General features: G+C 33.2%; 39 protein-coding genes and 8 long non-coding RNA genes across 137 annotated transcripts; 20 read left to right on the top strand and 27 right to left on the bottom strand.

Annotated features, from left to right (window-relative positions):
* Nucleotides 1–316: 316 nt before the first annotated feature.
* Nucleotides 317–56869, bottom strand: LOC141447760 (calcineurin-binding protein cabin-1-like). 2 transcript variants are annotated; one of them, XM_074115559.1, is made up of 34 exons: nucleotides 56424–56869; nucleotides 55056–55169; nucleotides 54169–54303; nucleotides 53990–54091; nucleotides 53096–53304; nucleotides 18424–18664; nucleotides 18187–18328; nucleotides 17021–17165; nucleotides 16618–16752; nucleotides 16337–16534; nucleotides 15202–15348; nucleotides 14434–14593; nucleotides 14007–14116; nucleotides 13044–13224; nucleotides 12775–12925; nucleotides 12332–12479; nucleotides 11981–12091; nucleotides 11742–11907; nucleotides 10700–10889; nucleotides 10461–10597; nucleotides 10246–10359; nucleotides 9373–9537; nucleotides 9193–9288; nucleotides 8352–8474; nucleotides 8097–8186; nucleotides 7856–8004; nucleotides 6869–6920; nucleotides 6372–6776; nucleotides 5874–5949; nucleotides 5582–5781; nucleotides 4358–4521; nucleotides 3083–3302; nucleotides 1939–2154; nucleotides 317–1852 (listed from the first exon to the last, which is right to left on the bottom strand). In XM_074115559.1, the coding sequence occupies exons 1-34, from the start codon at nucleotides 56511–56513 to the stop codon at nucleotides 404–406; spliced, it is 6531 nt and encodes a 2176-aa protein (XP_073971660.1). In that variant the 5' UTR covers nucleotides 56514–56869; the 3' UTR covers nucleotides 317–403. The 2 variants fall into 2 exon arrangements, with proteins under 2 accessions (XP_073971660.1, XP_073971661.1); XM_074115560.1 differs by lacking the exons at nucleotides 54169–54303; nucleotides 55056–55169; nucleotides 56424–56869 and having other exon boundaries at nucleotides 53188–53304; nucleotides 53990–54090.
* Nucleotides 56870–57001: 132 nt separating this feature from the next.
* rho-7 (rhomboid family intramembrane serine protease rho-7) lies at nucleotides 57002–61342 on the top strand. Its single transcript, XM_074115615.1, has 9 exons — nucleotides 57002–57200; nucleotides 57287–57512; nucleotides 58254–58370; nucleotides 58461–58623; nucleotides 58721–58816; nucleotides 58903–59027; nucleotides 59574–59675; nucleotides 60644–60741; nucleotides 61083–61342. Exons 1-9 carry the CDS (start codon nucleotides 57160–57162, stop codon nucleotides 61174–61176), a joined length of 1062 nt encoding a protein of 353 aa, XP_073971716.1. The 5' UTR covers nucleotides 57002–57159; the 3' UTR covers nucleotides 61177–61342.
* LOC141447779 (S-formylglutathione hydrolase) lies at nucleotides 61246–63633 on the bottom strand. The gene is made up of 5 exons (XM_074115622.1): nucleotides 63441–63633; nucleotides 63167–63354; nucleotides 62904–63093; nucleotides 62590–62821; nucleotides 61246–61600 (listed from the first exon to the last, which is right to left on the bottom strand). The coding sequence occupies exons 1-5, from the start codon at nucleotides 63509–63511 to the stop codon at nucleotides 61421–61423; spliced, it is 861 nt and encodes a 286-aa protein (XP_073971723.1). The 5' UTR covers nucleotides 63512–63633; the 3' UTR covers nucleotides 61246–61420.
* A 298-nt stretch (nucleotides 63634–63931) lies between these two features.
* Nucleotides 63932–65518, bottom strand: LOC141447773 (COP9 signalosome complex subunit 2-like). Its single transcript, XM_074115594.1, has one exon. It carries the CDS (start codon nucleotides 65307–65309, stop codon nucleotides 63954–63956), a length of 1356 nt encoding a protein of 451 aa, XP_073971695.1. The 5' UTR covers nucleotides 65310–65518; the 3' UTR covers nucleotides 63932–63953.
* Nucleotides 65519–66093: 575 nt separating this feature from the next.
* On the top strand, nucleotides 66094–86264 carry Pak (serine/threonine-protein kinase PAK 3-like protein). Of its 2 annotated transcripts, XM_074115579.1 has the most exons (13): nucleotides 66094–66541; nucleotides 66837–66957; nucleotides 69444–69642; nucleotides 70106–70117; nucleotides 71058–71217; nucleotides 72800–73035; nucleotides 73132–73403; nucleotides 73518–73704; nucleotides 74911–75103; nucleotides 75198–75394; nucleotides 75750–75887; nucleotides 76837–76967; nucleotides 79037–86264. In XM_074115579.1, the coding sequence occupies exons 2-12, from the start codon at nucleotides 66902–66904 to the stop codon at nucleotides 76918–76920; spliced, it is 1734 nt and encodes a 577-aa protein (XP_073971680.1). In that variant the 5' UTR covers nucleotides 66094–66541; nucleotides 66837–66901; the 3' UTR covers nucleotides 76921–76967; nucleotides 79037–86264. The 2 variants fall into 2 exon arrangements, with proteins under 2 accessions (XP_073971680.1, XP_073971681.1); XM_074115580.1 differs by lacking the exon at nucleotides 70106–70117 and having other exon boundaries at nucleotides 66095–66541.
* Nucleotides 86219–87860, bottom strand: LOC141447785 (uncharacterized). The gene is made up of 2 exons (XR_012454575.1): nucleotides 87269–87860; nucleotides 86219–86782 (listed from the first exon to the last, which is right to left on the bottom strand). It is a non-coding gene; the product is annotated as an uncharacterized lncRNA (long non-coding RNA).
* Nucleotides 87861–88218: 358 nt separating this feature from the next.
* SelR (methionine sulfoxide reductase SelR) lies at nucleotides 88219–110105 on the top strand. 3 transcript variants are annotated; one of them, XM_074115630.1, is made up of 4 exons: nucleotides 88219–88373; nucleotides 88582–88885; nucleotides 88979–89151; nucleotides 107738–110105. In XM_074115630.1, exons 2-4 carry the CDS (start codon nucleotides 88641–88643, stop codon nucleotides 107884–107886), a joined length of 567 nt encoding a protein of 188 aa, XP_073971731.1. In that variant the 5' UTR covers nucleotides 88219–88373; nucleotides 88582–88640; the 3' UTR covers nucleotides 107887–110105. The 3 variants fall into 3 exon arrangements, with proteins under 3 accessions (XP_073971731.1, XP_073971730.1, XP_073971732.1); XM_074115629.1 differs by having other exon boundaries at nucleotides 107702–110105; XM_074115631.1 differs by having other exon boundaries at nucleotides 88276–88379; nucleotides 107702–110105.
* Nucleotides 110106–110711: 606 nt separating this feature from the next.
* LOC141447787 (uncharacterized) lies at nucleotides 110712–111266 on the bottom strand. Its single transcript, XR_012454577.1, has 3 exons — nucleotides 111174–111266; nucleotides 110929–111027; nucleotides 110712–110779 (listed from the first exon to the last, which is right to left on the bottom strand). It is a non-coding gene; the product is annotated as an uncharacterized lncRNA (long non-coding RNA).
* A 682-nt stretch (nucleotides 111267–111948) lies between these two features.
* On the top strand, nucleotides 111949–114444 carry RpL8 (ribosomal protein L8). The gene is made up of 7 exons (XM_074115623.1): nucleotides 111949–112045; nucleotides 112243–112385; nucleotides 112460–112601; nucleotides 112697–112807; nucleotides 113239–113346; nucleotides 114021–114223; nucleotides 114318–114444. Exons 2-7 carry the CDS (start codon nucleotides 112248–112250, stop codon nucleotides 114390–114392), a joined length of 777 nt encoding a protein of 258 aa, XP_073971724.1. The 5' UTR covers nucleotides 111949–112045; nucleotides 112243–112247; the 3' UTR covers nucleotides 114393–114444.
* Nucleotides 114445–119331: 4887 nt separating this feature from the next.
* Nucleotides 119332–261577, bottom strand: Syx1A (Syntaxin 1A). 10 transcript variants are annotated; one of them, XR_012454570.1, is made up of 12 exons: nucleotides 261375–261570; nucleotides 260656–260742; nucleotides 257178–257277; nucleotides 160596–160670; nucleotides 160281–160463; nucleotides 159896–159969; nucleotides 157877–158014; nucleotides 153640–153750; nucleotides 134458–134542; nucleotides 129992–132983; nucleotides 129860–129913; nucleotides 119332–125377 (listed from the first exon to the last, which is right to left on the bottom strand). XR_012454570.1 is itself a non-coding variant. In XM_074115617.1 (10 exons), exons 1-9 carry the CDS (start codon nucleotides 261405–261407, stop codon nucleotides 134462–134464), a joined length of 882 nt encoding a protein of 293 aa, XP_073971718.1. In that variant the 5' UTR covers nucleotides 261408–261570; the 3' UTR covers nucleotides 128945–132983; nucleotides 134458–134461. The 10 variants fall into 10 exon arrangements, 5 of the variants coding, with proteins under 5 accessions (XP_073971718.1, XP_073971722.1, XP_073971721.1 ...); XR_012454567.1 differs by having other exon boundaries at nucleotides 129860–132983; XR_012454571.1 differs by lacking the exon at nucleotides 129860–129913.
* A 190-nt stretch (nucleotides 261578–261767) lies between these two features.
* Nucleotides 261768–264363, top strand: Ran (RAN, member RAS oncogene family). The gene is made up of 5 exons (XM_074115624.1): nucleotides 261768–261939; nucleotides 262317–262573; nucleotides 262841–263029; nucleotides 263114–263284; nucleotides 263760–264363. Exons 2-5 carry the CDS (start codon nucleotides 262334–262336, stop codon nucleotides 263802–263804), a joined length of 645 nt encoding a protein of 214 aa, XP_073971725.1. The 5' UTR covers nucleotides 261768–261939; nucleotides 262317–262333; the 3' UTR covers nucleotides 263805–264363.
* A 2205-nt stretch (nucleotides 264364–266568) lies between these two features.
* Nucleotides 266569–270047, bottom strand: LOC141447772 (elongation factor Tu-like). Its single transcript, XM_074115593.1, has 11 exons — nucleotides 269883–270047; nucleotides 269590–269642; nucleotides 269343–269514; nucleotides 269085–269251; nucleotides 268768–268908; nucleotides 268539–268683; nucleotides 267979–268092; nucleotides 267790–267894; nucleotides 267548–267699; nucleotides 267241–267386; nucleotides 266569–267024 (listed from the first exon to the last, which is right to left on the bottom strand). The coding sequence occupies exons 1-11, from the start codon at nucleotides 269920–269922 to the stop codon at nucleotides 266829–266831; spliced, it is 1431 nt and encodes a 476-aa protein (XP_073971694.1). The 5' UTR covers nucleotides 269923–270047; the 3' UTR covers nucleotides 266569–266828.
* A 219-nt stretch (nucleotides 270048–270266) lies between these two features.
* Nucleotides 270267–287188, top strand: LOC141447769 (uncharacterized). Of its 4 annotated transcripts, none has more exons than XM_074115582.1 (9): nucleotides 270267–270402; nucleotides 271778–271896; nucleotides 274987–275064; nucleotides 281272–281761; nucleotides 282966–283147; nucleotides 283228–283351; nucleotides 285036–285310; nucleotides 285398–285581; nucleotides 286795–287188. In XM_074115582.1, the coding sequence occupies exons 1-9, from the start codon at nucleotides 270375–270377 to the stop codon at nucleotides 286866–286868; spliced, it is 1554 nt and encodes a 517-aa protein (XP_073971683.1). In that variant the 5' UTR covers nucleotides 270267–270374; the 3' UTR covers nucleotides 286869–287188. The 4 variants fall into 4 exon arrangements, with proteins under 4 accessions (XP_073971683.1, XP_073971682.1, XP_073971684.1 ...); XM_074115581.1 differs by having other exon boundaries at nucleotides 282951–283147; XM_074115583.1 differs by lacking the exon at nucleotides 274987–275064 and having other exon boundaries at nucleotides 282951–283147.
* A 5380-nt stretch (nucleotides 287189–292568) lies between these two features.
* On the bottom strand, nucleotides 292569–318855 carry LOC141447764 (uncharacterized). 6 transcript variants are annotated; one of them, XM_074115569.1, is made up of 14 exons: nucleotides 318209–318855; nucleotides 317892–318110; nucleotides 316911–317006; nucleotides 316560–316700; nucleotides 315560–315787; nucleotides 315364–315471; nucleotides 310679–310813; nucleotides 310381–310587; nucleotides 309420–309557; nucleotides 309256–309336; nucleotides 295536–295663; nucleotides 294251–294321; nucleotides 292808–292925; nucleotides 292569–292731 (listed from the first exon to the last, which is right to left on the bottom strand). In XM_074115569.1, exons 1-14 carry the CDS (start codon nucleotides 318293–318295, stop codon nucleotides 292611–292613), a joined length of 1878 nt encoding a protein of 625 aa, XP_073971670.1. In that variant the 5' UTR covers nucleotides 318296–318855; the 3' UTR covers nucleotides 292569–292610. The 6 variants fall into 6 exon arrangements, 4 of the variants coding, with proteins under 4 accessions (XP_073971670.1, XP_073971671.1, XP_073971672.1 ...); XM_074115570.1 differs by having other exon boundaries at nucleotides 292808–292922; XR_012454566.1 differs by lacking the exon at nucleotides 292569–292731 and adding an exon at nucleotides 293451–294164 and having other exon boundaries at nucleotides 318209–318854.
* On the top strand, nucleotides 292965–303178 carry LOC141447782 (leupaxin-like). 3 transcript variants are annotated; one of them, XM_074115625.1, is made up of 6 exons: nucleotides 293003–293025; nucleotides 297515–297597; nucleotides 298628–298747; nucleotides 298841–299014; nucleotides 301785–302015; nucleotides 302976–303178. In XM_074115625.1, exons 2-6 carry the CDS (start codon nucleotides 297595–297597, stop codon nucleotides 303087–303089), a joined length of 642 nt encoding a protein of 213 aa, XP_073971726.1. In that variant the 5' UTR covers nucleotides 293003–293025; nucleotides 297515–297594; the 3' UTR covers nucleotides 303090–303178. The 3 variants fall into 3 exon arrangements, with proteins under 3 accessions (XP_073971729.1, XP_073971726.1, XP_073971727.1); XM_074115626.1 differs by having other exon boundaries at nucleotides 293008–293025; nucleotides 297515–297601; XM_074115628.1 differs by lacking the exon at nucleotides 298841–299014 and having other exon boundaries at nucleotides 292965–293025.
* A 5312-nt stretch (nucleotides 318856–324167) lies between the features above and the next one.
* On the top strand, nucleotides 324168–332906 carry LOC141447891 (uncharacterized). The gene is made up of 7 exons (XM_074115797.1): nucleotides 324168–324215; nucleotides 324442–324625; nucleotides 329368–329459; nucleotides 330087–330229; nucleotides 330479–330593; nucleotides 331843–332060; nucleotides 332789–332906. The coding sequence occupies exons 1-7, from the start codon at nucleotides 324168–324170 to the stop codon at nucleotides 332904–332906; spliced, it is 918 nt and encodes a 305-aa protein (XP_073971898.1).
* A 3500-nt stretch (nucleotides 332907–336406) lies between these two features.
* Nucleotides 336407–355977, top strand: Spt6 (transcription elongation factor Spt6). 2 transcript variants are annotated; one of them, XM_074115561.1, is made up of 25 exons: nucleotides 336407–336653; nucleotides 336733–336787; nucleotides 337018–337099; nucleotides 337771–338000; nucleotides 338094–338210; nucleotides 338754–338768; nucleotides 338883–339040; nucleotides 339183–339323; nucleotides 340351–340459; nucleotides 341181–341321; nucleotides 341657–341851; nucleotides 343571–343713; nucleotides 344299–344446; nucleotides 344556–344700; nucleotides 344829–344958; nucleotides 346133–346312; nucleotides 346413–346578; nucleotides 347238–347414; nucleotides 347498–349624; nucleotides 351632–351869; nucleotides 352317–352456; nucleotides 352700–352941; nucleotides 353045–353173; nucleotides 353341–353474; nucleotides 354242–355977. In XM_074115561.1, the coding sequence occupies exons 2-25, from the start codon at nucleotides 336749–336751 to the stop codon at nucleotides 354457–354459; spliced, it is 5544 nt and encodes a 1847-aa protein (XP_073971662.1). In that variant the 5' UTR covers nucleotides 336407–336653; nucleotides 336733–336748; the 3' UTR covers nucleotides 354460–355977. The 2 variants fall into 2 exon arrangements, with proteins under 2 accessions (XP_073971662.1, XP_073971663.1); XM_074115562.1 differs by lacking the exon at nucleotides 338754–338768 and having other exon boundaries at nucleotides 336408–336653.
* Nucleotides 355978–357511: 1534 nt separating this feature from the next.
* On the bottom strand, nucleotides 357512–359684 carry LOC141448143 (uncharacterized). The gene is made up of 2 exons (XR_012454897.1): nucleotides 358045–359684; nucleotides 357512–357958 (listed from the first exon to the last, which is right to left on the bottom strand). It is a non-coding gene; the product is annotated as an uncharacterized lncRNA (long non-coding RNA).
* Nucleotides 359685–359803: 119 nt separating this feature from the next.
* LOC141448142 (uncharacterized) lies at nucleotides 359804–366643 on the bottom strand. Of its 2 annotated transcripts, XR_012454895.1 has the most exons (5): nucleotides 366160–366643; nucleotides 365840–365954; nucleotides 361554–361763; nucleotides 360278–360418; nucleotides 359804–360056 (listed from the first exon to the last, which is right to left on the bottom strand). It is a non-coding gene; the product is annotated as an uncharacterized lncRNA (long non-coding RNA). The 2 variants fall into 2 exon arrangements; XR_012454896.1 differs by lacking the exons at nucleotides 360278–360418; nucleotides 361554–361763.
* LOC141448140 (uncharacterized) lies at nucleotides 361855–369781 on the top strand. The gene is made up of 3 exons (XM_074116254.1): nucleotides 361855–362108; nucleotides 362781–364962; nucleotides 367244–369781. Exons 1-3 carry the CDS (start codon nucleotides 362086–362088, stop codon nucleotides 369431–369433), a joined length of 4395 nt encoding a protein of 1464 aa, XP_073972355.1. The 5' UTR covers nucleotides 361855–362085; the 3' UTR covers nucleotides 369434–369781.
* Nucleotides 369782–372720: 2939 nt separating this feature from the next.
* Nucleotides 372721–516950, bottom strand: kuz (zinc-dependent metalloprotease kuz). 3 transcript variants are annotated; one of them, XM_074116256.1, is made up of 16 exons: nucleotides 510205–510285; nucleotides 509963–510113; nucleotides 398111–398371; nucleotides 390358–390546; nucleotides 389950–390284; nucleotides 386985–387131; nucleotides 386706–386901; nucleotides 386171–386355; nucleotides 384965–385139; nucleotides 384522–384877; nucleotides 384048–384281; nucleotides 383859–383975; nucleotides 383089–383253; nucleotides 382907–383000; nucleotides 381735–381827; nucleotides 372721–380554 (listed from the first exon to the last, which is right to left on the bottom strand). In XM_074116256.1, the coding sequence occupies exons 3-15, from the start codon at nucleotides 398214–398216 to the stop codon at nucleotides 381739–381741; spliced, it is 2388 nt and encodes a 795-aa protein (XP_073972357.1). In that variant the 5' UTR covers nucleotides 398217–398371; nucleotides 509963–510113; nucleotides 510205–510285; the 3' UTR covers nucleotides 372721–380554; nucleotides 381735–381738. The 3 variants fall into 3 exon arrangements, with proteins under 3 accessions (XP_073972357.1, XP_073972356.1, XP_073972358.1); XM_074116255.1 differs by lacking the exons at nucleotides 509963–510113; nucleotides 510205–510285 and adding an exon at nucleotides 516667–516950; XM_074116257.1 differs by lacking the exons at nucleotides 509963–510113; nucleotides 510205–510285 and adding an exon at nucleotides 462069–462088.
* Nucleotides 516951–519897: 2947 nt separating this feature from the next.
* On the bottom strand, nucleotides 519898–528544 carry LOC141448124 (uncharacterized). Of its 2 annotated transcripts, none has more exons than XM_074116237.1 (8): nucleotides 528293–528544; nucleotides 525129–525295; nucleotides 524386–524535; nucleotides 523891–523927; nucleotides 523756–523796; nucleotides 523578–523674; nucleotides 522450–522541; nucleotides 519898–520264 (listed from the first exon to the last, which is right to left on the bottom strand). In XM_074116237.1, exons 1-8 carry the CDS (start codon nucleotides 528303–528305, stop codon nucleotides 519992–519994), a joined length of 870 nt encoding a protein of 289 aa, XP_073972338.1. In that variant the 5' UTR covers nucleotides 528306–528544; the 3' UTR covers nucleotides 519898–519991. The 2 variants fall into 2 exon arrangements, with proteins under 2 accessions (XP_073972338.1, XP_073972337.1); XM_074116236.1 differs by lacking the exon at nucleotides 528293–528544 and adding an exon at nucleotides 525555–525870.
* Nucleotides 526035–527760, bottom strand: LOC141448126 (uncharacterized). Its single transcript, XM_074116238.1, has 2 exons — nucleotides 526327–527760; nucleotides 526035–526122 (listed from the first exon to the last, which is right to left on the bottom strand). The coding sequence occupies exon 1, from the start codon at nucleotides 527532–527534 to the stop codon at nucleotides 526614–526616; it is 921 nt and encodes a 306-aa protein (XP_073972339.1). The 5' UTR covers nucleotides 527535–527760; the 3' UTR covers nucleotides 526035–526122; nucleotides 526327–526613.
* Nucleotides 526926–538220, top strand: LOC141448107 (uncharacterized). Of its 5 annotated transcripts, none has more exons than XM_074116180.1 (7): nucleotides 526926–527057; nucleotides 529756–529929; nucleotides 532922–533063; nucleotides 533155–533260; nucleotides 534022–534237; nucleotides 535281–536661; nucleotides 537725–538220. In XM_074116180.1, exons 2-7 carry the CDS (start codon nucleotides 529902–529904, stop codon nucleotides 538126–538128), a joined length of 2277 nt encoding a protein of 758 aa, XP_073972281.1. In that variant the 5' UTR covers nucleotides 526926–527057; nucleotides 529756–529901; the 3' UTR covers nucleotides 538129–538220. The 5 variants fall into 5 exon arrangements, with proteins under 5 accessions (XP_073972281.1, XP_073972282.1, XP_073972283.1 ...); XM_074116181.1 differs by lacking the exon at nucleotides 526926–527057 and adding an exon at nucleotides 528542–528560; XM_074116178.1 differs by lacking the exon at nucleotides 526926–527057 and adding an exon at nucleotides 528598–528815.
* Nucleotides 538221–539651: 1431 nt separating this feature from the next.
* On the top strand, nucleotides 539652–541590 carry LOC141448131 (coiled-coil domain-containing protein 12). The gene is made up of 3 exons (XM_074116246.1): nucleotides 539652–539907; nucleotides 539993–540131; nucleotides 541140–541590. The coding sequence occupies exons 1-3, from the start codon at nucleotides 539774–539776 to the stop codon at nucleotides 541335–541337; spliced, it is 471 nt and encodes a 156-aa protein (XP_073972347.1). The 5' UTR covers nucleotides 539652–539773; the 3' UTR covers nucleotides 541338–541590.
* Nucleotides 541591–542364: 774 nt separating this feature from the next.
* On the bottom strand, nucleotides 542365–605348 carry LOC141448110 (uncharacterized). 4 transcript variants are annotated; one of them, XM_074116187.1, is made up of 2 exons: nucleotides 605244–605348; nucleotides 542365–544783 (listed from the first exon to the last, which is right to left on the bottom strand). In XM_074116187.1, the coding sequence occupies exons 1-2, from the start codon at nucleotides 605253–605255 to the stop codon at nucleotides 542960–542962; spliced, it is 1836 nt and encodes a 611-aa protein (XP_073972288.1). In that variant the 5' UTR covers nucleotides 605256–605348; the 3' UTR covers nucleotides 542365–542959. The 4 variants fall into 4 exon arrangements, with proteins under 4 accessions (XP_073972288.1, XP_073972289.1, XP_073972290.1 ...); XM_074116188.1 differs by lacking the exon at nucleotides 605244–605348 and adding an exon at nucleotides 545604–545676; XM_074116189.1 differs by lacking the exon at nucleotides 605244–605348 and adding an exon at nucleotides 545188–545525.
* On the top strand, nucleotides 549800–613655 carry LOC141448130 (uncharacterized). 10 transcript variants are annotated; one of them, XR_012454858.1, is made up of 10 exons: nucleotides 549800–550144; nucleotides 551397–551551; nucleotides 551795–552112; nucleotides 555294–555463; nucleotides 584320–584453; nucleotides 586718–586840; nucleotides 587020–587120; nucleotides 591936–592181; nucleotides 594554–594736; nucleotides 613160–613655. XR_012454858.1 is itself a non-coding variant. In XM_074116244.1 (7 exons), the coding sequence occupies exon 6, from the start codon at nucleotides 587656–587658 to the stop codon at nucleotides 588151–588153; it is 498 nt and encodes a 165-aa protein (XP_073972345.1). In that variant the 5' UTR covers nucleotides 553664–554348; nucleotides 555294–555463; nucleotides 584320–584453; nucleotides 586718–586840; nucleotides 587020–587120; nucleotides 587323–587655; the 3' UTR covers nucleotides 588154–588164; nucleotides 588713–589003. The 10 variants fall into 10 exon arrangements, 2 of the variants coding, with proteins under 2 accessions (XP_073972345.1, XP_073972344.1); XR_012454861.1 differs by having other exon boundaries at nucleotides 550130–550144; nucleotides 551364–551551; XR_012454855.1 differs by lacking the exons at nucleotides 549800–550144; nucleotides 551397–551551; nucleotides 551795–552112 and adding exons at nucleotides 554079–554348; nucleotides 595038–595591.
* A 241-nt stretch (nucleotides 613656–613896) lies between these two features.
* LOC141448123 (uncharacterized) lies at nucleotides 613897–651863 on the bottom strand. Its single transcript, XM_074116235.1, has 10 exons — nucleotides 651469–651863; nucleotides 649765–649866; nucleotides 649529–649682; nucleotides 639663–639736; nucleotides 637865–637957; nucleotides 636809–636925; nucleotides 629216–629331; nucleotides 627209–627296; nucleotides 616406–616504; nucleotides 613897–615177 (listed from the first exon to the last, which is right to left on the bottom strand). Exons 1-10 carry the CDS (start codon nucleotides 651586–651588, stop codon nucleotides 615130–615132), a joined length of 1011 nt encoding a protein of 336 aa, XP_073972336.1. The 5' UTR covers nucleotides 651589–651863; the 3' UTR covers nucleotides 613897–615129.
* LOC141448135 (uncharacterized) lies at nucleotides 616495–654848 on the top strand. Of its 29 annotated transcripts, none has more exons than XR_012454883.1 (13): nucleotides 616495–616640; nucleotides 622478–622628; nucleotides 625327–625428; nucleotides 628938–629099; nucleotides 635541–635833; nucleotides 635907–636112; nucleotides 638213–638384; nucleotides 639061–639209; nucleotides 641996–642186; nucleotides 645045–645157; nucleotides 649779–650020; nucleotides 653483–653702; nucleotides 654671–654848. It is a non-coding gene; the product is annotated as an uncharacterized lncRNA (long non-coding RNA). The 29 variants fall into 29 exon arrangements; XR_012454872.1 differs by having other exon boundaries at nucleotides 638176–638384; nucleotides 644975–645135; XR_012454874.1 differs by having other exon boundaries at nucleotides 638176–638384; nucleotides 644975–645135; nucleotides 649770–650020.
* A 3361-nt stretch (nucleotides 654849–658209) lies between these two features.
* RpL10Ab (ribosomal protein L10Ab) lies at nucleotides 658210–661823 on the bottom strand. Its single transcript, XM_074116242.1, has 4 exons — nucleotides 661685–661823; nucleotides 661443–661598; nucleotides 658999–659320; nucleotides 658210–658449 (listed from the first exon to the last, which is right to left on the bottom strand). The coding sequence occupies exons 1-4, from the start codon at nucleotides 661687–661689 to the stop codon at nucleotides 658279–658281; spliced, it is 654 nt and encodes a 217-aa protein (XP_073972343.1). The 5' UTR covers nucleotides 661690–661823; the 3' UTR covers nucleotides 658210–658278.
* Nucleotides 661824–662830: 1007 nt separating this feature from the next.
* HINT1 (histidine triad nucleotide binding protein 1) lies at nucleotides 662831–665926 on the bottom strand. The gene is made up of 3 exons (XM_074116249.1): nucleotides 665629–665926; nucleotides 665402–665506; nucleotides 662831–663243 (listed from the first exon to the last, which is right to left on the bottom strand). Exons 1-3 carry the CDS (start codon nucleotides 665803–665805, stop codon nucleotides 663079–663081), a joined length of 447 nt encoding a protein of 148 aa, XP_073972350.1. The 5' UTR covers nucleotides 665806–665926; the 3' UTR covers nucleotides 662831–663078.
* Nucleotides 665927–670275: 4349 nt separating this feature from the next.
* LOC141448116 (uncharacterized) lies at nucleotides 670276–680049 on the bottom strand. The gene is made up of 8 exons (XM_074116221.1): nucleotides 679844–680049; nucleotides 679462–679648; nucleotides 678361–678544; nucleotides 677424–677619; nucleotides 676896–677341; nucleotides 675473–675668; nucleotides 675198–675316; nucleotides 670276–673562 (listed from the first exon to the last, which is right to left on the bottom strand). Exons 2-8 carry the CDS (start codon nucleotides 679640–679642, stop codon nucleotides 673301–673303), a joined length of 1584 nt encoding a protein of 527 aa, XP_073972322.1. The 5' UTR covers nucleotides 679643–679648; nucleotides 679844–680049; the 3' UTR covers nucleotides 670276–673300.
* Nucleotides 680050–680909: 860 nt separating this feature from the next.
* Nucleotides 680910–681909, top strand: LOC141448133 (uncharacterized). Its single transcript, XM_074116248.1, has 2 exons — nucleotides 680910–681037; nucleotides 681129–681909. Exon 2 carries the CDS (start codon nucleotides 681183–681185, stop codon nucleotides 681630–681632), a length of 450 nt encoding a protein of 149 aa, XP_073972349.1. The 5' UTR covers nucleotides 680910–681037; nucleotides 681129–681182; the 3' UTR covers nucleotides 681633–681909.
* Nucleotides 681910–682373: 464 nt separating this feature from the next.
* SerRS (Seryl-tRNA synthetase) lies at nucleotides 682374–694976 on the top strand. 2 transcript variants are annotated; one of them, XM_074116201.1, is made up of 11 exons: nucleotides 682396–682603; nucleotides 682687–682757; nucleotides 682860–683126; nucleotides 687529–687765; nucleotides 689154–689294; nucleotides 690538–690693; nucleotides 691146–691343; nucleotides 691419–691608; nucleotides 692067–692164; nucleotides 694483–694612; nucleotides 694703–694976. In XM_074116201.1, exons 1-11 carry the CDS (start codon nucleotides 682468–682470, stop codon nucleotides 694804–694806), a joined length of 1728 nt encoding a protein of 575 aa, XP_073972302.1. In that variant the 5' UTR covers nucleotides 682396–682467; the 3' UTR covers nucleotides 694807–694976. The 2 variants fall into 2 exon arrangements, with proteins under 2 accessions (XP_073972303.1, XP_073972302.1); XM_074116202.1 differs by lacking the exon at nucleotides 682860–683126 and having other exon boundaries at nucleotides 682374–682603.
* On the bottom strand, nucleotides 683192–687613 carry LOC141448136 (uncharacterized). Its single transcript, XR_012454891.1, has 2 exons — nucleotides 687481–687613; nucleotides 683192–684382 (listed from the first exon to the last, which is right to left on the bottom strand). It is a non-coding gene; the product is annotated as an uncharacterized lncRNA (long non-coding RNA).
* Nucleotides 694861–700465, bottom strand: LOC141448122 (testis-expressed protein 9). 2 transcript variants are annotated; one of them, XM_074116233.1, is made up of 9 exons: nucleotides 700325–700465; nucleotides 699711–699859; nucleotides 698987–699051; nucleotides 698236–698379; nucleotides 698017–698152; nucleotides 697403–697576; nucleotides 696220–696354; nucleotides 695987–696121; nucleotides 694861–695065 (listed from the first exon to the last, which is right to left on the bottom strand). In XM_074116233.1, exons 1-9 carry the CDS (start codon nucleotides 700335–700337, stop codon nucleotides 694979–694981), a joined length of 1038 nt encoding a protein of 345 aa, XP_073972334.1. In that variant the 5' UTR covers nucleotides 700338–700465; the 3' UTR covers nucleotides 694861–694978. The 2 variants fall into 2 exon arrangements, with proteins under 2 accessions (XP_073972334.1, XP_073972335.1); XM_074116234.1 differs by having other exon boundaries at nucleotides 699711–699839; nucleotides 700325–700463.
* LOC141448119 (F-box/LRR-repeat protein 2) lies at nucleotides 700363–715433 on the top strand. 6 transcript variants are annotated; one of them, XM_074116228.1, is made up of 12 exons: nucleotides 700587–700725; nucleotides 702276–703604; nucleotides 705357–705389; nucleotides 705572–705639; nucleotides 706855–706984; nucleotides 707064–707227; nucleotides 707825–707982; nucleotides 708373–708512; nucleotides 709252–709443; nucleotides 709887–709988; nucleotides 710550–710762; nucleotides 713508–715433. In XM_074116228.1, exons 2-12 carry the CDS (start codon nucleotides 703581–703583, stop codon nucleotides 713613–713615), a joined length of 1332 nt encoding a protein of 443 aa, XP_073972329.1. In that variant the 5' UTR covers nucleotides 700587–700725; nucleotides 702276–703580; the 3' UTR covers nucleotides 713616–715433. The 6 variants fall into 6 exon arrangements, with proteins under 6 accessions (XP_073972332.1, XP_073972333.1, XP_073972328.1 ...); XM_074116229.1 differs by having other exon boundaries at nucleotides 700588–700725; nucleotides 703468–703604; XM_074116230.1 differs by lacking the exon at nucleotides 700587–700725 and adding an exon at nucleotides 701517–701531 and having other exon boundaries at nucleotides 703468–703604.
* On the bottom strand, nucleotides 705028–713659 carry LOC141448137 (uncharacterized). Its single transcript, XR_012454892.1, has 3 exons — nucleotides 713518–713659; nucleotides 707832–707973; nucleotides 705028–707030 (listed from the first exon to the last, which is right to left on the bottom strand). It is a non-coding gene; the product is annotated as an uncharacterized lncRNA (long non-coding RNA).
* A 4568-nt stretch (nucleotides 715434–720001) lies between the features above and the next one.
* da (transcription factor daughterless) lies at nucleotides 720002–846042 on the bottom strand. 5 transcript variants are annotated; one of them, XM_074116196.1, is made up of 18 exons: nucleotides 845848–846038; nucleotides 839727–839773; nucleotides 826251–826368; nucleotides 804401–804426; nucleotides 790683–790733; nucleotides 747379–747475; nucleotides 746762–746880; nucleotides 745374–745568; nucleotides 741802–742017; nucleotides 737993–738052; nucleotides 736285–736413; nucleotides 735073–735160; nucleotides 734130–734247; nucleotides 733834–733923; nucleotides 727885–728030; nucleotides 727560–727800; nucleotides 721696–727114; nucleotides 720002–721085 (listed from the first exon to the last, which is right to left on the bottom strand). In XM_074116196.1, exons 1-16 carry the CDS (start codon nucleotides 845927–845929, stop codon nucleotides 727601–727603), a joined length of 1782 nt encoding a protein of 593 aa, XP_073972297.1. In that variant the 5' UTR covers nucleotides 845930–846038; the 3' UTR covers nucleotides 720002–721085; nucleotides 721696–727114; nucleotides 727560–727600. The 5 variants fall into 5 exon arrangements, with proteins under 5 accessions (XP_073972297.1, XP_073972300.1, XP_073972299.1 ...); XM_074116199.1 differs by lacking the exon at nucleotides 845848–846038 and adding an exon at nucleotides 839990–840094; XM_074116198.1 differs by lacking the exon at nucleotides 737993–738052 and having other exon boundaries at nucleotides 845848–846042.
* A 124-nt stretch (nucleotides 846043–846166) lies between these two features.
* On the top strand, nucleotides 846167–866779 carry LOC141448108 (uncharacterized). The gene is made up of 7 exons (XM_074116184.1): nucleotides 846167–846824; nucleotides 846902–847024; nucleotides 849693–849812; nucleotides 849904–850087; nucleotides 851125–851260; nucleotides 852540–852622; nucleotides 853478–866779. Exons 1-7 carry the CDS (start codon nucleotides 846499–846501, stop codon nucleotides 854579–854581), a joined length of 2076 nt encoding a protein of 691 aa, XP_073972285.1. The 5' UTR covers nucleotides 846167–846498; the 3' UTR covers nucleotides 854582–866779.
* Nucleotides 866780–868356: 1577 nt separating this feature from the next.
* On the bottom strand, nucleotides 868357–869843 carry LOC141448132 (ubiquitin-conjugating enzyme E2 N). The gene has a single exon (XM_074116247.1). It carries the CDS (start codon nucleotides 869673–869675, stop codon nucleotides 869220–869222), a length of 456 nt encoding a protein of 151 aa, XP_073972348.1. The 5' UTR covers nucleotides 869676–869843; the 3' UTR covers nucleotides 868357–869219.
* A 2814-nt stretch (nucleotides 869844–872657) lies between these two features.
* lovit (loss of visual transmission) lies at nucleotides 872658–905265 on the bottom strand. Of its 4 annotated transcripts, none has more exons than XM_074116192.1 (13): nucleotides 905171–905265; nucleotides 884012–884290; nucleotides 880334–880546; nucleotides 879942–880204; nucleotides 879614–879838; nucleotides 878795–878896; nucleotides 878550–878680; nucleotides 877027–877128; nucleotides 876837–876950; nucleotides 875509–875679; nucleotides 875299–875429; nucleotides 874502–874676; nucleotides 872658–874125 (listed from the first exon to the last, which is right to left on the bottom strand). In XM_074116192.1, the coding sequence occupies exons 3-13, from the start codon at nucleotides 880522–880524 to the stop codon at nucleotides 873907–873909; spliced, it is 1824 nt and encodes a 607-aa protein (XP_073972293.1). In that variant the 5' UTR covers nucleotides 880525–880546; nucleotides 884012–884290; nucleotides 905171–905265; the 3' UTR covers nucleotides 872658–873906. The 4 variants fall into 4 exon arrangements, with proteins under 4 accessions (XP_073972293.1, XP_073972296.1, XP_073972292.1 ...); XM_074116195.1 differs by lacking the exon at nucleotides 905171–905265 and adding an exon at nucleotides 889587–889764 and having other exon boundaries at nucleotides 877027–877122; XM_074116191.1 differs by lacking the exon at nucleotides 905171–905265 and adding an exon at nucleotides 889587–889761.
* Nucleotides 887969–919212, top strand: LOC141448117 (synaptic vesicle glycoprotein 2B-like). 4 transcript variants are annotated; one of them, XM_074116222.1, is made up of 14 exons: nucleotides 887969–888108; nucleotides 894760–895022; nucleotides 899778–900038; nucleotides 903060–903207; nucleotides 906996–907049; nucleotides 909369–909530; nucleotides 910028–910190; nucleotides 911080–911201; nucleotides 911808–912046; nucleotides 912153–912337; nucleotides 913584–913828; nucleotides 913918–914077; nucleotides 914909–915036; nucleotides 917947–919212. In XM_074116222.1, the coding sequence occupies exons 4-14, from the start codon at nucleotides 903204–903206 to the stop codon at nucleotides 918000–918002; spliced, it is 1518 nt and encodes a 505-aa protein (XP_073972323.1). In that variant the 5' UTR covers nucleotides 887969–888108; nucleotides 894760–895022; nucleotides 899778–900038; nucleotides 903060–903203; the 3' UTR covers nucleotides 918003–919212. The 4 variants fall into 4 exon arrangements, with proteins under 4 accessions (XP_073972323.1, XP_073972326.1, XP_073972325.1 ...); XM_074116225.1 differs by lacking the exons at nucleotides 887969–888108; nucleotides 894760–895022 and adding an exon at nucleotides 898954–899596; XM_074116224.1 differs by lacking the exons at nucleotides 887969–888108; nucleotides 894760–895022 and adding an exon at nucleotides 898954–899673.
* A 1950-nt stretch (nucleotides 919213–921162) lies between these two features.
* On the bottom strand, nucleotides 921163–933988 carry LOC141448127 (T-cell leukemia homeobox protein 3-like). The gene is made up of 4 exons (XM_074116239.1): nucleotides 933802–933988; nucleotides 930569–930724; nucleotides 924189–924292; nucleotides 921163–922031 (listed from the first exon to the last, which is right to left on the bottom strand). The coding sequence occupies exons 1-4, from the start codon at nucleotides 933971–933973 to the stop codon at nucleotides 921717–921719; spliced, it is 747 nt and encodes a 248-aa protein (XP_073972340.1). The 5' UTR covers nucleotides 933974–933988; the 3' UTR covers nucleotides 921163–921716.
* On the bottom strand, nucleotides 926469–929578 carry LOC141448139 (uncharacterized). The gene is made up of 2 exons (XR_012454894.1): nucleotides 929438–929578; nucleotides 926469–926901 (listed from the first exon to the last, which is right to left on the bottom strand). It is a non-coding gene; the product is annotated as an uncharacterized lncRNA (long non-coding RNA).
* Nucleotides 930593–978563, top strand: LOC141448118 (uncharacterized). Its single transcript, XM_074116226.1, has 13 exons — nucleotides 930593–930733; nucleotides 933847–933959; nucleotides 939485–939658; nucleotides 939751–939976; nucleotides 940238–940432; nucleotides 948191–948354; nucleotides 948987–949247; nucleotides 950402–950547; nucleotides 951914–952215; nucleotides 952417–952431; nucleotides 952929–953122; nucleotides 975997–976184; nucleotides 978325–978563. Exons 3-11 carry the CDS (start codon nucleotides 939622–939624, stop codon nucleotides 953050–953052), a joined length of 1470 nt encoding a protein of 489 aa, XP_073972327.1. The 5' UTR covers nucleotides 930593–930733; nucleotides 933847–933959; nucleotides 939485–939621; the 3' UTR covers nucleotides 953053–953122; nucleotides 975997–976184; nucleotides 978325–978563.
* LOC141448109 (long-chain fatty acid transport protein 1-like) lies at nucleotides 953751–984611 on the bottom strand. Of its 2 annotated transcripts, none has more exons than XM_074116186.1 (12): nucleotides 984381–984611; nucleotides 960965–961115; nucleotides 959489–959729; nucleotides 959037–959259; nucleotides 958718–958919; nucleotides 958145–958337; nucleotides 957843–958049; nucleotides 956654–956731; nucleotides 956243–956309; nucleotides 955568–955658; nucleotides 955145–955298; nucleotides 953751–953915 (listed from the first exon to the last, which is right to left on the bottom strand). In XM_074116186.1, the coding sequence occupies exons 1-12, from the start codon at nucleotides 984485–984487 to the stop codon at nucleotides 953761–953763; spliced, it is 1869 nt and encodes a 622-aa protein (XP_073972287.1). In that variant the 5' UTR covers nucleotides 984488–984611; the 3' UTR covers nucleotides 953751–953760. The 2 variants fall into 2 exon arrangements, with proteins under 2 accessions (XP_073972287.1, XP_073972286.1); XM_074116185.1 differs by lacking the exon at nucleotides 984381–984611 and adding an exon at nucleotides 974789–975067.
* Between the last annotated feature and the right edge of the window lie 7952 nt (nucleotides 984612–992563).

The raw sequence follows: 992563 nt of genomic DNA, 5'->3' as shown, positions 1-992563 counted from the left end.
GTTATGTTACTTTAATAAAATAAAAATTTATAAACTAATTTAAATAAAAATATACAATAATTAACAAACATCAGTTTTCCTAAGCATGCAATTATAAATCTTGATAACTTTTTTTAACAAAAAATGATCATGTTATTATAGAAAATAAATAAATAAGTCATTAAAGTTATTATATATTAAAGTATTAAATATTATTAAGTCATAGAAAGGTATTTTTTACAAGCACAATGGAATGTGGGAGCTTTTTAATACAAATTTGGATTCATTCACCGTTTCCAAGGATTCAATTTCAAGATAATAAATTAACTTTTTGCACTTTCTATTAAAAATAATTCCGTTTGATAAATGAGTCTCTCTCTCCCAGTTATGAATCCACAAAGTGATTCATATTTTTCAGCTAAAATCAATCATCCAGTACTATAACTTCAAATGGATCACTACCAGCTTTCTCTGTGGATTTCTCTTTACTCTTCAACGTCGTCTGTAATGTTGAAGAAGAAGAAGATTCTGATTTGTTTTTCGGATTACTTGTGGTTATGGTGATACTGCTGCCAAAATTTCTAATAGCATCCGCCACACTACTGTCTAAATTTGTAACTTTACTAAATAGTTTTAGTTTATCATCTAATTTCACTGGTTTACTACTACTTATTGTTGGGTTCTTACTGTAGGGTTCCATTTTTGTTGTACTCGGCGTTATTGTCAAAGATTCCAATAGAGTTTTTGGTGGTTGATTACGTGGTGGTGGATTCACCTGCGAATAACTGGCCTGTTTTGTCGGGCTTCTGTTTATGGTCAAACCGCCGGGTATGTTTACATCATTGTTATGGAGCACTGATTTACTACTAGTTTTTTCACTGCAGTTCTCGTTTAGTGATGTTTTCTTTGTATAATTCTGTGTACTAATCTTTTTAGCTGATAAGATCTTATGTTGCAGACTTGGTTCTTGTGATTTTGGCGAAGTAACAATCGCCGAGGTTGTAACAGATACTGGCAAAGATTTATCAAAACTACTACTACCGGCCAATAATGATTTCGAGGTAATTGACAATGATGGATTTATGACTGATACAGAGATTGGCAAAGTTTTCTTCACAGCTTGTGATGTACTGTTGGTTGATACAGGTATCTGTGTCACTGACAATGATTTCGTGGATAGTATGGATGATTTAAGCGATTGGTTGGTTGATTGTGGCGTTGTTGTTTGCAACAACGGACTGAAGAGTTGATTTGATGATCTTGATATGGAGGTTTGATTGTTCAACGGATGTGGAGGTAAATTCAATAATGGGGCTGATTTTCTCTGAGTACCACTCTTTTGTGACGTACTGGTACTGTTGTTTGACAATTTTGTAAGTGATTTGCTGGTAAATTTCGTAACAGAAACGGAAATTGGGTTCATATTTGATTTAGGTGTTATGTTAGAAGTAGAAGGGGAATTTGGTTTTATCGGTGTTATAGAAAGACTAGGTCTATCTTTTAGTATTGGCGGACTGACTTGTGATATTTCCGGTGTTTTTGTAGATGGTTGGCTAGCGGCAGTGGTTGTAACCGTTGTGGAAGGACTAGAAACCGAATACACAGAACTAAACTTATTTGGTGGTGCCAAAGGATTCGCCGGCGATGACATGGCCAACTGGCGGTTCAATTCAGCGTTTTGTAAAGTAAGCTGCCTTACCAATTCGTTCTGATACATTAACGCTGAAAACTGTGGCATGCTTAACAGCTGAGAGATGTCTGCTTGTCTGGGCGTTGGCATTCTTGGACCTACACTGGAATTTGGAGGACGTCCACGAGGTTTTCGTCCGGTTGTTGCTCCACGATTTCCACGTTGTCTGACTACAGTGTTTACCTAAGAAAGAAATCGTATGAGAATTAAATACCTTTCAACTTGAAAAATCTTGATAATAAAAACCGCCAATCAAAAATTTAGAATACCTCAGCCACACTGACGACTGGAGAGTGATTTTCTGTTAGATTTATTGTCTTTGTAGAGGAAGTTGTGGTGATGACGGAAGAGAAATTAATGGACGTACTTGATGACGAAGAAACGGTTACTAATTGCTGTTGTTGTAGTTGTTGCTGCTGCTTCTGCAGAGCGATCTCTTGTTGACAATATCGTATTGCAGCATCCAATACTGAGCCATTTTCGGTCTGGGCATAGTTTAAAAAAACATTGTTTGAGATCATTGTTAAGAGTGGATAGGGAATAAAGCCAATTCTACAGGAAGAGAAAGAAAAAAGGAATGTAACATTCAACATTTTTAAAGAGGGAAGGCCCAGTTTCTGGGAATTAGCTAGTCAACTCTCTTAGAAATCGCTTATTCACTCTCGAGATATAAACTCTGCGTCCGACGGTATGTCTATCAAGAAAACTGAGAGACGAGGTCCCTTTGTGAGTACTGCGAATAGCTCATTTCACGCTATTCCAATCAAGAATAAGCCATGAAATACGAGTTGTAAGAGTTAACGTATGAAGCAACTAGTTTTTAAACTGCAAAAAAAAAAGCAGTTAAAACAATATTTTTTTAAAATCGTGAAACTCGTGACTCTGCCTTCTCTGTACATTTCTCATCTGTTCTACGGCAAAAAATGTAGCAAAGGCACAACCACTAAAAGAAATCAGCACCAGTATAACAAAGGAAGCAATAATGATACGATATCCACATACTGCGACGAGGTTGAAGAAATCAAAAAAGCTTCTAAACGAATTTTTAATAAAATCCTAGCAATTATAAGGCAATTGTATTTTGTAAAATCTGCGGCAATTAAAAAATAATAATAATAATAATAAACAATTGTTTCTATTTCATTAAGAATTTACTTCTGCAAATTGATGCACAAGAGATTTCAAACTGAAGTGAGATTTTTAGTACGGTACTATCAATACAGAATGTAAAAAAGTTCACGTCATGTCATTGTTTTCATTTATTCCATAGTGTTGAAAATTTTTTGTCTACATTAATGTTATTTGGCATAGCCAATATTATATGCCTTTAATATTCCAGTATGTAATACGTACATACTGTACATATCATTAAAATATGTACATAAATAGCTTTACAACAAAAAATGTACTCACTTTTTTAGTATATTTGACGTAGATATCTGCTAAAATACAAGCAAACGTTGATTCACGTAAGTTATTTCTTGCAACTCTTTTATGTATGTAATAGACATCTATCAGGAATTCTTTCAATTTATCTCCAGACAATTCTTGCACTTTCCTACGAAGACATTGGGCACACAATACTGCTGCCTCTTTGCATAGTTCGTCTCGTTCGTTATCTCGTAAGTATTTTCTACAAAAAAAAGGAAGTACTATATAAAAGATTTCGAGATAAACAAAACGTTTTTTCTATAACTTTTCATTCAATTATATTATGTATTGAATAGTACTGAAGCCCTGAAGATGAGATTTAACAGTAAAAACTTTTAAAGATTGTCTAGAGAAATGTTAGCCAATGTCTGGCGCCTTATCAAAGTAGCCTCAACAATTTCCAGCAGTTACTACTTCCAAAAGATTATATCAGAGATGCTGCATTTCACTAACACATTTTTTTTTCTACACTTCACAGAGATAAAGACATCCAGTCGGCCTAGGTTGCTAATTTTTCTGATGAGATTTTTTGACGCAATTAAACCAATAAAAAAGCTTAGCGATGCACTTTATGGCTACGAAAGACAAAGTCTAGAATTGGAAAGGCACATTGTTGTCTTCTCCTATTAAAAGTGTTTTATTAAGATTCCACATGATAAAATCTAAAATTTCAAAAAGCGTCATAACAAAGAAGAATAAAAATAATTCTGCAGAAATGCTAGTTTTCGGAGATTTTAAACCGCCAAATTTTTTATATTGATTTTGGACGTTTTTTGAAGTTTTATAGATTCAAACTGCACTTTTATGTACCTTTTTTTAGTGCGGACAGTTTAAAATGTTGGACAGATTCAAATTTCCAGCCAAGAAAGCTAATTTTCTGTAAGGTAATTGGTTCAACGTTTCGAACACCTCTGATATAATCTTCAGCAACAGAAAATGAAGTTTTTTAAATTTATATTACATCACTATATAAATAAGAAAACAGTAACTGGTCATATACGGCTAAACTATGGTTTGGAATGAAGGTGTAATGGAAAGTGGAAGGTTTCCGCAGATTATAACCTTTTTCTTATCGTGACGTGAATAATTTCAATTTTAAATACATTGGCAGTTTCTAAATAAACGTCGAATCTTACTTAAGGAAAACTATATTTCTAGGCCTCAGCCAACTATTACATAATTTTTTTTTTAAACAAGACAAGGGCCAAACATTCAATTAATTATCAAGAAAAAAAATAGATGTTTATAATTGATTACTTGTCAGCTTCTGGAATCAATTTCAATTGAAGTGATAAATCTATCAACATCTTATAATCTTTAGTTTCTCGAAGGAAGTCAATTAATAAAAGTACACATCGTCCCATATGGGCGGCAAAACTTCCAGCTCGGTCGATTTCATGGCTTGGAATCCGCCATAAACCCTGGAAAAAGAAATAATTCTGAATCTATAATATAGAAAAATTAAAGAAATCTCTTATTTGTTTTGTTTATTTATTTATTTATTTTCAGGCAGGGCTTAGCTTCCATCTACCAAATTAGGTATCGTGGACGGAGGTAGTAGCAAGTTTTTCACTAAATGTTTTTTTCAAGAATTAAAAATGCTTTATAAGCTCTCACTCAGTCTGTGATGTTCAATAAAAAAAAGGGATACAAACCACACTAATAAATAAAAATTTAAGCCGGGCTTTGATACCAAGAATAAAAAGCTTCACAGTCTCTGCAGCAATTGTACAAGAATATTTAATGAGCATTCCTCAGAGTTTTCTATTATTACGATAGGAGTGTGTCAAAGAGGGGATATTTCGAGGAAATATTTATCCTGCTGATGAAATGTAAATAAAACAACTGATATTATGCTCAAAGGGCACAGAAAGCTGCAATAAATTAATTTTAATTACTTTGCCTTTACCTGTGACCTTGTTACGGGCGCAAAATCCAGAGAAACTCCAGAAGAATAATCTGGTCAGAGGAGTTCGGAAAAAAAAAAAATATAACTGTCAGCTTGGAAAAGACCCAAATGTTCGGTAATTTCCAAATCTGTCCGAACGGAGTATCAATATCTACATCCAAGGGTTTCCTTTACATTTTAAATATCTTGATGTTCAGTGATAAAATAGCAAAGAACTAACTAAATCAGAATAGAGCTTCTGCTTCTAATAAGGAACATGTAGAGTCCGTTATAGGAATTATTTGAAAAGGACAGCGTCAGTGATTTGGGCACTTGAACAGAATGGTTGAACCAATGCATCCTTTACGAGTGTTTGGGACAATGTTCTCAGGCAGAAGACGGAGAAGAAATAGGATAATTTGGGTAATAACTTGAAGATTATTGGAAATAAAGGTATGAGGTGTACTAATGCCAAAACAGAAGCTAAGATTATAGAGGAATTGAGAGCCTTCTGAAAATTCTCTTCACTTTAGCTCATTATTTATTATTTTAAGTGAATAAATAAAATAAAACATTTATAAAATAATACCTACATTGAAAAAATTTGAAGGTTTCCTGTCGTAAAACAATCCATTTTGTCCCAACAATATTTCTTGTACTCTTTCGTTATTTTTGTGCAATTTACTTTTAAAGAAAAAATGCGCTAAATGGTACAAAGTTTTGTAATGTTGGCTGAATCGTTTGGTACATAATTCTAATGCAGTTATACACTTTTTAGTCAACCAATCATGATCTTAAAAGCAAACAAAAAAAATAACATTGTTGCCAAATTAATAACAAAAAAAAATCGTATCTTATTATAAATTTAAAAAAAAAAAAAAATACCTTTTCTCCATTCTGAAGGTTCAACATCATCTCGCTTCAGTTTTTTCGACTGCGAGGCTTCCTCATCATTACTATCCTAAAATTAATAAAAATCGGGTTAGAAATTTCACGACTTTCTCTTACTAATATACTCCGTTTTTCCCAACTTAGAAGGTTTACTACAAAATGGGGAACTTAACGGTTCCCCACCATGGAATTAAAAAAAAAAGAGGTCAGAGATTCATGAAAAGTATGCAAAACATTCATCTGCAGCTGGTATTACTTTTTTTTTTGTAACTCAAAACGTGCAGGTTTTAAGAAAATCGACGTTTGAAGGAAAAACCGAAAAGAACGCCCAAGATAAATCTAATTTCCTACCTGAAAATTCAATAAAAACTTTGATTTATGTTCAAGTAAATCTCTTGGGACTGCTTTCTACAGAGCTTGCTTTATTTTAAATTAATTCTTGTCCCATAAAATTTTTATGGGACCAAAATTTTCTCAAAAATCTATACGTACATTATCACTTTCAGAACTTGATGAATCACTGTCAGACGATGAAGAACTAGAAGAACTACTAGTAGAATCACTATCACTTGAAGAGTCACTAGAAGATGAATTACTACTTTTATTAGAATCTGAAGAACTGGTTGTTGAAGCTTTATCTGAAGTTACATCTGCATTCTCTGTTTTACAAGGATCACTAGACTCTGATGTTATGGTGCTTCTTCTTGCTACTGGATATGTCGCTTTATCATCTGATGATGCATCTTCACCAGCGCCTAACTTACTAGGTGGTTCATCATCATCACTAGTACTACTGCTGTGTCTTCGTTTTAATGAATTCGAACCTTGATCACTGGTGTCCACTTTTACAATTAAATCCTGCAACATATCTTGTACGTCTTTACTGATGGTTAACTCCTGCAAAAGTTTAAAACAAAAACAAAAAATTGTAGTTTAGGATCAATCTACAAACAACAATCTAATCTGTTGGCTATGTATGACCTAATTACCTCATCTTCACTACTTGTATAAGTTTTCCTCGGTTTACTTAATTTTTCAATTCTGTAAGCAATCAAATTATCATTTAAAAATAAAATCAATTTTTCTAATTTATCTATTTTTAATTGAAAAAAAATTATTGGAGAGTCAGTCAAGGTAATTAAGTTTTGAAGGAAATTATAGGGAACAACACCTCAAAAAAATAATAAAACCAAGAATTATCACATGTTTTTAGGAAGTGGTTAGCTACTTGAAAAGTCAGTTTAAAGTTCCAATCTAGCGCCAATTTATCGATCCAAAACTCGATTGAGCTTCGAGTCCAAATCAAGTCCACTCAATAGCTCAATCCGTTTGGGCCTTTTTTTCCTTACTACTGCCTTAGTAATCACTATTCCTACATACAAGAATGTTCTTGGCCATTTTTCAGCGAGAGCCTCTCTCCGACTTCAGCGTTTATACTCGTCTTGAAGAGACCGCAATTTGAAATGTCCATCACTCATCCATGAGAGAGAACAAATGTCGTCAGCACAAAATAGATCCCACAGGTTTCACCTCTTTTCCCCAGACAACCTCCTTATTTGAAAGTGCTTAATCATATTATTCTGGAGTAGAATTCGCGAAGAATATCCCTCACACATCATCATTAATGTAGGACATATACAATTTGAGTTGAAATTATACTGTGTTCAAGGAATCTGCTTGTTCTTTACGAAAGAATGTTTCTATAAACATTGGATGTAATGAATTCGTGAGTCCGGTGATGAGCCAAGTTTGCCGATGGGTTCGAAACCAAATAGTTAAATAACATTTGTTGCTACGCCGCGCACACACAGACATGCTAAAATCCCAAAGAAAAGAATGAAGAGAAAGAAACCTTAGAATATGTAGGAGTAAATCACATTTTTGAACGAGTCATTGTATGTGTTGTTCGTTTTAACTTGAGAGAAATTAATATAATTCAAGAAATCACAAAAACTAATAATGAAAAGTTTAATTACCTAGGAAAGGTTTTCACTTGTAAAACGAATGGGCATTGTGATAAAGTATTTATAGCATTTTTGAACACCCGAATAGTTGATTCCGGAAGTGGTCTATCTTCAGATTCTTCTAAACATTTCAGAATGCTAGCATGTACCCGGTAGTATAGCTGTAGACGGATAGAAAAAAAAGATTAAGCACTAATTTTTTAATTAGATAAAACACAACGGAATTCTGTTGCACTGAATGTTGTTTGTTTACCTCTAAAGCTTCAACGGACAAGAACTGGGGAGATGAGTAGTTGATTTGAGAAGGATATGTGGCACCAATTTCATGTAACAGTTCAGCTGACTGTAGAAACATAAAAACAAATTAATGTTCAACATTTTAGAAATTCCTAACCAAACAATATGACTCGGCTAATATTAATCTCCAAGCGACTTTAGAATTTAAAGAGGCTGGATCCCACCAGTAGACCCAACTTAAAAGAAAAGAATGTTTTAAAGCTTTTTTTACCTTTACATAATGACCAATAATAACATCTGGATCTGCATCCTGTTTTTTGGCAATTTTTCCCAACATATAATGATGAAGCCATCTTTCGTCTTGCAAATCTCTTCCCCCTACACTGTACCAAAGCTGGAAAATTGAACTGAGAATTGTAAAAATTGTCTTAAATAATCAAAAGTACAAAATTAAACAGGTCACGAATAAATTTAAATAGAAAATAATTTAAAATCAAACATTCTTAACATCTGCTACAAATAACAGTTACAAAAAACATAACAGTCAAATTTTCCATAAATACCGAATTACACTGAACGCTTTTATGGTTATCACTTTACACCATAACAGTGTTGCCATTATTTATACTTGATGCACCTATTTAAAGATTTAAGCTTTTGTCTCTGGATGATATTAATAGGAACCAAAAAGCAAAACTCCAAGTTAGAAGAATATTTGGAGGTTTTTATTTTTTGAGGTATTCAATAGACTCATACAATATCAAGAATGTGCCCTAAAAACTTCTTTTTTATCGTACAAGAAAGTATCCGAGCAGACTTTTAATTTGGAGTTTTTCCTGAAAATAAATTGTTTCCCTAAGAAACAAAAAACTCAAAACGGTAAAATCTTCAATTTGAAATATATTCACAAGGAAATTAATATAAAGATTTTGAGAGAAAAGTGGGGGGGCAGGCTTTACATTAAAGTGTCATTTTTTGCGAATGTTTAGCTCCTGCCAACCTAATTAATATAACGAGACACTTTTATTTATTTATTTTTTCATTGAAACAATCTTTATAAAATTAATGTTTATTCACATCTAATCCCAGATGATAAAATGAAATAAAATTACCTTATTTGCGGAAGAAAAACAAAATTTTGCAGCGTTCAACATGGAATCTTTTTGTTTTTCCAAAATACTGTACATTTCAATGCTCAAATTTTGTTCCTGTAAATTGTAATTTTCGTATTAATAACCAAAATTACTGCAAAACAAAAAGTGTTACAGATTGAATTGTTGAAAATAGTTTACCTTTTTAAGAACATTTGAACAAAATGAATGTATTGTATAGGAAAATGTACCCCTTTCAATCCACAAAGTACACTGGCCAGGATCTAATTCCAAAGCACGTTCGTAAGATTTACAGACCATTGATGATGTGCTTAAGAATTCCAATTCATTCTTTATTGTTTCACACTATGAAAAATGAAAAATATTTCAATAATTTTTTTGTTTATGCAAGTTAATGTAAGGAATGCCAACTTATGGAGTTGTGAAGCAGCCCGGTGAATCAAGACTATGCTCTGGACAGTTATTTTTTTCATTCAGGATTGCGATTTGTAGGGGCTCTTTAGAAAATAAAATCCTTAGAAATTTCTGAACTCAAATGCGGAATCTTGGACAAGCTTGCTAAACACCCAATCACTAATCTAATCTCCATACAATTAGGTATGCTTAGCCAATAGTCAGAAATACTGATTTCTAAATACCTATAGGGCTGAAATACTCCTGTCTCTCACAGCCACAATAGGAGGATTCCTTTCAAATCTTCTTGGAGAGTTTGGGAGATATAGGATCAGAATCTTGTAAGTTAAAAAGCAAGCTTGTTTCGTTCTTGTTTGATTTTTATTTATAAAACGTTAAGACCGCCTATTCTCACATTTGTTTTGAAGCGTGAATTATCTACGAAGGAGATGAAAAGGTTCTATAGGAAGCTATAGATCATCAGGATATGTACAAGCCTATTTTTTTAAAAAAAAGCATGTCCATAAAAGAACAAATGCTGAGCTATGGATTTGTTCCAAGAACAACAATGGGCTCTTTAAGACAGTCACTACTATTGCACAAGGTGAATAACATTTATTTTAAACTTATATTGTAAACAAGATTAGATGATAAACTTACAGAATTCAATTTACTATCAATCAAACTCCCTCTAGCCAATGCAAGACATGCCCAAGAATCAACTCGGGTCGGATTTGCACATATATCCAACAGAAAGAACTTAATGGCCTTATTCTGAAAATAAAACAGTGACAAACTTTTTACCATGGATGTATTTTTATTATTATTTATTTAATTATTTATTATTAAATAAATATTAATTGAAGAATGCTTACCCATGATTTACTTTTAAAGTAAAAATGGGCTAAAAGATAGTAAATATCAGTTATATCTTCGGGTAACGGCTTGTCATTACGAGGAACAGTGATGAGTTGTCCTTCTATATATTTAGTCATCTCAGAGAGTAGCCTTTCTGGAATTAAACATAAATTATATACCCAAAGCAAGGTCAGCTGAAAAAGATAACTAAAAAAATGAATATATATTAAATAAATTTTTAAAGTAATCAACTAACCAGGATTTAATTCATTCGGCACCATCTCAAGTAACTTTAGATAAAGATTCTCCATGTCGCCAGTAACACAGCATCTACCAGTACTATCGTATGATGGTAATTCTCTTGGTCTAGCGAATACGAAAACTTGTTGAGCACGATTCCAAGTCATTGCAAGACCCAATACATTGTGGTCTACAATATGTCTGGCCTAGAAGTGGAAATTTCTGGTGTAAACAACACTCGAAAAGACGTAGCCTTAAAGAATTGTTCTCAAGGTTCTAACAGACAAATTTTCTTTCAACTCTAAACATTCGACATAAATTTCATTCTTACGAACATTATACAACTTATAATAACATATAACAACCCCCTCCCTTTCCGAAAATGAATTTCTCTATTTAAACGATAAAAAGAAAAAAAAAAACAGGTATATGTGACGTAAATAAGAAGATTATGGAAAATTCTAGGAACCATTTTCGGAAAAGTGAACAATCTATCCAGAGCTACTTCCAATTGAGTTAGTTTTCTTCAAACTACATATTAGTAACAAATTTAACCCTTTTACGAAAAATGTTACCTCAGAAGGCATTTCTCAATCTAATCGTAACTTTCTCGAAGTACCCCTACTCAAATTTTCAGAGTATAATGTTACAAATCAAAGAAACAGATCTATATATAGACAATTATTGCAGAAAGTATGAAGAAAATCATTCTTACAAGTATGACATACTTTATTTGAAGTATGATATACGTCAAGTTCCATTTTCCGGCAATTTTCAGTTTTGGGATATTTTCTTTTCAGAGACAGATACACATAAAAAACACTTTCTAAAAACTACTTTTTCAGACTCAGAAGAGCTTAAAAACAAACTTTCTAGCGTAAATAATTCGAAATTGGAAATTAGATTTGATCTCATTCCCTTTTTGTTTCCTAGGAGTCAGTATTCCACCTAAAGTGGTACTTTTTTAGAAGGAGTCTTTTAAGGAAGGATTCTTAATCCCTTAAAACCCTTTTTCTATTTAATAATTATTGTTTTTTTTAAAAAAAAACATTACTGACCTTATTTTTTTTCTGCTGTCCATATAAGCAGTAAAATATCTGGTCAACTTGTTGAATAATTTTAATATAATGCGAACTCTCCAATGGTAATGTTTGTACGAATGGATATAATACTTTTAATGTTTGAAATAAAAGTGATCCTTCATCAAAACAACACCAAGCTCGTCTAAAAATAAGTTTAAAGAATTACAAGTAATATCATGAATTAAGATTAAACAATTACAATAGATATTCATTACCTTCCCAGATATTCATGCCCCATAAATAGCATTTGCAAAGACGCTGGTAATTCTTCCTCTTCTTCACCATCGCTTTTCTTTAAAAGACTTCGTTCTTTTAATTCTTCTTCGCTATTAATTATTGATAAATTTTCTTATTAAGGTAAAACAAAACTAGAAATTAATTTTTCAACTTCTTATCAGTAAATAGGCAGGTAGCCTACAATTGTGGCTTCCTCTTGTCTCTTACTGATCTCACGTCTCAAACTATATGACTAAGAAAACTGTTCCGAACACTGACACATATATCCAATACCATATCTTAATTCCCCATTATTATGTTTTCTATAAACATTATATTAATATTTTTACCTTTTAATTATATAATACAAGATTATCCAAGGAGCCACACTCTCTATCGGCATTTCTGTGGAATTGTCGGCAGCTTCCATTTGTTGATTAATTATATCACGTAATGTTTGTATTAACCTTGTCAGTTTTTCAGTGGGCATAGTTTGAACTAAAAAAATAAATAAATAACAATAGTTCACAGTTTTCTTCGCCAACAAAGCCATTTAGTGTTTTTAAAACATTTCATTTAGTGTAGAAAATTTAATTAAGGCCATAAGAGAAAAACTGGGAGAAAAAAAAACAAGTCAAAATCCTGAATTTTGGAGAAAAACCGCAAAGAAAATAGATGGCCAGTCACTTGGAGGGATGATTAGAAAATGAGATAAGAAATCAAAGACCGGACATTAAATTTAGGTTTAAAAAATTGAATAACACTTCTATTCAAATAACAGTTCGTCACTTACATACTGAACATCCGACAATATCAACACAGGAGACGATTCCTTGCAGTACACTGACGATAATACTGGCCACAGTGGATCGTTCTTCATCACTACAATTTCTGTACATGGATAAAGTTTCATATAGACAAGATTCACTCCAACATACACATTCCTAAAATATTAGAAAATTGAAATTAATAATCCGGTAATTCGGAAAAAACAAAAACAAAAAATGGAACATAAACATTCTTTTATAACCTACAAATAACCTACTTGCAAAAACCTTATACCTTATGATTGGCTAATTTCCAATATGAATCAAGTATCAATGAATACTGCATAGGTCTGGATAATATAGTGTCGCCAGTTTCGTTTTCTTCTTCGGCGTTTAAAGAATCAGCTAATGTGTCGGTAACTTCTTCATAATATCCAGTGTTATACAAATCCATTACTTGTTCTAGTCTCTTATTTCTAAAGATATAAAACAGAGGTATCACAGAATTGTAATTTGAACTTATTATTGGAAATAATAATAAGGGAATTAATTAAATGCATTATTTGCGTAGTTTTTGAGAACATGCTGCGAACCTTTTTCGCGCCGATCGTAGTAAAGGAAATCCTCTTTAAATTGAAAATAATTATTAAATAAAACTGGTACTGGACTGGACTATTAGCAATGAGACATCTTCCAAGTCGGCCCCGGTTCAACATTTTGTGGACTCTCGCCATGTCTTCCTCTTTATGCTGTTGAGCATTCTGTTGGGCCCTTAAAATTTACACCCGGTCTTTACATAATTCCTAGCGTTCCATTTCATGGGAAGGTAATAACCTAGACTGAAAAAGGAGTCTAAGTTGGAGAGCCTTAAAAATTATAATACCTACTTCCTTCCTAGCGAGAGTAATAGTAATTTGATTTCTGATCATGGTTGGAAATGTTTAACACCTTTCTTTCACTTACTATTTACGTGCGAGAAAGAATATGAAATGAAATTGACCCTCCAGCTGGACAAGCATAACGGATCTGCCCATACGGTTATTATTTCTAGGAGCACTGCGGCTTACTGTTGTTTTTAGCGAGAGAACAATGTCTGGAAGACGTCAGTGATCCGAAAATGCCACTGAATATGGATGTTGACGCGAAGGTGTATAAAGTAAAATAAATTAAAGCGAAAAGAGCCTCTAACGTTTTAGGAGTAGATTTATTGGGCTGTAAATGCATTAATCTAGAACTACCAAGAACAACACTAATTTACCTTTTAAATGATTTCAATAAATTCACAGTAATGCCTTTATTGACCGTTGTATGTTTGGTAATATTGGGTATCTGGACTTGAACCTTGTCGCACCTTTCATCGTAAATAACCTAAAACGAAAAAAAAATCTTTAGTCTATTCATCTTCTTCTTTTTCTTTCTTTTTGTGACAGATTCATCCAAGGTAGAAAAAAAAATACTGTCAAAATTTCAGTAATATTCTTTATTTATTCAAGTTAAGCTTTCGTGCTAGCAACTTAGGTCATCATTAGAAAAATGTAAATGAAATCCCCTTAACCTTATTTTTGGTACTGATAGGAATAAACCTAGAATCGCATCTAAAAATTGCTCAAAATTCTGTTCCAGGTCACTTCCAGGAATTTTCAACTAACAATAATTCATGATAAATCACAAAGTACTCAGATTACCTGTTGCAAAGCACGTGCAGCACCTTCCACATCGCCACTGTAAAATAATAATAAAGCTTCCAACCAATAGGCTCTAATTATAAATTCCACGTCTCCAGTATCATAAGCACGATTATTTAAACAACCAAGGAATAATGATGAAAAATCTCCACCAAGAAGCCTAGAAAAAGGAAGATGAATTAGTATTTTTTTAAAAAAATTATACTTTTGTTAGAATAAAAATGTAGATTTAAAAAGAATTTAGTATGAATAGTAATGAAATTGCTAAATTTAGACTCGTTTTCCAGGGAAAATGGTTCAATCCATTATTTTTAAATTTATTTCCTTCTCTATCGCAGAACATACTTTTAAAAGTTTTTTTGCATGAAAAATGTTTCAAAAAGACAATATAGGCCTATAGGCGTGCATTGGGCATACGAAGATTAAAGAAAATCAATTTTCAACATAATTTTGTATCCTTTTTTAAAAACACAAAAACTAGATAAAATTAGATAAAAAAAAAAAATCGGACAAAATAAGAAAAATAAATCTAAATTGGCGCTTCAGATTGGCAGATTCTGATGAAAAAGCTAATTTCTAGAGGGGCCCTGGTAGTGCCGAATCGAAATATGAAATTTGAAACTCGCTGAGATTTGACTATCTCATGAAGAAAAAAAAAAAAAAGAAATCACGTGTTTAAAGTGTACCCAAGAATACGCAGAAGACTTCACATTAATTAAGGCTCTAAAATATCATAAAAGATGGTTAACTGCTATCTTAATTACTTACGTATTTCCTAAAGGAGTTGGCATTCCCTGCTGTTTTCCCTTGGTCAGCCATTCATGTAACAATAGTTCACCAAATGTAAGAATGCTTAGATCTTCTACTAGTGTATTGGGCTCCATGTCCGATTTCATGGCTATAGGATTGTATTTCCTGAAATTGTATGTTATCAAATTAATGTTTACTGTCTAAATACAAAGTAATCAACAATAATAATTTAACAAAATCTGGCATGGAACACCCATAGGACCTTCCCTTACTGCGATTGTTACCATTTTAGATGGGAATATTATTTTTTTAAATTATATTTGTAATTATTAATGAAGAGGGGCAAAATTCTGAGATAAGAAAGCCTTTCTGGGACACACACACATAGCTGCCCCAAAGGAACCAAGGATAAAAATCCAGATCTGAGCAAGAGCCACATCTGTATGGTTGACAGGAGTTTCGTATAAACCGGAAGAAACTTTACGGGAAATATCCTTGGGTTCTTTCACTCACGTTTATTTCCGGTCAAAGAACTTGGACCTTGACTTCCTACAATCCAAACAACGATTAGAAACAATTTTTCTCCTATATCTAACAAACTATTTTTAAAAAAACAGATCCATTATTTAACGATGTTTCCCTAAACCTTATAGGAAACCCATCAGAAGTGTGGTTGTACAAGAAAAATGAATAATATCTTATTAACAACTCTATCCGGACCCTCTTATCAGCATTTTAAATTGCAGAAACCCACCGAGCTCGAATTTAGGATATTCCGTTCATATTAGCAAATTAGGAGCAAATAACTAATTTTATTTACATCACGTCAAATCTAAGTAAAGAATCCCGTATTTTTTGAGGCGAGGCCTAAAGTCCCACTTAAGATATCTATGGACGGGAGGAAACACGTACTTTACTCAAAAAAAATACTTTACTCCTAATGAATAAACAGTAGCTACCCGCAGGATTTGAACTAGAAGAGATCTCCCACTAACAAAAAACACTACACCATCTCACCCATTAAATATTGTATTCGATGTAAACTCATTTTTGGAAATTTTGTCACGACATCCTCTGGGTCGTCAACAGTAAGAGAAAGTAATAGAACAAATTTAAGGGGAAGAATCTACTATTGAATATAAATGTGACTAACAAATAGATTAAAAAAACTCTTGTGTAATATTTACAAAGTTCTTCAGGCCAATGAAATTTCCATTTTTCAGCTAATTTTAGATTAGCATATTTTAATACATCGATTATATTTACACTATTAATTTCTATGAAATCGATAAATGTATTAATATCGTTAATTTCATTTTTTGTATTAAAATAATCTTCTTCTTCGATAAATCTGAAAACAAATAAATAATTATCATTAAAATGCCTTTAAAAGAAGGCTTAGGAAAAAGTACTATAATAATAAAATTTAATTACTGGTCTCTCTGTTCTCTAGAAATGGCACTTTTACTAATTTTGGCATCTTCTTCTTCTTTATACAGCCTGTATAAATCCATTGTATGCATGGAATCTTCTGACCATGCTTCACTCTCTTTTTTATAATCCTTTGGCCTGGTTACCAAAGAAGTAAAGGCATTAAGAAAATCACAAAAGCTTTTCAGATAAATTGCTAATTTTTGCACACAAATTCTTTGCACATGGTTTTGAAATGGATAACATATTTTAACTAGAAAATTGGTAGATTCATTCTTTACAATTTCATTCGCCTAAATAACCAGTGATTCTTTTCCAAATTGTCCAGCCCAAAGAAAATTTGGTAAAAACTGTACCACATATATATATTTTAGTCTTAGTATGTTTGAAATTAAAAATTACTTACAGCAAACTCAATGGTATAAGTCTGGCAAAAGTGTTTGCTATACAAGGCTCTTCCCTTCGGATTGTGCTTCTCACACGAGCTGATCTCCTCTTTTGATTTTGACTGCTCAAAAGTTTTTCCATTAAATTTCCATTTCGTCCTTTACCTAAAATTAAAATTATTATTGTTTTAAATTAGACTCATTTGATGAATTTTTCTTATCAATAAAAATAGAAGAAAACGATTGATAATCAAATATTAGATGACAGATACAGAATTTTTACACACGCCACTCAATTAATAGTTTAAAATTTTTAAACTTTTAAAATTTATGACATAAATTAAAATTATGGAAAACAGGGTATTTTAAAAATGGCCGACATATTAAACTATAAGCAACTACATAAGACTAAATATCATTCACATTTTCGACATGTCGCTGGCTCAATATTACAAGGTTTTATGTGACCAGAGGCAGGTTTAGAGAAAATCAAATTTCAAATTTTTATTCTACTATTTTAGATAAGTTAGCGCTGCAAAATTGAGTCTAACTGTTACTTACTAATGTGTAAACTAAAAAACAAAACTGAATAATCCCCATTTCGCCTTATTTAGATTAGATTTAATTAAATATGTTTCATTATACAAATTTTGATACCGAAAATGTAACATACAACCTTGTAATATTGAGCCAGCGATGTGCTACCCGAAGGTGTTACGGTACAGATAAATTTTTACACGAACCGAGATCAATCTCATTTAGCGAGTCTACCTGTCTGAACATTTCAGCCCATTCGAATTTTTCGTAGAAAATTTAATGTGGGGTTAAATTGAAAATCGATGGTTGTGATCACAAAGATTTTTCCTTATTTATTTATTGTAATTCTTAAAAAAGTATCCTTAAATTACTTATAATTTTCATTTATAAATCTAAATAAAGTAAAGTAATTGTCTATATTTTCAGGCGAGCTTTACGTCCAACTACCAATTAGGGGTCGTAGACGGAGGCGACTAGCAAACATACTTAACTGTAAATTTCTTTTATTAACCATTAAATAAACTACAAGACCTAAGAAAACCGGGAATCAAACCCAGTACCACAATGCATATTAGCTTTACAGGTCTCGCCTCTAACCGCTCGGCTACCGTGACGCCTTAAATCTAAGTAAATGTGTTTTTATTTTTACCATTGTCCTCTTCCTCAGCATCATCTACGCCCTTATTATTATTATCCGAATCCTCTACCTCAGAATCAGATTCTTCCACTTGGATATGAACTGGAGACTCCTCACTATTTTCAATACGTAATCTTAATGGGCGAAACATATTCTGCATGTTGAGAAAAAACAAATTGTACATGTTTTCAATAAATGTTAAAGACATCTAAATAATCAAAGAAAAAATAAAATAAATAACCTCATCACCTTTTCTCTCACTTCTCGCTCTGCCTTGTCATATAGATAAAGTAGACATTTGTACACATCAATCCATGTATCTAAAATCACCGGCAATTCTGGCATTAATGGTTCCTCTTCTTTCAACTTCTTGTAAAATTTCTCTCTAGCTTTTATTCTAGCTCTTTCTTTTAAATTATCCGCAGATTTATACATCTCTTTCACTTTATCACAGTCAATGTTTACTTCCGGTGGAGTTGAAGCCAATTTACTGAAAATAAAGAAACATTAAGGTCAAACAGCCTCTTAGAAACAATAAGATTCGCTACTTTTTCAGAAAAAAAACAATGCACTTTATACCAATTATACAGCTACATTTCTCTACATTTTGGTATAGATTTCATTCAATTCTAATGAACATGAAAGGAAATATAAACGTATGAAATTTGAACGTATTCGAGAACCTCCAAAATTTAACCTTCAATACCTCAGTAACTATAATCACTAAAACCATGCTATTTCATCCAGCTATAGAGCTCACTTTTCTCCACAATTTGGTAAAGATATCATTGAAATCTAATGAATAGGAAAGGAAATATAAACATTACAAACTTGAATGTATTCGCAAACCTCCAAAATTTAACCTTCAATACCTCAATAACTATTATCACTAAAACAATGCTATTTCATCCAGTTATAGAGCTCCATTTTCTCTACAATTTAGTAAAGATTTCATTGAAATCTAATGAATACGAAAGGAAATATAAACGTTTGAAATTTGAACGTATTTGCAAACCACCAAAATTTAACTGTCAATATCTCAGTAACTATAATCACTAAAACAATGGTATTTGATCCAGTTATAGAGCTAACTTTTCTCTACAATTTGGTAAAGATTTCAATGAAATCTAATGTATACGAAAGGAAATAGAAAGGTTTGAAATTTGAACGTATTTACAAACCACCAAAATTTAACCTTCAATATCTCAGTAACTATAATCACTAAAACAATGCTATTTCATCCAGCTATAGAGCTCACTTTTCTCCACAATTTGGTAAAGATTTCATTGAAATCTAATGAATACGAAAGGAAATATAAACATTAGAAACATGAACGTATTCTCAAACCTCCAAAATTTAACCTTCAATTCCTCAGTAACTATAATCACTAAAACAATGGTATTTGATCCAGTTATAGAGCTAACTTTTCTCCACAATTTGGTAAAGATTTCATTGTAATCTAATGAATACGAAAAGAAATATAAACGTTTGAAATTTGAACGTATTTGCAAACAACCCAAAATTTAACCTTCAATATCTCAGTAACTATAATCACTAAAACAATGCTATTTCATCAAGCTATAGAGCTCACTTTTCTCCACAATTTGGTAAAGATTTCATTGAAATCTAATGAATACGAAACGAAATATAAACATTAGAAACTTGAACGTAATCTCAAACCTCCAAAATTTAACCTTCAATTCCTCAATAACTATTATCACTAAAACAATGCTATGGCATCCAGTTATAGAGCTCACTTTTCTCCACAATTTGGTAAAGATTTCATTGAAATCTAATGAATACGAAAGGAAATATAAATGTTTGAAATTTGAACGTATTTGCAAACCACCAAAATTTAACCTTCAATATCTTAGTAACTATTATCACTAAAACTATGCTATAGCATCCATTTATAGAACTCACTTTTCTCCACAATTTAATAAAGATTTCATTGAAATCTAATGAATACGAAAGGAAATATAAACATTTGAAATTTGAACGTATTAGAAAACCTCCAAAATTTAACCTTCAATACCTCAATAACTATTATCACTAAAACAATGCTATTTCATCCACTTATAGAGCTTCCTTTTCTCTACAATTTAGTAAAGATTTCATTGAAATCTAAGGAATACGAAAGGAAATATAAACGTTTGAAATTTGAACGTATTTGCAAACCACCAAAATTTAACTGCCAAGATCTCAGTAACTATAATCACTAAAACAATGCTATTTCATCCAGCTATAGAGCTAAATTTTCTCTAGAATTTGGTAAAGATTTCATTGAAATCTAATGTATACGAAAGGAAATATAAACATTAGAAACTTGAACGTATTCGCAAACCTCCAAAATTTAACCTTCAATTCCTCAATAACTATTATCACTAAAACAATGCTATTTCATTCAGTTATAGAGCTCCCTTTTCTCTACAATTTAGTAAAGATTCAATTGAAATCTAATAAATACGAAAGGAAATATAAACGTTTGAAATTTGAACGTATTTGCAAACCACCAAAATTTAACCTTCAATATCTTAGTAACTATTATCACTAAAACAATGCTATTTCATCCAGCTATAGAGCTCACTTTTCTCCACAATTTGGTAAAGATTTCATTGAAATCTAATGAATACGAAAGGAAATAAAAACATTAGAAACTTGAACGTATTCGCAAACCTCCAAAATTTAACCTTCAATTCTTCAATAACTATTATCACTGAAACAATGCTATTTCATCCAGTTATAGAGCTCACTTTTCTCCACATCTTGGTGAAGATTTCCTTGAAATCTAATAAATACGAAAGGAAATATAAACGTTTGAAATTTGAACGTATTTGCAAACCACCAAAATTTAACCTTAAATATCTCAGTAACTATAATCACTAAAACAATGCTATTTCATCCAGCTATAGAGCTCACTTTTCTCCACAATTTGGTACAGATTTCATTGAAATCTAATGAATACGAAAGGAAATATATACATTAGAAAGTTGAACGTATTCGCAAACATCCAAAATTTAGTCTTCAATTCCTCAATATCTATTGTCACTAAAACAATGCTATTTCATCCACCTATAGAGCTCACTTTTCTCCACAATTTCGTAAAGATTTCATTGAAATCTAATAAATACGAAAGGAAATATAAACGTTTGAAATTTGAACGTATTTGCAAACCCCCAAAAAATCAACCTTCAATATCTTAGTAACTATTATCACTAAAACAATGCTATAGCATGCATTTATAGAACTCACTTTTCTCCACAATGTGGTAAAGATTTTAATGAAATATAATGTATACGAAAGGAAATAAAAACGTTTGAAATTTGAACGTATTTGCAAACCACCAAAATTTAACTTTCAATATCTTAGTAACTATTATCACTAAAACAATGCTATAGCATCCATTTATAGAACTCACTTTTCTCTACAATTTGGTAAAGATTTCAATGAAATGTAATGTATACGAAAGGAAATAGAAAGGTTTGAATTTTGAACGTATTTGCAAACTACCAAAATTTAACCTTCAATATCTCAGTAACTATAATTACTAAAACAATGCTCTTTCATCCAGCTATAGAGCTCACTTTTCTCCACAATTTGGTAAAGATTTCATTGAAATCTAATGAATACGAAAGGAAATATAAACATTAGAAACTTGAACGTATTCGCAAACCTCCATAATTTAACCTTCAATTCCTCAATAACTATAATCACTAAAACAATGCTATTTCATCCAGCTATAGAGCTCACTTTTCTCCACAAATTGGTAAAGATTTCATTGAAATCTAATGAATACGAAAGGAAATATAAACGTTTGAAATTTGAACGTATTTGCAAACCACCAAAATTTAACTGTCAATATCTCAGTAACTATAACCACTAAAACAATGGTATTTGATCCAGTTATAGAGCTAACTTTTCTCTATAATTTGGTAAAGATTTCAATAAAATCTAATGTATACGAAAGGAAACAGAAAGGTTTGAAATTTGAACGTATTTGCAAACCACCAAAATTTAACCTTCAATATCTCAGTAACTATAATCACTGAAACAATGCTATTTCATCCAGCTATAGAGCTCACTTGTCTCCACAATTTGGTAAAGATTTCATTGTAATCTAATGAATACGAAAGGAAATATAAAGATTAGAAACTTGAACGTATTCTCAAACCTCCAAAATTTAATCTTCAATTCCTCAATAATTATTACCACTAAAACAATGCTATGGCATCCAGTTATAGAGCTCACTTTTCTCTACAATTTGGTAAAGATTTCATTGAAATCTAATGAATACGAAAGGTAATTCAAACATTTGAAATTTGAACGTATTGGAAAACCTCCAAAATTTAACCTTCAATACCTCAATAATTATTATTATCACTAAAACAATGCTATTTCATCCACTTATAGAGCTCCCTTTTCTCTACAATTTAGTAATGATTTCATTGAAATCTAATGAATACGAAAGGAAATATAAACGTTTGAAATTTGAACGTATTTGCAAACCACCCTAAATTTAACACCCAATATATCAGAAACTATAATCACTAAAACAATGCTATAGCATCCATTTATAGAACTCACTTTTCTCCACAATTTGGTAAAGATTTCATTGAAATCTAATAAATACGAAAGGAAATATAAACGTTTGAAATTTGAACGTATTTGCAAACCACCAAAATTTAACCTTCAATATCTTAGTAACTATTATCACTAAAACAATGCTATAGCATCCATTTATAGAACTCACTTTTCTCTACAATTTGGTAAAGATTTCAATGAATTCTAATGTATACGAAAGGAAATAGAAAGGTTTGAATTTTGAACGTATTTGCAAACCACCAAAATTTAACCTTCAATATCTCAGTAACTATAATCACTAAAACAATGCTCTTTCATCCAGCTATAGAGCTCACTTTTCTCTCCAATTTGGTAAAGATTTCATTGAAATGTAATGAATACGAAAGGAAATATAAACATTAGAAACTTGAACGTATTCGCAAACCTCCAAAATTTAACCTTCAATTCCTCAATAACTATTATCACTAGAACAATGCTATTTCATCCAGTTATAGAGCTCCCTTTTCTCTACAATTTAGTAAAGATTTCATTGAAATCTAATGAATACGAAAAGAAATATAAACGTTTGAAATTTGAACGTATTTGCAAACCACCCAAAATTTAACACCCAATATATCAGAAACTATAATCACTAAAACAATGCTATAGCATCCATTTATAGAACTCACTTTTCTCCACAATTTGGTAAAGATTTCATTGAAATCTAATAAATACGAAAGGAAATATAAACGTTTGAAATTTGAACGTATTTGCAAACCACCAAAATTTAACTTTCAATATCTTAGTAACTATTATCACTAAAACAATGCTATAGCATCCATTTATAGAACTCACTTTTCTCTACAATTTGGTAAAGATTTCAATGAAATGTAATGTATACGAAAGGAAATAGAAAGGTTTGAATTTTGAACGTATTTGCAAACCACCAAAATTTAACCTTCAATATCTCAGTAACTATAATTACTAAAACAATGCTCTTTCATCCAGCTATAGAGCTCACTTTTCTCCACAATTTGGTAAAGATTTCATTGAAATCTAATGAATACGAAAGGAAATATAAATATTAGAAACTTGAACGTATTCGCAAACCTCCATAATTTAACCTTCAATTCCTCAATAACTATAATCACTAAAACAATGCTATTTCATCCAGCTATAGAGCTCACTTTTCTCCACAAATTGGTAAAGATTTCATTGAAATCTAATGAATACGAAAGGAAATATAAACGTTTGAAATTTGAACGTATTTGCAAACCACCAAAATTTAACTTTCAATATCTTAGTAACTATTATCACTAAAACAATGCTATAGCATCCATTTATAGAACTCACTTTTCTCTACAATTTGGTAAAGATTTCAATGAAATGTAATGTATACGAAAAGAAATAGAAAGGTTTGAATTTTGAACGTATTTGCAAACCACCAAAATTTAACTGTCAATATCTCAGTAACTATAACCACTAAAACAATGCTCTTTCATCCAGCTATAGAGCTCACTTTTCTCTCCAATTTGGTAAAGATTTCATTGAAATGTAATGAATACGAAAGGAAATATAAACATTAGAAACTTGAACGTATTCGCAAACCTCCAAAATTTAACCTTCAATTCCTCAATAACTATTATCACTAGAACAATGGTATTTCATCCAGTTATAGAGCTCCCTTTTCTCTACAATTTAGTAAAGATTTCATTGAAATCTAATGAATACGAAAAGAAATATAAACGTTTGAAATTTGAACGTATTTGCAAACCACCCAAAATTTAACACCCAATATATCAGAAACTATAATCACTAAAACAATGCTATAGCATCCATTTATAGAACTCACTTTTCTCCACAATTTGGTAAAGATTTCATTGAAATCTAATAAATACGAAAGGAAATATAAACGTTTGAAATTTGAACGTATTTGCAAACCACCAAAATTTAACTTTCAATATCTTAGTAACTATTATCACTAAAACAATGCTATAGCATCCATTTATAGAACTCACTTTTCTCTACAATTTGGTAAAGATTTCAATGAAATGTAATGTATACGAAAGGAAATAGAAAGGTTTGAATTTTGAACGTATTTGCAAACCACCAAAATTTAACCTTCAATATCTCAGTAACTATAATTACTAAAACAATGCTCTTTCATCCAGCTATAGAGCTCACTTTTCTCCACAATTTGGTAAAGATTTCATTGAAATCTAATGAATACGAAAGGAAATATAAATATTAGAAACTTGAACGTATTCGCAAACCTCCATAATTTAACCTTCAATTCCTCAATAACTATAATCACTAAAACAATGCTATTTCATCCAGCTATAGAGCTCACTTTTCTCCACAATTTGGTAAAGATTTCATTGAAATCTAATGAATACGAAAGGAAATATAAACATTAGAAACTTGAACGTATTCGCAAACCTCCATAATTTAACCTTCAATTCCTCAATAACTATAATCACTAAAACAATGCTATTTCATCCAGCTATAGAGCTCACTTTTCTCCACAAATTGGTAAAGATTTCATTGAAATCTAATGAATACGAAAGGAAATATAAACGTTTGAAATTTGAACGTATTTGCAAACCACCAAAATTTAACTTTCAATATCTTAGTAACTATTATCACTAAAACAATGCTATAGCATCCATTTATAGAACTCACTTTTCTCTACAATTTGGTAAAGATTTCAATGAAATGTAATGTATACGAAAAGAAATAGAAAGGTTTGAATTTTGAACGTATTTGCAAACCACCAAAATTTAACCTTCAATATCTCAGTAACTATAATTACTAAAACAATGCTCTTTCATCCAGCTATAGAGCTCACTTTTCTCCACAATTTGGTAAAGATTTCATTGAAATCTAATGAATACGAAAGGAAATATAAACATTAGAAACTTGAACGTATTCGCAAACCTCCATAATTTAACCTTCAATTCCTCAATAACTATAATCACTAAAACAATGCTATTTCATCCAGCTATAGAGCTCACTTTTCTCCACAAATTGGTAAAGATTTCATTGAAATCTAATGAATACGAAAGGAAATATAAACGTTTGAAATTTGAACGTATTTGCAAACCACCAAAATTTAACTGTCAATATCTCAGTAACTATAACCACTAAAACAATGGTATTTGATCCAGTTATAGAGCTAACTTTTCGCTATAATTTGGTAAAGATTTCAATGAAATCTAATGTATACGAAAGGAAACAGAAAGGTTTGAAATTTGAACGTATTTGCAAACCACCAAAATTTAACCTTCAATATCTCAGTAACTATAATCACTGAAACAATGCTATTTCATCCAGCTATAGAGCTCACTTGTCTCCACAATTTGGTAAAGATTTCATTGTAATCTAATGAATACGAAAGGAAATATAAAGATTAGAAACTTGAACGTATTCTCAAACCTCCAAAATTTAATCTTCAATTCCTCAATAACTATTACCACTAAAACAATGCTATGGCATCCAGTTATAGAGCTCACTTTTCTCTACAATTTGGTAAAGATTTCATTGAAATCTAATGAATACGAAAGGTAATTCAAACATTTGAAATTTGAACGTATTGGAAAACCTCCAAAATTTAACCTTCAATTCCTCAATAATTATTATTATCACTAAAACAATGCTATTTCATCCACTTACAGAGCTCCCTTTTCTCTACAATTTGGTAAAGATTTCAATGAATTCTAATGTATACGAAAGGAAATAGAAAGGTTTGAATTTTGAACGTATTTGCAAACCACCAAAATTTAACCTTCAATATCTCAGTAACTATAATCACTAAAACAATGCTCTTTCATCCAGCTATAGAGCTCACTTTTCTCTCCAATTTGGTAAAGATTTCATTGAAATGTAATGGATACGAAAGGAAATATAAACATTAGAAACTTGAACGTATTCGCAAACCTCCAAAATTTAACCTTCAATTCCTCAATAACTATTATCACTAGAACAATGCTATTTCATCCAGTTATAGAGCTCCCTTTTCTCTACAATTTAGTAAAGATTTCATTGAAATCTAATGAATACGAAAAGAAATATAAACGTTTGAAATTTGAACGTATTTGCAAACCACCCAAAATTTAACACCCAATATATCAGAAACTATAATCACTAAAACAATGCTATAGCATCCATTTATAGAACTCACTTTTCTCCACAATTTGGTAAAGATTTCATTGAAATCTAATAAATACGAAAGGAAATATAAACGTTTGAATTTTGAACGTATTTGCAAACCACCAAAATTTAACCTTCAATATCTTAGTAACTATTATCACTAAAACAATGCTATATCATCCATTTATAGAACTCACTTTTCTCTACAATTTGGTAAAGATTTCAATGAAATCTAATGTATACGAAAGGAAATAGAAAGGTTTGAAATTTGAACGTATTTGAAAACCACCAAAATTTAACCTTCAATATCTTAGTAACTATTATCACTAAAACAATGCTATAACATCCATTAATAGAACTCACGTTTCTCCACAATTTGGTAATTATTTCATTGATATCTAATGAATACGAAAGGAAATATAAACATTTGAAATTTGAACGTATTCGAAAACCTCCAAAATTTAACCTTCAATACCTCAATAACTATTATTACTAAAACAATGCTATTTCATCCAGTTATAGAGCTCACATTTCTCTACAATTTGGTCAAGATTTCATAGAAATCAAATGAACACGAAACGAAATATAAACGTTTGAAATTTGAACGTATTTGAAAACCACCAAAATTTAACCTTCAATATCTTAGTAACTATTATCACTAAAACAATGCTATAACATCCATTAATAGAACTCACGTTTCTCCACAATTTGGTAATTATTTCATTGATATCTAATGAATACGAAAGGAAATATAAACATTTGAAATTTGAACGTATTCGAAAACCTCCAAAATTTAACCTTCATTACCTCAATAACTATTATTACTAAAACAATGCTATTTCATCCAGTTATAGAGCTCACATTTCTCTACAATTTGGTCAAGATTTCATAGAAATCAAATAAACACGAAAAGAAATATAAACGTTTGAAATTTGAACGAATTTGCAAACCACCAAAATTTAACCTTCAATATCTCAGTAACTATAATCACTAAAACAATGCTATTTCATCCAGCTATAGAGCTCACTTTTCTCCACAAATTGGTAAAAATTTCATTGAAATCTAATGAATACGAAAGGAAATATAAACATTAGAAACTTCAACGTATTCTCAAACCTCCAAAATTTAACCTTCAATTCCTCAATAACTATTAACACTAAAACAATGCTATGGCATCCAGTTATAGAGCTCATTTTTCTCTACAATTTAGTAAAGATTCAATTGAAATCTAATAAATGCGAAAGGAAATATAAACGTTTGAAATTTGAACGTATTTGCAAACCACCAAAATTTAACCTTCAATATCTTAGTAACTATTATCACTAAAACAATGATATGGCATCCAGTTATAGAGCTCACTTTTCTCCACAATGTGGTAAAGATTTTAATGAAATCTAATGTATACGAAAGGAAATAAAAACGTTTGAAATTTGAACGTATTTGCAAACCACCAAAATTTAACTTTCAATATCTTAGCAACTATTATCGCTAAAACAATGCTATAGCATCCATTTATAGAACTCACTTTTCTCTACAATTTGGTAAAGATTTCAATGAAATCTAATGTATACGAAAGGAAATAGAAAGGTTTGAAATTTGAACGTATTTGCAAACCACCTAAATTTAACCTTCAATATCTCAGTAACTATAATCACTAAAACAATGCTCTTTCATCCAGCTATAGAGCTCACTTTTCTCCACAATTTGGTAAAGATTTCATTGAAATGTAATGAATACGAAAGGAAATATAAACATTAGAAACTTGAACATATTCGCAAACCTCCAAAATTTAACCTTCAATTCCTCAATAACTATTATCACTAAAACAATGCTATTTCATCCAGTTATAGAGCTCCCTTTTCTCTACAATTTAGTAAAGATTTCATTGAAATCTAATGAATACGAAAAGAAATATAAACGTTTGAAATTTGAACGTATTTGCAAACCACCCTAAATTTAACACCCAATATATCAGAAACTATAATCACTAAAACAATGCTATAGCATCCATTTATAGAACTCACTTTTCTCCACAATTTGGTAAAGATTTCATTGAAATCTAATAAATACGAAAGGAAATATAAACGTTTGAAATTTGAACGTATTTGCAAACCACGAAAATTTAACTTTCAATATCTTAGTAACTATTATCACTAAAACAATGCTATAGCATCCATTTATAGAACTCACTTTTCTCTACAATTTGGTAAAGATTTCAATGAATTCTAATGTATACGAAAGGAAATAGAAAGGTTTGAATTTTGAACGTATTTGCAAACCACCAAAATTTAACCTTCAATATCTCAGTAACTATAATCACTAAAACAATGCTCTTTCATCCAGCTATAGAGCTCACTTTTCTCTCCAATTTGGTAAAGATTTCATTGAAATGTAATGAATACGAAAGGAAATATAAACATTAGAAACTTGAACGTATTCGCAAACCTCCAAAATTTAACCTTCAATTCCTCAATAACTATTATCACTAGAACAATGCTATTTCATCCAGTTATAGAGCTCCCTTTTCTCTACAATTTAGTAAAGATTTCATTGAAATCTAATGAATACGAAAAGAAATATAAACGTTTGAAATTTGAACGTATTTGCAAACCACCCAAAATTTAACCTTCAATATCTTAGTAACTGTTATCACTAAAACAATGCTATAGCATCCATTTATAGAACTCACTTTTCTCTACAATTTGGTAAAGATTTCAATGAAATCTAATGTATACGAAAGGAAATAGAAAGGTTTGAAATTTGAACGTATTTGAAAACCACCAAAATTTAACCTTCAATATCTTAGTAACTATTATCACTAAAACAATGCTATAACATCCATTAATAGAACTCACGTTTCTCCACAATTTGGTAATTATTTCATTGATATCTAATGAATACGAAAGGAAATATAAACATTTGAAATTTGAACGTATTCGAAAACCTCCAAAATTTAACCTTCAATACCTCAATAACTATTATTACTAAAACAATGCTATTTCATCCAGTTATAGAGCTCACATTTCTCTACAATTTGGTCAAGATTTCATAGAAATCAAATGAACACGAAACGAAATATAAACGTTTGAAATTTGAACGTATTTGAAAACCACCAAAATTTAACCTTCAATATCTTAGTAACTATTATCACTAAAACAATGCTATAACATCCATTAATAGAACTCACGTTTCTCCACCATTTGGTAATTATTTCATTGATATCTAATGAATACGAAAGGAAATATAAACATTTGAAATTTGAACATATTCGAAAACCTCCAAAATTTAACCTTCATTACCTCAATAACTATTATTACTAAAACAATGCTATTTCATCCAGTTATAGAGCTCACATTTCTCTACAATTTGGTCAAGATTTCATAGAAATCAAATGAACACGAAAAGAAATATAAACGTTTGAAATTTGAACGAATTTGCAAACCACGAAAATTTAACCTTCAATATCTCAGTAACTATAATCACTAAAACAATGCTATTTCATCCAGCTATAGAGCTCACTTTTCTCCACAAATTGGTAAAAATTTCATTGAAATCTAATGAATACGAAAGGAAATATAAACATTAGAAACTTCAACGTATTCTCAAACCTCCAAAATTTAACCTTCAATTCCTCAATAACTATTAACACTAAAACAATGCTATGGCATCCAGTTATAGAGCTCATTTTTCTCTACAATTTAGTAAAGATTTAATTGAAATCTAATAAATGCGAAAGGAAATATAAACGTTTGAAATTTGAACGTATTTGCAAACCACCAAAATTTAACCTTCAATATCTTAGTAACTATTATCACTAAAACAATGATATGGCATCCAGTTATAGAGCTCACTTTTCTCCACAATGTGGTAAAGATTTTAATGAAATCTAATGTATACGAAAGGAAATAAAAACGTTTGAAATTTGAACGTATTTGCAAACCACCAAAATTTAACTTTCAATATCTTAGTAACTATTATCGCTAAAACAATGCTATAGCATCCATTTATAGAACTCACTTTTCTCTACAATTTGGTAAAGATTTCAATGAAATCTAATGTATACGAAAGGAAATAGAAAGGTTTGAAATTTGAACGTATTTGCAAACCACCTAAATTTAACCTTCAATATCTCAGTAACTATAATCACTAAAACAATGCTCTTTCATCCAGCTATAGAGCTCACTTTTCTCCACAATTTGGTAAAGATTTCATTGAAATGTAATGAATACGAAAGGAAATATAAACATTAAAAACTTGAACGTATTCGCAAACCTCCAAAATTTAACCTTCAATTCCTCAATAACTATTATCACTAGAACAATGCTATTTCATCCAGTTATAGAGCTCCCTTTTCTCTACAATTTAGTAAAGATTTCATTTAAATCTAATGAATACGAAAAGAAATATAAACGTTTGAAATTTGAACGTATTTGCAAACCACCCAAAATTTAACACCCAATATATCAGAAACTATAATCACTAAAACAATGCTATAGCATCCATTTATAGAACTCACTTTTCTCCACAATTTGGTAAAGATTTCATTGAAATCTAATAAATACGAAAGGAAATATAAACGTTTGAAATTTGAACGTATTTGCAAACCACCAAAATTTAACCTTCAATATCTTAGTAACTATTATCACTAAAACAATGCTATATCATTCATTTATAGAACTCACTTTTCTCTACAATTTGGTAAAGATTTGAATGAAATCTAATGTATACGAAAGGAAATAGAAAGGTTTGAAATTTGAACGTATTTGAAAACCACCAAAATTTAACCTTCAATATCTTAGTAACTATTATCACTAAAACAATGCTATAACATCCATTAATAGAACTCACGTTTCTCCACAATTTGGTAATTATTTCATTGATATCTAATGAATACGAAAGGAAATATAAACATTTGAAATTTGAACGTATTCGAAAACCTCCAAAATTTAACCTTCATTACCTCAATAACTATTATTACTAAAACAATGCTATTTCATCCAGTTATAGATCTCACATTTCTCTACAATTTGGTCAAGATTTCATAGAAATCAAATAAACACGAAAAGAAATATAAACGTTTGAAATTTGAACGAATTTGCAAACCACCAAAATTTAACCTTCAATATCTCAGTAACTATAATCACTAAAACAATGCTATTTCATCCAGCTATAGAGCTCACTTTTCTCCACAAATTGGTAAAAATTTCATTGAAATCTAATGAATACGAAAGGAAATATAAACATTAGAAACTTCAACGTATTCTCAAACCTCCAAAATTTAACCTTCAATTCCTCAATAACTATTAACACTAAAACAATGCTATGGCATCCAGTTATAGAGCTCATTTTTCTCTACAATTTAGTAAAGATTCAATTGAAATCTAATAAATGCGAAAGGAAATATAAACGTTTGAAATTTGAACGTATTTGCAAACCACCAAAATTTAACCTTCAATATCTTAGTAACTATTATCACTAAAACAATGATATGGCATCCAGTTATAGAGCTCACTTTTCTCCACAATGTGGTAAAGATTTTAATGAAATCTAATGTATACGAAAGGAAATAAAAACGTTTGAAATTTGAACGTATTTGCAAACCACAAAAATTTAACTTTCAATATCTTAGTAACTATTATCACTAAAACAATGCTATAGCATCCATTTATAGAACTCACTTTTCTCTACAATTTGGTAAAGATTTCAATGAATTCTAATGTATACGAAAGGAAATAGAAAGGTTTGAATTTTGAACGTATTTGCAAACCACCAAAATTTAACCTTCAATATCTCACTAACTATAATCACTAAAACAATGCTATAACATCCATTAATAGAACTCACGTTTCTCCACAATTTGGTAATTATTTCATTGATATCTAATGAATACGAAAGGAAATATAAACATTTGAAATTTGAACGTATTCGAAAACCTCCAAAATTTAACCTTCAATACCTCAATAACTATTATTACTAAAACAATGCTATTTCATCCAGTTATAGAGCTCACATTTCTCTACAATTTGGTCAAGATTTCATAGAAATCAAATGAACACGAAACGAAATATAAACGTTTGAAATTTGAACGAATTTGCAAACCACCAAAATTTAACCTTCAATATCTCAGTAACTATAATCACTAAAACAATGCTCTTTCATCCAGCTATAGAGCTCACTTTTCTCTCCAATTTGGTAAAGATTTCATTGAAATGTAATGAATACGAAAGGAAATATAAACATTAGAAACTTGAACGTATTCGCAAACCTCCAAAATTTAACCTTCAATTCCTCAATAACTATTATCACTAGAACAATGCTATTTCATCCAGTTATAGAGCTCCCTTTTCTCTACAATTTAGTAAAGATTTCATTGAAATCTAATGAATACGAAAAGAAATATAAACGTTTGAAATTTGAACGTATTTGCAAACCACCCAAAATTTAACACCCAATATATCAGAAACTATAATCACTAAAACAATGCTATAGCATCCATTTATAGAACTCACTTTTCTCCACAATTTGGTAAAGATTTCATTGAAATCTAATAAATACGAAAGGAAATATAAACGTTTGAAATTTGAACGTATTTGCAAACCACCAAAATTTAACCTTCAATATCTTAGTAACTATTATCACTAAAACAATGCTATATCATCCATTTATAGAACTCACTTTTCTCTACAATTTGGTAAAGATTTGAATGAAATCTAATGTATACGAAAGGAAATAGAAAGGTTTGAAATTTGAACGTATTTGAAAACCACCAAAATTTAACCTTCAATATCTTAGTAACTATTATCACTAAAACAATGCTATAACATCCATTAATAGAACTCACGTTTCTCCACAATTTGGTAATTATTTCATTGATATCTAATGAATACGAAAGGAAATATAAACATTTGAAATTTGAACGTATTCGAAAACCTCCAAAATTTAACCTTCAATACCTCAATAACTATTATTACTAAAACAATGCTATTTCATCCAGTTATAGAGCTCACATTTCTCTACAATTTGGTCAAGATTTCATAGAAATCAAATGAACACGAAACGAAATATAAACGTTTGAAATTTGAACGTATTTGAAAACCACCAAAATTTAACCTTCAATATCTTAGTAACTATTATCACTAAAACAATGCTATAACATCCATTAATAGAACTCACGTTTCTCCACAATTTGGTAATTATTTCATTGATATCTAATGAATACGAAAGGAAATATAAACATTTGAAATTTGAACGTATTCGAAAACCTCCAAAATTTAACCTTCATTACCTCAATAACTATTATTACTAAAACAATGCTATTTCATCCAGTTATAGAGCTCACATTTCTCTACAATTTGGTCAAGATTTCATAGAAATCAAATAAACACGAAAAGAAATATAAACGTTTGAAATTTGAACGAATTTGCAAACCACCAAAATTTAACCTTCAATATCTCAGTAACTATAATCACTAAAACAATGCTATTTCATCCAGCTATAGAGCTCACTTTTCTCCACAAATTGGTAAAAATTTCATTGAAATCTAATGAATACGAAAGGAAATATAAACATTAGAAACTTCAACGTATTCTCAAACGTCCAAAATTTAACCTTCAATTCCTCAATAACTATTAACACTAAAACAATGCTATGGCATCCAGTTATAGAGCTCATTTTTCTCTACAATTTAGTAAAGATTCAATTGAAATCTAATAAATGCGAAAGGAAATATAAACGTTTGAAATTTGAACGTATTTGCAAACCACCAAAATTTAACCTTCAATATCTTAGTAACTATTATCACTAAAACAATGATATGGCATCCAGTTATAGAGCTCACTTTTCTCCACAATGTGGTAAAGATTTTAATGAAATCTAATGTATACGAAAGGAAATAAAAACGTTTGAAATTTGAACGTATTTGCAAACCACAAAAATTTAACTTTCAATATCTTAGTAACTATTATCACTAAAACAATGCTATAGCATCCATTTATAGAACTCACTTTTCTCTACAATTTGGTAAAGATTTCAATGAATTCTAATGTATACGAAAGGAAATAGAAAGGTTTGAATTTTGAACGTATTTGCAAACCACCAAAATTTAACCTTCAATATCTCACTAACTATAATCACTAAAACAATGCTATAACATCCATTAATAGAACTCACGTTTCTCCACAATTTGGTAATTATTTCATTGATATCTAATGAATACGAAAGGAAATATAAACATTTGAAATTTGAACGTATTCGAAAACCTCCAAAATTTAACCTTCAATACCTCAATAACTATTATTACTAAAACAATGCTATTTCATCCAGTTATAGAGCTCACATTTCTCTACAATTTGGTCAAGATTTCATAGAAATCAAATGAACACGAAACGAAATATAAACGTTTGAAATTTGAACGTATTTGAAAACCACCAAAATTTAACCTTCAATATCTTAGTAACTATTATCACTAAAACAATGCTATAACATCCATTAATAGAACTCACGTTTCTCCACAATTTGGTAATTATTTCATTGATATCTAATGAATACGAAAGGAAATATAAACATTTGAAATTTGAACGTATTCGAAAACCTCCAAAATTTAACCTTCATTACCTCAATAACTATTATTACTAAAACAATGCTATTTCATCCAGTTATAGAGCTCACATTTCTCTACAATTTGGTCAAGATTTCATAGAAATCAAATGAACACGAAAAGAAATATAAACGTTTGAAATTTGAACGAATTTGCAAACCACCAAAATTTAACCTTCAATATCTCAGTAACTATAATCACTAAAACAATGCTCTTTCATCCAGCTATAGAGCTCACTTTTCTCTCCAATTTGGTAAAGATTTCATTGAAATGTAATGAATACGAAAGGAAATATAAACATTAGAAACTTGAACGTATTCGCAAACCTCCAAAATTTAACCTTCAATTCCTCAATAACTATTATCACTAGAACAATGCTATTTCATCCAGTTATAGAGCTCCCTTTTCTCTACAATTTAGTAAAGATTTCATTGAAATCTAATGAATACGAAAAGAAATATAAACGTTTGAAATTTGAACGTATTTGCAAACCACCCAAAATTTAACCTTCAATATCTTAGTAACTATTATCACTAAAACAATGCTATAGCATCCATTTATAGAACTCACTTTTCTCTACAATTTGGTAAAGATTTCAATGAAATCTAATGTATACGAAAGGAAATAGAAAGGTTTGAAATTTGAACGTATTTGAAAACCACCAAAATTTAACCATCAATATCTTAGTAACTATTATCACTAAAACAATGCTATAACATCCATTAATAGAACTCACGTTCCTCCACAATTTGGTAATTATTTCATTGATATCTAATGAATACGAAAGGAAATATAAACATTTGAAATTTGAACGTATTCGAAAACCTCCAAAATTTAACCTTCAATACCTCAATAACTATTATTACTAAAACAATGCTATTTCATCCAGTTATAGAGCTCACATTTCTCTACAATTTGGTCAAGATTTCATAGAAATCAAATGAACACGAAACGAAATATAAACGTTTGAAATTTGAACGTATTTGAAAACCACCAAAATTTAACCTTCAATATGTTAGTAACTATTATCACTAAAACAATGCTATAACATCCATTAATAGAACTCACGTTTCTCCACAATTTGGTAATTATTTCATTGATATCTAATGAATACGAAAGGAAATATAAACATTTGAAATTTGAACGTATTCGAAAACCTCCAAAATTTAACCTTCATTACCTCAATAACTATTATTACTAAAACAATGCTATTTCATCCAGTTATAGAGCTCACATTTCTCTACAATTTGGTCAAGATTTCATAGAAATCAAATGAACACGAAAAGAAATATAAACGTTTGAAATTTGAACGAATTTGCAAACCACCAAAATTTAACCTTCAATATCTCAGTAACTATAATCACTAAAACAATGCTATTTCATCCAGCTATAGAGCTCACTTTTCTCCACAAATTGGTAAAAATTTCATTGAAATCTAATGAATACGAAAGGAAATATAAACATTAGAAACTTCAACGTATTCTCAAACCTCCAAAATTTAACCTTCAATTCCTCAATAACTATTAACACTAAAACAATGCTATGGCATCCAGTTATAGAGCTCATTTTTCTCTACAATTTAGTAAAGTTTCAATTGAAATCTAATAAATGCGAAAGGAAATATAAACGTTTGAAATTTGAAGGTATTTGCAAACCACCAAAATTTAACCTTCAATATCTTAGTAACTATTATCACTAAAACAATGATATGGCATCCAGTTATAGAGCTCACTTTTCTCCACAATGTGGTAAAGATTTTAATGAAATCTAATGTATACGAAAGGAAATAAAAACGTTTGAAATTTGAACGTATTTGCAAACCACCAAAATTTAACTTTCAATATCTTAGTAACTATTATCGCTAAAACAATGCTATAGCATCCATTTATAGAACTCACTTTTCTCTACAATTTGGTAAAGATTTCAATGAAATCTAATGTATACGAAAGGAAATAGAAAGGTTTGAAATTTGAACGTATTTGCAAACCACCTAAATTTAACCTTCAATATCTCAGTAACTATAATCACTAAAACAATGCTCTTTCATCCAGCTATAGAGCTCACTTTTCTCCACAATTTGGTAAAGATTTCATTGAAATGTAATGAATACGAAAGGAAATATAAACATTAGAAACTTGAACATATTCGCAAACCTCCAAAATTTAACTTTCAATATCTTAGTAACTATTATCACTAAAACAATGCTATAGCATCCATTTATAGAACTCACTTTTCTCTACAATTTGGTAAAGATTTCAATGAATTCTAATGTATACGAAAGGAAATAGAAAGGTTTGAATTTTGAACGTATTTGCAAACCACCAAAATTTAACCTTCAATATCTCAGTAACTATAATCACTAAAACAATGCTATTTCATCCAGCTATAGAGCTCACTTTTCTCCACAAATTGGTAATAATTTCATTGAAATCTAATGAATACGAAAGGAAATATAAACATTAGAAACTTCAACGTATTCTCAAACCTCCAAAATTTAACCTTCAATTCCTCAATAACTATTAACACTAAAACAATGCTATGGCATCCAGTTATAGAGTTTATTTTTCTCTACAATTTAGTAAAGATTCAATTGAAATCTAATAAATGCGAAAGGAAATATAAACGTTTGAAATTTGAACGTATTTGCAAACCACCAAAATTTAACCTTCAATATCTTAGTAACTATTATCACTAAAACAATGATATGGCATCCAGTTATAGAGCTCACTTTTCTCCACAATGTGGTAAAGATTTTAATGAAATCTAATGTATACGAAAGGAAATAAAAACGTTTGAAATTTGAACGTATTTGCAAACCACCAAAATTTAACTTTCAATATCTTAGTAACTATTATCGCTAAAACAATGCTATAGCATCCATTTATAGAACTCACTTTTCTCTACAATTTGGTAAAGATTTCAATGAAATCTAATGTATACGAAAGGAAATAGAAAGGTTTGAAATTTGAACGTATTTGCAAACCACCTAAATTTAACCTTCAATATCTCAGTAACTATAATCACTAAAACAATGCTCTTTCATCCAGCTATAGAGCTCACTTTTCTCCACAATTTGGTAAAGATTTCATTGAAATGTAATGAATACGAAAGGAAATATAAACATTAGAAACTTGAACATATTCGCAAACCTCCAAAATTTAACCTTCAATTCCTCAATAACTATTATCACTAGAACAATGCTATTTCATCCAGTTATAGAGCTCCCTTTTCTCTACAATTTGGTAAAGATTTCATTGAAATCTAATAAATACGAAAGGAAATATAAACGTTTGAAATTTGAACGTATTTGCAAACCACCAAAATTTAACCTTCAATATCTTAGTAACTATTATCACTAAAACAATGCTATAGCATCCATTTATAGAACTCACTTTTCTCTACAATTTGGTAAAGATTTCAATGAAATCTAATGTATACGAAAGGAAATAGAAAGGTTTGAAATTTGAACGTATTTGAAAACCACCAAAATTTAACCTTCAATATCTTAGTAACTATTATCACTAAAACAATGCTATAACATCCATTAATAGAACTCACGTTTCTCCAAAATTTGGTAATTATTTCATTGATATCTAATGAATACGAAAGGAAATATAAACATTTGAAGTTTGAACGTATTCGAAAACCTCCAAAATTTAACCTTCAATACCTCAATAACTATTATTACTAAAACAATGCTATTTCATCCAGTTATAGAGCTCACATTTCTCTACAATTTGGTCAGGATTTCATAGAAATCAAATGAACACGAAAAGAAATATAAACGTTTGAAATTTGAACGAATTTGCAAACCACCAAAATTTAACCTTCAATATCTCAGTAACTATAATCACTAAAACAATGCTATTTCATCCAGCTATAGAGCTCACTTTTCTCCACAAATTGGTAAAAATTTCATTGAAATCTAATGAATACGAAAGGAAATATAAACATTAGAATTTTCAACGTATTCTCAAACCTCCAAAATTTAACCTTCAATTCCTCAATAACTATTAACACTAAAACAATGTTATGGCATCCAGTTATAGAGCTCATTTTTCTCTACAATTTAGTAAAAATTTCATTGAAATCTAATGAATACGAAAAGAAACATAAACGTTTGAAATTTGAACGTATTTGCAAACCACCCAAAATTTAACCTTCAATATCTAAGTAACTATAATCACTAAAACAATGCTATTTCATCCAGCTATAGAGCTCACTTTTCTCCACAAATTGGTAAAGATTTCATTGAAATCTAATGAATACGAAAGGAAATATAAACTTTTGAAATTTGAACGTATTTGCAAACCACCAGATTTAAAGTGAAATCTGTGAAAAATCGTCTAAATTTGAGTGGAAACTGTAAATAATAGTTAATTTTTATAAACATAAAAGGGCAAAAGTATCATATCAGTTGAAAGTTGGTGGGGTCTTTATCTATTCTGAAGGAGTGGGAGTTGAATAGTTGAGATCTATGTAGTGCCACGCCCACCGTCATTCTCGCTGAAGTAAGAATACAGATAACAGTAAATTGGATATATTATGAGCCAATGTTCAGGTAATGAAAAAATTAAACATAATATTAAAAAGAACGGTACTCCTAGTAAAATAACTAAGCGAAGAAGGTGTCTTAGCTCACCGGAAGAGGCCTCGAAAATTACGAAAAAATTAAGTTCCGATATGATGGACATTGATGATACCGTTATGGATAAATTGAGTGAATTGTTAGATTCAAAACTGTCTATTCATTTTCAAGTTTTGAAAAATATTGAGTGCAAATTAGAAAACGTTATGGAAGTTAATAAACAGTTAACTAAAGAGGTAGCTGAGCTCAAGGAACAAAATAAGGAAGTAAAAAGAAATGTGGAATTTTTGATGAGGAGATCAAAGGCCAAAAATATTATATTTAGGGGATTTTCTGAAATTAAGGAAGGTGAAAATATGACTAAGTTAATTCAGGAAATGTGCAAAAAATCATTTGGTATAGAAAATGTATTGATTGATAGAGTGTACACCATAGGGCCGGATCGTACATCAATTCTAGTTGAAATGATTAAAACTTCTGATGTACAGCATATATTGAAAAATGGCAAAAATTTAAAAAATACAGGAATATGGGTACACAGAGATCTCATACTTAAAGATAGGATAAGAAGGAAAAAACTGCTGGAGATGAAAAGACGCATATTGGAAATTGATAAAGAGGCTCGAGTACTGGTTAGAAATGATTACTTTCTATATCAAAACAAAAGATTTTCTTGGGAAGAAGGTAGTGGTTTTACAGCGGCTAATGAAGAGGATATGGTGTTAATTAACGGCTATCTAACCCCAGAGAAGAGGAATGAAGAGCAAAAAAATGTGAAGTAGTCCGTTTGCAGAAGGCGGAGAGTTATGTGTGTGGTGTTAGTGAAATTTGTGAAAATTCTGAGATTAGTTTTTCCATTGTCAGTTATAATGTGGCAGGTATTCGTAATAAGTTAGATAAAGTAATGTTCTTTAATTTTATTAAAAGCTCAGATATTTTTTTATTATTTGAAACATTCGTAGAAGAAAAAGATTTTAATTTCTATGAAAATTCGTTTGAGGGATATGATTTGTATTGGATAAGTGGTGTGAGAGATAAATCATTTGGCCGAGCGAAATGCGGAAGTTTGTACGGTATTAAGAAATGTTTAAATTCCCTTTTTAAATTTATAAAACTTGATAATTACACCGTGATTCATTGCAAAGTAGACAATCATGAATTCTATATTATGCCAGTTTATTTGAGAGGTGCGAATTGGTCGGAGGATTTTGAGGTAATAAGCAATATTTTAAATAATAATGCAAATAGTAAATTTGTCATTTTAGGAGACTGTAATATTAGAATATCTAATGCACAAGAAGTGTATTCTGACGTGGTTTTAGATGAATTTAAATTTAATTTAAAGAGAAATTCGAAAGATTTTGTTAAAAATAAAAAAGGGGATACTTTTTTGGAATTGTGTGAAGATTTTAACCTAGTAGTTTTAAATGGGAGAACGCCAGGGGACAGTGAAGGTGAGTTTACGTTCATAGGAGGTCCAGGGAGCTCAGTGAACGATATATGTGCCGTATCATTTGATCTTACAAATACTATTCATGATTTCAAAGTATTGCCTCAACATTACTCCGATCATATGCCCATTCAGTTATTGATTGAAGCTGCCTCCAAAAAAAGAAAAAATGAAGTATTTCCATTACTGCCTAAATTGATGTGGACAAATGTCGATGAACAAAATTTTAAAAAGAAAGCGGAAGTAAAGGTAGATAGTTTGAATTTGAGCGTTTGTAATGCGCAAGAAAATATAAATATATTAACAAATATCATAAGAGATTCAGCGTGTTTAGGTCATTTTAAACAGAATAGTGCATGTTCCGTTAGTAAACCAAAACAGATATGGTATGATTCAGAGTGTAAAAATAAAAGAGTACAATCATTTGCCCTGTTGAACCTTTATAGAAAATATAATTTAGACCTCTTTAGGCGTATGTATGTTCAGTGTAATAAACAGTATAATCAGTTGATTAGGAAAAAGAAACAACATTTCTATTTATCATTATATGAACAGTTCAAAGAAATAAAATATGGAAACAATTTTTGGCATATAATTAAATTTTTTAAAAAATCTAAATTTTTGTGTGGAACTCAAATTCATAGCGAAGATTGGGTTAAACACTTCAATAATTTATTAAATCCGCATCATGATATTTGTTCTATTAGTTATGTTTCGCCTTTTATCACCTTACCCTCTGTTGATAAAAATTTTACACTTTGTGAGCTAACAGACGTAATAAATTCCGCAAAATCTGGAAAGGCACCCGGAAATGATAGAATTCCGTATGAATTCTTTAAAAACTGCCCAACTAATTTTATTGAAGTGTTACTAAAGGTATTTAACAATATGTATGGCACTGCCAATATTCCGGAAACGTTTTCTCACTCAATAATATTCCCACTGTATAAAAAAGGTGATGTAAATGATGTTAGAAACTATAGGGGTATTTCATTTTCTGATTGTGTTTCGAAGCTATTTACAGGTTTGCTGTTGAAAAGAGCACAAGCGTGGGAAAACGAAAATAATATTCTTAGTGAGTCGCAGGCGGGTTTCAGAAAAGGATATTCTACAGTAGATAACATCTTCAATTTAACGAATATTATAAAGCTTAAAGTGGGCAGGAAGGGCCACAAACTGTATTGTTTTTTCATTGATTATAAGTCTGCGTTTGATACTATAGACCGAAATTCTTTATACTGTAAACTATATTCACTAGGGCTGTCTACTAGATTTATTGAAACATTAAAGGGTTTGTATAGTGATACTAGATCATCGGTATGGACCCCTAACGGATTAACTAGTACGTTTAAAACTCTAAATGGGCTTAAACAAGGATGCTTATTATCGCCGTTATTATTTTCATTGTACTTAAACGATATCGAACATTGTTTGGGAGGTGGTATACGTGTGGCCGGTGTAACTGTAAAATGTTTGTTATACGCCGATGATGTCGTGATTGTGGCTAGTGACCCAATAGTCCTTCAGAGTATGATAAATAGATTGTCCGCTTATTGCGAAACTTGGAATTTGTCGGTTAATCTTGATAAGTCGAAGGTTATGGTTTTCAGACGAGGAGGGAAATTAGCCAGGAATGAGAAGTGGTATTTTAACAGAACGGAAATAGAAGTAGTCAAACAATATAAATATTTGGGTGTTTGGTTAACTCCACAATTAGCTTTCCGACACCACTTTGAAGATCGACTTCGTGCGGCTAAAGCAAGTATTATAACGAATTACAGTAATGTATTCAATAAAAATGGTATACCGATTTCAGTTAAATTTGAAATGTTTAATGCAGTAGCTAGAGCCATAGTTAGTTACGCCGCGCAGACTTGGGGGTTCCTGTGGAGTGATAAAATAGAAAGTTTAAATACTTTTTTCATTAAAAGATTGTTTCTGTTACCAAAGAACACGCCCAGTTATGTTATATATTTGGAGTCGGGTTTGACACCTATATTCGTTTTTACACTGAGCTTACATTATCGCTACATCCGGAAAGTGCTTACTTTACCAAATACACGATTACCAAAGATTTTAGCGGAACAAATTATAAGAGAAAAAATATTTTGGTTTAAAGAATTTAATGATATTTGTGAAAGGCAGGATATGGAATTAATAAAATATGACAGTGGAGGAGAGCATCAATTTGAACTTTTAGTTGAGAAAATAAAACAGTCATTTAAAAGAAATTTGATGGCTAAAGCTGCGGATTCGACTTTTCATTGTTTGTATAAGGAGTTAACTATAGATTTGGGTGAAAATCATTACATTAAAGATACTAACAAGTTACACTTTAAAAGTCAATATCTCAGTAACTATAATTACTGAAACAATGCTATTTCATCCAGCTATAGAGCTCACTTTTCTCCACTATTTGGTAAAGATTTCATTGAAATCTAATGAATACGAAAGGAAATATAAACATTTGTAATTTGAACGTATTCGAAAACCTCCAAAATTTAACATTCAATACCACAATAATTATTATTATCACTAAAACAATGCTATTTCATCCACTTATAGAGCTCCCTTTTCTCTACAAATTAGGAAAGATTTCATTGAAATCAAATGAATACGAAAGGAAATATAAACGTTTGAAATTTGAACGTATTTGCAAACCACCAAAATTTAACTGCCAATATCTCAGTAACTATAATCACTAAAACAATGGTATTTGATCCAGTTATAGAGCTCACTTTTCTCTACAATTTGGTAAAGATTTCAATGAAATCTAATGTATACGAAAAGAAACAGAAAGGTTTGAAATTTGAACGTATTTGCAAACCACCAAAATTTAACAGTCAATATCTCAGTAACTATAATCACTACAACAATGCTATTTCATCCAGCTATAGAGCTCAATTTTCTCCACTATTTGGTAAAGATTTCATTGAAATCTAATGAATACGAAAGGAAATATAAACATTTGAAATTTGAACGTATTCGAAAACCTCCAAAATTTAACCTTCAATACCTCAATAATTATTATTATCACTAAAACAATGCTATTTCATCCACTTATAGAGCTCCCTTTTCTCTACAAATTAGGAAAGATTTCATTGAAATCTAATAAATACGAAAGGAAATATAAACGTTTGAAATTTGAACGTATTTGCAAACCACCAAAATTTAACTGCCAATATCTCAGTAACTATAATCAATAAAACAATGGTATTTGATCCAGTTATAGAGGTAACTTTTCTCTACAATTTGGTAAAGATTTCAATGAAATCTAATGTATACGAAAGGAAATAGAAAGGTTTGAAATTTGAACGTATTTGCAAACCACCTAAATTTAACCTTCAATATCTCAGTAACTATAATCACTAAAACAATGCTCTTTCATCCAGCTATAGAGCTCACTTTTCTCCACAATTTGGTAAAGATTTCATTGAAATGTAATGAATACGAAAGGAAATATAAACATTAGAAACTTGAACATATTCGCAAACCTCCAAAATTTAACCTTCAATTCCTCAATAACTATTATCACTAAAACAATGCTATTTCATCCAGTTATAGAGCTCCCTTTTCTCTACAATTTAGTAAAGATTTCATTGAAATCTAATGAATACGAAAAGAAATATAAACGTTTGAAATTTGAACGTATTTGCAAACCACCCAAAATTTAACACCCAATATATCAGAAACTATAATCACTAAAACAATGCTATAGCATCCATTTATAGAACTCACTTTTCTCCACAATTTGGTAAAGATTTCATTGAAATCTAATAAATACGAAAGGAAATATAAACGTTTGAAATTTGAACGTATTTGCAAACCACCAAAATTTAACCTTCAATATCTTAGTAACTATTATCACTAAAACAATGCTATAGCATCCATTTATAGAACTCACTTTTCTCTACAATTTGGTAAGATTTCAATGAAATCTAATGTATACGAAAGGAAATAGAAAGGTTTGAAATTTGAACGTATTTGAAAACCACCAAAATTTAACCTTCAATATCTTAGTAACTATTATCACTAAAACAATGCTATAACATCCATTAATAGAACTCACGTTTCTCCACAATTTGGTAATTATTTCATTGATATCTAATGAATACGAAAGGAAATATAAACATTTGAAGTTTGAACGTATTCGAAAACCTCCGAAATTTAACCTTCAATACCTCAATAACTATTATTACTAAAACAATGCTATTTCATCCAGTTATAGAGCTCACATTTCTCTACAATTTGGTCAAGATTTCATAGAAATCAAATGAACACGAAAAGAAATATAAACGTTTGAAATTTGAACGAATTTGCAAACCACCTAAATTTAACCTTCAATATCTCAGTAACTATAATCACTAAAACAATGCTATTTCATCCAGCTATAGAGCTCACTTTTCTCCACAAATTGGTAAAGATTTCATTGAAATCTAATGAATACGAAAGGAAATATAAACGTTTGAAATTTGAACGTATTTGCAAACCACCAAAATTTAAAAGTCAATATCTCAGTAACTATAATCACTGAAACAATGCTATTTCATCCAGCTATAGAGCTCACTTTTCTCCACAATTTGGTAAAGATTTCATTGAAATCTAATGAATACGAAAGGAAATATAAACATTTGAAATTTGAACGTATACGAAAACCTCCAAAATTTAACATTCAATACCACAATAATTATTATTATCACTAAAACAATGCTATTTCATCCACTTATAGAGCTCCTTTTTCTCTACAAATTAGGAAAGATTTCATTGAAATCTAATGAATACGAAAGGAAATTTAAACGTTTGAAATTTGAACGTATTTGCAAACCACCAAAATTTAACTGCCAATATCTCAGTAACTATAATCACTAAAACAATGGTATTTGATCCAGTTATAGAGCTCACTTTTCTCTACAGTTTGGTAAAGATTTCAATGAAATCTAATGTATACGAAAAGAAACAGAAAGGTTTGAAATTTGAACGTATTTGCAAACCACCAAAATTTAACTTTCAATATCTCAGTAACTATAATCACTAAAAGAATGCTATTTCATCCAGGTATAGAGCTCACTTTTCTCAACAATTTAGTAAAAATTTCATTGAAATCTAATAAATGCGAAAGGAAATATAAACGTTTGAAATTTGAACGTATTTGCAAACCACCAAAATTTAACCTTCAATATCTCAGTAACTATAATCACTAAAACAATGCTATTTCATCCAGCTATAGAGCTCACTTTTCTCCACAATTTGGTAAAGATTTCATTGAAATCTAATGAATACGAAAGGAAATATAAACATTTGAAATTTGAACGTATTTGAAAACCACCAAAATTTAACCTTCAATATCTTAGTAACTATTATCACTAAAACAATGCTATAACATCCATTAATAGAACTCACGTTTCTCCACAATTTGGTAATTATTTCATTGATATCTAATGAATACGAAAGGAAATATAAACATTTGAAGTTTGAACGTATTCGAAAACCTCCAAAATTTAACCTTCAATACCTCAATAACTATTATTACTAAAAAAATGCTATTTCATCCAGTTATAGAGCTCTCATTTCTCTACAATTTGGTCAAGATTTCATAGAAATCAAATGAACACGAAAAGAAATATAAACGTTTGAAATTTGAACGAATTTGCAAACCACCTAAATTTAACCTTCAATATCTCAGTAACTATAATCACTAAAACAATGCTATTTCATCCAGCTATAGAGCTCACTTTTCCCCACAAATTGGTAAAGATTTCATTGAAATCTAATGAATACGAAAGGAAATATAAACGTTTGAAATTTGAACGTATTTGCAAACCACCAAAATTTAAAAGTCAATATCTCAGTAACTATAATCACTGAAACAATGCTATTTCATTCAGCTATAGAGCTCACTTTTCTCCACAATTTGGTAAAGATTTCATTGAAATCTAATGAATACGAAAGGAAATATAAACATTTGAAATTTGAACGTATACGAAAACCTCCAAAATTTAACATTCAATACCACAATAATTATTATTATCACTAAAACAATGCTATTTCATCCACTTATAGAGCTCCCTTTTCTCTACAAATTAGGAAAGATTTCATTGAAATCTAATGAATACGAAAGGAAATTTAAACGTTTGAAATTTGAACGTATTTGCAAACCACCAAAATTTAACTGCCAATATCTCAGTAACTATAATCACTAAAACAATGGTATTTGATCCAGTTATAGAGCTCACTTTTCTCTACAGTTTGGTAAAGATTTCAATGAAATCTAATGTATACGAAAAGAAACAGAAAGGTTTGAAATTTGAACGTATTTGCAAACCACCAAAATTTAACTTTCAATATCTCAGTAACTATAATCACTAAAAGAATGCTATTTCATCCAGGTATAGAGCTCACTTTTCTCAACAATTTAGTAAAAATTTCATTGAAATCTAATAAATGCGAAAGGAAATATAAACGTTTGAAATTTGAACGTATTTGCAAACCACCAAAATTTAACCTTCAATATCTCAGTAACTATAATCACTAAAACAATGCTATTTCATCCAGCTATAGAGCTCACTTTTCTCCACAATTTGGTAAAGATTTCATTGAAATCTAATGAATACGAAAGGAAATATAAACATTTGAAATTTGAACGTATTCGAAAACCTCCAAAATTTAACATTCAATACCACAATAATTATTATTATCACTAAAACAATGCTATTTCATCCACTTATAGAGCTCCCTTTTCTCTACAAATTAGGAAAGATTTCATTGAAATCTAATGAATACGAAAGGAAATATAAACGTTTGAAATTTGAACGTATTTGCAAACCACCAAAATTTAACTGCCAATATCTCAGTAACTATAATCACTAAAACAATGGTATTTGATCCAGTTATAGAGCTCACTTTTCTCTACAGTTTGGTAAAGATTTCAATGAAATCTAATGTATACGAAAAGAAACAGAAAGGTTTGAAATTTGAACGTATTTGCAAACCACCAAAATTTAACTTTCAATATCTCAGTAACTATAATCACTAAAAGAATGCTATTTCATCCAGGTATAGAGCTCACTTTTCTCAACAATTTGGTAAAGATTCAATTGAAATCTAATAAATGCGAAAGGAAATATAAACGTTTGAAATTTGAACGTATTTGCAAACCACCAAAATTTAACCTTCAATTCCTCAATAACTATTATCCCTAAAACAATGCTATGGCATCCAGTTATAGAGCTCATTTTTCTCTACAATTTAGTAAAAATTTCATTGAAATCTAATGAATACGAAAGGAAATAGAAAGGTTTGAAATTTGAACGTATTTGCAAACCACCAAAATTTAACCTTCAATATCTCAGTAACTATAATCACTAAAACAATGCTATTTCATCCACCTATAGAGCTCACTTTTCTCCACAATTTGGTAAAGATTTCATTGAAATCTAATGAATACGAAAGGAAATATAAACATTTGAAATTTGAACGTATTCGAAAACCTCCAAAATTTAACATTCAATACCACAATAATTATTATTATCACTAAAACAATGCTATTTCATCCACTTATAGAGCTCCCTTTTCTCTACAAATTAGGAAAGATTTCATTGAAATCTAATGAATACGAAAGGAAATATAAACGTTTGAAATTTGAACGTATTTGCAAACCACCAAAATTTAACTGCCAATATCTCAGTAACTATAATCACTAAAACAATGGTATTTGATCCAGTTATAGAGCTCACTTTTCTCTACAGTTTGGTAAAGATTTCAATGAAATCTAATGTATACGAAAAGAAACAGAAAGGTTTGAAATTTGAACGTATTTGCAAACCACCAAAATTTAACTTTCAATATCTCAGTAACTATAATCACTAAAAGAATGCTATTTCATCCAGGTATAGAGCTCACTTTTCTCAACAATTTGGTAAAGATTCAATTGAAATCTAATAAATGCGAAAGGAAATATAAACGTTTGAAATTTGAACGTATTTGCAAACCACCAAAATTTAACCTTTAATATCTCAGTAACTATAATCACTAAAACAATGCTATTTCATCCAGCTATAGAGCTCACTTTTCCCCACAATTTGGTAAAGATTTCATTGAAATCTAATGAATACGAAAGGAAATATAAACATTAGAAACTTCAACGTATTCTCAAACCTCCAAAATTTAACCTTCAATTCCTCAATAACTATTATCCCTAAAACAATGCTATGGCATCCAGTTATAGAGCTCATTTTTCTCTACAATTTAGTAAAAATTTCATTGAAATCTAATGAATACGAAAGGAAATATAAACGTTTGAAATTTGAACGTATTTGCAAACCACCAAAATTTAAAAGTCAATATCTCAGTAACTATAATCACTGAAACAATGCTATTTCATCCAGCTATAGAGCTCACTTTTCTCCACAATTTGGTAAAGATTTCATTGAAATCTAATGAATACGAAAGGAAATATAAACATTTGAAATTTGAACGTATACGAAAACCTCCAAAATTTAACATTCAATACCACAATAATTATTATTATCACTAAAACAATGCTATTTCATCCACTTATAGAGCTCCCTTTTCTCTACAAATTAGGAAAGATTTCATTGAAATCTAATGAATACGAAAGGAAATTTAAACGTTTGAAATTTGAACGTATTTGCAAACCACCAAAATTTAACTGCCAATATCTCAGTAACTATAATCACTAAAACAATGGTATTTGATCCAGTTATAGAGCTCACTTTTCTCTACAGTTTGGTAAAGATTTCAATGAAATCTAATGTATACGAAAAGAAACAGAAAGGTTTGAAATTTGAACGTATTTGCAAACCACCAAAATTTAACTTTCAATATCTCAGTAACTATAATCACTAAAAGAATGCTATTTCATCCAGGTATAGAGCTCACTTTTCTCAACAATTTAGTAAAAATTTCATTGAAATCTAATAAATGCGAAAGGAAATATAAACGTTTGAAATTTGAACGTATTTGCAAACCACCAAAATTTAACCTTCAATATCTCAGTAACTATAATCACTAAAACAATGCTATTTCATCCAGCTATAGAGCTCACTTTTCTCCACAATTTGGTAAAGATTTCATTGAAATCTAATGAATACGAAAGGAAATATAAACATTTGAAATTTGAACGTATTTGAAAACCACCAAAATTTAACCTTCAATATCTTAGTAACTATTATCACTAAAACAATGCTATAACATCCATTAATAGAACTCACGTTTCTCCACAATTTGGTAATTATTTCATTGATATCTAATGAATACGAAAGGAAATATAAACATTTGAAGTTTGAACGTATTCGAAAACCTCCAAAATTTAACCTTCAATACCTCAATAACTATTATTACTAAAAAAATGCTATAGCATCCATTTATAGAACTCACTTTTCTCCACAATTTGGTAAAGATTTCATTGAAATCTAATAAATACGAAAGGAAATATAAACGTTTGAAATTTGAACGTATTTGCAAACCACCAAAATTTAACCTTCAATATCTTAGTAACTATTATCACTAAAACAATGCTATAGCATCCATTTATAGAACTCACTTTTCTCTACAATTTGGTAAAGATTTCAATGAAATCTAATGAATACGAAAGGAAATATAAACATTAGAAACTTCAACGTATTCTCAAACCTCCAAAATTTAACCTTCAATTCCTCAATAACTATTATCCCTAAAACAATGCTATGGCATCCAGTTATAGAGCTCATTTTTCTCTACAATTTAGTAAAAATTTCATTGAAATCTAATGAATACGAAAGGAAATATAAACGTTTGAAATTTGAACGTATTTGCAAACCACCAAAATTTAAAAGTCAATATCTCAGTAACTATAATCACTGAAACAATGCTATTTCATCCAGCTATAGAGCTCACTTTTCTCCACAATTTGGTAAAGATTTCATTGAAATCTAATGAATACGAAAGGAAATATAAACATTTGAAATTTGAACGTATACGAAAACCTCCAAAATTTAACATTCAATACCACAATAATTATTATTATCACTAAAACAATGCTATTTCATCCACTTATAGAGCTCCCTTTTCTCTACAAATTAGGAAAGATTTCATTGAAATGTAATGAATACGAAAGGAAATATAAACATTAGAAACTTGAACGTATTCGCAAACCTCCAAAATTTAACCTTCAATTCCTCAATAACTATTATCACTAGAACAATGGTATTTCGTCCAGTTATAGAGCTCCCTTTTCTCTACAATTTAGTAAAGATTTCATTGAAATCTAATGAATACGAAAAGAAATATAAACGTTTGAAATTTGAACGTATTTGCAAACCACCCAAAATTTAACACCCAATATATCAGAAACTATAATCACTAAAACAATGCTATAGCATCCATTTATAGAACTCACTTTTCTCCACAATTTGGTAAAGATTTCATTGAAATCTAATAAATACGAAAGGAAATATAAACGTTTGAAATTTGAACGTATTTGCAAACCACCAAAATTTAACCTTCAATATCTTAGTAACTATTATCACTAAAACAATGCTATAGCATCCATTTATAGAACTCACTTTTCTCCACAATTTGGTAAAGATTTCATTGAAATCTAATGAATACGAAAGGAAATATAAACATTTGAAATTTGAACGTATTCGAAAACCTCCAAAATTTAACCTTCAATACCTCAATAACTATTATCACTAAAACAATGCTATTTCATCCAGTTATAGAGCTCTCTTTTCTCTACAATTTGGTCAAGATTTCATAGAAATCAAATGAACACGAAAAGAAATATAAACGTTTGAAATTTGAACGTATTTGCAAACCACCAAAATTTAACTGTCAATATCTCAGTAACTATAATCACTAAAACAATGCTATTTCATCCAGCTATAGAGCTAACTTTTCTCTAAAATTAGGTAAAGATTTCATAGAAATCTAATGAATACGAAAGGAGATATAAAGATTTTAAATTTGAATGTATTTACAAACCTCCAAAATTTAATCTTTTATATCTTATTGACTATTTTTTTAACGAAGCGAATAGTTTTATAAGTTATGTATTAACTATATTGATTAACTCTTATTCCCCTAACTGGGGAGATGTTTTGAAAGAATGCTTATAGTAGCGTTCCTCAAAGAATCCTCAAATACAATTTTTTTTGTGGAAACGTTTTCAATAAAATAGGATGTTATTTGTACGGAAGTTCTTCCTCTTATGAGAAGTAGGAAAAATGATTGTGTGATAACAGTACTTATATCTAAAAGGTAAATAGAAATTATACTTCATTTAAGCAAGATTGGATTTCTTTCCTTTGGTAGGTGTAAAAAGCGTTATGTCACGTTGTAGTCACTTAGGGAAGCTTTTAATATTTCTTGGTGCTTAATTTTATCAAGATCTGGCTAAGCGTTATAGAAATATTATTAATAATAGTTTTAGAGAGAACTTTACTTGCGTGTGGCATGTGGCCAACGTGGAGACTTCTAAAAAGGCCAACTTTTTTAAAATTTTGATTCGAATGACACTTTATTCATGAAAATCAGAAAAATATACAAGGAAGTAGATATGGTTGGTTACTTAACTTACCATTCAGGATAAAATAATTTAAAATCTTCTTCAAGTGAAGGAGACTGTGTAAATATTTTCTCTTTAAAAGCGTGTCCTTTCAAAAAACTTACATCCATTTGTAATCCTTTATGAATATAGTGTAAACAAGACATAAAATCTCCAATAGCATAATAAACTGTAATTATACTATCTATGCTCGGCCAATGATTTGGACTGCATTTTAATCCCTAGAAGAGAAAATTTAAATAAATAAAAAATGAAATAACTTTTATATCCAGCAGTAACCAACATATTATACAAATTTGATACAGAAAATTCATTTATCTGAAAATTATTATAAAAATAGTTTCAGATCACGGATTTTAACCAAAAACTCACAAAAAAGTAATAATTTGTGAAACTATCAACACGGAATAAGAAGTTAATCTTTTCTATTATTTTTTAGTTTCTTGATCACAGTATGTATTTGCAGGGAATGATCCAATTTGAACCAATGACACGATTGCAATTCTCCCTATTACTCCTAGTAAGAGGAAGTTAAAAAAAATCGGGCTAGGTAGAGTTAGTAATTGCGAAGATATGGAAATGGCTAGGTTTTAATGATAACTTTTTTAGCAAGGCACACTAAATATAGCCAAGATTTACGTTCAAAAGAGAACTTGAGGAGATAGCAATGTAGTGATGGAAAAGAGGATGCCCTAATAATAAAGAAACGAGAGATCTCTGAGTCGTTGTGTACAGATGATTTAAAGGGGAAATAGGTGGACGAGGTCTGATGGTCGGCGAGGAGGCGAATATAGTATGAAATAAAATTCATTTTTGCACAAAATTAGTAGGTCTGGTAGTTGAGTGAAATCCCTAAAATGAAATAAGTAAATGTTCCATGTATTTATTATATAATTCTCGACTTACCTCTTCAAAAGCTGAAGCAGCTAGATACAAATCTGGAATTAGGCACGCTGTAGTACCAATTTTATACCACAAATTTAAATCATTTGGATCTAATCTTGAAGCCTATAAATTAAAATATTCAAAAAAATTTACTGTATTTTATTAGAAGAGACGGATGAAAATTAACTTGGTTCAAATACCTTAAGATAATATTTTAAACTGTTCTCTAATTTTCCTTGTTTTGCAAGACAACTTCCAAGATTCATTGTTACACAATATTTCAGATGGGCCATGGTTGACTGAACGTTTCCATTGTTAGATACTTGTTCAATAGGCTGTGAAAAAAAAGAAAACTCATTCAATAAATGTAAATTTTCTTAACTATAGCTGATGAACTAATCTTGCAAATGACCGTTGATATGCTAATGGGACATAAAGGCAGATTTAATTCCTAGAAATACTTGTTAAGCACTTCAAAAACTTTCCTATTTGAACAAATAAGATTATATTTAATTTTATGATCGATACAAAATTGATTATAACCTGTCTCTTTACATTCTTAATGCCCTTTTGCTGTATAAGACCTCTGTTCTTCGGTGACCAGAGGTGAAAAGGTGCAAAAATTAGTGAGAAAATTTTGGATCATCAGAAAGACAAGGAAGCCGCATAAAAGGCCTCAATTGTCTGTATTAGTTGACCTGCCCTATTTTCTTTAATAATCTACCCATAAAATTGTTGTAAATGAAAGTGGACTAGCCACTTCTTTAAGACTTTTGGGTTCGTGAGGATAAGTGTTAGTCTAACAACAAAAATTTTATTAATAGTCCCTAAGATCACATAAAACACAAAAGGCTCGAAGCATGGGTTTTTAGAGAACCCACAAATAAAGACTAGAGCATTATCACCCATTTTCAATGAAAAATATACACAAAACTTCATTCTAAAACAATCAATGACTGTAAAAGAATGATCATAGTTTTTTTTAAGATGCAGAGAAATTGAGTTGAAGTCCTATTTTGTACACAAATCAAATCTAAACTTCCTGTAGAAAATTAGCATAAAAATAATGCGTGCTTTAAAGGCTCACCTGATTTAACATCTGAGACTTAAGCAGCTCTCTTAGTAACGTTTCTGCCTTTTCCCACATTCCATTATTTTCAAACTCAAGAGCTTGCTGGTACTTGGATATAGCCTGTTGCTCCTGAAGAATAGCAAGTTACCTAGATTACTTATAAGTATTTATAAAGATGATTTCGAAAACCAAAAATAGTTCCCCATGACATGACAAACCAATGATTTCAAGAACTCAATAATCTTATGTCAAATTTGAAGTCTAAGTTGGCTCGAGAAAATTGACTCAAAAAAAGTAAAGTAGCATCGCTTTGGCTGTCCACAAAGTTATTGCGTTTCCGAAGTGCATTTACACATCTGTGTATTAATAAATAACATGACAATCAACAAATTTTTGTAACAAGAAATTTGCTTGTTTTTCTCTACCACATAAAACTCTGTTTTGAGACTTATTTGTGGTTTCATGTTCTAATGATTTAAGGATTTGACGAACGTTAAAAGCTATTTTCAGTGACAAGACAGTTAAAAAAGTCTTTGAAAAAAAATTGTTGAGATGCTTAAAGAAATTGTGGGTTGTTACATTTTGTCGTTTAGAGCTAGAGATAATCGTCATTTGTAACTGGTTTGCTGGGTCTCACAAACCGGCATCAAACTGGTGCGGCCTTAAGGGAAATTTAATTTAGAACTGGGCTTGATGCTTGAAATTTGTTCGTGGTTATCAGATTATAATGCGCTAAGGATCGTCACCGGTTATTGCAGAGCACTCTAATTAATTTCTTTTCTATTTAATTAATTTCTATTTAATTTCTTTTTTCCTATTCAGCTCTCAAGGCAGCCTCTTGGCGATTCGTATCACACACTTTCCTTATCTGTATTTTATCCCAAACTCCCTGCAGATTTTCTAGCGTTATTTGATTAATATTCGGGTAGTTTTAGAGGCCCTTCATCTTCTATTCATCGTTGACAAATTCGACATTACTCATCACGGTATTTATTGAACAAACGCAACATTGTTTGCAGATAATAGGGCCCAATTTCATTATTAGCTTCACTACTTCATGTTCAATTTTGAACGCGAAAAGGTAAAAAGCTGAAATTTGGCTTTTGTCTTAAACACCATCTTAAATAAATTACATGAATATCATTCATGTAAGACATAAAACAGAAATTTCACGCACAGTAACTTCACAATAATGTAGTGGATAACCCAATACTTAAATTTATGTAATATCAACAAGATATAAAAGCTACGAAAATTAAAATGCTCAGAATCAATACCCTTCTTGGACTAACTTGAGTGACTTCTATTAAAAAAAAAAAAAGCTTATGGACCTTTTTCTTTAGAAAAATATTTAAAAAATCAATATAAAATACTGATAATTACCAATGCTTCTTTCGTTACTGTTAAAGAATCTGTACTATCACTTTCTTCTGAAGAATCTGAAGTTAAAGCTTTAAACTTTACAGGAATCATTTTAACTGTTAGTAATTATCTATAGAAACTATAAAATTGTTTTTAAAACTTGTTTCACAGACGGGGCATTACCACAGTAAACATTCATTAAGTGCACTACGACTTCATGTTGCACCATCAAATAAATCAAAGATACAATTAACCATATTGCACATAGATCAAGTAGCATAAGAAATTTCTGTGTAGCTCCTCAACTAGTGTTAACGGAAAAAAAAAACGTTGCTCTGGGGCAACTTATATGATAAAATAAGCAATTTACACCGTCAATCATCTAAGTTAATTTCAATATTGTATTTGGCACTGTGGTACAAAAAAGCAATCTTCAAAAAATAAAAATAAACATTTTAATCAACTCGATCATGCAGGCGGCAGACAACAGACAATGCTCCGAAAAAGATCATTCAGTTGAGAGATTAAGGTATCGATATTCCATACTCGATCATTTTTTATCGTTAATACATATTTGTGTACAAGTGCAGGTTAAGGTTGTTTAGTATTGGTTACTTTGAAAATTTTGCAATTCAATATGTATTCCATAAAAATTCTTCATTGTATTTAATTTTATTTACTCTTCAAAATTTTAAAAAAGTCATGCTTTCAATAAAATTTATTTATTTAATAAATTATCCTTCCTAATGTTAACAAAATGTTCTTACGTTTATATTCTGTTCGGAATTCTTGTGTAAGGTAAGATTATGGAATCAATTAAATTCCTTATTTATAAAAATAAATAAAATTGAGAAAAATTTAATAGATATGTTGTGTTTTTTTAGGTGGTACTGTGCTAATAGTTATAATACGACAAATAGATCTTTTTTGAAAGTTAAACCAACGTCCAAAAGTTATCTTTTCAGTACAACGCCTACTAAATTGCTTAGAGGAAGATATAAAAATAATAAAAATATTCAGTCTTTAGAACCACACTTCGAAGGGTTGGTTGTGGAATCTGAACATGTAGAATTATCAAGATTATGGAAACCGTTTTTGTTTACTATAGCAGTGAGTCAAGAATTTCATTTCACAAACGCATCTTTTTTTTACTATCATACTGACAAGTTTTCGAAAAAGATCTCAAATCTTTTAAACAAACTCTTGAAATTGATACTTCCGGTCACTTTTTTCAAACTCGGCATTTTAGCAACCCATTTTAACATCGATAAGTTAAATATAGTTAAATATATGAATAGAAGTGCCCATCACTCTGAATTGGCACTTTAGAGGGAATGACAACTTACGCCTCCTTAAACTCTGCCCTGTCTATTAGATCGGCGGTACGACTCGCTTTAGATCCTTGTTTTCCGCGACCCCCCGCCATGTAATTCTATTCAGCCGCTTTCCTGTTTTTCGAAAAGACATGGACTGTCCATGAGCCTATGAACACACAAGACAGAAGACACACCAACCCTCTAATGATGTAAAATAGTACATTGTAAATTAGCCCTGAAGATGATCTAGTCCCTAGGTCGAAAGCTCGGCATAATAAAGTTTACCATGACTGAAACTAGCATTTATTTTTTTCATCCTATTATGAAACTATGAATCAGTCACCAAAAATAATGACGTTTTAAAGATATTTTGTTCTCCCCAACCATTCCTCCCTGGGGGGGAAAACTACTTCAGATTCTAGGGGTCTCAAAATGTAAATAGCTGGGTAAAGAAATGAAAATGTTTTACCTCAGTTGAAAAATGTTTTCAAAAAAAAATAATAATAATTTGGATATTTTATTGTTATTAATCTAGTTCAGTTCCTCAAGTTTGGTTTGTGCAGCAATTTGGCAGTATGAAAACCTTAGAGCAAGAGGAAAATTAGGATATCACAATAGTACACGATGGTTGCAAGGAACAACTAAGAAAGTAGTAAGCAACATTCTTCAACATTTTGTGAATATTTTACTTTTACTTACAAGTAATTTTTAGCAATTATTCATTATATTGTTTTTATTTTAGGGAAAATGGAGAAATGACTTTAATAGATGGTACAGCAGATTATCAGAATCCGAAAAGGTTTTCATACCTATATGTTTACTAAATGTATTGGTTTTCCTAGCATGGAGAGTCCCAAAATTCCAACCTACCATGGTAAAATACTTCTGCTCAAATCCGGCTGGAAGTATGAATTTATTTTATCCCCTTTTAAATTAAATTGTTATTTTAAATAAAATATGCTACCAAAACTGTTAGGATTTTGAGAAAACTTCTGTTTTAAGGCGCATTATGTTGGCCGATGGTGTTATGCACGTTTAGTCATTATTCCGCCCTTCATCTTTTTACAAATATGTACGTACTACATAGTTTTTCATCAGGTAAGAATGTGTGTTAATTTTGCATTATTTATTGAAATTCAGTTCAGATTTTTTTTTTTTTTTAAATGTTTTGCCAATTTTTCTAGGGACAATAACAAATATGGGCAAAGAACAGTTTGTTGGATTTTATATGACAGCTGGCGTGATATCTTCATTTATAAGTAGCTTACATAAAGTTGTTGTAAATCGGCCTGGATTATCTTTAGGTGCTGTAAGTATGCCACAATAGTACTTAGTAAATAACAGTTTAAGCAATAATTTATCGATAAAGTGTTAAGATGTGCCTACTCGACTATGAATTTCAATAGAAATTTTTATGATCATTTTGCTATAGGCCTTAGAAAAAAATATATATTTTCTGTAAATCTAATTATATTAAAAAAAAAATAGTCTCTAATCTAAAAATCAGCTTTGAACACGCTCACGATTTACTTTTCTACCCTTAGAGTTAGAGATCTGCGTGAAACTACTTTTAATTGGTTAGAAAAAGTGTTAATAGTAAAGACATCTAATTTCTGGTAGATGGAAATGAAGTCTAATGAAATAAACTCTGGAAGTAGACAACATTAACATAACTTAATAACTTGTATACAGTTTCCAAATTGTTTGTTCAACGTTATTTAATATGTTGTGGACTGTAAACAATAATTTAAATATAAAATAACTCTCTTTTTATTCGGACCACAGTAATAGGGATAGGAAACATGCATTATACTAGTTGCAGAAGAAGAATTTCTTTTAATTTTTTATGTTCTAGAGCGGAGCAATAATGGCAGTTTTGGGTTATATGTGTACAAGATATCCTGAACAAGAACTCAGTATAATCTTTTTACCTTTTCTTACTTTTAAAGCAGCCACAGTAAGTATTATTTTATTGTAATTTCATAAATTTAAATTTAACCCGAAAGTTCATTAAATTTCTTTCGCTCAATACCATTGCTTCCGTAAAGTGAATTTTTAACCTCCTAAGGAAGCATTTGAGTACCCATTATTCTGTACAACCCAAGTTTCGAAATACACCGTTTAAATAACCTCCCAAAAAAATGCGTACTAGTCCCAAAGTGAAATCTGGTAGACAGCTCGACTTTAAGAGCCTCAGCCCTGACCCACCTCTTCAGCAGCAGAGTATGCTTTCGTTTAAGCCATTCTTCAATGACCCCGCGGGCACTTCTGTAAGAAATAAGCAAAAAATGTTTCGAGGATGAAAGTATCCGCGATGATGGCACCATACTTGGAAAACCTTTGTAAACAGGTACTCAACTTAGTACGCTACAGGGATTCGCCAGAGCCTCGTAATTCTCTGTGGCATTCGATGTCCGAAATGACACTATACTCTCAAAGTTTTTTTTAGGGCGATCTGCCTACCGGGGAAAATAGCGAGTGTCCTCCTTTTAGCGCTCTTATTATTCAGGTAGTGGGCACAACTTGAGATGAAGTAGATTCCAGCTTTAAAATTGACGGAGTACGCCCAAGAAAAATTACGTAAACGAGATGGCATCCTATACTTAAATGTCCGCAAACATAAAGTAAACCACACCGCAAGAACTTTTGATTCAAAAATAATGTGTAAATTGCAGAAAAAAACATCGATTTTTTAAAAATTTGTATTTATAAACAAGCTGAGAAAAAGAATAAAAATTCAAATATAGAAATAGATCAATGCAACCCTCTTGTAATAAAGGAAACAAAAATGATGATTTTCTAAAAAATTAGTTAAGTCTAACTTAACTCATATTCAATGTCGGCCAAAATTTAAATCATGAAATCAAGACAAGTTGAGTATGAGAAATTAAGGAAGGCATTCAGCTGGTATTTTCTTTTTTCCAGGCTATAAAAGTTATCATGGGCATAGATTTATTTGGTATATTAATGGGTTGGAAATTTGTCGATCATGCTGCACATTTAGGCGGTGCTACTTTTGGAATGTAAGTTGATTTTATTTTAATATCTTTACCTTAAAAAACATACATCATTTTAGTATTTAAATGTTAGTATTATTGTACCAAAGGTTAAGGTTATTTTAATGTTAGTAAAAATTCCTACTTCACTCATTTGTGTTTAATTAAGTAATTTTCATTTTCAAGAATGTATCTTTTGCTACTGTTTATGTAAGAATGGTATACCCCAAACTTGACACCTCTAAATTGTCTCCTCTTGTCTTCACTTCTCATTTGCCCTTTGTGATTGTTTTTTTGTCGATCCAAATTTTGTTATTAGTCGATCTCAGTTTCCATAATTTTGTTGATACATTTTTGTTTTTCTCTAGCTTCTGGTCTCATTGGGGAACTTACCACATATGGCAAAAGAGGGAACCACTTTTACAATATTGGCATTCAATTCGAGGGCCTCCGCAGAAGTAAATAATACTTAAGTAAAGGTTATTTTGTAAGAAGAACTGAAAGAAATCTATTGAAAAAGAAAAAAAAAAATACCAATATTTTCACTATATATTGTTATTAACACTTCATAATTATTTATAATGTATAAACAAAATATATTATTATAAAAAATATTTTTTTTTACTGATACATGTAATATCTGTTAAATGTCGTAGTTTTTCCCAATTTTGAAAGCCATAAAACTAAGTTTTTTGAAAATTTTCTTTTAGCCCAGAAATTTGGCGTGATGTGCGAAATGTTCTCCCAAAAATGTAGCAATATAATAGTAACTATGATCATACCCTTCTCTTTTATTCAAGATTACTGGTACTTGGGCCTCTTTACATGCTTGCACAAAATTGTCTGGAAGAAGTTGTCCTTTTTTTAGAAATTCATCGCTTAATCCCTGTGAAAAAATACGAGTAGAAAGTGCAATTAATTAGATTAATGAAGAATTAATTATTCAAGGAGCATCCGGAAAACTACAAATTTGAGTCGAAGAATAGGTAGCTGATTCAAGAAATTAAGTACAAAAAAGGGGATAACCCTTTTGAGGGTTATCCCCTTTTTGAAGCGAATAATAAAAAAAAAGAGTTAAGGAAGGTTGGAGTAAAAGCTTCCCACACAATCCCATTTAAATGAGGAACATTTTTTGTTCAGACGATTGTATTTTTCGGTACTTTTCCGTTAGCCGGGCGCAAGCGAAAAACAGTTTAGGGTAAAACTGTTTTCTTTACAATTCATTAATATTTGTTTATAGTTGCACTTGTTTTCCTTAATATTAATTAATATTTGTTTATAGTTGAACGTTTTCGACTTTTATTCCGTTGACTTGGCTCGCGTTTGGTTCATAATTGGCGACATTTGCGCCCGGCTAACGGAAAAGTACCGATTTTTCTACTAACTTAAAATTATTAGCTAAATGTTTCACACTCATAAATATACAATTGTTAGAACTTAACAATATAACTGAAATAGCACTTTATAGTATACTTCAGTAGAGTATAGCATTCTGCCACCATCAGATGCCGTTAAAATGTAGTTACTTTAATAAAAAGAAAAAAAAACGTAATAAATAGCGTACTTTTTACAAGAAGTTTAAAACAAACACCATTATAATTTTTAAAAAAAAATCAGAAAAACTATTCACTACCACACAACTTTTCCGGCTTCATTATTTAAAAACTTATGTCGAATCGAAGTGCTTCTAATTTATATTATCAGATTCGAATTTTTTGAGTTATTTCGTGTTAAAGTTCGACATATGCTACACAATTTGTAAATACCACTTTATGGTACTGAAAACGGTTATTTCCGGTAAAAACGCAAACATCTAAAATATGTACGAATCTTCTACTTCCTCTAAACAAAGATAGAATAAGAATTAGTACATACCTGATCAATCAATATATCAACAGGTGACCCATCAAATTTTTTTACAAGAGATGTTGCATCATAATCATGCCAAGAATCTGGAATAGAACTAGCATCTCCACCCAGATATCCAGCAAAAGCTTTTTTCCCCCAATCACACTGCGTGGGATTACAGATGGGAGCAAATGCGCTTACACATCTATACTTTCCAGGATTTTTTAAATAACATATCAAGGCACCGTGTCCTCCCATGCTTGACAAAAATAAAGTTTATTTTAATTACACAAAAAACAAAGTACGAGTACCTCAACTGATAAGTAAAGAGCAAATTTTACCTATGTCCCATAATACTCTGACGTTCAGGATCTGCCGGGAAGTTATCATTGATTATAGCTGGCAACTCAGAAGTAATGTAAGAATACATATTATAATGCTTTTTCCATGGGTCTAAAGTAGCATCAATATAAAAGCCAGCTCCTGACCCAAAATCATAACTATCATCCTCACCAGGGATGTTGCAACCTCCTATTAAAAAATTTAAGTAGCTTGAACGCTAGAATTAAATCATTTAACACGAGGAAAGAAAAAAGAAACCAACTTGGACTGGTATCAGGTGCTACAACAATTACGTTGTACTTATTAGCATGTTGCTGGGCTCCGGCCTTAGTGACAAAATTCTGTTCAGTACAGTTCAACCCTGACAGCCAATATATCACGGGACATTTTTGGGAATCTTCATTCTTCGGAAGAAATATTCCAAACTTCATGAGGCATTTCAGCACTTTACTAAAAGAAGAAAAAAAAAAATTATTAATATTACCCTAAGCTTGTGATATTAAGAGCAAGATTTTCTTGGCCGGCTTATTCCATACCTTTCATGGCTGAATACTTTTTGATAACCATCAAAACTTTTGTTGCAGGAAATTTCTTTCAGTTCAGACATTTTTCAGTTAATCACAGATTATATTTTCTAGCTAAAATTAAAAACTACAATCAATTACACGGCAATTACTAACATGTAAAATAGTTTTTACTTGCAACGTAAGATAACCAAAAAAAAAACTTCTTAACATGAAAAGCAACTTGATCTGAATTGCTGCAGACAAGTAGAGACACAGTACCAAAATTCAAAATACAATATTTAAAGAAAAAAAAATAGACAATAATAACATTAATAATTTATTTCTAATTAAAAGTTTAACAAATATTTTATAGGGAGTAATTGCAGGGCCAGTGAATCCTGTTTGTCACTTAGTTTTTAGATTGCGATAAATCGTATACTACCAAAGAATAAGTTATAAAATTGAATTTAAGACTCTTTGTTTCTTTAGTAGTAAAGGGCTTCTTAGTTCTGTTTCATTGAATACTGTCGGTTTTGTCTATTTCTACAAGGCACTGTTACAGAATTTCGTTAAAATTTTTTCTTGAAGGCGGCCAATATTTGCAGATAAATTTCCAATTGAATTATATCTCTTACTTGAGCGTTCTTTTTCATTTATAACCAACACTTTATTTATTTGATCAATTTTTCCATTTATAACTTTATCCAGGATGCAAGAAACCAATAGATTCTCTGCTTCTTGTTCATCCACATCCAAAACATTTGAAATAAATTGAATTTTAACAGTTTTATAAGCTTTAATAGTTTCTAATAACTTTGCAATACAAATATTTTTATGCAAAACATCCACATGTTCCCAGACTAATGGGTCATTAAATATAGATGAATCTCTTTCCTTTAGAATTGTTTTAAAACTATTAATATCATTATTTCTGTAGGCAAAGTAGAGTTCCGCCATAGGCTTTATTTCAGGTTTATTAGTATATTGTTTGGCATCTTGAGAATCTAATGGATTAATATTGGACTTTGTAAGCATAGTGATTAATAATAGATATTTCAAACAGCTAAATCTTCTAGAACTACCAGATTCATCGTAGTTTTTAAATGCTTCGTAGAAGTCTACTAAAGCTTTACTGTATTCACCAGATCTGAGATACATTTTTCCACCACATTCCCTGATTGTGGCAATACTCATTGCTTGTGGCAATAAAGATTTAATATTGAGTGATTTCTCATAAACTTGTCTCAATTTACCATAATTTTTTTGTGCTGCAAACATTTCAATTTCTAAAGCAAAAATATCCAATAATTGTGAACCATTCTGTTCGATAATTTCAGTATTATTAACATTTGTTTGACTAGCTAAATATAATTCTTTGATTATATTCTGTAATTTATCAAATTCTCCTAAATCACAATATAATTTACCTAATTTTGTGTTTGTCTTAAACCATAATCTTGGGTTATTCAATTCTTTTAGCTTGTCTACGGTGGTTTCATAAAATAAACACAATAGATTGTTATTTTTTGAGACGGAAACACACGATAAAATACTGTTAACAACCTTATCACTTTGATTTTTTGTCACTAAAGTTAAATAGGTTAGTAATTCTTTATATTTCTCCATCATTTCATAGTAATCTTCTTCTTTAAATAAAATCTTAATAATTTGTTTCAACGCCTTAAAGCCCCACTCACCTTTCTTTTCGCCTTGTATTTCTAAAACTTTATTAAAATTTTCTAAAGCAACATTTGGATTACGTTGTTTAGCTAATTTAGAATGATAATATTGGTTTTCTAATTCAGCGTTAGCTTCTGTATCAGAATTAGTTTCTTCGCTGTACTCAAAACAATTATCTTCCATCCATTCCATATCATATTCTTCACCGGAAGAGCCCATTTTTGTTTATTTTAAATCAAAGAAAAGAAATGCACTATTTTGAAGATAGTAATTTATCGTTTTACTTGCCAAACATGATCCAAAATTAAAAAAAGAAGAAATGAGTGTTGTAATACAACAGTTAAAGCTATTTCCCGTTACAGTTTTGTTTACTTAAAATTAAGTACGCAACTGTAAATTACTATAGCAACAATAATAATGGAATTAATATATTAAGCTTCTAATTAACGTTTACAATTCAATTCTGCCATTGTAATAACGCAAAGGGGTTGAATCTATTCTCAGTATATAACTAGATGAATGTTACTTATAAAACTTTCATCTGTCAAAAAAAATATTCTTTCTTTTTTAAATTTACATTATCAAAACACAACAATGTTTTCAGCCTTATTTTTCTTAGTGAGATCTCATAAAAAAATAATTTGTAATTTAAAAAAATCTGGCAAGAACACTCGCATAACTTTCTTTTATATTACAAAGTTCCAATTCTTACTATTTCTTCAAATTCCGAATTCTCGTACTTATTGACTTATTGTTAAAATAATTGAAATTATTCCTATTATTAAATTTAAACTAGCAGTGTTGCCTTAGCTTTTTTAAATAATCTTTCATTTAATACATTATTTTTATGTACAATTAAAACTGGAATTTTAAAAACCAATTTGTTGAAAATTATTTCTTTAGATTTTACATTATACAATCAATTTTTTATTATTACATATGTATTTATTGTTAACATTTTAAGTGTTATTTCAAGTGCATTATGACTCACATCTGCTTTTCTAACCTTAAAAAATAATATCTAATGGTGAATAGTCATGGCGGTGTATCACACTTATCTGTCGGCAGTGTGTTTATTTTGTTTCCTTTTTAAATCTTTTTAATTTTTTTTTTAAATTAATTAGCAATGTATTATGTTTCATACATAATTAGTTTACACGGTATTGTTCCAGCTTGCTATATTCCTTAGGAAGTGCTTAAGAATTCTTATTTTTCCCCATTTATTTTATGTTTTAATCCTTTTTACTTTTTTCAATTCAGTTCGCACGAAAATAGAAACAATTTCCCCATATTTTATATTGTTTCTTTACATTAAAAAAATAAAATAAATAATGTATGAATGTTTTCATTCAAATTCGAATGAGTCTGTGATACTTTTAATTTTACTTCGTCTATTTCGCCAACATAAAGACTGCTAAAATATAGCACAACTTGTTTTTTTTAAATATCAGGTAAAATTGTTTTGAGTCAATACAATTTAGTCATTATTATTTACTTTTTTTCTTCCTTTTTTGTACTGATAAGATATATATTTTATTTAATTCAGGAAATATCTATTCTATTATATACTCTTAATCTATTATCTACACAGTTTCTGAACACTTTTTTTTTGTGATTTTCGTTTTTCATATATACTGTTTCTGCAAAACTACTTGGGGCACCGTAATTACTAGTTACAGCCCAAGATCATTGGTAGTGTTTGAAATGTAAAGATTTCTCTAAAATATAATAATATTTCCATTTTAGTGGTTTTGTGTCTATGGTAAAGGGGCTTTTAAGTATTTAAAAAAGAAAAAAACAAAATTAGCACGATGTCCGACGACGAAGATAAACCTCCTGCACCTCCTGTACGTCTCACGAGCAATAGGTCAGTATTTTTTTTTTCTTTCTAAATTTGTAGTTTCGTTTAATGTTTGGCAATTTTTTTAAAAAAAAACTTAGTAGAGAGTTTTTTGGCCAATACATATTGCTCTGACAATGATTCTATTATTTGTTGCTATTAAAAGTACATAATTACAGATGAGCGATAGTTTTATGTAGAAAAGTGAATTTAAAATTTGATATTGTATTTAAATTTTTACGAGAGTATCAAGTCAATCTTTAAATGGTTGTTGAAACCGTGCTTTTATTTGATGAAAGATAAAGTATAGGTTTGCTCATATTATCTTAATATTTATTGTACATTTTAGTATTATTTGTCTACTAGTTCTTCAAATCAATAAATATTGTATACTATAATTTCTCATTTTATTTTTATTAACTTTCTTAATTTCATGCTTTTGTTAATTGATTAGTATTGGAACGTTATCTATTTTGTAAAGTGATTATGTCCGTTTTTTCAAGACCAGCTCAGTCATATGAAATGCCCAAGAAATGACGTAATTTTTTTTTCTCTCTATGCCAAATTTCTTATCACAGAAAGTAGACATGCAATTGTTACTTTGTATTGCTGTCTGTATTACTATAGTTTTATTTTATTTTATTGTAGTACATTGTGCCTAAATTTCATTTAAGTTTAAATAAATATTTGGAGAAAGAGATTGATATCCTGGTATGAGGTATCATTATGTGATAGTTTGAAATCTAATTGATTTTAATAAAGTTTAATTTAGGAATTAGTGTTACTTCAATTTTAAATTATCCAAGTTAATTTTTCTGATTCTTTTTACTTTTTTTTATAGATTAAAAATTTAATCTTTTAGCGCATTCTTTTTAAGTTTTTCTGTTTTCTATCATTTTCTTTACATAAGTTAAGTTACAGTGGCTTAAGTAAATAATTATTCTTAACACGTCAGCTAAACAATTTTGCATCGAATCAATTTGCTGCTTTGAACGAACTCTCATTAAACAGCAGTTAAATTTGAGCACTTTTGAACATATATTGATTAGATTAGACAAGAAAAAGGTGTGGTGCAATTCCCCCACGTGATGGGGACAAAAGAGGCATACTATATCGTGCTGACCTCTTGAAGTTCTAGAAAGAAAAGTACTCCTTTTTACTAGAATCAGATGGTTTTGACTAATCTTTAGTTACAAGAGGACTCTTACCACACAATAGCGATAGCCTGTTCACTTTGTACAAGGGCTGGTTATATTCACAATGGGATACCTACTGGAGATTTTTTTTTTTTCTAGTTATATCCGTTTGTCACACGAAGAATCTAGTCTTATCTATACACACCGATCCCCTGCCTTCGTTGGTACCAAAAGTTAATCCAACTTAGCCTTAGTAGAACTGAAATTGTTAACACTTCAAATATTAGTATGCAATATGCTAATACTTTAAGAGTTCTGTATTATTGAGCTGGAATAGCTAATCTTAGTCTTATAGATCAAATCTGATCTATTTATTTTTATATATTATTTTTTTTTTGCGGCGCATTAACTATACTGAGGTCATTAGCGCCCTGATAGTTATGTTGTATCCAATTTTGTCTTGTCAAACAAATTTGTATCCATTGTCTGTCTACTGCTTTTATCATTTGAATCACTTCCTTTAAACTCATTTCGGCGAGGCTTCCCTTTATTTAGGATGTAACAAAAGTCTTAGCGTTTTTGGTTGTTTTCCTTTATAAGAATATTACAAAATAAATCTTACCAGTTTTAATCAAAGTATTATCCACTTCTGTAATTCAATACCTCTTTAAAGAACCTGCGAAAGTTCTTAAGAGTTCCAGGATTTATAGGTAACCTGCTTTCAGGTAGTCAATTTTTTTACTTCTCTTATTCAAATTTTTTTCTGCAAACAATTACAAGATCAGGGCCTCATGCGAGATGTGTAAGCTATGAGCAGTGTTCGGCAGAAGTTCATACTCGCATCTTTATTAATTATTTTATTTTTGAGGCAAACTGATGTTTTTTTTTTTTATCTTGGATTTAAGCGCTGGCCATATCCAATATTCTGGTCACTGACCTTTATATTATATATTTATATTGCTTTGTGTCAGGCAATGTTTCCTTGTACTGTTCAAAATTTTACCGCTCCAAAGTTGGCACCAATTGCTTTTTTTATTGCATCTACAATTCTGCCTAATATATAACACTATCTTTACTTATCAAAGAGCCAAAGTAATAAAATTTGTCCGTAATTTCAATTATTAAATCTCCTACAGTATGGTTTATCTACTTTCCTTGATGACATATTTCGTTTTATCGATCTCAATGTTTATTCCAAATTCATTGAAAATATTCTATTATTTTCTTTGACGTAAAAACCTGGTCATTCTGTTGCTGGGCATTTATAACCTTAAATCTGTTGCAAAAATTAAAATCAAGTCTATACTATCATATGGAAAATAATAATAATCAAATCTTTTAATATACTAAAAAAATTTTTACTATTTATTTTTACAGGGTAGACGCAATGGTCTCTACAGTTCCCGTAGAGATGAGGCCATTGCCAAAAGAGCCGGAAACGGATGATCGTAAAAAGAAAACGGCTAAAAAAAGTCGAGCAAAAGTGAGAGATTCAGAAAAGCCTAATATATCATATCCAACCAATTTTGAGCATACTGTACATGTTGGATATGATACAGTTACTGGAGAATTTACGGTAAATGTTTTATATTATTTTTTAATTTGTTTATTAAAATTATATATATATATATAAAAAGGAAGAAAACATGAAATCAAGTTACTCATTGCTTTAAAAAAATAATCAGCTTTCATATGATTTCCTTTATTATTTGTTGTGCTATGCACTTTTACTTTCATTATTTTTCTTATACTCTCCATGCGCACGCAATATTTTAAATGACCAACGTATTTTTTCGTTTTTTTTTTTTTCCATTTTCCGTTTATATTTAAAACAAGTAAAATAAAGTAACAATAATATTTATATCATAATAATCATTAACATCAAAGTCTTCTAGCTATGGAAGAATAAAGAATTAATTTCATTTAGATGGAATGAAAAAAACACTTACTCTATAAAAGAACACTTTTATTTAATGAAAAACAATTAAACCACACAATATGCTGAATGTAAACAATAGGTATTTCTGTTCTGTTACAAGCTGCCGCTGAAAGTAAGTAAATCGCCTCTACGCATGTCTCGTTCCCCTTTGCTTTCACAACATTTAATAGAAAAAATGTTGATAATTCTATTTTGAAAAAAATATAAAAATTACCTAAAATAGCATTTTTATATCAGCATTTCTTCTGAATAATGGTTTACAAGTACCAAAAAGTAGAGTACTCATATTAATTTTGGTCTAATGAGACGTTAGACCGTCCTCAACAGAACTTCTTCATAGTCAATTTTATGGTGATTGGAAAAAAAAACCTATGTGCGTTAATCCAAAATTTGAAATAGCTTAGGTTTAAAATTGTAATGTTCCTTATTTTAAAGACCAAGTAATACGTGATACAGTTTCTTATTGATACCATATCTTTTTGCCTCTCAAAGATAGTTTAGTATATTTGTGCATCCCTTATGGTAACTCATCGCAAGTTTAGGAAAACACAACCTAGTATACTATAACCTTCCAACATGCACAAAACTAAACTATGAAACAGCGTAAAAATAAGTAAATAAGATGTACATCCTTTCACTAAAACTATTTTAAGTTCTGTTTTTTGGTACTTCAAGTTATTAGTACTATTAAGTATTCTCTGAACTTTCGGGTAAGTGTAGCCGTAATCCCTGCTTCAATCGCTTCATTTTGCTTCAGTTTATATAGTTCGCACTAAATGCTTTTTATTAGTATGTTCTTCTTCAGTAGTTTCTTTTGATAAATAATAATAATAACTGTAAATATCGTGAATATTTATTAAAACTTGTTTTTACTTAATTTTAAAATGTAATTTTAGTTTTATCTTTTGTAAGTAACTTATTATTTACAATTTTTTAATTTTTGTTTCAACAGTCTTATTATATATTATACTTACTAATTTGTTTTTGGATCTTTTGTTTATTTTAGACACAATTTTTGACATAATGTTTAAAATGATTATTAATTATTTTAGGGAATGCCTGAAGCATGGGCTAGACTTCTTATGAATTCAAATATTAGTAAACAAGAGCAAAAGAAAAATCCTCAAGCTGTGCTCGATGTATTGAATTGGTTTGATAATTCCAGTAAAGAAGTAAAAGGTTCTAAATTTATGACAACAACCAAGATGATAGGTAAGAATGTTTTTTTAAAAAAACAAAACAAAAAATAATAATACTGTAGTAATTATTAGCCATTGGAATCAGTTCAACACATAGAACATTTCTTTATTATTGATTAGTTCTTGATTCGGGGAATAACTTAGCAAAAAGAGTTATCGATAATTGTCGCCCACGATGGCGTTAAAGGACTGGTTACCTCTTAAACCTTCACTACACCTATAATTGGTACTTAGGCGTTAAGCCTCACCTGAAAAAAAAAATCGACGATTACTTAACCTCTTAAACGGGATGCACGAAGTTCGCACTGTCGGTGATCTGTCTTTTTTTAAGTATCAATTTTTACAAGTTCTCGGATAGGCAGTTATAATTAAAAGGCATTATTTATGCCTCTTATTTGCTGAATAACCAATTTCAGACCTAATAAATTTCATTGCCTTTAACAGACCTGAAATTAAACTCTGCATTTATATATATCCCATGTCGGAGTATAGATGAGACAAAACTGAGGAAGATAATTTATGACTAGAGAAGATGTAAGGCTGTGGGAAACAATCGGCATTACGATCTGGAGTTGTTTGGGAAAATCTGTAACCTCTTCCACGCAACTAATTTATATTCATAGAAAAGGAATAAACATCCCATTTTGACATTGCGACCGATTCACTCTTCATAGCGAAATTTACAAAAGATAATTTTATTTATTTATTTGCTTGTTAATTTTTCTATATTTTATTAGTGTGACGCCCTCCATTTAAAGAGCCCTATTTTCCCACATTTTCCTTCAAGCGGCGGCCCTGTACTGGACTAATTATTTTACCCTAGCCTATTGAGGCTCTTTGTGGTATCTCTTTAGTCAACATTTCAATTGATCTTTGCTCAAAAAAAAATTATTGGTCATGCTACACTTCATCCTTTTTCTTATTTGAACGTTTAGCTCAAGTTGCAACAAAAAATTTCTAAGGCCGTACGTACGTTTGGCTTTTCATATTGGACTAGAAATCAAAACTTTTTTAATAAACGATTAATATTAAATTGCGCGGTTGAAAAGGAAAGTAAATATTTCTTATTTTCATTTACAAGCTTGCAAAGTTTCACTCATTTTATTAAGTTTAAAATTAAATACAAAAAACTAATTCAAATCAGGACACCAGAAGCAACCAAGTGTTGTAAAAAATGGAACTATAATAACGATATTAACTTACCCCCAAATAGGCTGACAAAATTTGTATTAATGCCAAGCATTGTATCTGTGAAGAAAAATGATGAAGTATCCAAATGAAATAAAACAGATTATAAATAATTTGTTAATGGAGTCAAATTTTCATAACAGAGTTTATATAACAGAGTGGGACGCTAGGAATGAATTTTAATAAACTAAAATTACAAGTTTTGTAAATTTTATTGTAATTATTTCATATACTAATGTGTTTTTATTTAGTCTAAAGTTTCATTTTTATGGTCACAGCCGAACTGATTGTAAATTATTTTTATTACGTTTGTATAGGATTGTTGTTTTTTTTTTTTATATATATAAAAAAAATAATATCGAAATAAAAAGTAATATCGATTTTACCAATTAATGATCATTTTACAGGAGGAAGTGCAGGTGGTGGCGGTGGTGGTGGGCTTGAAGTGTCATTACGGCCGGTCCGAAGTCATAACTCAGCCCAATCGCAATCACTGTCCCATCCTTCGTCATCGTCCACACCGGATACGGAACCTAACACTTATTTACCAGCATCTGCCACAGGTACTTCAACTTCTTCAGAACAGGAGGATGAAACTCCACCGCCTCCTGTTAGTGCACGGCCTGATAGAACTAAATCAATAGTGAGTTGATGATCTTCATTATTATTATTATTATTATTATTATTATTATTTTTAAATATAAAAAATGGACTAATTTTTTTATGTTTTCATTTCTAGTACACTAAACCTGTAGAAGAAATAACTGCTCCATCGACTCCTTTACGAACCACAAACGGTACAGTTACAGCACCTTCTACACCCTCATTGGATAAAAATAAAAATCACAATACAACAGCTGTTAATTCTAATGCTAACGTTAATCCAACAACTCCTGCTCAAGTAAGAAAAAAAAAATTATCAGACGATGAAATACTAGATAGGTTACGTACTATCGTTACAGTGGGCGATCCAAATAGGAAATATACAAAAATGGAGAAAATTGGTCAGGGGTAAGTGTTAGTGTGTTTATTTTTTGTTTTTCTTTTTCTCTATTATTTTTCAACAGACGAACTATGAAAGGACATTTCAGTTTTATTCTCACAATAGACCGTTATATTTTGCAGAGCATCAGGCACAGTATATACAGCGATAGAAGCATCCACTGGTATGGAAGTAGCGATTAAACAGATGAACCTCTCACAACAGCCTAAGAAAGAGTTAATTATTAACGAGATATTAGTAATGAGGGAGAATAAACATCCGAATGTAGTAAATTATCTTGATAGTTATCTAGTAGCTGAAGAACTATGGGTAAGTTGATGAAGAAATGCCGAGTCGTTTGTATTTTAAGGAAATAGTATGAATTCAGTTCAAATTCAGTTTGTTGGGTTTCAAGTTCAGGACTCCATTTTCCTGGGCTTAACCGCTTCCGGTAAAATGACGAGGCTAGCTCGTCATTGGTTTTTTTCAAGCCATACAGCATAATGACGAGCTCCATTCGTCATGCCAACCAAAGTTACTGTTGAATATGATAATTATTTTAGTTTAAATGTCTAGTCGTACTTAATTTGGCAACACTTTTGGTACTTGTGGAAACAACACAGTTGTGAAAGCAACACTTTGTTTACCGTTAGAATTTCTTGGTACAAGTCACGGCTAAATTGTTGTCAGTCTGTTGGGTTTCATTCTTGTAAATATCGGTCAATATATGTATATTGCTAAAGGAAAATGTTGTATAATAAATTCTCTGGATAAGAGTAGAGCAGACTATGTAGATCAAGGTGATTGGAGCGATTATGATGAATCAGAAGAAGTAAGTATACATTTACCAGATACTGATAATGTAAGCAATGAAAGCGAAATGTTATCAAGAAAGTGAAAACTTGCTAGGACCGATAAATATACTAATCCCAACAGTAGTATATCTATTGACGAGTCATTGATGAAATATAATGGTCGATTGAGTTTTGTGCAGTTTATTGCAGCATCCAAGAGAATCAAGATTTGGAATAAAATATAAACTGTATGAATTAATTAATTAATTTGGTTATTTCATGAAAAGTTTTTTATTATTAAATCGAGCCGGAAAGGGGTTAATGAGAAAGATAATGGTAAACTATGAAAAAGGAATCAACATTGTTTTATTAATAATTTATAGTATTTATTTTTAAAATGTGCATATTTAAAAAAACAACAAAACAGATGAGAAAGCCTACACGGTGACTTTAATCCCACTTTTGATGTAAAATATTTAGTAACTTGAATGGGATGCAAACATTTGCTTCTGTATTTTGTAGGTTAAGGGATTAATGTTGCTAAGTTACTGGGGGTACGCGAATAAACGTTTTGACACTAACTACATTGTTTTCTTTTAAAAAAAACTATTTTTTTTAGCTCCTAAAGAGTCTTAAAACGGCCATTTCAGTGGAAACTCATTTAATATTCACTGTTATAATAAGTAGATCATTTTACAAAGAAGTAAAGAGACAGTGAGTGAGATAAACTTTTTTGTTTCAGGTGGTAATGGAATACCTACCTGGAGGGTCTCTGACGGATGTTGTCACTGAGACTTGTATGGATGAAGGTCAGATTGCTTCAGTTTGTAGAGAAGTTTTACAAGCACTTGAATTCCTCCATTGCAATCAAGTTATTCACAGGGATATTAAGTCGGATAATATTCTATTAGGCCTCGATGGAAGTGTTAAATTAAGTAGGTGCTTCTTTTTATAATTTTTCTTTCTTTTTCTTTTTTCCATTTAATTTTCAGAAATTTAAAAAAAAAATGTAATCTTTACATTTTCCAGCTGATTTTGGTTTTTGTGCTCAAATATCACCGGAACAGTCAAAACGAACTACAATGGTTGGTACACCGTATTGGATGGCTCCGGAAGTTGTTACTAGAAAGCAATATGGCCCTAAAGTAGATATCTGGTCACTAGGAATAATGGCTATAGAAATGATAGAAGGCGAACCTCCTTATCTTAATGAAAATCCATTAAGGGTAAATATTTTCTGCAAGTACAGAGATAGTTAGGTTTTGAAATATTTACTAGAAATAAATAAAGTATGGTAAAGAAACCGTACAAGAAAAACTAAGAAAAAGTAAAGGATGATCAAGGATAAGTCAAATATTGGGGTCATACTCTCCTTAGAACCCTCAGATTCTGGGATTTATTCTTCATATGGGATTGGTGGAAGTACTTGTAAGGATTCGCCTGGCACCAGAAAAAGGGGATTACAAAATATCTTTGAGGTTGCTGGCATAGCCTAAATAATAATAATGGTATTTTTTTGTTCAGAGATATTTAGAATCGTTTTTATGTAATCACAACTTTTTTTTCACGATTATTTTTCAGGCCTTATATTTGATAGCAACAAATGGTAAACCAGAAATAAAGGAAAAGGAAAAGTTATCCCAAATTTTCCAGGATTTTCTCGATCAGTGCCTTGAAGTTGAAGTCGACTGTAGAGCTTCTGCTTCAGAACTTCTTAAGGTAAAATAATCGTGTTAATTATTGCCAATAATGTACTAGAATTGTGATGATTTGTGTTCTCTCCTTCAGCTGAAAAAGAAAAACGAAAATCTGATTCGAACGCGAACACTCTCATCTCGATTTTCACTTTTCTTTATTTTTCCCAAATTCTAATTAAGATATACAGTCGAACCTCTCAATAACGGGCACTGGCGGGGGAAAGCAAAGTGGCCGCTGTTTGGAGGTGGTCGTTAGAAGGAGGTAGGCAAGTTTCATAATGAAAAAATATGGGTTTTTTTCCAAACATCTATTTAAAAATTGTTTATTATTAATAGATTTAAAAACGTACATAATTGCATAATTATTTTGCTATATGATATGCATCAATTTTTTCTTAGTTATCCAAAAATTTATCAAAAAACTACATATTATTGACTTATTTTAATAATTTTTATAATAATCATCACATATAATCATAGCAATAATTATTTTGTGGTAAAATTATCATCAAACTAAAAAATTATATTTTATTTAAACAATCCTCTCGTTTGAGAGACACATCGGAAAAAATAATATTGTTCATTTAAGGTGGGAGGTGAAACATATAATCCGTTCCCCAAAATCAATGTCCGCGGTCGCTATGTAGAGTGACCGCTAGACGGAGGTACTTTTATATAGAAAGTGTATAGGAGGTAAAACGGGGAAATCCAAAAAACTGTCCGTAAATGGAGGTGGCCGCTAGTGAGAGTGTCCTTTATGGGGAGGCTCGACTGTATATTTAAATTTGACTAGTATTGCTCTGAAATTTAGGGAGTTAAACTTTGTGAGAATTGTAAAGTTTTAAGTATATACACACCAAAATTTTTAAAAAACTGCAGCGAAAGTATCACTGCAATTGCGAGTATTTATCTTGATACGTCAAAAACCATAATCTCTTGTTTTGTTTTTTTTTGCCTTTCTTATTTTCCAGCATCCATTCCTAAAGTTATCTAGACCGCTGGCCAGTCTAACACCTTTAATCATGGCTGCTAAGGAAGCAGCCAAGAATCACTGAGGCTTACCAACACGACCTCGAGCTCTTGACCAGCCGAAGGTCGTCACGTAAGTACCTTTAAAATCACAACCAAACATCATCCTCATCTCGTTGGCAGATGTTAATCCCCCCCAATTTTTTTTTTTTTAATTTTCTTTTACATTTTTATATTATTATGTAAAAAATTAAGATTCCAACAAAAGCTCAGGAAATGCTGTTTCTTAATAATTAATTGCGCTTTTCGACAATTTTAATATTTTTCCATGTTTTGTTTTAAAAGTTCAAGCTTTTATTTATTAATAATTATTGCTAAATAATTATCTTTTAATCTTGAAATAATTTAAGGGTCTTCTTTAAATTTAGCAATATTATTTTATGCTGTGCTGCAACTAATGATTTTACAATGTTGATGACAACAGTTTCACTTAGCCCGTGAATTTGCTCTCTTTGGATAGTATTAAACAAAAAACAAAACAAAAAAATCACAGTTCTGAAAGAAATTAATTTGGTTTTTGTCCGATTAGTTTGCTCCTAAATTTAAAATACAAGTATTTAGAAATTAGATTTTTTAAACACTAAAGAATACTGAAACAGTCCTAATCAGAGTTAAGAGGAATATTTGATGGCTTTTTTTTTTCTTTTAAACAATAGTAATCGATTCTTTATAATTGAATTTTGTTCGATAACAAATACAAGGTATAATTTTAAAAACAATTAAATTTATCTTAAAATAAATTTTTAATAATTTATTAACAAATTTGAAAATATCGGCACACATCTTGTAAGGTAAAACTTTGAAAAAATAAATATTAGTCTAGAGAAAGGGGCTTTCAAGAAAATCCATTTAAGAGCTGATAAAAATGGATTGAAAATTTATTAATATTAGTTTAGAAAGAGTTTTTCTTTACATTCTAAAAGAAAATTAATGAAAATTCTATTCAAATATTAAATCAAGATGATCTCTTTAAATATTGCTTTAAAAAAAAAATTACGGATTCGATTCGTTTGATCGATATGTTATGCGGATACTGTTGAAAAAAAGCTGCGGTGACTTTTGCCTAGTTTTAAGAACCAAGATTTTTCAACTATCGTGTCGTGTATTGAATGAAAAAGTAAGTATTAACTTTTTTTCTATAATTTTATTTAGTGATTTTCATGGTAAGACTAATTACGACAATTCTACATTCGTAAGGATTTCCTAGGTATAAATCTAAAAAAATTAATGAATACTTTTTTTTTCCCCCTATAAAATTGCTAACCTCAACATTGTTCATAGTTTCAGTACTTTGTTTTTTCACTTTTCCCTTGATGCCTTTTTTATTTATTTATTTGTTTATGTTTTGTTATTATTATCATTATTTTATATTTGTTGCTGCCTTTTTTACTAAAAATATTATATAAATAAAATGTCCAAGAGGTTTCAGTGAGTAAAATTTAACAGCTGAGTACAAACACTCTAGCCGATCGTGAAAAAGTATTATTTAATAATTCAGTACAGTGAATATTTTACAAATTCTTTCTGGAACAAGATAAATAATAAAGAATTATCAAAGTCAGTGTAGAATATAAAATGGTGCTATTTCCAAAAGAAGGAAAAAGTACGCAAATTATTGATACAAAGAGATAAGTTGAATTAATTAAGAAAAAAAATATCATTTCTTGTAAATTCCAATTATATGTTGTGTTGTACTAATTTGGAAAAAAACTTATAAGAATAAAGATCCATCTAATGAATATGTTTGCTGCCGTGTTAAAGATTTTGTATATTGAAACAGAGGTTGATGTGAATGTAAAGTATATTCGCTTGAGCAATTTAATTACAAGCCAAAGGATACACTTGTCCAATTGTTAGTGAAAATTTCAGTTAATAGTTATTCGTGAAATTACAAAAATTAAAACAGGAAACACTAGTGTTTGGATTAGGACTGAAAGATACTCACGCACAACTGCGCTGGATACAGAAATCCACTCCAAATCTCGCTTATCGTATCCTCTCTTACGAAATAACTATTAATATGCCCAGTTGCTTAGTTTGCTATCAATTTCAATACGTACGTTGCAAAGAAACGCTTGTTGTTATGATGCTTAAGAGTTTATACTCGAACAAATTAACCTTTTATTTGTGTTTTTACAACAGATATGATTTACTGCTTGCCAACATTGGGTCCCTAGAAATAAGCTCACTCCAAAATAGTTGGAACATCTAATGTGTACAATAAAAATTATTGTTATTAACCTGCCTAAAAAATACAGTCGTTCAAAACTAATAAATATTAAATGGCAGTAATACAATATATTGTTCTAAATAAAATATATACAATTTTTTTTTTTAAATTAAACTTGTTTTATTTCAATGCTAATAAGTATTATAATAATGTATGTAAATTCTTAAATTGTATTATTTTTGTTCTTTATTTTATTTTATCTTACTTCAAAAATATTTCTTAATTAATTTATGAATAAGATTTCTGTGCGAGATGTGGTTTAAAAAGTTGAAAAATACTAACTTTTATCTTGCTTTGAATATCAGTTGCACTAATTCTCGTGCGTTAAAAAAAAACAAACAAAATGGAAGTTTTGAATTTAAAAAAGATCTAGCATAATGTTTGTATTAAGCCCCTATACTATAATAAAAACAAAACAAAAATAGTAAATACAAGAAACTTTGAATTATAAAGAGACCCCCTTTATGCCAAAAAAAGAGAGTAAAAAAGCAAAACATTAACTTCAGCTGTTTTCTTCTTATAAGGTTATATTTATGATATTGAATAATCGATTCTAGATTGTAAATATATAAAAAATGATAATGTATCTGTTAATAATTATAACTTTTTTGAGGGCTGAATGTATGTTATAAATAAATAAAAAGAAAAAGTGAGAGCTAATATTAAGCGATTTAAAATTTAAAATTCGAATTAAAAGATATTTTTTAAACGTATTCAATTTTAAAAAGAAATTACGGTAGCCAAAAAAAAAACAATTTCATAAAATTATTTTGTTTTTGCTCTCTTTCAAATTAAAAAAAAAAAATAATGTACATATTGATAAAATTTTAAAACAAATCTTAACATAAATATAAAAATGTATAACATTTATTTTGACATTTATTCAAATATCAGGTTCTTTTTGTTTCTATTCCATTTCTAGATAAATAGAAGTTGAATAAAAAAGGTGAAAGACACTCATTTGACTTTCTCTTACTGAAATTCGCATGGCCCTGAATTACTTTGGACTTTTTTGTGGAAAGGACTGGTAACCTCAAAAGACCCACCTGAATAAAGTTTGACTGATGAATTTGTATTTCCAATGAGTGTTAGACGTGCATATATTTTATTTTTGGTGGCATGCAAAGTATATAATGTATGTTTAAACATTGAATTTTCCTCAAAACACCCAAACTCTTTATGAAAACAGAATGAGGAGCTGTTGTTAGGAAAACCATTTTCTTGTGCCAAAACAAATTTCCACCACCACCACTCTCCTTACAGTGGATTACATTCTTGTTCCAAAATTTGAAGTCTACATATTTCCTTATTTGAGTTATCTGACAACAGACCCACGTACATACGTCATCAGTAAGAGAAAGTGAAACAAATAATTATGTAATGTTTCCTCTTTAAAAAATAAAATTAGTCAAAATAGTGTCATTTTTATAATTTCTATAATTCATTAAACATTAGTGCCTTTTAGATATTTGCCTAAACGGTAAAAAAAAACAAAAATTCAATAAATAAATTAAAATTTCATTGGAAGAAAGTTAATTATTGCAACTGACATACACAGAATTCTACTTTATTGCTTATAATTTTCGAGCTTTCCTCATCGAGGTTATTTTAGAAAAATTAAAAATTAAAGTAAAAAAAAAAAGAAGCATCGATGTTTTTGCAAGAATATTATTTTTGTAGATCCAAATAAAAGAAATTAATGTTTTTTAAAACACTTGAATGTTTTTGTAAATAATTTATATATGGCTGGCTCATGGGCATGATTCTCCTATTGAATTATACTATAGATTCAGAATAATCGCAAAGTATGGAAAACATTTTTATAAATAATGCAATAAATAACAATATTCATAAATTTTTATTTAAAAATAAAGATAATCTGAATGTTTTTTTTTGCATTTGTTTGAATAGTTGATTATTTAAGTTTACTGTATGAATACGTTGAAAAATGTCTCATTTTTTTGTTTTCCAAAACGGAAGTTCGATTGTTTTCGTCAAGGTGTCGTGTTTTGTTTCTCTAATTTCATATCCGCTTCTTTGACTTAAAATAATTTAGGACTGTACCTAGAAGGTTTATATTTTCTGAAGACTACTGTACCCATTTAGTAGAAGACCTCACTAGGGACCTTATCTCTCGCTCGATTCTTAGTTAAGGGAATCCATTATAAACTTCTTTTTTTTTTCTTTTTGCTATCGTTTGGTATAAACAAATTATTACCTTATTCAGAATTATCCACCTGTGTCTTAAAACAGTACTGTGGCTCTACCCGCCGTCCGTGATGCTGCATTAGACGGAGAAGGCAAAACCCTATAGAAAGCTCTCAATGCCTTGCCTAGAGACAAGCGTAGAAACAAAAACAGAGGTGTACGCTAAAGGGTATTATAGTTGATGACTTTTTTGAGGGCCTTACTTGGACAAGCAGCGCCCTCAAAATAGGCTTCTTCTCAAACGGAGATCCCTCGTGTTTTTTAGATCGGTTGAGGTATAAAAATACAAATTTCAGTCATTCAGCAAAGCCTCACATTACATTATGGACCCTTGTAAATAATTATTTCTTTAACTGCTTATGCGACATGAGAGTGTCGGATTAATCCGTAAATAGCTGGAGTATTGACTTGATTGTCATTGACAACTTACGTTGAATCCCTACGATTGTGATGATTTTCACGTAAATCCAAAGCTAATTCGACCCGCAAAGCAATTCGTGTTGGTATTTTTGCGTCAAAAACAAATTTTAAGAGTTGAAAAGCCCACATTTCAGTTCAATTTCTAATTTTAAATTAACTGATTTTTTTTAGTATCTCCATCAAAATGAACTTCAAAATCTAGAGAGTAGTTTATAGTTTTAGACTTAGCCCGAAAGTATAAGAAAAAGGATTTTAAAAAAATCTTGACTCGTACAAGGTAAATAATGATCTTTTCAAAATGAAAGTCTACTTTTCTTTTGCTAGCCTAGGGACGGAAAGATTTTTCGCATTCATCTTCAGGGAAGCATGGTTCAATTTAAGGAGCATCGCTAATTATTCTAAATTTTATGAATTATTTCAAAACGTTCAGACCGAATTGTTGCAAGTATTGTAAACTATACTTAAAAATAAATTTAATAATAAACATGGTGGAATGCGAAATACTTTTTTATTTTTGGATTCTTTATTCTATTCTTTTTGCCCCTAATTATTATTATAACCTTATTTTTTTAAATAATAAGAAAAAAAAAAATGTATAAATATGTAAAATGTAGATTATTTGATTATGTATTTTTCTTTTAATATCTTTAAATTTTAGAGGCATTAAGGGAAAAACTTTATTTACTCTTTACTTTTCATTGTTTTTTCTCTTCTTCATCTTCCGTGATTGTACATATACTACCGCTATTATCTGCCGGCTTACATTATCTTGTTAACTTTTTTGTAACGTATATTTAAAAGAAAAAACGCTAGCAATGCAAGAAAATACAAAAAAAAAAAATTTAATACACTAGTGGTGTACGCTCCCATCCATGAGCACAATAAGTATTATATTAAATTATATTATTAAAAGTAATAGTGAGAAATTTAAAAAAAAAAAAAATAAATATATAACAGAAAAATAATAAATAAATAATAATATATGTCTAAATTTAATTAATTAATTTTTTTGTTTTTGAGAGAGAGAAATGAACAGACAACTTTGACAAAGAACGTTTTTTTTTATTTCAATGTTTATTTTTAAAACATTTAACATTTGTAATTTTCTTAGAAAATGATTCTTTCTTTTTGTTTTCGTATACTGAAGAGTCTTTCACAAAGTTTTCTTCGAGTTTTTACTTAAGAATGTCAAAATTTGATTTAAAATAGTTCATTTTTTATTAATTCTATATGAAGTAAGGAATGAGGTCCCTTTATTTGAATTTTTCCTTTCTAAAAGTTCTAAGTTTATTTTTCTATTTTTTGGTAATCGTAATTTTTGCTCAAAATCTTTTTTTTTTACTTTATGATGAGAGATCCCAAGATTAGTGGACATCATTCAATCTGCCATTCTTCTTTAATCTTGGTCCATTGCTTCACTAAGTTTACGTTCTTCGATTACTTCTACCGTATCGATTCAATAATCTATTAGTACAGTGGTTCCCAACCTGGGGTACGCAAAAAAAGAAGTTATTATGGCGGTAGATATAAAAATTATACAGATATACTATTAATGAGAAAAAAATTATATAATAAATGATTCCTACAACTTAATTTGCAAAATTATTATAATAAACCTGAATAACATATAAATTGACAAGAATTAAGAACTCATTCGATACTGCAGTATTTTTTTTAAAAGTAAATATATTTGTATATCAAAAATTATTAAATGATTTCTTTAAAATGTAAAAATTGCGAAAAAATGTTGCTTTAGTTTTGACTAATATTACACATGGCCCGCATATACAGTCGAACCTCGCTTAACGAGCATAATTCGTTCCAGAACCTTACTCGTTACGCGAAATACTCGTTAAGCGAAACAATTTTTTATATAAATTAAAATAAAAGGGGATAATTGCTAGATCAGCCACACTTACACCATTTTCTCGTTTCTCAATGATTTTACGTTTCAATTCTAACGTTATTTTAATTCTTTTCGAAGCCATTTTGTTAGAGGGATAACAAAATAAACACAATAATATTTAAACACAAATATCACTATATGGACTTCCCCTATACACCACTCATTCGGTGAAGTTCGGTTTCGACTGTATCAATGCATTAGATACGTGGAAAATATGAAACGCATATGCGTAAACAGGAATGACTAATCGAAGAATGCGCAGTTTTTGATGAGTCAGCGAAAACTGTGCAGTCAGCGAAATGTCATTAGAAAACTATCGTTATGCGAAACATCGCTCGCTATAAGAATCAATTTGTTTTACTCGTTATGCGAATTACTCGTTAAGAGAGGTGCTCGTTATGCGAGGTTCCACTGTAATTTACTTCTCCTTTATTAACGCTTTGCTGTTTCAATTTACGGACCCCTGCAATTGGTTTGAAATGTTTAACCTATTCATAAATGATTTTTTGAATAGGAACATATCATATGAATTATGTTCTTTACAAGACACATTATATTCAGATTGTTTTGCTGTTAATTTAAAGTTACAATACGTAAAATCAAGAATACGATTATTTATTTTATATATATACACGTTACCGTGAAAGACCGAAATTACAGAATGTCAAGATTCACTTGGTGAATGTTGAGATTCACATAGTCGCTTGGTTTAAGTACGAAATATCCCTTATTTCTTCTTATTAGCACCTGTAAATGTCGACATTCACTATGCACTGATAGTGAGTATTGAATAAAAATATTTCTGTTACATTTTTAATGATACTTTATTATTAGAACATATCAAAATCAAAATAGGAGAAAATAAGAGCATATGTAAATAAACTGTAGAACTTAAAAGTAAAATTACATTCTAAATGAGTAAAGAAAATAATACCAATAATAAACTTCATTATATGATTGACGTTAAAAAATCTTATTGAAACAACTTAAACCAAATAACATATTTGGACATACACCAAGCGACTATGTGAATCTCAACATTCACCAAGTGAATCTTGACATTCTCCAATTTCAATCTTGCACGGTAACATATATATAAGATTGGGGTACACACTAAGGAAACAATCAGGTAAAGGGGTACACTAATGAAAAAAGATTTGGAACCGCTGTATTAATAGTTATCTTTTTAAATAATTTTTCAAATTATATTTTTGTGTTACAGCCACTTTTTTTGCAAAATCTATTCTGCAACGGTTGGTGGTGGTGGTGGTGGTGGTGGCATCTTCTAATCTTGATTTGTCTAAAATTGACTTACTTATAATTATTATCATAATGTTGTTATAAATTATCGTTATAGGGTGCGGGTCGAGTTGTCCAAGTTGTCAGTTATCTTGAAAACATTAAAATGTGGACTGTTGCTGACGGTAAAAAAACTTAAATTTCTGTTCTAAGATAATTGATTTCTGTTCGCAATGAAGGAAATCCTGTGAAAGTAGTATCCCATCCCACTTGTGCCATTTAAGAATAATGTACGATGTAATATAAAAAATTTTTAAATAGTTGCTAAGTTACAACGGTATAGTCACATTCCATGCATCACCATTATAGCTTTAAGATGGGCAACCTTGATGAGCAAACCCCCATGGCTACACCGTTTTCTGTTCCGCATAAAGTCTTTTGTTGACTAGTTTACAAAGCAGTTGTTCGTAATACTTTTCACTTTCTGTCTCCGTACATGGCGAACTCTTGGGTGAATTACTGTCTTCCTTTCTTATGTCCTCTTATGATGTATCAAACTTTGTATTGACCCCGTGCCACTAGAGTTCACCTTTTCTCTCTTCAGTCATCCGTTTCCAGAATCTTCTGATACTGTGACGGTCCAGCATTCAAGAGCTCTATGCATGGTAGAAGGCCAGTCGAAGTTGCCCCGTACAAACCCACTGTCAGGAGAGCCAGATCAAGTCCTTCTCCGCTTCCTTTCATAATTCTTCGGACCCCCTATATTTCTTTAGCGATAGTATGACGAAACTTTCATGCGTACGAAGGTATAAGTAATCAGGAATGGTAATCATCACAATGAAGTAGTGTTACTACTGAAGAAGGTTGTTAGGTGTGGTAATTAAGAAGATGTCCACTAAAATTGAGCCCTTTATAAATCACAATTACCTAATTTTTGTTTTTCGTATTCATTTTTTTAATTCAATTTATTTAATCACGGACATGTTAAGCGGAAATCTTTTCTATTGAAACTTTACGAGAGGATCCCTGCTCCACAAAAATTGATTTTTTTTAATTTCCCCATGTAATCCCCCCCCCCGAAAAAAATGGAGTTCGTGCCTATTGTCTATAATAATAAATTGACTTATATAAATTAATACTGTAATTTGACTTAGTTTAGAATTTTAAATTAAAATTATTAAGAAATCAGTATTGTATATTGTATAAAAACAAAAAACAAAATTAATTATTTCTGTGAATTAATTTTTATGGTAATCTTGGAATTGAATGTTTGTAAAAAAAACTTGCCCTAGCCACAAGGGTTTGGTTAAATTAATTGCAAACTTTGTTTTTTTTTATTCAGTAAAAAATTTGCATTTATTATTTAATTTGTAGTAATTTTTTTGTTTCCAGTTTTTAAAATTTATATGCAAAATATTGTAATTAAAGATTTCTATATATACATATATACATAAAGAGATTGTACAAAGGAAGTCCAATATTATTTTATTAGTATTTTTTTTTGTTTTTTTTTCAATGTAAATAGCGATATATACATGAAAAGTAAGGTTATCAACTTCAAAATAAAATATATATAACAGGATATCAAGCATAAAAGAAAAAAGGATGTTCTTTTGACTTTTTTTTTTGTTTTTTACAATTTATTAATGACGTGAGTATAAAATATTTTTCTATTTTCTTTTCCTGAATTCTATAAAAAAAAAAAAATTTCCATCAAATATTATTCAATAGTAGTCACTTCCACTTTTCCAACGTGTTGAAAATCTGGTAACACTTCCGATATAGGTTTGCTTACTACTTACGGAGAGGTTATTAGATAGGTTAGGAAGGTTTTTTTGGATTTTGTACACATTTTCACCAGAATTACCTGTTTCCTGGTGGTCACCTGTTTACAAAAAAAAAGTAGGTTTCTTTTTTTTCACAAATTAGTGTGTAAAGTCAGCGTAACTGAAAAACTCAAAAAGTTTTTCTTTTGATATTTAGACTATTACGCATTCTAGGAATCTCTAAAACTCCGGTTTGGCGCTAAATTGGCCAAACTGTGCACACTCGAGATAATTCGAGTGGCGTTGTACTTTATGCTGCTATAATTTTTCACACTCGAATATAATCGAGAATTGAAAATAATGTGAAAGCAAAGAAAAACAATCGTTTTATTGATATTTATCATTTACATGGGATTGCAAGCTATAACACTTACTTAATCGTATAAAATATAGCGTTTTTTTTCAAAAATACTGTGCATTAAGGGGTTAAACTTCTTATGCTCATTACAGACGTAGAGCTATACAATTTATTGAGACAACATTTACCCCAGAAGATTCTGGTTTTAATCCGAGTTAGAGAAATGGAAGGGTATAAAAAAGCTTACCAAAATTACTGTTAACAAGAATATCATTCCAGACGCCAGAAGGTTTTATTTAAACTTGAACGTAACGTACATTTTAGGCTTATCCGTCACTATCAGTAAATTGCTTTTAATGGGGTTCTGAGCGAGTTGTGATATCACGTTTCCATCTACATGGACATGTATAATGTTAATAATAATAAAATTTGGAGTTTTCATCCTGTACAGCGGTGGCCAAAACTAATTGTTGCTGGAGCTCAAAGCGAATTTAAATGCCAATGAAGTAGAAAAATGTCTTTAAAATACACTATAAGTATATGAAAACATGTGTTTAAGCGACTGGTTACTAGATATTCGTGATCATTTACTAGATCTCATACAGACAAAGTAGTAAGGTAAGTGGTAACGAAAATCAACGAATCCAATTTGACAAATTTGAAATTAAGAATTTATCTTTGATTTTCTAGAGTAGAACTTGATGATGGATGAAGGAGGTAATTATTGTTTTAAATAGTTCATTGGGCTCAAGGTCATAGAGCCGACGGACTTGCGAGTCCAGCCGGCTTTGCTCCAGTGGTTAGTATCTTTTCCCACCTCGACAGGGCACAGTCATCAGATTAAGGATAATGTCCTGTAAGAAGTGATAATGCACTTACAGTAGATCCCAGTTGAAAATGATGCTGCAGACGCGTATTTATTTAAACAAAAAGAAATGTGAGCAACATATTTCTTCACACGATTTACGACTTAATCGGGTGCTGCACCAGTTGGTGCAGTTTCTTTGCAAGAATTATTCAAAGTTGATCTATCTGTAGTAGGGATACTGTAAGTGATGAATTTAAGAAATTTAGAAGAAAACAAAAATTAGAGGAGCCATTTGCTTCTAGAATTTTTCTTTTTACTAAGAAATCTAAAACCATATATACGCAAAAGTAAATAAGCCGAATCGTAGGGAGTAAGCTGTCAGCTGACTAACTTATAGTTAAGGTTCAAATGTAAAGTAGTTGAATTACACAATCAGAGATAGCGCAGCTGTAATGTCAACAATGCAAATGTGCGTACATATTGTATGGGTATTTTACGAGTTGACGTCAGATGCCAGTCGTTCATGGTTATTTGATGTGTAAAGGTTGGTGTCTCTTTACGTTATAATTTTATTTTCAATTCGACCTGTCACTTACCTAACATGTGCACACAGTACACTGTTTATCTTTTCTTTTTTTTTTATAACAACACTAATTCTTAGTTTTACTTATCGGACACGTCCTTGTTTAATCTGTTATCAATAATAATAAGGGCTGCAATGGAATTGATTAGATTTTCTTTAAATATTTCAGGTCGGATAGTCGTATTTAAAATATTATCACCTGTCGTTGATTAAGGCAAAGGTTTTTTTATGAATTTAACCAAGAAGTTCGTTCCAATCTCTATAAATATAATTAAAGCTAGAAGTAGTACTAATATATTAAATGGTAGAAGTAAAAGAGACAGTGTAAATATTAATTTATTCACAATAAACCCATGTAGAACATTTTTAATGTGTAAAACTATAATGGAAAAACAAACTTTTTCAAAGGAAGAATTAAAACAGAAACTTAGTCCTTTACAGTATCAAGTTACTCAAGAAAAAGGTACAGAAAGGTTAGTGCAAATGATTATTTTCTTCTTTTTACTATATCAACTAACATTTTAAAGTCTCCATCATCTTCATAAAATTCATTTTGATTTTCACAGACCATTTTCTGGTAAATATAATAAAACTACAGACCAAGGAATCTATAGTTGTATAGTTTGTGGATTAGAGTTGTTCTCATCAGATACAAAATATGATTCTGGTTGTGGATGGCCAGCATTTAACGATGTCTTAGATAAAGGATTGGTCAAGTTATCGAAGGATACGTCGAATGGTAAATATTTTTTTTTAAATATTTTTAGGAACATTTAGGTATTCATAAAGTCGTAAGATTTTTTACGAATTTGCTTCTTTCTTTTTTTTATTCTTTATTTAGTGTTCCGTATATAGTTTGCCACATTCCTAAGCTATTTATAAACTCTTTCTTTAACATTCATATTTAACTTTAAGTGGGTCTCTTTTAAAAGAGAGAGGGCAGCTTCTAACTTTATTAGGTTATCACTCACTATAAGATGAACGTGTTTGAATTTCAAATGTGCTTCTCTTCTTATTAATTTTAAAGTTATTATATTGTAGATTCCTTTTGTCCTCTTATCTATTTCTTTGTCTTCATATTTTTTTTAAATAAATTTCTTCCTGGAATACATTTGGAATATTCTCTCTCATGTTGAGAGGAAAAATGACTGCATGTTTTTGAAATACGAATTCTCAATAGAAAAAGTTCTGATAGAAATTTGGTTTAGTACTTGGTCCATATATACGTATAAAAATATGAATAAATAACTAAAAGTCGCGACAGCTTTTACGAGGTGTGTTCAAAAAGTAACGGGAATTTTCGTTTTTTGAAAAAAATATTTATTTATTCATCTACATTAATATTGTCGCCTTCAAAGTAGTCCCCTTCGCATACAATACACTTGTGCCAGCGCTTTTTCCAATCCTCGAAACACTTCTGAAACTCGATCTTTGTGATAGCTTTCAGCTCTTTCAGCGATTCGCTTTTAATGTCATCTATGCTTGTAAAACGACGGCCTTTTAATGTTCTCTTTATGTTTGGAAATAGAAAAAAGTCACATGGAGCCATGTCTGGCGAATATGGAGGCTGGGGCATCGTTAAAGTTTTGTTTTTGGCCAAAAATTCACGAACAAGCAATGAAGTGTGAGCAGGTGCATTATCGTGGTGCAAAATCCATGAATTGTTTTGCCACAAATCCGGGCGTTTTTTTTCGGATTGCTTCACGCAAACGGCGTTGAACTTGTAGGTAGTACTCCTTATTGATTGTTTGACCTTGTGGCAAGAATTCATGATGCACTATGCCATTAAAATCGAAGAACACAGTGAGCATAACCTTCACATTCGACCGCACTTGTCGAGCCTTTTTCGGTCTTGGCAATCCAGAATGCCTCCACTGGGACGATTGAGCCTTAGTTTCGACATCATATCCGTAAACCCATGTTTCGTCACCTGTTATAACACGTTTCAGTAGATCCGCATCGTTGTCGACTTCATTGAGTGACTCTTGAGCAACTTCCATTCTCCGCTGTTTTTGTTCGAAATTCAACAATTTTGGAACAAATTTTGCTGCCACACGTTTCATACCCAAAACATCCGAAAAAATTTCATGGCATGAGCCAATTGATATGGCAACATCATCAGCGACTTCTCTGATTGTGATTCGGCGATCGTTCATAACCATTTCTTTTACTTTTTTCACGTTTTCATCGGTTGTTGATGTGCTTGGACGTCCAGGTCGTTCGTCATCTTCAACGTTTTCGCGGCCATCTTGGAAACGCTTATACCACTCGTAAATCCTTGTTTTACTCATAGCAGACTCACCATATGCCTTTATTAACATTTCACACACTTTATTTCATTTTTTACGCAAAATTTAATACAAATTCTTTGATCCATTTTTTTTAACAAACAAAAATCGCCAAGCTCGAAAAACACGTCTAACCTTAACGGCTGCCACTTAAGAAGTAAACAAGGAATATTACTGAAAATTTTATCGTACTTCAGGGGCATGTGTACCAACATAATAAAAAAAAAATTTTACAATCAGACTCTCCAAACCCGCGAAATTTAAAAATTCCCGTTACTTTTTGAACACACCTCGTACTTAGTAATTTCGGCCGAAAAAGTTTCGCCATCAGACGAAATATGTATTAAAGTTGTAGCACTTAGTTGCACTGATTAATATTTTTGTTAATTTTTCTCTCTATAAGTTCTTTGATTTTCTTGCGTACCGTAAAAGTACTGGTTTTTGTTGGCCTACTTAAAAGTGGATCTCCAAAAATTTGTGTGGGGGGGTTCATTTCAATTTTTTAATATTTCGATTAGGTGCCAACAGCGTACGCTAGAGTTTGGTTAATAGTATGATCCGGTAGTGCCAACTTTGTAGCAGTGAATTTTTCACTCTAAAATGGCCTTCTTGATTTTCTCTTTAAACTTCTCATGCTCATTACAGACGTACGTAGAGCTATACAATTTATTGAGACAACATTTACCCCAGAAGATTCTGGTTTTAATCCGAGTTAGAGAAATGGAAGGGTATAAAAAGGCTTACCAAAATTACTGTTAACAAAAATAAATATCATTCCAGACGCCAGAAGGTTTTATTTAAACTTGAACGTAACGTACATTTTAGGCTTATCCGTCACTATCAGTAAATTGCTTTTAATGGGGTTCTGAGCGAGTTGTGATATCACGTTTCCATCTACAAGGACATGTATAATGTTAAAGTCTCCTATCTTTTCTTCTATCTCTCCTAGTTCTGGCGACTCGATTCAACTCTAGCAATAGGTAGGTCTCAAATATCCTAACGCAATGGCCGTCGTATCTAAAGCTAAAAAATAAAAATAAACTGTGGCTGTGTCATGGACCCGGCCGTGTGTTGTACATGAATACGTTTACGTAACGGGTTATATTTTTTATATAAAATATGTATTTAGGATGAAATCAAGGAAATAAATAATTACAGTGTTACAATATAACTTTATTGATTATAGCTCTGTGATACGAAAAGTACGACACAAATGGCATATAAGATACATCGAGATTTCTGGTAAACGTTAAATCAATATAGGTATTACCTAACGTTGCTGGAGAAGTTTCAATATTAGACAAATTGAACTCGCTGAGCATGAAGTCGGGCAATGAGCGGTTTTGTGAGACATCAACATTAAGGTCTCCAACTATCATAATTGGTGTAGTAAGATCAGGCTCGTAATCGGGTATAATTTTAGAGATGATTTTGGAATATTTTAACAACGATCGTAACATAAAGAGTTCAGTTTCTGCTAACGCTGTGCCGGATGGATATACACACACCCGAGTACGAATTTGAAGATGCCATTGGCCTTTACGTTTACATCACCAGCTTTTGCGTCTTTCATTTCCAAATAAATTTCCGAAATGTCAATGTTAACTCTATTACAATCAGTGAAGCTATTGATGTTGCGATATATGGCGACTCCACCGGCTTTGCGACTTTTACCATTCGATTGTTCTTGAGAAGCCCTTTCCAACCGTATACGATCTCTGTATTTGGTTTTGGCTTTTCGACGCGTATAGGCCGACATTATATATTTATTTTAATTTTTTTTTTTTCTAACACCGTATTTTATTAACTGTCACTATTTTACACTAATGTTTTATATACAATCGATAGATTGTGACGTCAGCTGACGATTAAAACTTAAACGAACATCGTAGCTTCTCCGAGTCAAAAGTTATACTCATTGCAAATCTCGATATGCAGCAAAATTATCTCAAAATAGCGGCGCTTTCCCCTCCACCGCGCGCGATGCGTCACAGTCCTCGCTTATCGTAATGAATTCATTGATCCTTTAGCTATTCAGTGGTCTAATTTAATTTTGGATGTAGACGATAGATTGGAAACTATAATGCCAAACTGTATCCCTCGATTTTGTTATCATTAGATTTTTTGGATTGCCACCATATGATTCAAATTTAAAGACGTATTCACGTCAAAATAAATCTTCTCAATCTAATTTTCAGGAAAGCTCAATTAAGTAACTTGTTTTTTGGAAAAAGTTGAGTGAGTGTTGCGCATTATTTACAAATCTAAACAGATGTGAATTTTTAAGATTTAGTACAAGACGATAACTCCAATCAGTTCTTATAGATATTGATGCTTTTTAGACTTACGAAACTAATCTATTCCGAAAAATTTCAATTAATAAGTAAGCTAATTTGCATGTACGCGACTATTAGAAAGTGACTTGTTAATAGGGCGTTTTAAATGTGTAATAATATACATATATTGTATTTTATTGCACTTATCTGAATATTTATCTTTCAGCTGTTTACCTTATTTAGTATTGAAAGTTTAACCAGGTATTTTTAACCTTGAAAGGATGCCCCGATTTGCAAATTACTATCATTAAATCATTACCATTTTCAGTAATCGGAGGTCACGTGGAAACACTCAAAAAATAAAAAATAAACATGTCGTGGACTTTCTCTGGCCGTAATTTACATAACATTTCAAAACCTCCTTTCCCTCCAAAACTTCCACTCTTTAAGAACCAATCACACTTTTCCTAGGATGCTCATTTCACTTAAATAACCTTTTGAAAAAAAGGAAGGTTATAACCCATCTTTCTCTCGCCATTTTTTCTCGGAGAATGTACATAAAATAAAAGTTCGACTACCGTGAGCAATACCGAGATATAAGAAGTTTGAAGAAAATCAAGAAAACCGTTTACAAGATAATTTACTGCAAGAAAATGAAAAAAAATTAATTTTGTAAAGTTGCATTTTCTATTGGATGATTTTGTTCAAATGTTTATTACCCATGGTGACCTTGATTCAAAATTTCTATTTTAAATCGTCGTGATTTTTCGTACCTAACTTATACTTCCTGTGTGCGTAAAACAAAAAAAAAAATTAAGATCGCAATATCCTTAAAGTTGTCTGTGATTATCTCGAAAAAATTCATTAGAATTTTATTTTTTACTTAGCATTAAATTAAGAAATAGAATTTACCAAGTTTTTGTATTTATGTCAGCTGTTCTGTACACACTAATATTTATAGAGGTTAAATCAGACCACATTGGACATACGTAGATGTTCACCCATTGTGAAAAACCATGGCAAATCAATTTATTACTTATGGTTTGTTTTTTTACATTAATTTAAGGCTCATATAGCCTAGTTCACTATATTCAGTTATTGTAGTAATTGAAGCTGTCTTGGTGTTAATAGAAGTTTTTCTTCCATTACGAACAGATAAAATTGGTTTGATTAAAGTTACGCTTCGGTGACCCTTATCTTTTATATTGTATGTGTTACAGTACTTCAGTAATAAAATTATATGAGTAAAAAAAGTATAAATAAAAGTAAAGTAGTACGTAATTAATAAATTTATAAATAACCAACCAGATCCGACTTAAATTGCTTTCGTTTTAATGACTAAATCAGTGTGGTGTACGAGGGTCGTTTGAAAAGTCCGTGCAAAAATAAGAACTACTTAATTTTTTGGGGTAAACCTTTTTTATTTTTCAACATAGTCTCCTTTTAGGCTTATACACTTCGTCCAACGCTGCTCTAGTTTGTTGATCCCTTCCGTATAATAGGATTTGTCCAAGTCTGAAAAATAGCCATTCGTTTCTGCAATCACCTCCTCGTTTGAATAAAATCTTTTTCCCGCCAGCCATTTCTTCATATTGGGGAACAAATAGTAGTCCGAGGGAGCCAAGTCTGGAGAATAGGGGGGATGTGAAACGAGTTGGAACCCTATTTCCATTAATTTTGCGACCACAACTGCTGAGGTGTGAGCTGGTGCGTTGTCGTGATGGAAAAGGACTTTTTTGTGGGCCAATCGTGGGCGTTTTTCTTGCAGCTCGGTTTTCAAACGGTCCAATAACGATGAATAATATGCACCTGTAATAGTTTTACCCTTTTCCAGATAGTCGATGAGGATTATTCCTTGCGAATCCCAAAAGACAGTCGCCATAATCTTTCCGGCCGAAGGAACGGTCTTCGCCTTTTTTGGCGCAGATTCCCCCTTGGTAACCCATTGTTTAGATTGTTCTTTGGTCTCAGGAGTGTAGTGATGTATCCATGTTTCATCCACAGTGACGAAACGACGCTTAAAGTCCTGCGGATTCTTCTGGAACAGCTGTAAACCGTCCTTGCAACACTTCACACGATTTCGTTTTTGGTCAAGCGTGAGCAATCGCGGCACCCATCTTGCGGATAGCTTTGTCATGTCCAAATGTTGGTGTAAAATATTATGTACCCGTTCATTTGAGATGCCCACAGCACTAGCAATCTCACGCACCTTCACTCTTCTGTCATCCATCACCATATCATGGATTTTATCAATGATTTCTGGAGTAGTAACCTCAACAGGGCGTCCAGAACGTTCAGCGTCACTTGTGCCCATATGGCCACTCCGAAAATTTTGAAACCACTTATAAACTGTTCTAATCGAAGGTGCAGAGTCACCATAATGTTTATCAAGCTTCTCTTTAGTCTCCTGAGGCGTTTTGCCTTTCATAAAGTAGTGTTTAATCAACACACGAAATTCTTTTTCGTCCATATTTTTGAAAATCACTCGACTTCCTCGATTCAAACGAATGCCAAACACAAAGAAATAGACCGATCTGGCTGAAACTTGGTGTGTGTTCTTCCAAGAGATGCTACTAACTAAACATAACCTCGATACGCGCCAGTGGTGCTATCTCTCTGACTTTGCACGGACTTTTCAAACGACCCTCGTATTAACCAAGCATAAATTTTAAATAATTAAACGGTTATGGAATATAGGCGATAAGTGCTATTAACGAATTCATGACTGGAAGAAAGTGGATATGGTTGAGCAAATGGTTTGATCAAACGAATAAAGAGCTCTCTATTGACCTCTGAAGTGAAATTCGAGGTAGGCAAGTTCTAAAGTCAGCAGCCTGGAATTTGAACCCGGGACTAGGCAACTGCGGCTAAAATCAATTCTCAAGCAAAGTGCTCAAAATCTATGCAGCTTTTTCCAAAAAAAAAAAAGAAAACTTTTAAATTGATCCAGTAAAATGATGAGGGATTTTCATCGCTAAGTCACCGTTGGAACTGAATTTGGGTACGATAAAGAAGAATGGTAAAAGTAAATGGCTATTTGTTGAGGCAGGATGACATCCGATTACCAAATTAGGTGTCGTGGACGGAAGCGACGGAGCCAAAGTACTTTTCTATAAACATCTTACATTAAAAACGGATGTAACCCCAATACTTCTTAACTTTGCGGGCATCATCGCCTCTAACCGCTCGGCTATTGTCGCCCCAGCAAAAATAGTATAAAAGCTTCATTTACTACAAAAAAAAAAAAAAAAAAGGGCGTAACTTATCAGAATTTACAAATGCTCTGACGTTACATTACATTCTCCAACGTAAACGAACAATTTCAACTTCTAGCGATTTTTGATACATCTCAAAACCAGTAATTCCATGGACAAAAAAAAATTATGAATCACAACAAAATTGTGATAATAGCTTAGGAATGTGAATAACTCATTAATTAAATAGAAGTTTTTTTATTTTGTAATTATGTTGTAAATAAGTTGATGTCTCGTTAAATAATTTTTTAGCTTTAGCTATTTTACTTCTGTTGCCTTAAAAATTTCTGATAAGAGTTGATTTCAAAACGTTGAATAACTATGAAAAGAGAAATACATAACGTTTTTTGAGAATAGAAAACTTTTGATGTAGAATTATTAATTATTTTAACTTATTTTGTATTTTTCTTTTCTCTTTACTTTTCCGAAATCACTAATTTTTATTTTAAATTTATTTTCTATTTTCGAATGTGTATTTCTTGTTTATTGGCCTCTCCTAAGATACTAATTTCTTAATAACAATTTCTTACTATTATTATATCTTCTGGCTGAAATACTCTCTTTAGAAATTTTAACCATTCCAAAAAGCAATAATTATTTCCTTCAGGACACGATTTCTATTGTTCTGTCGAGTGTGCTTCAAGGCCATAATCAGTAGGTGCTTCTCGCTTTTACCATTCATTTTCATTTTTTGTTTTCATTTGGTTCGTAAAGCATAACTAATATTTTCATTTTCCAAATGGTTACATTAATAAATTAAAAAAAATCTGTTACTAATTTTTATATGCAAATAAGTTTTTTTGACATTAACGTTGATTACGCATTAAATGAATGTTGAGAAGTTTAGGTTCTTGCTGTTGTATCGTTATTTTTATTTGAAATAAACTGAATGAATCAGTTGATTTCGAAATATGTTATTTTGCTACCCTATTAGGTAACGATTTAAATATCATGTGTGTCACCAGCTGTTTTTTTACCCCTCCTCTACTATGGTTTTCAGTGATATCCGTCTATCGATTGTTTTTGCTAACCGTAAAATTTGTTCGATCTTAATATATCGATTTTTCTCTCTATTTTACAATAAGATTATTTTGCTATCATTTGCAAATGTTCAAATTGAGCATTTTTTAAACGCAGATTCGTTCTTTAAAGTATACTGCTTTAATAAAGAGTTTATATTTTCAGAAGTATTTTTTTTTTAAAGTGAATAAAAAAAATTATTTCAGTCGGTGTGCAAATCCCTGCTACGCCTTAATTGCACTCACTTCTTCAAATGTCTGGAATTATGCATTAAAAAAAAATAGTTAAAATTACTACCGAGATGTTGAAAAATGATATTTCCATTAATTTAACTTCATCTAAAAGTCATTAATTTAAAAGTCGTATAAAGAGAACCATTCATCAGCCCAAGTGGACGGACATTGACGTATGTTATTGCAATCTGTGTAGGTGTAAAAAAAACAAAGAACATTCCCTTGATAGCAACGCCATCTATTGCTTTGGCTGAGAACTGCTCTAGTTGCCCTTGTTTGTTTCACCTTAGTTACAGTTCGGAAGAAGGTTATAGAGGTTATCCAGACAGCCCTTTATTATTATAAACATTTTTTATTTACTTACCTATTTACATTGACGAATTGTTTTATCAAAATGTATAGTCTAGGTCATGGACAGTCTAACGATTTACCACATTTAATACAAAAAAGAAAAATAATAATGAGTGACAAAATAAGGTTGTTTAAAAATGAACAAATTAAATTTCAATTTTTTTGCATTACAAAACAAAAACAGTAAATAATAATAGCAATAAAATTATAAAATAATCTCTTTAATAATGCTCGCGATCTATGGTGATACGGCATCCTGAACATAGGCAACAACGGCCGACCAATCACCTACCATTCATTATCTCGCAAACAGTCAGAGGTAAGAAGCTGTATACTGCCAAAATACCCTGAGACATGCAAGTCATTATACTTGGGGGCATACACGTCAAGAAGTGATGCAAGGCCCTTTATATCGTAATTATATTTAGTTGGTGCTTGGCACGTGTTGAAAGCCACACACCAATATATCGGTGCATTTTTTTTCTGGATTCAAAATTTGGCCTATATTTTAAAGTATGAACTTAATTTTTTTCTTAAATTAGTGAATGTCTTGGCTACAATTAATTGGCAGCAAACATTTATTAAATTCTGAAACCAAGACTTGGAAATCTAATCGTAATACACTTTTTTTTTATGCGGACCTAGAATTCAGTCAAGTAAAAATAAGTTTGCTTCTACTCTCAAAGGCCTAATTAACCAATTATTTCAATCTTCAGACACTTCTAGAATATTTACTAGATTTGCTACAAATCAAGTATTCGATTTGGAAGAATATCAGTTCACAATAAGTGCCACTGTACAGAATGACCTTTACTCCATTTTTTTTAATTAAAATAATTATACATAAATTACGATAAGAGGAAATCACCCTACCTTTTGACCTTATTTTCAATTTAACTGCATAACCTAATGCACTTCAATTTTCTATTAATTCTTTAAAAGTCACAAAAATAATAATAATACAATAGATTTAAATAAAACTTCAGTTTATATTGAATCAAGGTCGTTTTAAGTTAGTCATTATTTGGTGATTGCAATCATTCGACTAGATCGCTTTCCTCTTATTGTTCATTCAGGTTTGTTCAAAATGAATGCAGGTAAATTAACCACATCTGTCTAGATGTACTTGACCAACTTCACAATTACTGGAGTAATGTTTTATCTGAATAAATATATTTTCTTTACAAAATAATATTTCGAATTTATTAAAAATTATTTCATTTAGATAAAAATATAAATAAATAAATAGATAATCTGTGAACGCTGACATAACTTTTCATGTCTTACCGTAATTTATGTATTTCTTGGTATTTTCTTGGAGCTTGAATTTTAGCTGGTCACAGTACTGTGTGAAATGGCCGAGACCTGCAAAGCTAATATGTATTGTGGTACTGGATTCGATTCCCGGTCTTGGCCTTGGATTTTATTTAATGGTTAAATGAGAAATAGTAAAGTACGTTTGCTATTCGCTTCCGTCCACGACACCTAGTAAATGGTAGTTGGACGTTAAAAAAGAAAAAGGGAAGGATTGAAATGGATTCAGAGGGAACCCTAACACCGTTCTTTGCTCAGAACTAGCTTTCCCTATTAAAACATGAGTACTATAAGTGAACAATGCCCATTCATCAATATTTATAGAATTTCTCTAGGAAAATATATCTTAAGAAAATTATACCTGTATTCACTGCATAGTACATGGGTTTGGTACATAAGTTTAAATAATGGAGCCGCATTCCATCTTTAAAGTGAAAAATTGAATGAGAAACTATTCAGTAAACTGCCCCATCTGGTTATAGCTAATCTTTTCAGTTAGCTCATTGCCAGGTCTCATTGTATCATCTAAACCAAAACTCGAATTTAAAATTTCTCTTTTCAATGTTAGGCTAATCACGTTCATTCAGTACTGGTCAGGTGTTTAATAAACAATTTTTCCCCACTCTAGGAATCAACTCTTTTAGTTTTTCCAGAAAAATTGAAAATTGTTACACTGATGACGCCATAAGAAACGCCAAGAGAAAGTAAAAAAATATTCTTGTCTGGAATAGTAAACGGTTCTTTTCACATGGCGTCGTCCTACATTAGGTTCACTTCTCTTAAATTGTATACGATATACATTTTAGATTATTTAGGCCACAAAGACCACGGACAGGTTTCTCTTGATGTTACAACAGCCAATTAGAATTCTTCGAATGTCACTTCTGCTTCACTTTTAAAGCACGTCTTTATCTTTAAATTCATCTTTAATTAAATATATATTATTTTTTAAATAATAATCTTAAATTTTCTTCTATATAAAGCTACATATATAAAATTGTAAACACACGAATACTTTTTGTGTGTAAACCTAACTTGATACTCTTTAACAAAAACTTACAGTTTAAAATGTTAAGTATAAGGGTTGATTAAACGCCAAAAGGTACACAAATCAGCAAGTACCCAACATTTCATTAATACTTCATTGATATAATTTAAGTAATTCTACTGCATTAATTTTCATTAATATTTTTTTGAATTTATTAGATGTTTCACAGACCCTTATGCTGGCCATTTTAATCTACAAAATATTTGTTCAAGTAGAACACCATTTAACTTAGATTGACTGTAATATCTAATCAACAAACTATTAATCACAGGTTAAAAAGAAAAACTTTATTAAAAAAAATAAAAAAAAATATGAGGCTAGAAAATTCAAAAACTTTTTTAAAAAAATGCTTACACCAACATTCATCAATGATTTCATTTATTTATTTTTATTTTTAAATAAAAATCGTTGGTTTAAGTTCATTCTTCGATTAAAGTAATTGTTATTGTATGAAGTAGTCAAACGTTTATAATAATAGGTAATAATTATCTGGCTTTATCGCAAATAATATAGTTTTCTTCAATTACATTCTCCATCTAGGTCTTCCCACAGTATTATATATTTGGAATATAAGATAAATAAGATATGCATATTTTTATGACAGCTAACATAATTATTCCAGTATTTTACTATAAGTAAAATTAGAGGGACTACATTAAATTACAATTGAGAAATGAATAATTATTGTTGAATAATTTACTTGATATTACCTACGCGTTATTTGTGCTCACAAATACTTCGGAAAGACGAATTCTAGACTGAAATATTGTTTTAAATCCGTGATTCAAATTTAAATAGTAGCCGACTCTACTTAGTCTTTTTCTACTTTAACGTGTATGTACATACTCGTACATACATGTGACTACTCAGAATAAATAGCATAATAAAGATAAATCAGAAGAATAATTTGGAATAAAGCTAAAATAAAGTACCTATTTAATTATGAAGATATAATATACATTTTATCATAATTAGAACAAAAAAATAAAATATTATGAATGAACAAAGGGAAGGGATTAGCTATGCGGTTAGCGTATTGGATTCCCACGTGGAGGTTCCGGGTTCGAATCCAGCTGCAGACCCTTAGATTTTCTCTTTCTAAGAGCTTCTTACAGCTCACTGTCCGGGTGATGGACAGTGTTGTCAGTAACGAGAGAACACTGTCCGGAGGCCGGCAGTGCACTGAAAAAAGCTCCGGGCGCCAATAACCTTAGATGTTGAAGCGATTTAAATCATAAAAAAAAGAAAAAGAAAATGAATGAACTGGCCAGCATAAGGGTCTGTGAAACATCTAATAAATTCAAAAAAATATTAATGAAAATTAATGCAGTAGAATTACTTAAATATTAATGAAGTATTAATGAAATGTTGGGTACTTGCTGATTTGTGTACCTTTTGGCGTTTAATCAACCCTTATACTTAACATTTTAAACTGTAAGTTTTTGTTAAAGAGATTTTTGTACCTTTTGGATAGATTTTCCTTTTTGTATGTTCTTCAAAGTTACATATCTGCTTTACAGATTTTATTAAAATTGGGAATAATAAATTTTAATTGTATCATTATAACCTGAAAAGGTGTTAAGTCGGAGTTACTACCACTGGAGAGATCTTTTTAAAGAATGATTATAGTTGCGGTCCCCAAACCATCCTCAATAACAATTTTTTTGAGAAAGCATTTTGAATAAAATAGGAAGGTATTTGTACGTAAATAGCAAAATTAAACTGCGATTTCAGTTCTTCCCTTTAAGAGAAGTAAGAAAAATAAACTGCGATTACAGTACTTCTCCCTAAAAGGCAAAGAGGCAAAGATTTTGAATCGAACGACAATTCATTCATGTAAATCGGTTCACTCATTGATAATTTTAACGATTGCAGTACTTCCTCTTAGTACGTGTAAGAGCATGATGGCACTTCACAGCCACGTAGAGGAGCTTTGATCACTTCTTCATGCTAAATTTTATCAAAATCGGACTAAGCGTTATAGAAATATTGGTAATAATAGTTTTAGAAAGGGCCTTACCTGGGTGGGGCAAACTCCCTTCCTTATGAGGCACAGCGTCGAGACTTTTAAAGTGCAAATCTGTACAAAATTTCGATTCGAATGACACTTCATTCATGAAAATCGGTTCACGTTTCGATAATTTGAAACAATTGCTATACTTCCCCTTAACAAGTGTAAGAGCAGATCGTCGTTTTAATGTTACGTAGGGGAGCCCTAACCCTGTCATCCTACCAAATTTTATCAAAATCGGGCCAAGATTTACAGAGTAATTAATGATAATAATTTTGGAGGGGGCCTTACATAAAAGGGGCTAACTCCTCTCTCATTCCATGTACAGCGTCGAGACCCCCAAAAGGCACATCTACATAAAATTCCGAATCGAATGATACCTCATTCATGAAAATCGGTTCACGCGTTTAGGCGCTACGTTGTTTACAAAAAAGGTAACAACAACAACAACAACAAGAAGAAGAACAAGAACAAGAACAAGAACAATTTTTGAAAATGCCGTTTTTGCTCATTTTCAGCATCTTTTTTCTCAAAATCTATCAAATCTAGGTTGTAGCAAAAAAATTACAGTCATAAAGGAGGATTTGCCCTATATTATGAAGAAAATTTGGGAATTTTATCTTTTATAGAAAAAGAGAAAAAAATTGTCAAAGTTGGGTGTTTTTCAACGTTACGCTTTTTCGTGCAGTTTTTGATGATCAACCCTTATACAACTGTCCTACCGGACAGTTTTAATTTACTGTTTCAAAGTTTTACTAATTCACGCATTTTTTAAAGTAATTAGAATTAGTGATGGGCAGAACGAGTCCGTCATTGGACTCGTTGGATTTGAATCAGTTCCAGGGTTGGAATCGATTCCAACAACTCGTTCACCGATTCCGGTCTCTGTACTTACCCTATGCATTAGTAAAAATGTCACGCAATTTATTAAAAAATATCATTAAATGTTAGCTTTCCCAGTTAATAACAAAACTATATTTCTTTAACACACATTGAGTACTATCCCTAATTTCCAATTGCACTGATAAATATAAAATTAACAACGTAACACAAAAATTAACATAAAAATAGACTAGTCAATTATAAAAATTAAAGCAATGCTGTTTAGTCATTATCTAGCTTGACCACTGGAAGACTGGAGTTAACGTGCTTCAAGAGGATCCAAGGTAGAGAAACGGAAATGGGTAGGAAATTATTCCCATAAAAAAAATTCTAACCCTTCAAGCAAAATGATAATTACTCATAAATAAAGAAATATTTATTTACTAGGACTTGTATATCAAGCTTTAAAAATATTATCTTATTATCTTACGAAAAGAAAAAGCTGTGTGCTTAATCTTTAACATAGCGCTGGACACTCTTATTCTTATCTTCATTGGGTAAGTTTAACCGTGTACATGACCGTGAGACAGTCAAATAGTGATGGGCTATTTGAGCGGACTCGTTCCATTGGAACGAGTCCGATGGTGGAACGAGTTGATTCAAATCCCTATTTTTAAAAAAAGTGATTCCGCCCCGCCCCAAAAAATTTAGGCAAATAAAAATGAAAATGAGGCAGCAGAAGGTTTGGAACGATTAAACATAAGAACAAATGTCACGCAATTTATTATATTATTATATCATTAAATGTTAGCTTTCCCAGTTAATAACAAAACTATATTTCTTTAACACACATTGAGTACTATCCCTAATTTCCAATTGCTCTGATAAATATAAAATTAACAACGTAATAGAAATATTAACACAAAAATAGGCTAGTCAAATATAAATTAAAGCAATGCAGTTTTGTCATTATCTAGCTTGACCACTAGAAGACTGGAGTTAACTTACTTCAAGAGTATTCAAGGTAGAGAAACGGAAATGGGTAGGAAATTATTCCATAAAAATTCTAACCCTTCAAAATTATAATTACTCATAATATTTATTTACTAAGAATTGAATATCAAGCTTTAAAAATATTATCTCATTATCTTACGAAAAGAAAAAGCTGTGTGCTTAATCTTTAACATAGCGCTGGACACTCTTATTCTTATCTTCATTGGGTAAGTTTGAACGTGTACATGTCAGCTAGACGGTCAAAGTAAAACTGGGCCAAAATTTAGTATTACCTAACTAGTTTACTTAGTGTAGTATCCCTCCCACTCTATCACCTATTTCACAAACATTCATCGATTAAAAATATTTTTTAGTTAAATATTCGTTTCATTGGAATACAAAAAACATTATAACGCTTTCTTAAGATGATTTGAATTTTTAAAATTTGTTTTTGTCCATTACTCTTATAAAATACGAAGAATTTCAAATAAAATATAATATACAAACACAGAATGATCTAGTGTGCAGGTGGAGTCAGTCGTAGTTACCATGACAACGGAACCGTTAAACGACTCCGGCCCAGCTCTAGCATTTTCATTGGTTAAATCCACTGGAGTTGGTGGAGTCGAATCCGGAGTGATTTAAATCCTTTTGAAACCGGACTCGTTCCATTTTTTCGTTCACTGAATCTAGCCAATAGAAATTGCTGGAGCTGGAACCGGAGTTGTTTAACGGTTCCATTGCTATGGTAACGAGGACTGACTCCACCTGCACACTAGATCATTGTGTTTGTATATTATATTTTATTCGAAATTCTTCGTATTATATAAGAGTAATGGACAAAAACAAATTTTAAAAATTAAAATCATCTTAAGAAAGCGTTATAATGTTTTTTGTATTCAAATAAAACGAATATTTAACTAAAAATTATTTCCAATCGATGAATGTTTGTGAAATTGGTGATAGAGTGGGAGGGATACTGCAGTAAGTAAACCAATTAGGTAATACTAAATTTTGGCTCAGTGTTACTTTGACTGTCTCACGGTCATGTACACGGTTAAACTTACCCAATGAAGATAAGAATAAGAGGGTCCAGCGCTATGTTAAAGATTAAGCACACAGCTTTTTCTTTTCGTAAGATAATGAGATAATATTTTTAAAGCTTGATATACAAGTCCTAGTAAATAAATATTTCTTTATTTATGAGTAATTATCATTTTGCTTGAAGGGTTAGATTTTTTTTTATGGGAATAATTTCCTACCCATTTCCGTTTCTCTATCTTGGATCCTCTTGAAGCACATTAACTCCAGTCTTCCAGTGGTCAAGCTAGATAATGACTAAACAGCATTGCTTTAATTTTTATAATTGACTAGTCTATTTTTATGTTAATTTTTGTGTTACGTTGTTAATTTTATATTTATCAGTGCAATTGGAAATTAGGGATAGTACTCAATGTGTGTTAAAGAAATATAGTTTTGTTATTAACTGGGAAAGCTAACATTTAATGATATTTTTTACAATGTTACTAATGCATAGGGTAAGTACAGAGACCGGAATCGGTGAACGAGTTGTTGGAATCGATTCCAACCCTGGAACTGATTCAAATCCAACGAGTCCAAAGACGGACTCGTTCTGCCCATCACTACAGTCAAAGTAACACTGAGCCAAAATTTAGTATTACCTAATTGGTTTACTTACTGCAGTATCCCTCCCACTCTATCACCAATTTCACAAACATTCATCGATTGGAAATAATTTTTAGTTAAATATTCGTTTTATTTGAATACAAAAAACATTATAACGCTTTCTTAAGATGATTTTAATTTTTAAAATTTGTTTTTGTCCATTACTCTTATATAATACGAAGAATTTCAAATAAAATATAATATACAAACACAATGATCTAGTATGCAGGTGGAGTCAGTCCTCGTTACCATAGCAATGGAACCGTTAAACAACTCCGGTTCCAGCTCCAGCAATTTCTATTGGCTAGATTCAGTGAACGAAAAAATGGAACGAGTCCGGTTTCAAAAGGATTTAAATCACTCCGGATTCGACTCCACCAACTCCAGTGGATTTAACCAATGAAAATGCTAGAGCTGGGCCGGAGTCGTTTAACGGTTCCGTTGTCATGGTAACTACGACTGACTCCACCTGCACACTAGATCATTCTGTGTTTGTATATTATATTTTATTTGAAATTCTTCGTATTTTATAAGAGTAATGGACAAAAACAAATTTTAAAAATTCAAATCATCTTAAGAAAGCGTTATAATGTTTTTTGTATTCCAATGAAACGAATATTTAACTAAAAAATATTTTCAATCGATGAATGTTTGTGAAATAGGTGATAGAGTGGGAGGGATACTACACTAAGTAAACCAGTTAGGTAATACTAAATTTTGGCCCAGTTTTACTTTGACCGTCTAGCTGACATGTACACGTTCAAGCTTAAGCCAATGAAGATGAGAGTAAGAGTGTCCAGCGCTAAGTTTAAGATTAAGCACACAGCTTTTTCTTTTTGTAAAACAATAAGATAATATTTTAAAAGCTTGATATTCAATTCTTAGTTAATAAATATTATGAGTAATTATAATTTTGAAGGGTTAGAATTTTTATGGAATAATTTCCTACCCATTTCCGTTTCTCTACCTTGAATACTCTTGAAGTAAGTTAACTCCAGTCTTCTAGTGGTCAAGCTAGATAATGACAAAACTGCATTGCTTTAATTTATATTTGAATAGCCTATTTTTGTGTTAATATTTGTATTACGTTGTTAATTTTATATTTATCAGAGCAATTGGAAATTAGGGATAGTACTCAATGTGTGTTAAAGAAATATAGTTTTGTTATTAACTGGGAAAGCTAACATTTAATGATATAATAATATAATAAATTGCGTGACATTTGTTCTTATGTTTAATCGTTCCAAACCTTCTGCTGCCTCATTTTCATTTTTATTTGCCTAAATTTTTTGGGGCGGGGCGGAATCACTTTTTTTAAAAATAGGGATTTGAATCAACTCGTTCCACCATCGGACTCGTTCCAATGGAACGAGTCCGCTCAAATAGCCCATCACTAATTAGAATCAAACAATCATCAGCTGTTATGTGTGGAGTTTATATATGTGGTTTCGCTAACCCAATTTATTGCATACATTGTATTATTTCAGTGGTTTATCTTCCATCGGGCTAGCGCTTTCCTTTTCTTAGAAGTTCTTTTATTTTATTGAATGTCCATCATATTCAATTAAGATTTAATAATGTGGAAGAAAATTTGGAAAAGTATGATGTCATTAGAGTGCGAAGATCCCGCCAGTTTTTTAAGTTGTTGGGAAGGTTATAATAACCTCAGCTTCATTAGTTCTTCGTTGTGTTTCTTTTTTTTTTGCTTTGTTAACTATCGCTATTAGTTTCAGAAAATTTAATTGCCAATTTTCCATTTTAGCCTTTTTTCTGTTTTAAATTTTAATTTTGGTGTTGGTATTTCTAAGCATGACTGAAATTTAAAAAAAATGCTATTTCCTTTTTCCTTTGGGTTGTATATATGCTAATAAGGGATTTTTCTCTTTTTCTCCTTCCCGGAAATCTTCTCTCCTGCTATCTCCTCCTAAAAAAAATAATTTCTTTCATTGAAACGAAAAAACACACAAAAAATGAAATCAATGAAAAAAAAAAGTTGGAGCGAACATATTGTTATTGATCGCTAACCCAGGTAGGATACGAACGGAAGTCCAGTGTGCCAGATGTGATGCTCATTTAGGACATGTATTTGATGATGGACCAAAACCAACTGGAAAACGATTTTGCATCAATAGCGCATCAATAGACTTCAAGCCAGCTAACAGTACAAGTAATAAATAGATTAAATATGTAATGAGATAATCTTATAATTATTTAATTTTTGGTTATTTTTGAAATTAGTTATGATTTGTAAATTATACGCATATGTATAAATACTAATTATGTAATTTAATGCTTAAAATGTGGGGTATTTTTTAATGTTATTTTCTAATCTAGTCTTGATACCCTTAACAATATTTTAAGTACAAAAATGTTAATTCAAAAGAATTTTTTTAATGTTTACACATCATGAACTTTATGTTAGGTAAATGAAGTAAAAATCGATAAATTAAATGGAATTTTAAGGCATCGCTTAAAACAACGTTGGAACCGGGTCTAAAAGATAAAATCTTTTGAAAGAAACTCTTCATTAGTTCGGTGTTATATCAATTTCTGAAGGTGGACACTAAACGTCGAACTGATTGGATAACGTAGTGATGTTGACTTCCGCATGCTTTCATTGGTGTGAAGTAAAATTTTTAAAGTGCCCTTAAAAAAGGGGACTTTAGAGAGAGGAAAAATTTTCTTATAACCAATCTGCATAGGCTAGATTTTAATTTGAGAATTTTGTGACTGGGAAGTTAGAACGAATTACCAACTACTTATTACAAGTTAGTTACTTTAAACGACTAAAACACTGGACCTTGTAAAAACATAAAACTTCCGTTCCACATTTCAAAACTATAAGGGTCTGGCGTAAAAAATAATCGATTGCGCAGTGCCTGGGGATTGATATATTATAAAAATTAGTCAATGCAGCCCAGTCTTAGAAATAAATTAAATGTTCTGACTTTTCTTTCTTTGCTACTACGTCTCGTAATGTCTGCATTGCTCATAAAGCCTTCAATCATCATGATCCTGCGATTAAAATTCATACGGTTCAGTCGAACGTTCTACACTATCGATATATCGAGGTGTCTAGTGAGTGGTTGCCAGATCGCTATACGTAAGAAGAGATCATTGTTCTTGTAATGGACGTGATAATCCAAAACCGAATTAGAGAAGACTAGAATGATACCACAGATGCGATTATAGAAATTTCCCTCTCTGTTGTATTCATGTTTCGTAGTAATCTCTATTATATTTATTTCAATAACTAGGGGCTTCCACTTGTAATTATAATTTACTGTGGAAATGCAATCTAAAATTAAAGTGTCTTTACTAAATTTTTTTCTTTTGCTGAGCTGGACAGAACGTTCAGAAAATAAATGCTTCACTTAGTAATATTGGCTTTCTATGCCTATTTATTAGCTTTTAAAATTATTTATTCTTATAAACACAAAATCAATGATGCCTTACACTATAAATTTTAAGCAGCTTTCTAAATTTTAAGTATATAACCGTTTAATACAATCGATAATTTAATAATTTAAAAACAATCGATTTATTTTTCGATCTGCTGTTAAAATAACCTTTGTTAGTCAAAAAGTATGGATTTAAAATTTGTAATTTATTTTAGTTATGTGTATATTATATAAAATTAAGAAAAATATGGTGTTTGCTGTGCTTTAGTGCAGGAAAATGAAATTTTTCATTGGATATGAGATAAAATATTTTTTTACTGACTTAGTATTAATTCATATGAGATGAAAGGATATTTTTATAATTGTTGTTTCTGACTTACCATCTTATAAAGCATAAAGGTAATAAAGTTTAATGAGGTAATTCTAAAGGTAATTAACAAAAAAACATATACAAGGAATCTATTATTACCAGGATTTAAATCTCAAATGTGAAATTGGATAAAGAAATAGGTGGTTTTTAAAAAAAATGCATGAAAAATGTTTTACCCCGTTAATTTTTTTTTATTAATTTCACCTAAATTTACCATGTAGCATATATTTATTTTTAGTTTGCTTGTACATAGTTTTAACAGCCCTTTTTAAATTTAATTAGAAGCCTATAAAAGCAAACTCACTTAACGATCTATATGGCAGTGTCGCCCAAAAAAAAAATTGTGTAATTTCCAAAAACATATGTTATACCAAAAAGGTGAGCACTGCGTTTACACAATAAGAAAATGTACCATCCGAGCCATAACAATCTTTTTAATTTTGTGAAACTTTATAGTGTAACAAAAATCTTCATTTTTGCTGTACTTTATTTATGATAGATTTTCATAATTTTAAATTGTACTTAAATTTTATCTTGGTGATAAGAATTTTACGTGATTTATCTTCTTTTTGTTTTGTGATTTTATTCATAACCACAATATATGTATAAATATATTTTTCGAGTAATTTGTCGTTTTTTTTATATGAATGAAGCAAATATTCCAAATTACTAAAGATGTTTTATTAGGTAAGACGATCCTGACATTTCTGAGAGATTTATGGAAGGAATGTAATTGCGTTAGTCAATCTCACATTTACTTACTGATTAAAAAATGAAGGTAAACAAAAATAAAATTGCATTTTTAACTTTGTCTCTATTAGTTCCAAATACTTGGATACGCAACATGTATAACATTATGCCTGAAATGATGCATCACGTATCCAGTATCAGTAGTTTATACTTTAAGAAGAAGGGATTCTTCGAATTAATCTTACAATTTTTTACTTTCCAATTTTTCTTTTTTTATTCAGAGTCGGATATTTCTGACTGCAGCACTTGAAAATCCGTCTCCATAAGTTATCGCTATAAGTTTATACTATAGACTTTAATAGCTCAACGTTTAACAACTTATTTATTTGTAATTACATTAAAATGTCGATTAGCTGTCAACTACATAGTTACCAATTATACAATTCTGTTTTTACAACAGCATTTAAGAGTAAATCTTTACGAAAACAAAAGTACAGCTTCGTAATCATCTGTTCATGCATTTCTCTTTGAATTCTCTATAGTTTAAACTAAAGTTGCGAAGGTTCTGTAACTACATATGCTTTATACCCAAAATTATCGTATCATGTTACTACAAAAAAACACTAGTCAGATCTCAATTTTCCAATTCTTGATTTGAGTAATACATGAAATTTTAATGTTTGAAGTAGCACATTTAGCCAGAACAAAAGTAATTTATGTAAATAATTTTATTTCTAAAAGGACTGAATGTTGAATCACCTCAATTCAGGACGAGCACCTGAGCTGCTGGATAAAACAAGGGTAGTTGAAAGCAATTAATTTTGTTAGAGCAGATCTTTTCTGCGGAAAGGGATGACACTGAATAACGTAAAAAAAAGCAAACAAAATTCAGTAGATTATTTGAATTTAACTTTCAAAATTTTAATCTTTTAATACTAGCACCGTCAATCAGTTTGAACCAATCATCCAAGATATTAAATTAAGAAATGGAACAACATTAATACCTCGTTATCAGATAACTAATTTTGTTATTTCATCGGAAACGTTTTTAACTCTGCATAAGTTCATTATTCATTATCTGTTTAAAATAAAAGTACAGAAAATGCATGATAGAACAAATATAAATTCTTTCAATCTTAATAGATAAAAAATGCCAGTTGCAAATACAACAGCTAGTTATAAATTTATGTCAAAAATAAATGAAAAGGAGGTGATAATAATTATATAGTAATAACCGTAAACTAACTCTTTCATGACATTGTGTTTGAGTGATTGGTGATGTGGTAACGCTAATAAAGACAGATGCACACGTTAAATAGCTTTGCTGTCTCAATGAGAGGACAAAGGAGATCGTTTAATATTAGGAAGAAATGGTTAAATTGTTATTCCATCATGATGTGTAACCATTAATAATTACAAATTTATAATATTTTATCAAAATATACCGTTTACAAAAAGATTAGGATCATTCTTTCCTTTATAATATGAATTATTAAAAAACAGCGACTTCAAAATAAATAAAGTCATTCCTAGCACACTATTACTAATAAGAATTAAAAAATAAACTGGAAAAATATTAAATTTGAATTTCCCACTTTGATAAAAGAGTTGCCATTAAAAATAAATCCATGATCTATATTTTAGGTGGCATTCGTATTAGTAGATGTGCATTAAACATTATTATGTTTTTTTCCCTGCGTTGTATTTGTTATTCTAATTTAATTATTTTTGAAATTATTAGCTAAATTTATTTATTAATTTTATTAATTGTAAATTCTGTTGAAGTAAGCCACATAATTGTAACCTTCATGGAGTGGCGCTAGTGATCCATCCTTGTTCTTGTGTCGTGTTTGCCGTTTCGGGGTAAGGCAACCATGTAAGTTTTCAATCCAAGTTTATTTATTTTGTTTAAATACATCGAAGTATATTTGTTTAATCAAAGTAATTTTCTAGAACATTCCAATAGCTTGGACAAAAGTCATTCTTCTTAGTGTATAAATTTCAGATTATTAACTTTTATAACCTCTACAGTTTACTTTCGTGCTTAATAAGTGAATACAATTTATTTTTTAGTAAATATGGGTCGTGTTATAAGAGCACAACGTAAAGGAGCAGGAAGTGTGTTTAGATCACATACAAAACATAGAAAAGGAGCCCCTAAATTAAGATCTCTTGATTTTGCGGAAAGGCATGGTTATATAAAAGGTGTAGTGAAGGTGATTAAAGTTTCCATTTATCTGTATTGTTGCTTTAGTTAATCTGGAATACCTATACTACTGAATATTTGCAGGAAATAATCCATGACCCTGGTAGAGGTGCTCCTTTGGCAGTTGTTCACTTTAGGGATCCTTACCGATTTAAAACTCGTAAAGAATTGTTTATTGCCCCAGAAGGAATATATACTGGGCAATTTTTATATTGCGGAAAGAAAGGTAAGATACATTATATGTTCATGTTGATAAGTTTGTAGTCACACATTTTTATGTTGACATACTTTCATGTACTTATTGTGGTAATTTTCTTACAGCTAATCTTCATATTGGCAACGTAATGCCTGTAGGGACTATGCCTGAAGGTACAATTATCTGTAATCTAGAGGAAAAAACAGGCGATAGGGGTCGTTTAGCCAGAGCGTCAGGTAAGTTTAGGTTTAACCAGGTTTGACCGCGACTTCTTTCCAGTGAAATTCATTCAATAGACAGTTTTAATTTTAAAGAAACATTTTATAGATGTATCATGTATGTTGCTTGCTCATAAACATCCTTTTTATCCATTAGTGATTTTAATTTTATAAAAAATCCTTTCTTTAGGAAGTTTGAACATTAAATCTATTATATCTTTCATAAGTATTTGTATTATTTCTTAAAATTTAACCTCTCTGAAGTTATTATGTGCGTTGTGTGAGTAAAACTAGTTACAAATCTACTTTCAAGGTTGTAGTTTGTGGGGTTGTTGTTGTTGATGGGTCACGTTGGTACGCTAGCTTGCGCTGAAAAAGTGACTAGACCGTTGATCGAGGCATGGTTCCAGTAAGAATTTATTAAGAATTTTGAATTTTCATCTTTCCAGGAAATTACGCCACCGTTATTGCTCACAACCCTGATACCAAGAGGACCAGGGTAAAGCTTCCTTCTGGTGCAAAGAAGGTTATTCCTTCAAATAACAGAGCTATGGTTGGTAAGTACGAGCTACTAGATCTTTGCTTTTGTTTTAGAATCTGTTGGAAGTGTACATTGTAAAAGTTTGAGTTGATAAGCTAAGTTGGTCCGAAGACATCACTTCTTTTTTTTAGGCCTGAAGGTAATACGTGAGTGTTGAATTCATTAACGTGGTTTGTGAAAAAACACTAAAATCCCAGAATAAGTGTCCGACCAGCTACTTTTAATCAAAAAGATTTATGGTTTAACTGAGCATTTAAAAAAAAAAATGGTGTATTGTTATAATTACTCGTAATTGATAAATATTTAAAGGTTTAATTGGTCTTAGTAATCATAAAATTATAAATATATTAAAACATTAATAATTTAATACGAAATGTATAAAAAATAATTCTCTTTTATAAATTCGAGCGAGAAATTGTTTCGTTGCCGAGAGTGGTACCAATAACGGGCGAATAACGATGCTCACGTAGTTAAATGCTAATTACCTATTAATTATGGATAATTTTAGCTTTTATGGTCTTAAATTACAATTTTCTTGGGTAGCAAGCTTTAAACTGAGGAATAATATAATCTTTTACAGCAGTTTTCAAAAGAGAGTTACATATTTGGCTTTTGGACGTCAAGGTGTTGATTCTCAAAAGTTTTGAGTACCATTCCAAATAATAAATGGTTTCCTTTCCCTAAATCCAGGTATCGTTGCCGGTGGTGGACGTATCGACAAACCAGTGTTGAAAGCTGGTAGAGCGTACTATAAGTACAAGGCAAAGCGGAACTGCTGGCCTAAAGTTCGTGGTGTTGCTATGAACCCGGTTGAACATCCTCACGGTGGTGGTAATCACCAGCATATCGGTAAAGCTTCTACCGTCAAGAGAGGAACTAGTGCCGGCAGAAAGGTTTGTGAATTTTGGGCTTTACATTTTAGATTATTGCAATGAACTCTTAATTTACATACTATTTTGATCTTAATCGCATTATTTATTCTTCCAGGTTGGTCTTATTGCTGCTAGAAGAACTGGTAGGATTCGTGGTGGTAAGACTGATCAGAAGAAAGGAGATGATTAAATTGTATTCTGTTTTATTAAAATAAAAACGTACTTTTTGTACAGAAATTTCATTTTTTTTGTCTTGTTTATTTCCAAACCTTACGTCACATTTCCTCTGAAGGTGGTTTCCGTTTCCATCTTTAAAAAAGAGCCTAACTTGTGAACCTGCTTATTACGAAGCTTTTGTTAACAGGGTAAACTTATTTAAAATTCTTCTCCCTGGGATGATAAAGAAAACAACTTTAAAAGGTAAGATTCATTTTTCTTAAATTATTCTACAACTTTATCCATTATTAATTAGTGACAATTTTGCAGGAAATACAGAAAAGGAATGTTGCATGTTATTGGAACAGACATATGGACAGTTTAGGATGAAATCATCTTTTGCAAGGTCACTTTAACTGTAAGTTGCATAGTATTTAATATACCTTCACCTAGACCGATTTTTGACTTTCAATGTGGGCAATAGACTAGGAAAACTCACGTTATCTCAACGTCCCCTAAATTTTTGTCTAACCACACTGTTCTACGACTACTCGTTGGTGTCGTCTTTGTGGACGAGCTGCGAAGGCTTGTTTTGGGTAGCTGGAACCAACCATTTAGATCGAAAATCAGTTGCTATCTGTAAATCTAGCCTAACAGCGTGCCGGAAATGATTCTTTTAGAGAACTACTACGTTAGGATTACTTCTAGTGGGTATCTTTAAGTAAAACGTTTGGTTCTGTTATCTTCCTAATGAAAAAAAGTAGATTAGAAAGTAGGAAAACAATGCTATTGATTTTCTTAAAACTTAAATGTGAACCTTCATTTTATAAACACCTTTATCTTTCTTCTCATCTGGAAGTTTCCTGGCAAACGTTGACGTTATGTTGTTTTAAATTAGTGTATTGCGTTTCGTTAATTTATGGTATTACATAATCGAAACTAACCCTTGTAGTGATACGTACAGTATCAAAAATTACTTAAATGGTACCAAAGTTTGTAAAAAATTTACTAACAAACTTTAATAGTTAATATCTACAGCAAAAAGAAAATCTTTAAAAGGCAAGTAAAGTTGTCAGTCATTACTGTCATTTATAATTCACAATGAAAACTAATTGGGTTAACTAATTTGCAAAAATGATGAAAAAAGTACCAGTTAAATGAAGTGAAAATGATTTTTTTCTAACGAACTGGAGGCTATTTCTGAGATTTAAATTAATTTTTCTATTAATATTTCAAAGAAAAGAACTCTCTTTCTCTAATTCGATATTCATTTTTGTTTCTAGAGAATATCTGAAAATCTGGAGTAAATCTTTAAGCGCTGAAATTATTAGTGAATTATTGACACATCTTAAGCTTGAATGTACAGTACCAAAATAACGTAAGTAACTCCTTCGTTTAAAATAATTTGTAATTATTCTAATAATTATTTAATTTAATATTAACAATTTTAATGACCATTCTAATCTAGAAAAATGATTAATTAAATTTGGTACCCGATATTGTACCAGAGATAATTTTTAATTTGATTTTTACTTCTTTCGATTATAATTAAATTCACTTACTTTTGCGGCAAAGTTTTTTATCTTCAGATAATCTTGAATAACTATAATTGAATGTACGAGTTTATCTTGCAAGAGTTTTAAGTTATAACCAAATTTTTCTTTGTATCAATAATAATTTGAATTCTTAACTTCTAAACTTAAATGATGATTAAATGGTGTTTGAAATCCTATTTTATATGAGGATATGTGAATTCTGATTTTATTTTTAGTTTGAAAGTTATATATATATTTAGTTTTAGTTACACTCGATCGCAATTAAAAATCGAAGTATACAAACTACAATTAATTTTGTTTGTCCTTTTTCTTCTGCAGACTCCAGTTTTATGAGAATAATCTGCTCCTGCGACAGGACTATCCTTGGCACCCTTAGTTAACTACTTCAACACATGTTTTTTTATGTACATTGTCACTTCCACCTATAGTAGTAAATAAGGTAAGTTATAAATATGTTATACTTTACACCTTAGCCTTATAAGATTGTAAACTCTTCATATATTAATTTCATTATTTTTTAATCTCAGATAACCGATTTGAAGGCAGGGGATGCTGTACGTTACAGAATGTGGCGCCCTTAGTTCATAATATGGATTCAAAGAAAAAAAAAATAGTGGAAGAAGTTGAAATTCAGGCATAGATTCACTGAAAAAAAAAACAACAAGATTTAGGTATTATCTCCAAATAACCAAATTAAGATGTTACAAACTCTATCGTCGTTCTTTTTTTAGTCAGCAAAGAGGGAAGCCTAATCATTCCTCTCATTCACACTTTTGTAATTCATAATTAAATTTAATTGGGTCAAATACTTTACAAAAATGATGAAAAAAATACCAGTTAAATGAAGCGAAAATGATTTTTCTAACGAACTGGAGGCTATTTCTGAGATTTAAATTAATTTTTCTTTTAATATTTCAAAGAAAAGAACTCTCTCTCTAATTCTATATTCATTTTTGTTTTTAGGGAATAACTGAAAATCTGGAGTACATCCTTAAGCGCTAAAATGATTATAAGCTTAAATGTACAGTATCTAGGTAACGTAAGTAACTAAGTTATGTTTTAAAAGATTGTTAAACTTGTGTAAAGTAAAATTGTCTTTAGTAAAGTTTATTATTTTATAATATTGTAATAGTTCTTTACTGTTGAGTTCTTTTAAACTCAACTCCTTTGTATGGGAATTCCCCCAAAAGCAAATGAAATAAATATAAGTTCAAAAAACAGTTCAATTTCTATCCTAGGTTCACCTGAAAAACAAAATTAAATATCAAATAACCATTTTCTTGAGCAGGTCTAGGTATAACAGACGGTGGTGCAGTCCTTACTTCATAATAATAATAAATTAAAAAAAATCAAATCTTCGGCCAAGTTCGAGAGACAAAAGTGATTTTCTTCAATGTCAAATAACCTTGTAGGAGAAGAGGATTGGTTGATAACAGATTGACGTCCTTAATTCATAAATAAGATTAAGAAACAGTAGAAAAGAAGGAATTTCAGCCTATGTTCAGAAAAAAGAGCAATTTTTAAACGAAAATGACCCTTGTATTAAAGTAGAGCTGTTTTGTTGCTGTCTGTATCAACCTTACTTCGTAATTTAAGTTCATAAGACAATGGAAACAGTCCGGAATACGGCCCTACATTCAGAGCAATTTCTAAATTTTAATCTCCAATACAGACAACAGTTTTTCATAGTATAAGGTTAAGAAAGAGTGGGAAAATTCTGAAATCTGGTTCACAATCAGAGAACGAACTTTTTTAATCACCAGTTCTTATATACGTACAGTCGACTCTCGATAATTCGAACCTCGATAATACGAATTTTTCGATAATTCAAACTTTACAGCTGGTAACTTAGGTAAATCGAAAAAATGCAGTGTATTTCGATAACTCGAAATCCTTTTCTTAACAACAGGGGGAGAGAAGGCTCTATAATTCGAATTTTCCTAAGTAATGTTTACTTCTCATTTTCGGCTCATTGTTCATTTTCTGCGTAATGTTTCCCCCTCCTTTCTGCCCAGCTAAACTTTCCAATGCTCTTTCTTAGTTTGTCACGATGAGTGCAAAGGGGAAGTACGTCTCCCTTTCTGTGTCTGACAAAAAAAAATTATCGCGGCCGTGAAAAGTGGTTCGAAACAAGAAGATATCGCCAAAACTTTCAATATTCCACCATCAACGCTTTCTACAAAGTCACTTGACTAAGTCAAGCCACATTGAAACAAGTACATATTATATACATGTTATTATTTATTGAAATGTTAATACATATGTAATATTTTTGTTCTTTTCATTATTTTTACTTTTTTACTTGAGGCTATATATGTCTAAAATTTAGGTAAGCTCATACGTATTTTCAATGTATGTATGTACATACATATATACGTACTTAATAAAAACTCTTAATAATTCGAATTTTTCTTGTAGTCCCTTGGATTTCGATTTATCGAGAGTCGACTGTACTAGAACAGGGCTGGATGTTAACTGACAAGGTCGTCCTTTTTTCAATAATGTAAGTTGTAAAAACAGTGGAAAAATCTCGGAAATTGTGAATGAGATATGATCATCCATTGAAATATTTTCTTGGTCACTTTATTTTTTTTATGTAGGCATAAATGAAATATTGGTGTGTGTTTTTAAAACAGTCTAAACAAAAAATAATGGGCTATTATACACCTTAGGAGATCAGGGAAATTTAGTTACTTAAAAGGAGCGAAGAACAGGGATAAAATAGGTTCTTTTTGTTCTTTTTTTTAATGTCCAACATTACACATAAGGAGGAAATATCTAGTCATGAAACAAACCTACAATCAATTGACTTTGTGCTGCAATTTCTTTTCTTTTTTTACATTTTTTAATTTTCTTGTTTTGTTTAATCATTAAATGACAACAATATTATAATTAATATTAAAAAGAGCATTCTTTTTTTTTAATGGTTTAAAATATTGTTCAAGACAATGTGATCACATAGTAATTTTTACATTTTTTTTTTAAACTCCCATAATTATTATGTTAAAAATTTATTTTTAACAATGACAATTATTTCGTTTATTTTTCTAAATTGAGAATATACAATATATATATATATTTTTTTTTGTTTTATTATTATTATAATTATTATCATTATTGGATATTTATTAAGGCTAATGGATATGGTAACTACGAAATATACACTTACGGACAAAGCAAGTCATTTAAAAGTCGAAAGAAAATTTGCCAAAATTGTGTGATGACAATGTTAGAATAAAATTATAATAGTATAAAAAATAAATTAAGTTGTACTAAAACAGAAGTTCTACTTCTATGATGTTAATATAGAGAGTAAAAATTACTCTTTCATTGTTTGCAAAATCTGGGAATAACAATTGATTTCTTTTTTTTATTGCTGCACTTTATTAGATTCTGAGTCCTTTTTTGGGGGGGGGGGGATTTTACTTCACAAAATGATCCCTCTGTTATCAATTTAAATGTTTTAACCCACTGTCTTTGATGTAAGCCAAGATAGTGGCAAGAAGGGTAGTTAAGCCTGGGGACATTGGGACAATTGCTCCCATCTTATCTTTATGTGGATTCAGGAATCCACCTCATTCACCCAATATTTCGTAATGCTCAAAGAGGAGGTTTTTTTTCTTCCTCTTTGTCACTTTGACGGGTACATCCTTTTCTAGAGTTCACTAGGGTCAGCGATCGGCGGCCCTTTTCCAATCAATTTAGCCCTAATAATATTGCCCATAAATTCCAGTGCTTTCTAATGACGGAACAAAAAAGAGAAATAATGTCGTATTTTTTTTTTTTTTTTTCAGGCCCGCTTTATGTCCAACAACTTTTGCACGGACAGAGGCGATTAGCAAACATATTCAACTAGTATGTTTTTCATGTTGAATATTGAATAAAATCCAAGGAATCAAACCTAGCACTACAATACTTCTTAGCTTTGCAGGCCTCGCCTCTAGCCGCTATAGTTTATCGCAACACTTTTGTTCAAAGAAAATAACATCTCCTTCTACCCATTATGCCCACCATTTACAGTAGGCTCTGCACTAGTGAAAATGATCATCATGAAAAACTCGGTCATATGGTGTTTTATTATTACCATTCGATTGTTCTTGAGAAGCCCTTTCCAACCGTATACGATCTCTGTGTTTGGTTTTGGCTTTTCGTCGCTTATAGGCCGACATTATATATTTTTGATAATATTTTATTATTCTAACACCTTATTATATTCACTGTCACTATTTTACACTTAATGTTTTATATACAATCGATAGATTGCGACGACAGCTGACGATTAAAATTTAAACGAACGACGTAGCTACTCCGAGTCAAAAGTTATACTAATTGCAAATCTATACGCAGCAAAATGATCTCAAAATGGCGGCGCTTCTCCCTCTACCGCGCGCGATGCGTCACAGTCCTCGCTTATCGTAACGAATTCTTTGATCTTTTGGCTATGGGGCCGTACTTAAATTACGTAACGAACGCAAGGGGGGAGGGGGGTAAGGCTCGATTGTTACCATTCGTTATGGTTCGGGGGAGGGGTTTTTTTAATGCTTGTACGTAATTTTTCCAATTGAATCTATAATTTTTTGGTCATTAATGGAAAAATACTAACGATATTTTTCGCGCCAAATTCTACTATAGCCAACCTTCATACTAAGTGATAATGTAATTAAATAAGTAATAAATAAAAAATATATGTTTGATTTTAATTAAATACTATGCAATGACGATATTCCATAACAAAAAATTACGTACATTTGGCTAGGGTGGGAGGGGAGGTTGACATTTTGTTACGATCTGTTACATCGGGGGGGGAGGGATTAAAAAGCTCTTTAAATTGCGTTACGTAATTTAAGTACGGCCCCTATCCAATGGTCTAATTTAATTTTGGATGTAGACGATAGATTCGAAACTATAATGCCAAACTGTATCCCCCGATTTTGTTATCATTAGGTTTTTTGGATTGCCACCATATTATGATTGCAAATTTAAAGACGTATTCATGTCAAAATACTATCTGGAGGGTACCACCATTTCAATAACAGGATCATGAAGAACTTCACATTAGTTCTCTTTAAATTTGGAAGTTTTGGTGCAATAAAACCCTGGGTTGTTTTGGATCCAATAGCACTTGCGCTGCCACTACAGATCAATCGTCAGACACAATCATTATATTTGCAAATCATTATATAAAAAAAAAATGACCAATATAAAAATCCCAGAACTTCTGCCTTTTTTTTCATCATTTTTTGTTAAAAAAAAATTAGGAAAATTAAACATATTTAAATTAAAACAAATTTTGAAAAATTTTCCCTCAAAACTGATTACAGAAGGCCTAATGGATTGCCACAAAAATACAAACAAAAGACTATTAGTTAGGAGAAGGTTATTTACATTTTTTTGGGAAACCATGGTAGCCGAAAGGAAAAGAGTGGGAACCATTTAGAAATAGAAAAAGTTTTCTTTTGTGTAATTTTTATTTCGCCTTTTTTTTTTTTAAACGATCTAATTTTTAAAAATGCTTTTTTTGGGGGGGGGGTTTGTTGAAAATATTTTTCAAGATTTCATTTTAAAGTAGTAAATGGAAACCCAAGTTTTTCAGTAAATATTCAACTTCTCTTTTTTATTCGCTAAATGCAAATAACGAATTGATATATATACATATTATATATGAATATAATATTAAGATAGCTTAAAGAAACATTGACTTTTGCCCCCAAAAAAATACATTAAATTAACCTAAAAAATGAAAAACAAAAAACTTACTTTGAGTGGCCATTTGTGTTGTTTATTTTATTTTTTTAAGTTAAAACAAGATTAGTAAGCTAGACTAATTTTTAGACTATTTAGCAAATGTACAAAAATTTAGAAAGACCTTTTACAAATACATTTTTTTCTTGCTAAAGACGAAGACAAGTTACTTAGGAAAAATGGTGGGTACATATTTTTTTTTTTTTTTTTTTTAAGAAAACTGTTCACGATTTTTCTTTTTTTTCCCCTTATATTTTAATAATAAAACTGGCTTTCTAGTTGAAATTTAATTTAATTTAAATTTTATTTTTATAAAGTTTACTAATATTTTAAATAGTTACTTCTATTAAATAGTGACTAGAATTTTCTACTGAACAGAAAAAGTTTTGTTAATAATTTTTTATTTTTCAAATTTATCACGAAGTTTTCTTTAATTTTCATTTTTTCCATTGACATATACACCGTGCTTCTTGTTTTTTTGCTTAATACCTTAGTCATAGACGAAACAAAAAAAAAACACATTTATTTATGTACATTATGTATATATAATATAATACATATTCATGTAATTTATAAAACTATAGGCCAATTTATTAAAACACTTTCGTACATATTAATTAGAAAAGCCTAGAAAGATTTATATATATATATATATATATATATATTTTTTAATTTTATTTATTTATTTTTTGTTTTACTACAAATTACATTGGAAAAAATTTAAAATAATAATAAGTAAATACATAAATTCCAGAATATATTTATTTTCCATTGGCTTAGGTAGAGCCAAAGGATAAATTTAAAGAGGAATACTAGAAAATATAAAATAACTGAGGTCGCCAGTTTTAGATTTTTGGCTAACAATTTAAAAATATATGTTTGTTTTAAAAGTAAAACTCATTTTTTAAACAACAAAAATCTAATTTTGTTTTTAAGATTATGCTTCGGTTATTTTATAACAATGTTTTACTTTTTTTTTCTATTTTCTGTTTTTTTACTTGATTACTATCACAGTCATGCCAAATAGGTTTGTTTTTTAAACTAGAAATTACAATGAAGTATTTTACGTAATAAATATATAACAAAATGAGTAATAAAATAGAATTGGGTTTGACTGTAATCTAAAACGTGAGTAATTTAAGCAATATTCTAGTTACTTTTCTCTCCAAAATTCAAATTGTTGTAATTTAAAAAAAAAAATTGTAAATATTTGTTTTTATATAAACATTAAGGACGAATATTCGTATCCGGGTAGAATAACATAAAACGCAATTCAAGTTTTAATTCTCCAAACAATATCTGGGACTGTAGATCTTCACACACACACACACACACACCTTCCTTAGGGGTACAATTTCCCAATCTTCCAGAGGGCCAGCTTCTGAAAGGTTGATTTGATTCGGATACGTTGTTGCGACATTGCAAGAGCGAAGATTTTTTCCACGATCTCTACTGATTATAACATAGGTTATAGAAGAGGGATCACTCTGGATCGCTTGTTGTGCTCACTGTATTTTTTTTTATTTTTTTTTTTGTAAGAGATCGGGAATTTTATGATACCAGGAGGCATAGATTATTCTCTTATACTCTTCAATTTCCTGTATTCCAGTCAATAAGCCCGAAATACAGACACGGCCTCTTTCACAAGTATTTCCTACCTCTTACATACAAGTTTTTAGTTTTTACTTTTTAAACAAACTTTCAAAATACAACCAAAAAAAAAAGTTGAAAGGAAAAAAAAAAAAGTCAACTAAAAATCGCCAAGAGTAAAATACAAAATCCTTATAATCTGAAATTTGGAATTGTAAAATCCATGATAATAACTAGAACTGCTCCAATTCTGATTTCTGGGTAGATTTCAAAAAAAAATTTAAAATAAATAATAATAAATAGCAGACTGTTCTAATCTTGTTCCATTTTCTTAATTCATTTAAATCAGATTAAGAGCAATTTATTAAAACTAAAAGAATTAATTAATTTAAAAATAAAAATAAAATATATAGGAACATTTAAAAGAAAAAAGCATTTTTTGGGTAGAAGTCCTTCTTAATTTTTTTTAAGAAGGTTCAGACATTGGGCTTAGAAGGTTAGGATTTACCTTTACAATATTTATTTGTTTTTGACTATTAAATTTCAGTTAGTTCTCCCCCTTGATAAATGAAAATTGAAAAAATTAAAAAATTACTGGACTACTCACATTCAACTTCATTACAGAAAATAAATTAATAAAACTTAAAACTGATCAATAAAAATCTTATTAATTAAAAAATAAATCATTAATCACAGCCATATTTTGCTGTCTCATTTTCAATTGTTTCTGATAGTTTCTACTGTTTTTAATTTAATTTCTTTTGTAATTATATAAATTACAGTTTAATTTTAACAAGCATTCTAAAGTCTACCATGGTATATTTAAACAAGATTGTTGGCTAGAGTTTTGGGGAGAAGCTAAGTGTGTTAACTAATTTTGATTAATATTTTTATTATTTTAATCGAGCAAAAAAAATTAAAAGTATTCAGTTTGCTCGATCATTTTGTTTAATAAATTTACTTCTTTTTTTTTATTTTATACAAATGCCAGAGTGATATACTATTATTCTGTTCAAAAATTTACATCGCATATTCCCCAGGGATGTTTGGGTACTACGTACAAGAACTGCAAAAAAAAAAAAAGTAGACGAAGCATGTAATTTTTTTTGGGAGGGGGGTTCAGTTTTCTTTCAGTTTTTTTTTTTTTTTTGGAAAATGCGAATTATAAGCACAAAACTTTTCATTAAAGAAAAACTTTACAAACTAAAACTTCCACAAAAGGATCAATCACGCCTCATACCACTTATGCTTTTGATTCCTAGACATGACGCGAGTAATACGATAATTATGGATTATCCATACGATAATTATGGGCTATCCATACGATAATTATGGGTCATCAGGTTACACTAATTGAACGAAGACTTTTGTATAACAATCACTCTAGCTTCATATAAACTTAATCGATTTTTTTTTTTTTTTTACATTGCAATTAAACAATTTCGATGTTTCTTTATTTACGTACTTTTTACTATTCATACAAATGATTTTGAAAGATGGAGGTTGAAAAAAAAAAGAAGTAAAAACTTAAAAAAACAAAAATAAAGTACAGGAAAAAGTATTCATTAATTTTTTAGCATTATACTGTAATGGTAAGATTTTTGTTCAATTTTTTTCTTTATAGTTTGTATTATGCTCTATTTACAATTTTATTCACATTATATCTCAATGCTTGGTATATCAAAGAACTAAGTTTTTTTGCCTTTATTTCTATTGTTCTAAACGATTATCCCGTGAGAAGTATATTTTTATTATTTTTTTAAAAATAAATTCATTCACATTTGTTGTATTATATAACAAAGAAAACAGAATTTTCATATTCAATATTATTATAGATTTTATATTATCAAAGAATATACAATACACACAAGCGACAAGTAATTTATTTTTTGTAATTTTAAATCATTTATTTATTATTATTATTTAAAAATTTCTATAAACTACTTCTTTTACTTATTTACATACAAGAAATGATATTATTTTAAATCAAACTTTTATAAAAAAAAAATAAATTGTATTTCAAAATGAATCAGGTTCACATTTTTAATTTTTTTAATTATCACATTATGAAAGAATTTTTTGTTTGTTCGTTAATTAACAATCACGTTATTGCTGAGGCATTAAATGTGACCTGTGAAAAATTAATTAAGGAATTAGTTAAACAGAATAATATAAATTTATCAGAACTTCTATAGATTTATTATTTTTTCCACGGAAAAAAAAAAATTAATCATTTGCTAATTCAAATGAAATAGTACTAGCCCCCCCCCAAAAAAAAGTCAAGAGCAAAACATTATGCAAAGCTGTGAGAAATTAGTGGCGAATCCTGGCTAGGGCATGGAGTAAGATTTAGATTCATGGATATCAGTGGATATAACCTCCGCTCTGGAAGATGTAATGAATGTGCCTTAACACATTCGTCCAGAAATCAGATTAGCAATTTATTCAAACTGTATTCCATAATTCTCTATTCGATCGTGAAGGTTTAGAGTAAAAAATATTAACTATGAGGACTATTTGCAAATATATCAGCACGTCAAAGTAGAACTAACAGATTTTGATAGTCGATTTTTATGTGATTATCGATAATCGATAATTTGATGATTATTGATCTAGCTTAATTGAGGCAACAAAACAACATATAACCTTGATGTCGCCTCGCTTTGATATTCGACCAGTTTCAGCCATTATTTTAAACGACTAATATCTGATTGAAATAAATTCAGCTAAAAAAAAAAAGATCAAAAGCGAATTAATCACCTCTTGTGATTAATACTTCCGATGTGTAGAGCAGACAAACAGTGGCAAATGTTATTTTTTTATGATTTTGTTTTCATTAAATTTCACTAAAAAGGTTTCAGTCGCAGAAGTCTTTGGTAAGATAGACAGCATCTACTGTACAAACTCAACTCAACACACTTAAAACGACATCATCGTAAAAAAATTCAGTCAGTAAGATTATCATTAGTTTTCAATTCATTGAAATCAGGTATTGTGAGGTATTCAACAATTATCGCAGCTTCAATGACTGAGATTTGATTTTGAATTAGCAAATGATAATTTTATTTTATGATCCTTTTAAAAAAAACTTACGTGAGTAGATTCACTTAAAAATAAAATAAATCTGAATAATTTGAAACGTTGAAAATAACGACAGCCTAGATAAACGTAGTGTCTTTTCATAATTTTGTTTTTCCAGATCTTTAAGGAAACTATCCATGAAAAATGGCACATTTAAAGATCGATGATGATTAATCTTTTTAATCTATTTTCTTTCACATGCGAACCTCGAGAGCCCAATCGCGTGGAGAAGGAGAAATCCAGTTAAGTAATCACAGCTTCCCAACGTGCAGAGATTTTGAATATCTAGGGTCACTTGTTACAAATAATAATGATATAACCGCAGAATTAAAGGCGAGAATAGCGGCAGGAAATAGATGCCTTTTAGCTATTCAAAAGGTTTTGCGGTTTAAGGATTTGTCCCGCAAGGCTAAGATAATAGGCCTATAAAACAATAATCAGACCCATCGTCACCAGACGCCAGTGAAAACTGGGTGCTCAGCGAAGAAAGTGAAAAGATACTCGGGGTTTGGGAAAGAAAAATATTAGGCCCAAATGGTCGTGACTGAATAATCAGAAAGAACCACCTTGAATTGATGGAATTGTTTGGAGAACTGGACATAGTCGCCCAAATAAAGAAGGGGAGATTGAGATGGTTGGGACACGTGGAGAGGATGCCTGCGGGAAGGGTGCCCCGAAAACTATTAAATGAAAACCAAGGAGGCAGAAGAATTCGAGGGCGCACCCTCGACTTAGATGGCTGTGGATGATGTGGATGAAGACCTTATTCCAGGTTGGAGTAAGAAGATGGTGGCGCCTTAAGGCCGTAGACCGGAGCGGATGGGGACAGCTTGTTGAGGAGGTCCAGGTCCTACATTAAGGACTGTTGCACCAGATAATGAGTGAGTGAGTTATTTTCTTTCTCGTCGAATTCTAATTCTGTTTTACTTAAGCAGAAGTGGCACTTGCTTCGGAATTCTCTTCTGCAGTTCTATTCCGTTTCCACTACGAACAAAACCAGATCTATTGGACCCCTACTACGCTCATGAAACCACTCATCCTGCAAGGTATTCCCGGTTTAATAAAACTACACCTTCAGGTGGCCTAAGAAAGTTTTTTTAGGAAGTGCGGCAATCAGAGATTTACCACTTCTTGTACCCAAAAAAATAATAAAACTCTCTTTTCCTCTAATATCTCGAAAGATATTCTAAGAAGATTCTCGGAAATTGGAAGAAACTAAATATGGATGCTTATTCACATCCAGTTATCCTATCAGATAGCATGAAGAAAGCGAGATGATCAGGCAGTTAAAGATAACCGACTCCCTGAAGAAGCTAGCACTATCCTCATCACCTGAGAGGATACATCTGTCCCATCCACTAATGATTAAAAATTTGATCATGGAGATCAACATGAAAGGAGACAATAAAAGTAAAGTAATTGCCTACTTTTTCAGGCGGCGCTTAACGTCCAACTACCAAATTAGGTGTCGTGGAAGGAGGCTACTAGCAAACATACTTTACTGAAAAATTTCTCATATTAACCATTGAATAAAATCCAAGGGTTCTAGACCAGGGGAATCGAACCCAGTGCCGCAATAAATATTAGCTTCGCAGGTCTCGCCTCTAACCACTCGGCTACCGTTGCGCCTCAAAAAGGAGACAAATAAATGAAAGTCATTTGTCCAAAGTCTGTTATTTTGAATCTTGGAAATGAATATATTTTCACTTTTTAATAAATTATCTATTTTTCGAAAACATCATGGTCACCTCACACCAACCAATGGCGGACACACCGGTTGCAGAACTCTGGTTTTCAGGTCTACGTTTCAAAGTTGCAAACACATTTCTATTCTTTTAATCTTTACTTTCTTCATCTAAGCTAACATCATTCGCAATGTTTCAAATTCGTCAGGAAGTTGCAACTATTTTGATTAAGAAACAAACGAAAATAGATTAAAAAAAAAAATTAAGTATATCATCCATAACTCTATACTTAAAACAGTTTTAGATAACCAACCTATTTTAAGGTGGTTCAAAAAAACCAAAAAATAAAAGCTCATATTATAAAATTTTCTTTGTTCACTAAATCTTAATCAACTCTAATTTTTTTTTTTTTTTTTCTTTACTTTATGTACACATAGAATACAATATTTCTGTGACAAATTGTATTATTATTTGATTCTTAAAATTTTCGTTGTTTTTGCTTTTATTTGATTTCTTTTTTTAATCTTTTTATTTATATACTAAAGATGGAGTTGAAAAATAAAAAGGAAGATATAATCCAGTTTTCTTTCTTCTAATTTTGGATTATTAGAAAATTTTTACAATTTAAAATTTAAAACTATGAATTTTATTTGCGCACTAGGTATTTCCAGATTTTTCTGTGATTTTGTTTTTTTTTTTTAAAAAAAAAAGATTGGTCATTTATTCCCAGCCGCTGCCAATTTATATTCATATAATTTTTTGCTATTTGCTTTTTCTTTTTAAATACTATCGTTGAAATTAGGTATTTTTAAAATTTTGGTGCTTTAAAGTTATTAATTTATTTTTCCCCTTCAATTTTATGTAAATAATTTTTCTTTTTCTGGCCTTTTACTTACTGTTTTAAAAAAAAACCAGTAATTTTCATAATGGTGTTCCTCAAAAGACAGTTATCCCCATTTTTGTTTTTGGTAAGGCTCAAAAATATGATTATTTTTTCTATTTCTTACTGAATATTATTAATTTTTTTTTAAACGAGTTAAGAGAGAGAAAATTGAATTTTTCTTTAAAATAATGCAAAAATTACGGAAAATATATTTGAAATTAATATTTTTTTTTTTGTTTTTTTAAAGTGCAGAATCTATTACGTATTATTATTATTTTGTTCTTTGGGAACAAAGAAATAGGAAATATAAATTACAATTGTAAATAGTAGGCAGTACATTAGTTTATTTTTTTCTACAATAATTTATTGATTAATTTTATTTTTTTATTGCTTTCAAGAATTTCATTTTTATAGTTTTTAATCACTTGGACTTCCAAAAATTTTTAAAAGAAACTTATTTATCAATTTAAAACAACAGAAGTGCATTAATATTTTGCATTCGTATTCTAGTTGTCTAGTTGCAGAGAAAGAAACAAAATTTTCAATAGAACTATTATTAGTAAATTGCATAAACTTCATTATTCAATTATTTTTGCAACTAATCATAAAGTATAACTGTTCATTTATACACTATATTATACAAATAACAATTTATTATTACTTTTCTTTGTTCCCATCTGGCTGGGTATACATTAGGATCTGTATTAGAGCAACAGTAAAGAGAGAGCAGAAGGAGCAAGTAGCTCTCTCATTGTATGCTCACGAGAAAATAATAGTTCATAATTCACAATGTCCTAAGATTTCGATGTTTGATTGAAAAATGGAAATCAAATTATGTACTCCAATCTGGCCATCAAGAAATCAATATATTGATCACTTTGCAGAAGATTGCCAATAACAACGTAAAAACCTTTGGCCATTCAAAAATCCTCTTTTAGATATATAACGTAAAAAAAGACTTTACCTGTAAAAATTATTATAGTATGAGCTGCTGCATATGAACGATTCCCCCAAGCTTCTAAAAAAACTTATGCAATTTAGACAAGGTTTATGAACTGGATGTAAACTCTACAAACCAGTAGAAATAACTACATACATAGGTAACACATGTTTGAGGGTTGCTTTCTTTGTTGAAATTATTGTATTCAAGTTTTCATTACAGCTTTTTCACTAATAAACTTAGAAAATCTTCTAATTCTTTAAACTAACTGAATATCTATTGTTGATGAATATTAACAGCACTAACCCTGACAAAAAGAATCACATAACCTCTCGAGATATAACCTCTCCTAATGTATACCAAACCATCAACTTTTCATTTTTTTTTCCCCGCTAACCAGGTTCATCAACAATATATAAATAATTATAAAAATATTAAGAACTGAAAAGAAAAATTACATTGCCATTTATTCTATTAAAAAAAAAAAAATGCAATCCAACAATTTCATTGTGGATGGAATGCTAAAAATTTTATTTTATTTTTTTCCAATTTTAAAAATAACATTACAATAATTTTTCCAATTTAATAAATAGCTATAAAATTTGTACAATTTCGAAAAAAATAAATAAATGTACAAATAAATAAATTAATATAGAAGCAAAAAATAAAAATAAATTAAATCAATATTTACATATACACACTTACCATAAATGTATACATATATATGTAATAATTTTGTTTTTAATTTACAAATTAATTTTTTTTTAAAAAAGATCTAAATTCAACATACTCATTTTTTTTTTTTGGTATTTTTGTTTTAAACGCTTTGATATTAACAGTGATTTTGTAAATATATTTACAAATAACCATTGTGTAAATAACATGAATTGGCAGTGGGGATATTTTATATATAATATATAAAGGGGGGCGATTAAAATACTTTTTTTTATTGAAATGAAAATAGTTTAATGTGCTTTTCTTTTAGTTATTTCTTAATTTCTGAGAGATCACTAGCTACTACATTCTTTGGAAAGTAATAAAAAAGAGTTCATACATCAATTTATTTTATTTTTTATAATTATTGTTGTTATTCTTATTACGATTATTATTAGGATTTTTTTTTTTGTTTTTAATTTATTCCAAAATATTATAGATTTATTTTATTAATATTTCCTTTCATTTTTTTTTTTTAAATTAGTGCCTTCAATTTGGGGCTAAGAAGAAAATAGCCGATTCATTTTTTTTTTTAACTTTCGTTTTTCTTTAAGATGGAAAAATTGATGTAGCTTAAGTTGTAATAAAAATTTCTGGAAAAGCAGGTACTGATAGTGAATTTAAGACTGGCTTTCCGGGTTCAGTTTCAAAAGTAAGAGGAGATACTGCATCCACCTTTCGTGCATTGGTGTATTTCAGTTTAAGATTTTACTATTCGGAGTTTTTTTTGGGAGTTTTGAGATAAATCCCAAGTAATGCCAATGATTTCAGATATGTGTAGGATTATATGAGTTCAGATGAAAGAAACTATCATTACGACACTAAGAATTGATTGAAATGTTTTCTTTGATAAATCTGCTTGAGAACAAAAGTGCTTAAGCTTGAATCAATAGTAAATTTAAAGATGAAAGTTCCTAAGTTGCCAACACACAGTATACTTGTTTTACCCACCCAATGCTAATCTACGCCATGACGAGTTTTTGTAAAGTATCAAATTATTCAGTTATTATTGCTTTAACTTTTTTGAATTTTCAATCGTAAGTGCTCTCTCTCACTCTCAGAAAAAGACGAATGGCAAAAAACCAACAGTTTTAGAATGGTAACTAGCAGAGGTGGCCCAGAGATGTAACTGGTAGGACCCCCCCCCCCACACAGAAAGACACAGAGCAGAGGATATGGAATGGAGAAAGGAGGAGGATGGGTTGTAAAAAGTTCAGGGCGGGACCGGAAGCCTTGTCTTAAGGATAGTACATAAACTAGTACTTCTCTTTTTCTTTTACAATTATAACCGCTTTCAGAATTACAACCTTCCACATTTTCGATTGATCAAGTTCGCACAGCAACATTTTTTTACTCTCTCACTCCGTTATTTAATTTCTTCGACTGTTTTTTTTTTTTATACTTTTGCTACATCAATTTATGACCAAAATCATTTATCCATAAATGCAACATTAAACACTTCCATTAAAGAGTTAATTTTTCTTTTGCCACATAAAGTTAGAAAATGACTACATAAAAAATAGCATTTATTTATTTATTTATTATAATTTATTTTTATTTTTGTTTTTGAAAGCCTAAGGGGTCACAAATATCAAACAGAAAAGATTTTTATTTTAAAAATAATTCCCACAACGGATATATTTTTTACTGTTTCTCCATTAAAAAATATATAATTTGCAATAATTAAAAAACAAAAAAATATTTTTTTTTTGTTCCACCAAAGAAGGCACTAAAGGGGATAAAAAAAAAAACAACAAAATATCGTATTTTGGGGAAAATAATTTTTAAAACAACACTGTTTTAAATAATTTTCTTTTAAAAATAAATATCAATTAATTTAAAAAAAAAAAATATAAATAATACATAAAAAAAATTTAGTAATCAATAAAAATTTTAATGATTCAACATTTTTCATTATTTTTTTTAACTTTTAACTAAAGGTTTATCCCAAAGATAAACTTTTAAAGATGTTTAATTAATTTTTCTTTTCTTTTAACAATATACTTTTTTAAAGTTTTTTTTCTTAATTAACAAAATAGTTGTAAGTACATTTTTTAATTATATTATTATTTTAATTAAAAATTAAGTACGTTGTATTTTTCCTTTTTTTTAAAAACATTTTTGTTTTTCTTTTCTGTTTATTTATTAATTTATTTTTTAATTAATTTCTTATAAATATAGTTTAAACTACCTGTACAATCAAATATTTTTCTTCAAACTGTTGTTTGTTTTTTTATATTTAATTTTTTAAAAATTTTTGTTTATTTATCGTAATTTAAATAAGTGTATGCAAAATATATAATCGAAAAAACTCACTAATACAGTAGCTAACGTACTAAACGAGTAATCAACTGACTAGAAGAATCGTCTCTCCACTTCTCTCTCCTCCTACGGATGCGTACGTAATATACTCCTTCATTGTAGGGAGGATCGTCTAGAAAAATGATAATAATAAAATGTTCATCAAAATAAACATACAAACAAAATCATAAATATACTAAAATTTGGGGGGAAAAAAACCCTTCACGGTGCTCTATTCCTAACTTTCCTATGCTATTCCGATTCCGACAATACTTTCAAGATGGAGTAGCTTATGTCTTTTATACGCGGAAGTTGCTCTTTCATAAATATTACTCGAAGCGTTAGGCGCTACGGTAGCCGAGCGGTTAGAGGCGAGACCTGCAAAGCTAATATGTATTGTGGGTACTGGGTTCGATTCCCGGTCTGTTAGGCCTTGGATTTTATTTAATGATTGTATTGGTTTTATTTCAACCGTTGTTGATAGATGATTTTTGGTAAATATCGAGGTGCGGTCATCAATAAATACAAATTTTTTTTGCTTTATACCAACGTTTCCGGTAATTTTTACTACCTTCTTCAGGGTATTGTAAAAAAGTTTGTGAAGTTTAATGTAGAGCTATATCATCATAACTGTTATTAGACCACCTTAATTTCTTCTTCCTACGTTCCTTTTGAAGATTTGACTAGTAATCTGCATAGCCGGCCCAGATGCCCCAGTGCATCCACCGAAGACAGTTCGCTCGTTTCTTTAAGTCTTTTATCCCAGTAGATAACGAGTACCAACAAGGTTCTCTGGGCATGCTAATTGAGTATTTCCTTAAATTTTTCCACTAATTTGAAGGACAACGCTTTTAAGGGTGTTCTTACTATCCGGGAATTTCTAAATAGACACAGAACTCCCCTCATTTAAAAAAAAAAAAGAAATCGTTCCAAAAATACTGCTTAGAAAGGAATCCATCTAGGTGCCCCTAAGGGAGGTACATACCAGACCGATCAACTCACTATAATCCCTGGATGGTTTCCCAGTATGCGAACAACCCACCGAGCTTATCCATAAGCTGTAGCAGAAGTTACGACAAACTTAAGACAGCTCGAGACTGATGAGTAAGACAACCCATTTGACCATTAAATCTACCTCCTCGTTACCTGCAACCCACACATCTAGAAGAGGAGCTCTTCCTTCCAAAACATTGCCGCACCAAATTTTTTTTTTTAGCTAAAGAAACATAAAAGGAGTTCAGAGGACCTGAATGCAGTATTGCTTATCCAGATAGGCAAAAACTTCTCACCGTTTAGATGAATTACGAATCCATTTGTTCGAAACTTCGGTGAATAAACTTGTTCGTTTTGAAAGTTATTTTAACAAACTTAAGTTAATAAAAGTTAAATTTATTTATGAAGATGGCGAAGAAAAATAGAAGGAAATAAACGTTCAGGCAGACTTAGAGCAAGATGTTTTATCATCATAAAATATTTTGTTTAAAACTAATATTAAAAATTAAATAGAAAGAAAGGAAATTATTAATCAAGCACTTATTTTTAAGTCAGAGACAGCATCACAAAAATATTAAATTGAAAAATGCAATGTTTAATAGAAGAAAACTCACTTGTCTAAAAGCCGAAATAACCTGCAATGGTTGATGCACATATAAGTCCAAGTACCGAAAGGCAGATTAAAATCATAATCTTCTTCTGCTCAGAGAAAAGGAGATAAAAACAAACACAGACACAAAATTAAAGCAATGTTTAACATATGATTGTTAGGAAATTATTGAAATTTTCTTAATTTCTATTACTAGTTTTTCAAAACGAAAAAGAAAAAAGAAATAAATCAAACGAAAGAAAAGACAAAAAAAAAAGCCATGTTCATTCGATTAGTTTGGATTTAGATGGCATTGAAAAGAAGAAGGGTCATTTATCCAGACAAAGCTATAATAAGAATCTCACAAGCCAAGCAGTTTATAGAGTTTTCATTAAATTATTAGTTTATTTGGTTAAGTGAGCCACTCATTTGCAAATTCGATTCACTAATCAACATCCCCCACATCAAAATACAGAAGATATTAAGCTATCAAGTATTCTATTGGCAGACGCAGGCCTATCTTTTTTCTATCAGGACGCGGAAATCGTTCGGAAATTTAGCAATACATTGAACAATCTGTTTTTTTTTTAAATGATTTAAGGCGCGTCAACATCTGAGGTTATTGGCGCCCAGAGCTTTTTCCAGTGCACTGCCGGCCTCCTGACAGTGTTCTCTCGTTACAGACAACACTGCCCATCACCGGACAGTGAGCTGTAAGAAGCTCCTAGGAAGAGAAAATCTAAGGGTCAGCTGCTGGATTCGAACCCGGAACCTCCACGTGGGAGTCCAGTACGCTAACCGCATAGCTAATCCGGTTCCCTTAAACAATCTATGATGAATAAATAATAATAATATTATTTTAAATATGAGAGGATATGAGAGAAAATAACTAGGGTGTCACCAAAGATCTTAGTCGACCTGATTTTAAGGCGGCTATTTTCTTTATTCTTTTAATATCTCTGGACCAATAAATTGGGTCAATTTACTTTGATGTACTTCTGTTCTTAATGATTACGTCACTTGATACGTGATAATGTGGAAGTATTCGGCGGAAAATTTATTCAGTCAAGGACTGTGGCTAGAGCCAACCTTAGGTTGTTGAACAGTTCCAAGATTGCCCTACAGAATCATCTATATCTTCTTGGTGACCACATAAAATACCTATTTTATCGACGCTCGAGGTTCGTTGATTGTGAATGTTTGGTGGTCACCGAACAGGAGGAGACCGCATAAGGCTCTATTGGACGGCGACATGAATCGATTTGGACTGGTGATTTAAGCTGTTCGAAACGACAGACTATTTGATCCAATAAGTTTTTTTTTTTTTGGTATTATTAACGGACTTGTTGGGTCAATTGAGACCAATAAAAGTACTGACAGTAATAAATGTCGTCACTGTTTTGTAGTCAAGTGTCTCGCATCTCAAAACCATTTTATGTTCTAACACTCCAAATATTTTTGTTTTGTTTTGTGTTTTTTTTTTACAACCGGGAGGTTATCAGACAAGTTTTATTGTTTAATTTTAAATCGATTAGGCAAGCGATTAGGCAATCGATATAAATATGGCTCCCAAAGTCAGAGAAACGTGGCTTATACATAGAAAAAAAACAATAATAATTAAATCCCCCTATTCTCCCATAAAAATCGTGAAAAATTTCTTTACTTTCCCCCCCCCCATATTAAATCCCAAATAAGGGGCTTTTTTTTTTTTGGCGTTCTAAAAAATTGACTTTATTTTAAGAATTAAGTTATTTTTTTATGACTACAATAAAGATGATATTTTGTAAAGGCACTGGCAAAATAGTTTATAAACGTTTGTCTTGGAAGTTGTCATTAAAAGCGATAAGAGAAGCGAATAAATGATATTCCATTTCAGTAATAGAGTTCGAAATGAAATTAATTCCATTTTTCTTTTGCGGTATCCAGTCCCCCATTAAGAGTAAAATAAATGAACGGACATGGCAAAAAATAAGAATAAAATGATTAAAATCAATTTAAAAAAAATAAATAAAAAGTTTTATTAAACAAATTTTAATTTAAATAAAAGAACAAAAATAAATTATTCTACTCATAATCGAAAAAATAAAAATAAATATAAATAATAATTATTTAAAAAAAATATAACTCATGGTTTCATTGCCAACCGAATTTTACAAAATTTGTAGATTTTAAATTTTTTGTAGTAAAAAGAACAAGAAAGATGGGTATAAAATTAAAAAAAAAAAAAAAAAAACACTTTTTACTTCACAGTCTTTAAAATAAATATTTTAAAATCCTGATGAGGGCAGTTATCTCTCTCTCTCTTTAAAAAAAAATTCTGGTAGGAGCTTGTTTAAAATTAATTAAAAAAAAAAAGAAGTTATTATTGTTTAAATTAAATTGCTACAAAAATTTACGATTGGACTAGGCAACAATTTATATGATGGTCATTTTAGTCACAATTAATAAACGAAAGATTTTCTTTCTTTTTTTTTGAATTTAGGCAGTGATTATTGCGACCTATCGATTTTCTGTGAAAAACAAGAAAAAATATTATTCCATTTGGACGATGTTTATTTAAATGAAAACCATTTTTTGGAAAGCAATTATTTAGAGAAAATTGAAAGCAATAGATAATGACTTCTCTCATTAAAAATAAGTTTTTTAGGAGAGGCCTACTAAAAATGTAGGATAATTTTAAGAGATAGCCGTTGTATTTTTGGGAATTTCATACGACATTTTACAATCCGATGTTGGTTGTTCCATCAGGTGTTTTACTTATTAATATACAGTGGAGTCTCGGTTATCCCTCACCCTTTTCTCCGTCTATTCCAATTAACCGTCACTCTCCTCAGTATTTTTTTTTTTTTAACCTTTATTTAGATTTTTACCACTGCACAGAAATAAATGCAACAAGCAAAACAGATGGTCGATAATAGTGTGCTGATAGGCTAGGCCAACAAGCACACATTGACATGTCTGACATGAACGACGGCCATCCAGCGATAGCAGTCGTAATATGCCATATAGCAGGAGAATCACGACTGTCTCACTAGATAGCCGACGCTACATACGCAGATGGTCGCGAGGCCACCGACGCCCTCAACCGTCGTGGAGGATTAGTTGGGAGGGTGGAGGTTGAGAGGGCTTGGACTAAAGGATTCATGTGAGAGGATCTTCGGGGGACGGATTATGCCGTGGGCTGCCACTATCAGGTACCTTGGAGTAATAATGGATCGTGGGCTGACCTTTACCCCCCACATAAAGGACAGAGTAAATAAAGGTAAGGCAGCCATTCGGGTACTATTCCCACTGTTCTGCAGGGACTCTAAACTGTCCCCAGAGAATAAACTCCTGCTGTACAGGGTAGTGGTCAGGCCCATGTTACTTTATGCCTGTCCCTCTTGGAGTCTGACATGTCGATCCAATATCGCCTCGCTGCAAATCATACAAAATAAATTCCTCAGACTGGTGACAACTTCCCCCCGCTACACGCGTATTATAGACTTACACTCTAACACCAACATGGACTATGTAGAACACTACATCAAGTACCTCGCTGCTGGTTTCTTCAGCAAGTGTGAATCGAGTCACAACCACCTATGTAGACTTATAGGGGACTATAGTTTGGACACGGTGCACAGGCACAGAAGAGTTAGGGACTCCCTGAAATAAAAGCTTTCCTTAAAGGCTGAGGGTTTTTAATTGTTTTTCCCCTCAATATTTATTTGTGCTTTTTATTTTTTATTAGATTTTGTAATAATAGATTGGAGGTTATAGTATTTACTGGAACTCCTTATGTACACATGTATATACTTAAAATGTTAATAAAGTTTATTCTATTCTATTCTATTCTATGTGAGAGGATAGTTGGGAATGGAATTTTATGTAACGGGATTTGGCGAGGACAGAGACGAAGGGGATTTTAAGGTCATTGTGGATAGTATGGTTAGAGACGTAGAAAGGAGCATTGACAAGGGTACGAAGGATTTTGGATTGAAGGGATTGGATACGATGAAGGTTCGAGTGTTTGGCTGTCCCGTACAGTTCTATTCCATATGTCCATATAGGGGCTAGTAATGTGTAGTACAGCTGTCTTTTGTTACGTAGCGTCAGTTTTGAACGTTTGTCTAGTAATTTTTTAATAGTTTATATCTGTTATTTAACTCAGTTCGTTTTAGTCGAGTATGAGGATTCCAGGTTAGTCGTTTGTCGAGGTGAAGTGCAAGGTAACGTACTTTTGTAACGATAGGAAGAGCAATATGGTTGAAATATATGGAAGGAAGGGTTTTCCGGTTTAGTGTGAAGACTATATGTTTGGATTTTTGTTGATTTACCTTAATTCTCCACTTTCGTAGCCAGGGTTCTAGGATATTAATATGGGATTGAAGATGGCGAGTTGCCATGACAGGATCATTGTCAGACGATAAAATGGCCGTGTCATCAGCGAAGGTAAAGGTAGCAGTATTTGGATGCAGTGGAAGGTCAGCAGTGTAAATTGTATAGAGGAGGGGTGCGAGAATACTCCCTTGTGGGACACCGGCAAGAATAGGATATATAGGAGAAAAATCCTCAGTATTTAAAAAAAAACCAACAAATTATTTTAAAAAGAAAACTTTCTTTTGAAATTTTTCCCTTTGTCTTTTAGGTACATACTCGTGTCCATCATTCGACAGTTTGAAGGTTTTTTTTCCCTAAAAAGATCAACCACAAACAAAAGCGCCCACAAATAACCGATTAGATGTCATTGTATTCATTGATTTTAATACACAATAGAATGAATTGAATAATGAAAGATACCTGACCTTTAAAGGCCTAAGCGTATAAACGTATAAAATATGTATACCAGTAAGTTTTATACACGTTAAACAAAATAAATCTGGAAATTTTCCTGTTTTTTTCCATTATCCGTCTATTCGACTATCCGTCACGTGTCCGGTCCCGGTCATGACGGATAACCGAGAACTCCACTGTATTACGCAAGTATAATTAGGGCAATCTCATTCACATAGACAGTACTGATGAAATTCATGCCTACTTTGGTTAAGCGTACCAAAAAGGCAAAAAAAACCATTTTGGACGCGAAGCTTGCATCAGTTGGCCTCAGCTGCGCTAGCTATGGATTCCCACTTCTTTTTCCAGTCTTAAAGTAAGCCTTCTTTACACATTCCTGACTAAATTAACTGTAGTCTCTAAATTCCTGAATAAATCAGGTTTTTTAGAAAAATTAAGAGCTTGATTGCCAGGAGTAGGACAGTTGGACTGTAACAGTGTTCCCAGTCCATTGTAAAGGATCGAGATGAGTTTTGCGAAGGCAGAAGAAGACAACCTATGACAGCTCGCCTGAAGAGCTACCAAACTGCAGCTAAGATAAATGAGAAGAACAGAGCAGATTACAAGGTAAGCATGCAAGGACCATTTTGAAGGAGAAATGCCCCCAAAAAATAAGGACATCCTCTCTCGCCAAACTTTTTAGGCTGACAGTGCACCAAGATGCAGTTTCTGCAGTTGCAGAAACTGTTAATGAATCAAAGTGAAAGACAGCCCCCCCCTGATTACATTCTTTGTAACTTGATGTGAGCCAAAGGACCAGCATTCCAACTGACCACTTCCTCCTGACTTCAGATAAAAGTTCTGACGGTGATAAAATTCTAGTCTTTCAATGAAATGAAGCTGTGAGTCGGATCTTGGAATTGCTTTGCCATCCCAACGACTGACTGGTGTCCCCCTCCCACCCACCCACCCAAAACAAAATTCTACAAATCTATTAACAAAACATTATCATCCGAGAAAATCTCAACAGCCATTTTAGGGCCGCAGTGGCTTTTTGGGATTCACCCTCTTTGCAGTTTGGTAAAGAACATAAAAAAAAAATGGCCTAAAATGAGATGTTTTAAAAATCAATTAAAATACTTTCTATTTTTCCTTAATTATTTGAGAAAAGGGATGAATTTAGTACTAGAAATAACTTATAATACTTCTAGGAATGATTCCTTTTAAACAAACATCGTCCATTTGCACCTACCTATTTAAAAAGAGGAAATACATAAATTATATACTTTTAACATTATTTTATTTACTTTTAATAGTTCTTTAATTAAATTCTTATTTATTTACTTTAAACATTTAAATAACTATATACACGCTAACATTTACACAGGAATATTTATATATGTATAAGGTGTATATGCCAAAGCAAAGAACAAACAAATTGGCACGATTTTTAATTGTTTTTAGAAGTATTTATAGATCAATTAAGGGCTATATACATTTTTATATGTTCGTGATAAATTACAAAAAGAAAACAAAAAAAAAATTATATAATACTAACAAAATTTATTATTATTTATACACATATATTATAAAATAGTAATGGCAGTATTATTATATAAAATATTTTTTGCTCCACATCTGCCTTTTTAGCACCAGTCTACGAGAAAATTGAAAAATTGTTCTTGAACAAAGGAACAATTTTTTTTTTTTTAAACAAAATTCCGATTCAATTTGGCGGAATGTGTTGAATTAATGTTCAGTTCAGTTCTATTTTTAGGAGCTAATCCGGGCAAAAAAAAAAAAATCCAATCTATAGAAGTCACACAATGAGATCTCACGGCTCTATGAGATCGGAGCATTTCGGTGTTAACGTTTCTCTACAAAAAGTTTTGAAACTACCAATTTTTTTGTTTTTATAGTTACTGGTGTCTTAGAAATTTCTAGAACATTTTGTGGACTTATTCAGCTTGAGGCGCCAGATAACTAAGTACATAGAAATAGATGTTTCTATGTTGTAAAAAAAAGCATAAAAAGAACAAACTTTTGGCTTCCGGACGTTATTATAGAAGGACGGAGCTCAATAAAAAATAGAAGACGATCAACTTAACTGATACAGCGTAAGTTGGACTATGATTAAACTGGAAAAAAAGTAATGGCTGTTTTCCCAGTTATAGCAGCCAAAAGAGGCTAACTGTGAAGACCTCACAGTCTAGTAATTCCGAGGAATTACAGGGCACGACTATCTACACCTCCCACAAGATAGGTGGTATTAGGGACTCGCCGATTTGCCCATTGTGCAATGACCGGCGTAATGATTTTTAACCATTTGAACGAGTGTCCGGCACTACAGGGCATGAATACGCCATTTGAAAGATTTTGGGCTGCCAGACAGAAAATGGCTTAACGCCTTTGTCGCGGGATAAGGAAAAAAAAAATAAAATAAAATAAAAGACCTCATCACCAGCTGTGTTAGGAGAGAATGAATCTTGTCCTTTTACAAGGTGTACAATTTTTCTGCCAGTCATTTTTCCATGATATTTCTACCGCAAACTTCCAGTTACAACTCAAACAGGATGTAAAAGAGATCCGTTTCCTTTCCTCCTGGCACCAGTTTGCACAGGAAATAGAAAACAACAAAAAATCCAACCACAATGGGGACCCCCCCCACTTCGCAAAGGTCTTCATGTTATGGGCTAATTTTATGACCCTATAGGTAATCAGAGAAATTTTCACATTTTTCCAAGATGTCAGTCCACCCCCCCCCCCCAAAATGGCCGGACGTATGCCCGAAACAGGTTGATGGCCACAAATTGATGCACGGAAAAGGACTATGATTTTCTTGTAAAAAAAAAAAAAATTACGCTTCTTTATCAAGAAATCCATCATAATAATCACAGTCCGTCCGCCTAGTCTAAGTTCACATCAGGATTTTACGTAAGTTATTTTTGGTATCGAATTTTATAGTTTCACGAATCTTCGAACTTAACCAAAAATTAATAACATATTTTTCAACACATTCCTAAAATATTTTCAAAAACTAAATTTGAATTTTTTTCTAACTAATTCAAAAACCAAAAAATAAAATCTTAGAACAAAAAAAAAAAATACATACATATATTTATTACTATTCTTTATTTTCTTTTTAAAGCTTTACGTCATAAGAAAAAGTTGATGACATCACTATAATTTATTACACAAAAAGTTTCTCTTTTATTAAATGGACACAGTGTGACAAACATACATACAAATAAATGAAAAATACTCGTACTTTACTACTTTTTTTTTTTCGAAAAAACTCTACAAGTTTGTGCGTAATATTTCTGATACTCTCCACCACACTTCACTCTATTTATTATATAGTTTTTGTTTAAAAATAATAATCCACATTTTATATACATGCATATTTTTTTACGTATTTTGTATTTTTTTTTTTTATCTTATTTCTAAATTTATTTATAAAAACATCTGCACGTAGAATTTACATAACGGTAGAAAAAAGGAGCTATTCGTAAAAAATGGGCCTACGAGAATAGACAATTCTAACTAACAGGGGACATTTAAAATATTTAGCTTCTTTTTTCTTTATTTTTTTTCAGCAACTGAGATTGCAAATGCAGTTTATTGTGCATCAATAGATAAATCGATAAATGCTTATTTTTGTAAACGTTTGGTTTTTAAATTCTAGTGCATTTATAGTAATTAAAAGTTGCCATTGAGACTATGCCCGTTTTAGCCATTATTTTTTCTTTTATTACTATTATTATTAATATTTTATTACACTTGTGTTCATTTGTTAAAATATTTTTGTGTAGGACCAACGCTGAAGATTTTTGTAACCCAGGAGAGAATAACCTTTACAGTTCCTTAGCTCTTTGGCTTGTCCTGTTCTAACCGGCTCGTTTAGTTTAAGTAAAGTAAAGTAATCGCCTATTTTTCCAGGCGGGGCTTAACGTCCAACTACCAATTAGGTAGTCGTGGACGGAGGCGACTAGCAAACGTACTTTACTGTAAATTTCTTTTATTAACCATTAAATAAAATCCAAGGCCTCTAGACCAGGGAATCGAACCCAGTACCACAATGCATATTAGCTTTACAGGTCTCGCCACTAACTGCTCGGCTACCCTGGCGCCTGGCTCGTTTAGTTTAAGACATAAGACCAAAATTTAGCTCACTAATCCACGCTGGGAAGTTATTTTTAGTACACAATATACTGAAGACAGATTTAATGGTGTCTTAATTGATCTTGTAGATCACCATAAATGTAACCTAAAGCTGTATAGTTCAGCTAATAGACAGCAAAGTTATTTGAGGCCTTGATTTGCATAATCTAATATCATTGCTTTTAATTCATACATACACTGGGCTCAATTCTGCAGCCATGTTGAGTCAATTCTGCTACTGAACATAAAAATGAATTCAATTCGAAACCGGCTACAGAAACACCGAGAAAATTTGCTTGCTTCGACAGGACTCTTAAATAAACGAAATGATCAGTACTGTATTTTCTACAAACTAAAGATATTTTTCACTGGAACCCAAAACACGTTTACTAAACAAAACTGAACGGTTTATTAGTGTCTTAAAAAAAAAAAAAATGTTACCCTACGTATTTCTTTTTAAAGATACAGGTCTTAGCTCTCTCGGAGCCTTTTACTGAGTTGTTTCCAAATCAAGTCACTGAACGACCATTCAGCTAAGGAAGAGAACAATCTTCAGCTGAAGAGCGGCTGAGAAGAAAGAGAAATGGCCAAAAAAAAAAACAACCATTGAGATGGATTGGGTCTATCATGATCCATATTCCCGATCTAGTACTTAGCAGAAAAGGAGAAAACACTCGCTCCCAGGATGTGGTAGCTCCTTAGAAAATGTACACAGCTTATTCAGCAGCGTTCTTCATACAACCTTTTTAGCACATCTTTTTCTAACATAAGAAATGGAATACCCGGAGACTACATCTTCGAGAAGAAATGAAAACTAACGGACCAAGTCTCGGATTCTATAACTCCCTATTTCTCTTATGGTAACTTTTACTTTTTATTTTTTTTTTGACTTGAATTTCATCAAACTTAAATGCAAATTTTTCTTAAAGTTAACATATATATATCTACACTTAAACAAACAAAAAAATTAAACAATAAAACACGTCGTGATTCTTATTTATACTCTTTTTAAATATTATGTATATATAATACAGAAATATATAACTACGATATTTATTATATAATATATATATATAAACGTGTGTGAGTGTGAAAAGAATAATGTTTTCTTTTTTTTTTAATTATTTTCTTTTCAATATATTATATATTTTCATTTGAACAAATTTATTGTCACTGCCATAAGATTAAATTTATTTTGTAGACACCTTATTATTTATTATTTATTTATTTTAAAAAAATAATAAATAATAAATTTAAAAAGATTCAATTGTTTTTGCACACATTTTTCAAAGCTTTACAAGAATAAATATTCATAATTGTTGACGAAGTGACATGTTGTGAGTAAAAAGGTGTTACTTAAAAATTATATTATAATTACAAAGAAATTTGAGATTATTTCTTATAATCTATAAGATCTTGGACTTCGATTTTTGTTTCCCCCCCCCTTTTCTTATCCAATATCTTTAAATAATAAATATGTCTATACCAAGATATTATTATTACTATGTAAATATTTCTTATCTCTTCATTATTATCTTCTTCGTAAACTTTCAAATACTTGACGTTCTTTTCCTTCTGCTGTTTTTTTTTAATCATATTTTCAATTCATGACAGAAACACAGACAGAACAATAACTAATATTAATATCGTTATGATCAGACAGATGATAATGTAGATCTTTTTCTGTGAACAAAATAAAAATAAAATAAATTAAAGTTGTAATAAATAAATGAAATTTTATAATAAATATTAAATTATTAAAAATTAATAAATAAAAACCATGGATCATTTTTTTTTTTAAAAAAAAAATTTATAATGATAATAATTTAAATAAATGTTTGAAAACGTCAAAATGTTATGAATTAATTTGTAATCCGGCATCTTATCAACCATGAATAGAATTCTCAACTAATGGGAAATTGTATCCTAGCTGCTGAAATGGAAGATAGGAAATTCTTTTATTTTCCCTGTTATGTGGAACATAGCAGCCTCCTTTTACAAAAGAAATAACACAAAACTGGAAATTATGATCCTATTCATTCATAAGGCAAGCGGCGATATTAAGCTGTATAAGACCCAGCCCGGATGGCTTAGCACAACTGATCATTTGCTCAGAGCATACACCCAAGTCCTTTAAAAGGACGTCCCCATGAGATTCACCTCCCCCAAGATAAGAGATCTCTCCGCAAGGCTAAACGATGGACAGGGCTCATGCCGTTCACTAAGCTTACAGTGCATTAGTCTTTCAGAAAACACCATAAAACTCTTACGAGCCAGGCTAAAATTTGGGGGGCCCTACCCAATTGGACACCATCAACCATTTGGCTTATAATTCGCTACTGTCCCCAGGACTTGGAAGTCACAATCCCGTCACAATGCGATGGTAACGCAACTGAAGATTTCAAGATCTATTAGGGGTTTGTTACGAGGACCAACCCAGGCTGGTCCTCCACTTTTTCATTGGTCACATGCTCTGTTTCACCCTGGCTAGCCAGATAAAATAACTGAGCTCGCTGCTGGATATAAGGTTCAATAGACGAGTAACCAAACTTTCTCTAACCAGGTTTAAATTTTCCAAAATAAGGATACTTGCTAAATATCCGGGAATCAAATTGAAGATGTCGGATTATCATCAACATTGCAACCAGCTTTATATCATGAAATAAATTGAATTTTTGTAAAGATACTCATAAAAATAATAATTATTAAAAACAAAGTGGCCTTAATATCCGACTTATATCAGTTCAAAATGGTGCAATGATAAAACCAATGATTTGTGCAAATTGAGAAAAATGAAAGCAATCAATCTAGAAAGACATGCTGATAGTACCGCTTACTGATTGAACGTCTTGGACCATGCTACTTTCTTTTCACTTTCTTATTCAGATAAAATACCATTTCTCCCAGCGCATGAAAGAGACTAGTAAAAAATGATTAAATAACATGCCAAAAAAAATAGATAAAAGACGTATTATTTACAAACTAAATCGTTTTTTAAAACTTGTATCTCATGTAAGCCAGCTTGACAAACCCATTAATCGCTTATCTTTTGACAGACAATCAACTGAATCTAGATTGATCTGAATCAGGGTATACCACTTTTGTTAGTGATGCTCTTTGGAAGCAAGAAAAAAAAGAAAAAAAGAGAGTCTGTAAGATAATGATTTTTGACGCCAACAAGATGGTATCCTTTTGGATAAAGAGAGTTCTGAGATGGCGGGAGTTCGTTCAGAGATAATGAGAGCTCAGATAATACAAGAAGCTCTCATTCACTTGGGCTTCTTTGAAGGAGCGATCTATTTCTGAGAGCATCATTCGGCGGTTGGGTCTTCCAATGATAATACATATTTGTTGGATTACAGATGAACGGATACCAAACTCAGCTTATAAAGCGATTGGTATATTTCTCGGTTATCACTGATAACTTTCTGTATTCACCTTGAAGTTGGTACTAGAATGTTCTGGAACAAAATTTCTTCTGTCAAAAATTGTACTTTTAGTCTGAGGGTGCTATAATTAAGATTAAGATTCTAAATAGGGCGGCCCTTAAGGCCTACACCACTGCGTACCCCTTTAGATCTATATGTGGCTCCCACCACTCTAGAGCTTGCCCTCCAGACCCAGACCTTTTAATCAGACTCCTAATTCTGAAGAGCGACTCCTGGTATAAAGCTCTTCAGGCCTTGGTTTTTGTTTCCCTTTCCCAAGAAGTAACATCCTTAGCTATAAGAGTGCTACAATTTACCTGAAATGATTCTACGAAGTTTAAAAGTACATCGGTAGAAGCCGTTATTACCCAGAAAACCTTTCAAAAGAACTCATCCGTGTCAATAAAGTTGGCTTATTTTGGGCCAAAAACTTATTGCTGGGTCCCTCAATGGTCCCCCCTAAATCATATACTAAATTTGAACTTCTTAATACTGTTCATTTTCAAGTAATGGTTGACTAAATACTCCACAGACAGACAGATGCTCAGACAGACCAAATTTGTATGAACCACATTTTTCTCTTTAACACAGGGGACCGCAAAACGGATGTGGCTGGTCAAAAATTGTATAATTTCCTTTTCTTGTAAAATAAATTAAAAAAAAAAAAACGGAAATAATCTATAAAAAGTTGCCCATACTGGCAAAGCACCTATTTCGAAATTGTAAAAATAAGTCGGCCACCAATATCACTGAACAACAATGTTAACTTTGATTTTTCTTTTCCATCGATATCATCAAAAATTAATAAAGAACATACAATATACATCAAACATCAAATTAACTACATTTTTGAAAAATATAATAATGATTTTAAAAAAATAATCCATGTAAGCTAGAATAATATTTTAGAATAGATCAAAAATTAAATATGCGTTCAGCTTTAGATTTGATCAGTAAACAAAAAAAATCCATAAATGAATCAATAAAATCTGTAAGCAAAGTACAAAAACTTTTAGAAAAGTAAAGATAAAAAGAAAAGGCTGATTTAAAAAACTAGAATGCCAAAAATTAAAGTAAATTTATAAATTTACAATAATCAAAATGGAATTTATCTTCTTTCTAGCTCTGATTGAATTATAAATTTAAATCAGCCTTAAATATATTTCCTAGACCAAGTGTTAGCATATTTTAAAAATTCCTGGAATAATCTGTCTCCTTATTCTGGAGAAGTCTTCTTCAGAATATTAGGAAGAGGAGTGAGTTGTACTACGGAGTGGTCCTTATCCCTTAACAGCCTGGCTACCATCGCTCTTGTGATTTGTAACCTTTCAAAAGGAATCGCTTAAATCCAAAAGCTTGGCTTAGATTCAAAAGCACGGTTATTTCCTTCAACAAAAAGCTTACATTAAAATAACCCTTTTTTCCTGACTTAGGGAATGCTTGGAGTCTGCTGAAGTGGCTCCTCTCCTGGCCTGGCTATATGGGAGATATGATTGGATGATATGATCATGGCCGGTACTTGCAGGAGTAATGAAGGTGCTGGGTCAGCTGACCTGAAGTTAATACTTCCATTCTAGAACCTGTCCTGGGGATTACACTAAAGATACCAATGGCTTTGAAGAGAATGCAGGCGTCTGAACTGGGAATAGTACACTATAAATAGGCTTATGCTCAATCTATGTAAAATCAGAACTAGAAAACTCTCGATGTTAGGTAGAAAACTAGATTTAATTTTAGTGACTGACCAGGGTAAGATCAGAAAATATCTTCACAGGGTGGGATTATTTAACCCGGAACTTCATTGCAGACTCTGATAGGAGGGGGGAGGAGGAAGAATCGGCTTCTTAGTGTCCTGTTTGATTTCTTGAGATTGTGAGATATTTAGCTTTCTGCGGCCAGATAAGATCATATGCAACGAGTAAAACGACTAAGATGCTGGGGACCTAGTAAGAAGGGGCAGATTCTTGAACTGTACGATCTGGAGGTTCATTCAATAAACCTCTCTGGGCTGTGGTGCCTTCCTGAACAGGATCCAACCCCCAAAGTCTCAATAATAAAATAAATAATTGTATTAATAACAATCTCTTGTCGTGAACGGAGGCGACTAGCAAACATACTTTACTATAAATTTCTCACATTAACCATTAAATAAAATCCAAGGGCTAGACTAGTACCGCGATACATCTTAGCTTTGCGAGTCTAGCCTATAACCGCCAAACATACTTTACTGTAAATTTCTCATATTAACCATTAAATAAAATCCAAGGGCTAGACTAGTACCGCAATACATCTTAGCTTTGCGAGTCTAGCCTATAACCGCCTAACATACTTTACTGTAAATTTCTCATATTAACCATTAAATAAAATCCAAGGGCTAGACTAGTACCGCAATACATCTTAGCTTTGCGGGTCTAGCCTATAAACGCCTAACATACTTTACTATAAATTTCTCACATTAACCATTAAATAAAATCCAAGGGCTAGACTAGTACCGCGATACATCTTAGCTTTGCGAGTCTAGCCTATAACCGCCAAACATACTTTACTGTAAATTTCTCATATTAACCATTAAATAAAATCCAAGGGCTAGACTAGTACCGCAATACATCTTAGCTTTGCGAGTCTAGCCTATAACCGCCTAACATACTTTACTGTAAATTTCTCATATTAACCATTAAATAAAATCCAAGGGCTAGACTAGTACCGCAATACATCTTAGCTTTGCGGGTCTAGCCTATAACCGCCTAACATACTTTACTGTAAATTTCTCATATTAACCATTAAATAGAATCCAAGGGCTAGACTAGTACCGCAATACACCTTAGCTTTGCGGGTCTAGCCTATAACCGCCTAACATACTTTACTATAAATTTCTCATATTAACCATTAAATAAAATCCAAGGACTAGACTAGTTCCGCAATACATCTTAGCTTTGCGGGTCTAGCCTATAACCGCCTAACATACTTTACTATAAATTCCTCATATTAACCATTAAATAAAATCCAAGGCCTAAGACCGGGTATCGAACCCGCTAAACCAAAAATTTGCATTAACTTTGCAGGTCTCGATTGGTAGTTTTGGACGTAAAGCCGCCTGAAAAAAATAGGCAATTACTTCACTTTTTACTTCTTCACTTTACATAAACTCTTCTTTAAAAACTACCAATCCAAGGAATAAATAAAATATGCCAACACTTAATATATTTTTTTGGAAAATAAATCAAATTTACAAATAAATTTAATGATCTGATTGATTATTATAAAAATTAAAATCAAAATGTGTGCCATAAACATAAATAAAACTATTTTTAATAAAAAATAATAAGTGAAGTGAAATTATTCAAGCAAAAAATCAAAAATCAAAAATAGTTACAAATATCAAACATCACAACAATAAAACTACTTGAGGAGCTTCACTAAATAATGTTTTTTTTTCTCTTTTTAAGGATTTTGGGGAAGACATTCAAGAAGTGAGTGCACTCCAGAAAACTAAAGAAAATAAAAAAACTAAAGTAAAAGAAGGTTAGTTAATTTTGATTCAAGATTTTTTTTTTTTATTGGTCCAAGGTGGAGGAACAATATCCATGCTGTATTGGATCCTTAGATATTATAGGGCTCTCTAACACAAAACAAACCTTCATGAAAACATGACATCATGAGCAATGATGCTGCTGATAACAATATTATCATCAACGGGGTACTGATGATTCTTTTTTTTTTTTAAATATATTTATTAACTTACAAGTTAGATTGAAACAAAAATAAATAAGAAAATAATTGGAACAAAAAAATTAAGAATACACAAAATTCAGTGGGAATTTCTTGTATTTTATTTGGTGAAAAGTTAAAAGGAAAACATTAGAATGTTCTGTGTGCAATCTGATTGGTTCGACAGAGGAGAAACTTCCATGTTTTCTGAAATGGTAATATTTGGATGATTGGGAGAATGAAGCGTCAACATCAAGTCATACTTGATGCCGAAGAAATACAATCAATTCTTCAGATTTAGACCACTCAAATCTATTGGGAAATCCTGAAATGGTGTCCTTCCTTTCTGCGCCCAGGAGCTGTTACAGCCTTCCAGGTATCGCATTGCTAAGAACTATTAAGGAAATTTAGTCACCACACTAGTCGGGAGTGGGTTAGAAGTGCGGACCTCCAAAGTATTGACTACGTATAGCCAGTTAATCCTGGCCTGCCCATGAAATCTGATTAATAAGTTGGGACGATATCATCCCCCCCCCCCCACACACACAATTAGTTCTTCAAAAACTCGCGCAAGAGCGAGTCTGCCAAAGAACCTACCTGCCCTGCTAGACACAACAGGACAGGCCATATAAGGGCGACATCGAGAAGGAGAAAAAGGACCGACCCTACGAAGAAAGGAAAAAGAGAATGATCAAAGAAGTTCTTTGACTATGGACCAATTAAAACGATAAAAGGCCTCTAGAGCAGAGGACGCCAAAGTGTGGTCTATATAGACCCCCCAGGGGTGTATTTAACAAAAGTAGGGAGGTCGATCTGAGCCATTGGGGTCGAAGGAAAAACAATTTCGAACCCAATATAGCGGAACCTTGCAAAGAAACACCATGGCACACACCCATCTCATTTAATTAAGAAGCAATCCTGTAGTTACTTTACTTATTATTTAATCAAAATATTAAGGTATTTAAATTTCAACATTTAAGATTTTTTCCATTTTTTTTTTTTTGCGCATCAACAGCTGAGGTCATTAGCGCCCGGAGCTTTTTCCAGTGCACTGCCGGCCTCCGGACAGTGTTCTCTCGTTACAGACATCACTGTCCATCACCGGCCAGTGAGCTGTAAGAAGCTCCTAGGAAGAGAAAATCTAAGTGTCAGCTGCTGGATTCGAACCCGCGGGACCTCCGCGTGGGAGTCCAGTATGCTAACCTCATAGCTAATCCCTTCCCTTATATTTTTTCATAAAACTATTTGTTACACAATGTAAAATTACTTTAATAAATGTTTAAAAATCATCAAATAAATTGTAGAAACACAGTAACTAATAGATAGTTTTACTTTTTAATTAACTAAAAATTACTTTTATGGGGGGTGTCGATGGAGATTTCGAAAAATTATATAGGGGGGGGGTCCTTGATCACAAAAAAAATTTTGGCGACCACTAATGATAAGTGTTAATTCACAAGATGACCAGCAACCCATGAGGAGAGATTAAAAAGATGGGAGGCAAGGTGATGCAAGATAAGTAGGGAGTAGATTGTTCACGACTCTACAGTGAACAGATCTTTACATACCCAATAGCCGAGGACATGGTGATTTGGTTATGGAGGGGCCCCCCACTGCTTTCACAGGAAGATCCCAAATTAGCTTTAGTTCTCCCCACGCCGAACCATTTCTTTTTTTTTAAAATTGTAATGTTATTTTTAGGGAAGTGGGAGGCGATAAAAAATTGTTAAACAAAGTGTGATGTAATGATAAAAAAAAACAGAGAAAAATAAATAATTACAAGTGCCTTTATAAATAAATAGCTTAAAAATGTTTTTTTTAAAAATAAATAAATAAATAAATAAATAAATAATAGTATAATTATAATAAAATTAAAAAAAGTGTACTTTATTTTTCAAAGTATAAAAATGATTACTTAGTTCTACCTTTTTTTTATAATTTGAAAAATTATTTTCTTTTATTTCTTTTTCTTTTGCGTGTGAATTTCTTACCTTGCGAACTTTGTGCGAGTAGTCTTCAGCGATATGTAGATCTGCTCGTGCTGCCAATGTACATTCCACAGCGTTGTTTACATTATGCTCTATACTGTCGACCAGCTCACCCTAATTTGGATTTTTTTTTTCCCGGAAGTGGAGGAAGTGTAGTAGAATTCTTATTTTATTTTATTTTATTTAGACAAGGGCATTTTTCTTATATAATTTTTTTTTATTATTTTTTGTTCATAGCTCGGGAAAAATTAGGAATTTTCTGAATTGAGGTAAGTAGGGTAATTTAAAAAGAGAGGATTAAATAAAAACTTTCTTTGTCCAAGGAGGAGAGAAGAGAGAAGTGTGAAAGAGGACAGAAGACAGATAAAACAGATAACAAGCAGAAAAACACCCAATTGTTAAAATTAAAAAAAAAAAAAATTAATTTAAAAAAAAAATACACCGCCATAAAATATTAACAAGCACACACACACACCAATAAATTGTTTGTTGTTGTTGTTGTTGTTGTTGTTGTTATTGTTAAAACAAAAACAATAATTCTGTGTAAAAACAAAAAAGTAACTATTTTTTTTCCTTTTTTTTAAGATTAAAAATATTTCTATTCCACCAATAAGAGTAATAGCAAAGAAACCATGAGCACATTAGTGTAAAAATACAAAAAATAAAGATACATAAATATCAATATGAATTATATAAAATACAGATAGAGTACATAAAAGTTCAATTAATTTAATTATTAATTAGAAGTAATTAATTTGATTTTTTAAAAAAATTAATTTTCTTTTTTTTAAAAAAAAAATGGGCAAAATTTGATTAATTTTTTTGATTTTTTTTTTTTTTTTTTTTTGAACAGAACGGTCTCAGACATTCACAACACTTAGTTAAAAGAGAAAATTAATGCGACAAATAATTTTTGTTGCTTTTTTTTTTGTAATTAAAAAAAATTAATTAAAACAAAAAAATTAATTAAAACAAAAAATTAATTAAAACAAAAAAATTAATTAAAAAAAATTAATTAAAAAAAAAACAAACACAATCGTGTGTTCAAATTTGGTGTAAAAAAAATTTTTGTTTTCTTAGATATTTTTTTTTCATTTTTTTACTTTGCATTTGTGAGAGACGATTTCACAATGTTTTTTTTGTTTTTTTCTCTTTATTCAATTAACTCACCCGGCGTGCTTTACTCTGATATTTGAGCGCTTTCTTAGTATCCTGTGTGGCTGTTTGTACGTAGTCGACTGCATGCTCCACATGGTATTCTATACGGTCGATCATTTCACCCTGTTAGTTTTCCACCACCACCATCATCATCATCATCATCATCATCATCAACCGGAAGCCGTTATTATTTTACACCACCAAACCACCACCATTGCAAATAACAAGTACAGGCGTAAATAATTAGTCAAGGTTAAGAAAATCAAAAAGCAAAAAAAAAAAAATCAAAAAAAAAGGTACAGCCCTTTTTTGTTTTGATTGACAACAAATCCAATATCTCTTCCCAATTATAATTGAAGAAATTTAAGCTCTGACAAGTAATACATAATATTTGGACGTTTTCTTGATCAGACTTCAATATGAGGATGATATTAGGAGTCGCAGCGAAGGTTCAAAGTGTCATTAAGAAATAATTCAATAAAAAATGATCAATAGTCTTAGGCTGGAAACATAGTGGAGCGGCGAGCAAAGCGGCGATGATAGCGAAGAGCGAAGCGGCAAAAACAAAAACTAGAAATAGATAGAGTTGCTCTATCTTCGCTTTGCTCGCCACTATGCGCGGCCCCATATGTTAACTTCTGTTTGATTTCGCCGCTTTGCTCTTCGCTATCATCGCCGCTTTGATTGCCGCTCCACTATGTTTCCAGCCTTAGGAATTCAGTTGAAGGTGGGTAAACAAACGCAAGCAGAAGATAAAGGTGAATAGGAGACCTAACCCATACAGGAGAACTGATAGAACTCTGCAGCAAGGTCAGAAATTGTATACTTGCAGTCGGAAGTCTCAGTCAATTCAATAACTGACAATACAGCGACCGAACTGAAGCTGTAAGGCTGAAGAAAAAACTATCATCATCTTGAGAATGATGTGAAAATCAGACCCCCCCCCCCCAAAAAAAAAACTAGTTCTGAGTTCAGTAGTCTGGACCAACAATTACAGAGGAAAGAGGCAGCTGAATTTACAGGACGTACGAAGCAATTCCTCAGAATGGAAGCCCTATTTTTCTTGAGGGAACAAGTAAACAAAGAACCCCACTATCGAAGAAGATAATAAGAATGTGACCCAAATGATTGAAGCGGTTATGGAAGCCATATGACACCTGAAGAACCTCTGTACACAGGGCCGGATTTTCCTATAGGCTAACTAGGCTTCAGCCTATGGCCTCAAGATCAAGTGTTCTGGATTTTTTTTTTTTTTTTATTTTATTTTCCATGTCAGGGCCGGATTTAGATGAAAAGAGGCCCTAGGCTATTCCACTTATGAGGCTCTTTCACCTCCCATTTTTAAGTTTGTAAATTACATGAGAGATAATAAAATACATCACTACAGAGATATATATCAATATGTTAAATGAAACATCTTGTTATTGGTACTATCCTTAATTTTACTTTTGCTATCCATTTGATTGTAGGCCCCTCTTGATCTTGAGGCCCTAGGCTGAAGCCTAGTTAGCCTATAGGGAAATCCGGCCCTGCCGCTGTACATGACGAGTGAGGAAGACATCAAGAACTTGCCGATTTAATATTTTTTTTTAAAGTCAAAGCACACCAATATCTGAGGACAATGTGATTCGAATCCTTATTTTCTTCTTTTTTTTTTTTTTTTTTAAAAAAAAAGAAGTGATTCCACCAATAATTGTGCAAATTATAAAACCAATCTGTTGTTACACCCGCGAGACCAACCCGATTTCACTGATCAAGAAAATGTCCAAAACGATATAAAGTCTTTTTTTTTTTAGACAGGCAAATAACTTTCTTCTTTAATTTTAAAACAATTATCTGTCCAATCCCTAAAATGCTTCCAACAAAGCGTGGCCCCCCTCCACAATATCTGTGAAAAGCAACAAATAGAGAGAGTACACTTAAGAGGCGAGGATTAATTATTTAGAAAAAAAGAAAAGTTTTATTACATGATGCTGTTATTCGAATGGAGCACAGATATGATCATAAGTAATAAGTCAACATTTAAGAAAAAAGGAAGATTGGAAATTATTAGATTAATTAGAAAATGAAATTGTGCAAAAATAGGTAAAATATACAACATATAGTGGTGCTTAAATTAGAGCTATCTTTTTAATCACCAACACCATCAAAATCGAAAGAAGTACCAATGTGGGGATAATGGGAATCACAAAAAAATTTTTTGAGATCTTTGGGTTTGCACTTATAGTAGACAAAAAAAATATAATGCAATTTTGATGCACACTAATGCAATAATGGTGAAGCTATCGTAAAAATTTTGCTGAATTTCAAATTAAAAAAAAAAATACGGCTCCTAATTTTAATTTAATACATTAAATCTATTAAAGAGAATTTCATCAACATTGCATTAGCATTCATCAAGTGTTAAATAAATTTAATATATATAATATCGGTACTGATATTATCAATAATTATTTATTTAATAGTATAAAGAAAAAAAATGTTAATTACAAATGGCGATCAAAACATTTTGGAATTTTAAGAATAAAAAATAAATAATGAAGTCCCCAAATTTGTTTACCATTGAACACTTAGTTCCATCAATGCCCACAAGATGGTAGTACTTTCTAGTAAGGATTTTTTTTTTTTTAAATTATTTGTAATTTACAATCTGTATACATTGTACACAATCAGTAAATATGGAGAGAGTGTTGAACTGGTGCGGGAGGAGAGCAGGAGGAGAGAAACTACCCAGCGGTAGCTCTCTGTATAGGAGAGAGGAGAATGTGAGGAGGAGAATATGAGTAGGAGAGAGGAGAGATTTGGTTCTTCAGACTGTAAGGAAGTCGCGGGGCCACAGGCGATTCAGCCGGCGAGGAGTATTAGGGTTGCCAGAGGAGGCGAGAGACAGTACAAGAGGATTAGAGCTAGTCGAGAGAGCAGTATGAAACTTTTGGTATTTAATCTCGGCGAGTTGGTCTATGAAGGGGATGATGAAGAGTCGTTGTGAAGAGTGAGGTTAGTCACCGTAGAAATGGAGCGTCAACTATCTGTCGGCAGGAGTTTTGACTGAAATGTCCTGTACAGTCCGTATGTTTTGTAGGTTTGGCTGAACCGCACAGCTCTAGTCCTGTAAGTCCCACATAGGTTTGGGTATAGTACTGCATATTAAGCGTTTAAGTTCAAGAGGGTAATTTGGAGCGTCGACGCAAGTAGTCTGTAAAGGAAGTTTCGCACGTTTTGTCATTGCTTGTCTTTTACAAGTCTGGTGAGTGGGTTCCAAGTTGAGTCGTTTCTAGTAAGGATAAAAGCATTATTGAGGGAATCTTGTAACTCCTCTAAAACCCCCTCATTTTTGATCCTCTATTTGAAGAGGGATGTGTCCAAAGTTTATGTGAAGATTATCATCGTGAAAAAGAAAGAAGGGAAATTGGAAAAGCCCTCTCTGTAAAGTGTAAAGGCCCATTTTCCTGTGTCCAGTAAGTCAGCAGGAGTAACTACTGAGACTCCATCTTCAAGATTTTCTCCTCAATTCCGTGACTTGTCTGACTGGAAGTGGTAACAGTGGAAACACAGTTTATTAGGGTTGGGTTTTCCAGACCGGGGTGTGTACTCGCCTAAATTTTTTTTGGGCTGATGTCAAGAAGCTTTCTGGGCTGTGGTTGCCCATTCAGCAGTATTACTTTTAAAGTATGTTATTCGCTTACAGGAACGGAACCAGGATGCTGTTCTCTAGAGGGAAAACCTTCAACTAAAATCAGAGTAAAGTCAATTTTCTTCAAGAAATTAAATTTGTGATAAAAATATTTTTGAATCTTTTTCAAAAATACTTTTTCCTTACTTACCAATGGACTTGGCAATTGGCTTTTTAGTGGTTCGTTTTAATGGACACTGATCTGGGCAGGATAATCATCTATAAAACTTAATCTTTTAATTACAGAAATTCCAGAATCATTTGATCGCCCTTGTAATTAGAAATACATATATTTTACTAAAAAAATTGTATACTTCAAAATGCTTTGTAAATATCTTCCAAGTCCCTTGAAGTGAACAAAATCATTTGTGTGATACTGCGCTCTAGCAGATTCGATCCAACCAAGATCTAAGACTTTTTTACTCCAAGATCCAAAGATATTTACAAACTAATTTTTCCTAAAATATAGTTACTTTTTCATGGAAATGAAAATTCGAATTTTAAAAAAAAAAATTTCTTCACTTAATGATTCATTGAAAAAAAAAAGAGAAAGGAAAAATCAAGAGAAAAACTAACCTGGCTTTCCACCAACATTGCCATATCCATAAACATATCATGCAACTCCCGGATGGAATTCTCCAATTTGATGATATCCGCATGTCTGGCTTCAATATCCGCTAGCGTTTGTTTAGCCTGTTGGGTTTCCATTATAATCTGCAAGGAAAAGAATAATAATAAATATTGGGGGTGACGTGAAATCAGACGTAGCAAAGATAAGAATACTAGTAATCAAAGTGGGATGTATTTAGGTAGTTCAGGAAGTCTAACTGCTAGTCAAGATTTCCCTCTCATTCGTCAAAAGCAAGGAACTCCCTAAAAACAGACAGCATCCTTAAATAATCAAAATATCTGAAACTCTCTTCGGAAATCCGGTTCTGAATAAAAATCTAAGCTCCTTAAAATCCATACAATCTAACATCTGATAGGTGGATTATCAGTCTCTGGCAAGCTCTACGAACCCTCCACGGAAATTAAAGAACTCCGCTTCGGATCCCTTTAATAACCCCCTTAGGCCTTGGGCACACAGAAAGCGGTCTGCGATCCAGCGGACGTAGCGGCGGTCTGCGATATGGAGACGTCACACAGGACGCGATTCTTTTGTTAGAGCGGTCCGTTTGGTAGCTTTCTTCTTGAGAAGTAGTAGTGCGTTTTCTTGTTCTTTGTTTTAATTTTTATATATTGAGTGTGAGCTCGGACGAAGAGCAACTCCTTCTGCTACGAGGGTCGTTTGAAAAGTCCGTGCAAAAATAAAAACTACTTAATTTTTTGGGGTAAACCTTTTTTATTTTTCAACATAGTCTCCTTTTAGGCTTATACACTTCGTCCAACGCTGCTCTAGTTTGTTGATCCCTTCCGAATAATAGGATTTGTCCAAGTCTGAAAAATAGCCATTCGTTTCTGCAATCATCTCCTCGTTTGAATAAAATCTTTTTTCCGCCAGCCATTTCTTCATATTGGGGAACAAATAGTAGTCCGAGGGAGCCAAGTCTGGAGAATAGGGGGGATGTGAAACGAGTTGGAACCCTATTTCCATTAATTTTGCGACCACAACTGCTGAGGTGTGAGCTGGTGCGTTGTCGTGATGGAAAAGGACTTTGAAACCACTTATAAACTGTTCTAATCGAAGGTGCAGAGCCACCATAATGTTTATCAAGCTTCTCTTTAGTCTCCTGAGGCGTTTTGCCTTTCATAAAGTAGTGTTTAATCAACACACGAAATTCTTTTTCGTCCATTTTTTGAAAATCACTCGACTTCCTCGATTCAAACGAATGCCAAACACAAAGAAATAGACCGATCTGGCTGAAACTTGGTGTGTGTTCTTCCAAGAGATGCTACTAACTAAACATAACCTCGATACGCGCCAGTAGTGCTATCTCTCTGACTTTGCACGGACTTTTCAAACGACCCTCGTATTAGCTTTGCAAAGCAAAAAGAAGAAAAGACGGAAGTTGGGTGCATGAAATCAATAAGAAGAGAGAACAATTAGGGGAATACCACCGCTTATGTATCGAACTGGAGTCACATCATGAAGATAGGTTCTTCTAGTATTTTCGTATGTCGCGAGAATGAAATGAAAAATGAGTAATAAAGTTTCTTAACATTGGAATCTTTATTTCGTATTACTAGGTGGCATGGCGATCAAAATCTGTAATTTTGTACTACCAGATCGCTTGTCGTCGCCACAAAGACTAGCCCGCGGGCGTTAGACCGTGTTCTGTTTGACAGAGATGATGCAACATTGTGTAATACAACTAGACCGCCTGACCGCCTCGGTCGGAGATCGTTGCGACCCGCCGCGTTAGACCGCTTTCTGTGTGCCCAAGAACTTAGCCTGGACACATGTCCCTGTCTGCTGTTTCTTTCTTCAGTTCTTGATCTCTCTATCCTCAAAAATTGGACGGATCATTCGTTCAAGAACTACCTATGCGTAAGCCATCTTACATTATTCCCCTCATTAGGATCCAGAAATCAGAACCCTGATAGTTAATATAACCTGACAGTTTTGTTATAACCCATTTTTTCGTTGATACTCACGCCCTGCGTGAAGACAGCTGGATTCCCTTGTTCCAACATCTCTTCCAGTTCTTCATTGGTGGTTGTCCTACCAGCTGTAAATGAAAGCCAAATACGTTAATATATACATCGTAGTTAAATTTAAAAAAAAACTTAAAATAATTACTGTTCATTATTTTTGGTGAGTGAATCATAGTTTTAACAGGATGAAAAATTAATGCCAGTTTCAGTCATGGCAAACTTTATTCTGCCGAGCTTTCGACCTAGGAACTAGGTCCATCTTCAGTGCTAATTTACAATATACTGTTTTACATCATTAGAGGGTTGGTGTGTCTTCTGTCTTGTCTGTCTCATGGACTGAAACTGGCATTAATTTTTCATCCTCTTAAAATAATTAATAACTTACTAATTTCCAGCTGCCTCTGTATCCTTCCCTTGCATCTCTCCCGGTAGTCGGTCTGCGTGCGATTGTACTCCGTCATTACTTCCACAAACTTCCTAGACAACGTGGAATGTTGCGTCTTGCGTATCCTTAGATCGGCCGATGATTTATTTGTATGCTCCTCTTGTTCTATGTTCTGTTCAATTACTGGAAAAGTTTTCTTCAATTAAAAATAATTTGTCCCAATTTTTTTCATCATTCCAACGCCATTAATTTAATTATATTTATACACATACAAAATTAATCAAAATAATTTGTTTTAATTTAACCTTAACATACCTTTAAGTTTAGCTCGAACTTTATTCGCCGTCTTCTTAATTTCGGCCATCAGGTCTTCCAGTTCTTGTTTGACCTCTGTTAACAAAAAGAAAAAGAATTTTTAAATAAAATTGTTTCAATTTTTAATAAACGTAAGTAAAAGTGCCATCAGAGGAGGCTGCCGACAACGCCACACAGCCTGAAGGTTAGGTTATAGTCTAGGAAGGTTTAGCGTCATTTTTGAGTGTTTACGTTACAGTTTTTCCTAGTGTTTAACGACGGTGAACTATAACTAGTAATTTAATTATTCTTAAACAGAATAATAAAATCTGTTTTTGTAAACCGTCTTACACGTATATATTTGTGGGAAATTTTTATTAAATAATAATTTTAATCCTCATTCAATTTATTATTCAACTTATTTTTTGGAGATTTTTATCTCCGCATTTTTTCTTTAAGATGTAAATAAAATGGATTGATTATTGTCTGCCATTGTTCATATGTTTGTTTTGGAATTCAGATCAAAGACATCAGACGTCAGAAGTTCAGACTATATTCCAAAAAAAAGTTGGTCCAGATCCTTGCGTAAACAGACGACATTGAGATAACGAGCAGATCTTTTGCAGCATAGTAACCAAAAGAAAACCAAATACTATATCCACACATGAAGAGATGCTGCAAGCAAGTATAGAGCATCAAGAAAGCATTACCAATGTCTGAACAACTACTGAAGAAATAACTAAGCTCTCTAAAGATACTAAGTTCTGCTTAAAAAAAAAACATTAAATCACCCAGTGATGGGATGTAAAAATCGAAGAATGGAAAAAAAACCCTCAAAGAAGGATGAATCTCGGTGCTGCGGATTTTCGCGAAGGAAAATCCTTTCAAATGATCTCTAACCTGGAGATAAAAGAAGGAGAAAATTGCCAAAACTGGGTTAGCTTGCTTCCATGGAAGAGACGATCAGAATGAAATGATAAACTTCAAATTGGGTCGACAGCTGGAAGAATTCAACTGTAGCACTATGGCCTCGTGTAGGACCTTGGCCTTCCGCCACAGTACCTGGACCCCAAAGCTCCTTCCTTCTCCACTGTCTTACATTCAGCTCCCGGAGATCCTCTTCCACATCACACATACAACGCAGCCTAGGTTGCTCCCTCTCGGTCTACTGCCACCAGCGCTCTTCCTGGTGCCAGCAGGAAGAATGCAAGTTCAAAGTGCAATGGAATTGATGCACAAAAATTTTGAACGCTAATTTACGTCAGGGGGGTCCTACCTCAGTGGGACCCAATCGAAATAAGCTCCAAGGAAAGAGAAAAATCTAAGGTGTCAGCAGTTGGATTCGAACCCGGAACCTCCGCTTGGGAAGTACAAAACCTTTAAACATAGATTTGTTTTTTTATTAAAAAAAAAAGAATCTCTAAAAATATATATATCTATTTCCTGGATTTGTGCGAACTCAATTTCCTGGATCTTCTCTACTAATATAAACAACCTCAAAAATCCACAAGCAATGAAAGGATTACCTAGTTCTCATAAATATATTTATGGGTATAACTCTATCTATTGTGCGTGAGTATGTGAGACAGAGATAGATAGATAGAGACAGAGAGATAGATCCCGGATGGTAACTGAGCTGTTCGCCAAGTCAGTGTTTGTTTTGAAATTCAAATAGAAAGGAAACATGATGTTCCCACAGGAAACATCTGCCTTTCCTCCTATATATATTTATTATCCAATTTAATGCACCTCTTCAACAACTTAGTACTCGGTCTTCTCTTCTTACTTTTTGCCACCCACCACCTCGTCACTATTTCCAACTTCCGTTTATTACATTTAATTAAAAAAAAATTATATAAAATTACACATAATGTAAACTACACAATACTACAGTAGAGTAATAAAAAGAAATCCCTAGAAAGTGACCTCCATCATGGTTTACTGCAATTCCACAAACTTTAAATTAAAAACTTCTTATTATTCAAGTTGAAAAAATTTTATTAAAAGTTTGGTTGCCAGACCTGAAATTTCCAGCCAACTGATTTCCTTGAAAAACTTGGGATTTTTTTTTTTGGCAACATACTTAAATTTCTCACAAATAGAAAATGCTGCTGACAATTCAGAATGGTTTTTATAGATTATTCCCAAGAAGATTCGACAATAAAGATACTGGAGATAAAGTCACAATTTAATTGTACTCGTAGACTCGGGTTTGTTCGTAGATTAAACGAACGTGAAATTCGCTTCACTTTGCGATTTAAAAAAAATAAATAAATAACGCGTTTATTAATTGCATTCTTAATTTATTTATTACATTTTTAATAATAATAATTGTTTATTTATTTACACAAAAATGAAAGAATACAAGAAATTGAGGTTTCAAGCTTAGCGCCTATATACTACACTCATCAGGCAAAATATTATTGTAGTACAGATTAACAGGGAACCTACATACATATTAAGGGGGGAAAAAAACAAAAAAACCATAGTTTGATACAGCTATTTACGACAAAATATGCTTAAAGCATTTATATTCATATTTATTACATTTAAGTTAAATGTAAGTTGAAAAGAAAGCTTGAAAATATAGTTTTATGACTTGTTTAATCAATACAATAATAATAATTACATTTAATGCAACCAGAATTCGCCAGGTGATCATCTTTTTTTTAATTCTTAATTTGGCCACTAGATTGTACCACTTTATATCCAAGTTTTATAGATATGCATGATGCAATAGGGTGTGTATACGAGGGTCGTTTGAAAAGTCCGTGCAAAGTCAGTGAGATAGCACCACTGGCGCGTATCGAGGTTATGTTTAGTTAGTAGCATCTCTTGGAAGAACACACACCAAGTTTCAGCCAGATCGGTCTATTTCTTTGTGTTTGGCATTCGTTTGAATCGAGGAAGTCGAGTGATTTTCAAAAAATGGACGAAAAAGAATTTCGTGTGTTGATTAAACACTACTTTATGAAAGGCAAAACGCCTCAGGAGACTAAAGAGAAGCTTGATAAACATTATGGTGACTCTGCACCTTCGATTAGAACAGTTTATAAGTGGTTTCAAAACTTTCGGAGTGGCCATATGGGCACAAGTGACGTTCTGGACGCCCTGTTGAGGTTACTACTCCAGAAATCATTGATAAAATCCATGATATGGTGATGGATGACAGAAGAGTGAAGGTGCGTGAGATTGCTAGTGCTGTGGGCATCTCGAATGAACGGGTACATAATATTTTGCATCAACATTTGGACATGACAAAGCTATCCGCAAGATGGGTGCCGCGATTGCTCACGCTTGACCAAAAACGAAATCGTGTGAAGTGTTGCAAGGACGGTTTGCAGCTGTTCCAGAAGAATCCGCAGGACTTTAAACGTCGTTTCGTCACTGTGGATGAAACATGGATACATCACTACACTCCTGAGACCAAAGAACAATCTAAACAATGGGTTACCAAGGGGGAATCTGCGCCAAAAAAGGCGAAGACCGTTCCTTCGGCCGGAAAGATTATGGCGACTGTCTTTTGGGATTCGCAAGGAATAATCCTCATCGACTATCTGGAAAAGGGTAAAACTATTACAGGTGCATATTATTCATCGTTATTGGACCGTTTGAAAACCGAGCTGCAAGAAAAACGCCCACGATTGGCCCACAAAAAAGTCCTTTTCCATCACGACAACGCACCAGCTCACACCTCAGCAGTTGTGGTCGCAAAATTAATGGAAATAGGGTTCCAACTCGTTTCACATCCCCCCTATTCTCCAGACTTGGCTCCCTCGGACTACTATTTGTTCCCCAATATGAAGAAATGGCTGGCGGGAAAAAGATTTTATTCAAACGAGTTGGTGATTGCAGAAACGAATGGCTATTTTTCAGACTTGGACAAATCCTATTATTCGGAAGGGATCAACAAACTAGAGCAGCGTTGGACGAAGTGTATAAGCCTAAAAGGAGACTATGTTGAAAAATAAAAAAGGTTTACCCCAAAAAATTAAGTAGTTTTTATTTTTGCACGGACTTTTCAAACGACCCTCGTACAATAAAGAAAATTCTCAAAATATTGAACAATTATTTCAGCAAAATTACACTTTCGGTTTGCCTCATTGTTTAACATTTCCCACGTAGCATTACAGGATGTAAAAAATAGAATAACAGTAATGACATTGAACGTCAGTGACATGGTGATATATTAGACTGCTAGAGACCTTTAAAACAGGAAGTATGATGACCTAATTAAAAGAAAAGAGTTCTAGAGAAGGAGTAGAGAGGATTACGTAATAGATGCCATGATATTCGGCTGAGATTGGGGCTAAATTCTCGTGACTTATTCGGTTGAAATTTTCAAAGGATATATTTTTTTATTTATTGACTTTTAATCAGGCAGAAGGGAAATTCTTACGTAATCGAAGAAGAACAGGAATAGCAGGAGGATGATAAAGTAAATAAAGAAATACGGTGAGGGAGGGGACATACACTTCATAATTGTTTTTATACTTTTAGCTAATTGTGGAGGAGCTAGTTTTAGTTAATAAAAATGGCCAGTTCCAGCTGGAGAAGAATTCGGCAGAGCGTGGGTGGGGAGAGTAAACTAAAATTATCCCGGGAAATGGTATGCAAATTAGGAAATTCCATTCATTGAACAATGCGCTGGCATCTCGACACTTTAAACTTGCGATGGCATTTCAGAGAGGGGGAAGGGTTCGCTTTGTGTGGGTGTGTAGGTGTGTGAGTATTCCAGTGTATTAGTAGATCATCCTCAGGCTTTTCCTGCAGTTTTATGCACTCTCTCCTTGAAACAGAAATTACCCCCTCCCAAGTTTAAGGTCTCCAAAAATTAAGATTAAATCAGAAACTTTGATCTTTAAGTTCAAAAGTTTTAAGAAGCTTAAGAAGTAATATAAATTATTTATTTATTTATATTAATTTTTTTTTTTTACTTCTTACGATGTTTACGATCTCTTACCCCCCACACAAAGGAAGTATTTAAATCGAGCAGATGTAATATTTAAAGAGTTTTTACTGATTCCATTTTGAGGATCCCTGAATCAAAATAATAGTTATTTATTTAACAAGTGTGGAAAGTAGTACTTTTCCTCACACGAGGCAGGGTTTGCAAGGCAAATTGCCGAGTGTGAGGAAAATACTTTACACTCGAGTTAAATATTATATTTTTTCTGCAACCATTAGGGTTATTAACTAAAAAAAAAAAAAAACTAAACAGGAATCACTAGAATCCATTTTAAATTTCTATAAGGTAACACTATAACCTTTTTAACTGTTATAATTAAAAATATCTAATTATTTATTAAAATATTATTTTTATTTCTATATTCCTTTCAATTTTTATTTAATTTTTTTAATATTCGTTTTTTAATTATTTAGATAAAATAAATTTCAATAAGCTTATTAAAGTTTTACAGAAAATATTTAATAACAAAACTTCTTATATCAAGGAAGCACAATAAAGTTTTTCCACTCACTAGTGAGGAAAGTGACACTAATGGGAATTTTTCCCCACTAGTGAGGGAAGTTGGGCATTACATAGCTGATTTTAATTGAGTAATGAGAAAATTCCTACATGGTTGCAGAAAAAAGTGTTTTCCAATATTGGTACGTATGTGTGTAACCCCAAAAACGGAAACATTGGTAGGATTGTCGACCAAAGTGCTGAAGTTAATTTAACAGCTCATTCAATATAATTGAGTACACGAAGAATTAAAATATGTTAATTCTACCGAAACTAGTTCATACTAAATTCTCCATAAAGTTAAATATAAACTTTTGCTTTGTGTTGAAAGTTAAATTGGAGAGAAAAGTGAAAATGGCGGTACCGGCTTTGAACTGCTGCACACAAATACGGGCGGCCGTCTGTTTGTCTGGAAAAGTTAAATCTTCTTCATTCACAGGAACTGAGAAGTTTGCCAAATATTACTGACTAAATTTCCCCTTTTAATCATTTAATTTCCCTTCTTCACAAGTGTAAAAAAAATTCTTTTGTTTTTCACTTCCCTTATCCACGTATGGGGAAAAATATTTTCATGTTTTTCATGAGAAATCATGTTCTTTGGATTCTCTGATGTCGGAAAAGTGTTTTATTGACCAAAATTGGGTCTATAAAGCGCCAGACTCAAAAATAGTACTTTTTTATTTATTTAGGGCAAATAACCGGAATGGTGATTACTTCCTTTAAGTGCCGAGTTGTCAATCCCAGCTCAGACTCTCATATTTCCAAAAATGTCAAAGAAAAAAAATCTCTAAAAACAAAGAATAGAACAAAGAACTATATTTTTATTTATTTGTAAGTTATATATTTTTTTCAAATACATTTATCGTACATTTATTTTTTAAAAAAAATTGAACTTCCCGGTTTATTTAGGCTGAATCACGGGCTTCAGCAACGTTGTTGGAAAATTTGTTTTTCCGTTTACTTTGCACACAAGTGGAGACATTCAGTAATGGTGTGCTGCACGTAGAGAAAATTGTTCCTGGTACTGGACAAAGGAACGGTATCACCCACACTTCAGGTATCCATTGCGTTTTAGGCCTGGAATGTCCAATTCGTAGCCTAGCCACTATTACCTCCTCACTCCTAGTGGATCTGGGTATGCTGTGTCCCAGGACTGTACAGTTTCTTTAAGAGCACTGAGTTCGTTGTTTGTTATGGATGTCCACTCGCGCTGCCAGCTACGCTTTACATCTTCTTTTACCACACGACTTACATGGACCCTGGCATGGTTCTTTCTATCATCGCTGTAATGGTAGTGGGCCTCTTTTGCGGCTAAATCAGCGATAATGTTGCCTTGGATTCCAGAATGAACTGGTATCCATTTAAATGATACATCTCCTAATAGAAGTCTAAACAAGTTTGATGTTTTGTTAAGGTGGTAGCCCCAAAATGATGCGGCTATTGTGAAAAATACACACACACACATACGCCATTTTCTAAAGCCCACTTTTCCAAACTGAGGGAACCACAAAAATGGATAATTCATGTGCTAACTCGATTAAGAAAATTTGACAAAATCGCGTTACTTTGGGCTTAAACTGTAGTAAGAGTAAAAAAAAATGATAAGAAAAAAATTATGAGCGCAAAAAAATGTACTTTGAGTGGAAGGAGTAAATCTGCTAAAGGGTGGAAGGGTCGTGACGTAACAAGAAGTAAAGGTAAGATCAATGACCTTGATGGCGATTGAGCAGATACACACAGAGAGGAATATAGAATCGACTATGTACTGCTGCATTGAGAACTAGCCTAGCCAGCCGATATTCAGTACAGCTGTTAATATGATATGATTTAAAAAGGGCTCTGGAGTATGTGGTGTTTGGTTGGATGTAGACACACACATGGAAAAAGCGGCAGGGAAGATGGAGCGGGAGGAAAAGGATGATGACGTAGAATTGGCACGGATGTTATAAAGCTAGCCGACTAGAGTGGGTTGGTTAGGTGCAAGGAGGGGTGGGTTGGTAGATATCTAGCGCGCCATCGTTCGCCCTGCATGTCTAGGCTAGTGGCAGTGGGGTCCTGGATCGAATTAGGGAGCAAAAGCAAACCCCAGCAGGGTTACCTCCTAGCACAGAACACCAGCTGTCTGGGCGCTGCTCTGGCTAACCCACTGCTCTGGCTGCTAATACTGCATCACTACCGCCCCACTCAAGTCAACCTTAAACTAATTTCTATAAAAAAAAAAATCTGTGGGAAGCACACTCACACGACTTTATCTCACCTCCATCTTCACCCAGATTATATCTCACAGATTTTCTACAAAATTCCCCGCGGGAGCGTGATCTGTTTAATTTTTACAATTATCATGTGTGATGATTCACAGACGACCATTCCCGCCCTCCTTCTAAATAGAGAAATGCAAATAATTTCACATTGTGAAGGGACTCAGAAAACGGGAGTTCTGTTCCCTGGATTAAACCTTTGCCCTAGGGACAGTAAATAAAGCTGGTTAGTACTATATGGGAATGTCTTAGACCAGGGATGGTGAACCTTTTTGAGACGTTTTTAGTACATAGCTCTTGGGTCACTAATGCACCCATTTGCAAAAGAGTTAAGTTTAAAAATTGTTAAACTGAATATTTTCAAAACTAAAAAACATCTTTAAAATTCAGTTGGCTTAACGGGGTGAAACGGGACGAAACAAGTGGCTATGGAAGTCTCTTTTTACAAACATAACCTGAACAAAACCTTACAAAAGAGTGTTTTATCTGAAGAAAAATCTAAATAAATAGCTTTTGGGTTGTCGTTTTTTTTTAACAAACAAAATATGAGTAAAATTATACATTTTATTTGACATTTTGTGAGCACTTTTGCTTTATTTCAATTACTACAAAAGCATTTGTCGGTCATTTGCCTTTTTGGAACTGTAATGATCAAACTAAAGGTTATAGATAGCATTTAAATTGCTTTTGTGTCAATGTGTGATTGAAAAAAATACAGATAGAATATAAATTATCCACACAATTAGAAAATCTAAATCAACCCGCGTAAACAAACTAATGGTTGCCTAGCAATTGTGGGTCAGTGGAAAAGCTTGCGCGGGTCTTAAGTTTGCCATCACTGTCTTAGACCATACTGCCAGCTGGATATCTGGAACAGCAGAGCAGAGAAATTTGCTCGGAGCAAATCACTTAGGAGAGTGCCCAGATCTTATTCGCTCAACTCCCAGAAGATCCTCTTTCAAACTCAAAGAAAGAGCGAGTTTTCCTCTTTGCTTTCGCTACACTCCTAGGTTTCTCATATCAGGTTGGTTCGCGAGAAGTAATTCACGATTTGGGGGGGGTTTCACTGAGAGATGAAAAAAGATCTTCAAGATTATCCACGTATATGAATAAAGATTTCCCAGCAATGTGCTTATCATGTTCAAGCTCACTTTTTTTAGCGCCCATACCCCCCTTCTTCACCCAAGGAAAAAGCCACAGCCAACTAGAGCTATCAGTGTTACTCACACACACTGTGACAGCCCTTTGCCCTTTTTAATGACCTACTTCCTGTCTCGTTTGCAATTAGATCTTTAATGACTTTGCCTTACTTAAGTTTTATTACTTAGGCAAAGCTTTACTACTTACACGTTTTACGATAAAAATTAATTATCTACTTAAGACAGAGAATCAAATTAATTAACAGAAAATCTGATGTGATTTTCTTTTACCGTTTTATTAATTAAGGTATTAATTAATTTTCCGCCAAACTTATGAATTTGTAGGGAAAATTGTTTACTCATAGATTGCCGTCCATCTCGTCAATATAATAACTATGTAGAAGGGAAGATCACATGCAGCTTCCAAAAAAAATTATGAATTTTCAAAAAATAAAATTATAAATAGAACCACGAGTATATTCCTTTATCAAAATAGCCATTCTGTACAGCTGTTCTTCCGGGGGACTGATGTTCACAATAAACGAGTAAATATGGCGAAGAAAAGAATGAGGTATAGTTGGGTTGAAATGTAGACCACTTCTTGAAGTGGATATGCTTAGAGAAGCGCGTCGCGAATATCTTGTAGATAGATGCTCCTTGGAGCGCTGTCTCTTCTACGCAGACTTCTATTGGGCAGGAAACTCCACAGGACTTTCCTTTAAACTAGGCTACGGGTAACCCACATTCCTTCAGAACAAGGAAAGGTGAAGAAGATTCTTGGCTTGAAGTCTCTCTCTAATTCCAGAAGTATTTCTTTTTCAGCCGTTCTTAGTATTCACCCTCAAGAAGTGAATCTTTTTTTAAAGAAGCTACAATTAGAGCAAGGTTACTGGCATTGAACCTAGGGAGCTGTTTCTCTTCAGCAGATCTAAAGATTACAACGAGCACCGCATGGGCCTTCCACCTGTAGCCTAACTAGGGCTGTACTCTTGACAGGGCAGGGGACCTTGATACTGAACTTCGGGCTCTGCTACTTGTTGAAGCAACGGCTTCTAACATTTATCTCTGAAGAATTATTATTCTCTTTTAGATAATATATACATTATATATTCTGAATGTCTAAAACGACGTCATTTAGGAACTTGGGAAAAAAAATACGATGAAGCCTCTACCCACACCTACCTTCTTTCTGTGGCTACAATTTTTCCAGGATTCCCTCGGCTGTGGTTTTTATCGAACACTCACACGACTTTTGGATTGTATTTTGGAACCTATTATACAATTTTTTACAAATACTAAATTTTGACGAAGCGTGTTTAGTTAACTATGTATCGATAGAGGCAGTCAAATTACCAAGCAACTTGGTAATTAAACTATAGTTTAATACGATTTCCGTTCGATTTAAATCGCTTTTCCAAATAAACGATTCTTTTCCGCCAATTTTGAAATTACAATATGTTTATTAATATTCCTTGATGATACCAGTATCTTGTTCTGTATAGGAACATTCATAGAGGGATGCTTGAGGTGTTTTTTTTTCCTTTAACAAAACACAAAAATAGCAAATTGTAAAAATCTACAATAAAAAATACTTGACCCAACAAAATATCGAATTGGGGAGGTATAATATTCAGGTAGAACGTTCAGCCAATCAAATGGTGAAAAACTAAGTTGGCCACACCCACCAAAAAAAAGCACGCCCATATTAAGTAGACCACGCCCCTTTGAATGCTAATAATATGTTTAACCTTATAGAAAATAATAAATGAGATACGTTTGTTTTCTTCATATTTTCCGCTTTTCTTTTTCTCAGAATTTTACTCAACTCTCGCTGTATTAGAAGAAAATATTGCTAAAAAAACAACAATTTCAGTTATTTATTTTTTCATGATTTAATTGAACAACACTGCTGCCCTCTATCTGTCAATCTCACTAAATTCAAAATGAATAACATTAAATTATACGAGGTGTGGCTATTAAATAACGAGACTGATCCTGCTACAGAAGAACTATGCATGCGCCAAATCCAAACGACCGACAGCTGTGCAGCGTAAAGTCTTCTCTTTCGATTGTGCAGCGTCTCTCACGTGTTTGTAGAGAAATCTGTCTGATCGGAACGTCGTTTTGTGGAAGAGCTGTTAGTTTCGTTTTGCCGAAAACATGATACTACACATGCGTAGTAGAGCAACGAATTGTCGTGAAATTTCACGTGAAACTGGAGCAAAACCGCTACAGAAACTTATCTTTTATTAAAAGAAGTTTATGGTGATGAATGTTAATCACGTGCGCGAGTTTTTAAGTGGTTCAAGCGTTTTCAAGATGGCCGAGAAGACGTCGAAGATGATGACCACCCGGGTCGCCCTTCCACGTCCAAAACGGACGTGAAAATATCGATTATAATAAATCAACATTACTACCGGTGAGGTGCTTGCTTAACTCCGTCACGGGATTCTCCATCAAGACATTGCATTATCTGTCAAGATGTTTCTAGTCAAGTACAACATCCCAGTTTCTAGGCCATCCGTGTGACTTTAGATCTGTTTCCCAAAGTCAAATCTGCATTAAAAGGAACACGATTTCCGTCCGTTGAAGCTGTGAAAGAAAAAGCGGCACGCGTCATGCAGGAGCTCAGACAGAAAAAGACTTCCAGCACTGTTTCGGAACAATGGTAAATTCGCATGGAGCGTTGTAGGGATAGGGGAGGGGTGTATACTGAAGGTGATAATAACTAAATATGTTTAAATTTAAAATAAAATGTTTTTACAGCAGTAGTCTCGTTATTTTAATAGCCACACCTCGTATAGTCATATACATATAAGACTTACATATAAAACTTTGAACGTCTTTATGTAATTTTTTTGTTTTTTCCAATAAGAAGCAGAAAAACTTAGAAAAAAGTCATCAAAAGATATGAAACTAATTCCATTCTAAATCTTGAGTCATTTTCAGCCTAGTCAAATGGGCGATCAATAAGTGGCTGAAAAATCAATAATTTCAGTAATAAGTTTACCGTGATTTGCCCAGTAATTATTCAATAATTATTTTTCAGAAGATAATAAATTCTGTGAACATTTCACAATCTATGCATAATTAAAGAAATAAATGAAAGACAAAATAAAATTAATTTATTTAAAGTTAATAATTATTGGAATTAATAAATTTAATAATTAATAAGTTTAAATTTAATAATTATTAATAAATTAATAGAAAGCAATAATTAAAAATATCTGTTGCTACTGAAATGATACAAAATTTGATAACCTAAAAGCTGTTTTTTTTACAAATTAAATTTAATTAAATGGTAAAAGGTAATTAAATGAACCGCTCGCTACATTAACCACGTATTCAAAAAATTAATTAATAATAATAAAAAGTAACAATAGTATTACTGTTTTAATTTAATTATTTAAAGTTTATTGAATAAGTTGTGTGAGGTAGAAAATAGTCAAAAAAATGAGAACATTGAACTGCTTAGTACTACGAATAGCCGCTAGATGGCATAGGCGTACAGAAAATTGTTCCCTTGGAGACAGTCCAGTGTTACCCGCGGTTGAACATTTTCTACTGAATCAAATCTATTGTTACCGAGTTTTATGGTGAAAGCGATTATCATCCATTTTTTTTTTAGCTTGCATACATTTTTTATTTTTTTTTAAAAGAAATTTAAAATATAAAAATAAAAAGAAGTTTTTACAAAATAGCTTTTTGAAATTACTGGAATTATTTATTACTGGAGCCCAAAACGATGCTCCTGGATGATTTTGTGTGTGTATGTGTGTGTGTCTCTCTCTATCTCTCGCCAATACCTAATTAATTTTTTAAGAATAATTCGATTTAACCAGAAGGACTTCCTGCATTGAATAGAGTTTTCTCAAAATGGGTGCATCTAGATTTTCTTGTAACATTTTTTTTTTTTTTTTGCATGGAAATTCACTTACAGACAATTCCCTGGGATATTGTGGAAAGAAGACACGCTTTTCCCTAAAAAAAAAAAGCCGTTTTAGTGCTACTGAACGAGCTAATCCATCTCTTTGTACGAGGGACGTTTGAAAAGTCCGTGTAAAGTCAGAGAGATAGCACCACTGGCGCGTATCGAGGTTATGTTTAGTTAGTAGCATCTCTTGGAAGACCACACAACAAGTTTCAGCCAGATCGGTCTATTTCTATGTGTTTGGCATTCGTTTGAATCGAGGAAGTCGAGTGATTTTCAAAAAATGGACGAAAAAGAATTTCGTGTGTTGATTAAACACTACTTTATGAAAGGCAAAACGCTTCAGGAGACTAAAGAGAAGCTTGATAAACATTATGGTGACTCTGCACCTTCGATTAGAACAGTTTATAAGTGGTTTCAAAATTTTCGGAGTGACCGCTGAACGTTCTGGACGCCCTGTTGAGGTTACTACTCCAGAAATCATTGATAAAATCCATGATATGGTAATGGATGACAGAAGAGTGAAGGTGCGTGAGATTGCTAGTGCTGTGGGCATCTCGAATGAACGGGTACATAATATTTTGCATCAACATTTGGACATGACAAAGCTATCCGCAAGATGGGTGCCGCGATTGCTCACGCTTGACCAAAAACGAAATCGTGTGAAGTGTTGCAAGGACGGTTTGCAGCTGTTCCAGAAGAATCCGCAGGACTTTAAGCGTCGTTTCGTCACTGTTGATGAAACATGGATACATCACTACACTCCTGAGTCCAAAGAACAATCTAAACAATGGGTTACCAAGGGGGAATCTGCGCCAAAAAAGGCGAAGACCGTTCCTTCGGCCGGAAAGATTATGGCGACTGTCTTTTGGGATTCGCAAGGAATAATCCTCATCGACTATCTGGAAAAAGGTAAAACTATTACAGGTGCATATTATTCATCGTTATTGGACCGTTTGAAAACCGAGCTGCAAGAAAAACGCCCACGATTGGCCCACAAAAAAGTCCTTTTCCATCACGACAACGCACCAGCTCACACCTCAGCAGTTGTGGTCGCAAAATTAATGGAAATAGGGTTCCAACTCGTTTCACATCCAGACTTGGCTCCCTCGGACTACTATTTGTTCCCCAATATGAAGAAATGGCTGGCGGGAAAAAGATTTTATTCAAACGAGGAGGTGATTGCAGAAACGAATGGCTATTTTTCAGACTTGGACAAATCCTATTATTCGGAAGGGATCAACAAACTAGAGCAGCGTTGGACGAAGTGTATAAGCCTAAAAGGAGACTATGTTGAAAAATAAAAAAGGTTTACCCCAAAAAATTAAGTAGTTTTTATTTTTGCACGGACTTTTCAAACGACCCTCGTATAATAGAAACGTTGCTCCAATAAGGGATTAATTCAAAATCGGTGACCCCCTTCCGGAAATCAGACTTGACTGAATAGAATTTTTGATTTCCTTGAAACTGCTGATTGGTAATACGTAGAGATCGGATAACCACCGGGACTATCTGACGTTAGCGGCGAATGATTAAAAAATGAGAAAAATAATCTTTTTCTGTATCTATTATAATCGCTCGTGAAAGCTTTATCGAGTGAGGCAAAAAAGGCCTAAATTTAGGGGGGTCAGCAAATTTTTTTTTTTGTGATCAAAGACCACCCTATATAATTTTTCGAAATCTCCATCGACACCCCCTTTTAAAAGTAATTTTCAGTTAATTTAAAAGTATAACTATCTATTAGTTACTGTGTTTGTACAATTTGTTTGATGATTTTAAAACATTTATTAAAATAATTTTTACATTGTGTAACAAATAGTTTTATGAAAAATATCTTGAATGTTGAAATTTAAATACCTTAATATTTATTAAATAAATAAATAATTATAAATAAGTAAAGTAACTACAGTTATTGCTTCTTAATTAATGAGATGGGTGTACCCTGGGTGTTTCTTTGCAAGGTTCCGCTATATTGGGTTCGAAATTGTTTTTCCTACGACCTCCAATCGACCCCTAATTTTCTTAAATAGACCCCTGGGGGTCTATATAGACCACTTTGGCGACCACTGCGCCTATAGAAAAGGAGACCAAAAATGGCCAAGTTGGGTATTTGATTTTTCGGTTGCAGTTTCTGTCGGATAATCCCTTAAATAACTGTCCAACCGGATATAGTTTTAATTAAAGGAAATCTATTATACTCCAAATTGGTAGAGAATCTTTCCGCCGGAAGTTCCATATTACACTTTTTTTCAGTTCTTACGATGTTTACGATCTCTTACCCCCCAAACAAAGGAAGTATTTAAATCGAGCATATGTAGTATTTAAAGAGTTTTTACTGTTTCCATTTTGAGGAACCCTGAATCAAAATAAAAGTGTTTCCCAATATTGGTACTTAGGTGGTGTAACCCCAAAAACGGAAACATTGGTAGGATTGTCGACCAAAGTGCTGAAGTTAATTTAACAGCTGATTCAATGTAATTGAGTACACGAAGAATTAAAATATGTTAATTCTGCCGAAACTAGTTCATACTAAATTCTCCAATAAAGTTCAATATAAACTTTTGCTTCGTGTTGAAAATTAAATTGGGGAAAAGTAAAAATGACGCTATATTGGGTTTGAAACTTTTTTTTTCTTCGACCCCCCCTGGCACAGATCGACCCCTACTTTTTTAGTAAGACCTGGGGGTCTTATATAGCCCACTTTGGCGACCTCTCGCCCAGGGGAACTCAAAATCATTTTTTTAGGCTAAAAAAAAAAATCCTATTTCCGGTAAAAATTCGTCACCATTATTAATACTTCCTCCTTAAGCCTCCAAGTAAAGATGTGCAAAATGCAAATAAAAGCAGAGAGATTTTAAAGCAAGAGATTTAATGTTGGCAACACTTTTAAAACTTCAAACTCTTCCGGAGAGAGAAGAGCCTCTCTGCAACAAATTACATCCAACAAGAGGAGCGAGCATGTTCCCCGTGTTATAATAACCTCTTAAGAACATCCCTCTTCACTGCTTTTTTAACTGGAATAAATTGAGTACAAAAAAAACTTCCCACCGGGTCTCCCCACTCTATGACGCCCGAGATCTCGATTTTATTCACTCAATAGAATTTCTATTGGGAACTATTAATGCTGTTCCGGAGTTCCTGTATAAACCGGAAATTTTTCAATTCGATTAAAAGAAAGGATATAGTCTTGTTTTTTAATTCATTTAAAACAAAGTAGGTAAAGACTTTACAGGTAATACCCTAATTACAGTTAAGTAGAAAAGCTCGTTATCGTAACACGCTCAACTTTACGAAGTTTCATGTTACCTAGCCATCTTTAACTAGCCTTTTTGTTTTTTAGTGTTGCTTTTTAACAACAACAACACTTCCATTATTTTTAGTAAATTTCATTATTAACATGACGTCGCCATCAACTTTCCTCCATGATCATGTTCAGACAGGCAGATAGACGTATTTTTTTTTTTCTTCTTCTTTAGCTTTGCCTCTACTAACCGCTCTAGGCTAACGGTGCCTAGAGAGTTTTAATTTCGTTCAAACCTCCTAGGGCATCTGCGTCATTCAATTATCGAGAAACATCATTATACAAAACGTTCAAACTAGTATTGGTTATATTGGCTCAAGAAACAGTTCGCTTATACTTCTTGCAATGATAGGATGACCGTACCGGAATGCTTTCTACCAAGATTAACCTGGTAGGTTATTATTGAAAGGGTTCCGTATATCTAGTTTTTTAATAAGTTGCCACACACTCATTAATAGATGGCTATTGGTGATGGGAAACCCAGCTCTGGCAACGGACGAGATAAAAAAAAAACTAAAAAAATCCTCTTCCGCAGAGGAAAGTACTGTACTTGCCTCCATTCGTCTGGATTTTTTATGGGTCATGGTTTTGCTGCGAAATGGGGCCCTTATAACTCCCACAGGAAGCAACAGATTATTCGTATGAAATTTTGTGCTCTTACACACTCTGTTTTACTGAGTAGTATGATATAGTTTTCTTGAATACAGACCCATTAGTTGAGAAGATATTGAGAGTTGAAATTTTTTTGGGTCATGGTTTTGCTGTGAAATAGGGCCCTTATAATTCCCACAGTAAACAACAGATTATTCGTATGAAATTTTGTACTCTTACACACTCTGTTTTACTGAGTAGTATGCTATAGTTTTCTTGAGAACAGACCCATTAGTTGAGAAGATATTGAGAGTTGAAATTTTTGTGGGTCATGGTTTTGCTGTTAAATGGGGCCCTTATAATTCCCACAGTAAACAACAGATTATTCGTATGAAATTTTGTGCTCTTACACACTCTGTTTTACTGAGTAGTATGCTATAGTTTTCTTGAGAACAGACCCATTAGTTGAGAAGATATTGAGAGTTGAAATTTTTTTGGGTCATGGTTTTGCTGTGAAATGAGGCCCTTATAATTCCCACAGTAAACAACAGATTATTCGTATGAAATTTTGTGCTCTTACACACTCTGTTTTACTGAGTAGTATGCTATAGTTTTCTTGAATACAGACCCATTAGTTGAGAAGATATTGAGAGTTGAAATTTTTTTGAGTCATGGTTTTGCTGTGAAATAGGGCCCTTATAATTCCCACAGTAAACAACAGATTATTCGTATGAAATTTAGTGCCCTTACACACTCTGTTTTACTGAGTAGTATGCTATAGTTTTCTTGAGTACAGATCCATTACTTGAGAAGATATGGAGAGTTGAAATTTTTTTGGGTCATGGTTTTGCTGAGAAATGGGCACTTATAACTCCCACAGGAAACAACAGATTGTTCGTATGACATTCTGTGCTCTTACACACTCTGTTTTACTGTGTACTATACTATAGTTTTCTTGAGAACAAATCCATTAGTTGAGAAGATATTGAGAGTTGAAATTTTTTTGGGTCATGGTTTTGCTGTGAAATGGGGCCCTTATAATTCCCACAGTAAACAACAGATTATTCGTATGAAATTTTGTGCTCTTACACACTCTGTTTTACTGAGTAGTATGCTATGGTTTTCTTGAGAACAGACCCATTAGTTGAGATGATATTGAGAGTTGAAATTTTTTTGGGTCATGGTTTTGCTGTGAAATGGGGCCCTTATAATTTCCACAGTAAACAACAGATTGTTCGTAAGACATTCTGTGCTCTTACACACTCTGTTTTACTGTGTACTATACTATAGTTTTCTTGAGAACAAATCCATTAGTTGAGAAGATATTGAGAGTTGAAATTTTTTTGGGTCATGGTTTTGCTGTGAAATGGGGCCCTTATAATTCCCACAGAAAACAACAGATTATTCGTATGAAATTTTTTGCTCTTACACACTCTGTTTTACTGAGTAGTATGCTATAGTTTTCTTGAATACAGATCCATTAGTTGAGAAGATATTGAGAGTTGAAATTTTTTTGGGTCATGGTTTTGCTGTGAAATGCGGCCCTTATAACTCCCACAGGAAACAACAGATTATTCGTATGAAATTTTAGGCTCTTACACACTCTGTTTTACTGGGTAGTATGCTATAGTTTTCTTGAATACAGATCCATTAGTTGAGAAGATATTGAGAGTTGAAATTTTTTTGGGTCATGGTTTTGCTGTGAAATTAGGCCATTATAATTCTCACAGTAAAAAACAGATTGTTCGTATGACATTCTGTGCTCTTACACACTCTGTTTTACTGTGTACTATACTATAGTTTTCTTGAGAACACATCCATTAGTTGAGAAGATATTGAGTTGAAATTTTTTTGGGTCATGGTTTTGCTGTGAAATGGGGCCCTTATAATTCTCACAGTAAACAACAGATTATTCGTATGAAATTTTTTGTTCTTACACACTCTGTTTTACTGAGTAGTGTACTATAGTTTTCTTGAGAACAGATCCATTAGTTGAGAAGATATCGAGAGTTGAAATTTTTTTAGGTCATGGTTTTGCTGTGAAATGGGGCCCTTATAATTCCCACAGTAAACAACAGATTATTCGTATGAAATTTTGGGCTCTTACACACTCTGTTTTACTGGGTAGTATGCTATAGTTTTCTTGAGAACAGATCCATTAGTTGAGAAAATATTGAGAGTTGAAATTTATTTGGGTCATGGTTTTGCTGTGAAATGGGGCCCTTATAATTCCCACAGTAAACAACAGATTATTCGTATGAAATTTTTTGCTCTTACACACTCTGTTTTACTGGGTAGTATGCTATAGTTTTCTTGAGAACAGATCCATTAGTTGAGAAGATATCGAGAGTTGAAATTTTTTTGGGTCATGGTTTTGCTGTGAAATGGGGCCCTTATAATTCCCACAGTAAACAACAGATTATTCGTATGAAATTTTGTGCTCTTACACACTCTGTTTTACTGGGTAGTATGCTATAGTTTTCTTGAGAACAGATCCATTAGTTGAGAAGATATTGAGAGTTGAAATTTTTTTGGGTCATGGTTTTGCTGTGAAATGGGGCCCTTATAATTCCCACAGTAAACAACAGATTATTCGTATGAAATTTTGTGCTCTTACACACTCTGTTTTACTGAGTAGTATGCTATAGTTTTCTTGAATACAGATCCATTAGTTGAGAAGATATTGAGAGTTGAAATTTTTTTGGGTCATGGTTTTGCTGCGAAATTAGGCCCTTATAATTCTCACAGTAAACAACAGATTGTTCGTATGACATTCTGTGCTCTTACACACTCTGTTTTACTTTGTAGTATGCTATAGTTTTCTAGAAAACAGATCGATTATTTGAGAAGATATTGAGAGTTGAAATTTTTTTGGGTCATGGGTTTGCTGTGAAATGGGGCCCTTATAATTCCCACAGAAAACAACAGATTATTCGTATGAAATTTTGTGCTCTTACACACTCTGTTTTACTGGGTAGTATGCTATAGTTTTCTTGAGAACTAATCCATTAGTTGAGAAGATATTGAGAGTTGAAATTTGTTTGGGTCATGGTTTTGCTGTGAAATGGGGCCCTTATTATTCCCACAGTAAACAACAGATTATTCGTATGAAATTTTGTGCTCTTACACACTCTGTTTTACTGAGTAGTATACTATAGTTTTCTTGAGAACAGATCCATTAGTTGAGAAGATATCGAGAGTTGAAATTTTTTTGGGTCATGGTTTTGCTGTGAAATGGGGCCCTTATAATTCCCACAGTAAACAACAGATTATTCGTATGAAATTTTGTGCTCTTACACACTCTGTTTTACTGGGTAGTATGCTATAGTTTTCTTGAGAACAGATCCATTAGTTGAGAAGATATTGAGAGTTGAAATTTTTTTGGGTCATGGTTTTGCTGTGAAATGGGGCCCTTATAATTCCCACAGTAAACAACAGATTATTCGTATGAAATTTTTTGCTCTTACACACTCTGTTTTACTGAGTAGTATGCTATAGTTTTCTTGAGAACAGATCCATTAGTTGAGAAGATATTGAGAGTTGAAATTTTTTTGGGTCATGGTTTTGCTGTGAAATGGGGCCCTTATAATTCCCACAGTAAACAACCGATTATTCGTATGACATTCTGTGGTCTTACACACTCTGTTTTATTTTGTAGTATGCTATAGTTTTCTAGAAAACAGATCGATTATTTGAGAAGATATTGAGAGTTGAAATTTTTTTGGGTCATGGTTTTGCTGTGAAATGGGGCCCTTATAATTCCCACAGTAAACAACAGATTATTCGTATGAAATTTTGGGCTCTTACACACTCTGTTTTACTGGGTAGTATGCTATAGTTTTCTTGAGAACAGATCCATTAGTTGAGAAAATATTGAGAGTTGAAATTTATTTGGGTCATGGTTTTGCTGTGAAATGGGGCCCTTATAATTCCCACAGTAAACAACAGATTATTCGTATCAAATTTTTAGCTCTAACACACTCTGTTTTACTGAGTAGTATACTATAGTTTTCTTGAGAACAGATCCATTAGTTGAGAAGATATCGAGAGTTGAAATTTTTTTGGGTCATGGTTTTGCTGTGAAATGGGGCCCTTATAATTCCCACAGTAAACAACAGATTATTCGTATGAAATTTTGTGCTCTTACACACTCTGTTTTACTGGGTAGTATGCTATAGTTTTCTTGAGAACAGATCCATTAGTTGAGAAGATATTGAGAGTTGAAATTTTTTTGGGTCATGGTTTTGCTGTGAAATGGGGCCCTTATAATTCCCACAGTAAACAACAGATTATTCGTATGAAATTTTGTGCTCTTACACACTCTGTTTTACTGAGTAGTATGCTATAGTTTTCTTGAATACAGATCCATTAGTTGAGAAGATATTGAGAGTTGAAATTTTTTTGGGTCATGGTTTTGCTGCGAAATTAGGCCCTTATAATTCTCACAGTAAACAACAGATTGTTCGTATGACATTCTGTGCTCTTACACACTCTGTTTTACTTTGTAGTATGCTATAGTTTTCTAGAAAACAGATCGATTATTTGAGAAGATATTGAGAGTTGAAATTTTTTTGGGTCATGGTTTTGCTGTGAAATGGGGCCCTTATAATTCCCACAGAAAACAACAGATTATTCGTATGAAATTTTGTGCTCTTACACACTCTGTTTTACTGGGTAGTATGCTATAGTTTTCTTGAGAACTGATCCATTAGTTGAGAAGATATTGAGAGTTGAAATTTGTTTGGGTCATGGTTTTGCTGAGAAATGGGGCCCTTATTATTCCCACAGTAAACAACAGATTATTCGTATGAAATTTTGTGCTCTTACACACTCTGTTTTACTGAGTAGTATGCTATAGTTTTCTTGAATACAGATCCATTAGTTGAGAAGATATTGAGAGTTGAAATTTTTTTGGGTCATGGTTTTGCTGCGAAATTAGGCACTTATAATTCTTACAGTAAACAACAGATTGTTCGTATGACATTCTGTGCTCTTACACACTCTGTTTTACTGTGTACTATACTATAGTTTTCTTGAGAACAAATCCATTGGTTGAGAAGATATTGAGAGTTGAAATTTTTTTGGGTCATGGTTTTGCTGTGAAATGGGCCCTTATAACTCCCACAGGAAACAACAGATTATTCGTATGAAATTTTAGGCCCTTACACACTCTGTTTTACTGAGTAGTATGCTATAGTTTTCTTGAGGACAGATCCATTAGTTGAGAAGATATTGAGAGTTGAAATTTTTTTGGGTCATGGTTTTGCTGTGAAATGGGGCCCTTATAATTCCCACAGTAAACAACAGATTATTCGTATGAAATTTTTTGCTCTTACACACTCTGTTTTACTGAGTAGTATACTATAGTTTTCTTGAGAACAGATCCATTAGTTGAGAAGATATCGAGAGTTGAAATTTTTTTGGGTCATGGTTTTGCTGTGAAATGGGGCCCTTATAATTCCCACAGTAAACAACAGATTATTCGTATGAAATTTTGTGCTCTTACACACTCTGTTTTACTGGGTAGTATGCTATAGTTTTCTTGTGAACAGATCCATTAGTTGAGAAGATATTGAGAGTTGAAATTTTTTTGGGTCATGGTTTTGCTGTGAAATGGGGCCCTTATAATTCCCACAGTAAACAACAGATTATTCGTATGAAATTTTTTGCTCTTACACACTCTGTTTTACTGAGTAGTATGCTATAGTTTTCTTGAGAACAGATCCATTAGTTGAGAAGATATTGAGAGTTGAAATTTTTTTGGGTCATGGTTTTGCTGTGAAATGGGGCCCTTATAATTCCCACAGTAAACAACCGATTATTCGTATGACATTCTGTGGTCTTACACACTCTGTTTTACTTTGTAGTATGCTATAGTTTTCTAGAAAACAGATCGATTATTTGAGAAGATATTGAGAGTTGAAATTTTTTTGGGTCATGGTTTTGCTGTGAAATGGGGCCCTTATAATTCCCACAGAAAACAACAGATTATTCGTATGAAATTTTGTGCTCTTACACACTCTGTTTTACTGGGTAGTATGCTATAGTTTTCTTGAGAACTGATCCATTAGTTGAGAAGATATTGAGAGTTGAAATTTGTTTGGGTCATGGTTTTGCTGTGAAATGGGGCCCTTATTATTCCCACAGTAAACAACAGATTATTCGTATGAAATTTTGTGCTCTTACACACTCTGTTTTACTGAGTAGTATGCTATAGTTTTCTTGAATACAGATCCATTAGTTGAGAAGATATTGAGAGTTGAAATTTTTTTGGGTCATGGTTTTGCTGCGAAATTAGGCACTTATAATTCTTACAGTAAACAACAGATTGTTCGTATGACATTCTGTGCTCTTACACACTCTGTTTTACTGTGTACTATACTATAGTTTTCTTGAGAACAAATCCATTAGTTGAGAAGATATTGAGAGTTAAATTTTTTTGGGTCATGGTTTTGCTGTGAAATGGGCCCTTATAACTCCCACAGGAAACAACAGATTATTCGTATGAAATTTTAGGCCCTTACACACTCTGTTTTACTGAGTAGTATGCTATAGTTTTCTTGAGGACAGATCCATTAGTTGAGAAGATATTGAGAGTTGAAATTTTTTTGGGTCATGGTTTTGCTGTGAAATGGGGCCCTTATAATTCCCACAGTAAACAACAGATTATTCGTATGAAATTTTTTGCTCTTACACACTCTGTTTTACTGAGTAGTATACTATAGTTTTCTTGAGAACAGATCCATTAGTTGAGAAGATATCGAGAGTTGAAATTTTTTTGGGTCATGGTTTTGCTGTGAAATGGGGCCCTTATAATTCCCACAGTAAACAGCAGATTATTCGTATGAAATTTTGTGCTCTTACACACTCTGTTTTACTGGGTAGTATGCTATAGTTTTCTTGAGAACAGATCCATTAGTTGAGAAGATATTGAGAGTTGAAATTTTTTTGGGTGATGGTTTTGCTGTGAAATGGGGCCCTTATAATTCCCACAGTAAACAACAGATTATTCGTATGAAATTTTTTGCTCTTACACACTCTGTTTTACTGAGTAGTATGCTATAGTTTTCTTGAGAACAGATCCATTAGTTGAGAAGATATTGAGAGTTGAAATTTTTTTGGGTCATGGTTTTGCTGTGAAATGGGGCCCTTATAATTCCCACAGTAAACAACCGATTATTCGTATGAAATTTTGTGCTCTTACACACTCTGTTTTACTGAGTAGTATGCTATAGTTTTCTTGAGGACAGATCCATTAGTTGAGAAGATATTGAGAGTTGAAATTTTTTTGGGTCATGGTTTTGCTGTGAAATGGGGCCCTTATAATTCCCACAGTAAACAACAGATTATTCGTATGAAATTTTTTGCTCTTACACACTCTGTTTTACTGAGTAGTATACTATAGTTTTCTTGAGAACAGATCCATTAGTTGAGAAGATATCGAGAGTTGAAATTTTTTTGGGTCATGGTTTTGCTGTGAAATGGGGCCCTTTTAATTCCCACAGTAAACAACAGATTATTCGTATGAAATTTTGTGCTCTTACACACTCTGTTTTACTGAGTAGTATGCTATAGTTTTCTTGAGAACAGATCCATTAGTTGAGAAGATATTGAGAGTTGAAATTTTTTTGGGTCATGGTTTTGCTGTGAAATGGGGCCCTTATAACTCCCACAGGAAACAACAGATTATTCGTATGAAATTTTAGGCCCTTACACACTCTGTTTTACTGTGTAGTATGCTATAGTTTTCTAGAAAACAGATCCATTATTTGAGAAGATATTGAGAGTTGAAATTTTTTTGGGTCATGGTTTTGCTGTGAAATGGGGCCCTTATAATTCCCACAGTAAACAACCGATTATTCGTATGACATTCTGTGGTCTTACACACTCTGTTTTATTTTGTAGTATGCTATAGTTTTCTAGAAAACAGATCGATTATTTGAGAAGATATTGAGAGTTGAAATTTTTTTGGGTCATGGTTTTGCTGTGAAATGGGGCCCTTATAATTCCCACAGTAAACAACAGATTATTCGTATGAAATTTTGGGCTCTTACACACTCTGTTTTACTGGGTAGTATGCTATAGTTTTCTTGAGAACAGATCCATTAGTTGAGAAAATATTGAGAGTTGAAATTTATTTGGGTCATGGTTTTGCTGTGAAATGGGGCCCTTATAATTCCCACAGTAAACAACAGATTATTCGTATCAAATTTTTAGCTCTAACACACTCTGTTTTACTGAGTAGTATACTATAGTTTTCTTGAGAACAGATCCATTAGTTGAGAAGATATCGAGAGTTGAAATTTTTTTGGGTCATGGTTTTGCTGTGAAATGGGGCCCTTATAATTCCCACAGTAAACAACAGATTATTCGTATGAAATTTTGTGCTCTTACACACTCTGTTTTACTGGGTAGTATGCTATAGTTTTCTTGAGAACAGATCCATTAGTTGAGAAGATATTGAGAGTTGAAATTTTTTTGGGTCATGGTTTTGCTGTGAAATGGGGCCCTTATAATTCCCACAGTAAACAACAGATTATTCGTATGAAATTTTGTGCTCTTACACACTCTGTTTTACTGAGTAGTATGCTATAGTTTTCTTGAATACAGATCCATTAGTTGAGAAGATATTGAGAGTTGAAATTTTTTTGGGTCATGGTTTTGCTGCGAAATTAGGCCCTTATAATTCTCACAGTAAACAACAGATTGTTCGTATGACATTCTGTGCTCTTACACACTCTGTTTTACTTTGTAGTATGCTATAGTTTTCTAGAAAACAGATCGATTATTTGAGAAGATATTGAGAGTTGAAATTTTTTTGGGTCATGGTTTTGCTGTGAAATGGGGCCCTTATAATTCCCACAGAAAACAACAGATTATTCGTATGAAATTTTGTGCTCTTACACACTCTGTTTTACTGGGTAGTATGCTATAGTTTTCTTGAGAACTGATCCATTAGTTGAGAAGATATTGAGAGTTGAAATTTGTTTGGGTCATGGTTTTGCTGAGAAATGGGGCCCTTATTATTCCCACAGTAAACAACAGATTATTCGTATGAAATTTTGTGCTCTTACACACTCTGTTTTACTGAGTAGTATGCTATAGTTTTCTTGAATACAGATCCATTAGTTGAGAAGATATTGAGAGTTGAAATTTTTTTGGGTCATGGTTTTGCTGCGAAATTAGGCACTTATAATTCTTACAGTAAACAACAGATTGTTCGTATGACATTCTGTGCTCTTACACACTCTGTTTTACTGTGTACTATACTATAGTTTTCTTGAGAACAAATCCATTAGTTGAGAAGATATTGAGAGTTGAAATTTTTTTGGGTCATGGTTTTGCTGTGAAATGGGCCCTTATAACTCCCACAGGAAACAACAGATTATTCGTATGAAATTTTAGGCCCTTACACACTCTGTTTTACTGAGTAGTATGCTATAGTTTTCTTGAGGACAGATCCATTAGTTGAGAAGATATTGAGAGTTGAAATTTTTTTGGGTCATGGTTTTGCTGTGAAATGGGGCCCTTATAATTCCCACAGTAAACAACAGATTATTCGTATGAAATTTTTTGCTCTTACACACTCTGTTTTACTGAGTAGTATACTATAGTTTTCTTGAGAACAGATCCATTAGTTGAGAAGATATCGAGAGTTGAAATTTTTTTGGGTCATGGTTTTGCTGTGAAATGGGGCCCTTATAATTCCCACAGTAAACAACAGATTATTCGTATGAAATTTTGTGCTCTTACACACTCTGTTTTACTGGGTAGTATGCTATAGTTTTCTTGAGAACAGATCCATTAGTTGAGAAGATATTGAGAGTTGAAATTTTTTTGGGTCATGGTTTTGCTGTGAAATGGGGCCCTTATAATTCCCACAGTAAACAACAGATTATTCGTATGAAATTTTTTGCTCTTACACACTCTGTTTTACTGAGTAGTATGCTATAGTTTTCTTGAGAACAGATCCATTAGTTGAGAAGATATTGAGAGTTGAAATTTTTTTGGGTCATGGTTTTGCTGTGAAATGGGGCCCTTATAATTCCCACAGTAAACAACCGATTATTCGTATGACATTCTGTGGTCTTACACACTCTGTTTTACTTTGTAGTATGCTATAGTTTTCTAGAAAACAGATCGATTATTTGAGAAGATATTGAGAGTTGAAATTTTTTTGGGTCATGGTTTTGCTGTGAAATGGGGCCCTTATAATTCCCACAGAAAACAACAGATTATTCGTATGAAATTTTGTGCTCTTACACACTCTGTTTTACTGGGTAGTATGCTATAGTTTTCTTGAGAACTGATCCATTAGTTGAGAAGATATTGAGAGTTGAAATTTGTTTGGGTCATGGTTTTGCTGTGAAATGGGGCCCTTATTATTCCCACAGTAAACAACAGATTATTCGTATGAAATTTTGTGCTCTTACACACTCTGTTTTACTGAGTAGTATGCTATAGTTTTCTTGAATACAGATCCATTAGTTGAGAAGATATTGAGAGTTGAAATTTTTTTGGGTCATGGTTTTGCTGCGAAATTAGGCACTTATAATTCTTACAGTAAACAACAGATTGTTCGTATGACATTCTGTGCTCTTACACACTCTGTTTTACTGTGTACTATACTATAGTTTTCTTGAGAACAAATCCATTAGTTGAGAAGATATTGAGAGTTAAATTTTTTTGGGTCATGGTTTTGCTGTGAAATGGGCCCTTATAACTCCCACAGGAAACAACAGATTATTCGTATGAAATTTTAGGCCCTTACACACTCTGTTTTACTGAGTAGTATGCTATAGTTTTCTTGAGGACAGATCCATTAGTTGAGAAGATATTGAGAGTTGAAATTTTTTTGGGTCATGGTTTTGCTGTGAAATGGGGCCCTTATAATTCCCACAGTAAACAACAGATTATTCGTATGAAATTTTTTGCTCTTACACACTCTGTTTTACTGAGTAGTATACTATAGTTTTCTTGAGAACAGATCCATTAGTTGAGAAGATATCGAGAGTTGAAATTTTTTTGGGTCATGGTTTTGCTGTGAAATGGGGCCCTTATAATTCCCACAGTAAACAGCAGATTATTCGTATGAAATTTTGTGCTCTTACACACTCTGTTTTACTGGGTAGTATGCTATAGTTTTCTTGAGAACAGATCCATTAGTTGAGAAGATATTGAGAGTTGAAATTTTTTTGGGTCATGGTTTTGCTGTGAAATGGGGCCCTTATAATTCCCACAGTAAACAACAGATTATTCGTATGAAATTTTTTGCTCTTACACACTCTGTTTTACTGAGTAGTATGCTATAGTTTTCTTGAGAACAGATCCATTAGTTGAGAAGATATTGAGAGTTGAAATTTTTTTGGGTCATGGTTTTGCTGTGAAATGGGGCCCTTATAATTCCCACAGTAAACAACCGATTATTCGTATGAAATTTTGTGCTCTTACACACTCTGTTTTACTGAGTAGTATGCTATAGTTTTCTTGAGGACAGATCCATTAGTTGAGAAGATATTGAGAGTTGAAATTTTTTTGGGTCATGGTTTTGCTGTGAAATGGGGCCCTTATAATTCCCACAGTAAACAACAGATTATTCGTATGAAATTTTTTGCTCTTACACACTCTGTTTTACTGAGTAGTATACTATAGTTTTCTTGAGAACAGATCCATTAGTTGAGAAGATATCGAGAGTTGAAATTTTTTTGGGTCATGGTTTTGCTGTGAAATGGGGCCCTTTTAATTCCCACAGTAAACAACAGATTATTCGTATGAAATTTTGTGCTCTTACACACTCTGTTTTACTGAGTAGTATGCTATAGTTTTCTTGAGAACAGATCCATTAGTTGAGAAGATATTGAGAGTTGAAATTTTTTTGGGTCATGGTTTTGCTGTGAAATGGGGCCCTTATAACTCCCACAGGAAACAACAGATTATTCGTATGAAATTTTAGGCCCTTACACACTCTGTTTTACTGTGTAGTATGCTATAGTTTTCTAGAAAACAGATCCATTATTTGAGAAGATATTGAGAGTTGAAATTTTTTTGGGTCATGGTTTTGCTGTGAAATGGGGCCCTTATAATTCCCACAGAAAACAACAGATTATTAGTATGAAATTTTGTGCTCTTACACACTCTGTTTTACTGAGTAGTATGCTATAGTTTTCTTGAGAACTGATCCATTAGTTGAGAAGATATTGAGAGTTGAAATTTGTTTGGGTCATGGTTTTGCTGTGAAATGGGGCCCTTATTATTCTCACAGTAAACAACAGATTATTCGTATGAAATTTTTTGCTCTTACACACTCTGTTTTACTGAGTAGTATGCTATAGTTTTCTTGAATACAGATCCATTAGTTGAGAAGATATTGAGAGTTGAAATTTTTTTGGGTCATGGTTTTGCTGCGAAATTAGGCCCTTATAATTCTCACAGTAAACAACAGATTGTTCGTATGACATTCTGTGCTCTTACACACTCTGTTTTACTGTGTACTATACTATAGTTTTCTTGAGAACAAATCCATTAGTTGAGAAGATATTGAGAGTTGAAATTTTTTTGGGTCATGGTTTTGCTGTGAAATGGGCCCTTATAACTCCCACAGGAAACAACAGATTATTCGTATGAAATTTTAGGCCCTTACACACTGTTTTACTGAGTAGTATGCTATAGTTTTCTTGAGGACAGATCCATTAGTTGAGAAGATATTGAGAGTTGAAATTTTTTTGGGTCATGGTTTTGCTGTGAAATGGGGCTTTTGTAACTCCCACAGTAAACAACAGATTATTTGTATGAAATTTTAGGCCCTTACACACTCTGTTTTACTTAGTAGTATGCTATAGTTTTCTTGAGGACAGATCCATTAGTTGAGAAGATATTGAGAGTTGAAATTAGTCAATAATATTGTGAGTGTCGATGATTAGTCAATAATGAGGTGGTAGGGGGCGTGGCTTAAACCCTCGTCCAATTCGATGATTAATCAATAAGGATGGGTAGGGGTAGCGTTGGGCGGAGTGGGGATGGCGGCCATCTTGCACAAAAAGGTGCACATTTTAGGTGTGCCAGAACCGCCATTTCCCCTCTACTAACCGCCTAACATACTTTACTATAAATTTCTCATATTAACCATTAAATAGAATCCAAGGGCTAGACTAGTACCGCAATACATCTTAGCTTTGCGGGTCTAGCCTATAACTGCCTAACGTACTTTACTATAAATTTCTCATATTAACCATTAAATAAAATCTAAGGGCTAGACTAGTACCACAATACATCTTAGCTTTGCGGGTCTAGCCTATAACTGCCTAACATACTTTACTATAAATTTCTCATATTAACCATTAAATAGAATCCAAGGGCTAGACTAGTACCGCAATACATCTTAGCTTTGCGGGTCTAGCCTATAACTGCCTAACGTACTTTACTATAAATTTCTCATATTAACCATTAAATAAAATCTAAGGGCTAGACTAGTACCACAATACATCTTAGCTTTGCGGGTCTAGCCTATAACTGCCTAACATACTTTACTATAAATTTCTCATATTAACCATTAAATAAAATCTAAGGGCTAGACTAGTACGACAATACATCTTAGCTTTGCGGGTCTAGCTTATAACTGCCTAACATACTTTACTATAAATTTCTCATATTAACCATTAAATAAAATCTAAGGGCTAGACTAGTACCACAATACATCTTAGCTTTGCGGGTCTAGCCTATAACTGCCTAACATACTTTACTATAAATTTCTCATATTAACCATTAAATAAAATCTAAGGGCTAGACTAGTACGACAATACATCTTAGCTTTGCGGGTCTAGCTTATAACTGCCTAACATACTTTACTATAAATTTCTCATATTAACCATTAAATAAAATCCAAGGGCTAGACTAGTACCACAATACATCTTAGCTTTGCGGGTCTAGCCTATAACTGCCTAACATACTTTACTATAAATTTCTCATATTAACCATTAAATAAAATCCAAGGGCTAGACTAGTACCACAATACATCTTAGCTTTGCGGGTCTAGCCTATAACTGCCTAACATACTTTACTATAAATTTCTCATATTAACCATTAAATAAAATCCAAGGGCTAGACTAGTACCACAATACATCTTAGCTTTGCGGGTCTAGCCTATAACTGCCTAACATACTTTACTATAAATTTCTCATATTAACCATTAAATAAAATCTAAGGGCTAGACTAGTACGACAATACATCTTAGCTTTGCGGGTCTAGCTTATAACTGCCTAACATACTTTACTATAAATTTCTCATATTAACCATTAAATAAAATCCAAGGGCTAGACTAGTACCACAATACATCTTAGCTTTGCGGGTCTAGCCTATAACTGCCTAACATACTTTACTATAAATTTCTCATATTAACTATTAAATACTTTTTACAACAATTCGCCGCTAAACTTTTTTTTGAAAATTGCTATTTCCGGTAATCCGATTATCTTCTTAAAGAAAATATAACTATATTTGTTGCGTGCAAATGTTTACAATAGCTTTGTGTACTATTCATTTAAATCAATATGGAATTATTAATAATAATGCCAGAGAATATATATTTTTGTCCTTTTTTTTCACTACAGGCAACCGGGAACAGGGACCAATTTATCACGATTGAATGATGTTTGGCAGTGATTAATATTTATTTTTTTTTTCGACTCTAACGTCAGCTTGCACTAGACTTATTCTGCAGGTCTTTCTACTTCTCCCAACTTTGTTAAGGATTAATTCCCCCCCCCTTTACTACACTCCGTAAAAAAATCCTGTAAAAAAATTTACTTTTTTTCTCTATCAGAAAACTTACGTAACTTCTTGTACTTACGTTGAAGACTCATTTAAGCACGATAGCTCTATTTCTTTTGCGAGAAGTAAGAGAAATTAAAAAAAAGATTAATCAATTGATAAGAAATGGCAATCAATCTTTTGTTCTAATTATATTCATTGAAACTTTTATGGTAAATAGACAACGAACCAATCACCAGCTTCTCTCTCTCTGTGAATGTATTTATGTGGGCGGTGTTGCCATGAATTTCATCAAAAAGCCCAAACTTCACTGATTAATCATTAAATGAATACTTCCAATAATGACTATTAAATCATCATTATAATGAGTACTAGAAGATCTAAATCTTGATAAGAATATTTACTAATAAATAAAAACCTTGTTTTTTTTGGGGGGGGGGAAATATTTGGATACTTGATCAAGTCTCCTTAACAGATAATTAATAAACTATCTCGAGATCAAACAATACACTTAGAAAGTTGCCTTAATCAAACTTCTTTTTGAAAAAAATTTGCTTAAAATTTTTTTTGGAGAGGGGCGATGGTAAAATTTGCTATTGTCTTAAATTATAAATATTAAAATAACTTTAAAATTTATTGAAGAACGTTTTTAAAACATATTTTTGGAGAGGGGTCCTGTCTACCTCATAAATTTTTCTAAAATAGACCATAACGAATTATAGACTGTTCACCACCAATAGATACATATTGTTTTAGCAAATGAGGTAGACGTAAAATAATTCCATTTATTTATTTATTTATTTTTATGAACAGAATTATAAGAGCTTAACGTACTGGCAAAAAAAAAGTAATAATAATAATAATAAAGGGGCGCTAATGACCTCAGCTGTTGATGCGCCAAAAAAAAAAAATAATAAAAAATAAGGGAAGGGATTAGTTATGAGGTTAGCATACTGGACTCCCACGCGGAGGTCCCGGTTTCGAATCCAGCAGCTGACCCTTAGATTTTCTCTTCCTAGGAGCTTCTTACAGCTTATTGTCCAGTGATGGACAGTGTTGTCTGTAACGAGAGAACACTGTCCGGTGGCCGGCAGTGCACTGGAAAAAGCTCCGGGCGCTAATAACCTCAGTTGTTGATGCGCCCCCCCCAAAAAATAATAATAAATAATAATAATAAAGGGAAGGGATTAGCTATGCGTTTAGCGTATTGGATCCCCACACAGAAGTCCCGGGGGTTCGAATCCAGCCGCTGACCCTTAGAAGATTTTTCTCTTCCTAGGAGCTTCTTACAGCTGACTGTCCAGGTGATGGACAGTGTTGTCTGTAACGAGAGAACACTGTCCGGAGTCCGGCAGTGCACTGAAAAAAGCTACGGGCGCCAATAACCCTTAGATGTTGATGCGCCTTAAATCATTAAAAAAAATAATAATAATAAAATTGTGAAAGAATTTTATTAAAACTGTCCGGTAGGACAGTTGTATAAGGGTTGATCATCAAAAACTGCAGGAAAAAGCGTAACGTTGAAAAACACCCAACTTTGACAATTTTTTTCTCTTTTTCTATAAAAGATAAAATTCCCAAATTTTCTTTAAATTATAGGACAAACCCTCCTTTATAACTGAAATTTTTTTGCAACAACATAGATCTAATAGATTTCGAGAAAAAAGTTGCCGAAAATGAGCAAAAATGGCTTTTTCAAAAATTGTTGTTGTTCTTCTTCTTCTTCTTCTTGTTGTTGTTGTTGTTGTTGTTGTTGTTGTTGTTGTTGTTACCTTTTTTGTAAACCGCGTACCGCCTAAACGCGTGAACCGATTTTCATGAATGAGGTGTCATTCGATTCGGAATTTTTTGTAGATGTGCCTTTTGGGGGTCTCGACGCTGTACATCGAATGGGAGAGGAGTTAGCCCCCTTTATGTAAGGCCTCCTCCAAAATTATTATTTCTAATTTCTCTGTAAATCTTGGCCCGATTTTGATAAAATTTGGTAGGATGATAGGGTTAGGGCTCCCCTACGTAACATTAAAGCGGCGATCAGCTCTTACACTTGTTAAGGGGAAGTATAGCAATCTTTCAAATTATCGAGACGTGAACCGATTTTCTTGAATAAAGTGTCATTCGAATCAAAATTTTGTACAGATTTGTACTTTAAAAGTCTCGACGCCATGCCTCATAAGGAGGGGAGTTTGCCCTACCCAAATAAGGCCCTTTCTAAAACTATTATTACCAATATTTCTATAAAGCTTAGTCCGATTTTGATAAAATTTAGCACGAAGAAGTGATTAAAGCTCCTCTACGTGGCTGTGAAGTGCCATCATGCTCTTACGCCTACCAACAGGAAGTACTGCAATCGTTAAAATTATCAATGAGTGAACCGATTTACATCAATGAATTGTCGTTCGATTCAAAATCTTTGCCTTTTAGGGAGAAGTCCAGTAATCGCAGTTTATTTTTCTTGCTCCTCTTAAAAGGAAGTACTGAAATCGCAGTTTAATTTTGCTATTTACGTACAAATACCTTCCTATTTTATTCAAAACGCTTTCTCAAAAAAATTGTTATTGAGGATGGTTTGGGGACCGCAATTATAATCGTTCTTTAAAAAGATCTCTACAGTAGTTACGGTTCCGACTTAACGCCTTATCAGGTTATAATGATAGAATTGCTTATACCAAATTTTAAAAAAATCTGTAAAGCAGATATGTAACTTTGCAAAATAGACAAAAAGAAAAATCTATCCAAAAGGTACAAAAATCTCCTTAACAAAAACTTACAGTTTAAAATGTTAAGTATAAGGGTTGATTAAACGCCAAAAGGTACACAAATCAGCAAGTACCCATCATTTCATTTATACTTCATTGATATGATTTAAGTAATTTTACTGCATTAACTTTTCCTTCACATTTTTAGAATTTATTAGATGTCACAGACCCTTATGCTGGCCAGTTCATTCATAATATTTTTTTGTTATAATTATGATAAAATGAGTTCTGAATTATTCTGAGTAGTCACATATACATGCATGTTAAAGTAGAAAAAGACAAAGTCAGAGTCAGCCACTGTTTAAATTTGAATCACGAAGGATTTAAAACAATATTTCAGTCTTGAATTCGTCTTACCGAAATATTCGTGAGCACAAATAACACACAGTTAATAACAAGTAGATTATTCAACAATAATTATTCATTTCTCAATTGTAATTTAATTTAGTCCCCCTAATTTTACTTATAGTAAAATACTGGAATAATTAGCTGTCCTAAAAATATGCAAATCTTATTTATTTTATATTACATATATACAACATTGTGGGAAGAACATCTAGATTGAGAATGTAATTGAAGAAAACTATATTATTTGCGATAAAGCCAGATAATTATTACCTATTATTATAAACGTTTGACTACTTCATAAAATAACAATTACTTTAATCGAAGAATGAACTTAAACCGACGATTTTTATTTAAAAATAAAAATAAATAAAATGAAATCATTAATGTATGTTGGTGTAAACTTTTTTTTAAAAAAGTTTTTGAAATCTTTAGCCTAATTTTTTTTTTCTTTTTAACCTGTAATTAATAGTTTGATTATTATAGATAAATAGATATTACAATCTACAGTCTAGAACAAATATTTTGTAGATGAAAATGGCCAGCATAAGGGTCTGTGACATCTAATAAATTCTAAAAATGTGAAGGAAAAGTTAATGCAGTAAAATTACTTAAATCATATCAATGAAGTATAAATGAAATGATGGGTACTTGCTGATTTGTGTACCTTTTGGCGTTTAATCAACCCTTATACTTAACATTTTAAACTGTAAGTTTTTGTTAAGGAGATTATTATTTAAGAACTCAATTTAGGGGGGTTTTGGTTTTTCGATTAAAACTATAAACCCTAGGGCATATAGACTACCTAATGGTGGTGGGTTTAAGATTGGTTTAGGGACTGGAAACCAGAGAGCAGCAGCAGTGGGTAACCCTGTTGCTAACTTTGTTGCTTTTCCTGGTGGTCTCCTTCCTGTTAACCACTACAGTTAATCATTCCTACCCCACGGGATAGTCTGGGACCATCCAATCAACGACTATGATAGTTACAAGTAGAAATTTTTTTTTTTTTTTAAGACAATCAAAAAAGACTTTTTCACATTTCGTATGGCGATTATGGCAAATTTTCCAAACTGAGTTTTCGGCCGGAAGTATACGTATACCGGAAGTAACCGTAGATGAGTTACAGGAAGTGATGGTCTCACGAATAGTATTGTAAAGTTCTCGAACACTCGACTGATAAGAAAGTGTAGTGTTTACGGCTAGATTAATTAGTAACGAAAAGATACTTGAACAATATTGAACACCTTTACTTTATCTCTTTAACAAAAACTTACAGTTTAAAATGTTAATTAAGTATAAGGGTTGATTAAACGCCAAAAGAAAAATTTTTGAAAATGCCGTTTTTGCCCATTTTTGGAATCGTTTTCCTCGAAAACTAATCTATGCTATTACGAAATAATTACAGTTATAAAGGAGGATTTGCCCTATATTATATAAAGAACCTTTGGGAATTTTATCTTCTATATAGAAAAAGAGAAAAAAAAATTGTCAAAGTTGGGTGTTTTTCAACGTTACGCTTTTTCGTGCAATTTTTGACGATCCGGATACCGGATACCGGACAGTTTTAATATATTTTATTGATAATAATAATTAAAATTAAATTTTTGTTATTTTACAGAGAGGTGCGAGAGTGTTAAAATCCCCGGGAATGCTTGTGTCAGGAGTGCTTGATTACCCTTTATTAAGTTGGAGGTGATTGCCTTTAACCTGTGCGCGTAAAAATGAAAAAAAAAAAAAAAAAAAAAAAAATTACTTCGGTTATTTTCAAAATTCCGTCACAGTCAGTAAATACGTCATAGCTGCATTTCCGTTAAAATCTTTTAAACTGTGTCCAGCGTCTAGTGTTGACGAGCTGTAGAAGGACATCGATGGATATGTACCCTGCAAGTGATTGGTGCATATCCCAGCCTACAGCTAAATCAGGTAGGGCGAGGAATTAATATAGTTAATATATTAAAACTGTTTCCGGTAGGACAGTTGTATAAGGGTTGATCGTCAAAAAAGTGCACGAAAAAGCGTGACGTTGAAAAACACCCAACTTTGACAATTTTTTTTTCTCTATTTCTATAAAAAAGATAAAATTCCCAAATTTTCTTTATAATGTAGGGAAAATCCTCCTTTATAACTGTAATTTTTTTGCAACAACCCAGATCTAATAGTTCTCGAGAAAAAAGTTGCCGAAAATGAGCAAAAACGGCTTTTTCAAAAATTGGTCTTGTTCTTGTTGTTGTTACCTTTTTTGTAAAAAAGCGTAGCGCCTAAACGCGCTAACCGATTTTCATGAATGAGGTGTCATTCTATTCGGAATTTTAGTTAATATAATATAACGTAAAAACGTTAAGAAACCAATCCGCAATAGAGTAGTTAGGTGTGGTTCCCACCTCTGTAACTTGGGCATCTTATCGAATAAAAGAAGTCGTTAAATTTGAATAACTGTAAATTTGATTTTTAAACTCAATAATTCTTCTGATTGGATAGGAAATATTGGAAGTGGTAATTACTGATACCCAATAGAAATATATTCATCTTCAACTATTTATTATTATACACGTATATAAAAGACGAACCAGATGACAACAAAAATGCGACAGAAGACTGATGGGAAATTACAGAAAAACATACGGTGAAGGAAAACAATGTAGTAGATGAGTCCCAGATTATGGGACAGGAAATGAGAAGAGGATCTCACGGTTTCCTGGCCCTTAATTAAAGACGTCCAAGGATGGTTGAAAGTTACACGAAGAAATGTCTTCTCTGGCCATGACTTGTCCAAGTACTCCTGAGTAGCAGCTGTATGAGACTTTTTCGGACCTGGAAATGGGGTATTTCCTGAAAATAGAAAATCTTCAACACGAAGAGGGAAGTGAAAATGAAAATTTGTAGTTTGAGAAGTCGACAAGTTTTATTCCGCCAGACCCTCGTCATGGATCTTGTAGTTTTTTGTCTTCAAATTTCCTCTTGACAGAATTGGAAATTACAAATTCTGACTACAATATTGTACACTACATACGAACCGCTCAGTATAGAATATTTGGTTATGTCACGTCATATTCCCGGGCGGCTGGGAGTTGAGGGGGCGGTTGTGACATCATGAAAACTCCATTGAACACAACAAAAAACCTCCCTCCACCTCTGTGACGATGTTGACGGTTGCAATTCTATTCTACATTGCCGTGTTCTGTGGAGACTAGGGTCCTTCTGACATCCTGGGGCAGACCACCTGTCAACATCCGGCAGACAGTGTAATGTCGCCGCCGGTCATAACTAGGGATCCCCTTCCTCTCGCCCTCTCTATGATAATACTATCTTCATCATCTCATCATACGCCCACGCATAGTTGCATAGTTTTAAAATCAACTACTCTTAACGTACACAAACTAGAAACAATTTGATTTAATTTCCAATCTCTACCACCAAAAAAGTATTCTCTACAAATTTCTTAATAAAGTTTAGATAATATCAATTTTAGATCGTCACAGTTTATTCAATTCTCATTCGACTTCCTCTTTTTACATTTCTCAGCAAGAGAAAGCATTGCGTCATGTCTAGTTTCCGGTTTACCCCGAAATGTTTTGCATCTATGGTTTATGTGTATACAACTGAGTAAATCATTTCGAAATATCAGCAATTTCAAACTTATATGAGGCATGTCCAGAACTGAGGCTCTCACGACTGGAGGGATTTTTTTTTTCGACATGTTGGCTACACTGGTTCGAGGTCCAGTACGATGAGAACTGTCGACGCGACAATAGGTTTCGTGAAAAATGTCAATCCGAACTCCAGCCAAGTGCGAAATACGCGGCGTCAACCGTTATCTCGTTTGGAAGGGAAAAACTCCTTTTCGGAAACATCGCTGATAGTTCATCCACAATCAATCTGTGGATCGTCACGGAGCGCATTTTCGATTTTTTCCACAATTTCGTCAGTCACAACAATTGAAGGTCTTCCGCTCCTCTGCTGATCATCATGCGTAAGACCGTTTATAAACTCGCGACACCACTTGAACACACTCGTACGATTCATAGCTGCATCACCATATACAGTTTTTACCTCATAATAAACCTCAACCGGAGTTTTTCCCTTCCAAACGAGATAACGGATGACGCCGCGACTTCGCACTTGGCGGGAGATTGGATTGACATTTTTCACGAAACCTATTGTCGCGTCGACAGTTCCTCAACGTACTGGACCTCGAACCGGTCTCGTTGCGGAGGCGAGGGGAATCAGGCTACACGGCAGTGTAGCCAACATGTTGAGAAAAAAAATGCCTCCGGCTGTGAGAGCCTCAGTACACTTACTGTTTGGACATGCCTCGTATTACGATAAGTATCGATACGATCTTGACTGCGACCTAGTAACCAAAAATGGTACTTCACTGAAAGAGATTTTCATCTTTTTTTTTAACATTTTAATGTAACCAACAGGAAGTTAAGACAATTACTCGAAACATTTCTCACCGGAAACTACACTTTTGGTCACACTTCCGGTGTAGGTAATAAGGCTTCTTTCTTAAATTTCATTCTGGTGTAATGTATGTATTTGTTACTCAAGTTGTCCTGTCTACGAAGGCAGAACACTTCCTGGAGCATCGGAAAAAGCTCCGGGCGCCAATGGCTTCAGATGTTAGCGCGCCTTAAATAATAATAATATCCTACTGGACAAAAATATTACAGAGTGATTAAATTAAAAATTGGTAATAACTTAATAGCTAAGCTCAGGACTTTCCATTTACAGGCGAAGTTCAAAATTCTTCTATTTGTTCGTGAAACGCACGCCACTAAGTTAGCGTGAGAAATATTCCTAACCACGACCATATGTTAGTCTGGCAGAACCTTGAGAAATCAATACCTAATTTCTCTTTACATGCCTATAGGTTATTTTTTTATGTACTTATATAAATATGTGTGGAAAATAGATTAATTATTTTTACATAATTTAGTTTTTTGAAAATTTTTAGAAATGTAAATACCAATTAATAAATAATTTTTAGATAGAATTGGGACTGTTATATTAAAAAAAAATTTTATATAAAAAAGTATAGATCAGCGTTTCCCAACCTTTTTTGGCTCGTGTACCACTTGGTAGTACTCGTACATCATGCTAAATTGTACCACTTCGTAAAAATGATTGTCTTTCATTAAAATTGTTATTCCGAATGTGTTATTTTATTATTATTATCTTTATTTGTATAGAGATACAATGTATCTGTTACAAAGGAGTTCAAGTTCATGTTCACTTTATAAACTTTGTAAAGTGTAAGATCTTAGTTTTAAAACTTTTTTTAAACAATTAAACATTATTTTCTCTTCAAAATTATTAATTAATTTACAAAGTTCTTCTTTAGGATTATTATATTTGTGCCCAAATCTTCTAAATTAATTTCTTTTAAGCATTCAACTACCTGTAAGTACCAATTAAAATTAATGTTACTTGGATAGAGCTTACTCATTACAATCCAGGCTCTCTTTAAGCAGATTTTTACATAGTTATCATTTAAGTTCTATCTCATGATGATAATTCTATTAAATTTTCTTTATCTTTTATCGATAATGATGTAGCTTTTCCTAAATTTTCTTTATAGAAGGGGGGTTTGAAATCCAATTATCATTTGTGTTTTCAGGGTTTTGTGAAAATACTCCATGAAAGACAATTTTAATCCTGTTAAATGTGTTATAATATCTTGAGACAGACTAACCTTTATTACTGTACATATCAACAACTTTACTGTATAATATTATTAATTAAAATAATTTTTATGTATTATTGGTAAAAACGTTTCTAATGATATTTCTATGCTTTGATTTTTTTTTTAATTTTTTATATCCGCCATTATTGATTATTTTTACGAATAATTACGAAGTTCAAAGAAATTCAAGAAAAAACTGAAAAGTCATGTTTCCGGTTACCAGATTTCCGCTGAAACATACACATTCGCTGGGAAAACTCGCTTTTCTTCACTTAGAGGATCCTAAAACTTTATATCGTGAAAACTAAATTTCTTAAATTTAATACGAGTATTTACTTCCTGTTTGGAGAGGAAGAAGAAGAAGAAAAACTACTAAAACTAGACTTCCAGCTGACAGTTCTCCAATCAGGTAGCGTCTCAAACCTTATTCTCCGGTGAAAATTCAGAGAAAAACTTTTAATAAATGCCAAACGAAAAGATTTTCTTTCTTTTTCTTTTTAAATGGAAAAACAAAAAAGAATATTTAAAGCAGATAGAATTTAATTAAAAAAAAAAATATTGACAAAAACAGGAGACAAAAAAAAGGAAATCGTAGTCATAAAAGAAAAGCGACAAAAGCATGGCCGGAAAAAACAGGGAAAATTCTCTCTCTCTCTCGGCCAGTTTTCTTGGTGCGCACGTATGTGTTATCGATGTCTTTAACTTACAATAAAAAAAGAAAATAGCCTTGTTTGTGTCGGAGAAGGCTGAAGTTAGAGGAATAGAAGAACTTATCAGATGATTGTGTGGAAACGTCACTGAACTAGCAGGCTGCCAGCCAATGGGTAATTTTCTCTATTGATTTTATTCGTTAACCGTCTTCTTCTTGTACTTAAGGGTGGTAATAGCGGTCGCTGGGGGTGCGGAGGAGTGGGAGGCTCTAACGGCAGCGATAGACCAAACTTTGGCTCTACAGACAATCTGCCCGAGGGTGGAGGCTGCTGGAGGATGCTGGAGCCATCGAATCTTACTTTTTTTCTCTCTTATCAACACACACAACAACTTGTTCTCCAAAAAAGAGAATCTGTTTCTCCATGGTGAAAGAACGGAAACTAGCTAGAGCTCGTTTCCCTTTCATCCTGTTTCCGGCCATCCTGTAACTCGCTAAACTTCCTTTCTGGTGGGGGGGGGGAATCTGATACAGGACCCTCACACGACCTTTTTCTTGTGATAAAATGTTCATTTATCGGAACTTGAACATTTTTCAGTGCGGCTCCACTTTCATTGGCGGAAGACTACTCACGGCGACCAAGTGGCACCCCGGTATTGTCTGTTCAATTAGCCTCAGAAGTCTGCTGTGAGAGGCTGCTGGGTTCAGAATGAAGGTATGATTTTTTTCCCTTCTCCGAAGAGCCGAATCCTAAGCCTTACCAACCCTTCGCATCAAAGCAACACCTTGCAGTGCAGTTTCTTCTACCTCGTAAAACCTTACACTAGTGTTGTTGAGCTATAAGGCTATAAGGTTCGAGCCTTGAGCGCTCGAGCTTTCAGGGCTCAGTGGGTGGCTCGAGTCAGAAAGCTCGAGCTGAAGCCTCACAGAGAGAGCTCGGTGAGCCTCCTAAGGCTCGGCTCAAAAGGCTCGAGCTTTTCTTCTTTGTTTTTTACATGAAGCATTTTATTTGTACTAATTGATAAATTCATGTGGTAGAAAGGAAACGAATGTTTGAAGACATATACAGGTATTTAGATGAACCATTTCGCTAAGAAGACATAATATTCTCCCACCAACATCTATGTGCTTAAATCTGTAGCAGAGCCAGCTAATAAATATGAGTGTATTTAAAAGTTATAGCCGATTAGAATGAATGCAAGAAAATGATTAGAGAAGGATCACGGTGATTTTAATTTCGGTTAAGTTATAAGGATGGCAGGAATATAGAGTACTGATCCATCCATTAGTTGTAGTTTATGTAAATAGTAGAGGGATGAATGTGTGAAGCGACTGTATTTATAAGTAAGAATGGAGAGTGAGTGATATTCTAGTGATAAGCACCTAGACGATGCTGCTGGCTGTAAGGCGGAAGTCAATGCCATAAAAAGAAAAAAATCATTTCTTAAAATAAAATCAAGTTATAAAGTTATTGAATTTTTCAACATCTTTTTGTATAAATGAATACAATAATTTCGTTGCTCATTGAAATTGATTACTCGTCATTCCTTAAGAATTTTAAAAGGCTCGTAATTTGTGAGCCTTCAACTTGAGCTTCACGGCTAAAACTCTGAAGGCTCGAGTCGAAGCTCGACACGGTTGAGCCTTCCAGCTCGAACCTCAACTGAACAACTCTACCTTATACCCATGTATTCAGTAAACTAGCTGATTATAAACACAGATATTGAGGCCTGTTCAAAACGGAAATGGCCATGAACAGCCAAGTCTACCAACCATCTCCCCACAAAAATGCCAAAAGGTGAAAATATTTCAATAAAAAAGTTTTAGGATATAGTAGTTTTGAAACCAAGGTGTACCAAGCTTTAAATTCACAGGAAAGCTCGAAAACGGAAGTAACTATTCAGTAAAATGCCATTTCCAGTTGGTTGATTGAATCTGGACATTCTGCGATTTTCCCGTTTCAAACAGACTGACAAATTGGTTAAACCCGCTTGTTCTTAATTAGGAAACCTCCTAAACGATTCAAGTTCAGAATTGAAAATCTTTTCCACCCCCACCCACTCTTCATGACAGGAAGTGAACATAAATCTTCTCCATAATGCTCCAACTAGAAGATACACTGTTCTCTCCTCTCTCTGATGGATGTTCCGGGGTTAAACCCCATTGTAATGAATCAAATAAAGTGACATCGAGGGTGGGTGGAGGGGGATATAGAACCCGGAAAAAATATATTTGGGGAATAACATACGAAGACCCAACAATAATCGAGGTGTGTGATAAGTGTGTCTGCCGGTTGGAACGGAGGTACGAGATACGTTGGTTCTTGGGAAACTTCTACCGCGTGCGTCAGTGTGTGTGCGTGTGGAGATGAGGGAAGTTCAGCGGATGTTCTGAAGAGAGCCAGAGCGGAGAGAATAGACAGAAGGGGACGGGGGGGGGGAGGAGGATGGATAAAAGGGATATTTGGTGTGGTGTAGCAGTTAGGTTGGCAAGAGTGTGCATGTGAGTGTAAAGGTTCCTGGGCGCCGCATCGATCTCTCCATGCCCTCTTGTTCTACTTATTCTTCACCTAATTTTCTCTTTGTCTGCCCGCACTCTTCCACACTCTGGAGATCTATGGTAATTGAGAATGTAGAAGAGCAGAAAAAAAGAAATCTCCATTTCTTGAACGTCTTCCGGGCCACCCGCCCCTCTTCCTTCCTTCCACTCAAGTCTTCTACAACCACCAACACATTGTCTCCTCAACAACTCTTACAAAAGACACATAAGTACCTCCTACCCTCTTCTATCTTCTCGCCAACTTGGAGGAGAAGCCAAGTTGGCTAACCTGTTTTTTTGGCAACAGGAAATCCGCTCTCAGTTTTCAATGAATCTGATCTTTCGTGTGCGAGCGGAAAAAGCGCTAAAGTGTGGTTTTTACAAAATGGCCACAAATACTGTGTGGAAGTCAACCTAATTCAAAAATTAGAAAATGACGAATTATTCAAATTTGGCATTTCGACTTGGTAAGTAACCAGTCGAATGTAGGCTATTGTTTCAACAGGTAGCAAACTAGAACAATCCACTAGAACAGCGTTTCCCAGGGTTGGTGGTACGCGGAAAAATAATCAATAATGGCGGACATAAAAAATTAAATCATAAAAATATAGAAACGTTTTTCCCTATAATACATAAAAATTATTTAAATTAATAGTATTATAGCAGTAAATTTGTTAATATGTACAGTAATAAGGCTGGTCTGTCTCGATATACGAGAAAATATAATAGCTCATTTAACAGGATCAAAAATTGTCTTTCATGAAGGATTTTCCCAAAATCCTGAAAACACAAATGATAATTGGATTTCAAACCTATTTCTATAAAGAAAATTTAGGAAAAGCTTCGTCATTATCGATAAAAAGATAAAGAAAATTTAATAGAATTATCATGTGACAGAACTTAAATGATAACTATGTAAAAATCTGTTTAAAGAGGCTGTAATGAGTAAGCTCTATCCAAGCAACATTAAATTTAATTGGTACTTACAGGTAGTTGGAATGCTTAAAAGAAATTAATTTAGAAGATTTGGGCACAAATATAATAATACTAAAGAAGAACTTTGTAAATTAATTAATAATTTTGAAGAGAGAAAAATATGTAGGCAATTTTTTGATTATTTAAAAAAGTTTTAAAACTTTTCAAAGTTTATAAAATGAACATGAACTTGGAACTCCTCTGTAACAGATAAAATTTGTATCTCTGTACAAATAAAGATAATAATAATACTCGGAATAAATGCGGTTAACGTACTGGACTCCCACGCGGAGGTCCCGGGTTCGAATCCAGTTGCTCTGATCCTTAGATTTTCTCTTCCAAGGAGCTTCTTACAGCTTACTGTCCCAGTGATGGACAGTGTTGTCTGTAACGAGAGAACACTGTGCATTGAAAAAAGCTCCGGGCGCCAATAACCTTAGATGTTGACGCGCCTTAAATCATTAAAAAAAAAAAAAAAATACTCGGAATAAGAAATTTCACGAAAGACAATCATCTTTAAGAAGTGGTACAATTTAGCATGACGCACTTACTACCAAGTGGTATGGTGAGCCAATAAAGGCTGGGAAACGCTGCACTAGAAACTAGAATATATCGTCATTTTCTATAAACTGCATTTTAGTTCAGTTCTGAACAAGGAACTAGTGGAGGGTAAATGTCGGATCTTTTAAGAGCTTTGTTAGGGTACGTTTACAACGGAGCTGTGATACATGCAACATGTCCGAGTAGTGAAGAAGAGTTTTTATGTTCAGCAGCAACAAAATGGTATATTTTAAAGAAAAAACGCTTTAGAAAATATCATGTACATCCCATAAATAAAAAACGAAGTACTTTGGGTGAATTTCACCATTTATATTAAGGAACTTAGAAATTATCCGGATCGTTTTTTTGAATATGTGAGGATGGGTCCACCCACATTCGACTATATTTTAGAAAAAATAAGGTCAAAATTAAGAAAACTTTGGAAAAATTGTCATGGAAATCCTATAACCATAGAAGAAAAACTAGTGATTACTCTTAGGTAAGTAATGGTTTTATTGAGGAAAAACAAATAAATACACATGAAAATAAATGTAAGCACGATTTAAAAAACAAAATATTGTGTAAAAGTAAATAATAAAATAATAACCAAAAATAATGAGTAAAGACAGCACTAAATAATTTTTCGACGTCCATTTTGAAGCTCCTATACTGGAGTTCAGCTAGCAGAAAAATGAAAAATTCAATTCTATCATCTATGCTCGTTTATAGCAGCGAGTATGAGACACTAGTCGCAGCTTCGTTGGGCACACTCACATAAGAATGTACTAGGTTATTCTATAAGCGCTGATGCATCACTGCTATCATCTCCGCTATCATCTATGCTCACAGCTCCGTTGTGAACGTACCCTTAGCGAGGAAAGAGCCGCCATGCTTGGAGAAAATCCTCACTATGATCAATACTTCCGCTCAATTTTATTTAAACAGGAAATCCCTGTTCATTTCTGCGTGCCTCTATACTAATCTGGGTTTATATTTTAGTCATTCATTGGTATCGATCAGAAGAATGGGTTTGTACGCTTGGTTTGAGGTGCCATAGCTAGCGATACATTTATGTATTTGTGGGGGAGTTATCCCGCATTTTGTGTATTATTTTTTTTTGTTCCTTTTTTTCAAATCTCAAATCTGAAATCTCGTATTTGGATTCGAGATAATTTGGATTCACAAGAAACACGATTAACATGCCCAAACTGAGAATGTATATTAAACTATTTGGCCCCATGTGGATATGATTTAATCCACAGGTCCCTAATTGATGATTTAATTGGAATGACATGCTCTCCCACCCCTCCACTTTTCCATCAAATCAGCCAAAGTCATCAACAACCGGATGTACCCCACACATCATCACGGTTTTAGCAAATTTGACAAACCAAGTAGCAACATTTAGCTGCTGCTGCCAGCCATCATTCATCTATTCAGCGAAATTTCTTTTTTTTAATTATTTTTTTTTTTTTAGAATTTATCATACATAGAGGAAATTACTGTCACTTCAATTTAACTTTGGAGTGGGGAGGGTTCAGTGAGCGAAATTCCGAGAGCGCTGTGACGTCACACTTCCGCTTACAGTAAATTTGCTTAGTATTGCAACCAATCATCTGCTCAGTACAAAATACAAAGATTAATTTAAAACAATCTAATTACGCAATCAGCGGTAAGACAAAATCGATTTGAGTGTTCACACCAAATTTTCAAATCGATTTAGATTTATTTAGAGAGATTTCGCTCTGTTTTTTGGGGGGCGGTGGAAATGCTGCCTAATCTGAAAATTCTAATTCGTAAAAAAAAAAAATCATTATTGGTATTCTTCAAATTTTTTTTAAGACCCAAAACCTAAAATAATGGGGGAAAATAAAAGAAAACTACAAAAAATAAAATGGAAAAACCAAAAATCTTAAACTTCCTGTGGAACAATGGTAATAATACTCGTATAGCAGCATTAAACTGATTTGACCTAACCAAAACAAAAGGTCATAGGGTTATTTGGTCAAAATGGTCGTTTTATCGATATCATACATGTTTCACTTTTTCTTTTATAACTAAGTAAAAAGATTTTGATGCAATCGTAACAAATTTTTGTCATTTTTGTCATTTATCGATTTATTTCTTTAGCGGAAATACAAGTTGTTTTTGAGGGATTCATTGAGACCACAAGGAACTCACAAATTAGCGATCGTATCGCTGAAACGGAACAATCACTTTCTCTGCAGGGGATTAAAAAATTTTTTTTTAGAAAATGGTTCTGCCGATTTATTTTCTTTAAAAATTTCCACACATTTGAAAATCTGGTACTATTTTTTTATCAGTGGAAAACGTTTTCTCGGTAAAAACCAATTATGGGGGATAGTTTTCCCTCAATGTGTATCCTTAGTTCTATTTAAATAAGAAGAGAGGGGGCCTGGTGAAGGAAACGGTAAAAATGGATTTTATATAGAGGCACTTCCTTTTCGAATGAAAATGAAATTGATATTTCTAAATTAGCACGTAATCGGGAAAAATAAAAATTGTGTTTTTTTGTTCAAAAACTTCTTTAAATAAGTCAATGAAATGGTATTTCCGGTTGGTTGGCTGATATTTGTTCAAAAAGCTTCTATTGTTGGGTTTGATTTAGTTTAATAATAAAGCAAATATTTGAACGTGACGTGATCACGTTTGTGGTTTTGAGTCATGCTTGACTACTACTACACACAGACTCACCTACACTGAAAAAACACAAATAATAATAAAAATATTAAATTAATAATTTGATTTAATATTGACTTATTGATTATATTGACTTCATAGAAAAAGATAGAAATCTATTATTCCTCATTTCCAAGTAGAATAACATTTGTATTGTATTGAACTGAGTTAAAGATGGGTTATAAGTTCTAATTTCCTGTTCAAATTATTGTATTGTCGTGTGTAATACTTCCGAGTTGGTATTCCTGGAAGAAATATTACTTAGATTAAGTCAGCACTGTTTTTTTTTACAGAGATATTAATATTTACGCTACTTATTCATAGTAATTTGCAATATCCAACAAAATTTTGCATTATCAAAATGGCCACTTCCGGTGAGAATATAATTTTGCCAATTTCTTCCAATACTTCCCTCTTACGTAGTAAATGAAATTGTAATAATACAATACGTTACTAAGGTACCACGGTAGCCGAGCGGTTATAGGCTAGACCTGCAAAGCTAATATGCATTGTGGTACTAGTATAGGCCTTATATTTTATTTAATGGTTAATATGAGAAATTTATAGTAAAGTATGTTAGGCAGTTATAGGCTAGACCCGCAAAGCTAATATGCATTGTGGTACTAGTATAGGCCTTATATTTTATTTAATGTTTAATATGAGAAATTTATAGTAAAGTATGTTAGGCAGTTATAGGCTACACCCGCAAAGCTAATATGCATTGTGGTACTAGTATAGGCCTTATATTTTATTTAATGGTTAATATGAGAAATTTATAGTAAAGTATGTTAGGCAGTTATAGGCTAGACCTGCAAAGCTAATATGCATTGTGGTACTAGTCTAGCCCTTGGATTTTATTTAATGGTTAATATGAGAAATTTATAGTAAAGTATGTTAGGCAGTTATAGGCTAGACCCGCAAAGCTAAGATGTATTGCGGTACTAGTCTAGCCCTTGGATTTTATTTAATGGTTAATATGAGAAATTTATAGTAAAGTATGTTAGGCAGTTATAGGCTAGACCTGCAAAGCTAATATGCATTGTGGTACTAGTATAGGCCTTGGATTTTATTTAATGTTTAATATGAGAAATTTATAGTAAAGTATGTTAGGCGGTTATAGGCTAGACCCGCAAAGCTAAGATGTATTGCGGTACTAGTATAGGCCTTATATTTTATTTAATGGTTAATATGAGAAATTTATAGTAAAGTATGTTTGCTAGTCGCCTCCGTCCACGGACACCTAATTGGTAGTTGGACGGTAAGACCCGCCTGAAAAAATAGGCAGTACTTTACTACAATACGTTACTAGTAACTCGCTGACAAATTCTGTACAATTACGTCACAGATGCTTAAATAAAATCTAACCCAATAAAAAACGAAGTATATTACTATTGGCTAATGAGAAACATAGCCCTATAATTATGTACTTACAATGATAACTCTATCTGAGAGTCTGATCAACTGATTTCTAGATGAATATAATTAACAACGTGCATTTATCGTTGCACCTTCCATAATAGCCAATTACAACAACTATTTATGGACCTTGGCGGTCATACTACATAAATGAACAGATAAATTTGCAACATAAAATAAATGAAAAAAAATAGTTCCATAATTTATTTGTGATCTCCGGCTGGCTGTTAACCTTGGAGCTCGGCGATGATCTCATCTCCTACCTTTCTAAGTGTTGCCCACATTATACTTTTATTTCTTATTTAGTTTTTGCTTTCTTAACTCTTTCGTTATTTAAGGAGAGAAAAAAAAGGAAGTCGCGTAATCACGTATTGGCTGCTGTTAGTTGCGTTGCTCCACTCAAAAACAACAACAACAACAAAAAATAACAAATCACTTCTACGTAGAGCGATGTTGATCGCTTCCGCTTTTGCGGGACACTTTTTAAACCTTTTCCGCCCGCAATTACAGCGAATGTAATTTAAAAAAAAAAATGAAAATGTCCCTGATCAGAAGGCAGTCAATCAGGGTTCTAGAAAATAATGAAATTACTGCGATCCTAAGTTGAAGTTAATTCCTTCTGCGTGAAATGTTAAAGCCGATTTGTGGACTAAATTTGTTTTTTCCTTCTTAATTCCTATTCTTTCTCATCCTTTAATGCAAATTTTATTATTAAAATTGAAATCAATGTAAATAAACATAAATTATGGAGTCAATATGACTCCACATTGGCAACACCTGACTAAGTTCGAGCATTGGCAATGCAGGTTAATCCAGGTGTATCAAATAATATTCTCTAACAAAATAGATTTGAAACTAAAAAATAAAAAAATATAGTATTCGTAAAAAATAAAAGAAATTGAGTTTAAAGAAGAACGTTGAAACAAACGCACGTACAAAGAGGGATGAGCAGAAGTTTGTCTTTAAACAAGTTGAGAAAGGGAGAGGGGATTCTGGGAACGGAAGTGAAGCTTCTAGCACAGCGGATGTAACTAGGCAAAGTAAACTCCAAGTTTTAACTTGAACTCAATTCAATATTTCTTATTTTGTTAACCCTAAAACTGAGAGAGGCCTTCTGTTTTTACTCCGAATAAAATTAAATGAATACGAGGTGTGGCTATTAAATAATGAGACTGATGCTGTAAAACATTTTATTTTAAATCTGTACATATTTAGTTATTATCACCTTCAATATACACCCCTCCCCTTTCCCTACAACGCTCCATGCGAATTTACCATTGTTCCGAAACATTGCTGGAAGTCTTTTTCTGTCTGAGCTCCTGTATGACGCGTGCCGCTTTTTCTTTCACAGCCATCAACGGACTGAAAAACGTGTTCGTTTTAATGCAGATTTGACTTTGGGGAACAGATCTAAAGTCACATAGGGCGGCCAGGTCAGGCGAATAAGGCGGAAGCTCTCATCTATTTCCTCAAAAAAAATCTGGTTTGAACACTTTTTAAAATTAAAATTCTCGGATTTTATTGGCTAGTGGGAACTATAATAAAAGGATTCAATTTAGCGAGGACTCGGTCAGAGCAATACCGATGAATAGGAACATTTGAACACATCTCAAAATGCCCAAAATGATTCTTCCTATTTTCAATTTGCTCTAAAAACTAGTATCGATTATGCATTTCGATTCAATTTAGAGTTTTAAGCGGAAATTTATAAAAAATAAAATAATAAATAGAATAAACTTCCGCCCGCGCATGCGTACACTACACATGTAGTGCCATTAGTGCGGATGCAGATCACAATTAAAGGCACATTATTCATTCATCCTGAAGTGTACCGCGCTGTCAACTGCAGCAGCATTGCATCAGCTGATTAAATACATCTCAGCTTCCATGATAATAAAATGAAATTGGAACCGCAATGCTGACTCCTATACATACGGTAGAAGAAACAAGTCACCACCACAATATCCGGTCTGTTCGAATGACAACTGACACGACAGACAGACATAGATTAACTATCCTCAGCGAGCCGTACAGTGTGCTCAAGAGAATTTCATCCCCTTCTCCGGATTGTAGGGGATAAGTTCTGCGCTATGATTATGAAAGCAAAAGGCGAACTTATGTATCTTGATTATAGATTTCTTCAGAGATGATGAAGGTTCCTTCTGTTCTTTGTGCGATAAGTCCTTGCCAGAGAATACTTATCATTTTCTCGCTGAATGTCCTGCACTTAAAGAGTTTCGCATTCGCTTTTTTGAAAAGGAGAGTCTCACAAAATAGCAGCTAATAACATATGTATCTAAATGGTTATCTTAAATGGAAACCAATTATAAATTTTTGTAAATACGCTTGGAATTTCCGTCGGAATTACCTAATTCAATCAGAAAATAAATAATGGTATAATGCAATGTATTCTGTAATATTTTTGTGATGATTATATTACTGTAGGCAACAATCTCACGGATGGTCTTTTGGACCCAGTGTACGTCTTTTATTTATTATGTTCAAGAATGAAATTACTTTTGTATTTATTGTTTTTTTCTAAAAATAAAAGGCTTTATTACTTATTCTGCGCTATGAGAGATTAATCTGCTGCTTTCGTAACTCAAGCCATCTTCAGTACAAAACAAACCTCATGTCGTGTGAGTGACCTCTTAAGATATTTTCACTTTCTTTCTATACAAAACCTCTGACTGCAATCAGTTATTAGTAATAAAGTAAAGGAATCGCCTATTTTTTCAGGCAGGGCTCAACGTCCAACTACCAATTAGGTGTCGTTGACGGAGGCGACTAGCAAACACACTTTACATACATACATCTTAGCTTTGCGGGTCTAGCCTATAACCGCCTAACATACTTTACTATAAATTTCTCATATTAACTATTAAATAAAATCCAAGGGTTAGACTAGTACCGCAATACATCTTAGCTTTGCGGGTCTAGCCTATAACCACCAAACATACTTTACTATAAATTTCTCATATTAACTATTAAATAAAATCCAAGGGTTAGACTAGTACCGCAATACATCTTAGCTTTGCGGGTCTAGCCTATAACCGCCTAACATACTTTACTATAAATTTCTCATATTAACTATTAAATAAAATCCAAGGGTTAGACTAGTACCGCAATACATCTTAGCTTTGCGGGTCTAGCCTATAGCCGCCTAACATACTTTACTGTAAATTTCTCATATTAACTATTAAATAAAATCCAAGGGTTAGACTAGTACCGCAATACATCTTAGCTTTGCGGGTCTAGCCTATAACCGCCTAACATACTTTACTATAAATTTCTCATATTAACTATTAAATAAAATCCAAGGGTTAGACTAGTACCGCAATACATCTTAGCTTTGCGGGTCTAGCCTATAGCCGCCTAACATACTTTACTGTAAATTTCTCATATTAACTATTAAATAAAATCCAAGGGTTAGACTAGTACCGCAATACATCTTAGCTTTGCGGGTCTAGCCTATAACCGCCTAACATACTTTACTATAAATTTCTCATATTAACTATTAAATAAAATCCAAGGGTTAGACTAGTACCGCAATACATCTTAGCTTTGCGGGTCTAGCCTATTACCGCCTAACATACTTTACTGTAAATTTCTCATATTAACTATTAAATAAAATCCAAGGGTTAGACTAGTACCGCAATACATCTTAGCTTTGCGGGTCTAGCCTATTACCGCCTAACATACTTTACTGTAAATTTCTCATATTAACCATTAAATAAAATCCAAGGGCTAGACTAGTACCGCAATACATCTTAGCTTTGCGGGTCTAGCCTATAACCTCCTAGCAAACATACTTTACTATAAATTTCTCATATTAACTATTAAATAAAATCCAAGGGTTAGACTAGTACCGCAATACATCTTAGCTTTGCGGGTCTAGCCTATAGCCGCCTAACATACTTTACTGTAAATTTCTCATATTAACCATTAAATAAAATCCAAGGGCTAGACTAGTACCGCAATACATCTTAGCTTTGCGGGTCTAGCCTATCACTGCTCGGCTACCTTGGCACCCGGTTATTTTTTTTTTTTTTTAATGATTTAAGGCGCGTCAACATCTATGGTTATTGGCGCCTGGAGCTTTTTTCAGTGCACTGCCGGCCTCCGGACAGTGTTCTCTCGTTACAGACAACACTGTCCATCACCGGACAGTGAGCTGTAAGAAGATCCTAGGAAGAGAATATCTAAGGGGTCAGCAGCTGGATTCGAACCCGGGACCTCCGCGTGGGAGTCCAGCTCGCTAACCACTCAGCTAATCCCTTCCCTCTCAAGCCATCTTCAGTACAAAACAATCCTCATGTCGTGTGAGTGACCTCTTAAGATATTTTCACTTTCTTTCTATACAAAACCTCTGACTGCAATCAGCAATCTGGCACCCGGTTATTATTAATAAATAAGTACATATCATAATTGAATGACTTGTTAAAATAAAAATGACGTAGATATGACTAAAGAATAAAGTTCAACAAGGGTCAATTGTCAATGGCGGTAGAATAAACGGTAAATTGATTGAAGTTAACTAGAATATGCGATCAAGGGAGAAGGGGGGGAGCATCAAAGGAAGTAAGGTGTACATTAGGGTTATAAAAGTGGTAAAGGTTATGTTTATTTTAGGTTAATGGATGTGACGAAGGGCAAAGGGGAAGAGGGGAAATAAAATGGACTTTTTTCTTTTTTTTTTTTTTTTTTGGAAATCTGAGCCCACAAAAACTCATTTCCTGCCAAATTGTTTGAACTTAGCTCTGAACTAGGTCGAATGGTCATTAAATCTATCAATTATAAAACAATCGATTACTGGTACCCAGTATTTTTGGAGGGGGCGCAGAGGACAATGTTTTAAATGAAGGCTTCCATGAGTTCAATGGAAAGAGAAGTTGTTAGCTGGAAAAACTGGAAAAAAAACCACAGCCAACTTGATACAGGAAAATATGGCTGGTCCTGAACGGAAGCAGAGTGTGGTCTCTCCAAAACGGATACATCAGGTAGAAACTCAAATTTTGAATATCTACACGATGACAACACTTGCATGACGTCATTAATGACTTACATGACGTAGCTAGTTTTCTCACACACATTATGGAAGTATGAGTAAGCTAGTTATTTTTGTTTTTGTTTTAAGTAAGCCGCTAAATGAGGTAAAAATATATTAATAGCTTCACATTACCATATAGTTATGTATGACGCATGAATAATTGAAAACCAAGCTATTGGAGAAATCGCTTGCACAAATCGAGAGAAGGAGGAAGTCAAGGTCACGAAACGATAATACTTTCAAAAGAAAAAAAACGATGACGAAGTTTAAGGTTCCTTGGAGCTTGTTTTTTCCGCTTTCCGAAACTCCTTCAAAAAAAAAAGATGAAGTAACATATTTCAAATAAAAGTAACTCAATTACTTAATTTTAAACCTTCTTCCGGAAAAATTTTATAGACGCAAGGTTCTTTGGGAGAGAGGTTAAGTAGGGTTTCAAGTATCTTGGTACAATTTCATCGAACTTGCGAGTCAAACAACGATAGTTAAAATATTGATTTGAAAGAATGATAAATTCACCGGCGGAAGTGTGAATCCACAAAAAAACTGCAACTTCGTGTTTTCAGGGAAGACTTCCTGTCTAAGAGTTTTTATTTCGACACGAAAATAACGTGGTAGGTGTCAACATTGATTTGAAATCTTTTTTGCTTTGAGGGGGTGGAGTACACGGATTTTTGATTTGGACCTGGGGGGTGCGCACTAGTACGTTGATTTACTATCAATCAATCAATTACAAATTATAACAATAAATGCAAAATATTCCCTAATTTAGACGTTTCAGTAACTAGTGTTTTTTTAAATTTTGTACGAAACACATAAAAGATGAAGTGATTTTAACGTTAATTAATCGAAATTTTTCAAAAATATATATTTTTCTTAATATTTTTTTTTAATAAAATACAGCATCTTTAATTATTTATAACTTTGAAAATAAAAAGGCCATCAAAATGATTCCAACTGCATTGTCTTTATAGTAAATTATATTTAAATAAACTTTGTACAATTAAATGTTTTGCTAATAATTTTAAAAGACACAAAACATTTAATTAAGATTTTTTATATATAAAAAAAAAAGCAAAACAAAAATCTTTTGATCGATGGTAGCGACCTCTAAATATTAATCGATTTTGCTCTAATACGGACGGACGAAACTTTATGTTTTTAAATGAACTTTCGATTTTCCGCCCGGCGCTCTTAAAAATTTAATAGTCGAACATTTTTTTGAAACACCCTAGTGCGCACTGTTGGAAAAATGCAACAATTACCTTCTATCGACTTTATTTTAGCCGGAGTAGATTTTCTAAAACATATTTCATTCTTTAAACATATTATTATAAGTTATTGAATGATGAAAGCGAGAGAGAATACAGGTCAAAGTTTAAAAGGTCATTCACTGGCCGGCGAAAAGCTCCCCCTCTACACCCCCTCTTGAGCAGAGTTTAGTTTGTATATTTATAAAAATATATTTTCTCCTTATTTATGTAAATAAATATTTTTGATAACTATATATCTTGTAAGTAACTTTAAATGACAATCGTTTTTTTTATTGGGTCACACACTTTGTCCATATTCCCGACACTTCCTTCCTTAATTTTGGAAAATGAAGGAATTCTTAGTACAAAATACATTTGGTTAAAGCGCCCAATACATTAACCTAAAGAAATAATTAGTATACAAATTTTTTGATTTCCTATTTAATTAAAGAAAATAAATTTAAGAAATACGTTCTTTAATTTTGCCTCCTCAGATATAGGAGAGCAGTTGATAACCTCCAGACTAACCTGGCTTGCGAGCCAGAGGAGGCACCTTTGAAGGCACATTACATGCTGTATAAAGTGCATTATTTGATAAATTAAGGAATAAGTTTGATCCTATACATGAAAGATGTTGATCACTTAAATATGTGGCAGGAGGTTTCCAATTTTTTTTGGTAATTAAACGCAACTCTCCCAAAATTGCCGAATAATTATTAAACCTTGTTTGTAACAGATGTAAAATTAATTTTTAGCCATTTTGTGTATGCTTGTGAACATCTAAAGCTCTTAACATTTGATTTTTCTTAGAAAAATCACTTGGAAAACGACTTATTTCCCGATATTAAGAAAAATATCAGCTTTACTGCCTTGGCAATATTTTTAGTAGAAAGGGGATGAAAAAATACATAAAAATGACAAGTTAAAAAATTGAAATATGATTAATAAATACCAGATTTTGAAATGGCCTAGTACCTTTAATTTTGAAGATACCGAATTGCGGTTTCCGGTTTCTTTCATAACTTTTTATACTCTTTAAAACTGTGTATAAGAAAATGGGGGTCAACTGCGAATCTTCACTTTTGGTCGCGCGTCTGCTTCGTATGCGGGCAGGAAACTAAAAATCGAGTCACATATTCTGAAACTAGAGGTGACGGGCAACAAATTTTTCCTCTACCATTTTTTCGCTCAGATTAACCGTCTTAAGCATGAAATGCATTTGAGCCGTCTTAAAATGAACACCCTGTATAGCAGCAGGGACAAATGAATTGCCCAGCTGTACACGTATAGGCAATACCTCAATACTTAGCTGTTTTGCTGTATTAATCTACTACTTCTAACTTGAAGGGGAAAATTAGATGAGATTTAGATTAACAATATTGGATCGTCTTTCTTTATTGTATCTCTATCTTTCGGCTACCATTGGGGTGATCTTCATCATCACGTCATTAGGGGGATATGCTGGGGGGGGGATGTTTACGTCACAATCGTAAAAACGGAAAGATTAAGGCGTAATTTCATCAGGAGCAGAAGTAAATTTAAAAAATTGAATGTATTTACTTTTCATTGTAACGTGGGTGACGGACAAACATAGAACTATTTCAGTACTGTTGTCTACTAAAAAATCACGAGAAAATATGAGGTCATATTGAAAAGAGAGAGAGAAAAACAAAGAAAAAGTCGGAAAATATAAATCACAGTATACGGGCATGAAAATGGAACATGGCCACACCCACGACCATGTTTACCTCAACTGGACTTCTAATATTTCAAAAAAATATTATTTAAATGCATGTATATATTTGTTGAAATATGAGTAGCACTATGTTTGTCAGTAGTTTATAAATAAGTCGGAGAACAATCAACAACATTCACAGAGCACAACATGTAGAGAGACAGACAAAATAATAGTACCATAATCTGACCGTACAGCAGCGCCACCAGTTATTGCCGGCATAACCTATCTCTCTCATGGTCGCACATTACCTCCCACACAGGTTATATAAATACATTACTATACGAATTCTATTTATTTATTTATTTTTATTTTTTGGACAAACACGTCACAAAATAAATGTTAAAATCACCATAAATAGTTAATAAAAAAATATTTATCCAAATGTATTATTTATTTTTTAGGTATAATTTTTCTTTTAAATTTATTTTGTAATTTACAATCTGTATAAATATATACAATAAGTAAATAGGAGGTGAATGAGATGAACTGGTGCGGGAAGAGCAGGAGGAGAGAAGCTACCCAGCGGTAGCACTCTCTATAGGAGAATGTGAAGAGGAGAGAGGAGAGATTTAGTTCTTCAGACTGTAAGGGTACGTTTACAACGGAGCTGTGAGTATAGATGATAGCAGAGATGATAACTGATAGAGTAAAATATAATCGCTGATTAGTGTGCACAACAGAGCTGTGATACATGCAACATGTCCGAGTAGTGAAGAAGAGTTTTCATGTTCAGCAGCAACGAAATGGTATATTTTAAAGAAAAAACGCTTTAGAAAATATCATGTACATCCCATAAATAAAAAACGAAGTACTTTGGGCGAATTTCACTATTTATATAAGGAACTTAGAAATTATCCGGATCGTTTTTTTGAATATATGAGGATGGGTCCACCCACATTCGACTATATTTTAGAAAAAATAAGGTCAAAATTAAGAAGAAAACTTTGGAAAAATTGTCATGGAAATCCTATAACCATAGAAGAAAAACTAGCGATTACTCTTAGGTAAGTAATGGTTTTATTGAAAAAAAAAACAAATAAATACACATGAAAATAAATGTAAGCACGATTTAAAAAACAAAATATTGTTTAAAAGTAAATAATAAAATAATAACCAAAAATAATGAGTAAAGACAGCACTAAATAATTTTTCGACGTCCATTTTGAAGCTCCGATACTGGAGTTCAGCTAGCAGAAAAATGAAAAATTCAATTCTGTCATCTATGCTCGTTTATACCAGCGAGTATGAGTCACTAGTCGCAGCTTCGTTGGGCACACTCACATAAGAATGTACTAGGTTATTCTAAAAGCGCTGATGCATCACTGCTATCATCTCCGCTATCATCTATGCTCACAGCTCCGTTGTGAACGTACCCTAAGGAAGTCGCGGGGCCACTGGCAATTCAGTCGGCGAGGAGTATTAGGGATGTCAGAGGAGGCGAGAGACAGTACAAGAGGATTTGAGTTAGTAGAGAGAGCAGTATGGAATTTTTGGTATTTAGTCTCGGCGAGTTGGTCTATGAAGGGGATGATGAAGAGTCGTTGTGAAGAGTGAGGTTAGTCACTGTAGAAAGGAGCGTCAACTATCTGTCGGCAGGAGTTCAGGTTGGAATGTCCTGTACAGTCCGTTATGTTTGTAGGTTTGACTGAACCCCACAGCTCTAGTCCTGTAAGTCCACATAGGTTTGAAGATAGTACTGTATATTAAGCGTTTGAGTTCAATGGGTAATTTGGAGCGCAGTCCAAGTAGTCTGTAAAGGAAGTTTCGCACGTTTTGTCATTGCTTTTCTTTTAAGTCTACTGTGTGGGTTCCACGTGAGTCGTTTGCCTATGTAGAGCCCAAGGTAGCGCACCAGATCTGTACAAGGAAGAGGATAGGTGGACAGGTATAAAATAAATTTACAATTCAAATAAAATCATTGGGTTAATTGATAAGATTTGTTCCCGGTGCCTGAGTCTTACTAATACTATAATTAAGGTAAAAATAGTCTAATTCATTAAATGACCCAAAGAGGAAGGCTTGACCCCTACATTTCTCCAGACTAGAACTAGCTTAAGATGGGTAATTCCCTTAAAAAATACGTTTAAAGTAAACATTGTTTATAGCTGTTTTGTTCACGACAATTCCTGTAACCTAAAAAAGAAAAAGAACCTTCTAGCGGTTTCCCGTTTTTTTGAGCAATTTTTTTTTTTTTCTGCAAAAAATTAGGGAGTGGAGAGATCGGGATATACGCGCACACACCGACAGATTTTTAAAGACCACTTCCTCTTCTTCTTCTTTCTTTTTGGTACTCTGAGGACAACGGTAACGGGTATTTCCGGCGAGAAAAAGTATTAAAATTTAATAATTGGTAGAATATGACGTAACTACCAATGATTCTAGGATAATGATGATGATGATGCTGTTGTTTTGTTTTAATACTTTCAACACATGTGTTTACCCAATTATGTGCGCTGACGTCACCGTATCAGCTGACATGTTTTAAATTCACCACCTGTTATCAGCATATTATTGTAGATATACGTACATAGGATACGTACGTCTATTTTGATGAAGTAGATATTTTTTTTTCGTCAATACTCAAATTATGTCCCGTATTGTTTAAACTGTACGTTGCGTCATTTTATTAGTTTTATTACTTTATTAATTAATTCAAGATTGAAAAAAATATTTTATAGTTGCTAGAATGGTTTTCGCTGATTTCTTAAATATTTATATAAACAGTTCTAATAATTCTTACTAATTTTGACAGAAGTAGACAAACAATAATAATAATAAGCGTACTGGACTCCTACGCGGAGGTCCCGGGTTCGAATCCAGCTGCTGATCCTTAGATTTTCTCTTCCTAGGAGCTTCTTACAGCTCACTGTCCGGTGATGGACAGTGTTGTCTGTAACGAGAGAACACTGTCCGGAGGCCGGCAGTGCACTGAAAAAAGCTCCGGGCGCCAATAACCTAAGATGTTGACGCGCCTTAAATCATTAAAAAAATAAATAATATAATAATAATAGTATTAATAATAACTCATTCTATTTATTATCTATATATCTATTTTCAACTTTAATAGAAGTACCACTATGAGAAATTCACCTTGAATAACAAATAGAAGGTCAATGCTCTTCGCTATATACTATTGATCAATACCATCGATTTCCGGAAAAACTACAATTTTGACAAGAAACGGCAAGACTTCCTGTAGTAAGTATGGAAGAGTAAGAAGGAAAGAGGATAGAGAACTGGCAGCTTTACTGAATCCCCATGAAAGTCCTCCTTGACTTCTTAAGGCCCCCGAAGAAAGTGAAGGAATGTCCATATTTTATTTAAGTTAAGCTCTTTTTTTGTGGACGTCACCGGATGTCAGTACAATCTTTCACGTCTCTTCTTCTTCTCATATTCTCCTTGTTTTCCTTATCTTTATTTACAATTTACAGAGCCTTTTTTTTATCTTGTCTACCCCTATCTTTACCTACAGGGGGAAAAAAAACCTCCGTAAGGTTATAGGAGAGTATAACCCTATTTGTAAGCATATTTCCATATTATAACATAAACCTTGGGTATATAACCTTGTTATAACCTTTCCGATAGTCCCTTGTACATCGGCCAAAATATTAAGTTAAGTATAATACAGTCAACAGTGTTCCACTACAGCGTTCTATTTCCGGCCAAGAGAGAGGACTTTTCTAACATATTTCTTCACTTCCTCTAACGTCTGTAAGTACGAAACCTCACATTACTTTCCCTTACTGCTATTCTCACGAGTTCTAACTCATAAAATATTCCTTAAGTTCCGTTCATATTTTAAATCTTAATTCACTTTCTCTCAGAAATATCCTTATTAAAAGTAAAAGTTTTGTAGATTTGTGCGTTTGTAATAACAATTTGATTTTTTTTAAAAACCTTTTGCGAGAAAATTCCCAAAAAATTCCTTGGACACTTCCAATGGGTAAAGTTTCCTCAAAAGTTAAATAATTACAAAAATTTGACTATTTTTTTAAAATTAATTTGGCCATTTTTAGGGGTGGGCATTAATAGCAGCCACTTTTACTGTGGTCGCTTTTCTTTTATATTTCCCCTATTTTCCATTTTGAGAGCGCCTTACGTTCCAGCCTATGGCCATTTTTAGAGAGGCTTGTTTTTTGTTTTTTTTTTATTGAGAAATTGTAGTTTACGATGTCAAACCTTTGACCTCAAAAACCCGTCCACTATAGCCCACAGTGTAGCCTTAAAAAGGGCAGCCCTTGCTTTCAAAAGCTTTGCCGAAGTTGTATTTAGTGTTGAGGAGGTCAGGGGGCAAAATCGGATCACCTCCTAGACTTTTACGACAAAAAATGCCAAAGGCACCTTCCGACGATCTGTTGGGTGTGTGGGGCTCGACCCATTAAAAAAAACCCTACCCTTCAGGCGTAAAATGTCCATCCCGGAACCGCCAAATAGCATTACATCGGGATGGCGCCTCGTAAACTTGGCTTTCCTTCTTTTTATTGGCTCTGCAATTATTCCAGGTGTCCTTTCTTTTTCTTATTAGGATCCTCCTTTAAACCGTGGAAGAGACCCTCGCCCAGGCTTCCTCATCTTCCAGCATCTGTCCGACGATGCTGTCCGGAGTTATCCTGCAATCTTCTTCTTTCCTGTACCCAACGTGTACAGTCAAAAAATGTGTGCAGGGCGTCATCCGAGTCCGAGTCCCCGTAAATGCAAGCCCCAGACGGCCGTTTCCCGATTTTATGAAGGAAACCTGCGAAATATCTGTGGCCAGTGTGAGGTAACTATCCTCACATTCCATGTTTCCAATCTGCCCAGGACACCGGATCAACAATCAACCTTGCAGTACATCGTCCATGGTCGCAATTCGCCCAGCAGTCTCTCCATTCTTGGGCCAGCCGAGCAGTCGCCCTCTTTCTGGCGTCAATACTACCCAGAGACTCCCTCAGTAGGTAGATCCGTCTTCTGGCCATTGCCACCCAGTCAATGTGGGTGGAACCCCTGCTATTACCCAGGGCCGCCGACTCCGAAACCGTCCTCTAAGCACTAACAGTCCTCAGTGCTCCTTTTCTTTTTGGACTGCCGCCAGCCACTTCTTATATTTACCTTTATTTAGGGCTTCCGCCCAAATCTCACTGCCATATAACATGGCCGCAAAAGAGGATGGAAACCTCTCCCTGCAGCAAGCAGCCGGATCAATGCAGCTCCGGAATGGTGTAAAATGTAGAAGAATCTTCATTTTTTTTTTAAAACTTTGAACTTGAACTTAATGAGATGAAGCTTCTCCAAAGACGTTGAGCAAGAAAATTGGAGGTTCCCATTTTTAAGTTACAGGAAAAACAATTAAAGATTGGGAACTGGTTTTATAAATAGACAATTAATTGGAATATATGGGCGCGTTTGGTAGAGACATAAATAGGGTTCCAATGACGTCATCTCTCTCTCTGGATGGAAAAACAGTGTACATAATTTCCCCCAATAAAGGATGGGAACGAGTGGGATAGAGACAGCCCCCCCCTCCTAGCTGGTCAATGTATTAGTGTGACGCCAGCAAGTCCCATGGTGTGGTCATCCGGCCGACAGACAGACAGACTCATTGCGAATTTACTTATTAAAATTCCCGTCCTACTATAAACCATTTAGCGGTTAGGGGAATAGTCCCTATCCAATGGAATGCTCTATATCATTTAGTAAACACTATATTTAGGTCACGTGACTGTAGTAGTAACCAATAGTTACGCAGCTTTTCTTTCACAATTTTCCTTTTTGTTTTCCTCTGTTTTACCCACACAGCAAGGCAATCAATCTCCCCTTCTGGCAGACCGGAAAACATTGACCAGATCTTTCCGGCAGATGGCATCGACTTCGGCCTTTTGTTTTTTTCTTTGTTTGATGGTGCAGAAGGAAAACCGCTTTTCCCGTCTTGATGCTGCTGCGTTTCTGAACTAATTTCATCCGAATCTTAGTAATCAGCGACTGAAGTTGGTTGGATTATTTTTTTAAACGGTCCAAATATTGATGCAAGAATTGAATTGAATGAAAATTCAAGAGATGATTTAAAAAATATCTAAAAGGAGTCTATAGCTGGAATACAGTTATCAATTAATGTAAGATTGCCACGAAATTACAACAAAGTGTATTAAAAATTTAGTAGCTAAAATTCGGGTGGTTCATTATTTAATTTATACTATTATTTAAATTATTTTTTATTTATTATTTATTAACTTATTTATTTCATTTATTTACGTAAGCATACAAATTGTCGATTTATTTTTCTTTTGCTTATTTGAAGTATCTTTCTGTTATTTATTCGTTTGTATTAATTTTGTTTATATTGTTTACTAATCATATTGTATTAAATCTTTGTAGTGTATGAGATGACCGACTCCCCCGGTGGTCGATCACCAGGAGGCAGTCTTTATTGTTATAGACTATAATTATTATTGTTATTATTGCAAAATTTGTTTTCAAAACGTTACCAGACTCAAAAAAACCTGTACTGAGCAAAAACCAGCGGATGGATGCTAGAAATAGGGAAATCTGCATCTTATCGGACAGCCAGGCTGCACTGAAGGCCATTGTTTCCTTCAGAATGACCTCTTATTTCATAGGAATTCTGGGAATGTAGAAAAGCCCTAGATAACTACTGACTGGCTCGGCACAACAAAGTTCGGCTGGAATGGGTGAAGGGAATGAGAATGGCTGATTATCTGGCCAGGAATGGATCTAATACTCCTTTCAACGGCCGGGAGCCTGTCCTAGGGGATCACCAGGGGCTCTCAGAGGTTTGGATCTGGAAAGAGACCACGAAAAGAGCTGGGTGATGTGTCCTGGGGGGTTTGAACACAACAAGACTATATTGCTGGCCTTGGCTGGTGTAAACGAAGAGCCAAAGAGAGAGACTCTGTGCTTGGGTAGGAAAATCAGATTACTCTGTCTGATTACAGGCCTATTCACGCGGGGCATGGTAGGCTTCAGGAAGCAGTTCTGTACAAGGTGGGGGCTTATTAGCTCGGGGAACCGTTGTGCAGATTTTGTCAGGAAGAGGAGGAGACGGCCTTTCAGTTGCCGTTCGATTGTGGTGCAATCGAGCAGTCGCGCTATGAAACCTTTGGAACGCTGAGACCAAAGGAGATAGTGGCGCAAAAAGAACTAGCAGGGAAAGTCCTCAACCTTTTTAGTAGGGCAGGTTACTTTAGATGACGTAGAAAGAGATCTGCGAAAGGTGGGTGTTAGACAGGGAAGAGTGGCACTCTCTCTTGTATGAGCTCCAGGTCCTACTATAGGTCTGTAGCACCATGGGAAGAAGAAAAAGGTTTCATCTTCTAGATCTAAAAATTGGAAGGCACAATATGTCTTTTGTGGCTGCGGTGCCGTGGGGCGTAGGTCACGTCCCATCTACTATTCTAATTCTTATTCTTACCAGACTCAAGGAACCTCTGGAGTAAGAACAGTATGTAACAGTTAAAAGGAGCGCAATACTTCCGGTAAAGGGAAGAAGGTGAAAAGGTTGCACAATCTGGGCCCATTCAAGGTAACCTTCAGCCAGAAATCCCGATCCGCGCCGCAGTAACAAAATATTTTAAAGCTGAAGAGAACAAGTGGTTTTACCCTCAATTCCAGCATAAATACAAGTAAAAATCCCTTAACTCTCAAGTCGAAGATTAGTCAAGCGTCTCCCGGACGCTGAAAATCAATGAACTAACTACCTACTCAATGCACAAGCAATGATGATAACTGTGTTTGTAAGTGGGAGTCGTCGATAAGGGCAAACAACTCTTAAATCATCCTGGGACACCCACGCAAATCTTCCAGTTTTCTCTGGAAGATAAAAGCACAAAAACAAAGAGTGGGAGCTAAAAGAAGGATTAGGAGATCTAAGTTTTTAGCTGAGCACAAAAAAAAAAGATGGCTGTCGATGTAACGATGTTTTTTGTTATTACGTTAGAACATGTGTCGCAATGGATGAACTTGTTACTGTACAGTTCACCATCAAGGGAAATTCACGCAAACTTATTGAAGTTAATGAAGAATCCTCCATTGGGTGGTTGAAGTTAATCCAAGAGCAGTTCAACCCCAGCAAAAACTGCAAGCACAGACGATAGCCTAGATTTTAAGGAAGTATCAATTGAAGTAGATCCAACCTACGGACAAAATCTTGACAAATGAACAAGGCATTGGCAACCATTTCCGCTTAATTTACCCTATCACTAAACACACCTCAATTGCAACCAGAATATAATCGATTCCATGAATCGATTCAATTATCAGTCATCGTTAGATTACCATGTCAAATTATAAAGCGTCATAAATTCTCTAGTGTCTTTCGGAGGTACCAACCAAAACTCTTCTCTATTCATCTGTGTCCAATAATTAACCAATCCGGGCCAAGGTTATTGGCGATAGCGTAAAAGAAAAAATCGCTAGATTATTCATGCTTTCTAAAAATTGGCAAATAAATTGTCAATGTTTGATGACGTCTTTAAAAAAAAACTCCTTTGAATGACGCCTTTTTCTCTCTCTCTCTCTCTCTCTTCAACCAATTGGTGGATGATATTTGGTTACCATGGCAACAGCAAAGCGAAATATTACGCTCTTTCGTGTTGCTGCTATGGTGGACATTATATTCCTACAGGGTGTTCATTTTAAGACGGCTCAAATGCATTTCATGCTTAAACGGTTAATCTGTGCCAAAAATGGTAGAGGAAAAATTTGTTGCCCGTCACCTCTAGTTTCAGAATATGTGACTTGATTTTAGATTCCTGCCCGCATACGCGGCAGACGCGCGACCGAAAGTATTGGGTTCGCAGTTGACCCCCATTTTCATATACATAGTTTTAAAGAGTATAAAATGTTATGAAAGAAACCGGAAACCGCAATTCGATATCTACAAAATTAAAGGTGCTAGGCCATTTCAAAATCGGTATTTTTAATCATACTTCAATTTTTTTTAACTTGTTATCAAAGAGATAGAAGAGCACGCGATAGGTCATTTTTATGTACTTCTTCATCCCCTTTCTACTAAAAATATTGCCAAGGCAGTAAAGCCAGTATTTTTCCTAATATCGGGAAATAAGTCGTTTTCCGAGTAATTTTTCTAAGAAAAATCAAATGTTAAGAGATTTAGATGTTTTCAATCATACACAAAATGGCTAAAAATTAATTTTACATCTGTTACAAACAAGAAAGTTTAATAATTATTTGGTAATTTTGGGAGAGTTGCGTTTAATTACCAAAAAAAATTGGAAACCTCCTGCCACATATTTAAGTGATCAATATCTTTCATGTAAAGTGTCAAACTCATTCCTTAATTTATCAAATAATGCACTTTACTCAACTTGTGCAGCATGTACTGCCCCTTCAGAGGTCTTGCTCAGATACAGAGAGCAGTTGATAACTTCCTGGCTAACTCGGCTTGCGAGCCAGAGGAGGCACCTTTGAAGGCACAGAATACGAGGTCTGTAAATTTAAAATATTTTTATTCAAAAAGAATTACAATTCTATATTGTCACCTTCAAAATAACTTCATTCTGAAGTCACACTGGCGCTGGAGACGTTTCTTCCACTCCTCATAGCAGTGCTCGAACTCCGATACTGGAATAGCCTTCAGCTGGTCGGTTACAGCCGTTTGAATGTTTTCGACTTTTGGATTCAATTGAAAATGACCCCCATTTTCTGGAACGTGTCATTACTGGTGACGAGTCTTGGGTGTTTGAGTACGACCCACAGAAACCAAGCGCCAGAGCATGGAGTGGCACACTTCAAACCTCTCCAAGGCCCAAAAAAGCAAGGATGGCGAAGTCGAAGATCGAATGCATGCTGATTTGTTTTTTCCGATATCCACGGAATCGTCCTCAAAGAGTTTCTACCTCAAGGTCAAACGGTCAATCAACACTTTTACCGAGAGGTTCTTGAAAAAACTTCGAAAAATGATCATTGGTGACCAAACATCAAGAACAAGTGGGTGTTGCATCACGATAATGCTCCTTGTTACACAGCAATTTCAATAAACCAGAGTTTTTGGCCAGTAAAAAAACATTCCTGTGGCTCTTCAGCCTCCTTATTCGCCTGACTTGAGTCCTTGTGACTTTTTTCTCTTCCCGAAGTTGAAAAAAATCACCACAAGGGAACTAATTTTGGGACAGTCGGAAAACATTCAAACGGCTGTAACCGCGACCAGCTGAAGGCTATTCCAGTATCGGAGTTCGAGCACTGCTATGAGGAGTGGAAGAAACGTCTCCAGCGCTGTGTAGCTTCAGAAGGAAGTTATTTTGAAGGTGACAATATAGAATTCTAATTCTATTTGAATAAATTTTTTTTTAAAAAATCAGTCTCATTACTTAATTTACAGACCTCGTATGCTTCACAAATGTTTCCTTTTACGAGGAATTAACAATAAGAATGAATATTTACTAATCACTACTTTTTTGATTATTTAAGAGTTTTTTTTAATTAAACTTGTTCTCAACTTCTAGAGAGATAGAATGATAGATGGCGAGAGGGGGAGGGGGAGGGAGAGGGATAGAAAGAGAGAGAGGAGAGGGAGAGGGTGAGAAAGAGAGAGAGGTGAGAGGGAGGGAGTGAGATAGAGGGGAATGTGAGAGGGGGAGCGAGAGAGAGGAAGAGCGAGAGAGAGTGATGGAGCTAGAAAACTCAATATTTTTAAATGAGTTCAACTGTTCTAATAATAATAAAAATAAAATCTATTTCGTATAACAATAAATACAGTGTGTAAATTCAGTGGTGACTAGATAACATCTTGTAGATAAGTCATGTTCTAAGGAAACCAAATTGCGGCTGTTCTAGATTGAAACCAAATGTTTACGAACAAAAACAAACACATAATTTAAAGGCCAAAATGAAAAAATGCTTGCTAATCGATTATTTATTTTGTGCCAATATATCTATAGCGGAAGTATCGAGACAATGATAAATTGTTATAAATTAAAATTTATATTATTTTATTTATTTATTTTATAAGCACTTACGATCGTGCAAAGATTTATTACATTTTTAAATGTTCAACGGAAGCGCATATCTAGGAGCTCCTCTTTGAAAAAATTTGGTAGAAACGATCGAAAGAACCATTTCCCGAAGGTTCCGGCTAGGATATGCTGTTTTCCCCTAGATTTTTTTTTTGGGGGTGATTTTGATAGTTTTGTGGGTCTTTTACTAATTTTTTAGACGAATTATTAGAGTTCATTAAATATTCTAATTAAAAATCGTCAGTTTGAAGTAAATTTAGAAAAACGGAAGCTAACAAATTTTTGTAAAATAAAAAGTCGTGTTTGTTTGTTTGTACAGATTTTTTTCCCCCTTTTAAGATCACGGCCATGCTTGTTGATTCATTGCGGAAGTTAAATGCATCAATTATACAGTTAGCTGTGTTCATAAAATATGGGGCTCTCGCATTGACGGTTATGGATAATACAGAAAGGTTATACAGGTAGTAAACTCTGTAATAAGTTCAGTTATCTAATGATAGACGAAGTAACTGACAGAACACAACTTCAGGACAGATCTATGCAGTGATTGTGCTACCTTCCTAGTTAACGTTGCATTGTTATAAAGTTTACATTTGTCGCACAGTCATAAATAAAACATTAACATTAAGATTTTCTGTATTAATTATAAATTGAAATGGTTGTTAATAAATTGTTGAGTAGGCAATGGTTGTTGGAGATCCGCGTTGCAAATGTAGAGGGGGATAATGAAAAAGTAACTTGTGTAAAGCCAGTCTGAAGCTGTAAGAGCTTGAGCAATATTCAGAACGGTTGATATCGATAAGTTCAACTTGGAGCTAGTTAGAGATAGATCGATTAATTAAACCACTTCCCGGCTAGGGAAGTACTGGCCCTTAGATCTCGGGCGATATCCAAGGGCGCGATTCATGAGTTAAATTTATACCTTACTTCTCCCCTTTAACCCCTTCCTCTTCACGGCCGCTCAGAACATCCTGGGCTCTAAATCTCGCAAGCATTTCCTTTAGAGTATAAACCGCCTCTCGTATACATTTAGCTTAGTATTGGTGAAATGGCCTAAGAGTGGTACATCCTTCATCACAGTCCTCTAATCATGACTGTAACATCCAGTACCTCACCTGAAATACCATTGTTGAGTAGATGTGATTGCTGGTCCAGCCAGCATCCCTTTTAATCTGCGCCCTACTCAGATGGAGGAACTCGCCGATATAAATGACATCTACATGGAGAGAGAGAGAGAGAGCTACGCGCTACGAACTTCCTTTTGTATTCATGGTATTACAAAAACCTCTGGACCACCCAGACTATTTCCAGCGAATATTCTCCGCCAAAGAACTGACACGACAGCCTCCATTAAGCTGCACAAAGTAACGACTGTAAAAATGCATTTAAAAAAAAAAAAAAAAAGACACTCCATTGTTTATTGTAGTGCGATTGAAAAAACAGGGCGGCCTATTCATAATAAACCAGGAGATTTGGATGAACGAGGCTAAACGTTTCTCTGGTGAGTCACAGCCTAGCAGAGTCATTTCCTGTAGACCGGATATACGCTTTCATGAACAGTTCACCATTTATGCGGGGGAAAAGAAATAAAAACCCATATAATTAAAAAAAGAAATTGTCCCAAGTAAATTTTAAAGTGTCCCCAGGGTAAAAAGGACCTAATTGGTTAGTGGTAACAGGACATTCTAACCTTTCTTATCGCAACATGCCCTTCTTTACGAGACAGGGGAAAGTTAAGTGGTCATACTGGGACTTAGCATGGCGTGAAGTAGTATTGGGAGCCGATTCTGTACGGATGTTACGCACTTATAAATGCAGTGCTACCCAAGTTGGCCGCGATCTGTCCCAGTTTCCGGTTTTTCCATGAAACCACCTCCCATTTGTCCTTGGCCTAGCCAAATCCCGTTACACCAAATTTCATTTCAAAACATTCCCAACACTTCAAACCCGCTCATAAAAACAATCTATCCCAAACTAGTCTTCCCTCAAATCTCCTCCGCCGAAGACTGAAGCGTCGTTGTCCTCGCTATCACCTGATCGCATGATAAACTTCAACGGCATCCCGTGTTAGCCGGACTCATGATGGTTATCATTGGATAGCCCTCATTCACATTTTTCCCAGCCATTTTTATCTATGTATTTAATCCGACTTACTTGTTGCCAAAAGGCTAAGTTGTAAATTAAATAAAGAGTGTTAAAAATTGATACGGCGATGCAATACTCCCACTTACAACAAGAGAGAACATGGTTAGCTTAAGGCTGCTATAAACATCCGGAACCAGTAATTCCTGGAGCATAACTAGGTTTCTTGTCGGCAGAAGACTGCCATTATGTGGGTACGTATCAACGCCGAGAATAGATATTGGAATGACGGTTCACCCAAATAGAATTTTTCCAGCGAGTAATGGGGGGGGGGTTAAAATTTATGATTTCCAGTAGAAAAAAATTGAGGGAAATTTATGAAGATGGTTAAAAAAAAAGAAGAAAATTTTGAAAATACAATAGAAAAGCAGCAAGAGAAATGGGGAAAAATAAAGATGTTATATAAACGTAGCGGAAGGCAAAAGAGACACCCATCTTTTTACGCTTGACGTACTTCACGTTCAGTTTTAGCATTTCCGCCAGGACCTTAATATAACGCATGCGCTAACATTTATGAAGATTTACAGGCCTCACTCAGACACAGACACAAAAACTCTTCTACTTTTACAATATGTTAAGTTATATTAGAGTATGAAAAGCACTTTATGTATGATATAAGGAAAACGTATACATAGAGTATATGTGTATATAAATGTATAAAACTGTGGAGCGTACACACTCACACTGTACACACGTGTGTAAGAAAAGAAGACTCCCATCTGCATGTCCAAACTTACTCACACTAGCCTGCGCTTTCTTATAAAGAGACGTCCATAACTTTCAACCGACTAAAATGAACGTCTTAGTGGAGAGGGTGGCCACATTTGAACTGTTTCAATTTCTTGCCAAATATTTAAAACATTTACGAATTGGTAATTTTTCTCCATTTGTTGTGGTAGACCTGTTTTGTATAATTGACAGAGTTTTCCCTTCCGTTTTCATTGTTTGGTTGAAGTCCAGAATTGAGGAATTTTATATTTTTGTAAGGTGGAAGTAAAATTTTTTGTAGCAGCTTTGGGAAGTGGTATTGTGAAGATTGTAGTGGACAAGGTGTAAGTATTGTTAGTCCATATTAACATTTGGAATTCGTATTTTCAAATCTAGTATTTACAAAAAGTCTATTTGCTTGCACAAAAAGTGTTTGATATTATATTTTCTTTTATGGAATAAGAGGGGGCACATTTCAATATCACCAGTTAAAATGTGCCGCCTTACCGACCCCTGCAAGTTTGTGACTTTTTTTGGGGGGTTTATTCGCAGAGAAGGGGAAAGTGGTCCGGAACCTACAACATTAAGAAGCGCAACAAACCGAATAATTTGTTCCTAAACATCCTAAAACCCATCACACTTTGGGAGTACAACATCCCCGAACTGAGTCATCCTTAATTTTTTGAACTAGACTTCAGAGTGGTTTAAAAGAGAAAGTAATTGTAGTAGTCGAGAGAGAAATAACTGATAGAAGGTAGATTCAGAGTAAAGTAATTGCTGTTAATTATTTTTGGTGACTGATTCATAGTTTCAATAGGATGAAAAATAAATGCCAGTTTCAGTCGTGATACATTTATTCTGCCGAGCTTTCGACCTAGGGACTAGGTCTCATCTTCAGGGCTAGTTTACAAAGTTAATATTTTACATTACAGGGTTGTTGTGTCTTCTGTCTTGTCTGTTCATGGACTGAGTGTAACGACTGAAACTGGCATTTCCTATTGAAACTATGAATCAGTCACCAAAAATAATTAACAGCAATTACAAGACGAAAGCCAATCGAACACACTCAGTCCATGAACAGACGAGACAGAAGACACACCAACCCTTTAATGATGTAAAATATTACTTTGTAAACTAGCCCTGAAGATGACCTAGTCCCTAGGTCGAAAGCTCGGCAGAATAAATGTATCACGACTGAAATGGCAATTATTTTTTCCTCCTAAAGTAAAATCATTTCTTTCTATTTTATATTGTGTTCAAAGCTACCCCCACCAGTGGGGCAGATATTAACATTTGACACAACATTTTTAAATTAAAAAAATATAGATATGTATGTAAAGTAATAACTGTATATTGATATAGATCTATTCAGATTCAGAATACTTAAAAGTTGTAGAAAACAAAATAAAAAGGTTCAATAATACAGATTCTGTGTACTCTGTAACGGAAAAAAAGTAAATTCTCACCAAATGTGCCCCCTCTCCCCTACTATACGTACAGGAAGCAAACGATACAAAAACGGAAGCAAACGATACTGACGCACAGATTTACAGATCAACAGATTCACGATTTTAGTACCTCATATTATTTTAGCAGTTTTCATCAGCGGATAGGGGATGTTGCTCGTACAAACCAAAAAGCCTGTGCGAGCTTTGTTTACAAGCTTTAAGGTCCCTAGAGGCACCCCCCCACACACACACGCAAAAATGGGTTTTAAAAATTATTTACCCCCCAAAAAAATAACAGAAAACTGAAAACATTATATTTTGTACAAAATGTGGTTATGACCGCAGTACTTCCGTTGAATGCTGAGTTTATTCACAGTCGTAGCCGAGGGCTTCCTCTGTCCAAGTTTTGGATTTTCATCCATGATCAGAGGTAGATTGATCAGTTTGGTGTAGAGATTTCTCGACTTCACTTCCGTTTACCGCTTCGCAAGAGATTCACCAACCTTGGGAAGCTGCAGAACTGTAGTTAAGAGACGAGAGTTAGCATGAATGAATCCCAATACAAGAATGAAGATTGCTACTTCCTGTTTACAATAGTAAAACAAATTCAAAACTTCCTTTTTTGTGTGCGTGTGTTTGTGTGTGTGTGACTAAAAATGGAAATGATTACTTGACATTCCTAACAATCAAAATTATCAAAATACTACAATAAAATTTAAGTAAATATTGACTCTGCTCGTGCTTTATCACCAGCTACAGCGCCCATCGTACTCTGTTGTCTTTATCTTTTATTCATTTTATCATTTTATCAGGAGACACTTGCTACTTCGTAATCTAATTTTATTGTCAATATTCTTAGTTAATTGTTCTCTATTTCTCCTTTATTAAGTGAAATTATCTCAAATTAACTAATTATTGATATTAAATAGTGACTGGGGGGGGAAAAGTTTTTAATAAAATCCGGAAACAAAATATTGATAAATCGATTCAGTTTAGTGACCTTTTGTTTTCTCAACAGCCTACGTAGTATTAACGGGGGATTCAGTTTAGTGGCACTTTCTTTTGTTTTCTTAATAGCCTACGTAGTATTAACGGGGGATTCAGTTTAGTGACCTTTTGTTTTCTTAATAGCCTACGTAGTATTAACGGGGGATTCAGTTTAGTGACCTTTTGTTTTCTTAATAGCCTACGTAGTATTAACGGGGGATTCAGTTTAGTGACCTTATGTTTTCTCAATAGCCTACGTAGTATTAACGGGGGATTCAGTTTAGTGACCTTTTGTTTTCTTAATAGCCTACGTAGTATTAACGGGGGATTCAGTTTAGTGACCTTTTGTTTTCTTAATAGCCTACGTAGTATTAACGGGGGATTCAGTTTAGTGACCTTTTGTTTTCTTAATAGCTTACGTAGTATTAACGGGGGATTCACTTTAGTGACCTTATGTTTTCTTAATAGCCTACGTAGTATTAACGGGGGATTCAGTTTAGTGACCTTTTGTTTTCTTAATAGCTTACGTAGTATTAACGGGGGATTCAGTTTAGTGACCTTTTGTTTTCTTAATAGCCTACGTAGTATTAACGGGGGATTCAGTTTAGTGACCTTTTGTTTTCTTAATAGCTTACGTAGTATTAACGGGGGATTCACTTTAGTGACCTTTTGTTTTCTTAATAGCCTACGTAGTATTAACGGGGGATTCAGTTTAGTGACCTTTTGTTTTCTTAATAGCTTACGTAGTATTAACGGGGGATTCAGTTTAGTGACCTTTTGTTTTCTTAATAGCCTACGTAGTATTAACGGGGGATTCAGTTTAGTGGCCTTTTGTTTTCTTAATAGCCTACGTAGTATTAACGGGGGATTCAGTTTAGTGACCTTTTGTTTTCTTAATAGCTTACGTAGTATTAACGGGGGATTCACTTTAGTGACCTTTTGTTTTCTTAATAGCCTACGTAGTATTAACGGGGGATTCAGTTTAGTGACCTTTTGTTTTCTTAATAGCTTACGTAGTATTAACGGGGGATTCACTTTAGTGACCTTTTGTTTTCTTAATAGCCTACGTAGTATTAACGGGGGATTCAGTTTAGTGACCTTTTGTTTTCTTAATAGCTTACGTAGTATTAACGGGGGATTCAGTTTAGTGACCTTTTGTTTTCTTAATAGCCTACGTAGTATTAACGGGGGATTCAGTTTAGTGACCTTTTGTTTTCTTAATAGCTTACGTAGTATTAACGGGGGATTCACTTTAGTGACCTTTTGTTTTCTTAATAGCCTACGTCTTCTGGTGTATTTATTTATATTTTTTAAACCTTTGCCGAAGATGTGATAATGTAAGACATTACCGAAATCTTAAATTTAAGCTACTGTAACTATACGTCCGTCTTTTGAAGGAATACAGTTCCATACAAAACACCCTATTATCTTAAAAACATTTTTTTTGAGGGTTCAATAGCCCTTAAAACTGGCATTTCCGCTGTAAACTAGATATTCAAGAGTTTTTGTTTTTTTAAAGCTTGCTCGACTTCCTCTTAGAGTTCACAAAAACGATAAGAAAAAAGAAAACTTTGAGAATATTGGACAGCATGCAAACAAGCTTTATAAGCTACACAATAGGATGAATAATATTAGCCATCAAAGAGAGAGGTAGGGTGGAAGAGGAGAAGGGTAAGGTGTGCCCAACGGCAAAACCCAGGAGAAATAGAACAGGGTTCCCTTCCCTCCTTTCGTTAAAATGGAAAATAGAAAAAAATCCCTACAGGAAAATGAAGAGTGGAGAGTAGGAGAATATGGTGCGAAAAGTGGGAAAGCCCCGGCCGGCCGCGCCGCAAAGAGCGTGAACACTCCAGTAGCGTGCTGACTCGGCCAAAATCAATATTACGCTGAGCGGCGGGGGCCTCCATTTCAGACCAGCGGGGGCCACTTTGCCATTCTCTAAGCGAGACAAATTCACCACAATGGAACAATGCTAGTAGCCCCAAATAGTCGGCTGTTGCTTTTTTCTCTTTCTTTCTGTTTGTCTCTCTCTTCTTCGAATCATTTTCATACTAAAAATACAAATAAGAAATGCTCGGGGTATCATTATTTACTATAATAATTATAAAACATCAAACAAACATTTAAAAGACGTAAAAATGATAAATACGCAAATAAAAAGTCTCCAATCCCAGGAAACAGTGACATCATCATCACGTCGTAGCGCTAAAAGCCCTACTTATTGAAGGGAAGACAAATTAATTACGGTTCAGTAACCCTTGACCTTTAACTCAGCCACCTACCCAATCTCCTCTCTCTGTCTCCCAATAATTCTCCCCTTTCTCTTGTTGAGTCTGTCTGTCTAGACAGAAATAAACAGGAGAGGGACTCTCTTCTCCTCTCGCGTGAAGAGAATCGCGCGCTAGTTCTCTTCAAGAGCTATAAATGAAAATTTAATGCTACGTACAAAAAATAATCTCCTCTATTATATAACTTCCGACGTGATTGTTACTTCCTACTAGCAACTAACATCCGCTAACAGTAGTACCACTACAACTACCTTGAATCAGAGATCTGTACAATTGTTTTAGGGGGGGGGCTTAAATCTAGGCACCATTGGGGCAATATTTTATTAGAAAGAAAAATCACCTTCCTCTTCCGGTGAATTTTTAGAATAATCTATTATCCATTTAATTGCTGCTTCCGGTTTACTGTACATTCCTTTGGGTCTTTAATTAGAAGAAAAGTTTAACTTTCCCTCCAATAATTAATTCGGCCAGGAAATCCGTTCTGAAGAGATTAGAACGGAACATTATTCAAAAAAATATACAGTGATACCTCGGTTCTCGACCACAATTCGTTCCGGAAGTGCGGTCGAGAACCGAAACAATTTATCCCATAAGAAATAATGGAAACTATGTAGATGAATATATATAGGTTTCGTGACCGTCTTAGGCTGGAAACATAGTGGAGCGGCGAGCAAAGCGGCGATGATAGCGAAGAGCAAAGCGGCGAAATCAAACACAAGTAAACAAATGGGACCGCGCATAGTGGCGAGCAAAGCGAAGATAGAGCAACGCTATCTATAGAGAGTAGAGCGAAGCGTTATGACATGTTTGATTTCTTCGCTCTCATCGCGCTCAATTTGTAAAGGTTATTTTTCAAAGGTTATGGATATTGATACATTTATTGGTTTAGTTTGTTTAAAGAAACCTCTGTGGGGCCATAGTATTTGTGAAGCTACAATAGTTTTTAATAATTAATAGTTTAAATTAATTAACAATTAGTAGTTAATGGAGAATTCAGGTAATTTTTGCTACATTTAATTTGGTTCTCAATCCCTTAATGCTAACTTTCATCTAAATACTAGGCAAAATTAAATTACATTTTCACGTCCTACTACTTCTGATCAGGACGAATTCTCCAATCCTTCTTCTGTAGCGTCCTACTACTCCAGTTTTTCAGATGAACAACATTAATTTACGACAAATCATGGAGTAGTGATTTAATAAAATTATTGTGTTTTTTTAATTGACTAATTTCTTTTTATCTGCATATATTTCTATTTTATTTTTATTTATTTTGATTTTCTTATCTTAAAGTAACTGCTAGGATTAATGGGGTTACACAGATTTGTATTTAGTTAATTTTTCTATATTGTGCCTAACTTTTGTTGTGAGTTGTATTATTCAAAAACAATAAAATTTGATTTTGATTAATGGGGTTACACTGGGCTAATATGTAATCAAATGTTGATATAGACATTCGAAAATACGCATGAAACTTGCCAGGATGCTCCCGAAGTTGTTGGTACAAGTGATGAAATTCACCAAGTTCATTTCTAGACTTATTTATGTCATGTACAACTGCAGCTCCTACTACTAAGCTGCTGCTAATACCAAAGTTTCAACGAAGAATTTTCATATAAAAATAGTTCCTCCATCTTGTTTTGTCAAAAGGAGAACGCGACTAAGCTCGTCACTATGTGCATGCGAATCTTTGCTCGCTGCTCGTCGCTCTCTTTGATCTGAAGTAGCTATCATCGCCGCTTTGCCCGCCGCTCCACTATGTTTCCAGCCTTAGGATTCAAGATTGGCGAGGAATCGGTCAAATAAAAAACTCACTCGTCTTCTTGCCAACGTTTCGACAAATATATTGTCCTCTTCAGGGCGTGGCTATGCGGGTTGGTTGAGTTACAACTCAGTTTCCTAAGATAAACTGTGTAGTTTATTTCGTTTCTAAGCCCCCAGAAATAAGCCCCGTTTTACTGGCCTAATTTTTATATTTTATGTAAAAACATGTATCTAAACAATAAATAAGATCTAATAGTGTAAATAAAAAAAACAACTCGGCTCATCTCGGGTGTTCTGAGTTCCAAATGTTTGTTCGGATTTCAGGACTATATTTTCTCGAATTTCGATGTTTGGTTTCACACACGAATGGCCCTTTTTCGATATCCACGGAATCGTCCTCAAAGAGTTTCTACCTCAAGGTCAAACGGTCAATCAACACTTTTACCGAGAGGTTCTTGAAAAAACTTCGAAAAAGGATCATTGGTGACCAAACATCAAGAACAAGTGGGTGTTGCAACAAGATAATGCTCCTTGTCACACAGCAATTTCAATAAACAGAGTTTTTGGCCAGTAAAAACATTCCTGTGGCTCCTCTCAGCCTCCTTATTCGCCTGACTTGAGTCTCCTTGTGACTTTTTTCTATTCCCGAAGTTGAAAAATCACCTCAAGGGAACTCATTTTGGGGCAGTAGAAAACATTCAAACGGCTGTAACCGACCAGCTGAAGGCTATTCCAGTATCGGAGTTCGAGCACTGCTATGAGGAGTGGAAGAAACGTCTCCAGCGCTGTGTGGCTTCAGAAGGAAGTTATTTTGAAGGTGACAATATAGAATTGTAATTCTGTTTGAATAAAATTTTTTTAAAAAAATCAGTCTCATTACTTAATTTACAGACCTCGTAGAATGATCCAGAACTGCCCTCGGGAATGCACTATTTCCTAAATCAGGGGCTTAGAAGATAAGATGGCCATATTGTCGCTGGTGCTGGTCATTGTCAATTCCAACAATTTGAGCGCTTTTGGGTCTATTCCTCACGATGAAAGAGAGAAGAGGAAAAATTTGACACAATACCGGGAATAACAGGTAACAGCGGATGAAATAATTTCTCTCCTAGCTCAGTATGAGCAGGAGGAGGGAGCAACTACATATTGTGGCGACATGAACTAAAGGAAGATGAACTAAATAGATAATAAAGCAGGTGTTAAGGGGATGATAAGGAGAGGCTGTACAGAGAGTATGTGTCTGTAGAAAGAGTGAGAGACAGGGATACTTTTTGTTATCAGGTCGTGTGAACTACAGGATGTAAACTCCCTCGGGGGAGTTCAGCTGTATCATCACTTTTACACTGTTGCCAACCTTGGATCAATTATTAACTGGTTTATTCCTTCCCACGATCACATATCTAATAAAAAAACAATCTAATGATCAAGATTTTCCCATAAAATTTCTCTTACTAAGAATGAAACAGCTGTGGGGGCTCGAAATCTTCGAAAACCTTCCTGTGAGTGAGCAACCAGCGATGACCCCAGCTTAGGGCCAGTCCTGGATACCCTTTTTTAATAATTATCAATCTTTCGCTCCTTCGCTTAGTTTTAATCTAGTAAATAAATTTTCCAAAAACCGAATTAGGTTATTATAGGAAGATAATGCCGAAGCTGTAAGAACTGCTTTTGTAGAGATAGAAAAGGCTGGCAGAAGTATGGGTCTTCGTGTAAACGAAAGTTAAGACCAAATTTTTAACAGATCATCAAAGGTTTGAAGAATCATCAAAGAGTCGGCGGCTACTCATTTGAGAAGGTCGACAGCTTTGTGTACCTGGGATCTCTAGTAGAGACTGCTAGTAGGGACGTCTCGAGCGAGATCAGAAGGAGGATCATATCTGCGAATAAGGCACATGAGAAGTAAGTTGTTGGACAGGGCAACCCAAGCTAAGAATTTTTGTAAAACTCTTATTCGCCCTGTCCTGGTATATGCCTCCGAAACCTGGACAATCACGAAAGCTGATGAACAACTCCTTTTAATATTCGAAAGGAAAATACTGCTTAAGATCTTCGGCCCACAATACGTGAGAACACGACTTGGCGTCGCAGAACAAACAGAGAGCTCTGTATGCTCTGATGAAAGAGCTGCGAATATTATAGCTTAATTAAACTAATCAGGCTTAGATTAGGGCTGGACATGTCGCAAGAATGGCCCACTGGACAGGCTTTTACAGGAAGTCCCTGACCGCAAAAGGAGATTTGGGAGACCAAAGCTAAGATGGTTTTGACAGTGTGACCCAGGCAGTTATTGCGAACGAGGAATTGGATGGCGGCTGCAAGAGAGAGGGACGACTGGCGGAGTAAAGTCGAGGAGGCCAGGACCCAACTAACTGGGTTCTAGTGCCATTGTGTGTTTGTGTGTGTGAATTAGGAGAAAATTGCATATATTTAGACAGTGAGTCAGAAAATGAAGTTCAAATCTACTGCAATATTTCGTTTATTAACTAGTGCGTCCTAATACACTCAATCACTTTTCTAGAATCTAATTTTTATTTTTAGAAGCAGAGAGAGACCATTAAAAACATGCATTTCCGGTTCAAAAAAACTCAAAAAAAACGACAAAAGATCGCAATACTTCCTCTTTCAAAAGAGAGAGAAGAAAGTGATAATAAAAAAAAAATGATAAAACGGAAATAAATAGTGATTATCATTTAAAGAGAATTTTGTAAATAAAAAAAAAACATTGTATAAGCACTATTGCGGTCAAGGTGGCATTGTGCTTAGTTAACATCCGTTTTTGGTTTGTAAATTTATTTATAGGTATTATCGAACATTCTAAAATTTAAAAAAAGTGCAAGCGAATTTTTTTTACGTTACGATAAATGACTAGTCATCGAAAACTATTCCACTTCACACAGAACGTTTAAAAGAAAAAAAAATATTTAAACAAACGTTTAACATGTAACGAAGAAATGATAACTACATTTATGTAACGATTTTGAAGGTCGAAAATAACCAAGAATGGAGAAAAAAGATAAGAATAAATATGTTAATTGTAACTAATAAAACGAAAGAACTGAAGTCATTCAAATAAAATGTTAACAATAGTACAATATCCAAGTAAAATACCCAAAAACTATTTTCAACAAATACTTGAGATAAAAGAACTCCATCAATGAAGTAACCAGATTCAAAAAATTTCCACTTAATCTAGCAGAGCACCCAAACCATTAGGGTCCACAAACTCACAAATGAATTAGGCTCCCTGAGTGCCACTAAATACTGAGAGTCGCCTATCCTGGCATGGGTCTAAACATTGGATAGCCTCGGATAAAATATGAGTGAAGTAAGCACAAAGTTAAAGTAATGGCTATAAATTATTCAAATTAAACATTTAAATAAAAATCCAAGGCCTAGGAGACCGAGAATCGAACCCACTAAACCAGCAATACATCTTTGCATTGCGGGTCTAGTCTCTTAACCACTCGGCTATTGTGGCTGTCACATAATTTGAAACTTTTTTACACAAATGAACTTTTCAACCAAAAAAAAAGAATTCAACTTAGTCTAAGATTTTTTTTTTTAGAAGAATTTTAAACATAATAATTGCAATAAAGTTTATGATGAATAACATTATAAATTGTAAAAAAACAAATTTACTGTCACGAAACAAACCAAGGGCGAATGAAGTCACAAAGAGAAAAGAATCATGTAATTTAACCTGGTATTGATTATTTATGTAGCGAAAAAGTGGAAGGCCTCAGGCCCTTTACATTTCCGGTGCTACGCCATCTATTTCCAGTAATATTCCTTAATACTATTTAATAACTAATTCCCTTAAGAGGTTGGATTACGATTCTTCTCGAATCCATCAGAGATGGCGCCCTTTTTGCGCCACCGGAATATCTTCAGCATGAAATTCAAACATGGAGTAAATACCATTGTGAAAAGTATTCTCGGAAAACCGACCGTTTTCCCACTCAACTGAAACTCGAGAATGATTTCCCGCTTAAAAGATTACGTCACAAGCTTCTTTTCCTCCACCGCATCATTAAACACTAACACTAAAAAAAAAAGGAAGGAATTTCTCCTGAACTAAGTTGAATTTTCAAGAAAAGCGTTCATGTGCAATTTTCCCAGGCAGCAAATAGTATGGAAAATCTTCTCTAAACTCCGGTTACACAGGAAATCTCCCTTTTCTGTGCTCAAACTTCCCAATTGGCCGCACCACATAGAGTCTCCCATTTTCCTTTAAGCTTTTCCCTTTAAAGACACTTTTCTTTCGCTTTCCAGTTAGCTTTTATAGTAGCCAGCTTCAATACACCAGGATTCTTTAGCTTACTTTTGTCTTCGGCCTAGAGAAGTTTTCTTATTTTTATTTTTAATTTTAAAGAGCGTCATTATCTGCGGCGATTGAAGCCGGAAGCCAATTCTAAGTGCACTTCTAGCTTCCTGACCAAATTCTCTCATCACCCAGTGCAATTATATTCCTTTTATTTGGACATTTTTATAGAAAAAATTAATGTAAGGATCACCAGATATCCTTTCAGAGTGATGCATGATTTTGCAAACTGCATATTGTTATGAAGAATTACGTCGGAGTTATAAAATGTTCGGAGTTCAAACTATTAAATCCTGACATTTATAGTAACAAAAAGACGTGATTTTTTTGTTAAATTCTTTTCTTAAGATTTGAGACATAACTTAAAAGATTTATTATTTTTATAAAAAAAAAAAAATGGAGTCACCCTCTACGCTGGAGTTATCTGAAGAAAGATGCGACAATGAATCCAGAAGAATGAATCTCTCAGTGCACACTAATCTGTAGTTCCCTGCACAAGGTGGGGGCTTATTAGCTCGGAACTGTTCGGTGCAGACTGTGTCAGGAAGAGGAGGAGACGGCCTCTCACTGGCTGTTCGATTGCACCGGTTTGGAACTTTGAGGCCAAAGGAGGAGATTGTAACGCAGAAGGAACTGGTAGGGAAAATCCTCAACCTTTTTAGCAGGAAGAGGTTTCATCTACTAGATCCAAGAAGGGGAAAGGGCACAATAAGCCTCTCGTGGCTCTTGGGGGCATGGGTCCTGTCCCGCCTTTTCAAAATCTAAATCTAAAATCTTTAGTTCCATCATTATTTTGCAGGAAAGGACTCAATTTTTGGGACCCTAGCTCCTAGATTTTACTTTATTACAGGTATGTTCCTTACATACCTATTTCCGGTCTTTATTTCACCAATCACCATGAAGGTTCAAAGCATGGTTCGATTACTTCGAGAAGTTAAAGTCTAGGGACAATAATGTACCATATTTTAGTCTTAAATAAAGCTTCTTGAATTAGTATGGAGTCTCCCCACAACTTGAACTGGAGCAAAATAAAAAACTTGAGTTCTAGCTACCAACATAAAGCCATCATCAGCAGCTCTTTGCCCCACCTCTTGGTGATGGTCCTCTAAAAATAAACCAAACCAAATATAGTCTCCACCCCTCAATCCACTTGAGATAAGAGAGATTAACAAGCCAGCCACCGTCCTAAAAACGGAATTATCAATTCGTTTAACATAACTGGAGAATCCATAATGTATTTTCTGAAAAGCCGAAAATAGCTTTTCATCAAAATCTTCTATTGGGAAATTTAAATATTCATTTCATTTAAAAAAAAAACAAACAAAAAACGGAGATGACGTAATTTGCATGGAAATCACCATAGAAATGAGTTGATAAAAAATTAATTAAAAACAAAATATGGTAAGGGGCGAAAAAGTAATCTGAATAGAATACTCTGACCCATCCTGGGGGTTAAAGAAACTCGAGACTGTGGGCGAGGGATACGGTGAGCTCGAGATTCCCCGAGTTAGTATCTCAAGCTGTAAGACACTCATAGACAGTAGAAAAATTGCACTTCCGCAATAAAAACACTTTTTTTGGGGGGGTGGATCGAATCATGGATTGTGATGAAGCGGTTCCTGTACGTCAGTAGGAAACGTTCTGGGACAAGGCTGGGCACACCAAACTCTTTCCATAATAGGGAAACTCAATTTAAAATAAAAAAATTTGAGCACGATGTAGTTTTATAAACCGGAAGAAATTATTGATGCGGATGTTCTTAAAAAAAAAAAAAAAATCGGCAAAATTTACCGGAAGCTATGCCCCCCCCAAAAAAACAGCTAGCATTGGATTCACAGAAGGGGGTCAAGACCAAATTGCTCGAGATCATCGCAGCACGCCTTAGTTTTCAATTGGACTAGTTTGAGATCGATCTGTATTCTTCAGAAACTTTTGCTGCCATTGGAACTTGCTTGAGCTGGTGTAAACGGGGCACACTCCTTGAATTCTCGAGTGAGACGCTTGATTTCCAAGTTGGCAGGAAATCACTGAACAGGAATTGTGGATTCTCTTGAAAACGATTTCATTTTTGATTTGTTTAACGTGAGAAATGGAATTTGATTTCAAACTTTTTCTATGAAAATGAACTTTAAAAAAAAAGAACGAGTTCCGGAAAGTTTACGCGTTTCTCTGCTACACTGCAGCCAACATTTATTAAACATTCAAAGTTCAAATTAGATTATTAATAAGGGGGAAAGCAAACCATGGAATATTACTTCCCAAGGAAAATAGGTTTTTAAGTAGGTCCCTTTAGGGAATCAAAATTGCAGCTCGTCCCGCCCTAAAGGGAAATAGGGTCTGCCCTTAATATTATATAAATGGTGGAGGGACGCAATATAATTTACTCAACACTTTACGGGAAAGTCTGACGTCACTCAGTCTCTACTCTCCGGTAAATCTTAAAAATTTTTTAAAAGAGAACTGATCTTCCACGAGTACATAGTAGATCTACAGTTTTGTGCAATTCTTAGAAAAGTATTTGTTTCAATTTCTCATTGGTTTTGTTGCTGCTGGTTAAATTATACAAACTTCTTATTAATTTAAGGCTAGCCAACATTTTCAGGTTATTGGCAACATCTACGGCTTTTTCCAGGGCCTTCAGAATGTTCTCATGTCAGAGATCAGAGACAACACTGTCCAGTAAAAAAGCTCCTAGAAAGTGAAAATTCTAAGATCCAACTGCTGGCTTCGAATCCAGGAATTTCCGCGAGGAAATCCTAGGTTCGCTGATCCAGCTTCTAATCCCTTCCCATACTTGTAATCTTGAAACCACACTTTCAACACACGGTCCTGAGCAAGGATGTTTTTTAAAAAAGGCATGTTGTACCATTTTTCCGGCCGTCAACGAAAATAATGCGCACAAAAAAAAAAAGAAGATTTTTAGCAATGTACTATAACTATACAATCGTGTTTTTTGTTGGCTTCCAACTTTACAGGTGGCATTCCCCGCAAAGCGTTGTCCACAGACACGTTGATCATCTCTGCTGGCAGTACTCCAAGATCTCCGATTATTGTTGTCCGATCTCCCCACCAGGTTATAGTCGATATAACCTTTGACTTTCGCGTTAATATCTGTTTTTAAAAACTGCATACATATTCTAATAGAAAATAAATTGAAGTTAAAAAATTAACTTAATGATTTGTATTCATTTATTTAATTAATATTAATAATAAACAATTAATTACAGTAATTTTATAACTATGCAATAATAAAAACTGCATTGAAATAACATGAGACAGCCTTTCTTTCCGCAGATCGACTAAATTGCTTTAAAAAAATTATTCCAGCGCTTTTTTTTACTCAACCATATCCGGTGTTTGTACATTTACATCATTTCGCAACTACGTCACAGGGACATCCATCGCCGCTCTTTGTCTTTTAACAAAAACTCCAGAATGCGAAAAATCAATTTGGGGAAACATTTTGGGATACTCTGCATGAACACGCATTAAATTTGAGACTGAGGACTTTAGATTGGAAGGGTTAGATTCTCTGTTTAATTTAAATTCATTGGTAACAAGACTTATATTTAGTAAGAAGTATAATTTGAACAAGTAGTAATGGAGTAGAATTACAAGCGTAGCATAAAATGCCTCAAAAGGTAAGGCATATTATCAAGTAACTACCTGTTAGATAAAACGTAATGCTTACGCCATTCTGCCAGTAATATATGCGTATAAGTAAAGTAATTGCCTATTTTTTCAGGCGGGCTTTAAGGCCAACTACCAATTAGGTGTCGTGGACGGAGGCGACTAGCAAACATACTTTACTATAAATTTCTCATATTAACCATTAAATAAAATACAAAGGCTAGACTAGTACCGCAATACATCTTAGCTTTGCGGGTCTAGCCTATAACCGCCTAACATACTTTACTATAAATATCTCATATTAACCATTAAATAAAATCCAAGGGCTAGACTAGTACCGCAATACATATTAGCTTTGCGGGTAAAGCCTATCACCGCCTAACATACTTTACTATAAATTTCTCATATTAACTATTAAATAAAATCCAAGGCCAATACTAGTACCGCAATACATCTTAGCATTGCGGGTCTAGCCTATAACCGCCTAACAAACTTTACTATAAATTTCTCATATTAACTATTAAATAAAATCCAAGGCCAATACTAGTACCGCAACACATCTTAGCTTTGCGGGTCTAGCCTATAACCGCCTAACATACTTTACTATAAATTTCTCATATTAACTATTAAATAAAATCCAAGGCCAATACTAGTACCGCAATACATCTTAGCATTGCGGGTCTAGTCTATAACCGCCTAACATACTTTACTATAAATTTCTCATATTAACCATTAAATAAAATCCAAGGGGTAGCCTATACCTCAATACATCTTAGCATTGCGGGTCTAGTATCTTAACCGCTCGGCTACCGTGGCGCCTAATAAAGGCGTTTAAAAAATTCCATTAAAATTATATTTTTAACATAAGAAATGAAGGAAATAAAGCTTTACCATAACAGGAAACAAAAGAAATGCTAAATAAACTTCCATTATTACAAAGAGAATGGATGTATATAAAGCAAGCACAAATAAACACCGGCCGCCTTACATTAACGAACCTCTTTGGCGAGATGAGTCGGCTATGTGAGTCACACAACAGACTGAACTACAAACACATTATCTCTTTGTAAGAAAACAACAAATGCACTCCAACTGTTCTCCTCCTTCCTATTCTGTTGCAACTGTTAATTGATTTGTAAATGCATTGTTTTAAACCAATAACATTGAAGAATCTCGTGATTACAATAAAATTCTTGAAAGGTCTTGATATATTCTACTGAATCATGCATTTCCCACGTGAACACAAATTATCGAAAACAACAATAGGGATGAATACCTGTCGAAGTTATTATACCATTTATTCTCATTCTTAATTAGGAAATTGGAATTGTGGCCTTCAAAAGTAGAGAATTTGGATTGGCACTGTTTCTTTATTAAAGATAAAAATAAAATAATCATCGGATGAGAACACTATTTTGACTGTTTCCTTTATCGTAATTAAAGTAATTAAATTTTCGTACAAATTCAGAATCTGTACACAAAAATTATGTACATACGTATACTATATATATAAGGCGCCACGGTAGCCGAGCGGTTAAGATACTAGACCCGCAATGCTAAGATGTATTGTTGGTTTAGTGGGTCCGATTCCCGGTCTTAGGCCTTGGATTTTATTTAATGGTTAATATGAGAAATTTATAGTAAAGTATGTTTGCTAGTCGCCTCCGTCCACGACACCTAATTCGGTAGTTGGAATGTAAAGCACTGTCTGAAAAATTTGGCGATTACTTTACTTAGATATTTAGCAAGTTTAGGGAAAGAATCAGCTCGGTGGTCGGTGTACTGAATCCCCCTCGGAGATCCAGGGATCGGAGCCTGCTTTTTTTTCCTATTCCCAGGACACTACAAACTGGAGAACATTGTCTGGAGACTGGCAGTGCATTAATTATGTAATAACCTTTTTTCTTTCGTATTCAAATATTACGAAACCTGTGTTGGCTGGGAAAATTCTAATATCTTCATATTTAGCAAAACTCTAACAGATCTACTTTCAGAGTAATTTAGATGATAAAGATGTGGCCAAAAGTTTATCGCCAAACTAGAGAGGGCTTTTGAGGGAGCATTCCCGTCTAGAAAGCATATCCACGCCCACATTCTAAAACACCCACACTCTAGCAATGTGAGGGTTACTTTGGCTTTAAAGTGAACCACCCGGCTACAGTCACTTCTTGTTTCCCCCGTCATGTTCCCATATACCTGGAATATTGCACAGGACTGAAACACACAAAGGAACTAAAACAGGACGGCTGGTTCGTCGGGATATTTGTTCTGAGTCCCTCCTCTCGCCATTCCTGTCAACAAACCCACACAGACATTTCATGTTTCAAAGAAAACCAACCATTAGGTTTCCAACTTGGGGAATTTCCAAGTTTAGATATTTTAATAGGCATGACAATTTAGGCGACTGCTTGAGATGCACACGCCCATAACCACAGGAAACTACAACCCCCCCAAAAAAAATATTAGGTATGCAAAGCTCATCTTTAGATAGAAAAATAGATCAAGGTAAATTGTGGAAATCGCAAAATGTCGATGGGTACGTCCAGAGGGAATACCTGATTTGCGTAGAGACGCATTTTCAGTAAAAGTGCCATTGTTAAAAAAAAAAAATGGCGAGGTAACCCCCGAGATCTTTTTCTCTTGTTACTTTTCTCAAAGATTCTGATTCTTTGTTTGAAAGCTTTTCCCACAAACTGAGAAAGTAAAGTAATGCCTCACAGGGCGGGGGCTTTACTTCCGGCTGCCAAAGTTGGGCGGAGGCGACTACTAGAGCAAACATACTTTACTATTACAAATTCCTTTTTATTAACCCAATAAATAAAATCCAAACCAGTGAATCGAACCCACTAGACCAGGGTTTCCCAACCTGGGATGCGAGACGATATTCCAGGGGGTGCAAACAAAGTCCAGATAAATAATAGGATAATGACGAGATTTGCGAAGCTAATATGTGTTGTTGGTTCAGTAGGTTCGATTCCCGGTGTCTAGGCTTGGATTTTATTTTATAGTTAATATGAGAAATTTATAGTAAAGTATGTTAGGCGGTTATAGGCTAGACCCGCAAAGCTAAGATGTATTGCGGTACTAGTCTATATTCCCAATGGTTAATTTGAGAAATTTATAGTAAAGTATATTAGGCGGTTATAGGCTAGACCCGCAAAGCTAAGATGTATTGCGGTACTAGTCTAGCCCTTTAGTCTAGACTGTACCATGAGTTTATGACGTATTCAATGGTACTTCCGGCGGTGAGATATTCGTAGTTAACTTGCAATAAGGTCCTGAATGAAATATACAGTTTTTACTTCCGGCTGTCCACACATTGCCCATTTTATAAAAGAAAAACTACTTTTACGAATTGGTACATAATAATAATTACATAGGGAAGAAATTAGCTATGCGGTTAGCGTACTGGACTCCCACGCGGAGGTCTCAGGTTCGAGTCCAGCTGCTGACCCTTAGATTTTCTCTTCCTAGAAGTTTCTTACAGTTAACTGTCAGGTGATAGACAGTGTTGTCTGCAACGAGAGAACACTGTCCAGTGCACTGAAAAAAGCTCCGGGGGCCAATAACCTTAGATGTTGACGCGCCTTAAATAATTAAAAAAATAAATAAATAAAAAATAGTAATTACAACAAATAATTTTTGAAAAAGTAAAAACTAGCCAGCTTCGAACGACATTCGTTGCACCTTAAAAAAAATAAAAAGAAAAAAGAAGCACGTTGTTAGTTTATTAGAAGCAACCGTCTCAAATATCTCCTTACAATAATGCAATGGTGGGATTTTGTTACGATAGTCAAATGTCATTGGCTAATTAATACTAAAGGTCAGCTGATCTAAATTAGTTTGCATTTTTTTTCACCCAAAAAATAATAGTTAAATATTTATTGTACAAGATTTGTTTAAAATTAAGTTTCCGCGAAGTAGTATAGTCGACGGATAGGTTCTGAACAGTGAACATGTGTTTGACAACAGCCTGAATTCATTTAGCTTTTTCAGTGGTTCTAAGTTTCGGATTTTATTGAAATTTGGCAGAGTGTTTGACCATCTCACTTCCGTTTCACCTGTGAAGTTTAAGGAAGATTCATCGAACAGTTTTTGCATAATTTATAGATAATTAATTTCATTAGAAAAGTTTCATTAGTTTATTTTAAGTATTGCAGGTCAAAAACATTCCTTCTTATTTTATCAAACAATAGAGAATTGCGCGAGTGTGTGGGTAGCTACCCCCACTTATAGGTTTGGGTGGGGTGAGTTTGGTCTGGACAATAGTGGGATTGGTGGTGTGAGAGAGAGAGATTGTTATATCCCTCTACTTTTCCCAAAACTATATTAAACATTAATTTCAAAACTTATTTGAAATCTTATTTTACTTTCTTTTTCTTATTAATTCTTATTTTATTTTTACTAAGGAGAAAGAATAGCAAATTTTTCTTTTTAAATTTTATTTGGTTTAATAACATTTAAATTATTTGCTTAGTATTGAGCGTAATTAGTCTGATACAGTGTATATACTTTGTAAATTAGTGTAGATAGTAGTGTGTATAATTAGGTTAATATATTGTGTACATAGATGGATGGGACGGATGGAGGCCCAGGGCCTCCAAAACTAGATCCTAAAGTGAGTAAAACGGAAAAAATTGAAAAGGAAATTGAAGGTAAGAACTTTCAGTCAGAATTAACCAACACTGACATGGATACGGATACCTCGGGCAATGAATTGCCAGAGAAGGAAATTGAAGCTAAGAAGTTACACTTAGAATTAACTAACAAAGATATAGATGCTGGTACTTTGGGTAACAAATTACCAGAATTTTACCTTCCCGGTGACCCTGGTCCATATGAGGTGATAGTAGAGAGTAACTCAGAAGGTGCAGGAATAGGCAGAATGCATGCTATGTCTATAGGGAAATTGATTAATAACACCTTTCCTCAAATACAGAGAGATATACAAGAAATAAAAAAGGTTGGAATAAATAAAATTAAAATATGCGTTAATAGTGTAAGTAGTGCGAATGTGATTGTCACTTCGCAAACTCTTAGAGACAAAGGCTTTCTGGTCTATATTCCGAAATTTCGGTTACAGAGACAGGGAGTTATTAGAAATGTTGATATTTTCTTAACTGAGGAAGAAATTAAAACATCTGTTGTCTTTCCATATGAAAGAAACGTTAAACTCACTAACGCTAAAAGATTCACAAGAAAAGTAACTAATGAGAAGGGAGAAATATTGCAACAACCTACATATAGTGTTTTGTTAACATTCAGAGGTCAGATATTACCAGAGTACGTGTACATTCATTATGTAAGATGTCCGGTCGAACCTTACATACAGAAACCTATACAGTGTTTCAAGTGTTTGAGATTTGGCCACGTTAGTAAACAATGTAAGGGTAAATTGCGATGTAGTTTGTGTTCGGAAGAGCACGAAAAGAGCAGCTGTACGAATGCAAATAACCTGAAATGCGTACACTGTGGGATGGCCCATTCCTCACTAGACAAAGGGTGCCCTGAAAGAAGGAAACAAGATAACATTCGGAACATTATGGGCTCTGAGAATCTCTCATTTCAGGAGGCAAAAGAGCGTGTGAATAAATCATACGCTTCAGCCACTACACTGCCACCCGTTAATTCAGTAGACGAATTTCCTTTTCTAGCTTCACAGCCTGTGGAAAATATTACAAGCCCATCTTATCAGCCCACCAAACGAACTCGTATCAATTCTCCTCCTAAATCGCATTTTTCTCAAAAAGAAATAAGGGAACAGCTCATGAATGTGAGTACCCCAAAAAACACTCAAGGTGGTATTATAGGAGTGAATCCCTATAAACCGGAAATTCATAAAGTAAGAGATATACAAGTCTCAAAAAATTGGATTTGTGAAATAGTCTGTTCTGTCATAAATAATTTGAAATCTAATTTTAAAAAAGAAATTAATGAAGCAGAAATTTTAAGATTGATAGACGAGAGAGTGGAAGTCTATCCATTGTAGTAGATGCACGTCCGTATGTATGTGTACGCGCGTCCTTAACTAAAGCAACTACAGACAACAATATTTATATGTATAAAAACAGTACTTTAACCAATGCAACAACAACTTAGAATATTGCAGTGGAATGCTAGGTCTGCGGTTGCAAACAAAGGTTCATTAGAGATTTGTTTATCCACTTATAATGTGAATATAGCTCTTATTTCTGAGACGTGGTTCAAACCAAATACCAACATGAAATTCACGAATTATAATATGATACATCATTCGCGTAAGGACGGAAAGGCGGGCACCGCCTTATTAATTCACAAATCAATTCCATTTATTCAACTAAATAACTTACCAGTGATTAAGGGCGTTATGTCCGTTGGTATATCTATTCCATTTGATTCGAATAAAAGGTTAGCAATAGTCTCTTCTTACAGCCCTCCAGAAAATAATATCTCTTCTCAGATTTGGGACAGGTTTATTAAACACATTCCTAAACCGTGTATTTTCGGGGGTGATTTCAATGTACATCACACCGCCTTTGGTTCTAGTTTTTGTGATAGGAAAGGCAGAGCACTTCTAGAAGTTACTGAGGATAACAATTTAGTCTATATTAATGATGGAACCCCTACACTAGTAGGGAATATTTCACAAAAAATAAAATCTGCAGTAGATATTACCTTCTGTTCCCCCGAAATTAGTCCTCTACTTAAGTGGTACACTCTGGAGGATCCTATGGGCTCTGATCACCTACCAATAATATATGAAACTGAAAATGTATGCGTCCCATTAATAGATAAAACTAAGGGGAAAAAATGGAAAATACATAAAGCAAATTGGGAAGAGTTTACGTTTCATATGGATAATGGCTTATCTCGCATACAGGGTGAGAAAATTGATTATGAAGGTTTTATGTCTGCCCTTAATAGAGCGAATAGGATTGCAATCCCGCAGTATAATGAAGCGAATAGCAGCTTCAATAAAAATATGAAATCGTGGTGGACTGAAGAATGTAAAAAAGCGATTAATAATAGAAAGTTGGCATTTGCTAAATACAATTCCCACCCCTGCCTGGAAAATTTTCTAAATTATAAACAAGCCACCGCGTATGCAACAAAAATAGTTAAAAAAACAAAAAAAGAATCGTGGAAAAAATTTTGCTCCACATTAAATAGAGCCACCCCTGTCAAGGTCATCTGGTCAAAAATTAAGAACTTAAAAAGTGTACCTGCGAATAGTGGGCCCTTAATAGGAGGAGAATGGGTGCTAGAATTCCTTAATAAACTGGCCCCTCCCTTTGTACAAAATCGCTTGCAAGTTGAAACTACCCTCAGTTCTAGTAATCAGGTCCATCCTCTACTACAATATTTTACAATAAATGAAATAAATTGTGCTCTTAAACAAAACAACAATACCAGCCCTGGAAAAGATCAAATACATTATTCTATGCTTTCTAAAATGTCCACAACAGGTAAATGCTCCCTATTAAAATTATATAACACATTTTGGAGAGAGGGCGCCTTTCCAGCGGAGTGGAAAGAGTACATTGTCATACCCATATTAAAAAATAAAAAGCCAAAAGAAGAATCCTCTTCTTATAGACCGATTGCTCTATCTAGTTGTGTAATGAAAACAATGGAACGCATGATTAAAAACAGATTAGAACATTGGTTAGAGAGTAATAAAGTGCTGCCGAAATCTCAATTTGGTTTTAGAAAAGGGAAATCGGTACAAGACAATTTAGCCAAATTAATTACAGACATTCAGATTGCATTCTCCTCTAACAAAACAGTATTGGCTCTGTTCCTTGATATTTCTGCTGCTTACGACAACGTACAGTTACCTGTACTGCATGAAAGATTGGTTTCTGTAGGCCTACCTCACCAGTTTAGCTTCAACATCATAAAATTAATATCAGATAGACAGGTTTATGTAAGGGTAAACAATGAACTAATAGGCCCACAAACAGCTCAGATTGGACTACCACAGGGGGGAATTCTGAGCCCACTGTTATATGCAGTGTACGTAGCGGAACTAGAAGAAGTAATTGATCCGGATTGCCATATTCTTCAATATGCGGACGACATTTGTGTATATTCCGTGAACCAAGATGTAAATGAAAGTTTACGTGTAATAGAAAACTCCCTTAGGGGAATCAATAACTTGTTGGTAAAATTGGGCCTTAGTATTTCTGAAAGTAAAACAGTAATTTGCCCTTTTACAAGGCGAAGAAAGCTTCCTTTTGCCAATCGGGTATCATTGGACGGTTATAACTTCTCTTCTGCTAGATCGGTGAAATATTTGGGCCTTACACTGGACAAAACGCTAAACTGGAAAGAGCACGTTAATATTTTAGAAGAAAAAGTAGCCAAGTATATCAATGTTTTGCGGGTTATTTCTCATTTCAAATGGGGGGCAGATCCGAATGTAACTTTGTTATTTTATAGAGCTACTATCCGCAGCAATTTTGATTATTGCTCTCAGTTTTATGGCCAGCTTAATAAAACAAGGCTGAAGTGTTTAGAGGTTATACAGAATAAATGTCTCAGATTCAGTCTCGGATATATGAAAAGTACTCCAATAGATGTAATACACGCTGAAGCCGGGGAACTTCCAATAAAGCTCAGATGGGAAATGCTATCCGACCGATATATGTGTAAAATAATGTCAACAAATTCTGAAACCTATTCCGCAATATGTGAACTCAACCGGAGAGAATTAACATACAGATATTGGAAATACAAAGAATCACCCCCGATGGCTACTAGTTTCAGAGAAGTAGCACTGTTCAAACAGTTAGTGTATAACAGTGATATGTTGCCTTTATTCAACGGTGATTTCCATGAAATAATAAATATGTCTCCTGTGGTTTGGTTTCTGGAAGATTTCTCCATATTGCCCAGTAGTATTCGTAATGCAGTGTTTCAAGAGGAAATTCGCACGAATTTTCCCAACAGCTATCCTATATACACGGACGGTTCTAAGGTCGAAGATCAGGTGGGGTGTGCATACTTCGACCCATTTAGAAATACTGGTGCCCTCTTCAAATTGCCCAATCAATGTTCAGTTTTTACAGCTGAATTAGTAGCTATTTTGGAAGCGCTTAAATATGCACACTCAATGCTATATTCAGAGGTTATAATTGTCTCTGACTGCAAAAGCGCCTTATATAAACTAAAAGCAATCAAAATGCATAAAAAGTATAATCACATAATTATAAATATACTAAAGAAATTACTAGAACTAAAAAATGATAATAAAATAGTAAGGTTGGTGTGGAGTAGGGCCCATTGCGGAATAGAGGGCAATGAAAGGGTAGATATACTGGCGAAACAAGCTGCAGTGAACGGTACGTTGCTATCGGTGTCTTTGCCATATAGTGATTTTAAAGCCTGCATTAGAAAGAAGATAAATGAAAAGTGGCAGAGGATTTATTCAGAATCACCGAAAGGGAAATTCTATAAATCTTTGGTTCCAAAAGTAGGTCGTAAACCCTGGTTCAGTGATGGAGCGTGCTCCAAGCAGTATGTCACCATTATTAATAGACTGCGCAGCGATCATTGCGTATGTAAAAAATATCTCCATAGGATAGGTAAAGAGGCATCCCCTCTTTGTACAATCTGTGACAGCCTGGAAGACATGGAGCACATTGTTATGGCGTGCTCCAAATATACAAACCAAAGAGATCTGTTTTTTAAAAATTTAAAAAATCTATTGCCGGGTGATATAACTTACCCTGAAATTCTAAAAAACAGGAAAGCCTATGAGGAATTGGTTCACTTCATAAACGTAATTGAAGCCTCCCTAGATAAAGATTAAGAACTTTATTACAGAAGACTCTGGCTAATAGTGAAAACTGATGCCATAAAAAAAAAAAAAAAAAAAAAAAAAAAAAAAAAAAATTCCGCGAAGTAAAACCACTTCCGCTCAAGGGAGCAATACTCAATTATAGTAATTAGATTCATTAAAACGGAAGTAAACAAACAAACAAAATGGCGTATTCACTCCAACTACTTCCTCGTATTTACAATCCTTAAAGTTGTCCTAAAACTTCAACTTAATTTTTTTTTTTTTTGTCGAAATCGATCTCTTATAACCATTAAAATGAATGTTAAGGCAATTCTGGACAAAAGCAATGACATATCTCTATGTCTGAAATCGATGCCAACTGAAATAGTCAAAATATCAATATGAATTTCGAAGTAAATATTGAGAATTTAATAACAAGTTTTGTTTTTTGTCGAAATCGATCTCTTATAACCATTAAAATTCATTTTAAGGCAATTCTGAGCAAAAATAATGGCATATCTCTATGTCTGAAATCGATGCCAACTGAAATAGTCAAAATATCAATATGAATTTCGAAGTAAATATTGACAATTTAATAACAAGTTTTGTTTTTTGTCGAATTCGATCTCTTATAACCATTAAAATGAATTTTAAGGCAATTCTGGACAAAAGCAATGACATATCTCTATGTCTGAAATCGATGCCAACTGAAATTGTCAAAATATCAATATGAATTTCGAAGTAAATATTGAGAATTTAATAACAAGAGGTTTTTTTTTTGTCGCCATCTATCTCATATAACAATTAAAATTCATTTTAAGGCAATTCTGAGCAAAACATAATGACATATCTCTGTCTGAAACCGATGTCAACTGATGAAATAGTCAAAATATCGATATGAATCTCGAAGTAAATATTGACCAATTTAATAAACAAAACTTCACGTCAGTGTTTACTTTACATTTTTTTCCCCTTCCCGCACTCAAAGGACAAGAATTTTTAAAGTGAAAACCCAGATACGCGATTATATTATACACAGAGCAATTCACGTAAAATTTATAATCAAATAATTGAATTTAAACACGGCCACTTAGGAGGAAAATTGGTTTATTAAATAGAGATTTATGGCTAGAGAAGAGTTACGATATATAACTTAAATACATCCTAAGATATATGTGGCCAATTAAGTGCAAACAATTACCCACACAGCGAGCTGTGTGTTCCCCCACACTGACAGACATCAGACTAATGCTGCACCCCTAGTTGGGGCTATTCATGTTTCTACTTTTTCTGTCTCTCTCTCTCTTTAAATAAAAGTAATAAATTTATTTGTGTACTTAGAGTACAGCTGTAAGTTAAGTAGACCTTCTTTGCTTTTCTCGCAATTGAGGTTTAAAATAAACTTGAATGATGTCAGGATTAAAATCATTAAAATAAAATTTAAATTTGTAACAGCGAAAACAAAAAAAAAACGGAAACTAATACTCACTTTCATCGGTCTGCGGAGCGCTCAAGATGGCACTGTGCTTTTTCTTCACCTCTTCCACATTTGTTTGTATTTTATCTATCATCTCTCGTATCTCCTCCACCTGTACAAAAATATATATTTTAATATTAGCTACACTCTAAAAAAAAAACTAATAAATAAATAAGAGGGCAAAGAAAGAGTGAAAAAAAACAACATACAAATCGTGGACAAAAGCTAAAACAATAGGGTGGTTTAGAAGGGAGTGGATTAGCTATACGGTTAGCATACTGGCCTCCCATGCGGAGGTCCTGGGTTCGAATCCAGCTGCTGACCCTTAGATTTTTTTTCTTTCTAGGAGCTTCTTACAGCTCACTGTCCGGTGATGTTACAGTGTGGTCTGTAACGAGAGAACACTGTCCGGAGGTCGACAGAGCACTGAAAAAAACTCCGGGCGCCAATAACCTTCAGATGTTGACGCGCCTTAAATCATTAAAATAAAAAAAATTGGGAGGATCAAAACAGCGTTCAAAAGTAATCAGAACACGCAATTCCATTTGAAGAACATATTTTTTTTTTTTTTTTGGCACTTATGCAATTATTTTTTATTTTTTCGATTTATATTCTGTTTTTACTAGAGGGGGGCCCTTGAAACCACTTTTGCGTACTGATAAAGAGGGTATTATTAAAATTATTTGTTTGTAATGAACTACTTAATTTGAAGTAGTACTTCTTTTATACTTCAAGTGTTTACTTTTTTGAGATATTCTCTCGAATCCAAGTTTTTGGGGCAAACTACTTCCACTACGTAGTGTTCAGACTATAGATTTGTAAGTTTTAATTTTGTTGGTCTTTGAGAACAGAGTGGCGAGAGAATGTCATGAGAGTATCACTTTTGATGCCCAAGTGATGAAGCCGCTCCCTTTCCAGGTTAGGAAACGGCACTGCACGTGTTGTGTCAGCGTGAGGGGGGCTCGTGTGGCTAAGGATGTTACTTCTCGGGGAGGGAAAAACCAAGGCCTGAGGAGCTTTACACCAGGAGTCGCTCTCCAGGAATTGAGAGTCTGATCAAAAAGACGGGTCTGGAGGGTGAGCTTTAGAGTGAGGGGAGCCACAATAGGTCCAAAAGGGGTCGCAGTGGCGTAGGCCTTGAGGCTGCCCTAGTTTAATCTAATCCGTTCTCTGGACGGAAGCCCCCCGGGATCATCCACTCGCTGAGCCCCTGGCTTTCCCTCCCTCAAGCTCTCCACCAAGACATTCCCCCCTCCCAAATTAAAAGAAACTGGGAGGATGCTAGTCAAGGTGTAAACACCCTAAAACACCTGGTAACTATCCACGCCAAGGATACCCTAGAAAGGATTCAGCAGTTGGGGGATGATTGATGATGTAAAATTTCATGTTAGGGTTAGGCGAACACGAAAAGTGTTCTAAATAAGAATGCAGAGTTTCTTACTTTATAAATTTAACGCGCGTCAACATCTTTAAGGTCATTGGCGCCCGTATTTTTTTTTTTTTAGTGCATTACCTGCCACCGGAAGGCGTGGGTATCCAGTACGCTAACAACTAAGCTAATTCCTTTCTTTGCTATTTCCTTTTAAATATATAGTAATCAACCTCTCCAAGTATATGAGTGCCCATAATCGAATATTCATGGATAACTGTTTCAAAATAAAATTTAAAAAAATGGACCTACAAATACGTACAACTACTACACAAAGATTAAAGAAATTCTTGAAACTTCCGGTTTTCCAATTTTTAATCAAAACTGTATAAAAACACCACTGGTGGCCAAATATGAACTTTCGGCGATTTTCGTTTTTTGAGTTACAGCTGATATATACACACACCTATTTTAAAAAATCAGCTGTTTCATATTTACGGAGAATACCCTAAAATGTTGCCCCCATTTGCAATACGTACTTGTTAAACAAAAGAAAAAAAAAAGTGAAAGTAAAAAATCTACCTTTAAAAGTGTAATAAAAAATTATCTCATTGTGAGGTAGGTCATAATTAATTATAAATGTGACGAGACGCTAACTATGAGGTGATTGTGTTCGCCTATTTGATGCACTCATTCTTCACAGGAAATTCAAATGATACAGAGGTTTAAGTGTCGGTAAAGTTTGTATCCCATGGTAAGTAAGGTAGTGGAAATTATAATACAGAAACTTGCTGCAAACTATTTTTAGAAATTTTTTCAGTAACACAGAAAAAAACGCATTTCCGGTACGACTTCCGTTCAAACTTGGTGAACTAGCAAACAAACTTAATATCCGGAACAGGTACCGTAAGCAGTTACTGTAAGATAGCACTTCGGAATGAGCGATTTTTCCAAACTTAGAATACTGGGTACATTTGTTAAATATTTATTGATGTCATATACTGAAACGAAATTAATTTTTTTTTTTTTTTCTATAGGGGTACTTCTGGCGAAGCCTCGATTTAGCCATTTTCCGAGAAAATGAGAGTAAAACCGTTGTTTCAGAAATAAGTTACAAATAAAAGTGATACGCATTAAATAAAAATTGAACATGAAATTGAAAGGAAATCTTTAGAGTCGTAAAAAAAAAAAACAAAGCGGAAGATTAGCTTTAGTAAAGACGCACTTCCGAAAAGTAACTTGGGCCAAAAAACCTCGTGTATCAGTTGCGATTATAGTACCAAACCGAAATTTCAAGTTTAAACAATAAATCATTGTTATTCTCTGAAAATACTGTTAACATGTACACGCTAGGTGTTAGAAGATAGGTGCTAATCATCTTCAGTAAAGAAGACCCTCTCACATAGCCCCATCCTTATAGGAACCCACCTAAACTTCCCCAGGAAGTTGTGCCTAGAACTGTAACGACAATACAATGAACCTAAAACTAAACTTTAACCGGACTCAAGAAATCTCGATTAGTATATTATTTAAAAATAGAAATTAAAAAATATTTTTTAGCAAAGTGGCACTTCTGATCTTTAAATTTGGTATTTTGGTTACAAATAAATATTTTGGATAAACGCTAAACTACACTGTCATACCCAAAAAGGCCGTAATAGCATTTGTCGAGGAAAATATCACAAATAAAATTACTTCTGCGCAATAAATCATCGTAGAAACCAATTTGGAGAAGTACTGAAAGAATAAAAAGACCAAATTCATCCAACAAAGTGGACATAATAATCATATTAAAACGTAATTTTAGTATATGAGCGAAATGAACTGATTTTTCTTATTTAAGGTAAAATGCAAAAAAGTTTGGTGAAAAATAGAGATATTCTGCATCCTATGTACGAAGTATAAAAGAAAGTAAAAATTGTTATCATTCAACAAATTCAACATTCGGTAGCTATTTGCTGAGATAGCAAGCACACTTAAATAGCGGTTCATTTTTCCTGACTGATAAATTAGAAAACTAGTTACACCCATTTTATGGTTGAAGAAATTCTAATGGAAGATTCATTCTTTTTATTCTACAATAATGAACTATTTTTCACTTTTTATAAATAATATGCATACCTCTGCAAAAAACTCATCCATAAAGCCATCACGTCCTTCGACATTGACAGCCACATCGTCAGGAACATCATCGTCATCGCTCTGGGCCTAGAAAGGGCAAAAAAAAATTAATGTATTTAGCAAAGTGATAAGTAAAAAAAATGTTTTATATAACCAACAATATTGCGATTTTAATAAATAAGATAAAGTTGAATTTAACTTCTTTTTTTTTCTAAGCAACAGAAAGCTAAAATTAATCTACGGTCTCATAATCAAAAGTTTTTCTGGGGAAAGCGGGGGGGCGTAGAAGCTTAATTGGAACCCCCCAAAATTTAATTGAACACAGGGGTTTAAAACACTGTTCCAGGTATAACAGAAAATAATTTTGGCGCCAGCCTGTTGATATGTAAGATTCATTAAGACAAAATTTGAGTTTATTTTTTTTTAACAAAAAAAAAAAAAGATCTTTAAATTAAATTTAGTAACGTTACAAAAAAATGTCCTAATTTTTCTTAAAAGTATTAGAAATATTTTTCACGGTAGAGGGCAAAAATACTTCCTCAAATAATACGTTCAAAGTGTTGCTACAAAAAAGTAAACAAATTTAAAAGTTGTTTACTATTGATCTAAGTTTTGCTCCTTTATCAAATGAAATTTTCTTTAAAATGTTATGAATTATAAGTCAAATTTTTTCCCCCAACAAAATTACAATTTTCAAATGAGACAAAAAGTTCACTTACCGCTTTAAGGGCTGCTAACCTATCCTTCGTCATTTTTATTACACTAATTCACACAAAACCCGGTATTCGTTTTCACTACACACGACAGTTACCCATTCAAAATATGTACACTGTTACACGTATCATGTCACATTAACTAGTCATATACTAAACTGTGCCCCGGCGGTGTGGAGGGTTCAAAATCGATACTCTCCTGCATTGCCGTCTGTCTTATTACGCCTGCGTAAAACACAAATTAGATATATGTATAAAGTATATTATATATAAAGCTTATTAATAAATAAATTTTCTTTAAAAATTTATGTTAATTTTAAAAACATTGGTATCAATTAATAATGTATTTTTTTATAATTAAGAATAAAAAAATTATAAATCTTGTGCCATCTACAGTACTTTTTGTTGCATTACAACGCTGGTGCCCTTGTCCGCCATATTTGCTTCTACTGACTGACAACTGCCTCTCTTTGTTCAAACGCCATTGGGTGTTCTTGTATCCTGGTAGAACACGAGGCCAAGCATTGTCGAATTCCTAAATTTCTACTTTCCTATACTTTTATTATTTTGGGTATGTCTTTTTTTAAATATTATTTTTATTTATATTATATTTGTTAAAAGCTAAAATTCGCTTTATATTTACTATTTAATTTCTACTACACTTACTACTTAGCTTTCATTTCGGCAAATTCCACTACGTTATCCGAACAATGGCGCCATTCTCATTACATTTAGTAGGCAATTTTTTTTGAGTGTTTTTTGTGAAAAAAAAGTTTTCGTGCTTTAAATAAGTTTTTGTTTGATTAATTATATAAATAAGTGTTTTACAGCTTAGTAAATAATTTAACAGTTAGCTAAAAGGATATTGTTATAAAACTTTTTCAAGTACTTTTAACCGACTTTCACCCTATCTGTTAGGCCTTTTATTTCATAATTTTTCTTTTTTAGGTTAAAAATTAAACAAAATGGGTGAACCTGATATGCCATCATTCAAATGTGTACTGGTAGGTGATGGTGGTACTGGTAAAACCACATTTGTTAAACGACATCTTACTGGTGAATTTGAGAAAAAATATGTAGCAACTTTAGGCGTGGAAGTACATCCATTAGTATTTCATACAAACCGAGGACCTATCCGCTTTAATGTATGGGATACGGCTGGTCAAGAAAAATTCGGTGGACTGCGAGATGGATATTACATTCAGGTACGTTTTCATTTCAGTTATTGTGTTATTAAAAACATTGGATTTTAATTGCAGACTTATTACTTAAAAGTTATGGGTTCAATGAGGTGGATTCTAAGTTTAGAGAAGAACTCTTAGTCTTTTGTAAAAAGTTTCGTTATAAAATGTAGATAGTGATAGTATGAAAGTGTGGCCAACGATATAAGTAGTTGAACGAAACGTTCGTTTACGTGTACTTGTTTATTTGATTTGTCACTCATGTAAATTATGTAAATTTCTTTTTAATAGGGACAATGTGCCATCATAATGTTCGATGTAACATCTAGAGTAACCTACAAAAATGTACCCAATTGGCATAGAGATTTAGTTAGGGTTTGTGAAAACATTCCAATCGTTTTGTGTGGAAACAAAGTGGATATTAAAGACAGAAAAGTAAAAGCAAAAAGCATAGTTTTCCATCGGAAAAAGAATCTTCAGGTAAGTTGTATGTTTCTTAAATTAGTGCTATGAGTTTTTTTTAAGTTCTAATCTTTAACGAAAGCTCTTCTATTTTTTTTTTAGTATTATGACATCAGTGCTAAAAGTAATTACAATTTTGAAAAGCCGTTCCTTTGGTTGGCACGAAAACTTATTGGAGATCCTAATCTTGAATTTGTTGCTATGCCTGCGCTTCTTCCTCCTGAGGTTAACATGGATCCTGAATGGCGTGACCAAATTGAAAAAGATTTACAGGTAATTTATAATGGAAGCATATTATTTGTTTGTAAATTTGCAAATTTTATGCTTAATAATGGCCAACAGTTTTCTAATAGAAAATTTTGTAAAGTGAAAAATCAGATTTGTGTATTAGGTTTTTATTTGCGTAGAATTTTTAGTTTCCTTCTAGTAATTATGTCCCATGTCATATTATCTAAGCGGAAGCCTTGTAAGTGAAAAGTTTCGACCACAGTTTACATTGTATATACATTGGCATTCAATTTTGTGACAATTTAACATATTAGTTTTCATTGAATAAGGAAGTGTACTCAAAACCAATTTTTAGTATGCATCAGTCTCTAAAGGTAGATGTAAATCCAAAAACCGATCTGTATCGAGTATATAAAATGTACAATGTAATATTGCGTCATGGAGTTCTGATTAAATTATAGCTTTCCTAATCTAGACAAAAAACGTCCTTACAATTTCTACCATTTTTCTTTTGTTATAGGAAGCACAAGATACTGCTCTACCCGAAGATGATGAAGACTTGTGAAAAAAAATTTGTCACAATACTGCACTATTTCATTTGAAAATGTTAAACAAAAATTATTTGACTTTTAAAACCATTGTTACAAAAGAAGTAAGTAAACAACTTCCTAATAACAGCAAGTTAATATGTTAGATGAATGGGGAGGTTATGATGTATATTAAGTTCAATTGTTGATTTTATTTTATTATTTTTTTCATTTCTGTAAAAAAGCATTAACTTATAAATAAAATCCATCATTCAAATAAATATATATTGGAATTCAATATTGAGGAAATTCAACATGTTAGTTTTCATTGAATAAGGAAGTGCACTCAAAACCAAATTTTTGTGTTGAAGAATGAAAGAAAATGATAACTCGATTCTTTTGCTGTGCTAAGTTTTTTCCTAAAAAATTGTAACAAGCCCTGAAATCTGTAATATGTGATAAGCTTCCAGTGCAAAGAGAATTAGGAACACAATTTTTTTTTATTTTTATTTTTTTGTTTATGCTGTTTGTATACTCAGTTAATTCAGTGTTAACTAATTTTTTTTTTTTTTAATAATAAATTGGAAATCTTTAGAATTTTCTTCTTTTCTTTTTTTTTGTCTTAGTAGCTAAGTGAGGCAAACTGAGTACTCAGTTTCTTCTCAGAGTATCTTAGTCTTGCAGTGTAAGCCAGAGTGCTGACAGCAATGGTTGAATGAATTCTTATAAATGAAATGCTATATATACTTTGGGTGAGCGTAATCTAAACGATTTAGTTATTTGATTCTTATAATCAAGTCACAATTTACTCAAAAACTTTGGTTTTACTACAAATATCTTTTCTGCTTATGAAGTGCATAACTCAATATTGGAAAAATCATAGAAAGTTGTATTTCTATATTTTCAATAAATGTCTTAGTCACCTAGAGGGGACATCACACTCTTTGTTTAAGACAAAAATTAAAAAACGGGCCAGAATTATAGGGTAAAAAACACACTGGCCGTACAAGTTACAGTACACAACACAACGATGGGTAAAAGACAAGGATGATAATGAAGGTTCCCGCCTAGAAGCTAAATAATGTGCATAATACAAACACGTGTTTCCCGCCTGTTACTAAGTAGCAACTTATCACGTTACACGCCAGAATGAGCATGCTCCTTTTTTGTATTCATTTCCTGTGAAACCAGTGCGATTTTGAAATTTAGGAAATTGTTTACGAATCCTAATTTTCATGACATAAGTTATGGAAAAGAAATTAGTGTGAAAACATATTGGAATCATTGCATTTTACTCAAATTTTATTTAGTTTAAGCGAGATGTCTTCTCAACATAGCTTTACTTTAATAAAAGTACACTAGTGGGTTAGTTGTTATCCCAGATCCCTTACTTATGAACAGTTTTCATGATAAATTTCAAATATAAGATGACTTAATTTACTTTTAATAAAATCGTACGAGATTCACTCTTCTAGTCAAGCCATTTATGTAATTTTTGAGGTCATATCAGTGGTAGTTTTCGTATTTGAAGAAGTTAATCTTCCTGATACTTGAATTGCAGCCTACTAGCTTTTTTTCTGCAAAAAATCCATTTTCTGAATTTGATAGGATTCATTGGGGGGGGGGGGGGGGGAGCAAAACCTGCGTGTAAAGATGCTCAAAATCCAGTGAAGGGGCATAGCTGGAAATGTCAATGTTCCAAAAAAGATTTAGTTGACTGGTACAGGGAAATGTGTTTAAAAAAGTACTGTCATCCTATGTGAATTTCAAGTAGTAATTAATTCTTTCAGAAAACTAAGTAAGTGGTTGCAAAGTGAGACTGTGCTGATATTTTATTGTGACTTTTTATGTCCGACGTCGTACTATAATGACAATTTGTCGTTCTAAGTTATGTCTACTCATACTTAACGACTACAGATATTTTCAAAGATATCTTTTGTCAAGATTTGTAAATTAACTTAGTTAAATTAGCTCGTCACGATTTATAATCAGCCCATAGATCCAGAAATAGTAGGAATTACGAGTACAACTTTCTCAACTTGTTGAAGCAATTGCCATCATCATCCTGATGATTTGCCAAGATGTGAAGAATTAACCTGTAATTCCGTACTTAACTTATAAGCAAATATCTCTCTACCTTAGGTTTAGTATCTGTTTTTAAAGAAGACTACCAATATAGGTAAGAAGTGACGTTACAGAATACACATGCCTCAAGATCTACGAAGTCTTTAAGTTTAGCTTTAAGTTGCATTCTCCTTGTCCATTATGTTACATTTGTTTTGATGATCTCAAAACTTTTCTTAGTTTCCTCTGCATTAAAATATTTTTTAATTAACTAATTAACGTCTATTTTTAAGGTAAAGTAATTGGTTTCTTTACTCCCATATCAAAAATGAATCGATAATTTTTTTAACAGACGAAGCTTTACAAAAAAAAAAAAATGTTCAATTCTATACAAATAGTTTAATCTCAACTCCTGTTAAAAGATGAATGTAAAAAATAATAAATTAATTTTAATCAAAGTCTGGCCCACACCAAAAAATAATTTGGCTAGAACTTCTGATGATTCAACTTTATTCTGAAGTTAGAATTCGTTTAAGGAGAATTATAAGATTCAGATTAGCAAAAGCCTGAAGAAATTAAGTAATTTAAAGAAGTGGAATTTAGACATTATAATATTGAAGAACATACCTATTTGTTCTTTTTGATGACAAGTAAGAATTTTACTTCATTTCAGAAGTAGGACTTTCCTAAATGGAATGAAGGATTCAGGAAGGTAAGCGATGATATCAAAATGATAAATGAAAAAAAATGATATCAAATTTTATTTACATAAAGAAAATAAATGACCAGATATTTTTATTTAATAATTTCTTCTTTTTCTTTTATTTTCAACCTATTTAATACACTACAGGAAATCAAAAATTATTAAAAAGTCAGAAAAACAAATTTAACAAATAATTGATAAAAAATAATAAGATTTCTACCCAATTTACGGATGAAAGAAATACGTTTAAAAAAAAAAAAATAGTCAAATGCACAACATTTTCATTCTAAGAAGTTTATTTGGCGGCCACTTCAGCAGCTAGAGCTTTTTCCCTGGCTTTCTTTCCTTCAGTCAACAGTAGTCTTTCTTTTTCTGAAAGAGCAGGCAGAGTGTTTGTTACTACACCTGTACCTACAGTCAAAGCCCCAGCTCTCAAAGTAAATCTCTGGCCTTTCTCCAATACCATTGGCCGGATCAATTTCAGTATTACCCTAGAAAAGGAAAATCAATTGGAAAAATTAGATGTGCGCATTGATTTACACAGGGAAAAATCACAGAAATGAATCTATAATGGGTTGCTGCATTAATATTCAACTTTTTGTCAGATGCCTGCATGTTACGCACGAAATCTCGCACTTTAAGGAGCAAATAGATCTAGTAGGTTACACTGGATTATTTATATTTGATATTAAAATGATTACACTTACTTAGCATCTTCCCCAGGCATGACCATTTCCTTGCCAGGTATATTAACTTGAACAGCACAATCCCACGTTCGACTGAACATTTGTACTTGCATGAATGGCACAAACGGCTTAGTTCTTCCTCCTTCTTCTTTCTTAAGAAGATACAACTTTAAACACATAAACTCAATTAAAATGAGTGAATAATTCCAAAAAAAAATTCACCACCCACAGTTAAAACATGCAAAACAAAAAGTCAAAATATATTATTATTAATCCAGTCCCTCACGGTACTGTACCACAAACTAGAAGAGAAGGTTAAATTCTCTACCTGGGTCTCAACATGATCCTCTGCTTTGACTGATCCCGGTTTACACATAACCATACCTCTACGAATATCGTCCCTTTTCACACCCCTGATTAAAGCACCCAGTTGATCACCGGCCTGAGCTTCTTCCAGTATCTGATGAAACATTTCTATACCTAAACAAATATACAATATACAGTTAAGACACTTTATTCGTCACATAGAATACATTCACAAAAAAAAATATAGAAAAATTAAATTTTTACCTGTAACTGTAGTTTTTAATGATTTAGAAAATCCTACAAATTCTACTTCGTTTCCTTTTTTTACAACTCCTCTTTCAAGACGACCGGTAACTACGGTTCCTCTTCCTGGAAGTAATAAATAACTGCTAGGTAATAGGGAAAGAAAGGGGATTATTAAAATATTTTAAACTTATTAAAATAAAAATCTACCTGGAATGGAATAGACATTCTCTACGGGAAGAAGGAATGGTTTATCCAACTCTCTGACAGGGGTAGGTATGTATTTGTCAACTTCGTCCAACAACTGAAGTACAGCTTGAGAACCTACGAAAAAATAATAAAAAAAAATCTTTAAAATAAAAGAGCAGTCGCTATAAGACGCAAACTGCAAAATGTTATTTCTCTGTAACCAACCAATTCTGGAAGGTAGGAGTAAAAATACCTAAATCAGCAACGAAAAGATCTATTGTGCGGCTTCCTTAAATAACAAGGATTTTTTTATTTTTAGACGTAGCGACTTCTGTGGTCACTAGGGCAAAGTATTTTTGTTTGTTTTTAATTTAAACAGCGTTAACTCTGAAATTATTGGTGCCCGGAACTTTTTTTTGAAGTCTCTTTACTTTATATTTACTTTTTTAGTGAAGGGATTAGCTCAGTTTGTAGCGCGGTGGTCTAGCAAATCGGAGGTCTTGGATTCAAAAGCAAGCATGCTGTTTTTAAATTTGATTTTCAAAAACATATTTTTGACATAAAAAACCGTATAGCCTGACCTATTTCTGGTTGTTTCCCTTCAAGAGCACACAGAGCAGATCCTTTTACAACTGGTAAACTGTCACCTTCAAATCCCATTTCAGACATCAATTCTCTTATCTCCATCTCAACCAAATCAACCATTTCACTATCGGCTGCATCAACCTATTATATGACGATACTAAGCATTAAAGAATAATTATCCATATCGCCACCTACAGCGTATGACATTTGTGTAAATTCAACTACCTTGTTTATAAAAACTACAATGTGGTTTACTCCTATCTGTTTTGCTAGCAGTAAATGTTCTCTAGTTTGTGGCATTGAACCATCTGTAGCAGCAACTACTAAAATTGCACCGTCCATTTGAGCTGCACCGGTTATCATATTCTGTAAATAAAAATAAAATGTTGAAAGTTTGGATAAATGAAATTGTCTACAATCATCCGAATTCACATTTCATTATTACCAAGAGAGCCACATTTGTCATATCAAAATAAAATAAAATCGGCTTGAACTTCTTCAAGCGACTAAAACAATTCTCTAAAATTGGTTTCTATATTTACCTTAATATAATCTGCATGTCCGGGACAATCTGTATGTCCATAATGCCTCTGTTCAGTTTGGTATTCTATATGTGCGACGTTTATAGTAATTCCTCTAGCTTTTTCTTCGGGCGCGTTATCTATTTCAGCGTACCCTTTGGCCTTTGCAAGTCGCTTATCAGCAAGCACTAAAAGCAGCAAAAGGATTCATTCATTACAAAACTAATGTAAATTATACTTCTTGCTTCAAGCACAATAATACAAAAAAACAATCTGAACCTTTTGTAATGGCTGCAGTAAGTGTAGTTTTTCCATGATCAACGTGTCCAATTGTTCCAACATTACAATGTGGTTTATTTCTTTGGAAAACCTTTTTTTCAGCAGGTGCCGCATAATTTCTGACATTTACACCTAATGTAGGTAAATATGAACTAGGCCTAAACACTGAGTGCTTGAAAGAAATAAAAATAGCGTTAGCATTCAGGATAGGTGAAGCCTTACTAACAACACCAAACAATTTACTTACAACTTTGTTGACAGCGTCTAGGCACTGAAAACGCTTTAATCCATGCTTTGCCACTGAAACAAATGAACTACTACAATTTTTGAAAGGATATTGTTTTTTCTCAACTTAATAACGGTTCTTAAAAAATTATTAACATTATGTGGTTAAAAAAAACAGGCTTCAGAAGTGTGTATAACAGAAACACATTGTGTAAATTCAGAAATAATAAGATATCCGGCAATAATAGGGTTAGGTAAAGTAAATAATTCCACTATAACGAAGAGGTAGGGATATATATAATCTAATATTATTACCAGGATAAAGTAAAAGTGTACGAGTAATTAATAAAACCATTATAATTTCAGAACACTAATTCCAATAACGTTTTATACAATCAGAACCACAACATCAACATTTCTGTGTCTGAGCACCTTTTTACTCAGGGCAGGGCGATCGGTCACATAACCCCGCTGCTAGTTCTCAAATATACATATCTCCATCATTATTATCAGAAATAATACATTCAAATTAAATAAAAATTATGAAAAAATGAAAATAAAATAAATAAGTATGAATTTTTTATATATGTTCTTCATTATTGTTATTTCATTAAATTAAAAAGAAATATTTATTTTTTATTGATTTTCTGACATAGTATTAAGTAACTACTGAGAAGTGAGTATTAGCAGCAGCCATTTTGTCAAGTGCATTTGGCGTCTCTGATCGAACATATAGCTATTTTAACAACGGGAACTTTACTAAAGGGAGGAACACTACATAGTTTGTTGAAACAGCTACAATTGAAAATGTCTCACCACGGACTAAGAGGAAGAGGTAATATAATTTATTTCTTAAATCAAGTTATAAGTTTGATTTTCTTCAAACCGGTACATTCATTTGTACTACAAGAACAGTTTTTATAGGAAAATAAAGTTATAATTTTGTGCGGTGTTCTTTCGTTAATTAGAATTTTTTATTTATCGTAATTTCTGAGATAAATTTGTTTAAACATTAAACAACAGTGTAGAGTATTGTTCATCGTTTTTGGATTAAACACTGTATTCCAATAAAAACCTTGCCTATCATAAAAAGCGTCTCCTCTTGAATGACTCAAATGCTTAAATAATGTTCTCATTTTTCTTAAGGGAATTAGTGTTTTATTTTTGCTGTTTTTTTTGCACTGTTTCTTTTATGGTACCATTTATTATATGACTCTTTGTACAAATTTTATTTTTAAGTTTGCAAGTTTATCTGCTAAAAATAATTTGGATAATTTTGTGGTTACCCATCTTTCGACAAACTGTTGGTATTCTACACTTGAAGTTTAAACCAAACAATTTGCTTTTGTATTTCTCAAAATTTTGATAACTCTACTAATACAGAAAAAAAAGATGTCAAGAATTGATTGAAAGCAATTCTTCATTTTCTTACACTTTCTTGTTTTATGTTCTAACTTGAACATGGGATCATTTCATATGTATAAGTTATTTAATTAATAACGTACGTTACAAATCACAGACTCCGAAAGTAATAAGGCAATCTTGGGAAGAAACAAGTATGACAGTGCTAAATGGGAGTCATGTGTGTTCATTGTGTATTTAGCTCCTAAATTTTCTTCTGGGTTCAATTTCAATGTAATAAAGGGATCGTAAATTTCCCTAAGCTGCAAAGCCTATGTTGGAGCTATTTACAGTGAAGGTGGTAGTTAACGTATTAATCGCTTTGAAGAGATTCGTAATAGTTTAAAAAAAAAATCTTTTCAAAGATGTTTTATTTATCAGTTGGAACCGATTTAGTCTTCCAATAACCGACCACTGTTATCTGGATAAACGCTAGTAGATACACATTTCCACCGGTAGTAACAAACAAGTCCCTTGACGAAACATGTATCAAACCCGATTTCTGCAGGATTCAAAACAATGATGTCATTTTGGAATCAACTTTAGAGTAACCCCTTTACACTTTTTTTTTTCTTTATCGTTTGCAGAAATCCCAATGTAAATTATAGTTGACCGATACTATTGCTTGGACAGACTTTTCTTATCTTCGATTAAAAGTATCCACAACTTCTTTTACTTGAAGGTTTGCTTCCTTCTTTTGAATTTTTGAAACCAACGTTGGATAAACATTCACTGTTCTATTTCACGAATTTTCCTTGCACATTTAATTTTTTCCACTGAAAAAAAAACAAACATCAATTTCATTGCAGGCAGGTTCAATAGACCAAGTTACACTAGCCAGAGTAGAATTTCACATCAGAATAATTATTCCCCGGCATATTCAACTCAGACTGGATATGCAGGAACACCGACTAAAAGCTTACTAGACGTGAGTAATATATTTGGTATTATTGTTTTAACTTTAATTAGTTAATACAATTCAACGAAATGATTATTTTACATATAATTTAGTGTTTCATATATTTTTATATTATTTGTGAAGTTGTATTATAAATTGGTACGCAATGTACATTCTTTTCTCTTTTCTTACCAATGTCAGTAAATCATTAGAAGATGATATTTAATTTAAACTATAACACAGGGTTAATCAAAAGAAAACTTCACTTTATACCAATATTTCCAACATCACAATCTGTCCTTTCTTTACGTGAATACCAGTTTTAGTCCATCTTCAATCTATTAAATAAGTTTTTGCCTATTTCAGTAATATCTTATAAAATAAATAGTATTTGGTAGAAACATATTTTTTATAGAAGTACATTACTTTAAATAATTTATTAATAAATCCGCCATATTATTTTTACAATTGTGGTTCTATAATTTATTATTAAGAATTGCATTCTCTGGAATATGTCCTTGAATTCAATCCTTTTCAGCGTTTAATGTTCTAGAACAAATCTGTGTGGAAAAGTTTTACAGATTTTGTTAAATATAAGATAATAGATGTAAACGAAATTCTTTAGCACTGTTTTTTTCCCCCTCAATCTATTGAATTTCTTTAAAGGTTAAAATTGTGAGTACATTTTCATAAAAAAAAATTGTAAATTATTTTCACACGTTAGATGCTAGAATCATTAAACGTTAAAAATGGTAAGAATAGAGTAACTTTGTAGAATGCAATTCTCAGTAATGAATTGTACTAGAATTTAAAAATAATATTTAGTTGGTATGATCTAGTAACGTTACTCTCGTAAGTTTAGGAAGAAATCTGAAGTTTTTGTTATAAACAAATGAAATGGTTATAAAATTATAGACTGAAGATAGGGCGAAATTCCAAAATGTCACGTCTGTGAAGAACATGATTGTGGATGACAATGAAGATAATTTATTTAAAGTTGTAATTATGATGGTGATTATTATTATTACTACTATTATTAAATATATATATATTTTTTTTTAATGATTTAAGGCGCGTCAACATCTAAGGTTATTGGCGCCCGGAGCTTTTTTGAGTGCACTGCCGGCCTCCGGACAGTGTTCTCTCGTTACAGATAATACTGTCCATCACCGGACAGTGAGCTGTAAGAAGCTCCTAGGAAGATATTATTACTATTACTATTATTATTATCATTATCATTATTATCTGTGAGTTATGGACTATTGAGCATGTGTAATCTATAAAATTAATGTAATAAATTTATACTTGAGGAAATAAGCCTCATGATCTTAAAATTATTCTTAATTGGTTACGTAATACTTGAAATTTATTGTTTCTAAGGGTTGGAATAATAAATTCACTGGAATATTGTTATTCAACGAAAAAATTTTTTCCTTTGTTTCAAATTTCGTTTTGTTTGGAGATATTTTGAGAGTTTTTTAGAGGTGAAAAACAAATTTTTTTAGTAAAATAAGAATAAAACAAAATATTAATAATTTGATTATATTTTATAATATTGTTGTAGTAGGTTAAAATTTTTGATTATTAATAGTTTTTTTTTAAATTTAATACATTTTTACTACTTTACTTGATGCATAGAAATTTTGAAAGTGTTGTTAGCGTAATGGTAATGGGTTGCGTATGAGAACTGTGATGCTCCTTTCAACATCGCCCTCCCGTTGTATTATTTTCAATTTTCTTATGCTTTCTTTTGATGGGGAACTGGATGAACGACTTCTTGAAGGTTCTTAGCGTTCGTGGGGGTATCCTTGAAATCCTGAACACTGAACATTACACCATAGGGGCACCAGCAAGGTGGCTGTTCAAGTGGATTGGATTCCAGCTTCCCACCATAGTAATTTCATTGACTGACGTCAACATTGTGCAAACAAATCCGAGATTTTAACGTTTTTTTTTTTTTAAAAATTAGATGTTTCAGCTCCCAGGGGATTTCTATACCATTACTAAAACCTAAATTTCCAATTAACATAAATGCACAATTTATCTCGCTTTCATCTAAGATTTTTTTAAATCTGTAAATTAATTTTCTTAACCAATTTTAGTACATATCCTCTTTTTCTCGCGCTTTTTTTTTTTTTTTTTTTTTTTTTTTTTTTTTTTTTTTTTTTTTTTTGCATCGTCTAGGTGTTTATCACTAGAATATCACTCACTCTCCATTCTTACTTATAAATACATTCGCTTCACACATTCATCCCTCTACTATATACAACTATTTACATAAACTACAGCTAATGGATGGATCAGTACTCTACACTCCTGCCATCCTTATAGCTTAACCTCAATTAAAATCACCGTAATCCTTCTCTAATCATTTTCTTGCATTCATTCTAATCAGCTATAACTTTTAAATACACTAATATTTCTTTGCTAGCTTTGCTATAGATTTAAGCACAGATGTGCGCTTAAGTTACTTTCTACCACTTCCAGATTATGCACAAAAGAATGGTGTTTACACAGGTTGTGATTGTATTAAAAACCGTGTATTTCACCTAATGAAACGATCATATAACTTAGCTCTGGTTGATTTTATAAGAGCATTCGGTCGGTCTGATCACTTCCGCGTATTCCTTATTGCCCTCCATTCCGAATAGTTTTAAAATTTAGGTTATAGTTTCGATTTTTAGTTATTTTGAGTTTAATGTTCTTTTTCTTTAAATTAATTTTGTTTTCTGTCTAGTTATTAACTTAAGAGAGTGTTAGTTATTTGGGTTCCATGTCACCGCCATACCACTACCGGACCCCTCCCTCCAGAGGTTGCCTGTGGCTTACAGGCAGGGAAAAGCCCTTGGAATATAAGTAAAAAAAGAAGGCAGGCATCTGAGATTGTAGCATGACGCTGATGCTGTGATTACGATTGTAATGTCCGATGATCTGAAACGTTAAAAAGCTATTCAAGTTGCTTTAATCTAAGAACCCTACGGGGGCAGCAAGTTGTGTGCGGAGGTTTTTAGAAACAGAGGCAGAATGGTGCCTACCTAATTTGAGTTCCCTCATACTCACTAGTTACCACAGCATATTTTTTTATTGTAGAATGTATAGGTTGAAAGTTTTGTTTTACAGAAAGAACCAGAACAACAATATTCCAGTGAATCTATTAATGACAAAGGGGGCATAGGAACACGCAGGAGAATGGTACAGGTAGGTAGGCTTATTCGATTGGTCTTCTTTTAAAGAATGTTTCTCCTTATTTTGGAAATTTGTTCACAATTTTGCTTTATTTTCTTTTATCTCATTCCATATAGTTTTATCCCAATAATTATGCTTTCTCCTTCACAACGTTTATTCAGTTTTCTTTATGGCGTGGTCTATTTTGTTACCAATTTTTTTTAATTTTTTTTGGTAAAGGAAAGAAAAGGAATTTTTACGGATATCAAAATAATTTGATTGGACTTTAAGGCTTTAAAGCAGGGAAAACTAGGCGTTTACTTAAATTTATTTACTTACCAAAATAGTCATACACTTTGGTAGCCGAGCGGTTAGTGGCGAGACCTGCGTAGCTAATGTGTATTGTGGTACTGGGTTCGATTCCCGGTCTTAGGCCTTGGATTTTATTTAATGGTTAATATGAGAAATTTATAGTAAAGTATGTTTGTTAGTCACCTCCGTCCACGGCACCTAATTGGTAGTTGGACTTTGAAGCCTCGCCTGAAAAAATGGGCGATTACTTTACTTTTTAGTATACTCTTTATTATTAGGTGTGTTTAAGAAAGAGGGTGTAGTCTTTTAAATGTTTAACGTTGCTAATTTCTCTCTACACTGGGTACATCTGCCCAGAAAGTTCGATAGATTAGAAAAAATTTTGAGCTACATTATATTTAAGCTGGTCCATGCTTGAGTCATATATTTAATTTAAATGCATCAAATGTTTCTATTTTTTAGACACTTCAGTAATATTTTGATATTCTTAACAAACCTTCGGGAGTGGTTTGAAATTTTGTTCGGAGAAGGATTGAAGAGAAAATGTTCCAACCAAATCTCCAGCTAATTGAAGAACTTGTGCAATATCTTGAAAGAACAGTGAGAGAAACTAAGGCAATGTAATGACAGATTACGGTCATGATTGGTAGATCGCATTTCAGTTTGGTTGTTACGTGAATATTTGTAGATGTTAATCTGAATGATTGTATTTTTGTAAAGGTTCTTTGAAGGGATTTTTAATTACTTTATTTTTTGTTGTCTCTCTCTCTCTCTCTTTCGCTCCAAGGATTACCCCTCACTCACCCCCCCTTACTTACCAGATCAGATTTTTTAACGTCAAAATGGTATTTTGAGCTCCAGGGAAATGGCTCAGTTTTCCTACAGTTCTGTTCAAACAATTCTGGGGGTATACCCTTAGGTCAGTTGAAAACCTTTTTAACCGCTTGTTTTGTAACAAACCAGGAAGTCTTAATATTTTGGTAGTACGATAGGAGGAGGAGCTTTTGGGTTGATACGAGATGTTTTATTTCCTTGCTAGGGCTCGGAATTAGTTTTCAAGAAATACTTGTATTTTTTTTTGTTCTTTCTTGAAAGAGAGTAAACAATTTTTTTATGACGATAAGTAACACAACAAATTTATGTAAATCATATTTCCATTTTGATTTAATTTTAAACGAAAATTTTAATTCCTTAATTTTTTTGAATATCTTATAAAACGCAAGACTGGATTTTATTTATCCACTCAACTCTTCATCATAATCGTTCTAATAGAAAAAAAAGGGAGGTTTTTCTGCAAACTACTATGAAGATGTCTGGATGAATATTTTATTGATAAAAGTGATCCAACAGTAAGTGTGAGAAGAAGTTTGACTGCATTGATCTTGCGGATGGTATTGTCTCAAATAGCTTCCGTTGTCAATTTGTCACCCATTTAAACTGAATTAACAGGTTTGAATGTTTGCTAGTTTTCGAATTTTTCATTAAACGATTTTTTCAAAACTCGATAAATGAGTTTTATATATATATATATGAATTTTTCAAGAGCTCAGAGGGACTTAGTTTAGAAGGATAGTGGCACTTAAAGTAGAACTTAATCAAATGAAACAACCATATTTTATTCAGTTGTAACAATCTCTCGTCAAGGTTTTCAATCTCAATAAAACAAGATTCATGCTGCCGATTTACATAAGTTCTTTAATTTTTTTTGTCATATTTTCTCCCCTCTTCATAAATTATTTACAACTTTGGTTTATATAAATAAGCTGTTTTGTTAATGTAACAACTTTACTGGTTTTCCTGGGTAGGCGCCACCGTAGCCGAGCGGTTAGAAGAAGCGAGATCTGTGGTGCTTAATATGTATTGTGGTACTCGGTTCGATTTCCCCGGTCTTTAGGGCCTAGGATTTTTATTTAATGGTTAATATGAGAAATTTATAGTAAAAGTATGTTTGCTAATCGCCTACGTACAAGACACCTAATTTATGGGTAGTTGGACGTAAAGCCTCCCTTAAAAAAAAATAGGCAATTACTTTACTTTGGTAGACTGGGTGGTGCAATTTTTTTTTATTTTAATTTTTTATCCGCAGTTATTTATTTATTTATTTTTATTTTTTACATTTATTAGAGTTAAACTGCAGTGTTGTGGGACCCCTGAAATCTAGCGCAGTATATGGTTTTTGGTTTTTATTCCGTTGCTAGGGTAACGAAAAAAAAAAGAACAAAAGTGGATATTAATAGTTATTTTATTTAACAAGTGTGGAAAGTAGTACTTTTCCTCACGCGAGTGCAGGGTTTGCACGCACGAGCGAGCGAAGCGAGGCGAGTGCAAGTGCAAATTACCGAGTGTGAGGAAAATACTTTACACTCGAGTTAAATATTATATTTTTTCTGCAACCATTTATTAACTAATAAAATTAAAAATTTCATTTTTACAGTCTACAAAAAGTAATTTATTTATTATAAACATTTATTGTTATTTTACAATTATTTACATTACTTATTACATTTTCTGCTGTTTCTTTTATTGATGGAGGAGTGTTTTCTAAACAGGCATCACTAGAATCCATTTTAAATTTCTATAAGGTAACACTTTAACCTTTTTAACTGTTATAATTAAAAATATCTAATTGTTTATTAAAATATTATTTTTATTTCTATATTCCTTTCAATTTTTATTTTATTTTTTTAATATTCGTTTTTTAATTATTTAGTTACGTTAAATAAGCTTATTAAAGTTTTACAGAAAATATTTATGTTAATAACAAAACTTCTTATATCAAGGAAGTTCAATACAAGTTTTTCCACTCACTAGTGCGGAAAGTGACACTAATAGGAATTTTTCCCCACTAGTGTGGGAAGTTGGGCATTACACAGCTGATTTTAATTGAGTAATGACCCTACATGGTTGCAGAAAAAATAAATTAATAATATTCGGCGCTTTTTTTTTTTTTTTTGTCTACAACCATAGTTACGAAAACAAACTTTCAAAAACGAACACCAGCATGCTCTGGGTGTTCCAAGTCCCCTTTCTGCAGTTTTGTCGATTTTTATTATTGTTATTATCGATTATTTATTATTAATTCATCGATTTCTTCAGTTCAGCTACACCGAGATTAACACCTTTTTATTTATTTATTATTATTTTCTTTTTTTAAGGGCAAACCTTTTTTTTGTCTACATTTTTGTTTTTCTTTGTTTTGTTTCTCTGTGTGTACCACATCTCAGAGCTAAGCAAAGTGCGGCAGAGAATCACACCGGCTGGCTGCATTCTCCCCGTCCCCATTATTTCGTATTTATTTTTCCATTCTTCAATTAGATTTTTTTTTTTTTAATATATTTTTATATAATACATCATTTCATGATTCATTTTTCTCCTTTGAAAAAAAAAAATTTGATATTCTTATATAGCAATGTGGGTTTATTTGGCCATTTTCAATAGGCCAGGAGAAAATAGATTTTTTCACCGTGTAAAGGTTTTAACACACATGAATTTTTATAAAATTGTATATTCTCAAGTTATCATTTAAATAAGTTCGTTTTGAAAAAACAATATTGAAGAATTATTTGATTAATTTCTAATAGAAACATGAAAATTTGGGCTTATACAATTTTATAGTGTGACCAACTTATTATGATGATTCTTAATATAATCGCTTCTGACCTATTGAAATGGCAAATGAATAGCAAGCGTTTGGAATGAAGAAATGGTGTCAGAAACTTATGTTGTTTTCTTTAGTTACTACTTTCTTTCCCCTTCCTAATGAAATTCGTAATGTTTCAATGTGGGACTTTTGGTGCAATTTTTGGTATCGCATTAATAAATTATCAACAGATGAATGAACACGAAAAATATTAATACTTTAGTAATTAAATCGCATTCTCACACGTAAGACTTGTTCATTTTGAAAATAGTAAAATAATTAAGAATGTAATCTCTTTATTTTAGGCGTTATTTTTTTTTTATCCCCGAATCTTGAAGCAAATTCTCCATAAATTTGGAAACGATCCTGAGGATTCATTTTCATTCAATCAAATCAGTTTGAATGGATACGAACTCTGTAGGCAGAGCTCAAACTCCCCATCAGTGATGTATATTTCTCCTTATATTCTTGAACGCCAAAAAAAACATCTTCAGTTCAGAATCTTGAAACGAATTCTCCATTAATTTGGAAACGATCCTGAGGAGGATATTGGGCCCATTTTCATTCAATCACATCAGTTGAATGGATACAAGCTCTACAGGGTGAACCAGTAAGTATTGTCCATAGGCCTACTGTGTATCTTTAGTACATCTAAAGTGGAGTTCAATGACGTATTGGCCAACTTCATATTTTCCTCTGTTCTTAAGTGACGTCACTTCAATTTTTTTCCCCTAAAATCATTCCTTTTTTTTTGCAATAAAAATGTTATTAATCAGAAAGTTTTAGTCCGAATCCAATTCTAATGACACGGTTAGAAAAAAACAGATAAATTTTCTAAAAATTGAGAACCATTTCGAAGCATAAGTTTTTCTCCAAACAGCCTCAATCTTCCTCCTGGATACTGGGAAAAATAAAAGTAATCGAAACTTTTTAAGAAAACTCATTAGGCTCTTATGTGATCATTATCAGCCCTGGAGGTTGCTGGTCACTTTTTTTTTTTTTTTTTTTTATAAAAGTTTCCTTGTCTAATGAGGGCTTTCAAACGATACAACATTTTCCAGGATTCCTTTTTTATCTTCTTTCGTGAAATTACGTTTGTTTTTGCAAGAAAACTTGACTCACTAGCACTCAACAGTGTTAGTTTATCAAGTTGTTTAATTCATTGAAAACTCTTATAGATGGGACCAGTAGTCAATTTTGTCTAAAAATAAGGAAATCAAGGGTTACAAATTGCACTTTATAAACTTTTACTTCTGATCTCTCTGAAATATTTGAGAAAATGTTAGGAAATATTTAAAACAAATACTTCACTCAAGAACAGTGGAAAATATGAAGTTGGCCAATACGTCATTGAACTCCACTTTAGATGTACTAAAGATACACAGTAGGCCTATGGACAATACTTACTAGTTCACCCTGTATAGACAGAGCTCAAACTCCATCAGTGATGTATATTTCTCCTTATATCCTTGAACGCTAATAAACATCTTCAGTTCAGAACTGTGCAGTCAATGTGTAATACACTTTGATCTTACTAGATCAACATCATCAATATTACTGACACACAAAGCTTTCTCTCGTCAATTTAGGCGCGGCTTGTTGTTTGCTCGTTAGTTGCCGTACAATTTTTGAAGTTCGGCGTTCAACTGATTAAGCACAGTAGTACAGCATTACCTGTCGCCTAAAATTACTGCGGTGTTAGAACGTAGAACATAAATATATACGTACTACAACAGTTCATCCCTTGATCTCTGGTTAATTCTTGCTTTCCTCATCTTACAACTTTCGGACAGCCGCGAATCACAAGTAAAAAAAACATTAATCTCATCTTTGGGAAGCTGTTTTCCTGGGAAAAATCTATTTGACCTAGAATTTCAAGGTATTCTAATGTTGTGATCAAATGTATGGCCATTTAAGGGTATCCGTAAGTAATGTTGGACGTTTGGGAAAATTGGATTGTATCATTTGCCTTTTTTATTTATTTTCAAATGAACAAGCGAGTTGTTTGACGTGGTTTAATGCTATTAAGAACATTTCAAAAAAAATAAAACCTAAAGTCCTTGTTGATACATAACGAAGAACTTATTAAAAAGGGAAGTAACTAATGCGGAAATGGCACAAGTGCTATTTCTGACAAAAAAAAATTAAAAGGGAGCTCAAATGATCAGCGAAGTGTGTGTGATGCTCTACCAATATGCGTACGGGCTAGAAATGCAATCATGGTCAGTTGCCGGGTGTTATCTCACCGTATATGAAAATGCGTTAGCATTCTGATGTGGGGTTTGTAGTCGGCAACGCCACAGCCGGTGCAGCAGCAGCAACAACAACAACAGAAGCAGCAGCAACCACAGCCACAGTCACAGCAGCCACAACAGCAGGTGCAAGCCCAACAGCAGCAAGTTCAGGCGCAACCACAACCTCCAGTTCGAAGTCAGTCGCCGCAGGTGCAAAATCAATCGCCAGAACAGCCACAGGAGCAACAACAGCCGCAGGCGCAACAGCAGCAATCGCAGCCATCTTCCCAACAAACGCCGAAACCAATGCCTGACGCGCAACAGCAACCACAACAACAGCAGCAACCTGTTTCTCCATCATCAACGCAACAACAGCCGCTTGATGAGAAGAACGTACAAGAGCCACAACAATCGGCTTTTCCCAGCAACCAGTCAACTAAACAAGAAGCTGACAATCAGTTACATACGTCATCCGATGACATAGAAATGGAACAAGAAACACCCGGAGAAGTAAGGAAGAAATACAAACCTTGGATGAAGAAGGGTGTGTAAAATTTATTTACATAATTTTTTTTTGAAATTGAAACTTAGTCTGTTTAAAAATTTCGTTAACTTTAAAAAATAAATAAGCTGTATTTGAAAATTAGGAGGATTTTTCTGGAATTAATTTTGTTTCCTCTTTCGGTTTTTCTTTTAAGACTTCCATTCTTAGGGAGGAGGATCTGCGTCAGTAATATCTTCCGTGGTACTTAATGATGGCGTCAATAAATAAATTCTCCTATGTGTGAAAATATTCTTATGATCAGAGAACTTAACTTGAAAGATGTACATTTAAATTTTATGTGTGCTAGGTATTTTGTGAATCAGTTCAGGAAATAAAATAAGAAATATGAATTGTTTTGAAGTTAAATTATAATGTTGACAGAATTAAGTTTTTCAGTATCAAATCCGTAGAAGTAACTTCAAATAATGAATGATGTTCGCTAACAAGAAAAGCCAGTTGATTATTTATTTGACTATCGGTCGTCATGAAGTCATTTCCGGAGTTCATATTTCTGCTCCAGCTCACCCTGGAACTAAACCAAATGTTTAGATATCCTCCAAACGCTGGAAAATTAAATGTGACGTAGACTTTTTGGAGTTTTTTAAATATTTTTAAATTAGGAAAAGTTGATTTAGTTTGGTCAATGATTACAAAAATTTATGCCATTTTTTTTTTTTATCAGCATTTTTAATTAAAAATACTGATTCAAAATTATATTTTTGTAACAATTTTCAAAACTGAATATAGTTTTTCTTTTTCAAATTGCTCGCTGAGTCGCACATATAATTAAATTCTGATTTGTTTTAAAATGGATAGTGTCCTGTACTTGCATAGAGTTGCTCGTGTGGCAGTAAAAAGCATTTCAGATTAATCGATGCATCAAATCGAAACACGATTCAAAAACTTAACATAAAATATGATAGTTCCACTTAGTACAGAACAGAATTGAAAAAGTTAAGGTGAATTCATGACGGTAAATCCTCCTTTGTCAGATTGATGAAAGATTGATTATCGATGATCTAAATGAAATTCGATATTTACAGTGATATATAAGAATACGCGATTGTTTATTTATTTTTCATAAATATTTATTTTGTCTGAATTGAGTAAATATTTATTTACTTGCGAAAAATTGAGTAAAATAATAACAATAATAATAATGAGATAAACTTGCTACTTGTTAAAGTAGTTGCTCGTTTTCCAGGAGCATTAGGTATTAAAATCTCCAGAAAGATCAAGAAGAGGCGACAGAATGCCAGACTGAGGAATATTTTGGCACCAAAGAATGCCATGATGGTCCTACATGAACTTCATCCTGAATTGAAGATGACCATTTCTGAACAGGCCAATGCTGCTAATCAAATGGGTTACACTGTGGAAATTGAGGTGACTGCATTCAATTATTTCTCCAGTTTATTTATTTTTGGATGCATTATTAAAAGTAATTTATTTTTATTTTTTCTTAGATTGATAGTAAAATATATCGTGGTCATGGAATGTCAAAAATTTGCGCCAAACAAGCTGGCAGTGAAAATGCTTTGAAAGCTGTACTATTGGAAAAACTTGAGCAAAATAATGTAAAAATTAATTGTAAGTAAAATCTAAAAATAGAGAATAACTTTGGTATGATGAGTAGACTCATAATTATATAGAATAGAATATTACTTTATTTATACAAATAATTCTTACAAAAGAACATTTTTAACTTAAGCATAAATTGGCAATGGCTTACTAGCTGTCTGCCAGACATAAGAGGTGTGGCTATTAAATAACGAGACTGATGCTGCTACAGAAGAACTCTGCATGCGCCAAATCCTTAACGACCGACAGCTGTGCAGCGTAAAGCCTTCTCTTTCGAATGCGCAGCGTCTCACGTGTTTTTGTAGAGAAATCTGTCTGACCGGAACCGTCGTTTGTGTAAGAGGTATTAGTTCAGTTTTGCCGAAAACATGATACTACATATGTAGTAGAGCAACGAATTGTCGTGAAATTTCACATCAAAACTTGACAAAACCGCTACTGAAACTTATCTTTTATTAAAAGAAGTTTATGGCAATGAATGATAATTACGTGCGCGAGTTTTTGAGTTGTTCAAGAGTTTCCAAGATGGCCGAGAAGACGTCGGAGATGATGACCGCCCGGGTCGCCCCCTTCCACGTCCAAAACGGATGAAAATATCGATTATAATTAATCAACATTACTACAGTGAGGTGCTTGCTCAACTCCGTGAAAGAGTAAGGAAAAAACGACCCAATTTGTGGAAGAACAAGTCATGGGTTCTCCTCTATCTTTGACAACGCACCGGCTCACACTGCATTGTCTGTCAAGACGGCGTTTCTAGCCAAGTACAACATCCCAGTTTTAGGCTATTCGCCTGACCTGGCCCCATGTGACTTTTATCTGTTCCCCCAAAGTCAAATTTGCATTAAAAGGAACACGATTTCAGCAGTCCGTTGAAACTATGAAAGAAAAAGCGGCACGCGTCATGCATGGAGCTTAAAGAAAAAGACTTCCAGCACTGTTTCGAACTATGGTAAATTCGCATGGAGCGATGTAGTGATAGGGGTGTGGGGTGTATATTGAAGGTGATAATAACTAAATATGTATAAATTTAAAATGTTTTACATCAATAGTCTCGTTATTTAATAGCCACACATCGTAATTATTTATTTACTTAGAAGTAAACTTAAAGATAAAAGGGATATCTATCGCCCGTGAATCGGGAACCTTCTTATGCCCCCTTTTTTTTTCACTTTATTTTTACTGCCCTCTTGTTTAAATTCATTTTCATTCAGTAATTCGTAATAGTTAAGCAAATAAGGTCTTTAGAGGCATAGAATTTATGGAAACTGAAAGAAAGTAAAATAAAATAATCTTTATTCTACCTTTGAATTTTGTTACTGATTCTATGGTGGGACTTGAATATATTATTTGGGGGGGGGGGGGGGTTGAAAGTTGTCTTTGTGTTCATTTTCTTTATTTGTAAAATGCCAAATACAACCTGAGTCGAAAGTAAAAAGTACAATCGTAAAAATGAGAAAACTTCTTGATCTAGTGAAAGTATTTTAGAATTAGGAAAACAGATGAGTAAAAGTGTATCATCTAATAATTAGATTAGCTCGCTCTAAGGGCGGTTGTTCTATGCATGAACTCCGTGTTTCATAGACTCTTGTTAGATCAAGTATCTTGTCTATTAATGACATCTTCATCTTTAGATAAATATAAATTGTCTTGACTTTTTTTCTTTCTGTCTTATTTTTTTTTTTAATTAAAGCAACGGAACCAGTGAAAACTGAGAACAACACCTGGGGAGAAGAAGATGTAGAAATGTCACAATCGGAAAGTGGTAACGATCAACCTGGAAATGACGCGAACAAAGATAGCCAGGAAGGACAGATGAAACCATTCACTCCAATGCGACAGATCCAAGAAGATGATGTACCATGGGGATCGCTAGCCAGTTTTGCTTTGTACAAACTATTTTCTGAATGGCAGTCTCAAGGATTTCAGTTACCAGCCAGTTCAGGATTACCAGCAGTTTTTCAAAAGGTAATGGTGGTTTTAAAAAAACAACAAAAATTATACGTTTTTTGTTTTTTTCGTGTATTAATTTTTTTTTTTTATTGCTTATCCCAGGCAGGAGTACCATTGCCGTATCCAAAGAAACTGCTTCCTGAGGATGCTAGTAAGAAACATCCAGTACAGTTATTAAACCAAATAAGGCCAGGATGTCAATATATTGAAAGTAGGGAGGGAATGCCTCCAAATCTTACTTTTACATTCTCTGTGGTCGTCGATGGACAAACTTTCACTGGAGTTGGTATGTGCATTTTAAAGCAAGTTTACAATTGAAGTAAATGGAAACCTGCGCTCAAAAAAAGAGAACTTTGAGACTTTTATCTAGAAATGCGAATCTAACCAGATTTTCAGCTACTCAAAAAAAGATGTTAAAAGGGTTGGCTTCCCCATTTTCCTTTTCATTTTGAGGGTATGGTCTCGGAGATCTGGCCTAGTACCCCTGTTTATTGGTAATCGATAAAAACGATTGTGCGCTAATACCATTTTTGAATAAAATTAAAATTATAGAACCCATTTTCAGTCTACAGGCAAATCTGCACTCTCCATTGAAAAGTAATCTTACGAATGAATAACATGCAGCTCGAGGTATGACGGCTGAATTAAATAGTGATGGCTAAAAATTAAGAACTCTTTTGAATGGTATCTACGAACTGTGTATTAGATTAGATTGTTTAAGACGGGCGACTCCACCAGAAAGGGGAAGGAACGCAGGCAATCCAAAATGCCCATTGTTCCCCGCCCACCTCTCATCTCATGAGAGATATTCGGGCTTTAAAACAACAAATCCGGCTAAAGTTTGCCAGATGCTAATAAAGTAGCCACAGGACACTAGGGAGCATGGCGACTCAATCGCTACAGTGCACTGGAATAAACCTAAAAGGTTCTGGGGTAAAGTTTACCAGATGCCACCAGTTCTCCGGTAGGGAAACATTTAACCACCCGAAGCGCGAGAAATCTAGTTTTAGAATAAACTGGGCACACACTTCTACAAAGTGCCGCACAATCTCATCGGACTCACCACAGCCGGCACAATTTGGCGATATTGGCCGCATTTGAATAGACGGTACGCTAAATTCGCATGTCCACTCGAACAACGGATCCCTGGAACTGCTAAAACGCGACTATATCCCTTTTTTTGACAGGCCAAGTATTTCCTTAGCCTGTGGGCGGCAGTCAGCTCGGGGATCTCCACCGTTTTCGATGTTCCTTAAAAAAATTTACTGCTCCCACCTCTGTTCTCTACAACGTCAATAGGATACAGGGATAATGATTGGCTGAGGAATCATTGTTCCTCAACGCAGCTTCCTTCCTTTGCTGTTTCATCAAAGAGTTTGTTACCCGGAATGACCAGGGGACCAAGCAGACCGAAACAGTATTCAAAGTTCCTGTGTATACTAGCAAGATTTATTTTAGAAAGGACTCTAGCGACATTTTAATCTTGTTTTGTTTTTTAGGCACCAACAAGAAGGATGCTAAGAAAGAATGTGCAAAACATGCGTTGGAAGCTATGGGTGTAAAATATGATTAGTTTGTGAGATATATTAATTTAGGGGGGGGGAAAAAAAAGTATATATATTTTATTTGATTATTATTAACATCATCGGATAACACATTTTTTAAAAAAAATTAAAATTGTCATTTAAAAAACTAAAGAAAATTTAAAAAGTACTTGTTTTTCTTTTTAGTTACGAATTTTAGAGTAGAACGACTCAGCGTTATTATTGCGTTCAGTGTTTTGTTTCAATCGTGAAAGAACTATGTATATTATATATATAGTATTGACATAAATTTTACATAAATGAATAAGGACGATATTTTATAAAACTTTTTCATTTTTTTTTTTTTTTTTTTAAATTAATTCAATTTTTTACAAAAACAAAATGTTTAAAAACAAGAAAGCGGATGTAGTAACAAGTTTTCCGGAAATAATTTTTTTTTTTTTTAAATATCTATCCAAAATATATTGGATATATACATTAAATATATGTGTGTATAGTTATTGATTTTAATTCTTGATTTTTAAGAGTAGGATCCATATTTTATGGTGATATGTCCTTTTTTTGTTTTTAAAATTGCAACATGATCAAGATCATTGTATTTGTACAAGAAGATAAAAGAAAGTTAACCGCATTATAGTAAGGAAATATAATTTGTAGTTTAATAATCATAGGTTAAAATAAAAAAAAAAACAGAACTCTGAAAAGGAATATTTGACATTTTCATTGTATATTTAAAGTTAAATTTTTCACTGCAAAGAAAAACTTTATAATTTCTAATTTCATTTTCATGTATGTTTTCTAAAAAATATATATATATATATATATAAAAATTTCTTCTTTTCCTTAAAAAAAAAATAAAATAAAAATATTTTATAGCCAGCCTGACTTTTTTTTTTCACATAAGCTGAAAAAGGGTTTTGGAATTGCTTCGGCATGAGTCTTAGCAACCTCGAATGACGAAAAAATAGACAGAAAGTCTTTGAGGCCGCGGTGTATGTTGATAACGTAGAACGAAATACTAAGAAATTGGAAAAAAAGAAAAAAGAAAAGGAAATCTGCACAGCTAAGGCTAACCAAGTGTCAAATCAGAGAATTTATTGAATATTCATTGGATAATTAATATTATTGTATAGTTCAGTGGGTAACTATACACTGACGAGATCAGCTGACAAACCTAAATCACAACTAAAAATTAACTTCGCATTTTGAGGAATTTATTTATAGGGCATTCACACTCAGTGGCATCTAGAGCGACGTGAGTGAGCAGCAATGTGAGATGGCAGTACTAAATTCAACAAAAATGGTGGAAAGACTTCAGGCATTATCAAAAATTCGATAACGATTTCATTGAAATCTGATGATTATGTAAGGAGATATAAATGTTTGAAATTTCAACGTATTTACAAAACTTCCAAAATTTAACCTTCTATATCTCATTACCTATTATCACTAAAACATAGCGATTTATACCACTTACAGAGTTATCTTTTCTCTACAATTTGGTAAAGAATTTATTGAAATCTAATGATTACGAAAGGAGATATACGGATCCGACTTAAGACCTTGTCAGGTTATAATGATAGTATTGCTTATTCCAAATTTTAAAAAAATCTGTAAAGCAGATATGTAACTTTACAAAATAGACAGAAAGGAAAATCTATCCAAAAGGTACAAAAATCTCCTTAACAAAAACTTACAGTTTAAAATGTTAAGTATAAGGGTTGATTAAACGCCAAAATGTACACAAATTTGGCGTTTAATCAACCCTTATACTTAACATTTTAAACTGTAAGTTTTTGTTAAAGAGATACTAAAACATGGCGATTTATACCACCTATAGAATTATCTTTTCTGTACAATTTGGTAAAGAAATCATTAAAATCTAATGAATATGAAAGGAGATAAAAAGGTTTTAAATTTGATCGTATTTACAAAACCTCCAAAATTTAACCTTCTATATCTCATTACCTATTATCACTAAGACATAGCGATTTATACCACCTATAATGCTATCTTTTCTCTAATATTTGGTAAAGAATTTATCGAAATCTAATGATTATGTAAGGAGATATAAAGGTTTGAAATTTCAACATATTTGCAAACCTCCAAAATTTAACCTTCTTTATCTCATTAACTATAATCACTAAAACAATGCTATTTATACCAACTATATAGTTATCTTTTCTTTATAATTCGATAACGATTTCATTGAAATCTGATGATTATGTAAGGAGATATAAAGGTTTGAAATTTCAACGTATTTGCAAACCTCCAAAATTTAACCTTCTTTATCTCATTAACTATAATCACTAAAACAATGCTATTTATACCAACTATATAGTTATCTTTTCTTTATAATTCGATAACGATTTCATTGAAATCTGATGATTATGTAAGGAGATATAAAGGTTTGAAATTTCAACGTATTTGCAAACCTCCAAAATTTAACCTTCTTTATCTCATTAACTATAATCACTAAAACAATGCTATTTATACCAACTATATAGTTATCTTTTCTTTATAATTCGATAACGATTTCATTGAAATCTAATGATTATGTAAGGAGATATAAAGGTTTGAAATTTCAACATATTTGCAAACCTCCAAAATTTAACCTTCTTTATCTCATTAACTATAATCACTAAAACAATGCTATTTATACCAACTATATAGTTATCTTTTCTTTATAATTCGATAACGATTTCATTGAAATCTGATGATTATGTAAGGAGATATAAAGGTTTGAAATTTCAACGTATTTGCAAACCTCCAAAATTTAACCTTCTATATCTCATTAACTATAATAACTCAAACAATGCTATTTATACCACCTATAGAGCTATCTTTTCTGTACAATTTGGTAAAGATATCATTGAAATCTAATGAATACGAAAGGAAATATAAACGTTTTAAATTTGAACGTATTTACAAAACCTCCAAAATTTAATCTTCTTTATCTCATTAACTATTATCACTAAAACATAGCGATTTAAACCAGCTATAGAGCTAACTTTTCTCTAAACTTCGTAGAAGAAATCATTGAAATCTGATGAATAGGAAAAGAGAAATAAACGTTTGAAATTTGAAGTAATTGGAAAACCTGAAAAATTTAACCTTTCATAGATTTTATCAGTAAAACATTTAAATACATACCACGTATAGAGCTATCTTTTCTTTACGATTCGGTAAAAAAATCACTAAAATCTGAACAATACAAACCGAGATATAGAGCTGTGAAATTTCAAACATTATGAAGCTTACATTGAAACAGTCGAAATTTTAACCTCCCATATTTCAGTACCTATCATCACTAGAATATTTTCATTTTGGGCGGAGATAGAACTATCTTTTCTCTAAACTTCGCAAAAGAAATCATTGAAATCTGATTAATAGGAAAAGAGATTTTGAAATTTGAAGTAATTGGAAAATCTGAAAAATTTAACCTTTCATATCTCCATAGATCTTATCAGTAAAACATTGCAATTCATACCACGTATAGAGGTTTCTTGCCTTTAAGATTCGATATAAAAATCATTAAAATCTGAACAATACTAACCGAGATATAGAGCTTTGAAATTTCAAACATTATGAAGCATACATTGAAAGAATCGAAATTTTAAACTTCCATATCTCATTACCTGTTATCATGAGAATATTGACGTTTCTAGCAGAAATAGTACTAACTTTTCACTAAAACATTGCTTTTCATACCAGCTATATAGCTTTTTTTTCTACAATTCGGTATAGAATTCATTGAAATCTGATGATTACGTGAGGAGATATAAAGGTTTGAATTTGGAAGATATTTGAAAATCCCCAAAATTTAATCTTCAACATCTCATTCCTTAATACCACTAAAACATTGCGATTTGTACCAGATATAAAGGTAACTTTTCTCTACAGTTTGGTATAAAATTCATTGAAATCAAATGATTACGAAAGGAAATATAAAGGTTTGAAATTTGAACGTATTTGCAAACCTCCAAAATTTAACCTTCAACATCTCATTCCTTAATACCACTAAAACATAGCGATTTATACCAATTATAAACATAACTATTCTCTACAATTCGGTATAGAATTCATCGAAATCAAATGATTACGAAAGGAAATATAAAGGTTTGAAATTTGAACGTATTTGCAAACCTCCAAAATTTAACCTTCAATATCTCATCACTTATGTATTACTAGGGAACGGATTCGTATGTATTTACATATTTTTTTCTAGGCAATTTACAGACGTTTTTCAACTAGAAGTATTCATACTGACACTTTTTAAGCCGTTTGAGTCTACTTTTATTTCACATATTTCCACATATTTGGATGTTATCGCATATTTATACATATTTGATTAAAATAAATAAATATTTCTACATATTTAATCAAAATATGTACATATTTTTCATTTTGGGCATATTTTCATAATTGGGAGGTGGTTGACAGGAACTGTGAACCACAGACTGTAGGGCTGTGAATCACAGTGGTTAATAAAGTGTTCTTAAAAGCACCAAGTCGCATTAAAATGCTAAAAGATCTCTATCCAGACTTGTGCCTTCCACCAGAACCAATATTGATAAGATGGGGTACTTGGCTGGAAGCAGCTCAGTATTAAAAACTACAATAAAATCAAGAATGTCCTTTCACATCTCGAAGACGAAGCAGTAGCGATAAATACAGCCAAGTCTTTATTCGAGAAACCTAATTTAAGGAACGACCTTGCATTCATTTCTGACAATTGCGTATTTCTTGCACAAGCCATTACCCAACTTGAGTCCCAAAATGTTCGACTGACAGAAAACGTGTCCAACGTTAAAAAAGTCATCGAAAAGGTGGAAGGAATACCTGGGAGTAAGGGAGATCTGATCAGATCAAAACTGGTAGAAGTACTGAGCAAGAACAAAGGGTGGGAGACCATCTGCCAGATTTCTGATATTATCAGTGGAACAGAAGTCACTTCAGAACATCGTGTACCCTTTACAACCAACGAGATAACTTCTTTCAGCAAGGCACCTATAACATCTGTAGATGTTGAACGATCTTTTAGTCGTTACAAGTCCATCTTACGCCCAGATCGTCGTCACTTTACGTTCCAACATTTGAAATTTCATGTGGTTGCAAACAATTTCGAAGAGTGAAGTTTTCAAAATTGAAAATTTAACACATCTTTTTATAAATAGTAAAAATGTTCTTTGTTGTATAAATCATTATAGCTTGTAAAAACAAATTATTTTGTTCCTAATAAATTATTATAAATTGTAAAAATATTCTTTTCTTGTATAAATAATTATAACTTGCCCCCCCCCCAAAAAAAATTCCATTTTAATAAAAAAAAAAATGTCCATTTTACTTAAATATTCCAGAAAATATTTTAAGAAAATCACATATTTTCCACATAATTGTCGAAAATAAATGCATATTTTAGTTAAATATTTGGCATTTGTAAATACATAAAAATCCGTTCCTTACTTATTACCAATAAAACATTGTGATATATACCAGATATAAAGATAACTTTTCTCTACAATTTGGTATAAAATTCATTGAAATCTGATGCCTAAAAGTGGTTTGAATGTTGAACGTAATGAAAACCCCTAAAATTTAACCTTCTATATCTTGTCACCTATCATCATCAAAACACTGCGATTAATACCAGTTATAGAGCTATCTTTTCTCTACAATTTGGTAAAGAAATCATTGAAATCTGATCATTGCGTGAGTAAATATAAAGGTTTGAAATTTGAACATATATATTTGTTTATTACAAAGTTTTTTCAATTTTTTTCTTTCTTTAAAACATCTTCTTCCATAATCAAATCGCATAATAAATATTTACTAATATCCATTTCTTCCAAAACTGAATCTACAGTTCGTTGTAGAATAGTTTCAGATATTCTGTAAGGAAGGGTACTTTCTTAACATTGTTTACAGTATTTTATTAGTATTTATTGATTTAAGTAAACAACATTACCTTGTAACCACGTTCAAAATTCTTTTATCATAAAATTGACTATCATTTTTATATTTTCTAAATTCTTTCTTATATGTGTCTTCTTCATCTTTTGTAGATGAAATACTTCGATTTACTACTGAAAATAAGAAGCTGAATTCAAATTGAAAGAAGCAATAATATAGCTTTATCACTTTATATTATGGTATCAAAATATCAATTAAAAAGAGGACTTCAAGGTAAGCAGCAAATGTGTTTTAAATTAACTTAAGAAAAATATATCCACGATAAAATAATTACAATGATTGGGTGTGAAAAATTAAAACGCTTAATAATATTCATAAACTACTTTGTAAATAAGAAATTGATTGTTAACTATAAGGAGTATAAATATTTTCTTTGTGCTTAAAAGAGAATTTATTGAAATAGAGTTCAAGTTTCGAATTTGAATCCACGGGAAGTCAAAAAAAAAAAAATCTGTTAAAACGCAACTTTCTTATTTTTGGGGACATCGCCTTTCATCACCCATCCAGCGGCATTTTCTTTTATCTGTGAACATTCACTATAATGAATAATATAATCTAAAAAAATAGTAATATACATCCTATCTGCATCTATGTACCTACATTTACTTCTACACATCTAAACATATTTTACAACATACCGGTGGAAGATTGTCAATCTTTTTAATCCGTGTAAGCCGGTAGTACTCCAGCATCTCGTTCCTTCTGGATTCACCGATTTTTACGACCAGTCACTTTTAATTAGTAAATTGTACCACGGATCGAAATAAATATAAATGGAGAAGATAATGTGCTCGTTCCAGGATGCCTTTAATCACTTCTATAAAGCATCGAATAATTTCATTTTCTACGTGGACTCTCTATATTCTTTGCTGAGATCTTCTTTTTCTTCATTGCACTCTGTACATAAAGTATAAGACGTTTCACGGATCAGCCACTAAATGGTTGATTAGATCTCAACCTACTTAATGTTGTAAAACAAATTTTTTTTTATCCTTACAGGCTTACAGCTGTAACATTTGAATCATGATCGTTTGAGTGTTACTGGCATCCTTGCTTTGAAGTTATTGTAATCTACCTGCCATATTTTTCAAGACTTTCTTTGCGATTTTAGATCTTATTCCAGTAGCAGATAAAATATCCAGTTTTTTTTCAAATTAATGACAAACTTCTTTCTTTATTAGATTTTGCAAAAACGATCCGCACGGTTGCAGCTTTCAATTACGTGGGAGATAATAAAAAAAAAAACGAAATTTTGTTTAATGATGCCATTATATTATATATTATAACTTCCTGGAATACAGCTGACACGTAATACCACAAAATTTCTAGCATCTTTCCCTTTCGTTACATTTCTATTTCAAAAGAAAAAACGTTCTTGAAAGATTCTGGAATAATTTTATAATTTGAAACCAAGTGGCTAATAAATTAATAGATTTACCTTCTGGCATGTCGCTTTTTAGACATATTAATGCTACGTTCTTCTTGTCTGCACGTGTCTTGTCACATTTTCTAAAAAAATAATAATGTTATAAAGAAAATTGTATATTCAACCCAAGTATTTGTTTCTATGTGCTTAAATTTGTAGTAGAGCTAGCTAAGAAATATGAGTGTATTTGAAGGTTATAGCCGATTAGAATGAATGGAAGAAAATGATTAGAGAAGAATTACGGTGATTTTAATTTCGGTTAAGCTATAAGGATGGCAGGAATATAGAGTAATGATCCATCCATTAGTTGTAAGTTTGTATGTAAATAGTTGTATATAGTAGAGGGATGGGTAAATCTTAAGAATAGCTCCCCGGAGGTGTGGCCTAATTCGAAGTGATTCTGATTCGCTGTTACTATAGAACCCGCCATATTCAAATATAAATTTAAAACTATTTATTTTATATTTACACTTAAATCTAGCGGGTTATATGGTAACAGCGAATCAGAATCACTTCGAATTATTTATTTAGGATTGATATTTCTATTTAAACACCCCCTGATTTATTTATTTCTTAATGGGGGCGAAGCCCCCACACCCCCTGATTTTTTCTTAATGGGGGCTTCGCCCCCCATACCCCCCTCCTAACCTACCTAATCACCCTCAATTTTTTAATTTGTGTCACAAGATTCATTACAATAATTACACAGAACAACACAAAAGAAACTTACCTTATTCTGTGGAGTCCTTTTCCTGAGGAGGGTATACTTGTCGAACTCCTTCCAGAAAATCGAACAAAATTTTATAACATTCATTACTCCATCCTCACTCACACTACAATCATGCTTTAATTTAAAAAAAAACTGCAAATTTAAAACGCTCATACTCATAGTTACAAAAAAAAAAAGGCACCTCAAGTCACAAACAGGGCACTCGCGGGAACTATTAATACATTAAACAGGAAGCAGTTACTATGCAGTAAGTGTATTGCGCTTGCCCGCGAAACATAAGAGTTACGAAATTCGCACAATCCGAAACAGTTCATTGGCGGGAAGTAGTTTAAAATCTCACCGGTAGGTGCGCTGTACTTCCCACCCCCTAAAAATAAACAGGCCACAGCTCCGGGGAGCTATTCTTTAGATTAGCCGAGGGATGAATGTGTGAAGCGAATGTATTTATAAGTAAGAATGGAGAGTGAGTGATATTCTAGTGATAAGCACCTAGAAGATGCTGGCTGTATGGCGAAAGCCAATGCCAAAAAAAAAGTATTTATTGAAGTCATAAAAATGTAATCTTACTTAGGGTGACAATTTTTATACACAAGCTTATTCGAAGAAACTTGGATATCTACGGCAGGCGATTGAGCCGTTACGGGAATTCTGGAAGAAACTGTTGGTTTTCTTTCAGTCGGAAGTTTTGAGGCTTGCTGAAAAATAAACAAAAAATACTCAAATAAATCTATTAGATACGAGGGTCATTCAATAAGTAACGAGACAAATTATTATTGCTCAAAAACGGTTTATTGAATCAGTACAAAACTTTGGTTACTTTTCAACATAGTCCCCAGCAACACTTATACATTTGTCCCATCTTTCCGCTAATTTGTAAATGCCCTTGGCATAAAATTCTTTGGGTTGATCTCGAAGTCACTTTTGCACCTGATTTTTTACCTCTTCATTGGATCGAAAATGTATCCCTCGTAGACCATCTTTAAGGGGTCCAAACAGATGGAAGTCTGATGGGGCGAGGTCGGGGCTGTAGGGGGGATGTGGAAGGATCTCCCATCCCAGTTTCTGAAGTTTTTCTTTCGTCAGCTGTGCCGTATGTGGACGGGCGTTGTCATGAAGAAAAATCACGCCTTCAGTCAAGAGCCCACGGCGTTTCGTTCGAATTGCAGGCCTTATCTTGTTTTCCAGCATGTCACTGTAGTACTGGCTGTTGATTGTTCTTTGGCCTTCAAGAAAATCACAATAAATTGGCCCCTGAAAATCCCAGAATACTGTAAGCATGACTTTACCGGCAGATGGCTGGGTCCTGAATTTTTTCCGAATGGGAGAAGTCGTATGCTCCCACTCAAGGCTCTGTCGTTTTGACTCTGGCTCATAGTGGTGGATCCATGTTTCATCACACGTTACAATTCTTTTGAAAAAACCTTCTCCTTCAGTCGAATATCGATTTTTCAACTGTTGACTGATTTGAAGCCGGGTTTCTTTGTGAGCGTCCGTGAGTTGTCGGGGCACCCATCTCGCACAGGTTTTCTTGTACTGCAGCTTGTTGTGAATAATGTTATGGACAGTTCCAACACTCGCGTTTACTTTTTCACTTATCAGTTCAACGGTGATACGCCTATTGTCCCGAATCAATCCGAGATTCGAGAGATGAAGTCCCAACTTCGATCGGTCGTCCACTGCGTTGCTCGTCAGAAACTTTTGTACGGCCACTTTGAAACTGTTCTACCCATTTGTAAACGTTCGAACGATTCAAACAATTATCTCCGTACACTTTTAACATTCTTTTGTGGATTTTACTACCTTTCTCACCTTCCGCGACTAAAAATCTGATCACGGCACGTTGTTCTTCCACGGTGCAATTCTCGAGCGGACTCGCCATCGTTAACTGAGTAAATTTGAGGTTATGTTTACAAAATATAATTGAACAGCTGATCAGATGTCATCGCAAGGTTGCCAACTTTATGTCCTGAAAGTTTCATACGGATCAATTTAGCTGTTTTTGAGAAGTAATAATCTGTCTCGTTACTTATTGAATGACCCTCGTATAATACGTAACATTTTTTTTCATTTAAGTTTAAGCTGTGAATGAGATTTAAAAAAATCGGATTTTTTTTTTGACGAAAATAAAGATTTTTAATCTCCATAATATGGAAAAAAAAATCATTTAAACAGGATGTTGGCCCCCCTGTACAATATACATATAAGTTTTGCGGTTTTCTAAGGAAAACTCTAAAGAATTTTTTGTCTTTTCTCTTCCATTTCAATGCAGTAAGTATTGCGCCTGAGCAAATTCTCTATTTCCCAAAGAGAGAAAAGAAAGGATTTTACATAATGGAAAATTGCTCAAATATTCGAAAATTTATGAGTTAGAACCTTGACAGTCAATAGAGAAAATCTCTTCACGATAGATTTCAAATTTTGTTACTGGAAGCAAATAAATACTGCTTTATAATACATATAAAACATTATCACATTTTTCCCTAATGCTGTTTAATAATTTACCATATGTTTTGTAACATTAAATAATTAATTTAAAATAATCACAGAATAATGAAGGCAAAAATAGAAGGAGCTAGTAAGGATAGGACTTAGTAAAAATTCATCAGCACGCTGAAGCACCTAAACCATGGTATGTAAGTACTACGTATTAATTGATTAATCTAAACGTACCAAGTTTTACCAATAAATTTATGAATTACCCAAGTGTCGTCGCGTTTAAATGGTTAAGTAATTTATTTTTGTTTTATTTGATAGCATTATACTGAGGGCAATGGAAGGCGCCACAGTAGCCGAGCGGTTAGAGGCGAGACCTGTAAAGCTAATATGTATTGCTGGTTAGTGGGTTCGATTCCCGGTCTAGGCCTTGGATTTTATTTAATAGTTAATAAAAGAAGTTTACAATAAAGTATGTTTGCTAGTCGCCTCCGTCCACGGCACCTAATTGGTAGTTGGAGTTAAGCCCGCCTGAAAAAATAGGCAATTACTTTACTTGACTTACTGTGGGCAATGGAGACAGAGCCTTCTGTAAATGAGAGCGAAGAGGCTTGAAAAGAAAAATAATAGAGTAAATAGTTAGAAAACATTGGACACTTCATCTAAAATAGAACATTCCTTTAAGGCCTCCCATTTCACTAAAAGTAAAGTAATCGCCTATTTTTTCAGGCGGGGCTTAACGTCCAACTACCAAATTAGGTGTCGTGGACGGAGGCGACTAGCAAACATACTTTACTGTAAATTTCTTTTTATTAACCATTAAATAAAATCCAAGGCCCTAAGACCGGGAATCGAACCCAGTACCACAATACATATTAGCTTCGCAGGTCTCGCTTCTAACCGCTCGGCTACCGTGGCGCCTCCTATTTTACTAAAAGCAGAATACCAAAATATAAAAAAATTTCAATTCCAGTTGCATTTAGGGTGGAAATCGTAGTAAACATTTTCTCTTCAGTAAGGTTTCGTTTGTGGTGTTGTACGCTACACAGAGGGGGAATCATACTTAACTTTTTTCTGGATGTATTCAATTAACTTATCTATTTATTTAATTTTGTTTGTAGTTTACGCACAACAACATCTGAGTTCATCAGTTTTAGGAGCTTTTTTTCAGCATTATATTTTAACCTTAATTTGCTATTTTTTTTTTTTTTTTTTTTTCTAATAAGGGAACCAAAGGAAAACGCCCTCCAACCGAATCACAACAGTCTGATGCTGACGACCTATCAGTGTATGACAGAAGATCATTAGCAGAATGCTGTGTTTGTAGAAAATCAATATCAGGAATGGTGAGTACTTTTCCAGAAATTTTACTAATTTCCTCCTTCCCGTGAAACCCAAAAATAACCATCTCCTACAATTGATATATTTCACTAATTCAGATAGTACAAGCTTTAGGGAAAAATTGGCATCCGCATCACTTCATCTGTTTTAAATGCAAAGAACCAATATCTGGCTCAAAATTCAATTTACACGAAGGAAATCCATATTGTGAAAATGATTTTGCGCAATTATATTTGAAAAAATGCTTTGGCTGCGGACTACCAATAAGGGATGTAAGAATATTTGTTTTACTATCTTAGAGTTTTCTTTGTTTTTTAATTTTGTTTTTATAATATCTTATTACTATAGAAAGGTGAAAGTTCTCGGCTTTTGCATAAAGGTGGCGCTACTAGAGTTATGCTAATGTTTTTCAAACGTTTTGCAATGAAGTGCGCTAATGGTAAACTTTAGGGAATAGTTTTTTTGTTTTTATCTAAGAGATCATGGCAAAAGCTGCTTAAAATTACAAACTACAGCAATGAACATGGAGTAAATGCTTTATATCATACTTTACGATCAATGATCAAAACTGACGTGATATAGCGTATCTGAAGAAAGAATACGGTACATTTTACATCAAGAATTAAATACGAAAAGTTTTTTGTGCAAACCAGGGTGCAACACTTTTAGAAATTCTGACCAAAAAACCAATGAAAATTCTTCTATGCAAGTTTTCTAGTCCAACTGAATAAAGAAAAAAAAAAAAATCTTGGATAAATGGCTTGGAAGAGTAAAAAGTCTAATTTCAATCATCTTGCACTACCCAAAGCAGTTTTGTGGATTGCCTAAGGCTGGAAACATAGTGGATGCGGCGAGCAAAGCGACGATGATAGTGAAGAGTAAAGCGGCGAAAACAAACACAAAGTTAACAGTATGGGACCGCGCATAGTGGGGGAGCAAAGCGAAGATAGAGCAACGCTACCAAGAGAGGGAGAGTAGAGCAACGTGTTGTGATATGTTTGATTTCTTCGCTCTCATCGCGATCTGAGGATGCTTCCTTAGGCTGGAAACATAGTGGATGCGGCGAGCAAAGCGACGATGATAGCGAAGAGCAAAGCGGCAAAAACAAACACAAGTTAACCGTATGGGACCGCACATAGTGGAGGAGCAAAGCGAAGATAGAGCAACGCTACCAAGAGAGGGAGAGTAGAGCAACGTGTTGTGATATGTTTGATTTCTTCGCTCTCATCGCGATCTGAGGATGCTTCCTTAGGGTACGTTCACAACGGAGCTGTGAGTATAGATGATAGCAGAGATGATAACTGATAGAGTAAAATATAATCGCTGATTAGTGTGCACAACGGAGCTGTGATACATGCAACATGTCGAGTAGTGAAGAAGAGTTTTTATGTTCACCAGCAACGAAATGGTATATTTAAAAAAAAAAAGATGTAGAAAATATCATGTACATACCATAAATAAAAAAACGAAGTACTTTGGGCGAATTTCACTATTTATATAAGGAACTTTGAAATTATCCGGATCGTTTTTTTGAATATGTGAGGATGGGTCCAACCACATTTGACTAAATTTTAGAAAAAATAAGGTCAAAATTAAGAAAACGTAGGAAAAATTGTCATGGAAATCCTATAACTATAGAAGAAAAACTAGTGATAACTCTGAGGTAAGGTTATATTGAGGAAAAACAAATAAATACACATAAAAATAAATGTAAGCACGATTTAAAAAACAAAATATTGTTTAAAAGTAAATAATAAAATAATAACCAAAAATAATGAGTAAAGACAGCACTAAATAATTTTTCGACGTCCATTTTGAAGCTCCGATACTGGAGTTCAGCTAGCAGAAAAATGAAAAATTCAATTCTATCATCTATGCTCGTTTATACCAGCGAGTATGAGTCACTAGTCGAAGCTTCGTTGTGCACGCTCACATAAGAATGTACTAGGTTATTCTATAAGCGCTGATGCATCACTGCTATCATCTCCGCTATCATCTATGCTCACAGCTCCGTTGTGAACGTACCCTTAGGCTGGAAACATAGTGGATGCGGCGAGCAAAGCGACGATGATAGCGAAGAGCAAAGCGGCGAAAACAAACACAAGTTAACCGTATGGGACCGCGCATAGTGGGGGGAGCAAAGCGAAGATAGATTTAACGCTACCAAGAGAGGGAGAGTAGAGCAACGTATTGTGACGTTTGATTTCTTCGCTCTTATCGCGCTCAATTTTCTAGGTTAAAATGGATATTGCTGCATTTATTGGTGTAGTTTTTTTTTTTTTAAATAAACCTCCTGTGGGACCAAAAGGATCCTCTTCATCACAACCGATTTGTGTTGGATAAGAAATGGGACAGGATAACATTGAAATTCGTCCTTTTCTTGATTAACATGCCTTCAACACTCGCTAGTATGTAATTAAATGTTGAAATAGACATTCGAAAATACGCATGAAACTTGCTAGGATGCTCCCGAAGTTGTTTGGCACAAAGTGATGGAATTCACCAAGTTCATAACAAGGAACACTGCAGCCTCCTGCTTATAAGCTGCTGTAAATACTAAATTTTCAAGGAAGAGTTCTCGTATAGAAATAATTCCTCCATCATGTCTCGTCAAAAGGAGAAACGCGACTATACTCGGTCACTATGTGCATGCGACTCTTTGTTCGTTGCTCATCCGTCTCTTTGATCTGAAGCCGCTTTGCTCGCCGCTCCACTATGTTTCCAGCCTAAGGGATTTGAAGTAATAATTTATTAGTGCAACCAACGTAGTCTGCAGTTTCGATGCCTTCTTTCTTCCACTATTCCTATATCTTAAGAACTTTGAGCCTTGAATCAATTGAAAAGGCGATAGCAGCCATGTATCTATTCATTGGAAAAACATTAGGATAGAGTTCATTGGTCTAAAAGAGAACTAAGGAAATAAACAATTTTTTTATTTTTTAGAATAAAAAAACACAATACTTCACTGGCCGAGAATATTTCACCTTGTAGTTTTAGTGACAATTACTGAATTTTTGTTGTATTAATGATATCCCAATTTAGATTGTTATAATGGCAATGGGACAAAGTTGGCATACGGAACATTTTGTGTGCTGTGCTTGTGGCACTAAGCTGGCTCATCAAGCTTATTACGAACGAGAAGGAAATCCATTTTGTACAAATTGTTATGAAGATAAATTCTGCCCACGTTGTACACTGTGTAATAAACCGATTATAGACACAGCTGTTATGGCCTTAGGCAATTGTTGGCATCAAGAATGTTTTAAATGTAATGTAAGTAACAGTTATCTGGGAGAAAGAGAAATTACTTATTACGGTAAAAGGGAAGCGGATGAGAAATATTTTCTCGTGACTTTCTAGTACTTATTTCTTATTCCAAATGATTTTCTACTCACCATCCTTAATGGTTTCATCAAAAAATAGATTTTCTTTTAAATTATTTGGGGTGACCAAGTGTCGAGTGCAAAGTGGCTCATATCTCCGCCAGAATGAAAGTAATACCCCTATGTAACTTAAAACAAAACTTAAGAAACCCTGAGCTCGAAATCTCCCATATGCTCCTTTGAGAGGCTGCCTCTCTAGATTAAATCCTTCTCTATGTATAGGACTCAAAATTGTAGAAATCTCAAATAATGTTTAATATAAACTTCAAAACTTATATTAGCGTCGAAAATCTCAAAACTTGATTATTATTTTTAAATGATTTAAGGCGCGTCAACATCTAAGGTTATTGGCGCCCGGAGCTTTTTTTTTTCAGTGCACTGCCGGCCTCTGGACAGAGTGTTCTCTCGATACAGACAACACTGTCCATCACTGGGACATTGAACTGTAAGAAGCTCCTAGGAAGAGAAAATCTAAGGGTCAGTAAGCAGGTGGATTCGAACCCGGGGACCTCCAGTACTATACGCTAACCGCATAGCCAATCCCTTCCCTCAAAACTCGATAATCAGCACTATTTTGCAAGACTTCCTCTAACGAAGAATCAGAGAAAAGTGAAAAATCGCTGTTTCCAGCGAAAAGAAGTTGTTTTTTTTTTTTTTTAGAAAATTATTGATTATATTTTGGCCGTTAACATTTCAATCGAATTTGCCTACGGGTTTAAAGCTTAACTCTCTCTTCGATTTTTTACTTTTTTCCCCCGAAAACTAACAAGCGAAGAGTATTCAAAAAGTCAGAAAATTCTTTTTATATCCAAGAAAATAATAATTATATCAAAAATTTTCATTTTTCCAGAACTGTGATGACGTTATAAGCGATACAGCATTTGAACTTTACAAAGATAAAGCTGTATGCCTAGACTGTGCTAAGATACTTAAAAAGTTGAAAATTGATACCACACCATTTTAATTGACAAGTGTCCCACCTTACTCTGATAATAAGGAACTGATTGATAATTGTAAAAACGAAAAAAGTTAATAAAGATGTTTAAAAAGAAAGATTTATCTACTTAGAACATACTTATAAATTTACGTAGATAGAAATAGATTCTGCAGTCTTTCACAATAAAAACGTTTTTTATATTTCAACGATCAATATGTTTTCTATGATAAGAGTTCTACAAATATTAAGACTTTATTTTGGAAAATAGTTTGTTTTCAATTTTATTTAAAAATCCGACATAATTAGTTATAATCTACATAATAAAAAATAACTTAATAATAGTAATAAAGCGATGATTTTGCTCTAACTTTAACTGAAATGAATAATTTCCTTAGAAATTCGTGAAGTAATAATCTAAAAGTTGTGTTTCTGATTAGCCTTTCTTGAGGTACCACCATTTCATATACAGTGACTCCCATTAATATTGGGACAGTACATACAGAAGTTAAAAATTGACGAAAATTAAAAGTGGCACCCATTTATTCAAATTTTTATAAATTCATTTCATTTTATAATTACTATTAATTAAATAAAAACTATTTAAATAAGTACATAAAAATGTTTTGGTAGATTAAAAAAAATATATATAGGGTGAAGGGACCAGTAATTGACTGCTTAAGAAAAAATTCGAGTTTAAGGTAGAATAACTTCCGTTATTTTGGCTCCAGGTGTAGGTTGTAAAATTGTACCGCTCCAGTAGGATGTATTGTATTTTATTAATATTTTAAAAGCAGTAAATTCGATCTTTATGTCAACCAAAAATGATTTTTTTTGGAAGTATGTCAATGACCCAGTAATTGACATACCGAATTTTCGGTGGAACCAGTGTTTGACATTGAGTGGGACCAGTAATTGACATACAAATATATTCATGAAACGACATAAGGTATGCATTCAAAATCACTTTTAAATCTAAATAAATCACTTAAATCACCTAAATCACTTTTTCAATTGGATTTATAACAAAAATCGGTCTTATTCATAATTAATTAGTTTTTAAATAGGCAAACCTAAATAATCTAATATTTTTCAACATTACGCTATTTTATGCAGTTTTTGACGACCAACCCTTACACAACTGTCCTACTGGACAGTTTTAATTAAGTTCCCCAAGCCAAGACAGGTAATTTGAATAACAGCCCTTACTTTCAATAGTGCCAAGGAGATATTAGCTAACATACATGTTAGATCGTACACAATGTCTGTCGGCTCGCTTTTATCTCTTTCTCTCAACTCTTCCGCTCTCTTATCCTTTAGTTTCCGCTAAATATTTTGTTACTTAAACCTCTTTTTGGGATTTTTTTTTTGGTTCTCACTTTACCAAACTCTCTACTTCCGATTAGACTATGTGGTCACATCCTTGTTTTATCCATTCCGCCTATAACGTTGCTACTGATGGCATCTACGCGTCCTTGGGTTCGCTTTCTAGTGAACAAAATTTCTCCTACGCTTCCCTTCTTTTGGAGCGCTTCGCTAATATTTTCCACAATCTGTGCTGCCAGTGTCATTTGCTTCGAAACCAAACTATCTGAATGTAATTCATTCTTATTTTCTGCATCTAAACAGTATTTGATTGTTTATTATTACTGAGTTACCTCTTGGGCTCATTTATATATACACTGTGTGCACGTTAATCGCGTCCCGCCTCAGGTTGTAAGCATTCGCACTTACAACAGTAATAAATAAATGAAACATCAATGAAAAAAAAACTAGATTAAAAAGTAAGTAATGTGTAACATCACTAAGTCACCAACTTCTCCACTTATGTTTAATTTCGCACCTGGTACTTCTCTTGAGGGAGCTTCATTTTTCCCCTGGCCGTTTTATTTGATGGAATTCTATGGTTCAGCCATTTCCTCCCTTTCTTCTTTGGAATGTGGCAAGGACCCAAAACTGAGGGAGAATGAGAGATTTTCTAACTCCGATAAGTAGGCGTCGTTTTTATCATTCACGTTGGCCTCGTGAAACTGTTCGGCGATCTCGACTATTCCAGTTTGTTGTTCATACATTGTTGTTCTGTACAGAATAATCATTCTGCATGCCCTCTTGAAATAAGGCGTACATTTGCTAATTCATTAATTTAAACATATTTTGTTGGAAGTTTTACTATTTATTTTATGTTGCCGATTTTTATCAATGATTTTATTTTACAATGTATTGAATTTTTAATTATAATAAAATTTATCAACCTATCTTATCATTTTCCCTGGAAGTCAATCACTGGTTTAAAAAAAAAAAGCTGTAGGACTATTAATTGACATACATGTCAATTACCGGGCAGATTGCCGTTTCAAGGACCAGTGATTGACAGCCCCATTTTAATCCTCAATGCTTCTTATAATTAAAAAAAAAACTACATAAATGAAATCTACAAGTGATACTAATTATAACAGAACATTGATAACCACTCGAATATATGAACAAATAAACGAAAAATAAGAAAAAAGAAAAATTATTTTCTTATCAATCCTCCTTAGCAACGGCTTGTTTTTTCCTTGATTTTGAACTTTTAACACAAATAACCTTCCACTGATACCAAGGAACCTTCCAATAATTAATATTTTTCTGGAACTGCTGCCTAAAGGCTTCTCAATAACGAAATTGAAAGAATCACCACTAAAAACGGCTCATATCCCTTATAATACCAGTTTATATCTGGTATGTCAATTACTGGTGCCCAGTCAATTACTGGTCCCTTCACCCTAATAATAAGTGCAAATTCTACCTCTCATAAGTATTGGGACACTATTATAATTTATAGTTTGTCCAAGGTTTTGCCCGAATATCTATACAATTTGTAAATATATACCTTAAGCATATATTCAATATGAAATTAATAATAAACTAATTAAATTAGTTTATATAAAACTAATTAAATTAGTTTATATAAATCAAGCCACGTATAACATGTCGCGCAAAAATACAAATACAACGATTGAACAAAGAAAAATTGTAATTTCTTTGCACAAAGACAATAAAAAGTGTTAGAGAGACGGAAAAACTGATCGGACCTAAAACATCTACTGCGTGGAACATCATTCAGCGTTACCAAAAAGAAAAAGAATTGTTTCAACCCCACAAAAAGGCCGTCCTCGACTGCTCTCTGAGAGAGAGCAGCGTTATATATTAAAAGAATTAGAAAAGATCACCGACTTAGTGCTCCAAAACTTCTATGTGAAATTTTTGACATGTTCAGAGAGCAAAAATGGAGCAGAGTTCCAAACTGTTCGGAGAGTGCTAAGAAAACTCGACTATCATGGTAGAGTAGCCTGGAAGAATCCTTTTGTCAGTAAGATAAATCGTGCTAAGAGAGTGAAATTTGCCGAAAAATGTTTTAATGTAAATAGTGAATTTTGGAATGATATACTCTAGCGATGAATCAAAATTTAATATTTTTTAGCCAGATGGAAGGGATATGGTCTGGAGGAAAACGAATGCTGAACTCGAAAAGAAGAATTTACAGCCAACTTTAAAGAGTTTTAAAGCTGCACCACCGGGTGGAGGTGGGTCAGTTATGGTTTGGGGCTAGATGTCCGCATCAGGATTTGGAGAATTAATGTTTGTTGATGGAGTGATGGACAAAATGGTTTATAGTAATATATTAAAAAATAATTTGAAAAAAAATGCCCAAAAATTGGGTATTTTAGGGTCTCTTAAATTCTACCAAGAGAACGACCCCAAACCTACGGCTTGGGTGATACGTCAGTGACTGTTATATAATTGCCCAAAAGTATTCCAAACCTCTCCGCAGTCTCCAGGTCTTAATCCCATTGAAGATTTATGGCAATATTTAGCCAGTGCTTTAAGTAAACGAGTAATATCTAACAAAAATGAATTAAAACGATGTTTCCTGGAAGAATGGGAAAAAAACACCACCTGAATTAACCAAAAACTTGTTTCACCTATGCCTGATCGTTTGAGAGCTATTGTAAGTCAAAAAGCAATTATTAAATTATTACCAACCAATTATTAAATAGTAGGAGATTTTAAATATTGAACATTTAAACTCTAGCACTTCTGGTGTCCCAATATTTTTGAGAGCCTTATTTCACACTTTTTCAAAAAGTGCTACCTAACAGTTTGGAATTTCATCGATTTATACTTATATATAATTTGTACAGATGTTGCTGTTATTTAAAAAAAAAAAATTCCAAACTTTTGTATGTTGTTTTCATTTTCCTTTTAAATCATTTTGTAATAGGTGTCCCAATATTAATGGGAGTCACTGTAAGTAATATATTGAATAATTTAAAGTAAAGAAAAAATCTCACGATGTCAGAAATCATTCTCTTATATTAATTATCATCAAAAGTTCGAATTCTAATTAATCGCTTACAACAGTTACCGGCTCACTAAAAATGAAATCCCATAATTTTAGAGGAATCGCGACAAACCAATGTTCTCTAAAAATAGAAACAAAATTGATTGCTCAAAACAAGTGCGGTTTTTCTATTGTATTTAGCTTTCCTGGAGGACTGGAAAAATAAAGAAATGAACAGCCAGCCACATTGTTTTAAGTGAAACTGCCGGAAAAATGAAACTCTCCCAAGTTACGACATTTTGGACAATCCATTTAATATTATTATACTCTACAGAGGCTATAAAATTTGTCCAAGATCTTGGCATATCTACGGGACTAAAAAACACTTGAACTGACACGTTCCAGCACTCATAGTTACCACATATACAAGTAGTTACTGTATACAACAACATTTGTGTCGAGCTTATGCCATTTACATTTACTGCTGCACTCTAGTTTATCTTTGCCACCAGGCTGTGTTGCATTCGCACACTTATATTGGGACTAAGTATAATGATATCATCTCGTCACCGTTAATTAGAATTAATAAAAAAAAATTAAAATAAAAAATATATTTACTCATTTAAACGTGAACTATAATCTGCGCTTCGAAGAACCAGACTTCAGTTTTACAGATGAATAATAACTTAGTTCTAAGTATGTCACTTTAAAAATAATCACAAAAAACTAGGAAAACTTTTTCAATTAAGCAGTAAGTTTTAAGTTTCAAATAAGCCGATTATGAAAAGAAAACATTCAATCGGTTCGCTGACTGCTCACGTGAAATGAAATATTACATTTTTCGATTTGATTCATGTCGTCCTCAGACAAACAGATCTATTTTGACTCCGATCTCTCTATATTTGATCGATCATTATTGGTGCTATTTTGGTTTAAAACGGCACCTGCAATGTATGTCTGAGACGAGATTTGTGTTCCATAATTTTTATGGGGGTGTACGGTAGAGGGAAGTTACTACTTCCATTTTTCTTAGGCAAAACTGAAAACTGTTAGGTAATTAAGTTCAGTTGATCTGAACAAGGGTAGGATTCTTGGCTATATTAAGAAGCTAAGGTCGCTATACATTTCTATTGGAATCAGAATCACTGAATCTTAAGTGGATGAGATCTGGATTCGTGACTAAGATTCATTTAATAGGATGAAAAATAAATGCCAGTTTCAGTCGTTATACATTTATTCTGCCGAGCTTTCGACCTAGGGACTAGGTCTTCTTCAGGGCTAGTTTACAAAGTAATATTTTACAATACAGGGTTGGTGTGTGTTCTGTCTCGTCTGTTCATGGACTAAGTGTGTTCGATTGGCTTTCGTCTTTTAATTGCTGTTAATTATTTTTGGTGACTGATTCATAGTTTCAATAGGAGATGCCAGTTTCAGTCGTTACACTCAGTCCATGAACAGACAAGACAGAAGACACACCAACCCTGTAATGTAAAATATTAACTTTGTAAACTAGCCCTGAAGATGACCTAGTCCTTAGGTCGAAAGCTCGGCAGAATAAATGTATAACGACTGAAACTGGCATTTATTTTTCATCCTATTGAAACTATGAATCAGTCACCAAAAATAATTAACAGCAAGATTCTTTTAGTTGTTATTTTCTTGCTGGGCTTTCGCAAGGGCGAATAATAATGTCGCCACTTAACCTCTGAAACACTTACTCGTATCTTGCAGTTTTCGGCCAACCGGATCGCTTAGTTATATTTGACTTTCCGATTCATTAATAAATTTAGAATAATCAAAACTTAAATCTTCAAAAAGTTGGATAGTTTAATCATTTAAAATAGAATTAAGAAATACTAATTAATTCTTTACTTGATCTATAGAAATTGCTTGGTCAAATGTGGGGTTTACATCAATTCGTAGATCATCATTACACAGAGAATCATCATCAGTCTAGAAAAGATAAAACAAAATAATGATGAAATCACGAAATAAAAAATACTAAAATTAAAACTTTTCCTTCTTCAAAAACTTACTTCATTTAGATCTGTCATTTCTACCATCGTCTTGATTTCATTTTCATCTACCACTTTATCACGTTTTCTTACATTTAATTTAGAACTTTTATTTGCTGCCAAATATTGCAGCTTATCAACAGCTGTGTTTGCAGTAATCTGAAATAGTATTTGTTGTTCATTCTTTTTGGTGACTGATTCATAGTTCCAATAGGATGAAAAAATAATTGCCATTTCAGTCGAGTAAAATTTATTTTGCCGAGCTTTCGACCTAGGGACTAGGTCTTCTTCAGGGATAGTTTACAAAGTAATATTTTTAAATTACAAGGTTGGTGTGTCTTCTGACTTGTCAGTCCATGAACAGACAAAACAAAACAGACAAAACCTAGTCCCTAGGTCGAAAGCTCGGCAAAATAAATTTTACTCGACTGAAATGGCAATTATTTTTTCATCCTACTGAAATAGTATATTTCAAGTTGCGCAACTATTTTCCTGAACTCATAATTTGGATCCTCAAAGTTGGGACAATTATCAGTGAAAATCTAATGATCCGAGATTATCCGGGGATAGCGTGCCTTTTGCTTTTTGCCATGCTTATTTTTATATTGTAAGCTTCTTAAAAAGGATGTTACAAAATTTGCATAATTCCCGTGCGCAGACCCTGATAAATTTGCCGAAACATCGGTAAAAAAAAAGAAGAAGTTTGCTTGAATTAATGACCGACTCCTCTCTTCTCAATGCCCAAAAAACAATTTTTTTATTAATGTTTATAAATAATAAAATAGTTTATATTAAAATACTATAGAAGAGTTTCTTGAAGAAACAGTTTTGTAGATTATATGATTTAAAATACATGCCTTACGTCGAAATTGAGGATTCATCTTTTAACTTCGCTACAGAAATGTACATATGTCTACTTATTCCCGCAACTACGTATAGCCAACTAGATAAACTATGCACAAAAATAAAAGAGGTTTTTTACCTTAGTTCCAATTGGATGTTTCTGTCCAAATTTAGATTTGGCCAAACTTGCTGCTTTATTCAACCAAGAATTTTTACTTGAATACATCCATAAATCATTTTTCACTTTTTTCTTCTCACCTTTAACCTTTGCTTTACGTGTTGGTTGTTTGACTTTTACCAAATCTACCATTGAATCCATGATATTTTCTGAGAGATCCACAATATCCTATAATTATTATTAATTTTTCAGATTGATGAAGAATTAAGTGGGCAAATTAAAAAACAGTAATACAAATATATAAAATATTAATACTAACATCGGCAACTTTCTTTGAATCTAGTCCGAATGCTGCTTTGAATTTGTATGTAAGATCACAGATACATATAAAGAATTCATTGAAAAGATTGAATGGAGATTCAACTGTGATAGTAGGCAAATGTTTTTCTATAACCTGTAACGTAATTTCGAATTATTTTCTCTAGTAAAATAACAAAAAAGAAAACACGAATTTGCTATTTCTAAAAATACTTAAAAGATTTTATAACAATCATTAGATTTCAATTGAAAATTTGAAACGAATGTGTCACATTGAAATGTCAGGAATTACATTAATCCAAATTTCGGAAATATTAGTAGCTCAGTTGGTTTGGTGAGCCGCATTCGAACAAAAGAATATCTATTTTTTAAAATTATGATCAATTTATTCTTTTCTAATTATTTATTTTCTGCAGTGTACATCCTCTATAACCTTTAAAAGTAAAGAAAATTTTTTTTTTTTTTTTTTGGCGCATCAACAGCTGAGGTCATTAGCGCCCGGAGCTTTTTCCAGTGCACTGCCGGCCTCCGGACAGTGTTCTCTCGTTACAGACAACACTGTCCATCACCGGACAGTGAGCTGTAAGAAGCTCCTAGGAAGAGAAAATCTAAGGGTCAGCTGCTGGATTCGAACCCGGGACCTCCGCGTGGGAGTCCAGTATGCTAACCTCATAGCTAATCCCTTCCCTAAAAATTATTTTAAAAATTACAAAATAAATCATGTGTAAACACTAGTCTCGATTTAAATCGATTAAAATAATGATAAATAATGAAAGTAAAAAATAAGCATTACATGTATAAACTGCAATTAGGGGGAGAGGAAATTAACAAATATAGGCAGTTCTGGAATTGTAAACATTCCACTATGATTCGCTAATTGGTACATACAGTGGGTAAAAAAAGTATTCATACACTAAGTTTTTTTACTTTATCTACTGAACTTTTGTTTCTAGGATGACTACTTGTTTAGCACTGAAATCGAAGATAGTAACAATGAATTTAATGCTCTCATTAAAAAAGTAGAAAAATCATTTATCGTATGTAAAATAAGTATTCATACACTCAGTCTGAATGTTATAATTAAGGAACAGATTTTTATGTATTTAAAAATACCAAATATTTAATTAAAATATTTTCTGGAATATTTAAGTAAAATGGACATTTTTTTTTATGAAAATGGAATTTTTTTTGGGGGGGGGGCAAGTTATAATTATTTATACAAGAAAATAACATTTTTACAATTTATAATAATTTATTAGGAACAAAATTATTTGTTTTTACAAGTTATAATGATTTATACAACAAAGAACATTTTTACTATTTATAAAAAGATGTGTTAAATTTTCAATTTTGAAAACTTCACTCTTCGAAATTGTTTGCAACCACATGAAATTTCAAATGTTGGAACGTAAAGTGACGACGATCTGGGCGTAAGATCTGGGACTTGTAACGACTAAAAGATCGTTCAACATCTACAGATGTTATAGGTGCCTTGTTGAAAGAAGTTATCTCGTTGGTTGTATAGGGTGCACGATGTTCTGAGGTGACTTCTGTTCCACTGATAATATCAGAAATCTGGCAGATGGTCTCCCACCCTTTGTTCTTGCTCAGTACTTCTACCAGTTTTGATCTGATCAGATCTCCCTTACTCCCAGGTATTCCTTCCACCTTTTCGACGACTTTTTTAACGTTGGACACGTTTTCTGTCAGTCGAACATTTTGGGACTCAACTTGGGTAATGGCTTGTGCAAGAAATACGCAATTGTCAGAAATGAATGCAAGGTCGTTCCTTAAATTAGGTTTCTCGAATAAAGACTTGGCTGTATTTATCGCTACTGCTTCGTCTTCGAGATGTGAAAGGACATTCTTGATTTTATTGTAGATTTCATAGTAATACTGAGCTGCTTCCAGCCAAGTACCCTGTAAAATCTTTGACTATGAAATAAAACTAAAGGAAAGGGAAGGGTGGGGACGCCACCAACACTCAGAATACCTTCACTTATGCAATAACAAATATATTTGGTATATTTACAATTTTAAACTCATATTCAAAACGGATCATGATCCAAATACATAAAACTGAATTAATTAGACTTACAGGTTTTTTGACTTAATTGGGCTGACAAGTTTTCTGACTTAATTGGGCTGACAAGTTTTCTGACTTAATTACACTGTCAGGTTTTCTGACTTAATTAGACCGACAGGTTTTCTGACTTAATTAGACTTATTATAACACTCACAAATTGATTTATCACAAGACGACAAAAGTACATCGTTCAACCGGGCGGCTAAAGGGTTGTCCAGTTCTTGGCGAAAACAGTTCCAGCCAGACCGACGCTAAAAACCTGGCAATGGCGGACACACAGACATAATCAGTTGGCACCCCTACTCTCTTGAGATGCCCAAGGGCAACTAAACTGCTGCCTTGCACTGGTCACCATCCCCACCACGTCCAAACAACCAATGCTGCCAACGGACAATTGTCGCTCAAAGAAAATTCTGGTCAAGGGGGGCCGCAACTCCTTGTGAGGATCCAACATACCCCATCTTGTCAATATTGGTTCTGGTGGAAGGCACAAGTCTGGATAGAGATCTTTTAGCATTTTAATGCGACTTGGTGCTTTTAAGAACACTTTTTTAACCGAGGAGATTAAGGAATCTACGTCACTGAACAAAGATCGGACAGTTTCTGCTACTCGATGCAAGGCATGAGCAATACACGTCACATGAATTATCTTAGGATAAAATACCTGAATAGATTGCCCAGCCTTGACCATGTTGGGGGCAGCATCAGAGAGAAACAAAAGAACTTTTTCGTTCAAAACTCCACTGGGCCATAGGATATGCATTGAGGCATCGAAGAATCGTGAAATGGTGGAATGATTGCATTTTTCGAGAACCTCACAGTACAAAAGGAATGGCTTTGAATCCACATCAGCATCACTGTCAAGTTTTCCAATAACTGCATTGGCAATATACCTGCCCTCAACGTCAGTGGTTTCATCAATTGACACCCAAATCGGTCCATCTTTGATATGTTCTCGAATTTTGGTTAGTGTATCTTTATAGATATCATCCAGGTAGTTTTTCCGCAGAGTGCTCTCGTCAGCCATTTTTTTTCCCAATATAGGTCTCTAAGAATCCTTTGAAATGAGGATTTTTAAGTTTGTGGAAAGGGATATCTGCTCTAACCAAAGCCCGACACAGATCTGTACTCAGATGGTATGATGGAGATGTAAGGAAGGCTTGATAGGACGTCCTCTCTTTCTTTATGTTTTTATTCTCTATGTGCGATCCGGTGGCAATATGTTGGGTGACTTGGGAACGTTGAGAGCAAGAAACGCGCTTGTCACAAGCTGTGCAGTACAAAATGTCTCCATCACTTCGAAAAAGTTCTGCTGGAAACTCGCGAAGATATTTAGTAAACAGTTGTTTGTTTGAGGCCGATGTTCGTGGCATTTCACCCAAAAAATAATACACTAAGTGACCGAACGAAATGAATTGGACACTTCAACGAACGAGCTGAAAGAACAGACAACGTCAGATAACTTCAAAGAACTAACAAGTGCCCGTCACTGTTTAGCAGCATTCTGTGTAAATTACAATAACCATTGTACCCACTGTGATTCACAGCCCTACAGTCTGTGGTTCACAGTTCCTGTCAACCACCTCCCAATTATGAAAATATGCCCAAAATGAAAAATATGAAAAAATATGTACATATTTTGATTAAATATGTAGAAATATTTATTTATTTTAATCAAATATGTATAAATATGCGATAACATCCAAATATGTGGAAATATGTGAAATAAAAGTAGACTCAAACGGCTTAAAAAGTGTCAGTATGAATTAAAACTGTCCGGTAGGACAGTTGTATAAGGGTTGATCGTCAAAAACTGCACGAAAAAGCGTAACGTTGAAAAACACCCAACTTTGACAATTTTTTTCTCTTTTTCTATAAAAGATAAAATTCCCAAATTTTCTTTAAAATAAAGGGCAAACCCTCCTTTATAACTGTATACTTCTAGTTGAAAAACGTCTGTAAATTGCCTAGAAAAAAAATATGTAAATACATACGAATCCGTTCCCTAGTTATAATTAACGCAAAACTAAAGACCTAATATTTTGTAAGCAATCCCTTTGCATTTGTTATTGCCTGAAGCCTCCTTGGCATAGATTCCACCTGGTTTGGTGTCTGGAGATGTGATTTCTGCCCATGATTTTATTAAATTGGTTATGAGCTCTTCTCTGGAAAAACTTTTCAATTTTCTAATTATCCCTGAGTGTATAAATATTTATTTTGCATACAATAAATTATTTTTCTGTTCAGTAGATAAAGTAAAAAAACTTAGTGTATGAATACTTTTTGTATGTATTTCTTTATTGTTTTATCGACACTTGGGAGAATAGAATGGATTTATGGTAGAATATAGTTTAAATATAAGAATAGAATGGATTTATGTTAGAATATAGTAGTTCAAATCATGAACATACATCCCATGGAGGCTCGCCCCAGATCTTTTTTATTAAGAAAAAAAGTAAAAGAAGAGGATAATTTAATCGATTCCTGCTCCAGATGGTAAGACTGAACTGATTGCTCTTTTTTTTTGTATTAAATGGATATCAAGAAACTATAATTAATGCAGTTTTTAAATTTTTTTTTATTTCTTCACTAACACTAACCTGAAGAGTCTGGACACAAGCTTGATGTCCTAATGCAATCTTTTGAGTTAACAATTCCCTGGGAGCTGATTTCTGCTTATCTTTCAACAGCTTATCAATTTCATTTATCTTAAATAAAACAAATTGTTTTTTAGAGCAACATAGACAAAAAAAATTATTAAATTTTTTTTAATTATTAAACTTAAGTAAAACTTACATTACATTGCACTCTATACAGATAATTTCTTTTAAATCTAGCCGAAAATTCACTAGATCTTTGTCTTATACGATCATGATCCTCTTTTTCAGACATTACAGGGCCCTGGACAATTAATTTATGAATTTTTTGCAATGTTGATCTCATCTTTGAACGAAATGCTTCTACTTTTCTTAAATCGAACTCCATTGCCAATTGGTCACACTCTTGGAGACTAGAGCTATTAGACTTTAAAAGATAAAAATTTAACATAAATATATTATTTAAAAAATATATGTTTTTGTAAAAAGCAGAATCCAAAAAATATGACGATTTTTTAGTAAATATTTCAAAAATGAAAAGTGGTAAATTGTAATAGGTAAACCACAAAGTAAATCACAATAACGTTTTATTATACTGGAAAGAAGTGGGAATATTAAGATAGTTTTAAATAAAATAAAAAAAAAAATTTTAACCAAAATACAAGTTTTGTGGTGAATGGGGTAAAATGTTTTACCTAATTGTAAATACATAAGTTAATGTAGTTGTACAGTACAGTCAACTCGCAGGAAATTTAGTCCTAATATTTTGATAACATGATTACCATTATTATTTGTCTTGTGGAAGGAGATCAGGCTCTAGCTATTCAAAGCAAAAATCTAAGTTCGAACTTGAAGTTTAACATGAAGTAGGCCAAAAAGCTTAGGCCATCGCGAGCCAAATAGCTGTTGTGGCACTGCTGCAAGTTCCCCTCTATTTGATTAGAATTACTCTGGAAAGGATTTCTACTTAAGTATGAAAGTATACGTTGATGGATCACTTAATGAGGCATTACACACACACATACGTGCAATTCTGGAACCTAGACACATACCTGTGGTCTACAAGTACGTCATCGAAGATTCGGGGCGGCCAATTAAAGAAAGAGAACGGTAATTTGCCCCAACATCTTTCCCAGAGAATCTTTACCGTTCAAAAGATACCTAATAATAAAACTATTAGCTAAAAAATGTTAACTAACATTTGTGGGAGGGCCAATGACACGTTCTGGATCGGAATCATATTCATTTTGAGTCTCTCTATTAGGTGATGTATTTCTCGGGAACATAACTTTCCATTTTTCTCTATCTTCATTTTGAACGACGTTATATCCAATATTTTCCTGCAAAAATAATTTGGTTTTAGTGTCAGAAAATTATTACTTATCCTGCTGGATTCATCTGGGTTTAGGTGAGTATACTTGGGTTTGCCTGGTTTTTGCTGTGTTAAACCTAGGATTAGCAAGGTTCAGCTGAGAAGAGAACCTCTTGATTGTTATAAAAAAAAAAAAAAAAAAAAACATTCTCTGGTCATGGCTATGATAAAAACTTACATTTGCAGAAGTAGGACGATGATTGGATGCCTCATTCGGAAATGATTCCATGAGCTCTTCAGGATCATAGTTATGTTTAAATTGTTGGCAACTTAACTGCAAAAAAAAATTGTTAAATTTATAAATAATTAAAAAGTGTCCAAAATTTAATGAGTAAGCTATGATGTGTTTTTTTAAAATTTCATAGCACTGCATTCGAAGTAATAATAATTAAATAATCTTTGAATCTCATTTACGATGCGAACCACGTTTGTTTTTGTATGCTAGAGTGCTTCAAATAGTTGATGTACTCATCAAAGTATGGTCTTAGACCACTCCGATTTTATCTTACATCATCCGCATACAGTTAAAAAGGTCCAAGAATGGGACAAGGGGAAGAATTTGATCCACCTTTCCGTTTTCAGCGATAGAAAAACAGCCATGAGAAGGAGTTTTATCCTTCTTAAAAGAAGAAACCACATTTTCTAAAAATATAAAGCCTCCAAGAGGATGCTCTACGTTCTCAAAGAAAGCAAGGCTCTCTGATCATATTTCTTATTTTATTTTTTTCCCCTGCCAGATTCAATGTTGAGAATGAACTAGTCTTCCAGAAACATTTTGGAATATCACCTGTCCTTATATACCACTTTTCGAGTTTAAGATGTTTCTTGTGAATCATCTAATTGTTTTAAGGCCCGGTCCTTTTATAACCACAGCTTTTCTAAAATACTTTCTTCTTGTTTCTTGCTATATACTTCTATAAAACCTACACTGTGCGTTATCGAACTTTTTAATGAGTTCTTACCTCTAAATGAGCCTTTCTCAACACATTCCAAAATTTTTTAACGTCAAATACTCTAGCTCCATAGGCTGTTACATGAGCCGCTGAGAGAATGATGCTCATGTCCCGAGTAATGCCCAAACATGCTAGTCATTAAAGACCACAGTTACACTAAATTATTTATTTATTTTTAAATTTAATATGTTTCTATTGATTCTTACGTTTTCAGTCTTAGGTGTAGGCAAATTGCAAGTGGCTTGTAAACAAGCTGCACAATGACCAAGCGATCTATTTTTACCTAAATGTTTCAAGTATGAAATTTTTCTCTCTTCTTCAACTTTCTTAGCAAGAAATAATTCCCATTTCTTTTTTTCAAGATCATCTCTTCTTCTTCTCTGCACACTTTTGTATATAGATGTAAAGTCACTACGTGAGATGAACTATAATAACAAAGTTAACAAAAATAAATAAATAAATAAATAAGGCCCATATTATATGAATTTTTTATTAAGTAATAAACAGTAGAATTAAAACTCACTTTAAAATCAATGTCTGCAGTTACTTCGGAGGAATTCTGTTTAATGTCATTTTGTTCATCACAGGAACCATTGTTTACCATATGCATGAATGAAAAACACTATTTAATTTGTATACCTTTTTTATATTAAAAGCTATAAGCGTAATTTCCCAAATACCTACGCTAAATGATACAGCCTAAACGCATTTTTATACTATAAACAGTTATAACCATATGCAGATGCCACTCCCACAATTATGCAGCTGATTTGTTTATTGGTAACTAAGATGGTGACGGACACCTAACGTGTGGATTTGTATACGGTGTGCAATTAAAATTGTGACTTTCACATGTTCCTTTAAACAAAAACTTTTTTTTTTCCTTTAACTGAACTTCCATCATTCTTCCAATTTTTAAATAACTTATTTTTAAAAATAATGACAAGTATTTGGTTGGCCATTTTTGTAGTTCAAAGTGTTATAAAATTTAAGACAGTTATTAACTTTAATGTGCCAATGCAATGAATTTTTGTTTTATTTTTAACTTTCGTATTGACGAAGTTCCATTGAAAGATGACTTCATTTTACAAATTAAGTTTATCAACATTTAGTTAAATATTTTGAACAATACTTTCAACCATCAACAATGAGCTGATGTAAGTTGTTAGAAATATTCTTGCAGTTATAAGACATCTTTTTAAATTTCTTAAATTGATTTAGATGTTAATTTTTTATCAGACATTATATCTTTTGTTTCGTTTAATTCTAGAACTATTTGATGTAAGTTGTAAATTAGGTTTACTTAACCAGATGAAAAACTTTTAAAAGTTTACGTATATGTTTATCTAAATATTAATTTCTGCTTCTGTGTACAAACATATGCGAATGTGAATGCCGAAAGTAATTGGTATGATTGGAATGAAAAGGCACCAGCAGGTGACGGAAAGAGCATATATTTTCAAAATGTCATTTTTTTTTATGAAACAAAATAGCTTATCTTACAAGTAATTGGTTGGCCATTTTTTGTAGTTCATAATGTTGTCAACTTGAAGACAGTATTTAATGTGCTAATGCAAGTTCTGTTAGATTTTATTCCATCGTAAAGTAATCGTTATTACATATTAGATTTTGCCTAAAGAGATAATTTAGTTTTGTTTACCGATTGGCAATATAAAGAGAAATCTTTAAGAAATCAGCTACATAAATGTTATTTTTCCCAGATGATTTTCTTCATTCCATTTGGGGAAGCTTTTAATGTCTCAGTCATATTCGAATTCAAAAGCTAGAAAACAAACTCATGCAAGTTATTTTGCTTATATTTAGTATTTTCATAATTATTACTTACAGAAGACTCTTGGACATTTTGTCTCTTGTAAAGTTCACAAACACTATTCCTATTATGTCAGCTTTTTTCAACTGCCTAAAATACTGATTCAATAATGGAATAGTTTTACTTCTATTTTTATAAAAAGTTCATTTTTTTTCAATGTATCTGTTTATTTTGTTCTTGTGACTTTTTTTTTTTTAAATCATACAGAAATTTTCAATTTTATTCTACATTACAATTGCAAGTCTTTTGTAAAAAAAAAAAATTGATATTGGTGCCGATTCAATTAATGTAAAATTCGATTCTTATCGAATCAAATTATTTTATTCAAAAAAACATCATTTATATATTGCCAATAATAATTAGGAGGGAAAATATTTTACACAGGTACTTCCGAGTCAAAATTATGTGAATTTGACTGATGTGGTAGTTCTAATGTTAATGACTAGATAGTGTAGTAACTATAACTTAGAACAGTAAAGCTTTTTTTAAACAAATTTTCATCCTCTTGATTTATTTTTCAATGAGCTCTAATTAAATCGTATTTAATTATTATAATTTTTAATTTTATTTTAGAAAAAAATGAAGATCGATCAGAAAGTATGCAGTCACACAAAGAGGCCTTAATTACACCAAACAAAACTATTCTTCCGCCACTACAAAATTATTCAAGAAATTCCTGCTCTCCACATAACTCATCTACATCTGATATTTACGAGCCACAATTTTTTGATAATAGGCTACATTCTCGTGTTCATCATATAGTTAGTAGTTTCAACTTTATAGATAAAAATATTCTTGATGAAATTGCTTAGTATATCAATTCAGTAAATGATTTCAAAAAAAGAAATTGATGTATTCTTTCTTTCACACTTTTTGTACACCTAACGAATACTATGCACAAGTTTTGCTAGCATATAGATAGAAAGGATCTTGCACTGTAGGAAAAATTGTTTTTTTATCATTTTTACAGGCCATCAACATTCACGTACTTACGTCCAAATCCTCGAAGACGGCTGAGACCCGATGTTGGTCTCTTCATTCTCATACTCTCAATTATCACATTTACTTGTTGTACATGTTAGCAAAAAAATATAGCAGATCCTTAACAAAAACTTACAGTTTAAAAAGTTAAGTATAAGGGTTGATTAAACGCCAAAAGGTACACAACATTTCATTAATACTTCATTGATATTATTTAAGTAATTTTACCGCATTAATTTTCATTAATATTTTTTAAGAATTTATTAGATGTCACAGACCCTTATGCTGGCCATTTTAATCTACAAAATATTTGTTCAAGTAGCACACCATTTAACTTAGATTGACTGTAATATCTATTTATCTATAATAATCAAACTATTGATTACAGGTGAAAAAGAAAACGTTATAAAAATAAAAAAATATGAGGCTTAAAAATTCAAAAATTTTTTTAAAAATTGCTTACACCAACATACATCAATGATTTTATTTATTTATTTTTATTTTTAAATAAAAATCGTCGGTTTAAGTTCATTCTTCGATTAAAGTAATTGTTATTTTATGTAGTAGTCAATCTGGCTTTATCGTAAATAATATAGTTTTCTTCAATTACATTCTCCATCTAGGTGTTCTTCCCACAATGTTGTGTATATGTAATATAAAATAAATAAGATATGCATATTTTTAGGACAGCTAATTATTCCAGTATTTTACCATAAGTAAAATTAAATTACAATTGAGAAATGAATAAATAATGTTGAATAATCTACTTGTTATTAACTGTGTGTTATTTGTGCTCACGAATATTTCGGTAAGACGAATTCAAGACTGAAATATTGTTTTAAATCTTCCGTGATTCAAATTTAAACAGTAGCCGACTCTAAATTTGTCTTTTTCTAATTTAACATGCATGTATATGTGACAACTTCAGAATAAAGGGCACATTAAAGAGAAATCAGAAGAATAATTTGGAATAGAGTTAAAATAAAGTACCTATTTATACGAAGATATAATATACATTTTATCACAATTATAACTATTATGAATGAACTGGCCAGCATAAGGGTATGTGACATCTAATAAATTCTTAAAAAATATTAATGAAAATTAATGCGGTAAAATTACTTAAATAATATCAATAAAGTATTAATGAAATGTTGGGTACTTGCTGACTTGTATACCTTTTGGCGTTTAATCAACCCTTATACTTAACTTTTTAAACTGTAAGTTTTTGTTAAGGAGATTTTTGTACCTTTTGGATAGATTTTCCTTTTTGTCTATTAGCAAAGTTACGTCTGCTTTACAGATTTTTTTAAAATTTGGAATAAGCTATTCTATCATTATAACCTGATAAGGTGTTAAATCGGAACCGTAACTACCACCAGAGAGATCTTTTTAAAGAATGGTTATAGTTGCGGTCCCCAAACCATCCTCAATAACCATTTTTTTGAGAAAGCGTTTTGAATAAAATAGGAAGGTATTTGTACGTAAATAGCAAAATTAAACTGCGATTACAGTACTTCCTTTTAAGAGGAGCAAGAAAAATAAACTGCGATTACAGTACTTCTCCCTAAAAAGCAAAGAGAAAGATTTTGAATCGAACGACAATTCATTGATGTAAATCGGTTCACTCATTGATAATTTTAACGATTGCAGTACTTCCTCTTAGTAGGTGTAAGAGCATGATGGCACTTCACAGCCACGTAGAGGAGCTTTAATCACTTCTTCGTGCTAAATTTTATCAAAATCGGACTAAGCTTTGTAGAAATATTGGTAATAATAGTTTTAGAAAGAGCCTTATTTAGGTAGGGCCAACTTCCCTCCTTATGAGGCATGGCGTCGAGACTTTTAAAGTACAAATCTGCACAAAATTTCGATTCGAATGACACTTCATTCATGAAAATCGGTTCACGTCTCGATAATTTGAAACGATTGCTATACTTCCTCTTAACAAGTGTAAGAGCTGGTCGCCGCTTTATTGTTACGTAGGGGAGCCTTATCCCTATCATCCTACCAAATTTTATCAAAATCGGGCCAAGATTTACAGAGTAATTAGTAATAATAATTTTGGAGGGGGCCTTACATAAAGGGTGCTAACTCCTCTCCCATTCGATGTACAGGGCCGAGACCCCCAAAAGGCACATCTACATAAAATTCCGAATCGAATGACACCTCATTCAAGAAAATCGGTTCACGCGTTTAGGCGGTACGTTGTTTACAAGAAAGGTAACAACAACAACAACAAGAACAAGAACATTTTTTGAAAAAGCCGTTTTTGCTCATTTTCGGCAACTTTTTTCTCGAAACCTATTAGATCTGGGTGGTTGCAAAAAAATTACAGTTATAAAGGATGGTTTGGAGTAAGATTTAAAGAAAATTTGGGAATTTTATCTTTTATAGAAAAATAGAAAAAAATTGTCAAAGTTGGGTGTTTTTCAACGTTACACTTTTTCGTGCAGTTTTTGATGGTCAACCCTTATACAACTGTCCTACCGGACAGTTTTAATATAAATATTAATTAAAAACATTGGGGGGGGATTTAAAAAAAAAAGTGAGATCACCGGAAATGGGTTGTATTAATTTAAACAAAGATATATAACACTTTTAGTTAATTTATGCACTAAAATTTGGCTAAATTTACTTTTTAGGGGGGGTTAAATACTGTTATCAATTAAAGTGAACCCTCCAATAGAAAAGTTGATAATTCTTTAAATGACCTATTTTTTTTTACAGCCAGTAAACTAGGATATTATTGTTAACATTTCCCAGTATGGTTTACGTAAAAAAATGATAAATAAAATAAACGCAAATAAAGGTTTTATTTCGTTTTAAGTAGTCAATAATATGAAGATAATATTTTTATTTATTAAGATAAAATTCAATACAATTAAGAGAAACATTGTTTTTTTTTTATTACTCTCATTAAACTGGATAAATAAAAGTGTACAATCTAGCCTGGGTAGGGGTTGTTTCTAAATAAAATCAATACAGGGTGCCCCGTCCGTCGTTCACCTCGCTTACACACATATAAAATGTGTTCTTAGCTCTCTAAACACCCAGATCTATTCGTACATTCTAATCGTGCAAGCACAGCCATATTTGTTCGCAGATACTAAAGCTTTCGGGTTGAACATTTGTTTTTTTGTTTCTTTTTTTTTTTTTTGTTTTTACTCAAAAAAACACAAATGTAGAAGAGTATTTGTGGTTTGACGGTAAAAAAAGAAATGAAAAGTTATATGTGATTATTTTTATATTTTAATTGTGCTCCCCTTAGATGTTATTATCCCACTCTATTTTGTTTTTACTTGGATAACTTTTTATTATTATTATTTCTTTTCACTTATGCTAATTCTTTTTATTATTAATATTAATACAATTATAATTTCTTTAAAAGTTTCGTTCACTTGGCGATATTATTGAATGTGTATGGTGATTAAGTGATAAAAATTTTTTTCTTTCCATGAACTATTATTATTTTTTAAAAGTTTTGTTGGTCATTTAAGTTTAAAAGGCAGTGAATTTATTGTGTAAATAACGAACATTTTTTAAAAAAAGTGACGTGAACATTAAAAAAAAAAAAAAAAAAAAAAATTATATATATTTTTGATAACTTAGCGTGTTCAAAATTTACGAAGTATCCCCCACAAATTTTTTGAAACGTGAATTTTTCACAATGGCATCCCAGGTTTTAATGAAAATGCCTGTAACCTACAATAATCAGGTAATTCGCTTAAAAATAAAAAAAAAACATCATCTTGAAAATACTGAATAAAAATTTGGCTTTATCTTTATCTACCAATATGGTTTATTATCTATTACATTAAGAATAGTTCCTTAATTTGTTTTTTTCTCTATTTTAAATAAGATTCATTATTAAATTTTGTATTAATATTTCTGCTCAAATTTTATTTATTAGTCCACTTTAATTTATTTATTTTTTTTTATAGATTGGCAAAAAAGGTGCGGAACCTGTAAGGACGGTGGAACCAATATTGCTGCCTTGCATGTCTGCTGATCCATTATTACGTATCACCCAATTGGAACAAAATTTACATTTTCTACAAGAACAACACCATATCATGCTGACCAGTCTTCATCAAGAAATTGAAAATCTTAGACTAAGAAACAGAGGTGAGTTATAGTTTATTTTTTTCACTTTTGAATTTTTCATCTTATGATTATGTAGATCTAAAATTAGTTTATACTTCAATTATCCACTCATTGGGAATTCCATCCCTTCCTTTAATTGACAACACCCATTGATTCATCAGATTTAAATACTTCTTTTAAAAAGTCTCTTATCCTGTATTTAGAAGATTCTATATTTTTTGGAATGGAGTTTTTTTTTACCAAAAAAATTTGTTTTGAGGTTCCTTAAGTCTGATTTTTTCCTCTAATAAGTTATATACAGTGACTCTCATTAATATTGGGACAGTACATACAGAAGTTAAAAATTGACGAAAATTAAAAGTGGCACCCATTTATTCAAATTTTTATAAATTCATTTCATTTTATAATTACTATTAATTAAATAAAAACTATTTAAATAAGTACATAAAAATGTTTTGGTAGATTAAAAAAAATATATATAATAATAATTGCAAATTCTACCTCTCATAAATATTGGGACACTATTATAATTTATAGTTTGTCCAAGGTTTTGCCCGAATATCTATACAATTTGTAAATATTTACCTTAAGCATATATTCAATATGAAATTAATAATTATATTAGTTTATATAAATCAAGCCAGGTATAACATGTCGCGCAAAAATACAAATACAACGATTGAACAAAGAAAAATTGTAATTTCTTTGCACAAAGACAAAAAAAAGTGTTAGAGAGACAGAAAAACTGATCGGACCTAAAACATCTACTGTGTAGAACATCATTCAGCGTTACCAAAAAGAAAAAAGAATTGTTTCAACCCCACAAAAAGGCCGTCCTCAACTGCTCTCTGAGAGAGAGAGCAGCGTTATATATTAAAAGAATTAAAAAAGATCACCGACTTGGTGCTCCAAAACTTCAATGTGAAATTTTTGACATGTTCAGAGAGCAAAAAAGGAGCAGAAACAGTTCGGAGAGTGCTAAGAAAACTCGACTATCATGGTAGAGTAGCCTGGAAGAATCCTTTTGTCAGTAAGATAAATCGTGTTAAGAGAGTGAAATTTGCCGAAAAATATTTCAATGTAAATAGTGACTTTTGGAATGATATACTCTAGCGATGAATCAAAATTTAATGTTTTCCAGTCAGATGGAAGGGTTATGGTCTGGAGGAAAACGAATGCTGAACTCGAAAAGAAGAATTTACAGCCTACTTTAAAGGGTTTTAAAGCTGCACCTCCGGGTGGAGGTGGGTCAGTTCTGGTTTGGAGCTGAATGTGCATCAGGATTTGGAGAATTAGTGTTTATTGATGGAATGATGCACAAAATGGTTTATAGTAATATATTAAAATATAATTTGAAAAAAGTGCCCAAACATTTGGTATTTTAGGGTCTTCTAAATTCTACCAAGACAACGACCCCAAACCTACGGCTTGGGTGATACGTCAGTGACTGTTATATAATTGCCCAAAGTTTTCCAAACCTCTCCGCAGTCACCGGATCTTAATCCCATTGAACATTTATGGCAATATTTAGCCAGTGCTTTAAGTAAACGAGTAATATCTAACAAAAATGAATTAAAACGATGTTTCCTGGAAGAATGGGAAAAAAACACCACCTGAATTAACCAAAAACTTGTTTCACCTATGCCTGATCGTTAGAGGGCTATTGTAAGTCAAAAAGCAATTATTAAATTATTACCAACCAATTATTAAATAGTAGGAGATTTTAAATATTGAACATTTAAACTCTAGCACTTCTGGTGTCCCAATATTTTTGAGAGCCTTATTTTACACTTTTTCAAAAAGTGCTACCTAACAGTTTGGAATTTCATCGATTTATTCTTATATATAATTTCTACAGATGTTGCTAATGTAATTTAAAATAAATAAAAAATTCCAAACTTTTGTCTGTTGTTTTCATTTTCCTTTTAAATCATTTTGTAATAGGTGTCCCAATATTAATGGGAGTCACTGTATATAGATAAGATAGCTAAAAATGAGGAAATTCAAAATTTGTATGATACTTGGAAGTCCACCACCTTGATCTGACGAGAGAAAGTGATTTGGTTAAATTCTTCCAACCGGAAAAATCACTTTTCTGAGTGGTTTTTCTTTTTTAGTTTTGTGATTGCTTTCCCCAAAAAACATCTACTGCGATATCTTTAGATATTTAATTTATGTGTGATCAAGATTTTTTTGTATAAACATCTATTTTATAGGAGTTTTTTTTTGAGGAGGCTTTTTCTTAAGACAGCTAAATGGTTCTTAAGGAGACTATCAAGTCCTGGTAGTCAATTCAAGGCTATTTGTAGTTCTGTTTAGACGTCCTGTCCATGAATCAGTGTACAATGTAGTCTTTTATCTTTATATTAATTATTACACAGACAAAGTGGGTTTCATTCCTAAGGCTCCGTAGTCTGAGAGACTTATTGTTCCTTCCTCTATATTGTTTAGAAGGTAAACCCTCCTCTCTTTATAAGGTCCTAGAAGAAAAACTGTGGTCCCCAGTACACCCGGCAGCAGTAAATCAAATATCTCATTCAACCTTGCAATATTGAGGCAATCAAACAGGATATGAGAATCCGTTTCCTCCTTCTTCTGCACAGAGCCTCACCGTAATTCCGAATAAATAAGCCCTCCCTGTAGAGGTTACAAAAAAAAAAAAATAAAATAAAATAAATAAATAAAAAAAATAATAAAAAAACAAATACTTTAGAATAATCTGAATTGTACCTAACTTCAAGGTCCCTTTGGGCCCTGAGATTTCATCGTTACCCATTCAGGGAAATAGGGATATCGAAGTGCTACATTGTCTGTTTTTATGGGGGATCCACAAGGCCACTGAGCTTCGTCTGCGACTTAGAAAAACCATACATAGGTGTGTTAATAAGTCACAAGAATTGTAGACTCCAGACTTGGCCAAACTTATTTATTTATTTATTTATTTTTTTACGCAAGTTCATGATTAGCTTACTGACCTAGAATAGTTTGTGTCTAGAGTCCCATGCGGAGATCCCAGGTTTTAATTCTGCTTGCGCTTAAATTTTCTTTGTCGAAACTTCTTATAATTGTCTGGTAATAAACACTGACCTGAAGCTAGGCGCGTCAGATACGCCTTAAATTAATATATATAGTATTATATATTAATATATAATATAGTATATAGTATATATTAATATATATACATAGAAATAGAAAAGAAATTTATTATTCTGGGACAATTGTCCCTTAAGAATGACTTGCAGACGGCTATTGACGACCAAAAACTTACCATCCTTATACTCCTAGACTTCTCCAAAGTCTTTGATCATATCCTGCTATCTAAACTACAATCCCTCTCTTTTTCCAATAGCACCCTCCGTTGGTTCCAATCCTTCCTGTCTAATCGTTCCCAATTCGTTGTCACTCCCGATAGTAATCCTTCTTCACTTCTTCCTTTGTCACGCGGTGTACCTCAAGGTTCTTCCCTATCTCCCACCCTCTTCTCAATTTACATCAATGACCTTCCTCTTTCCATCTCTCATTCCCAGTATCACCTCTATGCTGATGATTTTCAGATTTACCTATCCTTTTCCCCGTCGGATTTGTTTGAAGCTGTATTTAAACTTCAAGAAGACCTCAATAATATCTCAGCATGGGCCACGAACAATAAACTTACCCTGAATGTAGAAAAGACCAAAGCTATTGTTATTTGCTCCAACCCACTCCTTAAATCATTGGCTCCTCTTCCTAATCTTTTCCTTTACAATACCCCAATAAAATATTGTTCCTCTGTGAAAAACCTTGGTATCACTTTCGATCAAAACCTATCCTGGAAAAACCATGTTTCCCAAATCTCTCGTCGTTCCATCCATATCCTTAAGCAGTTTAATAGTTCCCGTCACCTTTTTCCAATTAAGACCCGGCAACTCCTAGTTTCCTCTCTTATATTCCCCCATTTCGACTATGGTTGTTTAGTGTATGGCGGTCTTTCTGGTGATATTGAAGCTAAGCTTAAGCGCCTCATGAACTGCTTCATAAGATTTATTTTCAGCATTTCCAGAGATTCTCGCATTTTGCACTGCTACGATGAGTTGAAGTGGCTTTTTCCTGTCTATCGCCGCCAATATTTTTTGGCTTCTTTCCTTTTTCAAGTCATCCAGTCTCAAAGGCCTTCCTATATTTTTCAACTCAAGTTTAAATCCTCCATCCATTCCCGTAACACTAGATCTCGCTCATCTGATCTCTATATTCCCTCTCACCGTACCTCATCCTTTGACAAGTCCTTCCTAATACGTGCTACCTCTCTCTGGAACTCCTTGCCTTCATCTGTCCGCCATGCTCCTACCCTATCCATCTTTAAATCCCGTCTATTCAGTTATCTACTTTCTATTCAGCTTCCTCCGAAATTCTAATTGTTTTAATTTATTTCCTTAATTTCTGCTGTTTCATTATTTTATTTTTACTTTCATTTTCACTTATTATATTTTCACTTTTGTAAATACTTATTTATTTATTTAATTTCTGTATAATCACAGGCCAAACTGTTAAGGCCTCTATTTGTTCCTGTATTTATTCTTATAGCTGCTCACTTAAGTTTACTACAGAACAGCATTATTTATTTCTAGTAATTTTTTTTTTATTAATTATTAAAAATTCACTCTGGGTAAAATGGCTACTACAATTATTGTTTGACACAATTAACTACAGATGGCGATAGGATGAAGTGGTGGTTTTTTTTTTACAATAATAATTTCTATTTTTAAATCATTTTTTATTTATTTTAGATTTACAATTTCAACTAATCTTTGGAAATGTTGGTGTGAAGATGTTGCAGTCAAGTTCAGATTCCTCACCTGAGGATGTTTGTAAACCTAAGGTAGGCCTAATATTTTCTTGCATCGTTAGAATATGTTTTAGAAATGTTTTATTGAGTGTATTCAATGTACTGTTACTTTAATTGCCTGATAAGTCATTTTATAATAAAACAAGTTCAAAATATACAATAAAACTAAATTAAATTTGAATTTTCTGCAGAAATTCCTAAGAGCTTCTTTAAGCTCAGTGTCCAGTGCTTTTTTTTTGTGATGAAAGAACACTATCTGGAGATCGATAATGCTTTATAAAGAAAAGCTTTCCAAGCGCCTCAGTTGTTGATTGGTCTTAAATTTTTAAAAAACAAAAAAAAAATATAATCATCAATTTTAAATTGATTTATTATTTATTTTAAGGCGCGTCAATACTGTAATTATTTACGGCCGGAACCTTCTCAATTCACTGCAGGACTCAGGACAGCTCTCTAGATTCAGATATTCCTGTTCATCCCCAAAGAGTGATCTTTGTAGGCTCCCAAGAACAGAAACTCCTAAGAACAACACGCCTGCCTTTGAACTGGGAATTCCGGTTTAATAGTCCACCACGCTAACGACTAAGCTAATTCCTTCCCTTAGCTTATTATAATAACAAATATCATACAACTTTTATTATATAATATTTTCAATTTTAGATAATACTTTCGCCCAAAGATGTAAACAACAGACCTCTCCAGGTAGAAATGTTGGAACGTGAGGTAGCCGAGTTGAAAGCATCTTTGGCTGAAGCTAATACTAAAAACGCTAGCTTATTACAATTGGTTGAACATCAGAAAAAGTTAGCTTCTTTTCTTTTTATTCAAATAGAATTTAATATAACAATAATAATAATATTTATTTACAAACTGTACATTATGTACACAAATTTGAAATAATAAGAAATTGAGGTTTCAAGCTGAATAGTCACCCAAACATTCTGAATACCAAAAAAAAATTGTCAATGAGATTTAAAATAATAATTATAATAGAATTTAAATTTTAAAAATAAAAAATACAAAAATTTAAATAATTTTTTCTTTTTGTCCAGACAACTGGAGGCAGCTAAAAAAGAGAATTCAGACAACGATACTGCGGGCCGGCTTGAGGATGCTGATAATTTAATTAAACGATTAGTAAAAGAAAATGAAGATCAACGTAAAGAAGTAAGCTTTAATCGATTGTACTGATTCTTTTTGGTTTTCTTGTAATCTTTATTCGAACTTTTAAATAATTTATTTTTAATGACCTTTATGATTAATTCAAAAATTGCTTTAACCAATTTTTGATTTTGGTTTTACAGTTATTTAGTATAATTTTAAATATTATCGTCACACAAAAATAAGGTAGATGTCGAATTAAACAAAAAAACTAGTTTCTTGAATAATAAACCCTCACTAGAACGAATCCTCAATCCTGAGTTGAAATTATTGCCATGCGGGAGTTTCCACAAAGTATTGCGGTGTACTGGATATAAATTTTAAATGATTTTAACTAGAGTCGAAAAAAAAAATGATTAAATAATTAATAGAAATCATGAATATCAAAATCAATACATTTTACGCTTTAGAATTTAGATACTTTACAAGTATCAATATATTTATTCATTAAATAATTAATAGAAATCATGAATATCAAAATCAATACATTTTACGCTTTAGAATTTAGATACTTTACAAGTATCAATATATTTATTCATTAAATAATTAATAGAAATCATGAATATCAAAATCAATACATTTTACGCTTTAGAATTTAGATACTTTACAAGTATCAATATATTTATTCATTAAATAATTAATAGAAATCATGAATATCAAAATCAATACATTTTACGCTTTAGAATTTAGATACTTTACAAGTATCAATATATTTATTCATTAAATAATTAATAGAAATCATGAATATCAAAATCAATACATTTTACGCTTTAGAATTTAGATACTTTACAAGTATCAATATATTTATTCATTAAATAATTAATAGAAATCATGAATATCAAAATCAATACATTTTACGCTTTAGAATTTAGATACTTTACAAGTATCAATATATTTATTCATTAAATAATTAATAGAAATCATGAATATCAAAATCAATACATTTTACGCTTTAGAATTTAGATACTTTACAAGTATCAATATATTTATTCATTAAATAATTAATAGAAATCATGAATATCAAAATCAATACATTTTACGCTTTAGAATTTAGATACTTTACAAGTATCAATATATTTATTCATTAAATAATTAAAAACGAGCAGTCTGAGATTTGACTACCTATTGAAGGTTTCTCTGCTTAATTTTGGTTGAAGAAACGTTATTCCAGCAAAAAATAGTTAATAATATTTAGTTATGAAATAAATGTTGCGTTATTGATTTCTCATTAAAAAAAAAATACTTTAAATTTCAGATGAATTCCCTTCGATCCCAGTTAAATAAGGGTTCCAACGGTGGTAGGTACGGCAATAGGCGAGGTGGAGGAGGAGGTGGCGGTGGTGGTGGAGGCGGCGGCGGCGGCGGAGGAGGCGGCGGAGGTGGTAGTGGAGGCGGTAATAACGACCATCAGAGGTTCCCACCTCTGCAGACCCAGCTCTACTGGGCCCATGGGTCTCAGAAGCACAAATCTAAGTACGTAATAACTTTTATTGTTTGTTTATAAAATTTTTACATGATTTTATTTATATGTGTTTATTTTAGCGTTATTATATTGTGATGTGTTGTTATTGTTATTTTAAAGTTCGTTTAATCACAGAGGTGCCATTTTATTTCAACAGTGCTGAATATCATGGGAATCGACCAAACTTAGATCACGAGGTTGTGGGTCACGCTCCTCCAACGCTTCCGCATTTAAATAGAACTTACAGCCAATCATCAACTAATCAGAAACATCGATATTACAGGTGAATGCCATAGTTTTGACTTATTCTTATTATATCCTAAGATGTGGGTAGTACTTGTGAAATCCTGGTACAGATTTTTCCAATTTTTGTATTTTTACTGGAGATATACGTTTTTTATGCTACCGCGAATGTGGTAACGTTTTTTTTTCTTTCTTTTTTTTTTTTACAAATCGATGTGTACTTTTGTATGGGGGTTAAGCAAAAAAACGTAAATCGCAGGAAGTTAAAATGTGGTACATATGTATTTAGTTTAGTACCACTACAGTATCCAATAGTGAGCTTTGCGACAATATCAGCCGATCATTCCCCTTTATTTGTTTTTTCATTATTATTCCATATTAAAATAAAACCTTGATCAATAAATTGTGCAAACAAGACCATAAAACACAATGAATGAATAAATAAATTAATAAAATGAATATTTATTAATCATATTTCTAATATTTTCCTTGACAGTAATGGAAATCACTTTTATCGGGGTAACAGCAGCGAAGAACAACAAAGTGGAGAAGGTAGGAGAAGATATCGCGGAAGAGGAAGCGCAGCACACCACAATAAAGATGAACATCATTAAAAAAAAAACAGGAACAAAACAACAGTTACTGAAAACAAAAACAAAAATAATCAAAATAAAATTTAAAATAATAATAAAGTTCAGGTTTGTACCATTCTATTTATATATTTACATACACGGTTGCATTTTATGAAAAAAAAATTGACATTACTTAAATCATCAGCGTACAAAAAAAAAAGTTTAAATTTTTTTTAATTTAAATATTTTTTTCAGTAGAATTCATTATTAAAATTATTTAGATTTGTAGGGGGAAAAAAATTGTTAGATTATTTTTCAAATTTCATAATTATATAAATTTCCACAAAAAGAAAAGAATGTGAAGCAATTTCAATTTAAAAAAATTCAATTTCAAATTTATTTTTTAGTCACTTCTTATTTATTACTAAATTATTATATTAGCAATAAATAATTGGATAAAGAAAAGAAATTTTTCAGTAGTTCCTATTTTTAAAATAATATTTTCCATTTTCTTATGAATTTATGTATCGGTTCAATTTTTTTTAAAGTAAAAATCACATATTTTTGTGAAAAATTTAGGTACTTTTATTTACTTTTAATTTATCACTTATTCAAAATTCTTTTAATCTTTGCGCAGTTGCTTAAAAGTAAAAATAATAATAAAAAAATCTGTTTCTATATAGAGAAGTTGTTTTAGAAAATTAAACGGCCAAATATTAGGTTATGATTTTTAGAATCACTGATTCTAAGAGATTTTCTTTGTGGAAAAGATACTAATAAACTTTTTTTGATTTAGAAACCTTTAACTGTCAGGTTATGCTGGAGTATCTGGGAAATAATGAATCAGCCGACCAAGTGGCCAGAAATGGAACGATTACTGCATTTATTGTTTTGTCCTAGATAAGAATAAATAAGAATGTGTTAACACTTCTCAAGGAGTAACTTTGGAAAGAGCACGATTAGCACTGTAGAAGATAACTTCAGCAATCAAATACGGTAAGAGGCTAATGACTGTGCAAAGCCAGGGCTGAGAAGTCTTATTTTTTTTTAAAAAAAATGGATAGGAACTAGATAATTCTGGTGGCTGATCTTCTTTTAACGGGTATGATAGGGATAACATTTCTTCATTATAGGATTTACTTAAACTAGAACATCTGTGCAGATTAGGACAGGATGAAGAGGAAATGGCGCTCTCAGATTCTGTTTGATTGTATTGAAAACGCAACGTTTCTATGTACGATCTCTGGGCATCTTGAGACTAGAGAAGATCGAAAAATTGGTGGTAGTCGATTGTAGGTGGTGTTGGACGTTCCCAATGTAAGATTTTTTTTATCAAAATTCCTCTTATAAGTAACTAGCACAATAAGCCAATATTTGGAGACAGTGTCCTAGGACTGAAAAGTAGTTGGGATTTTTATCACATTGAGGGGATGATTTTAGGTTTTACTCAAAAGTGCCGTACAGAGTACGGGATTTCCGGATCACACACTAATCAAGATGGTTTAATTGTTTGAGTTTGAGGAAACATGCCTCACAACTTGAACAATCACTTGGTTGAATGGATTTTTGACGTTTTGGAAATTTTTCTCCTAAAAATGGCTACATCGTTTTTCTTGTAACTTTCCTCTCTTTGGAACATTACCCTTTTTTTTTTAGAGTATTTGGTCTCACCATAATAACGTCCCTCAGGACACTAACCTCTTACGTTTCATTTCAGTAAAATTTACTGCTTTAAAAACTTTCTCTTTTGTATTCTTCAGTCCAAAGTGATTAACTTAGAAGTTTGATATTGTAATAAGAGTTTTCACACGTTGATGAGGAAAATGCTTCTTTGCGGAAGGGAAATTCTCTGGTTAGTTTACTATCAACAAATAATATATAATTTAAGAAGCAAAATTTTTTGGAATCTTTAAAAGAAAATCCAGTTTTCTTAACTATTGTCGGCCGTTTAATTTCCTTAAAAACTATTTTTTGCTTTAAATTTTTCTTCAAAGAATACGCATTATTAATTAATACTAATTTATTATTGAAAAACTATTCTATTCATTAGCGAAACTTGTTATTTGTAGCGATGTTTTTTAATTGTTGCCTTAGCTATTTTCCTATTTATTAATAATTATTAAAAAAAAAAAAAAAATTACAATGAACAAAAAAATTAATGATAGATATGCCACATATTTATTATTATTATTATTATATTCAGTGTAGGCCATTTTTATTATTAATAAATATTTGTGGTTACAATAAATAAATCAAATAAATACTTATTCATTAAAAATAATTAATAATATCAGATTAACTGCCTTTAGTGAAGAAAAAAATAAATTGAATAAACGTTTATGTGGAATTAGCCAGTGCAATTGTGAAATAAAGTTGTTTAGTAAAATAAATAAAATATTATTATTGTTATTCACTCGTTTTATTAATAATTATATATTTAAATAATAATAATTAAAAAAGAAAATAATTGGGGCTTTAAATAATTTTGTTAGTAATTTTATTGTAAAATATTTTATTTAAAATATCAATTGTTTTATTTTACTTTATTCTTTAGTAGTACTTTTTTTACTTATGTTAAACGAAAATCTATCGCAGAATTTATTAATTATTATATTTAAAAAAAAACAAACTAAAAAAGTCTTTTTTAAAAAAATATATGCAATTTTTATGTACGTGTAAGCGTTTTGTGATTTAAAATAAAGAGGAAAAAAAAATAGTTTCACATTTGGGATTTTTTTTTGTGAATAATGTGCTAATCAACGATTTGTACATCGCATTTTCAAAATACAACTGTTCACCTAATTTCTTTATATTTTTATCAGCTTTTAGTACCCATTGGTCTGTACAGTGACAATGCTCAGTAAGTTCTATTGAACGGACAAATTGAGGAATAAGCCGAACCCCAAGGATTTTTCATCTCTATCAGTTGAATTTAAAGGATTTTTCCTATCATTTTACTTAAGATACAACAATCATTTTCTTAATGAACAAAGAATTTAAAGCAAGTTCTGGATAACGCTCGGAGCAAACGCTACCGTCTGAGCTTATTCCAGTTATACCAAATGGCTTTTATAGAAAAATTGTAGGTTGAAATTTTTTTTTTTTTTTCCATATCTCTGGAACACGAAGTTATTTGGTCACAATTTACATCGAGGAGATTTCTTCAACTGTCTGTTTAGGCAGATCGAGATCCTAAAAGAATGTTCATAATCCAAGAGAGAAATTATTTTTTCCATTTTATAATAAACCCTAACAACAAAAGGCGGCGAGCCATCAAAATAAATAACAAATGCTTATCGACAAATTTAAAAAAAAAAAATGTACAAAAAACATTTTCCTGGGGGCCGCGTATATAAATTACGCATTCTTATCTTTCTTAACCTTCACGAAATGAGTAAGTTCAAATTTCTTTGATCAAATTTTAATTTGTATGATAATATTAGGTATTCTTATTTCAAATAAAAATTAGTAATTACATTATTCATACAATTTTTTATTTAAATAATTCATTATTGACCCAGACAATTTCTGATGCCATTATATACCAAGCAGTGGCAATGGATGGAAAGCCTTGAGAAAACCTGGTAGATTATCAAAACATTGTCTGGAATACGTGAAACATATTTCGACCAGAATACGTGAAAAATGTTATGTTCCTTTTGTTTTGTTTTAAAATTATTAATATTTAATTAAAATGTTTATATTGTAACATTATAGAAGTTTAATGGTAAAGTAAAAGTTTAGTGTTCTAATCATCTCTGTTTTTTAACCAAGATTTTATTCGTAGAGGTAATTATTTTAACTAGAAACATGGTTACTTAATTCATGTTAATATTGAGTTAATGTTTTTTTTTTTATTCTTCTGCAGTTTAATTTAATTTAGAATGGCTGATTTCATTGATTCTGAAGCAGAGGAAAGTGAGGTTAGTTAAAAAAATTTTTGCTTCTTTTCTTTCTCTGCAATATGAAGCATTTATTTAAAGTAATATGATGATTTTCACTGCGCAAGTTTGACAATTTCTTGAAAACAATAATAATAATAATAACAATATCCGAATGATATGACAAAATGATCTGATGAGTTACATTAAGGCTTGTTCCAAGAATGTGTATGTAGTGTGATGACTTTTGTTTTAACAAACTTTGTTTAAAGGATGAGGAAGAATTGGAAGTTCACGAGAGGAAGAAGTTGAAACGTATGAAAGCAATGGACAGTGATGAAGAAGATGAAGAAGGTAAGTTCAGAAACTTTCATTTATTTAACTCGACCAACAAGCATAAATATTTAAATAAATTAAAAAAAAACAAATTAAAGTTATATTATAGTAGTTACAATAGTAACTACAAATGGTTTAAGCTGCTTTTGTAACATTTTAATTCGCAATTTATTTAAGCTTATTTAAAGTGCTAAATTATATTTGGATAGACTTTCTCTTTTTTTTACTTTCACTTCAGGATGTTTTTTCCATTTGGAAATATGTTCATTTTGTTTTGAAGAAACTTGAAAATTATTTTCGAAGCCCAAATTTGATCAGCTTATAATGCGATCCTTTACGTAATAATTAGTGACACATATAAGGTTTGCCTTTATTTAAGGTTATATAGGCTTTAGGGAAAAGGATACTGCGTATCTTCTATGTAAAGTAGCGCGAAGAGTTTAAAAGGATAATCTTATCTAAATCTTGAGTGTTCCAGTTCAAGAGTCCAACAATTTTTTATCGATTCTTCGTATCCGTTGTCATATGTTAATGTTCTTAAGTTTTCTAGTAAATTAATAATTTTTGCGATATTTCGTTTTATGTAAAAAATTTTGTTTAATAGCAACGACTTTATGCCATTTTGTTGAAATGGAACGAAAAAATGATTGAACATTCAGCAAATATTAAAACCATTGTTTTTGCTTTAGATGATGAAGAAAAAATACGTGAAGAACTCAAAGATCTTATAGATGACAATCCTATAGAAGAGGAGGAAAGCGAAAGCGATGGCGAAGATTCTGAAGGAAGTGACGGAGGGGATCGTGATAGATCTGGAGGAGAGAAACGTAAAAAGCATGATGAAGATTTTGATGATAGATTGGAAGATGAAGATTATGATCTTCTTGAAGAAAATCTGGGCCATAAAATTGAGAGAAGAGTAAATTGAAGTTTTACATTTAAAATGTTGATTTTGTTGTTGTTCTTTTTTTTTAAAAAAAATAAAATGTTAACTTGTACCATTTTTATCTAGAAACGATTTAAAAGGCTCAGGAGATTAGAAGACGAAGAATCTGAAGGAGAGGGAGGTGAAGATGAAGGGGAAGAAAGAGAGGCAATTGCTAATGAACTCTTTGAAGGCTCCGATCATGTATGTTTATCGTATTTTTTGTTTTTTAAACTCCTCGATTAATTGCCGTCAAAATTTAGTATCCTTCAGATTTCAAGCTTCAGTAAAGCATTCCTACCTGAATTTTAAGTGTAACTTAGAAACAATGGTATCTGATTTGTATTCAACTTTTCCTCTCCAGTGCTTTATTAAATCTCGTGTTGGAAAGGCAACATTCCAGCTGAATTGCCACTGGTTCTAAAATGTACATTCGTTTTTCATTAATTCTTGCATTTATTCCTCTGTAGTAGATTTTTTGCGTTTCTGTTAAATTGCATACTCCACACGGTGGTGTTGCTCGTATCGCAGTTCAGATTAGATTGTCTACTTTTGTTCTTATTTGTTTCAATGAAAAGTACTAATAGTTGATCAAAATCTGATAGAATCAACATTCTTAACTTTGCGAAACGAACTACCTTAATTAATGGTTGCTTAAAACAAAATATGAATTTATCCATGGAAAAATAAATTTTATATTCATGTTATTAATGTATGCTAAATTTTAATTGCGGCCGTTAAATAAAGGATGCTGAATCTAGAGTAAGTTTGTTTGCTTATTAAAATTCTAGCTTTATGTTGATACTTCATATAGATTACCCTAAAGGCATTCTTACTTATACTTTCTTATTATTTGATTTATTCCCCTATCATTAGGACGACGAACTTAGTTCCACGAGGGGAGGCCTCCAACAAGACAGATATGACGAAGAAGATGTAGAAGGAGACTATTCTGATGCTGACGATTTTATTGTAGACGATGAAGGACGTCCAATTGCTGATAAACGTAAAAAAAGAAAAATATTTTCTGACGCGTAAGTTTGAACGCGTATCGTTTGTTTTTATTTAATGTAGTACTCTGGGAAATTATATAATTTATATGTTGTAAGAGAAATTGTATTTTATAGTTCTGTTGGTTTTTAAGATTGATTTTTATTTTATTTGTTTTTTAAACAGGGCTTTACAAGAGGCTCAGGATATTTTTGGAGTGGACTTTGATTATGATGACTTTGAGAAATATGGGGAAGATGAGTATGAAGAAGATGAAGAGGACGAATACGACGATATTGACGACGAAGCGGAGGAAACTGAACGCAGGTAACATTTTTTTAAAATAATAATTATTTTAATAATTCATATAAGAGTATCTTACCCCTTATGAACTACACATAATTCCTTAAGAATTACTTAAGCACTTAAAGTACCAGTTTGTTGCTTAATTATTAGTATTAAGAGATTTTTTTTTTTTTTTAAGAAAAAAGACTTCCACTCGTTATAGAAGAATCCAAATACTTGCAAACTTTTAATTGAATCGTTTATCCTGGAAAAATAAAAAAATGGCACTTATGAGTGTAATGGTGGCTAAAGTTCCCCGAAAAAATGTCGTTTTAGAGTAATTTAGGACCTTTTGGTAATTTTTTTGGATACTCATGGATTCGAAACATGAATTGTTAAATAAAAAGCTAAATAGTTTATCAGGGGTGAAATTTGTTAACAAAATTAATAGTCTATGAGAATCTTTAAAATAATTTAAATGTTTTAGCGAATTACTAGATAGATTTTCAAAATCCACTAGTTTCTCATATTTTGCGTTAAATTAACTTTCCCAGTTAATATTTCCTTGGAGTCGTCCTATTCCATTTCATCAAATCCAGAGACCGCTGTACATCCTTCAACTCCACCGTAAATTCCAACCAACTAAAGCTGCATTTGCCCTGTTGACCTCTGCATTCTACCCACAGGACATGATGCGATTAAATGCCGTCCATATCTGTCCCATTTTTCTTTGGAAAACTTCGACCCGTCGATTGTTTCTCACTCTCCTTTGCTCCTCATTTCATTTAAAACCTGTCTTTTCCAATTCCAGCTTTTCGTCCCTAAATCCTTTAAGTATACTGTTTTTCAGAAACTCTGCATAATGTAATGATATTATTTATTAGTTTTTGAAAAATTCCACACAAATAACTCTAAAAATGTAACCACCAAATTGAAAACCTTACAAACATTTTAATATTTCCGTCCGATTTTATTACTCTCTTGAAGTTGTTGAATACTTTATTTAATTTCTTTTTTTTTGTTTAGCGAATGAAATAATATTCATTTATTTTATTGATGTTCTCGATAGGCGTAAACCAAAGAAGACTACCAAGAAGAAACCAACCAGGAAATCTATATTTGAAATTTATGAGCCTAGTGAACTTAAACGAGGACATTTCACGGACTTTGATAATACGGTAGGTTGCTCTGTTCTTCTGTTATCAATTATAGGAAGGGTACACTTACTGTTCACTTACTTGGTTTAATGCGATTAGTAGATTGTTACTCTATACTTATTAGGAGTGGAAAAAATAAAAATATAAAATTAAGAGTATGCAGTTAAAGACACATCTTGATTTAATTAACTTAATAAAAATTTGTAAAATACAAGTTGATTTTTGAGAAACTGTACTCAAAAGTACTGTATTCTTGTAATGAACTTACGTAACGTAACAAACTAACATTGAGTAAAAGTTCTGAGTTAGAATTAAATATATAAGTTAGGGACTTTTGAATTGTGGTAAGACAAAATTGTAAGTATCATTTTCTTTGTTAAACATGTTTACTTTTCCTTTTTGATTCTTGTATTATTTTTAATAAAATCAGCTATAGATTTTTTAATAAAATAAAGTTAAACGATTTTCTGTTTTCTGCTTCATATGAATCTAACGGTATTTTTTTTATTAAAAAAATCGCGGTTTATAACAATAATACTTTGTGATATAACCTTCTGAACTGAAGAACTGTTATTCGTTTTTGGCGGTGGTATTTTATACTGTTTTCTATTTATCATTACTGTTCTATTCTTTTACGTCATGATTTCATACAATAGATCATACAGGGTACAAAATTTCCATTAATATCATTTATTAATTGTGATTACTATTTACTGATTTTTTTTTAAATTCATTTCTTCAGATAAGAAATACAGATATGCCTGAGCGGATGCAATTGCGTGAAGTACCTGTGACCTCTGTACCAGAAGGATCTGATGAACTGGATGAAGAAGCTGAGTGGATATATAAACAAGCGTTTTGTCGACCCACAACTTCTTCCCAGGTTATTGATAAGCTTTCATTTTAATAGTCATCCAGTAGTAATCACACTTCTTAAGATATCAAGTGAACTTAAGTTTGTCAGTTGGTAGTAAAACAACTTTCTGATCAGTCTGAAGGTCGTAATATGTAAATTTAAAAATGATTGCTGAGGTAAAAACGTACGAGAATCCTTGAAGACACGTATGATGACAAGTGCTATCCATATATGTAATAACCAATTGTTACCAGAGGATCAACTGCATTTGGTTCCGCTTTCTAAAGGACTTCTAAAGGATCAGCTGTTGCGTAATAGAATTATATTATTAATTAATTCGAATTTATTTATTTCTTTTATAGGAATGGGGTGCTACAACGGATGCTAGAGGTCGACCTAAAAAAGATCCACAGACTGTCGGTAAAATTAAGAAAGCCTTAGACTTTATGAGAAATCATCATTTTGAAGTTCCTTTTATAGCATTCTATCGTAAAGAATATGTGTTACCTGAATTAAATATTAATGATTTGTGGAGAGTGTTCAAATATGATGCTAAGGTAGGTTTTTGTATTAGAATTTTGCTAAAAGTTTGATGAATAATCTCAAATGAATGTCAGTTATGGACGACGTCTGCAATATGGCGGCCTACTCTCCCATTTGCCGCCTTTTCAGAACTACCTCGTCATATGTTTTTGTTCTCCAAATATTTCGGCTAAATTTCCATGTGTGCGCGCGCATAGAGCTCGTATAACTTTTTTGGCCTATTATTTATAAAGTATTTCTCCTTACTTACAGTTGGCTTCTCTTATTATACTATGTAGTAAGATGAAGTATTACGACGGTATCAAGTTTAAACCGTTTAATATCCGTTTTGAGGTGCTCTAACTTATAAACGAAAACTTGTCGGAAGGTTCATATTTCGATTGGAAACACGACCACTGGGAGCCGACAAAATGTTAGCAGCTAAAATACCACGAATCAGAAACCGCATTTTACTGAAATCACTTTTAATTTTTTTAGATTTCTGTTTTTCTTTAAAACGGTTCCTAAAATAGTCTTCAATCATTATTTTACCAATTGTATTTATTTAGTTTTACAACTTTTGTTGGTAATAATTTTTCAAAAAATTCAATCTTCTGGCAGATGCACGTAGTGAAGTTTTGCTCTTAAGTGCCATTTCAGTGCAATGTACGTTTCTAGTGATGAGGGTTAGATAGGCTTCATTGTAAAGTGTGTCTTACGATGAATTACTTACGTTTATATAAAATTTGGAATAGAAGAAAATTTAGGAGCCCAGACTGTGTGTAGTACAACTAAAGTGGAGTTCAATGACGTATTGGCCAACTTCATATTTTCCACTGTTCTTGAGTGAAGTACTTGTTTTAAATATTTCCTAACATTTTCTCAAATATTTCAGAGAGATCAGAAGTAAATTTTTAAAGTGTAATTTGTAACCTTTGTCTTCCTTATTATTAAGGCAATCTACTTTAAAAATTGACTACTGGTCCACCTTTAAGAGTTTTCAATGAATGAAACAACTTGATAAACTAACACTGTTGAGTGCTCGTGAACACGTTTTCTTGCAAAAACAAACGTAATTTCTCATACGAAGATAAAATGGAATCCTGGAAAATGTTGTACCGTTCGAAAGCCCTCATTAGACAAGGAAACTTTTATACAAAGTGCCAGTTCTGATAATGATCACGTAAGGGCCTAATGAGTTTTTTCTTAAAAATTTCGATTACTTTTATTTTTCCAGTATCCAGGAGGAAGATTGAGGCTGTTTGGAGAATAACTTGTACTTCGAAATGGTTGTCAATTTTTAGAAAATTTATCTGTCTTTTTAACCTTGTCATCAGAATCGAATTCGGACTAAAACTTTCTGAGTAATAACATTTTTATTGCAAAAAAGAAATGTTTTTTTTGAGACAAAATATTAAGTGACGTCACTCAAGAACAGTAGAAAATATGAAGTTGGCCAATACGTCATTGAACTCTACTTTAGATGATTACTGTACACAGTAGGCCTATGGACAATACTTCCATATTCACCGTTCACCCTGTAGAGAAGGTCTTGTAGTTGTCCTAATTTTTTTTTCCCCAGTAACTAATTTTTACCTTCTCTTACCTCCTAATAAGAGGATGTACTGAGAACATTTTAAATTTGGGATAGTAGGTGGAATTTAAATTTGACTAGTTGGCACTCAGTAAGGATGTCGTCCGGTTATGCCTTTCATAAATCATTACAACAACTCTTTTTTTAAAAAAAATTACAGTGGTGTAGATTACGAATGAGAAAAATGGCGCTTTTAAAATTAATGGAAAAAATGAGAGACTATCAAGGTGAAGAGTTATTGAAAGATATCAACGCTGCCATTCCAGATAATGTCAGAGTAATTACTGATGAAGATATACAAAGGTAAGTTTGCATTTATGTAAAAAAAAAAAAAAAAAAAAAAAATAGCTAGTTTTTAAAGATTATATTTGATATCTATAGATGCCTCCCTTAAAAATAGGGCTAGTCTACACGCGCCTACGGAGTTGTAAACACAATGTATTTGTGCGTTTCTTAGTTTTTGAACTTCGGTTTTGTTCTGTTGTTGTTGTTTTTTTTTTTTCGTTAGTTTTACAAGTCTTGGAACACTTGTCTTTCTCTATTTACGAAATCTTTCGGTTTCAGAAGTGTGCTCTCAAAAGTGGCACTATATGATAATGGAGATGTATTTTAGTGATTCTGTTAAACGTAGTACCTCAGCCTCGTACTGGTACGGAAAATGTGAATTGATTTCTAGAGTTGTTTATATCATTGTGGTGGAGTACGTTGTTCACTTTGTAAAAACGTTGAAGCGATCTATTTTTTTTTATCGTTAGATTTCTGTGAAAGTTCACTCACGGAGGTTTCGGCGGGGGTGTTCATTACATTCTGATATTTGTTCCTTTTTTTTTTTTTTTTGCAACACAACATTTTCATAAATATAAAAGATTATCTAATAATTTTCTCTAGATTGAAAAATGTACAAACAACCGAAGAACTTAAAGATGTACATTCCCATTTTCTAATGTATTACGCACAAGATGTCAAAAAAATGTTAGAAGTAGTGAGAGCTAAAGAGAGAGAAGCTGCAAAGGAAAGAGCTAGACAGGAGAAAAAGGTAAATGGAAGGAGGAAGAGAGCCAATCAGTAAGAAGTAAACTTTTCTTTTCTGTTTCTTGATTTTTATTCAGTTTTCTATTAACTATGATCATTTTGGTTGCTGATAGAATAATGAGGATGGTGAAGAAGATAATGCGGATGGTGAGACCAGACCGGAAGACGAGGAAGAAGAAGACGATGCACCGCCTCCAGAACCTATCAAACATACGATCAGGTCTGGTCCTTATTCTATTTGCAGAAATGCTGGCATAGGTAAGTAATCGAGTTTTGTTTTTCTTACAGAATCCTTCTTAATCAGTAGAATTTTTGTACTTTATTTATTTATTTTTGTTGTAATATTTTCATTTATTCTTCCCCTCTCTCTCAAAAAAAAAAAACAGGAGGTTTTGCAAAACGTTTTGGTTTAACGCCCGAACAGTTTGGTGAAAATCTTCGAGATAACTACCAGAGACACGATGTTGAACAAGAGGCTGGCATGCCGTTGGAAGTGGCCAAAGAATATTGTTCACCGTAAGTGCTAATTTTCACCTTTATATGTGTGTGATATATGGATTGATTATCTTTTGTATTAATTATAGGAAGATTTTATATTTAATAAAAATTCCAAATTTGATGTAAATTGGTTGAATTAGCTTTTTATTACTGATTGATTTTTTCCTTGAATGTATGGTTTGATCATAGTACTGAATACATTTTACAGAATACACAGCTCTGAATATAAAATTTTATCCATCTAGCCTTAACCCCTTAATGCAGTTTTTTTTTTTTTTTTATATAAATATCAATAAAACGATTGTTTTTCTTTGCTTTCACATTGTTTTTTTTCAATTCTCGATTATATTCGAGTGTGAAAAATTATAGCACCATAAAGTAGAACGCCGCTCGAATTATCTCGAGTGTGCACAGTTTGGCCAGTTTAGTGCGCTCTGGTTAACTCGAGCTTGTACGTTAAGGGGTTAATATTAGCTCATTATATCTATTTAGAACACTACGATGAAGGAACATCCTGGTTGTTCCTGGATACTTGCGGACATCCTAGAACCGTAAACCGGGGCAACTTTGCTTTTAAAGGGGTTACTTTGGCCTAACGTTAGAAAAATTATATTTTATTTTAGGTAGATAGATAGTACATATTTTTATTTACAAAATTACAAAATACAAACAAAAATTTATATACATATACACACTATGGACATTTGTCCGTCTGCCAAGTTAACCTTATAGAACAAACTAGAAATATTTACTCCTAATTTTACTTTTTATTAATGAATTAAATAATAATTACATTTTTTTTTTTTGTACAACAAAAGAAATAATAAAACAAAAATGACGTACTTAAGTAGTAAAATAGTTAGAGTAGGATTTAAGATACCAAATGTATGTTAAATAAAACCCAAACAGAATAAAATTAAACAATTGGAAATTTTACAAATACAGAAACGGTCTTTACGAATGAATGTAACGGGAACCAATCGCCCTTTCCGTTTAATAAAACTATTTACCTCGTCTCTGGGTCAACTCAGCCTTGTTAAGCCATCTTACCCTGTACTCCCTCCTGTACTTACTCCTAAAAAGTCAGGAAAGTGACGTGGCAAAAGTGGGTTCAACTAGAAAGTATGGAAAAATGGGCCAAAGTAACCTCTATTTGAAATGAATATGTATAAACGTTCCAATTTTTATTCAGAAAATTTCCCACACCGGAAGATGTACTGAAAGCTGGACAATTCATGGTTGCTACACAGTTAGCAAGGGATCCATTGGTTAGGAATTGCATGAGGGATACATTCTTTGAACGTGCTGTGATTAACGTAGCTCCAACGAAGAAAGGTCTAAAGGAAGTTGATGAAAATCATCCTTGCTACAGGTAAGTTATATACATTTTATGGAGAATTGTTTATGCTTCTTCTTTTATTTAATATTTGTATAATTTTTTATTAGTACTGATTTCTTTTTCTTTTTTTAAGTTTGAAGTATATAAAAGGTAAACCGGTGAGAGATTTGGGTGGTGACCAGTACTTAAAGCTGCACATGGCCAATGAAGACAAATTGTTGAAAGTGGTCATCAGCGACCATATTTCCGGACATACAACCACTTCCTACATTGAGGAAGTAAAACAGCTGTACTATAGGGTAAGTTTAGTACTTTGTGGGTAGTTCAAATGGGAAACTAGGATGAAGGATAGATGCTCTCGGCAATGGCCGAATGGTTTTTACAAAAAACATGTTGTATGTTCAACGTTCCACGTACAATTGCAATATAACGTCAAAAACTAAACGTCCAAAATAAAAAAGGTTTGTATCAAAAATATTTCTCTGGCCATTGCCGAAGATCTACGGAATACAGAATACGGAATACTTTTCAATTTCTCGACTTTGATAATTCTACTTGCAATGCACCTATCTTCCATCAGTTCGAAAGTGCTTCTTGGATAGGCTTCCAAACATTTGAAGAAAAAAAAAAAACTGTGCTTGAGGTTAGATGAAAAGGTGATAGCGGTTGAGACATTCATAATTGGAAGTCATCTTTGAAATGAAGCTGCCTACCTTTCCTATGCAGCAGCAACACGCTGCATTTTATGAAACTAAAGGATAACTCCTGTCAAGTGGCCAGATCAATTGTAAAACTTTTCGGGATTTTAAAAGCACTTTTTATGTTTTCCATGTAAAATAAATGTGATTTATTTGAAAAAAAAAAAGTTTATTCGAAGTGCAAGGTCGCTTCCAAAATGCTACACTCATTCCAAAATGTCTGATTTTTTTTATTCATATTACATTTTTTTGGTTTCAAGGATGAATTTATGCAACATGTACAAGAATGGAATAACATCAGGCAGCTTTGTGTAGAAATGGCGCTTAAAAAGATGTTAGTGCCTGAATTGATTAAAGATCTACATTCTCGTCTTTTGGAAGAATCAAAAGAATTTGTACTTAGATCTTGTGCTAGAAGGATATATAATTGGATCAAGGTAAACAGATCGAACTGGCTGTTGATTTACTTTGACTAAATAATAGTTCTTGTACTCTTACTACTTATTGTTATTTTCTCTAGGTGGCGCCATTCAATGTAGAATTTGGCGACGAAGATGATGATGACTGGGACACCAGCAAGGGCATTCGAGTGATGGCTCTGGCGTTTGTTCCCGATCTAAGCATCGCTTCGTTTACCTGTATGATCAGTCCTGACGGGGAATGTACAGACTACCTTAGGTTACCTCACCTGTTGAAGAGGAAGAATTCATTTAGGCAAGAAGAAAAGTTGCTAAAAGAAGCAGATCTGTTAGCACTCAAGAATTTTATATCTTCCAAGCGTCCTCATGCCATAGTTATTGGAGGAGAATCACGAGAAGCATTGATGATCGCTGCTGATATAAAGGAAATAGTTAATAATCTAGTTGAAGATGAACAATTTCCTCAACTTCCCGTTGAGATTATGGACAATGAATTGGCCAAAATCTATGCCAATTCGCTAAAAGGTGAAAGTGACTTCAGAGACTATCCTTTATTGTTGCGTCAAGCAATTTCCTTAGCTCGTAGATTGCAAGATCCTCTAGTTGAATTTTCCCAATTGTGTACACCGGATGATGAAATTCTGTGTCTTAGATTCCATCCATTACAGGACCAACTGTCTAGAGATGAACTATTAGAAACGGTTACTCTAGAATTTGTTAACCGTACCAATGAAGTAGGTGTTGACATAAATGAAGTTGTTGCTAGTCCTTATTGTGGAAACTTAGTTCAATTCGTTTGTGGGCTAGGGCCGAGGAAAGGGGCCACTCTTATCAAAATACTAAAGCAAACTAATCAACGTTTAGAGAATAGAACGCAACTTGTCACCACCTGCCATATGGGTCCTAAGGTTTTCATCAACTGTGCTGGTTTCATAAAAATTGACACAAATGCCCTAGGCGATAGTACAGAAGCTTATGTTGAAGTGTTGGACGGTTCGAGAGTTCATCCAGAAACGTATGAATGGGCTAGAAAGATGGCTGTTGACGCTCTAGAGTACGATGATGAAGATGCAAATCCAGCTGGAGCACTGGAAGAAATCTTGGAAAAGCCAGAAAAGTTGAAAGATTTAGATCTAGATGCTTTCGCTGAAGAACTGGAAAGGCAGAGTTTTGGTAATAAGAGCATCACACTGTACGATATAAGATCAGAGTTGAACCATCGCTATAAAGATCTAAGAGTTCCTTACCAGTCGCCAGGGCCAGAACTATTATTTGATATGCTTACTAAGGAAACCCCGGAGACTTTCTACATTGGAAAGCTAATAACCGCAACAGTCATAGGTATATCGCATAGGAAACCAGAAAAAGATCAATTGGACCAGGCTAATCCAGTGAGAAACGATGAAACAGGTTTGTGGCAGTGTCCGTTCTGTTTGAAAAATGATTTCCCCGAACTTTCCGAAGTGTGGAATCATTTTGATGCTGGTGGTTGTCCTGGTCAAGCTACAGGAGTCAGAATTAAGCTAGACAATGGTGTAATGGGTTATATACATATAAAGAATCTCTCAGATAAACATGTGTCTGATCCCACACAGAGAGTACTGCGCGGTCAGTTGATACATTGTCGGATAATGAAGATCGACGTGGAAAGATTTTCAATAGAAGCGGCTAGTAAAAGCTCTATACTGGCAGATAAGAACCATGAATGGCGGCCACAGAAAGATCCTTATTATGATCATGAGGCCGAAAGTAAGGATATCGAGCATGAAGAAAATCTTAAAAAAAATAAACAGAAATTAACTTATATCAAGAGAGTAATCGTACATCCTGCATTCCATAATATATCGTTCGTTGAAGCGGAGAAATTGATGGCAAACATGGAACCAGGTGAAGTGATTGTGCGACCTTCCAGTAAGGGTGCTGATCACTTGACGGTCACTTGGAAGGTGGCTGAAAATATCTGTCAACATATTGACGTTCGTGAAGAGGGTAAAGAAAATGCATTTTCCTTAGGGCAATCATTATGGATCGGTAGTGAAGAATTTGAAGATCTTGATGAAATTATCGCTAGGCATATCAATCCTATGGCCTCTTATGTAAGAGATATATTTGCATTCAAGTATTACAAAGACACAGAGGGTGGTCTCAGGGATAAGGCCGAAGAGATATTGAAAGAAGAGAAAAAGAAGAATCCTTCCAAAATCCATTACATTGTGTCGGTCGCTAAGGTAAGAACCTCTTTGTTACTTTAATCTTTATCCCATTCGCTGCCAATATCCGGATATACTCGTGGTTGATGTGCATTTTACCATCTTTTGTGTTCCTATTGCTGGCCATGAGAATATTCAATCATTGGAAACAACTGCATTATTGGAAATCAATGACAGTATTAATATATTCACTATAAGTAATGGTAACTAGGTAACAGCGACCCAACCAGCAAAATAAAGTTTTGCTGTTAATATTTTGTATTTGTTTATCGATTGTGTATAAAAAAAAAAAAAAAAAAATCATGATTAGGATTTGGCAGCGAATACGTCAGTTCGAGACTGAATTTTTTTGCAATGTACGAGGGTCGTTTGAAAAGTCCGTGCAAAAATAAAAACTACTTAATTTTTTGGGGTAAACCTTTTTTATTTTTCAACATAGTCTCCTTTTAGGCTTATACACTTCGTCCAACGCTGCTCTAGTTTGTTGATCCCTTCCGAATAATAGGATTTGTCCAAGTCTGAAAAATAGCCATTCGTTTCTGCAATCACCTCCTCGTTTGAATAAAAATTTTTTCCCGCCAGCCATTTCTTCATATTGGGGAACAAATAGTAGTCCGAGGGAGCCAAGTCTGGAGAATAGGGGGGGATGTGAAACGAGCTGGAACCCTATTTCCATTAATTTTGCGACCACAACTGCTGAGGTGTGAGCTGGTGCGTTGTCGTGATGGAAAAGGACTTTTTTGTGGGCCAATCGTGGGCGTTTTTCTTGCAGCTCGGTTTTCAAACGGTCCAATAACGATGAATAATATGCACCTGTAATAGTTTTACTCTTTTCCAGATAGTCGATGAGGATTATTCCTTGCGAATCCCAAAAGACAGTCGCCATAATCTTTCCGGCCGAAGGAACGGTCTTCGCCTTTTTTTGGCGCAGATTCCCCCTTGGTAATCCATAGTTTAGATTGTTCTTTGGTCTCAGGAGTGTAGTGATGTATCCATGTTTCATCCACAGTGATGAAACGACGCTTAAAGTCCTGCGGATTCTTCTGGAACAGCTGCAAACCGTCCTTGCAACACTTCACACGATTTCGTTTTTGGTCCAGCGTGAGCAATCGCGGCACCCATCTTGCGGATAGCTTTGTCATGTTCAAATGTTGATGCAAAATATTATGTACCTGTTCATTCGAGATGCCCACAGCACTAGCAATCTCACGCACCTTCACTCTTCTGTCATCCATCACCATATCATGGATTTTATCAATGATTTCTGGAGTAGTAACCTCAACAGGGCGTCCAGAACGTTCAGCGTCACTTGTGCCCATATGGCCACTCCGAAAATTTTGAAACCACTTATAAACTGTACTAATCGAAGGTGCAGAGTCACCATAATGTTTATCAAGCTTCTCTTTAGTCTCCTGAGGCGTTTTGCCTTTCATAAAGTAGTGTTTAATCAACACACGAAATTCTTTTTCGTCCATTTTTTGAAAATCACTCGACTTCCTCGATTCAAACGAATGCCAAACACAAAGAAATAGACCGATCTGGCTGAAACTTGGTGTGTGTTCTTCCAAGAGATGCTACTAACTAAACATAACCTCGATATGCGCCAATGGTGCTATCTCTCTGACTTTGCACGGACTTTTCAAACGACCCTCGTAAATCAAGGTATACAAGGTAATTCAGTCAGTTCATTAATTCACCTTCAATTAATGTTTTAAAATATCTTTGTTACTTTGTATCCATGATACGAACTTACTTCTTACATTTGAGACGCTTCGGACTTTTTTGAGTCTATCTTCAGTCTATAAAAACAAAACAAAACAATTTGACAGTGATTTTATCAGTGGTCCAAAATGGCTCTTACGTTAGGAGTATTGAGGTAATGGTGGATGAAGTAATAAAGATATTCATGGAGTCTTAAGTGGTAAAGGGTTTTTTATTACTTCTAAAAAGAAAAGATGGTATAAAGATCTTAATCATAGAATTTCATTGATTTGGTCACCATCTAAACATTCACTTATATTTCAGAACTATCCGGGCAAGTTTCTACTATCCTATCTTCCACGGCAAAGATGTAAACATGAATATATTAGCATTACTTCGACCGGCTTCAGGTTTAGAGGGCAAGTGTTCGACTCGGTAAATTCCTTGTTCAGATGGTTCAAGGAACACTTCAGAGATCCTATACCAGGCACTCCAAGTACACCTAGATCGAACATCTCCGCAAGGACACCTTTCACGAACACTCCGGGACCTATGAGCATAGGTATGTATTGTTTCACGTAAAACACAGAGATACTGTTTTTTTTTTTTTGACGTTTTGATATTTACGCTTACTTGCAATAGTGTCAGATTTCCAAAATAGTTGAATTTTCCTAGGCATTCAAGTTGTGAGGACTCTACTAAGCAATAAAATATTGTTTTTAACGTATGTTGATGTATCTGTTAACAGAATGACGATGGACTGATGTACACATTTAACGGAAGCGATTTTTCAGATTTCTTTTACTTTCTGGAACTTTAGTTTTGTCTCTAACGATTTTCTTTAAATTTCTTATACTAGAGAGTGAATGCAAAGAAACAAGAAAATGAGAAAAGAAACTTAGACAGTTATTAAACACATGTGACCAATTAATTTTTTTAATTTATTTTTTGTAGTTGAGTGTACAGCAATCTTGTTTTATATTACTCAATTATGTACTACATTATCTAGGTATGAGTGCGGAAGCCATACACAGGGTGGCTCAGAACATGCCGAATCATATGCTGCACAGCTTGTCTCAAGTGGCTAGCCATACCCCGCACTATGCTCATACGCCGGCCGCTTATTCCAATTACCAGTATCCTACAACGGTAAGTTATCTTTAACTTATTCAGAATTTTCTCCATTTCTAAAGTTATGGTAATCCACTAGTTGCTAGTGGGGAATATTGTATCGCCCGTATCACCACATCATTCAATATCAAAGTGTGTAGAGCTTGTCTTGAATTTTACGGATTTCTATTGTATGACGAACATGTTTGGCAAGATCTGTTTTTTGTTTGTTTTTCTTTTTTTAAATAAATTCTATTATGAAATAAATAATTTTTTTTACAGCCATATACACCCTCTGGACAAACACCATTCATGACACCTTATTCCACGACACCCAGATATGGCCAGGTGACTACGCCAGGACATCAGAGTGTAATGTCCAGTTCGTTGTCTAGTCCGCATTCATCGACTCCTACTCAGTCAGGTCTGTTTCTGCATCCTGGTGCTGTTACACCGTCTCAACAACGGCAGACACCAGCACATAATTCTATGGCAGCAGCTGTGGCCAACAGTGGTTTTCACAGGTAATCAAGGAATTTCTTCAGATTTTGTGCCATCTTTTATTTATTTATTTTTTTGCTTTTATTTGTATCATCATGTTTGACCCGTCTTCTTGGTAATTTATAGGCCAGGCGTACCTGTGGCGGCAGAGGATTGGCGGAAAGCGGCTGAAGAATGGGCTAGACATAAGCGAGCGGAATCAGTACCGTCTCGTACGCCGAAGAATCAAGATTCTAGATCGACACCAAGACAGAAGTAAGAACAGCTTTGTTGTGTCCATTCTTTCATTTTTTAAATTTTCAGACTTAAAATATCAATATATCGTATAGTTTTCATTACAATCATTTTTTTATCCATAACATACTTTTAAGTTCTGTGCTGATTTTGAACAAATTATTCATTTTTTTTTTGTCTCTTTTTAGCAATACTCCCAGGGATGATGGTAAACGTAACACTACGCCCAGATATAGCGATGATTTCTCATCCCCAAGAAGCGTACCATCACCTAGATATTCTAATTGGTCAAAAAGTACTACGCCTAATTCAGCATCTGGAGGTAACACAGATTTAACTTTAGTTTCATTCAATAGTCATGTTTTCTACTTGCTCTAACTGGAAACTCAAAAATGTGATTACAAAAAGGCGGAAGCGGATTACAAGCTAAGCTTTATTGATTCCCTTCCACAGTAGCAAACATGTCGAAGAATGATAAGAACGAAATCAAATCTAAATTTCCATTTCTGTATAACATCGAATTTTCTTGCACTTTCACGTTTTAAGACTACGATGTATGTGTAAATATATACAATTTGTTTTTTCTTTCTGAATTTAATAATATTAAAATTAGACTCATTTTTAAATAAGAATGATATCAATCATCCAAAGGAGACAATCATCTGCGAAGTAGTTTGCTCTTCATAATCTATGTTCTACGTTTGAAGAAGTTAAATGATCTCATTTCTTTATATCGTATGATAACATGAGCGAAATCTAAAGGAAATGTTTTGACTAATATCTAAGTGATTTATTAATTGAAATAATATGGTACCGTTAATTACTAATTTGGACTTACCAAAAATTAAAAGTACGAGTTATTTACAGTAATATCTTTTATCTGCTGTTAAGATCTGTCTGTAGATACCTTTTTTATTTCACTCTTTATATTTTGAATGTAATCAAATATGATTTATTTACTGTAAAGTTGACATTCAGTACTTTTATTCTGATTTCTCTGTTTTACGTGACCTTCCTCTTATAGTGCTAATTCAGAACCCATTATTTAAAAAAGGTGTAAACTAAAAAGCAATAACATTATCATTCTAGGTTATGATGATCGATTTGAGCGACCGTCACCTCGATTGCCATCCAGCCAAGGTAAATACGATCCATTCGATCTAGGCTCAGTGATGACGAACACCAAATCGCCAAGATTTCCCAGCGGCACCCCACGTTCGGCCAGATCAACGCCCAGGACCATCAACAGTCCGCATTCAATGTCACTCGGCGATTCTACGCCATTGTATGATGAAAATGAGAATTAATGCGGAAATGGTTCTTCTATGTTTGGTTTTATATATGTTTTCTTTTATTTACTTAAATAAGAAGCCACTGCTCGCTCGGCATATAAATATATTTATATATATTATATAAATTAAATAGATTTAAGTAATATAATTTTAATTTGTAAATTATATCGGCGATTTATGAAAAACTAAGATAAGGGAAAAGAGAATTCGAGAACTTCTTCCTTTCCAAAGAAACTTGGGTACCATTTTTATTTAAAATTTTGTAGCTTATAATCCAATTTTAAGAAAAACTATCGAGACTTTTTTTTTTTTTTAAATTGAATAATTACAGAAATTGAGAAAATACTGACAGTGATAAAATTTAATTAAGATTTTCTTAATTTTGACGCAGTAAACAAATAACTTAGTAAGATATGGTCACAATTTTAAGTTTATTATTTTATGGACATGGTGCTTGAATGTTGGAGTTCTTTTTAAAACCTCCTGTAGGTGCATTTTCTTTAACAATGGAGGCTTTCTTAGTGCCGAGAAGGACGCATTTTCTAGCTGATGCATGTTAAATATCTCAGTCGGTCCGTTTCTCTAAAAGACTGCTTTATTGATCTTTTAAGCACTATTACAATTACAGCAGAGAATAGTGGTGTAGTCTTTGAAGTTCAAAGTTCCATCATCTCTTCTTATCGACGAGACTTACCTTTTTTCTAGGAGATCATCAAGCTCCTCAGTGCAGCTTTGTTGTTTCCATTCTTTCATTTTTTAAATTTTCAGACTTAAAATATCAGTATATCGTATAGTTTTCATTACTATCATTTTAAGTTCTGTGCTGATTTTTAACAAATTATTCATTTTTTCTCTCTCTCTTTTTAGCAATACTCCCAGGGATGATAGTAAACGTAACACTACGCCCAGATATTACTACTACTTGCTGAACACATGGGTTGTTGCATTTCAAGCTCAGCTATTAAACATTTTCTTAACCAGTACTTGATCTCTTTGGTCTCAGATGCTGATTTGATGAACTTTCCACAGTAATATGTGCCAATCCACCAATGCCGGTCCAAATCAAAATATTACACTCCAAAATCACAAAGCAACTTAAGATAGAAACCCATATATTTACATAATTTCAGATCAAAAGAAGGTAAAATTTATGTAAAAGCAAAGGAGCTGGTTTGTAGGGGGTATTAAAAAAGATGGTACTTATATTTCTTTGGATAACAAAATTTATTATTATTATTAGATATTTTTTATGTTCACTTATTATTATTCTAATTAGAAAATTAATTTGAACAAAAAATCTATTAGCTGTTGTATTTTTTACTTGAAAGGTTTAATTCTCATTTAGTAAGATTTTTTGAAGAGAATATTTCAGCCACATTCTTGTATATCCACAAGATATAAGTTCATATTAAACATAAGAGCTCAAAAACTCAGCTGCAAATAAAAGCGCTTTATTTTCAGAAAAAAAAAACAACAAAAAATAAGATTCCATATAGTACATATATAATTAAGCATATGCTCACAATTGAAAAAGTTTTTACAAAATTCTGAACTATACACACTTTAAATTTAATTTTTAAAACTTAATTTTTTTTTTTTGTGGGGCAAATATGGGCTTTTAACTTTTATGTTAAAAAAAATAATAAAAAGATTTATAAATATATATTTATATATTTTAAATAAATTTGAACCTTTTAATATAAAATTTTGTAAATTAAGTGTTTTTATTTTCTATTTCTCAAAAACATTAGGTAAAAATTAAAAAGAAAAAAAGTTGTACTTTTTCCTTTAATTTGGTACAAATATTTTATGAAGTAAAATTGTTTCTTCAATTTCACTTTTAGGTGCACTTCATTAATTGTGATTTTTTTTTTCTGTCTAATTTTTGTAATAAATAATTGCTTCAATGTAATTATTATTAAATAAATAAATTATATATAAAGTAATGTAACATTCATGGATTTAATATCTACCAAACAATATTTTAAAAAATATGATATGTTTCTTAAAGAATTTCTTATTTGTGTTTTTAGTAATTGATATTCCATTACTTCCTTAAAACTTCCAATATTAAAAAAGATATTATTTTCTGTCTACTCAGAATAAGTTACAATGATTCTGTGTCTAGAACATCTTGTTTATCTAATTAGTTGCAGAAAATCCCGTTCCTGAGCGGTAAAAACAATTTATAAAATAATAGTTCCAAAAAATCCGCTAGAGACCGGTAAAAACTAAATTATAAATTAATAGTTCCAAAAAAATCCGCTAGAGGCCAGTAAATTATGAATTAATAGTTCCAGAAAAGTCTACTGGATAGTGGCACTAAGCAGTAATGTAAAATTAATTGATCGGCAAGCAAGTTAAGTGCTTCACTTACTCACTCACTACTCAGTTTCTTCTTTGTCGAGTGTGCAATAGCACATTCAGGATATATAAGTAAGCGCAGTTGGCGGGGCGAATACATATTTTTAATTGTTACTTCGATACAATGTATGAACAAGATGTTAGACGCATACATTGTTTGTGATACCTTCAAGTTCGATGATAGAAATGTAAACTAGTCTAGGTTTTCTGCATTACTGGAATTGTACTGAAGAAAAACAGTTTTCACAGGTGTATAAATATATGGATGTTTAGTGCTACCTCGTGGCGAATCTTTGAACTAACTTACTATTTTGGGTATTGAGATAAAAGGAGAATGGTTTTTGAAAAATGCTAGTACAGTGATTGTAGCGCTTCCTGGGAGAGGCAGCATGAACTATAAAGTTGATTAGTTAATAATTTTCTTCGTCTATGTTAATTACTCTTTTACTTTGTGTTTTCTTAAGAAGGCATTATGGCAATTAGGTGGTATTAGTTAAGTGTTAATTAATGGTACCGGAAGTGAGCAGAAATAATTTGTTTTCTTTGAAGAATAATGCAAAAAAGAATATTCCTTGTCGAGTGTGCAATAGTATTCACTTACTACTCACTACTCAGTAGTCTATGAAACACGTCATGGGCAAAATTTAAAAGCTTCTGTTCGTGGTTCGAGGGTGAGGTGATCCCACGTTAGTAGTACAGTAAGTCCAGATTGAAGGTAGTAGTGATGGGCAGAACGAGTCCGTCTTTGGACTCGTTGGATTTGAATCAGTTCCAGGGTTGGAATCGATTCCAACAACTCGTTCACCGATTCCGGTCTCTGTACTTACCCTATGCATTAGTAAAAATGTCACGCAATTCATTAAAAAATATCATTAAATGTTAGCTTTCCCAGTTAATAACAAAACTATATTTCTTTAACACACATTGAGTACTATCCCTAATTTCCAATTGCACTGATAAATATAAAATTAACAACGTAACACAAAAATTAACATAAAAATAGACTAGTCAATTATAAAAATTAAAGCAATGATGTTTAGTCATTATCTAGCTTGACCACTGGAAAACTGGAGTTAACGTGCTTCAAGAGGATCCAAGGTAGAGAAACGGAAATGGGTAGGAAATTATTCCCATAAAAAAAATTCTAACCCTTCAAGCAAAATGATAATTACTCATAAATAAAGAAATATTTATTTACTAGGACTTGTATATCAAGCTTTAAAAATATTATCTTACGAAAAGAAAAAGCTGTGTGCTTAATCTCTAACATAGCGCTGGACACTCTTATTCTTATCTTCATTGGGTAAGTTTAACCGTGTACATGACCGTGAGACAGTCAAAGTAACACTGAGCCAAAATTTAGTATTACCTAATTGGTTTACTTACTGCAGTATCCCTCCCACTCTATCACCAATTTCACAAACATTCATCGATTGGAAATAATTTTTAGTTAAATATTCGTTTTATTTGAATACAAAAAACATTATAACGCTTTCTTAAGATGATTTTAATTTTTAAAATTTGTTTTTGTCCATTACTCTTATATAATACGAAGAATTTCAAATAAAATATAATATACAAACACAATGATCTAGTATGCAGGTGGAGTCAGTCCTCGTTACCATAGCAATGGAACCGTTAAACAACTCCGGTTCCAGCTCCAGCAATTTCTATTGGCTAGATTCAGTGAACGAAAAAATGGAACGAGTCCGGTTTCAAAAGGATTTAAATCACTCCGGATTCGACTCCACCAACTCCAGTGGATTTAACCAATGAAAATGCTAGAGCTGGGCCGGAGTCGTTTAACGGTTCCGTTGTCATGGTAACTACGACTGACTCCACCTGCACACTAGATCATTCTGTGTTTGTATATTACATTTTATTTGAAATTCTTCGTATTTTATAAGAGTAATGGACAAAAACAAATTTTAAAAATTCAAATCATCTTAAGAAAGCGTTATAATGTTTTTTGTATTCCAATGAAACGAATATTTAACTAAAAAATATTTTCAATCGATGAATGTTTGTGAAATAGGTGATAGAGTGGGAGGGATACTACACTAAGTAAACCAGTTAGGTAATACTAAATTTTGGCCCAGTTTTACTTTGACCGTCTAGCTGACATGTACACGTTCAAGCTTACGCCAATGAAGATGAGAGTAAGAGTGTCCAGCGCTAAGTTTAAGATTAAGCACACAGCTTTTTCTTTTTGTAAAACAATAAGATAATATTTTAAAAGCTTGATATTCAATTCTTAGTTAATAAATATTATGAGTAATTATAATTTTGAAGGGTTAGAATTTTTATGGAATAATTTCCTACCCATTTCCGTTTCTCTACCTTGAATACTCTTGAAGTAAGTTAACTCCAGTCTTCTAGTGGTCAAGCTAGATAATGACAAAACTGCATTGCTTTAATTTATATTTGACTAGCCTATTTTTGTGTTAATATTTGTATTACGTTGTTAATTTTATATTTATCAGAGCAATTGGAAATTAGGGATAGTACTCAATGTGTGTTAAAGAAATATAGTTTTGTTATTAACTGGGAAAGCTAACATTTAATGATATAATAATATAATAAATTGCGTGACATTTGTTCTTATGTTTAATCGTTCCAAACCTTCTGCTGCCTCATTTTCATTTTTATTTGCCTAAATTTTTTGGGGCGGGGCGGAATCACTTTTTTTAAAAATAGGGATTTGAATCAACTCGTTCCACCATCGGACTCGTTCCAATGGAACGAGTCCGCTCAAATAGCCCATCACTAGTAGCCATAAACAGAAGAGAAAATAAAAAAAAAAGCTTTAGATACATAATAAATTAAAAAATAGTGCTCTACTACTTACCTGAAGTTTAGACTTAGATTACAATATATTACAGCTAATGTGTGAATGTATTATCTATTGGACTTTCTTTTTTTTTTTGTAATAATTGCAAGAGTAAGATATTTCAATTGAGTAAACAATATTCCATGAAAAAAACAGAGGTTGCAAAGTAAAAAAATTTGAAACACGTAGTTATAAAATTTATTTATGTACAAAAGTTTCGTAACTTATTATTATTTTAAATCTACTTAACAATATCAATGATTATAAATGTACACATTAAGAATAATAATGTATATAACGTAACAAAAAACATTATACAAATAACTGTTGCAGGTTTTTGTAAATCATGGTAAATATCCGCTTCAAAAATCTAGACCGACCGTCGCTCTATAGATTAACTCTTCCTAAGATGTAGTAACTAAAAAATAATTAAAAATAAAACAGATTAAACCATAAATAGAAAATTAATATTTCATTAATTAGGTATTCAGGAAAAAGTGGTTCAAGGAAGAAAAATTAGTTACACAGAAACCTGAGAAATGGTATTGCAGTTTAAGAATCAATCGACTTGTTAGTCCAGAAAATATTTATAAGAAAATAAGTAAGATAACTAAAACAAATTGTAGACGTTAAATTTACCTTATGGATTACTTTTGGGAGATTTTCCCAATTTCTGGACTCTGCAAAGATTGGCACAGATTTAATAGACCATTTCTGCTATATATTGGAATCTATCATCGTTTCGGTTGGTTCTTGTATTAAGAATTTGGCCAAACATAACTGGGAAAAGTGCAACAAGTTTCTAGGCTTGTACTTATTACAAGTTTTTGTAGAACACATAGCTAAGAATTGTTATAAAATTAAGCAAGAAGAAAGATAATTTGATGCGAGCTGAATGCTAAAAATATGAAAGGACATCGCTTCTTTTTTAGCTCGTATATCCGCCGAATACTATATGTATAAGAGATGAATACCCAAATTTAACAAGTGAGAAAGTATTTATTAAAATGCTTGGCTGAGCCTTACTTGGGTGCGTTCCACTTGGCGACCACAACGACCGCGATTTTGGCCGTTCCACTTGCTTGTGAGCGTTGCGATCGAAAACCCAAGTGGAACGGACTGTGGGCGTTTTAACCGTTCATGTAAACATTGCATATGGCGGCCTCGAAAATAAGTTAGAAGCTTGAAGAGGTTATTTTTTAATTTAAACCCCATTTATAAGCAGTTATAATAAACTTTATTAATTATTGGTAAAGTTGACTTATATTAAAAGAATATATATAATTCAATTTTTTATATTACATTTTAGTGGAGTATTTATAAAATTTACGTTTAAATAAAATTAAAATGTCTTTTGTGGCAACAGTTGGATATTTATTAATAATGCTTTAGAAAGTTCTTTATCTAGTTCCGATTAGAGTGGAATGTAATTTTACAAAATCGCAATGATAAAAAGCGAAAACTTAGGCCACGTATTATTAGCTATCAGAGTAATTGATCTTTATTCAAATGAAGAATTTAAAAGTTATTTCAGGTAAATGATTTTGTGTTATTCAGTGATTTAGTGTGTAAAGGGATAAGTAATTATTTATTTATTTATTTTTTGTAGACTTTCGAGAAACACATTCTATTATTTACATGAAATAATACTTTCATTTACATGAGATAATTTTTTCGGTCGCCATATTTTGTTTTAAAAATTGCGCCAACTCTGAACGCCCACTTCGACCCAGCTCTATAGATGGGTCGTTGTGTGGGCGAAAATAGTGACGTCATTAGTGACGTTTTCGCCACGACCACAACGACCGCGGTCGCCAAGTGGAACGCCTGAAAGCATGTTTTGGTCGTTGTGGTCGCCAAGTGGAACGCACCCCTTGAAAATCCATACAATTAAAAGAAATGAACCAATGCTTACCAGAGCTTCCTAAATTCGAGATCTTCCCAATTAGCTGGTCAAGTGAAATTAAATATCTGAAAACATCTGTGATCTTAAGCTGACAGGTGTTATTTCGCATAGAAACACTACTCAGGGAAGAAGTAAAAATAGCGAACCCAAACACACTCATGAATATGATAACCATCATAAAGCCTACCATCAAGGAAACCTCCATAAAACCTACAAAAACTGATACAAACAGTTCTAGTTATTAATAATTCATTTAAAAATGCCTTTTTTTTTATTGAAAACATTTTTAAGAAAGTAGTAAAAGAATAGAATTCGGTGCCAAGTTTTGAGCTTCGAGAATTTAAAATAAATTTACTTCTTATTTTAAAATTAAGTTATGGTCATGAGACCACTCAATTCATTATTGAATTCCAAAAATGCAATTAAATATTAAATTAAAAAAAAAAAAACATATGTTAGGAAAATTGTAAGAACCAGATGTATATGTTCGTAGGACTATGCAAAATAGGGCTGTAATAACAGAACTATGTACTAACAGATTATGAAAATTTTTTGTTACTTATGGTAAGGAAATGAATTTTACACTATTAATGTTTATCTTATTTTAATTATTCATTACCCCACCATTATTTCAATAAATTATTTTGTGTTTCGTATATATTCTAATGAAATGCGTACATCACCGTCCCAGTTTTTTTGATTTTCTTGTCACGGAACTAATGAATTATTTGTAACAAGATAGTGCTATACAAGTAAACATAGTGATTTCCCTTAAACTGGTGACCGATATAAATTTTTAAAAATGAAACCAACGTTGTAGGTTAAACAAATCTGGTGTAAACACTCACTCTTCAATGAAGTCTTTGGCACCTTTGTATTGCACGTTTAAACTATGAACATTGTTCTCTCATTACAGACACATTACACCACATGTGAGGTGTTGTTAGATTCCATTTTTTTTTTTTGTAAAGGAATTAGTCGAGAAGTTAGATATAACAAAAATAAATAAATATAAAATGACTGCTTTCTCATAAAAACATTTGAGCGAAGCGAACCGAGCATGGTTTTTTTTTACCTGAACTTACTCCTTGTATACTGTTACAAGATATCCAACAAAATCCAGTTAAATTAATCGTAACACAGATATAAGCTGATAGACTTACTGAAACTCTTATTTATTTACTTACATTTACACCAATAGTTATATATATTTTTGTCTTTCTCTTAATTTTCCAGGTTGGCCTTTTTAGTAGTGTGCTTTATTTTTGCAAAAGTAGCAGCTTGGTTTTCAAATAATAACAATAATAAACGTTTCTATAAAGACAATGAATTATATTCATCATATCCAGAAAATGAGTATGAATCATTTGAATTTAAAAATAATGATGATAACGACAACGATGGCAATATTGATGATCATCTAAGAAAAAGAAATGAAAGGGAATCTGACTTCTACGATATTGGTGAGGAGAATACATATGATACATCAAATGATCTATATCCAAGTCTAAATTTATTCTCATGGTGGTCATCCAAGAATAAAGGGTTACATAGAGATGATGGTAACAAAAAGAATAAAAGTTTAGATAATCTTAATGATTTTGATAATAAGCTAAAACATGATATAATAACAAATATCCTAGAAAATGATGATTCAAATGAACCAGTGATTACAACTGATAAAATTGATGAAGGATCTTTTTTATTGACCCAGTCACCAGTGACGGCTAATTTTCAACTCACCAACAATCCAACAATTAATCTAAATCTACAAGTGAATATTATTGAACATACAACTTCCAAAGCACGCCTTCATTTTCTATATAAACCGACCACACCGATCTCGTCAACGAAGGACTTAAAACAACCGTTAAGTAATAATTTCGATAAATTTTTCGATGTTAATAAATTGTTTACAAAATTTAAGGATGATTTTAACAATGTAACAACAGAAGCAATAAGTTGTTATAATAATGTAAACAATGCCAGCATTAATAATATTAGTAAACAACAAGACGCAGGAAAGTATAGTACAACTGAACAGATGTTAATAGAAAATGTAGAAAATATTACTAGAAATGCATCATTAATTGAAGATAATATAAAAAGCAGTAATAATGAAGACGTCAGTAGAATGTTGACAAATTCAAGGCCGTATTTATTCTATTCTGCCTTGGTTACCAACAAAGAAGCTGACAACGCCAGAAAGGCTTCAATAAGACCAATGTTTCGTATAAGTACAACAAGCAAAGAGAACAAACCAATTAATTCTTATATCAAAAACTATACTATTTTCCAACCTGGAACCCAAATAATCGCACAGAAAAATACCCCAATCAATGATCCATTACAAAACAATGTTTTACAACTAACCGGTTACACATCATCATCAGCGAATATTGTTACACAGCAAATGTACAACAGAAAGCAATCGCTGACTACGTATTACAATCAATATGGTTCAGTTCCTACACCGTCTAGCCTGATAAAGCAAGCATTAATCGACATTTCTAGACAATTAAATTTACACAAAGGGACTACACTCTTGTATCCACAATCTATGGATGGAAGTGTCTTTAGAGAAGCAACTAATAAGCCGATGACCTGGAACTTTACAAGGCAAACTTTGCTGATAACTCCTAATGTAACAATGTCGCCCTCTAACCATACAGAGGCAATTATTGAACACAACATTAAAGCAATTCAAGAAGACGATCCATTCAGCTTCTTAAAACCAATACCAACTTTGAAATCTGATCTTTTACTGAAGCCTACGAAAATGTATCAAGGAAATGTTACAAACAGTGAACAGACAAATGAAGAAACCAATGTAAACAAATTAGCTACAAATACAGATGTAAATAATAATGAAAAAGTTTATCATGTTGTTTCTAACTTCACAGAACCTAAATTCGTATTACCAGAATATCTAAGTGGTTTATTAGACATCAACACAACATCCAATTCAGGCAATTATAGGAAAAAACGTGAAAATCCACAATTAACAGCAACACTAACAAATGATCTAATATATCTATTAAACAACAATTACCAAAGAAAACAAGAAGATTTTAAAAGATTATTCAGCCGAGAAAGTCAAAATTCTACTTTCAATAATGAAGATTTTCTAAACAAATTTAAGAATCTACAAAATGATTTAGTCGATCTACAAAAAGCTTTAGTAACACAAGCAAAAGATGTAGCGCAATCCACCTCAGTAGATGATAATTCGGCGTCAATTAACGATACGGATATGACCGTCCATGTGCGTGTAATTGTTGATGTGCTTAATGGAACCGACGGAAATCAGTTAGCATCAGTGGCCACCAATCATTCTACTGATGATGAAATAAATACGAATCATACATTATCGAAAAGAAGTTGGCTTTTTGTTCCTGAAAATCAATTAGAGAATGAAGTAAGTACGTAAGGCTTTTTATTGGAAATTTTAGTAATATTGAGATTTTTTTGTCAGGATTGGTTTCGCCTAAACTTGGAAATCATTCCACTTATTTATTATAAAACTCATTCAACATTACTGAAATCTCACTTGACTGGGAAGCATACTCCACTCTTTCTCTCCCAAAAGTCCCCCTAATCGAATTTTCCTGGCGAAAATTGTCAAACAAAGAGGGGAATAAGCCTACTTAAACTAACTTCTCGAAAGCGCATCGTTTAGGTTGAGCACGTACTTCATTGCTTTTAGAAACGATTATTAAAATTGTCCGGTGGAACAGTTGTATAAGGGTTGATGGTCAAAAACTTCACGAAAAAGTGTAACGTAGAAAAACAACCAACTTTGACAATTTTTTTTTCTCTTTTTCTATAAAAGATAAAATTCCCAAATTTTCTTTAAAATATAGGGGAATATCCTCCATTGTAACAGTAATTTTCTGGCAACTACCCAGATCTAATAGATTTTGAGAAAAAAGTTGCCTGAAAATGAGCAAAAACGGCATTTTCAAAAAATGTTCTTGTTCTTTTTCTTGTATTTTGATAAATACCAAAAAAATTAAAACTTTTTATTGTTGCAATCCTAGTGGTATGAATTGTGAAATCAAATTACCACACACACTTTTCAATACTACGCACTTTTTATTATATCCTTTGCGATGCGAGAAGTACAAAGTACAACGTACTGTACAATGTGGCTAGAAGGAGAGTGAACCAGTAAAACTTCCTTCAACTTAGCCTAATATATGATCTATAACGTTAAACATGTGATTTAATCGAGTTTCTTAGAAAACTTTGATAACAATACAAACTTGATTAAGTAAATTGAAACCTTTACTTACTCAGCAGTATGCTTAAACAGCTGGCTCATATTTAAGTTCTTTCTTGGAGCTTAAACTAGTCTTTTCTTGATGGCAGAGCATTAAGCCTTAAAAGTCTCTCCTACGTAGGAACAATCTGCAAATTTATTCTCATTTATTACGAATGAACTCTCAAAAATACTATTAATTAGTTTTTTTAAAAAAGTTTCTGTATAATATACAATTTTTCAACAACTTCCTATAATTTTAAATATGAATTGTATTAATAGTAATATAGTTTGTCATTATAAATATTAAATAATTGCTACTGAAAACTACAACGGATTTTATTGAAGAATTACCTTGAAATATGATTAGTAGTCCCTGTAAAATTGTAAATTTCTTAAGATTCAAAATTTCACCATACTTTTGTTTTAATTTTTAGTTTAATACATTATCTCTTTTCTTTTAAAAAAACAAACAAGACAAATTACCAAGCACTTCTCACACAAGTACTGCTCCTTTCCTGATCATTAAAAGCAGTTAAGAATATTTTGGTTTCTGACAAATTCTCAGTCTTTCTCCAAAATGTTCTAACAATATCCTACGTCAACGTAATGAGTGCTGCTTCAGTTAAATGTCTATTAGGTTCGTTGCTTGTTCTCCATAACACTTATTCCCATGTTTACAGTGCATGTACATGTTTTTTTGTTTTAGTAATTTGATTAAAAATAAATAAATAAACACTGTAATAAGTATCCCTTGTATAATATAATTTTCCTCGAAGCAAATAATAATAACCTAACCTAGAATTATTTCGTAAAGACTTGAAATCAACATTTTAATATACTAACCTTTCCTTTCTTTAAATTATATAAAGTTAATAAAGCTATAACCTACAAGTAACCTATAACCTATAATACTTATAACCGCACCCAGCCTTTTTTTTTATTTTACTTAAAACCATAACTTTTTTTTATATTCTCCTAAATTTAACATCTAAATATATGCGCAATGTTTAGCATGCTTTAGATTTTTTTTTTTGTTGATCTCAAAAATTGTAATTTATTATTTTCCAACTCAGATCTTCCAGAATTCCAGAATATAAAAACAAAAACATTGAAAACGTTGGAAAATATGGTTAATTTGCCCTGATTTGTGAATATTTAATTTATTAAAAATAACGTCACCCCTTCAGAAAGGTCACTTCTTTAAGTATTTGGTTGACCTAGTCAGATATCCTAGTCTAACAACAGCAGTAACACTTACGCTCTATCGAGCCAGTCCTATAATTACATAGTTTTGTAGTTGTAATTGATGGGTGCAAATGTTTGTTATACTTGGGTAAACTCTAGCAAATTTATTGTAGATTTAAGTTATTTAATAATTTTTCTAATTAAACAAAAAAAAATTGTTTAAAAAAAGACAAAATTTTACAATTTACAGCCAAAACACTTGCTAGAGAAACTAATTGAACAAAAAGCATTGTACGAACTGGCGGAAAACTCATTATTAAAGAAAACAAATGATGAAAATTCTCTAGAAGAAAACAATGATATAAAGGTAAATTTAAATTTTCCACCATCGTTGTTACAAGTTGTTGATATAAATACCAATACAACTAATAATCCAATTATTACAAACAACTATACAAGTTATAATATACAAAACAATGATTCAAAACTAACAGATTCGCAATTTCTATTAACTAAAACCCAATTAGTAAATCCTGTTGCGAAAGATAATATTGTCAGTCCATTAAATAAAGCACTTTATTCTGAATATCTTACAGGAAGGAAGTATTTGGTGATACCATTATCCTATCTCGAAGAACAAAACAAGAGAACTAATAATGATAGATATACTTTACTACAGCCAACTTCTGTAATATTAACAACTTTTGACAACAATAAAGGAAATAGTAGTCATACACCAATAAATTACATAGCGAACTATTTAAATAAAATTCGTTTAAATAAGGGAACTAAATCTCCAAATAAAAGTGAAAAAAAAAAGTACGTTTCTAATACCAGACATACATCGATAGCGACGACAAATAAAAAGGGAATAGATAAAAATGCTAGTGCTATGATATTATTTGGAACTCCGGAGTTGATAAGCACTTTAAATTATAACAAAGATAAAACAAACAAGGCACAGAATGTTGCTACCTTAAATCAACTTGATTCAAGTAGTAAGTTGATTGGCCATCCAACCACATCGTTAGATTATTTAAATTTTGATGAATTATTGAAGGATCCATCAAACGTTGAATATTTAAATCATGATATGGGAAAAGACAGGTCTCGTTCAATATTTTATGTCCAGCAATTATTAAATCCAGGTAGCTATCAATTGAAAAGCTATAATAATAATAATAATGATGAATTATTTAAAGCGAAAAGTGTAAAACAAAACAGTGCAACCACTAAACAATTTCTATTCTTTACATTACCCAGTAATCCTATCAATGATTTCCAAACAGAATCACCACCATGTACATCGTATTGTAAACTGAATAACTTACCATTTTTGTCAAGTGATGCTGTTGATCATCATAGACAATCAAATCATAAAGCAAAAAAGCCAAACAAAGTTACACCAAATCTGAAAACCTTTAAAGTAGATTTGAATGTAGACGATGATCCATTTGATAAATTTGATTGGAATTTAGAACAAAATAAAAACTCATTGAACGAACATCAACAACAAGATCAAACATCTTCTTCAGAAAATCAAGGTACATTATTATTTGCTTCAAAAGATAATTCCAAAAAAAGGAGTGCAAATTGTTTAGGAAAATTTAAAAGGATACCTAGAGAGGGTAATTTAAGAAGAAGTAAACGGTATTTAAGAAAATTTAAGCAAATCAATGGAGAAATTAATCGACATACAGCACCTAAAGTTGTAAAAGAGTGCAGTAGAAAATCTTACGACCAAAAACTGTTAAGTGATGATGCTAGATATGAGTCATCATTTCCAAACAATGAGATGAGTATAAACAGCGCAGAACATCGTACAAGGTACTATACCTTAAAAAGAGATTTAGTCAGAGGGAGTACTGTTCAAGGAAAACTAAACGTAAAACTTAATGATTTCGAGCACAAAATTCAAAAATCTCTATTTCCTTCCATAACAAAAATTAGTAGCATTTCAAAATCTACAATGAAAGTATTTACGCAGCAAGGAAATTGTGTTACAACTGGCACCAGTACAGAAAAGTCAAAATGTACAGATGAGGACGATCTATGTATAGCCGTAGAAAGTATTTGTGCTGGTCCTCCGCCGCCAACTGCGGCCGTCAAACTAACCACAGAAGGTGCTTCTACAACGGATACACCTTCGACGGCCACACCCTCTGAAGAAGAGATACAGAATGCTTGTACAGAATGTCAATGTGCTCAGGCGGCGAATACATTAGGAATACAACAACATTCATCCCCAATGAATACAAAGAAATTTAATACTTCTATCAGACCAAGAGGTGCACAATGTCATCATCATTTAAAAAATCATACAACATTACAAAATCATAAAATGCATTATGATCACAAGCCAAAAGAAAATGTTAAAAAAAAATACGGTTTACTGAAAAAATTTTTTGTGAAAAATGTAACTAACCTTGTCAATAGATAGATAGATATTAATATATCCAGGATACAGTGTTTTTTAGCTCCCAGCTGACGATAAATGAGTCCATTATTTCCTTCCAAATGTGATAAACTGGAGAAGACAGAGTTATTACTGACTAAGTAATTCTAATGCGCTACACTACAAAAATAAGAAAAAGTACCTCTTACCAAATAATTCATTATCAACTTACGTTTTGTCAGGATTTGTCTTTACAATTTACCTGATATTGATTTAACAAAAAATGAACTACAATTACTCACAAGCACTTTCTTACAAATAATTACATCCTACCTTTCATAGGATGTATTTTTTTTTATATATATATTAAAATAAAACTATTACTGCTTTTAAGTGAAGTTAATTTATTATTATTAACTTTGAATTAACAAATAAGGTTTTATAAATTTTATAAAAACATGGGTTTAAAACAAATAAAAATCTGTTTCAACGAAGAAAATTTCGGAAATCAAATAGTGTTTACATTAAGAATTGTTTTATACATCTTTTGTTTTTATTTTTACAGCTAATCGTCGAAGTATTCAGCACTTTCCCTAAAAATAGGGCAAGTGATGTCACTTGTAAAAGAGCATGATTATTAAAAAGAACTTGTCATCAAATCTTTCAGCAGTATTATGTTGTTAAGTTTTACTGCAGTATTCTTTTTCTTCTTTTTTTAAGCAACTACTGGTTTTTAATATAATAATTAAGGCGATAATAATAGTATACAAGTTTACTTGTGCTAAAATTATATTCTCAACAATTAACACATCCTCCCTTCAATTAAGGATTGTAGAACGAAAAAAACTACAAAACTAAACACAATACTGGGCCACATGATAAGACTACTATGCACACTTACCTCATAAAGATGGTTTACACTTGAATGAATCCCTTAATAAGTAATACCTACGAGGCTTTGCCCGAATTGATTTTCTCAAATAAATAATAATAAAATATTTACTTCAGCACTAATGCACATTCATGCATGGTGCATATTATGTACGGTAATCGCACGGAACCAGTTCAATAATGACTTACGAGGTGTGGCTATTAAATAACGAGACTGATACTGCTACAGAAGAACTATGCATGCGCCAAATCCTAACGACCGACAGTTGTGCAGCAGCGTAAAGCCTTCTCTTTCGATTGCAGCGTCTCTCACGAGTTTGTAGAGAAATCTGCCTGACCGGAACCTGACGTGTATGTGTAAAGAGGTGTTAGTTTCGTTTTGCCGAAAACATGATACTACACAACGTAGTAGAGCAACGAATTGTCGTGAAATTTCACATGAAACTTGGTGAAACCGCTACTGAAACTTATCTTTTATTAAAAGAAGTTTATGGCGATGAATGTGAATTAGAAGACGTCGGAGATGATGACCGCCCGGGTCGCTCTTCCACGTCCAAAACGGATGAAAATATAAATTATAATTAATCAAAATTACTACCGTGAAGTGTTTGCTCAACTCAAGAGTAAGGAAAAAACGACCCGATTTGTGAAAGAACAAATCATGGGTTCTCCATCAAGACAACCGGCGCTGGCTCACACTGCATTGTCTGTCAAGACGTTTCTAGCCAAGTACAACATCCCAGTTCCTTATTCGCCTGACCTGGCCCCCATGTGACTTTTATCTGTTCCCCCAAAGTCAAATCTGCATTAAAAGGAACACGATTTCACAGTCCGTTGAAGCTGTGAAAGAAAAAGCGGCACGCGTCATGCAGGAGCTCAGACAGAAAAGGACTTCCAGCACTGTTTTCGAACCTATGGTAAATTCGCATGGAGCGTTGTAGGGATAGGGGAGGGGTGTGTATATTAAAGGTGATAATAACTAAATATGTATAAATTTAAAATAAAATGTTTTACAGCAATAGTCTCGTCTATTTAATAGCCACACCTCGTATGTCCAGGCTAGACAGTGTAAAGAGTTGAAAGAATGCCAAAAAAGAAGAAACTTTTTATCTGCTCCGAAGTGGACAAGAGAAAGGATATCACTTTCGAACTTTGGGTTTACAAAAGAAATAAGGTTACTGTAAAATGTGGAAAATGTTTCTTAATTCCAAGTTTCCAAAAAGAGCTCCCTTCTTTCTTGGAAAACATACAAGAGTTACTGACTCTTGATTGTTCGCCTTTAGGCTGGCTGGACTATGGCAAAATATTTACAATCAAAGAAACCACTGAAGTTACAAAAAATTACTTAATAAAATAAAATACATTTTTCTTCCTTTTTCTCAAGCGTCCGCAGCTTTTCTTTTTTGGTGCGATGCCTACTTTTAGGCAATATCCTCTCTTCACAAAGACTAAAAAAAAAAAAAAAAGACTAACACTTGTAAGAGGCTCTTAGAAATAGAAAATTTTAACGAAATGCAGCTACCAAAATTGGGATTTCTGCACGTGGAAATCCAATGCACTTACATTAAAATCAATTCCTTCCCTTAATTAGTTCTAATTTCAATGGGAAGAAAGGCTGGTGCAAGATAAAAAGCACTTGTACGCTGAAAATTAGTTGTTAAAAAAATTAATTTTTTTTTGTGAAATAATATGAAGGGTTTGCTCAGCCTTAGAGACTAATAAAAAAGCAGCATCACTAATTAGGATGGTAATAATCTCGACTAGTGATGAAACATTCCAGTTACATTCAGTATTATGAACACAGATCAAAGACGAAGCCAGCCCGAACAGAACACCACTAGTTCTAAAGTGAAAAAAAAAGAAGTGTTTTTAAGAGAAAAAATCTTTAATAATTACAACGTATCACACCATTTAAGTGTTTGTTTGTTTTTTTGCTTCCACTACGTTTATAAAATAAACAACTTTATTTTCATCCTCTCTTTTCTTCGATAAATGTCTACAAATAAATTTTAAAATAATAATAGTAATGATAAAATGTACACAATTAATAATATATTGTCCATAAAAAAAGAAAAGTGTATTACATTAATAAAGGAAATTTTTGTTCTTTATTAATTTACTTGAAAATTGCAGTGGATTTTTTTAAAGAGTATATTTGTTTAAACTTAATGTTTTTATTTTTTTTTTTTTGTACAAATATATAAGTGAACGCTTCTGTTTGTTCTTTGGATATATATTATGATTCTATTAATAAAAACATCAAACATCACTTAATAATGCATAATTTTCTCCTTTCTTATTTTTTAATTACAAGAAAAAAGAGACACAAAGTTGGCTTGATTAATTTAAAACATCACTTAGAAAATAATTTCAATAGAAAAATTAAAAAATTATAATTGAAATAATGTTATGGATTTAATAATAAAAATCGAATGCTGCCCGTCAATTGAAATAGTTTTTAATAATTAGTAAACTGTGTTAAGAATAAGCACCAAACTTTAATGGGGCTCACAGAAGATACCTTTTCTTGGCCCCCTAAAATAAAACAAAAATCTTCGGATTTACATCTTCAAAAAATAGATGAAAAATTGCTGGTGTAAAGATTTAAATAAAAACCTTGATTTTTTTTTTAGGAATAAAATTTAATAACCATTTTTTATTAGTTATACAGGGTGTCCCAAGCTACATGGATAACGACTTTTTCTCGGAAACTAAGATAGCTAGAAAAAAAACTAAAAAATACGTGTTCCCTTAGTTTTTTGATAGAAATCCAAATTTAATTTGTAAATTTTTTTCGGTGCTTCCAGAAGCGAGATACAGGCACCAACTTCATTTTTTCAAATTGGAAGGTGCGGTTTTTATTTCAGAAATAGATTCCTCTATTTTTTTTAGAGAGAAATTTACTCGAACGGTTTTTTTCTGTGAGCGATATTTTAGAAGTTATGAATGAAAACATGATTCTTATAAGAAATGTCAAAATGATAATATTATAACGGTTTTTTGATTGAATAAGAAGAAAAGTACTATTTTATTATAAATTTTACTCCTCATTAATATTACAGATCATGCTCGAAATAGCCTCCACCATTAGAGATGCATAGACATGCTCTTTCCTGCTAATTGCCCCTTACTGCCAAAGAAATAGATTCAGCTTTAACCGACTTACAGGCATCTATTATTCTCTGCTTTAGTTCATCTACAGATGCAATCCCGACTTGATTCTGATACACCTAGATTTAGAAATGCTTTTAGATAAGCAGAAATAAGGAAAGAAAGAAAACAGTTATGAATAATCACCTTGTTTTTCAGGTATCCCCAGAGGAAATAGTCCATAGGTGTCAAATTCAGAACGAGGTGACCACTGAATAGCCCCCGTGATGGATATAACACCATCAGGCATGTAAAGAGATATCTCGATAGGCAATTTGATGGGCGTGTTATATCGACACGGGGGGAATTCAGTGACACCTCGTTCTGAATTTGACACCTATGGACTATTTCCTTTGGGTATCCCCGAAAAACAAGGTGATTATTCATAACTGTTTTCTTTCTTTCCTTATTTCTGCTTATCTAAAAGCATTTCTAAATCTAGGTGTATCAGAATCAAGCCGGGATTGCATCTGTAGATGAACTAAAGCAGAGAATAATAGATGCCTGTAAGTCGGTTAAAGCTGAATCTATTTCTTTGGCAGTAAGGGGCAATTGGCGGGAAAGTGCATGTCTATGCATCTCTAATGGTGGAGGCCATTTCGAGCATGATCTATAATATTAATGAGGAGTAAAATTTATAATAAAATAGTACTTTTCTTCTTATTCTACCAAAAAACCGTTATAATATTATCATTTTGACATTCCTTATAAGAATCATGTTTTCATTCATAACTTGTAAAATATCGCTCACAGAAAAAAACCGTTCAAGTAAATTTTTCTTTAAAAAAATAGAGGAATCTATTTCTGAAATAAAAACCGCACGTTCCAATTTGAAAAAATGAAGTTGGTGCCTGTATCTCGCTTCTGGAAGCACCAAAAAAAATTTACAAAGTAAATTTGGATTCCTAACAAAAAACTAAGGGAACACGTATTTTTTAGTTTTTTTTCTAGCTATCTTAGTTTCCGAGAAAAAGTCGTTATCCATATAGCTTGGGACACCCTGTATATAAAAATTGAAATTCAACATTTTAACTGATTTGGAGGAAGTTTTACCCTGTAAATTTCTTTATCTTGCCCTAGTTTCGCTCATCTTTTACAGCGCTCTCAGGATTTACAGCTAAATGAAAGGGTTGACTTATTATTAAAATGGTTGTAAAGGTTCAAAAGATATCTTACAGTTCTAAGATTATATTGAAACTATGGCACAGTATGTATTCGACTGGCAACTAAGAATAATTTTCATCTAAACGTCTTTTTTTTTTGGTTAGCATTATTTGCCGCCAGAGAATTACTCATGGAATGTGTAAGGAAACCTAAATAACATTAGTGTAGAAAACTTCCCCCCAATTAAGTTCAGCATTTAAAGAAACTAAAAAGTTTAGATCACAAGATTATAATATTCCTGATGTACAGTATTCTAAAAAAGAATGATGATTCAAAGATCAAAACTCAGAAGTGGCACTTGCTTTTCATTATAAAAACTTTTAACCAGCGAAAGCCGAAGAAGGAATCTATATAGTAAACTGGATTGTCCATGATATATACGCTCAAATATAGCTAGGAAGAACACTTTGCTTTTAAACTACTTTTACCAAATTTATTATCTATAAAAGTATTATTAATCTATCTAGCTCGTTGGAAAGGATATTAAATTAACACTTCTCATTTAGGAAATTAAAACCATTAAAACTGACAGCAGCGTTCGACAATATATGTATCTATTATTTAAAAAAGGAAAATAAAACTGAAATTACGATGGAAATAGTATCAATTTTTTTTTAAATATATTATATAATAATATCTAATTTAAATATCATGGGCACATTTATAATTTTTTTTGTTTTGTTTATAAAAATAATGTTTACAATAATTACAATTAAAATATCAACTTTTTTTTTACCTTTTTTTAATTATTCACCAGCAATTAAAAAATATTGAACAAATTACAAATATTTTTATTCTTTTTGGTCAATTAAGCTACTTTACATTTATACAATCTCTTTGAAAAAAAAATATAATAAATTAAACAAGAGAAAAAACTTACTTATTTCTGGAAGCCATCGTTAAAAGTTTTATGGTTGCCAAGATATTTTCTAATACAAAAGCGTGGCTCCAAAGACGAAAAAAACAAAGTAAGAGTGAAAAACAAACACCATCAATTTGTCAACACACAAAACTCTGTACAATGTAATTGCAACCGCTTCTTAACCTGCAACTTTTAACCTACCTGACGTACTGTCTTGTTTCATTCGGATGGATAATAAAGTATACTTAAACTTTACAGAGCACATACAATTTTTTTTTTTAATGTTTCGGAATCAAAAAGTTTTGAAAAAATTTGACTTTTTAAGCTTGTACAAGTTAACTTTTCGGCTTCTTAGTTTAAAAGAGTGGTAAAAAAAATATTTATTAATCTTCGATCTGTGATTGTGGAAGAGTTTTCACATTCACAATTCAGAAGCATTTTTAAGAACCTTTAACTTAGCATTGTAATAGAGAGAAAGAGCAGGAAACTCTCACTTCATCTTGGTCAACTTCTTTGGGTTTTGTGGGTGAATTATATTCAAGATCTTTGTATGAACAGAATTTTAGATTTAATTCCTCCTAAAAAAAAAAAAAGATTACTGCCCTCATTATTAGAAATGCGCGAAACAGGTCTGAAAGTGGCAAGTTAGGACGGCACTATGGACTACATAAGTTTTAGAGATGATGTCCATTCACCACAAGTGAGTAATTTGTCAAGAACAGTTAAAAAAATCACACATAATGGCATCCACATAACTTTCAGCTTAAAAAATTATTCCTTTAATATGGATCGTTTTGATAATCTCAAAGAGGACGACAGGGTGAAAATTTACGCAGAACCAATTACTTAAATGGATAATTCAATTCTGGTCTCAAATCTGATTTCAATATTTAAAGTTAATATGTAAGGATTCTTGACAGAAACAAATTGCCACGTAGAGTTTTGCTTACTATCCTCCGTATACTAGCGATGATTGCCCCCTAGTCGGACGGTAAACGGACCCCATACACCCCAATATTATTGCCAACATTCTTTGATTAACAAAATAATATTAAACCAAAGTCGGAAATTTGATTGATGATAATGATACAAAAGAAAATATTAGGTTCAGAGGAAAAAAATTTGTTCTTCCTGACAGAACTTCGTATCTAGTATATTAAGGATACAATTTTCCTTAAATTTTGACGGAAATTTATTTAAAATCTTCCACCAATTTGATTGTTTCACCAAAAAATATAATTTTACTTCATTCTCATGGTATTAATTATTAGGTCTTTCTTTTACGAATACAAAACCGAAAAGATTCCATTGAAATACCTAATGTCCGCAAAGTAAAGGTACTTAATCAATTAATTTTCATCTTAATGTGATTAAAAAATGAAAAACCCTGTTTGGGCCAAATTGATGCAGATTTCCAACAACAGCCACTTCCAAATTTTCCTTTTTAAATTTAAATATAAATTTTGTCCGAAAGCAGAATAAAATGGACACAATCCGCCTCTTAAATTGTTATTAATTGTTTTGGAGCACACCCTGGTGGTTAAATTGTTCAAATTTTGTTACAGCTTTTTTTCTCAGATCAGGAGCAATAATTTATTGATTTTTTTCTTTTAAGAAAGCTATATCTATAGTAATTCTTATTGAAAAATAATTTTTAAATAAACTAATTCAAAATTATACAATTAAAAAAATAATTAAAAATTGAAACTTATTAATTACAAAAAAAAAGTATATATATATATAAAGATATGTTCTTTATTTTTCATTCTTTTCTTTTTTGTAGCAAAAATTGATAAAAGAAAAAGAGATTACCTACTGATATTTTTTCGACTTTTCAAACATTAAAAGAAAGACAATCAATTGATCTTTAAATTATGGTGCGAATTGTAATAATACTTATCTTCTTATATAGAATCATTTTATGTATACATAAAAATTAATAATTTATCTTTGGGCCTAATTTCTTTTCTTTATTTATATATAAAACAACTTTTTATATAAATATGAATATTATTTTATTTATAAATTATAAAACTATTTAAAAAAAAGAAAAAAAGAAAACAAAAAGTGATTAATAAGAATATGTTTGATGTACCAAATTGGACTTTTTGTTCATATATTTCCAAGAATCGTCAAGAATTAAATTATGATGAGGTTTCTTTTTATAAGCAATGGCTAGTACAAGTATTTTTTGGAGACGCAATTTGAAGAAACAATGTCATACTGTAAAAAATAGTTTTTTTTTTCTGTCCAATGAGATAAAATCTAACTGTACAAAAGAATAGACGTCTCTAAGATTCGAAACCACTGAAACTCAGACATATACAGAAAAATGAGACGACAACATGGCAAGCTCTATATATGTGGATGTCAAATTTCTCTTCACAAACCTGTTGTATGAAGTATTAAAATAATAAGTACTAAATAATAAACTTAAGCCCTGGACTTTAATCAAAGAGATGGAACAGTTGCAGCTACTCATCTTTGAGAGGAGAATACTGAGCATGAGTTAAAGCAGTAGAGGATGCGATATACTACATCGATGAGCTGGCAAAACTGTTCCGGAATTGGTTGATTACTAGGATGATCTAGACATCGAGACTGTATGGTTTCAACTTCAATCCTAAAAAAAAGATTGCTGTTTGACACGACGGAAGAGAAATTTTTGTCACCAGAAAATTAGACGGCTATACAGAGCAAGTATTGCAAGTCCTGAATTGATTGCAGCTAGGGATGGAGATAAAGAGATCTATGGGATTCTTGAACAGGCTAGAAAACAAGAATGAGTTTAACTCCAACTTCTTAGATAGTTACCATACATTCTTAAGTCCAAAAGCCAATATATCCACCAACAAAAAGTACTTAGGTTTTTTCCTCCCAGCTTAGCTATTTCTAAGTAAAAATATCTCAGTCTTAAGAAAGCAACAGTACTTGACACAGATAAATCTTCAAAAATTTCACAATATACTCGTATGTAGGGCCTGAAGAGATGCAATTATTTAAATTTAGCTTTACCCATAGGCTAACTTGAAGTTCAATATGAACGCTCACCAATACATTGAAAATGTTTACTTTACATACGTTATAATCAAAGACTGGCGCACCTATGAGTTACCTTAATCCAAAACAGGCTAACTGCTCTATAGTATCTTATCTTTTCTGTATTATTTAGAGACGCTCCAAATTAAAGCAGTCTTTTTTGGCTATTTGAAGAGAGAGATTATGTCGTCTTGCACTTAAATAATTGCAAGTAGATGGGAGATAAGCCTGGAGGAACCGTAATACTTCGAAGTAGCCAAAAAAGAAATTGCTGTGCAAGTTGTTTCGAGAGCGGACCTACAAATATCTGGTGCAGCGGGAAGAAGAAACATAATAGTTCAGAGATAACAAAATAATAATGAATGCCATTATTATGATTGATTTTTCTCTGGATATCTAGACATTCTCAAGGACCCCTATATCCAGAGAATTGCAGTGACGTGTGCAAATACTAAAAAGAACGTGCTCTAACAGTCAGAAATAATTCTGAAGAATTATTCCTAGAAGTAAAGCGAGCTGCTACTTGTTTTGGGCAGAAAACAATAATCTTGTTCACGAAGGAAGAAAAAAAAATGTTCAAGCACCTTTATTTCTTCCTGCCAAAGAATTTTCTTTAGTTCTCTCAGCTGTAGATGGTCAATTAAAGCATCTACTTATTCTTTTAGACAGCAATGGACACAGGGACTTCGCAGTAACAATCTCCAAATAGTGTCTTTACAAGATCATATTCATTAACAGATGATTGTGTCAAGAAGGTGTAACCTAAAATTAATAATAAAAAAACAAAGATTCGTAAATTAAAACTTCTAAATTATTTCAATTAAACAACTCAGGAACAAATTAAGACGATTCATGTTCAGTTCTAGACAGCCTTTAGATTAGAAGAAGTAGTAACGGATTCTGTAGCCACAGGTCTGATGAAGTTGTTTTTTGAAGCAATTCTATATTGTTGCTCAACCTTCGGATATTATTAGTGCCCTTCATGAAGATCTAACTGGAAGTGAAGATCACAATGTATTAATGCTACTACAGTTTCCTCATATCCAGCCCTCTCTTACTTCTCAAACTCCTGATGAAGGGCATCTGAGAGATATATAGCAACAATAAAGCATACAAAGAAAAAAGCTATCAGATTATTGTCGAAAAAACTTACTTTTATTTGAATAAAGGGTTAAGTGGTGTTATGTTTCGAGGGCGCATAGGTTATGATGAGATCTTTAGGGTTTCATCGAAATTCCAGATCGATATCATAATTCAATTAGTTTCGATTAATTTAGGAGACGACTTCAATTTTCCAAAGCTAAAACTTGTGAACTATAAAAGTTCTGTGTTCTTTTTTTATTCCTATTTTATACATAGGACTGAAGGGATAAAAAAAAAAACCCTATTGTTTGGTGCATCAAACATAATATAAAATTAATTTACACCTAGCGTATTTCTAGCGACTTAATTACATTTTTGTTCTTCGGAAAAAAAGAGTTTACAAAAAAATTTGAAGTAAAACAACGAAATGAGGTAATTCAGACTCTTCTGATATACACACATACATACAAATTAATTTTTAATCTAGATATTTATATATATTAGAGTATTTTAAATAAATTAATTAAAAAAAAAACAAAAACGAAATTTTTTTTTTTTAAAAAAAAGGAAAAATGATTTATAAAAAAGAAAATACATACAGAGGAAAAACTAGGTGAGCTCACAGCATTTTATTGTTGTATAGCTTGCCAATTAAAAAGTTATTACTTTCTTTAAGAGTTAAGATTTTTCCAATATTTATATATATATAAATATATATATATATATGAACTATTTATAAAAAGTTTTCTGTTTTTCCTTTTTTGTAAAAGACAAGTGGAAGATTTATGACTTTTTGTATTCTTTGTTGTTCCGTTTTTCTTTTTCTTTTAAACATTTAAATATATATATTTATATACTTAAGTCAAAAACAAAGTTTCCACTAGATTTTTTTTTTTGTACCACGTCACCATCTCATAGCTGTATAAAGTGTAACTGGATGATGACCTCACTGGATTACGTCATACATGCTTGCAATACTGCAAAGAAAATAAAGGAATAAATTAAAAAAAATATATATATACCTGAAAATAATTATAAAATTCAAAAAAATAGGATAGCTTCTAAACTCTTTTTACTTAGGTAAATGGATCTTTGCTTACACAGCCAAGGCATCTTAAGTCTTGCTGTGTTTAACCCCAGGACACATCACCCAGTTCTTTTCCCTGCTCTCCCACCAAATCCAATCTCTGAGAGCCGCACGAACCGAGAACCCCTGGTGATCCCCCAGGACAGGCTCCGGGCCAATGAAAGGAGTGTTAGATCCATTCCCCTGGCCAGATGATCAGCTTTCTCATTCCTTTCCATTCCCTACATGATGACCCGGCACCCATATTCCAGCCGAACTTTGTTGACTTTGTATTCACGGAGCACGGTAGGTTCAGGAAGCATCTGCCACAAGGTAGGGGCTTATTAAGCTCGGAACTCCTTTGTGTGCAGATTGTGTATGGAGGAGAAAGAAACGGCCTCTTTGACTCTCTTGACTTGCTGTTCAATTGCGCTGCATTCAAGCGGTTACACTATGAAACCTTTGGAACTTTTGAGACTAAAGGAGAGAGTAGTGCAAAAAGAACTAGTAGGGAAAGTCCTCCACCTCTTTAGGAGGAGAGGGTTCGCTTACTAGAACCAAGAAGGGGCTGGCACAATAAGTCTTATGTGGCTGCGGTGCCTTGGGGCTTAGGTCCCGCCCATCTATTATCTTATCTTATCTTAGGTAAATGGAGGCATCGACGTAAAATATCATCAGTTCATCTGATTTCGTACGTGAATATAATTGTGATAAAAACATGTGGAGGAGATGCCTTCATCCATTTTACTAATTAAAACTTCAGATTACTGGTAGAAGGTGTTCTCTGATGTCAAAAACAGTTACGGGGTTCAGCCGCTTTTCAGTCTTCTAGAAGGACTGTTTTGAATAGTGAGTCGAGAAGAGTCTGTGAATGTACAGATAGGTTTGGTTTGGACCTATTTTACGACTAAAAACTGATAAAAGTACGCGTCCCCTTGCGATTATCTCGTCTATTAGGGGTATGGAAGAGCACACTCCTCAGTTAAGAAATGATTGTCCTAGAATTGAGAATGCTAAGCAAAAATTAGATGTCCAAATTCAGACAACCTTTTATTTATTTTTTTTAAAAAAAACCATGAACTTTTACTAACTCGGTCAGACTTTGTGTTGTCTCATATGAAATGCATTTCTGTCCGAATACGCTCCAGCGTACAGATCCGATCTACTCGCAGGTGGCGCTGTAGCTAAAATAAAAAAGAAAAGAATAATTTTATAATTTTTTACATTTTTTTTTCCAAAATTCTAATTCTATACTCTAGTTGTTTATTATTTTTTTTGTAATTAAATTAAACAATATGTTTATCTAAGTAAACATAAATGTTTAAAGATATCCAAAAATAGATCGCCCAAGGTTCTTGACCCTTGACTGTGTCAAAGGAAGCTGTAGAAAAGCTGGTGAACAAATAAGCACTGGGAAACTTGCAAGAGAGTAACGAGCGAGCGTCTCATCTCGGCCACAAATAGACACTGACATAGTGCCGAAAGATGCAGCAAGACTATGCACCACGGGCTGGACACATCAGCCCAAAACTGAACATATGACATTGAAGTCTTTTCTTAAAAATAGTATAGATTTTCTGCTTCTTCAGCGAATTTGTCACTTACTTTGAAAAGTAGAGGGGTACACAAGACAACCACAACCCAAGCATGGGATCTCTTGCGTGACCAGTATGACGAGAGGTGTCTTTTAAATTGGATCCCTCGGTGGGCTACATAGAAACATCTAAATTCTTTCAGCACAATTGGAATCCAGATGAAAAGACTACCTCCCTTTAATGAACAAGAAAAAAAAGGTTTTGTATCGTGCTAGACCAGAAATAAATGAGTTGCAGTTTGAATTCTTTCCTCAACCTGCGGATAACTTCGTTTTTCCGGGAATACCACTTTTCAGATACCAAACTTTCTTTTGTATGTAATTTTCCAACAGGATTACAAATGAAAGCAAGTTATATTGAACCTTTTGCCTCCCAAAAAACTTCGTGGTGCCAAAGAGGAGTTGTATCACTAGCGTAAAAATAGGTTGAAGTACTCGTAATTAATAACAATGGATTACATACTTATCTGAGAATAAACTGTCTAGGCTATCTTTTTCAATAACCATTAAATTAAAAATGATAAAAACGCAGGCAGACCTTTGTAACACCCCCAGTACATGTAGTTCCTTTATTTTTGGAACTGCAACTAGGACCCAGTAGCCAAGATACAAGCTATTCAACGTCTTAACGTATCTTAATATTGCTTAATAAAATCTTTTTCTTCTTACCTTTAGGAGGATAATAGTGACCCCGACCTTCTCCATAACCGTGAGCAGGTCCCCTGCGAGCACCAGCTCTTGAGCCACCTCCGCTAGCTGGAGTCTAAAATAAATAAATAAATAAAATAAAATTTCAAGTTTTATAACTATAAATTTTTTAACAACAAATTAAGTACAATTTCTTTTTTTACCATTCTTCTCAGCGTATGTATAGGTCTTCTAAGTGTTTCTGAAAATCTTCGAGCTGGTGGTTTCTTTGGATTTGATGAGGGAGTATGTACGGCACAACATTTGATAAATACACCCATGAATATGATGAAACCTAGGCCCATCAGTAGACAGGCCCACCAATATTCCTGTAAGCAATCGTTTTTCTTAAGAAAAAAAATATTAAGAAGAAGCTATAAATGAAGTATCAATTCACATTGCTTTTTCCAGTCCAATCTTAAGGTGAAGAATATACTTAAGAATAAAACTAAAACAATTAATAAAGGTAACTTATCCTGAGCAGATTGTTAATTTGCAAATGGTCGCAGATTAAGTTTTAGTGGATTTAAATTTGCTATTAACCCCGAGCATCTGACAAATTAGTTATTAAATGAAATTGAAACTGATGAGAAATAAACAAATAAAAAAATGTTTTATTGCAGTCGACTTAATCGAATTAATTAATAAGAAATAATTAATTTCAACTTCGTTGATCATTATTTTATCTCAATTAAGATACTAAAGTTATGCAGGAGTAGTAGACAAAGTAAAAATTCTCTTAAATGTTACTGAGGTACAATTGAATCACTACTAAATTACTAAATCTGTTCAATAAGATTGAATAAATAATAATCAGTAATATAATAATGTGTATACTTTTCACTTTCCCGGTGTTTTGAAAAGTAAAAGTAATTTAGCCAATTTACAAATTTCCAACTAATCCTGTGATACGCCCGTGTAGTCTGTTACTTACCGTAACCCATTGCGTCAGTGAAAGAAGGGTCTCCTTGTTAAACAACATATTCTTCAGTCTTGCCAGAGGCCCTTCAGCGTCTACAGCTCTACATTTAAGAAATACATCACAGTAACCCTAAAAATTAAAAAATCTCGGTTAATATTTTCCAACAAAAACAAAAAGAAGTTCTATTCAAGCTTAGCCTACCTGAAAGTTATCACAAGGCGAACCGGGCCTAAGAGAAATACCACCCGGCGGGAGACCAACCCTGCTAGCAAATTCAGAAGTACTTCTACATGTAGAAATATCGCTGCCATTCTGGCAGGCTAGTTCACATAGAGAACGTTTATCTACGGATACTCCAGCCTGAGAGGTTAGGAAACATTCTGTCATATTCCATTCCAGGCATATTGATCCTCGGCATTCACCATTCAGACATAGCTGAAAAGTACAAAGGAACATTATATTATCAAAATTTACTGTATTTAAACATTAAGTATAAATAAATAATTAAGAGAAATCGATTTCTCATATCCTTGAAAATTCGATTATAAGACCAACTGGATCGATTCTTTTCCGCCAACTGTACATTTGACAGATTTCCTTGTCGCGACAATTTAATAAGCAGCTGCGAATATATTAAATAGAGAAATAGCAAAAAAAAAAAAGAAGAATAAATACCTGAGTGCCCTCGTTACATCTTGTCTTATTCGCCTTCGGCGTAGGTACTGGACAGACTGGAGACACACCGTCACACACTGAACTCCAAGAGCATTCTGATTCTGGTTTACAACGGACATGATAGGAAGCTGGTACAAACTTACAACCTTCGCTCATACAGCAAGGACCTTGACTTGGACTGCACTGGGTGTTTACTCGTCGTGCACAACCTTTAGCTGAACTATTTCTTAAACGATCCTCGTCGCTCACTATACGAGGATAGCAACATTTATCTTTACATTCTACATCATCATATCCGCAATCACATTCTTCTCCATCTTCTACGATTTTATTACCACAGAATGCTCCAGCAGAAGCTGTTAAAGTATAATTTGAAGATAATATATTTTTTTTAAATATAATGACAAGATAAACATAACAATAGTATATTGTTTGAAGCAAACCTTTAAAGCAATTCCATTTCTTTTCATCTTCAATTGCGTCAAGAACATTACTAATGTTACCTATACTGCAGGTGGAAAATTTACTATTATTTGGTCGATCGCCTGAAGTTGCAGAGGCGAACATAATGTAATTTCCATTCTGGCCACCAGGACGGCATTCTTGTGGATAATCGTGCTGAAACATTTAATAATAGTTCTTTAATTTTTACTTTTCTTTTACTGAAAAAAAAAGTTTTAGTTTTTTAAAATATTGTTTGCAGTTTTTGTTTGTTAATTGAAACGATTTATTTGTGTGAATTACAATTTATGATTTCTTTTCAATTATTGCGACACAAATCTTTTTCTTACTGGTTTCCTTGAAATAAGTCTTTAGAATCAATTAAAACGCGTGTCCCATGCTGACAACAGATAGACATTGTATCTACTTTAAAAACCAGGACAATTCAAGGCTGGTTTGGGACTGTCTGGGTGCCCTGAAGGAAATCAGTGACCACAATAAGGTCTTTCTGGATTGGGTACTTGGTCATTCAGGACTTAAAGGAAACGAAGTGGCAGATTTATTGGCCCGGGAAGGCTCTGCGGGACACTTCGTTGGCCCGAAGCCCTATTTTGGGGTCTCCAAGTGTCTTAAGACTGCGGCCATTAAACTATGGGTGCAGACTAGGTCTCAGGAGTGGTGGCTTGCCACCACAGGGCAGAGACAGGCGAAGGAGTTCATTAAGGGTTATTCGCCAAAGCTGACTACAGATTTAATCCGTCAAGGCTGTGGGGCTATAAAGATAATTCCTTAAGTCAAGTCATCGCATGGGCCTGGCAGATGATAACCTTTGTAGGTTCTGTCAGGAAGAGGAGGAAATAGGCACTGCACGTGTTGTGTCAGTGTGACAGGGCTCGTCTGGGCTAAGGATGTTACTTCTCGGGGAGGGAAAAAAAACAAGGCCTGTAAGCTTTACCCAAGAGTCGCTCTCCAGAAGTCTGATTAAACGGACGGGCCTGGAGGGCGAGCTCTAGAGAAGGGGAGCGTCAATAGATCCAAAGATTATTAGAATCTTATCTTATCTACTTTAAAAATCACTGTAGTATACAGGATTCTCTCCAGTCCGTAATGGAGAATACATCAGCTACCCTTTTTCTCGTTTCCTACTTCTATTCACATTAAAAAAATCAAATGAAACCAATTTGAGACTAGCCCCACTTCATACTTACAGGAGATCCAAAGTTATGTCCAATTTCATGCGCAAGCGTCAACTGTGATACTTTTGGCGGCACTCGGCTGTTGTAATTAACAAATGTAATTATGCCCGTATTCAGGCTTCTTTTTGTTGACTGATAAAGACCACCAACAGTCTCTGTATAAGTCTTAAATCTCTCACAAATGCCACCTGAAGCTCCTACCAGAAAAGAGGAAGAAGAAGAAAATATATTAACAAGAGAAATGATAAGAGGATCAATATGTTTCAAAGTAAGAGGTAGACGGATCAAGAAAAGTGGTAAATCACTAGTCTGGTGAGACCATGTTATGTGGAGTAATTGAAAGGTTGCCAAGGGAAAATACTCCAACGCTGGGCTGAAGGAGAGGATGACGTCGCGGAAGTGCGGAAAATTTCAAGGATATCAGGACAGAAGCACTAATCAGCAGAGAAGTTTCCAAGGGGAATGAAAATTCTTTTGGACATGGCATTGACACTAAATGGTGCAAAACAGCTGTGTTCAGAAATCCCAACAAAAATAAACCATTCACCTGAAGCTGAAGCCACCCAGGCTAGCCCAAGAGTGCCTCCCGTAAAATCTCTATACGTAAACACGTAGGCTAAACAGAAATCTTCATGATTTCCCAAAGAATGAAGATTCAAAAAATTACTGACATCAATATTTTCCATACAGAAACTATTCTTTTCGCCGACATAGTTTGGTTTACATGGTGAATCATCATCAATCTGTAAAAATAAAAAATTAGTATAATTACAAAGACCATCATAATTATTGGATTCTTAATGATTCTGTGCTTCAATTTTTTCACCTTTATCCTTTGCACTTCAAATTTGATATTTCGATGTTCTATCCTTCCATCAAATTTTGTGTCCCTGTAAATGTAGTTTACGGCTGTCACGTGATGCGCGATCAGTGATAATATCTCTTCTCTTGTTTTCTCTGGATCATGGTTCACCTGGTGGAGAAATTCAAACAAATCCACTGATCAAACCTCACAAAGTAAAAATTTTACTTGATGTATTTAACACTTATGTTTATATTATCTTGTTAGGCGCCACGGTAGCCGAGCGGTTAGAGGTGAGACCTGCAAAGTTAATATGCATTGTGGTACTGGGTTCGATTCCCGGTCTTAGGGCTTGGATTTTATTTAATGTTTAATAAAAGAAATTTACAGTAAATTATGTTTGCTAGTCGCCTCCCTCCACGACACCTAATTGGTAGTAGGACGTTAAGCCCCACCTGAGAAAATAGGCGATTACTTTACTTTACTTTTACTTGTATATTATCTTGTTTGTGATGAAAGGTACATCTTTTACGCGCATTATACTTTGTATTAGAATCAACTAAGGTTGTAGGACAGTGGTGACATTTTATGAATACAAAAAAGGGTGAAAAGATACGGTATGCTTTTTAAAGTTTACAAGGACAAACTTGTAAATAACGAGATGGATTTTTGGGGAACAACTGCGAGGATTTCAAGGATGAACTGAATAAGAAATTCTCAAATTACGAATACAAAAGTAAATATGCTTCAAAGAAAAGGAAGAAGTCAGAAGATGAGAGAGAAAGATCTTGCGGAAAAAAGCACTTCCTCTTTAGAGAAAGGTTAAGTCCGGTTTTTGGACTTGTAAAAAGGTTGCCAACTTGGTTGATAGTGGCTAAAGAAAGTGAAGACCCAAACTACTCGATAATGTCTCGGAGAAATGGGAAAAAGATAGCCCACATGGGAAATGTCCTTAATAAAGACAGAAACTAATAAGATTTCGAATGCAGAAAAGGTGTTAAAAGAAAGAAGTAGATTGTGAAAAACCACAGACAAACAGAAAATAGAAATCCAATTAGTAGAGGGTTGCAAAACAGGTTTCTAGGTGACGTTCAACATACCCTAACTATAGTGATTACCTTTAATCAAGAAATAAACCTAGCTGTGGATAAATTTTGTAAAGAAAAGAAATTAACACAAACTTTAATAAAACTAATTTTATTTCACGTGTGATTGCAATGAGACGATAAAGAGTTTTGTCATACACTTACAAAGATTTGCTACTACAGAAACTTTAGCACTTGAAAAAATTAAATGAAGTTATCTAGTGTGAAATCAAAATACTTCCTGAGATGGGCCAGAAAACCGGAACTAGGATTAAGAGAATAGAAGGAGACATTTCTCTCTATTTTGCAATTAACTAAGGCACTGAAAGAATGTTAATGAGACTTACTTTTTTATTTATGGTCCTTCTTAAAACCTCCCTTTCATTACTTCTTATCTGTTACGTTTTCTTTTATAGCAGTCATTAAAAAGCATGGAGGGAAACTAGTAATTACAAGGCAAACAATACGTTTGCAAATTCAACCCTATTTTAAATTTAACCCTCACGCGGCTTGTACAAAGTTAAAAGAACTGTTACTATGTACTCCATTTTAATAGATAACCATTAAATTACCTTCTTAATAAAAACAGGCGTACATTTCGAGTTTTTAGTAAACACTGATTACCTGACTTTATCTTACATCAGCATTTAACAAATTTATCAATTGAAATGTATAGTTTTTTGTTCAAAAATGCAGTTATTTTTCTGTTTAGTTGTACTAATGAGAAATTATTTTTTGTTTACCGCTCTTATCACAATTTTCGCATGGCAAAAGCTGTACGATCTGGAAAAAGAAATTAAGGGTAAATATTACGCTGATTTACAACCTAGGATCCCCAACAAGCCATGGATTTTAGAAGTACTGGAGGGAGAAAGGCAATTTTATACAACAATAATGCGACTGAGGTTCAACCATAATCTCACAAATCCGCATCTGCATAAAATTAAGTTATTAGATAGTCCTAAATGTGATTGCAATAGCGGGGAGGATGGGGACATCGATCACCTCCTCTTTAGATGCAGCAGATATAACAGAAATAGAGACAAGTTCCTAAAGGAATTGGCAACACATGAACGATTTCCCTGTAGCGTAAAAGTAATTTAGCTATAATGAATCCTGATGCGCTACGAATTATTTACAAATTCATTAGAGGGAATAAAATAAAAATATAGGATGCAGAGAGACTCCATAGTTTCGATTTTAGTTCTTAATTACTCACACAAATACTAAATAACGAAGTCACATTCAGAGACCATTGTGTTGTTCTGGGAAGGTATAAGACAGTACGCAGCGCTCAAGATATCCTTATCTCATGGAAGCCACGAAGCAGAATGTAGTAAAAGAGTGGCAGTCATGATGAAGAAAGAAGTGAAAGAGGCTGCGCTATTCCTCAAATTGTACATTGGGAAAAGATAGGGCTGGTTTTTTCCACCAACATATTGGTAAATTGAGGCGCTAGGAGCCAACTGTAACTGTGAGTATACCAATATGTTGGTTTTTTCCAGCCCTCATAAAATATAATGGGTAATGCGCAAACAAGACCACAAAAACAATTAATAAATAAATATCACAATTTTTCTGTCTAGTTGGGCCACAAGACGAGCTAAGTATTCGCCAGTTATTGCGTTTCTGTTTGTAATCAAATTAAAATTAACTGTTATTCTTCTTACGTGTCAGCTATCAGAAGTTATTCTTGGATTGAATGCATTCGGTTCGGTTTGACCTAATGGGTTCATTTATGGGATGCGTTTAACTAATCTCTTATGTATTTTGTATAATGAATTAAAATTTTTTTTTAAATTGTTTTCAGTTTAAATTAATAACTTTTTCAAATACCTAAATAAACAAACTTTAGAGTAATTGTCTTCCGATTTGGTGGGCCGAAGGGAGGGAGGGAAGCTCACCTGCTCTGTAATATGCCTCCATATGAGTGGATCAGTCTGTATAAATAGGGAGCAGGTATTTCTATTCTCTTCTTTTGGTCTGGCAGCTCTGATTACCCGCTTTGTTCGGCCAGCTGACGATAGATCACCTGTGTTCGCTTCCCAGCTGTATTTATTGTGAGGTACCTCTTCATATTGGTTACCTACACCAGCCACATCATTAGTCGACCCTGAGTATTGCTTTGGTAACTTTAGTTTTCCAATTGGTATTGGATCTTCTTCTACCGCTGAATTCTGGATACTTTCCATCCATTGGCTCACCTCTTCGGTGATACCACAACCACCTACGTGACCTCCTTTAAGTAAAACAAATAATTAATTTTACAAATAATAATAATAATAGCTTATATCTAAACATTAATTTGGTACCTGTTCGGATGTGTCTATAAGGATCTTCCACATCAGACTCCTTGTAGACAACAGTGTGGAAGGAGGCATTGTTATTTTTTGGGAAATATCTGGATGCTTTCTCCACATAATATGACTCGCTTGGAGAGATTATTTTACCCTCGAATACACCATCTAATATGGAACCAAACACCGTGCTCCCGGGTTCACCTGCACAGATTGGAAAAACAAAATTATAATTTTTATTTTCTATTAAGTAATCAGAAAGAATTGCAATCATGTCTAATTTTCCATTTCAACTTTTGAGGTCCTCAGGGTCTGAAAAAAAAAGAGTTTTTACAAATTGGACAGTATGTGCGTGATTTTAAAAAAATAAAATAAAATTGGTACAAACTTCAAATTTGAAATGCAGTTCAGATACACTAACTAACAGGCTTTCAGACAGAATTAGCCAACCATAAGTGCCATTTCAGTAAATCAATACTAAACGATTTCGTGTAATGCCCTTGTTGAGAAGGAATACGCTGTACTGCCAACAGGGTTTACAGGACCTCTAATGTCCTAGTAACGTAATACCTAGGAGTTCTGGTGTGAGCGAGGAGTTGCAGCATTATCTCGCTTCTGTCATTCCTAGATATTAGTAAAGTGACTTCCTTTGCTCACGTCTCAAACATGATGAAGTCCTGTAATATTCAGGAAGTATCTAAATGCTGGCTGAATCCGAATATTAGACGAAAGATGTTTCAAATGAAAATTATATACTTTATCCGCCATAAGTATTATGAGCTATTTTAGAGAAACTTCAAAAAAATAAAATATTGGCAATATTCTTTAAGTATTATTTACTTTAGGTCGTGTCTTCTTCAAAATAAAGTCCCAAAATTACTGCAAGAGAAAGTTGAGAGAGGATTCGAAAAACTGAATAATTTATTACAGCAATATGTATCTAAGAAAATTCAAATAGTGGTGAGAATCACTGGTTACAGTACAATAAGTGTTCTGAAACTATTTCATGACATAATTTACTTAACCTTGATCCAAGTGTGGGAACTAACGAGGTGATTGTAAATTAGTTGCATATTGTGGCCACGCTGGATGTGTTGCAAGCAGTTTAGTGTTTGAAGTTCTGAAGAATCTACTTAAACATTCTTTCCAACAAATATTGTCAAACTTCTGAAGAAAACAGAAAATCTCACACTGAAAATCTCAAGGTATAAACTCCAAATTTTAGTCCGAACAGTATGCAGTTTGAAAAAAGTTTGTACATCATACTTTAAAAAAAAAACATGCCTACCCTAACCCAAACTCGTAAACTTCAGATTATCCTTGAGAGAAGTTTTCCCTTGTATCAAATTGAATATTAAGTTTGCTACTCACTCTACTGGTGCCAACAACCTCAGAACGTCTTCAATAAAAATGAAACGTAATCCTGACTAATGATGGAAAATGAGCAATCTGACTTTGCTAGTCAATCAACCTTCTCATATCTGGAGTTCTTCAACTATGTTTATTCAGACGCGTAAAAATTATAAGAGTTAATAGAGTATTTTAAAATCACTTTTTTTATTTTTTTAAGAATTCAAGGGATTCTTAAAATCTGTTTGTATTTTTGAATATAAAGTAGAAAATAACACGAATGCAACTTTATTTTTAGTAGGATAAAGTAAAAGTGAACTAGGAGAAAGTATGATAAAAACCATTGGCGATTGGTTATAAATAATCTAAGAAGGACAATAAAAGGTTATGTCTAGGTTTTTAACCTTTTGTCAAACAGAAGAAGCAGAAAATTAAAAAACAAAACACATCAAAAGGCTTGACTTTTAAGTTTAGAAAGTTAACAAGTGCCATATTTTTTATTTTTATTTTAAATATGAGTTTCTTTATATATTTTTTACATTAACAGGGAAAGTTCTATTTTCTTAAAAAAATAATTTGGTTACCATTTATAAAAGACGATAGAATAATAGGGAAGGTTAAATAATAACCTTACAACAAGAATGATATTGTTTACAAAAGAAACAAACGAGTTATCAAAACATTATTGTTATGGTGGTAACATCAAGGAAACTAATTATTTATTACTAAAAAATGAAAGTGTTTTTTAACCGTTATGAAATATACAATTGATAAACTGGGAGAAAAAGAAGTAATTTTTGATTAGCCAGAGAGTTTGTTAAAGGTTGACGTCATTGTCGTTTAAATAAAATTATTACGTAAACCAGAAAAAAGAAAATTGGTTATATAATTGGAAAGAAAACTGCGTGGCTTTGCTTCCCAAAATAATTAATTTTTTCTTTTTTGACAAAAGGCGTTTCCAATTTTCAGCAGCTTTCACAGTTAGCAAATACGAAAAAACCATATATTAGTGCGCCTCGCGCGGTGGGAAATCGAATTAAATATCTCAATGTGGAAACTCACAGACTTTTTCTTACAGTTATTTGTATGAAGGAATTTTTCTTTTAATTTCTTTTACTCTAGTAAGAGAAGGGTATTGTAGCCGTGCAGATGTTTTCCCCGTTATGTGATCGATACACTATCTCAGTCCCTCCTCTCACGACCTCTCTTCCATTGTAACTCTCGTAAATGAAAAATCGTAGACATTTCAAATTTAATGATTCGCTTAGAGTACGTCAACAGGGTGCCACAACAATAAACCGGAAGCAACATTTAATTTTTTTTCTCGGACACGTCTTTTTTCAACAATTTTTTTTTGTTTTTAACTTTGTAATAATTATATACAAAACTGTAGATCTATAAATTTTTTTAATGAAAATTTCAAATCAGTTCATTTATGGGTGAGGTAATCATTAGGCTTTCCTCTAAATTGGTATCGAATTTTATCGAACTGATTTCAATTCGATTACTGCTTTTAATACATTTTAATACTCTACATATGTGGAAGAACCAATCTACCGCTTCGCTTTTTGCCCCCAGAGGAAAAAACAAAACACATCAAAAAATCATACAAACAGAAATGCAGAATTATTAAAAGGAAGTTTAATGTAATGATCCTAATTAAATAATTAATTCCACAAAATTAAAAATTAATAAAAGTAGGCCAAATCTGAGGGAAGTATATAGTGGAGATAGTCAGTGTTTCCAACTGTTGTCGAGTTTAAAGTGTAATCTAATGTTGCTAAGTTGGCAAGAGCTCTTACGACCATTTCCTCTTGAATGATTTATCTGTTCTTCCTTTTTACTCACCTTAACGGGGGGGGGGGGAATTTAGTTTATTTTAACCAGCTGGACACACATTTATTACTAATTCTAACTGATAAACATACTTGCGATTTTTACTGAATGTTACGTCCATTCTTTTACAGGAAACAAAACAACTCGGATGACTTCCTCTTTCGAAAATTCTCTAGGTTTTTAACTTTATAAGTTCTTTCAAAGCCCGAATTTCGTAACACATTGTATTGTTGCTAACATTAACATTATGCTCAAGAAATAAATAATTCAAATGATAGTTATTGATCTACAAATACGTAAAGTACGTTAGATGTTTAAAAAAAAAAAAAAAAAAAAAATGGAGGTTTTTAGGAGGGAAAAATCCATTCAATGAAGAAGTAACTTTCGGTAAAAAAATGTTGCTTTAAACTGGGAATTTCAGCCATGCATTTATCCCTTGATTTAACACTATACACCATATTCTGGTGAATAGGACCGAAACGCCACGTCGTACCAAGAACAGTTCTTACGATAAATCAAGCTAGTGGTTTAAATTTGAAACTTGATTGCAACTTTGCTACACTTTCTTGGAGAACTTACTAAATCAGTGAGGTATTGTGGAGCCCTGTTTGAAGGGAATTACCAACAATCAATAACAATTATAAGGAGGTTCAACAATAAGATTGAAAATGAAACTTTGTGAGGGCAGGTAGGGTTCCAGTTTTACGTGGCACAATGTAGACAAGCACCAGTGTCTCTAGACCCTATGTTAGAATGCTGAAGTTACTTAACCTCCTGGAGTCTAACTTTTCACAGTAAGTTATGATTTAATGAACTATTGTCATTGTGTCAATAACCGTTGCCGTTGGGTTGGTATAGAAATGGCCGTGGTTTGTGGCGAGGGGTGGGGGGGGGGAGAAGCAGGTTCAAAAGGAAGGATGTAGCTTGCATATTTCATAATAGACACACACAGTCAGTCTGCCATATCTACCATTCATTCATAGAGAGCCCCACACGTGAGCTGTATAAAACGCTGATCACAACCATATTATGCTCAAAAGATATCATGCATTCAATACCACTACATCACGTCACCACATTTGAGCTCTCATACGTATTTTACACATAATTGCTTTTCTTAATATTCAGTTGGAAACTATCACACTATTTCTTCTCACGGCAATTAAGATGTAGTTGATGAAACACTGGCAGGAAGTAGAAGTGGTAACGGATATTTGGAAGAAGAAGGAGTTCAGGTTCGCGGAATTGTTTCAAGACAGCGATCATTGTATTCTATTGCAAAATAACCTTCTTGGATAAATCTCCTTCTTGAATCTCCTGAAAGGATCAGGACCTCCTCAATCTGAGCTCTATCAAGAGCCTTCAATCTCCACCTTCGTAAACCCATTTTCCTTAAATCCTCTTCGACGTCATCAAGCCATCTAAGTCTTGGCCTACCTCCTCCTCCTCCTCCTCTTCTTCTTCTTCTTCTTCCTCGGCGCTACAGTCCTGAAAGGACCAGGGCCTCCTCAATCAAGGCTCTTCACTGAACTCTATCAAGAGCCTTCAATCTCCACCTTTGCACACCAATTTTCCTTAAATCCCCTTTGACTTCATCAAGCCATCTCAGTCTTGGCTTGATCTCTCCTTCTGACGCTTCCGGGCCATCCATAATAAAAGGCGTTTAGGGATTCTGTTATCCACTATCCATCCTCTCCACACAAGTCCTGCATGACCAACTCAATCTTCCTTTTTTTTTTTAATGCATTCAGCGATGTCTGCTTCTCCATAGAGAGTTTGCAGTTCCAAGTTGGTGTGGTCCCTCGTTTACAGGACCATTTCTAATCCTCGATACTTTCCTTTCCTATACTATCAAGACTGTCCTGTTCTCTTGGGTCAGAACCCAGCATTCGTTTCCATGAAGCACTACCGGTCTTATCAGGGTCTTTACATATGAGAAGCTTCGCTTTTCTAGAAATGGATCTGAAACTTAATATTTTCTTTAATGCGAACAGGCACTTGGTCCCTGCCGCAAGTCTCGCTTTTATCTCCTCAAAGGTTTCGTTCCTTTCTGTGACCAGAGACCCTAAATCTTGGATAAATACAAAAAAATAAATAAATAAAAAATAATAATATTAATATTAAATTTCGTATTGCGTCATTTCCTTTCTAAGGGGTATTAATAGCCAATTTAACTATTCTTTTCTCTTTTATATCCTTATTTTCCTGTTTTACATTGTCTTAAGTTTCGGTGATGGGGTTAAGGCGATGTTAACAAAGAAAAATAGTTTTTTTTTTTTTATCCTTTTATTGAGATTTACACCTGCACCTACAGAGTACAATAAGTAAATGGGATAAATGTATACGAGGTGTGTTCAAAAAGTAACGGGAATTTTTAAATTTCGCGGGTTTGGAGAGTCTGATTGTAAAATTTTTTTTTTTATTATGTTGGTACACATGCCCCTGAAGTACGATAAAATTTTCAGTAATATTCATTGTTTACTTCTTAAGTGGCAGCCGTTAAGGTTAGACGTGTTTTTCGAGCTTGGCGATTTTTGTTTGTTAAAAAAAATGGATCAAAGAATTTGTATTAAATTTTGCGTAAAAAATGAAATAAAGTGTAATAAAGTGTGTGAAATGTTAATAAAGGCATATGGTGAGTCTGCTATGAGTAAAACAAGGATTTACGAGTGGTATAAGCGTTTCCAAGATGGCCGCGAAAACGTTGAAGATGACGAACGACCTGGACGTCCAAGCACATCAACAACCGATGAAAACGTGAAAAAAGTGAAAGAAATGGTTATGAACGATCGCCGAATCACAATCAGAGAAGTCGCTGATGATGTTGCCATATCAATTGGCTCATGCCATGAAATTTTTTCGGATGTTTTGGGTATGAAACGTGTGGCAGCCAAATTTGTTCCAAAATTGTTGAATTTCGAACAAAAACAGCGGAGAATGGAAGTTGCTCAAGAGTCACTCAATGAAGTCGACAACGATGCGGATCTACTGAAACGTGTTATAACAGGTGACGAAACATGGGTTTACGGATATGATGTCGAAACTAAGGCTCAATCGTCCCAGTGGAGGCATTCTGGATCGCCAAGACCGAAAAAGGCTCGACAAGTGCGGTCGAATGTGAAGGTTATGCTCACTGTGTTCTTCGATTTTAATGGCATAGTGCATCATGAATTCTTGCCACAAGGTCAAACAATCAATAAGGATTACTACCTACAAGTTCAACGCCGTTTGCGTGAAGCAATCCGAAAAAAACGCCCGGATTTGTGGCAAAACAATTCATGGATTTTGCACCACGATAATACACCTGCTCACACTTCATTGCTTGTTCGTGAATTTTTGGCCAAAAACAAAACTTTAACGATGCCCCAGCCTCCATATTCGCCAGACATGGCTCCATGTGACTTTTTTCTATTTCCAAACATAAAGAGAACATTAAAAGGCCGTCGTTTTACAAGCATAGATGACATTAAAAGCGAATCGCTGAAAGAGCTGAAAGCTATCACAAAGATCGAGTTTCAGAAGTGTTTCGAGGATTGGAAAAAGCGCTGGCACAAGTGTATTGTATGCGAAGGGGACTACTTTGAAGGCGACAATATTAATGTAGATGAATAAATAAATATTTTTTTCAAAAAACGAAAATTCCCGTTACTTTTTGAACACACCTCGTATATGTAAATAGCGAGGCAGACCATCCAGTGAGGGCCGCCATTAGTCACCCAGTTGGTCACGGGGCTAACGGCGCCTCAGCCGTCTTCGAGGATTGGAGGGTAGCGTAGTTGAAGATAAGTTTGCAGCTAGAGGGTTGTGGGATGAAAAGAGAGTTTTTGATGAAAATTTTTTACATCGGATTTTGGCAAGTTCGGAGATGAGTGGCATTTGTAGATCTGTATGTATTGTGTGTGGTTGCTAATATAGTAGAATGGAGCGTCTACTATGCGGTGGAGTATTTTGAATTGCAGTCTATTGATGTTTGATTTTTTACCTGTTCCGTAAAGTTCGAGTCTGTGTCCATATTGGTGGTGAGAAGAGCTGTATAGAGTCGTCGTTTGTTGTGTAGTGAGAGTTTTGAGCGTTTGTCGAGTAGTCTGGCTAGAAGTTTGTATCGTTTGTTCAGTTCGGTACGTTTAAGTCTCGTATGGGGGTTCCCGGTACCGCACATGGTCGGCTGGTGGGATAGGTGGAAAATAAGGTTATAAAAGAAAAGAGACTGGTACAAGCAGTTTTTATTACAGCTTAAACAGTCAATATTAATAATAAAACTGTAAACTAAAAAAGGTATTATTACACAATACAAATTTATTATAAGCACGCACTTGGTGTGAAATAATCATTTCCGGTTGTAAAAGTGGTGTTTCTGGCTAAAGTACGGTCCCTTATTGGTATCCGAACGTAAGTACATGGCTTGAGTTTCCTGCGATTTTTCAAAAGATACTTAGTATTCGCAGACGTCATAATGTTAACATCCGGTGATGTTCTCTCTCTCTCTGGTAAGCCAGAACTTAAGAGGAAATGCAATATTGCTCCTCACCATTCTTCTCTTTCAACTGTGATGATGGTAATGAAGAGAAAAAACCAAACTTACCAATGAGATGCCCGTGATACAGATGGGAGGTGTCTACTGGTATAGGCCTGCCCGTGTGATCCAACACCTGCAGACGATGGCTGAACGTTGTTGTGTCTCGTTTCATTCTTAATCTAAAGGAACGTCCGTACGCTCTGAAGGAAAACTGTATAGCGCCGACATGGGGAGCGCTTCTCTTGGCACGGTGGTGGGCCGACAGTGTCTCCTCGCGGGAGTACACCGCCTCCTCGTAATGCGATATATACTCGTTCAGTCGATTTGCTGAAACAATTCAAAACAAAAATAATCGATTAAACAAAAAATCGATTAAACCATTATTAAACATGATTATGTGCAGACAGAACACTTATTATTATATCACGTAAGTTCAGAAACTTGAACTCAAATTTTATACTAAAAATCACTACTGTAGTCAAAAGTTTCTTTTATAGAATAAAGAAAGGAGATCCTGCCACTTGAATGGAGACCCCTTTTTAAAAAAAAATAAACTGAACTCCTATCACAAGTCTAGATGAGACTAAACCTGGCCATGAAAACCTCCCTGTAAATAACTATATAATGGCGGAGAAATGTTTAATTGTTTAAACACATGACGTGCGGTGTGCAACGTGACAGTAAGTATGTACCATTTGGAGGTTACACTCTGTTGTGGTTCCTGTATCAGGTGACTGAAAATTGGCGGCCATTTGTTTTCACTGCCTGTTTGAGCGCGTTTCGATTATATAAGATTAATACATTTAGTTTCAAGTTATTTGTGTCACTTCTGTAAATAATCATAACTATTATCTTGTTCTATATCTACTATATTTAATAATATAGTAATAATAATAATATACTTATTTATTTATTTTTCATTTTCATACGTCATAATGCTAGAAGCCTGCCCTACACACGTGTCTATACAGTCGTTGCATCTGATCTTGCATATTAAGTAGGCAGTTTGTTATAGGAGGTTTTGAAATTTATTTTCGGCGTGTATTGTGTGCGAATGGAACATTGTTGATGTCCCTAACTGGCCATTTCCCGCTAGGCCTGTGGAAACAGGAAAACTTGCATAATCAAATCCATCAATACAGCAAAAATCCATTTGCTTGCCAATACATTGCTGCAAACAAAATTCCACATTGCGGAGGAACCCCCCCCTACAAAAGTAAACGCTGACGTCATCGAGGCACTTAATCTTCTGCAAAAATTTCACAACATTTTGCACTCTAAATATATATATATATATTGAGCTTAAAAGCACCACAATTTGAATGGAAATAATAAATCAAATTGACTTCTTCAAAATGATAGAAATTATCCGCTTGATAATCTCAAAAGCCTATTCTGTCTAGATTGATTCGTTTGTTTGTCACGAATTTGTTTCAGTTTTAACGGATGAAAAAAATATCTTTATGGAAAGTGTTCATAATGAAAAGAAGAAGAAGAATAGGGCAGCAGATAAGGGAAATCAAGCAGAAGGAGAGAATAGAATAATCAAGACTGAGAGCAAAGATTTGTGCGAAACAAGACGCAGATTAGGTGATGTAGGATGGAAATTAGAAAAGCAGTATCTTCCTCGTTACTCCCCTATCCCCCGGGGAGTCTGTCCTAGCTCCGTGGAAAAACAAGCTTACTTAAATGAAGCCTTTCTTCCCCTAGATTGTAGATTGTTCAAGACGGGCGGTTCCACCAAAAACAAAGGGGAAGGAACGCAGGCAATATTTTGGTTTTATCACACTACTCCTTTTTTAAACATATCTTTACTGCCAGCTTCTTGAAAAAAAAAAAAAAAAAAAATTAACTAAAGAAAAATATTGCAATAAGTTTATAATACAATTAATAATTTTAAAGATTACCCACCAAGGATGTCCCCCTTAGGAATTGAGTGTTCACCAAACATTAAAATAAGGGTTCGGACGATATCCTTGAACTTTGTCCTTCTAACTTTAGCCACAAAAAAAGAAAGAAAAAAAGAAAGACGCTGGCTGGTGAGTTATGAAGGCCTGAGTGAGACATTGTATTTCTTTTCTTGTTTTCTGTTTTCAGTGACGTAATGGGGGAAGTGAGGGGAAACGCACACAGGGAATAAAGGAAATGTTAGATATTCCCTCCGGGGGGAGGGGAGGAAGTGGCTTTTTTTTTTTTTTGGTCTTTACTTTGTCTTCTCCTTCCTGTTCGTGTCTCATTGTCACTCGAGATAAGTGGGACATAAATCCTTGAGGCGCACCCCGCTTTCCCAAGTCCTGTAGGTGGAGAGTGGATACCCCAAACTATTATAACATACTGGGCGTTTATAATAGATTACCATCTTCTAGAAGAAGATAATTTCATACCTTCACGATGCGCTTCGTCTGGGGGTACAGAGTAAACACGACAATGATGCTCTAACCCACAGGACTGCCGTGGATTTGGTTTTAGCACGCACCGCTTTTCGTCTTAACCAATCCTAATTTCCTTTTTTCTATCGTCCTAAATTGTGAAGTCCGCTGAATTTGAAAACGTGCCAGTCTGTCCTGTTAATGTGTTCGTGTGTAAGGTTCGCATAACATAAAATAACAAAAACAAAACCTGATCCCGAATTTTTGTTGTACTTAAAACCACGTATTCATTTAGTAAGGTGGATTTCCGGAACGGTTTTTCTTCCAAGAATTTAGAATTTTCCTAAACTTTGTAATTCACAATCTATATACATTGTATACAATCAGTATAAATATGAAGAGTATGATGAACTGGTGCGGGAGGAGAGCTACCCAGCGGTAGCACTCTCAATAGGAGAGAGGAGAGTGTGAGGAGGAAAGAGGAGAGATAGGAGAATAATGGCGTTTAGGCCTTCAGACTGTAAGGAAGTCGCGGGGCCACTGGCGATTCAGTCGGCGAGGAGTATTAGGGATGTCAGAGGAAGCGAGAGACTGAGTACAGTCTCTAGTAAGTCTAGTATGAGGATTAGAGCCCTCCCCTAAACATAATATTTTTTTTTAGGAGCGTCAACATCTAAGGTTATTGGCACCCGGAGCTTTTTTCAGTGCACTGCCGGCCTCTGGACAGTGTTCTCTCGTTACAGAGAACACTGTCCACCACCTTTACAGTGAGCTGTAAGAAGCTCCTAGCAAGAGAAAAATCTTTCTCTTGGGTCAGCAGATGGGGATTCGAACCCAGGACCTCCGCGTAGGAATCCAGTACGCTAACCGCATAGCAAATCCCTTCCCTTCTAAACATAATTAATTCCAATTAGGCAATATTAAACACAGGTGAGAAAAACCTGTACCATTTACCCTTGCATGAAAATTTCGTGGAGCAAGTCTTGTAACACACCACCTCTTCCTCCTTTACCCCCCTTGATGTATTTTCTTCGGAAAATCTTTCAAAAAAAAAGTTATGGATATGCATTACAATGGATCACAATTCGGTTGAAACGGAAATCTTTAGCAACAGTTTTCGACAAGATTAAAAAAAAGAAGGAAAAAGATCGATTCAGCTAAATGTCAGCTGTCAGACAGACCCACATTCGATATCGAATTGATTCAAAATTAGAATTTGTGCGATTTTTATTTTATTTTTTTTTTTTTTAAAGAAATCAAACAGAGAGAGAGAGACATCACGTCACAAAACTTATACTTCCGGTTGAAATACAAAATCTGCACCATCATAAAACCTTATATTGGGTATTTAAAGAGGAAATAATAAAGGCAGTGAATTTACTCGGGACTCAGCAAGAGTTCTTCCAACAATTCCTGTCCACCGGAAGTACTACTTTATAGGAATCGATATTTTCAGTACTTTTTATAAAACTTTTACTTGAAAAGACTTCCGATTTAATTTAAACAAGCTGTATGTTAATTGCATCCATGCAGATCTCGAATTTGTGAGGGGAGGGGGCTTATCCCTCACGCACCACGGAAAGGCATATTTATATTGCCTTATAGATCGCAGAATTTCAGAAAATATGCAAATCAACCTTTTTTGTGATGTAGACCAATTCGGAAATCTCATTGCTTTTTCAAACGATAAAATGGGCAATCAATTTTTAACGCTATAAACTGATGGCAGGCAGTAAACCAGCCAGCGATTAATTGCTGACGGTGAATTGCGAGCGATAAATTTTCCTTGCAAAATGTTTTTATACCCAGTAAAACTGGGGCACAATACCAGTTGGGTTCTTTTTTTTTGAACGATTTTTGTTGGAGGGGTTTAAAAATTTTAAGAAATAAGGCACCCCCAATTAGATGATGTTAATGTTTTAATGATTTTTTTTAGGTAAAAATGTACTGTATTCTCGTTTCTGATTGCTGAGACAAAGCTATCTCTTACCTCTTTTAAACGGCCTGCGTCCAATAATGTTATTTTACACCATCGCCCGAGGTTTTCATCTGTTCTTTGGGCTTGGCTTCACGGGAAGCACAAACGCGTTGAAATTCAGTCACGTTCAATGATCACCCATCAAGTTTCGACAATACGTATGATGGCAACGAGAACTTTATTTCCGGGCATATTAGCGAGAACGTTACACAAACCCATGAGTATACCTTTATCTTGATGGTATGCACACTTCTCGTAGCGTAGATTGAAAGGGAAGGAAGAGAGAGAGAGAGTGGAAAGAAGGCATCATCAGAGACGTTTTTCTTCTTCCTCTTCCTGTTCCCAAGGAGCTACAGTCCTATAGTAGGAGGACCTGGACCTCATTCAAGAGAGAGGGTGACCACTCATCTCTATTATGGGCGCCGCCAAATTTTCTACCACCCACCTTTCGCAGATCACATTCAGCGTCATCCAACCATCTTATCCAAGGACGACCTCTAAGTCTAGCGCCCCACGTGTGTCCATATAAAACTTTTCTTGGGACTCGATGATGGGTCATCCGTTCAACACGGCCGAGTCTCTTCAGCCTACCTTTTTTTTTGATACAAGAAACTGTGCCCGGCGGATTCTCCGTATAGTTTCTTGATATCTTCGTTCTTTCGGATCCTTTCGCATTAACCATCAATGTACGCGAAGTGTGGCTATTAAATAACGAGAATATTGCTATAAAACATTTTATTTTAAATTTAAACATATTTAGTTATTATCACCTTCAATATGCACCCCTCCCCTATCCCTACAACGCTCTATGCGAATTTACCATTGTTCGAAACCGTGCTGGAAGTCTTTTACTGTCAGCTCCTGCATGACGCGTGCCGCTTTTTCTTTCACAGCCATCAACGGACTGTAATCGTGTTCCTTTTAATGCAGATTTGACTTTGGGGAATAGATAAAAGTCACATGGGGCCAGGTCAGGCGAATAAGGCGGATGGCCTAAAACTGGGATGTTTTACTTGACTAGAAACGTCGACTTGACAGACAATGCAGTGTGAGCTGGCGCGTTGGCAGGGAGAACCCCGTGACTTGTTCTTCCACAAATCGGGGTCGTTTTTTTTTCCTTACTCTTTCACGGAGTTGAGCAAGCACCTCACCGGTAGTAATGTTGATTAATTATAACCGGATATTTTCATCCGTTTTGGACGTGGAAGAGCGACCCGGGTGGTCATCATCTCCGACGTCTTCTCGGCCATCTTGGAAACGCTTGAACCACTCAAAAACTCGCGCACGTGATTAACATTCATCACCATAAACTTCTTTTAATAAAAGATAAGTTTCAGTAGCGGTTTTACCAAGTTTCATGTGAAATTTCACGACAATTCGTTGCTCTACTACATGTGTAGTATCACATGTTTTCGGCAAAACGAAACTAACACCTCTTACACAAACGACGGTTCCGGTCAGACAGATTTCTCTACAAACACGTGAGAGATGCTGCAATCGAAAGAGAAGGCTTTACTCCTGCACAGCTGTCGGTCGTTAGGATTTGGCGCATGCATAGTTCTTCTGTAGCCAGGATCAGTCTCGTTATTTAATAGCCACACCTTGTACACCGGGCCGTTTTGACTTCTTCTTCTTCCTTTGACCTTGGCCTCCTTAAGCAGATTAGATCAGCCCTCTCGATCTACTGCCTTTCTTCTCCATTAGTGAATCTGCATTTTTTGGAGGTCATCCTCCACATCTTGTAGCCAACGGAGTCGCGGTCCCCCCATTAGTAGTTCTTCAAAAGCTTTGCGTGGGCCTCTCCCACGATCCATTTTCTCTAGGTGCCCCAACCATCTCAGTGGGCTGTTTTTAAGTGAGTTAAAAACAAATGATAAATCGATCCAGTTTACGGTGACACTTCCGGCTATCAGATTTAAACCTCCCCCCCACAAAAAAAGGGGGAATATTGAGGAAACCATTTCTTATAATTTGATGTACCAACGTAACATCAAAGTTTGAACCTTCTAAGAATTTTCGTGTTTTCTATTGGTTACACCACAGTTAATTAGGTCATCAGGTGATGAGATGAAGACTCAAATTTGAGTCCTTCCTTAGCACGAGAATGCTAGCACTTCTTGTCACAAGTTGTAAGAGAAATTAAAGCGGTAGAACTAATTATTGATATTTATATTTATAACCTGAGATCACGATAACCATTAGTGGTGATATACGCGACAGCTGAGTGTGTATGGAGGGGAATGTTGAGTGGGGGTAGAGGGGAAGGTTTGGTGCAAAAAAAACGCATACAATACATGGTAGAGCTGGTTAGGGCCGCATGCCACTTGATTTATAGCCCACCTCTAGTTCCGACCAAGTAGTTCTACATCATCAAAACGGCCCCCCCACTCAAAGGGCCCCATAATGCCACAAACTGTATGTATGCGCACGCACATACGGACTTCTATAACTCCATTCCACACCACTACATTATAATGCATATCGTAAATTATTATTACTTTTTTTTTTGTAAACCGCTAAACTACTTTTTGCACACTATGTGTTCTCCTAGCAGCTCTTTGGCTTCAATTCTGATCGGAAGTGTTGTAAAGCAAACATCTGATATCACTCGCATGGACTCTCCACTATCGAACAAGCAGGACACAAATTACAAAAGAATAACCGGTATACAGACTGGTGATGGAAGACCTCAGCAGAGGAAGGTCTTATACAGGGGTAAACCAATAAGTATTGTCCATAGGCCTACTGTGTATAGTACATCTAAAGTGGAGTTCAATGACGTATTGGCCAACTTCATAGTTTCCACTGTTCTTGAGTGACGTCACTCAAGAACAGTGGAAAATATGAAGTTGGCCAATACGTCATTGAACTCCACTTTAGATGTACTACACACAGTAGGCCTATGGACAATACTTACTGGTTCACCCTGTATAGTAGAGGAACACCCAGCACCACCTTGAAGGCAACTTAATAATAAAAGCATATGACATATTAGAGTACTTCTTAAGCTCAGGAAATCAAGCTTCCCTCTAGTTTAAAAAAAAAAAAAAAAATGGCTGAAAAAGATGTACAAATATCCTGTAAAGTTTTTCTTCCCGTTAAGGATCCAATAATCCTTCTCTCCTAGTTGCAAAATTCTGCCCGTTAATTCAATATCCTGCAGCTATAAACCTGACTAAACCATCATCCCCTTTCAAGTACCCTCCTATAACTCATCGAAATACAGTCAGCTATTCCCTAATGGATAGTTATGGTGATCGATATTAGGGGGTAATCTTTTTGGAACGCTCCCTATTGACTTCTATGTATACTCTGGAACGTGAGGAATCCAAAAAACTTCTGCTGTTTTGATGAAGTGAAGCAAAAAAAAAAAAAAAGAAGAAGATTAATAAATACTAAGACTAAGAGGGGCGATGTTTTGGTATAGTGGTCAAGAGCTTGGCTTAGCATGTAGAAGGTCCCCAGATCGAATCCCGCGTATGACCTACTACTTTTTATTTGTTAAAAAAAATTGTTTATAGTAAAGCATGAGCTTCTGCTGCCCCCCGCCCATGACACCTAGTTGGTAGTTAGACGTTAAGCTCCGCCTGAAAAAATAGGCGATTACCTTACTTTACTAAAACTTTTTATTTTATTTATTTATTTACAACCTGTACATATACATATACAACAAGTAAATGTGTGCTTAATTGAGTTATGGAGGATCCAGCGCCACAAACGGGAAGGCATGCTGAGAGGGGCCAGCCAATGCTGGAACTCTCTAGAGGTTGGAAGGAAGTTTAGGAAATATGTAAAAGGTCGCGGGGCCAACGTCTTTTCAGGCGTCGTGGAGGACTATCAGGATAGGTTGTTGTGGATAAGGCTAGTGCTCTGGCATTAGGATGTATGGTTAGGCCATTATGGAAATTAAGGAAGCCGAGAATGGATTAGGTCATTGACAAAAGGAATATTGAGGTCTGCGTGGAGGGTTAAAGTTTTCTTAAAAGAAAAATTGCCGAGGTAAGTTGAATATAACGACCATCATTTTTGATTTGGATGTTTTTCTCCCTTCACAGCCAATTAACATACGTAACGTGTATGTAAAGTGTGCTATTGGGACAGTTTCCGGAATATTCAATTACGTATGAGTGCTCACAATGGACTTTTGCAAACACTAATTGGCTACATTTTGAGAATTTATAAAAATAAGGATTGGTCACCCTTACGGGGAACGTAACCAATCACAAATCACGCACCAGATCTACTGATTGACAGACTGATGTATTGACAAAAAAAAACAAAAATCCTATCATCATTAAATTTCCGCGTGATTAAAAATGAAAAACGAAAGCTATTTTTAGTATATTATTTCCGGCGGAAGTTGAATGTAGCCTTTTAAATTTCAATGGATATTTATGTAGATAGTGGTGGGTCTAGGAGTTCGGGTACGTTATTATAATATATAAGTTGGGTATTAGTGAGGACGAACTGTAGGGCAAGTTAGGTTGGCAACACTGTAACCAGCTGATTTAGCCAGCCTACTAATGTTGAGCATGTCTACACAAGCGCGAGTATGTGAGCCCCCCCCCCCACTTCCAATGTACCTGCTGCTGCTGGCCTGGCCGGTACGACATACTCTCACCTCTCCTCACCACTAAACAGTGCCCCCGAAATCCAGCCGCTCTACTCCTCTAACCAGCGCTACACTAGTACCTTGTGAGCCCCATTGTTGTTGCTATGTGGTGTCGCCGTTTGCCCATCGTAATCACTAGGCGGGAACTGACTGACTGACTGACTGACATCCAACGTCACCACACCCACACTAATGTTCTTGTGGATTCCCGTAAACCATCACCTTTTGTGACACATCACATCATAGAAGGCATTCTCTCTTTGTTCCATCTTGCCAGTACCATCCCATAAATTTAAAAAATTCTTAAAATCTCTCTACTTACATTTTTCTTTTTTTCACTATTATATTTTCTAAAAAGCATTATTATCATTTAAACATTAAAACCGGTATAGGATCCCGTAGGATAGTTGTACGTTGTAGTTATCGAATAAGAGTTGATCGTCAAAAAGTGCTCGAAAAAAAGTAACGCTGAAAAAACCAAACTTTCTCAATTTTTATTTCTCTTTTTCTATAAAATATAAAATCCCTAAATTTTCTTTAAAATATAGGGCAAATCCTCCTTTATATTATTTTTTTTTTAAATTTATTTTATTTACAATCTGTATAATACACTATACAATAAGAAAATAGGGAGATAGAAGTATGGAGGCGTGAAAGGCAGGAGGAAAGAAACTGCCCAGCGGCAGCACTTTCTACCGAATAGTAATTTTAGGCCTTCAGACTGCGAGGAAGTCGCGGGGCCCACTGGCGATTCAGTCGGCGAGGAGGATAGTCAGGAATGTCAGAGGAGGCGAGAGACTGTACTAGAGGGACTGTATGGAATTTTTGATATTTAGTCTTGGCTAATTGGTGTACGAAGGGGATGTTGAGATCGTTGTGTAGAATTGAGGTTAGTCACCGTAGAAAGGAGCGTCAGCTATCTGTCGGCAGGAGTTTTGATTGAAATGTCCTGTACCTCCTCCTTTATAACTGTAGGTTTCTGCAACAACCCAGATCTAATAGATTTCAAGAAAAAGAAAAGTTGCTGAAAATGAGCAAAAACGGCCAGTTTAAAAATTGTTGTTGTTAGCCTTTTTTTGTAAACAACGTAGCGCCTAAACGTGCCAACGGATTTCCATGAATGAGGTGTCATTCAATTCGAAATTTTATGCACTCTTAGATGAGCCTTTTGAGGGTCAAGACGCTGTACATCGAATGGGAGAGAAGTTAGCCCCATGATGTAAAAGGCCCCCTTCCTTCTAAATTAAATACTCGTATACCCCATAAATCAGTAATTCATTCCCGATACTGATATAATTTGGCTGGACGAAAGGGGATAGAGCTTACTTAAGAAATATTAAAGCGGCGTTCTGCTTTTACACCTACTAAGAGGAAGTTTTGTAATCACTTCAAATTATCGACGCATCTATTGACTTTCATAAATGAAGTGTCACTAAAAACGAAATTTTGTATAGATTTTGATTTTCAAAAGTCTTGACGTTGAACCACTTAAGGAGAAGAGTTTCCCCCACGCAAAGTGCCTTACAAAAACTATTATTTCTAAAATTTCTACAACGTTTAGCCAGATTTTGATAAATATTAGCATGAAAAAGTGAGTAAAGCTTCCCAAACCTGATTCTAAAAAAGCCATAATGCTCTAACACCTACAAAAAAAACAAATGTACTGCAATCACCCATATTCAAAGCATATTTCTACCTTGCCTTTAAGCGAAAAGTACTATAATCGCCGTTAAAATTTTTCTTACATCTCTTAAGTGGTAGTTACGCATTTATAGTTTGTAATTTCGATATTTCCGTACCAATACCATTCTAATTTATTCAAAACGTTATCTCGTAGAGAAAAGTAAGCTCTATAACTGGTATAAATCGCAGTGATTTAGTGACAATAGTTACTGAGATATTTAAGGTTAAATTTCGAAAATTTACAAATAAGTTCAAATTTCGAACCTTTATATCTCTTATTCTATTTATCAGAATTCAATGACTTCTTTACCAAATAGTAGAGAAAAGTAAGCTCTATAAACCGCCGTGTTTTAGTGATAATTGTTACAGAGATATTGAAGGTCAAAATTCGGTGGTTTGCAAATACGTTCAAATTTCAAACCTTTATATCTCTTATTCTATTTATCAGAATTCAATGATTTCTTTACCAAATAGTAGAAAAAAGTAAGCTCTATAACTGGTTTAAAACGCAATGTTTTAGTGATAATAGTTACTGAGATATTGAAGGTTAAATTTTGGAGGTTTACAAATACGTTCAAATTTCAAACCTTTATATCTCTTATTCTATTTATCAGAATTCAATGATTTCTTTACCAAATAGTAGAAAAAAGTAAGCTCTATAACTGGTTCAAATCACAATGTTTTAGTGACAATAGTTACAGAGGTATTGAAGGTTAAATTTTGGAGGTTTACAAACACGTTCAAATTTCAAACCTTTATATCTCTTATTCTATTTATCAGATTTCATTGATTTCTTTACCAAATAGTAGAGAAAAGTAAGCTCTTAAACTGGTTTAAATCACAATGTTTTAGTGACAATAGTTACAGAGATATTGAAGGTTAAATTTTGGAGGTTTACAAACACGTTAGAATTTCAAACCTTTATATCTCTTATTCTATTTATCAAAATTCAATGATTTCTTTACCAAATAGTAGAAAAAAGTAAGCTCTATAACTGGTATAAACCGCTGTGTTTTAGTGATAGTTGTTACTGAGATATTGAAGGTTAAATTTTGGAGGTTTACAAATACGTTCAAATTTCAAACCTTTATATCTCTTATTCTATTTATCAAAATTCAATGATTTCTTTACCAAATAGTAGAAAAAAGTAAGCTCTATAACTGGTATAAACCGCCGAGTTTTAGTGATAGTTGTTACTGAGATATTGAAGGTTAAATTTTGGAGGTTTACAAACACGTTCAAATTTCAAACCTTTATATCTCTTATTCTATTTATCAAAATTCAATGATTTCTTTACCAAATAGTAGAAAAAAGTAAGCTCTATAACTGGTATAAACCGCTGTGTTTTAGTGATAATAGTTACTGAGATATTGAAGGTTAAATTTTGGAGGTTTACAAATACGTTCAAATTTCAAACCTTTATATCTCTTATTCTATTTATCAGAATTCAATGATTTCTTTACCAAATAGTAGAAAAAAGTAAGCTCTATAACTGGTATAAACCGCCGTGTTTTAGTGATAGTTGTTACTAAAATATTAAAGGTCAAAGTTCGGAGCTTTGCAAATACGTTCAAATTTCAAACCTTTATATCTCTTATTCTATTTATCAGAATGCAATGATTTCTTTACCTAATAGTAGAGAAAAGTAAGCTCTATAAACCGCCGTGTTTTAATGATAATTGTTACTGAGATATTGAAGGTCAAATTTCGGTTGTTTGCAAATTCGTTCAAATTTCAATCCTTTATATCTTTTATTCTATTTATCAGAATTCAATGATTTCTTTACCAATTCGTAGAGAAAAGTAAGCTCTAGAACTGGTTTAAAACGCAATGTTTTAGTGATAATAGTTACTGAGATATTGAAGGTTAAATTTCGGTAGTTTGCAAATAGGTTCAAATTTCAATCCTTTATATCTCTTATTCTATTTATCAAAATTCAATGATTTCTTTACCAAATAGTAGAAAAAAGTAAGCTCTATAACTGGTATAAACCGCCGTGTTTTAGTGATAGTTGTTACTGAGATATTGAAGGTTAAATTTTGGAGGTTTACAAACACGTTCAAATTTCAAACCTTTATATCTCTTATTCTATTTATCAAAATTCAATGATTTCTTTACCAAATAGTAGAAAAAAGTAAGCTCTATAACTGGTATAAACCGCTGTGTTTTAGTGATAATAGTTACTGAGATATTGAAGGTTAAATTTTGGAGGTTTACAAATACGTTCAAATTTCAAACATTTTTATCTCTTATTCTATTTATCAGAATTCAATGATTTCTTTACCTAATAGTAGAGAAAAGTAAGCTCTATAAACCGCCGTGTTTTAATGATAATTGTTACTGAGATATTGAAGGTCAAAGTTCGGGGGTTTGCAAATACGTTCAAATTTCAATCCTTTATATCTCTTATTCTATTTATCAGAATTCAATGATTTCTTTACCAAATAGTAGAGAAAAGTAAGCTCTATAACTGGTTTAAATCGCAATGTTTTAGTGACAATAGTTGCAGAGATATTGAAGGTTAAATTTTAGAGGTTTACAAATACGTTCAAATTTCAAACCTTTATATCTCTTATTCTATTTATCAGAATTCCATGATTTCTGTACCAAATAGTAGAAAAAAGTAAGCTCTATAACTGGTATAAACCGCCATGTTTTAGTGATAATAGTTACTGAGATATTGAAGGTTAAATTTCGGTGGTTTGCAAATACGTTCAAATTTCAAACCTTTATATCTCTTATTCTATTTATCAGAATTCAATGATTTCTTTACCAAATAGTAGAGAAAAGTAAGCTCTATAACTGGTTTAAATCGCATTGTTTTAGTGACAATAGTTACAGAGATGTTGAAGGTTAAATTTTGGAGGTTTACAAATACGTTCAAATTTCAATGATTTCTTTACCAATTCGTAGAGAAAAGTAAGCTCTAGAACTGGTTTAAAACGCAATGTTTTAGTGATAATAGTTACTGAGATATTGAAGGTTAAATTTCGGTAGTTTGCAAATAGGTTCAAATTTAATCCTTTATATCTCTTATTCTATTTATCAAAATTCAATGATTTCTTTACCAAATAGTAGAAAAAAGTAAGCTCTATAACTGGTATAAACCGCCGTGTTTTAGTGATAGTTGTTACTGAGATATTGAAGGTTAAATTTTGGAGGTTTACAAACACGTTCAAATTTCAAACCTTTATATCTCTTATTCTATTTATCAAAATTCAATGATTTCTTTACCAAATAGTAGAAAAAAGTAAGCTCTATAACTGGTATAAACCGCTGTGATTTAGTGATAATAGTTACTGAGATATTGAAGGTTAAATTTTGGAGGTTTACAAATACGTTCAAATTTCAAACATTTTTTATCTCTTATTCTATTTATCAGAATTCAATGATTTCTTTACCAAATAGTAGAAAAAAGTAAGCTCTATAACTGGTATAAACCGCCGTGTTTTAGTGATAGCTGTTACTGAGATATTAAAGGTCAAAGTTCGGAGGTTTGCAAATACGTTCAAATTTCAATCCTTTATATCTCTTATTCTATTTATCAGAATTCAATGATTTCTTTACCAAATAGTAGAGAAAAGTAAGCTCTATAACTGGTTTAAATCGCAATGTTTTAGTGACAATAGTTACAGAGATATTGAAGGTTAAATTTTAGAGGTTTACAAATACGTTCAAATTTCAAACCTTTATATCTCTTATTCTATTTATCAGAATTCCATGATTTCTGTACCAAATAGTAGAAAAAAGTAAGCTCTATAACTGGTATAAACCGCCATGTTTTAGTGATAATAGTTACTGAGATATTGAAGGTTAAATTTTGGAGGTTTACAAATATGTTCAAATTTCAAACCTTTATATCTCTTATTCTATTTATCAGAATTCAATGATTTCTTTACCAAATAGTAGAAAAAAGTAAGCTCTATAACTGGTATAAACCGCCGTGTTTTAGTGATAGTTGTTACTGAGATATTAAAGGTCAAAGTTCGGAGGTTTGCAAATACGTTCAAATTTCAAACCTTTATATCTCTTATTCTATTTATCAGAATGCAATGATTTCTTTACCTAATAGTAGAGAAAAGTAAGCTCTATAAACCGCCGTGTTTTAATGATAATTGTTACTGAGATATTGAAGGTCAAATTTCGGTTGTTTGCAAATACGTTCAAATTTCAATCCTTTATATCTTTTATTCTATTTATCAGAATTCAATGATTTCTTTACCAAATAGTAGAAAAAAGTAAGCTCTATAACAGGTATAAACCGCCGTGTTTTAGTGATAATTGTTACAGAGATATTGAAGGTCAAAATTCGGTGGTTTGCAAATACGTTCAAATTTCAAACCTTTATATCTCTTATTCTATTTATCAGAATTCAATGATTTCTTTACCAAATAGTAGAAAAAAGTAAGCTCTATAACTGGTATAAACCGCTGTGTTTTAGTGATAATAGTTACTGAGATATTGAAGGTTAAATTTTGGAGGTTTACAAATACGTTCAAATTTCAAACCTTTATATCTCTTATTCTATTTATCAGAATTCAATGATTTCTTTACCAAATAGTAGAAAAAAGTAAGCTCTATAACTGGTTCAAATCACAATGTTTTAGTGACAATAGTTACAGAGGTATTGAAGGTTAAATTTTGGAGGTTTACAAACACGTTCAAATTTCAAACCTTTATATCTCTTATTCTATTTATCAGATTTCATTGATTTCTTTACCAAATAGTAGAGAAAAGTAAGCTCTTAAACTGGTTTAAATCACAATGTTTTAGTGACAATAGTTACAGAGATATTGAAGGTTAAATTTTGGAGGTTTACAAACACGTTCAAATTTCCAACCTTTATATCTCTTATTCTATTTATCAAAATTCAATGATTTCTTTACCAAATAGTAGAAAAAAGTAAGCTCTATAACTGGTATAAACCGCTGTGTTTTAGTGATAGTTGTTACTGAGATATTGAAGGTTAAATTTTGGAGGTTTACAAATACGTTCAAATTTCAAACCTTTATATCTCTTATTCTATTTATCAAAATTCAATGATTTCTTTACCAAATAGTAGAAAAAAGTAAGCTCTATAACTGGTATAAACCGCCGAGTTTTAGTGATAGCTGTTACTGAGATATTGAAGGTTAAATTTTGGAGGTTTACAAACACGTTCAAATTTCAAACCTTTATATCTCTTATTCTATTTATCAAAATTCAATGATTTCTTTACCAAATAGTAGAAAAAAGTAAGCTCTATAACTGGTATAAACCGCTGTGTTTTAGTGATAATAGTTACTGAGATATTGAAGGTTAAATTTTGGAGGTTTACAAATACGTTCAAATTTCAAACCTTTATATCTCTTATTCTATTTATCAGAATTCAATGATTTCTTTACCAAATAGTAGAAAAAAGTAAGCTCTATAACTGGTATAAACCGCCGTGTTTTAGTGATAGTTGTTACTAAAATATTAAAGGTCAAAGTTCGGAGCTTTGCAAATACGTTCAAATTTCAAACCTTTATATCTCTTATTCTATTTATCAGAATGCAATGATTTCTTTACCTAATAGTAGAGAAAAGTAAGCTCTATAAACCGCCGTGTTTTAATGATAATTGTTACTGAGATATTGAAGGTCAAATTTCGGTTGTTTGCAAATACGTTCAAATTTCAATCCTTTATATCTTTTATTCTATTTATCAGAATTCAATGATTTCTTTACCAATTCGTAGAGAAAAGTAAGCTCTAGAACTGGTTTAAAACGCAATGTTTTAGTGATAATAGTTACTGAGATATTGAAGGTTAAATTTCGGTAGTTTGCAAATAGGTTCAAATTTCAATCCTTTATATCTCTTATTCTATTTATCAAAATTCAATGATTTCTTTACCAAATAGTAGAAAAAAGTAAGCTCTATAACTGGTATAAACCGCCGTGTTTTAGTGATAGTTGTTACTGAGATATTGAAGGTTAAATTTTGGAGGTTTACAAACACGTTCAAATTTCAAACCTTTATATCTCTTATTCTATTTATCAAAATTCAATGATTTCTTTACCAAATAGTAGAAAAAAGTAAGCTCTATAACTGGTATAAACCGCTGTGTTTTAGTGATAATAGTTACTGAGATATTGAAGGTTAAATTTTGGAGGTTTACAAATACGTTCAAATTTCAAACATTTTTTATCTCTTATTCTATTTATCAGAATTCAATGATTTCTTTACCAAATAGTAGAAAAAAGTAAGCTCTATAACTGGTATAAACCGCCGTGTTTTAGTGATAGCTGTTACTGAGATATTAAAGGTCAAAGTTCGGAGGTTTGCAAATACGTTCAAATTTCAAACCTTTATATCTCTTATTCTATTTATCAGAATGCAATGATTTCTTTACCTAATAGTAGAGAAAAGTAAGCTCTATAAACCGCCGTGTTTTAATGATAATTGTTACTGAGATATTGAAGGTCAAATTTCGGTTGTTTGCAAATACGTTCAAATTTCAATCCTTTATATCTTTTATTCTATTTATCAGAATTCAATGATTTCTTTACCAAATAGTAGAGAAAAGTAAGCTCTAGAACTGGTTTAAAACGCAATGTTTTAGTGATAATAGTTACTGAGATATTGAAGGTTAAATTTCGGTAGTTTGCAAATAGGTTCAAATTTCAATCCTTTATATCTCTTATTCTATTTATCAGAATTCAATGATTTCTTTACCAAATAGTAGAAAAAAGTAAGCTCTATAACTGGTATAAACCGCTGTGTTTTAGTGATAATAGTTACTGAGATATTGAAGGTTAAATTTTGGAGGTTTACAAATACGTTCAAATTTCAAACCTTTATATCTCTTATTCTATTTATCAGAATTCAATGATTTCTTTACCAAATAGTAGAAAAAAGTAAGCTCTATAACTGGTATAAACCGCTGTGTTTTAGTGATAATAGTTACTGAGATATTGAAGGTTAAATTTTGGAGGTTTACAAATACGTTCAAATTTCAAACCTTTATATCTCTTATTCTATTTATCAGAATTCAATGATTTCTTTACCAAATAGTAGAAAAAAGTAAGCTCTATAACTGGTATAAACCGCCGTGTTTTAGTGATAGTTGTTACTAAAATATTAAAGGTCAAAGTTCGGAGCTTTGCAAATACGTTCAAATTTCAAACCTTTATATCTCTTATTCTATTTATCAGAATGCAATGATTTCTTTACCTAATAGTAGAGAAAAGTAAGCTCTATAAACCGCCGTGTTTTAATGATAATTGTTACTGAGATATTGAAGGTCAAATTTCGGTTGTTTGCAAATACGTTCAAATTTCAATCCTTTATATCTTTTATTCTATTTATCAGAATTCAATGATTTCTTTACCAAATAGTAGAAAAAAGTATGTTCTATAAGTGGTTTAAATCGCAATGTTTTAGTGACAATAGTTACAGAGATATTAAAGGTCAAAGTTCGGAGGTTCACAAATACGTTCATATTTCAAACCTTTATATCTCTTATTCTATTTATCAGAATTCAATGATTTCTTTGCCAAATAGTAGAAAAAAGTAAGCTCTATAACTGGTATAAACCGCTGTGTTTTAGTGATAATAGTTACTGAGATATTGAAGGTTAAATTTTGGAGGTTTACAAATACGTTCAAATTTCAAACCTTTATATCTCTTATTCTATTTATCAGAATTCAATGATTTCTTTACCAAATAGTAGAAAAAAGTAAGTTCTATAAGTGGTTTAAATCGCAATGTTTTAGTGACAATAGTTACAGAGATATTAAAGGTCAAAGTTCGGAGGTTCACAAATACGTTCATATTTCAAACATTTATATCTCTTATTCTATTTATCAGAATTCAATGATTTCTTTACCAAATAGTAGAAAAAAGTAAGCTCTATAACTGGTATAAACCGCCGTGTTTTAGTGATAATTGTTACTGAGATATTAAAGGTCAAGTTTCGGAGGTTTGCAAATACGTTCAAATTTCAATCCTTTATATCTCTTCTTCTATTTATCAGAATTCAATGATTTCTTTACCAAATAGTAGAGAAACATAAGCTCTATAAATGGTTTAAAACGCAATGTTTTAGTGACAATAGTTACAGATATATTGAAGGTTAAATTTTGGAGGTTTACAAATACGTTCAAATTTCAAACCTTTATATCTCTTATTCTATTTATCAGAATTCAATGGTTTCTTTACCAAATAGTAGAAAAAAGTAAGCTCTATAACTGGTTTAAATCGCAATGTTTTAGTGACAATAGTTACAGAGATATTGAAGGTTAAATTTTGGAGGTTTACAAATACGTTCAAATTTCAAACCTTTATATCTCTTATTCTATTTATCAGAATTCAATGATTTGTTTACCAAATAGTAGAAAAAAGTAAGATCTATAACTGGTATAAATCGCAATGTTTTAGTGATAATAGTTACTGAGATATTGAAGGTTAAATTTCGGTGGTTTGCAAATACATTCAAATTTCAAACCTTTATATCTCTTATTCTATTTATCAAAATTCAATGGTTTCTTTACCAAATAGTAGAAAAAAGTAAGATCTATAACTGGTATAAATCGCAATGTTTTAGTGATAATAGTTACTGAGATATTGAAGGTTAAATTTCGGTGGTTTGCAAATACATTCAAATTTCAAACCTTTATATCTCTTATTCTATTTATCAGAATTTAATGATTTCTTTGCCAAATAGTAGAAAAAAGTAAGCTCTATCACTGGTATAAACCGCCGTGTTTTAGTGATAATAGTTACAGAGATATTGAAGGTTAAATTTTAGAGGTTTACAAATACGTTCAAATTTCAAACCTTTATATCTCTTATTCAATTTATCAGAATTCCATGATTTCTTTACCAAATAGTAGAAAAAAGTAAGCTCTATAACAGGTATAAACCGCCGTGTTTTAGTGATAATAGTTACTGAGATATTAAAGGTCAAAGTTCGGAGGTTCACAAATACGTTCATATTTCAAACCTTTATATCTCTTATTCTATTTATCAGAATTCAATGATTTCTTTACCAAATAGTAGAAAAAAGTATGTTCTATAAGTGGTTTAAATCGCAATGTTTTAGTGACAATAGTTACAGAGATATTAAAGGTCAAAGTTCGGAGGTTCACAAATACGTTCATATTTCAAACCTTTATATCTCTTATTCTATTTATCAGAATTCAATGATTTCTTTGCCAAATAGTAGAAAAAAGTAAGCTCTATAACTGGTATAAACCGCTGTGTTTTAGTGATAATAGTTACTGAGATATTGAAGGTTAAATTTTGGAGGTTTACAAATACGTTCAAATTTCAAACCTTTATATCTCTTATTCTATTTATCAGAATTCAATGATTTCTTTACCAAATAGTAGAAAAAAGTAAGTTCTATAAGTGGTTTAAATCGCAATGTTTTAGTGACAATAGTTACAGAGATATTAAAGGTCAAAGTTCGGAGGTTCACAAATACGTTCATATTTCAAACATTTATATCTCTTATTCTATTTATCAGAATTCAATGATTTCTTTACCAAATAGTAGAAAAAAGTAAGCTCTATAACTGGTTTAAATCGCATTGTTTTAGTGACAATAGTTACAGAGATGTTGAAGGTCAAAGTTCGGAGGTTTGCAAATACGTTCAAATTTCAAACCTTTATATCTCTTATTCTATTTATCAGAATTCAATGATATCTTTACCAAATAGTAGAAAAAAGTAAGCTCTATCACTGGTATAAACCGCCGTGTTTTAGTGATAATAGTTACAGAGATATTGAAGGTTAAATTTTAGAGGTTTACAAATACGTTCAAATTTCAAACCTTTATATCTCTTATTCAATTTATCAGAATTCCATGATTTCTTTACCAAATAGTAGAAAAAAGTAAGCTCTATAACAGGTATAAACCGCCGTGTTTTAGTGATAATAGTTACTGAGATATTAAAGGTCAAAGTTCGGAGGTTCACAAATACGTTCATATTTCAAACCTTTATATCTCTTATTCTATTTATCAGAATTCAATGATTTCTTTACCAAATAGTAGAAAAAAGTATGTTCTATAAGTGGTTTAAATCGCAATGTTTTAGTGACAATAGTTACAGAGATATTAAAGGTCAAAGTTCGGAGGTTCACAAATACGTTCATATTTCAAACCTTTATATCTCTTATTCTATTTATCAGAATTCAATGATTTCTTTGCCAAATAGTAGAAAAAAGTAAGCTCTATAACTGGTATAAACCGCTGTGTTTTAGTGATAATAGTTACTGAGATATTGAAGGTTAAATTTTGGAGGTTTACAAATACGTTCAAATTTCAAACCTTTATATCTCTTATTCTATTTATCAGAAATCAATGATTTCTTTACCAAATAGTAGAAAAAAGTAAGTTCTATAAGTGGTTTAAATCGCAATGTTTTAGTGACAATAGTTACAGAGATATTAAAGGTCAAAGTTCGGAGGTTCACAAATACGTTCATATTTCAAACATTTATATCTCTTATTCTATTTATCAGAATTCAATGATTTCTTTACCAAATAGTAGAAAAAAGTAAGCTCTATAACTGGTATAAACCGCCGTGTTTTAGTGATAATAGTTACTGAGATATTAAAGGTCCAAGTTCGGAGGTTCACAAATACGTTCATATTTCAAACCTTTATATCTCTTATTCTATTTATCAGAATTCAATGATTTCTTTACCAAATAGTAGAAAAAAGTAATTTCTATAAGTGGATTAAATCGCAATGTTTTAGTGACAATAGTTACAGAGATATTAAAGGTCAAAGTTCGGAGGTTCACAAATACGTTCATATTTCAAACCTTTATATCTCTTATTCTATTTATCAGAATTCAATGATTTCTTTACCAAATAGTAGAAAAAAGTAAGTTCTATAAGTGGTATAAACCGCTGTGTTTTAGTGATAATAGTTACTGAGATATTGAAGGTTAAATTTTGGAGGTTTACAAATACGTTCAAATTTCAAACCTTTATATCTCTTATTCTATTTATCAGAATTCAATGATTTCTTTACCAAATAGTAGAAAAAAGTAAGCTCTATAACTGGTATAAACCGCCGTGTTTTAGTGATAGTTGTTACTAAAATATTAAAGGTCAAAGTTCGGAGGTTTGCAAATACGTTCAAATTTCAAACCTTTATATCTCTTATTCTATTTATCAGAATGCAATGATTTCTTTACCTAATAGTAGACAAAAGTAAGCTCTATAACTGGTTTAAATCGCAATGTTTTAGTGACAATAGTTACAGAGATATTGAAGGTTAAATTTTGGAGGTTTACAAATACGTTGAAATTTCAAACCTTTATATCTCTTATTCTATTAATCAGAATTCAATGGTTTCTTTACCAAATAGTAGAGAAACATAAGCTCTATAAATGGTTTAAAACGCAATGTTTTAGTGACAATAGTTACAGATATATTGAAGGTTAAATTTTGGAGGTTTACAAATACGTTCAAATTTCAAACCTTTATATCTCTTATTCTATTTATCAGAATTCAATGATTTCTTTACTAAATAGTAGAAAAAAGTAAGCTCTATAACTGGTTTAAATCGCAATGTTTTAGTGACAATAGTTACAGAGATATTGAAGGTTAAATTTTGGAGGTTTACAAATACGTTCAAATTTCAAACCTTTATATCTCTTATTCTATTTATCAGAATTCAATGATTTGTTTACCAAATAGTAGAAAAAAGTAAGATCTATAATTGGTATAAATCGCAATGTTTTAGTGATAATAGTTACTGAGATATTGAAGGTTAAATTTCGGTGGTTTGCAAATACATTCAAATTTCAAACCTTTATATCTCTTATTCTATTTATCAAAATTCAATGGTTTCTTTACCAAATAGTAGAAAAAAGTAAGATCTATAACTGGTATAAATCGCAATGTTTTAGTGATAATAGTTACTGAGATATTGAAGGTTAAATTTCGGTGGTTTGCAAATACATTCAAATTTCAAACCTTTATATCTCTTATTCTATTTATCAGAATTTAATGATTTCTTTGCCAAATAGTAGAAAAAAGTAAGCTCTATAACTGGTATAAATCGTTGTGTTTTAGTGATAATAGTTACTGAGATATTGAAGGTTAAATTTCGGGGGTTTGCAAATACGTTCAAATTTCTAACCTTTATATCTCTTCTTCTATTTATCAGATTTCAATGGTTTCTTTACCAAATAGTAGAGAAAAGTAAGCTCAATATCTGGTATAAATCGCAATGTTTTAGTGACAATATTTACAGAGATATTGAAGGTTAAATTTTGGAGGTTTACAAATACGTTCAAATTTCAAACCTTTATATCTCTTATTCTATTTATCAGAATTCAATGATTTCTTTACCAAATAGTAGAAAAAAGTAAGCTCTATAACTGGTATAAACCGCCGTGTTTTAGTGATAATAGTTACAGAGATATTGAAGGTTAAATTTTGGAGGTTTACAAATACGTTCAAATTTCAAACCTTTATATCTCTTATTCTATTTATCAGAATTCAATGGTTTGTTTACCAAATAGTAGAAAAAAGTAAGCTCTATAACTGGTATAAACCGTCCTGTTTTAGTGATAATAGTTACAGAGATATTGAAGGTTAAATTTTGGAGGTTTACAAATACGTTCAAATTTCTAACCTTTATATCTCTTATTCTATTTATCAGAATTCAATGGTTTGTTTACCAAATAGTAGAAAAAAGTAAGCTCTATAACTGGTATAAACCGTCCTGTTTTAGTGATAATTGTTACTGAAATATTAAAGGTCAAAGTTCGGAGGTTTGCAAATACGTTCAAATTTCAATCCTTTATATCTCTTCTTCTATTTATCAGAATTCAATGATTTCTTTACTAAATAGTAGAAAAAAGTAAGCTCTATAACTGGTATAAACCGCTGTGTTTTAGTGATAATAGTTACTGAGATATTGAAGGTTAAATTTTGGTGGTTTACAAATACGTTCAAATTTTAAACCTTTATATCTCTTATTCTATTTATCAGAATTCAATGATTTCTTTCCATATAGTAGAAAAAAGTAAGCTCTATAACTGGTTTAAATCGCAATGTTTTAGTGACAATAGTTACAGAGATATTGAAGGTTAAATTTTGGAGGTTTATGAATACGTTCAAATTTCAAACCTTTATATCTCTTATTCTATTTATCAGAATTCAATGATTTCTTTACCAAATAGTAGAAAAAAGTAAGCTCTATAACTGGTATAAACCGCCGTGTTTTAGTGATAATAGTTACTGAGATATTAAAGGTCAAAGTTCGGAGGTTTGCAAATACGTTCAAATTTCAATCCTTTATATCTCTTCTTCTATTTATCAGAATTCAATGATTTCTTTACTAAATAGTAGAAAAAAGTAAGCTCTATAACTGGTATAAACCGCTGTGTTTTAGTGATAATAGTTACTGAGATATTGAAGGTTAAATTTTGGTGGTTTACAAATACGTTCAAATTTTAAACCTTTATATCTCTTATTCTATTTATCAGAATTCAATGATTTCTTTACTAAATAGTAGAAAAAAGTAAGCTCTATAACTGGTTTAAATCGCAATGTTTTAGTGACAATAGTTACAGAGATATTGAAGGTTAAATTTTGGAGGTTTATAAATACGTTCAAATTTCAAACCTTTATATCTCTTATTCTATTTATCAGAATTCAATGATTTCTTTACCAAATAGTAGAAAAAAGTAAGCTCTATAACTGGTATAAACTGCCGTGTTTTAGTGATAATAGTTACTGAGATATTGAAGGTCAAATTTCGGTGGTTTGCAAATACGTTGAAATTTCAATCCTTTATACCTCTTCTTTTTTTAGCCGCACGTTTCATGTTGATTTTTTTTAAGAATTCTTAAGACAATTTGGGCCAAAGCTGATAACAACCTTATCAAAACTAAAATTTGGATCACTAAAAAATAGGAATAAATATGATATAGATTATTAGTTTTTTTAATTTAATTGATTTTACACGTCCTAGCATGCGCTTGTTTTTGCATCTCTATCGGTTTCGGACTTAAATCCATCTTCAGTGGTAGGTTAAGCACACTTAGCTAACCAAAATTTTGATAATATTTTTTTCTTTAATACCTGTAAAAAAAAAAAGAAAGGCTAGTTTGGAGTTAAATTTGTTATTATGATGGCACTGTAAATGTGTTAATTAATAATACAAAAAAGACGTACCGTGTCAGAACTGGAGGAAACATAACTAACTCAAAAAGGAAGTTACACGTATAAAGATGCTCGATCTCTGTCAGCAACAAAATTGATATTCTTGTTATTTTAATTGAAGAAGTATTTGACCATGATCATGAATATTGCCATGACCTCTTTCTTAGGAACTACACATGGATATGTGGAACATGAGACATATCACTAATACGTATTGTGATACTGGGTAAGATTCGCAGTCTTAGGCCTCGTATTTTATTTAATGATTAATATGAGAAATTTATAGTAAAGTATGCTTGGCGGTTATAGGCTAGACCCGCAAAGCTAAGATGTACTGAGGCACTATTCTAGCCCTTGTAATTTATATAGTGGTTAATATGAGAAATTTACAGTAAAGTATGTTAGGCGGTGATAGGCTTTACCCGCAAAGCTAATATGTATTGCGGTACTAGTCTAGCCCTTGGATTTTATTTAATGGTTAATATGAGAAATTTATAGTAAAGTATGTTTGGCGGTTATAGGCTAGACCCGCAAAGCTAAGATGTACGTACTGAGGCACTATTCTAGCCCTTGTAATTTATTTAATGGTTAATATGAGAAATTTATAGTAAAGTATGTTAGGCGGTGATAGGCTAGACCTGCAAAGCTAAGATGTATTGCGGTACTACCCTTGTAATTTATTTAATGGTTAATATGAGAAATTTATAGTAAAGTATGTTAGGCGGTGATAGGCTAGACCTGCAAAGCTAAGATGTATTGCGGTACTAGTCTAGCCTTTGGATTTTATTTAATGGTTAATATGAGAAATTTATAGTAAAGTATGTTAGGCGGTGATAGGCTAGACCTGCAAGGCTAGGATGTATCGCGGTACTAGTCTAGCCCTTGGATTTTATTTAATGGTTAATATGAGAAATTCATAGTAAAGTATGTTAGGCGGTGATAGGATGGACCTGCAAAGCTAAGATGTATCGCGGTACTTGTCTAGCCCTTGGATTTTATTTAATGGTTAATATAAGAAATTTATAGTAAAGTAGGTTTGCTAGTCGCCTCTGTTCAAAACACCTAATTGGTAGTTGGAGGTTAAGCCCCCCTGAAAAAATAGGCGATTAATTTACTTTACCTTTACTTTATATATAAATCAATTTAAAATATAACGAAAAAAAATTTGCTTGAGCCTTATTAATTATCATGGTTGCCAGATAGGTTTTTTGAGCCCTTAGGGTAGATTTTTTTAAATATAAAAAAAAATTATCTAAAATATTTTGGTGTAAATATATTTGTTGACGCATGTGCAAAATGTAAATAAACCGGGCAGCTAGGTCTCCATGTATTCCGAACATCCATAAGCTTAAGCATAGCAGCATGAACATGGTAACTCACAGATATTCATGCTCGACCATTTAAAATAAACATTTCGTACATGCATTTACCTCTTATTTGAACGGCGTCTGCCTATTTATTTACTTTTTTTTTTTTTTAAAGTATTATTCCAATAAGTACCAAATGAATAAAAAAATAACACGCCCGTAGGATACCTAGAAGCAATCCCGTGTATAGAATAAACAAACCTTCCAGGCATGCTGAACGTAGTTAGTTACTGGGCACACCAATGTGGTGACCCACAGTTGAACTTTAGGCTCATCACTCACACGCACTTCCCAATTTGCATATTACAGTTTACAGTACTTTCACTTACGATTGATCGATTATACAGGAAGTGTGGGACATTAGTTAAATGCGACTACAACTTGAAACGTGCTAATGTAGTAGTGTTTGTGTATAGTACTCCGTACACTCTCTCCGTGTTAGGGGCAGAAAGGAAGTCAAAGTCTCAACAACAAACTGATTAATCTAGCTCTATAATCGATTAAAGATCGAGCGTGCTATAACGGATAAAATCAAGAAATATTGACCAGCACTACGTAACACATTTTTACAGCAAATCAAAAAAACTGTTATCTGAAACATTTTTTCTGGAAACTTAGAATTCTGGGTACTTCCGGATGATGTGAGTAGTAATGATTAGCTCTAGCAACCATTTTTGATACAGTGATATCACTTATGCACGATTTCGTAGGGGGAAATGCGCTACTAAAATTCCGAGTTTTTGATGAAAATTTCGGAATCGGAAGTACCCTCCTTATTGGATGGATTTTCACCCTTTTTTTCTTCAATGACTCAGAGAACCGTCCTCATGTATTTCCCGGGAAATTCCGCAACATACACGATTACAACACTACCTTTTACAAGAGGATAAGAGAATATAATAAAGGGCTAGTTCTGTTTTTATTATATAATACTAAACTTGTTAGAACAGGCTGATGGCGGATGGTGGTGGATGAGGAAGGGGTGGGGGCAGAAAGCAAGAGCCGTTAGAGTGTGTACAGTGTGCTCCATTGCGTTCCAGTCTATTGATCAACATTATTATGTGACGTAATACGAATAACAATGTGCAAATATTCATTTATATTGAGAAATGCAAAATGGAGCAAAAACCCCTTTCCCCGCGCCGCCGGCTGTTTCTTTATTCCCATTTATATGATGATAAAGGACACACGAGACATTTTCCCGCATTTAGTCTCACATCTCCCGTCATCTCCCTGATGGCGGAATGATTATATATATATTAATCACCGGAAATAAAACGGTACCAACTAATAACCCTATAAATACAACAAACATTTTTCATTTTCTGTTACTCTGCATAGAATTTTCCCAACAGAATTTATCACTAGAAATATATGCTTTAGCATTTAATGGAAATCTGTTATGGAATACTCGTACGACTTTTTTTCTTACTCCGATTCACACAGCTGGTGGGGTGGATGTTGGTGTAACGGTTATGAGGTGAGTTATGTAAGTGGGCGGATCCGCAAAAAAAAATTAAATTAAACAAAAGAAATTGTCAACAGTAAAGCATGTGCTTCCGTCCTGAACAAATCAGCCGATATATTTTTTGTTATCAAGAACCGGGATATTCTTAATATAATTTAAAGCAGTGCTTCCCAACCTATCTACGGTAAAAGTGTGCCGTCGCAAAAAATTTAAAAAAAATTATAAAATTATAATGGCGATGCATTAAAATTAATTATAAGTTAAAATAGTATAACCTCATATTCCTATAATGAAATAAAACAAAAAATGATGCGGAAATACCAGTAGTTTCTACACAAAACAAACCTCACTTCATTAGTTCTGCTTGGTAGTGACGCTCCATAACAATTTCAATAGTGGGTGGTAGTGATGGGCAGAACGAGTCCCCCTTTGGAGTCTTTGATTTGAATCAGTTCCACAGTTGGAATCGATTCCAACAACTCGTTCACTGATTCCAGTCTGTACTTACTAGTAATGGGCAGAACGAGTCCGCCTTTGGAATCGTTGGATTGAATCAGTTCCACGGTTGGAATCGATTCCAACTACTCGTTCACTGATTCCAGTCTGTACTTACTAGTAATGGGCAGAACGAGTCCGCCTTTGGAATCGTTGGATTGAATCAGTTCCACGGTTGGAATCGATTCCAACTACTCGTTCACTGATTCCAGTCTGTACTTACTAGTAATGGGCAGAACGAGTCCGCCTTTGGAATCGTTGGATTGAATCAGTTCCACGGTTGGAATCGATTCCAACTACTCGTTCACTGATTCCAGTCTGTACTTACTAGTGATGGGCAGAACGAGTCCCCCTTTGGAGTCTTTGATTTGTATCAGTTCCACGGTTGGAATCGATTCCAACTACTCGTTCACTGATTCCAGTCTCTGTACTTACCATATGTTAGTACAAATGTCACGCAATTTATTAAAATATATCATTAACTGTTAGCTTTCCCAATTAATAAAATAACAAAACTATATTTCTTTAACACACATTAAGTACTATCCCTAATTTCCAATTGCCCTGATAAATATAAAATTAACAGCGTAACACAAAAATAGGCTAGTCAAATATAAAAATTAATCCATTCGCTGCCAACCACGAATATACTCGTGGTTGACAGGGTGTTACGCATTGACAGCACGAATATACTCGTGATACTTTCAATATATTCTTTATATTATATTATACTTTATATTATAAAGATTTGTTTAGTATTATTATTTGGAATAATGGTATTATTTGGTATAATAGCATAACAATTTGTGTGATTCATTTGTTTTTTCGCTTAAACGTGCGCAAATAAGAAAATGGATATCGAGTCCTGTTGCATTCCCATTGCCAACCACGAGTATACTCGTGTTTGATTTTTATACATGTAAATGATTATTTATGATTTATGACAAAATATGTGTATTTATCTTGAAATAATAAGACTTAGATAAACAATAGCACTCAAAATAGAAATGGCAAAGCGAATAACTTCATACAATTTAGGCTTGGCAGCGAATGGGTTAAAGCAATGCAGTTTTAGCCATTATCTAGCTTGACCACTGGAAGACTGGACTTAAATTACTTCAAGAGGATTCAAGATAGAGAATTAGTAAAATATGCAACATAGCTTTCGTTCTTCTTTATTGACTGTTTAGTATTTTGTAACTTTAATCTCATTTAATCACTTTCTTTGTAGTTACGGATTTTACAATTTTACATAACTTACAGGGGCACTTCTTGATGTCATCAATGATGGGCATTAAAATAAAGTATTTCTTTATCATAAGATTCATTGCTACTGTATACATGTACGTTAATTGTATTGACAGAGAACGGTATGGACCGGGGGTGAATGATTGGGGTTTGTTATTAATGTTACAGCCTGTATTTTTGTAGGATTGTAATAGTGTTGTTATTGTACAGCGCTAGTTGAGAGCATAATACGCCATTTTCAAAATGAAATGGGACCAGTTCAGTTCCATGTGTGCCGTTTCCTGTTTGGTATCTCACAGAAAAAGGCTGGGAAGCACAATGATTTAAAGGAAGAAGATGGGACTTTGATAAGGGGAGAGCTAGGAAGTCGTGAGAGTTGTTTAGACAAGATTCTGTTGTAGGGGCGGAGGTCCACAGAGAATCGGTATCAGTTAAGCAGCCCTATGAAGTGTTGATATGAGTGAAGAGTTGCACTGGCCGGGGCACCCTCTATATAATCAATTTTTATTTAGCCCAGGTAAAAGCCCCCCTCCTTTCAGAAAAATAAAACTTTTCCTTCACATGTATTGATTACGCTGGGGCTATGTTTTGATGTATGGTTTTTAACACTTTCGAATGTTCGAACTTTCCCGAACACGGGTAGCCCAAGTTTCTATATATATTTTAATAACAACTTCACACAAGGAGCCTGGTGATTAATTATACACCGTCAAGTGTACTGAAGCGAGAAGTAGAGATGACGTAGGCCGAGAAGCAAGGAAGCAAGGAAGGATGTAAGAGGAAGTGGTATGTGTGGGTGGAGGGGATAGAGAGAGAGATTGAACTATCCCAAAACTCTTGTGCTTGGTAAATTCACTTTCCGCGTTCACAGAGATGAAGAGAGAGAGGGTCCAGTAAGCTTAATGCTGGGCAGAGAATGTGAACACACAGAGAAGAGGAATGTAAGGGAGAAATGGTAATACTCAGCCAGCGTAATAAGCAAGAAGAACCCGAAGGGGTAGATGGTTGGGTCGAGGAGAACTACTTACTTGGACTGGCCTCCTAGACCTTCCGAATAGTGTTTGAACACTAATGAGCAAGTTTCACTTGTTACACGCTGACTGGATTCACTGTTCCAGAGCCTGTAGTACCCACCATCCCTGGAGAAACCAGGGCGGTCCCCCCTCTGTACCAACCAACACAAAGCACCTGTCCAAATATTCCACAGAACAGCATCCAGACCCTTGCTCTCTTTCTCCCTCCAGAGAGCATTGTTGTTCTAAAGCTTAATAAATTGATTTCAACATCATCAACCAATCAACTCCCCAATATATAATCTTATCAGACTCAACGCACCCCCAACCAAAACACGTACAACAACTACAGCGCAAAACAACCAAGTTGTTTAACTGGCTTATTAATACCTAGTTATCTACCTGCACTATCTGTACTGTATCCATTTTCTAGATCATTAGCCGCCACTCAGCAAAAGTTCCAAGGTAAGAGATGAATATGGACCGTTTACAAACCGTACCATAAGTACCAAAGGGGGAACTTGATGAAGTATGCAAGTTCAAACAAGTTAGATTACACTATATGACTTCGAGATCACTTGCGCTTCTTGGGAACACCTTGATAGGGTCAGCTGATAGTGAAGATATCTGGGGATTGGCATGCTGAAAGGCTGGATTGAAATTTGCTATATTCTATGGTAGCCAAAACGGAAACGAAAGTGATATTGAGGTCTTTATCAAGGGGTAAAATTGAATTAATGAAAAAGGAGGATAAGCATTTCGGCGATGGATTTAGGACTTCGATGACTAGTTGAATATGAATTGGAAGTCTTAGATAAACCTCCACTGTTCAGCTCTGTACACCCAGATAGGACGTATAACTCACCGTGAAAACAATAAGTAAAGTAAAAGTAAAGTAATTGCCTATTTTTTTCAGGCGTGCTTTACGTCCAACTACCAAATTAGGTGTCGTGGATGGAGCTGACTAGCAAACATACTTTACTATAAATTTCTCACATTAACCATTAAATAAAATCCAAGGGCTAGACTATTACCGCAATACATCTTAGCTTTGCGGGTCTAGCCTATAACTTCCTGACATACTTTACTATAAATTTCTCATATTAACCATTAAATAAAATCCAAGGGCTAGACTATTACCGCAATACATCTTAGCTTTGCGGGTCTAGCATATAACTACTGGGCTCCCGTGGCGCCTCCGTGAAAATCAATGTTTTTGGAAAGAATGTATCGTCTTGTCTTTTAAATCTTGAGTAGGGATTGCACGTAAGGCCCAGTAGATATCGCGTATGGAATGGGAATTTGGTTGAAACAGTCAGATATGACCTCTTCAACTTAGGAAGTGTTCCTTCCTTCCTCTTCGGCGCTACAGTCCTAAAAGGACCAGGACCTCCTCAATCATCAAGACTCTCCAGTGAGCGTTCTATCAAGAGCCTTCAGTCTCCACCTTCGCACCCCCATTTTCCTCAAAAATCCCCCTCGACGTCATCAAGCCATTCAACTTGAAGTGTTACCAACTGAAATTTTAATTTAATTACGTCAGTATATCTATACAGCAATTGCACTGTCAACTTGATCTACGTATCCGGGGTTTTCCCCAGAATATCGCTATTTAAAGTAGTCCTGTCAAGTGTTGTGTGAATTTCGTTGAAATGTACATATAGATAGCTATTTTGTGATGTCACAAAGTTCTTCGTATTTCACGATTAGTTCACAGTCCATAATTATCTGACCTAATTCCAGAACCATTAATTTGGGGAAGAGGTTGCACAGATAATTTCTCGGAGAATTTTATTAAAATTTTGTGAATTCTGTATAATGCATTTATATTCAGTATATTGCATTAATATTCTGTATAATGCATTTATAACGCAATTGACGATTGGTCATAGTTTACGGTCAGCCACCAGTTTACATCAAAAGAAAAGTTTTGCAATTACGATTTTCTTTGCCATTTTCATAATCAAGGGCTGAAAAATAAAAAGCACCCATTTTCTTTTACGCTCCTTTGTTTTTATTAGGAAAACAGAGACGAGAGAGAGGCTGGGAAATAAAGGACACCGAAAGCAAAACTAGCTTTTTAGCACAGATTGCTGCAGTAATCAAATTTCATAGCTCTTTTTTTTTTTACCTTTACCAGCTGTTCTGTAAGTGAGGTTATAGTGCAGGTTTTTGGATCATGTGTTTTCACCCTGAAATATACGCTTTTGAGTTCGAAAAAGTGGGTGTACGTGTGTCTGTACGCACCCGGCATAAATCAAAAAAAGAATAAATCGCAGGAAGTTGAAATTCGCAATCATAAGTACAACTTAGTGTGTATCTATAGCTTTCATACCCATTTCCGGTAACGTTTCCCCCCCAATCTATTTCATCTTCGTTGTTTGAGGGGGTGGAAACGAGGAAATGCTCTAGCATTTAAAGAAAACCAGGGAAGGAAAAAAGGGAAAAATTTGGTTTTTTTCAACGTTAAGCTTTTTCCTGCAGTTGTTGTCAATCAACCCTTATGCAACTGTCTTACCGGATATAGTTTTAACTGAAAACATTTTATCCAGGGAATTTCTATTAAGAGCACTTTCAGGAGAGGAAATGGTTAGGAGGGTTTCTTCTAAAAATAGCATTATTAAATTTTTATATATGTAATGATAAATAATTCCAGATCACAATGTGGATTTATCTAGACTCCGCAAACTTTATCTAGTTGACTTTCATTGGCGGTTGGCACAATTAGGCTTTTTTTGCTTCCACACCCAGCTAAAGAAGTAGCCAATCCAATTCTGGAATTCTAATCCAATCAAATCATTGGTAGAAAAAGGGCGCCACGGTTGCCGAGCGGTTAGAGGCGAGACCTGCGAAGCCAATATGTGTTGTGGTACTGGGTTCGATCCCCGGTCTTTAGGCCTTGAATTTTATTTAATGGTTAATATGAGAAATTTATAGCAAAGTATGTTCGGCGGTTATAGGCTAGACCCGCAAAGCTAAGATGTATTGCGGTACTAGTCTAGCCCTTGGATTTTATTTAATGGTTAATATGAGAAATTTATAGCAAAGTATGTTCGGCGGTTATAGGCTAGACCCGCAAAGCTAAGATGTATTGCGGTAATAGTCTAGCCCTTGGATTTTATTTAATGGTTAATAAAAGAAATTAACAGTAAAGTATGTTTGCTAGTCGCCTCCGTCCACGACACCTAATTGATAGTTGGACGTTAAGCCCCGCCTGAATAAAATAGGCGATTACTTTACTTAACATTGGGAAGAAAGTAAGATTTTATATTGAGGTCTTCTAAGATGAAATGACTTAAATCGCTTCACAGTTCCAAAACTCCTAAACGCTATCCAAGTGTGATTTAAGGGTGCGATGATGCAAGCTAGAATATTCCTGTAGCGGGGAGTTGGGGCTGCAAAACCCAAAACGTCCTCCTTAAATAATCTCTGTCCCCCCAATAAATAGGATGTCCATATCTCTCCGAGAAGTACACTTTGAAGAAGGTACTTTTATGAAGCCGTGCTTATTCCAAACATTATTAAACGTGCTATAAATTAACAGGCCAATTAATTCTTTTTTTCCTTTTTAATTTCAGGGAAGAAGAGTTAACTGAGACAGTAAACTGGGGCTGCATCCCTTAAAGTGGTTTACCTTTGACCTGTTAACATTATTACTCTATTTATAAGTGCTTTAAGTCACTGTGAGGCTTCCAGAGTGGTTAAATCTTTTAGAAGGTGGGGGTATTCTAGAGGTTTCATATTTATCACTCACTGCGCTTGAATTAGTTAGAATTCATAAATTAAAACTGCCCTTTTCACAAAAGAAAAAAAGTTCGCAAAATATTATTTAAAATATCTGCCGGTGATCCCACTGGATGAACCTTAAAAATATGCTTTTCCAGACTCCCCCCCTCCAGGAGCAATGCTGGGAAAGCATCTTTGCTTTCCTCATCAAGCCATCTTTTCTTGAGTGTCTTCACTCAATTAGCTGAGAGGAATATTAAAATAATGAACTGGCTACTCTGCAGCCAATAAAAAGCTCGCCGTGGTTTATAAAATTTTCTTATCAAATTATTAAGATTATAGTAATGATGAACTCCATGTTAGATATGACCGCACAGAGAACGAGACTCGAGTCAAAGGTCACGACAACAGTACAATGAAGCAATGTAAATAAACAGTAGCTCGGTTGCTAGAGAAGCATATAGCGACCTTTCAATGCATGTTGAATGGCGATATAATGTATTTAATATTATTTCTAAATGAAATAAACAAGCGGACAAAAGGCTGAAAGCAAAATCAATAAAATATTTACTTTGTAGTGAGGGAGGGGGGAGCCAGAGCACATAAACCCGAAGGGGGGACTCATGCGTGTGTTCATGTGTGTTGTTAGTAGCATGGTCTTCTCACGCTCACTCTCTCTCTCTCTCTCTTTACGCGGTATTGCACTTCTACAATATTATGAACAAATGTTTTGGTCTTTATTAATTACTGCAATTGATTGATTGTAATATCATTGGAAATGAGATGATTGATTATTTGAATTAACACAATTTTGGCTGAACAGAAATATGAGTATCAGAAGCAGCACCTAAAGAAGAACTCAGTCTCGTCAGGTGATCGGAACACTAAGAGAGGAGAAGATGACACGAACAAATAGAGTAGCCCAACTACCAATTAGGTGTCGTGAACGAAGAGGCGACTAGCTAGCATACTTTACTGTTAATTTCTTTTATTAACCATTAAATAAAATCCAAGGCCTAAGACCGGGAATCGAACCCAGTACCACAATACATATTAGCTTCGCAGGTCTCACCTGCGTGAGCCTGCCGTGGGCTACCGTGGCGCCCTTTTTCTACCAATGATTTGATTGGATTAGAATTCCAGAATTGGATTGGCTACTTCTTTCCCTGGTATGGAACAAATACGAACTAAACTGTATTAGTACGTACGAACTACAATGTATGTACTAGTAAGAACTGTACTGTACTAATACGAACTACACTTTACTAGTACAAACTGTACTGTACTTGTGAGAACTACCCTGTACTAGTACGAACTGTACTGTACTTGTAAGAAAAATAATGTGCTAGTACAAACTATACTGAACTAGTACGAACAACACTGTACTGTATTTGTAAGAACTATACTGTGCTAGTACAAACTATACTGTACTTGAGAGAACTACACTAACATATACTGTATTCGTAAGAACTATACTGTACTAGAACGAACTGTACTGTACTGTATTTGTAAGAACTATACTGTACTAGTACAAACTATACTGTACTAGTACGAACTACATAGCATTGTATTTTTAAGAACTATACTGCACTAGTACGAACTGTACTGTACTAGTAGGAACTGTACTGCACTTGTTAGAACTAAACTATACTAGTACGAACTATACTGAACTAATCGAAGGGTATAGTACTTGTAAGAACTATACTGTACTTGTACGAACTATACTGAACTATATTTGTAAGAACTAAGCTGAACTAGATGAAGTACACTGTAATTATAAGATCAATAAAGAACTCTACTATTTAGGTAAACTACTGAAACTTGAATAATACTTTAAATAATGTCCGACTGTGATAATGAAGGTGCAACGGACGTGAAAACCTATTGATTGGTAACAGATGAGACCTCAGCAGCAAAGTTTACGCTAATTTTTCCGTACAGGTCATTTTCCTTTGCCACGGTTTTCTCCAAAATAATTCCAATTCAATTTCTCTGGGCCACCCAAAAAAAATTAATTTTCGTACAGAATTGGTGGAGAAGTGGATTGGGAGGATGCTCCCTAAGGTGTCATTTTAATCCTAAAATAATCCTTAAGATCTTTTAGATTTACGTGTGTGTTGTCAGCAGATTTCATTTAGAAGAAATAAGTCTCCTTAAGGGACACTATTTTGGGACACTTAAACCAGTATTTAGAGAACAGGCGTCTACTTCCTATCCAGGATTTTCTTGATGGTGAAATTGGCCGAACGGATGACAGACTGATGTAGAGAAGATTCAAGAATATATAGATTTTTTTCTGCTTCTTCTCTCCTATTGAACGATGGTAAAAAGGAAGGTGGAGGAAGCGCTATGAAGTATAGTTTTATAAAGAAGGGTAAAGGAAATACGAGCAACTTGGCTGGTCCTTAAACCTGTGGCTCTGATAAGAAATATTCTCTCCTTTTTTGGGGCAGGAGTACAGGGAAAGAAGCGGAAGTAGTTTGATATAAGAGGGCCCCACATACTTACCGAGATTTATTGCTAGTAATTTTACCTTTACACAACAACTACCTTCCGCTATTAGCTCTTCAAGTTCACTTCATTTGAAAAGTTTGTATTGATTATTTTGGAGAGATGGGGCGCAGAGCGATGGGGGTTTTCTTCGAATATGGTGCTTCTTCCTAAATATAATATTTTTAGCACCAATTACAGTTAAGTTTTAATAAAAAGCTATAAAAACATCATTAAAAATAATATAATTTAATTCGTGGTACTAAACGGATTAAACAACCTCTTAAATTAAACGTCAAAAACCGTACAGGTTAACCTAACAATCAACAGAATTTATTTTGTTACATTTTTATTAAGCAAAGACGATGATAGTTGTAAAGCAATACATTAACTTCATGCGTGTTTAGTAGAACCAGATGAGAACCAAAAGCGCACAGTAGTATCTCGACTTTTTATAAACCGGAATTCATTTTGAGACTAAGTATCGTACCGATTATTAAAACTTCTTCCGGTTTCTGTACCGGTTGCGTGGGAGCGGGGGGAATCAATAAATAAAAATTTAGTGTTGGATATTCTTAAAATAATACTTAGGTAGAAGTAAAAAAAAGTAAAGTAAAGTAATCGCCTATTTTTTCAGGCGGGCTTAACGTCCAACTACCAATTAGGTGTCGTGGACGGAGGCGACTAGCAAACATAATTTACTATAAATTTCTCATATTAACCATTAAATAAAATCCAAGGGCTAGACTAGTACCTCAATACATCTTAGCTTTGCGGGTCTAGCCTATAACCGCCTAACATACTTGACTATATATTTCGCATATTAACTATTAAATAAAATCCAAGGGCTAGACTTGTACCGCAATGTATTGCTTAGCTTTGCGGGTCTAGCCTATAACCGCATAACATACTTTACTATAAATTTCTCATATTAACTATTAAATAAAATCCAAGGGCTAGACTAGTACCGCAATACATCTTAGCTTTGCGGGTCTAGCCTATAACCACCTAACATACTTAACTATATATTTCGCATATTAACTATTAAATAAAATCCAAGATCTAAATTAGTACCGCAATACATCTTAGCTTTGCGGGTCTAGCCTATCACCGCCAAACATACTTTACTGTAAATTTCTTTTATTAACCCTCAAATAAAATACAAGGCCTAAGACCGGGAATCGAACCCAGTACCACCATGCATATTAGCTTTGTAGGTCTCGCATAATAAGTTAATTATATAAGTATCGAACTGATGAACATGAATTAACAATTAATATTTATGTTGATACAAATGATTAGTGATTGATTTAGGTCGTGATAATGATGATGATAATAAACTCGACGAGGATAATTTACCAAGCCAGTCAGGGCCACCACGAGGAAGCGAAGGTGACGGCGCGATCATACGTACGATCAAAGAACCGTGAATGACAGTACAATCAACTGCAGCACAGCCTCCAGTTAGGGGGGGAGAGGGGGTCTAATACAGTGGGACAAGACTAGTCCTACTAACCAGCTCTGTAGGGGAAAAAAGTGGGTGCACTGGCAGGCAGGCCGTGTGCCACCTGTGTCTGTCTAGCTGTATGACATTTGGTTGCCCCCTGATGCACTGATTGTAGAAATAACAGTGAACTCAAGTTCAAATTTCATCATTTACCATTTCTTCTCATATGAAAAGGAAAAATTTATGACGTCAGAACTTTGAGGATCGTAGTAACTGGAGGAAGTCGTGTGAGTGATCTTACCAGATTATTTTTAAAGAGTTTGGTAGTTCTTAAATTGTGGAAGCTGAAGATTTTAGTGAAGTTTATACACACACACATGACATCATGAAATTAACACATGTTACGTCAAAAACACCTGCCGCAGCCTCTTTTATTAAGTGGATGGCATTATTAAAAATATACTGGTAGCATTGGTGTTTTATAGATCAACCACCGTGCTCCAGAATATCTTCCCTTTTTTTTCTTTTTTCGCCCTGCAACTGTTGCATAAATTGTAATAACCTTGAATAAAACTTGAAAACATCTGCAAAAAATAATTGCTGTATCTCAAGCAACTGCAATCTAATTTCAAGTTAAACTACGAAATGAGCCCCAATTACTTAAACAACCAATACTTATTCCACTATTCCAACACACAAAGTGACGTACAAATATACAAGAGAGATGTGCTATTTATAGAAAATTACAACAATAATGGGGACAATACCAATGAATGACTAGAAGTTATTAAGCAATGTGAACGGCGAAATGTCATGGAATCAACCGCGGCACGAAACAACGAGATTCTAACAAGGCTAAGAGGCAAGAGAGTTCCTCCCTAGACGACGATAGAACGCCGAGGAGTACTGAGTAATTAAGTCCCCATTATCTTGTATAATAAGAATGTAAAAAAAATAAATAAATAAATATAAAGAAAATCGGAATGGCGGAAAATGGTGGAAAAAGTATGTCAGGCGGTTATAGGCTAGACCCGCAAAGCTAAGATGTATTGCGGTACTAGTCTAGCCCTTGTATTTTATTTAATGGTTAATGTGAGAAATTTATAGTAAAGTATGTTAGGTTATAGGCTAGACCCGCAAAGCTAAGATGTATTGTGGTACTAGTCTAGCCCTTGTATTTTATTTAATGGTTAATGTGAGAAATTTATAGTAAAGTATGTTAGGTTATAGGCTAGACCCGCAAAGCTAAGATGTATTGTGGTACTAGTCTAGCCCTTGTATTTTATTTAATGGTTAATGTGAGAAATTTATAGTAAAGTATGTTAGGTTATAGGCTAGACCCGCAAAGCTAAGATGTATTGCGGTACTAGTCTAGCCCTTGTATTTTATTTAATGGTTAATGTGAGAAATTTATAGTAAAGTATGTTAGGTTATAGGCTAGACCCGCAAAGCTAAGATGTATTGTGGTACTAGTCTAGCCCTTGTATTTTATTTAATGGTTAATATGAGAAATTTATAGTAAAGTATGTCAGGCGGTTATAGGCTAGACCCGCAAAGCTAAGATGTATTGCGGTACTAGTCTAGCCCTTGTATTTTATTTAATGGTTAATGTGAGAAATTTATAGTAAAGTATGTTAGGTTATAGGCTAGACCCGCAAAGCTAAGATGTATTGTGGTACTAGTCTAGCCCTTGTATTTTATTTAATGGTTAATGTGAGAAATTTATAGTAAAGTATGTTAGGTTATAGGCTAGACCCGCAAAGCTAAGATGTATTGTGGTACTAGTCTAGCCCTTGTATTTTATTTAATGGTTAATGTGAGAAATTTATAGTAAAGTATGTTAGGTTATAGGCTAGACCCGCAAAGCTAAGATGTATTGTGGTACTAGTCTAGCCCTTGTATTTTATTTAATGGTTAATGTGAGAAATTTATAGTAAAGTATGTTAGGTTATAGGCTAGACCCGCAAAGCTAAGATGTATTGTGGTACTAGTCTAGCCCTTGTATTTTATTTAATGGTTAATATGAGAAATTTATAGTAAAGTATGTTAGGCGGTTATAGGCTAGACCCGCAAAGCTAAGATGTATTGCGGTACTAGTCTAACCCTTGGACTTTATTTAATGGTTAATATGAGAAATTTATAGTAAAGTATGTTTGGCGGTTATAGGCTAGACCCGCAAAGCTAAGATGTATTGCGGTGCTAGTCTAGCCCTTGGATTTTATTTAATGTTTAATATGAGAAATTTACCGTAAAGTACGTCATGCGGTTATAGGCTAGACCCGCAAAGCTAAGATGTATTGCGGTACTAGTCTAGCCCTTGGATTTTATTTAATAGTTAATATGAGAAATTTATAGTAAAGTATGTTTACTAGTCGCCTCTGTCCTCGACATCTAATCGGTAGTTGGACGTAAAGCACGCCTGAAAAAATAGGCAATTAGGGTGAAGGGACCAGTAATTGACTGCTTAAGAAAAAATTCGAGTTTAAGATAGAATAACTTCCGTTATTTTGGCTCCAGGTGTAGGTTATAAAATTGTACCGCTCCAGTAGGATGTATTTTATTTTATTAATATTTTAAAAGCAGTAAATTCGATCTTTATGTCAACCAAATATGATTTTTTTTGGAATTATGTCAATGAACCAGTAATTGACATACCGAATTTTCGGTGGAACCAGTGTTTGACATGGGGTGGGACCAGTAATTGACATACAAATACATTCATGAAACGACATAAGGTATGCATTCAAAATCACTTTTAGATCTAAATAAATCACTTAAATCACTTTTTCAATTGGATTTATAACAAAAATTAGTCTTATTCATAATTAATTACAATCAGTTTTTAAATAGGCAAACCTAAATAATCTAATATTTTTTCAACCTTACCCTTTTTTATGCAGCTTTTGACGATCAACCCTTACACAACTGTACTACCGGTAACATCACAAACATCACAAAGTCACCAACTCTCCACGTATGTTTGATTTCGCACCTAGTACTTCTCTTGAGGGAGCTTCATTTTTCCTCTGGCCGTTTTCTTTGATGGAATTCTATGGTTTAGCCATTTCCTCCCTTTCTTCTTTGTCATGTGGCTAGGACCCAAAACTGAGGGAGAATGAGAGATTTTCCAACTCCGTTACGTGGGCGTCGTTTTTATTAGTCACGTAGGCCTCGGAAGCTGTTCTTCGGCGATCACGATTATTCCTGTTTGTTGTTCATAGATTGTTGTTCTCTACAGAATAATCATTCTGCATGCCCTCTTGAAATAAGGCGTACATTTGCTAATTCATTAATTTAAACATATTTTGTTGGAAGTTTTACTATTTATGTTGCCGATTTTTATCAATGATTTTATTTTACAATGTATTGAATTTTTAATTATAATAAAATTTACCAACCTATCTTATCATTTTCCCCGGAAGTCAATCACTGGTCTCAAACAAAAAAGCTGTAGGACTAGTAATTGACATACATGTCAATTACTGGGCAGATTGCCGTTTCAAGGACCAGTGATTGACAGCCCCATTTTAATCCTCAATGCTTCTTATAATTAAAAAAAAAACTACATAAATGAACTCTACAAGTAATACTAATTATAACAGAACATTGATAACCACACGAATACATGAACAAATAAACGAAAAATAAGAAAAAAGAAAAATTATTTTCTTATCAATCCTCCTTGGCAACGGCTTGTTTTTTCCTTGATTTTGAACTTTTAACACAAATAACCTTCCACTGATACCAAGGAACCTTCCAATAATTAATATTTTTCTGGAACTGCTGCCCAAAGGCTTCTCAATAACGAAATTGAAAGAATCACCACTAAAAACGGCTCATATCCCTTATAATACCAGTTTATTTCTGGTATGTCAATTACTGGTGCCCAGTCAATTACTGGTCCCTTCACCCTACTACTATTTATTTATTTTTTTAATGATTTAAGGCGCGACAACATCTAAGGTTATTGGCGCCCGGAGCTTTTTTTCAGTGCACTGCCGGCCTCCTTACAGTGTTCTGTCGTTACAGGCTACTCTGTCCATCACCGGACAGTGAGCTGTAAGAAGCTCCTAGGAAGAGAAAATACTACTATTTATTATTACAATTATTATTATTCTTTTTTTTTAGCGCATCAACAGCTGAGGTTATTAGCGCTTGGAGCTTTTTTCAGTGCACTGCCGGCCTCCGGACAGTGTTCTCTCGTTACAGACAACACTGTCCATCACCGGACAGTGAGCTGTAAGAAACTCCTAGGAAGAGAAAATCTAAGGGTTAGCAGCTGGATTCGAACCCGGGTCCTCCGCGTGGGAATCGAGTACGCTAACCACATAGCTAATCCCTCCCCTATTTTTTTTTTTTTTAATTTTTTTTTTTAATGATTTAAGGCGCGTCAACATCCAAGGTTATTGGCGCCCGGAGCTTTTTCCAGTGCACTGCCGGCCTCCGGACAGTGTTCTCTCGTTACAGACAACACTGTCCATCACCGGACAGTGAGCTGTAAGAAGCTCCTAGGAAGAGAAAATCTAAGGGTCAGCTGCTGGATTCGAACCTCCGCGTGGGAGTCCAGTATGCTAACCTCATAGCTAATCCCTTCCCTCCTCCCCTATTATTATTACTATTATTTTTTTTTTCGGCGCATCGACTGCTGAGGTCATTAGCGCCCTATTATTATTATTATTATTATTATTATTTGGTAAATTTATTTGGTAAACCTAGTATAATTGGGTCTACGGGCTGGGGAGCTAGCTCTAGGCAACCCAAAATACTTCTAGAAGATGGAATGTTATCAAGGATAGAGTTATCAGAGGGAAAAAGCAGATTCCTGGGCATTAACCCGAATAGATTTCATGTTTATTCTAGATTTAGACCATAAGAGGATGTGCAGAAATGTCTGTTAGAAGCACTGACCGCTGCTGATAACTATGGATAGTCAGTTGCCTCCTTTAAATACTTATAAAGGTAAAGAGTGTAATATCACTTCATTACAGTAATCCAAAATGCGTTATTTGTGGCATAATTCCATAAAAATAAAATTCTAAGTGAAGATAAGTGATAACGTAAATAAGATTTCTATACTCCGTTCGTCATGTAAGAAGTCTGTCAGACAGTGTGTAGTACGCAGCCCCAGTAGCTACGGATAGGGTAGACCTATATTCCAAGAGGGTTCTCCTCACATAAGAGGGGCGGAGCGGATATTTGCTTATTTTGAAAGATATGTCTCTATTTATTAGCTATAAACCCGGGGTGTAGGTAGATCCAATTTTTTCCCCCTTTTGAGAATGTGCAGCATGAATGTCTTCATTGTAGAATAATCGCCCATTTTTTTTTTCAGGGCGGGGCTTAACGTCCAACTACCAATTAGGTGCCGTGGACGGGGGCGGAAGCTCATACTTTACTATAAACAATTTTTTTTTTCTAACAAAATATAGTCGGATTCGAACTGGGGATCTCCCACTTACAAAGCCCTTGCTCTTGACCACTAGAATGTCGAGATCGTATTTATGTGAACGTTTTTCAAGGATAACAGTATAATTTGGGATTTTTTAGGTCTGAGGTTGAAATAAATGGGATAGAAATATCGTAAACACATTCAGGTTTTATATTCATTTTAGATTATCCTAGATTGTGCACTCTGGAACAGGTTACGAAGTTAAGATATCAATTCTAATGTAATCAGCTTGCTATTCAATGTCTTTAAAAAAAACAAGTCAAATGAGGGACGTTTTTTAACGTTATTCTCGATGAAGAAAGAAGGATTCCCTTAATAACCCAAGGCTCGCCCTTCTTTTTTGGCTAAGTACTGCCGAGGACAAAAAGGATGAGCTATCCGAGCTTCAGAAGACGGCCAACAATATGGGAGGCGCTAATGTTCATTGCCGTTTCCGCTCCCCTTCACCCCCCAAAAATCTATTGCAAACTCTTCTTCCACTTACATCGCTAAATCTGCAATAAGAGGGGATGTCCTGAATGTTAACAGCAAATTTCAAAAAATGACACATAGATGGAGCGCTAACACCTCCATGTTCTCAAAATCATCCAAAGAGGTATTAAAAGACGAGGTAAAATACATAGAGACTATTTTTATTAGCTACAAACTGCTAACACACCTCCACTCTGGTGTTACTCTTGCGTAACCAAGTTATACTAGAAAATCCCCAGTCAGCAAACTTTTTTTTATTACTGATATCAATTTTAGTTAAATACTTGGGGATTGAAAAATAATGGGATTATTTGGGATGTGGATAAATTAATTTACGGCGCCATTGCTAAGTAGATTAGATTTGTGAAAATTTTATAATTACAATTGATTTAGTTTGTTTACTGGTAGATTAGCCAGTGTTCCGCGGCCCCCTCTGATGGAAATTTTTCATTTTATCCACCCTTCGCCCCCACGAAAAAAAAAAAAACGAAGTATTGCAATCGTTCCAAATTTTGGATTTCAAAGCGGAAGTAAAGCCCCTCCTTAAAAATGATCTGGCATGTGACAGTCCCAAGTCCCACACAGCAGATAGACAGATAGATTAGATTAGGGCGGCCTCAAGGCCTACTACGCCATTGCATAGATCCCCTTTGGATCTATTGTGGCTCCCCTCACTTTAAAGCTCACCCTCCAGACCTGTCCTTTTAATCAGACTCTTAATGCTGGAGAGCTGCTCCTGAGTAAAGCTCACAGTCCGAGAAGTAACATCCTTAGCCCAGACAAGTCCCTCACACTGACACAACACGTGCAGTGCCCGTTTCCTCCTCCTCCTCTTGACAGAACCTACAAAGGCTATCACCCATCAGGCCCATGTGATGCATGTGTGTTTTCTGAGCCTGCAGTGGCCTGGCTAATAGGCCTACAATTATCCTTATAGCCCTTGACGGTTAATTCTGCAGTCAGCCTCGGCGAATAGCCTCTAATGAACTCCTACTTCGCCTGTCTCTGCTCAGTGGTGGAGAGCCACCACTCCTGAGACTTACTCTGTGCACCCATAAGTTAATGGCCGCAAACTTACACTTCGAAAACCCCAAAACATGGCTCTGCAGGCCAACGAAGTGTCCCGCAGAGCCTTCCCGGGCCAATAAATCTGCCACTTCGTTTCCCTCCTGCACACAGTAACAAACCGACGCAATCAGTTCAAAGATACTAAGAACTTTTGGTTTCCTATTTGATCTTGGTCATCATTTAACCAGCAGCATCCAACATGCTGCTACAGAGATTTCTTCCTTTATGAAAAAGAAAAAAACACTTCTCTATCTTTTAGCTATTTTGCGTCAGCAATATCGAACAGCCTTAAATCGCCCGATTGACAAATATCGATATTGCGCTACTCGATCTTTTATCTTTGGATTTTGGGGAGGGGTCCTATTCACGATGATCATCAACCTTCATAGAAAGGACGGAAGGAGTAGGTAGACTGTTCTCTAAATTGTTGTATCAGTGAGGTCCTATTGAGCCAGGCCATCTGTAAGGTGCCATCATTTCCATGTAAGACACAGTTTTACCAACTGAATAATGTAAGAACTAAATATTCTAAAGTTTCGAATTTGAAATACATACAAATACGTTGGAATCTGGAGAATTCTAGCAAAAAGAAGTTCTATGACTTCATCTCCATATTTTTATTTTTAATAAAAAGAGAATTTAAATTTTTCTGCAATAAGAGATGATTATATAAAAAGGAAATGCTAAAGAAAACAAGAAAAAAAAAACGAACTACCAGCACTGTTGTCATAATAAGCATTTCCTGTGGCGACGATGGGAAAACATCTGTTCTTTCTACAACCCAGCTGGTGCTTATGTCTTCTACTTGCAACATACATTTCAGTTTCATAATTAAGAGAACGAAACGTGTTTTAACCATCTTTCCGTGCAGTTAATTAGTTTTATCTACTAAAAATTGTTGGGCAATCGAAAGTTTTTATTAAAGATTACAACTAGTTGGGTAAACTACTTAGATTAGTAGTGTTTCGGATGAACGGACAAACTATAAGTCTGTTGAAAGATCTCTAGTAATCTCCAGGGATTATAATAAGTGTGTACTAGAAAAACGTCACGCGTGATTTGTACACGATGATTTTGAGTCAGTGGCCTTAGTGAAGGCGTTTAGCAGACAGTGGTGTACGGAGCTTCTTGCATGGTCCCCAGTGATGGAGCAGCAGAAGTCCCGGATGTCCGTATAAAACTTTCCTTGACGTTAAGTGACGAGCCAACACTCTAACTTCCTTTTCTAGATACAAGACACAACTAAGCCGGGGGGTCTTCCTTACTCACTTACAGAAACTAATTTGTGAATACCCAAACCACCATTTTATTCTCTCAGCATTCAGGCGACTATAAAACGGATCATAATTTTGATACAAACTAAAAATTACTGTTCATTATTTTTGGTGACAGAATCATAGCTTCAATAGGATGCAAAATTTCAACAACTGTTCTGTCCATGAACAGACAAGACAGAAGACACACCAACCCTCTAACAGATGTAAACAGTATATTGTAAATTAGCCCCGAAGATGGACCTAGTCTCTAGGTCGAAAGCTCGGCATAATAAAGTTTACCATGACTGAAACTGGCAGTTATTTTTCATCCTATTAAAAACTAAAAACCTAAAATGTTTCTAACTAATTAACTATTTCTATTTACAAGACGATAAAAGGAAGTAAGAATTTTCATACTTTTCGAAGACTTAGGAAAGAAACCATCATTAAAAGCCTCAATAATAAAGCTTTACAACACTTCCGCTCTTTTGAGGAATAACAGAAAATGAAAATATAGCCCCCCTGGGCTGTAACATCATCGTGTAGTGATGACTGTCAAAATAAATTTATCATGGACACAATGTCCCAGTCTTTTTAATCATGAGTTCCCTGAACAATCTTACATAATAGTCTTATTTATAGACTCCGCACAACACAGAGTAGAGGTCTTTCTTTAATGATGATATTATTGGAAGAAAATATTATAGCACCTCGTTAACTTACCAAGGTAGCACAGATGGCAATAATTAATTATAGAAGTTAACCTCATCAACTTACCTGGAAAAAAGAAGAAATATAGATCATTATGAGTATGTAAAGGATATACAAAAAAAAAAGATAAGGAAGTTCTGGATTCAGGATCCGCCAAACAATCTGGTGCAAACACTCACACAACTTTCTCATATTAAAGTAATCGCCTATTTTTATCAGGCCTGCTTTACTTACACCCAACTACCAAATTAGGTGTCGTGGACGGAGGCGACTAGCAAACATACTTTACTATAAATTTCTCATATTAAACATTAAATAAAATCCAAGGGCTATACTAGTACCGCAATACATCTTAGCTTTGCGGGTCTAGCCTATAACCGCCTAACATACTTTACTATAAATTTCTCATATTAACCATTAAATAAAATACAAGGGGTTAGACTATTACCGCAATACATCTTAGCTTTGCGGGTCTAGCCTATAACCGCCTAACATACTTTACTATAAATTTCTCATATTAACTATTTAATAAAATGTAAGAGGTAGACTAATACCGCAATACATCTTAGCTTTGCGGGGCTAGCCTATAACCGCCTAACATACTTTACTATAAATTTCTCATATTAACCATTAAATAATATGCAAGAGCTAGACTAGTACCGCATTACAGCTTAGCTTTGCGGGTCTAGCCTACAACCGCCTAGCATACTTTACGGTAAATTTCTCGTATTAACACATTAAATAAAATCCAAGGCCTAGACCGGGAAATCGAACCCAGTTTTTTTTGAAACCTCAAACATGTACCCAAAGTTGAGGTACTTAAAAATTAAAAATCCGCATTGCTACAATATTTTCTCTAAAGATTGAGCAATCTATATTTTAATTTCTCAAGTTCATGAATTTGTATATACATATATATACACATATAGAGCAATCACTATCTGTGCCATATTTATGGGCGACAAAAATACAACCAATATTTACTGGCGGTGATAACAGTTCATATGATATTGGTGGAGAGGGACGGCCATATCCGTGTGGTTATGCCAAGAAAATATTTATACCGTAAAACATAGAATAGTGTGTGTGGGGGGAGGGGGTGTCGTGTATACACAACTATACCACACATACACAATATATACACTGTAACAACAAATTTCCTCCTTTTTCCACAAACACATTTGCGTACTATATTGGGTACAACACATTTTACTAAGAAGCCTGGGAGGATGTCACAGCTGGGAAAACACAATAATAAATATGGAGACAAAAAGGAGGGGCCTAGAAACTCTTCAAGTGGAAACTAAGTAGTTTTTCACTTACAGAATGTGTGGATAGCTTAGCGGGCAGAAAAAAACAAAAAAAAAAAAACAAATTCAATATGAAAACATGGCGACTTGACTTTTCCTCAGACGAAGAATTTCCCAACATAGCGATGGCGAAGGGTTATCAAGAGTTTCGAACCGCTTCGAGACTGGCAGTCGAAATATTTAAGGAATAGTAATAAATATTGCCACGCCATCAGAGAGAGAGAGAGGTATCCTTCCTTAGCAAAGTAGGCTGTGGAATTGTTAGCACAATGGTATGACCCAACACTGTCATCCTGTGAATGGTAAAAACCGTCCACTGTGGCCAAAGAGCATCATTAAGATGAGCCTTCTGGAAATAGAAGTCAATGTAGTACTCGGCTGGAAAACAAAGGCCGATATTGGCCTTGTCGCAATCCCACTTCTGGCAAACCTCCCACACAATAAACGGTAAAAGCCTTCTTTTTTTTTCCAAGCGGGCTTTATATCCAACTACCAAATTAGGTGACGTGGACGGAGGCGACTAGCAAACATACTTTACTATAAATTTCTCATATTAACGATTAAATAAAATCCAAGGGCTAGACTAATACCGCAATACATCTTAGCTTTGCGGGTCTAGCCTATAACCGCTCGGCTATCGTGGCTCCTTCCTTCAACTGACTACATCTATAATCGCTTAAACATTTTCTGAATAACAGTAATCAAAACTGGAATCGGCGCAAGTGCATGTGGCTTAGAATTACGTAGCAACACTCGGAAATTTTACTGGGAGCGTCTCCCACTTACTAAACAACCTTCAAAACCCGCTCACCAATATCCACTTTGTAAGTTGAGAATAACTTTGCCACATTTACAATCATATTTTTATTCTTGTGAATATATTTTCTGCGTGGCCTCGAGCTAGGTGTCGCTAGAGAAGCTTCACTGCGTACACTCAGCGGTAGTGTGAGCAAAATTGAAACTATTAGCTTAACTGAGAAAAGAAGCAAGGAACAACTGGATATTACTGAGTAAATATTGAGTGAGAATCTACCAAACAAATAAGAGAGCTACTTAATTTTACCAACTACAGAGACACAGTGAAGGTGGGGGGGATATATGGTGCCCCCCTCGCTTAATAATTTATGTAAATGAAAGGTTCCGTGAAAAGGAAACAACAAAAAGAGAAATATTAACCGCGGCTTGCCAATAGACCGGTTCCTCCACTTCACTTTAGATATGACTCATTCCCTTCTAACTGATTCATACTCTGTGACCTCTTATTTTTATAGAGAACTTTAAACTGTATTATTTCACGTTATATTAAAATGTTATCCTTTTTTCCGGTTAAATGAGAAGGTCAAATACGTTTGATTTCTTATTACGAAATAAATAAGCATGATTAATTATTATACAACAATATATTTGTAAGAAGGAGGGAAAAAAAGTCCAGAAAGATTACCACAATTTACGTAATGGAATTTTCTAAAATCTTAGAACTCATAAAATGTGAGAGAGGGACTTCCTCCTAAGTGCTATTCCAGTCAAATGTACGGCCATAACATCTATAAAAATATTAAAACGATTTAAAAGTTAACTGATGTTCAAAAACTGATGAGAATCAGCTTGAATTATGGAGAATAAGATTACAGTATAAGAAAGCGATTTCGAGAATCGATTTAACAGTAAGCAAGCGATTATTTCGAGAATCGATTTAACAGTAAGCAAGCGATTATTTTGAGAATCGATTTAACAGTAAACAAACGATTATTTCGAGATTCGATTTAACAGTAAGCAAGCGATTATTTCGAGAATCGATTTACTTTTTTTAAACCTGGTTTACACACTAAATACATGTAGCAATATTATATTTACTCGTACAGCAATCGTTCTTTCCAAGCAACTTTATTCATTTAAGAGAGGTAAAATAAGGTTTTCTAAACTTCCATTTTAGATATTTTAAGGTTTTACTACCTCGAAAGTATTTAATTATTAAATTTCTAACCAAACTTCTAAGAAGAAGGAAAATCAATACATCGGTAGTGCAATTTTAAAGAAAGGCTTTTCCTGTAATTTACTATGAATTAGCTGAACAAATTCATTCGAAGCTGATCTAAAGGCGTACTTAAGTTTGGCTGGTAATTTTTCTTAATTAATAGTTTGGTTCAGAGGGAAAGTGTCGCATTCTATCAACATTATTATTAAATTGATCTTTTTATTATGCAATTCTAAGTTACAAAGAAAATTCCATTATATTTGTAAATTACGGTAAGAAAAAGTCATGTGAGTGTCCATACGAGATTCTTTTCATGAGAAAATGAAGTGAAACTGTCGAATATTGGCGAAAATAATCTTAAAGTAATAAAAAATTCTTGAAAATTGAGAATATTTAAAAAAAAAAAATTTGTTTGCATTTTGCCTCAATATTTACTTAAGATTAATATTCCTTCTAAAATAACAAAGAAAAGTTAATAAAATAATGAAAGATATAGAAAAATAAAAACGGTATTGAAGCACCATTGTTAATACGCTTTGGCCCAGCCGGTAACTGGTTTTTCATTGGAAGGGGCGTGACTAGACTAGAGGTAGGCATGACCCGCCCACCGCCTGCTACCTTACTACGCTGTGATTGGCCACTACTTTAAACTCAATAATTTCAATGAAATAATTAATTTAAAAATTTTTCTTCAACATTTCTCCCATAGGTATTTGATAAACTATCGATTTAAGCAAGAAAAACAATTTCCCTTTTAAAATACGATAAATAATATTTCTTTTGGAATAATACTTCATGTTTTACCTGATTATTGATAACAGAATCAAAAAAGTTCAAAATTTGTGTTGTTTAATCGTAAAATAGATAAATGAGAAATTAGGCATATTGTAGACTTTTAAGCCGCCATTAAATAGGCGGTAAGCTTACTTCATACTCCATCTCATGGAGAACTCTAGTGGCAATTTCTGTAAACATAAGTAAATGTAGTTTTTGCCTTCATATTTAACCATGTTGACGATTCACTAGACTTATATAGGACTATTAAGTATGTTGGAGACTCACTAGACTTATATAGAACCACCTTACACTCATATTTAACTAAGTTGACGACTCACTAGACTTGTTTAGGACTGACTACCTTACCCTCACATTTAACCATGTTGACGACTCACTAGACCTATATAGGACTATCTCACACTCACACTTAACCACGTTGGCAACTCACTAGACTTGTTTATGACTACCTTACACTCAAATTTAACCATGTTGACGACTCACTAGACTTATACAGGGCTACCTTACACTCATATTCAAACATGTTGACAACTCACTAGACTTATATAGGTCCACCTTCCTTACATTCACATTTAACCATGTTGACGACTCACTAGACTTATTTAGGACTACCTTACGCTCATATTTAAACACGTTGGTGACTCACTAGACTTATACAAGTATATTCATATTTATCTTATTTTTTTACCGCATTACACGTAACTTATTTGTGTATTAGTATATTTTCTGTCAATCTATCTACTACACATCTCCAGGTTAGTGAAGTTGAGTGATTTTGTTTTTCATTTTTGTTATCTCACTTAGGTGGAACCTCGTTTTACATAAGGCTACATAGCTCAGGTAGTTTGTGAGTAATTGTTTCAGACTTACGCATACATTACAAGTAGATCTCACTTTATGTTACATTGAACTAACCTTGGTTAGACTTGCCTCTAATAAAAGTACCAGCTAGGCAAAATGAAGGTTCATTTGCTCGATCCTGGTTCAACCAACCATTGGCAAGTTGTGGTTATAAAGATTTAATCACTTGAATTTTGATTAAATTACAAAATTTATCGTCAAAACTGATTCAAACTAAATTTTGTTTTATTGATTAAAATTTCCCCATCTCTGTTAACAACACACTATAAAATTAATCCCAACCACCTATCTACACATTGTGATTGATTTAATTATTGCTGGAGATTTTCACGACCATCACAGTACATCAATTTATTTATCGTGCGCTTTTCCACCAGCTCTCTAAAATCGCTTTGATATGGGAAGGGGGAGCAAAAAATTTTTTGAAAATGTTATATAGTACAGAACTTGGAAAAATCGCTTTTCTGTTTTTATTCTAGCAAGATTTGAAAGAGAAACACTCACACGACTTTAACACTCCACCATCGGACGAAGACCTCACGATGGTGACTGTTACCGGGGGGGGGGGGGTGAGAGGGCGAGAGGTGGTAACAATCCTTAAACTTGCTGGAAGTTTTCAGGCTGGAGAGGTAGTCTTAGGTGCTATTTGCGATTGTTAATAATATAGTCCATGCTATAAACTTCTATGCTGGTCAAGCAATGACTTTGCTATCTATTAGTAAGACACAAATAGGTATACTTTCGGTTCATAACTCAAAAATATCGATAATCTACACAATCGTAATACTATTTCTTCTAATTACCGCAAAAATCATGAACATCGTAACTGTTAAAAACACCATTTTTATTTTGCTCAGTTTATTATTAAAAAATAATAAAAACATTCGCGTTAGCAACACTTCCGGCGCTTAGTGTTGTAACAGGAAGTAGATAATTGAAGTGACACTCACTTACTGATGAACTTTGAACGTTACTTTTAACAAATGTTCCTTCCAAAGAAAAAAGCTCCTTTTCTGGGGCACTTATTCATATTATATAAGTACTTACTTACTTCCTTGCTAGCACTTTACTTTTTTAGGAAAAAAAAAGTCAAGACACCATATAACAGCACTAAAAAACCTCGCTAAAATCATTTTTCTTCCTAAAAATGTTTCATACATGGTGACAGAACTCAATGGAAAATGGAGGGAAAATGTGTGTGGCGAAAAACCTACAGATTTTTTTTTCCAAATTTTACAAATATTTCTCCATTTTTTTATGTGTAATAACTCTTAAACATAAGTAATTTTCCTGATCATGACGTGCAGCAGGGACAGCTTAACTTTGAGACGTTGTGGAGGGAATTGTTTTTCCTTTGAAGTAAAAAAAGTTCCTTTGTTTTTCTCAGAATGCACATACGAACTATTTTTGTGTTCAAAATAGACGCATTTAATCTCAATTTGAATACTGAAAGACCAAAGTATGGTGCAATGAGACCAGCTGGTTCAGAAATTTGGTTCCCTTGATTACCATTGTTGTTTTTAAGTTGTACAAACAGGCACTGTGATCATACAATTTAATTTATTTAGAGCAAGGGTCCCCAAACTAAGGCCCGCGGACCAAATGCGGGGATATTAATTCCAGTAGTTTGGTCCATCTGTATGTGTGTTGTGTGTACGGTTAAAAATCTTCTTTTCCTTTTTATAATAAAATTTGGACAACTTATCAACACAATGATACTCTTCCAAACCTGTCTGGACTCAGGGAATCTGGAACTTTGGGGCTCAGGCTTAATGCTTACAGTATCCAATATAGGATCCAATCGCTAATGCCGCCCTTACTTTGTTCCTAACTCTAGCTAGCACCGAGAATCTCCTTGTTCCCTATCTTTCTGAAGCTCAATTTCCATACATCCTAACTCCCTTTAGTTTCCCAACAAGACGGCTAAATGGTTGAAGCGCCGAAAGTCATGAAGTAAGTGCCAGTGTACTTCTTCTTTCGCCATTGGGTTAATACTCCGCCTCATGCTACTCATGTATCCAGCCAGCCCTCTTCCTCATGTTGTTTATCAGCTTCACTTGTTGCAGAAATGTTCTGCAGTTGTGGGAGGCGCTCGGTACTTTTACGACTTCTTACTTTTTTTTTTCGACAAAATTCTGCCTGTGCCTGCCATTATTCGTATGTGAAAGAAGCTACAGTCTACGGTAGGGGTACCCAAAACTACTGTCCGCGGGCCACATGCGGCCCCCTGAGGACATTTATCCGCGGCCCTTGCCGCACTTCCGGAAGGGGCATCTCTCTTTCATTGGTGGTGAAGTGAGAGGAGCACTATATGTGGCGCTGCGTCGCTCATATACAGTACTACTTCCGGTGACGCGGGGCGCACGCGTCACAGCTCCGAAAACAGGGTCAAATAACAGCCAGAAGTAGGAAGAAAGGCAAAGCACTATAACTAAACCGGACATTGGACCATCTCATTAGCCAAAAAGCAGGTGGTCTATAGTTCCCACAGAAATACTGGGCAGTTTGGTGATTTAAATTTACTTGTTCTTTATTTGAAATATTCTATTTGTTCCCGTTTTGTTTTTTGTTTTACTTTAAAATAGTTTGTTTTATAGTCCGGCCCTCCAACGGTCTGAGGGACAGTGAACTGTGGCCCCCCTGAGAAAAAAGATTGGGGACTCCTGATTTAGAGTTTTCTTCCGCTGGAAATGCCCGTGTCTGGAGGTGTTCTGAGTCAGAAAACGTGATTTTTCATAAATCTGACACTATGTTTGCGGGCAACATAACTCAAGTATGGAAAATATGGTATGGTAAGAGATTTAATGACATAATTGAGTTAGCAGCGATCACGTAATAAGATTTTTGGACGAAATCGACAAACCGGAAGTTTCATTATTAACGAAATCGATTGTTCAATTTTTGTTATTTATTTATTTAAACAAGGATTTTTTAGGGCTTTAAAAATTATTAAACTTCAAAAATATACGTAATTAAGAACACCCTCAACCTTCGGGACCACCCCATTTAACCCCAATTCGGAAGCACCATATTTTTTGAGGAAAAAAGTTTTTTACTACAAAACGGAAGGAAATTGAATACAGCAGGTTGTACTGAAGTCCTTTTTTTTTTCTTCGAAACCACCATTTTCGGGGTAGCCTAAGAGGTACTGGAAACTGCTGACACAAAGTTAGATGATAAATAATCACCATGCAACAAAATTTGAAGAATAAACTAGTTTTTTGTTTTGTTTTTACGTTTTTAATTCTTCCTAAAGGAAGCAGCCAAACAAATAGGGAGACTTCAGTTACACGTCAAAGAGGAAAACCAAAAAACTTGGATCGTCTCGTCTAGACAGGAAAGTGAAATTTCTGTTTCTGTTTTTTCCAGGCCTACCACCACCATTAAGGAGTAATTAATTAATGATGGTGGTAGACCTGCAGAAAGGATAAAAATGAAAGAAATTAAAAACTAAAAATAAAATGCTGGCTCCCCTCCCCCTCCCAAAAAAAAGCGAGTGAATAAGACAAGGCAAAAATTAATTAGTTATAAAAATTAAAATAAAAAATTTAAAATGTCACTGGGTCACCACGGCCATACTCTTGCTGACATTTCCATTATTATATTTATTTTCCATTCCATTTTCACTTCTTTTTTAACACACTTTTACTTTAATTAATTGCCTTTTTCTTTTCTTTTCTTGTTCTCTTACTTGCTCAAGGAGAGTTTTCCGACCAATTCAACCGGTTTGTGGTCCCCCTGAATTCGAAAAAGTGTTTTTTGGTATACAGGGTGAACCATTAAGTAATGTCCATAGGCCTACTGTGCGTATAGTACATCTACGAGGGTTGTTTGAAAAGTCCGTGCAAAGTCAGAGAGATAGCACTACTGGAGCGTATCGAGGTTATGTTTAGTTAGTAGCATCTCTTGGAAGAACACACACCAAGTTTCAGCCAGATCGGTCTATTTCTTTGTGTTTGGCATTCGTTTGAGTCGAGGATGTTGAGTGATTTTCAAAAAATGGACGAAAAAGAATTTCGTGTGTTGATTAATCACTACTTTATGAAAGGCAAAACGCCTCAGAAGACTAAAGAGAAGCTTGATAAACATTATGGTGACTCTGCACCTTCGATTAGAACAGTTTATAAGTGGTTTCAAAATTTTCGGAGTGGCCATATGGGCACAAGTGACGCTGAACGTTCTGGACGCCCTGTTGAGGTTACTACTCCAGAAATCATTGATAAAATCCATGATATGGTGATGGAAGACAGAAGAGTGAAGGTGCGTGAGATTGCTAGTGCTGTGGGCATCTCGAATGAACGGGTATATAATATTTTGCATCAACATTTGGACATGACAAAGCTATCCGCAAGATGGGTGCCGCGATTGCTCACGCTTGACCAAAAACGAAATCGTGTGAAGTGTTGCAAGGACGGTTTGCAGCTGTTCCAGAAGAATCCGCAGGACTTTAAGCGTCGTTTCGTCACTGTGGATGAAACATGGATACATCACTACACTTCTGAGACCAAAGAACAATCTAAACAATGGGTTACCAAGGGGGAATCTGCGCCAAAAAAGGCGAAGACCGTTCCTTCGGCTGGAAAGATTATGGCGACTGTCTTTTGGGATTCGCAAGGAATAATCCTCATCAACTATCTGGAAAAGGGTAAAACTATTACAGGTGCATATTATTCATCGTTATTGGACCGTTTGAAAACCGAGCTGCAAGAAAAACGCCCACGATTGGCCCACAAAAAAGTCCTTTTCCATCACGACAACGCACCAGCTCACACCTCAGCAGTTGTGGTCGCAAAATTAATGGATATAGGGTTCCAACTCGTTTCACATCCCCCCTATTCTCCAGACTTGGCTTCCTCGGACTACTATTTGTTCCCCAATATGAAGAAATGGCTGGCGGGAAAAAGATTTTATTCAAACGAGGAGGTGATTGCAGAAACGAATGGCTATTTTTCAGACTTGGACAAATCCTATTATTCGGAAGGGATGAACAAACTAGAGCAGCGTTGGACGAAGTGTATTAGCCTAAAAGGAGACTATGTTGAAAAATAAAAAAGGTTTACCCCAAAAAATTAAGTAGTTTTTATTTTTGCACGGACTTTTCAAACGACCCTCGTAAAGTGGAGTTCAATGACGTATTGGCCAACTTCATATTTTCCACTCTTCTTGAGTGACGTCACTTTAAATTTTTTTTCCCTAATTACTTTTTTTGCAATAAAAATGTTATTACTTCAGAAAGTTTTAGTCCGAATTTAGACACATCCGGATGGAGGATATAAGGGCTCCAAAGAGAGCATGGAAGAAGGCAGGAGAAGGCCACCCGAGGTAGACCAAGGCTGAGATGGCTGAGGGACGTGGAGGATGATGTGGAGGCGGTCGGAGAAAAGGCTGCAAGGGACCGTGAACGGTGGAAAGCTGTTGTGGCTGAGATCTCCAGGCCCTTCACGGGCTGTGATGACCAGGGAGTAATAATAGTACAAACTTTATATTTCTTTTTTTTTTTCGAAAATTGAGGCAAGAGGAAGTCGTGAGAGTATTCGCACTATAAAAGTGTTCTAAAAAACATTTTGTAATCTTTTGTTTGCAAAGTGAAGCAATTGAAAACTGTAATAAATTGAAACAACTTCCGTGTTCCTTTACTAGCTCGCCAATATTGTTTTCATGTTCACACATCATGCATTAACAACAACAACAACAACAACAATAATAATCTGTAAAAACAATACATAAGAAGTAAGGACTCAAAAAATACACGCAAATTCCAAGAAAATTTTGATTCAATAGCCAAAAAATTCGATATCCTTTTCCTTCCTTTAACCAGTTAGGCTGGAAACAGTGGAGCGGCGAGCAAAGCGGTGAAAACAAACTCAAGTTAACCGTATGGGACCGCGCATAGTGGGGAGTGTAATGGTTTTTGAGGAGATGTTGGTTGTAGACGTTGATGGATAAATAACACTTTAGTATCGGAATAAGATTTTATATATTTATATGACTGACTGCCAAGGACTGTATACTTTACACTACAAGAACAGAACAGACTGACTGACGTGGCTAAACGATGTGTACAACTCAAGTGTAAGACTTTGAACCCAATTCTTTTTGACTTTCCTCTCGTTCTTATATACATTCACCGAGCCTCCCTTCTCTGTGTGCCGAGGGGGCTCTCTCTCTCTCTCTCTGGCTAGAGTGGGAGAGTGGTGGGTTCACTACCCCTACGCTAGAGTGGATGAGTGGTGGGGTTTCACTACCCTTACAGGGAGCAAAGCGAAGATAGAGTAACGCTATCTATAGAGAGTGTTTGTTTTCGCCGCTTTACTCTTCGCTATCATCGCCGCTTTGCTCGCCGCTCCACTATGTTTCCAGCCTTACGCGTGTTTGACGTGTATGAACACGGTCAAACCAAATCTCTATTACGGTGAATTAAGACGTGCATACTCGTCGTGAAAAATATAAAATTGTCATTAACTACAAAAAAAAACTCGAAATTTTAATAAAATACAATAAGAATATTATTTAGTGGGGATGTTTCCTTTATCTTACCCAATAGAACTGCCAAGTATTTTTTACGGAGGGGAGGGAGGGAGTCAGCCAAATGATAAGTGGTTTAGTACATGTTTGGTCTCCGCTTTAGAAATTGGGGAATTACGTACATAAATAGAAGCTCTCAACCCTTGTGCAATGCCCCGTTTTTAACTTTTAGATAGAGATTCAGACCTCAGTACGAGCATGATTTCATTTTGCACAGAATTCAAAAAGCTCTTTTCTACTGCCTTGTAAAAAGGCTCTTGCGTCCCTAGTTAACTGGGAGCAATGCATACGTGAAGCGGTGCAAGACAGTTTGAATGAGCACAGAGAATGCTCTGTCTGTAATCTCAAGCCCCCCCCCCCCAGAGAGATTGCAGGAAAAGTCGCTTGCACAGTGACTATTATGACGTTGTAAACTTTTGCGTTGTTTTTACCCTGCGTTCGACGTGTATACACGTCATTGTCGTGATTTTAATTCCGGTCACTGTGAGGAGGGTTTAAGGTTAATTTCCACGCTTAACTGGTTAATGGAGCTCAATGAAGCTCAGGAGCGTAAAAAAAAAAAAAAAAAAAAATATTAAGTGTCTAGAGTTATGTTGTATGATACCAATAAACTGACGCTACAGCATCTATCTGCTTGTGAGGACGGCGTTAGTCGCAATTTCCGGTAAATATTCAGGCGCCCAAACTAGATCACAATAGCGGTGTCATAGAGAGTGGGTAGGTGGGGAGGCAAGGGGAGGCCAGATTTCAATGGAGGACTCCCAAGATAAAACGCCAGCGCGCACCACACAGTGTACAGCTATTTAAATCAACAGGTGACCCCCCACCATCACTTCGTATACTACTGGAGCCTACTGTACGTATTTTGTGCGAGCTACAAGAACCTTTACACTACTTTATTAAAACCGGTTACAAAACTATAACCTAATATTAAAAGTGAATAATATTAATTAGGTTATATAATGTACTGAGACAGCCTAAAAATTAAGGGCTAAAAAGGGCTAAATCAAGAGCCCTTTTTCGGGCCAAATTCTCTAAATTCAAGTTGGTCTACAAAGTTTTCTATCCTTTTAAGTTCAAACAAATACGTCACAGCCAACTAGAGATTTATTGAAAATGCGTATAAGTATTTTTTGTAAAAGCGCAATTCCGTTACACTGATATGCAATTTCATTTACATACGTAATTCCAAAATTCATTATTAATTATCGATAGTGAGGTCTTACTATTTCCCTGAAATGAAAATTTAGTGTGTAAAACTATTTTAAAACATTTTTCTCTTCTTGAGCGGAAAATATTTTTTATAAATTTATAAACAAATCACCTTTCCCCGTTTTCTGGCGCCCTTATTACGACCACTTCCGGCTAAAACAGGAAATGTGATCTAACACAATTTCAAAGAAAAAAGTAAAAAATATAAAAAAATTTGAAACAACTACAACTTTAATGATTTAATTTTGATAAAAATAAAATTCGATCAGAAATTAAACGATAGTATCGTTAAACTGTAATTACAAGAATGATATCGATAGAAGTAATTAAAATTTAAAGTTCCCAAAATAATAAGCGTCACTTTAAATAACCATAATTAAAATCCATAATTCCAGACACTTGTTGTATTTAATTAAATTCATTTATTAAACAAAACAAAATTTTAATAACAAATATCGTTTAAATAGCTCTCGCGTAATGTATCTAATGTAATATTATATGAAAATAAATTCTGAATTTATAATTGGGTCTTTCGTTGAATTTTGGTTCAAATTAAAATTAAATTAACTGTGTATTTGATATACATATACATTTTTAAATTTATTTTGTAATTTACCATCTGTATACATTGTATACAGATCAGTAAATATGGAGAGAGTGATGAACTGGTGCGGGAGGAGAGCAGGAGGAGAGAAACTACCCAGCGGTAGCACTCTCTATAGGAGAGAGGAGAATGTGAGGAGGAGAGTGTGATGAAGTGGTGCCGGAGGAGAGCAGGAGGAGAGAAACTACCCAGCGGTAGCACTCTCTATAGGAGAGAGGAGAATGTGAGGAGGAGAGAGGAGAGATAGGAGAGAGTGATGAACTGGTGCGGGAGGAGAGCAGGAGGAGAGAAACTACCCAGTGGTAGCACTCTCTATAGGAGAGAGGAGAATGTGAGGAGGAGAGAGGAGAGATAGGAGAGAGTGATGAACTGGTGCGGGAGGAGAGCAGGAGGAGAGAAACTACCCAGCGGTAGCACTCTCTATAGGAGAGAGGAGAATGTGAGGAGGAGAGAGGAGAGATAGGAGAGAGTGATGAACTGGTGCGGGAGGAGAGCAGGAGGAGAGAAACTACCCAGCGGTAGCACTCTCTATAGGAGAGAGGAGAATGTGAGGAGGAGAGAGGAGAGATAGGAGAGAGTGATGAACTGGTGCGGGAGGAGAGCAGGAGGAGAGAAACTACCCAGCGGTAGCACTCTCTATAGGAGAGAGGAGAATGTGAGGAGGAGAATGTGAGGAGGAGAGATAGGAGAGAGTGATGAACTGGTGCGGGAGGAGAGCAGGAGGAGAGAAACTACCCAGCGGTAGCACTCTCTATAGGAGAGAGGAGAATGTGAGGAGGAGAGAGGAGAGATAGGAGAGAGTGATGAACTGGTGCGGGAGGAGAGCAGGAGGAGAGAAACTACCCAGCGGTAGCACTCTCTATAGGAGAGAGGAGAATGTGAGGAGGAGAATACGAGAAGGAGAGAGGAGAGATAGGAGAATAATGGCATTTTTAGGCCTTCAGCCTACAAGGAAGTCGCGGGACCACTGGCGATTCAGTCGGCGAGGAGTATTAGTGATGTCAGAGGAAGCGAGAGACTGTACTAGAGGATTAGAGCTAGTCGAGAGAGTAGTATGAAATTTTTGGTATTTAGTCTTAGCGAGTTGGTCTATGAAGGGTATGTTGAGGTCGTTGTGAAGAGTGAGGTTAGTCACCGTAGAAAGGAGCGTCAGCTACCTGTCGGCAGGAGTTTTGATTGAAATGTCCTGTACTGTCCATATATTTTGTAGGTTTGGCTGAACCCTATGGGTTCAGCTACGGCTCTTGACCGTAAGTACCACATAGGTTTGAGAATAGGTACTTGATACTTAACACAATAAAAAGACCCATAAAGGCACACAAGATCGGGCACTAGTTCTAAAATTGGTTTTTTGTTAATAGGGTTTCAAATTGGGGATAAAGTATTGTAGTTGATAAGTTCACGATAAGTTTGGGTTCAAAACTGAACTTTACCCCAAGATGATTCGAACTCTCAGGAGCACGAAAAATAAAACATAATCTACTGTGTAATCATTCATTAGACTTGTAATTTACTATAACATAATCAAAATAGGCGCCACGTTAGCCGAGCGGTTATAGGCTAGACCCGCAAAGCTAGGATGTATTGCGGTACTAGTCTAGCCCTTGGATTCAATTTAATAGTTAATATGAGAAATTTATAGTAAAGTATGTTAGGCGGTTATAGGCTAGACCCGCAAAGCTAAGATGTATTGCGGTACTAGACTAGCCCTTGGATTTTACTTAATGGTTAATATGAGAAATTTATAGTAAAGTATGTTAGGCGGTTATAGACTAGACACGCAAAGCTAAGGTGTAATGCGGTACTAGTCTAGCCCTTGGATTTTACTTAATGGTTAATATGAGAAATTTATAGTAAAGTATGTTAGGCGGTTATAAACTAGACCCGCAAAGCTAAGATGTATTGCGGTACTAGACTAGCCCTTGGATTTTACTTAATGGTTAATATGAGAAATTTATAGTAAAGTATGTTAGGCGGTTATAGGCTAGACACGCAAAGCTAAGGTGTAATGCGGTACTAGTCTAGCCCTTGGATTTTACTTAATGGTTAATATGAGAAATTTATAGTAAAGTATGTTAGGCGGTTATTAGACTAGACCCGCAAAGCTAAGATGTATTGCGGTACTAGACTAGCCCTTGGATTTTACTTAATGGTTAATATGAGAAATTTATAGTAAAGTATGTTAGGCGGTTATAGGCTAGACACGCAAAGCTAAGGTGTAATGCGGTACTAGTCTAGCCCTTGGATTTTACTTAATGGTTAATATGAGAAATTTATAGTAAAGTATGTTAGGCGGTTATAGACTAGACCCGCAAAGCTAAGATGTATTGCGGTACTAGACTAGCCCTTGGATTTTACTTAATGGTTAATAAAAGAAATTTATAGTAAAGTATGTTTGCTAGTCGCCTCCGTCCACGACACCTAATTTGGTAGTTGGACGTAAAGCCTGTCTGCAAAAATAGGCATTACTTTACTTTTTTTTTTTTTAATCAAAATAATCTTCACCTAAATATTTATTCCTTAAAAATGTAAAAGTCCCACCCACCGTAAGGGATGTCCTGTTGCAGGCAGGAAGTAGCGACCCCGTGGGTAACCACAGCATGGTAAATCATGCACTCATTCTCCAGAACATATTTTACACAAAACACACAACTTGAAGGGCACTAAATAGTACACAACCATCGTTTAGGAAGCGATCCTTCTAGGTCTTCTAGAAGGGCTTTAAAGGCAGACGTAGGCAGGTGGTAGCCCCACCACTACACGGGAGGGGTGTAATCCCTCATTACATCCCCAAAAATTAAGCTTTTGAAAGTATCTAACGAAGCTTTGGCCGTCCTTTTCGGAAAAATCTCTACACCATAAGGTAGATGAAGCAATCGACTAAGAAGAAACGAGACTATAAAGATAATGGTTACACTCTGCCAAAGATTTATGAGAGCTCCACCCTCGAGTAGTAGTCCTGTAGACTTGAGCTCCAATAATCGATTTTCCTCAAAACTTGGCATTCCCTCAAATTCTTTAAATATAATTTAATATGTCGCAGGTAGGACCAGATATTGTTCTGAAGTAGCATTTTACATAGATGGCATTTCCCCAGTAACGGGGATATATATACCTTCTACCCAAGTCCTAAAGGGCAGCGCATCAGGAGCCCTCAACGGCAGCAATAGTAACTAATCATATAATTTTATTTTTTTTAAAAACGCTATCTATTTTTTTTTTTTAATCTACTTCTAATTTTTTGCAACAGCGTATCTCCTAAAAAGTTCCTTGTTGTCACCAATATTTCCGCTAGGATGTAGTCCGTACAACTACAGCGTAATGCGCTGTTGAGAACTGCGCACTGCAGATTCCTTACAGCGTTTTTGTTGACTAGGGGGCCCCCAGTTCTAACGGGAGCTTTTAGTCGATTTACTCCTAAACTTCGTATAGTATCTAGGGTGGCGGGGTTGAACGCTCTAGACGCTCTATCCCTTCTACAGGATACCATACACTCCCTAATTTTAAAATGGTAGATTTTCTAATTAAAATGAAAATAATATATTTGTACTTCCTTTTCCTTTTGTCATAGATCCCACCACATTGCCCACTGCCTAATACACGATGTTTTAAGTAAATCACACGAGAGTTAAAGTTGCACTTCCGCTTCATATTCCGAGATATTTCCAGTGAAAAGTAAATATCGAAAAATTGCCACACAGAAATGCGGTAATAAATATAATAATAAAATCATTACATACCTCACACACACAGGAAGTGAAATCTTACAATATCGATGTGAAGTTATTACGTCATCAACTTACCTGAAAAAACAAAAAGAAAACAAAAATTAATATTAATCTCAGGCGATGAGGGGGAAAAACAAGCTATTATAAAGAAACGTAATCAAGGGAAATTCAAGGAAATTCGAAGAAGCGACTTTCTAGAAAATCTAAAAGTCTTTCTGAAGAGTATTTCGTATTTCCAAAGTATTTATCGTGAAATCTAGATCAGGAAGTCCACATTTCAAACTAGAATTTTGGATGGAAATCTTTTTTCGATAGAAATAAATGGTAAAGTTTATTGGAGAGATCTTTACTGTGAATAGAAACAATAAAGAATTTAAACACGCTTAATGAGAAGTCATAAATAAAATCTAGATGGCAGTTTAATTTAAAAAGATTACGTCATCAGTAAATTCTTACATCTGTTAAAATTCAGTAAAGGAGAGGACACAGCTGATTAAGTAGGAAGCCATTTAATGATACTGATGAGTTCAAAACTATGTCATTATGCCAAGGTTAAAACAAAAAAAACAAACAATTAATAATAAAGTAAGTATTAATTATTATTGTTTCATTTTTACTTCCTATAGAAGCAGATAAGAGGCGCGATGTTGAGATTTGTTGGCTCTAATGTTCAAACTCGAATGAGTACGCACAGGTAACACTCAATATGTGTGGTTTAAGCAAATAAAAATCTATCTCAAAATTTAATAATCACACGAGGCACCGCGACAGCCGAGCGGTTATAGGGTAGACCCGCAAAGCTAAGATGTATTGCGGTACTAGTCTAGCCCCTTGGATTCTATTTAATGGTTAATATGAGAAATTTATAGTAAAGTATGTTTGGCGGTTATAGGCTAGACCCGCAAAGCTAAGATGTATTGCGGTACTAGTCTAGCCCCTTGGATTCTATTTAATGGTTAATATGAGAAATTTATAGTAAAGTATGTTTGGCGGTTATAGGCTAGACCCGCAAAGCTAAGATGTATTGCGGTACTAGTCTAGCCCCTTGGATTCTATTTAATGGTTAATATGAGAAATTTATAGTAAAGTATGTTTGGCGGTTATAGGCTAGACCCGCAAAGCTAAGATGTATTGCGGTACTAGTCTAGCCCCTTGGATTCTATTTAATGGTTAATATGAGAAATTTATAGTAAAGTATGTTTGGCGGTTATAGGCTAGACCCGCAAAGCTAAGATGTATTGCGGTACTAGTCTAGCCCTTGTATTTTATTTAATGGTTAATATGAGAAATTTATAGTAAAGTATGTTTGGCGGTTATAGGCTAGACCCGCAAAGCTAAGATGTATTGCGGTACTAGTCTAGCCCCTTGGATTCTATTTAATGGTTAATATGAGAAATTTATAGTAAAGTATGTTTGGCGGTTATAGGCTAGACCCGCAAAGCTAAGATGTATTGCGGTACTAGTCTAGCCCCTTGGATTCTATTTAATGGTTAATATGAGAAATTTATAGTAAAGTATGTTTGGCGGTTATAGGCTAGACCCGCAAAGCTAAGATGTATTGCGGTACTAGTCTAGCCCTTGGATTTTATTTAATGGTTAATATGAGAAATTTTATAGTAAAGTATGTTTGCTAGTCGCCTCCGTCCACGACACCTAATTTGGTAGTTGGATGTAAAGCCCGCCTGAACAAATAGGCAATTACTTTACTTTACTTTTTTTTTTTTACTTATTAATCACACGAACCTCTCACTTTAATATTCCTGTTTGACATTCTTTTTTGCTTCTGAAGAAGTTTCACAATTTCTGGGTAAAACCGGAAGTACTTCTGTACTCAATTGATTGTACACGTCTTTTGGAAATAGAGCTCCTTAGCTCTTTGGTGCCAGCCGACCTGTAGGTGGGAGATCTATAACAGTTTCTTTTGCCGATTGTGATGAGATGACAAAAAACATTTGAATGACAATGATCTTTTCTTTTAACAGCTTTTTTTTTTTCTGGATAACAGTTAAGTTACCTTTCCTAATAAAACCTGCTGAGTCATTCTAGTCTAGAAACAATATAACGGTCTCACATTAACTATTTACCAGTAAAATATATCAACCAGGGGGCCTAAAACAACATAATTTTATGGGTAGCACATAAAACCAACGAAGTTATAATAATACAAACAAAATAGAAGGACGTTTCTCGTCCTGTAATCACTTTGAACTCTGTGTGAGTGTATTAGTGTGTAAGGGTGGGGGGAGGCGGAGGGTTTGTGACGTAAACTGACGGCTAAAAAAAAAAAGTATACACCAGACAATAGTTAGTGATTGGTCAATGTCCTTGCCGTTGTTATGTGTTGGCTATACGTCACCAACTGACCGTGACTCATCCTTTAGTTTCGCCAACTAACACAACATCAACCTATTTAATATTTTATAGTTTTTTTTTTCCAAAGAGTTATTTTTATTCTCAGATACTATTCATAATAGAAGTCAATTACAATCGATTTTAAGATTTTAAAACCGCAAATATAATGTTTAAAGCATCCCCCTGAGTACTGCAAAAATAAGAAGAGTTTTTTGTCTGTAAATGTGGGACGAATCATACTGCTTGTGTGATGGAGGGTGCAGTAGGCCAAACTATCGATAATGATTACTTGGAGAAAGAAAGTCGATTATTCTGTATCGATATTCTTTTTAAGCAAATAATTTTAATTATGATTTTTTTCTCTAACGTAAAAAAATAGTATGGCCATCATGTCAATTTTCAATGTTCACTTTTTGAACGGAATTTCAAACGCCATTTTGAAAATTGCTGATTTAAACCGGAAAAGCCATATTAATGAATCGATTATTAGATTTTTCTTAACAAAACCTAACATTTTTTTTTTTGTTTTCTTTGGAGTTGAGTTTTTTTGAGTTATTGCACAAAGGAAATTCTATGTATGGCACTCCCGTAAAGAGTGCAGCATCCAGCTAAAGTACTATTTCAGTATCCTTATTTACTGAGGATTAAATATTTATACGAAATTTTAAACTAGGAAAACAAAAAATATCAAACATGAAGTGCCACATCAAAGGGAAACATTTTTCAGTTTTCCTTTCGAAAACGTGTACAATATACTGGAGATCGGCCAGTCTTTTTAGCAATAATTATTATTTATTTACCTAATTACGTAAACTCCTGTAAAAAAAAAAAAATAAATAAGTGGTCCAACAAAATTTTGATTCCCTCTACAACCACAACTTCCACGATTACAAGGAAAACAGCATTCATAGAAAGATGAGATAAAACAAATAACCCTGAACTCTAAAACTATGTACAATTTTATCTAATATTTCCTGGCGTCAGAGGATGCTGACAAAGATTAATCTACCAAAAAAAAAAAACAAAAAATTGGAGCAATTCACAAAATATGAAATTGGAAAAACTAAAAATAAATAAATAAATAAATAACTGTCACTATTTCCAAAATCAATAGTGAAATTTAGCGGAACGGAAAACAACACGAAAGATTTCCCAACGGAAATAATCCGCCCGGAAATAACAAATGAAGCAGATAAACGAACCCCAAACTTGCATAAGATAAAATATTTAAGAAGAAAATAGGAATGCTTAAAATGGAAAATGAGAAAAACTGAAAGTGGAATATACAATCCACCACCTCGGTAACAGGAAAATATTTTTCTTTCAATTTTCCTATTTTTGTTAAAAAATACGAAAATACTTTACAGTAGCAAAAAGTATATATTTCATTTGAACCATAAATCTTTGGAATGTTTATTTACACTACATTTATCTTCTCTCCTTACAAGATTTAGATCATCAGTGGTCCAGAAATATTTACTCTAGTTCGTAAAAGGGTTTGATTAGGGCCTGGCTTTCCTTGAGGCGCTCTCTATGAGGAGCAGTAGAACCGAGAGACTGAATTAGGGCTAGTTCTGTCGGGGGTAACAGTATAACACCTCTCCACCTAGCTCCTAAATAGAGGGACCCTCCATGAATCTGGGGGGATGAAAGGAGGTTTGAGGGATTAGGGAACGGATCAGGGGTCCCCTAACTTTTTACACAGGGGGCCACAGTTCACTGTCCCTCAGACCGTTGGAGGGCCGGACTATAAAACAAACTATTTTAAAGTAAAAAACAAAAAAACAAAACGGGAACAAATAGAATATTCACAAATAAAGAACAAGTAAATTTAAATCAACAAACTGCCCAGTATTTCTGTGGGAATTATGGACCTGCTTTTGGCTAATGAGTTGGTCCAATGTCCCCGGGGTTTAGTTATAGTGCTTTGTCTTTCTTCCTACTTCTGGCTGTTATTTCACACTGTTTTCGGAGCTGTGACGTGTGTATCCTGCGTCATCGGAAGTCAGTACTGTACATGAGCGACACAGCGCCACATATAGTGCTCCTCTCACTTGACAACCAATGAAAGAGAGATGCCCCTTCCGGAAGTGCGGCGGGGACCGCGGATAAATGTCCTCCTCAAGGGGCCGCCGTAGTTTGGGGACCCCTGGTTTCTAGACTGTAGCTCCTTTCTCAGCACACCCATAGCCCAATCCATGGCCACATGTGAATAATGGCAGACACAGGGAGAATTTTGTCGAAAAAAAAAATAGAAGTCTTAATAAAAGTACCGAGCGCCAAGTGAAGCTGCAACAAGTGAAGCTGATAAACAACATGAGGAAGAGGACTACTGGATACATGAGTAGCACGAGGGAGAGTATTAACCTAATGGCGTAAGAAGAAGTACACTGGCACTTACTTCATGACTTCCGGCGCTTCAACCATTTTGCCGTCTAGTTGGGAAACTAGAGGTAGTTAGGATATATGGAAATAGAGCTTCAGAAAGATTCTCGGTGCTAGGCTAGAGTTAGGAACAAAGTAAGGGGAGGCATTAGCGACTGGATCCTATATTGGATACTGTAAGCCTTAAGCCTGAGCCCCAAAGTTCCAGATTCCCTGAGTCCAGACAGGTTTGGAAGAGTATCATTGTGTTGATAAGTCGTCCAAATTTTATTATAAAGAAAAGAAAAAAGAAGATTTTTTAACGTACACACAACACACAGATGGACCAAACTAACTGGAATTAATATTGCCAAGATTAGCCTCTAAAAAGGGGGCCAACAATATTATTAAAAGAGGGGATATTCGTCCGTAATAAAGGTAAAGTTGGGAAATCCGATAAAAGCCCCTAGTAAAGCTACCATTGTCCCAAGTTAAGTACCCCTTTGTAAGTCCTTTTTGATAACTTGGGAGAAGCTGTTCGCTATTTAAAAAAAAAAAAAGGCAAACAATGCTTTCATTTCGTTATATTCAAGTATTTTTTTTATTTATTATTAATTTTGTTTCCCTTGGCCATTTTTACTGATTTCTTTTTGGAAATTTCATGAAAAGTAATGAATGAATTTTTAACTTAAACAATTCATTCAAGGTAATTGTTCTTTCAGTAACGGTGACAATCCATAGTGAATCACTTAGAATTAGAACTGAAGAAGAATTAGAACACACAAAGTGGAAACCAACAAAAAATCAACACCCTATGAAGACAGAAGTTTCGAACTGAGAATTGGCGTAGTATCCATAGTATACTCATGAAACCCTTTCATGACGTTTCTTAGAAATTTGAAATAAGTTCTTGATGAAAGGGAACTTTAAAAGTGAGCTTAACTTCTCAGTGCTTCCCCTAAATAGCCAGCCAGCTTAACGAAAGTGATCTAAGCCCCAATTCAAATAGGATTCAAAAAACTGGCCAAATAAAAACAACAACTCTGTCTTTTTTGACAACGTTTCGACAAATATATTGTCTTCTTCAGGGTATGGATATACCTGGATAGAGCTGACGAGTTGTTGTTTTTATTTGGGACCAATTCCTCGCCAATTTTGAATCCTTAATTTAACAATTTACGGTCACGAAACCTATATACGAGGTGTGGTTATTAAATAACGAGAATATTGCTGTAAAACATTTTATTTTAAATTTATATACATATTTAGTTATTATCACCTTCAATATACACCCCTCCTCTATCCCTACAACGCTCCATGCGAATTTACCAGTGCTGGAAGTCTTTTTCTATGAGCTCCAGCATGACGCGTGCCGCTTTTTCTTTCACAGCTTCAACGGACTGCAAATCGTGTTCCTTTTAATGCAGATTTGACTTTGGAGAACAGATAAAAGTCACATGGGGCCAGGTCAGGCGACGAATAAGGTGGATGGCCCCTAAAACTAGGATGTTGTACTTGGCTAGAAACGTCTTATGACAGACAATGGCAGTGTGAGCCGGCGCATTGTCTTGATGGAGAACCCCGTGTGACTTGTTCTTCTACAAATAGGGGTCGTTTTTCCTTAATGTTTCACGGAGTTAAGCAAGCACCTCACGGCAGTAATTTTGATCAATTATAATCGATATTTTCATTCGTTTTGGACGTGGAAGGGCGATCCGGGCGGTGATCATCTCCGACGTTTTCTCTGCCATCTTGGAAACGCTTGAACCACTCAATAAACTTGCGCACGTGATAAACGTTCATCGCCATAAACTTCTTTTAATAAAAGATAAGTTTCAGTAGCAGTTTCATCAAGTTTCGTGTGAAATTTCACGACAATTCGTTGCTCTACTACATGTATAGTAGGTATCTTGTTTTCGGCAAAACGAAACTAACACCTCTCTTACACAAACGACGGTTCCGGTCAGACAGATTTCGTGAGACGCTGCAATCGAAAGAGAAGGCTTTACGCTGCTGTACAGCTGTCGGTCGTTAGGATTTGGCGCATGCATAGTTCTTCTTTAGCAGCATCAGCCTCGTTATTTAAAAGCCACATCTCGTATATTCATATTGATATTATCGTTCATTTTCAATGGGTGTAGATTAGATTAGATTCTACCGGGGGAATTGGCTATTCAGCCCACGCCACCGCGACACCCCAAGGATCTATTGTGGCACCCCCCTAGTTGGAGACCCTCCCCCTATCCTGTCCTTAACCGAACTGTGGAATTGGGGGGGGGGCTCCCAGGTGGTCAATCAGAGCACCTGCCATCAGAGCACCCTCTCGAGTCCTGCTTGCCTTAAAAGCCTTAATAGGTCCGAGAGAGGGCCCTGGCTGAGGCTTGTTGGCACCAACTTCTCTTTGCCAAAGAGGCGGTACCTTAGCCAGACCAGCCCCTCGCACTGGCATACCACATGCAGTGCCGTCTCCTCTTCTTCCTGACAAAACCTACACAGGCTATCCGTTGCCAGGCCCATGCGATGCATGTGCTTATTTAATCTACAATGGCCAGTGAGAATGCCAACTGCTATCCTTATGGCCACCCGGCCTAGTTGGAGTAATTCTGCAGTTAGCTTGGGCTTCAATGGGTGTAAAAAATTCCATTCGATTATTCCATCCGATTATTTTGGTAAAAGATTGACGACAACAACAACAGCAAGAATTAGCTTCCACTCTCAAGACCTTCTCTAACTACTACAATTCTCCATGTTCCAACTTACCGACATTTTTCGAAACTCCATTTCCAAACAATGAGGGGCAAATCAAAACATGAACAATGAAAAGAGAAATATATTTTCTTTCTTTTTTTTTTTAAAAAAAAAAAGCCTTTTAGTATTGTTAGGCAAGTAGCCTTTCACTACAGGGACTGCGCGTCAAGGACTTACCGAGTTCCACAGCCCATTACATCAATAGGAAAATCTCAATTCTATTCAAATCTTGTTGTGCATTCTAACAACGAACCCTATTGGAAATAATAAAGCCAGAATCAAGATAATAATGCAAGTAGAAATAACCATGAAACTTGCGCAGAATCATTAGCCAACATCCTCTCCGAGTTACCTTCAAATCTTCCATGATTAATTACGATAAAAAGAGTTCAGCTATTATACCAATTGTTTTGTGTCGGATTGAAACATAACATCCGCCTTAATTTCAAAACGGAAGAAACCATTTGATTTTTTTTTTTTTATCTTTTAGGAAAGATCGAAGGGGAGTTGAATCCAGAATTTTGGGACCAAATCCACCTGTTGGAGACGCCACTAAGTGATGTTAGTTTCGGGGAAATGTGGGATTTTTTTTTTTTTTTTTTGCACAATAAACGGCGCTAACAGGAAGACAGAAAATTCTTCTACCGGAAATACTTCTCTGCTCAATAAATTGTTTACCTTTTTTTTTTTTTTTGGAGATTTACTCGAAACAATCTCGTCGGATTTCCTGTAAACTTCGTACCAAGCTTTTCCTTATCATTATCTTAGCGGGGGTGAAAAAAGACCCAGTACATCTGGGGACGATCCCCGGGGATAGAAGTCCCCAGTAAAGTTTACATTTCAGCGTAAAGAATAAGGTTTACAAAATTTAAGTATTTAAATATGATTCGAAAGAAACGTGAAAAAGAATTTGTGAATTAGAATTTTGAGAATACGTAGCAAGTAAGTTAGAATAACGATACTATATTTTAAAATTCTATTATAATTACGATGAATTACAGGAAGTATTAGAATAGATAGGTTACATTACCAGCTGTTTAAACTAACTTCTAAAGCCGTCATACACGCACACACAAACACACATACAGACAGGAAGGGGCCGACCAGGCCGGCCAACAGAACTAATAGGCCAATTTAATTTCTCTAATGCAAGAAGCAAGAAGTAATTTGCATAGATACGCCCCCCTCCCCCAGAATATATACATGTAAATACACGAAAAGCACCCAAGCAGCACTTCTTCAAAACTTAGGAGGAGGCAACCTTAAAGACCAACTTCAATCCTCCACTAATCACACCACCGCTCCAACAGAGATAAGATTGTACTTAACATATTTTACATATAAACGAACTTCGCAAAAAGGGACAACTTAAACCTTCTTGGACTGTTATCGCTAATTTATTATATATATTTTATTTTATTATTAAGGATTAGCTGAGTGGTTAGCGTACTGTGGTTACCCTCGAGGAGATCCCAGTTTCGAAAGCAGCTTAGAATCTCTCTCTCTCTCTCTCTCCCGGAGCTTCTTACTCTGTCCGGTGATGGGATAGTAAAATAAAATTTAATAGAAGAATTAGAACTATAATTACACAACTTGGGAGCCAGTAATAGTTGACCTTGAAGGCATGAACGAGCTCAGCGTAACAGTGGTCCAAGTATGAATCTGTCCAGCCAAGAAAACCCCATGTATCTCCTACCTGGAGAGTGTAAACTTTTCTGAAGTAAAAATCTAACAAAACTCAACAAGTAAAGGAGATTAAAAGTAGTAAAGTAATCGCCTATTTTTTCAGGCAGGGCTTAGCGGCCAACTACCAAATTAGGTGTCGTGTACGCAGGCGACTAGCAAATATACTTTACTATAAATTTCTCATATTAACCATTAAATAAAATACAAGGGCTAGACTAGTACCGCAATACATCTTAGCTTTGCGGGTCTAGCCAATAACCGCCTAACATAATTTACTATAAATTTCTCATATTAACCATTAAATAAAATCCAAGGGCTAGACTAGTACCGAAATACATCTTAGCTTTGCGGGTCTAGCCTATTACTGCCTAACATACTTTACTATAAAGTCCTCATATTAACCATTAAATAAAATACAAGGTCTAGTCTAGTACCGCAATACATCTTAGCTTTGCGGGTCTAGCCTATTACCGCCTAACATACTTTACTATAAAGTCCTCATATTAACCATTAAATAAAATACAAGGTCTAGTCTAGTACCGCAATACATCTTAGCTTTGCGGGTCTAGCCTATTACCGCCTAACATACTTTACTATAAAGTCCTCATATTAACCATTAAATAAAATACAAGGTCTAGTCTAGTACCGAAATACATCTTAGCTTTGCGGGTCTAGCCTATTACCGCCAAACATACTTTACTATAAAGTCCTCATATTAACCATTAAATAAAATACAAGGGCTAGACTAGTACCACAATACATCTTAGCTTTGCGGGTCTAGCCAATAACCGCCTAACATAATTTACTATAAATTTCTCATATTAACCATTAAATAAAATCCAAGGGCTAGACTAGTACCGCAATACATCTTAGCTTTGCGGGTCTAGCCTATCACCGCCTAACATACTTTACTATAAATTTCTCATATTAAACATTAAATAAAATACAAGGGCTAGACTAGTACCGCAATACATCTTAGCTTTGCTTTGCGGGTCTAGCCAATAACCGCCTAACATAATTTACTATAAATTTCTCATATTAACCATTAAATAAAATCCAAGGGCTAGACTAGTACCGAAATACATCTTAGCTTTGCGGGTCTAGCCTATTACCGCCTGACATACTTTACTATAAAGTCCTCATATTAACCATTAAATAAAATACAAGGTCTAGTCTAGTACAGCAATACATCTTAGCTTTGCGGGTCTAGCCTATTACCGCCTAACATACTTTACTATAAAGTCCTCATATTAACCATTAAATAAAATACAAGGGCTAGACTAGTACCGCAATACATCTTAGCTTTGCGGGTCTAGCCAATAACCGCCTAACATAATTTACTATAAATTTCCCATATTAACCATTAAATAAAATACAAGGTCTAGTCTAGTACCGCAATACATCTTAGCTTTGCGGGTCTAGCCTATTACCGCCTAACATACTTTACTATAAAGTCCTCATATTAACCATTAAATAAAATACAAGGGCTAGACTAGTACCGCAATACATCTTAGCTTTGCGGTTCTAGCCTATAACTGCTCGGCTATCGTGGCGCCTATTTTGATTATGTTTTCCATTATATTTTCTGTCCCAACGGTGCTGGGAAACCCAATAAATGCCTCTCACAGAGGTAAGAGTTCTGCATATCTAAACGAAACAACACCGTCCGTCCGTCCCATCATCGAGCTGCAAAAACGCTCTTAGGCACAGTAAAATTTAAGGGCACCTCTTTTTACTTCACCAATTAAATTATTACTAAACTTTTTAATTAACATTAATTCAATGTTTCGATTGTTTTAGGAACGAGTACTACAACCATGCCTGTTTGTTAACTTTGTGGAGGGAAGAGCCGAACAATATCGACTTGTGAAACCCTCTCTTTAACATCACGAACAGAGATTACTGTTTATGTGCTAACCATCTTTGTGGCAATGGCACTGGACTCAACCAACCAATAAATTGTGTAATCTCTTTTTTCTTTTTTAGCATCAATTATTTCCACTGAAACTACTATTTGCTGTTTGACCATAATACCAATTGTACGAAGAAAAAACCGGAAATGGATTTAGTTATATACAACAATAATTTCTTTTCTGTTTGCCCCAATCCGATTGCGTTAATATTTCATTATTTATCTATCTGGTGAAATCGATACCAACTTTCGATTCTACCAACAAAATTTGTTCCAATTTATTTTTTTTGCCGAATGGTTAGGGTTAAAAAGACGTTTAGAAGGAGCAATGACGCCTTGGAAGGCTTCATCCTAACCACTTCTCTCTCTCTTCCAGAACTTACCCTTAATTCAATAGTTTTGGGGAAAACGTTTAAAAAAAATACTGAAAAATTATTCAGTAAAGCGATACTTCCGTAAGATCGATTTTTGGCCAGAACCTTAGAAATAGAAATAGAAATAGAAAAGAAATTTATTATTCTGGGACAATTGTCCCCTAAGAATAAATACAGGAACAAATAGAGGCCTTAACAGTTTGGCCTGTGATTAAAAGAAAATAAATAAATAAATAAGTATTTACAAAAAGTGAAAATATAATAAGTGAAAATGAAAGTAAAAATAAAATAATAAAACAGCAGAAATTAAGGAAATAAATTAAAACAATTAGAATTTCGGAGGAAGCTGAATAGAAAGGAGATAACTGAATAGACGGGATTTAAAGATGGATAGGGTAGGAGCATGGCGGACAGATGAAGGCAAGGAGTTCCAGAGAGAGGTAGCACGTATTAGGAAGGACTTGTCAAAGGATGAGGTACGGTGAGAGGGAATATAGAGATCAGATGAGCGAGATCTGGTATTACGGGAACGGAACGAGGATTTGAACTTAAGGAGTTGAAAAATATAGGAAGGCCTTTGAGACTGGATGACTTGAAAAAGGAAAGAAGCCAAAAGATATTGAAAGTGATACCAAGGTTTTTCACAGAGGAACAATATTTTATTGGGGGTATTGTAAAGGAAAAGATTAGGAAGAGGAGCCAATGATTTAAGGAGTGGGTTGGAGCCAATAACAATAGCTTTGATCTTTTCTACATTCAGGGTAAGCTTATTGTTCGTGGCCCATGCTGAGATATTATTGAGGTCTTCTTGAAGTTTAAATACAGCTTCAAACAAATCCGACGGGGAAAAGGATAGGTAAATCTGAAAATCATCAGCATAGAGGTGATACTGGGAATGAGAGATGGAACGAGGAAGGTCATTGATGTAAATTGAGAAGAGGGTGGGAGATAGGGAAGAACCTTGAGGTACACCGCGTGACTAAGGAAGAAGTGAAGAAGGATTACTATCGGGAGTGACAACGAATTGGGAACGATTAGATAGGAAGGATTGGAACCAACGGAGGGTGCTATTGGAAAAAGAGAGGGATTGTAGTTTAGATAGCAGGATATGATCAAAGACTTTGGAGAAGTCTAGGAGTATACGGATGGTAAGTTGCAACACCTTAGTGTTGCATCATTTGAACTCACTAAGATTTTCCATTCTTTTCGATTAGGGTGTTTACTGGGATGAAAGCATAAGTAGGTTTCCCTCATTGGGTGCCTTTTTAGTTACATCCCGCAAAGCTAAGCTGTATTGTAGTACGAGGTGTGTTCAAAAAGTAACGGGAATTTTTAAATTTCGCGGGTTTGGAGAGTCTGATTGTAAAATTTTTTTTTTTATTATGTTGGTACACATGCCCCTGAAGTACGATAAAATTTTCAGTAATATTCATTGTTTACTTCTTAAGTGGCAGCCGTTAAGGTTAGACGTGTTTTTCGAGCTTGGCGATTTTTGTTTGTTAAAAAAAATGGATCAAAGAATTTGTATTAAATTTTGCGTAAAAAATGAAATAAAGTGTGTGAAATGTTAATAAAGGCATATGGTGAGTCTGCTATGAGTAAAACAAGGATTTACGAGTGGTATAAGCGTTTCAAAGATGGCCGCGAAAACGTTGAAGATGACGAACGACCTGGACGTCCAAGCACATCAACAACCGATGAAAACGTGAAAAAAGTGAAAGAAATGGTTATGAACGATCGCCGAATCACAATCAGAGAAGTCGCTGATGATGTTGCCATATCAATTGGCTCATGCCATGAAATTTTTTCGGATGTTTTGGGTATGAAACGTGTGGCAGCAAAATTTGTTCCAAAATTGTTGAATTTCGAACAAAAACAGCGGAGAATGGAAGTTGCTCAAGAGTCACTCAATGAAGTCGACAACGATGCGGATCTACTGAAACGTGTTATAACAGGTGACGAAACATGGGTTTACGGATATGATGTCGAAACTAAGGCTCAATCGTCCCAGTGGAGGCATTCTGGATCGCCAAGACCGAAAAAGGCTCGACAAGTGCGGTCGAATGTGAAGGTTATGCTCACTGTGTTCTTCTATTTTAATGGCATAGTGCATCATGAATTCTTGCCACAAGGTCAAACAATCAATAAGGAATACTACCTACAAGTTCAACGCCGTTTGCGTGAAGCAATCCGAAAAAAACGCCCGGATTTGTGGCAAAACAATTCATGGATTTTGCACCACGATAATGCACCTGCTCACACTTCATTGCTTGTTCGTGAATTTTTGGCCAAAAACAAAACTTTAACGATGCCCCAGCCTCCATATTCGCCAGACATGGCTCCATGTGACTTTTTTCTATTTCCAAACATAAAGAGAACATTAAAAGGCCGTCGTTTTACAAGCATAGATGACATTAAAAGCGAATCGCTGAAAGAGCTGAAAGCTATCACAAAGATCGAGTTTCAGAAGTGTTTCGAGGATTGGAAAAAGCGCTGGCACAAGTGTATTGTATGCGAAGGGGACTACTTTGAAGGCGACAATATTAATGTAGATGAATAAATAAATATTTTTTTCAAAAAACGAAAATTCCCGTTACTTTTTGAACACGCCTCGTATAGTGGGTTCAGATGCCTATTTCTAGGGATTTGGACTTCACTTAATGTGTTAATGTTAGGAATTTATAATGAAGTATCTTACATATCCAAATCGGACTACGACTTCGCCTAATTTGGGGTAGTTGACCTTAAAACCCGTGCGGACGATTTATGTATTTAACATTATTCCAAAATCATCATTTATTTATTTTATCTGGCGTCAGACTTTTCTGACATTTATCTAGTAATTGAAGTTCCGGAATCTGCGAAGACAGAAAACCGGGTTTTTTTTTTTAATTCAACGTAATAACAAAACTTCCGGCTTTATAATTAACCGCCATCATCAGCTAAAAAAAACTGTTTTGTTGACAAATACGTAATTTCAGTACTGTTTACTTTTACTGCAAACGTTATTATTGATTCTGAAACTTCGCTAGCACTGGCCACGATATTCTCAGCTACTAAAAACCACTTTTTCCAGCTTTTTTTACTGGTACGCTAATGAGAACGTAATTGGCTAAGTTTACAAACTTTGCATTAAAAAAAATATAAAAGTAAAAATATTTAGAGATTTGAATTTTAAAAACTTGTAAAGGGAAAATAATAGTCCGCCATAACGGAAACTAACAGATAATTAGTTTAGAAGGAATATGTTAGGTGTCAACTAATATTACTAAGAAAACCACAAAAAGTTGGGATCTCAAATAAATCAAAAACTAAATTGTCTTTAAGAAAAACAAACGCTACAAACAGGATAACAAAAACTAGCCAAACAGGTCCAACAACCTTTTGCTTTATTTTGACTTCACCTAAAATTTTATACATATATATGACGTAAATAAATTAAGGAAGGAAATTGAATGAAAATTCCAAATATATTACAATGAATTTATATATCGCACTGAACCATTAATAGTTGGATTAATTCGGTTGGGGCTTACCAAAAGCGTCAGTAAACGTTAAAACTGTCCGGTAGTACCGTTGCCATAATATGGTTGATCATCAGAAAGTGGCCGCAAAATAAGATTCAAAAAACTTATTGCATCTAGAATCATCAAATTTCTGTTTGTTTTTTTTGCTCTTCAACATTTTCCCCAAGACAATTTCTACTTTAATCCTCTTTGCACTTAAAAGAAGGTCTAATTGAATTCATTTTGCGTAGTTTTGGAGGTTAAAGTGTATGAGCCGGGTTTAGAAGATGATGTGTCCAGTGTTCCCACTCTACGTTATTTCCTAAAATTTACCTATTCTCTGAACAATTTCCCAGTTAGTAGAACAATCGTTCCAGCTAGTGATGAAAGAATGAAGATATCATAAAACGATATGGCTGAAGCGTGGTGATTAAAGTGCCGCCATAATAGACCATACACCACACTGGAAGCACAGACAGACAAATATTTGTTAAGTAATAGATTGCTGCAATGCACGCAGTAGCGGGGGGAATTTCACATGACGAATATTGGAAAATGACGGTCCACAATATATTTTGGATTTCCCGCCCGAACAAACAAAATGAAATGGCGGCCCCTTCAAATATATAAATCCAGGAAGGGATTTCTGTTCTAATCACAAAGCACATTCACTATTTTACAGGTTAAGTCTTAAGCTTAAAAATTAAGAAATAACCGAAATTTTTAATTTTAAGGCGCGTCAACAATTGAGATCTTTAGCGCCCGTCTGCTTCCGGCCCAGCATTTTCTCTTTACAGAAAACAATATCCATCACCGAACAGTGAGCTCTAATAATATCCTGGCTTGGGGGTGGGGTGTAAACCTTGAGGGCCTGCAGCTGGTTTTGAACTAGGGATCTTTAAAAGAGTTTCACAAAAAGGGTATATTTTTGTTAGAGGGGAAGGTTAGTCCACTATTTTGCAGCTTAAGTCTTAAGTTTTTTTTTTTTTACTTTATTTATTTTCATAACTGCAGCATAATTCTGCAACAAGTGAAGCTGATTCAACATGATAATAGAATAGATATATGAATAGTGTGAGGGGAGAATTCACCCATTGTTGAAACTCCCAAAGAGGTACAGTTCCAACTACTGTAAGATTGGCACTTACCTTCATTTAAAAGATCGCGTGGCCCCCACCTGCGCTTCAACCGCCTGGGAGGGTTTTCTGGTAGAGTGGTAAGTTGAGCTACTAGAGGATTGGGAATTCTTAAGTTAAAAAGATAAAAAAAAATTTAAACTTTTAGGCGCGTCCTATAATTGAGGTCTTTAGCGCCCGAAGATTTTTTTCTTGTGAGAGGGTGGGGGAACTTTGGGGCTTACAGCTGGATTTTCGAACTAGGGATCTCTGAAAGAGTTTCAACAAAAAGGGTATATTTCTGTGTGAGGGTATGATTAGTCACCCCCGCCAAGAAGTGCCATTCTTCTGGAAATGTTCAAATCCTCAATGTCTAGTGTACAGTAAAGGTTCGTTAAAGTCGAAGTTTACAGAAAACGGAAGTACCTATTTCTCTCGCTGGAAGGTTTTGCATTCTCGAAAATGCCTCCTAGATTTTCCTGGAAACTTCAAATATTACATCATTTTAAGGTAGTTCTTTGGAAGGGATTGGGGTAGACTCGTAAGATAAGATGTTGGGTCTCATATATTGCGAGTTTGTTGACCACTTGTGGATTAGAACTTCCAGAGTGGTAATAAGAGAAAAGACGTGTGTGAGTAGTCACAATCCCTGGTCCAATCATTTTCCGGAAGAACTTTCTTTGAAAATGATACGACAGCAAAGAACGGCTGCTTTTAAGGAAAAAGAAAATACACGCAGACAGGATGTTCTGATCGAGTTGTACGAGAGGTAAAGACTCCCTCTTACGCACACTGTGTGCATTTTTGGGGGGGGGGGAAGAGCGGAGGGAGGAGAGAGAGAGAGGAGTGATGGTTTAAGTTTTGCAAGACCAAAGTTGTGGTGAGAAGTTTGGTGCGTAGGAGAAGTTTATGGCAGGCAGATGATGCTTTGCTCCAGCATTGCTTTTGCACAGGAAAGAGTGAATACCAATTGATGGCTGGCTGGCTCACAACGGGCTCACTTCTCCTTGCTTGACTTCCTCCTCTAGGTTTGAATTGGCCCTGTAGAGAAAGATCTGGAGAAACACAATCCCTCTCTCTTTGTCTCTCTCTCACTCACTAAACAAACAAGAGCTTCCAGTTGGATGCTGCTGAAGAGTAAAAGGAGTTCAGAGAGAGACAGATAGCCAAGTATGTTTGTACTTAGATAACTTTATAAAGTTCCGTAAAGGAGGGGAAAGCCCCATCCTACAGCATCAAAAGTAAACTCTCCTCCTACTGGAGCTACAAAACAGAAAAGGGGTTAACTTTCTGGATGCTGCCTACATCCTCCTCATCATCATCATCATTATTAATAGCTTATTAAAAATTGCATAAACTAATTATTGAAGCTGGCAGCGTATTTCATTTTTTTTTTTTAATGGAGTTCCCTCTCTGAAGATTTTTTTAAACAGGAAATAAACCCACGATGACAGACTTCCAATATTTAGTAAGCTGTGTTATTTAATTAGGCTAGAAGGATGTGGGTGAAAAGTTATTACATTTTCCAAAACCCCAAGTTTTTCCCCAGCTTGAGAGGTGAAAACATCCCGTTCCCATAACTGCTTCAATTTTTCCTCCACCTCCTTCCTTCCACAGTTTACTTAAACTAAAAACTCTTCCTAGATTCCCTAATTTTCATTGACTGGAAAAACTGGGATGAGGTTTTTCCTTCTTCATTTTCCTCCTACCACCACCACCACCACCAACCGCTTCCCCAACGTGAGACTTAAGGACATACTGGAGTCTCTCCAGTGTTAAATGGTCTAATCCTACAGGGCTTAACCACTAATATATCAACAGTAGTACACGAAAACATCGTTGGTTACACTTTAAAACCAGTTTCTTCTTCTTCTTCTTCTTCTTCTTAACTGGCGCTACGCCTCCTCCAAGACGTGCCCGTCAGGCGTCTCTTTCCAGCGCAGCCGCCCTAACATAGATGCAGCATCCTTTTGCCACCACTATCCTCCCTAAGCGCAGCTTTGGTCTGCCTACCCTCTCCTGGATCTCCTTGCATGTTTCCTTCCAGCACTTTCTTCAAGGAATCTCATCTTCACTCATCCTAGCTACGTGGTCCTGCCCATCGCAGCAGGCTACCAAAGCTTTATTACTTTTACTATATCAGGATCCGTGAAGGGAGTGTATAATTCCTGATTTTTCCTACTTCCTTAAAACCCACTTTAATTCTAGAAATTAGATTAAGTTTTTAGGGAGGAAGATGTTTTTTTTTAAAGAAAGTAATCTAAAAAATAAAATTGCACCACAAAGGAGCTTGGTTAATATTTACTGTAAAACTTCCAGCAAGGAGTGTTCGTCATCAAGATCTACCGCTAAGGGAAACCGCTTTTTTTTTCTTTTTCCCTCAGATTCATTACGTAAAAGACCTTAAAACTTGTACTTCAGCTGATATATCCCGGTTTCGAAAATTAGGCACGAGCTTATCATCCCCCAAGCTCTTTCATAAATTATCTTTTCCATTCCAGGACGACTGTCTTATGCAATTGTTTTCCTTCTTTTTTTTCATTCCTTAGCTTACAGGACACCCTACTTTTAAAAAATAAACATTCCACGCTCAGCTGGCCAGAAAATTATGTATTTCCAGATGTGAAAACTCCGATTTCTAAAAATCAGACAAGTATTAATACGAGTACTTTCTCTTTACAGTAAAATGTTGGAAACGAACCAAATCTAGAGGGGGAAACTTAACGTAAAAATACATACTTCACGAAATTCAACTGAAATCAGTTCTAGTAAATAATTTAATGTGAGCAGTTAACGAGGGTGAGAGAAAGAGAGAAAATAATACCACGCTTTTCCGAGAAAACCCGGAAAACACGAAAACTCTACTTCCGGTTAACTTATTATTATTATTATTATTATTATTAAAGGGAGATCCTTTGGCGAAGTAGATTACTTCGTTACCCAATTCATTAGTGGGCACGGGTATTTCTGTGAGTTTTTGAGGAAGATGGGGAAGAGGACCAGTGGTGACTGCGGCTATTGTCCGGGAGCGCTGGACGATGCCCACCACACCTTATTTGTGTGTGAGAGGTGGGACTGTCTCAGGAGAGACTTGGAGCAAAATGTCGGGCATATTACCCCTGCGGGGATAATACCGACTATGCTCACTAGTAGGCGGCGATGGGCATGTGTGGCACGCTTCATTAGGGAGGTGCTAAGTGCCAAACAAAAAGAGCTGTTTGAGTTTGGCGGAAGGACCCCTTGATTGGGGATAGAATAGGGGCCTAGCCTGATGTAGTGCTGCATAAGCGAATCCAGGCTAGGCCTGGTGCCGGAGGAGGTGTTTTAGTCGGTAGGCTGCCTTGGCGGGAGTCCGGCACGGATGTGCGTAAAAAGCATTTCACCTACCTCAAAAAAAAAATAAAATTATTATTATTATAGGCTCGGAACGGAGAACAAAAATTTTGTTCAGTGCAAACGAACATGCGCTGCAAGAACGTTCTAAGAACAACTATAGAAATATAGCTCACAGGGAACACGAACACGAAATATAGTTCTCATTCTAGGCGTGCGTAGCTTTTGGATTCTTTATAGTAATTCACTGGAGAGAGAACTATCGGCTCCAAGTCATAGTCCTGGTGACTAGATTATCACTCTAAAGCTCCAAAGCCCAAAAAAAGAAAAGGTAGGAGATAATTTTTGGTTGAAGTGGGTGGCGGAGAGAGGAATCTTATCTCTTCTATTCCCCCATTCACCAGAGTAATTCCTGCGCGCATGGGCGACGAAGTGGCGAAATGGACTCTCTAGTGTCTCATTATTCATGAGGCAGAGAGCCGATGTAAAATACGTAGTCCGTCCGGAAGTGCTATATTAGATTATGCTGTCCACAGAGACACCCACATTCTCTCTTTTCGGAGAGCATGATTTACGACTGACTCTCCCAAACACGTCTTTCTAGTCAGGACATCTCTCCCTGAAGTCTACATTTTGTGGTAATATTCATTTCGCTTGAGCAGCCAACAATTGTCGCATCTTTTTTTGTTTTCCCTCTTTTCAATGTCATCATTGAAGCAGTTCATTTCCCAGTTCTGGGAATGGACCATTTCACCGGCGAAACGCATCGTCACTGAAACTTCAAAAGATTTTGAAAATCAATTCAGATTTTCTCGTGTAAATTGATGACGTAAAATCAAATTTGAAATGAAAGTGTTTTTCACATTAAATCCCAAATAAAGCACGAACTTGTTCCTATAAGATCAAATCATTTACTGGAAGGATTTAAGGAAAGAACAGGACTGAAGGAACGCTGGGAAAAGAGTTATAAAAAGGATGACGCACAAGTTTTTCCTTCTAACCGATATTTTCTTGGAAAAACTCCCCACTCCTTTGCTGTCCTATACAGAGTCAAACTTCAATACAATCCTTTACTTCCCTCGGCAGGCAATCAATCCTGTGATATCCTCCTGACCTACGTACACTAGACCGCCCACCCCCCTCTCGTTCTTATTCATTGTAACAAGGAACTGGTCCCATCTGGAGGATTCGCATTTAAAATGAAGGACTTCCAAATAGTAAGAGCGAGATAAAGAGCTAATATTCCTGGAAATAGAAAGGAAAGCCAACTCGTTAGAGTGAGAGGTTATTATTTCTCTCCACACTTTTCCTCCAGAGACAAAAAGGCAGACTTTCCATTGGTTTTTACCATTCTGTCAATAGTCTAATCAGCAAATCTCTCCGACTGATCTGGATAAGAACTCTGCTGAAAACCTACTATTCATGTAATTCAATTTTTGGAGTTTTCACTTTAAAAAAAACCTGTAGCTGCTCACTTGGGGCGCCGGATGTTGGTGTAGTGGTAATATTGAGTTCCTATTACACAGGAAATGAGGCTTTTTGAGGAAAGCCAGCAAACTGCTCTTCTTCCCTCAAAAAAGTCGTTAAATTATTTGTTACCTGGGTTAATGTTGCAAAGGAAGGTTACGTAATATCTACAGATTTGCAATAAGTGTAGCTAGCTTAAAGGAAATCGTGAAACAGTGACGTGGCATTTCGTTTACGTCACCCAAGTTGAAAAGCTTTTACGGTCGTGTTCTATAAAAGCACCTGCTAACCAAATATCAAATTTGAGCTCCCCCACAAAAAAGGGGGGAAAGCACATAGTGTAAGCAAATTTTTATTGGTGGCTACCTGAGTATGGTAACCAATAAGTCGTCAAGAAACAAATAAAAAAACTAAATGCAACCAACCAAAAACTTTGATTTGGTTAATGTATTTGATGGTAAATTCTAAAATTTTAAATCTTTACAGAATCTGCAATGGAATGACCTCAGTAAAGCTCGTCCTTGTAGCGTTCAGTGCTCGCTTCGGTAAATACGGTTCCATTTCACAACTCCATCGCCGTGTAAACGCCAATGTGTTCCGGTCGCCGATATAGAAAGTATACGACGTGAACCTTCACATTTTTTATCAGTAACGTTCAAAATAGCACTATGAAAACGTTGGTTGGCCACTCCCTTAACTTTTTTTCATTGTTTTTCCTTCACCTTTACGCAAACACTATAACATGGGAAAAGCTACGAAAATTACGACAAGATATCAAAACGAGCATTTTGCATGGATCTAGTCAAGAAATGGTCATTAAATAAAAGTGCATTCCTAGCGATCGCAACGAGGGTCGTCGATGAATTGCGGTGGCTTCTTGCATTGAAAATGCCTAAAGTAACGAAAAAGAAAGTAAAAAAGTAAGGTAATCGCCTATTTTTTCAGGCGGGGCTTAACGTCCAACTACCAATTAGGTGACGTGGACGGAGGCGACTAGCAAACATACTTTACTATAAATTCCTCATATTAACCATTAAGTAAAATCCAAGGGCTAGACTAGTACCGCAATACATCTTAGCTTTGCGGGTCTAGCCTATAGCCGCCTAACATACTTTACTGTAAATTTCTCATATTAACCATTAAATAAAATCCAAGGGCTATACTAGTACCGCAATACACCTTAGCTTTGCGGGTCTAGCCTATAACTTCCTAACATACTTTACTATAAATTTCTCATATTAACCATTAAATAAAATCCAAGGGCTAGACTAGTACGGCAATACATCTTAGTTTTGCGGGTCAAGCCAATAACCGCCTAACATACTTTACTATAAATTTCTCATATTAACCATTAAATAAAATCCAAGGGCTAGACTAGTACCGCATTACATCTTAGCTTTGCGGGTCTAGCCTATAACCCCTAACATACTTTACTATAAATTTCTCATATTATACCATTAAATAAAATCCAAGGGGTTAGACTAGTACCGCAATACATCTTAGCTTTGCGGGTCTAGCCTATAACCGACTAGCAAACATACTTTACTATAAATTTCTCATTTCAACCATTAAATAAAATCCAAGGCCTAGACTAGTACCGCATTACATCTTAGCTTTGCGGGTCTAGCCTATAACCCCTAACATACTTTACTATAAACTTCTCATATTAACCATTAAATAAAATCCAAGGGCTAGACTAGTACCGCAATACATCTTAGCTGTGCGGGTCTAGCCTATAACCGCCTAACATACTTTACTATAAATTTCTCATTTCAACCATTAAATAAAATCCAAGGCCTAGACTAGTACCGCAATACAACTTAGCATTGCGTGTCTAGCCCATAACCGCCTAACATACTTTACTATAAATTTCTCATATTAACCATTAAATAAAATCCAAGGCCTAGACTAGTACCGCATTACATCTTAGCTTTGCGGGTCTAGCCTATAACCCCTAACATACTTTACTATAAATTTCTCATATTATACCATTAAATAAAATCCAAGGGCTAGACTAGTACCGCAATACATCTTAGCATTGCGGGTCTAACCTATAACCGCTCGGCTACCGTGGCGCCCCTAAAGTAACAAAACTGAAACGAAACAAACCACCTCAAAAATGAATAAAAGTGAGAGAGGCTCCAGACCAACTACCTAAAGTTGACTAAACATGACTGGTAAAGTCCAGTGTTTGGAGGGGACTGTATCAATTAGACTGGTAATTAACAAGGAGAAATCGTGCACTAAGTTTTTTTTATTGTTGGATCAACGTGGAATAGCCACCCTATCCTCGAACTGCACTATAAGTGCAGCTTGCATGACTCACTCGAACAGCTTGCTTGCTAATCACTTATTATAGCAAACTGACCTTTTACGTAAGGAATTTTTTTTTTTTACAGTTTTGGTAAAATACTTTTTACTTCGTTTGGGCAAGTTATTGTAATCGTGTAAATTCTCTATTTTCTTCATTTTCACCAGAAGTGCTTTAGGGATTATTGCTTAGGATTTGGGGTGCTGCGACGTCATGTTTCCTTGTACACTATCTTTGTAGTAATACTGTGAACCAGGTTATAAAGTACTCGTAAGTCAAAGAAATTGTCAATTTTTTTAAGAACGGTGGCGGAAGCTCAGATTTTGCCATTAATGTTGTTTGCAACAAAAGGAAGTAGCTCTACACGCGGGATGCGAACTGGGGGGGGTCCCTCACCTACTAAGCCACGCTTCGTAACCCCTGCACCAACATCCGGCGCCCCAAGTGAGCAGCTACAGGTTTTTTTTAAAAGTGAAAACTCCAAAAATTGAATTACATGAATAGTGGGTTTTCAGCAGAGTTCTTATCCAGATCAGTCGGATAGATTTGCTGATTAGACTATTGACAGAATGGTAAAAACCAATGGAAAGTCTGCCTTTTGTCTCTGGAGGAAAGTGTGGAGAGAAATAATAACCTCTCACTCTAACAAGTTGGCTTTCCTTTCTATTTCCAGGAATATTAGCTCTTTATCTCGCTCTTACTATTTGGAAGTCCTTCATTTTAAATGCGAATCCTCCAGATGGGACCAGTTCCTTGTTACAATGAACAAGCACGAGAGTGGGAGGGGCGGTCTAGTGTACGTAGAAGTGGTACCTTCGTGTGTGTGAGTGTGTGTGTGTGTGTGTGTGTGTGTGTGTGTGTACAGTATAAACGCAAAAAATACTTCGCAGAAAATTCAAATTTCTATATTTCCAATCATTTCCTGCCAAGGAAGCCGACAATAATATACTGCATACGTTAGACACTGGGGTTCCCAAAAACGGGGGGGGTGCGAGAAAAGTCCCGGTAAATTCGTGGAATGAGGGAGGAAAGACAATTTCTTGGACATCCAGGAGGGGCTAGAAAGAGAGGGAGGCCCCCGGGTGAGATGTTTGGACAGTGTTGAGCAAGATCTAAGAGATTTAGGCTTTAAGAAGAGCGGCCCAAGAGAGGGGGATGAATGGCACACAGCATTATTGAGGCGGCCAAAGGTCCTTCCATGGACTGTAGTGCCTAACAAGAAGAAGCAGTTCTGGTCAGAGGAAGGAAGTTTAAATTACGTTTAACGTATGGCCTCCATTTACCTTACGTCATACTAACTTTGGAATTCAATAAAAGATACAAAAATTTGCAGGAAATCTGTGAAAATGAAGTGCGATTTAATTGAACTGATTAAATTCATGCGTTTCTGGAGATTTTTCTCGCACAGCTTCCAGGAAATTTTGATTACGTAATTTGGGGAAAGATAAAAAACAAGAGTACGCATCATATTATCGTAATTATCTTCAAATTATGGAGGCTGTATTTTTTTTTACCATATTTTTACAACCAGAATAAAAGTGAAAATGATTAATAAAAAAAAGAATAATAATGTGTGCGTTTACAGGGATTGGGCTGACAGAGTAGGGATTAGGATTACGTTCTCGGGCAGGATTATGTTGGTATTAACTTTAACAGCCACAGCATGGTGATAAAAAATAAATAAATAAAATAAATATAACTGACTGAATATGGTTTTGTTTACTGAAAATGTTTGAAAAAAAATTAGGGGAAACCTGTATTTTCCTACCTAATTACAGATTCAGCCCTTGACCCTTTAGGGAGAAGAAAAGCGCCATCATTAAAATAACCTTCATGCTGTTTAACTGAGATGAAATCTAAATATAAATCTAATGCTATAATATACATTTCTGCCCTTAATTCTGCAAAAACACCTTAAGAAACCTTAAGAAAAAGAAAAAATCCTTAACTCAACATGGCTGCCCTATTTTCATTTTAGTCTTTCCCAATTAATCCCTTGACTCCTTCTTTTCTTTTTTTTAAGGGAAAAACTAGATCCTGGTTCTGGAAAAAAAAGAATATTAAGGGAGAGGATCTTAATAGAATTTCTACTCTTATCTGTTAGCGAGGAGAGAGGGTTAAGCCCACAGAGTGATTACAGTGCAGGGCAATTTACTAAGAAGTGGAGGGGGTTTACAAGTAGCGAGGCCACTTTCCAATCTGTTCTACTTAGTGTTGTTGTTGTTGTCTGTCTGTCTGTCTGTAGATCTGTAGGAACTTCCTCTGCTTAATAAACTGGTCAGCCAGCCAGCCAGCCAGTCGTAGAATCTACCCAAAAAATGTCCAAGCGGATTGTAGAGTGTACGAAAAACACTAGTTGGAAAATGAGTTCTTTTTTTTTCCTTGTTTTTCTTCAAAATTTTCTTTATTTCTATCTCTTACTACTTTCTTTCTTGAAAGGAAAACAGGGCGACTTCTAGCCGATTTTTTATTTGGGTTATCACACAAGATAAACCATTGATCAGATTACGGCGACGACAACAGACCACCCACTAGATAAGATTAGATTCCAGCAATAATTGGGAAATTCATTTGTTTGTAATCCAGTGTACACAAAAGTTTGAGTTTAAAAAACTTAGCAACTATTTGCGAGCAAAAATCTTTGAATACGTCCCAAAAATTCTATTTCCGGTAAAGTGGAACTATTTCTGGTGGGCTGATTTTATTCCAAAGTTTGTGAATTCATTTTCAAATTTTGGATTTTTTATTAATTTTTAATGCAGATGGTAAGCTGGAACAATTCACAGTAATGGCACGTTAGAGGATAGCCTAAACATCTAGAAGTGCTTTAAATCGCTTTTTAGCCGGTTGGTGGGGGGGGGAAGGTTCAAAAAATTTCAGATCTCAGCATAATAAGAGTAAAAAAGTTTGATCAATTTCCGGGAAATAATCTCCAAAATACAGAACTCAAATTGTGGCGATCTCTATTAGGGAAAAATATTTGAATTCGAACTTGCTGCGATTTTGGATACATTCGTACCAACACGCTCATTGGGAGTGAAAGAAACTGGAAAAAAAAATAATAATCCTTCTAAAACCGGAAATGGAATATAATGTTACATAAAAGCAAAATGGTACGAGTTAAGTCCAAATATGTAGTTCCCAAGAATAATAACAGCTGTACAAGACAAGAAGTTATCTATTTATTATTAATTTGGTAATAATTTGAAGCAAGCCTTCTCTTTATCCAATCGATTATCGATTATAGAAAAAAACCGCAATATACTGCATTTACCATAAAGTATCGATTTGAAATGTTCCAATTGCTTTTTTTTAAGAGTAGTCGAAAGAACCGTGAATTATGTACAACTGGTCTCATGTTCCTCTCTCTTCTTAAAGAAAATTTCCTTTACTTATTCCACTTGACTTCCTCCTCCGTATCAGTCGTAGAAGCAATTAATCAAATTTGCCAAAACTTAAATTGTCACAGTCTGAATATACGTATAACAGAAGTTGGGGAAAAAAAATTACTTTTCTCTTGCTATTTTATAAATATATAAAGTAATTATGAAACTCGCTAAACAGTTAATTCGAGATGGGGGCGGATATTCAGAGTGCCGCCTCCAAGTTGTCGGCTGACATAGTGGAACTTCCGCTAACTTGCAAATCGTGCGGTGTCAACCTCACTATTAAAAACACATTTTTTACTGACTTCCTGTCTGACGACTCTCACTCAGGACTGCCTACAACACACGTGCTGCCGCTCTCCTACAACTTGACAGAACTTCTGTGCACGATACCTGCTGCTCCAGCCAGCCATAGGGTAATAATATTTGATTTCCTCAAAAACCACTAGCCTACACGGACTTTACATCGTACAGACCATAAAGATTTAGGGCGATTAGATCCTAGAGTGATTGACTCCTAGTCAGAGAGAGGGAGAGAAAAAAAAAGTTCCGGTTAAATTCTAGAAAATTCCAAAACTACCGGAAGTGTCAAATTACTCAAAGGAGTTTTTCACTTTTCCACCCAAAACTGCCTTCTAAATTTTCTCTAAACTTGGTATTTATAAGGAAAATTTTTCTATTTTTGGGGATAATTTGTTTTGGGGCATTTTTACTCCGGATACCCCCAAATTCTGTGGGCTCTTCCGTTTAAAATAGCAAGAAAGTTTATATGCGATCTGTTTGGGAACTTCCTGTCATCTATATGGTAAAGTAATATGAATTTAAAGAGCCAAAAAAACAATAGAAACAGATTTATTAGGGGGGGGGGGGGTTCTATACGCAGGTTACTATTTCACTGTAGCATTACCGGACTAGTGTGTGTGTGAGACACAGGGGAAATACAGACAGATAGACAGACAGACATACAAAGGTGTAACCCACGAACAAATAGTACGGACGGACGGACGGACCGACCGCGGCGGCGGCAGAGCTAGCTGGAAATGTCGTATTATTGTCAAGTTCCGCTCGGTCGAGTCTTCTTCCGGGGCGATGCACTCGACCACAACACCGCTATATAACCGAACTATCAGTCCAGCCAACACAGCACAACTAGCTAAACCACCAATACATGAGCAACCATATCATCTATAAACCATACGATAACAGCGCACAACACACCGACCACATGAAGAGGAGATTCTTTCGCACGCTGGACGACCATCTTGATAATGGTCTATACAGCGCAACGCTAAGAGACCATAAATTCTAGAGAGAGAGAGAGAGAGAGAGAGAGAGAAGAGATTAACCAAAAAAAAAGCCAATAAACCAATTTCAAGAACTGGCTTTTTTCAAATTTTAATCTCATTTTCTTATTTAATCCATTCCTTAATGTACAATAAGAAGTATGTTTGATAAATTATACTAAGAAAATTCTTTAAAGGCGGAAGTCCAAGCACTCCCTGGGTCCTAATGTGCGTATTTTCCAGGAAAAACAAATTTGCAAATTTACAAAGTTTAAATAAAATCGCAGAAGAGCCATTTTGGGGGAAATCTCCCTCCCCCCCAAAAAAACGGAAAACGTTTCAGAACAGTGGGACTTCCGGTTTGGTGATTTCGTCTAAATGCTTATTGTCGCTTCCTGTAAAGGATCTGAAGCATATTTGAACTTTTGATTTTTAATTTTTTTTGGATACAGCCATATACGTATCGATACATTCGCCCTTACAAGTATCGATACATCACGCAACCCAATTCCTCTGATTATATACGACTCCACTACTATTTTAGGTTACTTTTTCTTTCGTTCTCTTAAAGGGTGCGGAGTTTTTCCGATGTTCCGAGTTTCTGCCGGGAAATATCTGTTTTGAAACCCGCCTTAATCTGTAAAAAGTTATTTTTAATTTTTGCCAACAAATCTCTCTGTGTGACCAGTAAGTAATCGCCTATTTTTTCAGGCGGGCTTACCGTCCGACTACCAATTAGGTGTCGTGGACGGAGCTACTAGCAAACATACTTTACTGTAAATTTCTCATATTAACCATTAAATAAAATCCAAGGACTAGACTAGTACCGCAATACAACTTAGCTTTGCGGGTCTAGTCTATAACCGCCTAACATACTTTACTATAAATTTCTCATATAAACCATTAAATAAAATCCAAGGGCTATACTAGTACCGCAATACATCTTAGCTTTGCGGGTCTTACCTATAACCGCCTAACATACTTTACTATAAATTCCTCATATTAACCATTAAATAAAATCTGAGGGCTAGACTAGTACCGCAATACATCTTAGCTTTGCGGATCTAGCCTATAACCACCTAACATACTTTACTATAACTTCGCAATTAGGTATCATTTAGGTACAATGAGTAGCCAGGCGATGATGGCAATTATCTTCTAACTTTGAACTTTTACTTGTCTACGATGACGATTTCAAAAATTTTAATAATATTCTACCTAAAAAAATAAAATTAAATAAAATAAAATACAAGAAAATGAGTCCGGAAAACTAATACAAGTTTGAAATTTACACAAGAACCCAATAAACAATTTCATCATGTTGCAAACCCTCTATAGTTTTCGTGAATTTTGCAATGGCGCTGAGTCAGCTGATATTAATAATAAAATTGCAAACTAACAGTATTATACATAATAAAATAGAACAGAGCAGTCAGCTTTTATATTCAATTAGACTAGTGTATTGCTCAATCTGACATATATTCTTCAATTTATGTTGATGCTAGCCAAAATTTGATCCTAAAACAGATCAATCAAGACGCCCTTTTGATACCTAATTATTAAGGCGAAGCGAGTTCATAACGGGCTATTCGCCAAGGCTGACTGCAGAATTAAATCCGTCAAGATCGTGTGGGGGCTATAAGGATAATTGTAGACCTGTTGTACTGCAGGCTGCAGAAAACACACATGCATCGCATGGGCCTGGCAGATGGATAGCCTTTGTAGGTGGTTCTGTCTGGAGCAGGAAGAGAAGGAGGAGGATACGGGCAGTGCACGTGTTGTGTCAGTTTGAGGGGCTTGTCTGGGCTAAAGATGTTACTTCACAGGATTGTGAGCTTTACACCAAGAGTCACTCTCCAGTATTAAAAGTCTTATTCAAAGGACAGGTCAGAAGGGTGAGCTTTAGTGTGAGGGGAGCCACAATAGATCCAAAGAGGTCGCAGTGGCGTAGGCCTTAAGGGCCGCCCCTATTAGAACCTTAAGTCTTACCTAATTATTAAACCCCCTAGAGTACTGGTTAAAGATAAAAAGTCACAAAAACTGTCCTAATCCTAAACCTTATTTGGAAATACCCTGATCAGTTTAAAATAAAAACCTGCTTTTAATACTTACAACGTCCTTCCTCTTACTTTTTTAATTATTGACATTCGAACTTCCGATTTTCATGAAACTAGAAGACTAAAGACCATTTCGACCGTGCGCCAATCAAACATCACCTAACATCAGCCTCTGCAGGCTAAAAACTCCTTTTCCGGAGTGTTTTAAGACTAAAGACAAGAAATCACCCTTTTTTTTTCTAGGCGAGGCTTAACGAACAGCTACTAATTCCTGAAAGGGGGCAGAAGTAAATACTTAAATAAAAATATTTTATCAACAAATAGAAAATGGCTACCCACAGGACATGAACTGGAGATCTCCCACTTAGAAATCCAACTTTTTTAACCACTACACCAACTAAATGAAAATGATTCCAACTGCATTGTCTTTATAGCAAATTATATTTAAATAAACTTTGTACAATTAAATGTTTTGCTGATAATTTTAAAAGATACAAAACATTTAATTAAGATTTTTTATATAAAAAAAAAAAAAGCAAAAAAAATATTTTTGATCGATGGTAGCGACCTCTAAATATTAATCGATTTTGCTCTAATATGGACGAAACTTTTTGTTTTTAAATGAACTTTGATTTTCCGCCTGGCGCTCTTTAAAATTTAATAGTCAACATTTTTTTGAAACACCCTAATCTAGATGAAATGTTTTTTTAGTATTGGTGGCATTTCCGAATGGGCTGTTTTACGTCTACAACGAGACTGCGTCTCCTAATGGTACCTAAAATCGAATTTGAACTTTTCCTGATTTTCAAATTTTTCTTTGTTTTTCAGTTTACACTATACGCGCGAGAGGGGTGCCATATTGTATTTCCTTTACGTGTACGTACGGTGCGTATTTCCGGTATAAATCATAAATCTATACGATTATATTATACCTTTACTTCCTGTTTTTCTCGGCAGAATGAGCGAAAGTAAAAAGTCGTACGAGTGTTCACGGAGAATTTCCTTCATGTTCACTACTTAACCACGTGCATTAAGTTGGCTACAGATTTACTGCGCTCAGGACCATTAATTAAAAGGAAGTAGAGGGGCGGAAAAAAGGAAAAATTTGCTTGAAAGGTTATTTGATTAGCTTTGTATAAATTTAAATTACATTTGCCTGTGTCTTTAGTTATATAGGTGGCTGTGGAGGTGACGGATACTGTGTGGGGTGTGCAAGTAAAATAAAAACCAATTCTAATATTGGAAAAGAAAGAGATGCTGGGGGGGGGGTTAACTGACAGACATACGCGCCCTAGGGTACAGGAAGGGGCGAATGGATAATAGTGTGCTCAGCGGTCAGCTGTTGTAAGGGGTTCTCGAGAGAAGGAGAGACAGGGCAAGAGAAGTAGGAGAACAATCTCTTTCATTCTGAAATTGGATGGAAGTAAAAGAAAATGGCCCCAGAGAAGAAAGAAAATAGAAATAAAAAAGGATCAAAAGACAATGGGGTGCGTGTTGGGCGCGCTTGCGCACGAGAGCGCTATAGGTCCCCGTACTCGTTACTGTACTGAAATCCCCAACTCTAGGAGTGGTATGTAGGCCAGCCCAAGAGTGTAATGGAACAGGGAGTGTGTAGAAGCTAGAAGCTGGGAGCAGGAGCAGGGAAAGCGGGGAAAGAGCAATGGAAAAGCAAGTGCCGACTAGTCTAAGTGCAGGGTACCACCGCCGCCTGCTAAAAATAAAGAATTAACTTGGTCGTCCATCTGTGTGAACAACATGGCCGCGTGGAAAGAACCAGAAATCTGGTCTGAAGAACGAGTATAATAAAATATCTTGCCAAAAATCTTGTAGCAAATAGTTTTTGCGAAGTAGTTGCATTAGGGCCAACAACAACACAAACACGTCATCCTCTGTGACGTAATTAAATTTTCCTTAAAAAAAAATGCTCCATCTTTACTTTTAAAATTCAGGTCCGATCGTCAGCTCCGATTGTTCATACTTGACAATAGTCACAATAGTCGAGCGGTTATAGACTAGACCCGCAAAGCTAAGATGTATTGCGGTACTAGTATAGCTCTTGGATTTTATTTAATGTTTAATATGAGAAATTTATAGTAAAGTATGTTAGGCGGTTATAGGCTAGACCCGCAAAGCTAAGATGTATTGCGGTACTAGTCTAGCCCTTGGATTCAATTTAATAGTTAATATGAGAAATTTATAGTAAAGTATGTTAGGCGGTTATAGACTAGACACGCAAAGCTAAGGTGTAATGCGGTACTAGTCTAGCCCTTGGATTTTACTTAATGGTTAATATGAGAAATTTATAGTAAAGTATGTTTGCTAGTCGCCTCCGTCCACGGACACCTAATTTGGTAGTTGGACGGTAAGCCCCGCCTGAAAAAATAGGCGATTACTTTACTTTTTTTTATTTACTATATTCACGAACACATAATTTAAAATCACTTTTTCATGAAATCATAAAATAGAAAATCTGCATAATTGCTACACATCCTCTCCATGAGGATTGTAAATAAATAAATAATTATACTGGCAGTTTTCGTTTGTATTATTCGATCGTATCTGAGCCCATCTCTATTCAATTAAAAACTGATTGTTTAACGCTTTCCTCAAGATTTTCCTTTTTCTACAAATTGCGTAAGAGATTAAAATTGAGTGATAAATAATCCTTTTTAATAGGAATACAAATCAAGGACACTATTTACACTCTAAACAGATTTAAATTTAACAAAAGGAAATAGCCAACAAGCATGATTATTGTAATTTTTTAATTCAAATTAAAAGTTGTGATATTGTTCGCGTTATTTTAAATATACAAAGCTGGTTGCTAAACGGGTACCTACTTATTAGTAAACAGTCCATGTTTTAAAAACAAGAATCGCTCAAAATTACTATATTTTAATTAAAAGAAATATGAATGTGTATTTTAGATTTTAACCGCTGAAATATTTCAACTTTTCAGCTTATTTTTTTTTACCGAAAATACATTTTTTAGGTCCATGGTCAGGGAGGGGGAAATGGTTATTGCGTGAATAAATCTGTCTTTCGAGGACAGTGGAAATCAAACAGGGGAAATTCCCTTCCATACCAATCTTACTCCAGGTTACGGACGGGACGAGCTCTAGAGTAGGGGAGCCACAATAGATCCAAAGGGGTCACAGTGGCGTAGTAGGCCTTAAGGGCTGCCCTATTAGAAATCTTAATCTTACTCCAGGTGGTCCTCTACTTCACCAGCTGGCCTCGAGGAGAGAAATAATTTTCCTTGATCATCCTGTCGTCTTTTTGATTTAGGTCAAACTATGACGCATTCTCTCTGTTTTCAGATGCTCCTAATCACTTGATACGTTTCTTTCAGCTCTAAAACAGGTGGCTAACCGGTGGCTTAATGATTCCTTGATAGATAATATTTAAATACCAAGTTTTTCTTTTTCTTTCACTTGCCAAAGTGGACTAGCCCTTTCCCGCCTACCTGAGATTGTAGCCTTCCTATGGGGAATGTCGTTGCCTAATAAGACGAAGAAAAGTACACCCTGGCAACTCTCAATAAACAGTGGATGTGAAGTAGATACTCCTATCTCCTAATACCAGAGAACAACAAGCTCAGAGAGCACACACTCTTATCTACACTTACAAGTGTCACTACACTCTTTTTTGCTTCAGAGAATCCTGGACGTCTAAAAAAGAAAAAGTCCCAGAAAACACTTGGACCAAAAAAAAAAAGAAGAAGAAGACCAAATAAATGGAAAAGGAACAAGGCCAATCCATGGAACAAGAAGAAGAAGAAGAAGCAAATTTCCAATAGTTGAGGTAGTTGGACAATGGTACAGAGAGCCTGGGATGGTGCGAGAATGAGTTGAACCGAGGAAACTCAGTTAGACGGAGAGTGAGTGAATGTTGAAATTGAATTTTCCAGCTGTATTGTGTTTCATTTGGAAATATCAACCATTTTAGGTGCAGCCATGAGAAACTAAGGGGGCAACTGGGTAAAGGGTGGAAGGAGAGACGAAGTGCGAACACAGTGATAAGAGAAGAGCTGCCCTTCGCGGGGTTGGGGGCGGAGGGCTAACAGGGGGACGTCAAACTGCACACCGTCAAAGCGTTGCTGATAATATTGTAGACAGCTTCCCCACATTTATTCTAACTGTCCTAACCACCTTTTTTTTCTCCGACATTTTATATTTCACTTTATATTTATTCCAATTTGATAATCATCCAATTTTGTTGTTAATATTATTAAAAATAAAAATGGGCGTGCGCAAGACTTTTCTCAACACTAAAATACAAGAGTAGTTCACTTATAGGGAGACATGGGGGACCAATTTAAAGAAAATCTTGGGAGAGGCTTTTCACGAGATGAAAAAAAAAAACACAAAAAGTGAAGGATACCCAAAAACATGAACATATGGAAAAGAAAAGTACTACGACGAATATTTAGAGCTTCAGCGGACTCTGTTCGGAGAACCAGATCTGGTATCTTTTTGTAGATTAGATTTTAGATTTTGAAAGGCGGGACGGCGGGACCCATGCCCCACGGTACCGCAGCTACCAGAGGCTTATTGTGCCAGCTCCCTTCTTAGATCTAGTAGACGAAACCTCCCCTTCTAAGAAGGTTGAGGACTTTCCCTACCAGTTCCTTCTGTGCTATAATCTCCTTTGGTCTCAAGGTACCAAAGATATCGTAGCGCAGTCTCTCGAATAACAGAGGTGAGAGGCCGATTTCTTCCTCTTCCTGACCACAATCTGCACAACGGTTCCCAGCTAATAAGCCCTATCTTGTGCAGGTGCTTTCTGAACCATCTTTTTTGTAAGGAAGAGAATCAGTTAGGATGGGCTGGACATGTCGAAAGAATGTGCCATAAAACAGAATTCCGAGGGAACTTTTTAGAGGAAGAAAGCCAGGAGGAAGCCGTAACAGAGGGAGAGAGGCCTTGTATGAGATGGTGTGGAAAGCCGAATGGCAAGGAAATCCTGCTCCTAGGAGAAGACCCAGGAGGTCCTTGTAGGGCCGTAGCGTCCATAGGGTTAGGTGGATAGGTAAAGAAAAACATGAAACATGAATCATCCTACAATTTTGGAATTATGCTGGCCACAGCATACTTGAGCAATTAGAAAAAATCTTCTCTTCACACAGGAAGTCCAAGTCTCCTCTTTCCCACAACGCACACATACACACACACACACACAATCTCATCAACGCTTTCAATTAGAACACTAGAAACTCACATGATTGAGTCACTGGGAATCGGAAACATCAATCCGGAAATGTACACTAACTGAACTATATAAGTGAGCCCATTGAAAGCATCCGGTGTACGTATAAAGTAACGACTACATCTTTTATTATTATTATTTTATTTTTTTTAATTATTCTAATCAAGAAATTGAAAACACACTGTTGCCCATTGAAACTACGCTAGATTTTTAACTACGACGTCATCACACAGCATCAATAAAATTAAACAAACATCATCATTAAACATGTAATTAACCCAAAACCTAAATACAGAGAATTAATTAAGATCCCCCAAAAAAAGAGAGATAATAATTATCTTATTGTGAAAAACTTTACCTATCACAGATAACATCTGACAGGGAGATTAACATCGCCGTAAATCTTCTTAATTTATTGAGATTTGTCAACTAGCAATAGAAGACCGGATGTTGCGTAAAAAAAAAAAAAAAAATCTCGGTAAAGTGAAAAATCCATGGAGTAACACAGTAATTTCCGTTATATACGTAGTATTAGAATTGTCCATTAACTCCAGGATTCCTATGTTAATCCTAAAGCAATATTTTATAGGGATTGTATTAATAAATTTATTTATAAAAAAAAATAAAAAGTTGTAGACCAGCAATTGGGCGACGAGATTAGAAAGATTAAAGGAAATAGTCGAAAATCTTTCGAAAGTTGTACTTCCGCTTGAGAAAGTTCCATCAAATTCGGAATGGTAGCCCCACACAAGTAACCCTCATTTTTGTAGCCCACATCTACTGGTCCTTTAGAGAGCAAGTCCGACCAGTTCTTTTGGCCCGGAAATGCTCTCTTTCCAGGAACAATGTTGTAGAACGTCATGAAGTACAATGTGTGGGATCGTTGGAGCCATTTTTGAAACAAATCTCCCCCCCCCCCCAATAAATTAGAAAACCCTGTTAAGGAGACATCCAGACTGCGCATGCTCCAAACTGTTTTGATAAAGGTTTGCTTCACTCGCTGCTCTGTACGATCACAGATCAATTTCAGAAGTTGCTTTGCTTTCTCATCGAATACGAGCAGTAGAAGAATTTAAAATATTTTAGATTACTGATGGAACACCAAAAAAAAAAAAAATCTCATTACGCATGCTTTGCACGATCAGAGAGACTTCTGACAGAAGAACAGATCTAAACAATGTTGATTTTTAAATAAGTGGGTGAATCAAATATTAACCGGACTAGGTGAAGCGAGTAACGTGACGTCATATGTCATATATGTTGGTTGGGGATGTAAAGAGGAGCAGAGTAACTCGATCCGGCTCGCCAGAGCAGTTTGGCTGTTAGTAGCGCCATATCTGAATAAGAGGTACCCACGTCTGTTGAGCAACGCATTATAATTAAATGTTTTATCCCGTTCGGACGTAAAACCTGCCCGAAATTTTGCGTTGACTAACTGCACAGTTTGCTGAAAACACATTTTCAACGACCCAAGTATACGACGGGCGCAAAAACTTTTCCGATGGCCGAAAGTCAGTGCAAAATGACACCCATCCAAGCCGACCTCGGGCAAAACACCAGTGGTGACGCGAATATTCTTGCGATCCGCGAGATGATTTGAAGGAGACCGCCGCGGCCTTACAATATGGGAAATTGCTGCACACGTTGGAATATCGTATAGGAAGGGCCTAATCAATCATTTCCGATGATTTGGGCTACCGAAAAGTGTCGGCAAGGTGGGTTCCTCGCCTCTAGACGAAAGAGCAGAAAGCAAACCGTTTTCTCCGTCGGTGAAAGACTTTTGACACGATATCGAAATATAGGGGGGGGATGCTTTCTTGAGGCACATTGTCACCTGTGATGAGACGTGGGTGCATCATTACACCCCTGGGAGGTCATCATCACTTTGACGACGACGATGGTATAGAAACGTTCTTACTGACAAGACCAGATTCATTCTTTGATGACGGAATTTTAAAAAACGTCCGATTTGGTGGGAAAAATTTGTAAACAAAAGAGGAGATTACATGGAAAAATAAATACCAATAAATGTTCTAAGGCAAATGTTCGATTCATATTTGATTCACCCACGTAACTCATCAGTCCTCTCTCAGCAATGTAATATTTAATGAACAGCAGTCAGTAACGTGATTTGTAAGTAAGCTGTGGTGAATCGCTTGTGTTCATACACATGTCGAACTACGTCCGCCAGTAACTACGTATACGGTGCGGATATGCGCTTGTTATTAAATCCTGGAAATGACCACTGGGCCACCAAGAGCGCTGATGAAGTCGCTTAACACACGGACGAAATGTGGCGGAAGTAAAAAAAAAAAATAATTAAAATCCAATAACACGCGTACATCTCTCATCCCCATATGGAGAAGAAACAACCACACATTAACCCAGTGACCTAGTAGTGAAAGTTGAACGCTAGACATTGAAAAACGTTCTAGGGAAAAATCTACGCTCTACAAAACTGAAAATGTCATACCAACCAGCCGACACTAAGCGCACTGGCTCGGAGGGGGTGTGGGGCTAAAAATCGATTGATAAATGTCACCAGCCAAAGAGATGTGCGAGATTCTCTCATAGCACAATCTAAACTAAATCAGCTAACAGACCGGAAATCAGCACCCCCTAGATCTATAATGGGAGGAGGCCACCACATACTGGTGAAATTACGCCATCTTCCTGTCCATTCATGATGGGGAAAATTTTACAAAAAAAAAAAAAATGGGATCAAGCTCTTTTCTCCCACTCTTTGTTTATTTAAAGACGTCATTAGGAGCGCCAATATAAATGTACGTAGTCACAACTAATACCCCTTACCCCCAGTATAAAAAGGTTTCAATTCCTCTTACTAAGAGGAAAAATAATACACGCAATCGCGTAAATTATGACTATATACCGGAAACACACATTTTGATGGCCCCCATTAAGGTAACCTTGAACCAAGTTTGTTTAAAACCTTTGATGGGATACAGAACACCATTTTTTGTACAAAATTGGCCAACCAGAAATGGAGACAGAGATTTATTACTTGTGATACATTTATAACCAGTAAGGTTACATGGTTATTACGCCAGGTTAGGCTGCAGTCGGGAGAAACTTCTTAAGAAAGGATGCTGAATGTGTGGGACTTCTCTCTATTACAGCTATAAAATACAGATTATTTGAAAACGCTGAAAGATGTCTCACCTATACAGGGGAGCTTCCGATACAATAACAGACAAGTCCAAATAACAATTTCCTGGCAGATTTTGGAACAGCAGTCTCAAGACAGCGTCCTCTGTCCATCAAGAAACAGCAGCTGGATCATCCTTACCACGGAGTAGTGCTATAATTATATCATTCCAAACATCATTCTAGATACACCTTAATTCAAGTGGATTGCTAGCAAAGTGCTTCATTTAATCTCCCAACTCAGAAGTGACGGTTGGTTGTGCATGTTCTAACATGTGTACTTTATAGCAAAAAAAACAAATTTTGTTCACTAAATTCACAGTTGAATTTATTATACTGAATGAGATTTTTCAAAATTCTAATTAAGGATTATCACTTAAAACAGTAATTTTTTGATGAATGAAAACAATTTACATCATTACGTACCAGACTGGTAGTGACATCAATATTCTTAAATATGAAATTTATTACGTCATCTTTAACTTACCTGAAAAGATGAAAAGAAAAAAAAATTATTATAAAGCTCGTCAAATTAATATATAGGGATTTTCAGGACCCAATGTTCAGTGACAGCAATGAGGCTATCAAGGAATGAGGTACATTCCAAACTTTTTAGCTCTCTTTGGCACTTCCTTTAAATTCAATAACAAAAACAGCAATTTTCAAGTACAGAATTGTGTAGCCGGAAGTTTTGATTCGAAAAACAGTAAATAATTGGAAATTCTAATTTTTTTTTTTTTTTTTTACATATCGATTGTACATTCGATAGAACTCCATAGTTTTTTTTATTTTTATTTTTCACTTCTTGAAAAATAGCTTTAATGGAACCTGCAATGGCCTCCATTAAAAAGAAATAAAGTTACGAATGATAACGAAGAAGTAGATAACAAACTGGGAGATTTTAAGTAATAAATTTAATGAAGGGAAACGGGGAGATAAAAACACTACGCCATTATACACAGTGGTTAAAAAAAAAGAAGGTTATACATTCCCCTCCACCATTAGTATTACGATACATCGATCTTTTTTGTAAAAAAAAAAATAATTTTATATTTAAGATAAAAAAATAAACAGAAACCACAAAATAACCTTCACATTAGTTCCGTTGATATCATTAATAATCTAATGTTTACACTCACACAGACTTTTGTTACAGTTTTAGAAATAAAAATTTTCTTAATACACTGTTTATGAAATACAAGTATCTCATAAACAGTTTTTTTCAAATAATAGTTATATTATAGAAAGTAAATTGGAAGCGATGTTTTCGATAAATAAAAATAAAACTGGAAAAAAAATCGATTCATTAAAGTGGGTTCTTCTTTTTTCAATCGATTGTAATCATAAGCATTTAAACGCGACACCTACACGAAATATTGGAACATTTAGAATAAGTAAACTTTTTTAACGCATATTTCTTGGGGAAAATTCAAATTCAAAAAATGAGTAAGTTGGCAACACTTTTTTCCCTTAATATAATATAGTAAGAGAAAGTGCATGGATAATTAGAAAAAAGAAACAATGGCCACTCCTTTTAAATACACAATGGAAATAATGTTGCTAGGCAACAGCGACAATAGGTCAAACTAACCTGTACGTACATAAAGCTTTGGCTGGTAGCCAACTAAATGACTCAAGAGATTTGTGTTGTTAGGTTTGTAGTTTTGCTTCACTGTTGAAAGCATTCGTAAAGCTTTTTTGGTATAAATTATAAAGTAAAATAAATGCATATGTATTTTATTAAAAAAAGCTAACTCTATTGAAATTACTTCAATGAATAAATTAAAAGTTGTTGAGAAATTCTGTTGATAACGCTAAGACAGGAAGGAAGTATAATTAAGGAGTGAATTTCAGAGAGGAAGATATAAAAAATAAAATTTGATGTGAACACGAACACTATCACTTTACTCTAAATTTTCGAGCTTCTTAAAAAATTTGAATTTTAAAAAGTTTATTTTAAATTGTAAAAACTGCAAATTACAAAAAAAAATTCATTACTCTTAAAAAAAAAAAATCTAAATCTGAAAACAATTGGCAAACAGGAAGTGAGTACATGACGTAGATTTTTTTTATTTTTGAAAAAAAAAAGAGTTTTGCGAAAGTTATAAGAAGTTTAAACCGGAAATAACAATTTTAAAAGAAAACGAAAAATAATAACTAAAATCTAAAATAACTAAAAAAAAATCGCAGAAGGTCCCAGGTTCGAATCCAGCTGCTGACCCTTAGATTTTCAGTTCACTGTCTCAGTGATGGACAGTGTTGTTTGTAACGAGAGAACACTGTCCGGAGGACGGCAGTGCACAGAAAAAAGCACCGGGGCGCCAATAACCTTAGATGTTGACGCGCCTTAAATCATTAAAAAATGAAATAAAAAAATAACTAAAATCGGAAATCCCTACAACCCCATTACAACCTCTTTCAAATCTCTTTAACAAAAACTTACAGTTTAAAAAGTTAAGTATAAGGGTTGATTAAACGCCAAAAGGTACACAAATCAGCGAGTACCCAACATTTCATTATTACTTCATTAATATTATTTAAGTAATTCTACTGCATTAATATTCATTAATATTTTTTAGAATTTATTAGATGTCACAGACCCTCATGCTGGCCATTTTCGTCTACAAAATATATGTTCAAGTAGCTCTGTAGATTGACTGTAATATCTAATCAACAAACTATTTATCACAGGTTAAAAAGAAAAACTTTATTAAAAAAATCAAAAAAAATATGAGGCTAGAAAATTCAAAAACTTTTTTAAAAAAATGCTTACACCAACATACATCAATGATTTAATTTATTTATTTTTATTTTTAAATAAAAATCGTTGGTTTAAGTTCATTCTTCGATTAAAGTAATTGTTACTTTATTTAGTAGTCAAACGTTTATAATAATAAGTAATAAATAATCTGGCTTTATCGCAAATAATATAGTTTTCTTCAATTACATTCTCAATCTAGGTATTCATCCCACAATGTTGTATACATGTAATATAAAGTAAATAAGAATGCATATTTTTATGTCAGCTAACATAATTATTCCAGTATTTTACTATAAGTAAAATTAGAGGGACTACATTAAATTACAATTGAGAAATGAATAATTATTGTTGAATAATTTACTTGATATTACCTACGCGTTATTTGTGCTCACAAATACTTCGGAAAGACGAATTCTAGACTGAAATATTGTTTTAAATCCTTGATTCAAATTTAAATAGTAGCCGACTCTGCCTTAGTCTTTTTCTACTTTAACGTGCATGTACATACATATATGTGACTTCTCAGAATAAAGAGCATAATGAAGATAAATCAGAAGAATAATTTGGAATAAAGCTGTAATAAAGTACCTATTTAATTACGAAGATATTACATTTTATCATAATTATAACAAAAAAATAAAATATTATGAATGAACAAGGGGAAGGGATTAGCTATGCGGTTAGCGTATTGGATTCCCACGTGGAGGTTCCGGGTTCAAATCCAGCTGCTGACCCTTAGATTTTCTCTTCCTAAGAGCTTCTTACAGCTCACTGTCCGGGTGATGGACAGTGTTGTCTGTAACGAGAGAACACTCTCCGGAGGCCGGCAGTGCACTGAAAAAAGCTCCGGGCGCCAATAACCTTAGATGTTGACGCGACTTAAATCATAAAGAAAAAGAAAATGAATGAACTGGCCAGCATAAGGGTCTGTGAAACATCTAATAAATTCAAAAAAATATTAATGTAGTAAAATTACTTAAAATAATATCAATGAAGTATCAATGAAATACAACCCTTATACAACTGTCCTACCGGACAGTTTGAATCAGAGACGAACGCCCTTCCCGGAATTTATATTCGTAACTTGGTCTCTTGATTAACCCCTTCACTTTTAATTTTAATTTTTTCATTCAAAAAAAAAATTAAAGATGATCCATCAAACCTTCTATTTCATGGGGAAAATAGTAAAACAGAAATCCTGACCGTTTTCAAATTGATTTTATTTAGGTTACTTTTTACTCGCACCCAATCGACTACAGACTTAAATTTATTTCTTTTTTAAGTGACTACATCTTTCTTAAGAACTTAGCTAGGTGTAGTATAAGGTTACGCCAGTAATTTATCCATATTCTTAAATGAAATGTCATTCTGAAGCAACTTGTGACGGGGAAAAAAATCAAATGGAAGGACCTACAGAAAAAAACACTACTGCCTATCTACCAGTGCATTCTAGGAGTCAACCTTTGACCTACATAAACAAAAACGTCTACTCTAAAGGGTGAATGCATCAAGTAACCGCTAGGGTGCAGTAGTAAAGAAAAATTCTAGTCAAATTGGCAATTAATACAATGAAGGGTTAAAATGGATTTTTTAAAATAGGATTTTTGGTTGGACATTCATCTAAAACCTTTTTATTATAATAAAAGTCAATTTTTATTTTTAGAAAAATTTGAAAAATCTAAAGAAAATTCGACCTTGAGAATTGTAGCAATAGAATTTGTTTACAACAGCGCATAAGCCAGTTATTTTATGATTCGGGAGGAAATATGTACAAATATTTAGATACATACGAGCTGAAAATAAAATATAAACTGCACTGAACATTGTTGGAATTTAAAAAAACAACATTGAAATCCATTGAATGCAGTGAATGAAAGAGTACGAAAATAATATTTCATCATAAAATGAAACAAAATAAATAACTGCTATTTAAAATCAACAAAATTGCAATTTAATAAAGATAACAACAAACTCGATGAGAATGGACATATACGAGGGTCGTTTGAAAAGTCCGTGCAAAGTCAGAGAGATAGCACCACTGGCGCGTATCGAGGTTATGTTTAGTTAGCATCTCTTGGAAGAACACACACCAAGTTTCAGCCAGATCGGTCTATTTCTTTGTGTTTGGCATTCGTTTGAATCGAGGAAGTCGAGTGATTTTCAAAAAATGGACGAAAAAGAATTTCGTGTGTTGATTAAACACTACTTTATGAAAGGCAAAACGCCTCAGAAGACTAAAGAGAAGCTTGATAAACATTATGGTGACTCTGCACCTTCGATTAGAACAGTTTATAAGTGGTTTCAAAATTTTCGGAGTGGCCATATGGGCACAAGTGACGTTCTGGACGCCCTGTTCAGGTTACTACTCCAGAAATCATTGATAAAATCCATGATATGGTGATGGATGACAGAAGAGTGAAGGTGCGTGAGATTGCTAGTGCTGTGGGCATCTCGAATGAATGGGTACATAATATTTTGCATCAACATTTGGACATGACAAAGCTATCCGCAAGATGGGTGCCGCGATTGCTCACGCTTGACCAAAAACGAAATCGTGTGAAGTGTTGCAAGGACGGTTTGCAGCTGTTCCAGAAGAATCCGCATGACTTTAAGCGTCGTTTCGTCACTATGGATGAAACATGGATACATCACTACACTCCTGAGACCAAAGAACAATCTAAACAATGGGTTACCAAGGGGGGAATCTGCGCCAAAAAAGGCGAAGATTCGTTCCTTCGGCCGGAAAGATTATGGCGACTGTCTTTTGGGATTCGCAAGGAATAATCTTTATCGACTATCTGGAAAAGGGTAAAACTATTACAGGTGCATATTATTCATCGTTATTGGACCGTTTAAAAACCGAGCTGCAAGAAAAACGCCCACGATTGACCCACAAAAAAGTCCTTTTCCATCACGACAACGCACCAGCTCACACCTCAGCAGTTGTGGTCGCAAAATTAATGGAAATAGGGTTCCAACTCGTTTCACATCCCCCCCTATTCTCCAGACTTGGCTCCCTCGGACTACTATTTGTTCCCCAATATGAAGAAATGGCTGGCGGGAAAAAGATTTTATTCAAACGAGGAGGTGATTGCAAAAACGAATGGCTATTTTTCAGACTTGGACAAATCCTATTATTCGGAAGGGATCAACAAACTAGAGCAGCGTTGGACGAAGTGTATAAGCCTAAAAGGAGACTATGTTGAAAAATAAAAAAGGTTTACCCCAAAAAATTAAGTAGTTTTTATTTTTGCACGGACTTTTCAAACGACCCTCGTATTTTACATTCATTTTGAGAAATGAGTAAAGAGTTTTTATCTATTTTCTTTTTATCTAATTCAGTTCCAGACCAGTGTAATATGAACACTACAAATAGATTGACCATTGACCATGGAGTTGCAACAATAGCACGTTTAACTCCCTATAAAGTCTCCCGTTCAAAATATCTTGTTTATTAACAACATTAGACAACAACTTAACATAAAAAAACAAAAAAAATAAAAACAAGTTTGTTGACGTAATTTCATTGACTTTATCTTTCCGTTAATGTAAACAAAAGTGGATAACCTTCAGAAAAGGTTATAGACTTTAGGTTTAATAAAACTATATTTTCGTTTTCCTCTAAACGTTCATATTTACCTTTTCTTTCTTATTTTTTAACGTTTAAAAAATACTTCCTCTTTTACTACATCGATATTTAGTAATTTTCACGTTTAAAAAACAATAAATAATAATAATACTGAATTAGACACAGTTAGAAGCAAGGTAGAGTAAGTAACCTCCCTCCTGCTATACTCGTAAAAGTAATAATTTATACCTTGTAACAGATAGGAAGGTACTATTAGTATTTTTGAATAATTGGAAAAAGAGGAAGTCATGCGAGTGTCCAGCTCAGATTTTAGTGAACATCAGAACTTCAAAATATCTACTTCCGGTGAATACTAATTTCGAGTTAAATTAATACTAGGTCAAAGATCTTACTCTAGTTTTTTTATGTTTCTGGTGATTAAGTTCTCCTTTAGCTGTGAAGTGCTAAAAACATCTCATATCGCAACCTCGCTAAGCAGTCACAGAACACAATACTTAGAAGCCGTTTCCTTCTCTTTCAGACAGATACTTCCGGATTAAATAACCCCCCCCCCGCCCGCCACCCTTTTGGAATATGTTTTCCTGAACCAGCAGCAACTTTATTAATGAGACCAATTACCACAGAGGATAATCTGATTCCCACTCAGCTTCAGGGGTCTCCTTGGTTCTGTTCTTATAAAGATCGGGTTTAATAAATTTACTTATATTTAATTCTCCTGTTAAGGATAAAGGTAGAACATAGAAATCTTCTCTTACAACAAACCTGGACAGTATGGTCTTATGTTATATTAATTTGGCGCAGATGGTTGAACTCAATTTAGCTACAAACTATATTACGCTGTGTATATATATATATACTTAACAAAATTGGAACCCTAGGCCTTCGGTTAAAATGGTTGATTAAGTGTAGCTTGCTTCTTGTATAAAGGAAAACAGAGTTCCAACGGGGAATAAATCCTCTAACTTTAGTCCCTTCCGGTGTGTACTCTTAATAAGTTGTTGTGAAACCTTATTAAATCTACTCTCTACTACAAAATTACAGGAAGCGTTGCAATGGTGCCTAATTTTCAAAATTGATTTTTCATAGATAAGTTTTCCTGTGTTCAAAAAATATATACTTTTATTAAAATGGTCTATTTGTCTCGGTGATTGCGAGATTCTAGGTTTATTAACATGACGTCACACTCGTTATAAATACATGTTCCATTTAATGAGATTTTCTAAAATATGACGATTTACACATATTTCTTAAATACGATACACATACATCGATACTAAAACTTTTGTCAACCAAGTTTCTAGAATAAAAAGCGTAGTTTTGAGGATGATTAAGCTAGGTATAGTGTCATTCGAGTGTGATGATTGGTTTTAAAGAAAAGCATGAAACAGAGCTTTCTATTCACTCACTAAAATCTGATTTGAAAACACACTTTCAAATTTCAAGGTCGAAAACTTCTAAGTTTTCTTAAACAAAGAGACCCAATATATGAGGGTCGTTTGAAAAGTCCGTGCAAAAATAAAAACTACTTAATTTTTTGGGGTAAACCTTTTTTATTTTTCAACATAGTCTCCTTTTAGGCTTATACACATCGTCCAACGCTGCTCTAGTTTGTTGATGATCCCTTCCTAATAATAGGATTTGTCCAAGTCTGAAAAATAGCCATTCGTTTCTGCAATCACCTCCTCGTTTGAATAAAATCTTTTACCCGCCAGCCATTTCTTCATATTGAGGAACAAATAGTAGTCCGAGGGAGCCAAGTCTGGAGAATAGGGGGGATGTGAAACGAGTTGGAACACTATTTCCATTAATTTTGCGACCACAACTGCTGAGGTGTGAGCTGGTGCGTTGTCGTGATGGAAAAGGACTTTTTTGTGGGCCAATCGTGGGCGTTTTTCTTGCAGCTCGGTTTTCAAACGGTCCAATAACGATGAATAATATGCACCTGTAATAGTTTTACCCTTTTCCAGATAGTCGATGAGGATTATTCCTTGCGAATCCCAAAAGACAGTCGCCATAATCTTTCCGGCCGAAGGAACGGTCTTCGCCTTTTTTGGCGCAGATTCCCCCTTGGTAACCCATTGTTTAGATTGTTCTTTGGTCTCAGGAGTGCAGTGATGTATCCATGTTTCATCCACAGTGACGAAACGACGCTTTAAGTCATGCGGATTCTTCTGGAACAGCTGCAAACCGTCCTTGCAACACTTCACTCGATTTCGTTTTTGGTCAAGCGTGGGCAATCGCGGCACCCATCTTGCGGATAGCTTTGTCATGTCCAAATGTTGATGTAAAATATTATGTACCCGTTCATTCGAGATGCCCACAGCACTAGCAATCTCACGCACCTTCACTCTTCTGTCATCCATCACCATATCATGGATTTTATCAATGATTTCTGGAGTAATAACCTCAACAGGGCGTCCAGAACGTTCAGCGTCACTTGTGCCCATATGGCCACTCCGAAAATTTTGAAACCACTTATAAACTGTTATAATCGAAGGTGCAGAGTCACCATAATGTTTATCAAGCTTCTCTTTAGTCTCCTGAGGCGTTTTGCCTTTCATAAAGTAGTGTTTAATCAACACACGAAATTCTTTTTCGTCCAGTTTTTGAAAATCACTCGACTTCCTCGATTCAAACGAATGCCAAACACAAAGAAATAGACCGATCTGGCTAAAACATGGTGTGTGTTCTTCCAAGAGATGCTACTAACTAAACATAACCTCGATACGCGCCAGGACTTTGCACGGACTTTTTAAACGACCCTCGTATTACGAGAGGTGATCCAATATTTCCGGTAACTCTTAGAAGAGAAATTTAGATTCAAATATTCAAGTAAAATCATACTGAATAAAAAAATCAAAATATAATTAAGATTGTGTTCATTAAAAACAAACAGGTTACAAGCTATTTTTACCTCAAAATTAATGTAGTACCTTATCTAAAACAGTTAACTACGTACATAAAAAACACTGTTGTTTAAACCAAAATTCTTTAATTTACAACCTTTCTACTAATACATTGAACACTTAAAACACTAAAACAAAGTGTCGTAAAAATTTTTTCGAATGAATAATCATAACCTACCATCGCGCATGAACAATACGGGAAGGTAACAGTAGCGCGAACCTTTACACATGGTAATAATTGATTATATATTTGGTTAAAGGATTAATACAGATTCAAAACTATCAGACAACTTCTTAAAGTTGCAATAAAAAAAAGTTTTACATTGTGCATTTAATTCGTTTAATTAGATAAATAATATAATTGAATAAGGTTATAAAATTACCTGGGGCCTAATTATATTTTCAACAGGGATGAAGCAGATAAAACTTACACGACTAGTTGTTTTGTTCCCGGGAATGGTGAAAAATTCTTCAAATCAGTGAAACAAACTTTTGAAATAATGTAAAAAAAACATCCATTGCACCAAGCACTTTCTATGAATTATAAACATTCATTTTGTTAGATGATGCCATATTTATATAAAATGTTTAGCAAGGTTTGAAGTTAAACAGAAAACTCACATACCCTGTTACATATTTATCATGTACAACATTCAAAAAATAAAGATAGCACCATCCATATACATTTATACAATATACTTCGCACAGTATACTTCACAGTACTACCAACCATACTCTACTATTCCACTAACATTCCCTAAGGAATACAAACAGGCAGAAAAAAAAGACAACACTGGAAAACAGTTTTGTATGTTTTTTTTTCCCCCTTTTTTTCACTTTATCTCTCCTTCACAGGGAGAATACCAAAGACGAAAGATGGGTACTAAGAATGTTGCATCTTAAAATAAGATTTTTTATCTAAATACTCGTAAAATTTAAGGGTGAAAAAAAAATCAGAACTGCTAAAATTTTTCATTTAATAATTTATCTGTTTAGAAGTTTGTTTTTTTAGCACAATATTTTTGATTTTTGATAACATTTTACTGCAGTTAACTTTTTTAAAAAAGTACAAAATCATCACGACCTCTTAATACTTTATTAATTTTAATAAAATTTTAATTTAATTCTAATAATTTTAATGAAGTTGTCTATAAATCTTGCTGGCAACCATAACTTACTTTCAGATTTTTAAATGTTCTAGATACCCCATGGAGGGGGGGCCAATTGGTCTATAAAATAACCCTCGTAATTTACTTTTAAAAGATTTACACATGTTTTTTACAAATGTAGAATACGTTACGAAGTTATTTTTATATATTTTTCAGCGGTTGTCCTTAAAAAAACAATTGAAGTGATAATTTTTACATTGCGTTTGCGCATAAAAGATTTTGAAGGGTGAGGGCATCCCTGAGATGATGCAGACTCCATTTTCTTGATAACATTGAAAGAATGAATTTTATTTTACGTGCTAAACTTATGGAAACTGACGCAAAGTATATTAACGTAAAACGGAACTATGAAAAATATTGAATTTGAATTTGAAAATGTTTATTTACAATTTAAAATTTTTTATACAAATATATATAAAAGGAGGTTTCAGGCTGCATGCCTATATCCTCTCCACAACATATCAACATTTACATTGGGTACAAGTCCAACTTAATGCTAAGGCAAAAAATTTAAAAAAAACCTTACTACATAAGATTAATTAAAGCAAGATATGCTTTAGCCTTTTGTGTTTGTATTTTCTATAATTAAGAGAACTTAAGTTATAGTCCATAATACTTTTTATATGCGGGTAGGGACTATGTGTACAGGAAGTTACAAAGTTTTCCGTAGCGTTGTAGATAAATGTGGACACGCTGGCAACATCAAGTGCTGCATGCATGTAATCTATGGGTGTCCACCGGGGATATGACCCAACTAACCTTAAGCATTTGTTTTGGACTCTTTGTAACTTCCCGTAATTGGTGCAACAAGTATTGGACCACACAGGGGCTGCATATAGTAGTACGGAGCGGATATAGAGATAGTAGATAAGTTTTTTATTAAGAAAATCTAAGTTAGAGTTGCGGTTCAAAAGAGGAAAGAGACTGCACATAATTCCTACCGCTTTATCGCACACTGAGTTTATGTGTTTGGTGAAAGTTAATTTGGAGTCTAACACCAACCCGAGGTATTTAACTTCCTTGCTCCACGGAAGGGAGTCGCCGTTAATTTGGACAAATCTATTCACAGCCGGTCTGCGGCGTGTAAACAAAATAATTTGTGTCTTGGCATGGTTTGGCCTTATTTTCCATTTTGCAAAGTATTTGAAACATTTTTCAAGGGCTATCGATAATTGTCTGGCTATTGTGTCAACTCTGAAGGAAGAAATAAAGAAGGCAGTATCATCAGCAAACAGGGAGCAACTGGATTTGAGTTTCAGCTTGGTGACGTCATTAATAAAAATGTTGAAAAGTGTAGGCCCCAGGACTGAGCCTTGGGGAACACCAGCTTTAATTAACCTCACACCTGAAACTGTGGTACCGAGTGCAACGCTGAATTTTCTTTTAGTTAAATAGCTTTGAACAAAGTAAATTAAATATCTCGGAAAGCCATTCTCAATTAATTTATAGATAAGGCCATTGTGCCAAACACAATCAAAGGCTTTTTCCACATCAATCAAAGCCATCCCCGTATGCTTGTTTAGATTAAAGTTGTGCTCTACCAAGTCTGTTACTCTGGCTAACTGGGCAGTAGTCGAATGCCTTGGACGGAAACCAAACTGGCAGGATGATAATAGGCTATTACTGTCAATGAATGAAGTGAGTCTTCTTAAAATAATTTTCTCAGTCAGCTTACTAAGACAAGGAAGTAAGGAGATTGGCCGATAACTGCTTGTTAAAGAGGGGTCTTTACCAGGTTTAGCAATGACAATAATTTTTGCCATTTTCCATATATCTGGAAAGTAGCCGAACATAATAATGTGATTAATTATTTTAGTAAGGTGGATTAGACACTTTTTGGAAATGTTTTTCATAATTTTGGAATTTATTCCGTCTATGCCGGGGGCTTTGCTATTTTTTAATCTTCTTATTTCTCTTCCTAATTCTTTTGGTGTTGTTAAGATACATTCATCAGGTTTTAGATGTGGAGTGAAATAAATAAAATCATTTATTATTAAGTGACTATTACTACTATCGATATAAAAAAAAATAATCAATAGAAAAATTTCGCTCCCAAAATAAATTGAAATTCGATTAATCTGAAATGTACGCACTATAATAAAAAATTCATTTTTTATTTATTTATTTATTTAGTGTTTACACTATTAATTAATCAACAACTGTATGTGTGTTTAGCAATAACTGGCTGGTAGGTTTTTAAATATTGTAATGTTTAATAAATTCTACCAAAGACGAATACACGTAGATATTATTTGAAAATATGATCTCCTTAAAATGGAGGGGAACAGTACAATATCTTGAGATTTCGTTAAAAAACCTTTCCCTTTCTTTACTATAATTAGGGCAAACCATAACCACGTGTTCAAAATCCTCCGTCTCATTACATCTCCTACAAAGAGGAGAGGCCAATTTACCTATTCTAAACAAATATGACCTACAAATACCATGGTTTGCTCGCATTCTATTTATTATGGTAACAATAGATTACTTTTAAAATCAAAGATACCCCGAATAGTGTATGTTGGCCCTAACTAGGTCAAATCTAGGCTGACCTAGAATGAGAATACTAAAGTCTTCGCTAAAATGCGACAAGCCACTTTTATCTTTACAAAACCACAAGATACTAAAAAAAAATTCAAACGTCTACAACTTAAAACTCAATAAAAGTTGATAAAACTTTAAATAAAAATATTATTTATAAAAAGCAGAAAAATGTTATGCATTTCATTATTTTACAATCAATTGGTTAACTTAAAACAAACAAATCTCCAATCTCACTTTACAGAATGACTTTTTTATACTTAAAACTTGGAGGGGAGGGGGAGCCTCCTAAGATTTTCTTTCTTTAAGGAACTTTAGTATTTTTAAGTAAACAACTTGGATTGTCCGTAATGATCTGCTTCCATCATAGTGCCCTGGGAATGTGTCAGTAAAATTACTAGTACCTCACGCCCGTCAATAAATAGAGGCAAACCTACCATTCGAGTCCTTGCTGACTAGAGGGACTCACAATCTGTCCCCACAAAACCAGCTTCTGCTTCACCATACTAGCGACGAGACCGATGCTGTTATATACCTGTCTCTTTCTTGGAGTTTCAGTCAGATAACTACTCGCTTCAGATAACTCTAAATAAGTTTCTACAGGTGATGACATCATACAATAGTCTAATATGTACCGTATTAGACTATTCTCAAAAAGTCTTTACAGCATTGGAGTGGAAGACAGACAGTAGAAAGAAAAGAGTCTTTCTTTTTTTTATTAACTGCCGACTCACACCGCACTACCTAAAACTTCACTAAGAGAGCTTGGTTGAGTTGTTGACCAGCCTGGAGATGCTTTTGAATGAATGAACAAACCGGATCTATTGATCGCAGAAGAGAATACCTCGCTTAAGTCTCAAGACAGGAATAGGATATGAAACATGCACGAGACTCATCATATAATTAGCCTAGCTAAAACACCCGAAACTCACCAAGCAAAAGCTGGGTCAAGAATGATATGGAGTTTGGGGATTCTTTTCCCTGAAGAATAAGTATGAGGTACAGGAAGCCTGGGAACCTGTCCATGTGTTAGAGTAGGAAATTAAGTCTGTCTAGAACCATCCCAGATTGGGTTTTCTCTAAGTGGTTGAGTTCGCTGTTTGTCTTCAAATCTTTTGACTAATTTTTTTTTTTTAATTCTAAGTGATTACCAAGTAATCACTAACCATCATGAAGAACCATAACTTCATGTTACCTACACCAAAATAAAATTTAAAACACTCATTAAACATTTAAATCAGTTTAAAATGAAAAAAAAAAAAAAAAAGATTTATTCTGACAATCATCTTTTCACCAACAACTGTTGCATGTAGTTTCCCCAATCGCCATCACTTTTCTGTATTTTTCTTGGTTAAGAGGCATATTTTTGTCCCCCCAGCAAAGGAATTCAAAGAATATTAACTTGAATTTTTCTTGTCAGTGAACACAGTATTCAGCAGTTATTAGTCATACATTTAAGAACTATGAGGCAATATGAAACATGACATATTTCAAGAAACTTATCTTTATTTCATGAAGTGAATGCAAGAATTATTTTCTTTGATGCACTAATATATAAATAAAGATAAGCAAATTCAAAGATAACTTTAAAAAATAAAAAATCAAAGTAAGTTTAATTTGTTTTATTCTGAAACCGTAAAATGTTCGACAGCTAGGCTCATTCTAGGTGAACTTTTAGCAAATTAATAAAAATAATTAGTGATAAAAGTTTTGTAGTTTCAACCCTGAACAAATAATGAGTGTATTCGCTAAAAAAAAAAAACCTGTCAGTTTCAAAATCATGTCTGAAAGAAAAGTAATCAAGATATTATTGGAGCTAGCTATTTATTTTTCAAGTTCAACATGGTAATAAAACCGATTATAAAGTGTCAACGTAAAAACATGGCAGATTATACATTTTTTTTTCTAAAAATGACATTATTCTAGCTAGTACAAGTACTCTGGCTAACTAAATGTATTAAATTTTTATTTGTTATTATGTGAAAGATAAAAGTAGGGTCAGCTGAAATCTATAATAAGTATTTTTAACTAATTACTGAAAATCCTTCAATGAAAGGGATGTTATTAGTTTTTGAGACCCTAGGACCTATGCCCTATAAGAATAGCCCTATTTAAGCATCCAGACTTGGATTCACTCTTTTCTATTATATCATTTTTGTGTGAAATATATTTAAGAACGTGCAAAAGTAAATAATCAAAATATGGACTGGACATTAAGATTACCTCACAGTTAATGTTAAGAGTGATCAAATTGAAAGAAATAAGAAAAATAAAACTTTGAAAATGTGATTTCTTCAAGAGAAATACTTCAACAATAATGAACAGTATCTATTAAACATTTCATGAGAAAATACCTTATAAAAACACTTTCAAAGAATATTTTAAGGGTTAAAGCATCAAATAAAAACAGTACTTTAGGATGACAACTACTATTAGATGTTTGTTTTTTAACATACTCTTTCAAATGTTTTTAATGATTGGATAGTTCATAGAAATGAAGAACCATCTAAAAGCTTAGAAAAGCTTGAATTTAAAAGTACTATTTTGCAAAAATAATACTTAAAATAATATAAAATTGAATACACCACTTCACCAAGAAGAAATTTATTATTGACAGAAACAACTAGAATCTTTCTTTTGAAGAAACTAATATTTTGTCTTATATCAAAGGTATGTTTAAAATAATCACTGCAGAAAAGGAGTAAATCCACAAAAAAAACATGTTTTTCATTCAGTATGTTATCTAGTTAATAATTTATTATTTAATGCCAAATGATATTATAAAAACAAACAAGATTAATTGCATGTTTGTTTCTCATATAAATGAATTATTGTGTAAGTTTGGTTTAGGCAAAACAACATTATTTGTTTTGTGATTCATGTTTGCAACAAGAAAATATGTTGAAATATTGAGAAGTAAAAAAACTAATTTTTGAAGTAAAAATATGATTTAACTAGAAAATTTACTTTATTTTCAACATTCTTTTAATTAAAAGTACTTTTTTTTTATATATGTATAAAGACCTTCAACCAAAGGGTGACCATTTTAAAATAAATGGTTCAAGTAAACAAGGTGACAGATGAACGGTACAACAATGCCAATAACCTAATCATATTAAAAAACATGGAACACAATTCAAGATATTTTGAAGAACATTTAGATTTTTGACCAAAACCAAATGATTATATTGTAACTTAAAGATGCTCAAAACCAAGTTACTTTATGAAATTAAATGTGCAGACAGATTTTTAAGATGGGGACGTCTATTTGGTGATGCCAAACGAATACGGTTAAAAAAGTCAAAACTATAAACTTCTTTGGATAAAATTTGTACTTTGCTCATTTTAAATGTTTTTTTAATTTATTTTTTACTTACCACTTTCTATGTATGGTACCAGTAGGATCAAAAATGCGATATTCCCAAAAGCACCGAACATTGTTCATTACTAAACTAAACTTATCACAATCATCACTAAAAAAAATCTGTCACAGTGGAATTATTGTTTTTTACTAACTACATAATAAACCTTGCATATCTGGAAGGAAACGGCACAACACACACATACCAAACTATAATAAAAAAAATAAACTAAACTAAACTTAAGGGGTCCGCTCACTGCTTACACGATTGCATTCTCCAACTACTGTAGCTAAAGCTGGGATGTTTTTTAGTGTAGCCAAGACTAGTTGCCAACATATGTTCGACAACACAGAATGCGCTAGCGTATAGAGCACCTAAATAATGCCGCGAAATTCAAATTATCTTAACCTCAAAAAGAATTTGATCTATTTATCACTGAAATACTAAAAAGTTTTAACAAACACATGAATTACATGATATTATTTATATATTTTATCGTAAATAATCTTAAGAAAATTAACTTATAAAAGTCATTTGAGTCATGTTTTGCCCTGAAAGAGTCTTCTTTCGTTGTCATCTCTACGAGTGATCTTTTTTTTTATTTTTTTTTTAAAGCAAATAGTTTTGGTTTTTTTTATTTTAAATTTAGCTCAAAAATTAAGCTAAGTGGTGCCCAGAGCCTTCTCAGGTTTCCTTGCTTGAAACTACAGTTTTCATCACAACTGTCGGGACAAATCTGTACAGGCTCCAGGGGTATGTTAATTTAAAAATATCACGGCTGGATTTGAACCTGGTACCTCATACTTATTATTCCATCGCTTCAATGTTTACTATTATTTTCGTGGAAAAAATTTAGCCTTCATTGAAGTGGTGAATACCCAAGATAAATAAAGAAATATTAATCTTCAAATTAACAATGCAAACAAAAATAAGTCATATTACAAATTATTTTTATCATCTGCTTATTTGCAAGTTAATGGGGTTCTAAATTTAAATTTTTAGAGTTATTATTTCTTATTTTGTAACAAAAGTGTTTATCAGAGATTGGTACACCAGGATTAGCCACAGGAGTCTTGGCGTTTCAAGACAATCTAAAAGCTCCACTAAAAGTGCGTGGCACCTCTAGCGTCAATTTATTTCTGGTCTTCATTGCACTACAATTTGGCAGTAAACGAAAAAACGTTGTGTACTAAGGGTAAACGTTTCTCCATTCTGCTTAGAAATAAATGTACAGAAAGCCAGCCAGTAGAAATTAGAAAATAAAAGATATAAATGACTAATATGTATTTGTACACTTTATTTATTTTCATGTAAATAATCCTGATAAATGGTTACAATTTATACAGGGCTTGATTTATGTTTTTTATCTGACATGTTTTATTGGCCAGTAAGTGAAATTGAATCAGTTTGAAGTACCTTATATTGTAATAATAGAAATTTAAATCTGAAGTAAAGTAATGCCTATTTTTTCAGGCAGGTTTACTTCCAACTACCAATTAGGTGTCGTGGACGGAGGCGACTAGCAAACATACTTTACTGTAAATTTCTTTTATTAACAATTAAATTCCAAGGCCTAAAGACCTGGTATCGAACCCAGTACCACAATACATATTAGCTTCGCAGGTCTCGCCTCTAACCGCTCGGCTACCGTAGCGCCTGAAATTGAAATCTATTCCCTATAAAGTGCCCAATCTTAAAATATTAAAACTAAATTTAGTTGTGTTTCAAGAGCACTATAATAAAATCGTATTACGTGTTCATAAGATTAATGCTTACTTGCCTCGACAGCTTCACTGCAATTAAATATTGCTGATGGATCATTAACTTACGAGATTCTTACTTACTGGAGCTTTACTTTTATGTATAAGCCTCAAACCAGAGTGTGTACTCTTGAAGTGGTAATTTAGTGTCTACAAGAAAAATTTTTGTTGTCTTTTTTATCATTTCATCGTTCCTTTTCTATGTAAGTATTGCTTTTCAAATTTGGTGTTACTTTGAAGAAAAAATAAGGTTCCAGTTTGATCAGAATCGTTAGTCTCCATGCTTTAATCATATATGTGGAAATGAATATTGTAAAATGCTCTTGTGCAGCCCAAAACACCTTTTACATAGTACATCCTGACAAAAATCAACCTTTCATGACGATGCAGCGATTTTCTCTCGTAACACTAATTCTTGGTAGTTACTAGAACCATCTTACAACTTATCTTGAAGAAGGGTTTAGAGTAAATGGGAAATTAAAATGAATTCATTCAAAAACAACTTTTACTATTCTATTACTTTAGAAAAAAAAAGGTGTAGCAATTTCCATTTACTTCAACCAAATTTTTCACATTTAAAAAGTGTTTACAAAAAGTTTCTTAATTGAGATTATTGGTTCCGATGATGTCTGGGGAAAAACAGCACATACCCGATGGTGTAAACTGTCTGATATCATGGCAAGATTTAACTAATAATCTTATTAGAAAAGGATCTTGAATCCCTGTTAAACGCCCAGATTTAACACTTTCCTTAGAAATATTAGCAGCTTTGGATTACGCTCACTTTAAATGTCACATTGATATGATCAGAGTTGCCAGTCAATTTAAGATTAATGTCTGAGAAGAAGGAAGCCACAACTCTATTATCTTCCAGTAGGGTTTATAAGTTTAATACTGATTCCCCCTGTCCGTTATGTGTGAAACAATAAAGATGATCTACTTCATTTCCTAATTATCTGCCCGATGTTAGATGTCTTAAGATCCAAGTATCTACATATGCACAACATTAACTTTTCTTCCTGTATTCAATCTAAAATTGTGTTGGAGAATCTCTTATGTTTCGACTCGGTAAATAAAGTTAAATACATATAGTATTATTTTATAATTAATTCGATAAAAATTAGAAATTTGTTTCCATTAATTTAATAGTTTTGTTTTATTTGCAAAAGTGAATTTATTTTTGTTTTTACAAGACCACTATAACAATAAATAAATAAATAAATAAATTTTTGTTTTTGTCAACCTTGCTACAATTATACATTGTAAGCAAGTAACAATAAACAATAATAATAATAAAAATAATAAAGTTTCTTGTGTTCTCCTAGGCCTATTATTTGCTTGCATTTTTTTAAGAAGTAAATTGCTTTAATTGCAAATCGAACTCGCTTGCTACAAGTAATATGAAAGCTCCATTTGGAGCTCATTACATTGAACAAATTATACTTAATTATAATTAATAATTTAGTAATTAATTATTGCTATCAAATTAATAGAAAAAATATGGAGATAATTTAATTGTTTTAAGGTAATTTTATACAGCGGCCTTTAAAAACTAATAATATTCTTCAATCCCTAGAAATCTATTTAAAGGGATGACAACTCATAATCATATTATCAATTAACTGTGCACGAGCTGTACGATATCTTGATTCACTTGCCATCGATGATAGCTCTTCTTTTTCCCAAAAAACATTTTTATTTAACTTTGATTTCTCAGTTTGTTCATTATAATCATGAAGTATTTTTTGATAATTTTCAATAACACTTTGCTTAGGATCTGTTTCTTCATGCATAGATAACTTATGTACCGAATCGCACATGAATTTTAAATTCTTGAAAGTAACTCTGTGTTCCTGTATGGTACAGAAAATAAATAAATATAGAATAAAGCAATACAGCAAAGTATTAAATCGTCTAAAAGTTTGAGTATATATTATGTTGATTTGTGAAAAATAAATAATATATTAAGTACGAATTGGTACTTTTTTTTTTTTTTTTTGTCCCTGACTACCGAGGATTCAGCCAAATGTTGGGTTGAACACGTAACATACAGATCTTTTGCAATCCACAAGGATATACAATTAAATATACATATTGGCTGTGCCATGAAATCCTAATTTTTGTCCATAACTCAGAAAAGCACCCAGAATTTTTTTTGTTTAATGGCAGGGAAATGCATTAATTTTTTCATTTTTAAACTATTCATTCATTTATGACACAACATAATCACGTTCCAATGGTACCCTCAGAGGTCTTAAGTCATTTAAACAAAGCAAAATACTGCGTTAATGCATTTCACAAAACGTGGATGCACCAATAGTCGTTTGTTTTTATTTGTCGGCGCATCAATTGCAGGGTTATTAGCGCCCCACACTCTTTCTTTTTCACTCGAACTAGAATGGCGCTTGCCCAAAGTACCCAGCATCCGAAACAACGCCTTTGAATGGTCAAAGGCGGAGGGAACCAAGAAGGTATGGAATGATGATGCTGACAATAGTTGTATTAAAAATAAAAACTCATGCTTATACGAGGTGTGTTCAATAAATAAGGTGAATTTTCAAATTTCGCGGGCTACGTACATTCGAATTTCGATTGTTTTTTTTTTTATGTTGGTACACTTGTCTCGAACATATTTTCAAAGTTGTAGCTATATAGCATGTTTAGTTTGTTTGTGAGAGGCATAAATAAGACAAGTGTTTTGCGAGTTCGGCGATTTTCTTCTGTCGACAAAATGGATCAACGAAGTTGCATCAAATTTTATGTAAAAAATGGAATTAAGTGCTCAAAAACACTTGAAATGTTGAGAGTGGCGTACGGTGAGAGTACTCTGGGTCAAAAAAAGGTTTACAAGTGTTACAAGCTTTTCACAGAAGGTCGAGAAGATGCGAATGACGACGCTCGCCCTGGACGCCCCAGCACATCAACAACCGATGAAAATGTTAAGAAAGTAAAGAAAATTGTTATGAAGACTCGTCGAATCACAATTAGAGAAGTTGCTGAGGATGTCGGCATATCGGTTGGCACATGTCATGCAATTTTTTCTGAAATTTTGGGCATGAAGCGTGTGGCAGCGAAGTTCGTTCCAAAATTGCTGAATTTTGATAAAAAAAAAAAAAACCGTCGCATGAGCATCGCTCAGGAATTGTTGAATGACATTATCATGCCTCAGCCACCGTATTCACCAGATTTGGCGCCCTGTGACTTTTTCCTGTTCCCAAGATTGAAGAGACCCATGAAAGGACGGCGTTTTGCGACGATTGAGGAGATAAAAACCGAATCGCTGAGAGAGCTCAAGGACATACCAAAAAGTGCATATCAGAACTGTTTCGAGGATTGGAAAAAACGCTGGCACAAATGTATTATATCTGAGGGGGACTACTTTGAAGGAGACCAAATAAAAATCGATGAATAAATAAATATTTTTTGAGAAAAATGAAAATTCACCTTATTTTTTGAACACACCTCGTATGCTATACCTAGTATAGAACAAATCCAAAATCTCGAGTCTATTCAGTTAGAACTGGAGAGGTGTTCTAACCAGATAGCCACAACAGATCTATAGAATCCCGATGCAGAAATCTGACTGGCACACCCTAACGGAACCTAATCATAACTAAGGAATTTTTTCTTTAGATTAGAGAATCATGTTTAGAATACAGACAACGCCGAGGGAATCAAATCTGTATCATCATTTCAAGAAAAAAACTTTCTTGTTAAACCCTTGAAATGGAGGTACCTGCTACTTTGCTCCCTCTGCACAGACATAGAAGATTCAATCATCCTTTCATTCATTAAAACTCTACTGAAAATGATCTAGGTTCATTCACAAAAACTTCAACACAAGATGAATGGATAAGATGTCGGATATAGAATACATTTTATAACCACAAAGCTACTACATTCAGACTGAACAATTCAATTACTGTGTTTAAAAATTTGAAAAAAATCTATTAATCATTCAAAGTTTTATAAAACCAATGTACCTAATCTTAACTACTTTAAGCAAAATCATAAAATTAAAATTTAATTTTTACTCACAGTTATTTTTCTACGAGTGGTTAACTCAGGATATTTTCTATAAACTTTTTCTTTAATAATTTTCAAAAACTCATTAAGGTTGGCCGGTCGTCCTAAGCAAAAAAAGAAAGAAAGTGTTTTGTTGTATCTTTAAAAAAAAAGAATCATTAAAACTAGATCAAAATAAAAAGATATATAATGGTTTGAAATTTGAATGATTTGAAAAAAGCTCCAGAATTTAACCTTCTATATCTCATTATCTATGATCACTAAAACATTACTATTTATACCAGTTATAGAGCTAACATTTCACTACAATTCGGTAAAGCATTCATTGAAATCCAATAAATACGAAAGGAGATATAAAGGTTTGAAATTTGAATGATTTAAAAATCTCTAAAATTCAACCTCTTATATCTCGATAACTACTATAGCTAAAACAATCCAATTTATATCAGTTACAGAGCTAACTATTCTCTACAATTTGGTAAAGAAATCATTGAATTCTACAGAATAGGAAGAGAGATATAATGGTTTGAAATTTGAATGATTTGAAAACCTCTAAAATTCAACCTCATATATTACTATTATAGCTAAAACAATCCAAATTGTATCAGTTATAGAGCTAACTTTTCTTTACAATTGTGTAAAGAAATCATTGAATTCTGAAGAATAGGAAGAGAGATATAAAGGTTTGAAATTTGAATGATATGATAGGGTCCTAGAAATACAATTGCGAGTAACTCTTCTCTGACATTACCATTCTAAACTTACTGCTTAAGGGTTCGTTGTAATCCACTCAAATGCTGCATTTAATGATTAATTATATTTATATTGAGAAAAGGGCATTTACGAGCGATATCTTTGACTTTATATGATGCAAATGACCGGTACAGTTGAAAGCAATAGCAAACATCCATGTTTGTAACTTAACATCGAATGTACAAAATCGTTTCATCGATTTTGTATTTCTATGGAAAATAGCACTGCAATTTTTTTAAACAAGCTATTTTTTATATGTTTTATTTAATGGACAAATATTAAAAGTCCTGGTGTGACGTAAGGATATATTTCCAGTATGTCCGATCACTGGAAACTTCTCGAGTTCTTAGTTTAAGCATTTAGATTTCAGCAAAAGTTTTAACATACCATCAAGGTCGGCACAATAACCGCAAAAGTCTATGGTTTGACCAAGTTTTTCTTTAATCGCCTGCTTTTTAGAAATTGTTTTTTCTTCATCCCGATACTAAAAACAGAAAAATAAATAATTTTATTAAATACTGAATTTCGTGAAACTTTTCGTATAACAAACGAAAATATACATTACGTTGGGATCCTTTAATGCTTTTTCAACTTCGATTAATATTTCTGAAACAATTAATATTGCTTATAAATTAGACTAACGGATTATCCATCTCTTCTTGAACGAAAATCTTTAAAATGGAATAATTATTTTAATTACCTTTTATCATGGGATTCGGCTTCGTATATTCATCTTCCTAAAATACAAAAAATATTTATTGTCTCAAAAATAGATATGAACACATCGAGGATTTACTTTCTTAATGTCCTAATGGTATCTGAGATCTCTGCAATGTTTCAGAAGTTGCTATTTTTTATTTTATATCAATTAAATATGGGAATCCACAATCCTAGTTCATCTAGACTTACAAACCGAGAACTTGTCCAATGGAGCCAAATAAGATAGCTGAAGAATACATGCGTCTATTACCATAGGGAATGTCTTCCAAATTTTACATGGTAGGGGACAAAAATACATTTCTTATAACAGATAAGACTGAAGGGCAACTTTTGGATAAGAGACTCCGAATAAAATGCTGAGTTCTTTGAGCAAACCCAGACATTCTACCCAAATTTCGTTAAAACCAGAGCTATTAAATTTTTATTACTAACATGGGTTTATCATGCAATGAAATAGAAAAATAAACTGAATTACCGGAATAAATTCCATAAAAAGGGTATGAACCAAGTCATCCTGTTTATAATCTTTTAAACTCCTTTTTTCAATTCCATTAGAAAATAATATTCTTCTATGCGTTTCCAAACAGTTCATTATTTTTAAAATGTTTCCCATATCATAAATTGTCTTAAAAGAAAATATATGTTCCAAAATTATTTATTAAAATTCACAATTTAATGTATTATATAATAATTGGATAATGATAGAAAACTCTACTTCAGAAACGACTACTTTCTGAAGTCTGCCGGTGTCTCTTCTTCTTATAGAGTTCCCAAAAAACTGAACCTTTTGAGATGTAAATAACTATATTGTCGATAGCTGAATGTAGCCAAATCAATTATAGAGTAAACCTCATTTTAAACTATATTTACTAAAAAAAATTATTTTATTTGAACAGCTTTCAGAGTGCTTGATTTTTTGAGGAAAATCACAACATTAAGCTGTATGTAATGATCGTCCCTTAGCTGTACCGAATAAGTCTCTTGCAATTGTGATGCTGAAGAAAAAAGTTGAAGTTTATTATAAAAAATATACATGTTTTTCCAGAGAAATCTGTTTTGGTAACATAAATTCATTCTAGTAAAACTTTAAAATTTTTCCTCACAACAGGAAAAATTTTTGTATTTACATGTCAAAAAACCAAATAATAATTGGCGTAACATTATTTGAGCCATTAAAGCAGTTTGCATACTTTGTTAAAACTTTTTTGAGGCCATTACCTTTTCGAACGAATAAGAAGGACTTTTTCCTCTTAAAGCATTCTTTAAAGCTTCAATAATCGCATCCTTTAGATCTGGTAAATTTTCTAGAAGAGCTTGCCGCACTGGTTTGTCAGAGTAATTGTCCACAAAAAATGTGACTTTCTTAGAAATGGTTGCTCCATCAACTAAAAAATAGAAATAATAAAAAAAATAATAATCATAAGAATTTAAGAAAAAGATAACTTTTAAAATTATAAGAGCAATATACTCGCTAGTTCACCATCCAAACAAATCTTTCATTACTTTGTCTAGTTATTTTACCTCTTTAAAATATAAGCTTTAGTTTGGAACTTCACCAAGGTACAGAACTTGTGTACTTGGATTTTATAGACTTTATTCTTTCTAAAAAATAAGCCTCTTGACTGTGGTCAATAATACACTAACCTTTTTTTTCTAGGAAATATAGTATTTTGCATGTTTTCGGTTTGCAAATTCTCTTGTTCTCTATAAAAATCATTTTAAACTATCCATCTTGATGATATAAATAAAATGTCTAACCAAATTACTAGTTGTTAGAACAGGGCAAGTGTACAGCTTTTTAGAGTTCTTGGAAATTTTCTAGGCATTTGCCAAAGGTTTTAATTTGAACTTGAAATAACGTATACCAATGTTAGATTTATATCATTACACTTTATGTTTCAACTTTTTCTGAAGGTATTTGGTTTTTTGGAGTTCTGATGGAGTAGTTAGTCAGTCATGCTTGCTTCAGTAGTATCCCTTTGCTGTAGTGAACGTATTTAACTAATGCAGAAGTGGATCAACTATCTTTTTATTTACAAATCTTGTATTTTAAGAAAATTATAATATGTACCTTAATTTTGTTGAGGGAAATTCTATGGGTTCTTAAAGGATTTTTAAAATTCGTAATGTATACACATGATTACTTTTTATTTTACTCTATAAACAATTAACTTTTCTTTATCAATGGAGTTTAGCAAAACCAACTGAACAGCTAAAAAATTCATCACAGTTATAATAGGATATTTCTTTGAGAATTATTTTATATACTATATAGTTTTAAGATAAACAATGAATGACACAGTCGAACAGTTTTTAAACTGATTCACAAAACACAAAAAAAATATAAATAGAAACTCCACAAAAGATACTTTTCTATAAAACATAAAATTAAATTAACCACATTTATGTATCTTACTTTTAGACAATTATAGCAGCTTTAATTTTACAAAAATCGTTATCACTAAAGAAATTAGGTTAATTTTTCTGCATTTAACAATGATTTTCTCTTAGAAACATAGCACTGTTTTCACTTGATAAACCTAATTTTCTAAACTTTTTGAACTTAATAAAAAATCATAACCTTTTGGATTTCAGAAGATATTATTTTCTTTATATTATAAAATATTGAACTGGTACTTTGTTTGCATCAGACATCCAGAGATCCTATTTATTTTGTTGCTTTCAATATTTTCTCTTCTTGTCTTAGATAAGTTTTTGTTGGCCAGTGGAAGCATTAGAAGCTGGATTAGCTGGATATTCACTATCACTATCTAAAGATGAAGTTTCAATTTGGACATGAACGTTGTCCTCATTACAACACTTATTTAAATCTGAAGCTGTACGGATCATTATTATTGGTAAGCTGGAATTTTTCTTAACACAAATTTGACCATTTCTGGTCCACACATGTTGGAATATACCTTTATTCTTCATCTCTCTAGCTATTTTGAAAAGACGTTGGTTAAAAGGTGATAAATAATCGCTTACGAAGATAGGCAGTTTTTCTAGTGAACCATCCAGGTCAGTTGTATACATAACCTTCTTATTTTTCCTTTTCAGTGATAGAAACTTAATTTTGTCTACATTCCGTACAAAGTTGATTATTATCAAAGGATGGGATCTTTGCCCCATACGATCTTTTAGACGGTAAATAGAATCTACTTCCCAATCATAAAATTCAAATTTTATTAAATCACAAATTTTTTGAAATAATTGATGTAAGTCTTCATTAGCAGTTTTAGGAATATTAAATAATTTGATTGTGTTATTGTATCTGTATTGAGTATTAATGTTTGTTTCTTTTTTTAGTGAATCTATTAAATTTTTCAACTTTTCATCTTCTTCTTTTAATCTAGCAGTTTCTTTACCAATCTTATTGCAATTTTCGTTCATAAATGAAACAGCATTATGCAGATTCTTTGTAATTGTAGAGACAGCATCTTTATTTTCCATACGAGTCATTTTTATTTCTTCTTTTAGTTCACAAGATATTGTTTCAATTTTACTTAATATGATAGATAAAGGATCCACATTACCATATACACCTTTGTTTACAGCATACCTTCCATTATCATAAATCGTCACTTTGACACTTTTATCAGTTTGCTTATCTTGAATTTCCATATTTAATGTAAAGTAATTAAAACTTATTCTGAGTTTTTTCTAAGTAAAATTATATTTTACTAATATTACTTAAATATCTTCAAAACTCTGGCAAATATTATTACAGTTAAAACAATAAAAACTCATTAAAACGAATTATATATAATAAAAGTGAAAAAGTTTTTAACAGAGCATCACTAACTAGATGTACACTGTACCAAGTTATAGACAAAACCTTTTATTTACAAATTAAAACACATAGATCACAATTTTTGTTTACATTTTTTTGCTACAATTTGTTGCCAAATGGCTGTAACGAGTTTTGAATTCTTATTTTATAATTTAAAGCTTATTTGATGAAAATCAATTAAATTATTTCTTAATTTATTAAGTCCTTTTACTTAATATATATATATATGTATAATGCTGATTTTACAATTTAATGCAAGATTGGCTTAATTCATAACCCATCTCTATTTGTATTCTTTTATTTACTGATAAATTCAACATTCAGAACTGCCTTTCTTTATATTTATCATTGTTTTATTTAACAATAACAAGGAGTTTTTCGAGGGAAACCTCAACTTCATTTCGGGAAACTCCTTGAACGAAAAAGCCTACGAAGAATGCAGTGCCTCTACAGACAAGTAATTTATAGTATATCCCAAAAATCAAAATCCCCTTTTAAATTCTTTTTATATAAATTGCAACAATTGTAGTGATCTTTTTTCATTGAGTATTTTACATTTAATATATTCAAAGCTTACTAAAGATCTTACCTTCTGGAAGCATTGTCCTTTTATTAATTCATATCTATTGAAAAAAACCCGTAAAGCCACTAAGGAGAATATAAATAATAACCAAGAGTGCTGACAGTTTTTAATTATTCATGAATTAATGACTATGCTGAATCTTATTTTGATCGTAGAAATATAAACGTTTTAATAAAATTTTGAACAATATTTACTTTTTATTTCATAAATACATTGCTTACATGGTTACATGATTTTATTCATTATATAGGTAAACTGAATACCTCATGAATAAGTAAGTTTATAAAAAAGAAATTTGCATATATATGTTTTTAAAATTATAAATATCATCTGGTTTACTATTTTAAGCACATCGCGTACGAAATTGTTAATACTGTAAATATTTGTTAGATAATATTTTTGTACTTTAAATTAACAGTGCCTATGTGCCGACTAAAATATTAAAATGAGGTTTTAACATAGAACAATCATCTCATAGAAGAATAAAAAAAAAAAAGATTGAAAATGGTATCTGATCAAAAGAAAGATAGTAAGTGCTTTAAGAAAATGTCTTTATTTTTTAAAATAAATAGTTTGGAAACATGGCTCCAAGATGATAACAAAAAAAATTGGGGTTTAAGATCGTATCCAACCATCTTATTCAGATCAGAGCTGAAGATTAGTTCTTTGTCCTAGTGCTAATTTTATTTTGATCCGGGCTCAAGGCCAGCTGTAGAATTTACTTTCCTAAAAGATAAATTCATTACTTATATTTTCATATAACTTTTTATAGATTTAAAGTATTGTTTCAGTACTCAGATCTACAAACTCCAGCATCATTTTATAATTACTGCAATTTCAATGTTTAATGGATTTTTTTTAAAAAAAAACCTTAAGCAAATAAGTTGAAATAGAGCGATTTGCACCATCCTTCCATCTTAAAACTTATATTCCAAATATAATATAATATAATGAATATATACATATTTTTACAGTATTTTTATAATACCTACATCAATTTATTTGGAAAAATACCAGAATTTAAAACGATCTAAGGTATCGTCTAAGTGATACTGAAGCCGCCAGATTCTTTCATAGTATATGAATTATTCCTCAATAGCTTTGGACCTTTCATTAGTTGAAAAAATTTCGTGATTGATTAGAAGGGTGACAATCATAAGCCTTGTGAAAAGTTGGAAAACTTCATTTATCCTGACTCAAACTTATCTGATGATTGTTGGAAGTTCATTTTTGTGATTAAAAAACAATGTAAGATTTTTTTTTGTACATCACAATGGAGGAGAACAGGTGCAACTGCTTATCAAAATAGAGATTTCGTTTTATTACAGTAGACTACACATTTTTTTTGTATTAGTTATGTTGTAGATTATACAAAAAAAATAATACATATTACTGATATTTGTGGATAAAATATTAAAATTGTTAACTTATTGCATTAACTATTCATGTTCTTATAAAATCTGTTTCAGTTGAAAAATTTACAGCTGAAGATGTAATTAATATTGGCAAAAATAAAGAAAAATTTGACTCACCAATTGACATAACATTTTCTATTCTAAGCTATATTTCTTTACCGCTACTAGAATGGAATAATGAACATCAACCTCCAAGATTCATGAAATTAACAAATTCAGGAGTATCAGGTTTTGTTAATTGAAATTATCCTACCTTTTATTTATTACTTGCTGTTATCACATGGCTTCTCCCAGAGAGTAATAGGAAATGGGTAACTTAATTTTAGTTTAAATAATCTCAAATAACAGCCTGGGAGGTTTTCTTTCTGTTGAAATGAAGAGAATTTTTCTCAAGCTATCATTCTTCTCCTTGATCTCTGGAATTTCTGCATGTTCTGTAAATAATTGAAACAAAATGGTTTTAGAATCAGCGAAATCATACATACTCGATACAGTTTAATTTTTTTTTAAAATTTTTTATACATTTATTGGTACTTAAAAAATTGTTATCTCCATGTTTCATGTATCTACAATTATATTTTGAGTTCCTCTACTATCTTTGTTTTTAAAAATACCCAGATTTTCAAGTTAAACCTTAGCCACATTTTTTTTTTTATTCATTTATTTCAAGGGCAAAGCCCTATACAGAGAAATTAGGATAGTTACAATTTAAATAATTTATATGGCATGAAAAGATTTCAACTGAAAAGCATTCTGGATAAAATAGATCAATTGCTTTATCTGATGGCTACTCAAATAGTGGAATAGAGTAGGGTAATCAAAGTACTAAATATTCAAAACATTTGTGCAAATAATGTAATCTAAGTGGTATATAAATATAGCAAGAGAATATTATCTGGAAGAAGTCTTCTTTTTTCATTTTTTAAACAAAGATTACAGTTCTTCTGATGGATTTAATTAGTAAAATAATATTGCCTATTGATATTTTAATATTTTGATGGCAGACTCAACTGAGCCAACAATTTTTTATAAATTTATAAGTAATGTTATACTTTAAGTAAAACTGAGGCTTACTATTTTTTTAAAATAAGTTAAACTACAATTTAATTTAAAGAGTTCAAACTGTCTAATCTCTAATTCAGAGATTTTTTATTAAGAAACTTTTTGGTCTTCCTCCCTTCACTCCCAATTACATGCTGTATTTAGAAACAGGACGAAAAATAATGTACCTATATACTTTACAGCTGCATTTTAAATACATTTTAAAAATCTTAAGGCTGCCGGAAAGTCGATTGCCTCATTTTATCGCTAAGAAAATAATTCAAAAGAAGCTGTACTGGTACAAGGAATGGCTGGATAAGTCTGAGAAATATGATTGCAATATCGAGGAAATTGGTGAAGATTGCGATAGGTTGGGAGAAAGTCTCGATATGGTTGTTTGCCGGGTCGATACTTTTTATTCGCAACACTGGTTGTTATTGGCCTCTCGATCGCAGCATCACTCTTTATATGGTGAATTGTTATTAGGAGAAAGTTCTCGAAGTTACATTACGAATGTAAATAAATTGCACTATATGGGAGTGTTGTTTCGGTCGAGATGCCAACTGTTAAACCTAAATTTTAAACCCTTTTCCCCGGACTCGAGCGGACTTTGTACCATGTGCAATCGATCTGAAAAAGAAGACTGTTTTCACTTTTTAGCGGTATGTCCTGTGCTGAATGAGTACCGTAGCAGGTGGTTGGGGAAAGCCCAGTTGTCAAGGGAGGAAGTGATTCAATATCTAAATGGTAAAAACTGGAACCATCTATACCAGTACGTGACCAGGGCATCCACATATAGAAAATTTTTAATAGACCACTATAATGAATGAATAAAGGATTCTTCATTATTCATTCACGTAAAGACCTATAAGAAGGTCGTAAGGAAGGTAAAAAGACCTGAAAATTTTAAGGTTCAGATGTACATTTTATTTTGAATTCAAACTAATTATTTTATTTTATTTTGTAATAATTAAAAATCATTTTATTTTCAATTAGAAGGTAACTTGGCAGACGGACAAATTGTCCATTGTCTTAAGTGTTTTTGTTTATAAAAAGTGTAAGTTTTCCTTTTATTTTTTTTAAATAAAACACTATCTATCTATCTATCTGTCTAATCTCTAGCTATTAAATACTCCTTGTACACAGAGAGACATTTCATCTGTTTATTTTTATTTTTTGTAAACAGTTAAATCTTGAATATGTATAATATGTTCGTAATTTATCTTTGATAGAACTTCATTCTAATAAGCAATCCAGTTGTATTTTATATTGGTGGTATTATTAAGTAATTTTTAAAAAACAAAGTGCGGGATATTTTTTGAGTAGTATCAGTGTCACTTTATGTATCCAGCTGAGAGCTAACTTAAGGAGCTTGTTAATTAGTTGTAAAACATTTAATTCTAATCGCAAATGCAGCAGTTTCACTTTGGAAACCTAAAAAGACGATTATAATAAAATTAATATTGCAGGATTCCAGAGAATCGCATTTATTTGAGTCCCTAGATGTGATGATAGAAAAGTGTACACTACACTATTGCCTCATTTAATTTAACTCTCGCTTTCCCAGTTTGGAACTGAGGTCACCAAAGTACCTAAAGTACTGCCTCAGCATTTGAAAAAAAAACCGTATTCTATGAAAGCCTTAATCCTTTGAAGACCTTAAACCAACGTCTACTTTAAGAGCGATTTAAGGCTGTTCATCAGACGATACTTGACTTAATTTCGTATAGTTTCTGCTATGATTTTAAGCAACGACTCTTCAGAGGGAAAAATTCTTTATGAACACTCACTCGGACTTTCTCCTTCAACAGTTTACGTACTGAAATTTTTTTAAAACTTGCAATTTGCTAAAAAAAAAAAATCTCTAAAAAAACTAAAATATATTCATGGAAATGGCATTTCCACCATATTTTGTATGTTGTTTATATTTAATCCTTACCAATAGATAATAAGAACAGATTCACTCAAACGCCATATTCGTAGAATGTCCAACCGCTCCCTCGCCAAGATGTTTACACATTTTCCAAGTAAAATGATTCATTAAAAGATGCAAAAACGGTATGAACAGTAATTAAGCCAAGTATAAAGAGCTTCTTAGAAACCATTTTCCCTGAAAATATCAAAAATCTAATTAAATATTTAAAAAAAAATAATAATAATGAATTAATAATTGTTGCAGTGATTCTAAGCGGAAAATGGAATGGTCCACGGCCGTTCCTTCGTAATGGACCACTTTTAGGTGACTACATATTCTCACAAATGCATTTTCATTGGGGTCCTCTAGAAGAAGGTGGTAGTGAGCATACATTTGATGGTATAAGGTAAAGTTAATATAAATAAATAGATTTGATACATATATTTTTTAAATTGCTTATTAACTTCATAAAATTAAAAACAGACTATTACCATTAGAATGCCGTTGGAAATGCATGTGATGTTTTTCAAGAGTGATTATTTATGCCAAGAAGAAGCTATGAAGAATAATGACGGTATATTGAATTTGGCATTTCTAACTGAGGTAGGTGTAATCAAACGTAAAATCTATAAAACAGAAGAAGTTATAGTTTAAAAACATGGGCTGATTCTGTACTGTCAGACAGAAGAGGTTTATTTCTGTGTAGGCCTAGCCAGGAGAAAAAGCTTTCGGATATCCAAAAGCAGGGTCGTCGTTGGTGTTGGTCTTTCCGTACTGAGTTCGTAGTTTTTTTTATCCACTTTTGGGCATGGTGAATCCACCTACAATGGCTCAAAATTTGTACTGCTAGTCTAAGTCACACGATTGCGGTCGTTTGTTTGGATGGGCTTTACAGGCACAACAAAAAATGTTTTCAGAAAAAAAACAAACTAAAAATAGTTTTCACGAAACAGTTACTGTCTCAATGTCATGGAAGTATTTTAATGAAATTTATTGGGGAGTTTCCACATGAAAATTCATGTAGTACGAGCATAGGTTGTTTTTACCGAATTAGTCCCAAAAGGAACAGAATAATGTATCGGACAATAGGCTAACGTCAAAATGGTTTTTCCAAGTTTTTCGATGAAGATGTTTAGTTCAAAAACCGGTCAGCCAATTTAATCAAATTTGTTTCTAATTAACGTTTTTGGCATCTAAGCAAACTATCATACTTTATCTTTTTGCAATTTGTTGCTTTTGAATATTTTTAACTTAGGGGGGGCTCCTCAAATCTAAAATCTGCACAAAAACAATATCTTCTCTTTACTTAATAGATTAAGAGAGAGAGAGAAAGACTGTTTAATATTACAAAAAAGCTATTTTAGTTACAGGAAGATGATAGTATTGCCTTTAAACCTATAGTGGACAATCTTTATAAAATTGAAAGTGCAGAAATGACCCACCATATTGAACTATTACCATTATCACATTTCTTTCCTCCGTTTGTCGATGATTATTACATGTATTGGGGAAATGTGGTTAATACGCACGCAGTTTTATGGATAATATGTCGTAGGCCTTTACCAATTAGTGCTAATCAGGTAAGATGTAGAGCTATCTTTTAGAAATTGGCTCTTAAAAAGTGCGTAAATATTAGACAAAAAAAAAAAAAAGAAAAGTTATTCAGTCTTGAATTTATAGCCGTTTTGTAGCTTCTATAATAAATATTGGCAAGAAAAGATAATTAACAAGAAAAAAAATGGAAGTGAAATGAATTTACTAGTCAGTCTATTGGTATCGTATTAGCTGGAATATTGAGAGTTAAATAGTAATCATTTATTCAGTTATCATTTGAATACGCATACAGAAGACTCAAGTTCGAATCCAGAGTTGATGCCCTAAGATTTTCTCTTCCATCCTCGCAGTGGTCCATAACCCATTAGCAGAACCCCCCCACTTGTACGGATCTTGGCCTCCTCTAGTGTTAATTTTCCAATATTTTTTTTGTTATGCACACCAAGGAGAATCCTTGGGCTTCCATCTCACACAAACTCCCCTGACTCTGTTTAGATTTGTGCATTTGTTGCGCAACAACAGTTTTCTCATAATTCGTACCTCTCGTATAGACTGCTGTTTGAAGTAGATTTTTGAATTAGAAAAGAGCCACACTTAGAGAATGCTGGTCGAACAACTTGTATCTCAACTCTAGGACGTTTTGCCGTATTTCTAATAGTAGCATTTACCAAAAGCAATGTTGGCAAATACGATGCAGAAGTTTGAAGGGAGGCACCAGATGTACAAGTAGAAAATAATAGCATCTCTTCCGGTACAGTCTTTTGGATTTGAATAATCGTTGCCATAACTTCATTTATTACAAATCATTTTGGTGTTAATAAATCTATTTGATTTTAAAAATCAAAAAAGTTAGAAATATTTGGATACCATATGTTCTTTTTATGGCACCCTGAATACATAGTATATGACGGTTTACGGTGATGGCCAAAATTTTTGGATAAACTCTTTTTATATTTGGGCTAGAAATCAGTTTCTGTAGAGCCTAAATTGCTTTATTTTTTGAGTGTATCAATTTAAAAAATATATATATATAATGTAATACTAATCAGTATTTTTGCTTTTTTTTTAGATAAATTGTTTTCGTTATATACATAATCACAACCGAGAAATGGTGAAAAGTAATTTTAGATCCACAAAACCAGTACAAAAGGGAAAAATATTCCATGTTAATCCACAAACATTATATAATAAACATTTAATTATACCACTATCTGAAATTCTAGCTACAAAATTAACAAAAAGATCAAATCCGAAAATAATGAAAATACCGCGAAAAAAATATAATCCAGTAAATGTTAAAAAAAATAAGAAAAATAAAGAAAGTTTCAAAATCTCAGATATACATTATTGCTTTGGACCGAGCGAAACTGATGAAACAGATGAATTAGATTCCAGCACAGAAGAAAATACACCAACAATTGAAAATACAAGTATGGATGAATCAGCAATTAAGATTGTATTTGATAGTATTACTAATTTTAAAGAGGGTAGTGAAAATAATATTAAATCTTTATTAGGAAAAAGGGATTCATTGAAAGAAATTTCAAAATTATTTGATATGAAACAAGGATCTGATGAATCATATAGTGATTTTTTGGAAAGAGTGGAGAATTATTTGAAAAATATTATTGCAAAAGTTGAAGCAGAGAAAATGAAATTTTCAAGCGATATGAACAGATATAACAATAAAGATGATAATCATATTAGTTTGCAAGCAATTAAATGTACACGTAACATGTTTTTAGCGGAAAATTTGAAGAAATTAGATGCATTCACTAATGCTGTAAATGTTAATACAGAAGAACAATTAGTGCTGAACAAATATTCTGCACCGCTAGAAAACGCTCAAGTAAATTTTCCACAATCAGAAAAAAATCCATTACAACCCTCTATAGTATTGCCAGTGCCAAAAATTGAATTAAACCAGAAAAGAGTGAGTGGTAGTACTGAGAATGTTTCAAGAACAAAATGTGAAGATTTAGAAAATACTGAGTATTCATTTAATAGAAAACCAACTCCGAACACCCAGCTCACGTCATCACCCATTAACAAGGAAAAGAATACAGTGTTGATTACTAGTCTAAATAATGAGCACTTAAAAGAAAATAATTTAAATATTAGAATTCAGTCGGAGAAATTAACCCCAACTATAGATACTGAGATCAACAAAGAAGATGATAAAAATAATAAGGTAGATGAAATGGATAGTCTAATTTCCACTGATACACTGGCAATAATGTCTGTTGATGAGAAAAAAACTGCTATTTCTGTGGATGATATTGATGATGATGTAACGGTAGAAATACCAACTGCACATAAAGTTCAAAGCAATCATTATATCAAACAACCTCAACCAAATCCAAATAAGTTGAAAAATATTCCATCGAAAGCGCTCAAACAAGCTTCACATTCAACTTCTAGAGGAGGAGAGGAGCCTCCCGCAAATAAAGGTATTCCCTTTTACAATTTTTGTTTACAGTTAGGTTTGATTAGGGTTCAGTGTTGCCGATGGGGTAAATCAGAATTACCCTCTCCACTAGGTTCAATTACCCGTTTTTACCCGATACTAAAACCAGCGTTACCAACTATATTTTATAAGCGGGATATATAAAAAACACTTTGTAAGCTTAAAGGGTTATAAACAGTATGTAAATAATAACTATGATTAAATTATTTTATTCTTTATTTTACAGCTTTTATGTATTAACATAATTAGTAGCAACATTTTTATAAATTTTATATTTAAAATTATTATAATAGTCATAACTAAACAGAAAATAAACTTTTAAACCTCTTTTTTGTCCCAAATGTTAGTATTTAACATTTCCTCATTTGGTTCAAAATTAATAATATCATTATCTTTGTATAAAAAATTTTTGGTGATTAAAATAGACTTTAATGTATTAGTTGACAAATTATTTCTGTGATCAGTTTTTATATTTTTTATGTCACTGAAAATTCTTTCAACAGATACATTAGAGAAGGGTAAAACAAGCAAAAAGTATATAACTTTTTTTAAATTTTTAAATTCAAGTTCACCATCAGCTTTTTTTATATTAAAAATTTTAGCCCAGTAATCCTCAGTGTCCAAATTTATATCGATATTAAAATCTTTTAACTACTGAACTGTTAGTAATATAAGTAGATTAAATATATAAAAATGTTATTGCTCTTTACAAAAGCTGAATTCAGTCTAGATCGAATTTGAAATTTTCGAAAAATTATTTCGTTTGAGTAAGATGATTACCCGATTTTACCCGTCAAAGTTCAATTACTTGCTTACTTACCCATTCAATGTTGAATTACCCGAAAAATGGGTAATTACCCGGACATTGGCAACACTGTTAGGGTTATATGTAGAACTACATCCAGAAGAAGGTTATTGTGACTCCTTGCTTTTTAAATCCAGATGCCTAATGTTTTACGCAGTAAATTTTCTCTACCAGAAAAAAGGGGTTAAGAGTATATATTTTCAATTTCCAAAAAAAAACTAATTCTGCAATAAAATTTTAGGTGCAGCAAAACCTGAAGTGGATAAATTTGCAAAACCAAGAAAACCACAATTAAAGTCAACATTGGTTACAGAGATTTTTATTGGACAACATGAAATTTTAAATCCGTCTAGTTTAAAACCAAGACCACTTTCAAGGAAGCAGCAGAAACCAACTTCAAGTCCAAGGCCAGTTTCATCTCAGCAGCCAATTTCAAGACAACAGCCTGTATTAATAAAAAAGCCAGTTTCAAGACAAAAGCCTATTTCAAGTCAACAATTTATTTCAGAGCAATATTCTGCTTTTAAACGACCACAACTTGTTACAAACATGCAAAAGGAATCAGCTGGTAAAATTAAAGAAGTCGAAAGATCAATTGTTCAAACTAGGTCTGTTACACCGAACAAGCCTTCATGGAAATATTAATTATTTGAAATAAAAGAAAAAATGTTATTGTTCCTTTTTATAGGTGAATTTGTTTTTATGTTCGCAAATAAAGAAATTTTGTTGTGTATGAATTCCTTAGAGATGTAGTGGGTTTGTTAAATTTATCATCTCTTAAAATAATTGAAGACAATTTGTTTTTGCCTTATTAACTAGTTTCTTATTCAAAAAACAGCCTGCTGAGAATGAATTTTTTTATTAGGTAAAACAATGTTAACCAGAGATAATTTTTGCAAATAACAAAAATAATTACATAAAAGCAGATTTGCTCTATTCGTTGAATTCAAAAGGTAGAAAACAAACCAAAAACTATTTCAAGTATGGTTAAAATAAGATTATAAATCATTTAAAAGTTAATGAAAATTATTCAATTGTAAGTTTCGATATATGTCTGCTTCTAGGTGATAACAGCACAATGTTTTTCTTTTTCTTTGGAATTAAAAATCGTCTTCTTGTAAGCAAAGCGGGTTAGCAACCAATTAAACAGCATGGGCCTCTCTGCTGTGAAATGATTTTGGCTTAACCGACAAATCAGATGTAATAACACACACATTCCGTGGTCTACCCACGTGAAGTACTAAGGGCTAACTTTAGACAACAGACTGACCTTCACTACGCACGTTCAGGACAAAGTAAACTGGCTATACGACTATTTTTTCCTCTTCTCTCACGTGACTCCAAAATGACTATGACTAACAAACTCCTTCTCTTCAAAGTAGTCATTAGCCCGATGTTGCTCTACGCTTGCTCCGTTTGGAGCCTGACTTGTAGTAGCAACATCAAGCAACTTCAGATAACCCAGAACAAATTTCTCAGACTCGCAACTGACGTACTAGAATTGACTCACTCCACGAGACTACGTCCATTACTCCCGTACACTACTTTATCCAAAATCGTCTGCTCAAACTCCTTTCCATCCTAGACTGCCATCCCAATTCCAATCCTCCACACCTAACTTTTCTTTTACTCCACTTAGCTAAGAAGGTTGAAATTTTTTTTTTTTTACATTTATACTTCTTATTTATTTTATGTTATGTATATATTTATTAAAATAAATATTTATAATGTTTATTCTTCTTCTAATGATTTTGGTTTTTTTAAACACTATAATTCAAACATTAGTTTTGTTCTCAACTTAAATATTCACACTCACAAATTGAGAAAGATCACTTAATTCTGAAACTTAAACTTTTATTTTTTCAGAGAATTTAAATTTTCGTTGCATGTACTTTCCGAAATATCCGATATGAGGTCTGAATCACAAAAAAAAAAAGGTTTTAAAGAATGCTTCTCTCCCTCTTATAGAGTGTGCATTGTTTTCGTAATTATAATAAAATATTGTTAAAAACATTTTTTAATTAAACAAAAAATCGCATGAAATCCAAACTTTATATTTCGTTTGGATATTCTTAGTGGGCTGAGAGACAGTATTTTCTAAATTTAATAAATTTGAGGAGGTTCGATAATGCTCATCAAATGTGTCGATGTCAATCCTATTAAGTGCTGCTATCTGTAACCTACCGGTACGGTTTTTACAGCTTCTCTCCACTGTGCTGGTGTGCAGAACGTCTTATGTTACTTGCTGTAGAATTCAGAACCACAATTTTATAAATTTCTTTTATCAAGCATGACTGAGGAATCCGTTGGGTCTTTAGAGGAAGCTGCATTAAAACGTAAAGAACGTTTGAAAGCATTAAAGAAGAAGCATGAAGAAAGTGAAGTTGATGGAAAGAAAACTAAGACAAGTGTTGGAATCCCAAAGTAATAGTTTTGTGAGTGGTTTTTTAATCTAGCCCTTCATTTGATTTGAAAAGAAAGAATGATTTGTGAATCTTTTTTTTTATAGGCCAAAATTTAGAAGTTACAAACCCTCTGATGAAAAACTAAAGGAAACAGTTTTAGAACCTGCTAAACCGGGAAATGTTGAAGCTGAAATCAAAGATCAATTGGAGTCTGCCAAAATGAGAGTTGTTATTGAAGATTTGGTAAGTTTTCCAAATGTACACTTATAAATTTTGTATTTGTAAATATTGTTTTGTAATGAAGTCTAGAGTGGGCAGATAGAAGCACGAAATACAAGAAATTACTGCAGTTTAATATTAATATTACAAATGAAAGTTCGAGTTGTTTGATAATATGGATTGATGATTGTTAATTATTTTTGAGGTTCCTCATTTTGCAGCAGTGTAAAGTAACTTCTTTAAGTGGTTTGCAGGGTTCTGCTACTATTTGTGTTTATTCACTGGTTTTCAGTTGTACAAGCAAGCAATCCTTTCATTTTGAACCTTATATATGTTCAAAATTTGTTCAAGCCTTACATCTAGAAAACCAATATATTTCGCTTGTATTTCGAATCAAATCAGAAATGCGGCAGACACCATTCAAAGCTGAAGTTGAACTGGGCTGCTCTCTTTGCCAAAAATGAAAATAATAAATTGTCGACTATTTTTTTTTTTTTTTTTTTTGCGCATCAACAGCTGAGGTTATTAGCGCCCGGAGCTTTTTCCAGTGCACTGCCGGCCTCCGGACAGTGTTCTCTCGTCACAGACAACACTGTCCATCACCGGACAGTGAGCTGTAAGAAGCTCCTAGGAAGAGAAAATCTAAGGGTCAGCTGCTGGATTCGAACCCGGGACCTCCGCGTGGGAGTCCAGTATGCTAACCTCATAGCTAATCACTTCCCTAAATTGTCGACTATTGTTACTGATTTTACTCTCGGCTGAAAAACGAAGAAGTTGAAGACAGAACAAACAATGGATAATAAATGATCTTAAGAATAAGCAGTACCTACTTGGTGAATCGCTAGTGTTCATCCAACCAACAATGAAAATTGCTGTAGAAGCAGAGGAACGAGACTGTCAACTCTACATTCCAAATCGTATTATTCAATGTCTTATTCAAACTCCACTACAAATTTGGATTTTCTAATGCTTTGTTAACCACAATGCTTTAGATTATTTATTTCACAAAGTTTACTTTATGTTATTTTTCAGGATTTAACTAGTTTAGCGCCAAGAAAACCAGACTGGGATCTAAAGAGAGATGTGGCAAAGAAACTGGAACGATTAGATAGAAAAACACAACGTGCGATTGCAGAATTAATTAGAGAAAGATTGAAATCAGAACAAAATGATCTCGCTACATCAGTAGCGTTGGGTGCTCAGGCGCAGGATCAAGATGATGATGACTGATCACTGATGTGAAAGTAATTTCTTTATATTTACATACTTCTGCAGGAAAAATGAAAAAGAAATTCTGTAATTGTGTACATATTGATATTTTTGTAATGTGAGCAGTTTTGTCTGTTAAGTTAACTATTTTTTGTCTTTACAATTTTACATTGCAGAAGGTGAAACGTACTCCTTTTTAGTCAAATTTATTTACTACGAAATTAAATCATTTTATATTTACAAAAAAATTGTTTAATATATTTTTTACTATTTAAAAAAGTTTCTTTCTTCTTCAAGGATTTTTCTTATTGGACAGATACCTTTAACCAAAATTACAGTAGAATTCGTATTTAAAAAAATTCTTCATTACGTCTACTCACGTCTGCCTGTCATTTCTCTTTCTTCCAGCTTACCATTAAAAAATCGCTTTGGGCATCCGACTATCGTCCATTCTTTTTAAGTGGCCGAACCATCAAAGATTCAATGCGAACTTAACGGTTGCAGATTTTTTTTTCTTTTTTTTTAATTCCATTATCTTCCTCTTATCAATGTTCACAATCCTCTCTGTCTTGAATACCTGCGTGAGGTTATCCAGAAGTCCATTTAGAGGGCTAATAGTCTTTCGCTAACTTTCTTATAAATTTTCAATATTTTGGAGCTATCTAGAACTATTCTTTCTTTACTATACTAGTTTTTATTATTTATGTGAAGACAGTAGGTCTGCTGACAGACATAATAACATATACTACGGACATTTATTCTAAAGAATGAGGTCAACTCGATAAAATTCCTGTACTAGACCTTGCAACAGTGGAAGGTTTTGTACACAAGAGTAGGCAAGGGATTGCCTAAACTCTCCAAATGGGCGTCAGTGAGTCTGGAAATAGCTAGGATTTAGCGAGTGTGTTGTATCACTGTAAGGATCTCCTTTTGGAAGAGGTTCATGTACGTATGGCGGAACTTTTTGTGTGTTAATTTTGTCTGAAAGTGTATGTCAAAAGAGAAGTAACCTTATCATCTCGAGCCAGGTACATCATTTAATGAAAAATTTCAGTAAAAAGATATGTTTTATTTAAAATGTTAAACTGTACAATTTCATTCTTTTTTTTTTAGTAAAATTACTATTTACAGTTCCCTGCTAGTTATGGATGTTGTAACTTAATACGTTTTTGGTGGTATGGTCCACTTTTTAAAACTTCTTTCGTCAATTACGTTCATAACATTTGCATTATTAAAACTTTTCTACCTTACAACTATTAAGTCTTTTTCTATATTACAAATTACAGAGCAATATTTTTTTATGCACAATCACTGGCATTCTAAATATTAAAAATAAATAAAAATACAAGATTATTTTGTACTAGTAGACAACATACCAAATTTGGTAATAAATGATTACCATAAAAATTTGGTTTATGATGAACAAAAAAAAATTAAATGTACACTAAAAATGGAAATGTTATAATAAGGCACATAACTTTGAGCTTTTTTTCCCCTTAAAAAAAAGTTTCACTTAGCTTCAGCAATATCTTTGGTTACTTACACTTGAGGTAAGATATTTTGATTTTTCTATTGAATTTAGAAATTCACAAGAATGTTGTAAATTTAAAAATAACAACCAAACATCGATTTTTCTTTTTAAATTAGAATGGCGGTTGTATAACATTGGATGGTGGGCTAATATAGGCAGAAATTATTTCTGAAGATTTGCTGAAATTATCTTTAGGAAATCCTCCATGATTCAGTGATAGAACTTTTGACACGATATTTAAATCATCTCTGTTGTCTGACGGTAAGAAAGTGGATACTCCTGATTGGACAATTAAATTTTGCAGTTGATAATCAACACTTGGTGGTCTAAGTCCAAAATTGCCAACATACTGTTGAGGTTCTTTGCGATTCACTCGATTCAATTCTACGTTTGGTTGATGTTGATAGTTGGACAATGGACCAAAAGTATTAAATGATTGTTGAGGTGATTGGAAGCCTATAGAGGTTGGTATCCTATAATCTACACTCTTTTGAAAGTCTATTTGTTGTGATTTCTGAAATTGATTGTAATTATTAAATTTGTTTTGAAAACCGTTATATTGCACTGGACTTGGTGGAAATAGGGCCAAATTTGGATTATATGGTCTGTTTGCTTCTCTCTGTCTTTGAAATTCTTGCTGGCGTAAAAGCAGCCTATTTGCTTCTTGCTGCCTATGTAATTCTTGACGTTGAAACTCTTGTTGTCGTCGATAATCTTCTTGCCTTTCTTGTTCTAAAATTCTCAATCTTTGCAATTCTTGTTGGTCCCTTAGTTGATTTTCTTGATTTTTTAACTGTAATTTTGCTAATGGTTCTGAAAATATGTTTACACTTGGCACGATAGATGTTGTTATTGCGGGAAATCTTGGCTTTGGCAGAATTCCATCGTTTTCTAGCGCACCCTGAAATCTATACTTTTCTTCTTGTAATGATCTTAACTGTTGTTGTAATTTGTATTCTTTTTCTAGTAATTCTTTTTGTTTTTTTTCCACAAGAGCTTTTTGTTGGTGTATATCATCTAATGGAATGATTTTTCTTGGGATTCCTTTATCATCTTGCTGTACGGTAAAAGCTGCTACCAGAGAAGATGGTAGGAATTCCACTTCATGTTTATAAACTTTTTCAGTACCATTCCCTACAGTACTGTTACTCTCTTTTATTTCTCTTGTAATACTTTCTGATACTTCAACTTCAGTACTGTTGTTATCTTCAACCCTTACATCAATATCAACATCGGAAAAGTCTTCACCACTTGGTGTTGTAGTACGCTCAGAGTCGTCTTCTTGTTGTGTCACTTCTTCATAATCTTTATCTGGTGTCATTTCTCCTACTTGATCTGGTATATCAATAGGAGTAGGCATTTGAAAGGAGACGTCATTGTCATTCTGATCAGGTGTTGGTTTTGTTGGTTGATACTCTGTTTGATTATAATCTGGTTGTATCGAGGTATCCGTTGGTGGTGGAATATAAGAATAACCATAATTGGGATATCTTTCATCAGAGTTTCCCTGATAATTAGGCCTTTTATTGGTTTCAACTGTTGGTGGAATATATGTGAACAATTGTCCATTGAATTTTTCTTCAGATGCTTTATTTTCTGCCAGTATTTGCGCTGGAGTTTTAGTTGGTATAAATGGTGGTCGTTCGTCCAGTATTTCTTTGCTTTCTATACTACCTAGATCTTCACTGGGTTCTGGTGGTTGGCCGAATATGTTCAAAAAGTCTTCATCCGATAGTTCAGTCTCAGGATCAATTGGGAGTGCACCTTTTTCTAATTTACTCAGTACTCGTAACAATGCACGTCTTAATTTTGGGTCTAACGTAGGCGATAACATTTTTTCTCGTAGACTGTTAATTGAGGAAACGTGGGTTGGTGTTGGTGGTGTTTGATGGCATTCCACAAAGCTAGTAATCATTACTGCACTTATTAACCACATCTGAAACAAAATATAAGAAATATATTAATTTTTGTAGTAATTATAGATGTCTGCCAAATAGTTTATGGAGTAATTAATACCAAAGTCAAGTTGTTTACTTATTCTTTTGCTAATAAGAAAATTATTGCGGTCGTAGAAAATTATCGAATTTGACTTTAACTTTCATCCTTTTTGAGGTGCAGTATATGTAAATACTCTGGTGCTCAAAATTTTGAATCTTGTTTTAGTATCTCTGTGGGACCTGACTGTAAAGTGAGTTTCAAATCTAAAGAAATGTTTTCTTGGTAGCAAGTTCAAGTTTTATCCTTTTGATGGTCTCGTTTAAACTATATTTACTAACAATAAAATATTTAATTTAATTGCTATTCCATACGTATATTCAATGAAATTATCAAATAGACGACCTGAGCGTACGAATGATTCTTCTTCAGAACCAGTTAGCTTTCGTCTTTCCTGGGACGCTAGGTATTCTCATACTTAGCAACTTAGTGTCGAGTAGTTTCTTCCAGAGGAATAAAATAGAATAGATATAAAATAAAATAAAATTACATTTAACGCAAGAATAGTTAGTATTGCTTCATATGAAATTTTTAAAGATACATATACACTGAACAAAATACTTATAATCTATAGCACAAAAATCATAAGATTTTCTGGCGTGATGAAGGAAGAAAAATATACGATAAAATAATGTTAAGTAGTATCACAAGATGAGGAATAAATAACTATATATCGTATGGTTTTAGAGAATAAAGATTGTACAAGAAGCGAAACTAATGGTTAATGTGCTAGTATTTATTTAAAAGAATTAAATTATTACATAGAAGCTGAATGCAGAAAATCAAATACAAACTGTAAGTGCTAGGTTATTAACATAACTATTACGTATTTCCAGATGTTAATATCAGCTGATGGCACAGTTTATAGAGCTCCATTAAATAGCGGTACTCATTTTTTTAATGTTCAATACTGTAGGATTTAAATATCCTCTCTATTTGCAAAATATTTTTATCATTAACTCAGTATAAAAAGGACATTCTAGAAAATTAGGCTTCAAAAAGTTGGGTAACGGATGACTTCAAAATCTACACACCTTTTCCACATAATAGGAATAAAAATTTAATATAGTATATAGATTGATTATATTTCAGTTTGTAATTCTCACTTAACTACAAAGATTGTTTTTTAAATTAGTGAGAGATTTCAGGAATAACTCCAGTTCGAAACCGAAGAAACTATGAATAGTTCTAAATGTAGAAGAATATTTTGACATATAAGATTCCAACTTATATAGGGCAGACTTTTTGTGGTCCAGTTCTTTAGAATGGTGAAAAGAAATTGGATAATCCAGCTGTTGGCTGAGGAGCTTAAAGGAGAAGAGAAGATGATACGTCAAGTCTACTTGACAAGGCATATTACAGAGCCTGCAAATGGACCAAAAGTAATTTTCGCCATGATCACGTAACTGTAAAGATTTAAATAGACAATTATACAAACAGCAACATTTTTACATTGGTCATCCGAAATTTTAGTACATTCCTGCTACTAAAAGGGGTTGAATTTATAAATAAATTCAATTTTTTTGAGGTATAATTTATTAGTAAATTATAAATTACATGGCAGGAAGGTATAATTATAAATATTCTGTTACTTAAAGTAATTTACACGCATAACATATTTTAAACAGAAAAGTCCTGTATTCATTCAGTTATTGAAAGAAATGAAACTTAGGTAATGCCTCTTTAGTTAGGAACGCGGCTTATAGTAACAGGATGAATTTCGTAGTGCCCCCTGACCTAACATCTAGAGAGTACGCCTCTGCTGGAGAAAGTGATGACACCAGACACTTTCTTACTGGAAGTACTTTTCTACTACTAACTTCTATTTAGTAACAGACATCCCAGTGTTTCTTCACTTCGTAATACTGGATATATCATCCTACTTAGGCTCAACTTTCTGCATTCCTGGGCACAGTCATTCTGTTCTTTGTTTTGATTGCGTAAAAATGTCTCTTTTATTCATTTATTTATTTTTCAAACTTTTATTTTCAAGTTTTTTTTTTATCGATTAATCAAATATCAGGCAACACTAATGAACCAATGTCACTCTTACAAATTTCTTAATATTGTGTAAATTTCTGGTTGTATAAGCGTTTTTCTAACAAATTATAAAATACATCTGAACGGTATTGTGTCTGATAAAAAATCTTTGCACCTCCTAAATAGATTAATGCATTTGTAATTTCTGCAAAAATATGGGCCTTTTTATCCAAATATAGATGAATTCAGAGCTTTACAAGTGTGTCATAGAAGCAGTTGATACCTATAATTCATCTTCTCGGCCGAATAGAGCTAAAATAGAAGATTTTCACGTTATTACATGCATTTTAACCCAGAAAGACGTGCTTTGATAAGCCGATTGCAAATGGAGTAGACTACAATTTGATTTACTTTGTAAGATCTTGACACACTTTGCAACATCTATTTTCTAATATAAGAGAATTGGGTAGTTACCCAACTTAGTGTATGAGAGTAATATACTCTCATAGAAGCATCCTAATTTCTTAATTAGAAGTTCCATCTTTAGAATTCCAGGTCGCCATGGCAAGAAGGAGTGTGTTGGACATTTGGGAGTGTTTATCCCTTTCTGACGAAGCAGGTAATCTAGGTAGAGCACTATAAGGAAGGTGTGAGTTGGTACCAGCATGTGTTACCCCTTAACTTCAGGCTCCCAACGCTCTTCCTAAAGACTTTGCTAGAGCATCTGGGTGATTTTTTTTCATCACCTGGAACTATTTTAGGTTGAGTGATTTCTACTGGTACTGGTAGGGAGGAGCACAATAAATCTTTCTCAATGCAAATATTTCCTTGAACGAAAAAGTTCAACAAAACTTACGTTATTTTGCACCTTTAGATTTATTAATTTCTTTTGAAAATCGTTTGTTTTGTTCTTTAGGTTGTTGGTTGAAGCTCATATCTAGAATTCCGGTTGTATTCAATTATAATAAATTTCAGAAGAGTCCAAAATTCTAGCAGATCTAAAATTGGAAGAACATCAGCAACCGAAACGGCTTATTCAAGTTGTTTGTGATTTTCAAGGGTGAAGCAAAGAGGTTTCATTTGAACTTCAAGTAAAGTAACCTATCTTGAAACAGTGGGGTTCTGGAAGACCTATGTATAACCTAACACTTCCTTCAACAAACTATGTATCTTGTAGTAGTGATGGGCAGAACGAGTCCGTCTTTGGACTCGTTGGATTTGAATCAGTTCCAGGGTTGGAATCGATTCCAACAACTCGTTCACCGATTCCGGTCTCTGTACTTACCCTATGCATTAGTAAAAATGTCACGCAATTCATTAAAAAATATCATTAAATGTTAGCTTTCCCAGTTAATAACAAAACTATATTTCTTTAACACACATTGAGTACTATCCCTAATTTCCAATTGCACTGATAAATATAAAATTAACAACGTAACACAAAAATTAACATAAAAATAGACTAGTCAATTATAAAAATTAAAGCAATGATGTTTAGTCATTATCTAGCTTGACCACTGGAAGACTGGAGTTAACGTGCTTCAAGAGGATCCAAGGTAGAGAAACGGAAATGGGTAGGAAATTATTCCCATAAAAAAAATTCTAACCCTTCAAGCAAAATGATAATTACTCATAAATAAAGAAATATTTATTTACTAGGACTTGTATATCAAGCTTTAAAAATATTATCTTATTATCTTACGAAAAGAAAAAGCTGTGTGCTTAATCTTTAACATAGCGCTGGACACTCTTATTCTTATCTTCATTGGGTAAGTTTAACCGTGTACATGACCGTGAGACAGTCAAAGTAACACTGAGCCAAAATTTAGTATTACCTAATTGGTTTACTTACTGCAGTATCCCTCCCACTCTATCACCAATTTCACAAACATTCATCGATTGGAAATAATTTTTAGTTAAATATTCGTTTTATTTGAATACAAAAAACATTATAACGCTTTCTTAAGATGATTTTAATTTTTAAAATTTGTTTTTGTCCATTACTCTTATAAAATACGAAGAATTTCAAATAAAATATAATATACAAACACAGAATGATCTAGTGTGCAGGTGGAGTCAGTCGTAGTTACCATGACAACGGAACCGTTAAACGACTCCGGCCCAGCTCTAGCATTTTCATTGGTTAAATCCACTGGAGTTGGTGGAGTCGAATCCGGAGTGATTTAAATCCTTTTGAAACCGGACTCGTTCCATTTTTTCGTTCACTGAATCTAGCCAATAGAAATTGCTGGAGCTGGAACCGGAGTTGTTTAACGGTTCCATTGCTATGGTAACGAGGACTGACTCCACCTGCATACTAGATCATTGTGTTTGTATATTATATTTTATTTGAAATTCTTCGTATTTTATAAGAGTAATGGACAAAAACAAATTTTAAAAATTAAAATCATCTTAAGAAAGCGTTATAATGTTTTTTGTATTCAAATAAAACGAATATTTAACTAAAAATTATTTCCAATCGATGAATGTTTGTGAAATTGGTGATAGAGTGGGAGGGATACTGCAGTAAGTAAACCAATTAGGTAATACTAAATTTTGGCTCAGTGTTACTTTGACTGTCTCACGGTCATGTACACGGTTAAACTTACCCAATGAAGATAAGAATAAGAGTGTCCAGCGCTATGTTAAAGATTAAGCACACAGCTTTTTCTTTTCGTAAAATAATAAGATAATATTTTTAAAGCTTGATATACAAGTCCTAGTAAATAAATATTTCTTTATTTATGAGTAATTATAATTTTGAAGGGTTAGAATTTTTATGGAATAATTTCCTACCCATTTCCGTTTCTCTACCTTGAATACTCTTGAAGTAAGTTAACTCCAGTCTTCTAGTGGTCAAGCTAGATAATGACAAAACTGCATTGCTTTAATTTATATTTGACTAGCCTATTTTTGTGTTAATATTTGTATTACGTTGTTAATTTTATATTTATCAGAGCAATTGGAAATTAGGGATAGTACTCAATGTGTGTTAAAGAAATATAGTTTTGTTATTAACTGGGAAAGCTAACATTTAATGATATAATAATATAATAAATTGCGTGACATTTGTTCTTATGTTTAATCGTTCCAAACCTTCTGCTGCCTCATTTTCATTTTTATTTGCCTAAATTTTTTGGGGCGGGGCGGAATCACTTTTTTTAAAAATAGGGATTTGAATCAACTCGTTCCACCATCGGACTCGTTCCAATGGAACGAGTCCGCTCAAATAGCCCATCACTATCTTGTAGTGAACATGCGTAATTTTGAATTATACTATGTTCTTTATTACTAATTCAAGAAAATTAATATGTAAACTGAGGTAAGAAAAAGTTGCATTGTACCCATTTTTTTGTATTTCAATGTTTTATAAACCGCACTGAAGCAAGATTATTAAAAATACAATTAAGTTTTGACAATAATCTTAACGTTAATTTCTCATTTTTTGTTATATAAAACTATAAAAACATTTTTTTATACCTGATCTGTCGTAAATATAATAAATTGATATGATCTAAACTACCCGTCATTATTGAAAGATCATTTTGCCACTTCATAATTGTTCCAATAACATTTTTAAAATATTCGCATCTTTCTTAACTGTTATATTCAATAGTTTCTCTACTATCTTATAGCAATTGTTTTTATTCCATCTTGTCTTTAGGAAGTAAAGTTAAAACTTCCTTTTTGAAGATTTGTCTTGGGCTAATTCTCACGTTATTTCGACAAGTTGTCAGTTTCTGAAAAGCAAAGAATTATGACAAACATTGTCATTATGAATCTTTACTTCAGTTTATGTTACTGTCTGATTTGTGGTGAAAGTAAACATGAGATATGAACATATTAGAACTATGCCTGTATTGCCGTATTATAATTTAAAAGTTGAAAATTGAGATCTTCAAAGAAAAGATTCTTTTTTACGTTCTCTTCCTGTTTTTGGGTCAAAGGAATTGCTTTAGTGTATCGAATCTGTACCACCCTTAATCGAAACCATTTTTTTGAGATCCACTATCTGGAAAACTTGATGAATGATGCTTATCGTTTTATGCGTTATCTTAATTCCTGGAATTTTCACTTTTCTGGGTATTCGCAGTCGGGAAAAGTCGCTCATAACTTAGACTTGACCTCCAAAAGCCAGTGTAACTTTAGTGAAATGATTTTTCAAAATTTGAATAAGTGAGTGGCCAGTCCTCTTTTCACAAATTTGTATAATTTTTCGAAAATGGCTTCCACGATTATAGGATCTATGAATACTATTTACCATCCTAAATACTCATGTCTTTTAAATAATACGATCTCTCGTTAACTTGAAAACATACTTCCAAATTTGACGCTGTCACAAATAAATAAAGTGGCCATTAATTTTCTACCTCTAAGGTAATAGCTTTTTAGGTGCGTCGCCCAACCTAACCATAAATTACCATAACATGTCTGGTAAAGTTTAGTAATAGGAGAAAATTGTTAATAAATGATGATGTAATAGCATTGTTGTTAGAAAAAGTCCCGTGAATGTTCATACCAGTTTTTTTTATTTATTTTAGTTTAAGGATTATCAACATCGAAGGTTTTTTCAGGGCTCTTCCGACCTCTGTGTTCTCTGGTCACGCTGTCCTTCATTGGACATCGCCTAGCCACTGTAGAAGAAGAAAACAGCTACGAGGTGAAAATTTAAAGGCAGTCAAGTGCTGGTTGATCAGAATTTTTGCGCAATTAATTGCTTTAGTGATGTGTATGTATTCAAACATTACCAAACGATCGAAAATTTTAGTATATTGAATAATTTTGTCATTTATTGGTTAAATCGATAATTTAATCTATATAGTTAATCGATATTTTTAATGTATAGTTGTTATTCTCATTTAAACTTAAAACTTAATTAGTAGTTATAATGAGTAAAGTTGAATGCTTTTAAATTATATTTAGCAAAATAAAAAATATTTTGAAGGTCGTAAAGAAATCGTTTTGTTCGTAGGATGAATGGACCATTGTGTAGAGAACAAACAACGGAGATAACTTTTATTTTAAAGAAGATTTCAACCATTTGCACAAGAAATGAATGGCTCACTTAACTCCCGATTTGGTAATTTTGCTGATGGACCTCTTGGAGAAACAACTTAGCTTCCGTTTTACACAAATTCTGTTGTAAATAATTTCTTTTCGGCCCTTGTAAAGTGAAAGACAAAATATTGTATTACTCCAGCATCCAAGGTTGTGAGATTTGATCAATGATATCCGTGGTTGTATTGTGGATGGTTTTGGACTAGACTATTGCATGGAATTTTTATTAATGGTAATTTGCAATTTACAATCACGGTTAATAATCTTACGACTCCAGTTAATGTACCACATTACTGGGTTTCATAAGAGTATCCGAGTGGTTGAAGGCGAGGCCCCGCAAAGCTACGATATATTGTGGTACTGCGTTCGATTACTACTGGTCTCTAGGCCTTGCGATTTTATTTAATGGTTAAAATTGAGAATGTAATAGAAAATTATGTTTACTCGAAACCTCCGTCCTCGGCTACTATAATTTGGTAATTGGACGTAAAGCCTGCCTAAAAAATGGCATTACTTCACTTATTTTTTTTTTTACTGGTTTTTCAGAAAAAAGTAAACTACAAGATTACTTTTGTGGATGTTAAGTTTCACGTAACTTAGGGTGTAAGTTACTGCTGATTTGATAAATATGGATAAATATTCTTATTGTAGGCTAAAACTTTTGCAACGTTTACTTAGAAATAATTATTTTGGGCCAGTTCTGATATTTTTTTTAACATTTTTATTATGTGAACGTTTATTACGAACGTTAACTCTTTTTTGAATGAAAATTCCTAGTTTCAAGTAAAAATTTGATTAAGATAGATAATTAATTACATAAAAGAAACTTTATAGCTGTTTTAACACAATTTTAAACAAAATGTAAAATAGATCGTACACAGTGCACGAACTGTTATTAGTCGATGTAGTAATGCATATTTTAGCATGGTTGGCTGCTTTTCTAAATGACGATATAAATCAGGTCTGTTCCTAAAGCTTCCTAAATCAATAAACGAAGCGCTACTTCTTGCATAAAACTTGTTGCCCCATTCTACCATTCATAAAAAGAACAATCATTCATAAATGTATGGACTGCAGTTACTGTTTCTTATTTCAAAATTCATTGGAATTGAAGTAGACGAAGTAATTGTTTAGTTACACCTTACACCTAATTATTTTATTTTCTGCCCTTGTCTGTAATTGCAATATTGCGGTGAATTTGCTATGTTGAGTTATAAAATGGATTGTGGCGTAAATTTCTGAAATTCTAATAAAGAATAACGTGTAGTATTGATGACACAGGTATTCAGATTTATTTGGAATTACAGCTATTAATAGTCTATAAAAAAATCATATTAACTTGTGAGATTGTTGCTAAAAAATTTATCCGATTGCAAGTACTGAAGTATAGAATATAAAGTAGATCTAATCTGCGAACTCCGAAATTTCCTTCTTAAGGATTTAATAAAGAGATCCTTAGCCGCAAAGTGTAAAAAAAATTTATGCTATAAATGGTAAAAATGTACTTATTCCGTGAATAGAAGTAAAACAGTGATTTTCCATTGTAGTGCTATGGACACTCAAAAAACTAGCAATGGTGACGTAGTTTAGTACAGAATCAGCGTCCCGGTTACAAATACAAATTCAATTATTAGCCACAAAGAGTTAATAAGCTAAGAGCGAACCATATCTGGAGTTATTTTAAAATCTTCTCAAAACTGACCTCATTGATTTTTTTTTTTAAAGTTATTGCACTAATACTTATTATTGTTTACACTAACGACATTAAATCAACTGAACAAAATGATTATTTGCCATTAAGTAATTTTACTATATTTACTTTTTTCAGAATACAGTCACACAAAAAAAAAAACGTACAAAGCTTTCCTGACTGGTTTTAATGTCATGTTCAAGATAAACTCTACACCACATCATTTTAAAACAATGCTACAGATCACGAATAGTAAAGTGAAACTGATTTTTTTTTGAAAGTACAATCTAGGTTATGGATACCTCGAGGACTGACTTTTAAGAACGTGATAACATTTCTGCTTCTAAAAAACAGTAAAATAAATCTAAAGATTCACTGTTTAACATATTTGTAGTCATGACAATTCAAAAATTGAATTGAAGGGGGCAACAAATCTAAAGGTTAATAGTCTGTTATCAATAATCCGATTGGTAGTACTGATAGTTATATACATATGAATAATTCATTAGGTAGGCAGAGGCAGTAAAGCACTGTATTTTGCTAAGGCCAGGGCAAGATAAGTACCAATAAATGGTCAATTTTTGAATTTCGTTTCATTTTCGCTAATAACAAAAATTTTATATAGTGATTGAAATTCTGTGGTAAAGCTACTCATTCGGTTTTATGTTAATCTAAAAGTGATATTATAGGAACTTGAGTCCCGAACATGAAACTAACTACAAGAAGTACTTACAAGAATACTTGATGAAATAAAATGTTCTCCTTCTAAGATTTAAAGGTAGATATAAGATATTTAAAGGTATAAGATTAAAGGCAGATATTTTGAAATATGTATATATAAAACTGGCTCTATGCTATTTCTTATTAGTAGTTTTGATTGACATGATTACGTGGAAAATGTTCACTAATGTGGGCAATGTGTCGAAAGATTTGAACATATCATCTGGTAGGATGTTGAGCTAATTGACAAATTTTTAATACATTTATTTAATTTCCTCCTCTTTTTTATTGGTTTCTTGTAATCGTGCTAGTGAATTTGCATTGCGGTTCCAGTGACTAATTGTCGGAAAAAGTTAAGAAAAATCAAAAATCCTTAGATAAACATCAAATAAAATAAAGATAACGTTGGATGGTGACCGTGGAATTTAGTTTGTCACTGTTTTTTTGTTTTCTTTTATGACTTTGTTCTTAGTCAGAAGAAGTTTTGCAAAAAGTGTCAAGTATGTTATCGAAATTGAGTTTTATCAGAAATTTCTAGCTTTAAATTACCTGATCACGAACGCAAATGATTTTAGCACATTATGTGATAATTGTATGTGAACGCCATGAATATTATTAAAAAGGTTGTATACCTAATTGTGACTTTTTTCTAAGATTTAGCTCACATCTTTCAACTTTATCGAAGAGATCTTTTTTCAGTTCTTATCACTTTTATTTGAAATATTTTTAGTGGATTTTCTGGCAGAATTTGTGCTTGTTGCAAGGAATAATTTGGTCAAATCTTAAAGACCTGTTTGTCGAAAATTAAATAGGTTTTTATGTAAGCAAGGTTATTTGCTTTGCTAAATGATTTATTTCTATATAATACAACGAAAACGCTCTAAATGTTGTTTGTAGATAAGAGATATGTTAGCTATATTTGTTTAGATACTGGTAACGAATAATTTTTTAACTCAGTATACTGATTGATTTCATACAATAATTTGTTAAAATATCTTTATAGGCATATTTCCTTCTGAGTAATGATGTACACTATCTCAACAAAAGTACATCGTACACTGGCAGTAATACTTTCTCTACTTCCTTATAAATTTCGCCAAGAGGAGGGAAGAGCTGCTCTCACGTTTCTGCTTGAACTTTTGCCCTTCATCAAATGTGAATACGTCGGCCAAGGTAAAAAATAATTTTTTTTTGCTCAGGGTCATTTCTTATTATTTGTTTGTTGTTTATACCTTAAATATGACCTTGGGAAATGTAAAGTGCGAATACTTTAAAAAATTATTATTGTTAATCTTATTCTCATCGAAACATAAAAAAGTTTTTCGCAGTGGTGACGTTAACACCATGAAATGCAATAATATTTGAAATTGCGGCAGAGGTATTTGGTAACCCATAAGCGTCAAGGTGAGTCGTTTCAATAACGTCCTTAGCCTACGAAATCCTTTCGATTTTTTTTTTTTCGTCGGTGAATCTTTAATAGCTCAGTATAATCACAAATGTCTTGCAACCGTCTCTAAAATCAAAATGAGGTTTGATGAAGAGAAATCGCTGGAATTTCGCAGCTACACAATTTAAAATGAAAACATTAAAGGGAACATGTCTAGTGTTGGCATGGTGTTTTAGAAAATTTGTCACATGGTTGATCTATGTCTATGAGTCACATTTTATTAATTCAAATAAAGTTTTGTAGAAATTCAGTTATGAAGGAATTTTATCAATCTTTGCTCAAGTCTTTATTAAGATTATGCTCAAGATTTTTGTAACTATTAATGGAGTGGACACTTATAACAGGAGGAAAAATTATTTCCCATTTAAATCATAATATTTTAATCATTTTTTTCAATGCTTTCGATCTAGGAAGTAGGTCATCTTCAGGGCTTACGCTTATCGACAGTTTTCAGTATCTAAACAATTAGAACCTGAAGGCACACCAACCTTTGATGTCAAAAATGTAAAAAGTACTAATAATTGTCTACAAGCATAACCCAGAAGATGACCTAGTACACAGATCAAAAACTTGGCAAAAAAAGAGTTAGAAAAATTAGCTATGCCGTTTGCGTATCCTAATATTCGAATCCAGCTGCTGACCCTTAGATTTTTTACTCTACCTAGGAGCTTTTTACAGGTCACTGTCCAGTGATGGACAGTGTTGTCTGTAACAAAAGAACACTGTCTAGAGGCTGGCAGTGCACTGAAAAAAAAGCACCGGGCGCCAGTGACCTCAGATGTTGAAAAAATGGCAAAACTGACAATATATTTTTTTTTTCATTTGGATTAATTAATTCAATCTTTAAAAACTATAAACAAATATAATTTTATTACTCCGTAAGCCACTCACTCACCAATAAAAGCACAGTTATCCAGTACATAAAATGGCGCTCTTTCACTTTCATTCAATGATCTAGATTTTACTTTCTTTTACTTCAGGAAAATATTTCATTAACTTTTTTGATTCTGCATTACATTAGAAGTATGAAACCGGAAATATAATGTTCAAAACATGTTTATTTTGGACATTTTTAGGATATCAATTTTTATTGCATTATTCGGTAATATATCAAATACCTATGGGGGAAAAATTAGTAAAAAAAAATTAAATAGTATTTTTCCTAGAAATAATTACCAAAAACGATTGGCTAATCTCATTGGCGGACGGGATATGTGTAGTGGGCGGACTGTAGCTGATGACGTATGACACCGTAAGCCACTCCCTCACCAATAAAAGCACAGTTATCCAGTACATAAAATGGCGCTCTTTCACTTTCATTCAATGATCTAGATTTTACTTTCTTTTACTTCAGGAAAATATTTCATTAACTTTTTTGATTCTGCATTACATTAGAAGTATGAAACCGGAAATATAATGTTCTAAATATGTTTATTTTGGACATTTTTAGGATATCAATTTTTATTGCATTATTCGGTAATATATCAAATACCTATGGGGGAAAAATTAGTAAAAAAAAATTAAATAGTATTTTTCCTAGAAATAATTACCAAAAACGATTGGCTAATCTCATTGGCGGACGGGATATGTGTAGTGGGCGGACTGTAGCTGATGACGTATGACACCGTAAGCCACTCCCTCACCAATAAAAGCACAGTTATCCAGTACATAAAATGGTGCTCTTTCATTTTCATTCAATGATCTAGATTTTACTTTCTTTTACTTCAGGAAAATATTTCATTAACTTTTTTGATTCTGCATTACATTAGAAGTATGAAACCGGAAATATAATGTTCAAAACATGTTTATTTTGGACATTTTTAGGATATCAATTTTTATTGCATTATTCGGTAATATATCAAATACCTATGGGGGAAAAATTAGTAAAAAAAAATTAAATAGTATTTTTCCTAGAAATAATTACCAAAAACGATTGGCTAATCTCATTGGCGGACGGGATATGTGTAGTGGGCGGACTGTAGCTGATGACGTATGACACCGTAAGCCACTCCCTCACCAATAAAAGCACAGTTATCCAGTACATAAAATGGCGCTCTTTCACTTTCATTCAATGATCTAGATTTTACTTTCTTTTACTTCAGGAAAATATTTCATTAACTTTTTTGATTCTGCATTACATTAGAAGTATGAAACCGGAAATATAATGTTCAAAACATGTTTATTTTGGACATTTTTAGGATATCAATTTTTATTGCATTATTCGGTAATATATCAAATACCTATGGGGGAAAAATTAGTAAAAAAAAATTAAATAGTATTTTTCCTAGAAATAATTACCAAAAACGATTGGCTAATCTCATTGGCGGACGGGATATGTGTAGTGGGCGGACTGTAGCTGATGACGTATGACACCGTAAGCCACTCCCTCACCAATAAAAGCACAGTTATCCAGTACATAAAATGGCGCTCTTTCACTTTCATTCAATGATCTAGATTTTACTTTCTTTTACTTCAGGAAAATATTTCATTAACTTTTTTGATTCTGCATTACATTAGAAGTATGAAACCGGAAATATAATGTTCTAAATATGTTTATTTTGGACATTTTTAGGATATCAATTTTTATTGCATTATTCGGTAATATATCAAATACCTATGGGGGAAAAATTAGTAAAAAAAAATTAAATAGTATTTTTCCTAGAAATAATTACCAAAAACGATTGGCTAATCTCATTGGCGGACGGGATATGTGTAGTGGGCGGACTGTAGCTGATGACGTATGACACCGTAAGCCACTCCCTCACCAATAAAAGCACAGTTATCCAGTACATAAAATGGTGCTCTTTCATTTTCATTCAATGATCTAGATTTTACTTTCTTTTACTTCAGGAAAATATTTCATTAACTTTTTTGATTCTGCATTACATTAGAAGTATGAAACCGGAAATATAATGTTCAAAACATGTTTATTTTGGACATTTTTAGGATATCAATTTTTATTGCATTATTCGGTAATATATCAAATACCTATGGGGGAAAAATTAGTAAAAAAAAATTAAATAGTATTTTTCCTAGAAATAATTACCAAAAACGATTGGCTAATCTCATTGGCGGACGGGATATGTGTAGTGGGCGGACTGTAGCTGATGACGTATGACACCGTAAGCCACTCCCTCACCAATAAAAGCACAGTTATCCAGTACATAAAATGGCGCTCTTTCACTTTCATTCAATGATCTAGATTTTACTTTCTTTTACTTCAGGAAAATATTTCATTAACTTTTTTGATTCTGCATTACATTAGAAGTATGAAACCGGAAATATAATGTTTAAAACATGTTTATTTTGGACATTTTTTGGATATCAATTTTTATTGCATTATTCGGTAATATATCAAATACCTATGGGGGAAAAATTAGTAAAAAAAAATTAAATAGTATTTTTCCTAGAAATAATTACCAAAAACGATTGGCTAATCTCATTGGCGGACGGGATATGTGAAGTGGGCGGGCTGTAGCTGATGACGTATGGCACCGTAAGCCACTCCCTCACCAATAAAAGCACAGTTAGCCAGTACATAAAATGGTGCTCTTTCATTTTCATTCAATGATCTAGATTTTACTTTCTTTTACTTCAGGAAAATATTTCATTAACTTTTTTGATTCTGCATTACATTAGAAGTATGAAACCGGAAATATAATGTTCAAAACATGTTTATTTTGGACATTTTTAGGATATCAATTTTTATTGCATTATTCGGTAATATATCAAATACCTATGGTGGAAAAATTAGTAAAAAAAAATTAAATAGTATTTTTCCTAGAAATAATTACCAAAAACGATTGGCTAATCTCATTGGCGGACGGGATATGTGTAGTGGGCGGACTGTAGCTGATGACGTATGACACCGTAAGCCACTCCCTCACCAATAAAAGCACAGTTATCCAGTACATAAAATGGCGCTCTTTCACTTTCATTCAATGATCTAGATTTTACTTTCTTTTACTTCAGGAAAATATTTCATTAACTTTTTTGATTCTGCATTACATTAGAAGTATGAAACCGGAAATATAATGTTCAAAACATGTTTATTTTGGACATTTTTAGGATATCAATTTTTATTGCATTATTCGGTAATATATCAAATACCTATGGGGGAAAAATTAGTAAAAAAAAATTAAATAGTATTTTTCCTAGAAATAATTACCAAAAACGATTGGCTAATCTCATTGGCGGACGGGATATGTGTAGTGGGCGGACTGTAGCTGATGACGTATGACACCGTAAGCCACTCCCTCACCAATAAAAGCACAGTTATCCAGTACATAAAATGGCGCTCTTTCACTTTCATTCAATGATCTAGATTTTACTTTCTTTTACTTCAGGAAAATATTTCATTAACTTTTTTGATTCTGCATTACATTAGAAGTATGAAACCGGAAATATAATGTTCAAAACATGTTTATTTTGGACATTTTTTGGATATCAATTTTTATTGCATTATTCGGTAATATATCAAATACCTATGGGGGAAAAATTAGTAAAAAAAAATTAAATAGTATTTTTCCTAGAAATAATTACCAAAAACGATTGGCTAATCTCATTGGCGGACGGGATATGTGTAGTGGGCGGACTGTAGCTGATGACGTATGACACCGTAAGCCACTCCCTCACCAATAAAAGCACAGTTATCCAGTACATAAAATGGCGCTCTTTCACTTTCATTCAATGATCTAGATTTTACTTTCTTTTACTTCAGGAAAATATTTCATTAACTTTTATGATTCTGCATTACATTAGAAGTATGAAACCGGAAATGTAATGTTCAAAACATGTTTATTTTGGACATTTTTAGGATATCAATTTTTATTGCATTATTCGGTAATATATCAAATACCTATGGGGGAAAAATTAGTAAAAAAAAATTAAATAGTATTTTTCCTAGAAATAATTACCAAAAACGATTGGCTAATCTCATTGGCGGACGGGATATGTGTAGTGGGCGGACTGTAGCTGATGACGTATGACACCGTAAGCCACTCCCTCACCAATAAAAGCACAGTTATCCAGTACATAAAATGGCGCTCTTTCACTTTCATTCAATGATCTAGATTTTACTTTCTTTTACTTCAGGAAAATATTTCATTAACTTTTTTGATTCTGCATTACATTAGAAGTATGAAACCGGAAATATAATGTTCAAAACATGTTTATTTTGGACATTTTTAGGATATCAATTTTTATTGCATTATTCGGTAATATATCAAATACCTATGGGGGAAAAATTAGTAAAAAAAAATTAAATAGTATTTTTCCTAGAAATAATTACCAAAAACGATTGGCTAATCTCATTGGCGGACGGGATATGTGTAGTGGGCGGACTATAGCTGATGACGTATGACACCGTAAGCCACTCCCTCACCAATAAAAGCACAGTTAGCCAGTGCATAAAATGGTGCTCTTTCATTTTCATTCAATGATCTAGATTTTACTTTCTTTTACTTCAGGAAAATATTTCATTAACTTTTTTGATTCTGCATTACATTAGAAGTATGAAACCGGAAATATAATGTACAAAACATGTTTATTTTGGACATTTTTAGGATATCAATTTTTATTGCATTATTCGGTAATATATCAAATACCTATAGGGGAAAAATTAGTAAAAAAAAATTAAATAGTATTTTTCCTAGAAATAATTACCAAAAACGATTGGCTAATCTCATTGGCGGACGGGATATGTGTAGTGGGCGGACTGTAGCTGATGACGTATGACACCGTAAGCCACTCCCTCACCAATAAAAGCACAGTTATCCAGTACATAAAATGGCGCTCTTTCACTTTCATTCAATGATCTAGATTTTACTTTCTTTTACTTCAGGAAAATATTTCATTAACTTTTTTGATTCTGCATTACATTAGAAGTATGAAACCGGAAATATAATGTTCAAAACATGTTTATTTTGGACATTTTTAGGATATCAATTTTTATTGCATTATTCGGTAATATATCAAATACCTATGGGGGAAAAATTAGTAAAAAAAAATTAAATAGTATTTTTCCTAGAAATAATTACCAAAAACGATTGGCTAATCTCATTGGCGGACGGGATATGTGAAGTGGGCGGGCTGTAGCTGATGACGTATGGCACCGTAAGCCACTCCCTCACCAATAAAAGCACAGTTAGCCAGTACATAAAATGGTGCTCTTTCATTTTCATTCAATGATCTAGATTTTACTTTCTTTTACTTCAGGAAAATATTTCATTAACTTTTTTGATTCTGCATTACTTTAGAAGTATGAAACCGGAAATATAATGTTCAAAACATGTTTATTTTGGACATTTTTAGGATATCAATTTTTATTGCATTATTCGGTAATATATCAAATACCTATGGGGGAAAAATTAGTAAAAAAAAATTAAATAGTATTTTTCCTAGAAATAATTACCAAAAACGATTGGCTAATCTCATTGGCGGACGGGATATGTGTAGTGGGCGGACTGTAGCTGATGACGTATGACACCGTAAGCCACTCCCTCACCAATAAAAGCACAGTTATCCAGTACATAAAATGGCGCTCTTTCACTTTCATTCAATGATCTAGATTTTACTTTCTTTTACTTCAGGAAAATATTTCATTAACTTTTTTGATTCTGCATTACATTAGAAGTATGAAACCGGAAATATAATGTTCAAAACATGTTTATTTTGGACATTTTTAGGATATCAATTTTTATTGCATTATTCGGTAATATATCAAATACCTATGGGGGAAAAATTAGTAAAAAAAAATTAAATAGAATTTTTCCTAGAAATAATTACCAAAAACGATTGGCTAATCTCATTGGCGGACGGGATATGTGTAGTGGGCGGACTGTAGCTGATGACGTATGACACCGTAAGCCACTCCCTCACCAATAAAAGCACAGTTATCCAGTACATAAAATGGCGCTCTTTCACTTTCATTCAATGATCTAGATTTTACTTTCTTTTACTTCAGGAAAATATTTCATTAACTTTTTTGATTCTGCATTACATTAGAAGTATGAAACCGGAAATATAATGTTCAAAACATGTTTATTTTGGACATTTTTAGGATATCAATTTTTTTTGCATTATTCGGTAATATATCAAATACCTATGTGGGAAAAATTAGTAAAAAAAAATTAAATAGTATTTTTCCTAGAAATAATTACCAAAAACGATTGGCTAATCTCATTGGCGGACGGGATATGTGTAGTGGGCGGACTGTAGCTGATGACGTATGACACCGTAAGCCACTCCCTCACCAATAAAAGCACAGTTATCCAGTACATAAAATGGCGCTCTTTCACTTTCATTCAATGATCTAGATTTTACTTTCTTTTACTTCAGGAAAATATTTCATTAACTTTTTTGATTCTGCATTACATTAGAAGTATGAAACCGGAAATATAATGTTCAAAACATGTTTATTTTGGACATTTTTAGGATATCAATTTTTATTGCATTATTCGGTAATATATCAAATACCTATGGGGGAAAAATTAGTAAAAAAAAATTAAATAGAATTTTTCCTAGAAATAATTACCAAAAACGATTGGCTAATCTCATTGGCGGACGGGATATGTGTAGTGGGCGGACTGTAGCTGATGACGTATGACACCGTAAGCCACTCGCTCACCAATAAAAGCACAGTTATCCAGTACATAAAATGGCGCTCTTTCACTTTCATTCAATGATCTAGATTTTACTTTCTTTTACTTCAGGAAAATATTTCATTAACTTTTTTGATTCTGCATTACATTAGAAGTATGAAACCGGAAATATAATGTTCAAAACATGTTTATTTTGGACATTTTTAGGATATCAATTTTTTTTGCATTATTCGGTAATATATCAAATACCTATGGGGGAAAAATTAGTAAAAAAAAATTAAATAGAATTTTTCCTAGAAATAATTACCAAAAACGATTGGCTAATCTCATTGGCGGACGGGATATGTGTAGTGGGCGGACTGTAGCTGATGACGTATGACACCGTAAGCCACTCCCTCACCAATAAAAGCACAGTTATCCAGTACATAAAATGGCGCTCTTTCACTTTCATTCAATGATCTAGATTTTACTTTCTTTTACTTCAGGAAAATATTTCATTAACTTTTTTGATTCTGCATTACATTAGAAGTATGAAACCGGAAATATAATGTTCAAAACATGTTTATTTTGGACATTTTTAGGATATCAATTTTTATTGCATTATTCGGTAATATATCAAATACCTATGGTGGAAAAATTAGTAAAAAAAAATTAAATAGTATTTTTCCTAGAAATAATTACCAAAAACGATTGGCTAATCTCATTGGCGGACGGGATATGTGAAGTGGGCGGGCTGTAGCTGATGATGTATGGCACCGTAAGCCACTCCCTCACCAATAAAAGCACAGTTATCCAGTACATAAAATGGTGCTCTTTCATTTTCATTCAATGATCTAGATTTTACTTTCTTTTACTTCAGGAAAATATTTCATTAACTTTTTTGATTCTGCATTACATTAGAAGTATGAAACCGGAAATATAATGTTCAAAACATGTTTATTTTGGACATTTTTAGGATATCAATTTTTATTGCATTATTCGGTAATATATCAAATACCTATGGGGGAAAAATTAGTAAAAAAAAATTAAATAGTATTTTTCCTAGAAATAATTACCAAAAACGATTGGCTAATCTCATTGGCGGACGGGATATGTGTAGTGGGCGGACTATAGCTGATGACGTATGACACCGTAAGCCACTCCCTCACCAATAAAAGCACAGTTAGCCAGTACATAAAATGGTGCTCTTTCATTTTCATTCAATGATCTAGATTTTACTTTCTTTTACTTCAGGAAAATATTTCATTAACTTTTTTGATTCTGCATTACATTAGAAGTATGAAACCGGAAATATAATGTACAAAACGTGTTTATTTTGGACATTTTTAGGATATCAATTTTTATTGCATTATTCGGTAATATATCAAATACCTATGGGGGAAAAATTAGTAAAAAAAAATTAAATAGTATTTTTCCTAGAAATAATTACCAAAAACGATTGGCTAATCTCATTGGCGGACGGGATATGTGTAGTGGGCGGACTGTAGCTGATGACGTATGACACCGTAAGCCACTCCCTCACCAATAAAAGCACAGTTATCCAGTACATAAAATGGCGCTCTTTCACTTTCATTCAATGATCTAGATTTTACTTTCTTTTACTTCAGGAAAATATTTCATTAACTTTTTTGATTCTGCATTACATTAGAAGTATGAAACCGGAAATATAATGTTCAAAACATGTTTATTTTGGACATTTTTAGGATATCAATTTTTATTGCATTATTCGGTAATATATCAAATACCTATGGGGGAAAAATTAGTAAAAAAAAATTAAATTGTATTTTTCCTAGAAATAATTACCAAAAACGATTGGCTAATCTCATTGGCGGACGGGATATGTGAAGTGGGCGGGCTGTAGCTGATGACGTATGGCACCGTAAGCCACTCCCTCACCAATAAAAGCACAGTTAGCCAGTACATAAAATGGTGCTCTTTCATTTTCATTCAATGATCTAGATTTTACTTTCTTTTACTTCAGGAAAATATTTCATTAACTTTTTTGATTCTGCATTACTTTAGAAGTATGAAACCGGAAATATAATGTTCAAAACATGTTTATTTTGGACATTTTTAGGATATCAATTTTTATTGCATTATTCGGTAATATATCAAATACCTATGGGGGAAAAATTAGTAAAAAAAAATTAAATAGTATTTTTCCTAGAAATAATTACCAAAAACGATTGGCTAATCTCATTGGCGGACGGGATATGTGTAGTGGGCGGACTGTAGCTGATGACGTATGACACCGTAAGCCACTCCCTCACCAATAAAAGCACAGTTATCCAGTACATAAAATGGCGCTCTTTCACTTTCATTCAATGATCTAGATTTTACTTTCTTTTACTTCAGGAAAATATTTCATTAACTTTTTTGATTCTGCATTACATTAGAAGTATGAAACCGGAAATATAATGTTCAAAACATGTTTATTTTGGACATTTTTAGGATATCAATTTTTTTTGCATTATTCGGTAATATATCAAATACCTATGGGGGAAAAATTAGTAAAAAAAAATTAAATAGAATTTTTCCTAGAAATAATTACCAGATACGATTGGCTAATCTCATTGGCGGACGGGATATGTGTAGTGGGCGGACTGTAGCTGATGACGTATGACACCGTAAGCCACTCCCTCACCAATAAAAGCACAGTTATCCAGTACATAAAATGGCGCTCTTTTACTTTCATTCAATGATCTAGATTTTACTTTCTTTTACTTCAGGAAAATATTTCATTAACTTTTTTGATTCTGCATTACATTAGAAGTATGAAACCGGAAATATAATGTTCAAAACATGTTTATTTTGGACATTTTTAGGATATCAATTTTTATTGCATTATTCGGTAATATATCAAATACCTATGGTGGAAAAATTAGTAAAAAAAAATTAAATAGTATTTTTCCTAGAAATAATTACCAAAAACGATTGGCTAATCTCATTGGCGGACGGGATATGTGAAGTGGGCGGGCTGTAGCTGATGATGTATGGCACCGTAAGCCACTCCCTCACCAATAAAAGCACAGTTATCCAGTACATAAAATGGTGCTCTTTCATTTTCATTCAATGATCTAGATTTTACTTTCTTTTACTTCAGGAAAATATTTCATTAACTTTTTTGATTCTGCATTACATTAGAAGTATGAAACCGGAAATATAATGTTCAAAACATGTTTATTTTGGACATTTTTAGGATATCATTTTTTATTGCATTATTCGGTAATATATCAAATACTTATGGGGGTAAAAATAGTAAAAAAAAATTAAATAGTTTATTTCATAGAAATAATTACCAAAAACGATTGGCTAATCTCATTGGCGGACGGGATATGTGGAAGTGGGCGGGCTGTAGCTGATGACGTATGGAACCGTAAGCCACTCCCTCACCAATAAAAGCACAGTTATCCAGTACATAAAATGGCGCTCTTTCACTTTCATCAATGATCTAGATTTTACTTTCTTTTACTTCAGGAAAATATTTCATTAACGTTTTTGATTCTGCATTACATTAGAAGTATGAAACCGGAAATATAATGTTCTAAATATGTTTATTTTGGACATTTTTAGGATATAAATTTTTATTGCATTATTCGGTAATATATCAAATACCTATGGTGGAAAAATTAGTAAAAAAAAATTAAATAGTTTATTTCGTAGAAATAATTACCAAAAACGATTGGCTAATCTCATTGGCGGACGGGATATGTGGAAGTGGGCGGGCTGTAGCTGATGACGTATGGAACCGTAAGCCACTCCCTCACCAATAAAAGCACAGTTATCCAGTACATAAAATGGCGCTCTTTCACTTTCATCAATGATCTAGATTTTACTTTCTTTTACTTCAGGAAAATATTTCATTAACGTTTTCGATTCTGCATTACATTAGAAGTATGAAACCGGAAATATAATGTTCTAAACATGTTTATTTTGGACATTTTTAGGATATAAATTTTTATTGCATTATTCGGTAATATATCAAATACCTATGGTGGAAAAATTAGTAAAAAAAAATTAAATAGTATTTTTCCTAGAAATAATTACCAAAAACGATTGGCTAATCTCATTGGCGGACGGGATATGTGTAGTGGGCGGACTGTAGCTGATGACGTATGACACCGTAAGCCACTCCCTCACCAATAATAGCACAGTTATCCAGTACATAAAATGGCGCTCTTTTACTTTCATTCAATGATCTAGATTTTACTTTCTTTTACTTCAGGAAAATATTTCATTAACTTTTTTGATTCTGCATTACATTAGAAGTATGAAACCGGAAATATAATGTTCAAAACATGTTTATTTTGGACATTTTTAGGATATCAATTTTTATTGCATTATTCGGTAATATATCAAATAACTATGGGGGAAAAATTAGTAAAAAAAAAATTAAATAGTATTTTTCCTAGAAATAATTACCAAAAACGATTGGCTAATCTCATTGGCGGACGGGATATGTGAAGTGGGCGGGCTGTAGCTGATGACGTATGGCACCGTAAGCCACTCCCTCACCAATAAAAGCACAGTTATCCAGTACATAAAATGGCGCTCTTTCACTTTCATTCAATGATCTAGATTTTACTTTCTTTTACTACAGGAAAATATTTCATTAATTTTTTGATTCTGCATTACATTAGAAGTATGAAACCGGAAATATAATGTTCAAAACATGTTTATTTTGGACATTTTTAGGATATCAATTTTTATTGCATTATTCGGTAATATATCAAATACCTATGGTGGAAAAATTAGTAAAAAAAAATTAAATAGTATTTTTCCTAGAAATAATTACCAAAAACGATTGGCTAATCTCATTGGCGGACGGGATATGTGAAGTGGGCGGGCTGTAGCTGATGACGTATGGCACCGTAAGCCACTCCCTCACCAATAAAAGCACAGTTATCCAGTACATAAAATGGTGCTCTTTCATTTTCATTCAATGATCTAGATTTTACTTTCTTTTACTTCAGGAAAATATTTCATTAACTTTTTTGATTCTGCATTACATTAGAAGTATGAAACCGGAAATATAATGTTCAAAACATGTTTATTTTGGACATTTTTAGGATATCAATTTTTATTGCATTATTCGGTAATATATCAAATAACTATGGGGGAAAAATTAGTAAAAAAAAAATTAAATAGTATTTTTCCTAGAAATAATTACCAAAAACGATTGGCTAATCTCATTGGCGGACGGGATATGTGAAGTGGGCGGGCTGTAGCTGATGACGTATGGCACCGTAAGCCACTCCCTCACCAATAAAAGCACAGTTATCCAGTACATAAAATGGCGCTCTTTCACTTTCATTCAATGATCTAGATTTTACTTTCTTTTACTACAGGAAAATATTTCATTAATTTTTTGATTCTGCATTACATTAGAAGTATGAAACCGGAAATATAATGTTCAAAACATGTTTATTTTGGACATTTTTAGGATATAAATTTTTATTGCATTATTCGGTAATATATCAAATACCTATGGTGGAAAAATTAGTAAAAAAAAATTAAATAGTTTATTTCATAGAAATAATTACCAAAAACGATTGGCTAATCTCATTGGCGGACGGGATATGTGGAAGTGGGCGGGCTGTAGCTGATGACGTATGGAACCGTAAGCCACTCCCTCACCAATAAAAGCACAGTTATCCAGTACATAAAATGGCGCTCTTTCACTTTCATCAATGATCTAGATTTTACTTTCTTTTACTTCAGGAAAATATTTCATTAACGTTTTCGATTCTGCATTACATTAGAAGTATGAAACCGGAAATATAATGTTCTAAACATGTTTATTTTGGACATTTTTAGGATATAAATTTTTATTGCATTATTCGGTAATATATCAAATACCTATGGTGGAAAAATTAGTAAAAAAAAATTAAATAGTATTTTTCCTAGAAATAATTACCAAAAACGATTGGCTAATCTCATTGGCGGACGGGATATGTGTAGTGGGCGGACTGTAGCTGATGACGTATGACACCGTAAGCCACTCCCTCACCAATAATAGCACAGTTATCCAGTACATAAAATGGCGCTCTTTTACTTTCATTCAATGATCTAGATTTTACTTTCTTTTACTTCAGGAAAATATTTCATTAACTTTTTTGATTCTGCATTACATTAGAAGTATGAAACCGGAAATATAATGTTCAAAACATGTTTATTTTGGACATTTTTAGGATATCAATTTTTATTGCATTATTCGGTAATATATCAAATAACTATGGGGGAAAAATTAGTAAAAAAAAAATTAAATAGTATTTTTCCTAGAAATAATTACCAAAAACGATTGGCTAATCTCATTGGCGGACGGGATATGTGAAGTGGGCGGGCTGTAGCTGATGACGTATGGCACCGTAAGCCACTCCCTCACCAATAAAAGCACAGTTATCCAGTACATAAAATGGCGCTCTTTCACTTTCATTCAATGATCTAGATTTTACTTTCTTTTACTACAGGAAAATATTTCATTAATTTTTTGATTCTGCATTACATTAGAAGTATGAAACCGGAAATATAATGTTCAAAACATGTTTATTTTGGACATTTTTAGGATATCAATTTTTATTGCATTATTCGGTAATATATCAAATACCTATGGTGGAAAAATTAGTAAAAAAAAATTAAATAGTATTTTTCCTAGAAATAATTACCAAAAACGATTGGCTAATCTCATTGGCGGACGGGATATGTGAAGTGGGCGGGCTGTAGCTGATGACGTATGGCACCGTAAGCCACTCCCTCACCAATAAAAGCACAGTTATCCAGTACATAAAATGGTGCTCTTTCATTTTCATTCAATGATCTAGATTTTACTTTCTTTTACTTCAGGAAAATATTTCATTAACTTTTTTGATTCTGCATTACATTAGAAGTATGAAACCGGAAATATAATGTTCAAAACATGTTTATTTTGGACATTTTTAGGATATCAATTTTTATTGCATTATTCGGTAATATATCAAATAACTATGGGGGAAAAATTAGTAAAAAAAAAATTAAATAGTATTTTTCCTAGAAATAATTACCAAAAACGATTGGCTAATCTCATTGGCGGACGGGATATGTGAAGTGGGCGGGCTGTAGCTGATGACGTATGGCACCGTAAGCCACTCCCTCACCAATAAAAGCACAGTTATCCAGTACATAAAATGGCGCTCTTTCACTTTCATTCAATGATCTAGATTTTACTTTCTTTTACTACAGGAAAATATTTCATTAATTTTTTGATTCTGCATTACATTAGAAGTATGAAACCGGAAATATAATGTTCAAAACATGTTTATTTTGGACATTTTTAGGATATCAATTTTTATTGCATTATTCGGTAATATATCAAATACCTATGGTGGAAAAATTAGTAAAAAAAAATTAAATAGTATTTTTCCTAGAAATAATTACCAAAAACGATTGGCTAATCTCATTGGCGGACGGGATATGTGAAGTGGGCGGGCTGTAGCTGATGACGTATGGCACCGTAAGCCACTCCCTCACCAATAAAAGCACAGTTATCCAGTACATAAAATGGTGCTCTTTCATTTTCATTCAATGATCTAGATTTTACTTTCTTTTACTTCAGGAAAATATTTCATTAACTTTTTTGATTCTGCATTACATTAGAAGTATGAAACCGGAAATATAATGTTCAAAACATGTTTATTTTGGACATTTTTAGGATATCAATTTTTATTGCATTATTCGGTAATTTATCAGTACAGCAGAAGCGCCCCCTGTGTCGATAGCACACCATCAGGCACGTGAAGAGATTTCTTGATAGGCAATTTGATGGGCGTGTTATATCGACTCAGGGGGCGATTCAGTGGCCACCTCGTTCACCGGGTTTGACACCTATGGACTATTTCCATTAGGGATTCCTTATTTCTGCTTATCTGAAAGCATTTCTAAACCTAAGTGTATCAGAATCAAGCCGGGATTGCATCTGTAGATGAACTAAAGCAGAGAATAATAGTTGCCTGTAACTAGGTTAAAGCCGAATCTATTTCTAAGGGCAGTAAGGTAGAATTGGCATGAAAGAGCATGTCTATGCATCTCTAATGGTGGAGGCCATTTCGAGCATGATCCGCAATATTAATGAGGAGTAAAATTTATAATAAAATAGTACTTATCTTCTTATTCAATCAAAAAAGCCGTTATAATATTATCGTTTTGAAATTTCTTATAAGAATCATGTTTTCATTCATAACTTCTAAAATATCGCTCACAGAAAAAAACCGTTCAAGTAAATTTTTCTTTAAAAAAATAGAGGAATCTATTTTTGAAATAAAAACCGCACCTTCCCATTTGAAAAAATGAAGTTGGTGCCTGTATCTCGCTTCTGGAAGCACCGAGAAAAAATTTACGAATTAAATTTGGATTTCTAACAAAAAACTAAGGGAACACGTATTTTTTAGTTTTTTTTCTAGCTATCTTAGTTTCCGAGAAAAAGTCGTTATCCATATAGCTTGGGACACCCTATATACCGAGATGTGATCAATTATTTTCCCTGTAACTTCTTTAAATCAGTGTTTACGTAGTTAGGAATCTATCAAAAAAAAGAAGTAAAGTAATTGAATCATTTGGAAGTAAGGAACAAAGGAAGCGCTTCGTTTACTTTTACATAACCTTTAATAAATTACACTCATAATTTTAAATGTTTACCCCTATGTAAGAGATGAATTTCCATTAGTACTGTTAGTAACTTTCTCTTTAGAGTAAATTTAACTAGGTAAATTAGATAATGGGGGCAAATCCGGTTTCCTTAGGCTCTTCAATCATAAGACTGCTTTCTTATGCAAGGACAACCCTTGTGTGCTTATCCAGAGGGGTTACCCGCGCTTTTTGGACAAAGTTAACCAATCCACCCAGCCTAGGAAATGTGTATGGTCGTTGTGTACCCCCAGCTAAGTTGATTGAAGCGTATGGCCCTGACGGTTGTGTATCAGTTGCTAATGTAGTAGAAGATTTTAGTCGTACAGTCCATTCGAATCAAGGAGCTCAGTTTATTTATTTATTTTTAAATAAAAAACGGATCAATATCCAATTTACGGAAACAACAATAAAATAACATAAATAATACAAATAGTTCTCAGTCTATAATTTAGGTTTAATTTATAATTAGGCTTTAGCATTTTATTTTACCTTTTAGAAGTTATTATAAAGATTTATACAAAACAAATAACTCTAAAGAAATGGTTGACATCTGGCTTTATTCAGAAAATTGTCTATATCAGTGCCAAAGAAATCAGAAGTTAAAATGATTGGCTGTCCGCATCATACGAAAGATAGGGGAGTAAAAAACGTAATTATGTTTGCAGTACGGTAAATTGAACGGAGAAGAATGTCGTGTAGTACGGGATGAGAATTCTGATAGTTTCCAAGAATCGGTTAATCTCGTATGCAAGAGCAACTGCTAACATCCAACCACAATCGGCTGGCCTGTTCGAGTGATTTAAAAAGAATGTTTTATGACTTGCTAAGTCATTTTATGAACGAGTGATGATAAATGGCTAACTCCGTTAGTGGTGACAGAAAGGTTCCGGCAAATGTGAGCTAAAGAAGAACTTAGGGAAATAATGTTTCCTGCAGAGGTTACAAGTGTATGTTTATGGTCTTTGTACTCCCAGCTAAGAGCATCAGTTGCTGATGTAGTAGAACAGCGGTTCCCAACCTGGGGTACGCGAAAGATTGTTTAAGGGTACGCAGAAAAAAAGTTATTAAATGATTTCTTGAAAATGTAAAAATTCGAAAAATGTTGCTTTAGTTTTGACTAATATTAGACATGGCCCGCATATAATTTACTTCTCCTTTATTAACGCTTTGCTGTTTCAATTTACGACCCCTGCAATAGTTATTGGTTTGAAATGTTTACCTATTCATAGATGATTTTTTTAATAGGAACATATCATATGTATATGTTCTTTACAAGACACATTATATTCAGATTGTTTTGCTGTTAATTTAAAGTTACAATACGTAAAATCAATAATACGATTATTTTTTTAATTTTATTTATATATTTATGTTTACGGGTAACTAAGGAAACAATCAGGTAAAAGGGGTACACTAATGAAAAAAGATTGGGAACCGCTGCTGTAGAAGATTGGTCCATTCGGAGGAGCTCAGTTTGTTTCTGATAGTTTCCAAGAATCGGTTAATCTTTTATGTCCAGAGAAGGAATTTCCTTTCTGCAAATATTTAAAAGAAAGAGATATCTTTTTTAAGGCCTGCTAAAAACAACACTGACAACACAAACTGAGACATTTAATAGAATTATTAAGAGACAATTACAGCTAGAGGAACATCAAAGTGGGAGGTTTGCACAGAATCTGTGTAATTATTCCCAGACCTTCCCAGACAGTAATGTAGTCCAAATTAAAACAATTCTCCTATAAATTTTAGTCTTCACTCTCCAAGGAAATAAATTCTTTTAAGTTGATTTTAATAGATAACATTTTACTATTTATGTAACCTGATAGAAAAAGGAAAATGACCGCTTCACTGTTACATAGTTACTTGCTTCATTTAATTTCTCTTTTATGTTTACTACTATCTTTTGCATCCACTATTCACAGAAATAACTAGTTTTTTGTATCAGCTAATCCTATTTTAGGGACATTTTGATAATTCTGATCTCCAGAAATTTCAGTTTTCAGTACATTTTACGGTTCTATTAATACTTTTTTCTCCCCTACAAGGCCCTAGCTTCCCCTATATCCGGACACCTTCTTAAAATCAACTTTTCCTTCCGCCCGGCGACCTTTAAAATAGTAGAAATCTTTTTCGCAGTTTCTGTCTAGATAACATTCTTTACTAACATAATTAGTGTTCTGTTCCTTATTTTTGACACTTTTTAGGATGCAAGAAAAAAAAAAATGCAAATAAGTTATTTGTTTTTCTCAATCTTATTTGCATTTAAATTAACGTTTAATTAGTTGTTGGTCTGCTTTTAAGTATAATATTTAGATTTCAGTTAAGCTAAAAATATAACGCTATTGTTTACGTTGAAAGTTCAACTATTGTTACATAGAAACTTGTAATTTAATATGCAAAAATTGTTTCTTTTTTTTACTCACAAAAATGTTACATTTCCAGAATAAATTGAATAGAGAATATATATCCTAGTCGCGCCAGAAATACTGTTATAGTTAGAAATAGTAGCCAAAATTAAGTAGTTTCAAAGGAACAAAAGTTTTGTTTGGGAATGAACAATTTTTTTAACACAACTTTCACTCACTAGTGCCAGGCGCCACGATAGCCGAGCGGTTAAGAGGAGAGACCTGCAATGCTAATATGCATTGTGTGGTACTGGTTCGATTCCCGGTCTTAGGCCTTGGATTTTATTTAATGGTTAAATGAGAAATAGTATAAAGTACGTTTGCTGGCCGCCTCCGTTCACGACACCTAGTTGACGTAAGCCCCGCTTCAAAAAATATGCGATTACTTTACTTTTCACCTCCGATGCTATATCTTCATTTTTGGCTGAGTTTCATTAAAGACCACTGGTTTTGACTGATGATTGTGAAAAATACCTTTAAAAAAATTGTGAAAAATGACGTTGATCCCATTTCGATATCCCTAATATTTGTCGAGATATTTAAGATCAAAGTTACAAGTTTATCTATTCGTGAACGGTTTTCGATATTAATTTTCCACCAGAAATACACGTTTTGGGAGGTCCTCTGACTGTAAAAAATGTCATTGGTGACACAAAGAACAAAAATAATATTAATTGACGATTTTAAAACGTGTGTAATGTATGTACCTAATGGGTTATGGGAGAATCAGAATAAATTTGTTTTATCATCAAATAAAAGCAACCATCACATCTTGTTAATGTGGACCCCGTGTGCAAGACTTCTTGACCTATGATTACGGTCTAGTGGTCAAGAGCGTGGCTTTATAAGTGGGAGATTACCAATTCGAATCTTGCGTATGACTACAATTTTATTAAAGAAAGTATTGTGACGTATTGTATTAAGAATTATGAATGACGGCACCAGCGGGATTCGATGCCCTGGGAAAACAAAGTGGTTATTGGACTAAATTTAAAGAAATTAGTTGGAATGATTTTGAGAAAACTGTGGAAACCTACGAATATTACATTTCGGTAAACTATTTTTTTTGTAAAAGATAAAAATTTTAGTTCATTATTTTTGGTGAGATGACCCTGAAGATGACCTAGTCCCTAGGTCGAAAGCTCGGCAGAATAAATGTATCACGACTGAAATGGCAATTATTTTTTCATCCTATAAAAATTGTAGCAACTATACAAAAGGCCCATTAATATCACAAAAAAAGGATAGGTCCTTAAACTATAGTGAAATGGTAGATTAGGAAAGCCCTAAACCCCAAGAACTTTAAAAAAACTTGTTTGGTTGTTGAAGTATTTTTTATAAGTCTGGTTGTATTTTAGTTCTGAATTGTAGAATACAATTGCCGAGTTGTAACGAGAATATGACGCCTGAAACTCATCGTTTACGAAAATGAAATTGGATTTCGAAAAATGTTTCAGTCTTGTTTAGCACTTTTAGGATACTGTGCATAGTACTAGACACGTTATGTCAGCAAATTATAAGTTAAGATCAAGAGATGAGGTAAAGTATCGGAAGGGCAGTAAGACTACTAAGTTGAAGGTAAAGGGCTCCGAATAGACAAGTGGTTTGATACCGTCTGCATGATTTGGCCGTGTGAATGGTGTAGCCGGAAACAATAAATCAGAACTGTTAGTTTTATTAATAATTTTTTCCCGATAAATGGTTCAATAATGTGTTGTTACGAGTATATGAGTTATTTAAAACAATTATTGTGATTTAGGGGGACACTAACCGCTATCAAACGTAAGTTTATCTAGCTTAGTGTTTGAACTATTTTGTATTTCTAATTCAGTTCACGATTCTCCCCTTAGTGGATAATAAGTAATATGAATAGATGAGTTTAAATAGTCTTTCATGTACATTATGCAGTACTTGAGGCATGCGAATTGAATATAATAATTTTCTATTAAACTATTAAGCAGTTTCACTCTTTACTATCGTTATTAGTTTGTAGTAGTTTCCATAGTTGAGATAGAATTAAATTTCTTTTTTTATTTTGTAGACATTCTATTACCTTCAATGTTAGTGTTATAGTATTAATTACTGTTTGATGATAATCAGCTGTGATTAAATTTTTGGTCTAGTTTTAGGATGATACGGTCTTGTTTTTAGAATGGAAAACTAGAGTATCTTCTTTTCAAACCAATCCTCTGTACGGCAAAACATTTTCTTGCTTCTTTACTGTTACTAGAATAAGTGCTCGAAACGTGAAATCCACTCACATTCTGTTGCATTCAGGGAGGTTGGCCCAGTAGCTATGCATGAAATGGAATACATTGGTGGGAGAACGCTGGATCTCGTAAAGAAGGGAGTCTCTTCATTTACTAGCTTATCTAAGGGGATGGTATGATGAGCCTTTTTTTTTTTTTGGAGGGGGGCTACAATGCCCAACTCCCAATTTCCCAAAAAATAGAAATAATAAAGTATGGGTTTGCAAAATTGTAAAATCTGCAAGAAGAGGCTGGTCAAGGACGGCCATTAAACTCACTATTTCCAAGTAGGAGCCCACATCAACTACCCTTGGGAATTTTTTTGTGAGTGTTGGCTCTGTGAATGTAAGGTTTGGCTGGGAGGGAATACCTTCAGGGAGGTCTAAAGCCCTGAAAGTGATTTCAGGGCAAGTAAAAATAGTCAAAAACCCAAAAGGGTTATACGAGGGTCGTTTGAAAAGTCCGTGCAAAGTCAGAGAGATAGCACCACTGGCGCGTATCGAGGTTATGTTTAGTTAGTAGCATCTCTTGGAAGAACACACACACAAGTTTCAGCCAGATCGGTCTATTTCTTTGTGTTTGGCATTCGTTTGAATCGATGAAGTCGAGTGATTTACAAAAAATGGACGAAAAAGAATTTCGTGTGTTGATTAAACACTACTTTATGAACGTTCTGGACGCCCTGTTGAGGTTACTACTCCAGAAATCATTGATAAAATCCATGATATGGTGATGGATGACAGAAGAGTGAAGGTGCGTGAGATTGCTAGTGCTGTGGGCATCTCGAATGAACGGGTACATAATATTTTGCATCAACATTTGGACATGACAAAGCTATCCGCAAGATGGGTGCCGCGATTGCTCACGCTTGACCAAAAACGAAATCGTGTGAAGTGTTGCAAGGACGGTTTGCAGATGTTCCAGAAGAATCCGCAGGACTTTCAAGCGTCGTTTCGTCACTTTGGATGAAACATGGATACATCACTACACTCCTGAGACCAAAGAACAATCTAAACAATGGGTTACCAAGGGGGAATCTGCGCCAAAAAAGGCGAAGACCGTTCCTTCGGCCGGAAAGATTATGGCGACTGTCTTTTGGGATTCGCAAGGAATAATCCTCATCGACTATCTGGAAAAGGGTAAAACTATTACAGGTGCATATTATTCATCGTTATTGGACCGTTTGAAAAACCGAGCTGCAAGAAAAACGCCCACAAAAAAGTCCTTTTCCATCACGACAACGCACCAGCTCACACCTCAGCAGTTGTGGTCGCAAAATTAATGGAAATAGGGTTCCAACTCGTTTCACATCCCCCCTATTCTCCAGACTTGGCTCCCTCGGACTACTATTTGTTCCCCAATATGAAGAAATGGCTGGCGGGAAAAAGATTTTATTCAAACGAGGAGGTGATTGCAGAAACGAATGGCTATTTTTCAGACTTGGACAAATCCTATTATTCGGAAGGGATCAACAAACTAGAGCAGCGTTGGACGAAGTGTATAAGCCTAAAAGGAGACTATGTTGAAAAATAAAAAAGGTTTACCTCAAAATATTAAGTAGTTTTTATTTTTGCACGGACTTTTCAAACGACTCTCGTATGTTGTTAACTTTTTTTTTAGCACCAATGGAAGCTACGTTGCCGAAAAGTCGTCCCTAATGACGAAAGAGGGCAATAAGGACATAGCATGGCAGTAAAATCATGCCAAACATCTCTCTTAATGCTAGAATGAAAAACTAGAGTATCTTCTTTTCAGACCAATCCTCTGTACGGTAAAACATTTTCTTGCTTCTTTACTGTTACTAGAATAAGTGCTCTAAACGTGAAATCCACTCATGAATGCACATTTGAAAAGGAAGCTTTCTAAACAAACAATCTAAACAATAATTGAACTAATGCAACGTTTTATCTTAAAAGATCTAGGTGTAGGTTATAGTTTTTATAGTTTAGGTTATAGTAACCGTATCATTAAAAAATGTTTTTTCTTTACCAACCTCTTAACATTAATAATTACTCTGTCCTTCGTATCCATGATTTTTTTTTAAAGAATTTAATGTTTGAATAAGATTTTTTTTATAATAATAAATTTAATCACCTAATGATTAAAAACAAATACTGTAGTAAAACATTTTAATTAAAGAAAGTTTTGTAATAGACAGGTGGAGTCATAAAAGTGTGTGGTGTAAGTGAAACTTTGTCTAGATGTAAATTTTTTTGAAGACGATTGCATCATCAATGAATGATGTAAATCTAAATAAATAGAAGATGTGCTGTGTACATACTTTAAAACTTTATTTCGAAGTGAACAAAAGGAACTTTCCCCATTAGGTTATCATCATTATTGTACTACACCCTGTATAGTATAAAAATACAAATAAGACGACAAAATGTCAACGAAAGCATAATGGTAGAGGCTAATATTGTGTTCACACAAACATATGATAATAAGCCGGGTGTTTTGTTCGTGTTTATACTTTTAGGATACGTGTTTAGTTATAAATTATTAATGTAAATTGTGCTACTAAAGGGACCGAGTTTGAACTTTGAATCTCTAGCGAGAGTGTGTAGTTTATCTAATTGACAAAAGAAGTGAAACTATTGTAGTACAAAAGCGAATGCCGAATTTGGCAACTTGACAAAGTTTAAATAAAATATTGACACGACTTTTTCTAGTAGTAATTTGTACACTAACATTAAATGTTTTTTATAACCTTTAAGTGCACACTATCTAATTTGATAGCCGGTGGCCATTTAAGTCTGTAGTTTGACATGTCTGTAACAGTCAACGAAACCTACTAAAGATCAGTTTTTCCGTGAAAGAGTTTCAAATAGAAGTCGTTCCAATCTATTAATATTTGAAGTTAATAGGACGTAGCTACTGCCCCGATTTTAAATTGCTTCTTCATTGCCGTGACTGTGGTGATGTCTTGAATAGATCATCAAAATCGTGCCAAGATTTACAGAGTTATTAGTAATAATAATTTTGGAGGTGGCCTTACATACATGGGGCTAACTCCTCTCCCATTGCATATACAGCGCCGAGACCCCCAAAATTTTTATCTACATAAAATTCCGAATCGAATGACACCTCATTCAAGAAAATCGGTTCACGCGTTTAGGCGCTACGTTGTTTACAAAAAAAAAGGTAACAAGAAGAACAACAACAAGAACAAGAACATTTTCTGAAAATGCCGTTTTTGCTCATTTTTAGCAACTTTTTTTCTCAAAATCTATTAGATCTGGGTTATTGCAAAAAAAAATTACAGTTATAAAGGAGGATTTGCCCGATATTTTAAAGAAAATTTGGAAATTTTATCTTTTATAGAAAAAGAGGAAAAAATGGTCAAAGTTGGGTGTTTTTCAATGTTACGCTTTTTCGTGCAGTTTTTGACGATCAACCCTTATACAACTGTCCTACCGGAAACAGTTAAGTTACCTAGTGTGTGTGTGTGTAGCCCCTTAGGCTGGCGATCATGAGAAATCCTGCACTAAGGGTGGGCTTGGGAACCCCCTTCCACCAAGGGCTTTGTGGAGTTTCAGGACTGGGAAGGTAGTTTTTTTAGGGCCAGAAACAAGTTGATTTTCTTATCTGTCCACTCTATTCTACTTTCATTCTATTTCGAAGATCTTTATTAAAACTAAGAATAACCGTACAAAGAATCACTTAGGCTGGAAACATAGTGGAGCGGCGGGCAAAGCGGCGATGATAGCGAAGAGCAAAGCGGCGAAAACAAACACTAGAAATAGATAGAGTTGCTCTATCTTCGCTTTGCTCGCCACTATGCGCGGTCCCATATGTTAACTTGTGTTTGATTTCGCCGCTTCGCTCTTCGCTATCATCGCCGCTTTGCCCGCCGCTCCACTATGTTTCCAGCCTTAGTGATTAATACGAGATTTTTGGAACGTCTAGAGTGGAATCGATTTATATTGTGTCAGTTTATCAAAAACAGATTTTCGTAAATAGAATATTGCTTAATTTAAAAAGACTTTTTAACCAACGAGGTTTAGGAAATATTATAAGTAACGCTACATTTGTGCTAAAATAAGAATTTTCTGCGCTATCTATAATAAAATCTGTTAATATCGATGGTGTGGTTATTGATAGAAAATGAATTAGTAAAGGCTACATAAATCTATGGCTATTTAATTCGATTTGACACAATTTGTTTATCAAAAGCAAGCCGTTTCCACGTCAGATCGCGTTTAGATGATTACAAATATGCTTCGTAAAATATATTTGTGTTTCGTTCCATAATATATTTTAGGTATTTTGATGTTAATTTTTAGACTTAAAAAAGCGCATCGTTATTACGCGAAAAAAAAGATCTTATGACTAAATCGTCACAGATAAACGCTGCATTAGAGGAAAGTGTATTTTCTCTAAAATCTACAAAAATAAAATTTTCCCTGTAAAATGTTTTTAAACTTTTTGTGACAGGCGTTTAAGTGAGTTATTAGCACGAAGTTTAAACGAAATAGATACCTGTATTTTCTTAGCTGTATAATACAGAGAGAAAGTATTTAAAACGTTTAATTGCAAACATATATTAAAATTGCTTTCTGTTTAATAGATTTGGTTGAGTACAGTTTTCTGTTGTGATATACTTTAAGAGAATAACAACTTAGAGCTTCATATTTATTTTCTGGAATGTTTGGTTCACACTTAGGCCATTTTTTAATAATTAGTTTTCTATTTTCGAGTCATAAAAACACGTATGTGTAAACTCAATTGGAAAAACTATAAAGCTGAGAAAACTGTGCTTCCTCGTTTTTAGTGGTAACAGATGGATGGTTCACGTGACGCGGGTTTTGAAGCGTTACTTAGCAAAAATAGTTTCTTAATGCTGTACTATCAAAAACACACACTCACTAATTCCACTCTATACATTAAGATATTTTTGACGTTCACATTCAAGTACAAAAAACTAACATAAATGTAGCTACTATAGAACTTAGTTGGAAATAGGTTAGACTTTTTATTTATCTCTTCATCTTCAATCTGCTATACTCAAGTTATAAAAATACATTCAAGATGACTATCTTCAAAACTTAAAGATTGAATTCATCAATCAAAACTGATGCACAGTTGAAACTTAAAATTGATTAACGTAATGAACATTATTTTTAGATAAAATGCAATTACTTTTTTGTTGTAAGCTACTCGTCAAACGATTAAACCTCTTAAGTGTGTTTGACGGGTATAAACGTCGAACCAAATCCTCTATTACGGTGCGTTCGACGTGTATACTCGTTGTGGAAAATATAAAATTGCCATTAACTAGAAAAACTCAAAATTTCTAATAAAATGCAATAAGAATATTATTAGGTGGGATGTTTCCTTTTTCTTACCAACAGAACTGCCAAGTATTTTATTTGGAGGGGGGGTGGAGGGAGTCAGCCAAATGATAAGTGGTTGGTACATGTTTGGTCTCTGCATTAGAGATTGGGGAATTAGGCACACAAATAGAATATGCTCTCAACCCTTGTGCAATGCCCCGTTTTTACGAGGGTCGTTTGAAAAGTCCGTGCAAAGTCAGAGAGATAGCACTACTGGCGCGTATCGAGGTTATGTTTAGTTAGTAGCATCTCTTGGAAGAACACACACCAAGTTTCAGACAGATCGGTCTATTTCTTTGTGTTTGGCATTCGTTTGAATCGAGGAAGTCGAGTGATTTTCAAAAAATGGACGAAAAAGAATTTCGTGTGTTGATTAAACACTACTTTATGAAAGGCAAAACGCCTGAGGAGACTAAAGAGAAGCTTGATAAACATTATGGTGACTCTGCACCTTCGATTAGAACAGTTTATAAGTGGTTTCAAAATTTTCGGAGTGGCCATATGGGCACAAGTGACGCTGAACGTTCTGGACGCCCTGTTGAGGTTACTACTCCAGAAATCATTGATAAAATCCATGATATGGTGATGGATGACAGAAGAGTGAAGGTGCGTGAGATTGCTAGTGCTGTGGGCATCTCGAATGAACGGGTACATAATATTTTGCATCAACATTTGGACATGACAAAGCTATCCGCCAGATGGGTGCCGCGATTGCTCACGCTTGACCAAAAACGAAATCGTGTGAAGTGTTGCAAGGACGGTTTGCAGCTGTTCCAGAAGAATCCGCAGAACTTTAAGCGTCGTTTCGTCACTGTGGATGAAACATGGATACATCACTACACTCCTGAGACCAAAGAACAATCTAAACAATTGGTTACCAAGGGGGAATCTGCGCCAAAAAAGGCGAAGACCGTTCCTTCGGCCGGAAAGATTACGGCGACTGTCTTTTGGGATTCGCAAGGAATAATCCTCATCGACTATCTGGAAAAGGGTAAAACTATTACAGGTGCATATTATTCATCGTTATTGGACCGTTTGAAAACCGAGCTGCAAGAAAAACGCCCACAAAAAAGTCCTTTTCCATCACGACAACGCACCAGCTCACACCTCAGCAGTTGTGGTCGCAAAATTAATGGAAATAGGGTTCCAACTCGTTTCACATCCCCCCTATTCTCCAGACTTGGCTCCCTCGGACTACTATTTGTTCCCCAATATGAAGAAATGGCTGGCGGGGAAAAAGATTTTATTCAAACGAGGAGGTGATTGCAGAAACGAATGGCTATTTTTCAGACTTGGACAAATCCTATTATTCGGAAGGGATCAACAAACTAGAGCAGCGTTGGACGAAGTGTATAAGCCTAAAAGGAGACTATGTTGAAAAATAAAAAAGGTTTACCCCAAAAAATTAAGTAGTTTTTATTTTTGCACGCGCTTTTCAAACGACCCTCGTACCTTAGATAGAGATTCAGACCTCACAGTACGAGCATGATTTCATTTTGCACAGAATTCAAAGCTCCTTGTAAAAGTTCTTTAGCGTCCCTAGTTAATGCATACGTAAAGACGGTGCAAGATTTTTGAATGAGCACAGAATGCTCTGCTGTAATCTCAAGCACCCCAGAGAGATTGCAGAAAAAGTCGCTTGCAGTGATTATTATGACGGTGTAAACTTTTGCGTTGTTTTTACCCTGCGTTCGACGTGTATACATTCATCATTGTCGTGATTTTAATTCCGCACACTGTGGGTTTTTTTTTAATACGAAATTCCACGCTTAACTGGTTATAATAGACATCATGAAATAATTTAAAAATTTTCTTGGAAGTTACGATACAATTAATAAAAATAAGACTTCAGAAAAAGATTTTTAGTATGATATCAGCTGTTCGCATGGAATTTTTTTTTTCCTCCTGACACCCCCCCTGTATGATGATTTGAACTAACCGTGCAAAATAAATTACAAAAAAAAGGGATTCATTCTATGTATTATTCCTTGAAGAAAAATTTATACATCTATCATTTAAAACCATTTATTTCTATACTTTCACCGTTACTATCGATGTTAAAGAAGTCAAATGTGTACATGCTTCTTTAACCTTAAACCATGTTAGAAACAAACACGTAATATACAGTTCGATTTCCGGGAACCACAGTTACTAACCTAATGTCATGTTTTTGGTTTTATTTTTTCAGAAAAACCATTCAAGTAACTATGAAGAGAAAAAAAATGCGTACTTCAATACATTTTTTATATTTCCAACGAATTTTTCATCTCTTGCAATGTTTGAAACATTATTTATTCAGTTTTAAAATAAAAATGTGAAATGTTTGGCAGATATCGCTGGAAGATAACCTTAGTAAAACCTCAAGCTTGTGAAAGAAGATATCGGTTGTGTTAAAAATAACTGGAAACAAAATTTTTCGGATAAACAAACGCTGAAGATTGTCAATAATTCTTCTATTTCACAGGTAAATACGATATAGTTTCTTTTCAAGCATGTTCTACAGTGTTGCAATAGGTTTATGTTAAAGGGAATCAGACTCTAAGTAACTTGAAAGTAAACGACAAAACTGTTTGTCTAGCTGACATTCAAAAGAAAAAAAGGTTGATCTTTACAATAACCCACGGAGGTGTGGCCTATTTATTTTAAGCGCATGCGCAGTACAGCACACTTACCGTTGACTATTTAAACTACTTCCCGCCAATGTTCAATATATTCTTTTTAAATTTCTCAACTTCCCGCTAATGTGCTGTATATAATTTTTTTGAATTTCTTGCCTATTTATTTTTAGTGAGCATGCGCAGTACCTTACTGCATAGTAACTGCTTCCTTTCCAACGTATTATCAGTTCCCGCCAGTGTCCAGTGTGTAACTTTAGGTGCGTTTTTTTTTAAAGTTCATAAATCATGAACGTTTAAAATCTACAGTTTTTCTTTTATTTAAAACATGAATGTAGTCTGAGTGAAGATGGAGAGATGAAAGTTTCAAAATTTTGAATGAGTGTTGGTTTTTTTTTTTTTTTTTTTTGGTATCAGTGCTTACACTATTAACCAATCAACAACTAAACTGTATGTTAAATATTGTATTGTTTAATAAATTCTATCAAAGACGAATATACATAGATATTATTTGAGAATATTATCTCCTTAAAATATAGGGGAACAGTGCAATATCTCGAGATTTCGTTAAAAAACTTTTCTCTTTCTTTATTATATCTAGGGCAGACCATCACCACGTGTTCAAAATCTTCTGTCTCATTACATCTCCTACAAAGAGGAGAGGCCAATTTCCCTATTCTATACAAATACGACCGACAAATACCATGGTTTGCTCGCATTCTATTTATTATCGTAACCATTGTTTTACCAAAATACCCATCTTTAAACCATACTTTATGGTTAACCTGTGGTACCATTGTTTTATAAAATAAGCCCTTATCCGATTTTTCAAATTTACACTGCCATTTTTCAATGATTTTTCTTTTAACCCAGCCCTTTAAATCTGATGGTGGGAGAGGGATCGCTAAGTACTCTCCAGAGCTACTGGCCTCCTTAGCAAGTAAATCTACTGTTTCATTATTACTAATAGTGTTGGTTTCATTAGTAATAGATATGTAGGTTCGAAGTGTGTTAAGTATGAAAAGGAGTCATTCTTCCATGGGCGATCAAATGAGAGCATTATTTAAGGGAGTAAATAAATTGTACTAACAGAAGATAGGGATTGCATTGAATAAGGTAGGCTTCTTTTCTTTTGTTTTTCATGTGTCTGAATTACAAATTAGAGTTGTGTGTGGATTAGTTTGGTAGTGAGGGGGGTGTGGGGGCGAAGCACCCCATAAAAATAAAAAAAATAGATCAGGGGGCGTGGGGGCAAAGCCCCCACAAAAAGGGGGTGTGGGGGGGCACAGCCCCCACGAAAAATTTTTTAAATAAAATTTTCAATCTTGAATTAATAATTCGAAGTGATTCTGATTCGCGTTACCATATAACCCGCCAGATTTAAATGAAATATTTTTATATTTACATTTGAATTTGGCGGGTTATATGTTAACAGCGAATCAGAATCACTTCGATATTAGGCCACACCTCCGTGGGCTATTGGTAAAGATTTACCGGAAAAAAAAATAGTGTGCTATATTGAAAATGCTCCATTCATGGGGCGAAAATATCGTGCTGCTCTCGTTTATCTTGCTCACGGTTCATAGTTTTTTTTTCTATTGCAGCGTTATTATGCTGTTCAGATAGCAGTTGCCCCCAAAAAATGATTTTTATTTTGTGTAAGTGTTTGTGAAAATGGATTTCAGTGCTTTCGGAGCTTCTAATTTAAAGTAGCTGACAAACTGCAAGCAATAATTAGGTGGCTTGATAAATTCGACCAAAAGTTTTCTTTGCTTCGTACATGTACTGAAATATCTTTCAGAATAAACAGGTTTCATGGATTCAAACATTTTATTAAAATAATGTAAAATAGTGGATAACAAAAAACGTTCATGCCAGTTATGACCAACAAATTTTGGTCATTTTAAAGACTTCAAAGTACAATTTTTTTGTAATTTTTCCCAAGAGGAAAATCCTATTAATGGAGGCGTAAAACATGTTTCATTTTATTGCATCAGCCACTAAGTACTTGAGGACATTTACTTATCAAACTGAAACTACTTAAATATCTGGGGTGAACTCCTTTCAGTACTTCAATCATAATTTCTTATAATCAAGATTGATGCTTTTATAGGCGAGCTTCAAAATGGCTATTAGAGTTTAAGAAAATATTGTATTACATCGTTTCACCTCAGCCACTAAATGCAATTCAAAACGAACTGGAACTACAACGTTATTTCAACATAAAAAGGGTTAAGTATGCTCAAATTGATTATTTATGTCATACTTTAACCAGTTAATGTTATTTAACCGTATCTATTAAAGTATTTATATTACTAATTTATTATTATTTGTAGTTGTGCAATTATGTATGAATTAAGTTTATGAAGCTACAAATATTCATTCTACTTTAAATATTATTTTGTTATTACCTAGAGATGGTTTGCTGTGCTCATCGTGATGATTCTGCACTATTGAATTCTTAAAGACTGACTAGAATAACAGGAGTACTTCATGGCTTTTTTCAAAAGTATAAGGTAGGAAGGGTCCTTAGAATATTATTTTAATAATTTTGTTTCTACAAGAAATGCTTTATGTGTGTTCCCATTTTTTAATGTAAGCAATGTAGGCGTCTCTTGGTTCATCTACTTCAAACCTGTCGAGTGCTCTTAAACTCATTGTTTGACTCTTAGGTTGCACTGCCATAGTGATCCGTATATTTCTTAACTTTCTTGACAGGACAAAGAGGCAGGACGTAGTGTGATAATGGGCACACAACTTTAATCTTCTCCAACGTTTCAAAGATCCGTCCATTTAGGACATCAATATAAATGTGTACGTGAACATATCGGACCCTCTGTAATAAAAACTATTGGTGATTTCATTGAATGTAGTGTTACTGAGGCAGATTTTGACTTTCTTTACCGCTTAAAAGTAAATCGCTCTTTGCAATCTCCACCAATAATCATAAAATTTGTTAGAAAAGAGTTAAAAATTAAGTTTTTTAACTTATTCTGGGCTAAAAGAGAGTTGGTTAATACTAATTTATTCTCTGACAAAACAATCAGTCCGATGCGTATCTATATTTCTGAGGACCTGGGCCGTGAAACTTACAGATTGTTCCGCAGAGGAAAGGAGCTACAGAGAGAAGGTAAAATAAAGTCTATTTGGACTAGACAAGGAAGAATATTTATTAAGAAAGAAGAAGGGTCTCAGCCTACACTTGTGAGGAATGAAGAAGTTCTGACGAAATATCGATGTGATAGTATTGTTGATCTTGGTGAATGTTCTTCGCTAGCAACTGGAGAGGATGAAACAGAAACCGATGAGTTGTTATTGTCACAAGAATCTAGGAAAGCATCAAAGAAACGCAAGATTAAAAAGATGCCGTCAAATAAAATTTCGAGATTTTTAAAGCCTACACCGTCTAATGTGGTGAGTGACAAGTCTACTTTGCCGTCTCCAATAACCATCACGCCTAGCTTGCCATTCACTACAACTACCAAGGCTAATCAAGCTACACCACTCCCAAAAAACGATTCAGGTCTGCAGCTGAAGGTGTTTCCTTAGGCAACAGCCAAGTAAGACTTTTAAATTACAATGTTTCTATCAATAATCCTTCAATTGTCGTTTGGAATATTAATGGATTGAAAAATATTTGTGATTTTCCTTTGTGTTTACAAGACTTGTTAATAATCGGTCTAGTAGAGACTCACTGTACTAGTGATCAGTTGAAATTTCCTTCTGCCTTTACTAAATTTGCCTACATTTCCTCTCCAGCAGTTAAGGTCCATAAAAAAGGAAGAGCAAAAGGTGGTTTGTGTGTCTTGTACAGAAAAGATTTGGGTCATGTTAGAGTAATTAGAGAATCTCTGCACTGGATATTTTTGCTCTTTACATTTACAAAACCTTTTTTTGTCAATTGTAATTCTTTTCTATTTGGTTTAATTTATATTGGCCCAAGTTATGATAAATTTGAAACATTACTGTCATTAAACGATACTATTGCTGATATAAAAAATAACTTTAATGATGTACCTTTCTTGTTGGGAGGGGATACCAACTGCCGTATTTCAGATTTAAATCAAACAATTTATGAATATTTTGAGGCTTCTAATTTGAATTGCAGGAGGAAATCTCTAGACAAAGTTGTTAATAAAGAAGGCAGGCAGCTTACAGAAATGATGGAATTATACAATTTTTTTGTAATTAATGGCAGATCGAAGAGTGATTACTGTGGAAATTATACTCTGGTGAATTCACTTGGTAAAAGTGTGGTTGATATACTCTGGTCTAATTTATCATTTTTTCCTCTTATTAAGGATTTTAAAGTTATCCAAGTGTACACTCCATCTGATCATTTTATTCTTTTGTTGGAATTAATACCAGCTCAAAACTATTTTAACTCTAACCACATAACTGCTCCAGAAGATCAATTTATGTCTCTTAAATGGAAACCGTTGATGCTTAATAAATATTACAATAACATGTTACTAAGCAGTAAATTGGGCATTGATTTTACTGTTTGTTCCGTTTCACAGATGTATATAAATTTAATAGAAGCAATACATGAAGCTGGTAAAGATTGTAAAATGTATTCTCATTCATCAATTACAAAGTCACATTCCATTAGTCATAAACCATGGTACGATAATCAATGTAAAACGTTAAAAGGTGAATTGAAAGAAGCTCTGAAAGTTTGCAAAAAAGAGTGTTTTCCGGAATACTTAATAAAAGAATACGTAGGCTTAAAAAAGAAATATAGGTGTTTTTTAAAAAAGAAGAAAAAAACTTATGATATTAATTTTTCGGCAACATTAGCACAGATAAAAAATAGTAAATCTTTTTGGGAGATGTTGAAACCTTTCCGCTGTAAAACATTCACTGAGAATCCTATTGCCAAGGAGGTTTGGGAAGATTATTATAGTTCCTTTTACTCAGACAATTTTGTGGATAATACCATTTTTTTTGGCGTTGTACACCCCATTTTAGATGTTAGAATCTCTCAAGATGAAATAAAGAGTGCCATTTTTACTCGTAAATCTGGCAAGTCATCTGGTATAGATGGTGTACAGTATGAATTCTATAAGAATTTACCTGATATTTGGTTTTTGTATTTGGAATGTTTTTTTAACAGAATATGGGATCAGGAAAACCCCCCTGTAGAATGGTCAGAATTTTTGAATATCTTGATTCACAAGAAGGGCGACCCGAACTCTCCCAATAATTATCGTAGTATTACCCTGGCAAATACAGTACTCAAAATCTTCACTCAAATTTTGTTTAATAGATTGTTTAACTGGGTGGAGTGCGTGAATCTTCTACCAGAATGTCAATCTGGCTTTAGAAGTAACCGTAGCTGTTTAGATAATATTTTTACCCTCATGACAATGATACAGCAGAAACTCGCTATTAAAAAAGGTTATTTGTACGCCGTTTTTGTTGATTACAGAAAGGCGTTTGACTCGGTCAATCATCACCTTCTTTGGAAGAAACTTTTTAATTTTGGTGTCAGTTCGAAATTTATTAGAATTCTAAAGTTAATATACGATCGAGCTAATATGATTCTAAAGATTAATTCTGAACGCTCAAAGCCAATAAACATCAGTAAAGGGGTACTTCAGGGTGAAATCTTGAGCCCGTTACTTTTTAATTTATTCATTTCGGATATGGAAACCTTTTTTAGAAAGAATGGGGCTTTTGGTTTGCGGATAAACTCGAGTCTTGACATCCTCATGCTATTCTATGCTGACGATCTTGTCGTTTTTGGAGATAGCCACTGCGATTTAAGGAAGAAATTAAAACTGTTGGAAATGTATTGCCTAGAAAATTGTTTAGAGGTAAATCTCGAAAAAACCAATATTGTTAAGTTTTATAAAGGAAGACCCAAAAAAGAAAGACACTTTTTATATAATGGCCGTCCTCTAGAAGTTAAACCAGAATATAATTATTTGGGGGTAAGATTTTCTTCCTCTGGGAGTTTCCATAAAGCGCTTGAGCAAGCTTTATCAAGAGGTAATGCAACTACGGGTGCAGTTTTAAGTACTTGCTCCAAAGCGAGGCTCATGGACTGGAACTCGAGAGAGAAATTATATCAAGCAGTCGTTATACCATCTATTCTATACGGAGCCCAGATTTGGGGACTTGCTCACATAGAAGCTTTAGAAAAATGTCACTTGAACTATTATAAAAGCCTTCTGCGTCTGCACACAAATACCTCGAATTATATTGTTCGTCTCGAGACCGGCTCAGTCCACATTAGTTGGTACGTGTTAAAGTATAGTTTACTATGGTACCTCAAATTACTTAATACTAGTAGCGATAGATACCCTAGAGCATGCCTAGATAAAATGTTGTCCTGCACACAGGGAAGTGAAATTATTTGTTCCCGAAAGTCTGCTAAGTACAATTGGGTTGTACGATTGAAGGATTTATTAGTTCAGTTTGATGAGTCTAGCCTGCTGGGAATATCTGACCCTGAAGTTTTCTCACGAATGATTTCTCCAACTTTGGAAAAATATAGACACTTTCTTGTGAATCAGGATTTGGATAGACTACATAGCTCCACTTGTAGTATTTTTTACCCTCAAGTATTCAACCATAGCTCGATCCCGCAACAATATCTCCTTACTCAATTACCCATTTCATACACACGTTTATTTGCTCAACTTAGGACAATTAATAAATACACATTTTCATTAAAATTAAAAAATAGCGCTTACAGGATAGATTCAAACAGTAATTGCCTTTTATGTGGTAATGTTCTAAAAGAGGATTTGTACCACATATTCATGGTTTGTCCAGCATATTTTAGTATCCGAGAAAAGTATCAGGACAGAGCTTCTTTCAGTTTACCTTTTGTGTTAACTCAGTGCAGTAGAGCTGCAATGAAAACTGTATTTTGTTATCTGTGTGAATGTTTCTCTTTAAGAGAGGAGTTAATAAGTTGAAAAATTGATTTATGTTTTTTACTTTATTTCTTTTTTAATTACTTTGATTTTATTTATCTTTTTACTTATTTCCAAGGTCTTAAAAAATACCATGAAATACCTCAAAGGAGCTATTCCTTAGACCTATTTCAATGACATATTCAAAGTGTTTCTTTCATTTTTTATTGTGCTTATGTTTGTATATATTTATATTAATTTATGCTGTACCCAACTGTTTTTGAGACAGGACGTGAGTCCTATAAATCAAATAAATAAATATAACATAAATATAACTTTAATCTTCTCCATGAGTCACACTTTTAGTTCTATGTAAACACCATTTATTAAGTGTTATTGACATTAAGTGCCTAGCTAGAATTCCACGTTTATAGAAAATCAAAATTGTAGTTTACATTTTTCCAGGTTTTTCCCGAAAAAAGCTTTAACAATTTATTGAAGTCTTTGAAGAGGAAAATTTTGTTAAATTCTGTAGAAGATTTGGTTGTAGATTTAATAAATAACGGAAGAAAATATTTTGGAACTTGACATTTTGCACTTTGAAACGTGCTGCACTATCCCATTACTTCGGAGTTCTACCATCAGCAACAGTTTCTGAGAAAAAAATCAGTTTATTTCTGAAGGAGAAGGATTTTAGAGTTGGTTATTAACGTAAGCTATAAAAAAATAAAGAAATTATTTAATTTCACATTTCACTTAGCTAATGATTAACTTTTATTGTGTTAAACGATTCTAAAGTTTATATCCTCAATTATTTGGTAATAAATTCGTGAGTAATAAATTCTTACTGGAGAAATATTTGCAAATAATTTAACAAATTGCCGAGGGCTATTGGAATTTCTTTCTAATGTCATATTGCAAAATATTGCTGGAGATAGAGAGCTTACATGAGCATTAGATAAATGATTTAGTATGATCGAGAATCACGCCAGCTGATTAGCTTGAATCGCCATGTTGGATAACCGTGTGAAAAGGTTTTTTTTTTGTTTCTCTATTTCAGGAAATATTATTTAATCTTTTCATATTTTCTGGATTGGTACGAGGGGGTACCCAAAAAAAACCGGAATTATTTTTTAAAAGCTATTTATTTACAAATTTTTTACAGAACAACCTTATCCCCTTCAAAATACTCTCCATTACAACTAATTCATTTGTCCCACCGGTGCTTCCACTGTTCGAAACATTTTTTGTAGTCATCTTTAGAAATGGCTGACAGCTCCTTCTTCGTTTTTTTCTTGACCTCTTCAATGTTGTCAAATCGGTGACCTTTCATGCCCTTTTTCATGCGTGGAAATAAGAAAAAGTCGCACGGAGCCAGGTCAGGCGAGTAAGGTGCGTGGGGCAGCGGAACCATGCCATTTTTAGCCCAAAACTGTCTAACAGAGATGGCTGTGTGTGCAGGTGCATTGTCGTGGTGGAAGAACCAGTCTCCTGTTTGCCACAAATCGGGTCTTTTTTTTGGCGAACACTATTTTCAAAACTTCCAAATACAAGGTTTGATTGACGGTCTGACCTGGGGGGACAAACTCTGAATGGACTACGCCTTTGGCATCAAAAAAGCAAATCAGCATTGTTTTGATGTTTGACTTGACTTGACGACATTTTTTTGGTCGGGGTGAAGATGACGTCTTCCATTGGCTCGACTGTTGCTTTGTTTCTGCGTCATAACCATAGCACCATGACTTCATCACCAGTAATGACCTTTGACAGAAAGTCTGGATCAGTTTCAAGCTGTTGTTTCAAAGCACGACATGTTTCAACTCGATGTTCTTTTTGATTTTCAGTCAGAACTCGAGGAACAAACTTGGCAGCAACCCTTTTCATCCCCAAATCGTTCGTTAAAATTCGCTGAACCGAGCTCCAAGATAACCCACTACTCTCTGACAGTTGATCAATTGTCTGTCGACGGTCTGTGAACACCAGCTCTCGAATTTTTTCAACATTTTCGTCGATTCGGGCAGTTGATGGACGTCTAGAACGAGGTTTGTCATCAATCGACATGTCGCCATTTTTAAACCGAGTAAACCACTCGTATACTTGAGTTTTTCCCATAGCGTCATCTTTGTAAGCTGTTTTCAACATTAAAACACTTTTAGCAGCATTTTTGCCGAGTAGAAAACAAAATTTCAGAGCTGCACGTTGTTCACTTAAACTTGCCATCATAAAAAACGAAAAAAGAACAAAACAGCGCTGGTAAAAACAATCACTGCAGATGAACAGAACAAGCCAGGCAGACAACACAGGCAGGACTGAACTGGCAAGGAATTGCGCTATACACGTCTAGCGGCAGAAATGCGTACTACATAAGCTCCATGCGCGGCAACGCAATTCCGGTTATTTTTGGGTACCCCCTCGTACAACAAAAACTCGATTTAGGAACTGTGAATTAAAAAAACAAAGAAAGGTTTCATAATTATATTTTTAAAAAGGAGGCTTAAGGGAGTGCTATCCCTGGGTAACTTCTACCCTCAGTTAGTGGGTGTATGGTGGTGTCAGTTATTGTCATTGTTACTAATAGTGTATCTAGCTGCTGGCTTAAGAAATAAATTAAAACAAAAGAAGTCATTCGTGTATAAACTGAATGCTTCAAAAATGAAAAATTGCCCGAATTTTTATTCTTTCAGCTTAAATTTTTTAATTCAGGCGCATGGCCGCTGGAAAGCAGTGGGCAACACTGCTAGAAGATAAGATACCTACCGGCCGCCTCCCAAGAAAACAGTCCGTCTTGCTCTTCCGAGGAATTACCGGGCACGAGTATCTACAAGCACACCTCTCTACAAAATAGGTATCAGGGACTCGCCGATTTGCCCATTGTGCAATGACGCTTCGATTATTTTTAACCATTTGAACGAGTGCCCGCGCACTACAGGGCATGAATACGCCATATGAAAGATATTGGGCTGCCAGACAGAAAATGGCTTAACACATTATCGGAATCTTTCCTTTAGAAATTATGTGTGAAAAGTAAAAGATATTTTTAATTTTGTTATTATCTAAGTTTAATGAAAAAATAACTTTTTTAGTTTAGTTTGGTGAAGCGATCGTACCCAACTGGGTCACTGGAAAAAAAAAGGCATCCTAGAAAGTTCACGAAGGATGTCGTGGAGGTTAAAAAAAAAAATCTAGGCTCAGCTGATGAAGTAATTATTGGAAAAACTGGAGAGGCTTACCTTCAAGCATTAGACAATGGAGAAAGAAGGCCAAAGGTAAAGATTTCTGGTACATTGCGCTGAAGAAAATCCTGCAAGGGTTCGCAGAGCAATTAAGTTAGATGAAGTAATTGTAGTAATTGCATAGGATTGCATTTCTTTTCAATCTCAACACGTCAAGCCTAAAGTCACAAAGATGGACCAGAACTTTCTAAAATCAGTTTTCCAAATTATCCATTCGCGGAAAAATAAAAATTCATTGGAAGAAAAAAAACCCTCAACCAACACAAGATGAATATTTATTTCCTGTTTAAAAGTCTTGAAAATTTGGGAAGATTGTCCTGATTTTTATTTTTAGATGAATTGGAGAGAGTTGAAAAAGACGCTTACTAAACTAAAGTAATTCCCAAATCATTCTTGTTGACCAAAAGCACTGATTAATACCCACCAAGAAGTTACAATAGATATCAGACTTAAATAGAATAACAGTCATCTTTTGTATAATACTTTACTTCGAAGTGAAAGTAACGTAATTTATGTGGAGAGCGGACATTTTAAAGCACATTACACTAGCTAGCCTTGTGGACTTGTTTTTTTTTTATTACTTAACAAAAAATAAATAAATAAACTTATAACAAATAAAATGTGGTCATATGTTGTAAATCTCTCTAAATTTCAGTAGATATGTGGGTTCTATTATTGGGTCTGGATGGTTAGGTTATATAACCTTCCACAGGAGATTCTTCTTAACCTTCACTTCTAGGCAAATTGTAAACTTACCAAGTCATTGACAGTGAATTAAACAAAGCAGTGAGAGTTTTTTTATTTTTTTTATTTAGAATGACGTTCCCCCTGGACAAGAAATTTTATGTACTTTCTTAGTTTGAACTTATGTAATACATATATGTATACGTATGTAAAATTATTTATTTGAAACTTCATCCTATGAATATTTACTGTCCATTTCTTGGGCTTTTGTATTGTTTGTAAATTTAATTAACATTAAGTTTTCAAATATCACAAAATCTTTATATTAAAACTGTCCGGTAGGACAGTTGTATTAAGGGTTGATCGTCAAAAAGTGCACGAAAAAGCGTAACGTTGAAAAACACCCAACTTTGACAATTTTTTTCTATTTTTCTATAAAAGATAAAATTCCCAAATTTTCTTTAAATTATAGAGCAAATCCTCCTTTATAACTGTAATTTTTTGTAACAACCCATGTCTAATAGATTTTGAGAAAAAACTTGCTGAAAATGATATGTTACGCTAGATGGAAGAGATCTACGTCCACAGTTTATCAGGGATTATGTGTTTATCAGAGAATTGTAGGTCACTTACCACCTGCACAAAAATTTGGTTATAAAGGAAACATTTTGGGGCAATCTTTGAAGAGGTACCTTATGACAAGTGTTATAATTTTTTACTTAAAGAGGCATGAAAATAAGGTCTTCCTGTGTCCTGAACTTAAGTCCTTAAGAAGTGTGTAGCTCAGTACTTAGCGTACTGGATTCCAACACGCAGATCCCATTTTTCCTAGAAGTGCACGTGTCCTGAAAGGTTTTTGCTTTAACACTTTTTTTTTTTTGTTTTCTTTTACGATTTTCTTGAAAAACAATCGAGCTGAATTCTTCAAAGTAAGTTTACTAAATTTCGTCAAGCATTTATCAGTTTTGCTTGAAACGTTTTTCACGTAAAGTGATTTTATGTTCGCTAGCTTTTGGGTAAAGGAGGTATTAGGGCTTCCTCAACATTTGTGGTTAATTCTACCGTTTATTTCCTTCTACGAATCAAAGTAATTGTTATTTGGCAATTCAATTGTGTGAATTTTAGCGGAAACATGTGTATTTTTACAGCAGATTATTTTATAGTACATCATTTTAGTGGTGAGTGATTTTTTGTGTAGAACGAAAAAAAATATTGCGTAATACCAGGTTAACTTTGTTCATTATAAATATGATAGACATTATTGTAGGAAACTAGTTAAAACGCTAGAAAAAAATTAAAAATAAAAATAGAACATCCGTTTCAACGACCTCTCACTGTAGATAGATGCGGGCAGAGTATTAAACGCCATGAACTCTGTACAAACTGATATACAATAAAGTACAAAGTTCAGTGCTCTCTAATGACTGCTTGACTTCCTAGGAACAACTAACTATAGGCAGAGATTCGCTGGCTTTTATCATGGCAACATAGCTTTAATCCCATATGTGAAAATATTGACAGCAAATAAAGTGTTATTTTCACTTTCTTTATCAGCTGGGGCAACTAAAGTAAAGCTATTTCGATCAAATTTTTCTTTCTGATTGAAATTAACAAAAAAAAATCACAAAATCTTGCAAGAAGCTCAGACTTCGTCCGTTTATACTAAGATCTCCACAGCACGAGCGAGTTGGTCATTTAAAGAAAAAAAAAGAGGATAATTTGAGATTGGTGACTATTGAGTCACGTTTGCTAGTGAAAGCTGGGGACTCACTCAGAAAGATTATTGATCAACAATAATATGGCTAAAAAAAGTTATGAGAACCATATGAGGCCCAGGGAATAAGAAAGTACTGAGTGGAGAATTCGGAAATTGAACATCTTAGAACTTATTTCAGGGTTAAAGATTTCACTGTTTCAAACGAAACGAAAATTTAACTCTAAATATCTCGTTTCGTACTCGACAGATTTTGACGAAATTTTATGCAATTATAGACAAAAGTTGTCTCCATATACGAGTGAAATATACACGAAATCCATCAAGTATTTTTTGAGATATTTGAAGTTAAAGATTTCACTGTTTCAAACGTAACGAAAACTTAACTCTAAATATCTCGTTAACTACTCGAAAGATTTTTATGAAATTTTATACAATTATAGACAAAAGAAGGCTCCATTTACAGGTGAAATCTAAACAAAATCCATCGAGTAGTTTTTGAGATATTTGAAGTTAAAGATTTCACTGTTACTAACGAAACGAAAATTTAACTCTAAATATCTCGTTAACTACTCGAAAGATTTTTACGAAATTTTATACAATTATAGACAAAAGTAGGCTCCATTTACAGGTGAAATGTAAACAAAATCCATCAAGTAGTTTTTGAGATATTTGAAGTTAAAGATTTCACTGTTACAAACGAAACGAAAATTTAACTCTAAATATCTCGTTAACTACTCGAAAGATTTTTACGAAATTTTATACAATTATAGACAAAAGTTGTCTTCATATACATGTAAAAATGTAAACAAAATCCATCAAGTAGTTTTTAAGTTATTTGAAGTTAAAGATATAAAGGGTTGAAAATTTTTTGGGTCATGAAATTCTGTAAAATAATGGCCGTTCTATATCTCCCACTGTGAACCACGTATTGGTATGGAATTTTGTTCTATGTACACTTTGTTTTTCTCAATTATAAACTATAGTTATTTTGTGCACAGATCTAAAAAGGTAGAAGATATATAGGGTTGAAAATTATTTCGTTCATGAAATTCTGTAAAATTATGGCCGTTCTATATCTCCCACTGTGAACCACGTATTGGTCTGGAACTTTGTTCTCTTGTACACTTTGTTTTTCTCAATTATAAACTATAGTTATTTTGTGCACAGATCTAAAAAGGTAGAAGATATAAAGGGTTGAAAATTTTGTGGGTCATGAAATTCTGTAAAATTATGGCCGTTCTATATTTCCCACTGTGAACCACGTATTAGTATGGAATTTTGTTTTCTTATACACATTGTTTTTCTCAATTATAAACTATAGTTATTTTGTGCACAGATCTAAAAAGGTAGAAGATATAAAGGGTTGAAAATTTTGTGGGTCATGAAATTCTGTAAAATTATGGCCGTTCTATATTTCCCACTGTGAACCACGTATTAGTATGGAATTTTGTTCTCTTGTACACATTGTTTTTCTCAATTATAAACTATAGTTATTTTGTGCACAGATCTAAAAACGTAGAAGATATAAAGGGTTGAAAATTTTTTGGGTCATGAAATTCTGTAAAATTATGGCCGTTCTATATTTCCCACTGTGAACCACGTATTAGTATGGAATTTTGTTTTCTTGTACACATTGTTTTTCTCAATTATAAACTATACTTATTTTGTGCACAGATCTAAAAAGGTAGAAGATATAAAGAGTTGAAAATTTTGTGGGTCATGAAATTCTGTAAAATTATGGCCGTTCTATGTTTCCCACTGTGAACCACGTATTGGTATGGAATTTTGTTTTCTTGTACACATTGTTTTTCTCAATTATAAACTATAGTTATTTTGTGCACAGCTCTAAAAAGGTAGAAGATATAAAGGGTTGAAAATTTTGTGGGTCATGAAATTCTGTAAAATTATGGCCGTTCTATATTTCCCACTGTGAACCACGTATTAGTATGGAATTTTGTTCTCTTGTACACATTGTTTTTCTCAATTATAAACTATAGTTATTTTGTGCACAGATCTAAAAAGGTAGAAGATATAAAGGGTTGAAAATTTTTTGGGTCATGAAATTCTGTAAAATTATGGCCGTTCTATATTTCCCACTGTGAACCACGTATTCGTATGAAATTTTGTTCTCTTGTACACATTGTTTTTCTCAATTATAAACTATAGTTATTTTGTGCAAAGATCTAAAAAGGTAGAAGATATAAAGGGTTGAAAATTTTTGGGTCATGAAATTCTGTAAAATTATGGCCATTCTATATTTCCTACTGTGAACCACGTATTAGTATGGAATTTTGTTCTCTTGTACACATTGTTTTTCTCAATTATAAACTATAGTTATTTTGTGCAAAGATCTAAAAAGGTAGAAGATATAAAGGGTTGAAAAATTTGTGGGTCATGAAATTCTGTAAAATTATGGCAGTTCAATATTTACCACTGTGTACCACGTATTAGTATGGAATTTTGTTCTCTTGTACACTTTGTTTTTCTCAATTATAAACTATAGTTATTTTGTGCACAGATCTAAAAAGGTAGAAGATATAAAGGGTTGAAAATTTTGTGGGTCATGAAATTCTGTAAAATTATGGCCGTTCTATATTTCCCACTGTGAACCACGTATTAGTATGGAATTTTGTTTTCTTGTACACTTTGTTTTTCTCAATTATAAACTATAGTTATTTTGTGCACAGATCTAAAAAGGTAGAAGATATAAAGGGTTGAAAATTATTTGGGTCATGAAATTCTGTAAAATTATGGCCGTTCTATATTTCCCACTGTGAACCACGTATTAGTATGGAATTTTGTTCTCTTGTACACATTGTTTTTCTCAATTATAAACTATACTTATTTTGTGCACAGATCTAAAAAGGTAGAAGATATAAAGGGTTGAAAATTTTGTGGGTCATGAAATTCTGTAAAATTATGGCCGTTCGATATTTCCCACTGTGAACCACGTATTCGTATGAAATTTTGTTCTCTTGTACACATTGTTTTTCTCAATTATAAACTATAGTTATTTTGTGCACAGATCTAAAAAGGTAGAAGATATAAAGGGTTGAAAATTTTGTGGGTCATGAAATTCTGTAAAATTATGCCCGTTCTATATTTCCCACTGTGAACCACGTATTCGTATGAAATTTTGTTCTCTTGTACACATTGTTTTTCTCAATTATAAACTATAGTTATTTTGTGCAAAGATCTAAAAAGGTAGAAGATTTAAAGGGTTGAAAATTTTGTGGGTCATGAAATTCTGTAAAATTATGGCCATTCTATATTTCCTACTGTGAACCACGTATTAGTATGGAATTTTGTTCTCTTGTACACATTGTTTTTCTCAATTATAAACTATAGTTATTTTGTGCAAACATCTAAAAAGGTAGAAGATATAAAGGGTTAAAAAATTTGTGGGTCATGAAATTCTGTAAAATTATGGCCGTTCAATATTTACCACTGTGTACCACGTATTGGTATGGAATTTTGTTTTCTTGTACACATTGTTTTTCTCAATTATAAACTATAGTTATTTTGTGCACAGATCTAAAAAGGTAGAAGATATAAAGGATTGAAAATTTTGTGGGTCATGAAATTCTGTAAAATTATGGCCGTTCTATATTTCCCACTGTGAACCACGTATTGGTATGGAATTTTGTTCTCTTGTACACTTTGTTTTTCTCAATTTTAAACTATAGTTATTTTGTGCACAGATCTAAAAAGGTAGAAGATATAAAGGGTTGAAAATTTTGTGGGTCATGAAATTCTGTAAAATTATGGCCGTTCTATATTGCCTACTGTGAACCACGTATTAGTATGGAATTTTGTTCTCTTGTACACTTTGTTTTTCTCAATTATAAACTATAGTTATTTTGTGCACAGATCTAAAAAGGTAGAAGATATAAAGGGTTGAAAATTTTGTGGGTCATGAAATTCTGTAAAATTATGGCCGTTCTATATTTCCCACTGTGAACCACGTATTAGTATGGAATTTTGTTTTCTTGTACACATTGTTTTTCTCAATTATAAACTATAGTTATTTTGTGCACAGATCTAAAAAGGTAGAAGATATAAAGGGTTGAAAATTATTTGGGTCATGAAATTCTGTAAAATTATGGCCGTTCTATATTTCCCACTGTGAACCACGTATTAGTATGGAATTTTGTTCTCTTGTACACATTGTTTTTCTCAATTATAAACTATACTTATTTTGTGCACAGATCTAAAAAGGTAGAAGATATAAAGGGTTGAAAATTTTGTGGGTCATGAAATTCTATAAAATTATGGCCGTTCTATATTTCCCACTGTGAACCACGTATTCGTATGAAATTTTGTTCTCTTGTACACATTGTTTTTCTCAATTATAAACTATAGTTATTTTGTGCACAGATCTAAAAAGGTAGAAGATATAAAGGGTTGAAAATTTTGTGGGTCATGAAATTCTGTAAAATTATGGCCGTTCTATATTTCCCGCTGTGAACCACGTATTCGTATGAAATTTTGTTCTCTTGTACACATTGTTTTTCTCAATTATAAACTATAGTTATTTTGTGCAAAGATCTAAAAAGGTAGAAGATATAAAGGGTTGAAAATTTTGTGGGTCATGAAATTCTGTAAAATTATGGCCATTCTATATTTCCTACTGTGAACCACGTATTAGTATGGAATTTTGTTCTCTTGTACACATTGTTTTTCTCAATTATAAACTATAGTTATTTTGTGCAAAGATCTAAAAAGGTAGAAGATATAAAGGGTTGAAAAATTTGTGGGTCATGAAATTCTGTAAAATTATGGCCGTTCAATATTTACCACTGTGTACCACGTATTAGTATGGAATTTTTTTTTCTTGTACACATTGTTTTTCTCAATTATGAACTATAGTTATTTTGTGCACAGATCTAAAAAGGTAGAAGATATAAAAGGTTGAAAATTTTGTGGGTCAAGAAATTCTGTAAAATTATGGCCGTTCTCTATTTCCCACTGTGAACCACGTATTGGTATGGAATTTTGTTCTCTTGTACACTTTGTTTTTCTCAATTATAAACTATAGTTATTTTGTGCACAGATCTAAAAAGGTAGAAGATATAAAGGGTTGAAAATTTTTTGGGTCATGAAATTCTGTAAAATTATGGCCGTTCTTTATCTCCCACCGTGAACCACGTATTCGTATGGAATTTTGTTCTGTTATACACTTTGTTTTTCTCAATTATAAACTATAGTTATTTTGTGCACAGATCTAAAAAGGTAGAAGATATAAAGGGTTGAAAATTTTGTGGGTCATGAAATTCTGTAAAATTATGGCCGTTCTATATCTCCCACCGTGAACCACGTATTCGTATGGAATTTTGTTCTGTTATACACTTTGTTTTTCTCAATTATAAACTATAGTTATTTTGTGCACAGATCTAAAAAGGTAGAAGATATAAAGGGTTGAAAATTTTGTGGGTCATGAAATTCTGTAAAATTATGGCCGTTCTATATTTCCTACTGTGAACCACGTATTAGTATGGAATTTTGTTCTCTTGTACACATTGTTTTTCTCAATTATAAACTATAGTTATTTTGTGCACAGATCTAAAAAGGTAGAAGATATAAAGGGTTGAAAATTTTGTGGGTCATGAAATTCTGTAAAATTATGGCCGTTCTATATTTCCTACTGTGAACCACGTATTAGTATGGAATTTTGTTCTCTTGTACACATTGTTTTTCTCAATTATAAACTATAGTTATTTTGTGCAAAGATCTAAAAAGGTAGAAGATATAAAGGGTTGAAAATTTTGTGGGTCATGAAATTCTGTAAAATTATGGCCGTTCTATATTTCCCACTGTGTACCACGTATTAGTATGGAATTTTGTTTTCTTGTACACATTGTTTTTCTCAATTATGAACTATAGTTATTTTGTGCACAGATCTAAAAAGGTAGAAGATATAAAAGGTTGAAAATTTTGTGGGTCATGAAATTCTGTAAAATTATGGCCGTTCTCTATTTCCCACTGTGAACCACGTATTGGTATGGAATTTTGTTCTCTTGTACACTTTGTTTTTCTCAATTATAAACTATAGTTATTTTGTGCACAGATCTAAAAAGGTAGAAGATATAAAGGGTTGAAAATTTTTTGGGTCATGAAATTCTGTAAAATTATGGCCGTTCTATATCTCCCACCGTGAACCACGTATTAGTATGGAATTTTGTTCTGTTATACACTTTGTTTTTCTCAATTATAAACTATAGTTATTTTGTGCACAGATCTAAAAAGGTAGAAGATATAAAGGGTTGAAAATTTTGTGGGTCATGAAATTCTGTAAAATTATGGCCTTTCTATATTTCCCACTGTGAACCACGTATTAGTATGGAATTTTGTTCTCTTGTACACATTGTTTTTCTCAATTATAAACTATAGTTATTTTGTGCACAGATCTAAAAAGGTAGAAGATATAAAGGGTTGAAAATTTTTTGGGTCATGAAATTCTGTAAAATTATGGCCGTTCTATATCTCCCACTATGAACCACGTATTGGTATGGAATTTTGTTCTCTTGTACACTTTGTTTTTCTCAATTATAAACTATAGTTATTTTGTGCACAGATCTAAAAAGGTAGAAGATATAAAGGGTTGAAAATTTTTTGGGTCATGAAATTCTGTAAAATTATGGCCGTTCTTTATCTCTTACCGTGAACCACGTATTAGTATGGAATTTTGTTTTCTTGTACACTTTGTTTTTCTCAATTATAAACTATAGTTATTTTGTGCACAGATCTAAAAAGGTAGAAGATATAAAGGGTTGAAAATTTTGTGGGTCATGAAATTCTGTAAAATTATGGCCGTTCTATATTTCCTACTGTGAACCACGTATTAGTATGGAATTTTGTTCTCTTGTACACTTTGTTTTTCTCAATTATAAACTATAGTTATTTTGTGCACAGATCTAAAAAGGTAGAAGATATAAAGGGTTGAAAATTTTGTGGGTCATGAAATTCTGTAAAATTATGGCCGTTCTATATTTCCCACTGTGAACCACGTATTGGTATGAAATTGCGGGTTGAAAATTTTGTGGGTCATGAAATTCTGTAAAATTGTGTCCGTTCTATATCTCCCACTGTGAACCACGTATTGATTCATTAATAGTTGAGTAATTCTACTGCATTAATTTTCATAAGTTATTTTTTAGAATTTATTAGATGTCACAGACCCTTATGCTGGCCACTTCATTTATAATATTTTTTTGTTATAATTATGATAAATCATATATACGTATTTATTAAAAATCTATCGAGCAGTAAACGAGATATATTGTGTTTAATTTTATTTCCGTTCTATAAAGTAAAAACTATAACTTCAAATATCTCGAAAACTACTCGATAGATTTTTACTAAATACGTATATGTGATTTATCATAATTATAACAAAAAAATATTATAAATGAAGTGGCCAGCATGAGGGTCTGTGACATCTAATAAATTCTAAAAATTACTTATTAATGAAAATTAATGCAGTAGAATTACTCAACTATTAATGAAGTATTAATGAAATGTTGGGTACTCGCTGATTTGTGTACCTTTTGGCGTTCAATCAACCCTTATACTTAACATTTTAAACTGTAAGTTTTTGTTAAGGAGTTGAGTTAGCAGTCTTGGTTAATCCACGGGTTACTTCTATTTGTAAACTTATTTAAGTAACATTTCCTTTTGTCTTATCATGACACTGGCCGAGAAGATCCAGGGAGATCAGGCTTTTTCATCTGAATCAAATGGTGACCATAAAGATCGTTTTGTCAGCGATATTCCCAACAAGATTAGTAGTAAGTAAAGATTGTTCATATTTTTTATCTATAACGCGTACACGATCGTTAGTTGAGTATATACAGTTAAACGCATAGCGAATGAAGGTGCAATTACAATTTTATCACAGAAAGATAGGTCTTCGATTAATGGTAACCGAGTTACGTTACTCCTAATCGACTATTCCTCCCCCAAAAATAATTATTGACGTGTATCGACTTTTATTGTGATTTTAACAGAAAAATTCCTAACACCAATAACAATATTCAATTATTTGTTGTCTCAGTTATTAGCTTGAACATTTTCCAGAGTATACGCCTGGATAAGAGGAATAGAAACTTAAGAATTATTAAGTAAATAAAGTCCACTTACGTGCAGTATCATAGCTGAAGATGAAGAAAAACAAAACCTACTTTGATGAACTATCACAACACTACAGTTCGAATGGAATGAAGCCTTACGATTTCCAGAAGTGGATGTTGCCCCTACTTCCACCTGCTTAGTTCATTACCCACACCTTGGACGCCTAACTCTTTACAGATTTTCTATTCATACCTTTATATATAATTTATTATTATTACTCCTATTTTATTACTTTGCTCTGACTGTAATTAGTGATGACATAGATCCATTATTTTATGGTCTTTGTAACACACCTTTGTTATTATTTTTTTTTTACTTTGATAAACCATAATTATAAGAAAACAACGTATCCCATTCTAATTTCTTTACTTAAATTGCATCATCAATTGTTATAGATTAATTATAGTTTGCTTTTTTTGATTTATCTCGTGTAGTTAGTGATCAGATACCCCTATAATCAGGATAGGTGTTAGTATTTTTTCAATTCAGAACCGTGTTGCTAAATTTTAGTGACTTATAACTTAGTGATGTTGAATGAAATTTTTCAATCATTACAGCGTTCCAAGAGCTGCCTCTAGGTATAAATTCTGAGGCTCCGAAAATGATGGCTCGGCTCAATGAAGTTAGGTATTGCGTGAAGCGGGTCATGTCCCCGCACTGTATTCAAAAAAGGCTTCTAGTTTTGGACTTGAAGAGCTTGTACAAAAGTAGACAGTCGTGTAGAAAAAAAAATACTTCTTTTTTTTTAGGGTTATTATTTTCCCACAATTCCCTTTTCATATTTTATCCCCTGGGTTTCACCAGCCTGAGGTTTTATATCTCAAACTAGCGATTGCTTTTCACATTTTAGTCGACCCTAACCTATAAAAGGGTTATATTACTGTAGCAAGTAAACACTTGCTCGCGACTCATCCTGTAATATGCAAACTTTCTTAATCTCTACAAATAATAAATAAACCAAAATTCGAAAAAACAAACTTATTTTCCATATTTTCTAAAACTATACTTGAAACTTTCACACACAAAAATGCCCACTTTTTAAAACTCTCACAATTGTGACAATAATGTACAAAACGTAATGAATATCAATAAACTACAGTCTATTTGAATCTAATACAAATAACCTTCACGTACTGTTTGCGATTTTCCATTTGCCTTATCCAATTGATAATTGGCAGTAGATCAACAATAAAGTGGAAACAAATAGATAGCTACTGTTTTATGCTAAAACAATTTTTAATTTTCATTTCCTGTATTACTTCTAACCAAATATTATTATTCAAGAATTGCGTTCTATGTAGATTTCTTAAACTGTTCGTCCATCATCGTGTATAATAGAAAAGAAAAGTTGATTAACTCTAGATCTACTTACAAATTAAAACTGTCCGGTAGGACAGGTGTATAAGGGTTGATCGTCAAAAAGTGCACGAAAAAGCGTACCGTTGAAAAACACCCAACTTTGACAATTTTTTTCTCTTTTTCAACTAAAGATAAAATTCCCAAATTTTCTTTAAAATATAGGGCAAACCCTCCTTTATAGCTGTAATTTTTTTGCAATAACCCAGATCTAATAGGTTTCGAGAAAAAAGTTGCCGAAAATGAGCAAAAACGGCTTTTTCAAAAAATGTTCTTGTTCTTGTTGTTGTTGTTGTTACCTTTTTTGTAAACAACGTAGCGCCTAAACGCGCTAACCGATTTTCATGAATGAGGTGTCATTCGATTCGGAATTTTATGTAGATGTGCCTTTTGGGGGTCTCGACCCTGTACATCGAATGGGAGAGGAGTTAGCCCCCTTTATGTAAGGCCCCCTCCAAAATTATTATTACTAATTACTCTGTAAATCTTGGCCCGATTTTGATAAAATTTGGTAGGAAGATAGGGTTAGGGCTCCCCTACGTAACATTAAAGCGGCGATCAGCTCTTACACTTGTTAAGGGGAAGTATACTTCCTATAGGAATCGTTTCAAATTATCGACACGTGAACCGATTTTCATGAATGAAATGTCATTCGAATCGAAATTTTGTACAGATTTGCACTTTAAAAGTCTCGACGCCGTGCCTCATAAGAAGGGGAGTTTGCCCCACCCAAATAAGGCCCTTTCTAAAACTATTATTACCAATATTTCTATAACGCTTAGTCCGATTTTGATAAAATTCAGCTCGAATAAGTGGTTAAAGCTCCTCACATTGCTGATGCTCTTGCACCTACTAAGAGGAAGTACTGCAATCGTTTAAATTATCAATGAGTGAACCGATTTAAATCAATGAGTTGTCGTTCGATTAAAAAATCTTTGCCTCTTTGTCTAGAAGTACTGCAATCGCAGTTTATTTTTCTTACTCCTCTTAAAAGGATGTAATGAAATCGCAGTTTATTTTTCTTACTCCTCTTAAAAGGATGTAATGAAATCGCAGTTTAATTTTGCTGTTTACGCACAAATACCTTCCTATGTTATTCAAAACGCTTTTTCAAAAAAAGTTGTTACTGAGGATGGTTTGGGGGACCTTAACGATAATCATTCTTTAAAAAGATCTCTCTAGTGGTAGTTACGGTTCCGACTTACCATCTTATCAGGTTATAATGATAGAATTGCTTATTCCAAATTTTAAAAAATCTGTAAAGCAGATATGTAACTTTGTAAAATAGACAAAAAGGAAAATCTATCCAAAAGGTACAAAAATCTCTTTAACAAAAACTTACAGTTTAAAATGTTAAGTATAAGGGTTGATTAAACGCCAAAAGGTACACAAATCAGCAAGCACCCAACATTTCATTAATTCTTCATTAATATTTAAGTAATTTTACTGCATTAATATTCATTAATATTTTTTAGAATTTATTAGATGTCACAGACCCTTATGCTGGCCACTTCATTTATATTTTTTTGTTATAATTATGATAAATCACACATACACTGGGCCAAAAAAGTCTGTGAACACTAACCTAAATTTTATTACTTTTATTATTATCTTATTAGAAACTTCTTTTATTTTCAAATGAAATATACTATTCGATAGAGAGAAACCAGAGTTTTTCATTTTATATTCAATCTTTTATTTTTGTTCAGCAGGAATATCACAATTAAATGTTTAACAAAACAACACCCCAAACGAATGCAAAAAAAGTCTGTGAACAGCTGTATAAATATGTAAAAACATTAAGATAACAAACAGAAAAACGATTGAATAAAGTTTCAAAGTTCTCTATTGTATTGTAGAAACCACTACAGTCAGTTTTGTGAATAAATAATCTAATTAGTACATATTTAACCACTAATATGGAAGTTCCCAGACCATTTCGAGAACTTATTGTGACGTTGCGAAATGAAAGAAAAAGTATTCGAGAAATAGGGAAGATAGTTCAAAAAAACCCTTCAACGGTGCATAATATAATTAAAAAGTACGGAAATGTGATTAGTAGGCCACGCAGTGGACGGCCACCAAAACTTAATTCCTTTCATAAACTGCAAATTCTGAAGTCTGTTCGAGAAGAACCCAGGACAAGCGCTCAAAAAATCAGTCAAGAATTATCAAGTGGTTATGTGTAAGCATAACACCACAGACAATTAGAAATAAATTACATGAATACGATTATTGCGGTCGAGTCCCGAGGAAAAAACCTTTAATCAATAAAATAAATAGTAACCGCCGATTGGATTTCGCGAAAGAATATGTTTCTAAGCTTTCTAGTTTCTGGGAAACCGTAATCTTTTCAGATGAGTCGAAATTCAATGTATGTGGGTCTGATTGACGACAAAAAGTGTGGCGAAAAAGAAATGAAGCTATGAAAATGAAAAATATGAAGCCTACTTTTAAGCATGGGGGAGGCAACATTCTGGTGTGGGGTGCATGAGTGCTAAAGGAGTGGGCAAGTTAGATCTAATTAATGGTATGATGGACCAATATGTGTATGTGGATATATTAAGACGCAATTTAAAAGAAAATTCAAAAAAATTAGGGTTGGAGGGAACGTTTGTCTTCCAACAAGACAATGACCCGAAACATACCGCACTAAAAACTCGGGAATGGCTTTTAAATAATACACTCTGGCGCCTAAACACCCCTCCACAATTGCCAGACCTTAACCCAATAGAACATTTGTGGGATGAAATCAGCCGCGAAATAAATAAACGAGGAATAAGAAACCGTGAACAACGAAAAAACGCTATTTTAGAAGAGTGGGATAAAATTCCAACATTGACGACCACAAAATTATTAGGATCGATGAAAGCTCGCTTGTTGGAAATGATTAGGAACATAGGAGGTCCTACAAGTTTTTAAAATTTATAATTCACGTACAATGTGTAAGAATGATTTATTTCTGCAAAGTGTTCACAGACTTTTTTTGCATTCGTTTGGGGTGTTGTTTTGTTAAACATTTAATTGTGATATTCCTGTTGAACAAAAATAAAAGATTGAATATAAAATGAAAAATTCTGGTTTCTCTCTATCGAATAGTATATTTCATTTGAAAATAAAAGAAGTTTCTAATAAGATAATAATAAAAGTAATAAAATTTAGGTTAGTGTTCACAGACTTTTTTGGCCCAGTGTATGTACATGCATGTTAAAGTAAAAAAGACAAAGTTAGAGTAGGCTACTGTCTTGAATTCGTCTTACCGAAATATTCGTGAGCACAAATAACACACAGTTACAACAAGTAGATTATTCAACAATTATTCATTTCTCAATTGTAATTTAATTTAGTCCCCCTAATTTTACTTATAGTAAAATACTGGAATAATTAGCTGTCCTAAAAATATACATATCTTATTTACTTTATATTACATATTACACTTTTTTTTTATAAAAAAAGTTTTGAATTTTTTAGCCTCATAATTTTTTTATATTTTTTATAACGTTTTTCTTTTTAACCTGTAATTAATAGTTTGTATATTATAAATAACTAGATATTACAGTCAATCTACAGTGCTACTTGAACAAATATTTTGTTGACGAAAATGGCCAGCATAAGGGTCTGTGACATCTAATAAATTCTAAAAAATATTAATGAATATTAATGCAGTAAAATTACTTAAATATTAATGGAGAATTAATGAAATGTTGGGTGCTTGCTGATTTGTGTACCTTTTGGCGTTTAATCAACCCTTATACTTAACATTTTAAACTGTAAGTTTTTGTTATTATAGAGCTGTTGCAGTACTATGGTAAAAAAAAAGCGAAATTGTTAGTATTAACCTAAAAAATATTAGAATTCAATATTTTGGTTTTATATTTATTACTATTAAATTTTTGTTTACGTAAGTCATAATTCTATTGTTATTCTTAACTGCCACAGAAACTTTGTTTACATAACACATGTAAACGTTTATTGTTCACAGCTGATCACAATGGAAGATTCGTTCACCTATATTCATTCTTATTCATTGGAAGAGGTTGATCTTATGATGGCATTAATGTGATTCATTTATTGTCTTTTAGACCCTCCTTTTCTACTCTAAATTATTGTTAATTTCTAAAAGTGTCCGAATATTTAAAATATTTGAAGGAACATAAAAAAAAATCTCGCTTTGTAAATATAACACGTTATAAAGAAATACTTTTTTCCTTTAACCTGTTAATTGTGTTTGACGTGTATACACGTCAAACCAAATCTCTATTACGGTACGTTCGTCGTGTATGCTCGTTGTGAAAAATATAAAATTGCCATTAACTATAAAAACTAGAAATTTTAATAAAATTATTGGGTGGGATGTTTCCTTTATCTTACCAATAGAATTGCCAAGTATTTTGAGAGGGTTGTTGGGAATCAGCCAAATGATAAGTGGTTGGTACATGTTTGGTCTCCGCATTAAAGATGGGAATTACGCACACAAATAGAAACTCTCAACCCTTGTGAAATGCCCGTTTTACCTTAGATTCAGACCTCAGGACGAGCATGATTTCATTTTGCACAGAATTCAAAGCTCTTTTCTTCCTTGTAAAAGCTCATGCGTCCCTAGTGAACTAGGAGCAATACATACGTAAAGCGGTGCCAAGATTTTGAGCACAGAATGCTCTGTAATCTCAAACCCCAGAGAGATTGCAGAAAAAGTCGCTTGCTATTACGACGTTCTAAACTTTTGCGTTGTTTTACTCTGCGTTCGACACGTGTATACCACGTCATTGTCTAATTTTAATTCCGCACACTGTGGGTGGGTTTTCTTTTAAAACTAAATTCCACGCTTAACTGGGTTAAAAGAGGAAAGCCTCAAGTTTTGATCTCCTCTGAGTACGGAAAGTTGTTTTCACAAATTTTGTCTTCTGTATGTCTGTATATACGTACCATAGTTTAGAAAACCTTAGTCATCAAGCTTTACTCCATACCAGCCAACCGTTCAAAAATTCAAAAATGTATGAAAGAAAATAGGGTAAATAAACACCATTAACACAGAAAAAACTTTCATGTAATCTAAAATCTATTTCTATTTTGATTATATTCTAGAATATTTACAAGTTATTATTTATTGTAAGTTTGTTTTTTTACAAAAGTATTTTAGATTTTTATTTTCAATTCTAAAATGGAATACCCTTCTCACTTGCATTGTCATTTATCGTATTTATATTTACATAATTAAATACCCTGGAATTAATTTTTTTGTTCTCTCTTTTCAATTCTACATTATATTAATACTGAAATATTGTTAAAATGTAAAATAGTTATTTACAATCAGTAATAAAGGAATTCATTTTCAGTTTTTGTCACTCGTAGTTGTCTTGCTTTAATTTCACTGAATAAAATTGCAAGAAACTGTTGCTAAGGGAAGAAAGATTGTTGCCAATTTCAGTCAGTATTTTCTATTTTTTTGCCTAACTTTCGATCTAGGGGACTAGGTCATCTGCAGGGCTTAAGATATTAGACGATTAATCCTACCAAATTTTATCAAAATCAGGCCAAGATTTACAGAGTATAATTAGTAATAATAATTTTGGAGGGGGCCTTACATAAATGGAGCTAACTCCTCTCCTATTCGATGTACAGCGTCGAGACCCCCAAAAGGCACATCTACATAAAATTCTGAATCGAATGACACCTCATTCATGGAAATCGGTTCGCGCGTTTAGGCGCTACGTTGTTTACAAAAAAAAAGGTAACAACAAGAAGAAGAACAAGACCAATTTTTGAAGAAAAAAAAACGTTTTTGCTCAGTTTCAGCAACTTTTTTCTCAAAATCTATTAGATCTGGGTTGTTGCCAAAAAAAAATTACAGCTATAAAGGAGGATTTGCCCTATAATTTAAAGAAAATTTGGGAATTTTATTTTTTATACAAAAAGAGAAAAAAAAATTGTCAAAGTTGGGGTGTTTTTTAACGTTACGCTTTTTCGTGCAGTTTTTTGACGTAATCAACCCTTATACAACTGTCCTACCAGAAACAGTTTTAATAATATTTTTTACATTGTTAGATCTAAGGTTGGTTTGTCTTCTGTTCTATCTGTTAGTCCCTAGGTAAAAAAGCTTGGTAAAAAATAATAATAATGACTAAAATTGGCAATATTTTTTCTTCCCTTTTGACTAATGAATCAGTCATCGCAAATGATGAACAATACTCTACAAGAAACTTGTTAATAAATTTTCTTAATAGAAAAACAACTTTTCTTTTTCTTTTTAAATAATTCATCGCCATTTCCTATCTTTAATTCTAATCAAATTAAAGTAGGTGGCATTTTAAAATATGACAGATCAGTTTGCAAATTTTCATTGACTACGCTATACAAATTTTTTTATGAAAAATTGTGATGAAAAGAATATAAAAGTAATTGTTAATTTTCTAAAACTAATAATTTAGTAACTCTTAAATGATGAATATAAATTTTGTGTTAAAATTTATTTTAGATAATTGTGCAAAATGTATTTCTGGTTATTGTTTTCTCTTTTTTCTTTCTTTTTAGTTTACGTTTAGTTATTTATTTATTTTTTTTTTGTTTAGATTTGATTAATACTGTTGCGGATGAAGGTTTTTTGAAGGTGTCTCTTTTGAAAAGTGAAACTTCCTTTATAACATTCGTTTTTTTATTTACTTCAATAACTAGATGGCAAAAGGTGAATTGCTTTTATTATTTATATTCTTTTATAATAATAATTATTATTTTTAGAGTTTATTTACTACGATTAATTGTATAATGGTTTGCTTCGTGCAAAATTAGTACTAGTGTGGAATTAATTTGAGTGTATTTAAAATGATTTGAAATAGTCGAAATTATTATTGTTATTCTATTTTGGGGTTTGGGAGGGTGGTCAGTTTATTACTGATTAATTGAATGATAAAAATAATGACAAAAATCTAAATATAATTATTTATTATTAACTTAGTATTGATTGTTAAACAGGAATGTTATTTTATTGGCCGCCGCAAATTCTGTTTACGTTATCAATGATAATTAACTTCAAGTTTTTAGTATTAACTAGCAGCATATTACAATTTTTTTTAAAAAAAATCGTTTTCTGCAAAAATAAGTAGTCACGATTTGAACTTTAAAGACAAACTGTATCGCCATGCCTGGTCTTATCGTTATCAGCTGGTTCAGGAGTTTAATTATTAATTTATAATTCTGTTATATATTGGTTATTTCGTTTTATATTAATTTCTAGATCAGTCATATTTTTTGTTTATTATTACTATTATTATTTTTTGGTTTATTTGTTTTTCCTTTTCCTTTCTTTATCATTATCGTAACATCGACTCCGGCTGACGGATTTTCCAAGCCGTACAATATTTTCATTTTGTAATTTGTAATTTATATTTCATATGAAGAATAAATATTATTATTATTATTATTTTTTTTATTTTTTTAATGATTTAGGGCGCGTCAGCATCTTAGGTTATTGGCGCCCGGAGCTTTTTTCAGTGCACTGGCGGCCTCCGGACAGTGTTCTCTCGTTACAGACAACACTGTCCATCACCGGACAGTGAGCTGTAAGAAGCTCCTAGGAAGAGAAAATCTAAGGGTCAGCTGCTGGATTCGAACCCGGGACCTCCGCGTGGGAGTCCTGTATGCTAACCGCATAGCTAATCCCTTCCCTTATTATTATTATTATTGTGTGGCCCAGTTAAATTACAGATTTGTTTCTTTTCTATTTAATTGCTAATTATATTACTCAGGCAGCGAGATGAGGACGATGATAACGGGCAACGTCTTCCAAAAATCGAACCTAATTGTCTACACAAAACCCGATATGAAGCCACTCTCAAAAAAAAATATAGGACAAATCGAAACGATCAGAAAATTAATAAATCAAAAAGCATGCAATGACAGATAAAATCATTGATAATTGTCCAAGAATTGCGGGTCACAATCAGATAAGTTTTTCAGATACAGTATAGTTTTGACATTCCTTCAAAATTGGAGGCCTAAGATTTTTGTAAAAAATTACTAAAAAAAAAAAATTGGTTTAGATTTGCTGTGTAAAAAATGTGTTTTTTACAAATTTAAATTTATCAATCAAGAATTTGTCTTTATCTTTGTGAGACTTCTTCAAATAAGGTATTAATTAAAAGGAATTTAAATCTGTCGCTTGGTGCAAGAAGTGCCAATGTCAGATTTTGAGTAAAAAAATCTGTTTTGATATAATTAACCATTAGAATTTTTCTGGCAAGGAGTGCCGAAGTCAATTTCAAAGTAGTAACTGAGTAACTAAAACGTACTAGTGCCAATCACAAAATTTAGCATCAATATCCCCCCCCCCCTCCAGGTAAACCAAAGAGGACGTACACTCGTAATCCTCTTTTTTTGACATTGGCACTTCTTGCACCAAGCCACAGATATAATTTTAGATATTTGTTAGTTTTTTTTGTTTTTTTTTTACTTTGCTGATGGTTTCTCTTGTTCGAAGAAGTCTCTTCTTAAAAAGTGGAAGAAAATATCGATTAACAACAATTTTGCGATTAATTTATCACTTTCACATGATTGGCTCTTGATACAGAAGTTGATTGAGATTCTCTTTTACCTGTAAACGAGAGAAATAGTTGGTTTGTTATTTCATTAAATTTGTTTTAATAGCATGTTATAAAAAAAGGTAAAAATTAATAAATTTTAAATGCTTACGTGAGGGAAAACATTTCTTTTTTTTTAGTCATTTCACTAAAATATAAATAATAGGAACATTCATACTTGTGTGTATATTATAGTTTTAAACATTCATTTTTGGCCCCGTTCTCTACACAGTATACACATCAGACATACCTGTACAACCCTCTACACTACTCTGTACATATGCAGACGATACAGCCATACTAGCCACAAGTACACATCCTACATCAGCTTCATACAAATTACAGACACACTTACATAAAATAGAATTCTGGGCCAAAAAGTGGCGGATTAAAATGAACTCACAGAAATGCCAGCACGCCACGTTTACTCTCCGGCGGGGCTCCTGTCCACCTGTTCTCTTCAACAGCAATCCTCTTCCTTATACAGATCTGGTGCGCTACCTTGGGCTCTACATAGACAAACGACTCACGTGGAACCCACACACTAGACTTAAAAGACAAGCAATGACAAAACGTGCGAAACTACTTTACAGACTACTTGGACGACGCTCCAAATTACCTATTGAACTCAAACGATTAATATACAGTACTATCATCAAACCAATGTGGACTTACGGACTGGAGCTGTGGGGTTCAGCCAAACCTACAAACATACGGACTGTACAGACATTTCAATCAAAACTACTTCGACAGATAGCTGACGCTCCTTTCTACGTGACTAACCTCCCTCTTCCTCAACGACCTCAACATACCTTTCGTACACCAATTAGCCAAGACTAAATATCAAAAATTCCATAGTGCTCTCTCCACTTGCTCCAATCCTCTAGTACAGTCTCTCGCCTCCTCTGACATTCCTAACAATCCTCCTCGCCGACTGAATCGCCAGTGGCCCCGCGACTTCCTCGCAGTCTGAAGGCTTAAAATTAATATCCTGTAGAAAGTGCTGCCGCTGGGCAGTTTCTTTCCTCCTGCCTTTCACGCCTCTATACTTCAATCTCCCTATTTACTTATTGTATAGTGTATTATACAGATTGTAAATAACAAAATAAATTTAAAAAAAAAATAAAAAAAAAAAAAAAACTCATTTTTTTTATTTCTTCATTTTATTTTGTAGAATTTAAAAAATACTTGTATTATACTTTTTTTCTTTTTTTTAGTGAATCAAACATAAGTAATGGATACCTTGCTTTGCCTGGGGGCACCATGACCAGGTCGGCCCCAGAATCTGCCCCATGTTTCAAAATGTTTTCTACAATCTCTTCTATCTACTTCTTTTTCAGCCTGAAACAAAGAAGGAGGAGAGTATATTTAAGGAGACTGATTAAACTGGTAAAAAGCAGTCTATGAGGAAACAATGGCCACCATTTTTGTACTTGTATCTTCAATCACTTTATGGAGAGACCAGGTTCCAATTCATGTGAGTGTGCATTCGCCATTGCCAATAATCAATAAAAAAAATCGGAAAATTGAATTTCTTATTCGCTTGAGGTACCATCTGGGGTTACCCATAATAAGTTTTTGGTCAGAATTTGTCAGTAGAAAGTACTACTCAATTTTTGAGATTTTTCTCGAAAACGGCACCAACGATTTTCTATATTCTTCCTGTACCTGTTGTATGGAGGTAGATTTATAACTAGGGAACGGATTCGTATGTATTTACATATTTTTTTCTAGGCAATTTACAGACGTTTTTCAACTAGAAGTATTCATACTGACACTTTTTAAGCCGTTTGAGTCTACTTTTATTTCACATATTTCCACATATTTGGATGTTATCGCATATTTCTACATATTTAATCAAAATATGTACATATTTTTTCATATATTTCATTTTGGGCATATTTTCATAATTGGGAGGTGGTTGACAGGAACTGTGAACCACAGACTGTAGGGCTGTGAATCACAGTGGTTAAAAAAGTGTTCTTAAAAGCACCAAGTCGCATTAAAATGCTAAAAGATCTCTATCCAGACTTGTGCCTTCCACCAGAACCAATATTGACAAGATGGGGGTACTTGGCTGGAAGCAGCTCAGTATTACTACGAAAACTACAATAAAATCAAGAATGTCCTTTCACATCTCGAAGACGAAGCAGTAGCGATAAATACAGCCAAGTCTTTATTCGAGAAACCTTAATTTAAGGAACGACCTTGCATTCATTTCTAACAATTGCGTATTTCTTGCACAAGCCATTACCCAACTTGAGTCCCAAAATGTTCGACTGACAGAAAACGTGTCCAACGTTAAAAAAAACTCATCGAAAAGGTGGAAGGAATACCTGGGAGTAAGGGAGATCTGATCAGATCAAAACTGGTAGAAGTACTGAGCAAGAACAAAGGGTGGGAGACCATCTGCCAGATTTCTGATATTATCAGTGGAACAGAAGTCACCTCAGAACATCGTGCACCCTATAACAACCAACGAGATAACTTCTTTCAGCAAGGCACCTATAACATCTGTTGATGTTGAACGATCTTTTAGTCGTTACAAGTCCATCTTACGCCCAGATCGTCGTCACTTTACGTTCCAACATTTGAAATTTCATGTGGTTGCAAACAATTTCGAAGTGTGAAGTTTTCAAAATTGAAAATTTAACACATCTTTTTATAAATAGTAAAAATGTTCTTTGTTGTATAAATCATTATAACTTGTAAAAACAAATTATTTTGTTCCTAATAAATTATTATAAATTGTAAAAATGTTCTTTTCTTGTATAAATAATTATAACTCACCCCCCCAAATTCCATTTTCATAAAAAAAAATGTCCATTTTACTTAAATATTCCAGAAAATATTTTAAGAAAATCACATATTTTCCACATAATTGACGAAAATAAATGCATATTTTAGTTAAATATTTGGCATTTTTAAATACATAAAAATCCGTTCCTTAGTTATAACTTATTTCAATCATTTTTCCCGAAAAAAGCCATTTAACCAGTTAAGCGCGTTTGCCGTGTATACATACACGGTCAAACCAAATCTCTGTTACGGTGCGTTCAACGTGTGTATACTCGTTGTGGAAAATATAAAATAACCATTAACTATAAAATCTCGAAATTTTAATAAAATACCCAATAGAACTGCGGTGTAAGTCAGCCAAATGGATAAGAGGTTGGTACATGTTTGGTCTCTGCATTAGAAATTTGGGAATTACGCACACAAATAGAAGCTCTTAACCCTTGTGCAATGCCCTGTTTTTACCTTAGATAGAGGTTCAGACCTCCAGCATGATTTCATTTTGCACAGAATTCAAAGCTCTTTTTCTTCCTAGTAAAAAAGCTCTTGCGTCTCTAGTTAACTACAGCAATGCATACGTGAAGCGGTGCAAGAATTTTTGAATGAGCACAGAGAATGCTCTGCTATAATCTCAAGCCCCAGAAATTGCAGAAAAAGTCGCTTGCAGTGACTATTATGACGTTGTAAACTTTTGCGTTGTTTTGCCTTGCGTTCGACACGTGTAATACACGTCATTGTCTGATTTTAATTCCGCACACTGTGGGTGGGTTTTTTTTTAAAACTAAATTCCACGCTTAACTGGTTAAGGGATTACTGGAAGATGAGTGATGGTGGTTGGTGGTTAAGCTCTACTAAGACTTTATATAAACTTCGATTAAAACAGTATTTACAAACATAAATTAACAAGTTTTATTCGAAACATTTTCTCCTAAAATTCTATTAAGTACAGTTGGTACTTTTGTGAGGCGGGTTGGGTACCCCCTCATAAAATTTGTCAGCTTCACAAAAAAACTTCTTTTTTTTTTGTGTCAGTTACCAAAATCTCAGTTCCTGGCAAAGTTCTGTTTCGTAAATCTGACATGGTTTCCAAGCTTCAAGTAAATAATAAAATGTCAAGAAAACATGTCATTTGATAACTTTAACTAATGTGTGAAATTTGAATTCACGACAAGTTTGGAAGGTAAATGCCGGAACATCCAAGGTTTTTATTTTTACTCTTTATTTATTTTCTTTAATAAATTACATCTATCTTACGGATTGAGTAATCTTACCTACTAAACACAATACACTCACACAGCCCCAGAGTTTCGTGTGAACAATATATTTATATTTTATTAATTATAATGAATTGTAATATAAATGGAACTGTGTCATAACTAGGAGAGACGTGAAATCAGAAGTAAAATTATTTGGGTCAATCTAATTATAGTTTTTGGGTCCATATTAATCACAGTACAGAAAATTCATGTGACGGTTCAAATTAAACAATATCAGCGAGTGAACAATTTTATGGCTAGTAATTGGAAATCCATATTTTGAGGTTCTTAAATCGTCAGGACAGCTTTTAATGGTCATTTTAGTTTGTTTCTCTTATCGAAGGGGATTCCGCGTCATCATCCGTATCTTAATTTACTTTTGAAGGAAGTCTGCCACTCAGGAACACCCCACATTATTTCATACATCTATTTAGGACAGGGGTCCCCAAACTCCGGCCCAAAGGGCCACATGCGTTTCCCTGAGGCCATTTATCCGGCCCCCGCCGCACTTCCGGAAGGGGCATCTCACTTTCACTGGTGGTCAAGTGAGAGGAGCACTATATGTGGCGGTGCGTCCCTCATGTACAGTACTACTTCCGGGTGACGCGGGATGCACGCGTCACGGCTCCGAAAACAGTGTAAAATAACAGCCAGAAGTAGGAAGGAAGTCCAAAGCACTATAACTAAACCGGACATTGGACCATCTCATTAGCCAAAAGCAGGTCTATAGTTCCCACAAAAATACTGGGCAGTTTGTTGATTTAAATTAACTTGTTCTTTATTTGAATTATTCTATTTGTTCCCGTTTTGTTTTTTTTTTTACTTTGAAATAGTTTGTTTTATAGTCCGGCCCTCCAACGGTCTGAGGGACAGTGAACTTTAGCCCCCTGTGTAAAAAGATAGGGGACCCCTGATTTAGGATATCCCCTTTTTAGCAACATCAACTCCCCATCTTTTACCTTACACACGTACATCCTAATCTTGTCTGATACTTGCCCTTCTTAATATATTGTAAACAGAATCTTGAAATATTATAATTTCCATGCAGTTACCGCAGTAATATATAAAACTGTTTTTGCACATAGTAGATAAAAAAAAAACTTTGTGCCATACTTTCGTATTAGTTTTGCGAGTTTTGGACGTTTATAGGTTATATACTAAATTATATACACCAAGGTTTAGTCATCACACTCACACAAACAACCGAATGTGTATATCTAATGGAAGTAATTTAAGTAAAATATATCAGAGCGAGTTCAGTCGTATCTAACTGTACCAAGTACAGTCTTCAGTGTGACATGCAATTTGATTGATACCCAAACCCATCTTCTGGTTTTAGACCATCAGTTTATTTTATAATGAATAAAAGTAGTCAATTTTTCCTTCTCTTATAGCTTTACATTTTTTTTGGTTCAATGGTTTTAAACGGCATCCTAATTGTTTTCAATATCTCAGTGCACTACATCTCTGTACCGTACTCCTTGCAAGGGACGACAATTTAATAAATGAATTTCTTTAACCTCAGAATACTGTAACATTTGAAACACTTGTGATTTTAAAAAATTGAAGAAAGAGCAATTATTTTCACTAAATTCATTCTATTAATATAATTTCATTAGAAGATAGAAATTGTATGCACTTCAGGTGAGAAAAATAGTTACGCGAATTGCACAATTTTTGGCATATTGTCCCCGTAACAGTTAATTAAAGCTATCCATAATCTATAAGAGAGAATTTCACAACCAAATGTTAGCCTGTAACTACGGCATTATTGTTTTGTGCTCCATTTAGACTACGACCTCTAAAATATAGAAACTAGGACATTGCGCCAGTTAGATAAAATAAATAGTTAAGTTAAATGAAATGAAAAGATCGTAACTCTTGTAAAGCCACATAGAATGGGTTTGCGTGCACTACAAATACGGATACAGCTGGTACTGAGTTAACCTTAACAAAAAAAACCGTGTATGTTACACAATGCAATGTGCCCTTTCTTTTCAATTCTTAAAAATGATAGAAGAGTTAACTTATTATTATTGTTTCTCGTATTTTTAAACATTTTTCCATCTGTTTTTAAAAATCTTATTTGCAGTGTAAATAAAAATATTGGTGATTTAGGAGCCCTTTGCACACCACACCTCCACACCGCACAATAAAGATGGCCCCTTATCGCTAGCAATTCATTTTACTGTTGCATGCAATTCGAAGATATTTTTTTACTATTTTACTGTTGTGCTGCTTTGTTTTAAAGTGTTTAGACTTGAAGTGTTTTAAATCAATTGTTCTAAAAGACAATGAACACAATAAATAATTTTGTTTTCGTATTTAAACAAAACCATTGTTTTTTTTTAATCAGCTGGCCATTAATAATTTACTTAATTAAATAATTTGTAAATCTACTAAATTAAATACTCTCATTCACTTTTTTTTTTTAAATGGCTTCTATTGTTTATATTCCTGTATACTTTTTTCGAATTATATCTTATTTAATCTTAATAAGAGTTTTAGGGTAGTTCCAGACGCGAGTCATAATTAGGTAGTTTTATTTAGACTAAGTATACTTTCAGAGGGGTAATGTTCTGTGGTTACAAAATTTGGAGTTTAAAGAATATGTATTGGTAATTCTTAAAAGACACTTTTTAGATGTTTAAAACGCTTCAACCAACACATCTGCAAAAATTGGCGGCTTCTCAGTATTCTGTTGGTCTTTGGTCAGTAATCAATCACCGGACACCCAGTTTTAGGGGCTCCTAAGAAGAGAAAATGGGCACGAACTTGAGATTTTCCTTTCAGTGGATCCTTAAAAGTGCTTCTTAAAGGTTGAATTCTCTGGAAATCAAACTGAAATCAATTTCCCTGAGAAAATAAAACTGAAAGGCATTTATATGGTAAAATAGTACTTATACGCATTTTGTAGGGATCGTGGTGGATGCATTTTAAGAAAAACTTAAGTGGTTCTGTAAAGTCGTATTTCCTGGTTACGGATTTCGGCCAAAAGTTATTCGTTAGTATGGAAACGTTGATAGTAACCAAACGGTCATAGTATATCTATTGGCCATCAGCACCAATAGGAAGTTATGTGTTGAGAATTACTTAGTAGTTGCATAGTAGATGCAAATTAATTGAAATACGTAAGAGAGTAAGTAATGTAGGCTGCACCTGCTTTATATTGTTTATGGTATGCAGTCAAGTTGTATAATACTGAAAGATTTTTCAGATTTTCACGAACAAATCTGGAGACTTCTATTTGTATCTGTTACAGGGCACTTCAGTGTATGGAGACATCTTAACAGATAGAGGAGGAAACGCCATTCATCTCTAATAAGGAAGTTTGGGGTGTGAGGAGATTGCTCCCAGGATCTTTGATCGGAATAAAGTTGATGATAGAAGAGTTTAAGTTCTTTCCCTTTCAGGTAATTGTTTAATTTATTTGGACAGTTTACCAATCTTGGGCTTTATTTTGTTCTATCCTCAGTTTGAGTTGCTGTTGTTTTTCTTTGTGACATTTTGAAGGACCGAAGGTCCCATGAAAGTGCCATCATTTCCTTAAAACATTTTCATCTTTTCCTCACTAAATAATTTGTATGTCTGTTCCAAGAAAAGTTACTTTAAAGCGTTCTGTGGGATTTTGAATTGTTACTTGTTTTCTCCCGATTTCATTTTATTTTAGTGAAACTGAGTAATAATGAAGTTTAAATAAATAAATACTTTGAATAAAAATTAAAATCTAGAACTTAAAGGGAAGAGTGTTCACATGAGAATTTCCGTTAAGTGAAAACAAGATTTGTGCTACAGTGGATCGCCGATGACCTTTCACGTGAGCCCTATTTAAATTTATCCTAATCGAATGTCTATATCGGGTTCATTAAAGCTTCTAAATAGTAAGGTAGCCTGTTGATTTCCAAGCACGAACCTATCAAACACTTCACATTCAACAACTACTAACAATTGAACTACCGTAGTTTTACTAATTAGCCAACAACCACTATTTACAACTCGCTAACAACTCGCCTTGCTGTTGTACAATTCATTTTTATGGTAAAAATATAGTAACATTCATAATGTTAAATTGATATTTTTATTTATGGATGTTAGATGCTTTTATATTAGTTTTGTTCAATTAATATGTTGATTAATTTTAAGGTCTTAGTAAGGGACTTATCAAACAATAAAAAATTGAGATTTATAGCTTTAAAGTTCTGAAGTACTCCTAGAAATCTATAAACCAATTAGCGTGGAATTTAGTTTTAAAAAACCCCCCACAGTGTGCGGAATTAAAATCAGACAATGACGTGTATACACGTCGAACGCAGGGCAAAACAAACCAAGTTACGTCATAATAGTCACTGCAAGCGACTTTTTCTACAATCTCTCTGGGGCTTGAGATTACAGAGCATTCTGTGCTCATTCAAACCGTCTTGCACCGCTTCACGTATATGCATTGCTGTAGTTAACTAGGGACGCAAGAGCTTTTTTACAAGGAAGAAAAGAGCTCTGAATTCTGTGCAAAATGAAATCATGCTCGTACTGAGAGGTCTGAACCTCTATCTAAAAGGTAAAAACGGGCATTGCCACAAGGGTTGAGAGCTTCTATTTGTGTGCGTCTCTAATGCGGAGACCAAACATGTACCAACCACTTATCATTTGACTAGCTCCCTCCACCTCCCTCCGTATAAAATACTTGGCAGTTCTATTGGTAAGATAAAGGAAACATCCCACCAAATAATATTCTTATTGTATTTTTATTAAAATTTCGAGTTTTTATAGTTAATGGCAATTTTATATTTTCCACAACGATTATACACGTTGAACATGTATTGGAGATTTGGTTTGACGTGTATCAAACGTCAAACACGCTTAACTGGTTAAAAAGAACAAAACCGTGGAGAGAAGTAGCCATTTCTTCAGGGATCTAGGCGCGACTGTGCGGGTACTTCAGTCTTACAACTCAAATAGCCACTAACATTCACTCGAAAAGTTTATACACAATCAATAATACTGATAATACTAAGCAATTCATAGCTAATGAATGTAACTGTGCAGTTTTCAGCGTATCCATGGCAAAAACTCTGTGGTACACGCGATCCGTTCGATGGATAGATATCACAAGAGAGATCAATTGAATAATGAAGCACTCACTGAAAGGCTCTTCACTGAGCTGCAGAGTTTCGTTGATTAATGCGTGTTTTTGAGCGTGTTGTGGCCTTGAAAAAGCTCTTTTTGGGATAGCCTGCAGTGTGCAATGTATATCCATGAAAAATAAGAATAAATTTTCGAAATGACGTAGCGCAAAAACTGGAAAAGTTGTTTAATAAAATGGCACTTTTATTTTACTGATTTTCTTCAAATTTTGAATTTACTGACGTATTATAATTTTTTATCATTGCTTTCTGATTTTTGAATGTTGGTCATGATAGAAAAACACATCTTTTTATGGCAGGTTTCATTACGTGTTACGTGTTATCTTCTGATGTAATTCAGTTATTCAGATTACATTTTATTTAGAAGGTCTTTTAAAAATTATTATGGGATGATTTACGATAGATATTAAGTCGGGAACCCTTAATTCAAATCGGATTTGTTAATTTCAATAAATAAAATTAAAAGTTCCGTCTAATTTTTAATAAATACATACATAAACAGAAAGGTCAGCCATCTCTGATAATTTCAATAATCTAGAAGCTATTCAGACAACTATGTACGATAGCTTCCCCATGTACACTCATCCTCTACAAACTTTCAATTCCACTTAACCATCAATGAAGGTGTTTTATAAAGTTTTAAGTGAAAGTTTCTTCACCAAGTAAGTTTTGTGCGTTGTAGTGTGCGTCCTGCCGAAGTACATTACCCTGCCTGTGACTCAAGGAGAGAGTACCGTCTCTGTCTTCTACTACTACCATTTATAGTTTGATCAAGGATCCTGTCAGTTAATAGGAAGTAATAAAATACTATTGAAATGGTATTTCTTCTTCTTCTTTTCATATATTTTAAGAATTACTGTTATTTTTCCCCCAAATATTATAGTTATGTGTTTGCAATTTTTATGTATATATTTTTTTTTTGTCTACTTTTCAAGCTGCTTGTCTAGACTTATTCTCTTTTCTATTTCAGTTGGTGAATCAGCGAGTTGGTGAATAAGTGTATTGTTACAGCTGCTGTAAAATCAGAACTTTCACGTCGTTTAGTTTGAGAAAAATCATTAGACAGTGAAAGGTAAAGCTGTTTCCATATCTCTAAGAATCATATGAATAGGCCGAGGCAGATTTTAAGTGGGGGCATCAAGGGCGTCGTTTTCAAAAGAGCCTCGAACTTCTGAGTGTGTGTTTGTGTATATATAAAGCACTTAAAATGAACAGATGGTCAAAGTACATCCTAAGCGATATTGTTTTTTTTTTTTTATCGGAAAGTAGCATTAACAACTAACTGCTCCCGGTTCAGTTTAGGAGTCGTGATTCATTCTGACTAAATCGTTTGAAAGTTTTAATTTTTGTTTAAAATAATGTGTAATAGTTACTAGTCGGATTCCTCTGAAGAAGGCAATTTAACTATCTTTGACATAATTTAGACAAAAATTTAAAGAAAATCGTAGAAACCATTTCCAAAAAAAAAAACATTCAAAAAGGTCCCAGTTTCTATTTTTAAGGTTTCCACTTTCACTAACTTTGAAGGTGAGGGAAAACGCTCAGAACGGGTCGACGGCCATAAAAAGAAGCAGGGCTACATCGTGGGAACACATGGCGAGTTGTTTTTTTACATTTATACACAATACTACCAGGAATAACTTACCAAGAACATTGTCCAGTCAGGAAACCGTTGTTTATTTTATAAATTACTATGTATAATTGCAAGTGCAGTGTTTCCTTTAGAAGTTCTTTTGTGCCAAAAATCAAATCATTAATTACTTGAGACCAGATTTGTGAGATTTGTTATATATTCAGCTCTCCTAGGCGCCACGGTAGCCGAGCGGTTAAGAGGCGAGACCTGCAAAACTAGTATGCATTGTGGTACTGGGTTTGATTCCCGGTCTTAGGCCTTGGATTTTATTTAATGGATAATAATCGAAATTTACAGTAAATTATGTTTGCTAGTTGCCTCCGTCCACGACATCTAATTTGGTAGTTGGACGTAAAGCCCCGCCTGATTCACCTCTCCTCCCAACATTTGAATTATCAGTTTATTTTACTCTTGAAAATTCCCTTTGGTCCGCCATTGTCGATAATACTTTGACTTTATACGTCAGTAATTAAGAAAACATGCATGTTATGACGTATACAATCAACAGAACACTCGACAAAGCATCTTCTTTGACTGAATTTGGAATGATTAATAAGTTTCCATGAAAAACCAGTACATACAAAAATTTACGAACCCTAGTTACGATATATTCCCTCAAACCCTGGTAATTATTCACGTTTTTTTCCAGACAAGTAACTGTCCTACGGTGCAGCTAACGCCTTCCAACTCCAACGCTTCTTCTAATTATTCTAAGAATGGCTCACCCAAATTAAACGACGTACGAGGCTCTCCAACCTCAGTAAATTGTTGGAAAAGAAGGAAGCTGGTTGCCAGGGATAAGCATTCCTTGGTGTCTAATGCGCGCCTTACTCGCACAGCCTTCCTTCAGACATTCCAAAGATGCTCACCAAATTAATAAGTTAAAATTGGTCTAGGGAGAGTCCTGGTACCAACTAGGCTTTCTAGGTAAATCCTACAGGAGTGAGAAACTGGCAATCAGGGATGTACTTTCTAGACAATTCTTCTCACCATTTCCTCCTGAGGAGGATATGTGCCGCTTTGTCACCTGTGGGTAAGTTGACGTAACCACACTCTGTGAGGCCTAAACTCTTTTCCCATCCTTACTAGTCCAATAACTGGTCATTTTTTGAAAGTTCACAACTCTCTGTCTAAAGCTCTGCTTTCCTCCTTTTTAAAACTATTAAAATTCCTCTTTAATCTGGTAAATCTGCTTACAAACCAAAACTTCGAATCCTACCTTCATTTGTAACTGTTTGTGATTCACTTGATTGTTCAGATCTCTGAGGTAATCTTGAGGTTGTCTAATTTCCTTCCAGGCAGGAGGGCTGGAAATATAACGGAAAACATAAATGGCAAGGTGCTATTTTTATCGTTCTATTATTATAATTAAAATTAAAGAAATTGTTAACTTGAAATAAGATTTAGAAATTTTTTATCGTAATAACTGGTTTCATTTGATTTAATAAGGTGCGCTGTTATTACAGACTACCTATTTAACCTTGTATATAAACTCGGAGATTACATCAATCTAAAAGTATATATATATTACTTTCTTTTGTAGCATAAATTGTGTAAGATGTATAATTTAAATAATTAGATATCGAATATCGCAGTAGAGAGGAATTTATCTTCTAGTGTTTTTTATCATTTAAAGATTTTTTTTAACAGTTTTCATTTAACTCAACTCTAATCTTCAAGAAGTGTTCTCTCTATATTGAAAATACGTATAAGGACCATTAATTAAAATGAACGTTTTCACTTTATAGTTAATCTAAATTGAATCGCGTTTTCTTTCAGTAACTTTAGAAAACAGTTTTTTGAGGAGAACACGACAAACCTTTACCCAAGTGGCTTTGATTTCCAGCGCGAATCTTAGTCTTAGAATATGAATTACACACCATAAATTAAACACGCTGGAAGGTGGCTTGTACAAAATGATCAACCCAGGATTAGGTTGATAGCTATGGCTATAGTTTTTCCGTTTCTATGAGCATCTTTCAGCTTACTGCCCAGGAAGACAATTAATATTGTCTTTGGGGGTCGTAATTGAATGAACATTGAGCGAGGGCACTGAGAAAGTCCGGTACAATGACCTCTCTGGACATTTCTGCATCCTCAAATTATACAGCTTACAGCCTCGAAAACAGAAGTGTTGGCAGATTATAGGCTACCGTCCTCTAAAGGAACAGTTTAAAGGGAATACGATAGTTGAAAAGGCTGGGATAGCAGTAGAGACGCCAAGATCCCGGAAGAAGTTGCTAATCCACTTCCTGTTATATTTATAAACATGTTATTTTTATTTGAAAATTTCTGAGAAATTTTATTTTGTAATTTTTTTTTGGATTAGCATCAACAAACATTAGTTTGGATTAACAAAGATTGTTGCGTATTAGGGATCCGCATTCATTTCAACCATATTTATTGGTTTAAATTTAATTGCGAAGGCTTTCAAATTTATTAATAGTAAAGCGAAAGCTGCAGAATAAAAGACAATACGTATATTCTGAAAAATAAAACGAATCTCAATATTGTTGAAAGTGTCCGTTTTACTAAATTTCTGGAATTAGTTTTCTGATTTTTGAAATTAGATTTTCAAATTACTATTAAGAAACCTTTTTTGCAAATTAAACTAATTAAAAAAAAGTTATGTACATAATATTCTAAATTATTCCTGTGGATATGCTAATCAAGACGGTTATTATGAATCAATAAAAATGTTCTAGTTAATATGTATGTGTAAGAATTTTTTTTATGTGAAAAAATACGAAATCAAACTGTTATAAGTTTAATGATCTGAGAGAATTCTCAACAAACTCAAAAAATATGTCTTATGGAAATTTATTCATGAAATTAGCACAAATGTACAATAATAGGTAATATAGTTCAAATCGTGTGACGAGTTTTGTTATTAATATCGATTTATTTATTTATCGTTTTATTAATGTTATCGATAATATTGATTTCAGGTGAGCCGATTAATAACCAGAGAGGTTATAGAAAGGTTTTCATTAACTAATGTAGCGTTGTGACGTGTGACTGCAGCTGTATTTGTAAACATTAATTTAGATTACGACTTTGTTAGTGAAAAGCTGAATCGATCAGACATCTGTTAACCACATCATTCTTTGGCAAGTTCATTAAACTGATCCTTGTAAATTGCATCATGAACAATTGCAAAACATACCAAAAACTTATTTTTTCTTAGGAGTGCTTTTATATATATATATATAAAAATTCTACTTACTCTTCATTTAATGCTTTATTTGTGACATCACAAGTAGGTAAATGTGTCTGTGATTTTTTAAAAGACCTTCTTCTAGCCAGTAGTGGTACCAGTTCAATACCTCCAGTCAGTTCTTCCTATATGGTTAAAAAAAAAATACAACAGTATGCTTTGGAATTTACTAAGTTGGTAGCAATCAATTCTTCAAAAAATTCGTGTTTATTAAAAGTCAAAAGTCTAATCTGTAAAGAATAGGTTTCTTCAAAATTTGGAATTCTATATCTGGTTGCCCACACTTCAAGAGACCCTATTTGTGTAATACCAATAGAGATCGTAAAGTAAAAAATAAAAGTTGGGAATAATTATTGAGAAAAATCGATTCAGTAAAATTGCATTTCTAACCTATTCTGATATAGTCCGATTCTATATGCAGCCCCTTATTACGGTGACGATATTTTAGACTCTAAATTTACAATTAATGAATTGGAGGCTGTGATTATGAAAGCGGGCAGTAATAAGGCCCCGGGCTTTGATAGAATACCGTCTGAATTTTACAAAAACTGCCCACAAACTTTTTTGGTACATCTTTTATCTGTTTTTAATTATATATGGGAGTCCGGTAATGTGCCACATTCGTTTGCTAAATCGATAATATTCCCACTGCATAAGAAAGGCGATGTAAACAGTGTGGAAAATTATAGGGGAATTTCATTTGCCGATGCCGTTTCTAAATTATTTACGGGTATGCTACTTTTGAGATTGGAAAATTGGTGTTCTATTAATAAAGTTTTAAATGAGTATCAGGCAGGCTTTAGAAAAAGCTATTCTACAAATGACAATATTTTTAATCTTTTTAATATAATTAAAATAATTTTGTCCGTTAAACGCCAGAAAGTTTATTGTTTTTTTATAGATTACAAAAGCGCATTTGACACAATAGTTAGAAAATCACTTTTTTATAAATTAAATTGTTCAGGTATTTCCTCTAAATTTATCAATATATTAAAAATACACAGACTCTCAATCAGCTGTTTGGGTCAAAGAGGGTGTAACCAAATGTTTTAAAACAGAACTAGGGTTGAAACAGGGGTGTCTACTCTCTCCGATCCTCTTCTCCTTGTATGTGAACGATCTCCCTGAATATATCGGCGGTGGACTCAATATAGATGAAATGAATATAAATTGTCTGTTGTACGCGGACGATATAGTCCTAATGAGTTCAGACCCGGTTGTACTTCAAAATATGATTAATAAAGCAAGTGAGTATTCGAAGTTATGGAACTTAACTGTGAATCTCAACAAATCGAAAATCATGGTATTTCGGAATGGGGGTAGACCGGCTAGGAGTGAATACTGGACCTGGGAGGGGTCACCTATCGAAATTGTAAACTGTTATAAATATTTAGGAGTTGGTGTTACACCTCAGTTATCGTTGAGAAAACACTTTGAGGAAAAGCTCTCAACAGCTAAATTCGGTATCAATACGACCTGGTCTAATTACATTTTGAGAAAAGAAGTCCCATTATCAGCAAAATACTCCGTATTCGAATCGGTTTCACGGGCAGTGATGTGCTATAGCGCTCAGGTATGGGGTTTCAAGCCTTTTGATGAAGTGGAAAAAATTCAGAGATTTTTTTATTAAGAAACTTTTTGGTCTTCCTCCCTCCACTCCCAATTATATGCTGTATTTAGAAACAGGACGTAAAATAATGTACCTATATACTTTACAGCTGCATTTTAAATACATTTTAAAAATCTTAAGGCTGCCGGAAAGTCGATTGCCTCAGTTTATCGCTAAGAAAATAATTCAAAAGAAGCTGTACTGGTACAGGGAATGGCTGGATATGTCTGAGAAATATGATTGCAATATCGAGGAAATTGGTGAAGATTGCGATAGGTTGGGAGAAAGTCTCGATATGGTTGTTTGCCGGGTCGATACTTTTTATTCGCAACACTGGTGGTTATTGGCCTCTCGATCGCAGCATCACTCTTTATATGGTGAATTGTTATTAGGAGAAAGTCTTCGAAGTTACATTACGAATGTAAATAAATTGCACTATATGGGAGTGTTGTTTCGGTCGAGATGCCAACTGTTAAACCTAAATTTTAAACCCTTTTCCACGGACTCGAGCGGACTTTGTACCATGTGCAATCGATCTGAAAAAGAAGACTGTTTTCACTTTTTAGCGGTATGTCCTGTGCTGAATGAGTACCGTAGCAGGTGGTTGGGGAAAGCCCAGTTGTCAAGGGAGGAAGTGATTCAATATCTAAATGGTAAAAACTGGAACCATCTATACCAGTACGTGACCAGGGCATCCACATATAGAAAATTTTTAATAGACCACTATAATGAATGAATAAAGGATTCTTCATTATTCATTCTCGTAAAGACCTATAAGAAGATCGTAAGGAAGGTAAAAAAACCTGAAAATTTTAAGGTTCAGATGTACATTTTATTTTGAATTCAAACTAATTATGTTATTTTATTTTGTAATAATTAAAAATCATTTTATTTTCAATTAGAAGGTAACTTGGCAGACGGACAAATTGTCCATTGTCTTAAGTGTTTTTGTTTATAAAAAAGTGTAAGTTTTCCTTTTATTTTTTAAATAAAACACTATCTATCTATCTATCTATTCTGACCAAAACTTACTACACTTAGGTTTATCACTTTTAATTGAAACATTTTTGTAATTATAAGCAAACAAAATGTTAAGAGTTGACACCACATTTCTTTTTTGGAATTCCAGCACAGAATTCCATTTATACTCAATAAATCGCACCTATCGATAATAGCGATATCGCGATTATAAGTTTGCAATACACCGTTTGTTTTCGATTTCAGGTTATTCACAAACACTATTAGATAAAAAAAAAAAAAAGGTAGGCCAGTTGTATTTGCTATTGGAAATGGATTAGAGGATTACGAAAAATTTCTTAACCTTAACACTCTGCTTTAAAAGCATCTTCTTCTTAAGAATAATGGGAAGTTAAACTTTGAATCTGTTGCGGAAGTTACGAGGTGAACAAAGCAATAAATTACCTGGTTGATGGAATCTAGGTAATTTGTGTGGGCTGAACTGCTTTCAAATAGAATTAAAAAAGAAAAAGTGTCTCCCAAGTTAATTAACTTGGATCCGCCGAATACACTTTTTTACCTTTCATTATGTGATTACTATCTACCAACTTGCCGTCTGAGGAACAAATAAAAAAATGTTAGCTTTAATTAGCTTATAAACTTATTTTGATATTTTGAAACTTACTTTTAAAGATAATTCTTCAGACCGATTTTATGTCTTCTTTGGCAGGTAATTGATAAAGATAGACTCGTCTTTATAACTAATTTCTTATCTATCGATTTACAATCGATTTTAGTTTATAATGGTAATTTTAAGACTTTCGAATAGGTTATAAGTAAGGAACGGATTTTTATGTATTTAAAAATGCCAAATATTTAATTAAAATATGCATTTATTTTCGTCAATTATGTGGAAAATATGTGATTTTCTTAAAATATTTTCTGGAATATTTAAGTAAAATGGACATTTTTTTTTTATGAAAATGGATTTTTTTTGGGGGGGGCAAGTTATAATTATTTATACAAGAAAAGAACATTTTTACAATTTATAATAATTTATTAGGAACAAAATAATTTGTTTTTACAAGTTATAATGATTTATACAACAAAGAACATTTTTACTATTTATAAAAAGATGTGTTAAATTTTCAATTTTGAAAACTTCACTCTTCGAAATTGTTTGCAACCACATGAAATTTCAAATGTTGGAACGTAAAGTGACGACGATCTGGGCGTAAGATGGACTTGTAACGACTAAAAGATCGTTCAACATCAACAGATGTTATAGGTGCCTTGCTGAAAGAAGTTATCTCGTTGGTTGTAAAGGGTACACGATGTTCTGAGGTGACTTCTGTTCCACTGATAATATCAGAAATCTGGCAGATGGTCTCCCACCCTTTGTTCTTGCTCAGTACTTCTACCAGTTTTGATCTGATCAGATCTCCCTTACTCCCAGGTATTCCTCCCACCTTTTCAATGACTTTTTTAACGTTGGACACGTTTTCTGTCAGTCGAACATTTTGGGACTCAAGTTGGGTAATGGCTTGTGCAAGAAATACGCAATTGTCAGAATATGCGATCCGGTGGCAATATGTTGGGTGACTTGGGAACGTTGAGAGCAAGAAACGCGCTTGTCACAAGCTGTGCAGTACAAAATGTCTCCATCACTTCGAAAAAGTTCTGCTGGAAACTCGCGAAGATATTTAGCAACCAGTTGTTTGTTTGAGGCCAATGTTCGTGGCATTTCACCCAAAAAAGAATACACTAAGTGACCGAACGAAATGAATTGGACACTTCAACGAACAAGCTGAAAGAACAGACAACGTCAGACAACTTCAAAGAACTAACAAGTGCCCGTCACTGTTTAGCAGCATTCTGTGTGAATTACAATAACCATTGTACCCACTGTGATTCACAGCCCTACAGTCTGTGGTTCACAGTTCCTGTCAACCACCTCCCAATTATGAAAATATGCCCAAAATGAAAAATATGTACATATTTTGATTAAATATGTAGAAATATTTATTTATTTTAATCAAATATGTGTAAATATGCGATAACATCCAAATATGTGGAAATATGTGAAATAAAAGTAGACTCAAACGGCTTAAAAAGTGTCAGTATGAATACTTCTAGTTGAAAAACGTCTGTAAATTGCCTAGAAAAAAATATGTAAATACATACGAATCCGTTCCCTAGTTATAATGTTTAGTCCACAAAGTGTCACTACAGCCCACGAAAATGTGTTCAAAATTAACCTTATTTTATACATTGATGGAATTCCAATAAATGAGGTGCGAACTCTTAACATTTCTTTGTCTTACAGTTTACTTTTCAATTAAAAGTGATAAACCCATGCATGACAGCTTAGCATATGAAGTATAAAGATGGTTCACGAAACAACTTTCACAAAGTCCCATTAAATGCTATCGCCGATACCCAACTACCGGAAATTAGATTGAAAGTGAACTTATTTTGAGTTTAGGGATGTTCTGTTCAAATGAAGTTTTTAACAATTGCTAAAAATATACAATTTGTCGTTTTCGTCGAACATCAAAACAGATATTTCTTTCCAGATTTTTATAAATTTGTCATGATCACAGGATAGTAGTAAAAGTAAGAAGTCCCCCGGATTGCCAGCCATTTCTTCAGGGATCTTGGCGTTCCTGCGGGTGTACCCATTTAATATTCTTGCAGTTCTTAATGATTCTTGCCTCTTCCAAGTAAAAGTTCATCAGTTTTGTTTTCCACTTTCTATCGTGTACAAAATATTGAAATTCAAATGCTAATGGTGAACTAATCGCTAGTTGATAAAAAGTTTCGTTTTTTTTTTGTACAGATAAGATAAACAAGCACTTAACGCATACTACTCTGTGATTCTCTAAGTCACTATTGAAAGACAATGTCTACACTAGTACAGTTAAGAAATCAAGAGTATTTAAAAGTCATGTCAGAAGATTATGATTTCGTTTTTCTTAAAACTCTCATCACATTCAGTTGCGTAAGCTAATGGAATAAAATCATTCCAGTAAAATTCAGTAGGTAATATGTTTTTGAAAATTAGCAGCATAAAAGCTCCAATTGTCCATGTTAATTTAAATCGATATTATTATATCTCTTAATGAAATTCAAAATTAATTTCACATGTCAAAAAAATGATATACAAAATAAACTTAACCGAAAAATGATCTGTCTCATTTAGCAAAATATTAATTAAAAATTTAAATAGTACAGTTCCAATCTTCTCTATGCACAGTAAATTAAATTTATAATAAATAGTTTACTTTTGGGTGCTTTTTATTACAGACTTAATATTTTATATTTTCTGATTAAAAAAATGTACGTATAATACATTTTTTTTTTTACCATTTATTCATTTTTATGTTATTTTAACACAGAATATTTAATCCTGAACGTATACGAAGGTCAATGCTTCATCTTCAGCATTTCATTTCTGAATATTAGATTCTTTTTCAATTTATTTTCTTTATATTTTTAAATCTTAATATTGTTATTTAAAATTTGATTTGTTTGATTTTTCCTAAGGAAATGATTTTAAATCTCATGCCTTGGGTCAAAATATAAGTTTGTTAATCACATTACGTCTTACCTGCCGTGAGAGAATGTAAAAATGCTTTAAAAAAAACTTCTTTTCAAATTAACACAATCTTGATATTTACAATAACCAAAAATATCACATTTAATTAAAATCAACTTTGTTTGCTATCAAAATATAAGTTTAATGAGGTTTTAACTTGTTTTTCGTAGAGAAGCTAAGCTCGTTGGACACTTTAATGAACAGCTGTTTAGTAAATCACGCAACCTGCCCTCGACCTGATGAGATTTACTGAAGTCAGTCAACTTTTTTCACATTCATTCATTATTCTGTTTACTTGTTCAGGTTATAATATAACCTTATAATACTTTTGTATTATAACCTCATATTGTGAGGTAAATACGTTTGATATCTTGAAGCTATTTTATTCAAATTATTGTTTACTTGAAAATTTCAAGCGAGATTTTTTTTTTTCATGAAAGGGAATAATTTGTCATATTTCTGGGTAACTATGTATTAATATTAAATTTAAATTAGATTAATTGCTGAATTAACAATCATATTACTGGTACACATAGCTCGAATGATGACGAGGATTGAAACGTTTGGAATTTAATAAATTATAAAGAAAACAAACAAAGGAAAATCTTAAAAATGAATTGATAGATTTTTGCTAGAGGACGTATGTATTCCGGCTCTAGGAAGGAACTCACAATAATTTCATTTTCGATGGCGTACGAGTTATCTGAATCCATGTTAGATTGAAGGCCCTCAATTCTTAGATGTAAGTACAATGTTTGTGATGAAAATTTACCTATAGAAATTGCAATTTGTATGCAGTAGGAAAAAAGTTGTTTTACATTTGGGTTACTTAATGAATTTAAACTGTTAGAAGGATGGATCAAAGTAAACCAAATCCGAATAGTGTATTAACCGAAGTGTTAAAAAGTGTAGCCAAAAGCGGTAAATCCTTTAGGACGGTTTTCCATTTAGAAATAATTTACGGATACTAGGACACAACAAGACTTGTTAAGTAGGGAACTAGTATTTGTTGGCCCACATCTCCAATATTGATTCCAGTTACTATCTCGCTTTGCATCATCTTGGCCAAGGAGAAGATGGAAGCCTACTATGATGAACAAGGAACGATAATGGGTCCTTCATATTATCAACATCTCGAACCCTTCTCTGTGATTCTTTCATCCTTAGAATTCTTTGATAGCTCTTAGCGTCGTGTGTTCGACTCGTAACTAGATTTTAAAAGTAGCGTTGGATTTAGCCCTTTAATCACTCGACAGTGCATATCTAAGATAAGATTCTAATTGGGCGGCCCTTAAGGCCTACGCCACTGCGATCCCTTTGGATCTATTGTGGCTCCCTCCACACTAGAGCTCGCCCTCTAGACCCGTCCGTTTAATCAGACTCTTAATTCTGGAGAACGACTCTTGCAGTGCATTACACTACAAATGTACGTACGTACCTCAGGAGTTTTGAAGTCATTAACCTTAGCCGGTGCTGATTGAATCATTAGTTGTTCAGGCTTTTTCCGATCAATTTGATCTTCTAATCTGCGAAATGCTTTCTCTGATGTCCAACCCTGTAACAAATACGAGATAATGATGTTGATGATGCAATTCTCCATCAAGTTTCTACTAAATTCAAATTCGTGTGTGTCCTCCAATTCGTGAGGGTTCATAGTGATGCCCTGTGAGACCTTCCATTGATCTATTGTGCCCTACAAAGCTACATAACCCAGTACTACTAAAAATCTTAGTATGTGAAAACTAATTATTACGCCATTTGTGAACAAAAGAAAAACAATTCTAAACCAACCCACGTTCTATCGTTAATTTGCCCCCCACTTCATACATTGCAATGACACGCTAATCCAACAAAATCTGTAACACATTGTGAATCCAATGCATGTGTGTATTGTGACACTTAGTTATTCATTGTAAATATCGTTAATTATAAATAATAATGAATGTTTTATTCTGTGAGCGTGATCTCTCGTGTAACATTATGGTCTTGAGAACATCATAGTTTGTAACAATATATATATATATATTTTTTATAACCGAGAAAAATTGTGTAAATCAGGCTATTTCTTCTAATAAATAATTATGAATAATTTTCCACAATAGTACAAAAACTACGTATTAATGTGTGTGTATTGTTTTACTACCTCATCTTATTATCACGAATTGGCACTGTATAGGATTGATTTTGGGTGCCCTTCCCTGAGAAAGCGCCCCAAAAAAATCAAACTGGAAATTCTAAAATCAGATTCGGTCGTTACACTTCCACTTTTCTCTGTTTAAACATTAAATTTTTTTGTTTTTCTCAAATGTTAGCTTTATTCGAAGCATTCAGTTTTTTGTTTTATGCTTTATTTTATTCTAAGATTTGTTTTGTCCCATTACCTTGGAATGTGGAACAACGAATACAATTAAAATTAACAATGCGATTTTATTAATTACATTGTTACACTATCGATTTTTCTGTAATTAATTATCATTAAAATATATTTACTGACCAGCGAGTGAAGGAAATTGAGGCCAACTTGTCTGGGAGTGCGCCATTGTTGTCCTCCTGGGCCAGTCTTACCCCATGGTGGTTCTGTGGCTGCCTGTAATAATTAAAAAATAAAATGAATGTTGATCCTGGGAGATATTCATCCAATTTTTGGGATGATTCGTTCACATCTTTATTGGAATCTTTCTTTGGATCCGGTTCTTTTTTTGCTTGGGCTTTGACTTTATTCGAGAGACGAGAATTTTCTCATCAGCGATTTGAAAATCAATCTCAACGGATTTAAGGTAGATGATACCTTTTTTTTTTTTTTAGAGAGTTTCAAAAACCAATTACGAGGAGTCTTTTACAGAGGCATACAGTAGCTACAAACTCTGACGTTAAATAAAATCGAATGACAAAAGACCAAAGTACAGGAGGTTATGAGCAAAAAGGTTATCCTGCATAAACTAGAACATAATTTTAGTGTTAATCTCAAGATTTGAAGAATCCGAACTAAGATGAGCCTTCTTACTGTTAATCAGGTACATTCTTGAATCAAATAATACTCATGACAAAGAGAAAAACATTCAATAACTTATCATCAGCGAATTAACTCTACGTGATGCAATTAACTCACTATGTATCCGATTTCATCCTTAATCTAATTAATTAATTTTAAATGCATTCTGTCACGTACTTTTCTTAAATCAAAAAATTGTATAATTACAAAAATTACAAACTTGATTTTTTTTTACCAAAATTGAGGTCCCATTTGCCCAAAAAGTGGTTTTTACAATTTGTTTTATACTTTTGAACTGTTAAAAAAACATAAAATTTGATCTTGTTGCGAGTTTTTGGTTTTTTGAGCTAATTTTCACGTACACACTAACCATTTTTCTAAAAACCTCTTTTTCGTATTCAAGGAATCACGTAGTATTTAGTAGTAATAAAATAAATTAAAAAGATCAGACCAGGTGCTCATTTATATTGCCACAAATCAAAACCTATTCTAAGAAGTGAACCCTAAGTTTTACAGTTAAAGAGATGGAAATAACCATTTCATTATGACAGAGGAATATAAGAACATAAATCATTTTAAAAATAATCTTATATGAATGCTTTATTTACATTGAATTTTTATAAAGACTAAACATAGAGTTTGGTCATTAAAATTGTCTTAATTTTAAATTAATAATTTATTATTATCATGATTTTCAGGGTTGCTTTTGGAGTAATTAAAATTAAATGGAACTGGGAGAAAAAAAAATAGGATCCCTAAGTACAAATTAAAGATTAAAAGCAAACTTTTGGAAATCAAAGATATTTCATGGCACATTTTTCAAGCTATTGAATGGAGAAAAATTATGGTAAACAGTTACTTCAAATCTATATTTATATATTTTTCAATAAAACGCTGAATCTTCATGCAGCTAACTGTGCAAGAATAAAGATTTGCTAAAATTACAATCCAGAGTGAATGATGATGCGTTAGATTCTTATCAAATGGGAGAAAGTAATCACGACACGTTTCCGTTAAACACGCCTGGTTTTATGAATGATATTGTCTCGTAAAGATCACGTGGGTTTAAAAAGAAAACATGACTGAATTCATTAATGTAGGAAGCCATTTTTTTGTCGCGTCTAGGTTTTAATTTAAATTTTTTTTTTTTTTTTTAAATTAATTTTGTTGTATTATAAAGTAATAATAATGAAAATGTGAGTCTTAAAAATTAACGAGATTATTTTCCATTGTGGATCCAACTAAAATATATTTTTAAAAAAAATCTAAATAAATGAATTTTAAAAAATCAAAAACTCACGTCGTGTAGTTCTTGATTGATATTTCTGCGCATCTCTTCTTGCTGTTGTGCTTGTTTCTCATGCATGAGTTTGTCTAGTGGAACAGAAAAGCAAGGCAAGATTAGTCTTAGAGTGGCAGTGATATCTCCGCCATGACTTCTCATTGATCTGCGTTTCATTCGCCCAAATACCCACTACCTCAGAGAGGCGCCCCCTTCAAAAACAACTTTTTCTCATTCTTACTTAAAAAAAAAAAAAAAAATGGTTTGTCGTCCATCACCGGACAGTGTTGTCTTTAAGAAGCCCCCTAGGAAGAGAGAAAAATCTAAGGTTCAGCAGCTGGATTCGAACCTGCGGGACCTCCGCATGTAAGCTAAACTGGCGAGCAAAGCAGCGGTTACTAAAAGAATCCTTCGGAAAATAAGCTAACTTCCTGTCACGTCATTTTTTTTTTTTCTTTAAATTTGTAATTTTGCCACCAATTTAATTCTCGTTTAGTGATGAGCCAAAAATGGGCTCATTAGAGAGTAAGCAATTCTCTTCTCTTCACAAAGTTTACCAATCTTAAAGTCAATTTTAATTACATATTTTGGCGACATTTTAAATTATAAACTTTCTATGATTTTTCATTTTTGAGTTATTGTAGAGATCTTTGCACACAGTTTCTTTAATAATTAATTAATATTTGTAAATAAATTACTAATTATTCTAGTACACAGAGGAGCGTGTAAACAATGGTAAATTGGTCAGGTCACGAAATAAAAACAAAAATTTTAAACTATCCATTAAAATCTCGTTTAATACAAATTATTTTATTTGCTAAAATCTCGAATTTGATGAAAAAAAGCTATACTCAAAAACCTTTTTTTGCTTAACCAGTTAAGCGTGTATGACGTGTGTACACGTCAAACCAAATCTCTGTTACGTTCGACGTGTATACTCGTTGTGAAAAATATAAAATTGCCATTAACTACAAAAAAACTCGAAATTTCAATAAAATACTATAAGAATATTATTTGGTGAGATGTTTCCTTTATCTTACCAACAGAACTGCCAAGTATTTTATACGGAGGGAGGTGGAGGGAGCTAGTCAAATGATAAGTGGTTGGTACATGTTTGGTCTCCGCATTAGAGAGTGGGGAATTACGCACACAAATAGAAGCTCTCAACCCTTGTGCAATGCCCCGTTTTTACCCTAATATAGAGATGCAGAACTCAGTACGAGCATGCTTTCATTTTGCACAGAATTCAAAAAGCTCTTTTCTTCTGCCTTGTAAAAGCTCTTGGCGTCCCTAGATTAACTGGGAGCAATGCATAACGTGAAGCGGTGCAAGATTTTTGAATGAGCACAGAGAATGCTCTGTCTGTAATCTCAAGCCTCAGAGAGATTGCAGAAAAAGTCGCTAGCAGTGACTATTATGACGTTGTAAACTTTTAGTTGTTTTGCCCTCCGTTCAACACGTGTAATACACGTCATTGTCTGATTTTAATTCCGCACACTGTGGGAGGTTTTTTTTTTAAAACTAAATTCCACGCTTAACTGGTTAATGTCGAAAATGACTCGCAAGAGATTTCGTGAAAATTGTGATTTTACATCAGTTTTATTCTTAGCCGCGTATATTTACGTATTTCGAGAACATTTCTACTACTTTTTCAAAGAAAATAATTTATAATTCCAATTATACTTACCTCTCTTAAGACTGTTTTTCTAAGTATCTTGAATTTCTAATAATTTATCATATTAACATTATATACGGTTTGCTAAATACTGTTTCGTCTAAATAGTGTTATCATAGTTCCTTATGTTTTGTCTAGTTCTAGTTAAATTTTATTTATTGTAATTATAGCAGTTATTGTGTGAAATAGTGAACATTTGCGTATCATCAATGTGCAGTATATGGTGACGGTGGTTAATAATAGTTCTAGTTGTAGATTTAGTTTTGTGTAAAGCGGACATGTGATGTTCTTGTGCAACGATATGGATAGGATCTGCGATTGTGCCTGTTAGTTTATCTATTTATATAGTGGTAAAGGTGTCAGTCGGTACTCTATACGGGCCACCTACACTCTAGCATATACATGTGTGTATGTTATACACTCCATGTTGTAGTCTTGGGTACCATAGCATGCTTGAGCGACCAATAAAGTGAAAAAGAAAAAACTTTCAACCAATGTATTATTTATGGGGATATAACTCTAGCTAGCTTTTCGGGATACACATTCTTTGTCACGACAACTTCTACTGTAGACTTCACTGTTTGCACGAATCTGTCATTTTTCCATAAATAACTTTTAATTGATACAGATATTTTTTTTAAAAAATGTATATTTTATTTATTTAGTTTTTTTCCAGGTAGATGTTGATTTTTAAACCAGGCTGAACTTGAATAATTTGGGGAGAAATCAGTGATGGTAATCAATGAACAATAATTGAAAATAGAAACTCAAATCCGTAGCCATTTTATTGGCACTATTTCTTTTAACGCCGGTCAGCAGTTTCCGGTACCTCGTTCTACAACAGTCAGTGAAAATATGGATTCAGAGGTGAGGAACCTATATGGGATAGAGCGTATTTTATTCTTTCATTATGTTGAAAGAGATCCTTTATCAGCCGTTGGTTTATGAATAATTAAAAATAATATTGATACTGACAAAATTTAATAATCATAATAATAGTAATAATAATAGGGAAGGGAGGGGAGGGATTAGCTATGCGGTTAGCGTACTGGACTCCCACGCGGAGGTCTCAGGTTCGAATCCAGCTGCTGGCCCTTAGATTTTCTCTTCCTAGGAGCTTCTTACAGCTAACTGTCCGGTGATGGACTGTGTTGTCTGTTACGAGAGAACACTGTCCGGAGGCCGGCAGTGCACTGGAAAAAGCTCCGGGCGCTAATAACCTCAGCTGCTGATGCGCCAAAAAATAATAATAATAATAACAAGGGAAGGGATTAGCTATGAGGTTAGCATACTGGACTCCCACGCGGAGGTCCCGGGTTCGAATCCAGCAGCTGACCCTTAGATTTTCTCTTCCTAGGAGCTTCTTACAGCTCACTGTCCGGTGATGGACAGTGTTGTCTGTAACGAGAGAACACTGTCCGGAGGCCGGCAGTGCACTGGAAAAAGCTCCGGGCGCTAATAACCTCAGCTGCTGATGCGCCAAAAAATAATAATAATAATAACAAGGGAAGGGATTAGCTATGAGGTTAGCATACTGGACTCCCACGCGGAGGTCCCGGGTTCGAATCCAGCAGCTGACCCTTAGATTTTCTCTTCCTAGGAGCTTCTTACAGCTCACTGTCCGGTGATGGACAGTGTTGTCTGTAACGAGAGAACACTGTCCGGAGGCCGGCAGTGCACTGGAAAAAGCTCCGGGCGCTAATAACCTCAGCTGCTGATGCGCCAAAAAATAATAATAATAATAACAAGGGAAGGGATTAGCTATGAGGTTAGCATACTGGACTCCCACGCGGAGGTCCCGGGTTCGAATCCAGCAGCTGACCCTTAGATTTTCTCTTCCTAGGAGCTTCTTACAGCTAACTGTCCGGTGATGGACAGAATTGTCTGTAACGAGAGAACACTGTCCGGAGGCCGGCAGTGCACTGGAAAAAGCTCCGGGCGCTAATAACCTCAGCAGCTGATGCGCCAAAAAATAATAATAATAATAACAAGGGAAGGGATTAGCTATGAGGTTAGCATACTGGACTCCCACGCGGAGGTCCCGGGTTCGAATCCAGCAGCTGACCCTTAGATTTTCTCTTCCTAGGAGCTTCTTACAGCTAACTGTCCGGTGATGGACAGAATTGTCTGTAACGAGAGAACACTGTCCGGAGGCCGGCAGTGCACTGGAAAAAGCTCCGGGCGCTAATAACCTCAGCTGCTGATGCGCCAAAAAATAATAATAATAATAACAAGGGAAGGGATTAGCTATGAGGTTAGCATACTGGACTCCCACGCGGAGGTCCCGGGTTCGAATCCAGCTGCTGACCCTTAGATTTTCTCTTCCTAGGAGCTTCTTACAGCTTACTGTCCGGTGATGGACAGAATTGTCTGTAACGAGAGAACACTGTCCGGAGGCCGGCAGTGCACTGGAAAAAGCTCCGGGCGCTAATAACCTCTGCTGTTGATGCGCCAAAAATATATATATATATATATATATATATATATATATATATATATATATATATATATATAATAATAATAATAATAATAATAATACAATAATTCATCAACATTTTCTTTAAAAAGTCTGTGCCAATTTTTATCGTTCTGACTCCGACATTGAAAATTATTCAATTCCCCCTCCCCATAGTGCAGTTGATGAAATAGAACTCTTTTTTAAGCAAACCAATTTCAGGCACCTCGTTCACACCTGCTATCGCAGAGCCTCCTGCCCACTAGGTCAGGAGTTGCCGCTGCCGTTGCTTATAAAACCCGAATATTTTGAAGTAAACATTCTTGTTTGCTTAACGTTATGAGATTTATTTGTGTAACCCCTTTTGTGAGTTATACAGATAAGTTTTTAATGAAGAAAATGTTCGGCTTCACCGGGAAGAAGATCGAGTACGTTTACATTATATTTTATGTGCTTCGAAATTTAAGGAAAAACTTTAATGTTCAATTTTTCCTCGATATTTTCCTCCATAGGTATTTAATAAAGAATGAAATTATGCAAAAATACAAATTATTTTGAAGATTTATATTACGGTTCACCATCAACTACGGTTTATGAATCATTGCTGAATATGTTTTAATTTAATTATCATGTACATATATACCTAATTTTGATTCATTTGTCGGAATAAAACAGTAAAATTAAAAATTACATTAATTTTTTTAGTTTAAATTTTTATTGCGTAAGTAGATACTTTATGAAATACCTACGGAGGAAAAAATAGTAAAAAAATTCTAAACTATTGTTTTATTTAAAATAATTTGCATTAAAAATCCTAATGCTATCTAAGTTGCACATAAAGACTTTTTAGGCAAAATATTCTTGTCAAAAATGTACTCTAGAATTTTTTCACTATTTTAACCTGCATAGGTATTTACCTAAAGTTTTTCCCAATTTTACGTCATTTCAAATGGTGATACATAACCTGACTATTATAAACTGACTAAACCGAAACCCGATAGTTATGGTAAATCTTCATGGGCGTTTGCAGCGTGTTAATTAAGAGATAAAAAGTAAAATATTAGCGGTAACTTAAATAATTTTGTAGGTCAATAAATAATCTCACTTCCAGTGAAGTACTTCTTTACAAGTTGATTCAAAAAACTTCACGAAAAGTTTGTAATTGTTTAATTTCATAAAAATCAAATTAATTGGCTTTAGGGTTGTACAAATGGTTTTTCGAAATAAGTTTTGCCCTAAATATTTTTAATCTATATGATGTCGGTAACAGTGGACATGAACCAGCAAATAACAGAACCGGAAAATTCATTATGTGATTCTGGTAACGAAAAAGTTTACGGAGATGAAGACATTGTTTTTTAGTAAGTTAAAGTGATTACAAAGGTAAATAGTAATTATAGATTAACCTGCTAAAAAAGTAGTATAATATGTTACAGAAAGTTAAGTTTGTAAAATTAAACAACCTTATTCTGTTCATTTTTAATTTCACATTAGGGTTTAAACTAACAAATATTTCAAGGCGGTTTCCAATAATATTTTCGTCTACTAATTATCTTGGAAAGTAGATGTAATATACAATGCCAAAATTATGAATTCTCATTTCTAAAATGTTCGTAATATTCTACTAGAATTTTTTTTAATCTGTAAGTACTTTTGTGTCTTTCACCAGTTTGATATACATTTTTTAGTGAAAATTAGTAATTACTGCAAGTCTCGCTACATTTAGTAATAACGTAGCTCGTAGCTAGTGGCCAGAATTTCTCTTTCAAGGAATTGAAAATTATCCCATGTATTCTTTCTATTTTATACCGTCTAATCTTGTTTGTACTTATTTCACATGCTCTGTGCGTGTGTGTCTAGCGCTTCCGTATTTTGGTTCGATTTTCGTAAGGATTCAAAAAATTTGCGTTATTCAGCATGGTAAGTGAAAATTCTATGCCAAATAAGATGTTTGTACTATCATCTCTTTCAAATTGGACGTGTTGGTGTCGTGACTAATGCAGTTTTCAAGTACTCGTAAGTTTGCATGAAAGTGTTGTGCGCCCCTCCTATCGAAATGTTTGTTTTTACCAAGTGTATTCTGCTTTCATTAAAAAAAAAAAAAAAAAAAAATAGAACACACCTGATAATACCTGGTAAGGGTTACTAAAATTGCCAAATAATCCTACTCACATGATATTGGATAAAACTGCATGTTCGAAATTAACAACAAATTGTATTAGCGATGCTTAAAACTGTTTCGAAATTTTTGTTTTTCTATTCTTTAGTTTATGTCTCGAATATTTAGCAATTTTCATTTATTAGAACATATCCGAAATGTTTATCGTTTTCTTTTTCTACTTTCACTTAGTCTAGAACTTTTATATGAATAATTTGTCTATAAAAAATTAGTTTAAATGTTAGGTCTAGGTTATAGTACGTATTATCTATTGCTATATTTACTGTTTTACCAAAATAGTTTAAGTAAGCGTAGTATATTTTTTCTAATTCGTACTGTGTAAAATGCACAAAAAAATTAACTAGCAGTTCAACCTAGATGTTTTTTTACAAATAGAATTTTGGATACAAAACTAGAATATGTTCTCATTTATTCGCAGTTCGTCTTCATATGTTTTTAACTATTTTAACTATAGGTAGACTGTCATTGGAAAGTTTTGTTGTAAAATCACGTTTTTAACAAATCCGGTGATCGTTAGTTGAAAATGTAATTGCATTTGTTTTTAATCATAACATTTTCATTACACAAACGTTTTGATGCTCATTCAAGGAATAATATATACGTATGTGATGTTTTTATTTTTATTTTATGTTGGTACAAAAAATTGTCTGTACAGTTAGAGAATGTCTTTTTTTCTTTGATCTAAAGATAATACCTAGAAAAAGCTACACTGAAGGTTATTTATTGCTCTTACTTGTAAGTATGTGAAGATACATACTGTGTCCTAGAAATCAATTATTCACTTTTCTTAACGATCTTAGTAATTAATATTTTAAGAAAGATCTTTTAAAAAAATATCCAACAACTGAATCTCAGAGCAATCTCAAACATTATTAACTACTTTATTCGAGAAATTAATAGATTAGAAATTATTCCTTACATATTAAAACTGTCCGGTAGGACAGTTGTATAAGGATTGATCGTCAAAAAGTGCACGAAAAAGCGTAACGTTAAAAAACACCCAACTTTGACAATTTTTTTCTCTTTTTCTATAAAAGATAAAATTCCCAAATTTTCTTTAAAATATAGGGCAAACCCTCCTTTATAACTGTAATTTTTTTGCAACCCCCCAGACCTAATAGATTTCGAGAAAAAAGTTGCCGAAAATGAGCAAAAACGGCATTTTCAGAAATTGTTGTTGTTCTTCTTCTTCTTCTTCTTCTTCTTGTTGTTGTTGTTGTTGTTACCTTTTTTGTAAACTACGTAGCGCCTAAACGCGAGAACCGATTTTCATGAATGAGGTGACATTCGATTCGGAATTTTATGTAGATGTGCCTTTTGGGGGTCTCAACGCTGTACACCGAATTAGAGAGGAGTTAGCCCCCTTTATGTAAGGCCCCCTTCAAAATTATTATTACTAATTACTCTGTAAATCTTAGCCCGATTTTGATAAAATTTGGTAGGATGATAGAGTTAGGGCTCCCCTACGTAACATTAAAGCGGCGATCTGCTCTTACGCTAGTTAAGGGGAAGTATAGCAATCGTTTCAAATTATCGACAAGTGAACTGATTTTCATGAATGAAGTGTCATTCGAATCGAAATTTTGTACAGATTTGCACTTTAAAAGTCTCGTCGCTATGCCTCATATGGAGGGGAGTTTGCCCCACCCAAGTAAGGCCGTTTCTAAAACTATTATTACCAATATTTCTATAAAGCTTTGTCCGATTTTGATAAAATTTAGCACGAAGAAGTGATTAAAGCTCCTCTACATGGCTGTGAAGTGCCATCATGCTCTTACACCTACTAAGAGGAAGTACTGAAATCGTTAAAATTATCAATGGGTGAACCTATTTACATTAATGAATTGTCGTTCGATTCAAAATCTTTGCCTCTTTGCCTTTTAGGGAGAAGTACTGTAATCGCCCGTTTATTTTTCTTACTCCTCTTAAAAGGAAGGTCTGAAATCGCAGTTTAAATTTGCTTTTTACGTACAAATACCTTCCTATTTTATTCAAAACGTTTTCTCAAAAAAATTGTTATTGAGGATGGCAACTATAATCATTCTTTAAAAAGATCTCTCCAATGGTAGTTATGGTTCCAACTTAACACCTTATCAGGTTATAATAATAGAATTGCTTATTCCAAATTTTAAAAAAATCTGTAAAGCAGATATGTAACTTTGCAAAATAGACAAAATGGAAAATCTATCCAAAAGGTACAAAAATCTCCTTAACAAAAACTTACAGTTTAAAATGTTGAGTATAAGGGTTGATTAAACGCCAAAAGGTACACAAATCAGCAAGTACCCAACATTTCATTCAAGCTTAGTTGATATAATTTAAGTAATTTTGCTGCATTAACTTTTCCTTCACATTTTTTAGAATTTATTAGATGTCACAGACCCTTATGCTGGCCATTTTCATCTACAAAAAATTTGTTCAAGTAGCACTGTAGATTGACTGTAATATCTATTAATCTATAATAATCCAACTATTAATTACAGGTTAAAAAGAAAACGTTATAAAAAATAAAAAAAATTACGAGGCTACAAAATTTAAAAACTTTTTTAAAAAAATGCTTACACCAACATACATCAATGATTTCGATTATTTTATTTTTAATAAAATCGTCGGTTTAAGTTCATTCTTCGATTAAAGTAATTGTTATTTTATGTAGGAGTCAAACGTTTATAATAATAGGTAATAATTATCTGGCTTTATCGCAAATAATATAGTTTTCTTCAATCACACTCTCAATGTAGCTGTTCTTCTCTCAATGTTATATATATGTTATGTAATAATAAAATAAATAAGTATTGCATACTTTTAGGACAGCTAATTATTCCAGTATTTTACTGTAAGTAAAATTAAATTACAATTGAGAAATGAATAATTGTTGTTGAATAATCTACTTGTTATAACTGTGTGTTATTTGTGCTCTCGAATATTTCAGTAAGACGAATTCAAGTCTGAAATATTGTTTTAAATCCTCCGTGATTCAAATTTTAACAGTAGCCGACTCTAACTTTGTCTTTTTCTACTTTAACATGCATGTATAAGATGTGACAACTTCAGAATAAAGGGCATATTAAAGATAAATCAGAAGAATAATTTGGAATAGAGTTAAAATAAAGTACCTATTTAAAAACGAAGATATAATATACATTTTATCATAATTATAACCAAATAATATTATGAACGAACTGGCCAGCATAAGGGTCTGTGACATCTAATAAATTCTAAAAAATGTGAAGGAAAAGTTAATGCAGCAAAATTACTTAAATTATATCAACTAAGCTTGAATGAAATGTTGGGTACTTGCTGATTTGTGTACCTTTTGGCGTTTAATCAACCCTTATACTCAACATTTTAAACTGTAAGTTTTTGTTAAGGAGATATATATATATTATATATTACTACATATATATATATATATATATATATATATATATATATTACTATATATATATATATTACTAAAGATGTGTCCACATCTAATTAGCCTTCAAACTCCTTGCCTCTGGACAGTGTTACCTTAGCAACAGGACAACTGTCCTTGTTTTGCTCATAGAAAATCCACGGAATCTTATGTTTACCTAGATGTAATCTGTAAGCTGCTTTTGCTTGCGGTGGTGTTAAATATCTCCAATGTAGATCGATTGATTTTCTAACATCTGGATGGTATTGATATCTTAGTTGAGGATCCACTGATTTTCTGTATTTAACTGGTACTAATGGTAATTGGGTACACTGAAAAGAATTTAACTGATTATTTTCATTTTATTTTTAATTAAAAATATTGTTTACACTAGAACAAACAAAACAAACTTACTTTAGATTTTTTAGGTGGTTTTCTTCGACGAAAATTTGAACTGTTTGGAGCTCCGCCACCAGGTCTGCCAAATGGCCAGTACGGAGTGATAGGATGGCCAGACTGTTGAAATGTTAAATATTTGAAGAATTAATCACCAATTTAATTTTTTAAAAAAGTTACAAGATGTGGCCAAAAAGGAGAATCTTAAAACACTTCGACCTAAATTGCTTCCCTGGCTTCTTCGCTGTATAATTATCAAATTTGAAATGTCAAGGTTTACATCTTATTTCTTTTTTCTGCTTATACGAGGTGTGGCTATTAAATAACGAGACTATTGCTGTAAAACATTTTATTTTAAATTTATACATATTTAGTTATTATCACCTTCAATATACACCCCTCCTCTATCCCTACAACGCTCCATGCGGATTTACCATTGTTCGAAACGGTGCTGGAAGTCTTTTTCTGTGAGCTCCTGCATGACGCGTGCCGCTTTTTCTTTCACAGCCATCAACGGACTGAAATCGTGTTCCTTTTAATGCAGATTTGACTTTGGAGTAGCAGATCTAAAGTCACATGGGGCCAGGTCAGGCGAATAAGGCGGTTGGCCTAAAACTGGGATGTTGTACTTGGCTAGAAACGTCTTGTGACAGACAATGCAGTGTGAGCCGGCGCCGGTTGTCTTGATGGAGAACCCCGTGACTTGTTCTTTCACAAATCGGGGCGTTTTTTTTCCTTACTCTTTCACGGAGTTAAGCAAGCACCTCACCGGTAGTAATGTTGATTAATTATAATCGATATTTTCATCCGTTTTGGACGTGGAAGGGGCGACCCGAGCGGTCATCATCTCCGTGGTCTTCTCGGCCATCTTGGAAAAACGCTTGAACCACTCAAAAAAAACTCGCGCACGTGATTAACATGCATCGCCATAAACTTCTTTTAATAAAAGATAAGTTTCAGTAGCGGTTTTACCCAAGTTTTGATGTGAAATTTCACGACAATTCGTTGCTCTACTACGTTTGTAGTAAACATGTTTTCGGCAAAACGAAACTAACACCTCGGTCAGACAGATTTCGTGAGACGCTGCAATCGAAAGAGAAGGCTTTCCGCTGCTGCACAGCTGTCGTCGGTCGTTAGGATTTGGCACATGCATAGTTCTTCTGTAGGCAGCATCAGTCTCGTTATTTAATAGCCACACCTCGTAAGATGTTTTTAACAACCAATTAGAGCGACATTTTTGATGAAAATTGTTGAAGAGTGAAAAAAGAAAGGCAAATCTGCTAAAAACTAATTAATTTTTACTAAATTTACAATTTTATTATTATTTTTAAATGTTCCTCAAGTATAATTCAGGTTTATCAAACAGTAAACTATACTAAAATTGCACTGGATGGAGTTGCATTTCTCAAAGAACGCCCTTTTCAAAAGAAAATTGTAGGAATATACTCCGCATGAAAGTGATAAGCTCAAGATATTTTCCTATTGGTGGGTGTGGGTGCAAATTTTCAGAAAATTTAGAAGAATAAGAGTAAAAAATAATTCTTCTATGAAGGTCTCACCATGCATGTAGTGAGAGTACAGAATGGTAACGTCATGACCGGAAATTGTCATGAGCGTCAATCTCATTGTGGCATTCAGGGGTGCCACTTACCAAAACGAAAAGAAAGTCACGATCGTAATAAGGTAAAGAAAGTAATATTGACAGACCAGAAATAGATTTACCTTATATTTTTGATGGATTCCTCGACGTAGTTCTTCCTCTTGTCGCCATTTAATCATCCTGTCCTCTACCGACCATGGTTCAGCCCATTTATCGCCATTCTCTCGTAAAACCTCCATCATAACCTTGTTTGTTGTTTGTATTTAAGGTGATTTATTGTTTTTTCTGAATGATTGACGCCAATGAATGAACATATTTAAATAGGTTGTAAAAGATATGTGGTTTTTTCTATGCAGTAGATAATAGAAAAGTAATTCTAATAATAAAAACGCGGTGGTGTATATGCAACTCATGAATAAATCCTTTAAATAAAATAAATGGAACAAAATAGGGGAAGCTAAGTTTATGAGAGCACGTGCAGTTTGCCTACTGGCCTAAAGAGACTGACAGAGGGAGTCCCTACCAGTCGATATCGTACCTTCACAGGCTAGCCGGCGACGGAAACTTGCTAGAGTTCAAAGCGATTACTCTGCAGTGTCATATCGTACCTCTCCTTCCAAGTGCAATCTCGGCTCTATATTTCCACCCTAGATACCTATAACAACCAATGTTTTCTAAGCTCTGGGGGGGGGGGGCGTTGAAGGATGCGTGCACGAATCGTTCATTTTTATATTTTATTTCATATTGTTCGTTCCCAAACTAACTAGATTAAAATCAAACTATCTGTTTCAGAACATAATTTTAAACAGTAAATACTCATATTCGATCACATTCTTTATTGCTAGCAACTATACAATGATTAGAAAAACTGATAGAGACAGTTTTTAATTGGGTTATAAAAAGCCTTACAAATATAAAAGTGCCAGAACCACTTATTTGCAAGAAAAACTCTTGTAATTTAATTAAAAAATTAAAATCTTGTTAGTAGTTCCCCAGAAGGTTCGCTTATCTCTCGTGAAAAGAAACAACAACGAACTTGCATTTTTTTTTAAACGTGAATACGTCTTTAAATTTGAATCATATGGTGGCAATCCAAAAAACCTAATGATAACAAAATCGGGGGATACAGTTTGGCATTATAGTTTCGAATCTATCGTCTACATCCAAAATTAAATTAGACCACTGGATAGCCAAAGGATCAAAGAATTCATTACGATAAGCGAGGACTGTGACGCATCGCGCGCGGTGGAGGGGGAAGCGCCACCATTTTGAGATCATTTTGCTGAGTATCGAGATTTGCAATGAGTATAACTTTTGACTCGGAGAAGCTACGATGTACGAAGTTTTAATCGTCAGCTGTCGTCACAATCTATCGATTGCATATAAAACATTAGTGTAAAATAGTGACAGTGAATATAATAAGGTGTTAGAATAAAAAAATATCAAAAATATATAATGTCGGCCTATAAGCGTCGAAAAGCCAAAACGAGATACAGAGATCATGGAAAGGGCTTCTCAAGAACAATCGAATGGTAATAATAAAACACCATATGCCTAAGAACGTAAAAGAATGACTGCGGCCCTGGCGGATCAACGACGACGGTGTCAGTACATCTGCAGCTGGGGCGGTTAAAATTATGGAAGTGGATGATGAAATCGCTTGTACATGGACAACGGACTGTATAGGCATAGATTGTGTTCGATCGTCGATTTGTTTCCTTGATTTCATCCTAAACACATTAATAAAAATATTTTATATAAAAAATATAACCCGTTACGTAAACGTATTCACGTACAACACACGGCCGTGTCCATAACACAGCCACACATTAATTTTTTTTATCTTGAGTTTTCATTTCAAAATATCCCTTTTCTTGTCTCCTGATTCTGAAAAAAGTGATTGAGCCTTTAAATTTTGCTAGATAAGCAAGTAAATTGTATTTGAAGAAACATAAACCATATAAAGGATATCGTAACAACTGTAGGTTGTATTAAATTTGGCAAGTACAACATTTATTGTTTTCGACTAAGTTTAGAGCGAAATACTAAACTTATATAATGTTTTTTGTAGTTAAAATTTATAAATATATTACTTCTTTTCTGGCCAGCTACATACATTACTTTGATAATTTTAAGGCGCGACAAAATCTGAGGTGTTCGTATAGACAACATGTTCATCACCGGGCAGTAAGCTTAAGAAGCTCGTAGGAAGAGAAAAATCTACGGGATGCAGTTGGGAATTCAAATTCATGATCTTCTCATGGGAATCCAGAATTCGCCAACCACTCAGCAAATCTCTTCCCCTTTTATTATTATTATTATGAATCATGGCACTAGCGAATTCTCCCTAGAACAGGCAAGAATCTTCAGTAAAACATTTATCAATAATATGATTAATTAGGTAGAATAAAATTTTTAAAACATTGTTTTTTTAAAGTAGAAAAAATAGATCGATTTAGACATATTTGTTTAAACAATGAAAGGATAAAATTATTCAAAAACTATCATGAGCAAATACTGGGTTTTGATTGAATAAGTTAAGACAATTTTTTGTGAGTTCGAGATGGTTCTGTAAGCGATAATCATCTACAAATCAAAAATTTCCATTAATGTTAATGATTTTTAGTTTCTCGTTTTTAATACAATAAATTAAATCATTCATATAATATATTAAAAAAATATAACATCCAATAACTGGTCAAGTTAAGATTAACTTTATCCTTTAAATATCTAAGCCAATATGTCTTAAGGTGTTAATCACCTTTTTTCTTCTTTAACTACGTTTTAAATGATTATTTAATTTGTATCTATTGTTTTATCTATTTTACATTTTGTTTCAATCTTTTAGTGACATTGAAAAACTGTTTGTTCAGAGAAAAATGGTTAGCTAAGGATTGCTATTATGGTTGAATTTCACACTTCTTATTTTTTAAGTACTCTTCACTAAAAGTATAATTTTTTACAATAAGAGATGAAATAGAAATGTTTAAATATGATAAATGATTGTTGTACGTTGAAAATGGCGTTTGGTCCGCAGTGCTGGATCTTATCTTTTGAGATGGTACCTGTTTTGGCCAGACATAGAGTAAAATCAACTTAATCCTTTGCATCTGAATTGAGAAAAGTTTGTGATTAATCTTAAAAAAAATTTCAATCAGATTTTAAATGTTGCGTGTAATTTCTTTTTTTTTATTAAAATTAAATAATTTTGAACTAATAGTTTAATTTTTTCTCTAAAAAAAGTTTATTCAAAAGTTGTTTTGGTAAATAAAAGAAATGTATATTGTTAACTGATTTAAGTTAAACAAAAATATGATTTCACAGATTTTAGCTGCCTCCTCTCAAAGAATCCTGGAAATATCTCAAGTGTAGGGGTAAGTGGCTGAGGAATACATGTGTTCACTCAGACGGTCGAAGAAAGTTTATTTAAAAGTTATGTTGTAAAAACAAAAAGAAATGTAGCATTGGTAGCAGAATAAAACAGTAAATTTTTAAAAAGTAATCTTTATTTATTTACCTACATGAATACTTATATACCTTAAATTAGTATAAAAACATAATTTTAAAAAAAGAACTGAAATGGTCTTAAAAACTCAAGACATACTCACATGCCAAGGTTAGTGTAGAACACACTATAAAACAAAAACAATACCTTACAAACCTATTTTTTTTACAAATATTTTATATATTTATTTATATTAGACTAGTGATGGGCAGAACGAGTCCGTCTTTGGACTCGTTGGATTTGAATCAGTTCCAGGGTTGGAATCGATTCCAACAACTCGTTCACCGATTCCGGTCTCTGTACTTACCCTATGCATTAGTAACATTGTAAAAAATATCATTAAATGTTAGCTTTCCCAGTTAATAACAAAACTATATTTCTTTAACACACATTGAGTACTATCCCTAATTTCCAATTGCACTGATAAATATAAAATTAACAACGTAACACAAAAATTAACATAAAAATAGACTAGTCAATTATAAAAATTAAAGCAATGCTGTTTAGTCATTATCTAGCTTGACCACTGGAAGACTGGAGTTAATGTGCTTCAAGAGGATCCAAGATAGAGAAACGGAAATGGGTAGGAAATTATTCCCATAAAAAAAAATCTAACCCTTCAAGCAAAATGATAATTACTCATAAATAAAGAAATATTTATTTACTAGGACTTGTATATCAAGCTTTAAAAATATTATCTCATTATCTTACGAAAAGAAAAAGCTGTGTGCTTAATCTTTAACATAGCGCTGGACACTCTTATTCTTATCTTCATTGGGTAAGTTTAACCGTGTACATGACCGTGAGACAGTCAAAGTAACACTGAGCCAAAATTTAGTATTACCTAATTGGTTTACTTACTGCAGTATCCCTCCCACTCTATCACCAATTTCACAAACATTCATCGATTGGAAATAATTTTTAGTTAAATATTCGTTTTATTTGAATACAAAAAACATTATAACGCTTTCTTAAGATGATTTTAATTTTTAAAATTTGTTTTTGTCCATTACTCTTATAAAATACGAAGAATTTCAAATAAAATATAATATACAAACACAATGATCTAGTGTGCAGGTGGAGTCAGTCCTCGTTACCATAGCAATGGAACCGTTAAACAACTCCGGTTCCAGCTCCAGCAATTTCTATTGGCTAGATTCAGTGAACGAAAAAATGGAACGAGTCCGGTTTCAAAAGGATTTAAATCACTCCGGATTCGACTCCACCAACTCCAGTGGATTTAACCAATGAAAATGCTAGAGCTGGGCCGGAGTCGTTTAACGGTTCCGTTGTCATGGTAACTACGACTGACTCCACCTGCACACTAGATCATTCTGTGTTTGTATATTATATTTTATTTGAAATTCTTCGTATTTTATAAGAGTAATGGACAAAAACAAATTTTAAAAATTCAAATCATCTTAAGAAAGCGTTATAATGTTTTTTGTATTCCAATGAAACGAATATTTAACTAAAAAATATTTTTAATCGATGAATGTTTGTGAAATAGGTGATAGAGTGGGAGGGATACTACACTAAGTAAACCAGTTAGGTAATACTAAATTTTGGCCCAGTTTTACTTTGACCGTCTAGCTGACATGTACACGTTCAAACTTACCCAATGAAGATAAGAATAAGAGTGTCCAGCGCTATGTTAAAGATTAAGCACACAGCTTTTTCTTTTCGTAAGATAATGAGATAATATTTTTAAAGCTTGATATTCAATTCTTAGTAAATAAATATTATTTATTTATTTATTTATTTATTTATTTATTGTATTTGTGGTCAATAAATATTATGAGAGTAATTATAATTTTGAAGGGTTAGAATTTTTATGGAATAATTTCCTACCCATTTCCGTTTCTCTACCTTGAATACTCTTGAAGTAAGTTAACTCCAGTCTTCTAGTGGTCAAGCTAGATAATGACAAAACTGCATTGCTTTAATTTATATTTGACTAGCCTATTTTTGTGTTAATATTTGTATTACGTTGTTAATTTTATATTTATCAGAGCAATTGGAAATTAGGGATAGTACTCAATGTGTGTTAAAGAAATATAGTTTTGTTATTAACTGGGAAAGCTAACATTTAATGATATAATAATATAATAAATTGCGTGACATTTGTTCTTATGTTTAATCGTTCCAAACCTTCTGCTGCCTCATTTTCATTTTTATTTGCCTAAATTTTTTGGGGCGGGGCGGAATCACTTTTTTTAAAAATAGGGATTTGAATCAACTCGTTCCACCATCGGACTCGTTCCAATGGAACGAGTCCGCTCAAATAGCCCATCACTATATTAGACAAAACACCAAAAAACATAAATTCATAACGAAAAATAAATAAAACAATGCTAAAAAAATCCGTCAGAGGGCACCACTTATCAAGCATGTGAAAATAGTTTCAGAAGTTGCAACTAGGTACCTGCGATGTAACTTCTTCTATATGTACGCCAACAGCACGAATTCTCGTCAGTACGACTTGAGTAAAGCAGGGAGGTAGGTAGCACCAAACATATCTCTTATCTAGTCTAGTCTAAAATTCTTCTTTACCTCGTGGCGAATCTTTGAACTTACCATTTTGGGTATTGAAATAAAAGGAGAATGGTTTTTGAAACATCCTAGTACAGTGATTGTAGCGCTTCTTGGGGGAGGCAGAATGAACTAATGTTGATTAGTTAATAATTTTCTTTGTTTCTTTTAATTACTCTTTTACTTTGTGTTTTTTAAAAAAGGAATTATGGCAATTAGATGGTATTAATTGTTCTTTAATGATACCGGAAGTGAGCAGAAATAATTTGTTTTCTTTGGAGAATAATGCAAAAAAGAATCTTCCTTGTCGAGTGTGCAATAGTACATCCAGGCTATATAAGTAAGTTGGGTGGGAGGGCGGGGCGAATATTTTTAATAGTTACTTCGTCACAATGTATGAAAAAGATGTTAGACTAGACAGACGCATACACTGTGTGTGATACCTTCAAGATAGAGATGTAGCACTAGACTAGGTTTGTTTGGAGAGCGATCTACCCTCCTGCATTACTGAAATTACTGACGCTTCAAAGTTTGTATTTTAAGTATAAACTGATAGAAAATTTAAAGAAAAGGGAAGTAAACATTCATTTAACACTTAAATAAAACTTGTGTTTGCCGTGCTGATATTTTCTTTAGTAATTCCATGTTTTAAGTCAATATTTAAAAATTAGAATTATAGCAAGAGGAAAAACACAATGAAAAGAAGTTTTGAAGGAGAATGCTTACAATTTTTCTCTAAGCTACTGATGTAATAAAAAAAAACTTGGTCTCAGTATGTAACTAGACGTTCTAAAGAAATATTTAAGGGTGTAAACAAAAACAAAAATGAATGTAAGATATAAATCTATTTATAAGAAATACGTCAGATACATTTAAAAAAACACAAAAAAAACTTTTAGTAAAGTCTCTGTGGTGGACCCATAGTTGACTTGACATGAAGTGATCTGACATTCTGCCAGTGTTTCTTCAAGAGAGACACCAGAAAGTTGACGGCCAGATGTACGTTTTGAACGAGTTCATCTGAAGTCATGCCTACATGTCCTACAGCTACTGATAGGCAAAGTACCTGTACAATAAATGAAAAACAAACAAAAATTAAAACGAATAAAATGAATCTTAATTGGAGAAGAATAACTAGTTTATTTGTTTTCAGACAATTTTTAGAAGTCCTAATCAAAAGACTGATTCATAACCCAATGCTCTGAATATTGAATATCATCATTTAAAAAATAACATATTTACAAATAAGTGGATGTTTAGAGGAATTAGGTGATAAAAAATGACATTTATCACTATACTTTCTGGCCCATAACAAGAGGACGTAAAAAGTTTATTTACTTTAAGACAAAACAGATAAATTACAAAGAACTCAATGAATAATATACTCGTAAATCATAACCGATAAAGACCTTCTTTTCTCCTGCAAACAAGTACAATTATAAGCAATAATTAAGATCAACAATGGAAAAATCGCTCTAAATACGTAAACTGATCGACGAAGTTTATTATTTTAAACATGGTCACAAATAAACTAAGTAAAAGCTACTGATTTTAAAATAGTTACTTTCCTAATTGGTAGGAAAACCTTTATAAGAACAAAAAACAAGAGACCTACCTTTTTCATTTGAAATTTGATGGTTGCTTTAACTTCATCAATTTTTTGCATCATAGACTCTTGATGTGAAAGTAGACCAGGAAACTTGCCAGCCTTGTTCAGGCCTGGACCAAGCAATCTGGGAATCTGTTTAATTAGTGCTTCGCTAGCAAGAAATGCATCATATTTTTTTGCCAATTTCTTAACAAGTTTCTTGTTCTTGTTCAACTTCTTCAAAGCTTCCACGTCCATATACGGCACCGTGTTCGCTTTGGCCTCGTCGCAATGCTGTTGATCTCCTAGTATACATACTTGCATTTTTGGCCGAGGAATGTGCTTCAATCTGTAATTTAATAATAAGAAATATATAATTATATCAAAAACAAACATATTTATTGTTATTATTTGAACCTCCATTAAATGAGGAAATTTTTTCTGAAGCCAGATTCGTACACTTGCGATACTTCGAGAAACAAAAAACTCTTCGAAATACAAGATTATATACTAAAATCGATGATAGTGAATCCGCCTATGAAGTTAAGTTTTTGTGAAAGAACATTAAATCTCTCAAAGATGAATTTAAAACAATATAAAAAAACCTACCAGAGCAGAAAAATCTGAAGTGACCAGACGTCCCGCTTTTGGAGTACTACTGTCTCAATTTTTAACAACTTTTCCGAAATTTTAAAAAGGTTCCCCTTTAAAGAAAAATATGTTTTGTAGATTTATCGTTTTAAATTTCGAATAATGATGTTAATTTTCTGTTCTTTTACAATATAAGTTTTGAACTTTTTTTCTTTAATTTATATACGTATTCTAAGATTACCAAAAGCATGATCAATTTAGGTCCTCCCCTCCGAAAATCACACTGATCACTTTTCAAAACATTGTCATCATTCACTTTTTATACACATTAATTCTATTTTTTTTTTTTTTTTTATCTTTTATTTGAAATTTACGCCTGCACTCGTACAGTACAATAAGTAAATATGCTGTGCGTACAATAAAAATGGCGTGGCAATCATGAATGATGATCATCCAGTGATGACCATCATTAGTCTACCAGTTGGTCACGGGGCCAACGGCGCCTCAGCCGTCTTCGGGGGTTGGAGGGAAGTGTGGTTGAGAATAGGTTTGCAGCTAAAGGATTAGGGTTCTAATTTAAACTCAATATAAATGTATTGATTCCAGTGACATGATGTGAAATGTGAGTCAGTATTCTAAAAAAATTCTATATTTTGCAGTTTTAAATAAAAGAATATTAAGTAATCTTCTAGAGCAACTGCTCTATTACATGTTTGTGTAAAGGTGCTAAGGTAAAAATAGGACAAAAATTATTTTTACATTAACATTTTTTAATCACAAATGTAATATTTTAGATTCTAGTTTAAAAATTTACTAATCAAACCGTGTCAATCCTGAAATATGAGTTCTTTTAGTTCACCAATGCTAAGGATGTCTTTTGAAATAAATAAAGAAAAACTAAAATACAGAGCTCAATTGGAGCTTCAAAGATGTTATAAAGCCCCAGTAATACACGAAAAAGGAAACCCTCCGTTTACCAAATAGATATATCATAAAATCTTACCTTAATACTCACCAAATGAATTGCTCATTGTCAAGAGACTAAAACCTTGTAGAATAATGGGTCAATATAAACCCTCCCCAATTATTTTAAGACCCTGGGTAAAGGTCCGTCAAGATTAGGCCAGACTGTGGTAATTTATGTAGCAAAGCGGACAAGATTATTTTACATGTCTCCCAATTGTCCAATCTCACGCATGGAACAAGGCTGTCGTCGTTTTTCAGTTTAATCGTGTAGAAATATTATATATATTTGTATATTAAATTTTTATTTTTTAATTACGCACTGGAATGATTCAAAAAAACTTTCAAATTTAATGAACGCGATAAATGCAAGTAATAAGATATAAAGGCTTTCCTTTAATCATTTTGATAAAGTTAACACTCAAAAATAGATTTTATAATAATTATTATTAATTATACCATTATTATATCTACTAAAACATGACCGTATTCTGACTTAATTTAAAAAAAAAACGTTCATTTTGATAATCTTGAAAAGTTAATGACCACGTGTTGGGAATTATCAAGAAATTCTAAGTGAATACGAATTCAAAACTAGTAAAGAAAAATTTTGTATAGGTAAAAATAAATATCTTGAAACTTAAAGCTTGATAGATTGGAAATGTTTAACATCGTAAAGGAAGCACCGAGGTAAGGTGGGATTTGGGAGAAGTACAAACTTGCTTTTTTCCTACAAAATTACCATAAAAAGAAATCTTGACTCCCTTAAGCCTAAACCACAAGGACACTTACTTCAATAATTTCGTCCACAAAGTAGAAGAAAGGTAAATCAGTAAAGAATAAAAAAAAAAAAAAAGGAATAGTAATTATTGAAATATGGATTCCTTGAGTTTTGGGCAAGGTAACATAAAACCTACTTCACAGTTCCTGAGAAACGTTTGTCCTTTTGTGGATCATAATTCTTCAAACCAATTTGAATTTCTACAGTTTCCACAAAATGCCTCTTTTTCTTCTGTGAATTGGTGAGCACGCTGTTCACACACTCGTACAGTGTTTCACGGGAAACCTTAGATCTAAAAATAATTAGAGAAAGAGTGAAAATTACTTATATGAAATTTTATTGGTAAAGAAAGGGATTTTAAATAAAAGAAATACATACGTCATTTTTTTTTTTCCAAGCCTAACCGAGAAGTTCCTGCAGCTACCACGTGCTTAGTGTCATCTACAACTAGGCATAAAGCTGAAATGGTAATGGCCGACTTCTGTGGTGTAGGCACAATGATACCAATGCTTTATGCATCTTCAATCGTCAAGTTAATCATAAATATATAATATAAAAGATTTATTAAATCATTTTTGTGATCGAATAATTTTACAAAAATTAATTTTGAGAAATTATTTTAAAAATAAGCAATTACGTTTAAATTTGAACGGTGGGGGGCAGAATTTTGGCTAGCGAAATCTATGGCATATCAGGTATTAATTTTCTAATAGAAGAAAATCAACCGTTCCCCCGTAGAATCTCAAACAGCTCTTGCAATAACTCTTCTAACCTAAGAAAGAAATTAGCTTAAATGGGTAGCGCTCAGCTATCTAGCTTTCGATTCCTGCAGCTGGCTGCTATTATTTCTACTATTAGGAGTTTCTTACAAAAAAAAAAAAAAGCAATGACATGCTTCAAGTTTTGTTTTCGATAAGAATTACGTGATCCAGAATAGCCTCGCTGCCGTTAAAGCACTGTGCTCCTATTTCATAGATTATTTTTAGGATCACCTTGATAATAAGTCTCAATCACTCGGAAAAGCTAAGTAATCTGGGTAACTATAATGGGAAGAATCAGATTCCTAGAGTAGACCCTAAAGAACTGTTAAGTTTCATCCTATAGGAAAGATATGCTTTACTGTTAATTGGTTAAGTATCAAGATTGGCAAAACCTTAGAAGATAACGACTGAATCTAGCAATAATTTCTCTTAATTTTGGATCAATGATTCAGTCATTAAAAACGATATTCTACACTAATTAATTAATGTAAGACTGAATATAAATCCATTTATACTTTTATTTAATTTTTTTGTTCCAATCTGTCTTTATAGACATTTTCACAAGTTATTTTGCTGTAGGCTAACAGTTTTGAGGCCGTTTTTTGAATAACCAATATATTTAAATGATTCCTCCAATGGTTGTCCATTTAATGCAAGAATTAAATATTACAATACATATTACAAATAACAAGTACTACATTGTAATGTAAAATTTTTTATTTTATGTGAAAACAGAAACTGTGTATTAATTCCTTCTTTGAAAATTATAAATTTATTATTATAAAACTGTGTGACAGCTTGATTCGTTCTTTATATGACCAGAAATTATTAAGATAGAAGAAGAGATAAAAATATTACTTAAGGATTTTTTGGTCAACCTGTAAATAAACTTTATATGGCATATTTTTATTTGTGTAACATTTGAATTTTATATTTAATTAACAAGGATCGTCTAAATTAAAGTATTTAATCTTCCACTCCAGAAACAATATTGGTAATATTTCCACTCTTTTATCCAGGAGGCCAACGCATCTGTCTGCCTCCAAGAACATGGATGTGTAGATGATAGACCGACTGTGCTCCATCTTTACCAGTGTTCACTACCAGTCTGTAGCCATTATCGAGTCCACGTTTTTTTGCAACAATTTTGGCGGTCATCAACAAATGACCCAGCAACTATATAAAAAAATTATGAGAAATATGACAAAATATTAGTTGATATAAATGATATACATAGATTATTTCATAAAAACCCGATTTCTCTTATAGAATATTTAAAATAATGAAGTAAAGATCGGCAAAACTTAAATATACTACAAAAATAACCAAATATATGAATATAAATTGCCATCTGCCAAATTTTTGTTGTAGGTATTGGGTAGATAAAGTTGTCCTAGTGCAGAATAATGAGGCTTAAGTTTTACAACTATATTTCACTAATAGCATTTAAATTACATAAAATTGATGTAAGTGTTACTGTGGTGAATAAGGGAAGGGTAGTGACATCAGTCACTTACTCTTCAGATATAAATCACCAACAAAAACGTTCTTATCCTAACTAACCGATTTCCTCGAAGCGAGTAGTACTATATTGGCTACTGTGAGAATAATAGCGCTATTATGTATGTAAAACTTCATGAAAAGGAATAAAATAAACGAATATACAGAGTAAGGAGTTACATTTACATACCAGGATAAGCACTAGCAAGTACCAGCGTTCATTTTCCTTTAAAAATCCTCAATAAAAATCTGCTTTGATATGGAAGAAGAGATCGCTATGGAAAAGAAAGTGGTAAGTTGCCCTGCGTTAAGTACCTCTTAATAGACTGATACTCTTCTTCTTCTTTCATGGCGCTACAACCCAGTGATGTGGGACTTGGCCTCCTCAATATGCTTCCGCCAGTCATCCCTATCTTTAGCAACCGCGCCATCCAGTTACGAACTCGAAGGATGCTCATAGCATCTTGAGCCACACCGTCCTGCCATCGTTAATCTGGGCCTTTCAATTCTTCGTTTCCTGTCTGGTGTCTCGCGTAGAAGTTTGGAGGGAATTTCGTCAGCATCCATTCTCGCTATATGGCCGGTAGACTGATACTCAAGAGGGTCTATTAAAACTTGATACGTACTTGTAATGGCTAATGAAAACGATTCTCACATTTAGTTTACAATCTTACCATGTGGTTTTTTTAAATGCCTCCTAAGACAGCAATTTCCAGCAATACTGAGGCACATATCATAACCAATTAGAGTGGGTAATGATACTAGCTTTTGCTTTCATGGGCTATCCGATTGTGTCAGGCCCGTTCGAGCGATATAATCTTACATGCAGATAAATTGCAGCCTCCACACAAAGGATCGTTTAGTATTTATGAGTTAAATAAACTTATTCGCACTAGGTCCTATAGGCTACTTGGTCTTGACAGGTTTTTGGCGAACAAGGAGTGGAAACTTTTAATGATGTTATAATATTATTTTTTATAGTAAAAGAGAAAAAAAATTGTCAAGTTGGGTGTTATTTAACGTGTTACGCTTTTTCGTGCTTTTTTTACGATCAACCCTTACACAATAGTCTACCAGACAGTTTAAATGTGTAAAGAAAATTATGCCTCACAAAAAGATATCTCAAAATTTGACCGCGGCCACTATAAGTAAATGTGGAAATTTTCCACCAAGAGGTCTGATTCTTCCAAAGAAGTTTTCTCAGAAAATGAATAATAGGTATTAAAATACAAGCAAGTTACATCAAAATCTCTGAAAAAGTATTTTCATTAACGTACTATCAAAGTATACTTCACCAACAATATTAATGACATCAAACTGTGGAGAAAAGTTCCTGGAATAACTTAAGGGCTAAATCCTTTTTTGACATGTAAGTCAAAAGAGGTGGAAATATATTGGTCAGATTTTTTTTATGCTAATCTTCACTCCTAATATTCATGTACGTGATTTACCTTTCAACACTTATTTTTCTCTGGAGTACCTCAGTAGTACATGGACGGGTGACAACGAACAAAATCTTGGAATTCTATCAAAACTCAGAAGTACATGAACTTCCAAACCGATGTTGCCGTAAATACAAAAATTCAAAAAGTCTCCAAATACATTTTTTTCCCCCCTCTTGTCACTAGATTAAAACAAATCCAATTTGCCGGTCAAGTACTAAGTGTGCCTGTTCAAGTACTCAAGTTTAAGGGTAATAATTATTGCCCCATGCTTTTAAGTCATTCACCAAAATAGTAAAAATGCGATAACATTTTTACTAAGCATTCACATGTATTTTAATGAAGTTAAAGTAAAGTCTATTCTTTTAATATGATAACGTCTTTTTACTAACCTCAGTATCTTCTTCCTCGGCTTCAAACAGTGAAGGTATAGGTTTCCGTGGGATAACAAGAAAATGAATTGGAGCTTGTGGATTTCCATCTTCGAAGGCAATGCACTATAGAAAAAATAAGAATACTAAATTTCAATGCAAGGATTGGACATCTTTTGTTGTACTTCGATTTTTTTTTTTTTTAACCTTCTTCGTTGAGAAATTATTCTCAACATTAGTAGAAATACCTTTTCGTCTTCATGTAAAATTACTGCCGAGATTTCCTTTCTTAAAATTTTCCCAAAGACTGTGTCTTTTTTAGGAGAAGCAGCCCTAGCTTTTGCTACTTCATCCGCCATTTTTGAATACTTGAAACTAAGTGATAGATTTCTAATGCCAAACCATATAACTTTCGTTGAAAACATATGGCCTAAGTTTTTTTACTAATATAAAAATTCACAATAGTCACTTAAGTTATAAACTAAGCTTTAAAAAAATCCTACTCTAGTCTTAAGTTAGTTATTGCCAACGTAGCAAATTATCAGGGTAAATACCCAAAAGAACTTTTATTTTATTTGGGATCATCAGCGAACGAAATTTAAAAAATTAACTATAAAAAAATTCGCCCCTATGAAGTTCATGAAACAATATATTATGTACATTAATTTTCCTTTTTTTTTTTTACAATCATCATACATAAGATACTTTTTAACATCTAGTTATTCATTCTGCACAAAGTTGTTTACTTCTAATGTAAAAACAGTCGTTACCCTATTTTAAATAGATTTAAAATCTTACCTACCAACGAAATTCAAGAGAACTATACTTCGCTGATAATTTGTTACTACATATTCTTTAATGCTTATAACTAACCTAAAATAAAAATAACTAATTTCTTTTAATGTTGGTTGCATAATTCGACATTTTCACTAATTTAAATCTTTTTGAAAGTCAATAGTTTTACAAATATGTCAGGCAATGAAAAAAAAAAAAAAAAAAGGCTAAAAGATACATTACAAGCTTAGGTCATCGCCGAAATTATTTTTCAATAAACAAATTATTATATGCACAAACTATTTTCGTCAGGAAATAATATTTTTATCAGAGGGTGTAAGCTATTAGAGAAAATGACAGTATTCTGGAAGGGGCTTAATCCACGAATTTCTGGTTGGCCGAAGATGGCTACACGTTAAAAAAGATCAATTTTTTTTTTATTACTTTCTGCTTTTACAAAGGTGAACAGATGTCTTATTCTCATTTAAAAAAAAACTTAAGATGCGAAAATCTTCAATAATTTTGACAATATTTCACTCTTTGAGTTTGTCGAATTGATTGATTATTTATACATATGTTTAGTTAACATGTCCTTTTTTTTTTTGCAAAGACGCGTGCGACGCTACTTGAGAGCAATGCAATTGATGGCACTATTTAAATTATTCAAGCAGCGGTCACATGTTTAAAATAGCTAGAAAAAGTTTTTGTTAAAATTAGAATTATTAGGGCAACTAGGTTTTACAAGTTCGATAAAAAAGAGGGTTCGGTTATTATTCGGAGAGCAAAACCCAGTCCATATCTAGTCCAAATTTATTACCTAGTAATGATGATTGAATCTCGCCCCGCTAATTTGCATTCAAAATTCGGACAGAGACCTGGTCGATGTCCACCCCATTCTCAGTAAAATAAATTATCCCAATAGAATATGATTAACTTTAGAAATACCCAAACTCATGGGAGGTGACTTTAGCTCTCCTGTTGTGTCCTAGTTCTTCGCCTCTGGATCCGTGGTAGCAAGTTGCTAGAAATATGTAGTAAGAAAGAGATACCTAGTAAATGAGGCTTTAGAAGTTCAGCAATTTTTTGCATTTTAATAAATTCTTAACTATGTAAAACGAAATTATTGTACTTTAGTGAACAATAAAATAAAAAATCTTAGGACCCGTAATTTATTTACAATTTCAATTTTCGTTACAATTTTTTTCTGAAGGATTTTAAGTTCGACATACCATTTCTCTTTTGCAAATTCATCAACTGATATAATAATAATAATAATTATTGCTCACATTCGTGAGTAATATTGAATACGAAAAACAAAAAGGTGCATAACGTATTTTCGAGAACATCAAAAATTTGTCTAAAATGTATAATTGGAACTTTTGCTACTGTAGGCGAGACCTGAACTATTAACTGTGATCGCTTCCAATTGAGTTTTAAAACAAATTTAACACAATACCACAGATGATTGATTAAATAATAAAAAGTAATACCTTAACTCTTATTTTTTCCTACATATTGTAGATTGTATAGGGGAAAAGTCTCTAGTCTATTTTTTTATTTAATAATAATACACAAATAACACTTATTATATTTTTTCGTGGTCGTCTCTTTTTTTTCCACAAATCACTATTTTTATTTTTCTCATTTACATCTGTCTCGTTACGCACTCAGAACTCGACTCATTCTATATAATACGAAATATGTTTAAAACCATCTACATATTTTAATCAGATGTAAATTTATCATTTATTATTCTGAATATTATTAAGTGACTCTTGAGGCTGGGACCCTTACAGATAATATGTCCTCAATTATTGATAGGATTTTATTTTCAAGTGAACAAGGTTTGCCAATGTTTCGAAAATCTTACTATCTGACATTACCTGAGGAGGTATCTTTAGGAATAATATAAAATACCTATTTCAAAATATTCAATTAACTTATTTAAATTTAAGCATTTATTTTTTTTTAATATCAGAATTGCGTATTGTACCAGTTATTTCGAAATTACTGGAATCACTAGTTGCCAACCAGTTGTCTTCATACTTTGAAACCTTAGGCCTATTTCATAGGAATCAATATGGCTATAGGGCGAACAGTTCGACTCAGCACGCCATATGCGCCTTAGTTGAAGAAATATTTCAAGCCTTTGAAAATAAAGAAATATGTGAGGTTACGTTTTGTGATTTGAGTAAAGCTTTTGATATGGTATCACATGAAATATTGTTAAATAAACTGCAGATCTACGGTATAGAAGGAGGACAGTTGGAATTTTTTAAGCAATATCTGGTGGGTAGAATGCAATATGTGTCACATTTAGGAGAAACATCGGAATTAAAGACCGTACAGTGTGGAGTTCCTCAAGGCTCTGTTTTGGGGCCGCTTCTGTTTTTGATTTATTACAATGATGTTGGTGAGTGCTCCTCAGGAAACTTTTTGTTTTATGCGGATGACACCACACTCATTACAAAAGATAAAATCTATGATAATGTTCAAAAAAGTACTTCTAATGGTCTGATGTTTCTGGAAAACTGGTTAATACTAAATAAGTTATCTTTGAATAAAGGGAAAACCACAACAAAGGTTTTTAATCTAATTCAAGAACAAAATGACCCACCTGTCAAGTTTTTAGGCATTACTATGGATTCAAATCTTTCCTGGAAAGGTCACATTCAGATGCTGAGTGGTAAGCTGGCACGACTGATTTACTTATTTAAAAAGCTAAGAGATGTGGTGTCTCTGGATGTTCTGAAAACAGCATATTTCGGCTTGTTCCAGTCCAAGCTGAGTTATGCACTGCTACTATGGGGAGCAGCCTCAGATGCAAAAATCATTTTTAAAATGTAGAAAAAGGCCTTACGGATGATGTTTCATAGTAGAAAAATGGACAGCTGCAAACCACTATTTAAGGAGAATAGAAAATTAACATTACCGTCGTTATTTATTTATGCCAATATAATGCATATAAAGAACAACGAGAAAAATGTTTTAAGAAGTGATGAACATTCCTACAATTTAAGAAGCAAAAATGACTTACATTTGCCTAGACGGAGATTGTGTAGGTCTGACAAGGCGCCAGGCATGATGGCAGCCAGGATGTTCAACAAAATTCCACAATCAATAAGAAATACAGAGAAAAAGGAATTTCAGAAAATTATTAAAGACTTCTTATTGAATAATATGTTTTATAAAATAGAGGACTTCTTGTCAAGTAGATGGACTGTTACTCACTTCAAAGTTGAGTGAACTAAAGTAAATTGTACAAAGACATTGTTTGACGGATCATTTCAAAGTTCATTATAACTAGTTTATTGTGATTATTATGACGAGTCTATTGTATGTAAAACATATGTACAGGCAAAATAAAATATATTCTATTCTTCTATACTTTGAATGAGAAAGAAATTTAATTTGAAAATCTTAGCATTACTTTTGTGCATTTAATGGTTCCATAAAGATGATTAGCAAGGTACTCTAGAGCTTCGGTTCCACACCTTATTGCGGTTAGAAATTACTTACAACTGAACTCTGTTGCATTACTTACTGGTTTGCAGTAAAGATTCATTAATTAAAAAAATGTGAATTGATTGATAAAACAATATTTGTGGATCATCAACAAAAATATTGGCCTCAAGAGTAAAATAAACGTTTTGGGTTTTAAAAGTAATTGATTTTTCTACCCAACTGGCGATGCGGACAATGCAAATTGATCCATCAACTATCTAGGAACTTTATTCTAAATGAAACGGTCTCAGGTTTTTTTTTGTTCTGAAACAGATACCAAAATACCTTCCAAAATTTAACCAAACATTACAAGAAAATTGTTGTCATCTCCATGTGTAGCTGAATACAGCTTTAGAGTCATAAATTATTGTTATGAACTTTGCTCATTTTTCTTATCACTTTCTATTATTACTTAATTTTTCTTCCTCAGAGTGCTCAAGACATGGAAGTAAGCTCAGGACTTCCTTATTTGATCTCCAAACGGAAAACAACAAAAAAAATAATTAAAACTATTTATATCACAAAAAAATATTTTCTTTTAATATAATGAATATAAAAGTATAAAAAAATATAACAAGTCAAAAGTAGTTTTAAAGCATAATAAGTAAAATAGAAAATTCATCTCTGAGTTTCTTTTATTTTTAAGAATTAAAAATGCCAAAACAATATATATATTATATATGAATATAAAGAAATTTGTGAATTAATTAAAATAAAGAAACTTATAATATTGAATGTTATTTACAGTAAAGATATTTACACTGGATTTTTTAGTTTTGTTTCTTAATTTAATTTATATAAATTTTCTATAAATAAAAAGTATTGTCAATATTTTCTTTATTTCTGGACTTCTATAGAAATACATAGATATTTCTTTAATAAATATATTGCAACGTAACATTGCACCATGTGTAAAATTTGGTCCCCGTAAAAGAATTTAGAAAATAAATATTGCTATAACAGTTTTTTTTAAAATATAATTTAAATTAGTTCTATCATTATTATTGTAAAATATATACTCTTCATGGAAAAATAATAAAAATAATTTAAATTTACTAAAAAAAAAATCAGTAATTTTGGTAAAATTTTGCGACAACTGCGAGGTGTGTTACAAATTATTTTGTAATAATTTATGTTGTTAAAAAAAAAAAAAAAAAGTAATTAATTAGAATCGATATTATAAAATTATTAGTATACTTTGATAAATTCTATCACCGGTGTCATGTTATAAAAAAGTTATTAATTTAAATAATTTAAAAATGTTAAAAATTAATTTTTTATATTTACATTAAAAGAAAAATTGCGTAAAAATTGATAAAAATTACATACCTAAATGAAGAGAAAAAAAATGAAGTAATACAAACTAATAATTAATCTTAAAAGTGAAAAAAAAAATATATATATATATATATATTAGCAATGTGACTATATCATTTAAAAACTTTTGCATTATGCCTTTTCAATGATTTTAACCGTCCAAGGACATGATTGATTTCTTCTATTCTGTTCAATTTCAAATTTTCATCCATCTTTATGGTAATGAAAGATTTCAAATTTTTGTACAGAAATTTGATTTCTACTTACATAAAGTTTCTGTCAAGTTCATTGACAATGTTTACCACAAGCTATATTGGATGGGGAGTACGATGGCAACTTCATAAGCACAATTCAAAGTTCTCTACACTAATCTATTGAATAATGATGAATAAAAACATTTGAAGAAGAATTAAATCACTGATGATGTCCAATATTGTGAAATCAACCTAGTATTTAACGTCTGTTTTTTTTTTTTTTTATTTTTAAGCAAAATATTTATCCAATCGTATAAATGATTTCCGAAATTTATTTTGTTAATTAATAATGAACATTTAATAAAGATACACTTTAAGTAGTATTTGCTCTGATTCAATCTGAACAAACCCATATTTTGATTCTGGATAGCCTGGACAGCCGTACTTAATCGCCACGACAATAAATTACCCAGTTTTTACCCTGAACCCCATTTACCCCACATTACATTGTTCTGAACAATAAAAAGTTCTAATTTTTAATATTCAAGTGAAAAATTAGGGCTAACAAGAAATTTTTAATAACCTAGGTCAAATTCATATCATTGTAGAGATTAGAAAAGGAAAATTTAGGTGTAAGAAATGTTGATTTTCCTAAAAAAATATTGTGGGGGGAAAATGCTCCAATGAATTCTAGAAATTGAAGGAAACATGCAGCTGAAAGCAGAACCTAGCCTTTCTGAATGAGCATCAAAGGTCAGTCTTCAAATATACTTAAGCTGGTGCCAGGAGCTGAAAAAGAATCTTTTTGAGAATGATGAGAAACATGCTTAGAATAAGAAAAACTGTGGGAATCACTAAAAGAGTTTTATTTTTAATAAAATTGGAGATAACGAGCAGGAGCAGTTTTTATAAGGTTAGGCTTCCACTTCATTCTTTCTCAGAAACTAAATGATCAGCTAAGGTAATTGGAAAATGAGACAATAGTCTTTCTTAAGAAACATTAATAAATGTGGTAAGGTAATAGAATACAAATTTTCTTTTAAATACTAACCATCAGTTATATTTGTCTTCAATCACGCTAAAAAAAAAAAACAAAATTATGGATATAAGTGATTTTAAATGTGGGCATTGCAGTTATTTGATTAAAAACCTTCTGACTGTGGTCCTCAGTTGGTTTTCCAGAAGAGTTGAGGACGTTAACGAGAGACACGAGGCGCTCAGAGAAAGTACTCCAAAGATTCTGTCAAAAAAAAACTAATGCTAGTCCAATGTCAAGATAGTAAAATAGAAAAACGCATTTCACGCTCAACATATTGATGGAAATGGTACAGCTGAAATGATCAAGGAGCATGGGAGAGAGCTTGCAGCAATGCCTATCTTCAAATTTGCCTCTAAGCTAATCTTGAAAAAGGACTTTCAAAATTATCTTGAAAGATTACAACAGAAGCTGCAAATCACGCTATACTAATTTTTCAAACAAAGAATTCTTAAGCTTCACGATATGCTTTCCAGAATTACAGGTATTCTTTCAGGATTTCGAGATAGAATATACCCTCCCTTAAAAAGTCGCAACATATTCGAGATTAAAAACAGCTATTCAGGCTTTAAAAGATCCCTCACCAATTACTGCTGAAAATAGCTAAATTGATTAATTCAAGTAACCAATCAAAATAAAAGGTATTGTTCTCGCTAATCAGATTTAAAAAAAAAAAATCTAAGAAGAAATTTATTGCACCCTAAAAATTTAAAGAAAAATATAAATTGAATTTTATTTGTTTTGAGATAAATAAAAGTCTCGCAAGTTTAATGTGGTGTATGTTTATGCCACAATTAGTTTTAGAAATAATGATTTCATTACACGAAATACTTGACCATAATTTTAAGTACATACTTCTTTTTTAAAAAAAAGTTTTTTATACTGTTATTTTTACTGAATAAGGCATAAGTTTCAATTTTTTTTTTAAAGCATTCTTAAATTTAGAGAAATATGTAGATTAATGGCCGGCTGTATTAGACATTTTTCAGATTTTCTTTGTACTATAAATTCCTTTGAAATAAAAAAAAAGTGATGTATCTTTCAATTTTTTTGTTTGAAATAAATAAGACGCTTAAATCTAAAAATATATTCATTTCATGCTTCTTTTGTAGCAAGCCTAACGCTTCTCTCATAGATAGCTCTAAGCGTACTGATAGAAATCGTAGACAAATGATTTAGATTGATCAGAGCACCAACTACTGTCATCACTTTACTCAGATCTGTGTCCTCTTCTAATGATGTTAACGGATAGAGTGTCAACATTTGTGCGATAACATCTTGTTGATAGTTCATACTTGGCAGGCGAGGTAGATTATTCTTTTGTAAGAAACACCAGCGACCTCCATGTTCCTCAACCCTGTATTGTGGAGAAAAAACAGTAAATATTATTAATAATTTAAATATAGAACTGTAAGATTCAGAAATGGTTAATATTGTACAACTAGCCGACTCAATTTGGCCTTTAATATTATGGTAATCGATTTTCGAACGTTTCATGACACTTTAAGAGGTAACTATTTTTAAAAAGTACTATACAAATTTGCCAAATTCACATATATAATTATAATTAATAAAAAACACTATTTTTCATATTAAATACAGAATTGTTTTTCATTTGAGACCAATTACGTACATCTAAGACGCTTCATTAATCAATTACAACTGCAAGGAAGCCATAACCTACTAAGTACTCACACCTTACTTTCAGACTCCAATTTTGGTGATATCTAAAGTCAATATCAAATTTATCAAAATAAAGAAATAATAACTTAGAAATTTTTACTTTAAATCTTGGAGTCTATATAAATCTAGAGAGTAGTTACGAATCAGAACAAAGAAAGCCTTTTCCTGTTGTACAAATACATGAATTTTTCCCTAAAATTAAGAGAATTTCTATTATTATTTTCTATTTCTTAACCTTATATTTTTGTTTATTTTATTTATATTTTAGTAGTGTATTCATTATTAGTAGTTGTGCGTTTTTTTTTGTTATTAAAAATATAATTTAAAAAATAAATAAATAAATAAATATGGTTATTGCAAAATGTATTACTTTTATTTTATTTTTTTGGTTTGTTTTTTATATTAAGTATTTTATTTCTTAAAGAACGATTTTTAGTTATACTTTATATGTTTAAGTTAAAAGTGTACTTTTATTTTATGTTTTTGTTTGTAAACACAATTCCATTGTAACGACTTAATGTCTAATACAATAAATAAATAAATGTTAAAAAAAATATATAAATCTATATAGCAAGTGATTTTTTCAGGTCGTTATTATGGTAAAAGTTATTAAAATAGAAATTGGGGAAAACTGAGTTGTAAAAAACCTGAAACTAGGTTTTACAATAAAACTTGGTATTTTCACAAATCTCTATGACTCAAACGTTTCCCTTCATTTCTTTGCTGCGGCGGAGTTCATGGCTTCCTGCAAGCAGGGTCTAGTTTGGGTCACTTAATACCTAAGTTTGGGTTAATGTTGGAGTAGAGTTTTGTCTCTCTTGGTCGGTCCTTGTTATACGAAGTAGGGTGATCCCTTTTAGGTGACCTAGTGGCATGTCTGGTGGCTTTTTTTTTTTTTTTTTTACCAGAGGAAGCAGCTTTGTTTATCTATGGTCCTCGGAGACCGTTCGGAGAAGACTAGCAAGTGGCGAACAAATCTCTATTCCAGTAAAATTTGCCTGTTCAAGCAAATAGCTTTTCAGGTCGTTATTATGGTAAAAGTTATTATGGTCGGTAACTGGCCGCGGAAAAACTGGATCTATCGAGAAGTGAAGTTTCTCTAAAAGAACATACAAGAAGGTTTATAGCTGTAGTTTGATGTATTGCACGTATTCCATCTCGGAATTTAATCTAATCTAGCAGTTTACAAGACTGAAAACTGGTTGTGGATGGCTTGGAAAAGAGCATCAAAATCCCTCCATTAACATCACAGAATTACACCAATAAATACCACGATACTATCTGCATTCAGAAAATAAGAATAATTTACCTGAGGAACGTATCATCTAAGCAGAACATATCTCCTTTTACAAGATGAGCACTGCATTCATTTAGCACGATAGCTAAAGGATCTTCATCTTTTAAATATCTGGCCGAAACAAAATTCACCTAAAAACATAAAATGTAAGAGGTGATTGCATCCAGACATCAAAATCAATGATGTATGCTATCTTAAATGAATGATCTATTCAAAGATTTGTCAATAAAATAAAAAATAAAAAGACTATTATATCCTACAAAATTTCATCAATAAATTAAACTAACCGGTTTTCTGTTATCCCCAATAATAAGCACTACTTGATAATCATGTTTGCGTAATGTATAAATTAAATATGCTTTACAATTTTTTCTTGCATTTCTTTTATTAAGTTGCCAAGGAAGTAATTCGACCAAACACTCACTAAATACATCTAAAGTTTTGTAAAAAACCCTCTTAACTATTTGTTCACGAGATTCGTATCTGAAAAAAAACAAAAATAAACTATTTACAACATTAGCGTGGTTACATTATCTGAGATGGCTGTATCAGTAGCGAATTCTAACCTTTACAAGTAATATGAGTTCTCTCTCTCGCTATAATTTGTGAACTTCATAAAATACAGAATAAAAAAAACATGCTGGGAGATATTAAAAAATATAGTAAGGCACAGAACTGCATAACAACGCTGTTTTGATTCGTTTTAGAACGCAAATTATTTTTCTTCTTTTGGATTTTCATCCATTATCAGAGGTTGATCCATTAGTTTAATACATAGAACTTTACTTCTATGATTCTGTAAACAAACTTGTTTACAGTAAGAAGAGTGAAAAAAACCTGTATGCTATAGATTAAAATCAGGTTACGGGTAAATTGTGCGAACTCTATGACACTGTGCAAGAACATTCTGTAAATTATCATTTAGCGGAGAAATCAAGTGATTTTTTGTTTTTTAAATTTGGGACAGTAATATATGAGAAACAATGTTTGAAAACAAACTGTAAATTCCCAATTTAGATTCCTTAAGAAACCAAATTTACCAAAATTACAAACAGAAAACTTATCTTCACATGTAACAATACTACAGTGTAATAAGTAACCTTTGCGTTTTTTTTTATTTCATTTAGTGCTCGAATTTTAAAGGATTAGTATATTTCGAGTTAGTTTCCGTTCGGATGTTTTTGATAACAACCCTTTTCGGCACTATTGTATAGTCTATGAAGCACTAAGTATCCCCTGTTTAGTAAATAGAATAAGAGTTCTTCAGCAGAATGATATTACAAGACCTAAGACCTTATTAGACTGATTCAAATAATTAGTAAAGTTTAAAATTCTTCACTCTGTTCACATTACAACCAAGACCTCTACCCTTCGAAGAACCCTTTCATTTGTCCCACGACCTTTGAACATTCGCCATGGTAAAGAAGGTTAATGAGCAATAATTAAGTTTGTTGCCTCCAAAGAACCTTGTTAGTACCAAAGAGATATTGACAATGGAATTATTGGTACATAGGTGGAATTAAGTCTTTAGTTACAATAAATTAATTACATCTCTCTGAATTTTTTTCTGGAAATAGCTCCACAGCAGCTACAGAACCCGAGACAGGTCAATTTGAATTTTTAGGAAATCTCAAAACTACATACAGAAAATTCGAAACACAATCTCCACGAGAGGAAATAGGAATCAATAATTAAAAAAATATATATCACCTGAAAGCAATATCCTTCCATTGCAGATCCAATCGTAATTTCATCAACATAATCATCTGCATTTTAAATGTTGACAGATGTGATGAAGGCGCCAGTTTGATATGTTTCAACAAGGCAATGCACAAATCATAGCAGTTAATACCGCTATAGTATGTAAGTTGTTCTTCGTCTGTTTTCTTTCGAAGAGGTGGAGATTTAGATAGCGTTGCTAGAGATTCAGATTTCTGAGACGGCTTAGGTACTTCTTCGTTAAGTGAAGTTGACGTGAATGCAAATGATGATGTAGTTGTGAAATCAGGCGTTATAGGAGGATCTGGCGTCCGTAATGGAAGCTTCTTTCTTATGATACTCACTTTTCGGCCACTTGCGCAAAGGTTTGGACTTAGCTTCTCAGATTTTTTTGAAAATGAAGGAGGTGGGGTACAGATTCCAGGTAATTTATATGCCTAAAACAAAAATTAAAAAAAAAAAAGTTATACATAAATAATAGGAGAAGCGTTTAATATAGAAATTTCTTGAAACAATCACCTCAGAATCGTTATATAAAATTTGTGGAGGTGTAGTATCCAATACGTGGTTAATATTTATAAATGATTCATTATTTGAACAATTGATTGAATCAGTGATATCGTGAAGAACATGAAAACGAGGACGTTTTCTACTTGAATCAGTTAGGCTACTACTGGTTGTGTTTAATCCACGAGATTTAGGTGTGCTTGTGTATCTGAAATTAAAAATTAATTTTAAAAATTACAACACTTTAGATGAGAGGTTTCCAACATTACACATAATTATTATTAATGTAATTAAAAAAACAAAGAAATTTAATTACTATAGTTTGTTAATTAACATCAAATGCATCAGATACCATTTGAAAAGATATTTCACAAATTTGCAACAACCGAAACGATTCTTTACACACCAAGCAAACATAAATAGCAGCTTTTTCCGGGAAGCAGACCAGAGCAACCGTTTTTAGCAAAAAGGCCACTTTCAAATTTTCTGGAAAATTGACTGGCGAATCAAAAAATTACTCCTTAACTCGTTTTTTGTTTTTAACAAATTGTTTTCTCTTTCTGTCTATATATATAAAAAAAAAAGGCAAAAAATACCACTTCATATTTCGCTTAGGTACTATCATTGGACATAGAGAAATTTTTCAAATGTTTAAAAACCAGTTTTTCATTAAAGTTTAAAAAAAACACTGGAGAGGTTTTCGATAAACTCAACAAATGAAAATCAATCTCGTAAAATGGTTTCCAGTAAAACGATTTTTTGACTAAATCGTAAAAAGCACGCTAACTATACTTTCTGTAAAGTTAAAAATCATTAGTAGCTAACTTATTACTAATATACTTTTTCTATCCATACAACCATAAATTAGTTTTTATTTAATATTTAACAAACAACTTTCAGAAACTCTGATAATTGATCATAGCATGCCTGCATGAAAAGAAGAACGTACTTGACATCTTGGAAAACTTCCTGATTTTCCTGGGCGGGATCTTCTAGACAAAGCGACACTGGATCACTTAAATCCATTTCTAAAATGGCATTCACGTCAATACATTCATCTGCGTACAGATCACTGGTGGGGCATAGGTCAAGAGATGAAGCAGCGCTACGGTCAATTGGTAAAAGTGATGTATCTGTAAGATAAAAATCAAAATAATAAATAATTTAAACAGTTGGAAAAAAAAAACGTAGAAATATAAGTATAAATTGTAAATATCTACAGATAGAACAAAATAGCAAATTATTAAAAACTATGCCTTATTGCACAATAAGTATTAATTCATTGTAAAAACTATTCAGGCACTACCACCGTCACTAGCTTCCAAGTTAGAGATAGAAAGCAGCTATGTTTTATAAAGATTAAAGGCAGGAAGAAAGAGAGCGAACAAAAAAGATTAATCATTAATATACAGAAAACAATATGACGGAAATTTAAAAATTAGCTGTTAAAACATCTTTATAAATTTTATGAGCCAAAATCTGAAACCAATTACAATTAAGAAAACAGCATGCTATAATGGATAAAATGTATGGATATTGCCCAGTATACTACATCCAACAATTAGAAATATTTGTACAACCTCCGCCAAAGTGGTTATCATATTCTATTACCAATAGAAAAAGTTGGTCACAAGAATTCATGTTTAAGATTTCTTTTCTTTATAAATGTGAATTCTACTTCTCTTACTACTCGTAAGTTTCAAGATTTTAAGTTTACAAAGGAAATATCTGTTTAGAGATTTAAGAACAGAACTAAAAGAAGATTCTAACTTGTAACTTCAGTGAAATGAACGTTTCTACTGACAACATAATTGGAAAATTAGAAAAAAGACTAGACGATTGATGACATAGTATTTGTAGATACCACTCTGATTGAGATGCCATAGAGAACATTACCCAATTCTTGTTTCAATCTTGATTTAAACATTTCGCCAATTAGTTTAAAATAAAATCTGATAATCAGATTATGATTAGTAATAAAGGTAATGGAATTAATTTTAGAATCAACACCTTCCTGTGATTACTAAGTTAAGAATTTAATTATCATTACCTGAAATGCTTTCCATTCCCCATTCTGTTGGACTGATTAAAGGTTCTTCAGTTAAGAATTCATTCTTATCAGGTCCAGCACACATAAATGGATCGTAACCGGAACTCATAGTGCTTCCTTCTTCTTCTAAGTGTTCCGAACGAGTAAACAAAATTTGTTTCCTTTTATGTTTTCTGTTCATCCCATCCTTAAAAAAGTAAAAAAAAAAAATAAGTTTTTCATTGACAAAACATTAATTTAATTAAGCATGACCTTACAATAATTTAGAACGTCATTAATCGTACTATAAGAAATCATAAGTTAAATATAAAATTAAATTTTTTTGTCACTACAATCATCAATGGCTACGCAAAAGTAGTATCTTGTCAAAATGATCACTAACCTCTGTTTAATTGCAGTAAAATCAAATAAATGTATAGCGTAAACAAACTGTCAATACTGGTTTATTGCCGGATTGTGCTGTATCACTAGCTTAGTGGAAATTATAAGAAAAAAAAATCACAAGAGCCCTTACTTTGACAAACACACCCATAAACGCACCAAACCAAAATAAAGCTTATAAAGTAAGGGAGGTGGGAGTGTTTTTAGGCGCCATGTCAAGGCTTTTGTGATTACAGCGAATTTTTTAGGTTAACCTTAACAACATACGCAAAACTAAGATAAATTAATTTAATTTATAGTTTTTCTTATACTGTTATAAAAAGCTATCAATTTCATTTCATTATTGCATTTAATTAAAAGAATGTAACAGAATGAGAAACCTTTTGAAAATAATATTAAACACCTAAAAATAACCTTGATCAATTAATTAAAATCCAAATTAACTTTTCCTAATTATATAATAACAATGACAAATCCAATTTTAATACATTGTGGACACTTACTAATAAAAACTGTGCTACACGGCCGATTGGTTATTTAACTGTTAGAAATAAGACTCAAAAAGAAACGTAGAAACAATCTTTATTCCAAATAGAAATAATAAATATTTAAATTATAATGTGTTATAAATTATGCTAAAATACAAAGACTTTGCTACAAAAAGTCACTAGTTAAAATAAGATAATGTAAGCAAATTGTTTGAACGAAACATTGGGCGGGCATGTTTTTTTCAATAGAAATAACTTTTTACTGCGTAAATAACAAAAGATATCTTCATTTGCAACTTGTACATAATTTTTTTAAAAAACTACAACTTTTCAAACAAATTTTACTGCTGTTTTTATTTTTTAAAATAAATAAAAAACTATCAAAGGCCCTCTTAAGGATATGCGAATTTAAAATTCAAATAAGCGGGTTATATGATCTGAGAAAATACTCATTTACATAAAACAAATTAAAATGTATTTCAATTGTTTTTAATAAATATTTTACTTTAAATCAATTAATGAATTATTTATTTTGTCATAATAGTTCCAAATGTTTACAATTTATTTAAAAAAAAACAATTGCATGTTTATATTTTAGTAGCAGTGAAGAATGGCGCATTTAAGAAACAGGCCACCGCAGCATCCTTCGCCCCCTTACAACGCATTTGGTGCACGTGGAGTGAACTTATTCTGCTTCTTTTAATTAAGTAAGTACACTTTTTTTGATTAAATCGTTATGCGGAATTATGTTATCGTTACTTTTAGGTATTTAGTATACAATAAAATCATATTTTTTAGGTGCACAAAGCTAGAGGCACAGTGAAGCCTGGAGCGTTGGGTACCTTAGGTACGATGAATTCTGTTACATGCTATAGATGTAACCGGTCCGGGCATTTTGCTCGTGAGTGCCCTCAAGGTGGTGATCGTGGAAGCGGTGGAGGAGGAGGCGGCGGATATCGTGGCCGTGAAAAATGCTACAAGTGCAACCGTTTTGGCCATTTCGCCAGAGAATGCAAAGAGGACCAGGACAGGTGTTACAGATGTAACAACGTTGGTCATATCGCTAAAGATTGCCAGCAAAGTGCTGATGAGCCTTCATGCTATAACTGCAACAAGACTGGCCACATAGCTCGTGAGTGCCCTGAACAAAGGGAGAACTCTCGAGGAGGCTACAGCAGTGGCCCGTGTTATACCTGCAATAAACCAGGACACATGGCACGAGATTGTCCAGAGGGGGTAAGATCTTGTTATACTTGTGGAAAAGCAGGCCACATTAGTCGTGATTGTGACAAAAACGACTGAGGTCTATAAAAAAAAAATTTAAAAACTTGGAATGTATTTTGTTTTGTAAGGGGCAGTTTTTTTTTTACATAAGTGAAGTATATAACATTTATTTTAATAGTTTTCTTTTTCAATTACGCTTTTATAACTGTACTCAAGAGGCTCTGCAACTGCTGGAACGATTTATTTGAAGTACTTTTTTGGAAGCGAATTTGTTGTATTGATTATTTAAAGTAACATATTACATGTCACGTATTACATACAAACTTAATAATAATAAAGTGAAGGATGATTTTTATATTGTGTCATTCATTTTGTATTTACCATTACTTCCTAGAAGTAGAATCCATGAAAAATTGTAAATATAAAAACTGTAATTGTATATATACTTTCTCTTATATACATTTACATTAGCTGTACTCTCAAGACTTGAATGTAATGACTTATGTTAATACATATATTTTATTAATAATACTGCATTTTATTGGAAGTTGGAAGAGTTGGAGGTACCTCAGATCCAACAAAGTATTTTAATAATTTAATTTTTTTATTTTGGAATTAATGATTGGGGATGAGATTTTAAATAGCCCTCTAAAAGAAAAATGGATTGAAATTCATTCAAAAAAAATTTAAACATTCAAGAACAGATATCAAGAATGAAATTTCTTTTGACCTGGAGGTTAAGTTTAACGAAGGAAATTCAAATGAATTTTATATAAATTACTGACTTCAGAAACTTGAGCTCCCAGTAAATATGTAGTACTAAGTTTAGTCCATCTGCCAACGTGGACCTAGTCATCAATAGAGAAGGTTACATACAGTTTTAGTTTAGTACCGTACGAACTGTGTTGTAATCATGGTGTTGGACCTGGACTTATTTCGTGTAGAAAAAGGGGGTGATCCTGATAAAATAAGGAAAAATCAAAAAGATCGCTTTAAAGATGTCAGTTTAGTTGATGGAGTCGTGGATAATGATCTCAAATGGAGACAATGTAAGTAAAGGTTGTTAACCACAATATTGGGTTCTGAATTTTCTAAGCAAACGAATTTAACATAATCCTTTTATCAATTGCAGTGCGGCATAAAGCGGATAATCTAAATAAATTGAAAAATCTCTGCAGTAAAGAAATTGGCGTTAAAATGAAGGTAAGAAGTTTTTTTATTATTTTTTAGTTTAAAAAGTGATTTCAATAGTACGGGGTTTACCCAGTTTATTTTATACAATCACTGGGCATTATTTATTTGCAGACGAAGTTAAATTGTAACAAAGTAAAAACAAATCCTAGTCAAACTTATGAAGTGTTTAAGTCGGTTGTTTATTTGGATAACTATCTATCTTCAGCTAGTTATCTGGAAGGATATACGCCAAGTCCTGTCGATGTGAAAGTATTCCTTGAAATAAGTTCAACAAAAGAGGTAGATGAAAAAGAATACAACAGATATCCTAATTTTTGGAGATGGTACAGGCATATAGATAGTTTTCGGGAAGATAAGAAGCTTTTCTCAGAATTTCAAGTAAGTAGTAACCCTAAAAAATGGATAAAATTCAGGATAAAATAAATTTTTTCAACATATCTTAATGAATAATCAAAATTCACATCTAAACAAACGTTTATTTTTGTTATTTACAATTAGGTGTTCGTTGGTTTTTTATTAGCGTTGTCATAAGTCCTGATTAATGGGTAATTTTAAGTTATTTCCTTTTTTTGTACTATTTGAGACAGTACAAATGTCTCGATTTCAAAATAAGTGAACAAAGATTGTCTTTTGTGTAAGTGATGGTTTAGTGTTTCGTAAACTATTTAAATACTTGCACATAATGTAAAATCTAATGATAATCATCTCGTTTTGTCCAAAACAAGTCAAATCTTCTGGGTTCTAGATTTGGAACAAAAAATACCCTTTACAGCAAAACACATTCTTGCTCTTACTTTATGGACTATAAAGTAAAACATACTTTTTCTACAGTTCTACACTACTTTGAGAATCTGCAATGTAACTTATGTTTGTCTCAGAAAGTAAACAAACACCTATTATTATTGTTATTATTATTACTTTGAGGAAAGTTCTATCAAAAATTAGTAATAAATTTCATAAAAAAATCCTTACGTTCTTTTTATTTCAATATATTCTTTCTAAAGTTGTACACCCCGATTTCTATCGAAAGTTTTTAGGCAATCCTAAGTTCTTGATCAGATCAGATAACAAGACACATTATGGCTGTCTTCAATTAATTTAAATTTTGTTAATAATGTATAGTTTAAATTTTTAAAAACAATAAATTAAAAAGATGTTTATCTGATTGTTGAATCGTAATAAGTTCGGAATTTCTTTTATGCCTTCAAGTAATATCATCCATTTTACCCAATCTCTTCGATTAAAAAAAGTTTTAAATATGTTTAGCTATTTTGTTGATATTTTTATACATTATTTTACAACCGCTGTTGGCCACCTTCTCTTTTTTTGCCAAGATAATTTATTGTTCAATGAAAGCTTAGCGTTTTTAATTTAGTCATTTGAGATAAGCAGTCAGTAATATTATATTCCCAGTTCTTAGTTTTTAAAGTCGTTAATTTTAAAACTTCAAGGAATAAAACCTTCAAAAGGAATCATTAATTATCTGCATATATTTAAATCTATTTTATCCTCTTTAACATATGAGATATAGCTGCTCCTCCATAATATTACAATTATTCTGGAACAATACTTAGGTAGCGCCTCTTTCTTCCTTAATCACCTCTTCCTCCGTAAATGACTTTAATAGGATTTCTCTGTAAAAAAAATCATTGTAAAAGTTGAATATATAAGCAAGTTTTAAGGTAATCGTTGAAGTTGTTTTCAAGGGAGGAGACAAAATTTGAAAAAACCTATTCAGTAATGTACCTTCACTAGTGGCATCGCCAAATTATTGTCGGCTTCCCGGAAAAAAGGGTACACAAAACTTAATATCAAGTTTGAGCTGCCCACGTTAACCTCAAAACTTGCAATTCTTATGTCTCTAAATTCATATTCTCCAAATTCTCCCCACAGTGTAATTGTAGGAGATTAAAGGGGTAACAAAGTGCAACTAATCGCTTATATGTACATAGTATGTGGGCCCCAAACAGCTTATTATTCTGAGAACCAATAAAAAATAAGTCATAAGTTGAAGGATTAGCTAAGATCAGTAGGAGCCATAAGGTCGCTCAACCTTATAATATAAATCAAAGGTCCAAAAAACTGAACGAATATAATTCCATTGTTGAAAGTAAATGCTAAAGCTAAGTGTAGTCGGTGGTCAGCACTAATGAAACCTCTGTTGACTACAGATATGCGTTCTGAAGAAGATACAAAGAAGTGAAAAAAAAAAAAAAAAACTGGAAGTAAAGAACCGTATTCTCAAAAGAACTACTGAAATGTGAAGTTTAGAATAGCTCAGGTATGACTCCAGATTTTGTGAGCCGTAAACAATCAAGGAATGCCGCTCCAGAAAGAAAGGTAGATCAAAGCCATACCTGGGTAAAGATTGTTAGAGGAGGATACGGAAAAAAAAAATATTATCATCGTTAAACAAAAAAAAAAAATCGAAACAATGTAAAGTAAGAGTAATTAGGAAAAAACCCCTTAAAATATTTATCATGGAATAATGGTTTTGTTATCGAACTAAATATCTTGAATGTATATGTATAGTATACACAAAAATATACACATATTAGGGAGCGGTTATAAGTTACATAAAACTTCAATTGGTCTACAACAGATTGATGACATCATCATTATTGATGTTTTATTGCAACAGTTGACTACTACTAAATAAATTTGCAAAATGTCTTTTGTTTAAGTTTTAATGTTTATTTTTTGAAAGTTTTGCTCAATATATTTAAAGATTTACTTTAAACCTGTCTTACTAATTACCTACTGAAAGTTTTATAACTTGTTTATCATTTAATTTCATGGGGTTAGAGTTGCGAAAAACTCGGCAAGACAGTCGAGTCAAAAATGTCTGTGTCACATGTTAGAATTTCACTCTAATTTCGAACCTTTTCCTCCGGGATCATGGACTTTAGTTGGGTTCTAGGGGGAGCTATGACTTCCCACTTCCTTCGAAGAATCATTAAATTATTTAACTATTATAATATTGAAGTCAACTCATTTTTTTTTTATTGCCAAAATTTTAAAGAAAATTCAATTGTGTAAACTATGGTAAGACCAAGTCTATTTGTGTACCACCAAATAATAATATTTTAATCATAAACTAAAATCATATTTACAACTAAATGAGAAATTAATATCAACAAGGGCATTTCAAAGATTATTAATGGTCATAAATAAAAAAATAAAGATATGAATCTTTATCAGGAAGTATTATTTACTAAAACGCTCATTTTAACTTTCTTCTCTCTCATTTTCTGTCTTTGTTTGCTGTTATTTTTCTTTTATTATTTCATTTTTAGTTTTATTTAGCCGAAAATATTCGTCCTATATCATTAATTAAAATTAATTTTTATTTTTAATAGACTGTAGTTAATTTTTTATTAATTATGATGTACAATTTACATTTATGATTTTTTTCTTTCTCTTACTATTAATTAGAAGAACTATTGTGATCGTTACAAATATCCGGAATTAAGTTTTCGTCAGAAAAAAAAAAAAAATCTGTCAACACATAGGACTAGGACTCTTTTTTACCGCAATTAAATTTTCATGGATCATAGAATTTATGCTAAAAGACAAAATAATGACTTTAATATTGTGGTGAGCTTACAATTAATGAAGATGTTAAAGGATTCACGATGTTCACAGCTCCCCCAGAACGCCATAAAGTGATCGGCAAATCACTTATGTACAGTACACTTTCTAATATCCTTCAACTGGGTATTTTAGACGTTTCAACCCTTAAATATTGTAATAATAATATGTTAGAAACCAAAACGACACTTTAGAGGAAAAATTAATCCTTTCCCTAAAATACTCACAAAGAAGTTTTAGATAATATTGAAGTGTGTACTTTCGGTGAAAAAGACATACAGGAAATTTTGACCCGAAGAGCAAATTGTCAACTCTTTGAGGCCCCCCGCCAGAACTGGTCGCAAGCCTGAGTGTTTACTCCTTCTCTATTTGATCTTATGGTTTTATTCTGGGGCGATAGGATTAGAAAATTGATCCGATTTTTTTTTTTTACAAGCGCCTGAGCAGGTGGTAACAGAGACAGGAGGAAACTACGCCCTGCTTTATATCCTGTCTGGAGCCTTCCAATCGTGATTTTTTTGCAATATGAAACTTTTGCTATCTTGTCTTTGACCCGTGAATACGATACTCAAAAGCAGTTGGTGGAAAAAAAAACCTGTATCTCGCAAAAAAGGGAGCATTTCTCCTCCTACAGATCTGCTAGAGGTCGGCCCAATGTGACTTTTGTTTTAGGTACAGGGACCAAAAAACAAGGATACTAATCTGATACGTGAACTGTCCATCCTCTCCTCTTTATATATATATTTATTTATTTTACAAGACCGTTCTATATGTCCAAGTTCATTTCCATATTATAATAATTATGATGAAAAACAACATTGGACATGGCAGAAGCTACAAACCACTGAATAGTTTATTTTCATTTTTAATTAAGTTTAAACAGACAGAAGTTTATACAAATTTATCAAATAAGCTGCAGATGACTTTTTCTGTATGGGGAAAAAAAGAGGAGTGGTTATTAATTTTACCATCCATGCTTTTTCTACGTTGTAATTATCATGCGGTTCAAAAAGTTATTTGTGTAAATTATATCTGATTATGTACCCGGAAATAACACGATTTATTTGACAAAAATATCCTTCTTTGTTGTAGTTAAAAAGTAATTTTTATAAAATTGAAATTATTAAATGTAAATATTTACCTGTATAATTTTTTTAATAAAAATGATAATCCATTTTTTTGTCCACAGAAAAAAACTCCCGGCGGTGAAGACACTTTACCTGATGATTTTCAGTTGTTGAGTATAGAAAACCAGGATGGATTAAAGCCACTGTCTGTAGAACAAATAAAGAGGATAAGAGAATTGATAGATAAGGAAATGTGTGAAAATGAGAAACAATTGGTACAGGCCGAAGTAGAAAGGGGGAATGCGCTTAGTGAACTTGGTAATTTGTTACATCCCTCAGTACCCATCAGCAATGATGAAGTGAGTTATAGGATGAAAAATGATGAGTTATATTTATCTTGATTATTTTTGTTTTGCTCTTACTATTATTATTGATCTTTTTGGATAGGCCTGCCAAAGACCCTTTATGCTCATACATCCACTCTGAAGTGAAAAACGTTACTAGGGAGACTGAGAAAACATCCAGATTCCAATGGGGGGTGTCAACTCTTAATCTTCATCTTTTGTAGCTGTTTCTTGAGATCTCCGTTTGTTTCAACTTTCGTATTGCCAAGAAGATAGTTTTTCCGAATCTTCTTTTTTAGTACCCTCCAGAAAAAAATCTTATAATACTTTTCCACAGTCCCAAAGTAAAGAGTATGTGTTTTCTTATGAATTATTATTTTTCCATAGCTCTGCAAAAACGGTTTTTGTTCAAGATGCTGCAAGTTGGTTCGATGAATTGAGTCACACCAAAAGATTTCTGTCCTGGCCACCCAACTTAACTGTAGAACATTGTGGTTTTCCCGGGATATTGTTATTCATATTTTCAAAACTTCCAAGGCGTTTACACTAAATTAGGTTTTGAACCTAATCAACCCAATAAGATTGAATGGGTTTCCTTACTTCTTGATAAATATTGTTATGTCCAAGACCTCCACATCATCGAAATAAAAAGCATAGCATGCATTCTTAAGTGAGATTCACTGATCATTGATTTGTAAGTAAGAGATCCCCAGTTCCAATCCCGGGTGACCCTACTTTTTATTTGATTGAAAAAAATATCTGTAGTAAAGTATGCACCCACCCGTTCACAACACCTAATTGGTAGTTTGACTTCAATCTCCGTCTGAAAAAAAAAATAGGAATATAATCAAAATACTCATAATCAAGTCACCATGAGAATGGGTGAAATCTTAAACCTATTTAGAAATAGATGACCGTAAAACATAAAAACAGTTTATAACAGAATAACCTCCTGTAGAAATAATTTCTCACATCTCTCATTAACATTAAATTCGTAAGAAGTGGTAGAATTTTACACGCTACTAAAATTAATTTAATTCATCTGCCTGCAATATTTTTCTATCTACGTCATCATTGGGAAGAGCTATATGAATCATACGTAACCATATATATATAGAGAGCAATCAGTAATTTAAAGTAGTAGTTAATAAAGTATTCAAACAACATTTTGTAATGAAAACGCAGAGAAATTCATATTGTTTTTTTTCTCTAACAATAACTAAATTATTAATTCTGCAATATTTTAAATTGGAGCAATTATATACTGAAAATTAAGTAATTACTTAGTGAATTCTTTTATTGTTTAATCAGATTCTTCTCAGGGCAGATTATTTTGTTGGTTGTCTTTCTTTTTCTGGTTGTTGAATAATACTTATTTGACTTATTTCGATACTTGTTTTCAGGATGAAAATGCCGTTGTAAGAACATGGGGCGATACTGAAATTAAGAAAAAATATTCTCATGTTGACCTCGTACATATGATTGACGGTATAGATGCAGAAGCAGGTGCAAGTGTTGCTGGTGGCCGAGGCTATTACTTGAAGGTTGGACCCAGTTTAAATGACTTGTCATTTTTTTCTCTTCCTCTACGCCCCCCCCCCAAACTAATATGCATTTCACTTTTTAAAATTCATGAGAGCTCTAATGAATATGTAAATATATTACCAGAAAAAGTTTTTTCTTTAAAAATATTTGATAAACTGTATTTCATCATATCATATCGCTTGTTTTGATTTTTATCTAATTTTTAAGTTAGTCGAAACATAAATAATAGTTAATGTAAATATAAATAAAGATGAATATTTTATTATTAAGAATAATTGAGAGTAAATTTTTAGAAAGCTGAATTCAGGGAGTAATGAATGAATAAATGAATTCTGTGAAAGTGAATACTGAGTTTATAAAAGCATATAGTCAAAACGTTATTATTCTCTCTAGTCGCAATAGAATTTCTAAAATTGATAATAATCGATTCATTTTATAACGAACATTAAAATCAAACAAAAATAAATTTCATCTATCTTCAGCAGTCTTTTACAAGTTCTTCAGAGATTAAAAAAGAAAAAGAAATTAATTTTAATTTTGTTAGGTCATTATGTTTAAAATGGTGCTGAATTTTTCGTTGAATTAAAAATGACATACCAGCTGGATCTGTGACACTGAATGATATAAGAGATGAAATTGAACATTTGCAAGCGAGTTATCTAAAATTTAAATTTTTATTTAAATTTTGAAGCCAAAAAACGTGTACCTAAAAATCTGGGAGGGGGGAAATTTATGCAGAGAATTTGAATTCGACTATTTCAATGTTTCTGTGTCAGACCGAATGTCTCCGCGTTTAAAAATCACAGTACACATATTTATTAATTTATTTTTTACAACGGAAGTAAAATTACATTTTGTTTAAAGTTAACTGTAAATTGCTACCGTACATCCTTCCCGACCCACTTCTTGAAAGACACACGACTGCATGATGGCTAATTTAGAATCACCGTAAGGCCAAGAGGGCAAAAAATAAAAATTGCTACCATAACCTTGTAAATAAGGGACAAATTCTCTACACAAATGCCTTTGAATTAAACTTAAAGTTTATCGATAAGAATATCTTAAAAATAATGATGTTAAAACGTAAAAAATCAATGAATATTGCGTCATCATCACAGACCCAGTCGTATTCTATATTTTAAATATTATTTTCCACCAATTGCTAGAAAACAGGAGATTTTGTGTGTAGCGGACATATGGGTATCCATAGTATGTATATAATCATTTTCTTTCTTTTTTTAGGGACCAGCAGTGCTTTTACAATATTCCTTGATACATTACGCTTTACAAAAATGGCTCACTCTTGGTTACCAACCCATTTATACACCATTTTTCATGAGAAAAGATGTTATGCAGCAGGTCGCTCAACTGCAGCAGTTTGACGAAGAATTATATAAGGTATTTTTAATGTTTATTAGGTTAGTTTAACAATGATTATCATTATTCCCTTTGAATTTAGCTTTTTTTAAAATTAAGACCAAGTACTTTGAACTTTTAACCTTTTATTTTATTAAGAACTTATAGACTATTACAGTAATGTTAATTTAAATAGCCTCAGCGAAGTAATGTCAAGGCGTTTGAGTATGTGTAATGATTCCAGATTAGTTAAGAAATTCTTTGGCATAATGTCAATGGAAGAAATAAGTAGCTGATCGAAACATACACTTGCAGATCCCAAAATCCGTTTTGAAAGCATGAATTGTTTAATCGCTTTTTAACTACGAACATAAAAAATTTTTGTGTAAAATACATCAAATAGTGCTACAGATATTTTACTAGTCAGTCTCAGTGATGATTGGGCATGGAAAGATGATTCATTATCTTGAACATCAAGTTTGCTGACCTTTCAGGTGACTGGTAAAAGTGCTGAGGAACAATATTTGATTGCAACCTCTGAACAACCTTTGGCAGCTTTACACAAAGGACAGTGGTTACCAGAAAGTTCATTACCACTTAAATACGTTGGTGTTAGTACGTGTTTTCGTCAAGAAGCCGGATCTCATGGTCGTGATACTAGAGGTATATTTAGGGTCCATCAATTTGAGAAAGTAAGTAATAAAAATTAAATGCACCTCCCTAAATCTTAGTAGTATACAGATTATGTAAAGTGTTTTAATTTTCAGGTAGAACAATTCACACTAACTTCACCGTTTGACAATAAATCGTGGGAAATGTTTGAGGAAATGATTAAAAATGCAGAAGATTTTTATAAAGATCTAGGCATTTCATATAGAATTGTAAATATTGTATCTGGAGCGTTAAACAATGCTGCAGCTAAGAAATTAGATTTAGAAGGATGGTTTCCTGGTTCTGGTAAGTTTTTAGTGGTTCGTTCTTTACTATCTTTGCTTTAAATGGACCAACTTACCGGAAATTCAAGTTTGTATTATAGAATCCAAGAGATAGGAGATAATTATTTTGTCGGTCTAAGAATGTACTAAAAATTAAAAAAACAAAAAAAACCAATGTTGTTCAGAAGGAAGTGGGCTAGACATGTTTTATCTGTCTGGGATAGATCCTAGTCTGCTGAGAGTATGGGTGTGCTCTTGGATTCAACCAAACTCACTGACAAATATCGATCAATATTACACTTGTTCATCATTCATTTACAAACGCCTTCTTTTTTTTTTTTTGAACAAACATTGACCATAAAGGAACCAAAGTAGATCATCGAAAAATAACTCAAAACAATGTAGACCATATCAGCGGTTCGACTTACCTATTCAAAATTAAAATTTTAAGAATACATTAACTTTTGTTTTGTTTTACAGGGGCATTTCGTGAATTGGTATCATGCAGTAATTGTCTAGACTATCAAGCAAGAAGATTATTAGTCAGATATGGTCAGACGAAGAAAATGAATGCACAGGTAATATGTTTACATTTTGTATATTTTTTTAGTAACAATAATTCTAGATTTTATGAGCTATGAGTAGACCAATAAATTTTGGTACAAAGGGTTTCCTGTAATATGTGTTTTGTAGCCTCCAGAACGATATATGAAATGAAAACCTAGTCAAAAGAGCGTACTTCTTTTATATACAGGGTGATCCATTTAAAACGCACCAATCGCAAAAACTTTTTAGGAAAGCGGAATTTTGAAAAAACCCACGAAGTAAACTATATGTTTTTTTCGGTCTAGTTTTCAAATTTTCCACCCCCGATGCTGTATCTTCATTTTGGCGGAGTTACGGCCAAAAACCCGATTGGGGTTTCATAAGGACCACTGGTTTTGACAATGATTATGAAAACTACATAAAAAACTGAGAAAAATGACGTTAATCTCGTTTTGATATCCTTAATATTTGTTGAGATATTTAAGATCAAAGTTACAATTTTTTTCTATTCGCGAACGGTTTTCAATTTTCCACCAGAAATACACGTTTTGGGAGGTCTTTTGATTGCAAAAAATGTTATTGGTGACGCAAAGTAAAAAAATAATAATAATTGAAGATAGTGTAATGTAATGGTTGTGGTTGAATCAGGATAATTTTTTTTTTTATCATCAAATAAAAGCAATCAGCACATCATTTTAATGCACCCCGTACGCAAGAGTTCTTGACTTATGGTCAAAAAAATTGTAACTTTGATCTTAAATATCTCAACAAATATTAAGGATATCAAGTTATTAGCGATTGGTGCGTTTTAAATGGATCACCCTGTATATAAATCATGATGCTTGTATTATATTACAATAGAACCACAATTAAACACCCGGATAGTAATCTATTGTCAGGGATTCGTACGTTCCATGGATATCTTTGTCTAACATAACGTTTTCAGTGTTCTCTGTAACATTAGGATATCACAAAAATCTTAACCTTTTTTGATGATTTACTTTAACGAATAAAACAAAGCAAAGTAATTGCCAATTTTTTCAAGCTGAGCTTAACGTCTAACTACCAAAATTAGGTGACATGGACGCAGGGCTGGATTTAGATGAAAAGAGGCCCTAGGCTATTCCACTTATGAGGCCCTTTCATCTCCCATTTTTAAGTTTGTAAATTACATGACAGATAATGAAATACAGCACTACTGTGGTATCAATATGTTAAATGTTAATATAATATAATATGTTTTTAGAATAGTGTAATTTTAATTTTGCCCACAATTTGAATGTAGGCCCCTCTTGATCTTGAGGCCCTAAGCTGAAGCCTAGTTATCCTACAGGGAAATCCAGCCCTGCGTGGACGGGGGGGGGAAGGACTCAAACCACATGTAAATTTTTTGCCTAACAAAAAGTGAAGCTTCAATTATTCTGATCCGCGCCTGGCCTTATCCCCGTAGTCTAGTTAGTACTACCAGGTAGACCACCTTTGATTAGATTACGGAATTCGACGTTCTTTATGATCTGATATATAAACTCCAATTTTCCCGTTACGTATCCATCGTTCTGAATACCTTCTCTCTCAGATATTCATTATCATTTCAATTTGACCTTCAGAACATGCAGTTCTCACCTTACATGTTTGCCTTGATAATTGCACATCTTAGATAAAAGCATTAATGTTTTTTTTTTTTTTTTGGCATTGGCTTGCTTCCGCCATACAGCCAGCATCGTCTAGGTGCTTATCACTAGAATATCACTCACTCTCCATTCTTACTTATAAATACATTCGCTTCACACATTCATCCCTCTACTATATCCAACTATTTACCTACAAACTTACAACTAATGGATGGATCAGTACTCTATATTCCTGTCATCCTTAAAGCTTAACCAAAATTAAAATCACGTAATCCTTCTCTAATCATTTTCTTGCATTCATTCTAATCGGCTATAACTTTTAAATAGACTCATATTTCTTTGCTAGCTCTGCTACAGATTTAAGCACATAGATGTTGCTGGAGAATATTATGTCTTCGTAGGGAAATGGTGCATCTAAATACCTGTATATGTCGTCAAACATTCGTTTCCTTTCTACTACATATCGTGGACATATCATTATTATATATTTGAAATCCTCCTCCTCATTGCAATCAAACATTAAAGTTACAAAACTTTTTTTCTCTAACGGTAACCTATTTCTTACTCTAGGATTACGCATAAATATCGGATACTCCTCTTATTCTCTTAAAATAGGTTAACAGACTTACTAGCTGAAACTTACCCTGAATTAAGCGCATTTAATTATTTATTTTGTTCACCAATAACCGTCTTTTTATTATGTACTACTGCAATTGCAGACTGATTATGTGCATATGTTAAATGCAACGGCTTGTGCAACCACCCGTGTTATATGCGCAATATTGGAAACACATCAGACTGAGACTGGAGTGAAAGTTCCACAATGTCTGCGACCATTTTTACCTCCTAGTAAGTTTTATGAGAATTATTATTTTTAAAAAAAATGAAATTTTGTTCTGTTACATATTTAAATATTATTTTTATGATCATTATTTTTAGAATATCAAGATGAAATACCTTTTGTGAAGACAGCACCCATCGAAGAAGAAGAAACGAAGAAACAGAAGAAGCAAAAAGAAGGAATGCTGAAGAAATCGGAATAAAATGCAGAATGAGTAAATTGTGGTTACATCACTTAATGCTTATTTTTTTTAAAAAAAAAAAAAAAAAAAGACGAGCTTTATTTAAAATGAGGGGCAAAAAGTAATATATAATAATGAAAAAATTGTGTGAAAAAAGATATAAATAAATTTTTCTTTTTTACTGCTTCAAACTTTATTTTTCATCTTCTTGTCTCCAATCCAGTATTTTGACGAATTCATTTTCCAAATTTTTAGCCCCTACCTCCAAATGATTGTATGACTGAAAACAAGCAAATAAGTCAGCTGTTTCTTTAGTTTTGAATGAATGTGTTTTAGTAATGAGATATAGTTAATAAGTAAGTAAAGTAATCGACTATTTTTTCAGGTGGGGCTTTAACGTCCAACTACCAATTAGGTGTCCGTGGACGGAGGCGACTAACAAACATACTTGACTGTAAATTTCTCATATTAAACCATTAAATAAAATACAAGGCCTAATAGACCGGGAATCGAACCCAGTACCACAATACATATTAGCTTCGCAGGTCTCGTCACTTAACCGCTCGGCGAGAGTTACTGTAGAAGTTCTATGGACTTCAAAATCAATCAACTTCTAGTTGATCAACCACATCTAGTGTTGACAAACACGATTTTGCAGAAATCTTTTACTAAGAATTCCAACTGGGTGCGGGATCTGATCGAGCCCAATATTCCTCTTTTTCCTATTCCCATCCCCTGAACTTTCTGTTTTTTTTTTTTTTTTTTAATTTGAAAATAAACTATTATTATATACCCAATACTGTGGTACCTCGGTTTTCGAACGACTTGACGACTTTCGAACAAATCAGTATTCGACCAAGAAATTCGAGAAAATATTGCCCTGAAATCCGAACAAACATTTGGAACTCGGAACACCCGAGATGAGCCGAGTTGTTTTTATATTTACACTTTTAGATCTTATTTCTTTTTTTTTTTTTTTTTGATACATGTTTTTTACATAAAATACAAAAAATTAGGCCAGTAAAAACGGCCTAATATTTCTGGGGCTTAGAAACGAAATAAACTACATTAGTTTACATTATTTCTTATGGGATAAATTGTTTCGGTTCTCGACCGCACTTCCGGAACGAATTATTGTCGAGAACCGAGGTACCACTGTACTATCAAATACTTGTTTTGTTTTGTTTTTTTTAAAAATTACCTTTTGCTTTTTCAGGTTATCCATTAGATAAATTTGTTTTTTTATACCACTGACTAGTTCCGCTTTTTGTTTTTCTAACTTCCTAATTGCTTGAATCATTTCCTCATTTTTTGCTCTACACTTATCTCTAGCTTCCTATCAAATAATATTTATTTTATCATTTGTCACGAATACAGAGAAAGAGAGAAAAAACTTTGATTAATCTTAGTAAAGAACTTTGAAAGTAAATTCACCTTTTCATTACACTGAGATTTTTTCAATAAATTTTTGATTTTTTCTGTTTCTTCTTTAGATTTATTTAATTTTGCTTCACTACCAGCTGATGCAAGGTTCAACTTTTTTATGTCATGTTTTAATACATCAATTTGCTGTAAAATATAAAATAATATTAATGAAAGCAATTAACTCGCTTAAAGAGGAGAAAAAAAAAAGAAGTTCGTATCATGATTCTTCACATTGAGTGTAATTATAAAAATGAATTAAACAGTACAATTAGTATATCGAATTACAAGGAAATCATGGAAACCATCTTCGTGAAAATCTCAAAAATTGAAAAATCATCTCAGTTAGCAGAAGTTCTACAGTGATTTTCTTTTATTGAGATAAACAGGCCTATTTTTAAAAATCTCTTTTTCACTCTCAAGCGATCTCAAAATGAATGTTACCCGCGTAAACTCAAAACACAGAATCTGCACGATTCACGTAGGTGAATTACCTACGTTCTATTTCTGAATTGGTTGTAAACTTTTGAATTTACCACTGCAACGGTTGTTGCAACAAGCTAATATGGTACAAAAAAAAAAAAAAAAAAAAAAAAAAAAAAAAAAAAAAAAAAAAAAACATGAGTGGAGAAGGCACACCAGTGGTGTCACTCTAGTAACGTGCTTTGCTCTCACGATAAGAGAAGATCACCAGGCCACCTTCTCTTCAATCTCCTTAGAGGATTACCTGGTAATGTGAAGGAAGATAGGTGTTCTATGAGAGAGGTTAGGATGAGCTGCTGTAGAGGATTGAAATTTGAAAAAAACGAGTGTTAGCAAGAACCTGTAATGAAAGGGATTTTGAGGTCATTATGGATAGTGTGAGGTTAGATACATAGAACGGAGCGTTGTTTTCGAAGTATTTTTTGGACTGTAATGCCTGGAAGCGTAGTGAGTTGAAACGGTTTAGTCGATCCCCATATTTCGATGCCCCGTATGACCAAATAGGTCGCAGTAACAGTAGACTTTTAAACTTTTAAAAGCATTTAAACTTTATTTGAATTTCTGAATTGGAATAAAATTTTCAAAATAAGGATAAAAACCTGTTAGCTGACGATTTACTTATCTTTAAATGATGAAGTTCTATCTTCTATCATTCGTACAAAGCTTAAAAGTCCACATTTTTTGCATCTAAAAAAAAAAATTAAATAAATACCTTTTTCAATAAATTGTTTTCCGAATCTCTAAGCGATAATCGTTCAGTTAAAGTTGCAATTGTTAGTTCCTGTTTTTTAATTTTTTCTCGGGCACTTGCCAAATCTCCTGTAAGTTTCAGTTTTTCCTCGTCATAGCTTTTCAATTCTATTTGAAGTTTACGCCATTCATCTGTCTGAACAAATGGTTATGGTTATAATTTATTTTTATTTTACTCTTCTTTAAAGAAAAATTTAAAAAATTAATTAATAATAAGTGAATACATTAGAATAAGTCAGTCTTAAAATAAAAATGCATTAATCTAATAAATTCATTGGATGCCCATTAAATATACCACCAATAAAACAGGCATCAAAAGATAAATAGACAAAAAAATAATTAATTTGTAATAGAAGAAAAGTTTTATACATATAATACTTAGAAAGTAGAACATGGAACTGATTTGAGTTACATTACCATGTTAACCTTAATATTTTTCTTCGCTTTCTTTTCAGAGGTGGATAGAGCTCTGGGAGCCAGATGCTCCTTCTACTTAAAAATCTCTCAGGAGCCATTGACCAACAAATTGGAGCTTTAGAAATGAAAAATAAAAACATTAAATTGTTTCTTACATACCCTCAAAGTGTACTCTCGTTTAGCGTTAGCTAATTCTTCTTGAGCTATTTTCACTTTTGCTTTTAAAAACCTGACCAAACTTTCAGAACTTAATCCTTTTGCAGAAGCTGGTACAATGTCATCATTTTCCAGTGAACTGTAACCAATTATTTATACCGAAATAAGATTTTAATGAGACAAGAGAATAATTTATTACTATACTAATAATGAAATACGAACTTCTTGTAAATATTTGAGCTTGACGAATGCAATGGATTATTTTTTCTAATGCTTTTTTTTGCTGTAGGATATCCATTACTGGGTCTGCATTGAGATCTATAGCAACTGTATTCCAAGGGATCGCTGCTGATTTCGGAAATAGGGCTGTAAAAATCATAGTTATTATCCTATTTTAATTTAACATATCTTAAAACAGTCAAAGATATAATAATAAATTAAAGTCATAATATACAAAATATGGATTTGCCTCCAAGTGATGAAGATATTTTTAACGATTTTGTGGACCACTAATGAGCACTTTATGCAAACTAACTGAATATAAATGAATTTATGAGCAAGCTGAAATATATTTAAGGGGAATGGTTCAGAGCAGCGGTTATCTACATAGCCGCATAAAAAATCTTTAAAAATAAAATAAAGAGCTAAATGAGAACACTTTCAAGTGAAGCTTTTGAAAAGAATTCAATAAGCAAATATTCATGGCTTCCTAGAAAAACGAAAGATTATTTCTGAACTTCTTTTCGTCATGGTCCATCTAAGTGTTGATCGTGTTTAAGAATCCCTCTAACGGAAATTCAATCTATCTCATTAAGCACATTCAATAAACATACGTACTTTAAAGCGTATGTGCAACATATAAACATCGATACCCAAGAATCTCAATAAAGATATTTTATCTGAGATCTGAGTCTTTAGTTACCTCCATTCATATCCACGAGTATAAGCAGTATCCCAAGAAATCTTTTCTTACCTTTTAATTCCATATGTAGAATATGCAGACCTGGCTCTTGTACCGTACGAATTATTGAATACCTCCTTTAAAAACAAAACAAAAACATTTCTTTTAAACTAAAAACTTTTCTTAAGTCCAAAAGAAGAAGGAATAAGAGAGTCTCTACAATCAAGTGTTTGTACAAAAAAATATCATTAGTAAGAATTAATGTAGTCGATTTAGAGGAATTACTCTATCTTGAGAAGTTTAAATTAAAAAGAGAAATTGAAAAGTGTAAATGCTAAGAAGGCAGTTGGTAGATTAAACCTATTTTTTAATGAATAACACCAGCATCATACGAATCATCTTTCAATGCAAGTTCGAGATTTAGAAAGTAGACAAGGCATTAAGTAATAAATTCTGAGATGGGTTAATAGAAAAGGGCTGCATTCTCATTCCGAATATAAATGAGAAAAGAAAAAGAAAGGATGATACATATGAGGAAGAAAAAAAAGTCAGACAGCTTGGCCATCTTAATAATAAATAGAATAATAAAAGATATTCTTAACTAGGAGACCGAGAGCAGAAGCTGAAGAGGAAGAACCTAAATAACTGAGGGAAGATGGAACCGAAAAGGTTTAGAGAAAACGATTCAAAATATAGCTTAGTTCGGAAACAAAAGTTAAGTGAAGCATTTAAGCAAAGAGGTAAATGAAAACATTTTAACAAGGAATTTTTGACATAATTATAATAAACAACTTACTTCTTTATAAAGATCTTCCTGCGCCCAGAGTTTAGGATTTGAACGTTTATTCATTACAGCTTCAACATCTTTCATAAGTTGTCTTGTTTTTAATTCTAATTCTGCATTCAGTTTATGGTAAGCTTCTTCCTGTTCCAACAGTTCAGTATCTGACATGTCAAGTTTTTTTATTTAATTTAATGAATTAATAAATATTACTTTATATGTTTTAACACAAACAACAACAAATCAATTGGAGTTGCTATGCCGGTTGCTAAGAGGGAAAACATTAATTAAAAAGTCGAGGTTTCTACAATTTTATAAACTTCTAAATCATTTTAAATTCACTAATTGAACATAAAAACATTTTACAGCGCAAAAAGTTTCTTTTGCTATCTGCATGAATTCAGTTTTTAATTTCTTAATTGTTCTAACTGATAAGAGAATAAATCGCACAATATCACATTCTATTTTTCTTTCTGTATATCTATTTTACATTTCTGAAACTATAGGACAATTTATGTTTATTATAAAATCAAATTTTTAACAGAAATATGTATTAAATATTAAAACTGGCGGTAGAAATGTTTTGATTGTACTTTCTTCCACCAGGGTGCTATTTATTTGTTACTCACCTATCTTTACCATATTAGACAGATGACTAGTCTTGTGTTTTGGTGATGGTTCGTGTGTTTCCTTTGTTATTGAATGGTCATGGATAATGTGTTTTTGTTTTCGTTAATTTTGATAAACTTAAACTAAACGGATTGAATTACTTCAACAGACATCAAACTTATGATGGATCTAGAGGCGAGGATAATCTTGTACTGCCATTTGTTTACGAAGTTAAAGTAGATAAAAAAAAAGCAATTTTTTTTTTTTAAGATACCCTTTCAGTTAGGGTGCTCTGTTATTTTTTTTTTTTAATTTCAGTTGTTTAGTTTTTCTTTACTTCTCATTTACTTTTTTGATATTTCCCTATTCACGTATTTGATTTACGTCTACGATGATTCATAATACGAGACATCGGATAGAGGTAAATAAGTTGCATTTATGAAGTGTATTTTTGTCATAACCCAGTACTTATTTAAAAACATCAGCTGATTGAAGTCCATTACAGTTTATGTGTTGTTGCTTTAAATACATTTATTTAATCTTTATTTATTTCTTTTAAATAATTTTTATTATTAAGTTTAAAATAATTAATAATCAAAATAACTTCTAATTTTAAACTTACATTTCTTCTAGATATTTTTATTTTTATAATTATTTTGCCCAGTCCGTTAATGATTTTTCAGGAATCAAACAGTAATAATTTTATATAAACGAAGTGTGAGAGAAATTTTAAGCTTTTATACATAAATATATATATATATATATATCTTCATATATACATAATTCAATGGCTGATTGTCCTTGGATTTCTGCTAGGCTTTGCGAACAAGTTCAAGGGCATTCATAAAATGGGAAAAAACAAATTTGCAAATTTATTGTATTAGTTTAATTTTTTAAATCCTGTTCAATATGGATGACGAATCCTCCACTCAAAATTTATGCCGAAAAAGTGATGAAAAAATTTAAAATCTTTAAGAAAAAAAGTTGCGTTTAAATAAAGAACTGCTTAAGCTAGTATTACCTGAATCACATCTAGGTTGTCTGTTTACTCCTCATCTTCTTTGTCTTGTTATTCTTTAGAATTTAATCAGAAATTTATTTCATTAATTAATAAATCCTCATTATTTTATATGTATCATTCATTTTTGTGTTTAGGTTACCTGAATACGAAATAATTTATTAATGACTTTTTAAAAGTTAATCAACTTCCTTGTTTAAAACAACGAGGTAAACAAGTTTTAAAAACTACATATATATTGCTATACTTCCTTAAGTAAATTTTCTGTATTTTTGAAAAAAAAGATCGAATAAAATAGATTTATTATTATTCAGAATGTTCATCTACTCATATGAACATACAATGTATTTGTTTTCAATTTAAGCGTCAACCTTGAAGACATAGGCGCCCGGAGCTTTTTTTAGAGTACTGCTGGCCTCTAGGCAGTGTTCTCTCGTTTCTGACAACACTGTCCAACACCGGGCAGTGAGCTTTAAGAAGCTCCTGGGAAAAGAAAATCTAAGAGCCAGCAGCTGGATTCAAACCCGGGTCTCCGTGTTGGAATCCAGTGTACGCCAACCACGGAGCTAATCTATTCCCTTTTGCATAATAATTTTTTTTTAATGAAAAATTTCATACATGATTGAAACTATGGGAATGATATGTGAAAATAGGGATGATAAAGAATCCCAATTATTTTTAATCGGTTTCGTAGTGTTCTTGGCCTTATCATTATTTTACTTTTCCTTATAATTTCGTATTGATTATTTTGAATGATTTCGAAGCAGCTTGACAATGTTCCCTGCCATATTGCAAATTTTTGAAACAGACATTGATTTCTGAAAGTTCAAAGCCAATACAAGAAAATGTGAAAATTGATTCGTTACTAACCCTCAGTAAATTACTGATATTGATAATGCACTATCAACTTAAACCCCATCCAGTTAAGTATAATAATGATCTCTCATTTACAGAACATATTCTGTGCCTGTCTCTTAGAAATTCTAGTACCTGGGAAGATTCTGTGTGGAACAATTCTTTTCTCTGACATCCGAAGTTACCCAGGTTTCAGATATTTTTTTTTAAGTGTTATAACCAGAGGTGTTCATTGTGAAGGGATTGGCTATTAGCCAAATTCATTACGGTTTAAATGATGTGTGAATTGGTACAAATCAACTATTATTGTTCTATTACACATTCCAATGTATATTGAATGACTGATGGAGATAACAATGTAAACGTTGTTCATGTTGTAGGCAGATACAAGCATATGTTCGCCAAGACCTGAAGAAGTGACTAGTCCATATTCCCCCAAATAGAGTTAAATGATTTAATTTAATTAATTTAAATGATGCCGTTTGTAGCAGAGTAATTATGGAGTCAAATATACAAATACAACATATTCAACTAACTTCTAGGACCCAATCGGAATATTTTCGCCTGCATTCCATCGTCGAAAGCATCATCCGCTTCATACTTCCTTCTGGGCGTGCTTTAGCGACAACAAAATACTGTTTTTTTGCAGTTGTAATGTCTATCTCTTGTGGTCAGATCGCTGAGATACATACCGAAATGTGTTTAATCTGATTTACTTCTAGAAAGGTTCTCAAAAGCAGTGCCTATCCGCTCTTCTTTTCTAGTGGCTGGTCCTGCCTTTTTTTTTTGTATCCCCAATAAGAATTTCCTGGAACAAGGACATCAAATTGTTTTTCTTATTTCAAGAAAGCCCTAGCAACCAAAGAGAACTTCTTCTGGAATATGTTTTAAGACATATGAATTTACTGGGTAAAGTCGACCTGATGTAAACATCGTCACTAACTTTGTTGTGAAAGTCGTAACATTATCAATGAAAACGCAAATAAATATTTACTAAATACTATCCATTATTAGTGATAAGTTAAGAGCACTATCTATGTTATTTTGAAATTCATTTATATTGAATATTTTAAAAAATAGCAGCAACGCATTCAAAACAATTCCTCTGATTATAGATTATAAAATAACTGAATCATTCCTCTGTAATGAGTAATTAAAAAAAAAAAAAAAAATCTGATAAAATTAAGATATCTTCCACCACCCTACTTAAACGTATCTTTCATTTTCATTTGTTTCCGTATTTAGGATTGCTTTAGAAAATCTTAAATAAAATTGATCTGTATGTTGTAGACAAATTACGTGATTGAAATATAGTTGATAAAAAAAATATATATACCTATACATTCTTTTGAAAAAAAATAATACATAAATAAGAACGTCCAGTCTCTGTTTCTTGTTCCCAAATGAAGTTTAGCAGATTTATAAACGTATGTATTTTTACTTAATAATATTGTATTATTAAAACAAAGTTTTACTTATAATATAGTGGATACAATGTATAAATAAATAAAAAATTGTTCTGGGTATATTATTTTTACTTTTACAAGGCAAAAAATGTAAATATTATTTACATACAAAATTAAATAGGGTTTTGTTTTTCTCAATTCGGGCAGCAAACTTGTAAACAGCTAACTTTTTCTGTGAACATTTTTTTGCTTGAAAACAATAGAATATATGTTATCTAATTTTGTTTTACTGACCTTACGAATTCTTTTAGTTTCAAAAAAAAACTTAAAATTATTCATTTATTTATTGTTTCTTATACGTGAACATTCGCTGTTTACACTTCTTTTTTTCAACGTAGTTATTGTTTGAAAGTTGTAAATCAGTTGGAAATAATTAAATTTATTATTATTTTAATTTTTTTGATTTTATTATTTCTCTTAAATTAATTATGTTTGAAAATAATCTAAATAAATGTTCTCAACTAATCTTGGAGTGAACTGCGTGCCTAAAAAAAAAAAGTTAGCTGGTTTTAATTTGCAGTTTTCTTACATTAACCAAAATAGTAAATGCATTCAAATGAGGGGATGAAATTAATAAAAGAAGAAATGTAGACCGTTCTAGTTAGAGAGTATATTCTCTAGCTTGATATGGCTTACTTAGAATAAGATGATCGATGTCTATTTTTGTTATATTGTCTCAATCTTCAATATTTTGCAGCTCATCTGACTTAATTAAGGGGAAGTCTTTAAACGCCTACCAATCATATCCTTAATTCCTAATACGATCCAGTCAATTTACAGGATCTACCTTGAATTATGGCCTAACTCTTGACTTTATTAAAGGGGAAGTCTTTAAACTCCTACCAATCGTATCCTTAATTTCTAATACGATCCTGTCAATTTATCCATGAGTACAGAATCTACCTTGAGTTATGGGCCCTAACTCTATACCTATGGAAACCACGATACAACACTTGATATAAGGCCTTTATCATCCAACACGAAATTTCGCCTATCACCTCGCATTTTCTATTTTTTCTTTACAGGCAAAAAACGTGATTTGATCGCTATTATATTGTGGCTCTTATTTGTTAACTCACTATGGTGTTTATTAATTTGGCATTACTGCAGTCTAATTCTTTGTGAAATCGTGTCTTTAATGATAGCCTTTGGTATTCCTAGGACTATACGAGTCACATGGACTATGTTTTTCTCAATTCGTTAATCCAATTCAACGTAACAACTACTGAATGGCTATACCTGTGAACATGTGCACATATTTGTAGAAGGCGTTGCTTTTTGCGTTTGATTATTTAATAAAGATGGTTGCTGGATGCCATTCTGAACACAGGATTTCCATAGTCGAAGCATAGAACACAAAAGTTTTGATCTTTACGTGGCGAGATTTCTTTGAAGAAGAGACCTTTTCATGCTTACCTTTTTGTCATTTGCCTACACAAACTTCTTTATAATTTTTTCCCCAATTTAAACCATTTACTACGTAGGTTAATGTAAACAGGAAAAAGGAGTTTCAAGTCGGGAACTTCTGGTTGTTTCATTTTTTTTTTTTCCTGCAATTATTATGATTGGTAAAATATCTACGAACAGATGTTTAAAAAACAAATAAATAAATAATAAAATATCACTATATTCCACTTAATTCCAACTTGAAAACAAATAAACAAAAGGAAAAAAGAAACAACTAATATTAACAAAAGATTGTGTTCATTTCAGGCAAAGAAGAAGGATAAAAACCGAAACATAAATGTGGGTGTGCAAAATTAATTTTCTTTTGTGTTGTTGACAGTATTTTTATTTTATTATTTTTGTTTTTTCTTTAAAACTATTATGAATTTAACTTTTGGTATCATATAATAACGACTAATATTATTGAATTATCTGTTGCTTTTCTATCTTTATTCTATCTTAATTTATTCACTTTTGTTTAGTTGACGCGTGTATTTCTGGAGGATGATGCGCTCATCAATAAGAAACTTCCGAAAGAATTGTTACTCAGGTAAATAATAAGGAATATATGATGGAATCTTAAGACGTGACACGATTTTTTTAAATAATTTATTATCCTTATTAATTATAATTTATTAATTTTTTATCATTTGCGGTGTTAAAAGAACTGATTATCACCTTTTTTTTGCGTTTATTGCGTGACAATCAGCGCATTAGCGTTATAAGTAACAATGATACAATAGAGTAATAAATTATTAGGTAACGTGTGGAGAAGTTATCCCAATGGTAACACTCCAACACATTATATGGTTAGTCACTCTCTTCACTTGAGAGAAGATCACGAGGCCACTGTCTTTTAAGACGTCTTGTCGAGTTGTCAGGAATAGTTCTAGAAGAAAGATTTTGAGCTAGAGGATCTATCTGAGATTGCAGGCTGAAGTGGAGTTTTCTGTATCGTGTTTTATAACAACGTGGGTGACAATAGGAATGTTAAGACATAAAATGGAGCGTTTACGATAGTTTGAAGTATTTTAGATTGTAGCGATTGAATCCTTTGGAGATTGGAGCGTTTGGTTGGAACCCCACAGCTCTATTCCATACGCCCAGATGGGTTTCAAAATAGTGTAAATAAATAAACGTGGAGCTAATCTGTGTTATTTTGGATGATTTGGAAGCTTAAATCTGGTTTCTTTAATTATTCATAAGAATAGGTATTTAGAACTCTTAAGTATAGGTTAAATATGGGTCCGAAAATAGTTAACCAGGTCCATAGGCAAGTAATATCAACCGAAGTCACGTTTTAGTTATGTAGATAGAAAAAGATTCTATGTTTGTATGATTTAATTAATAGAAACTACCAGAATTGAACCACCGCATGATAATGTTTTGATCTAATTTCTACGAGTTATGTTTTTTGTTCTGGGCTTTGGTAATCACGAACTGAAATAAATGAAATTAACTGAGTAAAACAAGATCACCAGATAATATTGTCATCATTCTCGGAATATGGAAGAAATGGTGGGCTCTATTTTAGGAATTTACATCCAATAAAGGATATCAGTCAGGACCGCCAGATTGAATTCCTTAATTTTTCAACTTGATTTTGGATTAAAAGGCAGTAAAATGAAAAGCAATGTTTTGCCTGGTAGTTGCTTTCAATGCTTCAGTATAAACCGTCGACAAGTTGACTAACATTATGCTTTTTTTTTTCTTAGTTTCTTGGGCTTATCTACTAATGATTCATTTTATTTTATTATTTTTGCAGGATATTCTCTTACCTTGATGTAGTATCATTATGTCGCTGTGCCCAAGTTTCCAAAGCGTGGAACGTTCTAGCCCTTGATGGTAGTAATTGGCAAAGGATTGATCTCTTTGATTTTCAGACTGATGTAGAAGTAAGGCCAATATTTAGGGCAGGTTTTCCAAAATTTAGTCTTATTTCTTAAAAAAAAAAAAAATAAAAAAAAATTCTAGGGGCCAGTTATAGAGAATATATCAAGAAGATGTGGTGGATTTTTGCGAAAGCTGAGCCTACGAGGATGTCAGTCTGTGGCCGATGGATCGATGAGAACATTAGCCCAATTATGTCCTAACATCGAACATCTAAATTTAAATGGTTGCAAAAATGTTACTGATAGGTACGTATTCAAAAGGAGAGTGTTTGTAATTTTAACTAGTTTTAGTATTGTGAATATAAGATACATATTTAGAGAACTATATTTATAATATTTAATGAGCCTGCATCAGTAGTTCCCGTCATGTGTGCTTTCGCCCTCTAGTTGTAAACGCCGATTCTAAATCCAAATTCGTGTTTCAAAAGTGCAATTTTCTTATATCATCGTTATGCTTTGCATTTTGTAGATTATCTGTAAACTTTTGTTTGAAATTTTCTTTTATAGTTCTGAGATAATTGTAATCTTGTCTCAGATATAGAGTTATTAACTCATTATATGGGCTTATGGACAATTACAAGACGGGATTCTGCTGCCCTTTATCATGAGGTTTGTGAAATTCCCCGGCCCTAAGAATTTTAAAAAGTTCTTTACACCCTTGAACAATGTTAGAGATGTCATTAGATGTTGCAGATAAGGTGTTGTTAACATAATTATACCTGCAAAGATGCCTAGACAACTCTGTATAAAATGGCCAAATTTGAGCGAAACATTTCATATGTTTAAGTATTATTTCTTCAATCATTTATAAATTTAATAAAAATGTTATTTTTTTTCTTTTAGTACTTGCCAGGCACTTAGCAGATACTGTAGAAAATTGAGTTGGCTGGATTTAGGCTCTTGTTGTGCCATAACAGATCTTTCACTTAAATCTTTAGCAGATGGTTCGCACAATCTTGCTCACATAAATATCTCTTGGTGTGAAAACGTCACTGAAAATGGTTGGTATTATTTTCAATCCATATTTTTACATTATAAACTATGGAAATGGTTGAAATTTCAACACAGACTGGGAAAACAAAAAAAAAAAAATCTGTTTTTCTTTCTGGGTGATAATCAACTCATTAGCCACACATCTTTACGTTATCCTTGCATGAGTAGGGCGTTTTTACCTAGACGTACCTGCATGATGGACAAAGCTCTAAAATCTGATCAACAACACAAAATGAGCTGGGCAAATTCAGGCGGTCTTCTTAACAATTTTATGCTTAACCAAAGGAAAGTTTTAGCTCAGAGAATACATTGGGTCCCCTTTGCAGAATCAAATTCCAGGAGCAGCCTATCATTAGTTTTTCTCATTCATCAAAAGAATAATTTACATTTGATTACAGGTGTTGAAGCGCTTGCTAGAGGCTGTCCTAAGTTGACTTCATTCATTTCCAAAGGATGTCTTCATATTACTGACAAGGCGGTTACTTGTCTCGCTCAATTTTGTAATAGGTTGGAAGTGGTCAACCTTCATAGTTGTGTAGTATGTATTTTTTTTTTTTTTTTTTTTTTTTTTAAAGCATTTCTTGTTCTATTTAAGTAGTAAAATGAGTAGTTGTAGAACTATATCTCCTTATTCTAATGGAAAGTAAGACTTGTTTACAATGGTAAAAAATAGGCGCCACGGTAGCCGGGCGGTTCAGAGGCGAAACCTGTAAAGCTGGATTTTATTTAAAGGTTAATAAAAGAAATTTACAGTAAAGTATGTCCGTCCACGACACCTAATTACAGGCAGTTGGTTGGGTTCAGGCCCGCCTGAAAAAATAGGCAATTACTTTACTTTTTTTTCAATGGTAAAAATGTTTAGATGTGACACTTGAAGAACTTGAAGCCTTGTGGTTCTGTTTTTTGTCACTTTATGGTTTTTTTCTTCAACACCGAAATGCTGAAGTCTTAAGTGTAACGATACTATGCCTTGTCTATCTTGTTGGTCTATTGTGCACTCACTTCGTTGTTCTTCTCAACAGACTTGTTTTTTTAATTAGACAACGGTCTGTAAAGAGACTTCTTTGAGAGAAAGATTCGTCTAGAATCCTTAAATAGTAGCCAATGTAAACCCGGTACATGTAGTGCTAAATAATACTTTTAAAATATACTTTATTATAGCATATAATAATAATATATAATGAATAATAAACTAATACTAAAATCTGCAAAATACCACAACCCTTGAATAACCATAGTTAATAATTACAATTTATCTGTTTCATTATATTGAATAGAACGTCGAAGATTGCGGTGTTAGCAGGCTAGCGGCCCACTGTCCCAAATTACACAATGTTTGCCTTTCTGGATGTCTACGTTTAACCGATGCCTCATTAGTCAGTTTGGCTCAACACTGTCATCTTTTATCAACTTTAGAAGTAGCCGGATGTACCCAATTTACTGACACCGGCTTTCAGGCGTTAGCAAGAGTAAGTGATTAAACTATATCTAATTTTAGGAAGTTTAAAATTTGGATTTAATTAATTTTAAATTCTTAATTAGAATTGCTACTTGTATGAGTGTTTTTTACGTAGCAGATTTTTAATTTTTCGACTACTTCTTAAAGAATGATTTTAACTCTTTAATAATAGTAATAAATGTACTAATAAAAGAAGAGTATCCGATGATGAAGTTACTTTTTAAATATATCTTATTTATGATAACGTTAATTATAACTGTTTGATTCATGTAAATGTTCAAAATTCCATCGATTCTGAATGTACGTAAAAGCTAACGTTCCTATCGCTAAACGTCTAAAATAGATTTGAGGTTGTCCAATTGAATTTTGTAGTTTCTTATAGTTCAACTCACACAATTGGAAAAGGTTAGGTACGTTTTATTTACTTATTAATTTGTTTTGTTCTGTTTTCAGAGTTGCCACCTACTAGAGAAAATGGATTTGGAAGAATGTGTCCTCATAACAGATCAAACTTTAGTACATCTAGCAATGGGATGCCCACGTCTAGAGAAACTTGTAAGGAACACCCTATATTTTATTTGATTTCAAAGATAGTTTTAATAATTCCTATTCCTAGACTGTGGCTTCTGTGCTATGTCTTTGAAATCTAATCTTTACTCAATGGGAAATTCGCATTTTATTATTGAAATTAGAGATGTAGATTTCTTCGAACTTGGTTGCTAATTACACGCAATTAGGCCTATCAGTTTTGTTGAAAACTTCCCTCATGTAGTTCGGGGCAGGGTTATATGTTAGAGAAACTAATAAATATTGCAGTAATTTTTAGCTAAAAGTTTTTTTCTTCAAAGAAACGTCCTACTGCTAGGGTGCTCGCCTGTACCCATCCTTAGATAGAGCTTATTTGATACATCCGATTTTTGAGCCAATCATAATTCTTAGAAACCTCCCTGTAATTGTAGTGTCTACATTTTGTTTAGTTTTAGAAAATTTGTAATTTTAAAATTGTAGTAATTTCTGAGATTGTTGAGTGTTTTTCTCACCATAACTTTTTTAATTTATTTTCACTTTTTGAAATATGTTATTTATATACTAAATTTGTAATTTCTCTTTTTCCAGTCACTTTCACATTGTGAACTAATCACAGATGACGGAATCCGCCATCTTGGTACATCACCATGTGCTGCGGAACATTTGACTGTCCTAGAACTGGACAATTGTCCATTAATTACTGATGCCTCATTAGAACACCTAGTTACCTGCCATAATTTACAAAGGGTTGAATTGTATGATTGCCAGCTAGTCACAAGAACGGGCATCCGCCGTCTCAGGGCAAGTGTAGTTTTTGTTTTTTTTAAAATTAGATTCGTAGAATAGGAAGAGATCCTAAGAGACTTGATAATTCCATAATTGATGTTTTGATCAATTAATATTGTATGTCAGGATAAGAGTTTATTGTGAAGAATCATTTCTTATAGAGCAGTGGTTCCCAACCTTTTTATGCCTAGGGACCATTTTAATATTTTTGTTGTTAGCAGGGACCACAAGGTTTTTTTGCCTTTTTTTTGGCATTGGCTTTCGCCATACAGCCAGCATCGTCTAGGTGCTTATCACTAGAATATCACTCACTCTCTATTCTTACTTATAAATACATTCGCTTCGCACATTCATCCCTCTACTATATACAACTATTTACATAAACTACAGCTAATGGATGGATCAGTACTCTATATTCCTGCCATCCTTATTGCTTAACCGAAATTAAAATCACGTTATCCTTCTCTAATCATTTTCTTCCATTCATTCTAATTCGGCTATAGCTTTTAAATACATTCATATTTCATTGCTAGCTCTGCTATCGACTTAGGGTACGTTCACAACGGAGCTGTGAGCATAGATGATAGCGGAGATGATAGCAGTGATGCATCAGCGCTTATAGAATAACCTAGTACATTCTTATGTGAGCGTGCACAACGAAGCTTCGACTAGTGACTCATACTCGCTGGTATAAACGAGCATAGATGATAGAATTGAATTTTTCATTTTTCTGCTAGCTGAACTCCAGTATCGGAGCTTCAAAATGGAGGTAGAAAAATTAATTAGTGCTGTCTTTACTCATTATTTTTGGTTATTATTTACTTTTAAACAATATTTTGTTTTTTAAATCGTGCTTACATTTATTTTTATGTGTATTTATTTGTTTTTCCTCAATATAACCTTACCTCAGAGTTATCACTAGTTTTTCTTCTATAGTTATAGGATTTCCATGACAATTTTTCCTACGTTTTCTTAATTTTGACCTTATTTTTTCTAAAATATAGTCAAATGTGGTTGGACCCATCCTCACATATTCAAAAAAACAATCCGGATAATTTCTAAGTTCCTTATATAAATAGTGAAATTCGCCCAAAGTACTTCGTTTTTTTATTTATGGTATGTACATGATATTTTCTACATCTTTTTTTCTTTAAAATATACCATTTCGTTGCTGGTGAACATAAAAACTCTTCTTCACTACTCGACATGTTGCATGTATCACAGCTCCGTTGTGCACACTAATCAGCGATTATATTTTACTCTATCAGTTATCATCTCTGCTGTCATCTATATTCACAGTTCCGTTGTAAACGTACCCTTAAGCACAGCAGAGCTAACAATGAAATATGAATGTATTTAAAAGCTATAGCCGAATTAGAATGAATGGAAGAAAATGATTAGAGAAGGACCACAAGGTTCAATATCACAATAAAACTACGTTTAGATTTTAAAAATAAACTTTCAACATTGTGATTATATTTTCAGTTATATTAATGTGCTACTATTTGAGCTTGCATTTTCTTAACAAGATGGGGTAATCCTGGGATTGAGATTGCTCAAAGCTACACGCACATCATCACTTGCTTTTAGATGACTCCTGGATTTGTTTTTAGGCGCTCTACGTCCCACTCACCGTGCGGTCGCCGCACGTCAAATAAATATATTATTATTTTAAAAATGTTAAGCAGTGTTCCCTCTAATTTTTTGTGACCTGTGTAGCATACTTTTTTAGGTGTGTGCAGTTTTTTCCAAAATAAACAAATTTTGTTTTATCTTTAGATCGTGAAGACAGAATTTAGCTGAATTTAACTGTGGTTTCCCTTTTCTATTCAAATGGAAAATAACAAAATTTAAATAGGATGAAAAAAATAATTGCTATTTCAGTCGTGATACATTTATTCTGCCGAGCTTTCGACCTAGGGACTAGGTCATCTTCAGGGCTAGTTTACAAAGTAATATTTTTTACATTGTACGGTTGGTCTTCTGTCTTGTCTGTTCATGGACTCTCGTCAGCATATCCATATGTTCCTGCAACCGGTTTCTTTGTTTCGTTTTAATCAAATATTTTTCATGTGCGCTGTTTAAAATTTATGTGCGCACGCACACGCGCACAGCTTAGAGGGAACACTGATGTTAAGTGTTTCACGGACCATATTTTAGTTCTTGCGGACCACAGGTTGAACAAGATTATTATTATGCCCCTATAGTATAGAGGAATAATAATAAATAATGTTGTTCATGCATCAAATAAATTTCTTAAAGTAGGATTACCACGGAAACGTTAGGATCCCCTGTGAATTGAGTCCTTGAATATCAATACTGTTTAGAATCTTATGTTTCATAACTGGAAAGATCAATCAGAGCTGAACATTCGCTTTTTCTTGCTCATATGTCAGGATCCCCATATTCTCATTATAGTGCTGTACTGAATATATGGAGTATTTTAGACTGAAACATCCTCTGTTACGCTAAAATACTACAGAATAATCAAATTTCCATTTACAGAAAATGGTATGTGTGCATACTAACCAACAAACTATAAGATGTGATCAAACTTAATTGTTTCAACCAAAAAAAAATTTATCTTTTTTAGTTTTAAATTATCACTTAACAGATTATTTCTTTTATTTTGCCTATTCAAGGCAAGAACCTATTCACCTAGCCCAGGCAAAAGCTTTCAAAGCCTATTGACCGTGAGTTATAGTATATTTATAACTTTTTATGATTTATTTACCAGTTATTTCAAATTTTTTATTACAGAATCACTTACCAAATATACGAGTGCATGCGTACTTTGCACCAGTCACACCTCCTCCGTCAACAGGTGGTACAAGGCAACGATATTGTCGATGCTGCGCCATTCTTTAAAAAGGAATAATTTGGAATGTTTTTTTTTTGTTTTTTAATTAATTTTAATTTCTTTTTTCCTCAATTTTCTCATTCTGCCACAAGCCTATGTATGTAAAAAAAATGAAATAATCAGAAGTACATTATAAGAAATGTACAATAAAATTAGCTGCTACTTTTGACTACACACCAACTTTGTAAATGTAGTATATTTGTTCTTTTTTATTTTTTATTGAGGGCAATTATAGTTTTTAATTACAGTTTCATTTTATTTTTAATGTTTACTTTGATTCCTCAAATTTTTTGATGCAAGATAATTTGAATTTAATCACTATTTGTACATTTGTTTAAATTTTACTTTCTCTTATAACTGATTGAAATTGAATTTGAAACTAGAAATAAAACGTTTTAGAAAGATTGAAAAAGAGGTCGAATATTGATTCTTGATCTTAATTTGTTTCGACTATTAAGTCGTTAGTAAGAAAGATTTACTATACTTTTAAACAATCACAAAAGTTAAATTATTCAACTTACCGTATCACTTTAGAAAAGAACTAATTATCACGTTTGTATCTTTTCTCAACAGTACGATTTCTTATAACTTAAGATGGTTAACTAGTCAAATAAAGGGTTAAAACGTTTTTCCAACAAAAAAAAAATAATTTAAGGGCAGTTTATGTGAGGGCTTACTTGCTTTCCTCTAAAGTGCCATGTAACTGAATTGTACGATGTTACCACTTTTTATTTAGTGAGAATTCAATTTGTTGCGATTATAATTACGTTCGAAGAATTTTCTCATTTTCCAAAAGTGTGAGCTGTTTTTTAGCATTTGTAAAAACATCTGTTTGATCTTTTAAACCATTATTATTTTTTTTTTCATGAAAAATTGTGATTTGATAGAATCTAGGAATGCCGCCAAGCTTCCGTCTGAAAGTTGTTTTATTTATAATCTAAAGATCTCTACATTGAAGACAAAAAAAAATTGTCTTGAGAAAAAAAACTTTCCGAGACTTATATAATCAGAGAAAAGTCTTGCAACTTTTCACGACAGATTGTTTGCTTGCTTTTGTTTTAAGAAAAAGAAAGTTATTTCTTACAAAAATATAAAAACCATGGTTGTCCTCAAGGGAAAAAAAATAAAAAAAATAAATTTTAACTAAAAATTCACTCTTAAAATTTTTTTTATTTAAAGCAAAATCAATTAATGTATTAAAAGAAATATTAATAATTTTTAAAAGCTAATTTTTTATTTTAGAAAATAAAATAATTTGTAAATTAGAGGCTCATTGGAGTTAGTAAGAATGTAAATATATAATATAAATATATATTTATATCATAATAAATATATATTTAATGGCAAAGTCAAAAACTAATAAAGAAAACTAATGGCTAATATTGTGATATATTAAAAATTTAAAAAACAAATAATAAAAAACTGAATGCCTTTTTTTAAATATAATTTTTCTTTTCTAATCTCTTAAGAGTATTTTACGAATTACTTCAAGTATTTTTTATTTTTAAATTTGTCTTCGTAAAATTATTTGCTATGATATTTCAATTCATGCATAGAGAGTATATCTGGGCAATTATTTAATTTCTACGTGTGCGAATTATTTAAAAAAGAAAAGAAAAAGTAATTATAATTATAAATAAAATTAATAAATAATTTTATAAAATGTTTTAGTTTCCTGTTCTTTTTACTTTCTCCTACTAGATGAGAAAGTGCTATTATTAGTATTATTACTTTTTGGACACACAGCTTAACCTTGAAAACGAAGATTTAAAAAACTTGAAAGTGTATCTTAACTTTGTATATAAAAATACTCAAAAAAGGAAGAATATCAAGGTAGAAGAAGAACAAAAAGATGTATATTGCAGTGTAAATAACGATGATAAAAACAAAAATTGTACCAAGGAAAAAAAAACAAAAATAGATAAAACTAAAAACACTCTTTTATGTCAAAAAATAAATTATTTTGAAAAAAAAAAAGGAAAAATGGTATTGTTTTCAATTTTCCTTGTTTTTCCGTTGACGCTACGAACCTGTTTCGAGATTCTCTCCCATATACGAGGGTCGTTTGAAAAGTCCGTGCAATGTCAGAGAGATAGCACTACTGGCGCGTATCGAGGTTATGTTTAGTTAGTAGCATCTCTTGCAAGAACACACACTAAGTTTCAGCCAGATCGGTCTATTTCTTTGTGTTTGAATCGAGGAAGTCGAGTGATTTTCAAAAAAATGGACGAAAAAGAATTAGTGTGTGTATTTAACACTACTTTATGAATGGCAAAACGCCTCAGGAGACTAAAGAGAAGCTTGATAAACATTATGGTGACTCTGCACCTTCGATTAGAACAGTTTATAAAGTGGTTTCAAAATTTTCGGAGTGGGCCATATGGGCACAAGTGACCGCTGAACGTTCTGGACGGCCCTGTTGAGGTTACTACTCCAGAAATCATTGATAAAATCCATGGATATGGTGATGGATGGCAGAAGAGTGAAGGTGCGTGAGATTGCTAGTGCTGTGGACATCTCGAATGGAACGGGTACATAATATTTTGCATCAACATTTGGACCGATTGCTCACGCTTGACCAAAAACGAAATCGTGTGAAGTGTTGCAAGGACGGTTTGCAGCTGTTCCAGAAGAATCCGCAGGACTTTAAGCGTCGTTTCGTCACTGTGGATGAAACATGGATACATCACTACACTCCTGAGACCAAAGAACAATCTAAACAATGGGTTACCAAGGGGGAATCTGCGCCAAAAAAGGCGAAGACCGTTCCTTCGGCCGGAAAGATTATGGCGACTGTCTTTTGGGATTCGCAAGGAATAATCCTCATCGACTATCTGGAAAAGGGTAAAACTATTACAGGTGCATATTATTCATCGTTATTGGACCGTTTGAAAAACCGAGCTGCAAGAAAAACGCCCACGATTGGCCCACAAAAAAGTCCTTTTCCATCACGACAACGCACCAGCTCACACCTCAGCAGTTGTGGTCGCAAAATTAATGGAAATAGGGTTCCAACTCGTTTCACATCCCCCCCTATTCTCCAGACTTGGCTCCCTCGGACTACTATTTGTTACCCAATATGAAGAAATGGCTGGCGGGAAAAAGATTTTATTCAAACGAGGAGGTGATTGCAGAAACGAATGGCTATTTTTCAGACTTGGACAAATCCTATTATTCGGAAGGGATCAACAAACTAGAGCAGCGTTGGACGAAGTGTATAAGCCTAAAAGGAGACTATGTTGAAAAATAAAAAAGGTTTACCCCATAAAATTAAGTAGTTTTTATTTTTGCACGGACTTTTCAAACGACCCTCGTAGTGTATCCACCACAAACGGGGGGTATCCCGATCTTCTTGCTCCTCCTTCTAGTGTGCGCCCTGGAAATCTTTTTCTTTTCCACTTTTTTTTTTTTACCGAATTGGTCTTCGTACAATCGATGCTACTGGATGATGATCACCAAGCGCCCACCTTTGTTTGACGGCTCATGGCTCCAGTAACAAGATTTTTTTTTTTTTTTTTGCTTTACAGACTACTTGGACGACGCTCTAAATTTTGTCCATTGAACTCAAACGATTACTATACAATACTATCCTCAAACCTATGTGGACTTACAGGACTAGAGCTGTGGGGTTCTGCCAAACCAACTAACGTACGGACGGTACAAACTTTTCAATTGGAACTGCTCCGACAGATAGCTGACGCACCTTTCTACGGTGGACTAACCTCACTCTTCACAACGACCTCAACATTCCCTTCATAGACCAACTCGCCAAGACTAAATATCAAAAATTCCATACGGCTCTCTCTCTACTTGCTCAAATCCTCTAGTACAGTCTCTCGCATCCTATGACATCCCTAACAATACTCCTCGACGACTGAATCGCCAGTGGCCCCGCGACTTCCTTACAGTCTGAAGAACTAAACGTCATTATTCTCCTGCTCATATTCTCCTCTTCAGATTCCCCTCTTTCCTATAGAGAGTGCTACCGCTGGGTAGCTTCTCTTCCCGCTCCAGTTCATCTCATTCTCCTCCTATTTACTTAGAGTATATATTTATACAGATTGTAAATAACAAAATAAATTTAAAAAAAAAAAATTGAAATAAAAGAAAAATGATTTTGTTTTCAATCTTCTTGTTTTTCCGTTGACGCTACGAACCTGTAAGGGGATCTCAGTTTCGAGATTCTCTCCCATATAGTGTATCCACCACAAACGGGGGGTATCCCGGTCTTCTTGCTCCTCCTTCTAGTGTGCGCCCTGGAAATCTTTTTCTTTTCCACCTTTTTTTACCGAATGATAATTGGTCTTCGTACAATCGATGCTACTGGATGATATCACCAAGAGCCCACCTTTATTTGACGGCTCATGGCTCCAGAAACAAGAATTTTTTTTGTCTTTCGAGTAAGTTCTTGTTACAAACGAAATGCCTAGCAGCAGGTAATATTTAAATGTAATTAAAAACTTGGAACTATTTGCTCTCACGAGCTTTCTAGAAAATTCTTACAGTTCAAAATCTAGAAGGCCGGTAGTGCAGTGAAAACTAAGGAATTATGCTTCATCTATACCTCATTTATCCTCTTACCCTTAAACTAGCTAAGCTACGTTTCGAATATTTTAAGTCGTTAGTAAGAAAGATTTACTATACTTTTAAACAATCACAAAAGTTAAATTATTAAACTTACCGTATCACTTTAGAAAAGAACTAATTATCACGTATCTTATATACTTCAAGATAGCACGATCCTTCTTCAAGAACAAGTCCATCTCCTCTTCGACACCAATCTCCCATTGGCTTGAGGTTTATCTCTTCCCTTATGCTCTCCATCTTATCCATTCTCTCACACGACTACACCACTTCTCTTTTACCAAATCTCCTGTTACGTCCATAGCACGTTAGTTTCATTCCTTATCTTTCTACTCTCGTCTTTCCTACCATGTCTTTTTCCAATCACGTGGAAATCCATTTCCACCACTTTATTCATCTTTTACACTCTCTCAGCCGCGTACAAAAAAGTATGGCTTTTTATAACTGTGTGGAGTGTGGAGTATTCATCTTTATATTCCTTTGAGATGGTGCACTTTTTCCAAAAGGCCATTCTCATCGCCTATAAAGATTGCAGTTGTTTTACCGTACTTCGTTTGTTTTGCAAAAACTGATTGAAGGTAATTAACCGCGTTTATTTGTTTAATGGTTTAAAAGGAAGAAAAAATTCCTCGAACAGAAGTATCTCATTTCCGTTTCACAAGCTTCGTAAACAAATACATATTTATAGTTTATAACTTGGCTGTTTTACCTCAAGGATAGGCTTTCCTGTAAGGTTATATTTCAGTGTAATATACGGTTTACGTGGAGTTTGAAGAAAATTTATGTGCAATCAGAATCGTTTGAACTCCTAAATTTTTTTTTTCTTTAATTTTAATTTTAGCGTGAAACTTCCGAGTATTTACGTAGAGTTTTACCATAACGCTATCAATGTATTTTATTAGGGGAAACAATGATTTTTCTAGAAAATGAGCAGCTAATTTGACTAACTCTTGACTAAAGTAGTATTTAACTAGTATTTTTTAGGTGTTTACATTTAACTTACAGGGAATTTCAATCTTTTAACTTTGTACGTCTTGTTCTATTTGTTCAAATAACGTCTCTTACCTTCTTTAACTAAAAGATATCTCAAGACATAAACTGAAAGCCACAGATCTTCTGTAAAAGAATATAAACAAGGAATTCATTTATTAAATAAATATAAATAGCTTCTTTTTTTTTTTTTTAAATATCTAAACTTGTTTTCTTATCTTTTATTAATTTTTTTTTTTAGATTTTTTTGTTTTTTTTTTACCAACACACTTTCTTAATACATTATATAATGAAAAATACAATATAATAATAATTTTTCTTCTTCTTTTTTATAGACGTATCTTTATACAAATTTAAGTAAAAGGTCTTAGTTTGAAAATTGTATTTCATGTTTTTTTTTACATAAAACCTTTACTTTTTTGTTAAAAAAAAAAATTCATTCAAATTTTTCTCCCTAAGCCTACAGTTCTGAGTTTTATTTATTTTTTTCTTTTGGAAAGTAAGGAATTTTCATTTTTCTCAAATGAAAATGAAAACAAATTAGAAAAACAAAATGTTACGATTCAAAAAAAATAAAATAAAAAGAACCCAAAACAAAATCAGTTAATTGATTGTGTTTTTCTTTAAAAATAGTAGTTTTTGAATGATTTAATACATTAAATTGATGATCTCTTTCTTCTTCTTTTTGCAATTTATTTTTCCTTTATTATATATGAATAATATCGCCTATATTTACAATTTGGGAATCACAAAGAAAAGAAAAATTATTTCTAACTCATTCACAAATTCATTTTTCATTACATACTCCACAAACATCATGTTTTCTTTTTGTTTTTTTCTCCTCGCATAAAGTTTACTATTTTTTGACTTAATACTTTTTAATTTTCTTTATAAAAAAAAAAAATCATTAAAATAATAAAAAAATTATTTATTATCAGCCAAAAAATTAAAACTTGTGAAATTTAACGGTGACTTGGTTTGTTCCAATGCAACAAAATTAAGTAGAATACTAATTATCTTTGTTAAAAAAGCACCTTAACAAAAGATTAACTTATAAATCTTGATTAAAAATAGTTCTCCACTTCAGTTAAAACCAATTCGAGTACGCTGGATTTGTAATTTCCTCTAATTCAATCTAAGAAGAAAGTATTGAATCTTGTACAATTTTCATACGAAAAAAAGTTGTTGGAACACTCTCAATAAGAAAAAAAATCTTACGCGAAAGGCCAAGGCAGATCTATAATAGAACTTCCTTTTAGATGAAGAGCAGATATACTAAGGTAGTAGAATGCCTGAAGCAGTAGCACCTTCAGCCCAATTAGGTGTGATACAAGTTTTAAGGGGCTTAGTGTCTACTAACTGGTAGCTGCTTCGTCCATATTAAGCAACAGTGCGTAAGTAGCTGCAAGATTCTGCAGCAGAGAGTTTCAATAGGTAGAAGAGGCATAATCCGATCACTGAATAGGTAAAATGATCCCTTTAATTCATTTGTTCTTCTACAGGGAAACACAGGTAAGAGATGAGTATCTCTAATTACACGCATGGGGGTTTCCCCATAAATTAGATGCTAAACAAAGTTCATGCAAACTACAAAGATACCAAAAAATCAAAGCTGAGACAGACTAGCATTTCACAGTTGAAGGACATAAGTTCATGTGAGCAGACTTAACATGAACATGTTTGCTGCCAGGTTCTTTTGTTACTATTAAAATGAAAGAAGTATGAAGTATTTAATTTCTTGATGGCTCTTAAGTTCAATAACTGTCCATTGGAAATCTAAAATTTGATAATGGTACATAATTAACTAAGGTAATTCTTCACAAAATCATACTGTCTTCATTTAACAGGCCATTGTTGTAACTCATAAACATTAATAAAACAGCTGATTAGAAAAGCGTCAGCAACTACCAACAAAAAGAACAATTTTCAAAAAGATTTGCTATTTCAATTTCCTAATTTCTATATTAACAGTTTTGGCAATACATTAATAAATTTTGAGTTAACTTAATCAGTGTCCACTATTTTATTTGTTAAAAAGTTAGTTGGGTTCAATTTAAAAAAAAAAAACAAAAAATGGTACTTTTTGAGGAAAGCTCAATTACCCAGAATAGAATTATCTAAAAAAATATTTCAAATAAACGAGTAGATCTAAATGTATGTAATCAGTACACGAAATTTAATTCGTAATGTTAGCAACATCGTCATTAATATTATATGACTCATTAAAACACTGAAATAAAATGTAAACAAAGGTATTGCCACAGGTGGGATGGATGTGAAACTTAATTATGAGAGGCTAGAAATTTAGAAAAAACACTTTCAAATTTCCTACTGTTAATAAAAATAGTTTTGACAAGATGTAAAAACAAAAAAAAATCTTTTTTCTTCAATGAAAAATTCTTGGTAAAGTTTAACCGAAAGTATGAAACTTTTTGTTACGCATGAGGTTAATGAATTTGGATTTTATTTTTTTGTTTTCTTAGCTATAAAAAAAAAAAAACACTTTGTATTTACCAGTTTCTTTTTCTTCTGGAAGATTTTTTACCTCTAATTAGCAAAAAACTTGGCACAAAAGTAGAATTCCAATTTGTATAAACACGACACAACTGCACTGGTTATAATAACAACTGATTGGTTTTCTGAATAACACTACTTCGTCCACAGCCATTACAATAACATAAGTGTTGTAAATAACAAAACGTTTTTGGAAAACGAAGAGTTTGTCTTTTTAATAATATACTCAGGGTTGAAATCAAATTACCAAATTTTAAAACAATAAATAAAGCATTTTAAAAAAAATAATAAAATTGGAACAAACCATGAAATTAACTTAATGAAGAAAAATGTGTAAAATAAAATTATTTCAAAATGAAATCTTTCTTTTTTTTTCTAAATGAGAAAAATAAAATAGAGAAACCCAATAATAATAATAATAATAATACATTAGGATAAAATTAAATTTGTTTTATTTTTGTAAAAAAAGGAGAGAATTATAATATATGGCAAGAATTGAATTCATAATCTAGATTTCATTTATTTTTATTTAATACTAAATTATAATACTAAATTTACTGTATTGTAAAAATCTTACACAATTAATTAAAACTGACGAAAAATAAAACAATGGCATCAATTATTAAAAAAAAAATAAAAGAACAATTAAAAATTCCGATAATTAAATTACCGGGAATCATTTAACTGAAACAAAAACAAAAGAAAATTATTATTAAAAAATAAAATAAATACATCATAAAAAATATATATAAAAAAATCAATAGTACATAAGTAATATTAACACAAACATTTGGCAGACATGTTTGACTGTACGTACGTACGCACGGAGGGGGGGAGTAACAAATTTTGGTGGCGGAGGAGCACAATGGCAGAATTTTTTTACTTAAAAGAATACAATATAAGACAGGGGGGCTCTAGACAGGGATTTTTCCCCCCCTAAATCAATAAAAAAATGTACACTTTTTAAAAATTACATTGATTTTTTCTGACAAGAAATAATAATAAAAACACAAATATTTTAACATTATTTTCTTTAAAAAAAATGGTAATGATCTTAAAAATTGTTATATGGCTTTATAAATTACGTTAACTACATAAAAAAAAAAAAATTATTAACAAAAAAAAAATAATCTAAAATTAAGATGATGGAAATAAATGACATACCTTGGACAATAATCAAATCTTTCAATTTTAACCAATCATTTGCATTCCGAGCGCTTATTTTCTTCCCTTAAAAACAAGATGGAAGTCAATACTAAAAATTCAGAACAAGAACAAAGTATAAATGCACGCAGCAGAGAGAGACCCTATAGCTGTTGTTCTTCTTGGAATGATTTATTGTCGAGATAATTCAAGAATGCGCTGCAAGAAAACAGAATCCACTTGCGCTACTTTATAAAGCTAGGGCACCAGCTGAAGCAAAGAGAACATGTACTAATTTATTTTCTTAGACAGCAGTGAGCGTAAACTTTAGTCTACTATAACTAATGTTGATCGAAGTTCAGGGAAAAAGTGAAGCAACAGCTCTGTATCCAGAGATCGAAAACCATGGTGAATGTGTAGATCATAATAGGAAAGATATAGAGCTGGTGGACACCTTGTGTAGAACCTGTCCTCGTTTTGTAAAATATTCAAGCAGAAGCAAGATATCTGTGATGCACACTAAGCCTACTTTGATTTCAGATGTGCATCGCAACCTCTTATTCAGCCCCCGAACTCTAGAAAGGCATGGTAGCGCGAAAGTATGACCACGAGACCTGATATTGATTAAAAGGAACCGATTTCCTTCCTCGATTAGTAGCCAAAAGAGAAATTTTATCCGTCTTAGCATCCAATTCTGATTGGTTTTTCTAAGTGTAGTTCATCAACTTGTAGGTATTTGGCATTTAACGGAACCACTGAGTCTTTTAGCATTAAGATCTTGAATCATAACAAACCTAACTCATTCCAATAGATCCGCTATACCCCCAAATCGAGAAACAAATCAGTGGTTACAGTATATTATGGTAACTTAATATTTAAAGTCCAAGTTTAATAATGATGTGGAGGTTAACACTTTATTCTGATAAAACAAAAAAAATCTGAAATCAATCACAATTAATGAAATGAAGCTATGCTAGAAGGGATAAAATTATACTAAACCTTCCAATATTTATTTTTTTAAGTTTCACAATGAGATAAGGTTATTAAAATGGGAGCTTTTAACGAAATCTCCAATCCTGCAAAGCTCATTAAAAGTGGAACTTTAACGAAATAAAGGGAACGATATTGATGATGAAGGAACCGAGTATAGTATTCGTTTTTTTTTGTTTTTTAGAGCCGGCCTTAAAATATAAGGCTAGAAATCGACTTGGTCGAGTAGAACCGGCTGTGAGTAGCCATGGTTAATATTTACGAACGAAATTGAGATCGATTGGCGTATTGTGGCCAGTAAAGTGCTTAATTTCATCCAGTTGTACGCGCAGATATAGGCACAATTACGCACGAATGAACAGTGATAGTAAAAAAAAAAGAAGCCTTTAAAATCGATTATGATTGTATCGTAACAATATATTTCAAATCGTTAAAATATCGTGAATACACCTTATTAAAATCTTAGAAATTCCTATAGTATACGTTAGGTATAAAAGACAACAGAGAGGGTTTGATAAAAATATTAATGCGAACACGGGAATCACCACATGGCATTGTATTGACTAATGTAGTGTGCAACAGCTGGTGAATACATACAAAGTGCGTAGTAATGTTTATACAGAACTCCTAACGAAAATGATTGTTGTAATAAATGTAACATAAGAAGAATGTTTATGTCCACGAATCACGTAACTCACAAACTTGGATCATAATGGAACTTTCAACTGGAAAAAAAAAAAAGGCAAAAAATAAAATGTAGGAAATATTAACGTCGAAAATTTTCAGCGCTAAACGGAATGCAAAGGATTTTTTAAAATAGTTTTTTTTTTGACACGAAATAATTAAAACGCTGAGATTTAAAAATAAAAAATAAAAACTGCACCAAAATCTTTAAGTAGACGAAAGAGTTTGTGTGTGTGCGGGGGGGGGGGGTTAAAGAGGGGATGAGGGCGAGAGAGAGAGAGCGTAAACTAGACAGGCAATACTATTTTAGTTTTTTTTTTCATTAAATACGTTTACACTAAAAAAAATTAAGTGTACAATTTTACAATATAAAAATAAAATAGAACATAAAAACTACTACAAAAACAGATAAAGATGGCGGCGTATTATACTGTAAACATCAACAAAATTAATTATCGTACATTTATGATTACTAAAAAGAAACAAAAAAATCTATACAAATACACACGTATATTGGAAAAAAAGATTTACTAAGTTACCTTAGTATATATATTTTTTAAAAATGACAGTTGGAAGCCCCGTTACTAGTAAAAATGAAAAACAAAAACTTTTTGGCTAAAAATAAAAAATAAAGAGAAACAAAAAAAAAAAAACAAAAATGCATGATGTATACTGCTTTAATACGCCACCTATAAAAATACCGGAAGTAATAAAGCTGAAAAAAAAACATATATATAAAAAATAATAATCGACTATACACTATACTTATTTATTTGATTATCGATTTTTTTTTTTATAATCATCATCGATCTTTTTTTTTTTGAAAAACAGAAAAAAAATCTCAAACAATAGTAAAAAGGACTAAAAAGTTATTCTTTTTCTTTTATTATTTACAAATGCACAGGTATGAATTGTGATCCACGGGTACATCATTATATCACTTTTTTATTTATTATTTATTTATTTTTTTTTAAATAATTTTTTTTTTTTTTTGTCAAATTTTTTGGGACTTTTAGGATTCGTATGTTTGTAACTGTTTAACACCTCTGGTTTGTTTAGATTTCTTTATATTGAAGCCTAGCATCTATGTTTAAGGCACCGAAAACTAAGTTTTGTTATTTTATTATTTTTTTTTTTTTTAATTTTTGTAAATGTATAACCTCTTTGTTTTTTTTTTTTTTTTCTTTGTTACAGCAGTTACTGAGATTTGACTAATACTGGCTAAAAAGAAATATTTGTCTTAATAATAAGGGAGGGCTAAATATCTCGGGGTAAGATATAGCCATCCAAATGAGGCCATTTTTTTTTTTTTCAAGGGGGCATTAACCTCTCATTTAAATGCGAGTATTAAAAGAAAAAATATTTATATACTAATAACCTATTTATTAAAAATTACTATCGGGATGTACATAAACAATTAGAGAGAGACAGTTATACTCGATGCGATCTAAACGTTTCCAAATTTACTCTGTTACTAATTTTGAAATTAATAAGTTCAATAGTAAATATTGTAGAGCTATTGCTAAAAAAAAAAAAAAAAAAACAGCCTGAAACTCTATGTAGAGTGATTCCGAAGTTCACAGAGACGGTAAAAATAAAAAAAAAATAAAAAATAAAAAAATGAGTCAACCAGCTACACCCAGTTATATTGGTTTGGGACCAGGAAAATTTGCAGGACATTCAGCGATCTATAAGATTTTAAGGTCATCGATTTTCGCGTTTTCCGGGCGTTCGTCCTCCCTCCCCCCTCCAAAAAAAAAAAAGTCTAGGATGTTTTGTTGTTTTTAAGGACATCCTGAAGAACATGTGGCGAGCGAACGTCTGAAGACTATCAAAAGGACCTGAACCTGAGAAAGTAAATGGAAGTATTTTTGAAGAAGATATTGAACAGAAACCCATAGAAACCATTCTTTTGCTCTATAGACGAATAAACTGAAATGCATCCATTGGAAATACATTCAACGATATTAACATGCTGTATTGCATGAAGCACTCTATATTATATATTTTTTTTTAATTTCGTTTTTTAAATATATAAATTCAATTGTTTTTATCTCTCGTACACGTTTCATACACGTTTCTGGGGGTGGTGGTGGTGCCCCTTTACTAGACAAAGCAAAGCACCGTTAATAAAGTTATGATTTTAAGTAGTACATTTTTATAAAAAAATTAAATTTTAAGTACATCGCAAACTGCTTAAAAAAAATATTTAAGTACAAAAGAAAATGTAAAATGCCCCGCTTTTATTAATTTTAACATTTCTTATAATTATCTATCATTATTCGCAACTGTATAACTGTCCAAGTCTGATTTCATTACATTTGTTTTTTATTAGTAGCGACTCTAAAAAAGATAGGTATTAAACAGCTACTCAGACTGAATCCTAGAATTACATTATTTTTTTTTTATTTATTACTTTATATCTTAAATTTTACTTTTTACAAAAAGTAAATATAATTGTAAGAAGCACCTAAGCATATATTATATATAATATATATATATATATATTTATATTTATAGTCTCTTGTTTTTATGTACAATTAAGAGATTTTTTCCATTTTAAGCACGGAAAAAACCAATTTGTGCACTCCTCGGCTTTCATCTGGAAAAGATAAAATTATAAAACTTTTACTTTTTCTTTTTGTAGATAGAATCTCACTGATGAAAAGTTTCTAAAAATTTTTTGGAAACAAAGAAGCTTGCAAACTTGGAAATTTTGGTCTACAGGCCTCCCAGTAGACGATGGATGTGAGGTGCCATTTGCGAGAGAAAGTTGAAGTGGATACGTTCTGGCAAATGCGTCGAAAAAGGCTTCTTTCAAAATTAAAAATAATTCAAAATTTCATTTACTACCAATTATTTTGGTGTTAATAAATTTTATTGAAATTGAAAATAATGCAAGTGTAATGTGGGATAGATAACATAAATGCGCTCTTTCTTTGGCCAATCTATACTACCTTCCTGCTCTAGTGAAAACGAGAAGGTTTCAAAGGAACACTATTTCCTCAATATCACTGTTTTACAAACATTGAAGAATATTGACTTACACATTAAGTTAAGTAGGTGGTTGCGGTAGGTAGGGTATGTGCTACTGGTGTTGTAAACCAGGTGGATGTTGCGTTGGAGGTGGAGGTGCTGTGACGAATGGTGCACCAGCTACCAGGTGTGAAGCTGGCGGTACTACTCCCATCGCGGGACCAAGATGTCCTCCACCCAATTTAGGTCCTTCTTCGCTTTTCTCTTCTTCTCGCCTCTTCAGACAAGCTGCTTTAGGATTTAAATTCCTCTCTAGAAGAGAGAAAACAACAGAATATATTAATTATTTAGTGCAAGCACAAAAGTTACCTCACAGAACTGGCGGCAATTGCTTACCTCTGACTTGCTGTTCCAAGGACATTATAACCTCTACGGCCATGTTGAGTATGCCCAACTTTGTCTGCGGCTTGTCAGTCTTTAAATGAGACATACACATTCTTCCCAATTCTTTAAGTGCTTCGTTTATGTCACGTATCCTTATTCTAAGTTCAGCAAATAAAAAACAAAACAAACTTATGTAAATAAAATTACGTAAATTAATGTATATAAGTAAATTAATTAGTAAATAAAATCCTCTTAACGCTATTAACTTAAATAATGAGAATAGCCAATTTGAAAGATATACGAGGGGGTACCAAAAAATAACCGGAATTGCGTTGCCGCGCATGGAGCTTATGTAGTACGCATTTCTGCCGCTAGACGTGTATAGCGCAATTCCTTGCCAGTTCAGTCCTGCCTGTGTTGTCTGCCTGGCTTGTTCTGTTCATCTGCAGTGATTGTTTTTACCAGCGCTGTTTTGTTCTTTTTTCGTTTTTTATGATGGCAAGTTTAAGTGAACAACGTGCAGCTCCGAAATTTTGTTTTCTACTCGGCAAAAATGCTGCTGAAAGTGTTTTAATGTTGAAAACAGCTTACAAAGATGACGCTATGGGAAAAACTCAAGTATACGAGTGGTTTACTCGGTTTAAAAATGGCGACATGTCGATTGATGACAAACCTCGTTCTGGACGTCCATCAACTGCCCGAATCGACGAAAATGTTGAAAAAATTCGAGAGCTGGTGTTCACAGACCGTCGACAGACAATTGATCAACTGTCAGAGAGTAGTGGGTTATCTTGGAGCTCGGTTCAGCGAATTTTAACGGAAGATTTGGGGATGAAAAGGGTTGCTGTCAAGTTTGTTCCTCGAGTTCCGACTGACAATCAAAAAGAACATCGAGTTGAAACATGTCGTGCTTTGAAACAACAGCTTGAAACTGATCCAGACTTTCTGTCAAAGGTCATTACTGGTGATGAGTCATGGTGCTATGGTTATGACCCAGAAACAAAGCAACAGTCGAGCCAATGGAAGACGTCATCTTCACCCCGACCAAAAAAATGTCGTCAAGTCAAGTCAAACATCAAAACAATGCTGATTTGCTTTTTTGATGCCAAAGGCGTAGTCCATTCAGAGTTTGTCCCCCCCCCCCAGGTCAGACCGTCAATCAAACCTTGTAATTGGAAGTTTTGAAAAGATTGCGCAATAGTGTTCGCCAAAAAAGACCCGATTTGTGGCACAAACAGGAGACTGGTTCTTCCACCACGACAATGCACCTGCACACACAGCCATCTCTGTTACACAGTTTTTGGCTAAAAATTGGCATGGTTCCGCTGCCCCACGCACCTTACTCGCCTGACCTGGCTCCGTGCGACTTTTTCTTATTTCCACGCATGAAAAAGGGCATGAAAGGTCACCGATTGGACAACATTGAAGAGGTCAAGAAAAAAAAACGAAGAAGGAGCTGTCAGCCATTTCTAAAGATGACTACAAAAAATGTTTCGAACAGTGGAAGCACCGGTGGGACAAATGTATTAGTTGTAATGGAGAGTATTTTGAAGGGGATAAGGTTGTTCTGTAAAAAATTTGTAAATAAATAGCTTTTAAAAAATAATTCCGGTTTTTTTTGGGTACCCCCTCGTATGTATTATTTTAGCATCTTTCTATTGGAAAAAAAACAGAACATTTTTATTAAAAGTTGTAGAATTAAATTAGATTTTTGTCTTTTTTTACCTAAATTATGGGATAGTTTTTTTATTCTAACCTGGAGCTAGGAATTTTGTTTTATCAAACCACGTAGAAACGTTGGCTAAATCTAAGCAATTTTTTTATGATCTAAATTCATTGATAGATAATAAAGGCGAGTCGAGCGGTTAGAGGCGAGACCTGCGAAGCTAAGAAGTATTGTGGTACTGGGTTCGATACCAGGTCTTTAAACCTTGGATTTTATTTAATGGTTAATAAAAGAAATTTACAGTAAAGTATGTTTGCTAATCGCCTCCGTCCACGACACCTAATTGGTAGTTGGACGTAAAGCCCGCCAGTAAATAATAGGCAATTACTTAACTACTTGATAGATAATAAACGGATTTAGATTCTAATTAAATGTCCGCATTAATCTCTGGAATAGAAATAATAATTGCTAAGCACGGCCCCATTTTTATTATTCATTACTAATATTTACACTTCACAATTTTAAAATGTTGGGATTCATAGTTAAAACGAAATATTCAATTTCTTCACATCTTTGAAAGTCTTGTGTATTTAATTATAATCATATTCGACGTGATCTTTGACTAGTTTTTTTTTATCTATGAGAAAAGAACTACACTTTTATTTTTATAATAAACTGCTAAGTCAATAGAGCCAATCCAAAGCTTTATATTTTAGCCAGCAGTGTTTTCTAATAATTTACTTTAAGAATCTCCTGCCAGGAAGATAAATTTTTAAATCTTTAAATGTTAAAGAAAAAAGACACATGCATACGTCATACACATCTCTGCTCCCCCTCCCATTTCCCTGAAAACGAAGTTAAAACATGCCAAAATGTTAAAGCGTTAGTGTTCTTATTTTTATTTCTTTGCTAAAACCTATATTTCGTATTCCTATAATCCACAATTACATAAAGCATTTCAGTTTTCAATACTTCTTTGTCAATTCATTCAAATAATGAACTGTTAAAAAGCAAACTAATAGTAATGCTAGTCAATGAAGGGCTTGAATTTACTATGAACATTCTTTAGAAAGAAAAATGTAGTAAATTGACCTTTTTCCATGTTAGAACTACATAAACCGAGCTGCAAATGAAAAACATTGCACCTTGTACCTAATAAATCATTTTAAAAGATGTACCCCCCCCCCCCCCCACCAAAAAGCGACTATTAATGATGTGATGATTTCTTGTAAATTATGTAAATTTTTTGTAAGCAGGATGGTCCTCCATATAAACCTGACAAAACATACCAGTGAGATAGTGAGATAAATGGAAAGTTTCGAGTAAAATACCATCATCATGTTACTTCGTGTAATCTCTTTCAGTGTGGATCATCGTATTTCTGATACTAATTTATTAGATAGTAGGTCTACTTTACCTTCAATTTGGTATCATGTCAATGGGAGTGAGTAATTGGTTACTATTTTGGTGAGTAATCACTAGGGAACGGATTCGTATGTATTTACATATTTTTTTCTAGGCAATTTACAGACGTTTTTCAACTAGAAGTATTCATACTGACACTTTTTAAGCCGTTTGAGTCTACTTTTATTTCACATATTTCCACATATTTGGATGTTATCGCATATTTATACATATTTGATTAAAATAAATAAATATTTCTACATATTTAATCAAAATATGTACATATTTTTTCATATTTTTCATTTTGGGCATATTTTCATAATTGGGAGGTGGTTGACAGGAACTGTGAACCACAGACTGTAGGGCTGTGAATCACAGTGGGTACAATGGTTATTGTAATTTACACAGAATGCTGCTAAACAGTGACGGGGCACTTGTTAGTTTTTTGAAGTTGTCTGACGTTGTCTGTTCTTTCAGCTCTTCGTTGAAGTGTCCAATTCATTTCGTTCGGGCACTTAGTGTATTCTTTTTTGGGTGAAATGCCACGAACATCGGCCTCAAACAAACAACTGGTTGCTAAATATCTTCGCGAGTTTCCAGCAGAACTTTTTCGAAGTGATGGAGACATTTTGTACTGTACAGCTTGTGACAAGCGCGTTTCTTGCTCTCAACGTTCCCAAGTCACCCAACATATTGCCACCGGATCGCACATAGAGAATAAAAACAGAAAGAAAGAGAGGACGTCCTATCAAGCCTTCCTTACATCTCCATCATCAAGTAAGTCTACTCTGAGTACAGATCTGTGTCGGGCTTTGGTTAGAGCAGATATCCCTTTCCACAAACTTAAAAATCCTCATTTCAAAGGATTTTAGTCGTTACAAGTCCATCTTACGCGCAAATCGTCGTCACTTTACGTTCTAACATTTGAAATTTCATGTGGTTGCAAACAATTTCGAAGAGTGAAGTTTTCAAAATTGAAAATTTAACACATCTTTTTATAAATAGTAAAAAATGTTCTTTGTTTTATAAATCATTATAACTTGTAAAAACAAATTATTTTGTTCCTAATAAATTATTATAAATTGTAAAAATGTTCTTTTCTTGTATAAATAATTATAACTCCCCCCCCCCAAATTCCATTTTCATAAAAAAAATTTCCATTTTACTTAAATATTCCAGAAAATATTTTAAGAAAATCACATATTTTCCACATAATTGGCGAAAATAAATGCATATTTTAATTAAATATTTGGCATTTTTAAATACATAAAAATCCGTTCCTTAGTAATCACTGTTACATCACACTTGACTCTGAAGTTAGTTTTTTTTTTACTAGTTGCAAGGCTTTCTTTGTTATATCTTGAGTTATAATAAAAGAAAAAAGATCAAAATTTCATAGGCTACTCCGCTAAGAGCTGCTAGAAGGGACTTTTTCTTTAAGATTTCGAAAATCTCATGGGCTATTCGTAAGAGTAGTTATTTTATGAATTTTACTTTATAACCAACTTTTTACCTTGCTTCTGTTGCGAGTTTTTTTTTAATAAACCCTTTTTAAAGTTGAAAAAAAAGAAGAGAAATGTAATGCTGAGTACGAAAATATGGTTTATAAATTGAAATATAATGTTTAGAATCTCAGAAAATATGATTGAATTGATTCGAGCCCTAGTCCAGGTGGCGTTTTACTCCATTTTACATGCCCTACGCTTTTTTTCTTTTGTCAGGTTTATGCAGAATCAAAATCTGTATTATAAATAAATGAACCATTGAATTTGTAATAAGAGTTTAAAGAGATTTAGGCTTATTTTAATTTGTTTTTTGCTTTTTTATTGAGAGTACCTTTCTCGGGCGTTGTTAGCCTGTCTCCTCTCTCTTTCTCTTTGAGCCTTGAGTTCAGGACAGTCGCCTCTTAAGGTGTCCTCGTCGCTACGACAATAACAATATGTTTTGTCTTCTTTTTTTGTTCTTTTTTTTAAACAAAAATTTTCTCTACCTAGCTCCTAATTTTTTATTACTTAAGAAAATCTCGTTTCTTTCTTAAAAACAAATGTAGTAGTAGCTTATTTACTTACATTATGGCACACTCACTTAGATGTCACAACTGATAAGTTAAGAAGGGAGCAAACTTATAAGCATAACACAACCATTCAATTATAATCATCCATTTTTACTTACAAAATAAAAAAATAGCAACAGAAGTGAATTTGAAGTGAATGAGGGAGAGATGATGTATTTAGAGAACGGAGTGGAAAGAGATAAGACGATACTTAAGAGTGGTGTGATTACAAATTCTTTGGAATGGCCTTCAACCTTACAAGCCGCCCTTCAGAGAAACGATAGGGATAAAACTACAGAAACAACGATCGAAATTAAATGAATTCGACAACCACTGTATAAAGAAATGCTCAAAAAAAATAATAGTAAGTTCCTATTAAGTTTAGGCGGAATAATTTAAGAAAAGATGAAAAAAAAGTTAACAACTCTTTCAAGCTAAACTTTAAATCGTTTTATTATATTTCCATTTTGATTTTACGTTGTAAAATTAAATTAATCCGAAATAATACAACTTTTTTTCCTAAATTTCTAGGCGTTTGTTTACCCATATCCAGGGAGTTCTCGGCAAAAAAAAAAACACAAAAAAAACAAGTAACAGAAAATAAAGTACGATTTCATTTTAAATTAAATAATCGATTAACTTAAACTTGTTAAGCTGATGATTTCAAGAAGATTTAATGATAGAATGTAGCTGATCAACATTTCGGACAGATCAATTACAATGTTTAATAAGAAAAGATGTCTCAAATTTTTTTTTACAATTAAGTAATTATTGATGTAACACACTCTTTATGTGAAGTAATGACAGAATAGAATTGTTAACTTATTAAATTACTAACCTTTCCCTGATATTATTTGCTTGACGTCTTTCTTTCTCTCTATGTGCTTTGACATTTGCATCTTCTTCATCGTCTTCTACACTCGAACAACTGTATAACATACACATTCTAGAATTAATTACACTGATAAAGGGAGAGAGAAGAGAATAATAATATATTAACAGAAAAATTGCAAAGAACAAAGAAACACCAACAAGTGGAGCTAAAAAAAACGACGAAATAACTAACTACCATGATTATTTGCTTTTATAATAGTACAAAAAAAAATAAAATAGCTTGACTGTTTGATCACTCACTATCTTCGAACCCTCTTAACACCTTTAGCACCTATTGCTGCCCCGCTCTGAGGAGATCCCACCAAGATATCGCTACTACTAGGCTTTGAATCACAATCTGGAGGTTCTTTTCTTTTCTCTGCAAGAAAAAAATAAAATAAATAAATAAACAATAGAAATAGTAGATAATAAAATTGTTTTGTAGAGATATTGTGTGAAAAAGTGTTCAATATTATTTGTTTTGCAATCTTTTCAATAATTCAAAGACATACTGCAAATAAGCTTTCAGTTACAGGTTATGAACTCATATAATGAATTTGATATTGAATTAACTTTGAGCAATAGAAGAGTAAAAAATTAAGAAATAAATTTTAATTGCTATTGTATATTTAAATTTTGTATTCGAAATACTTTTTTTATGTTGGTTTACTGTACTTACAATAACGTGATTAATTAACTAGCACAATACTGCAATCTTGCAGAAATTAGTAGCTACTATTACACTAATAAGTTTTAAGTAAGTTATCTATTAATATTTTGCAACTGATTAAACTTTAGGAGATTTTTCAGAGAAGAATTTACATATCTCTATTACTCGAAATTAATCACGGCATCGCGGCGTCAGACCAAAATATGTAATGTAAGTAGGTTACTATGAGGTTAATGAATGGGAGTGACTAAAATATATTTAAAAGGTATTGCTAATGCTAACATAAGTTTAAATTTAAAATTGTATTAACTTATACTGAATTCAACAATCTACTAATTTTTTATAAAGTAAGATTATTTTGTAACTACCATTAATATATTTTTAAAAAAACTAATTTAGCAACTGAAATTTGTCAGTTATTTGTGATTAAAATTTAAACTTCTTTCATTAAATTTGGCAAAAAAATTACCAATTAGTTGAAGGTTGCAGAACAAATAGATTATTAATTTGTAGATTATAAATAAAAATACATACTAGCTGTATTTAGCCTTTCCAATTTTACAGCTGAAGCAGGATCTAAATCACCAGCGGCTAAACCTGCGTAAACACCATGTGGGCTGGCCTGGAATAAACATTATTACTTATAGATTTCTCTCTTTCTATTCTTAAAAAGTGATAGGCAGGAAGTGGAAAAAAAAAAATTCAAACGTCATTGATTTAATTATTACACGTCTTTTGGTGAGTAGATCTTCAATATATGTATCTTTAGCGTTCCTGTTGAATTGATTCGTAGGGATTGATTGACTACAAAGCAAGTAAAACCTCATTTACTATTATTATTATTTTTTTCTTGAAGGCAGAGATTTAATGCAATGCAATTAAGCAATATTTGTAATTTACTGTGCCCCTTATTCGTGCTAGATAGGGCCAACAGCACCCTTTAAAGTTGAGGTATCTTTCCACAAAACCTTGGTGCGATCCCGTTCGATAGTAGAACTCCCTCCCCTCAAGAGGAAACCTGTTAGTATAGGAGGACAGCAGTTTTTACACAAACCCAAGTCTTGTTACAAGATCTTTTCTGGTTATAATTATCCAGCAGTACTACTTCACCTGCCTAAATATAAGGAGGCTACTTCATAAAATAGATAATGTTGACCTTCTCTTCTTCCTTTCTAAACTCTTACTAGTGAGATCTGTCGCTTACATTACTGCAAAAGGTTTTTTTTTTTTTAGGTCTTAAAGCGGAGATTTGGCGTCTAGCTTTTCTAGGATGTCTACCGCCTCTGTGTGTATCATTGATATCACTGCATGATCATCATACAGCTTATCACTTTCCAGAAACCATTAATTTCTGTACATAATTGTATGCAAAGTAAATTTTATAACCAAAGTTAAGCTATTCGCAGATGATTACTTGTATTGTATTTAGCTCTATTACAGCCAAAGTGGATGTGAATCAAGGTGTACCTGGTTGTAATAAATGAATCTCAAATGTGAGCAGTTTGATTTTTTTTTTTTTTAAATATTACTGATTTTTTTTCTTGACTAATTAAGAAATCTTTTTACCTAAGAACTTAAACGCTGAGACATATCGTATAAATATTGTACACACAAATTATTACATTAAATAACAATCAGTTTTCAGAGATGAGAGATAGCTCAATTCAACATTAATTTTTAAGAATGATTTGCCTACAAGATTAAAATGAGCCAGCAAAAATAATAGGTAACTGCTACTCCACTTACTAGTTCAAGAGAATTGTGGTAAAGTCCTGGCGGACAGTGTGGTGGTACTCCGGCTATTAACTGTTGCTGTTCGGCGTGATTCCTTAGTACATTGATCGCGTCATCCAGTCTTTCCTCCATTCTCGTACCCTAGAAAGAAATGATTCTCTTTTATTAAGAATTAACGTCTGTAAAGGTGGACCAGTCTATTAAAGCAGTAAAGCTATAACAAACTGAGATATACGATAAATTCATAAGACTAAGTTCTGAATTGAGATTTTAATTATGTTGAGGCTAAGCAGATAAGCTCATTTAACAAACACACTTAAACATTCTAGGACTTTAAAATCGAGTTTAATGAAATATTTATTATTGCTTGGCAAGCCTTTCTTTTTAACCCTACACTTCTGGATGGCAACATATGAGCCGTGAAATGGAAATCTTGTGATTTCCTCTCAGGTCATGATTTTTTCAAACTGGCAAGCTTAATGGAAAGCCATGGCGAAATGTCATCAATAAGGCTGATTTCTCGTTCAATTATTATTATTTTTTAATTGAGTTCTAGATTACTTTAATTATAATACAATCACTAGCACAAGTTAATCAAAATGGAAGTAATCCGTAACGATATTGTACGAGTTCTGTAAATTAAGTAATGAGACTGATTTTTTTAAAAAAAAATTATTCAAAAAGAATTACAATTCTATATTGTCACCTTCAAAATAACTTCCTTCTGAAGCCACACAGCGCTGGAGACGTTTCTTCCACTCCTCATAGCAGTGCTCTAATTCCGCTACTGGAATAGCCTTCAGCTGGTAGGTTACAGCCGTTTGAATGTTTTCCGACTGTCCCAAAATGAGTTCCCTTGAGGTGATTTTTCCAACCTCGGGATAAGAAAAAAGTCACAAGGACTCAAGTCAAGGAGCATTATCGTGATGCAACACACACACTTGTTCTTGACGAATTTCAATAAACCAGAGTTTTTGGCCAGTAAAAACATTTCTGTGACTCCTCAGCCTCCTTATTCGTCTGACTTGAGTCTCCTTGTGACTTTTTTCTCTTCCCGAAGTTGGAAAAATCACCTCAAGGGAACTCATTCAAACGGCTGTAACCGCTCCAGCTGAAGGCTATTCCAGTATCGGAGTTCGAGCACTGCTATGAGGAGTGGAAGAAACGTCTCCAGCGCTGTGTGGCTTCAGAAGGAAGTTATTTTGAAGGTGACATTATAGAATTGTAATTCTTTTTGAATAAAAACATTTTAAAAAAAACAGTACTTAATTTACAGACCTCGCAGGTTGAGCTTTTTGTAGAATATTCAGTATACAATTTTTGAAATTGAACAATATTAGAAGAAAATAATATTAACTGTTTGAATTTAAACTTTTTTTCTTATTAAACTGGACAAAGAATATTTTATTCTTTTTTTCCCCACAGAATACAAATTTATAGATTAATCGAATGCAAAAACCTTTTTACTTGCGATGAAGTGCTAGTGTACTCAAAGTCATTTCAAACAATTATTATGTTACCATAACAATAACTAGAATAAAATAACTAGTGTGAAGGGAATGGATAATGAGGCTAAAGATGGGGGAAAAAAAGAAAGCATTAATTAGATGAGGTGAAACAAAATTCCAAAGAAAGCATAAAAAGCAATCAGTACAATCAAATTGATTAATTAAATGAAACAAATAAAAAGAAAAATTACTAAATATTATATATTACTTACTTCAGCATGATCCCTTAGGAAACCTATGGCATCGTCAAGTCTCTGTTGCTCTGGTGCGGCCTGTCCACAAAATTTCGAGAAAAAAAAACCACAAATGCACAACATCAACACAAAACGTGACAACAGAATCGACAGCTCAAAAATTAAATTAAAAATATAAAGTAAAAAAAGAATAAAATAAGGCACTTTTTTTGATTCTTTCTTCAATTTCCTTTTCATCTTAAAAAAACTAAAAAAAATTATTGTGCAAAAAACAAAAAAAAAAACTGCTATATAAATATTAACGATTTCCACGATTTTCATTATTTAGTTTACAAGAGTATATTATTTGTTAGTGAAAATAATGTTTTCAGGTTATTATTTAGGATATAGTAATTTCTGGACTTAGAAAGTGGGTGATGTCGTTGTACGCTAGGTTGGACAGCATTCAGAAAAACTGGGTGAAAGGAAGCTTAATTCAAACGAATTTAAGAAGGAAGTGTGGCAACCATCAGACGCCTAAGATAGGAAGTTTTACAAGCTTAAGTTTTGAGAAAGACACTGTAAGTTGGAAATAAATTTCAAGGAAAATCATAGCCTGGATATAGAAGGAGGAGATTAATGATTTGCTGGTATATAAAAAGAAATATGTACAAGAAACTAAGTATTTAGGGTGAGGATGTAACGAAGAAGTAAGGGTGTATGCTCAGAAAAATAGTGGGGATGCTGCACTCAGTACTGTGTGATAAAATTACTTTTAAAAAAACGATCTTAAAGATCAGATTGGGCAGGAATGAGTAGGATGCAGAGTATGGATTTATGGAGAGAATGAAAAATGGAATGTAAAAGGCAACACGAAAGATTGGCAGAGAAGGACACTGTAAATAGTACAGGCAGTTGAAGAAAATGACCCTAAGCAGATAGTCCAAAGTGGTGAAGATCTGGAACCCATCCAGGAGGAGAGAAGGAGTAAGAAGTTCAGTAAAAAGATGTAAGAAGGATATTGGCCGGCAGGTATCTGTTCGAGGACTGATGATGGGGCAGAGGGAAGTAATAATGTTAACCCGGAAAACGAGAAATTTTTTTTAAAAAAAACATGCTTATTTGTGGAAAACTAAAAGAGAAAAATTTCCCCTTACCTCTTTCGGGTGGTCGCAACTTTGATACAATTTCTTTTTCAAGTTCACAAACAAAATGTTTATGAGTAAAAAAATAAACAGAAAGTAAACTAATCTCTCAAATCTCAAATTAAATGTAAAGAAAAACAAATTGCAAGCCAAATTGGGTATTATCAGTAATTAAGCAAGAAAAAAATAAAATCAGAGACAATTAATTAAAATCACACTAGAGTATGATGGGCAAATTTCTGACCATTGGAATTTTGATTAGGCTCAATTCTTTTCCATAGCGAAATGCGTATCAATGCTTATATTAAATACCATCAAAACTTGGTGTGGACCTAGTAAGATCAGGATTGCTAAGTGAAAACCTTAAGCCAGAAATAAATGTCTACGTTAAATACGATACATCGAAAAGACCAAGTTGTTAATACAAGCTTGGAATTTCTGTCAAATAATCAATCCCGCTTGGGAGATTCCTAAGCAAGAAAAGCATACTTATTTACACAGTTGCAGACGACTTTTACAGTCTAACTGGATAATGTAATGTAAGCCAATTTTTTCAGGCGAGCTTTACGACTAGCTCTTATAATTTTCTATAAATTTCTCATATTAACCATTAAATAAAATCCAAGTCCTAGGCCGGGAATCGAACCTAATACGAGGTGTGGCTATTAAATAACGAGACTATTGCTATAAAACATATTATTTTAAATTTATACATGTTTAGAATTATTATCACTTTCAATATACGAGGGTGGTTTGAAAAGTCCGTGCAAAGTCAGAGAGATAGCACTACTGGCGCGTATCGAGGTTATGTTTAGTTAGTAGCATCTCTTGGAAGAACACACACCAAGTTTCAGCCAGATCGGTCTATTTCTTTGTGTTTGGCATTCGTTTGAATCGAGGAAGTCGAGTGATTTTCAAAAAATGGACGAAAAAGAATTTCGTGTGTTGATTAAACACTACTTTATGAAAGGCAAAACGCCTCAGGAGACTAAAGAGAAGCTTGATAAACATTATGGTGACTCTGCACCTTCGATTAGAACAGTTTATAAGTGGTTTCAAAATTTTCGGAGTGGCCATGTGGGCACAAGTGACGCTGAACGTTCTGGACGCCCTGTTGAGATTACTACTCCAGAAATCATTGATAAAATCCATGATATGGTGATGGATGACAGAAGAGTGAAGGTGCGTGAGATTGCTAGTGCTGTGGATCTCGAATGAACGGGTACATAATATTTTGCATCAACATTTGGACATGACAAAGCTATCCGCAAGATGGGTGCCGCGATTGCTCACGCTTGACTAAATACGAAATCGTGTGAAGTGTTGCAAGGACGGTTTGCAGCTGTTCCAGAAGAATCCGCAGGACTTTAAGCGTCGTTTCGTCACTGTGGATGAAACATGGATACATCACTACACTCCTGAGACGAAAGAACAATCTAAACAATGGGTTACCAAGGGGGAATCTGCGCCAAAAAAGGCGAAGACCGTTCCTTCGGCCAGAAAGATTATGGCGACTGTCTTTTGGGATTCGCAAGGAATAATCCTCATCGACTATCTGGAAAAGGGTAAAACTATTACAGGTGCATATTATTCATCGTTATTGGACCGTTTGAAAACCGAGCTGCAAGAAAAACGCCCACGATTGGCCCACAAAAAAGTCCTTTTCCATCACGACAACGCACCAGCTCACACCTCAGCAGTTGTGGTCGCAAAATTAATGGAAATAGGGTTCCAACTCGTTTCACATCCCCCCTATTCGGGCGGGATAAAGATTTTATTCAAACGAGGAGGTGATTGCAGAAACGAATAGCTATTTTTCAGACTTGGACAAATCCTATTATTCGGAAGGGATCAACAAACTAGAGCAGCGTTGGACGAAGTGTATAAGCCTAAAAGGAGACTATGTTGAAAAATAAAAAAGGTTTACCCCAAAAAATTAAGTAGTTTTTATTTTTGCACGGACTTTTCAAACGACCCTCGTACACCGCTCCACTAATCAGAAATCCTCCACTAAATCAAATGCAGATTTGACTTTGGGGGGAACAGATAAAAGTCACATGGGGCTAGGGTCAGGCGACGAATAAGAAGGATGGCCTAAAACTGGGATGTTGTACTTGGCTAGAAACGTCTTGCGACAGACAATGCAGTGTGAGCCGGCGCTGCATTGTCTTGATGGAGAACCCATGACTCGGGTCGTTTTTTTCCGTACTCTTTTAATGGAGTTGAGCAAGCACCTCACGGTAGTAATGTTGATCAATTATAATCGATTTTTCATCCGCCGAAGGACGACCCGGGCGGTCATCATCTCCGACGTCAGCATCAGCCACGCTATTTAATAGCCACACCTCGTACATCTTAGCTTTGCGGACATAAAGCTCTATTCGCTCGGCTATCGTGGCGCCTACATAATTAAATATTTTCGGTTCAAAAGCAATATTAGAACCTATGATTTCATAATCTAACGATTTTCATGAAAAATCTACAGCATTATGTATCAATTTCAAATTCTTTTCCTTATGCACTTTCCCCAAAATATTTAAGAAATTTTGGGTCAGTATAGCAAAATATAAACAAAAATAAAGAAATTAGAACCTAATAAGCAAAAATAAATCATTATTAAAAAAGGATGGGCATGCAACGATAGTGCACCATTAACTAAGTTTTTTTTGCTTTGAGAAAGATTTCCATCAAGAAGGGACATACCATGTGCAGTGGTGGTGCAGCGGCCGTTGCCGAGGTTCTATCTTGTGCAGTAGCACTTGGTGGTCCTGCCGTGAACTGTGGTGATTGCCATCCTGCCGCTGCTCCGCCAGGACCTGTGCCACCGCTGCCGGCCACTTGTTGTAATGGCGGCGGAGAACTAACAGGAGTTGATGGATTACTTGAATAACTGCTAGCACTCGCTTCCGTTGGGTAAATCTGAAAGCAGTGAATAGTTTTTATAAATAACTATTAGTATTGTTTTCATTAGATTACCTTAAAAATTTGGTAAAAGAGCACTTTTAAGTGAAGCCAACCCAACTTAAGTAAGCGCCTGATTTCAATTTTTTGGATTTGCCCCACTGGAAATTGCACCTCAATTGCTCAGGAACTTTTCGAGTTTAATTTTCGATGATTTAGCCGCAAACGGAAATGGTACTCATCAATATAGGATAATATGGTCCTAATGGTCCACCCAACAGTAATGTCTTCTTTTTCACCTTAAATGCAGCGGCCAGACAAAATCTCATGAAGGTAAATACTGAATGACATCTTAAGCTGGAGATTCAATCAACCCAGGGCCGGATTTTCCTATAGGCTAACTAGGCTTCAGCCTAGTCCTATCTTCCTATCTTCCTAAGGCCTCAAGATCGAGAGGGTCCTACATTCAAATTGTTAACAAAATTAAAATTACACTATTCTAAAAACAGTACCAATAACAACATGTTTCATTTAACATATTGATATACAGGGTGAACCAGTAAGTATTGTCAACAGGCCTACTGTGTGTAGTACATCTAAAGTGGGGTTCAATTCGAAGCATAAGTTATTCTCCAAATAGCTTCAAAATAGTGTCAATTTTTAGAAAATTTATCTGTCTTTCTAACCGGGTCATCCAGAATCGAATTCGGACTAAAACTTTCTGAGTAATAACCTTTTTATTGGAGAAAAGTAATGTTTTTAGAATAAAAAAATTTAAAGTGATGTCACTCAAGAACAGTGCAAAATATGAAGTTGGCCAATACGTCATATCTACTTAAGATAACTCTACTTAAGATGTACTACCCACAGTAGACCGATGGACATTACTGGTTCACCCTGTATGTATCACAGTAGTGATGTATTTTATTATCTCTCAAGCAATTTACAAACTTAAAAATGGGAGGTGAAAGGGCCCTCATAAGTGGAATAGCCTAGGGGGCCTCTTTTCATCTAAATCCGGCCCTGAATCAACCCTTTAGATTAGAATCTAAGGCAAAAACCTCACGCTTACTTCTCCCAAACACTTTCTCTTCTAGAACAATGGATGCTGGATGCCTCCTTTTCTCGGGCAAGTACTTCACACCCAGAAGACCAGAAGAACGGCTTCGGCTTCTGCTAGAAGTGCAATTTCCCAGAAGGGCTATCCCCTTCACTAATACCTGATCATTTTCGCCTTCTCTAAAGTTCTTAGCAAAGCTATTTATTTATTTATGAATTAAAAATAGCTACTGTAGAGTCACACCGAATTTGTAATAATTTTTTTTTTTTTTTTTCAATCCTACAATTAATGAGATAAAAATTTACAGCAAAATAAAAAAGAAGATGAAAAAGGAGCAAATTTCCATAACAATGGTAGAGTTATTCTTAACAAATATTTACTAATGTCTGTTCAAGGATTAATTAACAAATAATGTCAACATTAACAATCAATATAAGTACAGTGTGCAAACATGGCGTAACAATAAAGAAAGGTTTTAATTATATATATGAATTTTTTAAAAAAAGAACTTCTATGAGAAAAATAAATAAATAAAAAAAAAATATAAATAAACATAATGTATTTGATTAAAATTTTTAATTTACAACTAATACTAATTGATACGAAGTTGGTTGTATTAAATAAAATTATCGTAATCCTCAATCGATCTTGAAGAAATTCGATTTTAGACCCTAACTTATCAAACACCAAACATTTAAGCCACAATTAATTCTAACCACAACAATACAGTCTGTAAAACTGAACAGCACGCTGAAAAGTAACCTTACCAATCAAAGTAACCTTACCAGAGAAAGCCTACCCCAACCGAAAACTGCCTTATAGAGATTTGTTTTCAAGAACAATAATACAAGGAACAATAAAGTTACAATAAATCAATGCGGATGGCAAAGAATAACCGGAAGTTTACAGCAAAGCCTGGGAGACATTTTCAGGAAAGTGAAGAAAACCATTGAATGACTAGGACTTGGAGATTGAGGAATTTATTTCTTCGAACTCTATTCTAGCAATAGATTTAACCAGCCATAACAGATAGGAGCTCTTACTTTACGGGAAAATCAAAGCGGAAGATTTATTTGTTTTTAAAATCAATAAAGTATTATTTATTCTATGGCTAATGTACCCAGTGCAAGCGGCAAATTGTAGAATCAACTCCATGTTCCATTGTCGGCTGTCGGGAATAGAGTGTGCTCAGGAAGGAGATCCAACAACCCCGACCTTTATATCGTATCTACACTGGGAGTAGTAAACTGTGATAAGCGATCTAGGCAACAGTAGGAGTAGCGGCGTTCAGATAAATGTTATAACCCATTATGACCGGAGCAGATCTTTCGTACTTGTAGTTGGTGGTGGTGGAAATGAGATGGTAATCTTCCAGCACAACCAGAATGGTTGAATGGAAGGAGGGAGGCCAGAAGAGTTATGTAAGTTAACTTATTAGCAATAATAATAATACAGGAGACCCTGACAGAGAGTGGTCACTGACAGGACTAAGTTAAATTGCACAAGGTGGAAACTGAAGATGTGAAAGCGAAGGGGTGAGGTCCAACAGGAAAGTTGACGATACTGTAGAGGACACTTGTCTGCCAGCAACAGTCACATGCCCGACACTCGGAGTTGTTGTGCTGCAGCTTGGCGATTCTGTATCTCCACTAACTGATCCAACTTAAGAGGCAAGATTACCCATTCCTAATCGGGTGAGTACCAGAGTGCGTTCACTCCTCTTCTTCCGGCAATGCTCCTCCTATAAGATGATGGCTTTTCAACTTACACCTCAAGATCTTCACAGACATTGTCCCTAAAAAAAATAATCACTAGTTTTGTCCTCTAGTTGGGTCTCCGTTATCCCCTGTATAACGATGATGACAGTAACATCGCTAAACTATCATCGCGCTATGCTGAGAGCTGTAAAGAGCGGAAAGACTAACTACACGTATCTCTGTACAAAGACATATTTCTCTCCTTATCCTTTATCTGAGTACATGGTGAGGAATACGAACCAAGAGGAATACGTGAACTACGGTAGATGGGATGTTCCCCATAATATATGAAAGACCATTTAAAGGATTGATGAGGAGTAGATGCCTAAATAAGTTTTTAAGCGGAACAGAGAAGAAGCAGATCTGGAATTAACTGAATTGCCGGTGTCACGGAGAGGATTTTTCTGCGGGAGCAAGATACCCGTAGACACAGAAGATGAAACGAGCAACGAAACACGTTTTGGCTAAGATAAGAATCTAGAGCAATAAAAACGGGTAATTTTCTTGTTTACTTCACAGCCAACACAATTATTTTTTTTTTTTTAATTTTCACTTACGGAAGCGAGAGCTTTTCCGACGAGCGTATCGCCGGGGTGAGGTGCTGTGGTATGTGGAGTGGCGGGGGAGAGATAAAGCGGAGCAGTACCTCCCCCGCCACTTCCTGGAGAATGTGGTGTCCTGAGTGAAGACATGGGTGGTAGAGGTTCTCGTCCTGGTGAAACTGTTCGTCCGCTACCTCCTCCGTATCCGCCCTGGAAAAGTGATAAAAAAAAAAAAGAAGTAATATATCAAAATTGTTTAAAGTTCCAAAAGTGAAACTGAACTTCTAGAAATGGTTACAAGCTGACTGACTATCTAACAATGGGTTTATAAAATGGAAAACCACAGAACTGCCCGCTGGTCGTCCATTAATTTCTGGACATAAATCCAGTTATTAATGTAAATAAAGATTTGCCTTAATTTGGCTAAGATCTCTAAGAAGTAAAGTAAAGTAATTGCCTATTTTTTCAGGCAGGCTTAAATCCAACTACCAAATTAGGTGTCATGGACGGAGGCGACTAGCAAACACTCTTTACTATAAATTTCTCATATTAACTATTAAATAAAATGCAAGACCTAGACTAGTACCGCAATACATCTTAGCTTTGCGGGTCTAGCCTATAACCGCCTAACATATTTTACTATAAATTTCTCATATTAACCATTAAATAAAATCCAAGGGCTAGACTAGTACCGCAATACATCTTAGCTTTGCGGGTCTAGCCTATAACCGCCTAACATATTTTACTATAAATTTCTCATATTAACCATTAAATAAAATCCAAGGGCTAGACTAGTACCGCAATACATCTTAGCTTTGCGGGTCTAGCCTATAACCGCCTAACATATTTTACTATAAATTTCTCATATTAACCATTGAATAAAATCCAAGGGCTAGACTAGTACCGCAATACATCTTAGCTTTGCGGGTCTAGCCTATAACCGCCTAACATACTTTACTATTAATTCCTCATATTAACCATTAAATAAAATCCAAGGCCTAGACTAGTACCGCAATGCATCTTAGCTTTGCGGGTCTAGCCTATAACCGCTCGGCTACCGTGGCGCCTAAGATCTCTAGGATTTTGGTATTACAGCCTCAAGATACCAAACCAGGATGTCAAGTGGGATACGTCTTATATACTTGAAAAAGGTTTACTTCTAGGATAAGGTTAATGTGTGCATATTGTCACTTAAGAATCGTTCTAGTCTTACATTAACCGCTTTGGACCTGTTGAACCCGTTTAAAAATTGAGTCCTTCTTTCATTCTCTGCTTCCTTGATTTCAGAAGCGACTTTTGTGATTCGTAGATCAATTCTTTTTTTCAAGTACTGACGTAAAAACCACCAGAATTGAAAAACTCTTAACGGTGGGGGATTTTAATAAGAAAAATAAAATGGTTACCATGGTATCATGATGAATGCTTGCGGCCGTGTATGGCGCTGCAGGACTGGCACTCGCACCATAGTACGGTCCAACTGTGGCACTCCATCCTTCTCCGGTACCGTTACTTCCGCCATTTTCTGCAAAAAAAAAAAAAAAAACTAGATTAGTATCTGTCCAAAACACTGATAGTTTTCGTGTACCTAAATCTGAACTCCCGTAAATGTTTAGTGGGTACCCATTTTCTTTCCTGTACTGATTAGATGCTGAATTTAATTATCTGAAAACGTCTATGCGCGTCTATGGGGACAAGACTCACGACAGAAACAATGGCACTTTTTTTTTTTTTAAACTTTTTCAAATTTCCATAAAGCTCTTATCGATTCTATTCTGATGTTTCTTTTATCAAACGTACATTATCGATGATACGCTTGAACAACTTGATGATTGATGAGGTAGGCAGTGCTCGCCGCCGAGTCTTTTTTTTATTTTTTTGGAACAGAAATAAGATAAGAATAATCACATAAATTTGTCTGTCTCTCTCTCTGTCTGAAGAGGGTGATTACAATTTTTAAACCAAGAAAAAAGAAAAAAAGAAAATCATTCCAGAGAAATTAATAATCATTCAACAGGCTTACCAATATAATATGGTGTTTCCGGTTGATACGCTAGAGAGCCTTTAGGTGACGTATATCTTCCAGGAGATTCGTGTCCGGGGAATTCGTCTGGGCCATACTGTAACATGACACAAAAATTATACTTTAATTAATAGTTTTAAAAACTTTTTGCTAAATCTTAAGGGAATAGAATAGTATAAATATTTATTATAATAAATATATATACATATACATAAAATAAATATAGAAATGTAAATGTATTATACTCGTATATTTCAACCTTCATAACAAGTGAGGAACGAGAAAGGTTAAGATGAGCAGGATAGGAATGCAGGGAAAAAAAGAGAGGAAAAACCTGCAGCTAGGTAAAGAGTTAGAGTAGGATATGTTTTAGTCTTCTGTGTCTGTAGGGTGTAGAAGGATCTGTAGGAGGCAATGTCGCGGCGGCAGAGTGGATTAGGATGGCAGTCTAGGATGGAAAGGAGTTTGAGCAGACGATTTTTTGGATATAGAAGTGTTTTGGATAATGGACGCAGTCTCTGTGGAGTGAATCAATTCTAGTGTGACGAGGATAATCTGTTGCGAGTCTCAGAAATCTGTTTTGAATTGTCCTGGAGTTCCTTGATGTTGCTACTACAGGTCCAGGGTACAGAGGAAAAAAGATGGCGGACGGTGTAGATGCAAGGTTTAATAGTGCTCTTGTTAATATTCGTGAAGTGACAAAACTTCGAGGGAGTGTAAGTAAAGAAACGAAACAATTAGTGTTAAGTTCCATAAATGATCTAAATACTATTTACAACGAGTTGAAAAAAGAAGTTAGAATGCTTAAACAAAAAGTAAGTGTAGTTGAGTGTAAACAAGTCTACAAGCCTACTTTTGCTGAAATAACAGCATGCAAGGATAAAGAAAAAGAAATAGTAAGTACTTTTAAAACAATAATAGAACCAAATAAAACAATGACTAGTGAGCAAACAAAACAAATAATTAAAGAAAACATAGACCCAGTCAATCTTGGCTTAAGTATAAGACATTTAAAAAAAATTAAAGATGGAAAGGTTTTAATTGAATCAAGCAATAAGCAGGACATGGAAAAAATAACTAAAGAAATTAATTCAAAGTGCAAAAATGATTTAAAAGCCTACATAGGCAACAAAAAGTGGCCTAGAATGATTGTTTACAACCTTCCAGAGGAGGTTACGTTGGAAAACGCATCAGAAATTATAGGCAAGCAAAATACGGAAATAGTTACCAATAAAAATGACATAATACCAAAGAAGATATTTCTAAATAAACGCAGAAATATTAGAAATTTAATTCTGGAAGTAAATCCTTCTTTAAGAAAATATTTTTTGTTTCATGGTATCAAAGTAATGTGGAATCTGTGTCGGGCAATGGACTATGTGTCAATATTTAGGTGTTTTCATTGCAACTCACTAACTAGACATAACGAAGAATGCAAAAATAGGCTAGCTTGCCCAGTGTGTGCCGATGAACACAGGATACAGGATTGCCCGCGGATAAAAGAACAGTGCAGTAACTGTCTCAACTACAATAAAAATTGTAAGTCGGATAAAAAGCACGATACAAATCATTCCTCTCTTAGTAGAAATTGTCCTGTTTATTTAATGATAGTCAATAGAGTAAAACAAAATATAGATTATGGTAATTAAACCTAAGACAAACATAAACAAAAGAGTATATAAGGAAAACATTAGGTGTTTGCAAATTAACTTGATGAGATCTAGGAAGGCTACGGATAAATTGTGTGAGCTGTTAACTAGAGAAAAGTATGATATAATCCTCATTCAGGAACCTTACTGTATCTCTAATAAGGTGGCAGGAGTTTCTAGGAGCTACAGGACCTATCAGAAAGGTGAGGGGAGGAAGAGAGCGGCTGTGATTGTCACTGATCCCATGTTAGATGTTGTTCTGTTGAGTGAACTCAGCGATGAAGATGCTGTGATGGTTGAGATTCATAATGGAAATGGCCATAGTTACTTTTTAGCAAGTATGTACCTTGATCTTAACTGTGATATCAACCAAGAACTAAATGATTTGAAACATAGATTAGACAGATTTAAGAATAGCAGCTATATAATCTGTATGGATAGCAACTGCAGAGCAAAATCCTGGTTCGACAAGGTAACAAACGAAAGAGGAAGAACTCTGGAATCATTTCAGGCTGCAAACTCCATGATTGTGCACAATGTGGATGACGGGCTTCCCACCTTCCACAGCTTAAACGGAAACAGTAATATAGACTTGACTATTTCTTCTATTAAAATGAGTCCTTTCGTACACAACTGGAAAAACTTACTACTGGACGAAGAAAGCTTGTCAGATCATTGTTATATAAGATTTGACATAAGAAGGGGCGATCAAGTAAATATGCATGACACTCTCAATGTCAAACGGTATAGAATAGAGAAGGCCGACTGGAAGAGATTTGAAGAGGCTCTTGAGGAAGAGTTTAAACGCAAGTGTTTGAATACGAGACTCGATTCTGTTCCTTCAACCGAACAATTGGACAGCCTGCTTGCGAGAGAAGTGTCGAGTACTCAACAATTTACTTATTTTTATTCAAAATTTAATAAAGCATTAGAAAAAACCTGCAATAGAAGTATTCCGATTGTCGGTACAAAGAGAGGAAACAGTACTCGGCAGGTCTGCTGGTGGAACGAAGAACTAACAAATACAAGGAAAGAGGTTAACAAAAAAAGGCGAGTTTATCAAAAAATGAAAAGAAGAGGATCAAATTGTGAACAGGCAAAGAAAGAATATTATGAAAGTAAGAAATATGGAGAATTGATTTCACTAGCCAAGTTAGAGTCGTGGAAGGCGTACTGCAGCTCATCCAGTGGAGGAAACCCTTGGAACTTGGTGTATAAACTATCTTCTGGAAAGTTAAGAAATAAACTCATCATGTCTACTATTAGAAAGAGTGATGGAAGTTTCACAACGAATTTCCAAGAAACAATGGAAACTATTATGGACAAAATTTTCCCAGTCGATGACGTAGAAATAGAGGACAGTTTTCATGCAGCCATCAGAGAAGAAATAGGGACAATATCAACCGAGAATGATCCAGAATTCTCATCGGATGAAGTAAGAAGGGTTATACATAAATTCGCATCGAGGAAAACACCTGGAGTCGATGGTATAACAAAAGAAATAATGTTGAAAGTTTTTGAAAAGTTCCCAAGATTTATAGTGGGTTTGTACAACGAATGTCTGAAAAGAGGTTATTTCCCATCGGAATGGAAGCAATCTATGGTCATTTTGCTCGTTAAACCTGGTCGAGAAAATTCGGAAGAAGTAGGAAAGTACAGGCCGATAAGCTTGCTACCATTTGGCGGAAAGGTATTAGAAAGACTTCTAATCGACAGAATTATGCACCACCTTAGAGTTAACCATTGCCTTAGTGAGCGGCAAATGGGTTTTACACCTCAGAAGGGAACGACTGATGCTGTGGTTGATGTGACTAAGTACATTGAAGAAAACTTGCAGAAAAGAAGGAAAGTAATCCTAATTTCAATGGACGTTGAAGGCGCTTTTGATGCAGCATGGTGGCCATCAATTCTATACCAATTGAAATCTTTTAATTGCCCAAAAAATCTGTATCAGTTAGCACGATCATACTTCTCAGACCGAAAGGCAACTATATCAATAAACCAGTATCAATGCACGAAGTCAGTGACAAAAGGATGTCCTCAGGGATCAGCTTGTGGGCCGGGCTTCTGGAACAGTATGTTCGATTCTCTCTTGAAGAGAACTTTTCCACCAGAAATACGGATACTCGCATTTGCGGATGATCTACTACTGATGGCGTCTTCCAAAACAAAGTTGGAGCTGGAAGCTGTTTGCAATGAAACACTGCAAATTGTTAATAGATGGGCTAGAGAAAACAAGATCCTATTCAACCACAACAAAACGAAAGCTCTCTTTTTCAAGCGGAAGGGTGAACAGGAAGGACTGAATTTATATTTGGATGGGGACAAAATAGAACTTGTCAAAGAGTTGAAGTATCTAGGAGTGACATTTGACTGGAGATACAATTTTGACAGACATGTGGATATAGCATGCCAAAAGAGTCTTCAAATTATCAACGTTCTATCTAGATCAGCCAAAGTTTATTGGGGACTCGGCAGTGAAGCTCTCAGAACCATTTACTTGGCAGCCATTGAACCTATTCTTACATACGCAGCACCTGCATGGGGGAAAGCATTGAGAAAGAAGTTCAATCAAACTAAATTGAAGAGAGTTCAACGACTGATGGCACTTCGAATAATAAAGGGATTTAGAACGATCTCCTATGATGCGGCAATAGTAGTGGCCAACATTCTTCCCATCCTGACCAAAGTTGACGAGATAATAAAGATGTACAAGACATCAAAAATTGGACACGACAGTGAGGAAGACTATGAACAACCAACTGACTTCTCGGAATGGTTACACCCGGTACACGAACTAGACATTGACAGCATCGATGGGAGGGACTATAATTACGAAATTTACACTGACGGAAGTAAGACATCGGACGGAGTAGGCTGTGCAGTTGTGGTATTCAGCAAATTGGATCTCCTAGAAACTTTTAAATACCGCCTGGGTGCTAACTGTAGTAACAACCAAGCCGAACAGCTAGCGGTGCTCAAAGCGGTGGAATGGTTTCTGGAGCACAGAATGCAAGAGCCAGACTGCACTGCTATAATCAAGACTGACAGCAAGATTACAATAGACAGTATTAAAAACAGAGACATACATTGGCCACTTATAGAACAGATCAGACAGACAATTCTCACCACAAATAACACACTCAAAATACAATGGACAAAAGCACACGTCGGGACTTTAGGCAATGAGTTAGCTGACACTCTGGCTAAAGAAGCGACAACGCAACATGAACTACAGTCTTACTACCACAAAGCACCTAAAGCTTATCTGAAAAACAAACTGAAAGCGTTAGGTGTGGAGAAATGGGAGGAAGACTGGCAGAACACGACTAAGGGCAGGGAGACACACAAGTTCATACCGACGATACAAGACCGGAAACAACTGGGACATCTTAAAATTAACTACAAACTAACGCAAGTACTGACTGGACATGGACGAACTAGACACTACTTGCGCAGATTTCATATAATTGACGACAGCAGCTGCCCTTGCGACAATACTACAGAACAAACTTGGACCCACTTAATATATGACTGCCCGCTTCTGGACCGGTACAGACATCAACTAATACAAGACGTTACGACAACAGGACACAACTGGCCCATCGAGAGATCTTTACTCCTATCAAGAGAAAAGTTACCAACATTTGACAAATTTATACATTCAATATCGATAGACATTTTTTGACTAGACTGACTGAAATTTTTGATGGAAATAGTACGTATTATGTTATGTATATAAAAAATATTATAATATGTATAAATGTTGTAAATAGCGTTAGGTATTATAAATGTATATATATTGTATACTAGTGTGTATTATAAATATATTGTATATTAGTCTGTATTAAATATTGTTTATTTGGGGTGTATTTATATATTGTAAAGAGTTTTATTTATTGCATGTATGTATATTAGAACTTGTAGATATAATTCTGCATTATTATGTATATGTAGTTTATTATTATGTATATATATTTTATTGTATATTATTATTATTATTATGTATAAATAGTTAGTTATTAATATTATTATTATTATTATTATTATTATTATTATTATTATTATTATTAGGTATATATAGTTTATTATTACTATTATGTATGTATAGTTTAGTATTTAATTATGGATTGCATTGTATATAATAACATGTTGTACAAACAGTGGTACATGTTATGCGATACTGTAAATAAACTCCCTATCAGCAGGGCTACTGTTGGTAGGCAAAAAAAAAAAAAAAAAAAAAGTCACTTTGGAGTCACGTGAGAGAAGAGGAAATAGATCTTAAGGGGGAACATCGTTCAAGTCTTTTCTATCTTTCAAAATTTCTAAAAAACCTCCTTTTCCGGACTCCGGCGGCGGGGGGGGGGGTCTCCCGGTCAAAATTTTCACCATTACTCTGCAGCTAAAAAAAATGCATTCTGAACGTACAAAAAGAGGTGCATAATAATACTCTGGCTGACCCCAACAGAGTCTCCTCCTCTACTTGTGCGCCGCAAAAAGAAAACAAAACCAAACCAGTAAATAATCTTTCTGGGTAGAGCAAGAAAACAACATGGGGGGGAGAACTGTTGTTCAAAAGAGCGGAACTGGATATTTTTAGAACAAACTTTTTTATCGCCATTTTTGTTCTTCGAATCACTTTGTTTTTACATGTTACTTTTTTCTACTGGAAAAGAAAAACAGAACAAAATATTTTCCAACATGACTTCGCCAAACAGAAAACAAATTAATTAATATATATTGTCTTTTCCCACGCCTAATATCTGATAACAATTGTTTGAATACAATATAACAGAAAAAAAATACTTATTTTTATAGGAATAGTGGGGCTGTAGGAGTGCTTCCCATCGCCATCAGTAAGCGATATCATATATGTATATATTGTGCTAGAAAAGTACACAGTATTATTATTGTGGGAGGCAGAGGAGGAGGAGGAGGAGCGTGAGAAACATCCGGGACAGGTGGGATGTATTCAAAAACTGTACACCAGAGAGTCTTTCTCTTCGGCAGTAAGCACAGCCTCGCAGGAGACTCTTCATTACCTGTGGGGAGACCACAGCAAACATTAGCTTCTCTTTTACTTTCCTCGTCGGGTGCGGGGGAGGGGTGTCTAGGCTATCCACACACAATGCCTAGTAAGGCCTATTTGGACATCTTTCCCATAAGAATTTTTTGGGAGAGATGAAATGAAATACGTAAATGAAAATTGAATCCATCTACGATATAATGAGTTATGGATCAAATCTTACTAGTTAAAAAGAATATTATTTTTGATTGTGCACAATTTTCTTAATATATTTTCAGCTTATTTTTCACCACGACCTCAACATTCCCATTCGTACTCGCCGAGACTAAATAGCAAAAGTTCCATACTGCTCTCTCGACTAGCTCTAATACTCTTGTACAGCCTCTCGCCTCCTCTGACATCCCTAATACTCCGCGACTTCCTTACAGTCTGAAGAACTAAATCTCTCCTCTCTCCCACTCATATTCTCCTCCTCACATTCTCCTCTCTCATATAGAGAGTACTACCGCTGGGTAGCTTCTCTCCTCCTGCTCTTCCCGCACCAGTTCAACTTATTTTGCATCCCATTTACTCATTATACAGATTATAAATTACAAAATAAATAATAATAAAAAATATATATACAATCGAACCTCCCATAAAGGACACCCTCACTTGCGACCACCTCCATTACCGGACAGTTTTTGGATTTCCCCGTTTTACCCCTATACACTTTCTGTATAAAAGAACCTCCCGTCTAACGGACACTCTCCATAGCGACCACGGGCATTGATTTTGGGGAACAGATTAAACGTATCACCTCCCTCCAAAGACCACCTTATTATTAAAAGTTCGTTTGAAGCGGCAATAAAAAGAATTATCCCCTCTCAAGTTTTTCTTTTTTTTTTCTGGTTTTCCCTAAAGTTTCCCTATATAAGCTCCATACATCTTGTTCCATTTTAATCATTTTTCAATATTACTTTGGACGAACAATATTATTTTTTGCTGGATATGTCTCTCCAACGAAAGTGGTTAACTCTAGTGGAGAAAATAAATGTGTTGGAAGATTTTGCAAAAACCAAATCGAGCCATCGTCAACTTGCCGAAAGGTTTGTTCTATTTTTCTAGTAATAGATGATAGTATGATGATAATTTTACCATAAATTATTATTGTTACGAATAAATGTGATGATTATTATAAAAATTATTAATTAAGTCAATAATATGTAGTTTTTTGATAAATTCTTTGGATAATTAAGAAAAATTTGATGCATATCATATAGCTGCAATAATTATGCAATTATGTACGTTTTTTAAATCTATTAATAATAAACAATTTTTAAATAGATGTTTGGAAAAAACCCCATATTTTTTCATTATGAAACTTGCCTACCTCCTTCTAACGGCCACCTCCAAACAGCGGCCACTTTGCTTTCCCCCGCCAGTGTCCGTTATTGAGAGGTTCGACTGTATATATTTTCAGCAGAAACATCCGTTTTTGAGATTTCCGGGGAGTTGTAGTTGTTTTTAGAAAAAGAGCTTCCGTGAGTGCGTGGATGAAAAGACATGAACTTAATATTACGATATAGTTACCATCAGAACTTTCTTTTTAAGTTATCGTAGGCAAGCTACAATCTAACCACTTAGAAGTCTTCAGATTTTGAATAGATAAACTATACTGGTTAATCTATAATCTCTTTATTAAAATAAAAATTAGTACACGGTTGAGCTGACAAGGGTAGAGGAGTGTAAACTTTTGCAGACCTTTACCCTTAATGAAGGAGTGGAAGACCTAGGGGCAGGAATAGAAGACGATAGACGTTACGGGGGGGGGGAAGCGGTAAACAAGACGCTAGCATACCCCTTAATGTCGTCATACACAGAGAGTAAAGAAGATATGTAAATGATGGGTACCTTTGACAATGGGTATGTGCGTGTCCCCCTCGTTTGGATTTTTGTAACGGACTTTTATTTACTTAAAATCGTTTTTTACGTAAAAAAAAACGTGGAGGGGGAGAAAAATCTTTGTATTGAAAACTTACGTCACGGCTTACTGTTAATTAAATGTTCTCGAAACTTAAGAATTTTGTACCTTGGCAAGGATAGTTCGACTTTAATACTAGTAAATTCAAGGCTTCCAAGGCTTAATTTTGCGCACATTGCAAATAACCCTTGGATTTCTTGAAAACGGTTGGGGGTGGGGGGGTTATCCCTGGAGTGGGTCTCGCGCAATTTCATCCATCATCAGGGGTTGATTTTATCAGCACTACACTCTTACTGACTACAGCTTGCTGGGACGAAGGAAATCATGAGTAAAGTCACCACATTTCTGGGCGCCAAACTCATTAATCTACTTCTGATGATGTATGAAAGCTCGAAACCCCGCTCAGGAATACCATAAACATGCGTGCTACGTGGGGAAACATCAGCACTGTACAGGGTGTTCATTTTAAGACGGCTCAAATGCATTTCATGCTTAAACGGTTAATCTGAGCGAAAAATGGTAGAGGAAAAATTTGTTGCCAGTCACCTCTAGTTTCAGAATATGTGACTTGATTTTTAGATTCCTGCCCGCATACGCGGCTGACGCGTGACCAAAAGTAAGGAAGGTTCGCAGTTGACCCCCATTTTCATATACACAGTTTTAAAAAGAGTATAAAAAAAGTTATGAAAGAAACCTCAGAAATAGGAGAGCAGTTGATAACCTCCGGGCTAACCTGGCTTGCGAGCCAGAGGAGGCACCTTTGAAGGCACATTACATGCTGTATAAAGTGCATTATTTGATAAATTAAGGAATAAGTTTGATTCTTTACATGAAAGATATTGATCACTTAAATATGTGGCAGAAGGTTTTTCCAATTTTTTTGGTAATTAATCGCAACTCTCCCAAAATTACCAAATAATTATTAAAGCTTCTTGTTTGTAACAGATGTAAAATTAATTTTTAGCCATTTTGTGTATGCTTGAAAATATCTAAAGCTCCTTAACATTTGATTTTTCTTAGAAAAATCCCTCGTAATACGACTTACGAGGGTCGTTTGAAAAGTCCGTGCAAAGTCAGAGGATAGCACCACTGGCGCGTATCGAGGTTATGTTTATTTAGTAGCATCTCTTGGAAGAACACACACCAAGTTTCAGCCAGATCGGTCTATTTCTTTGTGTTTGGCTTTCGTTTGAATCGAGGAAGTCGAGTGATTTTCAAAAAATGGACGAAAAAGAATTTCGTGTGTTGATTAAACACTACTTTATGAAAGGCAAAACGCCTCAGGAGACTAAAGAGAAGCTTGATAAACATTATGGTGACTCTGCACCTTCGATTAGATCAGTTTATAAGTGGTTTCAAAATTTTCGGAGTGGCCATATGGGCACAAGTGACGCTGAACGTTCTGGACGCCCTGTTGAGGTTACTACTCCAGAAATCATTGATAAAATCCATGATATGGTGATGGATGACAGAAGAGTGAAGGCGCGTGAGATTGCTAGTGCTGTGGGCATCTCGAATGAACGGGTACATAATATTTTGCATCAACATTTGGACATGACAAAGCTATCCGCAAGATGGGTGCCGCGATTGCTCACGCTTGACCAAAAACGAAATCGTGTGATGTGTTGCAAGGACGGTTTTGCAGCTGTTCCAGAAGAATCCGCAGGACTTTAAGCGTCGTTTCGTCACTGTGGATGAAACATGGATACATCACTACACTCCTGAGACGAAAGAACAATCTAAACATTGGGTTACCAAGGAGGAATCTGCGCCAAAAAAGGCGAAGACCGTTCCTTCGGCCGGAAAGATTATGGCGACTGTCTTTTGGGATTCGCAAGGAATAATCCTCATCGACTATCTGGAAAAGGGTAAAACTATTACAGGTCCATATTATTCATCGTTATTGGACCGTTTGAAAACCGAGCTGCAAGAAAAATGCCCACGATTGGTCCACAAAAAAGTCCTTTTCCATCACGACAAGCACCAGCTCACACCTCAGCAGTTGTGGTCGCAAAATTAATGGAAATAGGGTTCCAACTCGTTTCACATCCCCCCTATTCTCCAGACTTGGCTCCCTCGGACTACTATTTGTTCCCCAATATGAAGAAATGGCTGGCGGGAAAAAGATTTTATTCAAACGAGGAGGTAATTGCAGAAACGAATGGCTATTTTTAAGACTTGGGCAAATCCTATTATTCGGAAGGGATCAACAAACTAGAGCAGCGTTGGACGAAGTGTATAAGCCTAAAAGGAAACTATGTTGAAAAATAAAAAAGGTTTACCCCAAAAAATTAAGTAGTTTTTATTTTTGCATGGACTTTTCAAACGACCCTCGTATTTCCCGATATTAAGAAAAATACTAGGTTCACTGCCTTGGCAATATTTTCAGAAGGGGATGAAAAAGTTACATAAAAATGACCTATCGCGTGCTCTTCTTTCTCTTTGATAACAAGTTAAAAAAATTGAAATATGATTATTGAAATACCAGATTTTGAAATGCACCTAGCACCTTTAATTTTGGAAGATATCGAATTACGATTTCCGGTTTCTTTCATAACTTTGTATGCTCTTTAAAACTGCGTATATGAAAGTGGGGGGTCAACTGCAAACCCTCCCTTTTGGTCGCGCGTCAACCGCGTATGCGGGCAGGAATCTAAAATCAAGTCACATATTCTGAAACTAGTGGTGAAGGGCAACAAATTTTTTCCTCTACCATTTTTCGCTCAGATCAACCGTGCTTAAGCATGAAATGCATTTGAGCCGTCTTAAAATGAACACCCTCCTGCATAGTCTTTCAGCGTAATGTACTGCATTAAATTGCGTAATTCCGGTTAGTAATTTAATCTAGCTCTAATATTTTGAGTTAGCACCTTGAGAGATTACTCTAAGAGTATGTTGAGAGAGTGAAGAGATTTCACTTCCAATTTTTGTTAATAAAACTTGAAGAGCAAAAAAGATGAATAAAAGAAAAATAGAAAATTAAAGCGGTTAAATGATGAAATAAAAAAAAACTCACACACTTATAGGGACAATATATTTACCACTACCACACACACACTCCACCGTCCAATAACATTCTCTGTATTAGTTGTACAGTGCGTGCGTACTAGTTGACCAATGGATTTTGTGTTTGTTTGACCGCGCGCGCGCCACCGCCATACAGCTGATGACCTCGTTTTTAAAAAAACTCGGTGGGGTGGGTGGGGGATAGGCGCTCTGCTCTATCACCTCTTCCATTGCGGTTTTTTTTTTTGTGGGCTGTGCTGGTGCGTTGGTGTTATTCAGGCGCTTCGAGCGGGAACCTCTACCGCCAAAACCCGGGGTTGCCTTTCCCGCCACCACGGCCGACCAGATCAACGTTTTGTATTGTTACATTATTTTTCCCTATATGTATAATTCTCTTTTCCACTGAGGTTTGTTTTTTGTTCTCTCTCTCTCTCTCTCTCTCTCTCTTTTTAAGTTAACATTTTTATTTATGTATTTATTTGTGTATATATTTAAAACGGAAATGGAATTTTAGTTTTATTTTTTATCTTTTTGTTTTACTCTGTATACATTGTAAATATTAATTTGGCAGCAACTCAGAAGAGAAATTTTAGTTTATTAAATTTATGTATATACTTTTTGTTGTCCTTAAGGGACTAATGTCCCAGGACATTAATAAACGTATTTCTTTCTTTCTTTCTTCTTTCTTTCTCTCTCTCTCTCTCTCTTCCAGAATAGTGTTGGTTAAACTGTCCTGTTTTTTGCTGTATCCGTTTATGTACATATATATACACGTAACGTTGTGTCCGCTATATTCCAACCGTGCTCTCTTTCACGAAAAACATACGCCTTATATAATACATATATATATATATATATACACGAGCCTCTATATATGGGTGTACAATATAGAAATATATGATTGGTTAGAATAGAGTGCTGAATTTCCGCTGGTGTGTATGTATGTGCGTAGACGGAAACCAAATATATCTCGGCATTGAGAAATATCTCACTCTATTGTTTATGGCACCGGCAGCTCTTAAATTTAAAACTTTTAATTCCAAATATAAATTAATTTCTCTTCTTAACAAAAGAGAATAAGATCGAAGTGTAATATGAATTTTAGAGACAAAATTGCCGGAAGTAGTTTTCGAGAAATCTAAAGGAAGTGAAAAAAATCGTATTCAGTGAAGTGTTGAGTCACTCCAATCTTCCCCGAGAGTAAGATATTAGAACCGTACACGGCATTCTTTGAGAGAGAAAATCATCAGCCCAGAATTGCCCTAAAATGGAACTTTTCCTGCAAAGTGAAATAAGCTGGTGTAGATTGTACTCCCAAGACTGTTGCACCACCAAAGCCGTAAAAGAAATGCAGCAAAACAAAAAGTACACAATTAATTCTTTGTTTATACCGGATATAAGAAATTAACTATGTAAAAAAAAACAAACAATAGTTTTCTCTGATCATCAGATCGATGATGATCGATTAAGTCATTAGTGAGAAATAAAATCGAATACAGTGAACAAAATACCACTTCCACTTTTAGAGTAAACTTTCAGAAGAGTTGGCAGACCTGCTACAAGAACATAAACTGACAGGAGAGCCAACATTACAAGAACAGAAAAAAAAAAAAGCGAGTTCCTACTTCCGGCAGGTGCGTCACCATTACAAAAGTGTGGTTCTGGTGTGCGTACGTGGAGTTTGTAGTAATATTCAGAAGAAATTATGAAGGCACCGTCTTCTACAACAACTACTTCATCTGTACTATACTGTAGAGTAGAGCAACAACATTACTAACCGTCTTTACTGGGTTTTCTTATACAAAATTATAAGAATATTCAATTACACTTATTGTCCACGAAAAAAATGGTCTCAATTTGTACGTACATTTTTCTGAGAATTTCGAAAGAATGGTTAATATAATATAAAAAAGAGCAGTGCTCTGTAGAGGAGAAGGGACGGGCTACTAAAGAACGTGCGAACACCAAGAAAAGACTAATGTCTTGGTGAATATTGTGACGGAGAAGTAAATGCTCTACTTTACTAACAAGCAGGTGATCTCCGAGTAGAGGAGTAGGCTCTTGACACAGATATTTGGAGCTGGTTAACATATTTTACTTTTACTAAGAAACAGTTTTCGAGGACCCCCTAATGTAGGAGGAAGTCAATGGAACACCTTTAATGAAACGTCTTTGCAGGGTTACGGGAAAATACCATTCAGTGAAAATTGGAAAAGTTAAGAAAAAAAAAAAAGAGCCGACCAAGGGAAATCCAGAACACATAATATAAGGCCAAGATCTAGGTGAGTTTTCTTTTTAAAAGAAAGAAAGAGCCATTTTCAAAACAATTATTTTTTGGGGGGGTGGGGGACTCACGACGGCTACTCAAATCTGGAAAATCTGGTGGAAATTCCACGAAATCACAATATTTTCCTTTAGTACAAGAAAAAATGAAAAGTGAATAAACAGTCTTAAGTTTTTTCACAAATAGCTCCGATTCTCTCCAAAACTTCGCCTATACAAGATGGTCTACGAAGTAGCCATTCCTCAGAAAAGTTGAACTGAGTGTTCTGGTAGATGAAGGTTAGGTAGGATTCCCTCTAAAGTAGCACTTTATCATGGAAGTGAGGTCATATGTTTGGTACACGAGGTGTGGCTATTATATAACGAGACTGATGCTGCTACAGAAGAACTATGCATGCGCCAAATCCTAATGACCGCGACAGCTGTGCAGCGCAAAGCCTTCTGTTTTGATTGCAGCGTCTCTCAGGTGTTTGTAGAGAAATCTGTCTGATCGGAACCGTCGTTTTGTGCAAGAGGTGTTAGTTTCATTTTGCCGGAAAAATGATACTACACAACGCAGTAGAGCAACGAATTGTCGTGAAATTTCACACGAAACTTGGTAAAACCGCTACTGAAACTTATCACGTGCGCGAGTTTTTGAGTGGTTCAAGCGTTTCCAAGATGGCCGTGAAAACGACGGAGATGATGACCGCCTGGATGTCCAAAACGGATGAAAATATCGATTATAATTAATCAACATTACTACCGGTGAGGTGCTTGCTCAACTCCGTGAAAGAGTAAGGAAAAAAACGACCCGGTTTGTGGAAGATCAAGTCACGGGGTTCTCCATCAAGATAACGCGCATTGTCTGTCAAGACGTTTCTAGCCAAGTACAACATCCCAGTTTTTTAGGCCATCCGCCTTATTCGCCTGACCTGGCCCCATGTGACTTAGATCTGTTCCCCAAAATCAAATCTGCATTTAAAGGAACACGATTTGCAGTCCGTTGAAGCTGTGAAAGAAAAAGCGGCAGGAGCTCACAGAAAAAGACTTGCAGCACTGTTTACGAACAATGGGAAACGCATGGAGCGTTGTAGGGATAGGGGAGGGGTGAATATTGAAGGTGATAGTAACTAAATATGTATAAATTTAAAATAAAATGTTTTACTGCTACAGTCTCGTTATTTAATAGCCACACCTCGTATTTTTTCAAAAGATTAAAAGTTGTCGCCAAAATTCTGAGTTTAAAGTGAGTTTCACAAACGGAAGTACCATTTTGTTCATTGGATTTCCGTTTGCCCATGACTTACTTCTACCATCTCCCCTTCCGCTTACACATGTAATGCCTGTACTTACACTGCAAACTACAACTCAACGTCCAGCTACAAAGTTGGGTATCGTGGACGAGAACGGAAGCACAGACTTTGCTATTAACATTTCTTTCTAACAAATAAAGAAAGTATCTACAAGCGGGATTCGAACTAGGGATCTCCCCATTAACAAAGTCCCGCTTCATAATTACTACACTTACTAACTGTTCTCCAAAGCAAGGAAGAATGTTCACTGAGGAGGACTCCTTGTTCAAGAACACCAAGAAAGGGCATGGTGGTGACTTAGAAAAAGGCTTGCAAGCGTAATTCTACGCATTCTCCATGAAGATGAAACCGAGTTTCATCCTACTGTGCCATAGTTCTTGAACAGAACTAGTCCCCACCCGTTCAAGCGGCAATGTCCTGAAACTAGGGCACTGAATTTCCTTAGCTTGTCTCTCGTGTTGCCAAGGAGATGAATTAGGCTGGTTTTGTCAGGCCTTTCCTCAAAGATCATGGAGTACCTTATTCCGTTCCACACCTCTCCGTTAAAGAGTATGCTTTCGATGCGAATTAGGTGGCAAAGAAGTTCAGGGCTAAGATCACCTTTCTAGGCAAGCCACAGCTACATTTCTGTATCTTTGCGCTATTTTGGTTAGCCAGAGTCTCCACTGGAAAGAATCAAATATATTTTAAAGTACGGAAATAAATAAGTTGGAGAACTCGAGAGAGTGGTGCTAAGATAAAGACGTTTGATTGTTCTCACAAAATTTTTATTTGTTTAAAGCAATCTTTGAAACGATATTGCCATTATCTGTTCTACATTATTTTATTATAATCGATTATTATCTTCTTCAATGCAGTACAAATCGATAGCTTGACTGGAACTTCTAGTGAGTTCCCCATCAAGGAGATGAGATCCTTTTTTATTTATTTATTTATTTATTTCAATTAACAAAGAGAGTGGGGGCCCCGGAAAGAGAGAGACTTGGGTGCGAAGGGAGGACTGGGTGGTCCACACCCAGCAACCATCAAATAATCATTTAGAGATCGATAATTGAAATAAAAGAAGACACTCTTAAAATTAGATTTCTCTTTCTCTCTTCTAGAATCTCCTCCCCAGTTCTATCTATGGTCGATTCCCTTTTTGTAACGTATCTTTTAGTGACCGCCATTAAAGGAAGGAACAGTTTCAAAGTAATATTGTTGAGTCGGGCGTTCAGTAAATGACGTCACTTGTTCTCTCTCTCTCCTCACCCCTCTGTTTTAAGATAAGAGAAGATTTTTCTTATTATCTTTATTTATTTATTTTCCTCGATGAGGTAATGAAATGAAAGTAATACAAGTGATTTGTAAGGAACGCACCTTTATTTACTAAATTATCTCACAAAGGGAGTATAACCTCTTTGTATCTGATAATTTGAAAAATCTCTTGTGTTTGTATAAAGAAACTGGGTGGATTCATTTTATTTTCTCTTTTTTTTAAAGTTCAAGGGATAAGGATCGCCCTAAACCTTTGAAGTTCCTTTGTTTTCATTTATAAACTTCCGCTCTTTTAAAGTTCAACAAAGGAAATATGAGCAGTTTTTACCAAAAAGAATTTTGTACAAATTTATAGTTATGATAGGATGAAAAATTAATGCCAGTTGCAGTCAATTATAAACTTTATTATAGCCGAGCTTTCGACCTCTAGGTCATCTTCAGGGCTAATTTACAATATACTGTTTTTTTACTTCATTAGAGGGTTGGTCTGTCTTCTGTCTTGTCCTGTTCATGGACTAATTTTGCATCCTATTGAAACTATGATTCAGTCACCAAAAAATAATGAACAGTAACTGATTTGGTTTAAATAGAAATACTTTTCATAACCACTTTAATGATATACAGATGTTGGAAATGGATTCAAAATGTCCTCTCTTCCAGGAGGGAAGCTGCAAAATTACAGTAGGCACAGACAGATGTCCTCCTAGAGCAATAAGAAGAACTCTCCAGAATAGTACAAAAAGTCCGATATTGAAGCTTGTTTTGCTCTACAAGGAAGAAGGTTTCATGGCAGCCAATAAAGTGGGGAAAATGCTACCACTAATTAAAGGAACAGAGTAGAGTTCCCAGAAAGATTTATGAAGGACTACAAGGGAATCAAGATGGATGACCAAGGCTACGATGATCTAACAGTATTTATTGTACTTAGATTTTTCACTTCCCAAGAACTTCTACTGTTCACTGGACAGTGTTGCCTCAGATGTGTTGTCACGCATTGTATGGGGGAGGGAGAATAAACAAACAGTCTAGCGAAGAGGTTATGGGCTCGCGAAGGCCCCAGATGATTGATGTCTTCAGTTTTTCTCTTCAAAACCTTTACCACTTCACGGTCCAGTGATGGGCAAAACAAAATGAATAAACACTTCCTGAAGTCCGGCAGTGTACAGAGAAGATCTCTTCGGGTCTTGAAACTCCTACTTCTAAGAAATAGTAAGAAGAATAAAAACAGATCAAGGTGATTGGAAGACTCTTCTAAAGGAGAGCCTATAGTTGCAGGAGCAGGCTCTTTAAAAGAATTAGAGCCAGATGAAGAAGTAAAAGGGGACCAGCTGATAGTGCTGGTGGCTGTTGTGGCGATGGATGAAATTGAGCTTGGGATTTGTAGTCCTACCCGCAGCAGAACTCCCATCCAAGTCGATGAAGTAGAAGAGGTACACTATCGCGCTGGACCAGCATAAAAACATTTCTCCTGTTGTGACCTGAAGGTGAAACACCAACGAGGGGTGGGGCTCTCATCTTCTTCTAAATCCAGGTGAACCATTGTGATCAACTTTGGGTTAACAAAAGAATCTCTAAAATTCCAAGCAGGCCGTTCTGCAGTCTAACTTCTACGACAGCCTTGCGTTTTTTTTGCAACACTCTTGAACAGAAGAAGAAGTCCCTTTTCAGACACCAGAATGGCCAGGTTTGTTTGTGGGGAAGACCAGCAAAGAGTGGTACATCCAACAGTTTTTCGATATCCACGGAATCGTCCACAAAGCCGTTTCTACCTCAAGGTCAAACGGTCAATCAACACTTCTACTGAGAGGTTCTTGAAAAAACTTCAAAAAAGGTTCTCATTCGTGTGAGACTAAACATCAAGAACAAGTGGGTGTTACATCTCACAATAATGCTCCTTGTCACACAGCAATTTCAATAAACCAGAGTTTTTGGCCAGTAAAAAAACATTCCTGTGGCTCCTCCAGCCTCCTTATTCGCCTGAATTGAGTTTCCTTATGACTTTTTTTCTCTTCCCGAAGTTGGAAAAATCACCTCAAGAAAACTCATTTTGGGGACAGTCGAAAACATTCAAACGGCTTTAACGGCTATTCCAGTATCGGAGTTCGAGCACTGCTATGAGGAGTGGAAGAAACGTCTCCAGCGCTGTGTGGCTTCAGAAGAAAGTTATTTTGAAGGTGACAATATAGAATTGTAATTCTTTTTGAATAAAAAAATCAGTCTCATTTCTTAATTTACAGACCTCGTATATTCCACCAAATAAGTGGGTGCTGCTATTATTTTAGGCCCCAGTGTAGCCGATTTCATGGAATGAACATCGATAAACAAGTTATGCAAAAGCGATAATCGATGTTCCAGTTTAATAAACTGATATCGCTTTGTTAACAACATTCAATACGTGTCACGAAATTCACTAATATAGTAATTTTGTAATACTTTTTCACTTATCTATTCCGTTGAATATCTATTTCCCTCCTCCTAATGTACAGTCTCTATACAACTCTTTGTTGCATGTATAAAAATTCCCCCACCTATGTTTACTTTAAGATATACTAACAACTTCCCGATCTAACCACCTGGTTACAGATAAAAAAAGAAATAGGGTATCTTTCAAATAAAACTTAATTTAAAAAAAATTAATAATTTAAAAAAAACTTCAGCATATTAAATAATTTAATAAAAGCAGATTTTTAACTTTTAAAAAGATTTTACCGGAAATGAATGTTCTGACGTCATCTGAGAGATCCATTTTTTAAATTATCACAATTGGCCTCAAATTCTATATGCAATGCGCAGGTACTCGTATATTTATATTTAATCCAATAATGTAGGCAGAAATTAGCAATAAATATTTTATACAAACTTTTGACTTTCCACTGGACACACAAACCTAAATCGATTATGTGCATATTTGTATAGGTGGTATAAGTTAACAAATTCAGGAAAACTGTTTTCACATTTAGATGCCAACTGGGAATTTTTAGCTAAAAATAGAATTCCAGAATTGCGAGAATATTAAATTAAAATATAAGTTTTAGGCCAAATATCAACTGCGAGCCGATTAAAAACACAGGAGCGAGGGAGGTTTCCTGTACAATGAGTAAATTAAAATAGGTCTAACACTAAACTAGAGAATGTTTATTACAGGGAAATTTACAAAAATATTCTGGTATTGTTCTGGCTAGTTCGCTGGGGGAGTAGAACTGGAATTAATTAAAATTACAATTATCTAGGATGCTAGATTTGTGGGAAAAATAGAAAAAAGGAAGAATTACTGCGGAGGATTTCCTGAAACAGAGAGAATGATCCAGCGTTCCCGAAAAGTAATAAAATAAAGCTCTGTAAAATTGGGAACTAAAAAGTTAATAACTTTTACAACCCCTGCTATCATTTTTAGTAAAATAACAAGTTCAAAGACAATATAATTACGTAATTAATGGCCAAAGAGATTCTCACCCCAACTATTTTGCAGACTAGGTAAATAGCCCCTGATTATAACTCGAGGTATGTTAGTTAACATACTTTCTGTAGTGGTGTATTCCTTGTATTGCACACTCTCCTCTAAAAGGAGTAAACCAACTATTTTGCAGACTAGGTAAATAGCCCCTGGTTATAACTCGAGGTATGTTAGTTAACATACTTTCTGTAGTGGTGTATTCCTTGTATTGCACACTCTCCTCTAAAAGGAGTAAACCAACTATTTTGCAGACTAGGTAAATAGCCCCTGGTTATAACTCGAGGTATGTTAGTTAACATACTTTCTGTTGTGGTGTATTCCTTGTATTGCATACTCTCCTCTAAAAGGAGTAAACCAACTATTTTGCAGACTAGGTAAATAGCCCCTGGTTATAACTCGAGGTATGTTAGTTAACATACTTTCTGTAGTGGTGTATTCCTTGTATTGCACACTCTCCTCTAATAGGAGTAAACCAACTATTTTGCAGACTAGGTAAATAGCCCCTGGTTATAACTCGAGGTATGTTAGTTAACATACTTTCTGTAGTGGTGTATTCCTTGTATTGCATACTCTCCTCTAAAAGGAGTAAACCAACTATTTTGCAGACTAGGTAAATAGCCCCTGGTTATAACTCGAGGTATGTTAGTTAACATACTTTCTGTAGTGGTGTATTCCTTGTATTGCATACTCTCCTCTAAAAGGAGTAAACCAACTATTTTGCAGACTAGGTAAATAGCCCCTGGTTATAACTCGAGGTATGTTAGTTAACATACTTTCTGTAGTGGTGTATTCCTTGTATTGCACACTCTCCTCTAATAGGAGTAAACCAACTATTTTGCAGACTAGGTAAATAGCCCCTGGTTATAACTCGAGGTATGTTAGTTAACATACTTTCTGTAGTGGTGTATTCCTTGTATTGCACACTCTCCTCTAAAAGGAGTAAACCAACTATTTTGCAGACTAGGTAAATAGCCCCTGGTTATAACTCGAGGTATGTTAGTTAACATACTTTCTGTAGTGGTGTATTCCTTGTATTGCATACTCTCCTCTAAAAGGAGTAAACCAACTATTTTGCAGACTAGGTAAATAGCCCCTGGTTATAACTCGAGGTATGTTAGTTACGCTCAGTAATGGTGTATTCCTTGTATTGCGTACTCTCTAAAAGGAGTAAACCAACTATTTGCAGAATAGGTAAATTGCTCCTGATTATAACTCGAGGTATGTTAGTTAACATACTTTCTGTAGTGGTGTATTCCTTGTATTGCATACTCTCTAAGGAGTAAAGTACATCGTATTCGAAGTCTATTAGCTACTGGTTACATTATTTTGTAATTCTTTATCGTTTACTATTTTATTTTTTATACTGGGTGATATTACTATATTAGTAAGTAAATTTTATTAATATTTCTATTTTATTGAAGCAATAACGCTTATCGTAGGGGCATAAAGCTCACCGACTGCCTGTAGCTCACTGAGAGTACTTACTGACGACGAACGTGACTGCCACAAGCGAATCAATTTACCCCCTCCCCCACGATATTTGCCATTGTGATTATTATAATTTCATTAAGGGGGTTAAGACTTTTGGGGGCTCTTCCGCCCACTAAGTTCCTCCCCGCCGCCCCCGATCCCTAAAAGCACCTATAAAAGTTAGTTTACGAGCAGATAGGTAGGTAGTGAGGAACTATGTACTGGTAGGTGTTTTTTTTTTTTTTTTAGATTGTAGCCGTTCATGGTTCCAAGTGAGAGGTGTAGATATCAACGTTAACCATGATTTATTATTACCTCGCTCCCTAAAGATCATCCAGCCTGGAGAATCAATGGAGTAAACAATTGGAAATTTCCAGTACTAACACGTTGTTGGGGGTGTAACTAACCGAAGCACACACCGACAACCCAATATAGGGGAGGTAGGCGGGTAGTTAAGATAGAGGATGAGCTCGGTTATCTCTCTTACCCTTCTCCCACCATCACAAAGCTTTTAAAGACAAGCATAGCACAATTTACTTCCAAATCATTACATAGAGATTACATCATAACATCACCGTAATCCCAAAACTTATAACCTTACTTAGTAACACAAGAAATACTACGATCAAGTCAAATTTTCATTATCGATTTTTCTCACCCGAAATATTCTCGTTTTCGAGAAGGGTACTTTACAGTGCTTTGTACGAGTGAGTAAAGTACCAAAAGAACAAGATGAAACCAAAAATATGTGGTTAGATCTACAATGCTGGTCAATATCATTGATTATATTGGTAGCATTCATGTTTATTGTATCCCTGAAGGTCACACCGAACTTTCATCCATGATCAGAGGTACCTACAGTGACCAGTTTGGTTAACTTCACTTACGTCGCGTACATCATGACCTCTTGTAACCTTACTTATTCAGTGCAAACCGATTGTCGAAGATCATTCTACTGTACACATATGAAATAAATACACAATTTCCGTTCTGCTGTACACGCATTACATTCATCAGAACTAGAGTTACCTAAAAAATTATGACGTGATCCGTGACGTCAGCTTTTCATTGTATTAATGCATTAAAATAGCGTCTTCTGGAGATAAGTCTTAAAATAAATTTGGTCTCTAAATTCGGATTAATTAATAGCATTTTCCCGTACGCTTTCATTTCTTTGGAATCTCCAAGAAGAAGTATTGTATTGTACATATAAACACCACTTCCCGGAACTCCGAAAACTTCAAATGGCATTTTTCTTTTGCATCTATCGCAAATACTTGCTCTCAGTTGGAGTAAATAAGAAGTACAACTCCTTAAAGTGTGTGGTTAAACAGCAGAACAAGATAGAAGTGCTTACTACTATAATAGGATAGTAAATAATGTACCTTCCAGAAAGAAGCCAGGGAGAGAATGACGACAAGGTGTTGGATAGACAGGAAAGGACGCGGAGGAAGTGTGGTTGGTGCACTGATAGATGCATTGTCCCCCACCCCCCAATCCAATAACTACGTCACGACACTTCGTCATAGTAGGAGGGTGTGCACCTATAACCTGGGGTGACGTCACTTTGTGGAGTTCTGCGAAATGTTCCCCTTACATAAAGGATCCTACTACAATTTCTTCAAAAGCATCATCCGTGAGAAGAGTATGATTCTCCTCATTGGCAACCAGAACATCTAGGTGATGTGCTTGCGTGCGAACGTAGGTAGAGCAGGTTACATAATTGGGAGAATTATTGGGGCCAATTGATTCGCAAATCCTCTCTCTGTAGCATCGTCATCAAGTCGACCGACAATTTTTTTCCTTCTTTTAAAACATTTTCCTAAGAATTCTGATTATAAAGCAGTTATGAATGGCACGGGTATTATTGGATATAACTTACAAACAATTACGCATGCCATTATAATATAATATTGCTAAAACTCCTGGAGTCTGAATCCAGCAAAATTAATATTGCGGCAGATTTAAGGAACCGTGAAGGAGTAGGCTTCCCTCTAAATCCTTACGTCATTTCAATAAATGGAACAGCACTGCCAACCAACTAAGAATTAAAATGTTAAGAGAATTAATTTAATGTTAGTGAAAAAATTACGATATGTTTGGCAGTTTGTGAAAGAAAAGAAATAAAATCGATTACCGGAATCGATTACTATTCAGAACGATTCAGTGAGCCCTATCGATTTTACTAGATATTGTTTCTTTGAACTTAAAAATACAATTGTGAACAAAAAAAATATATGTACTGAAGGCTAAAAAAAAACCCGCATGTAAACAAATAAGTGGAGATATAAACACAAATGAATCTCACAGTTGTATTATTCTAGATCGTCTTATTACCTTTCTAGCAATTTAAATCATAAAGAATGCAATCTAACTGCATAACGTTGCACATATTTCTTTTTCGTTTCTTAGAAGATAAGAGAGAGAGAGAATTATAAACAACAGATTATGGACGCTGTTGCTAGAGTACTTCTAATATTAAATTGTGAAAGACAAATTATCGAATTTAACCATTTTTCTTTTTTTGGTGTTAATATACAAATTAAGATGAATTTCTAAAGGAAAATGGAAAAAGCCGTAAATGGAAACTCAGGACATGTAATTCTGTTGGAAGAAAAATTCTTGGAAAAAACGGAAAAACACATATAGCCATTTTGTGCAGACGTGAAAATTCCTACCAAATCAGCGAACCGGAAGTGCCGTATTAAACGATTTTCTACTCTTTTTTTTTGGTTTTCCTCAAAAATAATTCTCACCAAGATCATCTCTAAAATTTCATGATAAACCCACAGGAAGCCAATAGTTCTGCAACCGTTATTTTCCTGGGAAAAATAATTTTTCCGGCACTTTTAGAAGTAAGGGGCATTTTTGTGAACGGCATTCCTTTAAAACCGGAAGTGTCGTTTTATTAAATTGATTTTTACAGTTTTCGTTTTTTTTTTTTTTCGAAAATGGTTCTAAATTATTCTCCGAGTAGGAAGTATCTAATCAAAATTATCAATTGAAAAAAATATCAGTCCAACCGGAAATGCTAATAAACAGAATGTGATTTCCTTTTTTTGGTGGTCTCTTTAATTTTCCTAGACACTCGCCATTTTATTTCAATTTACCTAACAAAATGGTTTATGTTAAGCTTATTTATGTATTTTTGACTTTGGTTTGATGCAATTTTTTTTTTGTAGGGGGAAATAATGACGTCATGAACAAATCTAGCTTCCTCCTACAGCGTTCTTTTTGTTTTAGTTATGACGTAAGCAAAAGAAAAGGGAAACTGTCTTTTATTGGACGAATTTGAAGTTCCAAAGAACGGAAATTAAATTACGTAAAAGAAGGGCGACTCAGTGTTAACGTTAAAAAATAAATAAATAAAAAAAAAATTATTTTTCAGACTTGGGATTTGTACTTAATATTTATTGTTTTCAAAATTGTGCATATAAAAGGAACCTCTCTAACGATGGAGTAAAACACTTCAGGAGATTGTATGACGATTTTATTACAATTTTATAGAACCCTCCATAAAAATCAATTTTCATGGCGACATCCGGTCAGTTTCACTATTCAGATCTTCCGGAAAATTCTCTTTCTCCCTCTCTCTGGGAAAAAGTTTTTTGATGAAAAGGCAATTTTGAAAATTTGACAAACTCATAATGCTTTTACAAAACGAGTAAAAACAAGAGTAAATGAAAATAGCAAAAAAATCTGCGAATAGTGGGAGGAGGCGGCCCCAGGTCCCTGGAATTTTGAGACGGATATGAGTAGCAGCAATGTTCACTATCAGCGTGAGATTGAAGCCAGGTGTTAAGTGGCTGATACACTTAATAACCTTACAGCTCCTCGCCATGCAACCTCCCTAGCAGGCCGCCATACTTTCTCCCACAGCTGACTGTGGTGTCAGTTTTTGTTACCACTTCTTCGTCATACACTACAAAAATTATCGTATCATTTTATAAATAGATTTATTAAAGTGTAATAAAATAAAGTTTTAGCCCTCGTAACATGAAAAAAGAGAAGCTCTGATGTGACTCACATGACTTTCTTGGGCGGTGCTAAACACCATACCTCAGAGAACGCACTACAAATTTGCCTCTAACAAAAGCTTACGCAGAGGATATTAATGGAAGGCATTTTCAAATTAGCAAATTAGTACTTTAGATAAGGGCAAAGGTAGCCGAGCGGTTATAGGCTAGACCCGCAAAGCTAAGATGTATTGCGGTACTAGTCTAGCCCTTGGATTTTATTTAATGGTTAATATGAGAAATTTATAGTAAAGTATGTTAGGCGGTTATAGGCTAGACCCGCAAAGCTAAGATGTATTGCGGTACTAGTCTACACCTTGGATTTTATTTAATGGTTAGTATGAGAAATTTACAGTAAAGTATGTTAGGCGGTTATAGGCTAGACCCGCAAAGCTAAGAGGTATTGCGGTACTAGTCTAGGCCTTGTAATTTATTTAATGGTTAGTATGAGAAATTTACAGTAAAGTATGTTAGGCGGTTATAGGCTAGACCCGCAAAGCTAAGAGGTATTGCGGTACTAGTCTAGGCCTTGTAATTTATTTAATAGTTAATATGGGAAATTTATAGTAAAGTATGTTATGTTTGTTAGTCGCCTCCGTCCACGACACCTAATTGATAGTTGGATGTAAAGTCACCTGAAAAAATAGGCAATTACTTTGCTTTACTTCAGATATTTGGAATTTTAGCGACGCTTTGAATCTTTCTTAAGTCGCAGAACTGAGGCGCCGAGATAGCGATTAGAGGCGAGGCCCATAAAGCTAAGAATTATTGCGGTACTTGGGTTCTATTCCAGGCCAAGATCTTGGATTTTAATGTTTAATATAAGAACTTTATTGTTAAGTACATTCACCGTTCCCGAAACCCCTAATTAGTTAGTTGGCCGTAAAGCCTGTTTGGAGACGCAGAACCGCAACCAACAGTGGCACAACCAACTATTAGACCTTTTATAGTTTTGCACTATTGAAATGTGTTACTATCAAGTTTATATATCCATAATAATTGATTTTCCTGCTAATATCAATGTTCCCTGTGTCAAGCTAGGTGTTGAGAATTGAGAGAAGAAAATTTAGATAAATTTATGTAGAAAGTAAGAAGAAGAAATGTGGAAAGATGTAAAGAGGATTGGGAACTGCAGGTACCCACGAAGAGAGAGCACGGAGGAGCACAACTCACTACAATGTGTTAGAAGGAGAGGAGGAGGTGCTAGTGTGTGTGGTGGTGGCAGTGAAATGATGAAGGACGAGGAGGGAACCATACAAACATCTGTCGTGTCCTGGCCATTATGTTCTTGTAGACGGAGCAAGAGAGACAGTCACAGGGTGTAGCCAATGGAGCTTCCAGTTCTAGAGCAGCCCTAAGAGAAAGGGATCCTCACTATAATACAACAACCAACGGGCCCTCTCAGACATTTAAACAGACACACGCGCCTATATATACAAGAAGACTTCAAACCATCACACCATACTTACACTCAAAAACCTTGTCCTTTTTTTTTTCTTCCTTTTAAGGTTAGTTTTTACTCAAGTTGAACGTATATACTACCGTAAGAGAGGATGGATCTTACTCTCCCAATGTCTCAAGTCGTTGAGCTGCTTGCATTCTACACGCTCGTTCATGTCCCATCTCTCAAACCACTGCCACTACTCTACTATAACCATAGATCTTCCACAAGCAACTAGATCTTCCAATTCTAACCTACACATACCTACCCACTTACACATATATGTACATCTCATTCACAAATGTTACTGCAACGGTTTAAATCAAAAACTACATCCAATTAATTTAAATAAACATTTTACACATTATGTCTTAAATTGATTACATTTTATTCTATCAATTGATTAATTTAGGAACTTGATTCGTAATTATGGCTATGTAGATAGTTACTACGTAAAGCCGTTAGTAGGTTACTAAAATTGCATTGCATTGGCCACTACCAGGGCTACTAGGGCGGAGGCTATTGGCTAGAAAGTAACGATCGAAATACCTTTTAATCCGGAAGTCCAACTTCGCTATAGTTTTCACTTTAACCAATCTTCTGCAACTTGAATACTCAAAAAGCTCAAGGATACCTTACAAATTGAACCAATTGCGATCATTTTCATGTTAGGAAGTTTGTTTTAATCACAGTATTTGCGAAAACAAAAAATTGGCGTAATTTTTGGATCAAATCGAGAACTTGTGATGTAATAAAAATAGCAAAACGTCATGGGTAAATGGCTGGACAAGACTGAAAGCCCCCCCTAAATAATTGCCAAACTAATATATTAATAATAATAATTTTTTTTTAAAAAAGTACCTTGCTTAGGGTGATTGCATTTTTTTTTTTTTTTTTTTTGAAAATCAGCGAAACCATCAATGAAAAAGTGAAATTGTTCCAGAAATAGACAGGCAATTAAATCCGGGAGTCTAAGAGATTCGATCCTATTCCAAGACAATTTCGCCCTGACGCTTCACCAAACACTGTCCCACAAAATCAAATGACAATATAATGATTAAGAAGACTTGGAAGAATATCACAGAACAGCATCTCCTCTATCTAAGCTGCAGTAAAAAGATAACTTTTATGGACTTGTTACGCAAATATTCTCTATACAGAACCTCCCCCAAAAAATACTTTAATGGCCAACATATCTGGAGACAATTAACTTTACTTGTAGAAAAGGGAGATTTTTCCATCACTGGGCACACGAATGTGAGGATGTGTAGAGCTGGTAAACCAAAAATTGACCCTAAACTAACTATCCAAAGCCTTCCACCAGATAAGTGTGCGCAAAGAGGCTGAGGTAAAAGGATCCTAAGGAGAAGCCCTTCTGTTACCGTTGAAACAGCTGAACCACTAGTACCAACTGTCGTACAAGAAGAAGAAGAAAAAAAGATATGGTAGGCCGTGTCCATTCTTTTAAAAATTTCTGTTGATGGATTTTAAAGGTTCCTTAGAAAAAAATCTTCTAAGGGTAGAAGGGATTCTTTTTCAACAGCAGCAGCAGGAACTACTCGAACTCGCACACCTGTCCTTCTTGGCGATTTATCCATGCTTCTGGAAATATCATCTTTACATTCTACTTATTGGTGAGCCGAAATTCCGGGGTTTGTGGTCTTCTTCAGAGATCGATGTTCCCTCGGGAAGAGAATCTAATTTATCTTACCCCTCGTAAGACTTTTTCTTACCGCAATCATCACAATTATTACAAAAAAAAAAACTACTTTATTAAGAAAAAGTTCTGAAGATGGGGAAAGGTTTAATATTGAAATACTTTCAAAAGTTATTCCATAAATGAATTTCTCATTACAGCGAGGGGGAAGGGCGCCCAATTAACTTGTTAGAGCTATATCTATGTAATCAGAATAGACATTGGCTCACTTATTGACCTTAATTTGTTTATAAATTACCTCCATTCTGTATTAGGCATTAATTTAGTGTTTTTTCTGTTGCATTATTTGTTTCACATAATTACCATATTAAAAAAAAAAGGATCTTAAGCAAGTTTAATGTCTTCCGAAAGGGAAATAGGTTGGGCCACTTCCGGTAGGAGGGTTTTTTCGCAACATCAGGGTTATGATGGCAACGAGTCATTAGTGTGGATTTCAGTTACAGTAAATGAATTTATGGTGTGAATAAGATGACCTAGAGCAAAGACATACGTACCCCGTGGGAGCCACAGGATAGATAACTGAAATTTGACAAAGAAATTTCCAATAGTTCAACGGGATACTGGATAATTGTTTTAGGGTACTAATGACGATTATACTGGGATGGCTCTAATTGTGCAGCACGACCATTTTATTTCAGAACAGGTGGAGTATTGCAGATACATTGCCTCTACAGAACCGACCTGGTAAAGTAAAGTAAAAAGTGAAGTAATTACCTAATTTTTTCAGGCATGTTCTTTACATCCAACTACCAAATTAGGTGTCATAGATGGAGGCGACTAGCAAACATACTTTACTGTAAATTTCTCATATTAACCATTAAATAAAATCCGCAATACATCTTAGCTTTGCGGGTCTAGCCTATAACCGCCTAACATACTTTACTATAAATTTCTCATATTAACCATTAAATAAAATCCAAGGGCTAGACTAGTACCGCAATACATCTTAGCTTTGCGGGTCTAGCCTATAACCGCCTAACATACTTTACTGTAAATTTCACATATTAACCATTAAATAAAATCCAAGGGCTAGACTAGTACCGCAATACATCTTAGCTTTGCGAGTCTAGCCTATAACTGCCTAACATACTTTACTATAAATTTCTCACATTAACCATTAAATAAAATCCAAGGGCTAGACTAGTACCGCAATACAACTTAGCTTTGCGAGTCTAGCCTATAACTGTCTAACATACTTTACTATAAATTTCTCATATTAACCATTAAATAAAATCCAAGGGCTAGACTAGTACCGCAATACATCTTAGCTTTGCGGGTCTAGCCTATAACTGCCTAACACACTTTACTATAAATTTCTCATATTAACCATGAAATAAAATCCAAGGGCTAGACTAGTACCGCAATACAACTTAGCTTTGCGAGTCTAGCCTATAACCGCCCGGCTACTGTGGCGCCTCAGAACCGACCCGGTACCAAATAGGAAATGAACAACTGGCCCAAAGTGGATTACTCTATAAATAATAAATCCTTATTTTTTACTCTCTGTTGCTGCACTACGTTACGGGGAACAATTGTATTGGTCCCTACTTAAAAGTCATTTCCGTATAATCCGATTCGTAACAGAAAAAAGAAAGTCCATGTGAGAGATCAAACCGGATCTGTTTCCAGGATTCCACTTCTTAAGGGTTCGGAAATCCACAGGGCAAGTTCAGCGGTTCCCCCCCCCATTGGATGATAATCAATTGTAAACAAGAAGAGACTGAGCGTAGAAGAACGATCTAGTTCTTTTAATTACTCTAAGAGACTGTAACTTTAAAAAAATAGAAAAATAAAATAAAATCCGTTAAATAAAACGAATAAAAACCGAAACTATATAAAACGGAAATCCGGTTACATTAACCCAACAGCTGGGTATATAACTCAAGTACCGAACAAAAACACGTTGAGAAGAGAGAGAGAGAGAGGGAGATATGTGCAGAACATTGACTAGGGGCGAAGGAGGGGGGTACATTATTACATCCTGAGGGCCCCCAAGAGGTCCAGGCTCTCCTTTATACCTGTGTAACTGGCGAGGAACTACCTGAACGTAGAGCGGACGTTTTCTCGGCTAAGATTTATCCCTCTGTGGGGTTTTAAATTTACTCACATAGTTGACGCACCATTTTTTTTTCTTCTTCTTATTTTAACTTATTAATAAAATTTACAGTCGAGAAATTTCGACATTCGTGACTCTTAACTTGAATATAGCAATAAGTGGATTCGGGTTTATTTTTAAGGACATTACCAGTCTTTTAAATTTCTACTCCTCAGACACCTCAATACTCCGGTAAAATCTTAAAATCGAATCTTCACATTTAACTTAGATTTCCTGCAATCGATTTTAAACTATTGATTTCTAATTATTAATATGCGACATCTTCAACACTAAATTCTACTTTTATCGATAAGAATTTGAAACAAAAAAAAATATCGATAGTTCAGCGTGTAAGTGTAAGTTTAAACAGCTGGTGAAGCGGTTTCCTTATAACACTTAATTTTATCTATTTGTAACAGGCATTTATATTGTGCCCTTAACAAGCTTCGAACTTGCATGCATCATCAGAAATATATTAATCAGTTGTAAAGTACAAAATTCGACTTCATTTCTTGAATTATTTCCTTAAAATTCGTAATTTCAATAACATATTTATATCTGGACTCATTTTAACAGGAAGTACATACCACTTCACTAACTAAACTTCCGTCACATTTTAGAGATTTCCTATTTCTGAAGATTTCCTTCCAATTACACACACGTAGATCTAAATTACTTTTAATTGAAATAAAAAAAATTGGTCTTCGTTAAAGCTAAGTGGCTAACATACTGGATTCCCATAAGGAGGAATCCTGAAACCTGCTTGCTACTGATCCCTTACGATTTTCTCAAACTAGGAGCTTCTTACAGCTCACTTTACGGGTTATCAATAGTGTTATTTCGTAACGAGAGAACGGGAAAAAGAGCCCAAGGCGCCAATGGCCCTGATATTCCTTCTTCCCAGGACAATTCCAAGGTGCCAGGAGAGAGACATTAAGGTGTTCTTCTCAAAATCATTTTTGCGCAAAGTACCATCCTACCAAACCATATAATTATTGTTTAACAAATTATAAGTACAAATAATTTATTAATTTATTTTTAATAAAGATAACTACGTAGAATTTTATTTATTTATTTTATACAGATAACTACCATGAGAATTTTTGTTACAAAAGAGTAGGAGAATAAAAAAAAGGAGCCTTTAAAAAGAATAAAGAATAAATTGAGGTGCGTGAGCAAGTGAGAGAATAACTAGAATAAATAAAACGTTTTTACGTTAACAAGAGTTTCAATTCTCTTATAAAGAGTTCTCTCTCTCCTCAGTTTCTCCCCTCTCTGAAATGTCCCAGGGTTAGGGGAACCATCTGCTCTCATAGTACCAACCTAACTTCATCGCTACTTAAAAAAAAAAAAAAAAAAAACAGAAATATATGCGCGTATTTATTTAAATTAATATAGATTTCCTTTAAATTAATTTAATTAATTAATAAAAATGGTTATGTTATTTTTTTTTCTGGTTTAATTTATTTATTGTAGTTGTGATTTTCTTTATCCAATATCCATCACCATAAAAGCTCACCTTATAAACTTCCCACAAATAAAAACTACGAATATTTAAGCCTTATTGTAATTTTATTACGAACCGTCGATGAAAAACCGTTCGTACGTACGTACATTCCTCTAGAATGCAATCCAACATATAAAGTGTACGAAATGGAATATAGGAACTTTAGAGCGAACACTCTTTTGAGTCAATTTTCAGGAAAATCTCAACAAAAGAAAGAAAAATCAATTGAGACTTACAGGCTACTTCCCGGTTGAGGACTTTTTAAAAGTACACACACCTTGTAGCACAGTGTACAAATAAATTTGGGAACTTTAAAATGGCCCCCCCAAAAAAATGGCACATTAGAGGTATATTTCAACCTAAAACTTCTAGGAGGTGCTCTTTTAATCTTAAAGGGGAAAATGTTGCAAATAATTGTTTTGTCTTTAGCAAAATTGTAGGCGTTACGTTGCCCCGAGAGAGGTTTGGTTAGACCAGCGGATCGCCACGCTGGGATGAACTGCGAAAAATGGGTTCGGCTTCTCTTCCCGTTTTGGCTTAGGATATTATTTAATGGTATAACCAAGTGAATTCAAGTAAAGAGTTTCTCGCCTAAGTTACTCAAATACGTCGCGTCTTTGCCAGAATAAAATGCCCAAAAACTTTCGTTAAAAACGGATCCACACATTTACATTTGACTGCAATGATATTCTGCTTAATTTGCTCCTCTTCTTGTGAAAATTCAATAATGCATTTCTCTTTTCCAATTGTAAAACTCGTCCAACAGCAGCTTAGATCCTTACTTTCTTTCAATTTTTCTTTTTTGGCAACCAATTTTCCATGCTCCAAAAGAATTTTCTGTTTGAAAAATTATTAACCATAAATGCTAAAGATCAGATAAATGCCATGTACAATTATTGTAAACTGTCTCTTAGAATTTTTCTTTTGGGAGAATAGTTTCTCTTTTAGTTTGTGTTGATTTCTCTGCTCATAAGTATGTACGATTTAAGTATACGATATAATGATCATAAGTACAGTGGGTCAAAAAAGTATTCATACACTAAGTTTTTTTACTTTATCTACAGAACTTTTGTTTCTAGGATGACGACTTGTTCAGCACTGAAATCGAAGATAGTAACAATGAATTTAATGCTCTCATTTTCTTTTATAAACATAAAGAATTGAGTAAAAAGCAGAAAAATAAAAACCCTATTGAAAAGTTCTTCCAGAAAAGAGCTCATAACCAATTTAAAGAAATCATGGGGCAGAAATCACATCTCAAGAGACACTAAACCTGGTGGAATCTATGCCAAGGAGGCTTCAGGCAATAACAAATGCAAAGGGTTGCTTACAAAATATTAGGTCTTTAGTTTTGCGTTAATTACAACATTCAGACTGAGTGTATGAATACTTATTTTGCAGACAATAAATTATTTTTCTGCTTTTTAATCGAGTCTTTATGTTTATATAAGAAAATGAAGAGCATTAAATTCATTGTTACTACCTTCGATTTCAGTGCTGAACAAGTAGTCATCCTAGAAACAAAAGTTCAGTAGTTAAGTAAGAAAACTTAAGTGTATGAATACTTTTTTTGACCCACTGTATGTCGTATGTTATTTTGAACATTATATTTTATTCGCAAGCATCTTGTTTTGGTTCTCTTATTTGAAGAAATAATTATTTTTTGTTCTAAGAAGTTTTAATACTCTTATTTTCTTTTAGTTTTTTACTTTTGTATTTCTTATTTTATTTTTATTTCTATATTTTGTCGTTAATATTATTATAATTACTTTTATGGTTGACTCACTTGCTCAAAAGCGTGTGTAAGCTTAATAGCAAATTTAAAATACTTAAAAGTTACTATAAAATCATAGGGGGACGTTGTCCACTTCAATTAAGTCAACTTCAAATAAGTTGGCACTTTCGACCAGTCAAAGTTTTCTTTAACTTTGCGCATTTGTGGTTTTTATTATTTTTGGTGATTTGATTCATAGTTTCAGTAGGATGAAAAAATACTTGCCACTTCAGTCGTGATACATTTATCATTTATGATATACATATCTAAGACAGAAAACAGTTTAAATTTCAAAAAACAGACACGAACAATTTAAACAATTTATACGGCAAACTTACTACAAAAATACTTGACAATTGGCAACACTGACTTTCCTCACAACCAAAACTCAGTTAAAACCGATCACACTCAGACCCATGAACAGACACAAGAAAGAAGACACACCATACCCTTTAATGATATAAAAATATTACTTTGTAAACTAGGTAAATAATTTTTTGTAAAATTTCGTTACATTATACATATTCATTTTAATGGAATCATCTGTTAACAATCTGTAAACATATACCACAGCCCTGAAGATGGACCTAGTCCCTAGGGGCGAAAGCTCGCGGCATAATAAATGTATCACGACTGAAATGGCAATTATTTTTTCATCCTACTTTGCACATTTGGTTTCTTATTAATTATTACCAGGTGGTAACACTGTACAATGTACACAAAATGGGGCAAAAACTTTGAAGTGAAATTCAACCATAACTCATCCTACCAGAATTATTGTAGATTTAACTGGAAAAAAAAATGGTGCTAATAATTTTTTTTTTTAAATCTCCCATTATCATGGAATTAGTAAAAAAAAAAAAAAGTTTAGAAGCAAAACAACTGGAGAAGCCATTAAGGGGAAATGGCTCGAAAAAAAAGATCGAAACAAGTAAAAATGGTTGACGATTTCAGACAACGAAAAGAAAAGTATACTTTGATCTTTCGTAGATCTCGCCAAGATCAATTTTATCACCAAAAAAGAGGAGTCCTCCTCAAAAAATAGACCCGAAGCTCTTAATAAATTTTAAAATACAAAATCTGCATGATTTTTTTTTTGTACAAAGCGTAAGAGAAAGTAAAGTACGAAAAACGGAAATAAATGATACGAGAAACAAAGAAACTAGAAGAGAAGAAAAACCACAAAAAATTAAATAAATAAGATCCTACAACAGAAAGATTTCGAACTTCTCCATTGTATAGCAGGAGCCTGGGGGCTGGAATGATGATGACGACGACGTCGACAAGAACACATGGTAGAAACCTCTAACTACCTGTTGGTTCCCTATACACATAATAGTCCACATGTTATTTTCAGAAAGAGAAAGAGTACTATGTGGTGGACAAGGGGTAGCAAAAAACAACAACATAGATTTGTTTTTTGTTCTTTTTTTTAAACCAGTGCCTTCATAATAATTATTTACATATTCTACACTGCCTGCTTAATTGTAAAAAGGATTTTGTATATATCGCTATATATATATATATATATATATATATATATATAAAAAGGAAGCCTTTAATTTATTAAATCGCCCCCACACAGAGAGAAACTTGAAACTGATTTTTTTTTTTTGGCGGGTAAGGCGGGAGGAGAATTAAGCGCGGAAATCACACATGTTAAATTACAGTATACTGCTAAATATAATATATAATAATATATACGGGGGAAAAAAATGTATATGTAGCTACCTCATGTTTTATCTGCAAAAACTGATGGTGATCATATTGTGGTGGTGCGTTATTATTTTCTAGTGGTGATTTAATTAATTCCAAAGTATATCTTCCGTTGCCAAGCAACGCAGCATCAGAACCCAATTTCCCATATAAATAATCTTTGTCCATCATCATTTTTGGTTGTTTTTTTTTTTTTTTTTTTAATAAAATTAATAAAAAAAAATAATTTGTTAACTAGAGTTTTTTTTCTAATTATATGGTGATATTTATATCTAAGTAAAACACTGAATAACAACACAGTAAAAACAATAAATAGTAATACATAATTTTAACCAAAAAACAAAAAAAGAACTTAAGACAACTGCAAAGATAAACAAAACAATACGATCATGGTGCGCTCTGCATTTTTAAAAAGAAAACAAAAAAAGACGTTAACATTGAATTAGACCGGTTAAAAGAGAACTGAACCATATGTAGTACTAAAAAGCACGTTGCTTTACCCACCACAGTACTTTGAACAAACTTCATTTTATCCCCACCACTTTAGTTGGCGGAGAGAGAGAGAGAGAGAGAGAGAGAAAAAAGCCAACCACACTATAACCTTCTCAGTGTTGGTAGAGTAAATGCGAAGAGAATGAATGTGAGACAGCGGCCGGAGACGACGGCAAACTTAACAAGAATGGCTCCTCCACCTCCTTCTCCTCAATCCCCACCACTATTTACTACTAGTATTTTACAGTCAATCTTCCCCTACTTAATCCCCCCCCCACTCTCTGCTCAGCATACTATATATATATATACTCACAGTTTAAAACTGCATCAATTTATCCAGAGGAGGCTTTGCTAACTAAGAATGCTGGAAATATATCTGCCTTAAACAGTAAGTATAAAAAATAGTAACCAATTTTGGTTGCCGAGTTTCCACAGTTTCCAAAATAAATGTGAATGTACGTAAGTGTAACATAAACCTAAGCTCTACTACAGAAAGATTTCGAACTCTCTTTGTATAGGGAGCCTAGAATGATTTGAACATTTTAAATTAGTCTATTGTATCTGTCCCATTGTCATTACCAAAATTCCCTTATAAGTCCCGTTATATCTTTATATATATTCCTGTTCCCCAGTTCTGACTCTTTTGAGTTTTCTGCAACTCAAACCAACCCGAAAGTTTCAATAATTATATAAAATTTATTGTATTTTATTTATATATATTTTTATAAGTATTACTGATTTTTCAATTCTCTAAATTGTTTTATATTTTTTTGTATTAAGGCCCTGAAGAAGACAATAATATTTGTCGAAACGTTGGCAAAAAGACGAGTTGTTGTTTTTTATTTGGACCGATTCCTCGCCAATCTTGAATCCTTAATAAAACTAAACCATTTTAACTAAATATATATAGGAAGTTTAAACTTTATATCTTGTTTTGGTGAACTGACTTCAATTTTTGGAGCAATATCCCAAGAACCGGAAAGAAGCAAAGTAGCTCTCGAAGATCTAAAACTTTTATTCGAAACAAAATTCGATTAAAAGGTACTTCCTGTGGGGAAGAGAGTGGAAGGAAGAGGTGGTTAGGTGGCCCTTTTAATACGGACCTATTTACTAACATTATGGAGGTTTATCTTTGTTGCCAAACATTTGAGATCGAAGATTAATTTCCCAAACGGAAGTACTGTTTTTACAGAACTGATTTAAGTAAAGTAAGTAATAGCCTACTTTTTCAGGCATGCTTTAAATCTAAGTACCAAATTAGGTGTCGTGGGCAGAGGGGACTAGCAAACATACTTTACTATAAATTTCTCATATTAACTATTAAATAAAATCCAAGGGCTAGACTGGTACCGCAATACATCTTAGCTTTGCGGGTCTAGCCTATAACCGCCTAACATACTTTACTATAAACTCATATTAACCATTAAATAAAATCCAAGGGCTAGACTAGTACCGCAATACATCTTAGCTTTGCGGGTCTAGCCTATAACCGCTCCGGCTATCGTGACGCCTTACAGAATTGATTTTTCCAAGACAATTCGATTGAAGGCACTTCCGAGAAAGTCGCAATTTATGAAGGTGCAAAATTTCCAAAATTTTAAAGAAATTCGTGACCGGAAGTGACTCTTTGATTATTACTAATTATTATTTAAACATCCCAAGAAAAGATGTCTTGAAAGACGACTCTAGGTGTCGTGAGACGTACAAATTTGCAAGGATGAGGGGGAGAAGCTAGACAGGAGATGACGTATGAGTGATGACGAATCTTTTAGGGGGATTCAGGTACTTCCAGGAGAGTAGCGCCAATGGGAGTAGTAGAAGAAGTAGAAGAAGATCAGCCGACCGGAACAGATGGTTACTCTAGAACTCTAGAACATACATTATCTTCAAGACTACCGCAATTTTTTATTTCCTATTTTTTTTATTATAAAAACAAAAGCTGGGATTATTAGTGCAATGACTCTTACTTTTATGATATTGTTAGAGAGAGACAGCGTAATGCAATAGTTTTATAAAAGTAGGTTCGTCTGTACGTACATATGTTGGTCTGTAGTTGGTCCTGCGTTATCCTGTTGAAGGATGATGACAGTAACATTACGCAAAACTATCAACGCGCTTGTAAAGAGCTGAGAGAGAGACAGAGACAGACTACAGTTTGAATATTTATTGTACACATGTACGTATGTCTGTCCTGTACAAAGAGATATTTAGTGCACTTATTTCTCTGTGCCAGTGTGTTGTGAGTAGAGTGAAGCGAGCGAGAGAGAGATGATAAGAGTTTGCCAATGGAGGGATGATGATGATGAGGATGATGATACACACAGCATCACAAACATTGCGCCGCACGTGACTCCCAGTATAAACAACTATATTGGACATGGTGTGGGGCTCCCATTTCTGTGGTGACGGTTGGTAAAACTATTGAACTCCACCAACACTGAACTCAACAGATGGATAACTACCGCCATATTAACTAGTTGAACTTGTAGTACAAGAAGTAAATCACCCCCTTACTTACTGAAGATTGGCCCTTGTTGTGTCATTGTTTACACATTAACTAACCCCCACTCCTCCTCCACAGTACCAATGCCACCCTAATCACTACTACAGAATTAATTCACTTCCAAACCAAACCAATCTATTCAAACTTTCTTTAATCACCAATAATGAATGTATCACGAGATACATGTAGATGTATCTCGTGATACATTCATTATACATTCACCACTAGTGATTAAAGAAATATTGCAAAGCTGTTTTAACTTTTAATTTCCCTTCCGTACGAAAATTTGTTTTTTTTGCAGTGCTAGTACGTTTTACTTGTTCTATCCAAACTCACCTGTGCCTTAATTTACCTTCTTTTACTACAGTAAATTAAATAGAATTGCGATGATGTTAATTGTTCGGCACAGTAATCGGAAGTACCTGTATACATCATATCCTGAATCTCAAAAAAAGAATGATTAAAAAAAAATGAGGGGGCGGGAGTTGCTTTAGTGATCAAGAGCGTGGCTTTGTAAGTGGGAGATCCCGCGTATGACTACTCGTCAACGACACCTATAATTGGTAGTTGGACGTTAAGCATCGCCTGAAAAAATAGGCGATTATTTTATTCAAAAAAGTTCTAATGTAATGTAATGGATACTTCCAGGTACTGGACACATTAGAAAAAAATGATGAACTTAAATCATCTCAAATTTAAAAGATCTATCTTCAAGTAGATCTATGGAGCAGTAACAGACGTTTTAAGTCGGTGAAAGCAAAGAACAAGCCATGATCTTGAGGATGTTATAACTGAGTGGAGCTGATGGTACCGTAAACTGGGAACAGCAGACTTAGCTGGGCTGGACTTCCCGAGACAAAGAATAAACCAGAACGTAAGCCTCGGAAAGTTGTTGGTTGTAGTGCTGGTGCTGCAAATGATTGCAGAAGAATGCAGCGCGTACTTTTCATAGAGTAAAAAAAGTAAAGTAAAGTTATCGCCTATTTGTCGTGGACGAAGGCGACTAGCAAACAGTGGAAGGAAGAGGTTGTTAGGTGGGCCTTTTAATACGGACCTATTTACTAACATTATGGAGGTTTATCTTTGTTGCCAAACATTTGAGATCGAAGATTAATTTCCCAAACGGAAGTACTGTTTTTACAGAACTGATTTAAGTAAAGCAAGTAATAGCCTACTTTTTCAGGCATGCTTTAAATCTAAGTACCAAATTAGGTGTCGTGAGCAGAGGCGACTAGCAAACATACTTTACTATAAATTTCTCATATTAACCATTAAATAAAATCAAAGACCTAGACTAGTACCGCAATACATCTTAGCTTTGCGGGCCTAGCCTATAACCGCCTAACATACTTTACTGTAAATTTCTCATATTAACCATTAAATAAAATCCAAGGGCTAGACTAGTACCGCAATACATCTTAGCTTTGCGGGCCTAGCCTATAACCGCTCGGCTACCGTGGCGCCATCAATAGAGTAAGAAAGAAAGAGGTGCTATGCAAAAAAATTATGATACTTTTTAAAAATTTGGAGTTTTTAAATAAAGTACATCAGTGAGAAAATCGAGTGCTGCAGCCAGACAGACAGAGAGAGAGAGAGAGAGAGAGAGAGAGAGAGAGAGAGAGAGAGAGAGAGAGTGTGTGGTGTGAGTGGTTCTGGGAGGACGACGACTCATGGCTATTAACATAACGATTACGGGACTGATCGTAATCACTACACCAGTCAAAATTCCATGTTTAAAAAAGCTCAGCAGAGTAACAGAAAGCAAAAATGCCAAAATAATAAATACCCAAAAATAATTGAAATAAGAGTAAATTATGACGACAGGAAACGCTAGACGTCATTGATGATGAACACTGGGAATGGATGGTGCAACAGTGGGGTGACTGCAGAGGAGTAAAACTAGGAGCAGGGAAGTAGTTGGCTGTCCGGACGATATAGAGGAGTGCAGCAGAACTGGCTGCGGAGTTACTTCCATTACTGACTGGATAGAGGGCCAATGCTATGGAATTATTAAACATGGGAACGGCACCTCCTGGAGCAAGCAATGGAGCTTCAACAGCCACAGCAGTGGAGTATGGGGGTGGGGGGTGGAAGAGGCGGCAGAGTTCATCCGACATTCACGATCCGTCACCCTGGCCAAATAGTAAGGGGATACCAGTGTATCTGTTGACAGCAGCGCATCCCGATCTGTCTATATCCTGCACCACCACTAGCGGATGTAAGGGTATATACAGGCTTGAACATGGAGAACCTCTCTCCATGTTCAAGCCCGTATTCTGGGACGTGGTGGATGGATGGATATTTTAATCGAAATTCCTCTCATGAAACATTAAAATTGGACACCATCTTGAGTACAAGGTTAAAAACAGGAAAATCTACTATTTCTTCCAGATTCTTCTGTTCAAACATTTTACCTGGAAATAAAAGGGCCAACATACTCTGGTGAGTAAAACTCACACGACGTCCCTTTATTAAGTGTAATTCTAATTTCTACCTGTACGACGCTTTACTACGGGAAGTAACACTTTAGAAGAGGTGCTTTGTTACACCCTGAAAAACACCCCCGCCACCAAAAGTAATTTTCTGAAAGAAGGTTTCAAATTATGAGTGAGAAAGGTAGGTAGGGAAAAAATCGTAGGAATCATTATCGATTATCGTACCAGAAAAAGTAACGAATTTGGGGCCATAACTTACAATGAAATTACCATAAAAAGACCATGAAAAACACTCGAGAACTTTTTGTTTTAGAAAGGGCCTTAAATTTTCTACTTCCGGTGAAAAGACACTTCCGCTGTTATTGCCTTACAATAGGATATATTTCCTCCCTGACTAAAAATTAGCAGAAATTAAAAAGAAAAACGCGAAAAATTGTGAAGGAAAACTTGGAAAATACTTATTACTTTGTTTTTCTTTTTCTTTTAAAGTTAACTTGAATGAAAAGCTCTCGGTAAATATATGGAATGTGTAAGCATTAATAAAACGCTTCGTTTCGCAGCTTCCCTACTTGAACATACATCTTAGGAGGTGATTTAAGAGGCTGTAGCATTATTGAGAATTATGTAACCAAGTGAAAGAGATAAGAAATTGTTTTTCAGGAAGTGGTAAAATGTGGGAAATTTTTCTACATCACATCTAATAAGATCAGTTTTTTTTTAAATTATATTTTCTTTTAATATATTGGTATAATCATAGATTTTATTAGTTCATAATGCCAAAAAATTTTAATAATTTTGTTTTACATTCTCTAACTCATAAATTTTTGGAAATTGGGCTTAAACCAACCGGAAATACTAGTTTTGGTAATACTTTCAAAACAGGAAACACTTTTTTTTTTAATTAAAAAAAAAAAACACAAATCACAGAACACCCATATTGTGTGTACAACATGTTAGATAATTAATCGAGTTCTTACACTATCGAGTTTTGGTCACCATTTAGATGACAATTATCTAAAGCGTTTTCTTCAGTTAATTTCTTTAAAATTCTCATTTCCTCTTCTAGGGAAAATAGACAGGAAGACAATAATTAAGACGGAGAAAATCAAAAATATTGTCCAACTTTGGAAGATTTTATCACGTTTCCAATAATGATTGAATGGATGAAATTTTAACGTTTTTAAGATAACATCTTGCAACAAGGGTTGAGTCAATTTACAAGATAATAACAGTAATTGCAATAAGACGAAAAAATATAATAAAAAATAACAAATAATTATAAAATAAACTTACTCTGTTTGATATGATACAGAAAATAGATAAATAGTAGTAATACTAATAGATAAAACTAATTGGTAATAATAATATCTAAACACAATCATTTACTTCGAAACAAGAAAAAATGGCGAGAAAAAGTGATATAAAATAAACCAGATTGAACTGCTACGAACTCCCCATGAAGTATTTTAACTTTAAAGATTTCTGAACATACAGAAAGATGTTATTCAATTTACAATAAGTGTCAATTGGCAGTAAATTTGATAGTGTATTATCGCCCATGGGGTACTAAAATATAGTTTAAAAGATACATTGATACATATTCAATGATATTATTCAATTAAAAATGGACGTAAAGTGATTCAAGCCAAAAAAGTTATAGCGTTTTTTTTTTTTTTTATTTGGTAGACTTCCGGCAGTCAGCGGAAGAAAGATGGGCGCTTTTCCTACAAATTAGCTAACTTAGTATCATATCAACTAAAATACGGCTTTTTTTTGAAAGATCTAACGGCGACTGTACGTGACGTCTCAAGAATTAAGGGATGATTTTTTTTTTTTTTTCAAGCCCACGAAAGTCAAGCCTGAACCTGGACTAAGGACGAACTGAACGGAAGCATGAAAATTAGCTTTCTAAACATATGCTGACAATTAAATATCTTTCACGCGTATGATTTCCAATAATTCGACGATTATTTGAATCACAAAAGAATTGTAGTTTTTAAAAGGAAACAGCGGGCAGGTTATCTAGTGAAAGAACATTGAAAAATCTCACGATTAAGTATATATTGGTGCCTTTGTTGACCTCGAATTTGAACTTTAAATACTTATAGTACTTAATTTTTTTTAATAAAAAACTTAAATTAATACTTTATACGCACGCACAAACATGATAAGCAAAAGGAAGAATAGAAATAATGGACTCACCCAGTTCTGTGTGGCCGCCCCTTCGACTGGTTCCGCCGCCGAATCTATAACCTAAACGGAAATAAAAAAATAAAATAAATAAAAATGAAAAATAAAAAATAAACCTAACGGTTTTTATAGTTACTATAATTACTAGAAAACCAAAAATGTGGAGTGATCGCCACTCACACGACTTCCTTAGGGGGAGGGGGCGCCACACAAGTGCAAATTATTAAAATATTATTTTCGTGAAATCTAGGATTTTTGGTTATAAAAAGAAAAAGTTTTTGATTTTCTTGAAAGAATCCTGACGTCACAATCACTTCCCCTTCCTAGAAGCACCCCTAAAATCAATGGTCCCGAAGAAACGTATGAGAGCCAAACAGCCCATAATCCCAAGTTGGATTCGAATTCAAAAATATTGCACGAGGAAGTCTAATCAATACACTAACCAAAAAAAAAAATCTCTTCCCTTTCTTTGACGTAACTATAGAGAGGACTTCCTGCCGCTTTTTTTTTTTTTGAGTACTACATACGGCTTTGACCAATTTCAACCTAATGTTTTTTTTCGCTACAAAATGAGACATAGTCGCAAACAGAGGTCCTGCAGAGAGAGAGAGAAAATCCAGAGGAGTTTATAAAGAAAAAAAGGACAGCAATAACAGATAGGATTCCTGGATAGGAAGTGGCAATCGAATGCAGTCACAAAACACAGAATACTCTAGGGTACACTATAAAACATGACAAACACCAGAGCATGTCACTACATCTTGATAAAAACTTTTATAAAATAATTAAAACTATTATATATATATAAACTAATTATATATATAATTAAAAAATTAATTAAATAAGATCCGCGTAATGTAATCGTATACATTCAAGATTTTTTAACGTTTGCTTTAAATTTGTCAGTACATATGTTTGTGGGCATGATTCTACGTGTTTGAAATTGTCTTAAATTTTTTTTTTTTTTGTTTTTAATTTGGCAACACTGATGAACAAAGTGTTAAGGCGGCCATAGTTGGTTTAGAAGTGGCACTTCAGATGAGTTCTTGCCCGTTCTCCCCGCATACCACCTAAAAGTGCACTTTTTTTTTCTTTTTTTTACTATGCGACGGAAAATGAGAAACCGGAACTAAATCACAGGAAGTTCCCCAAGTATGATACTTTAAATCGGGCAATTGGCCCCCCGGAAATAAAGCTTTTAGAAATAATTTCTGGTAGCTTCTTGAAGCAGTTCTGGAATTAAGGTGGAGGTAATTTTCCCTCTAAAGCGTCTATTTTAACGCAAAAACAGCCTAATTACCTTCTTTTTTTTTTAAAAAAAAAAAAAGAATTAATCGAAATTCAAAATTTAATTAGAAATTTTAAATTCGAAGTATATCGACAGAAAGGAAATACCACTGTAATAAATAAATTTAATGATTTTTCCCACCCCTTTTCGTAAGATAAAAAACAAAATTGCTGGAAAATTTTATTACGTAAATCGCGGTTTGGAAATATCTCGAGAGTATTTCACACGAGAGATCGAATTTTCAACTTTCTCTAACTACTTACGGTTATCGAAAGTATTTTACCATCATCTCAAATTATTGATTTACATTTTTAAGGTCCCCGTGAGTTTGATAATTTTTTGTTTCATTATTTCTGTAGTAGTAATTGCCTATTTTTTTTAGGCGGGGCTTAACGTCCAACTGTCTAATTAGGTGTAGTGGACTGAGGCGATTAGCAAACATACTTTACTATAAATTTCTCATATTAACCATTAAATAAAATCTAAGAAGGGAAGGGATTAGCTATGAGGTTAGCATACTGGACTCCCACGCGGAGGTCCCGGGTTCGAATCCAGCAGCTGACCCTTAGATTTTCTCTTCCTAGGAGCTTCTTACAGCTCACTGTCCGGTGATGGACAGTGTTGTCTGTAACGAGAGAACACTGTCCGGAGGCCGGCAGTGCACTGGAAAAAGCTCCGGGCGCTAATGACCTCAGCTGTTGATGCGCAAAAAAAAAAAAAAAAAAAAAAAAAAAAAAATCTAAGAGCTAGACTAGTACCGCAATACATCTTAGCTTTGCGGGTCTTGCCTATAACCACCTAACATACTTTACTATAAATTTCTCATATTAACCAATAAATAAAACCCAAGGGCTAGACTAGTACCGCAATACATCTTAGCTTTGCGTGTCTAGCCTACAACCGCCTAACATACTTTACTATAAATTTCTCATATTAACCATTAAATAAAATCCAAGGGCTAGACTAGTACCGCAATACATCTTAGCTTTGAGGGTCTAGCCTATAACAACCTAACATACTTTACTATAAATTTCTCATATTAACCATGAAATAAAATCTAAGAGCTAGACTAGTACCGCAATACATCTTAGCTTTGCGGGTCTTGCCAATAACCTCCTAACATACTTTACTATAAATTTCTCATATTAACCATTAAATAAAATCTAAGAGCTAGACTAGTACCGCAATACAACTTAGCTTTGCGGGTCTTGCCAATAACCTCCTAACATACTTTACTATAAATTTCTCATATTAACCATTAAATAAAATCTAAGAGCTAGACTAGTACCGCAATACAACTTAGCTTTGCGGGTCTTGCCTATAACCACCTAACATACTTTACTATAAATTTCTCATATTAACCATTAAATAAAATCTAAGAGCTAGACTAGTACCGCAATACAACTTAGCTTTGCGGGTCTTGCCAATAACCTCCTAACATACTTTACTATAAATTTCTCATATTAACCATTAAATAAAATCTAAGAGCTAGACTAGTACCGCAATACAACTTAGCTTTGCGGGTCTTGCCTATAACCACCTAACATACTTTACTATAAATTTCTCATATTAACCATTAAATAAAATCCAAGGGCTAGACTAGTACCGCAATACATCTTAGCTTTGCGGGTCTTGCCAATAACCTCCTAACATACTTTACTATAAATTTCTCATATTAACCATTAAATAAAATCTAAGAGCTAGACTAGTACCGCAATACAACTTAGCTTTGCGGGTCTTGCCTATAACCACCTAACATACTTTACTATAAATTTCTCATATTAACCATTAAATAAAATCCATGGGCTAGACTAGTACCGCAATACATCTTAGCTTTGCGGGTCTAGCCTATAACCGCCAAACATACTTTACTATAAATTTCTCATATTAACCATTAAATAAAATCCAAGGGCTAGACTAGTACCGCAATACATCTTAGCTTTGCGGGTCTTGCCAATAACCTCCTAACATACTTTACTATAAATTTCTCATATTAATTATTAAATAAAATCCAAGGGCTAGACTAGTACCGCAATACATCTTAGCTTTGAGGGTCTAGCCTATAACAACCTAACATACTTTACTATAAATTTCTCATATTAACCATGAAATAAAATCTAAGAGCTAGACTAGTACCGCAATACATCTTAGCTTTGCGGGTCTTGCCAATAACCTCCTAACATACTTTACTATAAATTTCTCATATTAACCATTAAATAAAATCTAAGAGCTAGACTAGTACCGCAATACAACTTAGCTTTGCGGGTCTTGCCTATAACCACCTAACATACTTTACTATAAATTTCTCATATTAACCATTAAATAAAATCCAAGGGCTAGACTAGTACCGCAATACATCTTAGCTTTGCGGGTCTTGCCAATAACCTCCTAACATACTTTACTATAAATTTCTCATATTAACCATTAAATAAAATCTAAGAGCTAGACTAGTACCGCAATACAACTTAGCTTTGCGGGTCTTGCCTATAACCACCTAACATACTTTACTATAAATTTCTCATATTAACCATTAAATAAAATCCATGGGCTAGACTAGTACCGCAATACATCTTAGCTTTGCGGGTCTAGCCTATAACCGCCAAACATACTTTACTATAAATTTCTTTTATTAACCATTAAATAAAATTCAAGGGCTTGACTAGTACCGCAATACATCTTAGTTTTGCTTAGCCTAGTCACTTTTCGACTGAATATTTGACCTTGGGAGAACCCTGATGAGACATGGACAGGATGATGTGAAAAGCACTCCCTCTCACTACATCACAGCATTTTCTTTTCTCACTTTTCCTGAGACTTTTTCGAAGACTTAACACACTCACGTTGCGATCGTACGATTACATAATGCCTATATCCGTGTAATGATGTCCTTAATTATTTTTTTTTTATTTTAAATAATAATTAATTTACGATATATCTCTTTCTACTAATTACGTAGTTTATTATACCTTTATTCACCTATTTTAAACCTTGAACAGTAATGATAATTAACAAATAAAAAAAAATTAATTCTACTAATTAAATATTAAATAATACTACAAAAAAAAATAAGCGCTTCAGAGTCCTTTGCATGTCGCAGTAGTTATTTGGTGAAAAATAAATAAAATATAATCTACTGTGGGCATTAGTTTGACGATGAAACTACCGCATTCTTGTTCATTTTGTGAAGGACAAACTTGTTGCAAATGATAATTAATATATTATAAATATATCGCGTGTGTTTGTGTGTGTGTATATGTATCCGTTAAATAGACTAACTATATTAATGTATCCAAATGTATTTATAGGAGTCTAAAAAGAAAAAATTTGTATGTTATAGTACAAAAAAAATGTTTTTAGAAACGAAGAAAACCAAAACTTATTTGTTAAAAATAATGTTAAAATGAGTATGTTGTTTACATTATACATATTCATTGAAATATAATTATTGTTAACACACTGTAAAATATGTTTCACAGCCCTGAAGATGACCTAGTCCCTATCAGGTCGAAAGCTCGGCTATAATAAAAGTGTACCATGACTGAAACTGGCAGTTATTTTTACATCCTATTGAAATTGTCAAGATTTTTGCTCATAAATTTTCTACAACACCGGAAGTCACGAGAAACGATTCCTTGATATTGTCAAGTTCTGAGAAAGCGTCGCATAGGGAACTAAAATATCTAATTTCAAGGATAATTTTGTGCGATATAATCACTGGGAATAATGAAAAAAATCTTTTAAGAGTGATCCAACCTTTTTTTATTCTTATTATTTTTACGAATTAAAAGTATCAAAAACCAATCGTGAACTTTCACGCAAGCAGGGGGGAAGAAAAAGAAACGAAAATTTTGGGAGGATGACATCTCAGGCCATCTGAGCGGCGGCTCAAAGCTCGCTCACAAAGATCGTGACATGAAGATCATTCCATTGTGTCCAGTAAAACTTGCTAATGGAAGTGTTACACGCCGAGAAAATTACTATAATTTGCTTGTTAGTCCTGCTAACGAGCTCATGGACCAGCTTTTTACTGATAAATCACAGGCTGTGACGTGTCCAGGGAGCAATATTATTACACTGAGAAGAAGATTAGCTAAGAGTGAAGCTGTAAAGCATAACGGCATGTGTTGTACATGAAATAAACATACGTTTTCTTACCTAACCCTAGAACATGATGCTGTTTTCCAAGTAGAATAGAATAGAATAAACATTTATTATAATAAATATATGCAATACATAAAATAAATATAGAAGTTTAAATGTATAAAAACATTTAAACCTTCTAACTAAGTGAAGAAAGGGAAAAGTTAGGTGAGGATTGGAATGCAGGGAAAAAAGGAGAGGAAAAACCTGCAGCTAGTGTACAGAGTTAGAGGTAGGATATGCTTTAGTCTTCTGTGTCTGTATGTTGTAGAAGGATATGTAGGAGGCTATATCGCGGCAGAGTGGATTGGAATGGCAATCTAGGATGGAAAGGAGTTTGAGCAGACGATTTTGGATAAAGGAGTGTACTGGGGGATAATGGACGCAGTCTCCGTGGAGTGAGTCAATTCTAGTACGTCGTGGAGAGTCTGAGAAATTTATTCTGGGTTATCTGAAGTTTCTTGATGTTGCCTACTACAAGTCCAGGCTCCAAGTCGGAGCAGGCGTAGAGCAACATGGCCTAATGACTACTTTGTAAAGGAGGAGTTTGTTAGTCACAGTCATTTTGGAGTCACATGAGAGAAAAGGAAATAATAGTCTGACTAGTCCAGTTTGCCTGCGTTTACTTTGGTCCTGAACGTGTTTTCCAAGTATAACTTAGTTCGTCATCATCATCATTATCATATAAACAACAGCGAAAGTAGAATTCTGTATTGAATGAAACCGCCAGCTCTCAGCTGGGCTACACAGTCCATGAAGTACTACATCAGGGCTGTAGAAATAAACTTGTTGGCCGAAAAACACCCTGGGACGAAGCTTTATAACTTACCGAGATTTTCTGTTAAGTTGCGACTTTAATTAGGTATAATGAAGATTAGGCTGGCGATGGTAGAGACTTCAAAATGGTACTCACGTTTCCGGCAACCTTGAGCTAAATTTTCTAAAGGTAAGCTAATTAAGAGGGCCACACCCCCAAAATCGTAACCCTATTCGATATTTAGACGAGTTTAGAGAGAAACCTATATCAGTCACATCCTGAAAACAATTAGATTTAAGATAGGAAAAGTGATAGATCTACACCGGAACATAAGTTATGAACGTGTGTAAAATACTTAACGAGAAAAATCGTAGGAGTGATTTTTCCTGAAAATTCTGTGCACCCTTCTGCGACTTTAGAAAAGTCCCCAACTTCAGGCTAAGAAAATTTTCTTTAAACTAATTACAGCATTTTTTTTTTTTAACCAACAATAATTAATTCTCCATAATGTAAGTAACAGGACTTTGCAGTACTTCAACTTTATTTTAAACAGGGCAGCTGTAAATAGAACTTAAAAGACTTGATTTCTACAATTTTTTAATAAATTCATAGGCACTTTAAAAAAGAATTTACACTTCACGGAACAAAATATCAGGTAGTGTTTTCTACCCATATATTATTAAACATTTTACTGTAATTAAGAATTATTAACTAATTTAATATTGAAATTGCTCTCTCCATCTCTCTCTCTAAAAAAAATTAACGTTAATAATTAACCTTGAAATAAAATCATGTCAATTAACAGCAGCATAGTTTAATTTTTTTTGGAATTTTTCAACTATTTAAAGTGGTTAGTTTTGGAAAACCATATGTGTATCAACTCAAAACCCACGATGCCTCATAACTTCCTTTTTCGTAATCATTTATGTAGATATATTCTCTAGATATTTTTTTCGAAAATGCATTCTAAATTTTAATTAAACTTCCTGTTTAGCACATTTTCTGTTTTGTTTTGTTCAATAAGTAAACAACTCGAGAATTTGTTGTAAGAGGAATTCGCTCTGAGTAATTGCCATTTTTTCAGGCGGGCTTTACGTCCAACTACCAAATTAGGTGTCGTAGACGGAAGCGACTAGCAAACATACTTTACTATAAATTTCTCACATTAACCATTAAATAAAATGCAAGGCCTAGACTAGTACCGCAATACATCTTAGCATTGCGGGTCTAGCCTATAACCGCCTAACATACTTTACTATAAATTTCTCATAATAACCGTTATATAAAATACAAGGGATAGACTAGTACCGCAATACATCTTAGCTTTACGGGTCTAGCCTATCACCGCCTAACATACTTTACTATAAATTTCTCATATTAACCATTAAATAAAATCCAAGGGCTAGACTAGTACCACAATACATCTTAGCTTTGCGGGTCTAGCCTATCACCGCCTAACATACTTTACTATAAATTTCTCATATTAACCGTTATATAAAATACAAGGGATAGACTAGTACCGCAATACAACTTAGCTTTGCGGGTCTAGCCTATAACCGCTCCGGCTATCGTGATGCCTAATTTGCAAGAGTATCCAAGCAAGATTATTTCTTCTTCTATATTAAAAAAAAAAAAATCTTCTACATTAAATGATTACCAAGATATTATTGTAATATATACAGAAATTATCTTACAAACAATAATAACAACTGAGTAAACAATATTCATAAATTGTTGAGGGGAGTTCTAAAATTCATTAAGGACAATAATTTAAATAACAATACAAAATTTAAAACGAGAAAGAGAGAGAGCTATAAAGACCTGTAAGAAACGTAAGTAATTTATTGAAATTTAAATTCTGTTATGTAATTAAAATTTTTAAATCTTTATTAAAGAAATTATTAAAAAATAGATATTTGTTTACTGACAAATGACGTAATTAATATATTTTATTATAATAAAGAAATTTTAGAAAAAATTAAAGAAAATGAAACCCCACTTCCGGGTAATTGATTGTTTAATGCAACTTTTTAAGATTCCTGCCGCAAAAAGACAAATAATATACGAATGTGAAAAGTAAATTATGCATTAAAATAAATAACTAAATAAAATATCCTATCAGATCCCATTTTGACAAACTATTTGACAATTTTTGCGGGGGAAAGTTTGTAATTAGCGCCACTTTCTAAAAGAGCCCAGTAGATGGCAGCAGCACCAACTTCTTAAAAACACCTGGCAGTAGTGTACGCACATTGCACCTGGACACTGTGTGATGGACCAAATATTTTTGACCATTCTAAAGTTGTATACATTTATTTTGTATTAGAAGACCGCGTTCCAGGTTTATCTGTAATCAGCTTCACTTTTTGTTTTTTTAAACTTTATTTTAAATTAACGGATCTTTATTAAAAAGTAGATCATAGAGCAGAGATCATTTGTTCTCTGTCAGCCTCCGAGGTGATGTTCTCTCGTTACAGATAACATTGTTAATCAGCAAACAGGGGCGGTAAAGTACCATTTAAAAATAAATTCCAACTAACTGAATTGAATTAATTCAACTGAATACTTGTGTGGGAGTCCGAACGTAACTGAAAAACGTGAAATCGTGGCAACTTCCGATATATTCCGATAATTTCAGGGGTTTGACCGGAAAAAATAAATGTATTCAGTAAAAGTAAAGTAAAGTAATGCCTATTTTTTCAGGCGGGCTTTACGTCCAACTACGCAATTAGGTGCCGTGCACGGAGGCGACTAGCAAACATACTTTACTGTAAATTTCTCATATTAACCATTAAATAAAATCCAAGGGCTAGACTAGTACCGCAATACATCTTAGCTTTGCGGGTTTAGCCTATAACCGCTCCGGCTATCGTGGCGCCTTATTCAGTAAAGTGGCTTTTTACAAAATGATGTGTATCTTTGAAAGTGGACAAAATATTTCAAAAAATTGGAAAAAAAATCACAGTAAACTATAAACTATACATAATTCGATTTGGGCAGCCCCACCCAGCGATAATACTGTAATTTTAGAGGCGATCAAAATGTTTTAATAACTTTAGCGGGTATTGTTGACTACGACCATATGGCCGATATAATAAAGCGATAAATGTGTGCCTATAATTCCGAATTTTTAAAGAAAAATTCCCTAAAACCGGAAGCGGCACCACTTCCCCACTTTGTCTATTTAAACTTCGAGAATACATTACATCAACCATTACAAAATAATTTTTATTAGTACATAAAAATCTAGTTTTTTGAGATTTTTTTAGATTACGTAAATTGCAGGAAGTCGCTGAAGATTTTTCGTACGCTTGGATTCTATGAAAACAGAAAATTACTTTCATCATTGCAATACTTCCGGTAATGTGGTGGTACGAGGAAAACAAATTAAAGCAGGTAGCATGCAATCATTGTCTCGATTCTTGGGCGAACGCTGGATAATGAATGAATGCGATTTCACACTAAGTACTAAAACGGAATAGGATATGAAGCACGCTGGGTATACTTAGAACTGAGCAGTAAATACGTGGAAAGAGGCATAAAAGGAGATTGGGCAGGCTTAGTTCTGGAAACTTACTAAGTCCTACCAACTTCACAGCGCATCTCACACACAGTGGAGTTGTTGAATATTGGTCCTACACAGACACACTTCTAAGGGAAGTAGCAATTCTGGGCAAAGCCTTCTAGATCGGACAGACTTGACTGACACACACACACAGACAAGCACACAGAGATCGACAAATGTAAAAGTCATGTCAACTCTTCTTCACTTCTTCACAGTTTCAACCGCCCGCCTCCGCCTCCGCCCATTGCCGCCTTTCAAAGTGTCTCTCACAATAGACCCGATTGCTGCCTCCAATAGTTTAGTTTTATACAAAGTTCCCTTTGGCTCTAGATGCGGCTGCCTCATTGGAGGGAGGGGGGAAAGCACTCATTTTTATCTCCAAATAATTCTTCATTTAATCATTACCTCGAATTTTATTTAAGCTTTTCATTTTCCCTTGAAAATATAGTTACAATTGATTTTTCCTTTAAAAAAAAACGATAAATACAAGTTGTATATCTAAACGTGCGTAATCAGAGTAAATATAGTGTGAAAAATAACGCAGTTTTCTCCCTTAAGTCCACTATTCTGTACTGTATAAAACGTGAAGAGTCGTTTTTTCAACAATCATTTCCCCCCCCAAAAAACTGGACAAAAAATCGAGCAAATAAACTAACATTTCTAACACTGATGAGTGAATATTGTCTTAAAGCATATTTCCGGTTTCTAAACCGGAAATCTTTTAATATTTCTACTTTGAAAAATTCCTTTTAATAACTGATAGAATCAGTAAAGCTCATCTCCAGTAAATTACAAGGAAGGCAAACACCCTGGATCTTTTTACATGCTGTCAGAGGACAGCATGATCTACCAGATCTAGAAAACCCAATTCGCCCAATCAACTACGACTCTTGAGAACAGACTAATCTAAATGAAAGTTTTTATCAGCGAAGATTCACCTTCTTCAGCGGGGGGGAAATCCCCCCCCCGAAGACTGCATTTCGAAGATGCTGTGAGCATAGATGATAGGAGTGATGATGCATCAGCGCTTAAAGAAAAACATAATACAACGAAGCTGCGACTAGTGACTCATACGCGCTGCTATAAACGAGCATAGATGATAGAATTGAATTTTTCATTTTTCTGCTAGCTGAACTCCAGTATCGGAGCTTCAAATTTGACTGCTGTCCAAAATACCTCTGTTTTTCAAGACATTTGGTGAAATTCAGAATTATTTTTTGTTATTATTTTATTATTTACTTTTAAACAATATTTTGTTTTTTAAATCGTGCTTACATTTATTTTCATGTGTATTTATTTGTTTTTCCTCAATAAAACCATTACTTACCTAAGAGTAATAGAAGAAGTTTTTCTTCTATGATAATAGGATTTCCATGACAATTTTTCCAACGTTTTCTTAATTTTAACCTTATTTTTTTTCTAAAATATAGTCGAATGTGGGTGGACCCATCCTCACATATTCAAAAAAACGATCCGGATAATTTCTAAGTTCCTTATATAAATAGTGAAATTCACCCAAAGTACTTCGTTTTTTTATTTATGGGATGTACATGATATTTTCTAAAGCGTTTTTTCTTTAAAATATACCATTTTTGTTGCTTCTTCACTACTCGGACATGTTGCATGTATCACAGCTCCGTTGTGCACACTAATCAGCGATTATATTTTACTCTATCAGAGTTATCATCTCTGCTATCATCTATACTCACAGCTCCGTTGTGAACGTACCCTTTAAGAAGTCGCACGATTATTCCTCTTAATTACTGTTCTACTATTTTGCTATTATAATCAATAACCTCTAAGACTAGTCTGTTGATGATGTGAACTTGTTGTAAATTTCATCATTTTTTAAGTCATTACCGTTTTTACAATACGTACCCAAGTTCCCTGTATCTATGGAACTAGCAACCCTATCTAGTGTAGCCTGTAGTAACTCTCTAATACTTCCATTAATTCCCAAGTAGCTACCATAGGGCGCGTTCTAGTCGAGGCCATAGAATGGTTGCTCCTGTCTATCCCCCACTATTCCAACCCCCTGAACACACAGCTCACCCCGACTACAGCCACCAGCGATGGAACATAAACAAGGGTGAAGGAGAGAGAAAAAAAAAGAAATAGATGAAGATCTGAAGATGTATAGTTCATCCTTCTAAGTGCAATTTCATTCCTTGCTTATATACAATTCTCCTCTGTCGCGATATATACAGCAGTGGCTCCACTAACTCTACTCAGCGAGCTAGCTGAGTCTTCCGGCAGCTTCCACTTCTTTATATGTCCGCTATAAGTTAGCTTCAGCCGCTATTAACTTCCAATTTACACCCCCCGCCTAACTTCACAGCAAACGTTCTATTTACTGCGCTTCACTTTTAATACCATTTAAATACATTTATTATTCATGCGGGCAAATCTATCTGTTGAACACTTTTAAATTATTATATGGGTTTCGTAATACAATGATTACCAACCAAGGTCGACATTGAAGTGAAAAGTTCATTCTTTAATAGTTCATAAGGTTGGTTAACAAGGTATAAGTTGCAGGAGAAAATACCCCCAGGCAATGGAGGTCTGTCCCACAGGTTGGATATAGTTAATCCCACCACCATCCCAGTTAATTTTATCTGTATCACAAAAGCAAGAGCCCCACTGAAGAACCACTACGGATGGTGTTTCGGGTGGAAGGAAGAGAGAGCTGGATATCCTGCTCTGGAGCAGATCTCCAGACACAGTAAGAAGCAATCTTTAAGTTAACGCTAGCTTTGGAATGCATCGCACTTCTCCAGTAAGCCCTTTGTAAATGGAGGGGAGATTAGTATACCATCATGTTGGAGGAAAAACTGTTTAAAACTTTAGGGAGTACCGATCCCCTCATTCTTCCTAAAGAGTACCTCAAAGGTGCCACGATAGCCGAGCGGTTAAGAGGCGAGACCTGCAAAGCTAATATGCACTGTGGTACTGGGTTCGATTCCCGGTCTTGGTCTTGGATTTTAATTAATGGTTAAATGAGAAATAGTAAAGTACGTTTGCTAGTCGCCTCCGTCCACGACACCTAGTAAATGGTAGTTGGACGTTAAGCCCCGCCTGAAAAAATAGGCGATTACTTTTGCTTTACTTTACCTCAAAGAGACTTGGGAAGGGAAAATTTCCTTCCGGGAAGAAGTCATGAGAAAAGCCAAGCAAGGAGTTGGTCATCCTAATTCCCGATCCTAGTACGTAGTTCCCTGCTACAGAGTTTCAAGCTTTTTACCTCCAAGGCTTTCTTAAAAGTATCTTAAGTACATAATCTCTTGGAGGAAATCTGAACGTTCGACCTAATTCTTACGACAATGTTTTGGAAGGAAAGCTTCGCGCAGTTTGTGCTTTTCTAGAAGAGCTTTTCTAAATGGAACTTCACCTAAAAAAAACCTGGTATTTTTTTGAGTGATTCTTTAACTTGTTAGAACTTCGCAAAGCCCGTACTTCAAATTTCTATTTTATTTTATTTAAAAAAGTAATTTGCATTCAAATTCTGAAATTTAGGTAGTTATAAAAGTATTAATTTGCTTCCTTTTTTCGAGAAAATACTTCGCCACTGCTTCACAATAATTATTGTCTTACTTCCGACTAGGGTACCATGTGACATCGCAGTTCTACACCAGGGGCGCTGATCGTCCACGTTTTTATGAACTATAAACAATTAAGATGGTTGTAATATTTCAATTTGTGAAAAGCACCGACAAGGAAAATAAATTTATTTTGCCCTTTAAGGTGGAGATGATACGCCACCTAATTTGAAAGAGATTATCTTTTATTTTATTTTTTATTATCACAACCCAAACTTAATCGTAATTTTACCGCCATCTAAATAAACATTTTTATAATACTTCCTGTATAATATTTTAATATTTTTCCAATAATTATGGTTACGTAAAAAATAAAAAAACTAAAAAATTAATTAATTATCCATAAAAATGGTAATAAAAATTTACTTTTATTACACTCACCTCTCTCTTTCTTTTGACTGCCGTTCCTGGAACAATACACACACAGAAATCAATATTAACGAACAAAATACAACAGGTGGGGAACATTATCTACAACATATAATTAGGGGCAATTATTTATGTTACAATAAAGGTGAATAAGGAAAAAAATTAGTAACACAGTTAATTTTTTTTTTTCCCCCATACTTGTGTTTAATAATATATATTTTTTCTAAAAAATTTAATTCAGTCATACAACAATATAGAGACTAATTGTAGAAATACCAATATTAAAGTGCATATTATAAGTACAATTAAAAACAAAACAAAAATTATGCAAAATTACGTAAGTGTAAGTAAAAATCTAGATCATTAAGCTGCGCAGATCATTTATTTTAATTGATGCAGTTTCAATATTACAGAAAACAAAAGTATGCTAATTGTAGGTAATATAGTAAATGCACAAGAACCTAACCTTAGCAGTTTCTTCAAAAAGATTTAATCTATGGCAATTCAAATAAATGTTCAATGACGTCATCTTACTTAAAAAAAAAATTAAAGTACGTCACCAGTTTAGAGAACGGAATAGCGCCCGTTATACAAACCAAACCAGAAGTGTTACTTCCCTGAATTAATTTTCTCTTTTTCCAGCTTCTTTTTTTTTAGGGAAAGGAATTTTCTCAAAAAAAGGGTTCTTAAACGGTAACTCTTAAACTATAAAGTTTTCTACCAAAGTGACTCCTTCAGCAAGATGGGACCAACTACGAAACCTGGAGAGCAAAATAAATTCTCCATTATAACTGTAATATCTCTAATAATGTAGAGAAAAAATAGCTCTATAAGAGTACACAATTGCAATGTTCTGGTCATAATCCAAACGAGATATGGAAGGTTAAATTTTAGATGTTTTCAAATGCGTTAAAATTTCAAACGTTTATATCTCTATTCCTATTCTTTAGTTTTCAATGATTTCTTTACAAAATTGAAGAGAAATGTTAGCTCTATAACAGGTATAAACGGCTATGTTTTAGTGATAATAGGTAATACGTGATGGAAGGTACCATTTTTGATGTAGTCAATGTAAGTATTCGAATCCTTCAACTTTCAAACGTTTATATCTCTTTGCGTGTCTATCCGAATTCAATGATTTCTTTACCGAAATGTAGAGAAAAAACAACTCTATAAGAGGAAACAGTTGCAATGTTGTAGTCGTAATAACAAACGAGATATAAAAGGCTAAATTTTGGATGTTTTCAAATTCGTTCAAATTTCAAACGTTTATATCTCTATTCCTATTGTTTAGTTTTCAAAGATTTCTTTACAAAATTGGAGAGAATAGTTAGCTCTACAACTGGTATAAACGGCAATGTTTTAGTGATAATAGGTAATGCGTGATGGAAGGTTTCATTTTTGATGTAGTTAATGTAAGTATTCGAATACCTCAAATTTCAAACGTTTATATCTCTTTGCGTGTCTATCCGAATTCAATGATTTCTTTACCGAAATGTAGAGAAAAAACAACTCTATAAGAGAAAACAGTTGCAATGTTGTAGTCGTAATAACAAACGAGATATAGAAGGCTAAATTTTGGATGTTTTCAAATTCGTTCAAATTTCAAACGTTTATATCTCTATTCCTATTGTTTAGTTTTCAATGATTTCTTTACAAAATTGAAGAGAAATGTTAGCTCTATAACAGGTATAAACGGCTATGTTTTAGTGATAATAGGTAATACGTGATGGAAGGTACCATTTTTGATGTAGTCAATGTAAGTATTCGAATCCTTCAACTTTCAAACGTTTATATCTCTTTGCGTGACTATCCGAATTCAATGATTTCTTTACCGAAATGTAGAGAAAAAACAACTCTATAAGAGGAAACAGTTGCAATGTTGTAGTCGTAATAACAAACGAGATATAAAAGGCTAAATTTTGGATGTTTTCAAATTCGTTCAAATTTCAAACGTTTATATCTCTATTCCTATTGTTTAGTTTTCAAAGATTTCTTTACAAAATTGGAGAGAATAGTTAGCTCTACAACTGGTATAAACGGCAATGTTTTAGTGATAATAGGTAATGCGTGATGGAAGGTTTCATTTTTGATGTAGTTAATGTAAGTATTCGAATACCTCAAATTTCAAACGTTTATATCTCTTTGCGTGTCTATCCGAATTCAATGATTTCTTTACCGAAATGTAGAGAAAAAACAACTCTATAAGAGAAAACAGTTGCAATGTTGTAGTCGTAATAACAAACGAGATATAGAAGGCTAAATTTTGGATGTTTTCAAATTCGTTCAAATTTCAAACGTTTATATCTCTATTCCTATTCTTTAGTTTTCAATGATTTCTTTACAAAATTGGAGAGAATAGTTAGCTCTACAACTGGTATAAACGGCAATGTTTTAGTGATAATAGGTAATGCGTGATGGAAGGTACCATTTTTGATGTAGTCAATGTAAGTATTCGAATCCCTCAAATTTCAAACGTTTATATCTCTTTTCGTGTCTATCCGAATTCAATGACTTCTTTACCGAAATGTAGAAAAAAAACAACTCTATAAGAGGAAACAGTTGCAATGTTGTAGTCGTAATAACAAACGAGATATAGAAGGCTAAATTTTGGATGTTTTCAAATTCGTTCAAATTTCAAACGTTTATATCCCTATTCCTATTGTTTAGTTATCAATGATTTCTTTACAAAATTGGAGAGAATAGTTAGCTCTACAACTGGTATAAACGGCTATGTTTTAGTGATAGTAGGTAATGCGTGATGGAAGGTACCATTTTTGATGTAGTCAATGTAAGTATTCGAATCCCTCAAATTTCAAACGTTTATATCTCTTTTCGTGTCTATCCGAATTCAATGACTTCTTTACCGAAATGTAGAAAAAAAACAACTCTATAAGAGGAAACAGTTGCAATGTTGTAGTCGTAATAACAAACGAGATATAGAAGGCTAAATTTTGGATGTTTTCAAATTCGTTCAAATTTCAAACGTTTATATCTCTATTCCTATTGTTTAGTTTTCAATGATTTCTTTACAAAATTGGAGAGAATAGTTAGCTCTACAACTGGTATAAACGGCTATGTTTTAGTGACAGTAGGTAATGCGTGATGGAAGGTACCATTTTTGATGTAGTCAATGTAAGTATTCGAATCCCTCAAATTTCAAACGTTTATATCTCTTTTCGTGTCTATCCGAATTCAATGACTTCTTTACCGAAATGTAGAAAAAAAACAACTCTATAAGAGGAAACAGTTGCAATGTTGTAGTCGTAATAACAAACGAGATATAGAAGGCTAAATTTTGGATGTTTTCAAATTCGTTCAAATTTCAAACGTTTATATCTCTATTCCTATTGTTTAGTTATCAATGATTTCTTTACAAAATTGGAGAGAATAGTTAGCTCTACAACTGGTATAAACGGCTATGTTTTAGTGATAGTAGGTAATGCGTGATGGAAGGTACCATTTTTGATGTAGTCAATGTAAGTATTCGAATCCCTCAAATTTCAAACGTTTATATCTCTTTTCGTGTCTATCCGAATTCAATGACTTCTTTACCGAAATGTTGAGAAAAAACAACTCTATAAGAGGAAACAGTTGCAATGTTGTAGTCGTAATAACAAACGAGATATTGAAGGCTAAATTTTGGATGTTTTCAAATTCGTTCAAATTTCAAACGTTTATATCTCTATTCCTATTGTTTAGTTATCAATGATTTCTTTACAAAATTGGAGAGAATAGTTAGCTCTACAACTGGTATAAACGGCTATGTTTTAGTGATAGTAGGTAATGCGTGATGGAAGGTACCATTTTTGATGTAGTCAATGTAAGTATTCGAATCCCTCAAATTTCAAACGTTTATATCTCTTTTCGTGTCTATCCGAATTCAATGACTTCTTTACCGAAATGTTGAGAAAAAACAACTCTATAAGAGGAAACAGTTGCAATGTTGTAGTCGTAATAACAAACGAGATATAGAAGGCTAAATTTTGGATGTTTTCAAATTCGTTCAAATTTCAAACGTTTATATCTCTATTCCTATTGTTTAGTTATCAATGATTTCTTTACAAAATTGGAGAGAATAGTTAGCTCTACAACTGGTATAAACGGCTATGTTTTAGTGATAGTAGGTAATGCGTGATAAAAGGTACCATTTTTGATGTAGTCAATGTAAGTATTCGAATCCCTCAAATTTCAAACGTTTATATCTCTTTTCGTGTCTATCCGAATTCAATGACTTCTTTACCGAAATGTAGAAAAAAAACAACTCTATAAGAGGAAACAGTTGCAATGTTGTAGTCGTAATAACAAACGAGATATAGAAGGCTAAATTTTGGATGTTTTCAAATTCGTTCAAATTTCAAACGTTTATATCTCTATTCCTATTGTTTAGTTTTCAATGATTTCTTTACAAAATTGGAGAGAATAGTTAGCTCTACAACTGGTATAAACGGCTATGTTTTAGTGACAGTAGGTAATGCGTGATGGAAGGTACCATTTTTGATGTAGTCAATGTAAGTATTCGAATCCCTCAAATTTCAAACGTTTATATCTCTTTTCGTGTCTATCCGAATTCAATGACTTCTTTACCGAAATGTAGAAAAAAAACAACTCTATAAGAGGAAACAGTTGCAATGTTGTAGTCGTAATAACAAACGAGATATAGAAGGCTAAATTTTGGATGTTTTCAAATTCGTTCAAATTTCAAACGTTTATATCTCTATTCCTATTGTTTAGTTATCAATGATTTCTTTACAAAATTGGAGAGAATAGTTAGCTCTACAACTGGTATAAACGGCTATGTTTTAGTGATAGTAGGTAATGCGTGATGGAAGGTACCATTTTTGATGTAGTCAATGTAAGTATTCGAATCCCTCAAATTTCAAACGTTTATATCTCTTTTCGTGTCTATCCGAATTCAATGACTTCTTTACCGAAATGTTGAGAAAAAACTACTCTATAAGAGGAAACAGTTGCAATGTTGTAGTCGTAATAACAAACGAGATATTGAAGGCTAAATTTTGGATGTTTTCAAATTCGTTCAAATTTCAAACGTTTATATCTCTATTCCTATTGTTTAGTTATCAATGATTTCTTTACAAAATTGGAGAGAATAGTTAGCTCTACAACTGGTATAAACGGCTATGTTTTAGTGATAGTAGGTAATGCGTGATGGAAGGTACCATTTTTGATGTAGTCAATGTAAGTATTCGAATCCCTCAAATTTCAAACGTTTATATCTCTATTCCTATTGTTTAGTTTTCAATGATTTCTTTACAAAATTGGAGAGAATAGTTAGCTCTACAACTGGTATAAACGGCTATGTTTTAGTGATAGTAGGTAATGCGTGATGGAATGTACCATTTTTGATGTAGTCAATGTAAGTATTCGAATCCCTCAAATTTCAAACGTTTATATCTCTTTTCGTGTCTATCCGAATTCAATGACTTCTTTACCGAAATGTTGAGAAAAAACAACTCTATAAGAGGAAACAGTTGCAATGTTGTAGTCGTAATAACAAACGAGATATAGAAGGCTAAATTTTGGATGTTTTCAAATTCGTTCAAATTTCAAACGTTTATATCTCTATTCCTATTGTTTAGTTATCAATGATTTCTTTACAAAATTGGAGAGAATAGTTAGCTCTACAACTGGTATAAACGGCTATGTTTTAGTGATAGTAGGTAATGCGTGATGGAAGGTACCATTTTTGATGTAGTCAATGTAAGTATTCGAATCCCTCAAATTTCAAACGTTTATATCTCTTTTCGTGTCTATCCGAATTCAATGACTTCTTCACCGAAATGTTGAGAAAAAACAACTCTATAAGAGGAAACAGTTGCAATGTTGTAGTCGTAATAACAAACGAGATATTGAAGGCTAAATTTTGGATGTTTTCAAATTCGTTCAAATTTCAAACGTTTATATCTCTATTCCTATTGTTTAGTTATCAATGATTTCTTTACAAAATTGGAGAGAATAGTTAGCTCTACAACTGGTATAAACGGCTATGTTTTAGTGATAGTAGGTAATGCGTGATGGAAGGTACCATTTTTGATGTAGTCAATGTAAGTATTCGAATCCCTCAAATTTCAAACGTTTATATCTCTTTTCGTGTCTATCCGAATTCAATGACTTCTTTACCGAAATGTTGAGAAAAAACAACTCTATAAGAGGAAACAGTTGCAATGTTGTAGTCGTAATAACAAACGAGATATTGAAGGCTAAATTTTGGATGTTTTCAAATTCGTTCAAATTTCAAACGTTTATATCTCTATTCCTATTGTTTAGTTATCAATGATTTCTTTACAAAATTGAAGAGTAATGTTAGCTCTATAACAGGTATAAACGGCAATGTTTTAGTGATAATAGGTAATGCGTGATGGAAGGTACCATTTTTGATGTAGTCTATGTAAGTATTCGAATCCCTCAAATTTCAAACGTTTATATCTCTTTTCGTGTCTATCCGAATTCAATGACTTCTTTACCGAAATGTAGAAAAAAAACAACTCTATAAGAGGAAACAGTTGCAATGTTGTAGTCGTAATAACAAACGAGATATTGAAGGCTAAATTTTGGATGTTTTCAAATTCGTTCAAATTTCAAACGTTTATATCTCTATTCCTATTGTTTAGTTATCAATGATTTCTTTACAAAATTGGAGAGAATAGTTAGCTCTACAACTGGTATAAACGGCTATGTTTTAGTGATAGTAGGTAATGCGTGATGGAAGGTACCATTTTTGATGTAGTCAATGTAAGTATTCGAATCCCTCAAATTTCAAACGTTTATATCTCTTTTCGTGTCTATCCGAATTCAATGACTTCTTTACCGAAATGTTGAGAAAAAACAACTCTATAAGAGGAAACAGTTGCAATGTTGTAGTCGTAATAACAAACGAGATATTGAAGGCTAAATTTTGGATGTTTTCAAATTCGTTCAAATTTCAAACGTTTATATCTCTATTCCTATTGTTTAGTTATCAATGATTTCTTTACAAAATTGGAGAGAATAGTTAGCTCTACAACTGGTATAAACGGCTATGTTTTAGTGATAGTAGGTAATGCGTGATGGAAGGTACTATTTTTGATGTAGTCAATGTAAGTATTCGAATCCCTCAAATTTCAAACGTTTATATCTCTTTTCGTGTCTATCCGAATTCAATGACTTCTTTACCGAAATGTAGAGAAAAAACAACTCTATAAGAGGAAACAGTTGCAATGTTGTAGTCGTAATAACAAACGAGATATTGAAGGCTAAATTTTGGATGTTTTCAAATTCGTTCAAATTTCAAACGTTTATATCTCTATTCCTATTGTTTAGTTATCAATGATTTCTTTACAAAATTGAAGAGTAATGTTAGCTCTATAACAGGTATAAACGGCAATGTTTTAGTGATAATAGGTAATGCGTGATGGAAGGTACCATTTTTGATGTAGTCAATGTAAGTATTCGAATCCCTCAAATTTCAAACGTTTATATCTCTTTTCGTGTCTATCCGAATTCAATGACTTCTTTACCGAAATGTTGAGAAAAAACAACTCTATAAGAGGAAACAGTTGCAATGTTGTAGTCGTAATAACAAACCAGATATTGAAGGCTAAATTTTGGATGTTTTCAAATTCGTTCAAATTTCAAACGTTTATATCTCTATTCCTATTGTTTAGTTATCAATGATTTCTTTACAAAATTGGAGAGAATAGTTAGCTCTACAACTGGTATAAGCGGCAATGTTTTAGTGATAGTAGGTAATGCGTGATGGAAGGTACCATTTTTGATGTAGTCAATGTAAGTATTCGAACCCCTCAAATTTCAAACGTTTATATCTCTTTTCGTGTCTATCCGAATTCAATGACTTCTTTACCGAAATGTAGAGAAAAAACAACTCTATAAGAGGAAACAGTTGCAATGTTGTAGTCGTAATAACAAACGAGATATTGAAGGCTAAATTTTGGATGTTTTCAAATTCGTTCAAATTTCAAACGTTTATATCTCTATTCCTATTGTTTAGTTATCAATGATTTCTTTACAAAATTGAAGAGTAATGTTAGCTCTATAACAGGTATAAACGGCAATGTTCTAGTGATAATAGGTAATGCGTGATGGAAGGTACCATTTTTGATGTAGTCAATGTAAGTATTCGAATCCCTCAAATTTCAAACGTTTATATCTCTTTTCGTGTCTATCCGAATTCAATGACTTCTTTACCGAAATGTAGAGAAAAAACAACTCTATAAGAGGAAACAGTTGCAATGTTGTAGTCGTAATAACAAACGAGATATTGAAGGCTAAATTTTGGATGTTTTCAAATTCGTTCAAATTTCAAACGTTTATATCTCTATTCCTATTGTTTAGTTATCAATGATTTCTTTACAAAATTGGAGAGAATAGTTAGCTCTACAACTGGTATAAACGGCTATGTTTTAGTGATAGTAGGTAATGCGTGATGGAAGGTACCATTTTTGATGTAGTCAATGTAAGTATTCGAATCCCTCAAATTTCAAACGTTTATATCTCTATTCCTATTGTTTAGTTTTCAATGATTTCTTTACAAAATTGGAGAGAATAGTTAGCTCTACAACTGGTATAAACGGCTATGTTTTAGTGATAGTAGGTAATGCGTGATGGAAGGTACCATTTTTGATGTAGTCAATGTAAGTATTCGAATCCCTCAAATTTCAAACGTTTATATCTCTTTTCGTGTCTATCCGAATTCAATGACTTCTTTACCGAAATGTTGAGAAAAAACAACTCTATAAGAGGAAACCGTTGCAATGTTGTAGTCGTAATAACAAACGAGATATAGAAGGCTAAATTTTGGATGTTTTCAAATTCGTTCAAATTTCAAACGTTTATATCTCTATTCCTATTGTTTAGTTATCAATGATTTCTTTACAAAATTGGAGAGAATAGTTAGCTCTACAACTGGTATAAACGGCTATGTTTTAGTGATAGTAGGTAATGCGTGATGGAAGGTACCATTTTTGATGTAGTCAATGTAAGTATTCGAATCCCTCAAATTTCAAACGTTTATATCTCTTTTCGTGTCTATCCGAATTCAATGACTTCTTTACCGAAATGTTGAGAAAAAACAACTCTATAAGAGGAAACAGTTGCAATGTTGTAGTCGTAATAACAAACCAGATATTGAAGGCTAAATTTTGGATGTTTTCAAATTCGTTCAAATTTCAAACGTTTATATCTCTATTCCTATTGTTTAGTTATCAATGATTTCTTTACAAAATTGGAGAGAATAGTTAGCTCTACAACTGGTATAAGCGGCAATGTTTTAGTGATAGTAGGTAATGCGTGATGGAAGGTACCATTTTTGATGTAGTCAATGTAAGTATTCGAATCCCTCAAATTTCAAACGTTTATATCTCTTTTCGTGTCTATCCGAATTCAATGACTTCTTTACCGAAATGTAGAGAAAAAACAACTCTATAAGAGGAAACAGTTGCAATGTTGTAGTCGTAAAAACAAACGAGATATTGAAGGCTAAATTTTGGATGTTTTCAAATTCGTTCAAATTTCAAACGTTTATATCTCTATTCCTATTGTTTAGTTATCAATGATTTCTTTACAAAATTGAAGAGTAATGTTAGCTCTATAACAGGTATAAACGGCAATGTTCTAGTGATAATAGGTAATGCGTGATGGAAGGTACCATTTTTGATGTAGTCAATGTAAGTATTCGAATCCCTCAAATTTCAAACGTTTATATCTCTTTTCGTGTCTATCCGAATTCAATGACTTCTTTACCGAAATGTAGAGAAAAAACAACTCTATAAGAGGAAACAGTTGCAATGTTGTAGTCGTAATAACAAACGAGATATTGAAGGCTAAATTTTGGATGTTTTCAAATTCGTTCAAATTTCAAACGTTTATATCTCTATTCCTATTGTTTAGTTATCAATGATTTCTTTACAAAATTGGAGAGAATAGTTAGCTCTACAACTGGTATAAACGGCTATGTTTTAGTGATAGTAGGTAATGCGTGATGGAAGGTACCATTTTTGATGTAGTCAATGTAAGTATTCGAATCCCTCAAATTTCAAACGTTTATATCTCTTTTCGTGTCTATCCGAATTCAATGACTTCTTTACCGAAATGTTGAGAAAAAACAACTCTATAAGAGGAAACCGTTGCAATGTTGTAGTCGTAATAACAAACGAGATATAGAAGGCTAAATTTTGGATGTTTTCAAATTCGTTCAAATTTCAAACGTTTATATCTCTATTCCTATTGTTTAGTTATCAATGATTTCTTTACAAAATTGGAGAGAATAGTTAGCTCTACAACTGGTATAAACGGCTATGTTTTAGTGATAGTAGGTAATGCGTGATGGAAGGTACCATTTTTGATGTAGTCAATGTAAGTATTCGAATCCCTCAAATTTCAAACGTTTATATCTCTTTTCGTGTCTATCCGAATTCAATGACTTCTTTACCGAAATGTTGAGAAAAAACAACTCTATAAGAGGAAACAGTTGCAATGTTGTAGTCGTAATAACAAACCAGATATTGAAGGCTAAATTTTGGATGTTTTCAAATTCGTTCAAATTTCAAACGTTTATATCTCTATTCCTATTGTTTAGTTATCAATGATTTCTTTACAAAATTGGAGAGAATAGTTAGCTCTACAACTGGTATAAGCGGCAATGTTTTAGTGATAGTAGGTAATGCGTGATGGAAGGTACCATTTTTGATGTAGTCAATGTAAGTATTCGAATCCCTCAAATTTCAAACGTTTATATCTCTTTTCGTGTCTATCCGAATTCAATGACTTCTTTACCGAAATGTAGAGAAAAAACAACTCTATAAGAGGAAACAGTTGCAATGTTGTAGTCGTAAAAACAAACGAGATATTGAAGGCTAAATTTTGGATGTTTTCAAATTCGTTCAAATTTCAAACGTTTATATCTCTATTCCTATTGTTTAGTTATCAATGATTTCTTTACAAAATTGAAGAGTAATGTTAGCTCTATAACAGGTATAAACGGCAATGTTCTAGTGATAATAGGTAATGCGTGATGGAAGGTACCATTTTTGATGTAGTCAATGTAAGTATTCGAATCCCTCAAATTTCAAACGTTTATATCTCTTTTCGTGTCTATCCGAATTCAATGACTTCTTTACCGAAATGTAGAGAAAAAACAACTCTATAAGAGGAAACAGTTGCAATGTTGTAGTCGTAATAACAAACGAGATATTGAAGGCTAAATTTTGGATGTTTTCAAATTCGTTCAAATTTCAAACGTTTATATCTCTATTCCTATTGTTTAGTTATCAATGATTTCTTTACAAAATTGGAGAGAATAGTTAGCTCTACAACTGGTATAAACGGCTATGTTTTAGTGATAGTAGGTAATGCGTGATGGAAGGTACCATTTTTGATGTAGTCAATGTAAGTATTCGAATCCCTCAAATTTCAAACGTTTATATCTCTATTCCTATTGTTTAGTTTTCAATGATTTCTTTACAAAATTGGAGAGAATAGTTAGCTCTACAACTGGTATAAACGGCTATGTTTTAGTGATAGTAGGTAATGCGTGATGGAAGGTACCATTTTTGATGTAGTCAATGTAAGTATTCGAATCCCTCAAATTTCAAACGTTTATATCTCTTTTCGTGTCTATCCGAATTCAATGACTTCTTTACCGAAATGTTGAGAAAAAACAACTCTATAAGAGGAAACCGTTGCAATGTTGTAGTCGTAATAACAAACGAGATATAGAAGGCTAAATTTTGGATGTTTTCAAATTCGTTCAAATTTCAAACGTTTATATCTCTATTCCTATTGTTTAGTTATCAATGATTTCTTTACAAAATTGGAGAGAATAGTTAGCTCTACAACTGGTATAAACGGCTATGTTTTAGTGATAGTAGGTAATGCGTGATGGAAGGTACCATTTTTGATGTAGTCAATGTAAGTATTCGAATCCCTCAAATTTCAAACGTTTATATCTCTTTTCGTGTCTATCCGAATTCAATGACTTCTTTACCGAAATGTTGAGAAAAAACAACTCTATAAGAGGAAACAGTTGCAATGTTGTAGTCGTAATAACAAACGAGATATTGAAGGCTAAATTTTGGATGTTTTCAAATTCGTTCAAATTTCAAACGTTTATATCTCTATTCCTATTGTTTAGTTATCAATGATTTCTTTACAAAATTGAAGAGTAATGTTAGCTCTATAACAGGTATAAACGGCAATGTTTTTGTGATAATAGGTAATGCGTGATGGAAGGTACCATTTTTGATGTAGTCAATGTAAGTATTCGAATCCCTCAAATTTCAAACGTTTATATCTCTTTTCGTGTCTATCCGAATTCAATGACTTCTTTACCGAAATGTTGAGAAAAAACAACTCTATAAGAGGAAACAGTTGCAATGTTGTAGTCGTAATAACAAACCAGATATTGAAGGCTAAATTTTGGATGTTTTCAAATTCGTTCAAATTTCAAACGTTTATATCTCTATTCCTATTGTTTAGTTATCAATGATTTCTTTACAAAATTGGAGAGAATAGTTAGCTCTACAACTGGTATAAACGGCAATGTTTTAGTGATAGTAGGTAATGCGTGATGGAAGGTACCATTTTTGATGTAGTCAATTTAAGTATTCGAATCCCTCAAATTTCAAACGTTTATATCTCTTTTCGTGTCTATCCGAATTCAATGACTTCTTTACCGAAATGTAGAGAAAAAACAACTCTATAAGAGGAAACAGTTGCAATGTTGTAGTCGTAATAACAAACGAGATATTGAAGGCTAAATTTTGGATGTTTTCAAATACGTTCAAATTTCAAACGTTTATATCTCTATTCCTATTGTTTAGTTATCAATGATTTCTTTACAAAATTGAAGAGTAATGTTAGCTCTATAACAGGTATAAACGGCAATGTTTTAGTGATAATAGGTAATGCGTGATGGAAGGTACCATTTTTGATGTAGTCAATGTAAGTATTCGAATCCCTCAAATTTCAAACGTTTATATCTCTTTTCGTGTCTATCCGAATTCAATGACTTCTTTACCGAAATGTAGAGAAAAAACAACTCTATAAGAGGAAACAGTTGCAATGTTGTAGTCGTAATAACAAACGAGATATTGAAGGCTAAATTTTGGATGTTTTCAAATTCGTTCAAATTTCAAACGTTTATATCTCTATTCCTATTATTTAGTTATCAATGATTTCTTTACAAAATTGGAGAGAATAGTTAGCTCTACAACTGGTATAAACGGCTATGTTTTAGTGATAGTAGGTAATGCGTGATGGAAGGTACCATTTTTGATGTAGTCAATGTAAGTATTCGAATCCCTCAAATTTCAAACGTTTATATCTCTATTCCTATTGTTTAGTTTTCAATGATTTCTTTACAAAATTGGAGAGAATAGTTAGCTCTATAACCGGTATAAACGGCAATGTTTTAGTGATAATAGGTAATGCGTGATGGAAGGTTACATTTTTGATGTAGTCAATGCAAGTATTCGAATCCCTCAAATTTCAAACGTTTATATCTCTTTTCGTGTCTATCCGAATTCAATGACTTCTTTACCGAAATGTTGAGAAAAAACAACTCTATAAGAGGAAACCGTTGCAATGTTGCAGTCGTAATAACAAACGAGATATAGAAGGCTAAATTTTGGATGTTTTCAAATTCGTTCAAATTTCAAACGTTTATATCTCTATTCCTATTGTTTAGTTTTCAATGATTTCTTTACAAAATTGGAGAGAATAGTTAGCTCTACAACTGGTATAAACGGCTATGTTTTAGTGATAGTAGGTAATGCGTGATGGAAGGTTTAATTTTTGATGTAGTTAATGTAAGTATTCGAATACCTCAAATTTCAAACGTTTATATTTCTTTGCGTGTCTATCCGAATTCAATGATTTCTTTACCGAAATGTAAAGAAAAGAAAACTCTATAAGAGGAAATACTAGCAATGTTGTAGTCGTAATAACAAACGAGATATAGAAGGCTAAATTTTGGATGTTTTCAAATTCGTTCAAATTTCAAACGTTTATATCTCTATTCCTATTGTTTAGTTTTCAAAGATTTCTTTACAAAATTGGAGAGAATAGTTAGCTCTACAACTCGTATAAACGTCAATGTTTTAGTGATAGTAGGTAATGCGTGATGGAAGGTTTAATTTTTGATGTAGTTAATGTAAGTATTCGAATACCTCAAATTTCAAACGTTTATATCTCTTTGCGTGTCTATCCGAATTCAATGATTTCTTTACCGAAATGTAAAGAAAAGAAAACTCTATAAGTGGAAACAGTTGCAATGTTGTAGTCGTAATAACAAACGAGACATAGAAGGCTAAAATTTGGATGTTTTCAAATTCGTTCAAATTTCAAACGTTTATATCTCTATTCCTATTGTTTAGTTTTCAATGATTTCTTTACAAAATGTTTTAGTGATAGTAGGTAATGCGTGATGGAAGGTTTAATTTTTGATGTAGTTAATGTAAGTATTCGAATACCTCAAATTTCAAACGTTTATATCTCTTTGCGTGTCTATCCGAATTCAATGATTTCTTTACCGAAATGTAAAGAAAAGAAAACTCTATAAGAGGAAATACTAGCAATGTTGTAGTCGTAATAACAAACGAGATATAGAAGGCTAAATTTTGGATGTTTTCAAATTCGTTCAAATTTCAAACGTTTATATCTCTATTCCTATTGTTTAGTTTTCAATGATTTCTTTACAAAATTGAAGAGTAATGTTAGCTCTATAACAAGTATAAACGGCAATGTTTTAGTGATAATAGGTAATGCGTGATGGAAGGTTATATTTTTGATGTAGTCAATGCAAGTATTCGAATCCCTCAAATTTCAAACGTTTATATCACTTTTCCTATGTATCCGAATTCAATGATTTCTTTACCGAAATGTAGAGAAAAAACAACTCTATAAGAGGAAACAGTTGCAATGTTGTAGTCGTAATAACAAACGAGATATAGAAGGCTAAATTTTGGATGTTTTCAAATTCGTTCAAATTTCAAACGTTTATATCTCTATTCCTATTGTTTAGTTTTCAATTATTTCTTTACAAAATTGAAGAGTAATGTTAGCTCTATAACAGGTATAAACGGCAATGTTTTAGTGATAATAGGTAATGCGTGATGGAAGGTACCATTTTTGATGTAGTCAATGCAAGTATTCGAATCCCTCAAATTTCAAACGTTTATATTACTTTTCGTATGTATCCGAATTCAATGATTTCTTTACCGAAATGTAGAGAAAAAACAACTCTATAAGAGGAAACAGTTGCAATGTTGTAGTCGTAATAACAAACGAGATATAGAAGGCTAAATTTTGGATGTTTTCAAATTCGTTCAAATTTCAAACGTTTATATCTCTATTCCTATTGTTTAGTTTTCAATTATTTCTTTACAAAATTGAAGAGTAATGTTAGCTCTATAACAGGTATAAACGGCAATGTTTTAGTGATAATAGGTAATGCGTGATGGAAGGTTATATTTTTGATGTAGTCAATGCAAGTATTCGAATCCCTCAAATTTCAAACGTTTATATCACTTTTCGTATGTATCCGAATTCAATGATTTCTTTACCGAAATGTAGAGAAAAAACAACTCTATAAGAGGAAACAGTTGCAATGTTGTAGTCGTAATAACAAACGAGATATAGAAGGCTAAATTTTGGATGTTTTTAAATTAGTTCAAATTTCAAACGTTTATATCTCTATTCCTATTGTTTAGTTTTCAATGATTTCTTTACAAAATTGAAGAGAAATGTTAGCTCTATAACAGGTATAAACGGCAATGTTTTAGTGATAATAGGTAATGCGTGATGGAAGGTTATATTTTTGATGTAGTCAATGCAAGTATTCGAATCCCTCAAATTTCAAACGTTTATATCACTTTTCCTATGTATCCGAATTCAATGATTTCTTTACCGAAATGTAGAGAAAAAACAACTCTATAAGAGGAAACAGTTGCAATGTTGTAGTCGTAATAACAAACGAGATATAGAAGGCTAAATTTTGGATGTTTTCAAATTCGTTCAAATTTCAAACGTTTATATCTCTATTCCTATTGTTTAGTTTTCAATTATTTCTTTACAAAATTGAAGAGTAATGTTAGCTCTATAACAGGTATAAACGGCAATGTTTTAGTGATAATAGGTAATGCGTGATGGAAGGTTATATTTTTGATGTAGTCAATGCAAGTATTCGAATCCCTCAAATTTCAAACGTTTATATCACTTTTCGTATGTATCCGAATTCAATGATTTCTTTACCGAAATGTAGAGAAAAAACAACTCTATAAGAGGAAACAGTTGCAATGTTGTAGTCGTAATAACAAACGAGATATAGAAGGCTAAATTTTGGATGTTTTCAAATTCGTTCAAATTTCAAACGTTTATATCTCTATTCCTATTGTTTAGTTTTCAATTATTTCTTTACAAAATTGAAGAGAAATGTTAGCTCTATAACAGGTATAAACGGCAATGTTTTAGTGATAATAGGTAATACGTGATGGAAGGTTACATTTTTGATGTAGTCAATGCAAGTATTCGAAACCTTCAAATTTCAAACGTTCATATCTCTTTTCGTATGTATCCGAATTCAATGATTTCTTTACCGAAATGTAGAGAAAAGACAACTCTACAAGAGGAAACAGTTGCAATGTTGTAGTTATAATAACAAACGAGATAAGGAAGGTTAAATTTTGGATGTTTTCAAATTCGTTCAAATTTCAAACGTTTATATCTCTATTCCTTTTGTTTAGTTTTCAATGATTTCTTTACAAAATTGAAGAGAAATGTTAGCTCTATAACTGGTATAAACGGCTATGTTTTAGTGATAATAGGTAATGGTGATAATAGGTTACATTTTTGATTTATGCAATGTAAGTATTCGAATCCCACAAATTTCAAACGTTTACATCACTTTTCTTATGTATCCGAATTCAATATTTCTTAACCGAAATGTAAAGAAAAGAAAACTCTATAAGAGGAAATACTAGCAATGTTGTAGTCATAATAACGAACGAGATATGGAACTTTAAATTTTGGATGTTTTCAAATTAGTTCAAATTTCAAACGTTTATATCTCTATTCCTATTGTTTAGTTTTCAATGATTTCTTTACAAAATTGAAGAGAAATGTTAGCTCTATAACAGGTATAAACGGCAATGTTTTAGTGATAATAGGTAATGCGTGATGGAAGGTTACATTTTTGATTTATGCAATGTAAGTATTCGAATCCCACAAATTTCAAACGTTTACATCACTTTTCTTATGTGAAGTACAATATATTATTATTTCACTCGTAAAAAAAAATTATAAAAAAAACAAGTTGAGGTGGGGAATATTTCTATATTGTAGAAGGTCTAAAATCAATCATAACGATTTGTTTACATTATACATTACTTATCTAATCGCAATTACATGTTACAACGCCTCTTTATTATAACATTTCTCTGAACAAAACTTTAAATTATTACATTCTATCTCGTAATTAAATAAGATACAAATATTTGTGGTGTTAACGAACACTATAGTAGCTTTTTTATTATTATAATTTTTTTTTTTTATAGAACTGTGATGTTAGCCAATGGTATCACCCAGAAACGTCATCTTCATATTAAGCACTCTCTTCAGATGAGGGAAAATCGCAATCAGTTTGAATGTAGAGGATTCAATTTTACTTATGCTTTTGTCTCGTATTAAGCGCAGCCGAAATCTCTTCTGGGGACTTAAACACACTTTTTCAACTATTACTATGCTAACATCTGTGCCGCAACTAAAAGTTTATTTTTCGCAAATCTGCACGATTGCAATTTAACCTTTTTCGAGGGAGGAAGTGTGTGTGTGGGAGAGAGAGAGAAAGTTATTAAAAATTTATGAATGGGACATTATTAGTTAAATTCAATGCCATGATGATGGATGAAGGAAGTTTCCTCTTCGAGAAATACGTTTGCATTAAACAAAATCAAAATAATATATTTTTGGTAGATGACGTGTAAATAAAGTTGTCTACGTATAAAATGACCTATACGAAATAAACGATGCGTTCTATGAATGAGTTCCATTGGCTTGATTTATTAAGAAATAAAAAAATAAATAAACAAAAAAAAAAATTAAAAACTTGTAACGACACTGATGAAAAATGTCATCCTTAAAAAATGTCATATAAGTTCATCTTTGTGAGTCATCCAGTTTGTCTGTTCCTTCTTTTTTATATTTCCGCCTTTAATTAGATATTTCAGATTAATGATAATCCTGTTTAAAGGTCAAAGTTTGTTGAAGGAGAAAATATAGCGTGATTACTGCTTGTTGCAGAGTTTGTACAGAGAGAGAGGGGCGCCACGGTAGCCGAGCGGGTTAAGAGGCGACAATCCGCAAAGCTAATATGTATTGCGGTACTGGGTTCGATTCCCGGTCTTTAGGTCTTGGATTTTATTTAATGGTTAATAGTTATAGTAAAGTATGTTAGGCGGTTATAGGCTAGACCTGCAAAGCTAAGATGTATTGCGGTACTAGTCTAGCCCTTGGATTTTATTTAATGGTTAATATGAGAAATTTATAGTAAAGTATGTTTGGCGGTTATAGGCTAGACCCGCAAAGCTAAGATGTATTGCGGTACTAGTCTAGCCCTTGGATTTTATTTAATGGTTAATATGAGAAATTTACAGTAAAGTATGTTTGCTAGTCGCCGCTGTCCACGGACACCTAATTGGTAGTTGGACGTTAAGCCCCGCTTGAAAAAATAGGCGATTACTTTACTTTTTACTTTTTTACTGAGAGAGCAGTCCCTTTTTGGAAAGCTGAAGTACGCGATTCCTTGGATTCAAAAATGAAAAAGCAATCTGTGCAGAAACAATAGGAAAGATGTAGTACCGGAAATCTCTTTAAACGTGTATTTCCTGCGCTAATTCTATTTCGTTAAGTTTCTTGACTGTAATTTTAACCTTAAAAGTCGCTAGATTTTCCAAGGCAGACCCTTTTACACTAAATTTTGGGGGGGACACGAACAAAAGAATTTCTTGTTATTTCTGTAAATGTTTTTAACATTGAATACAATTTTTTTGCGCGCGCGCACTTTTCTAGATATCTGAGCATATTGTTTAATATTGATTACCGGAATATCTGTAAAAATGGGAGAATTTATTGCGTACTACTTTGGGAATGCTAGTATTGGTAGGCTTTCTTTTCAATCCATATCTTTTCGATTTTGCCAGTTATGGCTTTTAACTATAGCCGGATTTATGGACTTATTAAGCACCACTCTATAGAAAAAAAACCTTGAGAACCAATAAGCGCAAAAATGATATAATTTTATATATAAATCGAATTTCCTAACATTTACACCATAAAGTATATACAAAATAGACAAACAAAGCTCCTATATTACACCACAAAAGGGCATAATACTGCAGTAGTGCAATAACATCACGTTATTTAGAAAGAACTATGACGTAAGAGGAAGAGCAACGTCCTTAACATAGTGGAAATAGTTTAAGAATTAATAGCACTCTACTTAGTAGTTACACCAACCGGCTGATAGCAGAGACAACGTTATGATCATTTAGTTACATCAAGGGCACATTACTTCTTATATCAATTAGTACCATATAACCGGATATCATCGCAGCTTCAATATTTCTTTACTTACTTAAGCAGTTGAGCTACAAAACAACTATTTAATGGGTTAAAAAAATGTCTATTTTTTGAGTTGATCGTATGTATCATCGTTCTAGTTTTTTCGTAATCTCAAAACTGTTTTGGAACAGCTATGCCACACGGAAAACAGGAGACGACCCAAAAAGTGTAGGGACTGCGTCTTATAAGATCGGTGCTGGGATACGGAAAGTGAGGCCTTAATTACAGCCTCCGGTTATTCTGCCTTGAAAAAGTTGGACTAAGACTAAAGTAATGGTTGTCTAATAATTCACGTCGCAGCTTAGACGTGTATACGCGTTGTGAAAAATATAAAATTGTCATTAACTATAAAAACTCGAAATTTCAATAAAATACAATAAGAATATTATTTGGTGGGATGTTTCCTTTATCTTACCAATAAAACTGCCTAGTATTTTACACGGAGAGGGGTGGAGGGAACTAGCCAAATGATAAGTGGTTGGTACATGTTTGGTCTCCACATCAGAGATTGGGGAATTACGCACACAAATAAAAGCTCTCAACCCTTGTGCAATGCCCGTTTTTACCTTAGATAGAGGTTCAGACCTCAGTACGAGCATGATTTCATTTTGCACAGAATTCAAAAAGCTCTTTTCTTCCTTGTGCAAAGCTCTTGCGTCCCTAGTTAAAACTAGGCAATGCATACGTGAAGCGGTGCAAGATTTTGAATGAGCACAGAATGCTCTGTAATGCTCATGCCCCAGAGAGATTACAGAAAAAGTCGCTTGCAGTGTCTATTATGACGTTGTAAACTTTTGGTTGTTTTACCCTGCGTTCGACGTGAATACCACGTCATTGTCGTGATTTTAATTCCGCACACTGTAGGAGGGTTTCTTAAAAACTAAATTCCATGCTTAACTGGTTAAGACGTTTCGAAGGGCCCAACGCCTGAATTCAAGTTTGCCAATTAAAGGGAAATGTCTCTACGAGCAAGGGGCAGCAGTTTACACTTTGTCATTGTTGCACATCTGGCGAACTTAAAAGAAGCAACTGAGGCTTTTCCTGGCAATGAGAAGGCTAAGACAAGAACATCGCTTCAACAGCATTCAACTCCTCCAGACTTCAGCATGTTTTACTGATTACCGATCGATTTCGGATTTTCTATCATCATCATTGGTATTGCAGTATGATAACTTGATTTCCACTTAAGATCAAGCTTCTGACACGCAATACTCTTATAGAGTCACCTGCAATAACCTCTTATACTGTTTACTATGACCATCAATATACAAATTAATCGATTTGAATTCATATAGATTGTTTTTGTCGCAAAACAATCTCAATCAGGTCTACCAACATTAAGAAAAGTATATCCAAACTCCGGAAATTCCGAAGCGTACAAAAACCCATTAAATTTTATGCTACAATTAGTTTTATTAAATAAGAGTAAAGATTGCTGCAACCAAACGCATACTATTCATTGCAATGACATTTCTTAATGCAATAAAGCCCATGTTGTGTGCATGACCTTGTGACAAATAAGGTTTTACTGTATATATAGATATATAGTACCGAAGGAAATCTATGCGACACATAACACTAACCACTGCCTTATTTTATATTATTTACGTTATTGTAATAATAATTACGGGAAAAATTTTTATGGAATAAGGAAACTGTATTAACTTTAAAAGTTATGGATTATCCTATCAAAAAAATACTCCAAATTTAAAGTCACCAATATCTCAGAACCCAGCATAAATGTTGCGAGAAAGATTCTCTGAAAATCAAACCAACATACTCGGGACTTCCTCTATCGTAGCTTACTTCCGATGGGAACTCTGATCAGAAAATTTTGATGTAAAAGTGGATGAAGAGAAAATTAATACACGATAATCGCTCTGTTTGTTTCTTTTCAATGACTCCATGAAGACGTTAAAATAAATAAAAATACTCGAATGAAATCAGGTCTATGTTAACAGCAGTATGCCTGCTAAGCCTCACTCTTTTAAGTCCCTGGCAGTGCAGATGCCAGATAAGCATCAACTAGTAAAGATAAGGCTTAGTAATGTAAAACTACTTAGGCTTCTTAAAATAAGCCACTTTATTTTACTTATTCTCTTCTAGTAATCTTAAGACTCCTCTAACTTGGGACACAAGCCTTTATTGGTGTGGTAAGTTAGAAGAACCACTAGATCTAAGCATACTAACAAAGAAAAAATAAAATTTATCAAAATATTATTACACTTACCAGGTGTGGAAGTGGGCCTACGAGGCGCGCTGCTGAAAGGAAAGTAGGGTGATTCAGGGCTAAAGGTTTCAGCAGCTCCTCCATAGCCGGCCGTGGTGTATGCCGCTGCAGCTGCTGCCTGAAATAACAAGTTACTATTATTATTGTGCTAAACTTAATTTTACTATTTATCCACTGAATATTTTGCATGACGCCGAGAGAAGGTACGAGGTCGGCAAAACCAACCACCACACAGGAATCTCATCCAGGCTGTATCACATTAACAGTTTCAAGTCCAACATTAGTGAAATTTTAGTCGAAAACAACGAAAAGTGGTGCAAACATAACTTCTCTCAGACGCCGCCACGATAGCCGAGCGGTTATAGGCAAGACCCGCAAAGCTAAGATGTATTGTGGTACTAGTCTAGCCCTTGGATTTTATTTAATGGTTAATATGAGAAATTTATAGTAAAGTATGTTAGGCGGTTATAGGCTAGACCCGCAAAGCTAAGATGCATTGCGGCACTAGTCTAGTCCTTGGATTTTATTTAATGGTTAATATGAGAAATTTATAGTAAAGTATGTTAGGCGGTTATAGGCTAGACCCGCAAAGCTAAGATGTATTGCGGCACTAGTCTAGCCCTTGGATTTTATTTAATGGTTAATATGAGAAATTTATAGTAAAGTATGTTAGGCGGTTATAGGCTAGACCCACAAAGATAAGATGTATTGCAGTACTAGTCTAGCCCTTGGATTTTATTTAATGTGTTTATATGAGTTTTTAGTAAAGTATGTTAGGCGGTTATAGGCTAGACCCGCAAAGCTAAGATGTATTGCGGCACTAGTCTAGCCCTTGGATTTTATTTAATGGTTAATATGAGAAATTTATAGTAAAGTATGTTAGGCGGTTATAGGCTAGACCCGCAAAGCTAAGATGTATTGCGGCACTAGTCTAGCCCTTGGATTTTATTTAATGGTTAATATGAGAAATTTATAGTAAAGTATGTTAGGCGGTTATAGGCTAGACCCACAAAGATAAGATGTATTGCAGTACTAGTCTAGCCCTTGGATTTTATTTAATGTGTTTATATGAGTTTTTAGTAAAGTATGTTAGGCGGTTATAGGCTAGACCCGCAAAGCTAAGATGTATTGCGGTACTAGTCTAGCCCTTGGATTTTATTTAATGGTTAATATGAGAAATTTATAGTAAAGTATGTTAGGCGGTTATAGGCTAGACCCACAAAGATAAGATGTATTGCGATACTAGTCTATGCCTTGGATTTTATTTAATGGTTAATATGAGAAATTTATAGTAAAGTATGTTAGGCGGTTATAGGCTAGACCCGCAAAGCTAAGATGTATTGCGATACTAGTCTAGGCCTTGGATTTTATTTAATGGTTAATATGAGAAATTTATAGTAAAGTATGTTAGGCGGTTATAGGCTAGACCCGCAAAGCTAAGATGTATTGCGATACTAGTCTAGCCCTTGGATTTTATTTAATGGTTAATGTGAGAAATTTATAGTAAAGTATGTTAGGCAGTTATAGGCTAGACCCGCAAAGCTAAGATGTATTGCGGTACTAGTCTAGGCCTTGGATTTTATTTAATAGTTAATATGAGAAATTTATAGTTAAGTATGTTTGCTTAGTCGCCTCCGTGCACGACACCTGGACCTAACTCAACAACCTTTCTCTCATTCATCCCTCGCAGCTTCCCAAAATGACAGCTACCCCATTAGGAAACATTTAAAAAAAAAATAAAATAATAATAATATTTTTATCAAAGCGTCAAATTGAAGCAGTTTTCAGCACACGGTTGAAGAAGCCCTCGCTAAAATATACGGTCACAAACTATACAGTGTTGGCAACTGTTAAATATTCGGTGTTTTGAGAAAATTTGTGAGTTAGAAGAACCTTGAGATTTCACGCAACATTTTGTTTCGTTTTTTTATGAAATAAACATTTTATATTCATGCCTCATTGGTAGTAAGAGAAGGTAATATCAAAGAAAGACAAATAATGATTACTAATAAGAAAATAATGTGAAACTTTTCTAATTATTCATTCATTAATATTTAAAACTACATTTGTATTAGTAAATACATTTCCTATGTATTCATACATAAGTTGCAGATCTAATTATGAATAAACATAACAAAGAGTTTCAGCCTTGTAGGGCACACCAATATGTGGCAAGAACTATATGATCTTAAATATGGCGGACAGTTGGGAAATTCTATTGAAGGCTTTCCTGTGCGAGGGATTGGGGTGGGGGTATATTCCATTAAAAGGGGAGAAGAAAACCCAGCTCGGGATTACAAGAAATTTGGTGTCCAAACTTTGAGAGTATTCATTACCGGAAGCAGTGTGAATGTTCACAACATAATTTCCCCCTCCCCAATAATAAACATGACAATTTTTTCTGCAATAACCCCCCCACCACCCCCATTATGTTGTGGAAAATGCATCTTACGTCAGTTTTTTTGGGGTAAAGCACCTCTTCTCGTAATATACAGAGTGTATACGGAGGAGAGGTCGCGAAACTTCGGGAGGTGATTCAGCAGCTCAAATGCAACAAAAAATATTCTATTCACTTTGGCCCGATTCTCAATAGTGTCCAAGATATTTGCATTTTTAATGTGTTTTATTCCTACTTTATTTTTTTTACTTCCGTTTTATTAAATAATAACTGTTAAAAACTAAAATGGTTACTTTTCTTTTTGTTCCTGCTCCAAAAATTGACATTTTGAGTAAATTAGTAGTGAAAAAGTCGGTTACGCAAAATCCCAGTTTTCTGCACTTACACCCCTCTGTTCGGGGGTAGGGTTTTATTAAAAGCCAAAAAAAAATCCATATGGTCTTGAAGCTCCAATAAATGCGCAACTTTTTCTGAGAGATTGGGTGACTCCTTGATTCATTAAATCATTGAAAAAAATGCAGTTGAAAATTTTAATAAAAATCATCAAGAACTAATTTTTTGAGACAATAAAGTAAAAAAATTTCATTGTTTATAAGAAACGTTTTGAGGCTCTGGATTAAGAGCAGATTTATAGGAAATTTAATGCTCTTTCGTTTGGAATAAGCAGATTTGTCAACAATGCCAGCTGTCACACATCTCGTCTAACAACCGACTATTTGAGCACTCAAAAAATCGAATTATTGAGTCATCCGCCGTACAGTCCTGATTTGGCACCAAATGACTTTTTTTTTTGTTTCCGAACGTCAAGAATTAAATTACGTGGACAACGATTTTCTGTCGGCAGAAGAAGCCTTTGATGCATTCAAAAACCATGTTTTGGAGGTGTCTCAAGCGAATGGAAAAAAATGCTTGTGACAAGTGGTTCGAACGCATGCAGAAGTGTAGGAGTATAGATCATAAAGGAGAATATTTTGAAAAACAATAAAGTCATATTCAATGACAAATTACTGTTTTTTTATTATTAGGCTCAAAATTTAAATGGTGCCCCTCGTACTATTTACTCCTAATCAGTCTTTGCGACAGTTTTTTTAATAGATATTGTTGTTTGATAACACACAATCTTCCCGAATCGAACAACTCGGTTACCCCAATGGGTCAAGATCAAAAGAGAAGTTCTTAGTGACGTAAAAACCTGATGTTTGTCTAAGAATAAACAATAGAGAGAGGAAGAGAAGTTCCTGACTTCCGGTATTGAGGTAACCGCTATGATCTTTATCAAGATTTTTATTTTGTTCCCGTCCCTCCTCAGTAAAGAAAATATTTCTCTCGAAAAATACTCCACTTTTTGTTCTTGCTCAAAAAAGCAGGCTATCCCAAGAATTGGGACAGGGAAAAGAGATTGGAGAAGTGAGGAAACAACAGGAAAAAGCAAAAAGGAATATTAAAAGAAGATAGAAAGGGTTAAAAGATGAATGATGGACAAAGTTTTAAATGTAAGGAGAAAAGTGGATGAGTGGGGGGGGGGGTGAAAAACGTTGAGTAGAAAGTTGAAGAAACGAAGCAGTAACAAGAATCAAGCTTTTACTAATATATGTGTCTGTCTGTCTGTGTGTTCTCCCTCTTTTTTTTTTTGTTTTTAGTAGTGGGAGAAAACAGGGAGAAATAGGGAGTTGGAAGTGATGTTGCGAGGAAAACTAAGGAGCGAATGGTGAAGTGGAGAAAAGCTACTGAGTAGTTAGCACAAGAAGAAGAGGAAGAAGAAGAACTAGTTGAAAATGTCTTGGAAGACCTGGAGAGGGTGGGTGCGATGTTTCTTGGAGAGTTAGAGGATCCACCACTCTCTCTCTCTCTTAGTGTATGTGTATGGAAGAAGAAGAAGACTTACCCAAGACTTACTATACGACGCGTACCCTGGACCAAGGTTTTGTAAAATTAATGGCAAGAAGTTTATGTAGAAACAGTTTAGGTTTTTACAACTCGCACACTGAAAGAGGAAGACTACTTCTCAAGTTTAAAGTGAGAGGCTGAAGATCAAGAGGAAGTGGTAGAAGAAGAAGAAGAGAAACACAGACACGACAGAAAAACACACACATACAGAACTAAGAAAGTAAGAAGGAAGTAGTTTGGTATAAAATGAGTTCCGGTGTAAAGAAGAGAAGTAGTGGAGGTTTTGTTAGTTACTACGGAAGGAAGTCTAAAACTCGCTAGTAGCAATGTGAGAAAGAGAATACGGAGTAAAGTAAATGGTTGAGATGAAGTAAAGAAGAAGAAGAAGAAGAAGAAGAAGAAGAAGAAGAAGAAGAAGAAGAAGAAGAAGGAGGAGGAGGAGGAGGAGGTGCAGGAAATTGTAGGGAGTCAAAGGCAAGAGAAGTACTACAAGAAGTAGGAAGATACCCTCCGTTAAGACTACCAGCTCCCAAGGAAGAAGGCTATAAACCACAGGGTTATATTGCCAAGTCTGTCCGTTTTGCCGTTACCACTGTAGCTGCTAAGAAATAGAAAGGGAGGGCCCTTATACCCTTTACTTCCTGCAGCAGCCAAAGACCGAACACTTAAGCACCACCACCATACACTACCATCAACGTGCTACGTACTGTGTGCTTTAAGGAAAACGGGGTTCCTAGGCAAATACTTCCTTACTCCTATAGGCGGGAGTGAGTAATTAGAGATGAGCTATTATAATATCTTAAGTTACCCGCGCGCACCCCCGCCAAACCATTCCCGCCGGCCGCTTTTACAAGCGCGCACCACACAAATCGTACAACTTCTCTCCCACGCAGCAATCATATACAACAACCATATACTAACACAACTCCTCTTATTTCATTCCATAAAACACATACATTTATTTATTATTCAACACTAATACGTGCGCACACTTGCACATTTGGAACTCACTAATATTCAACGTAAAGTACAGCATCATTAATTCCATATAGTAACTATCTTCGCAACCCACAAATAGTTACAACTTAAAGCTACAAACATTTATCAAAATAGTGTTCGTAAAAAATAAATAAATAAATAAAATCAGTTATGCCAACTTCACTGCAATCGTACGTAAGTGTTGCCAACTTACTCAAATCACTGAATTCTAAAACAATCTTTAAACCTTTCCGGACCGAATTATTGTACAGAACAAAATGTAAAAATCACGACTTGTGCTGCCTCAACAGGCATGAAAGAAAACTAAAATGATGCCAATTGTATAATTTGATCTAAATTAAGCAAGAAATAATACATTTTAAACTAGTGATGCCGTTAAGCTGGTCGGGGTTAAGGAAATATTTGATTCGTACGATATTTTCTTTAAATTTCTTTAATTTTCCTGACAAACTTCTCGCCAGACTACTTGACAAACAATCTAAATGTAAACTACATAACAAAAGACTCTTATACCTAGCTGTTACTGCGACCTATTTGGTCATACGGCATCGAAGTATGTGGGGATCGACTAAACCGTTCCAATAGGAAACAACGTGGCCGATTTATTGGCCCGGAAAAGGCTCTGCGGGACACTTCATTGGCCCGCAGAGCCCTATTTTGGGGTCTCCAAGTGTCTTAAAGACTGCGGCCATTAAATTATGGGTGCAGAGAGTAGGTCTCAGGAGTGGTGGCTTGCCATCACACAGGGCAGAAACAGGCGAAGGAGTTCATTAAGGGCTATTCGCCAAAGCTGACTGCAGATTTAATCCGTTAAGGCCGCCTGGGGCTATAAGGATAATTGTAGGCCTATTAACCAGAGCCACTGAAGGCTCAGAAAACACACATGCATCGCATGGGCCTGATGGGTGATAGCCTTTGTAGGTTCTATCAAGAGGAGGAGGAGGAAACGGGCACTGCACGTGTTGTAGCTGGACTAAGGATGTTACTTCTCGGGGAGGAAAAACCAAGGCCTGTGAGCTTTACCCAAGAGTCGCTCTCCAGAATTAAGAGTCTGATTAAACGGACAGGTCTGGAGGGTGTGCTTTAGAGTGAGGGGAGCCACAATAGATCCAAAGGGGTCGCAGTGGCGTAGGCCTTAAAGGCCGCCCTCTTAGAATCTTCTCTTAAACGTTTCAATTCTTTACGCATTCAGACTTTACAATCAAAAATACTACGAAAACTTCTTAACGTTCCATTCTACATTTCTAACCTCACCATTCATAATGATCTCAACATCCCTTTCATTAACGACCTTACTAAAACTCGTTTCTTAAAATTTCCATTCCTTTACAGCAGCTCATCCTAATCCTTTAATTGAACTCTTATCTTCTTCCACATTACCAGGGTAATCCTCCAAGGAGATTGAAGAGAAGATGGCCCCGCAACCTCATAACAGTATAGTGATCTGATCACGTTAATGGAGTGTCGCCACTGGAGTGCCTTCTCCAATCTTCATTGAAGACATTATATTATATCACATTTGCTTGTTGCAACAACCGTTGCAACAAGCAAATTTATACAAAATTAAAACAAAAATTTTCCTGACAACCATAACACGAAACCATAATAACAACCTAGTCAATCTAAGAGAAAGCTAAATTCTAAAACAGCAGATCTAATGACGTCATACAGCCTTGATAAAGACTTGAGAGAATATGTAAACATTGGAAAACACGTGTGTGTGTGTGTGTGTGAATAAATAATTACTATTAAAAATATTACTGAAAAACTCATCCATCCGGTGGTCATATCGCGAAGACGATGTATGTATAACAAAGCCAGTTATAGCGGGGCTATCTCAGTTGGGAATCTGTGAAACAGGTGTCTGTATATTGAAACAGATGTTCTTGGTGGAAACCCGTTTTCTTAAGCCTCATCCGCTGGATTGTGTGCGGGAGAGAGAGAGAGAGATTTGAGATCTGTTGGGTCCCCCGCCCCCTCCCAAACAGTAAAATGATCTCTGGGTTTTAATTGTCGAGTATACGAGGGTCGTTTGAAAAGTCCGTGCAAAGTCAGAGAGATGGCACCACTGGCGCGTATCGAGGTTATGTTTAGTTAGTAGCATCTCTTGGAAGAACACCCACCAAGTTTCAGCCAGATCGGTCTATTTCTTTGTGTTTGGCATTCGTTTGAATCGAGGAAGTCGAGTGATTTTCAAAAAAGGGACGAAAAAGAATTTCGTGTATTGATTAAACACTACTTTATGAAAGGCAAAACTCCTCAGGAGACTAAAGAGAAGCTTGATAAACATTATGGTGACTCTGCACCTTCGATTAGAACAGTTTATAAGTGGTTTCAAAATTTTCGGAGTGGCCATATGGGCACAAGTGACGCTGAACGTTCTGGACGCCCTGTTGAGGTTACTACTCCAGAAATCATTGATAAAATCCATGATATGGTGATGGATGACAGAAGAGTGAAGGTGCGTGAGATGGCTAGTGCTGTGGGCATCTCGAATGAACGGGTACATAATATTTTGCATCAACATTTGGACATGACAAAGCTATCCGCAAGATGGGTGCCGCGATTGCTCACGCTTGACCATAAACGAAGTGTTGCAAGGACGGTTTGCAGCTGTTCCAGAAGAATCCGCAGGACTTTAAGCGTCGTTTCGTCACTGTGGATGAAACATGGATACATCACTACACTCCTGAGACCAAAGAACAATCTAAACAATGGGTTACCAAGGGGGAATCTGCGCCAAAAAAGGCGAAGACCGTTCCTTCGGCCGGAAAGATTATGGCGACTGTCTTTTGGGATTCGCAAGGAATAATCCTCATCGACTATCTGGAAAAGGGTAAAACTATTACAGGTGCATATTATTCATCGTTATTGGACCGTTTGAAAACCGAGCTGTAAGAAAAACGCCCACGATTGGCCCACAAAAAAGTCCTTTTCCATCACGACAACGCACCAGCTCACACCTCAGCAGTTGTGGTCGCAAAATTAATGGAAATAGGGTTCCAACTCGTTTCACATCCCCCCTATTCTTCAGACTTGGCTCCCTCAGACTACTATTTGTTCCCCAATATGAAGAAATGGCTGGCGGGAAAAAGATTTTATTCAAACGAGGAGGTGATTGCAGAAACGAATGGCTATTTTTCAGACTTGGACAAATCCTATTATTCGGAAGGGATCAACAAACTAGAGCAGCGTTGGACGAAGTGTATAAGCCTAAAAGGAGACTATGTTGAAAAATAAAAAAGGTTTACCCCAAAAAATTAAGTAGTTTTTATTTTTGCACGGATTTTTCAAACGACCCTCGTATAAGAGAGAATTTATTGTTTTCCTATTTTACTTTCACGAATTAAGACCACTTGCTTCCTGTTGCGAAAGTGCACGATTTAGGAGGCACGCGAGAAAAAAAATAATTACGAATTAGTATGTATGTACATCTGCCTTTCTTAAAATTTAAATGATTTCAAAAAATTAGACTCGTCCACAATACTTCCTTTTTTTAACGTCACTAATGGAGGATAATAAATAAAAATTATAATACAAAACAAAAAACATTAAAAAAAAAAAAGGCAAAATATAATATATATATAAGATCGGCCACTTTCTCTAATACACACTAAATAATGGAACAGTACCATTAAAATGAACGCACAAACCAAAAAAAAAGTGATGACGAAATTAAAAGATACTACCAACTATGGCACAATAAATATCCCTCTCAAAAACTCGGGGAACTTCTAACGGACTTTCACTAATGTATGCGCATATAAATGGGGAAACTATGTATAATTTTTTTTTTTTTTTTTTCATAAATACGACAATACTGGTGTTAATAATAACTAAGTTAATTTAGTTTTTTCGAGTAATTCGAATTTCGGAAATTTAACACGACGATTGGAAGCAAATACTTCCTATAAATACGAGGGACACTATTTATATTTTGAGCCTAATAATAAAAAAAAACAGTAATTTGTCATTGAAAATGACTTTATTGTTTTTCAAAATATTCTCCTTTATGATCTATACACTGCTGCATGCGTTCGAACCACTTTGTCAAAGCATTTTTTTCCATTCCGCTTGAGACACCTCCAAAACATTGTTTTGAATGCATCAACGGCTTCTTCTGCCGACGAAAATCGTTGTCCACGTAATTTATTCTTGACGTTCGGAAACAAAAAGAAACCATTTGCTGCCAAATCCGGACTGTACGGCGGATGACTCATTAATTCGATTTTTTGAGTGCTCAAATTGTTACGACGAGATGTGTGACAGCTGGCATTGTCTTGATGAAGAATGATCCGACGGCGCTTGTTTGTTTTCCTTATTTCATCGAAGACTTCCGGCGAACAAATGGTTGTGTACCATTTAGAATTGACCGTTCTACGTTCCTCTAAAGGCACTTTTCCGAAAAAACAGGCGACCATTAGTTTCGAAGTGCTTCGAGCGCGAACAACTTTTGTTGGATTTGGTTCATCTTGAAACACCCATACAGTCGACTGCTGTTTAGTTTCCGGCTCATACGCATATATCTAGGATTCGCCACCTGTTACAATCTTATACACGTCTGTTTTGAAGCACCGCCATTGTATTTTTTAAGCATTTGTTTGCACCAATCGACACGAGCATCTTTTTTGAGATTTTGTCAGATTATGTAGGATCCAACGAGAACAAAACTTTTTCACGGCTAAATGATCACGCAATATTTTTTTATATACTGGTGGAACTAATGCCTAAGGTTGCCTCAATCTCACAGTATGTCACATGACGATCTTGCATTATTAGTTTTTGCACAGCATCAATGTTTTCTGACACAACAACTGATTTTGGGACGACTTTCGTCGGTGAGCCAACGACGACCACGATTGAATTCCGTTATACCAGCGTTTCACAGTGGCAAAGGATGGGGAGCTTTTTCGCCAAAAGTGGAAGTAAGTTGATCGACAGGCACTCCTGTCTTGATAATCCACGTCGAAAGTCGTAATAAATCTCAGTGCACGAAAATGTTCACGAATTAATTCCATTTTTTCGCTGAGACACAATTTCCAAGTGACTGTAAACAACACAAATCGCGCTCAAATAACAAAACGTTCTGAAGATGGTTTTGGTCAAAAATGTCAAACTTTCAAGTGGGAACGTCAGATAGCCACCTGACAACACTCAGTATTGCCAAGGCTCAAAATATAAGTAGTGCCCCACGTAACTAAGTTAACTTTTCTTTTTTTTTCGAGGAACTCGAATATTTCAGAAATTTGACCCGACGATTGGAAGCAGATACTTCCTCTAAATATATGTAATAAATTAGGTTCTTTAATTGGAGAGACCCGACAGAATCTTTAATAGTCCAAATTTCCTTGAAAAAGAGAGGAAATGAATACGTAAATTCAACAGGGATCTGAGACCCATACATCTTTTAAATGGCTGAATGCATCAAAAACCCACACACTTATACGGGGGGGGGGGTGTTTCAGCAAAGTACATGGCGTAGGACCTGCAAAGGACTGTTTGTTGATGTGTACGTACAGCATGACCAAGCTGAACATGGGGTTTAGCGAACCCACGAACACGTAGAGTTCAAACACATCTTGCCCTCCTTCCTCCTCCACTATGCACACTTCTCTTTGTCAACTTCACGGCTGGCTACAGTCCGTCAATAAGAAGAGGAGCCCCACAATAGAGCTAAATTTGGCCCATATATGCATTTACGCCCACCCCCCACTCTACCCTCAAAAAAAATTCTAACATCGAGTGTGTAAGAATTACATTTTACATCAATCGATGTTACAACGCTGCGATCAATTGTCTACACAATCATACCTGGAACGCCCTTTAAATCTCTCTCCCCCATCATCGGGGGGGGGGCGTTTTTATTCCCTCCATATGGCGGACCAGACCTAGCTTGGTCGTAACTAATTTACAGTCAGATTAGTAACGGCTGAACTGATGATATTAATTCATAGAAAGGGTGATGAAACTGGTTCTCATAGTTAAACATAGGCTAAGAATTAAAAAAAAAAAAAAAACAAAATCGATTCAGCATATCTATACTGCCAATCGATCAGTCAATTTGGCTCCAAATTTAGGATTCCAGTTTATTCTGTAACCACTTCCCTTAGAATAGTCTCGATACATACAATTGGAATTATCAGAGGAGTACTTTGGAAGTCTCAAGAGACCTCTTCAAAACGTGTATTTCCGGTGAAAACACAACATTACAAATTGTGTATGATCCTAATACTTCCGGCTACCAGAGAGCATGTTCAGTTTAATTAGGTTGCCCCCTCCCACCCCAAAAAAGGTTCTAGAATGGGGCACATCCTAGTAGGATACAGGTAGGGTGCTTAAAGTTGCATTGAACGTTCGTTCTCCTAGATAGGGTTTTCTATCTATGTGTATTCCTGTTGGAACTGGCAAGTATATGTGACAGCATGATAGTTAAGAGAAGGTCAATCGCCAAAAGGTCTCCGTCGTCTTCTTCGGGGAATTAAGTGTGATGAGGCAGAGACAATCTGTAAGTGGTGCCTTTCTCTCTCCACAGAGAAGTCCCTCTGGACTTCCTCTGTCCAGCTACAAACCTACTCTTCCAACTCTTCTTCTTCTTCTTCTTCCAACAGACCCAAGGGAGGAGGAGCACCCTGACCATTCTTGTCTCAAGCACATGAACACACACACACACACACACCCAGAAGAAAGTGCTCTAACGATTTCTCACCCATTTCCTGATAGTTCTGCTACCCATCTATCTTTCTTGCCGTCCCTACCACCCAGGAACATACACACCACTCTTAACCTCTTCCTTTTACTCCTCCACCAACATACTCCTACCGCTTATTTTACTTCCTTTCTCTTGTTTCTTCTTCTAATTCCTAAGAGCTCCATTTTCAATTGTTAATCTAATTGCCATTGCTTTTATATTTTATTCATAAAAATGTTTAGGACTCCACGACTTTCTCATGTAATTAAAAAAATTTATCAAAATTTTAAATTAGTATTAAAAAGGCAATTAACTACTACTTCATCACGAATTTACCCTGTAATAAAACGATAATGTTCAAGGAGAAAACCTTAGTTGAAACCTTCCCTTCAACCTCAAAATTCCCTGCGAAACAGTTAAAAGTGCATGCTACGTATTTTACGTTCAACGATCAAATGAAGCCTGTTAAAAGAAAATAGTTTTTTTATTCATAGTGCAGGATAATAAGTTGATTTGATTCAGTCTTGGAAATTGTTTGGTTGTAAGTCATTTAATTAAAAAAAATCACTCAACAAAAACTAGGTAAAACTGGTCACGACTCCAAAGGCAGAAAACAATTGATGTATTAAACACAAACAATAAAGCGAACATACAGAAAAACATATTCAGGTAAAAAAAATAATTAAATGAAAGATAACAATAATAATAATAATAACAAGAGGAAAAAATTAGTCAAAAATAAGGACTCGTGATAACGGCAGGTGTGGAGTGAAGTACCTACACACTGGCCACGGCAGTAATCTTTAAAAAAGTAGGAAGTGATTTTTAAACATTCTTTATTAAGTAAAACCTGTTTTTTGAACAGGGGAGTAGCACCTGCTCTCCCACCACACGACCAGGGCGACACACGCACAGCCTATAACCACCACCAATACACTTTGGATATGGATATAATGTCGACCCAGTCTTGTTGTAGCTACAGCTACCCATATGCTTCTTTTCAACTTACCAAAAAAGGTAAAGAAGAAAAAAAGGAAAATCGTTGGGGGCAATTTTAAAGAAAAACTAAGGTGAATATTCCATCAGTCAGTAGAACATCACTCCCTTTACAGGCATTTTCTTCAAAGTCAGTATTTTTAGAAAAAAAAAAATGTATCCCTAAGTAATAATCCATTAGATGAAAGATTAACCACATAGACTTTTCCTGACAAATATAACAAATAGTAGCTGAAGACTTGTGAAGTTGGGGGAAAAATCCCTTTGGAAGTGGTAGTACATCCAATTTGGCTAATTTTATCCATAATATAAGCAAAATATTGTAAATTGAAACCAATATCTAAACAGCATCTTTCTAGCTAATTTTTCTTTAAAAAAAAAAACACTGATAATGTTGTAAAAGAAAGTAATTAATCCAAGAAAAAGAATAAAAATCCTGAAAAAGGTAAGTGAACAGGTGGAAAAGTAGAATAAAGATGTCTATATAAGAATAAAAAAAAGTACTCACCATGCCATTGTCCATATTTCCATAAGGCGACTGGAATCCCGTTTTTTCTGTAAAATCAAAATTAAGACAAGTTAATTGTATAAGAAAAATAGAAGAAAACAATACAATAAAAATAGTATAACTGTATATATTGATAAAAACAAATTATATGAACAAATTTCAAGCAATCTGGAAGTGATTTGAAGAAGTAAAATGATTTTTGAAAAAGATAACATAGTTTTTTTTTCAATAACAAGTAGAATTCGATTAAATAATAAACTTACCATCACATAATACTTTTCTTTTTTTTTTTTTTAATTATTAAGCTTCAAAAACTAGAAAAATTAAAATTAAACAGACGATGTAGAAATTCCATTTAAACGAAAATGCCAAAAGAAAAATGGCAGTGGGACACAAATCGAACAGTGTTGATGTGCTGCCACGCTCAGAAAAAAAAAAATAATAATATAATATAAAGTTGGTAACAATGAAAAAAAAGAAAACCATTTGGCTTAAAATGTTTACATTCAAGTGTAGGTTAGGTTATAACCTGATATATTTGTAGCAAACATTTTATTCCAGTGTTAATTGGTTAAGAAGGTCGTTGTATTGATTTTTTTTTTCTTTTTTGCCCAGCTTTCGACTTAGGGATACTGTTGGTCTTGAGAGAGAGATCACTAGTCGAAAAGTATGGGAAAGAATACAAATAACTGTATTTTAGACATTTTTCGAGAATGGTCTGAAATAAACCTAAATCGATACATCCCATCTTAATAGATATTTAATTAAAATTAATATTAATGAAGTTTCAAGAAATATGTTGGAAACAAAAAAAAATAATTTAGGGTAAGTTTGATATTGTTTTAATGCATCGTTAACCTGTAAACTTTTTGTTTTCATTAAAAACCAAATCATTCTCTCCAGTGAACTTCTATAAATTTGTATTTGTGATTTCTTGTTTTACTTAAACTATGGATTTGGATTTTACTATTATGAGTTACAAGAAAGCTTTTTTTTAAAATTGTAAGTAGAATTCTTTATACCAAAATTTTGTTGATAAATGAAAACAATGTCTGATTTAGAAATGACAGAATCTGTGCACAAATCAGTTGAAATAATGTAGTTTTTCGGTGAGGCAATTTTGATCAAAAACATTTGATCCGCAAGGTGCAGCTTTTTTTTAAAAAAAATAATCACATTTGTAATGTAAAAAAAGAAACCTTCAAAGGAACTCAAAAGTCTAAAAAAAATGTATAATATAAACTATAAATACATTGACGAATCAATAAAATTGACAATAAGAATACAAAGTAACAATTGAAGTCAATAATTCAGATTATATATAGAGTGGTAGGGTTGATTCAGTCACAGGCAAAGCTAGAGAAGTAAAGGGCTGATGACAATTATCTGCTTTACAGCCAATGGCTGGCTGTTACCAGTGAAGAAGTGAAGAGAGAGGAGGAGAGTAGAAATAGAGGTATAGATGGATGGATGATGGAGCACAAGAGGTGTATTTGTTGGTGTGCTGTGAATCATGAACTTAGTTTCCAACAGGATGATGTTGACGATGTGGAGGCAGATTATATATATATTGGGGGAGAGCAGCACTAGGAAGGCTGATAGAGAGCATGGTGGAGCGTAGGACGGCACAGTACCAAAGTATTAAGACGGCTCAAGTGGAAAATAGGCATCAGAATGTCAGGATAGGGAAACCGGAGGGCAAATACCTCGCTTTCCATCCCTCTCTGTGAGTGAGCCTGGGTCTTAGCGAGCAGCATACTTCTCCGTGCCCTCTGTACACTCCTTCCTCACACTTATCTCCACCTATACCATAACTAATTTATCCTCAAGTATCAATAAAAAAATAAAGCAAAAAAATAAATTCAATTAAAAAATAAAAACCTTAATTCCTTCATGAGTTTCAGAGAGATAGATTAAAAAATTGTACTTTTTTTATCATTAACACAATTATATGCAGCGAATAAAACACGTAGTACAGCAAGGTGATCAAGCTGAAAAGCACAATCCGTCAGCGTAAGAATGTGATGGTGCAGTGGCTGCCAAAGCAAAAGTGCCATTTCTCAGCAATGATTGGTTAACATGGTACTCCATAGCAGCAGCAGCAGCACCTTGGTAAGCTGATTTCACATCCCTAATACAATACACACGGTGGTAGGTCCGATGTCTTCCATAAATGTACGGATAGAATTCCCTATTCGGTGCATGTCTGACGGGAAAAGCTAGGTGACCTAACCTCCAGAAGTAGAAGATCAATAAAACTGCACAAGATCGGGCTAGCTCGTATTTACAATTATGTGTTAATGCAAACAACACGAATCAGCTTGTACCGCAAGATGTGAGAAGCGATCTTAAAAGATGAAAGTTGTTCGTACGCTGTGAGATTCACCAACGGCCAAAATGGACCACAGATGGACAAATGATAACAGAAAATTATAATGGAAAAGCTGAATTGAAAAATCACAAAAGCAAAGGTATCGGATTTCCTAAACTTGTACAGCAGATATTTACATTTTTATTGTTGGGACACTGATAGATTCATTCGAAAAAGCAGAGGAAAATAATTGCCTATTTCAGAGGATTGCTTTCAAAACACAGATTTAACCAGCTACCAGGTAAAATATGTTTTACATTTTTACAAATTAGTGGGTTAAATTTTTAATTTAATTATTGGGAATTATTTAAATATTGTATTTTATTGAATAAGAGTGGCTTCATGGTTCAAAGTACGTTCAAACAGGCCATTAAACATAAATAACATTGGGTTAAAAGAAGAGGAGCTCTAAGAAAAGGAAATGCAGACAAATCTGTCGATATTATCCAAAAGCAGTAACAACTTGTTCAACTTTAATCTAGATACAATCAATTAAATAAATTTTTTAAGTGAAAATCTATGCTTTAGGGTTAGTAGATTAAGCCCTTCTTCAGCGGTCTTGGGTTCCCAACCTAACAGTAACTTCAGCCTAAAAAACTGTGTCATTTTAGACGCCTTCAACATAAGAGATTTTAGGAAGGAACTTCTTGTAAGAAATATTATGCAACCTAAATGAAAATTAAATTCAGTAAACAAACCTATTGAACAAAGCCTTAAGGAGTGAGTAAAACAGATTTAAAGATTAGAAAAAAATTACAAGTACACAATTCTATGCAATGATAGATAAAATCAACCAGCATTTTAGGTTTGAAATTTATCAAGCTAAATAAATGAGTCTGTATAAACCAGTCACAAACATTTTCAGTGAATACTTTGAAGTTTAAAACCACATTAAGACCAAAAAGAAAAGTTCAAGTAAAATTAGTAGGTGAAGCTGTATGAAGCAACACTTTTAAAAGACTGAAAATAAGAATTCTCATTTTTTTCGTAGCACACATCATCTCCAGCGCATTACCGCTTCTTCAAAACGTTTCATCCACTCGTGTATTCAATAGTTAGCTTTGATGGTCTATTTCAAGTCTTGAAAGACGTCTAAAACCTTACGTTTTCTACAAAAGCAGTTTGAATATCATAATTATTTGTTTACTTTTTCTACTGCACAACCAAATAACTGCAAAACACTAATTACTTTCTCAATAGATAGTTTTTTAACCTGCAATAAGAATACTAGTTAAGGAGTTACAGAAATATTTTAAATCTATTATTTGAATCGGCCTCACTCTACAGAATTGAGATTAAACAACAAATTTTTGCAATAAATGTAAATTAACTCTGGGACAGTCCAGTTGATTCTTCTAAGCACTACATCACGTATTTACAGTTTAAAAATTATAGAATACTCTGAAAATCAACAAGATGATTTCTCTCCAAAGAGGCTGAGATATGCAAATTATTGATCGTTGATTTCAATTAATATGGATATCATTAACAATATACTAATACACATTAAGAAATATGTCAAGCTTGAAATACACTGGCATAAAAAGTTTGTATTTCGGCCACTGGGAATAATCATCAAGAATAATTGCAAAAGAAGAGTCATGCCAAAAAAAGACTAACTTGTCAAGAATAAGCCACTATTCCAAATCAATAAGATGATCAATACTATACGCAGAGACCAAAAAAAAGTCACATAACTTAGAACAAATAGAAACCCATATTATCTAAACTTCCAATTTAGTTCATTTCTTTAATCAATGTTATAGAAAAATCTGAAATATTAAGCACCTCCACCGTTACTTTGAAAAATATGAATTCTAATCGTTTTGATGAACTCAAAATCAAAAGAGGTTTCATCTAAATAATGATTTTAATTAATATGGGAAAGACTGCTATTATAATAGATTATGCTTTTATCCCATTCTGACAGAGACTTCTTCTTAGGGTTAATTTTGGAATGTATCATTTTTTCCAACTATCCAAGAAATAAAACGTTCGACTTTTTTTGCGGGCAATTTTAAACTACTGGCAACTATTAACCCAGATCTCCATAAAAAGTAGTAACTCACATTTTCAGTCTTCATTTAAAACATAAAAACAATCATCAAGTTTCAAATCTTAAAACAAAAACAGTCCTATCACCAAATGGTTCTAGAAAAATCCTTCAAATTATACTTAAGGATAGCTCCATCCTGAGGAGGAACATTTAAAAAAAAAAGGGAAAAATTAAACTATAAACAAGGTAATTCTTAGCTAAAAATAACTTTGAAGCCATTGAAAATATGTAATAAAATTGTTAGTTACTACAGACTGAATGTGAACTCTAGAAATTCGAAACTATTCTCGATGAAAAATGTTTGCGAGAAGATACAAGAAAAGCCTTATTGAATAAGTAGTTTTTCCATTAATGGAGAATTGGGAGAAATTAAAAGTAAATCATTAAATTTCCTTGCAGTTGCATACATAATTTTAGCATAATGTTCGATAGTTTTACTTAAAATAACTACTCAAGGGGAAACAATTAATAAATAAAACACTGAATTACAGTCTAGATAAGTTTTTTAAGGAGGCGTTTAACAAATAGATAAATGTAAAAGAATTACCCAGAGAAGGATAAAGCTTTTTGAGTGTTGCTTCTTGTTTGGAAGAAATTATTTCTACTTAAATGAATCATGATAGAGATTATAGCTTTATTGAGCTACCTTAAATGAATCCGATTAGAGCAAAAGAGAGTCATCTATTTACATATCTGAAAAAAGAAGCTACATATCAACTGAAAGAGCCATGTGTTAGATAAGAGTTCTAAAAATATGGTACAAACACTTTTAGCTGTTATTACACGGAGAAAAAAAGAACAACTCTACTATATAACTTTACATAGTTATTAAATAAATAAGATCAATGGAGAAAAAAAGGCTATTGGGATAAATCGCGTTAAATAAAATTAAAACTTTTAATGAACACTTATCATGCTTTTAAAACCAGATTAGATAAAATTATAACTTAATTTCACCTAAAATAAAATAGGGAATGAAAAAAAAAAGTGTACATTTCAAAATTATAAAACAATGGACGAAGATCTTAATATTAGTGGTGTTTAATATTATAATTATCTTATACGATGTTTTTTTTTTATAAATTTCTCAGCTAAATATCAATTTAAAGAAATAAATATAAGCTGGTGATAAATTTTATTCACTGAAATGAAAGAAATTGAAGAATGTAAGACTTGAAAACCGAGACCAAGATTCTGCATCTGTTTCAATAATGATCTCTAAACTGGTGAAAAATAGGAATTTCATGATTTCTAAATTATTTAAAAAATTGGATAGTATAAAAAAGTTTTAAAACAAACCAATCTAAAGAGCTTAGCTCACTATTTTCTAAACCATACTGGATCAAAACATACCATATACAAATGCATAAACATGACCCATATAATAACCTGAACGGTGTATCAATTCAGTCAAAAAAAAACCTTACGCTAATATTATTAAACTCCTACTGATGTAGAACAATAAAATATCAAAACATGTAGGAAAAAATTGTAGCTGCGATGAAATTATTAACTTGTAGAAGAGTGTGTGATGCTACAAGTCTTACACACACACTTTAAAAATAAGGTAAACCAAACTCAGAGCTATGAATCAGATGATGGTCATATTAAAACAATAGCACATAATCACAGAATTTTTTTTAAAAAAATGGCACTTCCATTTATTAAAATTTTTTAACACTTTCTAAACTCACCAGGTTGTTTGTTTGCAATTTTGTTAAAACAGTTTTGAAACACTTCATAAAGATGCATAGGCTCATCATCACTTGTCGCCATTTTGGCTTACACTTACACACACCAAAGCTAGTACGGACTGATGAAAACTTCCCAACTCTTGTTAGTATGTTTCTTTGTCACCGTGGGCAGCACCGTGTACATTCAGTATTTTAAATTTTTGAAGCTTTAGTTAATACTTTTATGTAATTAAAAATTTTGAAAATTATTTCTATCAGAAAACGCCCACTCAATAGCCGAAGAACCACGGAATCAAGAGTATTTCACATCTCAATGGGCCAAGAACGGTTGGCTCAAGAAAAGAAGTTTAGTTCATTTTATGGTCGCTAGATAGTAGAACTTTCCAGTGTAAGTTTCGATGGCTCAATAGAGATCAGCTGATTGGCAAGTACTGGTAGCCACAGATGCAGCGACAAGCACCCAGTTACTTCCAATCCACTTAAGTTAAAAAAAAAAAGTAGTCTAAAAAACAACCAATTATTCAGTTTTTCTTCTTTTCCGAATTTCCGATCATGACTCTGTGATAAAATGGATGGATACTTTTCAATGAATACCGGCCTTAAAATTAAGGAATCTACTTCCTACAACCATCAAACAACAACAAAACCAGCATGCATTTTTCAAATGAGGTATTATCCAAAAGTTTACAGCTCAAAATTAATAATACAGAACCATTGGATTGCGAAAATGATGACAACTTTCCAACAAATACAACCAGTTTACGTGAGTCGATTATTTGTCAAAAATCTTTTCAAAATGAGATTAATGATTTTGTGGGATTCAAACAGATGAATATACCATTGATTGATACCAGAACAACCACAACAACTTCAGAGAAATCATTACGATATTATTTTCCAAGTACAGATGAAAATCATATTAATTATCGACTTAAAGAGAGTACTTCGTTAACTAATATTGTGGAAAGTACTTTAAAGTAAGTCAAAACACAATTGTGCATTTATTTTGTACTTACTATTTGTATTTTTAAACACTTATTTTTCTTGATTTTAGTTCTGATTCTAAACATTCAGTTGACATAATTTTGGAACAAGTGAAAAAATTGTCTACAGTACAAAAATTACTTCTTTATTTAAAATTGCCTTCAGGAAAAGAGGTGCCAAATCCTCTGAAGCAGTAAGTTTTCATATTTAAATGTCGCAATACAAATCCCTACTTTTTTTATTGTAGATGTTTTAGAAATAGTACGTGAGTTGATCCCTGAATTTTCTTTCTTTTGTCTTCGAACTCAAATAGGGAATCATTTAACTCAAGTTAACCGGTGAGTTTATTTCATTTGCCAGGAGATACTTTCCTCTCTTTAAATTTTAATGCTTCCTTTTGAAAGATTGCACTTTCTGTTGTACCTTCTTTTTTCAAAGTAGCAATTGTCTTTTTTATAAATCTTAAAGAGATCTCTGAAAATATAGAGGTTATTTTTGTTGCACCTTAATTCAGAAAACTAGTTTTGTTCAGGGATTAAATAATATTTACTGCTTTATGGATGTTTTCTGATTTTCCATTAATTCTTGAAACAATATTTGTAAGGAAGTTTAGGATTATTAAGTTTTACAGGTAAATAAATCAGTGTACGTAAAGTACAGATTTTCTGATTTAAGTTCACTGTTTTATTTATTAAATTAGTTATTAGGATTTAGAGTTTTAACAGTACTCATTGTTGAAGAAAGTAATTCTATTACAACAGAAAATGTTTTTTCAATTCTTTGCTTTACCATCTTTGAAATTATTTTTCTGGGACATTGTATATTCTGTTAGACTCTTTTAATTTAACAGAGGAATACAACTATTTGAATGTACTTTAACTCTGACTGAATATTGTACTATTGAGAAAAATTGCTGGCACGTTGAAATTGGCACAATAGGTTTATCATTAAGTATATATAATCTTTTCTAGAATCGAGGCCTTCACAACAAAGTAGAATGCCCATTTAAACCACACAAATGGACTCCTTGAGCAAAAACTTAGACCGCTCCCTATTTAGGCTCCGATTTGCCGATGAGGCAAATGTTAGGAATTGTTTGTAACTATAAAGCACGAATCTTTTAAGGAAACGGGACAGAGTTAAGCTCCCTTGCCACACTTTCTTTTCAGCGGTTACCACAGTTAGCTCTATTCCATGAAGATGCTTTCTCAAAATATTGATTACATTTTTAACAGATACTTTTAAAATTCACTTCATGACCGCATATCTCTGTTTTTGGCATTGTATTTCCATTGATAGTTTCCATCGATTAGTTTCCCTTTGGTGAAAGAGAATTAGCGACTGTTAGAGTGATCTTGGCAAGCCATAGGTTTCTCAGAATTGTAAGTAGAACATCACTTATGCTGCTACTTCAACATTCTCATAACTAAAGACACTGCAAACATTAATTCCAAACTACATTACAAACATTAATAGGTTTATTGATCAAAGTTAAGGACGATCTTTCAATCAGTTCCAGAATGGCTTCAAAAATTGGATAATATGAAAGAAAAGGTTGCTTAGAGAGTGATGTGATACAAATATTATCAATTCATTTCTGAAGATAATTTAGTATTTCCGAAGTGAAGGTGGCAATCTGATTATTTTGAACAATTTAGAGTTGATTACAAATTAGGCTATTAGATTGATCACTAGTAATGCTGGAACCAATTTTGGGAAGACTTGCTCTGTGGTTCTAATTTTAGGTAATTTTATAGTAGCTCATTGTTGGATCTGGGTACAAAACCCTACATTCCGAAGATTGTCCCATTATGGTGAAATATATATTTGTTTAAACGCGATTAGCTGCCAACAAGTTTAGATTAACTATTAAACTATCCGGCTATCTTCGGTGTTTTATTTGTTGTTCAGAAAAGTTCAAGAATGTAGCATATTTTTCTGTTGAGTAGTTCTCTCCATAGCTCTTCGAGAAGCAAATCTTTTTTCCATCCTGTAGGTACGAATAAAGAATCAGTAAAATTACGGCTTAATGGCCAAAATACCACTGATATACATACAACTTAAGGAAGATTAACTTAACTTTGAGAGCAGTTTATACATTGTTAGATACAGTAAATGAAAAGATTGTACTCCTATATTGTGTATATTTCAATCTCACAAGAAATATGATTGAATAAAATTTGTAAAAAACATTTGAATTTTGTTTTGAAGGAAAACGTTTGATATGGCAATCTTGAACCTTTAAAGACTTCGGCAATGCAATGTACTCATAGCGCTTTAGTGATGTCCGTTAAACAAGGCATCTAGCGTCACCCCTGGGATTCTTTTAATGCTCCTTGGTCAGAGCAGCGATTAGATGGAATATTTGCCCCGGAGAGTAAGTTCCCACAATAGTTAACCCATAGCCATCAGTGATTCTGAAGGCCTCGTCGTTTCCTGGAGATTTTTGTTGTTGTTATTGTTATTCTATCACAAATCTCTCTGGTGGTAACATTTCTTCAGTTTCTTCTCCAAAGTCTCCTAATTCGTCCATTTGAGTTAAATATATAACCTTTAAATAAAAGATGTTTATCTTTCGTAACCTGACTGAATCCTGGTATTCCTGACCAGTTTTTTACTTTTCAATTGTCACTGGTTTATTTATCAGACTTGACGTCAGGAAGTGTGGTGAGAGAGGAAAACATTGTTGGAATTAAATTCTCTTTACCAAACTGTTTAATCACCTTTCATGATATATCGAATTTTGTCTTTCTGACGACCAATAATATTTTATACTTTTCCCTTGTGTATCTATTTTAAGTTGTAATTGTGCTGTATTATATTGATTCTAACCATTTTTTTTTTTCTTTCTGTACATCCAGGCCAACAAATCCACTGGGAAGTCGACCAGAAATCAGTCAAACAATAGCTTGGATAAAAACACATTTGAGACCCGAAAAGGAAACTTCATTGCCAAAACAAGATGTATATAATGAATATCAGTATGTATAGTTAGTTAGTAGAGAATTTTAAATTGTATTATTATTTTTTTTTCTCTCAAAAAATAATTATTTTTTACCCATTCCCCAACAGAGAATACTGCAGTATCAACCAGTTGAAACCACTTTCAACAGCAGACTTTGGTAAGGTAATGAAACAAGTATATCCAAACATACGTCCCAGGCGTTTAGGAACTAGAGGAAATTCACGTTATTGTTATGCCGGTATGGCGAATAGACAACCTCAACTACCAGTTCCAGTTCTTCCACAAATCAATGTCAGTATTTCTTTGTCATTGCATAAATTTATTTAAGTAATTCTTAATTTGACTGATTTTTTTAGTTAATTAGTTTGAAGCAGTAACTAATTGCAGATTACGATTCAAGCAATGCGAAAACAAAAGTCTTTAGGCTTAAATATAGTACTTGATGGGACAAATTTAAAATTTAGTGAAAACATTATAATAATTACAGCAATTCATTGAAAAATAAGAAGCTGGACGCCGGTTTTTAGGGAAATAATTTCCTTAAAAATGGTTAGTTACTCAGCTTCTCGTTATCCCAATTATTGGGCAGAATATCTAGACTCCTAAATTATCGTTTCAAACGATGCTGTTTTAATTCATCCAACAATGTACGAGATAGCTTCCAGATATCCCCGGCTACTTTTAGGAGACTATTTTCTCTTAAGGCCTTATCATCATTCCGCTAGCTTTCATTTTCCGTTATTTTCTGTTGGAAATATGTATGGATTCTGTGCTCTATGTTATCCTACGATCATTCTTGCGGTTTTTGTTATATAATATTTCATAATGTAAAGTACATTTAAAACTTGTGTTAAAGGCCGCACACAGCCTTTTGAAAGTTATGAAGGCCAGAATTTTTATATGGATATTCAAAACTGTTTGGAAACGATGTATTCATAAGAAGGCATTTGGAAGAACAGTTATACGATTTTATTATCTAGAATAAACGGTACCATGTACGCTGATCTCTTGGAAATGTCTCAGAACTTTCTGATTACTATCTGTACTAGGATAAAGCTCGGCTGCTTTAAGTGTAGCACTCGTATTTGCAAGCAAATGGAGTAAAATTCGCACTAAACAGTCTTAAAAATAGTAAGTAATTTGAGAGATGAATAATGCATCTCCTTCTCACATTTTGTGATAATGTAAAAAAAATTAAAGTGGCACGGAATAATTAATGGTGTTCAGGGATCTGATACCCTGATGCACCGTATTTTATCATTTTGTATTCTTTGTTTTGTTGTTGTTTTTTTTTTTTGTATTTTCTTCACTAATTTCTATTTTAATAGGGCAAAGACAACATCGAAGAAAGTCCTGTATGTAAGTGGGCATCTAATATACTAGGAGCTTCTTTCCAGTCAATATCACAGCTGGAAAAACATATAATTGAAAATAAACTTATTTCAGAAGATAGCAGTACTAATGGTAAGTATTTTCTTATTTATATAAACAAAAAAAGATTTGTTTAATGTTTAAGTAGGTGTTAATTAATGTTTCAAATTTTCTTATTTATATAAACAAAAAAAGATTTGTTTAATGTTTAAGTAGGTGTTAATTAATGTTTCAAATGCAGGCCGTTGATTACCGTTTCAACTCCCAAATGTTGAATCCATCGAAACAACTATTCCTTTAATTTTTTTTAAAAAAAAACGAGTTTATACTTCAGTTACAGCTCTGGAAAACTTATTAGATTTTCTCTTATAAAAAGAGTATCTTTAGAACAGAACTGCGATGCAGAGTCGAGAGTAGTTGGCAAGTAGTGTCCATTCTCTTAGGGATCTGTTGAGGTGTAAGTTCAAGTTACACTAATCTACTTTTTCTTTGCTTCTTCCGTATTATATGATGATGACGGGTATTTTATCTAACAATGTAAACTGTGGAGCATAAGTGCATAAGATAAGTTTTGTTTCGGCAACTTCCGTAATGCGTAATCATCTTTACGTATTGGAACGCGCTAAATCTCTTTCTTGTGGATAGGAAGTTACATAGTTAAGATCAAATATCCTAGGAAGGAATAAGCTTTGAAGTTGGCTGCTGTATGGTGAAAAGCCAATGCCAGAAAAAAAAATTCTTTCTTTTCACGCATAAGCTTAGATTATGTACTCTATTTTTTTGTTTGTTTGTTTGTTTCTTCTTTATTCTTAAGGAACATCAAATGAATAAAATCGTTTGGAAAATGTATGTACGATTACAGGTAATGTATCTAAAACACAGTGTCAAAAATGTATGGAAATGGTTTTGGAGCATTTGACAGTAGCTAAAGGTTCTTCTGGTATTGCGGAATTAGCATACCGTTTGGCTGGCCTACTTAACTTGAGGATTAATTATCTACTCTGCTGTGTTGTCAACTGAGTACTTAGACTCAAGCCTTGCACTCCATTAAGTAATCAAATTGATCCGAAGGTGGTATTTACGCCAGGAAAACGACTTTATTCTGGACATAAAGGACTAGGGCATAAAGAAAAGGCAATGCCCAGGCGTAGGAAAAAAAAAACAGTAAAGATTTCCATATCGTATCAGTTAAGATCAACCGTTAATATGACAAGGAACTTCTGTTGTGGAAAAGAGGTCTAAATATAGTATTAATTGTACTAAAATAATCTAATTATAATTTTGAATATTAAGAAAATCATAACAGTAAATAAGTGAGAGCTAATAATAGTTTAGTATTTATTTTAATCCATATTATTATTTTGTTTTTTAGATAGTTCTTTTATCCAGAGTTGCAAGATATCTAAGCAGACTGAATCAAGAAAGTCTTTGGACGCAGATAAGCGAAAAGTTGAGGTAAATTTTGTTTCTTTACTTAATTAAAAATGCAGTGTTATTCCGTTATAAGTGAAAACATTCCTTAAATTCAATTTCGATGTAAAAAGAAGCATCTTTTTTATTTGTTTGAAAAATTGATCACTTTAACTAATGTACTTTTAAATGCTTTTTTAAGGCCTCCGTTAGAGATTTTTCCAAGACTCGTTCATATTTGAATTCGTATAATTTCTCTTGCTTTTGAATACATTCACAGCTTTTTCTGGCAATGATGTTACCATTAAAGTGCGTTAACATCTTTGCTATTGGAAATACCTCGGCACCTGACTCCTCCATATGTAACCTTTTAAACAGTGATCTTTATTCGTTACAGTTAGTTCTGCCAGATTTACCTTCCCCATATGTTTCAGTTTTCATATTCTGAATACATGAAGATGTAGTGCAATTGCTTCTATCTTCTCCACAGAATTTGCAGGTGCTATCACGCCCCCAGGTCTATCTTCTTTAGGTGCCCTTCTGAGTCAACAAAAGATGCTCCTTCACAAAACTCCGGTCAGCATGCAAAGCTTATTTTTACTCACGTCTCCAGAGATATATTTGCCAAGACATGCATTCGTTTAATCTCGAGTGGTTGGTCTGCAGATCACAGTTTTGCAGACTTCCTCTTCCATTCAAAGTTCCTCCTGGAATAAGTAATCTGTTGCTTATCCCTTAGTCTTTTAATTTGGGATTGGCCGTCGTGTCTTTTCAGGGCATTGATCACCCCATTTCGTTCCATGCTAGTGCGCTGCGGGCGGAAGTCTATTCTTAATTTAGTGCAAGGTTGTTCATTAAATATTCCTTCTGAAATTTTCCATACTGTTTTTCTTCTTATAGGAAGACAGTAATTCAACAACACAAACTCCACCCGAACGCTGCAAAGGAAAAAAAGTTAGAAAAGGAAGTGCAGGATCTGCTACGAAAAAAAGTCCACTAGAAGAGAGTAGTAATTCATCAGAGGCTAAAAAACCTCGTGTACCGTCTAGTCCTAACGTAACGACGTCGAAATTGAAAATTACCGATCTCCCACCCATACCACCACTTAAAAGATTAAAATCCGTTCAGTTGAAATCAACAACTGGAGGACATGAAACGGAATTTCTCGAGAATGGCAACAGTTTAGAACAGGAAGAAGAATTGTTGAAATATTTCCAGCGTCCATCGTCTGATGATGAGCCTAAAGTATCCCAGTTGAGAATGTTGTTAGAGCGTAGTAAAACTGATGATAAAACCGCCCGAAGGAGAGTATCATTTGAAGTTGTTCCAGAATCCCCAAATTCACAAAAGAAATTCAGTTTTGTACCAATATCACCAATCTCGAATTCACCATTTATCTCGCCGAAGAATATCAGTTCACCGCAAAGAGTATTGCTCAGATCTAGTTCTGTGAATTCCTCTTGCAGTAAAAACACCACCAGCGTAAAGAAAGAGATCCCACTATTGCAGAATATGATGCAAAGTAAATTTGAAAATAGTGGGCCAAGTGAAACTTGTAGATCACAGAGTGTACCGACGGCCGCACAATTTCCACAGATAACGCCTGTACCAAGTGAGCCGACGGATTTCGATATAAATACAGACACGGATTCTTCCAATTTATTAGTTATGGATGATTCGTCATCCTCTTTAATGATAGATTCAACTATAAATAATGATAATTTGAATCAAATTTTAAATATTATAAATGAAATAGATATATCAAAATTGTCTAGATCGTATCCAAATACACCTACATACACGCATGATCCAATTGTTGGAGGCTTGTCAACGGATCCTTGTAAAGCAATACCGGATACACTTACTTTAGATATTCAACAGAGGGACGATGATGTACATGTTAATTTGTTTGATGATTGTTCAGGTTTAAATCTATATTGTGAAGGTGATGCTTTAAACAATCTTGCTAGGGAAGTTGGTAGACTTGATGCGGATGTACTCTAAAATTCCTGCAATAATAATACCAGCCTAGAGTTTATAACTAACTACCTGTCACGCTTTAATGGGGTGTTACAATAATTTATGATTCTGAACTGGAATAAGATTTCCAGATTAATTGAAATGGTTGTTTTCTTATTTCTTGACTGGAGAGTGGAATAGTTTTTAGAAAGTTGTTTTAAAACAACATTTGCAGATTTCTTTATTTGGTATTGTCCATCATTGAAAAAGAATACAGCTGCTAATATTGTAATACAAACGTTTTTCGTATGCGCTTGTTCATTCTGATTTAAAATAATAATTTAAGCAGAAAGCAAAATATAGCGGACATTTACTTCCTGCTTCGTTTTTTAAAGTACAAAATATTATCTTGAGTACGGTAGGCCTAATGTAAACGAAGATGAAAAAAAAGTAATTGATTTAGTCGGATCTTTCTAATACTTGTTTGTCATGTTCACAAAGTTGATGGTGTATTTTTAACAAGTTTTTGATTATCGTCTTTTAGAGATGTAAATATTGCTGCGATATGAGAGATGTTCTTCAACTGATTGAAAGAAGTTCAATGCCATCAATTTCTTTTTGTTCTTTAGCGTGACGGAAGGAAGGTCGAGCGTTATCTTGGTTGACTATAGCTGGATTATGAAGGGCCAGGTTAGAGTACCATTCCGTCTAATTGTTGGCAGAAGAGTTTTTGAAGTCAAAAGAAACGCCAGTCGGGTACCGAATTCGTGGTAAACGATTCCTTTCTTAGAGTTGGAAAACGCACAGTATCTTTTTCCTCAAATTGCCCTCGAACTCTTCTTTATCGAGCAATTTTTCGTCGCTAATCGAATCATTCTGAACACCTTGTTAATCTTCTCATTGTGGGTACATCTGTCTGTTGAATCTAATTAGTGCTCTCATTAAGAACAAAAATAAATACAACAATTGGGCATTCCATTGGACAAACCTTGCCCAAACCAAACCGACATCCCACATCCACAGAAGAATCCTTCTACAGAAGATCTACACCAGGTGTTTTTAATCTTCTTTCTACAGAGATCTGTGTTGTTTTTTTTTTTTTTTTTTCTTGTTTGTCGTTTTTTGAAACACTGAATGGCCTAAAAAATTTAAAAAAATATATATAATAAAAAAGAAAAAGGTCAAATAATTGCTGTTGAATCTGGTTTGTGATATCCTTGGACGAGCCCTCCACAAATTTATTCTCGAATATTATTTTATTAATTTTTTATTTTTTATTGATAACTAAACTTGAGCGACTTTTAAAATATTCATAACGTTTTATGATTCTATTGTTAGTTTATTGGGAATCGATCAACATTGCTATTTTAATATTACTATTATCATAGAATTTTAATTTTATTAGGATTTTACAATTATTATATTATATGTTACAAAAAAAAAAATAATAATAATAATAATACGAGGATAGTTTTTTAAAATTTATTTAGTGATAAAAGTGTTTTAGTTGATTTTATTTTTAGAACAGTTGTTTATATTATCATTTTTTAAATAATATTAATAATTTATGGCGACATCAAGCAATTATAAAAAGAAAAATGATTCTCCTAAATCGTTACTTAAATATTTCTTCTAATTATTTTAAATTGTAAACCATGAGTTTCTAAAGACGGTTTTTATACTGAGGCAACTTGTAAGTTTTTGTGATTGTTTGTGCTTTTAGATTCGTCTAAGGGGGAAGGCCCCTGTTTCTCAAACTCTGCAGCTAAAAGATGTATATATTGTGGTGAACCATGTTTATGTCTTTAATTGGAAAAAAGAAAAAGCCTAGGTTTTTTTTTTTTTCAAGGACGAGGGTTTTCCCACCATTTTGCGTTTTATCTCCCCTCTGATCACGCTAAGCGCCAATATCATGAACATATCGTGAACTAGCGTTTGCAATACAGAAATGATTTTTTTTTCTACCCTTGTCGTGCCCTTTAAAAACACATTAAGCTAGATTGAGTCGAAAGTACCTCAGCTGCAATCGGCTAGATCTTGTGTAAAGGTGTGCTAATTGTCTTGGACTCGCTGTGGATTGTAGCATTGAACTGTTATTTGGCCCTAATTACTACTGTTTTAGTCCTTAACTTGCACTAAATTGTAGGTGATGGATGGATTCGCTAGCAGGCCACATGTAGTGGATCCCCAATGCCCAACGTCCATCTTAAGATGCTCTCTATCCCACAACCTGCACGACGTAGCTTTTTCATGACTCTACCACAGTCTCGAAGAGAAACTAGGGGCCAGAAGGCAAGTACTTTCTTCTGCTGCTACCTTCAGTTCCTGGTAATGCTAAAGTTTCTTGTCACATTGGAATCACATCACCATTCTTATACTCTGAGCTAAGGCGCCACGGTAGCCGAGCGGTTAAGAGGCGAGACCTGCAAAGCTAATATGCATTGTGGTACTGGCTTCGATTCCCGGTCATAGGCTTTGGATTTTATTTAATGGTTAATAAAAGAAATTTACAGTAAAGTACGTATGTTTGCTAGTCGCCTCCGTCCACGTCGCCTAATTGGTAGATGGACGTAAAGCCCGCCTGAAGAAATAGGCAATTTACTTTACTTTACTTAATATGAGTAAAATTAATTGAAGGAGTTCGTGACCTGGCAATTTCTCCTTTTGGTAACATCTTATCTACGCGGTTAAAAGGCGGGCACGCAAAGCTAATATGTATTGTGATGCTGGGTCAGACCTTGGATTTTATTTAATGATCAATAAAAAAAAAATTTATAGTAAAGTATGTTTCCTATCCGCCTCCGTCCAAGTCACCTAAAAACGGAAATCCCTAAAAAAATAACGGCATTACTTTACTTTTCCTGTAACATGCTGATCTAAACTAGTGTTTGTTACAGTTGAACGCACAAACTAAAAAAAAAGGTTGTCTCAGCATAAATCGAATTTAGTTGTGATTTGATTAATTCGATATTTCAAGAAATAGTTAATTTGTTTTTTTTGTTCCAATTATTATTTCACTTTTTTAATCATTTGATTTAGAAAAATGATGAGAACTTCTGCTCCTGAATGGAAGGGGAAATAGAATTCTTAATTTTTAAGAAATCAATGCGTAAAAAGCTTTTCGTAAAGTCCCCAGCTTTTTATTTTGTTTAATTTTTCAATTTTGGTTCTACTTAGTTAGTTTAACATAATTTTAAAAAGTAAAGAATATAATATACTCTGGTAATTTTGTGACAAAAACTTGAAAGAAATTTCGGAGAAAAAAGGAAATACATTTCTGCCTGTGATATAATAAAATGCGCGGTTATAAAAATTAAAATATATTATAAAAATAAAAACTTAAAATTTGTCTAAAAAAAAAAAATTATAACATTCACGGTCCCCCCCATCAATAAAAAATGAAATTTTCTGTCCGATTCTAGGATTGCTTTATTTTTGAAAATTATTCTGAAAATAGGAAATAAAACGAAAAAAGAAAAAGTAATTGCCAAATTTATAAAAATGATTTTATTCCAATTAACTGACAGGTTTGAAATTGACAGGTTTTATTTTATTGCAATTTAGTTACCTAGGTTACGAAAAAACAAAACAAATGGTTTTGAATTGTTTCCTCTGAAAAAGTTAGATACAATTTTAAATTTTCTTAAGACTGACGCTACTTTTCTACCTGTAATTCTTTTTTTATTTTATTTTATTTTTTATGCGAATGATTTTTTTTATTTTTTTTTCAATTTAAAGTAGATTGTAATTTGTAAAAAACTTACCTTTTGCTCTGTTTAATTAGAAAAGTAAAAGATATGTAAGCACATTAAGGCGGAAAAACAGATAATTTTGTTTTGAAATTATGAAAATTCCCTGCATGCAGAGTTTGTTTTTTTTTTTTACATTTTTCCCTTATTTTAAGAGAAAATCCTCTGCTATGCTTCCTGTAGTTTTCCCAGTTTACAAAGAGTGTGATTTTTTTTATTAAAAATCAAATTCATTGAGACCAATAAAAGATCTATGACCTCTCGTAAGTGTCTTGGACGTTTTTGCATTGAAATTAGTCCATAAATGTTTACAATATGTTCAAGTATGAAATGGTTGTGTGTGTGATGATAAATTAGTTTTTGCTTTGCCTACTTAATCCATCGGATCACTATTGATAAAAATGTCTCTGCAATGAGAAAAGAAGATGTCAGTATTAAAAGTTGTTTGTATTGTTAGACTGGGGGGGGGTCACTCATGGGGACGTCAAGATTCCTGAAGAAATGGGGCTAATTACTCGTAATATCATTCAATAGTAATACTTCTTCTAGCCTCTCTTGTTTTGGACCGTTAGAACGTAAAGCCTTCCTTAAAACTTCTTACTTTTCAAGGGCAATCATAAAGCCTGTTCCAAACATATTTTAATTTCCCCCATTTCTTCACAAATTTTAGACCATATATCTAAAATTTCTTTCCTTAAAGTCGGCGCCAAGGGTAGCCGAGCGGTTAGATTAAACTAGGGCGGCCTCAAGGCCTACGCCACTGCGACCCTCACTTTAGAGCTCACCTTCCAGACCTGTCCTTTTAATCAAGACTCTTGATGCTGGAGAGCGACTCTTGGGGTAAAGCTCCTCAGGCCTTGGTTTTTCCCTCCCCGAGAAGTAACATCCTTAGCCCATACAAGCCCCTCGCACTGACACAACACGTGCAGTGCCTTTTTCCTCCTCTTCCTGACAGAACCTGCAAAGGCTATCCATCTGCCAGGCCCATTGCGATGCATGTGTTTACTAAGCCTTGACGGATTAATTCTGCAGTCAGCCTCGGCGAATAACCTTTAATGAACTCCTTCGCCTGTCTCTGCCCCGTAGTGGCAGTCGAGCGGTTAGAGGCGAGACCTGCAAAGCAAATATGCATTGTTGGTACTGGGTTCGATTCCTAGTCTTTAGGCCTTGGATTTTTATTTAATGTCTTAATATGAGAAATTTACAGTAAAGTACGTTTGCTAGTCGCCTTCGACCACCGACACCTAATTCGTAGTTGGGACGTTAATCCCCGCCTGAAAAAATAGGCGATTACTTTACTTTTTTCTTTAAAGTCGGAGAAACGTTTCATTCTAACATCAACCAATAGAGAATGATCGTCTTGTAGGACAACAATTATTTTAAAAGAAAGATTTTTGTATTGTAGGACTTTCAAGAACTTTAAAAATTACCTTCCACGATTCTAGCTAGTATATCTGCAATCAAATTATTTACATTTTTTCTCGTAAATAAACCTTCTAAATTTTCTATATTTGCATGGATAATAAGAAAATATATGTATTAATTATAAGAGAAAGGTGTTCTATGTGCATTTTTTTTTGGTGTGTCGCCTTAATGTGGATTATTAAAGTGTATTTTATTTTTAATAACTTTTACTTTTCAGCAATTATGGACGTGATTATGTGCTGAATTACTGCATAGAATTTTCTTTAAATAGTTGTTGCCAAATTCTTGCAAAATTCATTTCATTTATCATTCTCTTGGAGTAAGAAAAGAAAAAGAACTTGTTCTTCTTGACTTATTTTTAATTTTTTTAAAATTAAAATTGTGATATTTGAAAAATATATATATATATATCTTTAAAATTGTATATATATATATATTTTTTGAGATAATAATTGCTTTCACTTACTAAACTAGTAAGAGCTGGTATTTACGTTTTTAATATATTTTTTTTTTTTTTAGTAATATAAACTGATAGAGTACAACAAAATAATTTGAGATATGACTTGTTTTAATAAAATTTGGGTGCAAATGAGAAAATATTCATTCTTCCTTTTGTTTAATATTATAAGTTGATCGTGCCCGATCGTGGTTCCCCTTCTTTTAATCGATATTCCTTATCAATTTAAAAACAAAAAAAAATATTTTGTAAAATAAAGTGAACTTTTTCAGAAATGAAAAAGTTACAGTTGTTTTTTTTTTTTAAAAAAATTAAAATAATTTTTGTTTTGTTTTTGCTCACTGCAATCACATTCATATCAGAAAAGATGTGATATTTATTAATATAAAAACAAATAATACATACTCTTCAAAAGATTAATTTTGTATAAACCGAAATTTTGTTAACCTCTATTAAGGATAAAGAATGAGGACAAATGCATTAAACTTAAAAAAGTTTTTCAAATTTCACATTTCTTACAGATTTTCTCCAAAATTCGTAAACAAAACATAAAAAATATTCTTTGATAGCCATTTTTATGGTATTTAAGCAAAATGAAAAGTTAGGTTAGTTATCTGTGTAAGTATAATTGAAAGAACAAAAATTGAAAAAGGGCACCAAATAGTGATTAGCATTTATTTAAAAAATATATTAATAAATAAATTAAAAATAGTTGTATTTCATATACAAAATTTAATGGCTGTAAACAATTTTACAAATTCTAGAGAGCACCATTAAAAGAAATGCATTTTTTAATTTTTTTAGTTTTAAGAAATTTTTAGATCAAATTTATTAAAAATAATCTTTGTTAATTGAATAGAAATTATTCAAAGTAAAAAAACATTCCCATTTACTTAAAAGAGAGAAACTTAGATATCATTATAATTTCTATAGCTATTTGTAATCATCTTTGATGAGCATCAGATTGTAAGTTTTGAAACTTTTAGTTTCTCCGTTTCCATTGTGAATTAATTGAATCTTCTTAAAATCAAGAAAAGAAAAAGTTATTCTGTATAATAAATAAATTAGTGTTTTTTCATCTAATTAAAAACAAATAATAAAAAGAACTACACATAAAAACACGAATTATTTATTTTTTGCAATAATCATGAAAGTGTAAAAAAAAAACAATACAAATTCGATATTGTATAAATGTAAATTGCTTGAATATTACAGAAATCGATTTTGTCTTTATCAATATATTATGTCAAAAAGTTTTGTTTGGTTAATTTTATGTTTTTGCTTTTCCTGTATACTCAGCTGATGTTTTTTGGGGAATATTGTATTTTTTTATCTTTTGTTTTTAATTTATAGTCAGATTTTTTATAATAATTATTTTTTAAGAAAAGTTATTAAATAATTTTGGGCTTAATTTCTAAGTTTGGTTGACCTTTTTTTTTTTGTGAAAGTTTCTCTTCTAGTATCAAAATAATTATTAAGCTACACGTAGAATTTCTGCTTGTAAATATGGAGTAAGTTTTTGTTGAATCAATATTACTCGTGAGAATTTCGAGAATTTGTTGCAATCAAAATCAAAGACTGTGCAGAAAAGCAATCTGCTGTTTACCACTTGATTTGTTTTCTCTCTTGGGATTAAATGATATGGTGTACCCAATGGGGATGAGGCTAAGGTATCTCATCTTGTTATTGTTTAAGAATGGAGTGCTCGAAGGCGCGAGATCTAAGTCTGCGGTAGCATTCAACATTTTCAATTTATCAGAGCCCAGAAAATTAAAGATCATGACTTGCAATTCTTACTTGAAGTCCCTTGGTTCAGAGGTTGAAGCCAATTTCAACTGTAGACAACTAGCACCTCTCTACGACTTGCCACAAAAGATCTTGGAGGATCCTCTTTCAGAAGCTGCCTACCAGTTTGCATCGTAAGGTATCATTGAGCTCTAAATCTTAATTTTAAATAACTAGCCTTCCATTTATGCTCAGTCGGTGCTGCTTCTAATACTCAAAACCCTTAACTGCATCCTACTGAAGAAAAGAAGTACTTTGTTTCTCGCTGTATCGGATCTCTTTTATTCCTTTTCCGCTTCTCTCCAGAGCTTCCCCAACTACCCGATGGTTGAAGGTGCAGGATGGCAGAACGACTTGACAGTTAAGCGTATCCTGGCATACTTAAGAAAAATTTCTCACTTTCTTATGAGAACTTGTAACTACTCTCCACTGCTAAGGAAGGGTTTTTATATTTCCTATGCCAATGTTGATGTTCTCATCGTTTCCATGCAACTAAAACTATCTCTGCACCTTCCTTTTGATTTATACATCATAAAGTATTCAATTCAGAAGGGTTACTTTTACACAAAAAAAAAATGGCCTAACAAACTAGTATTTCACAAAAAGTTTACTTGATCTAAAATGAATTTAATTGTACGTAACTAATGTAACGAATTTATAATGCCGTTCATTTTTTAGCTATTGTAGGTAACTTTGCACTGTAAAATTATTATTTGTAAAGTAACTGCCGTTACACTTGTTTCACACAATTTTCAATAGGGAACAATAATTGATACAGAAACTTGTTTAATTTCTCTCATAAAAATAAATTATTGAAGTTTATATTAGATCAGGTCCTCTCTGTTCCGTAAAAAAATTATAATATTGATAGTTTGAAATATTAGAAACTTCCTCCGGCGATGGATTTTAGAGTTCCAGAGATTTAAGTTCATTTTGGCTATGTACAATATAGTTTTTTTTTTTTTTTGTCAATTAAACTGATTTTATTCGCTGATTTTCGACACTAAATTAACCACATTTTCATCAGTAATTTGATACGTTCAAATCCATGTTAAAATTGCTTCAAGAATGTCTTCGCTGGTTTGCAAAGATCAGTTGCAAATTTGTGGGCTTAGCTTTTATATTGATGTCTTCTACAATGAACTTGGTCACGCCTTTTATTTGCTGAAGGTCGTAGAAAGATATTGTGGCTTGTGGATATTGTTGTTGGCACTAAAGATGTAAAAGATTTCTAGATCTAACGGTTAACACTATGTAACAATCGAACTATGGTGGAATAAAATGATCTTTATCTAAAGTATCAAACAACATTTCCTTTAATGTTAGTACTGGTTATCTACAAAAAATATTTTTAAGAGACTGGGAGAAAATGCAATGTAGTTAGTATTTGGGGGAGTCGGAAACTTTAGATTTTTTGGTCTCCATTTTATAATGTATTGTATTTCCTTTCAAATTTCCAAACTCGATACGCATTGCAAATAATCCGTTGACCTTCCACTTCAACCAAAATCGCAAGTTTAAGTTGCCTTGCTTTTTAATGGTTCAACTTGGTTTTCTGTTTTCCTCATTTACAAATTTACGCCAGTTTTCCCCTGACGTCGTAAATATCAAACCCCCTGGCCAATATTGCCAATCCAGTTTTTCTGTTCCAGAACTCTTTTTGTTAATCTTTTTTTTATTGCCTCCCATTAAACTTAGCCTGATAGTGCCCCTCTTTTTTTTTTTCGTTATTGATATATTAAGTATAAAAAAATAAGCATATTTAAGTATAAACTTGAACCACAAGTTAATATTAAATAATGTACAAGTTTCTATAATGAATTATTGTTTTCTTATTTGAATGGTTATGTTATCACAATATGTTATAACTTAGACTAGGTAAAACACTTGTAAACTAGTAATACATACATTGACGTAAGAGCAAAAATAAGATTTTTCTTTTTGCTGACATTTCAATAGAATTTTTACTGCATCTAGATTGCCCACAGATTTGTTTAAATATCCAGGTAGTAAACAAGGCAGCTGTTTTTCAGTTTTTAAGAATCACTTTTTTTTTTTTTTGAAGGCTAACTAATTGATTTAAGTTTCTTTCCAATTCCTAATTTCTTATGTCCATTATATCGTCAACCATCGAAGCGGGACAATCAGTGCAGTTGGTTCCCCCTTTGCGGTTCAAAATATCTTTTCAGTTAGAAACTTTATAATTCCATTTAAAGAAAAATTAGGATTTAAGCTACAATTTTTACTGGTGATAGCAAAGTGCGATAAGGAGCAAAATTGATGAAAGTTGTCAGATAGTAAAGCTTGGAATATTAGAACAAAAATCATTGTGAATTCTGTCAAATGATTGTAATGAACCCTAATCCCTTCAGTAACGAATTGGTTTTTATTATTATATTTTTGAAATGTTCATTAAGAAATAAAAGTTTTTACAAAAATCTGGAAAATTACAGAAATTAATAATAATTTAAATATAGCTTTATTGATTTTTTTTTTTATTACTTCAGTCGATATTGTTTTGTAAAATAACTTCTTTTGCAAAGATTAGATAGTTTTAGCTTATTGCTTTGATCATCATAGTTTTGTTTTTTGTGCCAAAACAAAAAATGTCTACTTCCAAAAAAACACATACTTTCAATATGTAAATTTAGATATATCAATTGATTTCTTATGTCGGAAAAAAAGTGTGTTTTTTAATTATTTTCACTCAAAACCAAATACAAAAAAATTATTTTACTTCAACCGGTGTTTTCGTTTTTAAGAGAATTATTGTTTAATAAGAGACAATAAATTTTAGTAATTCTAAATTCTAATTTTATTTATTATGTTTCTTTTTTTTTTGAATATTAAAATTACATGTAAATGCAAAGAAAGAAGAAATTCTTTTGCAGTGGACCAAATATTTTTACAATTTAATAGAGTTTTTGAAATTTCTTAAACAAATAATTATCATGTAGTAATTAAAAAAAAAGAATTTTAAATATACAAATTAACAATATCTTTTAGAAGAAAACTTTTCTCAAATTTATTTTTAAAAATAAATAATTTTGTGATAAATTTTGTTTACATGTTTTAGTACCTGAAGAATCAAAAACTTGCAAATCTTTTCCGACATAGTATAGTGCATAATAAAGGATGTATTAATTTTTGGTCTGCATTTTTTTTTTTTTTTTTTTTTTGCTAACTTTCAAATTACAGTTGAATATCTACAAGATTAAAGTAATTAGAGAAATATAGCACTAAAGCATAATAAGTATATGTGTATTTTACTTAGCATATTGGGCGATTTGATGCAAAGTGTGATAAATATTTGTGAGTGAGTACGTTCCTCTATTACAGACAATTAGCCCACCGCCTGTCGCAATAAGAAAGCTTTTCTTTTTCATTTCTCTGAAAAAAAGTCTACTATCTGGTTTTCTGCAAGATGTCCAAAAAAAAAAGGGTAGCCATAAGTTAGAGATAACCAATACCTGGTCTCCAATGTTCCTTAGAAAAAACCCAGGAGATTAAGTATATTTACTCTCAGGTGTTACAAGCTTTTCTCTAAAGCTATCCAAAAAGGAAGTATCCTCTCTAGAAAAGCCTTAAAGAGAAGGATATTCTAAAGATGGTACCTCAAAGACAGGAAGGCTTTACATCCTTAGATTGGGCTGAGATAGTATTCACCCTCTAAATCCAATTAATTGCACCGTACCTACCCGCAAGCGCCAAGTGAGTGATGAGGTTCGTTCGTATTATTAGGTCGGATATCCACAAGGACGCTAATATTCTAAAAGGAGTGGCTAATCATTTTAAAAAACTTAAATTTAGAAATCAAAACTCGATGTACTTAAAAGTACTTATTAAAGGGTTATTTCTTAAGAGGTCACTAACCATTAAAAAAAAATCTACAAAAATTGCTGCGTTTTAGATAATGTTTGAATTCGGATTGGTTTACAACTTAAGTCACACTTTCTATCAAATCATAGTAGTTAATATAACATGCAATTGCTCTGATTTCTATGAACAAAGTAATAATAGTTTTTCGTTTTCTTATTTAACATGAAAGAAATTCCGGGGACCAAATATTGAAAAAGGGATTTTAAAAAAACGGGCAAATTTTAAAAGTTAAAAGAGAGAACAGAAAAAAAGAAGAAACAAATTCTAATAATTTTTATTTCATTTGATTCAATTCGAGAAAAAATTAATACAATTTTTGATTAACAATTATTTTTCTAATAAATTTTCAAAAAAAGAAATATTTGAAAATTATAGGAGGAGACACTAAAAAAAAAGAAGAAGTTCACTGGACGTATATTGTTATAAAATACATATGTTCGTATAAAATATGTGCTTTATATGTTAGGAAAGAATTTTATACATAATTATTTCAAATAAATGCAATTATCATATTTCAAAATGTCTATATTATAAAAAATATATGTAAATAATAACACTATAACATATGATAGAAGGATTGTAACGAATTAATGAAGGAAAAAAATGTCTTTGGTATTTTTTCAAACAAAACAAATTGTAGTTGTTTTACTGGTAAAATTTACAGACAAAATGGATAACTATGATAATTTTGGTATGATGGTGGTAAAATTGAGAAACTCTGGCCATTTATCTTTTTTTTTTTTAGTATGTAAGAAATTTGTAATAAGTGTTCTTAGCACAGAGATGTTAGCACGCTCCAAAAAAAAAGGAAAAAAAAAAGTTGTTTTTTGGACACGAATTTAACAATTTTAAACAAAATAATTATGTGTACTGATTATCTTACATGTTAACAAACAAATTGGAAAAAAATGATTTTAAAAAAATCAATAAAAATGTGTTTTTTATTAAGAGTTTTTGAGAATTTTTGAGTCCTAGAAATGATGAGTTTACCTAGTGAATTAAGAGGATCTCCCTACATTTCTAACTTTTCCTTTTCTTTCTTCTTTAAAGCATCAAAAAAACTCAGCTGATAAAGTATACAGCATTCATACATCCAGTAGAACTTTCTGCATACCTCTAACAATTCTTATGGCGGTTATATTGTATATATATTTTATTATTTTATAAGGCTTTCAGTAAAGATGTTTGCTTTCAAGCAAAGTGAGTTATTACTAATGAAGGACTTATGGCATAAAGACGGATGGTCAGGACACTGAGACTTTCAGATCTATTGTGGCCTCTCTTACTTTCAAGGCAAGTCCTCTTGTAACCCTTCTAGTTCCTGATATCCAAGAAGTTCTAGTAACTGAAGAGGGGTTCCAGGAAGGGTATTTCCTCTTCCAGCAAATTACCAGGAATCTTCCTTGAATAAACTACTTATTATCTACATTCATTAACTATCTATCCCTACATGTTTATTGTGTGAGTGTTAGGTGTCCATTGTAGCATTGTTAGGCTGTTATATCCTCAGGGAGGCCAAAATTCCTTCAGATGTGAAGAGTTCTAATGTGAGAAATTTCAATTTATGTATTGGCCAGTACTTTCGACATAATTGCTTGGAAGCAAACCTTCTACAAGACTGTTTCTGTATTAGAGATAGAATGTCAATTAAAACAGCTTCGTGAATTAAAATACTTATTAAAAAAAAAAAAAAAATCAGTGAAAATTCAGCACCTATTCTCAAGGCAAAAGATCTGATCAAGATTGTCTATTTCAGAGTATTGAGGAGTCTATTAAAGCTATTCTTATGGTCTCAGGAAACGCAGATGTTCATCTTCTGGGTTACTAAATGGTCACATCTTAAAAGAATCTTTGGCGATAGCTTTTAGATTTTAAATTTTCCAGTAGACCTGATTTAATCGATGTTTAGAACCTAAGTTCCACCTCAACATTTTCGCAAAAAATTATACTCATTACTTTTTTCTAATAGAAAGATGATAGGACAGCTTTTTTGGTTAGATGATGATGGTAGATTTTGTTTATATACTTAATGTCCGGAGAAGAATAGAGGCTTTTGGAACCTGGGAAAGGAGAAGTGAAATGCTCTGTTCCAAGTTTGTGCTCTTTATTGAGCTGAATAGAGTAGTGTCCTCGTCTGATTTCGCCCATCACAAGTTTCGTCATCAGGGCTTATTGCAGATGTGTATTTTTAGGGTAGTAGTTATAGGGTAGTCCTAAAAGTGATTGTAACATTTAAATCTTGAAAAGGAACAAACCAAACTTTTAAGATGTTTTTAATTCCTTATTGATTTATTTTATTATTTGTTTACATAATAATTTATGTAATCAAAGCTCGTCATTGTATAAATAGAATCGTAAAAAATAATAGTTCCACTTCATTCCCTGGAAATTTTAGAATACAATCTCAAGTTAAAACCATCCAACTACATACAAATCTCAAATTTACCAAAAATAAATGTATAATTTTTCATTTCTTTCATCAAAATAGAAATAATGAATAAGTGTTCAAATTGAAATAAACACAATTAATGCAATAACAAATTATATTTCTTGATTATTTAATTTTTTTTACAAATGAATTTTATTTTATATCATATTACCTGCCTCCTGTTACTTCTTTAAGTAAAATATACTCATAAAACAGTAAAAGAAATGAGTTGATTTTTAAAATATATATATTCTGAAATGGAAGTTTATTACTTTCTTTAGAATAATTATGTTTAAGTTATACATGGAAAAAATAATATCTTGAAACTTAAAAAATAGAACTGAAATACCATCTCGAACAATTTTCATTAACATTCAAAACCATCAGTACTTTATATGATTACAAATCATGCAATGAAATAATTAATTTTAATCCCCCCGTAATTATTCAAGATGATTTCTTTCCTTTAAGAGAAGAAAAAAACCTACTTATTTCATTTTTGTAATAGCTGAAAATCGAGATTTCTTTTTTAAATTTTCGCATGGCTATAAGTGTGAATAAAATAAAAACTCCGACAAAAGAATTAACCTAAAAAAAAATAAAGAGAAAGAAAAGAACATACTTTTAAATTTATTGCTACAAAATCCTGATTGGCAAAAAGTGTGATTTTACTTGGCTATTACACACAAAATAAAATTCGGCATAAAATAACACTTTCCTTTTTATTTAATTTAAGAAAAGAGTAAGAAATTCGTTTTTATAATTAATACAAAGCGCTAGTGATTCAATAAAGAAAAATAATAAAGTTGGGCCTTGTAAAATTGAGTGAATCATTTAGAAGTCATCTATATAGACATTATATGTATGTATATATGGATGTTAATATACATATATATAATTATGTTTATATAAAGGAACATATAAATATGTTTTTGTTTAATTATTACAATGCGCTTGTTTTCAACTGTCCATTGCATAGCGGCGTGTCCATTCTTTAGCATTGCGAATAGCTTCAGCTTCATCTACTTTCCATAATTCTGCTACATCGTTAGCTAAGGGATCGTCAGGATTTGGAGCACTTAATAATGCTTGTATTGATAGTAATACAGTACGAATTTGTAGAGCTGGACTCCATTTATCTTTCAATATATCCAAACAAATTCTTCCCAATCTATCAATGTTAGGATGATATATTTTCGTCACAAATCTAACCTTAGGTGCGGACATAGGATAATCTTCAGGTAGAAAAAGTTCTAATTTAAATAAACCACCTTCAAATGGTGAATCATCCGGCCCAGTAACTATAACGTGAAAATATCTAGCATTACTATCATCTGGAACAGCGCTAATGCCAGGCACAGGTTCTTGAAGTAATCTCTGTGTCTCTTTAATAATTCGGCGAGGTAGAGAAACCATAATTCTCAAACCAGATCACTAAATGCACACTTCAAAAAAAAGAGTAATAAACTGATTTTTGTTAAAATAAAATAAATGGAAACTTATCAAAAAAATAAGCCGGACTACAATATTAATAAATATAGTACTAAAAACTAGATAGGAAAGGTTAACAACTGTTGCCTGCTTCCAAAATGGCGTACTGAACCTACCAATTACCCATCATGCTTAGCACCCTAAATCATTAAAGTAACTTTTAGAATATAAATTCAAAAATTGTTTTTTTCAGTTTCGTGTTTTCATGTTAGTGAGAAGATCTAATGCCTTTTAAATGAATTATTATACAAATTAGAAACAAGTGTGAGATATAATCTAGTTAATCCGCTGTAGACAACTTAAATTTTTGAATGTCTTGTTTTAATAACTTTTATTTGAAACTGACTTATACTTCAAATTTCATTAACATTTTTTTTTAGAAGAGAAAACCAATAACTCATTGATGATTTTTAAAAGTGAGGTAAGAAAAAAATATTACAAATGCAACTTCATTTTTCTGCCTCAATTTTTGTTGAAATATATTGCTTGTTAGAACTTATGAAATTAGTTTTTCCCAATTACTTAATTGATAATAGAATTTTCATATAGATCGCACAAAATCGTTATATACGTATAGTATATTATTTGGAGGAGCAAGTAGAAATGTCAACAATCTATACAAATAAATATAGCTGTGTGAAGTTCTCAATCTTTAGCTTCTTTCCTTTGAAATTTGCAGAATCTAATGCAACTTCAGCCGTAGGTGCTGAATTAAATACTTGCATAAATTCTAAAATTAAACTAGATTAATAAGTAATCACAATTAAGGAGCTGATGTGGTGCTGCATTACCTCTGCACTGTCGGCACATCTAATTTTATAAAACATTATTTAACGTGAACAAATAAATTTCTTTTGCCATTTAAAATCAACTCCATTCCAATTTGATAAGATTAAAAACATAGCTTGAATTGAGTTCGTAAAATTTTTTCTTTGAATGACTGTAGAGTACAAACACCTTACTATGCTAAACTGTAATAACAACATACTAATCTCTCCGTTAAATTCAATTGACATAAGCTTAATAAAACAATTTTGTTTAAATCTGATTTAATCAGATTGAAGCGAGGAATCAAACTTGAGGAAATTCAAAGAAACTCAGAATTGTTGGATATTCAGTGTGTCCATAAAACATTGAATGGACGATATACTTAAACCCTGTTCAATGTTACCTGCACCAGTGCTATTTAATGTTATTAAAATATTTACTAAAATAAGGTTGTTAGGTAAAAATAAAATTAAAATTACGCACCAAAGCAGTTTATTTTTAGAAAATTTGTTCACAATGTTTTACCATGTAATCTTAGCCTGCACTATCAATACACTTTTGAGAAATCACTTCATTCCGAATGGTAACTGGCTGTGAACTGTTCCCAAAATCCTCTTTCCAAGTAATGAGCAAAAAAAAGAAATTGAGCACTGCCTAATGATTAGATTTCTTTGTCTCCACGTAAATGGTTTAGTGTTCTCATTATTAGTACTACTAAATTGAACTTCAGTTTACTTTCTAGATCATTAAATTTTAATAATTGCCTATAAAAAGATATATTTTCTTAACTGTTACTTTGCTTTTTGTTCATTTGATTACTATTTTGAGTGAAAATATGCCTACTGATGTAAATGTGTAATTTGACTCAATTTGTTTGAGGCATTCCCACTAAGCTGCGTTACATTAGGCCATTATTTGTAAACAAATAAATAAATAAATAAAGTGTCACAAAATTGCTTCTTAAGGAATATAGGAAGATTCTGTTTCTACATTAAGCTGCTTACGTCTGGTTCAAAACACTTGGAGGAGGCATTTTCAGCCCGGAAAGAACACTAAAATAAAAAGAATAGAAACGGGTACTGGCATCAAAGATAAGCTTCAGATAAATTAGGGCTGACTCTCTTCTCAGTCACAACTTGAATTCCAAAAACTGCCAAAGCATCCATTGTCTTGAGCATTGTTGATGAACGAAGTGAAATCCTTCCCCAAATCCGGTGTAATTCTTAGTATTAAGCAATGAACTATGTCAGGAAGACATCTAGACTAAGTGAATGATTTGATGCGTAAATTGTATTGCCTAAACAGGCAGCCTTAATTTTGACCTGGGTACTATCTTGCTGTAATTATATTATTATATTTACCTTGATAAGTTTAAAATTATCTGTTTTTTTTTATTCAATTTTAGATACATAGTCCAATATTCCTTTACGTCTTTAAACTAGTATGTAGTAAATATCGCATTCACTGATAAAACGAATTCGTTTAAAAGAAATTAATTATTCGACATTTTGGACTAAATAGTATGATTAAAAAGATGCCTTAAAGAATTACCTGATGCAATTTCATGTAAGAAAATAATGGTTTTTGTTTTGACTAGCTTAAAAATTCAAAAATATTTTCGGGCATTTCCAGGAGAATGTGTTGGAAACATGTGTAATGGTTTTGCTGGAAATTATTGTGAAAATCTAAAAAGAAATCTACAAGGTAAGGAAAAATTTGAATTTATAAACTTACTATATGCATTTACAGGAACTATAATGATTATTGGTTGATTCCAATGAAAACCTTTGACCAGCTGAAATGTAGGTAGATCCGCACTTCATTAATCTCATCATAAAGAAATATTTTTCATTTTTCTTACGAATAGTAATAGAAATATTTAATCTTAATCAGGTTTTCGAAATAAGTAGATGCATTGATTCTGAGATCTCATCGGAATTATCCACATTTAGAAACTAAACAGGAAAAAGTTGTTTTAACAGATTTGTCTGTAACATGTGATCAGCACTCAAAAATACAGGAATTCGTGTAAAATCCAATTTATCATATTGACTTAGTGTCATCAAAGGATTGCATTTCATGGTTTCATCCAAATCAGTCCGAGATTAGATCATGAGTGATTAAAAAATAATTTAAAAATACACTATCCAAGAAATCTATTTATTACTATTATTTCTCTCAAATAACTGAGAAAAAAATAAATAAATTGTGCGAACTGATCTAATAAACAAATAAAAATATATAAAAACAAACTGAAATAGCAAGATCAATAAATTCTAACAACATTTATGTTCTTCGTAAATATATAATTGGAAGAATCGATAAAACGGGGGATGTGCAAATTTTAAGGTTTCTCTTTAATTGTTACATTCAATAATCATTACATAATCATACATATATACGTATATTACAAAATACATTTAATATTTTTGAGAGCGCATTTATTAATAAATAATTTAATAAATTGCAATTTTACTCATAAATGTTTAATTCGTTAGACTAGAAATCAATTTGAAATATTAAACAAAATAAATAAATAGATTAATATTGTTCTGAACAGTACTTTGTATTAGTAGAGCCTTTGTTTTGTATTTGTCCACTGAATGTAAATCTTAATCTTGTATATTTGAATAATACAATTAATATTTTTTTATAGTAACATACTGAATCGTGTGATACTTACAAAAATATATTTGTACAGAAAATAAATGCTCTAGAGCATTTTTTGAACTTAATTTCTGTTGGCGTTCAATGCATAGTAGATACAACTTCTACATCGTGACGCCTGACGAGCCGATGGAGCACCGCATCCTAAAGTATATTAGCAATCCGTCAATTTCCACGTGATTGACGAAAGCCGCCAAAAAAATAAAACTTAAATAAAATTTTCCCACCAAAAAAATATTTTTTGAAGATGAAACTGCTTGTTATAGTTCCTCATTTATTCTCATTCTCATTTATTGCAGAACAAGAGACGATTAAGCGCGAAGCGTTTTATTCTCAGACAGATTTCGGAGGTTCATTAATTTTTCAGAATCTCTTGCACATTTTTACTGTTCATGGTTTTCTGTTACGCAATAATTACACAGAACAGTACGTGTGACACTATGTTTGAATTGTTAAACATTCTGACAGCATATCTGGGAGGGAGCAGCATCGTAGTGAAATCAATTTTTATTCAAACTAGAAACCACTGTTTCTGAGGAGCAAAGTGAAGAGATTAATAGATTGTGAAAGAAAACGTCGCTTAGGGGTTTCATCAGGTAAAAAAGAGCAGACCTAACGTTACGCTTTGCGATGTTAGGTTGCCTTGTCACCACGAAGACTCTTTGAGAAAGACATATTAATTATTTTTTTACATTTAATGTTCTATTATTTCTGATCGCAATTAAAGATCAAGATATAATACTTGCGTGGCACTTATACTACCGCAGATACTTAATATGGCCGATGCTAAAACATATACGGTCGTAGTGCCAGCCAAACTGACCACACTGCCAATGATTAATGATAATATAAACTGAGCTAGAAATACCATACTTCCGACTAATGCTATATCCGTGCCAAGTCCTCGAACGTGTTTACTGGCATTTTCACTGTTTTCAAACTGCGAACAAAAACAAAAGAAAAATAACACGTTACCTCTTAAACCTGTGGTATTTTCACATAACAAATTTCTGAACTGAAAACATATTACCTTAGTGCTAATTGTAACCTTTATTTTTTATAATAACTAGATTTTGAAAACCTGCTAGGATTAATTAGTGGTGATGATTTTTACAAAGATTTGCCTTTATGGGAAATGGAACTCGTAAAAAAGTGAGGAGAGGAGTAAGTGGGAAGTTTTTGTGGTTCTGTATGTTTTGTAAGTTCTTTCATTGAGAATTGATCCGGCAGTTAAGAAAAAAAAAAAAAAACATTTAAGAACTAGATGGCTCGGATAGCCGTCAGATAAACATTTAATGTTATTTAAAAGAACCTACCTTATTCGTGGAATGATAATGAGCAACTAGAAGATAGGGCATTGTGAACAAAGTTGAGTACATAACACCGGCTGTCCATGAAAATATGATAACTGCTACTTTATTCTGTAATATTGCCATCAATATCATGCCAAATCCGAAGAAGGCTGTCCCTCCAACATACACCAACTTCGCCCTGGAAACAATATAAAATACATCAAAATTTTCCTCTAAGTCCATCCAAGATATTTTGGTTAGCTGTGTAATAAGCAGGCCTTGTTAAAACTGTCCGGTAGGACAGTTGTATAAGGGTTGATCGTCAAAAGCTGCACGAAAAAGCGTAACGTTGAAAAACACCCAACTTTGACCATTTTTTTTTCTCTTTTTCTATAGTAGTTATAATTTCCAAATTTTCTTTAAAATATAGAGAAAATCCTCCTTTATAACTGTATTTTTTTTTTGCAACAACATAGATTAAATAGATTTCAAGAAATACGTTGCTGAAAATGGGCAAAAACGGCATTTTAAAAAAATCTTCTGCTTGTTCGTTACCTTTTTTTTGTAAACAACGTAGCGCCTAAACGCGCGAACCGATTTTCATGATTGTGAAATATAAGTAGCCATTCTGATAAGAGAGCAGCAAGAAGATAAGGTCATCTTGAATGAAATCAATCTTTGTTGAGATAACTTAATAAAATATACAACCTCTAATTCGAACTTTATTAATGAAACTGTAATTATGCCGAACGTATTTAATTAAAGCCGACTTTCACTAAAAAAGTTCATAACGTAAGTTTTTATAATTCAAAAATACTTACCTAAATTTTTTTATTAATCTTTCAATGATGAGTGAATAGCATGCACATGATAATGAATACATGGACATGCCCCAGCATCCGAATCTAACTCCTTCTTGGTACAAGAGAAATTCAAGTGAACCTTCGGGTGCCTAAAACAATCACCTTCATTTATAAAAACTAATTTTATTAAGAAAAAATGCATTAAAAAAAAGAAGAAAAAAAAATTACCTTTGGATTACCTCCAAATACAGCCTCACCAACGTAATCAGTAAAGTTCAACGAATAGCAGACATGTGCCATCCAGCAGAATAAATTAGTGACGCACAATATTCTCAAGGAGTTCGGCATGTAAACTATTGACAGAAGATATTCTTTTAAAGATGGCGGTTGTGTGTCTACCTGTAAATAAAAGAAGTTGAAGTTGTTATTTTTTAAAGAAAGCTTTACCGCTTTTATGAGATTATGTAGCGACTACTGGAGTTTTTTTTTTAATGTTTTGTTAATTTTTGCACTTTTTTACTTTTTCATCTAGCAGAAGATAAACCACCTCATTACATCCTCATAATTTATTATTGCTAATTAGCTTAAATCTTAGATAAATTAAAATTCTGTTAGTCATCATGTGATTGTAATGATTTTCACGTCTATATCTTCGAGTATTAACAGTGCCTTTAAGTTAGTCGATAGGTTTGTTTCTCTCTCACCCCTCAGGATCACTTTTATGTGGAATATTGTTTTATATTTTTGCCCTTATAAAGTTCGAGCTCAAACTTTACTTTCCTAACCTATGATAAGTTTACATATTTTTTGTATTACGTGAGTGTTGTATTGATCTTAATTCTTTGTGTTTACTTTTTGTTTCAGAGTATACTTATAAATGAATATTGATCAATTCATACTCAAAAAAGTGGCCTGCAGCTCTCAAGAGATAGTCTATTAGCAGCATTCTAATTATGTGTGTCTGCTATCTAAAAATTATTTTTGAATCAGTTACAGCTTCACACAACAGATTACCGCAGGCCGTTTTATCATGGAATAAGCCATATTATGCTGTGTTTAATATACAAAGAGGAACTTTCTTAATTTTTCACACAAGGTAAATAACTTGTTATTATTTAACGGCAAATTCATGCGTCAAAAGCACTTTTACTAAAGTTAACAAAAGGTTTTTGCAATGATTGTTATGTAGGAATAGATTCGAGAAAGAAATAGCGCCGGAAACAAACTTTGTTTGTTCCATTTATGTGATATCACTTTTATTCTTATAACGGGACCTAAGATTTGAGATAAAGAAATCTATCAGCTGGGTACTGTTTTTTTCCTACTTTAACTTCCACTAATTGCGATGCCAAATTATTGAAAACGAGTTTTTACCGTAAATATCCGTAAAGGTCCTCTAAAATCCAAAAAGAGGTTTTTAGCAAATTATTCCCCTTCAACTCTCTCAGTATGATAGTCTTTAAGTGTCCTATCAATTACAAAATGCTAACAAGGATTAAATGAGTATCTCATTAGAGAGACTAAAATAGCTTCAAAATTTTAAAAGAAATTTATACCTGGAATGATTCAGGCGATTGAGGTGTAGTCACCTGATGTGGTGTACCATTTTCTTTGTTTGGTACTTCCGTTACAATATCTTCGGTTTTTATTTCATTTGTAAAACTAGTATCCTGGAAAATTTTCAGAGCAACTGAATTAAATATTTGCCAGGAAATAGAAAATCGTATTAACATTAAGTCTACTCACTTGTTCTTGAATTTTGGTTGAATTAGAGACTGTACCGTAGTTTTCATTTTCTTTGGGAATTGGCGTTTCCTCGTTACAGTTCTTAGTCTTAGTAGTCTGAAACTTTTGAAATATTTATTATTGTATTATTTATTTTAGACATATTGTCAATAAATAAGTGTTGATTACTATTTATTGTAATACACATAAATGTTGACGCTAAAATAATCAAACAAATTTACAAAATTAATTAAAAAATAATCATAATACCCTTTTAAATGACCTATCAAAATAGTGCAATAATTAAATAATGAAACAAAATTAATCAAACTAATAGAAAATTAAAAAACAAATAAAACTATACGCATTTTTAATGAAACGCTACAAATATGTTTTAGAAAAAGATCTTTAGTAAATAAACTTTTTTTAGCAATTTAAGTGCATGTACAGTTAAATAACTCTTAATAAAAGAAAAAGTAGTGACGTACCTGTAAATTATAATTTTAATTAGAAAAACAATAGTAAAACTCTCAAGTCTAAAATATTGTGATTATATTGGTGTAATGAAATTAACTTAACACTTTCTCAAATATTGTGCTTTATTATTAATTTTTTCATTAATAGTGAGTCTCCATCGGCAGGTATTGGTACCTATGATGAACCTTAGTAGTCTACGGCCGAGTTGGGTGTCAGGGTACAGACTTACAGAGGCCGACAAGATGGTAAAGGAAAAGACTTCTTAGAAACCTTTCGAGAGAAGTGAATAAGTTGGAAATGCTATATAACTGGAGCAGATAGTTACAAGAGCGCGGAAACAATCCTGAAAACGTGCAGGTAATCATGCAATTTCACGATTATAAAGTCTGCTTTGGCGTTCTTTCTTAAGAGGATTGCTGATATGTGTGTGTCAATGGTACGGCCTGTAGTCCTTTTTTTGGTCGATAATTCAGTTGACTTCTGCTTGATAAAAAGAGTGTTCGGTCAGTTCTAGTAGCGGTGTACTTTGGTAAATGGCAGAAGAAGGAGCTTTTTTTAACCAAATAATTATCGGAAATCACAGCAGGTTCTGCTGACGACGAGAAAAGCTGGTCCTGCGATATAAGCTAGTAATTTTGTAGCAGCCTTCAGATTCGTTTTAAAAAAAATTTAAGACTGCTTTGTCTCTGAGTGGCCTACAGTTTGACAGGTGAAATCATTGGAGATTTTGCTGCGTCGCATATTACGTATGAGAGCGTTTTTTTAGGCTCCAGTTTTTTTTTTTTAGTAAGGTAGTCATGATCTTTTTCGTCGCTTTCATTAAGTGCAACAGTAACATATTAATAATAGACACGTGAGAGTGTGCTTTTTCCGAGCTTTTTGTCTTTCAGTGAGTAATACTATTTTTTTGAACAAAACCTGCAAATCGGAAGTGCCAAATTACTGAAAAAGTTTTTTGGGTTTGTCCAAAGGAAAAAATTCATTACGCGAATAGCGGAAAAAAGAAAGTCGTGCTTTTCACTTTAGATTTTTGTTTTGTTTTTCTATTCACTAACGGAAAAACTAACCAAGTTCATTCTTTCGTTCAAGACGTAAAGTGGTATTTCTGCGAAACTAGTTATTGTGAATATCACGCACAATATGAAGATAACTGTGATCAGCGTGAAGGCAGCTTTCACGTGTCCCCCGAGTAATTTACCTAGAACAAAAAATATTAAATAACGTTATTTTTCGAATAAAAATATATAAATCAATAAATTTCGTGGACAAAAAATTTATTTTAAGAATATTGTTTTAAAAAAAAAAATCTTACCAATAATTGTGATATCCCAATTGAAGCCACCCATAGCGTAGCCAATAAAGCCACCAAGACCGGCCATAATGGTAAAAGTACTCAAACCTCTTGCATGGTCCTCTGAAATCGATTTGAGAAGCGATATTATTTGATAATTTTAAAGAATAATTTAGACTTTTTTTTTTGAAACAAAATATGGTTGTCTAAAAAGTTGATAGGTCTCAGTTTACACACTTAGCCACGCAATTTCATTCATTTCAAAATCAATTAGATATTCAATTCTTTCGCTTGAAGATTAATTGTCTACATTATCAGGATTCCGCTGATTTGTCTTATCCAAAGCATACAAATTTTTGCCTCGAATAACACGATTTAACCAAAAGTATATGAACTTAGATATCATCTGTACGGTGAAGTCTAATGTTTTCCACGTAAAACAAGAAAAGCCAAGTTTAAGCCTCAAAAACTTAAGAATAGAATTTCGGATACTTTCCAGAGCAATAAAACGCTGTGTATAACAAAGTTTTTGGCAGTATAGGTTTTTGAAGTCTTTGGTGTTTCTAAAAATAGATCCCTAGTAGAGAGAAGGACTTCTTACAGATGGAATCTACACATTATTTTGATTATTATCTATTCCTCTTTCACATCCTTATCGTTTCAAAGCTTTTCAGTTTGGATATCTGAAAGCAGTGAGTATTTGGAACACTAATGTTCATGCATAAATGCACTTCATTTATTTTTATTGTGAAGCACGATATCCGAACACGGCCCTGCCAGCTGTCGCCATACTGTATCGCAGAAATTTATTAACATTATACAATGCGTAATTAGGCTTACCTGGAACGGTGACATCTAGTAGATAAGCTCTGGATGGACTCTGGCAAGCATCTGCATCAAAATCTAGTAGTACAGTACCTAATATTGTAAACACCACTCCCCAAGGATGATCCGCTGTAGGATCTGTTAGTGTTTCATTGTTCGAGGATGCGTTGAAACTTCTGTCACGATATATATCACCCAGTTGTTTTCCTAAATCTTTACCATTTGGTACTAGTAAAAGACCTGTTAATGTAAAACTTGAAATCAAAATGATGTAACGTGTAAACATATTTTTTTTGTTTTTTACTAATCAAAATAATGTATTTTGTAAGCCTAAAAGACTAACCTAAAAGGATGCCAACAGACAGCAACAAAATGAATGGCCTTCTACGGCCAAATTTTAGGTTACATTTATCGCTTAACGATCCTAGAACTGGTGTTAGAAAGAAACCAACCAACGGTGATAAAGCCCAAACCATGGTCATTCTAGTGTGATCGATTCCAATTTCTAAGAGTGTAGGCGAAACGAACGCTGTTTCAGCGGCATATGAAAATTCAATGCCCATGACGGCTGCAGATACTCTGACCAGTTCCCCCCAGTTCTTTTTCCTGCAAAAATTGTGAAAAACTATATAAACACCTATGTAATTGAGCAATTTCAATAAACATGCTCATTGAGATAAATAATAGTATTCTATTCAATATTAAGTCAAATGTTTCAGCATAAAAATATTTTACCTAAAAATATGTTCATAATCTTCTGGTTTTGATTCCTCTTTCTGTTGCTGGGGTGCCGGTTGATGACTAAGCACGGATTTTATATCAATAGCCGAAGCTTCTTCCTTCCAAGTTTTCACTTTCTCCCGAAATTCATCCCTAATTACGTGAAATCTACCGGCCACTCCTTGATATTCTGATAGTTTATCCATATTCTATTTTATGTTTGGATATCTGAAATAATTTCTGTATTTTATTTACAACTATACGATAGAAATAATACGATAGTAATAATATTCTTCTGATATAATTTACTTATTATTAGTTTGTGTAAATATTTACAACTTTGTTGTGATCTAAACTCTTAGTATAGAAAGTATCAAGGCTTGCATGTGTGTGTGTTGATGATTTATAATTCTTTAATTGTTCTGGTCATAGTATAATTAGGAAGTATTATATGGAGTTAGTTGGATGGTATTTAAAATTGTCTAAATATAGATGGCATCATAATAACACAGGCTCCGTATGTCACTCTTTTAGTTTTGAAAATTCTTTGATTCTTTGTTGCTGTTTGGTTTAATTTTCTTCTCCATTTTTATTTTTTCAAATAAAGTAAATTTTAGTTCGTTGTATTTGGTGTCTGATTCATAAGGAAGAAAGAATATTGCCAAATTCAGCCATTATTTTTTATTTTTGTCAATCTTTTGACATAGTCACCTAGGTCAAAAGGTCGCCAAAAAAAATATGACTGAAATTGGCTGTATTCTTTCTTCCATACAAAGAAGGTAAAATATTGCTGTCATATCAGATTTTCAAATTGCAGTTCTTATCAAAAATACCTACTCGTTACAGGTATCCTGAGTCAGAAATTTTTTTTTTTTTTTTAGAAAATGACCTGTAAAATCTATAAATTGCTGCAACCTGAAATTTGAATTGTTTAGATTGAGATATCCCTCTCTGGGGATTGAATTGGGTTCTGAATAAGCTAGCGATTGAAATATTAACAGAGGAAGTATCATTTTACTGAATTGATTTTATTATTTTGAAATTTTTCTCAGAAATGGAATTTAAAGGTTTTCTATAATCATTCACACACCCAAATTCCCCTATATTCATAACTTTTATTTGAAAAATTTACCAGGAGAAATGGATTAAGAGCTCCTTTGGAGAGGGAGTAAGTTTTTTCATCTAAGGAACCATTTGTGTATAATGTACGGTTCAGTTGGTTGATTTAATACTATAGTATTTAAACTAAAGTCAGTAATCTACATTTTTGTACGTAATTTTGTTTTTAAGCTATTATATCTTAATGATTTTATATAGGGTTATTAGAATTTGAATGTGGAACGTTTTATATTTATTTTATTTCAGTTTAAATAACAATAAAATGCCACTAAATATTATTTATTATGTTTACTTTTGTTTAAATTTAAAAAAGGTGATAAGAGCGCAATCCTTCCACTCAGGAGAAGTAAGAGAAAGTGAAATATCTCTCACTCGACACACTGAACACTCCACATGACTTTCTCAGACCACAGTTTCTGGTTTGTAGAAAATTGTAGTTTTGGATTAAAAAAAAAGCAAAAGTTCAATAATATGTTTCAACAGAAAAAAAGAATAATAAAAACTGATTCTATTGAATGTAGCTTGACGTCATAGCTTTCCCAGAACCTCACTATAATTATTGTTGTTTTCTGGAAACATTTTCAAAAACTAAAGTGATGTTTTTGGGAAGTTATGCTTAAGTTTTAATGAAAATCATCTGTTTGCCTGTTTAGTCTAGATAAAAAAAATGTAAAAAGAATTTTTTGAACGCCGGCTAAATAAAGTAGCGTTGAAAATGTGTTGCTAAAATTGCCGAGTTTGATGAAAAACTCCACTACCGAGAATACCATTTTTCTGAATGGATTTTCATTATTATTATTATTATTTAAGATTTTCTTAATGTTGGCTATTACGATTTTATTTAAACATTCGTGCACTAGTTGCATATTAATAGATCCTATAACTTTCGTTTAAAAATTTTCCAGGAACATTCGATTAATGGAAAAAGAAGTGATTAGATGTTCCTCTGAATTGTTTTTTTTTTCCTTTTTTTTTTTTTTGCACTGCCTTCATATGAAAGTTGGCTGGCCGGAAGTGTTACTTTACCAAACATAGTTTTCCGCACTTTAAAATTGTCTAGCAAGCCGCTCCAACGATTTTATAATCTAAACTTTGTATAGCGATTTACAAACCCGAAGAGATACTTAAAACATATTAAGCAAACATTCCGATTAAGGGTACTTCTGAGGCAGAAGTAGTAGATTCCTTACTATGATTTAAATTTGAGTGAAACGTTTGGAGTTCGCAGATTGAGCTAGCCATTTCTGCAGTAAGTGAAAATGGTTTGTTTGTTCACAATAATTTTTTTTTTTTTACCATTGAAATCTTCGAGTTTTATCAAATTGTTTTCATTTTGTTCACTTATTAATTGAATTGCTGTTTATCACAGTATAATATAAGGATTTGCCATTGAGTTTACAAAATCCTTATATTTCCTATGATAATAATTTTATTTTGATGAAAAAATGTATTTAAGGTTAGGGGGGGGGGACATCTCTCTTAGGGTTGAATTTTAGAGTTGGGAAGAAATGAGCGAGTACAGTTTATGCAATCTGGGCCATGTAGAGGATGTCTACCACTAAATTGCCGTTTGTCCTGTTTTAGACGAGTTCAGAATAGTAGATGTTTTGGGACAAAACAGTTAAGTGAATTCCCAAATTCTTGAGTACTTGAATGCTAGGGATTGGACACAGCTTAATATGTATTGTATATGCGCAGATAGATATCGGAAGTTGAACAATTTAATTATTAGTTTCTACTCTTAAATTCATGAATTTTATTTTTGGTTCTGTATCAAGTTGGAATTTTAGTCAGGTGCTTCTCAGCTGATGGACAAAGTCCATGCATTTGTGTTATGTATTGTAATTTTTCTTCATGTATTGTTTATTATAAATGGAAAATATACACATTGTTATTATTATTATTTTATTTTTTTTTTAATGATTTAAGGCGCGTCAACATCTCAGGTTATTGGCGCCCGGAGCTTTTTTTTTTTAGTGCACTGTCGGCCTCCGGACAGTGTTCTCTCGTTACAGGCAACACCGTCCATCACCGGGCAGTGAGCTGTAAGAAGCTCCTAGGAAGAGGAAATCTAAGGGTCAGCAGCTGGATTCGAACCCGGGAACTCCGCGCGGGAGTCCAGTACGCTAACCGCATAGCTAATCCCTTCCCTTATTATTATTAAGTGAATTGGGCGGCATTTATTTGGTATTTTATAATCATTTATTTTTATTTTCAAGCCGTATGGTTATTTATTTATTTATTTATTGTAGTAGGGTTTAGAGTTTAAGCTTTAACACTTTGTGAGGAAAATCCTGCTATTTTAAAGAAAAACACCTTATAAAAAAAACTAACTTTTAACCGAATAATTTTTCCAGGAAAATCGATTAAGGGCAGTTATTATGAGGTAGGGGCGCAGGATGCTTCCACCTGAAATGAGAGGAAATCATCGGGTATGTTCACATCAAATGTTTTCTTTCTTTTTTTCCTATTTAAAAACAAAATTTTGCCTTGATACAGTTAATTTTGTGGCCAAAAAAAAATAACTAAAATACAAATAAATGATAAAACAAAAAGAAAATTAATAATACTTACAGTAAGTTTAGAAAATAAAGCTGAATAAATAATTTCCCAACAAAAGTTGACTCCAGTTATCAGTTTTTAAAAAAAAAAACAGAATTGGCGTTCAGTTGAACACTTTGGTCTTCTTTTACCCAGAGGGCTCTGACCACAGTAGCGAGCTCTATAATTGAAAACTACTACTACTAGTCAGTGTTGGAAGAAGAATTCTGGAATATTTTTGCTCCCTCTCTTCTTCGCCATGATTGTGGTTTGATTAGTCCTTAATTAATTTCTTGTTATGTTATCTCAGCACTGAAATCATTAAATAAAAGAAAGAATTAAATATGATAAAGCTGTATTATGTGAAGATTATAAATGTGTGATTAAAAACACTTTTATTATACCAGTTTCTACAGGATTAACATAAAGATTACAGTATTATTCATTTTTATAACTTGTTTATAATGTTTTCGGGGTTATCTAAATTTTTTAGATTTTAATAAAAATTAAGTGCTTAAACTAGTTTTTCCCAAGAGTTATCATGGAATTCCTCCCCTCACTCTCTCTCTCTCACACACCCTCACTCTCTCACTCTTACTAGTAAGTAATAGGAATAGGGAAGAGATTAGCTATGCGGTTAGCGTACTGGATTCCCACGCGGAGGTCCCGGGTTCGAATCCAGTTGCTAACCCTTAGATTTTTTCTCTTCCTAGGAGCTTCTTACAGCTCACTGGCCGGTGATTGTAACGAGTGTTGTCTGTAACGAGGGAACACTGTCCGCAGGCCGGCAGTGCACTGAAAAAAGCTCCGGGCGCCAATAACCTGAGATGTTGACGCGCCTTAAATCATTAAAAAAAAAAAAAAAAAAAAATAGGAAGTATTCCGGATCATGTCAAATCTTCGAAACTGGAGTTTTTCTGAGATCACCGGAAATTGAATTTCACGAGAATGAAAAATCTGGTTGTAAACTCTCATTTATACAGGTTATATAACAATTCTGGAGGTTGTAATGTAAACAGCTACCCTGAAAGTGCAAGAGTGACTTCTCATGATGTTTGCTTTTGTAAGGGGACACTTAGTATAGTAAAGCTTTTAAAGGAAACCTCCTTGTAACTACAATCTTTAGAGCCAAACGAAAGAGTATAAATACCTGTTACCTTGATATAATTATCTTTAAAAAAAAATAATAAAATGAAAAAAAATTAAGGCGCGTCAACATTAAGAGTCATTGACGCCGAGACTTTTTTTTAATTTTTTTTTTTTTTTTGTGCACTGCCAGCCTCCGGACAGTGTTCTCTTTACAGACTGTACTGCCCATCACTGGAAAAAAAGAGCTACAAGGAGCTTCCAGGAAGAGAAAAGAACCAGGAAAAAAAAAAAAACAGGATTCGAACCCGGGAACAAAGTACAATAACCCTGAGCTCATCCCTTCCCTTAATATGTAGATAAATCAAATTTAATTGAATTACCTGGAATAGAAGAAAGTCATTAAAGTATTTACTCTACATAAATTATACTACAAAAAAAAATAAATAAAATATGTATTTAGTGGTCTGAAATTATCTGCAGATTAAAAAAATAGATCTGGGAAATCCCCCTGGACCGTCACACAATAATGTTGACGCTCTAAGTTACCTAGAATACGAGGCGTATCCTCGTATTTAAGGCGCATACCTTCCCAGTGAAAAATAAAATTTTGAAGTGAACACTCTCATGACTTCCTCCTTACTACAATTTTTTTTAAAAGGAAATCATTGACTAAGGGAAAACCTCGGAAATGGTATTCCACTTGAAAACCTCAGAAATAGAAAATTTGACATTTCATCGTAGGAGTTTCCTTAAATTAGTAGGGGGAAAGAAAAGTAGAAAATAGAGGAATAATTATTAAAACATAATTTAAAATAAAAACAAAAAGGTTTCAAAATCGCGGAAGTCTCTGTAGTTTGAATCCATTTAATGGGCTTCAGATTTACGCTTCCGTTCTCCACTGTTGATGATGGAATTAGTGTTGTCAGTATCCCTAAAAATGGTTCATGCATCCCACAGTTGGTGTCTCAAAATCTGTATTTCGGATGAAAACGACAAAAAAAAAATTGATATTTTATTAGAAGAGATTTGAAAAAGTAAACAAGTTTTATGAATAAATCTCAACGAAGTATACTATAAATTCCCCGCAGTAATTTTTACCTATTAAATTTTGTAAATGAAATGAGATTCTCATCTAATTTGAATTAGCTTCATTAATTCTGTAGTGAAAAAAAAAAATTGAGCAAAAAATAGCACGGTAATGGAAATGGAGATTGAAGCAATACAGCTTCACCACCTGAGTCCATCTTACTCTCTGAAATTACTTTAATATTTCTTTTTTATTACTTTTATTTATTTTTATCACTAAAAAAACATTAAGAAGCTATTTCATTAATTAGTAGTTTCAGGTTTTTTTAATTTTAATTTAATAAGTAATAATTAATAATATCTAATTCTTGCTTTGTAAGCCGTGTAAAACTGTATTTAACATTACGTTTCAGAGAAAAGACTTCCCTCATCGCTCCTCAGATCTCTCCTAAAAGGAGTAATCCTACAGAAATTTATTCAAAAAAAAGTTATGAAATGAAAATACGAAGTTTAGACAGCATTTTCCAAAAAAAAAATGAAAAACCGAGTAAACTCTTAGTTAAGTGGTGATTTCGGTTGATGTTCTTTTTGAAACTCGTATTTTAAAAACACTTTCTAATCAATCTGTATAATATAAAAGTGTTAGGATGCTGCTGCATCCTTTTGAAAAATCAAATTTAGAGAAAAGAGTAAATACTCTCTTCCAGGAGTGTCCTTAATAGCAATTCCCTAGCGAAATGTTTCAAGTTAAAGTTGTAGACCATCATATGAAAGATGAAAATCTCGTTAAGTGAAAAAAATTCATTCGGTGTAGGCAGGGGTCCCCAAACTTTTTACGCACAGGGGGCCAAGTTCACTGTCCCTCAGGCCGTTGGAGGGCCGGACTATAAAACAAACTATTTTAAAGTAAAAAAAAACAAAACGGGAACAAATAGAATATTTCAAATAAAGACCAAGTAAATTTAAATCAACAAACTGCCCAGTATTTCTGTGGGAATTATGGGACCTGCTTTTTGGCTAATGAGATGGTCCAATGTCCGGTTTAGTTAAAGTGCTTTGCCTCTCTTCCTACTTCTGGCTGTTATTTTACACTGTTTTCGGAGCGTGACGCGTGCATCCCGCGTCATCGGAAGTAGTACTGTACATGAGCGACACAGCGCTTTGCGGTACCGCCGCACATATAGTGCTCCTTTCACTTCACCACCAATGAAAGAGATGCCCCTTCCGGAAGTGCGGCGGTGGCCGCGGATAAATGTCCTCAGGAGGCCGCATGTGGCTCGCGGGCCGTAGTTTGCGGATCCCTGGTGTAGACCTCCCAAACAGGCTGGATTGTGTCAAAAAAAAACTTATTTTCTGTTCCATTATAACTTGGTATTACAAGATTCTTGAAGTGAAAAATCTGTAAATATATAGAGGCTGGAAATGTTTACAACAAGTGAGGTCTTGATTTTCAATTAGGGCATACCCTTTCCACTTCAAAGGGTTCATTTATAACAAAACTTAAAGAAAATTGTTGTAAGTATTTATTTTTATTGAGAATATCGTGAAAATTTTAAAAATTGTATCCAAATGTGTCAAACAAAATATCGTAAGCGATAATAGCCTAAGGTTTTTGAAATTTCCCGTTACAGTAGTTCTTCTTTCCATTATGTTGTTGCTTAAAAACTATGGCCGCGTAAAAATTAAATATATTTAAGTATTTAATAATACATTTAAGTCTAAAGAATTAATTAATAGAATAAAGAATTATTAATAAGTCAATAAACAACTAGTCTTACCATCTAAATATATTAAATGTAACTTCTATCAGCTTGCAGATTGGGGGTAAAGAACTGATGAAACAAACTACCGATTGGAATGATCAAATACAGATATTAAAAAAAACTGATGTAAGAGACTGGACGCGAATTAAATCAGCCAATGAATGTCAGCCCCGATTGACCATGCAAGATGCATATTGCAGTGATGACAAATTACGACAGAAAACACTAAGAATTGTAAGAAGAAAAAGTCATGTGAGTAGCACTCAGTTTTAAATTATTTTTTTTTACTTTTTGGCCATCAAAAAAAAAAATGAAGTTGACTGTTAATAAAAAAAAATATTGATAATATAAATGAGCGAACATTAACCTGATATTGTTGTTCATTATTTTTGGCGACTGATTCATAGTTTCAATAGGATGAAAAATAAATGCCAGTTTCAGTCGTGATACATTTATTCTGCCGAGCTTTCGACCTAGGGACTAGGTCATCTTCAGGGCTAGTTTACAAAGTATTATTTTACTACATTACAGGGTTGGTGTGTCTTCTGCCTTGTCTGTTCATGGACTGAATAATGTAATTTAAAATATTACTTTGTAAACTAGCCCTGAAGATGACCTAGTCCCTAGGTCGAAAGCTTGGCAGAATAAATGTATCTCGACTGAAATGGCAACTATTTTTTCATCCTGTTAACCTGATGTTTAGTGTTTTTATTGCCAAAGAATCTAGTCTGATCACTCATTACTTTATCTTACTGTTATTCTCAAACTTCTAACATATTTTTTTTTTAAACTCCGGATATTTGAATCATATATAAGTATCACCGAAATATAACTTAAAAAGGGTAGTCTAATTAACTACCTCCCAAAGTATGGCTACAAAACTATTAAAAACTATTGAATGAAAAGAAAGTTTAAAGAAAATTCTAAGATCTACTTTTTGGGGAAAATCTCAAAAAGAAAAGTGAACAATTCATTGAGTAAAATATTACTAGCTGTGGATCTTTTGTCCTACTTGGAATTTGGGCAACATATTTAACTTTTTCTTTAATAGTACCCTAGAAATAGGAACGTACTCTTCACTAAAATGGCACTTTACAGTAAACCTCACACGCCTCTCGTAGAATAGAACATTAACATTTTTTAGGATTATATTATTTCAAATACAAAGAAACAAATGTTAGGTATGTCTCAAAATAATGAATGAACTATTTTCCCAATCAGTCGATACAATGGCTAGCCATTACAAGGCATAATAATATCCAATAAAGTCTCTTAAGAAGGAAGTCTACCTTTCCCCCCCCCTCACACATTCATAAGTGCTTTCAATAGAATTTTCCAGTAAAATGGTTCCAAAGAAAAATTATAGATATAATCATACGTATGCAATTAGAACACCATGATTTGAAAAAAATCTTACGCGCCTTTTTCAAGAAAATCTCGAAAAACAGATTAGAAAATGGATTTCCTGTTGACCGGAATTTGGCCAAAACCTTCAGCGAAATTTCAAATGACAATTTCCTGTAATTTTGTTGTTGTTTTGTTACGATATATTTTCGCGCACACACCACATATTTAAAAAAAAAAATCTTATTTAGCAGCCCCAAATTGGGGGGATATTTCCGGCAAAAAAAAACTCAAAATCGAAAATCTTCACTTTTACAATATCTTCTCTTACTACTAGAGAAAAATTAAGTAAAAATTAGGTTCTAATTAATAAAATAATGACTTACCTTCAAATGAAAGAAATTGAGTCAGTATAAACTAAGTATTAATTAAATATTTTTTTAAAAAAAAAGGCCGAGAACTTCACAGAAGTACAAAAAAAATAAGATCGGCTCCCAATAAACAATAGGGTATCCGTCAGGAAACCAGGGTCCTCTGGTATTAGAAACATATGAACTGATGAAGCACTTGGAGGGGATGAGCGAGCCGATGGTGGGGGAAGCCCTGGCCGTGTATCTTGATTGGATTAGAGGCGGCAGAAAGAACAACTTCTCTCTCTTTGGGGCTAGTCGCCTCATCATACTGTATTATAGCCTCACTGTTGGATACGGCAAACAGAGCAACAAACATATTGAGCACTTATTTTTGCTTTTTAACATAATTTCTTTTATTTTGTTCATTCACGCCAAACTTCTGTGTACAAGGAAGAAGAGAAGATTCATTGAGAGATCATTATTGACGTAATTCTGGGTTTTTTTTTATTTTTCTTCTTTTACTAAGAATTAGTTGCTGGGAAATATTTTGTTTACGCAAGTGACCTTCCTTAATTCCTGCCTGCCCCAATTAAGAAATCTAGTTTTGCACGCAAGCCAACAGACACAGGCGCGGGCTTTCTCTCATCGCAGTTTGCGTATTATAAATTATTCTTAAAATTTCTGAAATCTGGTTTTGTGATAACAGCCAATAAAACAGGAGAAAAACCTCTCGGTATCGCATTCAAGAATTACAAAGAAAGATTACTGGATTAAAAGATAGGCGCCACGGCAGTCGAGCGGTTAGAGGCGAGACCAGTAAAGCTAATAGTACTGTGGTACTGGGATCGATTCCCGGTCTTAGGCCTTGTATTTTATTTAAAGGTTAATAAAAGAAATTTATAGTAAAGTAAGTTTGCTAGTCGCCTCCGTCCACGATACCTAATTGGTAGTTGGACGTTAAGCACCTCCTGAAAAAATAGGCAATTACTTTAATTTACTGTTTTTTCTTTACTGAATTAAAAGATGCACAGGGCTCCTGCCTGCTTCTATCCTGGATTTGATAAAAGGGATAGATTGGGGCTGCTTCTCCTTACATCGCTCACTAAAAAGGGGTAGGAAATGTAAAAGAATTCGACCTAATTCACTAATTTTTTTTTTATTCTGTGAAAAATCTGATTTTTGGTGGAAATCTGCCGCCAGTGGTCCAGCTGAATGATACCGTATCACCAACTTAAATATGAAACCAACATGTCTAACTCATTTACTCTAACGTGCCATTAAAGTGTAATGGGCGGGTCATGTCACTTACAAAGAGGAATGTTGGTGAAGTACTGCGTTAAAAAAAAAAAATCCTCAACTCGAAACGATTTTTTCACTTATTTACAAAAATAACAGCGATATCTTCTCTTCGCGTTTCATGTTTATGTTATATGAAGATCTAAAGCTTTTATGTACTATTGTTTTTAAGTCAGTTATAGAGGAGGATTAGGGAGGCTCTCATCTATGGTGTCTTTCACTGAAGTAGAAGGTATACTAACAGTAAATTGTATTGAGAGTTAAGGATGAGTGAAATGTTCTTAATAGTTTGCTTGGATGTAGGTAGCTGAAAACGCTTATTTACGTGAGAAAAAAATCAGTGGACAATTTTAAGACAGTATTTCCAGTTACAAGAAGAGAGAGTATATTAAACAGAGAGAGCAAAAAAAACATCCTTGTTAATAGTGAAAAGCTAGCTAGTTATTAAAGATGTCCAAAAAGTCGCCTGAGATTGTTGTGTTTTCAATTATATCTTAGAGACAGCAGGCGGTCGACTGAAGGCCAACTAGAAAGAGCAGCTGGCTGAGAATAAGCTGATTTGGCCAATTACAGAACAGCATCTTTCCTCTCTCTCTCCCTCGGCGCTCGGCCCTTCTCCTTGAAAATAAAACAAGGGATTTATTATTTATTCCCCCAATACCTATTTTTAGTATCCAATATTTTTTTTTTTTTTCTATTTGTTTTCCACTCTCAACTCTTTTAGGAGGTGCCATGGTGATTTTCAATTTTCATTTTTTTACCAGAAAGACAAATTTTAATAATTAAGAAACAGTAATTTCATTTCATTTCTTTAGACTAGTTCTTCTAAGAATCCATATTCAATTAGTTTCAATTCTATTCATGAGCACCTTAACAAAAACTAACTGTTAAGAATAAGAATTGATAAAACGACACAAATGATACACAAATAAGTTAGTATTTCCAATATATCATTCATACTTCAACTGGCAAGTTCAGCCACTAGAAACGTTCGCTTAAGTTAGTGCGTTTTATTTAAATTTATTTCTAATTTTGTACCCATTTTTCTCGACTGATTCCTCTTACAACAATTTGGGCTTTCTAAGTTTTTTACCTTCACCTTTTGAACAAACTTCTTATGAATACTTACAAAAGAAAGTAAAAACAATAACATTTAAACAATTTTATATAATGTATTAGATTTCACAGACTTATGGTGGCCATTTTCTTTCATAGTATATTTCTTTTTAATCTAATAATAAACCTTAACAAATACTTACAGTTTAAAAAGTTAAGTATAAGGGTTGAACGCCAAAAGGTACACTAATCAGCAAGTACCCATCATATCATTAATACATATTTACTTCATTGATACCATTTAAGTAATTTTACTGCATTAACTTTTCATTAATTTTTTTTTTTGAATTTCCAAGATTTACAGAGTAAATTAGTAATAATAATTTTGGAGGTGGCTAACTCCTCTTCCACTCGATGTACACCGTCGAGACCCCTAAAAGGCACGTCTACATAAAATTCCGAATCAAATGACACCTCATTCATGAAAATCGGTTCACGCGTTTAGGCGCTACGTAGTTTACAAAAAAAAAAAGGTAACAACAACAAAAACAATTTTTTGAAAATACGGTTTATGCTCATTTTCATCAACTTTTTTCTCGAAATCTATCAGATCTGGGTTGTTGCAAAAAGATTACAGTTATAAAGGAGGATTTGCCCTACATTATAAAGAAAATTTGGGAATTTTATCTTGTTATAAAAAAAAAGAGAAAAAAAATGGTCAAAGTTGGGTGTTTTTCAAAGCTTTTTCGTGCAGTTTTTGACGATCAACCCTTATACAACTGTCCTACCGGACAGTTTTAATTATATAAAACAGCTTTATCAATCTAACAGTGTTCAAAATTATTCATCTGATTTATCTTTATTATATTCTTTATCCTAAACAATCATCACACACGCGCTTAATAAAATAGGAAAAGAAAAAAGTTGATCTACTATTTTCGTAATTCAAATCACGGAGTTAAAACGAAATTTCAATCTTGAATTTGTCTTACAGCTGAATACGAGGGCAAAATTTACATACATTACTAGTTGTAATCTAGGATAATATTTAAAGTAGTGTGAACTTTAACGCCAAATTTTTTTGAGTTAGATAATTATTAATAAGCTTTTTTTCTCCGGTGATAGTTCAAACCTAATGTATTGGTTAAATTATCTTAATTCTATTGTATTAAGTAATGAAAATAACAATATAAAAACATTGGACAATGAAGTTATATTCTGCTTTTCACTAGAGGTCTGGAGTCTATAAAATTGTATTAACTTGGAGTTAGATTGAATCTTTTTCTTTTACTGTGATTTGCTGTTCCTTATTTCTAGTGATATAAAAGACATACTCTATTGAAAGCGCACACAGTGTAAGCAAGAGCTTTCTTTATCTCTTGTGGTAATTGGTGTCTGGCTTTTTTCTCTATTCCTCCATTATTAACTCTTCTTTCAAGGTTTTATTTGAATACTATTTGCTTTTCAATGTGTTTGTTACCAGCGTTTTCTCAAAAAATCGCTTCTACAATTTGTCCTACTGAGTTAATAGCTCAGGATTGTAGGATCTATAACTGTTATTTGAAATATTTTTCGCAAAAACATCGATTGAGGGTACGGGCGATAGAGATTCCTTCTCAGAAAAATATAAGAATTAAATGTGACCCAAAAGTTCAGAGTTTTAAGAAAATTTGTGATTTGATTGTTGAAAATTGTACAAAGAGAGAGTCGTTCAGAACAGATTCTTATTCCTTAGATTAAAGAGAACATAAAATATAAATGTAAAATTTATAATTTAGCTATAATAATTATTTTTCAATTTGAAACCCATGCAATTCTAAAAAAAACAAATCGAGGCTAAGTATGCCGAAATCCTATTATTTAGTAATTCAGGAGGTGTAACGACAAATTGGTTGGTGTGGGGGGCCTATATTTTTAGTCAAATACAACCTTTTTGGATGTACGAGTACTTATCTAGCAAAAAGTTAATCCATGAAAGCAGCATGCATGTTTTGACAGGTCTTGGACTTTCATTCTTCGTTGAGAGTAGAGAATGAAACTTTAATTTATAATACATTTGTTGACTGTAAAATCTTAATGAAGGAGGTTATAACGTTACAAGGTTTTCATGTTCAATACTTGGAGAGTCAGTAAATAGTAAATCATTTTTTTTTTTAAATTAAAATAAAATTAATGAAAATTAGTGTTTATTAAAGTGTTTGTTTATTCCGACTGCATTAGTATTTATTTTGCTTTGAGAGAGGAACGGTAATTACTTCTGCCTCAAATTACTAGCCTAATTGTTCGAAATTTGAATACATACTACGTAGCTCTACAGCCACCGGGGTGGGTCCTTGGCTTCCTTAACAATTCGACTCCAGTCACATCTCTTTTTGCTTTCCATCCCAATACTCCAAAGATTCTGAAGTCCTCCTCGACATCGTCAAGCCACCGTCTTTGCGGTCGGCCAACTCTTCTCTTCTTCATGCCTATGGCGGGTACCACGCAGCAGTCTGCTCGGCATTCTTGCAGTCTGACTTAACCATTCCAATCGTCGAGCCTTGGTGAAACGGACCACATTCTCATCCCCATACAGAGTATAAAGCTCACGGTTCTTTCTGAGCCTCCATGTGCGAGAAGTAGTGTTGAAAACTAGACCATAAATCCTCCTTAAAATCTTTCGTTCAAAAATATTTAGACTATTTATCATGGCAGATGTAAACGTCCATGTTTGAATGAACATGAACATGACGAAATTTGAATGTTAAGGTATAAGTAAGTTCACAGGTTTCTGTTTCTTAGTGCAGTACTTCAGTAATTGCTTCTTCTCTTAGGTTCTGTTTCAGTTGAAATGAAAACATATTCTTGATTCTAGGAAGATTGATGCTGTGCAGAAAGCTGTAAAAAAGCCGTTACTCGGGTGGAAATAGTCAGTGAATTCAATACTTGGACAATAAAGCGAAAGAAGAAATGTTTGGGAAAAAACTATGACAGAATGAAGAAGGCAAAAAAAGGTGTAGGCACAATATTGGTGGTCCACCCTTTCAGACAAAACGTCTCTCAGAAACGGACGTTTTCATCAAAGATGTCGAAGGCGTAGGAAAGAAAGAACCAGTGTGGGCATCTTCTAATATGGTGGTAAGTAAAAGCCTTACTATGTTGCTGTTGGTGCCAGGTGAGATTCTGCAGCCGATTGTAAGAGATCCCTGGATCTAAATCATCTCTCCCCCTCCCTAAATATTCTGCCCCCCCCTTAAAAAGGATTCTAGGTAAAGTATGTTCCCCTTTAATACGTAGCTCTTTACCCTCGCCACGCCCTAAAGCTTTCCAGTTTTTCTAAGGATAGCTTTCCAAATTGAAAGAAACCAAGCTCGCCAAGAAAATGCTTTGGAGAAAGTTGGTTAGAAGTAAGGCAGGTGTACGGCGCCCCCTTCACTCAAATCTCTCCCCACATATTTAAAATTATCCCTAAATAGAAAGTTGAGGAAGAAAATTGAAGGTTATATACTTCTTCAACCGCTCAGGCTTTCTTGAGAAATCCTCTGAATCCTGAAGCTGGAGTGGATTGTTAAAAAAATTTCTAATCTCTTACGTGAGATTAGAAAAGGGACGGAACCTATGCCCCGTGGCACCGCAGCCACAAGAGACTTATTGTGCCTCTACGAGACATTAATACCATTTATTATTTCAATTAAGGTCTAATACTGACTTTTTTACCATTAAATTTATGTTTAAAAAACGAGATATTATGTCCACTATCTGATTATTCTTATTTATTGCCATTTTTTTTTTTTGCCTTTTTTTTTGGCATTGGCTTCCGCCTTACAGCCAGCATCGTCTAGGTGCTTATCACTAGAATATCACTCACTCTCCATTCTTACTTATAAATACATTCGCTTTACACATACATCCCTCTACTGTATACATCTATTTACATAAACCTTACAACTAATGGATGGATCAGTACTCTATATTCCTGCCATCCTTATAGCTTATCCTAAATTAAAATCACCGTAATCCTTCTCTAATCATTTTCTTGCATTCATTCTAATTCGGCTATAACTTTTAAATACACTCATATTTCTTTGCTAGCTCTGCTACAGATTTAAGCACATAGATGTTGCTGGAGAATATTATGTCTTCGTAGTGAAATGGTGCATCTAAATACCTGTGAAAGTATTTTGTTTATAAGGGACAAATCAACATGCATTTTCTGTAGTAAATTCAATCCAAAAATATGTATTTACAGCCGAACAATAAATTAAAAAAAAATAGACAATTTTAATATAAATTCCAATGTAGGCGGAAGCGGTACCTAGTGAAATACGTATGCACTACAGATAGCTGTACAGTTATTCAAGTTGCCAATAGATCGGGCGGGCATGTTTATTTTGTTGAAGTCTGTATATTCTAATTTGTTTTAATTTTTCTGATCTACAGTTGGACCGGAATACAGATCATTTGGCACCCTTCGAGGCTTATTAAGCCTACTAAAAAATTAGGTTTCCAAAAGATATATGAGAATAGGTGAACTTAAGTTAAATTATCTGGTGTGAACAGTCACCTGATTTTTTTTCGGAAGCTTGTGGGTGTATTACAAGGATTTTAAAAAAAGTGGAATTAGAGGCCATGAAATTGAGTGCTTGGAGGAAATATTTGGAAAAGCTGATAGTTTTTAAAAAAGAAGTGTCTTTAAAGTTATTGGATGAAGGAGACCCAGATGCTGTGTAACACCTAATCTAGAGGAACATCTGGTGTTTGATGACGAAACATGAGAGACGTTGAAAAATTGCCATTCTCCTGGTTCCTATCCCATCAAGGAATTTACAAACATTTGGCAGTTAATAAATTTATTTGCGGACTGATATAAAATCATACTGCAAATATTTAAGCCACAGGATCCTTACTAGGTCACGTCTGCGTATCCAATTCTAATTTTTCTACTATTATACGTAATACCAACTTTTCTACCACTTCGAGATGTCACATTACCACGGAAAAGGTAGAACAACTTGGGGACGGAGAGAGAGCTACTTCCCGCCTCCACAAAATGTACTGAAGGCAATTTAGCAACAAATGAGTGGCAATTACTGATGGGAGAACAAGCGAACTTCAAAACATCGATGGTAAAAAACTCAAAATCGAAATATTGTTCGATAATTGTTCTTCCGGTTACCGTCGTAAGTAGCGATGGAAGTGAAGTTCAAGGGTGTTGCATAATTACTCTCTGTACAGAGAGCGGCCAAGGCCATTCCATTCAATTTCTTAATGAACCTACTACAGTGTTACCCCCCCCCCCCCACTAACGTTACTGATAAGGACTCTTCATTCAATATACTATCACAGAGATACTTCCGTCTCTAGAAATATTTTCAATGACATTCACCTTCTCTAGATTACAAAGTGACGTCTTTATCTTCTCTAGATTACAGGTGCCTTCTATTTGATGTTTTATTTTTTTGGGGAAGCTCACCGTTTCTTTTATTTATTTATTTAATAAAAACATTTTTATTATTATATATTTGTTTGCTTTTTAATTTCTTACACCTCAAAAAAAGAAATACTGTGATCGTGCTAGTAAAATGTTTTGGAAAGTAGCTCTCACGAATAAAAATCTTTATTTTCATTTGGATTTCTCCTTAACAGCTCCAATGAATTTCTTTAAATGCAGCTCCACTGTATACTTTATAAAGGCGTGATCTCTCTCTTCTTCCGACAAGAAGTACCTGCAATGACCACCGTCGACCAGATCCTATAGGCTGCATGTTCTCTCTCTAAGCAAGCATGCTCACTCAGCAAAGCCACAATAACATTTAAAGCCATATTACCTTAATTAAAGCAAGTCTGCCGATCGACATTTTTCAATTAATTCTTTCGCTTTTCTTAATGTTCTTGTACCACTAGGCTTCAGAGGTGCTTCTGGGCTTTAACACTGGATACATCCCTGGATACGCTTCAGGAGGATTCCAGATCCTTGAAAAGTTCGTTAGTGCCAGGCCTATTCGTCGGCCATCTTGTTGTGTAAGCGTGTTAGGGTTGCCCACCTCAGTGAGGGCTATTATACAGTTAAACTTGGTATGCTTTGATTACCGTCTAATAGTCGGACTAATGACATTCCTCTTTTCATCTAGAGTTCTTTCAGGTTTTTTTCTAGGCCTAACTTCCGTTTTGAAGACTGAATATCTTCGTTTAAGCCAATCTAAATATTGGTAGTCAGCCACCAGCTATAAATACAAGCTCCTATTCATTCCATGTCTCAGAAACCTCGAGACACGCTCACACTGCAACGGTGGTCAACCAGTTCATTGAAAACTGGCCGGTGTTACGGTTCAGAAATTACTTCCAAAGTGGTGCGTCGGGACCATAAGATCACTAGGCATGCCCAAAATCGGTTCCGAAGCAACTCTTTTTAGGTTATGTACCATTCGAATATCGTCTAATAACGGGAGCATGAGTCGCAGGCGCCTGAGAGACATGACCCTGGTTTCTCCTTGAATAAACATGTATAATTACGCCAGATCTAGTAGGACATCCACAGCTGATTTTGGGGTACTACTCTTTATCTTCGTGTGCTGATGCTAACAGATCTCCGAAGATCGCTTGGTTCTCTTCTGTAAAGCCCTAGTCCTCCAAACCACAGAAACTCTAAAATCTTTTCGATCGCAGTACATCCTTTTTGCAATAAGAGAAAGAAAAAAACCAAATACTGCTAACAAAATGAAAAGCTATTAGTTTATTTTACGAAGGTTTATTTTTAACGGTTCCTAAATAATTTGCGAATTAAAATTTTGGCATAATTACACAATAAATAAAGTACATAAATAAAGTAATCTTGCCCAACTGTTAGTTATCTTGTTAGTTTTCCTTCGAAAGAAATGTTTGTTACAATTTGCTGCTGTGCACAGAACATACATATGTACATATTTTGATTTAACCAGAACATTCCAAACTCAAGGTTTGTTTGGTTTTGTGAACGCGTGTTTTTTTTTAATAAAAGATAGGTAAATAGATATAAAGATAGTACAACATTAAACAAACAACAAAAATTATATAATCTCTTAGATAATTTCTCATATATGAAGTGTACTCATTCAAAGCAAGCCATTAAAATTAAGAAAATTATGTCCCCACTTATTAGTTTTGTCATCATCTCTGCTCTGCACTCATCTCTAGAAAATGATCATCTCTAGAGTTTACGGAGTCTCTAGATTTCATTTTTTTTATATCTCTAGGTTACCGTTTGTTTCATTCTTTCTTTTCTTATCTATTGTTTATTTTCTAGAGAGTCCCAGTTTATAATATCTCTATTAAGACTGATCATATGTTTCTTACTGTTCTTTGGTGAATCATTTAATTACGTCACTGTTTTTCTTTTTATTTTTAACAAATTATTTCTATATTTATTTTATGTTTTAATAATTTTGTGTTAGCTAGGTTATTTTTGTATTTTATTTTGTTTTTATCAAATAATTGATAATTTAATGTACATTTTCTTTTTATTTGGATGAAGTTTATGTCTTTCCCTCCATTTTGTTGCATTAACCCAGTTAATTATTTAGGTTATCATTCAGTTGTCAGCGTTTCAGAATTTCAAACTCTGATCATGTTCATTCTTTTTATTGAGATTATCACTTAATTGTAAATTCGTTGATTAAACTTCAATTTGCTACTTTAACACGGAGCTATTATGATTCTGCCAGTAGGTTGTGTACGTAAGTGTAGGAAATACCCGGATCTTTACTTATCATAAAATAGTGATCCGAGCTTGTTCAAGTTCAATACAAGAAGGGTTCGTTTAGGTTTTTAAGGATAAAGCCCAAAAAATAGGGTCTGAAGTTGTACCAGTTTATTCTATAAGATTTTTGAATTTAATTATAACACTTTCTGTCATAGGTACTGTCAAGACTGAGGGAAATATTTGCTATATATCTTGAACAATTACAACCTAGTATTTATCATGAGGAAGGTTAAAAAAGTAACATCATTATTCAGGATTAAGATACTGTTGTGGAGGCGGAGTTTATCACCTAAGATGGATTTCGGATAGGAAAGGTGGAAAAGAATTCTATTCTTCGTTTATTCTAGGATTCTTTAACTATATGCAAGATGGAAAAAATCAAGTCTCCGAGTGAAAGAAAGAAAAAAAAAAAGCAAGTAAGTTTATTTATAAATACTTGTGCTTTAGAAAACCCACTGAAGAAAACTGATTTGAAACATTGACGATTATTTATTTTTTTTTTAATAAAGCAATTAGCTAAGTATTCTGAATTTGCAATTTTGAGTTGTTATAAGACGTTCCCGATCCTCGTAAGCGCATTCTGTAGTGGATGCTGTTAGGGCGGAAACAGTTCGTTTGAGTTATTTGAGGTCATAGCAGTGTTTCAGCATGTTTAGTGGTGTAGGATGACATTTGCTTTGGGTTTAGTTACCTCTAAACGTTTGAATCAATACTAAAAGTAGTTTTAATGCCCATTAGTGTAACGACGAGATCTATATGTTGCTTCATTAACAATCAAGCTATTTAAATCTCTTTTATAAACTAAATAATTCTTTAACGATCGGATCAGTATTTCTGAATAAGTTCGTACGCATGCGTAAATACGATTTTGGAACTTACGGAAGTATTTTTATATTTATTTATTCTTAGAGATCATAAATGTGAATGAAATCGCTCAAAATATTTTTCAAATGTATGTAAAGAATCTCAAAACTTTTGTATTTTGTAGTTTTTATTTCTTTCAATTCTTTTTCAAACCAAAGTAAAAGAAAGAAAAAATCTAAAGTGAGAAAAGAATTCATTTTTTTCTCAATATATTCAATATATTTAAAAAAAATGTATTTAAATTATTGATATACCTCAAAGAAATTTCTGAATTATATAATGCAGTGTTAATCTCAGACGCTCTGTGATTTTTTTTTTTTTTCTCAGCAGTCGTCTGAAACACGTCATTGTATAAACACAGTATAATAATCTCAGATGCTGATTTTCAAGGCCATTTTCTTCTATCTATTCTCTCCATTAATTCTTCCCAAATTACTGCTGTAATCTAAATATTTCTTACAAAAAGGAGTACGAAAAAGTAGTTTTTAGTAAATAATCTGTATAAGGTGTCTGTGTAACTTGGTAGATTATTATAGATTGTCGAGAGAGGCTTAATAATGCTAAAATCCACTAGGATCTAAAAGATCTATTGTGGCATCCTTAATTATAAAGACTAGCCGTCTTTAATCTGTTGAGTAAATGTGCGTGATTGTGTATGTGAGTTGGTGAGCTAGAGTTCGTCGGTTCACTAAATACAAATAGATCTTCTGTGGTACCCTTAATTGCAGTATTTGTATTTTTATATTAAATGTCGTCTTTAAATGTTAATTTTTTAATTTTAAAAATATTGTCTTGTGCAAATGTACTTTTGGCGAGCTAGATTTGGCCTGTTAAGTGTAGTTTGTGGTGTGTTAGGCTGTGATAACCTCGAAGTTCACAAGCTCTCTGAAGTGTCAGGCCCATATCCCTCTACAGAGCTCTGTGATTGTCTTTGTGTAAAAACTCATCAAATTCAACTTTATAATTCATTTTTAAGAATTCAGAATTTTTTGCGATCAAATGAGTTGACCGCTAGCGGCACCACTTTCCTAAATAGCTTTTTCACTTTTTTTTTTGAAATTTTCTCAAAAACGTACCCAACGAATATCTTTAAACGTGATACTCTTAAAACGGTTTTCAGAGAAATTGTATTGTAAGGGCCCTTTTTGAAGAAGAGGGGTAATGGTTAGCCTTATCATTAAAGTGCTAATTCAGTGATTTGTACTTTTCTATTACTTAAATACTATCAAGAAGTTTCAAAAATTCCATAACTAATGTTTTTCGTGGAGGTTTGAACGATGATGTAGTTTCGATACTATGTACCAAGGAAATGGAGTTTTACATTTTTTTTTTAATACGTTTTCCCTAAAATTCGTTTATAAACTTACGTAGACGTTTTAAAACGTTTATATTTTTTCTAGGATAATTCGTTTTAGGGAAGATCTGGGAAAAGAAGGATGTATCACTTCCCTTTGTTTCATTTCAGTATAATATACGGTCCTATAAAATATACAGTATTAGAAAAAATTAAAATATATTTTAGAAATTTGAAAGGTGAAGAAAATTTATGTAGTTTTAATGTAAGAGAAAGTGTGGGGTTTCCCATCCAATTTTTTTCGTGGTGTCGAACTTCGAAATTTTTCCAATATTTTGGTTCGAGATTGAACCCTATTTGAATTAATAAAACAAGTTTTAGTCCTTTCTTCAAGAGATCGAACCGAGACCTCTTAAAGCAACAAAGTAGTGTTGTGAACTCATTCTTACGACTTACACTCAAGGCCGGATTTAGATGAAAAGAGGCCCTAGGCTATACCACTTATAAGGCCCTTTCACCTCCCATTTTTAAGTTTGTAAATTAAAATGAGAAATAATTAAAATTTTAATTATTTTAATTTTTCTAACAATTTGAATGTAGGCCCCTCTTGATCTTGAGGCCCTAGGCTGAAGCCTAGTTAGCCTAGAGGAAAATCCGGCCCTACTTACACTTGATTCGTACACTTGATTAGCAACAGTACCTACCGTCTTTGCTGCAGCATCACTGACAAATACGGAAGTATGAATTCAAGCTAATCTAGCAATACAAACTCATTTTTTTGTTCTTTTTATTTACTTTTTTTTTTTTTAACCAGACAGAAGCTGTTTGCTTTCACACGTTTATATATTTTTTAAATATATAAAGAGATGCCATTCTGAATTTTAGTATATATTTGTTTAGGAAAAAAGAATCCTCCCTCAAAAAAAATGAGCTATTAACTACTTACACTGTAATAAATGAAAATCATACAATCCATCCATTTCAGTTGAAAGTAATATATTTAAACGAACAAAAAAAAGCTTACTAAATTTTTATCATTATACAAATATTCAACTGAAATAAAACTAATTACGTTTTAAATGATGAAATAATAATTAAGCAAAATAATAAGATGGATAGAAAAGAAAGAAAAAATTATAGTGTAGTCGTTATCTAATGCATATTTAAATCAAACAATTGTAATAAAACTTTTAGAGAATAAATACAAGATAAACATGGTGACGTCGATTTGGAGGAGGTGTACCCCTTATTTTTGTAATCTCATTATATGGTATTTCAGATGGGATAAAAAGAGGTTGGTGATCATTCAACAACTAATGTTCAAGTTGTCTGCAAGAAATTTTCGTTGAATTAGCTTTAAAATTGAACTAATCAAATTAGTTTTTTTGAAAAAAATTATTATATCTACTGCTACTAGAGAATCATGAGTAAGTATGCATTTTTTAATTAATTAATTAATTTTTTTAATAATATAGGATAATATATTCATAGTTACATTATGTACAACATTTACATACATGATGTACATAAAAGTATCAACATAAGCTATAAATCTGTACTTTGTTGTCTATATTTTACTTTAAAGAAAATTTACAAAAAATACTAGTCTATAACAGAGCCTTCTTTATTCTTCTATCTGTTAGTCTTTAGGTTAATCTAATCCATATCTTCCTTTAAAAGTTGCTATTGTATGTCAAAAAAACTTCTTCTTGTTTCTTAACTTTCATATGGTAAGCATCGTAAACAATAATTAGAAAATATAAATGTTCTTAATAAAAAATAAGTACACGTAAGTCGTGTAGCAGGGAGAGAAGATTGTTACTAAATCTAAGGAATTATTCGGTATCATCAAATTTTCAAAGAAAAGCAAAAAAAAAATCTTTCAGAATGGTAACACTAACCAGAGAGTCGTGTTTTGGTTAAAATGAATTATTTTTGTTCGTTGACTATCTCGAACTCGTAATACAGGAAACTCGTAAAAGCTATTCATTGTAGCCGCACTTCCCGTGAAAATAATTTTCAAATATACTTTTTTTTGAGCTTTACCGAACCCCCAAAACGTTTTGGTATTACTAAGTTGGTATTGGTGGTTTATCTTTTAGAGTGATTTTTAATTACCTACCTTAAATTAAAAATGGATAAAGTTCAATATTGATACATATCTTTTTTTTCTGGAAGTCACCAAAAGTTGTAATAGGTTTTGCTTCAAAATCAGCCGGAAGTAGCTCAGTACTGAATCGGGATTTCTTTTTTTTATTCTTCCTCTCTGTAACTCTTCCATTTGGGGATTTTATTTTGTCTACATTTTTATTTATTTTCTTCACTTGAAAAATGGCTCCTACTCAGCTGATTGTTTTAATGAGGAAGATAGCAGCAATATTTTTAAATTTAAAACTATATTAAACATCTGTTCTTATTAATAAAGAAATTATTTTTGAAAAGTATTAGTTAATTTAAATAAATTGTTTAAATAGGATGAAAAATTATTGCCAGTTTCATTCAATTATAAACTTTATTTCGCCGAGCTTTTCGACCTAGGGACTAGGGTCATCTTCAGGGCTAATTTACAATTATACTGTTTTACATCATTAGAGGGTTAGGTATGTCTTCTCGTCTTGTCTGTCTCATGGTTTCAGTCACCAAAAATAATGAACAAGACGAAAGCCAATTCGAATCAAGAAGAGTCCATGAACAGACAAGACAGGACAGAACAACCCTCTAATGATGTAAAACTGTATATTGTAATTTTAGCCCTGAAGATTGCCTTTGTCCCTAGGTCGAAAGCTCGGTTTATAATGACTGAAACTGGCAGTTAATTTTTCATCCTATTGAAAACTATGATTCAGTCACCAAAAATAATGGAACAGTAATAAATTGTTTAACAAAACTCCTAGTCGTAATAGATTTGAATTTATTTAATTTTAATGAGTGAGCCGCGGGTGACACTGGGGCCTGTTCTAAGACATTAATGGAATTTTTTAGAAACTCAATTAGTTCTTTTTTCTTTGGTTTTTAATAAAGGGAGAATAATTATAGTAACAATCAAACAAAAATTAAAACAAAAACAAAACGAACCACTTATGGAGAGTATAATTAAAAATTACTAATACATACTTGTGATAATGGATTGTTCCTTTCCCTAATTTGCTATTTGATATCTGGTAATTAGTGATTTGATACTTGTATTTATCAAAACTGATGGCTAGTAAAAACTGTTACTTATTATTAACGAATGACTTCCCCAAAAACAATTTTAAAATCTGATGTAAAAATTGAACACATTACTAAATTTTTTTTTAACCCACGTTACCTCCAATCAGTGATGGTGAAATAAGTTACAAGTTTGTTAAAAACCAATAATAAGAAATGAAAAAATAATTTTAAGCTTACTTGAGTGAGAGGACCTGTTACTTCTTCTCTAACATTTACTGAACTGGTTTCATCCATTAGGCATTCAATCGAAAAATATACTCATAGTTCTTTTTTTTTTATTTTAAGAAACCGGTTTTTTCAATGCACATACAAAAAATAATAAATAAATAAAAGATGCTTAGGATTTGTGTAATAAAAAAAAAAATAAAATATTGCACTCGGTTTACCTTGATTATATTTCATTAAATATTTCAGTGCTGAGAACAAATGCCGATTCATTGCACGCACTGTTAATCTTAAAATCCGATGGGAAATATAGTTTTCAACATCCTTATATTTCATACTTTTTTTCAAGGACTTTTTAGTTATTTGAAATTTTCGGGAACATACGTTTGATTAGTATTATTTAAGGAAAACGGTTAAAGAGATTTAGATGTGAAACTTTATTTTCCTCGTACATCAATTATTATTAATCAAATTTTAGGCTCTTTTATAAATTTTGACACCCTTTCAGTGTACATTACCTCTAGTTTCAGTGATCAAGATAGCCTGTAAAGTAATTAAATAAATAAATGGAATTCTCATCTATCATGTGTGACTCTCTACTCCTCAAATTAAAATATACGAGAAATTTAATGATCTGGGAGGAGAAAAGAGCCGTCAGAGTAGCCACTTCCTAGTGCCAATCCCGGACATAGTGAGGGGATGGATGGCTTCCTCTAATTAAGATAATGTGAATGGATTTAGGAAAGTAGTTCCCCTTTAATAAAACAAATTTCGTATCTAAATTAGTGCGCACAAATCACAAAAAAGATATAAAATCCGTCCAGCATCTTTTTTTTTTACAGTTCCCCGTTACAGGAATTTGGCATCAAATTTTCTGTGAGTTTACGTAAACGAAATATGTAGTTTAAACTTCCATCGACTTTTTTTGAGAGCACCCATGTATATTTTTACCATTTTGTAAAAACCACTTTTTTTTTTTGTGGACTCCGCGGAGATTTCAAAATGGATAGATCTGGTAATCAAAAATTTGACACGATTTCCGATACATTCTTTACTTAGAAGAAATTAATAATCAAGCTAACACGGATGAAATATTTTTTTTAAATTTTTGCTAGTTTTCTTAAAGTACTTTTTAAATATGCCAGTACAGTAGAGCCTCGATTAACCGGGCTGACCTCTGGCTATACCCACCTCGGAAAACTGAAATCCCGGTTAAACCGAATACATAGTATTACATAGTACATTTGTACCTATGAATGTATATAAGTATATATGTATTATATACAGGTGCGTAGGTAGACTCATCAATAAGGTGCCTATGTGAAAATACGTAAAATAAAAAGCCGTTTCGTCCCAGAGATCAACTCTTATCTTAGACGGCAATCCTTTTCTTTATTTTTTACATACATACATAATGACCCTTCAAGAAAATCAGGTATAAAAGAGTTGCTGCCACGCCTACAATTATGTTACATCGGAAGACTGTAAAAATTTTCCTGTCGCCACCGAAAATTAACTTTAGTTTCGGCGCCGATCCAGGTGTTCTTATGATGACCCAACATGATCCCGGTTAATCCGAATCCCGGTTAATCGAGGTTGTACTGTATTATTTTAGTTTAATTTCAAAGTTATTGTTTTAAGCTGGAATTTTCCGTCTAATATAATAACAATCCAACTACAGATAGTAGAGGAAAATCTAGTGTGGTATTTAGTGTATGTACTACAATAAATAATAAAATATTTTATAATTTATTGTGAGAATAATTGTTTAAAGTTTTCTTTACAAACACTAACTTGAAGCAGATAATTTTGTATGTTTTCCTTGTTTTTTTTACAGACGCTGACTTGAAGCAGAGTAATCTGGAATTAGAAAATGCCCTTACTGAAGCAGGTATAGTTTCAGATTTATTTCTTCTTCTTCTTTTTCGAGAATATGAATATTTATAATTAACAAATTCTATCTTAGCTTCGTAATTGCGAAAGTTTATTTATTTTATATTGCTACTCACTCTCAAATACATTTTTGTGACAATACATAAGTTTTCTAGGTTCTTATGGTTAATTTTGAAACAGAACTTACAATAAGTGGGAATAGAATTAAAGGCGTCTCTAACACAATAGGTTGGGGGCTTTAGATGTTGTGTTCCTGTAATGCTTCACCCTTATTTCGTAACTTTAAATAGGACTCAGAAATGTGATTCTGTGCAATTTAGATGGCTAGTTCTTAACGACTCTTTAAAGTTTTGCTAATGAGAAAGAACGTTTGCTAAATTCTTGTCGGTTAAGGTGTTGAGTACTCTCTACGTCAGTCAGTGAAGAGTCATAAGTATTTTGACGCGATGTGAAGTATAGCCTAATTTAGATAACGGGAGTTATAAATAATAACTGGTAATTAGTAATGCATACCAATTAAAATAAAAATCGTAGCTTTTTTTTATTTTATTATAATTTTTTCTGAAGTCATGTATGATAAATAAATAAAAATATTTGCTTTTACGACCATATCAGTGCCCCACTTGAAAGTGTACGGCACTTTTCTAACTTTAAAAAACAATAATTCCAAAAAGCCTTGCACTAAATAAAGATATGATTTCAAGTGTCAACTTATTATTTCTTTTTAATTAAACTATAGATGAAGTAGTTTTCCATTATTGGTTTAAATGTTAATTAATAACAAATCAGTTGATACGATTAGTTTTTGTTTTTCGTCATTTTTATTTATGAAAAAGTTAAAAACAAAGATGGCCAAGTAAAATCTCTTACATCTCGCCCAAATTGAAAAGTTATTTCGTTTAATATGGTTTAAAATTTTACTGAAAATTTACTATTTGGAGATTCCGTCCATAAAGGAAATGTGTGATATGAAACGTTTCCTCTACTTCCTTGCCATTACGTAGATTCAAAAAAATCTAAATAAATCGTGCCATTACATTTAAGGATTTTATTTTTTTGCTGCCATTTATTTGGCAATGCTAATGAACGAACACACACTAGACTTAAAAGACAAGCAATGACGAAACGTGCGAAACTGCTTTACAGACTTCTTGGACGACGCTCCAAATTACCCATAGAACTCAAACGATTAATATACAGTACTATCCTCAAACCTATGTGGACTTACAGGACTAGAGCTGTGTGGTTCAGCCAAACCAACAAACGTACGGACTGTACAGACATTTCAATCAAAAGTAATTCGACAGATAGCTGACGCTCCTTTCTACGTGACTAACCTCACTCTACACAACGACCTCAACATCCCCTTCAGACACCAATTAGCCAAGGCTAAATACCAAAAATTCCATACTGCTCTCTCTACTTGCTCAAATCCTCTAGTACAGTCTCTCGCCTCCTCTGACATTCCTGACAAAAATTCCATACTGCTCTCTCTACTTGCTCAAATCCTCTAGTACAGTCTCTCGCCTCCTCTGACATTCCTGACAATCCTCCTCGCCGACTGAATCGTCAGTGGCCCCGCGACTTCCTCGCAGTCTGAAGCACTAAAATTAATATCCTGTAGAAAGTGCTGCCGCTGGGCAGTTTCTTTCCTCCTGCCTTTCACGCCTCTATACTTCTATCTCCCTATTTACTTATTGTATAGTGAATTATACAGATTGTAAATAACAAAATAAATTTAAAAAAATAATAAAAAAAATAAATGAACGAAGTTGTTTATGATTAACAAAGCTGGTAAATTACTATCTGTGTCTAATTCATATTAATCATGTGCTTTGTGGCTAAATGTTTGTTTGTCGTCCTGAAATATGGAATGTTAATTACACCACAGTTTCAACCTTCTCCAGCTTGAGCTAAACAAGAGATCTTTACTCGCAATATCTCTTCAACATTTTTTTTTTTAATCTGCTTTTCAAATTCCCATCCTCCCAGGACCGAATGTTGAGAAAACGGTGAAATATTTCATTTTTTTTTAAATGTTTCATTCAATTACTTTTAACGGTTTTTGTGCTGCGAAAATAACGTTCGTGCCTTGCCGCTAATTTAGATTTCGCAACATTTGAAAAATAAGATGTCAATAAAATAAGAGTATTAAAGAAATTAACAAAGAAAAGAAAATTTGATGAATAATGGGCAAATTGTTGGTTATTGATCGTTAAGCCCCACCTGAAAAGAAAAAAGGCGATTACTTTACTTTACTAGTAAAAACATTGCAACATTTATTTATTATAATCCTAGAAATATTTTTCATTTATAGGTTTTGGAAAGTTCCACCTATTACTATTCCTTCTGATTGGCATAGGATATTCATGTATTGCCATGGAGATGACAGTTATATCTTTCATAATACCATCAGCCAAATGTGATTTTGATATGTCATCTAGTGATGCTGGTTTTCTAAATGCTTTACCAAGTATAGGTTAGTTACCTTTTACTACATATTCTTTACACTTTTATAAAAAGAAAGTATTGAGATAACACCGTCCACGACACCCGAATTGGTAGTTGGACGTTAAGCTTCGCCTAAAAAAAATAGGCGTTTACTTTATTTTATTGAAATAACATTTTTGATTTTGAGTTTGAAGTGTGAAGATACCGTGAGTACAAAAAAAATGGTTTTTATAAATTGATGTGTTGTATGTGAACAACCACCACGATTCAAAATCGAAAAAAATCACATTATTTAGCTGAGCCACTATCTGGGGATTTATTTGGAATATTTCCCGGTAAATTCGATTAAATGGGTTTTTTGTGTAATGTATTTGTCTTAAATATTAAAATGAATGAAATATGTAACAAAAACTTTTTAATTTAATGATTACTGGTTGACCGGTATAATTGAATATAATTTTAGTTTGTAGCGATTTTTATAAACATAAAATTTTGAAATATTTTAACATTTTCTGCGCACCACAGGTATTGTATTTGGCTCATTTTTTTGGGGAGCCTTAGCTGATGTTGTTGGCCGTAAATGGGTCTATACTGTTTCAATATTTCTGGCTGGATTTACTTCACTTCTTTCCAGCGTGTCTCAATACTTCACTTTGTTCGTCTTTCTGCGAACCGTAAATGGTTTTTGGTAAGAACTATTTTTTTTTTTTAAATTTTTCTATCCATTTTTTTGGATACCTTACCATGAATTTGCATTTTATTTAATCAGTCAGGCAGCTCTGTTACTATATTTGTGAAAGGTTAGGATATTTGTTTGCCGGCTAGATTGTGGTGTGGTAAGATCTTTGGCATGTTGAGACTAGTAACGATTTATGAATAGAGACTGGACGTCATAAAAGAGGGGTGACTATATTTAATAGACATGGAACTATGCCCACTTCATGTGTTCCAATAATAGTAATCTTTTAGCGACGAAGATTGGGTTCATTAACAAAATCGTGATTTACTAAAACAATATGAGCCTTACCGTTTGCTTGAGTGAGACTGGTACAGATTTTACTTCAACTGAAGGGTGCTCACTGACAGAACAGTTCCCCTTCAGCCGTTCTGTTGCATGACAAGAAATTGTGGTAAAACTTGCAGATTTGGAAAAAAAAGGAGGCTGTGGTGCCTAATAGTACTTACGGCAAACTGGCATAGTTCTATCGGGACTACATAACCAGTATCGTATAGCAGCCCTAGGATTGTGGACCGAAATATTTACTTTTAACTCAAAATCTTTGATTTTGAACACTTGGACAGATTGTCCATAATTTCAAGGTGTCCTCTATAATAATGTGTGGTTACTACAAGCCAGGATGTATTGGATTGTAAGAGAAATAAAAATTATCTTAAATAGAGAAAATTGCAAATAATTATTTCATTTGACTTCACTCTGATTACAACTAACTTTCACAAGTTAATGATTTCAGACTTTTTTTTTTTTTTTTAAATTGTACTAACCTTTAAGAGTTTTAAAATTTAATTATCAATACATTGATAATTACAACATAAAGAGGTATATTTTATGTTTACAGCCTTGCTGGAGCTCTCGGCTTGTCTTTGCCATATTTAGGCGAATTCCAGCCAATGAAATATCGAGAAAAAGTACTCTGTTTCATGGAATCTTGGTGGACCGCTGGAATTATTGGACTTCCCTGTGAGTTTCTTTATATTAAAAAGAAAAAATCTAAGTTGTTTAAATTAAATTATTCTTAATCTTTAACGTGCTATTAATTATTATAAGACAATTTAAAATGGTCCCAATTTTCGGAGAATAATAGGATCAGTTGGCTGATATCGGAGGATTGCTTAACATGGATCCGTCTTATGACACCAGATGATTATCTCGGGTGTTGAATGAACACATTCAAGAGTGGTAGTTTGGTTTAAAGAATGGATGAAGGGATTATATAAGTGATATTTTTGAGCCGGAAGATTTCTTACTAGTTTCTCTTGGTGACTGGAAATCTTCCATGAGCCCATGCGCTCAATCGATTCTCGACAATCCGGAGTTAATTTTAGTAAGAAGATGTTGTGTCTGTGCGGAAGATATGTTGTGATTTCATACAAAATTGAATTTATTTGATATCGATTATGGAAAGTTGACTTGTCTTTTAAGACTATAAGAAGTGGATAGTTGTGTCCAACCAATTGTTGGTTGGGTTCGCCGTTGGTTTTTTTTATTTTGTTAGCTTTATTTGGTACCCTCATCAAATTTGCTTATGGCAATAAAAATGTCTATTTTTTTTTGTTTTGCTTTCAGGTATCGCTTGGTTAGTTATACCGTTAAAATTTCGCTACGAAAGCCTGTACTTCATATATAGCTCTTGGAATGCCTTCATAGCATGTACGGCCACACCTTTGATGATGTTAGGAGTGTGGGCTTATACTTTCCCAGAAAGTCCCAAATTTCTAATGGAAGCTGGTGATGCTGAGCGCGCCTTGGAAGTATTAAGATATATGTACACTAAAAATACTGGAAATCATTATATTCAATATGCGGTTAGTGAATTCTTTTTGTTTTCTTTCTTCATACTTTGGCTTTTTATTAAAATTTAACCGATCAACATTTACTAATAAATATTCTTTTCTTTTTAAACAATTACAGATCCAAAGTTTAGGCGATAAAGGAATCAGTATAATAGGAGTAAATAATAATACTGTAAACAGACCAAAAAAGACCTTAAAATCTACATTAGCCAATTTCAAGGCCCAAGTTAAGTTTCTATTTCAAGGGCAGCATCTTAAGAGCACTTTATTGATTTGCTTCATCTCGTATTGCCTACTTGCAGCGTAAGTTTTTAATTTATTTAAATTCTTTTATTTGTTGAATTTTTCTTTTTCTGTAATAGTTAAATAAAAGGGTGGGCTCATTATTATTCTAAATTTAATAATGGAAGTTTAAATTTCAATTTTGCTGTTTTGGCACCATTTCTGTGTGGTTAATTGAAAGTTTTCGATTTTCTACATTAATCGTGCCCGCAAAATAATAAAATATTAAAATTTATGAGATCATTTAATAATTATTTATCAATACAATAATAGATTTAATATTATGTATAAGTAACCAATACAAACCAACTTTCATACAAACTGGGTCTAACATTACGTAACTGAGTGAATTTTTTGCTATGAAAAGTACTAAACTCTAATCGATTGCAGATAACTTACAAATAACTTACACAATACTAACTTACTAATCTGACAGTAGTTATCTACTGTAATTTAGAATTGGGGGATCTCGAATTTGATCTCAGGTGATACGTGGGTCCACTGTGCCCCCCCTCACCGTAGAAAACAGCACGTATCCGTTCTGTATCATTCTGGGCAGAGGCCAGCAAAAACTTTGATTTTTCAGGAGCCAAACTTAAGGAATCGTTTGCCAGCATAATAAGCGCGTTCTCCTTGGAAATTGTAAGGAGTTTCGTCTCTCTTCGCCAATATTTACTGCGGTTCCGCAGCGATGAGTCGCCCACCCTGTAGATGCTCTCTCAGGAGGCAAAGTTTTTCGATACAGCTAACCTTGACAGGTCCCTTTAGGAAGATCTTAAAGAGACTTTTCTAGTAAAGAGTACGCTTCTGCGTATAACTAATCAACATCAAGATTCCCGTCATGTCAGTTATTTAAAAAATGTAATCTTAAGAACGGCAAACATCAATATTGATGATTGATTAAAAATATGTGCTGGCCATTTTAATTTCCTTCTTAAACTTTATAATTTTAAAGCTTGAATGAATCCAATAATCTATATTTAATAACCTACCGAACCTAGTGCGGGTAGCCTTTTCGATTAAGTTTAGTGTTTTGCCTCTTGAATTATTGTGACGATTGCAGAAAAAATGTTTTAGTTGAAACTTGAAGGAAGTGTTAACACACGCTTGATCAAGATGCTATACTTGCTACACTCGTTTGGGCATGAATTGAACACAAATTAAACTCTCGAAAAGTACAATTCCCTCGCAATTAATATTTTTAAATTTATATTACAAGCAAAAATCTAGGTCAATTCTTAATCACTCTTATTTTTGTGGTCCACAGCTATTACACTCTAATGATGTGGTTTCCTGAGTTATTCTCCAGATTTGAACATTTTGAAAGTTTACATCCAAATATGAGCACTTCAGTGTGCGAAGTATCTAAGGTGTTCTTATCCGAACCAGGTTGTACGTCTGAAGTGAACAGTCAAGTATTTAAGAACACACTAATCATTGGTTTAGCTTGTATTCCTACAAGTTTATGGCTTCCGCTTTGTGTAAAAAGACTTGGGCCAAAATTTTTTATAAGTACGTTACTTTCCACTTATATTGATTATATTATTATTATTTTTTAATTACAAACTAAAATAATTGTATTATTTCATTTTATTTTATAGTTACTTGCGTCATTGTTGCTGCCATTGTGACCGCTGGAATGTATTTTGTACAAAACTCTATACAGAATTTGATACTGTCAGGTATATTCGAAGCGTTCTCATCTTTAGCAGTGGTAACACTTTACTGTGCCTTGGTTGATCTGTTCCCAACAAATGTCAGGTATTTATGTGAGAAATTGAATGTCATGTATATCCCAGAAACATTTATGTTGCTATATAAATTCCAACACCTAATTCCTACTTATTACATTCTTACTACTGCTGGAGCAGGGTTGTAGTAGTTATGAAGCGTGGATTTGTTAGTGGAAGATCTCCAGTTCGAATCCCGCGTGTAGTTATATATTATTTGGTAGAAAAATATTAATAGTGAACTGAGTGCTTCCGTCCCGTCAGCGGCACCTAATTGGTAGTTAGGCATAAAGACTTTATTTCCGACTAAGTCAAGTCAACAAACATTTTACAAGTAATCACTCTAAACCTATTTAATTTTTTTAAATTTTGAAAACATTCCAAAATTAAATTGTCCAATGAAAGTCAAGAACCTTACAAGTCATTTAGTTGCGCGCACACGAGGTGTTCACCTCGGCTTTATGGCTCGGGTTTTCTCAAACGTTCTTGGACTGATTGGAATGTTCAATAAAAATGTTTGCGTAATGAGCTGGAGTTGGTTTGTGCGTACGCAAAAAAGAAAGGCATCTCTACAAGTCCTAGGTTCAATGAAGATTGGGCAATCAGTTACAGGACACTCAGTTACCCAAGTTGATACAAGTTATTCAAACCTCAGGAAAGCCAGGATCTTATAAGGATTAGTGACTAACCAACTTCCATTTGGGTTATCTAGTTTCTTAGCATAAACTCTCAAATCTATCAAATCTGACCTATGAGTAGACTATTATTGCAACATTTAGAAATAATAATATTTCACACGTTAATTAAGTTATTATTATTTGATATATCCAAGATAATTTCTTATTTCTCATCTCTTTTTCAGGACCATGGCCTCAGGATTATCTTTATGTTTCGGACGAATGGGTGCACTCACTGGAAATTTAGTATTTGGTTACTTGATTGATTTAAATTGTGCCATCCCAATCGTAATGATTAGCGCTTGTCTTTTTTGTAAGTTATCAATTAAGTAATGTTTATATGTTATTATAACTTATGTCTTGCAATACATTAACATGCAAGAAAATGAAACCCTTTAACGTCTAATATTGTCTCTGCGCCTGTACAAAGAAGGATGAGAGAGAGCCAAGTTTGGTTACGAAGATTTGTTAGTGGTCTTTTTTAATTAATAATTGTTAATTTATATGAGGCTGCCGAGGACGCTGAGCCTGAGCATAATGTCAGGACAGCGAAAAAGGACTCATGCACTTGAAGGTCTTTCCCCAAAAGTAGCCTGATCCTTGAGCTCCTATTAAAACTGTCCGGTAGGACAGTTGTATAAGGGTTGATCGTCAAAAACTGCACGAAAAAGCGTAACGTTGAAAAACACCCAACTTTGACAATTTTTTTCTCTTTTTCTATAAAAGATAAAATTCCCAAATTTTCTTTAAAATATAGGGCAAACCCTCCTTTATAGCTGTAATTTTTTTGCAACCACCCAGATCTAATAGGTTTCGAGAAAAAAGTTGCTGAAAATGAGCAAAAACGGCTTTTTCAAAAAATGTTCTTGTTCTTGTTCTTGTTGTTGTTGTTGTTGTTGTTCTTCTTCTTCTTGTTACCTTTTTTGTAAACAACGTAGCGCCTAAACGCGTGAACCGATTTTCATGAATGAGGTGTCATTCGATTCGGAATTTTATGTAGATGTGCCTTTTGAGGGTCTCGATCCTGTACATCGAATGGGAGAGGAGTTAGCCCCCTTTATGTAAGGCCCCCTCCAAAATTATTATTACTAATTACTCTGTAAATCTTAGCCCGATTTTGATAAAATTTGGTAGGATGATAGGGTTAGGGCTCCCCTACGTAACATTAAAGCGGCAATCAGCTCTTACACTTGTTAAGGGGAAGTATAGGAATCGTTTCAAATTATCGACACGTGAACCGATTTTCATGAATGAAATGTCATTCGAATCGAAATTTTGTACAGATTTGCACTATAAAGGTCTCGACGCCGTGTCTCATAAGGAGGGGAGTTTGCCCCACCCAAATAAGGCCCTTTCTAAAACTATTATTACCAATATTTCTATAACGCTTAGTCCGATTTTGATAAAATTCAGCTCGAATAAGTGGTTAAAGCTCCTCTACATTGCTGATGCTCTTGCACCTACTAAGAGGAAGTACTGCAATCGTTTAAATTATCAATGAGTGAACCGATTTAAATCAATGAATTGTCGTTCGATTAAAAAATCTTTGCCTCTTTGCCTAGAAGTACTGCAATCGCAGTTTATTTTTCTTACTCCTCTTAAAAGGAAGTAATGAAATCGCAGTTTAATTTTGCTATTTACGCACAAATACCTTCCTATTTTATTCAAAACGCTTTTTCAAAAAAAGTTGTTACTGAGGATGGTTTGGGGGACCTTAACGATAATCATTCTTTAAAAAGATCTCTCTAGTGGTAGTTACGGTTCCGACTTACCATCTTATCAGGTTATAATGATAGAATTGCTTATTCCAAATTTAAAAAATTCTGTAAAGCAGATATGTAACTTTGTAAAATAGACAAAAAGGAAAATCTATCCAAAAGGTACAAAAATCTCTTTAACAAAAACTTACAGTTTAAAATGTTAAGTATAAGGGTTGATTAAACGCCAAAAGGTACACAAATCAGCAAGCACCCAACATTTCATTAATTCTTCATTAATATTTAAGTAATTTTACTGCATTAATTTTCATTAATATTTTTTAGAATTTATTAGATGTCACAGACCCTTATGCTGGCCACTTCATTTATATTTTTTTGTTATAATTAAGATAAATCACACATATGTACATGCATGTTAAAGTAGAAAAAGACAAAGTTAGAGTAGGCTACTGTCTTGAATTCGTCTTACCGAAATATTCGTGAGCACAAATAACACACAGTTAATAACAAGTAGATTATTCAACAACAATTATTGATTTCTCAATTGTAATTTAATTTAGTCCCCCTAATTTTACTTATAGTAAAATACTGGAATAATTAGCTGTCCTAAAAATATACATATCTTATTTACTTTATATTACATATTACATTTTTTTTTATAAAAAAAAGTTTTGAATTTTTTAGCCTCATAATTTTTTTTTATTTTTTATAACGTTTTTCTTTTTAACCTGTATTTAATAGTTTGATTATTATAAATAACTAGATATTACAGTCAATCTACAGTGCTACTTGAACAAATATTTTGTAGACGAAAATGGCCAGCATAAGGGTCTGTGACATCTAATAAATTCTAAAAAATATTAATGAAAATTAATGCAGTAAAATTACTTAAATATTAATGAAGAATTAATGAAATGTTGGGTGCTTGCTGATTTGTGTACCTTTTGGCGTTTAATCAACCCTTATACTTAACATTTTAAACTGTAAGTTTTTGTTAAATTTTTCCAAGTGTTACACTTGAGAGTATCTAATTAAACGCTTATATATGAAATATACTAACTTATAACTTATATATGCAATACACTAACATGATTAGCACTAACATGCAAGAAAACGAGACCCTTTAACGTCTAATATTCTCTCTGCGCCTGTACGAAGAAGGACGAGAGAGAGCCAAGTTTGGTTTTTGAACCAATTTTAAAATGTCTTTGCAATAAAGAACTTTGTAAAGACAAATTAGTGCCTCATTCTCAAAGTGGTACGTTTAGATCTCTTTAATTGGACCTTCTTTTTTCCAATAAAATGAATTTACAAGTAAAAACCATTGCTTCCCAAAAACATATTTTAGGGCTAATCATGATGATACCCCAGCCATTGACTAGAAACGGTTGACGCCTAGGAGTTCTCCAGTCTTATTTGCTGTCACTTCAGTCTTATACAGAACCGTAATCTTGCTTTTTAATGTTAACCAAGTTAATATTTCCTTCTTTTTTGTTTGGTTTCAGTGAGCGGTATAGCTACTTGTTTTTTACCAATAAAACGAAAAAAAAATTACCTTTAATTTAATGTTTTTTTTGGGGGAGAGAAATGATGATCAAGAAAATATTATGCGAAGTTGTAAGGTACAAAAAAAAAAAAAATTGTTACCTCCTTAATTTTTATTTATTTATTTATTTATTTATATACAGTAATTTTCTACTAAAGAATTATGTAAAAGTAGTTGTTACAAAGAGAAAAGAAAATGTTCTAAAAGTTAACGTCAAATTGTGGTACGTAAAACGCAATTTGTGATTTGCATCAAACATAATCACCAAGAGAAAAACACGTGTGCATAATTATACTATAAGAGTCCATAAAAAAAAAAGACTGAAGAAAATTTTTTTGAAAAAAAAAAAGTTATATAAGAGTAAAGAAAAATTATTTTAAAGAAACTGTTCCTTATCTTCATTTTCCTCTCTTATGTTACATAATATTTAAGTTGCAATTTCAGAATTTATTTTATTTGAGCTCATAAATTAAGATAATTTTCCTCGCTGAGATAAGCAACAAGAAATATGCTATGTGTGTTTTATTATAAGACCTTTATTATGTTTTGGATGCGACAATTTAAGAGACCTAATAAACAATTATAAATTATACCTGGAAAACTTCTTCAAATACTTTTGAATTTCAAAGAAGATTTTTCATAAAGGCTGATTTTTTGTTTCTATAAATTTATTTCAGGAAACTTTTATTTGAATATTTTCTAAAAGTTGCTCTAAAAAAAAAAAAAATATTGATCTGATGAGACATTATTATTTTTTGTTTGATGTTGTTGATGATTTAAGGAGATTTCTTTTATTGATTGTGATATTTATTTGTAGATATTTTCTTTTATATTGTATCTAGTGGTACCTAAAAATAATTAAGCATTTGTTCTTTTATTATAATTATTATATTTTAATATTATACACCATTAAGTTTCTTAATGCGGCGCGGGAATAATAACGTTTTCATTGCTTTTAGGATTTTTTTTTTTTTATAAAGAAAAGTTCCTTAAATTAAGCCTTTATATCCACAAAATTGGGACATTGGCTTTAGTTGTTACAACCTAAAATCTGTTCTTCAGATTATCCTTATTTTGTTTCGTTCATTTGACTGATTTCTGTGTTATGTATTGATATTTATGTCCTAATTCATGATATTTGATTACTTTTCCTAAGTTTAGCGTATTAATTCTTAGTTTTCTATATATCGTATATATTTTTGTAAATAAAACCTATCTTTTGTTATTTATTGTTTTCCACTGCTTTGAGCCTTTTATTTTGTTTCTGTTAATAAATTATTCCTTTTTTTTTCTATTCGTAACTCTAAAATTGACTGGGATTGATTAATTTTTTGATCAAAGTAAATGTTTAGGTTTTATTATTTATGCTCTCCTATTTGGGATTTTCATCCAGTCAGGAGAAAATCCAGTTTTGAAAGAGTAGATTGTAAATATTTACGTTTGATATTAAGTAGTCTTCGGGTTTCATCTGGAGACTTCACATTCAAATGATATTCCTTGCATTTTTTTTTTTTAACTGTCTCAGAAAAAAATTGACCTTTTTTTTGGTGTTTTAGAAAAATAATTTATTTGGGAAATATAAAGCAAAAAATTACGAAAACAAATTCATTATTTTGTGTGAGTAATACAGCTGGAATGCAAAAATTGTAAGGAGTAAGCAGAGATAAAGGTAACCCTTAAATTTTAGTCTTTCTTGTTCTAGGAGAAATAGATGTTGAATCTTGTTGCTTTTATACTTTATTTTTCACCAGAACAAAAACTTAAAAACGTTCTGTAAAGACGAAAAACTATAAGAAACTCCAAGTAACCTCTTTTAACCCTAGTGCCTAGTGGATCCAATGTGTCGGAAAAACCTGTTTGCTATTTTAATTTTGGCTGATAGACGGCCTCTTAGGGAGTTCCGAACATCCTGCAATGGACGAAATAATATATCCCCCAGTAGCTAGAACCTGTCCTACTAGAACTGCAAGAATTACAACTAGGAAAAGCCTTTTCTCTTCACAAATAAATAAACACTAAGTCTTTATGGAGGAGGAAAAAATGGCATCATTGAACCAGCATCACAATTGCCTAGGCCTGAGATGTCTGGCACCTAGAGACCAGTAAAAAAGAACCCGTACCAATAATATTATTCGTCATGAAATTAACTGCCTTTTCCCAGAACAAATATTTCTGTTACTTTTTTGAAAACTTCTCGATTTACATGTTGTCGGCACAATCTTAGATTTGTCTGGCTGCTAGAATTAAATGGTCTCGTATGTTAAGACTATTAAGAGACTACACAGCTGACATCCTCTCTTCTCTAAAATAAATATTGTGACTTCTTTAGGAGTTGACTTTTACTTAAGAATGTCACAAAGAACGCATTGTGAAATTGTACTTATTAATACTTCACTTTAAATCCACTGGGTTTACTTAGAGTTAAAAGAATGTTCTAGAAGATTAAACAGTAAATTTAAGCCAACGTCTTTTGTGATATATAGTAAGTACGATAATTCCAGACAAAGGCTAGCTTACAAGTAATAAAAGGGAATTGGTTCAATACGGAACACCATTAAAATGAAATCAGCGTATCTTATTTGCATATAATAGATGTTACGCATTTTTTAAGAACTATTTTTTAATTATATTCAAAATGAACACTTGTCATTGGATAGGAACCCTGATCATCCCGTTTTGAACAAACCTTCATTCTTCCTTCTAAATAGAAGTATCAATCTTTACCTTTATGTTATCAGTTTAAGTGAAATTGACCTTCAATCTGAAATTAATCTGACTTTGACGGAATATTCTAGCTGTCTATTATTATTATATTTTATTTACAAAAACGAATTATTTAAAGCTTTAAACCTAAATAACAAGATTTTTATAAGAATCTGGAGAAAAGTTCAGATAAATTATTTGTAAAAAATAGCTTTTTCTATCAATCAATGACACTATATTTTTAATGAAATTATTAAGGCATAAGAAATATTACTTTTAAAATATTTTATTTAAAATACTTTTGATTTAAAACATCACTAGCCACGATTATCTAAATTTGAAAATAATATTTTATTTCATTCACAAAACTCATGTTGAAACAGTACATCTCTTTTAAGCACATTTATTTTACAGAATACTAAAGTATGTTCGTTACTTTATATTTCGCAAAGATTTATTTATTTTGAATAGATAAAATCTTAGCATGATTCTTTATTATACATAATATACGTTGTGCTTTTTTGAGCACTTGGTAACATTTACAATAACAATATAATGATAATATTGGCACTAATGACCCTACACGTTAACACATCAAAATAAATAGTATTTAAAATTAATAAAAAAAATATTCAGATTGATAAATGGTTATGGTTGTTGAGGCAGAATGCACAAAGAATAAAACATATTACTTCCTTATAAAGCCACAGGCAATAATGCTAGAATAAGTTTTATTATAACTTCACTCGAGATACCCTTTTTTGGAATTATGACTTTTTTCCAAGTGCTTCTTGCAAGCCTAGTCCTTTTCTTCAAGAGTATCGATCTCATTTTTCCTTTTCATATTTTTGTGTCCCTTCACCCGGCTCTACTCCATTTTCGTTAAAACTGAATTTTTTTAAGGTAATTACAGATTCACTTACTTCACTCAAAAAAAATAAGAAATTTAGTCCAACATCAATTAAATGATAAGCTATTTACATTGTACACAGTTCTTCACCGTACACTTTTTCTGTATTACCTAAATTATATTTGTACATTGTCATGAGCTAATGTAGACAAATTTGTGTCAACTTGGTCACCATGATGGACATTATTTGTGCTTGGTGGAGGCGGTGGTACAAAATAGTTAATCTGATGGGACATTGACGCCGGTTGGCCGAACATCGATGGATACTGGCCGGGAAAGAAGACCTGTCGATGTGCTATTTTCAGACGAGATGCCAACTGCTTTTTCCATTTCGTCCGCCTGTTTTGAAACCATGTTTTTATTTGCACTTCTGTAAGGTTCAAAGCTTTAGATAGTTCCATTCTCTTGCTAACAGATAGATATTTATCAGACTGAAAAAGAAACAATTAATTGTATCAAATAGCAGAACAAACCAGGTATGTTTACATATGTAGTAAATAGTAGTGATGGGCTATTTGAGCGGACTCGTTCCATTGGAACGAGTCCGATGGTGGAACGAGTTGATTCAAATCCCTATTTTTAAAAAAAGTGATTCCGCCCCGCCCCAAAAAATTTAGGCAAATAAAAATGAAAATGAGGCAGCAGAAGGTTTGGAACGATTAAACATAAGAACAAATGTCACGCAATTTATTATATTATTATATCATTAAATGTTAGCTTTCCCAGTTAATAACAAAACTATATTTCTTTAACACACATTGAGTACTATCCCTAATTTCCAATTGCTCTGATAAATATAAAATTAACAACGTAATACAAATATTAACACAAAAATAGGCTAGTCAAATATAAATTAAAGCAATGCAGTTTTGTCATTATCTAGCTTGACCACTAGAAGACTGGAGTTAACTTACTTCAAGAGTATTCAAGGTAGAGAAACGGAAATGGGTAGGAAATTATTCCATAAAAATTCTAACCCTTCAAAATTATAATTACTCATAATATTTATTTACTAAGAATTGAATATCAAGCTTTTAAAATATTATCTTATTGTTTTACAAAAAGAAAAAGCTGTGTGCTTAATCTTAAACTTAGCGCTGGACACTTACTCTCATCTTCATTGGCGTAAGTTTGAACGTGTACATGTCAGCTAGACGGTCAAAGTAAAACTGGGCCAAAATTTAGTATTACCTAACTGGTTTACTTAGTGTAGTATCCCTCCCACTCTATCACCTATTTCACAAACATTCATCGATTAAAAATATTTTTTAGTTAAATATTCGTTTCATTGGAATACAAAAAACATTATAACGCTTTCTTAAGATGATTTGAATTTTTAAAATTTGTTTTTGTCCATTACTCTTATAAAATACGAAGAATTTCAAATAAAATATAATATACAAACACAGAATGATCTAGTGTGCAGGTGGAGTCAGTCATAGTTACCATGACAACGGAACCGTTAAACGACTCCGGCCCAGCTCTAGCATTTTCATTGGTTAAATCCACTGGAGTTGGTGGAGTCGAATCCGGAGTGATTTAAATCCTTTTGAAACCGGACTCGTTCCATTTTTTCGTTCACTGAATCTAGCCAATAGAAATTGCTGGAGCTGGAACCGGAGTTGTTTAACGGTTCCATTGCTATGGTAACGAGGACTGACTCCACCTGCACACTAGATCATTGTGTTTGTATATTATATTTTATTTGAAATTCTTCGTATTTTATAAGAGTAATGGACAAAAACAAATTTTAAAAATTAAAATCATCTTAAGAAAGCGTTATAATGTTTTTTGTATTCAAATAAAACGAATATTTAACTAAAAATTATTTCCAATCGATGAATGTTTGTGAAATAGGTGATAGAGTGGGAGGGATACTGCAGTAAGTAAACCAATTAGGTAATACTAAATTTTGGCTCAGTGTTACTTTGACTGTCTCACGGTCATGTACACGGTTAAACTTACCCAATGAAGATAAGAATAAGAGTGTCCAGCGCTATGTTAAAGATTAAGCACACAGCTTTTTCTTTTCGTAAGATAATGAGATAATATTTTTAAAGCTTGATATACAAGTCCTAGTAAATAAATATTTCTTTATTTATGAGTAATTATCATTTTGCTTGAAGGGTTAGATTTTTTTTTATGGGAATAATTTCCTACCCATTTCCGTTTCTCTATCTTGGATCCTCTTGAAGCACATTAACTCCAGTCTTCCAGTGGTCAAGCTAGATAATGACTAAACAGCATTGCTTTAATTTTTATAATTGACTAGTCTATTTTTATGTTAATTTTTGTGTTACGTTGTTAATTTTATATTTATCAGTGCAATTGGAAATTAGGGATAGTACTCAATGTGTGTTAAAGAAATATAGTTTTGTTATTAACTGGGAAAGCTAACATTTAATGATATTTTTTAATAAATTGCGTGACAATGTTACTAATGCATAGGGTAAGTACAGAGACCGGAATCGGTGAACGAGTTGTTGGAATCGATTCCAACCCTGGAACTGATTCAAATCCAACGAGTCCAAAGACGGACTCGTTCTGCCCATCACTAGTAGTAAAGAATAATAAGATAGGTTACTTACATTAAATTCTGCTTCCAGTCGTTCCAGTTGTTTAGCGCTGTAAGCTTGCCTCGGTTTTCTATCCATTCCCGGTTTTCTAGATCTTCTTCCAATAGGCTTAGGTGCTGGAAATGATTATTTTCATAATAATATTTATTTCCGTAAAATTACCCAATAATTAATTTCAAAAAATAAAAGTTTTTTTTTTAATAATATGAGTAATGTATCTGCTGGTATAGACGTAAACGCTTAAAATAATATTTTCCGCGATTAAAAGGATTCATGGGAAAGAGGGTAGGTACTTTCCCTCTAATCATTAGAGTCTAATGTACTATTTCTGTATAGTGTACGACTCTGCGTTTAAATTATAATGGGCGCTCAAATCACTTGATTACATTCAGAGTTCATTGGAAGTTCCAAAACTACCATATTACTCATTGGATTTTCACTTTTCTAAGAGTTTTTCGAAAATGCCAGATTTTTTATCTTTAAATTGCTGAAAAGTTTCGAACCAGGTTACTTTTCATCATCAGTCTTCGTATTGATTACATTAAATAGGTTTAAGGAAAAACATGTATTTTTACGTGATTGATAGATATAGTTTTTTAAATCTTATTTAGCACAAATGCGGTTTTGTATTATAACTTTAAGGTGAGTGTAATCCAGACTTGTCGACCTTGAGTATTGGGTGCTTATTAGTAATTTTGTTTGGTGTTGGTGTTACTTAGAATTTTTTGTAAAAATAGTAGCTGATTTACCCATTGTATGAATTGTATTCTATAATAATTGTTTTAAATATTACAAAGAAGGATTTGTAATGTTTTTGAACTGTTTTCGTTTGAACTTGGACTTTAGGTCTAACATACGAGACTTCTAAGATCGTAAGACTTGATTAAGCTTGGCTATTGACTTCCAGGCTCATCTCTAAATCTCAACCATTTGGTATGTAGTAACAAACATACTTAATCTGTGCAAAGTATAGCTTATTGGATTTAGAAGTGGTTGAGTTCTTAAATGTTAACTGCAACATAATATCTTGTACATAACTTTCATCTTGGAATGATATGTTGTAAACAAGATATTATATTGACATTCATGTTAATTTTAATACAATCAATTTTCAGACTGTCGATGGTAAAAGTGAAAATTAAATTAATTTAGACCGCATTTAGGCTTCATTTTTGACATAAAATAAAATTTTCGTAGGCTAATTGCCATAATATGTGTCTCTCTACGGCTTCATTTTGGTAACCGCTATTAGAGAAACCTTCAAATTTAGCCCGATTAATTAGATTAAGGAGTCTGGAAAGTGGCACCTGAGTAATGATTGAAGCTATTATTTGTATTTGTATTTTTTTTAATCTATTAAAAATTCCAAAAAAATAGTGCCTGATCAGCTGGTCTTGAAAAATAGAAATGACTGGGAATTCCAGAGTATTTTGGCCTTCACTCCTACTAGTCGTGTTAGTAAAGGCTATCATTGACACGATTTTTATAAGGAAGCTGTGCTCTATTTGTGCCAAGAAAGAGACCACATTGTCATTAATGACGAAGTATGTTTGGTCTGTGGCGTAATGATGGAAGATTGAATGTGAAGAAGGTTTAAGGATAGAATTCATAAATTTTGATTTAGTTGTTCAAAGTCTAACTGTATTAAATGGGGATGGATTGACTTTAGGATACTTCTGGTCTTTGTTCAAGGCTTTTATGTTCATCCATATTTCAATAAGATTTGAAGACAAATTTTGATACCATTATTGAACAATAGAGCTGTCTGTGATCTTCCAACTATACTCGACTTCATGTTATAAGAATTGCAAAAATGTTGCTTTTATCAGTCCGTTCTGCCTGTTTATACCCAGTAAAAATTTGTACGAGAAATTTGTAATTAATTTTAAGTCACTTAGACGTTCTTCTCAAGCTGCAAATCAATTTCAAGAAAGCTTGGGATGAGTTACGAAAACAAGACATTATTCGAAGTGTGCCTGTTATGTTAAAATTGTAATTGTCATAGTTCATAGTTAATGCATAAAACTTCTTTTTATCTCGCCACTCATTGAAATCTTTTGTTTTGTTTTTGTTGCTCTTCTATACGCGCAGATTACGGAGTTCGGGGTAGATTTAATAAAACTGTCGATTACTAAATTGATCATTTACTTCTAAGTTAACTTATTTAACTGCATAACAAGTATCTACACCTTTCTTATAAACTCAAAACAGTACTGCCCAATCAAAAAATAATTTCCAAATTAAGTTCAACTTCAAGTAGTATGTAGGAGAATACAAGATACTACACCATAATGAACTCATAAAAATATAATTATCAAATTACAGTATGTACAATATGTTTACATGATACCATAATACCGTCCAATTGTATTATTATTATTATACAAATATGTGAATTTCCAATCAAAATATAGAGTTAAAATTGAACCAATAGTTTTCTTAATTTATTCCAATCGTTGTGTAGTAATAACATCAAGAATCTCTAGACAATCGCAAATTTCTCGTACTAACTCTACACGACTCCCTCCCCTTAGACTTGAGATATATTCCATAGTGCCAGTACAATTCTTTGTCCAAAATCGTCTACTGAAACTCCTCTATTCTTGATTGACACCCTAACACACTCAGTCGCGAAATAGCCAGATTCCATGCCTCCATTCTTACAGGCACACAAGGATTAAATGTTTTATCCTGCTTTCTATTTTTTGTCCCATCTCAAACGTCTCTAAATTATGTAAAAAAGTATTGATGTTAATAGATTGGAAGTTATTTATTTATGTAAGTTATGAATATATTTCTAATAAAGTGTATATCTGACTACCTCTGGTTTGTTGAATAAGTGAAGTTAATATTTACTTGTTTTTGTAAATGTTAATGAAAGTAAACTATGAAAGATTCAGACTTTACTGCTTTCCAAAGTAAAAGAAGTTGGGTGAAACGGTTCGCTTGAGAGCTTAAGTTAGTTACTTGTGAGAGAAAGATTTGGAATGACCAATTTGCAATATGGCTATAGGATCTGATCAAAGTCAGTCGTTAGCGTTTCTTGAGTGACCAGCACATTATAATGAATGGAATACTTGCACAGAAGAGCAAGACGCCTGAAGTTAACAGTTTAGGACATGGTGCAGCAGACCGGGATGCGGTATGGCTACTCTTAGAAGGTTGAAATGAGAACATTAGTGATGATTGAAGTGCAGGACCTTCGTGGGCCCTTAATAACCAAGAATAACTAATTTTAAACAGGAATCGAAGAAATCCACTTGTTTTAGGATTTTAATATTAGCTTTCAGTGAAAATAGTTTTGAATGTTCAAACATCAAAATGTTTATTTAAAAAAAATACAATACTCAGATGAAGTCATCAAAAAACGGGAGATGAAGTCAGATGTTTAATGTAAGAGACTTGTAAAGTGTGTATACAAACATTAATACAAAACGAAACAAGAAAACAAAAAAATTCAAAACAAACATTAAAGTTCAAAAGTTAAAAGAAGTGAGTTCCGTCTACTCTAACTAATTAACCAAAAGGTGAAAACTTAAAAAGATGTCTACTTATATACTTATAAGTGTGTTAAACAGTTTTGTTAAGTATATGAGTATATAAGAATAAACTGGGACAGATGTGTTGGTTGGTGTATACAATCAACTCTAACAGAATGTTACTAATAAATTCGGTCAATAGGTAAACATATGAACTAATAACATAACTCATACACATATCGTATATATACTATTGTGTGTTTATATTGTATTTATTGTTATTACATTGTGAATATTTCTCTGCGTTATTTGTGTTTTAACTGGCAGCGATTTTACTTTAGATAGAGAAAAAAACACTGGTTACTCGTAAGCTCCCTGGTTAAGAGAGAAACCTTCTTAGCGGGAATTCCACTAGGTCTCCGTTCAGTTTCATTTGATTTTATAAAAGGGTCTCAATAGAATTTGGAAATAACTACCGTATCAGGGAGAGATGAAGTTTGAGTAAGTAAGATGAAGTTTGAGTAAGTAAGATGAAGTTTGAGTAAGTAAGCAATGACTAAATTTCTGTTTGGTTACTTGTCAGTATATTGAAAATGTGATTAGGTAGGCTGGATAATATCTTTGATTTTATTCGATGTAGCACGCATGTTTATTACCGGTTTAGAATTTCCATCCATCAGCAGAGGTAGATTTATCTGTTTGGTATAGAGATTTCAATTTCGTTACGTTACATATCTTACGTTTTCATCTCGCATTACACTTACTAAGTCAGCAAGGAAGAGGAAGAATTAAGATATCCCGTAAAATGTTCAGTTCAGTGAAGGATTAGTTACAGTTGGTGATCCATCTTAAACTGCTAGCAAACCCGGCAGTTAAACCGTTCACTAAAATTATTGAAAATGATCCACGAATTTTCATCAAACTTAACACAGAACAGACCGAAGCATAAAAAATAAAAGAGATTAATATACATATATCCATGCAAAAATTCATCAAGTTATCGAGATAATTGCTTCATACTTTAATACAACTATAAAGCATTATGAGTCACCTTTGATAATGTGTTACGAGTGCTCATCCCTGATTGGACACGGTTAATGGTCAATTCTAGGTGATTAGTTCTCCAACAATAATACTGATGGGGTGTTTAGGTTTTTATTTTTGGGTAACATGAATTGTATTGAATGATTTGTATCAGTTTCCTATGGGTTTACTTGTAAATTTAATAGGATGAAAAAATAACTGCCAGTTTCAGTCACGATATGTTTTTATTTTGCCGAGCTTTCGACCTAGAGGGCCTAGGTCATCTTCAGGGCTAATTTACAATGTAATATTTTACACCATTAAAGGGTTGGCGTGTCTGTGGTTGGTAACCAACGTATGTATGTGTTGGTAGAGTCCATGTAAAGACAAGATAGAAGACACAGAAGAAGAAAAGAATAATATTAAATTGCTTTGAAGATGTAGTATAATTGAGAAATCGCAGAGAATCTTAAAAGAAACGGTGGGATCTAAAGTTAAATAACTGCCATCAAGGAATGTTGCCTTTGTATGTTTTAGAAACTTACTAGTTCATAACTTCCTATTATGTGCATTTTTATATCCCAACAGGGTGAAAGAAGTGCTACATAGCTCATTTCGTTTGTAATATAGTGTATGGGAGTGGAATAACTTAAGCATGTTCTCGGATCGAAGCTGTCCGAAGTCCCTCTCAGGAATTATGCAGTAGAATGGCTATATGAAATCAGATAGCATGAATTCGAATGGGTAAACTTCTTTTACCTTTTTCGTAGTATCGCCCTTTTTGGGTATCGCTTTTTGAAGGATTTCTGTTAAAATTCTTATTGCTTTAGGTAAGAAGAATGCAGCTGAAAGATTATCCAAGGAATATAAGGAATGTTTGATTACAATTGTAAATTTGCTCGAAATCCACCTCCAATGTTTTATCATTTTTGTCAGTTATTCAATTATTAAGCAATGAACAAATATATTTTTGAAAATGAAATAAACATTTTTGAATTTCCCGGGTTTGTCACACTTTTTTTAAAAAAAAAAAAATCAAAAGTCTTGAGATACATTATCAAATTGGCATTGATAAAAGTATGGAAGGTAAGGTACAACAGCTCATAATGGAGCCATTATTCATTTAATACTCGCAATCGAACTATTTTAAAAATGTTAAAGTTACTAAAACCATTGTTACCAGTAAGTACATTCCCTGCAATAATGAAGAATGTTTTCACTCAGGTTATTTGTTGGAGTGAGATATTATTGAAAACTTTGTAAGATTTAGTAAAAGCCGTATGGTAATAATAAAGTAAATAATGATAATAAAAGCAGTTTTCGGAATCAGTAATTGTAAGTTTTGATAACTTTATTAATATGAATAGTGGTTGAAATGAAACATAATACTTTAAAGTATCGTTATTTATGCATTCTTTCATAGGCATTTCTCGTTTCAGGAATAACTACAGTCATGTACTGATTAAGAAAAGTTTCTTGAAGTCTGTACACGTACATTCTTTAAAGCCTTTTAGTGTTCACCAATACTTAAAATAGGAGTTCTTAAAACAGTTGACAGTTATTATATCGTAAGCATATCTTATGTTTTTTCTTTTATCTTTATAATTTGAATGCTTTTGTATACTCAATATCAAGAAGAAGTTAGGCACGATAAGTTGCCCGAACTAATTGAACGATCGTTAAGTTACTGATTACTATCAAACGTTTTCTCTGAGGTTTTTTTTCCTTTTTAGGCATTTTATTTAATTTCACTTAATCACGAGAAGGATTTTATTTTTTTCAAAGCTCAATAAATTGTTTAAATTTCTAAATCATTTAATCAAATGGATCTTTAAAAGAGCATTTTACAAATAGTTTTTATCACCAATAATAATCACAAAAAAAAATTACCTTGTAGGCCAAACAAATGATGTGTCTTTGAAGCTGCTGCAAACCAAGTGCCATACAGGAATGTTGAATAGGGTATTGTGGAGTAAAGTTGTGCGGCCATTGTTCCACCGACGGGTTCATTTGATGCCACCAATGGATGTGTCCCATTTTCACTACCTGTCCATAGTAAGTTAACATTAATTTGCCTTGAAAATAACTTAATCTTAAATCTCATTCTAAGCAGTTAGCTGTCTAAAACAATCGCTTCAAATTGTACTTGCAATTTAATTGTAAGAGACGGCTATATGAAGTGCACCTTTATTTTGAATTAAAAATAAATGGTGAAAACAAGAAAGTTACGAAACGGTGGTCCCGGGTTAGAGAACAGCTTGCTTGCCTTTATTTTTCTCTTCATTTAAGCCCATAACTCCCTTCCCGGTGATGTTCTTAGCGGGAATACACTTTCTGGAAGCCGATAGTGCATTGAGAAGGCCCTGAAGTTTGCCGCGCCTTAGAATTCTTAATTTGATTTTCAATTATTGATTTGGTTTTGGTTCTCTGGCAAATATGAAAGGAAAACTGTACATTAATGAATAAATAATACGAGTAGATGAAAAGAAATTATTTTTTCATGTGGATTTGAAGTTCATTAACAAATATTTTATTAGTAAATGTGACATTTTATTGCTTAATAAAGAACTGAAGTACGATTTTGAAAATTTTTACATAGTTTAAGTTCTAAAATGTAATTATCTCTTATAATACTATGGAAAATGGCATCATCCTCTAATGTGAAATTTAATGTTTTTTGATTGATGTATTTAAAATTATTGTTAACTCTAGATTTCTAGGGGGTTGATGTCTTTTTTATGGGAAGGGGATAATGAAGCGTTAATAAATTATTAATTGGATAGTTCTCGAAGATATTTGAAAATATTTTTTCAGTTATTCCATTGTTCGGAATATCAGTTATACTGAGCCAAATGTCACTTTGCTATCTTGTTCGGAAAGACAATGTGATGGTAAGAACGTGTTAAAAAATTTATTTTAAGTCGAAATCAAAATGCTCTGTTCAAAAATGACGCGACAATCTCAGAAAATGGATAAAAATTTAAAACCTATAAGGATGCTCAAAAATCTTAGATTTTGTCCAGTATTTCGGATCCCTGAGTGTATATTTCTCTTAGGGATTCAGTCAACTTATATAGTATATTCTTGTTTGAACTTTTCAAAGAATGCACTTATTTTGGGGTTCTCTCGCTAAGTTGGCTCGCTACTTCTCTAAAATGATTGACATTATTAAATTAAACCAGGATTACCAATATTACTTTACTCTTGAAAGAACGTTAAGGAATTTTCCCAAGGAGCAACCTCCAGTTCAATGAGATATCCCAGAGCTCCCCATAACTTCCAAACATTTCTTTGGACGCCTCTCCCGAATGCAGTAAACCTATTATTGGCGAAGAGGGCACCATAGTCTTGACAATGGTATACTGTTTCCTAATTCCTCAAAATAATTTTCGCACTTTAAAAAAGAAATTGAGTAGATAACTACCACCCAAACGTATGGAATGCACTTAGTCGAACTCCTGATTACTTCCTTTCGAAAGAAACTTCCAGTACATCCTGTTCAGAAAGAGTGTTACATCTTAATCCGTTTTATAAACCTTTAAGCTTAAAGAGTTTATCTAATGCTTCTGAATATCCGGAACTATCATCGCTTACAGTGACACCGCTACTATTCACACAATACACTAGAATTGGTTGATGTGAGCAACCGTTTTTGTTAAGTATATCCACAAGTAAACTCAAATTCATCACAAACACACACACCCTAGCAAGACGGTCACATTTAATGTATTACAGACTTTTACCTTCTATGCACAAAAACTGGTATTTCATTATGTTTATTTTTTTAGTTTGCAGTAGATTCGGCTCATAGCAGAAATAAATGTAACCTACCATTTGAGTAGCGATTGTACCGAATTTAAAGAAATCCTCTGCAAAAGGTTTCTAGAAAATGGCGTAAAGTTCAGGAAGAGAATTTAGAATTCTAGCACCATATGAATTAAATCTAATGCAAATTTTATAAATTATTCGTCAATAATTTACAGTAAGTTAGCACTTAGGAAGAGAAGCTTACGAGCGCTCGTAAGCGCCCTCGTTCCCGAAAAGTGTTCACTCAATTTTTTCTTTTAGATAAAAGTAGATCTACATGAGCATACAAAGTTTAAAGTAAATTCATTGAAGTCTTTTTTGAAAAAGTCTTAAAAAAAAAAAATCCTTCAGAAAAATTAATAATTCCTGCTGACTGTTTAAGATTTTGACCAAAACCTTATTGTCGCGGCCTCCGTTGACTGAGAAACCAATTTTAAAAAAATCCATAGTTAAAACCCATTTTAATTTCACAAAGGGTCTCTAAATGTCTTATTTTCGAAGAATACTCAAAAGTAGCAAACGCAAGATTACAAATATGTCTTTTATATAGATAAAAGAAAAATAAAAAGAAGTACCATAAGTAATGATAATAAGCAGAAGTATGGAAGGGATTAGCTATGTGGTTAGCGTACTGGGACTCCCTCGCGGAGGTCCCGGGTTCGAATCCACAGCTGCTGGCTCTTAGATTTTCTCTTTCTAGGAGCTTGTTACAACTCACTCTGTCCATTCTCTGGTAAAGCAGTGGTTCCCAACCTGTGGTCCGCAAGAACTAAAATATGGTCCGCGAAACACTTAACATTTTTAAAGTAATAATATATTTATTTGACATGCGGCGACCGGCACGATGAGTGCGACGTCGAGCGCCTAAAAACAAGTCCAGGAGTCGATTAAAAGCAAATGATGATGTGGGTGTCGCTTTGAGTAATCTCATCAATCCCGGGATTACCCCCATCTTGTTAAGAAAATGCAAGCTCAAATAGCACTTTAATATAACTGAAAACATAATCACATTGTTAATTGAAGTTTATTTTTAAAATCTAAGAGTAGTTTATTGTGATATTGAACTTGTGGGTCCCTGCTAACAACAAAAATATTAAAATGGTCCCTGGTCATAAAAAGGTTGGGAACCACTGCTGTAAAGAGAGGAAAATGCCCGGAGGTCGGAAGTAAGCTAAAAAAAAAGCTCCGATGCCTCAGCTGTAGCTTTAATTTTAAAAAAACAAAGCTCAGCGCAGTTTCCGCGTTGGGTAAAAATACAAAAACAAAAAAAAATCTTAAAAAGATTTAATGAAAATAAAGTTTTACTAAAATATTACCTGCTATGTTATCATTGTGCTCATTTGGTGTGTTGCTACTTATAGGGCTGTTCGGTGCCGAAGGAGGTGTACAGCTACCGGAAGAATATCTGTTACTTCCTAGTATCCTGTCAATAGTAAACAACGAAGTCTGTTCACTAGTTATTGTGCTACTACAGGTATTTGTGGTCATTATATCACTTATCTCTTGGGATATACTTTGCATTATTTTATTTCTAATGACTTTTTTCTTCTTTTTTTTTATGGCATGTTCAAGTTAAAATGTACCTTTAAAGGGTGTACAACGTGAAGAGACAGTTGGGTCTTAGGAGCTCCTAGTAAAAAAAAAAAACTATATATAGTAGGCGGGGCCTTGTTTAAAGTAGCTGCAAGTTGCCACCACCAGGTGCGCTCATCTCTCTCCTCCCCAGGTTTAGAAGGGCTGTAGGCTTCCCTCAAACCACTGGGCGCGCGCAAAAAATAAATTTTATTGTCAGTCTTGGCGGGGGCAGGAAAGAGATTCAACAAACTATTAGCCCCCCCAGTGTAATAGGTAGTGCCTAGAAAGCTATTTACCTTAAGATGGGGGAGGAGAGATTTTTCTCAGATCCATTCTTGTGTAGATGAATCGCGCAAGACAACACTTTGAGCTGAGGTGTTATTTTACACAAAACCGCATACTAACGTACACACATTTAGCTACTTCACACCTACCTTCTTCTAAATTTCTCTTTAGCACCAAATTAAAGTCTTATTAATAATTCCAGCGTCCATTACATCTGTTATTTCGTAATAACTAGAATTTTAAAATGCTGCTACTTTGTTGCGAGTTTATCGAGGCAGTATATTCGATTAAATATCACTTTCAGAAAATTGGAAATAGGATCTGTGGCGAGTTTCCCTAATTTTGATGGCTAATCCTCTCTATTTTCCAGAAAATTGCTCCAAAAAGTTTCCTTATTTGAAGGGTTCTATTTAGATTTTCTCCATTACTTCTAAAATCGTGTACAGGCCTTACTACCTTCATCGGGGAAAAGCGATGGAAATACATAATACCTTCATCGAATTTCTTTTAACCGCAGTTTGTATTATAAATTTTCTTGAATCAATGTGAACGGTCAAGTTCAATACTATGATCACATTAAGGGCGGGCACCATTTTCGAGAAAATAGATAAATACAGTGGTACCTCGGTTCTCGACCACAATTCGTTCCGGAAGTGTGGTCGAGAACCGAAACAATTTATCCCATAAGAAATAATGTAAACTAATGTAGTTTATTTCGTTTCTAAGCCCCAGAAATATGCCGTTTTACTGGCCTAATTTCTACATTTTATGTAAAAACCATGTATCTGAACAATAAATAAGATATAAAAGTGTAAATATAAAAACAACTCGGTTCATCTCGGGTGTTCTGAGTACCAAATGTTTGTTCGGATTTCAGGACAATATTTTCTCGAATTTCTTGGTCGAATACCGATTTGTTCGAAGGACAAGTCGTAAGAAAACCGAGGTACCACTGTATTTGAAATACCTGTACTGTGAAATGCATTTTTGATCAGTTAATTTTCTTCAAATTTAGCATTTTTTTATTACAAATTAAATCGTTATTAATATTCTAATGTACATTGTACAGAGTACGGAAAAGGCACTTAAGAGGAAAACCTAACCATACTAGCCCAGTGTTCCCCTTAATTTAATTTTTCCGGTTAAAGTTACCAATAAAAATTACATAACTGCTCATGCCATGTAAATATATGAAGTTTAAAGAATTATATAAATTTTATATAAATACTTATAAGGCGCCACGGTAGCCGAGTGTGGCGAGATCTGCGAAGCTAATATGTATTGTGGTACTGGGTTCGATTCCCGGTCTTAGGCCTTGGAATTTATTTGATGGTTAATATGAATAATTTACAGTAAAGTATGTTTGCTAGTCGCCTCCGTCCACAGCATCTAATTGGTAGTTGGACATCAAGCCCACCTGAAAAAATAGGCAATTACTTTACTAGAAATACTTATAAAATTGGAAAAACGATTCAATAAAGTGTCATTTCCTCTTGGCTGATTTTGTCACAAAGGTTATTTTCGATAGCATTTAAACCGGATATCAAATTTGAACTTCCGACGATTTTATCGAGAAACGCGACACAATCGCCATACTTCAACTTAGTGTATTAAGAGAAAATAAAACAAAACGAAACTTAAAATTATTTTTAGAATAAATGCAATTCCGGATAACCTAAATTTTACTTTCAGATCATGGAAATTCCCTTAATTTTACAGACTCCTTGATAAAGCTAAGATGTATTGTGGTACTATTCTCGGCCTTTGATTTTATTTAATAGTTAATATGAGAAATTTACTGTGAAGTATGTTTGCTAGTCGCCTCCGTCCAGATCACTTCATTAGGAAAAGTTGGACGTAAAGCTAGTGTGAAAATGTAGGCATTTCTATGTTTTGTTTTTTTTTCTCTTAATTTTACTTATTTTACGTTACACAGATCGTAGATCAATAACTGACTCGGAAGCTGGGAATCCTCTCCCTTCTCCGTAAAGCATGTGTTATGTGTAATCACGGCAGATTTTGGTTTGAGGAAGGCGGAGTCCCTAATGTTTGGTACCGCTGTCTGATCGCTAACTTCGCAGCTAATTATCAATAAATAATTCCAAGAAAATAATGATTAATAGAGAATATTTTATTTCCGTATTTATTCCAATACGGATTTCTGTTTGCGCTTTATACTTCCTGTAAAAAATACTGTTAGTAAAGAATTTACTCGCAATTGAGGTAAAGGAAAAAGGAATTTGAGGAAGTCAAGTATAAGAATTAGTATTTGCGTGGTACAGGATATATAATCGGGCTACCAACTAAAAAGTATGCTTTTAATAAAGGATTAGATATCCTTAGCTAATGGATCCATCCATGAGTACATACGTAATCATAACCTCGTCATATGGGTGGTATGAATGCTAACAAGATGAGCAAACATCCACACAGTGTACTCGGCTAAGAACTATGGTGTTGTTGGTCACCCGTATTAGTTGTGGTAAAATTAACAGCTGTTTTGTCCCTCCTATTCACCACTTAGTGCTAGAAATATGTTCACATTAATCTTTCTTCCATGTTCATCCCTCACACGATGTTAATGCATTATATCCGTTTCCTATCAGTTTAAAGAGTTTTCCTTTGAATTTTAACGCAAAAAGAAAAGAAAATGACCAACAAAAATCTGGTGAGAACAATTCAAAAGATTCTCTGTGTTTTTTTTTTGCATATCATTTAATTTTTCCTATTACTTACTAAGGCTAAGGGTCGTGACAGAAATGGCGTTCCTAACAATGATTTGTTTTTTCTTTTTTCTTTGATGGAAGGAATATCACTCTTTGTTTCATCGTCAAGAAAATTGATCCAAGATTGGTAAAAGAAAATTGGACCGAGCGCAGAAGTCTCTTATCAAGATTTAGAATAAAATTGGTACAGGGATTGTAGTTACATTACCTGGCTAAGATTTGTGATTGGGTATAACCTTTGATAGCATTTTATCTTCTCTTTGCCCCAGCCAGTGTAACCTCTTTGGAATTAAGAAGAGATAGTGTACGTCTTCTGCAGCAATGAACGAGCTACCGAGCTGTGGCTAAGAAGGAAATCAAAGAACTATAGCCGAATGCCACTCTGACTCAGAAGTTTTGCAAAGAGAATTGTTAAAAAAGCACTTTTAAAGATAGAATACGCAAAATGCACGATGTGCAGGCTGAGAGGAAATTAGTTAAAATTTTGACTAGCCAATTGTATTCCGAAATCGATTGTGAATTTCTCTCCGAAAATGGCTTCTACGACTTTTTTAAGGAGCTTTTTTTAGGACATGTAGGTCTTAAACTTGATTTTTGTTTCTCGAAGAAAATTTGTGAATATTTCTGCGTGTGAGGTGAATTAGGAGAAAGTTTCTAAATCAGAATAATAATCTGGAGAGAGGGAAGGTCGTGTGAGTGTTCATATAGATTATTGTCATTTTGGAGATCTCTAAGTGTTCTATAACAATAATGAACTATTAATTACTAATAACGCTGAAGATAGGAACTAATTTACGCTTTTATAACAATAATTTTGCGGGGAAGATTGGCCGAGGAAGGGTACATTACGTTTTACTTAACCTGACGCCACTCAAGGCCCACTAACATGGATAAAACGGTGTTTACGCCAATGTATTGTATTATTACTGTGGCACGTTAAATTGAAGAGTGTAAAGTGGGCTATATGTAATGCTAAAGAGATAGGGAGGGCGTGGTCTATTTTAAGTGAAATAACTCACCGGGATTGGTTAGGTTTTTAGAGGGGTAAATGGGGGGAAAAAAGGGGGCGGTGCTCCAATGTCTAGTCATGTTTTCCAGCCGCCGCCTCCGGCTGCCTCCACTGGTTTAGGGATGGTTGGCCCTAGCTAGGGTGTGTTAGTACTTTGCGTGTTTTTACACGCCGCCTTACACATAGTCCATTTTCCACCCGTGTCCTAAACATCTGGCCATGCTCTCACGAGTGTGAAAGATTCGCTTTCGGGGGCCTTAAAATCTGTTTTAGACACTTTATACACACTATACCATTCTTCTTGATTACCTCATTCTCAGTGGGCTTGTCGTTAGGTTTTACTCTCTCTGTGTGTGTGTTGTTCTGGCGCGCAGGTGAGAAAATACCCGTTAAATTAGCCCACCTCTTCAGAGGTAGGAGAACTCCTACATAAAAAAAAAAAGTGCACGGCGATCCTTGCTGTAAAGAGAATGAGACAACACAAAATGGTCCTCCATCAGAGTGAAATGTGAGGAGAAAAGCCTATTTCATTTATTCCCCACCAGGTTAGACTACCCATTTCACTAGCGTAACCCACCCATCCTTCGTCCCCTTATCCTCTATTCAAACTCTGGGATAAGTGCCTCCTTTATCATACGCTCCTTCCATCATATAACACTTTTCTACATCACTTCTTTTTCTTTTCTTTCAAACCATCAAAAACCCATTTCACCAACACCAACAGAAGACTGCTTGCTCCTCACAAAAGATATTAAGTTCACCACCATTTACTTCTCTAGCACTTTTTCACTCCTTTTTTTCTCCTTTTTAACACTTTTATCATCTTTTATTAATATTTTTATTAAGAGTTTTCGCAAATAAAAAAAGGAAAATCGGAAAATTGCATTTTTATTTTCTCCTTCTACTAGTAAAAAGGAAAACTAAATTTTCAGTATTTGGTTTTGACGACAACCAAGACATTTTTAAAAGTTTGAGAGAAGTATTTCTAAATATATACCTGTAGATAAACGTTTTATTTTACAATAGGATGATAAAATAACTGCCAGTTTCAGTCATGATATATTTTTGTATTATGCCGAGCTTTCAACCTAAGGACTAGGTCATCTCCAGGGCTAATTGACGATGTACGATGTCAGTTCATGGCTCATAGACAAGACGAGAAGACACACCAACTCTCTAATGATGTAAAACAGTATATTGTAAATTTTAAGATAAGTTTTAAGAAAATTAAACTGGTAAGAAGAAGGCGCAGAAAATTTGCAACTTACTGTTTTTTTTCAAGTTAATTTAATGCTAGAAAGATTGTTCTAAAAGATTTTTTTTCTCTAAAAGTTCAAAATAATTTACTACTAATTGCACACAATATTATTTTTTAAAGTGCAATTGAGTGCAATCTGTTTACAGTTATTTTTCAAACAAGCTGAGGAAGGTCCTTTAGTATTCTTAAAAGAAAGGTTAATAACATTCATGGTCTGGCGCCCTTCGTGTGTGGAGCACCGGTTGATGTATCAGTACTGTCACCAGTAAGGTGTCACATTGCCATGAGATCGTCTCAGTTTGGGTTTACTATAACAACAGGTGAGTTACAGTATCTCATCCTTAAGTAAGATATGACACTGTACTTTGATTTATTTATTTGGAAATTATATTTATTATTTATTTTGTTGCAGATCTAATAATGTGTGCCTTACAACCGGTAGCTTTAATAGTCCTACTTGCCGCACAAACTCCGCAGATAAAAACTGTAGAAATTGATGACATTCTGAATGCTGAGTATCTACCAAGTACATTGCTGTTGGAAGAGGCCGAAGTGGATCATGCTCTGCCACATCCATTGCTGAACATATCCACGGATGGTCAGATCAGAGATGCATTCCGCACCATGCACTACCATAGGTATAAAGGGGTTTTTATGATTTTACATTATCAAAATAGAAGTCCGAAAATAGTGAATATTTTTTTGGCATTTCGATTTAAATCTCATCCGAGCATACTCTAAACCAGTCTACATTATTTTTGTCTAACTACTTGAAACACAACGAAGAAGAAAAATTTCACATTGCAAAATTTCAGACTTTTAGTTCTACGACAGTAAATTTAGTAATTATTCCTGATTCCCCTTGATTATAAAATAATATTCTCAATTTGCTATTGCAGATCCATGATGAATGAATACATGTGTCGAAATTATATTGCCGAAGAGATATTAAATGAAATTGAACCAGCCGATATAGCAAGACTGGGAAAACCGGCTAAACCGACAAGAAAAAAGGCCCACCCAAACCATAGACCAAGGCAGGAAACTCTACTCCGTGATCAGGGTTCGTCCGCTTATAAGAATTGGCTGACCAGGTAAATTGGTTGTAGCATCTTTACTTTTTTATTAAATGATATGTGATTTTGATACACTGATCTTACAACCAAATAGTAGAAAAATCGATTTATTGAATACGTTATAGTTTTCTTTTAGGCTGGAAACATAGTGGAGCGGCGAGCAAAGCGGCGATGATAGCGAAGAGCAAAGCGGCGAAATCAAACACAAATAAACATATGGCACCGCGCATAGTGGCGAGCAAAGCAAAGATAGAGCAATGCTATCTCTAGAGCAGTGGTTCTTAAACTTTTCATAGACGCGGAACACAATTATATGTATATATTTTTCTCGCGGAACACTAACATTAAATAATTTGAAATTCGGTATTTACCAAGAACTTAAAATTAAATTCAAATTAAAAAAAAAGGAACAATTTTTTGTTTTCGTATCTTTCCTAAGTTTCTAAATTTCAATACATTTAAAATTGAAATTTCGCGGAACACTTGGACCATATTCGCGGAACACCGGTTAAGAACCACAGCTTTATATCTTCTAAAATTATAGATCTGTGCACAAAATAACTATAGTTTATAATTGAGAAAAACAAAGTGTACAAGAGAACAAAATTCCATACCAATACGTGGTTCACTGTGGGAGATATAGAACGGTCATAATTTTACAGAATTTCATGACCCAAAAAATTTTCAACCCTTTATATCTTCTACCTTTTTAGATTTGTGCACAAAATAACTATAGTTTATAATTGAGAAAAACAAAGTGTACAAGAGAACAAAATTCCATATCAATACGTGGTTCACAGTGGGAGATATAGAACGGCCATAAATTTACAGAATTTCATGACCCAAAAAATTTTCAACCCTTTATATCTCCTACATTTATAGATCTGTGCACAAAATAACTATAGTTTATACTTGAGAAAAATAAAGTGTACAAGAGAACAAAATTCCATATCAATACGTGGTTCACAGTGAGAGATATAGAACGGCCATAATTTTACAGAATTTCATGACCCAAAAAAATTTCAACCCCTTATATCTTATACCTTTTTAGATCTGTGCACAAAATGACTATAGTTTATAATTGAGAAAAACAAAGTGTACAAGAGAACAAAATTCCATATCAATACGTGGTACACACTGGAAGGTATAGAACGGCCACAATTTTACAGAATTTCATGACCCAAAAAATTTTCATCCCTTTATATCTTCTACCTTTTTAGATCTGTACACAAAATAACTATAGTTTATAATTGAGAAAAACAAAGTGTACAAGAGAACAAAATTCCATACCAATACGTGGTTCACTGTGGGAGATATAGAACGCTCATAATTTTACAAAATTTCATGACCCAAAAAATTTTAAACCCTTTATATCTTCTACATTTATAGATCTGTGCACTAAATAACTATAATTTATAATTGAGAAAAACAAAGTGTACAAGAGAACAAAATTCCATATCAATACGTGGTTCACACTGGAAGATATAGAACGGCCATAATTTTACAGAATTTCATGACCCAAAAAATTTTCAACCCTTTATATCTTCTACCTTTTTAGATCTGTGCACAAAATAACTATAGTTTATAATTGAGAAAAACAAAGTGTACAAGAGAACAAAATTCCATATCAATACGTGGTTCACAGTGAGAGATATAGAACGGCCATAATTTTACAGAATTTCATGACCCAAAAAAATTTCAACCATTTATATCTTATACCTTTTTAGATCTGTGCACAAAATAACTATAGTTTATAATTGAGAAAAACAAAGTGTACAAGAGAACAAAATTCCATATCAATACGTGGTTCACAGTGAGAGATATAGAACGGCCATAATTTTACAGAATTTCATGACCCAAAAAAATTACAACCCGTTATATCTTATACCTTTTTAGATCTGTACACAAAATAACTATAGTTAATAATTGAGAAAAACAAAGTGTACAAGAGAACAAAATTCCATATCAATACGTGGTTCACAGTGGGAGATATAGAACGGCCATAAATTTACAGAATTTCATGACCCAAAAAAATTTCAACCCTTTATATCTTCTACATTTATAGATCTGTGCACAAAATAACTATAGTTTATAATTGAGAAAAACAAAGTGTACAAGAGAACAAAATTCCATATCAATACGTGGTTCACACTGGAAGATATAGAACGGCCATAATTTTACAGAATTTCATGACCCAAAAAATTTTCAACCCTTCATATCTTCTACTTTTTTAGATCAGTGCACAAAATAACTATAGTTTATAATTGAGAAAAACAAAGTGTACAAGAGAACAAAATTCCATATCAATACGTGGTTCACAGTGAGAGATATAGAACGGTCATAATTTTACAGAATTTCATGACCCAAAAAAATTTCAACCCGTTATATCTTATACCTTTTTAGATCTGTGCACAAAATAACTATAGTTTATAATTGAGAAAAACAAAGTGTACAAGAGAACGAAATTCCATACCAATACGTGGTTCACTGTGGGAGATATAGAACGGTCATAATTTTACAGAATTTCATGACCCAAAAAATTTTAAACCCTTTATATCATCTACATTTATAGATCTGTGCACAAAATAACTATAGTTTATAATTGAGAAAAACAAAGTGTACAAGAGAACAAAATTCCATATCAATACGTGGTTCACACTGGAAGATATAGAACGGCCATAATTTTACAGAATTTCATGACCCAAAAAATTTTCAACCCTTCATATCTTCTACTTTTTTAGATCAGTGCACAAAATAACTATAGTTTATAATTGAGAAAAACAAAGTGTACAAGAGAACAAAATTCCATATCAATACGTGGTTCACAGTGAGAGATATAGAACGGCCATAATTTTACAGAATTTCATGACCCAAAAAAATTTCAACCCGTTATATCTTATACCTTTTTAGATCTGTGCACAAAATAACTATAGTTTATAATTGAGAAAAACAAAGTGTACAAGAGAACAAAATTCCATATCAATACGTGGTACACACTGGAAGGTATAGAACGGCCACAATTTTACAGAATTTCATGACCCAAAAAAATTTCATCCCTTTATATCTTCTACCTTTTTAGATCTGTACACAAAATAACTATAGTTTATAATTGAGAAAAACAAAGTGTACAAGAGAACAAAATTCCATATCAATACGTGGTTCACAGTGGGAGATATAGAACGGCCATAAATTTACAGAATTTCATGACCCAAAAAATTTTCAACCCTTTATATCTTCTACCTTTTTAGATCTGTGCACAAAATAACTATAGTTTATAATTGAGAAAAATAAAGTGTACAAGAGAACAAAATTCCATATCAATACGTGGTTCACAGTGAGAGATATAGAACGGCCATAATTTTACAGAATTTCATGACCCAAAAAAATTTCAACCCCTTATATCTTATACCTTTTTAGATCTGTGCACAAAATGACTATAGTTTATAATTGAGAAAAACAAAGTGTACAAGAGAACAAAATTCCATATCAATACGTGGTTCACAGTGGGAGATATAGAACGGCCATAAATTTACAGAATTTCATGACCCAAAAAAATTTCAACCCTTTATATCTTCTACATTTATAGATCTGTGCACAAAATAACTATAGTTTATAATTGAGAAAAACAAAGTGTACAAGAGAACAAAATTCCATACCAATACGTGGTTCACTGTGGGAGATATAGAACGGTCATAATTTTACAGAATTTCATGACCCAAAAAATTTTCAACCCTTTATATCTTCTACCTTTTTAGATTTGTGCACAAAATAACTATAGTTTATAATTGAGAAAAACAAAGTGTACAAGAGAACAAAATTCCATATCAATACGTGGTTCACAGTGAGAGATATAGAACGGCCATAATTTTACAGAATTTCATGACCCAAAAAAATTACAACCCGTTATATCTTATACCTTTTTAGATCTGTGCACAAAATAACTATAGTTTATAATTGAGAAAAACAAAGTGTACAAGAGAACAAAATTCCATACCAATACGTGGTTCACTGTGGGAGATATAGAACGGTCATAATTTTACAGAATTTCATGACCCAAAAAATTTTAAACCCTTTATATCATCTACATTTATAGATCTGTGCACAAAATAACTATAGTTTATAATTGAGAAAAACAAAGTGTACAAGAGAACAAAATTCCATATCAATACGTGGTTCACACTGGAAGATATAGAACGGCCATAATTTTACAGAATTTCATGACCCAAAAAATTTTCAACCCTTCATATCTTCTACTTTTTTAGATCAGTGCACAAAATAACTATAGTTTATAATTGAGAAAAACAAAGTGTACAAGAGAACAAAATTCCATATCAATACGTGGTTCACAGTGAGAGATATAGAACGGCCATAATTTTACAGAATTTCATGACCCAAAAAAATTTCAACCCGTTATATCTTATACCTTTTTAGATCTGTGCACAAAATAACTATAGTTTATAATTGAGAAAAACAAAGTGTACAAGAGAACAAAATTCCATACCAATACGTGGTTCACAGTGGGAGATATAGAATGGCCACAATTTTACAGAATTTCATGACCCAAAAAATTTTCAACCCTTTATATCTTCTACCTTTTTAGATCAGTGCACAAAATAACTATAGTTTATAATTGAGAAAAACAAAGTGTACAAGAGAACAAAATTCCATATCAATACGTGGTTCACAGTGAGAGATATAGAACGGCCATAATTTTACAGAATTTCATGACCCAAAAAAATTTCAACCCGTTATATCATATACCTTTTTAGATCTGTGCACAAAATAACTATAGTTTATAATTGAGAAAAACAAAGTGTACAAGAGAACAAAATTCCATATCAATACGTGGTTTACAGTGAGAGATATAGAACGGCCATAATTTTACAGAATTTCATGACCCAAAAAAATGTCAACCCTTTATATCTTATACCTTTTTAGATCTGTGCACATAATGACTATAGTTTATAATTGAGAAAAACAAAGTGTACAAGAGAACAAAATTCCATATCAATACGTGGTACACACTGGAAGATATAGAACGGCCACAATTTTACAGAATTTCATGACCCAAAAAATTTTCATCCCTTTATATCTTCTACCTTTTTAGATCTGTACACAAAATAACTATAGTTTATAATTGAGAAAAACAAAGTGTACAAGAGAACAAAATTCCATATCAATACGTGGTTCACATTGGAAGATATAGAACGGCCATAATTTTACAGAATTTCATGACCCAAAAAATTTTCAACCCTTTATATCTTCTACCTTTTTAGATCTGTGCACAAAATAACTATAGTTTATAATTGAGAAAAACAAAGTGTACAAGAGAACAAAATTCCATACCAATACGTGGTTCACTGTGGGAGATATAGAACGGTCATAATTTTACAGAATTTCATGACCCAAAAAATTTTAAACCCTTTATATATTTTACATTTATAGATCTGTGCACAAAATAACTATAGTTTATAATTGAGAAAAACAAAGTGTACAAGAGAATAAAATTCCATACCAATACGTGGTTCACAGTGGGAGATATAGAATGGCCACAATTTTACAGAATTTCATGACCCAAAAAATTTTCAACCCTTTATATCTTCTACCTTTTTAGATCTGTGCACAAAATAACTATAGTTTATAATTGAGAAAAACGAAGTGTACAAGAGAACAAAATTCCATACCAATACATGGTTCGCAGTGGGAGATATAGAACGGCCATAAATTTACAGAATTTCATGACCCAAAAAATTTTCAACCCTTTATATCTTCTACATTTATAGTTCTGTGCACAAAATAACTATAGTTTATAATTGAGAAAAACAAAGTGTATAAGAGAACAAAATTCCATATCAATACGTGGTTCACAGTGAGAGATGTAGAACGGGCACAGTTTTACAGAATTTCATGACCCAAAAAAATTTCAACCCTTTATTTCCTCTACCTTTTTAGATCTGTGCACAAAATAACTATAGTTTATAATTGAGAAAAACAAAGTGTGCAAGAGAACAAAATTCCATATCAATACGTGGTTCACAGTGAGAGATATAGTACGGCCATAATTTTACAGAATTTCATGACCCAAAAAAATTTCAACCCTTTATATCTTATACCTTTTTAGATCTGTGCACAAAATAACTATAGTTTATAATTGAGAAAAACAAAGTGTATAAGAGAACAAAATTCCATATCAATACGTGGTTCACAGTGAGAGATGTAGAACGGGCACAGTTTTACAGAATTTCATGACCCAAAAAAATTTCAACCCTTTATATCCTCTACCTTTTTAGATCTGTGCACAAAATAACTATAGTTTATAATTGAGAAAAACAAAGTGTATAAGAGAACAAAATTTCATACGAATACGTGGTTCACAGTGGGAGATATAGAACGGTCATAATTTTACAGAATTTCATGACCCAAAAAGTTATCAACCCTTAAGAACTTAAAATTAAATTCAAATTAAAAAAAAGGAACATTTTTTTGTTTTCGTACCTTTCCTAAGTTTCTAAATTTCAGTACATTTAAAATTGAAATTTCGCGGAACACTTCGACCATATTCGCGGAACACCGGTTAAGAACCACTGCTCTAGAGAGTAGAGCGAAGCGTTATGACATGTTTGATTTCTTCGCTCTCATCGCGCTCAATTTGTAAAGGTTATTTTTCAAAGGTTATGGATATTGATACATTTATTGGTTTAGTTTGTTTAAAGAAACCTCTGTGGGGCCGTAGTATTTGTGAAGCTACAATAGTTTTTAACAATTAATAATTAATATTTAAAATTAATTAACAAGTAGTTAATGGAGAATTCAGGTAATTTTTGCTACATTTAATTTGGTTCTCAATCCCTTAATGCTAACTTTCATCTAAATACTTGGCAAAATTAAATTACATTTTCACGTCCTACTACTTCTGATCAGGACGAATTCTCCAATCCTTCTTCTGTAGCGTCGTACTACTCCATTTTTTCAGATGAACAACATTAATTTACGACAAATCATGGTGTAGTGATTTAATCAAATTATTGTGTTTTTTTTTTGGCTAATTTCTTTTCATCTGCATATATTTCTATTTTTTATTTATTTTTTTCTAACCTTAAAGTAACTGCTAGGATTAATGGGGTTACACAGATTTGTATTTAGTTAATAATTTAGTTAATTTTTCTATATTGTGCCTAACTTTTGTTGTGAGTTGTATTATTCAAAAACAATAAAATTTGATTTTGATTAATGGGGTTACACTGGGCTAGTATGTAATCAAATGTTGATATAGACATTCGAAAATATGCATGAAACTTGCCAGGATGCTCCCGAAGTTTTTGGTACAAGTGATGAAATTCACCAAGTTCATTTCTAAATTTATTTATGTCATTGTACACTGCAGCTCCTACTACTAAGCTGCTGCAAATACCAAAGTTTCAACGAAGAATTTTCATATAAAAATAGTTCCTCCATCTTGTTTTGTCAAAAGGAGAACGCGACTAAGCTCGTCACTATGTGCATTGATTTGAAGCAGCTATTATCGCCGCTTTGCTCACCGCTCCACTATGTTTCCAGCCTTAGAGGGAAACTTTTTAGTAGAGTATTTTCTTGTGAAAAAATTGGATGCCAAAATTTATATTAAAATATATTTGCCAATCGCCTTCGTCTATGTCGTCGTCTCCGACATCTAATTCGGTATTTGGATGGAAAGCCAATTTGAAAAGCAACCCATATGAAGCATCTTTCTTTATATAAAAACAATATTGTTTCTATTATTTTATTGTAATGTTTTAGATCGAATGTTTTAAACGATATATACCGTCACTATGATCACATGTTGGAGTATGATGAAGAATCTGTAGATGAATTAGAGAGTGGCGATGTTACAGGATATGCAATACATAGTGGAGGATCAAGAGCCCCTTCATCAGATTATGGAGGACATCATTATCATAATGGTGAGTTTTACGATCGATTTCTTTTTATTAAAATCCTTAATAAAAATAAATTAAAATGGAAAAACGGGCTTTTTTACGAAAGTTGGTATTCTGTTTTTGGGGAATAAATGTTTTCCTAAATTTTAGTGGAAGGAAAGCGTATCGACACCTTTCTTAGAAGTGTTCCTAAGCGAATTTTCCTAGATTAATGTTCCATATAAAACATCCATGGGCATAATAATGGCAGGAAGCCTGAAGAAAAGTTGTTAGAGCCGTTTTTGAGAAAATCGCTAAAAAGGAGTACTTCCGGTTTACTATAATCGGTTACGCTAGTGAGTCCCAATCGAAATAATAAAGTTTCAACCTCACTTCCTCTTTTGAGCTTTGGTTAGCAGCTTTTTTCCCTCATCAGTTTACAAACGTTTAAAAATAAATTGCATCTTATTGCATTAAACACCCATGGATTGCAAGGAGCATACAAATTCATGGAGAAAATGGACCTGCAGACAGTCACCCTCACAAGATCAAACTAATGGAAATCTTATTCTTCATGCACAATACCATCCACACCCCACTACTAGATCATATTGACGAGCTTACATCCTCTACTAAGACTAAATCTGGAGTATTTAATAGATTTTTTTTATTTTTAGATTATGGAAACGGTGGCAGTGTCGGAGTAGGTAACAAAGATGGAGGCGGAAGTGGTCCTCATAGTGGAGGCGGTGGCGGTGGAGGCCATCATTCTGGAGGCGGTGGAGGCCATCATTCTGGAGGCGGTGGAGGGCACTATTCTGGTGGCCATGGCAGTGGATCTGGTGGGCCTCCTAGTGGAGGTGATAGTCCTCACAGCGAAAGCGGAGGGACTGGATTTGGTCAAGACTATTATCATCATGTTGGAGGCGGTGAGCGCGGTATATAAATACATTTATGCGCTTTAATATCGATTATTACTGTTTCATAATGCTTAGGTAAAGTAAGTAATGCGTTCAACTTTTCGAATTCGATGTTTCACCAGAAATGCATGTTTTGAAATCCCCTGAATCCTGAAAATCATTATTACCAGAACATGATACAGTTTCGTCCTTTTGAAATCTCTCAAATTGCTACTTCAGTACTTTATATGCTGAGTGTGAAATATCTAATGAAAATTCTAGTTTGGAATAATGCCCTTCCAGTAGAAATGTAACAGTGTGTAGACTAGCTTTTTGAGTTTTCTATAATTTTATTAGACAGTTAAAAAAAAATTGTATTTAAAGGGAGGGACTTTTTAGATTTCTTCCTCTTTGGTTTAAAACTTCATTGCTGTTTTCATGGAACTGTTCTTTTTACGCTTCTTTCATTAATAACTTATTACATGATGTATCGAGTAAATATACGTAATATTGTGGTAAACAATCGTATTAATACAAAATTCAAAAATCTATGTAAGTGTTCATTATAGTTTTTAATTTTTTAATGATAATGAATGAATTGTTAAAAATAAATGAGTTATTGATATAAACAGCTTAGCGCAGGACCCGCTATCATGCTGTGTAACAGTTCTGTTATATGAACACAACCGTCCCAAACCGTTGGGGCAGATGTTTCAGTAATTTGTTCCGCCATTTTCTGGTTCACCACTTTTTAGCTCATCCTCATCCATTTAATTAATTACGTATCTTCTCTCAGTGGCAGTTTCTTTTGATAATTTCATTTATTGCCTTTTCTTGATTTTTTATTGTTTTATTTCACGAAGTTTGTTTTAGTTTTTTTGTGGTTATGTGAAGAGTAAAAAAAATAAATTCTCGGGTTTTGTGTTTTTAATTTATCCCCGTATCCCCGTATTTTGCACTTTTGTTCAGGCTTATTTTGCTCTCTCTCATCTAGACATATTTCAGTGACATATTAAACTGATGCATTTAACTGACTTAACCAGGAGATTTGTTTTAAGAAAAGTCGAGGGAGTGTTCAAATGTGACATAAGTTTTGAATTACTTTTCCAATAGCATAATACTGGTTTCAACATGTCTTGTTACTCGGTTTCAAAGATATAATTCTTAAAATAGATTGCTATTATTGATTTCAGGAGATGAACACTATTATTATGAACCAGAAGAGCACTCTCACGGCAAAGGACTGGCACTAAAAGATCTCTTTGAACTGGCGTTGACAGCGCTAGCGTTTCTGGCGTTTGGTTTGTTCGTCGCAAATGTAATAATGATGTGTCTAATGGTTAGTTTTATTTTTATAAAACCTTTATTTACTTAATTTCATATATTCAGTATTAATTAATCAGCATATTTATTTCGTATATTTGAAGTGTTTTTAATTATATTCTTACTATTAAAAGTACGATTGAACGAGAACATCTTTCTCACTTTAATCGATAAACGTAATTGAGTGATAAGATCAAATCATCTTCCGTGTAAACAAGTCTTCCGTGTAACAATAGTATTGTTAGCAAATATTTTTAATTAAAGGTTTTTAAAGATTTTAATATTCAGGAAATTATTTTTATCATTATAAATAAAAAAAACTAGTGAGGAAATGATTAAAAAAATTTGTGGGAAAAAATTAAAAATATGAAATTAAACAAGGTTTAGTAAGTGCCTTTTTTCAAGGTTTCTTTTGCAAAAAGTTGCGGATTTATTTCCTGATTTCCTAACTAAAATATTTTTCAAGATTTAAGAGTTTTATGTTATTTTGAACGAACTTCAAAGTAAAGTAAATAACATATATTTTTTATGAGTGGTAACAATCTGGAGTAAAGGGATCGTATCCCAAATGCCCAAAATCCATTCCTGTCTGCTGTGTACTCTTGACAGTAAGACTCCTTCTTGCCATTCCCTCATGAGACGCTTACCTTATCGTCTAAACAACCTTATCCTTAACGTCAAACCAATCTGAAAGATTGTACACTAAATTTTTAGGCTTATTTGAAGAATAGTTGCAAGCAATCTAGCAAGAGTTTGTTGTGAGGTGAAAAAATGGAAACCTGGAAACCCAAAGAGGACAGTCGAAGATCACGAACTACCTTTGGTGGACTGTATAAATAAGAGAAAATTCCAAAGAAAAGAAAGTGAAAATAGACTATGGGAGACGCAGTTGGAAAGGCGCTTCAACATCAACAGTCATTTGTCTAAATAGAAAATTGGAAAATCTCGAAGAGAATCAACAACCTTCCCAATAAATCAGGCAACTCAGTATCTCGAATGTTTTTTTTTCAAGTTATTGTAGAAAACGATGCTCCCTAAGGTTAATTGAACAAATTATTCAATTTAAACTCCTTTCGATTAACTATTATTTCTATATATCAAAATATTTTGTACAATGTATTAAGAGCGATTTACGAAGTAGATTAAGGGCAAAAATGCTAAAATATTTTGGAATTCAAGTCTCTTTTGTGTTCTTGGTTATTTTGTCATTATTTAGTCCTTCAGTTATGATTAATGATGTGAACAGTGTTTTGCAACTGTAACTGGTATTAACAAACTTGGACACTCTCTCATTGTTGCTTATCGTGTCGAAACAGTAAAATTCTTTATGCCACATCTATTTCTCCATAATTTGGCATAAATAATTTTTTTTTTTTTTTCAGGGATCCCAAGGGCCGACAATCATCATGCAGACATCAACAATGACCACAACATCAACTGGAGAAGCTAGAGTTCCGCCTGCCACTACGGCAACCAGCAAGGGGCAACGGACAAAACGTGAGGTCCCATCTGAGGAGCTGTTAAACGAAATGGCGTATCGTGTAATGACTTCTATTGATCGTTTGATGGAATTGAATCGACCAACCAATGATACGGATCAGTGCTTACAGTTTTCTTTGTGCGAGAATAATAAATATTCCAGGTCAATGCCTGGAAATACTAAGATTTGGTTGCCAATATGGAGGTGTGTCCTTTTTCCGTACTTTCATTATCTATATTCCTCAAAGGGGTTTTATTTTCTATTAAGGAAAACTTGAAACAAAATTATTACGCAATATTTTCATCATAAAACCCTTTGAAAAATTGAAATAGCCTTTTACTTATCATTTCCTATCACTGTGCTTGTCATTCAATCTATAATAGTAAATTATATTATTTTTTGCAGATTTCAGGATTTAAGGTAACCCAGCTGTTTATAATCTAATATTATAGTTAGTTGATTTTTTTTCGCTTTTCTTTGATAATTGTGCCGACTTATCTCTCATTTTTTTTGTGGTCTTAATGTTGTTAAGATGTCTTTGAATTATGTTGAAAGTCTTCACAGGAAATCAAGTATTAAAAGCCATTTCTTATCCCGCCAAAAAAAGTGCCATATGATGCTCACTCAAGCTCAAAAACTAAAAATATAGAAAATTCTAAATCTTCTAATTTGTTTGGTACTCAATAGCAGCATACTAGTTTAAAAAAAAAATAGTGATAACCAAGGAAGCCACTGAAAAACTGGCATTCCTGTTTGTTGAATAGCTTATTCCATAGTCCCATGGGATACCTATCCAAACTGCAAATTTGAAATGTCAACAATTTTTTTTGGGGGTTTTTGTTTTGTTCTCATATTGTAATACTTTTTTTTGCTTACAAAAGAAACGTAATATCACTTTCATTGATTCCTAATTCCAGTTTTGGAGTGAGCTGGTTAGGAGCCGTACATGGAGAAAACAGAATGAGTCTGTTAAAGGCATCTGTGCTTGGATTGGGCAACGCCGATTGCAGTAACGCTTATCCATCTTGCCAAAGGAAATAACCTTCACAAATAGACTGGACGTTAACATCTGCAAATAATCTATTGCGCTTTTTTTTTCACTATTGCGTTTGTAAGTAACTTTATTATAACCGTGTGGTGTTAGTATCTAGTTTCTATGGTAGAATGCTCTCATTGCATTACTTGATTACTAGTTACTGTAATTTACTTGAATTTATTCCTTTACATTAAATGTAAAAAATTTACTTATATACGCGAATAAAATAAATCTAGTAATACTATATCATCTCATTTTAAACAAGTAGGCTGTAGTTTCGAGACCGACTAAGAATTCAATCTATCGTTATAATTTACTTAATCGTACTTCAGTTCGATTAATCACTGCATCGTGATGTTAAATGTTAGACCAGTATATTAGAAGATGTTTCTTAGGTTACAAAATAAGGGCATCTCTAATTTCCTTTGATATTAAAAAGATATTGTTAATTTATGATTTTAAAGTTAAATGATTATTTAATTCACTGAATTGGTAATTTAAATTAAACTATTTTATTGGTATGATAACTGTATAAATCAGAACTTACTATTTGAGCACCCATTAGTAGTGATCTCAGTAAGGTGATGGCAAATTTCTTTCATTAAATTTAGATACGATAATTGATCTTTAATTTATCGATTGCTAAAAAAAAAATACCTGTTTAAAACCAAAATAAAAGCGAAAGACACAGTAAAAAAACAAATCATTTATAACTAAAGTTTAATTTCATTATTTACAATTTTTTTGTACAAAGCTTCGTCAAGTTTTACATATTCTTTACCATCTTTAAAAAAGTATAGTGGGTCAGAAATTTTTTTTGGATCGTAGCCTTCATTTTGTAATTTATTTTTCTGGATTTTAAAAGTACCTAGAAAATAATACAAAAAATTATAACAATTTCAAATAGTATAATCAAGGCAATCAGTACAGTACGTTCAGACACTAGTACACCGCAGCCAATGTTCTGCCGACCTCTTGGAAGTTCTCTCCTAGTAACTGCGCTGCCTAGCACCGGTCAGTGAACTGTAAGAGGGCAGCTCTCCAAAAAAAAAGATCGTAAGCGCATTTTCTGTCGGAACTCATTCCGCCACAGTATTATATCCAAACTCGAGGAATGTATTTTCATAAAAATTACAGTTGAAAATATAAATTTATGTATGATAACACGAAGTAATTCCATTTTTAGTTTAAATTTATTTATATTATAAATTATGAACATAAAAGTTCATGTCAATACGAAAAAATTCCAATTTTAGTATATTGGTTGCCTAATTAAGCTTTATTTATCTGTTGTATAATTATATATTATATTTGGCACAAGTCTTTCAGCCAAAATCGATTTAGATAGACGGACCATTTTCGTACGACAATCTCCCAGGAAACAGAAGTTTCATTTTAAAATATTTTTTCCTTAACTTTCGAGCAGGTTCAAAAATAAATTTGATTTAATTAAGTTAGCCAAACTTTTTCTTTTGAAAGAGTTAATAATGGGTTGATTGTACTTTTGGGGGAAATTGGAATAGCCTCTTCATCAGGATTTTTTTAGCGCCCCAGCGAGAATATACCTGGTCAGTGTCGGATTAAGTGGCAGACTGAGTAGTCCCGACTGGGTTAGATTAGAGCGAAACACAGAGACAGTTGCCGGAGGTTCTTTCCTATATACTAATGTCCGCTTGAGCATTCGGATTGGAGAGGTAGTTCCATAGAGCCAGCATGTAGCATGCTAGTCCGGTAACACACCCAGTAACAGGCCCCTGTGGTCTTGTCTAGGATCAGGCTGTAATCTGGCTCTAGGTAGAGGGAACTGTAGGCCTGTATGCTATTACTATTGCTGTGCAATCCGATATGATTCCTTGGCACGTAGAACCGAGGAGTTCTTGAACCTTTTTTTTTTTTTGGCGCTTTGAAGAAGTTTGCCCGGGACGCTGACTTATCTTGGTTCAGACTTAATCTCAGCCTAACTGTGTAAGCGACCTTTATATTGGCATTTCCTGTCCCACACACACATCCACTTGATAGTCGCAGTGGCTTGATATTCATTCCACGAACGTAACACTTCCTTTCACTTCACCTATAATATTTGTGTAAGCTACTCACCAGTCATTGGAATGGAATTGATAACTCTAACAAACACCGGTCTAGCAAAACTGCTCAGTTCTTTCTTAACGCCTTCCTCTAATCTATTTAAATCTAGTTTTTTCTCTTCATCCATGATGGCCACCATACCTGCACGGCCTTCAACGCCTGGGATCTGTAATGTTATTTAAAAATTGTGAAAATAGGCATTTGCGGTCTACTGATATTGTTTAAAAAAACTTTTAATCGCGTCCACCGAGTTTAAATATAGAATTTGAACCTTTGATCTTTTTTCGTTTTTGATTTTTGTTGATAATAAGACAACACACTAACCAATTTGTAAAAACGAGTGTTCAAAATCGAAAATCTCCATGATTGTACTATACTTTCTTTTTCGTTAAGATTCAGAAAAATTAAACTTTTATTTAATAAAAGGTTTTATACCTCGACACCATATACTGTTGCATCTTTTAAACCTACGATGTTACTTATAATGGCTTCTACTTCAGAAGTAGAAACATTTTCACCTCTCCATCTGAAAATTTAGTGGGGTATTAATTAAAGAAAAATAATTAAAAATATTTCTATCAAAAATATACATTTTTTTGTTCTTTTAATGCAGCGGTTCCCAATCTTTTTTCATTAGTGTACCCTTTTACCTGATTGTTTTCTTAGTGAGTACCCCTAACATATACTTATATATAATATATAAATAAAAAAATAAATAATCGTATTTTGGATTTTACGTATTGTAAGTTTAAATTAACAGCAAAACAATCTGAATATCGGTATCGAATCATTCGATATTATATTGGTATCGAATCATTCGATATTATATTGGTATCGAATCATTCGATATTATATTGGTATCGAATCATTCGATATTATATTGGTATCGAAAAAATACTGCAGTATCGAATGAGTACTTAATTCTTGTCAATTTATATGTTATTCAGTTTTATTATAATAATTTTGTAATTAAGTTGTAGGAATAATTTATTATATAATTTTTTCCTCCTTAATAATATATCTGTATAATTTTTATATCTTCCGCCATAATAACTTTTTTTTTGCGTACCCCAGGTTGGGAACCGCTGTTTTAATGAAAGGGAAAAGTACCTAAAAGTGTCGCCTGTACGATCCCTAAAGTAGAAATATCCTAGTTCATCTTTAACTAATAGGTCACCTATAAAACAAAATTAAATTATGTTAAAAAAAATTTGCGGTAATGAATTCAATGAATAGGAGTCGTAGCTTGTGTGAAAAATTCCTTTCTAGAGTAGTGGTCGACTTGGCATTTAGTGTCTCTGAGTAATCTTTAAGGTAATCCAGACGAAAAACAAAACGTTTTTGTGAAAGATACGCACTGCAGAGCTAGTTGAAGTATGCAACCGTTTGGCAACAGCCAGTTTTTGTCTTGGCACATCTACTTAATTAAAATGCTCAAATTCTGGTAAAGTTTTTTTCTTAACTAATTAGTTAAGGTTTATTTTCGCTTTAAATCACGTTTAAATAAATTTAAAAAAATACCTGAATTAACTACAGAATCGCCTTTGCTAAATACATCTCGTATGATCTTCTTTTTGGTAGCTTCAACGTCTACGTAACCTATAAAATAATATTACATTAACAGTAATAAATAAGAAATATTTCGTTTTAATTCTTGAAAGGTGAAAGGTAAGGGCAGCACGGTGGACTAGTAAGCCGCGCGTAGGTCCTGGGGTCAAATTTCACGCTGCTGCTCTTAAATTTTTCACTTTTCTAGCAGCCTCCTATAGCTCACTTTCCTGTGTTGGACTATTATTGTTATTGGCTGTAGCGAGAGAATACTGTCCGGAGGCCGGCAGTGTACTGATTCCAATAACTTTGGATGTTGACGCACCTTAAATAATAATAAAAACCCCAGGATCTCGTATTTCAGAAATGACTGTACTAAACGGTTTCTTGTTTTAAAGCTGAATTATTGCAAATAAGCCGTACTTATTTAAGTGATTTCTGTTTCTTTTTTGCCCTTTTTCTTTGTCTGAAAAGCACCTTGGATAGAATTCATATTTGTGATATAAAGTATTTTTCTGGTTTATCTGTGCAATTTTAACTTGTACCCCATTCCTTTGAATGCAGATTCTTCCCAAACTTGACGTTGAGTGATTTGCTTTGGCTTGATGGGAAAGATCTTGTTCTTGGAATTCTTACTCTTGGTGGAACTCTTTTTTGCAATTTGCTTTAGAAGAAGATGTCATTCACTTATTTAAGCGGACGACCTTGCCGTCAGATTTTCGTCTTCGTTTTACAGATTTCTGTGCTTGGGTTGCTTGGTAATTTTATCTGGATAGGCTTCAGCCAAGGCTATTTAGCTGTTGTAGAACTCCATGAATGGACATCACTAAGAGCGAACATATCTAAATAACATTGTTTAGTTTCCTGTCAGAAACATAGAAACTGTTTCTGAAAATGACGTGTTGTAAACTTATTAACGAGTGATATTAGTTATAAAGCTGGTTTTAAATTTCACTTTTTTCCTTACGAGATTATTCCACTGATAGTTAATAGACTGGGGTAAATTCGTATGTTGCCTGTGGGTCAGACATTCATTGCAATTATAATGTACTTAACAATAACAACGATGAGCTCTATCAAAATTTAAAAATGTAATTTATTGATAATGATGAGGTTTTTTTTATCAAACTGAATTAAAAATAAATAAATAAACAATAATTACCACTAAAAGTACTAGTTGATCTGGCTTTTAATATTTTGCCAACGCAAAGTCCAGGTTCGTTGACTTTGCATCGGATACATAGACCAGTTTTCGGATCTCTAATTGGTTCTAAGGTTGACTCGTCCACTTTTATCAAATCTACTGGATAGATAGTTTTAGCAAACCATGGTACATATCCTACAGCGCCTGTATGATTCCAACAATTAACTGTGAACAGAAATAAATCATAGTAGAGTAGTACATTTATAGATTATTAATTTATAGATCAATTATTATATATGTCAATACAAAGTGACACTAACTTAAGTTTGAATTGCCTTCAGTAGCTCCATAAAATTCGCAAACATCCTTAATATTAAATCTTTGTACAAAATGTTCCCATATTTGTGGCCGTAAGCCGTTGCCAACCACTAGACGTACACTATGAGCACGATCTTTTGGTGATGTAGGAGTCAATAAAAGAAATCTACATATTTCTCCAATGTACTGGGCTACCTACCAAGGAATGTAAGAGTAGATTATTGTTTTGGAAAAGAAAAAAAAAAAATCAAGAAAATGTTTCTCCTAGGAGTTCAGGAAACAGAAAGTTTCCGTTCAAATTTGCTAGAAAAGGCAGAACAAGGAAATCACAGGATCTCTAGGGATTTTTTCGGTATATTTGCTGCGGACGATCTAAATTACTTCTATCCACGTATTCTTTTTCTTCTAATTTTCATACTTGCTAAAAACAGAATAATATGTTTAGCAATCCGTTGCCTTGAAAATAATTTTTTTTGGGAATTAAAACTCATACTAAAGCAATCCATTGTCAAAAACGTACAAGTAAACCACATAAATAGATATTATTATCTATAATTTGATACAATTTCACTTACTGTACAGTCGTATTTTATACAATCAGACCAAAAGTTGGATGCAGAAAATTTCTGCCTGATGACGACAGTGCTTCCACCAAGAAGTGTTTGAAAGCAACCAACTACACCGCCGGCTGTATGATACATGGGTAGACTGTCATAAATTACATCGTCTTCTTTAATTCCGGACCAATGTTTAACGCCCATGCTCATCATCATTGCTCTAAAATGGAAGTCAAATGAATAAATGAATGGATTAGGAGTGAACAAATATGTGATTTAATTTTAATATTTAATACTTATTGCCAAAAATAAAGAAAAAAAATCTGTATTTACTGACCTAAGATTGGTTATAATTGCTGCTTTAGGCAAACCTGTTGTGCCCGATGTGTAAATATACAATAATTTGCCTTTGAACTTTCCTTTGTTGATTTCACCCGTAAGCGGTTCTTTATTGTAGTGAGGTACGCTCTTCCAAAAATCGATACTGCCTTCTACAGCCTCTCCTTCGCCCACACTTAAAAGTTTAAAGTCTTTCAGAAATTCACTTATATTCTTTAGCACTAGAACAAGTAAGTAAGTATGAATGCTATTGTGTTTATTTTAATTAAAAAGTAAGTAATTGCTTTAGGAGGGACTAGAGTTCTGAAATTTGAAGACGCCACCTATCTGTTTGTTTCAATCCAATTTCAATTGTCCCTAATTCTCTTTGTCTTACTTATAGGAATTAGAATTAATTTCTAATAGTTTTGATTGGAGAATTCAAATTTCAATAGATCGTAGAAAGCTTACCTGGAGTGAAAGACGTATCATAGATAAGCGTCCTAGCTTCTGACACCTTTAGCGAATGTTCCAACACTTTGCCTACTTGATTGGTATTGATTAGTGCTGAGATTACACCAATCTTGGACAACCCCATCCAATAGCATGGATAATATTCAGAATTTGGTAGTAAAATAGCCACACAGTCACCTCTAGATAAATTGCATTCCTCTTTAAAATATCTTGACAGTTGATTTGTTATATTTTCAACCTTGGGTGTGTTGTAATATGAAACAATGTATAAAAATTATTAATAATACTAAGAATGAAGTAGGACAAACGATAATTGCTACGTTTACTGTTCACAAATAATTATATAGAATTGCTTCAATTTTTTTTTTCGAATTGCTACTACTTCCACGTTTTATCTACGGTTGAGACAAAACGACGTATTATTATTTTAATATACCTTTATACTTCATTTGCAAATAGTTTGCGTGTTTTGTTATCATTTTTGTCTTAAAGGAGGGATTTAATTATAAAATGAACGCAATTAATTTTTAGGTATATTGCTGTAAGGAATGTGGACTGTCGCTGCATTAGAGCGCCCCTGGAGGTAGGTACCCTCCAGGTATACTGTAGTACACTCTTAGTATTCACACTAAACCACAGTACTTTGCGCTCTCCAAGGATTAGATAATATACAAAGCACATTGACGATTGAACTCGCTGATAGCAGTCGTTCGAGAAAGACTATACCCGTGAATCTGAAGATAGCTTACTGATAGATGTTTTTAAACCAGACCTTAAGACAATTGGATTGTGTTCGTAACCCGTAACTCTAGGGACTGTAAATGCAGGCAACCTCTTGAGCAAGAAGCATTATATTCGTCCGATTGCAACCAATGTTTTTTATTCATTGTCTGATTGTTGTTTGGAATCTTTGGCAATTTTTAGAGAAGGTGTTGAATGTAGCAAAAACTACTGGTCCGGAAAAATCTAAAGACCTAGACCTAAAGAAAAGGGTAGGTTTCTGCTACTAGAACTACAATAGGTTTCAGCAAAAGACTTTTAATTTGGGTAGGCTTAACGATATCTTTCATTTTTAGAGGGCAAAAAATCCTATAAATTTGCTCTAACAGAAAAAAACCTTAACATTCATCCTTACTAGAAATTGGCATTTTCGTTCTGTAATAAGTTTTTTTATTGACTCTTTATTCTTTAAGAGTTAGGAAATCCTCGAAACGATTATTAAATCTTTGGAAAAAAAAAAATTAATTGTTCTTTTTTATTGCATTTATTTTATTTATTAAGTTCCCTGACCTTAAATAAAAAATATATGGACCTTTGTACTCTCAAATGTAAGGTTATATTTGCTTTATTTATTAAAAGGTTATAGTTTGGTTTCCATGATGGTTTTACTTCGCGGTTAGGCAGATTCTGTATTCTAAACATTATTTTCTTCAATCGAAAGTGTATATTTACAAAAAAAAAATTAATATTAACCTGTTGAAATGTTAAAACTCTGTCTTCACATCTGAAAGCAACTTTTTGTGGAAATTTTTTCACCCATTTTTGGAAAATATGATGTACCGTGTACTCTTGAATTTCCCAGTATTTAAGTGTTGCTAATAATCTTATACCTGCCTTTGCTATGCTGAAAATAAAACAAAACCAGCAATTAATAAACAATGTGTAGTAAATATCAGGAAATAGATTAAAGGAAAAAGCAAGAAAAAAAAAACAAGGTGAGACAAGTTCCAAGTAAGTTTTTAGTAAATAAGTTTCAACATATATAATTCGCGTTCCAACTTTTCTTCACGTACATATACTTATTTATTACAGTCGCACTAAATCATCGTATTTGATTCGTATGATATTTTTTTATTCAATCGTAAGAACTACTTAGTACGTACTTGAATTTTGTTAATGTTTGTACGCCAACCGTTTATCAGTTTATTCAAGTTATGTAGTTTATTTTTTTTGCAACAAAACAGTTCTAACTTTTTGAAGAGAGTCTTATTACTTAGAATTGAAAATTTTCGCATTTGAAGTTTTACCAGTGATATACATACACTGGGCCAAAAAAGTCTGTGAACACTAACCTAAATTTTATTACTTTTATTATTATCTTATTAGAAACTTCTTTTATTTTCAAATGAAATATACTATTCGATAGAGAGAAACCAGAGTTTTTCATTTTATATTCAATCTTTTATTTTTGTTCAGCAGGAATATCACAATTAAATGTTTAACAAAACAACACCCCAAACGAATGCAAAAAAAGTCTGTGAACAGCTGTATAAATATGTAAAAACATTAAGATAACAAACAGAAAAACGATTGAATAAAGTTTCAAAGTTCTCTATTGTATTGTAGAAACCACTACAGTCAGTTTTGTGAATAAATAATCTAATTAGTACATATTTAACCACTAATATGGAAGTTCCCAGACCAATTCGAGAACTTATTGTGACGTTGCGAAATGAAAGAAAAAGTATTCGAGAAATAGGGAAGATGGTTCAAAAAAACCCTTCAACGGTGCATAATATAATTAAAAAGTACGGAAATGTGATTAGTAGGCCACGCAGTGGACGGCCACCAAAACTTAATTCCTTTCATAAACGGCAAATTCTGAAGTCTGTTCGAGAAGAACCCAGGACAAGCGCTCAAAAAATCAGTCAAGAATTATCAAGTGGTTATGTGTAAGCGTAACACCACATACAATTAGAAATAAATTACATGAATACGATTATTGCGGTCGAGTCCCGAGGAAAAAACCTTTAATCAATAAAATAAATAGTAACCGCCGATTGGATTTCGCGAAAGAATATGTTTCTAAGCCTTCTAGTTTCTGGGAAACCGTAATCTTTTCAGATGAGTCGAAATTCAATGTATGTGGGTCTGATTGACGACAAAAAGTGTGGCAAAAAAGAAATGAAGCTATGAAAATGAAAAATATGAAGCCTACTTTTAAGCATGGGGGAGGCAACATTCTGGTGTGGGGTGCATGAGTGCTAAAGGAGTGGGCAAGTTAGATCTAATTAATGGTATGATGGACCAATATGTGTATGTGGATATATTAAGACGCAATTTAAAAGAAAATTCAAAAAAATTAGGGTTGGAGGGAACGTTTGTCTTCCAACAAGACAATGACCCGAAACATACCGCACCAAAAACTCGGGAATGGCTTTTAAATAATACACTCTGGCGCCTAAACACCCCTCCACAAATGCCAGACCTTAACCCAATAGAACATTTGTGGGATGAAATCAGCCGCGAAATAAATAAACGAGGAATAAGAAACCGTGAACAACTAAAAAACGCTATTTTAGAAGAGTGGGATAAAATTCCAACATTGACGACCACAAAATTATTAGGATCGATGAAAGCTCGTTTGTTGGAAGTGATTAGGAACATAGGAGGTCCTACAAGTTTTTAAAATTTATAATTCACGTACAATGTGTAACAATGATTTATTTCTGCAAAGTGTTCACAGACTTTTTTTGCATTCGTTTGGGGTGTTGTTTTGTTAAACATTTAATTGTGATATTCCTGTTGAACAAAAATAAAAGATTGAATATAAAATGAAAAACTCTGGTTTCTCTCTATCGAATAGTATATTTCATTTGAAAATAAAAGAAGTTAAGATAATAATAAAAGTAATAAAATTTAGGTTAGTGTTCACAGACTTTTTTGGCCCAGTGTATGTATGTTTCAAGGTTCGTAACCTTGATAAGTTGTTCTTTGTTGTTTGGCTGGGATAACCACAGGGACGGCAAAGTCAGTTTCACAGTTGCTAACCCATTTCCCTGTAAGTGTAGTAGTTAATACTATATAAACAGTATTTCATCCTTCTAGTTCATTGAATTGTGGTCACGGCGATGTAGAGTGAACTGAGCTATAACCGCAAGACATTTGCATACTTGTGGAAAGTCCCTGAAATATGAATGGTTAAGTGTAGCTATCGTCACTAAGGACTATAATAGTCGATAAGTTGCCATTCTTGTGGTTCGTAGCTCTTTCGTTATCGGGAAAACACTCACTCCACGGTCCTGGTATATTAGTTTGAACGTTATTTATTTATATTGTTGTTTTTTCCCCCAAGTTTAAAATTGCCATTCCTACGAAAACTCAATTTTGAAAGTTAAGCGTATTCACAACGCTTCCTGTGACAGAATAAAGGTAAAAAAAAAAAATAGCAGTTCTATAGAATAAATTATTGTTTACCCAAATATATTACTAATTAATAGCTTTGATGATCGTAACCATCTATTCCATTTTGGATAGAACTATTCATGCCGTAGTGACCTCGGTCAAAAGTAAATGAACATTAATTCAATTTTTTTTAAATATACAACAATTATTTCCCCCAGAACCTTTTGTTAGTTAAAGTATACTTATCTAAAGCAACAAATTTAATTACATTACTACCTCAATGAGACCTTTGAATGCGTATAATAGATAGGGTTAGGTTAGAAAAACTATAATTGAACTAAACAGATAATTGAGCTAATTAAAAAGCTTTATTTTTTGTGTAGCTGGGCCCACGATTAAGGCCACAAATTCTCGAAATATCTCCATTATTTTTATTTCGAAAAATGGGCAGCGGATTGTGCCCTACTCGAGTGCAGCAATTTTATTTCTTTTTACATAATTAAGTAATAGTTAATTAATTAATAGTTACCAAGTGTTACCATAATTTTTAAGATGATCGTCTCTTCTTTTAGATAAAAAAAAGCGTATCGGGCAAATAAAATCTTCGAAAAGATCGAAATTCTAATACTAAATAAACGCAAAGAAGAAAAAGATGCGTGACCTTTACCTGGCATTTTTTTAAAAGTTGAATTTAATTTTGCTATCTCATTCAAACCCAATTCTTTTCTGTTTTAAAAGAAATTGAATTTTCTTATTTTTCTGATATTTAGATTGTTGTTTCTGGCACGCACATATAGTTGTTACCCTTTATTATCTTTTGTTCGTAGTAATAATTAACGATAGTTTTTTTTAGACCTTGTAGATAAATGTTTCGCTTGGCTGCTTAGATTCCATGTCATTCACTTTTTGAAATTTCTAGTTTCAATATCTTACTTTTTTTTTACATTCGGTTGAGTACTAGCGCCGCATCTGTTATTTAAATTTTTAGGTCTACCGAAATTGGTTTCCACGATTTTACTTTAGCGAGTTCTTGCTGGAAAAAAATTCTGATTGTTTCAACAGTTTCTCTTTGATCTGTTAAGAAATTTATTGCCTTTGCGTCAAATTTTCTAGATTTAAGATTTCACTGAAATTTATGTGTTAAGTTCCGCTGAACCACGAAAAAAGTTTTTAGAAATTGCGTGCGTGTGTGTGTAAAAGTATCTCGAAAGTGTATATTTTATCAATTATGACTTTAAATTATTGTGAAACGTTTGTGGATTTTGCTCGAGCATTTAGCTTGATATCCAAAAAATTTTATGGATGGATGATTAACAGGTGCAAATTGTAAACCATCTAAATAAGGTTTCAGGTGAATAGATGACGTAGCCTGTAGACTCTACAGTTGGTCGAACATGCATGCGCTACTTAACATACAATGTGCATGCTACGAAGTGTTACTCCCTCCACCTAGATTCTTGACCTTTGCTTTTTTTTTTTTTTTGTACTCAACAAAAACAACCTACTTTGGACAGGCGAGAATAATCTATACGTATCTATCAAGATAAGAAGGTGGCCTGTTTTGCTCATATTCATTTACTTAGGTCAACCGGTTCTTTAAAACTTGACCAATGCAGTATCATGGCCATTTCCTCTTCCTTTTATTTGTTTTATTGCGTATTTATTATTTACTTAGTATACTCTGCTCCACTAGTTTGAGGAAGGAGTGCGATTTAGTCAGTAGTTTTTGATTTTCCACTTTCTTTGATGTCCTGTGAAATGGGAACAAAATATATTATCTTTATTCCCAAGAAGTGGATATAACTCAGTGGATAATGGCTGCATTGGATTTTCACGCGAAGAATTTTAAATCCAGTTCTTTCCTGTGAATTTTCTTTTTCTCGAGTTTGTTATAACTCATTACCCCGATGATGGGCTATATATATCACTTGTTACGGAAACACAAGTGATACACTGAAATGTTACCTTATAGGATAATCTACCCAATTCATTCCTATTTCCAGGAGTTCCCTTTAATTGAATTTCTGTCGGTAACTAGCCACGGTTTAAGGTTCCGATAAGAGCAAGTGCTCTCAGGCAGTTTGTAATCTAGTCTTGGGTTTGAGAGAATCATTTCCCTCGCCCTGAAGGGCCTTAATCGAATGTTCCCTGGACAAATGTTTCAAATAAAAGTTTTAGATCTAATCGTAACGTAATTGTCCGTAGGTTACATTTCTTAAACGGTACTGATTCAAAAGATAATTTCATGCATTGCTCAGAGAGCAATTAAAGTAGACGGAAGACCCCGATTAAGAAGTTAATTTTAAAGTCTGATTGCAATATTTCCTCCTTAGGGTGAATAAATGGAAATTACAAATAAAGTATTTAGTAACAACAATCCTATTGCCCTATTTGTTCTGTGTACCACCTGTTCTAGCCCACCCTAAACTAACGAACAACATACTTTCTTCTGTACGGGGCTACGGATTCAACTTTACTTGTAACCAGTTTTCTTCTTTTTTTTTGGAGTGTCATTAAAGGAGTTCGGAAAATTAGGTCACGGATTGTACTACTTGCATTAGGAAAATGGTGCGAATATTCATAAGTTCATTTTTGGTTATAATATTCCCATCAAATCATACTTTTTTAAATAACAAAATAATTGTTTTTTGTTTTTAAATTTTCCCAACATTGTTTTTATGTGTAATAAAACGATTGTGTTTGTCAAATATATTCATTTTCTTCTGTTCGTCATTAATTCCCACTACACTGTTTTTAATTTTGATTCACTTTTATCTGATTGTTATTATTTTTTTATTTGTTGTATTTATTTGAGAAATTAGGTTTTTAAATTTCGTTTTATTTGCATAAACTTAATGCTTATTTTGTGTAGGCCAAACCAGGTTGAGATAAGAATATTAATTGTTATTGAGAACTCTTTTGCAACAAAACAATTTTTATCAATTGTTTACGATTCGATTCCTTAAATTTATTCTATTGTTGTTTTTTGTTTCCTTGAGGCCAAGTTAGTTTATCTTAGAAATTATATCATTATTTTTAATAAAAAAAAGATTCTCACCATTTTGCAGAATTAAAATTGTATTGGTTTGGGGATAAAAAAAAAATATTACGTATTATAACTAGCAGAGGGGGGCATATATGCACTGTAGAACCAGCCGCAGTCGATTATTCACTCTAAAGACTAAAACCATTTTGAACGATTTTTTTTGTTTGTTTGCAATGCCTAACCATTGCAGCTTTCTGCAATAACTTGCAAATTACTATTACCGCAATTGCAGCTTCTTTTTTCTTTTTTTTTTTTTTTGTTCCTGAGTCATTCCATGTCAAATCAACACAAAAAAAGACCATTTTTGACCTCACCATCTCGGATTTTCTTAAAATTTGGCACATGTGTACTATTGGTACAGACTTGGAAAAATATGAAATTTTACTGTGATATGTCAACTGGTTTATGAGTTACAGGGCTGTAAAGTTGCCAAAAATGGGCTGAAAAACAGGGAACCCCGTGTTTTTGAATTACTGTGGAAGCTTTCCTAATTGAGCCACAGACTTGGGATTGGTGTCATTTTATAGCATATATAATGCCCTTTCCTGTGATATGCGACACCATATGGGTTAGGATAAATAAAGTTTGTTAAATTTAAATTTTAAATTTTTTAAAAAGTACATATTTTAAAATGTTAAAATTAATTCCACGAATAGCTAGTAGTGTTATGAATCACTGAACAAAATATTAATTTGGGACGACAATGGCTTCATTGTTAAAAAAATTAAGACTAAAGCTCCTTTTCATGGAAAATATATTTTAATAAAATTAAAGTGATAAATAAATTGAAAATAGTAATAATGAATCAATGAATCATAATTAATAATTATTAAGATTTAAAATATTGATTTTGAAATCATTTTTAGAATTAATAATTATGATTACAGTAATTAATCATATTAATTATAATATTTTAATGAAATTATGCAGTTAATCAAATTATACAAAAATAATTCAATTCAATATCTTTGTTCAAGAACAGTCTTCTTTGACTGAGATAACAGCCTCTTAAAGGTGGTTTAGGTCGGCAAAGGGCCTTGTGATGGCGTAGGGGGTTCGGTAAAGAGACTGGCAGCTCGTGCCAGTTTGCAACGTCTCTATGAAAATCAAATCTAAACTTCATTACAACTTTTTGAGTGGGCAGTAGAAAACATCACCAACATAGACTTTGCATATTCAACCCAGGAAGACTATGTTGAATCTGAGTGTTTTTTAAAAAATCGGTTTGCTCAAGCATTGGCTATTAAAGGAACACAGCAATACCATGCTTTCATTCCCAGAAGTGAATCCAAAATATTGGTTAAAAACTTTTCTATGAACTCAGAAGCTTGCGAAATGGAAGTTTCAAAATTCCCTGATAATCTAAAATTAGCCGACATATCAGGTTATATCAGTGTAGTCTATAAAGAAACTGGTGGCTTGGATATGTTTTAGAGAAAAATGAAGAACTTGATGAAGTAAAAGTACCTTTTCTTCATCCAGCTGGACCCTCTAAATCATCTCGCATCCAAGAAATGCCGATATTCTTTGGGTCTCAGTAGTGGATGTTTTGATAAAAATTGATCCTGTGACTCTGACTGGAAGAACTTACATATGTCCTTTAGAAAGTGATGCATTTCAAACAAATGAAGCCTTTTCAAGCTTAAAATAATAAAGAGATCGTATTACTTACCAGTATGTTTCACTTTGGACTTATTAGTGGAATTATTATTAGCAATATTGTATTAACATGAATTCAGAGTTGAATTAATCGGATTGGAGCTTTAGTCTTAAATTTTTTTAACAATGAAGCCATTGTCGTCCCAAACTAATATTTTGCCCAGTGATTCATAACACTACTAGCTATTCATGGAATTAATTTTAAAATTTTAAAATATGTACTTTTTAAAAAATTTAAATTTAACAAACTTTATTTATTCTAACCCATATGGTGTCGCATATCACAGGAAAGGGCATTATATATGCTATAAAATGACACCAATCCCAAGTCTGTGGCTCAATTAGGAAAGCTTCTACAGTAATTCAAAAACACGGGGTTCCCTGTTTTTCAGCCCATTTTTGGCAACTTTACAGCCCTGTAACTCATAAACCAGTTGACATATCACAGTAAAATTTCATATTTTTCCAAGTCTATACCAATAGTAGACATGTGCCAAATTTCAAGAAAATCCGAGATGGTGAGGTTCAGACCCCGTGTTGATTTGACATGGAATGACCCTCCTGCCTTCCTTCTGTGACCAGTCCATTAACACGAAATGACTACAATAACTACTTCAGCTTTTGTAGACACTGTGGTATATTGCAGTTTTAAATTTTAAACACTCGAAAATTAGTTTGGAAAATAGCCACTTTTCTTCCGTTTATTGCCCTGTCAAGAAACTACTGATTCTGTGAAGAACGTTGAAGATACTAACTAATAAGAATAGCGGATAAGAAGGTAACGAAAAGTGGATGAAGGTACTAAAGTTTAAAAGTTATTGATTACTATTTACCTAAATATTCGAATAAATAATTCATAAATAATTAAATAACTTTCAAATTATTAATACGAAATATTCAAATACTCTCCATTATAACTGTTTATTTAATTCAATGTTACGTAAAAACACCTTGTGAACCAATTAACAAAAATTATATCCTAGTCATTCGAGTTTATTACAGCAATAGTCTGATGACTTTGATAGCGTAATTCTTACACCATGAACTAGTGCAATAATGACTTAAGACCTTGGTGTATTCTATTTCTTATATTTGCTGACTAATACATTGCAAAACTCTAAAGGGCACTGCAGGAAAGAAGGCTTTTAGCAAGTTTCTAACTAAGCTGAACTTTTGCTGGAGAATAAAGTCGAGAAAGCAGCATCTCGCTCTTTGTTACCCCTACTGAGCCAGGACTTGTACAGATAGTTTAGAGATGGGCGTTACAGTACGTTCTGTTTTGAAGGCACGCTCCCGGCGTCCCCGGGCCAGTGTACCAGTTATTTGACCAAAAATCGAAAAGCACCAATTTTTAATATAATCTCCTTAACAAAAACTTACAGTTTAAAAAGTTAAGTATAAGGGTTGATTAAACGCCAAAAGGTACACAAATCAGCAAGTACCCAACATTTCATTCAAGCTTAGTTGATATAATTTAAGTAATTTTGCTGCATTAACTTTTCCTTCACATTTTTTAGAATTTATTAGATGTCACATACCCTTATGCTGGCCAGTTCATTCATAATAGTTATAATTGTGATAAAATGTATATTATATCTTCGTATAAATAGGTACTTTATTTTAACTCTATTCCAAATTATTCTTCTGATTCTGAAGTTGTCACATATACATGCATGTTAAATTAGAAAAAGACAAATTTAGAGTCGGCTACTGTTTAAATTTGAATCACGGAGGATTTAAAGCAATATTTCAGTCTTGAATTCGTCTTACCGAAATATTCGTGAGGACAAATAACACACAGTTAATAACAAGTAGATTATTCAACATTATTTATTCATTTCTCAATTGTAATTTAATTTAGTTCCCCTAATTTTACTTATGGTAAAATACTGGAATAATTAGCTGTCCTAAAAATATGCATATCTTATTTATTTTATATTACATATACACAACATTGTGGGAAGAACACCTAGATGGAGAATGTAATTGAAGAAAACTATATTATTTACGATAAAGCCAGATTGACTACTTCATAAAATAACAATTACTTTAATCGCAGAATGAACTTAAACCGACGATTTTTATTTAAAAATAAAAATAAATAAAATCATTGATGTATGTTGGTGTAAGCAATTTTTAAAAAAGTTTATGAATTTTTTAGCCTCATATTTTTTTATTTTTTATAACGTTTTCTTTTTCACCAGTGATTAATAGTTTGATTATTATAGATAAATAGATATTACAGTCAATCTAAGTTAAATGGTGTGCTACTTGAACAAATATTTTGTAGATGAAAATGGCCAGCATAAGGGTATGTGACATCTAATAAATTCTAAAAAATGTGAAGGAAAAGTTAATGCAGCAAAATTACTTAAATTATATCAACTAAGCTTGAATGAAATGTTGGGTACTTGCTGATTTGTGTACCTTTTGGCGTTTAATCAACCCTTATACTTAACTTTTTAAACTGTAAGTTTTTGTTAAGGAGATTTTTGTACCTTTTGGATAGATTTTCATTTTTGTCTATTTTGCTAAGTTACATATCTGCTTTACTGTTTTTTTTAAATTTGGAATAAGCAATTCTATCATTATAACCTGATAAGGTGTTAAGTAGGAACCGTAACTACCACTGGAGAGATCTTTTTAAAGAATGATTATAGTTGCGGTCCCCAAACCATCCTCAATAACAATTTTTTTGAGAAAGCCTTTTTATATAAAATAGGAAGGTATTTGTACGTAAAAAGCAAATTTAAACTGCGATTTCAGACCTTCCTTTTAAGAGAAGTAAGAAAAATAAACGGGCGATTACAGTACTTCTCCATAAAAGGCAAAGAGGCAAAGATTTTTAATCGAACGACAATTCATTAATGTAAATAGGTTCACCCATTGATAATTTTAACGATTGCAGTACTTCCTCTTAGTAGGTGTAAGAGCATGATGGCACTTCACAGCCATATAGAGGAGCTTTAATCACTTCTTCGTGCTAAATTTTATCAAAATCGGACAAAGCGTTATAGAAATATTGGTAATAATAGTTTTAGAAACGGCCTTACTTGGGTGGGGCAAACTCCCCTCCATATGAGGCACAGCGACGAGACTTTTAAAGTGCAAATCTATACAAAATTTCGATTCGAATGACACTTCATTCATGAAAATCAGTTCACTTGTCGATAATTTGAAACGATTGCTATACTTCCCCTTAACTAGTGTAAGAGCAGATCGCCGCTTTAATGTTACGTAGGGGAGCCCTAACTCTATCATCCTACCAAATTTTATCAAAATCGGGCTAAGATTTACAGAGTAATTAGTAATAATAATTTTGAAGGGGGCCTTACATAAAGGGGGCTAACTCCTCTCCCATTCGGTGTACAGCGTCGAGACCCCCAAAAGGCACATCTACATAAAATTCCGAATCGAATGTCACCTCATTCATGAAAATCGGTTCTCGCGTTTAGGCGCTACGTAGTTTACAAAAAAGGTAACAACAACAACAACAAGAAGAACAACAACAATTTCTGAAAATGCCGTTTTTGCTCATTTTCGGCCACTTTTTTCTCAAAATCTATTAGGTCTGGGGGGTTGCAAAAAAATTACAGTTATAAAGGAGGGTTTGCCCTATATTTTAAAGAAAATTTGGGAATTTTATCTTTTATAGAAAAAGAGAAAAAAATTGTCAAAGTTGGGTGTTTTTCAACGTTACGCTTTTTCGTGCAGTTTTTGACGATCAACCCTTATACAACTGTCCTACCGGACAGTTTTAATAACTAGAATATTGAGTAAATACTACCGTGAGGTAGTTGCCATGGTACCAAACTGGGTTTTAGGCGAGGCTCGCAAAACTAAGATATACTGCGTTGGGTTCGATTCTCAAGTCTAGATTTTGGATTTGTTTTTGTTTATTGTTAATAAAAGGAATTTATATTAAAGTATGTTTGCTATCAAGTTATAGCCGAATTAGAATGAATGGAAGAAAATGATTAGAGAAGGATTACGGTGATTTTAATTTTCGGTTAAGCTATAAGGATGGCAGGAATATAGAGTACTGATCCATCCATTAGTTGTAAGTTTGTATGTAAATAGTTGTATATAGTAGAGGGATGAATGTGTGAAGCGAATGTATTTATAAGTAAGAATGGAGAGTGAGTGATATTCTATTGATAAGCACCTAGACCAAGGATGAGCAACACGCGGCCCGCCAAGCATTTCTAAAATTTAATTTGATCTAATATTGATCAGCTTGTATCGAAAAAACAGTGCCAAATTTCTCATTAAAACTTTCAAGTAAATTCGTTTTTCTGTTCTTTTCTTGTTTGTTTTTATCTTGCATTAAAATTTGTATATGAAATCTTTACTTTTTTTTTTAATTTTATATTTTTTTATTCTAATATTTATTATAAATAAAGTTTCGTAAATTATTAATAAGAGTTAATCTATGTGCGGCCCGCCAAAAAAAATTTAAATTGGCCCATTGATTAAAAAGGTTGACCTAGTCGATGCTGGCTGTATGGCGGAAGCCAATGCCAAAAAAAAGGCAAAAAAAAAGAATGTTTGGTATCCACCTCCTTCCAATACACCTGATTTGGTAGTTGGACGTGAAGCCCGCTTGAAACGAGATAGGCATTTCCCAGTTAAGAGGAAATGTAAATAATTTTCCAGACATTTGTTTCTGCCCTAAATGAATACGCTTTTCTTCTTTAAGTACCATTTTAATGTATTTTATTTATTTATTTTTTTAATTTAAGGCGCATCAATCACATCTGAGGTCATTGGCTACCTGAGTTTTCTTTTTTGCCCTGTGCGCGGTCAGTCTCTGGAAACTGTTCATCACTAAGACAGTAAGCTGTAAGAAGCCCCTAGGAAGAGAAAATCTAAGGGCCAGCAGCTGGACTCGAACCTGGGATCTCCGCGTGGGGAAACTAATCCGTTTAACCTCTGAGCTATACCTTCCCTAACGTAGTGTATAACCCATAAAATGAACAATTTCAATGTTACATGTAGTTATATAACCTAGATAATGTTAATGATAATCGAATTTTGTTTTGTAAGTCGGCGTTGGAACTATGTTAGTTTGTAGATCAGGAATTTATAATAAGAAAACAGTCGTGTAAACGTTCACCTAGATTGTTCAATTGTGTTCGTATGTACTATTTCTTATTCCGCAGCGATATTTGACCAAAAAGGAAATGATAAAACAGGATTGAGTAAACAGTATTTGAAATCGTTTTAAAGAACATTTAATCAGAGGTAAAGGATTAAAATATCCACGCCAAAGTTCAATCAATAATTTTTAAATTTGCTTAATGAATATTTTAAAACTTTGGAGTATTTCAATAAACAGATTAGTTAGTGTTTGATAACTGATATTGTATATTCCTTTAATAAAAGGACTGCATAGGGTCAGTGTACAAATGGTAAATACATTATCAGTTACTGATAAAGAACATCTTTAGAGTAAATCTTTCAAGATTGAAAAATTAAATAAAAGATAACACGCGGCTATCCAATTGTGAGTTTTTTTGTCTTGATTTTTTAAACAAGTCATTCCCTGTTCTACTCTGACTGTATTTATTTTATTTTTTTAATTGAATTATTTTGCAACTTAATATATTTCCATTTAACATGTTGTAAGCTATAATTGTGTAGTGGTTTCGACATTTGGTCTTCCTCATTCAATGACTTTGCTAAAAAGTGAACGATTAGTCTTCTGTTTACTCTTTGACCTTCTCTCTAACGTCTATTGATTTTTTGACGTTTTGAAATTTTGCTGAAAAATTATTCTTTTTTTTTAGAGAACTATTTGTAAAAGTTTCAGATGAAAAACGGTGATACCCACAGGTTTTGGGTCTGAAAATCCTAATAAAATTACTCAACTGGAAGTGGTTACATTAATTTACTAAAATTCAATTTTTACTTTTTTTAAAGACTTTTTTGGCTTCTACATCTGTGAAAAGTGGTTTTTGGACAGTTTAGGGACAAGGAAGAGGAGAAAACTTATCTCTAAACGTATCATTTCTTTATATTCTTAGTAATATACTAACGGATGGCATTATAAACCTTATAATGGTTATAAGAATTGAGTATTTATCAACAATTTTGGAGTTGAAATGATAAAATCATGAGAGTGAAGGTCTCATGAGGTCATTTTAAAAAATTCTTGGGAGTTATTTGACATTAATATCAGTCCAGGATATGATCGCAGGAAGCATGCCGTCTTAACTTCCGTAGACCTAAAGTGATTGGACTTTGGACTTGCGGTTCACAAACGAAATATCAAATATAACTATCACTGATTGGTTATTTTTATATTATATCAGAAACCACTTTTTCCATTTCACTTTTAGACTGCGGCGTGGGGATCTCTAAAACTGATTTTTACGGTGGAAATTCTTAATGTAATATTTTCCTTTAGCGAAAGAGAAAATAAAAGAACAAAGTTAGTGGGAAAAAATAAAATTGTTAATACATACTGTAAATCCCTTGGTATTGTTCTGATTACGTAGTACAATTGTTGATAACGGTTTTTTCGTAATAAATAAAGTAATAGAAAGAGTATCACTGAAATGTATAATATAGATAGAATACTATACATAATTTATTAAAAAAAAAACAACAACAACAACAAAACAAAAACAACAACAACACTTAAAAGACGACAAGCGAAAGAAGCTCTCCTGGTATTTGTTGTTATTAGTCGCGTTGATTCCTTACTACTGCTACGTAGTAATCGCACAGACAGGAATATACTAACGGTAGTGGTAAAAAAAAAAAATGTAGCCAACGAAATTATATATTCTATAAAGGTGGGGAGAATAATTTTTTAGTCAGTGTGTAACCACTTGGATTGTGTGTGTTTTTGTCGGCGATTGTTGAACGTTGGACTTTCGTTTTTTTTTATTTTTTGTTTTGTCGAACGTTTGCTTTTCATTCTTTTTTTTCCACAATAAAGTGATAAGAAAAATATATTTCTTTTAAGCCAATAAATGTTTGCTCTCCTTATCTATTACATCTTATTTTACTTCTGGATTTTTTCTTTTTTCATTTCGTCTCATTTACTAGTCAAATTTATAACAAATTCTTCTATACTGTAGCACCCATATAAGAAAATTCGTGAAGATGGGCCTTTAGAAATCTTAAATTTTAAGTTGATTTGCAAAATTTAGGTGCCTCGTACCTAAAGAAGATTGAAGCAGCTGAGTCTTAACCAGTTTTTTTTTTCCCCCCCCACGAAGATACTTGTATCCTGGCAAAGATTGTATACAACAGATAACTTATTGGTCAAATCGTACAACGAACTAATTGTTAATAAGCCACCTGACTCTCTACAAGGAGTATTGACTGACAAAAATTGCACCGTTAGACCGAATGTATTGTCTTGTAAAATTTTATGACAAAATATCCATAATTAATCGTCATAATTTTTAAAATTGCATAAATTCTCTGTCGTTTAGTAAATTTTAAAACCTTCACTTTATATTTTAAACAAATATTTTTCACATTTGTGGTTGAATAAACCAGATAAGTAGTCTAGCTTACCGTCTAAAGTAGTTGTATTAAGATAGAATGCATGTTGTTGCAATCTCAAAACATTTATCTGTACGACTTTTCTTTTCTTTTTTTGCAGAAACAAATAAATCTTGCAGTGAAGTATTAAGACTAATCTTACTTTGTTTTTTAGTGTTATAGGAGAGATCGGGGCTTAAGAGAATGGAGTGAAGACTGAAGAAATACAGCCACAATTCTCTCTGAAGAAACCCTAGAGAATGTAAACTCTAGAACTCCTTCGAATATTCCTGCTGGTCTTACCAATAATCTACTGTAAACACTCATCTAAAGCCTCTAAGCCTGCATATTAGCTTCAAAAACGTAATTTCAAAACATTTTAATATTATATACATATGTCCGGCTTGCACCACCCTTGCTAACTGATTATTTTATATTAATATTTTATGATAATATATTAATTTATTTTAACTTACGAGGTGTGGCTATTAAATAACGAGGCTATTGCTGTAAAACATTTTATTTCAAATTTATACATATTTAGTTATTATCACCTTCAATATACACCCCTCCCCTAACCATACAACGCTCCATGCGAATTTACCATTGTTCGAAACCGTGCTGGAAGTCTTTTTCTTGTGAGCTCCTGCATGACGCATGCCGCTTTTTTTTTTCGCAGCTTCAACGGGCTGTGAAATCGTGTCCCTTTTAATGCAGATTTGACTTTGGGGAACAGATAAAAGTCACATAGGTGGCCAGGTCAGGCGAATAAGGGCGGATGGCCTAAAACTGGGATATTGTACTTGGGTAGAAACGTCTTTGACAGACAATGCAGTGGGCGTTCTTCCACAAATCGGGTCGTTTTTTTCCTTACTCTTTCACGGAGTTGAGCAAGCACCTCACCGGTAGTAATGTTGATTTTTTATAATCGATATTTTCATCCGTTTTGGACGTGGAAGGGCGACCCCCCCGGGAGGTCATCATCTCCGACGTCTTCTCGGCCATCTTGGAAACGCTTGAACCACTCAAAAAACTTGCGCACGTGATAAGCATGCATCGCCATAAATTATTTTTAATAAAAGATAAGTTTCAGAAGCGGTTTCACCCAGTTTCATATGAAATTTCACGATAATTCGTTGCTCTACTACATGTGTAGTATCATGTTTTCGGCAAAACGAAACTAACACCTCTAGTACACAAACGACGGTTCCGGTCAGACAGATTTCTCTATAAACACGTGAGACGCTGCAACCGAAAGAGAAGGCTTTACGCTGCACGCTGTCGGTCGTTAAGATTTGGCGCAAGCTTAGTAGTTCTTCTGTTGCAGCATCAGTCTCGTTATTTAATAGCCACACCTTGAATATTTTTACAAAAATGTTTTTCCTGTTCATTAACTTTTAAATAAAAACATGTAACACTATATAACCTCCCACGTTCAGTCAGTAACTGCACTGTGAGACGGAAACATAGTTAAAGTCGAATTCTCTACTTCAAACAAATCAAAAACACCTCTAACGATGGTTGAAAGTTCGAAACAGTTTAGGAATATTATAAACAAAAACTAACACGTAGAGAGAGAATCGATTGTAAATCAAAACAAAGGGTGCTGCCCAAATAGATCGGGTTGCTAGACACACAGCGTACCAATCAGTCAATCAAGATATATAGACAAGTGGAAAAAAAAGTATAAAATCAGCGGTAAATGTTTAGAAACCTTAGGACCAAAATATTTTTAAAAATAACAAAATTGGGACAAGAAAATAAGTTTCTCTTAAATACCCTCCAAACTTATAAATATTAGATTTTGTTTTGATGCTGATAAAATTGTAGATAAATTTTATTTTTAGATTCGAAAGGCCTAAGAAATTTTATTTTGTCGGCTACCTATTGTCTATCTAGAATTGTACTTTTATTGTTCTTAAAAGTTTTCTTATTTTAGAAAATAACGAAATCTTTAAATGAAAACCCAGATTAATAAAAAAAATAAATCTATTGTTGTTCACATTTTCTTGTCTATCATTAACTGAAGTTTACGTCATTAACTTTAACTTAGTACTGAAAAATATAATTGGTTTCAATATTTTATGGTCCGTATAAGTATGAAATGATACTTTTAAATAGGAAGTAGAGTTTAAAACTCCCATAGAAATCACATAAACTCAATACTCCAAGGCCCTTCAAAGAAGATCATAGCTTCCTTCACCCTTCCTTAAAAATCCCGTGAAAAAACAAGGTTTCCTGCGGGAATAAAAGTAAAAGACGCCTACTTATATGTACCTAGATTGTATTCAATGATTAAAGGATATCATTGTCAGCATTTCCTCCCTCACCAAAAAAAAAAGTCGATAAAAACGGAAAAATCGAATCAGTAATGTAGAAGTGACTCCACATAACCAACCGATTCTATTCACATGTGGAAAATTTTAGTTAAATATTTAATTTCTATTAATAGAATATAAGTTTGATGAAGTCGTACATGACAATGTATCAATTAAAATTACAGATCTTCAATGTGAATGCACACGATATTTAAAGAAAATCGATATTCAAAACTACTTCAATAAACTGAAAATCGTTTCAGCCTTAGGATGATCTATTTTGAACCAGACATGTACGTATATTGCCCAAATATCAAATTTTTTACTTACATCAATTTTTGTAGTTGTAAAAACGATTTAAAAAAAAAAAAATTAGGGGACCTTATAATGTGTATTTACGATAAATAGAAAATCGGCATGATTGCAATAGCCCTTCATTCTACATAGAAAATACATGATTAAATGAGAATAAGAGATGAGAAAGTTCCGAACATAATAAATATATTTTCGAGTTATTGAAACGCCAAGGTTGTATTTAAAATAAATGTTTACACTCTTCTTTTATTACCCTTGAAATTATTTTAATTTTTATTATAACTCAAGATGTTCGCGATTCGTAGTTTTATATTATATTGTTTTCATTTATTGTTAATAAAAAAATGTAAGTCGGACATTAGTTTTGCTTGTAAAATATCGTATATAAGTTAGCGTGGTGGTAGATTTATGTATAATATTCTATACATATAATCAAATAAGTGAATTCGAGTTTTGAGTAGCTGTTTGTGAAAACTGGCCTTTTATTGCTCAAAAAGTTCTAATTCCGCTTTTCTATTTGGAATGTTTAATGGTGTTACCATAACAACTATTTCGTTTTTACTCTTCGTCTTTAAATACATAAAATGTATGACAAAATTTGATCGAAATCAGTCGTTTGTAAGAGCCTAAGGGCTCTTACACATAAATAATCTGTACGATTCTACAGTTTTTGCTTTTATACAGTATGATGTGGTAATTGCAAATTTAGTAATACTCTATTTTCGAAGAAAATTTATCGATTAGAGTTCATAGTTTGCGCGAGTGGCCGCCAAATTATTAATATACCTTAACTCCTCCTGACGAAAATCTAATTTTGCAATCCATTTCTTAATTAAAGGTAGTTTAATGTGGCACCACACCAACAGCATTTTTACGTTTGTCCTAAAGAGTGTATAGGCCAAACTTTGTTGAAATTGTAACAGCGTAGGTAAAGGAAGCCTCCAAGGTACTTACAAATATAGTGCCTTCACACAACATACACGTATATAAATAAATATATTTTACATGTTAAATATTCCGGATAGAAAACACTTGTTCTTGAATTATTTATTTCCATGTAACATACGAGTATGTAGTTCAAAGATTTATTCGTGAGTATCTTAGAAAGAAATCCGAAGTAGCTTTTTTAAAGGTTGTTAATGACTAGTATCAGAAATTTGCGCATTCTGTTGCAATTGAGTACGTAGGCATTAATCAAATAATTGATAATCATTCTTAAAATGTTAACCTTTAATGCAATTTTAAAAAGATATATTCTGAAATAATAAATAGAAATAAAATAAGAAGGTAAAACAAAACAAAAAATCAGTCCGAAAGCTAATTGCAATAATGCGAATAATTTATATTGTCCTTGGGGTCACATGTTTATCTAAAGTAGCAAGATTGACATAACAAAATAATTTGTAACATGCAACGTATTGTCTGAGGGCCCTCATCAAACTTCCCAGCCAGTCACTATTTGTTTTGATTTTTTTATTCTCATTGGGGCCATTTTTCATTTTACTTTCACTTATATGTAGTCAGATAAAATATTGTAGTCTTGTAGAATTTATGGGACTGAGCATTTCTCAAAAATCTTAGATTATCCCTTACAAACGAAAAAAGTAGGTTTAGCCCTTGATTTGTAAATCGATGTATCGTGAGTTTTTGAATATCGCAAAAGAAGAAAAGTTGCAGAAAGACTACGTTTTCACTTGGAGGTAAGTAATCATGAACTTGTTCGCCTTCTTCAAATAGCGTGGAGAGTTTCACCCTGAAACTTTGTTCGCTACATTTAAAAATGGATCAAGATCTCTCAAAGTTTGAAGAAATTCCGTGCAAGTCTTAATGCGATAAAATAGTTGAGAATGTTCAGATCTGAGTTTTATTAATGGTTTAATAAAAAAGTGTTTTAATGACGATATAAGAAGTTTTTTTTTTAAATTAAAATTATATTCTGCTGTTTTATGACATACCAGTTATAGATAATTAAACATTTTTAATTAGTACAACATATCTCTGAGTTTTTTCCGTTACCTTGAAAACATTCATTGATAGCTTAAAGAAAAATTAGTAACGTTCTCCTTAACAATATCATGTTTTATATCTGAGATATAAAGAGAAAAAAAATAATGATTTTGCAACACTTCTTTGTATTGCACTTATCCACTTACTTAAATATAAATGTAATCATTTACGTTATTTAAAGCATTAGCTGTATACAAACGCAAGTTTTATTAAAATGAATGTTTACTTTCTCTTTTAATCTTGAACTTATATTCTATACAATTTTTGAGGCCCCCTAAGTCAAAAATTGCGTTTTTGTTATATTCACTACAACGTACGTCTATGGTCAACTTGATCTATTGAAGTTTACTTTATAACCTTTGTTTAAAATAGACGTTGAGGTGTGATCGGGAAATGGATAACTGGAATATCATCCGTCTTAGAAATCTCTATTTGAGCCTTTTTATCGCCTAAGGAAATTCATCTAAAGTTAGCTGACGAATTTAAAGGTGTTTGCTCTTTCATTTTTCAGCTTCACAGAAATAGTCGGCTGCATATTAACGTAGTCATAATTCTCTTGAGCATTAACTGGTGATTATTACACAAGTGTTCTACGAGGGTCGTTTGAAAAGTCCGTGCAAAAATAAAAACTACTTAATTTTTTGGGGTAAACCTTTTTTATTTTTCAACATAGTCTCCTTTTAGGCTTATACACTTCGTCGAACGCTGCTCTAGTTTGTTGATCCCTTCCGAATAATAGGATTTGTCCAAGTCTGAAAAATAGCCATTCGTTTCTGCAATCACCTCCTCGTTTGAATAAAATCTTTTTCCCGCCAGCCATTTCTTCATATTGGGGAACAAATAGTAGTCCGAGGGAGCCAAGTCTGGAGAATAGGGGGGGAATGTGAAACGAGTTGGAACCCTATTTCCATTAATTTTGCGACCACAACTGCTGAGGTGTGAGCTGGTGCGTTGTCGTGATGGAAAAGGACTTTTTTGTGGGCCAATCGTGGGCGTTTTTCTTGCAGCTCGGTTTTCAAACGGTCCAATAACGATGAATAATATGCACCTGTAATAGTTTTACCCTTTTCCAGATAGTCGATGAGGATTATTCCTTGCGAATCCCAAAAGACAGTCGCCATAATCTTTCCGGCCGAAGGAACGGTCCGCCTTTTTTGGCGCAGATTCCCCCTTGGTAACCCATTGTTTAGATTGTTCTTTCGTCTCAGGAGTGTAGTGATGTATCCATGTTTCATCCACAGTGACGAAACGACGCTTAAAGTCCTGCGGATTCTTCTGGAACAGCTGCAAACCGTCCTTGCAACATTTCACACGATTTCGTTTTTGGTCAAGCGTGAGCAATCGCGGCACCCATCTTGCGGATAGCTTTGTCATGTCCAAATGTTGATGCAAAATATTATGTACCCGTTCATTCGAGATGCCCACAGCACTAGCAATCTCACGCACCTTCACTCTTCTGTCATCCATCACCATATCATGGATTTTATCAATGATTTCTGGAGTAGTAACCTCAACAGGGCGTCCAGAACGTTCAGCGTCACTTGTGCCCATATGGCCACTCCGAAAATTTTGAAACCACTTATAAACTGTTCTAATCGAACGTGCAGAGTCACCATAATGTTTATCAAGCTTCTCTTTAGTCTCCTGAGGCGTTTTGCCTTTCATAAAGTAGTGTTTAATCAACACACGAAATTCTTTTTCGTCCATTTTTTGAAAATCACTCGACTTCCTCGATTCAAACGAATGCCAAACACAAAGAAATAGACCGAACTGGCTGAAACTTGGTGTGTGTTCTTCCAAGAGATGCTACTAACTAAACATAACCTCGATACGCGCCAGTGGTGCTATCTCTCTGACTTTGCACGGACTTTTCAAACGACCCTCGTAGACTAAATGAGTGAAAACATTTTTTGACAAGAGGCTAGAATTTCAAAATTAATAAAATCATCTTTCATCAGGACAATATTACAAAACGTTGAGATGGGTGTTTTGGCATTGAGAAAACTCGAGGAATTTAAAGTAGGTACACAGGCAGAGCGTAAGTAATGTATATTTTTTTTCGAAACTCCTTACTTGTCTGCGAAATGTTTTCGTATTAGAAACTGCTAAAAATTAATGAAATTGGGTAATAATTTTCTACTGCTGGTCCATATTGTTTTTTTTTATAAGTGTGCAATTGTCCTAAAGTTACCGTTCTTAAATAAAATAAATTTATTTTCAAAATACATTTTCCTGTTAAAATGTATCATACATAGGACTTTATTAAAGTACTGAACGTATTGTTCGATGTTTAAAGAAGATTGTTGCGAGAAAAATAAAAAACAAAATCCAAAACACATATAATTTACATCAGCAACAACATTTATGTTAGAGAAACATAAAATAATGTTGCAATGGAAACTCATTTTTTGAAAATTGGAAAACCCGCTAAGAGAAAGTAACGAAAAAATTATGATTAAACAGGCATTGGATACATAATAAATTGGACAGGTTATCTATGGTAGGTTATGGAAGTGCAACTTCGCTAAATACGGTAACGATTTTTTTGCTTCTTTTAAGTTTACACAATCTTGGCTTTTACTTTCCGAGCCTCTTTGATGTTATAACGTTATAATTTTGTTTTTAACGAATAATTTGATTAATACGAATTACAATCGGAGTTAAATTTTATGTACTTGGTTTAAGACGTATTAGAAACCCATTCATATTGCAGGTAAGAAGAAAATATTACGACTTGTGCTCTCCTTACTGATTATTGAAGGATTCATACATTGATTCAAGCTAAATTGAAGAAAGTTTGGTTTAAAAGTGAAATTCGTGTGAGTAAATCATCCTTAAGGTATTTTTATTTCAACTTGTTTTTACTTCTCGTTATAGAAAGTATTACAATCGTATTATATTTTCGAATACACATTTAGAAATATGTATCGAGGTTATCTCAATAAAAAGGGTGATAAGTTATCTTCTTACGACTTTAAATTACTTATAAGTATGTGACAGTTTATTTAAGCGTTAGATTTATGAATATCTTAAATTACACTTATTATAAAAGCCATTATTAGTAAATAGGTATATAGTTACTCGTCTGCCTTAACTTGGATTTCATGAAGTACAGTCCTAAAAATATCGCATATACCGTTTCTGGAAAAATGATCATTCATAGTAGTGGTTTTCAAATTTTTTTGAAATTGCAGGACATACATATTTTACTTGATGTTTTTCTTGCGGAACATTACCAATAAACCCAAATTTTGGCTATATAGTGCAGTAATATACAAAGGAAAGAAGTTGCAAGTTGCTTCGTTATATTTGCATCAAATCTATTAGTTTTATTTTATTGGTGACGAAATATTTAATTATCCATTTAAGTCAATTTAACAATAGTTATAAAATGGTAACAATAAGTTATAAAAGTTATTTGCCAGTAGTATGATTGTTATTTCTCGCTTATTACTGAAATAATCGATCGATAATATTTTCATGTTTAATTGTAGCCCGCTATCCGAAGAATGTGGTGTTAATTCATCTTTCGTTGTGTAGTTTTGCAAACAAAGTTGAAAGCAAGCATGATGCATTCTGTTGTTTTATTTTCATTCAACGTGTAACAAGTGCGATATACTTAATATTATGAAGTGGTTCTAGAAAGCTATATTTATTCAAATGATTCCTAAGATGCTAAACCATTATTATTGCTAATTTTTCTCTCGGATCACAAGAGATAATGTCAGTACGGTACAGTAATGTTCCGAGAAACATACTTAGAGAACCAGTGGTTTATAGTAGACGTAGTTTGATTGAAAATACTATCAGTTTAAAAATGAAAATGCATGCAAAACATACTTATTTAACATTGATTATTTAATAGAGAGAGAGAAAAAAAATGTAAAGCATATAAAATATATAAAAAAGTAAAACTCACTGTAAATCTCTGGGCAGAGTTCTCAATAAATAAAATAATGCTATGTAGCGTTTTTTTAATAGTATGTAAACTGTAATTGTTAAAAATACGATTGGAGAATACCACATATTTATTAAATAACTGAGAATCTATGTCAAGTAAGTTGTATTTGTTGTTACGTTGTACTGTGTAAGTAATAACCCTTCTGTACTGTTGCCGTCAAAGTCATAGATTAAACTGAAGCGAAGAATTGTTTAGTAGCCTACATATATGTTATCAGCATCTTTCCCACACACTCTACGGACAGTTTTTATCAATAGCTGTGGAGGGGATGACAAGAGGTCGAAGTATTACTGTTCCAGGGAGAACTGCACCGAGTGTGTTGCCACAACTAAACGTTTTATGTTGCATTGTTTGATTGCATTCCATAACGTAAAGGACATTTCCTGCTGGATTTATTATATCTCTTATGCTTTATATGGGAAATCATTGCAGTCGTGCTTATTATCATCTGTTTGGAGTTTTCACTGAAAATTGGACTTTTCTTTTCAGTACCCATAAAAATGAAAAAAAATCTTCATTTCAATTCATGCAATTGACAAAACTACTGTTTTCTGGGGCCTTGATTATTGTCAGTGTCGGATTTTATACTTCGTACATTTGTAAATAGTTCTAATGCAAATAGTATTTGAATTTACGTTGTAAGTTTTGTTCACGATTGTTTGTTTTCCATAATTCAAGGAGATATTTTCACCAACTAATGCTATTATTTTGCTTTATCTTGGAAAAACTCTATTCTAGTAAGGCCGAGATTTTGTACCGTGCTCCGGAATGCACGGAAGTAGTCAACTCGAAAAGAGAAAGAAATGAAGACGTCATATCTTCTTTTATGTTTTTACTTTGACAATGCAACATTTTTTTTTTCTGTATAAATTGTTATTTCAAAAAATGACATCTTTCAGAAATGGAGCACTAATGTGCCATGGCACAATGCTAGCGGGCCGCAACTGTAACAGTTAGTGTTAGGTGCTGTAAGTGGATTTGGTGTTGTTAATTCTATGAAAAGGAATCACAGGACCAAATTATAGTTGGAAAGTACTTCTCATTTAATCCCGAACTAAAATATGGCCTTTCTAATTTATTAATCGTGGTCTTATAAAATCTGCACTACAAAAATCGGCGTAAGTTTGATGTAAGTATTTATTCTTTCTTCTTTCCAGCTTTCTATGCTAATTTGGCTATTTAAAAGCAAACAAGAGACCAGTAAAGCTGGTATGTATTGTGGTACTGGGTTCGATTCCCGGTCTTAGGCCTTGGATTTTATGTAATGGTTAATAAAAGAAATTTACAAGAAATAGTAATATTTTTGCTAGTCGCCTCCGTCCACGACACCTAATTGGTAGTTGGACGTTTAGCCCCGCCTGAAAAAATAGGCAATTTCTTTACTTTTTTTTAAAGCAAACAAAAAGCTATTGTTTATGAATTTATCAATTTAATTTAGATGACGTCATTTTTTGGAATAAATCATCCAACCTTAAATTCAGTTTGTTGAAGGTAAACTTCAAGAATATAGTCTGGGAAAAAGTAGATGTTATGAAAATTAATTGTATTAATAAATGTGCTCTTGAAGAAATAAAAGCTACAAACATGTTAATTATTAACGTAAAAATATTTTTTAAGCGAAGGGAAACTTATTTGAATATAAATTACTATTGTATTATAATTATCACATTTCAATTATTGTAGGTTGAAGAATTAACTAACAAAAAATTATCTTTAATTATGACAATAAATATATGTGTAATAACTGACTTTGTTTCTAGAAATAGTACTTTATGAAAATATATAAATGATAATTGAAAAAAAAATCTGAGAAAATAATATTTTTATTATAATTAACAATCAATATTTTTTTTTTAGATTGAGGAAAATACGAATACCTATTCTAAGTTTCTCATAAAAATATTGGGAAAATAGGTAGCATTAACTCATAATTTTTGAGTCCCACATTCAAATAATCAAATTACAACTGAAATTTTCTCTGTAAAATTTACCATCTGAATTGTGTTCAGCTGGTTGTTACATGTAGGATTGGAGCTTTTCTTGAGGCCTTGACATAATGGCCTATTTTCAAACGAGGTAGGAAGAGATGAGTTATGTCACAAAGGAGCGAATGGCCAATTTTAGGCTTCCAAATACTGTATGTTTGAGATTCTTACGTGATTATTAAAGTAAAAGATGAAATATGGCAGTCCTGTCACCTGACACATTGATTTCTTGGCAACTAACTAACTTCGTGCAAGTAACGAATGCCATTTAAAAAAAGGGATCAACATGAGGATGATTCCGCTAGTGATGATTCCTACCAGTTTGAATTGAACAGGGTAAGTTCTAGCTTGAAATATTTTCTCTATTTTCCTATTTACTTTTTCAAAGAAAAATAAATTCTGTAGACAATTGTCTATACACAATTAGTAGGCATTGATGATAAGTGTAGTAAAAATCATGTGCAACTCTTACTAAACTTAAAATTAAAGTGATCTAAGGAAAATTAATTGTATTTTATTTCTCAAAATAATGATTGAATGAACGGTAAAGTTCTGATTAGTATAATTTAAATAAAGCTTCTACTTTAATCAGACATAATTTTAGCAATAAAGCCTAAGTCACGACTTAGCTGTTGTTTACTGCAGTACGTACCTTTAAGTACATGCTTTTTAAGCTTAGTTTTTGCCTAAAAATGATCTGATTCTTAAAATGCTTCTGATTAAATTGGAATAAATTTTAATCTAATAATAATTGTCATTATCTTTCTCATTTATGTATGTTTATCGTTTCACTGACCATCTAAATTTCTTATTGATTAATAATATATTGAGGTTTAATGTAGTTTTTCTCCTTTTTATCTAGTGCTTTCGTCCTTCGGCGCTTGGAGCCCTTTGCGTCTTGCAGCCCAGAAAATGTCTTACATTCGTTGAAGTAATACACATCCATTTCTACTCCGAACAGGAAATCTACTACTACACTATCTGTGGGATTGTTCTTCAGGTAGGTTTAACCATTATTTAATGCATTCTAAGTATTTTATAAGAAAATCAAGATTTTTCAAAAAAATTAAATTTTTCCTTTTGCATCTGAATGAGAAAAGTTTGTGATTAATCTTAAAAAAAATTTCAGTCAAATTTTAAATGTTGCATGTAATTTATTTTATTTTTTTATTAAAATTAAATAATTTTGAAATAGTTTAATTTTTTCTCTAAAAAAAGTTTATTCAAAAGTTGTTTTGGTAAATAAAAGAAAAGTATATTGTTAACTGATTTAAGTTAAAAAAAATATGATTTCACAGTTTTTAGCTGCCTCCTCTCAAAGAATCACGGAAATATCTCAAGTGTAGGGGTAAGTGGCTGAAGAATACATGTGTTCACTCAGACGGTCGAAGAAAGTTTATTTAAAAGTTATGTTGTAAAAACAAAAAGAAATGTAGCATTGGTAGCAGAATGAAACAGTAAATTTTTAAAAAGTAATCTTTATTTATTTACCTACATGAATACCTTATACCTTAAATTAGTATAAAAACATAATTTTAAAAAAAGAACTGAAATGGTCTTAAAAACTCAAGACATACTCACATGCCAAGGTTAGTGTAGAACACACTATAAAACAAAAACAATACCTTACAAATCTATTTTTTTTAAAAATATTTTATATATTTATTTATATTAGACAAAATATCAAAAAACATGAATTAATTCATAACAAAAAAAAACATTAATTCTAAAAAAATCCGTCAGAGCTCTAAATATCGAAAAAGTAAAAAAATGAAAAATTAGTTCCAAAAAAGTCCGTCAGAGAACGCCACTTAGCAGACGGTGTAAAAATAGTTCCAGAAATAGCCACCAGACAGCAGCGCTATAACCTTCCTCTATATATAGAGCAACAGATCAAATTCTCGTCAGTACGACTTGAGTAATGCAGGGGGATAGGTCGCTCAGTTGCTCGCAAACATACTTATCTAGTCTAGTCTAACATCCACCTCTCTCTCAAAGAATCATGATGGGATGTGAAGGAGATGTTGTCGCTTCGACGGTTCTCCCCACCCTACCCCGCCCTTCCAGCAAACTTAGTTATATACCCGCTAGAGCAAGATGGCGACAATTAACTCACCTGATGGCCCCACTGCCCACTAGATAGCTCCAGCTGTCTGTTGCTCTTACACACTCTCACGACTGTACCGGCCATATTTAACCTTCCCTCAAGGTTTCTTTTTTTTGCTTCTACCACTCTCTAGACTCTGTAACCTTCCTTTTAGGTTATCCTTTTTATTTTTTCGTATTTTCTTCAATTTGAAATATTATTAATTATTTTCGTTTTATTTTTACTTTTTCATATTAATTAACACATTAAATGGAAAAATAAATAAAATCATTTTTTTAAAGACTTTTGTGACGGGAAGGGATTGCTGTTGGGCTGGGCCTACCTGGTGGGGAAGAGACACAGAGATAAGTGTGAGTGAAACGGTAGGTATGAGTTAGAGTGTGTCTGACTGCTGTGCGGAGATGCTGCGTGCTGGACTGATTGTGGCGGCGTGTGAGTATCTCTTTACTGTCTACTAGCTCTCCCACTAGGGTGGCGGGGTCTGTCGGCCGCCGGTATATAGAGCTGCACTTATGGTCCTTATCTAAATTCCGCGTAGCCTGCTGTATTATCAGTAGCGATTGCATTCAATGCACTGTAAAATAAAGTTCTTTATCCTCAATTAAAAGTTATTCATTTAAGGTTTGTCCTATTTATGTTTTAGTAGTTTTCTGATTAGCGTTCATTTAATACGTATACATTAATTGTTCTATTCATGCTTTTTATTCTTATTCAATCTAATATGTAATTTTGGGTTATTCAACATATATATGTATACTCTCAATTAAAAGTTATTCATTTAGGGTTTGTTCTATTTATATTTAGTAGTTTTCTAATTAGCCTCCATTTATGCTTTTTATTCTAGATTCTGTAGTCGTTTATTAAATCTAATATGTAATTTTGTGTTATTCAATATATATATATCTTGTACGTGTTGATTGTGACTTAACCTATTCCGTGCCTGTCCGGCCCAAGAGGGGGGGGAGGTGACACTTTAATTTTTTTTTTTAACATGCAATTTTTAACTTTGATAAAAACATGCATATTGCGTAAAATAATTGCTTACTTTTATTTTAGATTCCTAACCAATGTTTGTTAATGTATTCACATTGGATTGACGTTTTACTTGGGCTTCCATTGAAGGATAGTTTTGCAGGCAGCACATTGGTATCAACAGTATTAATTCTGAAAATCAACATTATTTACTGTAATTAAAATGTTCACCTAGTTTTACCTAGCATTAAGAAGCTAGAGAAAAAATTTATGTATATTATAAAAATTAAATAAAGAAGACTAAATTAAACTAAAGAATTTTTATCATTCACGTATTACCCCCATCATTTTGAAATATTAATAAATTCTGATTAACTTTTTTGTTTTATTTTAAATTTTTTATATTAATAAAGAGATTTAAAAGAAAAATAAAAAAAACAACAATAATTATAAACTTTTTAGGTCTTAAGTACAAATGGATACTTAAATTGTGTGAACTACTTACAGTTAACATTAATATGTCTGAAGAAACGCATTTAGCCAGGTCAAAAGTAAAATTATGTAAATAATTTTCTTTTCTAAAGGCAATGAATGTGAATCACCTCAATTCAGGGTGATCTCTTTAAATAAAACAACTGCCGTCGAAAGCAATAATATTTAGTTACAGCTTATCTTTATAGCGGAAAGGGATGATTGGTTCTATAGAAGGAAACACTAATGTACAAATGTACACATAATGTACAAAAAAAACGAATAGTTAGTTAAAGCATATCTGAACTTAAATTTGTGTGCTATTTGAATTTAATTATCAAAATTATATCAAAGTTTAAAAATGCAAGATAGTACAAATAAATTTAAACAAAAAATACGAACCATACTTCAAATTCTTTGATATTACCTGTCGTAGCCTTTGTTTGCTGTCAGGTTACAGACTTGCAAGTAGAATATCTGTTTGAAGTAGAGAATTCGATGCCACAAGTGTTCATGCCTATCGCTACACTTGACGACTGAGAGAGGGAGGTTACATTGTGTACACATGTGTTATTCAAAATGTCAATAAATAGTTTTACAAAAATCATGAAATAAAAATTAGTGAAACCTAATACTTGTTTGAGAATTTGAGAGTTCATGTTCATGAGAGTAAATGTTGATATGTTGTGGAGAGGATATAGGCATGCAGCCTGAAACCTCCTTTTAAATATATTTGTATAAAAAGTTTTAAATTGTAAATAAACATTTTCAAATTCAAATTCGAGAGTTCATGTGTAATGTTTTAAAATTGTAAAGTTGGAATTGTATTTTGTAAGGGGGGGCACGCTAATGTAAGCAGGAATCACGAATTGTAGTTGTACGTAAAATTATTACTATCAAATACAATATTGATGAATAAGTGATCCTAATAATTTGCACATTGCGTAAATAAGTAAAATCTAAAAAAAAATAAAAAAGCTTAGAATTATAAAGAACGAGTATACGTCGCATATGCTAAATGCTTAGTATATTCAAGCTTTTTTGGTTTTTTTTGGGGGGGGATGTTTGCTCAGCAGTTTTTGTGAGTTTTTGGTACGAAATGACTTTAAATAGTGCCCTAGTGTTACAGTTAATTAGTTTTGGCGAATAGCGTTATCGATATACATATTTCTATTCGTTCTAAAATGTCCAAACGTCTTTCGTACTTTCCCTTTATGTAACAGAACTATTGTGTTGTTTATACTGTCTAATTGGAGACTAGAAACGTTTTTGATGCAATTTTTGTTCGAAATCCATTTTTAATTAGAGGCCACCCTCAAATGTATTACTTGAGATTAGAAAGCACCCAGTAATGAATTTATTGTGTATAGGGTCACCAGATAAATTGGTCGTATGTTTCAGTATAGCAAATAAATGATGTTCATCTTTTATCAATACAAGTAAAATCTAAGTTTAAGGACTGAAAACTTATTACTAATGTACATTGATCTTTGCCAGGTTCTGCACATTACTTTATGTTTTGTGTAATTGAACTTATTAACAATTTTTTTAAGCGAAAGTAAAACCAAATTATTACACTAAAATTACTTACCTGGCAATTTGGATCCACAATACGAACCGTACTGAGTCCTCAATTTCGTTGTACATCAATATAATAACACTTATTATTATTAGGAGTCGAAGAATCGAAACTTCTGCCCAACCTGTTAAAAACACTTTTATAAAGAATTCGATTGCATGCCTTGGGGTCAGAATTCAGCATAAGGCTGGAAACATAGTGGAGCGGCGCTGATAGCGAAGAGCGAAGCGGCAAAAACAAAAACTAGAAATAGATAGAGTTGCTCTATCTTCGCTTTGCTCGCCACTATGCGCGGTCCCATATGTTAACTTGTGTTTGATTTCGCCGCTTCGCTCTTCGCTATCAGCGCCGCTTTGCTCGCCGCTCCACTATGTTTCCAGCCTAAGAGATAGCACTGCAGGCTGAGATGATCGTCTCCACTTCAGAATGCGATGCTAAGTAATCGAATTCTTGATTGGCAAAGTGATCTGGAAACTGGAAACACAAACCCTTTGGATCATGTTCTCAAAAACTTTAGAGATCATTGAAAACTTTTGTAAATATTTTGTGTGAAAAATTTGTTGAGGGAAATAATAAAAAGCCAAATTTTAAATGACACGTTTATTACCCTTATTTATTTTTACCCCACCCTTTTCAGAATTTTTTCCTTTATTTAGACTACTTTAAACTGATCACTAGTAATCTACACACATAACCTTGCTCACATCTTTTTTTGGTTTCCATAACGAGATTTCTTTACCATCATCGATTACATATATATATATATTTCTTTATTATTAGTTTTACAGATATTTATGATTATTTATGTTTCTTTAGAATGACCATTAAAAGTAAATTGGCCATTATTTAATTATTCTTTTATTATACATAAACTTTTATCTTTCATTTTATAAAACAATGGTATAAACTTTATTTTTGTTTTCGTTTTGTAATTTTAATTTTATTATTTATTCAAATTTTATTAACGCCAGACTACATTTTTTTTTATTCTTTACTATTTACAAGAATATATATACTATATAATCCT

This window comes from Rhodnius prolixus, unplaced genomic scaffold (assembly GCF_049639745.1).
Source record: "Rhodnius prolixus isolate KJV_2025 unplaced genomic scaffold, Rpr scaffold_13, whole genome shotgun sequence".
Taxonomy (NCBI): Eukaryota; Metazoa; Arthropoda; class Insecta; order Hemiptera; family Reduviidae; genus Rhodnius; species Rhodnius prolixus.
Note: the sequence above shows the minus strand (reverse complement) of the source record. Positions and strands in the feature narration are given on the sequence as shown.

What these genes read in the sequence shown, in the direction of transcription:
- LOC141447891 (XM_074115797.1), top strand. Translation starts at nt 324,168, where the DNA reads ATGGCATCCCAGGTTTTAATGAAAATGCCTGTAACCTACAATAATCAG. An exon ending in CTGTAACCTACAATAATCAG is followed by an intron (nt 324,216 to 324,441) that starts GTAATTCGCTTA and finishes TTTTTTTTATAG; the next exon opens with ATTGGCAAAAAAGGTGCGGA. An exon ending in TCTCAGAAGCACAAATCTAA is followed by an intron (nt 332,061 to 332,788) that starts GTACGTAATAAC and finishes TTTCCTTGACAG; the next exon opens with TAATGGAAATCACTTTTATC.
- lovit (XM_074116192.1), bottom strand. Translation starts at nt 880,524, where the DNA reads ATGGATAAACTATCAGAATATCAAGGAGTGGCCGGTAGATTTCACGTA. An exon ending in ACTAGATGTCACCGTTCCAG is followed by an intron (nt 878,897 to 879,613) that starts GTAAGCCTAATT and finishes AATCGATTTCAG; the next exon opens with AGGACCATGCAAGAGGTTTG. An exon ending in AGATTAATAAAAAAATTTAG is followed by an intron (nt 874,677 to 875,298) that starts GTAAGTATTTTT and finishes TATTGTTTCCAG; the next exon opens with GGCGAAGTTGGTGTATGTTG.
- SelR (XM_074115629.1), top strand. Translation starts at nt 88,641, where the DNA reads ATGAATTTAACCAAGAAGTTCGTTCCAATCTCTATAAATATAATTAAA. An exon ending in CAAGAAAAAGGTACAGAAAG is followed by an intron (nt 88,886 to 88,978) that starts GTTAGTGCAAAT and finishes TGATTTTCACAG; the next exon opens with ACCATTTTCTGGTAAATATA. An exon ending in ATCGAAGGATACGTCGAATG is followed by an intron (nt 89,152 to 107,701) that starts GTAAATATTTTT and finishes GAAAAAAAAAAG; the next exon opens with TTGGAGCGAACATATTGTTA.
- Syx1A (XM_074115616.1), bottom strand. Translation starts at nt 261,407, where the DNA reads ATGACGAAGGATAGGTTAGCAGCCCTTAAAGCG. An exon ending in CGCTCCGCAGACCGATGAAA is followed by an intron (nt 160,671 to 257,177) that starts GTGAGTATTAGT and finishes TTTTGTTAACAG; the next exon opens with AGGTCAAACAAGAACTGGAA. An exon ending in AGTTCGAGCTAAACTTAAAG is followed by an intron (nt 160,464 to 160,595) that starts GTATGTTAAGGT and finishes AAACTTTTCCAG; the next exon opens with TAATTGAACAGAACATAGAA.
- kuz (XM_074116255.1), bottom strand. Translation starts at nt 516,727, where the DNA reads ATGTTCGGTGCTTTTGGGAATATCGCATTTTTGATCCTACTGGTACCA. An exon ending in GGAGGCATATTACAGAGCAG is followed by an intron (nt 387,132 to 389,949) that starts GTGAGCTTCCCT and finishes TTTCTCCACCAG; the next exon opens with GTGAACCATGATCCAGAGAA. An exon ending in CACTGACGCAATGGGTTACG is followed by an intron (nt 383,254 to 383,858) that starts GTAAGTAACAGA and finishes GATTGCTTACAG; the next exon opens with GAATATTGGTGGGCCTGTCT.
- LOC141448118 (XM_074116226.1), top strand. Translation starts at nt 939,622, where the DNA reads ATGAGATCGTCTCAGTTTGGGTTTACTATAACAACAG. An exon ending in TGGGTTTACTATAACAACAG is followed by an intron (nt 939,659 to 939,750) that starts GTGAGTTACAGT and finishes ATTTTGTTGCAG; the next exon opens with ATCTAATAATGTGTGCCTTA. An exon ending in CGCACCATGCACTACCATAG is followed by an intron (nt 939,977 to 940,237) that starts GTATAAAGGGGT and finishes TTGCTATTGCAG; the next exon opens with ATCCATGATGAATGAATACA.
- LOC141447764 (XM_074115569.1), bottom strand. Translation starts at nt 318,295, where the DNA reads ATGCATATGGTAAACAATGGTTCCTGTGATGAACAAAATGACATTAAA. An exon ending in TGTATAGAGTGCAATGTAAT is followed by an intron (nt 315,472 to 315,559) that starts GTAAGTTTTACT and finishes GTTTTATTTAAG; the next exon opens with ATAAATGAAATTGATAAGCT. An exon ending in AAAAAGCGACATGCCAGAAG is followed by an intron (nt 292,926 to 294,250) that starts GTAAATCTATTA and finishes TCTTATTTTCAG; the next exon opens with TAGTAAATCGAAGTATTTCA.
- LOC141448126 (XM_074116238.1), bottom strand. Translation starts at nt 527,534, where the DNA reads ATGGAAATTCAAGATAAGCAAACTGATAAAAGTGTCAAAGTGACGATT.
- SerRS (XM_074116201.1), top strand. Translation starts at nt 682,468, where the DNA reads ATGGTGTTGGACCTGGACTTATTTCGTGTAGAAAAAGGGGGTGATCCT. An exon ending in AGGATGGTTTCCTGGTTCTG is followed by an intron (nt 691,609 to 692,066) that starts GTAAGTTTTTAG and finishes TTTGTTTTACAG; the next exon opens with GGGCATTTCGTGAATTGGTA. An exon ending in CGAAGAAAATGAATGCACAG is followed by an intron (nt 692,165 to 694,482) that starts GTAATATGTTTA and finishes CTGCAATTGCAG; the next exon opens with ACTGATTATGTGCATATGTT.
- LOC141447773 (XM_074115594.1), bottom strand. Translation starts at nt 65,309, where the DNA reads ATGGGCTCTTCCGGTGAAGAATATGATATGGAATGGATGGAAGATAAT.
- Ran (XM_074115624.1), top strand. Translation starts at nt 262,334, where the DNA reads ATGGGTGAACCTGATATGCCATCATTCAAATGTGTACTGGTAGGTGAT. An exon ending in GAGATGGATATTACATTCAG is followed by an intron (nt 262,574 to 262,840) that starts GTACGTTTTCAT and finishes TCTTTTTAATAG; the next exon opens with GGACAATGTGCCATCATAAT. An exon ending in ATCGGAAAAAGAATCTTCAG is followed by an intron (nt 263,030 to 263,113) that starts GTAAGTTGTATG and finishes TTTTTTTTTTAG; the next exon opens with TATTATGACATCAGTGCTAA.
- LOC141448108 (XM_074116184.1), top strand. Translation starts at nt 846,499, where the DNA reads ATGCATTTTTCAAATGAGGTATTATCCAAAAGTTTACAGCTCAAAATT. An exon ending in ATTGTGGAAAGTACTTTAAA is followed by an intron (nt 846,825 to 846,901) that starts GTAAGTCAAAAC and finishes TCTTGATTTTAG; the next exon opens with TTCTGATTCTAAACATTCAG. An exon ending in GATGTATATAATGAATATCA is followed by an intron (nt 849,813 to 849,903) that starts GTATGTATAGTT and finishes ATTCCCCAACAG; the next exon opens with AGAATACTGCAGTATCAACC.
- LOC141448109 (XM_074116185.1), bottom strand. Translation starts at nt 974,910, where the DNA reads ATGTATAGTATTCTATCTATATTATACATTTCAGTGATACTCTTTCTA. An exon ending in ACAATACCAAGGGATTTACA is followed by an intron (nt 961,116 to 974,788) that starts GTATGTATTAAC and finishes TTTTATTTTCAG; the next exon opens with CATAGCAAAGGCAGGTATAA. An exon ending in CAACAGTATATGGTGTCGAG is followed by an intron (nt 955,299 to 955,567) that starts GTATAAAACCTT and finishes ATAACATTACAG; the next exon opens with ATCCCAGGCGTTGAAGGCCG.
- LOC141447782 (XM_074115625.1), top strand. An exon ending in GAAAATCAATATCAGGAATG is followed by an intron (nt 298,748 to 298,840) that starts GTGAGTACTTTT and finishes TCACTAATTCAG; the next exon opens with ATAGTACAAGCTTTAGGGAA. An exon ending in AAGAATGTTTTAAATGTAAT is followed by an intron (nt 302,016 to 302,975) that starts GTAAGTAACAGT and finishes TCATTTTTCCAG; the next exon opens with AACTGTGATGACGTTATAAG.
- LOC141447769 (XM_074115581.1), top strand. Translation starts at nt 270,375, where the DNA reads ATGTCTCACCACGGACTAAGAGGAAGAG. An exon ending in CGACTAAAAGCTTACTAGAC is followed by an intron (nt 271,897 to 274,986) that starts GTGAGTAATATA and finishes TTTGTTTTACAG; the next exon opens with AAAGAACCAGAACAACAATA. An exon ending in TACCAGCAGTTTTTCAAAAG is followed by an intron (nt 285,311 to 285,397) that starts GTAATGGTGGTT and finishes TGCTTATCCCAG; the next exon opens with GCAGGAGTACCATTGCCGTA.
- LOC141448122 (XM_074116233.1), bottom strand. An exon ending in AGGAAGATCTTTATAAAGAA is followed by an intron (nt 699,052 to 699,710) that starts GTAAGTTGTTTA and finishes TTGTTTTTAAAG; the next exon opens with GAGGTATTCAATAATTCGTA. An exon ending in AGCTCAAATATTTACAAGAA is followed by an intron (nt 698,153 to 698,235) that starts GTTCGTATTTCA and finishes AATTGGTTACAG; the next exon opens with TTCACTGGAAAATGATGACA.
- LOC141447760 (XM_074115559.1), bottom strand. Translation starts at nt 56,513, where the DNA reads ATGATTCCTGTAAAGTTTAAAGCTTTAACTTCAGATTCTTCAGAAGAA. An exon ending in TTGATAGTAAATTGAATTCT is followed by an intron (nt 9,538 to 10,245) that starts GTAAGTTTATCA and finishes CATTTTTCATAG; the next exon opens with TGTGAAACAATAAAGAATGA. An exon ending in ACCTTCAGAATGGAGAAAAG is followed by an intron (nt 5,782 to 5,873) that starts GTATTTTTTTTT and finishes TTTGCTTTTAAG; the next exon opens with ATCATGATTGGTTGACTAAA.
- Pak (XM_074115579.1), top strand. Translation starts at nt 66,902, where the DNA reads ATGTCCGACGACGAAGATAAACCTCCTGCACCTCCTGTACGTCTCACG. An exon ending in CTGATAGAACTAAATCAATA is followed by an intron (nt 73,036 to 73,131) that starts GTGAGTTGATGA and finishes TTTCATTTCTAG; the next exon opens with TACACTAAACCTGTAGAAGA. An exon ending in TTAATGAAAATCCATTAAGG is followed by an intron (nt 75,395 to 75,749) that starts GTAAATATTTTC and finishes ATTATTTTTCAG; the next exon opens with GCCTTATATTTGATAGCAAC.
- RpL8 (XM_074115623.1), top strand. Translation starts at nt 112,248, where the DNA reads ATGGGTCGTGTTATAAGAGCACAACGTAAAGGAGCAGGAAGTGTGTTT. An exon ending in TCGTTTAGCCAGAGCGTCAG is followed by an intron (nt 112,808 to 113,238) that starts GTAAGTTTAGGT and finishes TCATCTTTCCAG; the next exon opens with GAAATTACGCCACCGTTATT. An exon ending in GAACTAGTGCCGGCAGAAAG is followed by an intron (nt 114,224 to 114,317) that starts GTTTGTGAATTT and finishes TTATTCTTCCAG; the next exon opens with GTTGGTCTTATTGCTGCTAG.
- HINT1 (XM_074116249.1), bottom strand. Translation starts at nt 665,805, where the DNA reads ATGTTTTCAACGAAAGTTATATGGTTTGGCATTAGAAATCTATCACTT. An exon ending in TTTTACATGAAGACGAAAAG is followed by an intron (nt 665,507 to 665,628) that starts GTATTTCTACTA and finishes TTTTTTCTATAG; the next exon opens with TGCATTGCCTTCGAAGATGG. An exon ending in CCGAGGAAGAAGATACTGAG is followed by an intron (nt 663,244 to 665,401) that starts GTTAGTAAAAAG and finishes TTTTTTATATAG; the next exon opens with TTGCTGGGTCATTTGTTGAT.
- LOC141448127 (XM_074116239.1), bottom strand. Translation starts at nt 933,973, where the DNA reads ATGACCACAAATACCTGTAGTAGCACAATAACTAGTGAACAGACTTCG. An exon ending in GCACAATGATAACATAGCAG is followed by an intron (nt 930,725 to 933,801) that starts GTAATATTTTAG and finishes TACTATGGACAG; the next exon opens with GTAGTGAAAATGGGACACAT. An exon ending in TCATTTGTTTGGCCTACAAG is followed by an intron (nt 924,293 to 930,568) that starts GTAATTTTTTTT and finishes AATCATTTCCAG; the next exon opens with CACCTAAGCCTATTGGAAGA.
- LOC141448117 (XM_074116222.1), top strand. An exon ending in AAATGCCCTTACTGAAGCAG is followed by an intron (nt 907,050 to 909,368) that starts GTATAGTTTCAG and finishes TTTCATTTATAG; the next exon opens with GTTTTGGAAAGTTCCACCTA. An exon ending in AAATGCTTTACCAAGTATAG is followed by an intron (nt 909,531 to 910,027) that starts GTTAGTTACCTT and finishes TGCGCACCACAG; the next exon opens with GTATTGTATTTGGCTCATTT.
- LOC141448140 (XM_074116254.1), top strand. Translation starts at nt 362,086, where the DNA reads ATGAAAATTTTTTGTTACTTATG. An exon ending in AAAATTTTTTGTTACTTATG is followed by an intron (nt 362,109 to 362,780) that starts GTAAGGAAATGA and finishes TTAATTTTCCAG; the next exon opens with GTTGGCCTTTTTAGTAGTGT. An exon ending in AAAATCAATTAGAGAATGAA is followed by an intron (nt 364,963 to 367,243) that starts GTAAGTACGTAA and finishes TACAATTTACAG; the next exon opens with CCAAAACACTTGCTAGAGAA.
- LOC141448124 (XM_074116236.1), bottom strand. Translation starts at nt 525,627, where the DNA reads ATGATTTTTATAGAGAACAAGAGAATTTGCAAACCGAAAACATGCAAA. An exon ending in ATATTTCCTAGAAAAAAAAG is followed by an intron (nt 525,296 to 525,554) that starts GTTAGTGTATTA and finishes TCTATTTTTTAG; the next exon opens with TTGATGGAGCAACCATTTCT. An exon ending in GCCGAATCCCATGATAAAAG is followed by an intron (nt 523,797 to 523,890) that starts GTAATTAAAATA and finishes TAATTGTTTCAG; the next exon opens with AAATATTAATCGAAGTTGAA.
- Spt6 (XM_074115561.1), top strand. Translation starts at nt 336,749, where the DNA reads ATGGCTGATTTCATTGATTCTGAAGCAGAGGAAAGTGAG. An exon ending in GAAAATCATCCTTGCTACAG is followed by an intron (nt 346,313 to 346,412) that starts GTAAGTTATATA and finishes TCTTTTTTTAAG; the next exon opens with TTTGAAGTATATAAAAGGTA. An exon ending in GGATATATAATTGGATCAAG is followed by an intron (nt 347,415 to 347,497) that starts GTAAACAGATCG and finishes TATTTTCTCTAG; the next exon opens with GTGGCGCCATTCAATGTAGA.
- LOC141448107 (XM_074116178.1), top strand. Translation starts at nt 528,791, where the DNA reads ATGGTATCTGATCAAAAGAAAGATA. An exon ending in ATCTGATCAAAAGAAAGATA is followed by an intron (nt 528,816 to 529,755) that starts GTAAGTGCTTTA and finishes AATCTGTTTCAG; the next exon opens with TTGAAAAATTTACAGCTGAA. An exon ending in ATTTGGCATTTCTAACTGAG is followed by an intron (nt 533,261 to 534,021) that starts GTAGGTGTAATC and finishes AAGCTATTTTAG; the next exon opens with TTACAGGAAGATGATAGTAT.
- LOC141448123 (XM_074116235.1), bottom strand. Translation starts at nt 651,588, where the DNA reads ATGATGGAGGTTTTACGAGAGAATGGCGATAAATGGGCTGAACCATGG. An exon ending in AACCACCTAAAAAATCTAAA is followed by an intron (nt 649,683 to 649,764) that starts GTAAGTTTGTTT and finishes AATTCTTTTCAG; the next exon opens with TGTACCCAATTACCATTAGT. An exon ending in GTGCCCCCAGGCAAAGCAAG is followed by an intron (nt 615,178 to 616,405) that starts GTATCCATTACT and finishes TCTCGTTTACAG; the next exon opens with GTAAAAGAGAATCTCAATCA.
- rho-7 (XM_074115615.1), top strand. Translation starts at nt 57,160, where the DNA reads ATGTTCTTACGTTTATATTCTGTTCGGAATTCTTGTGTAAG. An exon ending in AAGGAACAACTAAGAAAGTA is followed by an intron (nt 58,371 to 58,460) that starts GTAAGCAACATT and finishes TTTTTATTTTAG; the next exon opens with GGAAAATGGAGAAATGACTT. An exon ending in GGCGGTGCTACTTTTGGAAT is followed by an intron (nt 60,742 to 61,082) that starts GTAAGTTGATTT and finishes GTTTTTCTCTAG; the next exon opens with CTTCTGGTCTCATTGGGGAA.
- da (XM_074116196.1), bottom strand. Translation starts at nt 845,929, where the DNA reads ATGGCGACAAGTGATGATGAGCCTATGCATCTTTATGAAGTGTTTCAA. An exon ending in TCCTAAGGGATCATGCTGAA is followed by an intron (nt 736,414 to 737,992) that starts GTAAGTAATATA and finishes ATTTCTTTCTAG; the next exon opens with GGTACGAGAATGGAGGAAAG. An exon ending in GGAAAGGCTAAATACAGCTA is followed by an intron (nt 734,248 to 735,072) that starts GTATGTATTTTT and finishes TTTTTCTTGCAG; the next exon opens with AGAAAAGAAAAGAACCTCCA.
- LOC141448133 (XM_074116248.1), top strand. Translation starts at nt 681,183, where the DNA reads ATGAATTCTGTTACATGCTATAGATGTAACCGGTCCGGGCATTTTGCT.
- LOC141448116 (XM_074116221.1), bottom strand. Translation starts at nt 679,642, where the DNA reads ATGAACAGAAAACATAAAAGGAAACAAATTTTGTTTACTCGTTCGGAA. An exon ending in GGGAATGGAAAGCATTTCAG is followed by an intron (nt 678,545 to 679,461) that starts GTAATGATAATT and finishes TTTATCTTACAG; the next exon opens with ATACATCACTTTTACCAATT. An exon ending in GAAGTTTTCCAAGATGTCAA is followed by an intron (nt 677,620 to 678,360) that starts GTACGTTCTTCT and finishes TTTTAATTTCAG; the next exon opens with ATACACAAGCACACCTAAAT.
- RpL10Ab (XM_074116242.1), bottom strand. An exon ending in CGTTTCTCAGGAACTGTGAA is followed by an intron (nt 659,321 to 661,442) that starts GTAGGTTTTATG and finishes ATTAAATTACAG; the next exon opens with ATTGAAGCACATTCCTCGGC. An exon ending in TCAAATTTCAAATGAAAAAG is followed by an intron (nt 658,450 to 658,998) that starts GTAGGTCTCTTG and finishes TTTATTGTACAG; the next exon opens with GTACTTTGCCTATCAGTAGC.
- LOC141448119 (XM_074116227.1), top strand. Translation starts at nt 700,696, where the DNA reads ATGATTCATAATACGAGACATCGGATAGAG. An exon ending in ATACGAGACATCGGATAGAG is followed by an intron (nt 700,726 to 705,356) that starts GTAAATAAGTTG and finishes TGTTCATTTCAG; the next exon opens with GCAAAGAAGAAGGATAAAAA. An exon ending in TGAAAACGTCACTGAAAATG is followed by an intron (nt 707,983 to 708,372) that starts GTTGGTATTATT and finishes ATTTGATTACAG; the next exon opens with GTGTTGAAGCGCTTGCTAGA.
- LOC141447772 (XM_074115593.1), bottom strand. Translation starts at nt 269,922, where the DNA reads ATGGTTTTATTAATTACTCGTACACTTTTACTTTATCCTG. An exon ending in TACTGCAGCCATTACAAAAG is followed by an intron (nt 269,252 to 269,342) that starts GTTCAGATTGTT and finishes TGCTGCTTTTAG; the next exon opens with TGCTTGCTGATAAGCGACTT. An exon ending in GAATGTCTATTCCATTCCAG is followed by an intron (nt 267,895 to 267,978) that starts GTAGATTTTTAT and finishes TATTACTTCCAG; the next exon opens with GAAGAGGAACCGTAGTTACC.
- LOC141448131 (XM_074116246.1), top strand. Translation starts at nt 539,774, where the DNA reads ATGACTGAGGAATCCGTTGGGTCTTTAGAGGAAGCTGCATTAAAACGT. An exon ending in ACAAGTGTTGGAATCCCAAA is followed by an intron (nt 539,908 to 539,992) that starts GTAATAGTTTTG and finishes TTTTTTTTATAG; the next exon opens with GCCAAAATTTAGAAGTTACA. An exon ending in GAGTTGTTATTGAAGATTTG is followed by an intron (nt 540,132 to 541,139) that starts GTAAGTTTTCCA and finishes GTTATTTTTCAG; the next exon opens with GATTTAACTAGTTTAGCGCC.
- LOC141448130 (XM_074116244.1), top strand. Translation starts at nt 587,656, where the DNA reads ATGCGTATCTATATTTCTGAGGACCTGGGCCGTGAAACTTACAGATTG.
- LOC141448132 (XM_074116247.1), bottom strand. Translation starts at nt 869,675, where the DNA reads ATGGTTTCTCTACCTCGCCGAATTATTAAAGAGACACAGAGATTACTT.
- LOC141447779 (XM_074115622.1), bottom strand. Translation starts at nt 63,511, where the DNA reads ATGTCTGAACTGAAAGAAATTTCCTGCAACAAAAGTTTTGATGGTTAT. An exon ending in AGCACCTGATACCAGTCCAA is followed by an intron (nt 63,094 to 63,166) that starts GTTGGTTTCTTT and finishes ATTTTTTAATAG; the next exon opens with GAGGTTGCAACATCCCTGGT. An exon ending in TTGATATATTGATTGATCAG is followed by an intron (nt 61,601 to 62,589) that starts GTATGTACTAAT and finishes ATTTTTTCACAG; the next exon opens with GGATTAAGCGATGAATTTCT.